The sequence below is a fragment of the Rhineura floridana genome, chromosome 3, assembly GCF_030035675.1.
Source record: "Rhineura floridana isolate rRhiFlo1 chromosome 3, rRhiFlo1.hap2, whole genome shotgun sequence".
Lineage (NCBI taxonomy): Eukaryota > Metazoa > Chordata > Lepidosauria > Squamata > Rhineuridae > Rhineura > Rhineura floridana.
This window is the reverse complement of record NC_084482.1, coordinates 161,819,586-162,973,018: the sequence shown is the minus strand read 5'-3', so window position 1 is coordinate 162,973,018 and position 1,153,433 is coordinate 161,819,586. Positions and strand designations below refer to the sequence as shown.

At 42.2% G+C, this 1,153,433-nt stretch overlaps 2 protein-coding genes and 1 pseudogene across 3 annotated transcripts; 2 read left to right on the top strand and 1 right to left on the bottom strand.

The window, feature by feature from the left end:
• Positions 1 to 263,776: 263,776 nt before the first annotated feature.
• Positions 263,777 to 265,135, top strand: LOC133378810 (uncharacterized). Its single transcript, XM_061613430.1, has one exon. The coding sequence runs from the start codon at positions 263,777 to 263,779 to the stop codon at positions 265,133 to 265,135; it is 1,359 nt and encodes a 452-aa protein (XP_061469414.1).
• Positions 265,136 to 297,644: 32,509 nt separating this feature from the next.
• GRM7 (glutamate metabotropic receptor 7) lies at positions 297,645 to 1,026,030 on the top strand. Of its 2 annotated transcripts, none has more exons than XM_061618542.1 (10): positions 297,645 to 298,414; positions 549,704 to 549,920; positions 649,470 to 649,611; positions 659,590 to 659,744; positions 744,335 to 744,475; positions 780,099 to 780,299; positions 785,058 to 785,197; positions 876,068 to 877,003; positions 967,695 to 967,941; positions 1,025,341 to 1,026,030. In XM_061618542.1, the coding sequence occupies exons 1-10, from the start codon at positions 297,905 to 297,907 to the stop codon at positions 1,025,388 to 1,025,390; spliced, it is 2,739 nt and encodes a 912-aa protein (XP_061474526.1). In that variant the 5' UTR covers positions 297,645 to 297,904; the 3' UTR covers positions 1,025,391 to 1,026,030. The 2 variants fall into 2 exon arrangements, with proteins under 2 accessions (XP_061474526.1, XP_061474527.1); XM_061618543.1 differs by lacking the exon at positions 1,025,341 to 1,026,030 and adding an exon at positions 974,015 to 974,070.
• LOC133382628 (U1 spliceosomal RNA) lies at positions 969,004 to 969,112 on the bottom strand (annotated as a pseudogene).
• Positions 1,026,031 to 1,153,433: the final 127,403 nt, after the last annotated feature.

Genomic DNA, 1,153,433 nt, shown 5'->3' with positions numbered 1-1,153,433 from the left:
CCCAGCTACGCCCCTATCTGGACAGGTATAACCTAGCTTCAGTTGTCCATGCTCTGGTAACCTCCAAGTTAGATTATTGCAATGCCCTCTACATGGGGTTGCTTTTGAAGATGGTTCGGAAACCGCAGCTTGTGCAAAATGCAGTGGCCAGATTGGTAACAGGGACCAGATGGTTTGAACATATAAAACCAATTCTGGCCCACTTGCATTGGCTGCCTGTATGTTTCCAAGCCCAATTCAATGTGCTAGTTTTAATCTATAAAGCTTTACATGGCTTGGGACCACAATACTTATCGGAACGCCTGTCCCAACACGAACCCACCCATACACTACGCTCAACATCCAAGGCCCTCCTCCGGGTGCCTACTCCGAGGGAAGCTGGGAGTCTGGCAACAAGAGAGAAGGCCTTCTCAGTGCTGGTCCCCAAATTATGGAAAGACATGTCTGATGAGGTGCGCCTGGCACCAACACTGTTTCTTTTCAGCACCAGGTCAAGACTTTCTTTTTCTCCCAAGCATTTTAGCATGTGTTTTTAAATTTTTTTTTTAAAATGTGTTTTTAAATTTGTATATTTGTTTTTAATGTTTTTAATTGTTGTGAACCGCCCAGAGATCTTCGGCTCTGGGGTGGTATATAAATGTAATAAATAAATAAATAGTGGACAAAGAATGAACTCGAATTGATACCAACCTGCTCGGTCAATGGAATGCTTTTGAACTGGCATCGACCAATGGATCCCATCCCAAGTCTGGGATGACAAAGACCCATGCCACTGCCTGGATGGAGCTTGATGCGGTCCCAGTATATTGTTTTGCTGCATAAAACAAAGATGCCCATGTTAGCATGTCTTCCCCTTGCACTAAAAAGTGTTTTGAAGACATCCCTGCTACAAATATCTTTCTTTATCAGCAATGTTTCCTAACTGGTAATAGTTCACTATCTTCACTCTGATTATATCTTGTATTCATTTGTGTTCTGCATTGAAATAGGCCATCTGCCCTTTCTTCCATTTACTTAGCCTTTGGGCCCCACTTTTCTTTCCTCTGTAGCTAGAGCATCTATGCCTGCTAGTTTCATTTCCTGACAAAGTGGTCTCTAGGCTCAGAAAAATGAATGTTGCCCTAAATAGGTTAATGCCACAAGTCTCTTTTTGTTCTTGGAATTTCAGTAGTATATGCAGAACCATCTATTTGTGCTATTCCTGGTGCAAAGATGTGAGCGTTTGGTCCTCAGGCTATACGAGCCCCTTTTCAGAATGTGAGAATGTACAAAATGTTTTTTTGTTCCACACACAAATAATTACTAACACCATCATCTTTCAGCAGAGAAATATTGCATCTAGTTTCTTGCCAGTTGAAATAGCTACGAAAACAGCTTCAAACCTGTGACATGTGAGAAGGACATTCACAACAATTACGTGCACTTTGATACTGGGACCCTTGCAGTAGAAAACATATTGTGTATTTTCGTATGGAAGGCAGTAGTTGTATAGAATTTGACAGGTGATATATGATCCGAGCAAGATCACTTTTTTCTTAATTATGCATCTACATTTGAAAACATTCAGGCAGTGATTGCATGTAGCAAGCAGCCTTATACTGGTCCACCTAATTCAGCATTGTCTATTTGACTGGCAGAAGCTCTGTAGGGTTTTAGACAGGGAATATTCCCAGCCTTAGGTGGAGATGCCAGGAACTGAACTTGGGATCTTTTGCCTACAAAGCATGTGGTCTATGACTGAGCTGCAGGAAACCACAATCTATTTGTTCGGGTGCACTTCCCAATTTTTTGTATACTCCCTCACAAAAACATGGATTGTAGATTGTAACCAGTATCTGCTAATGGTTCTTGTGTTTGGCAGTGGGCCTTTTGAGTTGTTCATGCAATATATTCCTTCCACTCAGGTTCCCTGACCCTCATTTATCTGTCCTAAGAATGAGGTGAAACTACTAATAGATTTTTTGCAAGCATTTTCATATTTTTATGCAATTTGTCAGCTAATACATGATACTCATAGATTTGTTATAAACATTTGCAAACAAAGATAGGGAGAAAGGGGGCAGGGCAGAAGGGATGGAATGGAGTATCCTGGGGAAAGGCCTTGGCTACTGGCTGGAATCCTGAACAAAAGCATTGCACACTATAATGCTTTCTTGCCAGCCCCACTCTGAAGTCCTAGAGTGCACTTAGATTTGGAAGGGCTCCTCCACTTACTTCAATGTTTTAGGGCAGCCTTTGCCAACTTGCTGCCCTCCAGATGTTTTGGACTACAAAGCTGGCTAGAGCTCATGGGAGTTGATGCCAAAACATCTTGGGGCACTAGGTTGGCAAAAGCAGCTTTAGGGGATAGACCACAGACAGAGAATAGGTGTCTGGAAGATAAGTCTTCTGTCTTTAGCAGAGAAGATATTAATATATAAGGAGAGAAGGAGAATTCCAGGTAAAGAAGAAAAAACAAACCTCTGTACTCTAATTGTTAACAACACTGTCCAAATCAATTAGGTATTTAGTAAGACTCTATTATAGCTTCCCCCAACTTACTAATGCTTTACTCTCTTTCCTTTGTCAATACACCAATTCAAGATAATGAGAATTCTGGAGGCCAATTGGAGAATTAGCAAGCAAATAAATTAAGACAAAGATGAGTTGGCAAAGCAGTAAATGGTATTAATTGTGGTATCAGTGCAACAATATCCAAATGTTTTGACAACATAAACAATTAAGGGCACAATGGTACATATTTTTCACCATCTCCTCTGCCCTTCCTCAAAATGTTCCTTCTCCAAGCATCAATAACTATTATGCTGAACATTACCATCATTATTTTTCTGCCAAGTCTGATCACATTTTTTCAGTCTTTTAGTGCAGACTGAAGAATTATTGATCCGATGAATCACCCTGACTTGGGTGTTGGTGGCTGTTGAAGCACTCCTGGCTAAAGCTGGATGCTAGCAAAGCATCAGGAAAACAGATGTGTTTTCACTGTGCACTCCACAGATGAGGTGGGGAGAAATCCGAACAGGGACGATATAAATAGTATTACTTTTCTGACAGAAAATCAAATTTGCTTGACATGGCAGTAGGAAGAGGAGCACTCTGTTCTTTCCTGTGGTGGCCCTATCACCTGACATTGTGTGATAGAAAACATAATGCTTAAAATATTCAGGGATCATCATTTTATTTAAACACACAGAAATAAACAGCGAAAGAAAATAGTGACGTGTGTAAAAAAAAAACCCTCCATAATTGTGTCATTTTGCAACAGGATTCTGCATCATTGATTCCAGAGTTTATTGACTCAAGGATATCTTGAATCAACTCATGCTTTTCCTTCCTTCCTTCCTCCCTCCCTTCCTTGTTTGTCTGTTCATTCATTCATTTATTCATTTCAATGGAAAATCCCAACATGTCTTTGTCAACCTACTTTTTCCACTATCTTGAGTCATTTTCACTCTATTGCCATCAAGGAGCATCACCTGACTTGCACTAGCCTATTGTTGGCTTCCTGAAATCACTCAGGTCTCTGATTCAGGTGCTTGGAAAGATTGTGAGCCCTGAAGAAGCTGGACATGTGTCCTTGCACTGTTTGACCTGGGAGTAAGTCCCACTGAACTCAGTCAGGCATACTTCTGAGTAACCATCTACAGGATTGCATATAATAAGCTATAAAGTTATCACTATAGAACAGAAGAAGAAGAAGAAGAAGAAGAAGAAGAAGAAGAAGAAGAAGAAGAAGAAGAAGAAGAAGAAGAAGAAGAAGAAGAAGAAGAAGAAGAAGAAGTTGTCAATCCTGATAGCTAGACACAGATAGTTGACCATCCTGGTGATGTCTGAAAATGTATTGTCAAATCTTCATAGTCAGTGCAGGAGACTTATCATTCTGCAGGTTTTAGGGTTTTTTATGGTGTCTCCATAATGTGCTGTAGTAAAGCACAAAATGTATTTTATTTTATTATCATTTGAGCTTAGATTTTTTTGTTATGCTCCTGTTAATACTTCTCAAGAACGTTAGGTATTCATTTTGGTAACTATGAGCTAACATCTTTTAGAAAACAAAAGAATGAAAAGCAAGAAAGATTAACTCACCCATTAATAATGTGTGCTAGCAGCCCTGCCTTCACCTGCTCCCCTCCAACTGAAAAAACATTCCACTAAGAATTCTTTTTGCTCATATCTTGCTGAGAGAGCGAAAGTCCAGGTTGCAGCATTTATCCAGTGTAATTTTTATTATCACATTTGCCAGAATCAATTTCCATTCCAAAGTGGCATGTTCTCTCCAATTGTGTTATTAAATAGTTTTTGAGAGGGGGCAATAAAGAATTGGGATTACATCTTTCACAGAAGAAATAGCAAAGTTAATGGAGCAAAATAATGGTAGCAGGAACAGAAGCATGTACACTGATTTTTTATGGCTATATCCTATTACACAGAGATGTCAATAATCATCAATGAGCTCCCATGAAGATGTTCCGAATGGACCTTGAACTTCCTCATGAGCAGAGCTCACTAGAAATCCAAGTTCCCCTATTAAGAGAGCAGCAGGATCTTTTGCTGGAGTTGCCCGCACGTCACCCCCAGAGCATGTATAATTTTACCCTTAACCTAATGACACATACACAGAAAGTAAAATAATGGTTTTATTAAGAGAAGAAACAAGGAAAAATATTGCAGTTTACAATTACAGTTAACAATGAGCAGCTTTCTATCTATTATTCATTCATTCAGCAACACTGGATAGACTAAAGCAAAGAGACCAACCCTATGAACACTTTCACATTAAGCTCACCCACACAGAAAGAAAAAGGAAAGAAAAGGCCCAGAAGTTGCATACACTTTCCTGGAGAGTTGCTGCAAGACTAAGGCTGAGGGAGACTTTTGTATCTAACCCAATGAGCCAAAAGCTTGGCCCTCATGTAACCAGTGCTAGATTCGAAAGATCTCACTCAAATCCTTAGCTCTGAAATTGTCCCAAAGATGCTAGGGTGCATTGGTAAGAAAAGCAGCTGTTGAGCCCTCCAGAAGGAGGGACTGCTGACCCCTCCCCACCCCTCATGTTTTTATACCTTTTTCTAACTAAACTGACCCCAATGTAAATGTGACCAGGAAGATGTGAACCAACCCATCTCCTGATAAGTTCCCAGATAAATAGGTGTGATCTCCCTGCTGTAGATTCCTGACGATTCCTAAAGGTTAAGATGATCATAATCCTTATGTAAAAGTGTTTCTTTGTTTGAAAGGAGCGCCTGATTCTTACTGGGCAACATTTCCCAAATTTCCATAGGAGACAGGAAGTCTATACCCTCAGGCTTTCACGATATGTTCTCAGTGGTTACAGAGAGGCTGTTTCCCAGGAATCTTTGCTGTTGCAGGTTTTTCAAACTCTGGTTCACTGAGGTGAATCAAAGATTAAAAATCCGCAATATTTGAATCCTTACAAAGAGGTATAATAATCCTGGAACTTGAAGAGGTATAATTGACCTGGGATTGAGCCCCATTGAAATCAATGGGGCTTAATTCTAAGTAGCCATCTATAGGGTTGCACTATTAGCCTATAAAGTTATCCCCATAGAACTCCAAAAGCCAAAAAGCCAGTTCTGATAACTATGAGTCAGATAGTTCTGCATCTTGGTAATGTCTAAAAATTCAACTTTATCTTCTTTTTAATGTGATGGCTACTTCTTCGCTTTTCATGGTGGTTCCTTTCATCCTCATCCAACTGTACATGTAAATATACAGGCATTATCTGCCTTACCATCATGTTTTTTTCAACAGCTATCCTTCTGGAGAACCAGGAAGCAATGGTTGGAAAGGAAATCCAGCCCCTTGCTTACACATACAGATCACCATCTCTGGGAGTATCAAAGACTGTAGGTAAGTTTATTTATTTGTTTATTTATTTTAAATATTTCTATCCCACCTACCCTATAATAGGGCACTCAGGGAGGCTTACAAATATAAAATCAGACATGTACATAATAAAATTGTAAGCAGTAAAATCACAAAAACATTAAAATAAATTAAAATACATAAAATACTATAGATTAGACAGACAGACAGACAGACAGACAGACAGACAGACAGATAGATAGATAGATAGATAGATAGATAGATAGATAGATAGATAGATAGATAGATAGATAGATAGATAGATAGATAGATAGATAGATAGATAGATAGATAGATAGATAGATAGATAGATAGATAGATAGATAGATAGATAGATAGATACTGAAGGGACTACAAAGGTAAATTTAATGTAGAAGACATAAAATCAGTGTCAGGCTCTACCTTCAGTCTCTCCCAAAGGCTCTCCAGAACAAGATCATTTTCAGAAGTCTCTGGATAACCAACAGAGAGGGAGCAGAGTGAACTTCTTGGGGTAGGGTATTCCAGATCTTGGGGGTCACAGCTGAAAAAGCTCTCTCCCGCATGCCTGTCAATCTAACATCTTTCATTCCAGGCACGCAGAGGAGACCAGAGGCATATGATCTTAAATCCCAGACAGGTACACATGGGCATTAAGAGGTCCCTCAGGTACATTGGTCCAAGGCCATTTAGGGCTTTAAAGGTCAGAACCAGCACTATGAATTGGGCCTGGAAACAAATTGGGAGCCGGTGGAGTCGATAAAGCACAGGGGTGATATGCTCCCTGCACCCTGCTCCAGTTAACATTCTGGCTGCTGCATTTTGAACCAACTGCTTCTGAACCATTTTCAAAGGCAGCCCCACATAGAGTGCATTACAGTAATCAAGCCTCGATGTCACCTCGATGCGTGTGTCACTGTGGCCAAGTCAACTACCTCCAGTAACGGACGCAGCTGGTAGACCAGTTTGAGTTAGCCAAAAGCACTCCTGGCTACTGCAGCCACCTGATATTCAAGCAGCAGGGCAGGATCCAGGAGGACTCCCAAACTGTGGACCTGCTCCTTCAAGGGGAGTGCAACCCCATCCAGAACAGGTTACAACTCGGTCCCTGATGCAGTTTTTCCCTTGGCCAGCAGTACTTCCATCTTGCCTGGATTAAGTTTCAGTTTGTTAGCCCACATCCAGCCCTTCACAGCCTCCAGGCACCGGTTTAGAATGAGCACTCCCTCCTTGCAATCAGGTAGTAGGGAGAAATAGAGCTGAGTGTCATCAACATATTGATGACATTGTACTCCAAATCTCCTGATGACCTCTTGCAGCGGTTTCATATAAATGTTAAAGAGCATGGGAGACAGAATGGAACCTTGCGGTACCCCACAGGCCAATGGCCAGGGGGTCAAGCAGTAGTCTCCCAGCACCACTTTCTGGGTCCTGTCCAACAGGTAGGATCAGAGCCACCATAAAACAGTGCCTCCCAATCCCACCCCAGGTAGACAGTCCAGAAGGATACCATGGTCGATCGTATTGAAGGCCGCCAAGAGGTCCAGCAGCACCAACAAGGATGCACTCCCCCTGTCTGATGCCTGGCATAGGTCATCAAGCAGGGCGACCAAGGCAGTCTCTGTCCCATGACCAGGCCTGAAGCCCGATTGAAAAGGGTCTAGATAGTCCGGTTCATCCAGGAAAACTTGGAGCTGAGCAGCCACTACTCTCTCAATCACCAGAAAAGCATCGCCAGACGACACTGAGCAGACACAACGGTGGCAGAGGAGTGCCTTTTCTTCGCTGCTATCACTGCCACATGATAGGCTTGAAAATGAGCTCTACGCTGTGTTTGATTGGAAGCAGACTGAGTTTTTCTCCATCGTCACTCTAGCTGTCATCCCTGCCATTTCATCAGGCCCAAGGTTTGAGTAAACCAAGGTGTATTATGGGCCTTCCCTGGTGGGAGAGGGTGCTTTGGAGCAATAGTGTCCACTGCCCGGGTCACCTGCATATTCCAGAGATTGACCAGGGCTTTGGCAGTATCGCCAGCCATGCTGCAAATATCCCCCAGAGCATTCAGGAAACCTTCTGGATCCATGAGTCTCCAGGCTGGACCATCTTAATCAGCCCTTCACCCCTGCGAAGGTTACCAGGTGCACAAAATCTAAACCTTGTCAGGTTGTAATCTGTCCACGACAACAGAGTCACTAAGAACCCCTCCACTCTCAGATCACCTTCTTCCTGTCCCGAACAGAACACAAGATCAAGTGTGTGTCCTGCCACATGCATTGGTCCAGATGATATTAGAGACAGCCCCATGGTTGTCACGGCAGCCATGAAGGCCTGAGCTAGACCTGTGAGTCTAACCTCAGCATGTATGTTGAAGTCACCCAGGAACATCAACCTGGCGAATTGCAACACCAACACTGAGACCAACTCCACCAGTTCAGGGAGGGAGACTCTTGGGCAGCGGGGTGGACAGTGCACCAACAGAATCCCCACTTTGTCTCCCTGACCCAATGCCAGGCACACACACTCAAAGCTGGAGGTGTTAGGAACAGGGTACCTAACAGGGGAGATAGATTCCCTGCAGACAATTGCAACCCCACCTCCCCATCCCCTGGACTAGGCTGCTGGAGTGCACAAAATCTGGTGGGCAGAGCTGGGAGAGACCTACTCCGCCTTGGTCATTTAGCCAGGTTTCGGTAATACAAGCAAGGTCAGTGCATTCATCCAGGATTAAGTCCTGAATTAAAGTGGTTTTATTAGTCACTGCCTTTGCATTCATCAGCAGGACAGTAAGATCCAGGGAGTTCCCAGCATAGCTACCAGTGTCCTGAGGGTTGGAAGGGGAACCAGAAGGGATGCAAGCATGAAGATGTCTTATATCCCTTCCCCTGTAACCACCAGACTGCCTCCCACTGCAATTACGTCCCCTGCCCAATATTACCTCAATGGCAGGCCCCCAACTACTCCTACCCCGGCATGTGTTAAAGGAAACCTGACACTGGGGGGAGGGAAGCCTTGGCTAGAGGTGGCTCTTATGAAGGGAAGCTCTCTTCCCCACCCTCTGGCAGTTGTCTTCTCCCTTGTTAGCCCCAACTGGCTTCAGCTGGCACCCAAGCCTTGCAGGGCATAGCAGTTGACACCCGAGGAAGCCTGCAGATGGAGTTTTACAGGAGGCCACAGCAGCAAGTTGTAAGTCCTGCTGGGTTTCTCTCACCTTCCTCAGGGCTTGCCTTGGCCAGAGGTGGCTCTTATGAAGGAGAGCTCTGTTCCCCACCCTCTGGCAGTTGTTCATGATTGGCGCTGTTTGTACATGATGGAAAAGCTCTATTTTATATTTTTATGTAATTGTTTATAGAAATGTGTATACTGCCAATCATCAAGAAATACCAAAATTGCAAACAATATAATATAAAATATCATAAAAATATAATAAAACATCAGAATATTTATTTATTACATTTATATACCGCCCCATAGCTGAAGCTCTCTGGTCGGTTTACAGCAATTAAAAACAATAAAAACAAATATACAAATTTTAAAACACAAAAACAATTTAAAAACACAATTTAAAAGAAAAGTAAAAACAATTTAAAAACACATGCTAAAATGCCTTGGAGAAGAGGAAAGTGTTGACCTGGCGCCGAAAAGATAACAGTGTTGGTGCCAGGCACACCTCATCAAGGAGAGCATTCCATAATTTGGGGGCCACCACTGAGAAGGCCCTCTCCCTTGTTGCCATCCTCCAAGCTTCCCTTGGAGTAGGCACCCAGAGGAGGGCCTTAGATGTTGAGCGTACTGTTCAAAATCAGTTCAAAATCAATGGTACATGATTAGGTCACATTTGAGGGAAATCCTACTTAAACCAAAAAGTTTTAAACAAGCATTGTTGATGCCTGCCTATCCATCTAAATTTAGATAGGTAGAAATTGACTCATTGGATCATCTAGTCTAAGTCCCAAGTGGGTACTCCAGAACTCTTTGTAAGGGCCAATGTTAAATTACCAGTTACATTAAAAATTGATTCAAGTTGTGCTGAGGAAACACAATTCATGAATATTATATAACAGTGGAAGAACAAGCTCACTTTTCAAGACTTGGTTTCTGCACTCTGAACCTCAGTGCTCCCTCTCCCTCACTCCAGGTATTAGTTCTCAGCTTACTCCACTTGGATCTGCATGGGATATCAAGTAAGATGCTGCAGTTTCTAGGTCCCCCAGCTCCACTCCTCTCTTTTTACCAATTAGTCTTGACTACAGCAGTAGGGTGGTTTTGCTGGTATATCCCAGATCCTGGGCAATTTTTATGTGTGTGTGTGTGGGGGGTCAGTCCTATCTGCTCATCCTTCCCTTGTCCCACAGCCCCAAGAGAGACTATTCTGTACACACATGCCAAAATATTGCTGCCAGTGCCACAGCATCCTTTGTATAATACCAAATCAAGGAATCATTTTTTTCTTGTCATAAGAACAGAAGTTAAGGTGAAAATTATTGCATTAGTAGGCGTTTGCAATATTTCAGTGAACTATTTGCAAACTAAGGCCAAATCTGGGAGCATCTTATATAACAGCTGCCACACAGAGTTATTTTAAAAGTGGACTCCACATGGCAGCCACAACACATCAATCAGTGGGAGTACATCAGCCAGCCACCATGTGGCACCCATCACACATTAAAATGCATTGGAATGGAAGGTTCCTTTGAGGGCCCCATTTGGCCCTTCATTCCTCTTGACATTAACTTCTGGCCCATTCCCTGGAATGGGAAAGAAATGTCTCTCCAGTAGGGATGGGGGAGAAATTTGATTCAGTTTGCACTTAAAGGTGAATCTATCAAATCTGCACTTTCCGAAATAATATGAGAACCTTCAACATTCACACTTCTGAACTCTCTGATTTAGTTCTCCAGCCAATGTTTACAAAAACACATATATTAGGGGGAAGTGTGCATAAACATGAACATTTTCATGAAAATAATACAGAACACAGATTCATTATATTCAGGAAAATTGCTTAAATGTGTACATTACTAAAAACTCCATTTAAAAAGTTTGTTAAAGGAAATTCGCATTAAAATGCTGAGTTTTTATGAGAATTTCTTTTTTAAAAAAATGCAAATTGCCACAGAAATGTGGAGAACTGATTTTAACCCTCATGCAGACTTGTGGAGCACTTTTTGGCACCAGGTGCACTTTTCATTTTGTAATTTACACATAAGGAGACCTACAAGGATACCTTCTAGGACATTGCCACAAATTGTAATCTGTGCAACTTCCCCAAATTTCAACCAGTTACCACTTACTGTTTTCCATCTGGAAACAAAAACTGCTGGGGACCAAAAATACCCCAGCAAAAAGCTTTGGAGGCAAATTTCTGTCTTTTATTGTGTAATTTACACATGAATAGACCTACAGAGATGTCATCTAGGATACTATCACAAACTGTCACTCATACAAAGTCCCCAAATTTCAGACAGGTGCCGCTTACCGTTTTCCTTCTGGAAACAAACAGCCACAGAGAGCCAAAAATAGAAGCCCCGGAGGCAAATTGCTGCCTTTTATTGTGTAATTTACATATGAGTAGACCTATAAGGTCTTCTAGTTTATTTTCATAAACTGTCATTTGTGCAATAACCCCAAATTTCAGCCCATTATTTTATTTGTTTATTCATTTATTTGCTTTATATCCCACCCTTTCTCCCAGCTTTAAAAACATTTTTAAAAAGAAGGTTTAAAAATATATTGAAAAGCAATTCCAACACAGATGCAGACTGAGATAAGATTTCTACTTAAAAGGCTTGTTGAAAGAGGAAGCTCTTCAGTACGTGCTGAAAAGATAACAGAGATGGTGCCTGTCTAATATTTAAGAGGAGGGGATTCCAAAGGGTAGGTGCCACAACACTAGAAGTCCATTTCCTATGTTGTGCAGAATGGACCTCTTGATAAGATGGTTCCTGCAGACCGCAGTGATTGACTGGGTATATAAGGGATAAGATGGTCTTTCAGGTATCCTGGTCCCAAGCTATATCGGGCTTTATATACCAAAACTAGAACCTTGAACTTACCATTTTCCTTCTGGAAATACTACAGCAAAAAGCCCTGAGAGCAAATTTCTGCCTTTATTGTGCAATTTACACATGAGTAAACCTAAAGGGTTGTCCTTCTAGGACATTGTCACAAACTGTCACCCATACAACTTCCCCAAATTTCAGCCAATTACCACTTACTGTTTTCCTTCTGGAAAAAGAGAAAACCCACTGGGGTCTAAAAATATTCCAGAAACTGTGTTGTTTCCTCAATATGCATGGATAAGGGGCCAAGGTATACTGCTCAGAAAAAGTCACCCTCCTCTGAATAAGTGTTTTTGGATCAAGATGCTTTGGTAGTATCAAGCATATTTGTGGTGACCCCCCCACCCTCCAAAAAAGGTCTCCGGGGGGGGGGAAGTGTTTCCATTCTTCCACTGGAAATCTCACTGGGGTCCAAATATATTCCAAAATCAGCCAGTGGATTTTTATTTTTTTTGCATGAGGGTCAAGAATGGAAAGATGAGAGAACTGAACTGAGAGATCCTTTCATCCCTACTGTCTAGTATCTACCCTCCCTCCCTTTGTTGTTGTTATGTGCCTCCAAGTCGACTACAACTTATGGCGACCCTATGAATCAGCGACCTCCAACAGCATCTGTCATGAACCACCCTGTTCAGATCTTGTAAGTTCAGGTCTGTGGCTTCCTTGATGGAATCAATCCATCTCTTGTTTGGCCTTCCTCTTTTTCTACTCCTTTCTGTTTTTCCAAGCACTGTTATCTTTTCTAATGAATCATGTCTTCTCATTATGTGTCCAAAGTATGATAACCTTCTGATTTCTTGACTATTGTCTCCATTTCAGTTAATGACTGTGCCGAGGTATTGATATAATCCTTGGCAAGTTCAATGTCCTCATTGTCAACTTTAAAGTTACATAAATCTTCTGTTGTCATTACTTTAGTCTTTCTGACGATCAGCTGTAGTGCTGCTTTTGTGCTTTCCTCTTTAACTTTCATCAGCATTTGTTTCAAATCATTACTGGTTTCTGCTAGTAGTATGATATTGTCTACATATCTTAAATTGATGTTTCTCCCTCCAATTTTCACACCTCCTTCATCTTGGTCCAATCCTGCTTTCTGTATGATATATTCTGCGTATAGATTAAATAAATAGGGTGATAAAATATACCCCTGTCTCACACCCTTTCCGTTTGGGAACCAATCGGTTTCTCCATATTCTGTCCCTACAGTAGACTCTTGTGCAGAGCTTGGAAAAGTTACTTTTTTGAACTACAACTCCCATTGGCCCAATCCAGTGGCCATGCTGGCTGGGGCTGATGGGAGTTGTAGTTTAAAAAAGTAACTTTTCCAAGCTCTGCTCTTGTGCAGAGTATAGGTTGTGCATCAGAACAATCAGATGCTGTGGCACCTCCATTTCTTTTAAAGCATTCCATAGTTTTTCATGATCTACACAAAGGCTTTGCTGTAATCTATAAAGCACAGGGTAATTTTCTTCTGAAATTCCTTGCTCCATTCCCTCCCTCCCTAGCTCACACTTAATGTTACATAACTATCATAAGTAAATAAGATTGTGACTGAGTATTTCTCCAAGACACTTAGAAACAGAAAAATTCTTGTATGCTTGTATTGGCTTTTTGTTTTCTGTTTACAGAACACATGCATAATTCACAAGTTGCAGAGCTTTGCATCTCCCTACATGAAGCTGGGACTAATTGGACTACAGATAGAGCAGATGGCCATCCAGTTTACAAAGCACAACACATTGGTGGGGAACCTAAGAAAGACAACATATTGTGACAGGTTCATGGAATGCTGCTGTCTGAAATGGAAACGAATGCATAGTCTGAATTGTTATGAAAGAAAATAAACCTTTAGGAGCATTCTTGGCAATATAGTTATATTACTTTTTCATGCTGTTTTGAAGAGCAGGGGGGGAAATTAAATTGTGATGCCTTTTGGTAATGAAACAGGATAAACAATTATTTAAGAATCCATAATAAGGGGGCTGGTGAATATCCCAGAAACATCTGAAGCTCAGTTATATTAGCTTGATCAAGTCTCTAAATTAGAGACTGTTGGAAGCCCCATGCAGAGTGATTGGATATGAGTACAATAAATAAATGACTCATTTATCATAACAACATCCATGTTTAGTTCTGACATAATGGGCAACTATTATCTGGGTCAACAGCTGGATTTAATATTTTCATAAATGGGAGATCAACCATTGCATTTTTTTATTTCCCGCAAACCTAGGTATACCCTGAAACCTGCAAAACATCTCAGAGAGCTTCATTTAAATATCTGCTACCTCCTCCTACATTCCATCTTAAGACTGTGACTAAATCCACATTCTATCCATGGCTTCAACACCAACTAACCTTTTTTTCCTAACCTCTCTTCCCCATTTTTGCTTACCATCTCACCTGATGAAGAGTTCTGGAAAACTCAAAAGCTTGCAAGCTGTTTTGTAACATTTCAGTTGGTCTAATAAAGGTTTTGATCTAATGTGGATTTTTTTTTTTTTTCAATAATTTTTATTCAGATTTTCATAAAACATACAAGACAAAATCATAAAACATTCAAAGACAAAAAACAAAATCAAAAATAGTTAAACAAAAAGAAAAAAAGAAAAAAAAAACAAAAATAAAAAATAAAGAGTAAAATATTGACTTCCCATTTGTCAAAGATCAAATCAGTTATAAGTCTATAATATATAACAATCCTGTCTCTTAAGTCATATTATAAAATCACTTTCCTCCAGTAGTTATCTTACTTAATCATCAAATCTCATAAACATTACTTTATTCTTTCCACAAAAAGTCAAAGAGAGGTTTCAATTCTTTAAGAAATATATCTATCAATTTTTTTTTCCAGATAAGCATATCGATTAATCCATCTCATTACTAATTATGATAATCTTATTGTCATAACCATAGTCAAAATAAACATTTCAATTAATCCATCACATCAGAATCTGTTAGGTTCAATAATTTCAGTAGCCATTGTTCTATTATCTCTATTAGTTCCATTTTCCATCTTCCATCTTCAGTAGTCTTGTTAAGTCCAGTAATTTCAATATCCAATCTTCCATTATCAGTATTCCATAATAATCTTGCTGTCAAAGCCATAATCATATAGTAAGAGTCTGATGGGGATTACCTCTATCCCAAATATTTTCTTGCCATCCATTCTGAATAGGTTGCTGAAATACTGCTGTAAAATCATATCTCTGTTCTTTTTTTCAAAATACACTGGGTCATCTCTTAAAAGTTTTTCCATTGTCACATGGCTGCAGTTAATTCCATAGATTTTCTCTATATTGGGCTCCATCACATCATTCCAGTCCAGAAGATTATCCATGCCATTGATAACTTTATCTCTAGAATCTTCATTCATTTCTTCAGAGATAACATTGAGTTCCAAACAATAGATTTTATTTCTAAAGTCCATAGACTCCAAATCTTGTTCCTGTTCCACGTTGGTTCCAATCTCCGGGATCTCCTCTCTCACAGGGACCCCTATTCCAGTCTCCAGGGTCACCTCTCTCACAGGGACCCCTGTTCCAATCTCCGGGGTCTCCTCTCTCACAGGGACCCCTTCCAGGGTCACCTCTCTCACAGGGACCCTTATATCTTTAATCTCCTGCTTCATTTTACTCAATTCAATTTTCATTATCTCAATCTCATCCATTATTTTCTGAAACATAGTTATTTCCAGATTTTCAGCCACTTTCTTAATTGCCATTTTAAAAGAAAAATATAGGAAAACCACTTCTTATTTCAGCAACAATTGGGTTAATACTCCAAACTTGGTGACATCACAGTATAAACAGAGCAGACAGCCTTATCTCTCCAATAGTTAAGTAAACAAAATGCAGTTCCCAGGATCGAAACAATTAATGGCAATCGTCAAGAAACAGATTCGTCAAAATAAAATAGACCAAAAAGAGAGTAGTCTCAAAACAGTATAATATTTTTCAAAATAAAAATCTGGAATAGAAATCCCTCTTCTGTGTATATCTTTAGAATGCAAATCCAGGACAGCTTTTTGCAACAAAAACAGAGATAAGCTATTAATTAGTGCGTAGCAGAGAGAAGTTATGGCTCCCCAGTGAGATGTCAAAAACTGATCAATCTGGCAAATCTCTTTTAAACAGCAACAATTTAAGTCAAGTAAAAGAAAAATATAGAAAGAAGGGTGCTTGCCTGTTAGTGCGTTCTCTCTTAGAAGATAAGATGAACGTTCGCTTTAACAGATAGAGCTTGCTGTTGAAAATCCGTCCCACCTTCGTCGGCTGGACCTCGTCCCATAAATTAATGAGATCTGGTCGTCCCAACAAAAATAGGCTTTGAGGTTAATCTCTTCGTTTCTCCCTACCCGGGAGAAGTTTAATCAGTCAAAAAAAAAAGAAAAAACTGACTGATATATCTGAATAAGCTTCTTTTGAGGCAGGAGCCCGTCTCAAAAGCAGGCACAGGCTAAGTCACCCTTCCCGGAAGTCCGATCTAATGTGGATTTTTGTGACTTTTCATGCTCTCCTCCTATTCCATACCCACAGGGAAGAATTCAGAAGCTTCTGATTTTAGACATGCCATATTTCCTATGATATTAGAATGTCATCATTAGACTGTTAGAATGATGTTAAAGTGTAGTTAGTGAGAACAAACTAAAATCAAACCATGGTTTCAGATCCTGGTTTGTTCAGTTACTACAATTTGGAAGTCACTAGGAACTGTGGTTTGTTTAAAAGCAGAAGCAGAAGCTTTCAGTCTCCTCACATCACAAAACAGGATAAGAGAAGACACAAGCCATAGGCTTGTTGTGGCTCCTTCACACAGTGAAAAATCATGGTTTCCCATACTGTCTACACCTAACAAGTGTCTTTGTTGCATTGCTGGGGTGGAATTTGGACAAATTAAATATTGTCATCTTTTGCTGTCATTAATTATAAAATAAAATAAAATAAAATCTGTGTTGTTATGCAAAGCATTGGCTATTTCTCACCCATCTTTGCTCCATTATGTTCAATTGGCCATAATGTGCAACAGCTGGTGCAAAAAAGTTCTGTCCCCCCCCCCAGCTGTGCTTCCCCACCCTATGATTCTTTGGGGGAAATTGTTTTTTTAATTTGTGACATAGACAATGATAGCTTCCATTTAAAGAATGACAGCGTGTATTAAGAAGAGGAGCAATTGAAGAATAGGGCCCTCTGAAGAATTCAGTTAATAAGGCAGGGCAACTGCACAACAAAAGCTTTAGCTGGAACAGCCTCCAAAGGTCTGCTTACTCTAGACTTTCCCTGACTGAGGGTGGATTTTTCATGGTCATAATCACCCATAATGACTTAAATGACCCTGAAAAAATCAACAGCCTGAATAGTAACATGACCCTTGAAGAGTTTAATATTAGAACTTTGTTTTATGGACTAAAGATAGAGTTCTCTCCTTTGACTTCTTTTTGCTCTGCTTTTCAGTTTCAGTTGTGCTTTCTAACCAGCCAGCAATAAAGAAGCCTGCAGTAAGAAGTAAGAGTTTGTTTATTCTGTAGTTATTATGAATAGAACCGGATTGGTCTAAAGAATGAAATAAAGAGATAATTTAAAATGAACTGAAAAAATATTGACCCTAAATTACCGTTTACTCTTTTGAAGCACTTGATCACTTCCCCTATCTCGGCAGCAATCTCTCTGTAAAAGCTGACATCAATGCTGAAATACATCGTCTGAGCTCTGCGAGTGCCGCATTCTCCCGAATGAAGCGTAGAGTATTCGAGGATCAGGATATTCGCAGGGAGACCAAAATGCTTATTAACAAAGCCATTGTACTACCGACCTTACTGTATGCCTATGAAACATGGACCATTTATAAACGCCACTGCCAACTTCTCGAAAGATTCCACCAATGCTGCCTCCAGAAAATTCTGCAAATTATTTGGGAAGACAGACGGACTAATGTTAGCATTTTGGAAGAAGCAAAGACTACCAGTGTTGAAACAATGATCCTTCAACATCAACTTCACTGGACTGGCCATGTTGTTCAAATGCCTAATCACCATCTTCCAAAGCAGCTACTTTACTCCCGACTTTAAGATGGAAGATGGAACATCGGTGGACAGCAGAAGAGGTTTAAAGATGTTCTTAAAATGAATCTAAAAAAATGTAACATGAACATCAACAACTGGGAAGCTTTGGCCCATGAGTGTCCCAATTGGAGGTTGGCCATTACCAAAGGTGCTATGGACTTTGAAGAAGCACGAGTACAGGGCAAAAAAAATGAGCTAAGTGGAAGGCACGTCAAGCAAATCCTCATCGCAACCACCTTTCATCTGGAAACCTATGTCCTCACTGTAGGAGGTTGTGTGGATCCAGAATTGGCCTCCACAATCACTTACGGACCCACTGTTAAAGACCTTACCTTGGGGAGACTTCCGGGAAGGGTGACTTCGCTTGTGCCTGCTTTTGGGACGGGCTCCCGCCTCAAAAGAAGCTTATTCAGATATAAATCAGTCAGAACATTTTTTTTTTTGACTGATGAAATTTCTCCCGGGCAGGGAGAAACGTAGAGATCAACCTCAAAGCCTGTTTTTGTTGGGAGGACTGGATTTCATTAATTTATGAGATAAGGTCCAGCCAACAATGCCGGACGGATTTTCTAACAAGCTCTATCTGCTTAAGCGATACATTTATCTTTTCTTCAAAGAGAGAACGGACTAACAGGCAAGCACCCTTCTTTCTATTATTTTTTTTACTTGGTTTAAATTGTTGCAGCAAAAGGAGATTTGTCAGATTGATCGGCTTTGGACAACTTCTGGGTGAGATATAGCTCTTCTCTGTTATTCACGAAATTAACAGCTTATCTCTGTTTCTGTCGCAAAAAGCTGTCCTGGAAGTGCATTCTAAAGATAATAAACAGAAGAGGGATTTCTATTCCTGATTTCTATTCCGAGGAATATTATATTGTCTGGGACTATTCTTTTTTTGGTCTATTTTATTTTGACGAATCTGCTTCTTCACGACGCCACTAACTGTTTTGATGCTGGGAACTAAATTTGTTTTGCATTCTTGCACAAGAGAGATAAGGCAGGTTGCTCTGTTTATACTGTGATGTCATCAAGCCTGGAATATTAACCCAATTGTTGCTGAAATAAGAAGTGGTTCTTTATTTTTGTTTTGCTTTGTTTTCGTGGTTTTAAAAATGGCAATCAAGAAAGTGGCTGAGAATCTGGAAGTAATTATGTTTCAGAAAATAATGGATGAGATTGAGATAACGAAACAAACCCTGCGACAGGGTAGTAAGGAGCTGAAAATTGAACTGAGCAAAATGACGCAGGAGCTTAAAGAAATAGGGGACCCTGTGAGAGAGGAGAATGAGATCAGAGATGAGAAAAGAAAAAATAAAGGGAAGATACAAGCCCTGGAGATTGGAACAAATGTGGAATTGGAAAAAGATCTGGAGTTTATGGATTTTAGAAATAAAATCTACTGTTTGGAATTTAACGTTATCTCTGAAGAAATTAATGAAGATATTAGAGATAAAGTTATCAATGGCTTGGATAATCTTCTGGACTGGAATGATGTGATGGAGCTTGATATAGAGAAAATCTATGGAATTAACTGCAGCCATGTGACAATGGAAAAACTCTTAAGAGATGAGCCAGTGCATTTTGTAAAAAAGAAGAACACAGATATGACTTTACAACAGTATTTCAGCAACTTATTCAGAATGGATGGCAAGAAAATATTTGGGATAGAGGAAATTCCCATCAGACTCTTATTATATGACTATGGCTACAACAGCAAGATTATTATGGAATACTGATAATGGAAGATTGGACACTGAAATTACTGGACTTAACAGGACTATTGAAGATGGAAGATGGAACTAATAGGGATAATGGAATAATGGCTATTGAAATTATTGGACCTAACAGATTCTGATGAGATGGATTAATCGAAATGTTTATTTGGACTATGGTTATGACAATAAGATTATTATAATTATTAACGAGATGGATTAATTGACATGTTTATTTGGAGAAAAATTGATAGATATATTTCTTAAAGAATTGAAACCTCTCTTTGACTTTTTGTGGAAAGAATAAAGTAATGTTTATGAGATTTGATGATTAATTAAGATAACTACTGGAGGAAAGTGATTTTATAATATGATTTAAGAGACAGGATTGTTATATATTGTAGACCTATAACTGATTTGATATGTGACAAATGGGAAGTCAACATTTTATTTTATTTTATTTTTTTGTTTAATCATTTTTGTTTTGTTTTGTTTTTTGTCTTTGAATGTTTTATGATTTTGTTTTCTATGTTTTATGAAAATTTGAATAAAAATTATTGTAAAAAAAAAAAAAAAAGACCTTACCTTGGAAGACAATCTTACTCAGCCACAAGTGATCGCCAATGAAAATGAATGAATGAATATACTCACACTCACAGTGGGTATTTTTTCTTCTTTTTCTTGGGTACTTGATGGCAAAGGATGAAAATAGCCAGAGAGGAAATGAAGCACTTCTATGTACACTATATTTAGCTGGATGTCTGGGCACCTAGACTGTAGCTCAGGCCTAATTTCTGATTTTCCCAATATGTACAGCTCAGCATGAGGCCTTTTCAGGATTTCTGGGCAGAAAAATCAATTCAGCAACCAGTAAAAAGAATTCAAATTATTTTCCCAAGTTATTTTCCAATCATTCAGTTAGTCCTTTATATAACTAGTTAAAAATTTCCCTTGATTATCCAACGGGAAGGAAAATCTAAAGATCTCAATCTAAATCTAAAGAACAAGACTAGAAGGAGGGACCCTCAAGGCAGAGTTAGCATCTTTTGGTATCCCCTTGTTCACTGTATCCTTAACATCCTTTTTGTTCCCCCTTATGAAACAAAAATGCTAGTCTTTTAATTCCTGGTGTTCATAATAAATTTTCTGCTAATTTTTTTTATTTATAAAAATATTTATATACTGCTCTTAAAAGAAATCAAAGTGGTTTACAACATATATACACATATAATAAAAGCATGTGAAAATTTAAAGTCAGAAATCATAGATTAAGGGCGCAATCCTGCTTTTATTTATGCTGGGCTGAGAGGTGTTGGGTCCCAGCTCAGCCAGGCTATGCCAGCATATATCCCTTATCTGGGACCAGGCTGGCTCAACTGGAGATCCTCCAGAGAAGCCCAGACTAGAGAAGAGTCATTGGAAACCGGTGGAAGACCTAAAAGAAGGGGTGTCCCAGGGGTGTATCGGGGAGGGGTTGGAGGGACATATGCTACATTTTAACCCTGTTCAGCTCCATCCCATGTCCCTTCATCCTGGCAGCCAATATACTGGAAAAAGGGGTGGTGGAATGAAACATGTATTTTTCCCTCCACCTCCAGAGGCTCCTGAAGGTGTTCTGGATGTGATGGCCCATTCTACCAACTCCACCTCTACTAGCTCCTCTCCCCCAGCCTCCAAAAAGATAGACTGATCTTCTCATATTGCAGAAAGATAACTTCTCAGTTGCCTGCAGAAGCCTGACAATTTGAGATTTACATAACCCATTATGTAAATTTACACACTTTCTGCATGGAAGAGGAATGAGGGGGGAAGTCACTGCTTTTCCCTTCCCCTGACCTGGCCATCATCCTGTCCACCAGTGTGTGTGTGTGGGGGGGGATTGGCTGGTGCTATGTGCCTCCCCCAAGAAATGCCCCACCTAGAAATGTGGCTGCCCCATGGAACAAGGAAGGCTGGCTACTGGACTGCAAGTCCAACAGCATCTGACATGCCATAGATTTGTCTGTCCTGCTCTAGAATCTCTCCTTATGGGGATATGCTCACTGGGCTCTTTCCTTGTATGCTTTCAGGTTTGAAATGAAGACAATCAATCAATCAATCAATTAACTACCTTTTAAAATAAAGTGGTCTGCTACTTTTACCAGTCAATATTTTGCTTTTAATTGATATACCATTATAGTTCTGCCTTTTTAGATTTTTAATTGTGTTTTGTCTTTGGGCCAGAACAGAAGAGAAATTTTATTAGTAAACAAATAAAGACACAATGGAGCTTGTTCCACTCTGGAGTAAGTTTTCAGTTATTGTAGGTATTGTTAATGTTTGGTACAAACTCTTTCCTTGGGGTACATGCGGCAGTTTCCAAACGTTTCCCCCTCAAAATGTCAGAATCCCTGAATTAAAAATAATGCTATGTTGCTTTTCCACCAAGGGCATTGATGCCGCTGGCTAGCTTAAGGTTTACTAACAACTGACATTTAAACTTACCTTCTGGTAAATTGCTCACCGTCTGCATTTGCAATTAAACCAACAGACAATTCTCCTGCATCCCTGAATGATCCTACAAAGAAGAACTTCCACTTTCATTTTTGTAGAAGAAAACAGAACATGCTCTCATGCCAAGTTTGTTTAATGTACAACACTGAAGGAGCAGAAAACCCCACGCTGTTCCTTTCTGCTCTACATTAGCATTTATATGTATTTTTTATTCCGATTCATTAAACTTTGCTTCCCACTCTCTGTGGGTATGTTGATGTCTCTACCATGGATTCAAATGTGACTTCTGGAATTTGCGGTGTTGATTGCTGTTACCCATGAAGCACGTGGATCTAGCTGCACAAACATTTTGTCTGTGGCAGTAGCCATCCAGGGACTACTAGTGAATGATGTGTGTGATTACATTAAAGCTATAATTTTTAAAAATTGTAATCATAAGAAGCTTGCAGTTCCTCAAAAGCAAAGAGTATAGAATCACAGTCTTGAAAGGCATCACCCAAACCTACTCACCACCTAAAAACAATGTTCAACATCTCCTCCTCCCTGCAAGGGAAAGGAAGGGAAAGGGGCTCAGTGGTGGAGCACTTGCTTTGTATTGTATGCAAAAGGTCTCAGGTTCAATCCCCGGAACTGCCAGGTAGGGCCAGGAATGTTCCCTGTCTGAAACCCTGGAGAGCTGCTGTCAGTCTCTGTCAACAATGCTGGCCTAGATAGATCAATGGCTTGACCCAGTGTAAGGCAGTTTCCTGTTTTCCTGTGTAAACATACATGGAAGTATGTTGCAAGCAGAGAGCCATAGAGAATGGCATCAGCACAGCAAAAGGTTGCAGATGAGCCAAGAATGGTGGAGAAATCATACCCTGCAACCAAAGGCAAAATGCCCTCCCCCAAACACATATCAAAGTTCAAAAGTAACCAAGTGATTTTGGTACCCGAGGAAGGAAATTCCACAAGTGCTTCTTCCTTGGAGTAACGATGCAGCAACAACAACAACAACAACACTATTTGCCGACCTTTCATGACACCCCAAAATCAGCTGTCTGAAACAATTGCCTGATTTTTCCCTGTGGAATTCCCGGCATGTGTTTGTGAGGGCAAAAACAATGTGTGGGATATTAGAGAGGAGAAGCAGCGGATAGAGAAAAGTTTCAGCATCCTTCTGCCTCCGCTGCTTCTCTGCTCCTAATCTCCCTTCCTAAGGCTCCTTTTCTTTTTTTAAAAGTTAGGCCCGTGCAGTGCACAACTATGCAAGTTTGCCCAGAAATCATTCCCATCAAGTTAAATGGGGATGATTACTTCCAACTCCAAGCAAGCATCCATAGGATAGCAGCTGGGCAGAGCAATCTGAACCTGTGTATGGGGTTTGCATAGAGCACAGATGTCTCTCTGATCAGTTCTGCCAGGTTCCACAGGAAGTGAGCTCTGCCATCAGTGGGGAAACCCTATCAGGGGAGATTACCCCAATGTGCCTGCCCTACCGATGGGCATAATCAATCTCCAGTGCCCAACCTGGCTGCCTGCTGGCACCAGGCCTGTGGGCTATATTAAATAGAACAATAATGAGACTGGCAATATTCTTTAGAGTTAAGCAACAAAGGATTAGAGAAGAAATAATATATGCTCCATTTAATCTTTAATGCCGATTTAGGCCAGGCTTCCACAAGTGTGACCAGTCAAGTCAAATGTAGCCATTTAAGTTGACCTGGGGCAGGTGCTTGACAGTTGCCCGGTTTTTACAGAGCAGGCAGGCAGCAAAACCCAGACTTTTATCAAAGCACTGATAGGCTGTCGTACATGGCTAGTAGACTGCATTCAGACTGGTGAATCACAAATTGTACAGCCTTGATTTCACCTGTATATTAGGCAGAGCTTGGAAAAGTTACTTTTTTGAACTACAATTTCCATCAGCCCCAGCCAGCACATGCTGGCTGGGGCTGATGGGAGTTGTAGTTCAAAAAAGTAACTTTTCCAAGCTCTGATATTAGGTCTAATCAATTTTCTATGTCAGTAGCATGATAGATGCATGGCAATTGTTTTCAGATATAAAGGTCCTTCGGTTTTTTATTCTGTTCTGCATTCAATCAAGAAATGACATCAGTCTGCAGTGGCAGGTTAAATGAGTGTTATACATCAGCATGCAATATGCAAATACACACACACACACACACACTGACATAAGTTCTTCTTACTACGGCATATGCACTGTCCAAACAGTGCTTAAGGTTGCAGCCTTATTTTAATTTCCATTTTAGGATTCAAGTTGAAGTTATATCTGAAAAGTGTCACTCTTTGAAGAAACCGTAGGGGATGCAAAATGGGTGGACAGATGAAAGGCTGAATGAACTACCTGTATGGAGGTATGCTTTCCCTGTACTCTCCTCTGCCACCATTTGCAAAGGCCACAGCCATGTGCTATATACATTGAAAAAATAGAGCTGGAAAAGGTTCATGTCAGATGCTTTTCTTAGATTGTGGGAAAGGGGCTAAAGTATTTCTGTCTCGGTAATGAAAAACATTGTAAGCTATTGTATTTCTTTATTGCATAACACATTCTGACATTTCAGTCCTTTTTTACTTTGTCCTCAGATACCTGTTCCTGGGAAAGGGAGGGGGATCTATACCTTTTGTTATTCGATTTTGTCCTTCTTGTTGTTTTATGTATCTTTTGTTTTTCTTTCAAAAGTAAATGAGGAAAAGGTTCAGAAAAGGGTGAGCAAAATGATCAAGGGGATGGAGCAACTCCTGTATGGGGAAGGTTACAACATTTGGGGCATTTCAATTTAGAGAAACAATGAATAAGGAAGGACTTGAAAGAGCTGTATTACCTTATACATGTGTGGAGAAAGTGGATAGAGGAAAGTTTTTCTCCCTCTCTCATAACTCTAGAACTCGTGGACGTTCAATGAAGCTGAAAGTTGGAAGTTTCAGGATAGGCAAAAGAAAGTATTTCTTCAAGCAGTACATAGTTAAACTATGGAATTTGCGCCCACAGGAAGCAGTTAGACAAATTCATGGAGGATAAGGCTATCAATGGCTATTACCCACAATGCTTATGTTCTACCTCCACTGTCCAAGGCAGCGTGCCCCTGAATGCAAGTGGCTTGCTAGGCGCGCACATCCCTACCATCAGCCAAATGGCGGCAGAGGCTTCAGCCCCTTAGGGAAGCCTTGGCCAAAGTCTTGGTCAAGGGCAGCGCTGCATGCACAGCCACACAACACAGCCGGGAAAGGTAGGTTAAGTGAGGGAATGGCAGGGGCTCTGAAGCTCCCGCCCTGCGATATGCGGCAGCAATCCTGCTGTGAATTGTGGAAGAGGAGCGCCAGGGCAGGCTTGTGCCCAAGGGCCCCGGCATGCCTAGGGCCAGCCCTGTCTGGAACCCTGAAAAAAGGTGCATGAGATCTTATGCATAGGTTGGGGGCAGTGCCTGTTGCCATGCTGTCCAGCTGCCGACTCCAAGTGCATTGAGTAAACTTCGATTTGTTTCTGGGAAACACAATAGCAACTGAAAAGCACATTCATTGGATAAAGATTAATTTCTCCCCTTTGCAATACTCCTTCAATTGGCAGATACCTGTAGGTGTAAAAGTCTCCTATATTAATTTATATTAATCATTGGCCTTCAGCAATTTGGTGCAGTCATAGACACTATTGGGTTACAAAGGGGACTGGCTTCAAAAACTCTCTTACATTTGATATATTTTGTTCTAAAACAGCCCCAAAGGGTAGAGAGTTTATTTTTCCCTTTTCTCTGCTTCTTTCCTTTCTTCCTTGAAGCCTTCTGATAAATATTGTTCAGATATCCAGAGTTGACAACTCAAGTGGAGTAATTGCAAGGGTATAGAAATGGAAGGCTGGAAAAGATAGAACTTTGGAATATTTATGCACTGATCTTAGCACCTGGAGTGAGTTTACATAGCCATCAGTGCTATAGCTTTGTATCTCTGGATTGTTTTATGAGTAACATTTCAAAGGCATTTATCAAAATGCACCAAGGGCACTTCCAGACCATAACCATTTTTAGGTGGGATTCAATCACATACCGGCAATTCAGGCTGTGCGATTATAGTTTGTTTGTTTAACCAAATTTACATATTACTTGAATGTAAAGACCTCTGAGCAGTTTACATTTTTTTTAAAAAAAATATCAATAATACAGTTAAAACCAAGTAATTAAAAACATATTTAAAACTATTAAAACAGTTACTAACTAAAAAAAAGGTTAAAACAGATCAACATCTATGTCTGGATAGGCTTGCCTAAACAGAACACCCTTAAGCAGGTGCCAAAAGGAATACAGCGAAGGCACCTGCCTGACATTCCAAACCTGAAGTCCCAAAGGGAGTTCCAAAGAGTAGGTGCTGCCACACTACAAGAACAATGTCTTACAAGTGTGGAACAAGTATTATGGTGTAACTGTAACAGTGCCTGTTCTGTAGAGTGAAGTGCTCAAGTGGGCGCATATGGGGTAAGGCGGTCTTGCAAGCAAACTGGTCCACAGTTGTTAAGGGCTTTTGATACCAGTAGTAACACCTTGAACTTGGCCCAGTAACAAATCAGCAACCAGTGCAGATCTCTGAGCAGAGGTGTTATGTGTTGACAGGGTCTCATCCCTGTCAGCAATCTGGCTGCAGCCTTCTGCACTAATTGCAGTATCCAGGTCAAGTGCAAGGGAAGCCCCTCATGGAGTGCATTGCAGTAATCCATTCTTGAAGTCACCAATGCCTGAACTACAAGCTCTCCCAGTCCAGGAATGGCCGTAGTTATCTCACCAGGTGTAGCTGATAAAAGGCACTCGTGCCACCCTGGGATCTTACTGGGAGAAAGGGTGGGATATAAATCTAATAAATAAATAATAAATAAATATCCACTGAGACTACCTGCCCCTCCAGTGATACAGCTGGATCCAGAAGAACCCCCAGACTGTGTACCTGCTCCTTTAGGGGGTGCAATGCTGTCCAAGGCAGGCCATTTACCAATTTCTCAGACACAGGAACCACTCACCCACAGTGCCTCCATTGTGCCAGGATTCAAGCTCAGCTTATTTTCCTTTATCCATCCCACCATTGCATCCAGGCACCAGTCCAGGGCCCGCACAGTCTCTCCTGATTCCGATGTTATGGAGAAATAGAACTAAGTGTCATCAGCATACTGATGCTCTTAATAACCACTCTCAGTGGCTTCATATAGACATTAAATAGCATTGGGGATAAGGTGGTACCTTACGGCACCCTACAGCACAGCTGCCAGCGGGCTGAAAAACACTTACCCAGTCCTAGTCTCTGAACTCGGTGCTGCAGATAGGACTGGAACCACCCCAACATGGTGCCCCCAATTCCCACTCCATGGAGCCAGTTCAGAAGTATACCATGGTCAATGGTATCGAAAGCTGCAGAGAGATTGAGAAGCAGGAGCAAGGTCATGCTCCCCCTGTCCTGCTCTCTATAACAGTCATCCATCAGGGCAACCAAGGCTGAGTCAGTCCCATGGCCAGGCCTGAAACCAGATTAGAATGAATCTAGACAATCTGTGTCATCCAAGAATGCCTGCAACTGCTCCACCACTACTCTGTCCACTATCTTCCCCAAGAAGGGGGCATTTGTGACTGTCTGATAATCATTCCAATCCAAGGGAACCAGGGCTGGATTCTTTAGGGGTAGAGTCACCACTGCCTCTTTCAAGGCCTCAGGGAACACCCCTTTACGCAATGAAGCATTAGCCACACTCTGGACCCAAACAGTCAAACCCCTCTGCTAGATTTAATAAGCCAGGAGGGACAGGTGTCAAGAGAGCACATGGTCGGATGTGTAGCCGCCAGCACCGTGTTCACATCAGATAACTACGTAAGCTGAAACTGGAAGGTATTGTGCAACAAACTCCTTTTCCCCAAAGATCAGGCATTTTATGATAAGGAAAGTGATGGGGAAATGCCCTGGAAAGCGTGGAACAACACTTGCTTGACACAACATCTAACCTCTCTGCAAGCAAATAAAAATGAATGCTCAATAAATAGCTGAAGTCATCTAATCTCCTTGCAAACAATGCTCAATAGACAGGTCATCTCTAACCAACTCCAATTTATACAGATGCAAGAAAACTCCCCACCTGCTTTGCTTGGGATAGTTTTATGGGGGGAAATTAAAAAGAAGCATTTTTCCTGACTTTGCTGGCTGTTAGTGTTGCGTGCAGTCCCTCATTTACAGAATAAGAAATGGCTGGATAGTGCACTGTGGGGCTTGAATTTACTCACAAGCATCATTACACACCCTGCAGATTTGCCTTTAATGTTTATCATAATAAAGCGTAATACTTAAATGATAACATCTCTGAAGTGACACACAGCTTCTCTACTGCTAGCCACCCACCATCATCCTAATGTGCCTAAGAGACCTAAGTGAGCATAGCTTTGGTGGATGTCAGCAAATTACTCCTTTGGACTCTAATGTGTTCATGGGTATCATCAACCCTTTCACCATCAATCAAATGCTTTAAAGATGCTATGAACACAAGGTAGGAAAGGATTAACAATACAAGAATACTAGATATTAAAAGAGGACACCTAGTCAAATATACTCTTTGAAATGTAGGTGCCGGGATATGGCTCTTCTTAATGTAGTAATAGCAATCTTCATGAGGCATGAATATGTGAATGGATGTGCAATTTAGAAACAGCTATCATTCAGATCTAATTCACATATGCATGTGGGAGGGCAGCTCTATCGCTTCACCCAACCACACCTGCTCATCGCTTGATTATCACTACTTTATTCGACACTTGATAACTCGTAACTGAATGTTTGGACTGCATTCCTTAGTCTTTTCAGATGATTATGAAAGTCCCTCCCTCTTGCATGTTAATTGTAAAACTCAGACCCAAGTATTCCCTGTCCCAAAGATAATCTTACCATAGGTAATACAGCTCAAGTATACAACATAAATATGGAGCCTGAAGTGGTGGCATATCTATCATTTCTCCCATTCACTACAGGAGCTCATTCAACCTGAATAAATGGGTGAACATGACTGATAAATTGCTGACCACAACCGCAGATCACCAGCAAGCCCAATAATCCTTCATAAACTATAAGCACAGCTTTGAGACGGCACTTTACCTGTCCCCTGCCCACTACTTCTCGAAATCATCCCTTCCCCTGATGGATTTCCAAGCACGTTTTTGGGTCAAACTTATATTTGAAGTCCTATGCAGGGGAGGTGGGCAGACGCTGATTGGAAAGAGATTTGGCATGGAGAAAAAGGAAAGGGTTAACTGCTCCTCCTTACCTTCTCTAGTCCCAATCACCCCTCTCCCTATAGGAGCTTTTCTGTGTAAAAGGTCTTGGGGCTTCAGATGTCTGTAATTTGTGCTGTTTTGCACTTCAAGACATGCTAAAATGAATGAGTTTATTGGCGCTATAGAAAAGATAATTCAATATAGTTTTCAGCTTGTGGTTACTCCTGATGCGTGAGTGCACTGCGCCAACATATATTATCAAGCCAAAGTGTATTATTGAGCCAATATAGTGGAGTGGTTTGCACAGGCATGGAGAGCCTCCTGTCTGACAAGCCTCCTAATCTAGTCCGTTACACTCTCCCTAAACCACACACAGTTCGGAAGTCATATACTCTATACATTTATTTATTTATTTATTACATTGATACCCTGCCTTTCTTTTCATGAGAGAAACCAAAGGCGGCTTACATATGGTTCCCAGGTGGTCTCCCATCCAGGCACTGACCAGACCTGACCCTGCTTAGCTTCAGCGCTTCAGAAGGGTGCTGGCCTCATGTGCCTTCAGACTATAGCCTGGGAAATAGCCAAATCTGCCCAACCCTTCATGTAGTATTTTGCACTTGGACTGGGGTGAAGTGAGTCTGAAGGCCTTCTTATCCATTCTCATCCATGAAGCTCACAGGGTGATCTTGGGCAGGACACCATCTCTTAGTTCAGCCTATTTTTCAGGGTTATTGTGTGGATGAAATGGGGTAATGCACATTCACCTCTGAGAACTCCTTGGAGAGAAGACAGGATATAAATGTGAGAAATAATATGGCAGCCCAAACCTGTCAAAATTTAACAAAAATATATGTTCCCCTGGTTAATGTGGGGGTCACAGGAGAACATCTTCTTGATTAAAGAGATCACAGCAATAATGACTAAACGCAACATTCCTTCTATTTCTGATGTTCAGGCTGTGAATGTCATTCCTATGTAGCCAAAATGGCGCCACCCATACATAAAAAGGAGCTGTCAGCCAACTAGGGGAAACCTCAAGATTTGTACAAGTACAAAACAATTTTTTAGGGAGAAAATAAACCTTAGGGAAGGAAAAACAAACATGTTCAGTGTCCATGGAATGCTGACTGAAAATGGAAAACAATGGGGTGATAGTGAATAGAATGAAGTGGCTGGAATCCTGAGCAACAGCACTGCATACTGCAACATTTTGTTGCAGGTTTTGATTGTGATAAGCTATGAGCAAATGTTAAACTAAGCAAGAGAGTTTAACAGTAAAATAGTACAAAATTTCACTTTGTCTTGGAGGTATTCCAGCAATGAGAAAAAGATCATATTAATAAAAGATAATCGAGGAGCAATTAAGTGAAAAACTTACTGTTCCTACCTAAACGATGTGTGCATTGCAGCCAAATGGGATTTCAGTGCATAGAACCTTTTCACATAGATAAATTGTTTCTGTTGTAAAGACACAGACAGTCAATTCTTCCTGAATTCCTTAGAGTATACATTTGTGCAAACTGTCAAAATATATTGCCTTCCTCAAGTTTCCTGCTAGCATGCATTGTGGGACACACTTGATAGCCAGCTGCTTTTAGCATTCAGATACAGTCCCTGCCTCACTATGGGTTGTGCACAGAAAATGGTACTCAAAATGATACTTTCTTAAAAGAAAATATTTGCATGCTACAAAAATAAAATAAAAAATTAAAGATTATTTGGTCTCCTGATTTTTTTTTAAAGTAGGTGTGTTAAACAGGAAGTTGATAATTTGTTGTTTTGTTTTATTAGGACACATATTTGTTGAAACCATGTGCTTACTTCTAGGGACAGCAGGATGGAAAGCTTCGTAACGCTATATTTTAATTATGCAATTAATTAAGAATAGCCCACACAGCTAGTGATATTACAACTCTCTTGTCACTACTGCTTGGACCCTGGCTTCCCAGCTCTAGCTGAAATTTGAAAGGGTGTGGAAATAAAGCATACAGGATGACAGTCAATGTTACTCATACTCAGAGTAGGTCCACTGGAACCAGATGACTTGAGTAACTGATTTCAAAGGGTCTGCTCTGAGCATGGCTTAGTTGGTGATCATTCATGGAGTCCAGGGTTGGTTAAAAACTCAAAAGGGGCACAGACGGGGCAAAGTGCACTATGGGAGGGGAATTTTATGTCACATGTTAGATTTCTGTAAGAAAGAAAGCCTATTGGGAACTTGTGAGTGAGAGAGCTGCTTGTCTGGGGGAGGTGACCTCCCCTTACGCTTCCTCTGGATGGTTGATTGGCATCTAAAGACTTGCCTGGAATGGTAAATGCTTGACAAATTTTTTCTAGTTCAGATTTTTTGAACTGCAAAAGAACATAAGAGCATAAGAAGAGCCTGCTGGATCAGGCCAGTGGCCCATCTAGTCCAGCGTCCTGTTCTCACAGTGGCCAACTAGATGCCCATTATGGGAAGTCCACAAGCAGGACCTGAGTGCAAGAGCACTTTTCCCTCCTGTGGCTTCCGGCAACTGGTTTTCAGAAGCGCACTGTGATGCCCCTGTATTTTGATAGCTGTAAATATGGTAAGTGCAGGTTTACTAAAGTATACATCATAAGTGGATTGAGTGAGAGAGGGGAGTACATGGGCTAGAATGCTGGAGAATGCTGGATGATGATTGGCTGAGCGTTTGAGTGGCTGAAGGTATAAATGAGAGGATGACAGTTGGTTGTGGGTCGGTTGTTGTGGGTTGGAGTTGGTTGTGGGTTGGATTATATTTGGCTGGTATTGAGGCAGATTATATATGACTGGAAACATAAAGAGTGACACTATATGAAACCATACGCTTGTTAAATATACCTAAAGTAATCTTGTTATTTCCTGGTGTTTATAAATAAATATTTTATTGGTTTACCAAAAGCCTGATCCTTGGCTGGGGTTTACACAGACCAGAAGGGAGGGCAGGGTAATTACCAAGGTGGAGAAACAGTATCAAATGGTGGCAGTGGTATCCAGGGCAACCCAGGGCTGTATGCTTTATTGGTACAAAGATACAGGGGGGTTGTGGCCTGCAAGTGCACCCAGACACAAAGTAACAATAAGCTAGAAGGAGACTAAGGCAGTCTCAAAGCAATATTGTGAAATAGGGAGTGGCTGGTGGTGCTGCCTAGCAGTGGGATCTTGTGAGATCTGTGCTAGAGCCGGTGAGAGAACAAATAAAAACCAGGATCCTGACTGGAGGGACATGACAGGTGGTGGCCTGAGGTGGGATCCTCACACGCACTTCCTCTGACTATGGAGGCAGAGCACAGCCATCATGGTTAGTAGCTACACATGTGACAGATCACTTAGCAACCTGGCTCCCAAAAAGTTCATGACTTTGAAAATCAGGAAGTTACCCGGATATATGTGTTGTTACACTTGTCCCACTTCTCTGAACAGTGATGAGTTCCAAGGACCCAGGACATAGCTGGGTTTGGTTTACTTTGGACCGAAATCACTGGAGGCTTCTGGTGGTTTGAAATATTTGAGTTTATTTACAAATATACAGATTAAACATAGGTGGAGGCACATCTTAAACACACCAACAAGTAAGGCAGATCCACTGCCCCACATAACATCGCCGAGCAGAGAGAGCCTGCTTCCCCAATAGGCACTTTATAGAGGTTGCAAAGCCCCAAATCAGCACAGCCTTCTCTCTGTGCCTCTCTTAAGGCTACCTGGATGTGGCATCAGATATTTCTTTGCATTTACTGTGCAAGGTGTTTGTTTTTAAAATGAAAATATGATCAGTTTGGGGAGGGGCTGATAATGATCATGAAATGCAGCAGGCATGGGAAATTAATGTTTATTTCCCCTGCTGGCGTCCTCCTGAGCTCCATTTCTGAAGGTGCCATTTGCTGGGAGGGGGAGAATTAGGCTCATACTTTGAAGTAAGACATGAGCCTAGAGCATTAATTAGATTCTTCCCCCCCAACATCACTCCTAACACTAAAGGAGCCCTAACACTAAAGGGAGCTATTACTAGCCTTGGGTTTTCTTGTCTATGACATTTATATGGTCTTTCATGGATTGAAAGGAATCTTTTCATACTTTTCCTTTTATTTAAATTATGACTTAGGCATCTGAAGCAGGGCTGCTCAACATTCACTGAGGCTCTTGCTGCTCTCTGTCTGTCATGTGGAATGGGTGAAAAGGTGGGAAAATCTTGCCATGGGATTTGGATGGCAGGAGTTCTTTAGAGAAAATGAATTAATCGACCCTACTAAAATTCTGGACTTACTGTCCAACCCCCCCACTCCCAAATCTTCCAAGTACTATGTGCTCATCATATTGAGAAAGTTCCAAGATCATTTCACTGTGAGTTGGCCAGATGCTAAAAGTAGATAATGGGAATAATGCTTCTACACAGCCTTTCCCAACCTTGGGTCTCAGATGTTGCTGAACTACAGTTCCCATAATTCCTGACTATTGGCCATGCTGGATGGGGCTGATGGGCATTGTAGTCCAGCAACATATGGGGACCCAAAGATTGAGAAAGGCTGTTCTACAGCACTCCCCTCCCCCTTCCTTTCTGATTCCTGCACGAGCTGCCTTCCATCTTTCTAAGGCTTTGTTCAGATTACAGTGCATCTACATTTCACCACCAGTTTCACTGGGCAAGCATGCATATGTCAGGGTAGCCCTTGTGGCCCTCCAGATGCTGCTGGACTGTAGTTCCCATCAGCCCTAGCCAGTATAGCCCATTGCCAGAGACGATGGGAGTTGTACTCCAGCATGTTCTAGGGGGCTAAGGGTTGCCCATCTCTGGAATATATACATTAATGGGCAGAGCAATCCAAATGCCAGGAAGCTGGCAGAGGGGGGCCAGCAGAGGAGGAGCATCGGGAGCCGTGCACACAAGCCAGCTGGGAAGCACTGGCTCTGACCAACAGGTCTCCCAGGGACTAAGCATAGTCCCCATAGCCTACAACGGGACTCCGCATAGGGATGGGTGAGAATTTCAGTTCAGTTCGCATTTCAAGCAGAATTTATCAAATTCACATTTTCTGAAATAATATGAAAACCGAACCACAGCCATCCTCGAAACTCGTATTTATTAGAATTTTGGGATGCAGTTCGCCAACTAAACAATATTTACAAAAATGCATATATTAGGGGAAAGCGTACATAAAAATGAATATATGAGTGAAAATAACACGAAAAGGCATGATATGATGAGAAACAGCTTGCAAAAATGTGTACCTCTGTCAAAACTGCCTACAAAATTGTGTCTGGAGAAATTCACACTAATATAGTGGAGAATTTTGATGAGGATTTGTTTTTTTAAAAAATTGCGGATTGCTGCAGAAATGTGGAGGACTGAATTTAACATTAGAAAAGTAAGAAACGTAGAGAACCAAAATTGTCAGATCTTTCCATCCCTAGCCTCCGGCGGAGTCTGCAGGGGATTGTGACCCGTGGGTAGGGTCTGAACACAAGAAGGATCTTGCGTAAGTGCCCCCATGGCTCCTCCCCTGCCATGCCCCAGGAATGCCGTCGGCCTTCTGTCTGCCGAGCTGGCTGTCCCCAGCAGACTCCCAGCAGCAGCGGCAGGCTCCTGGTGGTGCCACGGCTCAGCTGTGGTGGAGGGCTGCTGCCAGCAGAGCCTGGCACAGCTGGGAGCCTGCCAGCACCACCGGAGATCCGTGGCATCCAACTCACCCCAGCCTAGATTGTACTCTAAAACACTAGCCAAAACACTTGCCATTATGCCAAGACCCCTTTTTGCATATTAAATCAGTGTGTATATGTGCTTCTGAACATTGGTAAGAAATCTGTAAGGGGAAAGAAAAGCTCATTAAGGGGAAAGCATAAGAACTAAAGATTCTAGCACACTGCACGTGTCAGCTTTGACATTCTTCAAGTTGGTTGAAGGCAAGTAAAGTAAAATGTGGAATAAAGCTGGAACAAGAATGAAAGAACTGTTTTGCGCCCAACATGGAGCACCGCCTTTGTGGAGCAGCATGTGCCCCCCCGAGCAATGGGAGGGGGATTCCTCCTTCTGCCACACTCTTGCTCTCAAGGGTTCGCTGGCAATCTAGGGGGTGATCCCGTGATAACCTCAGTGGGGTGGAATTCAGGGCCAGGTCTTAAAGGGCCTCAGCCCAAGTGATGCCAGCCTCTTTTTTCATGTGCTGGCTTTCCAATCTACCCTCCCTCGGTTTTAGTGGATCACTGATCTGTGTATAACAGAGTCACTGGCTGATGGGGCCAGATAGGATGTTTTCCTCTCAATCAAATTGGCCACTGACTGAGCAGGTTTTTTCATCTATTGGTCAAAGGTTGGCTGTGCAATTGTTAGATATTCATTGTCTCTGTCACAACTTAAGGTGGAAATGGCTTTGGGTAGGATTAAACATAAGGGGGACCCCCATAAGGGGTCTAGAGGGGCACTCACTGGCCACACCCCTAGCTCAGGAGGGGTGGGCCTCATCCAGCTCACAACCACCCCCACTGGTTTGCCAGTAGGATCACAAACGAACAGGCAGATGTCTCGCTTGGTTCCAACATTGATCAACTTCTTGTTGAGCTCCAACTACTTGTTGGTCTGATTCAGCAGCATTCCCTCAGTGCAGGCTGATGGAATGGAAGCAGATCCTTGCCCTTGTCATAAAAGGTTAGTGATCCAGCCAGAAGAAGGTAAACAAATGTTCCCTTCGCTGGGTCCCAGGGCAATCAGAATATCAGAGGTTCTGCTAGAGGTGGTGCTAGAGTATTGTTGTGCGCCACCCCACTCTCCGAGCGGTGGTCAGTGGAGACTGTGGTGTCTTTATGAAATATGATTTATTTATTTACACACATTCCAACCTCAGCTTAAGATGAAGAGGTTCAAAGCATCAGCAGTCCAACAGATCTTGCATTTTCCATCAGGCTTACAGGAGGCACCCTAAAGCCATGGTGAAGGGAGCCAGCCTCTCTGTGTGTCTCCAGTTCCCAACCTTTCCTCATACTCAACTAAAAACACAAGCCTCTCTTAGGTCCCAGGAGGGGGGAGGCTCTCCTGAAGAGTTTCAATAACAATAGGATCTCCCTGGCCCTGTTAATGGGCACTTGATAGACCCATAAGCTCATTTTGTTGTTATGTGCCTTCAAGTCGATTATGACTTATGGCGACCCTATGAATCAGCGACTTCCAATAGCATCTGTTATAAACCACCCTGTTCAGATCTTGTAAGTTCAGATCTGTGGCTTCCTTTATGGAATCAATCCATCTCTTGTTTGGTCTTCCTCTTTTTCTACTCCCTTCTGTTTTTCCCAGCATTATTGTCTTTTCTAGTGAATCATGTCTTCTCATGATGCGTCCAAAGTATGATAACCTCAGTTTCATCATTTTAGCTTCTAGTGACAGTTCTGGTTTAATTTGTTCTAACACCCAATTATTTTTTTCGCAGTCCGTGGCATCTGCAAAGCTCTCCTCCAACAACACATTTCAAATGAGTGCAGGTTCCAGGTGCAGGGTTCCAAATCATAGAAATATTCTCTCAACCCCCAAACCCATAACAGTATCTTGTCCCCAAAGTCTCACATCTAATGAGGAAGAAATGTTTGTACATAGATCTCAACATTGCTATGTTAGGATATAGATGCCCCTCCACATCCCAAAGTACTCAGATACAGTGAAGGGAAGAATAATCTGGGGAGAAAGTGACTATGAAAGATAGATCTGAGAAGGGGTTGGGAAAATCTAGTGGCAATTAGAAAGGGACAAAATCTTGATATTGAAACACTGAGACAACAGGAAATAACTTGAGTAGGAACTAGAAAAAAGTTCTGGTCACAGCATGGAGACAGATCCTGGGTGTGGCTGAAAGAAAGAGTGATAAGACTGAATTTAGCAAATACTTTGCAGGCGAGAGAGGTTCATGAATCATTGGTACAATGCCTCCTTCAAAAAGGATGAAAATACTGTGAAAATTTATATCACTCTCATGGTTTCTAGGGAGGGACATATTTCATTCACACTACCATTGGAGCCAGACTGCCTCACCACAGTTTTGTACTGACTGGCTCCTCAGAGTGTCACATCATAAGCTGCAACCTTTGAGTGATAATTATTTCACTGAACAATAAAAACATCAAATTTGAACTAATCGGTTAAAACAAATTAGTGTTTTTAGCCATGCTTAGAAACATGCTACCCAATGGCCACAGACTTTCTGCTGCTTGTAATTAGCAGTGAACTCTTCAATCATGTAATCTCTCCCTGCTCCCACATGGAAAGGTTAATTGCTATGATTCTGCATCTTTTTAGAATCAACAGAAGGCATCTTTTAATGTATTTCATGGTAATTACTAGAGCTAATGTGCATGATGTAGTGATATGTTAATGAAAAAAGACATGCTATTTTTAACATGTACATAATACACCTTACCATGTATGACACACATATAGAGAACATCATTAAAAGCTGAAACACCAGCACCAACACACACACACACACTTTCTTTCCCCCCCCCAATATATTTTTTCTCTTTTTCCCTCCTCCTCCCCTACTACTCTTGGCTTTGGAATGGAACAAAGCCACATGTCTCCCACCCCCTTTTTTTGTTGCTGGATTGAGGATAGGATCCTTGTTAACAAACAACTGGAGGCTGTGGGGCAGAGAGAGAGAGAGAGAGAGAGAGAGAGAGAGAGAGAGAGAGAGAGAGAGAGAGAACCCCCCATTCAGCCCAAGTTCTTCCCTCCCCTACCTCCTTTTCCACTTTCCCTTGCTTGTTTGCTGTCCATCAGTCTCCACAATCCTCAGTCTTTCTCATGTGCACCTTCTTCCACAACAGCAGACATCCCTACGAGCCAATCAGCATGAGAGAGGAATGTGTTAGCTACTGAGAAGAGTCGTCTCAGTGGCTCTCACCTCCTTTCACTCCAATTGGCTCCAATCAGCAGGAAAGGATACTGAAGACAAAAAGACCCTCCTGGGACTCTGCCCCCCAAAAAGTAAGGGGTCTAAGACCCCCTGGGACCATGGACAGCTACATAAGAACATATTTTATAAATATCAGTAAATATAAAATAATAGTTCCATCTCAGTTAAATTTTCTTGAAATTTAATATGATTAAAGAGGTACTAAACTTATTTCACTGAGAACAAACACACAGGTCCCTATCAATTTACATTTTAGCTATTTTTAAAAAGTTTAAAATAAGTTTTTATTTTTAATTACATTGTTTTATCACTGATGTGTTTGCCACTCTGGACTCCTTTGGGAGGAAGGGCAGGATATAAATTTTACAAATATCTGATAAAATGTTATGCTATGCCTGGACTGGATCATCATTCTCCTTTCGCTGTGTATTGGGCACAAGTTGCTGCATTCATGAAAAGGCCCCCAGCTTAGGATATCTTAGGAGCCCAAAGAACTCAGTAGCATAACCAAGGTCAATAATTCAATAACACTCCATTTACACAAACATTTATATAATCCTCAGTCATATTTATTTATTTGTATTTAGAAGAATCTATAAAATATTTAATCAAAAAAATCCCTATGGAGTGTCTATAAAACAATTATTAATAATATACAAATAAAATTAGCAAAATTTAAAAATAAGTATGCATAACAAAATTATGGGTTGTATCAGAAGAAGCCCCCAGGCACCTGGTTGGCCACTGTGAGAACAGGATGCTGGACTAGATGGGCCACTGGCCTGATCCAGCAGGTTCTTCTTATGTTCTTATGTTCTTAAGCCATCCCATCAACGCAAGGACTTCTGCCTGCGCAATGGGTCTTCCTCTCCCTCTCCTTTCCCCATGCATCCTATGTGCTCCCCAAATCTATTCTGGGGTTCCAGGATCCTTCCAGAGCAGATGGGGGTGCATGAGAGTGGAGGAGGAAAGGAAGTACCATTGCGCAAGTGAAAATCCTTGAACTAATGGGCTGACCTCATTGGAAACAGCTGTATATACTGAAACAGGGAGAAAAAGGGTTTTAGCAGTAATCTAAAGCAGTATAATGAGGGTGACTTCCTAATGATAATAGCTCCAAAGCACAGGTGCTACAGCCTCACTAAAAGGTCAGCTCCCTGAAGATGTGGAATGAACATCATATGAGACTTGTAAAAGCGCATGTTCCACAGATCAAAGCAGTTGAATAGACACATAGGGGGCAAGGCAATCCCTCAAGTGCACTTATAAAAATATAAATACCAATTAGTCCCTTGATAATTTATGAAGTCTACCATACAGAAGGTACAATGCAAAGGGGAGGTCAAGATTCTCTCTAACCACATTCACGCTATATATTTATTCCACTATTATTCCACTTTAAACAGCCATTGCTTCCCCCAAAGAATCCTAGGAAGTGTAGTTTGTGAAGGGTGCTGAGAGTTGTTAAGAGACTCCTATTCCCCTCAAGGAGCTACAATTCCCAGGGTGATTTAATAGTCAATCCCTTTCCCCAGGGAACTCGGAATTGCAGCTCTGTGAGATGAATACGGGTCTCCTATAGTTTCTAGCCATCTCTGTGATTAGCAGTACCGTGTGGACTGGAAGAGATATTACCACATTCAAACCACCTGCCTGTTCCTATGAAATACACACAGATACAAAAATCACCCAATTCTCCATGTCTTCCAGCCAGCACTGTGCTTGAAGTCAGAGCAGTCACTGGAAGATATGGACAAACAGCCAACTTCCCTCTCAGCCAAGCAGGGCTGTGCGATCACTGGCTGCATAGCATGGGAAGACTTTCTGCCTTGTCCTGCAAAATGTGATCAGCCATAACACAAAACCCAATCCAGTCAAACTAGCTGAAAATATTTTCTTGCTTGTTAGATTCTTTGTCAGCTGGGAAAAAAATAACAGTAACAGCTAAAAAGTAAAATTCTTCTTTGAAACAGTTGCCAGGTGTTACATGTTCCTCTGGGAGGCTCCTCTTGCTGTTGCTGGTGTTTAGGTTCAAGGCTCTCTTTTGGAAGCTGAATCCCAAATATTGTAATCATTAACAGAGACAACAATTGCATTTTGGATTGGAAAAGTGTGATGCTCTTAATTAACAGCAGTTAGGGTTGCGGTGGGATCTCAAAGGAGAGAAGGATCAGACACCACGTTAAAGCCACCTGTCAATGCCTAAGAAATGTTTACAGACTCAAAAGCCTTCCCCACCCCCTTGTCAAATCTGGATTCTTCCCTTGTTACTAGAACAGAGCATTTGCTTCTTTCCAGAACAATATATTGTGTAGCCTCTGCTGACTGCATTACAAACAAAATCCAAACTTCATACAACCTTTGAAATTAGAACAGGCACAAAAAAACCCCTTCACTTCAAACTTGCTGTCTCATTTTTGCCTCAATTCTCAGAGCACAACAATGAAACACACTTTCACCTCTAAGTGGAAGTTTCAAATCTTCAGTCTCATATAGCAAAGAGATGGAGGACTGGAGTTACCTAAATCGCCTATTAAAATATATTCAGTTAAAATGCATTCATCTGAATGAACTTAGATTCCCAAGAGAGGTCCGTCCTTTGGCTTCCGGAATCTGCTGGGCGTTCCAGAGGACTGATGCTCTCTCTACATTGGGGAAGGGCTGTAGCTCAGTGGTAAAATGCAGAGCTTGGAAGATTACTTTTAAAAAGTAATAAAGTACAGTTACAGTTACATGGCCCCCAAAAGTAGTAATTACCATTACAATTACAATTGCACTGAAAGTAACTGATTACTTTACTTTTACTCAAAAGTAATTGCTACAGTTACATTTTAGTTACTTTTTTATAAAGAAAAATTGCCCACAAGGTGCTGGCCTTGGCTGCTGCACATCTGAGTAGCCTAAAACAACATTAAAAATAAGCACACACACACAGAGGGTAGTAGAATATTTTTTTTATCCATAAGATTAACAGTATGGCATAACAGAATCTCACATCCCCTCACCCCACCCCCAGCAATGATGATACCCCAACACACATATTTTTGTATATATATATATTGCCTCCAGCTCTTTTCTCCATCCACTCCTGTCAATTTTTAAACAATTGTTTTCTCCACCCCGTCTTGCTCTCCACCTCCTCCCTCGTCGCCTCCTAAGCACCCATAAAGCATGAAGGAAGAACAACGCTGCACAGAAGCCCAATTTGAAGCACATGAATTTTATTCACAAATCAGAGCAGAAGACTTCCCCTGCTTTCCCCCAAGTAATGCGCAAAAGTAATGCTGGAAACATTACTATTACTCCTCAAAAGTAATGAAGTTACTACTCGTTCTATTACCAGCAAAATGTAATCAAGTTACCCACTCGTTACTCAAAAAAGTAATAAATTACAAGTAATTTGTTACTTGTAACTAGTTACTTCCAAGCTCTGGTAAAATGTCCGTGTTGCATGCAGAATGCCTCAGGTTTAAACCCTGGCATCTTCAAGCAGGGCTGGGACAGACTCCTGCCTGACATCCTGGAGAGCTGCTGCTAGTCACTGAAGACAAATACTGAGCTACAGGAACTAATGGTCTGACTCAATATGAGTCAGTGTTCTATGCTTGAGCCCTTGTTTTCAGGGCTGTTTTGGCAGAAGACTTGCTTGTACTAGTGACACGCAATTCTATTGATCGATAGATTGATCTAATCTAATCTAAAATTCTTATATACAGCTTTTTCATCAGGCATGACCTTAAAGTGGTTTACACCAAATAAAAATGTCAATAAGATTTGTAGAAACCACAGTAAAACAATGACAGTCAATATAATACACACACAAAAAAGACTAGAGGCTGGGGGGGGGAATCTAAACATGCCCTCTGAAGACTTAGGATAATGGATGAGTCTTGTGCTACGTAGCTTCCAAGACACGTTCATTTAATTTCTTCATCAAATTTTCCTCTACATTCATAGGAATTCTGCTTTCCTGAACAACTTTTAGTTCCAGTTGTGTTTTAACGTTGTTGTGGGCTGTGTGTGTGTGTGTGTGTGTATAGAGAAAACATAAAATGGCTAACATGAACTTTGCCATTGGCCAAGTATGTGGAACCTCAGGACTAAGAACCAAATGAAACCCTCCAGGCCCCCCTACCTAGTCCTTGAGGCTTTCCCTGCCCGTGCCTTCTTCCCAGGCCACATTTTGCCCAGTCCCCAGCCCTACTCTGCACCCCTTCTCAAGTGCTTTCCCCTGCTGGAATCTGTTCTTGAACTGGGATAGTCTTGCTTTGATAGCAAGAAACGTGTGAGTTTTGTGTGGCTGGAATGTAGCCTTCTCTACAAAGGTAAGAGCCACCTCCATAGTTCTGACCCCTTTTGCTTTTGGCCACACCCAACATTGGCATGTGGCACCTGGAAGGTTCCCCATGAAGAAATTTGGCCCTTAGGCTGAAAAAAAGGTTCCCTGTCCATGCCATAGGCCAATAACCATGCACATCTGCTCTCACTTGTAGTAGAAGTACCTGTCTCCCCCTGCAGTGATCTGTACCAGATACAGGGTCTGTTTGTGTGAGTGGGGTGAGGACGGAAAGCATAATACATCAGAATAGACGAGTCAGTTTGCCTCAAACACATTTGGGGGGGGCATGAGATAAAGGAACAGGAAGTATAATTTTTCTCAAACTGGCTAGATTTAGCTGTTTCCTCCTCCCTCTCTTAATAAATGAATAAATCTGTATGCCAAGGGAAATTTCCCCCAGTCTATGAATGCTGCCTCTAGTATGTGCCAAAAGAGTACTTCTACTTTTTGCTCATCTGATTTAATATACAAAGAAGTAACTTCTTCATTTTCCCTGTTTCGAATTGTGCCTTCCCAGTGCTGGAGCAGCTCAAGCATTTCCCAGCAAAGATGTGTCAGCTACTCCTTTGCATCAACCTGAAAGCAGCGTGGAAGAAGCTCTACAAATGCAACAGGACTTTTGAGTAGAGATGGGCAAATTCATCAGTTCCAGTTTATCTTGATTTTGCATTTTTCCATTCTTAAATACATTAGTTGGTGATTTCTTTTTTTTAAGTCCTCATGAAAATTCACCAGCGTTTTTGTGCAAATTTCTCCCAATATACATATCTTTGCATACCGTTTTGCCTAATATACAGATTTGTAAACCCAAATGTAATGCATTTTGTATGTTCACTAATACATGCATTTTAACGCATACTTTACCCCAATATATGCATTTTTTACACATATTATAAGGTTGGAGAAATACATTGCAAAATTTGGAGAAATACAAATTTCATAGGGGACCTGTGTTTCGGTTACCATATTATTTATTAATTGTATTTATTTTGACCATTTATATATATTCCTGTCTCAAAGGCTCGGGTGAACAGATATGCCTTTAACTGGCATCTAAACACAATCATCATAAGGGATGGATGCACCTCCCCAGGGACGGGATTCCGTAAATGAGGCATCACCATGGAGGAACGTAGCAGCAGAAATGGCTGCCATCTTCCTGGGATCAAAGTCTCTGCTTGCTTCTGCTTGTTCTCTCTCCTGCAGCCAACTGGCCACCCTGATGACTCACCAAATGCACAAAAAATGCCAGCATGAATTAAAGAACTCTGGGACTTAAAGAGACCATATGTCAAGAAGGCACACTACTCTCAGGCCTTCTTCATACATCGTGATAATCCGCAGTTTGTCTAAAACCATGGTTTAATTGTGAATGTGCCTATCCCCTGCTGTCTTTGTGAATTCCCCTCCCTTCTTGTGGTTCCTGCATGGCTCTGGCAAGCCATATTATGGCTTGTCATGCTATCCCAACCCAGACCATGATATGTTTGTTTCATGCAAACTCATGGGTCTTTTCTTAAAGAAAAGAAAAAAATACCATGGCCACATTCAAACATAGAATTAGGCATTTACTCATGCTTAAGCACATCTACTTTCACTGTAGGATTGTGGCCTATATTTTCAGTATGAGCATAACAGGCTGAAGTTCCAGAATACCTGCAAGCACTGAGGAAGGTGGATGTTCAATCAGTATCCTCTAAGTTTGTACATGAATCTTCAAAGGTAATAAACTTTTGAAAAATTGTCTGTCATCTAATATGGTGATATATTGACTACCATATTTCTTATGGAAGTACCTGAGCAGAACAAATCAACTGTATAAGCTAATTCTTCTTCTTCTTCTTCTTCTTCTTCCTCTGTCTCTCTCTCTCTGTTGACCACAATATATAACTTATGCCTACCCAACTGCCAAGGGCTATTTTTTTTGAATAGCATTTGAAAGAAAAACATACACAGCATTGCACATCTCTGTTGTAGAGGAAGCATAAATCGTAGCTTTGAGAGGCTTGAAAAGATTTATTGTCTCTATTCCATTTCCTTTAAATTTCACAATACTTCTCCATTGATCGCTCAGTTGGTTTTTTGAGCCAATGTGATTTAAACATCCCATTTGTTTGAGCATTTTCAATCACTGTTAGATAAATTCTTCCAAACACTATTTGCATACAATCTTTTGGAAAGTTCTCCTGTAGATAGAGAACTGATCTATCTATCTATCTATCTATCTATCTATCTATCTATCTATCTATCTATCTATCTATCTATCTATCTATCTATCTATCTATCTATCTATCTATCTATCATCTAATGCCACCCCTCAATATTTTAAATATTTTTAATGCAGTTCACAATAACAGGAGTCTTGCAAGAACACTATAATTCACTGCAATGGAACTTGTGCCGGAGAACTTCCTGATGAACTGACCTCCTCATTTTTATTCCTTTTATGTACCCACTCACTTTTAACTAAGAATAGTGGATAATATTCATGAAATATTGAAATGCAACATTTGAAGTCCCATCCCTTCAAATGCTTGTCCAACTTCTTGCTGTGACATAGTATATAATGGTATAAAAATAATCAGCAAATTTAAGTGCAGTAATGATGTCCAGGGCCGGTTCTAAAGGGCGGCAAGGTTGGGCACTGGCCCGAGGGCCCTGGAGCTACAGGAGCCCCTGAGGGGCCCTCCACTCCCCTTCCACGATCCGCGCCCCCCCTTACCTGTCAGCCGGCTTTTTAGCATTGCCCTTAATGAAGATGGCGGCCGCAGCTTCCCTAAGGTACTGAAGCCGCTGCCACCATCTTAGTTGATGGCAGAGATGTGCGCGAGTAGCATGCACGTGTGCCATCAACAAAGATGGTGGCGGAGGCTTCATTCCCCATAGGGAAACTGTGGCTGCCATCTTCATTAAGGGCAATGGTAATGACTAGACAGGTAGGGGGCTGTGGGGGGCACGCAGGGGGCTGCACATGCAAACATACGTGTGCACACCCACACACTGGGGGGCCAGGGCAAGCTAATGCCCAAGGGCCCCACATGCCTGGAGCTGGCCCTGATGATGTCTATCCAAATATAGCAGCAATGAGCCCTGGTCTGCTTTTCATTAGTGTGGGCCTGTGTCCTACTTTCAGAGAACAGTCCTCTCTTTGAAGGCATTTTCCATTTGAAGGGCAGTCTGGTCCAAGTCCAGTTTAATGACAAATAAACCATAAGAAGGGACAGCAAGGACTTTTGAAGTTGTCTGTCAACAGTTAGAATCTAGACAACAGACTCAGCAGCTTGGTGCTGATTCTTGGTGAGATGCAGTGTGTTTCTATTTAAATTATAGTAATTCTTTCTAAATTTGCATCTGTACACATACATCAACATCATGCATATCAGTGTCTTCTTTTGTTTGGTGATACAGTTCCTCATTTTTCTGGCAATGTGTATGTGGCCACCTGAGTTGTCTTTAGGGATGGGGGACAAACTGGATTCAGTTCACATTTAAAGCCAAATCAATCAAATCCAAAAACTGACACTTTTCCAAATTTTGTGGAGCAATTCTCCAACCAAACAATGTTTACAAAAGTGCATATATTCAGAGAAAGTGTGCATAAAAATGAATATATGAGTGAAAATAACATACAAAAATATATTATGTTAAAAGAAATTGCTTGCAAAAATGTGTGCATTAGTCAAAACTGCATACAACAATGTGTTTACTAGGAGAAATTCACACTAAAATACTGAAGAGTTTTCATGAGGATTTAAAAAAAAAATCTGCAAATTGCTGCAGAAATGTGGAGAACTGAATTTAAGATTGGAAAAATGAGAAACTGAGAGAACCAAAATTGAGAGATCCTTCCATTCCTACTTGTCATTGTCATTTCCTGCACAATAGGTTTATGCATTTTACTTCAAGTGACAAAATATAAGTATCTGGAAGGAATCGAAGGACTGTGTTAACCTGAGACAATACCAGCTATTTAGGGCACCTTTGGGATATCAATTAGCCACTTTCAAATTTGGATGACTTGCCTAAAATTCAATATGTGCTTTGGCTTTTTAGTCACGTTCCCTTCTACTTTGGCAATGCAATAACCTTTCTTTTCATTCCTTTCTCTTCTATCCCCCCTTTTTTGTTTCTTAGAGAGTAAATGTTTTGACAGGAGATGGGTTCAGGGGAAAAGAGAGAAGAGGAAGGCCTTGACAAGCAATGAATAAAATAATGAGAACAAAGAGCTGTTTTATAAGCAAGGACATATAATGAAAATGGAGTTGAATAACTAGTGAAGAATGAGAGTGAACACGCCAAAAAAGAAAACGGAAACCTATAATGGCAGATAGGCTTTGTCTGCATTTTGACCTAAGCCTCTATAAATACCCACAAAGAGGCTCCCCTTCCTGGGTGACGGGTGGCTTAATATAGCTCTTACTGAATAAACTTTCTTCATTTGGACACTGGACACTTAGGAACATGGGAAGCTGCCATATACTAAGTCGGGCCATTTCTTCATATACCTGAGTATCGTCTACACCAGGACTGGGGACTCAGGTCCCAGAGAAAATGTGGCTCTCCAGGCCCCTCCAGCTGGCCCTTGGGACTCCCCCCAGGCCACACCCCCACACCTGAGGCCACACCCTTCTTCACCCTCTGAGTAATCTCTCTTCCCTGTCTGGACGGTGAATAGAGAGGTGTGTGCGCGCATAGAAACTAGCCTACTGTGCAAAGGCAACATTTACATTCATTGCTCTGCCCACTTTTACCTTCGGGCCCATCCACTAATGGCTTCTGGGTCTGGCCCTAGGAATGATGCCCAGAAGGAAATGCAGCCCTCAGACTGAACAGGGTTGCCCGCCCTCAGTCTACACTGAATGGTAGCTATTTCCCAGGGTCTCTTAGCCCTACCTGAAGGTGTGAGGGATTGAACCTTGGACCTTCTGCATACAAAGCAATTGCTCTACCGCTGAGGTATGTCTCTCGCCCAAATTTCGTATAAATCAATTTACCTACATATGTACAGGTAGAGCAGCAACTATAGGGTGTGGGACAACTCAGTTCCATAAAACTCAAATCAGCTCTCAAAATATGTATTCTCTTTATCACTGCCACACATAAAAATAAAACAACCCAACCCTATCAGGACAAATTGGTTTCAGATCCCCCTCAAGCAGATGAGTTTGACTGAATGTATCTCCAGATGTTTGGCCCAAGAGTAAGTCTTCATGTGTCCCCAAAATCTGCTCCAGATAGTCTCCCAACCCACTAGAGCTTGTGTTGAGGGCATGGGGGGGGCTAGAGGGAACAGGAGAGGAACAGGAGGCTCTGTTGCATGCACAGACGTCTGTGGTGCCAGCAGAGCTGCAGCAATGGATGTAGCCCAAAAGGTTTATTGCTGTGCCCTCTTGCTCATTAATGACCAGTGCACTTCCCCCTGCCCTATCAACTCTGCAATTCCAAAGCCTAAAGGAATGACTATCTTTTGATTTGCATCATAAGTAGATAGTGTGTGAGTACAGATTCAGGTTCAGCCTCTAATGTTTGGTAAATGATAGCCCTGTTCACCAACTGCTGAGTGATAAGAATTGAAACCTCTGGAACACATCCCAGTGCTTCTCTCTCCCCCCATCACCTTGGTCTTCTTACTGTAGTCTTTTTCAGATTACTAACTTTTAAATGCAATCTTCAACCATAACATAGTAAAAGGTGATCACTTCCCAAAATGAGCTCTATTCACACACTTGATCTCCATGTGCAAACATCTGGAGCTAACACATGGAAAGTGGAGAGTGGTTGGAAAGCTCATTTTTAAAAGGAACTAGTTCCAGCTCGTTCATCCTATCTAAAAAGAAACTGCATCCAGTTCAAGTTGGTCCTTTTGCAAAATGAATTAGTTCAGCTCAAGTGAATCCAAATGAACTGTTTAGTTCATGCAAAACATTCATGCTTGGCAAAAAAAATATATTCAGAATGTTACAACTTGCTGCGCTGAAATACAGAGTCCGAAAACAAATCAGATCCCATAATTGTATTTCCATACTAGAAAAGGCTTACCTGATTTAATTTTGGCCTGCCACACAGCTATTAAAGGCACAAGGCATTATTAAATGTGTACCTGTACCTGTACTTCTTGCTGAAAGCTGCCCCTGTTGGAAGAAAGCAAATATCTTTATCAGGGAAGATACAGGAAATGCCTCACATTCCTTCTGTTTGCTTAGCTATAGCAATCATGTGGCCAAGCAACCTTAGCAACAGCAGGGCCTCCAAATCTGCCTAAGAAACATTGCCTCCATGTTGCTTTCTAACTTTCTTTATAGATGTCCAACTGACTTACTTTGTTTTTAATGAAAGCTAAGAGTCCAGACCTTTTGCTGGGATGGCATTGGGGGAGGGAATTATGTGAAGATGAATTAGAAATAATTATACCAAAAAGTGAACAATTCACCTTTAGTTTAACCACCAGTTTTGGGAGCTACTTTCAGATGTAGTTCAGAGACTTTTAAACCAGTGAATTTCATTCAACTGAACTTGTTTATCCCAAACATTGAGAACAGGGCCACACCTCTTGGTCCCATCCCAAGAATATGTCCTTCCAGTCCACTCTCCCTGATATCCACATGTTGAGCATGGATATCTGTGAAGAAGATGCTACACGTGAGCAATTGCTCACATATGGGTGTTTTGTGCAATCAGGACCTCTGAACATGCTGGAGTCCTATTTGCATGAGGTGCTTAATATGGCAGCTCATCACACGTACCCCACTTCTTTGAAGATGTCTGCATTTAATGCATGGATGTGGGAGGGTGGCAACCTTAGAGGTGGAGTCAGGAGATGTAGCTATGCTCCATCTTCCACACAATAACTCTATGTGTGAAAGGGAAAGTGAAGAGCGCTATGGTTGCAGGCCATTCAATGAGCATTGTGGGAGATATACTTGTTGAGCCCCAGCTCTCCCAGGGGGATCAGGGTAGGGAGCCAGCCAAGCCCCAGCCTCCTCAGACAGAGCAGGGGGAGGAATCAGAGGTAGATGAGACTTTCAAGGACAATGAGGGAGGGGGAGTAGTTGACAGCCTGCCAGTTCCCATAGACAGTTCTCCTGCCGAAGCAGACTTTGCTCCACCTACAGATGCCCCAACAGAGCCGTTGGGGGATGACCGGGAGGGCGCACCAGCTCCATCCCCCCAGGATTACCCGCCTGGCACTTCAAACGCTTTCCCGCCTCCTAAGGCATCTATCAAGCCTGTACTGTCAGATGAGCCGGCGGAGGCTTGCCCCCCTTTGTCCCGCAAGAGACGTCGCGAAAAGGTGGGACTTCAAAGGAGTCAGAGATTGTGGGCAAAGATCTTCCCTACTTAAGGTGGAGCCCCCCTGACCCAGTTGCTGAGTCAACTTTCTTCACACGCTGCAGAGTAAGCCTAGGTAGTTTAGTAAGGAACTGTAGTGAGTTAGCATAGCTAAGTCTATGAAACACATTGCCTTTGATGTTACTCTAATAAAACAGGAATTAATTCCAGTCTCACCTCCGTTTTGTGATTCATACTTTGGGCAGGACAATACTAGAGGGTTTGACAAAAGAATTCTAGACAAAGAACAATATGATAAAGAAAAACTGATATCACAACCTCCAGTAATATTTGGGATGGAATCTGCAGCTATATTATCACAAGTAAAATGTGTACATCAAAACATTATGATCCATGTTCAGGGTTTTTGTCTTGCCATGCAATGTATTCTAATTAAGTGATTGCTAACTAACTGGCAATGCTTTTGACAGCTACCTAGTCTGTGTTGCATTTCATTTAACCATTCCTCCATGCTTGTCCCAAAAAGTTTTATATATATGCCACATTTCCACAGAACACTGTGCCAAAAGCAGTGCTTGATATACATTACCTTATTTTCAAAATGCATAATTTTTTTTGATATTTCAGATTTAGTATTCCTTGTGGTTCTTCCATATTCAAGACCCTTTTGCCTTTTTGTAGACAGAGCCCTACATTTCTCTGATTTCTCTTGAAATGATCAAGTTTGTAATATCAGCACTAGAGATATATAACTGGGAAGTTATTAGCTGTTCAATCAAAGAAAGATTGGGGTTTTACTTCACAGTGTATATCCATTCTCTTTATGCTAATACAAATGTAGCTTGTTACTTTGGCAGTGAAACTGTAGTGGCTATACCCTAATTTGCCTAAGCACATCTTCTTGCCATAGTCTGTACTTTAAAAAGAATCCCTTGGATTTTAAGCAAGCAGTAAACCTCCTACTGCTAACGGAGCAGGCATGGGGGTGTGGGGTGGGGAGACAGATGCATTTTTACAATGCAGGTCATAAAGTATTTAGTTTAGCGCAGTTAGGGGGGAAAGCAATAGAGGCATAGGGATGTAGGGATGCAACAGCAATTGTGGTAAGAGAATAGCATACCTAGAAATCTGTGAAAAAATATTTCTGTTTTGCCTTCCTGGGAGTTTAAATGAGGCCAAAGGCATAGTCATGATATTTCCTACTTCAAATGCTTTGGAAACAGCCATCTACTCAGCCTCAGTGTATTCTATGCATTATTTCCCTTAGAGAAGCTGAAAAACATGAACAGAAGACAAAGGTTCATGGAGAATAAGAAGCATAATGAGGAACAGGGAACAATTTTTCCTTGGCTTCCATGCCTCATCAGAGAGTTGGAAGGATGGGAAGGTTAATCTAATCCATACACTACAGCAACACAGGACTGCCCACTCATACTCCCCCCCCCCCAGTCCTATTCAGACCACATTTTGCCGGAAACAGTCAACTGAATTCTGTAAAGATGCCTGTATACCAAACAGGCCCAAGTATCTGAAGCAAGCAAGCCAAAGTTTTTTGAACCATTCACACTTTCTTTGATTGATTGATTTTGTTAGGACCTAGGGAATAACCTGACTAGAATCACATGCACATATTCATTTCATATATGATATCATGCTTTACTATAAATATAATATAATGTTTTAATTAAATCTAGGTAGAAAGGAGGTTAATATAAAGGCTAACATGAAATGATAGCTAAAAGCATTTTTAAAAAACCACAAAATAAGCAGAAGTGATGCTTGGCACATAGTTAGAACTGACTATGCTTGGATAAGACCTCTATATAAAGATTTGATAAACACAGGCTTTATACATCATTAAGTGAGACCATTAAATAAGAAATTGCTGATAAATCAGGGATGGCTGAATCTTTTTCAGTCGAAGGCCTGCAAACCTTTCCAGGGGCCACATGCCAATGGTGTGTGGGGCCAAAGCAAAAATGGGCAGAGCAGCCGATGCTAGTTTTATCTTTGTACAATAAGCTTTCTTCCCTACTGTGCTCTTTGTTAAGAACACAAGACGAATCTGCTGGATCTGCTGACATCTAGTCCAATATCCTGTTCACACAGTGGACAACCAGATACCCAAGGAAAGCTGCAAGCAGAACCTGAGCACAAGAGCACTCTCCCCTCCTGCAGTTTCTCCCAACTGGTATTCAGAAGCATGTTGCCTCCAACTGTGGGGTCAGAGCACAACCATCATGGTTAGTAGCCACGGAGAGCCTTATTCTCCATAATTTCTCTAATTCCCTTTTAAAGCCATCCAGGTTGGTCACCATCACTGCCTCCTGTGGGAGCAAATTCCATAGTTCAACTATGCGCTGTGTGAAGAAGTATTTTCTTTTATCTGTCCTCAGTCTTCCATCATTTAGCTTTAGTGTATATCCATGACTTCTAGTGTTATGAGAAAGGGAGACAACATTTTCTCTATCCAGTTTTTCCATGCCATGCATAATTTCACACATTTCTATCATGTCACCTCTTACTCACCTTTTCTCTAAACTAAAAATTCCCAAATGCTACAACCTTTCCTCATAAGGGAATCGCTCCATTCACTTGATCATTTTGGTTGCTATTTCCTGAACCCTTTCCAACTTTACAATATCTTTTTTGAGGTAAGGTGACCAGAATTTTCCACAATATTCCAAGTGTGGTCACACCATAGATTTGTATAATATTTATTTATTTATGAAATTTATATACCGCCCCATAGCTGAAGCTCCCTGGGCGGTTCACAACAGACAATGTCAAAATACAATAAAACACATATTTAAAACAATTCAAACAACATTAAAATGGGCTTCCTTAAATTTTTTTTAAATTTAAAGCGTTTATAACACATATTAAACATATATTAAAACACATTAAAATGCTTATTAAAATGCCTGGGAGAAGAGGAAAGTTTTGACCTGGCGCCAAAAAGATAGTAATGTTGGCGCCAGGCGTACCTCATCAGGAAGACTATTCCACAATTCGGGGGCCACCACTGAGAAGGCCCTTTTTCTTGTTGCCACCCTCCGAGCTTCCCTTTGAGTAGGCACCCGGAGGAGGGTCTTCGATGTTGAGTGTAGCGTACGGGTAGGTTCGTATCGGGAGATGCGTTCCACCAGATATTGTGGTCCCGTGCCGTGTAAGGCTTTATAGGTTAAAACCAGCACCTTGAACTGGGCCCGGAAACATATAGGCAGCCAATGCAGGCGGGCCAGAATCGGTGTTATATGTTCGGACCACCTGGTCCCCGTTATCAGTCTGGCCACCGCATTTTGCACGAGCTGCAGTTTTCGAACCATCTTCAAAGGCAGCCCCACATAGAGTGCATTGCAGTAATCTAATTTAGAGGTTACCAGAGCATGGACAACTGAAGCGAGGTTCTCCCTATCCAGATAGGGGCGTAGTTGGGCTACCAAACGAAGTTGGTAAAAGGCACTCCGTGCCACTGAGGCTACCTGAGCCTCAAGTGACAGGGATGGTTCTAAAAGAACTCCCAAACTACGAACCTGCTCCTTCAGGGGGAGTGCAACCCCATCCAGAACAGGTTGAACATCCACCATCCGGTCGGGAGAACCACCCACTAACAGCATCTCTGGATTGAGCCTCAGTTTATAAGCTCTCATCCAGTCCATTGTTGCAGCTAGGCAACGGTTCAGCACATTGACAGCCACACCTGAAAAAGATGTAAAGGAGAAGTAGAGCTGCGTGTCATCAGCATACTGATGGCAACGCACTCCAAAACTCCTGATGACCGCACCCAGGGACTTCATATAGATGTTAAAAAGCATGGGGGACAGAACTGACCCCTGCGGAACTCCATACTGGAGGACCCAGGGTGCCGAGCAGTGCTCCCCAAGTGCTACCCTCTGGAGATGACCTGCCAAGTAGGAGCGGAACCACTGCCAAGCAGTACCGCCAACTCCCAAATCAGCGAGTCTCCCCAGAAGGATACCATGGTCAATTGTATCAAAAGCCGCTGAGAGATCAAGGAGAATCAACAGAGTCACACTCCCTCTGTCTTTTTCCCGACAAAGGTCATCATACAGGGCGACCAAGGCTGTCTCCGTGCCAAAACCCGACTGAAATGGATCCAGATAATCGGTTTCATCCAAGAGTGTCTGGAGCTGGCCGGCAACCACTCGTTCTAGGACCTTGCCCAGAAATGGGACATTTGCTACCAGCCTGTAACTATTAAGGTTTTCTGGGTCCAGGGACGATTTCTTCAGAAGTGGTCTTACTACCGCCTCTTTCAGGCAGCTAGGGACCACTCCCTCTCACAATGAAGCATTAATCACTTCCCTGGCCCAGCCGGCAGTTCCAGCCCTGCTAGCTTTTATTAGCCAAGAGGGGCAAGGATCCAATCTAGAAGTGGATGCACGTACCATTCCAAGCACCTTGTCAACGTCCTCAAGCTGTACCAACTAAAACTCATCCAAAAAATCAAGGCAAGACCATGCTCTGGACACCTCATTCGATTCATCTGCTACAACATTGGAGTCCAAGTCCTGACGGATGCAAAGGATTTTATCCTGGAAATGCCTAGCAAATTCATTACAGCGGGCCTCAGATGATTCCACCATGTCCCTAGGGCCAGAAAGCAATAGCCCTCGGACAATTTTAAAAAGCTCCGCTGGACGGCAGATAGATGATTTGAAAGTGGCAGCAAAATATTGCTTTTTTGCTGCCCTCACCGCCCCTAAGTACAACTTAGTGTAGGCACTTACCAGTGCATGATTGCATCCATCAGGAGTTTGCCTCCATTTGCACTCCAGCCGTCTCCTATACTGTTTCATCGCTCTCAGTTCCAGAGTATACCATGGGGCTGTATGAGCTCTACACAGGAGAGGGCGCGCAAGAGCGATCATGTCAACTGCCCGGGTCATTTCTGCATTCCACAGTTCGACCAGGGTTTCGACAGGAGCGCCAGCCCTATCAGCCGGAAAGCTCCCCAGAGCCCTTTGAAAATCATCAGAAGTCATGGCATTATGATATCTGCACTTTTATTTTCAATACCTTTCCTAATGATCCCTAGCATGGAGTTGCCTTTTCCACAGCTGCCACACACTAGGTTGACATCTTCATCAAGCTATCCATTACACTGCAAAGGTCTCGCTTCTGGTCAGTCACTGCCAGTTCAGACCCCATGAGCGGATATGTGAAATTACGAGTTTTTGCTGCAATATGCATAACTTTACACTATTTATATTGAATTGCATTTGCCATTTTTCCCACCCATTCACTCCTTTTCATTTTAACAACCCTGAACAACTGAGTATCATCAACAAACTTTCACCGCTAACTTTAGATTGCTTATGAACAAGTTAAAAAATACAGGTCCCAATACTGATCCTTAGGAGACTCCACTTTCTACAGCCCTCCATTGGGAAAACAGTCCATTTATTCCTACTCTCTGCTTCCTGTTACTTCCTGATCCACAAGAGGACTTCTCTTATTTTATGACTGCTAAGCTTACTCAGGAATCTTTGATGAGGTACCTTGTTGAAAGCTTTTTCAAATACACTGTGTCCACAGGATCACCTCTATCTATATGCTTGTTGACACGCTTAAAGAATTCTAAGAGGTTAGTGAGACAGGACTTTCCCTTGCAGAAGCCATGCTGTTTTTGCTTCACTCTTCTATAGGCTTGGTTATTTGACTCACTCTTCTATAGGCTTGGTTATTTTATCTTTAATAATACTTTCTACCAGTTTTCCTGGGACAGATGTTAGGCTAACAGGCCTGTAATTTCCAGGATCCCTTTTTAAATATTGGTGTTACATTGGCCACTTTCCAGACCTCAAGTATGGAGATGGATGTGAGGCACAAGTTCAGAGGTTGGAAAAGTTACTTTTTTGAACTACAACTCCCATCAGCCCAATCCAGTGACCATGCTGGCTGGGGCTGATTGCAGTTGTGGTTCAAAAAAGTAACTTTTCCAAGCTCTGGACAAGTTACATATTTTTGTTAGAAGATCAGCTATCTCACATGAGTGTTCTTTGAGAACTCTTGGGTGGAGGCCCTCCAGATCTGGTTATTTGTCAGTTTTCATTTTGTCTATCAAGCCTAGAACTTCGTCTCTTGTCACCACTGTTTGCCTCAGTACCTCAGCCACCCTTCCTGGAAAAAATAGTTCAGGCACAGGGGTCTGCCCTATGTCCTCTACTGTTCTCCATCCAGGCAAGCAAGAAGTATTATCAAAGCTCAGGGACACATTCTAGTCAGGCAAAAACACTCAACGAAGGTGCAAAGCAGGGCTGGGTGTGTGTAGCTGGAGGAGAGTCCCAAGGGCCGTTGAGAGAGACCTGGAGGGTCACATTAAACTCATGTCCCTGAGATTTCCAATCCCTGGTCTTGATTTAGAAAAAGGGAGGCATGATGTGCTGTTTTCTTGTCTGGGGAATGAAGCAACAGCAGTGCAAGATAAGTGAAGAGTGTGTGTGGGGGAGAGAGAGAGATGAACCTGGATAGACCTGAATCCAAATCATCTGGACCAGGACATTGGAGACCCAGTTAAAGGTCACCCGTGCTTGCAAGCTATTAAATCATTATGTGTAGGAATCAATATCATTGTAGATGTTGCTTATTTTTTGTATGGTTTTATGTAGTTGCAGCTTAATATTCACTAATAGACAAAAAACTGTTGCAATTTAAGAAGGTACCTATAACAAACAGATATCTGTCAAACTTTAAAAAGCAGGGAAATTGAGCAGCTATAGTGAATGCACCAGGGGAGCAGGAGACCTGACCTCCTCTATGAGATATTGAACTGCCCTACAAATTTGTTAAAATGCAAACACAATTTGGGTTGGTCTTTCACAGTCCAATCCACTTCCTGTGCAGTTTGGAAGAATTTGATAACATGTGCGTCTTTCCTTTCCAAAAGGAAAACATTGTTAACAGTATCGTTTGGGGGGGGGTTCCCCCACCTTTTTATTCTACAGCTGTACAGATTCTACTGCTATGCAATCATTCTTAGGATAGGTGAAACTGACTTGGGACATGGGAAGGGAGGGGGAGGAAGGGGAAGGGGAGAAGCGGGACGGGAGAGGGAGGAGCCGGAAGGGGAGGAGATTGGATGAGTGAGCACTGGGCAGAGGGAAAGCACCTTTCCTTTCCAAAAGGAAAACATTGTGAACATTATCATTCTTTTTCAGCGTTCCCCCCACCTTTTTATTCTACAGCAGGCACATGGAGTCTCCCACCCAAATTTAAACCAAAGCTGTCCTTGGCCACATCCACAGCAGACATTTATTCCAGTTTAAACAGTTATGGCTTCCCCCAAAGAATCCTGGGATGTGTCATTTGTGAAGGATGCTGAGCGTTGCTAGGAGACACCCTGTTCCTCTCGTAGATCTACAATCCCCAGAATTCTCTGGAAAGAGGAGCTGACTGTTAAACCACTCTGGCCACTGGAGCTCTGTAAGAAGAATAGGAGTCTCCTAACAACTCACAGCACCCTTCACAAACTACACTTCCCAGGATTCTTTGGGGGAAGCCATGACTGTTTAAAGTGGAATAAATGTCTGGTGTGGGTGTGTTCCCCCTGATTAGTCAAGCCAAACAACTGTTACTCTGGCTTTTAGAACACTGACAGTTGGTTCTTACTGAGCATGCCTGTGCTAGCCTAGACTCCAATGTTAATTTTCTTAATTAAAAATCAGCCATTCATATATTGTTTTTACTTTTAAACTGCAGAAGATGAAGCTCAGAGTATGGGAGAAGGTCAGTAATAGGATTACAGCTACTCTGTGAACCTGCCTGATTTTTAACTAATTTTTAATTAATTTCAACAAATTATGAGACCACTGACAGCAAAAAGCCCAACATGGATCTGGATTATTTTACTCTTGTTTTAGAACTCTGGATTACCTCTATTTGGTGTATCACCATGAAAACGTAGAGGATAGTTAAGCAAGCGCTTCTGAGTTCAGGGCTCAGTTCTGTAAGATTTTGTTTTGAAATGAGCTTATGGGAATGGCATTGGAGCTATTTTTAATTGAACATGACAGAATGTGAAAAATTCATGCTGGCTATTGTATACAGCCACTCTTGTGGCTGTATAAAAACTTTGTAATTATTTTAACTTGCTTGAACTGTCATGGCCTCACTCATTTGGTGGGTAGACTCCAATGGACTCCAGAAATGCTTGCCTTCAAACAGGGTGGTAGGATCTGGAAAGGTGCTCTAGAGTGGTGGGGCCACATTTTAAGCTGATCCTGCAAACGTGAAGAACTCCCTCTGAAGACCTGCTCTCTTCCTGCTTTGTTTACAAGCCTGAAATGTGGAGTGCTCAAAAAGAAAGTCCAGCAATGGCTGATTGTAGCCAGAGAAGCAACCGCAATGCTGGAAGGAATTTTCCTGCCTGTCAAAATTAGACCAACTTCATTTTTTTTGGTGGGGGGGGTCTATCTCCTTGACTTGATATGCCATTCAAGCAAGAAACCTTCTCTGTGCAGCAGAGAGATGCAGGAGGAAGGGCAAACAAAAACTCCACAGAGTTCTCAGGAGAAGGCAAAAGGAACTAGCGTAGTCAGTTATACTTTGCAAAGAAAGAGGATTTGCATCACTCCCCCCCAAAAAAAACAAAAGCACAAAAGAGAATACCAATTTGCACAACATTTGCATATGATAAATTATATGTATGGATGCAAATTGCAAAGATGGAAATTGTATGTATACAGAAATACAATGCATCTTACCATAGTGAGGAAAACACTAAGTGACTTATGAACCTGCTCTGTCCACTAAATAGGTGCTATGAACTGTTGATGGGCAACTTCAAAGCTCTTCCTATTTATGGTTACTTATCTTCAAATCAGAGTTGAACTGGACTGCCCTCAGAATAGAGGACTATCCTCTGTAAAGTAGGTCACATCATGGGCACCTCAAAGGACCATGACAGGCAGAGTTAAGATGGCACTCATGTGGTCCCAGGGTAGGATATAAACTAAAAACATAATAATAAAAATGAGTAAAATATACAATTAAAATCATAAAACACAAAAACAACACATATAAGAATAACATACATAAACACACACACACACACACTGAGGATTTTTATTTTTATTGTTCAAAACTGGGAATTGTTTCTGAGCATTGATAAGAGCTAATTTTAACATCATTTTTTTTAACTCTTCTTTTTGATTTGGGATTTTACTGCTTTTTAAGAATGTAAAGTAGATTATCACATGACATCTTTAAAGTCATCTTACCAGGAACATTTTAATGGCCAACTGACATTGAGGGAAGCCAGTGTGCTGTGGATTCATGAGCATAATTCTTCTAGTACAAATCAGAATTTGGTTTATGATTACAGTGTTGTCATTTTTGATGTTGAGCACAATGAATCTGCAATGGGCTACATCCCAAGCTCTCCGTTAAAAATTCAATTCATTTTGTTTCTCACACCATCCGATTTGAAGGGACTGTGTGAACCAGCAATTATGCTATGGATTATAATTAAAATGCAGGAGAAAGGGCAGTATTAATGTTTATTGGTGTATGCACTATGCTGCTTAAATTCAGACATCCTAATCCAACACACAGGGTGAATACTTTGGGGGAGAAGGAAAATGGATCCCTGTGTGAAAATAGTTTCAAACCAAAGAAACCTGTTAGGAAACTTTTTTCCTATGTATGTCCAGTGGCCAGAGGTCCACAGGAAAGTACAGCAATAGCATGGAATATCCCCTATATTTGGGTAGACATATGTTATTTAGGCTGCCTACAGACTATACATTTAAAGTACATGACTTCCCTCACAGAACCCTGGAAACTATAGTTTGTTAAGGGTGCTGGGAACTATAGCTCTGTGATGGGGTAAACCAGAGTTCCCAGGATACTTGGGGGGGTGCTTTAATTGTACTTTAAATGTATTGTGTGTATGCAGCCAAGATGGTTTTAAACATTGCAACTTTTATATGGAGTGCTACCATGAAGGAGATATTTTAGGCGGCACTTCCACAGAGATGGACATTGTTGTACCCACCCTTGGAGTAGGGATGGGGAACCCCTGACTCTCCAGATGCTGCTGAACTAAAACTCCATCAGCCCCTACAAGCATAGCCAATGGCCAGGAATGATGGGGACTGTAGTTCATCAAGATCTGGAGGGCCAAAGATTCCCCACACCTGACTTAGAGAAAGGGAGTGAAGAAATAGAACAGTGTAACCTATGCTAAGCAAAACAAGACAAACACAGCCCAGGAGCTATGCACTGTGCTCTGTTAATAATCTGAAACTTTCTTTTTTGCAGTCCCAGCACTGCATGTGAATTGCATCCACATTCTTTTTGTGCTGTATTTTATTCACACATACATGCACAGCTGTGCACTGGTAAAACACTACACAGAAAAGTCACATCTAAATTGCTTTTTTGCAATATTTTAAAACTATTCTGCTGTAAAGATTAGGTTTCCTCAATGGTCTCTGCCTTTGTTGTATTTTACTTTATTTTAATGTTTATTTTTGTCTATACGTACATAAAAACGTAAGCGTCACTCTGCAGTACGCAGCACAAATGCTTCCACCTTCCCCACATTCATGCTGCTTGCACCGCCCATCACGGCAAGCAGGCAAGGCAGCTGTAGCAGCCTTGGCGAGTGAGCGAGTAGATGGCTTAGGTGTGTCAGCAGCTATGTGGCAGCTGTGGCAGCCAGGTGGGGAGGCAGGACACAAGTGTGTAGCCTAGGCATGCTGTGCCGTGGCAGTGTTTGTCCAGGACAGCAGTGGCACAGGGCAATGGTGGCAGAGGAACAGGCGAGGCAAACATGTTAGTGAGGGAACTTGGGGTGTCAGAGAGGGTGGGAGTTAGCACGGGGAGCGGGGTTGCCTGGGCGGTGACAGTAGGTAAAGGGGAAATGAGGGGTTGGCAGGCGTTGGTGAGTAGGGCATGGAGGTTGGCGAGCAGAGTGAGCAGTTAATAGACTGTACTTTTGTTGTATTTGATTGTAGTTTATGAAATTGTGTAGCTACTAGAAGGGTGGGATAGATATGTCTGTATCAAACAATCAGTATTTGATCAATGTGTACAATGTGTCTAGCAAACTTTTCCTGTTGCCAGTTATATGTCACCTCTAAAATACTACTGTTTTGTTTTATAGCAGTATAAGTAGCAATGCATAGGAAACTGCTTTACACCGTCTAGCTCAGTATTGTCTACACTGATGAACAGTGCCTCTACAGGGTTTCAGAGGTGTGTTCTTGCAGTCCTGCCTGGAGATGCCAGAGACTGAACCTGGGACCTTCTGCATGCACAGCAGATCAGTGGTGTCACGAGGGGGGTGCGGGGGGTGCGGACCGCACCAGGTGACACCATCAGAGGGGGATGATTCTCAGCTTTAATTTAAAAAAAAAATAAGTTTCTAGGTGGTCCAGTTTTCGAGATATACATAAAAATGTCAGCCCACCCGTTAAATCATTTTTTAAACTACTGTATAGCACTTCGTAGCTTTAACCCCGCCCGTTCAGGATTGCAGCCAATCAGTGAAGTGTTTGTTTGACCTGTGGCAGTGTCTAGTAAACCTCATTGCAAGGCCAGATAATGGTGGTTTCCCCCCCTGTTTATCTGAACATCTCATAAATTTGGTAAGTATATACATTTCAGTTTTTTCCCCTCTTGTGTGTAGGAGTCAGATCCTGGGCAGTGTTTTCAAAACCTTCCCAATACTTGCTTTTGTGGGGGTAAAAGCATTGCTAATCCCATATCTCCAGAGTAAATCCCATTGAATTCAATAGGGTTTACTTTTGAGTAGACATGGTTATGAATGTGCTGAAAATCAATGGGACTTTGGAGTGAATGTAAAAAAGAATTGTGTTTGTGTTCTCATTCTGTCCCCCCCCAGTCCTATTTTAAAGCAAGTAGGCAGAGCTTACTTAGGTATTACAGTTTTTATTCTGTAGGAAACTAATACTGATTTTTTTAAAACTAATACTGATTTTTCTGCGATGACCAACTGGTTTGACAATAAACTATTATATGGGCTGTATGTATTTATACATCTGCAGTGTGTGTGTAGTCTTTCCAACAACCCTGTGAGGTAGGGTTGGAAACCAAGGCAGCTCACAACAAGAAATAAAGCCATTTAAAATCCAATAACCATAAAGCAAGAATAAACCGTTGGAAAACAGCCTAAAGAGGCATGATTCTGAATTTTGGGTTGGGTGAATGAAGTTTATTTATTTATTATTTGATTTATATCCCGCCCTTCCTCCCAGTAGGAGCCTAGGGCACCAAACAAAAGCACTAAAAGCACTTTAAAACATCACAAAAACAGACTTTAAAATATATTAAAACATCTTTGAAAATATTTTTTAAAAGCTTTAAAAAAACATTTTTTTAAAAAAAAAGAAAAGGCTTAAAAACATATTAAAAAGCAATTCCAACACAGACTCAGACTGGGATAAGGTCTCAACTTAAAAGAACAAGTTGAAAGAACAAGTTCCTTATCACTTGAGGCTGTAGTTCTCTGCACACTTCCCAGTTTGAGTAAGCCCCATTGAATACATTGGGACTTGCTTCTGAGTAAACAAACATCGGATTGCACTATAAATATATTGACAGATTGTGTAATTCATAAACATATTTGAGAGTCATGTTTATATAAATATTTCTTCATACTGTGACCCAATAAGTATTTGATTTCACACTATGGTTGTAGATGATTTTTTCCTCTACATTTTAAGTGTGCCCTTCTTCCTGGGGGTGGTCATGGTTCTCCATTGTTTTCATCCTGAGGGGAGGATAGGCTGAGAGATGGTGAGTAGCACATTTAAGGTCTCTTCACCCCCCCCTTTTTTTTATTTGTATTTATTTTGTATTTCTCCAATATCTTCCCCTGGCTGTTTTTATGTATTTTAAATATTTTTAGATTAAATAAATAGGAAATCATAATTGTGAACCTCCCTAAAAGCAATTTACCTATCCTTATGTTTTGGCAAAGTGATGGTGTGAAGGCATGCTGGTAGAACAAGAGACCATGTCTGAGGCATGTTATAAGGTGTTTGAGGACTTTGTCACACATTACTTTTTGAGACCTGTAGATTCATGTTGGAAAGAACACGTGCACGTATTGAATGGTGACTTGGGTGCTGTTTTTTCAGTCTACGCTGCATGCATAGGGAAGGTGATATATCATCTGGCAGCTAGCTTCATAACGTGAGAATGAAAAACATTTGGATCACCATTCATTTGTTTATTTTTCTCACTATTGAGACCACTTCATATATTACTTTTTCATACACAGAAATTTAATCTTTGTATAGGAAAAAGTATTTTGTAAAATGTGAAGGACAGTGACTGCCCAGTCAGTATAACCACTGTACAAGATCTACTCAGCCAATGTAATTACCTTTTTGTTTTGAGTGCCCTATTGTCTGGGTCTTGGTTCAGGTGTGTATCCAACTTTGATGTGCTTATGGAAGGGGTGTGCAAGTAGTGCCCCCCCAAGTGTGGCGGCTTGGACAAACATTGTGTTATGGAAAACCAAAGTCTGTGTGAAAGTACATATTTGGGAATGCCATCAGTGTAATCCTAAACACACTTAATAAATAATATCGAACTTGCACGTCACAAAATATATTACGGTCATGTCCATAAGCACCAGGAGGGTAGTCGCCCAGGGGATATTAGTCCCTCTGCTGTTTTGGGAGCAGGGTCCCTATGTCTCCAAGCATCCTACAGTCAGCATGAAAAGGGAGTGTGTTAGTCACTGAGAAGAGTCTTCTAATAGGTTTCCTTGCCTTTCCTGCTGATTGGAGCCAATCAGAGTGAAAGGTGGTAAGTCAGCCACTGAGAAGACTCTTCTCAATTGCTAACGCTCTCCACTTACAAGCTGATTGGCTCCTAGAGATGTTTGTTGTTGTGAGAGAATGCATTAACAAAGATCTCATTCTTAATCCAGGAGTAAAAAAGGGTATACATGGCTGCAACTATCATGAAGGGACTCTGCACTTCGGAATTTTCTACTAAACAACTGATAAATAGCTATGTAACTCTGTGTCTAGAGACTTATTATTAAGAATCACTTTCCATAACTGTAAGGAGGTATGTCCACATGCAAGCATCCCAGGCACCTAAATGAGGGGTGAGAGCAGCATAGGGACATAAGCAGATGTCTTATACCAGGGGTTCCCAAACTTTTCTTCTACATAGACCACTTGAAAATTGCTGAGGGTCTGAAAGTATCTGAAAATTTACTATGGGCATATGCAAGATAATTAACTCCCATTAGTGATAAGAGCAAGAATTTGGGCTGTGCGTATGATATTGTAATTTAAAGGTGTAATTTTAATTTTGCTAGTTTATGTCACTGCTATTGCCATTACATTCAGTGATATACGGGAATTACGATTTACGAGTAACATTAGTACAAAAAACATTACTAAGGATTCTGTATGGTCTGGTACGGGAGGAGGTCCATGGGGTGACACCATGAGTTACCGCATCAGGTGACACCAACCCTAGTGACGCCACTGCAGCAGATATTCTGCCACTGAGCAACAGCCCTCGTTTTACCTAGGGTATGGAAGTAGAAAGGTTGGTGAAGCCTATTTCAAAGTGGACCTGAATTTGAAGGCTTCTGGGCCTAACTCAGAAATAGGGTCGGATTTCTTGAACTGTGGGAATTGTAGCTCCATACCCCCACCCAACACGCAACTTCCCCCATCACCATTTGTAGGGTGTGGCTTGGTCCTGACGTTTTTGTTACCTTTGTCCTCCTGGTACACTTTCAGTTTGGATTCTGTTGGTTCTGCCTGTTGACCCACTGAGCTCTGTCCTATCCAGGAGTGACCCTATTTTCCACTGTGAAAGATTGGAGAAAACTGAACCCATAGACGGAGGACTGCGCCTGGCTTATGGGGGGCGAAGGGGTCACAAGTGGTACAAGCAAGAATGCTCTTCCATTGGACCTTTCCTTCAAGAGGAAGAAGGTTCCAGAGCTTGGAAGTAACTAGTTACAAGTAACAAATTCCTTGTAATTCATTACTTTTTTGAGTAACGAGTGGGTAATACCTTTACATTTTGATTGTAATAGAACTAGGAGTAATTTTACTACTTTTGTGGAGTAATTGTAACATTTCCAGAATTACCTTTGGGCATTACTTGGGGGGGAGCAGAGGAAGTCTTCAGCTCCTCTGATTTGTGGATGAAAATCATGTGCCTCAAACTGGGCTTCTGTGCGGTGTCGCTCTTCCCTCATGCTCTGTGGATGGGCAGGAGGCGATGAGGGAGGAGGCAGAGAGTGAGACGGGGTGGAGTGGAGAAAACAGTTATTTTAAAAAATGGATAGTGGTGGTGAAGAATGGAGTGGAGGGAAAAAGGATCCGGAGGTCAAAAACATGGTAAAGGAGGAGAAGGAGGCAGCAGCAGAATGGAGAGAAAGAACTGTGGAGGTGAAAGATGACAACGCGTGTGTTTGTGTTGTGTGTGAGAGAGAATACTGTGTTTGCACTTGGCACACAGAGTGGCCTCCACTACCCTGTCTGGCTACTGTGCTGCATTTGCAGTATTTTAACTTTTTTGCATCTCAGGGGAAAATGTTTGCTTGAGTGAGTGTCCCTTAGTTGGTGGCAGGGCAGGGTCTGGGAGGTGGTTAAGTGAGAGAGATTATGCTGGCTGGCTGAGTAGGGGGGTTGCACTTGGTTGAGGTGCAATGATCTGAGTAGTGGCCTCAGCCTCCATCCCCACCACCCTTACCAGCTACCACCATTGCTATCTCATGGATAAAAAGAATTATTCTACTACCTCTGTATGTGTTTGTTTATTTTAAATGTAGTTTTAGACTACTTAGATGTGCAGCAGCCAAGGCCAGCACCTTGTAGGTGGTTTTTTTTAAAGTAACTGAAATGTAATTATAGTGATTACTTTGGAGGAAAAGTAATCAGTTACTTTCAGAGCAATTGTAATTGTAACAGTAATTACTACTTTTTGGGCCATATAACTGTAACTGTAATTTATTACTTTTTAAAAGTAATCTTCCACGCTCTGGAAGGTTCTAGCTCTCACTTGGTGCAAATACTTTGCTTATCAGTATGACTGAACAGAGCCATTTGGGAAGAACTCAGTTTGCAGGTAAGTAACCTTAATTTTACACATGAGCACTATTAAATCTCCAGCCCCCCCCCTTTTTTTATGAACAGCTGAATTTCCTCAGAAAGGGAAAACAGTCTGAGTACTGGCATGCATCGGTAACTTGGCATTGCCTCTAGAAAGCCCTTATCCTATTCTATGTTCATAATCTTTTTTACTGAGTCAAGCAGCTGCCTCCCCTAAAGATAAAGCCTGGGTAAGTAAAAATGAACAAAGTTCAGTGCTCAGTGGTAGGAGGAGAAGTGCGGAGAGAGAGAATGAAAATGAGCACATAATGTTAAACAACTTAGATAATGAAAAGTAGATGGGAATAAACAGGATTTTGTGTTCCAAGGCAATCGATAGCACTCAGCAAATAACAATTCAGGTGCTCAATTCATCTTTCTTTTCCTCCTAATTTTCAATAGATTCTGTTTTCCTCTACATTGTGAGTGATAAGAATAGGATGCTGAATGATTTCTACTAGAAATTCCTTTGTAGCTTCTCTTTGAAGAGTTCCCGGAGAGCTTTTTGCTGTCAGCATGTTTCAGAATTCATCAATGTTGCATGAATATTTCTGTTTTCTAGCAGCTTTTTTTCCCAAGAGGTCTTTTTAGCATCTGCTTCCCGGCATATATAGTGAAGTTTATGAATTCAGAATATGTTTGAATATGACACTCTTTCTCCCTTCAAACCTTAATTATAATTATTGAGATGCTGAGCTCATTAGATACATTGGTCAGAGAGAGCAAATCTGAGAAGAAGGACTAGTATTTAGGAAAAAACCTTGTGGTTTAAGAACATACCTATAGCCAAGAGTAAGTGGCGGTAACGCAGCCGAAGCTCTGCTCACGGCTGGAGTTCGATTCCAAAGGAAGGAGGAAGCCGAATCTCCGGTAAAAGGGGTCGAGGTCCACTCAGCCTTCCATCCATCCGTGGTCGGTAAAATGAGTACCCAGCATATGCTGGGGGGTAAAGAAAGGCCGGAGAAGGAACTGGCAAAACCAACCCATATATACGGTCTGCCTAGTAAACATCGCAAGACGTCACCCTAAGAGTTGGAAACGACTCGCACTATAAATGTGGGGACACCTTTACCTTTTTTTATAGTGAATTCACCAGGGGAGCAGGAGACCTGACCTCTCTGAGATATTGTACTGCCCTACAAATTTGTAAAAATGCAAACACAATTTGGCTTGGTCTTTCACAGTCCAATCCACTTCCTGTGCAGTTTGGAAGAATTTGGTAACATGCCTCTGAGCATATATGCTTTTTAATCTAGGAGGTAAGAAATGGGATCCTGTGCAAGTTTGCTCAAAATGGATTGATCATTTTCATGCTTATTGATTTCAATGGATTTAGTCTGCTGCAAACATGCTTAGGATAGGTAAAACTGACCTGGGGGGATGGGGAGGGGGAGGAAGCACAGGGGGAGGGGAGCAGATGAGGGGAGGAGGGCAGGTTTGATCATATGCATGCTTATTGAGTTCAGCGGGATTTACACCTGTGCAATCATGCTTATGATAGGTAAAACTGACCATGAGGGAGAAGAAGGGGGAGAGGAGAGAGATGGAAGGGGGAAAGGAGAGGGGAGGGGAGGGGAAGGGGATTGGAAGGGAAGGTGGAGGGGCAGGACTTGCAAAGGAAGGGGGAGTGGAGGGGCAAGAGGGAGGGGATAGGAATGAGGAGGAGGGGAGGGCAAGTTTGATCATTTGCATGCTTTTTGAGGTCAGTGAGATTTACTCCTGTGTACTCATGCTTAGGATAGCTGCAACTGACTTGTAGGACAGGCAGGGAGTGGGGGAGGGAGGGGAGGAGATTGGTTGGTTGGGCACTGGGCAGAGGGAAAGCCCCTTTCCTTTCCAAAAGGAAAACATGGTGAACAGTATCATTGTTTTTCAGCGCTTCCCCCACCTTTTTATAATAATAATAATAATAATAATAAATTATTTCTGAGTCGCCTATCTGTCCGGGTTAACGGCCACTCTAGGCGATGTACATAATAGGATAAAATACAACATATAAAATACCAAACAGATAACCCAAAAACCTCAACTATAATGAGGTAAAACCACCCACAACTGTAACAAGATAAGACTAGCCCACCCCAGGAAGCTTGTATGCCCACCTAAATAGCCAGGTTTTCAAGGCGTGGCAGAAACTTGGCAGGGAGGGGGCATGGTGGAGGTCATAGGGCAGGGAATTCCAGAGGGTGGGGGCCACAATCGAAAATGCCCTCTCTCTGGTCCGCACCAGCCTAGCTGTTCTAACTGGTGGGACCGAGAGAAGGTCTTGTGTGGCTGATCTCGTCAGGCGGCATATTTGGTGATGCTGGAGGCGCTCCTTCAGATAAACTGGGCCGAAACCGTATAGGGCTTTAAAGGTTAATACCACCACCTTGAATTGGGCCCAGTAGACAACTGGTAACCAGTGTAGGTCTTCTAACACCGGAGTGATGTGATCACGGCGACGGCTGTTCTTAATTAAACGTGCCGCCGCATTCTGTACCAGCTGTAGTTTCCGGACCATTTTCAAGGGTAACCCAACATAGAGCGCATTACAGTAGTCTAAGCGAGAGGAGACCAGGGCATGTACCACCCGTGGGAGCAGATGGACAGGAAGGTAGGGTCGCAGCCTCTGTATCAGATGTAATTGATACCAAGCTGCCCGGCTCACTGCCAAGACCTGAGCCTCCATGGACAGCTGGGAGTCAAGGATGACCCCGAGGCTGCGGACCTGGTCCTTCAGGGGCAATCTTACCCCATTAAACACCAGGTCTATATCTCCTAACCTTCTCTTGTCCCCCACGAGCAGCACCTCGGTCTTGTTGGGGTTCAGTTTCAGCCTATTACCTCCCATCCATTCACTTATGGATTCCAGGCACTTGGAAATGGTATCCACAGCCAACTCTGGTGAGGACTTGAACGAGAGATAGAGCTGAGTGTCTTCTGCATATTGATGACACTGCAGCCCAAATCTCCTGATGATGGCTCCCAGCGGCTTTACATAGATGTTAAATAGCATGGGAGAGAGGATACACTGTGGCACACCACAACTGAGAGGCCAAGAGTCTGAAACCTCATCTCCCAATGCTACCCGTTGATGCCTGTCTGAGAGATAGGAACGGAACCACCGTAAAACAGTGCCCCCTATTCCCATTCCCTCCAAGCGATCTAAAAGGATGCCATGGTCGATGGTATCGAAAGCCGCTGAGAGATCCAGGAGGACGAGGAAAGCATATTCTCCCCTATCCAACACCCTCCTTAAATCATCCACCAGAGCGACCAGGGCTGTTTCAGTTCCATGTCCAGTCCTGAAGCCTGATTGGAACGGATCTAAATAATCTGCTTCATCCAAGTGTGTCTGTAACTGTTTGGCCACCACTCGCTCAATCACCTTGCCCAGGAATGGTAAATTAGAGACTGGGCGAAAGTTGTTCAACTCTTGGGGATCCAAGGAGGGCTTTTTCAGAATGGGCTTTATTACCGCCTCCTTAAGGGCTGATGGCATTGCACCTTCTTCCAAGGAAGCATTCACCACTACCTTGATCCCTTCGCTCAGTCTCTCTTTGCAGCCCATAATGAGCCACGTGGGGCAAGGATCAAACAGACAGGTGGTCAGCCTCACAGTAGAGAGCACCTTGTCCACTTCCTCAGAGGGAAGAGGCTGAAACCGATCCCACCGGACCGGAATGCAACTGGCCAACTCTGGCCCACTTCCTGTATTCATGGCGTACGGAATCGTGCTCTTCAGGCTCTCAATTTTATCAGCAAAGTGTTTGGCAAATATGTCACAAGAGGCTTTAGAAAGTTCCATGGGTTCTTGCGCAGCTGGACCGACCAGACTACGGACCACTTGGAACAACCTCCTGGGACAACACTCTGCGGACGCAATAGAGGCAGCAAAGTAATCTCTCTTTGTTGCCTTTGTTGCCACTTGATAGGCAGCTATTGCTGCTCTAACTAGTGTCCGATCATCTTCGGAGCGAGATTTCCACCACCGGCGCTCTAGTCGTCTCCCCTCCTGTCTCAGACCCCGCAACTGTGGTGTATACCAGGGTGCAGCCTGAGTTCTATTCAGGGGGAGAGGACGTTTCGGAGCCACCCGGTCTATTGCCCCGGAGTTCTCCCTATTCCACTCCATCACCAGGGTTTCGACCAGGCGACCTTCAGACAGCTCCAGATCTCCCAGCGCATTCAGGAATCCCTTAGGCTCCATCAGGCATCTGGGGCGGACCATCCTAATCGGTCCCTGTCCCCTGCAGAGGGTGTGTGGCATTGAGAAGTCTACATTTACCAGATAGTGATCTGACCATGACACGGGGTTAGAAAAAACAGCCCCCATTTTCAGAGCCCTTCCTCCCCCTCCCGAGACAAACACAAGGTCAAGAGCATGACCGGCTACATGGGTGGGCCCAATGTTACTAAGGTGCAGTTCCCAGAAAGTCATGGTTTCCATGAAATCCCGAGGGGCTCCTGTGAGGACAGCCTCGGCGTGCAGGTTAAAGTCCCCCAGAACCAATAGGTTGGGGGAAAGGACCCGCACGCCCGAGACAATCTCGAGCACCTCGGTCAGGGAGCCTGCTGTGCAGCGGGGTGGGCGGTACACAAGCAGAATCCCTAAACTGCCCTTATTCTACAGCAGGCACATGGAGTCTCCCTCCCAAATTTAAACCAAAGCTGTCCCTGGCCACATCCACACCAGACCTTTATTTCACTTTAGACAGTCATGGCTTGCCCCAAAGAATCCTGGGAAGTGTAGTTTGTGAAGGGTGCTGAGAGTTGCTAGGAGAAGCCCTATTCCCCTCACAGAGCTATAATCCCCAGAAGAGTGGCTGACTGTTAAACCACTGTGGAGACAAATTCAGAAGTACAGGGTCTCTTCATAATAATCACAGCCACACCCTCCTTCTAAGATTATAGAATAATCTGGCCAATGCTGCTTTGTGCTTCTCTATCCCTATCACTATTTGACTGTCCTTTCTCATTGTCTTTTTTTTTATCATTAATTTTTATTCAAATTTTCAAAGACAAAAAACAAAACAAAACAAAACAAATTAAACAATAAAATAAAATGTTGACTTCCGATTTGTCGCAGATCAGTTATAGGTCTACAATATATAACAATCCTGTCTCTTAAATTATATTTTAAAATCACTTTCCTCCAGTAGTTATCTTAATTAATCATCAAATCTCATAAACATTACTTTATTCTTTCCACAAAAAGTCAAAGAGAGGTTTCAATTCCTTGAGAGATATATCTTTCAATTTTTCTCCAAATAAACATGTCGATTAATCCATCTCGTTCAAATCTGTTAGGTCCAATAATTTCAATAGCCATTCTTCCATTATCAATGTTAATTCCATCTTCCATCTTCAATAATCCTGTTAAGTCCAGTAATTTCAGTAGCTATTCTTCCATTATCAATAATCCTGTTAAGTCCAGTAATTTCAGTAGCCATTCTTCCATTATCAGTATCCCATAATAATCTTGTTGTCATAGCCATAGTCCAAATAAACATATAGATTAATCCATCTCATCAAACCTGTTAGATCCAATAATTTCAATAGCCATTCTTCCATTATCAATATTAATTCCATCTTCCATCTTCAATAGTCCTGTTCAGTCCAGTAATTTCAGTATCCATTCTTCCATTATCAGTATCCCATATTAATCTTGCTGTCATAGCCATAGTCATATAATAAGAGTCTGATGGGAATTTCCTTTATCACAAATATTTCCTTGCCATCAATTCTGAATATGTTGCTGAAATATTGTTGTAAAGTCATATCTCTGTTCTTCTTTTTTACAAAATGCACTGGCTCATCTCTTGAGAATTTTTCCATTGTCACATATCTGTAGTTAATTCCATAGATTTTTTCTATGTCAAGCTCCATCACATCATTCCAGTCCAGAAAATTATCCAAGACATTGATAACGTTATCTCTAATATCTTCATTAGAGTCTTCAGAGACAACGTTGAATTCCAAACAGTAAACTTTGTTTCTAATATCCATAAACTCCAGATCTTTTTCCAATTCCACATTTGTTCCAATCTCCAGGGCTTGTATCTTCCCTTTAATTTTTCTTTTCTCATCTCTAATCTCATCAATCTCCTCTCTCACAAGATCCCCTATTTCTTTAAGCTCCTGTGTCATTTTGCCTAATTCAATTTTCATCTCCTGTCTACCCTGTCTCAGGGTTTGTTTCATTATCTCAATCTCATCCATTATTTTCTGAAACATAATTTCTTCCATGGTCTCAGTCACTTTCCTGATTGCCATTCTTAAAACCACGAAAACAAAAATTATTTCAGCCACAATTGGGTTAATATTCCAGGCTTGATGACATCACAGTGTAGACAGTACAGCCTGCCTTATCTCTTATTTGTTCAGGAATACAAAACAAATTTAGTTCCCAGCTTCAAAACAGTTAGGGCGTCGTGAACAAGCAGATTCATCAAAATGAAATAGACCAAAAAGAAAATAGTCCCGGACATATAATACTCCAAAGTTCATAAATCAAATTTATTTATTTTTTTTCCCTCCTCGAAATAGAAATCCCTCTTCCGTTTGTATCTTTAGAATCCACTTCCAGGCCAGCTTTTTGCAATAAAAACAAAGATACGCTTTTTCAATTTCTTTCCTCCTTAATTTCGTGAATAAAAGAGAAGAGTTATAACTCACCCAGAAATTCTTTATAGCTGATTCATTGACGAATCTCTTTTTGCTGCAACGATTTAAACCAAGTGAAAAAAAAATAGAAAGAAGGATGCTTGCCTGTTAAAGTCCGTTTTTCTTTGAAGAAAAGATAAACGTGTCGCTTAATCAGTTAGAGCTTGTTGGAAGTCCGTCCGGCATTTGCTGACTGAACCTTCTCTCATAAATTAATGAAATCCAGTCCTCCCAACAAAAACAGGCTTCTGTGGTTAATCTCTACGTTTCTCCCTACCCAGGAGAAAATCTTTACCAGTCAAAAAGAACGTTCTGACTGATTTTAAAACTGAAAAATCTTCTTCTGAGACGAGAGCTCGTCTCAAAAAGCAGGCACAAGCGAAGTCACCCTTCCCGGAAGTCTCCTTTCTCATTGTCAAGAGATATTGCTTGAACGACCTTGTTCAGTCTTTACATATTTATCTCTTGCTGCTACCAAACTTCTTGATGATGTAGATGGGATGCTATCAGGATTCACTGTCTCTTCTTCTGCAGTTACAGACTTCTCACTCTTTACAACTTGGCTTTTTGAAGTAGGAACTAATAGGTTCCAATCAGGAGGAAAGGACAAGGAAACAAGTCAGAATACTTTCTCAGTGGCTAAAACACTCCCCTTTCATGCTGATTGGTTCATAGGATGCTGGAGACATACGGACCCTGCTGGGACTTGCTCCCCAAAAAGTAAGGGATCTAAGACTGGCTGAACCCCTGAATGACTACATCCCTGCCAAGATATGGGAGGCCCAGGGCTGAGGCCCCTGGCATATGCCCAATGATGCCATGAGTACTGCATGGCCCAGAAGTGATCTTGCTGTGCACCTGAACCAGGATTTTGGTGTTGCAACTCCAACTCTCTGGTTTCAGTTACCACTTGAAATCAGTCAAGTGCCTAGCATCTTGATTTTTAGGCAGCTATTGAAGATGATTTTGTTCAAGAAGCTTTTCCCTGAAGTGTGAGACAGAGCTATTCTTGGAAGAATAACTGTAGAAGTGTATAACTGGATGTTTTTGTGTTTAGTTCATTGCACTTGTAATTTTTAAAATTTTGTCTTATTTTATTGCACATCTCTTCAGTAACTTTTTGTTGTGAAGCAGTTAATGAATCTGCAAATAATAATTAAATAAACGTGATGATTGCACTTAACTTTGTGTTTTTACCCTAGCATAAGACTGGCTCTACTTGAAATGTCATTTTATGCTGCTTTCCTGTTTTAATGCTCTTTATTGTTGATTTTTTTATTATTATTGTGAGCTGCTCTGAGAGGCCTTGGGCAAAAGAAATAAATGTTTGAGTGAAACAAATGCATCAAAATAAACAATGGAATATGGTGACAGGCACATGGGTTGCTGTTCAGGTTTGCTTACTGGTCCCTTCAAAATAAAGATAAACATGTACTCCTGGCTAAAGCCTATGTTCCTTTCTAGTAAATAGGCCGTTTCTCCACCATACATGTAAGCGCTCTTTTTATGCCACTTTAAAAAGTCATGGCTCTCCCAGAGAATCCTGGGAACTGCAGTTTGTTATGGGTGCTGAGAGTTGCTAGGAGATACTTATTCTCCTATATTTTTAAAGATGTTTTGATTTAGTATGTTTTTAAGTCTTTAATTTTAAGATGTTTTAAAATGCTCTTAGTGGTTTTTTTTGCTGTCCTGGGCTCATTCTGTGAGGAACGGTAGGATATAAATTTAATAAATACTGTAAATAGGAAGGATTGGTTGTTAAACGACTCTGAGAACTGTAGGCCTGTAAGGGGAATAGGGGCCTCTTAACAACTGTCAGCACCCTTAACAAACTACAATTCCCAGGATTCTTTGGGGGAACATAACTGTTTAAAGTGGTATAAGAGTGCTTTAAATGCATTTTGCAGATCGGGCCTAGTACTACATAGGACAGAATTCTCAGTTTCTACCTGGGCCTGGATCCCTCCTGCCTGTTTTCACAAATGCTGGACTAATGTTGTTCTACTTATGGCTGGCAGTTGCATGATTCATTGAGGCTTACATCATTGACTTCAAGGTCCAACATGAGGCTCTCTGAGAACAGCTCTCTTTCCCACCACATTTTTGTCTCCATTAATAAGTCACAGTTAAGGTCACAGGCTTCTGGTACAATACAATTGGACCCATAATGCATACATAATTAGATAGGGCTCTGGACGTGTTTGTGCTCTTGAGCCAACCATAAACGTTAAGTTACTGCTGCACACAGGTACATTTCCTTTTTCCCTTGAACTACTTAAGCTGATAGCACTATCAACAGAAGAAGAAGAAGAAGAAGAAGAAGAAGAAGAAGAAGAAGAAGAAGAAGAAGAAGAAGAAGAAGAAGAAGAAGAAGAAGTGACATGCATTGGTGACTTCAAGGCTTTATTACTGTAACATACTCTATATGGGGCTGCCTTTGAAAACAGTTTTGGAATTGCATGGCAGCTAGAATGTTAACTGGATTACAGCTCAGGGATTATATCACCCCCATGTTTTATTGACTCCACTGGCTTCCAATTTGTTTACGGGCCCAATTCAAAGTGCTGGTTTTGACCTTGAAAGCCCTAAACGGCCTTGAACAAATGTACCTGAGCAACCACTTACACCCATATGTACCTGCCTGTGATTTAAGATCGGCTGCCTCTGGTCCCCTCTGCACACCTGGGATGAAAAATGTCAGATTGGCAGGCACGCAGGAAGGAGCCTTATCAGCTGTGGCCCCCAAGCTCTGGAATACCCTACTACAAGAAGTCTGCTCTACTCCCTCACTGATGGTTTTCTGAAAACCAGGGGTGTAGTCATCTAGGGTCTCAGGGGGTCTTAGACTTCTAACGTTTGGGGGAGCAGGATCCCAATATCTGCAGCATCCTACAAGCCAATAAGAATGAAAGAAGAGTGTTTTAGCCACTGAGAAGAGTCTTTTAACATGCTTCCTTGTCCTTTCCTGCTGATTGGAGCTAATCGGAGGGAAAGGAGGTGAGTCAGCTACTGAGAAGATGCTTTTCAGTAGCTAACACTCTCCTCTTTCATGTTTGTTGGCTCCTAAGGATGTCTGTTGTTGTGGGAGAATGCATGAACATGAATCTTATTCTCAACTCCCCAGCAAAAAGGGGGGGAGCAGCGTGGCTGTGACTAACATGAAGAGACCCTGCACTTCCGAATTTGCCACTACACTACTGCTGGAGACTTATGAAAACCATCTTGATAAGCAGAGGGTTGCCAGGTCAGAAGCATCCCAAACCCTGAGATTTTGGGGGCAGGCTCTATTGATGTCATAGGGATGTGCCTGAGTGATGTCATGGGGTGGGCCTGAGTGATGAGATGGGGGCAGGCCCAAGTGATGTCATGGGGCGGGCCCAAGTGATGTCATTAAGCATGATACATTAAGCATCAACCACAGTTGCTTGGAGCACACAATTCAAACAAAAACATTTCTCTGATTTGAAATTAAGATAGAAATCTTAGCTAAGAGATGGAGCCCGGGTAGGCAACCTTTAATCTAGCCCAGAGCTTGGAAGTAACTCGTTATTTTTAACGAGTTACTTGTAATTCGTTACAATTTTAAATAACGAGTGGGTAATTCTATTACATTTGGCAAGTAACGGAACGACTAGTAATTTCCCTACTTTTCAGCTGCAACTTTAACATTTCCACGTTAGGTTGGACGTTACTTGGGGGAGGGGAACAAGGGGAAGTCAGCTCCTGGCTGTGATTGGTTAACACAAGACATGTGCCTCACACTGATTGGACCTCTGCGCAGACTCTCTCTTCCCTCGTGATCTGTGTTAGGAGGCACGAGGGAAGAGGTGAATAGGCAGGGCCTGCTAGCATCTGAGAGGAAAAAATGGACGCCGAAGGAAAAAGCCAGGGCAAGGACAACGGAGGAGAAGGCAGCAGCAGAATGGCGAAGAGCTGTGGAGGTGAGTGACGATGATTTGTGTGTGTGTGCGTGTGTGTGTGTGTGTGTGTGTGTGTGTGTGTGTGTGTGTGCCCCCCCATGGCCCCTTCCACCCCCTGCAGCATTTTTGCCCCACCCCACCCCCCGTGGCCCCTTCTCCCCCCCACTGCCTCTTCTTGCCTCATTGCCGCCCCCTCCATCAATCACAAGGCACTTCTGAAACTTCAGCCTATCACAGCTTGGAAAAGTTACTTTTTTGAACTACAACTCCCATCAGCCCTAGGCAACATGGCCACTGGATTAGGCTGATGGGAGCTGTAGTTCAAAAAAGTAACTTTTCCAAGCTCTGGCCTACTTCTCTTCCTTCCCCCCCTTTTTGAACTCTCCCCCTTGTTCCTATGCATACCTGTGTGCTGTATTTATCCAGACAGAGCACTCCTGCCTTTTAAAATGCCAGCTAGATTTTTATTGTATATTTATTTGAACTCCATCTTTCTTTCTATTTGTATTTTTGTCCTGTTTAATCACAAGACTGAATTGTATGTGGGACAAAAACTGTCTCAGTAATAAGAATAATAAATAAATAAATAATCATTAGGCGTATAATAAATGGCTTAAGGCTGATTTTTTTGTTCTTGGCAGAGATGAGGTGAGAAGTAGGGTCCTTGCAGCTCCTCCTCTCAGTCCCCCAGCTCTCAAACTCATGTTCTGTGAGAAAGAGAGAGATTCCCAGTCCCAGAGAGAGACAGACTGTTGAAAATCTCTGCTAATATCTATACAAATGTACATAACATGCATCACCTGAACTCACATGATCTAGAGTTACCTTAGATCTTGCAAGATTTGCAAATGAGAAGCAATAGGGTTTTATATTAGTTCTGATTGTCTATTGGGCTATCATAGGTTATATGTTTTTTTCATTTTCTATGGCAAAAACTCCAACTTCAGTGGAATTTATGTGATGTGTTCTAATCATTTGAATTTGGCTAATGAATGCTTTATTCTTTCATCAGAACTTTAGCAGTAGTACTAAAATATTAATAAAAAAGAAAAGGGAAAGAAAAAATACTTTACATACATCATTCAGCTGTATTGCTAATTATAGATATAAAAGATAAACGGCATTTTGTCAAAAGTATTTTTGTCTACATTTTATACCTCATCCTTGGTTTTCCAAGCTTGGCATGGAATGCTTCTCATACAGAATTAATTTGAAATGCTGCATATTTATTATCATAATCATCATATTCAAAATAAAAAATATATGTACCACCTTCAAGTTGATTCCAACTTATGGTGACCCTATGAATAGGGTTTTCATGAGGCTGAGAGGCAGTGACTGGCCCAAGGTCACCCAGTGAGCTTCATGGCTATGTGGGGATTTGAACCCTAGTCTCATTTTGTTCTCACAACAACCCTGTGAGATAGTAGGTTAGACTGGCCCAGGCAGGGTTATTCAGTGAGCAAAAATGATGCAAATAGGATCTCTTTTAATTGTGCTATCGACCTGCTTACTTCCACTCTGACTGGGGGATCTTGAAGCATGGGGAAGAAATGGGGGCACATCACAGCTGAAGTTCACCCATATAGGAGCATTATCTCTTGTTTATTACAGAGACGCCTGTTGCAGGTTTTGCTGCTGAGAGCAGCAGTCAGTTAGTGCAGCCACTTGAGTCACAGCTTGTTGATCCTGAGGAGGCAAAACTAGAAAGTGAGGTTCAGAAAGGAGGCCCTGTGCATGAGGAGGAGGAGGGCATGAAGCAGTGCCAGTTGCCCACAGCCACATCTGCAGAACAGCAAGTACCATGGTGTGGCTTTGAGAAAGCTTGTACATTTGTGAGCCAGAGTGGGAAAAATGTTGTTGTACGATGCAATTACTGCCTTCCAAGGATCAAAAATCTGAGATCAGCTGTTTCCTCCTCATCCAATGTGAAGAAACATTTTGAGGTAAGCCTTTGTCATGCTGGTCCTCCAAGAGTGTCCATTGTCTATTTATGTTTAAATTGTGAAGTTCCTCTTCCATTTTTTCTTGGATTCATGCTTTGTTCTTCTTCCTCAGAGGGCACACCCTGAGAAGCTGAGAGCAATTGAAGAAGCAATAAAGGCAAGGAGACGTGGCCTTCCTGAACCAATGCATGACACCCCTCCTCCCAAAATGCTGAAGCAGCAGCAGACAACCCTTGAGAGGTGGGGATCTGGCAGGGAGCCTGTCACCCAGAGCAATCTCGACAGGAGAATCATTGATTTCATTGTAGAGGAGACATTACCACTTCAGACTGTGGACAAACCATCATTCATTAATCTGGTTCGCATTGGACTCCCCAAAGATCTCACCATCATATGTGCCAAGACTCTGAGAGACAGAATTGAGAAGAGAGCATGCCACATGAGAGAAACTCTGGCAAACCAAATGGGTGCTGTGGCATATATAGCAACCACTGCAGATTGTTGGGCCAATGGCAAGAAGAGTTACTTTGGGGTAACAGCCCACTGGATCAACCCAACTACCCTGAAACGTGAGGTCGGGGCCTTGGCTTGTTTTTTTTTTTTTAATAATTTTTATTCAAATTTTTCCAAAAACAAACAAAACAAAGTCAAAAAGACATAACAATACATCAACAAAAAATGAAAATAAAATAGTTGACTTCCGATTTGTCGCAGATCAGCTATAAGTATATAATATACATCAAACCTGTCCCTTAATGTATACATACAGAGTCCCTTTTCTCCATAGGCTGTCTTAATTAATCGTCAAATCCCAGTATCATCATTTTATTTTGATCTTTCAACAAAAAGTCTAAGAGAGGTTTCCATTCCTTAAGAAATGTATCCGTCGATTTTTCTCTAAGTAAACATGTCAATTTATCCATTTCTACTAAGTCCATTAATTTCAATAACCATTCTTCCATTGTTGGTGTTGATTCCATTTTCCACTTTTGTGCATATAATAATCTTGCTGCCGTAATCATATATAATATTATTCTTCCATATTTCTTTTCTATTTGTTTATCCATAAAACCCAATAAAAAAAATTCTGGTTTTGACTGAATATTTATCTTTAGAATTTTTTGCATCTTCCTACCTATCTGTGCCCAAAATGATTTTGCCTTTTTACATAACCACCACATATGATAAAATGATCCTTCTTGTTGTTTACATTTCCAACAAACATTAGAAACATTACTATACATTTTTGACAACTTTTCTGGAGTCATGTACCAACGGTACATCATTTTATAAAAATTTTCTTTAAGATTATAGCATAGTGTAAATTTCAAACCTTTTTTCCACATATTTTCCCATTGATCCATTTGTATGTTATGACCAAAATTTTTTGCCCACTTTACCGTACACTCTTTTACTTGTTCTTCCTCCATATCCATTTTCAATAAGAGTTTATACATTTTCGCAATTATATTTTCATCATTTGTACACAATCCTATTTCAAAATCAGATTTACTTATTTCAAACTCATACATTTTCTTGTCCATTTTATATCTTTCTAACAATTGTAAATAGGCAAACCATTGAAAACTATATCCTTCCTTTGTCAGTTGTTCTCTCTCTTTCATTGTATATTCTCCATGTACATTTTCTAATAGTTCTTGATAAGTTAACCATTTCTCTTTTCCAGCCATTTCTCTTCTATAAAACGCTTCTTGACTTGAGACACATAATGGTATTTTCGAATAAAACCTTGGTTTATATCTATTCCATATTTTCAACAGAGGACGTCTTATGAAATGATTGTTAAAGTCTACATTTACTTTTACTTTGTCATACCATAGATATCCATGCCATCCCCACTTCAAATTATGGCCCTCCAAATCCAATAGTCTTTTATTCCTCAATAAAATCCATTCCTTTATCCAGACTAGACAGCAGGCAGCAAAATAAAGTCTCAGATTTGGTAATCCCAGTCCTCCTCTTTCTTTGGCATCTTGTAGTAGTTTAAATTTAACTCTTGGTTTTTTTCCTTGCCATACAAATTTAGAGATATCTTTTTGCCATTGTTTAAAAGGTAAATCAGAGGATATTACAGGTATTGTTTGAAACAAAAACATCATTCTCGGTAATACATTCATTTTTATCACAGATATTCTACCCATTAATGACAATTGTAGTTTATCCCATCTTAGCAAATCTTTCTTAATCTCTGTCCATAATTTTTCATAATTATTATGAAACAACTTTGAATTTTTATTTGTCATAATGATACCTAAATATTTCAACTTTTTCTCTATTGTAAAATCTGTCTTGTCCATTAACTCTTTCTGTTCCCTTAAAGTTAAATTTTTCACCAACATCTTTGTTTTTTGATTGTTGATCTTAAATCCTGCTAACGGTCCAAATTCTTTTAATTTGTCCATCAATACATTAATTCCTTCCAAAGGATTTTCTAGTACAATTATCAAATCATCAGCAAATGCTCTCAATTTATATTCTTCTTTTTTTTATCTTTAATCCCGAAATTCTTTTATCTTGCCTTATATCTCTAAGCAGCACTTCTAAGACCAAAATAAATAAAAGGGGAGATAAAGGACATCCTTGTCTTGTACCCTTTTGTATTTCACATGAATCCGTTAAATCTCCGTTAACAATTATCTGAGCCTTCTGAGATGTATAAATCGATCTAATCCATTTTATAAAATTGTCTCCAAAATCCATTTGCTCCAAAACCTGAAACATAAATTTCCAATTCAAATTATCAAATGCTTTTTCAGCATCTAAAAAAATCAAAGCTGCTTGTTTATCATTTCGTTGTTCTAAATATTCCAAGACATTCAAGACATTCCTGACGTTGTCACGTAATTGTCTTTTAGGTAAAAACCCTAATTGATCTTCCTGAATAAATTGTTGCAATATTATTTTCAATCTTTCTGCCAAGATCATTGTAAAAATTTTATAGTCATTATTCAATAGAGATATTGGTCGATAATTTTTTGTTTTAGTTAAATCTTGCTCCTCTTTAGGTATTAATGTTATATTAGCATTTTTCCAACTATCCGGTATCTTTCCCTCTTGCAGAATAAGATTCATTGTAGACTGTAAAGGTAGTAAGAGTTCTTCCTCCAAACATTTATAATACATTGCAGATAACCCATCTGGTCCTGGTGCCTTTCCTAATTTAATTTTGTTTATAGCTTCAGATATCTCTCTTGACGTAATAGGACCATTAATAGCTTGTCTCTGAAAGTCTGTAATTCTAGGCAAATTCTGTTTAGATATATACTCTTCTATTTTTTCAGATGGAATTTCCTGACATTTGTACAATGTTGAATAATATTGATGAAAAATCTTTTTAATTTTTACATTATCTGTCAACGTCTCATCTCCTTCTTGTATCTTTAAAATGATATTTTTTTGGCGTTCTTTTCTTAATTTATATGCTAACCATTTCCCAGGTTTATTTGCAAATTCAAAAGTCCTTTGTTTAGCAAAATTTAGTTTTCTTTCAATTTCTCTAACTGTCAGCATTGATACTTGCTTCTGTAACATTTTGATTTCATTTACAATAGAAACTTTAGTTGGATTCTTTTTCAATTCTTCCTCTTTTTGTTTTATTTCTTCCAAGATTAATTGCATTTTCTGTTGTTTCTTTTTTTTTAATTCAGAGTTACATTTAATAAGATATCCCCTCATAAATGCCTTACTTGTATCCCAAACAATATTTTCACTTGTTCCTTTATGTAAATTATGTTCAAAAAACTCTTTTAATTTCTTCTTACATTCTTGTACTACTTTGTCATTCTGTAATAAAGATTCATTTAGTCTCCATCTAAATCCAAGATTTTTCTTTTTTAAAGTTAATATCACAGGGTTATGATCCGAAAAAGTTTTTGGTAATATATCCATTTTAAAAGTGTCCTTCGCTAAAATTTTAGACATCCAAATCATATCAATCCTCGAGAATGTTTTGTGTCTTTCTGAAAAATAAGTAAATTCCTTTGCGTTATCATTTATATATCTCCAGGTATCCACCAATTCTAAATGTTCCATCAGTTCAAAGCAAATCTTCGGTAATTTACCCTGTGTCTCTTTGATATTTTTTTCAGAAAGCCTATCAATTTTTGGTGAGATTACCCCATTCCAATCACCCATAACGCACCAATGGTCATATGAAAACTCTGACAATTTTTCCATAAGTCCTGTGTAAAACCTTGTTTTATCTTCATTGGGGGCATAGATACCCACTATCAAAATGTTTGTACCCTGTAGAGTAATTTCGACCCCCACAAATCTACCACTATCATCCAGTAATACCAATTTAGGAAGCAATTGTGGGTTAATGTAGAGAACAACTCCATTTTTTTTTTTGGTCCAGCCGAAATAAATTCTTCACCCAAATTTTTACAAATCAAATATTTGGAATCTTTCTTCTTAATATGAGTTTCTTGTAAACAAATTATATCCAATTTTAATTTTTTCAAATAATGAAACACTTTCTTTCTCTTCTGCGCCATATTGGCTCCATTTATATTCCAAGTTAGATATTTGTAATCCATCTTTAAGAGTGTATTTTAAAATGTGCCTGATGCTCCTTTTAGTCCATCATCTTCCTTCCCTTCCTCTGCATATTTTGTTGACTTTGTTCCCCAGGAATTATATCCATATCTTTGAGTTTATCTTCATCCATATCTTTTGAAGCTTTTCTCAAGAAGTCCCTTGCTTTTTGAACAGTATTCAATCTATATTTCTGTTGTCTGAATGTAAAGATCACTCCTTCTGGAACATCCCATCTAAATTGGATTTTGCGTTGCTTAAGTTTCTCTGTAAGGAAAGCATATTCTTTTCTCTTACGTAAAAGTCTAATAGGAATTTCTTTCATCACCAGTATTTCCTTACCATCAATTTTAAAGGTATTTTTAAAGTGTTGCTGTAATACCATATCTCTGGTCGTCTTCCTTATAAAATGAACAAGCACATCTCTTGGAATTTTATTCATTGTTGCATATCTGGAATTAATTCTATACACTTTATCTATTTCAAATTCCATCTGATCTTCATTCAAATCCAGAAATTTTACTAGAGCATTAACAATTTTATCTCTGATGTCTTCACCTGTTTCCTCAGGAATTGCACGGAATCTCAAACAATGTTCTTTATTTTTCATTTCAGTCACAGCCATATAGTCCAAGTTTTTTTCTAATTCCAGATTTAATATATCTGTTCTATTCTCCAAGATTTGTACCTTTTCTTTAGTGTTTTTTGCATCCTCCTTTATTTGCCCAATTGTCCCTTTAATCTCATCCACTTGTGTTTTAATATAGTCTTTTATATCTGTCAATTCAGTTTTCATTTCCTGTTTTATATCATTAATCCCTTCCATTATTTTTTGAAACATATCTGGGGGTATAACCCCTTCCTGTGGATCAGTAGAACTTCTTCTTCGCTCCTGGGTCTTAGTTGCTTTTTTAGTTGTCATTTTCAAGAAAAGCCTTTAATTTCTGATATTAATCACTGTTCCAAAACCTAGAGGCAGTCTATTTCTTTTTTTTTCCTCCACCAACAAAAAAGTTAATATTCCAGGCCTGTTATTGAAGTCCAGCCAGCACAGCACAGTTCTTATCTACATCCAAGAATGCAAAACAATTCTGGTTGCCAACACCAAACAATTAGTAACATATACGAGCAGCAGATTCGTCCAAAAAGAAATAGTCCAAAGAGAAAAATAGTCCAAAATATAATAATTACCTCTCATCCGTTTTTAAACTTTAAAACTCCAAATTCAGGCCAGCTTTTTGTCGTAAAAAAAGTATATAAGTTGTTTACATTTTCTTTCTTCCTTAATTATATTTAAAAGAGAAAAAGTATGACTCACCCAGGTTTCTCAGTTGCTGATTCGTAAACAAATCCCTTTTATTGTAGTAATTTAAGCCAAATGATAAGATTTAGACAGAAGTAGGCTCGCTGGTTAAGAACGTTTTTTTTTAAGAAGAAAAAAAAGAACGCTTCGCTTTTTTCCAGTACAGCTTGCGTGGAAATCCTGACTCCGTCTTCAGCCGATCAGCATGCCTTCTTATCTCAGGAATTTCCTGATCAATTCCAGCCGCCGACAGCTCAACGAAGTCTTGTGGAAAATCTGATCGGTTCTCCTATACCTTGGAGAACATTTAAGCCAGTCCAAGATTCCTCTTGGCTGGCTTTTAACCTGAAAAAAGCTTCCTCTGAGGCAGAGCTCCCTCAGAGACAACCACCAGCCAGCACTCCTTCCGGGAAGTCCGGGGCCTTGGCTTGTAAGCGTCTGAAGGGGCTCCATACATACGATGTCCTTTCAAAAGCACTGCATGATGTACATGTGCAGTACAGGATCCACAACAAAGTTATGTGCACTACTACAGACAATGGCTCCAACTTTGTGAAAGCGTTCAGAGTTTTCATGGCCAAAGAACCAGTGGAAGCTGCAGGCACCAGTGATGATGATGGTGATAACCAGAAGGAGGAGGAGGCTGAGGTGGAGTTTGTGCCTATCTGTGAGATCCTGGACACAGGACCTGAGGCAGAGGAAGAAGCTGCAGACTCAGGAGAGGATTTTGTTTTACCACCACACCAGAGATGTGCTAGCCACACCCTCAACCTTGTGGCAACACAAGACATAGAGGCCATGCTTTCTGACTCCTCCAAAAGTAGTCTTCTTGGTCCTTTCAAGAAACAGTTTTGTTCCTTGATGGGAAAGTGCAGCAAGTTGTGGTCCAAGCAGAACCAGTCAGCCCAGATTGCTGAGTATATCCGTGCGCAATGTGGTGTGTATCTGAAGGTACCGAATAAGACCAGGTGGAATTCCACCTTTGATGTGTTGAAGCAACTACATGAGCTCCTGTCAACTGTGCCACTAAAAATGCATGCCATAATGGACCGCTGCTCCTTGTCCAGGATCACAGCTGCTGAGATTGAAGTGGTACAGGAATACACAGAGATTATGGAGCCACTAGCCCAGTCCCTAGATATCCTGCAACGGGAGAACGGCATATTCATGGGGTATTTGCTACCAACGCTCTGCAATCTGGACCGCAAGTTAGAAGGACTGGAAAACAAACCTGAGAGGTACACATACTGTTTTCATCTGCTGAGAGGTGTGCGCGAAGCCCTAAGAAAGCGGTTTGCAGCTATCTGGGAGGACAAGAGGCTTCTTCTGGCAGCCTGCCTACACCCTCGCTTCAAACTAGATTGGCTGGAATCGTTTCAGGCCGCCACCCATACCAACAATAAGAACATTAGGGAAGCCCTTTGGGTGGATTACCTTCCTACCTTCCATGTCATCATCCACAGGTTCAGGCTGGACCCTGAACCAGGGGACATGACAAGCATCAGGAAATGAAGAGCAGATGATGGTTTCCTAACATATATGTGTTAACATATCCTCTCTCTTTCTTAGATACACAATGGAAGCCTTGTTGAAAGCTGAAATAAAGATGGGTGTACTTAATGAGGACAGTGATCAGTCTTCAGATAAAGACCAGGAAGGAGATGACTTAGAAGATGACTTCTATAACTTTCTGCCCCAGGGCAAGAAGTCAGCAGTGGACACTGCTGAGGAGGAACTGGTGAGGTACCTGAGGTCTCCCAGCAGGGAAGTGTCATCACTCCATGGCTTTCCACGTGTGCTGCGGTGTTTTTTGCAGCACAACACAGGCATGCCTTCAAGCGCCGCAGTAGAACGCCTGTTCAGTACTGGTGGCAACGTAATGACTGTAAAAAGACATTCCTTGTCTGACATGCTCTTTGAGCATCTTGTTCTTTTGAGACATAACAGAAACATATTATAAAAGCATTTCAAGTGTAAAATTTGATTTCAAGAGTTGGGGTATCTTCATTGCTTGGGGGGATGTGAGATTCTGTTATGCCATTATGTTAATCTTATGGATAAATTTTTTTATTCTACTACCCCCTGTGTGTGTGTGTTTATTTTTAATATTGTTTTAGGCTTCTTAGATGTGCAGCAGCCAAGGCCAGCACCTTGTAGGAGTTTTTTTTAAAAAGTAACTGAAATGTAATTGTAGTGATTACTTTTGAGAAAAAGTAAAGCAATCAGTTACTTTCAGAGCAATTGTAATTGTAACGGTAATTACTACTTTTTTGGGCCAAGTAATTGTAACTGTAATTTATTACTTTTTAAAAGTAATCTTCCAAGCTCTGATCTAGCCAACTTGCTTCCGGCAAAAAGGGTAAGTGCCCTCAGGCCTGGCCAGTTACCAGAAGGCCATTTTAAAATACAGGAGCCTGATTAAGGCTGATTTCACCTGTTTAAGGTAAAAACTGGACACCTGGCAACCCTAAATAAGCATCAGAATTTTATTCCTCACACATGCACATTCATAAAATAGATCCCTCTCCCTCCATCTTTCTCTCTCTCTGTCTCTGTCTCACACACATACAAACACAAACACACACAGCATCCAATGAACATAGCTGAACAACATCCTCTTGTTTGAAAATACATTTCTAAAGAGAGACAGATGCACAAGGAAAACAGTAACTCTTCCCCATCATGTCGTCTTTTGCATGACCTTTCTTTCCTAAACCTCCCACCCACTGTATTAATAACTTGTAGTAATGGCAATGAAAATGCTACTGAAGACTAAAATTCTGCAGTTTGATTCCAGGGTGGTTTCATTGTTCTGCATGTGCAAACTGTTTTCTTACCCAAAGCCTCCCCTTTTTTATTATTCTAGCCATTCCACTGGATACTCAAATGGGATGGATATAGCTGGACAAGGTAGGTGAGAGTTGGGGAACTAGGCTGAGACTAAAGGATGGTCAGGTCTGTACTGCTCTCAGTTGGATCCCATGAACTTTTAAATATGCATTTCCATCCACACTAATCAAGCTAGTAACGGGATAGTCCTCCATTACAGTGTGCATCTGTTTGTGCCACTGTTTTTTTCCCAGGGCAATACAAAATCAAAGAACCCTGCATCAACACAATTTGTTGTTGTTTGGAATAGCAAGGATGTCTGAGACCCTCCACAGCCTTTCCGTGGGCATCCATTTGAAGGCCCTGCCCTGCGGAACTCCTTGCCAACAGAGGTTTGGCAGGCATCATCCCTGCTCATTGTTAGACATCTTCTAAAACTGTATTATTTAGACAGGCCTTTCAAACCTGAGATTCTTTGCCAACCAGCTTTTACTAATATGTTTGTCATTTTAAAATTGTTTTTACTGTGTTTTTAAAAGGTTGTATACAGCCTTGTGTTATTTTATATGAAAGTGTGGTTTATAAATATTTAAATAAATAAAAATGAATCCAAGAGTTTTGTCAAGGAAATTAAGGGAGAGGTTTTGCATGTCCGTATAAATAGGTCATCCAAGCAAAACCTAGATGGCTAAGGGGCCAAACCTGTGTAATATTTATTCATAGGATGCCTTTGACAACCAACTCCTCTTTATTTTCTTTTTTCAAAAACTTCCAGGGCAGAAAGAAGAGGAAATCTGACCAGGACCATGATGGTGAGGAAAAGCTAAAGACCCACTATGCCCACATTAGGGTCCTAGTCTGGATTAGGACCCCCATGTTGCCAATAGGGGAAGAGTGTTGCACTTAAGTGAAGACTACCAAGTAAATATCATATGTAGTTTGGCCTTAACACTCTGATACTACAATTTGATTAGCCTTTCCTCAAGATAGTAATCCCTTGCCAGCACCCAGACCACAATATGTTTATCACTGGGATAATGTGACTCCACTTCCCACCCTCATCATGTGGAATGTGGTCTTTCATTACAGTAAGGCCCCACTCATACGGAGGGTTACGTTCTGGACCCCCGCTGTAAAGCGAAAACCACTGTAAAGCAGAACTCATTGAATAGAATGGCACGCGATGCCCGAAAACCGCCGTAAAAGCAGAACAAGCGCCGTATGAGTGGGGCTTTAGTCTAATTGCATCTAATTGAGACCGCTGTATTAGCGAAGAACTGTAAAGCAAAGCGCTGTAAAGCGGGGCTCTACTCTACTCACTTTCTTGGCCAATGTCCTACCCCCTTCCCTTCAGGCAATAAAAATTATATTTTTGCTGCTTTTAGCCCCACAGAGAAAGAATTTTATTTATCAATTTGTTTGTTTATTTACCAGATTTATAGTCCACCCTCCATTCATCCATCTCTGGTTGGTCATGTAGCTGCTGCTTACCAGGAGACAGAAGGGGATAGCAGAGATGGCACCAAGGTCAGCATGGTGCAAAAGCACCAGCAGAAACACTAGATTGGCTCCACCAGTGCATTTGCACCACACTGACCTCACTGCTGCTTTGACCATCCCCCTGTACATCCTGATAAGCAACAGTAATGCAACCAGTCGGAGGCCAGGTGAGCACTGCTGTACCACTATGCTGTCTGCTACTGCCTCCATCCTACATGGTGATCTCAGCGTACTTTTTAACACAATAAATATGAAACAACAATAAAACACAATACTTAAAACCAATAATTAATAAAATATAACAGCACACCAGAAAAAATGAAACCTTAACATAGCATGAACTAATTTCCCCCAAAGTTTTGGGAGAATAAGTACATTTTCACTTGGCAACAGAAGCTCATCAAAGTTGTTGCCATTCATGCCTCCAGGGTACGGTTGCCAGGTCAGAAACATCCCAAACCCTGAGATTTCAGGGGCAGGCATTAATGATACCACAGGGTGATCCTAGTGATGTCACAGGGCGGGCCCCAGTGATGTCATAAAGTATGATACATTAAGCATCAACCACAGTTGCTTGGAGCATACAATTCCAACAAAAACATTTCTCTGATTTGAAATTAAGATAGAAATCTTAGCTAAAAGATGGTATTCCCAGGTCCAACTGAAGTGATGGCATCATTCCTTCTCACCTGCTTAGAGAGCCTGGGTAAGGAACATTTACTTAAACAGGGAAGAATGCACAGGACTGCAACCTCAAGTGATAAGGAACTTCACTCACACAACCCAAAATTCAGAACATGCTACTTTAAGCTATTTTGCAACTGCTTATACTTGTTTTTATGGCTATTGGATTTTAAATGGGTTTATTATTGTGAGCTGCCTTGATTTCCAGTTGATTAAAGCTTCATATTGGGAAGGTTTTCAAAACAGGCTATTAGACAAATAAACTCTCCTCTTCTCAACAGCCCAGGAAAATTTAAACTTGTTTAACTCTTCATAATTAGAAAAATATAAACTTACTTAGTTTATGAGATTTTCAGACAAGCAGGAAACAAGTTTTCTGGACTTGCAGTGGGTTTTTGGTATTGCCTGGAAGTCAAGAAATCCTTTGTCAAACACAACCCTGACCTAACTTATTGGCTACAAAGAGAGAGAGAAATGGAGGAAGAGAGAGGCTACAAACCTGAAAGGGTGGGGTTAGAGCAGCCAGCTACAAGCTCATTTAACAGAAGTTACAGGGGGCGGCGGCTGACATTTTGTGGTATATCTCATGAACCAGACAACCTAGAAACTTATTTTTTTTAATGAAAGCTCAGAGTCCAGAGATTGAGGTAACTCACCCTGAGACCCAGAGAGGACCCCAAAAATCTGGAGTCTCCGGGTGAAAACCAGAGACTTGGACCCCCTACTCCATGGTGAGGAACTCCACAGTCGGGGTGCCACAACAGAGAAAGCCTTCTAAGAAGTAAACACACACACACCACTCAGAAGCACCAGTAATGTGAACAAAAAAGAGAATGATCTCCAGATGCTACAAAGGATGAGTGTCTGTTTATTTAATTTTAAAATATTCATGCTTTCTAGCATTTTGAGGTAATTCTATATTTAGTTCACCTCAAAGTACAGACACCACCTTTTAAGGGGTGATGGGGTAATTTAGACAGGGAAAAATGACACAGAGGAAAGCATTAAGTGTTCCCTTTTCCAGTACCATTGCTATGATCAAATTAACACTTATACACCCCTTACATTTACTTTAAACTACAAATAAAACATAGGGAGATCCAATTGCAGATATCCTGCAGAAGGTCATTTGGCCCTTTGGGTATTAGTCCTAGGCAGAGATTTATCTTGTACTCAGTCTCTTATAATGTTGTAGATTGTGATCATTTTAGTGGGACTATCTGGCCTTCCACTCTCTTTTGTGCGAACTCATTGTCTCCTATCTTACCAAACATTTTGGCAAATAGGAGTTTAAAAACCCACACAGCAGAGTCAAGACTGTTTTAGAGGTGGAGGGGAGACAGAAGAATATTTTACAAGTCTAGAATACTCTGTGTGTGTGTGTGTGTTTAGAGAGAGAGAGACAGAAAGAAAGAGAGTTGCATTTCAAATGTAATCCAAATACTGCAAAAGAGTTACAGAAAAGGAACTAAGTATTACTGATGCATATATTTGTACTGGGAACTTAATTTCCAGAATCTGTATCAGCTGCCTGACTTGCAACCAAACTGACACCCTATCTTCCGCCAGATTGTAATTTATTATATTTTTGTAACTACAATTATTTGGCAAACATTTTAGGAATTAACTAAAATATTCAGGACTCATATCTACCAGTGGATAGTTGGTGAAAAGGGAAAATAGGGAAAACTCATCAAGTAAATTATGTGTTGCAAATTATTCATTCAAGCTCTATTCCCACTTCATTAGTGATGCAGATCGATGAACTCTAGGAATACATTGGCCTCATATGAATATTCAGCCTCTGCTCTTTCTGGTTTTCTAACGGGAAGGCTAATATATGGTCAGATATTGAACTATAGTTGATACGTGTGACAATGCTGTATTGTACGTTAGCGATGCATCCTCAATAGTCAGTTATAACTAACTACTGTGGATTCCTTGCTGTATGTTTAAAATGCAGTTAATAATGTGAAATAACTTGTGAAAATAGTCAAACTCATTCCTCAAAGCCCTTGCAAAAAGAACTTCTAGTGAGTTCAAGGGGGCTTTTGAAAGTGAAAAGATTAGGTCTGGCACCAGGGTCAGCAGCACTGGGCACCTGCCAAGACCCTTATCCCTGCACAAGGCCCATTTGCTGACCTCCAGAGGCTCCTGTGAGCCATGCAGGTCCTCCTGTTAGTTGCCACTTCCTGTTCACCTGTCCTCCCCAGGTATACAAGCAGTTACAAAAGAGAGAATATGGAGCATAATATGGATGTCACCTGTCTAATATTTAAGGGGAAGGAATTCCAAAGGATATGTGCCACAACACTAAAGGTCCACTTCCTATGTTGTGCGGAACAGACCTCCTATAAGATGGTATCTGCAGGAGACCCTCGGCTGCAGAGTGCAGTGATTGACTGGATATATATGGGGTAAGATGATCTTTCAGATATCCTGGTCCCAAGTTGTATAGGTCTTTGTACACCAAAACCATCACCTTGAACTTAGCCCAGTACCTAATGGGTAGCCAGTGCAATTCTTTTGGCAGCAGGGTAACATTTGCATGGATTGAGTCCAGAGAGAGAAGACAAGTGAGTGAGCAGTGGTGACACTGGTGAAACTGGGGTGGGATTCAAAAAAGCTCTGGATGCACCCAGCCTGCCTATCTGTTTTATAGGGTAGGCTCAGCCAACCTAGCTATTATAAGAACATAAGAAAAGGTCTGCTGGACTGTTGAAGTGGTATAGTAGTGATTTAAATGTCTGGTGTGGATGTGGTTTGGGGATGGGGGAGAAATTTGATTCAGTTTGCATTGAATATACCAGATTCTCACTTTCCAAAACAATATGAGAACCAAAACACAGCCATACTCTAAACTCAAACACATCTCACACATATCTGAATTTTGCAATTCAGTTTTCCAACTAATTTTTATATAAATGCATATATTAGGGGAAACTGTGCATAAAAAACCAAATACATTAGTGAAAAAACATTTTAAAATCCATTATATTAGGTAGCGTTGGAATCCATTTGTGGGTGTCGGTCCACTAGCATTCTGTCGAACTGGAATGCAGTTCCTACGCGTCTTCTCTTTTTTTGCTGACTTTGGCTTTATCTGGTTTGCAATGATACAGTAAAGCTGAAGTAGGGTTAATTCTACAGAGATAGGGTCTTTGGACTTCCCTTTTAATTTCTATAATTTTAATGAGCATCAGCGGTTCGGCAGCAGCAGGTCCTCCGGAACCATGGCAGGAGCACCCCCTCTTCCTAGCAGGCCAATAGGCAGAAGTTTGGCTGTGATCTCAGTGTTCTGAAGCAGCAGTAAGCCCAGGCAGGGGAAGGGTTTGGGACACGTGCCTAGCAATGCAGAAAGTGGCAGCTGCAGGCAGGGCTCATACAAATCCCTGGAACAAATCTGGTGTTGAGGGAAAGCTGCTGTGTTTGCAGCAAGCATGCTTGCTCTGCACACAGAGCGAGCATACAAACCATTCTAAAATCCATCTGAAAATCTGAAGTGGGCAGAATTCTCACCCGTCCCTAATATTAGGAGAAATGTCTTGCAAACACGTGTACATTAATCAAAACTGCATACAAAAAATGTCTTTATTGGGATAAATTTGTACTAAAACGCTGAAGAATTTTCATGAGGATTTTTTTAAAAAAATGTGCAAATTGCTGCAAAAATGTCAAGAATTGAATTTAAGATTGGAAAAATGAGAAACAGAGAGAACTGAAACTGACAGATCCTTCCATCCCTAATGTGGCATAGGAAACACTTGTGTAGGGGGAAATGCAAGACTTAATACTGAAAGACTGAGAGACAAATGTAAAATGAAATGCACCTAGATGCTGGCCTAGAGTTTCTAAATTACCTCTTGTGTTGTTTTTCAAACTAAAATGGACTACCAGTAAGGGGATATGATCTATGAGAATGACTGGATACAGATGAGCAAGGGGTCCATCTATTTTCAGTAACTGTGTAGAAGAAAATATTTTGTATGGTGTGGCTTGAGAGGAGGAAAAAACTGTACCAGCTGCAATTCTTTCTTCTGTGCAACTCTTTAAAAAGCATTACTTACCTTTCCAACATGCTGGTAGAATTATTTTGTTAGTTAAAATCACAATCTGGAATGGCAAAAGCAGTAATTAGACCATAAAAAACATATATTGGCTCACAAACGATGACCAGAGGAGAGAATCTTTGTATAGCTGGAATGACAGGAAGTTGTTACCTGTCACTGCACTCCAAAAACAAAGACATTATGGTGGCTTTCTTTTCCAGCATAATGCAATCACATTTTTCAGCTATACAACCCTGGGATCCTCTGTCCTAAGCAGGTGATACAAACAGACAAACAAAGCCCCTGTGGGATGGAAGGAGATGAAACTGGCAGTGCTTGAGTCCTTCAGTTGATTTAAGCAAGCACAAGCTTTTACAAGGATTGTTAAGAAGTTACTTAAGTCTGAGCTGTAGTAACTCTTTGCCTATCCAACTCTGGACTCTATCTTAATTTAACTCTCAGGTTGCTTCCACACTACCCTTTTATCTGGACTGTCCATCCTTCATTCATAAGAACATAAGAAGAGCCCTGCGAGATCAGGCCAAAGGTCCATTGTAGTCCAGCATCCTGTTCTCACAGTGGCCAACCAGATGGCCATAGGAAGCCTGCAATCAGAACTTGAATGCACTCATTCTGGGGTAATGAGGAATCCAGACAACAGAGTTGCTAGCCTGTTGCATTCCACTGTTTGTTTAGTTGTTCTCCAGTTTTGTTTGGTTTTAAAAAGTCCTGATTTGTAGCTCTTTTTCAGACCTGTGACATAACTGATTTCACATGTGAGACCCCGGAAACTTATCAATCCTGATGGTTTCCTGAATGCTCTGGGGTATGTTCCCAACATAGCTGGAGCTACTGCTGAAGCCCTGGTCAATCTCTGGAATACAGAGGTGACCTGGGCAGTGGACACTATCGTTCCAAAGCGCTCTCCAGGGAAGGCCCATAATTCACCTTGGTTTACTTGAACCTTGGGCCTGATGAAATGGCAGGGACGACGACTAGAGTGACGATGGAGAAAAACTCAGCTTCTCTTTGACCAAATACTGGTTAGAGCTCATTTTCGAGCCTACCATGTGGCAGTGATGGTGGCTAAAAAAGCTTACTTCTTTGCCAACATTGTGTCTTCCCAGTGCCATCCGGAGATGCTTTTTCGGGTGGTCCAGGGTCTTTTGGGCTCTGTCCTGACAGCAGACTCTGAACCATCAGTTGCTCGCTGTGACATGTTTGCAAGGCACTTCGCAGATAAAATTGCTTGCATTCGGATTGACTTGGACTCCTCGTTAACTACAGTTGTGCCAGATGTCCCCATTGCTCCCTCTGGTCATTTTTCTATGGATACTTTTCAGCTTGTAAAGCCTGAGGATGTGGACAGGATTCTGGGAGAATCGAGGGCCACTACCTGCTCGCTTGATCATTGCCCATCCTGGCTAATTAAATCCACCAGATTGGGAGTGGCTGGTTGGTTGACATATCTGATTAACACCTCCCTAAGAAAAGGCTCTATGCCAACATTGTTGAAGGAGGCTGTGATTAGACCTTTGTTTAAAGAGCCTTCATTAGATCCTGCGGATCTTAATAACTTCTGCCCAGTCTCTAATCTCCCCTTTCTTGGCAAGGTGATTGAGAGAGTGGTGGCGGCTCAACTCCAAGTTTTCCTGAATGAATCGGATTATCTAGAACCTTTTCAATCAAGCTTCAGGCCTGGTCATGGGACAGAGACTGTCCTGGCCGCCCTGCTTGATGACCTATGCCGGGCATCAGACAGGGGGAGTGCATCTCTGTTGGTGCTGCTGGACCTGTCGGCGGCCTTTGATACCATCGATCATGGTATCCTTCTGAGCTGTCTTGCTGGGATGGGTCAAACAAAATTGAGTTTCATACTTATTATAACTAAAACTGTAAAAGGATATTAATCATAATGGTTGTAATTATTTGAATGCTACAGAAATTCCTAAGGAATCAGGATTGTTTTTTAAAAAGCAAAAAGCAAAACAACACAACATGCCTTTTATTTCCTTTTCTCTCGTATATTTTGTCATTCTGTTTCTTTTAATATTTTTGCTTCTCTTCACATTTGGAGACAGTAGGCCTCAGTGTATGAACACCTTCAGAAAGTCAGCAAAGAACGCTGTGCCTTAGGTTCATGTGGCTCAAATTATCACACTAGATCTGTGATATTTGTTTGCTCATTTCTTTATAGCTCATGTCGGGCACCTCAGTCCCTGGGAACCAAATGTGCCCCTCCAGTTCTCTCTATCTCCCCAAGCCACATCCATCATCTGCCTTAATTCCCACACTCCTTGAGTGTTTTTGCTTGCTTGGAATGTGCTCTTAAACTGATAATGCTTGTCTGGATGGAGGATAGAGAGTGCTGTGTGAGTGTGTGTGTAGAATGTAGCCCAGCCCTGTAGCTAGCCTTCCTTGTAGGGTTGCCAGGTCTCCGGGTTTTGCCCAGAGACTCCAGATTTTGGGAGTCCTCTCTGGGTCTCCAGGTGAGTCACCTTAATCTCCAGACTCTCAGCTTTCATTTTAAACAAAATTAAGTTTCTAGATGGCCTGCTTCAAGAGATATACACCAAAACGTCAGCTGTCCCCCTATAACTTCTTTTAAATGAGCTCGCAGCTGGCCGCTCTAATCCCACCCTTCCAGGTTTGTAGCCAATAAGTTAAGTCAAGGTTGTGATTGACAAGGGATTTCTTGACTTCCAGGAAATACCAAAAACCCACTGCAAGTCCAGAAAACTTGTTTCCTGCTTGTCTGAAAATCTCATAAACTGAGTAAGTTTATATTTTTCTAATTATGAAGAGTTAAACAAGTTTAAATTTTCCTGGGCTGTTGAAGAGGAGAGTTTATTTGTCTAATTCATAGCCTGTTTTGAAAAGCAATATGCAGCTTTAATCCTATATTCGCTATTCTGGGAGTAAAGTTGCAATGCTAATCCCATATACTGTGAGTAAACCCCATGGAATTCAAAAAGACTTACTTTTGAGGAGACATGGTTAGGATTGTGTTGTAAATCAATGGGACATTTGTTTGAACTAAGCAAAGGATTGTGTTTGTGTTCTAAATCTTTTCTCCCTCTCCAATTCTATTTTTAAAGCAATTAGGCAGGCTTACTTAGATGTCACTGCTCTTATTTTTTAGGAAACTAACACTGATTTTTTTTAAGTTATGCACTCACCAACTGGATTTGACAATAAACAATTATATGGGTTGTATGTATTTTTACGTCTTGTGTGTGTGTGTGTGTGTGTGGAGTCTTTCCAACAACCCTGTGAGGCAGGGTTGCCGACTGGAAACCAAGGCAGCTCACAATAAGAAATAAATCTCTTTAAAATCCAATAACCATAAAACAAGTATAAACAGTTGCAAAACAGCTTAAAGTGGCATGATTCTGAATTTTGGGTTAGGCGAGTGAAGTTCCTTATCACTTGAGGTTGCAGTTCTGTGCATGCTTCCCTGTTTGAGTAAGCCCCATTTAATACATTGGGACTTACTTCTGAGTAAACATGCACGAGATTGCACTTTACAGGTTGTGTAAATAATAAATATATTTCACAGTCATGCTTATATAAATATTTCTTCATACTATGTCCTGAGAAGTATCTGATTTCACACTCTGGTTGTACATGATTATTACCTCAACATTTTAAGTGTGCCCTTCTTCCTTGGGGTGGTCATGGTTCCCATCTGTTGTTTTCATCCTGAGGAGCAGATTAATGGAGAGATGGTGATTAGCCCATGATCACCCAGTAAACTTTATAAGCTCACTTCTATTTGAAAATAAAATAAAATGATTTAAATGCAGGCAAAGTTTATGAAGTAGATCCAGACAATACATTTAAAGCACATCCAACTCACATTTAGAGAGCATGACTTCCCCAAAAGAATCCTGGGAAGTGTAGTTTCCCCCTCACAGTTTCTTTCTTGCTCAATAGTGGTAAAGAGAATTCACATTCTGGGAAGTGTGGCTGCAATTGTTGATGTTCCCAAGCTGCTGCCTGTGAAGGTAGACTAAATCATGTATGCTTTCTCTCTGTCAATTACTATGCACTGGAATTGAGTTGGCTGTCAAAATAAGTTTATAGCAGCCCACAGGGTAGACAGAAAAGGGCAGAGAATCTTCTTATTCTTGCTCATTTCTCAGGCCTCTTTCTGAAGTGAAGGGTCAAATCTGTAAAGACGTTTGGAGCAGCCAGGTCAAAAGGTATGGGCAGGGCTGCTTTAATATTGATATTTTTGCAAAGGATCCCTAGTCAAGCTTTACCAACAGCACAATCCAAACTATATCTACTCAGAAGTAAGTCCTACTGAGTTCTATGGGGCTTAGTCTCTTAGTCAGTGTGTTTAGAATTGCAGCCTTTGGGGGCATCCATCTTTATTCCTGACTACCCTCATCTAACATCTGCACAACACTAGGCTCCTTTCTTCCTACAATGGTCTTCTGGTGACTGGCCTAGCCTGAGGTCACTTAAATCCTTCTTGCTAAAAGCAAGTAGGCTAGATTAAATGTTCCCTACCCAGACTCCATCTTTTAGCTAAGATTTCTATCTTAATTTCCAATTAGAGAAATGTTTTTGTTTGAATTGTATGCTCCAAGCGACTGTGGTTGATGCTTAATAACATCACTAGGGCCCACCCCTGTGACATCACTTGGGCCCGCATCTGAAATCACAGGTTTGGGATGCTTCTCACCTGGCAACCCTACTTCTGTGTTGGTGAAGGGGAAGGAGCCACGTTTATAGATAGGGTACTTAGGGGAAGGCTATGACCTTCCCCCCTCACTCCTCCTCCATGCACAGAGAGTGTTAATTTACATAATGGGCCATGTAAAGCTCAGGTTTACAGAAAATTTAGTATGAACACCAGGAATTAAATGACTGGCATAATTTTGTTTCATAAGAAAAAAGTGTGTTAACCATACATTGAACAAGAGGACAGCAAAAGGTGGGACCTTGAGGGTCCCTACTTCTAGTCTTATTCCTGACCTTTAAATTTTCTTTCTTTTTGGACAATCAAAGGAAGGTAAAACATTTTAACTGTTTGCTATATAATAGCAATGGCCGATGCTCTAGACCAGAGCTTGGAAAAGTTACTTTTTTGAACTACAACTCCCATCAGCCCTAGGCAACATGGCCACTGGATTAGGCTGATGGGAGCTGTAGTTCAAAAAAGTAACTTTTCCAAGCTCTGCTCTAGACGTCCCTGTAGGTTCCGACATGTTTGTGCACTGTGCTGAGGCAACCACTCTAGTTCCTCTTGCCAGAGGGCACGTACAGCTCGACAGGGTACAGGGGAGCACCCACAGCCAAAACGCGGTCTGGCAATAGCGGCTGTACGTCACAAGGCCAGTAGCCCGATCAAGCTGGCTCCTTTGGCGAAGCTGTTAGAGCATTATCCCAATCGGCAGGCTGCTAGTTTTATACTCCAGGGTTTTACGGATGGTTTTCGTATCCCTTATGAGGGTCCTAGGATTGCTACATCGCTAGTCAATCAGCCCTCTTATAGTAATTTAGCGCCTGTAGTTTTGGCCAAGCTTCATGAGGAGATACTTGCTGATCGGATATCAGGCCCCTTCCGTTTTTCTCCTTTGGAAAATTTGAGGATTTCCCCTTTAGGTATTATCCCTAGGAAGCAGGCTGGAGAATATCGCCTGATTCATAATTTGTCATTCCCAAAAGGGGCCTCTGTCAATGATGGCATTTCCCCATTATTTGCATCAGTTAGATATACTTCTTTTGACGAGGCGGTTAGAGTAGTTAGAAAAGCTGGAAGGGGTGCTTTAATGGCAAAGTGTGATATAAAATCTGCTTTTCGCCTTTTGCCAGTACACCCTGAGGATGGGGATTTGCTTGGTTTTAAATTTCAAGATCAGTTTTACGTTGACAGAGCTATGCCAATGGGCTGTTCTGTGTCGTGCACTGCTTTTGAAGCATTTAGCACATTTCTATAATGGGCATTGAGGAGGAAAGCATCGTCCTCCTTTTCTGCTCATTATCTTGATAATTTTTTTTTTATTTGTGGGACCGGCCGTGTCTTTTCATAGCCTTCATTTGATGCAATCTTTTGACACTTTAACTGACGAATTGGGAGTTCCGTTAGCTCCCGAAAAGTCAGAGGGCCCTACTACCCTTATTATCTTAGGGATTCAGTTAGATACTGTGACTCAGTCCTCACGTTTGCCGCTTGAGAAGTTGGTAGTGTCATGAACCTGTAATGGTCATGAATTATTAAAAATCTAACAACAATACATTGGCTCCTGTAAGGGACTCTGGGAAATGGTTTCAGCTAGAAAAGACAAGCCTTTGCCAATTTGCAAAGTTGAGTTTCATTTCCCCCGCTGAAGACGGTTAGAAGAAGCCTTAACAAGCTGCACCTGTTTATCTTTGCTGATTAACAAGTGCCTGGTACCCAAGGTCATCCTTGGCATGTACAGTTGGAAAACACAGTTGGGAGGGGGGCCTGAAGGCGCGAAAATGTGAGAAACATCGAGAAGAAAGTTACATCAGCCAATTCCTGATTGGTCAATTAATCTTGGACCGTTAGGATCTTTTTCCTTTAAGTATAGGGCTAGAGACCCATAGCCTTTGTTCTCTGTTTTCTGCCTATGCTGACTGGCACCAGAGTTCCAAACCTTTCTGCCTTATGGTTCCAGGGGTTGCTTAGGGGAAGGCAACCTATGTCTGGTTCCATTGCTTTATGTTGAACATCCATCTCTCTTAGGAGAGGTGCCACGCAACCAACTACCTCGTATGTAAGTAGTTAGGTGAGTTAGTTTATTATTTTCTTGTTGTGTGTATGAATTCCCTTGTAAGAACCTAAACCCCTGTTGGGTGAATGGTCTTAAAGGATTACTTGCTGCTATTTTGTAACGTGCACTTATATATCTTAATAAAGCTACTTCTATTTAACCTGGTGTGTTCATTTGAGAGAAGGAGTGGTTCTGAATTCAGTAACTTGACCAATCTCAGTCACTAACTACCAAAGAGGGTTAAGAAGTTAAAAGCTTGGATTTTAAGTGTTAAACCAGAGGTGCCTGGCAAGGAGTGTAACTGTGAATCTTGCCTTTTAGGACCTTGGTTTTATATACCTTCTGGGCTCAGAGATCCCCTGGCTCTGAGCGGACCAGTATACAGGGTTGGTGGCAGCCTACCTTCTACCTTGCAGGGTTGTTGTGAGCGTACACAGCCTTGGCAAGGGTGAAGTAATAGCTTTTTGGTTCCAGTCTCATTTCCCTAAGGGTGGGGGTTTGAGTCTGATGCATGAACCCAGTACCTTGAGGGTCAGGGGGGCATGACAGGTAGTACTGCGTCAACTGCTCTGTTTAGTAATAGGGTTGAAAAAGATCACACTGGCCCAGTTACAGGAACTTGTGGCCACTTAGTTTTTTCTTCCAAAGTTATTTCCCCTGGTCATGCGTTCCTCAGGCGTTTATGTGATGCCATGAAGGGAGTTCACTCTCGCTTCCATTTCATAAGGATCACATCAGGGATGAGAGAGGATTTGTACATGTGGCTTGCATTCCTGAAGGATTTCAATCGCCTTTCCTTTTGGAGGGAGGAATTAATCTTAGAAGCGAAATTACCAGTGCATTCTGATGCTGCCGGATGCATTGGCTTTGGGGTCATCTTTAGAGCCCAGTGGTGTGCTGAGCGATGGCCTGACAGTTGGCGAGATATCGGAATTACTTCCGATTTGACATTTTTGGAATTTTTTCCAATTGTGGTCGCTGTTCGTATCTGGCCAAAGGCATTTACAAACCGCACAGTGCGCTTCTGGTGAAATAATATTTCCACAGTTAGCGTGATTAATGCCCAAATTTCTAAGTCTCCTCGTGTCATGCGCTTGGTGCGCGCTTTTGTGTTGCAATGCTTGCGCTTTAATATTTTATTCCTGGCCAGACATGTTCCAGGTTTGCAGAATACAGTAGCTGATGCACTTTCACGCTTACAGATGGCGCGCTTTCGGGAGCTTGCACCTGGAGCGGCTCTGGATCCTGTACCAATCCCACCTTTCCTGTGGAACCTTGGCAACTAGAAGTTGGGGTTGCGATTGCTGCCGCTCTGGCTCCCAGTACTCACAATGCGTATGAGCGTTCATTTGCTAAGTTCCAGACTTTCCGTATAGGCACGGAGCTGCCTTTGGAGTGGCCTATTCCTGTGGAGCATTTATTGCAGTTTATGACACATTTAAAAGGGCACAATAATTCTGTTTCTACTATCGCTGGTCACCTCTCGGCACTAGCCTTTATTTCCAAGGAAAGGGGGCTGCCGGATCATTCTGTAGATTTTAGGGTCAGATAGGTCCTTGTGGGTTGGTCGCGTTCCGCTCCCAGGTCCGCTGGCCGGAGGAGGCCAATCACGCCCGATGTCCTCCTCCAGATCCTGGCACTATTTAATTCTTTATGCTCATCTCAGTATGAGTCGCACCTGTTCGCCGCAGTAACTCTGACGATGTTTTATGGTGCTTTTCGCCCTAGCGAAGTATTGCCCCCTTCTAAGTGCGATGTGACTTATCGAGCCTTATGCTTTGGCGATTGCACATTTGGTGCAGATATAGTGAGGTTTTCACTGCGGGTCTCTAAGACCGATCAAAGGGCCATGGCAGTATTCGTGCTTTTACGAAGTCGCCAGGTCCAGGTATTGTGCCCTGTGTCTGCAATGCGACAATTCTTATCCATTCGGCCAGTGGGCCAGCGTTATTTGTTCATACATATGGATGGTACTGCCCTGACTCAATTTCAATTTTGGGCCGTTGTTCGGCGGGCCTTATTGGCCAGTGGTCGCGATGCTGGAGTCTATGGGCTGCATTCTTTCCGGATTGGTGCAGTTACAGCTGCGGCCCTTGTGGGCATGAGTATCAGCAAGATACAGGCGATCGGAAAGTGGCGTTCCGATGCATTTAAGTCTTATGTCAGGTTTTAACAGATGACTTTGTTTTTGTTTCCTGTAGGTTTGACAAACATCCCAATTCCCGTCAGGATCGTCTTGTGTGGCCACTCAATTGTGTTTTGGGCTCATCGGAGGGCATCCTCGTCTGTTTATGGAACACAGCTGCAGCTTTCTGCCACAGCTACGATTCAGTGGGAAGCCCGGAGGGGCATGTTTTGGGATGCGTTGCTGCCTGCTGTGTGCCGGATCATGTCATTGGCTGACAGGCCGCACATATTGTTAATTCATTTGGGTAAAAATGATTTGGTGCAGCGTCCTGGGTTGGATTTGCTGCTAAAAGTTACGCGTGATCTCACGTGGCTTATTAGATCATATCCCCATCTTCTGCTTGTATGGTCTGAAATGCTTGTTAGAAGGGTTTGGAGGGGTGCTGTTCACCCCAATAAGATAGATAGAGCTAGGAAATGGGTCAATAGGAAGGTTAGGGATTTAGTTTTGTCTCTTGGTGGGGCAGTTATTTCTCATGATAGGATTAGGTTCCATGCCCCACATCTATTTCGAGATGATTGTGTTCATCTTTCTAAGCAAGGGTGTGACCTGTTTTTGGAGGATCTTATGGGGGGATTAAGGGGATTGTTATCCTCATTGGGTGGAGGGGACCAAGCTTAAGCTGATCCCCTCTTGTGGCATAGAATTCGGGCAGGTGAGGTATATGGGGGTTAAAATTAGGTGGTTAAGGCATCATGAAAAAGGGGCACTTCCTAGGGAACCATCAGGGCTTTGTGTCCGGTGGGGATCTGTGTTGTGTCCTTGTGGGACCTGCTTGCGCATCATGGTGAATGCCTGTACGGCGGGGCCATGATGTGGGGGTTGGAACCACACAGCTGGCTCCAGGAGCAAGGAGGGAGGAATTCACCCACGTCCTTGACTATGGAGTCACGTGATGATGAGAAGTGATGCCTTAAGAAGGTGAGGGTGTAATCCCTCGTTGTTAGGTTTAGCCTCACCTGCCCGAAAAGATATAGATTTGAATAATTGGCTGTATTGCATTGGATTTAGGATGTTATATTTTAATAAATATAACATTATACCAGTTTGGTGTCACGAGTCTTCTTTGTGTGGGGGCACAGGTGCTTCTTCTGATAATAGATTGTCTAGACCCAACCCCACATCAGGACAACAGTGAAAATAGGAAGTCTTTTTTAACAGTATTATAGAAATTATTCTATTGGTTAAAATGCAACTTCCATGTTTGGAAGATGAGTACCTCAATTTATCACATGGCTATAAAACCCAAAGGGGGTTGTATCTTTGTTCATGTCCTGTTTGTTTAACAGATAGTTGACCTGGAGTGGTAACTGGTGATCTGCCAATCAGTTACTCCAAAAAGCTATAAGCAAGGCTCACTTTCTCACAGTCTGCTTTTCCATGAATCCTGAAAAACAAGTCAATTTTTTATTTGTAAATATACACACCTTTTAATAATAAAAAGTGAGTTTAGACATTCACTTTGAATGTGTCAGATTTTTAAGTGGCAGTATGCTTCCAAATACCAGTTGCTGGAAACCACAGGAGGGGAAACTGCTCTTGCACTCAGGTCCTGTTTGTAGGCTTCCCATAGGCATCTGGTTGGCCACTGTGAGAGCTGGATACTGTACTAGATGGGCCACTGGCCTGAGCCAGCAGGGTCTTACGTTTTTATGTCAAGGACTAGTCCAAAGGAGGTAGGTTTCTTACTCTTCCAGGATCTAACAATACTTATCAATAATAACCCAGTGCTTTCAGGAGGAAGGGGACCACCATTGCCCAGGGAAGGAGAGTCGTTTGCAGCTGCTGCCTGCCTGCTTGCTTGCTGCTGCTGCTGCTGCTGCTCGGCTACCACCACTACCCTCTCCCTGTTGGACTTCTGCTCTGCAGGGGTCAGCCTTGCAGGACCAGGCCCCCAGGTACTCAGCCAGCTGAGTTTTTTTCCCTTTGGCATTTGGCCTTTTACATCCCAATTTGTTTTTCTACAAAATGTTAAACCTTCCCATTGCTCCTTTTGTGAGTAAAGATGAACAAAGCTCTGAATGAAGCCTGCTCAATCCTGGCTGAGCACTGCTATCCTCCCTGTCTGACTGAAAGCCCTCTCTGGGGAGGGAAAGAGAGGAAAGCAGTTTTCTCTTTTGCAAAAAGCACCACCATCAGGCAGCACCTTGCTGCTAAATTCCTGCTAATACCCAAAGGGAGTAATAAGGGAAGGTTTTGCTTTTGTTCGTCTCTCCTTTCTGGTTGAAACCAGAAGTCTTCGCTTTATGCAAGAAATGAAGCTCATGGGAACAAAAATAAAATAAAATAATTACTTTTCCTTTCTCCATGGAGAACCACAAAGAAAGGAAGAGAAGTAGCTTCTGTGATGTTGGACTTTTGCAAAATCCCAGTGCCAGGAATGGATTTTTTATTTTTATTTTCCACAGGAGGAGGGAACAGTTCTGCTAACAATCCACTACAAGAGACTTAAGCCACTTCTCATTTTCATTTGAAACATTTATCCCAAGATAAAGTGTTTTACTATGTATTTTAATTATGGGTATCTGTAGTTTTATAATCAATTTCATACTTGGAATTTTGCTGTAGGCTTTTATTTGTTTGTCAACCGCCAATGTATTTCTTCTTGAAATGAAGAATCTTGAAAGTATTATTATAGAAATAATTGCTATAATTCAAACAGAAACACAATGCATCTTGTGGTGGAAAATCCACCAGAGAAATTTGGAGACCAAACAAACAATAATTTCTTTATTGAAGATCAAGTTAATTAGAAAATATCCATGCATGGAGAAACCTCCAAACAAAAGCAATGTGTAGCTGCTGCGTAAAGAGTTCTGATATCATAGGATCTCTACCAGTGTTTTATAGTTTCTAGCAATGAGCTTTTGCAAGCTTAATTTCATTTCTTCTTTTATCTGAACAGTGGGAAATTACCATTACCAGTGCATAACATGTTTGTCTCTTTCTATAGGAGGTTTGCAATTAGTTACAGTAAAGGGCAAACTGCTATAGCAAGCTTGCAACATCTTGCAGTGTGTATCTGCCCCCGCCCCTCTAAGTTGTCACATACTCAGCACATCTTCCAGCTTCTGAGTGATGACCCAGAAGTCTCAGGACATTGATCCAAAAGGTCTCTGTCCCTCCACTATCTCATCATAGTGGAGAGGTGGACAGGTGATCTGTGGCCACATTTACACCAGACATTTATTCCACTATTATTCCACTTTAAACAGTCATGGCTTCCCCCAAAGAATCATGGGAAGTATAGTTTGTGAAGGGTACTGAGAGTTGTTAGGAGACCCCTATTCTCCTCACAGAGCTACAATTTGCCATAGTGGTTTAACTGCCATTTCTTATTCGCAGAAAACTCTTGAGATTGTAGCTCTGTGAGGGCAACAGAAGTCGTGTCTCCCTGCTTAGTCTGCTGAACAGGCACTAACTGATGACTGGCATCTTCAAGTATCCTGAAACTGGATTGCCTTTTAAATAGAAGATTGTCCTCTGTATAATAAGATGCAAGACCACCTTAATAACTAGAATGGCTCTGGCTACGGCACCCTGGAGTGAAAGGAAGGCAGAAGGAGTTTTGGAGCAACGGAGCAGAAGCAGTCAGAAATCCTGTACTAAACACCAACATGATAGGCACATTGAAGTGGGCCTTGGGACTGCAGGGAAAGGCCTTGTTCTCTATTCATTCATAGCACCTTTGTGTGCAGTGCCTCTGCATGTGCATCTAAAAGTATGTAGGCTCAACCAGAGACACATGCTACACAGGATTTCGCTGAAAGGATTAGGAAGCAGGCAACAGAGAACACCTCCGCCCGAGACCTAAAGAGCCGTTGCCAGACGCAGAAGGCAGCATGTAGCCTGACTCAATAAACAGCACTTTCATATATGTTCATAGAAATATGGCAACTTCCCTTTTCCTGAGTCTGGGATCCAAATGAAACTTATACACATTTAGGTGGACATGCATAGGCTCTGCAGAGAAGATGTGATGAATGCATGGAAGGCAAACCCTAAATTCATGGCCCCACTCTTCTCTCCTCCATATATATATTCATCCTACCTTAAGTTAGAACACGTGCTCTGTATCGCCTCCAGATGATCAGCACTTGGCAACCTTAAATAAACCCACCAACTATAATAAAGTAGGTACTGTAGGTACACAAATAGATACATTATGCAACATTTGGAAGAAAGTGTGCAGTACTTTAGCAGGTAGAAGAATCCACCATCTTCAAGCATTGACTGCAAATGGAAGAACGGAGCAGCACTTTTCTTAATGCTGCCTCACGTTTACTAGCCTCCAGCACTGAAAGTCATGTGACAACTCGGCTGAACACTTAACATTTTCCTTTTAACAGAAGCATTTCCCTATGCTTATTCTGATTTTCATGGAAACAGCAGGGAACTTTTTAACTCCATCCTGCCAAGTAACATAAAAGTGTCATGCCATATGTTTTTTAAAAAAACTATTTTTAAAAAATATACTATACAGTATGTGTGTTATATACATAGCACAAAATGTGCCAGGACCACTTCTTGATCACCCCAGAGTGCAGGACATGGAATAATGGGCTCAACTTACAGGAAGCCAGATTTCAATTGAACATCAGGAAAAACTTCCTAACTGTTGGAGCGGTATGACAGTGGAACCAATTACCTAGAGAGGTTGTGGGCTGTCCAACACTGGAGGCCTTCAAGAGGCAGCTGGACAGCCACCTGTCAGGTATGCTTTAATTTGGATTCCTGCATTGAGCAAAGGGATCGGACTCAATGGCCTTAAAGGCCCCTTCCAACTCTGTGAGTCGATGATTCTAATGAGTGGCACAAAGGTCTAGTGAGGACAAAAAGATTTGGAAGAAAGGGGCAAGACAGGGACTTGATGGCCACATCCATTTGTTGTTATGTGCCTTCAAGTCGACTATGACTTATGCTGATCCTATCAATCAGCGATCTCCAGTAGCATCTGTTATAAACCATCCTGTTCAAATCTTGTAAGTTCAGTTCTGTGGCTTCCTTTATGAAATCAATCCTTCTCTTGTTTGGTCTTCTGCTTTTTCTACTCTCTTCTGTTTTTCCCAGCATTATTGTCTTTTCTAGTGAATCATGTCTTCTCATTATGTGTCCAAAGGATGATAACCTCAGTTTCATCATTTTAGCTTCTAATCGTAGTTCTGGTTTAATTTGTTCTAACATCCAATTAGTTGTCTTTTTCGCAGTCGATGGTATCCTCAAAGCTCTCCTCCAACACCACATTTCAAATGAGTTGATTTTTCTCTTATCAGCTTTTTTCACTGTCCAACTTTCACATCCATACATAGAGATCGGGAATGCCATGGTCTGAATGATCCTGACTTTGGTGTTCATTTTATATTCATTTTTCATTTGTTTCATGTTCTTCCTCCAGGGAAGCAGAATACACACAAACTATCCTCCCTGGCAACCAAGAGGTCTTCTGTAACTTTAAAAGTTGTGCAGGGGGAAGGGAGAATTCCACCTTGTGGTTTTTCCCATTACAGAGTTGCAAGAACACCTGCACTTGGCTGACCTTCTCTTCTCCTAAAGATACAGGATCAGTCTCAGGCCAAGAACCTGGCAACCCTAAACTGTGATGTTCAAGGAGAGAGGACCCTAAGGGCAGCTGGAAACCTGGAGCCAAAACTGCTGTCCCCAATAACAAAACTGTTAGAGTATCTGTTTGAGTGTGGGACTGAAATAGGGATTTTTTGTAACATAAGGAAATGCAGTCTGATATTTGGATTAATTCATCAGCAGAATAAAGTCTATTGCAAGCCATACTGGGATTCTTGTAAATCTTTTGTACTTTTCCTAACCTTTTTCATCATCACTAATATTTACCAAATGCATAAAACCAAACAGCAAAATACCAGTATCGATTGCTAATTTCACAATTATGCTTTGATTGTAGGTGGGACTGTGTGTGTGTGTGTGTTGTTTTTTGTTGGGGGAAGGGTTTTGCCATATTTAACTTCCAAAATGCAAAAATACAAAAATTTAAAAACCAGCATTGTCCTTTTTTACTTGCTTTTTTCAAATGTAGAATTTTTCTATTCCAAGTACTCAGTGTTCCATTTTTGAGGAATTAGATTAAACCCCCTGCTGTTCCATGATTATGACATGGCAGGTTATTCTTGTTGCTTTTTTGAACATAGCTCAGTAAGAAAAATATACCAGCACAGATATCCGGGGTGGGAGTGGGAACTGAAGTTAGAAACAGAACACAGATGTCTATGTATTAATAATGTAAATTGAACTTTAGAACTGGGGAAAGCTTTAAAAGCCTGTATACCAAAAGTTTTTTTTTTAAAGCATTACCTTCTTCCTGAAAAGGGCAGCAATCCTGATAAAATATGCCAGGGCTGGCCAAACACTGACCTATTTGTGGAAGTTTCCCTATTGCACATTTTCAGCTAAATTATGCCCATTTTATGTGAACCCAACAGTTTATTATGGCTATAGCTCCACCAGAAAATTTGTCCCTCCAGGGTTTGGTTGACTTAAAAAAAACAGTAAGAAATATCTACAACAACAGCAACCATCAATAAATTTGCCCATAGTAAATAGTCAGCAAGCCAGGCCAGGACCATGGCATGGGGGTGAAGGAGGAATGTTTTAACCTGCTTCCAGTGTTGTCCTAGGCTGAACCAGGGGACCTCACACCAACTGTCTGTAGTGGGAAGAAAGCTCCCATTGCCCCATGACCCCAATCTGGCTCACCTCCCCCATCAGATAGTTAGTTTGAAACACACCCACATCCACACCCACACACTGGTTGCTGGAGACTAAAGATATGATTAGTTTAAGTCCTAAATTAGGACAGAGCAGGAGGTTTGGTCTGGGTATAAGATCTGAGCAATGGGCACGATGCATTAAACACCCTTAAACACAAACAGAACCCAGGCCTTTGGGGGACTTGTAATGGTGGTTGCAAAGCTAATACATAACGGCTGTTTGAGATATCATGATAAGAGTTGCACACTGCTACGTTTCTGACTTTGGGACAAATTTGAACCTCCTGTTTGCATCATTTTTTTTTAGTTTGCAACAACAACAACAAAAATATTACAGATTGCTTGCAAGATCCTGTCTCTTCCTCTTCCATTTCCCCCCCTCTAATTTTTAAATTTAATCTCTTGTTTGATTGTAAACTGAAATAGTATATTTGTGGAAGTTACAATCTTATACATTACATTTGAGAAAGTCCCATTGAACTCAGTGGGATTTACATCTGGGTAGACATGCATGGAATTGTGCTGTGAAATCTTATAATAAATAGTTTGAGTTTTTTTGAAAACAAAACAGAAATCTTTCCACTTGCCCATTCTAAAGAAAAAAGGAAAAGATATCAGAATTAACATCCATATGGACCTTCAGCTGACTGTGCTGCCATTTGCTAGTTTAGCAAACAGATAATAGGACTAAAAATGTAGATACCTAGTGCCTGAAATACATTTATTTCCCAACATTCTGTTTGTGTCTATGACTACTCCCAAGAATCGATGGGTGGGGAAGTAGCTGAAAGCTCTCAATCACGCCAGAATAAGAATAATCTCACAAAGACATGACTGTGTCAATCCTTTTCAAATGGGATGCTGGAAAAGAACATGGTGAAGGTTGTGATCTGAAAGTGTTGCTCTGAAATAAAAAAAACCTGGTTATATCTTGGTGTGCAAAGCAGGTATTCTACCTCTAAGGTTCAGTTTGTGTGGCACATGAAATGACACAAGCCCCTGAACTGCATGCTTGCTAATCAAAGCAAGGTGAAAGTTAGTAGATTAACACAATGCAAGAACACTGTGCTTTACATGATATATGATCTTCTTCAACCTTCAAGTCATGTTATTTTTGTGACATTTTAAGGTGGCTGGTTATATGTGGAAGTAGGAATGGTTTGCCGCCACTATTAAAATTTTGTCTTGAACTTTACCGAGATACTTTCTAGTATCCTAGTTAGATAGGATTAAACATTTCAGGACTGCATTTACCTGATCATATATTCTCAGGAAGCGTTAGATTACAGATACGGAATTTGTGGCCCTCAAGATATTGTTAGAGTCACCACCCCCTTTGTGCTTATGCATACTTCTGAATGCTGCAATACTGCCCCAGATTTTACTACATGAGTGGTGGTGGCATGATCCCAAGAAAACCGTGAGAAAAACAAAATACCAAACTCCTGCAATTTGCTGGATTAATAGGGTTGCAAATTTATTTATTTTTCTGGAAGCAATTAACACAGAAATAAGTACTTAACTTCTCTTGATTCTGCTAGATTTCTTGAAGTGGCCTTTGTATCATGTGAAAGGTCACATAAAACATGAAAATTAAAAGGTAAGGAAAGACTGAATGCAATCTGTGATAATTTTCTGCTGCACACTTTCAGCTAGATGATGCTCATTTTATGCCAGTTTAGGAACTTTGGATTGTCATAGCCTCAGTAGAGAATTTGTACATCTAGGGATTGAAGAACTCTAATAGATGTCAACAGCAGCATCAACCATAAGATGTTGGTGTCCATATATTATTATTATTATTATTATTATTATCAACAACAACAACAACCCTATACGGTTTTGGACCAATCTATCTGAAGGAGCGCCTCCAGCATCATCAGGGATGCCCCTCAACAAGATCAGCCTCAGAAGACCTTCTCTCGATCCCACCGGTTAAAATGGCCAGACTGGTGAGGACCAGAGAGAGGACTTTTTCAATAGTGGCCCCCACCCTTTGGAATTCTCTCCCAAATGATCTCCGTCATGCCCCTTCTTTGATGAGCTTCCGCCAGACCCTGAAGACATGGCTCTTCAGGAAGGCTTTTGGGATGGCCTAGGCTTTTACTGTTGTTTTTAAATTTTAATGTTTAATGTATTGTTTTTATTCTGTACGTCGCCCAGAGTGGCTGGTGAACCAGCCAGATGGGCGACTAATAAATTCAATAATAATAATAATAATAATAACAACAACAACAAGAACAACCCACCCTCCACTGAAAGGTCTCAGGGTGGGTTACAACAATTTTAAACACATAATTAAAAACAGTTAAAAACAACCTGAAGATCATAATAGGAAAATAGGATGGGTCCTAAAAATATACAACTCAGGTGTCGAAGGCCAGGGGTGTGTCTTCAGCATTTTCCAAAAGTTGTACAATTAAGTTGCCAAACATACCTTGGTGGGGAGGGAGTTCCATAGCTTAGGGGTTGCCACAGAGAATGCCCTCTCTTGGGCTACCATCCCTGAGCTTAGGAGGGTGGGGGAGCTACCAAAAGGGCCTCCTCTGCTGATCTCAACACCCGAGAGGGTCTATAGGGAAGAAGATGGTCTTTCAGATATTTGGGACCTAAGTTGTTTAGGGTTTTAAACACTAATGTGAACTGGGCCCAGAAATGAACTGGCAACCAATGCAGCTGTTTCAAAACAGGAGTTATAAGAGTTCTAAAGGGAACCCCAGCCAGTAATCTGGCTGCTGCATTTTGGACCAGTTGAAGTTTCCAAGTCGTCTTCAAGGGCAGCTCCACATAGAGTACATTGCAATAATCCAGTCTGGAAGTTACCAGAGCATGGAGTATTGTGGCCAAGTCTTCTCTGTCCAAAAGGGGCCAATGCTGGCAAACCAGACGGAGCTGGAAAAAGGCACTTCCAGCCACTGAGGCCACCTGAAGCTCCAGTGACAGTGTTGGATCAAGGAGTACCCCCAGGCTGCAGACCTGCTTCTTCAAGGAAAGAGCAACCCCATCCGGAACAAGCCTTCTTCCCACCTCCTGGACTTGAGAACTCTGGACACATAATCCTGTCTTTTCAGGATTCAGCCTTAGTTTATTGGCCCACATCCAGTCCATCACTGCCTCCAAGCAGCAGGTCAACACTTCAACTGTCTCTCCTGATTCAGATGGAATAGAAAGGTAGGACTGGGTGTCATCTGCATATTGATGGCACATCACTGCAAAAATCTCCCTATATGTTATCTCCCAATATGTTTCCTTAGCCATCTTGTATGTTGGCAACTCTTTCTTTAGTCAATGATTTTCTGCTTATGCCACACTGTTGTTTGGGTGGTCTAGTTTGTTATGTCAAGTCCTGGTGGATCAATAGACCGATTCACAGCAACGATCGAACTAGGTAGCCTTTGGATCCTGTCTAGGTTTTCTAAAAATTAGTTCAACATGTAGAGGTTCAGACAGTGTGTAGACCACATCAAGTAAATTGTGATTTGAGAATAGGGCTGCAAAGAAATATTGGCCACTTGACCTTGGGAGTTACTTGGCTGAATCTGAAGGGTCATGTGCTGAGCTTAACAGAATGTAGAACTGGATGATTTTTCAGCCCCAAGAGTCACCTGATAGAAAATAGATTTACTATGTGGTCTAAGCTATAGGTCGTATGGTCCTTGCAATTGTCCCCTACAAAAGTACAAGCAAGCTTCCTGCCTGAATTAAGGATACGAGGGATGTATCCACCCAACAATTGTGGGCAGAGTAAAATTTCCAAGCATGCCAAGCCAGGCAGGCCCTTTAGTTTCTCACAGTTATCTATCCTTCATTGCAAAGGTTGAACTAATAGATAGCCTTTGGATTCCTTGCAACACAACTCAGCCACTTACACTGAGCAGTATCTGAGAGGGGAAGGGCTGTGACATAAGGCTGCTTCCAGATGGCCTATTTATTGAGGATTCGTCTTGATTTGCTTGCACAAAGTATGTGGGGAGGTTAGATGATGTTGGCTATTTATTGAGCATTCATTCTGATTTGTTTGCCGAAAGGTTATATGACACTGAGGGCCCATCCATACCTAACTGCAAAATCCATTTTTTCCATATTTGGTTGGTGGCCTCGAGATCCATACATGTCCTGTTTGTGGTTGGATTATTGTGAAAACCCTATTATCAAGAGTCCACCCGTATGGGCTTTTTGTTTGTTTGTTTTAGCATTGGCCACTCCCCTAAGCCCACCCCTTTTCACGGTTCATCACGGTCATTTGTATTTCTAATGCTGATTTGTGAACACAAAAATCTGTATTAGCTTGCAATGTCATGTGGATGACAGTGAATTAATGAGGGCACACAGCTGTAACACTGCAGATTATACAGTCATATGGACGGGCCCTGAGTCAAACAATTGCTATCTCACATTTTCCAGTGCATTTTCCTGTCACTGTCCTTATTCCAAAAAAAAGTCCAATTTTGGGCGGAAGCAAGTGTGTTCTTCAAGAGCACCAAATCAGTTTTAATTGCACAACCTGAATTGCCAGGATGGGATTGAATCCCACCCAAAAATAATGACAATCTGGAAGTACCCGTATGTTGATAGCTGCAGCAGCAGAGAAAGGGCCAGGCCAGGTCAAACAATCGCTCTGAATGCACTGCAATGGATGGAAACATGTGGCAACTATAAGTCCACTTTTGTTCAGAAATGTTCATTTTTGAGAACTTTTAGGTTTTTGTTTTTTGTTTTTTAAAAAAAACCTTCCAAAGCTAAACGTGGCCTATAATCAAAACATGTTTCACCCAAATCAATTCCAAGTGGCTTTCAGGCCATAAAGCAACGGAGAAAAATTTACCTCACAATGAGAAGATAAAAAACAACAACAGTGTGAATCATCACATAGACTTCTGCAAGTAAACCAATGAGTTATTGGCCTTGATCTATAAACAAGGCTGGCAACTCCATCTGTATTACAGCTTTTCAAACTTACCACAAGCAAAGTAAGCCTTGGGAAACATGAAGGATGTGGTGAACACCTTTAGAAGATTTTCAGGATACATAAACAATTGTTTCCCCTTTCAGGGTGCCATTCAGCAAGCACCCGTTAGAAAGAATTATTCTTCCACTGGAATCAATGGCAGGGAAGTTTCACTGGAATCAATGGCAGGGAAGTAAAGGTCGTCACATCCATTTACATAACAGTGATCCAGGGCTGACTGGGTTGTGATAATATGCAAAAGGTTTTCTTTCTTCCTTTCAAAGATGAATTGTGGGTTTATTTTTGGCTCTGCACTGTGATAACAGAGACTATGCAATTATTGAGCTCTTAGCTACAGCTTTTTTGAGAGTGAAATTTTCCAACTCTTTCTGTGTGATTGCGCTGTTGGCAGGGATGTTTGTATACAGTAAATAAGATATAGTTGCTTACACTGATTCAGGTGGTTGACCATCGACAGATCACTATGTAAACATGGTGGGATCTAGCCTTGGCAGAAATAGAATGGGCTGTAAAAACAAAGTATTCCAATACGGGGCAGGGGAAACTGACATGTTGGCCTTCGCCTGTGCTCACTCCACAATCATTCAGCAGATTTGTGGCAGTGGTGGGCCAGTGGTGAAAGTTCTATTGTTTTATGAATTAGATGTTATTGTTACACATTTCTGTGCTGCGCCCTAACTGGGTAAGAAGAGGAAGTGGGATAGTTTCAAAGTGTTTTCAGAAAATAAGGGGGTAGTTAGGGCAGACTCTTATATTCTCCGAAGCAGAAATGGGATGGCTAGTCCTCTGCCTGAACACAAATGGGGTTCAGTTTTACCTCATTTCAAGCATTGCTCCTCACTTTCTCAAAGTTGTAGGACAGTATGGCATTTCCTTTGGAAGAGAGAGTGCTGAAGACTTAAAGTATCCTTATATTTGCTGCATTTACAGTTGCAGAGCACAAGTGGAGGGAAAGACAGCAGGTCTCCAAATCCACCTCAGATTTCCAGTGAGAGGCCCCACATTCCCACAGTACATCTAGCCTTCAGCTAATTCAGAGCTAGGTGTGACAGATAATTGAAACAAAATGGGAACAGGAATGGAAATTGTTAGTGTCGACTTATCCATCTCATGTCCAGAACAGATCAGTCCAGTGAATAGTCTTATTATTTACTGTTGTTATTGCTTTCAGTATGCAAAAGATACTCAACATGATTATGATTTTGTCCCCATTTGCATTGTGCTTCCTTTGCATTGAGATTAATGGAGTGGAATAACATAATGACAACGTACTTTATGTAATTAATTACATAAAATACATAAGTTAAGTAATTTCACCACAGTGGACAGAGAGACAAATAATGCAATTTTCAGAGGAAGACAAACTGCGATGGAACAGAAACAGTGTTGCATGAAATGAATGCAGGGCAGAATGGACAGTTATGCCTTTTTACATCCCTGTTCACAGCTCTATCTCTTTGTGCTTGTTCCAGACAGCTGCTTTTCTCACACACTGACACACCTATCTTACGTAAGCCCCGTCCCCTTAGCTGGGGGCAGGGGTCATCTTCTCCAAACTATGACGACTGTTTTATTTAAATATACAAGTCCTATGCAGATATTATTCACTTATAGAAGCTACAGAGGAATCGTGGAGAGTAGGGTTGTGCTGCTGGCCCCACCCCTGAAATGAAGTGAAGTATGCCCCTGGCCCCTGCCCTACTCATCTTCAGGTAAACACACATAGTTGCTCTATGTGTTTGGGACCCCTGGTTGTGCTGGGAGTGTCTACATGCATTCAGCTGAATGAAGGTATGGGCTCCTTTGTAGACATCCACACTCAACTCATAGATGTCAGGAGTAGCGGAGGTGGTGACAACTTGACTTCATACTTTATTTCAATGCTGCCTTTCAGCCAAAAAGGTCCCCAGAGGCAATTCACAAAGGATAACACACAAATACAAAATTCATGTTAACAAAATTACAAAATATTCCTCACAAAACAGCAAAGGGCAGCCCCCACAAAGATGTCACAGAGAGTAAATCCTTAAGGATCAGCTCCTCCTTTTAAGAGTCCCAGACAGAGGGATAGCACAGGGCAAATGGAAAATCTTACCCCTTGATGGTCAATTAGTCTCTCTCCTGCAGTCATGAGCAGCCTAGTATTATTATTATTTATTAAATTTGTTAGTCGCCCATCTGGTAGGGATTATCCTGCCACTCTAGGTGACGTACAATAAAATACAAATACAATCGATAAAAACATAAGCAAAAGATTAAAGCTACCCCTAGAACTGCAGACTAATGACCTAAGACCCCTCCCCAGCCCAGATAAAGAGCCAAGTCTTCAAGGCCCGTCGAAAGCACAGCAAGGAGGGTGCCTGGCAGAGGTCAGTTGGCAAGGCATTCCATAGCGAAGGAGCCACTACAGAAAAGGCTCTTGACCTAGTCCTCTCCAGTCTAGCTGCTTTTGTTGGGGGAACAAGGAGTGAACCGTTCATAGACAATCTTGTTCAACAGCGCCCCTGGTGAGAGTGGAGGCGTTCCTTATGGCTAGGGTCCACCATGGGGTACATCCAAAGCAGTCCCCATGTGAAAAACAGGATCAATGGCAAAACAGATGTGGATCCATCCATAATGAGGTGGTAGTTATTCAAGATGGATCGCAGAGTTAATCTTGGGCTTTGGTCAGGCTTCCTTTCTGTGGAAGTTGATGGAAAGCCTTCATTCGCCATGCACTCATCTACTTACCCAGCCTTCCCTGGAGACGGTGACTCTTTGCAGCAGTCCTATTCCCCATTATCCATGTGTAGCTTCTAAACCTAAAAAAGAATTGCTGGCATAGGACTACAGAGTGGTTATTTGTAATTTGTAACAAATAAATTACCACAGTGAACAGGGAAGTCAGTACCCTATGCCTTTCTAGTGTTTGGGTTGAAAATAAGCAATGTACCCACAAACTAACATGATTTTCTCTAAGGAACCTTGGGCATTTTTGTTCTGTAAGAGAACCACAACATCTACATTCAAGGTTCTCCTGTTAGCCCAACTTGGGACTAGGATACCTTAAGGGCCACCTCATACCTTATATCCCTGCCTGATCATTGAGGTCTTTGTGAGAGTCAGTGGTTTTCCATGGCTCAGATGCAAGGCTTGTATCCACCAGGAGACATGCAACCAGTATTGTGGGTCCAATTCTGTGGAACTCCCTCCCGGCTCCTTCTTTATTGAATTTCTGGTGCTTGGTGACATTTTTATTTATTTATTTCAGCAGACATTTAAGTGAGTTTTTCTGATTTGTGGTTACTTTTATCTGATTTTATGACATATGCTGTGTCCCTGTTTCACACCACTTAGAAACTACAGCAGGCATTTTAAGGTAGTGTTTGCTTTTTATGAATTTTTTGTTGCTTTATTGTTTTATGTATAGCTCATTTTCATGTACATTGCTTAGAAATGTTAATGATTAAGTGGTACATAACTGTTTTAAATAAAGTACATAAATATTAAGTGGTATATCCATTATTTAAATAGATAATCTTCAGAAGCTTATCTGCTATCAGCTGAATGCATGTAAGCACACCATGTGACTGGAGTGTTCTTCAGGACTGTGCAACTGGACCACACGATTGTGCATATGCCTGGAGCCTGTGCATATGTCTGGCTGAGGCATCCCTCTGCAGATATCTGGATATCGGGGGATGGGAACAGTGACACACATGGTGTCAGGGACAGGGATGTCACTTTACTCCATGGTATCCACACATGCATCTTTTTCTACATGTGAGTAATGTCTGCATGACAGTGCTGGTTAGTTATCTCCTAATATAACACTGTCATATTCATCATCAGAATGAATACAGCTTTGATCATTGAAGGTTTCCCACCTTTTCTGTGCTTGGTTATGAGTGGAGTGTGAATCCCAATAAACATTGGTGATTCTGGATACAGAACTGGAGGACTTGATTCTTTAATACTTTATTGTTTTTTAATAATAAATGACAAAGCATCTGCTAGGGCATATAACAAAATATTCTCATCAATCTATAACACCTATTTTAACAATTTCTTTAAAAAACAGGTCCATTGTTTATGTTTTGCAAACTGAAACAAAAGAAAAAGTCTTTATTTCAAGCTGTAGAAAGCCACCCTGGCTCAATTGGTTCTCTCTCCCTTACCCTGATGGCTCTGTGGTATAAGGCGAGGAAATCATCATCGCCATCATCAGTGCTGGTTGTTTGCAGATCTCCTGACAGTCAGCTGTAGCCTGCAGAGGTGCTGATTAGAGAGACAAGCTACAGCCAGCTGGTGCCACTGGGGCATATAAACAGTCCAGTGAGGCAATTCAGGCAGAAGGTCTATCCCTGGGAGGAAAGAGAAGCAGGCTGGCTCAGGGAAAGGAGGAGTTTCCCTGGCCATCTGATTTAAGCCCTGGAGGCTAACAAACAAGAGGCACTGATAAGAAATGTGCTGCTCTGTTCTTCCTTTTGCAGTCAATGTTTTGAAATGCTGAATTTTTCTAACAGGTTTAGGCATACAGAGCAAGAAAGCTGCAGTGTGTATTTGCTGATTTCTGCTGATATTAATTAATCACAGGGACTGGGGAGTGGTGAAAAGGAAAAAGGCCTGTCCTGGCTTTGAGGCTGTCATGTGTAGGCCACAATTGGAGAGAGATATGCTCCCCTCCCCCACCCTGGGCAAGGAATCAAGGACCACTCAGCTCTAAACCAAGAAACAGGGAGAGGTGAATCTGTTATTCCACCCCAGGAGGAGGACTTAAGATCAATTCAGGAGCTATCCCTAACTCTGTAGCCAATCCCTGGAAGGTCGAATAGCTGGAAGATCTGATAGCTCAAGAGAGACAGGGAGTCAACCCGTCACTGAGGCACTCATTCTACTTCCCTAGCAGAGGTGGCATCCCAGGCTAAAGAGTTTCAGGGGCAAACATAGCAACACCCAAAGAAGCATAAACAGAAGCCAAATGGGAAGGAATTCAGGCTCATGCCCAGATAAATTGCCTTTAGAGGGCCACATGGATGATGCATGACAAACAAAACACAAGAAGAGCCTTCTGGGTCAGATCAGTGGCCCATGTAGTCCAGCAGCCTGTTCTCACAGCAGCCAGTCAGACAGCTATGGGAAGCCCACAGCAGTACCTAAGTGCAACAGCACTCCCCCCTCCAGCAGTTTCCAACAACTGGTATTCAGAAGCATACTGCCTCTGACAGTGGAGGAAGAATATATCCATCAAGGTTAGTAGCTATTGATAGCCTTAAACTTCTTTTAAAGGCATCAAAACATTGCTGCCTCTTGTTGGTGTGAATTCCATAGTTTAACTATGCACTGTGTGAAGAAGTCCTTTTTCTTGTCTGTCCTGAATCTTCCAACACTCAGCTTCCTTGGAAGTCCATGAGTTCTAGTGTTATGAGAGAGGGAGAAACATTTTTTTCTATCCACTTTCTCCATCCCATACATAACTTTATGCACTTCTATCATGTCATCTCTGACTCTTTTTTTCTCTAAACTAAAAAGCCTCAAACACCCTGGTGTAGGTTAGGCTGTGAGTTTACAACATCTGGGAACATAAGAACTTTCCTTATATGAAGCCAGATCATTGACCTACCTCAGTCCTGTCTACACTGATGGTGCAGTTAACAATCCCAGCCTTGCCTGGAGAAGTTGGGGGCTGAACCCAAGACCTTTTTTATGCAAAGCAGAGGCTCTGCCACTCAGCTATGGCCCTTCCTGCAGGTGTGCAGTGTCAGAGTTAAGCAGAAAGTGGGGGTGGGAATGTTGAGCAAAAGACGATGATTGCTGCCCAGACAAATTTCTAGCCTGAACAAGAAGCTTTCATAGCTCTTCCTGTTAAGTGAGTCCCAATGCCCTGCCTGGATGAGCAGGCGTCCCAGCTCCCAAGCCTATGAATCTCTACTGCCTCGGGCAAGCTCCATCCTGTTGCTCTGGGGCAGAGCTTGGAAAAGTTACTTTTTTGAACTACAACTCCCATCAGCCCCAGCCAGCATGTAGTTTAAAAAAAGTAACTTTTCCAAGCTCTGCTCTGGGGACTCACCACATGGGGCAGCTGTGCATTGGGCTGTGAGGTCATGCAGCGCCTGACACACAGTAAGCTTCATGGGAAAGTAACCATTCAAATCTGAAAGTCTTGAAACCCTCTTTATCCCACCAGTGCCAGCTGAGTTTCAGTCAGCATGTGGAAGCAACAGAGAACTGTCAGTGACAAAGCTCCATTCCTTCAGCTGACAAGTAGTTTGTTTTAATACGCTGAAAACCTGAAATCTGTTTCCAGGCAATTTATTTCCATACTTTAACCATGATACATAATCCTTCTTCTTCTTCTCTCTCACTGTTTTCTCACTGTTTTATAACAAATGCAATTAAAGTTTTACCTGAGTAAAGACTGGATATAGCCTGAATAAGGAAATAGGAATTTGGAGGCTTTCTTTTTTTGTTTGCAGTACAGATTTATCTATTTATTCAAAGGGAACAGTACAAAATGTTCTCTAACTCTATTCCATCTAAAAATGTAAAGCACTTGTGGAGTTGAAAGAAAGAAGAATCATCGTTTCCTCATTATATTATCCATGAGTTTTCTTGCACAGGATTCTATCCAAGAATGTTGTGAAATTCTACAAAAGGAGACAGAAACAATAAATAATTAACTCATGTTTGCTGTATAGAGGTGCCCATGCAATAACCATCCAAGAAAAGGCATGCATAGCTAATCATATGTTATTAGTCAGTTTCTTCAGAAGGGGGCATACTTGTGCCGTTGCAAGCAAATCCTTCAGACCCTGCTGACATATAGCAGTTTTAGCAGATACCCATCAATGAATGAACAGCTCCTACTATGAAGGATTTGCATGCTTAACATAAAAGCTCTTATTAATTGTGTGACAAGATTTCAGAAAAGAGACATCAGGAAGATAATGCAGATTTGTGTCAATATTTGTTGAAGTGCATGTGTGTATATATATACACACCTTGTACCTTGTGTTAAGAATTTTTTTTTCTTTTGTGGGTGGGTGGGTGGTGTGTATGGAAAACATACTTATGATAGCCCTAGAGAATAGCGTGAGGCAGTTTTTCTAGAAACATTTCAGCTGCCCATCATCCTGAGACATTCAATGCAAGAGCTTTACTTTTCAGAGTGACGCATAACCAGTCAACATTGCCACCACACCAATGAAGACTTGTGACACATGTATGGAGTAATGTTATATTTATTGAAATATAACACATAATCAATTGAATCCAAATCAGCCAATCATTATCTATTTCAATTATTTCAGGCAGGTGAGGCTACCTATCTGGGAGGGTACAGACCCTCCAATACAGAGGCAACTCAGTCACTTTGGACTGTAACTCCCCAATTAAGGATTTGGGAAAAGTTATCCCTCCTTGGTATCGGAGTCAGGTATGTGGTTCCAACCCCGGCATCCTGGCCCCGCCGTACAAGCGTCACACTGATGCGCAAGCTGGTGCCACGTGGACACTCCCTAGATCCACACAGACATTACACCCTGATGTTTCCCCAGGGAGTGCCCTTTACCAAAATGCCTCAACCTCCTTACTTTTAACCCCCATTGCCTCACCTACCCGAATTCCATGCCACAAGAGGGGATCAGCTGAAGCTTGGTCCCCTCAACCCAAAGAAAACAGAGACCCCAAACCCAACCTAAAATCCTCCAACAAAAAGTCACAACCACGCTCCGAGAGATGGACGCCATCATCACGAAACAAATGCAGTGAGTGAAACCTAATCTTATCATGAGGAATGTAAGCCCCGCCCAGGGACAAAACCAAGTCCCTAACCTTTTTGTTCACCCACTTCCTGGCCTTATCGATCCCTCCAAACTCTCCTCACCAGCATGTCAGACCATACAAGAATGAGGTCAGGATATGACTGTATGAGACTAGTGAAATCCCAAGTGACTTTGAGCAGCAAATCCATAGCTGGCCGCTGCACCAAGTTGTTCTCCCCCAAATGCACCACCAAAACATGGGGCCGACCAGCTGAAGCCATAACACGGCACACCATAGGCATTAATGCATCCCACAGCATACCCCTCTGAGCCTATAAAAGCTTCCAGCGTCCGCCTCACAGCTGATCCGTGGGAAAGGGAGGGGGTTTAAAACTGCCTCAGTCCAATTCAAGCCACCCAGCTGGGCCCTAGAGGCGGCGAAGATAACAGACGATGGGGCAGCAATTTAAAGCAGAGCCGGAGGCAGGCCCAGCGCCGTGACTATAGCGGCAGCGGACGAGCCAGGAAAACAGCCCTGCATGCGCTGCCCAGCTGGGAATAGAAATCAACACAGGCGGCCGCAAATAAACATGGAACTGGCCTGCGAGGCAGATGAACAAGCAAGCTGGATAGGCTGGCCTGACACACGCTGCACAGCTGACACGCGGTAAGGGGCTCAAACGTTAAAAGAGCAGCCACTGCTCAGGGCTGCGGAGCAAGCCAGCAATAACAGGCACAGAGCAGTGGTATACTATAGGGCCAGGAGGCAGGGGGAAAGCTACCTGACCCCTGATCCCCAGCTAATGCATAGGGAAGGACAAGGGGGGGAAGAGGGGGACCCCCCTGCTCCGGCCCGCCTAAACGATTATTGGGAACTGTGGATGGAAAAGCAAGAAACCTCTTCTACAATACAATCACCAACGACGACTCAAGATCAAGGTTAGTCACAATGAGCAGGAAGATCTAGGCCAGTCACAGAGCTCCTTCACAGCGTGCCGCAAGGCAAAAAAGGCACAATGCTAGGGAGGAGCACACTATTTATAGCTGCTCCATCCCCTCGCCTGATAGGGCAAGAAGACCACCTGACTATCTAAAAAACCTTCTGGAACCTTCCTGAGTCTTCCTAACAATGGGGTGGCAGCAAACACGCCCCCGCCAAAGGCGTGAACGGCATTCTGCACATCACCTTTTTAGCTTGAGAACTTTTGTTCTGGTACATCACATATACAGGGCATTTTACTCTGAATTAATTTATCGAGAAGGAAAAACGGCAATGCCCTGGTTATGCCCAATGAATGTTCAGTTCATTCATGATCACCGATGGGGATAATGTAGCCACAGTTATCAATACAATCTAGTTACAGTTATCCATACTCTGTTAGCCTTCTGTTTAGACTACAGCAATGTGTTACATGTGGGACTATTCTTGAAAGCAGCTCACAAAGGACAACTGGGACAAAATACAGCTGCTAGTTAACTGAGACCCTCCCCCTTGCTGGAACGTATCTCACCAGATGTAAAAAAGCTTCAGTGGCTACTGGTTTGTTTACAACCCTGGTTCAAGCTGTTTGCCTATAAAGTCCTTCACAGTTTGGGACACTTGAACCTAAAGAAACACCTATTCATATATCAATCTGCCCATATGCTTGCTGATGTTATCTGTTAATGTGTTCTTCCAGGTGCCAACACCTTTTTGGGCTGCGGTGCCCCATCTCCAAATAATTCCATCTCCAAGGAAGTACACCTAGCAACTACTTTGTACCAGGGAAAACCCTTTCCTTAATATTCTTTCAAGCCTTTAAATATTTTATGAATTCTCTGTTTGGTGCTATTTATTTATTTATTTATTATATCTATATTTCAGTTGTTTTTGTTGATATGTTTGTTACCTTGAACTCCTTCGGGAAGAAGGGCAAGATATAAATTCAATAAATCATCATCATCATCATTTTAAAGTACCCTGGGATCAAATGATGAGTATATTTAAAATAAATAACTCCACATACACACGCTGTGAAAAACCACCACCTCATCATTTTTAACTGTTGTGACCATAAATAAAAAAGGATGTTGATCATTTGGTATGGGACTATTAAAATGTGATACATTTCTATCTATTTAAAGATAAGCCTGCCTTGAATTCCCATTCTGAGTAAGAATGTGAAGGATGTGAGTTTTACTAGCAAACAAAGCATGTACATGTATTGAGCCTTCCCACAGTCTTTTTTTTTTTTTTAACAGCCAATACTCTTTTCATACCTTTTAGGCTCCCTTTGTTGTTCTCTGCATATCTCTATCCTGGGACCTACAAATGCAATGCTACAACTTTCCTGCAGTGTTCTTCCCACTTGGTGAGGTTCTTCTCATACCTTTGCCTTCCATCTGCATGTCTTCCTGTTGCAGCAGTAGCAGTGCCTCACTCATGTTTGTTTTTCCAGCTATATTTTTGGTAATGCAGAAAAAAAGGCTTCGAAGCTTTGTTCCAATCCTTCATGTAAGGGGCAGACTGGCCAATGACATCCTATCCATGTTGGAAGCTGGGGATACTTATCTTGGGTATACATGCAAAGAGCTTGTCACGTTGATTAATAATATCTGGATTGTAACCAGACACATACGTGTACACACTCTGAAATTCACTACCACAAGAGGTAATGATAGCCACCAACTTAAATGACTTTAAAAGAGGATTAGACAAATTCACAGAGGAGATGGCTGTCAATGGCTGCTACCACAATGTTCTATGTTCTACCTCCACTCTGTTGAAGGCACTATGCCTCTGAATGCCAGTTGCTGGGAATCACAAGTGGAGAAAGTGCTGTGCCACTCAGGTCCTTCTTTAGGGCTTCTCATAGGCATCTGGTTGGCCACTATGAGAACAAGATGCCAGACTAGATGGGCCTTTGGCCTGATCTGGCAGGCTCTTGTTATGTTCTTATGTTCCTAAGCAGTGGCCTCAATGTGTACTACAGGTATGTCTGCCAGAGAGAGGAAAAGTCATGACAGCCAACATGAAGATTTCCATTGGCATTGCTTATTTATGCATGTGTGTGTATGTGTGTGTAAAAGTGGAGCAACCAGTTGCAAAATATTTCAACATTGAGGGTCACAGCCTGTTGGACTTTTCTATAACAGCAATAGGAGATGTCAACAGATCCAGCAGCATTGACTAAAAGGGAGAACTTTTGGATTTACTCTCTGGACACATTGGCACCACATGGCCTGAACCTGGAGGACAGTACCACCACTACTTAGCTTCTGCAAATGAAGCCCCTCTGAGCATTCCATCCTCAAAGCTCTATAACTGCCACCTTGGTAACAGCATTTGTATGTTAGCAGCTGATGAAGGCGGAAGCTGAAACGTTTTGTTAATACAATAAAAACCTCTGTTTGTTTAATCACAATTACGTTCATATATTTTTATGTGATTAATGGAATCTTTATAGGGATCCAGAGCAAGCTTGAGTGAAGTTCTGTTTGTTGCTTTCAAAACTAAGCTTGAGTGAAGTTCTGTTTGTTGCTTTCAAAACTGAAGAATCTGTAAATGTTTTTGTTCTCCTCTCATGTCAAGATGGTTCTGCTGCAGATGCCCCTGTGGTGACAGTTGGGGGAGGGAGGGGCCACTATGGCAGTTGGATAGTGACAGTTCCTCAGCTCCTTTTCCTCTCCACTTGGGTCAAGATGGTTCTACTGCAGATGCCCTTTATTCTGCCCTCTTAATGAGAATGGTACTGCAGTCTTCACCCTTGTCTCTTGCTCACACTCATTGGTCCTGTGGCCCCTTATTAGGTTCAAGAGCTAATCAAGATAGGTCCTTATTAAACTATAAATTGGGATAGAGGGTTGAGTCATCAGGGTACACACTTTATGTGGGATTTTTTTTAAAAAAATGCAATATTGAAAGGTAGATGTGTTTCTGTTTTCTTAACATGAAACATGATATTCTCACTCCCAACTCCCTCTCATCAGTCAGGTGACATCTACAGTCAGCAACTAGTTTTATGGGATGGCCACTTTAAGGAGGAGATGGGGAGAGTGGAGGATGATGGGCCAGTGCCTCCCATCTCTACAGCCAAAACTCACTGTGTACCAATCTCTAGCCTCTGGATTGGCAGCTGTAATAGGATTTTAGGATATTCCCTAAAAGGGCCAGGTTTGTACAAGGTATCTTGAGTTTCTGATCCATAGGCAGACCAGCAGAGAAATGGCTAGGAAGGGTCTGTCCCTATACAGTTGTCTAGAGGTACAGCATTATTTGCAGGGCCACCGCCAGACATGATTGGGCCCTTGGACACCTGCCTGCCCCGGGCCCACAGCACCATAGCCCAACATCCCCCCAATACAGGCAGCATGGGCTAATAAGCCTGTCCACGTGCCCCAACTACCTCTGTCATGTGAATGATGTGCACACAAAACGTGCATGCATCCCATCAACCAAGATGGCAGTGGGGGTGTCAGCCCCTTAGGGAAGCCACCACCACCACCTTGGGTGATGGCAGGCATGCACTCACAGCATGCACAGCATTCACATTGACAGGAGAGGTAGATGGGGCATGCAGGTATCTGTATTGGGGGGGTGCCTGGGAGCTCCCTCTCTGCAATCCGCGGCAGAGTTGGATTGCAGGACCCAATGCTGCTGCAGATCATGTAACATGAGCACCACCCTCCCACCCTAAGAAGGGACCCTTCACCGGCCCCTCTTGCTGCAGAGGCCCCCATCCAGAGCCCAACCTGGCCACCCTATGGCACCAGCCCTGGTTATTTGCAAGAGCCTGTCTCTCCCTATTACTCCAGGCACATATACTCCCAGTCAATCCACGGCACAAGATCAGCCATCTTCCCCACCATTATCTCAAGTCTTTCCCTGGCACTCTACTTGCTTTTCCCTAGGAACCACTCCTGTCTCCCTGTGCTTCATGTAAGGGACTCTTCTGTGCTGATCCTAAAAGTACGTTCAGTACAAGCCTTTTTCAAATAAAGAACTTTTGCTTTAATTTACCCATTTAATATACCTATGGGGTAATGGCCTATGTGCTATACACAATAAAGGTTTTATGATTATGATCACTTATTAGAGACCTCTGTGATTGTTCTACTAAGCACAATAATGTTTATGTTTTTCTGCTGCTATTATGGGCCATTTAAAATTTTTACTTTAAAAAATGCAAGCACTTTACTCTGCATGTTGGAGCATAGAAATAGCAGATCATCCAAGCGTTCAGTTTTGTTATTTCATGCTCTTTTTTATCCTGTTTATATATCCAAAGCAGATGCCTGTAATGGTAGGCCTGAGATGCAATATTCAGGTGAAAATGTATCCTGCCTCTACTTTCATCAAAGAAAAGTCAGCTGAGCTGAAAGCTTAACATCCAATTGCTGTCTTGCCTCTGTAGCAGTAGTAGACATTAAAACTAATTTCCTTACAGAAGGCATGCAAACCATAAAGATATTTTGTATGAAGCTGTCATTTTTGTACTTTTTTTTTTTACTACAAACATTTTAAAGCCACTACATGCATCAAAGGAGGACGACATGAGCCTATGCACACTTTGTGGAAATGAGACATTTGAAACCGGTGAGTTTTTATTTCACGAAAATGCCGTCTGCATATGGGAGTTAGTATTATCAGGCTCAAGCATCCGTTAGTACATACCTCATAAACCACCAGTACAACCAACCTCCAATAAAGGAAGGGAAGGGAAGAAGAGTGTACATAGACGGCAGGTGGTTATAGACCACATCAGCTGATGCTCATCAATAAGTACATTTCTCTGCCAGACCTCATAGAGAGCCCAGGCATGGCTGATATTTGATTGCCAGCCACACCTTCTAGAGATACTGACTGCACTGCCAATCTGTTCACCATTCTCAACAGATTACAAACATTTTATTATTATTTTTAACGCCAGTGGGGTTATAAATGCTACTCACTGGTGGGGATAGAAGGATATGTCAGTTTTGGTTCTCTCACTTGCTAATTTTTCCAATCAGTTCTGCAGCAATTTGTGAATTTAATTTTAAAATAAATCCTCATGAAAATTGTTCTGCATTTTAGTGTGAATTTCTCTTAATAAATACATTTTTGTCTCCAGTTTAGACTAACGTTCACATTTTCCTCCTTTCTCTTAATACAATGCGTTTTTATGTTCTGTTACTAATATATCATTTTTATGCACATTTTCCCCTAATATATGCATTATTGTAAACATTGGTTGGAGAACTGCATCCCACAATTCACATAAATGCAAATTTTGAAGGATGGGTGTCTTTTGATTCAAGTTTTGGAAAGCGTGGATTTGATAGATTGAGCTTTAAATGCAAACTGAATCAAATTTCTTCCCCATCCCTACTCAGTAGTTATTCTTTGGATAAAGAAACCAGATGTAAAGGAGAAGGAGAAGGAGAAGAAGGATAAAAAGGAATCCATTATTTTAAGCTCTGGGGTGGGGTGGGGTGGGGGAGATAAAAGAGTATACATGATACTGTTATAAAAATTAAATACGGGAAGGCTGAATAAATGTTGTCATTGCCAAGTCAAGATGGTGTCTGCCTGTTTGTGAGAGATCTGAGGTATATATAAGTCCTCTCCAGTCTCTTTAAAGATGCAATTTTTAAAACAATAGGATTGAACAAAATTTGGTTGCCTAACAACTGTAGGATGCATGCTACATGCTTATCCATCCTGAGTCTCCCATCATCCAGCTTCATTCAATAAACCCAGGATTCGAGGATTTAGTGATTCAAGGATTCAAGAGTCAAGGATTCAAGAACAGAAGGAATAGAAAGGGAGGCGGAGTTGTACTATATGTTAAAAATATATATCCCTGCACAGAAACACAGGAGGATGAGCTTGGCAGCTCCACCGAGAGTATCTGGATTAAAATTAATGGGGCAAGTAATAAAAGGAACAAGGTAGTTGGAGTCTACTACTGACCACCAAATCAAGGAGAAGACGAGCATGAAACTTTTGAAAACGCAAATTGCCAATGTTTCGAGGAGGCATGATGTAGTAGTAATGGGGGACTTCAATTACCCCAATATCTGTTGGAAGACAAATTCTGCCAAACATGGCCCTTTCAAGAAATTCCTGACCTGTGTGGGAGATAACTTTCTCCTAAAGAAAGTGGCAATGGTAAACCACCTCTGAATATCTCTTACCACAAAAACCCTATGAACAGAGTATCCAAAATGCAACATGAGATAGTGCTGGAAGATGAGACCCCCAGGTCAGAAGGCACTCACGGAGCTACTGGGGAAGAACAAAGGACAAGGACAAGTAGCGCTGTGACTAATGACGCAGCTGGGTCAAAGCCAAAAGGAAGCCCGGAGGCTGATGTAAACAGATGCAAAAGGAGAGTCCGGAGTTGTACGATGCACACAATAGGAACAAGGAATGTGAGAAGCATGAACCAGGGAAAGTTAGAAATTGTCAAGCAAGAAATGGAATGCATCAACATTATAATACTTGGTGTGAGCGAACTAAAATGGACAGGAATAGGACATTTCCAATCAGGCAACTACAAAATATTTTATGCAGAAAATGAGAAATTAAGAAGAAATGGGGTTGCTTTAATAGTGAGAAGTGATGTAGCAAGAGCAATTAGGAGCTACAATGCAAGGTCTGAGCGAGTTATATCAATGAGATTAAATGGGAAACCTATCAACATAACCATCATCCAAGTCTATGCTCCGACGGCAAATGTAGAAGAGGAGAGATTTTATGCAGAAGTACAGGAAGAAATTGATCACACACCAAAACAAGATGTGCTGATAATGGGGGACTGGAATGCAAAAGTAGGGAACAGAGAAGAATTAGGAATTGTGGGGAAATGGGGCCTAGGAGACAGAAACGAAGCAGGAGAAAGACTTATTGAATTCTGTGAAGCCAATAATTTGTTTCTTGCAAACACATTTTTTGAACAACCGAAAAGACGACTGTACATGTGGACATCACCAAATAGCCAATATAAGAATCAAATTGATTATATAATTGGTAGCAGAAGATGGAAAAGTTCCATACTTTCTGCAAAAACAAGACCAGGAGCAGACTGCGGTACAGATCATGAACAGATTGTATCGAAAATTAGAATAAAGCTAAAGAAGACCAACAAAGCAATCATAATGCCAAAATACAATTTAAATAACATCCCAGAAGCATATAAAGATCAAATAAAGAACAGGTTAGAGGCTTTAAACTTAGTTGACAGAGAACCAGAAGAAGTATGGAATGAAGTCAGAGACGTTATCAGAGAAGAATGCAAAAAGACAATACCTCTAGTTAAAAAGAGAGAAAGACCCCATTGGATGGTTGAAGAAACTCTTCAAACGGTTAAAAAGAGAAGGAAAGCAAAAGCAAAAGGCGATAGAAACACAGTCACAACGCTAAATGCAACAATACAGCGACTAGTACATAGGGACAAAGAGAACTATTACAATAGTTACTGTATAGAAATAGAAGAGGACAACAAAAAGGGTAGAACAAGAGCCCTGTTCCAAAAGATTAGAGAAATGAAAGGGAAATTTAAACCACGAGTAGGGGTGTTGAATAATCAACAGGGGAACACACTGACTGACCGAGATGAAATAAAAGGAAGATGGAAGCAATACACTGAAGAACTCTATAGAAGAGATGCCAGGATGGCAGATTCATTCATGGAGGAACCATATGAAGAACCAGAAATTTTAGAATTTATTTATTTTATTTAATTTATATACTGCCCTAAGCCAAAAAGGCTCTCTGGGCAGTGTACATAGAGGATAAACAAGAAAATATATGAATAGAACAAATATAAGAAAATCAAAAAGCAAAACAAACAAAGAACAGAAACCAAACAACAGAATGCGAGGTGAAAGCTGCTCTTAAAATACTTGGAAGAAACAAATCATCAGGAATAGATGGCATACCAATAGAGTTGCTACAAACTACTGAATCAGTCCAAATTTTGAGTAAAATCTGTCAAGAAATATGGAAAACTAAACCATGGCTCACAGACTGGAAGCGTTCCATATACATCCCAATTCCAAAGAAAGGGGATCCCAAGGAATGCAGTAGTTATCGAACTATTGCCTTAATATCCCATGCAAGTAAAGTAATGCTCAAGATTCTACAACAAAGGCTCTTGCCATATATGGAGCAAGAAATGCCAAACGTCCAAGCTGGATTTAGAAAGGGAAGAGGTAACAGAGATCATATCGCAAACATACGTTGGATAATGGAACGGACCAAGGAATTTCAGAAGAAAATCACCCTGTGTCGGAAGGCAGAGCTGGGGTCCCAATCCCGGGGAGCTGGATCCCGGAGAGTTGGGAGAAGAGTATTCGGATGGATGGCAGAGGGAAGGGGGAGGAACTTCCCCCCTTTGGAGCGAAGACGAAACAGAGGAACTGCCAGTGATAAGGTCGCTTAGCAACGGGGAGCCTGAGCCCTCCCTGGACATTCTCACGCCTCCCCCTCTTTCAGGCTCAGAGCAAGAGGGGAAAGAGGGAGGGCTGCTCACAGCCGAAAAGCGGGGAGGCAGTTTACCATCAGCCCCTCCCCTATCCCCCATCCTGGAATCGGAAACTTCAGAAGAGGAGGGGGTGATGCTTCCCCCCTCACCGTGCACACGCAGACAGCTGAAAAGACAGGAGAGAAGGGGGGAAGGCGGGCAGTACCTGAGGGGCAGTTAAGGAGGAGCGAAAGATTGCGCGCCCGTTTGGCCCCTTCTTAAAGAACAGGCGGGAAGAAGTCCCTTGCTCTGTCAACTTTCTCCCAATGCCGCAGGACCTGTATCCCTGTATTGCTTCATGAGAAAACGCAGTCTTTGTTTGGACATTACCCTAATAAAACACGAATTAACTACAGCCGTTGGTCTGGTTCCTGAGTCACATCCTGGGCCTGACACCCTGTGCTTTATAGATTACAGCAAAGCCTTTGACTGTGTAGATCATGAAAAAATATGGAATGCTTTAAAAGAAATGGGGGTGCCACAGCATCTGATTGTCCTGATGCACAACCTATACTCTGGACAAGAGGCTAATGTAAGGATAGAATATGGAGAAACCGATTGGTTCGCAATCGGAAAGGGTGTGAGACAGGGGTGTATTTTATCACCCTGTTTATTTAATCTGCATGCAGAACATATCATACGGAAAGCAGGATTGGACCAAGATGAAGGAGGTGTGAAAATTGGAGGGAGAAATATCAACAATTTAAGATATGCAGACGATACTATACTACTAGCAGAAACCAGTAATGATTTGAAACGAATGCTGATGAAAGTTAAAGAAGAAAGCACAAAAGCAGAACTAAAGCTGAACGTCAAAAAGACTAAAGTAATGACAACAGAAGATTTATGCAACTTTGCAGTTGACAATGAGGACATTGAACTTGTCAAGGATTATCAATACCTTGGCACAACCATTGACCAAAATGGAGACAATAGTCAAGAAATCAGAAGAAGGCTAGGATTGCGGAGGGTAGCTGTGAGAGAACTGGAAAAGGTCCTCAAATGCAAAGATGTATCACTGAACACTAAAGTCAGGATCATTCAGACCATGGTATTTCCGATCTCTGTGTGTGCATGTGAAAGTAGGACAGTGAAAAAAGCTGATAAGAGAAGAATCAACTTGTTTGAAATGTGGTATTGGAGAAGAGCTTTGCGTATACCATGGACTGCAAAAAAGACCAATAATTGGGTGTTAGAACAAATTAAACCAGAACTGTCACTAGAAGCTAAAATGATGAAACTGAGGTTATCATACTTTGGACACATAATGAGAAGACATGATTCATTAGAAAAGATAATGCTGGGAAAAACAGAAGGGAGTAGAAAAAGAGGAAGGCCAAACAAGAGATGGATTGATTCCATACAGGAAGCCACAGACCTGAACTTACAAGATCTGAACAGGGTGGTTCATGACAGATGCTCTTGGAGGTCACTGATTCATAGGGTCGCCATAAGTCGTAGTCGACTTGGAGGCACATAACAACAACCAAGAAAGTGGAGGAAGCAACTAGAACATAAGAACATAAGAAGAGCCTGCTGGATCAGGCCAGTGGCCCATCTAGTCCAGCATCCTGTTCTCACAGTGGCCAACCAGGTGCCTGGGGGAAGCCCGCAAGCAGGACCTGAGTGCAAGAACACTCTCCCCTCCTGAGGCTTCCGGCAACTGGTTTTCAGAAGCATGCTGCCTCTGACTAGGGTGGCAGAGCACAGCCATCATGGCTAGTAGCCATTGATAGCCCTGTCCTCCATGAATTTGTCTAATCTTCTTTTAAAGCCGTCCAAGCTGGTGGCCATTACTGCATCTTGTGGGAGCAAATTCCATAGTTTAACTATGCGCTGAGTAAAGAAGTACTTCCTTTTGTCTGTCCTGAATCTTCCAACATTCAGCTTCTTTGAATGTCCACGACTTCTAGTATCATGAGAGAGGGAGAAGAACTTTTCTCTATCCACTTTCTCAATGCCATGCATAATTTTATACACTTCTATCATGTCTCCTCTGACCCGCCTTTTCTCTAAACTAAAAAGCCCCAAATGCTGCAACCTTTCCTCGTAAGGGAGTCGCTCCATCCCCTTGATCATTCTGGTTGCCCTCTTCTGAACCTTTTCCAACTCTATAATATCCTTTTTGAGATGAGGTGACCAGAACTGTACACAGTATTCCAAATGCGGCCGCACCATAGATTTATACAACGGCATAATATCGGCTGTTTTATTTTCAATACCTTTCCTAATTATCGCTAGCATGGAATTTGCCTTTTTCACAGCTGCCGCACACTGGGTCGACATTTTCATCGTGCTGTCCACTACAACCCCGAGGTCTCTCTCCTGGTCGGTCACCGCCAGTTCAGACCCCATGAGCGTATATGTGAAATTAAGATTTTTTGCTCCAGTATGCATAATTTTACACTTGTTTATATTGAATTGCATTTGCCATTTTTCCGCCCATTCACTCAGTTTGGAGAGATCTTTTTGGAGCTCTTCACAATCCCTTTTTGTTTTAACAACCCTGAACAATTTAGTGTCGTCAGCAAACTTGGCCACTTCACTGCTCACTCCTAATTCTAGGTCATTAATGAACAAGTTGAAAAGTACAGGTCCCAATACCGATCCTTGAGGGACTCCACTTTCTACAGCCCTCCATTGGGAGAACTGTCCGTTTATTCCTACTCTCTGCTTTCTGCTTCTTAACCAATTCCTTATCCAAAAGAGGACATCTCCTCTTATTCCATGACTGCTAAGCTTCCTTAGAAGTCTTTGGTGAGGTACCTTGTCAAACGCTTTTTGAAAGTCTAAGTACACTATGTCCACTGGATCACCTCTATCTATATGCTTGTTGACACTCTCAAAGAATTCTAATAGGTTACTGAGACAGGACTTTCCCTTGCAGAAGCCATGCTGGCTCTGCTTCAGCAAGGCTTGTTCTTCTATGTGCTTAGTTAATCTAGCTTTAATAATACTTTCTACCAGTTTTCCAGGAACAGAAGTTAAGCTAACTGGCCTGTAATTTCCGGGATCCCCTCTGGATCCCTTTTTGAAGATTGGCGTTACATTTGCCACTTTCCAGTCCTCAGGCACGGAGGAGGACCCGAGGGACAAGTTACACATTTTAGTTAGCAGATCAGCAATTTCACATTTGAGTTCTTTGAGAACTCTCGGGTGGATGCCATCCGGGCCCGGTGATTTGTCAGTTTTTATATTGTTCATTAAGCCTAGAACTTCCTCTCTCGTTACCACTATTTGTCTCAGTTCCTCAGAATCCCTTCCTGCAAATGTTAGTTCAGGTTCAGGGATCTGCCCTATATCTTCCACTGTGAAGACAGATGCAAAGAATTCATTTAGCTTCTCTGTAATCTCCTTATCGTTCTTTAGTACACCTTTGACTCCCTTATCATCCAAGGGTCCAATCGCCTCCCTAGATGGTCTCCTGCTTTGAATGTATTTATAGATTTTTTTGTTGTTGGTTTTTATGTTCTTAGCAATGTGCTCCTCAAATTCTTTTTTAGCATCCCTTATTGTCTTCTTGCATTTCTTTTGCCAGAGTTTGTGTTCTTTTTTATTTTTTTCATTCGGACAAGACTTCCATTTTCTGAAGGAAGACTTTTTGCCTCTAAGAGCTTCCTTGACTTTGCTCGTTAACCATGCTGGCATCTTCCTGGCCCTGGCGGTACCTTTTCTGATCTGCGGTATGCACTCCAGTTGAGCTTCTAATATAGTGTTTTTAAACAACTTCCAAGCATTTTTTAGTGATGTGGCCCTCTGGACTTTGTTTTTCAGCTTTCTTTCTACCAATCCCCTCATTTTTGTGAAGTTTCCTCTTTTGAAGTCAAATGTGACCGTGTTGGATTTTCTTGGCAATTGGCCATTTACATGTATGTTTAATTTAACAGCACTGTGGTCACTGCTCCCAATCGGTTCAACAACACTTACATCTCACACCAGGTCCCGGTCCCCACTGAGGATTAAGTCCAGGGTTGCCGTCCCTCTGGTCGGTTCCATGACCAACTGGTCTAGGGAATAGTCATTTAGAATATCTAGAAACTTTGCTTCTTTGTCAGGACTGGAACACATATGCAGCCAGTCTATGTCCGGGTAGTTGAAGTCACCCATTACTACCACATTTCCTAGTTTGGATGCTTCCTCAGTTTCATATCTCATCTCAAGGTCTCCCTGAGCATTTTGATCAGGGGGACGATAGATCGTTCCCAGTATTAAGTCCCTCCTGGGGCATGGTATCACCACCCACAACGATTCTGTGGAGGAGTCTGCCTCTTTTGGGGTTTCGAGCTTGCTGGATTCAATGCCTTCTTTCACGTATAGAACGACTCCGCCACCAATACGTCCTTCCCTGTCCTTCCGATATAGTTTATATCCAGGGATAACTGTATCACACTGGTTTTCTCTATTCCACCAGGTCTCTGTTATGCTCACTATATCAATGCTCTCCTCTAAGACCAAGCACTCCAGTTCTCCCATCTTGGTTCGGAGGCTCCTAGCATTAGCGTACAGGCACTTGTAAGCAGTGTCTCTCTTCAAGTGTCTTTGGCACTTGTGGTTTGGCCTGTGGTAATTTTGCTCTTCTGAATTTATATCCTGTGCCCCTGCTCTCACAATGCCTACTTCTAGGCCTATCCCTTTTAAAATTTCATCATTTCTTTGGTTTTTATCCCAGGGGGGAGGTTTATTCCGAACCGGACCTTTCTCAGCTCCTGTCGGGTTTCCCCCCTAAGTCAGTTTAAAAGCTGCTCTGCTACCTTTTTAATTTTAAGTGCCAGCAGTCTGGTTCCATTCTGGTTCAAGTGGAGCCCGTCCCTTTTGTACAGGCCCGGCTTGTCCCAAAATGTTCCCCAGTGCCTAACAAATCTAAACCCTTCCACCCGACACCATCGTCTCATCCACGCATTGAGACTGCAAAGCTGGGCCTGTCTGGCTGGTCCTGCGCGTGGAACCGGTAGCATTTCAGAGAAAGCCACCTTGGAGGTCCTGGCTTTCAGCATCCTACCTAGCAACCTAAATTTTGCTTCCAGGAACTCACGGCTGCATTTCCCCATGTCGTTGGTGCCAACGTGCACCACGACCACTGACTCCTCCCACAACCACTGACTCCTCCCACAACCACTGACTCCTCCTATCCTTGACTTGATTCTAACCAACAGAGATGACTTGGTAAATGAAGTGGCAATTATAGGAACTCTGGGGGAAGTGATCACACTATACTAGAGTTCTTGATTTTAAAGGAAGCAAAAGGTGAGAGTAGCCATAAGTGCACCCTGGACTTCAGGAAAGCCAATTTTAATAAACTGAGAAAAATGGTAAGTAAGTTTCTGTGGCAAGCAACGCCAATTAGAACAGGAGTCCAAGATGGGTGGGAGTTTCTGAAAGAGGAAATTGTACAGACACAATGGCAAACAGTTCCATCAAGGAGAATAAGGGGAAGACAGCAGAAGACGCCAATGTGGCTTCACAGAAAGCTTAGAGATGACCTGAAAACAAAAGAAAAAAGACACATACAGGATGTGGAAGGAAAGCCAGGCCACAAAGGAAGAGTACAGACAGGTAGCATGGAATTGCAGGGATGGTGTCAGGAAGGCTAAAGCTGAGAATGAGCTGAGGTTAGCAAGAGATCCAAAGCAAAAAAACAATTTCTTCAGGTACATCCATAGGAAAAGACAGAGAAAAGAAATGGTGGTAGAGTTACTCCATGAGGATATCAAAATGATAGCAGATGACAAAGAAAAGGCAGAAGTGCTCAATTCCTACTTTGGCTCAGTCTCCTCCCGAAAGGGGGTTTCTGACCCTCCTGGGAAATGTGAAGTTGAAAGGCAGGACTGCACCTTGAGATTGATAGACAAATGGTCAAGGAATACCTAATCACTTTGAACAAGTTCAAATCTCCAGGGCCCAATGAACTGCATCCTAGAGTATTGAAGGAACTGGCGAATGAACTCTCAGAACCACTGTTTATTATCTTTGCGCAATTGTGGAGGATGGGTGAAGTGTTGGATGACTGGAGGTGGGCTAATGTTGGCCCAATCTTCAAAAAGAGCAAACAAGAGGAACTTGGAACTACAGACCAGTCAGCCTCACATCAATCCCTGGGAAAATTCTGGAGCAGATTATAAAGTAGTCAGTCTGTAATCACCTTGAAAATAATGCAATGATACTAGATGTCAACATGGATTTATCAAGAACAAATCCTGCCAGACTAATTTTATCTCATTTTTTGATTGGGTAACCTACATGGTACACTGTGGGAATACTGTGGACATTATATATCTCAACTTCAGCAAAGCGTACTCAAAGTGTGCTTATCAAATGCTCCCTTCTCAAGCTGTGGGGAGGTGGGGTACCACAGGTCTTGTTTCTGGGCCCCATGCTCTTCAACATTTTTATTAATGACTTGGATGAGGAGGTTCAGGGAATTCTTATCAGATTTGCAGATGATACAAAATTGGGAGGGATTGCTAATACAATTCAAAGGGATCTTGATAGGCTAGAGCACTGGGCTGAAAACAACAGAATGAAATTTAAAAGGGATAAGTGCAAAGTTCTACACGTAGGAAAAAGAAACCAAATACAGAGTTGTAGGATGAGGGATGCTTGGCTCAGCAATACTACATGCAAGAAGGGTCTTGGGATTGTTGTTGATCACAAGCTGAATATCAGCCAATTGTGATGTGGCTGCAAAAAAGGCAAATGCTATTTTAGGCTGCATTAACAGAAGTGTAGGTTCCAAATCACATGAAGTACTGGTTTCCTTCTATTCAGTACTGGTTAGGCCTCATCTTGAGTACTGCATCCAGTTCTGGACACCACGCTTTAAGAAGGATGCAGACAAACTGGAACAGGTTCAGAGGAGGGCAAAAAGGATTATTGCTTTTTAAAAATGTGTTTTTAAATTTGTATATTTGTTTTTAATGTTTTTAATTGTTGTAAACTGCCCAGAGAGCTTTGGCTATGGGGCGGTATACAAATGAGATTAGATTAGATAGATAGATAGATAGATAGATAGATAGATAGATAGATAGATAGATAGATAGATAGATAGATAGATAGATAGATAGATAGATAGATAGATAGATAGATAGATAGATAGATAGATAGATAGATAGATAGATAGATAGGGACTGGAAACAAAGCCCTATGAGGAGAGACTGAATGAACTGGGCATGTTTAGCCTTGAGAAGAGAGGAGATATGATAGCACTCTTCAAGTACTTGAAAGGTTGTCACACGGAGGAGGGCCAGGATCTCTTTGGATCATCCCAGAGTGCAGCACAGGAAAAATGGGTTCAAGTTACAGGAAGCCAGATTTCAACTGAACATCAGGAAAAACCTCTTAAGTGTTACAGCGGTACAACAAGGGAACCAATTACCTAGGTAGGTGGTGGGCTCTCCAACACTGGAGGCCTTCAAGAGGCAGCTGTACAGCCACCTGTCAGGTATGCTTTAATTTGGATTCCTGCATTGAGCAGGGGGTTGGATTTATAGTCCCCTTCCAACTCCAATGATTCTATGCCTCAAGATTCAGGATTCAAGGATTCAATGACCCCAGGATTCAAGTATTATGACAGGAGGAGAAAATCTTCTCTCCATTTATTTTTGCTCAATCCATGTTCCTCCATTACTAACCAGAGAGGCATGTGGTGTCATGCCCACTAGCCATGCCCATTGCCAGTGATGCACATGCCAACCACACCCCCTGTCTGCCATGCACTGAGCAGCCTTGTGAAGGGTTTGCGTATGTGCTTGCACAGTGTTCCTCCATTCAAGGGGGAATCCAGGACCAATCAGGATTCCCCCTCATGAGAAGGAGCCCCACATGAAAACATCTATAGGCACATAGGGTCATCCTGGGAGGGAGGCATACTTGTGAGGAGGCAGGCCCCTTTCATACATACTTTCGGTGTAAACCTGACAATAGTCATTTTTAAATCTGGAAAAACCAGGGGTATTGTAATGTTTGTCAGAAAGGATTTGCACGTCCTTTCATGATAAGGATATTTGCCTCACAGCTCCAGAGTTCCCTTCCTATGGAACCACACACAGAGTAACGTACAAAACAAAATTCTTGGCGGTTCCGGTAATGGTTAGTCAGCTTTTATGCAGAAGTACACAAGGACCTGGTTTCCATGTGTGGAAGATTTAAAATAATGACCGTGCATTAAGTGGTCAGCTATTTCCTCCTCCTTGTTTGGCTGATCATTTCCCTTTCTTTAACTTTTTTGCATTGTTTACTTAAGATTATGCTAATACGTCCCACCTGAAGACAGTGAATGAGTAATACTGATATGCCATTCTGAATCTGTCTGTCATCTGCTGCTAGTTGACTGTGTGTATTTTAAGGACTTTTTATGATGTTTTAATTATTATGTATATATGGTTAGTGTTTTATTGACCTGTTGTTTTATTGTTGTATTCCTGCCCTGAGAAGTGTTAGTGAAGGCAGGTTACAAATAGCACACCATGAATAAAACACAGCAGACAATCTTTTCTTATATTTAGCAAAATTTTATTATGATGTTCTACAGGCACAAAAAATGTGGCAGGGTGGCGTGCTTCTTTTCAGGGTTCCAGCCTGCCAACCTGCCAACCACGTCCTCTTCCAGGATACTCAGTTCCATTTCCCCTCCCCCTGGTTTTCTATTCCTCTTTTCAATAGTCAGCATTCCATGCCCACTGAGCATGTTTGGTCTTCATTAGGCTCTTTTGGTAAGTATCTTCCCCTCTCTAATGCTTTGTTGTTGTTCTGCAAGCCTGCTGATTCTTTCCTCTTAAATGTGGGTTGTGTCATTTTGGCTACGCTCACCCCTAAACACTACCAAGAGAGGGGATGATTATTATGCTATTAATGAATTATTGTGTTATAAGTTGCAACATTATGATAGGTGGAAAATCACACGACGATGTTGAGCCTCAGCTCTCTCAAGGGGGCCAGGGAGGCAGAGGACAGACATTTTAACAGAGTAAAGTTTACTACTGATTTTAGCCTATGGTTATTTTTAACTAAATTAACATTTTTAAAAAATGGTCTTCCCAGTGTAACATTTCCACATTCCTGTATTTGCAGACTGACTCTCTGTAGGGCTGCAACCAGTTCTTTATGTTATATACTCTCTTTTTCTTCTGGTAAATGAATTATGTATACACCCAAAAGTAATTAGTAGAGAGGTGGTTGTTCAGCTGAATTTTAAACTAATTAAAATGACTTAATTCTTGAAAAAAAGTAGGATAAAAAAACCTGCAGTGCCTAAGCAACTCTTTCAGGTTGGAAAACTGGGCACATGATCATATTTGATCCTTGACTTGATGTGAGCTTGAGAATGATGTAAGCAGTGTGAATGACATGGACTTCCTAGCTCCAGTTGACTTCAAGGAGATCCGAATTTCATTATCATGTTGCATTTTTCAAATTGTGCTCTGAGGAACCCTGGAGTCATTCCAGAGCTTATCAAGAGAGCTTGTTCTACCAGCACCACTCTTTCCTTGAGATACAGAACCTCAAGAGACTGTAAGTCATGTTCAGTGGTGCTTTTTTGAGACCCTACCAGAACTCTGTGTGAACTGAGTGAACACCCTAAAGGACCAATCCAAACATCCCCATATGCACAAGTTCTGAAGCATGTGTGATTCCTTGGTATGTCAAAAAGATTCCCTGAATGTAAACCACTACTGTATACTCTATGCTCATGCAGACAAAATGGCCTCCATGATATCTCAACCCTGTGGTTTCAGTGAAAACTGTCAGAAGAGTGCTGCATCTTCCTGGAAGGCGACTGTTGTTAATTTAAATAGCCAATTATGACAAGAATCATTTGGGGGGGTGTTGGGGGGCAACATCTGCACATCTTTAGAGTCCTCTTTACACATTCCACTCATATGCAAAAGTAGCATGTGAGAGTGGGATGAGGGTTCTAAGCTCTGCCTCCGCCACCATCTTCATCACCCTCCATGCACCCCATCTAGCTCTTGTGTCATCTGAATGACATGCGTGCACAGTGTGCATGCCTGCCATCAATCAAGATGGCGGTGGGAGCATCAGCCCCTTAGGGAAGCCCTCGCTGCTATCTTGGGGTGATGGCAGGCATATATGCATAGTGAGCATGGCATTCACACTGACAGGAGAGGTAGGTGGGGCATGCAGGTGGGCTTATTGAAGCCCATGCTATCTGTATTGGTGAGGAGATGCCTGGGAGCTCCCTCTCCACAATCTGCAGCAGGGTAGGGTTGCAGGACCTGATGCTGCCATGGATGACGGACTGAAGCGCCACCTCACCCTAAGGAGGTGCCCTTCAGGAGCCCCACTGGGTTGCAGGGGCCCTCGGCCATGGCCCATCCTGGCTGCCCTCTGGGGCTGGCCCTGTTTGAACGGCAAGAATTTGAAGCGGGGAGTCGTGTGATGTAGCTTAGCATGCTTGTCCCCACTTTCATGATGTTTACATATAAGTAGAATCGCTGAACAGTACTTAGGTTGCCACTAGCTGTCAATTTAAGTGACAAAGTGACAGGCAAAGCATCAGAGGAATTTTGAAGGAACACACAAGAGTTTCAGTAACAAGAGATATGTATGGATGTGAAAGTTTGACAGTGAAAAAAGTAAGGTAACAGAAGAATCAACTCATTTGAAATGTGGTGTTGGAGGAGAACTTTGCAGATACCATGGACCACGAAAAAGATAAATAATTGAGTGTTAGAACAAATTGAACCAGAACTATCACTAGAAGCTAAAATGATGAAACTGAGGCTATCATACTTTGGACACATAATGAAAAGACATGATTCACTAGAAAAGACAATAATGCTGGGGAAAACAGAAGGAATAGAGTACAAAAAAAGGGGAAGGCTAAACAAGAGATGGATTGATTCCATAAAGGAAGCCACAGACCAGAACTTACAAGATCTGAACAGGGTGGTTTATAACAGATGCTATTGGAGGTCGCTGATTCATAGGGTCACCATAAGTCATAATCAACTTGAAGGCACCTAACAACAACAAGAATAGGTACATTTCTCAGGGAATGTCATACATCCACATTTATGGCCAAATCCTAGAACTTGATGCACTTCCAAAATAAGCATTGGCATAGGGCGCAATGGTTGCTATGCTAGTTTAATGTCATGGATAATGATATTATACTGAAAACACAGAGAAACTACTCTTCCCTACCTAGCCAAGTTAGTTGGGTTCACTGGTGTGGAGCAGCTCTATCCATTTCTCTTTGGATTCATGGAACTTTGACACTGTGGAGGGGGGGGATAATTCAAACTGGTGCACGAATAAGCCAAGCTATTTTCTGATTGGGGGGACAGCTCAGCAGATTTTCAAGCCAATGTGATATAAGTCTGCCATTACTTTTAAAGCCACAAAGGGCTTAGGAGTAGGATACTGAAAAGATAATCTCCTCTCCTCCCACATGTTCCTGCCTGTAAAGTTACATCAGTTGCAGAAACCCTTCTGTGCATCCCATTGCTGTGAAATTGGTCAGGATGTGTGAAAGGACTTTCTCTGTTGTTGGGACTAGGCTAGAGATGGGCAACCTCTGACCCTTCAGATGTTGTTGGACTACAACTCCCATCATGTCTGACCATTGCCCGTACTGGCTGGGGCTGATGAGAGTTAGAGCCCAATAATATCTGGAGGGCTACAGGTTCCCCATCACTCGCCTGGGCCATGGAACTCCCTATTCCAGGAGATCCAGCTGGCTCCCTGATGACATTCCAATCCACAGAAGACCTTGATTTTATTACACCTGGACTTTTTTGATGGGGTTATTGATTTTCTTCTGCACTGTCTCTTTATGTTTTCATTTTCAATTTGATTAAATTTGATAGTTGATATGAGCCACTTTAAACCTCAAGCAGAAAGGCAAGTTATAAATGTTTTTAGAGTGCCTGTCCCCAGGTATAGTTTGTTTACTAGCTTTGGCTGTTACTCGGCCAGGATAACTTGGCTCCAGTAATCCATGCCCTTATGCCCTGGAGATTACTGCAATGAGATTTGTTTGCGGCTACCTTTGAAAATGGACCAGAAGTTGCAGCTAGTGCAAAATGTGGTTGGTTGGCTCTGAAACAGGGTGACAATGTGGGATCACATGTCACTGATCCTTAAATCACTGCACTGGTTACCTGTGAGCTACTGGGCCCAATTCAAGGTGTTGGTATTAGTGTTTAAAGCCTTGAAGGCAGCTTGCCCCCAAGTACTTAAATGAGCACCTCCTCCAACAGCCACCCACCCAGGCCTTAAGATCTGTGGGGAAAGCCATACTCACAGTTCCATCAACAGGCATGACCCTTTTGGCAGGTGACAGAGCCTTCTCTGTGGCAACACTCCATCTGTAGAATTCCCTCTTTCTACAGCTTCATCCATCCCCTATGCTGTCATCATTTCAACATCAGTTATAGACACACTTGTTTGTCCACCTTTGGAGAAGAGTAATTGGGGCTTCATGGCCTGATATTCCTCTGCTGCAAAGAGCAAACTGTTTTTAGTTGATATTCACTAATAGGCAAAAAAACCCTTGCAGTTGAAGAACATACCTATAGCCAACAGATATTTCTATCAAACTTTAAGAAGCAGGGAAATTGGGCTGCTATAGTGAATGCACCAGGGGAGCAGGAGACCTGACCTCCTTTCTGAAATATTGTACTGCACTACAACTTGGTAAAAATGCAAACACAATTTGGGTTGGTCTTTCACAGTATTATCCACTTCCTGAGTAGCTTCGAAGAATTGGGTAACATGTGCCTCTGAGCATATGGTGATTGGTGGCAACGCCTGCAATCAGCCCAAATAATAAAAAGAAGACATGAGCTGTGCTGATCTTGTTTAGCAGGGAGGAAGAAACAATATTAAGACAGTTGATATAATTTAGACAGTCACTTTAAACATGATTTACTTTGCAATTTTAGTGAAGTTTCCTGTAGTAAATCATTTTCTTTTGTTTGTGATTCTGTGAATATGTGAAGTACAGCAACACTGAAAAAAAACTCCAAAAACAATTGTGGAATAATGGCACTGACTATTCTGCAGAATAGTCTCCAATGGACATGAGGAGTTGTCTCAGTTTGCACAAGATAAAACAGTGAGAGGTGAAATATATTCTAGCAAAAAAAATCTAGGTGTGCTATATGTTATTGACCATGCCCACCTGTCCTTAAGTGGAGTGGGTTAAGCATAGCAAGCTGACAACATGTAACTTGGGCAGGCCACGTTTGTTTTTCCCAACTAAAGTCATTGCTTAAGTAGCAACATACTCACCATATGAGGAGGAGGGGTGGAGGAGGAAGGGGAGGGAGGGGCCAGGAGGGGGAGATTGGGTGGGCACTGGGCAGAGGGAAAGCCCCTTTCCTTTCCAAAAGGAAAACATTGTGAATAGTATCATTGTTTTTCAGGTTTTCCACCTTTTATTCTACAGCAGGCACATGTAATCTCCCATCGAAATTTAAACCAAAGCTGTCCCTGGCCACATCCAGACTAGACCTTTATTTCACTTTAGACAGTCATGGTTTCCCTCAAAGAATCCTGGGAAGTGTAGTTTGTGAAGGGTGCTGAGAGTTGCTAGGAGACACCCTATTCCCCTCAAAGAGCTACAATCCCCAGAAGAGGGGCTGACTATTATTCTACTCTGGCCACTGGAGCTCTGTCAGGGCAATAAAAGTTTCCTAACAACTTTTAGCACCCTTCACAAACTGCACTACCCAGGATTCTTTGGGGAAGCCATGACTGTTGTGAAATAAAGGTCTGGTGTGGGTGTGGCCCCCTGATTAGCCAAGCCAAACAGCTGTGAGTCTGGCTTTTAGAACACTAACAATTAGTTCTTACTTAGCATGCCCGTGCTTATCATAGACTCCAATGCTACATTTCATAAATTAATTAAAAATCAGCCAGGCTTTTTTTACCTTTTAAACTGCAGAAGATGAAGGTCAGACTGCAGAGCTTGGAAAAATTACTTTTTTGAACTACAACTCCCATCAGCCCCAGCCAGCATGGCCATCGGATTGGGCTGATGGGAGTTGTAGTTCAAAAAAGTAACTTTTCCAAGCTCTGGGTCAGAGTATGGGGTAAGGTCAGTAATACAGGTACTCTGTGAACATGGCTGAGTTTTAATTAATTTCAACAAATTATGAGAACTCTGACAGAAAAAAAATCTTAATTTCCTTTTATTTTTGTCATATTGCCAAGAGGTGTAATATGGCCTGCTAAAGAATGTAATGTTATATTTAAAGTTTTGAAAAGGGTTTTGTGTTTGCTGTGACATTTATTATTGTTTTATTACTGCTGTTGTATTATTTTATCACAAATTGTTTTTGTAATTGTTGTTTGCTTTTGTTGTAAGTCATTTTGAGCACAATTTGTGTTTTTTTGTAAGTCGCTTTGAGTTCCATTTTGGGGGAAAAGTGACTAATAAATATCATTAACAACAACAACAACAACAACAATAATAATAAAAGTCCAAAAAGGGTCTGGATTTCCCCCCCCCTCTTTTTACACTTTGAACTTTCCTTGCTCTCTGACTGTTTTGTGTATTGACATTAAAATTTAGAGGGTTGTTAAGCCAGCATTTCTGAGTTCAGGACTATAAGTTTTGTAAGGTTTTTTTTAAAATGAGCTGATGGGAAGCAGCTGTATGGCATGGGGGCTATTTTCAATTTAACATTGCAGAATGTGAAAAATCCATGCTGGCTATAGTATACAGCTACTCTTGTGGTTGTATAATTATTTTGTATAATTGTTTTAAAATATTTGAATTAGGTGGCAACTTACTATATTTTGTGTGTGTGTGATATATATGGTCCCAGGATGAGTTACAATAATATAAAAATACATGATTAAGATCTCAGGTGTCAAAGGCCAAAGTAAAGAAGTGTGTCTTCAGCACATGATGAAAGCTATACAGTGAAGATGCCGGATACACCTTTGTGGGGAGGAAATTCCACAGTTTAGTAGTTGCCACAGACAATGCCCTTTTTTACTACGTTGTATTCCACCCTCAGCTTTCACAGGAGAAAGGGCACTGTACAATAAATCAACAAGAAAACAAATGAGCTTGGACTTGGATTGATACTTTTACATATCCTTCATTTGCCTAATACAAGATTTTTGAAAATAAATTTAGTCTAAAAATTAATACAATTGTCTTAATAGCAACAACAACTATACTTTTTAAAAAATGCAATAGTTTCTTATCAATAGCTGACTGGAACTGCATCTGGGTCCATTACCTCGACAAGATAACTTAGGTGATCTATTGCAGCAATGATGGCAAATGTTGAACACTCCTCTGTGAGAGTTTACTGCTAGCATTTCAGTAATATTTCACTTTGGCCAGTAACCTGGCTGTTCATCATGTCAGAGGAAGAATGTCAGGTGCTTTTGTCAGATGGCATAATTTCCTTATTACAACATTCCCAACCAATATGATTCAACTTCTTTTTTCTTCCAGAAACTTAGTTTCTAGGCAACCAGTAGCTGGATAACAGTCTTGAAATAATAATTTGATGTAAGCTAGTCCAAGAGTCTTCAGAATACTTGTTAGTTTTTTCATTCACTGGCTTCTCTCTCTCTCTCTCTCTCTCTCTCTCTCTCTCTCTCTCAATCTTTGTTGGCTTCCAGTTCAGTGAATCGATTTTTCAAGTTTTCAAATTGCAGTGCCTATACTTGGTTTTCTTTTGTAGTTTTCTGGTGCAATCCTCTTTATTTGTTATTCAGTGAAAAGATGAGTGTGTCTGGTTTGATAGAAGTACATTTTTTTAACTGAGTCATTGTTTTTTCTCAAGTTAAGAATGCCTGTCTTAAAAATAGAAATTCAAGTGTGAGCCAGTGTGGTAAAGTGGGACAAGTGTCAGACTTGGCCTAGAGAGAGACAGGTTCAAATCCCTATTTAACCATAAAGATCACTAGATGGCCCTGGACAGTCTGTTATCTCTCAGCCTTACCTACCTCTATGAAGATAAAATAGAATAACCTCAGGTACACACCTTCAGTTCCTTGGAGGGAAGATAGTATACAAATGGGATAGACACAGTCAGATAAAAAGAGAGAAAAAGCTTTGTTGAGATATTAGGGGTTATTTTGGCCAGTTTTTTTATTAAATTGTGTATCATAATCATGCCATATGCAATGCATTTTATTATATATGGTAAAACTGTATTACAAGAGGAGAAATTACTGAATGTAAGTAATTCATCACATGCACCATTTTCACAGTCATAGTGTCCATGGCCTTTTGAACCCAGAGTGTCTGTCCAGAATAATTGAGGTTGTGACAATCTAGGAACACATGGAACACATTGGAGATTACTTCTATAAAGCATGATATCCTGTTAATAGCTTGGCACCATTTCTTGACAACTGTGATATATGAGAATATATATGAGAGATATATTCTTGAGAAGAGAAGAATGATGAGAGATATGATAGCACTCTTCCAGTACTTGAAAGGTTGCCACACAGAGGAGGGCCAGGATATCTTCTCGATCATCCCAGAGTGCAGGACATGGAATAATTGGCTCAAGTTGCAGGAAGCCGGATTTCGACTGAACATCAGGAAAAGCTTCCTAACTGTCAGAGTGGTACAACAATGGAACCAATGAACTAGGGAGGTGATGGGCTCTCCAACACTGGAGGCATTCAAGCTGGACAGCCACCTGTTGGGTATGCTTTAATTTGGATTCCTGCATTGAGCAGGGGGTTGGACTCTATAGTCTTATAGGCCACTTCTAACTCTATGATTCTATGATTCTATACTAGACTGCAACTCTCATAACCTCTGGCCATTGACCATCCTAGCTGGAACTGATAGGAATTGGAATTAAACAACCTCTGGAGGGCACCACATTGGCTACCCCTCTTCTAAGTAAACCAAGACCATTAGATCTTTATGTGGATACACCAGTGGTATTTGTTTAATGCCTGTAAATCTCATCATATGAATCCAATTTCACTATCTCCATTATGTTGGTGGAAGTATAAGACTTGTAGGACTTTTTGGCACATGTGGTGAGAACATAAACATGCAATGATGGTTTGCAAATTAAAAGAATGTAACATTTATGAGAGACAAAAGAACTAATGATAACTTGCCAAAATGAAAGGCATTTCATTGAGGGAGATTTACAGTGCAACCCTATACATGTTTACTCAGAAGCAAGTCCTATTGAGTTTATACACATATCAAAGGCTGTAATCCTGTATTCACTTAAAGTGGGTATAAGCTGCATTGAATTCAACAGGACTTATTTCAAAGTAGACATGTATAGGATTGCACTGTAACTCTGTCCCACTGAAATCAGTAAGATATAAAGGTCCTTAACTTTGGCTGGATAATACCCCAAAATCTCCTCATTAACACTCTTTCCACATATAGTCTTTTATTCTAGATATGTTATAAATATATAACATCTATAAAAAATGCATTGAGTTGTTTCTTCCCTTTTTTTACCCATACTGTGTAGGGCAGTAATTTTGCTGGTTTCCAGGAATTTCTCAACCATTCTCCCACTGTCAAGGGGTCAGCCTGGTTCCTTTTATACATATTTGATATTCCTTTTATATATTAGTGACATTTCTTACTATCTAATTTTAAATATGATTTAAATCCATGTTTCTAAGATGCCCTATGAAATTAATAAAGGCCTAGGAGCAGGAAGTAATGGATCATATTTCATACAGCTTCCCAGAAATAGTGGATATTGGTGACTCCAATGTCAGTGGGGCAGTGAATCCACTCTGGGGTTTAGTCTGAGCTTTCAAGGAGCTGTCCAGGGTGCTGAAAGCTTTGGCACCTTGGACAGCTCCTTCAGAGTTCAGAATAAAACCATCAGAGCCATCAGTCTCCACTGTCTGTAAGTTCACCACAAATGGATATCAACACTAATGGTTCTTCAACTCTAGCAACTGTGTTTAAAATTACATTTTATTTATTTATTTAAAAAATCTCCTTGGTCCCATAAAACATTGGTAAAAGACTTTCTTTCAACAAAGCTGCAATAAAACACTTTGGCTTGAATTCAAAGGTGCTTTGTACAAGCAGAAGGCACCTCTCCCAAATTCTGTTGATTCACACTCCCACTGCATTCCATATGCTATGCAAGTCTTGAGGGTCTTTTGGCCTTCAGGAACAGCCTGGAATGGGAGGTGCTTAAGGCTCGAGAGAGGGCAGGAAATCGTTGTGCAAACAGATCTCTGGATCCAACCCTCTGCACCTTTGTTTATCTTGTGTACAAAGACACATACACAGTTTTGACTTCTGCTATTTCTTACATCCTTATAAGCAATATGAATTTTGTTACCTCTTTAATATAAGACAAAGACTTTGTGCTGGGATGAAGCAGATTGAGACTGGCAACTGGCTTCCTTACATCAAGTGCAAACCAATGATTCAGACAGTGTTGTTCAATGGTAGGGTCAGCCTTGTGAGAGGGCCACCACCTACGACTTATAATCATGAGCCAAGAATTAGATGTTAGGTGCAACTCAAATGGCATTCATTTCCCCTGAAGAGTAGATTCCCTGTCTTTAAATCCACTATATTTCTGTTGATTACAGAACAGCAGATGGTCCAAAAACTGGATTCGTGGAGATTAGTGGTGCTCATTTATTTGCCTAATTTTGCAGATTGAAAGTGAGCTTGGAGCAATGCATTACCAGCTTTATGAAGTTTTTTGCAAATTTGCAGGGATAAAAACCAGTGCTCAGTGCTCTCCAGAATGGATAGTTCTCTGGACTGAACTCCATAGATACTTAATGTTGTGAGTAGGGATGGGGTTTGGTAGTTGGTTCCTATCTGTTTGAATTCCGACAATGCAGCTTTCAGTACCAATCCACCATTTTTTTTGTTCCCAATTGTTTGAGCAATTGCCAATTTGAGGGTTTCTTTCAGGAAAAAATTAACGTAATTGCTAATGAAAATGTTTATACTGTAGGCACTTGTTTCACTGAAGTTAAGAATGCATCAGCTTAGAGGAAAGCTGATTACAAAGACAGTAATGTAAAATTTGAAGTAGATTTTTAAAAAAGCAAAACTGCCGATGACAGCCACGACCCTCCGCAAGAAATCAATGCCAGTCCGAAAACAATGCAGATTGTCAGATAATGTCAAAATCTGGTAATAAATCTGATTTAGCAAATTTTCTCCCCCATCCCTGGTTGTAAGCTGTTATTTTGCAAGAGGTGTAGGAAAGTGAAACACTTCATAAAAACATTTTAGGTTACATATACCTAACCTCATAGTGTTTCTATATAGAATTGCCTGAGATCTGTCTATAATTTTTTTTTATTTTTTTTTATTTTTATTAACATATATATATATATATATATATATATACATCAGTTACAGTCTCCAAACATGAGTACTGCTTGGCATAAAAGAAAAATATATAACTATCAAAACCCAAATCCCCCCTTTTGCCACAAAATATTGGGTTTAATACAAGTATCTATTAAACATCAAGGCATGTTTAAAGTAAGTAAATAAGATATTGGACATGTATATATACAAATACATAATAATGTAATGTACTGCCTTCAAGTCGATTCTGACTTATGGCGACCCTATGTATAGGGTTTTCATGGTAAGCGGTTTTCAGAGGTGGTTTACCATTGCCTTCCTCTGAGGCTGAGAGGCAGTGACTGGCCCAAGGTCACCCAGTGAGCTTCATGGCTGTGTGGGGATTTGAATCCTGGTCTCCCAGGTCTTAGTCCAACACCTTAACTACTACACCACACTGGCTCTCATACAAATATATACATATACATATATACACACACACACACACATACATATACATATATATATACACACACACACACACACACACACACACACACACATATACATATACATACATCACCGAGCAATCAGGGAGAGCTACCCATTGCTGGTAAACTCTGAACATCTTGCTAAAGCCATCAGCAGGCCTCCTGTTGTAGCATTTTGCCAACCTCCTAATTTGCGCAGACTGTTGGTGAGAGCTGTGCTTAAGCCACCTATCACCAATCCAGGGTCTCATCCTTGTCACTCCAAACGCTGTATCACCTGTGTGTACCTCAGGGAGATAGCCACTTTTACAAGCACTAGCACAGGCAGGACATATTACATCAAACAGAACATCACCTGCAGGTCCTGCAATATAGTTTACATCATCAAGTGCAATATATATATATATATATATATATATATATATATATATATATATATATATATATATATATATATATATTATACAGCCAGGAGAGTGGCTGTATACTATAGTCAGTAGGGATTTTTCGGGTTCTACCATGTTAAATGAAAATACCACCCTCACCCCTTTCTGGTGCTTTGTATAGTCCCAATTCAAAACAAAAACTTACAAGTCTTATACTGTTGGATTCAGAATTGCTTGCTCTACAACTCTGGAAGTTTTCTTGGTGATACACAACCCCCCCACAGAGAATTCACAGGTTAAAGTGAAAAACGGGAGGAAAAAAACTAGAAGCCATTTGGACTTTTTTTTTGAGAAATTGACATAATATGTTGAAATTCATTAAAAATCAGAGATGACTGTAAGGTATCCCTAATCAAATCCCTGAGCTTGCCCCATAAACAGTACTTCATCTGTAGTAGGTTTAAATTTTAAAAACGGCATGGTTTATTTTTAATTAATTTATTTAAAAATGCATTACAAGTGGATCATAATGTACCGCATGCGGACTTCCGGGAAGGGTGACTTAGCCTGTGCCTGCTTTTGAGACGGGCTCCTGCCTCAAAAGAAGCTTATTCAGATATATCAGTCAGTTTTTTTTTTTTTTTGACTGATTAAACTTCTCCCGGGTAGGGAGAAACGAAGAGATTAACCTCAAAGCCTATTTTTGTTGGGACGACCAGATCTCATTAATTTATGGGACGAGGTCCAGCCGACGAAGGTGGGACGGATTTTCAACAACAAGCTCTATCTGATAAAGCGAACGTTCAACTTATCTTCTAAGAGAGAACGCACTAACAGGCAAGCACCCTTCTTTCTATATTTTTCTTTTACTTGACTTAAATTGTTGCTGTTTAAAAGAGATTTGCCAGATTGATCGGTTTTTGACATCTCACTGGGGAGCCATAACTTCTCTCTGCTACTCACTAATTAATAGCTTATCTCTGTTTTTGTTGCAAAAAGCTGTCCTGGATTTGCATTCTAAAGATATACACAGAAGAGGGATTTCTATTCCAGATTTTTATTTTGAAGAATATTATATTGTCTGAGACTACTCTCTTTTTGGTCTATTTTATTTTGACGAATCTGTTTCCTGACGACCGCCATTAATTGTTTCGATCCTGGGAACTGCATTTTGTTTACTTAAGCATGGAGAGATAAGGCTGTCTGCTCTGTTTATACTGTGATGTCACCAAGTTTGGAGTATTAACCCAATTGTTGCTGAAATAAGAAGTGGTTTTCCTATATTTTTCTTTTAAAATGGCAATTAAGAAAGTGGCTGAGAATCTGGAAATAACTATGTTTCAGAAAATAATGGATGAGATTGAGATAACGAAACAAAACCTGCGACAGGGTTGTAAGGAGCTGAAAATTGAATTGAGTAAAATGAAGCAGGAGATTAAAGATATAGGGGTCCCTGTGAGAGAGGTGACCCTGGAAGGGGTCCCTGTGAGAGAGGAGACCCCGGAGATTGGAACAAACGTGGAACAGGAAAAAGATTTGGAGTCTATGGACTTTAGAAACAAAATCTATTGTTTGGAGACACAGGAGATTAAAGGGGTCCCTGTGAGAGAGGAGACCCTGGAGACTGGAACAGGGGTCCCTGTGAGAGAGGAGATCCCGGAGATTGGAACAAACGTGGAACAGGAACAAGATTTGGAGTCTATGGACTTTAGAAATAAAATCAATTGTTTGGAACTCAATGTTATCTCTGAAGAAATTAATGAAGATTCTAGAGATAAAGTTATCAATGGCATGGATAATCTTCTGGACTGGAATGATGTGATGGAGCCCAATATAGAGAAAATCTATGGAATTAACTGCAGCCATGTGACAATGGAAAAACTTTCAAGAGATGACCCAGTGTATTTTGAAAAAAAGAACAGAGATATGATTTTACAGCAGTATTTCAGCAACCTATTCAGAATGGATGGCAAGAAAATATTTGGGATAGAGGTAATTCCCATCAGACTCTTACTATATGACTATGGCTTTGACAGCAAGATTATTATGGAATACTGATAATGGAAGATTGGATACTGAAATTACTGGACTTAACAAGACTACTGAAGATGGAAGATGGAAAATGGAACTAATAGGGATAATAGAACAATGGCTACTGAAATTACTGAACCTAACAGATTCTGATGTGATGGATTAATTGAAATGTTTATTTTGACTATGGTTATGACAATAAGATTATCATAATTAGTAATGAGATGGATTAATCGATATGCTTATCTGGAAAAAAAAATTGATAGATATATTTCTTAAAGAATTGAAACCTCTCTTTGACTTTTTGTGGAAAGAATAAAGTAATGTTTATGAGATTTGATGATTAAGTAAGATAACTACTGGAGGAAAGTGATTTTATAATATGACTTAAGAGACAGGATTGTTATATATTATAGACTTATAACTGATTTGATCTTTGACAAATGGGAAGTCAATATTTTACTCTTTATTTTTTATTTTTGTTTTTTTTTTCTTTTTTTCTTTTTGTTTAACTATTTTTGATTTTGTTTTTTGTCTTTGAATGTTTTATGATTTCGTCTTGTATGTTTTATGAAAATCTGAATAAAAATTATTGAAAAAAAAAAAAAATAATGTACCGCATGCGCAGAAGAGTTCTTTGATTTCACTCTCTCTCCCCCTCCCCTTCCAGTTAACTTGGAGGGAGCAGGGGAAGTCTGCTCCTGTGATTGGTGGGCAACAGACATGTGACTCACACTGGCCTTCTGCTGAGCTTGCTCTGTGTGAGGAAGCACGTGAGAAAGAGAGAGAAAATGGTTGATGGAGGGAGAAAGCAGCAGCAGAATGGAGGTGAGTGGGAAAGAGTCAAAAAATGGGGAGGAGCTTTGAAGGACTGCATTTTTTTAAAAGTCTACTCGGAAGTAAGTCCCATTGAGTTCAGTGGGGCTTACTCCCAGGTAAGTGGAGTGGTGCTTCTGTGTGCTAGCAGTGAGCTTGAGGGAAGGCAGGTGGTAAAATGTCTATTCAGAAGTAAATATCACTGAGTTCAGTGGGGCTTACTCCCAGGTAAGTGGAGTGGTGCTTCTGTGTGCCAGCAGTGAGCTTGAGGGAAGGAAGGCGGTAAAATGTCTACTCAGAAGTAAATCCTATTGAGTTCAGTGGGGCTTACTTCCAGGTAAGTGGAGCAGAGCTTCTGAGTAGACTTTTAAAAAATAGCAGAGTCCTTCAAAGCTCCCCCCTCCCATTTTTTGACTCTTTCCTTCCCTCAAGCTAGATTCAGCAAGTGGGGAAGGCAGGCAGTGGGAGAGAGCGCGGGTGGGGGCAGGGCGATTGAGCCAATGGAAAGTGCAGGCTGTGGGAGACAGCGGATGGGAACACACACACACACACACACATCACCAGAAGTAAGTGAGTTTATTGCAGCTTACTCCTGAAGTGAAAGTGAACATAGAATTACAACCTTTAACTTCTAAATTCAGTCCTTTCCTTTAAATACTAGATGATTTATCAATAAATATTATAAAATTTATGTCTGTTAAATGTTCAGTGTGTCATTATGTGACTCTTACTGTTGCTTGTTAAACACCTGCTCTTCAGGGTAGTGCCACAAATAGATTCCAAAAAGTCTGCTTTAAACTTGCTCCAAACCCCCTGTGGCATGTAATGAATGTAATGAATGTTCCAGTTTGTGTGCATCCTTCTTGAAGTGCAGAGACCAGAACGGGATGCAGTATTCAGGATGAGGCCTAGCCAGTGCTGAATAGAGGGAAACTAATACTTTACACGATTTGGAAACTATACTTCTGTTAATGCAGCCTAAAATTGCATTTGTGTTTTTTGCAGCCACATCACACTATTGGCTCATATTCCGCTTGTGATCAATGACAATTCCAAGATCCTTCTTGCAAGTATCCCCCATCTTATAACTGTGCATTTGATTTCTTTTTCCCAAGTGTAGAACTTTGCATTTATCCTGGTTGGATTTCATTCGGTTGTTTTCAGCCCAATGCTCCAGCCTATCAAGGTCCCTTTGTTTGTCTTCCACGGTATTCACAAGGTTTTCCCAAGGTTTTCTGTTTGGAAAGGGGGTTCCCTGTGACGCCCTTCCCTGGCTCTCCCTGTCAGGTTCCTACCTGCTCGTGGTTACTGCCTGTCACTAGGCACCACCAGGGACTCCACCAGTCCGGACTGTCCTTTTTTATGGTTTCTCTCCCCGCTCTAGCACAGATCTCAACAGATCCCCCTGCTAGGCAACACCACCAGTCACGTCCTATAACCAGTATTCCCAGAGACTCTGCCTGAGTCTCTCTATCAGGTTACCTCTGTGACTCAGTGCTTAAGCTGTCCCACTCCCTTTGTATCAATGCAGATAATTCTGGTTTGCTCTGAATACTTGTGGTGTTATTCTTCCCTTCCCCGCTGCCACCATTTGTCACTCTTCAGCCTTGGTATTTACCTTACCCTCCCTTCTGGTCTGTGAAACCCCAGCCAAGGATCAGGCCTTTGGTAAACCAAATATATTTATTAAATAACAAAGATAACAAGATTTCTTTATAAAGGCACTTAAGCATATGGTTTCATCTATCCCTGAGGTACTGGTCTTAGCATTAATCCGAACTCCACACTCTCCTCACATCCACCAACTCTCCACACAATCTTCTCTCAAAAACCCACCAAAACAACCCACTAACTTCCACCCAGATTCAACTGTCATCCTTCCATTTATACTCTCCAGCCATCCAAATACTCAGCCAATCATCCAGCATTCTACTGCCCATTCACTCCCCCCTCCTCTTTCACTCCACTTACCATGTATCTTCTATTCAAACAGCACTTACCATATATACACTAATACAGGAACATCACATTTCCCCCCCCCTTAAAATAACGACAGAGTATTATTCCTGTTCCAGGATTCATACAAATACAATAAGTTTCTCTGGGGAAAATGTCTTTCTTTGTTCCTTCGTCTGGTCACGTCACTGCAGTCCCAGCCACCTGCCTTGACAGTCCATCGGCCAATACATTGTCCTTGCCTCTGATGAACTGGAAGTCCACTTGATAGTCTTGTAGGGCCCAGGACCACCTCTGCAGCATAGTATTATGGTTTTTCATAGTCTGTAACCATAACAAGGCCCGATGATCCGTTGTTACCGTAAATCTTCATCCCCACACGTATGGGCGCAACTTATTCAGTCCCCACACGACCGCTAGGCACTCCTTTTGGACCGACGAATAGTTTTTCTCCCTCGGCGTCAGCTTGCGACTCAGATATGCCACTGGATGTCTGGTGCCTTCTCTCTCCTGCAGCAAGACGACTCCCAGCGCGAGGTCTGACGCATCTGTAGCCACGATGAATGGTTGCTCATAGTCTGGTGCTATTAATATGGGTCCTTGGCACAAGGCTTGCTTCAGCAGATCAAAAGCCTTCTGACATTCATCCGTCCATACCACACGCTCAGAACACTTTTTCTTTGTCAATACATGCAAGGGGTTTGCGATTTCCCCAAAATTTTTCACAAACTTCCTATAAAAACCAGCCACACCTAGAAATGCCCTAACTTGCTTTTTGGTTAAGGGGATAGGTCACGCTTGTATTGCCTCCACCTTGATCCATAAGGGGGTGCTTTTCCCACTCCCCACCTTATGTCCTAAATAGACCACCTCCTTCAACCCAAACTGGCATTTCTTTGCTTTTATTGTGAGGCCTGCCTTTCTTAATGCCTCTAATACTGTTGTCAGGTGTTGGACATGCTCAGGCACCGACTTGCTAAAAATGGCCACGTCATCGATATAGGCCACTGCAAAATCTGACATGCCTCGCAACACAGTATTGATTAGCCTCTGAAATGAACTTGGTGAGTTCCTTAGTCCCATGGGTAAGGTCACAAACTCATATAACCCATCTGGTGTACTGAAGCAGTTTTGGCTCTGGATTGCTTGTCTAGTTCCATTTGCCAAAATCATTTACAGAGGTCTAACATAGAGATAATGGTTGCTGCCCCCAATAACTCTAACATTGCGTCTACCCTGGGCATAGGATACGCATCTGGGACAGTAATTTTATTGATTAGCCGATAATCAATGCAAAATCTTGTCGTTCCATCTTTTTTCGGAACCAGGACAATACTTGAGGCCCAGGGACTGATAGATTCCCTGATCACTCCTAGTTCCAGCATATCTTCGACCTCCTTTTTGATCTCACTCAAAACTTTCCCATTCACACGGTACGGCATAGATCTGATTGGGGCATGATCTCCAGTATCAATGGAATGTTTGGCTATACTGGTTCGGCCAGGTCTATTGCTGAAGAGATTCCCATAGTTTTTCAAAACTCTCAGAATCTCTTCCTTTACTTCCTCCTTCACCTCCTCTGACCATTCCACTTGATCTACCCCTCCTTTGTCTTTGCTTTCCTGTACCAAATCCGGAAGTTCAGGCCCACTTCCCTCAGGGAATAAGGTAACTTGCAACACCTTTGCATCCCTGGTATGGTAAGGCTTTAACATATTTACATGAACCACTTTGTTTTTGTTTAATTGGTCTGTGGTAATTACATACGTCACTGTGTCAAGCTTATCTCTTATGGTATATGGTCCCACCCAGTTAGCCTGTAATTTGTCATGTTTCCTGGGTATGAACGCCATAACCATATCTCCCACATCATACACACGTTCCCTGGCTGTTCTGTCATACCAGTAACATTGCTTCTGCTGAGCTTGACTGAGATTCTCTTTCACAACTTCCATCATTGATGTTAATTTATTGCAGAATTCCAATACAAAATCTACTACAGATGTTTTGTACTCTCCCAGGGTTCCTTCCCATGAATTTTTTAACAGTTCCAAAGGTCCCCTCACTTTTCTAGTGAACATGAGTTCAAAGGGTGAGAAGCCTGTTGACTCTTGAGGGACTTCTCTGTATGCAAATAAGAAGCATCCCAAATGTTCATCCCAGTCTTGTGGGTGATCTTGAACATAGCTTCTTATCATGCCCTTCAAAACTCCATTGAATCTCTCAGTTAGCCCATTAGTGGCGGGATGGTAAGTGGTGGTCTTTAGATGTTTTAGACCACAACACTTCCACATACATTGCATCACTTTTCCCATGAATACACTGCCTTGATCCGTCAGCACTTCATGAGGGAAACCCAGCCTCATAAAGATTTTTAATAAAGCCTCTGCCACTACAGGGGCTTCTACAGATCTTAGTGCTTCTGCGTCTGGGTACCTGGTGGCAAAATCCACCACCACCACTAGATATTTCTTGCCATGCCTTGTGGGTTTGGAAAAAGGGCCCACCAAATCTATTCCCACTCTATAAAAGGGTTGTCCAATTATAGGAAGGGGCTTTAAGGGTGCCTTAGTCTTTACTCCACTTTTTCCCACCTTTTGGCATATACCACAAGATAGACAATGTTGTTTTACATCTTTGGAGATATTTGGCCAATAATAGTGTGCAGCCAATCTCCTCTTGGTCTTTTTTATTCCCAGATGTCCTGCACATGGGACATCGTGGGCTACCTCTAGCAATATGGTTCTGTATTTGCTAGGTACTATCAATTGCTTCACTGGTTCACATTCATCCTTTCTCTCAGCAGGCATCCACAGTCTATATAAAATCCCATTCTCACACACAACTTGATTCCTCAGTTTGTCAGTGAAAGGAATCTGTTGGGTCAGGGCTTGCTCCTTTATTTGCTTCAAACTGGTATCCTTATTCAGTTCTTCTCTGAAATGCTCTGTCTCTTCCCCAGAGACCACTTGATACAGTTTGTCTCCTTCAGCAGGCCTGCTAGTGGTTGCTATGGTGACCTGAGGCTCGATAACAGATTCCACCCTGTTTTTTTCAGCCTGTGTTAACATGGCTTCTGTTTCTTTGCCAAGCTGCTGTCTGGTCACCACATATATTTTCCCTTGTGCCCCCATAACATCTCTTCCCAGTATCACTGGTTCTTGTTGGTGGGCATTAATACCAACTTTATATTTTCCCTCTTTATTTCTCCATTTCATTTGCACCAGGGCTATGGGTAAGCTTTCTGGATCTCCCCTCACTCCTTGGATAGTCACCGTTTCCTGAGGTAATATTTCCTCAGATTTTATTAAATCTGGCCTCAGTAATGTCTGAGCGGCACCAGTATCAAGCAATGCCCAATAATTTGCCCCTTGAACACACACTTCTTCTCTTAGACTCGAATCCAAGTCTTTTACTTCTGTCCAGTTTATCTGACAGAACTGAACCTTTTTTGTTGTTAGATCTTTTGGTTCTATTTTTACTGCCCTTGCCTGAGCAGGATTACTAATGGGGTTGGCAACCTCACATTGAAAACGTAGGTGCCCCAGTCTACCACATTTATAGCATAATTTCTCCTCTGTTTTAGGGTACACAGATCCAATCTGGGGTGTCCTGTGCCCTTCAGATTTTAATGGAGGACTCACTCGCTGTGGCACCACATCCTTTCTGCTGCCACTATATGGTCTGGGTTTAAAATCTCTTGATGTTTTCCCCACGCAGCCAGTTCTATTGGAGGCAAAGTGATCCGCCATCTCTGCGGCCTCCTGCACAGATGCAGGGGAACGGTCTTTGACCAGGAGCCTTATTTCTGGTGGTAACTGATGGTATAATTGATCCAGTATCATGAGGCTTTTCACATCTTCCACTGACTGAGCTTTGGCACTACTCATCCACTTTCCAAATATATCCATCAACTTTGCTCCCAGTTCAACAAAAGACCTCCCTGCTTGGATCTGACAGTTTTGGAATAATTTTCTAAAGTGGTCAGGTCCCAGTCTGAATCTTTTGTATACCGCCTCTTTAAACTCAGCATAGGTGACGGGCCTGTCTGTGGGGAAATATTGGTATACCTCTGCCAATTCCCCTTTGATCAGGTTTGATAAATACTGCATGTATTTATCTTCAGGTAGCCCCCACAATTGAGCTGCCTTTTCAAAGGTTGTGAGATAAATTTGAGGATCTTGACCAGGCTCATACACAGCAAAGTCCTTTGGAGTAATTTTTATTTTTGCTCCATCTCTGTCTTTCCTTGTCTCCTCAGAGTGAAATTTCTCTCTATCCAATTTTAATCTTTTCCCTTGTATCTCAGCATCCACTCTCATTCTCTCAGTTTCCATCCTCAATCTCTCAGTTTCTAACTCTCGCTGTTTATCTTTCCCATCAGCTTCCATCCTCAATCTCTCAGTTTCCAACTCCCTCTGCTTGTCTTTTTCCTCAGCCTCCCATCTTAACTTCTCTCTCAAATACTCTATATAAGCGGGATTGCTTAAGTATCCTTCTGGGGTCTCTTCCCTGAAAGGTTGTTTTTGCTGGGCAGTTGCAAATCCTATAAGTGCTACCCTCAATTCATCTACCCCTTTACCCTCGTGAGGTAAATTGAATGTTATGCACTTCTCCACCAGCTCCTCTCTTTTCATTTTTATATATTCAGCCATGGTGTTTGAGTTCACTCACTCTTTGCCACACACTCTTTGCCAGTCACTCTCACAAATAATCTTGTTTTGTTATTTCTGTTTGCCACACCACTGTTAGGGATTCTCTAGTATTCGTACCACTGCTACAGCCAACACCTGTGACATAGTCTCCTCTGTTCGTATCCCACCGCTACTGCCACCACGTGTGCTTGGGACTCTCTTTGGTTCGTATCCCACCGCTGTGCCACCATGTGTGACGCCCTTCCCTGGCTCTCCCTGTCAGGTTCCTACCTGCTCGTGGTTACTGCCTGTCACTAGGCACCACCAGGGACTCCACCAGTCTGGACTGTCCTTTTTTATGGTTTCTCTCCCCGCTCTAGCACAGATCTCAACAGATCCCCCTGCTAGGCAACACCACCAGTCACGTCCTATAACCAGTATTCCCAGAGACTCTGCCTGAGTCTCTCTATCAGGTTAACTCTGTGACTGAGTGCTTAAGCTGTCCCACTCCCTTTGTATCAATGCAGATAATTCTGGTTTGCTCTGAATACTTGTGGTGTTATTCTTCCCTTCCCCGCTGCCACCATTTGTCACTCTTCAGCCTTGGTATTTACCTTACCCTCCCTTCTGGTCTGTGAAACCCCAGCCAAGGATCAGGCCTTTGGTAAATCAAATATATTTATTAAATAACAAAGATAACAAGATTTCTTTATAAAGGCACTTAAGCATATGGTTTCATCTATCCCTGAGGTACTGGTCTTAGCATTAATCCGAACTCCACACTCTCCTCACATCCACCAACTCTCCACACAATCTCCTCTCAAAAACCCACCAAAACAACCCACTAACTTCCACCCAGATTCAACTGTCATCCTTCCATTTATACTCTCCAGCCATCCAAACACTCAGCCAATCATCCAGCATTCTACTGCCCATTCACTCCCCCCTCCTCTTTCACTCCACTTACCATGTATCTTCTATTCAAACAGCACTTACCATATATACACTAATACAGGAACATCACATTCCCCTATGCCCAGTGCCCACCCACCCAATATCCTTGTGATGTTCCTATATTAATGTATATATGGTAAGTGTTGTTGTTTTAGAAGATACATGGTAAGTGGAGTGAAAGAGGGGGAGTGAATGGGCAGTAGAATGCGAGATGATTGGCTGAGTGTTTAAAATGGCTGAATGTATAAAAGGAAGAGTGAGAGTGGAATCTGGGGGGCAGAAGAGAAAGAGTGGATTGCTTGGTGGGGTTTGAGAGAGTTGTTTGCCAGGAGAGCGTGAAGAAGGAGGGAGGTGGAGTTTGGATTAGTATTGAGTAAAACCATATGCTTATGTGCCTTAAGAAGAAATCTTGTTAATCTTGTTAGCTTTGTTATCTGTAATAAATACTTAATTTGGTTTACCAAAGGCCTGATCCTTGGCTGGGGTTTCACAGACCAGAAGGCTGAAGGGGAACTGTAACAAATGGTGGCAGCGGTGAAGAGAATAACAATACCAGTATTCAGAGTCTCTGGGAATACTAGTATTAGGACGTGACTGGTGGTTGCCTAGCAGGGGGATCTGTTGAGATCTGTGCTAGAGCGGATAGGTAAACCATAAGAGAGTGCGGTCCGGACTGGTGGAGTCCCTGGTGGTGCCTAGTGACAGGCAGTAGCCACGCGCAGGTAGGAACCTGACAGGGAGAGCCAGGGAAGGACGCATCACAATCCTCCCCTCCCCCTGCTCTTCCCCTCCCTGCCCCTCCCCTGGGTCAGTGTTGGACTATGAACTGGGAGACCGGGATTCGAATCCCCACACACCCATGTAGCTGACTGGGTGACCTTGGGCCAGTCACTGCCTCTCAGCATCAGAGGAAGGCAATGGTAAAACCACCTCTGAATACCATTTACCATGAAAACCCTATTCAAAGGGTCACCATAAGTCTGGTCAACTTGAAGGCAGTCTATTTCCATTTTCAAATGTGATTGCATAGAAATAAATCTCACTGATCTCAAGAAGTATGCAAATGATCAAACCCAACCTCCCTTCTCCTCCCTCCTATCCTCTCCCTCTTGCCACTTTGCCCCTCCCTCCCCATTCCCATCCCCTTCCAATCCCCTCTTCCCCCTCCTCTTCCTCCTCCCCATGGTCAGTTTTACCTATCTTAAGCATGATTGCATGGAAGTAAATACCATTGAACTCTATAAGCATGCAAATGACCAAACCTGCCCTCCTCTCCCCCTTCCTTTGCCCCCCTCCAATATACTCCTTCCCCCCCTTTCCCCCCATGGTCACTTTTTCCTATCCTAACCATGATTGCATAGGAGTAAATCCCATTGAACTCAATAAGCATGCAAATGATCAGACCTGCTTTTCCTCTCCTTCCCCTCTCCTCTCCCTTCCTCCTCCCCTCCCCTCCTCCTTCTTCCTCCTCCCCTGCCCACTCCAGCCCTCCCTCCCCCCCCCAGTCAGTTTTACCTATCCTAAGCATGATTCCCCGGGAGTAAATCGCACTGAATTCAATAAACATGCAAATGATCAAATCTGTCCTTCTCCACCCCTCCCCCTCCTTCCTGCTCCCATCCCCTTCCTCTCCTCTGTGTTTCCTCCCCTCCCTCCTCCTTCCCTCCCCTCCCTCCTCCTTCCCTCCCCATCCTCTGTGGTCAGTTTCACCTATCCTAAGCATGATTGCAGGGGAGCAAATCCCATTGAACTCAATAAACATGCAAATGATCGATCCATTCTCAGCAAGCTTGCACAGGACAGGATGCCATTTCTTACCTCCCGGATTAAAAAGCAGGGAAATTCACTAATAGGCAAAAAACCTTGCGGTTTAAGAATGTACCTATAGCCCACAACTATTCTATCAAACTTTAAAAAGCAGGGAAATTGGGCAGCTATAGTGAATGCACCAGGGGAGCAGGAGACCTGAACTCCTCTCTGAGATATTGGATTGCCCTACAAATTGGTCAAAATACAAACACCATTTGGGTTGGTCTTTCACAGTCCAATCCACTTTCTGTGTAGCTTGGAAGAATTTGGTAACCTGCCTCTGAGCATATGGTGAGTGATGGCAACACCTGCAATCAGCCCAAATAATAGAAACAAGACATGTGCTGTGCTGATCTTGTTTTAGCAGGGAGAAAGCAACATTATTAAGACAGTTGATATAGTTCAGATGGTCACTTTGAATATGTCTGATTTCCTTTGCAATTTTAGTGATGTTTCCTATAGGAAATCATTTTCTTTTGTTTCTATTTCTGTGAATAAGTAAAGTACAGCAACATTTTGCAAAAGTTACACTAAAAAACCTCCAAACATAATAATGGCACTGACTTCTGCAGAATGGTCTCCAGTGGACCTCAGGAGTGTCTCAATTTGCACAAGATAAAACAGTGGGAGGTGAAATATATTCTAGCAAAATGGTAGGAGTGCTCTATGTTTTTAATTGACCGTGCCCACCTTGCCTTAAATGAAAACATGCATCCCCTTTTTTTCCAACAGCTAGAGTAATTGCTGAAGTAGCAACATATTGGAATCAGTCTGGTTTTACATCAAACTGCCGTTTCAGATTCAACTGTTAATGCACCCAAATAGAAATAGGACATAACTTTCAATATGAAACACAAAAGGCTGTTTTCACCATCATATGACACTGACCAATAAAAAGGCTTTGAAATTAATAAAAATAAATTTGACACAGATTTCTGGGATGAACAGTGAGGGAAATAAAATTTTCTAGTTCACATTCTCTGTAGAAACATTAGTAACACAGAAAAGAAGCAATGTAAGAAGAACACCAACAAACATAGAAAAATATAATTCTCTATCTTTGGAGATGGCAGGTGTTGCCACCACTCACCATATGCTCAAAGGCACATGTTACAAAATTCTTCCAAGCTACACAGGAAGTGGATTGGACTGTGAAAGACCAACCCAAAGGGTGTTTGCATTTTGACCAATTTCTAGGACAGTCCAATATCTCAGAGAGGAGTTCAGGTCTCCTGCTCCCCTGGTGCACTCACTATAGCTGCCCAATTTCCCTGCTTTTTAAAGTTTGATAGAAATATCTGTTGGCTATAGGTACATTCTTAAACCGCAAGGTTTTTTGCCTATTAGTGAATATATATATAGTATGTATGTATGTATGTTATGTATGTATATATAGTATGTATGTATGTACAGAGCTGCCCCTAGGCACCGGGAAGCTGGGCAGTTGCCCCCAGCCCTGTGCTTTGGGGGGCCCCGCACTTGGCGATCTGCTTATATAGAGAAGCTGGGCTGCGGCGGGAGTTTTCTCTCTCTTCAGCTGTGCAGCGGCCTGTGATGTTCATGTATTAGTGTATATATGGTAAGTGCTGTTTGTATAGGAGATACATGGTAAGTGGAATGAAAGAGGAGGGGAGAGTGAATGGGCAGTAGAATGCTGGATGATTGCTGAGTGTTTAGAATGGCTGAGGGTATAAATGGAAGGATGACAGTTAAATCTGGGTGGACGGTGAACGTGAGTGGGTTGTTTTGGTGGGTTTTTGAGAGGAGATTGGGTGGAGAGTTGGTGGATGTGAGGAGAGTGTGGAGTTCGGATTAATACTAAGACCAGTACCTCAGGAATAGATGAAACCATATGCTTAAGTGCCTTTATAAAGTAATCTTGTTATCTCTGTTATTTAATAAATATATTTGGTTTACCAAAGGCCTGATCCTTGGCTGGGGTTCCACAGACCAGGAGGGAGGGTAAGGTAAATACCAAGGCTGAAGGGTAACAAATGGTGGCAGCGGTGAAGAGAATAACACCACAAGTATTCAGAGCAAACCAGGATTATCTGCATTGATACAAAGGGATTGGGACAGCTTAAGCACGCAGTGACAGAGGTAACCTGATAGAGAGACTCAGGCAGAGTCTCTGGGAATACGGGTTATAGGACGTGACTGGTGGTGCTGCCTAGCAGGGGGATCTGGTGAGGTCTATGCTAGAGCAGGGAGAGAAACCATAAAAAAGGACAGTTCGGACTGGTGGAGTCCCTGGTGGTGCCTAGTGACAGGCAGTAACCACGAGCAGGTAGGAACCTGACAGAGAGAGCCAGGGAAGAGCGTCACACGGCCATCTCACCAGCCGCTTCCCGAGCTGATTTTGGGAGGGAAATTTGAATTTCCTGCTCTTGGGGAATCTCCCACTCTTCGGCTGCGACAGTTTTTTCCCTATCCTGCCTGCCCGCTCATCAGCTGTGCAGCGGGTGTGTGGGGCTTAGCGAGCTAATTTTAGGCGGGAGGTTTGAATCAAGGAGGCAAGAAGTAGTAGTGATGGGGGACTTCAACTACCCGGATATCTGCTGGGAGACAAACTCTGTGAAGCACAAAGCCTCCAACAAATTTCTGATGGGCCTTGCTGATAATTTCCTCTTTCAAAAAGTAGAAGAAGGAACAAGGGGATCGGCAATCCTGGACCTGATCTTAACTAACACGGACGAATTGGTCACAGGAATTAAAGCAGTCGGTACCTTGGGGGAAAGTGACCACGTAATTCTGGAATTCAGGATTCTGGGGAAAGCCAAAGAAGAATATAGTCAAACATGGACCTTGGATTTCAGGAAAGCCGATTTTAGCAAGCTCAGGGAAATGATGGGTAGGATCCTGTGGCTACATAGACTAAAGAAAAAAGGAGCCCAAGAAGCATGGGAGTTCATGAAGAACGTATTACAAAAAGCGCAATCACAAACAATTCCAAAGAGGAAGAAAAATGGAAGACATCGGAAAAAGCCAATGTGGCTACACGGAAGACTGGTGGAGAAGGTAAAAGTAAAAAAGAGCATATATAAAGAATGGAAGGAAGGACGCATCATCAAGGAAGAGTACCGACAAGCGGCTCGGGCTTGCAGGAATAGTGTAAGGAAAGCTAAAACCCAGAATGAGCTGAGGCTGGCGAGGGAAGTGAGGAACAACAAAAAGGGGTTTTTCAGATATGTTCGAAGCAAGAGAAAGGCCAAGCAAACAGTGGGACTGCTGCTCAATGAGGATGGCAAAATGTTGACAGATAACAAGGAAAAAGCAGAACTGCTCAACACCTATTTTGCCTCCGTTTTCTCCCAAAAAGGGAACAGTGTGCAACCTTGCATCAGTAGCAATCTCAGTAAGGGGTCGGGACTGCAGTTCGATATTGATAAGGAGACAGTCAGGAAATACCTAGTTAACCTAAATGAGTTCAAATCTCCAGGGCCTGATGAACTGCATCCCAGAGTATTGAAGGAACTTGCGGATGTACTCTCGGAACCTCTTGCCGTCATCTTTGAGAAATCCTGGAGAACGGAAGAGGTGCCGGAGGATTGGAGATGGGCAAACGTCATCCCGCTCTTTAAAAAGGGTAAAAAAGAAGATCCGGGGAATTACAGGCCGGTCAATCTGACTTCACCACCGGGAAAGATATTAGAACAGATAATAAAAGAGTCCATTGGCAACTATCTAGATGACAATGCTGTGATTAGAAGGAGCCAGCATGGGTTTGTCAAGAAAAAATCCTGTCAAACTAATCTCATCTCTTTTTTTGATCGGGTCACTAGCTTAGTAGATGGTGGAAATGCTGTAGATGTCATCTATCTAGATTTCAGCAAGGCGTTTGACAAAGTCCCCCATGACCTTTTGATTAGCAAACTCGTCAAATGCATACTACATGGAAATACTGTCAGGTGGATTCACAACTGGTTGGAAAACCGTACTCAAAGAGTGGTCGTCGGTGGCTCTGCTTCGGACTGGAAGGAGGTCTCGAGTGGAGTGCCACAGGGTTCTGTCCTGGGGCCGATACTCTTCAACATTTTTATCAATGACTTAGATGATGGAGTGGAGGGAAGCCTTATGAAGTTTGCAGATGATACGAAACTGGGAGGGATAACTAACACAATGGAAGACAGGAATAAAATCCAAAGGGACCTGGATAGACTAGAAAATTGGGCTGAAATTAATAAAATGACATTCAATAAAAACAAATGCAGGATTCTGCATTTAGGCCACAAAACCAAAATGCACGAGTACAGGATGGGAAATATCCAGCTTAGCAGTAGTGCGTGCGAGAAGGACCTTGGAATTGTAGTGGATCGCAAGTTGAACATGACCCAGCAGTGTGATGCTGTGGCAAAAAAGGCAAACGCGGTTTTGGGCTGCATAAACAGAGCTATAGTTTCCAGGTCGAGGGAAGTAATAGTCCCACTATATTCTGCATTGGTCAGGCCTCATCTGGAATACTGCGTTCAGTTCTGGGCGCCTCATTTTAAGAAAGATATAGACAAGTTAGAGCGGGTTCAGAAGAGGGCGACAAGGATGATAGCCGGTATGGAGAACAAGTCTTATGAGGAAAGGTTGAAGGAACTTGGCATGTTCAGTCTGGTGAAGAGAAGGCTGAGGGGTGACATGATTGCACTCTTTAAGTACCTGAAGGGCTGTCACATAGAGGAGGGTACAGATTCGTTCTCTGCTGCCCCAGAGGGTAGGACTAGGTCTAATGGTTTTAAGTTGCAGGAGCATAGATTCAGATTGGACATTAGAAGGAACTTCTTGACAGTAAGGGCAGTTCGGCAATGGAACCAACTGCCTAGGGAGGTGGTGGGATCCCCTTCGCTGGATGTCTTCAAGCAGAGGCTGGACAGCTATCTGCGGGAGATGCTCTAGCTGTGGATTTCCTGCTGTGAGCAGGGGGTTGGACTCGATGGCCTACAAGGCCCCTTCCAACTCTATGATTCTATGATTCTATGAATCCCCTGCTCTTTGGCTGCGTGCCTGAGTGGCTTCCCTGTGCTGCCGCCTGCTCATCAGCTGTGCAGCGGGTTTATAACACTTGCCGGCTTATTCTGGGTGGGAGGTTTGAATCTCCCGCTCTTTGGCTGCGTGCCGGACCGTGTTCCGTATGGTGTCGTTTATGTTAGTAAGAAATGATTCGTGTAGTGTAGCATGAAAATAGTGTATCTAGTACTGTTCACATTGAGAGAGAAAAATAGTGCCAAGACAACAGAGGCGTGAATTTGGTTATAAATAATTGTGCCGCTAGTTCATTTGAGTGTTGACAATTAAAACGTAAGTACCACTGCATCTCCTTTTCTCTTAATTCATTTTTGTTTACATTGTGATAATTTCATTTTAATTTTGTAGATCTATCTATAATTTATTATTATTATAGGTATTTATAATGAATGCAAGTCGAGATCGAGATAAAAACAGAAAATACGAAAGTGGTGCTCATAAGAGAAAAAAGGCTGAAAAGAAAAAAGAAATAGAAAATCTTCAAAGAGATGGGCTGCTTAAATTTTTAAAGACTGCAAAAAATGAGGGTGATCAAAATTCTGTGGAGTTGCTTACATTTTATGAACAGGACATGTTAAATTCCACTGAAAATGAAACGTATTCTAGTAATATATCAGCTTCGACTGAATCACATTAAATCTGTGAAACATCATGTTCTTCACATAATACAAACTTAATCGATGAACACAGAGAAAATAATGAAGAAAAGTGTGGGTATAAAACAATATATATATATATATATATATATATATATTTAGAGATCTATCTATCTATCTATCTATCTATCTATCTATCTATCTATATATATCTAAACATATATAGAGAGAGAGAGAAAGAATGGGGGGGGCAACTATGCTTTTGCCCCGGGCCCTGCACATGCTAAGGGTGGGCTTGTGTATGTATACACACACACACGCATATATATATACATCTACATACATACATACAATATATTTATATATACATAAATATACACACATATAAAAAAGTAACGAATAAATGTTTTAAAAATCAATTTATAATTGCAAAAACAGAACATATATGATTTTAGGCATTCCAAATTTTGGCATACTATAATGGAGGCTCTCTACCATGTTCCTTTTGATTTACATAGATTATAAATGGGTACCAGGTTTCATAGAAATTATCATTTTTGGTGATACCTTGGGATACTCTCAATTTGACCGTAAAAGAAAGATACCATGTTTTTCTATACCAATAATCTACTGTGGCTCCTTGTAATGTTTTCCAATGGGTTGCTATGGTGATTCTGGGAGCCATAAATGTACCTAATAATGTTTTGTAAATTATATTTTTATTCATGCCTTCATATAAATTTAATACTGCCAGTTGTGGTGTTCTGTCTATTTGTGTAGAGATTATTATTTCAATTTCATTGAATATTGAGGTCCAAAACTTTTGTACCTGGGCGCATTCCCACCACATATGGTGATAAGTGCCAGCTGATGCACATCCTCTCCAGCATCTGCGAGAATGCACCTGGTTTATGTACTGGTGTCAGGTGCCAAGTATGAGCTATTTTTAACATAATTTCTCTTATTTGATTAGAGGAGGTTTTCACCAGGTCTTTATTCAAAAAATTTTCCCATTCTGCCTCCTCAACCTCTGTTCCCCAGTCTCCTTCCCAAACTCATTTTAATCCTAGTAATTTCCCCCCTTCTTTATCTAATAAGACCTGATAGACCCATGAGTCAATTCTTCTATCCCTATCTCTTGCTGCCAATATGATATTTTCAAAAGAAGATAGATTTGCCCACCCTGCCTCTTTAATATTAGGGTGGTGGATAAAGTCTGCTAGCTACCTCCAATGTAGCCACTGACCCTACAATGTTGCTGTAAAGGCCTGTTGTGTTATTGGAGATCTGTTAACGTAAAAATCATGAATGCAGTAGAACCCCTTCTCTCTCCAATGTTGCCATGGTAGGTATCTATTACTATTATAAGTGGGTGAAAGAAGAGTGGTATCATAAGCGATGATTTGGATAACAGCTATTTTCCCCATCTGTCTATTCTATAGTGCTTGCTTGTACTGCAACTGTCTCATCTTTTTCTTGCTGCTGAAAGTTCATTGCTTACCTTCAGGCTGGATTACTGTAATGCTCTCTATGTGGGGCTATCCTTGAGGTTGGTCTGGAAGCTGCAGCTGATGCAAAATGCAGCAGTGTGCCGGCTCATTGAGGCAGGGTATCACCAACATGACACCCTGCTGCTGAAAGAATTGCACTGGCTACCTATTAGCTACCGGGCTAAGTTCAAGGTGCTGGTTTTGGTGTACAAAGCCCTATACAGCTTGGGACCAGGATACCTTACCCCTTATAAACCCAGTTGATCACAGTGCTCTGCAGCTGTGGGCTTCCTGCAGATACCATCTTATCAGGAGGTTCATTCCACACAACGTAGGAAATGGACCTTTAGTGTGGTGGCACCTACCCTTTGGAATTCCCTCCCTTAAATTAGACAGGCACCATCTCTGTTATCTTTTTAATGCCTACTGAAGACCTTCCTCTTTCAACAAGCCTTTTAAGTGGAGACCTTATCCCAGTCTGTGTGTGTATTAGAATTGCTTTTTAATATGTTTTCAACACTTTTTTAAAAAAGATGTTTTTAAATATATTTTTAAAAAAGATGTTTTTAAAGATGTTTTGTTTTAATATGTTTTTAAGGACATTTTGTTGTAATATATTTTAAAGTCTGTTTTTATGATGTTTTAGAGTGCTTTAATGCTTTTGTTTGCCACCATGGGCTCCTACTGGGAGGAAAGGAAGGATATAAATCAAATAAATAAATAGCTTATGTTTTGGCCCGAATGACTGCATATGGGAAAGGATAAAACAGGACAGGGAAAGAATTCTTTGATAGTTTGATAGTCCAGAGTTGCAATGTACTAATTGACAAGTAGGGCATTATTGCTATATGCTGGATATTCTATACTTTGGCATACATTCTATATTTTGGCACATCTTCTTCTGTCTGTTACACCTTAAGAGGAATGCAGATCTACAGCTCTTAGCTGAACAATGATAACCTAATGAAAAAAATGTCAGAACCAAAATGAATATAGCTTATGCAGGATGCTTGTACCCTAAGAAGTGGTGACATTGAGAATAAATAGCAAGGTGTTACTTATTACAAGTTCTCATAAAGCACTTCAGGCCCACATTGTTATTGAACTTGTGTAATGGCAGATATTGTGAGTCAGCATCTCCTCAGGCTACAGCTAGAGATCAGCCCCCTCACCAGGCAATGTGGTTGACTCACAGAGAGAAAGGATTGCTCTCCTTTTTTTTTCTAAACCACTTGCACGGTCATGGTTCTGAGAGCTTAGCATACCTTAACATGAGAGGTGAGGAGGCCATGCTAAAGCATTCAGAAAGAAAATGGAGTTCCTTCAGAGGAGATGATATTGTTAGACAGAATGATTCCTCTTAAGGCTCCTACTGAAAGATTTAATGGGATGGAGAAGAGCAAGGGAGGCTAAAATATATGGTTATAATAACAGAAAGCATGTGCCCAGGGCTTACATAAAAACGTCTAGGCCTTGGCCTCCACACATTTGGACCAGAGCAATATGAAACTTAACAGCCTGATTAATGGCAGACCATGGAGACATTTCTGAGTCTTGGCTGACCCCAAGGTTACAGACAATGGTGAGAGGAAAAACACTGTGTGATCATTTACAGAAACAGTTGATCAAAAAAACTAAGGGAACTATGAAAGCCACTCAAGAAGCAACAGTTCAGCAGCATCTGACTGCATTCATTTTGAGAACAAATGAGATGGCGCTCAAAGCTGAAACATCAAGGCTTTCAGACAACAGTGCCTTTATACTATCAACTTCTGATGCACGAGAAAAGGAATAATCCAAAAAGTCTTGGACAACACCGAGATATTTTGTCCACTGATGGCAAGCCAGATGCAATAATAAGAGCGATAACTATAATTTCTTCTTAGTGCCTGTGTGTTCTATTGCCAATTCATAGACTGTCTTATCAAGAATCTGTTGCTATTGTTGTTGTTGCATGTGGCTGTTTCACACACACACACACACACACACACACACACTTACACACACATGCTGTTACTTGGTCACAGTGCTGTTGTGTGTACAAGCACTCGCTACAGCTAGCTGCAAAGTAAAGCATCTCACCATACACATTTGGACATCTTTTATTTTACTATTACACAATACCACTCCTTATTGTTACCAATCCATTGTTGTGCCTGATCATGAGGAATGTACTGGTGGTGCTGGAAGCAAACCACATAATGCCCCCAGGGTAGATCTGGGGACCATGGCAGAGGAGGCAGCAGCACAGGCCATGTGAGTTTTTCTTCCACCAAACTAAAATGTGCCTTTGCAGTCGGTAGGAGCAGTGATAAAAGGCAACAGCAGCAGCTGGTATCTCCCTTCCCCACCCCACTCTGAGACTGGCAGCATTAGCAGGGGGAGCAAGCAGCAGAGTGCAAAACAAGCGTACGTAAGAATTCTCCAGATACATGGACACCACAAGTGACCCAAAACGTAGTTAGAGCTGTGTGTGTGTGATGTGCCTTCAAGTCGATTATGACTTACGGCAGCCCTATGAATCAGCGACCTCCAACAGCATCTGTCATGAACCACCCTGTTCAGATCTTGTAAGTTCAGGTCTGTGGCTTCCTTTATGGAATCTATCCATCTCTTGTTTGGCCTTCCTCTTTTTCTACTGCCTTCTGGTTTTCCCAGCATTATTGTCTTTCTAGTGAATCATGTCTTCTCATGATGTGTCCAAAGTATGATAACCTCAGTTTCATCATTTTAGCTTCTAGTGATAGTTCTGGTTTAATTTGTTCTAACGCCCAATTATTTGTCTTTTTTGCGTTTCATGGTAACCACAAAGTTCTCCTCCCCAACCACATTTCAAATGAGTTGATTTTTCTATTAAGCACTTTTTTCACTGTCCAACTTTCACACCGATACATACAGATCGGGAATACCATGGTCTGAGTGATCCTGACGTTGATGTTCAGTGATACATCATTGCATTTGAGGACCTTTTTTAGTTCTCTCATAGCTACCCTCCTCAGTCCTAACCTTCTTCTGATTTCTTCTCCACAACCCAACAAGAAAGCACACAAAAGGTAAAATAAAGGTTGATTTTATTCAAAGAGGAAATAGGGAAAAAATAGCACTCACAGTGAGATTGCAAGCAATGTCTAGCTAAATAGATTCATTAAATTGATAGATCTCTGCAGGCTACAAGAGACCCTGTGTTACTCACTTCCACAATTGCATAGATCTACACCCAAGAGAAGGAGAACTAGAGAAATAAAAGTATTAGAGTAATACCTTTCCTGTAGAAATCTTGAGACTCAAAGTGAGGTGAGGCTTCATATCAAGCTCAGGAGCGAAGCTCTGCCCACAATGTAACCTAGAGCGAGACATGAGAAAGCTCATCCTTCCTTGGTTTGGTTGTTCTGCACTGTGCTGGGATGTGAAGTAGGGAGGAATCTGTGGGAGCCCAAAAGATGTGCGCTGATCTCGAAGAAACCTGATCCTAAATACCTTTTTGCCTTCATAGAGTTACACATAATTTGGGAGAGGGAGTGCCTACCTGATCAGGGCAGAACAAAGAACATCCTGGAATGTGCTTTGAAATGCAAGGGCTGGTGTCCTGGTTGTGCTAGTTATTAGATGCGTACATTAAGTTAGCCTTCCTATTGACAGGAGGCTCGGTGTAAAATTCTTGTCATTACTGTCTACCATCAGATTTACAGTATAAAACTCTGGTTCTTATGGCAAGGTACTTAATGTAAATACCCTGTTGTTTAGGGAACATATCCTTGTCTGTTGTACTTCAAAAGGGCTGTAGATCTACCTTATAACTGTGAAACCTTTTCTTCTGGAGATGCTAAGGTCTGGAATTTTGGTTTAACATATGCAGAGCCAGGGAGTCTCTGCTAATCCCTGCCTATCACAAACAACTATGAGTATACAGGGTGGCTAGTTTCCCAAAGTACATTGCTACTTTGGTTCTCATGCCAAGGTCCACTGTAATAAATCAAGGAATAAGAAATCCAAAAATTATAACTATTGGCGTAGCAAGAGCATAGTCTGGGATCATTTTGACTTGGCAGTTGATCCCTACTATGCCATCTGTCTGCATTGCAGGAACCAGCTGAGCAGGAGGAAAGTTGCAGGGCACTATACCACCAGCAGTTCCCCTGCTCACGGAAGAGTCAGAGAAATTAGCAGGAAAGGCAGGAGGTGCACACAGTGCATAGTTAAAGAATGGAATTGGCTCCCCTCCCCATTAAGGAAGAAATACTTAGAGAAATTTCTAGTGGCAATGTCCTCCTTCTCTAGTGATATAGAGAAGATCAAATATTTGTTGACCAGCCCAGATAGATCTGCAATAGTCAGCACAGCCACATTTGCAATGAGAGCTGCTCAGATTAGACAACCTTGCCTTGCGATCTGAGTTTTACTTTTAAATGTTGTTATAATGTTATAATTTTTGCTACAGTTTTAGATACCACTGTTAAAAGTTTTTAGATACTGCCTCTGTATATTAGTATTTTATCTGGCTAAAACCTGTATTTGGTTGCCTATAATAAACTGATGATGATGGCTCCCCCAAGAGGTAGCGATGGCAGCAGATCGATTTAAAAGAGGATTAGACAAATGAATGGAGGATGAGGCCATCAATGGCTGATCACCACCATGGCTGTGTTCTACCTCCACTAGAGGCAGCAGTATGCCTCTAACTACCAGTTGCTGGGAACTGCAGGTGGGGAGAGTGCTGTTGAGCTTGGCTGTGCTTCTGGGCTTCCCATAGGCATCTGGCTGCCCACAGTGAGAACAGGATGCTGGACTAGATGAGCTTTTGGTCTTATCAAAGCTTTGGGGAGGTGTCCTTGTGTTTGTAAGTGTGCAGGGAAGAGCAAGAGTAAGAAGTTTCATTCTCACACTCAAGCATTCTCACTCTTCCTTCCTCTCCCCTCCCCCCTGCCTTCTGAAGCAGCAGCTTGGGCAAGCAACTATGAAGGATTTGGGGTGAGGAAAGTATGAGAGGTTTCCAACACCCATGCCAGTCTACTCCTAAAATCAGAATACTTTGTTTGCTGGTCTGTGTGCAGTACCACCAAGATGCATCTACGGAATGCCGCCGGATTGCTGCTCACAAACAAAACCACAGGGAGGAAAGTGAATCACCTTTAGTTCTTTCCCCAGACCTCACACACACACACAAAGGCATCTGGCACAAAAATCCTGGTTCTGTTTGCCTGCAGTTTGGCAGGTTGCTTACTAAGGTCACCTCTCTCATGTTTGCCATTTTCAGACCAATTGTCCACAAACACTAGAGATGATTAAGTGATTCTCTTTTTGGAGGAAGATGAAGGAGTTTCTTTCACACTCACCCCAAACTTGTAAAGGCTGCCCTTGTAGGGAAACCACTGCAACTATCCCTCTGAAATTTGGCAGGATTTATCCCTGTAGAAGGGTCTGCCATGGCTACAAATTTCATCAAATTCTGTTAATTTTTTTTAAAGTTATAGATACTTAAGTTATTTAAGGTGCTCCCTGGACCTTTTTGTCTGTAATGTGTCAGGATTTAGCAACTCTGGCAGGATTACTATGCTGCAAATTTCATCTACTTCTTTCAAAAGAGTGAGAAAAGGTATTACTGTTTTTTATTTCCCAATGTTGAATGGTGGTGGTGGGGAATGAAGCAGCTCTTTTACCAAATCAAACTAGAACAATGAGTGGAATCAGGCAGCTTTCAAAGCAGGCTGTTTTATGAAGCAATGAATCAGGAACTGAACCAAATCTTATTGCCAGTGCTAGGGATGGGGAATAAATTCTATTCAGTTCACATTTTTAGCCAAATCTGTCAAATTTGCACTTTCCAAAACAATATGAGAACCGAAACACAGCCATCCTTCAAAATACACCCTTATCTGAATTTTGTAATGCAGTTCTCCAACCAAACAATATTTCCAAAACTGTGTATATCTGGGGAACATATGCATAAAAAGGAATATATTTGTGCAAGAGAAACATTAAAAAATGTATTATATTAGGAGAAATTGCTTGCAAAAATGTTTGACGTTAGTCAAAACTGCTTACAAAAATGGCTTTATTAGGAGGAATTCACTCTAAATTGCTGATAAATTTTCATGATTTGTTTTTGTTTTTATTTTTTGCAAATGAATGCACAAATGTGGCAAACTAAATTTAAGATCAGAAAACTAAGAAACAGAGAACTGAAATGTACAGTTCCTTCCATCCCTAGCCAGTGCACACCTGTAGCATTTTCCTAATGGATCTGTTGTCCTCACATCCAAAATTCTACCTGTGCTCTTCAATCCCTCCTTACTCACTGCTGATTTTCACAGTCAAGAGGGTATGTTTTTAAAACACTGTTCTGCTATGTTTAATTTTGCAGAGCACCACATAAATTGATGGCACTACATAAATAATAAGAGTCCGGTGCTTCTGGAAGACTTCATGCTGAAAGCAGTTGATAATTAATGTCTTGCTTTAGGCCAGCAAGGTTGTGACTGCTCTCCACATAATCAACCTATCAAGATGCATTAACTCTAGCAGTAGTTAGCAACATTTGCACTGAACTTACAGTAGTACTCAAGAAGCAAATCTGTATTATATACGTTAAAAGCATAAGCATGGTTTTATAAAGCAAACTGGAAACCTCAAGAACATAGAAATGAATGTCACCTTCATGTGAATGTATTGCTTTAGAGAGGGGCTATAAATGTTAAAGATATGTGGAAATACTAGTAGCGAGAATGAGGGCTGGTCTACATGAATCAAGGGACTGCAGGCACAATGAAACCATAGCAACACTTCCCAAATGAACATGTGAGACAATTAATGCAAAGAACAAGAAGAGGCACCAGAAAGATTTGAACTCCCCATTCAGCATTTTGCTTCTGCTCTTCATATGGCTGCATTCAAATGGGAACCAGAAATGAAGGCTGTGACTTCTTTCTTCTATCTCTGTGAAACAAACAGCAGATCATATGATAAAACACCTGCTCCTGGACGGCACCACTGTTGACTGCGGGTGTGTGTGTGTCAGATGAATAGATGTTTCTTCATATAAAACGATGATGCAAATAGAAAGCCAGATGCAAGATAGTCCCCCTGCATTCTTGTTTTTTAAATACTGGTTTGGATACTTTGTGATAGACACTGGAAGTCAAACATTTGTCACCACCACCTGCAATTTTGCATAGTACAGTCCAGGAACTGTTTGTCTATTTGTGTAGAGAGTAGTTGCACTCAGTGCTTTTAATTTTTTTTGTAAAAAATGAGGTGGTGGTACTCATATCTTGATAAAAGTCCCAGAAGTGCCAGCACAAAATGGCTGCAGTGGGCAACAACAACAAAAAAGAAGTGTCGGTATTCAGTACCTGTAGTGTCACAAAAAAAGTCCTGGTTGCTCTTCTTGTGTTCAGAGGGTTCACTGTTGTGCATAATGACTACACTGGTTACCACTTCATCTGTGTAGCCTGACTTTATAGTCACTTGCTGTTCATGTCGCTAATAATTATTTTATTAATTGTATTCTGCCTGGTATGATTCAGACTGCACCAAAATCAGTAATAATGTGAACCTCCAGATAATCAATACAGCTGTTTATCAGCAGTAGTAGTAGCAACAATAATAATAGTTATAACTGCTCTTTACTGGATGACCCTAGGGAGGGTTACAAAACTATCCCAATAAAAACAACATACGCTATAATTAATATCATAAAATTACAGTCACAAAACCAACCAATAACAAAATTAACATAAGGGCAGTACAGAGAAACTATGCAGGAGTAAGAAAAAAATTCCCTTATTGCAAGGCCTAGGTAAAGAGGGGCATCTGAACCAGTCATCAAAAAGCATACAATGATGGCACAAGATGCAATTTGGAAGGAAGGTAATTCCACAACTCGTGGGACTTGACAGGGAAGTCCCTCTCAAGTGCCACTACCCCTTGAACCACAGGGAACAGCAGCACTGCTAACAGGGCCTCCCCTGCTGATCTTAACACCTGGATATAATGTAGTTCTCACCCTGAACAAGATCACTAATGGTGCAATCCTATACATGTCTGACTCAGAAGCATGCCACATTGAATTCAATAGGAGCTATTCCCAGGTAAGTGTTTACAGGCTTGATTGGAAACATAGTACTGACTGCTCCTGCACTTCACTAACTGAAGGCAGTAATACTAGCTTGGTAAAAGACAGCATCAGGCCAGTAGAGGTAGAGTTCTAGGACTATGTTTTCTAAATATGTTGGAGAGGGCTTCTATTTTTATCAGCTTTCTTGGCAGCCAGTTTCATAGAATCATACAATAGTAGAGTTGGAAGGGGCCTATAAGGCCATCAAGTCCAACCCCCTGCTCAATGCAGGAATACAAATCAAAGCATTCCCGACATATGGCTGTCCAGCTGCCTCTTGAAGACCTCCAGTGTTGGAGAGCCCACTACCTCTCTAGGTAATTGATTTCATTGTCATATGGTCTAACAGTTAGGAAGTTTTTCCTGATGTTCACTCAAAATCTGGCTTCCTACATCTTGAGCCCATTATTCCGTGTCCTGCACTCTGGGACAATCGAAAAAAGATCCCGGCCCTCCTCTGTGTGACAACCTTTCAGGTACTTGAAGAGTGCTATCATATCTCCCCTCAGTCTTCTCTTCTCCAGGCTAAACATGCCCAGTTCTTTCTGTCTCTCCTCATGAGGCTTTGTTTCCAGCTGATCATCCTTGCTGCCTGCCTCTGAACCGGTTCCAGTTTGTCTGCATCCTTCTTGAAGTGCAGAGACCAGAACTGAATGCAATACTCAAGATGAGGCCTAACCAGTGCTGAATAGAGGGGAACTAATACTTCATGTGATTTGGAAACTATACTGCTGTTAATGCAGCCTAATATAGCATTTGCCTTTTTTGCAGCCACATTGCACTGTTGGCTCATATTCAGCTTGTGATCAACGACAATCCCAATATCCTTCTCACATATTGTATTGCTGAGCCAAGTATCTCCCATCTTATGTGCATTTGGTTTCTTTTTCTTAAGTGTAGAACTTTGCATTTATCCCTGTTGAATTTCATTCTGTTGTTTTCAGCCCAATGCTCCAGCCTGTCAAGGTCCCTTTGAATTTTGTTTCTCTCTTCCATGGTATTAGCTATGCCCCCCAATTTTGTATCATCTGCAGATTTGATAAGCATGCTCTGTACCTCCTCATCCAAGTCATTAATAAAAATGTTGAAGAGCACTGGGCCCAGGACCGAGCCCTGTGGTACCCCACTCGTTCAATTTGGTATATTGGGTGACTGGGTGCTTTTCCATGAAGGTCTGAAAATACCCTTACACTCAAGGCTGGAAAGCAGATTGTAAAGAGCTCAAACTTCCTGACATAGGGCAATGATCAGACTTTGTGATCAGTATCGCAGGATTTCACCACACAGTCACTAGGATACAGTCTGTTACAAAATCAGGAGAGAAGTATGGATGCATACAAATAGCAGGAGACAGTCCATCATGAATGAAAATACTGCTGTTTCCTATCCCTGCAATGGGAACTGGGGCTGAACCTGAGCTTGGAAAAGTTACTTTTTTGAACTACAACTCCCATCAGCCCAATCCAGTGGCCATGCTGCCTGGGGCTGATGGGAGTTGTAGTTCAAAAAAGGAACTTTTCCAAGCTCTGGAAAGCCCTTCCCATTTTGGCACCCCATTTGCAGGTCGTGAAAACGTAGGAGGAGGGTGAGGGTTTTTTTTGCTATTTTGGTGAGGCATGCGATGGGTGAAAGGGGAACAAAAGGGGAGTGCCATACTTGCTATATTCTTCTTAGCTTTTATTGGCTGCTATTTGCAGAAGTTCCCAGAAGTCCCCTGAACGTGAGATTATATAATGATGTGCCACCACTCCCACAGGTTTTCGGGGAAATCTAAATGGTGGCCACTAGCCAGCCAGAGGAGTAACACCACTTTCATGAAACTTGTGATAGCTAAAGGGGTAAGGTGAAAACTGGTTTTAGGGCAACTTTCACTCCAACCCGAATGTTGAACAAAGCAGGGTGATAATTATTTCAGCTAGACTAGTCTTCCCATCTGACGCCTTCCAAGATTATATCTAACTACATCATTCTCTGAGTAAAATGACTTCCACTGACACAATTGAACTTCACTCCCTCTCCCCCAGTGTGACCCCCACACTGCCCACAAATGTGCTCTGGAGGGTTGGGGAAAACTCCAGAGAACATTTGGGGGGGAGCACAGAAGGCGGAGCGGAAGGGGAAATTCCATTGTGTGACTGGAAGTTAGTTTGCTCACACAGTGACTTAGTTGGAAATAACTCCAGATGTTTTGGACTACAATTCCTATCAGCTCCAGCCAGGATGATAGGAGTTGTTGTAGTCTAAAACATGTGGAGAATACCTGTCTGGGGAAGGTTGAGTTAGACTATAGGTTAGACTGCCACTTTATTGTATACAACATTTTTCATGTGCCCTGCTGTTTTACAATGTATGTAGTGTTTTCAGGCATTATCTTGCATGCTTTCACAACAAATGTGTAAGGAAGGCAATTGTTGCTCACTGAGCTGTGGGTGGCTGAGTACAGGAGGAGCTCTTTTAAGATTGTCTGATGAATTCAGGTCCCACATGTCTAAGACGAATGTGCTTTCCATTGAAACTTGCTGTTTCACATAATATAACTCTGGATCATAGACAGATTTTGATTATTTCTGCTGTCATATTTGGTATGCAGAAGAATGAACAGTTGATTGTGGACATTTAGCTGCCTGATGTAAAGGGGAAGATGGTGTCCCCCACCATTGCATGCACAAAAGACGACCAAGCTAGCAGCTCAATCTTACTGTAACACTGGTAATGGGACATGATCCTCCATCACACCTGAGGGCCACAGGCTAGCTCAAACTTCACAGGTTTCTCCAACATGTTACTATCACCCTGCCCACCGTCTGTCGCCTATGCCAGCTGCCTCACTCTGCCTAATAGTAGGGCTGGCCCTGATCGTGGGTTATGAAATGAGAGCTGCGACTATAGAAAGCTGTAACTTATATATACCACTTTTAATGGTTGATTATGTTTTTATATTGCAATATACCACCCTGATATTTTGTAAGAGGGTGATAAAGAAATATTTTTATAAATATAATATAATGTAATATGATATAAATATAGCTAATATTTCACCAAACCATTGCAATAAATAGAGCATAAGGATTTGTATTTACACACACATACATGCACAAACAAACAAACAAGAAACATCCCAGGCCATAAGAAATCCTACTGGAACAAATCAACAGATGTCTGGGTCCTACACAGGACCAGCAGTTCATATCTGGGGCCATGAAACCAGGCTTCATTATTAGACTTTCAGATAAAAATAATTGCATTTTTGAGCTATGTGTTCATTTCTGAATTTTATAGATTGCTGATATCAGAAGCACGCACAGAAGGTACCTGAGTAAGGCAAATAAAAGTTAATAATGTCTCTTAATAAAAAATGTTTTTTTCCTAAAACGAATTACAGAAATTCACCTATCCAAATCATAGCAATGTATAAAATATACGATGCACTGTTGTCAAAAAGCTATAAAGAATACTGTCCAAGATCAACAAGAATAAATGAAGGAGAACAAGCCCTCCCCTTTTAAGAGGGGATGACTCTGCATTACGTTTTGCCTCTCTGCAAATAGTTTCCCAACCCTCCAGCCTGTGAATCACAAAGTAAAACAAATGTTGGTCAAACGTTACATATGATCATGGTCTGTATTTCTTTATTAAACTTTTCCATCACTTTGAAATGCCATCCAGCAGATTTATTTTTGTAATTAAGTGAATTGTTATTTACCAGCAGAAATAAGGCTAGGATAACGGACATCCTAACAGTACCATAATTCAAAGGACATGAATTATTTCTGAGACCTGATTAATTGAATAGCTATTTCTTTTGCTACAGTATAGAAAATGGCACCTCAGATGGGGGTGGGGAAAAATGTGCCTGGCTAGTTCTAAAGAACTGAAGACCTGGATATATAGCACAAAAACATGCAATGGTAACTCTAGGACCTTCTCTTAACTATGGACAGCTTTAGTGAACAAAGTCCGCAACAGATGGCTTGATTGTGAAAGTGCATTCCACCCAGCCTCACATTTTGTGATTGTAATTTTGAGCTATTAGAACGACATAAACTCTGTTTTGCTGGCACAACATTTCATTTGGACATCTGGCTGTTCTAATTAATGTTACAAACCAGGTGTTTCTGTGGGCAAAATTACACCCATCACACATGCAATATGCAAGTTCGAATTAAAAATCCAGATTAACTGGATTTTAAATCTAACAGACATTTGGGAAATAAGTCAGTGAAGTACAGGTTATTTCTGGTCTGGAATTTGGGGCATTCACCTATATCTAGTTAGTACTTAGCAACTGTTGTTAGATGATAACTGTCTGGCCAGGTTTTCCAGCACTGAATTATTTAGATAAGTGTATGTCAACAAGGTATTACGTTATTAGTAGCACATACAGCTATACATACAAGAGGATGCTATCCACTATGGGAGGGGGCATTCCTTGTGAAACAAATATCACTTCTCCAAATTGAGTGCTTTAAGGAGCTTGAGTTAACAAGCAAAGAATCACTTCCTAAAAGGTTTTCTGAAAGAAAAAAAGAAATTAAAGTCTGTCTGTACATCACATTTCTCAAATCTAGTTAAAATCTTCCAAAAGCATTTAGTTGATCATTGATTGCACGGTGGAATTTCTAGCATAAAACATGGAGACCTTAAATTATTGAGCTAATCTGTGGTAAGGGTTTAGTGTAGGAGGGTTTCCCTTGCCAAGGAGGTTGTAAAAAATATAAATAACTGTCAGTACGCCACTCACATCCATTTGTTCAGTTTGGTAATTAGGTATTCAGTCTTGTTGACTGCAAATTTACTACTGCAACCTCTGGATAGAGCAGTAAATAGGATTGCCAAATTTGTAAACTGTAACGTGTTACGTTTCCTCGAGGTGATATTTGTCTCTGCAGCGGTGAGTTTCTACATCCTCAGAGCTCAGAGTTCATTGCTTCAGGGACACCTGGAAGCAGTGAGAGTGGGATTAATTTACTGTCCTTACAACCTAAAGGGGCAGCTTGATATGGTAAAAGTACTCAGTTCTTGCAAAAAGCATGGTAACAAAATACAAATGATTCACACTGTAGTAACACAAGACCATTATGGTATAGAAATTAAACAAATGAAATGTGTATGAAAAAAACAGAATGGGGAGAGTGATGGGAGAGGGGGGGAAACTATGGTAGTAGGGAGGGACTTCAGAATGGGGGGTCAGCATCAGTCTTGGGAGTAAAGGTAAACAATCTGAGCTCAGTATCAGGAGACCTATGAGAAATCATTAGGCATTCAGCCTTAGACCTAGTAGTAGATCTAAACATGGTTTTATCCAATAAACTACTAATAAGGTTTCTCCCCACAACTGAACAATTCCTTTTAGCTGTAGTTTGGTGAAGTGCTGAGATATCTCTTACAGAGGTCATTAGCCTCCCTGAGCTCAGAAGGACAATTGACAATGTTCACTAAGGAGAGAAAATGACTGTTAATGTAGTGTAGATATGCCACTAGAGAAGGCCTGAAAGAGAAGAGGAAGGCTCCCACGCTGAATTCAGTGGAAGGGAAATGGTACCTGTTCCAGCATGGTATCTTTCCAGCAGCAGTTAACTTTGAAAGGATTAGAATAGGGAATACATTTTGTAATCTGTAGGGTCTCTTCAGTCTTTACTCTTTCTTTTAACTTGACAGTAGTCATTTGACTATTCATTCTCCTTATCTCCATTTGCCCCAAGTATTTTTGCACATCCCCAGTCAAAAGCAAACAATCCCCAAATCTTCTCAGAGGAGAATCTGCCCAAAGAGATATTTGCCCCTGTACTTCTGATCTGCAATTAGGTCTATCCACCAAATATCTTGATTATAACTGCAGTTTTCTTTATCCTTATTTTATGATAGTGATTATGTTCTAGGCATTTCCTGGACTCTCTGGATACATGAAAATACAGGGCAATGTGAAATTTTACTAGTTATAGGATAGAAAAAATCAAAGCAAAACTAGGGCTTCTTCAAGTAAAAATAACTGAGATAATTGGTGAAGATCTTTCTGTTCACCCAGGTCTTTTAAATAACATCGATAGTCTGGGCCTCTGTTTTTTTAAATCTGTTTTCATTTGGGCAGTATGGGAAGTTCTGTTTTATTGGATTCATGTAGCTTTTTTCTTCTTGTTAATGGCTTTACGTTTTGCATTTCACTTGTTTTTAAATTATGTATTGCGGGCTGCAGAGTTATAGGGCAGCATACAAATAATAAACAAATAAAAATGGACACATCATGCATTCATACATCTGCATGTGCCCAAGCGCTGAGTACATTGCTGCGGGGCGGGGGAGAGAAATATTTTTATAGAGAGACAATTTGTACATTTGTAGGCATCATATTGGCAGTCTCGTGAATGTACAGAGGGAACAGTGCTTGCCATAATCCTGACACCCTCTCCTACAAGTGTTTACTGTACAGGCAAAGGAATATGGGAGATGTACTTTTGAGAGAAGAAAAAGAAGTTTGGCAAGTTAGTTAATTTTCTGCTCAGGCAAAATGTCTTAGAAATCTCAAAGGAAGCCGGAAGAGCGAAATGTTTCAAAATAATTTCAAATATCCTGATAATCACACCCCCCCCCTCTGAAATGGAATCCTGCTTTCTCTAAGAGAGTTGAATCCCTAGAAGCCAGTTTGCTGCTGGGATACTAGAGAAGTGTCACTGAAGGCTCTTTACATGCTACCACCTTAACATACATGTACTAAAATTAGATCAGCCTTTGGTGTTTACGTTTTAGATACAAAAATCCTTTCATTGCGTTATCACATACTGATGGCCTGAGGGAACAGCAAATCTATGTTGTAAACTGGAGATAATTTTCTGTTTCTGAAACTCATAGAAAGTAATATAATCCCAATTAAAGCTTTAGGGAACTTTTTTTTTTTAATTGTTTGTTTCTTCTCATAAACTTCAAGCAGTATCACATCCTTCAGAATAAATACCATAAGTACTGCATGCATCATATTTTCATTAAAAATAAACATAACAAAATATCCAAACCAGTCTTAAGTTAGCATTAAGGAGTACTGAAATTTATAGGTACAGTAGAACATTAAGTATACATAATATCCTGAGGAGCAAATTCAGCCCAATTGCAATTACGCTATTTTACCCAACAGCGTAAAGTTTTAATTGCTCCCATTTGCTGAATTCTAATTGTATTTTATGCATTATTGGGCCTAAATTTAATTTCGCACAATCCATTTTGAAAGAGATAGGTGGGTATTTAAGTTTGCCATGTCTATTAATGCTAATGTGAAACACATGGCAAATCTCCATGAGGGCTGAATCCATAGTTCAGAGAAATCTATCTTGCATTAATATGGAACCTATTCCCTTCATAATTTGAGATGCCCACAAACCTTTAATTGCTGCATCTTTGCAACACTCCTTTACAGAAAAAATGATGTATTGGTCTTCAGCACTGTGAAACCAAAGAACTTGGTTCAGGTTATGAGGGTAGATGGTGACTTTTTGTTGGGGGAGGGGGTGACACATAGTGTCACGGAATTAGGTCTTACCAATAAACCCAAAGCCACTCCTGGGTGATCAAGCCAGGAGACTGCGGGAACGAGCAGAAGGAGTGTTGGAAACACACCAAGATAAAAGCTTTTAAAAGGTTTATTGAAAGATGTCCAGTTGACACAGCCAGAGGTGCTCTTGTGAGTCACCCATTGCAGGAATGGTAAAATGCAAAATTAGATATGCCCAATAGTCCTGGTCTCACACACTCACACAAGTAGCTGGTGGCCAACAAGTACTGTAGCGAGAAAAAAGAGGTTTGGAGAAGGAGGCGTGCTCATGGAGTTTCAGGTGGTAGGCTGTGGTAGAAAACTTTTCAACTGTTCTGGTGAACCTGTGGTGTCTTTATAGTCAGATAATAATAATAATAATAATAATAATAATAATAATAATAATAAATATTTTGATGTTCTTTTGATATCTTTACTGAGCCCCGGTGTCTCATCCATCAATCGGTCAGCTGGCACTTGTAGTGATGTCAGTCTCTTGGCACATCCGTGTTCTCAGGACTGCATCTCCTCTTCCTCATTCCGGCTTGGTGCCTATCAAGGCCACTGGTCACGGGATCTCTTCTAGGGTACTCAGACTTACATTAGAATTATGACATTTGTTTATGGTTCATGTACTCCAGACACCCTTCGGTTGTTGTCGCCTTAATAACCTTCAGCGCCTCCAGTTTCAGCCTCCAGTTTCAGCCATAGGCCATAGAAAGAGAAATTCATTCCCACCCACACATTCTCTGCATGTTATCATAACATAGACCACTCTGTCATCGGTGGCCTTAGGTAACTAGCTTTCTCTGTAGTACATACAAGCAATATAACAGAAACTGTGCTTTGTTTTGCAAACAAGATGGAGAACGTTATAAACATTCCTGGCTTTATCTCAAACACTATATTTCTGACATTTTCAATACTAAGAGCATTTCTTATATATATTTTAAAGATACAATTATAAATGTGAATACAATGATAGACTAATATTTATAGTAAACACAGAGCAGAGCAGAAGCATATAGAAATATTCCAATAAGAAAATCAATAATAAATGGCATGAATATATAAGTGCATAGAGGTGTTCAGGCATTGATACATATAAGGAGGAAACATATAGCAAATATCCTTTAATTTGTGTCATTCCCCCTGCTGGCCATTCAGTGAGATCTTTATTGGACAGACACATTTCTTGCCACTCTTCTATAGGCGTCATCCACAAGTGGTTTGGGGCAGATGGGACTTGCCCTGCACATGCAGCAATTTGAAGCAAATCAGATGATGAAAGCAAACATGATAGCAGGCACCAGCCTTGGTGCTGTGTTGGTAGCGAAAGAATGCTAGAAAGAAGCAGCCAGAATCAACACGCTCCCCTTGAGTGATTGTAGGAAGCGATAAAACATTGCAGGCTCCCTTTTAAATAGTATTGCTGCCTTGAGGCATCTCATCAAATCATGGGGTGCAAGAAGTCTTGAAGTCAGTTAGAGATAGTGCAGGTAAACTGGCCTTTGCTGAGATTGGCCTTGTTTCACCACCTGCTTATATTTTCACCTAGCTGGAAGGAATCTTTGTGTTGTAACCATGTTGTATTAGTTAGCACCATCAGAAATCTACATGCCATCTTGGTATCTGGGTCTTGGTATCAAGGATTGTATTTCCCATTTAAGCGGGTCACCCATGGTACCTTTAAATGTTGGAGACTCTGCTTCCCCTGTGTCTAACCTAGGATAAGGTACAAATTGGAATATAGTTATGTTGGAATATATGTGGTTCAACTCCAACTTGTGGGTTGAGGCTGCATGGGGTTAAAAAGGGTAGCTAGAGAGGAGACCTCTTGGTTGCTAGGCTATACCTGTCCTTTGATCTCCTGCTGTCTCTTCCTTTCTGCTAGACTGATATGCAAAAGATGATGATCACAGTTCCTTCCCTCCTTCTTCTTTTTCTTGCGAGGGGAGCAGACTTATTCCTTTTGTCTCTCCCTGTCCTCCAAAGCATGAGGGCAAGCACTGGGCTCAGTGTTTGCAGCTCCAACTTAGCTAGTTAGCTAGATATAGGACTCTTTCCTATCAAGCATGTACTTCCAGAATAAAGTAGTTATTTCTTATTTTAAAGCTTAAAGTCTCTGTCTGACTAATTAGTAGGGAAGGTATGATCTTTAGCAAAGATTCAAACACACACATAAGCTCACTCAGTACTCTCCGTTCCCAGCATCGCGACTCTCCGACAAGTTAATCCGGGAATTCCTTTTTGCAGGTGTCGTGTGATTAACCTTCAGTAATTATAACTGAGATCTCCTTCCTTGTATAAGAAACTAAAGCTTTGGTGCTGGGATTTGGCCAGCAATACCTTTAACTTTAAACAATTTTTCAGTGCTGTACTAATATCTAATTAAAAATCCAAATTCAAGAGTTAAGAAGGTAGAGTACCCAACGAGAAAAGAACTCCAGAGGAAAATGAATCCTCTCTTTGCAAGATGCTAAGAGGGAAAAATCCATCTGTAGAAGAAAAAGGGAGGAGGAAAAGTCTTCCTTAGGCACAGGGGAAAAAAACATTAAGTGAAACATTTTGTAGCTACATAACAAAACAGACATACAAATTAATAAGACATTAACTAACCCCCAACTAATCTTCTTTGTTGGTCATGACTTGGCTGAAAAGTGTTAGCAGGTGGCACAGTTTATGAAGATTGTATTATTTTCTTTTAATGTAAACTTGGCTTTCCCTAAACAGACCCATTCTCATTGTGCTGTTAAATACCTTTGTTTCTTTAATCAGATAAGTTAAAAACCATTTATCAAGTTAGGTCTCATCATAGAGACCCTTCAAAGATAAAAGAATTTCACTCCCATTGTTTCTTTAACATCAGAGAGCTAGAGTTATTACCTTCTGTTTTTTTAACTTAAGAGAACCTGAAACCACATCAGCCTCTTCTAGTTATATCGAGTTGCTATTAGAAACAGGGTTACAGGCCTTCAGTGCAGATTTATACAGATTTTCCCTCAAAAATATCAAATTCTAGTTTTCTGGGTTTTAGGGAGTCCATAACCTCTGATCATGCACAGAGCGCCACACATGAAAAGTTGTTCTGGAATTCCCATATCATGGTGCCAGCGTCAGGTTCACTTGTAATCAAAGACTAGCCCAATGCAAACTTTAAAATTTATCCAATTTGTATACCCAAATGATCTTTACAGCCAATTAAAAATTGAAATACAATCATGCTGTTTTAAAAGTGGGATGGGAAAGGAGGGGTAGCTGGTGGATGATGCTCCCCCTTCTCCCAGCCTTGAAGTGTGCCTTTGTCATTATTTACTGATCTCAAGCCTCCTCCAGAGAGTGGAGGAAGGGGAGGGGGGTTGAGCCATTGGCATTAGTCTGCTCTCTTGCTGTCTGCCTTTAGTTAATTTGTTTGCCAACAAGACATTCCTTAACCCTTCCAAACCTTTGTTACCAGCAAAGTAAGATAAGCAGGAAAATATCTATACCATGCCTTGTGTAACAGACCTTGCAGCCCATTACAGCCCCCCACCTAGTGCAATTGCATGAATACAAACATTTATATTTATCATATACTGTACACACTGTGCTGTAAGCAGCTAGGTTCTACTCAGGGTAGACCAATTGGAATTAGTGAGCCACTGTTAATCTGTCTATTAGCTAGCATGGGATACAACCTGTAGTATACAGTGGATACTACACAGATAACTGTAAAGGATATTGTCTTGTGTAGATAGGTTGCAGATGGCTCTGCTCTCTCAGTTTGGCAGATTGGTTCTCATTCTCTATAAACAACCAAAGTTCATTGTAATCTGAGTCATCTATAGATATCTGGTTTCTTAGAAGCAGTGACAAGAGTTTTTGTGGATATTTGGTGGAATTGTCCCCACATTGAGCTTCTGGATGAACTCTATTAAGTATATTAAATACATAACAGAGTGTATAATCCAGTTAAAGGCAGAGGTGATCTTACTCTGCTATATTAAAGATTCACTTGGTAAGTGCAATTATCAGTTAATAGGGAACATGTTGATAATGCCAGTGATTCTGGGTCCTACTAAATATAAATCTGATATGGTTCTGCACATTAGAGCAGCACAATAAAATGTGGCATATCGCCAAGTTAATAAAACTGACAAATTATTCACAGACCAGACAAATAACTGGTAAAGAAAGATAACTTTTGTCCAACATGGGAGCTTTTTATGAGAAACTGGATTGGCTATCATGATTGTAGTAGTATTGATGTCAATTCACTGTAATTTTGCTGCTTGAAAATTACCACATGTTCCACAGAACCTTTTTTCTCTTGGTGTTTTCCAACACTGTTTATTGCTGTTTTATGCTAATTTTTCATGAAGTACATATAATGCTTAGACAGCAAAGTTTGATGTTTTATGGTAAATTGAAAATGATAAAATACGTGTAAAATATGCAGTCTTCAGTTCAGCTTTTCTGTATCCATGAATTTTCCTTAATTATATATAAGTAGATTCTGCATCCACAAGCCCTTGCATTAAACTGTAACAAGGCTGTACTCACATTAGCCCTCCAAGCTTATACCATACACATGCAGGGGCTGAGCATTACTTTTGGGCTCAGAACAAACTTGTAACACATGCCCTCTTGCTCGCTCATACCACAATCCCATCCCAAATATATAGCCTCATAAGTCATGAAAGAAAAGCTCCTATTTTAATCCTGAAATAGAACACAAGACATGCCTGATGGATCAGGCCATTGACCCATCTAGTCCAACATCCCCTTCTCACATTGGCCAACCACGTGCCCATGGGAAGCCTGAAAAAAGGACCTGAGCACAACAGCACTTTCCCCACTTGTGATTCCCAGTAACTGGCATTCAGAGGCATACTGCCTCCAGCAGTGGAGGTGGAACATAGCCATCATGGCCATTGATAGCCTTATCATGCATGAATTTGTCTAATCCTCTTTTAAAGCCATCCAAGTTGGTGGCTATCACTGCCTCCTGTGGGAGCAAATTCCATAGTTTAACTATGTGCTGCTGCCACTGTGTGAACTACTTTCTTTTGACTGTCCTGAATCTTCCAAAAGTCAGTTTCATTGGATGTCCATTTCTAGTGTTTTGAGAGGAGAAAAACTTTTCTCTATCCACTTTCTCCATGCCATGTATAATTTTATACATTTCATTCTATCATGTCTTCTCTTACTTACCTTTTCTCTAAACAAAAAATCCCCAAATGCTGCAACCTTTCCTCATTGGGGAGTATATCCATCCCCTTGATCATTTTGGTTGCTCTTTGTCCAAATCCCCACTTGTGTCTGCTGGGTGTAAAGGGCCAGCTTAAGGTCCCCCCCACAGTAAGTGGCTCAGGGGTTACGTGCCCTGCCACCTGTGCAGCTGTGAGCAAGCTGCATAGTCCCAAGAAGCCCAGTTGTCCCCCAGCTGGCAGTTGTGACAAGGAAGGGGCTGGCTTGTGCAGGTGTGGCAAGCTGAGCAGGCCTTAGCCAGCTGGGGAGGACTAGCCTCAGAGGGAGGCAATGGTAAACCCCCTCTGAATACCGCTTACCATGAAAACCCTATTCATAGGGTAGCCATAAGTTGGGATCGACTTGAAGGCATTCCATTTCCATTTTCTAAATGACATTTTCTACATTTCTGAAATTACAGCCTGGCTCATATGGATGCTTTTCTACCATGCCCCCAAACAGCTCCCCCTCCCCCCATTTGTTTAAAATAACATCCTAAAGAAGAGTACTACAGTTTGCTGACTATTTTGTAACCTTTTAGTTGGTCTTTTTAAAGTATCCCATCAATTTGTTTTTGTTTCTTTTATCCTAATGGACCTATAAGACTGCAAAGATTTTTATCAGACCGTATCTCCCTGTATGAGCCTGCCCGGGCCCTGAGATCCTCAGGAGAGGCCCTTCTCTCAATACCCACATCTTCTCAAGTACGACTAGTGGGGACGCGTGAGAGGGCCTTCTCGGTGGCTGCCCCTAGGCTTTGGAATTCCCTTCCTAGGGAGGTAAGAATGACCCCCTCTTTGCAGTCCTTCCGCCGACAAGCAAAGACCTTCCTATTCCAACAAGCCTTTGGAATTGAAGGCTAAGGATAGGGCATGAAGGGTGCTGCATTGCTAATGTCTATTATATCATTTTTAAACTAGTTTGAACTCTTTTAGCTATATGTGTGTATGGTTTTAATATTGGAAATAGTTTAATCTTATTTTAATGTAGACTTTGTATGTTTTTAATTATATGTATTTTTTATCTGGAAGCTGCCATGAGTTCCAGTTTTGGAAAAATGGCAGGGTATAAATAAATAAAATAATAATAATAATAATAATAATAATAATAATAATAATAATAATAATAATAATAATAATAATAAAGATTGTATAAACAATTTGCTTTAAAGCTTTATTTTTCAGACCTTGTTCACTGTAAACTCATGAATTAATGGACTAATGTTGATTTTACCTGATTATCTTTTGGAAGCATTAAATTGGAATTAAACTGAGGTATGGCAGCTTTTCTTCATTATCATCTTCACAGGCACAGAGTTATATCCAATTATACTCAGAGTTGACCTATTGAAATAAATAAACCTGAATTAGTTCTGTCCATTAATTTCAATGGGTCTACTCTGAATAGGAGTAGTATTGGCTACAACCACAGTCTCAATGTTGAAGTTGTGTTACTCTGCCTCCTTAGTATATATTGTCTGAGCCAGACTGCAGAAAGGCCTTGTCTGTTTTGAAAAACTGGAGGATTGATTGGTGTCCTTTAGCTTCTTTTAGCTTCCTTTGTCTCCTTATACTTCTGGGTGCCTGATCTGTATTTATAGCCAGACATGGCAGCACGATGCATGTCACGAGCAGGAGAGACAGGGAGGGGGAAAAGTAGACATTTACCACTGTGGTGTAGTGGTTATGGTGTTGAACTATGACCTGGGAGACCCGGGTTTGAATCCCCACATGGCCATGAAGCTCACTGGTTGACCTTGGGCCAGTCACTGCCTCTCAGCCTCATGAAAACCCTGTTAATAGGGTCGCCATACCTCAGAATCGACTTGAAGGCAGTACATTTACATTTACCACATGTATTGGGAGATTGTCAATCCTGTCAACAGCACTGGCTCCCATTCTCACTGGAATGAATGCCCCTGATTATCATGGTGCATTGCCCCACCCAGCTGCTGCTGATCCCTCCTGCCTCTGCACAAGAAAGTCTAGGCCTGGTAGCTCTTGAGAAAGAATGTCTTCTAGGGAAGCACAAAGCTTCCTGCCTCTCAAACGGCAAGCCCAACTTTAACTGTCTGTGCAAGCACACTTTCCCTGTTCTAGAGAAGGGCCTGTGCCAGCAACTCAGGAGGAGTGGCTCACCTAGTTGGATGGAGCTGTGGCCATAATCTCCTGGCAATAGAATTGGGGGAAGGGCTGCAATTTACACTTAATTATTAATTGAGGGAAGGGCTGTAGCTCAGTGGCAGAGCATCTGCCTTGCATACAGAAGGTCCCAGGTTCAATCCCCGGTGTCACTGGGTAGGCCTGGGAGAGACTCCCTGTCTGAAAACCCTGGAGAGCTGCTGCCAGCCAATGTAGACAATATTGAGCTGACTCAGGGGTAAGGCAGCTTCCTATGTTCCTATGACAACACTATAACTGGGATGAGGGGAGAGGGAATGATGAGTCAGCAGCGAAATGAGGGCTGGACAGGCACACCAGCAGAGCCAAACCGGCACCAAGAGGCTATTGTTGCAGCTCTGCCCCACTGGACAAGCCACTCCTGCTTCCTCCCTGTTCAGACTGTTGCTTGTTCTGCTCTAACACTGCTCTGGTTGGCTCCAGCAAATCTTGGAAGATAGGTTCATCAATACAGGGAACGTGTGTGTGCGTGTGTGTGATGTGCGTACAACTCGATTATGACTTTTGGTGACCCTATGAACCCTATAAGTTCAGGTCTGTGGCTTCCATTATGGAATCGATCCATCTCTTGTTTGGTCTTCCTTTTTTTCTACTCCCTTCTGTTCTCCCCAGCATTGTCTTTTCTAGTGAATCATGTCTTCTCATGATGTGTCCAAAGTATGATAACCTCAGTTTCATCATTTTAGCTTCTAGTGATAGTTCTGGTTTAATTTGTTCTAACACCCAATTATTTGTCTTTTTCATGGTCCATATATGAAAATGAAATGGACTGCCTTCAAGTCGATTCTCACTAATGGGCGACCCTATGAATAGGGTTTTCATGGTAAGCAGTATTCAGAGGGGGTTTACCATTGCCTTCCTCTGAGATTGAGAGGTAGTGACTGGCTCAAGGTCACCCAGTGAGCTTCATGGTTGTGTGGGGATTCGAACCCTGGTCTCCCAGGTCGTTTTCCAAGATCTTAACCACTACACCACACTGGCTCTCCACATCCATATATAGAGACTGGGAATACCATGGTCTGAATGACCCTGACTTTAGTGTTCAGTGATACATCTTTGCATTTGAGGACCTTCTCTAGTTCTTTCATAGCTACCCTCCCCAGTCTTAGCCTTCTTCTGATTTGTTGACTATTGTCTCCATTTTGGTTAATGACTGTGCCAAGGTATTGATAATCCTTGACAAGTTCAACATCCTCATTGTTGACTTTAAAGTTACATAAATCTTCTGTTGTCATTGTTATTGTTGTTATGCGGCTCCAAGTCGACTACGACTTATGGCGACCCTATGAATCAGTGACCTCCAAGAGCATCTGTCATGAACCACCCTGTTCAGATCTTATAAGTTCAGGTCTGTGGCTTCTTTTATGGAATCAATCCATCTCTTGTTTGGCCTTCCTCTTTTTCTACTCCCTTCTGTTTTTCCAAGCATTATTATGTTTTCTAATGAATCATGTCTTCTCATTATGTGTCCAAAGTATGATAACCTCAGTTTCATCATTTTAGCTTCTAGTGATAGTTCTGGTTTGATTTGTTCTAACACCCAATTATTGGTCTTTTTTGTAGTCCATGGTATCCGCAAAGCTCTTCTCCAACACCACATTTCAAATGCGTTGATTTTTCTCTTATCAGCTTTTTTCACTGTCCAACTTTCACATTCATACATAGAAATCGGAAATACCATGGTCTGAATGATCCTGACTTTAGTGTTCAGTGATACATCTTTACATTTGAGGACTTTTTCTAGTTCTCTCACAGCTGCCCTCCCCAGTCCTAGCCTTCTTCTAATTTCTGACTATTGTCTCCATTTTGGTTAATGACCGTGCCAAGGTATTGATAATCCTTGACAAGTTCAATGTCCTCATTGTCAACTGTAAAGTTACATAAATCTTCTGTTGTCATTACTTTAGTCTTTTTGACGTTCAGCTGTAGTCCTGCTTTTGTGCTTTCCTCTTTAACTTTCATCAGCATTCGTTTCAAATCATTACTGGTTTCTGCTAGTAGTATAGTATCATCTGCATATCTTAAATTATTGAGATTTCTCCCTCCAGTTTTCACACCTACTTCATCTTGGTCCAATCCCGCTTTCAGTATATGTTCTGCATATAGATGAAACAAATAGGGTGATAAAATATACCCCTGTCTCATACCCTTTCCGATGGGGAAACCAATCAGTTTCTCCATATTCTGTCTTTACAGTAGCCTCTTGTCCAGAGTATAGGTTGTGCATCAGGACAATCAGATGCTGTGGCACCCCCATTTCTTTTAAAGCATTCCATAGTTTTTCATGATCTTCACAATCAAAAGCTTTGCTGTAATCTATAAAGCACAGGGTGATTTTCTTCTGAAATTCCTTGGTCCATTCCATTATTCAACGTATGTTTATGATATGATCTCTGGTACCTCTCTCTTCTCTTCTCTTCTCTTCTCTTCTCTTCTCTTCTCTTCTCTTCTCTTCTCTTCTCTTCTCTTCTCTTCTCTTCTCTTCTCTTCTCTTCTCTTCTCTTCTCTTCTCTTCTCTTCTCTAAATCCATCTGGCAATTCTTGTTCCATATATGGTAAGAGCCTTTGTTGTAGAATATTGAGCATTACTTTACTTGCATGGTGTCAGAAGGCAGAGCTGGGGTCCCAATCCCGGGGAGCTGGATCCCGGAGAGTTGGGAGAAGAGTATTCGGATGGATGGCAGAGGGAAGGGGGAGGAACTTCCCCCCTTTGGAGCGAAGACGAAACAGAGGAACTGCCAGTGATAAGGTCGCTTAGCAACGGGGAGCCTGAGCCCTCCCTGGACATTCTCACGCCTCCCCCTCTTTCAGGCTCAGAGCAAGAGGGGAAAGAGGGAGGGCTGCTCACAGCCAAAAAGCGGGGAGGCAGTTTACCATCAGCCCCTCCCCTATCCCCCATCCTGGAATTGGAAACTTCAGAAGAGGAGGGGGTGATGCTTCCCCCCTCACCGCGCACACGCAGACAGCTGAAAAGACAGGAGAGAAGGGGGGGAAGGCGGGCAGTACCTGAGGGGCAGTTAAGGAGGAGCGAAAGATTGCGCGCCCGTTTGGCCCCTTCTTAAAGAACAGGCGGGAAGAAGTCCCTTGCTCTGTCAACTTTCTCCCAATGCCGCAGGACCTGTATCCCTGTATTGCTTCATGAGAAAACGCAGTCTTTGTTTGGACATTACCCTAATAAAACACGAATTAACTACAGCCGTTGGTCTGGTTCCTGAGTCACATCCTGGGCCTGACAGCTTGACAGAGCCACCTAAATCACCCTCAACGCTCTCTTCACTTGACTGGGACAAGATGTCAAAGGGAGCAGCGGGGGGGACGAACCCCACTTCTGAGACGGAAGAAGTGGAACTCTTGAGGACTAAGGTAGCTGATTTGCAGATGGATGTTCAAGCCCTGCTAGCAGCAGTCAAGGCGCTGAAGACGGATAATCAAACCTTGAAGGCCACGATAGACCAGATGCGAACAGCCCCTCCAGCTGCCGTAGTAAAGGTTCCCATTGGATTGCCCCCAAAATACGCGGGACAAAGTGATCAGTTGGCAACCTTCGTGGCTCAATGTGAGTTATATCTGGATGTCAGGCACACGGAATTTCCAGATGATGGGGCTAAAGTAGCTTTCGTGATTAGCCTCCTGGAGGGAGAAGCTGCAAAATGGGTGACTCCGTATCTCGTGAGAAAGGATACTGTCTTAGGAAGGTACAGAGGATTTATACAGGAGATGACCGAGATGTTTCAAGACCCTCAAAGGGCTGAAACAGTAGCGCGGCAACTAGGCGCTCTGAAGCAAGCTAAAGGGACTGTTTCCGAGTACACTAACACTTTTAAAATTCTGTCCCAGGAAACTGGTTACAGTGACACCGCCCTGATGTTTATGTACCGGAGTGGATTAAATGCTGAAATCCTGGATGAGTTGGCCAGGACCTCCCCCCCCCCCGCTGACCTACCAGGGCTCATCCGGCTATGCCTACAGATAGATCACCGGATGGAAGGAAGGCGCCTGGAAAGGAAGCAGGAGGTCCCAAGATACTCAGCCTCGGCATCCCGCAACAAGACCCTTCCCACTACAGGGATGGCAGGTAATGCAACTGAGGGACAGGGAGGGGCTAGACTAAGACTGTCGGAAGAAGAAAAGGAAAGACAACGCCGGGAACATTTATGCTTTTATTGTTCAAAGCCGGGCCATGTGGCCAGAGACTGTGGACTGAAAGGGGGGAAAGCCGAGCTGTCGGGAAACTAGAACACCCAGTCCACGTGCAGGCCGGTGGACTGGGGGCAGCATTGTATAAAGGCCCCCCAACGATCCAACCTCCCTCAAAGGGGGTGTTGGTCTTGCCTATTCGGATTACAACTTCCAGAGGAGTGGTGTTTAATTCCACTGCCTTAATTGACAGTGGAGCCTCCACAAATTTTATTGATGCAAAGTTAGTCAAGCATCATGGAATTTCCCGGTGGAAACTGGACGCTCCCCTAGCTGTGGAGACTATCGATGGGAGACCCCTGAAGTCAGGAGGGGTGACACAAGCCACGGAGGAAGTGAAACTTCAAATCCCTGGGCACGAAGAGTTCATTTCGCTATACGTGTCAGATCTCTCAAACTTTGAGGTGATTCTGGGAATGCCCTGGCTAGCAAAGCATGAACCCAAAATAAGTTGGAAGGAGGCGGTGGTGTGGTTCACCTCACAGTATTGCCAGGAGAACTGTCAACCTGAAGGAATCAAGAACACCCTAGCGGGGGCAGTGCAAGAGATCAAGCAAGTGACCCTGCCGCCAAAGTATGAAGAATTCAAAGATGTGTTTGATGAAAAAGAGGCAGAGACTTTACCCCCCCACCGCCCTTACGACTGTGCGATTGATCTAGTGCCAGGAGCCAGCATCCCATCAGGGAGAATCTACTCTCTCACAGAGAATGAGAGGGAGGCCCTGAAAGAATTCCTGGATAAAAACCTGAGGTGAGGATTCATACGCCCCTCACAATCCCCTGCTGGAGCGCCACTATTGTTTGTGAAAAAGAAGGGGGGGAACTCAGACCCTGTAACGACTATCACGCATTGAACCAGATCACCATCCCCAACAGCTACCCGCTGCCCCAGATCTCAGAGTTGCTGGACCGACTGCGCTCTGCAAAAATCTTCACGAAGTTGGATTTGAGAGGAGCGTACAATCTGATCAGAATGAAGGAGGGAGATGAATGGAAAACAGGATTCTTGACCGCTTACGGACAGTATGAATAACTGGTCATGCCGTTTGGGCTTTGTGGAAGACCAGGAATTTTTCAAAAATTCATGAACGACGTGTTTAGAGACTTGTTGGACACGTATGTAATCTGTTACTTAGATGATATCCTGGTGTTCTCAAAGAACCAGGAAGACCACGACCAGCATGTGAAGACGGTGTTGAAGAGACTGAGAGAAAATCACCTGTATGCTAAATTAGAGAAATGTGGATTTGACCTCAAGTCTCTAGACTTCCTTGGATATCGAATCTCAGCGGAAGGCGTGGAGATGGACCCAGGGAAAGTAAGCTGCATATTGGACTGGGGCCAACCTGTCACCAAAAAGGATGTACAACGGTTTTTGGGGTTTGCCAATTATTACAGAAAGTTCATTCCAGGGTTTTCCAAATTAACAGCTCCTCTGACTGACTGTTTAAGGGGGAAGAAGAAGTTTCAATGGACAGAGAACGCCACCGAGGCCTTTGAGGAGCTGAAGAGAAGGTTTGCTACTGAGTCCATTGTGCGCTTTACTGATCCGAACCGCCCTTTCGTAGTGGAAGCAGATGCTTCAGATTTTGCCATCGGGGGGGTCCTGCTACAATTAGACCAAGAAGGGAAGGAGCTGCACCCCTGTGCGTACTTCTCTCGGAAGTTAAAGCCTGCAGAGAAGAACTACACAGTTTGGGAGAAGGAGCTGCTGGCCATCAAGGACTCTTTTGAAAACTGGAGACAATACCTAGAGGGGACCTCTCATCGAATTGAAGTGCGCTCCGACCACAAGAATCTTGAAAGCCTCCAAACCGCCAGAAAGCTGAACCAGAGACAGATAAGATGGTCCCAGTTCTTCACTAGGTTTAACTTCCAGATTACTTACCATGCCCAAGCCAAAAACCAGAGAGCGGATGCCTTATCCAGACAGCCACAATACAAAGAAAGTGAAACCGAGGACCAGCCTCAGTACGTAATCCCGCCAGATAAATTAACGTTGGGAGTATGCCAGCCTTCATGGGAGGAGGAACTCAAAAAGGCACAACGAGAAGATGCAGACATGCTAAAATATCAGCAGGAGACGGGACAAGGTCAAGACTCAGAAGTAACCTTTCACTGGAGAAATGGACTGTTATGGTTCAAAACCGCCAGATATGTGCCAGAAGGGGAATTAAGGCTCAGAATCCTACGCTAGTGTCATGATTCCATCACAGCGGGACACTTTGGGATTTACAAGACCATTCAGAACGTGGCCAAGGACTTCTGGTGGCCTAAAATGCGTCGGGATATTGAGAGTTATGTAAAGTCCTGCTCTGTCTGTCTGCGGACAAAAACACAAACAGGGACACCAGCAGGACTGTTACAACCGTTGCCTGTCCCACACGAACCCTGGAAGGACCTCTCCATGGATTTTATAACTGATCTACCCAAGTCCCAAGGAATGACAGCCATCTTCGTAGTGGTGGATCTACTTACCAAAATGGCACACTTTCTTCCTTGTGCAGGGGCCTTAGAGGCTAAAGAAATGGCCAAGTTATTCATAAAAGAAGTCTGCCGGCTGCATGGATTGCCAAACAGCGTAGTCTCAGACCGAGGAACTCAGTTCACAGCCAAATTTTGGAGAGCAATGTGGAAACAGTTGCAGATGGAATTAAAACTCTCCTCCGCCCATCACCCCCAGACAGATGGGCAGACGGAACTCTTGAACGCCGTTTTGGAAAGATATTTACGAAGTTATGTGTCCTATCAACAGACTGACTGGGTATCATATTTGCATTTTGCAGAGTTCACCTACAACAATTCTCTGCACTCCAGCACTCAACAAACCCCGTTCTTCGCTAATTATGGATTCCATCCTAAAGTCTTTCCAAGCAGCTCAGAAGGAATGCTGGTACCGGCAGCTGAGAACTTCCTTAAGGAATTGCAAGCGGCGCAATAGACACTGAAACAGCAGTTAAACGAAGCCAAAACGGAGTACAAGCGAGTTGCTGACCTGCACAGGAAGGAGCCCCCCCCCCTTCAACCGGGAGACCAGGTATGGCTGTCCACCCGCTTCCTCCAGATGCCGGGCAAATGTAGAAAATTACAAGACAAGAGGGTGGGTCCTTTCGAAATAGAAACTCAAATCAATCCTGTGGCGTACTGACTGAAGCTGCCTGACACGTTTAAAATACATCCTGTGTTCCATCGATCCCTCTTAACGAAAGCCGCCCCTCCCAGTGAGTTACGGCCGGAGGAACCTCCCGGAGCTCCACTCCTGGTAAATGAGCAGCTTGAGTTTGAAGTTGAGGAGATCTTAGATTCCAGGATCAGACGCCACAAGCTGCAGTACTTGATTCACTGGAAAGGCTATGGGGTGGCTGACAGATCATGGGAAGATGCAGCTGATGTGCATGCTCCAGAATTGGTAAAACTTTTCCATCAACGTTTTCCCCACCGTCCCAAGCCAGACAAGGGGAGGGGGGCACAGCCTGGGAGGGGGGATGGTGTCGGAAGGCAGAGCTGGGGTCCCAATCCTGGGGAGCTGGATCCCGGAGAGTTGGGAGAAGAGTATTCGGATGGATGGCAGAGGGAAGGGGGAGGAACTTCCCCCCTTTGGAGCGAAGACGAAACAGAGGAACTGCCAGTGATAAGGTCGCTTAGCAACGGGGAGCCTGAGCCCTCCCTGGACATTCTCACGCCTCCCCCTCTTTCAGGCTCAGAGCAAGAGGGGAAAGAGGGAGGGCTGCTCACAGCCGAAAAGCGGGGAGGCAGTTTACCATCAGCCCCTCCCCTATCCCCCATCCTGGAATCGGAAACTTCAGAAGAGGAGGAGGTGATGCTTCCCCCCTCACCGCGCACACGCAGACAGCTGAAAAGACAGGAGAGAAGGGGGGGAAGGCGGGCAGTACCTGAGGGGCAGTTAAGGAGGAGCGAAAGATTGCGCGCCCGTTTGGCCCCTTCTTAAAGAACAGGCGGGAAGAAGTCCCTTGCTCTGTCAACTTTCTCCCAATGCCGCAGGACCTGTATCCCTGTATTGCTTCATGAGAAAACGCAGTCTTTGTTTGGACATTACCCTAATAAAACACGAATTAACTACAGCCGTTGGTCTGGTTCCTAAGTCACATCCTGGGCCTGACACATGGGATATTAAGGCAATAGTTGGATAATTACTGCATTCCCTGGGATCCTCTTCCTTTGGAATTGGGGTGTATATGGAACGCTTCCAGTCTGTGAGCCATGGTTTAGTTTTCTATATTTGTTGACAATTTTTTGTCAAAATTTAGGTAGATTCAGTGTGAGTAACTTGTAGCAACTCTATTGGTATGCCATCTATTCCTGGTGATTTGTCTCTTCCAAGTATTTTAAGAGCAGCTTCCACATCGCATTCTAAAATTTCTGGTTCTTCATCATACGGTTCCTCTGTGAATGAATCTGTCATCCTTGAATTTCTTTTATATAATTCAGACACTTCATTACGGCAATGGCAGGAGCAGGGATGGACAGCACATGGAAGTGGCCACAGTCCTATTCTTCCTTCCACATGTACTTTACAATACATGAACACTCCTAATCTTGAGGGACCGAAGAGAACTATTGAAAGCTTTAATGTTCATAATTTTTATGCCTTCTCATGTTCCTACTGTGTGCCTCTGTTGCAAAACATTAAGTATAGGAGATATTTCAGGGAACAGTAGTAGTGTCCCTCCCCCCTTTTGGTACTTTTAAAATACTCTACATTGCATCTTCAAAACTGGCCAGCAAATGCCTGAAACAACTTCCAATCACAGCAGTTACCTCTGTGTGAAAGTGCTCTAAGTGCAGCTTTAAAAAAAAAATCGCTGCTTTTTGAATGGTAATAGCCAGTGCAAATTGCCTTAATTTAATCTTAATTTGATTAGAGCCTTAATTGCAAAATATAGAGTTTTCTCCCTCTCTCCCTCTGCATCTCTTAACCCTGATAGGATTTAAAATCCCTCTCTACCTTCTGGAAAGCCGGAGTCTGGAGATGAGCCAAGCATATTAACGAGACAATGATATTATTGATGGGTGCAGTCAGACCAATGCTTTGCAAAGAAGTGTCCACATCACAGATAATTATGATTGCACTTGGCTCTAATCAACTGTTTTGACTGGTGTTGAGAAGCAGCTGTAATTCAGTTCACAAGGGGGTAGAAGAAAGTGGAAGTGTAGTACCTATTTGGTGTAGTGGCTATTTGGTGCCCTGTCTGAAAGGCTGGATGCAAATATTTGCTGTGGTTATGGAGACACTGCTTTATAATATGATGAATAAACAAGAACAACAACAAAAGCTCTTAAACCACACACACACACCCCTACCTACCTGCCTGGGAGAGTCACATCAGTTCAAGGTCTCTTGCTTCTTCTTTGGAGTGACCTCCATCTCTTGCTCCTGTTGATTGGGTGTGGAAGGCTTACATGTCATTGTCTAAAAGGACAGCGTTCTCCGTGTTGTATTGGTAGTGTTACTATAGCCAGTTATTTTTCATTCATTGGCGATCACTCGTGGCCAAGTAAGATTGTCTTCCAAGATAAGGTCTTTAACAGTGGGTCCGTAAATGACTGTGGAGGCCAATTCTGGATCCACACAGCCTCCCACAGTGAGGACATAGGTTTGCAGATGGAAGATGGTCACGATGAAGAGTTGCTTGATGTGCCTTCCGCTTAGCTCGTTTGTCCCATTTGCCCTGTATTTGTGCTTCTTCAAAGTCCATAGCACTTTTCATAATAGCCGACCTCCATTTGGGATGTTCATGGGCCAAGACTTCCCAGTTCTCGATCTTCATATTACATTTGTTTAGATTCACTTTAAGAACATCTTTAAACCTCTTTTGCTATCCACCGATATTCCGTTTTCCATCCTAAAGTTGGGAGTAAAGTAGCTGCTTTGGAAGACAGTGATCAGGCATTCGAACAACATGGCCAGTCCAGCAAAGTTGATGTTGAAGGATCATTGTTTCAACAATGGTAGTCTTTGCTTCTTCCAAAATGCTAACATTAGTCCGTCTGTCTTCCCAAGTAATTTGCAGAATTTTCCGGAGGCAGCATGGGTGGAATCTTTCGAGAAGTTGGGAGTGGCGTTTATGAATGGTCCATGTTTCACAGGTGTACAGTAAGGTCGGTAGTACAATGGCTTTGTAAATAAGCGTTTTGGTCTCCCTGCGAATATCCCAATCCTCGAACACTCTACGCTTCATTTGGGAGAATGCGACATTCGCAGAGCTCAGACGATGCTGAATTTCAGCATCAATGTCAGCTTTTACAGAGAGGTGGCTGCCAAGATAGGAGAAGTGATCAACGTTCTCCAACGTCACACGATTAAGCTGGATTGATGGTGCTACAGAGGGATTGGTTCACACTTGTTGATGAAGCACTTTGGTTTTTTTAATATTAAGTGAGAGCCCAAGCTTTCCATAAGTTTCTACAAAGACATTTAGGATAGTTTGAAGATCTTTCTCAGAGTGTGCGGAGACTACATTATCATTGGCAGTGGAGTAAGGAGTTTTCTGAGAGAGACAAAGGGAAAATGTTTTGTCTATGCCCCCTTTCAGTCTCTACAGCCAGCTCATTTGCTGAAGAAATAAACTGGAACTTCATTAGGGCAACTGTAGTGGAGATTCCACAGTCTTTTTTCCCACGCAGGCAGCTGGCTGGTTACTCTCTGGATGGCAACAACAGGGCATTCTCAATTAGAAGGGACACTTCTTGGCCTGCACAGAAAGGGGTTGAAATCATGATGTAGGAGTGTCTTGTCAGAGTGGGTGGTTATCAGTAGAGATCTCAAGGGTTTTTCTTTTGTTTTTTAAAATTGAAAATCCTAAGGAGGCAAATCTTGAACTGGTGAAATGTGACCTCATTGCATATGGGCTTCTGTGGCAATATAGGAATGAATGCAAACAGAATGTCATTTCTAGGTCAATAACTATAACCAGTTAAAAATCAGTTCAGTGGGCCTTTTGGTGATGAGGGACACAATTATGGGTTGATCCAGTGGTTTCTTTAGTAAAGAGTGGCATATTCCTTTGTATATTCATTCACTGGCGATCACTCGTGGCCAAGTAAGATTGTCTTCCCAGATAAGGTCTTTAACGGTGGGTCCATAAGTGACTGTGGAGGCCAATTCTGGATCCACACAGCCTCCCACAGTGAGGACATAGGTTTCCAGATGGAAGATGGTCACGATGAGGATTTGCTTGTCGTGCCTTCCACTTAGCTCGTTTGTCCCTTTCTCCCTGTACTCGTGCTTCTTCAAAGTCCATAGCACCTTTGATAATGGCCGACCTCCAATTGGGACACTCATGGGCCAAGGCTTCCCAGTTCTCTATGCTTATGTTACATTTTTTTAGATTAGCTTTGAGAACATCTTTAAACCTCTTTTGCTGTCTACCGATATTCCGTTTTCCATCCTTAAGTCGGGAGTAAAGTAGCTGCTTTGGAAGACGGTGATTAGGCATTCGAACAACATGGCCAGTCCAGCGAAGTTGATGTTGGAGGATCATTGTTTCAACACTGGTGGTCATTGCTTCTTCCAATATGCTAACATTAGTTCACCTACCTTCCCAAGTAATTTGCAGAATTTTCCAGAGGCAGCGTTGGTGGAATCTTTTGAGAAGTTGGGAGTGGCGTTTATAGATGGTCCATGTTTCACAGGCGTACAGTAAGGTTGGTAGTACAATGGCTTTGTAAATAAGCATTTTGGTCTCCCTGCGAATATCCCAATCCTTGAACACTCTACACTTTATTCGGGAGAATGCGACACTCGCAGAGCTCAGACAATGCTGAATTTCAGCGTTGATGTCAGATTTTACAGAGAGGTGGCTGCCAAGATAAGAAAAGTGATTGACATTCTCCAGCTTCGCACCATTAAGCTGGACTGATGGTGCTACAGAGGGATTGGTTCGCACTTGCTGATGAAGCACTTTGGGTTTTTTTTATGTTAAGCGAGAGGCCAAGCTTTTCATATGCTTCTGCAAAGACATTTAGGATACTTTGAAGATCTTCCTCTGAATGTGCGGAGACTACATTATTGTTGGCATATTGAAGTTTTATGACAGAGGTTGCAATTACCTTACTTTTTGCTTTCAGCCTACTGAGATTAAAAAGCTTTCCATCTGTTCAATATGTGATTTCCACGCCAGTGGGAAGTTTCCCCTCAACAAGGTGTAGAATCATGGCGATGAAAGTAGCAAATAAGGTCAGAGCAATGACACATCCCTGTTTGACGCCTGATCCCACTTTGAATGGATCATTTTGAGAGCCATTGTTATCCAATCATGTTGGATAACATCATGTTGTTATGGAGGAGTCGCAAAATATTCACAAATTTATCAGGGCATCCAATTTTCAGAAGGATGGTCCAGAGAGCAATTCGATTTACAGTATCAAGGGCCTTAGTCAGATCAATAAACACCATATACAGAGGTCGGTTTTGCTTCCTGCATTTTTCTTGAAGCCATCGAGCAGTGAAGATCATGTCCACTGTCCCCCTGAAGGATGGAAACCATTTTTTGATTCAGGGAGGATGTCTTCTGTGATAGGTATGAGGCGATTTGCGAGGATCCTTGCAAGGATTTTACCTGCGGTAGCTAGAAAAAAGATGCCTTGGTAGTTCCCACAATCTGTTCTATCACCCTTCTTGAAAAGAGTGATATTTATGGCATCCCTAAAGTCTTCCGGGATCTCCTCCCTCATCCAGATTTTTTCAATGAGCTTATGAAGTTGTTGTGTAAGTTCAGGCCCACCTTCTTTAAAGACTTCAGCAGGAATCCCATCAGGACCACTAGCTTTGTTATTCTTCATTTGATTAATGGCTCTACTGACTTCGTCCAAATTAGGGGATACTACAAGCTCATCTCTAATTTGTTGTTGTGGGATTTGCAAGAAGACCTCACTAGCCACATAACAGTTACGATTAAGGAGGTCGTGGTAGTGCTCTTTCCAACACAGTGCAATAGACTCTTTGTCCTTTAGAAGTTTGGTACCATCTATTGAACCTAAGGGATTTGTACCATAATTTGTTGGTCCGTAGATGGCCTTTGTGGCATTAAAAAAGCCCCGTGTATCGTGAGCATCTGCAAAATGCTGGATTTCTAGAGCTTTCTTTATCCACCAGGTGTTCTGAAGTTCTCTAGTTCTTCTTTGGACCTGAGCCTTTGCACTGTCATAGGAAGTGTTGAACATCATAGATTTTCCAGGTAAAAACAATATGAGAAATTGTGGGCTTGTCTATATGTGTACACACCTACTTTGAATGGTTGCTGCAAGGCCTGAATCAAATCAGTTACAGATTTAAAAATGAATCTGCCCATCTGCGCTCCATTTAAAAATAGCTCAACTGTTTGGGCTTGTGCTTCAAGGCATGTGGTTTTGGAAAGGTATTACCTCTCACATTAATCAGCTCTTCCTGCTGCTCTTGATGAGGAGTCGTTAATAATAATGATTTTTTTTGTACTGCAGTAGAATTAGCTCAGAGGGGTTTTTTCCCTTCAAGGTTCTCTCCATACCACTTCTGCTTGAACAACCTGCGGAGATACTCCCCCCACCCCCATCTATTTGCCCTTTTGTGGTAAGTCATTGAAAATAATTCTTGATTCATTTCATTCTCTTCATTAGATTAATGAAGTATTCTAAGCACAGTGAGGAGAATTAGAAAGACAAATCATAGGTTCCTTTGAGAGTCATTTTTGACTACTTACTTACTGTACAGAAAAAAAAAGATCTCAAGTGCAGGCAACCCGGGGGTGAAGAGTTTCCAAAGAAATTACCAGGTTACCACTTGTGATGCAGAGACGTCAATATTTGAGAGCCTACTGTGTGTGTAGCCTGCAGTGCACTTTTATTTTGAAAAATGCTCTCAAATATCTATGTCAGAGAGTTGAAAATTAAATAGAAAAGAGAGGATTCTGGAGGTTTTAACTGCAAGGGACTTTTTTAAATGTTGCAGGAAGCAAAATGATCTTGATGGTAGGAAAAAGAGTCAAAAGGACACACAGTGCATGCAAAGCATCTGTTCTGCAACTGAGCTATGGGCTCTCCTGCCCTTGAAGGCTTGGAACCCCAAGAGAAAATGGCTTGCCTCTTCCAAAATTATTAGCAATTTGTGCTTTTCCAACACTAGTATAAGAAGCTCCAGGTCAAGTGGGAGGACCTCTCAGTGTGGCTCTTTCCTATGCCTATTTTGCTGATGTTCCTGGAAGGGAGTCACATCACCACCTCCTTCCACATAACTTGGAACTTCCAGTGTTGTCAGAGTAGAGTAGCAAGGGGGTCCTGGTGCGTTCATGGCTGTCAGGTCAAATTCCCTATCTCACAGCTCACACATGGTGCCCTATAAGATTTGAACTAACTTTTCTCTGTGTGCATTGTGCTTTGTTTTGTGAATGCGTATGACACACACTGAGATCATAGCTCCCCAATTCTTGCAGACCCACTTTTCAAAGATATTTCTTCTTCTCTCCCCCTCTCACCAGGATCTCTTGTGAGACCACTCACAATGTTGACACCATAATTTTATTTTAAAAAGCAATGCATACTGGCTTTCAGCATGTTACAAATAGCTGTATGACTCAAACCCACATGTTTGAGTCCCATCATGTAGACCTCATGGAGACTTTTAAACATGCATGGGAACATCATTTATTGCTAGACTGCAGGGGAGATGTCATTTCATCTATCAGCCAGGGCCATTGAAATGCGAAGCATAGGAAACTACACATCATATGCAAACTAGCAGGAAATGACTTTTCTGAGCATGCTCATGAGTGTCCACTATTTAATTATGAGCCATGTCCTGCTTCTAGTGAGCTTCCTCACAATGGTATGTTTGCTTAGCAAGAGGCATGGGTGGAGGGCAAGCTGGACTATATTTCCCAATTCCCAGCATCTCCAAAGATCCCATTAGGCATTCACTGTTTTCTCCTCAAAAACTAAGCATTAAAGAAATACCCCTTTAGTCTACTTTCCCCTTCCCTCCTCCCCCAAATCTGAATAAGGGGTTGCTGTTCAGATTATAGCTCTGCCTGCACTCCTGCATCTTGAGTCTTCATGGAGTGAGGTTCATGATCCAGAATTGGGTAGAATATCTCTATAACAAATTTGCAGCTTGATCATCATTAATGTATTTGATTTTACAGTAGACTTTCTCTTACATTCATTATAAAGGCTAAGTGGCTATTGCGTGCCTTCCCTGATAGCCCTGGTGTGGCTGCACCTACCCCCTAGCTCAGTTTCTCCGATGTCCTGGAATGTATTACTCATAAACATTCTAACTGCTGGGGGTGGGAATTTGTCCACAATTAGAGGACTAATGATAATCAGTGCAATCTCTGGGGAGGATGTGAAAACTAATTTTGACTGGGATTATATTAGATTCTCAAGTTCCATAGAGAAAGGAAGGCCACTGTTGCTTTTGGCAAGCAAAGAAGCACTAGGGAGACTGAAGTTAGAAGGGGTGAGTGGAAAGAAAGCCAGTGAAGTGTAGAACCCAGATGCAAGATGCCAGAAGGAAAGGGACAAAATAGGCCAGAGGACCAAGAAATAGAAATCTGTCTCTCAGCCTGATCCTGTGTGTATTTTCTCAGATGTCAGTCCTACCAAATTGAATGGTACCTACTCCCAACACCCAAGTAAGGGCCAAACTATACATGAAAATAAATGCATCCTTAGATATCACACCAGGGTATTTTGTTTATTTAATAATAGGGACTGGGGGGCTGCTTTTTTGTGGGACCACAGCATGTAAAGGAAGGCTTCTCTTCCCAGACGGGGTCCTCATGAAATCACCCCTGCACTGCTATTAGCTTTAGAGGAGGAAAATTCTAATGGATATCAACTGGAATTTTTCTCCCTAAGGGCTTATCCAAACGGAGCGGGATAATCCACCGTTTCCATATCCGGTTTGTCACCTGATAGTCCTCACTTTTTGCCTTTTTGTTCGCTGTTTCCCAATGAAAAAAAATGTCCCAATGAAATTCCCGATTTCAAACAGCAAATCGCATTTTTGCCGGTATTGGAAGGAGCAGATTTAACCCGTGAAAATGCGTGACACCGCGCGACGTCATTTGGACGACCGAAAAATAATAAGCACACATAGCACGCGTGTCACACATTTTGCAGTCGTCTGGATGAGCCCTTAGATTAACAGCTGCCTGAGGAAGACGATTTTGCATTGGGATTTAGGCTGAGGGATGGAAAGATCTGTCTGTTTCAGTTCTCTCAGTTTCTCATTTTTCCAATGTTAAATTCAGCTCTCCACATTTCTGCAGCAATCTGCGAATTTATTTTTAAAAAATTCTCATGAAAATTCTCCACCATTTTAGTGCAAATTTCTCCAAATAAACACATTTTTGTAAGCAGTTTTGACAGTTATACATTTTAAGCCATTTCTCATCATTTCATGCCTTTTTGCTTATTATTTTCGCTCATGTATTCATTTTTATGCACACTTTCCTCTAATATATGCATTTTTATAAATGTTGTTTAGTTGGTGAACTGCATCCCAAAATTCTAATAATTGTGAATTTTAAAGGATGTATGTGTTCTCAAATTGTTTCAGAAATTGCGAATTTTATACATTCTGCTTGAAATGCGAACTGAATCAAAATTCTCACCCATCCTTAGAAGTAGAGAATTAAATTATTTTATTTTATTTATTTATTATTTGATTTATATCCCACCCTTCCTCGCAGCAAGAACCCAAATCTCCCCTCCTCATGAGCTCCAGGCCCAATAAACCAATTGCACCCTGCACCTATTATTGAATAAACGAAAATCCCTGATGTGCTTTCTAATGCTGAATTTAGCATTGCATATAGGTTGGCGCTAAGGAGAGATAGCATTGCAGCCTCAATGAATATGTACTATTAACAATGCTAAGAAAGAAAAGAAGGAATTGTTAGACATCTTGGACATCTAAGCAGCACTTCTATAAACTGATTGTGCATTACTGTATCAATGTGGTTTTTTTCCCCCTGAGGCATTGGAGCACTAAAACAAAGCTTTTCACTAAAGGAAGTTTATTTTTTTTTTGAAGAAGAAGAACTGATTAATAATTTATCTACTTACTGAAGACATTAAGAACATGTCTGGCTTTTTTATTATTATTTCAGGGCTGTGAAATAGCCCTGAGAACAACACAATTTGCAATTAGCTTTTTCAGAACTCTAAATGCTATTGGCAAGAAATGTACTGGTGTTGTCCAGCAATTCTGTGCCTATCATCCTAGAAAAGTACATCAGTCACAGGTCTTTGACTTTTGTCTGGAGGAGGGAGGGGCAGAGCGATCCTACTACGGAAATAAAAACTTCGGCTTTTATTGAGAAGCATCAAGTGGGAAATAAACACACACACACACACTTGTTTGTTGGCCCAAAATCGCAATCATGGAGGAAAAGTCCTCATTTATGTTTGCATTGAGAACCAGTGTGGCATATTGTTTAAAGTATCAGAAGACCAGTGCCAGTGGCCCATCTAGTCCAGCATCCTGTTCTCACAGTGGCCAACCAGATGCCTATGGGAAGTCCACAAGAAAGACATGAGCACTCTCCCTTCCTGCGGTTTCCAGCAACTGCCATTCAGAAACATACAGGGCTGGCACCAACAGGTGACCCCAGATGAGGCCCCTCCTTAGAGTGGGAGGGTAAAGCTCCCACTCAACAACCCACAACATTCGGTTGTGGGACTCAGTGACCTGACACTGCCACAGATCGCAAAGTGGGAACCTGAGGGCACCCCAGGCACCACCTCCTATACAGGTGGCATGGGTCTAAAATAAGCCTGCCTGCCCCACCTACCTGTCACTTCAGTGCAGTGCACGCATTCTGCATGCTGTGCACGCTTGCCTGACATCACCCAAGATGACAGTGAGAGTGTTCCTAAGGGGTTGACACCACCACCATCTTGGGTGATGGCAGGCATGCTTGCTCACCCGACAGGTAGGTGGGGCAGGCAGGTTTATTTCAGCCCCATGCTGCCTACATCAGAAGGGGATGTTTGGCTGTACAGTGCTGCAGGTCCGGGCTAGGCTGCTACCCAAGGGCCCAGTCATGCTTGGCCCTGGCCCTGGCAACATACTGCCACTGACCACGGAGGCAGACCATAGTGGTCACACATCCCAGAGTGCAGGACACAGAATAATGGGCTCAAGTTGCAGGAAGCTAGATTTCGACTGAACATCAGGAAAAACATCCTAACTGTTAGAGTGGTATGACAATAGAACCAATTACCTAGGTAGGTGTTGGGGCTCTCCAACACTGGGGATATTCAAAAGTCAGCTGGATAGCCACCTGTCCTGTATGCTTAAAGTTGGATTCATGCATTTAGCAGGGGGTTGGACTTGATGGCCTTATAGGCCCCTTCCAACTCTACTATTATTCTGTGATCACAGCTACTAGCCACTGAGAGCCTTAGCATCCATGAATTTGTCTAATCCTCTTCTTAAGCCATCCGAGTTGGTGGCCATCACTGTCCCCTATGAGAGCAAATTAATTATGCACTGTGTGAAGAAATACTTTTCTTTGTCCTGAATGAATCCTCTAACATTCAGCTTCACTGGATGTCCTTGAGTTCTAGTATTATGACAGAGGGGGAAAAAACTTTTCTCTGTCTACTTTCTCCATGCCATGCATAATTTCATACATTTCTGTCATGTCACATTTTACTCACCTTTTTCTCTAAACTAAAAAGCCCCAAATGCTGCAACCTTTCCTCATAGGGGAGTTGCTACATTCCCTTTATTCTTTTGGTTGCCCTTTTCTGAACCTTTTCCAACTCTACCAATATCCTTTTCAAAGTGAGGCAGCCGACTGGGTAGCCTGAACTTCAAATCCCACTTCGCCATCAAGCTCATTGGGTTACTCTCTGTCTACCTCACAGAGTTGCTGTGTGGAAAGAATTGGGAGGTAGACTCATGCACACCGCCCTGAGTTCCTCAAACAGAAGGAGGAGAGAGAGGTGCCGTGTAAGTTGTTTGTACCGAAGAGAACCAGCCTCTTGGTGTATTCCATTTCACATCAATAGCATTGTAGGTTTTACTGTATAGTAGCTTCTTCGGGTGTGTTCTTCAGGTGTGTTAAGAAGCAGAAAGCAAAGAGCGGTTGTTATCCATGGACAAGACCACAGAAGTGTCATTGATCTGAGACTGCATTACATGCAGCTCCTCATCATACAGCTGCCTCAGGAAGTTGATCTCGTCAGTCAGGCATTCCAGACGGGACTCCAGCTCAATCTTGTTCATGTAGGCCTCATCCACATCCTTCTTCAAAAGGACAAAATCATTCTCCTTCTCAGTACGATGGTAGGAATAAATGGACAGTTCTCCCAATGGAGGGCTGTAGAAAGTGGAGTCCCTCAAGGATCAGTATTGGGACCTGTACTTTTCAACTTGTTCATTAATGATCTAGAATTAGGAGTGAGCAGTGAAGTGGCCAAGTTTGCTGATGACACTAAATTGTTCAGGGTTGTTAAAACAAAAAGGGATTGCGAAGAGCTCCAAAAAGACCTCTCCAAACTGAGTGAATGGGCGGAAAAATGGCAAATGCAATTCAATATAAACAAGTGTAAAATTATGCATATTGGAGCAAAAAATCTGAATTTCACATATACGCTCATGGGGTCTGAACTGGCGGTGACCGACCAGGAGAGAGACCTCAGGGTTGTAGTGGACAGCACAATGAAAATGTCGACCCAGTGTGCGGCAGCTGTGAAAAAGGCAAATTCCATGCTAGGGATAATTAGGAAAGGTACTGAAAATAAAACAGCCGTATCATAATGTCGTTGTATAAATCTATGGTGCGGCCGCATTTGGAATACTGTGTACAGTTCTGGTCGCCTCATCTCAAAAAGGATATTATAGAGTTGGAAAAGGTTCAGAAGAGGGCAACCAGAATGATCAAGGGGATGGAGCGACTCCCTTACGAGGAAAGGTTGCAGCATTTGGGGCTTTATAGTTTAGAGAAAAGGTGGGTCAGAGGAGACATGATAGAAGTGTATAAAATTATGCATGGCATTGAGAAAGTGGATAGAGAAAAGTTCTTCTCCCTCTCTCATAATACTAGAAGTCGTGGACATTCAAAGAAGCTGAATGTTGGAAGATTCAGGACAGACAAAAGGAAGTACTTCTTTACTCAGCGCATAGTTAAACTATGGAATTTGCTCCTACAAGATGCAGTAATGGCCACCAGCTTGGATGGCTTTAAAAGAAGATTAGACAAATTCATGGAGGACAGGGCTATCAATGGCTACTAGCCATGATGGCTGTGCTCTGCCACCCTAGTCAGAGGCAGCATGCTTCTGAAAACCAGTTGCCGGAAGCCTCAGGAGGGGAGAGTGTCCTTGCAATCGGGTCCTGCTTGCAGGCTTCCCCCAGGCACCTGGTTGGCCACTGTGAGAACAGGATGCTGGACTAGATGGGCCACTGGCCTGATCCAGCAGGCTCTTCTTATGTTCTTATGAATGCATCACATATTAATCTTCAACCTTCAACCAACAGTGAGTATATTGGTGCTGCTGACTGGCGGATGCTGACCCATAACAGAGCCTTCTGTGTGTGCAAAAAAACAGTAAAGAAATTGGAGAATGGTGCTGGCAATTGGAGAAATATATTGAATAAAGTGTCAGACTCAAGTTATATGCCTGTTAAACAGTATTAAATATAGCAATCTAGTTCTTTATCTTTCATAACACTTTTAATAAAAAATAATATCAAGGCTGTTTACAGTACAATAAAACAATGCAATAAAAATTCAGTAAAGTATCAGTTCTGCATACTCTTTACCAGTAGTGTAGTGGCAAATTCAAAAGTGCAGGGTCCCTTCTAAGATTATACAACCTTCTAAGATGAATCTGGCCAGGCTTGAAAACTGCTTTCTGCTTCTCTATCTCTGTCACCATTTGGCTGCCCTTTCTCACTGTCAGAGATATGTCTTGAATTACTCAGCTCAGTGTCTACACATTTTATCTCCTGCTGCTACCAAACTGCTTGACAATGTAGATGGAATGCTATCATCAGGATTCACTCTTTCTTCTTCTGCAGTTACAGAATTCTCAGTCTTCACAATTTGGCTTTGTTTAAGCAGGAACTAATAGGAACTCCTTTCACTCTGATTGGCTGCCAACAGCAGGAAATGACAAGGAAGCAAGTTAGAAGACTCAGTGGCTAACACACTTCCTTTTCCTGCTGATTGACTCGTATGAGGCTGGAGACCTAGGGACCCTGCTGGGACCTGGCTCTCAAAAAAGTAAGGGGTCTAAGACCCCCTGAAACCCTGGATGACTACACCCCTGTTCTTTTCTCTTCCATATATGTGAAAAGCTGGAAAAGTCATTAAAGTCCCTCAAAGAAATTGCTATTGCAAAAATCATGGGAACAGATTGAAATTGACAGCTAATTTAAAGGACACTACAAATTACAGAAATGGATCCCTATGATCAAATATATTAGACAGAACCTAGGTTTTAAAGGAAGAGAGGTAGACGTTCTCTTACTGTGAATTATAACACATGTGTCAAGCTTTTGTGCACATATAATATCTTGTATAACTATGAATTACAATTTTGTTTATATATTGAGCTTTTGTATAATATGTTGTATCATTTTACAATTTTAAAAAAGAAAAATGGTCATAGGATGGGAGAAAACATTTCCTTTTAGATGAGAATTCATATGTGTGCTTTCATCCTGACATGAACTTAGTTTCAGGCTTAAAATCCCTTGAAAATAATAGTTTACAGATGAAACCTTTCAGACCTTTAATTAAAAAGGCTCACTCATCCCTGATGTAATCTCTGTACAATTATATACATCCATTATAAAAATAATCAATTTCCATTGTGACAATTGGAAATCTATCTCACATATTTTAATGAAGTGAATGTTATTCTCTGTCTCTCTCACTCACTCCCCCCATCCTCTAGACATTCATGGAATAGATTATTCTTTTCAGTTTTGTATAGACATAAGAAAGTCTGTATATTTAGGGATGTGCTGCTTTTAAAGTCATAATATGGGGAAATGTACCACAAAGCTCTATGAGATTTTTCTAACAATTGATGGTAAGCTAAATGAGTGACAGTTGCCCCCTTGGTTGTGTTATTTACAACCAGATGTTATTGATTCCATACTAATGACATCACAGATTTTGCAGCATCTGATGCTCTAGCATTAGTAAAGTGCCCCAGGCACAGTAACAGACAGCATGATGTGGTGAGGCTCTTACCTGATCTTACTCGCGAGGAGAGAAGTGAAGCAGTGGCAAGGTCAGCCTGCCACCAGTGGAGCCAATGCGATACACCTTTCGGTGTGTATGCACCACACTGCCCTCCCCGCTGCCTCACCCCTCCTTCTCTCAGTAAGCAGCAGCGGCCTACCTTCCAGGAGGTCAGGTGAGCTCTTCCACCCCATCCTCTACCAACCAGATATGAATCAAATCAGTGTCTGGAGGGAAGACCACTATGAGCCCCTTATAAACTGCTCTCAGCTTTCTAAACCATGTGGGATGTATACATTATAAACATTAGGGCTGCACACTGGATCCAGCTGAATCCTGGATCTTGAACTGAATCGGGCCGATTCAGGTTGACCTGGGATTCAACTAGATTGGGTTGACAACCCCGGATGGTGCTGGATCATATCTGGCCCACTGAGCAATCTAGGGCTGTCCAATGGAGAGAGTCTGGCAGCAAGAGGGGAGAAGCTCCAGCAGCCTGTGTTGGTTTCCTTCTTCACCCCTCCCACCCTCATGTTTAATTAGGGTTTAAAACCCTTATTAAACATATGGTCCAGGGCAGGGGAAGGAGAGCCATGTCTCCTTCTTCCCCTTCCTCCTGAACATCTAACTGTACAAAGCACCCAAATTGGTTCAGGGCCTGGATCTAGGTCGGGTTGGTCCCGGATTGCCCTGAGTTGGATTAGGGCCACTGCAGAGTGCCAGATCAGGCCCTGAATAGGATTGAGAGGGCCATGCACAGCCCTAATAAAGATAAGTATTTTTAAAATTAAATTTGTTAGTAACTGTGAGATTCTTAATACTCTTTCATAGAATAATAGAATATACTTCTTTTATTCACTTTGAAGAGTTTTTTTAAGAGCAACTGATGCAATTCAAACAGTATAACCCTCCAGTCTTGATCTTGTATGATGTAGATACATATACAACTGCACAGCCTGGTTCTGCAGACCCAGTGGCTGTGATGTATGGAGTGTTGGCCTCCATACATTGGCAAGCAATATTCAGATGCCTCCTATGTCTGATCCTGGAGGTATCATATAGCCATCATAACTAATAACTGTTGATAGCATCTTCCATGAATTTGTCTAATCCCTTTATAAAGCCACCCAAATCAATGGCCATCATCACATCTTTTGTTGTTGTTATATGCCTTCAAGTCAATTAAGACTTATGGCGACCCTATGAATCAGTGACCTCCAAGAGCATCTGTCAGGAACCACCCTGTTCAGATCTTGTAAGTTCAGGTCTGTGGCTTTCTTTATGGAGTCAATCCATCTCTTGTTTGGTCTTCCTCTTTTTCTACTCCCTTCTGTTTTTCCCAGCATTATTGTCTTTTCTAGTGAATCATGTCTTCTCATGATGTGTCCAAAGTATGATAATCTCAGTTTCATCATTTTAGCTTCTAGTGCTAGTTCTGGTTTAATTTGTTCTAACACCCAATTATTTGTCTTTTTCACGGTCCATGGTATGCGCAAAGCTCTCCTCCAACACCACACTTCAAATGAGTTGATTTTTCTCTTATCCACTAAGCAAATTTCATAGGCTAACAATGCACTGTGTGAAGAAGTGCTTCCTCATGTGTATCCTAGATCCCTCACCCTTCAGCTGGATTGGATGATTCTGGGTTCTAGTTTTATGAGAGAGGGAGAAAAACATTTCTTTATCCACTTTCTCCATGCCATGCATAATTGTACAAATATTTTACTTATCTTTTCTGTAAACTAAACAGCACCAGATGATGTAACCATTCCAAATATGGGTATTGTCCCAATGCCTTGATCATTTTGGTTGCCCTTTTCTGAACCTTTTCCAGCTCTACTTATCCTTTTTGAGAGGCAGCAACCTTTGCTTTACCCTGTTTTTCAAGTGTGATTTTGGCAGGGGGGCGGTGTTGGTTGGTAATGACCTCTAATGTGGATACTGCCATTTTCATAGCTGCCACACACTGGATTGACATTTTCATTGAGCTATCTACCATGATGGCAAGATCCCTTTTTCAGCCACCACCAGTTCAAATTCTGTCAATATGTATGTCATGTTAGGATTTTTTACCCCAATGTGCATCACTTTACACTTATATTGCAACCCCTTTTTGTGTTTACCACCCTGAATAATTTGGATTCCTCTGAAAACATGCCACTTCACTGCTCTCCCCTAACTCCAGATCATTTACGAGCACGTTAAAAAGTTCCAGTCCTCAATATAGATCCTTGAGGAGATTTTAACATCCACAGTGCTCCCAGTCCTAATTCTTATCTAGCACAATTTTCTCTTTTTGCTTAGAATGTGAACCTAGCCAGTCGGGACTCATATTGTGAATGAAGTGACATCACACTATTATATAGCCAGTCAGATTGGCTATATAACACAATTTTGGGAGACAAAGGATGCAACATTGCCCTCACTGTGAGCAGGGGGGTAAGGAATTTGTCTCTACGTTACCCAGAGAATCAGGCATCTTTTCCTGTCTTACTGCACTGCAATGATTTCACTGCCCAACCCTAGCAATGTAGTGTTGGAGAGGAAGCAACACCCAGTTGTCTTGGCAATGTGGAAATGCATTCTTTATCTTCCTGTACTACCCTGCAAAGACAGGCAATGAAAACCCTGCAGCATGGCAAGTTTGGGAGCATGTCCTTCCATTGCTTAGGCATTTCTCCCTATCTTCCCAAGCTGTATCTCAGTGGTTTCATTCCAGTACTCAAATCCCCCAATTGCCAATGCAACCCAGGAATGTAGTTCCTGTCCCTGCCCTGAAAAATGTTGTCCTGTTCACAGCCATACCTGAAGCATCATTTAAAAATGGGGGTGGGGTGGGGGCTCTTTCTCACTTGGTGAATAAGGGAGGGTCTGTGAAGTCAGGGAGGGCACTGTGGTTCATCTCTTATTACAAGACGTTACACTCCCAAAATACTGGAGCATTCAGAATTTCTGTCCTTCGCTTTGATATCCTGCTTTCAAGTAAATTAGAGTGTGCTTGTTTGTCCAAAACAAAATGAGAAGATAGGCCATCTCTGGGTATGGCTGTTGAATGAAATGAGATATTACCAGTAGTGTAGTAGCAAATTCAAAAGTGCAGGGTCCCTTCATCATAGTCACAGCCACATCCCCTCCCTTTTTTTTCTGCTGGGCTCAGAACGAGATCCCTGTTAACACCTTTCCGCACAACAACAGATATCAATAAGCACGAAAGGGGAGAGTGTTAGTTACTGAAAAGAGTCTTCTCAGTGGCTGACTCACCTCTTTTCACTTTGATTGACTCTAATCAGGAGGAAATTACAAGGAAGCGTATTAGAAGACTGTTCTCAGTGGCTAACGCACTCCCCTTTCATGCTAATTGGCTTGTAGAACACTGGAGACAAGAGACCCTGCTGGGATGCTGCTCCCCCCAAAAAGGGGTCTAAGACCCTCCAAGTTCCTGGACGACTACATCCATGGATATTACTGTATTTCAAGCCCTTCTCTCTCCTTTAGGAGCAGCAGTTACTCTCTTAAGATCCATTCACTAGATGTGGCTTCAGCCTAGGTGATCTAGTGCATTAAGAAATACTGTTGGGAAGCTTCTGTTGCTAAGAAAAAACCCTGATGCACATCTTCAGCCACAGTTGCCCTACACGTGACAATAGAGGGAACACATTATAGTAGTTTTCAAATCTTTTGCTGCATCCATAATTGCTAAAAAAAAAAGAAAGAAAGAAGAGATTATTATGATTCATTTCTAACAGTTGTCATGATTGCTAAGATAAACTCCTTGGGTGACAAAGGAACTGTTTAGTGTCATGTTCATCTCTAAAGTCCTGTAATTCTGGGTACTGAAATGAATTGTCCTGGTCAGGTAGCACTGCTTTTAGTGAATAATCTGACTCCTGTTGACACATTTGCCCCTATTGACTCCTTGCATGCATAAGCATTGTTCACATAAATCTGAACCAATCACAATGATATTTTCAAGTAAGTCTTGAAGATGATTCAGGAACCACTTTCAGTGGGACACAGTCATTGAAACCACTGCAGCAGTTCAAGTGCTTGCTGAGTCATCCCCTTGTACTCTGAAGTGACTTTTGAAAATGTAATCCAGAGACGACTTCCGGGAAGGGTGACTTAGCCTGTGCCTGCTTTTGAGACGGGCTCCTGCCTCAAAAGAAGCTTATTCAGATATATCAGTCAGTTTTTTCTTTTTTTTTGACTGATTAAACTTCTCCCGGGTAGGGAGAAACGAAGAGATTAACCTCAAAGCCTATTTTTGTTGGGACGACCAGATCTCATTAATTTATGGGACGAGGTCCAGCCGACGAAGGTGGGACGGATTTTCAACAGCAAGCTCTATCTGATAAAGCGAACGTTCACCTTATCTTCTAAGAGAGAACGCACTAACAGGCAAGCACCCTTCTTTCTATATTTTTCTTTTACTTGACTTAAATTGTTGCTGTTTAAAAGAGATTTGCCAGATTGATCGGTTTTTGACATCTCACTGGGGAGCCATAACTTCTCTCTGCTACGCACTAATTAATAGCTTATCTCTGTTTTTGTTGCAAAAAGCTGTCCTGGATTTGCATTCTAAAGATATACACAGAAGAGGGATTTCTATTCCAGATTTTTATTTTGAAGAATATTATATTGTCTGAGACTACTCTCTTTTTGGTCTATTTTATTTTGACGAATCTGTTTTCTGACGACTGCCATTAATTGTTTCGATCCTGGGAACTGCATTTTGTTTACTTAACTATGGAGAGATAAGGCTGTCTGCTCTGTTTATACTGTGATGTCACCAAGTTTGGAGTATTAACCCAATTGTTGCTGAAATAAGAAGTGGTTTTCCTATATTTTTCTTTTAAAATGGCAATTAAGAAAGTGGCTGAGAATCTGGAAATAACTATGTTTCAGAAAATAATGGATGAGATTGAGATAACGGAACAAAACCTGCGACAGGGTTGTAAGGAGCTGAAAATTGAATTGAGTAAAATGACGCAGGAGATTAAAGATATAGGGGTCCCTGTGAGAGAGGTGACCCTGGAAGGGGTCCCTGTGAGAGAGGAGACCCCGGAGATTGGAACAAACGTGGAACAGGAAAAAGATTTGGAGTCTATGGACTTTAGAAATAAAATCTATTGTTTGGAGACACAGGAGATTAAAGACATAGGGGTCCTTGTGAGAGAGGAGACCCTGGAGACTGGAACAGGGGTCCCTGTGAGAGAGGAGACCCTGGAGACTGGAACAGGGGTCCCTGTGAGAGAGGAGACCCCGGAGATTGGAACAAACGTGGAACAGGAAAAAGATTTGGAGTCTATGGACTTTAGAAATAAAATCTATTGTTTGGAACTCAATGTTATCTCTGAAGAAATTAATGAAGATTCTAGAGATAAAGTTATCAATGGCATGGATAATCTTCTGGACTGGAATGATGTGATGGAGCCCAATATAGAGGAAATCTATGGAATTAACTGCAGCCATGTGACAATGGAAAAACTTTCAAGAGATGACCCAGTGTATTTTGAAAAAAAGAACAGAGATATGATTTTACAGCAGTATTTCAGCAACCTATTCAGAATGGATGGCAAGAAAATATTTGGGATAGAGGTAATTCCCATCAGACTCTTACTATATGACTATGGCTTTGACAGCAAGATTATTATGGAATACTGATAATGGAAGATTGGATACTGAAATTACTGGACTTAACAAGACTACTGAAGATGGAAGATGGAAAATGGAACTAATAGGGATAATAGAACAATGGCTACTGAAATTACTGAACCTAACAGATTCTGATGTGATGGATTAATTGAAATGTTTATTTTGACTATGGTTATGACAATAAGATTATCATAATTAGTAATGAGATGGGTTAATCGATATGCTTATCTGGAAAAAAAAAATTGATAGATATATTTCTTAAAGAATTGAAACCTCTCTTTGACTTTTTGTGGAAAGAATAAAGTAATGTTTATGAGATTTGATGATTAAGTAAGATAACTATTGGAGGAAAGTGATTTTATAATATGACTTAAGAGACAGGATTGTTATATATTATAGACTTATAACTGATCTGATCTTTGACAAATGGGAAGTCAATATTTTACTTTTTATTTTTTATTTTTATTTTTATTTTTTTATTTTTTTGTTTAACTATTTTTGATTTTGTTTTTTGTCTTTGAATGTTTTATGATTTTGTCTTGTATGTTTTATGAAAATTTGAATAAAAATTATTGAAAAAAAAAAAAAAGAAAATGTAATCCAGAGACGAAACATGACCATGTAAAGTGCACCTTCTGCCCTGTCTGGATCTACTTATATTTTTAGAACCCTTGCTAGACAAGTAGATTTTCTGCCATCAGATTTAAGGGGGCATGTGTGCATGTTGCTGTTATTTTCCCATGAGCATCTGTTGTGAACTTATGATTAACAACATCCGTCCCAACAGTTCCTGGGAAATAAAGCCTCAAAATGAGGACTAATTTTCCATGGTACCTCCATGTTTTTTCATACTCCATACAGAATTTTAGTTTGCTGTTAATCTCCCTCCTTCCCAACCTGACATCGTCTATACTGTAATTTATATTTTTGATGAAGCTGTTAGAACTTCTCTATGATTCACTTTGAGGAGAGAAAAGTGAGTAGCTGTTTATTCTTTGGCGATATTTTATGGCAAGCTAGTCCCAGGCCACATCTGCACCATACATTTGTTATACCACTGAACTCAGTTCTGAACTCAGATTTCTCCATACCAATGGGCAGGGCTAGGCCAGGTCATTTTACAGCCTGAGGTGAATAACAAGATGGTACCTTCCCCATTCCATTAAAGACAAAAGCCTACCAGACTGACAAATGAGCCTTACTACAACACTGGCAACAGGGCTGCATGTCTGCACCTGATGTTAGCTTAGGGGATGCAGGCCGGGCCAGATGACACACATGTCCCCTGAGGCAGCTGCTTCATTCTGCCACAGAGTATAGCCAGCTCTGCCCATAGGTCTGAATCCAAAAAGGGGAACATAGAGGAACAAGAAGGAGATACCAGTCAGTACTAGCAGCTATTGATTCTTTGGTGATATTTATGGCAAGCTAGTCCCAGGCCACACCTGCACCATACATTTAAAGTACTATTATACCACTTTAAAGAGTCATGGCTTCTCTGAAAGAATCCTAGAACTGTAGTTTGTTAAGGGTGCTGAGAGTTGTTAGGAGACCCCAGTGCTCCTCACAAGGGTACATTCCCAGAATGATTTTAACAATCTATCCCTCCTCCCAGGGAGCTTTGGGAATTGTAGCTCTGTGAGGGGAAAAAGGTCTCTGAACAACTCTCAACACCCTTAACAAACTACAGCTCCCAGGATTATTTGCAGGAAGCCATGTCTGTTTAAAATGGCATAATACTGCTTTAAATATATGATGGAGATGGACCCCCTGTGCTAACAATGGGCAACCCAAAATCCATTTAAATTGGCTTACATAGTGACTCCTCCCATGGTGCCAGAGTACAGAAGAGGGGCAAGGAATCTTGAAGAACCTAGAGTACATCATACAGATGAACTGTACATGTCAGCTCTCATGCAGTGTATAAGGAAGAGCCTCCCATGTGCAAAACAATTTGGAACTTAACATAGTGGCAGCTGATCCATTTATCTTAACCAGTCCTGCTCCACAACCTCAAAGGACCAAGGACTTCCCAAGGCTGAGCCATGGACCAGGAATGGCTTGCGGGGTCTAGGACATCTGCACCTTCAGCTCTCCCCCAAGCAGGAGACAAAGAAGGCTGCCAGCAGCACAGAAAGACAGAGACCTGGTGGACAGAGCAATGTTTTATAGCACTCATTGTGGCTTCAAAGGAACAGTGACTCTAATTACTCCAACATTTTGTTCTGGATACCCACTTGTATACTGTAGCCAGCGCAGATTTTTCGCATTCCGCAATGTTAAATTGAAAATACCCCCTTGCCATTCTGATGCTTCCTATAAGCTCATTTCAAAACAAGACCTTATAGAAATTATAGTCCTGAACTCAGAAATGCTTGCTTAACAACTTCTAAATGTTCATGGCGATACACAAAACAGTCTGAGAGAATCGAGAGTTCAAAGTCTAAAAAGGGAGAGAGAGAAACAAGACCTTTTGCCCTTTTTTCTGTCAGAGTTCTCATAATCTGTTGAAATTCATTAAAATTCAGCCACGTTCACAGAGTACCTGTAATCCTGTTACTGACCTTGCCCCATACTCTGACCTTCATCTTCTGCAGTTTAAAAGTAAAAAAAAAATGTCTGGCTGATTTTTAAAAATTTAAGAAATTTTACCCTGAACTCAATGATAAGGTCTGGCATGCTCAGTAAGAAACAACTGTCAGTGTTCTAAAATCCAGACTCACAACTGCTTGGCTTGGAAAATCAGGGGGCCACACCCACACCAAACCTTGATTTCACTTGAGACAGTCATGGCTTCCCCAAAGAATCCTGGGAAGTGTAGTTTGTGAAGGGTGGTGAGAGGAAACTCCTATTCCACTGACAGAGCTCCAGTGGCCACAGTCAGCCACTCTAATTGAAGCTTTGTGAGGGGAATAGGGTGGATCCTAGCAACTCTCAGCACCCTTCACTAACTACACTTCCCAGGATTCTTTAGAAACCATGACTGTCCAAAGTGAAATAATGGGCTGTTGTGGATGTGGCCAGTGACAGCTTTGGTTTACATTTGGGTGGGAGGCTACATGTGCCTGCTGTAGAATAAAAAGTTGGGGGAAACCCTGAAAAACAATGATACTGTTCACAATGTCTTCCTTTTGGAAAGAAAAGGGGCTTCCCCTCTGCCTAGTACCCACTCACCCAATCTTCTCCCCTTCCTCTCTCTGCCCCGCCCCCAGGTAAGTTTCACCTATCCTAAGCATGATTGCACAGGATTAAATCCCACTGAACTTTAAAAGCATGCAAATGATCAAACCCACCCTCCCTTCTCCTCCCTCCTATCCCCTCCCTCTTTCCCCTTCTCTCCCCCTTCTTTTGCCCCTCCCTCCCCCTCCCCTTCCAATCCCCTCCTTTTCTCCTCCGCCTCACCACCTCCTCCTCCTCCTCCTCCTCCCCATGGTCATTTACCTATCTTAAGCATGATTGCACGGGAGTAAATCCCATTGAACTCAATAAACATGCAAATGATCAGAATTCCCCTCCCCATTCCTTTTCCCCTCCCCCTCCAATCCCCTCCTTCCCACTCCCCTTCCTTCTGCTCCCCTCTCCCCTACCATTATTTATTTATTTATTGTATTTATATACCGCCCCATAGCCGAAGCTCTCTGGGTGGTTTATGTCAGCTCTACACTGCCTCAGCAGTGTCAGGGGGGGCTGGAAATTCCTGGGTCTTTGGCAGGGAAGGAAAGTCCTTAGCCAGCAGTCGGGTTGTAAATCTGCCAGGCCTATCCGAAGCGTACTTGCCGAGTCAGAAGTCCAGAAGCGAGGTCAGTGGAGGTCCGGGATCAATTGCCAAGGAGGTCAGTCAAAGAGATGCTGCAGAGAAACTAGGTCTACACAAAGCCACGCCTGACGTTGCAGTCAGCAACAAGCTGCAGCCAAGGTGTGCCTTATAAAGAGCAGGATGGACAGCAGGTGTGAGCCCTCAGCGTTTGGGCCTTAAGGAGACAGGCCTGCCTCTCTTCTGCCTGACCTTCTGCTGTCTACGTTCTGCAGGTGAGGGGGGAGTATCCTGTTCACTGTCTGTGTCTGGCTGCAGGGCCTCTGCTGTCCCTGGGGTGCTCTGCAGCTGAGGGGCAGAAGGAGCTGGATTCTCAGGAGGCTCCTCCGTGTCTCCTGCTGCTCCTGGGTCTGCTGCTGTTACTCCTGAGTCGTCCTCATCTGAGGAGTCCTCTGACGGGGCCATGACAGTTTACAGTAACTAAAAACATTAAAAACAAATATACAAATTTAAAACACATCTTCTAAAAACAATTTAAAACACAATTTAAAACAATTAAAAACACATGCTAAAATGCCTGGGAGAAGAGGAAAGTCTTGACCTGGTGCCAAAAAGATAACAGTGATGGTGCCAGGTGCACTTCGTCAGAGAGATCATTCCATAATTTCGGGGGCACCACTGAGAAGGCCCTCTCCCTTGTTGCCACCCTCCAAGCTTCCCTCGGAGTAGGCACCCAGAGGAGGGCCTTAGAAGTTGAGCGTAGTGGACGGGTGGTTCGTATCGGGAGAGGCGTTCCATCAGGTATTGTGGTTCCAAGCCGTGTAAGGCTTTATAGGTTAAAATCAGCACCTTGAATCAAGCTCAGAAACATACAGGCAGCCAATGCAAGCAGGCCAGAATTGGTTTTATATGTTCAAACCATCTGGTCCCTGTTACCAATCTGGCTGCTGCATTTTGCACAATCTGCAGTTTCCGAACCATCTTCAAAGGCAGCCCCACGTAGAGTGCATCGCATTGGTTACCATAGCATGGACAACTGAAGCCAGGTTATCCCTGTCCAGATAGGGGCCCAGCTGGGCCACCAACCGAAGTTGGTAGAAGGCACTCCGTGCCACCGTGGCTACCTGAGCCTCAAGTGACAGAGATGGTTCTAGGACAACCCCCAAGCTACGAACCTGCTCCTTCAGGGGGAGTGCGACCCCATTCAAGACAGGTTGGACATCCACCATCTGGTCAGAAGAACCACCCACTAGCAGCATCTCAGTCTTTTCTGGTTGAGCCTCAGTTTATTAGCCCTCATCCAGTCCATTGTCGCAGCCAGGCACCAGTTCAGTACATTGACAGCCTCACCTGAAGAAGATGAAAAGGAGAAATAGAGCTGCGTGTCATCAGCATACTGATGGCAACGCACTCCAAAGCTCCGGATGACCACACCCAATGGTTTCATGTAGATGTTGAACAGCAAGGGGGACAGAACTGACCCCAGCGGAACCCCATACTGGAGAGTCCAGGGTGCCAAGCAATGTTCCCCAAGCACCACCTTCTGGAGCCAACCTGCCAAGTAGGAGCAGAACCACCGCCATGCAGTCCCTCCCACTCCCAACTCAGCCAGTCTTCCCAGAAGGATACCATGGTTGATGGTATCGGAAGCCGCTGAGAGATCAAGAAGAATCAACAGAGTCACACTCCCTCTGTCTCTCTCCCAACAAAGGTCATCATACAGGGCGACCAAGGCTGTTTCCGTGCCAAAACCAGGCCTGAAACCCGACCGAAATGGATCCTTTCTCCTTCCCACTCCTCTCTCCTCCCCCTCCTCCTTCCCCATGGCCAGTTTTACCTATCCTAACCATGATTGCATAAGAGTAAATCCCATTGAACTCAATAAGCATGCAAATGATCAGACTTGCCTTTCCCCTCCTTCCCTTCTCCTCTCCCTTCCTCCTCCCATCCCCTCTTCCTTCTTCCTCCTCCCCTGCCCCCTCCAGCCCTCCCTCCCCTCCTAGTCAGTTTTACCTATCCTAAGCATGATTGCACGGGAGGACAATGAAACAGGCTGGATGACAGCTAAAGAGCAAGTGGCAAAAGACGTGCTGTGAGGATGATTGGGCATGAGTAAAACATCATAACTGTGCCTACTGTGTGGCGGTGAGGAGGGCAAAGAAGGCCCACTTCTCTGCCTCCATCACATCCTCAAGTAGCCATCCAGTGGAGCTTTTCTGTATTGTCAGGGGTCTGTTGGCATCAGCTCCAGGAAATGGAGTTTTAGACCCTTCAGAGGCCCACTGTGAATTGTTTGCAAGGTACTTTGAGGGTAAAGTTGCTCGCCTCTGTAGCAATCTTGATGCCCTATCCACATCTACTGTAGTCCCCAAAGAGGTGTCCAGTGCAACATCTGCTGCAACTTCTTGGGATCGTTTTCAGTTGATGTGGCCTGATGACGTAGACAAAGTGCTTGCGTTGATGCAACCAGCAACATGTCCTCTTGACCCTTGCTCTTCTTGGCTTATTTAAGCTTGTCGATGGGGTTTGACCAGGTGGATCTAGGGTGTGGTCAACATATCATTGTGGGAGAGAGTGGTTCCAGCCACCTTGAAAGAGGCGGTGATCCAACTGCTCCTGAAAAAGCCCAGTCTGGACCCCAGCCACCTGTCGCAAATAACCCCTTTTTAGGAAAGGTGATTGAGAGGGTTGTGGCGCAGCAATTGCAAGTACTCTTGGATGAAACAGATTATCTTGCCAATCCCAGTCTGGGTTCAGGCCTGGTTATGGGACTGAATTGGCCTTAGTCGCCCTGATGGATGACCTTTATTAGGAGAAGGACAGGGGGAGTGTGACCCTGTTATTCTTACTTGATCTCTCAGCAGCTTTGGATACCATTGACCATGGTATCCTTCTGGGCCGACTTGGTGAGATGGGTTTTGGAGGCATTGTTTTACAGTGGTTCCAATCCTATTTCCAAAATTATTCTCGGAGAATAGCATTAGGTGACTGTCTTTCGGCCCCCTGGCAGTTGTTCTGTGGGGTACCTTAGGGTACCATATTTCCCCCCATGCTGTTTAACATCTATATGAAGCCCTTGGGAGTGATCATCAGGAGCTTTCGGGAGACGTGTCAGCAGTATGCTAACAATACCCAGCTCTATTTCTCTGTAACATCTGAATCGGGAGAGGCTGTGCAAGCCCTAGACTGCTGCCTGGGCTCGGTGGTGGGCTGGAGGAAGGCCAATAAACTGAGTCTGAATCCTAGCAAGATGGAGGCCCTGTGGGTTGGTGGTTCCCGAGTTTGGATAATTGGTCAGTTGTCTGCTTTGGATGGGGCCTTACTCCTCTGAAAGAGCAGGTTCGTAGTTTGGGGGTGCTCTTGTATCCATCTTTGTTGCTAGAGGCCCAGGTGACCTCAGTGGCTAGGAGTGCCTTTTACCAGCTTCAGCTGGTAAGACAGCTGCAGCCGTTTCTGGATCAGGATAGCCTGACCACTGTTGTTCACGAATTGGTAACCTCCAGGCTGGATTACTGTAATGCTCTCTATGTGGGGCTACCCTTGAGGTTGGTCTGGAAGCTGCAGCTGCTGCAAAATGCAGCAGTGTGCCTGCTCATTGTGGCAGGTTAGCACCAACAAGTTACCCTGCTGCTGAAAGAATTGCACTGGCTACCTATTAGCTACCGGGCTAAGTTGAAGCTGCTGCTTTTGGTGTACAAAGCCCTACACAGCTTGGGACCAGGATACCTTACCCCTTATATACCCAGTTAATCACTACATTGTGCAGGTGAGGGCCTCCTGCAGATACCATCTTATCAGGAGGTTCATTCCACACAACATAGGAAATGGACCTTTAGTGTGGCAGCACATACCCTGTGGAATTCCCTCCCCTTAAATATTAGACAGGCACCATCTCTGTTATCTTTTCAGTGCCTATTCAAGACCTTCCTCTTTCAACAAGCCTTTTAAGTTGAGACCTATTCCAGTCTGTGTCTGTGTTGGAATTGCTTTTGAATATGTTCTTAAACCTTTTTTAAACTGTTTTTAATCTTAGAAGATGTTTTGAAAGCTTTTTTTAAAGGAACCTTTCTGAAGATGTTTTGTTTTGATGATGTTTTAAAGTTTTTAGCACTTTTGTTTGCCGCCCTGGGCTTCTGCTGGGAGAAAAGGCAGGATATAAATCAAATAATATATAAATAAATAAATCCCATTAAACTCAATAAATATGCAAATGATGAAACCTGTCTTTCTCCTCCCCTCTGCCTACTACCTCCTCCCCTCCCCCTCCTCCCCTCCCCCTCCCCTGTGGTCAGTTTCATCTATCCTAAGCATGATTGCGGGGGAGTAAATCCCACTGAACTCAATAAGCATGCAAATAGTCAATCCATTCTCAAGAAACTTGCACAGGATCCCATTTCTTACCTCCCGGATTAAAAAGCAGAGAAATTCACTAATAGGCAAAAACCCTTGCGGTTTAAGAATGTACCTATAGCCCACAGCTATTTCTATCAAACTTTAAACAGCAGAGAAATTGGGCAGCTATAGTGAATGCACCAGGGGAGCAGGACACCTGACCTCCTCTCTGAGATATTGTACTGCCCTACAAATTGGTCAAAATGCAAACACCATTTGGGTTGGTCTTTCACAGTCCAATCCACTTCCTGTGTACCTTGGAAGAATTTGGTAACGTGCCTCTGAGCATATGGTGAGTGGTGGCAACACCTGCAATCAGCCCAAATAATAGAAACAAGACATGTGCTGTGCTGATCTTGTTTCAGCAGGGAGGAAGCAACATTATTAAGACAGTTGATATGGTTCAGATACTCACTTTAAAGATATCTGATTTACTTTGCAATTCTAGTGAAGTTTCCTATAGGAAATCATTTTATTTTGCTTCTATATCTTGTGAATATGTGAAGTACATCAACACTTTGCAAATTTTACACTAAAAAACCTCCAAAAATAATGGAATAATTGTGGAATAATGGCACTGACTATTCTGCAGAATAGTCTCCAGTAGACATCAGGAGTGTCTCAGTTTGCACAAGATAAAACAGTGGGAGGTGAAATATATATATATCAAAATTCCAGAGCTTGGAAAAGTTACTTTTTTGAACTACAACTCCCATCAGCCCAATCCAGTGGCCATGCTGGCTGGGGCTGATGGGAGTTGTAGTTTAAAAAAGTAACTTTTCCAAGCTCTGCAAAATTCTAGGTGTGCTCTATGTTTTTAATTGACTGTGCCCACCTTGCCTTAAATGAAGTGGTTTAAGCAGAGCAGGCTGAAAACATGCATCTTGGGCAGGCCAAGTTTGTTTTTTCCCAACAGCTAGAGTCATTGCTTAAGTAGCAACATATTGTAATTAGTCTGATTTTACATCAAACTGCAGTTTCAGATTCAGCTGTTAATGCACCCAAAACAGTAAATAGAACATAACCTCCAATTTGGCACACAAAAGGCTGTCTTCACCATCATATGACATTGACCAATAAAAAGGCTTTGAAATTAATAAAAATAAATTTGACACAGGTTTCTAGGATGAATAATGAGGGAAATAAAATTTTATTGATTAGATTCTCTGTAGAAATAATAGTAACACAGGAAAGAAGCAAAGTAAGAATACCAACAAACATACAAAAATATAATTCTCCATCTTTGGAGATGGCAGGTGTTGCCCTCACTCAGGGTAGGGCAGTACAATATCTCAGAGAGGAGGTGAGGTCTCCTGCTCCACTGATACATTCACTAAAGCTGCCCAATTTCTCTGCTTTTTAAAGTTTGATAGAAATATCTGTGGGCTATAGGTATTTTCTTAAACTGCAAGGTTTTTTGCCTATTAGTGAATAAACACTATGATATGTAACTCTTGGGCTGCAATTTTGCACACAGCAACACTTCTTATATCCTATTGATGTCAATGGGATTTAAAGAGCCTGTTTAAAGGATGGCTACTATGTCATCTAATACTTGCAGACAGAGAAAATATGGGCTGTTTTGACTAGTGACACTAGAAACTGGAGATTGTTTCCTACATGTTAAGTAGCAGAGGAAATGTCCTTTTATTAATAATTGTTCACTCTGTACTTATTATTAGTTGAATCCTTGTACACTTGGGAAATAATAGTTTAATACAGTGAAATATAAACCATTGATTTTCTAGTATTTATTGAAGTTTACTTCCCATCTTCAGACCCTTCAAAGAGAATGAAAAGGATGATAATATTCGGGTTTCGCTAGTAGAAACTTTACTTGGGTATCCACTCTAGCCATTAGAGTTTTGTACTTTATATCCTTGAAACTTGGAGGTGATTTAAAGGTAGATGTGGGATAGCTAAGTCTCTCTCCTTCTGGTCTCCTATAGCCGCTGAACCAAATGGTCCATGCTGACCAGATGATTTCAATGCATTACTGGAGTCTCAGAAGCAAATCCTGTAATACTGAAAGGCAGAGTCATGTCTGAAAACAGGAAGTAAAGTAGCAATTAAGTGAGGTGCATATGTTTACCTCTTTTCAGACATGCATCTCCTCTTCACTTCTTACAGTTTTTAGCCACTGAGGGATGGTTCAGTTCACACACAGCTCCTGCACAAAGGTTATCCGCAAAGCAGAGGTACAGGAGTGAGCCTCAGGTTTGCATACCTTTCCCCACCATGTATAGAACTTTTAGCATCAAAGGTAGCTTTCAAGTGTAAACGTTTCTCTGTGTTGGTTTCTTTGATGTGATCTGACTACATCACAATTTTGCAGCAGAGAGAGCTTGTGAGCTGGGCCTACTCGCACGCGTAGAAGTGTAAGTGCGTACGGTCTTGTGTTTATGAGGGAGGATGTGTAAACCTGCCCAACAGCTCCCAACAGAAAAACAAGAACTCAGTTTCCCATAATGTGTAGAAACACAGGGAGAAGTTATTAGATTTATTACATAATTCACAAACCACTTAAGTAGTTAAGATGTACTGACCAGTTTAATCTAACTAAAGACAGTGCTTTAAATCCAGCTACTCTGGTTTAATCAAACTAGATGGAAATGTTAAGCCTGAGAAAAGATGGCCATATCAGTTAAAAAGAATGGGAAGCTGAACAAGTTTTTCTTCGTCCAACACAGATTCAACTTCATGCAATACTAATGAAACAGTGGAGGAGAAAGCTTGTCCTCCTTGCATTGCAGCATGCTTGATGATTTGACTCAAGTACTCATCTAATATATCTGCGTATTTGAAATATCTGCACTCTCAAAGAAACCATTTTATAGTTTCTCTTGCTCCTGTATAATTGATTGATCCCTTCCTTTTAAAGGCCTGGACAGCATTCAAAGTGATGGGACATGTATTGATGTGACTTTGAAAGGGACATGAATTGCAAGTGTTTGACAGAAGACTAGTAAACTTCTCACAAAAGATGAATGCAGAGAAGGACCTAATCATGTAGTCTGTGCAGATTCCCCATGAAGAAACATGGCATTATTCAAACTGGGTTATGGCAAGCTGATTTTAGGAACAGAAGCTGACTTTGAAATGTTGACAGATTCTCTGACAAATTTAATACTATAGCAGGATGTGTTCATTGATTTCCACAGGCACTACGTATAATGGATCAAGACCAAAATGATCATTGATTGTAAACCTACAGACAACATCTAGGAGGTGTTTCATATTGTATAAAGTTGCCACAAGGCCTGAAGGTGTGGAAGGTCAGATAGAGGTTGCCAAATTCACATTTGGCAGAACCACACTGGAGCTGGAGTTTTTGATAGGGGTGGGCAGGAAGAGGTCAACAAACGAAAAACACTTTTGAGCTTCTAACAGAAAGGATAAGCCATCCTGTTCAGGTCTTTTGAGAGAAGAAAGCATGGAGAAAGAAGTAATGCACTGCACAATTCTGATAATATACCCGAGAAGGAAGAAAAAACCCATTTAAGTTCTTGTCTCTTAATAAGTGTTGAAATATTTGAAGAGCCATTTCTTCTGCAGCCTTACATTACAGGATGGCTGGAATACAACAAGGTTGGGCCTGCATGGGCCTGCATGTGAAAGTGTCTGGCCTCTTTGAACATCCTTGCTCTGGAGCCACTGGCTGTACACACACCATATACTTAAAGCACATTTCCTCCTCCCACAAAAGTCCTGGGAACTGTAGTTTAACTCTCACATAGCTACAATTCTGAGCAACCTTAACAATCTACAGTTCCCAGGATTCTGGGGAGGGGGGGATATGCTTTAAATGTGTATATATATTCCTCTCCACCCGAATTGTGCAGTGTATTACTTCTCTCCCCGTGTTTTCTTCACTCCAAGAAATTAAACATGATGATTTATCCTTTTTCTTTGAGGCTCAAAAGTCTTTTTCCATTCTTGGCTTCCTTTTTCACCATCACTTGAAAACTCCTGGAAAATGTTGGTATGACAACTTTTACCTGCACATAACAATATATTTATGTGTTGCATGCCTACTCAAAAGTAAATCATTCAGATGAGTATGTATCAGATTATAATCTAAATTGGCCCACCAGCTAGAGATCTAGCTAGCCATTGCTACCTCAGAGACAACTTGCTGATTTTTCTGACTATGGGGGTTTAAATATCTACTTTCCTCTTAGAAAGAGAACCTGTTTAAGGATCACAGTATTTTTCCTGCCTTCTGATAACAAAATTCCATTATTACAGTGCCAAATAAGCAGGACTCCTAGTTCAACACCTATCACTGACTCCATCCAACAAATTAATTGTTTGTACCTCATCCATTAGTGTAGAATAAAAAATGACCTTAAAGTGTGCCATGCATTTTTAAATGTGCCCAGCCAAAAAAAAGCTCGATTCTGGCATTCCAGTACTATTTTACTCAGCAATGACTGCATATCCCATTAGAAAGGTGTGACTGAGTGTATATGTCAATGTGCCTGTCTGTGTGTATAAACCCCGTCCTTTGACACAGCCACAAATGATTACAATTTTCTAGAGGCTTGAAATAAGCATCTTTCTTCTCCTGTTAGACACTCCTACTAATTAAGAACATAAGAACATAAGAAGAGCCTACTGGATCAGGCCAGTGGCCCATCTAGTCCAGCATCCTGTTCTCACAGTGGCCAACCAGGTGCCTGGGGAAAGCCCGCAAGCAGGACTGTGACACTGAATTCTGTTTGTTTGACTGTTTGAATTAATAACATATTTTGTTTAATTAAGCTTTCTTTGCATAGTCAAAGTAAAAAGGAGTATTAGGCCTGTTTTGCCTGTTTTGAATTCATAGTAGAAATGAATTGAGAATCACATTGCTTGTGCTAAAATGCTGACAGTTAATTTACTTGTGTGTGTGTAAAGAGAAATGCTAGTTTGCTGAATTGCAGAACCATTGTTTGTTTAAAGCTGTGTAAAGCTGTGTCTGCAAAATAGATAACTGTATTCTCACAGGCTTTTAGTTGCAAATGCACCTGTGTCGAAGAAAGTATCAGACTATGTTGCAAACTATGTTGCACATGTACAAGGTCAATATGAACATAACAAGTGTGAAAAACAATCTCCTAATATGGTTACCAGGAGGAAATGGGCATGGATTAATGATGTAGTTATGATGTAGATGTGATGAAATTGATGCATGAATAATTAGTAAAATAAAGCTTATAAAAAGGCCAGCACAGCAGAGTTTGTCAGAACTGGCTTGGCCCTTCTCCACGTGCACGTGTTAGAAATAAATATACTCTATCCTCCATCTTGTTTCATTCGTTCTTGAACTCTATTGGGTGAGTATTTGGGAGCGAATCCTCAGTCACTAGGACCCTAAAAGGGACTAGGGCATATTGTTTATAACAATTTGGCGTTACTCCGCCGGGAAATCATCTTGTTGGCATTCCTCTTTGCCTTGGACGTGGTCCCTGCAGGGGGTTGGGAAGAGCGCTCCAGGCTATATTCAGCCTGCCCAAGCCTGTGGGAGCGGATTGGGGCGACGAGGTATTGCCATGATGACTCCCTTTTAAATCAAAACAAGGTTGGAGAGGATTGGAGAAGAGCAGGGGGTTTCAACGTTCCAACGTCTCTTCGAAAGGGGTAAGAGCCCACTGGGCCTAAGTGTGGAGAGAGTGGTGTGTGAAAGTGTGTGCATGAGACAGGGCTTATCCGCAGCGGTTTACCCTGAAGCGAGTGTGGACCTCTAATTAGTGCGTTTCTCACGTCCTCGCGAGAGGCTGAGCCACGAACAGAGGGAAGCGCGTGTCATAAGTCATCTGCCTGTTGTTTCGTCTTAGACACTTCCCTTGGTAGACAGAGAGGCTACCCCCGGAGTCGTAAGTCATCTGCAGAGGGCAGAGGGGACTGGGCACGGGAGAGATGGGGCAAAGTGCTTCGAAGCAGGATGGGGCAGAGGGGACTGGGCACGGGAATCCCGGAGTCGTACGTCATCTGCAAAGGGCAGAGGGGACTGGGCACGGGAAAGTTAAGAAAGGGTTTGGAAAGAGTCAGAAGAAAAAGGGCGATTGGAAAATGACCCCCCTTGAATGTATTTTGCAAAATTTCTCTGAGTTTAAGAAAAGTGTTGTCTCTTCTGGAGGGCCGGTCCCGAATGAAGAGCAGTTGTCAATGTTTTGTAATGAAGCATGGGTGGAGCTGGGTATTGATTGGCCACTGGGAGGAACGTTTAACATTACAAGAGCTCGGCAGTTGGAAGCCACCCTTTTTGACATGCTGCCAGACGAGTTAACATTGTGGTGGTATGCTAGGGGGTGGAGAATCATCTGCCTAGACCCACCTTCAGAGTGTGCGCTGGAAATGGCTTTGGCTCAATGCCAAATTAATAAGGGAAAGAAATTGGAAATAAAACCTCCAGTTCTTCAAGCAGAAGAAGAAGAATGGCTGGTTTCGCCTACGGCCCCACCTCCGGCCATTCCTTTGCCAGCACCACCAGTATTACCAGTGCCACCACAGGGAATTCAGCCACCACAGACAATCCAATTGCCACCAGCCCAAATTGTGCCATCTACCCAGGCTCAGACTGGATCATTAGTTCAGGCTATGCCATCAGCTCAAGTACAGCCCCCAACGTATCAACAGTCTATTGTCCCGCAGACCCAGTCCACTAGTTTTGAAACTCCGTTTGGAGACACAGCAATGACACAAGATTTAAGTCAATCACCTATTGCTGGAACTTCATCCGGAACTGCAGTGACGTTCCAGGATTTGAGTCAATCTTTAAGGCGGATAAGACAAGAATATGATATTTTGGATCGTTATGCTTATTCTGTGCGACAAAGCCAGAATTTAGGAGCTTCGCCCCAAATGATTGATCCACGCCTTCAGATGATTGAGGAAGTTAGGAGGGAGAATCAAGGAATGGATGGGCACATCTTGCGGAGTGGGCGTACATATAGTTCCACTCCAATAAGTAGGGATGCAGGCAGAAATAATCCTGCATCAGAAGATATTTTGGCTGGTGCCTCTCATCTTATGGCACCAATGCGAGAGATGTTAGATGGCCAGGGACAAGTTGCTTATGTACATGTGCCCTTTACCACCTCTGATTTATATAATTGGAAAAATCAGACGCCAGGCCTGAGAGAAGACCAAGATAAACATTGCCAATTATGGGAGACTATTTTTGCTAGCCACCACCCTACTTGGGCTGATATTCAGACATTGATGAATACCCTTCTCAGTTCAGAAGAAAAGTCATTAGTACTTTCTCAGGCCGGCTCTTGCATTGGAAGAGCAGAGACAAGGTGGCCATGCACCTGGTTTAGCCCCAGTACATGTTTTACCAACACAAGAACCTCGTAGATGGATTCAAACCCCAGGAATAGGAGCCCCTGAGATTACTAGATATAAAAGATTGATTTTACATGGACTTAAACATGCTATCCCTAAGCCAATGAATGTGGCGAAATTATATGAAATTCATCAGGAGAAAGAGGAAACTCCCTCTTCCTTTCTTAATCGCCTTACCACAGCTATGTGAAGGTTTACCACTCTTAATCCAGAGGCTGATGAAAATCAACGGCTTCTAATTTCTTTGTTTATTGGCCAAAGTTCTTCAGATATTCGGAAGAAATTGCAGAAGGTGGAAGGAGTGATGGGTATGAGACTGGGACAAATAATGGACATTGCGTTCAAGGTTTATGTAAACAGGGATGAACTAAGTAAGAAGGAAGAAGGAAAGTTAATGAAAAAGCAATGTAGTATGCTTGAAAAACAATGTGACTTGATTGCAGCAGTGGTTGGTGTAAATCAAAGAGACAAGGAAAGAGGGTCAAAGCCAAAGATAAGAGTGGAGAAGGACCAGTGTGCTAAGTGTTTGAAAAGAGGTTATTGGGCGAGGGACTGCAGAAATGAGAAGATTCATAGGGTCCGCCAAGATGAGAGAAGAAGCTCGGGTGGATATAGAGAGGCACCTGGTTCTCGGGACAACTATAGGGAATCGACGATAGCCTCAAATTCCGATTTAAATCCACCTCAGGCTCAAATTGCAGTTGCCAGAGGGCAAGAGGAAGAATCAGAATGAAGATGGACGGGATATGAGGGCGGCTCGCGGGAAGAACCATATGTGTGTCTTACCCTGAATAATTCGGTGGTCCAAGGGTTAGTAGATACAGGAGCGGCCTTCTCTATGATTCCACGAACAATGTCCCGTCTACCCTTGACCCTCACTAAAGAAACCAAAGATGTAATGGGAATAGAAGGACAACGTCGTCGGGTCCCTTTATCTCAGCCCATACAGGTACACATTCCAGGGATAGAAGATAAACAACAATATTTTACACATCAGTTTTTGGTTTTGGATGGCTGCCCCATTGCAATATTTGGAAGAGATCTTCTAGCAAAACTTCAAGCCCAAATTGTATTTAGAGGAAAAACCTTGGAAGTAAAGATACCAAAGCAACAAGAATGCGCTTTCCAAATGATCTTAAGGGGGGAGCCAGAAGTTAAAGAAAAACAACAGTGGGAGCCTCCGGAGGGGATCCATCCTGATATTTGGGCCAGGAAGAATAATCCTGCTCGTGCGGTCAATGCTGAACCAGTAAAGGTCAGATTGAAGCCTGGGGTGGGCCCAACCCCAGTACATCAATTTCCTTTGAAGCCAGAAGTACGCTTGAGTTTGAAGGAACTAGTGATGGACTTTATCCAGTATAAATGGTTACATCAAACCACTAGTCCACACAATACTCCCATATTTGGAGTTCTCAAGGAAGGCTGCCCAGGACAGTATAGGATGGTGCAAGACTTGCGAACTATCAATGAAAAAGTTTTAGAAGATGTTCCAGTAGTGCCAAACCCACATACTCTGCTGGCTCATGGACCTGGCGATACTACCCGATTTACTGTGATTGCTTTAAAGGATGCATTCTTTTCAGTACCCCTTCATGAAGATAGTCAAGATCTTTTTGCATTCCAATGGGAAGACCCAGTTGACCATCGACAGTGTCAACTAACTTGGTCCGTATTACCTCAAGGATTTATAAGCTCCCCATCTGAATTTACAAAGGCATTACAGAAAGATTTAGGACCATGGTATCAACGACAACCAAAGTCAGCATTGCTGGTCTATGTGGATGATCTTTTGATCTGTAGCCCAGATAAGAGGAGCAATGAACAGGATGCTGTGAGCCTATTGAATCATTTGCATACTTGTGGATATCGAGTGTCCAAGGATAAGGTACAATGGAACCAGAAGCAAGTAACATACCTAGGATACCAACTATCACAGGAGGGACGAATGTTATCAACTGAAAGGCGGACAGCGATTTGTGGTTTACTACCACCAACAAATGTTAGGGAGCTACGATCATTCTTGGGTTTGGCTGGCTTTTGTCGACAATGGATACCAAACTACAGTAGCTATGCCACTCCTTTGTATGAGTTATTGAAGAAGGAAACAGATTGGAAATGGACTAAAGAATGTCACCAAGCTTTTGAAGATATCAAACAAGCTTTGCAGAAAGCACCAGCTTTAGCCTTACCAGATGGGCTTAAACCATATAGACTTTATGTTTCAGAAAACAAGGGAACTGCGAGTGGAGTTTTGACACAGCAGTGGGGCCCTGACCATCTACCAGTGGGTTACTACTCGTCTCAATTGGATCCTGTAGCAAGAGGATGGCCAGCATGTCTGCGAATTGTGGCAGCTACAGGAATTATTTTAAAGAAAGCTGAAAAGATCATGATGGGAGCCCCGGTAGAAGTACTAGGACCTCATGATTTGAAAAGGATCCTGGGAGAGAAGGCAGCTAAGGTCCTTAGCCCAAGTAGGCTTACCCAGTATGAACAGCAGCTGCTAGGACGACAAGGCTTACATCTGAAAGCTTGTAATACCTTGAATCCAGCAACACTACTGCCCCAACCGGGAGAATTAATACATGATTGTATCCAGACATTAGAATATTCATTGAAACCTCGGATAGATTTGACTGATCAGCCAATAGCAGGACGACATTTATATGTGGATGGAAGTTCGAAGGTAATAGATGGACAGCGGTATGCAGGCTGCGCTGTGTGTGAGGACCTGAAGCCTATAAAGAGTGTTAAATTGCCACCTACCTATTCAGCCCAGATGGCGGAATTGGCCGCAGCCATAGAGGCTCTGAAAGAATTGAATCAACAAGAAGGGAATATATACACTGATTCTAAGTATGTATTCCAAACTGCACATGCCTTCGCTATGTTGTGGAAGGAAAGAGGCTTTATTAAAAGTGATGGACACAGAATTGAGCATCAACAGATGATAAAGGAATTTTTGGAATGTGTTCAATTGCCAAACAAGGTAGCTATTATTCATGTGAAGGCCCATGGAAAAGAATCAGATTCAGCTAGGTGAAAGGGGAATCACCAAGCGGATGAGGCAGCAAAAGAAGCAGCATTGAGTGGACAGCCATTGGAGAAGAATTTAATGAGCATCATGATCCCATGGAAAGAGTTGATCCCTCAATATTCTAAAAAGGAAGAAGATGCTGCAATACAGTATGGGGCTCAGAAGTTATCCAATGGTTGGTGGCAATTACCTACAGGATTAATTTTTGTCCCAAAGGCAGTGCTTCGAGCTCTTGTATTAGAGACTCATAAACAGACTCATCTTGGAGGCAACGCTTTAGGGGATCTTTTAATTAGACAAATAGTTGCACCAGGATTGTATGAAGAAACAAAGCGAGCAGTGTATGGATGTACTATCTGCGCAGCGACAAATCCTGCCCCAAAACCACCATCAGCAATGGGAGGAAGACCATGGGCCTACTATCCTTTCCAGCGATTACAAATAGACTTTGCAGAATTGCCAAGATGTGCAGGGTATAAGTACCTGCTAGTTGTAATAGATCAATTGACAGGATGGATAGAGGCCTTTCCCACGCGAACAGCAACAGCAATTACAGTAGCAAAGATACTGCTGAAGGAAATCTTTCCAAGATATTCTATGCCAGAGACATTTGAGTCAGACCAAGGCCCACACTTTGTTTTTTTTTTTTTCAATAATTTTTATTCAGATTTTCATAAAACATACAAAACAAAATCATAAAACATTCAAAGACAAAAAACAAAATCAAAAATAGTTAAACAAAAAGAAAAAAAGAAAAAAAAAACAAAAATAAAAAATAAAGAGTAAAATATTGACTTCCCATTTGTCAAAGATCAAATCAGTTATAAGTCTATAATATATAACAATCCTGTCTCTTAAGTCATATTATAAAATCACTTTCCTCCAATAGTTATCTTACTTAATCATCAAATCTCATAAACATTACTTTATTCTTTCCACAAAAAGTCAAAGAGAGGTTTCAATTCTTTAAGAAATATATCTATCAATTTTTTTTCCAGATAAGCATATCGATTAATCCATCTCATTACTAATTATGATAATCTTATTGTCATAACCATAGTCAAAATAAACATTTCAATTAATCCAACACATCAGAATCTGTTAGGTTCAGTAATTTCAGTAGCCATTGTTCTATTATCTCTATTAGTTCCATTTTCCATCTTCCATCTTCAGTAGTCTTGTTAAGTCCAGTAATTTCAATATCCAATCTTCCATTATCAGTATTCCATAATAATCTTGCTGTCAAAGCCATAGTCATATAGTAAGAGTCTGATGGGAATTACCTCTATCCCAAATATTTTCTTGCCATCCATTCTGAATAGGTTGCTGAAATACTGCTGTAAAATCATATCTCTGTTCTTTTTTTCAAAATACACTGGGTCATCTCTTAAAAGTTTTTCCATTGTCACATGGCTGCAGTTAATTCCATAGATTTTCTCTATATTGGGCTCCATCACATCATTCCAGTCCAGAAGATAATCCATGCCATTGATAACTTTATCTCTAGAATCTTCATTAATTTCTTCAGAGATAACATTGAGTTCCAAACAATAGATTTTATTTCTAAAGTCCATAGACTCCAAATCTTGTTCCTGTTCCACGTTTGTTCCAATCTCCGGGATCTCCTCTCTCACAGGGACCCCTATTCCAGTCTCCAGGGTCTCCTCTCTCACAGGGACCCCTGTTCCAATCTCCGGGGTCTCCTCTCTCACAGGGACCCCTTCCAGGGTCACCTCTCTCACAGGGACCCTTATATCTTTAATCTCCTGCTTCATTTTACTCAATTCAATTTTCGTTATCTCAATCTCATCCATTATTTTCTGAAACATAGTTATTTCCAGATTCTCAGCCACTTTCTTAATTGCCATTTTAAAAGAAAAATATAGGAAAACCACTTCTTATTTCAGCAACAATTGGGTTAATACTCCAAACTTGGTGACATCACAGTATAAACAGAGCAGACAGCCTTATCTCTCCAATAGTTAAGTAAACAAAATGCAGTTCCCAGGATCGAAACAATTAATGGCAATCGTCAAGAAACAGATTCGTCAAAATAAAATAGACCAAAAAGAGAGTAGTCTCAAAACAGTATAATATTTTTCAAAATAAAAATCTGGAATAGAAATCCCTCTTCTGTGTATATCTTTAGAATGCAAATCCAGGACAGCTTTTTGCAACAAAAACAGAGATAAGCTATTAATTAGTGCGTAGCAGAGAGAAGTTACGGCTCCCCAGTGAGATGTCAAAAACCGATCAATCTGGCAAATCTCTTTTAAACAGCAACAATTTAAGTCAAGTAAAAGAAAAATATAGAAAGAAGGGTGCTTGCCTGTTAGTGCGTTCTCTCTTAGAAGATAAGATGAACGTTCGCTTTAACAGATAGAGCTTGCTGTTGAAAATCCGTCCCACCTTCGTCGGCTGGACCTCGTCCCATAAATTAATGAGATCTGGTCGTCCCAACAAAAATAGCAAGGCCCACACTTTGTGAGTAAGATAATTTCTGCTGTAAGTGTGGCCTTGGGGTTCAAGTGGAACCTTCATACTCCATGGAGACCACAATCATCTGGTCAAGTCGAACGTGCTAGCCGGACGGTTAAGACTTTATTGACCAAGCTTTGTCAAGAGACTAAGTTGAATTGGATAACAGCATTGCCATTGGCTTTAACCATCATAAGAAACACTCCAAGGGGAAAAACAAAATTGACTCCTTTTGAGTCACTGTTTGGCAGACCTCCCATTGAGCCTGGGCCCCAGACAGAAATTAATGGGGAATTGGGGAACAGACAGTTATTGGAATATGTTACTGCCTTGCAGGGTGTTTTGTCTTCTATTCACAGGCACAATCGTGAGTTTCAGAGGTTACCCTTGGATGTGGCTATCCACCAATACCAACCAGGAGATTGGGTACGAGTTCGGAAGTGGAAGCAAGAACCTTTGCAGCCAACGTGGGGACCACCGGCGCAGATCATTTTGATTACCGAATCGGCAGTAAAGCTCGTAGGCCATAAGCGGTGGGTCCATGCCAGTAGGATAAAGAAAGCAGAGCCTGTCATTACTGAGGAACCAGAGAAGGGAGTAGCCAAGGACTCCCCACCTGGAGAGGCGAAGGATCAGACGCCTGAAGAAAAGTGGTTGTCGGAAACTGTACCGGGTTTCAACCTGAAGCTTAAGTTGAAGAAACAGAAAGACTGAGATTGTATGGGCGGTTCACGGAAACCTTTTCCCATCCAGCCTACTAGTATACAAGTACCAGGAGACCCTAGGAGGAGGGTTCCAATAACAGTAGTCCAAATAGTAGATACGTGTACTAAGGAAAGAAAACAACATCTACATACCATTGCTCGAACCTTTTTGAATTCTGTTCTTCCACCCGATATTGATCTCAGGAATGTACGCCTAAGGTGGTAGATGGGAGGGTCTCCACCAACATTGCCACCGGAAGCATACACTGTAGATTGGAGATTTGAATCTGTTGAAACTTGGGGACGTGTAAGAGTAAAAGTTATTTTGCCCCATGTTCCGTTGATTGCCAATATACCAAATAATCCTAGACAGTATTATTATCATCCTATTTTAGAGACAAAACTCACACACCGATGACGTGTATGGCATAGATGGGCGGACCGATACATCCTTGATCAAGGCCCTTAAGTCAATGGGAGGAAGTGTTCCACCTTCCCCATTAATTGCAATAATAGCTGCAAGAAACAAAAGGAACTATCAAAGGTATCTTCGAGTTCCTGTAGTAGTAATTCAGAAACGACCACCTTTACTTGGTTCACGCCTTGATAGGCCATATCAGTGGCATACAGTGGTTCGGACTTGGGTGAATCACAGAATTCCAAACAGTGGTATTAGATTTGTGGCCTAAGTTATATCTCATGTTAAAATGGGAAGAAACTCAGCAGATATTAATTCTCTGGGCTTTAAGCCTATCCTTGGTACTATTTTGTGTCTCACTTCTTTATTTGTGGTATATATCTGCCTCCCAACTCCTTTTTCCACTCAAGAAGTGGGAATATGTAGAAGTCAAAGGAGCTCATTCCAGAAGGAAAAAAGGGAAAATGTGTTTGTTGAACTCGCTCAAGAGGTAGCCAAAGGGTTTAACCTTATAAATTGTTGGATCTGTGGAAGTCCAAAAGGATTTTTAAAATGGCCATGGATAGGATTTCCCCTTGCACCCTACTGGCTTTTAAGTAATAAAAGTGAAGTACATGTTAATCTAAGCACTTGGACAGAGCCACATGAATGGGAGTTGTACAAATCAAGTTTGGGCAAATATTGTCTCCAACAAAATATTTCGAGAGGCAAATATGTTGGAGCCAGTAAATGTAATTGGACGTTGGGATGGCGAGAGTATTGTTCCATTGGTAATTGTCCAGTTACAAACTGTACTAAATTTGCTTCCCGATGGAATAACACACATGTCCAACTTGAAAATGGAACATGGTGTTCATGTATTCCTGATGCACGCAATCGGAGTTCATGTAGGTCTAAATGTTCGGATCCTTACACAGATATTCAATTGAATGAGTGCCAAGAAAGGAATCTAACGATTCCTACCGTCTTAAAAGATCAAGGTTGGCTATGGAAGCACCTTAATGGAACCGTTATTATGGGATTTCAGAATTATTGGACAGTATGGAACCAAACTAATAATGGTACTAGATGTACATACAGAAATGAATCCCAATTATGGAAGTGTAATTTTGTTTTGGGACAAGGATACCGCATTGTCACAGGCCCCCTCGGTGCAAAGGATACATATTACATTCCTTATAATAAAAATTCTCCAATTCTACACAATACTACTATGCCTGCATTAAAAGGACACTATTGGATTTGTGATCAAAAGGCTTATGCAATTCTTCCCTTGAATTGGACTGGCATTTGCTATGTTGGAATCATACAGCCAATGTATACCATAAAAGGTGGAAGTCTAAATCCTTTAGTCCCAGTGTTTGATGGAGAACAGTCTGAAAGAAAGAAAAGGGCACTTGATCTTTCTTTAACAAAAGGCCAAGATAATGGTTGGAGAGATACTTGGCCTCCAGAAAGGATCATTGAACATTATGATCCTGCTTCATGGGCACAAGATGGTTCAGCGGGTTACCACAGCCCAATATACATTTTGAATCGCCTTATTAGACTTCAGGCGGTAATAGAGATAATAACCAATCAAACAGCTAAAGCTTTAACCTTGCTTGCTGATCAATCAACTCAAATGAGAGAAGCAATACTCCAAAACCGATTAGCCTTGGATTATTTGTTAGCTAAAGAAGGAGGTGTCTGCGGACTCCTTAATTTGACAGAATGTTGTGTGAAAATTGATGACAATGGCAATATAGTAAAAGACATTGCTAATAAAATCAAAAAGCTTGCTTATGTCCCAGTACAAACTTGGAAAGAAATAAATCTTGGAGCTTGGGGAAGTTGGTTCAATTGGTTTGGAGGAATGAAGACAATGATTGTATTGGTTCTTCTGATTTTAATGGGATGTATGCTTTTACCTTGCCTAATGCCTGTAATTATGAATGGTATTCGCAGCATAATAGATAATGCAGTAACTAAAATTAATATGCAGATGTATGGTAGAATTATGTATCAACAAGTGATTCAGAATGAAGAAGCTATATGATATGAATATCGAAAAGCTTCTAAGGGGGGAATTGTGACACTGAATTCTGTTTGTTTGACTGTTTGAATTAATAACATATTTTGTTTAATTAAGCTTTCTTTGCATAGTCAAAGTAAAAAGGAGTATTAGGCCTGTTTTGCCTGTTTTGAATTCATAGTAGAAATGAATTGAGAATCACATTGCTTGTGCTAAAATGCTGACAGTTAATTTACTTGTGTGTGTGTAAAGAGAAATGCTAGTTTGCTGAATTGCAGAACCATTGTTTGTTTAAAGCTGTGTAAAGCTGTGTCTGCAAAATAGATAACTGTATTCTCACAGGCTTTTAGTTGCAAATGCACCTGTGTCAAAGAAAGTATCAGACTATGTTGCAAACTATGTTGCAAATGTACAAGGTCAATATGAACATAACAAGTGTGAAAAACAATCTCCTAATATGGTTACCAGGAGGAAATGGGCATGGATTAATGATGTAGTTATGATGTAGATGTGATGAAATTGATGCATGAATAATTAGTAAAATAAAGCTTATAAAAAGGCCAGCACAGCAGAGTTTGTCAGAACTGGCTTGGCCCTTCTCCACGTGCACGTGTTAGAAATAAATATACTCTATCCTCCATCTTGTTTCATTCGTTCTTGAACTCTATTGGGTGAGTATTTGGGAGCGAATCCTCAGTCACTAGGGCCCTAAAAGGGACTAGGGCGTATTGTTTATAACAGGACCTGAGTGCAAGAACACTCTCCCCTCCTGAGGCTTCCGGCAACTGGTTCTCAGAAGCATGCTGCCTCTGACTAGGATGGCAGAGCACAGCCATCATGTAGCCATTGATAGCCCTGTCCTCCAAGAATTTGTCTAATCTTCTTTTAAAGCCATCCAAGCTGGTGGCCATTACTGCGTCTTGTGGGAGCAAATCCCATAGTTTAACTATGCGCTGAGTAAAGAAATACTTCCTTTTCTCTGTCCTGAATCTTCCAACATTCAGCTTCTTTGGATGTCCACGAGTTCTAGTATTATGAGAGAGGGAGAAAAACTTTTCTCTATCCACTTTCTCAGTGCCATGCATAATTTTATACACTTTTATCATGTCTCCTCTGACCCGCCTTTTCTCTAAACTAAAAAGCCCCGAATGCTGCAACCTTTCCTCATAAGGGAGTCGCTCCATCCCCTTGATCATTCTGGTTGCCCTCTTCTGAACCTTTTCCAACTCTATAATATCCTTTTTGAGATGAGGTGACCAGAATTAAAATGGGGATTTTCCACTTCTAGACACAATGTTGCACCATACTGGCTCTAGATTCCTCACAGCTGGAACCTTTATATTTGAATACTTTAAATACCAGTCTTTGGTCTATAGACCAAACTTCAGTCTTTGGTCTATAGACCACTATCCATTGGTTAATTTCTACTGTCAGCACTAACCGATTGTCCACTCTTTGCCATCTTTAACTCACATATTTTTTTCCTTCTGTAACTGACTGTGGAATGTGGCTGGACATATTGTTCTCTGGATTAAAGCCATCTTTTCAGTGGCCAACCTAGGTGAGGGAGGTATTCAATCCCTGCAGCAGTAAATCTATGTCAGACCTATCCCAATGTGAGCTAGCCAATCAACTTTTTGATGTGGCAAGCTTAAAAATACTGATTGGTGCCAAGCTCTATCCCTTGTTTCATTGGCTTCCATTTGGCCCCATCAGAGCCCTTTGTAGGTGTTTGGGTGAATGCATGTGGGCTTTAAATTGAGGAGAGGCAGTGGGAGGACATGCAAGCCCTGCCCCCACACACCCATGTGCACCAGTTCTACCTCCAACCTTTGCATGTAGAACAAAAGCCTGATGAGGGATTCTAACCATGTTCTACTGAACATGATAGAAACCCCTGGCAATTGGAAACACTGAACGATCAGGGTTCCTAGTTGCAGAGTCTTCTAAGAGCATCCAGCCAAACGTCGGCATAGGGTTCTATGCAGGAAATAATTTCCTACTGCCTCATTGAAAAGGTTTGCACACACCTTACACAGCAAAATATAAACAATGATTTTAGGTGTTTGTCTAATATGGGTCATATAAGTTATTGACTTTTTAATGTTCATGTGATGTGACTGTAATTGTGCAAATAACCATTTCCTTTTAAAACAACAAATTTCAAATGAAGAGCAACAATTTACCTTGTCAATGGTTAAAAACCAGAACTCTTAGAAAGGTGAAAGTATTTTATTTTATTTTTGTGAATTTGACAATACTGAAACACCCAAATGTTCTGCTCATCTTCTTGAGCTCCTCACCTTTCCAAATGATCTTCAGACCCACATTAATGCTGTAGAAAACATCAGTCTGCTCTCAAGCGAGCCTGGCTGATTCCATTACATACCTTACTAATGTCCAACTTGGCATTCTCTGAATTCCCTGACAGATGTAGTTTCATGCCAAGCCAACAATTTCCTGCCACTTTCACATGGTAGCACCACTCATAGTGGAGTAGAAGCTGTGATTTACAAATATGGCATTTAACCAGCAAGAGTTTGCCCATTATTAAATTTCCTTTGTCCGCACAGGGACTATGACAGTGATGCTTGCCTCCCTCTACCACCAGTATGCTTTCTCATTACTTTTTTGGCTGGATAGGAATATAGTAAGTTGCCTATATACCAGAAGAGAATCTTGGTCCACCTAGCTCAATCTTGTCTACAATGACTGACAGAAAGCAGCTCTCCAGGGTTTCAGGCAGGAAATATTCCCAACCATACCTGGAGATGCTATGGATTGAATCTGGGATCAGGCAAATGAGCGACAGCTCTTCTCTGTAGATCCTGATGAAGGTGCCATATTTGGCAGCGATAAGTAGTCATTCCACAATTCTAAATTTCAAATGGCTGAGATGTATTTAAAAGAGGTAGAAGATAGGGTGGCTATGTGTCATCCTAAACAGAGAACTCTGACGGTGTCCTCTATTTGAAGGGCCTTCTGTCCAATCCAGTTTGAGAAGGGAGAGCAGAGATCTTGAAGCAGCACAAACCATTAGCATGTGGAAAGCAGACTGAACAAGCACACGAGCACACATTTTTCCTCACTATGGTGGTAAGCATTCCTATTTAAATTATAGTAATTACTTCTAAATTTGCATCTATGCATATAAATATTTTTATTCAAATTTTATGTAAATCTGTGTGTTTTTGTGTCCTCTTTTTTGGTGATGTGTTTCCTTTTTTGGCAAGGTGTAAGTGGCCACCCTAGGTAGAAACATACCTAGTAAGCCCTACCTGCTCCCAGCAACCATTCCTTTACTATGACCTGCCATGACCCCTTTCACATACTCATCAAGCCACATGAGAGCTATTTTTTTAAAGTCCTATGCCAGGTGTGGGGAACCTTTGGTCCTCCAGATGTTGTTGAACTCCCACTAGCCCTACCCAGTGTGGCCAATTACAAAAGAAGATGGGAGTTGTGGTTCAGCAACATCTGGAAGGCCTTTTCTATGCCATGTGGTTGTATTGTGTATGTGAATATCTCAGGCACATGTGTGACTGATGGCATGCATCTCTCACATCCAGTTGGCATCCTTCTGGATAGAATGGTATCCAGTTTGGTTGGACAGATCAACACACTAGGCCTCACCTATCTCACTGAAGTATTCATACACATATCCTTCCTCAGAAGAGGAAGAAGCAGCTATCACTTAGCCTAGCCTGATTTGTAGTGAAGTTAAAATACCAGAAAAATTAGGAGCTTTGGGGACCTAGTGTAATGACACTGCAAAAGATGATAATGTTTTTATTACCAGGTACACAAAACTGCTATATGAATGGACAGTCACATGTATTTTATATATATATTTGGTGGTGAAAGAGAAAGAACATACAAATCAACACAGAAATGTATTGGGAGCAATCACTGCAATTGCAAACATCAACCATTATGTGAAGAAAAATTGAGTTGTAATAGACAATTTGCACTCCAGTCTGATAACAATATGTGAACTTGCAAGAGAAGCCACAAACAATCTTACACATGTCGCCTTCTGTAAATAACCCATTATTATTTAAATTTTGCCTTGAATACACCGGTGCTTAATGACTGTGACCCTAACCCATCAACTCCTTGCAAATATGGGATCCAAAATACACACCAGACTATTCATTCAGGAATTCCCACTGCATTAAAGTGAAGTCAAAATGTGCACAAGCAATAGCCAATGCTTGTGGGGAGAGGGCTTTGCCCCTGCTGTGATCTGATCAGAATCAGATCTCTGTTTCCATCACACATAACCCGCTGGAGTGGGGTGGCCGATTGCAATCAAGATCGTGCGGGGGGGGGGAAGATTAAAAACCCTCTTCCACTCTTTGCCATGGTTCCAATCCAGCTCAGCCCTCTCACCTCCCAAATAGCCCACAATGGGTATTCATTGAAGGGGAAAAAACAACTTTTCTGGGTCAAACTATGTGACAAGCCTAACATTGTGGCTTAGCTGGATTTGAACATGTCTCTTTATAGGAGCGCTATATATTTGAGTGTAGTCCTCAAACTCTTCTTCCAAGCAGATCCTCTGACATACTGAAATCATGGGGATTATGCTACAGTCAGTGGCTTGGGAATTGTTGCTTTTGCCATATATTTATCCCATCCTTCTGACTAGACAAAAATTTACCAGCATTACAATAGGTTTCCAGCTCCTGCATATGGACATTTTTTTCCTTTTCAAAAAAGCAAAATTGGAATCACTTGACACCTCCTGATACGTTATTCTGAAAGGAAGTGATAGATCAAACAGATTAAAAATGAACAAACAAAAATAAGTCACTCATTACCATTCCTTCATCCTCTTCTATCCCCAACAATAAAGCACTGCTGCTCATGGATTTTGAAGTTGCTGGACTCTGCCATTTGAAAATTTCTGACAGATCTTTCCTTACTGAGGTTGGTACATTCCAAACAGCTTTGCTGTTATCAGAAACCAAGGCCTTAATAGGTCTTGAACTGGCCCTCCTGCTATCCCAAGATTACATTCTCCCATGAAAAAAACCTGTGTGAGGCTAGGGCTTTTTTGCATTATACACCTCCATGTCTACCCACCTATATTATGTTTTTGTAAATCTCATGCTACCCATGATGCTTATAGGCGAGGCCTGCACGATGAGGCCCTGACTGGAGACAAGGCCCCAAGCTGTGGCGGGCCTATGCAGTGAGGTCCTAAGCAGAGGCAGGCCCACATGACCTCACCAGGTAGGCAGGAGGCTGGCTAGGAGAAGGGAGATCTGCCATCCCCTGGGGTGGTGGAGGGGAGGAGGAAGAGGAGGAGAGCTCTAGTGACCCCTGGGGTAGTGGTGGGGGGAGGAGAAGGGGAAGGGGAGCTCTGATGACCCCTGGGGTGGGGGGAAAAGAAAGGGAGGGGAACTCTGGCAATCCCTGGGGTGGTGGGGGGCAGGAGAAGGGGTAGAAGAGCTCTGGTGACCCCTGGAGAGGTGGAGGGGAGCTCTGGTGATCCTTGGGGTGAAGTGGGGAAAGGGGAGGGGAGCTCAGGTGACACCTGAGGGGAACAGGGGGAGAACTATGGTGGACCGTGGGGGGGAGGTGGGCTTTGGTGACCTGGGGGGAAGCGGGGTTGGCAATGGTAGGCAGGGTTGTCAAGCGAAGCGAGTAGGGGCAGAGCCCCTAGTATACCATACAAATGAAATGGAAGAGCAAGATTGCACCTCACCCTTCTATTACCCATGTGCCTTCTGGCCAAGCCCCCAAGACTTCAAGTTAAGCAGAACATCTGAAAGGAGAGCCTAGGGTGCATACAGCAGGGTAGCTCATAAGCTCTCCACCTGATCAGAAAGCCTGCACAATCCTGGCTTCCATGCAATGAAGAGTCTATGCAGCAACAGCTGTACACACGTTGGCTGTATTGTTTGTTGTTCCACTGAACATGAGGACATTGGGACTTACCTCTAAGTAGGCATGCATAGGGATTGCTAACAGCCATCATTTCATTGTTCATCTATTCTTTATCATCTCTCTGGTTTCAGTGCCTGGTTTTGACTTTTGTATAAAAATGTAGTTTGGGCTAGTTTTGTTTGCCTTCTGTTATAGATCTGAATAATAGCTGCCTTCCAAATTTTCAAAGGGAGAACATCCATTGTTTCTTAGCTAGTTATTGGAGCAGCATGAGATTTAGTTTTGTATATGTGATGCATCTGTGCTGAATAGTTTTTTAAGATGTTTTAAAAGTTGTTTTTAAAAGTTGTTTTTAAGATGTTTTGTTTTAATATATTTTAAAGTCTTTTGTTTTTAAGATGTTTTAAGGTGCTTTAGTGTTTTTGTTTGTTGCCCTAGGCTCCTTCTGGAAGGAAGGGCGGGATATAAATTAAATAAATATAGCATGGTTTAGGTTACTTTTAAGAATGCGCATCTCTTTACCCCACCTTGAAATTATTACAACCTACATATTCAGCTATATCTTTCTCTCCCCACCCCACTTTTTTTTTTTTATTGAGGCTTATAATACAAACTGAAGAGGAGTTCTGGTGAACCCAAAAGTGTATACCTATTCCCTGATTATGGCCCACTGTGATCTGGATTGTCTGCATTCATCTGTAGAGGTTGGGGGATTGGCGAGCAAGCTGAAAATCAAGAGAGTCTTTTGGCACCTTATTTTATTATTTATTTATTTATATCCCACCCTTCCTCCCAGTAGGAGCCTAATAACTATGTTGTTAGCCTAGTAAGTATGTTATTAGTTTCTAAGAGCTGATGAAGGCGAAAATGTCCTGTCCTGACTTCTAGACAAGTTTGGGGCTGAAGGACCGTAGGGCAAGTATGAGTACAATGAAGCTAAGCTATAAACAAGCAGAGTATGTACTGACACTGTGAAATATGTTTACTGTTTATGTAGCACAGACATTAAGGTGTGTTCCTTAACTTATAATTTCATGCTATTTGGTACATGAGTGAAGTCTTCTATTAAAAAGAAATTGTTGTTGCTGCTTTTAAATCCTGGAATATAAGAATATACACCTTAATGTAGTATTACAAACAGCAACAGAAATCTATCTGTCATCATCTGTCATTATACATTTCTATTTTCACCATGAACCATCCATTCACTCTGATATGACGAAGATGGAGGCATGGGAAACATTATCTCACCATGAAGCCTACAGATGACTGACTTTTTTGGGGCATGGGAAATTTCTATTCCTCATCTGTTGGAAAGAATGAAATAAGTGAAGAGTGCAAGGGCATGGGCATGATCACATACCTTCACTTCCATGGACAGGCATAGGAGAACTTCTTAGCTGTCACTGTGCCCCATGTGATGAGAATTAACAAAGGAAAACTTGAAAAGTGCCAATCAATGTAGTTAGTGGCCAACTGTTTCAGTTTTCTGTGAGCAAACATGAAGAAGCAACAGTCAACACAAACAAATTTTCAGGATGTTTTTCTGACAGGCAGAGAGGAGGATTCACATTCAGCTGAGCAGCAACTGAATGGGTTGAAATGACAAATGAAGGATGATAAATGAGCCTCAGAAGCTTGCTGTTTGACTGGAATAGGATGCAGGTATGTTTCAGCATCAGTAGGCCCCAGGAGGACAGCAGTCAGTGGAGCACACAGGAAATTTCCAGCGACTTTTCTGGCCTCATTCTCCCTCCATTCCCACCCAACCTAGACAGTTCTGTTTATGTTTATGCCACCATCTCAGGCAACCCTACTGCCTCTACTTAACTTGACACCATGTCCCAATTGTGTCAGCATGATGATGAGCAATATTATTGTTAGGTCCAAACCCAACACGCAAGCTGTCACTGTCTACTCAGCTCACATACACCCGGGAAGGTGTGGAGTTGAGAGCAAGAATCTGTTGTCAGAGGCCAGGAAATAACACACAATATTACCTTTACAAAGGGGTCCCAAGACCTGCCAGCGAGTTGCCTTTCAGAAGTGGGAACCCCTTTTATTGATACACACAAGATTTATATAGTTTCCCCAATGGTTACAAAATGGGGAGCAGACGTCATAAAGAATAGAAAACATTGCTAGACATAGTAATATCTAAGATATGGAAAAAGGGGTGCTTAGGATAACAAAAGCCAAGAACATCTTGCCTTCTTTCAGACATAGGCTTGCATAGTTTATACGACCTTGAGATAAGCACTCAGAGTCAGAGGAACAAAGGATAGATAGGAGCAGGGGAGGTTCGGTTACAAGTAGGATCATTAAACTAAGAATACACTCAGGTTACATCTTCTACATCTGTAAGAGTATGAGTGTCAAGGTCTATAACCATGTAAATGAAGCACAGGCATTCTTTTGTGATACAGTTGGTAACATCATATAAGACATTGAGTATAGATATGCACAAGGAAATGGGAGGGGAGCACATTTCCAGTTCAATCAGGCTTTTATTCACTTAGCCACTGGAATGTTTGGGGTCAGCAGGTCATCGGGAAATAAACCAATATCTACTTTATATCAAGTCAGTAATATTTCCATACCCAACAGTCCCCCCTCTCAGCACTGAGTGAACCCGTATTCACTCAGTCAGCTGCACATCCTACTTCTGTTCCCAAAGAGGTCTTAACGCCATTTCCATTAAGGTCGGCTTTGGTCTTTTAGAGAATGAAGCCAAAGACCTATGCAAGCAAGTAGACACTAACTGAATTATGTTAGGAATACATTGAAGACAGCAACAGCCTAATATAAGCAAAACAACTACAATCACTACATAAAACACTATTTTATGCCAACTGGGCCAGCTAGAAAACCAGTCAGACACACTTGAAAAGAGGGAAAACTTCTCAATACCTTCCACATCGTGATAAATTTTCCCAATGTTGTTTAAATGTTTTAAAACATCAGCCTTACTATCTGTAATATGGGTGCAGCATTCATTGCCAATTAACGCGCATACACCGCCGTGGGAGCTTAGTAAAAAATCCAAGGCTAATCGATTTTGTAAAACTACAGTTCTTATTTGGCCTTGTTCATTTGTTAAATCTGAGAAAGAAATAGCAGATTCGTTCATGAACCGCTCAAATGACTGAGAAAGCTATTCTAATTCTTGGTAATTCTGGGCTGCACCATAATTAGGGAAAGCTCCTCTTGCTATAGCTTCCCCTGTTCCCCTACGGTTCCTGTGGCGAGATATCGGGAGTAGGGGGGTCACTCGGAGCCCTGGGACCACCCTACCCAGTGTGCATGCCCATGAGCCATATCCTGGTAGTTTCCGCACTGTGGAATGCCCGCAAAGCCACCAAAGGCCAGCTGGTGTTTGGTGGTCTGCTAAATCCAGCAAAAAGGGAACCGCATGGTGATCGGCAAATGTTAACTGTAATAAATACTGCCAAATCGAAAGCCACGTCATATTACCTACTGAACGTGTTCCATTTATCAGAGTCCAATTGCTGTTACCAAGCGGAAATATTACATTATCACACACCATTCCCCCTTGTACTTGTGTTTTGCTGCTCACACAAACTTCGCTGCTTACAGACCCACTGATAACCAGGCCCCCCTCTAGTACCTGAGAACTAGAGTGGGAGGCAAAAGAAACGTACTCCTTGAGTGGCAGAGGGGCCCCTGTTAAGGGGACTCCCGCCTGTCCATGTGGTGGAGTATGAGCACAAACATAACAAGTTCCTTGTTTTGGTGCTGTTGCTTCTAATAACGCCACAGAAGTATCCCACCCCATCCTGTAACTGCTTTTGTATTTTGTAATATTTTGAAGTTTGTATTCGAGCGGGCTGGGTCTGACAAGGACGTCACCTTGTCTCGTTGTTCGAGCTTATCTTTTAACTCATTATAACATGTTAAATCACCAATGCCTATACAAATTTTCACAGCTTTGTTTCTTCTAGACCTGTAAGAAATCATATTATATTCTCTCATTATGGTATTTTCATCCACATAGGGGAGGCAGCCCTGTTGATTAGGCGGCATATGTAGTTTCTTACAATTCAGTGCTAATCGGATTGGCCATTGTATCTCTACTCGTATGCAATGGGTGGCCATTTTTCCCGTGTGATTATGTTGCAATACTACTGCTGCTTTACATAAACGGCCTGCCATTTCCGCTTTTATCAGACCTTCAGGTATCATGGTTATATCATACCAAAAGGGATCCGGACATTCAAGTGTCTTTGGGACAGTTCGTCCCCAGTCCACAAGTTTGTGATAGTCTGAATCATCACAAATCTTGATGCCTGGCAGACAGCACAGGCACGTTACATGAGAGAAAAAGAAAAATAATACATAAAACTGAAATGGAGAAAAAAACATATTGTAACGTAGTAAAGTCTTATGGCAGTTTAAGATAATTCAGTCAGCTTCTAAGATCTCCCATTGAGTCGTTATAGCAAAGCCCGTATACCTTACCCCATCTTGATAATAAGAGCTGCCATCAGTAAACAGAACAAGGTCTGAGTCTGGCAACGGTTCATCAGAAAGATCCGGTCTGATCTGCAACGTCGACTGCAGAACTTGCACGCAATCATGATCAGGAAGTGGGGCGGGTAAGTCGGGCAGAAGCGTGGCAGGATTCAATGGGCCACAGCGCTCAAAACGCAAGTTCGGATCCTCCAGGAGCTCCGCTTCCAGCTGTTGCTTGCGTGGTGCCTTTGCGCAACAATGCCGAGAGAGCGTGTGAAGTCCAAACAGTCATAAAATGCCCAAGTGTAAGTCCTTTTACTTTAGTCAAAAGCAAGGCTCCTGCCGTTAACGTGCGCGTGCAAATAGGTGTACCCCGTGCTACATTGTCAATCTGCTGTGAATAAAAGGCTACCGGCAAATGGCTAGGGCCATATAACTGAGTCAAAACTCCACTTGCAACCCCCGCCCTCTCATGTACAAACAGATGGAAGGGTTTGTTGTAATTCGGGGCTTCAGAGACATTGATGTAGCTACACTCTGTTTAAGCAATTGAAAAGCCCTTTCAGTGTGCCTAACGAAGAGATCAAGGTAGGATGATCTTGTACTTTTTCTGGATCCAAATTAGTGAAGCTACGCGCTCCCTCCAACAGGCGTGTCCAAAATTGCCTTGGGGATTCGCTAGCTTCTTGCTTAATGGCCATGAATTTTGCTTGGTTGGGGGGCTTCTGTGTCATTTGTCTCAGATATCCCCAAATCCTCTCCCTATCGCCCTGCAACTGAGTGCGGCGGGGCTGCATCCAGTCCCCCACACTCCAAGCTGCTGCCGTTTGTGCTCTGGTCGCCCAAGCCGTTCGTGCCAAAGATTCAGCCGCTCATGCGGCCTCCAGCACCCACAATCTACTACGCTCTTCTCCAGTTAAAACTCTCCTAAGCAGATGCTCCACATCCCCGTATGTGGGATTGTGGCTCTCAAACAGTCTGCTTAACAGTTCCCTTATTCTTCTTGGTTGTTCTCCAAAAGTTCCAGCTAACTTGCTCCACTCCTTAAGATCCCATTCCAGCCAAGTCTTGTGCTCGACCACCTCTGTATGTTGGACCTGTCCGGCAGCATCCAGATACGGTTGGTCGCGCACAATCAAAGGCAACTCTGTGGTCAAAAGCAGATCTAATTCCCATTCCTTCTCCTTCCTTTTCCTCTCTTCCTCTTCTTTTTGCTTGCGCGTGACCATTCCCCCTGAGGCCCCCTCCTCCTTCTCCTTCTCTCCTAGCTCATCATCTGAGTCAGGAGGGAAATCTTTCTGTCTCACCTGAGGAGTTCCACCTCCAGGGTTGTGAGGTGGAAGCGGGGCAGAAAGTATAATGGAACGACTTAAAATCATTCCTCTATCTGATTCATCATCAGCAAAATAACTGGGAGGAGGGTCCTCACTGGTCAGAGATCTCACTGCCATTACTGTAAATCCTTTCCATTTCTGCGCTCCGGTTTGCCAAAGGAGCCAGAAATCTATTTGATCTAGGTGGTTTACCTCAATCCACCTCCTAACTCCCCGTAACGGAGCGGCTTCAAAGGAACCACCTCTCGGCCACCTTTCACCCGGGACCGAAACTGCAGTTGTCCGCGGCCACACCTCCACGCAGAGCTCAATCATCCTTTTCTTTTTCATGCCCTTTAACACTGGCAACTTTTTCTCCTCCCACAATTTACACATTACTCCCAAAGGGCCGTCCTCCACCAGAACGCTCCCTTTTTGCCCCATAGCGTCTGGCAAAGATTTCTCAACTGCTGCTTTACCCACGTGCTGTCAACCGATTCACCTCCCACGACAACCGAGAGAATATCTCTCGTGGCTGTTGTCAGGAGGGGAGAAACACACCGGCAGCACACAGTTCGCACAGGAGATCCCGGACGAGCCCCCAATTGTTAGGTCCAAACCCAACACACAAGCTGTCACTGTCTACTCAGCTCACATACACCCGGGAAGGTGTGGAGTTGAGAGCAAGAATCTATTGTCAGAGGCCAGGAAATAACACACAATATTACCTTTACAAAGGGGTCCCAAGACCTGCCAGCAAGTTGCCTTTCAGAAGTGGGAACCCCGTTTATTGATACACACAAGATTTATATAGTTTCCCCAATGGTTACAAAATGGGGAGCAGACGTCATAAAGAATAGAAAACATTGCTAGACATAGTAATATCTAAGATATGGAAAAAGGGGTGCTTAGGATAACAAAAGCCAGGAACATCTTGCCTTCTTTCAGACATAGGCTTGCATAGTTTATACGACCTTGAGATAAGCACTCAGAGTCAGAGGAACAAAGGATAGATAGGAGCAGGCGAGGTTCAGTTACAAGTAGGATCATTAAACTAAGAATACACTCAGGTTACATCTTCTACATCTGTAAGAGTATGCATGTCAAGGTCTACAACCATGTAAATGAAGCACAGGCATTCTTTTGTGATACAGTTGGTAACATCATATACGACATTGAGTATAGATATGCACAAGGAAATGGGAGGGGAGCACATTTCCAGTTCAATCAGGCTTTTATTCACTTAGCCACTGGAATGTTTGGGGTCAGGTCATCAGGAAGTAAACCGATATCTACTTTATATCAAGTTAGTAATATTTCCATACGCAACATTATAACTATATACAAGCCGAAAAAGTTCAGGGAGCCAAACCAAAACCTTCATCGTCAAAGTTTTTCCCCCCTCTGGGTGGGAGGATGTCTGTCTGTGTGTGTGTATTTAGCAATATGTGTATTTTAAACAATACTTGCATGGCTGTGAAACTGGCTGGTGTTGCTGTTTAATTTTAAGCACATTTGACTGCAATCCTGGGCACGCTCACCTAGTATAAGCCCGACTGGCCTTGGTGGAACTTACTCATGAGTAAAAATGCCCAGGATTGGGTTGTTAAGCACTGTGGGATGCGTGGCACACAGCGCTTTTTGGCCCTTAGCAGCTGAAGTAGAAAATTTGGTCTGAGGAGATTGGAAGACACTTCTAAGAAAATTTGGAGGGGAGTTGAAGACTGAGACTGAGGAGAATGGAGGACTGGCAAAAGGACAGAGAGGGTAAGGAGGCTTTCAGACAGAGGGAGAGTCCAAAGGAACCATCCCGAGAAGATTGTGAAGAGAGAACAGCAAGCTGCAGCCTCTTTTTGCATTCATACTGCAGCATTCTTCAGCAGCAGCTCCAGTGCATGACAGAACTGCATGACAGAGCCTGAGGCCTACCCCTGTACCTGAAGAGACTGCTGCAGTGGTGCAGTTAGGTAATTTCTAGGGATCTTACAGGGAAGGTAGGGAATCGGAGCTCTTTAGATGGTAATGTATATTATTTCACTTACCTTAAAATGTAAGTAAGCCGGCCTTGCTGAGTTTTGGGGCTCTCCTGCTCATTCTGCATAGTGGGGCCTGCCTGGACTTCTGTTCCAAAATTCTGTCTTGATCAGAGAAACTCTGAATGCTCACATATGCCTTACTCCATTATTGGACTTCTCTCTTATTTTGTTGTTTAGAGAGACTTACTCTGCAATTGTACAGCTCAGTTGTTGTCTTGCTTGCTTCCTTTTCCCCCCTTTCCATTAAATAAATCGTATCTCCTTGGTTTTTGTCACCTCCTCCATTCTATTAAGTTGCTTCGTGGCTGTTTTCCTACACTTCCTTTCCAGAAATGTGGGGCGCTGGTAAGCTGGAGGCTTGGAATTCTTTCCCCACATCCATGTCATTACAGTTTGAACCAGGGACTCATAGCTCCCTCTACAATAAGGGAAAGTGGGGCTACAGTTGTATAATTTTGTGGGTCACTGTATAGTTGCTGAACTATGTCAATTGTCTACTGAGAGTAGACTTACTGACATTAATCAACCTAAATTACTCATGTCTATTAACTTCAATGGGTCTATTCTGAGGAGGAGGAGCACAAAATACCATCCATGTGTGCGTATATACATATACATAGTGCTGTTTTTAGTCAAAAATGAGTTGCCAGTACTTATACCTTGATGAAAGTGCTGTGGGTGCTAGCACCCAATGGTTTTCATGGAGAAGAGAGGACAAGGAGTAGGAAGAAGGCACCAGCAGCAGGGAAGCTTCGTTGTTTGGCCAGCCCATTACAAGGCAAATTGAATTTCAACGGTCCAGAAATTCTATGTGGGGGATAGATCTATCAATAGCTATTAGCTATGATAGCTAAATGGAACTTTCATGTTCAAAGGCTGGTACCTCTGAACTTGTCAGAGACATAGAATGGTAGAGGGCTCTGACTTCATGACCTGCCTCTGGGTTTCCCTACTGATTAGCCACTGTTGGAAAGGACATGCTGGTTCAGATTGATCCTCAGTATGATCTAGCAGGGTTCTAGAATTCTTATTTAATGCTGGTACACAACTAAATCAAAATTGCATATCTGGTAAAGCCCTGTGTTTTTTTAAATCCATGCTTGCATCAGCTGAGTAGAAGAAGTTTTCTTTTTGTTAAAGGTACCTGATGCCTACTCTTTGTCTCCCCCACAATTAGATTTTCAGAACTGTCTAAGCATTTTTGAACACATATTTTCCTCTAAATATGTGTTTCAAATTAATGAGAGATGTGTTGAAATCCCTTAGGGTGCTTTGAAAAACTCAATCGAGAGTTAATCAGCTAGAACCACTTCTAATTTGATCAGCCACATCTGCTAGCCTACTTCTGCCGTGAAATCTTAATGTTGAGGGATGAAATTTGGCTGAATCTAGAAAGATCAAGATGTCTGATCTGAGATGCTGCCTTTGCTGCAGTCCAATACACTGAAAACACCTAATCCAATACACCACTTTGTCTTCTATCTTGCAACTAAAACATGGGAACTCTCAATGGGAGTATAACCGTGCAGAGTACACTCTGTCTTAAACTATATTTTTTCATGTACCCCTAGTTTAATCATGAGAGAAAAGCAAATACACGTTGCCATTTTGAACGTAGAAATTTACATTCAAAATACTCTCCACATTTGGCATGGCCCAGGTGTCAAGAGATGTCATTTCTGTTGCTGTGAAACTTGAGTTAATTGCAGCATGGATTGTTCTTGTCAGATGTATGGGATGTTTTCCCATGCTGATTCATTTTGGGGTGGACATATGCAAGGGAATGATTTTTTGCTTTTGACAGACCTGAATGATCCTCACAAGGGAAATGACTCTGACAAATTTTGCTGGTCTTATCAAAAACATTTTGGCTACTCTCAAAATATTTCACCTGAAGAGAAACCTCCATATTTTCTTCAATTTTTCCTTTGCATAAAATGCAGTCATCACCTAGGAAAGTCCCTTCAGTTTTGTTAAAAATGTAAATGTACTGCCTTCAAGTCGATTCCAACTTATGGCAACCCTATGAATAGGGTTTTCATGAGGCTGAGAGGCAGTGAGTTTTGTTAGCGTCATATAAATAATACTTGCCTTCTCTCATACTAATACCTCAGATGTTTCATACTTAAGCCAGAACCTCCAAATGTGCTTTGGATTTCATCATACATGGAATTATGTGCAAAGTGAATGTAGTACTAGACTACACAGATGAATCTTTGGCTCTTAACCTCTATGCCCCTGAACACACCCCAAACCCATAACAGGCAACCATTTTGTTTTGGAACTCTCATTGGCCCTTATAAAATCCTGCTTCCTCTTTGTATGAGCTCAAGCCACTGAGAGCAATCTAATGAAGCTATTTATTCCAATTATTCAGGTCCAAACTAGGTTCAGAATTGGCTAGCAACAAAATTTAACCAGAAGAATATTCTGTGGCGGTCAGTTCAAGGGCCGTCACAGAGACTGTGCATTTATTTTGTTTATTTATAGCCAGAGCAGGACCCAAGTGGTTCTTCATCAAAAATGGTATCTGTACACTATGGGCATTATGCCTAGCCCTCTTCTGACACTGCAACCCACACACTGGGCTAAATGCATGGAGGGAGAATTGGGCCATGCTTCTTGGCCTTGTCTCTGACATTGTGTGCCACAAGTCCCAACTCTTGGATGCGTGGATATTAATATGGATGTTTGCAAATGGGAAGCCATATGCTCAGCTTTTGCACAATCAAAACCATGTGTAACTGGAGTTCTTAATTATGTGAAAGCTTTCACATGTACGGATGCACATGCAAAGTCTTCCCCTTTGCATGAGTGCAGATGTCTGGATCAAGCTTGGATATGCAGTAGAGAGGGCAGAGGAGCACGATGCTAGGGGCAGAACCAGGGGGCACAGTTCCACCCCCCCCATCCATCTCACAAAGGGCTTTAAGCATCTTCCCTAAATTGTGAAAGGTCTCAGAACTCTGATAAGATGTAGGGGAAACAAAAAAAGATCATTATGGGAAAGACAATGTTGAGTTACACAGCACTCACCTTGATTGCTCTTCTCACAATGCCATCCACACAAGGGGATAAATGCATGGACAGACTGATGGTGACTTCAGATGGCTTTCCTACTTACACCATCACACAGTGGCCGGTATTAGATTTCAGTCCTATGTTCTCTTGCTTGACATTTCCTGATCAGTCACTCTGATGACTTCAGGAAGTACTCTGTTCATTGCCCAAACAAGAGATGGATAGATTCCATAAAGGAAGCCACAGACCTGAACTTGCAAGATCTGAACAGGGTGGTTCATGACAGATGCTCTTGGAGGTCGCTGATTCATAGGGTCGCCATAAGTCGTAATCGACTTGATGACACATAACAACAACTGTTCATTGCCAGAGACACTGTTTTCTCCATTTAAACTGTGTAGAGAGTGAAAAGATAATCAAGGGATATAATGCATATAACACTGCATTTTGTTTGATTACTTTGTAAAGCACCCCCATATCTTAAGGGTTGAAGAGGGGTTTTAAACTGCAATGAATTATAAATAAATAAAGGTCCCCAGTCCTGATATTGAAAACCAACTAGTTACTTGGGCATCCCTGGCTTAAATAATGCCTTGGATTGATTCAGGTTACGCTAGAAAAAGATTTGCTTGCCTTATTCTCTGGTTTGTCTCCTGGCAAGAGCTTCTGACTCCCCAGTTTAGCATTATCAACAACAAAATGATTTAGCCACCCACCCCAATTAGACCGATAAAGAAAATTTGGATAAAAAGAGAAATTGTTTTTGTGTGTAAAGGGATGGTAAACTGAGCTCAGTTCTGGTACTAAACAATTCCCTAGGTTCAGAAGCTGCTCAGAGCCGCAGTGTTCTGGAATGTATGACTTTCGCAGCTGCCCTAGTTGATGGATCTAGTGGTTTTAGTCAAACACGAGGTAGATCCAAGGTGCTGTACAGAAGTAATGGGTGAGTGTCCCTGTCCCAGAAACTTTACAATTTATCAAAATAATGTGCAGCTTTCTCGCTTCCTACACAGTGCTGCAGTTCTGGGGGCCCAGAATCTGTCCAGCAGAAGGTAACAGGTGGGAGAACGTGCCCAGGGAAAGCCGCGCGAACAGGCCGTCCGCAGAACCGACAGCAAAGAGGTGGGGAGGCGAGAATCCGGGCCGGCGGGAGTCGACACCCGCCGTCTCCGTCGCCCAGAGGCTGGCTCTCGCCGGCCGGAGGCTCCCAGCCCGTTACCCCGGCCGTCGCCGTCGCCTCCTCGCCTCGCTCGCCTCGCGGCGGTTACCTCAGCCCGCATCTCTGCGTAATGACGCGCGGGGAGAGCAGACAGGCAAGGCTGGGGCGGGAGGGGGGAGAAGGAGGTGGGCAGAGAGCGGGAGGCGGAGAGGAGCCGACCGAGCATTTAAAGCGACAGCCAAGCCTCCCCTTCGCCCATTGCTGAGCCGCGGCAGCCAGGGGATCGTGGCCGGGAGGCGCGCCGACGGCCAGAGGCAGAAGCTGGAGCTTCCCCGCCTCCCCCCTTCCCCCCTGGCCCCTCCCCACCCCCGAGGGAATCCTCGCTTGCTCGCAGCAAGACCCCCGGCTGGCTGCATCCAGCCCCGGCGGCACCCCCTCTTCCTCCTCCTCCTCCTCGTCTTCTTCCTGCCCATCATGCTCCAGCCGGGGAGACTCTTGCAGCTGCTGACTTTGATGAAGTTGCCCTGGTGCCTGCTGGAGTTTCTGCTCTCGGCGGTGGCGCAGGGCCAGGAGATGTACGCCCCTCACTCCATCCGCCTGGAGGGGGACATCACCTTAGGGGGCCTTTTCCCCGTCCACGCTAAGGGACCCACCGGCGTGCCTTGCGGGGACATCAAGAAGGAGAACGGCATCCACCGCCTGGAGGCCATGCTCTATGCCCTCGACCAGATCAACAGCGACCCCGAGCTCTTGCCCAACGTCACCTTAGGCGCCAGGATCTTGGACACCTGCTCCCGGGATACCTACGCGCTGGAACAGTCGCTCACCTTCGTCCAGGCTCTCATCCAGAAAGACACCTCCGACGTGAGGTGCACCAACGGGGAGCCGCCGGTCTTCGTCAAGCCCGAGAAAGTGCTGGGAGTCATTGGGGCGTCAGGAAGTTCCGTCTCCATTATGGTCGCCAACATCCTGAGGCTCTTCCAGGTAGGGCGCTCCGCGGCTTCTGCAGCAGCAGGTTGTTGGCGTGCGCGTGTGCGGCAGGCGTGTTGGCGGTGGCAGGCTGCGGAGAGGCAGACGCGGGCCGTTCTTCCTGTAGGATCGTTTGGCCGCTGTTGCCCAGATCGGATGAATGGGAATCGAGCGGCTTTGCCTGCCAGACCCTCGGGGCACAGGGCCGGTTCGTGACAGGTTGTCTGATCCCGACTCTGTCACTTCCCTACTCGGAGGGTTTCCTCCTGGGAAGAACCTCGTGGAGGGGCCGGCGAGTCGCCGTGCCAGGGCCCGCCCTGCGCCTCAGGTCCCAGGCTCACCCTTTCGGGGAGTTTGCTGCTCGTCTCTTCCCCCTTCCCAGCGCTCCCCGCCTCTCTCGTTTCCAGCTGCCTCTCCCCTCGGGGCTCCCTCCTGACCTGCACGTATCCTCCGGATTTTTCTCCGCATCCTGATGCATGAGGCTTTCTGGAGTGATGGTCCCAGTTCCAAGAATCACTCTGGGAATCAAGGCGACGGAGGGGGGAGACGCCGGGCGAGGATTGCAATGGGTCTGCATTGGAGCGAAGTACGGCTCGGCTACGGGCAACGGGGCACAGCAATGTGCTCCGAGCACAGCAATGTGCAAGGCGAAGGTGCGCCGGTGCCCTGCCGCAGCTTTCAAGAAGCCGGACGGAAGCAAGCGCTCTCGGATCCGCTCCGGATTAGTTGCCGTCTTGGCCCTGGAGTGCATATCCCCGCTGGCTAACAGGGAGAAAGAAGGCTCTTTGATTTACAATCATTTCTGTACCGTTTTAAATTCCCATCGTTGTAAATAGAGGAGGATGTTTTTTGAAATTCATTTATTGTGTTTGGGGGGGTTGAGATACTTTCAGTTTCGGCACAAGATTTTCCTCACGAAGTGGGTAGTACTGTATATAAACGAGAACTGGGGCTGTCTGATATGTTTTTTAAGAGAAATCCAAAGATCTCCAATCTGAGCAATCTGAATGTAATAGTGTAATAATGAAGAATGGTCAGTTTCTTTGTGAGGATAGTCACTTTCAGCAGGGGGATCTCCAGCAAACAAATGCGAGAACACCAGATAGCAAACGATGGGCGGAGGAAATGGGATCAAAGGCCTGGTACAATCCTGCGTCTACAGTGCTTGGCTTCCGTGCGTATTTCCCCCCCTGCCCTCTTCCTTGGCTTTTTCCTTCCCCAAATTGAATTTCCCCTTCGGGTGCTAAAACGTAGTTTCACCGGTTCCACGTTCAGCAGTTGCGTTGAAACATTCCCCAAACGAATCGTCCTCCTTCGACACGAGGTTATGCTTCAGTGTCAGCAGTTAAAGATGCCCTTCTTCAAAAAAGCAAACCCACAAAAGTGTCTACTATACGCCTGGATGGCTACTGAACAAGTCTGACTTTCTAGTAATGGGTGGCCTTTGTATCCGCCGGAGAGGAAAAGAGGAGGCATTTAATTAATCCAAAACCGAGGGTCGTTTTTACAGTTTGGGCAGGGATGCTATTTTTCTGTTTTGTGTTTCCTTTTGAAAAAGACTGATTGATATCCTTGAACATTGAGGGGGTTCCAAACAGTAGGACGTTGGCAGCATTCTGTATAAAGTCTGTGAAAGAAAGGTAATTAATTGTACGTAATCCAACTGAAAAGAAATGGAGGGAGGGAAAAGAGCTCCCCGGGACTGAGCGGAGGGGGTAGTCGCCGTGAGCCCTTGCGGAACCCGGTAATTTTGCCTCTAATTTGCAAATTGCAGCTGTGCCGTGGAAGGCGGGGGAGAGGGCGAGAGCGAAGGAGAGGAGGCAGGTTTGAGGCTTTCCGGGCGGAGGCTGCGAGCGAGGGGGGCTGGGCTGGGCTGGCAAAGGCGGAGCGCGGCCTCCACTTGTGGCGTGTGCCGCAAAGTTGGGCTCTGCCCGTTTGTCCTCCTTCGGCGCCGCTTGTCCAGCGTGGCGTTCTTCGCCCGGATGGTCGCCTCCCTTTCAGCACTGCCTAGGCTGGGGCAGCCGGCGATGGAAGGGGAGAGAAAAGGGCCGCCTCTAGGCGCCGTGGCTTTACCCTCCGCTGGCTCTGCGCGGACGAGGCCGGCTCGTTCCTGCGTCCTCCTTCTCTTGGGCTTTCCTCTTGCTTCTGACATGTTAGCTTTTGCGGGCATCTCTCCGGGAAAAGCTCGCTTTCCGAGCGCGGAGCTTGACATCTCCAGTGCGGGCACCGTCTTGGGAAGCGCAAATGCTTCGCAGCAATGATCACAGATGGAGTGAGCGACAAAGCCACCAGCGGCAGCCACAGCAGGTCCCTCATTACCAGAGGGGGGGGACTTCACTCTCTTCTAGTGGTTCTCCTTTCCTATCTCACTGTTCTCTAGAATTTCATGCCCCCCCATAACAAAGAAATCGTAACAAGATCAGATAGTTGGAAGAAAATGGCTTGCTTATGGACCCTGTATTCTGGATAGACTCCTCTCCAGCTACAAAAGAAGCGTCCATAGATAGCTGCATCCCTATGCAACTGGATTGCTGTGCTGAACAGATCTAGTTAGGAAATTCTCCCTAACGCTTTGGACCACATCAGCCACCCTGAGTTTGAAAGGCAAGGTGAATTAATTACCCTCAATCCTTTCTTTTTTCTTAGCATCAATAGCTCTTCTCTGTCTCTCACACCAAATGCACAATTCACTGTAGTGTGCAATCCATATATCTGCCCCTTATCATCCAACTGCCAGCATAAAGAGAGCCCTCATGTTCTGAAACATCTAGTTGTGGTTGTTTTTCATATTCTGTCCCTGAAAAATGCAGCAGAGTTTGGAATTCCTGCTGAAGGCATCTCTCTCAAGACCCAATGATGAATTTGTGCCTGTAATTGTTTGTTCCCTTTAGTAGAAAAACAACTTGTTGGTATTCTGGATTCTGACAACCTTGAATGGCAATCTTATTGCAATTATAGCTTCGGTCAGTACTGGTGTCAGGCATAACTGGGCCCTTGGGCACAAGCCTGTCCCAGGCCTGCAGCACCGTAGCCCAACAGCCCCCTGATACAGGCAGTGCAGGGCTAATATGTCCACCTGTGTTGCTCATCTACCTCTTGTGGCTTGTGAATGACATGCTCACATAGCACATGTACTTGCCATCAACCAAGATGGTGCCGGTAGCATGAGCCCCTTAGGGAAGCCCCGGCTGCCATCTTGAGTGATGACAAACATGCGTACACAGCGCACATAACATTCACACTGATGGAGGAGATAGATGGGGTGTGCTTGCAGGCTTATTGAAGCCTGCACTATCTGCATTGAGAGTGCCTGGGAGCTCCTTCTCCACGATTCGCAGCAGGGTCGGGTTGCAGGACCTGACACTGCCGCATATCATGAAATGGGAGTACCACCCTCCCACTCTAAGGAAGGGCCCTTTGGGCTCCAGGGGCCCTCAGCCAGGGCCCAACCTGGCCGCCCTCTGGCACCAGCTCTGGCTTCAGTGAAGTAGGCTAGTCCCGAATAGCAGAAATCTTAATTTTTCAAGGCTTTATATATAATCTGTTAAACTTTGAATTTGAATCAGAAATGTACTGGCAACCATTGCACTTGTTTCAGAACTGGTGTAATATGGTTCCCCTGAAGCTTAGAGGTGCAGTTCTAAAGGTGAGTTGCCACATTTTGTACTGGCTGCAATTTTCACATTGTCTTCAAAGGTAGCCTAATGCAGAGAATGCTGCAGTAATTCAAATGGAAAGTTTTTGTAGCATGAATCATGGGTGAATCAGCTATGGGTGAACCAGTTGTAACTGAGAAAAAGCACTCCTTGCCACTGCAGATACCCAAATCTCCAGTGACAGGGTAGAATCAAGGAGTACCCCCAGACAGGAGCAGGTGGCATAGTGTGGTGGTACTGCACTGTCACCCTCCTGCCAATGGTGTTTCTGCTGTTTACCAGGCCAGTACCAGGGTCAGGCAGGATTAAAGTGAGGTCAGGGCTGTGTGGGCACTGAGAGCTCCACAATCATCCCCAACCTTACCACCACCCTGCCCTGCCCCAGTACCATCATGCGACTGTCTTGGTGCAGCTATGCATTGGTGGAAGGTCTGTCAGAGAGTCACGATGCTGGGAACGGAGAGTTTCTGAGCGAGCTTATGTGTGTGTGTTTGAATCTTTGCTAAAGATTATACTTTCCCTGCAAATTAGTCAGACAGAGACTTGAAGCTTTAAAATAAGAAATAACTACTTTATTCTGGAAGTACATGCTTGATAGGAAAGAGTCCTATATCTAGCTAACTAGCTAAGTTGGAGCTGCAAACACTGAGCCCAGTGCTTGCCCTCATGCTTTGGAGGAGAGGGAGAGACAAAAGGAATATGTCTGCTCCCCTCGCAAGAGAAAGAAGAAGGAGGGAAGGAACTGTGATCATCATCCTTTGCATATCAGTCTAGCAGGAAGGAAGAGACAGCAGGAGATCAAAGGACAGGTATAGCCTAGCAACCAAGAGGTCTCCCCTTTTTAACCCCATGCAGCCTCAACCCACAAGTTGGAGTTGAACTACATATATTCCAACAAGGTCAGCAGCACAGTACTGTCCCACTGTGCAAGCTGTGCCTGCATCCATACTGTTCACCTGCTCCAAGAGGAGTGCAACCCTATCAAGAACGGGCAGCTTGCCTAATTCTGTACCTGGGAACCAGCCAACCACATCATCTTCATCTTATCAGGATTCAGTTTCAATTTATCAGACCTCATCCAGCCTATCACAGTGGCTGGACATCAGTCTAGAATTTGTTCAGCCTCATCTGACTCTGATGACATGGAGGTGGGTGTCATGTGCATGGTGGCATCCAAGTCCAAATCATCTGATGATTTCACCCAAAAGTTTTATATAGATGTTGGAAAAGCATTGTGGGTAGAACAAAATTTTGAGGGACTCCATGAATCAACTGCCATGGGACTGAACAGAAATCCCCCAAAGCTTTCTCTTGAACTGGTTCAGTCAGTAGGAGTGGAACCACCATTACACTGTGCCTCCAATTCCCAGCCCAAGGAGCCACACCAATAAAATACATAGTTTGTGGCATCAAAGGCCATTGACAAATCCAAGGGAATCAATGGGGTCCTACTCCTCCTATCTCTCTCCCAGAGGAAATCATCGCTCAGAGTGACCAAGGGTGTTTTGATCCTAAATCAGGGCCTACAGTCAGACTGAAATGGGTCCAGGCAATCAATTTTACTCAAGATTTCTCAAATCACCCTCTTGGTCACCTTACCCAAGAAGGGGAGATTTCTTACTGGCCAGTAGTTATTCAGTACCAACCAGTCCAAAGAGGACTTATTAAGAAATGGCCACGCTACCACCTCTCTCAACGCAGTAGGGTTCATCCCCTGACACAAGGACATGTTCACCACATCTAGATTCTAAGCAGTCAATATCCCCCTGCTAGCTGTTATTAGCCACGATGGGAAAGGGTCAAGATTGCAGATGATCATAGAATCATAGAATAGTAGAGTTGGAAGGGGCCTATAAAGCCATCAAATCCAACCCCCTGGTCAATCCAGGAATCATTGCATGGGATGGACATCTGCAGATAACTTGTCCACACCCTTGCACTGCAGTAATTGAAACTAATTTCACAATCCATAAACACAGGATGCTCTGAACACCTCCACAGGGACTGTATCAATGTGTTTCCATTTAAGATGCCATTCTTTCTTGAATGATGGTGCATGGACTTGAGTTGTGCCAGATCTCCTGCTCCATTTCACTTCAGACTGAGAGACAGTGTTAAGTAGACAAGGAAGTTGTAGTTAAACCATATTTGTTTTAGGCTTTTTCACAAAACCCTCAAAGCTATCCCAATTTACCCCAGTTCCAGTTGTGAATTTCCACTCCAAAACTGATTATCTCTTCCTTGTCCTAGAAGAGTCCTAACGAATCTGGTTGAAATCTGTCAACTTTTTCTTGTGATAACATGGCCACACCACATTTATATACACAAATGCTAAATTAGTTGTTTCATTTTTTTAAAAAAACAAATGTATAACAACCCAGACTCATTTATCCTCTTGAGAATAGCTTTACTATTCAACAAGAAATCAATAGTTTACTTTTAACAGTTAATGCATGCAGAATTACACCACATCCTCCACTAAATGCCATAAACATGGTTTTCTTCAGTATCAAGCTGATTACTACCCCACCCCAATCCTCACACAAATTATCACTCGGAAGTCATTTCAAGTAAAACCCCACTTATCAACAATGTTTATATTTCTGAAAGATTAATACTGCATATTTATTTAGCTAATTATTTGTTTGTTGAATTTATATCTTGCCCTTGCCCCTGAAGGAGCTCAGAGTGGCAAACATAAGCAAAACAATTTAACTTACTAAAAACAGTTTTAAAAATTCCAAAAAACAATTACAGTACACAATGATTTAGGTGATCTGATGCTGAAGGATGCATATTTGTGAAGAAACAATTGTGGAGCTAGTAATACATAATTTCTCTTAAAATATTTAGCCAAAGGGGAAAAAAATAAAAGCTCATGTCCTCTATTCTGCCTAACAATTTCTCACTCTGGATATCGTCAGGGGTAAATAAATAAAGGACAGCAAAGTGATCATGTACTTTATTTTGAAAATAGTGCTGGGCTTTGCCCGTAATAAATGATTGATTGATTGGTTTTGAAAATATGCAAAGTATTATTTCTATTCTTACTCTGTGCCCCTCATCAGCAAGCCCTAGGGTATGTTACAGCAGTTTAAAAGATATTATTAAAACAAACTACCAAGAAAATATGTTAAAGTAGCATGGCTATCTATTTATGTTGGAAGGTTTGTATCTTGAAAGCACTGACTAAACCAGGGGTAGCTGACTTGGTACCCTCCAGTTGTTGTTGGACTACAATTCCCATCATTCTTGACTACTGGCCATGCTTGCTGAGGCTGATGGGAGCTGAAGTCCAAAACATCTAGAGGGCATCACATTTGCTACACCCTACACTAAACTATGCTGTTAGGATAAGTTGTAAAACTTCTCAGTGTAGGTTTGGGGTTTGGTTTAAAAAAAAACAACAACTCTCAAAGCAAATTCAGTAAGGTGTGAAGGCTTTGCCTTACAAGTTTGGATCGAGTAACATGATTTTTCCATGGTGGGAAAAACAGCAGGGAGTAGAAAAAGAGGAAGACCAAACAAGAGATGGATTGATTCCATAAAGGAAGCCACAGACCTGAACTTACAAGATCTAAACAGGGTGGTTCATGACAGATGCTCTTGGAGGTCACTGATTCATAGGGTCGCCATAAGTCGTAATCGACTTGAAGGCACATAACAACAACAAAAATAAATAGAAGAAATAATATTTTGAACTTCTACTTTTGATTTATCTCTAGTGAAAGTCATATCTTTGTAAAGAAATGTCTTGGGTCAGTAAGACATATGTCTCCCTAAAAAATACATTTGCTTCTTAACAAAAGAAAGAAAAAAGAGTCCATTTCATTTACTATCCTGCCTAAAAATTCCTCAGTCTGGATATTTTAAAAGCAGAGAAATAGCAACACCCTACATGAGCAAGACACTTTAAGAATAGAATCATAGAATAGTAGAATTGGAAGGGGCCTATAAGGCCATCAAGTCCAACCCCCTGCTCAGTGTATTGAAGATATGCAAAATATGTATATTTGGGGCAACAGTAGCACTGTATCCCATGAAATTAGTGTCAAAATATAAGAGGTTGTTGAGACAAGTTGGCTAAATTTTTCAGTTTTTAAATCTCATGGCACATTCAGCTGGCTTTCAGATTTGTTTTAGCATGCTGAATCAGGCCACATAAGTGACTTTCACACCAGGATCCTTCAACAACAAAGACAGAGAAATGAAGGAATTAAGATTTTATTCTTTACTTACCATCACCAGTGGTTTAGAAGGGAAACAGAAATCAACCACTTGCCTAAACCAGTAAGGTGGGGTAGGTATTATCTGTGGTTGCAGATAATGTTTATGCCAACAGACATATGTAGTTGTCTCAAATTTTCTTGAGCAATCAGTCATTTTAATGATTGTTCTGTATCGCTTCTGAGATTTTTTTATGTTGCTGTATACCACCCAATGTTTTGTCAGAGGGCAATATATAAATATAATAAATATAAATACATGATAGATGTGGCATCTCTTATCAGATGTATCATGCTGTACTAGGTTCCAGGGCTTAGAAGGAACATGCAAATATAGTCTGGCCTTTAAAAAAAATCCTTTTATTTAATATAATAAAAAGTATATTGTTCCTGATTTGTGTGCCGTCTGCCTTCTAGCAACACATTTGCTGGTAACAATGAAACAAAAATTAGGATAATATGCAGTAAAATACATGTGTAGATGAGTATCAGAATCACCATTTTTGAGAATCCATGGTTGTGCACTATGGTGGAATATGGGGGGGGGGGGTTCTGCCCGCAACAAAAAGCAGCCATCTATTATGATTGCATCCAGATACTAGAATCTGCTAAGAAATGAAATTGGTGTTGTTCTGTCCTGGTTTCCATTTTTTGTTCACACTAGAGTGTGACAAAAAGGATCTTACTCAACTCCCTCTCACATTCTTCCTGTACATAACGTGCTACTCCCTCACCATTGATATTCACTAGGCCATGCCCACCATCATGTACATGTTTGTACAGATTCACAGAGCTGTTCCATATGAGTGGGCATTCTGATAGGCACAGGATTCTCCCCCTTGTGGAAAAGTCCCATGTACACGCGTCTGTATGAATGTGCTGCCCTTCACACTGCTGCCAAATATGTAGATGGTAGAGGATGCGACCAGGACATGCATTGGGGGCTGGAGGGCAGGACTAGCCAGGATGACTCCATGACTCACACACACCTTGCAAGAATGCATGAGTGGGATTCAATTATATCAGTCTAGAAACTGGTTCTTAGATACGTAACAATGAGAATGAGTGGCTATAATGTATCTATGGTTAACTAGTACGCCTCTGGAAGTGCATTCCAGTGGATCTCTTGAAAATGAAGAAAACTGTTAGAATCTCAACAAGTCAGGGCTTGGCCTCTTGCATCATACAAAGCCATCACAGGAACTCTGTACCAGTTCCACAGCATCCCTGGGCCCTATAGTTTATTTCATATGCTTCTGATGAGCTCTAATCTTGCTTATATTTTCAAACTTGGCTTCTCCATTAAATGGTGTTGCTCAGCTAGATATCCTATTAGTGTGTCTGTGTCTGTTGGGCATTGGAGAATCAGGATTTCTAAGAATTAGGAAGACAATGTATATATGACGATATAAAGAACTTTCCATAACATGAGTTTGTGTACAGCCTTGAATGGGCATGCAAAGTTAAAATATGTCTGGGAAGTGCCTCCTCATACATAAGGGAAGAGCAAAGAAACATAAACACACCTGGAAGGTTTTGTTGCATCAGTCAGTGATAGTGGTATGTGTTTAACCAATTTATATCCTGCCTTAGGTTTGTTAGACAGCGAACAAACATGTCTAAACAAAATTGTTTACAGTCTCAGCTGGAGTAGACTTCCACAAAACCTCTCACCCTAAAACAAACCAAGAGACTCTCTCAACCTATGATTGATATCAACTCTAGAGGTCCCACGCAAAACTTTTGGTTTAACTGTCCTTCTAAATTTTGCCTTTCATATACCCTTGAGACTAGTTCACATACTTGTATATATACCACCTGATGTTTGCAGCATCAAGTCATGATGAATTGTATTTGTAAATAAGCCATTGCAGATCAAACGCTGCAGGTAAAACTTTCAGATGTCACACACAATGTTTTCCAGTAAAGTCAGTAACACATTCTGGTGCAAGTCATCAAGTAGCAGGGGTGTAGTCATCCAGGAACTGGAGGGGGAGGGGGACTTAGACCCCAACTTTTGGGGAGCCAGGTCACAGCAGGATCCCTATGTCTCCAGCATCCCAAGAGCCAATCAGCATAAAAGAAGAGTGTATTGGCCACTGAGAAGAGTCTTCCAACATGCTTCCTTGTCCTTTCCTGCTGATTGGAGCCAAGCAGAGTGAAAGGAGGTGAGTCAGTCACTGAGAAGACTCTTCTCAGCGGCTACACACTCCCCTTTCATGCTAATTAGCTCCTAGGGACGTCTGTTGTTATGGGAGAAGCCGTTAACAAGGACAGAGAAGCAGAAAGCAATATTGAAGCCTGGCCAGATTATGCTATAATCTTCTGAAGTTGTATAATTTTAGAAGGGGGCATGGCTGTGACTATCATGAAGGGACCCTGCACTTCTGAATTTGCCACCACACTATTGATGCTGAGTCACCGAGTGATGTACATTTGCATGAACTGGCCCTCAGGCAGGAATGTAGGTGTCAAGATGATTTGGTAGAATTCAAAATGAGGCTTCCATGATCAGTAAAACCCATCAAAAGGCTAGCAGGACTGGACCTGTGAATGGAGAGGTAAGGCAACCTCTTCACTATGTATTGTAAGAGGGTTTTTCCCATATTATAGTTGTGATACACTTCATCCAAAGTTTGCTTGCCTAGAGTTATTTCACCTGTATCTGCCATTGGACATCTGCCAACTTTTGCTGCTCTTCACTTTCTTCCTTGTAGTCCCTCCTTGTGCCTCAACTTAGTTTTGAGAGTTTCAAGCAGAGGATGGGCAGCCACATGTTGGAGATGCTGTAGGTCTGGATTTCCTGCATCAAGCAGGAGGTTGGACTGGATTTCCCTTCAACGCCCTCTCCAACTCTGTGGAAGGGAAGAACAGTGAGACTGCAGCAGCACAAACAAGGCGGTATATATTGTTACGCGCCACCACAATCTCCGAGCAGTGAGAGATTTCCAGGGCTTACCCAGGGGTTTGGTTTCCTTGGAAAGAAGGCCAGCTGAGACTGTGATATCTTTATGAAATATAGCTTATTTATTTACACACATTCCAACCTGAGCTTAAGATGGAGGGCTTCAAAACATCAGCAGTCCAATAGATCTTTCAGGCTTACAGGAGGCACCCCAAAGCCATGGTGTGGAGAGTCACCCTCTCTGCCTGCCTCCAGTTCCCAGCCTTTTCTTGGACTCAAAACTCAAGCGTCTCCTTGGCCTCAGGAAGGGGGGGGGAGGCTCTCCTGAAGAGTTTCAATAACAATAGGAACTCTCTGGCACAGTTAATGGGCACTTGATAGACCCATTACCTCACCTGGCCACTCTATTAGACTGAGAAACGGAACTCATCTGACCAGCAGAGTGGGTTTCTCACCCCCAAGTGCAGGGTCCCAAATCAGAGGCTGGAAAAGGACTCATGGAAATCATTCATCTCAACCCCAAACCCATAACACTATTTTTAATGGGCAGCTGAATGAACAGATGTAACACATCAGAGCTAGTACAGAAGAAAGATGCACGTTTCTATGGAAATATAATATATTGAAGATTATCATCTGTTGCCAAAGTTTGTATTCCCCTTACTTTTGAAACAGATGCTCTCAAAGTGGTTTGCAGTCAACATCCAACTCTAATGCAATTTACAATACCACAACAAACAATAATAACACTGCAGGGAGAACCCAGCAGAACTAGCAGATTAAAATAGCTGCTAAAAAACAAAACAAAACAAAATTATGAAATACTAATAAAAGCTAAAGGATAATGGAAACGTCACCAGGTGAGCATGTCTAGAGAAAGAGTTCCAAGGTTTGAGTTCCACCATAGAAAAGACCCTGCCTGGTTGCAACAGGTGGGAGGACACGGGAAAGGGCCTCTGAAGATGATCTTAACTGGCAGGCAGTACATGTGGAAGAAGGCATCTTAAAAGAAACTGTAGCCTGAGGCCATTAGAAGTGCAGTTTCTAAAGATAACTACATAGAAGTGAGCCCCTGTGGGTTCAATGGAGCTTCCTTCGTAGTAAATGAGCTCATGCATTGGACTGTTAGGGTTTTAAAGATCAAAAACAGCACTTTGAACTGCTCCCCAAAACAAACGTGTGAAGATCACTGGAATCACTGGTGTAGTAGATTTGTGATGGTCACTCAGGACCATTTCATAATCTCTTTATGGAGGAATACAAAGACTGTCAACATGAAAGCATGTCCATGGGAATGAAGGTGTCTTTTGAAAGATACTAATTTTTATGAAAGTAATATTGACTAAACTTGGGATGACACAATGTTAATAAAATAAACCTGCAGAGCCACATTTTGATCCCCCCCCTGTAAAAATTGGTTCTCCTTGAAGCCATTGATCTATCCAACTAAATGCAGTATATCATTAAAGCATCAGTTGTTTCTATTTCTTGGAATATGATGAATTTTGTTATAATATTGAGAGAGATGAAGCATGGTATAGTCAAAGCAATGGAGGCATAGGGAATATCATGAACAACCAGAAATAATGTGGTACAAAAACCCAAATGTAGTTTTTTTTTGTAAGCACAGTCTTTTAATCATGAAAGTGTGAGAGGGCCACACCGCCTCTTAGTGAGCAAATCATTGCCTCCATGCACCACGCAGAAGCAAAGTGAAGACAGCCTTCCTGTCAAACCCCTGTAGCCAGTTCTTCGGTGGGGGAGGGAGTTGTCATCATGTGCAAAGTATACTCATTGCTGCTCTCGGCTCCTGCTGGAGGAAGGCCAGGATATAAATCTAATAATAATAATAATAATAATAATAATAATAATAATAGAGCATGGGATGAAAGGAGAAGCAAGCTGACAAGTCCATATCCCTATGTTCTACTCTACTGTTGAAGACAAGATACCTCTGAATACCAGTTGGTGGGAATCAAGTGGAGAGTGCACTGTTGTACTCAAGTCCTGCCTGCAAGCTTCCCATTGGTATCTGGTTGGCCACTGTGAGAACAGGGTGCTGGTCCAGATGGGCCTTTGACCCAATCCAGCAGGACTCTTATTACGTCTTTAGTTTCAAAGGCTCTAGCACAACACAAAAAGATAGGAAACAGCAATTATGTTATGTTTCGTAACTCCCCACTATGCGCTGGGAAGCCTCAGGAAGCAAAGGGAAGTGTGAGTTTGCAAAGAGCCCCTACAAACAGCCAGAGAAGAAACAAATTTAAAGTTAGATTGGGAAAATATTTCAAGGGGCATTTTATGTTTGTGCTCTGTAAAAGGAAGGGAGGTATTTCTTTACTTGTTCTATTAACCAAATTCAACTTTCCCTCATATAGTTTTCCTAAAACCATACAGCTGCCACCATTAAATTTCGCTTATACCCTTTGAACCCTTAACTTACCAATGATGCTGGTAACTGCGGGATGTAGGTGTGGTACAAAGCCAATCAGACATAGTTGCTATGTTTAACAAATATATTAATGTTTATTTATTACAAGATTAGGTAGTGCACAAGCGTATGTGGTTACTTTAATATAGTACTATCTCTTTAAATGGGTATACCCTTTACTAACTTGTTACTGTCACTTTAACTACCAGCCGCATATTTTACACTACTATTACTAAACTAAGACATCTTTGAGGAAGCAGTTAGTCACCCTATTAAAACTTTTTTGCCAGATTGCCCTTGAATTTACTCTGCCCCAGTTAAGCCTCACCAACACTATAACAGGACTTTTGTTGAAGCCTCCGTTTCATTTCCTACTGACCTACTGAGGTGCAGGTCCAACTCCCACACCACAATTCATGCCAAAGTATTACTTCCATGATATTTTGGGCTCATCTACATTATGGTTGTGTTTGATACTACTCACATCCTCTTTTAATTCGCATGGTTCATATGACATTACTGTTAAACAGAAGCTATCACACAGTTTCCCCCCTGTAAATCTGTACTAACCCAATCCACTGATACAAAAAGGGAATGAAAAAGTCTTCAATCCATATCTCTAGTGCTTGCAGACGCTGTGCTCCAATGCTTTTAGGTAGATGTGTCAATCTTTCATCTCTCCACTCCCACTCCCTCCTCCTACCTTTCATTTCATTTCCTGTGGGCTGACAAACAACTTCCAGCTGCTCTCCCTCATTCTGCTAGCATTTTTGTATTGCTGCAAACAGTGCCTTTATTTTCTGTTCCCCCCTAACATATGCCCAAAAGCATAACACTGCTCTAACAAAGATTTGTATTTTAGCTGTATTCTATCAGGGAAAGCACATTTATTTGCACTTCCAAGTTTTTTTTTTGAAAGAACCCACAGCAGCATGCTTGGTTGCTAAGCAACCGGAGGGAGTGGAAATGTTAAATAGAAGGCATCGTCATTGGGAAACTGCATGATTGATCCTTCCCCTCAGTGTGAATAGATAACACCCTGTTTGCAGCTGGCATTGAGCCCTTACTGTGGACAGTGCAAATAGAAATTGGAGGTAAAAGCAGTGTCTTTAGTACAAAGTAATGCTCCCATGTGGATAAGCACTTTGTCTCTGCTTTAATGGACACTCAGTAATGAACACTGTGAAGAGTGAACACTAAGTGACAGGTAGGAGACAAAACAGTTGTCAGCTGCCCTGACAATGGAATATTCTCTGCTGCTGTATTTGGTCACATGATATCACAGGAAGGTTCCTTATACTGGCCAGGAATATTTGTCCATGAAGCCCAGTATTGTCTGACTGGTAGTGGCTCTCCGGGGCCTCAGAGAGTTCTTTCACATCACTTACTATGTGATACTTTTAGCTGGAGATGCCAGGGAATGGACCCAAGAACTTCTGTATGCAAAGCATATGCTCTGCCATTGATCTAAAATGCAGCCTTACCACTGAACTACATTCCCTGTCTCACTGAGAAGCAGGCCTCTATAGTTGGCTTGACAAAGTGTTTGCCAGAATGCATATGCAGGACTGGAGTTGTCAGTTCTCATTGTGATTTGCCCAGAGGCCACCAGAAGCCAAATGGACTCTTGAAAAGTGAGGGGTTTTTTGTTTTGTTTTTAAGATTATACTGATCAGAAGCAAGGGAGGATAGGACTCAAGAACCATCATTAAATTCAGCAGCCATTTCCCCCCCACAACCCAATGCTTTTATTTGTAACCAGTGCCTGCTTACTATTCTTCCGTTCCACCATTATTAAAGGTACTGTTCCTATGCATGTTTACTCAGAAGTAAGCCCAATTGAGTTTAAGTCGAGTTACAATTCACTATGATTACTGTCCATAAAATTTGAAAATGATGGTATATGTCCAGAAGTTCTGGTAAGTGTTATTACTCCTTTCTTCCTAAGTCACTATCAGATTCATATTTTTCATATCTAGGGAAACAAGAAAGCTGATATTGTGGTCCCATCAGACTCTGGTATCAGTTCTCTCATCTGAGTCTGGTGCTATCCCAGACTCTAGTTTCCTTTTCCTCCCTGGCATCAGACAATAAAAGAATATTTATTATTTATTTTTTATTAAAGTATTTCTAGGCCACACTTTTCACAGAGTACATCAAGGCAGTTTACAACATACAAAGGAATAAAAATTAAACACAATAAAATATCATTATAATAAAAGCATCAGAAATATTGTATTGGCTGGGGGGGATCATATTAGAAGGCCTGTCTAAAAAGTTTGGTTTTTAAAAGATGTCTGAAAGAAAGGAGGGGTGGTTCCTGCAGAACCTGTATTGGTAGGGAGTTCCACAGGGCAGGTCCTGCCATGCTAATGACTTGGTCCCTGGTAGAGGCCAACAGAACCTCAAGGGAATGAAGAACCACCAAAAGTGCCCCATTACAAGTTCTCAGTGATCAAGATGGAACATAAAGAGAACAGAAAAGAGGCAGAGGTAGGTCCCTGTCATTGTGCTTATTTTATTTTGTTCATTTGTGTAATTTTCCTAATTACAAAATATTGTTTAAATCATACATCAGTTAAATCATATAGAGCAAACATTGCCATATTGTAGCACACTACTCAGAAGGCTAGCCCCCTACCGGAAAGCTCCCATGACTGGTCACTAGACTATCATTTGTCAAATAAACCATTCAGAGATGCTTTAGGTGCTAAAAGCCTTGCGGAACTACTTGACGTGGGCTATAATTGCTCTTTCAGCTCATCAACAGTCCAGCATAACCCTACTAAAGAGCGAAAAAAAGCTGCTCCAAAAAAGGGCCTACCCCAGCAGGAGGGAAACATAATTTCTCCACAAGGTCAAGGTAGAGTAGCCCCAATGGGAAGTCTCCCGCTCTTACCGGCTGAGCAGAGGCCAATCCCTTTTACATCTCTAAATACTGCAAGCCCTCAAAGATCAACTTCCTGGAAATTAAAATTGATCCAAGAAAAGCTTGCAGTTACGTGCCTTCCGTGGGCGCCTGGTTCTTGGCCACTAACCTCGAGCATATTGCACTTGGACACCTGCCTTAGCCCATTTTTGCCTGCTTCTCATCGCACGAACTACATCAAGCATATGATCAACTTGTCTTCCAATGTGAATTGCTGGTGACTCATTTCAAACTCCCTTTATTGCTAATCAGATTTTCAACGCCAGAGAGAAGCTAAGGAAGCAAGGCATCGTGGTACAACGCTACTTTATGAACATGCCCCCCCCCAAACTGCTACTCAATCGCCCTGACAAACGGCTCGATGTTGGTGGTGCTATGTCAGAGGCGCCTTCTAACAGCTTATTAAATCACGAGTCTCTTTTTGCTTGTGACCCCAAAGTCTACCAGCAATACTCGGCCTCTAGGCCTGTTCCAGAGATAACATCTATGCTACAGGAGGGGTTTGAGCCAGAAGAATTGCACCTTATGGAAACTTATAGTCGACTGCCTAAATCTGAACAAGTGGCAATTATTAATAGACTAACTCAGCTTATAGAGTGTCTAACTAGCGTACGGCCAGAAGTATGCTCGATGGACTCTTTAAAGTGTCCAGACACCGACCTGGGTGACCCAAGCAACTCCCCAGCCACAGACCCTGTTGAACAATATAGTCAGCAGCCTCGATCTCCGTGCAACGTTAGCAAGTCTCTTGCAACCGGAGGAGCTAGGCTGACAAGTAGTGTTATCTGTAGTAAAGCTGCTCTACCTCTTACGAAGGCCGACAGAGACCCCACCTGGCTAGAGATGTGCTATCTACAATCTGAGGAGCTAGGCTCGCCCAACAAGACGTACAAGGCCAAGCCACACTCTCCAGGACTGAAGCCACAAACTCCGCAGATTATTTCAAATGTGAGTACCCTAACTCCTGAAATAAACATTATTACCCTGTGGCCATGACAGCAATCTCGTTTTACTCGAAGGACAAAGCGTCTGCTTACCAAGCTTGGCCAGGTGCCCAGTACAGGCACTGGCTCTCCTCGCTCCACCATCTCTGGGACTCACCTGAGACTACTCTCCTGGAACATTGCTGGTTGGAAGAGCAAGACACTAGACTTGGAGCTATGTCAAGCACTACAATCATACGACATCATCCTCTTGCAGGAAACGTGGCTTACCTTGGGTGAGACACTTTTGCTTCAAGGCTTTAAAACTTGGTCGAAACCGGCCAGGAAATATGGTAGTAAAGGTCGTGGGCGAGGTGGCCTGACAATATTGCTGGCCACCAACCTTGACTGTCATGTTGTCTTACCCAATATGGATGCCCCAGACACATGCCTGGCATTAGGTATTACTGTCGCAGGCTTCCCTCCTTTTATTTGTTTAAATATATATGCTCCACCGGCTAATTCCGCAATGGAGGGATCCCCCTGGCCCCCCTTGGAGAATTTCCTTGATGCACTCCTGGCTAATTATCCTACATCTGAGCTTCTCTTAGGCAGCGATTTTAACGCCAGGATGGGCCACAGTTATCCCAACATTAATGGTAATCCCTGGGAACCACTTGAGGGCTTTCCTCTCCTCATTAGATCCGTAAGAGATAAGGTTGTTAATAAATATGGTATGGCCCATTTCCATTTGATTCTAAAATTTCATTTCATTTGTTTAAATGGCTCTCCCCTAGATTCCTCTAAAGGGTTTTTCACCTACATAGCACGGGCTGGTGCTAGTGTAGTTGATTACTTTCTAGGTACCCCCTTATTGATAAAATGGGTCAAAGAATTTACTGTTATCTCGAGACCAGAAAGTGATCATCTACCTTTAAAGTTAGTTCTTTTGGCTCCCTCTAAACATCAAGCTGCTCCTTGCTTGGCTCCTCATTTAGACCAGCTCTATGGTTTAAAACGCCTCAGATGGTCCCCAGACATAGGCCTAGACGCTCATCACCTTTTGACATCAGACTTATTAGCCGATCTACGACACACAGCCATAACTATCCCTGAGGAGAGCCTACGGGCATATGAGGCCATAGTAGCCCAGCTTAGTCCCCAGATTGCATCACTAACTACTGCCTCAGTTCCCTTAAAGCCAAAAACTTGGTTTGATAAAGAGTGCAGAAGCGCAAAAAAGCAACTTATTAAACAAATTAGACTAGTTAGGGTTACTAATTGCCCAGATACCTTTTACACATTACTATCTCTCAAAAGAGCTTATAAAAAACTTATAAAAGGCAAGAAGCAAACCTTTTACGAAGCAAATTGGGCGGCATTGGACATGGCCGTGAGCACAGGCAACAAGGCTGAATTCTGGAAGTTACTACAAGGTAGCCTTGGGTCAGATAATTATACCCCCATTCCTCCTATATTACAGGAAGAGTGGATAGCGCATTTTCACTCTATTTTTGGGAATTCATATACTCTTCCACCGGTGGCCATAGCCGACTCCCTGCCTGGCCTCCCTGCCTGGCCTTCGGTAACAATTGCAGAAGTTAGGGAGTTAGCCATGTCTCTTCGAGCAGGAAAAGCCCCTGGGGAAGATATGTTTCCATCAGATTTCCTGATGCAGGATTTATCCTGGTGGGCTCCACTCTTGGCCTCCCTTTTACATATATTAATAACACTGGCGCTATTCCGTTAGGTTGGCTGACCAGTATTGTGGTTCCAATCTTCAAAAAAGGCAACCCAGCGATCCCCTCAAATTACCGTCCCATCAGCCTACTGAATGTGCCTATGAAGTTGTATTGTCGACTATTACTAAATAAGTTGAGGGACTGGGATCTTACCAGCTCAATTATATGTGAAGAACAGGCCGGCTTTCGATCTAATAAAAGCACAATTGATCAGGCATTCATATTGTACCATCTAATTAGGAAAACAAGAACTAAATCCTTTAAGTCGTTATATATTGCCTTTGTAGATTTCTCCGCAGCCTTTGACTCTGTAGACAGAGAGCTACTGTGGCAAAAATTGGTCCAGACTAACATCGATAAAAGGTTCTATTAGCTTATTAGGGCCCTTCACCAGTCCAATGTAATCCAGGTACGAATAGAGAAAAATGGCATCCTTTCACCTAAAATCCCGGTGCACAGAGGAGTAAAGCAAGGGTGCCTTTTGGCCCCTTTCCTATTTAATTTTTTCATTAATGATATTGTGGAGGTGCTTTCTTCGCCTGCCTTTTTCCCGCCTTCAATTGGCCTGAGGAAGATTCCTGCCCTATTATATGCTGACGATTTGGCCTTATGCTCTTTAACCAAAGTCGGTCTCAAACGCATGATCTTGAAACTGGAGGAATACTGTTTAATACAGAAACTTACTGTCAACCAGTCTAAAACTAAAATAATGGTTTGTGGCAAATCTATGAGGGCCCAAACCTCTTGGTCACTAAATGGTGCCCCGATTGAACAGGTTCAAACCTTTAAATATTTAAGTATTCATCTTCCCAACATTCTTTCTTGGACCCCTCAGATAAAAGCCGCATCCCTTGTGGGTTCTCGTGCTTTAGGCCAAGCCAAAAGATTCTTCTACACTCGTGGCGGTCAGCTGGTTGTCCCCATGGTTAAAATTTTAAAAGCTAAAATTCTCCCAAAAATTCTTTATGGCTCTGAACTGTGGGGAGTTTTCGCCAAGTCCAAATTAGAGTCCATCCAAAATACATTTATGAGACAAACCCCTGGCCTGTCACCGGGGACCCCTGCCGCCCACTTAAGAGCTGAGCTTGGTCTTCCTTCACTTTCTGCGCATACCGATCTGGCTTACCTGCGCTATTGGCTTCGTGTTGCCAACCTGGACGATTCTTCCTTGGTTAAACAGTCCTGGTTGGAGCAACTACGATCTGGCGGGTGGGCTCAAGAATACCAGGGGATTCTCGATAAATATAATCTCCCCCATAGTAAATTTCTTGAATTAAGTAAGGTTGCACTACGAAACTGGATCTTTGACCAAGATGCCAATGAAGACCGAGCTATTATAGCTATGGCCCCATTTTCAATCTGGTTTTCACGTATAAAACCTAACCACTCTCTTTCGGATTATCTGGGTGTTCTATCAAACGCTCCCATTAGGAGAGCGTATACCGCCCTCAGATTTCAAACAATGCCCTCGGCCTACCTTGAAGGCCGATATCGCGGCATTCCAACTTCCCAACGTTTTTGCATCTATGGCTGCAAGGTTATTGAGGAGATTTTACACTACCTTCTCCACTGTCCATTATATGAAGATGCCAGGCGTAAATTTCTACTCCCTGTTCTATTCCCCTTTGCATCTCGTCCAACAGATGAACTGGTGCTTGAGCTTTTGGCTGATAATTCCAAAGCAATAACACTAGCAGTTGCCAACTTTGCTCTAGTGGCACAAAAATTGAGAGTGAAATTTACCAATGAAATACCCCAGTAGGGTTGTTCCCCTTAGTCTCCTTTAGATCCTCAGGTTTTAATGAATTTTTAATGGTATATGTTTGCTTATGTTTGTCTGTATTTATTTTGTTTGCACATGGCCTATGGCTAAGACTGCAATAAAATTTTACATTACATATATTGTAGCACACTAAGAATATCCATAGTTATAATTTCACCTATTTGTAAAAATTCCAATAGAAGGCCACCATTTTTGTTGGAGAATCTGGATTGTTTGCATTCTTCCCTCTCAGAGCCATTTATAACAAGTAATTTTGTTCATGACCATAGTATCCCATATTTTCTTTAATGACATTTATTTTTGGAAGGTTATTGTTTCTCTATGTTTGCGACCCAGGGGTGAAATAAGACGCAGTCACAATATGATGGGTTAAATAACGGGCCACTTTATTAAACCAAATTCATATTATGATAATGAACCTGCAAAGGGGAACATAAGTGCGGGATTCAACTGATGAGTCAGGCAAAGCCTGCTTGCAGCTATTGGGCGACCCGAACCCCTGCCGGGCAAAGGGGTGCTAATCTGTCAACCCCTTGCCCCGACCACACTCCAATTGTGCGTAGGGAGGCCAACCTGCGTCACCGCCGCCCGATGCCCTGAAACTCCGAGTGGATGAGACTTGTTGGCCCCAAAGGCGATCCGTATCCTGCCCTCAGGCCGTATAACCCAGAGCTGCAGGCTTCCGGAACCGCCTATCACCTCCAAAGGTGCCTAAAGGTGTCACCTAGCTGCCCTTCACCTTTAACCTTTCCCACACTTCCTCGATAAAGCGACCTTATTTAAAGTATTAAATTCAAACAGCCAAATCAACCTAATAACCACAAGAACACCTGGGCTAACCCTGAATACCCTCCCTACTAACCACAGTATGGAGTAGGCAAAATAAACCCGCCGGCTAAAACGCAGGCAGGCCAAAAATTCCTAGTCAGCCCCAGAGGCGACCAAATGAATCACACTGCAGCAGAGGGCCGCCACTGAATTCTAAGGGTTTGGGATGCTTCTGACCTGGCAACTCTACTCTCAACCCACCATTTAAGCACCCTGTGTATAAATACGACAGGGGTAATTAAAGACCATTATGAGGTAATTAATCTGCATCTTGACTTTATATACCTGACTGACTGACTTTATATACCCTAAGATTCAGACTGGACAAAACAGCAAGGTTAAATTCAAAATATTATAGCCCCATTTCTTATTTTATACATACAGAGAGAGAGAGAGAGAGAGGGAGAGAGAGACTGTAAAAGTCCCCCAAAGAAAACACACCTCAAAATAATATGAAAACTCCTCAAATAATATTGGCAGGCTCCTCCAGTTCCCCTGTGTGCCCTTCTCGTCACAGACATTTGTCCTTCTTTGAGATATTTGTTACTGAAAAGGAAGCAGACAAGTAGAGCTATGTCTTTGCTATCTCTCCTCTGTAACTACTGGGGCTCCATTACAGAGCCTGCAATGCATCCCCTAGATCTAGCAAATAATCTCTCAGTGCCGTAACTAGGCAGGTGCAACAGGTGCACAGGCCCAGGGCCCAGGATGAAGGGGGTCCTGAAATGGAACTAACAAAAAAAATTGTCAAATATAATAATATTTGCAAATTTTAAATTTCGCCGCCGTGCTCTGCTGTGCAGTTCAGATGTCGGTGAACCGAGTGCGTCGAGTGGGTCCAGGCAGCCCATTGTGTTATTTAGCGGTTTAGTGATTGGTCATTGCGTCGCTCAGTCCCTGTTATATCGTATTTGTTTTATTATTATTTCCCCCCCCCAAAAAAAATTAAGGGACCCAAAAATAAAACCTTGCACAGGGCACATGAAAAGCTAGTTACGGCACTGTAATCCCTATTCTTTGTGTGTGGCACTATCCTGGAAGAGCCTACAAAACCATTCACAAAGCCTCTAGGCATCTTTCAGACATTTTAGTCAAGCCTATTGCCTTCCATCGGAGCACTGAGTATCTCTGGGTTCATGGTATGATGTCTGAATATACTTGCTTTGTGATGTACGTAGATCCCGACTCTTTTGGTTCTGGGATATTGCCTTTCTTTCTTTCTGGAGCAAATGCCATAAAGCCATGACAAAATCAAGGCAGCACAGCTCATGTTTAGCCAGGAGATAGAGAATATAGTTGGACTGTTAAATGTGTGTAAGAGGCCTTCGGCTTTGGTCTTACTAAAGGGTTGATGCTTAAGGCATTTGAGCTTTTCATACATTGCTGTTCAAATGCAGCAAGTTATATATTTCTGTTGAGTCTTCATGACAGATTTGTGCTCTATAGTGTGCTACTTTTGAACACCCTAGTCCTAGCTGTAGTTGGTTTAACAGCAATGCCATTATCTCATTCCACAATGTCTGTAGTTGTCTTTCAGCTAGCTAAAAGAAAGCACAGTGTTTTGAAAGGAAGAGGAGGCTTCACAGCAGTATTCAATGACAAAAGATATATTCAAATTGACAGAAAAATCAAATATAATAGGCTTGGATACTCATTTGTCTTGCCCCTTCCCTTCTGCCTTTTTCATGGATGCTGCATGAAAGGCAGTTTAATTTGTTCTACACTTCAGAGTATCAGCGACAGACTGTAGAATCTTTGCACAGATGGCACAGTCAGAGTTCGCTGAGGCTGTCCTGCTCTGACCTATTTCATTTCAGTTATTCATTCATTCATTTAGTTCTGAGGCATCTTGTATCAGGTTTGGAATATCCAAGGTCAGGTGTCTTGTGCTTATGAGCCATGCTACACTTGGGTTTTGACAGATGTAGTAGACTCCAGATTTGTCTCTTTAGCAAGGCAGAGGGCAGTGTTTGGTTTAAAGGAGGAAGAGGAGAGCCTCGGAAAAGAATTAGTTTCCAAGAATGAAGACTTTTGGCCAAAGGCCCACAAGGCGGCTTACAAAAACCACAAGTATAAAAATACAATATAAATACATCAATAAAGCAAGACAATTTACAAAAGTTAAATAATAAAGTATTTTAATTTAGAAAGATGATCTTGGAGAAAGTGTGTGGTTTATTTATATGGCCTGGTGAGATGTGCCATCCTCCATTCTTGTGAACAGTCAGGTGGTGAGGCCAAACTAGACTGGATGCCATTCACCCAGTTGGCAGTTGTGTGAACAGCTTCCTGAGTTAGAGACACGTCTATAAAGATGCAGGACATCTTGCGGCTGATGTCAGCAGGGTCTCAGGTGAGTCTTCTGAGGTTCTGGAAGTGCTGGCTGGGGTTGATGGGAGTTGCAGTCCTCAGCATTTGGAGGAGCCTCATCAATTCTTGCTGCAAGCATAAAACTGGGTTTTAGCTTCAGCTACTGAAGTCCTTTTGCAGCAATTGATGGTCCATAGGATCAAGCACTTAGAAATGCACTGGTGACCATGGATTAGGAAATATCATGTGTGCCTTTTCAAGGCTATGTTAGTTACCTTTCTCTTATCCAAGCTGTTCTGCTCAACTGAAGGGATAGAGTCTATCCTGAGGTGCATGAGCTATAAGTACTGGTTTCTGCAATTGCATCATGCAGTCCTCAGTTACATTGATTACTGTCTGGATGCAGTGGTGGAATGGATGTGGGCCAATGGACAGAGGCACTGTAGGTGAATAGTTCCCAGATCTGAGAATTGGGGAGTTTTCCTGTTCTAGATGGGGTTGCTCTCCATTTGAAAGAACAGGTACAGTGCCTTGCAAAAGTAATCAGACCCCTGACCAGTGCTCTCATATTACTGAATTACAAATGGTACATTGTAGTTTTGTTCTGTATGGTATTTTATTTTGAAACACTGAAACTCAAAATCAATTATTGTAAAGTGACATTGGTTTTATGTTGGGAAATGTTTGTAAGAAACACAAAAAACTGAAACATACAGGCCAGTGTTATGCAGAGCTCTTGATATGGTTGACTGGTGCATCATTACTCCACTCCCAACTACTGAACTCTGTAGCTCCTTCAAAGTGATTGTTAGCCTTTCTGTGGCTTCTCTCACAAGTCTCCTTGTTCGAGCGCTGAGTTTGGAGAGACGGCCTTTTCTTGGCAGTGCCTGGGTGGTGTGATGCAGCTTCCACTTCCTGATTATTGATCCAGCTGTGCTCACTGGGATATCCAAACACTTGGATATTATTTTGTACCCTTTTCCTAATCTATGCATTCATATTACATTATCTCTCACTTCTGTAGAATGCTCTTTGGTCTTTATTTTCCTTCAGATCCACAGCCTGACCAATGATCCTTCAACAGTGGGGGTTTTATCCTGACAATGTGACAGCAACTTTAATGGTTCACAGGTTGAGGACAATAGTAAAATAATTGTGTCCTTAATAGGACAATTTCTTTCATCTGTGTAAACTGTGAGCTTCCACAGCACAGGGGCTGAATACTTACACAAGCAACATGTTTCTGTTTTTTATGTTTCTTAGTGGTTAAGGTGTTGGACTACGACCTGGGAGACCAGGGTTCGAATCCTGCCATAGCCATGAAGCTCACTGGGTGACCTTGGGCCAGTCACTGTCTCTCAGCCTCATGAAAACCCTATTCATAGGGTCACCATAAGTCGGAATCAACTTGAAGGCAGTACATTTACATTATTTTTACAAACATAAAACCAATGTCACCTTACCATAATTGATTTTGAGTTTCCAAATAAAATATCATACAGAACGAAATTACAATGTACCATTTGTAACTCAGCACAGTGGGAAGGAGAGCCTGGCTGGGAGTCCAGAGTCTGTGAGTTTAAATCCCCACCCGTGTCTCCTGGGTGTCAAGGGCCAGCTAAAGATCACCCCCAAAGTGAGTGGCTCAGAGGTTACATGTGCTGCCACCTGTGCAGCCGTGGGCAAGCTGCATAGTCCCAAGGCTCAGATTACAGCAGTGAGCCGGGCAGCTTGGTATCAATTACATCTGATACGGAGACTGCGTCCCTATCTTCCTGTTCACCTACTCCCTCAGGTGATACATGCCCTGGTCTCCTCTCACTTAGACTACTGCAATGTGCTCTACGTGGGGTTACCCTTGAAAACGGTCCGGAAATTACAGCTGGTACAGAATGCGGCGGCATGCTTGATTACGCATAGCCGTCGCTGGGATCATATCACCACAGTGTTATTAGATCTTCACTGGCTACCAGTTGTCTACCGGGCCCAATTCAAGGTGTTGGTGTTGACCTTTAAAACCCTATATGGTTTCAGCCCAGTATATCTGAAGGGACGCCTCCAGAATCACCGATTGTGCCGCCTGACGAGATTAGCCTCGCAAGACCTTCTCTCGGTCCCACCGGTGAGAACAGCTAGGCTGGTGTGGACCAGAGAGAGGGCATTCTCTGTTGTGGCCCCCACCCTCTGGAACTCTCTCCCTTTCGATCTCAGACATCCTCCCTCCCTGTCCAGCTATCGCCGAGCCTTGAAGTCCTGGCTGTTCAGGCAGGCCTACAAGATTGGGACAGATTAACTTATGTTACAATTGAATTAATGAATGGTTTTTTAGCTTAAAATTTGATTATGCTGATCTATATGTATTGTTTTTATTCTTGTTGTTCGTCGCCTAGAGTGTCCCTAACCCGGACAGATAGGCGGCTGAAAAATAAAATTTATTATTTATTTATTAAGGAGCCCAGTTGTCCCCCAGCTAGCAGTTGCAGACAAGGAAGGAGCTGGCTTGTGCAGCTGTGGCAAGCTGAGCAGGCCCTAGCCAGCTGGGGAGGACTAGCTTCAGAGGGAGGCAATGGTAAATCCTCTCTGAATACTGCTTACCATGAAAACCCTATTCATAGGGTAGCAGTAAGTCGGGATCAGCTTGAAGGCAGACCATTTCCATTTTCCAATATGAGAGCATTGGTCAGGGGTCTGATTACTTTTGCAATGCACTATATGTCATTCAGGAGTGTTCTTGGAATCATCCTTGCTCTCAGAGGCCCAGCTGGCCTCCATGGCAAAAAGCATCTATCATCAGCTTTGGTTGGTGTGTCAACTGCACCCTTTTTTGGACAGTGATAATTTGGCTCCTGTGACATGTGTTGGCAACCTCACACTTAGGCTGCAATCCAATACACACTCAACTGGAAATCAGTCCCATTGAACCCAATGGAGCTTACTTCTGAGTAGACATGAATTGGCTTGTAGACTTAGACTATTCAGAACATAAGAAGAGCCTGCTAGCTCAGGCCAATGCCCCATCTAGTCTAGCATCCTGCTCTCACAGTGGCCAACCAGTTGCTCATGGAAAGCTTGCAAGCAGGAACTGAATGCAAAGAGCAGTCTCCCATCCTGCAGTTTCCAGCAGCTGGTATTTGAAAGTATACTATAATGTATGACTTCCCTTAAAGCTGGTCCAGAGGCTACAGCTGGTGCAGAATGCTGTGACCCGAGTGGGGAGAGGTGCTCCTTGTTAGGCACATACCATACTAGTGCTAAGGAATCTGCATTGGTTACCCATTAGCCACTGAACCAGTTTTAAGATCCTGCTACTTACATATAAATCCCTAAACAACCCTGGTCCAAGTTACCTGAGAGACTGTCTTCCTCTCCACTGTCCAGTAAGGGCATTAAGTTCAGCAAATGAGACTTGGTTAGTTTTGCCACAGCCTGATGATTACCAACTTCTGGTAACACAAAGGCACGTAGCACCAATGTTGTGGAATGCTCTGCCTGCTGAAATACGAAAAGCCCCATCAGTATTGGCACTTTGCTGGCTCTTAAAGATGCACCTGTAGCATAACCATTTCCCTGAATCTCCTCATCTAATCATTTTAATTGCTGTTTAACTGTTTTAATGGTTATGCTTTTTAGGCTTGTTTTACTGTGTACTTTAATTATACAGGTTTTTTAGATTTTGATGAAATTATTTTATGGGTTATTTTTATTGTGTGTGAATATATCTTTATCATTGGTTTTACACTTGGAAACTGCTTAGAAGCCATTTTGGCAAGTAACCCATATATGCATTACTTCTTCTTCTCTTCATCATCATCATCTCAAGTGTCAGAATTCTGGTATGAAAAAAAATCTTCTCTGGCTGTTTTCCTGCATGGAGCCAGAGACATTAAACATTTCCAATCTGTGTGTTCTAAGTCTTCAGCCTTGTCCAGTGCCACGGGACACAACCTAATGCAGCGCTTACGTCACACAGGTTAGCTGTTGCCAGATCACTTCTATGAGATCAATTCTGACTCTAGAGACTCTCCCCAGAACTGTATGTAATTGATGACTGCATCACACAATTGCAGAAACCGGTATTTATAGCCCATACACCCCAAGATGCTTCGCTTCCTGCCAGTTTATAACTAATTTACTCTCACCTCCCTCGCTAACTGAAACAGAAAATTTTCTCCACACAATTTTTTCTGTCCTTCCCCCTAGTTAGAGAGGGAAACCTTCTGAAACGCTAATGTTTATTACATTTTAAAAGCTGGAGAGAGCTTTCCAGCTATCAGGAGATTATATCCTGTCATTAGCTCCTGTTGATGAATCATCAGCCAGTAGTCCTGGATTCACAGTCCATAAGACCAACAAATGACATCCATAAAACCAACTTTGCTGCTGTGGCTCATGGGTGGAATGTGCTTAATGTATATAAAGAACAGGGCAGCATCTTGAAGGTGGTGACTGCTAGTCTAGATGTATGGTGGCTCCAGAATATCCTGCACATACTTAGAAGTGTGGTTTTCTTTTGCTGAACTGCCATGTAGGTAGTGATCATGGGAAGAACCTGAGACTGAAAACTGAGCAGCCCTGGCTCAAATTACACCCTAGAAGTTGCAGCTTGCACTAGAAATGGTTTGCCTTTTCCTCTGGTTTTTCTCAGGCACAGATCTAGCAGATTTACCTACTACCTGCTAAGTGAGAACTGAACCTGAAGACTTCTTGCATTTGCCCAGGGCCAGCCTTACTATTAAGCAGAGTGAGGCCGCTGTCTTAGGCAACTGATGTTGAGTATCATGATAATCAAATAGTTGTTTAATTGATTGTTGTTGTATTCTCACTACCAGGGAGGGGGAGAGGCACACAGAGGATTTTCTTCCCTGCATGCCAGAATTACATGATTGGCTTGACAGCACATATTGACTTTGGGAGGGCACCATTTGCTGCTCCACCTCAGGCAGCAAAATATCTTGAGTCTGCCCTGGCTGTCTTCTGAGCTAGGGGTTCTCCAAATACAATCATGTAAAAAATAGAAGTCTGTTCAGGCCCATAGCTACAGAGGGGGTTGGGGTTGGGGTTGGGAGGGACTGCCCCCTCTTTAGAGATATATATCTGGGTCTCTTATCTAAGGGTCTAGCTTTCACTTAACAAAAAAAAGTCTAACCCTTTTACAGATATAAGGGAAAATGTGCAGAAATATTCCACCCACTTACCACATTAGATACAGGTGAGGGAAAGCTGCAAGGGGACTCCGGGGCTGACTTCTGGCCCAAGTCCCAAATCAGTCCACCTCTAGGCTCTTACTGCCCAAACTCTTTCTCTGTTGCCTTCTTTCCCCTCCCTCTTTCCTTCTTGTTTGCTTCCTCTCCTCCTTAATGCCAGCAGGGACAAGTGAAAGCAGTGGGCAGAAAATCTGTGCGAGACCTATACAATTTTTGGGTTGTCCTCCCAGTTTGCAAAGAAGAATTGTTTCAGGAGTAGGCTGAGTTATGGGAGAGCAGGAGGATCATAAGGAGTAAGGGCAGAAACACACTTACTGCTCTGCTGGTTCCAGTGCATCCCCACCTCTCTCTTCTGAAAACGGGGGCACACAATACTAGTCCAACCCCACCCCTATCTACTGTAAAACCTGCTAGGATCAGCTCAAGTGTTTTTTTTTTTAATTCAGCTTCAAAGAGATTTCACAACTGATTGGCAGATCAACCCATTCCCCCTCCAGGTGTGGCTAATGGAAATGCTTTGCTCTGGTGACTAGTGTGTTCACAGCCCAGAATGAGTACCCAGTCTCAACCCTGTTTTGAAGCATTCATTGCAATCTGTGTCTCTGAACATGTGCTGAATGCCTTTTTCTCACCAATGAATAACCACTGTCACCCCCAATGCTCGTATTCCTCATTTTCTTTAAAGAATGGAAAGGGCATAATGCTCAAAAAGGCTTAAACCCCCGATGCTCTTATACAAAAACAAGGTATTGCATTATATAGGAAAATTCAGTGAGCATACTATAATACGTTGACAGTTTTTAGCTTCCATTTCCCCCATATCTCACTGCAGAAAGGAAGGGGAACTATAAACCAGTCTGAGCCAAGGCTAAGCCTGTTCTCAGTTCTGAGACTGTTAAACAGCTGGACAGAGCATCCCTGGAAACATGCACTCACTGGGGAGGGACTCTTAGTACTTTCCATTCAGACCCTCCCAGATTTAATCCCTGACAACTCTAGTGTAAAGGAACAGGTATCAGGTGATGGGAAAGACCTCTGTCTACGATCTTGGACATCTGCTCAGATAGACAATACTGGCCTAGATGGAACAATAATATGAAAGTAGAAAGCACCTTCATAGAATCACAGAATAGTAGAGTTGGAAGTAGGGTTGCCAGGTTCCTGGCCTGAGGCTGATCCTGTATCTTTAGGAGAAGAGAAAGTCAGCCAAGTGCAGGTGTTCTTGCAACACTGTAATGGGAAAAACCACAAGGTGGAATTCTCCCTTCCCCCTGCACAACTTTTAAAGATACAGAAAACCTCTTGGAGGCTGGGCCTGGCAACCAAGAGGTCTTCTGTATCTAAACGTTTTTCAGGGAGAATTCAACCTTGTGGCTTTTCTCATTACAGAGTTGCAAGAACACCTGTACTTGGCTGACTTTCTCTTCTCCTAAAGATACAGGATCAGTCTCAGGCCAGGAACCTGGCAACCCTAGTTGGAAGGGACTTATAAGGCCATCGAGTCCAACCCCCTGCTCAATGAAGCTTTAAGCATACCCGACAGGTGGCTGTGCAGCTGCCTCTTTAATGCCTCCAGTGTTGGAGAGCCCACCACCTCCCTAGGTATTTGGTTCCATTGTTGTACCACTCTAACAGGTAGTTTTTCCTGATGTTCAATTGAAATCTGGCTTCCTACAACTTGAGTCCATTGTTCCGTGTCCTGCATCCTGGAATGATTGAGAAGAGATCCTGGCCCTCCTCTGTGTGACAACCTTTTAAGTACTTTTAGTGTGCTATCATATCTCCCCTCAGTCTTCTCAAGGCTAATCATGCCCACTTCTTTCCTTCCTATGTTCCAGTACACAGCATCAATACACACTTACCAACCTAGCAATAAATGGAGGGAGTGACTTACAAACAGGTGTAGCTCTAGCACACCTCATTTGGGTAATTAAAGCATTAACAGCATAAACTTAAAGTGGTTAACAGCCATCTTCCTCTGCCTCATTCCAAAACTTTCCCAATACAGTTTTGAATCCTACCCACACAATGGCACTGGCTTTTGCCCTCCATCACCTCTTGAGAGAAAATGTAGGCACACACATTAAATTTGCAAAGGGCTCATAGTATGTTCATAAACAAATTGCTGTTCCCTGGAAAAGCTGCTGATGTGCCATGTTACACATCTTTCTTTAAAAACAACTAAAAACAAAATGCATGCATTAGCGTAATAAACTACTTGGCTTACTACGACTTCATTTTAAGCTGTAGGTAACTTGCCTTGAGACTGCGTGGGGAACAGTGGTTGATACATGCATATAAGCAAGCAAGCAAACACCCACCAACCCACCCACCCTCCTACACCAAGTTTTTATATTTTATGCATTGCATGCAGTAGAAGCTGGTCCATTTGGGTTAGGTTGCCACAACCTCAGTCTGTTCCCAGCTCGCCCCAACTTGCCTGCCTTCTTGCTTTCAACCAGTCCAGGGGGTGGCCAGCCAGTCAGCTTTCTCCTCCTGGGTCTCAGTGCTGCCCTTGGAGAACTCAGCAAGGAGGGGGATGGGAACAAAGCTAGACTGAGTTGGCTTTTCCTGCCACTGGCTCCAGTCCTCCCTACCATTGGGATTCCTTGCATTCTGCCCCACCAGTTCCAAAGGGCTCCAGCCGGCACTAATGGTACCTATCTTAAATGTGTGCTTTTTGTAATTTCATAGCATTGTACCATTATATGCAACATTTTTGGAACTTTTTAAACAAATGAAGGAATCACAGCAGAATATGAGATCCAATTCTTAAGAAAGGCATACAGAATTAACAGTGTGAATGAGGCGCCCTTGGGCAATATGCTGAAACACCATGTTCACTGGCCCAGCCATCCTACCTTTTCCTCCCCAATCAGTGGAGTTTTTTTTTTTTGGAGGATGCTATTTTTAAGCAGGAATTCAGAAATGACAAGGTTTCCATTTATACATTATTGTCATTCTTGAAACTGTTTAGAGGCCTTCCAGTTACCTACCAGATGCCCTAGCTGGCTGAAACTTATTACTGTCACAAATGAGGTTCTGGTCTTGTATGGGCAGAGTTTGTTTTAGTCAGATAATCCTAAATGACACAGAAGTAATAGCTCTGTTATCAGGAAGGAATATGTCAGTACTCATGCTAGAATCTCGGGGCTACATGACCACTTTGGCAAGCAACAATGAAATTGATAAAACTATTAAAATATACAAGATGCGTTTACATAGTTTGTTCCCCTCCCTATTGCATTACAAGCTAAAAGCTGGTTACGTTGCCTTCCCCAAGGAGGTTACAATTTAAGACCGCTTGTGTCGGTGTTTTGGAATCAGTCCCGAGTTTCTATGCGCGTTTCTATACGAGGCGCTGTACAGAGGAGATAAGGGTGACTCTCCTTGCCCGAGAAGGTTTGCAACCTTTCTGCCTAGGAGCAACGCTCCATTCAGAAGAGGACAGCAGGTGGTTAGGGGCTCTCCTTTCAGCAGCAGCGAATGAGCCAAGGGAAAGCCGCGCGAACAGGCCGTCCGCAGAACCGACAGCAAAGAGGTGGGGAGGCGAGAATCCGGGCCGGCGGGAGTCGACACCCGCCGTCTCCGTCGCTCAGAGGCTGGCTCTCGCCGGCCGGAGGCTCCCAGCCCGTTCCCCCGGCCGTCGCCGTCTCCTCCTCGCCTCGCCTCGCGGCGGTTACCTCAGCCCGCATCTCTGCGTAATGACGCGCGGGGAGAGCAGACAGGCAAGGCTGGGGCGGGAGGGGGGAGAAGGAGGTGGGCAGAGAGCGGGAGGCGGAGAGGAGCCGACCGAGCATTTAAAGCGACAGCCAAGCCTCCCCTTCGCCCATTGCTGAGCCGCGGCAGCCAGGGGATCGTGGCCGGGAGGCGCGCCGACGGCCAGAGGCAGAAGCTGGAGCTTCCCCGCCTCCCCCCTTCCCCCCTGGCCCCTCCCCACCCCCGAGGGAATCCTCGCTTGCTCGCAGCAAGACCCCCGGCTGGCTGCATCCAGCCCCGGCGGCACCCCCTCTTCCTCCTCCTCCTCCTCGTCTTCTTCCTGCCCATCATGCTCCAGCCGGGGAGACTCTTGCAGCTGCTGACTTTGATGAAGTTGCCCTGGTGCCTGCTGGAGTTTCTGCTCTCGGCGGTGGCGCAGGGCCAGGAGATGTACGCCCCTCACTCCATCCGCCTGGAGGGGGACATCACCTTAGGGGGCCTTTTCCCCGTCCACGCCAAGGGACCCACCGGCGTGCCTTGCGGGGACATCAAGAAGGAGAACGGCATCCACCGCCTGGAGGCCATGCTCTATGCCCTCGACCAGATCAACAGCGACCCCGAGCTCTTGCCCAACGTCACCTTAGGCGCCAGGATCTTGGACACCTGCTCCCGGGATACCTACGCGCTGGAACAGTCGCTCACCTTCGTCCAGGCTCTCATCCAGAAAGACACCTCCGACGTGAGGTGCACCAACGGGGAGCCGCCGGTCTTCGTCAAGCCCGAGAAAGTGCTGGGAGTCATTGGGGCGTCAGGAAGTTCCGTCTCCATTATGGTCGCCAACATCCTGAGGCTCTTCCAGGTAGGGCGCTCCGCGGCTTCTGCAGCAGCAGGTTGTTGGCGTGCGCGTGTGCGGCAGGCGTGTTGGCGGTGGCAGGCTGCGGAGAGGCAGACGCGGGCCGTTCTTCCTGTAGGATCGTTTGGCCGCTGTTGCCCAGATCGGATGAATGGGAATCGAGCGGCTTTGCCTGCCAGACCCTCGGGGCACAGGGCCGGTTCGTGACAGGTTGTCTGATCCCGACTCTGTCACTTCCCTACTCGGAGGGTTTCCTCCTGGGAAGAACCTCGTGGAGGGGCCGGCGAGTCGCCGTGCCAGGGCCCGCCCTGCGCCTCAGGTCCCAGGCTCACCCTTTCGGGGAGTTTGCTGCTCGTCTCTTCCCCCTTCCCAGCGCTCCCCACCTCTCTCATTTCCAGCTGCCTCTCCCCTCGGGGCTCCCTCCTGACCTGCACGTATCCTCCGGATTTTTCTCTGCATCCCGATGCGTGAGGCTTTCTGGATTGATGGTCCCAGTTCCAAGAATCACTCTGGGAATCAAGGCGACGGAGGGGGGAGACGCCGGGCGAGGATTGCAATGGGTCTGCATTGGAGCGAAGTACGGCTCGGCTACGGGCAACGGGGCCCCTGCCAGGCTTTCGCTCCGAGCACGGCAATGTGCAAGGCGAAGGTGCGCCAGTGCCCTGCCGCAGCTTCCAAGAAGCCGGACAGAAGCAAGCGCTCTCGGATCCGCTCCGGATTAGTTGCTGTCTTGGCCCTGGAGTGCATATCCCCGCTGGCTAACAGGGAGAAAGAAGCAGGGAGCATCTGTGGTGGGGACTGAAATCCATCTTCAGCTAGGTCATCCCTTTCACCTGCATTGATTTCTGTTTTGGTTCAAATTCCCATCCTTGTAAATTGAAGTGTGTGTGGGGGGGGGTTGAACTTTTTTGGTTGTTGTGTTTGGACACTTTTCGCCATAGGTATCAGCTTTGTCTATCCAAGTGGGTAGAATACAAAGCAGAGTGGGAGCCAATCAATCGATGCATAGCTCGGTCTCTTTTTTCCCTTTTGGAAAGATGATGCATCTTCTAGGAAATCCAAGCCCCCATCCCAGCAATTCCCTGCTTCCTCAATGTTGCAGTCTAGTGAGTTTCTCTGGAAGGCTGGTCAGTTTCATCATCGAAGCAGCCTGTGAATAAGCACGACGCAGGGTGATATTCTCGTTCTTGCCACAGCCGAGAATGCTGGAGCTTTTAATGCCTCCCTCCAGTTGAGGGAGGCGGCGGAGAAAACCGGATTAAAGGATTGGTAGGGGGGTGGTGTGTGTGCGCGCGTTGCTGCAGTACTTCTGCTTCCATGTGGATTTACATTTTATTTTCCATTCCTCTCTCTCGGCTTTCCCCTTCTTCAAATTGAATCTCCCCTTCGGATATCAAACCGGTTCCATGCCCAGCGATTGTACTGAAGCATTCCCGAGCACGCGAGTCCCTTTCCCAGGCTAAGTTGGGCTTCAGCATCTGGAGTTACAGCCCATCCCTCTCAAAACAAACAATAAAAAAACCAACCTCCTGTTTTCAAAGTGCCTGCTGTCTCCCTGGGGAAAGGTGGTGGGCAGGTTACCATCCCGACTCTCTAGTAATCAGTGTCCTTCGCATTCTTCCAGGGGGAAGAAAGAGCAAGGATGTAATTAACAGAAAGCAAAGGCAATGTCCAGTTGGGATAGGGGGGTGTTTCTATGGTGGAGGCTTGTGTGCGTGTGATGGCTGGTTTGTAGCTTTAAACCCGCAATGATTCTAAGCAGGACATCAGAAAGACTCGTGCGTTATATGGAGGGAGGGAAAAGAGCTCCCCGGGACTGAGCAGAGGGGGTAGTCGCCGTGAGCCCTTGCGGAACCCGGTAATTTTGCCTCTAATTTGCAAATTGCAGCTGTGCTGTGGAAGGCGGGGGAGAGGGCGAGAGCGAAGGAGAGGAGGCAGGTTTGAGGCTTTCGGGGCGGCGAGCGAGTGAGGGGGGCTGGGCTGGCAAAGGCGGAGCGCGGCCTCCACTTGTGGCGTGTGCCGCAAAGTTGGGCTCTGCCCGTTTGTCCTCCTTCGGCGCCGCTTGTCCAGCGTGGCGTTCTTCGCCCGGATGGTCGCCTCCCTTTCAGCACTGCCTTGGCTGGGGCAGCCGGCGATGGAAGGGGAGAGAAAAGGGCCGCCTCTAGGCGCCGTGGCTTTACCCTCCGCTGGCTCTGCGCGGACGAGGCCGGCTCGTTCCTGCGTCCTCCTTCTCTTGGGCTTTCCTCTTGCTTCTGACATGTTAGCTTTTGCGGGCATCTCTCCGGGGAAAGCTCGCTTTCCGAGCGCGGAGCTTGACATCTCCAGTGCGGGCACCGTCTTGGGAAGCGCAAATGCTTCGCAGCAATGATCACAGATGGAGTGAGCGACAAAGCCACCAGCGGCAGCCACAGCAGGTCCCTCATTACCAGAGGGGGGGGACTTCACTCTCTTCTAGTGGTTCTCCTTTCCTATCTCACTGTTCTACAATATGTGGGGTTCTGAATATCATTTCAATTTTTTGTGACAGGAAGGATTTTTTTCTTCCTAAACGTAGGTGATTTAAAGAAAAACAGACCTTTGGGGAGAATAGATCCAGTAGAAGAGGAGATCCAGTATCTAGCCGAACAGGCAACCTCATAGTGTCACCTAAATAGGGACAGATTCCTCTCCTGCCTCCTGAAACAAAGTTCCAAACTCACTTTTCAATAAAGCTGATCTGAAATTTCCTAAATTGCAGTGCTTTTTAGGAAGCGTTGGTTAATTCTTTGCCCACATTTACTATCCTGTTCCAGTTCACAGCTTCAGTAAACTAACAATCCTCCCCCCTTTTCTGGCATCAAAGCTGCATTTCTCTGCCTTGCCAGGCCCACAATCTACAGTAATGCAATCATTATACAGCTGGATGGGGATTTCTATCTGTTTACCAATGTTTAAGACAGTCATTGCTTTTGAAGATATCCATTAGTGGCTTCCCTTGCCTTGCTTTGCCTTGTTCATCTCAGCCTCATTTTGCTGAAGGATGCAGCAGGGTTTAGACATTCTGGTTAAGGGAGCCTAGAAGAATTTCTCTCAAGATCTAGTGATGAATTTTTGCCTCTAGTGTTTCCCACTCTATGGTAAGGGAGTCTGTTAATCCTGGATCCACAGAACAGACATAAATTATGGCCTCACAAGGTAGATATTTATTTTTACTTTCTCATCACCCCACATTTGTGTAAATGGTATAAATAAGATGTTCTATTCAAGATTTCATTGTGGAATGACAGTGTCCTGCTCCATTTCATTTCATGCTGAGTGAGTTAAATAGATGAGGAAGTCCTAGTTAAACAGCATTTGCTCCAAAAAATACAGCAACCACAACTTACTTTCATGGAGAAATTTCCTCCGGCAGCAGTCCCTCCTTCAATCTTCTGCTTCATCTGCTTCATCTATGTAACAATAGATGAAGTGTCTCCAGTATTGTTGCTCTTACATAATGTGTCATGAAGGCAGGGATAAAACATGCCCATTTTATTGTGGATTCTTAGTGCAATACATGCACACAAGTCTCTGGCATCCCACATCCCATCATGTCATGACTGCCACCCCCACTCCCACCCCAAACTGCTGCTTGGTTTGTTCTGACTGACTCTTGAGTATTTTACAGGTGTGCATTACTTTCATCTGAGGTTTATGTCCTGTCATTCCTCTTCACATTCTTATCTAGAGCCCCACTGCTTATCCCCAACACAACTTCAGTTTTAAAAGAATGTCAAGAAATTGACAGAAGACAAGACAAGAAATGGAGCGCCAGTGCTGTATTAGAGTGCTGAGTGTTGCTATGGATGTGCAGCAGGTTGGGGTGATAGAAGAAAATGTCAAGGGTCTTCCAGTGGTTTCTACCTGGGTCTCCAACATGTGTGCCCAAAATCACAATAGATGTCAGTCCACTCCAGAATATATATTTTGGGTAAGGACACTTCCAGAGGGGTGCCTTAAGCATGTGGGAAGAGGAAGCCTGCAGTCCAAGTCTCTCCTGAGTCTTTAGGCAAACTGCTCTACCCCAGTCTTCATTCCCCATCTGCAGTATGGGCTTAATGATACTGACCTGCCTTACAGAGCTTTGCAATAAAGATGATGATGTTTATGATGATAGGTATGGATGGAATGTCAAAACTGTGTCCAAGTTTATTCTCTGTTGCAATAGGCCTAAACATAGTATTCTTCAGAATGAAGCAGATCATATCTTTCTTTCTGTACTCCCTGTATTCCCTGTACCATCCCCTCTCCCACAAAAAAACTGTTCAGGTCCCGCATAACAAGATATTTATAGTTTCCTATTTCCCAGAGACTGATTTAAAAGAGAGAGACCAAAACCACAACATTTTGGATTAGGCTACATATGGAGAAGTATCCCACATGTATACCAGTGTGTATGTATTATGTACTCACAAGAGGAAGGCAATATCATACTTCCCAGGGGAACTGATGCTACAGGATTCATTGCCACTTGGGAAGAAAGTCTATTTATTTTCATGTAGGCTTGGAATACCCCCTTGATGCATTATATAGTCATGTGTGGTGGCATTGACTTGCAGGTTTGGGATCAACTTTTTTCCATTAGAAAAGTTTGTTATGATGTACCTAAACAGAAGGAAGGGTATTTTGATTTCTGCTTTCCATGTAGCTAAAGTTGTATCTTTATGGAGAAATGTCTATGGGGGCCTATAGAGATACACTTCCCATTTTAAAAAAAATATTTTTAAGAGAAGAAAAGTTGCATTATTTTACTCTCCTGCCTAAAAAATCTTCAGTCTGAATGTTGTCAGATGTAGAGAAGTAAAGACCCCTAAGTGACCAGGACACTTTAAGAATATTTTGAAGTCATGCAAAAAACACATATTTGCATGGCAATCCATGTTGTTATATATGTGTTGTTCTGTAGGTTGGATGGGCCGCTGTCAGTGCTTACCTTGCATCTCAGAAAGCAATAGCAGAAAATGTCAACATACAACAGTTTGCTGAGACAAGTTGGCAACATTTCTCAATATTCCTGTCGAGATACAACAAGTACCCCCTACCTGCACTTTCTGGAAACAATCGAAGACATTTTTGTTCTGACAGGTTTTCCCAGCTGGATGAATGGGTCTCTGCTATGGGTGTCTATTTTATATTATTTTTGTTTTGTTTTAAAGATATCGGCTTTGTTGTGTGTTTTTAACTGGGGTGTTGTTGGGTTTTTTGCTGTTTTTATTGTACATTGCCTTGAGATGTTTGTGCAGAAGGAGATTAATCAGTCATCATCATCATCATCATCACCACTGGTTCTTCCTATAAGTAACAGTTAGCTGAATTCACACATAATGGAAAACTTGTAAGAAGCCATAGTTCCTATTATGTCCACATTCAGAAAACCCTGGTTTGTTTAAACCAGAGGTGATTAACTTTTTTCTAGCCTGAGGACCATATTAACTATCAGGCACCCCTCTGAGGGTCAGATATTAGTGGTGGGCATGGTCACTGTATGTGCACACATGTACATTCACACACACATGCATATACACACACACACACAAAATACACATATAGTGACAACACATACATACACTCACCTTACATACAGACCATAACACTTCCGCGGAAGTGTTAACTATGGTTTCCCTTTACATCAGAACAGGATTATTATCAGATCAAATATCTGGAATATTTACATGTACATGTAAATATTATTATGAGAGGGATATAGGGATAATATAGGCTTGTGACTTAGAGCCCACAAACTTTAATGCTTTGCCAAGCCAGTAGGATTACTAAGGCTGGGCTTAGTTTGAGGTATGGGGAGTGTTATAAACCCTGCCTGCCAGCCCAACTGGGGCAGCCTCTGTGTGTGACTGTGTGCATGCACATGTCTTCCATGAACTGAGCATCAGGCTGTGACCTGGTTAGCATGAAATGGTAAGCCAAAGTACAGCTCAGCAAGAGTGCATGTATGTGCAGACTCCAGGAGAGGAGCTCCCAGCTGGTTTGCTTCTCCCTAGTCCTTTGCCCTGCCATTTGTTTTTGCTACAGCTCACGGTTAGTGAGGAGAAAACTTCACAAGGAGTCTTGCTTCAGGTGACCCACTAAGCCAAACGTTGGCTTAGCTTAGCATGTCAGTAAAAAGGATCAGGGAGGAGCAAAGGAGTCTGCACATTTGGACAGTCTGCCTCAGCCCCAGCTGGACTTACCATGTCCTGGCAACCAGGTCTGTGTGTTGCCTGTGTAAATGTGCCAGTGCCGCTCAAACACCACAGGTAAAACTTCCATATCACTTCAAGCACAAGGCTTTTCAATAGAATTAGGGTCAAATTTGTGTTATGCTAAATATGTTGCATGCACCAACATCTTCCATTTTTCTTTAATTAATTACAAGTGCGAGAGCCAGTGTGGCATAGTGGTTAGAGTGCTGGACTATGACCTGGGAGACCAGGGTTCGAATCCCCACACAGCCATGAAGCTCACTGGGTGACCTTGGGGCAGCCAATGCCTCTCAGCCTCAGAGGATGGCAATGGTAAACCCCCTCTGAATACTGCTTACCATGAAAACCCTGTTCATAGGGTCATCGTAAGTCCAAATCGACATGAAGGCAGTCCATATCCATTTTTCAGTTACAAGTGCATGAGGTTCCAGCAAGCATTCACATCCTTAGGCTTAGAAAACAAATGGCTGTTGGTGCAAATGGGAGTTTCCTCCGTAAGCCTTGTAGCTGCAGGTAGGGGGATTCTTGTCTAGATAATAGCTGGGGAGGGAAAGCATAAACCTCTCCTCCCTATACTCTGTGGCCCTGATCAGAATTGCCCCCTCACACACACACACGTAGTGAGAATGAAAACTGATTAAAGCAAACTGCTCCTCAGGCTCCTAAATGGAGACTAGCCTTAAGGATGGTAATGAGGCTTCAGTGAACAGAAGACCTTTTCAGAAAGGCTTTGCACTAGAGCGGGGAAATGGTGGAGGCAGGTTCGTTTGTATAAAAGGTAAAAGGGCTTTGCCCATTCTCTAGCTGTGAAACACCTTGTCCGTAGGGAGTTGTCTAGATCAGCGTTTCCCAACGTTGGGTTCCCAGATGTTGCTGGACTATAATTCCCATCATTCCTGTCTATTGGCCATGCTGGCTGGGGATGATGGGAGTTGTAGTCCAGCAACATCTGGGGACCCAAAGGTTGGGAAAGGCTGTTCTAGATTGCATGTCCACTCACAGCTGTTTCACCTGGGACTGCTTTTAGGGAACTTGCCCGAGTCCTGCTGTTCTGCGTTTCCTCCTTTGTGGTCTCTGCTACTCTCTGTTTTTGTGTGTTCCACATGAAGATTATGAGCTGGAGATTTTTCCTTTCACCCCTAACCAGCATCCCTTTCATTTCCTTCGCTTTGTACTATATTAATTTTAATGAAAGTAATAGTGATTATACTTGAGATGGCGAGGTGCTAATAAGAGAAACCTGCCAACAACACGTTTTGAGTTTTCGTCTATAAAAATTGGTTTCACTTGGAGGCGTAGATGCATCCTACAAGCTGCTATGTATCTTAGATGCCTTTTTTCTATTTATAGCCATATGCTAATTAATCTCAATGAGTTAAAATAGAGTGTCCTGGGAATAGGAATATGATGAATTTTGTCATAATATTGAGAGAGATGAAGCATATAATTAAAGCCATTTGAAAAGCATGATATTTGATAGTTGGAGCACTGGGAGTGTATGAATATCCAGGACAATCAGGAAGAATGTGATAGAAAAAAGTGGTATTTGCAAGCACACTCATTTAGTCATGAATGTATAAGAGGGCCACACCATCTCTTATATCACAATCCTATACACATCTGCTCCCAAGAAAGTGAGTATAGGATTCCAGCCTCAGTAAACAAACCACCACCCTCAGGCACCATGCAAGAAGCAAAACAGTCTTCTTCTCAAAGACTGGATGACGAAAGTAAGTTTGCCTTTTTCCTAGTGATTAAAATCTGGTGAAATGAGCTGAAAGTGACAGGCAGGAGGCAAAACAGTAGCCAGCCACTTTGAGAATGAGATATTCCCAGCCCGTATAATGGTCAAGAGTATAATGGTCATGATCAAGAGGCAAATCCCTGTTTTAGCGCGATAATGTTTGGCAGAATGCATAGAGATTTTTTAAAATATTAAGTAGTCTATAAATGCTTTTAAATAAAAAGAAATACATATTCAGGAATGTAATTGCTGATCCTCAGTGTGATTTACCAAGAAGCTAACAGAAGCTAAAGATTTCCAGATGCAAAACTGCATAAGTGAGAGTCTCTCCTCAAGACTAGGGTGAGCATAGGCAAAGGGAGGATTTTAATAAATGTGTACATAGAGCTTTTCTAACAGCTGCAGCACTGTTACATAGCAACCCACACTTGCTGAACCTGGCTCCACATCTTTATTAAAGGCTTTGGAGCCTCGTCCAATCAAGCCACCCTACATAACACTTGGGAATGACAGTATATTCAAACAGAAGCCAGAAATCCTGCTGATTGCTCTTACTTCAGTCCAGTAATGTAGTGGCAAATTCAGAAGTGCACGATCCCTTCATGATAGTCATGCCACACACTCCTCACAGCCACACCCCCTTTTGCACTTTCCCTCATCTCCCTTGCTCTCCCTGTCATGTCTCGAGCATGAAAGGAGATGCTGTGTGTTAGCTATTGAGAAGAGTCTTCTAAGTGGCTGGCTCACCTCCTTTCATTCGGATTTGCTCCAATCAGCATGAAAGGACAAGGACTCTTCTCAGTGGGTCACATTCTCCCTTTTCATGGTGACTGGCTTTGGCACATACATAGGGACCTGGCTGGGACCCTGCCAGTAATGGGTCTTTGACCCTCCCGTGTTCCTGGACGACTGCAACCCTCATTTAGTCACTACAGCTAAAGAGTGAGCAACTTGTAATTGGCTCTTGACTGTTAAGAGTAGACCAGAATGGTATCACTGTATCATGCAAACTCAGGAATTGGTTTTGGGTGCCTAATTCTTGAGTCAGGTTTATTGCTTAAAAGCATGTGGAATCACAGTGTAAACATAAGAAAACTGAAGCACTACATTACGTAGTGCAAATAAAATGCTCCAATAAAATGCAGAGATGTTCAGACATTAACAGTGGAAGAAGATACCATACCAGCAAGCTGAATCTACAAGAGTTGTCAGATAATTATCATCACAACAGATAATGGCAGACATCTAGATATGTAATACATGACAGCATAATGTGAGTACAGAAACTGGCACTGGGTGCAAAATTCAGTACTCATTCTTTTCAGTAGCCATTTGTTTGTTACTGTTTTTAAAGCAAGAATCTGGTCCAAGAAAAGAATTGGTTCTCTTTGTTCCTCTCCCCCCACCCTGACGAGTGTAAATTAAATTGAGTACACATACACTAACCATGTCAGCCATTGTGTGTGTTATGTGCCTTCAAGTCGATTACAATTTATGGCGACCCTATGAATCAGCGACCTCCAGTAGCATCTGTCATGAACCACCCTATTCAGATCTTGTAAGTTCAGGTCTGTGGCTTGTTTTATGGAATCAATCCATCTCTTCTTTGGCCTTCCTCTTTTTCTACTCCCTTCTGTTATTCCCAGCATTATAGTCTTTCCTAGTGAATCGTGTCTTCTCATGATGTGTCCAAAGTATGATAACTTCAGTTTCATCATTTTAGCTTCTAGTGATATCCCACTACCTCTCTCTTTCCCAGACCTAGAACCTCACACTCAAGCTACTCATGCCCTGGGAAGAAAGAAGCAAAAAGGATGCCATTGATCTTTATACTTATTCCTACTCATTGTGCACAATGCACAGGTTTCAGAATTTTGCTTTTCTTGGTGCTCTCTGTATGAGGGAGATGGAGGGAATGGTTAGGAGGGCTTGGTTTGCTACATGAAGGCTTCAAGCAGGCCTGTGCATGAGTTCTAAACCCAAATAAAATGGGTTTCCATGGTGCCCAGTCTCCTAGTATGCACTGTGTATGGAGCCTTCACAATGTTTATTTATTTTTATTTATTATTTGATTTTTTCCCGCCGTTCCTCCCAGCAGGAGTCAATGTTGTGACCATCGACTTTGCTTTCAGCAGAAAAAGTGGGAAAGACCTGATTTGAGATGCAAAATTTGCAGCAGGTCCGTGTTCTCATTTACACTGCCCATAAACCTGATCTCTGTGTTTTTAGGGTCAGACATAGAGTTCACTAGGCTTGGCATTTGAAAAGGAACATCTTCAAGATCTGGATGACTGAGGCTGCAATCCAATACACACTTACCTGGGAGTAAGTCCCATTGAACCCATGAGTCAACATATATTGGATTGCAGCCTAAGTCCTTTGCGGGCAGATGCACTTTTCACAGCTTCTGTGCCAACTCTAGAAGGAGAAGAAAAAAACAGAAGTCTGCTCTCTTTTGCATCCACTGGCCACACTGTGAAGACATACTGTGTAGAGATACTGAGCTGTAAACCAACAAAGTTCTACTTAGAGTAGACTCTTTGAAATGAATGAACCTAAGCTATTCATGTCTCTTAATGTTAGTGGGTCTAGTCTGAGTAGGACTAGCATTGGATACAACCCAATGTGTGTAGACAGGGTCCTGGACGTTGCATCCAGCACACCAGCTACAGTACTAACCCAGAAGCTGGGACAAAACTACCAAAGAGGTACCAATTAGCATTGGGGTTGCAATATTATATTATTACCGTGTCACTAAACTGTGTTTCATGCTGGTCTCCCACCTTCCATTTGGACTGGCAGGAATCAACATAGGAACAGTCATAGATTCCTTGTGGTTTGCAGTGTGTGCTCATTCGGCAAGCCTGACTATGCCTTGAAAAGAGTTGCAAATATTTTTTAAATTACAAATTGGTTTTTTTTCCTGAGATTCAACAGCAGAGGTAGCTGAGACAAATTTGTTTGTTAGGATTGATTGGCTACAGAAGAGAAACAAAAGGCTCATAATGAAGGAATTCATATGATTAGTTTAAGCCTACCATTATATTGTGCAATATAGGTTTGTTACCAAATTCTCCTGCAAACAGAATTTAGCAGCAAATTCAGAGTTATGTTAGGGTAGTTTTATCTGTGGGTCTCTGGGTTTGAAAGCAGAATCCACAGGGGCTCTGTAAGGTTTCAGCTCTCCCTTCACAGAACCATCCTTTTCTCCATAAACATCTGTTTCAGTTTAGTTTTCCAATGCACCATCCTTTAAACATCCCTCTTTCTTTCCCCTTCTCTGAACTGAGATTTTTAATTGGGACCATTGGAGGTATCGTGGACACCCTGGCAACTTCTGCTTATACACTTGTCACATCCAAATAAAGGTTTCATATGAGTGTAATATTTATGCAAAGTATATTCAGTGTCTCTGTCATTTACTCCAAATAAGGCTGTGAATACACTAGTCACCTACCCCAAAGCATTTCCATTAGCCGCACCTGGAGGGGGAATGGGTTGATTTCCGATCAGTTGTGAAATCTCTTTGAAACTGAATCTTAAAAACACGCACTCAAGCTGATCCCACCAGGTTTTACAGAAAAGAAGGGCAGGGTTTGACTAGCATTATGTGCCCCCATTTTCAGAAGAGAGAGGTGGAGATGCTGTGGAACTGGCAGAACAATGAGTGTGTTTCTACCCCAAGTGTCTTAATGCACAGAAAGTGATCAAGAAGTGATCCTGATCCTGTTCTCCAATAGTCCAGTAACAATTTTAAAAGGCATTAATACACAATTGGCAGCTAAATAGATTTTTGCAAGCTTTGGATAGGGACCACAGTATATACAGCCCACTCTAGACCACTTTAGGTATCTATGGCATCATTACTATGGCAATACCTGCTGCTTAGAAACTGCTGAGTAGTCTGTGGCCTGTTGCTTGCTCTTTATTTGTTTATTTATTGTTAAAAATATAGTACTTGGGTGAGGATCTGAAGTGCTGTTGAGCCCAGTGGTAGAGCTAAGGGATAGAGCCCAGTGGGGTTTGTGTGTGTGTGTTTTCAGAGGAATTGGAGACAGAGTTCCAGATCCTAGCATTTGCTTTTTTGCAGGTCCAGCACTGGAGTCCAGCGCAAAGCTGTCAATTCACCCAAGGCAAATCACTAATAAAAATGCTAAAGGGGTAGGGAAACTAGCTATGCCTGTTTATTCTGACCACTGGCCAAAATGCCAAATGGTTTTAAAAAGTGTGTCCAGGCCAGTCCCACTTCCCCAGTTGGTTGGCAATCCTACCTGCACGGTGGTGATTGAAATCCGGCTACTTGCACATGTTGCACCCACAGCACCATTGGTAGCAAGAAGACTGATGATATGTGGACTAATGGAATTTGTATACCTAAGTATCTAGAGTTGAATGGCTATTGGGAACTATATTTCCCATGAGAGTACCCATCCACATGTGCAGAGGTGTACAGCTCCTCCCTAGTAAAATGTGAACTTTTACCAAGGTATTATTAATCTCTTCTGCATCACTTGACAGAAGTATTTATTTATTTATTGAAGCATTTATAATCCACATCTTCATAAAAGTATATCAAGGTAGCATTCAACATACAAAAGTATAATAAAATCAGTAAGAGCATTCATAAAAACTATAAATAAAACATCAATAAATAGTGTTTGGTTAAAAAGAGAAATTCATATTGCAAAGCTGTATCTATATTTTTGCAATTTGTAATTCTTATCTCATTGACCCTCCTCAGTTCCCCCTGAGGCCATAAGGGACAGTGATTCACCCATGCAGTGAGATTTGAAACTCTATTTCCCACATACCAGCTTAATGTCCCTTGTCAATAGTATTGCTATGGTTATCTCTTGAGCTTTCAGACTTGTGCTGTGTCATTTCCCAGTCACTCTAAGGCCAGAATTTGCATCTTATTAAGGCATGAATTGCAGAGAGCAAAGTATGCTTGGTAACATTCTGCCTGAAATGCTATTGAGAGACAGAAAGAGACTACTCTGACTGATTTAAAATCTAGCTCATTAGCATGCAGAAAGAAAGTAAGAAAGAAAGAAAAGGGGAGCGAAGGTTTGCTGATTTCTTTTCTCTCTGTCCCTTGTTTTTGTCCATTGTGATCATCTTCACATACCACTTTACACCATAGTTAAACTATGTATGTTCACCATAGTTAAACTAAACTATGGTTTAAATGTGAATGTGTCAAATGCTGGTGCACACTGCTGAAATCGTGGGTACCTCACTCCTACTGCTGCCATGCTGCCAAGAACAACCCATGGTCTGGCTTGTAGTTTGTTTCTCTCCCAACAAACCATGAGTGGTAACCAAACCATGAGCCTAGGTTTGGACATAACACTAAGATAGACCATGGCTTGTTTCCACATGCAGGTGGAGCAGCAGAAGCATGGGATGAGTGAAGCATCCGCCAGTTTGGTGGCATGCACCAGAACAGTGCACATTCACATTTAAACTATAGTTTAGTTTAATTGTGTGTGGAAAGGTAGTTGGAAATAACTAGATCTGCCACACAGCTGTTTGTAGACACAACTGTGCCAGAGAGGGTGAGGTATGGCTGCCAGAGGAGCCTGAAGATGCTGACCCAGCTGTCTACTGGATATAAGAAGAGGGCTGGGATGAGGGAAGAGAGGGGAGGAGCAACACTACGAAAAGGAGCTTGGAAGCTAACACTATTACAACCCTCAGAAGAAGCCTAGATGAGGTAGATTTAAGGTAGGACTTGATAAAATAGAGTAACAATATAGCCCTGGACATTAGAAGAGCTGGAGTGGAGGGAAAGGGATATGTAAGTACATGATAGTAATTAGAGCTAACCTATTGAGCCTCACAGGAACTTGCATAATGAGAAGACTTGGACCTCCTCTAACAAAGGACAGAGTCTCACCTAGCCTCGTCTGCAAATTTGAGTAGATCTGAGACTCTGAAGGATCATAACACACTGCTGCATCCTATTGGGACTGTAAACCAGGGCACTGGTTCAAGGTGACATGCAAACCAGGCCATCATCTGCAGGGCTGATAAAAGTCAGTTCCCTGTATTAGAGGGTTTAGAAAACAAACTTCTGTATTTCATGGAAATGTTTTGCAGTTCCCACTAAAAGAGGCTTATGTGGACCCACTGCTTCACATGAAGGGTATAGTGATACCCTTTTAAAAGGGGCTCTTTTGCTGATGAGTCAATGCCTTTATTTTGTTTAGCAAAATCTATATACTGCTTAATAAAATAGTCATTACAATGGCTGTAACAACAGTAAACATAATAAAATCATCAAAATTTAGATAACATCAATAATTTTAAAAACAAATATACATAGTAAAAGTACATGTCTAGGTTGGCTTGCCTTTTTAAAAAAAAGGTTTTAGGAAGCCCCTGATGAAGAGCAGAATCAGTTGGGTTGCTAATGTCAAGGTTCCACTAGGAACCATTTTGGCTACACAGGCCAGATCCTTAGAATCATAGAATAAAATCACAGAACAGTAGAGTTAGAAGGGGCCTATAAAGCCATCAAGTCCAACCCCCTGCTCAATCCCCTTATTGGATCCTAGTCTCATGAGCAAAATTTGACAAGTGGGCAAAGCTGCCCACCTGATACCACAATAACATCAGGTGATTTGGTGCTTTGAAGTTGCAAAGTTGGGTTTGCAAAGCACCATACAGAGCTTGAGCAATGCTTAAAGCACCTGAGGCTTTGGCTTTACTGCTTTCCCTTCCAATGCCACAATCAGGAGTGCAGTTTAAGAAAGAAAGGGATGGTGAAAGCACAGTTCCTGGTTCTGCATTGGCAGCTGCGTCTCTACCTGCCCCACACTTGACATCACAGATGACATCAGGTGTGGAGTAGGTGGGCCAGGTTTGCTCTATGGGCCAGAGTTTCCCACCCTTGCACTGGGATACAGACATCTTGCAAAACAGTAATTTGATGCAGCTATCAATAAGGGCCAAAGAGGACATAAGAATAGCAAACTATTCAAATGACTATGCATGCGGGTTTGCCCCAGTCACACTTAAAGTGTGGAGTGTGGGTGCATTAAAGTGCAAAAGGAGTTTGGGGATGTGACATGTCCATGCTTTTTCTTTCCTACATCCATGCTTCTCAGCTGGAATCAGTTCTAGGATTAGAACTCAGTTGAGGGGAAATGACCTTGGAGCATGGATTGTGTGTCTAGGGTGAGTGGTGGAGGAGTCACCACTCCCATCTTGTTTCATCTCTCTTGAACTTTATATCACACCCTGAAATACCCTTTATATGTCATTGGGGTCAAACACTATTCCTAAGATCCTAGTCTGCAGCCTTTATATCAAAAGGGACTGAACATACAATTTTGGGGCACAACAGTTTTTAAAATACAGATCTGTAAGATTTCTGTCCTGAAACACACATATATTAAAGCTCATGATTAAAACCCAAACTGAGGGTGAATCCTTTATAGATTTCTTTTAATGCAGTAGTAAATTTGGCTATTTGAAAGAATCCACCTTTAGGTAGTATTCTCATTTTTTCCCCTGGGGGTCAGAAGTGTATCCATTCTTGACGGTGTGCATGTGCCAGGTTTTCAGCTGCTGGTGGTCTGGACCACCATCCTGCAGACAGCAGAATGGCACAGTATTGGTTTGGGTCGAGCAGTGTTCATTATCCAATGGGCCTTACTGATGCAGTTTTCCCACACGACACTGGATCTGATTTCAAGAAATATTTGTTTTTTACTGTGCATTCCAGGTTAGCATCTAAATTTGTTACATGCAGACTACTTATAACATTGCACATCAAAACAACCTCTTTCTTTGCAGTCAGCACAGATCCAGTTATACCAATCCAGTTTAGGCATCTCATAATTGGTAGTGAACGTTTAGTACGAGATTGCAAGCAAACTGAAGACTGAACCTGACCCATTTACTTTAGAGAAAAAATTGCCAACATATATCATTCTGTGTGCTACTAAAGGTCTCTCCTCTTTACTTTTCTTTTCTTTTCTTTTCTTTTCTTTTCTTTTCTTTTGGTCATTAACATTTTTGTAAGCTTTAGCAGGAAATTGACAAACTTCACAACAGCAAATTAGAAATGGCAGCAGGTTCCACTTTTCTAATCTCCAACCCCACTTGGTGTCTGGAGTTCAAACACCACTTTGTTTTGCCTTCCACTGTTTGTTACCTTGGATATGCATACTTAGAAGTAAGCCCTATTGCATTTAATGGGGGCTTACTATTAGGTAAGTGATTGAGAGTGTGTTCCATTGAACTCAATGGGATTTACTTCTGAGAAGAGGATTACCACTAGTGCAATGGGACTTTCCCCCCTCTGTTCCCCCCCCATGCATGTCCTGCACAATCTCCAAATCTGCTCCAGAGAGTTGGGGGAAAACATAGAACAGATTTAGGGGGCGCATGGGAGTAGGAGAGGTGGAGAACATTCTATTGTGCAAGGGGAAATCCTTGTGCTGATGGAATTGTTCTGCCTCATTCTAAAATAATTAGCTTAATTTCAGATTAGGAAGACATGCAACCTGATCCCCTGCATATCCCTCATTTTTAGCTGGGTTTACTCTCAGGCTAGAATTCTATGTAAACCTACCTAGAGTAATTTCCATTTCATTCTACAGTGACTGAACAAGCATAGGATCAGGCTGCACAGGATAACATACATGAGCAGCATCTAGTATGTACTTCCTAGAAGAAATCAGCACAGATATTGACTTTTGTTGCAATTGTTCACTAAGGGAAGATATCAATGAGATAAGAAACTGCTGTTCCAGGGCAGGATGTTCTGCACTGACCACATGTCTCCCATGTCCAAGTCCAACCTTTAGGTTTGGGGGGCAGGGGCAGAGGGAGCCTAGTCTTTTTCAGTAGCAGATGGTGTGGGGGAAGAGTGACACTCCAATTGGCCATGCTGCTGCTACTTCCTGGAAGGTGGAAATGGAAGGGCAAGGTGGCAGCGAAGTCAGGGTGATACAAATGCACTGGTGGGAGCACCAGATTGGCTCCATCAGTGCGTCTCTACTGTGCTAATGTTGAAGACTCTCTCCTTTCTCTGTACCTCCCAGTAAGCAGCAACAGGACTAGCTGGAGGACAAGTGAGTGCCACTGCTCCACCATGCTGTCTACTGCTGGTCCTTTTATTTCTGTGATGGCCCACTTAGCTAGGTTTTTTATTTTAATGCAACAGGGAATATGATCTTGGTAAAATTGGAAGACATCAGGGGATGGGGATGAGTGTGGTTTCATGGATAAGTGCTGGATTAGGACCAGAAAGATCTAGGTTCAATTCTTCATTCAGCCTTGAAGCTTCATTGGGTAACCTTGAGCCAGTCACTATCTCTCAGCCCTATCTCCTAAGGTTGTTGTGAGGATAAAACGGAGGTGTGGAAAGATCATGTGCACCATCTTGAGCTCCTGGAAGAAATGCAGGATATAAATGTAATAAATAAAACAATAAGAATAAATAATATCTTTCCCCGATGACTTTTCTTTTTAACCCTCCTAGGAGGATTCCATGGCCTCCTTAGTCAGCTTGGTCCATTGATCAGATGCTTTTATAATTAGAAAGATTCCCCCCCCCTGGCTTCCCCTATATCCCCTCCCCTTTGCTAACACCATTGTTTTCCTTTTCTCCATGGACAGTATGAATGGTATGAATGCTATGCACACATACTGCCTTCATTGTACTTTCTGCAGTCTAATCATATCTAGTTTTATTAGGATTGTCTCGTAGTTCTTTTAGCACAGTAGTTCCCATCAGTCGTAGCCAACATGACCAATAGTCAAGGATGATGGAAGCTGAAGGCCAGCCACATCTGGAGGGCATAGATTCTCCATCCCTGCTTTAACATCTCTGTCTACATATTTTGCCTTTTGAGTTTCTCTTCATCATTGCTGAAGTGTACTATCTGGAACCAAATACATTTAATTCAAGGAAGTATAGGAAACTTGTCTAACTCAGTGGTACCCTCAGGGCAGGGCTTTGAGGCAGAGGTCCAGTGCCCCAATTTGGGGGCTCTTCTGCTCAGCAAAATGAACAGCAGAACCCCTAAATGCACCAGTACTGGCTTATGACATTTTGAAGTAATACACGTTACCATCTAAAGAGGTGCCCTCCCCATAAAATTAGTCTGGAGTCTAAAATTACCTATCTTCTAGAGGTCTAACTTCTAAGCAGTTAGAATTCAGTCATTTGTCATTTATTGTAGACAAGCAGCTAGTACATAAGAGCACAGGAAAAAGAAACCAAGTGCACAGTTATAAGATGGGGGAAACTTGGCTCAGCAAATTACATGTGAGAAGGATCTTGGAATTGTTGTTGATCACAAGCTGAATATGAGTGATGTGGTTGCAAAAAAGACAAATGCTGTTTTAGGTTGCATTAACAGATGTAGAGTTTCCAAATTGCATGAAGTGCTAGTTCCCCTCTATTCGGCACTGGTTAGGCCTCCAATAGATGCTACTATAGTAAAAGTCTTTCCAGGCTCTTCTCCTCAACTTACCTGGCAGGGGAGATACTTTGATGACATCCAGTTCTGGACACCATACTTTAAGAAAGATGCAGACAAACTGTAACAGATTCAGAGGAGGGCAACGAGGATGATCAGGGACTGAAAACAAAGCCCTATGAGGAGAAACTGAAAGAACTGGGCATGTTTAGTCTTAGGAAAAGAAGACTGAGGGGAGATATGATACTCTTCAAGGACTTGAAAGGTTGTTACACAGAGGAGGGCCAGGATCTCTTCTTGATCATCACAGGGTGCAAGAAAAAAACAATGGCCTTAAGTTACAGGAAGCCAGATTTCAACTGAACATCAGGAAAAACATCCTAACTATTAGAGCAGTACGACAATGGGACCAATTACCTAGGGAGGTGATGGGCTCTTCAACACTGGAGGCATTCAAGAGGCAGCTGGACAGCCACCCATGCAGTATGCTTTAAGTTGGATTCCTGCATTGAGTAGGGGGTTGGACTCCATGGCCTTATAATCTCCTTCTAACTCTACTATTCTATGATTCTGTTATTCTGTAAGAAGAGCCTGCTGGCCCATCTAGTCCAGCATCCTGTTCTCATAGTGGCCAATCCATTGTCCATGGGAAGCCAGCAAGCAGGACCTGAGTGCAAAGAGTAGCAATAGGGAGGTAAGACTGCCCTTGTATCTTTTTGTCTACAAGTTAGCACAGATCCATCTGAAAAAAATTACAGTACATAGGCCAATGAAATATGCCAAAAATATGCCAAAAAGAATGAAGATCTTCTTTCTTCTCTCTTTGTTTTTTCTTCCCCAAACATGCATGAATTTCTCAGTAAGCTCAATGAGGTGAGTAAAGTCTGCAGCAGTAATTCAGTTAAAAAATTTTTTAAAAAGGCTATGAAAAGTGTTTTGATATCATTAGCATCTATTTCCCTGTAGTGTGAACAGGGGGACTCTGAATTATTTGTCAGGACTAGAAATTGGCTGTGTACATTTTTAGCACTTCTTAATTCCCATTGCAATATTCTGAAATGTTCTGCTTTCCCCTTATGCTACATCCAGGTCAAACTCCTGTAGTCAAATTTCCTTGTCTTTATTTCTCGGATAATTTCAAAGCAGAATGGAAAACTGACTGGACAGTTGATCCAAGTCTGCAGGGTGAATGTTAAGAATCTGTGCAATAACCTAAAGAAGGGAAAAAAATAATCCACCGTAGTATAGTAGGTTGCCACTTTGGGGGCGGAAGGGCAGATAGGCAGCGTTCTTATACCTTTAATCACTGTATAATTGCCTCAAGTGTTTTCCCACCATTGCATCTTCATTATAATAAAAACTATATCTGTTGAATTTCCACCTGTATTACCATTGATAAATCATGCATATAAAATCTGTGGGCAAATAGGTGGTAAGATGGGAGTTAATGTTCACAGCCAGGGCTAAAATTATCACCAGTGCCAGAAAAAGCACGGAAAATTTTTGGTCCAAGAAATACAAATATTTTGTTCACTCTACTGTAATGCAACAAGCATTGAGCAAGGGGTTGGACTTGATGGCCTTATAGACCCCTTCCAACTCTACTATTCTATGATTCTATGTATGAGCAAAACAAAGAAATGCTAACCTAAGTGATAAGCTAGCATTGCAGAGATCTGTTATTTCAAGCATCTGGAACTGCAGGTATTTAGCTATTAACTGATGTTAATAGACCCCATCATTCCATGCCCATTCAGTGTGATTCCAATGAGTGGTATTTGAGGCACACATATGGGGTTGAATTCTCACTCACTCAGCAGTGCCTGTACGTACAAGACTTTTTGCACTTTGAATACAAAATATTCAGATCAAATGCAGTGAATCAAATGCAAATGTGTCTATGTGTAGTATGGTTTCCTTTTCTCCCTAGCAAAGTATTTGGACAAGGTCTGCGACAATGGACTGGATGAGGGCTAATAAACTGAGGCTCAATCCAGACAAGACTGAGATGCTGCTAGTGGGTGGTTCTTCTGACCGGATGGTGGATGTCCAACCTGTCCTGGATGGGGTTGCACTACCCCTGAAGGAGCAGGTTCGTAGCTTGGGGGTTCTCCTAGAGCCATCTCTGTCACTTGAGGCTCAGGTAGCCTCGGTGGCACAGAGTGCCTTCTACCAACTTCAGTTGATGGCCCAGCTGCGCCCCTATCTGGACAGGGATAACCTGGCTTCAGTTGTCCATGCTCTGGTAACTTCCAAGCTAGATTACTGCAATGCGCTTTATGTGGGGCTGCCTTTGAAGACGGTTCGGAAGCTGCAGCTTGTGCAAAATGCAGGGGCCAGATTGGTAACAGGGACCAGATGGTTCAAACACGTAAAACTGATTCTGGCCCGCTTGCATTGGCTGCCTGTATGTTTCCGAGCTCGATTCAAGGTGCTGGTTTTAACCTATAAAGCCTTACACGGCTCAGGACCACAATACCTTATGGACCGCCTCTCCTGACATGAACCCACCCGTACACTATGCTCAACATCAAAGGCCCTCCTACAAGTGCCTACTGCAAGGGAAGCTGGGAGTCTGGCAACAAGGGAGAGGGCCTTCTCAGTGGTGGCCCCCAAATTATGGAATGATTAGTGTGACGAGGTGCGCCTGGAGCCAACATTGTTATCTTTTCGGGGCCAGGTCAAGACTTTCCTCTTCTCCCAGGCATTTTAGCATGTGTTTTTAAATTGTTTTTAATTTTTTAAAATTGTGTTTTAAATTGGTTTTGTGTTTTTAAATTTGTATATTTGTTTTATTGTTTTTAATTGATGTAAACCACCCAGACAGCTTCGGCTATGGGGCGGTATATAAATATAATAAATAAATAATTCACACCCGAGTCCTCAACTAAGTGGAGCTTTTTGAGCAATTCGCTATCATTTATGCTCGGCGATAATAATGACCCACTTCATTGTGTTCTTGTAACTTAAAATACTTTATAATGAGATACAGACAAAAACATTTCACATATTAAAAGTCCTATAAAATTGAATTAAGCCTTAGAGGAACCCATGAAAAATATGTGTTGTGTCTTATCTACATGCTTTGAGGTTTGCTGGTGCTCTGAATGGAACATAGTTTCATGGAGTTCCAGATGTGGAAAAATGGCGGGGTATAAATAAAGATAATAATAATAATAACATAGGAAGGTTCTGTATACTGAGTCAGACAATTTGTTCATTTAGCATTTTAGCTCAGTATCGTTTGCACTAACTGGCAACAGTTCTCCAGGTTTTCCAATAAGAACTTTCCCAGCATTACTTGAATATCCCTGAGATTTAACTGGGACCTCCTGCATGCAAAGCAATAATCACCATCAGTTTATTTGATGCCCAACACCAAACATCTCTAGGCGACTTATGCAATTTAAAAAATATCCATCAAGTTTAACAATAAAACAATAGCTCCCCCATTGAGCTTTTCCACTCAACTATGACCCTCCCTTTACCAATTTGCTGGTTTGAAAAAAGGAAAAGGGGAATAAAATGACACGTTGCATATGTTTCTCTCTGTGTGATGGAAAACACCCTACAGAGAGACCGTAGTGGGAGCAAGGCAGCAGAGGGACTCAATGTGAACATGTGCACTGAGATTCTCTACCGCAGTGATATGGCTCGGGTGATATATTAGGGAGCAAGAGATCTGGAGCCAGCTGGTGGTCAACCCACAGAGAGCCTCCATCAACTCAAGAGTGGGGCTGCCCCTTGCTACTGACTTTGCTGCTCCTGTCTAAGTAGCAGTAGCCTCCCACACAAAAAGTAAACATTCTCTATCTGACCATTCTCGGGTACATAGGTTCCATGAAGAAGTATATTGTACAAACTAGCACTCAATGGATTTATTCCCACTCTAATTTCTGTGACTGCAGTAGAACATGTTCCAGTTCAGGTGTATACACTAGCTCCTTAGACTGCATTTCTTGACCTCTGTGCCAGTGGCTGGCCATTCACAGAAGAAAATGAGTTTTAGCAATCTCTAGTGATGAGACACCACTTTAGTTTGAATGTTCCCTGTGTGAAACAGCCTGGGCATCACAACTTTGAAGTATAACCTTGCATCCAGTAGGATACAGTCTATGACAACAGTCTGCTAATTAGTGTGAAATGAACTGAATTATGTTCATAAATGGCAAGGTAAAATTCATTTCCACTTCGTTCTGGCAATTTTTTCCACCCAAAGTCTGCAGTTAAATCACTGCTTTTAATATCCAGCGGACAAGATTAATAAGTCGTTTTTTTCTTAATTGATTGTGATATGCAGAAACACTTGGCAATGGAGTAAATGAAGTCTGTAGTGATATGTGCAAAAGAGTCCCTAACTTGGGTCACAATATCTTTTTAGTTACCAGTGCCCCAGGGGCTCTTAGGTTCAATAAATCTCTACTTGTTACGAATTCTAGGCGTGTTCTAACACAATGGAAGATTCAAGCAGAGATGAGCATCTTAGTCCATTTCATATGTTTGCCACTTAAAGGGGCATCATGTGAAGAGAAGCCTCCAAGTGACTGCTAGTCCACAAAGCTGCTGTAGAGAACCTTCTCTCAAGGTCTCCTTTCAGCTATCTCCTTGCTTGATGCTTTGGATATCACTAGACTTCAGCCTCATTATCTAATATGTTAGTAGATTTACAGTGCAATCCAGTACATGTCTACTCAGAAATAAGCTCCATTGGGTTCAATGGGACTTACTCCCAGGTAAGTGTATATTGGATTGGGTAAGACCCCCTCTCCACGAGACCAAGTTTGTTGATTGCATGTACTGGAAGTTGGGCCCAAAGGGCAGTTTAGGGATTCTGCTTGTGTACTGCCCACCCCACTGCGCAGCAGAATCCCTGACTGAGGTGCTTGAGGTAGTCTCGGCTGTGCGATTGCTCTCCCCCAATCTTGTGGTGATGGGGGATTTCAACGTACATGCCGAGGCTGTCCTCACAGGAGCCCCTCGGGATTTCATGGAAACCATGACTTCCTGGGATCTGCACCTTAGTAATATAGGGCCTACCCATGTAGCCGGTCATGCTCTCGACCTTGTGTTTGTCTCGGGAGGGGAGGATAGTGCTCTGAAAATGTGGGTGAATTCTTCTAACCCCATGTCATGGTCAGATCACTATCTGGTGAATATAGATCTCTCGATGCCACACACCCTCCGCAGGGGACAAGGACCTATTAGAATCGTCCGCCCCAGACACCTGATGGAGCCCAAAGGATTCCTGAATGCGCTGGGGGATATGGAGCTGACTGAAGGTCGCCTGGTCGAATCCCTGGTGATGGAGTGGAATAAGGAGATCGCCAGGGCGGTGGACCGGGTGGCTCCGAAACGTCCTCTCCCCCTGAACAGAACTCAGACAGCACCTTGGTATACACCAGGGCTGCGGGGTCTGAGACAGGAGGTGAGACGACTTGAGCGCCGGTGGCGGAAATCTTGCACTGAAGACGACCGGACACGGGTTAGAGCAGCAATAGCTGCCTACCAGGTGGCAACAAAGGCAGCAAAGAAAAATTTATTTGCTGCCTCTATTGCGTCGGCAGAGTGTTGTCCCAGGAGATTGTTCCAAGTGGTCCGAAGCCTGGTCGGTCCAGTTGCTCAGGAACCCATGGAACATTCTAAAATCTCCTGTGATACTTTTGCTAAACACTTTGCTGATAAAATCGAACGTCTGAAGAGCACGCTTCCGCTCGCCGTGGAGACAGGAAGTGGGCCAGAGTCGGCCAGTTGCATTCCGGTCTGTTGGGATCGGTTTCAGCCTCTTCTCTCTGAGGAAGTGGACAAGGTGCTCTGTACTGTGAAGCCGACCACCTGTCTGGTTGATCCTTGCCCATCATGGCTCATCATGAGCTGCAAAGAGAGACTGGGCGAAGGGATCAAGGCGGTGGTGAATGCATCCTTGCAAGAGGGTGCAATGCCATCAGCCCTCAAGGAAGCAGTAATAAAGCCCATCTTAAAAAAACCGTCCTTGGATCCCCAAGAGTTAAACAACTTTCGCCCAGTCTCTAATTTACCATTCTTGGCCAAGGTGATTGAGAGGGTGGTGGCTGCGCAATTACAGACACACTTGGAGGAAACGGATTATTTAGATCCATACCAATTGGGTTTTAGGACTGGTCATGGTACGGAAACAGCCTTGGTCGCTCTGGTAGATGATATGCGGAGGGCATTGGATAGGGGTGAATACACCTTCCTTGTCCTCCTGGACCTCTCAGCGGCTTTCGATACCGTTGACCATGGTATCCTTTTAAACCGCCTAGAGGGATTAGAAATAGGAGGCACTGTCTTGCAGTGGTTCCGTTCCTATCTCTCGGATAGGCAGCAACGGGTGGCATTGGGAGATGAGGTTTCAGACCCTCGGCCTCTTCATTGTGGAGTGCCACAGGGTTCTATCCTCTCTCCCATGCTATTCAACATCTATGTGAAACCGCTGGGAGCAATCATCAGGAGTTTTGGGTTGCAGTGCCATCAGCACGCAGATGACACTCAGCTCTATCTCTCCTTTAAGTCCTCACCGGAGTTGGCTGTGAATACCATGTCCAAGTGCCTGGAATCCGTAAGTGGATGGATGGGAGAGAATAGGCTGAAGCTGAACCCCGACAAGACTGAGGTATTACTTGTGGGAGATAAAAGGAAGTTAGGAATTACTGACCTGATGCTTGATGGGGTAAGTTTACCCCTGAAGGAACAGGTCCGCAGTCTTGGGGTCATACTTGACTCCCAGCTGTCCATGGAGGCTCAGATTACAGCAGTGAGCCAGGCAGCTTGTTATCAATTACATCTGATATGGAGACTGCTTCCCTATCTTCTTGTTCACCTGCTCCCTCAGGTGATACATGCCCTGGTCTCCTCTCGCTTAGACTACTGCAATGTGCTCTACGTGGGGTTACCCTTGAAAACGGTCCGGAAATTACAGCTGGTACAGAATGCGGCGGCATGCTTGATTACGCATAGCCGTTGCTGGGATCATATCACCCCAGTGTTATTAGATCTTCACTGGCTACCAGTTGTCTACCAGGCCCAATTCAAGGTGTTGGTGTTGACCTTTAAAACCCTATACAGTTTCGGCCCAGTATATCTGAAGGAACGCCTCCAGAATCACCGATTGTGCCGCCTGACGAGATCAGCCTCGCAAGACCTTCTCTCGGTCCCACCGGTGAGAACCGCTAGGCTGGTACGGACCAGAGAGAGGGCATTCTCTGTTGTGGCCCCCACCCTCTGGAACTCTCTCCCTTTCGATCTCAGACATCCTCCCTCCCTGTCCAGCTATCGCCGAGCCTTGAAGACCTGGCTGTTCAGGCAGGCCTACAAGATTGGGACAGATTAACTTATGTTACAATTGAATTAATGAATGGTTTTTTAGCTTAAAATTTGATTATGCTGATCTATATGTATTGTTTTTATTCTTGTTGTTCGTCGCCTAGAGTGTCCCTAACCCGGACAGATAGGCGGCTGAAAAATAAAATTTATTTTATTATTTATTATTAAGTGTATATTGGATTGCAGCTGGAGTTTCAACTGTCTTATCTGCAACTTCACCATTACTTTTGTTTCAAAGAAAGTATTTTTTTTTAAAAACTCCACAAGGGAGTTTATCAAAGTGGCTTACAAATATGAAAGCAAACATAAAGAACAGTGATGTAACCATTAAAACAAATTCTCAAAGAAAAAACAACAGTAAAAGGACAAGAACATAAAAAGCCCTCAAAATCAATACATTTAGCAGCAACAATCAAAAGGTTGTTAAAAAGGAATGTTTTCAATTGCCAGTAGAACACAAAAGGGACGATAACCTATCCTCTTTGGGGTGCTACGTTTATTTCTCCCCCCCTTCCAATACCTATCCCTTATCCTCCTGCGTCATGTCTTTTAGATCATAAGCCTGACGGCAAAGACTTATTATTGTTCACTGTAAGCTACTCTGGGAACCTTTTTGGCCAGAGTGGGATAAAAGTAGTTTTTAAAAATCAATCAATCAATACTATACTTTGGTTAAAAAAAAGTTTCCTAATGAACAGGTTCTATGAGTTAACCAGATGATTAACCACACCAATATAAACCTTGTATCTTTCCCCTCTTCTCATAAGATTGTGGTAGTAAATTGCCCTACCCATATATAGAAAATTGATTCATGGTCTTAGAGCTATTCACTTTTTGGTGAAAGCAAGAGAGGATGGAAACACTGAAACAAAAACAAACAACAAAGAAAGAATATTAGAGGTGTATGAATGCTTCCCACAAGGCAGCTATTACATAAATATCTTGATAATCATGCATTTAATGATATGATCTCCCACATTTCACACCTTTTTAGGAACATAGATAACTTACCAGTTTGACAAAATGCAGATCCGCCCCCCAGAAAATCATACATACCACCCCATTGCTACTCATCATAAGTCACATTACTGTGCCGGGTTATTGACAATCCTTGACAAGCTCAATGTCCTCATTGTCAGCTTTAAAGCTACATATATCTTCTGTTGTCACCAACACCTTAAAACGTCATGAAAACAGACTTTAAAATACATTAAAACAAGACATCTTTAAAAACATTTTTTTAAAAAGCTCTCAAAACATCTTAAAACAAGGTTAAAAACATATATTTTTTTAAGGTTTAAAAACATATTAAAAAGCAATTCCAACACAGACGCAGACTGTGGATTTATGGATGTTCCACTTTCTGTTCTGGTTTAGCAATGGTGACGGAAAAAGAGCATTGTAGGTGAACTGAAGACAGATCCCAGCACATTTAGGGTGTGAGTACAGATGTACATAAAAAAAGAGGGAAGTCCAGGACTGAAGCCAACTCATTACATTTTATTTTAGATGTGCACTCTTCTTTCCTGGAGTGTGCTTGTGGGAGGGACAGCCCTGCAGCCAGACTTCTTGTTGTGTGGGGCAGCCACATTTCTAGGTGGAGCATTTTGTAGGAAGAGGTACATAGCACCAGCCAATTCCCTCCCCCGTCGCCAGTGGAGGATGTGAGGGCCAGGCCAAGGGAAAGGAAAGGCAGTAACCTTTCCCCTTACTCCTCCTCCATCCAGAGAGTATGTTAATTTACATAAATGAAGCTTAATCTGTTAAACTGTCTCAGCTTTTTTGAGAGAGATCATCAGGAATACCAGACTTAAAAGTTTGGCTTCACCTATAGCTACATTCCTCTTTCATCTGTGGTCTGCCCTATTTTCTGATTCTTCATGAACGGAACTACTTTGGAAATGACTCTGAGCTCGGCTTTGATGCTGCATTAGATATCTCAGTTTTAGATTCCACACCCCAAACAAACTTGTCTATGCTAGAAGTTTAGGGAAGGGCCAAGAAAAAAATTAATACTTTTGGGTGTGTTTGTTAACTCTTCCTTGAGAGTTCCTTCATGTAGTCTTATTCCTGACATTTAGATTTTCCTTCCTATTGGACAACTTTTTAGTTGGCTAATATAAAAAGGACTAACTAAGCAACTGGAAAGTAATTGTGTAAAGCAATTGAGATTTTTTTTTTATTGGTTGATGGATGGATTCTTCTGCCAGAAACCCTGAAAAGGCCTCATGCTGAGCTGCACATACTGGGGAAATTAGGTCTGAGCTGCAGCTTAGGTAGTTTGCTAGTGTACCCAGCAATATTTCTATTCCTCTAGGGTTATTTTCATCCTTTGCTATTAAATACTCAATAAAAAATAGCCAGTATGATTTTGAGTATAGTGAGAACTTTAAAAGAATAAAGGGTAAATTAGGGTACCCATTTTTTCAGATCACTTTAGGTTATCTCTTTACTTCACCCTTTAGCAATAAGCCCCCAATCCTGTTGTCCTCATTATAATAACTGCAGAACAAACCAACTCTTACTTCTTATTGCAAGTAAACAAATATGCTTTTTTATTGCTGTCTCGGTAGAGAACCCAATTCAAACTAAAACTGAAAAGCAGAGCAAAGGAAAATCTAAGGGATGAAGTCTAACTCTAGCTCATAATACAAAGTTCTAATATTTAATTCTTCAAGGGACACTTGTTTATTGAATTTTTCATAGGATCCTATTTATAAATTGCTCCTGTTCTCAAAACAAGCTATCATTCTTTAAATGGAGGTTGCCATTGTCTGTCATGTCACAAATTAAAAAGAGCAATTTCCCAAAAAATCCAAGGAGGGGGCAAAGTGATGCTTGGGGGGGGGTGACACCCCCATTTCCCCCCCTGTGGCTACAGGGCTGGAGTGGGAGTTTGATGTGTGCATGTACTGACTGGAAAGGATCTCAGCAAGCCATCTCCATTCTGTTTCTTGGAACAGTTTTTCAATGTTGTAAATATAGAGCAGTCAGTTTAGAAAGAGGACAAGACTCCTGCATCTATAACATTTGTGTAGAACAGGGATATTCAGCTGGTATAGGTTGTCATAGAAGCTGCACCTGCTGAAATTCCCTGTTCTACACAAATATTAAAGGTGCAGGAGTCTTGTCCTTTTATAATTCGACCAGTCTATTTTTTTAAAGTTCTTTTTCCCTTTTCAAAGATCCCCCTACCCAACTGTAAAGTTAATTGAACAAATATCTGTGTGGCCAGTCCTACCTGAAGCATGGAGGAGCAAGGCAGACTACTGAATCAGACCTGGATTTACTGGTCAGTGCATTGTAAAAGGCAGGAAAGCCACGCTTGAGCTGCAGGAGACAAATCTACAAAGTCCAAATTTGCCTATTCTGTTGTGTGCATAGTAGAGTAGCACAAGGTGATAAAAAAAAGAGGAACAGGATGTGCAAGAGCTACACAGGCAGTTCACCTAAGATTGTCAGCCTTTGAATTAGTCTCTGTAAATGCCTGGTGATAATTGGCTTGCATTGACACAGAAGCAGGCTTTTTCACTGGTGGCTATGGAATGTAATCCCTGATAAAATACAGCATTGGCTTTTGAAGATGCACCTGTTTACAAAGGTCTTTCCTTCATTTCTCAACCTGAGTCTCCTATTTTAATTGCTATGTTGTGCAATTTGGTTCTTATACTTGTAAACGACTTACAAGCCTATTTTGGCATTGTGGGGTGTGTCTCTATGTGTGAGAGATTTGTGTGTATGTAGATATTTCACAGGAAGGTGTCTTATACAGAATCATCCCACTAGTCTTCTAGCTCAGTATTGTTTCCTCCAACTCCGTTCAGCCCCATCGAGCATGGCCAATGATAAGAGATGATGGGAGTTGTAGTCCAACAATAACTGGAGAGCCATGGTCCCCCATCCTTGCTTTACTCCAACTGGTAGCGGTTCTCAAGAGTTCTAGATGTCATTCCCAGCATTACCTGGAAATACAAGGGTTTGAACATGGGCCATCTCTATGTCTTTAAAGTTTCATTTGCTAGTTTCTACAGATCAAATGGCAATTTAAGACACAGCTGCAGAGGCCAGTTAGAATCCTGGCAACAGGGGGCCAAACTAAGAACCTTAATGAGTAGTACTTGTGTTTTTAACAACACAAAACAAAAATTAAAATGCATTTGATCTTCTGTTCGTCTCCTAAACCACTGGGCTTCCTTTGAACACAGGATTATTGTTGCTTCTGTTTCTGTGCAGATGTAGTCTAGGATTAAACAGCAGGATACCACAGGTGCAGGAAGCTTTCCCCTATGTGGAAATGCTGACATTTCACACTATTGTATCTCCATTATGGGAAGAGCTTCATCTATTGAACTACTGTCTGTTGTGAGCCTGCTAAAACCACAGTCTCTGTACATAACAAGGGGGTGGCCTCAATCAGGACAGGCTACACACTGTCTGACAGTAAAAGTCACAGATATATGCTGTGCATCTGAGAATGCCAGTACTTGTTGTGACTGAGTATGCATTATTCTGTTGGGTCCCTCTCCAGTATATAACTAATATATACCAAATGGCATCTTAAAGGAGTAACTCTCCATCATCCCTTTTTCTATGTGTAGAGAATGTTGGGGTAGCAATTTAGTCCCCTTGGTTATCTCCAGATGTTATTAGGGTAAAGTTGTATGCAGAACATCAGACCACCAAGCTCAGACTTAACATTTTGTGATTGTAAAACCAAGGGCTGTTTCTGAATAGTGTGATGGTACCGTCATAATTTAAATTCATACGTTTTCATAGAACAAAGGTTTGTTGATTGCTAGAGGAACAGATCTTTTGCTAGTTTCAAAGATAACAATGAGGTAATGTAGAAGTTAGAATTAGGAGAAGGAATGTTTTTAAGCATGTGGATAATGGATGGCCTAAGTTAAAAGCATTTGTATAATAATTGCTTCTTTTACAGAGAAACAGGTGGTCTTGTAGATCAGGTATGATTACTAACTCCATAGACTGGGAAGGAGGCAATTTAAAAGTTGTTTTTTTAATATGCCTCTCTGCTGATATTTCTTGTTTTGTGTGTTACAAATTGTGTTTATCCCTTGATGATTTGAAATGTCAGGTTTTGTAATTTAATTTCTAAACATCAGGATGCTACAACTTGTGTAAAAAAACTTTTATTTTTTTCGTTTTTCTTTTTAAAAACCACACCAAGTGTTTTTGTGATTATTTTTTCTGACTTCTGTCTTTACTCCTTTAATTTTGGGATATATTTTTAGTCAGTGTACACGACTCCAGTCCTTAGCCAGCATCAGTCACAGGCTGAGGGTGGATTCACTCCTGAATATGCATCGCTGAATCTTATAACTTGGTGCTGATTGTCTGATGACTTGCAGCTAAATATGTGATTTATCTCCATGAAAGAGTGTTGACTTTAAGATGTCAGGTGAAGGGACGTAGAAGCTTCTGTAGATGGTGTTTGATCTCCCATGCCTGTTTCATGCATGCAGTATTCACTTTAATGTGAATAATTATAATAATAATAAAAATCATAACAGGTGGAGGGCTGGTTCTCAGGGCCCTTGACGTGTGTGTGTGTGTGTGTGTGTGTGTGTGAGCTTCACTTGTTGAAGACGTGTCTGTCATTCAGCCCTGACAAAAGCCCCTTTAATCTGTTAGCGGCCCAAAGGCAGCTCCATACCCAGCACAGTTTGCCACTATTATCTATTTAGTCAGCACAGACAGACCTTTCTTTTTGCGAATGTTTTCTCCCATGCATGCTGCACACTTTGGATATATCATATGCATAATTCAGCAGGATGGCTGAGATACATTTTTTAGTTCCTGGCACTCAAGGAAGCTTAGATAAACTGGGATTTGGTGCATGTGGAAATGTATGTCTACCTAATGCAGGGATGGGGAGCCTTTTTCTGTTGAGTGCTGCATTCCCTCAGAGCCCAGTGGTAATTTGTCAGGGGCTGTGTGCTGGTGGCAAGTGATACCAGAGACAAAAGGAGGTGGGACACCCCTTCTGTCTCTCTCTTTCTTCCACCTTTTCTCTTTCTCCCTTCTTACTAAGGGACAAACAGATCATTCTTGAAAGGGATCTGAACTGATTGTCCCCCCTCTTCTGTCCCTTCACCTGTTTTGGCCTGCAGTTCTCCTCCTCTTTTTCTGGGCTCCCCATCCATAAAACTAGGCTGAGGTCACATGTGGCCCTTGGGCCATACTTTTCCTACCCTGGTCTAATGAGAGAGGTCTCAGCATCTCTTCCTCCATTCAACAATCTGTACAGACAGATGGCAGAGAAGGTACTTATTGATATTGTTCCATCCTCTGCACTGCAAGAGTCAAAGACAACAAGCTGCTGTTCACCTATCTTTCTTAGAATAAACAGGCAAGTGTATCCAAGAACCTACTATGTTTTTCTTCTCTCCCCCCCCCATTTTGCCCATTTCTATTGAATTTTGAAATTGTTCTAGTATGTAGCTCCATTTCAATCTATCTAGTCGTTTCTCTGGAACTTTCTCCAGTGCCCTGTTTTATGGATCTACAGAATTTAAAGACAAAAAGTTTCAGTAGCTTTTTCAAAAATATCCTTTCATTGGGCATATTGAAGGCAGCGTCTTAGAAAAAGCGTCAAGCATATCAAAGACATCTGGCTACAATTGTGCATTTTATTAAATGCACCAAAGGGGGAATGCTATCCCTAAATATTTATGCAGCATTCAGAATCTTCACATGCAACATACACACAAAGCTTCTTTTGTGGCTTCAGAGTGAATGTTGAAGGAATTAGATTAAGTTGTTGTAGTTCATTTTTGCAGCTTTGTCTTTGAGTATGTGGTGGGTGAGGGAGGGTTGCTTACACTGGCACAAAACAGAAAAGTATCCAGTTACACAGCCATATCTGTTTACTATTTATTATTTATGTAAGAGAGGGGCTACAGCCTAGTGGTAGCACCCATGCTTTGCATGCAGAACGTCCCAGGTTACATCTCTGGCATCTCCAAATAGGCTGGGAAAACTCCCTGTCTTAAATCCTGGAGAGCCACTGCTGGCTACTTTAGACCCAGCAGCCAACATGCTGCCCTCCAAACGTTGTTGAACTAAAACTCACTTCACCACAGCCTGCATGGCCAATGGTCAGTGATGATGGGAGTTATTTATTTATTTATTATTTAATTTGTATCCCGCCCTTCCAGCAGGAGCCCAGGGCGGCAAACAGAGCGCTGAAAACACTTAAAAACATCATACAATCAGATCTTAAAATACACTAAAACAAAACAGCGTTAAAAACATATTGTTAAAAAAACAACTTTAAAAAAGGGTTAAAAACATTATTAAAAAACATATTAAGCAATTCTAACACAGACGCAGACTGGGATAGGTCTCAACCTAAAAGGCTTGTTGAAAGAGGAAAGTCTTCAAAAGGCGCCAAAAAGATAGCAGAGATGGCGCCTGTCCAATATTCAAAGGTTTTAGTTCAGCAGCATGTAGAGGTAGATACAGTCATAGTTGGCAGGGCATGTGGGGCTGTGCTGCTCTGTTTACCTGGCTTCCCAATGCCAGAGTTGCTGCTGATTACTGAGAGGGGGAAGAAGAAAGTGGGGAGGTCAGTGCGGAGTGGGCACAGCAATGGAGACAATCTGATTCGCCTGATGCTGTACCTGCACTGGGCCAACCATCCCGCTACCTTGCCCCTCTGCTTCTTGGTAACCACCATCTACCCCAGCATTAGGAAGCCAGGTAAGTAGTGCAACCCTGCCCTGTCCTCCCAACACCTACTGAGTACACTTACAATACTGAGCTAGACAGACCTGAGGCATGACTCAATATGGCTGCCCATTAGCTACAGGGCTAAATTCGAAGTGCTGGTTTTGGTGCATAAAGCCCTATACCCCTTGGAACCAGGATACCTGAAGGATTGTCTTACCCTTTATATACTCAGTCAATCACTGCGATCTGCAGGTGAGGGCCTGCTGCAGATACCATCTCATCAGCAGGTCTGTTCTGTACAATATAGGAAACAGACCTTTAGTGTTGTGGCACCGACTCTTTGGAATTCACTCCCTTAAATATCAGGCAGGCATCATCTCTGTTGTCTTTTTGGTGCCTGTTGAAGACCTTCCTCCCAGTCTTATCCCAGTCTGCATCTGTGTTGGAATTGTTTTTAGTGTTTTTTTTAAGATGTTTTGTTTTGAAGATGTTTTAAAAATGTTTTTAGCTTGCTGCCCTGGGCTTCTTCTGGAAGGAAGGGTGGGATACAGTGGAGGCTGGTCCATTAGGGCAAGTGAGGGACTGCCCCACCAGCCTCAGTCTGCCCCCCATCAGCCTGAGTATCCTTACTTGCAATCAGTCCAGGGGGTGGCACTGCCAATTAGCTTCCTCAGTCTCACTGTTGCCCTTGCACAACTCAGCAGAGGGTAGAATGGGGATGAAACTAGAATGAGTTGCAATTTATGTTGCATTTTTTTCCTTGTTGGTTGGTTGACTATAATAAATGCTTGACCATTAAACTTTAATAAGATGTGTCCTCAGGACATGGACCTGACAGCATGGTTAGCAGAGGATGGTTTTCTGACCTGATAAGATAAAATAGGAAAGGTGTGAGTGACATAGGGGCCACCAACTGTTATCAGAGGTACTCCCATATTCCGTATTTGTCTGAATATAAGCTGCCCCTGAGTATAGGCCAGACCTCTAAAATAAGATATCTTTGAAAGAAAAAAATGTACCAAAAATGTCTGGCACATCCAGTGTTTTTTCACAATCTAAAATAACAACAGGAAACTAGTGCTACCTGTCAAGGTGCGTGGGCGATCCTTTTACAAAAATTACCAAAGGTTACCAAAGTTCCATATTATTCCTCACGTCTTACCTTAAATCTCAACTTATAAGAACAAACCAGATTTGGGAGGGGGAAATGCAGCCTACATTCAAACGAATGCAGCATTTGTGGACTTGATACCTGAAGACTTGGAATAGGGGAAAACTTTGTAGCCTATAAGATTATAAAATGACTTAGAAATGATCTGAATCCAACGGATACTACACACCTATTGTGTACTGTAGGGTTTGTTCCTTACCTATTAAGAATGAGAATGCCTTTTTAAAATTATTGGTTTTACTATTATTTATTAGATTTATATGCCACTCTTCAATAAATATTCACAGAGTGGCTTACAAACAAGACAATATGAGAAATACAGTACAGAGTAGTTAAAAGCAACAATAAGTCCCATCTCCCAAAGGGGGTAAAAAACTTTCCTTGGTACAGATGGTGTAAACTATTCACAGCTCAGATTAAAACCACACTAAACCACAACAACCCAAACTTAGTTTAAAATACAGTCTGTCTCACATCCTGTTCCCACACCATCCAGCTTTTGCATTTAAAAGTCCCCTCTCATCATTTTATTCAATCTTGGGTCCCCAGATGTTCTTGGACTACAACTCCCATAATCTCTGACCATTGGCTAAGCTGGCTGGGGATGTGGGAGTTATAGTCAAACAACATCTGGGAACCCAAGGTTGAAAAACTGTACCCTGTCATCAGTTAATACTGTGCACACATCATATTGAGCTACCACAGATCAACACATTGTGGGCTACAACTTCATCTGGGAATTTTCAGGGAATTGTCTGATGTGCAGAGCAGATAACTCAATAAATTTAGGCGAGCCACACACGATGAGCATTATATCATTAAGAAATTAAGCATGTAGTTGGAGGAATCTCCAAAAAATATCTGCCATTCTAGAGATGGAAAGTAACACTTAAGCTAGAGGGATGAAATATTTTTTCTTTTTAATATAAAAAGCCTAAAGAGGTTATAACGGCAATAGCTTGCTTGGTGTAAACCAATAAAGTTGTGGCCTGCTTCAACCCATAAACATTATTGGCTGTATCTGTTTCCCATGTCTGGTGGGTGGCCTCATTCTGTGACTACCCCACAATATATGGAACCAAGAAAAACTTTGAAAGATTTACCACTTCATAAGTTGGTAGATTATGTTGGCTCTCTGATTCTGACTGTTGTTTAGACTAGTCAGCCACTTGTTACCTGAAGGTCTTGTTGTGGAATAAAAACAAGGAGTCTGACCACATTAATATAGAATGTCATGGCTTTATTTAAAACCCATTCACACACACACCACACACACACATACAATTGCTAGCAATCCCCCAACAGCACAGTTGGAAAAGCTCTCTCTGTCCTCCATGAGCATGATGCCTAGTATTTATTACAAAATTACAAGCTAAGATGCGTCATGAAGACACATTGCAAGGGACTTTCCAGAGTTCAACTGACAAGTTATATTGACTTATCAGGTCCAGGCATGTTTCTTGGTTATTTCAGAATCTTCCTCAACAGGCCAACCACAAATGGTCCTCATTCTACTCCTAGTGCTTAGCTTCTCTCATAAGTAGTCAGTGTCTGTACACCTGACCTCTCAGAAATAACTTTTATGTCTGGCCGTGGTTGATGCACAAAACAAGCTTACCAGATGTCCATGTTACCATGAAGTTCAGACTCCTGTAGAATAGAATAGATTTATTTATTGTTTTAGCCAATGGCCATAACAATGTAAGTATCAATACAAAACATCTGGTAAAACATACATATGAAACATATATGGGACATTAGGAATCTATCCCATGATGCATAGATAAAACCCTGAGTTTTCAAGAACTAATTAAAATAATTATAGAAATGTTGGGATTTATTTCGTTTTTTCATATATTTAGATTAAAATGTGCTCAGGTGAATCTCCCTTTGTTGGCAGAACTCGTGTGTTTTAGGAGTGCCATTCTTATCTTCGCTGCAGCTAATGCAAACAGGGCTACCCTGTAGGTGACGAGTTTATCTTTGTCTGCCAGTAGCCATCTTACCTTAAGTTCATCTGACTGGCCTTCTAATAAAGACTGAAAGGGAGAGATGAACTTCAGCCTTGGTGAGTCGTATAGAGCGCAGGGTAATATATAGTGCTCCATGCCTTCTATTTATCCTGACCCACATATGCACAGTCGATTTTCTAGTGGTTTTTTTGAATATCTGCCAACCAGATATTCATTGGGCATCAGTTGGAATCTGAGCCGGGTAAAGGCACTTCTTATGGGGAAAAAGGTTAACTCCCGCAGGTAGAAGGCCCTTTCGTGATCTAGTTTAATTTTGCCAAACCAGATGGCAGATTTACATTACGGACAGGAGCAGGCACAAAAACTTGTTTTGGGTAATGTCAAGTTGGTCTCCGCACTGTACACCCCAAATTGCTGCTCCATACAAAAGGTGGGACACGATCTTGGCTGCAAAAACTTTTAACGTTGGTTCTATTAGGCGATGGCCCTCAGTATAGTAAAGTTTCTTTATAGGCCCTAATAAACGGGCAGCTGAGGATGTTATTGCCTCTAAGTGGGTGCGCCACAGAGTGTTTTCAGAAAAATGGATACCCAAATATTTAAATGAGCGGCATTGTTCTATCCTATGGCCATCCAGCATCCAGTTGTGCTGCTCATGCCTCTTAGCAAAGACAACTACTTTGGTCTTTTCATAGTTAACAGATAGTCCTTCGTTCTTGCAATACCTTCCAAATTTAGTGAGCAATCTTCTCAGCCCCACGCAGGTTAGTGAAATGAGGGCCATGTCATCCGCATAAAGCAATACTGGAATCTTCTTTCCTCCAACAGCGGGGGGGGGGAAGGAGGGATCGAGAACTTCCTGCGTAACATTGTTTATGTAAAGGTTGAATAAGATCGGGGCCAGGATGCAGCCTTGTTTGACACCCCTTGAGGTGGGGATTGTGTCAGAGAGATACCCTGCACTACCAACTCTGATCCTGATATCTGTGTTGGAGTAAAGCTGCTGTATGAGAAATAGAAGACGTCTGTCAATTGCACTAGCCTCTAATTTTGCCCATAGTCGCTGTCTGTCTATGGAATCAAAAGCTGATGATAAATCAACAAATGCGACGTATAGTTTTCTTGGTGCATTGTGTATGTGTTTTTGGATCAGATAATTCAGGACAAAGTACTGGTCAATTGTACTGAAGCCCTTGCGAAAGCCAGCCTGCATAGGAGATAAGACGTGTTTATCTTCAACCCAGTGCTCTAGTTTATCTAAAAGATGAGGGCCGTATATTTTAGCAGGGACATCGAGTAAGCTTATTGGGCGGTAATTTTGGGCCTCCCCCCGATCGCCTTTCTTATAAAGCGGAATGACAATACTTGATGTCCAGCTGGATGGTATTATTCCTGTTGCATTGATTGTTGTAAATAATTTTGCGAGGATTGGCACCCACCATACTGGATCTATGCGGAAAATTTCGACTGGTAGCAGGTCCCAACCTGGGGCCTTGCCTGGGTTCAGGTTTGCCATCAGATCTTTTATTTCTGCTACGCTCACGGGAGGCCAAGCTGGAAGTGTCTCTAGAGCTGGCTTATTTGTTATCCCGTAGCTCTCTTTTTGATTTTCTTCAGTACTGCTTTATATATTTATTTATTTATTTATTTATTTTTATTTAATTACATTTTTATACCGCCCTATAGCATTGAGCTCTCAGGGCGGTGTACAGCAGAATAAAATACGTTTAAAATACGAGCAAGTGTGAATTTCATTATACAGTTATAAAACATCTTAAGTTTCCAAAATACGATGTCCATTGTTCCATAGAGATTTGACCTTCCACTACTGGTTTGTTTTGTTTAAGACTGCGTGCTATAAGCTCCCAGAAGTATTTTTCATTTTTGTTGTTTATTGCTTGCCCGAGCTCCTTCCAGAATTTCTTAATGTAGTCCTTATTTTTCCCTCTTAGAAGGTTCTTATGGGCACACCTGAGTCTCAAATACCTCCTAATTTGAACGTTGGAGTTGTTTGACCTCAAGGATCTGGCCACATTTACCAGGGTCCGTTTGCTGTTTCTGCGTTGTACGTTGAACCAGGATGTTATATAAGGGTTTGGCTTGTAATCTCCAGATTTTACCAAATGAGGCCTTAAAGTTTCTATCAGGGTCTGATATGAGATGATAATGTTATCTCCCTTGTTTGTAAGCTCTTCTCTCAGCTTCAACATGGTCTGCTTCCACAGAATTTGTTTTATTTCGTCTGCCAGGGTTAGAGACCACCTGATTCGTCTTTCCCCGGTTTGCGTACCCTCTATGGGGTGGTAGCTGGCGGGTTGTTTGCTGCTGTTAACTTTGCCTATCCCTACAACTGTGACCAGTGGATAATGGTCGCTCTGTGCTCGTTCCTCTAAATGGAACAAGTGTACCTTAGAAAGCATGTTGTAAGACATAAAGATGTAATCGACTACGCTGCCCCCCGTCTGGGTTAGATAAGTGTAATGGCTGCCTGACCTGTCAAGCGAACCACCGTTTAGGCATTGAAGCTGGTACCTGTATACAATGTTATAGAGTATTTGCCCATTTCTGTTGATGAAGGTGTCCTGTGAACATCTATCAGCTATGTTTACATTGTCCACAATGTCCTTGTCTAAAGCGAGGATTCTGTGAATTCGTTCGTTATTTTCACCAATTCGGGCATTGAAATCACCGCACAGCATAGTGTCTCAATGTGTTGTAGTACTTGCTCTAGCTCTTGCCAGGCTAGCTTGCTGTGTGGATTCATGGGTTTGGGGGGCATAGTGTCATGGCCCCGTCAGAGGACTCATCAGACGAGGATGACTCGGGAGTAACAGCAGCAGACCCAGAAGCAGCAGACCCAGAAGGAGAAATGGAAGAAACTCCTGAGAACCCAGCTCCTTCTCCCCTTCAGCTGCAGAGCACCCCAGACACAGCTGAAGCCCTTCAGCCAGACGCAGACAGTTAACAGGATACTCCCCCCTCACCTGCAGAACGTAGACAACAGAAGGTCAGGCAGAAGAGGGGCAGGCCTGTCCACTTAAGGCCAAAACGCTGATGGCTCACACCTGCTGACAAACCTGCTCCTTAAAAGTCAAACCTTGGCTTCAGCTTGTTGCTGACTACAACGTCAGGTGTGACCACTGTGTGTCTTCCTATCCCCTGAACCTTGACTTGGACTGATCTCTCGGCAAACTAGACCCGGACCTTCACTGACGTCTCTTCTGGATTTCTGGCTTGGCACGTAAGCTTTGAACGGCCTCTGCCCTTATCTTGCTTCCTCCTTGCTAGCCTGGCAGATTTATAGCCAAGCTGCCAGCTGAGGACTTACGGCCTGGCAATTACCAAGGAATCTCCAGCCCTGCCTGCACCCCCACCGACACTGCTGTCTCAGTGAAGAGCTGACACATATAAACATTCACACATATAATTGGATTGACTCAGGCACCATTCACTAGGGTAGTTTGAATATATCCGTTGTTTGTTAGTTTCAAATCCCGTATGTCCAAACATGTATTTGTGGAAAGGAGTACAGCTAAGCCTCCACTTCCACTCCCAAACTTAGTTGTTTTTAAGGCTGGTAGGGCCATAATTTTAAAGCCTTGAAGGTGCATATCTTTAACATCTAAGAGCCAGGTTTCCTGAAGGCACAACAGATCAAATGAGTGCATGTAGCGGATGAACTCGGGGTCGATGAACTTGTTTCATCAGCCTGCTATATTCCATGAGAGGATGCGTAGATGGTGTTCAGGGTGATTTACTGTTAGTCTATCTTGGTTAAAAGGCTTGTGGGGTCTAAAAAACACTACCATTGTATTTCTGGGCTAAGCTCGGCTTCCTGTGCCCTTCCCCAGCCAGGTTTCGTTGATGGCTTGAGGTGGGGCTACCCAGTTCTTGTGGGTCCAGATGTCTGTAGAAGGTCCATCTCTCGGTGGTGAGAATTGACATGTGGTATACTCTGTTATTCTCGATGGGGTCACTTTTCTCATTCTCCCCATAGGGTTCTGGGGAGGCTATCTTACCTGGAGACCAGGGAAGAACCTCGACGTTAAACGGGTGCCCGTCTGTGGCCTTGCTTATTCCCATTTCATTTTCCCTTTTATCTGTAAGACTAGATAACTAAGGGGAGGTTGGTTTGAAGCTGTGCTTCTTATATTTTGATGGTTGTCCCTCTTAATTTGGGTCAGCTTATTCTGGAGTTTTGCTAGCTTACCCAAGATCTTACATTGATCAAAGAAGATTATGAAAAGTGGTTATCAGATCCTCCTCTACTAGCTCAACCCAATCTTGTTGGTCTAGATCTGAAGCTTTGTAGGCTGGGTTGCCTGAATGCATTAGCATTTGACTGGCATCGTCAGTGGTATCTTCCATTATTATGGTGGCTCCAATTGGGGTGATGTTGGTATTTAAACTGTCCCTCCGTGCTGACTCCTTATGACCACCGAAGTTTATAGTGGGCCCAGTTGTACGGGGTTGAGGAGATTCTCTTACTATTTCCCCCTTTTTAGAATACAGCAAGGGTGTTATCCTTGTATCTTTAAAGTGTCTGTGGGGGCATACTCCTTTCTAGATTAGTAGGTTTTTCCTCCTCATAATCAATGCAGGAATTCTCCATGAGTTAAAAATTAAAAGAATTTTCATGATATATCCGTTGTTAAAAAGGCTCCTCATGGAGGTTAGATTTATCAATCTGGGGAGGGAGCCCCAGTAAAAGTGACAAGTGTCATTTGGCCCAGGCAACTGTGTCCCAGTTGGGTAGAGGTCCCTTACAGGGGGATAAGTGAATAATGACTTCACATGGACTTAATATCAAACTGGTTGAAGGTGGAGGAGTGCTTGTTTCCTTGTCTTTTGGTAAATTCTTGAGGACTGCGCGCGTGGACTCCCCCTGTCGTTCCTGATGATAAGCATTGAGAGATCCAGGTGTGGGGAAAAGCCTGTTAAAGAGACAGTCCAACTTTTCCATGATGTTGTTCAGCTGTTTGTATATGGAATGGACTGTCCGGCTGGTCAGTAATACCTGCTCTACCAAGAGGTCGGCTTTCCCTGATGTCAGCTTCTGTTTCTGCTCATGGGGGGGGGGGGGAAGGATACGCTGCCTGCCTTTCTGTCTCCCATCTCGGATTTATTATCAGGCATTTCCATAAGCAAATGGTCAAAGCGGTTCCGGACTGCAACTGTATAATTTCCCATACCAGTATCGGAGATTTCCCTCGGTCAGAAATATTTGTCTACTCTGCTTTGTTTAGAGTTTGGGGGCAGCAAATTCACCCTTATCAGGACTTCTAGCTCTTTTAAGTTTTCCCATTTTCATCGCTGAGGGAGTAGTTGTTCCTTATCCCTGAGCGTTGTTTTTTTTTCCTTCAGGGAGGGCTGGAAAAACCAAACAGAGCAATTAAAATGTTTACAAAAGGGAATATTTACAGCTTGTAGTCCGGGTGTCTTCGTCTGCACTCCCCAGTTTTTATGATCCAAAATAAGCCGTACATATGTAGCCCGCTACCCCCAGAAGGATTGTGGCTGTGATTGAGCACAGCGTGTGGGAGCCATGGGAGAGAGGTGGTACAGATAAAGTTAGTAAAGTAGATGTTCTCAAAGGCTTTTGCCACCGTCTTTTTGCTGCCAGACAAACTGCAGCTTTCAAAGCAGTTTGGATTAAGCTTGAAAGTTGTAAGATGACCATAAGATTTCAAAACGATCGTACCAGCCACAGCGCTCGGAACCAGGCAGCAACCTTTGTCGCCATCTTGCCTCGAAATCCAGATTCCTGTAGATGTGCAAGGGATATATTTTGTATATGTGGCATTCATGACATGAAAACACTAGTGACTGCAGCTTATCTAAGCAATTTTCTGTGAATGTTTTGCTTGTTATTCCCGCCATCACCAGACCCAAGGGCTCCAGTGATGGTGGGCCTTTGTAGCTATGCTCGGGAAGACCTGGCATGATGTGGCCACGCTTGGCTGTTGCATGGGGGGGGAGCAGGGTGGCTATCTAAGCCCTGCTCTGTCTCCCCTCGGCCTCTTTCCTGCCTTACGCAATGCCCACCCATCCTCCCTTCAGGGCAGTACAAGTTTAACTGGTCGCCTCGGAGCTGGGTAGGAATATTTAGCTCACCAGCCTTCATTTGCTGGCAAGATTTTTGCCTACCCTGTACTGTTCTTTTAATTCAGCTGATTGGCTCATCTTTATTTGGCTTAATTTAATTTGACTGATTTGTTGCCTGGCCGAGTAGTTTAATTTGTAAATAGGTTTATTTGGTCACATGGGCAGATATGTGTGGAATTTCTCAAGGTAGGGTTTGGTGACCACCCTGAGGCACCCTTTAAGGTGATTGGTGGGTTCTGAGGCCTGCCTTCCAGGTTGTGTGGCCTGTTGGCAGGCTAAGGCTCACCTTTGGGGCTAACCTGTAACACCCACTCAGAGTTGTGTAACCCTGAGGGGGGTGGAGCAGGAAGGCCTCCCAAACCACACTGTGGGGATGGGGCCCAGAGAAGGGGATTGGGTTTGGACCAACCCCTTTCCCATGGCAGGGTGTCCTTGCCCGACTGGGTATGAGTTAGGTTCCACACTTGTCTCTGCAGATAATTGATTATGCAATCAAGCATTTAACTGGCTGTTTTTAATAAACGTGGCCCTTGATTTACCCACATTTCACCTTGCCTTGCCTGTTCATTTCCTGGCTATGTGCTGCAATACCTTTTGAATATCATGATTATTTTCTCTGAACACTGGAATTGGTTGACAATTATGATAGAAATATTAAAGTCTTGTGACTGGTTTGGTTTTGTGATTATGGTGAATCTTTCCTTGTAATTGCAAGCAGTAAGGCAAATGGCCTGTTATAAATATGAGCATGTTTTAAATATTGACCTTTTCCCAAAACTTTGATAGGTGCTAGCAAGTAGAATTCATTAAAATATTTTTAATTTCCTGACCTTAAAATAGGAAGGACTTCTTTCAATGCACAGCTACTTAAACAGCCATCATCCAAATGTCCTAGTTTAACAAAGGTCCCTTGACTCAATGCATGCCAATGAACCTGTCTATTGAATCTATAAATCAGTGCTAATATATGTCCTACTAAAGTCAGGGACTTCTGGCTGTGTATACACTGATGTCTTACAATTCATTAGAGAGGGTATAAATGCTTGAATGAGCTTGGTCTGAAGGTGCACAAATATATTCAAATGAATTTCAAATTAGTACTTTGAAAATGGATTAAGGGGGAGGGAAGCATCCCAAAAAGCACTTCAGGACAAATTTTAATTCTGGACACATACACAATAAAAAGGCTAAATAAATATTAATATAGCCCCTTTTAGGGTGATTATATTTTATTTCTCATCTTCAAGCTCTATAAATTTGTGAAGTGGGTGTGAACAGATTGGAAACTTATATGATTTCTGCAAAGGATACAATCCAGATCTCTTGGAAGGATACAATCCAGAAAATGCTTGCTTGAAAGTAAGTTCCATTGAGCCAGGAGGATTTAAGAAAATCTACAGCTGGATCTGTACATGTGCAGAGTATTTGAATATACCTTTTACCAAGGTCCAGTGTAATATAGAGGTTACATCTAGGCTAACTTGTTCTTTCTTAACCTGTATTATGTGTGAACACCAAAGTTAGATTAACTAAAACCAGAGTATCTTGGTAATTGTTGATCGATATGCTGTTCAGCTGGCTTGACAATTTCACCTTTGATACTAAATTTCAGAATAGTATGAGAAGGTCCCGCATAACCAGGCTGTGATTCAAGATCTGTCATGGCTTCCTGCAAAGGATCCTGAGGAGTGTAGTTTGTGAAGGGTGCTGAGAGTTGCTAGGAGAGGCCCTATTCTCCTCACAGAGCTACAATCTCCAGAAGAGGAGCTGACTGTTAAACCACTCTGGCCACTGGAGCTCTGTCATGGGAAGTTTCCTAACAACTCTCAGCACCCTTCACAAACTACACTTCCCAGGATTCTTTGGGGGAAGCCATCTGATTGTCCTGATGCGCAACCCATACTCTGGACAAGAGGCTACTGTCAGGACAGAATATGGTTTCCCATCAGAAAGGGTGTGAGACAGGGGTGTATTTTATCACCCTATTTGTTTAATCTGTACGCAGAACATATCATACGGAAAGCAGGATTGGACCAAGATGAAGGAGGTGTGAAAATTTGAGGGAGAAACACCAATAATTCAGATGATACCATACTCTTGGCAGAAACCAGTAATGATTTGAAACAAATGCTGATGAAAAAGTTAAAGAGGAAAGCACAAGGGCAGGAGTACAGCTGAACGTCAAGAAGACTAAAGTAATGACAACATTTCAGTAATAGGATCCAGTAATAGGATTACAGGTACTCTGTGAACATGGCTGATTTTTTAATTAATTTCAGCACATGAGACCACTGACAGAAAAGTCCAAAATGGGTCTGGATTTTCCCCTCTTTTTTTTACACTTTGAACTCTCTGTTCTCTCTGACTGCTTCGTGTATCGTCATGGAAATGTAGGGGGTTGTTAAGCAAGCGTTTCTGAGTTCAGGACTATAAGTTTTGTATGGTTTTGATTTGAAATGAGCTTATGAGAAGCAGCAGAATTGCATGGGGGTATTTTCAGTTTAATTTTGCGGAATGTGAAAAATCCATGCTGGCTGTATAATGAATAAGGTAGACAGGTAGAGATGAGTGGGGAGATAGTGCCATGAAAAGGAATGTATAAAATACGAAAAGAATTGTCTATAAGAGCAATAGAAAAAGTGCTGGCAAGTAAAAGGAATGGGCAGAGAGATAGGGAATGGCAAAGATCAGCAGAAAATAAATGAAACAGCACAGCTGATGAAACATACATTTGTTATCAGATGATCAATAATGCATTTGGACACACGATAATTGCTACAGCTACAAAGAGAAGATGAATATTCACAACTCAGAAGCTGAATGCCTTTTGTTTGTCAAAGGAAGCTTGAAAGAAGGTGGGGAAAATAATACTTTTCATTTTTCTTGCAGAACAATTTCTTAAATCTCCTTGAAAGGAAAGGTTGAAAGTTTTTTTCTGGTTCTTTTTGATGAAAGCATTTCACCTGGGTGTAAATGATGCTGCCTGTGCAAGATAAAGTTAGAACATGATGCATCTTAAGAAGTTTGGAAATCATCAGTACAGTTGCAGGAAAATCTCCCCTTACTGTAAAGCACTAGGGACACGTGGTGCTGTTGTCTCTATTAAGACTTCAGCTGCTTTATGTCTTGCATATCTCTCTGCAAAACAGAACAAAGATTCAGTTTATACATTTCTGACATCCTATTTTAAAGAGGTGCGTAACACAACTGTGGGAGACTCTTATAGGTATGCTGAAGTTACAGAATGCTATGGGAGCGAGCTATGCTAACCAGTTACCAAATAAAATTTATCACATTTGTATCCCTCCTTTTCTTAATAAGTTTTCTTAATAAAGTTTGAGGCACTGTTGCATATTTATCGTAACAACAATTTCTTGAGGTAGCTTTGAAAGGGCTAGCCATGTTAGGCCACATTCATATCATGCTTCTCCACTTTAAACCACTACTATTCCACTTTAAACAGTCATAGCTTCCCTCAAAGAATACTGGGACTGCAGTTTGTGAAGTTGTTGAGAGTGGTTAGGAGACCATTACTCCTCTCAAAAACTTGTCATTCCCTGGGAAGAGGGACTGACTGTTAAACCACTCTGGCAATTGTACTCTGTGAGGGGATTAGGGGTCTCCTCACAGTTCTTAACAGCCTTAACAAACTACACTTCCCAGGATTCTTTGGGGGAAGCCATGACTGTTTAAAGTGAAATAATAATGGAATAAAAGCATGGTGTGAATGTGGCCTTAGGCTTGCAGCAACACCAGCTAAGAGTCTTGTAGCACCTTAATGACTAACAAATTTCTTATGGCATAATAAACATTTATGGACTACAGTCTACTTCACAGTTCTTAACAGCCTTAACAAACTACACTTCCCAGGATTCTTTGGGGGAAGCCATGACTGTTTAAAGTGGAATAATAATGGAATAAAAGCATGGTGTGAATGTGGCCTTAGGCTTGCAGCAACACCAGCTAAGAGTCTTGTAGCACCTTAATGACTAACAAATTTCTTATGGCATAATAAACATTTATGGACTACAGTCTACTTCAGATTAGGTTGCTAGGTCTCTGGTCTTTGCCTGGAGATTCTGGATTTTTGGGGTCTTCTCAAGGTCTCTGGGTCACCTTACTCTCTGCACACTTAGCTTTCATTTTTTTTAAAAAATAAGTTTCTAGATGCTCTGGTTCTCGAGATATACACCATAACATCAGCTGCCACCCCACAACTTCTGTTAAATAAGCTTGTAGCTGGTTGCTCTAACCCCGCCCTTTCAGGTTTGTAGCCAATAAGCGTTGACCTCCAGGCAGTACCAAGTCCATATTGCAGGGCCTAAAAACTGTTGTTTCATAAATGGAGTAAGTGTATAGCTTTCAGTCTTTTTCTCTCTTGTGTGCAGGAGTCAAACAAGTTTAAATTTTCCTGGGCTGTTGAAGAGGGCAGTGTTTTGACAACCTTCCCAATATGAAGCTTTAATCCAGCATTACCCAACTTTTTTCGACCCAACGCCCCTTTGCAAAATCTTTTTGTTCCCAACGCCCCCCTCAGATTAAGTATATGCCAATGCTTCCTATTATACTTAATATACTTAACAACAAACTCATTCAATTTACCGGCATTGTTTCGTTAAAAAAGTTCATTTAAACATCACAGAAACAACAGGTAGCGAGTGTGTCCCATTCCTGAAGAAAACCAGCTAATAACTGACTGTCTGCGTCACCCGTTTGCACACGGCACTCATCTGTTGGAAGAATGGGCCCTCCACCAATACACCCAGTTTATCAAACACTCTCTCATGATTGGTTCCAACATCCCTCAAGACAGCATCGGAACATTACCTAGTGACGGGGCGTGGCTAATATCACCATTCCTTAATATGACACTGGCCGCTATTCAGAATTTCTTTACTAAAGAGCACACACTATTTATAGTGTTATTTCCATGAATTGAGACTATTAAATACATTCTAACTGGGGACAAAACAGTTTAAAAATTAATGATTTGTGTATTAAATAAAAATAAACTTAAATGCTTCAACTGTCGCATCAGACCGCCAAATGTCAATGCTCCCTAATGAACCCAAGGCCCCCCTGAAATGCTGTAATGCCCCCCAGGGGGGCGCTACCACCCACATTGTATTGTGATAAAAATCCACTGTCCTGATTCAATTAGAAGTGATATCAATGAACCACTTGATGACCAGTAGTTTCACATTGCAGTCACTTTCTGAAATTCATTTGTTCCAGTATGACCACCTTAAAGTCAGTTACACAGTGTTTTAGGAAATTGAAAATTTCCCCTCACTGGTTTTTGGATATTACCATTTCTGATGACATCTCTGTCCATGTATTTTTTTGTGCATCAAGTGGCCTGTTTCTCTTATGTAGAACAACTCAGAAGAATTCATAGAATCATAGAGCTGGAAGGGGCCAATAAGGCCATTGAGTCCAACCCCCTGCTCAATGCAGGAATCCAAATTAAAGCATACCCGACAGGTGGCTGTCCAGCTACCTCTTGAATGCCTCCAGTGTTGGAGAGCCCACCTTCTCCCTAGGTAATTGGTTCCATTGTCATACTGCTCTAACAGTTAGGAAGTTTTTTCTGATGTTCTGGCTTCCTGCAACTTGAGTCCATTATTCTGTGTCCTGCACCCTGGGATGATCGAGAAGAAATCCTGGCCCTCCTCTGTGTGGCAACCTTTCAATTACTTGACATTGCTATCATATCTCCCCTCAGTCTTACTTTCAGTTCTTTCTCTCTTCATAAGGCTTTGTTTCCAGTCCCCTAATCATCCTCTTTGCCCTCCTCTGAACCTGTTTCAGTTTGTCTGCATCCTTCTTAAAGTGTGGTGTCCAGAACTGGACGCAGTACTCAAGATGAGGCCTAACCAGTGCTGAATAGAAGTGAACCAATACTTCATGCGATCTGGAAACTATACTTCTGTTAATGAAGCCTAAAATAGCATTTGCCTTTTTTGCAGCCACATCACACTGTTGGCTCATATTCAGCTTGTGATCAACTGATGGAGAATTTTCTCCTATGGGATCTTTTACTGCGGGTCCTTGAAGAAATTTGAAGACACAGGCTTGAAGCAAAAAGGTAGGCCTTTATTCTTAACAAGCATATGCAGGGTCAGCCTTCCAGAGAGTCTGGAGAGGACTGCACTGAAGTACAGTCTGCATGGATTTTTTATACAGCACTGAATACACATGCGACATTAGTTTACCAATCCCATAAATTCCTTCCCACATAACGTAACAGTTCCTCCTCTCTGCAATCTTTCCAAACCAAACAGAAAGCATTAGGTAATATACTTCTTATTCCAATAATCTGTCTGTCTTATTAATATCACCATTGTTCTGCTGTCCCTCAAGAATAATGCTCTTTCCAGTTGAAACCAGTTACTATTGTTAATGTGCCTTCAAGCAAACCTGGTACGTCCATTGTTCCATTGTTTCTGATTGGCCAGGCTGACCCAGGTACACCTGCTTGGGTTTGCCTCAATTTAGGATGGCTGAAATTTCACAGTTTTAATAGGGGTTCTTATTTCTTATATTTTCTTAGAAATCCCATTCCTAACTGTAAAAATACTTAACTATAGATGAAGGGTTATGATTAAGGTACTGTACTGTGCCTGGAGACCATACATTTAAAACAAGGCACTGGGTAAATCTGAACCAGCCACTGTCTCTCAGCCTCAGAGGAATGGAAAAGGCAAACCACTTCAAAATACCTTTTTACCATGAATACCCACTTACCAAGTTGTATTCTATTTATCAAAAGTGAGAAAACACACCGAGTTATTTTAAAATTCAGTATTAAAGCTCGAAGTTTCATGTCATTCCTGCTCTGCTAAGGTTATAAACTTTCTCCAGTAGTCGGGGCTATTGCTGTACCCAAGAATCAAATATAAGTGATTTCTAACTATTTCCCAGAATCAATCAGTATATCATATCAACCATAGCTTTCACAGGTTATATGCTCATTTGGGTTTAAACAATACACACATTAATAATTGTCATTCACACACCAGCCGAGTTTTTGCAAGAAAACAGGAGTTCACAGTAAGGTGGACTTGATCATTGCCTGCTTTTTCTAGGCCTACTCACAGGTCTTATTTTAATGCTGGGATTTTTAGGGTTGGGGTCTTGAAAAGGCCTGTGGCTTCTGCTTAGCTTCTTGTGATTCTAAAACTTATACCTTATTAATATCTATATTCTATATGTGTGGATATATAAAAATTCTCCATTACAGCAACAATCCCAAGATCTTTCTCACATGTAGTACTGCTGTGCCAAGTATCCCCCATCTTATAACTGAGCATTTGGTTTCTTTTTCCTAGGTGTAGAACTTTGCATTTACCCATGTTGAATTTCATTCTCTTGTTTTCAGCCCAATGCTCCAGCCTATCAAGATCATTTTGAATTTTGTTTCTGCTTTCCAAGGTATTAGCTATCCTTCCCAATTTTGTATCATCTGCAAATTTGATAAGCATTCCCTGCACCTCCTCATCCAAGTCATTAATAAAAAATGTTGAAGAGCACTGGGGCCAAGCCCTGCAGCACCCCTCTCGTTACCTCCCCCCGGTTTGAGAAGGGACCATTGATAAGCACTCTTTGAGTACGATTCTGATAGTTGTTCCCTCCAACCCACATTTAGCTAGCTTGCTAATCGGAATACCATGGGGCCCTTTGTCAAAAGCTTTGCTGAAGTTGAGATATGTTATGTCCACAGCATTCCCACAGTCTACCAGGGAGGTTACCTGATCAAAAAACAAGGTAAGATTAGTCTGGCAGGATTTGTTCTTAATAAATCCATGCTGGCTTCTACTAAACACTGCATTGTTTTCCAGATGCTTACAGACTGATTTGTCATAATTTTCTCAGGGATCCATGTCAGGCTGACTGGTCTGCAGTTCACAGGTTCCTCTTTGCCCTTTTTGAAGATTGGGACAACATTAGCCCTCCTCCAGTCACCCATCCTCCACAATTGCGCAAAGATAATAAACAGTGGTTCTGAGAGTTCATTCGCCAGTTCCTTCAATACTCTAGGATGCAGTTCATTGGGCCCTGGAGATTTGAACTTGTTCAAAGTGATAAGGTATTCCTTGACCATTTGTCTATCAATCTCAAGGTGCAGTCCTGCCTTTCAACTTCACATTTCCCAGGAGGGTCAGAAACCCCCTTTCGGGAGGAGACTGAGCCAAAGTAGGAATTGAGCACTTCTGCCTTTTCTTTGTCATCTGCTATCATTTTGCCATCCTCATTGAGTATCCTCATTCTTTTCTCTGTCTTTTACTATGGATGTACCTGAAGAAAGTTTTTTTTTTTGTTGCTTTTGGCATCTCTTGCTAATGTCAGCTCATTCTCTGCTCTAGCCTTCCTGACGCCATCCCTGCAATTCCCTTCTACCTGCCTTAACTGTTCCTTTGTGGTGTGGCCTTCCTTCTACTTTCTGTATGTGTCCTTTTTTTGTTTTCAGGTCACCTCTAAGCTTTTTGTGAACCAACACTGGCTTCTTCTGCTGTCTTCTCCCTTTTTTCCTTGATTGAATTTTTGCCATTGTGCAATGGCATTGTATTCCTTGCCCCATTAATTTTAATCCAGATAGTCTTGGTGGAGCTACCAAGCTCATCCTCCTGTATTTCTGTGCAGGGGCATATAGTTTTAACATATAACGTGACTCCGCCTCCCTTTCTATTCCTTCTGTTCTTTTTGAACAGGTTATATCCTGCAATCACTGTGTTGCAGTCATGGGAGTCATCCCACCAAGTTTCTGTTATACCTGTGAAATTGTACTTACTCTCCTGTATTAAGAGTTCAACTTTGTCCTGTTTGTTTCCCATACTCTGGGCATTAGTATACAGACATCAAAAATGATGTGATTTACGGCCTGGCTTCCTTCCTACATTTTTATGAAGACTATTACTGGGCGCCATTAGAGCCATTCCCTCAGTTCCTCTTACTGTGCACAAGCCTTTGTTGGACATTACCACCAAGTTTACATCTCCCTCCCCCTTTGGATTCAGTTTAAAGCTCTCCATGCTGTGGCCAAACACATTCTTCCCCATCCTTGTGAAGTGCAACCCATCACTTGCCAGCAGTTCATCTTCTAGGAAGCATAGCCCACGGTCCCAGAATCCAAATATCTTGCATTGGCACCAGTCATTCATCCAGAGAATTTTTCTTTCTCTTTGCATTCCTCTTCTAAGTACAGGAAGAATGGACAAGAAAACTATCTGGGCCCCAAAGTCCTTGAGTTTCCTTCAAAGTCTGATGTGATTTCTTTGTAGCTCCACTTGGCAGTATCATTCGTTTCCACACGGATGAGGATATCTGTCAGTGGGCCTTATGAGCGATGACAACCCTTCCATCACATCTCTAATCTGTCCTCCAGGGAGGCAGCATACCTTGCAAGTCCATAGATCTTCTTGGCATACTTGGATGTCAGTCCCATGCAGCAGGGAGTCTCCCACCACTACTGCTTTTCTCTTCTTTTTGTTGTGGGGCATGGTTTCATTGCCTCTGCTTGACTGAGCTTCAGCCTGTCACTCACTGTCACATGGGGTCTCCTGTAATTCTTCCCCCAAGATTGGTCTCTAGTCTCCTCCTCAAGTGCCTGGAAGTGGTTCTGTAGTTCTACCCGAGATGGATGTCTTCTCGCTCTTCTGCTCCTATCACCTTTTTCCATGGAGCTTCCTTCACTTCGTTGTTGGTCTCTACAACAGTCTCCTTTTCTGTTTCAACCTGCTGCAGGTTTTCTACCTCCTGTACTTCTCTTTGCTGTTGTTCCAGTGTTTTCTCTAAGAACTCTTCATTTTCTCTTATACTCTTCAGTGTGGCCACCCACCTTTCCAGGCCCCTCACTTTTTCTTCCAACAGCACCACCAGCTTGCTTTTGTTGCACGTGTATGCCATGTTGTTCTCAGGCAAGAAAACAAACATCGCACACACCTTGCAGGTCACCACTACTGCATTGTCCTTTCCTTTCATAGTGTCTACTGCCTTTTCTTTCTTTCTTCCTATTTGTTTTGGAATGGCCTGTGCTTTGTCCTGTCCTACTTCAAGGTAAATGGGAGAGTCCCAGTGGTATGTGGTGTGCCGTATGAGGGACAAAATTTTAGGGACCACCCCCACCAAACTCCTCTGCCAAACACCTGTTTGCTCTCCCTGTCCGCTTGCTCTGTTTATTCGCTTTCTGAAAGCTGGCTTGTTTGTATCTCCTCTGGACCAGCCACCACAGCTCCCTCTGCCCTGCTCTGTTAGCTCCCACTGCCCTGCTCTGTTAGGAGTCAGGAAACAGATTCTTTGGTTTATATCAACAGAGCTGCCAAGAGGGGGGGTACTAGTACAGCCCCTCCAAGATTCTTAGCTTTCTTTCTTGGTTTGTTTCTTTTTTCTTTCTTTTTTTTTTAAAAAGTAAGTTTCTATCTGCCTAGAAACAAATAGAAGCAAAATGTGCAGCCTCCTGGTCCGCTTAAGCAATTTCTGTGAGATTAGCCAGCCTTGCTGCTCCCTGTCTTTCAGTGTTTTTAATCAATGAGTGAGGCCTGAGCTGTTTTTTAGCTGTTTTGTTTTATAACAATTTTATAGTTTTCATCCTAGCAATCAGAATGCATCTTTCCTGTGGTGGGTTGTCTGAGATCAGGAACAAATTATTTTCTGCAAATACTTCTGTACAATAAATGTGGGTAGATGCTAAAGAATCCCTCTTCCCCCCACCCAAGTCCAATGGCAAATGCAAAATGTGAAAACTTTGCAAAGAGGCTTAGGCATGTCTCCTGCTGTGCAGGAGTTAAAGTTCAGGCACATTAAGCATTCACTCTATAGGTAATTTTGTTATTATTTATTATTACGTTTATATCTCACCTTTCCTCCAAGGAATTCATAGTGGTGTAGATGCATCTCTTTCTCTCCATTTTATCCTCACAACAACCTGCTAATAATTTTGCCACTTTCTTTAATAATAAAATGAAAACTCTTCATTCTGAACTTGCTGCAACTGACTCTCTTCCGTTACCAGCCATTCAAATGTCCGTTTCTTCTTCTACCTTCTCTGGTTTTTCTACAGTTTGCCAGAGCTTGGAAAAGTTACTTTTTTGAACTACAACTCCCATCAGCCCCAGCCAGCATGGCACTGGCTGGGGCTGATGGGAGTTGTAGTTCAAAAAAGTAACTTCCAAGCTCTGACAGTTTCGTATGATGAACTGTCCAAGTTGCTATTGTCTTCAAATCCCTCTACCTGTTCTCTTGATCCAGTTCCTTCTTGTCTTTTAATTACTGTTGCTCTGGTTGTTCTTCCTTCTCGTCTTTACGTTATTAATGTCTCTTTTTTCTGGCATGTTTCCTTCCGCATTTAAGCATGCTATTGTTTCTCCCATTCTCATAAAGCCTTCACTTGATTCTTTTTCTCTCTCTAATTACCGGCCTATTTCTTTGTTGTCTTTTGTTTTTAAAGTCCTGGAAAGTGCCATTTATTCACGTTGCCAGGACTTTCTTTCTTAGTCCTCTGCTCTATATTCCTTTCAATCCAGATTTTGTTCCTTGCACTCTCCTGAGACAGCTCTCACAAAGATCACAGATGACCTCCTTCCTGCCAAGTCTAAAGGTCTCTATTCAGTTCTTATTTTACTTGATCTTTCTGCAGCCTTTGACATGGTTGATTGTGATCTCTTGTTGGACTCTCTTTGTGATGTGTTTTCTGATTCTCTTCTTAGTTGTTTGTTTATTTGTCGGGCTGTTTATTTAATGTGTTGGCTGGAGGTTGTGCATCATCCTCTTTTCCCCTCACAGTTGGGGTACCACAGGGCTCAGTTTTATTTATTTAGTTTATTTATTTAAAATATTTCTATCCTGCCCTTCTACTCCACTATGGGGTGGCTTACAATAAAAGCACACACATACATAATACAATTATACAGAATAAAAACACGACAAAAATGTAAGTTAAAATACATAAAATACAATTATTTAAAATACATAAAATACAATATGCATTTATATACAAACAAACCAAGAAACCTACATGTATATATATGAGTAGATATATGGGGAAACAATAGTAAAAATCACAAGATAAAAATTAAAAATAGAAAATGTAGAGACAGTGTCAGAGTCACCCATCAGACCCTTTCAAAGGTAGTTTTTAGAAGTTTCCAGAAAACCATCAGGGAGGGAGCAGAACGGGCTTCTTGAGGCAGTGAATTCCAAAGCCTAGGAGCCGCAACTGAAAAGGCTTTCTCTCGGGTGCCTGACAGACTGACATCTTTAGTTCCAGGCACGCAGAGGAGACCAGAGGCAGATGATCTTAAATCCAGAGCAAGAGCATATGGGTGCAAGCGGTCTTTCAGGTACACTGGTCCAAGGCCAGTGTAAGACCCGCAATGTTTTCCCTTTATGTGCTACCCCTGAGCAACCCATTTCAATCTCATGGCCTTCAGTATCATTTGTTTGCTGATGACAGTTATATTTTTCGACTCCAGAACTGTCTTCTGATGTCCAACATCATATTAAGGCATGTCTTTTGGACATGTCAGTCTGGATGCTTCATCAGATGCTTCATCGGTACCCAAAATGTAATATAGCAAAGACAGAATTGCTCATCTTTCCTTCTAAGCCCTCTTTGCAATATACATTTGCCATCCACGTCCTGTTTTTTCCTCTATAATATTGCTAGAATTAGACCTTTTTTATCTGTCTCCTCTGCAAAGACGTTAGTTCATCCTTTAGTTATTTTTCTCCTTGACAATCGCAATCTTCTTTTGACTGGTCTTCCACAACCTTGTATCAGTCCCTTGATGAGCCCAACACCCCCACACACCCTGTTTTTGGCAGCCATTGTGGTCACCACATGTGCTTTCTTTGCTGCCGCCACTGCTTTAATAATGGGAGGAGCAACACTCGCTGTTCCCCGGATTATACCTCTCCTGACAATGGATTTGCAAAAACAATAATTTTTTTAGAACTATGTGCAGGGCAGGGCTGCTGACAGATTGGTAAAATGGGTCAGTTTCTCCCAGGCCCAGGGCCACCAGGAGCCCCAGACTCAGCTTCCTTTTTTCTTTTTTAAATTAAGTTCTTAAGTGCTCTGGATCCAGAGATATACACCAAAATGTCCAATCCGTGCCCTTTCAGGTTTTTAGCCAATAAGTGAAGCCTGAGTTGTGATTGATGAGGGATTTGTTGACCTCCAGGCAATAGCTAGAATCCCTTGCAAATCCTGAAAACAGCTGCATTTTCATGCTTATCTGCACATCACATGAGTTGACTAAGTTTATAACTTTCAGCAGTAGCACATGTATCTGCCTGCCTGCTTACATGCTTAGAGTATATTTGTGTGTGTGTGTGTGTTGTGTTTTGCTGTAAAATATCAGGACTGTGAAGTGTTGCAGTTAAAGGAACTGGGGGGATGCCTTTGTGCATGTTTCCCCCCCTCCCGACTGTTTGTGACTATGACATGATACATTTGCACCTCCCTTTTATCTTTACAACAACCCTGTGAAGTAGGTTAGACTGAGAGTTGGTTCAGTCAAGCTGCACAGTTTTTTTTTGTTGCTCTGTGTGTAGTTATGTTGCTTAATTTCATTTAAAAGCAGCACCACAGCAGCAGAGAGTAACAGCAGATGTTGAAATGCGAGTGTGCCAGCGTGTGCATGCATTTTCCTAAGAAAGCAGGCTTTTACCCTGCATCAGCATCACTGAGACTGGAGACTTAGTAAAATAAGAAAAGCTACTTTATAGAAATACATAGCAGATAGAAAAGGCATACCTAGTTCTAACTAGCTAAGTTGGAGGCATAACACCCAGGTGTGGGAGTCAGCCTCATGCTCAGAGAGAGAGAGACAAAGGGATGTCTCCTCTCTCACGGACAGCCGGAGGACAAAGGGATGGAAAGGATGGAAGGAGGAGGGGCAGGTAAGCTTCCCTAAAGGCGTCACAGTCTAGCGACAGAAGGAAGTCAGTCAGAGCATCACAGGTAAAAGGTAAACAAGCCTATCCATCTGGAGGACCCTAGCTCTATCTCCCTTCTGGAGCACAAACAAAAGAACAAAACAGGAGTTGCTCTTGCCCCACTTCCAACATTTTTTTAGCTGCTCCTTTCTTTTTTATGTTATTTTAATGTTTAAATGTTGTTTAATAATTATATGATTATTGTTTTTGAACTATTTGTGAATGTTGTAAAATGCCTAGAGAGGGTAACAACTCTGAAAGTCAGGTTAAAAATATTTTAAATAAATACATCTTAAATCAAGACTGTGGATTCAAAATATTTGTTCATGTTGGTAATATATGTACATAAGCAGCAGTTCTTGCCAACACATTGCGGGGAGCTGAGGGTGGGTGAGAATGTAGAGGGCCCAATCTACATACAGTGTACCAGGACCAGGAAATCCTGTTGGCACCCCTGGTGCCAGGCATTACATCTGGGTGAACTGTGAGCTGAATGTGGCTTCTGTTCAAAAGCAGCATTACCACCTGCCGCTGTAAAGCATCTGGGGCCCAGTGGGGAAGTCAGTGAATGGTGGTGGTTCTGGATCAGGCCAGTGAGGGGCACTTTGAAGTCCCTGGAGCTGGATGGTATTCATCACTAGTCCTACTCAGAGTAGACCCATGACAGAGGTTCATTAATTTCACTGGTTCTACTCTGATTTCATTGGTTCTACTCTGACGAGTAAGGATTTACTGAATACCTCCCACTGAAATTTCCTTGTTGCTGGTTTTCAAGGTTTGGTATCTTCTCTGTTACATACTTGCACAATATATAATAATTTTACTAACTCGAAGTGCTTTTAGCTGCACTTTTCATTTGTAAGAGGGAACTTTATTTGAGGAGGTGGAGGAAACTGTTTATGATTCAACATTCCAAATGAGCAATTTAAGAAAATGTGAAGTGTTTTATTAGCTCAAGTGCCATGAGGACAATGGCCCATAAACAAGATTAAATAGTTTTAGCCTGCCATCGATCAAAGTGATGCATTGCATTTACTTCTCCAACAAGGCTATTGAAACCAGTGTTCTATCAAATCATGAATTTCTAACTCAACCAGAAGAAAAGTCTCTCTTATACATGACAACATTTCAGCATAATGCCTCTGCTCTCTGCAAATGAGGCAATAATTCAAACAAACCTGAACTTACTGAGTAAAATAAAAATGAATTGGACTGATCTGTAAAAAATATGCAACGTATTCAGTGGATAACGAGCTCTGATTGAGGCCTATGTGTTGAATGACTAGTGTGTTCTTAAGGGATACTGAAAAGATGAAGGGGTTTCTACATGCATGTAAGATGGCATATGATTGTTATACTAATATCACAAGTGTCCTGTCATGAATAAAAGATCTGCTTTCGTTGGCATGAGATGCTACATTATCTAAAACAGCTGTCAAAACAGGAATTTATCAGGGGATGATAATCTAATTTTAGCATTGTTTTCCTTTCTTCCCCTGGAGAACAAGTCCACAGGGTTGATAGAAAGTTGAAAAAACAAAACCCGTGGTTATTCAGGAAATGCAGATCAGCAGAGATTTGCATCTTTATTCTCAAGTATGAATGTAGATATGTTCAGCAGTTGCAAAGCAGCCTGTTTTAAAATCTTACCCACACAGGACATCTGACTTCAATAAAGAAATGCCTAGCAATGTAAAAATGTAAAGGTAAGGACCAGAGCCGGCTCTAGGCATGCCGGGGCCCTTGGGCACCAGCCTGCCCCGGGCCCCTCTGTTCCCCTTCCGTGATCCGCGGCAGGAGCCGCGGATCGCAGGACAGGAGCTTCCGAGCGGCCTGCCACCTCCCTCTTCACCTACCTTTCTCTGCTGTTTTTTGCGGCTGTGCACACTGCATATGCAGGGTTGCCATCAATCAAGATGGCGGCCAAGGTTTCCATAAGGGGCTGAAGCCTTTGCTGCCATCTTGGTTGATGGCACGCAAAGTGCGCATTGCTGCCATCAACCAAGATGGCGGGAGAGGCTTCAGCCCCTTACAGAAACCTTGGCTGCCATCTTGATTGATGGCAACCCTGCGCGCACTGCAAAAAACAGCAGAGGGAAAGGTAGGTGAAGTGGGGGGATGGCGGGCAGCTCAGAAGCTCCTCCTGTCCTGCGATCCATGGCTCCTGCCACGGATTGTGGAAGGGAAGTGGAGGGCCCCTCAAGGACCCCTGTAGCTCCAGGGGGCCTCGAGCCAGTGCCCCACCTGGCTGCCCTTTAGAACCAGCCCCGGTAAGGACAAAAGTCACAATCCCTTTAGCATCATAGACTGGAGGCAGAGTGCAAAGAAGTGCTATTAGAGGCTGCTATAATCATCCCTTTTTCCCACTGTCCTGCTTCTGGTTTCTATCCCTCAATGGCAGAACCATCAAATTACATTGATCAGGAATGAAGACTTTTCTAATGCATATTAAATATATAATTTGAAATGATGCAGCTGAAGGAATGAAAAGATTTTAAACCAGCAACATAAGCTCCATGTGATGACGCTGATGTGTATAAATGACTTTAAAAAAGATTAAATCTGCTAATCAGCTTTTTATCTCAGTGTAGTTCTTGCCTAAATCGGGAATGAAGCTGTCCTAAAAGCAACATGTTTGCAGTAGGTATCTATACATACAGGGCCATCTCCCGCTGCATCATTCAGCTTCATTACAGAGTCTATCACTCATTTGGAAACCTCTGAACCTTAGCCATTATATCCAATAGCATATTGGTTCTGGGCACTGTGAATCATTCAAGAGCACTGTCCTAAGCATGCTTATTAGAAGTTCCACCAATTTCATTGGGACTTATTACTTCCTAGAAAGTGTGGTTAAGAGTGCTGCTGAATTCTGTTTCTTCCTCCTGATTCATACTAATGTCTGACTGAACATTTGACCCCTGCATCAATGGATGGCAGGCAGGGCTGCATGTGTAAGCCCTAGTCCCAATGTTCCTGTGCATGTCATCCGGTGGACTCAATTCTCACTTAGCAGGATAGGTCTGCAGGAGAATTATACTTGCCTTTGCTTGAACATGCGTAGAATGCCTCATGCAATCAGGAGGCTTATTATCCCCAAGGAAGTGTGTTTACAAGTGGAGCTGAATTTCATTCCTTCTTCCTGATTTGTACCAGTGTTCAGGCATTTGCCTGGACATTCAAATGAGATGGGTACGTGTGGAAGCCCTGCCCCCCAATGTTTTTTTTATATGTGTGTGTGACCTAATGCATCCAGTCCCTGTTGACAGGGGAAGGTTTACAGGGTGCTTGTACTTGCATTCACATAAGCATGAGTAGAATACCTTGCGCGATCAGAGCCTCTGCTAGGTGACACACATGGGAACATTGGAGGTGGGACTCGAATGCGCACTGCTGCTTCCCATTCACAGATAAAGCATATGTGTGTTCAGGCAGATGCATGAACACACTTTTAGTCATACTGTATTACAGGACTCATTGTTATTTCTAGTTATTAATTGAAAATGGTAGACAGAAACAGCTTTACTGGAATTTCATATAGAATTTGACCCAACATTTTGGTGCACTAGATGGACACATAACTGTAAGTGTCTGTCCTATCCCCATCAGGGGAATGTTGTGATGATAGGTGGGCGAGGGTCAGGGTGTTTTAGAATCACCTCCTGTATGTAACTACCTGGAAAATTTGAATTTTCTCCTCCATATTCCCTTGTCATCTGAGGTGTGGCGAGCAAGTCTGAGAGAAATGGCCTTCTCAGTTACACTGGTGCATATATTGGGGACCATCATGCTCAGGGAGTTATTCTCTTTGGACCCCTCACTGTTTGCCTTTTGATGGGTGGCAAAGACCAGTGAACATACTAGTGAACATTCTTTTAATTTGGCCTTTGGTGTTTTAACTCCTGCTTTTTACTCTTTCATTGTTAGTTTAAATTATTAAGTAATTGCAATGATTTTTTTTTTTTATTGTGAGCCATCTTGAGTTCCCATTGGTGCATAAAGGTGGAGTAGAAATCTTATTTTTTTTTAAAATGGGTAAAGGATAATCTTTTTGAGATATGCTCATCTTATTTCAATGATAAATGCACATGGGGTAGAATCCCCTCAACCACTGCGTATAGCAGATTATGATGACATTACAGGTATAGATTTATCCCAGTTTTATTGTGGCTGTGGCAGTAGACGGAAGAGAGATTCCTGGCTCCCTGAAGGCCAGCAGCAATGGCAAATATGCAGTTTAATGGAATCTATTATTATACTTAGGCCTAAATCCAATGCATTGCAGATTAATGCTGGATGAAGATTTGTGTACCTGACACATCCTCCTGATGAAGAGACATAAAATTTTTTTCCAGCACAGCCAGCCTTCTTGAAAGCGTACCAATCCAGGCAGATTTGCATATATCAAAAGACACGCATGAAGGCTTGGCCGCGTCTTTTTCTCTGACATGGTGTAACAATACAAAGGAATACAATTTGGCGAATGCAGAACATTATGTCTCCAATTTAATCTCCAGTCTACGACTAGTAAAAAACCTGAAAAAATAGTTTAGTGAAGGTTCTCGATATGGGAAAAGAAAAAGCATATGGCAAAAGATCTGTTGCTAATCTGAGTGATGCAGCATGATAACTATGTATGTTTGGAAATATACACGCAAGAACACTTAATTTAAAGGAGTAACTGAATTATCAACATGCTTTACTCACAACAATTGGTTTTTTTTATTAGATGTAGCAGGAATAAAGATTTCTGCATTGCAGTTACTGGATTTTTGACAAAACATTGATTTTATTCCCCTTGCTTTATTGTAACATTGCACAGAATGTTTGTGGGTTTCAATTTGTGTCGTGAAAACTGCCATTTGATATGGAAGGACTGTCAGTATTTGGCAAACACTTTTGTCAAGGGTGGGAAGAGATGACTGTCCCAATGGAGATTGTCTTATTTGTAGTGGCAATTAATGCTTTAAAAAGAGGCAAACGTTTTGACCCCTGTGTGAGAATGTGCTGAAATATTGCCAGTACTGGGGACCACGTGCTACAGTTCACTTTATGGGGCAGCCACAAACACTTTCAAGCAGCTCCTGACATCACAGACATCTGTGCCCAATTCCAGACATGAAGTAGGCTCTCCACATTCAGTTATTGAAGCTAAAGAATTGAGTTGGAGCCAGGAAGAAGCTTAAGTTGGAAGGAAGTAGCAGAAGCTAATGCTTTGTTGATGAGGCAAGGATGGAAACATACAACAGTTCTCAGATGAAAGTAGAGCCACACGTGGAACACCCCTATATTCAGCTCTGTTTCATCCTGTTATTTGAATCAGATGAGACAGTGTAGCTACTGGGCTGTTGCTTGGACGCAGTAATAGGCTAAATGAAGAAGGTGAATCACAATAAGATGAAGGTGCTGTGGGCTGGTAGTTCTCAGGTGTTCTGGACGGGGTAGGAAGCCTATTCTAGGCAGGGTTGTACTTCTCTTGAAGGACCAGGTTTGGAGTGTGGGGGTACTCCTTGATCCAGCTTTGTCACTGGAGCCCCAAGTAATGTCAGTTGGCACAGAATGCCCATTCAAGCTAAGATTGTTTCATCAGCTATGACCATTCCCCCAGCTATGGTCATTTTTGAACAGAGAGAAAGCCTGACCACAGTAGTCCACGATCTTTCGACTACTATAATGTGTTCTACATGGGGCTGTTGTTGAAGACTGATTGGAGGTTGCAGCTGGTGCAAAATGTGGCTGCCAGAGTGTTAACTGGTTCAGCCACTAAGAACCATATAACATCATTATATATAACTCTGAATGACCCATGTTTTTGAAGAAGCATCTCTCCTGACATTGTCCTATCCATGTCTGCTGGGAAGCCCTTCTTGTTCCATCCCTGAGTGAGGCCTGAGGTACTTTAGCTTGAGATACGGCCTTCTTGATGATGACACCCCAACTGTGAATGCTCTTCCCCCTGAGGGTCAACTATGATGACATTGTTCAGCTTCCAGCATCAGATGAACACCCACTTCTTCCTCCAGACCTTTGGTGGGGTTAGGAAATGAAATACAAAGCCACTAGTTTTTATTATCAGGAGCAGGAGGTACAAGTTTTTATCACTGGGAGCAGGCTAAGGGAATACAAAAAAATTCTTGTTTTAAAGTTTTATTGGTTGATTTTATTGTATGCATTTATATTGTTTTATTCTAATGTGATCTGCCCCACCTACCTCTCTCATTCTTGTGAATGACATGCGCGCTGCACGCACATACATCCCATCAACCAAAATGGCGACAGACTTCCCTATGGGGCTAATGCCCCTGCTGCCATCTTGGTTGATGGCTTACGTGCGTGCACAGTGTACACATAATTCACAGAGATGGGAGAGGTAGGTGGGACATGTGAGTGGGCTTTTTAGCCACATGCTGCATATAGGAGTGGGTGGGCTATGGCGCTGTGGAACTGGGACAGGCTGGTGCCCAAGGGCCCAGTCATACCTGGTGCCAGCCCTGTCTACAGAGAAAGAAGTATACAGACTCAAGTAGCCCAATAGGAAAGTCCACACCTCAGGTTTCTGAGGAGTACTTTACAGTCTCAGTAAAAGACTATAGGTATACTATGGACTGATTAGCTTTAGGATTACAGCTAATAAGGTTACCATTTTAGAATAAGCAAAGTTTGGGCTTCGCTAGGAACAGCCTCAATAGGCATTATGAAGGTGACCATGCAAAACTAATTTCCAGTCATCACAGGTATACACTTTTTCACAATGTTAATAATTTTGGATTGTGAAGAACTTTCTCTATTCTAATTTACCCTAATTTAACTAGATCCTAATTTCATATGTGCTAGATAAATAGGTGATGAAGTACTCTATCCCCCACATATAAAAATGTACTCTCTTTTGCTAAATGTATTTTGTGGTCATTGTTGCTGCTTAATGTTCATAACTGCACCCTTCTAAAGTATTTCTGTTTAATCAATATCCACTACATGACCAACACTGCATTAATAATAGGTGGAAGGATTTTCAGTACCTGGCTCTCAGTCAGAGGCTAAGGATTTCCTTGTTGAATTAGTGTAGGAGTAGCCAACATGGTGCTCTATAGATGTTGTTGGACTACAGCTTCCATTGCCCCTAACCATTGTTCCTATTGTCTGGGGCTGATGTTGTCCAACAACATCTGGAGGACACCACATTAGTTAATGTTCAGAGGCTTTAAAATGTCAACAATGCTGCCAAGGTGACTACAGCGACTTCTGTTTGCTTCACTCTATGTGTCTGGCAATTTGAATTTGCTAAAGGAGTATTGATTGATGGCAATGGGAAAAACTTCTATATAAAGTCAAGATGAGTATGGCTAACAGCAGTCTATAATGTTGATAATCACTGAAATGACAGGCTTAGATATATGTTGCTATTATTTATGAAGTGCTGTGTGTCAGTGGCAGCCAACATGGTGCCCTCCAGATGATGTTGGACCACAACTCCTATCACCCTTGACAACTGAAAAACAACACTGTCGGGAGGACACCACATGTACACAGTGTTCCTGTATGGGAAAGATGGGACATTTCATTAGGAAGTTACAATCAATATTTCCATATTTGAGCGGATTAGAAAATGAGGGGTTTTAGAGACAAGGATAAGTACAAGGGAGCCCTGATCTTCTAGAATTCTTAGTGGCGTGGGGAACCACCATGGATAGAAAAGGTTGCCTGCTGCAGAAGTTCACTTTTAACATGCAAGGGTCTGGAAAGAATTGGGAATGTAAGCTGTGTGGTTTGTGTGCATACTAATTGACCATTGTGCACATTTACCAGTCCTCGTGGAGAATGTGTACATAATCCTTCCATAAAGAGGGAACTGTGCACGTTTCCCAGTCAATATGCATAATATCTAGCAGGCTTTGGGGAATGTGCAGTAGACAGGATCAGAGGTACTTCACAAGCTTTCTCTCCCAATCCTCTTTGCCTGCTGAGAAATCCTCACTTGGTTTAATCTCCCCTCCCTGGAATTCCCGTGAAGATTGATCCCATGCTGCTATTAAGCCTTTTCCTTAGATTTATAGCAGCAGCGGGGGGGGGGGAGGGGATACATTTGCATCAGAATTGTGGGAGGGGGAGGGAAGGTTGAACACTCTGTTCTCTCTGCAACCCTCCCTTCTGCTCCTCAGCTGAATGAAGAACAGGTGAGAATGGTGAAAAAGGGGGCTGGATTGCAGAAAAATGTCAATATTTATCTGGATACCCCCTGCTGATCAGTGGGAGGGTGTTTTGTGGGTCATGTAAGATTGGGCAGTGAGCCAGAAGCAGTTTGGGGAGTGCAGATTGTACATTTCTAAACAAGAAATAGGAAAAATTAATGTTTCTTGGAAACTATGCATACTACCCAGAGAATGTGCATATTGCCTGGAAAATGTACAAAATGGAGTTGAGATATGTACACTCCCAATCCAGTGGCCATGCTGGCTGGGGCTGATGGGAGTTGTAGTTTAAAAAAGTAACTTTTCCAAGCTCTAGTCTCACTCATGTCAGCAACCATGCTGCAGCATTCTGTAGCGACTGCAGCCCCCGGGGTCAGTTGTGCTGCATGGAGATTTCTGTGACCTTGGCTAAATGGCTGCCAGGATTTTTTTTAGTTTTGGTTAGGAACCCTGACTGGTTTGGGGATGCTGAGTTTTCTGTCTTACTCATAGGAATCTTTTTGTGGTTAGTATGGTATTGCATTTAGGAAATCATCACTGTCTTTTGCTTTTCTTTTTCTATTTGCATTTCATTTACCTCTGACTTTGCTCCCTTACATCAACAGAAGCAAAAACAGTGGTTCCATGTGGTCAGCTCAACCCCCTGAAACCCACTGATGATGCTCCTTGTTATTTTCATGATGGGCTGTTTCTTGCCCAATAGTGGTAAAAGAGAATTCACATACTGGGAAGTGTGGCTTCAATTATTATTGTTGTTGTTGTTGTTATCTTTATTTATACCCTGCCCTTTTTCCAAACTGGAACTCAAGGTGGCTTCCAGATAAAAATAAGTACATATCATTAAGAACCTATAAACATATAAAACATATAAACATATAAAATCAGCATTAAAACAGGATTAAACTATTAAGATGTTAAAACCAATTAGATATACACTTAAAATACTGCAACCCAGTTTAGGAGCATACAAGTAAAACAACAACATACAGCATCCTCTTCAGTCACTACCCTTAAAGCCTTCAGTTCCAAAGGCCTGCCGGAAGAAAAAAGTATTTAGCTGTCGGCGGAAGGACTGCACAGAGGAGGCCATTCTTGCCTCCCTAGGGAGGGAGTTCCAGAGCCTAGGGGCAGCCACCGAAAAGGCCCTATCTCGTGTCCCCACCAGTCGTACTTGTGAAGGTGTTGGGATCGTGAGAAGGGTCTCTCCTGAAGATCTCAGGGCCTGGGCAAGTTTATATAAGGAGATACAGTCTGACAAATAGTCTGGACCTAAGCTGTTCCCTATTGCTGTTCCCTATCTATGGCCTGTGAAGGTAGACCAAACCATGTGTGTTTTCTCTCTATCAATTATTACTCACTGGAATTGGGTTGGCTGTCAAAGTGAGTTTATAGCAGCCCACAGGGTAGACAGAAAAGGGCAGAGAATCCTCTTACTCTTACTCATTTCTCAATCCTGTCTTTGCAGTGAAGGATCAAGTCTGTAAAAAGGTTTGGAGCAGCCATGTTAAAAGGCAGGCAGGGCAATCCAGGCAGGGGGTTGGCCAATCCTGCTTTGATATGAATATTGTTGGAGAGGTTCCCTAGTCAAGCCTTACCAACAGCACAATCCTAACAATATCTACTCAGAAGTAAGTCCAGTTGGGTTCTATGGAGCTTAGTCCCTTAGTAAGTGTGTTTAGAATTTCAGCTTTCAGGGGCATTGTCTTAACTTCTGAGTGCTCCTATCTAACATCTCCACAACACTAGGCTCCATTCTTCCTCCAATGGCCTTCTGGTGACTGACCTGGCCTGAGGGCTCTGAAACCTTTCATGCCAGAAGCAAGTAGGCTAGATTAAATGTTACCCAGGGTCCCTAAGCAGGTGAGAAGGAATGATCTTGTCACTTCAACTGGATCTGGAAGCAACCTCATTTAGCTAAGTTTTCTATCTTAATTTTCAATCAGATTTTTTTTTAGTGGTATGCTCCAAGCAACTGTGGTTGATGCTTAATGTATCATGCTTAATGACATCAGAAGGGCCCACCTCTATGGCATCAGTATGGCCTGCCCCATGACATCACTGAGGCATACCCTATGACATCACTAAGCCCCTCCCCAGAAATCCCAGGGTTTGGGATGCTTCCGACCTGGCAACCCTAGAGCAGGGCCCTTTCCTGGCTCATTTGTCATGAAATATGGCTGTTAAGTGCTTTAACAACTTGATTGTATGCTCAAATTTCATTTGATGTAACTCTGGGTCCCTGTAGCAGAAGCAACACTCTGTAATTGGAGACTGGCCCATTGCTGGAGTGACAGCCTACTTTCTTGACAACTCTTAAGGAACATTCTGCAGATGGAAGGATTTCTCATCCATTATGGAGCACACAAAGTGCTTTCAGTGTCTTCCGTAGCCAGAATCTACCCTTGACTTAAGAATATTTCCCAAGCAATGTGCTTTCCTGCAGTTTTCATGGCAGTTGGGCAGGGAGGACCTGTGCCTGTGTTCTGCCTTCATGCTACCAGAATTCCAGGGCAGCATAAGAGCAGCAAACATGAGCTGTTTTTTCAAAATAGAGATTTTGCCTCAGTAAAGGAACCTCCTTTTCTGAGTAGTGAAGATACCCACCTCCTACTATTCAGAACACTCTCTCTTGCTTATAAGTGGCCCCATTTTGATGTGTTCTGATTGGCTTTGGACTATTCCCTATCCCTATTAGACAAACAAGTGGGATCTATAACAGAATAGGGTATTCTTACTGCCTAACCAGGGTGTCAGTCACCCATTTCTCCAGGGAACCTTAAGAGGCTCCTAAATCCTTCCCTCAATTTGTTTCCAACTGACATTCAACATTACATAGCTCCTGCAGGCCATTAAGCATACTCAGTCCTCATTAGACTCTTCTTTTTGGGGGTGGGGGTGGTTGTGTGTATATTTAATTCATTGTAGTTCTGCATAGCTCTGGGTCTACCTGGGCATTGATATCACCATTTGTTTTTTAGTGGTTCCATATGTGTTCCAGTCTTGTCAGAGCTCAAAAAGTTGAGTTTGCTATTAGAGGGAACAAGTAAGGACTGCAACAAAATGTTTCCCTTTGAAAACAAGTCCCCACCCCCAAGGATCCAGCCAGCTGTGCCCTCCTAGCAGGGAATTTCTCTCCTCCCCCACTTCCTTTTTTCTTTTCCAGCTGTCAATCGACTTCCCATAATTAGTGAGCATGCTTACTTCTCAGTAGGGTTGCCAGGTTCAGACCTCCAAGAAGTCTTCTGTATCTTTAAAAGTTGTGCAGGGGGAAGGGAGAATTCCACCTTGTGGTTTTTCCCATTACAGTGTTGCAAGAACACCTGTACTTGGCTGACTTTCTCATCTCCTAAAGACACACGATCAGTCTCAGGCACTGAGCCTGGCATAGAAGGTTCTGTGACATAGAAGGCCTGTGGCTCAAAATCAGAGCTTGGAAAAATTACTTTTTTGAACTACAACTCCCATCAGCCCAATCTAGTGGCCATGCTTGTTGGGGCTGATGGGAGTTGTAGTTTAAAAAAGTAACTTTTCCAAGCTCTGCTCAAAATAGCCATGTGGAGTGTGGTGGGGACAAGAGACCAGAGCTTGGAAAAGTTACTTTTTTGAATTACAACTCCCATCAGCCCCAGCCAGCATGGGCCGATGGGGGTTGTAGTTCAGAAAAGTAACCTTTCCAAGCTCTTGAAGAGACACATTATATCTGTCCCATTCCCTGTCCCCAGTAGGATTAATATGAACTGCAGGGGACAGAGTTTACTTGGATAAAAGGGAGGGACCATAGCTTAGTGGTAGAGACTGAATTCCTTGCAGATAGAAAATCCAGGTTCAGTCCCTGGCATCTCCAGCTAAAAGGTTCTGAGGCAGCAGGTAGCAGGTGAAAATTTAGCACTATGAGACCAAAAGAGCCACTGACACTTAGAATGGACAACTCTTGGAATGGGCCAGAGAAATCAACGAAATACTCTTTCCTCTAACTCCTACGCTACTACAAAGTAAGAAGGACTTGCTTTTTGTGCTGTTTAGTTGTGTCTCTTTGAAAAGGCTATCCACAAATCCTGTTTTTCATTGCCAAAAACAGTTACTCTTCTACATTCTATGCACTTTCTCAGTTTGTCTGCTGCTAGCCTTGCCAAGCCAGGAATTTTGGTGAGTTTTCACGTACCCTCCTTGCTGATTCCTCCATTCTTATCAAGCTAATGTGTCCAATACAGCCCTTCATGATGGGGCTAAAGGAGCAACTTATTTGTTGAATGTGTTTGACATGACAAGTTTTGATCACCAAACATCACTCCTTTCCAGTGTGGATAATGAACTATATCTTGTCTTTGTTGGGAGTAAAGCACCAATGCATGCTACAGGTGACCCCAGTCAGTGGGAGTGATAGACTGAAAGGCAATCTATTCTTTTCTTTACTGATTCCTGTTGTCTTGAGAAATAAGGGGTCATGTGAAAACACTTTGCTTCCCTTGATGATCTCCCCACAAAATAATAATTCAAATATCACATGAAAAGAAATACTCAGGTCACAGCCACACCATACATGTAATAATAATAATAGACATAATAATCCTGGGAACTGTAGTTTGTTAAGGGTTCTGACAGTTAAGAGACCCATTCCAGGGCTACAATTCACAGCACCCTTAAAAAAATTCCCAGGATTCTTTGGGGGAAGCCATGACTGTTTAAATGGTACAAGAGCGTTTTACTGTGAAGTGCAAACATGTCACTGAAAGATGTTCAGCTATGTTGTCGCTATGACACTTTCAGAGATGATCGACTGATGCGTCTAGACTCGAAGCCTGATTATCTTGCTTCCGATTGGGAGAGATCTGTGAGTACTAGGTTTGCATGTTACTCAAGACGTATAGGCCATTAGTGCCTTTGCTGCCTCCGTTTATTTGTAATGTCTGAAACCACCAGCACAGTTAATAGTATCCTCCTACATCTATATTCCTGGAATACCCTGTTATAACTTTCTTGGGGGCTGGTGATCAACATATGTCATGATTAAATGCTTATTTCTTCATATTGGTAATTATTATTATTATTATTATTATGGAAACTACAGCTGTGGGTCAATACTAGTTTTGGAGACATTTCAGTCTTATGTCATTCAGGAATGTGATGCCCCTGCATGCTTAGTTTTGTATGAGGGTGGTGGGAAATGATATATAATTGTCAAAATATTAGTATAATTCACCACCTGCCTTCCCTTACTCCTACAGATAGCGCATTTGATCATGCATCCATATTACATATCTACCTCAGTCATACATACCTCTCTAGAACGGAATTTATGAAGCCACCAAGTTATCTTTTAGTCAGGAATTAATGCACAACAATCACTCTGGTGATCCTCAAACTCATAGCCCTATGCTTGTATATATAATTCATTCACAGACACATGCCTTGTCTCTTCTTAATTTCACTTTTCCTAGGGGAAAGCTTGATTGGCACCACATTCTCCCAGTTTGTTTTATTTCTAATCAACTGGTGGTTTTTCTTCCCTGTCCCCTATCCAAATCCCCCTTTGTCTCTATCACTGCCTGAATTAGGGCAGTGCATATTATAATATTGTCATGCTCACCCTACTTCTCTGAATAGTGGGCAGCTTCCTGGAAGCAGTATTTATTCAAGTTTAATTTCCTTTAGAAGAATGTCACCAGATGCTTACGGCACTTTGTAATATTAGAATTTCTTTACAAATACAGATGCTGAACATAGGTGGAAGCACAGTTTAAGCACTCTTAACAGACAGCCAACTCCACTGTCCCACATCAGAACTCCAGAGAGAGCCAGCCAGGACCCAAAATGCTGTTGTCTCACAGAGTTCAAACTCGGCTCTCTCTTTTAGGGTGCAATCTAACTGATGTTTATGCTGGGCTAAAGGAGTTGGATATGGCAGATATAGGCTGAGCTGGCTGGGTGCCAGCTGAGCTGGGCTATGGCGGCGCAAGTCCCTTATCCTAGCTCAGCTAGAAGTCCTCTGGAGAAGCCCAGCCTGGCATAAAGGGAGCCAGCAGAAGGCCTGCAAAAGGGGCATTCTGGAGGTGTGTCAGGGGATGGGGCTTCAGGGGTCCTATACGATACCCAGGTCCCATTTGGCTCCTTCCCATGACCCTGCATTGCAGCAGCCGGTACACCGGGAAAAGAGATGCTGGAAGGAAACCTGCATTTTCTTTCCTTCTGCTGTGCCCTGCCGCATAGCCCGCGTCCTCCCTCCAAGAGGCCTCTGAGCGGCAGCTGGATATAGCAGCCCCTTCTGCCAGCTCTGCCTGTGCTGGCTTTGCTCCTGCCAGCCTCTGGCAAGTTAATTGCTGTGCCTTTCTGCGTTAGACCCTTGACAACAGCAGGTGGTTGTTCTCCACTGATATCCAGCTGGCCCCCTCTCCCCCCTGCCTAGAAGGGATGGGTGGGATAAGCATCTTCTCTAAAACATCTTCTTCTTGTACCATTACCTATGGTTTTTCCCGATCACAGGATGTGAGGGGCAACTTGGCCACAGACTCTCAAAGGGCAATTTGTACTTATCCTGACCCCATAAACCCATTTCTGTCCAAACTCCCAATCTCACAACACTATTAAAAGGCCATTCTAGTAAGGAGAGATCACATGATCTGTTAACGTCTTTGCAGGTCTCTTGTAGTAGGCAGCATGGCATTAAAAGAGTTTATCAAGATATGCTCGTATTTTCACTTTCTCAGTGTTGTGTTGGGTTTGACCTATGTAAGAACAAGCTGCAGTACCAACCATAATAGGGACAATAAAGCAAATCCTAAGAATTTCTGCTTCTATTCTTGATTGTTGCTGCTGTGATTTTTTTTAATGGTTCATTGGTCATTATTTGAATGCAACATCCTTATAGTAAGGAAAGTTGGGAGTTAGAAGCACTATGCTAGAGTAGATGGTTCTGTGGCCTGAATCATTAAGCCTGCTTGGCAGGCCTTCGAATTTGGGTTGCCAACCAGCTGCAAAGCAGTTTGCAGCCAAGAAACTGTTCGTGGAAGGACTTGCTTTGATTGTCCACTAACACATGCTTTCTTCTTTCACCCCCCCCCCCCCCGGCCAGGGTTGTAGATGCATATTTTTGTCATGTTGTAGTGAAGAATAACTGGTGGGAAGGGAATGAGTTCCCCACTCTTGCCTGCTGCACCTCTATGCTAAAATCACACCCTCCCACTTTGCAGGTTTCAGCAGGAACCCAGTTCTTGGACCAAGGTCTGCTGCCAAATGTATAATTCAGCCTGTGGATTTTATAGTTCAGCCTGTGGCTTTTATAGGAAGTGCATGTATGGTGGATCTTAACAGCCACAATGCAAGCAGAAAAGAGCTACAGCCATATTAGACTGAATTAAGATAACTACTTCCTTTCAACTGCACATTAAAGGTGATAAGTACCCCACATCATGGGGCTCAATAGGGGTCTTCTGACAGACGCTGCTTTATGTGATAGATTTCTATGTCCCTGTTTTCCCAAGTAGGAGTCCTGTAATTTCTCAAAAGACTAATGACATCCAAAAAAGCATGTGAGACCTGGAAAGGTGCCATTTTGTAAACTGGCACCTACACAGAGAGAAAGCAACTTAAGGTGAAAATAGATGACATATGGAAAGAGAGTTCATAGTTTTTCTCAAGCTGTATTATGAATCTGGCTTTCCTTCAGCTTTGTAAGTGATATGAGATGCATGCCAGTAATTAGGGAATTGAATGGTATACGAAACATCAGTCTTATTCTTTCTATATGCTTCAGTTGTTCCATCCACAATTTTTTACATTTAAAAGCATGGAATGAATACTATGTATTTATTCATAGCCTTATTAATTTTAAAATGTGCAAAACTTCTCTTGAGTTTTGTGAAGATATTTTGTTGTGACATCATAGGGACCAGCCAATCAGCACTGTGCACAACCAGCTTGCAGAACTGGAACCTTGCAGAATTTTTTTTCCATAGGTCAACACTGTATGGGAATATCTATACTCAAACTGAAGATGGCAGAAGTGCATGTGTAGCCATTGGCTGCTGCAAAAAAATGCAACAGGTATCTTCACTATTAATGAAACTACCAAGCATTCTTTTGATAATCTCCATCTGTTTTTTTCTCTCTGGTAAACCCAATAAAATTGAAAATATGCTGTGCTGCCCTCTCGGTGTATCTCTGTCTTCAACCTGTAATGAATATTTATTGACTTGCACATGTTTTAATCCTCAGATTTCTCTGATATATAAAAATGCTGCTAATGCCTTGCTCTTTTGTTCATGCAGCTCACAGAGCCAACTCCACCCTCCAAATGGTTCACCTGCATCTCATGGTTGTGTTCACTTGCTTGTTGCTTAAGATATTTATACTTGTTGATTAGAGTTACCAGATCTCCGGTTTTTGGCTGGAGTCTCCGGTTTTTGGGGGCCCTCTCCGGCTAGCACCCCTTAATCTCTGGACTCTCAGCTTCAATTTTTAAAATAATTAAGTTTCTAGGTGGTTTGGTTCCCGAGATATACACCAAAACGTCAGTCGCCCCCCCGCGACTGTTTAATCTGTTTAACTGATATGACGCTGAAGTTGGTTCCTAGTTCCCAGTTCCTTATTTGCTTGAAAGTTCAAAACACTAAAAAAGAAGAGTTGACAACTACAGCAACTTCAAACCAAACTTAACATGTCTCTGAACCCCAAAATATATGTTGGGGTACCCTGTATGATATATCATTGTAATCGGGGCACTCTCCCCATCAAGAATAACAATACATTTATGCAATCAATATCATCAGGCTTCTGATATTATCATAAACACATAATGATGTCATAAAATCATAAAAAATAAGTAACTGGGGGTGCCCACCCCAAACTCTGCTCTGGGACAGGACAAATCATATACCCCAGGAAAGGGGAGGGTATCCTCTACAAGATGCCACTGCATCCCGCCTGGCCCAGAACTTCTGCTGGGCGCAGGTCATGGAGGAGGGCATCTATGCAAAATCAAAGCGGACCAAATCATACAGGAAAAAATAAGTAACTGGGGGTGCCCACCCCAAAATCTGCTCTGGGACAGGACAAATCATATACCCCAGGAAAGGGAAGGGTGTCCTGTACGAGATGCCACTGCGTCCCACCTGGCCCAGAACTTCTGCTGGGCGCAGGTCATGGAGGAGGGCATCTATGCAAACTCAAAGCAGACCAAAACATACAGGAAAAAATAAGTAACTGGGGGTGCCCACCCCAAAATCTGCTCTGGGACAGGACAAATCATATACCCCAGGAAAGGGGAGGGTGTCCTCTATGAGATGCTACTGCGTCCCACCTGGCACAGAGCTTCTGCTGGGCGCAGGGCACAGAGGAGGACATCTGTGCAAAATCAAAATGGACAAAAACACATACAAAAAATAAGTAATTGGGGGTGCCCACCCCAAAATCTGCTCTGGCCCAGGACAAATCATATACCCCAGGAAAGGGAAGGGTGTCCTCTATGAGATGCCAGTGCATCCCGTCCGGCCCATAGCTTCTGCTGGGCACCGGGCACGCATGCGTGCATCAATGCAAAATCAAAATGGACAAAAACACATAGAAAAAAAATAAGGAACTGGGGGTACCCACCCCAAAATCTGCTCTGGGACAGCACAAATCATATACCCCAGGAAAGGGGACAGTGTCCTCTACAAGATGCCACTGCGTCCTGCCTGGCCAAGAGCTTCTGCTGGGCGCAGGGCACAGAAGAGGGCATCTATACAAAAAGCAGAAAAAGACATACAGGAAAAATAAGTAATTGGGGGTGCCCACCCCAAAATCTGCTCTGGGCCAGGATGAATCATACACCCCATGAAAGGGGAGGGTGTCCTCTATGAGATGCCACTGCGTCCCGCCTGGCCCACAGCTTCTGCTGGGTGCAGGGGAAGGATGAGGGCATCTATGCAGACAGAAAGGGTAGAGAATATTCTTACTCATTTCTCAGACCTCTTTCTGAAGTGAAGGGTCAAATCTGTAAAGAAGTTTGGAGCAGCCACATTAAAAGATAACGGTAGGGCATTCCAGGCAGGGGGTTGCCAACCCTGCTTGGATATGGATGTCTTTGCAGAGGATCCCTAGTCAAGCTTTACCAGCAGCACAATCCTAACTATATCTACTCAGAAGTAAGTCCTGTTGAGTTCTATGGGGGCTTAGTCCTTTAGTATGTGTGTTTAGAACTGCAGCCTTCAGGGGCATCCATCTTTACTCCCGAATGCTCCCATCTAACATCTCCAGAACACTAGGCTCCTTTCTTCCTACAGTGACCTTCTGGTGACTGGCCTGGCCTGAAGGCACTTAAACCCTTCTTGCCGAAAGCAAGTAGGCTAAGATTAAATGTTCGCTACCCAGGCTTCATCTTTTAGCTAAGATGTCTAGCTTAATTTCCAGTCAGATTTTTTTTTAATTGTACGCTCCAAGCAACTGTGATTGATGCTTAATGTATCATGCTTAATGACATCACTTGGGCCCGCGCCGTGACATCACTTGAGCCCGCCCCTAAAATCTCAGGTTTTGCGATGCTTCTTACCTGGCAACCCTATTGTGGATGCACATTAAATGCAGTGCTAATAATGAAGAAAAGATATTACATTATTAATCAGCCGAACTGGAAAGGTCTGCTGTACTCTGAGGCCCTTTTAACGTTTGTTTTAGGGGTCTATGCAATGTGATTATACCTTTTGTAATTTCAGCTAAGGACCATAAACTTTTTTATTTTACATCTTGACTGTAAATTACCATTTTGAAATGAAAACTACTTAGGGTCAAAGGTTCAGATAGATTCCAACAAGGCACTACAATGATTGAAAGTATTTTCTGATTTTCAGTTTTTAAACAATCTACCTGTCTTGCTAATAAGTAAACTATCTAAGTCAGTATTCATTATGCTAGCTACTAAATATATTCAGTAACTTGATGTCTTTATTTAGGAGTGAATCCAATAGCTCCTTATTTGGCTTCTGAGGCCATTTTTTCTAACCCTTCAGAGTCTAACCAGATAACAAGGAAGGAAGATCTCCTAATAAAAGTTATATGGTTTTCAGATTTTCTAACTGCACGGAACTCTTTCCATATCAGTTTGTTTACCAAGGACTTTCTGTTCATTACAGGGAATTCTGGGGCATGTTCTATCCCTTGCATTCTGTTCATGCAGGACAGGAAACTAAGACGGTTGTGCCACACTGCCCTCTATTATGGGGGCCCTAGACTAGGCCAAGTTGAAATTCTGCTTTCACTGCCCGTATATGGGAGGCAAAATGGAAAGTCCATTTCAGTAAATTTTAGTGGTGTCTCATATGGATGAAAGGGTCTGCTATTTTTTAATGACCAGCAGCAAAGAAAAATGCCAGCTGGAGGTCGCCAATCCCTCCCATCCATCCTGCTCTCAAAGTCCTCTGGAAATGACACAGCAATTGTGAAAAAGTATAATGCTGGGTGGATCACAGGTCTTCTTGATTGTGTTGGATTCTTGTCTGGGTTCTGATTTAAATGTGATGGAACGGTCCTGCTTGCTCACTGGAGATTAGATTATATGGTCTTCTGATTCCTTTCCCCCGGAACTAAAAATTAGCTATACATATTTGTATCCTGAAAATATAAATTGTTGTAATAAATACTTTTTAAAAACAGGGTTCAGTTACTTTGGTCATTTTCCAAATTATAGATGCCTTGTCTCCTTCTTCAGAGAAATATACCAGTGAAGAGACACAAATATGACCAGAGTGATTTGGCATTCTATATATGCCAGACTTTCAAATGATTAAAATAAAGCTGGTTAGAAATTGTGCTTGTATTCACGTACAGGGATGTTTTTCATTTTGTTCATTCCTGAAGAGTGATGATTTTAAAACTTTGCAATAAGATACAGTGGCGGTTGTTACAAAAATAGCACCTTTTGTTTATATGTAAAAATACTGCAAAAATCTCCCAGAGCCAGAGCTAGTTAAAATCTTAGCTGCAACATAATTTTTGAAGGTGTTGCCAGTCATCCAGCATTTACTGTAAATGTAAGAAATCAGCTGAATTTCCCTGGAGAAATATGGAAATCGTGAATTGGCAGTAGGCACCAGATTTTCCCAGGGACTAAACATAGAAATAAAGAAGGAAATGTGCAAAAGGGGTAGCAAAGGCAAGATGAACCCAAGCCCTCCAAGTTTGGCTACAATGGATTTTGCAGTCTGCATCTTAAAATGCTTTGTTAATGAACTTAGTTCCCTCTATTTCCAAAGTTCAGAGGTGAGTGTGGATCCTTATGTAACCCAAACAGCACAAAAAGGTCATTGTGTGTATGTGTAGGAGGGGATGATTTCTCCCATAGGTATATTGGGACAGCTATCTTTTTCACCATACAATTCTCCAGCAAGGAACTGCACACTATGGCATAAAGTTGCTTTCTGGGAGTATTTTTAAAAGAGCTTTATACTTTAAGAAGATCATGGATGTACAAGAAGGGACTTTATCTCTAGACATGTTTCAGAAAATAATGAATGGGATTAACTCAATAAAACAAGAACTGAGAAATAATAGACAAGCGTGGAGAATTGAATTTCACGAAATGAGACAGGAGCTGAAAGAAACTCAGGATTCTATGAGAAAGGAGAATAAAGATAGATGTGGAAAACAAAAAAAGGATGAAAGAGAAATTAAAGGCAAGGTTCAAACTATGGAGATTGGCTTAATTATGGACATGAAAAAAGATTTGGATTTCCTGGCTCTGATGGATCCTGGAGACAAATATTATAGTTTGGAATTTAGCGCTGTCCCTGAAGGAATTGAAGAGATTGGAGATAAAGATATTATCGGTTCAAAAAAATTCCTGGACTGGAAGGATTTGATGGAATTTGAAATGGAGAAAGTTAACAGAATTAATCCCTGTTTTGTGTCAATGGAAAAATCTTCAAGAGATGTACTAGTGTATCATGTGGAAAAGAGGAACAGAGATGCGGCTTTGCAGCAATACTTCCGTGATATGTTCGGAATTCATGGCAAGAAAATATCTGTGATGGAGGAAATTCCTATCAGACTTTTATTATATGACTATGACAGCAAGATTTTTGGATGCGTGGAGATGGAAGATGGAAGATGGACCTAATACGGATAAAGACAGAAGAGTGATTTGAAATTACTGGACTTAGTAGACTTGATGAGTTGGATTAATTGACATGTTTATTTAGGGGGGAAAATTGATTGATATATATCTCAAGGATTGGAAACTTCTCTTTGACTTTTTGTGGAAGATTAAAATGATATGATGTTAATGAGATTTGAAACCAATTGATAACCGCTGGAGGAAGGTGATTTTATAATCTATTAAGAGATAGGCTTGTTATATATTATAGATTTATAGCTGAACTATGACAAATCGGAAGTCAATATTTTTTATATATTTTTTTCTCTTTTCTTTTTTTTATTGTATTAGTTATTGATTTGTGTTTTTTTTGTATTGTTTTGGTTTTGAAAATTTGAATAAAAATTAATTGAAAAAAAAGAGAGCTTTATACTACATGGCCATGGAGGAGCTCTAAGCAGCCATAAAAAATTTCATTGATTATGGGGATTAATTTGTAGATCCTCGTTATGATCTATGAGTGGGTCTGAGGAAAGCAAAATGGGTAGGTTCACTCCAAAATGCAGAGTGAACTGGAAACTTCTGCATCTCTACCTGGCATTGGAAGTGGTGATCCTATTTAAGAACCTGTGCCAAGTCCATCCCATGCCAGCATTCCAATATTATGAGGTTAGCATGTGTCACAGAGGTTTTCTTGGCAAGCAGAATAGATCCTGATGGTTCTGCTCCACTTCTCAGAAACAAGATTACACTTCAGCTTGCTGCAGTGCAAGCGGAATTGCAGAACTGGGTTGTGTGGCCATTTGAAATATAGCCTCCTCAAGTATATAAGCAGACAAGGCAGCTTCTCTTTGGTGGCACAATATAGGCTTGTATGCTGAATGTAAGTTTGGTTTCTTGTGCTAATCCTCTCTGTCATCACTTGGGCACCTATCCGTTTCTGTAGGGAACCACCCTATATGCCATGATGAAATCAGTAAGCAAGTCTGTCTCTGCTGTGTACTGCACTCGGTCTACTTTACTAGATTAAAGTGCTTTGAATATATGTTGACCTAAATTTCTTCATGGAGGAATCTTGTTCAGTTGTGTTGGGTAGTTTACTGAATCTCACATTCATAATTTTCTTGTGATTGTAATTTGTTTTAAACTGTTCTTAATATTGTATTTTTAATTGCTTCTCCTTATGGTGAAATAATAATAATAATTTCTGTAATATTTCACAATCTCTAGGAAAAGCAGAGTTTACAATTTTTTTAGGAAGCTTAAATATAAACATTTTAAAAGAATTTAAAATAATTACCTTCATATGCAACAGGATGCAGTAGTGTGTTTAAAGCTTCATTTGTCTCTTTATATTTCCAGATATGTAGTGTGTGTGGGCAGCATAGTACAGGTCTCCAAATTAAATAGAAGCCAGTCTCTGGCTGCACACCAGGCTGCCTCTTCCTTAAATTATTTATTTATTTATTACCTTTATACCCCGCCTTTATTTACATGATAGAAGCCCAAGCCGGCTTACATATGGTTCCCAGGCGGTCGCCCATCCAGGCACTGACCAGACCTGACCCTGCTTAGGAGCCGGCCCCATGTGCCTTCAGACCATAGCCTGGAACTATGGTTTATAATACAAACTGTATAAACACAGCTGGAGGCAGTATGCTTTTGAATATCAGTTGCTGGAAACTGCAGGAGGGGAGAGTGCTCTTGTGCTCATGTCCTGCTTGTGGGCTTCCCATGGGTGTCTGGTTGCCCACTGTGAGAAGAGGATGCTGGCCTAGATGAGCCACTGGCGTGAACCAGCAGGCTCTTCCTATGTTCTGAAGTGGGAGACATCACTCCCCACACCCATTTTCACAAGCAATGCTAACACTGCACTTGCATCTGTAAGGTGAAAGCAAATTACATTGATTAAAATGTACATTTTATTCTAAAATGGCTCTTGATGTTATATATATATATAAATTGCAGTCCAGTCTATGCATATTTATTTATTTATTTATTAAATTTCTATACTGCCCCATAGCCGAAGCTCTCTGGGCGGTTCACAACAGTCAAACATCGAATACAATAGGCTACATATAAACAATTTAAAACTTTCTTTAAACTTTCCTTAAAACTTTAAAATTATAAAATTCAGCAAAAGAATCAAGACAGTTGTCAACACATACTAAATGTTAAAAATATTAAATGTTAAATGTTAAAATGCCTGGGAGAAGAGGAAGGTTTTAACCTGGCGCCAAAAAGATAGCAATGTTGGCGCCGGGCGTACCTCATCAGGGAGATTGTTCCATAGTTCGGGGGCCACCACTGAGAAGGCCCTTTTTCTTGTTGCCACCCTCCGAGCTTCCCTATGTGTAGGTACCCGGAAGAGGGTCTTCGATGTAGAGCGTAGTGTACGGGTAGGTTCATATCGGGGGAGGCGTTCCATCAGGTATTGTGGACCCGCGCCGTATAAGGCTTTATAGGTCAAAACCAGCACTTTGAACCTGGCCCGGAAACATATAGGCAGCCAGTGCAGGCGAGCCAGAATCAGTGTTATATGATTGGAACGCCTAGTCCCTGTTATCAATCTGGCTGCCGTATTTTGTACAAGCTGCAGCTTCCGGACCGTCTTCAAAGGCAGCCCCATGTAGAGCGCATTGCAGTAATCTAACTTCGAGGTTACCAGAGCATGGACGACCGAAGCGAGGTTCTCTCTGTCCAGATAGGGGAGTAGCTGGGCCACCAGACGGAGTTGGTAAAAAGCATTCCGTGCCACCGAGGCTACCTCAAGTGACAGGGATGGGTCTAAAAGAACTCCCAAGCTACGAACCTGCTCCTTCAGGGGGAGTGTAACCCCATCCAGAACAGGTCGAACATCCACCATCTGGTCAGAAGAAGCACCCACTAACAGCACCTCAGTCTTGTCTGGATTGAGCCTCAGTTTATTAGCTCTCATCCAGTCCATTGTTGCAGTCAGGCATCGGTTCAGCATATCAACAGCCTCACCTGTCCAAAGGGGCTTACTCCCAGATGTGTGTAGGATTACAGCATTATCTCTTCTCAAACATCCTAAGATTAAAAGTTTAGGTACATGTAATAAAGCTTGCAGTGGCATCTTATATATGTAAGCCATCTTGAGTTATGAACTAGCAGCATTTTTTTCTGTACAGAAGTGCTGACTAAGTATATATGGTGTGGTTTCCTTTCATCTATGGTGTGTGTATTGATACACTGATGCTTATTTTCCTCATATCATTCAATGACGCCCAATCTGAATTCAGTGGGATGGATGGTACATGATTGGGTGCAAGCTTTAGTGAAGGTTCCGAACATGGAGGTTCACTTCTTAATGTTTTACTCCATGAGTGGCTACTTGCGGGCATATTGCCCATGGTTCTGACCAAAGCCTTATTGCTAGTCATGATGGGAGGTCTGGCACATAAATATATCATAAAGACCTACAGCTAGGCATAGGTGTTACCAAAAATTATGATTGTTTTGATCATAGGAAGTGGTTTTTCCCATCATTGTGAATGATGGAACAGGAAGCAGAATAAAAGAAATAGAAGTTGCCCAAGTGCGGACAGCTGTTATATGTGATTACCTTGTCAGTGTTCGAGTTGCCAGGTTGACTCGTTCTTAGTCACAGGAATGATGGTTACTACATAGGGTAGCTATTTAGACAACACCAAAAGGACAAAATGAATCACCACAAAAGAGGTCATATTTTTGCACAGAATTTGCACAAGCTAATATATAGGTGCTAATTTAGAAATAATTACTATATTTTAAATATAATGCATATCTCCATTGTGGAGAAGACTGTGACTGGGTGACCTGTGTGCCTGCTCAGTCTGCTGTCCAGGGGCTGTTGATGGACAACTTCAAGACTCTTGCTCTCCCTTCTTTATGGCTCCTTATCCTGAAACCAAACTTGGATCACGCAGCCTTTCAAACAAAAGTTTTTCCTCCATAAAGTAAGATAAATGGCCACCCTATTGCCACTGCATTTTGGGCCTAGCAGATATTCATATTGATGAGAAAGAGGTGTACAGTTGTTTGCTTGGTAGCACTGTATCCAGCGTTCAGCCCATGTGTCATTCCTTGAAATCTACAAGGCCAGGAATCTCGACAGAAATATATCTAACATGTAGAACAGATTGATTTTCCATCTACATATTTAATGCTAGGGGACAGATTTTCAAACCTAGCAACAAATATAATTATGTATTTGTTTATCTCCTAGCTCATTTTGATGTTCTAATATAGCTTCATTTTACATTGGATATTTGCTATCCTAAAAAGTTTCACTGATCAAAAATGGTAGGAGACTGCCTTTTGACTTGTTTGCTTAAGGCTAAAATTGAGAAACACGTGCATATAAAATAAAAGAATGAGCAATGTTTTATTGATACCAAAATAACTGAACTTGCAAGCCACAGAGTAAAAGGAACTGTGTGATCACAGGTAGTTTGATTCTATATTGCCACAATTCAGTATCAATGAGTGGAGTTAATATAGTAACAAATAGTGCAGAGGGAACCTGTTAGCACTGGCTATGCAGAGATGCCCAAAAGTTCATGAGACTGCACACAGTACCATGAATTTCCTACCTGCATGAATTTAATTCGGCAAGTTGATGCAGGAAATGCTTGATTGTGTCATTGGAAAAGTGAGCCAATTGATTTAAGTAATCAAAGGAACAAAACAAATGTGATGATAATCATGGCGATAGTAGCATCATTTATTGTTTTTAAGTATATACAGTAGTGGGTGAGCTGGGTGGGAATCCAGATTAGGATCACAGCAGGGACAAAGGGGTTCAATCACTTCTCTATTCCTGCCTGGTCCTAATTCAGATTGGGGCCCCATGATTGTGATTTACTTTGTGCTGTTGTTTTTTTAAAAAAATAAATAGCACTCCATGGGTGCCTGATCCAGATCAGGACAGCACAGATTCGAATTTAACAATTTGCCCCTACTGTGGCCCTGATTCAAATTTCCTCTCTCCCATGGCTGCTATTTACTTTTAAAAAAGAAAGACCAGTCAATTAGAAATGGCATGATTATTGTCATTGCTGTTTGGGCCCAAAGTTGCCTAGCTTCCCCTGTACCAGTAGTTAAACGTCTGTGCACAAGTGATCAAGTTGTGATCCCTCTGGGATTCATGCAAAGACTTCCAGAGAAGCAGTTCCCACATTATGTAGGGCATATCTATATTATATATCTGTTAGTCACACCCTACCATTTCCATGGTTCCCTGGGAGAAAGAAGTCTGTGGAAGTGCCCTCAGTCATTCTAGGAGGGGGAAAAACACCAATGGGCCCGGGCTTAAAAAAAAAACCCCAAACATTTTACCAACTTGCACTGCTCACTTCCTGAAAAGATTCAACAGAATGTTCCTTGTGCCCAGGTGGATTTCTTGCACATGTGGATTCTGGGCTACCAGATTGCTGCGCCTCCACCCAACTTGTTTTCCTTTATGTTCATGTGTTCCATCATAAATCTCCAGCTGATGGAGTCTGCAAGCTCTATTGCTTCTTCTTCCCCATGCGCTATGCCATCTGCTGTATCAGCCAACCATGTCCAACTCAGCAAAGCGAGGCCATTGTGATACTGCTTCCTGGAGATGATAAAAATCTTAGAACTGTAAAGTAAGAAAGGACTGCAAATGTTAATGGTGTCATTGGAAAGTAGGAAAAAACAAAATTAACCTTAAAAACACAGGAGGTTTGTCCAAGAGGAGTCTGTTTCTTGTCTGTGTTTATTTATTTATTTATTTATTTATTTTATTTTATCTATATACCGCCCTAAGCCAAAAAGGCTCTCTGGGCGGTGTACATAAAAGATAAAACAAGCAAAATATATAAATACAGTAAATATAACAGAATCAAAAATCAAAACAAAAAACAACAAAAACCAAGCAACATCAAAATATAACAATAATAAGATACTGTTTAAAATACACGATAAAAACAATTATTAAGATACATTTTAAAATGCCTGGGAGTATAAAAAGGTTTTCACCTGGCGCCGGAAAGATAGCAGCGTCGGCGCCAGGCGTACCTCATCGGGGACACTATTCCACAATTCGGGGGCCACCACCGAGAAGGCCCTAGTTCTGGTCACCACCCTCCGAGCTTCTCGATGGGATGGCACTCGGAGGAGGGCCTTAGATGTCGAGCGCAGTGTAAGGGTAGGTTCGTATTGGGAGAGGCGTTCCACCAGGTATTGTGGTCCCATGCCATGTAGGGCTTTATAGGTCAAAACCAGCACTTTGAATTTAGCCCGGAAACAAATAGGAAGCCAGTGCAGACGGGCCAGAATGGGTGTTATATGAGCGGACCTTCTGGTCCGCGTCAGTAGTCTGGCCGCTGCATTCTGGACTAGCTGTAGTTTCCGAACTATCTTCAAGGGCAGCCCAACGTAGAGCGCATTGCAGTAGTCCAACCTAGAAGTTACCAGAGCGTGAACAACTGAGGCGAGGTCATCACTGTCCTGATAGGGTCATAGCTGGGCTACCAGTCGAAGATGGTAAAAAGTGTTCCGTGGCACCGAGGCCACCTGGGCCTTGAGAGACAAGGAAGGATCGAAAAGAACTCCCAAGCTACGAACCTGTTCATTCAAGGGGAGTGTAACCCCATCAAGAACAGGATGAACATCCTCCATCTGGGCAGTGAAGGCACTCACCAACAGCGTCTCGGTCTTGTCTGGATTGAGCTTCAGTCTGTTAACCCCCATCCAGTCCATTATCACGGTCAGGCAACGGTTTAGCACGTTAACAGCCTCACCTGAAGAGGATGAAAAGGAGAAATAGAGTTGCATGTCATCAGCATACTGATGACAACGCACCCCAAAACTCCTGATGACCGCGCCCAGCGGCTGCATGTAGATGTTGAAAAGCATAGGGGACAGTACCGATCCCTGAGGGACTCCACAATGGAGAGTCCAGGGTGTCAAGCAGTGTTCCCCAAGCACTACCTTCTGGTGACGACCCACCAAGTAGGAGCGGAGCCACTGCCAAGCAGTACCCCCGACTCCGAACTCCGTGAGTCTCCCCAGAAGGATACCATGGTCAATGGTATCAAAAGCAGCTGAGAGATCAAGGAGAATCAACAGAGTCACACTCCCCCTGTCCCTCTCCCGACAAAGGTCATCATACAGGGCGACCAAGGCTGTTTCGGTGCCAAAACCGGGCCTAAAACCGGATTGAAATGGATCAAGATAATCAGTGTCATCCAAGAGCCCCTGGAGCTGGCCGGCAACCACCCGTTCCAGAACCTTGCCCAGGAACGGAACATTCGCCACAGGTCTATAGTTGTTCAAGTTATCTGGGTCCAAGGAGGGTTTCTTCAGGAGTGGTCTCACCACCGCCTCTTTTAGGCAGTCAGGGACCACTCCCTCTCTTAAAGAGGCATTTATTACCTCCTTGGCCCAGCCGGCGGTTCCGGTCCTGCCAGCTTTCACCAGCCAAGAGGGGCAAGGATCTAGAACAGACATGGTCGCCCGCACCAGTCCAAGGATCTTGTCAACATCCTCGAGCTGCACCGACTGAAACTCATCCAATAAATGAGGACAAGACCGTGATCTGGATGCTTCATTAGGACCAACTGCTATAATATTGGAGTCTAAGTCCCGACGAATGCATGCAATCTTATCTTGGAAGTGCCTGGCAAACTCTTCACAGTGGGCTACAGATGAGTCTATAATATCCCGAGGGCCAGAATGTAAAAGCCCTCGTACAGTTTTAAAGAGCTCCGCTGGGCGGGAAAGAGATGCCTTAATTGTGGCAGCAAAATATCTCTTTTTTGCTGCCCTCACCGCTACTATATACCGCTTAGAACAGGCACTTACCAAGGCATAATTGCATTCGTCGGGAGTTCGCCTCCATCTGCACTCAAGCCTCCTCCTCTCTTGCTTCATCAGTCTCAGCTCCGAGGTATACCATGGAGCTGTATGAGCTCTACATAGGAGGGGGCACATGGGAGCGATCGTGTCAACCACCCGGGTCATTTCCGTATTCCACAATTCAACCAGGGCTTCGAGAGGAGCGCCAGTCTTCTCAGTCGGAAAATCCCCCAGAGCCCTTTGGAAACCCTCAGGATCCATTAGTCTCTGGGGGCGGACCAATTTAATAGGTCCCCCACCCTTGCAGAGGGAAAGGGTCGCTGTGAGCCTAAACTTCAGCAAGCGGTGATCTGTCCATGACAATGGGGTAGATGAAAAACCCCCAACCACCAGATCATCTCCATGCCCAGTGGCGAAGATCAAATCAAGAGTATGTCCCGACACATGCGTTGGGCCAGTAACAACCTGAGACAGCCCCATGGTTGTCATGGAGGCCATGAAGTCCTGAGCTGCCCCAGATAAAGCAGTCTCGGCATGGACGTTGAAGTCCCCCAGTACCAATAGTCTATGGGACCGCAACAATACCTCCGAGACTACCTCTGTCAGCTCAGTTAGGGAATTCATTGGGTAGCAGGGTGGGCGGTACACCAACAAAATTCCCAGTCTGTCTTTCTGGCCCAGCACAAGGTGAAGACACTCCAGACCAGTCGTCACCTGGACAGGGTGCTTGGTGAATGAGAAAGAACTCCTATAGACCACATCAACCCCACCTCCCCATCCTTCGGTTCTACCATGATGCTGAACCATATACCCAGGTGGGCAGAGCTGGGAAAGAGCAACTCCTCCCTGATCGCCCACCCAGGTCTCAGTTATACACGCCAGGTCGGCAGCCTCCTCCACAATTAAATCATGAACAAGGGAGATCTTATGGTGAACCGACCTGGCGTTTAACAACAGCACATGGAGATCCGAAGGCTGACTGATGGAACAACCAGCAGTCCTGGGGATGTGAGAAGAACCGGAACAAGTCACAGACACTACTTGTCTGGGACGAGTTCCCCTTACCTGGCACGTTCTCCTCACAACACCGTACCTCCCATTACCCGTCACTACGCTAATTGGGCCCCCCGAAAGTCTCCCCGGTCGATGTATAATACTCTCTCCCAGGCACATATTAAAACAAATAAAACTCACATATACACACACATCAAGTCACATTCATCCACACAATGCACATTCACACCAATACACACAAAAATTCACACACAGACACACATGCACTTAATCAATCACACACTACAATAAACATACATATAATACAACCAAACAATATTAAAATAAGTACAAAACTAAACCCATTCTGTTTCATTTCTGCATTAATCTGTAATTTTTATTTACTTACTTACTTATTTATTAAATTTATAACCTGCCTTTCCTCCTAAAATATCTGCATGAAAATTTATATTTAAATACATGTTGGTATCATGTATACATTGATATAAAAGATATAGGTTGTAGCCAAGGGTAGTCCTCTTCAGAGTAGACCCATTGAAATTAATTAACTGAAATTATTCAGGTCTGCTAACTTGAATGGGTCTGCTCTGAGTAGGGCTATCATTGCATACAGTCCTATGTATTTAAATATATTGAAAAACATATTTAATATCAATAGATATGTGATGAAATACATATTTTATATGTACGTGGGCTCCTACTGGGAGAAATGGGATATAAATCTAATAAATAAATGAATGAATAAATATTTCATATGTATTAAGGTGTTGGACTACGACCTGGGAGACCAGGGTTCGAATCCCCACACAGCCATGAAGCTCACTGGATGACCTTGGGCCAGTCACTGCCTCTCAGCCTCAGAGGGAGGCAATGGTAAACCCCCTCTGAATACCACTTACCATGAAAACCCTATTCATAGGATCGCCCATAAGTCGGAATCGACTTGAAGGCAGTCCATTTCATTTCCCCCCACACATTTCTAAAATATTTTATTCTAATTATGTAATTTTTATGCATTTTGGAATATTTCTTGAGCTGAGAGGTGTAAAATCCATAATTACATTATGATCCATATATTAGTCCAGGACGTGTGAATGAGTTTTCTTCACTGAAAAATGCAGACAATGAAATTCTCCTCCATCCTTAATTTTGTTGTGACCCCAGCAGCGACAGCTTCTCTATAAAAGATACTTAGAAAATGGCATCATTTCCTGAATGCGTGCTTAAACATTAAAGGGAGAGAAAAAATAGAACCATATCACCTACAGGTCATGGCCACCTTACTTAGTAGCAGTAAAGTGCTTATGATTGGTTTTTGAAGCAGCTTCAGTATAACATCATTTATATATTTGCTATTTTAGCGAAAGAAACGCATGCCTTGTGTGCAGATTACTTGAAGCAATGATGTCGCCAAGCCAAGTATTTTATTGCAGTCTCAAAGGATTTTATGGTAGTATTAAATTAGATTTGCATTTACTATGAAGGTAGTCTATCATGGCAGCATGTGACCCTGATTATATTCATCCTGATGGGTTAAAAATTCTTCCATTTAATATAATACTGCTTTAGGGATTAATTTATAAGCTTTATGAAATGAAACTGGGTCATTTTGTGTCTGATCACTTTGTAAAATATTGATTGGCACAGGAATCTAATTGATCAGATAACAGGAAACCTACATCTTTGAAAAAGTGTGGCCTAGACTTCTGGCTTCATACCTCTGCATTTTAAAAGGGAGTAATCTTTCCATGTTTATTCAAGGAAAAAGGCAGTGTAGTTTGAACAAACATTGTCAATGAGTGTTTGTTCACATGAGATGGATTTATGCATCTTCCTATATTCCAGGCAGCATCTTCCTAGATGAGAAAGCATGTCCCTCCAAGCAATTTCACTGCCTGGTGATCTAAAGCAGGAGTGGCTAGCATGCAGGCTTGGACAAGGTTCAGCCCATGAAACAGTTTTACCTGGCTGAGAGCATTCCTGCCAACCTTCAGTCAAGGTGTCATAAAACTTTTGCCTATACTTTTACTCCTAAGAAAATTGTTTTTAAAGCCTTTGTGGAAGCACAGTTTTCCACTTCAATATTGCCTCTAACGTGGTGGGAGAGACACATTTTTCAAAAGAACAAGACATAATCTTTTCCATAGAATGACATAAGAAGTGGTACATTTCTTCGCTAAACAGGTTAGAACCACAAGCACTGTAACCCTGATAATCCTTAACATTTACACTGTGGTTGAATGGTTCCCAAGTCTGCATAACTGGTCAAATGCCTGCTGTGGATGGGGTTGTACACCCCCTGAATAAGCAGATTTGTACTCTGGGGCTGCTCTTGGATCTGTCTCTGCCACTAGAAGTCTAGGTAGTCTCAGTGGTTAAGAGTGCCTTTTATCAGCTTCGGCTAGTAAGACAGTTATGACCACTGAATAACCACCTGACCACTGTTCTCCATGTACTGGCAACCTCCAGATTGGATTACTGCCATGCACTCTATGTGGAGCTGCCCCAGATTAGCCTGGAAGCTTTGGCTAGTGCAAAATGCAGCAGCTCAGCAGCTCACTGGGACAGAATATTAACATCAGTTTATTATTTATTTATTTATTTAATTCCATTTCTATACCACCCATAGCAAGCTCTCTGGGCGGTGTACATCAAATAAAAACACAGCAAATACAATTTAAAACGATCTGGTCATCCGATTACAATTTAACTGTCTGTTAGAACATTAAGTACAAAATACTAAAATATTAAAAATGTTAAAAAAATGTTAAAATGCCTGGGCAAAGAGGAAGGTTTTCACCTGGTGCCGAAAGGATAGTAGTGTAGGCGCCAGGCGAACCTCGTCAGGAAGGGTGTTCCAAAGTTCGGGGGCCACCACCGAGAAGGCCCTCTTTCTTGTAATCGCCTTCTGGGCGTCTCTGTGAGTAGGCACCCGGAGGAGGGCCTTTGCTGTTGAGCGCAGTGTATGGGTAGGTTCATATCGGGAGAGACGTTTCATCAGGTACTGCAGGCCCGTGCACTGATTTCCAAATAGTTACCATGCTCAAGTTCAAGGTGCTGGTACTGGTGTACAATGCTGTATTCAGCTTCGGTTCCCTTGTATACTCAGCTGATCGCTGCACTCTGCAGGAGAGGACTTCTGAAGATACCATCTCATGACGAGGTCAGCAGCATAGGGCCTTTAGTGTGGCAGCTCCTATCTTTTGGAACTTCCTCCCATTACATATCACTCAGACACCTCTTGTCTTTTCAGTGCTTACTGAAGACCTTACTTTTTCAACAAGCCTTTTAAGTGGAATTTTTTAGCCCAATCTGTATCTATATGGGATTTTAAATATATGCTTTTCTTTCTGATGTTTTTATTGTCAAATCACTTCAGGGTGTTTTAGAACTCTTTCTTTCTTTAAAATATTTCTACCCCACCCTTCTACCCTACAATAGGGCACTCAGGGCGGCTACAATAAAATAGCACACATATATAATAATATACACAATAAAAACACAAACATTAAAGTAAATTAAAATGCATAAAATACAATTAAAATAAAATACATAAAATTATTATTATTATTATTATTTATTTATTTATTTAATTTGTATCCCACCCTTTCTCCCACCAGGAGCCCAGGGCGGCAAACAAGGCACTAAAAACACTTTAAAACATCATAAAAACAAATCTTAAAATACATTAAGACAAAACAGCATTAAAAACATTTTAAAAACTTTTTAAAAAAGGGTTAAAAACATTATTTAAAAACATATTAAGCAATTCTGACACAGACACAGACTGGGATAGCTCTCAACTTAAAAGGCTTGTTGAAAAAGAAAAGTCTTCAAAAGGCGCCGAAAAGATAGCAGAGATGGCGCCTCCCTAATATTCAAAGGAAGGGAATTCCACAGGGTAGGTGCTGCCACACTAAAGGTCTGTTTCCTATATTGTACAGAACGATCCTCCTGATAAGATGGTATCTGCAGGAGGACCTCACCTGCAGAGCGCAGTGATTGACTAGGTATGTAAGGGATAAGGCGGTCTTTCAGGTATCCTGGTCCTGAGCTGTATAGGGCTATATACACCAAAACTTGAACCTTGAACTTGAACCTTGAACTTGCATACACATAGAATCATAGAATTGGAAGGGGCCTTGTAGGCCATCAAGTCCAACCCCCCCCATACACACACATAAAAACATACATGCATGCATATATGTGCATACACATATAAGAGAGTGAGAATAAAAGAACTTAAAAGATAAAAGTAAGAGAAAAAAAACTTTAAATAGTGTCAGGCTGACCTGTCAGTCCCAACCAAAGGCTCTCCGGAACAAAATAGTTTTTACAAGTTTCCGGAAGACCATCAGGGAGGGAGCAAAGCAGGCCTCTTGGGGCAAGGAATTCCAAAGTCTGGGAGCCACAATTGAAAAGGCTCTCTCCCTCATTCTTCCATATTGATTGAATCGTGCTCTAAGATCAGCAGATCAGGCCCTCCTGGTGGTCCCTTGTTAGTATGAGATATGTGATGTGGAAAGGTCTTTTTCAGTGGCAGCTCCTCATATATCCCTGCCCACATTTATTTCTAGTTTTAGGTGTTTGGTTAAGACAGTTTTGTGGCACTCCAGCAGCCTAGATCCAGGGGACGGGGAGGTGGGGTCGCAATTGTCTGCAGGGAATCTATCTCCCCTGTCAGGTACCCTGTCCCTAACACCTCCGGGTTTAAGTGTGTGTGCCTGGCGTTGGGTCAGGGAGACAGAGTGGGGGTTCTGTTGCGTACTGTCCACCTCGCTGCTCAACAGTCTATCTCCCTGAGCTGGAGGAGCTGGTCTCGGCATTGGTGTTGAAGTTCCCCAGGCTGATTGTCCTGGGTGACTTCAACATACATGCCGAGGGTAGACTCACAGGCCCGGCTCAGGACTTCATGGCTGCCATGACAACCATGGGGCTGTCTCTAATATCATCTGGACCAACACATGTGGCAGGACACACACTTGATCTTGTGTTTTATTCGGGACAGGAAGAAGGTGATCTGAGGGTGGAGGGGTTCTTAGTGACTCCATTGTCATGGACAGATCACCACCTGACAAGGTTTAGATTTTGTGCCCCAGGTAACCTTTGCAGGGGTGCAGGACCGATTAAGATGGTCCACCCCCAGAGACTCATGGATCCTTTTTTTTTAATATTAATTTTTATTCAAAATTTCAAAAAACAAAACAAAACAAAAAGAAAGGGAAAAAACAAATTAATAACTAATACAATACAAATTAATAACTAATATAATAAAAAATATTGACTTCTGATTTGTTGTAGATCAGCTATATGTCTATAATATATAACAAACCTTTCTCTTAACATATTACAAAATCACCTTCCTCCAGTGGTTATCTTACTTAATCATCAAATCTCATTAACATCATACCATTTTAATCTTTCCACAAAAAGTCAAAGAGAGGTTTCCAATCCTTGAGAAATATATCCATCGATTTTTCTCCAATTAGACATGTCAAATAATCCATCTCTTCAAGTCTACTAAATCCAATAATTTCAATAGCCATTCTTCCATTATCAGTGTTAATTCCATCTTCCATCCTTGCACACATAATGATCTTGCTGTCATAGTCATATAGTAAAAGTCTGATAGGAATTTCCTTCATCACAAATATTTCCTTGCCATCAATTCTGAATGTATTACTGAAATGTTGTTGTAAAGTCATATCTCTGATCCTCTTTTTTACGTAATGCACTAGCACATCTCTTGGGAGTTTTTCCATTGTCACATATCTGGAATTAATTCTATAAACTTTCTCTATTTCAAGTTCCATCAAATCATTCCAGTCCAGAAATTTTTTTGAAACGTTGGTAACTTTATCTCTAATATCTTCATCCATTCCTTCAGAGACAGCGCTGAATTCCAAACAGTAGTCTTTGTCTTTAGGATCCGTCATAGCCATAAAATCCAAATCTTTTTCCAGTTCCACATTTAATATATCTATTCCAATCTCCAGGACTTGCACCTTCCCTTTAATTTTTCTTTCATCTTCTGTTGTTTGTCCAGTTATATCTTTAATCTCATCTACCTCCTTTCTCATAAAGTCCTCTATTTCTTTCAGCTCCTGTTTCATTTTGCCAAATTTGGTTTTCATCTCTTGTCTGCCCTGTCTCAGTTCTTGTTTCATTATCTTGATCTCATCCATTATTTTCTGGAACATATCTAGAGAGAGAACCCCTTCCTGTACATCCAGGGTCTCAGCCAATTTCTTGATTGTCATTCTTAAAACCAAGAGAAAGAACCCCTTCAATTTCCAATATAGCCACTATTCCCAAGCAAAAAGCAATTTATTTCTTTTTCCAGCCACAAAGGAGTTAATCTTCTAAGCCTGTTGACATCATCATCTGGACAGCACAAACTGCCTTATCTCTTATGTGACCAAGAGTGCAAAACAAATTTAGTTCCCAGCATCAAAATAGTTAGTGGCATAAAGAATAAGCAGATTCGTCAAAATGAAGTAGACCAGAAAAAATAGTCCCAGACATATAATAATCAAATGTTCATATAAATCGGATTTTCCTCCTTAGATTAAATGCCCCTCATCCGTTTGTATCTTTATAATGCTCAATTCCATGCCAGCTTTTTGCAATAAAAACAAAGATAAGCTATTTCGATTTTCTTCCTCCTTAATTCCGTGTAAAAAAAGAGAAAGTTATAACTCACCCAGGGATTCTTTGTTGCTGATTCTTTAACAAATCTCTTTTACTGTAACAATTTAGGCTAGATGATAAGAGTAGACAGAAGAATGCTTGCCTGTTAAAATCCGTTTTTCTTTAAAGAAAAAAAAACGTCTTGCTTAGTCAGTTTGAGCTTGCTTGAAATCCCTGGCTCCGTCCGACGCTGGCTACACCTTCGTTCATAGGCGATCCTAATGAATTCCAGTCCCCAACAAACACAACGAAGCTTTTGTGGATGATCTCTTCGTTTCTCCCTTGCCTGGGAGAAAGTTTTTACCAGTCAAAAAACTCTTCTGACTGGTTTTAAAACTGAAAAAGCTTCCTCTGAGATGGGAGCTCATCTCAGAGGCAGTCACAGGCAGAGCAATCCTGCTGGGAAGTCGAGACTCATGGATCCTGATGGTTTCCTGAATGCTCTGGGGGATATTTGCAGCATGGCTGGCAATACTGCCAAAGCCCTGATCAATCTTTGGAATACAGAGGTGACCCGGGCGGTGGGCACTATTGCTCCAAAGCGCCCTCTCCCATCAGGGAAGGCCCGTAATACACCTTGGTTTACTCCAACCTTGGGCCTGATGAAGCAGCAGGGACAATGGCTAGAGCAATGATGGAGAAAAACTCAATCTGCTTCCAACCAAACACAGGCTACAGCTCATTTTCGAGCCTATCATGTAGTGGTGATGGCAGTGAAGAAAGTTCATTTCTCTGCCACCATTGTGTCTGCTCAGTGTCGTCTGCCGATCCTTTTCCGGGTGGTCTGGGGTCTTTTGGGCTCTGGTCCTACATTAGACTTTTAGTTGCTTGTTGTGACATGTTTGCGAGGCACTTTGCAGACAAAATTGCTCATATTTGGACTGACTTGGGCTCCTCATTAACTACAGTTGTGCCAGATGTCCCTGAGGCTTCCTCTGATCATTTTTCTATGGATACGTTTCAGCTTGTAAAGCCTGAGGATGTGGACAGGATTCTGGGAGAATCGAGGGCCACTACTTGTTCCCTTGACCCTTGCCCATCCTGGTTAATCAAATTTGCCAGAGTGGGAGTGCCTGACTGGTTGGAATATTTAATTAACACCTCCCTAAGGGAAGGTTCTATGCCAACATCGTTGAAGGAGGCTGTGATAAGACCTTTGTTTAAAAAGCCTTCGTTAGACCCTGCAGATCTTAACAACTTCCGCCCAGTCTTTAATCTCCTCTTTCTGGGCAAGGTGATTGAGAGGGTAGTGGCTGCTCAGCTCCAAGTTTTCCTGGATGAATCAAACTATCTAGACCCTTTTCAATCGGGCTTCAGACCCGGTCATGGGATGCAGACTGCCTTGGTTGCCCTGCTTGATGACCTATGCCAGGCATCAGACAGGGGGAGTGCATCCCTGTTGGTGCTGCTGGACCTCTCGGCGGCCTTCAATATGATAGACCATGGTATCCTTCTGGGCTGTCTAGCTGGGATGGGATTGGGAGGCACTTTTATGGCAGCTCCAGTGCTACCTGACAGACAGGACCCAAAAAGTGGTGCTGGGAGACTACTGCTCGTCCCCTTGGCCATTGGCCTATGGGGTACCACAGGGTTCAATTCTGTCTCCCATGCTCTTTAACATTTATATGAAACCGCTGGGAGAGGTCATCCGGAGATTTGAAGTACAATGTCATCAATATGCTGATGACACTCAGCTCTCTCTCTCCCTACCACCTGATTGCAGGGAGGGAGTGCTAATTCTAAACTGGTGCCTGGAGGCTGTGAAGGACTGGATGTGGGCTAACAAACTGAAACTTAATCCAGACAAGATGGAAGTGTTGCTGGTCAAGGGAAAAACTGCTCCAGGGATAGGGTTACAACCTATTCTGGATGGGGTTGCACTTCCCTTGAAGAAGCAGGTCTGCAGCTTGGGAGTCCTCCTGGATCCTGCCCTGCTGCTTGAATATCAGGTGGCTGCGGTAGCCAGGAGTGCTTTTGGCCAACTCAAACTGGCCTACCAGCTGCGTCCATTCCTGGAAGCAGTTGACTTGGCCACAGTGACACATGCATTGGTGACATTGAGGCTTGATTACTGTAACACACTCTATGTGGGGCTGCCTTTGAACCCAGTTCAGAAATTACAGTTGGTTCAAAATGTAGCAGCCAGAATGTTAACTGGAGCATGGCGCAGGGAGCATATCAACCCTGTGCTTTATTGACTCCACTGTCTCCCAATTTATTTCTGGGCGCAATTCAAAGTGCCTTCATCCTTCTTCCTTATTCTGCTATTCTAGGCATCACCTTCCAAGTTCTGATAGTCTCCCCTACTCAAAACATCCAAGAGATCTCATTAGCCCCCAGTTGATGAAAATTTCACCAATGGTTCAGGACTGTTAACATGCAATCCTGGAGTGGCTTAGAACTGCCCCTTTGCTCCTTACTTCTTCCATATTCAGATGGTCATGTACAAAGGGAGAAAAGACTGAGATGCTATTTGTGTGTGGATCCTCTGACAACATGAGGGGTGTTTATAGATGGAGTCACATTTCCCCTTAAAAAGCAGGTTCACAGCTTCAGGGTGAACTTGAGGCACCTGTGGCCTCTGTAGCATTGAGAACCTTTGCCCAGTGTTGGCTGGTGGCGCAGCTATATCCCTATCTAGACTGAAATAAACTCACTTCTATAATCGGTGTTCTCGTAACCTCCAGGTTAGATAACTACTATGAGGTATGTGTCTATCTTCTTTAGAGATGGTTTGGAAACTGCAGCTTCTACAGAATGCAATAGTCAGACTGCTGATGGGGATTAAGCGGTCTGACTCTTTCTGGCTCAACTCTTGTACATTCCTGAGCCCAATTCAAAATGCTGCTTTTAACCTATAACATTTTACATGATTTGGGACCCTAGAATTCATTTCCCAACTTGAACCTATCTGAAACTTACGATTAACATGGAAGACCCTACTCCAGGTGTCCCTTCTGAGAAATGGACTTTTTTAACTGTGGTGCCCCAGTTATGAAGTGCTCTCTTAGTGAGACCCATCTGGTGCCAACATTTGCCATTCTTTTTTTCAGCACCATGTTAAGACACTTCCCTGCTCCCAGGCATTTTATGGTGTGTGTGACAGGCTGATTATATCATCTTTTGGCTGGTAATTGTAAATTGGTTTTATGCATGCTTCCATGTTTTTATGCATGTTTTATGCCAGTGATGTCTTTTAGTTATGTAATGTGTTGTGCATTAGTTTTGTTGTTTTTGTTATGGTTGTGTTTTAATTTCTTTTGTGGATTTGGTTTTTTGTAAGTTGCCTAGGGACTCTTTCTGTGTGAAGCATTTGCTAAATTTATTAAATAATTAATTTCTCCATTAGAAGGGATTTTGTTTTCTATTTTGATATATTCAGTGTTTTCAATTTGTTCTTCCCACCACCCCATTTCTCCTCACAGTTCTATTTCTTTTATAATATCATTTTTTAAAATTGTACCTGCTTTAATAGAATTGCATTTTATGATGTGAACTGCTCTGAGGCTTTGGATAAAACATGATATAAATCTTTTTTTTTAAAGGAACAATCAGTTATCGCCACAGAACTGCTTAAAGTAACCGATCTTCTTTCTTAAACAAATGTAGCACATGGGGGGTACTGGCAGCCTGACCATATAACCTGGCAGGACAGCAGTGGCTGCCTATATGTTTCCAAACTCTTGTGAAAGCTGCTTTTAACTTATAAAGCCTTACATGACTTTGTGCCCCACTGAGGTGATTTCAGAAGATCATCTTCTGACATAGGGGGAAAAATAAGAGCTCGATCCACCAAAAGCCACATATATACAGAAATATGAACAACTCCTGCCATTGCTTTATGCCTATACAGCGGCCAGGGCTGAAATTCTATGTACACCTACTTGGAATTGAACTCAGTGGGGGTTAATTCTGAGTTATATGCCTTGGACTGTACAGTAGAAAACATAGTGTGCTGTCAAGACACTAAAAAAAGAGGGTGGGAGGGAGAGAGGGTGGGGGGGAGAGAAAAGAGTTGTTTTGGATAAAACAGGTCTTCCTTATATCTGAATATGTTTATTGATCTAGCAACCATTACAAACAATTGAACAAGCATTAAAACCAGTTGCTCGATACACTGCTAATCAGCAAGCATTTAATCCCTAGTGTCAATAACAATTCTTAAAAATTTGGCAACATTTAAAATGACATAGGGACTATTACCATTTAAACATACTTTCAAAAGAACTCCATCAGCCTGACCACAAAACCTTTCAAAAATGGGATGTAGCAACCTGTCCATCGCACACTTAAAAAAATTACAGTACAAAAGAATGTGTACTATAGAATCCACAGCACCAGAACCACATGGACACAGTCTCTGATCATAAGGTATGGGTTGAAAGCGTCCTTCCATCATCATAGAGGGCATGGCATTAATCCTAGCCAAAAAAAATGCTTTCCTATACCTTGGCACAGATAGTTTGCTGAAATATAGGGCAGTCTTCCTTATAGAGATTCACTACTCAGACCTTTCTTTGGATCCTCTCAAGATGCCAATTTACTGATTTTTTTGTAGAATTTAATATAATTTTAAAAAAAATTCTAGCCCCTTGTCCTTTATCCTTCTGTCTTTGCATTCACATTTTTTACCCTGCAGTTAATGTGTTATCATTTAGGGTCTAAACCCTGTAATTAGCCATTTCTGTTCTTGAGTTTTTTTTAAAAATGGGCCATATTTCATCATGGAGTAGTTACTTGTTATTGTTGTTCTTGGCAAGAATAAGTAATGTATAGGAAAATTAATGTGAATGAATTAAGAGCGTGGTTAGTAATCTCGCTTCATATTTTTGTTGGAATGCAATCATGCCTTGTTAAGCTAAAGATAGGTTAATGAAATGAACAGTGTGGGGCAAAGCCATTTATTCTTGAGGGAAGCCAGCAGTAGCTGTTGTGTAACACGTTCTGATCTCATATATGTCAAAATCCCATGTGTCACTTTCATTTATTTTTAGTGACTGTTTTCACACAGCATGAATGTGCCTTTTAGACCCTGCATCTCATACACTCATATTTCTCGTTCAGATTTTATGTTTGGTTTCCCAAGCTAACTGAACCTACCTAGGTCAATCAGGCAGTTGGGATCATATATTTATATAAAATTTGAGAACAAACATAACCAGTTTACATCCAGTTAAGAACATTTAATCAATTATTATGTCCAGCCAGACAACTAGATAGAAATATTCGTGTAAATCTATAGGATTCACAAAGAATATAATTTAAAGTTCCAAAGCTACCAGTCCAGTACTAGAATAATGTGGGAAATTTTCAGGAGAAGCGATTCACTGGCTTTCCTTCTCATTTATTTTATTCAATGAACTAGAAGGGCATGTTTCAGCATATCTTCCTCCCCTGTACCATTGTATAATGTGTACTAGGGTCACCACCATTCACCATTCACCAAAAGATGGCACTATTTGCATATCATGTGGTCAGTTCTCCTAATTTTGAAGAAATAGCATGTTCTTGTCCCCCCTTGTGACAAAATGAAATTTTCTCATTTACCTTAATGAGTTTGAAAGGCCCAGGTCAACAGTGAAACTTTGTTTTAAAAAAACACCACTTAAATGTTGGCTGAATACAGATGACAGGTCACCAAGTGGTCACTTTATGTGGCGTGCTTCCAACCATTTGGCAAGTCATTAGAATTGTCCTGTCAAGTGGTGAGTATAACTTTACCATGGCACCTTCTCAGAAAAATGGGGAAGCATATATCAATGGCAGAGCATGTACTTAGCATGCAAAAGGTCCTAGATTCAATCCACTGAATCTCCATTAAAAAGGAATGGGTAGCAGGTGACAGGAAAGAACTGGTAAGATAGCTGTGGCTGTTTCTAGACTTGGATAGCTTCACCACTGTTGTCCATGCACTGGTAACCTCCAGGCTGGATTACTGTAATGCACCCTATGTGGGGCTGCCCTTGAGATTGGTCTGGAAGCTGCAGCTGGTGCAAAATACGGCGGCGAGACTGCTCACTGGGACAGGAAATTGCCAACATGTCACCCCACTGCTGAAAGAATTGCACTGGCTGCCCATTAGATACTGGGTCAAGTTCAAGGTTCTGGTTTTGGTGTTCAAAGTCCTATACAGCTTGGGACCAGAATACCTGAAAAATCATCTTACTCCTTATATACCCAGTTGATCACTGCGCTGTTCATGTGAGTGCCCCCTGCAGATACCATCTTATCAGGAGGTCCATTCTGCACAAAATAGGAAGCAGACCTTTAGCGTGCCGGCATCTACCCTTTGGGATACCCTCCCCTTAAATATTAGACAGGCATCATGTCTGTTATCTTTTTGGCACCTTCTGAAGACCTTCCTCTTTCAACAAGCCGTTTAAATTGAGACTTTATCCCAGTCTGTGTCTCTGTTGGAATGGCTTTTTGAGATATTTTAAAGCTTTTTTAAAAAGATTTTTTAAAGATGTTTTGTTTTAATGTACTTTAAAGTCTGTTTTTAAGATGTTTTAGAGTCTTTTTAGTGTTTTTGTTTGCTGCCCTGAGCTCCTACTGGGAGGAAGGGCGGGATATAAATTTAATAATAATAATAATAGTAATAGTATCGGGAAGCTGCCATTAGCCAATCCTGGCCTAGAGGGACAGTCTGGCAAGGCAGCTTCTTATGTTCAGAATGGAGAAATTATCTTCATCACTTGGCAAGGTGATACAGATGACTGGCTTACCAAGTGGTTGTTTGTATTTACTAGAAGTTTTATTCATCTAGAGAGGTTTACTACAATGTTCCTCAAGAAGAACACTGGGTTAGTACAAACTTCTGAAGTGGGATCCTCATACTGCATTACAATGTGACTATCTATTGTATTTCAAGCAGAGACTACAGGCCACCAATAAGTATCAAGGCAGAGGACCTGCTAGCACAGGAAACAGGTTTAGTAAAAGAGGGAGCTTGGATAACTAAGTCATGCTGCGCTATGTGGGAAAAGGGAGAGATGAGAAACCTTGACATCACTGCCAGTCTAGTCCATCTGATCTGGAAAAAAAACCTTTCAAAAACCCAAATACGTGACCAGATAGACCCTGACCAAAGAAAAAGAGAACCTTATTTTTATTATGTTTTAGAGTGTTTTTAGTGCTTTTGTTTGCTGCCCTGGGCTCCTACTAGAAGGGTGGGATACAAATCTAATAAAATAAAATAAATAATAAATCCACCAACTACCACCGACCACTGTCACTACTATTTTTGCTAGCTTCCTACCACAACAATTCCCTGTCTAATGCTGTATGTCTCTTTTGTAGCTATCTTTCTGTTATATCTCCTGGGACAAACGAAAGAGAGAGACACTTGGAGTGAATAGCTGTGAATTCTTCCATAGACTTGTCAAATTGTGTGGTTTCACTGAGAAAAGTTAGCCCCTCAGAAACAGTCTTTATGGATACCAAAGTTGCCTCTGAGGACAATAATTTGTGCACAACAGAAGTTCCCTTGTAAATCTCTCTGGGAGTCTCTTTTTGGGATTGAGGAGCAGTATAAAACATTGTCAGATTTTCAGGATGACGTTAATGTGGAAGACTAGACCACAAAATACTTACTTCAAAAAAACATTCTACACAGTAGGGAGAAAAAGGGCCGTTAGCATCAGTTGAATAAAATTCAATTGGAAGAAGGTGTAAGAGATTCAGTCGTGTTTCTTGTGAAAGTGATTTCCAAGAAGCTGCTATTGGCTTTCATACCAGGGGCTCCAATATTCCTGGTGGGTTTATTTCAGATTTTACGCTCTTTCATTCTTATAATACACTGCTTATATTAATCAAAGACATCCACTTCCTTGCTATAAAGAGCTTCTTTTCCAAGATGTGAGTGCTCTCCTATTACAATCCAACAGGGGTCCATGTGGAATAACATGAGCATCGCTTATCCTCCCAACAGGAGTAAAGAATTGTATTTAAGCTGTCTATCTTTTTTCCTGCCAATAAAGAGAAGTGAAGGCCAAAACTGAATTCACACTTAGAATGCTGGGGTAGGATGAATATACAGTATTTCCTGGGCTGAAAGAATGGGAGGTTTTCTCTTTTTCTGCCTTTCAGAATCAGTGGTGTGTAGAGTCTGAAGGCACATGAGGCCAGCACCCTGCTGAAGCTGAGCAGAGTTAGGTCTGATCAGTGCCTGGATGGGAGACTGTGAGACCCCTACTCAGGGTCTGGTCTCGTAACGGATCTCTCACACTGGCCCCAGCACAGGTCTCATGATCCCACTACTAGGCGCCACACCTGACACTCTGTAACACAATACTGCCCTGAGACTGTGCCTTAGTCTCCTCCACAGGTTGTTACGTAGTGTCTGGGTGCACTTACAGGCCGCAACCCCCCTGTATTTTTCTGCCTAAAGATGACAGCCCTGGGTTGCTATCAGATACCTGCTGCTGTTACACTGTCCCTTCACTGCTGCCACCATTGATACTGTTCCCAGCTTTGGTATTTGTTCTGCCCACCCTTCTGGTCTGTAATATCCCAGCCAAGGATCAAGTGTGATGTTAAACCAAAACTATGTATTTAATAATTGGATTTCTATGATGAAAAAAAGGCAGGGTATAAATGTAATAAATAAATAAATAAAAAATCCTGTGTAGCTTTTCTAGCCCCAAACTCTCAGATGTTAATTCAGACTCTTAACGCTATGCACTTAGTAAAACAAAAGCACAGGTGACCAAATAATAATCTGAGCACTGTTACTGCACATAAGCAAGCACTGCATGCAGGGGTGTCCAATTCAAAGAATTTGCAAAGCAAATTTGGTACCCAATAGATGGCTTTGGATGACATCCATACATTTTGAAGAAAAATGTCAATAACGTCTCAATTAGATACTGAATATGAAACAAAAAGATATTATGTATGCATGCATAATGCTTCTGTCAAACAACAGCAGCCATGATGAGTGAGTTGGCCTTTTGCCTATTAAACACATCCAGTTCTTAAGCCTGAAGCTGGTTCAGTTGCTTGTGTGGCATGTGCTGAAGGTGCCAGGAGTCAAATTATGTTATGCTGCAATCTTCCAGATTTAGTGCAAACAACTTTCTTAATTAAAGCTTATTAATTATAATATGTGCAAGTTTTATATGATTTTATGTTGCTGTTTTACTGGTTTTAGTTGTAATGACATACTTTATTGATTTTACATTGCACACTGCTTAGAGATTTTTTAAAATGTTAAGTGTCAATCAGAGCTCAAACAGACTTCTGAGTGGTACCTAATACAGCAGGGGTGGGGATCTGTTTTGGCTCTATGGGCCACATTTTTATTGGGATTGGCCTCGTGGGTCAAATTTGACAGAATTGCTGAACTGAGCAGGATCTGATGAGTGGAGCTTAAATCCTGCTCACATGTATCAGCTGATGTCACAAGTGATATCAGCTGATGGGTGGGTGGGTGTGTTTTGGGGGAAATGGCCTTGCAGATCAACTTGGACTCCCTGATGGGCTAAGAGTGGCCCAGAAGCTAGAGGTTTCCCACCACTGCAATATAGGACAGGACCTTACCTGCAGACTTGCCAAAGTTGGAGGCACCCTTTGTTTCTTATTTGTGGTTGAAGAAACGTGAAGATTTGTTTTAAGCAGATTTCATTTGTATGACTATTCCTTCAAGAATTTCACTTCATCAGAGCTTGGAAAAGTTACTTTTCTGAACTACAACTCCCACCAGCCCAATCCAGTGGCCATGCTTGCTGGGGCTGATGGGAGTTGTAGTTCAAAAAAGTAACTTTGCCAAGCTCTGTTCACTGCATCCTAGGTTTTGGAGTTTAGAGGATAACAACAAATACATGCTAGTACTTGTATGTTTCACTTGAAAATAGACAGAGGGTTGGCATGAAAAAGTTAAAAGTGCTGCAAGAGCAGCCATTGCAGGAATGGATAATTCTTGTTCATGTAAGCATGGCTCATACAAAGTTCATCAACAGTACAGCACATTTTGGAATGGCTGTCACATTTTTCTAAAAATTGGAATTTAGAAGCGAAGAACAATATTAAACCCACTGTGAGCCCTGTAGACCATTTTCCCTACCCCATCAGCTACTTGGTATCTTAAACTATGTATTAATAACATGTCCCCAGGTTAAAATGTGGTTGCCTATGGATGGATCTCTAATTGTACCTATAATAAGAAACTGCTTCTACTACACTTGGCTATTAGAGTACCTGTGTAATAGGGGTATACTGTACTCAGTGAGGAATAGAGGTGGACAGATCAGTTTATTCCTGGTTCATGTCAGTTTTGCATATGTTCTTTCCTAAGTCTTGTTTCATTCCTTTTTTGCATAAATCTGCCCCCGAAAAGCATTATTGTACATTATTTGTGAACATATTTTCCACAAAATATGCATTTTTGCTGTGGCCAGGAGGTCACTTGGTTTTTTTTTCCAGGCAGAAAAAAAATAAGATTTTTTTCCACCCGCAGGCTCCTTAGAACTGGTACTTTTGCAGGTTGCCCACCCTTCCTTTTTCTCCTGGTGGCAGTCCATCCAATTACTACAGGATATACTACCAGAATTAATATATAGCTACAGAAAAACATTAACAGGAATGAAGCCATGGTAGACCTAGCAGCCTGGTAGACCTATCAGAATAATTAATATGTTCTGAGTACATGCAGAGGTGTTTCCTTGAAGGCCATACCTACACAGTAGCAGAGTTTGTTCTGGGAGCCAAGCCCACTGACCTGCCTTTTTGTGTGAGCGAGCACCACTGGACATACTGTGAGTGTCTTCTTTGTAAAATAAATAGTTTTTACTTATAACATTTTTGGCTTTAGTTTTATGGGTGAAATTTGAAAAAGTTTTTTGCCAATCTTTCAGTAGTTTATCCTCATTAAAAGCTGATGGAATGAAGAGGATAATTTTGCTAAGAAGGAAAGGTAGAGTGAAGTGGAGGAGGCTTTCTTCAAAGACATGCTGGGAAATGCATTTCTTTTTGGCCAGCAACGGATGCTGTGAGCCTGGCAATTTGTCTAAATATTGAGCATTATAAACTACCGAGAACTAGAAAAATAAACTATTTTAAATTGTTTAAAATTCTGGAGACGCTATCCAAACCTAAGAGCTCTCCTAAAGAAAGTTCACGGACTTCTCTTAGAGAACATTCGCAGACCCAGGAGCACTATGGCTCACCTTCTATGCCTTGCCCTGAGATAATTCCTTCTCCTGTGGATCCAAATTGGCACCCTCATCCATGATCAAATCTGTGTACCAATCTGGCGTTAAACAACAGCACACAGGCCAGTGGGCACAGCAGATAAGTGATGAGGAACCTATCCATGGGAGGAGTGGGAATAAGGAACAAGGCATAGATAGCCTTGCCTTTGTCTTCTGTGGTAACCTATCTCCTCCCCATGGGTATGCCTCTCTCTCCTCCTGATCACTGAGATTGGGGTGGCATCACCCATGCCCCCCCTTACACCTGATATGGGCACAACAAGAGCCCACCAACAAAACCTACCTGAGCTAGTTATCCTAGTAAGCCTCTGAGAGAATTGGGAGGTCAGACCCACTCAATATCTTTCACACAGGGCACATCTACTTCCCCTGTCTTGCACCCAGGAAGGGCCTGCCTTCTGCCAATGCAGAGTCTCACTCTGAGGCAATCTGGAGACTTTCTCCTATCATTCAGTTCACTGTACAGACTCTCACCCTGTGCAGGTACTACACATGTGCTGTATGCCCTCCTCACTACCAATCTCCACTAGATTGGTTTTTTTAAAAATAGAAGAGGTAGCACTCTTGCCCTCAGGGCTCCCTAAGGGATTCCCCAAGGGATGACTCCCTTTGGTGTAGCCCCTTTGGTGGTGATCCCACCAGCGGCAGACCCGCTGCCCAAGGACAGCCAGGCTTTTATGTCCCCTGGTCCAGCCAGGAGCTGATGCAAGAGGCTGCAAGGTTACCAGGAACTTCAGCTGTCTCGAGAGACAGCAACCTAGAGGAGTGAGCAAACAAGCACCCAGATGCTCACGTACTCACTCCCAGGGCAGGTCTTCTCTAGTCCCCCAGTGCTGTAGCTGTTCCCTTATTAAGTTCCAGACTTAATAGGCATAAAGTGACAAATCACTGGGTCCAGATTGCATCCACCCAAGAGTTCTCAACTCAAATGTGAGATTGCTGATCTTCTAACAAAGTTATGTAATTTGTCCCTCAAATCCACCTCCATACCCGAAGACTGTAAAATGGCCATTGTGACACCAACCTTTAAAAAGGGATCCAGGAGGGATCCCAGAAATTACAGGCCATTTAGCCTAACATCTGTGACAGGCATTCTAACAGCACGTGCTGAGCTCTGACCCCAGGTCTTTTGCCTTGTTTATCTGTGCTTCATGGTTTTACACTTTGTATGGTTTTTAAAATTGTATATTTGTTTTTAATGTTCAGTGTTCTTAATTTTTGTAAACCGCCCAGAGAGCTTTGGCTATGGGGCGGTGTATAAATGTAATAAACAAACAAACAAACAAACAAACAAACAAACAAACAAACAAACAAATAAATAAATATTAGTCTGTGAGAACTTATCGTGTATACAGCACTCAGAGCTGAGAATCTTCTCGGAGCAGAGAAAGCATTGGATTTTACAGTACAGCCAAAATAAAATAGTTCTGCTTAATTATCGTGGGATCAACTTCAGAGACTCTTATGCTATGCGGAAGTTACATATTTTTAAATTTTTGCAATCACTGGATCTGGTCCAGATAAAGACATCAGACATTGTTAAGGTGGAACATCTTTGTAATACCTCTACAAGATCAGCGGTTTTACTTACCTTTAGGAATTCAGAGCCAGTAAGCCTTCTATGTATGAAACAGCATCTCTTATATAGGCAGGGCATAGCTTTACAAAGACACTTCCAGAATATAGTGGACCCACAGCCTTTATTTCCACCTCGGAAGCCATTTTCCTTAACATCAGATGTTCATACTGTTGACTTTGGTGCAAAAGTCCCGGACGAAGGATCATTTACTATGCCTATTAAGCCCCCAGAAAAGACTAATACAGCTGACTCTTCCTCTCTACTTCAGGATTTGACACCCATTGGAGACATGAACTTGGTCCCTACTTCTCTTTCTACTAGGAGGAGATCCAGCTCAACCCAAGGAACTATATCTCATGTTGATATCAGTGAAAAACAGATTAGCCCCTTTTGTGAGGAAGAGGAGTTCCTCCTCACTAATTTTGCTACTTTTCCACTACATGCCCAACGGGATGTCATTTCTAGACTGTATACTCTGTCCAACCGCTTACAAGCATTGATGACTTCAGCTGAACCTGTTCCGCATGTGAGGATGGAATCTCAAATTCCTTTAAATGTGAAGGATACCTCTTCTCTTCCACATGACCATCATATTGAGACTGTTCATTCCATTCCTACCCTGTCTAGTGCTTGTTCTCACAGGGTATCCTTGAACACCAGTTTCGACTCATCTTGGTCTGACTTGGAGAATACAGAACAGGGGTCAGCAGCTAGTTGTCGAGGACCGATCCCGTTAACTTCGCTAGCTCCTCTGAAGTGTTTCCCCCCTAATGTTTGTAGGCTGACACATACCTTTCCTTCTCCCTGACTGCTTCTATCCCACTTCCCTAGCGTAGGATGGTCATTTAAGTTTGTGGATAAGTGGGCAAAGGAGGGGATCCAAGGGGTAAAGGAGGGAATCCAAGGGGCTGCCATTAATGTTGTTGAAGGCAGAGGGAGATACGAAGTAGGGAGACAGCCATGCTATCGAGCGAGGGTAGAGTGTAACCGATTGTTGATAACCCCTAAGCTGTCTTCCCGCTCAAACAACCTGGATGGTCTCGGTGACAGTGCCCCTGGGTTGAAACTGCTGCTGCTGAATGGCAGGTCGGTGAACAGAAAATCGATGCTCATTCAGGATCTGGTCCTTGATGAGCATGCCGACCTGGCCTGTATTACGGAGACCTGGTTGGATGAAGCTGGGGGGGTTAATCTCTCCCAGCTTTGTCCACCTGGTTTTTCAGTACACCAGCAGGCGAGACCTGGGGGACGGGGAGGTGGGGTCGCAGTGGTCTATCGTGACACCATCCCCCTGACCAGGTGCCCTCTCCCACAGTTCTCAAGGTTCGAGTGTGTGTACTTGAAGTTAAGTGGTCAGGACAGAATAGGGATTCTGTTGGTGTACCGCCCACCCCACTGCTCCACAGTCTCCCTACCTGAGCTAGCCGGGGTAGTCTCAGGGTTGGTGTTGGAGTCCCCTCGGCTTGTGGTACTGGGTGACTTCAACATCCACTCTGAGACTGCTCTGTCGGGAGTGGCTCAGGACTTCATGGCGTCCATGACAACCATGGGTCTGTCTCAAGTATTATCTGGCCCCACTCATGTTGCTGGTCACACCCTCGACCTTGTTTTCTGTGTTGGTCAGGATGATGGTGATCTTGGTGTGGAAGAACTTGTGATGGTTCCGTTGTCATGGACAGATCACTACCTGGTTGGGTTTAGACTCACTCGGCCTCCATTGCGTCTGCTGGGAGCCATCCAGTGGAACTGTTTCGAGTGGTTAAGGGGCTTTTAAGTTCTGGCCCCCGTGAGGGTAATTCTGACCACTCAGCAGACCGCTGTCAAGAATTTGCACAGCACTTTGCAGACAAAGTCGCTCAGATTCGCTCTGACCTGGATGCTAAAATTGATACAGTCTCTGAGGATGTAACTTTGGTGCCTGTTTGTCCAATTAAAATGGATTCTTTTTAACTTGTTTTGCCCGAGGATGTGGACAAGGTCTTGGAACGGCGCGTTCCACCACTTGTGTACTGGTCCCTTGCCCTTCCTGGCTCATTAGAAGTACCAGAGGGGGACTGGTCAATTGGGTCAGGGGAGTAGTTAATGCCTCTCTACAAGAAGGCAGAATTCCATCATGCTTAAAGGAGGCAGTTATAAGACCACTGCTGAAAAAGCCCTCCCTGGATCCCTCTTTACTAAGCAACTACCGGCCAGTCTCCAATATTCCATTTTTAAGCAAGATAATAGAGCATGTGGTGGTCACCCAACTCCAGAGATTCCTGGATGATACGGATTATCTGGATGCATTTCAATCTGGTTTCAGGACTGGCTATGGGACAGAGACGGCTTTGGTCGCCTTGGTGGATGACCTACGCAGAGAACTGGACAGGGGGAGTGTGTCTCTGTTGGTTCTACTGGACCTCTCAGCGGCTTTTGATACCATCGATCATGGTATCCTTCTGGGCCACCTTGGTGAGATGGGACTCGGGGGCACTGTGTTACAGTGGCTCCAGTCCTTCCTGGAGGACCGAACCCAGAAGGTGGTACTGGGGGACTCCTGCTCGACCCCCTGGCCATTGACCTATGGGGTCCCTCAGGGTTCAGTTTTGTCCCCCATGTTATTTAACATCTACATGAAACCGCTGGGAGAGGTTGTCCGGGGTTTTGGGGTTTGGTGCCATCAGTATCCTGATGACACTCAACTCTATTTCTCTTTTCCACCTGAAGCCAAGGAAGCCGTACAGGTCCTAAACCAGTGCCTGACATCAGTGATGCACTGGATGAGGGCAAACAAGTTGAGATTAAATCCTGATAAAACAGAGGTACTCCTGGTCAGTCGGAGGGCAGATCAGGGAACAGGGATTCAACCTGTGCTGGATGGGGTCACACTCCCCCTGAAGTCTCAGGTTCACAGTTTAGGTGTGCTCTTGGACTCAGCTTTGAATTTGGAGGCCCAGATTACTGCTGTGTCCAGGAGTGCATTTGCCCAATTAAAACTGGTGCACCAGCTGCGCCCATTCCTGGAGCTGCCTGATCTGACTAGGGTGATGCATGCCTTGGTTACATCCCGCTTAGACTACTGTAACGCACTCTATGTGGGGCTGCCTTTGAAGACTGTTCGGAAACTTAAATTGGTACAAAGGGCTGCAGCCAGAGTGCTAACTGGGGCTGGTTACAGGGACCATACAACTCCCCTGTTGCAACAGCTCCACTGGCTGCCAATTTGTTTCCAGTCACAATTCAAAGTGCTGGTTTTGACCTACAAAGCCCTATACAGCTCAGGTCCAGGTTATTTGACAGATCGTATCTCCCTACATGAATCTGTCTGGGATTTGAGATCTTCAGGTGAGGCCCTTCTTGTGCTCCCCACACCTTCGCAAGTACATATGACGGGGACATGAGATAGGGCCTTTTCGGTGGCCGCCCCTAGGCTATGGAACTCCCTTCCGAGTGAGCTGCGATCAGCCCCTTCCTTGCTGTCTTTCCGGTGACAAGTAAAGACTATTTTATTTCAACAGGCATTTGGGATAGAGAACAACCAGGATTAAGTGTCATAGGATTGGTGACTACATTTTATGATCTTATTATTTTAAATTGTCCATTGTTTTTAACGTATGTTTTATGGTTTTAAGAACATAAGAACATAAGAAGAGCCTGCTGGATCAGGCCAGTGGCCCATCTAGTCCAGCATCCTGTTCTCACAGTGGCCAACCAGGTGCCTGGGGGAAGCCCGCAAGCAGGACCAGAGTGCAAGAACACTCTCCCCTCCTGAGGCTTCCGGCAACTGGTTTTCAGAAGCATGCTGCCTCTGACTAGGGTGGCAGAGCACAGCCATCATGGCTAGTAACCATTGATAGCCCTGTCCTCCATGAATTTGTCTAATCTTCTTTTAAAGCCATCCAAGCTGGTGGCCATTACTGCATCTTGTGGGAGCAAATTCCATAGTTTAACTATGCGCTGAGTAAAGAAGTACTTCCTTTTGTCTGTCCTGAATCTTCCAACATTCAGCTTCTTTGAATGTCCACGAGTTCTAGTATTATGAGAGAGGGAGAAGAACTTTTCTCTATCCACTTTCTCAATGCCATGCATAATTTTATACACTTCTATCATGTCTCCTCTGACCCGCCTTTTCTCTAAACTAAAAAGCCCCAAATGCTGCAACCTTTCCTCGTAAGGGAGTCGCTCCATCCCCTTGATCATTCTGGTTGCCCTCTTCTGAACCTTTTCCAACTCTATAATATCCTTTTTGAGATGAGGCGACCAGAACTGTACACAGTATTCCAAATGCGGCCGCACCATAGATTTATACAACGACATTATGATATCGGCTGTTTTATTTTCAATACCTTTCCTAATTATTGCTAGCATGGAATTTGCCTTTTTCACAGCTGCCGCACACTGGGTTTTAATTTTTCTCATAGTTTAATTCTATTTTAATTGTATACTTTTGTATGTTTTAATGGTGTTTTTTAGTTGTAAGCCACTCTGAGTCCTATTGGAAAAAGGGCGGGGTAGAAATAAAGTTTATTATTATTTATTATTATTAACCCTTATTTAATCCATTTGTCCAAAATCAGGACACTTCATATATACATCATTTCTTATTGCTGCCCTGGGCTCCTGCTGGGAAGAAGGGCAGGATATAAACCAAATAATAAATAAAAAATTGTTTCATGTCTTGTTTTTACTTTAAAATCATCCCATTAAAAAAAATTCACAATCTCCCACAAGCCCAAATCCAACTAAGAAACCAAATTGGAGAGTAGGTATCTCTGTGGTAGTGTAGATCTATGTAAGTCCTAAAGTAGGTATGTGAGACTTCCAAACATTATTGGACTCGAACTCCCATTATATCTGGCCATTTGCCATGCTGGCTGGGATCATTGGGAAGTGGTTTCATTCTACACCATTGTTTGCTGAGGACTGACTGATGGAGAGTGGAAGATTATGGAGGCAGTGATAAACAAACCCACTTCAGCATTTGGGCTGGCATGGGCATACTGCGGCCCACTGGGTATAACACTGGTTGCCGTCGCTCGCTCCCTTCTTCTCTCTCTCTCTCTCTCTCTCTCTCTCTCACACACACACACACACACACACACACACGGATACAGATGCTCATGTCGATAGTTTTACTTCAAAAATGATTTTTCCCAATTAAATATGCTGAGTACTAGCATAACACCATTGTGTTCCTGATTATGCTGGCCAGACACAATGGTGCTATGAATTAAGGGAGTTTGAAATACAAAATACATGCAGATGCACCACTGAAGCAGAAGGGGATAGTAGTTCAGTGGTAGAACACATGCTTTGTATGCAGAAGGCCCTGAGTTTAGTTGCTGGTATCGCCACACTACACAAAAGGAACAGATAATAGATAATATGAATGACCTCTCCCTGAGACCCTGGAGAGCCATTGCCATTGGGAATAGACAATATTTGAGCAACTTTGTGTAAGTTTGTTAGTTTAATGACTAGTTCCTAGCATTGGGAACATACGCTCACACACACAATAATATGCTGGGGAGGGAGGGATGGGCACGAACATGAGGTCAAGAAATAAAGAAAGGACAGCTTAACCCTGGTTTTAATTTTGTGTAGAGCCATTGTTCAAACATCTAATCTCCAAACATTGGCAGCAAGGGGCAAAATCTCTCTATATTAATGACCCAGGTAAAATTAATGGCACAGTAATAAAATGATCATCAATAAAGGGCTTGAATGAAAGGCATCAGACCTGGAATGAGACTGAGGATTTATTTCAGACACATGAATTGATGGCCATTGAGCTGTCTGGAGCCTTGATTGAATGCCTTTTGCTATATTGGATAAAGGCCACCTGGACAAAAAGAGTTCAGCAAAGAGGAAGAAGGTTGATGGCAAGCTTTATAGTTTCAAAATGGTAAGGAAACATCCAATTTATCCTCATCCAACTGCCCATTGCCCATGCAACAACAACCCAAAATATAGTCTTGGCTGGGTGTGGGGAATTAGTTTAGAGTGTATAAACTATTATTGTTGTTGTTATTGTTGTTTTGATTATTAACAACAACTACTACTGCCAGGGGGCCGAAAGACTATCACCCAATGCTATTCTCTGACGACCTGGATGTAGGATCGGAACCAGTGTAACACAGTGCCTCTGATAACCTTCCCACCAAGTTGGTTCAGAAGGATACCATGGTCAATAGTATCAAAAGCTGCCAAGAGATCAAGTAAAAATAATAGGGTTGCACTCCCCCTCTCCTTTTCCTGATAAAGGTTCATTTATCAGGGCGACCAAGGCCGATTCAGTTCCATAACCAGACCTGAACCCAGGCTAGAGTGGGCGGTAGTTATCACAAACCAATGGGACCACAATGGGCTTTTTCAGGAGTGGTTGGATCAGTGCCTCTTTCAGGGTGGCTGGAACCACTTCCTACTGTAACGACATGTTGACCACATCCTGGATCCACTCAGTCAACCCCCTCAGAAAGCTTTAATAAACCAAGAAGGGCAAGGGTCAAGAGGACACGTTGCTGGCCCCATCGTCACAAGCACCTTATCCATGTCATCAGGCGGCATCTACTGAAACTTATCCCAAGAAGTTGCAGCAGATGTTGCACTGGACAATTCACTGGGGACTACAGTAGATGTGGATGGGGCATCCAGACTGCTACGGAGACAAGCAACTTTACCCTCAAAGTGCCTTTCAAACAATTCACAGTGGGCCTCCGAAGGGTCTAAAACTCAATTTCCTGGAGTTGATATCAACAGACCTCTGACAATACAGAAAAGCTCCACTGGATGGCTACTTGAGGAGATGATGGTGGCAGAGAAGTGGGCCTTCTCTGCTGCCCTCACTGCCACACATGGTTATGATGTTTTACTCATGTCCGATCAGCCTCACAGCATGTCTTTCTCCTCTTACTCTCTAGCTATCATGCAGCCTGTTTCATTGCCCTTAGCTCACTGATGTACCAAGCTGCAAACTGGGCTCCACAATGCCAGAGAGGGCGCTCAGGGGCAACCATATCAAGAGCCTGATGCACTTTGTTGTTCCACAGCATGACAAGGTCTTCAACAGGGTCACCTGCTCTATCTACTGGGAACTACCCCAAGGCTTTCAGGAATCCAGCGGATTCCAGTAGTCTCCAGGGCAGATCATCTTAATCTGTCCACCATCCCTGTAAGGGAGGATCAGAGCCATACATCCAAATTTACCAGGAAGTGGTCTGAACATGACAATGGGGTATCATCCACAACCCCCATCTCCAGACTACCTCTCCATCTGGAGCAAAAACCGAATTGAGGGTGTGCCTTGCCCTATGCATCAGGCCACTGACAACTTGAGACAGCTTCATGGTCATCATGGAGGCCATGAAATCCCGAGCCAGAGCACTAGAGGCAGTCTCAGCATGGACATTGAAATCACTCAGCACTATCATTCTGGGCTCCTTCAACACCACAGTCGAGATGGCCTCTGCTAGCTCGGTCAGAGAAGCTGCCGGGCAGCAGGGTGGATGATACACCAGCAGCAACTCTAGTTTATTGTCTCCTTGGCCTGACACCAGTTGCAGGCCCTCACATCCAGCTCCAAGACAGTGGTTTCCTAGTGACAGAGATGGAAGTTCTGTAGACCACAGCAAATCCTCTCCCTTTCCTGCAGCCTGTGCTGGTGTTGCACCCAGTATCCAGGTGGGCAAAGCTGGGCCAGATCAGCTCTTTCCAGCTCACCCACCCAGATCTCGGTCATGCACACCAAATTTGTACCCTCATCCATGATCAAATCATGGATGAATGTGGTTTTACTGTGTATTGATCTGGCATAAAACAACAGCACACACAGGCCAGTGGGTTCAGCAGATGAGCAGCAAGGAACCCATCCATGGGAGGAGTGGGAGTGAGAAACAAGGCATAGATAGCCTTGCCTTCGACTTCTATGGTAGCTCACAACTTCCCCATGGCTATACCTACCCCTACCTGTGATCACTGAAATTGGGGTGGTATCACCCATGTCCTTCCTTAGTAAGGCTCCTCCTAAACCCCTAATATGGACCCAACAAGAGCCCACCAACAAAACCTACCTGAATCACATGTCGCAGTAGGCCTCTGAGGGAATTGGGAACAGTAATGCTTCATATTAACAAAAAATAAAGAAATAAGAGGGAACACACATATAATCCAGCTTTAATCATTTTGTCCCCGTGGAAGAGCTTCTGCTCTTCACAAGGTACAACCCTCTTAATTTTCTTTCCTGCCTCAGAACATGCATCAGTCCCTTTTCCTTTGATCTGGGGTCCTTGTCACTTTCTTCTGCTACTCCTGGTCTCAGATCCTGCTGCCTCTTGCATTGCCTTAAAAGAGAATTCCCCTCCCAAGCAGAATGATTTAATCCCTTCAGGAAGCTTGAAGACTATTCAAAACCATTGTAACAGAGGCTCAGATAACACACATACAGTACCACAGGGTGCAAATGTGTCTAAATGTTTATGCTGTAAACCGCCCAGAGAGCTTCGGCTATTGGGCGGTATAGAAATATAATTAATAAATAAATAATAAATAAATAAGAGAATGTCAACATGGTTAAACATCAAAAGCAATATAGAGTGTCAGTATGGGGACCGTGTATGAGGTTTTCTGTTTCTCCATCCTGCACATAGAGCCCATTGCTCTAATGCTGCAGTGGTATATACCCTTTCTTAGAACTAAGTCCCATTTCATCCATTGGGGTTTACCCTGTCCTCCTGAAAAGGAATTTTTCCAAGACGTATTTCTCCCTATTTTGTGTGTCTTTTTCAATAAGAAAACCAGATTGGGCTGCACTGAGCTGAGGAACCAGCTTGCATGTGACCTACCCTATGACTTTCAAGAAGGCAGTCTTGAGTTTGAGTTGCATTGGAACATGAAAGTACCTTCCTTGGGATAGTGATAGGGATGGAAAAATATGTCTGTTTTGGTTCTCTCAGTTTCTTGTTTTTCAAATCTTAAATTCAGTTCTCATGTCTGTAGAAATTTGCAATTTTTTAAAAAAGAAAAATCCTCATAAAAATTATTCAACATTTTAGTGCAAATTTCTCCTAACAAACACATTTATATAGGGAGTTTTGGCTAATGCACACATTTTTACAAGCAATTTGTCATCATGTTATGCATTTTTGCATGTTATATTTACTCATATATTCATTTTTATGCACACTATCCCCTAACATATGCATTTCTGTAAACATTTGTTGGTCAACTGCATCACAAAATTCAAATAAGTGCAAATTTCTTAGTGTGGCTGTGTTTCAGTTTTCATATTGTTTCAGAAAGTGTGGATTTGACAAATCTCGCTTGAAATGTAAACTGAATCAAAATTCTAGCTCATCCCTAGATAGTGACAACTGTTCTCTAAATGATTAGTAGCAATGTTGATATGTGAGTAAAGGTGAGCTCTCACATGCAAGTGCATCGCCTGTTTACTGTAGCATTGGTGGTTGGACTGTGAAACAGCAGCCCAAATTGTGTTTGCATTTTGACCAATTTGTAGGGCAGTACAGTATGTCAGAAAGGAGGTCAGGTCTCCTGCTCCCCTGGTGCATTCACAATAGCTGCCCAATTTCCCTGCTTTGTAAAGTTTGCTAGAAATAACTGTTGGCTATAGGTATGTTCTTAAACCGCAAGTTTTTTGCCTATTAGTGAATTTTAATCATAGTTCTTGAACAAATATTTGTAAATACTCAAAATTCACTGAATTTTCTAAAAAAATCCATTTAATTTCCAAAATCTTTGAAGTATATGGTCTGAACTCTGAAGGCACATGAGTCCACCACTTTGCTGAAGCTCTGAGTTTGGTCACTGCCTCCATGAGAGACCACCTGTATGCTGCAATGGTTTCCTTGATGAAAGAAAGGTGGGATATAAATGTAAAAAAACAAAATAAATGTAAAAATGCAAAAGATGAATTTGCATTGTGAATGTGCAAATTCTACTCAAAATTAAAATTTTAGACTTGCTTTTATCTCTTGACATTGTTTGATTTTGGAAGGCTTTAAAATTAGATTTCTTAAGTTGCCCATCTTAAATGCTAATTTTCAGTCAAATACTAAATGCCATTACAGGTTGACTCTCAATTGCTATGTAATAAACAAGTTCATATCAATCATCAAACAGTGTCCAATATAATATCAGTGGTTTTAAAATGTTCCTAGATTGTTTGAACCTTTATCAGTCATACCTGGAGAAGAAATGATGAAACACAGCTGCCCACCAATAGGGATTTTCCTCAGCCACATGGAAATGTTGGGTGCACTTTAAGGTACAATGCGACATAATGATGCTGAATGCCATTCTCTGTGACTTAGTCTATACTATAGAACATTAATCAGCATCCTTTACCAAAGGTTTCTGTGACAGACACATTGAGGTACAACCTTAGCAACAGTGATAAGAAAAAGTCAATGGGATACACAGTAGTGTATCAGCCATTATTTATTTCACCTGCTAAATACCATTTCATGTCAAATATAAATTGGGTGCCAAACACTGGGCATCTAGCACACATCTGGAGAATATAGAAAATCGACATTTACAAAAAAGAATTTTGAGAGCACTTTCTGAGAGGAAATTTGTTTCAGGTCAATTCTATATTGAAAGCCTTTCTCCTGATACTGACTGTTGCTTGTTGAATTTTGATTTAAGCTGCAGTTTTTTCCCATCCGTTGTGGCATTCCATTTTAACTGAACAGCTTTTCTTGATTATATCTTGTTTTTGTTCATTAGCTGCTTTTTGGGGGGTAGAATATTGGGTGTTAGAACAAATTAAACCAGAACTGTCACTAGAAGCTAAAATGATGAAACTGAGGTTATCATACGTTGGACACATCATGAAAAGACATGATTCACTAGAAAAGACAATAATGCTAGGAAAAACAGAAGGGAGTAGAAAAAGAGGAAGGCCAAACAAGAGATGGATTGATTCCATAAAGGAAGCCACAGAGCTGAACTTACAAGATCTGAACAGGGCGGTTCATGACAGATGCTATTGGAGGTCACTGATTCATAGGGTCGCCATGAGTCATAATCAACTTGAAGGCACATAACAACAAAAACAAAGTCATCAATGTCATAATAAATAAATACATCTGGAACAGCTTGTAATCCCTTCCTAGTGCACAGAGCTATGAAACATCCAACAGTGCAACCATAAGCATGTATACTCAGAAGTAAGTCATCATTGAGGGCACCTGTGCCAGGCCAGCACTGCCAAAGGGCCAGAGGCATGGTAGAAGAGTTACATTTGGAATTTAAAGCATCTGAATGCTGATGTAAGTCTACAGTGTTATACCATCTAGTTTTTTTACATTCCTACTTTCCTTATGTAGGTTTTTTTAACTAGCAGAATCTGCAGATCTGGGCTTGAAAGAATACGTTGATCCTTGTACACCTGTAGGAATAATATGTAACTAGCTTACTGTTGTAAGTCTGGTACAGGGCATGATCTTTAAATGAGTTTTGAGGCAATTAGAGGATTTGCTGATATCTGGAAGGGCAATAACACAGCTTGTGGCTTTTATGAGTGGTGGCAGAAGCCCCCACATTGTATTAGCCTCTGCTTATATTTAATTTGGGATTTCCTGTGTTAGTTGCTCTCTGCTCAAAATTACTTTGTTGGCTCCCCAAGGTTTCTAAAGAACCAGTGTTAAGAAATAAACTTCTGTAACATTGGAGGAGCTGTGTGTATCTTGAAATATAATATGAATGTTGTGGCAAGTTTCAGCTGAAGAACATCAACCACTCCTTCATTTTATATATAATATTAGTAAGTACAGCTTGTGTCCCACAATAATAATAATAATAATAATAATAATAATAATAATAATAATAATAATAATAATAAAATTTTATTTTTGAGTCGCCTATCTGGCCGAGTTAACGGCCACTCTAGGCGACGTACAACATACAATACAATACAATAAAATCAATGAGGACCACAATTCATCTAAAACCCCATTCTTCAGATTAATAACCACATTAAAAACTAACCCATCCCAGAGATCCCATAGGCCTGCCTGAACAGCCAGGTCTTCAGGGCCCGGCGGAAACCTATCAGGGAGGGGGCATGGCAAAGGTCGAAAGGAAGGGAATTCCAGAGGGTGGGGGCCACAATCGAAAATGCCCTCTCTCTGGTCCGCACCAGTCTCGCTGTTTTAACTGGTAGGACCGAGAGAAGGTCTTGCGTGGCTGATCTCGTCAGGCGGCATAATTGGTGATGCTGGAGGCGCTCCTGGGCCGAAACTGTATAGGGCTTTAAAGGTCAGCACCAACACCTTGAATAAGATATGTTTATGCCTAGGAACATTATTGATTAGATGAACAATTATTTATTTACTGGCTTATAGTCCTCGGCTTTCTGTTTTCCTTGTCCATCCACAACACACAGTTCATTTTTCCTCCTGTGTGAGGCTCTATTCTTTGATCTTTTTTTCTAACTCCGTCTCTGCTAGCTCACTGCCTCCTCTGGCCACGTTCTTCAGCTCATACTTAAGAGCTCATTTTCCCACTAGGGGCACAATCCAACTTGCATTTATGCTGGGCTGAGGGGAGTTGGATGTGGCAGATCTCCAGCTGAGCCGGCTGGGTCCTAGCTCAGCCAGGCTACCCAGCATAAGTCCCTCAGCCTGTGCCAGCCAGGGCTCACCCAGGACCCAGCCAGCTCAGCTGAGACAGGTGCAAGTGGAGCTGGCATAAGGCCCCAAACGGGTGTGTTGGGGAAGAGCCGAGGTGAGGGGTCTTAGTCCACATCCAACTCATGTTTGGGGTGCTCCTGCAGATCCCAATTCAGGCAAAAGTTATGCCAGGAAAAAGGTCAGTCTAAGAAAATAATTGCAATAGAAGTCAATGGAGAGAGCTTACTCCCCGGTGGAGAAATTTGGGAGAGCAGGCTTGTAATTTCTGGTCCCTGGTGCAGCTCCTGGCAGAGCCAGTGTTCAGCCAACCCAGAGGCTTCTGAATAGCAATTGGATGTGGTGGAACTTTACTCTGGCTTTTCTTGTTCCAGCACAACTTACACCGGCTTCCCCTGAATTGGATTGCTCTGGCTGACTCTTAACTCTATGCTTACCTGCCTGCTAGCTGTACTGCTGCATGTTAACCTCTCCTAGTTTGAGAAGGAACCAATGATAAGCACTCTTTGAGTATAATTCTGCAGCCAACTATGCATCCACTTGATAGTGCAGGGCTCAGTCCTAGGCCCAGTGCTCTTCAATGTTTGTATTAATGACTTGGATGAGAAGGTACAGGTATGCTCTAATGAGAAAAGGAGCCCAAGATGGGTGGGGTTTCTAAAAAAGGAAATTCTAAAGGCATGTGAGAGAGGAAAAGGGAAGAACAAGAATCGAGGTAGATAGTGGTGACAAGATACAAAGTTCTAGCCTGTATTGATAAAAATTAACATATCACTGGGTCTATATGACACCCACCCTAGAGTTCTAAAAGAACTCAAATGTGAAATTGCTGTTCTTTTTTTTTTTTTTACAAAAGAGTAACTTGTCCCTAAGATGTCATCCTTGATAAATCCTTGATAAATGAGTATTAAAGCAAAGACCACCCAAGAGGGAGCAATGCTATCTCCTTCCATGAGATGGACTAGCATCATTTGAAGAATGTGTAATGTACAGGGTAGGAATTGGGAGCTTGTGGCCCATTTGGCACCCAGATTCATTTGGCCAACACGGATTCAACAGATATGGGTGTGGTTGCAAATATCAGAATTGCTGACTGCTCACTTGGGGGAAAGCTGGCTCATTGACTTCCACTCACACTAGAACATAACAGCATAGGAGTATTGGGCATCCTGTCTTATGATAGGAACCTGGGGGCTTGGAGGCTGTTTCTGACTCTCACAAAAGTTCATTTTAAGGTCATTTAATGCAGATTATTTATCCCTTCATGTGTTTTAATGACCCTGCTGTACTTTCATTTCTGATAGCTGAAAATGTGTTTATTGGATTTATACCTCATCTTTTTTTAAAAAAAACAAAACACCCAAAGCACATAAGGCAACTTTCAAAGACAGGCTAGCTCCATCCCTTGACGCTGACATGAGTGGCAGCTAGCACCCAGCCCAAGGTGTGATCCTCATCAGTCCTGAAAGGGCTGCTTTCATGAACATGCGTTTTGACCATGGTGAGAGAATCCTCAATGGAACATGGATACCATGAGCATAAATACGCCTGTAGGCTTGCATCCAAGTTGCTCTTCAATTCACATGGGGGCGGGGTGGTTTCCATCCTAGACCTTCACCATTCCCACAGATCCACCGTCTTCCAGGAGCAGATTTTTAGGGGGTACAGGGGACTTCAGGGAAGAGGAGACAGGAAAACTCATTCAATAAGCTTTGCTCCATTCATGTAAGGAAAGTTAGGATCCAAGCCATAGAAACTGTAATATTGCAGCAGAATTAATAATAATAAAACAGTATGGTAGATGTCTTTTAATCACAAGTTTAGGAAATGGACATTCCATTCCACATATTGTGAAAATAGATCTAGGATTCTAATAGAAGGTTGCAATTTTGGGCATGGGATAACTGAAACATGAGAAGAGACCTTCTAGTTCAGAGCAAAGGTCAATATAATCTTGCTGGTAGTGGCCTACCAGATGACTGTCACACATGGCCTGAAGGCAAAAGCCCTCACCTATTCTTTTGGGGTTTCCAGCAAAATTATAATTGATTGGGAGGGCTTGCACGACAAACCTGCTTTTCTAAAATATTGGACTTTCTGTGATAAGGAAAGTGAAATGAAAATGCACTGGAAAATGTGGCATAATGGTTGGTTTGACACAACATCATCTAACCTCCTCACAAACAAATCAGAATGAATGATCATTAAATAGCCATTGTTTTCTAATCTCCCTGCAAACAGCTCAAGTTGAATGCTCAATAATCAGGTCATCTGAAAGCAATCTTTCATCTGTGATCCAGTTATACTGCCTATCAGTATGAAGATTCCATTTGTCTAAATTGTTGCTCCATGAAAATCTTCTAAGTTATAGGCCTCTGCTCAACTACCTCGATGGAAAGGCAAGAGCTAGAAATCTGTGACCTTCAGCCTAATTTCATGTGGGTGGGGGATAGGGTTGCCAGGTCTCCAGGTTTTGCCCAAAGACTCCAGGTTTTGGGGGTGCTCCCCAGGTCTCTGTTTAAGTCACCCCAATCTCCAAACTCTTAGCTTTCATTTAAAAAAAAATTCTAGGTGGTCTGGTTCAAGAGATATACACCAAAACATCAGCTCCCACCACAACTTCTGTTAAATGAGCTTATAGCTGGCTGCTCAAACCCCACCCTTTCAGGTTTGTAGTTAATAAGTGAAGTCAGGGTGGTGATTGACAAGGGATTTGTTGACCTCCAGGCAATAGCTACACACCATTGCAAGGCCAGAAAGCTGTTGTATTTTCCTGCTTGTCTGAAAATCTCAAATTGAGTAAGTGTATAGCTTTCAGCAATAGCAAAAGTCTTGTTTTCTTTTGTGTGCAGGTGAACTAAGTGCCATTACAATGTGTTATGCATTTCTAATTATGAGGAGCCAAACAAGTTTAAATCTTCCTGGGCTGTTGAAGAGGTTAGTTCATTTGTTTAATTCATAGCCTGTTTTGAAAATCTTGCTTTTCTGGGAGTAAAGCTGTAATGCTAATCCCACATACTGATAGAAAACCCTGTTGAATTCAATAGGACTTACTTTTACTTTTAACATGGTTAGGATTCTGCTGTAGATAATGGGACCTTTGAGTGAACATAGCAAAGGATTGTGTTTGGGTTGTAAATCTTTCTTTCCCCCTCCAATCCTATTTTTAAAGCAATTAGGCAAGGCTTATGTAGGTGTCACTGCTTTTATTATGTAGGAAACTAATACTGTTTTTTTAAAAAAAAAAAGTTCTGCAATGACCAACTGGTTTTCACAATAAATTATTATGGGGGGATTATGTATTTTTACCTCTCCAGTGTGTATGTATGAAGTCTTCCCAACATCCCTGTGAGGTAGGGTTGCTGATATATTTTGAGTGTGTTCATCTTCTTTGGGCTGGTCATGGATCCCCACTATTGTTTTCATCCTGAGGGGCAGATTAGGCTGAGAGATGGTGAGTAACCCATGGTCACCCAGTAAACATTGTAGCTATTTCAATTTTTAAAAAATAATTAAAATGATTTATATGCAAGAAGTTTACAAAGTACATCCACACAATACATTTAAACTATATCCAACTCTCATTTAAAGCACATGACATCCACCAAAGAATCCTGGGAAGTGTAGTTTTCCCTTCACAATTATAGTTATTATTTATTTATTTAATTTGTATCCCGCCCTTCCTCAGAGAAGGAGCCCAGGGTGGCAAACAAAGCACTAAAACACTTTAAAACATCATAAAAACAGATCTTAAAATACATTAAAACAAAACAGCATTTTAAACATTTTTTAAAAAACAACTTTAAAATGGTTAAAAACATTAAAAACATATTAAACAATTCTGACACAGATGCAGACTGGAATAGGTCTCAACGTAAAAGGCTTGTGGAAAGAAGAAAGTTCCCATCACCCTTAACAAACTACACTTCCCATGATCCTGTGGTGGGATTCATGTGCTTCAAATGTGTGTTGAATGTACTTTAAATGCATGGTGTGAATCTGCCCTAGGTATGCTGTGCATTCATTAGTGAATTGAAAAGAACAATTTTAAAAGATAAATTTTTAAACAGGGGAAGGGCTGTAGTTCTGTGGTAGGGCACATGCTTTGCATGCAAAGGTCCAAAGTTCAATTTCTAGAAAAGATTGTTGTCTGGTATCTTGGAGAGCCAATGCTAGTCCATGTCATCAATACTGAGCTAGATGGTACCAAATGGCTTGAGTCGGTGTAAGGTAGATTCCTTTGTTCCTAAATGTGGAAAGAGACCCAAGGGCCACAGTGACTCCAAAATGTATTTATGTATTTTATTTACAACATTTATATACCACTTTATTGTAAAAAACCTCAAAGCTGTTAACAGAAGGAATTTAAAAAATTAAATTATTGGCAAAAACAGTTAAAAACAAGTATTTAAAAACATTCAAAATAATAAAATCAACAAGTTAAAAACAGATACAAAACACAATAGCTTCTACCTGCCTGGTAGGCTTGCCTAAACAAATGTATTTTTAGCAGGTGCTGAAAAGAGTAAAATGAAGGTGTCTGCCTGATGTCAATAGTCAGGGAATTCTAAAGCGCAGGTGCTGCTACAGTAAAGGATTAATTTCTTACAAGAGCGGAACAAGCATTATGTGACACCCGTAACATGGAAAGCACACCTTGAACTTGGCCTGGTAGCAAATCGGCAACCAGTATGGATTTCAGAGGAGAGGCATTATGTGCTGATAGGGTCTCAGTCTTGTCAGCAATCGTGCCACAGCCTTCTGCACTAACTGCAGCCCCTGGGTCAGGTTGTGCTGCATGGGGATTCCTGTGACCTTGGCTGACTGGCTGTCAGGATTCTTTCAGTTTTGGTTTTTGGTTAGGAATCCTGACTGGTTGTGGGATGCTGAGTTTTCTACCTTACTCACTGGAACCTTGTGGTTGGTATGATATTGCATTTAGGAAATCATCACTATCTTTCGTATTTGTTTTTTTGTTTGCATGTCATTTACCTTTAACCTCAATCCCTTACATCTATAGAAGCAACAACAGTGGTTCCATGCCCTCAGCCTCCTTAAACCTACTGATGATGTGCCTTGTTGTTCGCATGACCATTTGTTTCTTGCCCAATAGTGGTAAAAGAGAATTCACATACTGGGAAGTGTGGCTGCAATTGCTGTTTTTCCCAAGCTACTGCCAGTGAAGGTAGACCAAACCATGTTTTTTTTCTCTCTATCAGTTATTACTCACTGGAATTGGTATAGCTGTCAAAGTGACTTTATAGCAGCCTACAGGGTAGGCAGGAGAGGGTAGAGAATCTTCTTAACTCTCACTCATTTCTCAAACCTCTTTCTGCAGTGAAGGGTCTAGTCTGTAAAGACATTTAGAGCAGCCACATTAAAAGGTAGGTTCAGGGCATTCCAGGCAGGGGGTTGCCAACCCTGTTTGGATATAGATATCTTTGCAGAGGATCACTAGTTAAGTTTTACCAATAGGACAATCAAACCATATTTGCTCAGAAGTAAGTCCTGTTGAGTTCTATGAGACTTAGTCCCTTAGTGTGTTTAGAATTGTAGCCTTCAGGGGCATCCATCTTTACTCCTGAGTGGTCCCATCTAATATCTCCACAATACTAGGCTCCTTTCTTCCTACAATGGCCCTCTTGTGACTGGCCTGGCTTGAGGACATTTAAACTCTTCTTGCCAGAAGCAAGTAGTCTAGATTAAATGTTCCCTATCCAGGCCCCATAAGGCAGTGAGAAGGCATGATTCCATCACTTCAACTGGACCAGGGAAAATCCTCATTTAGCTAAGATTTCTATCTTAATTTCCAATCAGAGAAATGTTTGTTCAAATGGTATGCTCCAAGCAACTGTGTTTGATGCTTAATGTATCATGTTTAATGACATCACTAGGGCCTGCCCCTGAAATCTCAGGGTTTGGGTTGCTTCTGACCTGGCAGCCCTACTGGGGGAAGCCCAGAGGAAGAAGGAGCACGGGAGGGAAAAAAAGGGGTTGATGGGGGAGCCAAAACTGATGCAGCAATGGAAGGGGGGGAAACATGGCAAGTTGAGGCATCTGGCATGCATGATTTGTCTTCCTCTTGGCAGCCCACTGGATAGAGAGGGAGAGAGAAAGAGACTGAGAGAGAAGGGGGCATTGGAGAAATAAAGAGAAAAATGGGGTGGTAAAGAGATAGAGAAAAAAGGGGAAGGACTTACCCACTTTTGGATCTGGTCCCATCTACAGCTTTCTTCAGCCCTACCCACTGCCAGTGTGTGACCCCTGACAGATTAGGAAATGTAGCCTTCAACAGATACAATATTCCCCTCTCCTGCTGCAAGGGACTAAACCACTAAGTTGTATTTCTAAAGCCTAAGGTGTGTGAATCTTTAGAATTGGAACCAAAGTATTATTACTGACAGCATGTGTGTACAATAATTGACTAACAGGCAATTTGTTTACTTAATGTAGGCCTGATAATTGGAAATGTTACTATTGACTTCAAGGAAAGCAGAGACGAAGGCACAAGTGATTCTCCAGAGGCATATGTATCCATATAGAAAGTTACAGATAAATATATATTTTACCTGCAGTTGTTTTGTTTTTTTGTTTCTTCCGAGACACAGAGTGGAGGTTTCAGATTTGTTTACATATTTGTGCTGATGGATAGCTTTATGTTTTAAAGTTGTTACAGTTAAGTTGGCAAACTGAAGAGAGATTTTTTGTGATAAAAAGGAATTTCCCTGAAGACACCTTACTTTAGATACTTGCTGAGCACATTTGCAAAGAGTGTTTACTTTTAATTAGGGGAACAGCTCTCTTAACTGAAAACTGTCTTTTTTGAAATCTCTATTGTTTGGGGAGGGGGAAAAACCTTGGATCAGCTAATATTTTTTAAAAATGCATTTTCTAGCAAAAGGAATTGCTTAGATAAACTAATATGGATGATGATTATCCTCTGAGAACAGAACTTTCTTTTTAAAAGCAAAAAGAAATATTCAAAAGGCTCAGTGAAAAAGAAACTAGATACTGAGATTAATCAAAATTTAGAATGGCACAAATCTCAGAAGGGCAGTGGGTAGGCTCATTAACGAACTCGCCCAGTTTGGAAAACATTAATCCAATTATAAACTGAGGTCCTCCACAAAATCCAGATCTCTTTTATAATGGGCTCTGTCAGGACCCCTCCCATGGTCACCACCTTGTCATGGTCCCACCTCAGGGTCCTGCTGTCAAAACGGTTCTCTCACTGGCCCTAGCACAGATCTCTCAAGATCCCACTGCTAGGCACCACCACCTGACACTCTCTGTAAACAATATTGCCTTGAGACTGTGCCTTAGTCTTCTCCTGGCCTATTGCTACGTTGTGTCTGGGTGCTCTTACAGGCTTCAACCCCCCTGTATCTTTGTGCCTATAAAGATTACAGCCCTGGGTTGTTTTGGATACCTGCTGATGTTACACTATTTCTTCACCGCTGCCACTATTGATACTGTTTCCCAACCTTGGTATATGTTCTGCCCACCCCTCTGGTCTGTGAAACCCAGCCAAGGATCAGGCATTTTGGTAAACCAAGAACTATTTATTTATTTATTTACACAGGGAACAACAAGATTACTTAAAGGTTCAGTCAATATGCATGTGGTTTCATAAGATGTGTTACTCTTGATATTTCTTAGTCATAAATAACCTGCCTCACTACCCACCTAAATCCAATCCACCCCTCCAAAACCCAGAACCATCCACCACCCTCTCCAAAAACCCCTCTCAGCACTCCAACCACCTCACAACTATCATCCTCCCATTTACAACCTTCAGACACCCAGACGCTCAGCCAATCATCATACAACACTCACCAACATTCCAGCCCATGTACTCCCCCCTCTCACTCAGTCTACTTACCACATATACTCTAATAAACCCGCACTTACCATATTTACAGTATTACATTTACAGGGGCATCACAGGCTCACCTTCCCATTAACCCTCCATGGTTCTTGTCCCCTCCTTTCCAGAAAGGTTTGGGGTTTGGGGGCAGTGACAGCTTAATCTTGAGGTTCTTTATTGAGCTGGGAGCAATTGAGATCTCTTCTTTTCTCAGGATCACTAATGGCAATGGATGATCTGCACAAGCGTTGAGGCCTTAAAGTGGGGGTGAGGAACCTGTGGCTCTCCAGATGTTGCTGGATTACAACTCGCAGCATGGGTGGGTTGTATTAGACCTGCCTTTTCATAAATACTGTAGATGAGCCCGTAGGTTTTAATTTTATTGTGCTCTTTTAATACTTGGTTTCAATGTTTGTATATTTTTGTAAGTTGCTTTGGGTCACCTTTTGTGAAAAAAAAGAGACTAATAAATACAATAAATTATCATCATCTCTGACCACTGACCATGCTGGTTGGGGTCAATGGGGCATTGGAGTCCAACATTTGGAGGGCCACAAGTTCCCCACCACTGCCTAATAGCCTGTGCTGCCAGCCCTCCAACCACCATGTCTGTCCTACCTTTGGAATGGGTCATGTTAGGAAAGAGGAGCATGCACAAAGTGGGCAGGTAAAGAACTGTGCTTCAGCATTATGAAGTGGGAAATCACAGCGTTCCTTTAATAGCAGCTCAAGTGAAGGGAGCTACGTGCATGGAGAAAAGGCTTGTGCATATCTTGGCTAAATACACTGGCCCAGCTGGAATCATCCCATCTCAATTTTGTGTGTATATCTTCAGGCATTGTGTTTTATAGGAATAATAGGCTTTATAGATTCATTGTGAGAATTGATCAACATGCTTTGCACTTGCATAGTTCTAGTGTCTGAACTGGGCTGACATGGGATTAGCATGTCTTAAAAACCTGGACACATAAACTAATTAATCTGTTTCACGAGCCATTCCCACCTCCATATACCTCTTAGATAGGAAATAAGAAACAAAATCCCTGAAGGCCTTGATTTAGGAATTAATAAATCAATTCTTTCCAATTTGACCAAATTTCAGAATTCTTTAATTTTGCATGTATATCTTATACTCCCTTTCCGTCTGTTCTGTGTGCAGGAAAAGAAAAGAAAGACTGCAACCGTGTAATAGTTGCCCTTACTGCACAAGATGGAAGTAGGCACTTCCTACCTCTTTTAGTTAGTGATCTATTTTCAAGAAAAAAATGTAATGAAATATGGAAGGTGGTAACTTCTGATAGATTTCTCTTTTGTAATTTTAGGAATAATGGGTAAGGATATAGCAATACCAGTTATTGGGACTTTTCAATTTACAGAGGTCTTGGGAAAGGTAATACCAATATTCTTCTCATTGCAAATCCTATTATCTCCACAAAGCAGCAGTTAATTAGCCCCTGTATAGTTATTATAAGAACATTTTCAAAATGTAAGGGACATCTACATTGTAAAAGGGATATATTTACTGTTGGCAAGAAAAGTCACGCTTCAAGATATTAATAGAAGCAAACCTAATATGTGCGGACAATAAGAAAAGTCAATGTATTCAGAAACAAATTGGAAAAAGCTATATTTTTGAAAAGTGTTCTGCTCAGGGTTTCAGAAATGAGTATTGGGGTGTCAGTGTGTGCTTGGTTCCAACAGCATACTGTCTTATAAGTAAATGGCAGGGAAAATGTGATGTTTCCTGCCAAATCATTTTTCTGAGTTAATGTAATATTTAATAACTCCACCACCTCACAATATTAACTATTTTACCATGGTATATAATGTCGAATGAAATATGTATCCATTTTGTATATCTTCACTGGACTTAACCAAATGGGGAGGCTGTGGCAAGTAGCACCAGACACACAGTCAATTGCTGTCTGCAGAGCAAAAATCTGTACTTAGTTTGAGAAAAGCTAAGCTATGGAACCCTTTGCCACAAGGAAAACAGTGTACCAAAGAATTTGTCCATTTCCGCAGATGGCTTATATATTAGTGGAAAATGACATCAGTGATTACCAGCTCGTTATGCCAAACTCTGCCTCATATGCCACCATTTTGTGACTGGTGGGTCTCAGTAATTTTTAGCTTTCTCAGGTGGACCCAGGGGGTAGAAAGTTTGAGAACCCCTGGGGTAGACAATCCTGAACTGCTGCTATATTCCTATGCCTTCAGGCCAATATATATATATATTTGTAAACAGACATATTACGACCACAATGGCTATTTCATTGAGGAAGAGGCAGTTTGGAGAAGAACTCATTTGGAGCACAGAAATGGAATGGGGGATGCTTAACCTCTCTGTCATCCACTTTCTGCTGTACCTCTTTCCCTCTTCCCATTAGGTATTTAGTGGGGGCACATCTTTGGAAAGGAAAGGTTAAACAGCACTGAACAAAGGGAGGTATTCAACTAAAGATTTGCACACACATGATTATCACTAGTGCAATGGGACTTTCCCCCCATCCTCCCCCTGTGTATACCATATACCATCGACAAATCTGCTTTGGATGATTGGAGGAACCTCTGGAATAGATTTAGAGGTGTGTGGGGGGAGGAGAGGGGGAGAACGTTCCATTACACAGGCAGAAATTCTTGTGCTGACGGAATGTTCATCTTAACACTACATTGAATTTAACCCAAAGTCTTTAAAAATGTACATTTGCATTTGATCTGGCTCTTATTTTAATAGTGATTCTACATGCGGCAAGCAAGAGGAATATGTTGAGTCATTTGAAAGGTGATAGGAATTCATAAATAATTTGTATTCCAATATAGTAAAGGGCATAATAACAAATGCCATAAAACTGGAAATGGAAACAACATGTTGATTTCCTTAAAATATGAAATAATAATCCAAAAACAATGATTTAAAGTGATGACACCTTTAGGAATAAGGACCAAATGATTTAATATATTATTAATTTTAAAATAGCAATACAATCTTATCACATAAAAAATAACTCATAGCAAATTCATCACCATGACCTGTTTTGGGGTGTCAGAAAAGCAAGATTTAAAATAAACACCCTGGGTGATATCCAACAAGGTCATACTCAGAATAGACTCACTGAAATAATGGATTTAAAGTTACCTAAGTCCATTGATTTCAATAGGTCTGCTCTCACTAACGTTAGCGACCATCCCTTGCGTCTGTCTTGATGGCACTTATTAATGAGGAAACAATATGAAAACCGAGTAATTATTTGCATTTATGTGAGACTTAAATACGTAAAAAATAGACTCCACATGTGGTATTGAACTTGAAACTTTTATGTGGGCCTAGCATTCACTCTAAATAACCCAGAAACAGAGTGATAATTGGTGCAGTTTTTACATTTACTTGCTGCATTTTCTGTAATTGAGCAGACTCAAAACCACCCAGATAGACACATAACATCTTCTATTTCTTTCCCTGTAGCTTCCCCAGTCAGTGTCATGGAAAGAGGCCCTCCCTCAGTGTTAAGCACCCTCTTTGCAGAAGGTCCCAGGCTCAGTCCCTGGCATCTCCTGAGAGGGTTGAGAAACACTCCTGTCTGAAATTGTGCAGGGCTGCCATCCATCAGCGCCATGAGACAATACTGAGCTAGATGGGCCAGCGGTCTGATTTGGTATAAGCAGTGGTGGCTGGTGTCCACTGGACCTGGCAAGGCCACTAGAAAGTCATGGGGGCATATCTGATTAGGACACGGGTGTGACCAGTTATTCTCCCCCACCCTCCTCCCTTGCAAAGACACTATGGACAGCTGAGCATTGCAGTTGTGCAAATAGTTTTGAGCCACTATACGGTGGTGGCTGGTGCTCATTGGGACTGGTAGAGCAGAAGGCAGGGAGACCAACCACATCACATTTCTCTAGACAGTTTTCTAGCGAGTTGGCTACATGTCATGCCCATATTGCTGAAAATGGCATTCTCATGGTGACTTGTCCCCCACTACCTGCCATAATCTCTTAAGATTACGCACTGTGTGATGCAGCATTATCCCATTTGTGAGTTTTCCTACACTCACAAGAGGCAACCACTTAATGTGGAGTGGGAAAATTCTCAATATGATTAATGAGGCGTATGGTGAGTAATCCTAGACATTATGACAGCGAAGGAGAGAAATCATCATGGGTATGCTGACAAGAGTTGAGAAAAGCTTTCAGGCTGTGGAGATTCAGCAGAAACCTTTTGCAGAGCTCGACAGGTGATATCATAATGTGCCTTTTCGTTTACGATACTGTATCTGCCATGGACAAGATGCAGGAAATAACATGCTTTGTTTTTTCCATTTATGAAAATGATCAGACTGGGTACCTTTCTTTTTTATTTAAGGAACACAACCGTTAATTATATAAAATGTGGGATTTTTATTTGAGAAGTATCATGAAAAGATCAGTGTCATATTGCTGACACTGAAACATTTTAGGGGAAATCTGATTGGCGGATGGGAATCCACATGGAGAACTCTATTGCATTACAGAAGAGTAGTGATATCCTCCCATGAGGAATTCTCCATCCTGTCATGCTACCACCAGGGACCCCAGCATCCAAGTGAGTCTTTCATTGATTCTACAATGTGAAAAGTATGTGTCAGATTTCCAAGCTAGAAGATTTGTTCAGCAGATAACAGCAAGCCCAATCCTCTTGCTTCTAAATCCCTCTTCAAAAGTCATTATTTTGGAAAGATTTTCCAAGGCTGGCGTGGACCACACTTTGTTAATTCATTATTTTCCTCATAGATGAGAAGTAGTAGAGAAAAGTAGGAATATGGTCATATGACAGGGGCCATAGGAATAAGTCTTTAGACAAAAAGGGCTCTTGTAGCATCTTAAAGAGGATGGCGTAATTATGGCATAAGTTTTTGGGGACTGGAGTCCACTTTGTCATTCAACTGATTAAAAGTCTGTAGTCTATGAAAGCTTATGCCATCATATACACTTGTTAGTCTTCAAAGTGCCACAAAATCCTTTGCTGGTTTTGCTAACAATACTTCCTCTGGAAGTTGTCAACCCACAAACACATACAACAAACTACTGGATACCAAACTAAGAAACATCAGGATTGGTTTGATGAGAGTGATAGTGAGATTGAACATATCATTGAGAAGAAAAGGAAAGCCTTCCAGATATGGCAGAAGGACATTAACTGTGTTGCTAAGAAAAACATCTATCCTAGTGCAAAGGCTGAGGTCCAAAGAAGAACTAGAGATCTTAAGAACACCTGGTGGATAAAGAAAAGAAATCCAGCACTTTGCAGATGCTCATGATGCACGGGGCTTTTTTAATGCAACAAAGGCCATCTATGGACCAACAAATTACGGTACAAATCCCTTACGTTCAATGGATGGTACCAAAATTCTTAAGGATAAAGAGTCTATTGTGCTGTGCTGGAAAGAGCATTACCACGACCACCTTAATCTTAACTCTGTTGTGGCTGATGAGGTCTTCTTGCAAATTCCACAAGTACAAACTAGAGGCGAGCTTGCAGTATCCCCTAATTTGGATGAAGTCAAATGAAGAACAACAAAGCTAGTGGACCTGATGGGATTCCTGATGAAGTCTTTAAAGAAGGTGGGCCTGAACTTACACAACAACTTCATAAACTCATCGAAAAAATCTGGATGAGGGAGGAGATCCTGGATGATTTTAGGGATGCCATAATTATCACACTTTTTAAGAAGAGTGATAGAAGAGATTGTGGGAACTATCGAGGTATCTCTCTTCTTGCTATCACAGGTAAAAGCCTTGCAAGGACCATCAGAAATTGCCTCCTACCAATCTCAGAGGATGTCCTCCCCGAATCTCAATATGGTTTCTGCCCTTCCAGGGGGACAGTGGACATGATTTTCATTGCACAACAGCTTCAAGGAAACTTCTGGGAGCAGAATAGACCTTTATATATGGCGTTTATTGATCTAAGGCCTTTGATACTGTGAATCAAACCACTCTCTTGTCCATGTGATGCCCCTGTATTTTGATAACTGTAAATATGGTAAGGGCAGGTTTATTAAAGTAGACATGGTAAGTGGATTGAGTGAGGGGGGGAGTACATGGGCTAGAATGCTGGAGAATGCTGTATGATGATTGGTTGAGCCTTTGAGTGGCTGAAGGTATAAATGAGAGGATGACAGTTGAGAGAGGTGGTCGGTTGGTTGTGGAGTTTGGGTTGATTGGAGTTGGTTGTGGGTTGGATTATATTTGGCTGGTATTGAGGCAAATTATATATGACTAGAAACATAAAGAGGAACACAATATATGAAACCATACGCTTGTTAAATATACCTAAAGTAATTTTGTTATTTCCTGGTGTTTATAAATAAATATTCTTGGTTTACCAAAAGCCTGATCCTTGGCTGGGGCTTTCACAGACCAGAAGGGTGGGCAGGGTAATTACCAAGGTGCAGAAACAGTATCAAATAATGGCAGCGGTGAAGAGATAGTGTATCATCAAGTATCCAGGGCAACCCAGGGCTGTATGCTTTATAGGCACAAAGATACAGGGGGGTTGTGGCCTGCAAGTGCCCAGACACAAAGTAACAATAAGCCAGAAGGGGACTAAGGCAAAGTCCTAAGGCAATATTGTAAAATAGGGAGTGGCTGGTGGTGCTGCCTAGCAGTGGGATCTTGTGAGATCTGTGCTAGAGCCAGTGAGAGAACAAATAAAACTCGGGATCCTGACTAGAGGGACCTGACAGGTGGAGGTCTGAGGTGGGATCCTCACAGACCATCCTTCTGAAAACTGGATGCCCTGAATATTTTGCAACTCCTTCATGACAACATGACAGTGACAATTTTGGATAACAATGGCTTTCAGAGTGATTCATTTAGAGTCGGATCAGGCGTAAAACAGGGATATGTCATTCTACCTTATTTGCTATCTTCATTGCTATGATTCTACACCTTATTGAGGGGAAGCTTCCTACTGGTGTGGAAATCATATATAAATCAGATAGAAAGCTTTTTAATTTCAGTAGGCTGAAAGCAAAAAGTAAGATAATGTCAACCTCTGTCATAGAACTTCAATATGCCGATGATAATGTAGTCTCTGTACATTCAGAGAAAGATCTTCAAACTATCCTAAATGTCTTTGCAGAAGCATATGGAAAGCTTGGGCTCTCACTTAATATTAAAAAAACCCAAAGTGCTTCATCAACAGGTGTGAACTGGTCCCTCTGTAGCACCATCAATCCAGCTTAATGGTGTGACACTGGAGAACATTGATCACTTCCCCTATCTCAGCAGCCATCTCTCTGTAAAAGCTGACATCAATGCTGAAATTCAACATCGTCTGAGCTCTGCGAGTGCCGTACTCGCCTGAATGAAGCGTAGAGTGTTCAAGGATTGGGATATTTGCAGGGAGACCAAAATGCTTATTTACAAAGCCATTGTACTACCGACCTTACTGTACGCCTGTGAAACATGGACCATTTATAAACGCCACTCCCAACTTCTTGAAAGATTCCACCAACGCTGCCTCCGGAAATTCTGCAAACTACTTAGGAAGACAGACAGACTAATGTTAATGTTTTGGAAGAAGCAAAGACTACCAATGTTGAAACAATGATCCTTCAATATCAACTTCGCTGGACTGGACATGTTGTTTGAATTCCTGATCACCATCTCCAAAGCAGCTACTTTACTCCCAACTTAAGGATGGAAAACGGAACATCGGTGGACAGCAAAAGAGGTTTAAAGATGTTCTTAAAGCTAATCTAAAAAAAATGTAACATGAGCATCAAGAACTGGGAAGTCTTGGCCTATGACCATCGCAAATGGAGGTCGGCTATTATCAAAGATGCTGTGGACTTTGAAGAAGCATGAATACAGAGCTAACAGGACAAACGAGCTAAGTGGAAGGCACATCAAACAAATCCTCATTGCGACCATCTTCCATCTGGAAACCTATGTCCTCACTGTGGGAGGCTGTGTGGATCCAGAATTAGCCTCCACAGTCTCTTACGGAGACACTGTTAAAAATCTTATCTTGGAAGACAATCTTACTCGGCCACGAGTGATCGCCAATGATGTATTATGGGCTAGAGTTAGACTCCACCCCTTGGACATTCCTTTGCCCTGCTTTTCTGTTTCAGTTGTGTTCTCCATCCAGCCGGCAATAAAGACGCATGTTTGTTGCCATGCAGTAAAAAGTAAGAGTTTGTTTATTCTGCAGCTATTTTAATCAGTAGAACAGTTAGTTAGGCTTTTATATAATTCCACAATTAGTTTCCATTTGCTTAGTTAGTCTTTTATGTAGCAGCCACTTAAAAAGTTTTCCCTTGATTGTCCAACAGAAAGGAACATCTAAAGCTCAGGGACAAGACTAGAAGGAGGGACCTTCAAGGAGTATTTAACAAACACACCCTAAAGTTCAGGAACTCACCAAAATAGTTTTAGTTCATGAAGAAATGGGACGGACCACAGACGAAAGAGGACTGTAGCTATAGGTAAATGCAAGATTTTGAGTCTGGTATTCCTGGGGATCTCTCAAGAAAGGATGAAACAGTTCAACATATTAAACTTCGTTCATGTAAGTTAACACTCTCTCTCGATGGAGGAGGAGTGAGGGGAAGGGCACTGCCTTTCCCTTTCCCTAGCTCGGCCCTCATGTCTTCTCCACCAGGTTTTTTTTGGGGGGGGGATTGGCTGGCACTATGCACCTTTCACTCTCAAATGCCCCACCTAAAAACACAGCTTCCGTACCTAGAACTATGGCTGCCCCACTGAACAAAGAAGGCTGGCAAAAGGACTGGTTACCTCATTCCAATCAGTATAATTGATAATATGGTCTTGTTGAATGGCCTCAGTTTTAGAGCAAATGACACTGGCCAGGAAAAGCATAATTTTTTGGACAAGCTGCTTTCTGTTGCAAACTCTAGCCATCACCATATAAGATTTCATTTTTAATAACAGAATGACTGGGAAAAACGTTCATCTTTATTGTATTTGCCTTCAAACTTTTTTTCAAGCCAGTATTGCTGGTAGCTTCATAAATTTGGGTTTCTTCATGCAGCATACACAGATATAGATATTTTAATTTCAGCCATGCCATATGGAGGCAGTTGATAGGCCACCTGAGCACACTTTTATGGACCCACTGGTTAAAAAGCATCTTTTTAAAACATCTACTATTCAAGATAATCTGTCATGAACTCTGTTTAAAACAACTGTCGATTTTATGGCACACTCCTTAGAAATAAGTTGGTGCTTTAATGTTTACACTTGAAATATATTGCTGCATCCAACATCTTTCTGGAAAGTCTAAAACAGATGGGATGCCTTTGAAGGTGTGAGAATATCTATTAAATAAAATGGTGTTAACAGAGAACTGGAAGCCTTGTAGCAATGAATCATAGAGGTGGAAGAACCCTCATGCATCTCTAGTTCACCCACTACAGGAGCAATATTTCCTTGACCCAGAGGGAACAGGCTTGTTTTTCAAACCATGAAGATTTTTTTTTAAGTTGTTTGTCTAGATTGGATGGATTATATGGGGAACCAACTGAATGTGTGAGGAGAGTTACAATTGGGCTTTGGTTCCCTGTTGACTGCCACAGAAAACATGCTAAGGTTTTTTACTATGTTTTCTGATATATTATCATCTATTCTCCTCCTTAAAACTCTCTTCTGAAAAGAGATGCTTTGGTTTTCCTTGTTTCATTATGTTTTGCCTTATCTTTAATACACTTAGACCCCTGAGTCTCTTCTGCCCCCTGAGTCTCTTCTGCCTGTTTTACTAGAGGGCTCTGACAAGGCAATTACCGTTCAAGTGGCCAAATTTCTGAACTTGGCCATTGTGACCAGACCCTGTAAGACTGTGAATTGTAATTGATTTTATCGTATTGTTTTGATGTCTGCCATAGCGCTGTCACCAAGCAGTCTCGTGTTAATATTTTTATACTGTATTGTGGTCGGTTGACTGAAATAAAATTATTCTTCTATTCTAATACACTTCGAAAGCATTTCCACTTGTGTAAATACAATCATTTTTGCTATTGATGAGTCTAACTGCTATACTGTATGCTTTAGATATTTGAGAGCTACTATTACTTTCTTGGTTTTGCTAAGCCTGATTCCTTCAGTCTGCCTTCATGTGACATGACACCCAAATACTCGAGGTGAGATTTCTACACACTTAAAGTGGATTTGGGCTCTTGCGCAAGAAATTCATCTCCTTCAAAAGTCAGACTTTTTGTAGTAAAGGAAGTGATGGTAAAATTCATTAGAAAGTGAGGGGGAACAATTGTTTGATACAATGTAGTATAACCTCCCCACAAACAAATCAGAATTAATGTTCTATAAATAGCTGACATTGTATAACTTTTTGCAAACAAATCAGGATGAATGCTCAATAAACTGGTCATCTGGAAGCAACATTGCTCTCCTTGTCTTAACTCTGTTTGAATTCTTAAAGTATAGTACCTAACCGTTACATGCAGTACTCTATGAGCCAGGGATCTAAATGTGGGGTGGTTGTTACCATCTGGGGTGATTTTTTTAAATTAGCCCATGACCTTAGGAAAATGATGTTGGCCATCAGTAATTTGGTAGCTTTCACCAAACAAACAAAACACCTTAATTATGTTAAAAAATAGCCAAAAAACATGTAACATCCAGTTTGGGGCTGTAGGTTTCACACTTTTTGTCCTATTTGAGCCCACTAACCAGAAAACACCAATAATGTATTGAAATAATTTTTGAGAGTATAACTGAAAATAATGCAAAAATAAAATCTTATTTGTTTTTTTAGATTTAACATGGATAAAATTGTTCATAAAGCCTGAGGAGCAGTCTATCTTCTGCATATTACAAACAAAAGTTTTCCTCATTCATTTTATTTTTTATTTTAAATTTTGTTTTTGCAGATGTAACAGAGGAAGAGAGAGAAAAGAAATATTCAGTTGACATCAACAATAAAAACATTCCATCGATCCTGACCTAAACATATAAATTAATGTAGGGTGTACATATGTCCAGATGGATATCTGAATGAACGGACAATTCTAAACTATACATTCAGTAAAACTGGATCTGCAATTACCATGGCATCCAAATCAGAATGGGTGTGAGTGACTTTTATCTGCAGTGTCTTCCAGATTGTTTCAAGGTTATCCTTACCAACATCTTATTACTATTACCTAGTCTTTTGGGGGCATTTTACTTGTAGTTTATCTAACAAAATATGTGCCCAGCAACTTTGCCACTGACTATTAAGACAGCATCTAGCAGTCTTTCTGTCTCTGTTAACCCTCTCCTGTCCAAATGTCTACACCAGTAAATATTTTATTTTAATAGTTTTCTTTTATATGTAACTATCTTTCATGTTTCTTCCTCTAATTCCTCATGGAATAGCTTAATAAAGATACCTATCCAGGCATTGCAAGTTTACAGATTTAGCCTTTATGTAACACATGTAGTACAATCCCATGTAGATTTACTCAGAAGTAAGTCCTACTGTGCTTGCTCCAGAGCTTGGAAAAGTTACCTTTTTGAACTACAACTCCCATCAGCCTAATCCAGTGGCCATGCTGGCTGGGGCTGATGGGAGCTGTAGTTTAAAAAAGTAACTTTTCCAAGCTCTGGCTTGCTCCCCCATGTGTGCATTGGATTGATTACCTTTTAAGACATTGGAAGTACAAGTTGAAACTGTGGATCACACTTTTTGAACTTCTGCTCATCCAGCACTGAAATACTAATTAACACTTCAAAAACACTTTTAAAAGTAACCTTTGTTATCACTAGATTTGGTTCCTGTGCATAATATTTGCAACCCTGGACGTTTACATGTGTGTGGCAATTACCTAGAGGAACATAATATTTCAGGAAGACAGACAGTGCTAATCTCAGACAGAGAGATGTTGTGTGTCTCAATTTCTAAGCAGTTATGAAAAATGATGATACATTTCCTAAGACTGTATTACAATTTACCATATAGTGTATACTCATAGAAATGAATACTGCGTATTTATCTAGTTGTATAACTCTTACTTCCAGTGTGAGGTTTTTTGGGGGGGGGGCATGAGCCACTGCTGGAGGCAGTATGCCATACCAGTTATAGGGAATTGCAGGTGAGGAGAGTGCTCACGTTCTGCTTGCAGGTTTCTCATGGTCATCTGGATTATCTGGATCCATTTCAATCGGGCTTCAGGCCTGGACATGGGACTGAAACAGCCTTGGTCACCTTGGTAGATGATATGAGGAGGGTGTGGGATAGAGGCGAATGCACCTTCCTTGTCCTCCTTGATCTCTCAGCGGCTTTCGATACTGTTGACCACGTTATCCTCCTGGACCGCCTGAAGAGGTTAGTCATGGTGGGCACTGTATTGCAGTGGTTCCAATCCTTCCTCTCTGGTAGGTACCAAAGAGTGGCACTGGAGGATGAGGTCTCGGATCCTTGGCCTCTCACTTGTGGGGTGCCACAGGGTTCCATCCTCTCCCCGATGCTGTTCAACATCTATATAAAGCCGCTGGGGGCAATCATCAGGAGATTTGGGCTGCAATGTCATCAGTATGCGGATGACATGCAGCTCTATCTCTCATTTAAATCTTCACCGAGGTTGGCTGTAGAAACCCTGTCCAAGTGCCTGGAGTCGGTGAGTGGCTGGATGGGAAGGAATAAGCTGAAGCTGAACCCTGACAAAACCGAGGTACTGTTTGTGGGAGACAAGGGAAGGCTGGGGGATGTGGACCTGGTACTCAATGGGGTACGATTGCCCCAGAAAGACCAGGTCCGCAGCCTGGGGGTCATTCTTGACTCCCAGCTGTCCATGGAGGCTCAAGTCTCGGCTGTGAGCTGGGTGGCGCTGTATCAACTCCATCTAATACGGAGGCTGCGCCCCTACCTTCCCAACCATCTGCTCCCACTGGTGGTACATGCCCTGGTCACCTCTCGCCTAGACTACTGTAATGCGCTCTATGTGGGGTTACCCTTGAAAACGGTCTGGAAGCTGCAACTGGTACAGAATGCGGCGGCTCGTCTGATTAAAGGCAGCCGCCGGCAAGATCACATCACTCCAGTGCTGAAGGAGTTGCACTGGCTACCGGTTGTTTACCGGGCCCAATTCAAGATGTTGGTTTTGACCTTTAAAACCCTATACGGTTTTAGCCCAGTCTATCTGAAGGAGCGCCTCCAGCATCGTCAGGGATGCCGCTCAACAAGATCAGCCTCAGAAGACCTTCTCTCGATCCCACCGGTTAAAACAGCTAGTGGCCCCCACCCTGTGGAACTCTCTCCCAAATGATCTCCGCCATGCCCCTTCTATGATGAGCTTCCGCCGGACCTTGAAGACCTGGCTCGTCAGGCAGGCTTTTAGGGTGGGTTAGGTTTTTACTGTTATGGTTTTAAATTTTAATGTTTTAATGTATTGTTTTTTATCTTGTACGTCGCCCAGAGTGGCTGGACAACCAGCCAGATGGGTGACTAATAAATGTAATTAATAAATAAATAAATAAATAAATAAAAGAGTGTTGGACTATACAGGCCTTTGGCCATATCCAGCAGGGTTCTTATGTTATTAGATATGTAGGTACTAATAATAGGTCATGTGTAGTATAGATGCATTGTGCTTCAATTTATATTTAAAAAGCCCAGGTTGTGTTAATATTTATTAGTTAACTACACAATATGTATGAGTTACCCTGCATTACACCAACTGGAGTATCAGAGTAGTGAAAGGGTAGAATTTTTCAATGTATGTATGGAATAGCTATTATTCTAACTCTTGTAAATGATGAGCCCTGCAATAGCAGATATTTGAGTTTTTTAATCCAGTAAAAGAGGGTTATTTTCTGTATGCAACCTATAATCTTGTAAATTTGTGTGACTATTTTAGAAAGCACATTTTAAAAGTTGTGTGTAGAGTAAATGATTATTTAGGAAAACAGTTGCAAGTTTATTTTTAGGATTATTTTAGGAAGGCAGCTGAGAGTTATTTTTATTCCTTCGAAGGAAAAAAAAAATCCTCCATTTTAAAGTCCCAGGAGTTTGAAGAGCAGCTTTAATACACAACTGGAAGTCACCCACTTGTCTAAAGACAACTGTCTGAATGAATTGGCTGCTGCCTTCAGCCCATCAAGAAGACCAATTGAGGGTTTAAACTTGCAAATGTGCCAGAACGGGTGTTGGCAGTTAGGTTCTGCCCCTGTCAAATTGGAAAGCTCAGAATACTGATCAGCCAGGTAGTTGTTTTAGGTGAATTGAAATAGAATTGCCTGAAATGAATGGAAATGGATAATGGAATTCACTTCTGCTGACAGAGAGAGGGGAGGGAGACGGAGAAGGAAAGCGATTCAGTATGCATGTGTTTTAGTGGAAATTAATGATGACCATCTCAGATTTAATGGGATTCCTGCAGCCTTATTGGAATGTCATAGAAAAGAATATTCTGTAATTGAAAATCAATTGAAAATCATTCCAATTAATAATTGACATTCCTACTGCATCATCAACTTACAACTATTATTTAGTGCAAGTAGAAAAGGAGGTATGAGGCTGAGAGTTTGATCAGTCTAGAGCTCCCAGGGAAGATAAGCTCTGGAAGAGAAAAATGACAAATTAGTCTAATCTCCCTTTTTAATTTATTCTGTGCATCTCCACTGAGCACTTTCAAGACCCATATTGTGCAAGCAGAGAAGAATAAGCCCCATAGTGATATAAAGTTGTGAACTTATTTCTCTGTGCATTCAAATGTATTAAGATGATATTGCATGGTGTGGCAAGCTGCCCTGTTTGTTCTCATCATATGAAAAGTAATGTGTATCCCATTTTGTAATGTATTAATCCAGTGATAAGAGTGCTCTGAAGGTATAGCTTACATATTGTCATATTAGGTAGGTATATTACTAGCTTACTGCATTTCATGGACCTGGTAAAGTTGCCTGTTGTCTTTGTCAGCTCATTGCACAGTAGCTTGTCTCCATATTAGGTCAAACTCTAGGTTTTGAGGTTTACAGAACAATCCTTGAAGCAGGAACTGAACCTTAGCAGCAGATCTTTTGCTGGCAGCCAATACTAACCCATATTGTACTAGAAATACATTAGTGTCTTTTCTACATGAGAACATTCCTTTGTACTAAAGACACTGTTTTTACCTCCATTTTCTGTTTACACCATCCACAGTGAAGGCTCAATGCCAGCTGCAAACATGGTGTTTTCTATTCACACTGAGGGGAAGGATCAATCACAGTTTCCTAATGACCACACTCTCTGTTTAACATTTCCACTCCCTCTGGTTGCTTGGCAACCAAGCATGTTGCAGTGGGTTCCTTTTTTAAAAAAACAGAAGTGCAAATATCTGTGTTTTCCCTGGTAGGGTGCAGCTGAAATACAAATCTTTCTTTGAGCAATGTTATGCTTTTGTGCACAAGTTTGGGGGGGGATACCGTTTGCAGCAAGATGAAAATGCTAGCAGAACTGGGGAGAGCAACTGGAAGTTGTTTGTCAGCCTATAGGAAATGATATGAAAGAAGAGAGGAGGAGGAAGTGGGCATGGAGAAAGTTTGACACATCCACCTAAAAGCGTAGGAACACAGCATCTGCAAGCACTAGAGATATGGATTTAAGACATTTTTCCTTCCCTTTTTGTATTATCAGAGGATTGGGTTAGTATGGATTTATGGGGGGGAAACTGTACAATAGCTTCTGTTTGCCAGTAACGTCTTGTGAACCATGTGAATTAAAAGGGGATGTGAGTAGCACCAAACACCCACTAAACCACAGTGTAGAGGTGCCCTAGGAGAGCGAGGCTACTCCCTATTTGAAATCCAGAGTACTTGCAGTCTGCTTAGAGAATTTGAGTGCATCCAAGTACAGTCACAAGACAGATTACCAATTAATCACATTCATAGCTTGCTAACAGCATCTCTGACTGAGCTGTTGCTGGTGGCAGATGTGCAGTGGTGGTCCCCCATTCTCCCTCTCTCTCTTTGACTCCTTCATGAAAATAATTCAAAAATGATTTGTTACAAATCTATTTGGCAGGGGCAGAGAGAAGATGCTAGTGGTATTGACTTCTGGGTCCCTCCTGTTATTTAAGTATCATGGATAAAGATTGCAAGTACCAACACCGTAGCTCCAATTAAGAAAATAACCTCAGACTGAACTCTTCTGAGAGTGGTTCATAGAAAGCCTTGATGTTAGGGGCATGTGGGAGAGAAAATGATGTGGAGATTTTGGAGTAGCCTCTGAGAAGGCATATTTGATATTTGATGAAAGAAAAGTTATTGTGGTTGTGGAAAATGTGATTTATATTATTATTATGTTGCTATTAGCAAATGTTCCATTCCTGGGCAAGGTCCTTGAACGAGTGGTTGCGGGCCAGCTCCGGACACTCTTGGATGAGACCAATTATCTGGATCCATTTCAGTCGGGTTTCAGGCCTGGTTTTGGCATGGAAACCGCCTTGGTCACCCTGTATGATGACCTCTGTCGGGAGAGAGACAGGGGGGAGTGTGACTCTGTTGATTCTCCTTGATCTCTCAGCGGCTTTCATTACCATTGACCATGGTATCCTTCTGGGAAGACTGGCTGAGTTGGGAGTGGGAGGGACTGCATGGCGGTGGTTCCGGTCCTACTTGGTGGGTTGGCTCCAGAAGGTGGTGCTTGGGGAACATTGCTCGGCACCCTGGACTCTCCAGTATGGGGTTCCACAGGGGTCAATTCTATCCCCCATGCTGTTCAACATCTACATGAAACCATTGGGTGCGGCCATCCGGAGCTTTGGAGTGCGTTGCCATCAGTATGCTGATGACACACAGCTCTATTTCTCCTAGATTATGGAATGATCTCCCTGATGAGGTGTGTGTGGTGCCAACACTGTTATCTTTTCGGTGCCAGGTCAAGACTTTTCTCTTCTCCCAGGCATTTTAGCATGTGTTTTTAAATTGTTTTTAAAATTGTGTTTTTAAATTGCTTTTTGTGTTTTAAAATTTGTATATTTGTTTTTATTGTGTTTAATTGCTGTAAACCCCCCAGACAGCTTTGGCAATGGGGCAGTATATAAATATAATAAATAAAATTAGCATTATTTTCATGGGGAGAACAGGAGAAGCTGTCTCTAAGGTTTGTAGGATCCCTTCCTTATCAGTTTGTCCTTGGGGCCCTATACATAAAATGGTAATGGTAAGATTTTATTTATTTACAGTATTTGCATGCTGCCCAGTAACGATGCTCTCTGGGCAGCTTACAGTACTAAAATATTGAAATACAATAACAACAAATGCAACAATAAAGCACCAGCAGTGATGGCAAGTAAAGCAGTATAAGCTCCACAGCATCACTAAAAATACATAGCAGTTTTAAAATTCAGTGGATTAAGAGTGCAGTGAACTAAGAAACCTCCAGAAATAAAAGGTGTTCACCTGGCACTGAAAATAATGTAATATAAGGAGGACATTAGAAGAAGGGAAGATTGTACCAAGAAAAAATTAAACCCATTTGTAAAAAAGAAAATGGGAAGAGAAATGAGCCCAGGAAAACTTAATGCACCTAATATCTGTGATTGTTTGCCAAAGGTTCCTATATTTTAAGAATGCAGGTAATTATGACGATGTTGTTACAGCAAAGAGTCAGCCATGTACTGAAATAGATTCCCAAACAGTGGATAGTATCTAACCATCAGGGAAATATATCAGGGACATTGCTCTAGTTCACCTGCTGGTAGTTTAGTATTTTTACCATAGTGCTTTTGGGATCTACAGAGAATGAGAACAGAAGGCAAACAATTATGAAAAGCACAGAGCATGTGAGTGGATATCTTTTACTGGACTAACTACTGTCCAAACTACTAGAATAGTGGTTTCATTTTTCATTAGGCTTTTGTATTCCAGGGAAAAAATATATATTTTTTTACATGTCCTTGTTTATTTATTTATTTATTGTATTTGTATACCGCCCCACAGCTGAAGTTCTCTGGGCGGTTTACAGTGACCGCTGTTGCAGCATGAATCATAGAATCGTAGAGTTGAAAGGGGCCTATGAGGCCATCGAGTCCAATCCCCTGCTCAATTCAGAAATCCAAACCTTCTTACAGAAAACGTCTCATACCCTTGCAGCTAAACAAAGCAAATCCCAAGTCTTTATAAAAAATTATCTTGCTTTAAAATACCAAATAAAATTTACATAACTCAGCTGCCCTCAAGAAGACATATAAGCATTTACATAATAACTAGATATGATATGAGAGCACAGAACATAGATGACAGATAGTGGTACTTGTATTGAGCAAAAGCACATTTCAAAAGCACATGTTACCAAATTCTTCCAAGCTACACAGGAAGTGGATTGGACTGTGAAAGACCAACCCAAATTGTATTTGCATTTTGACAAATTTGTAGGACAGTACAATATCTCTGAGACGAGGTCAGGTCTCCTGATCCCCTGGCGCATTTACCATAGCTGCCCAATTTCCCTGCTTTTCAAAGTTTGATAGAAATATCTGTGGGCTATAGGTACATTCTTTTTTGCCTGTTAGTGAATTCTATTTACTCTGATCATAGATGACGCCTCAAATGTTCATCTATCTCCCAATGCATAAAATGTGCTGCTACACCATCCCCAATAGGTGGCCTCCCACCTCTGCTTAAAAACTTCTAACAAAGAAGAGCCTGCTACCTTCGAAGGCAGTCTGTTCCACTGTCAAGCATCTCATATGTTTAGAAAGTTCTTCTTGATGTTTTGTCAAAATCCCCTTCTTGTAATTTGAACCCATTGGTTTGGGTTCTCATCTCTGGAACAACAGAAAAGAAATTTGCTCCATCCCCTATGAGACAATTCTTCAGTATTTGAAGATGACTCTTGTATCAACCTCTTAATTGTCTGTTCTTCAGATTAAACACACCCTTCAACATTTCTTCATAGGACTTGAATCTCCAGCAGCACAATCTTGAAAAATGGCTTTAGCTGCAATTTTTGCAGACAATGGCTTGAGCTAAGTTGGCAGGCAATTCTCAGCAGGTGGGGTAAAGCCAACCTGTTGGGCCCAATTGCTGGGATGCTGAGACCCCCAACTCACCGAAATTTCTGCTTCAACTCTGTGTCCACAAACTCTGTTTTAACTGTAGTATGCAAGTATAAGGCTGAAACAGTCTGGTGAAGATGAAATAATTTCATTTCAAGCCCTTTGTGATCTCTTCTTTTAAAATGCCTGTAGAAAAATGAAAAAAAATGTAGCACTGGGTTATAGAATACCTTGCAATTCCCATAGAAACTACAGAACAAAAAGGGTGACAATCATAGCATCAGTAATACTGATCTGTAGTATATTCACTATAGTAAAAGGGGGAAAGAGTCAAAATAAAACCTTAAAGGAAATTATGCACTAAGGGAATTTCAAAACCTCCCATTATTAAGTGATAAATGCAGAGCTTGTAAACCTTAGATATCTGTTATCTGAGTATGGTGGCTCCAGCAACTCTGCAATCTCATGAGCTGATTGCATACAATCCTGTATACTGGGACATAGGCTGTGGGCACACTAGTTGCTTCAAAAGCAGCGAGAATGGTTTTTCTGGCTGCATTTTAAAGCGACTCTGCCCTTGGCTGGACATACCTCCCTTCCCCTCTGCTGATTGCAGACTTTTCAGGACCACCAACAGCAAAGTGTTGGGCCAATCACTGTCTCTACCTGAGCCTTCTTGTTGTTATGTGACTTCAAGTCAATTACGACTTATGGCGACCCTATGAATCAGTGACCTCCAAGAGCATCTGTCATGAACCACCCTGTTCAGATCTTGTAAGTTCAGGTCTGTGGCTTCCTTTTTGGAATCATTCCATCTCTTGTTTGGCCTTCCTCTTTTTCTACTGCCTGAGCGTACAGCAAAGCATTTTCATTGGCCACATCTAGAAGGGAAATGGGTTGATCTACCAATCAGTTGTAAAATTTGTCTGAAGCTAATTTTTTTTAAAAAGTGCACTGGAACTGATCCGACTAGGTTTTAGAGCAGTAGTTCCCAACCTGGGGACCGTGATCCCCAGGGGGTGTGTGAAGTAATCCAGAGGGCGTCCTGATCAGTAAAGAAATGAAATTTTTTTTTAAAAAAAATCTTCACTTCCTGAACACTGTCTGCTCCCCACTGCTGCTGCAGACGAATCACCCCCTTGCTCCAAATGAGAGGGGAGGACTTTAGCTGAACTGCCAGAGTGTCTTTCAGGTGCGCTGAGGGCAGGCATCTGCTTATAAAACACATGGCAGACACCAAAGGAGGCTGAAGGAGGTGCTACCAGGAAGAAGAATGGATTAATATCGCCAGCTTCCATCTCCTTGCACTGCTGTTGCTGACGACGTCCTTACTCAGAATGAGAGGAGAGGGCTTTTCATGAAGGAAAAAGAAGCAAGGCTGCAAGGAAAGGCTGCTTTATCCCTTCCTGGCAGCCAGCCTGCCTGCCTTTCTTGGCTCTTGATTCGCTGCCACCTTCTTTTAAAAATTATTCTTATTTGCAAGACCGCCCAGATCTCGCCTTTGGCCCAGACGGAGCCAAGGAGCAGTGAGGAAGCTCAGGACTTGCTCACCCCCCCATCTCCAAGGCAAAGTGTGTGTGTGCCAGCATCCGCCCTTTCTTCCACCTACAATCTGCCCCCCCAATCTCTCTCTCCAAGATGCTGTGGCAGTTGAGGACTTCCAGCCTCCCATGTGCCCAAATGCATGCATGCCTGCAGATGCTTGCAGGAAGGGCAGGTGTGTTTGTGTGTGTGCATGCGCTGATCTGTCTTCTGCTCCACTCTCATTCCCCAAGTGCATGCTAACCAAGTCACCAGTTCTGATGATCATCCCAAGGCCTAAAAGCACTAACCCCTTTCCTCAATCTATCCACCCTTTTGTCTTCACAATCTAGCATCCCCACCACTACCACATTGCTGCTTCTCGATGATGATGATGGTTATTGTTATTATTATTATTGTTATTATTATTATTAGGTCAGCAGGTTGCCTGAGGATGGGGTCCACATACTGCAGCTGAAATGTATTTATTTATTTAATTATTATTGCTTTTATATCCCACCTTTCCTCCAAGTTGCTCAAGGTGGTGCACATAGTCCCCCAACTTTCCATTTTATCCTTACAACAACCCTGTGAGATAGGTCAGGCTGAGAGAATGTGTCTGGCTCAAGGTCACCCAGTGGGCTTCATGGCTGGGTGGGGATTTGAACCTGGATCTTAGTCCAACGCTGTAGCCCACTAGTGTTGGGAGACAGGACTGTACATCTTCAGATTATGTGTGTGGGGGGGGAGGGGGATACCAATTTGATGAACCTTTTCATTTAAGGAAAGGGATATTTGGAGATGTGATTTTTCCACACACCATTTTTTCACTTAACAGAGGTTAAAATTACAATTAGCATAGGGGGGTCATGAATTGTTTCGAACTTATAAAGGGGGTCCCATACTATAAAGGTTGGGAACCACTGTTTTAGAGTAAAAAGGGTCAGAGTTTGATTAGCATTGTTTTCAGAAAACAGAGGTGGAGACGTACTGGAACAAGCACAACAGTGTGTCTCTGCCCATAGTCACAAGAGACAGAGAATTCAAGAGATCAAGAACAAGAGACAGAGAATTTCTACTGAGTTTTTGACTTACCCAGTTTTCAAGCAACATTTACCAATGAGGTGAGGAAGAAGAGATTTTCCATATTTGGAAAATGAAAATGGACTGCCTTCAAGTCGATCCCGGCTTATGGTGACCCCATGAATAGGGTTTTCATGGTAAGCGGTATTCAGAAGGGGTTTACCATTGCCTCCCTCTGAGGCTAGTCCTCCCCAGCTGGCTAGGGCCTGCTCAGCTTGCTGCAGCAGCACAAGCCAGCCCCTTCCTTCCTTCCTTCCTTCCTTCCTTCCTTACCACCCCATATCCGAAGCTCTCTGGGCAGTTTACAGCAATTAAAAACATTAAAAACAAATATACAAATGTCAAAACACAAAAAACAATTTAAAAACACAATTTAATTAAAAAAAAACAGTTGAAAAACACATGCTAAAATGCCTGGGAGAAGAGGAAAGTCTTGACCTGGCACCAAAAAGATAACAGTGTTGGCACCAGGCGCACCTCATGAAGGAGATCATTCCATAATTTGGGGGCCACTACTTGGAAGGCTCTCTCCCTTGTTGCCAGACTCCCTCAGAGTAGACACCTGGAGGAGGGCCTTTCATGTTGAGCGTAGTGTATGGGTGGGTTCATGTTGGGAGAGACGTTCCATCAGGTATTGTGGTACTAAGCCGTGTAAGGCTTTATAGATTAAAACCAGCACCTGGAATCGAGCTCGGAAACATACAGGCAGCCAATGCAAGTGGGCCAGAATCGGTTTTATATGTTCAAGCTGTCTAGTCCCTGTTACCAATCTGGCTGCTGCATTTTGCACAAGCCGCAGCTTCCGAACCGTCTTCAAAGGCATCCCCATGTAGAGCTAATTGCAGTAATCTAACTTGGAGATTACCAGAGCATGGACAACTGAAGCCTCCAGATAGGGGCATAGCTGGGCCACCAACCGAAGCAGGTAGAAAGCACTCTATGACACCGAGGCTACCTGAGCCTCAAGTGACAGAGATGGTTCTAGGAGAGCTCCCAAGCTATGAACCTGCTCCTTCAGGGGGAGTGCAACCCCATCCAGGACAGGTTGGACATCCACCATCTGGTCAGAACCAACCACTAGCAGCATCTCAGTCTTGTCTAGATTGAGCCTCAGTTTATTAGGCCTCATCCAGTCCATTGTCACAAGCAGCCACTGGTTCAGCACATTGACAGCCTCACCTGAAGAAGATGAAAAGGAGAAATAGAGCTGCGTGTCATCAGCATACTAATGGCAATGCACTCCAAAGCTCCGGATGACCACACTCAACGTTTTCATGTAGATGTTGAACAGCATGGGGGCCATAACTGATCCCTGCGGAAGCCCATACTGGAGAGTCCAGGGTGCCGAGCAATTTTCCCCAACAACACCTTCTGGAGCCGACCTGCCAAGTAGGAGTGGAACCACCACCATGCAGTCCCTCCCACTCCCAACTCAGTCAGTCTTCCTGGAAGGATACCATGGTTGATGGTATCAAAAGCTGCTGAGAGATCAAGGAGAATCAACAGAGTCACACTCCCCTGTCTCTTTCTCGACAGAGGTCATCATACAGGGCTACCTAGGCTGTTTCCATGCCAAAACCAGGCCTGAAACCCAACTGAAATGGATCCAGATCATCTGTCTCATCCAAGAGTGACTGGAGCTGGCCTGCCACCAGGACCTTGCCCAGGAATGGAACAGTTGCTACTGGCCTATAGTTAGTCCCTTCCTTGGGGAAGCCCCTTCCTTGTCCATAACTGTCAGCTGGGGGGTAACCGGGCTTCTTGGGACTATGCAGCTTGCCCATGGCTGCACAGGTGAGCCACTCACTGTGGGGGTGATCTTTAGCTGACCCTTGACACTCAGGAGGCATGAGCGGGTATTTGAACTCACAGACTCTGGACTCTCATCCAGGCTCTTCTCCCCACTGTGCTATACCAGCCTTTCCATATTTTGAAGTGTTAATATAGACATGCAACTACTTAAATATTGATTGTCAACAAACTTGCTTAAGAAATTCCAGTAACGTGGTACCTACTAATAGCATTGTATCTTCAGGCCAAAATAACCAGAACAACAAAGAGGTGGTACATTTTAAAGTGCTTGGGTGATTCAGCTTGGGCTGTCTGTGGATTGGATTGGCCTACCATTAGGCATTGTGAGGTGGCCTCCTCAGGCACTAGATGCTGAGAGGTGAGGAACTGCAGCAAGGTGTTAGAGGACAGATCCCTGCATCCCTTAACTAGTCGGCAGGTATGATGAAGGTTGCTGTGATGAAAGCTTTTGTACATGGAAGAGGTGGGGGAGGAAAACCATCTTGTCCTTTGCTTCAGGTAGCACAGTGTCTTGGGCCAGTCGTCTTTCTGTATCTTGTTTATCTATGTATGTCACTCAATAGAACTGAATACTTGCCTCAGGCATCTCTATGTGGGCTGACAAAGAAAGCCATTGTGGAATATATTTTTGAAAGTTCAGCAGAAATGGGGGTGGGGGATAAATACACATCCAAGCTAGTGTGCTCATCCATGTGACCCCTTCTTCATAGATTTACTGAACCTGATACCAGAATGCAGCCAGAGCCAACTAGTTATGGGAGGCTACTGTTCAGCACCATAGGAATTATCCTGTGGTGTTCCGCAGGGTTCCATCTTGTCCCCCATGCTATTAACATATGAAGCCACTGGGAGCTGTCATCAGGAGATCTGGAGTGAGGTGCCATCAATATGCAGATGACACCCAGCTCTATCTCTTTATTCCATCTGAATCAAGAGAGACAGTTGATGTTGAACCGGTGCCTGGAGGCCATGATGGACTGGATGTAGGCCAATAAACTGAGGCTGAATTCTGAAAAGACAGAGGTGTTATGTGTCCAGAGTTCTCATGTCCAGGAGGTGGGAAGACAAGCTGTTCTGAAAGGGGTTGCTCTTCCCTTGCAGGAGCGCGTCCGCAAGTACTCCTTGATACAACACTTTCATTGGAAGTTCAGGTGGTCTCAGTGGCTAGGACTGCTTTTTTCCAGCTCCGGCTGGTTCACCAGCTTTGGCCCTTTTGAACAGAGAAGACTTGGCCACAGTGCTCTATGCTCTGGTAACTTCCAGACTGGATTATTGTAATGTGTTTAAAGCCTTAAATGGCTTAGGTCCTAAATATCTGAAAGACCACCTCCTTCCCTACAGATCCTCTCGAATGTTAAATCAGTAGAAGGGGCCCTTTTGGTAGTTTCACCACCACAGAAGCTTGGGGATGGTGGCCCAGGAGAGGGCATTCTCTGTGACAGCCCCTAAGTTATGGGACTCCGGCCAGAGCTTGGAAAAGTTACTTTTTTGAACTACAACTCCCATCAGCCCCATCCAGTGGCCATGCTGGCTGGGGCTGATGGGAGTTGTAGTTCAAAAAAGTAACTTTTCCAAGCTCTCACATGTTGCTGAAACAGGAGAGTTGTATGGAAAAAGAAAATCCAACAGGCAGAAGAGGACCAGACTTCACAAGGCAAGACTGCCCCTTTGTCTATCAAACTTTAAATGGTTTGTGACAGGGAGAACCAGTGAACAGACGAGAAATCTGCACATTCAAGGCCTGGCTGCTCTTAAAAGGATGCACGAATATTAAGGAAGGGTCTAGTCAGAGTTAAAGAAGCCTTATGTGACTATGGACCCTGCAATAGATGCAAGTAGCGAAGGCCTGTGCTTTCCTGACCTAAAAGTGGCAAATCCTGTTTGAAAACAAGATGAAGCAGCCACATCTTGAGAGAAACATATCCTGTTTGTGCTAGTGCTGTATATAGACACAACTGGAATGAAAGGGGCATTTCACTGAATGCACACAAAGCATCTTGAAACTGTGAAACAATTTGTAAAGGGTGGGGGTGGGGGAGCATGCAGGAATAAAACAATAGGTGCCATTTAGTTTAAAAGAAATTCAAGCACTGTCTTTTCCCCCCAACATGAAACATAATTTTGTTTCAAACGGCAGTTTGACAAGACTGCAGCTGTTGCAAGGAAAATCTAATACATAACACAGCCTAACACCATGACAATACATCTTTTTTTCATGGCTGTAAAAAGTCAGTTGAATTTTGAAAGATAACACACAAAAGCAGCTTTGGCACATAATATGTGCTGATATGTTTGGCCACATACACTCAGATTCAAAATGAACCACATCAAAAACACAACAGTGTCTAAATTATATCACAGGTAGTTAGCTGCTTACAGCTGCAATCCAGTGCACACTTACTAGGGAGCAAGCCCTCTTGAATTCAGTGGAATTTGCTTCAAAGTAAAGATGTGTAGGATTGCACAACATATATACAAAAACAAGATCTATATGCCCTGCCCCAAAAGGTCTTGTTGCCTACCAGATACTGTGCACTTAAAGTGTTTACTGTGGGTAGAAACACACTCACACTCACTGTGCTGCCGGTTCCAGTGCGTCTCCATCTCTCTTTTCTGAAAAAGGGGGTAGATGAAACTAGTCAAACCCCACCCCTTTTGATCTGGTGACTGGTGTGTTTACAGCCTGTGGCCATGTATCCATTAGAATAGGGAAAAGGCTGGAAATGCTGTAATGCTAGATCAAGGATGTAAATGACTCAGACCTAGGCTATGAGTTCACACTAGTTGCCTACAGCAAAGTGTTTCCATTAGACACACCTGGAGTGGGAGCAGTAGGGCCAGCATCAGGCATGCTGAGACCCTTGGGCACCACCTTACCCCAGGCTCTGACGCGTGCCCCACCTATCTGTCTCTCCTTCCTTTTACAGCTGTGTGCACTGGGCTGCCATTAACCAAGATGGCAGCTGAGGTTTCCCTAAGGGGCTGAAGCCTCCGCCGCCATCTTGGTTCATGGCTCACATGTGTGCTACACACGTGCATCCCTGCCATCAACCAAGATGGTGGCAGGGGCATTAGCACCAGCATCTTGGTTAATGGCAGCACTGCTTGTGCAGCCTGTGCAGCTGCATAAGACAGGAGAGACAGGTAGGTGGAGCCAGTGAATGGGCTGGCGGCTGGGAAGCTCCCTGCAATTCATGGCAGTACTTTGCCACGGATTGCAAAAGGGGAGCGCTACTCCTCCCCCACCCCATCTAGGGGCCCTCAGCCAGGACCCGACCTGGCCGCCCTTTAGCACAGGCCCTGGGGAGCAGGTTGATCTGCCAATCAGTTTTGAAATCTGTTTGAAGCTGAATTGAAAAGAAAAATACCCAAGCGGCTCCCGCCAGGTTTTATAGTAAAAAGGGTCGGGGTTTGACTAGCATTATGTGTTTCTGTTTTCAAAAGAGAGAAGTGGAGACGCTTTGGAACTGGCAGAACAGTGTGTTTCAACCCCAACTGAATGTTTTCCAGAGTTGTTCTGGACCTTTTCTGTAGCATGCAGATTTCCAGGAGTCCTAAAGCAGTCTAACAGGCCCAGACCCCAGAATCCACTACTTAATTTGATTTCAGGAGCATCTCTATTATTTACATCAGGGGTGGCTAACTCATGGCCCTCCAGACGTTGTAGGACTGTAGTTCCTATCAACCTCAGCCAGCATGGCCAATGGTCAGGGATGACTGGAATTAGAGTCCAACAACATCTAGAGAGTCACTGGTTAGTCACCCCAGATTTACGGGCTCAGATACAATTCATTAAACAAAACAAAAAAGTCAAGCAAAGAAATGCTTCATGCATTAGAGCACAGGAAAACTAAATTTTTTCACATACCTGTTAGCAATCAGGTAGCTTTCAAAGATGCTTTGAAAAAGTATTTGCATCAAAGTAAAAGTTTCTGTTTCAGCACAGAGAAATCTCTAGGACAAGGTTCAAGAAGTGGTTATATGGTGGCAGACATGAGAAATAGGAGACACCCTTGAATTGGAAGAACAACAGGATAAAAAATGTAATCCATACAATTAAATATATTTTTCAGTGTTAAAAATTGTTTGTATTAGAGACTAGCAATGCTTCCAAAATTTTAAGTACTTGGCTCAGAATATGAGCTGGTCTAGCTCATAATGTTCTGATGCAATATGAATCAAACGTTATTCCCCTCAAAGTTTTTCTGCAGCTCAGAATAGATAACGCAGTACAATAAGGAAAGAGAGTGGTTTTTAACTTGTCTATTTTTAGTCCAAGTCCTGAACACCAACTGCTATTCCCACAGAGGTAAGAAAAAGGAGAAAGGAGGATTGTTAAGGTTCTACATATCTGTGGATGAGCCCGAGGGGGGGGGGGAGGTAGGGAGGTGGAACTGTTATTCTTTTCATTCAGCACTGCATCTGAGAGGAATTGTCTTATGTTTCATTATGAGTTAAAGAGGTTAAGAAAACTTTGTGCACCAAGCCAGCTAGCAGATCCTGTAGTAAAGACATTTGCTCACATTAATGGCATTGGTTGAGTTTGGAAGCTCCCCTGAAATAGGTTAGACAAGACCCAGGGATGCACAGCATTCCACTACCCCCAAAGGTTTAGGAGCTTGAGGACTTGCCTACCAGTCCCTAGAACCTTAGAAATTTCTCTTTAGCGTTGAGGACTTGGATAAAAAACAACAGATAAGATTGTAAGTCAGCTTAATGTAGTGCAACCAGCACAGTGAGGCAATTTAGAAAGTTAGTTGTCCTCCCCTCCAAAATATTTTCTTAAAAATTGCCTGTAACTGGTTGTGATAGGCCACCAGGGCTCACCAGTCTGTGCTGGCACCTGGCTCTTTAAGTAGGCCCCAGTCCTTGCCAGCAGGCAACACCCTGGCAATGACTCCTGAGAAGACCTCATTTGGACATTGCTTGGAGACTCCACCTGTGGGAGAATGGTGGGGCACTCTCCCTCAGCTGCCTGATGGTGCAGAAGGAGCCCAGCTGTTGTGTCTTTGGCAGAAGGAAGTGAAGGGAGTCAGGGAAGATATAAAAGGCCTCAAGAAAGTGGCAGCCTGAACTGTGTAGAGATGCAGGGAGGAGGGTAGGTAAGTGGGACATCTGCTGAGATTGGGGAAAGATGGTGTTTACTTCCTCATCAGGGTGTTCCCCAAAGACCTATTGGGTGTATTCAGAGCAGGGTACCAGAAGCCCAGGTTTGTACTGACAATATGCTCCTTTAAAATGACATCTAAAAGAAGAGAATAAATACAAATTGGTTCCATTTTCTATATCTGTGTCGCTTCACTCTGTGTTTATTTTATTTACTTATTTAATATATTTATACCCCGACTTTGTTTCATCATAGAAGCCCAAGGCAGCATATTGGTTCCCAGGCAGTCTTCCATCCAGGCATTCACTAGACCCAGAGCTGATAGCTTCAGCAAAATGGTGGCCTCATGCGCCTTCAGGCCATAGGCTGTGCTAGAATGAGAAAGCAGAAGAAGCTTTCTGCTGCAGAGAAAGGCAGCTCTCTTACTCCCAGCACTGAGAATTAAAAATTAATTCACATAAATATGTTTCACAGCTAAGAGAGTTAATTAGATTACATCCATTTAGTTTCCAAACCATTAAATAAAGTTTTTCCATTGATTTACAGATTATAGGTTTGTTCATCACAGCATCATTTATTTCCATTTCCCACTCCAAACACATTTGCTTCATGGAAATCAATACTGACCTTTGTAAAGCAAGAAATAAATATGAAGAGCTCCATATTTAAAACTTTTAAATGTTTAAATATTTAAATACTTGTGGTTAATACTAGTAGAAAAACACACAACAAAGTCTGAACAAGCAATATTTTGCTTCTTTGTGCAACTGCAAAATAAGGAATATGTCAGTTAAAAATGAAAGTGTCTATGTTGTCTGAGTGCCTAGGACTCTGATGTACAATGTATTAAATGTGTGTAATGATTACATCAATCTATACTGACCATGGTAAGGTAGTTACTTGTGAAGGCAATTTACAGTGATGGTATCTCACTTTTAAAAAAAGGCATTCACTAAGTGCATCATAGTGAAACTGGCTTAAACTAAGTCAGACCATTCGTCCATTTAGCTCAATACATCTACACCAGGGGCCTCACTAAGGGGGTGCGGGCCGCACCTGGGTGACACCATAAGAGGGGTGACACCCAGAGCCACCCCGCCCCTTGGCATCGGGAAGCGGGTCAGCTTCTTGTAAGTTCAGGTCTATGGCTTCCTTTATGGAATCAATCCATCTCTTCTTTGGCCTTCCTCTTTTTCTACTTCCTTCTGTTTTTCCAAGCATTATTATTTTTTCTAATGAATCATGTCTTCTCATTATGTTTCCAAAGTATGATAACCTCAGTTTCATCATTTTAGCTTCTAGTGATAGTTCTGGTTTATTTGTTCTATCACCCAATTATTTGTCTTTTTCGCAGTCCATGGTATGCGCAAAGCTCTCCTCCAACACCACATTTCAAATGAGTTGATTTTTCTCTTATCTGCTTTTTTCACTGTTCAACTTTCACATCCGTACATAGAGATGGGGAATACCATGGTCTGAATGATCCTGACTTTAGTGTTCAGTGATACATATTTGCATGTGAGTTCTCCAATAGCTGCCCTCCCCAGTCCTAGCCTAATTTCTTGACTGTTGTCTTCATTTAGGTTAATGACTGTGCCAAGGTATTGATAATCCTTGACAAGTTCAGTGTCCTCATTGTCAACTTTAAAGTAGGGAGGGGCTAAGCTGGGGTTGAGGGAGGAGGGATTTGCTGCTCCCCCCACCTTGCAATCCTGTGCATGTTTACTCAGAAGTAAATCCCACCCTGTTGAATGGGGCTTACACACTAGGACTGGCATCAGTTTTGCTGAGACGGCACCTCGGCATTGCACCTGCACTCTTTGCCCACTCACTTCTCCCTGCCTCCCATCACATCTGTGGTTCTCACTGGCCCTCAGAATTATCCCCAGGCCAGCAGAACAGTGAGTGCTTTTCTACCCTATATCTCAGTGGTAGGCTGAGCATGTGCTTTGCATGCAGAAGGTCCTGGGTTCAATCTTTTGCATGTCCTTGTGAAAGGGAAAAAATGTTCTAAGTTGTTTGTGTGACGATCTCACAGCTGGCTCTGTGTGTGTGTGCTATTACATTCAGTGATATACAGGAATTACAATTTACGAGTAACATTAGTACAAAAAACATTACTAAGGATTCTGTATGGTTTGGTACGGGAGGAGGTCCATGGGGGTGACACCATGAGTTACCGCACCGGGTGACACCAACCCTAGTGATGCCACTGATCTACACTGACTGATGAAGACTCTCCAGGAGATGTTGAGGACTGAACCTGCATCCAAAGCCTGGGCTCTACCACTGGCTACAGCCCTTCCTTGTAGAGCAGCAACCATCAGGGCCGCAGTTTGCAGATACTGTGCCTGCACAGGACACTGCTGAAAAACAGACTTGGACATAGGAGTGAAAAAAAAAACAAGTTTGTTTAAAACTGCCTTGTTAAGACAGCCAGGAAGACAACTAAAAAGAAAGCAACACAAGTATAGCAGAGTTGTTTTCTGAAGCTGGCCAAGCCATGCTGAACCATTTATAACATTGGGTTTTGCATAGCTGAGGTATACTGTGGTGGAGAGCTATCAGCTAGGGATGTTCATCAGCCCAGTATGTGCCCTAAGGTGAATCAGGGTGAGCTGGGCCATGAGGGATTTGGGACTGTACCATTAACAGGCCATCTTGAGACAGATCAAAGACCGCCTAAGCTTCCAAGTTGCTCTTTGGTCTCAAGTTTTCCCATAAATTTAAATGCATGGCCACTTATTTATTTATTTATTGCACTTTTAGACCGCCCTTTAGCGACAAGCTCTCAGGGCGGTGTACAACAAGATAAAAACAGATTAAAATACAGGTGTGGGTACAACACACACTTTTCTCAGTACTGAATCAAAGCTGACTGGGGAAATGCTCCGAGCTCAAGAGGTGTGGTGGGGAAGCTTTCATTTTGATTGATTGATGTAGCTTTTAATCACAGTGAAATATTTTCCCAGTGCATTCCAACCACAGTGATTTGGAGGAGAGCTGTGAAAGTAACCACGTGGGTCATCATTCTCCTTTGAGTTTTGGCTGTGAGAGCATGATGTTAAACTATTGGGGTAGCCTGCTTCTTTCCCAATCATTCTTTTTTCTAACAAACAATTAAAAATAACTCTTCTTTACAGTAGGTAAAAGCATGGGGGTAAGAAAAAAATGATTTTCTGTTTTTATATGCTTATATGTCGTCTTGATGGCAGCTGAGTTTTGCCTGTCTCTCTGCAGGTGTACTCGCCTACATCACAATTTCTGCAGATGGCAGGTTGGTTGTGGTTTTTTTGGTGGTTTTTTTTTTTGCTCAATCAATTTTCCCACCTGCTTGTTAGGGCTGGTTCACATGGGAGCTTAACTTCATAGTAAATACGCACCTTTTGCCATCACTATAGCTTTGGAAGGTTTACACTCCCCAGCTTCCAATACATTTTTTTAAACTTTCAATTCAGATGACATTCCTCTGGAAAGGGTTAGTATCGCTGTTTCCTTGTGATCCTGCCCCCAAATCTGCATGTTTACTCCCTCTGGAATATTGCAAATGGAGAATGGGAGGGGTTTTTTATTGTTTCTATTCAATTGGACACTGAAGTGGGAAGAGTGTGTGGGGGGAACCACCTCTTTTCGAAGTATTTATGAAATGCAATTTTTAGTGGCATGTGTGGGTGTGTGCCTTCTGCAGCCTCAAGTGACTACCCGGTCCTTATTTACTCAGGAGTAAGACTCAACAGTGCTTACCCTCTGCTCAGGGCTCATCACTGATAACCGCAGAGAGGTTCCTTCCGATGGTGGCTCTCCCGAAGTCATTACTACCTTTCTCTCTGGATTTTGCTATTGAAGAGGGGAAGGTTTTTTTTGTCAGTTTCATTGTTTCTTGTCAATTACACGTCTCTCCACAGCCTGGGGGGGGGAATTGACATGAAACATGGGGGGAGTGAGTGAAAGCAAAGTAGGGCAGCTTTTGCAGGGGGAAGAGAGACAGGGAGCCTTCTCCTTTCAGCCTGATTCTGGTAGTGAACTGGGGTATTCCTCTCACATCTGTTCTTTTTAAAAAATCTACTATTTTGTGATCAAACATAAAATCAAATGTTAAATGAATAATATTTCCACAATGGCAATTTTGCAATATTACACAAACAGAAATTTAGAGGAGGTTTTTAACTGAGCTTCCTTGGGCTGAAAAGCCTCTCTTTTCCTGCCTAACGGCTGACGAGGATAGGAGAGGGAGCTAAAAATCCGGGAATGTAAGGAAGGGGAAATCAGTCTCTCTCTCTCTCTCTCTCTCTCTCTCTCTCAGCGCACGCACTATAAGTTGTGTTCTTTTCCTCCCAACCTGAAACAATCCAGACGTTTATTTTGCTTGCACTTGGGAGGGGGATTAACGTTGCCCTTTTGCACACCCACAAACCTGCATTAACGTTATGGGGGGGAGTGAAGGGGTGGTAAGGAAGGCTAGAGTGGCGGAAGTGGCTGGCTAAGCAGACAGAAATGAAATGGAGTTGATGGGAAGTTTAATGGGTGGAGAAAGGGGAGTATCTGCAAGTTATGATCTACCCCCCCCCGCAGGAAACATCGGAATAAGGAACTACATGAGCAGGACACAGCGAAGCAGAGGCATTTTTTTCCTTAGTATTCGGATTTTCAGTGGATTGGTTTGATTCGCATTTAAAGCAAAATGCAGCAGCTTGCCTTCCCTTCCCAAAAAAGTAATGCGATTGCTGCAAATTAAAAGGGAATGCAGCCAGCCTCAATCTCATATTAAATTGCCGTGTGAATGAGCCCTTAGTCTCATGCAGAAAGACCTGAGACTTTTGGACCCTTCCATACCACCCTATACACTTCAACAGAGATCAAGCACCCAGATCCATGCTTCTTAATATGACTAATAGATCACCAGTAAATAAGAAGTACCTTGGCTTCAGTCGAAATGCAGCACTTACTTTTTTTTTCAGTTTGATAAAAGCGGAAAGTAGTATCACTAATTCTCATGTTAATAAAAGGTTTGAAATTCTACTGACAAATGAAATCATAAATGGTGGCTTTCATTAAATGATATTCTGTCAGATGCAATATATGAATGAAAATGCTTATGGAAACTGTTCACTTAGAAGTAAATCAATATGTGTTCAACAGTTTCCTAGAGGCAGTTGTTTTAGAGTGGCATCCAGCACAAAATCTGTACTGCAGAACTATACTGGCTTACATTATATCCATGGCACTTCTGAATTGATTTTACACACACATGCCCTATACACAGTAGTTTGCACATGCAAGTTCATCACTTAACAACTGCAGATACAAGTTATGACTTCTATGTGAGTGGGCCACCACAGTCTGACACAAAAGAGATATTTCCTCAAACATACAGTATATTTTTTTAATAGAATCAATTCACATATCAATTACTAAGTCTCAGGATAGTTATCATTATTATTAGAATTCATTACCTGCCCTTTCCCCAGAGGTCCCAGAGTGGGTTATAACAATTTTAAAATGCATAATTAAAACAGTTAAAATCAACCTAAACATCACAGAAAAGAGTGGGTCCTAAAAATATGCATCTCAGGTGTCAAAGGTCAGAGTAAAGAGGTGCATCTTCAGCATTTGCCAAAATATGTACAATGAAGTTGCCAAAAGCACTTCAGGGGGGAGGGAGTCCCATAACTTAGGGGCTGTCACAGAGAATGCCCTCTCCTGGGCCACCATCCCCAAGCTTCTGTGGTGGTGAAACTACCTTGCTATCCTGAGGAAAATCCCACCTTCCAAATTTCCCAATTTCAGATGTTGTGTGTGTGCATGGATGTATATGCATATAGGTCTCCACTCCCCCTTTTTGTTTTTTTCACTATGCATGCTCATGGGTGCTGAAGCCTAGGACAGGCATCACAAACCACCTCTCAAATTAGGGTTGCCAGGTCAGAAGCATCCCAAACCCTGAGATTTCAGGGGTGGTCCTAGTGATGTCATGGGGCAGGCCCTAGTGATATCATTAAGCATGATACATTAAGCATCAGCCACAGTTGCTTGGAGCATACCACTCAAACAACCAAACAAAATTTCTGTTTGGAAATTAAGACAGAAGTCTTAGCTAAATGAGGACGTCCAGCTGAAGTGATGGGATCACTCCTTCTCACCTGTTTAGAGAGCCTGGGCAGGGAACATTTAATCTAGCATATTTGCTTCTCACAAGAAGGGTTTAAGTGCCCTCAGGACAGGACAGTCACCAGAAGGCCATTGTAGGAAGAAGGGAGCCTAGTGTTGTGGAGATGTTAGATGGGATCATTCAAGAGTAAAGATGGATGTCCCTGAAGGCTGCAATTCTAAGCACACTTACTAAGGGGCTCTGCCCCATAGAACTCAACATGACTTACTTCAGAGTAGATATGTTTAGGATTGTGTTGTTGGTAAGGCAACCTCTGAAAAGATATCCCTATCAAAGCAGGATTGGCAACCCCCTGCCTGGAATGCCATGCCAATGCCTTTTAATGTGGCTGCTCCAAACCTCTTGACCCTTCAATGCAGAAAGAGGTTTGAGAAATGAGTGAGAGTTAAGAAGATTCTCTACCCTCTCCTGCCTACCCTGTAGGCTGCTATAAACTCACTTTGACAGCCAATCCAATTCCAGTGAGTAATAATTAACAGAGAGAAAACACACATGGTTTGGTCTACCTTCACAGGCAGTAGGTTGGGAACAACAGCAACTGCAGCCACACTTCCCAGTACTGGGCAAGAAAAAAAATCATGCAAACAACAAGGTGCATCATCAGTGGAATTGAACTGAGCACATGGAACCACTGTTGTTGCTTCTATGGATGAAATGCAAATAGAAAAACAAAAACAGAAGACAGTGATGTTTTCCTAAATTGCAATACTATACTAACCACGACAAGATTCCTATGAGTAAGACAGAAAACTCAGCATCCCAAACCAGTCAGGGTTCCTAACCAAAACTAAAATAATTCTAGCAGCCAGTCAGCCAAGGTCACAGGAATCCCCATGCACCACAACCTGACCCAGGGGCTGCAGTTAGAGCAGAAGGCTGTGGCATGATTGCTGAAAAGAGACACCATATCAGCACATAATGCCTCTGCTCTGAAATCCATACTGGTTGCTGATATGCTACCAGGCCTGCTGTGCTTTCCATGTTACAGTTGTGACATAATACTTGTTCTGCTCTTGTAATAAATTAATCCTTTACTGTAGCAGCACCTGCACTTTAGAACTCCCTGACTATTGACATTAGGCAGACACCTTCATTGTACTCTTTTCAGCACCTGCTAAAAACATTTTTGTTTAGGCAATCCTACCTAGGCATGTAGAACTATTGTGTTTTTTATCTGTTTTTAACTCATTGTTGGTTTTATTACTGTGAATGTTTTTAAATGCCTGTCTTTAACTATTTTTGCAAATAATTTTATTGTTTTAATTCCTTGTGTATACTGCTTTGAGATTTTTTACAATAAAGCTTTATATAAATCTTGTAAATAAAATACATAAATATATTTTGGAGTCACTGTGGCCCTTTTAGGAAAAAAGGAAACTGCCTTATACCAACTCAAGCCATTTGATACCATCTAGTTCAATACTAATGACATGGTCTAGCATTGGCTTTCCAGGATTCCAGGCAATAGTCTTTTCCAGAGACTAAATTTTGGACATTTGCATGAAGACACCTTCATTGTACTCTTTTCAGCACCTGCTGAAATCATTTTTGTTTAGGCAAACCTACCCAGGCATGTAGAAGCCATTGTGTTTTTTATATCTGTGTCTGTGTCAGAATTGCTTAATATGTTTTTTAATAATGTTTTTAACCCTTTAAAAAGTTTTTAAAATGTTTTTAACGCTGTTTTCTCTTAATGTATTTTAAGATTTGTTTTTATGATGTTTTAAAGTGTTTTTAGTGCCTTGTTTGCTGCCCTGGGCTCCTGCTGGGAGGAGGGGTGGGATACAAATTAAATAAATAAATAAATAAATAAATAAATAAATAATATCTGTTTTTAACTCATTGTTGGTTTTATTATTTTGAATGTTTTTAAATATCTTTCTTTAACTGTTTTTGCCAATAATTACTGTTTCAATTCCTTCTATAAACCGTTTTGAGATTTTTTTACAATAAAGCAGTATATAAATGTTATAAATAAAATAAATAAATTTTGGAGTCACTGTGGCCCTTGGGTCGCTTTCCTCTTTTGAGTCAGGCCATTTGGTACCATGTAGCTCAGTACTAATGACATGGAGTAGCGTTGGCTCTCCAGAATTCCAGGGAATAGTCTCTTCCAGAGATTTAATTTTGGACCTACTGAGCTACACCCCTATTTAAAAAAGTATATGTTAAAGTAGTTCTTTTCAGTTCACTAATGAATGCTCAGCATATTAGGGCAGATCCACACCATGCATTTAAAGCACAGTCAACACACATATGAAGCACATGAATCCTAACACAGAATCCTGGGAACTGTAGTTTGTAAAGGGTGGTGGGAACTATAACTGTGAGGGGGAAATTACACTTCCCAGGATTCTTTAGGGGAAGTCGTGCTTTAAATGCAAGTTGGAAGTACTTTAAATGTATTATGTGGATCTGCATTTTGTCTACTTATAAATCATTTTAATTAAATTTTAAAATGGAAATAAGCTACAAATGGGCTATCCATTATCTCTCAGCCTAATCTGCCCCTCAGGGTGAAAACAACAGAGGGGGACCATGACCACCCCATGGAAGAAGGTCACACATAAAATGTAGAGGAAATAATCATTTGTAAATAATAGTTTACAACCACAGTGTGAAATCAGATACATATCAATACATAATATGAAGAAATATTTATATAAACATGAATGTCAAAGATATTTATTATTTAAATAACCTGTAAATATATTTATAGTGCACTTCTATACATGTTTTCTCAGAAACAAGTCCCCATGTATTCAATGGGGCTTACCCAGACAGGGAACCATGCACAGGACTGCAATTCAATGATAAGGAACTTCACTCACCCAATCCAAAATTCAGAATGATGCCACTCTAAGTTGTTTTGCATCTGTTTTATACTTGTTTTATGGTTACTGGATTTTAAGTGGCTTTTTGTTGTTGTTGTGAGCTGCCTTGGTTTCCAACCCTACCTCACAGGTTTGTTGGAAATATTCCATATATACACACACTGGAGATGTAAAAATACATACATCCAATATAATAGTTTATTGTCAACACCAGTTGGCATTGCAGAACTTTTTTTTTTTTTTTAGTATTAGTTTCCTGCCACATAAAAGCAGTGACACCTAAGTAAGCCCTGCCTGCTTTTTTTAAAAAAGAAGAAGAATTGAAGGGGGAAAAAAAGATTTACAACACAATGCTTTTCTATGTTCACTCAAAAGTCCCATTGATTTTCACCACAATCCTAACCATGTCTACTCAAACGTAAGTCCTACTGAGTTCAGTGGGGTTAACTACCAGGTATGTGGAATGAGCATTGCAGCTTTACTTCCAGAAAAATTTCATATTGGAAAGGTTTTCAAAACAGGTTATGAATAAGACAGATAAGCTGCCCGGTTGATTAAAATTTAAACTTGTTTGATTCCTTAATTAGAAAAGTATAACATTGTAAGCTGCCTTGAGGGCCTTTTGGCCAAAATAATAATAATAACAACAATAACAACAACAACAACATTACAGCATGTACACTTTTAAGAACTTCTGTTCAAAAATTATTTGAAAGATAAAAAGTACCAAAAAGTACCAAAAATGTACAATTTTTGCAAGTAATTAAAAAAACCCTGCACGTACACTTTCATGCCTACCAAGATCCTGGTGTGATCTTTTGTTGTAGTGCAATCGTATGCATGTTTACTCTGAAGCAAGTCCCAATCCTGTACAGAGAAAGTGCTCTTCTGCTGGTGGTGGTGGTGTTTAATGGTGAAGCTAGACCAAGATTAGGCGAAAGTACTCTTTATGCTGCAGAAAGCTATATATTGAATTCCTGATGTGAGACAAGCAGCAGAAGGAAACTGTTCTCAGAGTCTGAAATGAGGTTTAGCTATTGCTATTGTCAGTCATAACCCTGACTTCACTTATTGGCTAAAAACCTGAAAGAGCAGCCAGTACTAACAGAAGTTGCGGGGGAGTGGCGGCTTACATTTTGGTTTATATCTTTTTAACCATACCACCCAGAAACTTAATTTTTTAAAAAAAATGAAAGCTAAGAGTCTGGAGAGTAAGGTGAGTCACCTGGAGACCCAGACATGAGCCACAAAAACCGGAGTCTCCAGGTGAAAATCGGACACCTGGCAACCCTAATTTCAGGAATCATCAACGTACTGATGAAACCACTGCTTTCTCCTAATTATCTCTCCCACACGGATGTTGAAAAGCATAGGGAACAAAATTGAAACTTTGGAACACCATGTGCAATGGGATTGAACACAAGAGCACTACCACCTTCACCACCACCATCTAAAACGTATCTGCAAGTAAGGCCCAGAACCAACATAAAACAGTTTAGCCCTGTTTAGCTCCCAGCCAAAAAATAAGCATTATTATGATGAGTCCCCCATGTTGGAGAAATTGCAACCCCATTTAGCAAGACTGGGGTTCATGAAATCTGGATGCTGAAGCTCCTATTGAATTATTTCAAGATTTCTAAATTGCACCGTGTTTTGAGCTAAAGCTGGGTTGTGGGCATGGAATTCAGCTCATAATTTGCCACTTACATGCCTAACTCAGGCAGGAGTTACAACACATTTAACATAGGTTTTCTGCCAATGTGTTCATATAAAAGGTTAAAAAGCACCGCAGGAGGGAAATGATACATCATTTTTATTTACACAGAGTTCTTTCTCTGTACAAATGACTCTGTGCAAGAGTGCAACATTTTACAAACCTACTGAAGATTCATTTTATTTTTTTCAGGCACATTATCCAAAGTAATGTATGTAATAGCTATAGATATGGACCAAACTGATAGTCTGCTAAACAAAATGCAGTATAAAACCCTTCAAAGTAAAAAATAAATAAAAGAGAGTGACTTCAAACAGGATTTACATAGTAATCCAAGAGAACACTCAAATCAACGTTCTAAAAAACTTGTGTTCTCCAAAACAAAATTAAAGATTGCATTTCCCCCCCAGAAAAACAAACCAAAAGAGTAAGAAAGATTGGTGGTGTATTGGCCCTCCAGGCTTGCCATACCAGGAACTGCTGAGTCAGCCCCAGGCTGTGGCAGTTTCAGTTCCGGGCCTGCCTTACAAGCAGTATCATGCTGTGGGCCTTGTTCTCTGTATATAATTAGTTATAGTAAAGTTCTTGTTATTGTTTAGATCCTCTGTGTGGCCTCTTTCTTCATGATACTTTTAAATCATCTACATGCCCTAGTTTTTCATCCACGGGGGTTAAGTGTCATCTGTTGTTCAAACCTGAATACCACCATAATGTCCTGCCATACAAAGATAAAACACATTACACATGTTAGAAGTGTAAGTAAGCTTTACTACAGCTGCCACTTACACTATTCCATCTACCTGTCAATAAGCCCTCAACCATAAATGACTGGAACATGGAATAGTGCAGGATCTTACCAGTGAAATTGCCACCATAAAAGCTTAAGAGCAGCCCAGCAGGATCAAAAGCCAGTAGTGGCCAGTGTACCAGGGCGAAGCCACCTTGCCAACCACAATATCACTGCAGCTCACCTCATCCCGTGGCAATTTAATTGACCCTGCCCTGAAAATCTTCCAAAGCAAAGTACTCCCCCAGATTTTATATGGTACAGCAGTTTGGGGATGGGAAGATACTTACCTAGTAAGCCTAGAGGTGGTTCAAAACAGCTTCCTGAAAAGACTCCTGCACTTACCCCCTGGTACTCCCGCCGCCCTGCTTCGCGCAGAAACCGGCTTGCCCTCAATTAAAGCGCGTGTCCATCTTGCTCTGATACATTTTGGGAGAATTATAAAAGACACCCCTTACAAGACTATACTTAAATCATGTCTTGAACATCCACTAGGAGACAAGTATTGGTTTGCAAGAATAAACCCCCTCTTACATTTGTACCATATATCTCCGCAGGAACTTCCCTCCCTAAACACCAGAGGGAACCTACGGAATGCCATCTTCCGCCATAGTGCCTACTTAGATATGCTGGCTATCATCAACTCGAAATTCTCCAAATGGTATAGGTTATACAAGAATGACCACTGCAGATCATCTTATTTGGCCGGGCCTTTACCTTTAAAACTCCGGCAGGCCTTCACGGCACTCCGATTTCAAACAATGCCAAACGCTGTGTTAGAGGGACGCTTTCATTCTCCCTGGTCTCAGCGCTTTTGTATTTGTGGAGCCCCGGAGGTCGAAGATTTGCCCCACTACCTGTTATTCTGCCCCTTGTATTCACAACTCCATGCCAAATTTTTGGAAAGCCTGTTGGCTTGTTCGTTGTGGGACCATGATGACAGTAGGATTGCTTACCTTATGTCTGATACGGATTTTTCTGTAACATACAAGGTCTCCCTCTTTGTGCTGGCAGCACAAAAGATTCGTGCCAAATTCATTTTAGAGCATGGGGTTGATTGCCAGGGCGACACCTTAAGGTGATAATTCACCAGTGCTGGTTATTGGCTAGATAGTTTTCCTGCTTCTATAAGGTCACTTTATGGTTATTTCTCGTAATAGATTAGTGGATTAGCTAGTGGATTTTAGATTTTTAACTATTATTTTATTGTAACTGTTTTGTTATATATTTGCACTTTTAAATGTATTGGTCTTATTGTTCAAATTTTATATGTGATGTTTGATATGCGATGGCCTACGGCTAAGCAACAAATCGATTCTGACTTCTGACTGCAGCTCACCTGGGCAAGGCTGGAGTGGGGCAAAGCAGTGATGAGGTTGGGGCTGTGCTGGATTGGCTCCATCAATGTGTTTATGTAGCCCCATCCTCATCACTGCTCCATCTACTTTAAGATCTTCTTTTCAACCATGATGAATGGGATACTTCCAAGAAGCCCACAATCATAACTTAAAGGCAACATCCCTCTCATCCTTATTGTCCTTCAGTGATTAGTGTTGAGTGATATACTCTGAATGTGAAAGTTCTATTGATGACTAATAGCCGTTGAGCAATATTGTCCATAAATTTGACTAATCCCTTTTTAAAGCCATCTGCAGAAGTAGCAATCACTGCATCTTGTGCCAGTGAATTCCTAGAAGTGAATTATACTGTGGGAAAGATAGCTCTCTAATACAGCAAAAGATAAAATATTTGTTAACTCGTGCTGCATCAGAGAACTGCATCCCAAAAACATACTTAGAAATGCACTTAGATACAATTTCCCACTAAGTAGAGCAATAACTGGCAGTAGAAGGGCTTACTCATTCTGATTCCAGAGCTGACACCTCTAGGCATACTCAGAACTATAATTTTCTACTGGGATCATAGGATTTGTAGTTTTATCTACAGTACTCAGAGAAAACTACAAATGCCCTTATTCTTGCAGGAAATGACTTCAAATTCTGGTGCCAATCAGGCCTGTATGTGAGTGAGCTAGGGAGTGAACTCCTTCCTGAAATTTATCTCCTTCACAAAGGTATATCTTAGCTGGATTATGAATGTAGTGGTGAATACTCCAAACACCCCCCTCAAAAAAAAAAATTCAAGTTTTTGGAGCCTTTACCAAAAATGTTCACAAAAGTCAGATGTTTAAAACATGACCTCTCTGTTAGCATATTTTATTTATTTAATGTGCTTGTCTGCTTTATAGGCTCTCAAAGTGACTTACAAAGGATTCTCACACTAAAAGACACATTCAAACCTGGTATCAGGAACAGATTTAACATGGTGTCTCCGGTGCCAGGATTACTCAGGTGGCATTTTCTGCTCTCATCCTTGGTCTTCCCTGGTTTTGCCCTTTGGTCTCTCCCTACAAAGCAATAGCTCCCACTGATGTCCTCCAGAAGCAAGGGAGTGGGGCTGAGCAACTGGAATTTGCACAGCCCATGACGGCAAAAAGTCTTATTTTCCCATAACGAAGGCCTCAGAGGCTGGACAACGTACTTCAGATATTCAGAACCCAAGGAGAGATTTGGATGAAGATGTTGTCCTCCAAATGGGTCCGTTGCCCGGTGCGCAGTATGGCCAAATGACCACACCCAGGTTGAAGGGTCCAACAAACTTTATTTTGTTCTGGCCAGAAACAGGTGCAAGGCGATAATTCGCAAAACAAGCACACACCCTTATGGGGTGCCACACTTTTATACATTGCAAGCAAAAATTCATAGCACGTTCTAATTGGCCCCTTAATGCCAACCTATCACCTTTCCATTGGTTGATCTTCTAACTATGCACACCATTTCTTATGCACACGGCACATTAATTTCTCCACCCCATCTACATTCCAAGTTAGCCATTACAACAGCAGCTTCCAAGCACGTATTTTACTGATAAGCTTCAGCAAGCATGTAACTTCTCTAGGCCTTATAAAATTCAGTTTCTTTTTCTTTTTTTCTTAAAAAACGCTGGCCCTGAGTCATCAAAGAGAGTTTTGGAAACATGCACAAATACAAAGTTGGAAACACATTGGATGTTTGGTAAGTCAGGATTATTGCACCTCCAGGCAATGTTATCCAATCCACCTCCAAAAACAAAAACAGGCACTAAGTAGCCAGGGCAGTTTGGAGACCTCAGCCCCTACCTGCATTTGTTCTCCCTTGTCCTCTGAAATGCTGGCATTCATACATCCAGCCCCACTCATCACAAAGAAAAAGCAGAAAAATGGTTTTTAGAGACAGCCTTTTCAGAACTCATGAACCCATTAGCTCCAGAGACTAAATGGGTTTAAGAATTGTACCATGCACACTTAAGATTGTTGATTATGCACATTGCAAAAATATGACTCTCATTGATCACTTAGACTGTAGGCCGCAGCTTTCTAGTCTTGCTCCAAATTACATATTTATTTAAAATCATTTTTCTGTTTATCTGCTTTTCCTCCCCTCCCCCTAACTTTGTGATTATTTCACTTTATGCCTATCACACAGCTTCCATTCAGTAAGCATTCACATCCATAATTCACAACAAAGTTCCTACTTTATTACAAAGTACTAGCAGCCAAGTGGCTGTTAGTGCAGTAATAAATGTATCACCAGCTAAGCCCAGCTTACTTAAAATGGAGGGTTTCCAGTTTTTCTTCTGAATAGAAAAATAAATCTCTCCTTCTTTCCCCTCTTCCAGGAAAACAGAGTTGAAAGCTCAGCTTCAATTGCAACTGCTTTCAGAATGCCAAGTAAATGATAAAAGGAATGGAATTACACAAACTTCCCAAAAAACAGAAGGGCAGGACTAGGGTAGTTCGCTGTTAAAATAATTATAGCAAATTACACAGTAGAGGCTAGGGAAAGATCTGATGTCGAAGAAATTTCAGAGGCAACATGAAGCTTCTGCAGAAAATAAGGCACTTTCTACAGACCTTAAAGCAACTTTCCCCCTACAAAGAACTATTCAAGCTGAAAATGCAACCTGGGGATGTAAGATGTGCACAATTCTAGTCTTTCTAGATGTGAATAGTGTGGTTTTAATTGCCCAACCCATTACATTTACTTTGTCTTTTAAAAGGCAACAAATAGATTTAATGAGAAGATCAAATGTGAGGTAGGCAGAAATCAAATGTTGCAGGAAGATATATTTACAGGTTTCTTCCTATGTTGATTTTTAAATATTTAATGGGAACTGCATGATAGGTTTATGATTCAAAGAACTAGTTTCACATTTTGTGTCCTAGCATTTTAAAGGAATTGAATGTCTTATACTAACAGCATGTACAGCCTAGCCCGTGCATTATAAAAATGCATCAAATGAGGAACAGAGACCACCTTGAGTTCTTATGTTCCAAACTCTGACCTACTCCCCCAAAAGAAACAATCTGTTCCACACATCCTGCCCATTTATTCAATATTTTCTGGGAGACACCTTTAAAATTTGCTTATCTCCTCATTTTATTATTTATTATTATTTATTTTACTTATTTTTTTAGATTTATACACCACCCTTCGTCCCAGTAGGAGCCTAGGGTGGCATTTTACCACTCTCCTCATTTTATGAACATTTACAAGGTAATCTTAAGTCATCTACCATCCCCCAAATTGTATTTGTTGCTGTTATGTGCCTTCAAGTCGATTTCAATTTATGGCAACCCTATGAATCAGCAACCTCCAATAGCATAAACAGAGCTTGGAAGTAATTAATTACAAAAAACAAATTACTTGTAATTCATTACTTTTTTGAGGAACGAGTGGGTAATTCCTTTACATTTTTATTGTAATAGAACGAGGAGTAATTTTATTACTTTTGAAGTGCAACTGTAATGTTTCCAGCATTACTTTTGGACATTATTTGGGGAGGGATCACGGGAAGTGTAATGCTCCTCTGATTTGAGGATGAAAATCATGTGCCTCAAACTGGTTTCTGTGCAGCGTTGCTCTTCCCTCATGCTCTGTGGGTGGGTAGGAGGCGACGAGGGAAGAAGTGGAGAGCGAGACAGGGGTGGAGTGGAGAAAACAATCGTTTTAAAAAAGGGAGAAAGCAGCCAGAGGGCAAGAATACGGATAAAGGAGGAGAAGGAGGCAGCAGCACAATGGAGATAAAGAACTTTGGAGGTGAAAGATGGTGTGTGTGTGTGTGTGTGTGTGTGCACTTGGCACACAAAGTGACCTCTGTCGCCCTCCTTTGCTACTTTGCTGCATTTGCAGTATTTTAACTTTTTTGCATCTTGGGTGGGTGACCCTTAGTTGGTGGCAGGGCAGGGTGCAGGAGGTTGTTGAGTGAGAGAGATTATGCTGGTTGGCTGAGTGTGTGTGTGTGTGGGGGTTGCACTTGGTTTGACTTGCAAAGATCTGAGTAGTGGCCTCTGCCTCCTCCCTTATCAGCGGAGAGACCACCACTGCTATCTTATGGATAAAAAGAATTATTCTACTACCTGTCTCTGTGTGTTTATTTTTAACGTTGTTTTAGGCGACTTAGGTGTACAGCAGCCAAGCCAGCACCTTGTAGGCACTCTAGGGTTTTTTTAAAGTAACTTAAGTATAATTGTTAAGTAGGGCCCCATTCATATGGCATGTTAGGTTCCAGACCCTTGCCGAAAAGCAAAAACCACCAAAAAGCGGATCAGCTGTAGTGTGGGGGTCTGGAACCTAACCTGCTGATTGCACCGGAGGAGGAGAAGATCAGCTGTAGTGCGCTACAGCTGATCATCTCCTCTTCCTGCATGATCAGACCCCCACACTACAACTGATCTTCCCCTCCTCCGGCGAGATCAGCTGGAGTGCAGGGAGCTCCAGCCCCCACTCCAGCTGTTCACCCCACTGGCGCCGTATTAGCAGAATGCCGAAAAGTGGGGCCCCGAGAAGCGGGGCCCTACTGTAGTGATTACATTTGAGTAATGGTGAAGTAACCAATTCCTTTCAGAATAATTGTAATTGTGATGGTAATTTATTCTTTTTTGGTGCCATGTAATAGTAATTGTGATTTATTCCTTTTTAAAAGTAACCTTCCAAGGTCTGGTTATAATCCACTCTGTTCCAATATTGTAAGTTCAGGTCTGTGGCTTCTTTTGTGGAATCAAATTGTATACCCCTTAACAAATTAATAATGAATGAATGAATCTTTATTTTTACTCCGCCCTTTTTCCAAAACTGGAACTCAGGGCGGCTTACAAATAAAAACTACACATAGGTAAAAAAAACATACAAAAATATACAATTAAAATAGAATTAAACTATTCGTGACATTAAAACCAGGAAACATACATTTAAGATACTAAGACAATTTAAAACATTAGGAATAGGACCACAGAACAATACAACAGACCTTATGAGGCCCTATCTTAAACATCTTCTAGTCCAAAAGCCTGCCGGAATAAAAAAGTCTTTGCCTGCCGACGGAAGGATAGCAAGGAAGGGGCCATTCGTGCTTCCCTAGGAAGAGAGTTCCAGAACCTGGGGACAGCCACCGAGAAAGCCCTATCTCGCGTCCCCACCAATCGCGCTTGCGAAGGTGTTGGGACTGAGAGAAGGGCCTCTCCTGAGGATCTCAACGCCCGGGCGGGCTCATATGGGGAGATACAGTCTGACAAATAGCCTGGACCTACCCTGTACAGAGCTTTATAGGTCAAAACCAGCACTTTGCATTGTGACCGGAAACAAACTGGCAGCCAGTGGAGCTGTCGGAACAAGGGGGTTGTATGGTTCCTGTAACCAGCCCCAGTTAGCACTCTGGCTGCAGCTCTTTGTACCAGTTTAAGTTTCCGAACAGTCTTCAAAGGTAGCCCCACGTAGAGCGCGTTACAGTAATCTAAATGTAGAAGTGTTCATGTCTGGCTGTACACAAAATTTGCTTATCAAGATTACGTGCTGCAGAACAGATTAAGGCTTTGCATTTATTGCTGCAGAACATCCAATTCATAGGAGTGGAGTGCCAGTTACAAGGAACTATGTAGTATTAAATCAGTTTAAGTAATAATACCTCAACTTAAATGGATTGTGAATTAGGTTGTCAGACAAAAAGACTGGGAATACTGGGAAAACTTGTCCTTTCTCAGCAGAACTATGCTGCACTGGAACTATGATGAAAGAGTGTATCTTTGACTAGTGTACTGGAGAAAATAAATTTACACTTCTCAAATCACACTCTGGAAGATAGTAATCATTCAATATATTCCAACATTAAAAGAAAATTAATCTAGTCTCTATGAGTTCTGCCCATGGGCACATGCAGAGTCCATTTCAAGGACAGATCTGATTCATAAAAAATTAATTGGTCAAAGATAGCACCTGCCTGCCTGACAGCAATGTTATCTTATTGTGTAGCATTATTAGAGAGTTATCTGGTAGGGTCACAGGTTAAGCACATATAGGATTTGCAATAGTGTCTGAAATGGCATCCAGTTCTGGTGGAAATGGAAATGTGATGACATTTGTCATGAAATGTAATGCTAAGCATATAAAAGTGTGATAGTATGGGTTCAGCTGGAGACACAGATCATGCTATAATCAAATCACAATCTAATGCATGTAGGTAAAATTGCAAAAACTGGTGGATGCAAACCTTCATGTTATACAAGGATACTTACCAGGAACTGGCTCCGTCTGCCATAATTACACACTGTGGCAAGCATGGTTTAGCCATGTAAGCTATGAAAAAAGTTTTATCGCTATTAAACGATTCTGTTTAATTCAAGGTAAATATCCATCTCTATAATAAAAAATATAGCATGAGCAAAGCCCTTTATAACCCTTTTTTCCCATTCCTGCTTACATCTCTAACTGCAAGATAGATCACTGATATTTACAAATAAAGTACATACCTGGTATGCAAGTGTTCCTTCAGTGCATCTCATCTTCCTTAAGAATGCAGCGCTCAGAGCTCAGTCGACTTGAGCAGGAACAGGGCAGGCTGCACTACCAGTCATGTGATATTCATTTGGGCTTCTCTACAGCCACATTATCCTGACCAATTATTTTCACTAAAAACATTCCTTAAGCATTAGCCAGCCACTAATGTCACTTTTTGTTATCTCTTGGTAGATAAACAGATGATGATGATGACTACTATTTTCATTATGATTTACAACTACAATAAAAACATATATGATTGCATAATATGTTGTTAAATATGTTCTGTTTTAGTACGTTTTACAGTCTTTGGTTTTTAAGATGTTTTAAAGTCCTTTTTCTGTTTGTTTGTTTTTGCTGCCCTGGGCTCCTTTTGGGAGGAAGGGCAGGATATAAATTTAATACATAAATAAATATAAAAACAACTTCAAATCCAGCACACATACCATACTTAAAAGGCTTGTTGGTAGCTTAAAAGGGATGTTTTTAACAGGCACTGAAAAAACAATACAGAGGCACCTAAACATTGATAAATAGTTGTGGACCATTCTTACTTAATTAGCTCAAATTTGTAAAATTCTGTTGTTGGAATCATTAAATGACCAGATAATTGCACCTTAATATCGCTCCCACAAGAGGCAGAGATGGCTGTCAACTTGGATGATTTAAAAGAGGTTTAGACAAATTCTTGAAGGATAAGGTTGTGTTCTACTTCCACTATCAGGCAGTATGCTTCTCAGTACCAGTTTCTGCAAACCGCAGGAGGAGTGAGTGCTCTTGCACTCAAGTCCTCCTTGTGGGCTTCCCAAGGACATCTGGTTGGCCACTGAGAACAGGATGCTGGACTAGATGGGCCACTGGCCTGATCCAGCAGGCTCTTCTTACATTCTTACGTTATAATAATAACATTCTTATGGCTACTACATCACATGTCTATGTATAAAGTAAACCCATAACATGCATTAAAGTATTTTTTTTTAACTTTTCACCAGGAATTTCCAGAAAAATTGTGATCACTTGCACTATGGGGGGCAAACTGAACAAGTCACCTATTTCCACTTTAAATTCTATGCATTAAGTTAATTCAATGCACAACTGCGTAGCTTACATGCTCAGGAATCATTTTACAAGTCACTGAACTTCTTTCAGTTTCCAAATATTATACATTCCAAATATATTTTTCAAGTTCTTAACATATGAGCAGAATACTGATGTATTTCTTAAAGAGAATAAGGTTATATTATGCTGTACTTGAAAGAGGCGGTACTGAGACCACTCCTGAAGAGACCCTCCCTGGACCCGTAAAATCTTAATAACTATAGGCCGGTAGCAAACGTTCCATTCCTGGGCAAGGTCCTGGAACGAGTGGTGGCAGGTCAGCTCCAGACACTCTTGGATGAGACTGATTATCTGGATCCATTTCAGTCGGGTTTCAGGCCTGGTTTTGGCATGGAAACAGCCTTGGTCACCCTGTATGATGACCTCTGTCGGGAGAGAGATGGAGAGTGTGACACTGTTGATTCTCCTTGATCTCTCAGTGGCTTTTGATACCATCGACCATGGTATCCTTCTGGGAAGACTGGCTGAGTTGGGAGTGGGAGGGACTGCATGGCGGTGGTTCTGCTCCTACTTGGCGGTCGGCTCCAGAAGTTGGTGCTTGGGGAACATTGCTCGGCACCCTGGACTCTCCAGTATGGGGTTCCACAGGGGTCAGTTCTGTCCCCCATGCTGTTCAACATCTACATGAAACCGTTGGGTGCAGCCATCTAGAGCTTTTGAGCTCTGTCACTTGAGACTCAGGTAGCCTCGGTGGCATTGAGTGCCTTCTACCAACTTTGGTTGGTGGCCCAGCTACGCCCCTATCTGGACAGGGATAACCTGGCTTCAGTGGTCCATGCTCTGGTAACCTCCAAGTTAGATTACTGCAATGCACTCTATGAGGGCTGCCTTTGAAGACGGTTCGAAAGCTGTAGCTTGTGCAAAATGCAGCAGCCACATTGGTAACAGGGACCAGATGGTTCGAACATATAAAACCGATTCTGGCCCGCTTGCATTGGCTGCCTGTATGTTTCCAAGCTCGATTCAAGGTGCTGGTTTTAAGCTATAAAGCCTTACATGGCTTAGGACCACAATACCTGACAGAACGCCTCTCCCGATACAAACCCACCCGTCCACTACGCTCAACATCCAAGGTCCTTCTCCGGGTGCCTACTCTGGGAGAAGCTGAGAATCTGGCAACAAGGGAGAGGACCTTCTCAGTGGTGGCCCCCAAATTATGGGATGATCTCCCTGATGAGGAAAGCTCTAATGGACCCTCCAGCCACATGCTATAAATAAATCATCCACATTTCATATCAGCATATCAGTCAGTCATCTACTATATAACTACAGCAGATACAACTCAATTCAAGGGTTGATGATGGAGAAGGGTGGCACTGCTCACCTGGCCTCCTCTCATCTGTGTCATTGTGCTTACTGGGAGGGAGAGGTGTGAGGCAGCAGGGAGGTCAGCAAGGTGCAAGCACAGTGGTGGAGCCATCCAGTACTCCTGCAGCTACGGCAATAGTGAGCCAATCTCCATACCTCCTCTCCCCTCAACTTTCTAGTAGGCACAATAATGCAGCTAACGGGAGGCCAGGTGTGCAGCGTTGTCCTTCTCTCTCAGTGGCCCCATGAATTATACAATAAAAATGTTTACAGATTTTTTAATACACAGCAGTAATGTGACTCCATGTCTGAGGGGGCCCTGGCAAAATGGCCATCAGTGGACCCTTCCAATACCCAGCTACTCCTGGTGGGTATTGTAAGCTGCCTGATGTGTTAAGCTTCCCTGACCCAGCCACTGGTGCTCAAGGCAGCCCACAGGGAAAAGAATGGATACAAGGACTAAACAGGCATTGGCAAAAGTGCAGGAGATCCTTGATGTGGCTCAAGAGTGCCAGGTGCTAGCATTGGCCCTGCCATCAGACACACCAAATACATAATTTATGGTCAAACTAAATTTAATTGTGCGGATATCCGTTTAAAAATATTTAGGCACACACACACACTCAAAATCTGCACTGGGATCACAGAACACAGAAGGGGAGGTTTAATCTTGCCCTCCCCAGCTGCAATCCCAATGAAAATTACTGCTCTGCACTACAGTTTGTTTGCCAGCCCACCTATCATAGCCACCATGTTTTGATATTCACAGCACATCCAAATACAGGTCTATCTGAAAGCAAAATGGCCATGGCATGTAGCAAATCGGAGTGTTCCCTGTTAAAAGCATAAGAATTTGGAAAGTATAGGTAGTTCTTACAGGAAATGAATTTAAAAGAGCCCTCCTGCCACTGTACTAACAGTCACACTTTGGCAATCAGTGATATAGGATTGCACAGGGGCATTACTGGAATGTGAGATGGATAAGTAGCCTATCACATCTGAAGCCATCATGGTTTGGGGTTCACTGCAGGGGAACCTAGAAGAGCAAAGGTCTAAGCTGAATACAAGAATACTAGCTTAAGACTTGAGTTGAGATGTGAGACCCCATTGGGAACTGACTGATGAGGTGGTCCTCAAGCCCAGTGTGAGAGAGGACAGTTTACTAGGTTAAATAAAGGTTTAGGGGTGATGGAAAAGGTCCTTCATATAAAGACTCCATGCACTCGTGGAAATAGAGAATACAAGTGGGAACTGCAACAAAATGCTGAGTTCTCCTGCTCAGAGATTCAGCCAGCCAGCCAGCTTTTACAGGATACTTGTGATGTTCCTGTATTAATGTATATATGGTAAGTGCTGTTTGTATAGAAGATACATCGCAAGTGGAATGAAAGAGGAGGAGGGAGTAAATGAGCAGTAGAATGCTGGATGATTGGCTGAGTGTTTGGATGGCTGAGAGTATAAATGGAAGGATGACAGTTGAATCTGGGTGGACGTTGGTGGGTTTTAGAGGTGTTTGAGAGGTGTTTGGTGGACGTGAGTGGGTTGTTTTGGTGGAGTTGGGAGGTGGGTGTGAGTTGGTGTATGTCAGGAGAGTGTGGAGAAGGAGGGAGGTGGAGTTCGGATCAGTAATAAGTCAAATATCACAGTAATAGATGAAACCATAAGCTTGTAGATCATTATCAAAGTTATCTTGTTATTAATGTCATTTAATAAAAACTATATTTGGTTTACCGAAGGCCTGATCCTTGGCTGGGGTTTCACAGACCAGAAGGGAGGGTAAGGTAATGACCAAGGCTGAAGGGAAACAGTAACAAATGGTGGCAGCGGCGAAGAGGAGATTATAACATTCATAAGTATCTAGAGCAACCCTGAGTTATGAGTTATCTGCAGTGATACGAGGGGGTTGGGAATAGCATAGGCACGCAGTCACAAATATAACCGGATAGGGAGACTCAGGCAAGGTCTCTGGGAACATTGGTTGTAGAACGTGACTGGTGGTGCTGCCTAGCAGGGGGATCTATTGAGATCTGTGCTAGAGCGGGGAGAGAAACCATAAAAAAGGACAGTCCGGACTGGTGGAGTCCCTGGTGGTGCCTAGTGAAAGGCAGTAGCCACGAGCAGGTAGGAACCTGACAGGGAGAGCCAGGGAAGGGCGTCACAATACTCCATTCCAATACTCATCTGCTCTACTTTTCCATTGTTTCCCTCCTTCTCAGTGACACCCAGCATTCCATAGCTACTGAGCATTCTTAGAACTAATAGGGGTGCTTTGAGTTCTCCACTCCTTTCTATACTTGTGCAGACTTTGCCCTCTCTCCCTGAGGTTGCTTACGATTAAAAATTCATCCAGAAGGCACTCCAGTAATATGGGATATATTCCTAGTGGAATGGGGCTCCAGAGAGAGAAACTGTGCATAAAGCTCTCAAAACAGGTGAGAGAAACTGAACATCAGAGCAAATCCAGAAAGGATATTTGAGAAGAGTGCCTGGTGCCCTAAGAAACATGATTAGAGACCTGCTATAGACTGATATTGGGAAAGCACAGAAGGAAATGCCACCCCAAAGCTTCCATATCCAACTGAAGAACAGCTTATGGGAGATTGTAATCATCACTCAGTAGTGGATTAAACTGCAAATCTAACAGACCAGAACATAAACTACAAAACTCTGACACTGCCAAAGCAGACTAGATTTATTAATCCAAATGCTTTTCTGTATGCTCTTCGATTCTGTCTGACCCATAATTCAAAATGTTACTATATTGACAAAGAAAACAAAATCTTTGCACGGTGTCCTCTTTCTTTGTATTAACCCATGGAGAACTTGTCATAAGAAACCTGAATGTGGTTTTATGTCATCCCTTTGACCATGTCTATTTAACATTACAGAATGCAGGTTTTCTGAAGTACTAGAGATTATTTGAAGCAGTGGGAAAAGCTGCTCAAAATTAGTGGTGGTAGCTTCAGACAATAAAACTATGCAGACACAATGAAAGCACATTGTGCTTCATTTTTATAGTTGGCTATTAGGGAACTACATGTTTAGGCAGTGTTTTCAATACAAAAGAGCCCATCTGCTTTCTCTTTCCACATACATCAAATCTACTCATGGTTTCCATTCTCTTTCCTTCCTTCCAACTAATTCTCTTTTCCCCCTCTTCCCCCTCCCCTAACAACCTACCAGCACATAACAAAAATACTTTTCATGCTATAATCAAACATCTCTTGATGTTTTATCGATACACTGGGGGAGAAGACAGAGCTGGCCTTAGGGGTGGCCAAGCTGAGTGGTCGCTCGGGGTGCCAAGCTGAGCTGAGGGGGCACCAACCTGAGTTCATTGGCACGCTCTCTTACTTTCTCTATTCTCTATATATGAATGTACTGTCTGCAGTGAGCTAGGGTGGCAAAAAGAAGGTGTCTATAACCTTTTGTTCATGTTCCTACAGATTGTTTGGGTATTAACTACAAAAACGCAAACAATAATTCTTGCATGTGACCCCTGGCTTTGTACACATTTGCATGTGTCCTTGTAGGAGGCAGCAGCAGGTCCTGCAACATCATCATACCTGCACCAGGCACTGGGTGGCCTTCCACAGGGGTGGGGGCTCCAAGGAGCTCTTTATCTTAAGGCCGGCCCTGGGAGGAGCTGGAAACCAGAAACCACTTCCCTCATCCAAATGCCTCCTCCCCTTTCCATCCTCAAACGTCCATTGCAGGTTTGGAAGAAGCAGAGAGTAAGATGATCTAATATGCATTTAATACTGAAGGCTTCAAGGAGAAAAGTTCTAAGGGGATCAAATCAGTAAATACATTTTTAAAAAATGCATTTTATGCCCATTTGTTTGCCTCTACAACATAACTTATGGGTATGTGATCCATCTTTACATAACTCCATAATATCATTACATATCACCATAATTAACAGGATGCCAAAAATACAATCTGAGATAGGGTTGTCAGGTCTCTAGTTTTTGCCTGGAGACACCAGAGTTTTGGGGTCCTCTGAGTCTCTGGGTGAGTCACCCCAACCTCCAGACTCTCAGCTTTCATTTAAAAAAACATTACGTTTCTAGATGGTCTGGTTCAAGAAATATACACCAAAACGTCAGCCACCCCGCCTGCAACTTCTGTTAGATGAGCTCTAACCCTGCCCTTTCAGGTTTGTAGCCAATAAGTGAAGTCAGGGTTGTAATTGACAAGAGATTTGTTGACCTCTGGCAATAGCTAGACCCCATTGCAAGTTCAGAAAATGGTTGTCTTTTCCTGCTTGTCTGAAAATTTCATAAATAGTGTAAGTTTATAGCTTTTAGCAGTAGCAAAAGTCCCTTTTTCTCTGTGTGTAGGAGATGTAGAACAAAACATCACAGGAGGATCTTGGTAGGCAATAGTTTATTGTAAATAATTTCAGTTGTGATTATAATGAAAGTGTACATGCAGGGTTTTTAGATTACTTGCAAAAATAGTTGATTATACATTTTATCTTTCAAATAATTTTTGAACATAAATGTAAAATAAATATATATGCAGTTCATGATGCCATTATGATGTGTTATGCTTTTCTAATTACGAGGAGTCAAATAAGTATAATTTTTCCTGGTCTATTGAAGACAGCAGTTTATTTATCTAATACATAGCCTCTTTTGAAAACTTTCTCAATATGAAGCTTTAATCACTCACTTTCCTGGGAATAAAGCTGCAATGTTAATCCCACATACTGAAAGCAAACTCCAATGAATTCAGTGGGACTTAGTTTTCAGTAGAAATGGTTATGATTGTGCTATAAATCAATGGGACTTTTGAGTGAACATAACAAAGGATTGTGTTTGTGTTGTAAATTTTTCTTTCCCTTTCCAATCCTATTTTTAAGCAATTAAACAATCATTGCTTTTATTTTGTAGGAAACTAGTACTGATTTTTTTAATGTTCTGCAATGACTAACTCGTTTTGACAATAAACTATTATATGAGGTGTATGTATTTTTAAATCTCCAGTGTGTGTATATATGGAGTCTTTCCAACAACCCTGTGTGGTAGGGTTGCTGATTAGAAACTAAGGCAGCTTACAAGAAACAAATCCATTTAAAATCAAATAACCATGAAACAGGTATAAAACAGTTGCAAAACAGCTTAAAGTGGCATGATTCTGAATTTTTGGTTGGATGAGTGAAGTTCCTTGTCACTTGCGGTTGCAGTCCTGTGCATGCTTCCCTATTTGAGTAAGCCCCATTGAATACATTGGGACTTGCTTCTGAGTATACATGCATAGGATTGCACTATAAATATATTTACAGGTTGTGTAAATAATAAACATCTTTGACATTCATGTTTATATAAATATTTCTTCATACTATGTCCTGATAAGTATCTGATTTCACACTATGGTTGTACATTATTTTTCCTCTATATTTTAAGTGTTCCCTTCTTCCTTTGGGTGGTCGTGGTTCCCCTCTGTTGTTTTCATCCTGAGGGGCAGATTAGACTGAGAGATTGTGAGTAGCCCATGGTCACCCAGTAAATCTTATAGCTCATTTCCATTAAAAAAAATTAAAATGATTTACATGAATGCAAAGGTTATGAAGTAGATCCACACAACATGTTTAAAGTACATCAAACTCACATTTAGAGTGCATCACTTCCCCTAAAGAATCCTGGGAAGTGTAGTTTTCCCCTCACAGTTATAGTTCTCACCACCCTTAATAAACTACACTTCCCATGATTCTGTGGTGGGATTCATGTTCTTCAAATGTATGTTGAATGTGCTTTAAATGCATGGTGTGGATCTGCCCTAGGATGCTGTGCATTCAATAGTGAATTGAATAGAACAATTTTTAAAGATACTTTTTTAAATGGGGAAGGGCTGTAGCTCAGTGGTAGGGCACATGCCTTGCATGCAAAGGTCCAAAATTCAGTTTCCAGAAAAGACTTGTCTGGAATTCTGGAGATTTTCCAGTATTGTCCATGTCATCAGTGTTAAGCTTGATGGTACCAAATGGCCTGAGTTGGTATAAAGCAAATTCCTTTGTTCCTAAAAGAGGAAAGAGACCCAAGGGCCACAGTGACTCCGAAATTTATTTATGTATTTTATTTACAACATATATATATATACTGCTTTATTATAAAAATATCAAAAAGGTTTACAGAAGGAATAAAAAAAAATTACTGGCAAAAACAGTTAAAGACAGGTATTTAAAAACTTTCAAAATAATAAAGCCAACAATGAGTTAAAAAAAGATTAAAAACTTAATAGCTTCTACATGCCTGGGTAGGTTTGCCAAAACAACAATGTTTTTAGCAGGTGCCAAAAAGAGTACAATGAAGGTGCCTGCCTAATGTCAGTAGTCAGGGAGTTCCAAAGTGTAGGTATTGCCACACTGAAGGATCGATTTCTTACAAGAGCAGAACAAGTACGATGCTGCACCCATATAATGGAAAGCACAGCTTGAACTTGGTCTGGCAGCAAATTGGCAACCAGTGCAGATTTCAGATCAGAGCGTATTATGAGCTAATAGGGTCTCACCCATGTCAGCAATCATGCCACAGCATTCTGTACTAACTGCAACCCTTGGGCAGTTTATGCTGCATAGGGATTTCGGTGACCTTGGCTGACTGGCTGCCAGGAATTTTAGTTTTGGTTAGGAACCGTGACTAGTTGTGAATTTTCTGCTTACTCATAACACTTACACTTAAACCCTTTTAGCGAGAAGCAAGTAGGCGAGATTAAATGTTCCCTGCCCAGGCTCTTTAAGCAGGTGAGAAGGAATGATCCCATCACTTCAGCTAAACCTGGGAACGTCCTCATTTAGCTAAGACTTCTATCTTAATTTCCAAACAGAAATTTTGATTGTTTGAGTGGTATGCTCCAACCAACTGTGGTTGATGCTTAATGTATCATGCTTAATGATATCACTAGGACCACCCCTGAAATCTCAGGGTTTGGGATGCTTCTGACCTGGCAACCCTAATTTGAGAGGCGGTTTGTGATGCCTGTCCTAGGCTTCAGCACCCATGAGCATGCATAGTGAAAAAAACAAAAAGGGGGAGTGGAGACCTATATGCACATACACCCATGCACACACACAACATCTGAAATTGGGAAATTGGGAAGGTGGGATTTTCCTCAGCACAGCAAAGTATGTCACAAACTGCTGAAACAGGAGAGTTATATGGAAAAAAGAAAACCCAACAGGCAGAAGAATACCAGACTTCACAAGGCAAAACTGCCCCTTTTTCTATTGAACTTTATTTTATCTATCTATTTATTTATTTATTTCATTTTTAAACCGCCCATAGCTAGTAGCTCTCTGGGTGGTGTACAAAACAGAGTTAAAATACCATGTCACAATAAAATCCGATTCAAATAACAGGAAAATTTAAAACATTAAGATGAACAATTAACATTAAACATTAAAACATTAAAATGCCTGGGAGTATAGCCAGGTCTTAACCTGGCGCCTAAAAGAAAATACCGTAGGCGCCAGGCGTATTTCCTCTGGTAAGCTGTTCCACAATTCGGGGGCCACCACAGAAAAGGCCCTAGATCTAGTAGTAATCCTCCGGGCATCTTGATGAGTTGGTACCCGGAGGAGGGCCTTAGATACTGAACGAAGTGGACGGGTAGGTTCATAGCAGGAGAGGCGTTCCACAAGGTACTGCGGTCCCACACCGTGTAAGGCTTTATAGGTCAAAACCAGCACCTTGAATCTGGCTCGGAAACAAATAGGGAGCCAGTGCAAATGGGCCAGGACAGGTGTTATATGCACGGACCAATTGGTCCTTGTCAGCAGCCTGGCTGCCGCGTTTTGCACTAGCTGTAGTTTCCGAACTGTCTTCAAGGGCAGCCCTACGTAGAGCGCATTACAGTAATCCAGTCTAGAGGTTACCAGAGCGTGAACAACTGAGGCGAAATCGTCGCTGTCCAGATAGGGGCGTAGTTGGGCGACTAAGCGAAGATGGTAAAACGCATTCCGTGCCACCGAGGCCACTTGAGCCTCCAGTGACAAGGAAGGGTCAAAAAGGACACCCAAACTACGAACCTGTTCCTTCAAGGGGAGTGTAACCCCATCTAGAACAGGTCGAACATCCACCATCTGGGCAGAGAAAGAGTTCACCAACAGTGTCTCGGTATTGTCTGGATTGAGTTTCAGTTTATTAGCTCTCATCCAGTCCATTATCGCGGTCAGGCAACGGTTTACCACATCGACAGCCTCACCTGAAGAAGGTGAAAAGGAGAAGTAGAGCTGCGTGTCATCAGCGTACTGATGGCAGCGCACTCCAAAACTCCTGATGACCGCACCCAGAGGCTGCATGTAGATGTTAAAAAGCATGGGGGACAGAACCGATCCCTGAGGGACTCCACAATGGAGAGTCCAGGGTATCGAGCAATGTTCCCCAAGCACTACCTTCTGGCGACGATCCGCTAAGTAGGAGCAGAGCCACTGCCAAGCAGTGCCCCCAACTCCGCAAGCCTCCCCAGAAGGATACCATGGTCGATGGTATCAAACGCTGCTAAGAGATCAAGGAGAATCAACAGGGTCACACTCCCCCTGTCCCTCTTCCGACAGAGGTCATCATACAGGGCGACCAAGGCTGTTTCAGTGCCAAAACCAGACCTAAAACCGGATTGAAACGGATCCAGATAATCGGTTTCATCCAAAAGCGCCTGGAGCTGGGTGGCAACGACCCGCTCCAAAACCTTGCCCAAAAAAGGGACATTCGCCACCGGTCTATAGTTGTTCAAAACATCTGGGTCCAAAGAAGGTTTCTTTAAAAGAGGTCTCACTACTGCCTCCTTGAGACTGCCAGGGACTACTCCCTCTCTCAAGGAAGCATTTATCACCTCTTTGGCCCAGCCGGTGGTTACAGCCCTGCCAGCCTTCACCAGCCAAGATGGGCAAGGGTCCAGAGCAGACGTAGTCGCCCGCACCATTCCAAGTACCTTGTCCACTTCCTCGAGCTGCACCAACTGAAACTCATCCAGTAATAAAGGACAAGGCCGCGCTCTGGACACTTCAATGGATTCAACTGTCATAACATCAGAGTCCAAGTCCCGACGGATGCATTCAATCTTATCTCCGCAAATTTGTTGCAGCGGGCTTCCGATGTTTCCTTAGTATCAGGAGGGCCAGAATGTAAAAGCCCTCGTACCACCTTAAATAGCTCCGCTGGGCGGCAAAGAGATGATCTAATAGTGGCAGAAAAATAAGGCTTTTTCGCCGCCCTGACCGCTTTTACGTACAACTTAGTGGAAGCACTTACCAAAGAATGATTACATCCGTCAGGAGTTCGCCTCCACCTGCACTCTAGCCTCCTTCTCTCTTGCTTCATCACTCTCAGCTCCGGGGTATACCACGGAGCTGCATGAGTTCTGCACCGAAGGGGGCGCGCGGGAGCGATCATGTCAATGGCCCGAGTCATCTCCGTATTCCACAGATCGACCAGGGCCTCGACAGGCACGCCAGTACTATCAGCCGGAAAAACCCCCAGAGCCCTCTGGAAAACTACAGGATCCATAAGCCTCCGGGAGCGGACCAACTTAATAGGTCCCCCACCTCTGCGGAGGGAAAGGGCTGTTGTGAGTCTAAAACTCAACAAGCGGTGATCTTTAAATGGTTTGTGACAAGGAGCAGACCAGAAAGCTGCACACTTGAGAGAAACATCTCCTGTTTGTGCTAGTGCTGTATATAGACACAACTGGAATGAAAGGGGCATTTCACTGAATGCACACAAAGCATCTTGAAACTGTGAAACAATTTGTAAAGGGTGGGGGTGGGGGAGCATGCAGGAATAAAACAATAGGTGCCATTTAGTTTAAAAGAAATTCAAGCACTGTCTTTTCCCCCCCAACATGAAACATAATTTTGTTTCAAACGGCAGTTTGACAAGACTGCAGCTGTTGCAAGGAAAATCCAATACATAACACAGCCTAACACCATGACAACACATTTTATTTTCACGGCTGTAAAAAGTCAGTTGAATTTTGAAAGATAACACACAAAAGCAGCTTTGGCACATAATATGTGCTGATATGTTTGGCCACACACACTCAGATTCAAAATGAACCACATCAGAAACACAACAGTGTCTAAATTATATCACAGGTAGTTGCTGCTTACCGCTGCAATCCAGTGCACACTTACTAGGGAGCAAACCCTCTTGAATTCAGTGGAATTTGCTTCAAAGTAAAGATGTGTAGGATTGCACAACATATATACAAAAACAAGATCTATATGCCCTGCCCCAAAAGGTCTTGTTGCCTACCAGATACTGTGCACTTAAAGTGTTTACTGTGGGTAGAAACACACTCACACTCACTGTGCTGCCGGTTCCAGTGCGTCTCCATCTCTCTTTTCTGAAAAAGGGGGTAGATGACGCTAGTCAAACCCCATCCCTTTTGATCTGGTGACTGGTGTGTTTACAGCCTGTGAACATGTATCCTTTAGAATAGGGAAAAGGCTGGAATGCTGTAATGCTAGATCAAGGGTGTAAATGACTCAGACCTAGGCTATGAGCACACTAGTCGCCTACAGCAAAGTGTTTCCATTAGACACACTTGGAAGGGGAGCAGGTTGATCTGCTGATCAGTTGTGAAATCTCTTTGAAGCTAAATTGAAAAGAAAAATACCCAAGTGGCTCCCACCAGTAAAAAGAGTCAGGGTTTGACTAGCATCATGTGTTCCCATTTTCAAAAGAGAGAAGTGGACATGCTTTGGAACTGGCAGGAAAGTGAGTGTGTTTCTACCCCAACTGAGTGTTTTCCAGAGTTGTTCTGGACCTTTTCTGTAGCATGCAGATCTCCAGGAGTCCTAAAGCAGTCTAAAAGCCCAGATCCCAGAATCCACCACTTAATTTGATTTCAGGAGCATCTCTATTATTTATATCAGGGGTGGCTAACTCATGGCCCTCGAGTTAGACAAAAGAACTAGAATATAGTGACATCTCTTAGTTTGGATGATCAGCATATCTTTCTTAATTCTCAGGAGATATACATTCTATAGGAAGATGAGCATTTTTCATCCAGTCATGGATTTATTGGGTAAGAGTTGGAGACATTGCAGACAATATTGTAGTCCCAGTATACAAATTTATGGAAGGACTTCTAATCAGGGATGTCAATGAAGTTTATAGAAACCAAGCTTGTGAACTAACTTCTGGAGCTCATTAAAGCCCACCTTAAAGAAGGTCTCTGAACCCTTCTCTGGCTTAGATTTTGAACTGGGCATTATGGTTCCTTCCTACCTGTTTCCATGTTGTTTCTACCATGCCTTTCCAGTTTTTAAAAAATATTTATTATTAATTTATTAATCCCCTTCCACACACATCTCAAGGCGATGGACAAAATGCAATAACAGCTAATAACACTCAAAACAGGCAAACTGCTGAGGACTAGAGAGAGGGCTTTTTCAGCCTGTGGAACTCCCTCCCAAATGATCTCCGCCATGCCCCTTCCATGATGAGTTTCTGCCGGGCCTTGAAGACCTGGCTCTTCAGGCAGGCTTTTTGGGGTGGGCTAGATTTTATCTTCATTGTTTTTAGATTTTTAATGTCTAGGTATTGTATGCCTATTTTGTACGTTGCCCAGAGTGGCTGGACAGCCAGCCAGATGGGCGACTAATAAATTCAATAAATAAATAAAATAAAATAAAATAAACAGTTTAAAACAATACAGAAATTATCCATAGATAAAAAAACAGTACCCATGGCAGAGACATATTCATGGAGCTGGGATGGCTTGTGCAGGTAGTGGGCTCCTGCCGTATCTCAACAGGAATGCTATTCCACAGAACAGAAGCAGCCACACTAAACTCCCTGCTCCAAATTTATGTGGAGTGGGCTTCTGAGATCTTTGGAACTTGAAGAAGTTCCGCCACAGACCATAGTGACCTACTAGGATAAGGCACTTTCTCAAGTAACCTTGAACTTGGCCTGGAAGCAGTGCGAATCCTGCAAGCAAGGTGTTGTATGTTGGCAGCAGTCAATGTTCCCACAAGCAGCCTAGCCACTGTGTTCTACACTGGCTGCAGCCTCCTGAGCAACCTCAAGGGTAGCCCCACATAGAGTGTGTTGCAGTAATCTAACCTTGAGGTTACCAGTACATGGACAGCTGTAGTCAACCTATCCTGAACCAGGAATGTCTGTAGCTGTCTTACCAACTGAAGCTGGTAAAAGGCACTCCTATCCAGTGAGGACCCCTGTGCCTCCAGTGACACAGCTGGATCCAGAAGCACCCCCAAACTTCTTAAGGGAGAGTGCCACCCCAGCCATACTTCTTCTTAAGGGAGAGTGCCACCCCAGCCAGGGTAGGCAACTTACCAACTTCCTATAGATCCTCCGTCTTGCCAGGATGTAGACTCAGTTTATTGGTTCTCAACCAGCCTACTAGTGCATCCAGACACTGGTCCAGGGCCTATTCAGTCATTCCCAATGCAGATGTTACAGAGAAATAGAGTTGGGTATCATCAGTGTACTGATGACACCTTGTTCCATATCTCCCAATGACTGCTCCCAACAGTTTCATGCCAATGTTAAATAGCATTGGGAAGAGTATAGTACCCTGTGGAACCTTGTTACTCAAGAGCCAGGGGGATGAGAAACACTCATCTATCCCTGGAGATAAAACCGGAGCCACTGAAGAACAGAGCCCACAATACCCAACTCCAGTAGACAGTCCAGGAGGATAAGGTTGGTTGATTATGCTGGTCAATGACCATAACAATAAATATTTAGTTGATGGCATCAAAAGCTGAGGAGAGATATACCAGGGTAGCACTCCCCCTGTCCCTCTCCATCCATCAGGGTGACCAAGGCAGATTCAGTCACAAACCCAGGCCTGAACCCAGATTGGAATGGGTTAGAATATAATCAGCCTCCTCCAGGAATGCCTACAGCTGCCTTACCCCAACTCACTCAAGGACTTTGCCCCCTAAGGAAGTATTTGCTAACAGGCCATAGTTGTTCAGTGCCATTGGGTCCAGGGTGATTGTTTTCAGGAGTGATTGCACTATGACCTCCTTCAAAGCAGCAGGCACCACCCTGCTCATGCAAAGATGTGGTCAGCACACCCTGAACTCACCCAGTCATTTCTGTTTTCCCCTACATGGCCTAATGCAGTGAAGCTGCACCATTAAGTCTATGAGTAGAATAAAGAGTCTGCAGGGCAGCTTTCAATGATGGACGTGGAAGTTCTACCTCTGTGGATCCTCTGTGTGGGCTGAGCTACCTACCCTCCAAATTCATCCCTGTAGCCCCTTTCTACTTTCCCTTCCCCCACAGGTAAAATAGGAGGAAAACCAGGAGGAAAAACACAAGAAAATAAGAAGAGCCAATGGCCCATCTAGTCCAGCATGCTTTTTTACAGTGGACAACCAGATGCCCCAATGGGAAGCTTGCAAACAGAACCTAAGCACAAGAGCACTCTCCCCTCCTGCGGTTTCCAGCAACTGGTATTCAAAAGCATGCTCCTTCCGACATCTCATTAGGTAATATGGGATGGGGGAATGGATAAAAAGTCTACAGGGGCAGATTCCAAGGGTGTGGTGAGGAATTGCATTGGCTGGACTCAAAACTGCTCCTGTAATCCATTTCTGCTTTTCCTCCTGGGAAAGCTGCTCTTTGTTTGGAAACTTTCTCAGACCATCAATCAATAATTAAAACAACAACAAGAATACCAAACTAAGCTGCCAAGCATATGCCACACAATCTGAACGTAACTTTAACAGTTAATATAAGGAGTGGACTAATACAAAGGTCTTGATGTGGTATTGGAGAGGCATCATGCTGAGTGGTAGGTGGACCCCTTTGGGGTGCCACTACAAGTGAGAAGGGCTTATGCCCAGCCACTACCCAGTTCGCTTTCAGAGGTGGCAGGGGAAGATCAAAATAAGGACCTGTGAAAATTATCATAGTTAGCATATTTACATCTATATATGGTAGGTCATCATCAGCACCTTCCTGAATAGAAGCTATAACTCACATGTTTTCGTAGCTTTTCTTTGAAAATGTTTGATTTCTCTTTGATTTTGGTAGATTTAAGCTATGTAACAAAGACCATCAGTTAGGTGGGGAAAAAACAGTCTCAGATAAAATGTGGAAGCATATTGCCACATAAATAATAAAAGACCATTTGGGCTTTGCACGTGAAGTAGAATCAATCAGCTGCTCCATATGTGGAAATATGTTGACTAGATCAAGTGCTTTTGGAAAAATTAAAGCTGAAACACATAAAGCTTTTTGAGTTCATGAATAAATAGGCATATTTCTAAACATCTTTGAAAAATGTCTGAGGGTAAAGCTGGCTCCTTTGAAAATGTCAGCTTTATTTGTTTTATATGACTTGCTGCGATACCAGTGTTTGCCTTAACTATGTGCCGATATCAATAATTCAATCATCAATCACCGGAGAGCTGTTTGTCATTTTTGCCTATAGACTTCTATAGATGGCTCATTTAAGTGTTTCCTATCCTGATCTTTTCCTTTTCTTTTGCTTTATGTTATTTATAGTCTTTGTTTACAACCTTCATTAATGGGTTGCAAGCTTTAAAGGACAGTGTTTATGAGCACCAGGCCACACCACAATGGCTTTGGCGAGAGGACAGCATTCTTTGTTGCACAGCAGCCACACCAGCTCGAGCAAGTACATAGTTGTAGGTAATGCTGTGTCAAAACCTGACCTCCAGCTGATTCCTCCACTTCCTCTGAGGTAGGGATGTGGGAGGAAGTTGATTCAGTTAGCATTTAAAGATGAATTTATGAAATCCACACTGTCTGAAACAATAGGAGAACCAAAACACAGTCTTCCTTCAAAATTCACACATATCTGAATTTTGTGATGCAGTTCTCCAGTCAAAGAATGTTTACAAAAATGCATATATTGGGGGCAAGTGTGCATAAAAATGTATATATTAGTGAAAATAACATATAGAAATGCATTATATTAGGATAAATTTCTTTCACAAATGTGCACATTAGTCAAAACTGCATACATACAAAATGTGTTTATTAGGAGAAATTCCAACTAAAATGCTGATGAATTTTCATGAGGTTTTCTTTTGTAAAAAGTATTTCTCAGATTGCTGCAGCAATGTGGAGAACTGAATTTAAGATTAGGAAACTGAGAAACTGAGAGGATTGAAATTGATGGATCCTTCCATTGTTATTCTCAGGGTCCTTAAAATTTCTTAATAATTTCAGTGAGTGTGGGGTAGAGCTTATCTTATTGTTACAAGGTGGCTGATGATGGTATGTATGTTCTTCTTTCGATTAAACATTTCTTCAGCACTCTGCAGCCTCCCTGGTACTTCCTGGTCTGGAAAGAAAAAGACCCATGGGTGGGGTTACATCATGATGCCTTCCTCTGAGCTTTAACTGAAGCACAGGAAGCTGGGGAGACAGGTTACCAAGTGCCTGTGATTGCTGATTTTCTTGTTAAGGGAAGTCTTTTTTATCTTTTTAATTCTACACTGATTTTTTTAAAGTAAAAAGATCTCAGTGATCATCATCATCACCATCCATCTGTCAAGTACACAAAGAAGCTGGCCTTCCCAGCTCCCCACATTTACAGGAAGGCTCAACTGTGAACATCTTGGGGGTTTCAGGAAGTGCAGGCTCCTGAGAAGGCTGCAGAATGCAGATCCTCAGAGAGATGATTTGTAGAATGAAAGGGCACTCTCAAAATACCTTGACAGTAAGGAAAGCATACAAAAAACACTGCACTCCGCTATTGAGAATTTCACCAAAACTTTCTCTTCCCTTTGATAATTTTCAAATGCAATTTCTTTTCTCATTAATTGATGGAGAATGATGGGGAACTGAGATTGTGATCAAAACAGGAAAACCACCTCAGCTGAGCGTAATGCTCAGAGTAGTAAGGAGAATAGTGCTTCTTCAAGGTACCCTGTTTCCAAATTGTTCAGGTCTTTGTAGGTTAAAACCAAAACCTTGAGCCTGACCCAGTAGCTTATTGGCAGCCATCACAACTGCTTTAGGAGCACCTTAATATGTATATAATGGGACTTAGCTGCAGAATCGTGCACTAGCTGCAGCTTCTGGAACAGCCTCAAGGGAAGCCCTACAATAGAGGACATCAGAGTAGACCAATCTTGAGTTTACCAATGCATGAGTGACACACAGTGTTCGTTCCACACTTGCAAGGAATTGATCCTTCAGTGCTGCAGGAGTTCTCTGGAACTCCTTTGCTGTATTGTTTTTGATGCCTGCTAAAAACTCCTTTTGGTCAGGCAAGCATACCTTTTATCTCTTTTTAAATTGTTGATTTTACCTATAGTTTGATAAAATTTGTTTCTACTTGGTTTTTAAAGTTTTGAATATTTTATATTGTTTTACTGCTTCAAGGTTTTGTAGAATAAGCAATATATAAATCTTGTTAAATAAATAAATGGAAAAAAATAGAACATTATTATTGCAGTCTTTGCAAGCACTGTGGAGTACAAGTGGCCCATGATACCAGTTTACTGTGATAATGTTTTTTTGGTAATGGCATTATGTGGAAAAACCTACTGCCATCTCATAAAAATTTGATGGTTGAAGTCCATTTTCAAAGTTATGGAATTTAACAAGCAATCAGGACTTATGTGGGTGCTTGTGTTGCAACATCAAAATCACTGCATGCAACTGTTCACATGCTCCGTCACTAAGGTCATTGTGTTAGTAATACAAACCCATTGGTTGATTTTACATCAAGTATGTACTGATGTGCAGCTGACCCATGAAACCTGCATTGTCTCATAAGTCAGTCGTACAACAAACATGCTGCTTCAACTTCTGTGTGGGGTCAGTGCTAGGTCATTCTCTAGCATAGTTTGAGGTATGGCGTGTACTGCACTAATTCCCGCTCAACTAGATTTGCAGTTTTTCTTCTGCAACGTACTATAAAGTGCTTCCAAAGGAATCGCTGGCAGGTACGCTTAGTTATCCAATTTTGGAAATATAGTGCTATTAACTATCCAGAAAAGCTTATTACAGATCTGGAGCAATGGTTGTCATACATGAGACAGTTTTTGCCAGCTTGCAGGGTCATCGTTAGTGTCCAGCATGGACTACAGAAGCCTATATTCTAATCCTAGCCACAAACTCTCTATGTGAGCTCAGAGAGGTTCTTTTTCTCCTTCATTTCTGTATCGTCTGTTGAACCTTCAAGCTCAGCGCAGGTGTTGGAGGCACTGCAGGCTTATTAAACAGGATTCTACATCAGACCCTAGCAGGATTCTTTTTCATTATTAAGTAATGTATTTATGAGTTGTTTTATAAAACAATTTTCTAAAAATGTACTCATGTAGTTTATTTTACCATCAGTTATGTTCAGGGCATTATCTCCCCTGCAATACTTTGTGCATACTGTTGTAGCTTTACTAACTGTGTGTGCAATTCTATCATGATACATCACTAAAAAATTTTAAAATGCAATTAATACTGCCTTTAGAACTGCACCAGTTTTTTTCTAGAGAAGATAGGGAAGTGGTTGGGGTAGCTAACAGTGGGCTATATTTAAAGACATCTTTGTCTGTACTTTGTTTCAAGTTTGCCCACTCTGGTAGGGCTGCATTTATTTATTTATTTTAAAAACATTATATTTCACTTTTCACCATCTATGTCTCAAAGCAGCTCTCTCTCTCTCTCTCTCTCTCTCATAAATTAAACCTCACCAATTTAAACTCTCAGAAAAATAAATAAAAAACATCAGAAAAAATCTAAAACATCAGAGAATCTGTAGCCTTATCCTACGTAGGATGGAACTTTTGAATTTTCAAAAAGTGTACAAAATTGCTTCTTACATCTGCATTTTATTATTTATTTGTTTATTATTTGATTTATATCTCGCCCTTCCTCCCAGCAGGAGCCCAGGGTGGCAAACAAAAGTGCTAAAAACACATCAAAACATCATAAAAACAGACCTTAAAATACATTAAAACAAAACAAATTTAAAAACTTTTTTTAAAAAAGCTTTAAAAACATTTTTTTAAAAAGGGTTTTGTTTTTTAAAAAAGAAACATATTAAAAGCAATTCCAACACAGACACAGACTGGGATAGGTCTCAACTTAAAAGGGTTGTTGGAAGAGGAAAATCTTCAAAAGGCGCTGAAAAGATAACAGAGATGGCGTTTGCTTAATATTTAAGGGGAGGGAATTCCCCAGGGTAGGTGCCGCCACACTAAAGGTCCATTTTCTATGTTGTGCAGAACGGAACTCCTGATAAGATGGTATCTGCAGGAGGCCCTCACCTGCAGAGCACAGTGATCGACTGGGTATATCAGGGATAAGATGGTCTTTCAGGTATCCTGGTCCTGAGCTGTATAGAGCTTTGTACACCAAAACTAGAACCTTGAACTTGGCATGGTAGCAAATGGGCAGCCAGTGCAATTTTTTCAGCAGCGGGGTGACATGCTGACGATACCCTGCTTCAGTGAGCAGTCTCACTGTCACATTTTGCACCAGCTGCATCTTCTGGACCAACCTCAAGGGCAGCCCCACATAGAGCGCATTACAGTAATCTAGCCTGGCGGTTACCAGTGCGTGGACAACAGTGCTCAGGCTATCCCAGTACAGAAACGGCAAGCTGGTAAAAGGCACTCCTACCACAGATGTCACCTGGGCCTCTAGCGACACAGATGGATCCAGAAGTACCCCCAGACTACAGACCTGCTGTTTCAGAAGGAGTACGACCACATCCAAAGCAGGCAACTGACCAATTATCTGAACTTGGGAACCACCAACCCACAGTGCCTCCATCTTGCTAGGATTCAGACTCAGTTTATTGGCCCTCATCTAGCCCACCACCAAGTCCAGGCAGTGATCAAGGGCTTGAATGGCCTCTCCCGACTCAGATGTTACAGAGAAATAGAGCTGGGTATTGTCAGCATACTGATGACTGCTCCCAAGGGCTTCATATAGTTGTTACAGCATGGGGGACAACATGGTACCCTGTGGCACCCCACAGCACAACTGCCAGGGGGACGAAAGACAGTCACCCAATGCTATCCTCTGAGAACGACCCTGGAGATAGGATCGGAACCACTGTAGAACAGTGCCTCCAATACCCATCTCACCAAGTCGGCCCAGAAGGATATCATGGTCAATGGTTTGAAAAGCCGCTGGGAGAACAAGTAAGGAAAACAGGGTCACACTCCCCTTGTCCTTCTCCCGATAGAGGTCATCCATCAGGATGACCAAGGCCGATTCAGTCCCCTAACTAGGCCTGAACCCAGACTGGGATGGGTCAAGATAATCTGTTTCATTCAAGAGTACTTGCAGTTGCTGTGCCATAACCCTCTCAATCACCTTCCCTAAAAAGGGGGTATTTGCGACTGGTCAGTGGTTGTCACAAACCAATGGGTCCAGGGTGGGCTTTTTCAGGAGTGGTCAGATCACCACCTCTTTCAAGGTAGCTGGGACCCTCCCACAATGATGCATTGACCACATCCTGGATCCACTTGGTCAAACACCCTCGGCAAGCTTTAATAAGCCAAGAAGGGCAAGGGTCGAGAGGACACATTGCTGGCTGCATCATCACAAGCAACTTGTCCACGTCATCAGGCTGCATCAACTGAAACCGTTCCCAAGAAGTTGCAGCAGATGTTGAACTGGACACCTCATTGAGGACTACAGTAGATGTAGATGGGGCATCAAGACTGCTACGGAGACGAGCAACTTTACCCTTAAAGTGCCTTGCAAACAATTCACAGTGGGCCTCCGAAGGGTTTAAAACTCCATTTCTTGGAGTTGATGTGAACAGACCCCTGACAATATGGAAAAGGGCCACTGGATGGCTACTTGAGGATGTGATGAAGGCAGAGAAGTGGGCTTTCTTCGCTGCCCTCACTGCCACACATTAGGCACGGTTATGATGTTTTACTTGTGCCCAATCAGTCGCACAGCACATCTTTCGCCACTTGCAGTCTAGCCGTCGTCCAGCCTGTTTCATTGCCCTTAGCTCACTGGTGTACCAAGGTGCAAACAGGACTCCACAATGCCAGAGAGGGCACTCGAGGGCAACCATGTCTAGAGCCTGACACATCTCACTGTTCCACAGCGTGACAAGGGCTTCAACAGGGTCACCTGCGCTATTTACTGGGAGCTCCCCCAAAGCATTCAGGAATCCAGTGGATTCCATTAGGCTCTGGGGGTGGACCATCTTAATCTGTCCACCACCCCTGCAGGGAAGGATCAGAGCCGTAGGTCTAAACTTCACCAGGAAGTGATCTGACCATGACAATGGGGTGACATCCAACCCCCTATCTCCAGACCACCCCTTCCTCCATCTGGAGCAAAAACCAAGTCGAGGGTGTGTCCTGCCCTATGTGTTGGGCCAGTAGCAACTTGAGACAGCCCCATGGTTGTCATGGAGGCCATGAAGTCCCGAGGCAGCCTCAGCATGGACATTGAAATCACCCAGCACTATTGTTCTGGGCTCCTCCAACGCCACAGCCGAGACGGCCTCCGCCAGCTCGGTCAGAGAAGCTGGTGGGCAGCAGGTGGATGGTGCACCAGCAGCAACCCTAGTTTACTGCTCTTTGGCCCGACACCAGGTGCAGGCCCTCACAGCCAGCTCCAAGACAGAGTGGTTTCCTAGTGACAGAGATGGAAGTTCTGTAGACCACAGCAACTCCTCCCCCCCATCCCTGCAGCCTGTGCTGGTGTTGCACGAAGTACCCAGATGGGCAAAGCTGGGTCAGATCAATTCCTCCCAGCTCACCCACCCAGGTCTCGGTAATGCACACCAAATCGGCACCTTCATCCACAATCAAATCATGGATGAGAGTGGTCTTATTGTGTACCAATCTGGCATTAAACAACAACACACACAGGCCAGTGGGCACAGCAGATGAGCAACGAGGAACCCATTCATGAGAGGAGTGGCAGCAAGGAACAAGGCACAGATAGCCTTGCCTTCATCTTTTACTGTAATTCACCACATCCCCATGGCTATATTTCCCTCTATCCGTAATCACTGAAATTGGGGTGGCATCACCCATGCTCCTCCGTACTAAGACTCCTCCTAAACACCTAATATGGACCCAACACGAGCCCACCAACAAAACCTGCCAGAGCAGTAGGCCTCTGCAAGAATTGGGAACAGTCATACCCATTCAAACTTTTTCGCACAGGGCCCATCTACTCCCCCTCCTGTCTCACACCCAGGGAGGGCCAGCCTTCTGCCAGTTACAGACTCTCACTCTGAAGGTATCTGGTGACTTTCTCCTATCATTCAGTTCACTGCACAGGTTCCCACCCTGTGCAGGAACTACACATGCACCACAAGCCCTCCCCACCACCAATCTCCTCTAGATTGGTTTAACAGAAAACAAAGAAAAAAGAAAAGGTAAATTTCTTGAGTGTGTTGCTATGAGAGAAGCTGCCTCTTCAAAACCTCACCTTTCAGGGCAGTTATTGAAAGCAAAGTATTCCTGCCCTGTATGAAAATTATCATAACCTCTTCCAAATCTAGATGTGAGGGGGAAATGCATCCTTATGTTATTTTCTCTACCATTTCCTGCTTGGTTTGGCAGAGGCCACAGAGAAGGTGAGGGGAAAAGAGTCAGTAAACATGAACAGTGTGCTGTAGTGGTTAGTGTCAGACTAAGACTGGAGAGACTCAGGTTCAAATCACCACTCTGTCATGAAGCTCATTTGGTAACCTTGGCCAGAGTTGTAATGAATATAAAATGGGGTGGGGGTGGAGACTACTGTGAATACCTGATTGAATGCCTCTCCCGATACAAACCGACCCGTACGCTACGCTCAACATCTAAGGCCCTCCTCCGGGTGCCTACTCTGAGGGAAGCTTGGAGGGTGGCAACAAGGGAGAGGGCCTTCTCAGTGGTGGCCCCCAAATTATGGAATGATCTTCCTGACGAGATGCACCTGGCACCATCACTGTTATCTTTCGGCGCCAGGTCAAGACTTTCCTCTTCTCCCAGGCATTTTAGCATATGTTTTAAATTGTTTTGAATTTTTTAAATTGTGTTTTAAATTGTTTTTAAAAGATGTGTTTTAAATTTGTATATTTGTTTTTGATGTTTTTAGTTTCTGTAAACTGCCCAGAGAGCTTCAGCTATGAGGCGGTATACAAACACAATAAACAAACAAACAAACAAACAAACAAACAAACAAATAAATAAATGTTGGCTTGAACTCCATGGAGAACAAATTGGGTATACTTGTAATCAATCAGTCAAGCAACTAAAGGAACAATCCGAAGTTAATTCATTTTGCCTAAATACAATTATTTCCTTTATCTGTAAAATAAAAGTATTGTGTCAATCTCACAGCGTTGTTGAGAGGAACAATGAGTTAGTTATTGCAAAACATTTTGGGATCACATTACGTATTAACTTTATTTTATTTTATTTTATTTTATTACAAAGAGAGATGGAGGAGATAGTAGAAATATTCACAAATCTCAACTTAATGGCAGTACTAGAATAACTGAATGATAGAATGCACATGTAAGACAATTGCTTTTTAAGTGGATGCTTTAGTACTAAAAGATGCACAGTCCAAGGATAAAAAAACAGGAGGGGAGGTGGACTTTCAAGTGTTCCACAGACTCAGACACTTTGTCACGTCTGTTCTGCCCATGTTTTTGCAGTTTACATAACATAAAATCTGTCAATTCACTATAGTCAGACCTTTTGTGCAATCTTTCTTGCAAGAAAGCAGAGTTTATCATAACATGTCTCTGTCATTGCCCCTTCCAGGGTTTTCCAGAAACCCACAATCACGAGTGTGCCTGCCATCAGCTCTTTAGTTTTCATGTTTATGTTTAGTCCATCCTAGATATTTAGCAAAGCCAGAGTGGGAATAGGCAGAAGGGTTTGTTTAGTTATAGTGTTAATTTCCAAGAGTACCTTCCCCCAGAAGTTTGCCACATGAGGGCACTGCTTGGGCAGAGATCAATATTAACAGCTTTCTACCCGAATTTACCTATAAACTACCAATTTTCACCTCTGGCAAACATTGGTCTCACCTGCACAATTATACATATACACAGGCATATGTCATAGAGAACAGCGTGTGATAGAAACGTCAAAATCCAAGCTTTAATTGCAATTGTGGTTGTGTGGTATGGCTGAGTTCTACATTTATGGCTCGTACCATCTGCTTCCTGTCCTTGAAAATGAGTTTTTCCACTAGTACTGAGCTCTAAAAGTGGAAAACAGCATTCTCCTTCTACTTCTGCAACTGCAGCAGTATTTGATACCAGTTATTCCTAAGAATCTCACAATTGCTCAGTTACATATCATGATAGAGGTATGGTAACAGTAATAATTGGTAGAGTTAGTTTCAATTGTTGTATTAATATCCATGTAGTTTGAAAAGACTATCACTCTGATAGAAGCTTTTTCCTCCCTGTCTCTCTCCCTTGTGGGAGCAGAGGACAGAATGTAATTTCTGCAGATTAAAATGATATTTAAAAATCAATTAGCATGGCACGCACAAAATAAAACTTGGAAGATTCAGATTGAATCAGAATGTATTCTTGGATATAATAATAAAAGAAATACTTTTGTAATGTGTTTTGTCAGAAAGTAGCCCACATTTCCACAAGTGAGTCTAAAGTAAAAAAAAAAGTCTGATTTATTATTTCGAAAGTATAAGGACCAAGTTAGAAAATTTTCTATATGGCAAACGGCCTTCACTTTGGCTTTAGCACATTTGCTCGGATGGGAGACTGCTTAGGAGCCACATGTGTGCTGCCTTGAGTTCCATGATGAAAGAAAGGCAGGGTATAAATGAAATAAATAAGTAAATAGACCCTGACTGTTAGGTAAGTAGGCACACTCTGGCCTCTGTCACCAACAGAGTGCTTAGAAAAATTTAAGCACTTTAGAAGTTAGAAATATTTTATTTATTCATTCATCCATTTCCTGTACGGCCCTTCTTCATAAAGGAGCCCAGGGCAGCACACAACAAAATAGCAAAACAATACAATTAAAAATAAAACAAAAGCATATTTAAAACATTGGGAACATTTTTTTAAAAAAAAAACTCATTCAGACTGTCTAAAAACATTTTAAAATAGTTGCACTCTTGGACAGCTGATAATGTCAAGATTTCCAGCAACAGTACCTTTCAGCAATCAAATGTCTGGGTGAACAAGAATGGTTTTAATTCCTCCTGAATGTTAATAACAAGAGAGAGGGACACACCTCAGCAAGGAGAGCCCCACCGAGAAGATCCTGTCATTGTTCAGCACCAACCAGGCAGCACCCAGTGGCAGGACCTCCAACAGGGCCTCCACTGCCAGTCATAGGGCCCAGGGTGGGTCACAACAATATCAAATACATTGTTAAAATAGGTTAAAATAAATCTTATTTGCATCTAGAGTGGGTCCTAAAAATATAGATCTCGAGTGTCAAAAGCCATCCAAGAGGTGCGACTTCAGCAAAAGATGAAAGCTGTACAGTGAAGTTGCCAGATGCACCTCTGTGGGGAGGGAATTCTACAACTTAGCAGCTGCCACAGACAGTGCCCTCTCTTTCCCCCCCCCCCAGTTTCTAAGGGTGGTGGAACTACCAAATGGGCTCTTTCTGCCAATCTCAAAACACAAACAAACTGGCAACCAATGCAGCTGTTTTAAATCAGAGGTTATGTGAGATCTGAATAGAATCCCAGCCAGTAATCTGCCTGTTGCATTTTGAACCAGCTGAAGTTTCTGACTTGACTTCAAATAGAGCACATTGCAATAATCAAGTCTGGAAGCTACCAGAGCATGGAGAATAGTGACCGAGTCACCTCTGTCCACAAGAGTTCGAAGCTAGAAAACCAGCTGGGGCTGGAAAAAGCCATGTGAGCCTTCAATGACAAGGTTGAATCCAGGAGCACCTCAAGTTACAGGCCTGCTCCTAGGGGAGTGTAACCCCATCCAGGATAGGCCATCCTTCCATCTATCGGACTCAAGAACTCAGGAGACATAACACCTCTGTGTTTTCAGGCTTCACCCTCAATTTATGGGCCCACATGTAGCCCATCACTAGCTCCAAGCACTGATCTAACACTTCAACCATCTCTCCCGAGTCAGATGGAACAGATAGAGTTGGGTGTTATCTGCATATTAGTGACACTTCATTCCAAAATTCCTGATGACAGCTCCCAGTGGCTTCATATAGATATTAAAAAGTGTAGGAGTCCAATCTGCACTGTGTCTGGGTTTGAAGGACTGTTTGTGGTGTTGGGCCAGAGAGAAAGAACACGGATGTTGTTAGTGTATCATTCACCCAGCTGCCCTACAACCTCCCTAACTGAGCTGGCAGAGGTAATCTGGGATGTGGTGTTGGAGAACCCTTTCACAATGGTGTTGGAGGACTTCAATATCCACACTGAGACTGCCTCAAATGGGCCAGCTCAGGACTTCATGATCTCCATGACAATACATCAATGGCCCAACACATTTGGTTGGACATACCCTTGACCTGGTCTTTCCCACAGAGCAGATTGGTACTCCTCTGTTGAATGGGGGACTCACTGTGAGTCCACTGTGATGGATGGATCATTCCCTGATAAGGTTTGGATTTAATGTAGCTACTCCACTCTGCAAGAGTGGAGGGACCCATTGAGATGGTCTGCCCTGGGAGACTTATGGAATCTGATGAATTCTTGAATGCTCTGGGGGATTTTCTGGCTGGCATGGCTGGTGCTCCTCTTGAGCCTTTGTCTCACTGTGAAATGGTAAGATTGCTCCTGAGTGCCCCTGCTGTTGCTGTGGAGCACGCAGGTCACCTTGGTATTCCAGTGATCTGTGTTTGATGAACAATGTCACTCCAAACCTGACCAAACATGGGTAAGCTGCACTATTGGGCCTACCACACTGCATGGTGGCAGCGAAGAAAGCTTACTTCTGTCATGGGCCCGGCAGAATGGGGGTGGAGTGGTGATATGGCAGAGGAGGAGGAGGACTTTGAATGGACTGATGTTTCCCATGTTGAGCCACTGGGCGTGCAGGACCCTGAAAACTCTCTCACTTTGGACAATGACAGTTTTGCCCCATTACCCATGAGGAGGCTCAGTCCAGTCAGGCAATTGCCACCCCGCCTGATGCACCTCCTCTACCCATGCCTGCTCTTCCACCTCCCCAGAGCGTCACCCCTCCCTCCAACGAGGGAGGTCCTGCTGAGGCAGAGCAGCCACCCTCAACTTGCTCACGGAGGTGCCAACACTGGCAAGAACATGCACTCCCAACAGTGACACTGAGTTCACACAAGTAGGGTGCCCGCCCAACCTTACTTAAGTTGGGTGAGGGGGCAGGTCTAGTTGCTGTGACAACATCTTAGTGCAGTATAATCATGTCTAATCTAGCCTTGTAATATTGCTGAATCCCGTGTAACCTGTAAGCTGCTTCATGAAGCACTCTGAACCAAAATCTTTTAATAAAGCTATTAAAGAAAAGCATAGCTCCTTATTCATGACTGACTGTAGGGTGTTCAGGCAGGAGAACTTCTCTGCCACTATTGTGTCTGCAAGTAGCTGGCCAGCAGAGCTTTTCTGAGTAGTGAATGGTCTTTTGTCATCTGTCCAAGAGAGTGCTGCTCTAACGTCCTTGGAGGCCTGCTGTAGCAACTTTAGGGACAAAATTCATCAGATTTGGACAGAGTTGGATGCCATATTTAGAGGAAGTCCAATGGAGGTGTCCAGAGCACTGTCTGTTCCACATGTATTGGATCAGTTTCAATTATTGCAGCCTCAAGATGTGAACAACTGCTTGAAGAAATGCTGTCCACCACCTGCCCTCTTGACCCTTGTCCATCCTGGCTGTTGAGAACTGGCCATAGGGGACTGGCTGGGTGGGTCAGTCAGTGATTAATGCTTCACTGGAAGAGGGAGAGTTACCATCTGCCTTGAAGGAGACAGTGGAGCGTCCCCTTCTTAAGAGGACCCAGAAGTGTTAAATAACTATTGCTCAGTGGCAAATATCCCCTTTTTGGACAAGGTGCCTGAGAAGGTGGTGGCGGTCCAGCTTCAAGCATGTTTGGAGGAAACTGCTTACTTGGATTCATTCCAGTCTGGCTTCAGGCCTGGCCATGGCACTGAAACTGCCTAGGTTGCCCTGGTTGATGATATCTGTTGGGAGAGAGATAGGGGAAATGGAACCCTGCTTGTTCTCCTTGATCTCTCAGTGGCTTTTGATACTGTTGACCACAGTATCCTTCTGGAATGTCTCAAGGAGTTGGGGGCACTGTGCTTCAGTGGTTCTGCTCATACCTCCAGACCCGCTTCCAAAAAGTAGTTATGGGAGGCTACCTTTCAGCACCATGGGAATTATCCTGTGGTCTTCCACAGGGTTCCATCTTGTTCCTCATGCTATTAATATCTCTACGAAGCCACTAGGAGCTGTCATCAGGAGATCTGGAGTGAGGTGCCATCAATATGAAGATGACACCTAGCTCTACCTTTTTATCCCATCTGAATCAGGAGGCAGTTAACCAGTGCTTGGAGGCAGTGATGAACTGGATGTGGGCCAATAAATTGTGGCTGAATCCTGAAAAGACAGAGGTGTTGTGTCCAGAGTTCTCATGTCCAGGAGATGGAAAGATGGCCTCTTATGGATAGGGTTGCTCTTTCCTTGAAGGAGCAGGTCTGCAGCCTGGGGGTACTCCTTGATCCAATGCTGTCACTGGAGGTTCAGGTGGCCTCAGTGGCTAGGAGTACCTTTTTCTAGCTCTGTCTGGTTCGGCAGCTTTGGCCCCTTTTGGACAGAGAAGACTTGGCCACAGTGTTCCATGCTCTGGTACCTTCCAGACTGGATTATTCTAATGTGCTCTACATGGGGCTGCCCTTGAAGATGACTCAGAAACCTCAACTGGTCCAAAATGCAGCAGCCATATAATTGGTAAGGGTTCCTTTTAGAACTCACAGAACCCCAGTTTTAAAACAGCTGCATTGGTTGCCATTTCTTGTCTGGCCCAGTTCAAGATGCTTACATTAATGTTTAAAGCCCTAAAGACTTAGGTCCCAAATATCTGAAAGACCGTGACCTTCTCCACTGACCCTCTCAGTTGCTGAGATCAGCAGAGAGGGACTTTTTCGTAGTTCCACACCCTCGCAAGCTCAAAGGGTGGTGGCCCGGGAGAGGGCATTACCTGTGGCAGCCCCTAAGCTGTGGAACTCCCTTCCCACTGAGGTGCATCTCGCAACTTCATTGTACAACTTTTAGTGAATGTTGAAGATGCACCTCTTTACCCTGGCCTTTGACACCTGAGATGTATATTTTTAGGACCCACCCTATTTTCTGTGGCATTGTTTAGGTTATTTTTAACTGTTTTAATTATGTGTTTTAAAATTGTTGTAACCTGGCCTGGAACCTTTGGGTGAAGGGCATATTAATATTAATAATAATATTAATAACAACAACAACAACAACAACAACAACAACGACTTTCTGGAAACAGTCCTGGAGGTTGGAATGAAACCACTGAAGCACAGTGGCCCCTCAGCCCCCAACCTCTCTGAAATGCTCCAGAAGGATACCGTGGTCAACAATACCGAAAGCTGCCGAGAAGGCAAGGAGAGCGAGCAGAGTTGCATTCCTCTCATCCCCTCCCCAAGATTTTGTCTTCATTGTTTTTAGATTTTTAATGCCAACGTATTGTATGCCTATGTTGTACGTTGCCCAGAGTGGCTGGACAGCCAGCCAGATGGGCGACTAATAAATTCAATAAATAAATAATAAATAATAATCTCTTTCCTGAAAAATGGCATCAGCCAGGGCAACCAAGGTGGTTTGAAGCCAGACTGAAATGGATCCAAGTAATCAGTTTCCTCCAAGCATGCCTGAGGCTGGACCGCCATCACCCTCTCAAGCACCTTGCCCCCAAAGGGGATTTTTGCCACTGAGTGATAGTTGTTTAACACTTCTGGGTCCAGAGAGGTCTTCTTAAGGAGAGGACTGACAGCTGCCTACTTCAAGGCAGATGGTACTTCTTCCTCATCCAGTGAAGCATTCGTCACTCCCTGGATCCACCCAATCAACCCCTTACAGCTAGCTCTAAGAAGCCAAGATGGGCAAGGGTCAAGAGGACAGGTGGTCAGCCACACTTCTTCAAGCAGCTTGTCTGCATCCTCAGGGTCCAACAATAAAAACTGATCCATTACAAATGGGACAGTTGTCTGGATACCTCCATTGGACTTGCTCTAACTGTGGCATCCAACTCTGTCTGAATCTAAGTGACTTTGTTCCTAAAGTGCCTCACAAAGCTGTTACAACAGGCCACCAAGGGCATCAGAGCAATGATATTTTGGCCAGATGACAAAAGTCCATTCACCACTCAAAAAAGCTCTGCCAAATGGCTACTTGTGGATGCAATGGTGACAGAGAAGTAAACTTTTCTCACTACTGCCTCATGGTAGACGTCCTAGTGATAAAGGTATAGGATAAACTTGCAGCCTAAATTGTGCTGCTTGTTTTGTCATATTATGAAACCATCATCCCTTTTGGAAGTGGTCTACCCTGCAATTGATTATCTGGGTATCATTCTAATAAGAGCTATCAGAAACCAGGCTTGCCAATGGTGGCATGGAGAGGGACCTTAACTTGTGGCTTCCTCTACATTATTAATTCATGTACACTACAAAAATCTCTATGCAATGGAAGAATCCAATTATGTGAACTGATTTTGGATTAAGGCAGTATATTGAAGTTTATTGCATAATAAAATTTAATGGTATTTAAGGTGTCATAAGACTATTATTATATCTTTTTTAGCCACTGCAGCTATCTAAACATCCAGACATTTCTGTTTCTAATGGCTATAATGAAAAAGAGGGCTTTCCTAGGAGACACCAAGTCACTGGCAGACATTTGAAATAACGTATAGAATAACAAATAAAAAACCTTAGAAGCTGCTTTTTGGATAGTCCTAAAGATGTCCCACCATATACAGAGTAAGAAGTGCATAAAACTGACACTTGACTTGAAAGCAAAATACCTGAAAAAAATTGCTTGAAATAATGTGCTTATTTATAGCTCTGTGCCAATGAATTATAGCTACCACACACTTCCCAGCTTCCTCCCTCATACTGATGACAGCTATGTCGGGTAATTAATAATAATGTCCCTGTCATTTAAGTAGACCTGCCAGTGAACTGTCATTGCTGTGCCTTAAACACCAATGTATAACTATCAAAAGATTATCCCAGAGCAGCATGATCAGGTTTGAGTGGGGAGGGGGAACCCTCAAAATCTGACAACTCCACTCACTTGTGGCTGTGTATACACAGATTGAGACGTCACAAGTGTTTGTATAAAGGAAGTTGCGATTTTGCAATGCTAATTTTCTTGATCGTTGCCTGTGATAGAAGAATATAGTATCTTGGAAAGTCTTGGGCTTCCATGAAGCCTGGGTGAGGGGTTTCAGTGTTTGAGAAAATGCTTGCTGTGCTTCTCGGAAGAGAATCTAGTTTAATCCCCATTTTGAATTGCTTGTGAGGTTTATCATTGTGAATTGAATAATCAGTAGCTAGTTGGTAGATCTTGATAAAGTATGCACAAGGGGGCTGTTCCACGGCATACTTCTTGTAGACTCTGAAGGAATATTTAACTAAAAGAAAGAGAGCTGGAAAGTCAAAGATAGCTCTTTTTCTGGAAGAGGCGAGTGACACTCATCTTTCATGCAGTGTCTGGGTATTCTTAATGTTATTTATGCATTTGCATTATTTATATTCCTCCCAGTAGTGTAGTCGCAAGTTTAAAAGTGCAGGGTCCCTTCATGCCACCCCCCCCTACACATTGTGGATTTGCCAGCGCTTCAGTTTTGCCATGCCTCACCCTCAGGAGAAGGAGGAGGGGCTGCCAATGGCCTTGTCTGCCACTGGCCTTGTCTACTCACCCACCCACCCACCCACCCACCATGTTCCTTGACAGGCATGGCAGGGCCATGGGAGGGACGAGGAGGAGGAAGGAGAGGGGGCACTGCTGCTGCTGCCACCTAAGCTGAGTCCTCCCTGCCTCTCCCCATGAAGGCAGATCGGAGGAGGGAGGGAGGGAGGGAAGGAGGGAGAGATAGCACTGCTGCTGCTACCGCTGCCCAGGCACAACCAGGCAGGCACTGGGAGCAGCTCCTCCTTGGCTGGGTGTGCGAATGGCTGTCAGTCAGTGTGCCACTGCTGCCATGTCTTCTTTGCTGACCTGGCCCGGCCTCAGCCTGTTTGCCCCTTCCCAGCCCCCTCCAATCTGCCACCGCCACACACCATGGAGAATGAGGAGGCAGGAGAGGAGGGTCCACCCTAAGCCGATCAATAGAGCAGAGGCCACAGCAACAGCCTCTTCAGCAGCGCCTGACTTTGGAGGAGGAAGAGGAACAGGAAGAGGAGGTGCCATACCATGTTGGGCAAAAGACAGGCTGTAGGCTGGGGTGGGCAAATACCTGCTTAATTCCAACCTCCTGCGATGGGAATTAAGCAGATTTTTGCACACGTCCCAGCCTGTCTCTCGTCCTGTGTGGTGTGGCGCCTTCTTTTCCTGTTCCTTCTCCGTAGTCTGGGACTGCTCAGAAAGGCTGTTGCAGAGGCCTCTGGCCTATCAATCGGCCTGGGGGGGGCTCCTCTCCTCCTTCTCCATGGTGTGATTGGATGGGGCTGCCTGCAGAAAAAGTAACGGGATGGCATCCTGCCAGCAAAACACACCTGATACTACCTTTCTGAGCAACTCCTCCCAAAATGGCATACAAGATCTATATTTTATAATCAATCCACATAATCAGTTACTAAAAAGAGAAACAAAGTCCATAAAAGTCAGTAACTGATAGAAGTCCTGGCAAAACAGAAACGTCTTTAGGTCCCAATTACAACTGAAGTGGGAGAGCCAAATAAAGTTCTTGGGAGAGGGAGCTGCCAAGGTGCAGAGCCACCGCAGAAAAAGTTCATTTTGTATTAGCTATATCTGACTATAAGACTAGACTACCTCCCTAGCCTTGCATGAGGGCTGCTGCTGCTTCAGGGAGATTTCCAAGGCTTAGTGTACTAAATCCAAGAAAGGGCTGGGATAGGTATGGATTCTCTTCCATCTGTACTGTGACCTCTATGCAAATAGAACCCATACAAGAGCTGGGGAGAGCCATTAGGTCCCTCCTTCCTCAAGAATGTTTCAGTGAAATTAGATGCTGCCCTTGTAGGTGTCCAGACTAATTTCCAAAACCTGGTGGATTCAGAGGATCCATTCTCGAGGAGACAAACTAGATGGCATGCTAAGTCAAACTATAGTTTTACTCACGCTAGTGCAGTTGGACCGGAGGAGGAGCAAAGTGGATGCAAGTTCCGCTCTGGGAACCTGCATGCATTCATGATAAGCCATGATTTGGTTTATTTATTTATTTATTTATTATTTCAATTTATATACCGCCCTTAGCGAAATAGCTCTCAGGGCGGTGAACAAACAAAATAAAATACAATATATCATAATAAAAATACAAAAACATATACAAACAAACAACGAAAAGCACAGCAAAAACAAAATAAATACTACAAAAATTAAAATACAGATTAAAAGATTAAAAAAGTTAAGAAGATTAAAATGCCTGGGAGCATAAAAAGGTCTTTACCTGGCGCCGAAAAGATGGAAGTGTAGGCGCCAGGCGTACCTCTTTAGTGGTATGTGTGAACTGAGCCAGTATTAGACAGGATTGATAAAGTCATGGATATCATGATGTACCAGAAGTCTGTGTCCAATGAGGTCTAGCATCATGGCACAATGGCATGTGGTGTGAGAATTAGCCTAAGATCTGCTGGCAGATTTTGGCAAATCTTGGTTATTTGGGGGTTAAATGTTGATCCCTATTGCCCCTAGCAATTAGAAATATAACATTAATTAATTTGAGGCATAATTTAATGGCATCCTTGCACAGTGCCTGTTCTGAGGAGTTTGCAGTCCAATGTAAATAGTTATATCTAGTATTTACTCATTTTCACAATCAGACCTTCCAGTGCTTTCAAATATAGAGCTACTATTTATTTATTATTTGATTTATATCCCGCCCTTCCTCCCAGCAGGAGTCCAGGGCAGCTACTAGGCAAACAACCTACTCCCTTTCCAAATAATCCTCAGTTTTGGAGATGTGAACAGTGTTGCACCTCTCTCCTAGACCCTTCCTTTAAAAATGTCACCTCAAACTATGGAAGGGATGAAGGGAAGGGACTTATTATGTATTTATTATATTTATACCCCTCCTTTCTTAGGATTAGGATTTCCCTGGGATTGTGCAGTGGCTGGTAGCAAACATTTAAATATTCTAATCTAGAATGGTGCAAGATATTCTCGTTAGCAAGCATGCTGTTTTGCGTAGGTGTATGATGAAATGATGGGAGAAACACATTTGGAAAATGGGGAGCATTCCTGTAGGTGATAAAACTGAGGAGGGAAAGAACAAAAATAGACTGGCTCAACTGAGAAAGCTGGCTCAAGAATTCTCACACTGTGTTGCTTTTAGCCATGTCACTTCTTGAAGACTGATGGATATGACAGAAAGTGAATCACACTTGGAAAACTTGAGGTGAAAGACTTACTCTCCTGCTGAGATGCGTATGAGGAGAAAAAGTTTTAATTGGCATGTTAGAATGTCTTCACAAACAGAATTCACAGCCTTAGTTAACAAATTACTGTTTAGAATTTTATATTGTTATCTAGGTCATCCTGCATTTAGAAGCAACTTAAGACATGTTGAATATTAAAGAAACCACTGATATGGTTACTTAGCATAACCACTTATTTGTTTCTTAATTTTCTAACATTTATATCCTGACTTTCTTCCATTGTGAAATCCAAGGGAGAGGCAGTGTGTGAGTAGTTCCCATTAACATTAATGGTTTGGTGCTAAAGCTGCACTGCACAGAAAATGGAAGTAATATTGTCCCTGCCTGGACAAACTAACTTGCTTCCACGCTAGGGACCTTTAGTAATGCCGATACATTGCTTTTCAATAAGCAAGAGGAAACAGTATTAAAATGATGGTTCCTCATGGCAATTTACATTTATCTGGTAGTACCTTTTCTCATGGCCATGATTTTTCCAAAATGTTTACTCAGAAGTAATTTTGATTCTGCAAGGTCCTCTGCAACTTTAATTAGAAGTTTCTTCTTTGCAGGTTTGTCTCTAATCACTTCTTGTGTTCAGTGTGGCTTGACATTAGTGATGAATTACCCCTTTGGGAGTCAGGTTCCCCATTAGGAGTGGTGTTGGCTTTAATGACTGGTTTCCTATCATCCCCCCTCAACCTTATTTTATTTTCCTCTAAAAGAAAAAAAAATACAGAAAGTCTGTAAATAAAGCTCTCTTTCTGTACAGAGAATAGGAACTGACTAATTACAGGGCAATTTGTCAGTTGCTCACCAGTATTCTAGCCACGCTGAACAAGAGGCAATTAGAGACAGAATAAGCTATTTCTGTACAGGCCTGCAGTTGTGTTGCCACAAAACGGATATGAAAAAAACAGAGAAAGGACAACACCAAACACTGGAATGCAATGGTTTGCAACAATACTGTCTGGATTATCTGTAGAAAGCAAGTGAACAACTGATGGCAATTTCAGACTAAGCTCTTCGTTGTAGAAGCATTCTTGGAATCTATTTGACCACAGCATCAAATAGCAACTTGAATAAGCCATAAGAGATCAAGCACCAGAGAAATTTCATATCACATCCAACCACATATCAGGGAATAATTATCATACATGTATCAAGTGTTAAGTAACCAAATTATGAGATATGAAAAATTGTGACATATGAAGTGATGTCTATGCTGTTTGAATGTGGGGGGAAAGAGACAGTGGAGAATCCTTCTTTCTGAAGGAGCAGGGATTTTTGGAAAATCTTAAAGGACAAGGATAATTATGCAGAAATGGGGAGGCCGTTTAGACACAAGGACCTCTGCAGCCAAATGCATGGAGAAGGCCAATAGCAGATGTGCTTGTGTAGAGTCATGTGAAATGGGTGTAAAAATCTTTAAAGATGAGGACTGCAAGTTTGAAGTTAATGCATAGTGTGCACAGTGAGAAAGGAAAACATTGCAGAAGTGTAAATGAAGGAATGACCCATAGTGACAGCAGAGAGTCTTTAAGGTGAGCCATTCTGCATTTGATTGCAGAGGAGAAATATAGGATAAAATGGGCACCCAAACTTGGAAGGAGTTTAGTACAGTTACTTACTTAAGCCATTGGAAAGCTGAAATTTGTATTGAGATCAACAGTTTATAATGGCCACTAGATGGCATTGATGATAAGGGGCTTTCAGAACTGGAAAAGGGAAGTGAAAATATGCATTTTACTAAATTTCAATGGAATTTAATACTTGGGAATGGGGGATTAGGTAATCCAGATAGGTTAGTTTGGGCTGTGCAGTAAATCTAGCCTTCTTACAGATATGAAGCAATATAATATACAAATAATACATATTGTAACTTCATGGTTTAGGTACTGTGCAAAAGAGAAAGCAGTTTTGCATTGTATAACACCTTAAATGGTATTTATTGCGGTGTATGTTTCAATGGACTAAGATTCCATCCAATGCCTGAAGCATTATCTTCAGTTGCATGCAGAGACTAGCATGTCTGTGCAAACTGGAGTGGAGGCAAAAGCTGAAGGCACTACCATGTTTGCAACCTAGACGATAGCAATCATGATAGGTTTCAGCAACCACCCTGACACATGCCTATCAAACCGGCTGGTTTAGCATGCAGTCTTGTACCCATTTGTCTAGGATTAAGCCCCATTGATCTCAACAGAATTTAGTTTTGAGTAGACATTTTGTAAAACACCTTGCAGCCACCTAAACCAGACTCAAAACCTAACAATTCCTGTAACCAAACTTCTCTAGCAGCAGAACTGCACAGGCTCAGCAGGTTCAGACCCTTCTGTTCCTGGGGTTTTCCAACACAGTCAATTTGTGTAACTATTCTAGAGCTACTTTTTACTTTTAATCTGCTACTTTTTGATTTTCTCCAATCTACCTACAGAACCTTTTCACTGACCTATTCCCAGTTCTTCAGCAAGATGGGCAAAAACCACAGCCTCATTGTTCCTTTGTACTCACTTTTCTTCGTCACTTGAGAAACAACTGAAGAGAGCTACACACACACACACGTGTACATACACATTGTTGTTGTTATGTACCTCCAAGTCGATTACGACTTATAGCAACTCTATGAATCAGTGACCTCCAAAAGCATGTCATGAGCCACCTTGTTCAGATCTTTTAAGTTCAGGTCTGTGGATTCCTTGATGGAATCAATCCATCTCTTGTTTGGCCTTCCTCTTTTTCTACTCCCTTCTGTTTTTCCCAGCATTATTGTCTTTTCTAGTGAGTACACACACATATACACACACAACAAAAATATTTTGGGGGGGTGCTTACATAGAGTGTAGAGAGGGGGTAAAGGTTCTCAATATTAGACTTCTAATGCAGTGGAAAGGAGGAAAAGACAGAAGCTGATATAGCAAAGTGGTTGAATGTGAGCCAAGTCTCCTGTTCAGAGCTCTCTTCCACCACAAATAGGTGGCCCTGAGGACAGCCACTGTTCTTTCAACCTCAGGGACCATAGGCAATATCGGGGGAACAGTATTATATCCCATAAGACTATTGTCAATAATGTATATGAAGTGGTTCAGACACTCATAATTCACTATAAAAATGCAGAATATTATTTAAATGGTAAAAAAAATAATTCCCCTAGTTGAGATGCTGCTCATTTCGAGACTGGAGGAAATCCACTCGGGATGCCCTAGTTATTTACAAGGGTAAAGGTTCATTTTTTTAAAAGCTCCCTTTCTTTAGGATCTCTGTGTTTTTCTCAGTTCCTTTATTAACTTACAAGTGGTGTTCATTTGGCATTTGTTAACTCCCCCCTCTTTTTTTTTTGCAGTTAGCCTCCAAGGCAAATTATACAACCACAAGAGTGGCTGTATATTATGCACTAGGGCCCCACTCATATGGCAGGTTAGGTTTCAGACCCTCGCCAGAAAGCAAAAACTGTCGGAAAGCGGATCAGCTGTAGCGCGGGGGTCTGGAACCTAACCCGCTGATTGCACCGGAGGAGGAGAAGATCAGATCTTCCCCTCCTTGGGCGCGATCAGCTCGAGCAGGAGTCTGATCGTGCCAGAAGAGGAGAAGATCAGATGTAGCGTGCTACAGCTGATCTTTCCCTCCTCTGGCGTGATCAGCTGGAGTGCGGGAGTCTGACCGCCCCGAGAAGGAGAAGATCAGCTGTAGCACGCTACAGCTGATGTTTCCCTCCTCTGGTGTGATCAGCTCGAGCGGGGGAGTCTGATCGTGCCAGAAGAGAAGATTAGCTGTAGCGAGCTACAGCTGATCTTCCCCTCCTCCGGCACGATCAGCTGGAGTGCGGGGAGCTCCAGCCCCCCTCCAGGTGATTGCCCCGCTGGTGCCATATTAACAGAATGCCGAAAAGCGGGGCACCAAAAAGCGGGGTCCTACTGTAGTCAGCATGGATTTTTCGCATTCCGCAATGTTAAATTGAAAATACCCCCATGCCATTCTGATCCTTCCTATAGGCTCATTTCAAAACAAAACCTTACAAAACTTATAGTCCTGAACTCAGAAACGCTTGCTTAACAACCCTCTTAAATTTTCATGGTAATACACAAAACAGAGATAATCAAGAGTTCAAAAATGTAAAAAGAGAGAAAAAAACCAGACCTCTTTTGGACTTTTCTGTCAAGAATTCTCATAATCTGTTGAAATTAATTAAAAATCTGCCATGTTCACAGAGTACCTGTAATCCTATTACTGACCTTGCCCCATACTCTGACCTTCATCTTCTGCAGTTTAAAAGTTTAAAAAAATCCCTAGCTGATTTTTAATTAATTTAAGAAATTTTGCATTGAACTGAATGAGAGTGTCAGGCATGCTCAGTAAGAACCAACTGTCAGTGTTCTCAAAGCCATATTCCCAGCTTCTTCACTTACCTAATCAGGGGGTCACACCCACACCAGACTTTGATTTCATGTGAGGCAGTCATGACTTCTCCCAGAGAATCCTGGGAAGTGTAGTTTGTGAAGGGTGCTGAGAGGAGACTCCTATTCCCCTGACAGAGCTGCAATGGCCAGAGTGGTTTAACAGCACCCTTCACTAACTACACTTTCCAGGATTCTTTGGGAGAAGCCATGACTGCCTAAAGTAAAATAACAGTGTGGCAAGGATGTGACCAGGAACAGCTTTTGTTTAAATTTGGGTGGGAGGCTACATGTGCCTGCTGTAGAATAAAAAGGTGGGGGTAAACCCTGAAAAAAAGAATGATACTGTTCACAATGTTTTCCTTTTGGAAAGGAAAGGGGCTTCCCCTCTGCCCAGTGCCCACCCACCCAATCTCCCTCCTCCCCCTCCACTCCCTCTTCCTCCTCTCCCCCCCCAGGTCAGTTTCACCTATCCTAAGCATGATTGCACAGGAGTAAATCCCACTGAACTCAAAAAGCATGCAAATGATCATAGCTGCCCTCTCCTCTTCCTCCCTCCTATCCCCTCCCTCTTGCCACGTCCTTCTCTCTTCCTTCACCCCTCCCTTCCAATCCCCTCCTCCTCCCCTTCCGCATTTGCTCAGAGGCACATTACGAAATTCTTCCAAGCTACACAGGAAGTGGATTGGACTATGAAAGACCAACCCAAGTTGTATTTGCATTTTGACAAATTTGCAGGGCAGTACAATATTTCAGAGAGGAGGTCAGGTCTTCTGCTGCCCTGGTGCATTCACTATAGCTGCCCAATTTCTCTGCTTTTTAAATTTTGATAGAAATATCTGTTGACTATAGGTACATTCTTAAACCACAAGGTTTTTTGCCTATTAGTGAATAAATATCATGCTTTAGCAAGTTTGCAGTGACTGTTGAACAAAATCACTACAGAGCTATTTTAGGAGATGATGGAAGAAGCAATTTATATTTTCATCAGTGTTAGCATATAAGGCAATTAAAAAAAGTCTTCCAGTTAGTTTACTGAAAGCTCGTATAGAAATGACATGGAGAAAAACTAGGTCAATAAACCGTAAACTTTCCTGAAAACAATTTCACATCCTCCCAGTTCACATTAGCAGCTCAAATAAAATATTGAAAATCTACAGTGCCAGTCAGTTCATGATCCAATTTTAAATGGCAAATATGTTCTCATAATTATTATTTTTCCATTTGCTAGGAGAAAAAATTGAATCTGCAATTTGCTTATGTATTTATAGCACACGTGCGCATGAGAGCTTTATAAACAAACACTATTCTTACAGCAGACAAATACGTCATGCTTTTTGCTCAGTATAAGAAGCAAATTTGATCAGCAGCAGTTGTAAGATTTATCCAGTTGGTTTTAATTCTGCTTTTTAGGACAAGAATGATATTTCAACACGGGGGGGGGAGGGTATTCAACTACTGTGTCCTGTCAGCACAAGGATTTCCTTCCTTTCCTCCTCCCACCGTCCACATGCCTACACCTTTCCCAAATCTGCTCCAGAACAGATTTAGAGCAGTGCAGAGTAAGGAGAGGGGGGAAAAGTTCCCTTGTGCAATCAGAAATCCTTGTGCTGATGGGACAAGTTCCTGGTCTCTTACATCTGAGACACACAAGAGTAGTAATAGAACAAACTGTGTAACTCTGGATTCACCAGCATAGCAGGCGCACATGTGCCTGCAGATATGTGAAAGAAGCATTCCATCATAGCAATTGAATAGATGTGGTGTGTGCTTTGTTGCACTGTGTCCACAGCAGTTTCTCCAGTTTGCAGATAGTCCCATGCAGCTGCCTTGCCATACTCACTAGGAACCTGCTTTTTGCTAGTGTGCTGTTCATGCCAGCACAGGAGTATGATAACCACTTGAGAATAATGTTCCAAAGGTGTTCATGAGAACCAACACAAACAATGACATTTCAAGTGCCTACTCTTAATTTCATGGACTATCTAATATATCTTCTTCTCAGTGAACAGTAACAATTCTCTTATAGTTCATATTTCTATAGTATGCACATATATTCCAAATATTTGTTTACAGTGTGACTACTGATGTCAGCAAGGATGCTAGCAATCAGCAGTCATACTGAGTTGCCTCCTTCCTCTGCCTCCCAGTTATCATAAGTAATCATGCATCACATCTCAATTGCTCTTCAGCAGTGACAGCATATAAAGTACCTGCTAGCAAACCATCTCACCATCTAGTGTGGCCAGTAAGCCATAGGAAACAGTGTGTGGACAGGATCAGATAGAATGCAGACTTATCTTCTGATTGGTCTGTGAGATTAGAAACCAGTTTTGGTTGTATCTTATCATTTATTCCAAGGATTCAGGAGAAGTCTGTATCCTGTGGGTTTCTTCCATTCTAAACCCTTGTATACAGCTTGTAAATCAAAATTATGCACACTTATGATTTTACACAGCTCATTTATCTACTCCAAAAATGTCTTATGACTGAAACTTAACATGTTATGGTTTAATAGCTGGGTCTTTTTTAGGTCATTGTGATAGTATATGCTGAATTTTAATAGACTTCTGCAAATTTATAAAGAGCTTGTGCAGTGATTGTAGTAATTTAGAGACATTTCCTTACAAGAAACATTGGGATGGGAGTTTAGAGATGATCCCTGAAGAATGAGGTGAGAAGGTGGAGTCTGGCTGGCTGAAGGAGCTCCAGGAGAAATGTGTTGATGTTGTAACTGCTACTTAATAAAACTACCTTGTTAACTGCACTCATAGTACATGTTATAGCTGATGCTGCCACAGAGAGAGGAAAGGGAGGCATCTCCTGGTAGAGAACTAAGACAATTAGGCTTGTACTGTGTGTTATGTGCCTTCAAGTTGATTATGACTTATGGTGACCCTGTGAATCGGCGACCTCCAATAGCATCTGTTATAAACCACCACCCTGTTCAGATCTTGTAAATTCAGGTCTGTGGCTTCCTTTATGGAATCAATCCATCTCTTGCCTCTTTTTCTACTCCCTTCTGTTTTTCCCGACATTATTGTCTTTTCTAGTGAAAAGACAAAGTGTGATAATCTCAGTTTCATCATTTTAGCTTCTAGTGAAAGTTCTGGTTTAGTTTGTTCTAACATCCAATTATTTGTCTTTTTTGCAGTCCATGGCAATTATCCTAATCCCAGGCAATTAAGCATGGGATGAATAATAAGGCCTCAGACAGGTTAATACCCAATTGAACTTTTTACTTAAGACTTTTGAGGGTGACATGATAAATTTGTAAAATGATTTTTTATTATTTTTTTAAAAAATAGCTTCTCATAAGAACAAAATGAAAATATCTGAGGAAAACCTATCTAACTACACCTGGACAATATTGTTTCCACAGCCAAGACAATGTTCTTTTCCTCTCAGAATTCAGTAGCCAACCAGGCATAAAACAACAATTTGTACATAAAAAGACAGATTAAAAACAGAAATTAAAGAGGAATAAGATAAATAAGTTATATAAGAGTATTAAAAGAATACAAAGATTAATTCTTTAAATTAGTAATTTAATTAAAACAGCTCTAGGAACTTACATTATCTTCGGAGGGAATATTAACTTTACTCCTTTCTAGGGCTAGTTTCACATATTTTCACATATTTAGCAACCCAGTAAGTCACACAGAAATCTGTTTCTGCCAATAAAAATACAAATTTAAAAAAATCTGAAACCAGCAATGAGGGGATCAAGATGTCAAATTCTAAAGTCTGAATATAAGGGACACTCTAAGAGAAAGTGAGTCATGCCCTCTCCCTTCCAACGTCCAGCAAGGCAATATCTGCTCATCTTGTATTGAATATTATATTGTCCCTTAACCTCCATCAGCTGCAGTCTCTCCGAGTTCAACTTCTGATTCCATTGGCAGTCTTCTTTCCTGATTTATTTTCTTCTCAGTTCAAACTGTTCCTAATTACTAATTAAATTACTAATTTAAATAGTTTGAACTCTCTAACTTCCACAGTGTCCCTTCCCTTCCTTTCTTCTGTTAGTATTTCCACTCTTTCTGTCTCTCCTCTTGTAATACATTGTTTCAACTCTCCATCCTAGGCTCTTGGCCAGTCAAAAAAGAAGACGATCCAGGATAAATTTTTAATTCCCCAAACCTGGATGGTTTCTCTTTCTTTTTCTCCCACCCCCTCACCCTCATATATTTAGGTTTCATTTCTCTTTAAGTATTAAGTTCCTGGACTTCACTTTTTGATGTTCCAGCGAACTTTTGATCCTCCTTGTTTTCACAAGAGTCTCTTTAAAAAATTGTACATGCACAAGGAGTGTTTGAATTTGTCGTTGTTATGGAGGAGCATACAGAAGGTTGATGTACTTGATGTGCCCCGGCATTGGTCTTTAAAAACCAAACACTAGAGCTGCTTCTGTGGCTAGATTTTCTAAAGAGAAAACAGAAATGTGGTGTTCTGTTTTGCCTATCTGTGGTTGTTGGGTTGTTTTTCTTCTCAGTTTCACTGGAAAAAATAATAACTGTAAGTCAAGTTATGCTTGCTTATTCATTGGTGCTGTGGATTGCCTAGTTATGAGTGTAGGAAGCTGCCTTATGCCAGGTCGAGCTGTTTTGGCCTTCTAGCCCAGTATGGACCACTTTGACTGGCAGTAGCTCTCCAGGGTCTCAGGCTGAGGTGGCCTTCTGAATAATAATGGGTGTGTGTGTGTTTGGGGGGAGGACAGAACATTTTTCAGGCAAAAGGGCACGATCTTGAGCAATAACCTCTACCTTTTTGAAGCAGTTTGCAGAGCTATGATGTCTGGGGGCAGGTGTCATGGAGTGAAGGGGAGCAGCTTATGGTAAAGGAGACTGGCTCATATGAGACCTCTCTAGTGCTTTCACGGTATTGCAGTCCAGTGTTGTTTTAGGGTAGTCCTAAGATCACCTATTTCAATGGAAGCTCACACATTTGATTGGATATGAGCCTGCAATATCTGAACTGAGAGCTATAATCCATACTACTCATTCATGTATTGAGCTGTGTCCTCTGCCATGATAATAAATGAAGAGGGGATGAAGAGCTTGATGTCCCTCAATAGTTTTCTCAAACTATTTTTGTTTTATTACACCAGGTTTTATGGCATGATTCAAAGGCCACATCCAGCTAACGGGTCAAAAGGGAATAGATCATAGGGGGTCATTGCCATAAGTGGATGGAAATTGAAAGGATTTGTTACCAGACACCACATGCCATAGCATTAGCCTCTCCCATTTCCCCCACTTAAATGAGTGTCGTTGGTGTCAAGGAATATGGAAGAGTATCTACTCTGTGACTGGATATCATTTGCAGTGGTAGTACATCTGCTTTGCATGTGGAAGGTCCCAGGGTCACTCCCTAGCATCTCCAAGTAAGGTTGGAAATGTCCCCAATCTGAGATCTTGGAGAACCACTGCCAGACAGTGTGGGCAATGCTGACCTAGATGGACAAAGAATCAATTCAGTATAAGGAAGCTTCCTACATTGCTGTAAGACGTGGATAATGGGGGATGTTTAACTTGATGGGATGTGTGAAGTCATCTGTTTTGGCACATGAGACAAAACTTGACACTTAAACAGTCATGCAAGGGAAAGGGGGCATAGACAATGGAGGTACATATGGGTGCTCATATATGGGGAGGGGTGGATTCTGACAGTGGGGAAGAGTGGTGATGCTGGTGAAGGGATTTTGCTCCACAGCATGGTGGGAAATTAAAATTGATCTTGCTGCCATCACCACCACCACCACCATGTAAGTCCAGGGGAGGGATCAACATAGGCAGTGGACCATCAAAGAGCATTTTGCAAAATGCCATCTCAGTCCTCTGATAACACATCTCCGTGATGGACTGTCAAAACCTGAGCGCGAAATCTGTCTCATGAACGGAAAACATTGTTTGACGGAGGTTGTCGACGAGCCGCAAATTACCAACACTGCGAGGCTAAAGGCACCTACATCAAACTTGCCCGTGAGCAAAGGCACCTCTCTCCTACAGACTGTAGCTGAAATCAACTTACCAGCATATAAAACAACACAAAAATGCAATCTGAAGAACTCAGAGTGTACACACTCAACTCCCTCCTGGACTGATAAGAGACTGTTGGATAAAAGCGAAGAGGGTTCTCCGATTAAGGTGCCCACTCCAGTGGCCTTTCCTGTCATCCTATCTAAGGTGACAATCTCAAATGTCAGCCAACTAGACCCCTCCCTAGAGGTAATAACCTCCTCGCCAGCCAAACCGTCCGCCCTATCCAACCCTCTTACTTCTTACAATGCACCAACTGCTCATTCAATCAACAAGACCCAAACTAGGTTAGCTTGACTCATCATGAGTTCTTCCATTCCCCAGCTTTCAATTTTGTCTTGGAACATCGCTGGATGGAGGAACAAGGCCACGGACCTCTCCTTTCTAGACTTTCTGAATGGCCATGATATTATACTCCTTCAGGAGACGTGGGCCAGAGAACAATTCGAACTGAATGGCGTCTCCGCTTACTCGCTGGAGGCAACACCAAGAGACAAAGGGGGTCGGCCTAAAGGAGGCCTCTCTGTGCTGGTTGCCACAAATCTCTGTGCCACCATCAACAGACTAATTTCTCTTCCTGGACTAGCCATGTCACTATGTATTGGATCTAATTGGGCTAGGCTCTTACTTATAAATATTTGCCCCCGCTTCACCAGAAAACTATGGTAAAAGTTATCAGCCAGAAGCTACATTGCTATATTTCCAGTCTGTCCTCGCTATTTCCAGATGCCATGGTGCTGATTGCTGGTGATTTTAACGCCAGAATTGGCCCGAACGACAGAGCATTATACGCCTATTTCCACGAAATTCCACCTCCTGCAGATGAGGCGCTCAATCTTCTGGCCAGACAATCAAAAGATTTAGGATGTAACTTTGCCAGTTACTGTTTGCTTCAAATGTTACATCGTTTGAACTTGACCATGGTGAACGGCTCAGTTGATGGCGATAGAAATGGCGAGTTCACTTACCTCTCTGGACCTGGTGCATCTGCTATAGACTTTTTTATTGTATCTTCTGATCTTCTAAGTGCAGTATCCAATTGCTTGGTAGGCAATCGCACGGAAAGTGACCATCTCCCATTGATCCTATCCCTGTGCTGTGGCAATGCGTTTCCCCGTGCCGACTGGTAACTGATTACTTTACTTTTCCTCCAAAGTAATCACTACAATTACATTTCAGTTACTTAAAAAAAATGCCTACAAGGTGCTGGCCTTGGCTGCTGCACATCTAAGTAGCCTAAAACAACATTAAAAATAAACAAACATACAGAGGTAGTAGAATAATTATTTTTATTCATAAGATAGCAATGGTGGTCTCTCCGCTGGTGAGGGTGGTGGAGAGGGAGGCTGAGGCTACTACTCAGATCTTTGCACATCAAACCAAGTGCAACCCCCCCCACTCAGCCAGCCAGCGTAATCTCTCTCACTTAACCACCTACCAGACCCTGCCCTGCCACCAACTAAGGGACACTCACTCGAGCAAACATTTTCCCCTGAGATGCAAAACAGTTAAAATATTGCAAATGCAGCACAGTAGCCAGACAGGGTGGTGGAGACCAGTTTGTGTGCCAAGTGCAAACACAGTATTCACACACACAAACACAAACACACGTGTTGTCATCTTTCACCTCCACAGTTCTTTATCTCCATTCTGCTGCTGCCTCCTTCTAAGAACATAAGAACATAAGAAGAGCCTGCTGGATCAGGCCAGTGGCCCATCTAGTCCAGCATCCTGTTCTCACAGTGGCCAACCAGGTGCCTGGGAGAAGCCCGCAAGCAGGACCCAAGTGCAAGAACACTCTCCCCTCCTGAGGCTTCCGGCAACTTGTTTTCAGAAGCATGCTGCCTCTGACTAGGGTGGCAGAGCACAGCCATCACAGCTAGTAGCCATTGATAGCCCTGTCCTCCATGAATTTGTCTAATCTTCTTTTAAAGCCATCCAAGCTGGTGGCCATTACTGCATCTTGTGGGAGCAAATTCCATAGTTTAACTATGCGCTGAGTAAAGAAGTACTTCCTTTTGTCTGTCCTGAATCTTCCAACATTCAGCTTCTTTGAATGTCCACGAGTTCTAGTATTATGAGAGAGGGAGAAGAACTTTTCTTTATCCACTTTCTCAATGCCATGCATAATTTTATACACTTCTATCATGTCTCCTCTGACCCGCCTTTTCTCTAAACTAAAAAGCCCCAAATGCTGCAACCTTTCCTCATAAGGGAGTCGCTCCATCCCCTTGATCATTCTGGTTGCCCTCTTCTGAACCTTTTCCAACTCTAGAATATCCTTTTTGAGATGAGGCGACCAGAACTGTACACAGTATTCCAAATGCGGCCGCACCATAGATTTATACAACGGCATTATGATATCGGCTGTTTTATTTTCAATACCTTTCCTAATTATCGCTAGCATGGAATTTGCCTTTTTCACAGCTACCGAACACTGGGTCGACATTTTCATCGTGCTGTCCACTACAACCCCGAGGTCTCTCTCCTGGTTGGTCACCGCCAGTTCAGACCCCATGAGCGTATATGTGAAATTCAGATTTTTTGCTCCAATATGCATAATTTTACACTTGTTTATATTGAATTGCATTTGCCATTTTTCCGCCCATTCACTCAGTTTGGAGAGGTCTTTTTGGAACTCTTCGCAATCCCTTTTTGTTTTAACAACCCTGAACAATTTAGTGTCATCAGCAAACTTGGCCACTTCACTGCTCACTCCTAATTCATATGCGGCCAGTCTATGTCCGGGTAGTTGAAGTCACCCATTACTACCACATTTCCTAGTTTGGATGCTTCCTCAATTTCATATCTCATCTCAAGGTCTCCCTGAGCATTTTGATCAGGGGGACGATAGATCGTTCCCAGTATTAAGTCCCTCCTGGGGCATGGTATCACCACCCACAACGATTCTGTGGAGGAGTTTGCCTCTTTTGGGGTTTCGAGCTTGCTGGATTCAATGCCTTCTTTCACGTATAGAGCGACTCCGCCACCAGTACGTCCTTCCCTGTCCTTCCGATATAGTTTATATCCAGGGATAACCGTATCCCATTGGTTTTCTCCATTCCACCAGGTCTCCGTTATGCTCACTATATCAATGCTGTCCTCTAGGACCAAGCACTCCAGTTCTCCCATCTTGGTTCGGAGGCTCCTAGCATTAGCGTACAGGCACTTGTAAGCAGTGTCTCTCTTCAAGTGTCTTTGGCACTTGTGGTTAGTGTCATGCCAGTTTGATTCCCTTAATTATTTTCCTGGGTCACTGGTAGCAAATAGTTAAATCTTTTGACATTTTCCATCCCGGTGACCTGGTGATTTTACAGCCCAGCTGTATCAGCTTGCAGCAATTTGGCACCTCTTTATCAGCAAGAGGGGCCTGGTTCCGTCAAGGCCGTAAAAACTCCTACGGCTTGTTATGGGAAACCGAGAGGCACGGCGCCTGGTGCTGTGGGAACATCATTTCATCATTCCTGTGATGAACCTGCTAATTAGTTGATTGTCTCCGGCTGAGGCAGGAATTTTCTCCATAAGAGGAGGCCTCGGACTCTGGGCTGTGTTCCACTTGTGGGCACCACCTTGCTTATGGTGATGCTCTGCGGTGGCTCCATTATACTTCCTGACTGGCAGTCCCTGAGGGGAAGGACGCTAACTACTGAGAGAGAGCTGAGGCTTTGTAAGTACAGCTGAGGCAGTTAGCTTTATTATTTTCATTTTGTGCCAAGAACCTTTTGTATACTGTTTGTTATGTACCTTGCCCCTTTGGGTATTGGTTTTAGGATTTGATTTGCTGCTTAAAACTATTTGTATGTACCTTTTTATCTTTTGTACCCTTTATCCCTTTTCTTATTTTTTTTCTTTTAATAAACCTTACTTATTTTAAAGCAACGTGTGTTTATTCCAGAGAAGGGGTTCAGTTCCTAAATTCAGTCCTGGCTGCTTGACCAAACTACCGTGTACTAGAGGAATGTTTTCGCTTAAGACCTCTGAAGGGGCCAGGAGGGTATCAAGCCTCTGGTCCTGAGAGGCTTAGGTGTTCAGTGGGCTCTGGGGGTCCCTTCACCCCAGAGTAGTTAACCAATAGAAGGGTGGTGGCAGTACTACCGTGCAGGGTTGGTGTAAGCATACACAGCCCTAGCAGACCAGGTTTGCTAGGATCAATTGCCCAAGGTTGGGGATTGATTCCTGGGACAGTAAAAGTAGGAGGAGTGGAACTCCCTGCTTTCACTACAGTTAGGCCTGTGGTAATTTTGCTCTTCTGAATTTATATCCTGTGCCCCTGCTCTCACAATGCCTACTTCTAGGCCTACCCCTTTTAAAATTTCATCATTTCTTTGGTCTTTATCCCAGGGGGGAGGTTTATTCCGAACCGGACCTTCCTCAGCTCCTGTCGGGTTTCCCCCCTCAGTCAGTTTAAAAGCTGCTCTGCTACCTTTTAAATTTTAAGTGCCAGCAGTCTGGTTCCATTCTGGTTCAAGTGGAGCCCGTCCCTTTTATACAGGCCCGGCTTGTCCCAAAATATACCCCAGTGCCTAACAAATCCAAACCCTTCCACCCAACACCATCGTCTCATCCACGCATTGAGACTGTAAAGGTGGGCCTGTTTGGCTGGTCCTGCGCGTGGAACCGGTAGCATTTCAGAGAAAGCCACCTTGGAGGTCCTGGCTTTCAGCATCCTACCTAGCAACCTAAATTTTGCTTCCAGGACCTCACGGCTGCATTTCCCCATGTCGTTGGTGCCAACGTGCACCATGACCACTGACTCCTCCCCAGCACTGTCTACCAAACTATCTAAATGATGGGTGATATCCGCAATCTTCGCACCAGGCAGGCAAAACACCTTGCGGTCTACACGCCCATCACACACCCCACTGTCTATGTTCCTAATGATTGAATCACCCACTACAAGGATCCCTCCACCCCCTGGAGATATATCCTCGGCGCGAGAGGATAGCTGCTCATCCCCCAAGGAATGGGTCCCTTCTAAGGGATCGTTTCCCTCTTCCTCAGCTGGATGCTCTCCTTCCCCGAGACCATCGTTCTCCATGATAGCAGAAGAGCTATCATCCTTGGAGTGGGACACAGCTATAATGTCCCTGAAGGCCTCCTCCACACACCTCTCTGCCCCTCTCTGCTTTTCCAGGTCCGCCACCTTGGCCTCAAGGAAATGAAGTCGTTCCCGGAGAGCCAGGAGCTCATTGCACCAAGAGCACACCCACGACTTCTGTCCAACAGGCAGATAGTCATACATGCTGCAGGCGGTGCAAAACACTGGAAAGCCCCCACACCCCTGCTGGCTTCTTACCTGCATAGTTTTGTTTAAGGTTTATTACGTCAATGGGTTGGAGACTGCGGTAGTTGAGGTTAGGGAACAGACGGGCAGAGGGGGGAGGCCTGGCCTCCTCGCCCTGCTGATGAACTCGCTCTGCTGCTTAACTCGCCTTGATGCTTTGTCAGCTGGGGCCTTGACGCTTCGTCAGCTGGTGTTCCCTCTAGCTCATGGAGCAGGCTCCCTCGCTAGGGTGCTCTGACTTTATATGTGTGGCTGGTTCCTCCCAGCTACTGCTGCCAGCCAATTATGTGTTACTTGAGGCTGATGGCTCAACTATCAGCTGGGGCTTAACTCTTTAGGATAATCTCAGGCTTTCTTCCTTTGAAGGCAGGAAGGCAGGCTTCCTTCCTTCCTGAGGGGCAGGGCTGTTTAAGCTTTTGGCTGCTTTTATTCTAAGCAAGGGGCTGCGACTTCCAGGCAAGTCTTTTTTGTTTGTTGTTTTCCCACCTAGAACAGCCTGACCTTTCTTTAACCTCTTTAACCTCTCCTCCTTTATCCATGTTCTTGACCTCCAGATCCTTTTCCCCTCCAATCCATTCTTCACCACCACCTCCCATTTTTTTGAACAATTGTTTTCTCCACCCCATCTCACTCTCTGCCTCCTCCCTCGTCGCCTCCTACCCATCCACAGAGTATGAGGAAAGAGCAACACTGCACAGAGGCCCAGTTTGAGGCACATGATTTTCATCCACAAATCAGAGGGGCAGAAGACTTCCCCTGCTCCCCCCCTAAGTAATACCCAAAAGTAATTCTGGAAACGTCAGAATTACTCCACAAAAGTAGTAAAATTACTCCTAGTTCTATTACAATCAAAATGTAAAGGAATTACACACTCATTACTCAAAAAAGTAATGAATTACAAGTAATTTGTTACTTGTAGCTAGTTACTTCCAAGCTCTGGGAACTCCCTCCCGTTAGAAATCAGGCAGGTACCATCACAGCTAAATTTCAGACATCACATGGTTTTATTTCAGGAGGTCTTTGCATTGATATTGATATTTCTGATGTTTTAATCTATGCTTTAAATGTTGACTGTAAACCTCTTTGAGACATAGCAGAAAGTGGATATACAATGAATGAATTAGTAAGCTTCTTAAATAAACAAATAAATACAATCACCTGGCCATCAACATTTTAAAATATTTTAAAGTCCTGTCAAGTGTCTGGGCACTTCACAGTGGGGACTGCTAGCAAGAGCACTGGTTTATGTTTGTTTGTCTCTAATGGAGGGTAATGAACATATTGAAAACCTGAGACTTTGCCCAAAATGTTGCTCTTTATGAAGTTGTGAACTGACAATGCCTCAAGCCATGAATAAAAATAGCTCAGCCACCTACTGACCTCACTCACAAAAATGATTTGCCTACAGCAGGGCTTGCAAGTAACCAGAATATGGTCTTAGTGTAAGTAATTTGTTAGATTTATAGTCTTAGCATTTTTAGCTGCTAAAAACATTTATGATTCGTCCCTCTGTGCAGCTCAGCTTTTCATTTTGTTTACTCTTGTTTATATTTTTGTGATTGTCCATTGCAAAAGCTGTCTGCATTTCCTACCCTGGTAATCATGCAGGGCTGCTAATTCATCATTACAAATTCACTGCAAAGATAACACAGAAGAAAGGCTGTGATGTGAGCAAACAGGATCATGTTTGAACACAAATAGCTTTAGTAATTGTCAAACATGGACATGAAAAGTAAGGGGAGAATATGTGAACTGTAAATGGCTTAATGTTGTTGTACAAATTCCACTATACAAAAAATGTATTAAAGCAAGCCGGTTTTGTTCAGCCACTCCTATTCCTTTAACCTGAGTATTTCTTCTGAAATAATTTTAAATGGTTTACTAGACAATCCATGCCAACATGGCACTATAGTATATGTAATCAATAGTGGTGATGTGGTATAATTAACATTTTATAGGATCATTTGCTGGACTGAATTCAGTATTGTGTATATAGTAATTATTTTAATTTATTTTCAAACATTAATACAATAACCAAATAAACAAGCACATCATTACTGGGATTAGAGCTTAACAGTAGAATCCTATGCCCATCTACTCTGAAGTAAGCATCATCAGGTTCAGTAAAATGTCCAGTTAAATTTGTATAGGAATGTAGCCTAAACTATGTTAAATAGTTGAAACGGAGATCTGCTTTGGATTTTGTGATCCTGGAAGAGCAGAGCTTCAAAGGTAAACCATTTGGAGAAAAATGGTAGACAAGAAATTGCACAGGTATACTTAGATGAAATCACCATGCTAATAGACATGGAGTTTTGGTGGTCTGAGTCCCATTTTATGACTTCCATACACCCCTTTTTATTTTTTATCCTTTTGCTCTCAGACTTCAGTCCAGGGGGAAAGGCCCTCAATGTTGCTCCTAGAGATAGAAGCATTTTCTAAACTAATAATTTTAAGTCAAACTACATATTGTTATTCATTGCTGGTGGAATGTCAGAGTCCTTTGTTATGTAATTAGTGAAGTATATTGTGAACAAAGAACAGCTGAGAAACTATCTTTAAGCTCTGACAGAGGAAAATGTCTACATCAGTACAACTGAAGCCCAAAACTGATTTAGAGCTGTTAATCACCCATCAGTCACATTGAATTGTTTAGGGTCTGACTGCAAATCTCTTCACAGCCCTTTTACTTTGCATGCAAAGTGCATCCTGGCATGAGGAAGCTGATGCTAAGGTTTCTAAATAACTTTGGTTCAAAAGGTTGCAAAACCTGTTTTCTGCTGCATTTTTCTTCCTGTTGTCTGGAACCCATATCAATAAAACTTGACAGGAGGTTGAAAGTGAAATTATAGGAAACGGTGCACTTAATAATACCCCAGTGGGAGCTCATTAATATCTCAACAGGTACAGTCATGCATTATCTTAATCGTACATGATCCTTAAAGAAATTGCGATTCTGTTTTATTAAAAGTTTTTTTACCACTGTCTTTTGGAAAGAAGTTTCAGTTTGGTCTCATTTTATTAAATTCCTCCTGGGTAACTAAAGAGATGAATAGCAAAATGTACTAAGTAATTTGCAGTAATACAACATCAGATGTTGCATTTATATTACTATTAATGTCTGTGTCTCTTTTACATGGTGGGGAGGCCAAACACGTGAAGGAACAGAAGCAATAGGAAGCTGGTCAGCAAGTAATGACAGGTGTGATAGTCAAGCAGTTAATGTCCTTTGCTGATTGGTCTCTTCTGTATTCTAACTGAGAAACAGAAGTGATAATGCAGCACTGGAATTTAACTCTTATGCTCGATTGTGCCCAGAAACTGAATTGTACAGTTGGAAAATACGTGGTGAAAAATCATTGGGGTTTTACAAACTTCATAGCCAGAATATGATTTTATTTTCCCCCTTTTTTGTTTTACCTCTTTCGTCCCTATTAATCCATGCCCATCGACAGACCAGGAGGGCTCTGTCGATGGCGGCCCTTTGTAGCCATGCAAGGAGAAGTCCTGGCATGGCTTCAAAGCCCCCATGATTGAGGCGTGGCCATGGACGCTGCGTCGCACAGGGGGTGGGACAGGGTAGCTATTTAAACCCTGCTCCATCCTCCCTTGGCCTCTTTCCAGCCTTGTGTGACACCCACCCACTCTCCCTCCCCCAGGGCAGTACAAGTTCATCTGGTTGCTTCGGGACTGGATAGGAATTTTTAGCTTGTTGGCCTTCGTTTGCTGAAATGTTTTTTGCCTACCCTGTACTGTTCTTCTGATTTGGCTGAATGGATCATCTTTATTTGGCTTACTTGGTTTAATTTGATTTGGCTGATTTGTTGCCCAGCCATGTAGTTTACTACTGTAAATAGGTTAATTTGGTCATGTTTGGTGGATATGTGCAGGAATTTCACAGGGTAGGGTTTGGTGAGTACCCTTAGGCACTCTTTAAAGTGAAAGGTGAGATCTGAGGCTTGCCTTCTGGGTTGTGAGGCCTGTTGGCAGGATAAGGTTCACATTTGTGGCTAACCTGTAACACCCACCCAGAGTTGTGTGGTCCTGGGGGGGGGTAGAGCAGGAAGGCCTCCCTAACCACCCTGCAGGGATGGGTAAAATTGCCTGATTGGGTAAGATTTAGGTCCCACACTTTTCTCTGCAGATCATTTTGTATGCAGTCAAGCACTTGATTGCCTTTATTTAAATGAGTGTGGCCTTTGATTTACCCACACTTCATCTTGTCTCACCTCTTCATGTCTTGACTTATGGCTGCAATATCTCTCCCACATATTTCTTCACTGTATTTTATGTATTTTTACCCATGTTAATTTTTTGTGTTTTTTATTGTGTATGATTTTACTGTGAGCCAGACAACAAAAAAGATAGAACAAGAGCCCAATTCCAAAATATTAGAGAAATGAAAGGGAAATTTAAACCAAGACTAGGGATGTTGAATAATCAACTGGGGAACACCTTACTGACCAAGATAAAATAAAAGGAAGATGGAAGCAATACACTGCAGAACTGTATAAAAGAGGTGCAAGGATGACAGATTCATTCATGGAGTGACCGTATGATGAAGAACCAGAAATTTTAGAATGTGAGGTGAAAGCTGCTGTTAAAATACTTGAAAGAAACAAATCACCAGGAACAGATGGCATACCAACAGAGTTGCTACAAGTTACTGAGACGGAATCTGCCCAAATTTTGATAAATATTTGTCAACAAATATGAAAAGCTAAACAATGGCCCACAGACTGGAAGCAATCAATATATATCCCAATTCCAAAGAAAGGGGATCCCAGGGAATGCAGTAATTATAGAACAATTGCCTTAATATCCCATGCAAGTAAAGTAATGCTCAAGATTCTACACCAAAGGCTCTTACCATATATGGAGCGAGAAATGTGAGATGTCTAAGCTGGATTTAGAAAAGGAAGAGGTAGCAGAGATCATACCACAAACATCCAGAGCTTGGAAAAGTTACTTTTTTGAACTACAACTCCCATCAGCCCCATCCAGTGGCCATGCTGGCTGGGGCTGATGGGAGTTGTAGTTTAAAAAAGTAACTTTTCCAAGCTCTGCAAACACCCATTGGATAATGGAAGGAACCAAGGAATTTCAGAAGCAAATCACCCTGTGCTTTATAGATTACAGCAAAGCCTTTGACTGTGTAGATCATGAAAATCTATGGGATGCTTTAAAAGAAATGGGGGTGCCACTGCATCTGATTGTCCTGATGCACAACCTATACTCTGGACAAGAGGCTACTGTAAGGACAGAATATGGAGAAACTGATTGGTTCCCAATAGAAAAGGGTATGAGACAGGAGTGTATTTTATCACCCTATTTGTTTAATCTCAGCACTCAGTCATGTTCAGTAAACCGTGACTTTCAGAAGACATTCTGTAAGAAAAGGGGGGGAAGCCCCCCTTTCCAAAGATTTCAAGAACAGAGTTCTGTACAAAAGAAAAAAAAGATAATGGAGAAATAATGATGATGAAAAGTAATGAAAAGATTGTAATTAATTAGTGATGCACGAGTTCTATTTTATTACAAGATATTTTTCTCTTTCTGCATCATGCTTTGCCACACAGTATGCATTATAAATACATATTGAAATGGCATTGTAAAGTATACACATTAAAAAAGATTTCTTTTCAAACAAATCCTAGTTTTGCATTAAAAGGTTGGGCCTTATGCTCAAGTGCATCACACTTCAAATAACAGCAAATAAAATCAAAATGGAATGAAAGGACTGCTAATAATAATGACTAGAAATAAATGGAAAAGTGTGAGTAATCAAAATGGAATGAAAGGACTAGGCTGCAATCCTATACACATTTACCTGGGAGTAAGCTCTGTTGAACCCAGTGGGACTTGCTTCTGAGCTGACATGCATTGGATTGCACCACAAGTAATTGGCATGATAATTGGAATGGGTTAATTAGTAAGGGAAGCATGGCTCCAAAGTCCACTAGAACTCTCTCTAACATTTGCTAGTCTGTAGGATAGGAGTTGTGAAAGAGCAAGGGCAATGGACAGAAAGTGCATATTACTTCAGCATCCTGTGAACATCCGTGCCCCAAAGCACTGGGATTGGAGAGTACTGGTAAACTCCTTCCCTCTGATTATAACCTTGACCTGTCAGTTGTAAAAGAACCCTCCCCCCAACACAAGAGTTGTCTTTCTTAAGCCTAGACACCTCAATTTCACTCTTGCAAATCTGCTCCCTGTTAATGGCCCCTGCAGGTCACTCTTCCCTCCTGATAGTGGCTTTGAGTTTCTCCCTATCCCACACCTGGATTTTCTTCTCAGTTGATCCTGTTTGGGATCTTGGTGTTTCTGAAATCCTCATTTCAAACTGAACTAACACACTCCTCATATTCACCAACCAATGGAGAAAAAAGGAGGGAAGCCAGGAGTTTTTCTCAGTCTCAGATTTTGATGTGGGTGAAATAATTTGAGGGTTTAAAAGTATTGCTTATTTGAGATGGGCTTTTATACCCTCCCTTTGGAAGAACACTGACATCTCTAATAACAAAGATCACAGTGGCAGAAATTGTTATTGCTCTCCGAGAGAACCCAAAAGATTTCTAAATAACAATTTAAACATGCATGCGCATGCGTGCACACACATATGCAGGCTTCTCTTAAAAAGGGCATTCCAAAAAGAGCCCCAGCACCAAGAAGGCTGGCATTATTACCACTACCATTGCCCTCAACCTAAGATAATGGCTGTTACAAAGCCACTTTACTTTTGTTTTCAGGAAATACTGATGTCACTTAACAATGAAAGATGAAATTAGAGAATGTAGGACACCCGGGATGGGGAACTTTTTCCAGCCCAAGGGCCACTTCCCTAATGCCAAGCAAGCTTCCAGGGGTGGGCAGGGCCAGTGGGAAATGTAGGCAAAGCAATGGACCTTTAGTGTGGTGGTACCTACCCTGTGGAATCCCCTCCCCTTAAGTGTTAGACAGGCACCATCTCTTTTATCTTTTCAGCACCTGTTGAAGACCTTCCTCTTTCAACAAGCCTTTTAAGTTGAGACCTTATCCCAGTCTGCATCTGTGTTCGAATTGCTTTTTAATATTTTTAAACTTTTTTTTTAAAAAATGTGTTTTTAACCATTTTTTTAAAAAAAGATTGTTGAAAGCTTTTTAAACAAATGCTTTTAAAGATGTTTTGTTTTAATATATTTTAAAGTCTGTTTTTATGATGTTTTAAAGTGTTTTTAAAGTGTGAGCTACTGTGGCATACTGGTTAGAGTGTTAGACTATGACGTAGGAGACCAGGGTTCAAATCCCCACACAGCCGTGAAGCTCACTGGGTACCCTTGGGCCAGTCACTGCCTCTCAGCCTCAGAGGAAGGCAGTGGTAAACCACCTCTGAATACCGCTTACCATGGAAACCCATAGAGTTGCCAGAAGTCAGAATTGACTTGAAGTCAGTCCAATTTCCAAAAAGTGTTCTTAATGCTTTTGTTTGCGGCCCGGGGTTCCTGCTGGGAGGAAGGGTGGGATATAAAACAAATAATTAATAAATAAATCTCACCCTTTAGCAATAAGAACCCAGTCCTGCTCCACCCATCATAATAAAAATAAATAAATAATTTTTTATTTTTGAGTCGCCTATCTGGCCGAGTGAACGGCCACTCTAGGTGACAAACAAATTACAATAAAATACAATATAAAAACCAAAAAGGACCATAATCAGTAATTAATAAAACACCAGTTAATAACAACAGTTAAAAAACTAACCCACCCCAGAAATCCCATAGGCCTGCCTGAACAACCAGGTCTTCAAGGTCATACAACTCCAGTATGAACAAACTCTTACTTCTTACTTCAGGCAAACAAACATGCTTCTTTATTACTTGCTGGGTAGAGAACTAAACTATCAGGGTCCAATTTACCACTATTGAAATGAATATAAAAGTAAAACTACCAGACTTCTAGGCTAACTGCATTCTATTCTATCCTTAGAAACATCTCAAAATAGCATTGAAAACTTTAGCATTTTGACTGTGTCATAAATTTTGTTTTTTAATGTGAATATATTTTTAGACTGTTGGGGTAGATCTCCCCCCTTGTTCTTGGGGTAACAAATTTGCACATTCCTTTGTATATATATATAAAAATGATAAAATCTTTATTGGGGTGCTTGGACCCCAAGAGTAAATTTTACCGTGAGGGTTAGTTCCGTTCCAAATTGGCTTTATTTTGACATAGGATTTTTAAAAAGTATGTTTAACCCAGCTCCACCATTTTTTTTTCTTTTTTACAGTGTTAATCTGCTGTTGTGGTTCGGTGTGTCCTTTTAATGTTCCCTCTGTAAACAAAAGATTATAATTTGTTTGAAAATGACTCCAGTTTAATACACAGACAAAAACAGATTTTCTGGGTATGAAATTACAAAATAGATTTTCCTGCTATTGAGTTCCAAAAATGTTGTCTAATACAAAAACCATTGGAATGCATGGCTCCAGAATGATAATAGAAGGGAAAGAAAAATAGAAACAAACAGACAGACATCCTAAGGGAAATGGTGGGCTCATAGTAAATAATAGAAGGGATCCAATTAGCCTAATAGTCTCCCCACCCACCCCCCAAAATTGCAAACAAATCAGGGCTGGAAGCTTGCACTGTGAGAGTTTGAGAAAGCTGCACCTCTCCCTGTAAAGAGAAGAGATATATCTATCCAGGTTGACATGCCTCACCTAATTCCTCCTTAGAAAAGTTCATAGTGACAATCAATGCTGAGGTGAAACCATGCAGTTATAAGACTGCATAGTCATGCTGGGGCTCTATTACATATCAGTCCTACAGTGCTTATAGAATGAATTTATGGTACATAGCTTCTTGAGTCATTTTTTAAAGTGTGAATTAGCCAGGTTTCTCTCTCTCTCTCTTCTCTCTCTCTCTCTCTCTCTCTCTGTGTGTGTGTGTGTGCGTGTGTGTGTGTGTGTGTGTGTACTTAAACAAATTCTATCTTCCAGTCAGCCTCTCTTCTCTTTCTACTTTTAATCCTGCAACAAAGCCACAGGAAAGCTGAATTTGTTGACATCCCTGTCATTCCCATGACAGCAGAGGGTGATGCCTTAAACACGGGAGAGCTGCCGGATCAAACACACAGGGGAAAAGAAAGCATCATAACAGGGCTCAAACCCTACATTTTAATACTGGTATTTTTATGGTAGCAGAACATGTATTGGAGACGCTTTCTTCTCTTTTAGTAATACATCTCCTCTTTTTAGTTATGCATAAGTGGTGACCTTACTAAAAACTCTTTGATGGTTTTAGCCACTCAGAGTGTTAGCCACCCCTCTGTCATCAGACTTTTGGTTGTTGTTGTTAATAATAATTTATTTCATTAATCAGTAGTATCTCAGGAGGCATCCCTTTATATATGGTTACATATATAAAAACAGTTAAAACAACTGCATTTATAAAAACAATTTTAAAGAAAATAAGTATAGGCAAAAAAGCAGTTTAAAACCATGACAGCACATACATAAAATTAATTCAAATCCAATACCAGCTGGGATAAAGATGTCAATTTAGAAGGTTTGTTGAAAGAGGAATAGAGAAGGTGCCTGTCTGATGTGTAATGGGATATATAATAAATGTCTGACATATAATATAACTTACCAAAGAGTAAGTGTTGGTACACTAAAGGCCCAATTCCAACATTGTGCAGAACAGACCTCCTGATAGGATGATATCTGCAGCATGCACTGTCCTGCAGAGTGCAGTGGTCAGTTGGGGGTGAGACAATCTTTTAGGTCCTAAGCTAGGTAAGGCTTTGTGCACCAATACCAGCATCCTTGAACCTAGCCTGGTAGCTAATTGGCAACCAGTGAAATTCTTTCAGCACTAGTGTAATCTCATGGTGATATTCTGAGCCAAGGAGCAGTCGAGCTGCCACATTTTTCACTAGCTGCAGCCTCTGGATCAACCTCAACGGCAGCCCACAGAAAGCACATTGCAGTAATCCATTCTGGAGGTTACCAGCACATGGATGACAGTGATCAGGCTATCCTGATCCAGGAAAATCCATTGCTGTTTTACCAACTGAAACTGGTAAAAGGCACTCCTAGCCACTGAGGCCACTTGGTCCTCTAGCTGCAGAGATGGATCCGAGAGCACCCCAGACTACAAACCTGTTCCTTCAAGGGGATTGTGACCCCATCCAAAGCAGGCAATTGACCAGTTATCCAGAATGGGAAACACCCACCTTCAAGGCCTCTGTCTTGCCAGGATTCACAATATATTGGCTGACAATAGTACTGTCATGGTTTTCTCTGACTGTTCCTATGTTGCTGTTGAATTATGTTGCTATGTTTTGATTGTATGTATATAAACTTGTGTATGTGTGAATTTCATGCCCTCCAGATTCTCCCCCTATGGATCCCACTGTGATGGGCTGGGAATATGTATAAGGATGGGCAGCAGACATGTCTGGCCCATGGATGAAGGCCACCTACCAAGAGTTTATAGATGGGGGAGAGAGAGAGAGAGGCTGTAGTAACTAATTTCAATTAAATTCCAGGAGAGATTACTCCTTTCCTTGTTGCAAGAGCAGCATTAATAAGGTGGCTTGGTCTGTATGGCTGTTAAAGAGAATAATTAGCATGTTTGTGCAAACTGTTACATGTGTATGTCTGAATCCTCATATGTTTCCACCTCACATGAGACCTTCAACATACCCCAAGAGTATAGTGGTACCTTTTGCAGGAGTCAGGAACTGTGCTTTGCTCTAAAAGTGTGCAAACTTTGACCCTAACACTCAATGAAGAATGCATACACAAAGATCTGAACAAAATATTGCTTTGTTATAAAGAAAAGAAAATATATGTGGGCAGTTTACAACTAATACATTCACACACTTAGTCTAAAAGAGAGTAACGATGTCTCTAATCTACAGAAACCTGAAGAGTGAGCATAAACATGCCATAGGCTCACACGAAAAGGAGAGAAAAAGAGAAAAAAGAGAGGCAAAATATACCTGAACTTGGAGAGTCAAGACTCAAAGTTTGGACATGGACGAGCATTGGCATACCTAGGGCAGATCCACATCATTCATATAAACAACATTCAACACACATTTGAAGAACATGAATGCTGCCGCAGAATCTTGAGAACTATAATTTGTTAAAGGATGGTGGGAACTATAACTATGAAGGTGAAACTACACTTCCCAAGATTCTTTAGGGAAAGCCATGTACTTTAAATGCAAGTTGGATGTGCTTTAAATGTATTGTGAGAACCTACTTCATAAACTTTGCCTTCATGTAAATTATTTTAATTAATTTTTTTAAATGGAAATGAGCTATAAAGTTTACGGGGTGACCACGGGCTACTCACAATATCTCAGCCTAATCTGCCCCTCAGGATGAAAACATAGTGGGGAACAACAGAGGGGGACCACGACCACCCAAAGGAAGAAGGGCACACTTAAAATGTAAAGGAAATAATGTATAGCCATAGTGTGAAATCAGGTACTTAGGACATAGTATGAAGAAATGTTTATATAAGCATGACTATCAAAGATGTTTATTATTTACACAACCCCGCTTCGCACCCGGGACTTACCGGGTTGCGGGGCGTGTTTGCGGCCCGGGTGAATCCTGAGCCTCCATGTCTGGAGAGGGCAAGCGCGCCGGACTGGGGTGACGCAGTCACGGCGCGCTTCTAGAGGGGGCGGGGCATATGAGCTTATTTAAGCTCATGCTATCCGCCCCCTCTCCCTCTTCATAATTGTGGCACCCGCCCTACCCTCCCTCTGCTGCAATGTGATTCATTTGGTCGCCTCTGGGGCCGAGTAGGAATTTTTGGCTTGCCTGCGTTTTAGCCGGCGAGTTTCTTTTGCCTACTCCATACTGTGGTTAGCAGGAAGGGCATTCAGGGTTAGTACGGGTCTTTTTTCCTCTGGTTATTAGGTTGATTTGGCTGTTTGAATTTAATATTTAATGGTCGCTTTATTGAGGAAGTGTGGGAAAGGTTGAAGGTGAAGGGCAGCTAGGTGACACCTTTAGGCACCTTTGGAGGTGATAGGCAGTTCCGGAGGCCTGCAGCTCCGGGTTTTACGGCCCGAGGGCAGGATACGGGTCGCCTTTGGGGCCAACAGGTCTCATCCACCCGGAGTTTCAGGGCACCGGGGGGCGGTGACCCAGGTTGGCCTCCCTACGCACAATTGGAGTGTGGTCAGGGCAAGGGGTTGACAGATTGCACCCCTTTGCCCGACAGGGGTTTGGGTCGCCCGAATAGCTGCAAGCAGGCTTTGCCTGACTCACCAGTTGAATCCCGCACTTATGTTCCCCTTTGCAGGTTCATTATCATAATATGAATTTGGTTTAATAAAGTGGCCCGTTGTTTAACCCATCATATTGTGTCTGCGTCTTATTTCACCCCTGGGTCGCAACCTGTAAGGATATTTATAGTGCAATCCTATGCATGTTTACTCAGAAGCAAGTCTCAGTGTATTCCATGGGACTTAAACAAGGAAGTGTGCACAGAACTGCAACCTCACCCAACCCCAAATTCAGAATCATGCCACTTTAAACTGTTTTGCAACAGTTTATACTTGTTTTTATGGTTACTGGATTTTAAAGGGATTTATTTCTTGTTGTGAACTGCATTGGTTTCCAATCGGTAATGCTACCTCACAGGGATGTTGGAAAGACTCCAGCTACACATACACTGGAGATGTAAAATACATACACCCTATGTAATGGTTTATTGTCAAAACCAGTTGGTCATTGCAGAACGTTTTTTAAAATAAAACCAGTTTTAGTTTCCTACATAATAAAAGTAGTGACACCTAAGTAAGCCTTGCCTAATTGCTTAAAAAACAAAACAGGATTGGACGGGGAAAGAAAGATTTATAACACAAACACAGTCCTTTGCTATGTTCACTCAAAAGTCCCATTAATTTACAGCACAATCCTAACCATGTCTACTCAAAAGTAAATCCTATTGAATTCAGTGGGGTTTACTCCAGGTATGTGGGATTAGCATTGTAGCTTTAGTCCCACCCAGAAAAGTGAGTATAGGATTAAAGCTTCATATTGGGAAGGTTTTCAAAACACTGCCCTCTTCAACAGCCTAGGAAAATGTAAACTTGTTTGACCCCTCCTAATTAGAAAAACATAACACATTGCAATGGCATTAAGATCTCCTGCACACAAGAGAGAAAAACGTTTGCTATTGATGAAAGCTATAAACTTACTGAGATTTTCAGACAAGCAGAAAAAAAACATTTTTCTGGCCTTGCCTGGAGGTCAACAAATACCTTATCAATCACAACCCTTACTTCACTTACTGGTTTCAAACCTGAAAGGGTGGGTTAGAGCAGCCAGCTATAAGCTAATTTAACAGAAGTTGGGGGGGGCTGACATTTTGGTGAACCAGACCACCTAGAAATTTATTTATTTATTTATTTATTTTTAATAATTTTTATTCAAATTTTTCAAAAAACAAACAAAACAAAATCAAAAAAACATAACAATACAACAAAAAATAAAAATAAAATAGTTGACTTCCGATTTGTCGCAGATCAGCGATAAGTATATAATATACATCAAACCTGTCTCTTAATATATACATACAGAATCCCTTTTCTCCATAGGCTGTCTTAATTAGTCGTCAAATCCCAGTATCATCATTTTATTTTGATCTTTCAACAAAAAGTCTAAGAGAGGCTTCCATTCCTTAAGAAATGTATCTGTCGATTTTTCTCTAAGTAAACATGTCAATTTATCAATTTCTACTAAGTCCATTAATTTCAATAGCCATTCTTCCATTGTTGGTATTGATTCCATTTTCCACTTTTGTGCATATAATAATCTTGCTGCCGTAATCATATATAATATTCTTCTTCCATATTTCTTTTCTATTTGTTTATCCATAAAACCCAATAAAAAAAATTCTGGTTTTGACTGAATATTTATCTTTAGAATTTTTTGCATCATCCTACCTATCTGTGCCCAAAATGATTTTGCCTTTTTACACAGCCACCACATATGATAAAATGATCCTTCTTGTTGTTTACATTTCCAACAAACATTAGAAACATTACTATACATTTTTGACAACTTTTCTGGAGTAATGTACCAACGGTACATCATTTTATAAAAATTTTCTTTAAGATTATAGCATAGTGTAAATTTCAAGCCTTTTTTCCACATATTTTCCCATTGATCCATTTGTATGTTATAACCAAAAATTTTTGCCCACTTTACCATACACTCTTTTACTTGTTCTTCCTCCATATCCATTTTCAGTAAGAGTTTATACATTTTCGCAATTATATTTTCATCATTTGTACACAATCCTATTTCAAAATCAGATTTACTTATTTCAAACCCATACATTTTCTTGTCCATTTTATATCTTTCTAACAATTGTAAATAGGCAAACCATTGAAAACTATATCCTTCCTTTATCAGTTTTTCTTTCTCTTTCATTATATATTCTCCATGTACATTTTCTAATAGTTCTTGATAAGTTAACCATTTCTCTTTTCCAGCCATTTCTCTTCTGTAAAACGCTTCTTGACTTGAAACACATAATGGTATTTTCGAATAAAACCTTGGTTTATATCTATTCCATATTTTCAACAGAGAACGTCTTATAAAATGATTATTAAAGTCTACATTTACTTTTACTTTGTCATACCATAGATATCCATGCCATCCCCACTTCAAATTATGTCCCTCCAAATCCAATAGTCTTTTATTCCTCAATAAGATCCATTCCTTTATCCAGACTAGACAGCAGGCAGCAAAATAAAGTCTCAAATTTGGTAATCCCAGTCCTCCTCTTTCTTTGGCATCTTGTAGTAGTTTAAATTTAACTCTTGGTTTTTTTCCTTGCCATACAAATTTAGAGATATCTTTTTGCCATTGTTTAAAAGGTAAATCAGAGGATATTACAGGTATTGTTTGAAACAAAAACATCATTCTCGGTAGTACATTCATTTTTATCACAGATATTCTACCCATTAATGACAGTTGTAGTTTATCCCATTTTAGCAAATCTTTCTTAATCTCTGTCCATAATTTTTCATAATTATTATGAAACAACTTTGAGTTTTTATTTGTCATAGTGATACCTAAATATTTCAACTTTTTCTCTATTGTAAAATCTGTCTTGTCCATTAACTCTTTCTGTTCCCTTAAAGTTAAATTTTTCACCAACATCTTTGTTTTTTGATTGTTGATCTTAAATCCTGCTAACGGTCCAAATTCTTTTAATTTGTCCATCAATACATTAATTCCTTCCAAAGGATTTTCTAGTACAATTATCAAATCATCAGCAAATGCTCTCAATTTATATTCTTCTTTTTTTATCTTTAATCCCGAAATTCTTTTATCTTGCCTTATATCTCTAAGCAGCACTTCTAAGACCAGAATAAATAAAAGGGGAGATAAAGGACATCCCTGTCTTGTACCCTTTTGTATTTCACATGAATCCGTTAAATCTCTGTTAGCAATTATCTGAGCCTTCTGAGATGTATAAATCGATCTAATCCATTTTATAAAATTGTCTCCAAAATCCATTTGCTCCAAAACCTGAAACATAAATTTCCAATTCAAATTATCAAATGCTTTTTCAGCATCTAAAAAAATCAAAGCTGCTTGTTTATCATTTCGTTGTTCTAAATATTCCAAGACATTCAAGACATTCCTGACGTTATCACGTAATTGTCTTTTAGGTAAAAACCCTGATTGATCTTCCTGAATAAATTGTTGCAATATTATTTTCAATCTTTCTGCCAAGATCATTGTAAAAATTTTATAGTCATTGTTCAATAGAGATATTGGTCGATAGTTTTTTGTTTTAGTTAAATCTTGCTCCTCTTTAGGTATTAATGTTATGTTAGCATTATTCCAACTATCCGGTATCTTTCCCTCTTGCAAAATAAAATTCATTGTAGACTGTAAAGGTAGTAAGAGTTCTTCCTCTAAACATTTATAATACATTGCAGATAACCCATCTGGTCCTGGTGCCTTTCCTAATTTAATTTTGTTTATAGCTTCAGATATCTCTCTTGACGTAATAGGGCCATTAATAGCTTGTCTCTGAAAGTCTGTAATTTTAGGCAAATTCTGTTTAGATATATACTCTTCTATTTTTTCAGATGGAATTTCCTGACATTTGTACAATGTTGAATAATATTGATGAAAAATCTTTTTGATTTTTACATTATCTGTCAATGTCTCATCTCCTTCTTGTATCTTTAAAATAATTTTTTTTGACGTTCTTTTCTTAATTTATATGCTAACCATTTCCCAGGTTTATTTGCAAATTCAAAAGTCCTTTGTTTAGCAAAATTTAATTTTCTTTCAATTTCTCTAACTGTCAGCATTGATACTTGCTTCTGTAACATTTTAATTTGATTTACAATAGAGACTTTAGTTGGATTCTTTTTCAATTCTTCCTCTTTTTGTTTTATTTCTTCTAAAATTAATTGCATTTTCTGTTGTTTCTTTTTTTTTAATTCAGAGCTACATTTAATAAAATATCCCCTCATAAATGCCTTACTTGTATCCCAAACGATATTTTCACTTGTTCCTTTATGTAGGTTATGTTCAAAAAACTCTTTTAATTTCTTCTTACATTCTTGTACTACTTTGTCATTCTGTAATAAAGATTCATTTAGTCTCCATCTAAATCCAAGATTTTTTTTTTTAAAGTTAATATCACAGGATTATGATCCATTTTAAAAGTATCCTTCGCTAAAATTTTAGATATCCAAATCATATCAATCCTCGAGAATGTTTTGTGTCTTTCTGAAAAATAAGTAAATTCCTTTGCATTGTCATTTATATATCTCCAGGTATCCACCAATTCTAAATGTTCCATCAGTTCAAAGCAAATCTTTGGTAATTTGCCCTGTGTCTCTTTGATATTTTTTTCAGAAAGCCTATCAATTTTTGGTGAGATTACCCCATTCCAATCACCCATGACACACCAATGATCATATGAAAACTCTGACAATTTTTCCATAAGTCCTGTGTAAAACCTTGTTTTATCTTCATTAGGGGCATAGATACCCACTATCAAAATGTTTGTACCCTGTAGAGTAATTTCAACCCCCACAAATCTACCACTATCATCCAATAATACCAATTTAGGAAGCAATTGTGGGTTAATGTAGAGAACAACTCCATTTTTTTTTTTGGTCCAGCCGAAATAAATTCTTCACCCAAATTTTTACAAATCAAATATTTGGAATCTTTCTTCTTAATATGAGTTTCTTGTAAACAAATTATATCCAATTTTAATTTTTTCAAATAATGAAACACTTTCTTTCTCTTCTGCGCCGTATTAGCTCCATTTATATTCCAAGTTAGATATTTGTAATCCATCTTTAAGCGTGTATTTTAAAATGTGCCTGATGCTCCTTTTAATCCATCATCTTCCTTCCCTTCCTCTGCATATCTTTGTTGACTTTGTTCCCCAGGAATTATATCCATATCTTTAAGTTTTAAAACTTTTCTCAAGAAGTCCCTTGCTTTTTGAACAGTATTCAATCTATATTTCTGTTGTCTGAATGTAAAAATCACTCCTTCAGGAACATCCCATCTAAATTGAATTTTGCGTTGCTTAAGTTTCTCTGTAAGGAAAGCATATTCTTTTCTCTTACGTAAAAGTCTAGTAGGAATTTCTTTCATCACCAGTATTTCCTTACCATCAATTTTAAAGGTATTTTTAAAGTGTTGTAATACCATATCTCTGGTCGTCTTCTTTATAAAATGAACAAGTACATCTCTTGGAATTTTATTCATTGTTGCATATCTGGAATTGATTCTATACACTTTGTCTATTTCAAATTCCATCCTATCTTCATTCAAATCCAGAAATTTTACTAGAGCATTAACAATTTTATCTCTGATGTCTTCACCTGTTTCCTCAGGGATTGCACGGAATCTCAAACAATGTTCTTTATTTCTCATTTCAATCACAGCCATATAATCCAAGTTTTTTTCTAATTCCAGATTTAATATATCTGTTCTATTCTCCAAGATTTGTACCTTTTCTTTAGTGTTTTTTGCATCCTCCTTTATTTGCCCAATTGTCCCTTTAATCTCATCCACTTGTGTTTTAATATAGTCTTTTATATCTGTCAGTTCAGTTTTCATTTCCTGTTTTATATCATTAATCCCTTCCATTATTTTTTGAAACATATCTGGGGGTATAGCCCCTTCCTGTGGTTCAGTAGAACCTCTTCGCTCCTGGGCCTTAGTTGCTCTTTTAGTTGTCATTTTCAAGAGAAGCCTTTAATTTCTGTTATTAATCACTGTTCCAAAACCTAGAGGCAGTCTATTTCTTTTTTTTTCCTCCACCAACAAAAAAGTTAATATTCCAGGCCTGTTATTGTAGTCCAGCCAGCACAGCACAGTTCTTATCTACGTCCAAGAATGCAAAACAATTCTGGTTCCCAACACCAAACGTTTAGTAACATATATGAGCAGCAGATTCGTCCAAAAAGAAATAGTCCAAGGAGAAAAATAGTCCAAAATATATTTCCATCAAATAATAATTACCTCTCATCCGTTTTTAAACTTTAAAATTCCAAATTCAGGCCAGCTTTTTGTCGTAGAAAAAGTATATAAGTTGTTTACATTTTCTTTCTTCCTTGATTATATTTAAAAGAGAAAAAGTATGACTCACCCAGGTTTCTCAGTTGCTGATTCGTAAACAAATCCCTTTTATTGTAGTAATTTAAGCCAAATGATAAGATTTAGACAGAAGTAGGCTCGCTGGTTAAGGACGTTTTTTTAAGAAGAAAAAAAAACGCTTCGCTTTTTTCCAGTACAGCTTGCATGGAAATCCTGGCTCCGTCTTCAGCCGCTCGGCATGCCTTCTTATCTCAGGGCTTTCCTGATCAATTCCAGCTGCCGACAGCTCAACGAAGTCTTGTGGAAAATCTGATCGGTTCTCCTATACCTTGGAGAACATTTAAGCCAGTCAAAGTTTCCTCTTGACTGGCTTTTAACCTGAAAAAAGCTTTCTCTGAGACAGAGATCTCTCAGAGACAGTCACCAGCTGAGCACTCACTTCCGGGAAGCAGAAATTTATTTATTTTTAAATGAAAGCTGAAAGCCCGGTGATTGAGGTGACTCACCTGGAGACCGAGAGAGGACCCAAAAAATCCGGGTCTCCAGGCAAAAAGAGTACACCTAATAACCCTATGGTGTTCCCATGCACAGTCTTCACCAACCAGTGTTTTCTTATGGAGTTGCAACCTTTGGGGTGGGAGTTGTTTTACAGATATGTATTTTTGTATACCTCTGTATTGTTCATGGGTGCCCACATTTTATCTCCAAGTTGATTAGCATGGGTCTATCTGAATTCTACATTAGACAGAATAAAAATATTTTAATAATTATGGAAGCTTTTGAGTTCCCTACTGCCTATCAACTGCATGTGCTAGTGTTGCACACAGGGCCGGTTCCAAGGGGTGGCCAGGTGGGGCACTGGCCCGAGGGCCCTTGAGGCTACAGGAGCCCCTGGGGAGCCCTCTGCTCCCCTTCCGTGATTTGCAACAGGATCGCTGCTGTGGATCGCAGGGCAAGAGCTTCGGAGCTCCACCATTCCCTTCCTTAACTTACCTTGTTCTGTGGTTGCGCACGCAGCAGTACCCTTAAGAAACATGGTGGCTGAGGTTTTCCTAAGGGACTGAAGCCTCTGCTGCCATCTTGGCTGATGGTATGCATGCGTGCTGTGCGCTCGCATCCCTGCCATGAACCAAGATGGCGGCAGAGGCTTCAGCTCCTTAGGGAAACCTCAGCCGCCATCTTTCTTAAGGGCACTGCTGCATGCGCAACTGCAGAACAAAGTAAGTTAAGGAAGGGAATGGCGGAGTCCCGAAGCTCTTGCCGTGCGTGAGTCGCAGAAGGGGAGCGCTGGAGCCTGGGGCAGGCTTTTGTCCAAGGTCTCCAGTGTGTCTGGGGCTGGCCCTGGGCGCACACACGTCTGTATGTGTGCATGTGCACATGTGTACCAAGGCCCAGGGCAAGCTGGTGCCCAAGGGCCCCGGCATGTCTGGGGCCGGCCCTGGTTGCACACTCCTCATCTCTGCCTGAAAAGTCCCCTGAATGATGAGCACTCACAGTTCTTAATAGTTCATTAGCCTAGGTCTAGATTCTAGACTTCCTAAATTTCTGAGTCATTTGTGATTGCAAATTCATAGTTGCTTTATTTACTGGCAAGCAGCTCACTCTTGCAGCTTATTAATCATCTGTGGCTCAATTGCTCTAGAACTGAACTTTTTAACTCAGCTGAACAAGAAGTGGTATATTAAACAGATTTTTTTTAAGCTGACTTGAGATGTTATTTGTTTTGTACATATGAGATGGTGACTATGTACCCGGGAATGTCATTGACAATCCTTCAGGGAACAGAGATGATGGAAAGAGGATTTTGACATAGCTCAAAGTTTACAGCAGGATTTGCAGGAAATAGACGAAACTGGTAGTACTACTGAATAAAAGACAGACAAAAACATTTTTTACAAAGGTCCTCATACTACTCTACATTTATATGCACTCTGAAATAAATTATATAAATAGGTAAGAAAATGTGGAATGAAGCTAACTTGTGGTTTATGTGTCCCAATAGTTACCAAAACAAGTCAAGATTTAAAGCCCTGTGTGTGATTTATCAGCTGCTTAATTTAATGTACTTCTTGTTGGTTTGCCTACTCCCATCGAAGGAAGAGGGGCTAATGCATTTATTAGCAATCCAATTAAGTTGAAGTAGCTGGTTTTAAAATGGGTAAAATCCCATTTTTCATTTAATATGCCTGACAGTCTAATTGTTTAATATTTAGCCTCAGTGAGTTCAATGGGATTTATTCCCAAACAAGTGTACATAGGTTACATTCTAAATGGATTCAAGTCCTTCAGTTGAAATAAGTAGGCTTAAGGTTGCATTCTAAATGGATTCAAGTTTAAATGAGTAGATTTTCATGTATGCAATTGTTTTGTTGACATGTGAACTGGTAACATCATTTTTATATAATATGGGTCATTAATATGATCAAAACCAGTCAGACTTTGCTGAAAAGTCCAAATTCTCACTTGATTTCTTTTACTAAGATATGATTAGAAGTAGTGCCTTGTGTGTAACTAAGAATTTCCTTTGTTGATGTTCACATTGATTCTAGAATGTTAGGATTTTTATTCAATTTTATTTATTGGCAGGATTTTATATCCTACCCTTCATCATCACTACAAACAAAATGCTTAACACCAATAGTGAGATTATTCAGGATCACAATATACATTTCCATAAACAAATCCTATCTCTGTTTGTATATACTTCTAAATATATATATATATACTAGAAGATCAAGTTTATACCTTCTTTAAGCTACTTATGGCTTATTTACAAAGCAAAATCATTCTTCCATTTCAGACCTGTAGTCTATATGTAATCTAAAACCGATAAGATTATTTTTAATTTGCTTTATTGCTTCTATTATTTATTTATTCCAGGTATACCCAGCATGGCACCCTCCAGATACTGTTGGACTATGCCTCCCATCATCCCTGACCATTGGCTGCGATAGCTGGGGCAGATGGGAACTGGGGTCCATCAAAAGCTGGAGATCACCACATAGGCTACCACTAATTTATTCTGTTAGGATCTTCCTTGACCTTTGGAGAGGTGGGATGTAAATCTTTTAAAGGGATAAACCCCCTGACTTTTGTATGTGCCCATTGCTATATACCATACAGACCTGACAGACGGAAATTGGTTCAATGTGTTTAGCTGGCTTCACATCTTAACTTTAATTGTGGCTTTGCAAGTACTCACATTAAAAGCATGGCAAATTGTACAGATTGTTTAGAAGTGCTAATATGCTACTTTCCAGGACTAGCATCAAAACAGGGTTTAGGATAACAATAAAATGACAATCTTTACAAAGTTAATATTTGGAAACAGGCCCAGAAATGGACCAGGAGCCAGTGTAGGGTTTTTGTTTTTTCAAAAAAAGAAAATTGGCAAGATATGTTTATATACAAGGCTCATATTGGTAACCTATCTGTTGTATTTGTTTGGACTAACTAGTTTCCACATCATCTGTAAGAGCAGCTCCATATACAGCACACTGCAGTAATTCAGATGAGACACTACCATGTAATTCAGATGAGACACTGTGACTGGCCATTCTAGGAGAAGATATACCTATTGCACCAGCCTAATTTGGTGAAAGGTGTACACTCAAGCTCAAAATTTTTTTGCTAGCCCAGATGTGCCATAGAATCCTGACTTGGGGTGACTATTTATTAGGGGTGTTTTGAATACATTTCACTTCTGGCACTAAAGAAGGCCACTTCAGAAAAAATTAGGCTTGTCTAAACGAAAGCACGGTTATTCCAAAATGCTCCAAACTTAATCAGGGACCTCTGCAGTGATTCAGAATTTTTCAGAGATTTGGATATTGAAAAAACACTGTAGACAGCGTGTCTGCCAAAAGTATCTGCCCCAACCTTGCCATATAAGGAAAATACCAGGGTTCAGAGAGGGAGAAGGAAGAGCTCTTGTGTGACAGATAAATCTAACTTCTAGTAAGAGTAAATTATTTTATCAGGGCTCTCTAATCCATTTATTATATTTATAATTATATATTTATATATAAATATATAAATATATATTATATAAGTATATATTATGTAATATATAATATATATAATGTAATATATATAATATTATATATTATAATACTTATAATATATATAAATGGAAATGGACTGCCTTCAAGTCGATTCTGACGTGTGGCGACCCTATGAATAGGGTTTTCATGGTAAGCGGTATTCAGAGGGGGTTTACCATTGCCTTCCTCTGAGGCTGAGAGGCAGCGACTGGCCCAAGGTCACCTAGTGAGCTTCATGGCTGTATGGGGATTTGAACCCTGGTCTCCCAGGGTGTCGTCCAATACCTTAACTACTACACCACACTGGCTCTCATAATATATATATAATATATATTATAGAAATTATATAATATAATATATATTATAGAAATATATAATTATATATTATAATTTAGTTAAGAAGACTAAAGTAATAACAACTGAAGATTTATGTAACTTTAAAGTTGACAATGAGGACATTGAACTTGTCAAGGATTATCAATACCTTGGCACAGTCATTAACCAAAATGGAGACAATAGTCAAGAAATCAGAAGAAGGCTAGTACTTGGGAGGGCAGCTATGAAAGAACTAGAAAAGGTCCTTAAATGCAAAGATATATCACTGAACACCAAAGTCAGGCTCATTCAAACCATGGTATTCCCGATCTCTATGTACAGATGTGAAAGTTAGATAGTGAAAGAAGTGGATAAGAGAAAGATCAACTTATTTGAAATGTGGTGTTGGAGGAGAGCTTTGCACATACCATGGACTGCGAAAAAGATCAATAATTGGGTGTTAGAACAAATTAAACCAGAACTATCACTAGAAACTAAAATGATGAAACTGGGGTTATCATGCTTTGGACACATAATGAGAAAACATGATTCATTAGAAAAGACAATAATGCTGGGAACAACAGAAGGGAGTAGAAAAAGAGGAAGGCCAAACAAGAGATGGATTGATTCCATAAAGGAAGCCACAGACCTGAATTTAGAAGATCTGGACAAGGTGGTTCACGACAGATGCTATTGGAGGTTGCTGATTCATAGGGTCGCCATAAATTGTAATCGACTTGAAGGCACGTAACAACAAGAACACACATTTGAAGGCTATATAGAAAGCTGTCTACAACACACCAAATATATAGTGGTGAATTTTGCATCATCATGCTCCAGTTGTTATTTGTTTTGTTATTTTACAATATTGGGTAAGAATATCAAATATGTGTTAGTAAGTAGAACTTCTTTATTTTGAAACTATAATAATAAATCTCTGTTGATAGCACTCCTCAGATTCTTGTAAGGCACACTTAGAGTGATGAAGCCCATGGAACATTTCAGTTCCATGGGCTTGTTTAAAATATGCAATTCTAAAAAATGCAATCCCATCAGAAATGCAAGAAAGAATATGAGTGGTAATGAGGGATGAAATTCTATTAACATGTAAGAACTGTGTCTATAACCTTGGCTGAATGTGTGAACACTTACTTTTGGTGAATCATTTACACACTGTGGGGGGGGGAGGAGCTGATACAGCAAGTTCTTTCTACTTGGTGTCCCTACTGACAAAAAAGAAAGAAAGATAGGATAAGGGTTGTTAAACCTAACAGATGACAAGGGCTTTAACAGAGAGAGGTTGTGAAATTGTTAATATCACAGTTCAAGGGATTTGGCAATGCTGTGTGGTCTTGCATATGATTGTTATTGCAAGTACAAGAATGTTTGTTTTTTAAAAAGAGTCATGAGTCTAGTCCCTATGTCTGCATACTTATTCTTGAACATACATAGATATTCTTGGTGAAATTTCAGAAGGCAGAGATCGGCTAACCATGAATTCTGGTGATTGGGTTTCCAGCATTCTGCATTGCTCCTTATGTCTACTGAACAGCTGATGTATACAATCCATGATGTTTTGGGAGGGTTTCATCCTTGAGATTAACTGGGATTTCTCATAAGTAGGCAATGTTATTGTTTATGGCTGAGATTGGTGAGAGCCAAAGCAAGATTTGGTCACAATTTGGTAGGAATTAAGTCTGCAGTAGCCAGTATTCAGACTAGCAGAGCTGACTGTAAGCAGACAAAGGTCAATACCCTACAGATGTTTAGATATTGTTGACCATTTGCTCATCATAAAGTTTGCTCGGGGGCCAAATTTAGATAGTGCTTTTCTCAAGGCATGTTAACATCCTTTATCAAAGAGGTTCATGAAAGTTTTTTGGGGAAAATATGATAATACTTTATTGGCTGATTAGTATTCACATAATGAAAATCATTTGAAAGATGGCTTCATTGACTTTCACTTAGGCACTGATGGAGATAAGAAAGTAACAGATGGGCATTGGGAAGACTAATTGTATTACAGCTCAAGCTAATTTCTCTCTGTGTTTTGAGTTTATCAATTTATAACTCCAAATAATTGTTCTGTTCCCTACAGATACCCCAAATCAGTTATGCTTCAACTGCACCAGAATTAAGTGACGACAGGCGCTATGATTTCTTCTCACGGGTGGTTCCTCCAGATTCTTTCCAAGCACAAGCGATGGTGGACATAGTGAGAGCATTGGGGTGGAATTATGTCTCCACGTTGGCTTCTGAAGGAAGTTATGGAGAAAAGGGGATGGAGTCTTTTATACAAATTTCCAGAGATGCAGGTAGGTGATAAACTATATTACATACAGTGGGAACCTATGTTAAATTATTGAACAGAAGTTTATTTTAACATTATTTCACACCCTTACAATTTCTTTTTCATGGTTTCCTCATGCCCTTCTTCTCAACTTTTCAGGAACAAAGCACTCATCAGTCTGAGAGCTAAAATGACATTAATACTCTGTTGAACAAAGAAATAACAGTGAAATTGTATCAAGCTTCTGATGCCCCACTGTTAAAATCCTATAATATGGTGAGATAGTACAAAGCAGTGCTTTAGCATATTGAGTCCTTATCTCTTCACAGCCAGGAGTACTTCTGAATCAAACAATTTCTTAGATATAAACTTTGTGTCAGACAATTCTTGAATGTCTTTCAAGTAGTTTTACTCTTTTTAAAAAAATCAGATGGGAGGATATGGGGAGGTCTCAGTTTGAGGGATTAAAGTTTATCAGCTCTGAAGAAACATCAAATGAATTTTAATACAATGTGTTTGGAAGCCTAGAGATGTCCAGTCTTATTCAAAGGCTACCCACTTATATTTGAAGTTATTCCCTCGGTATCACCCTCAGTATCATAACATTTGAGGTAAATAGTTTTCAAATGTATCTCCTGGGAACCTTTTATACATTGATGGGTCTGCTGACGAACCACTCTACATGGCTTTCATTTAAATATTAGTATGTTGCAGAAGATTCAGGGTCACATTTTAGGGTGCATCCATGCCCTATTGGCAGTAAGGTGGGTGTCGTTGCTCATCTGACTTCCTGTTGCCCATGTTGCTGCTGCATACAAAGACAAAGAAGGGTGAGGTGGTGGTGAGGTTGGTGTGGTGAAAACGCAGCACTGGGAGCACCAGATTTGCTTCGCTGGTGCATTTGCACCACAGTGACCTTGCTGCTGCCTTGCCCCTCCCCCTCTCCATCCTGGTATGTAGTAGTGACATGTGGCAGCCCCCCCTCATTCTTCACTCACCTTGGGCTCCATCATTGCCTTGCATGTACTGTACATACCTAGAGTACACTGTTTTGCAGCTATGTATTACATGTGTAGGTAATTGTGGCCAAACTGTTTTCCATGTAAGTTCATGTGCTTTTGCTGACCTTCTCATGGAGAACCCTGGTGCACTGCCAAGGAATCCCAGGGTTCTCTGGAACACAGCTTGAAAACCATTAAATGTACAGAACCCACTTTGCCATAGTGAAATATGTCAGTTGTCCAATACATCCAAAAAGGTATTTTCCTGGAATTATAGAACGCTCCAGATGGTGAGAAAAAGAAAGCTAGCCTTCTGCTAGCTAAGATAAGTTAAACATTTGGTAGATTTAAGAAACAGGTTTTCAGGGAGGGAAAATGTAACTAAGTGAGAGGATTTGGTTGTTACTGTTCATTAAAGACTAAAGTACTTGAGGAGATGAAATGAGCCAGTTGGATTTAAGTATCCAGATTTTCCTTTTTCATCATGAGTTATGTATTAATGCTGCCAAACCAAACATATAGCTCATCTGTCTAATTGCAGAAATTTAAAATACGTACAAAAAGGACATGTAAAGCAATGGTCAATCTACACCTTGAAGAAATTGCTTAATTTTTGTTGCTTTACCTCAAAGTGGTTACAACCAATATGGAAAAGATAAAGAAATTGGGAACAAACAGTTGTTTCAGGGTTATAGAATTCCTTTTGCATACCAAGAAATAGGGGTTAATATCTTCTGTTACTCAGAAGTGGCTGGCAGAGCAGTACTTAAGTGGGATGGGTGGGACAGGGTGATGGCAAGGTTAGGGTGGCTGGACTAGCGAAGACAATCTGGCTCTCCTTCCAGTGCATCTGCCCCACCCTGACCTCACCACCACCCTGCTCCATTCTAGAAAACAACAGCTATGCTTCTGCCAGGAGAATGGCTCCACAGCAAGCCCTGCCTCTCTGACCACTCCTGCTGTCACTTAATTGTTCACTTCCCTTAGAGTTTTGGTTTTTTTAAATCAGAAATTATTCTTCTGTTGCTGTTGTGTGGAAGCTGATTTTCATGTGTTGGATGAATGCCATCTTGTTTGGGTAACTTGTTGCAATTTTGTTTGTTGATTTCTCACCTCTTTTTAACACAGGGCTTCTAATGTGAGGTATACTAGGAAGGAAGGGTGCAATAGTTAAGATGAAGTGATGTGAAATAATGTGTTTAGTTTCTCTGATTTCGTTCTTTATTTAAACTTTATATATCACCTTTCACCAAATGTGAAGGACAGTTTACAAAATTAAAATACCAAGAAACAATAAGACAGATGAAAACAGCAGTAAACAAGAAGAAATGCCTAAAATACTTTACAGGTGCAATCCTTTATCTAGTTATTTGGGAGTGAGCTTCACTAAATTCAATGGGATTAGTTCTTGAGTATATATGTATATGATTGCGCTGATATGATACAGGAGATGTTTCCTTCATAACTAGTGTTCCTGCAACCTTCAGATCTTTTTTACTACTAACATATTTAAAGTATTTATATTTTGCTACTTCCTATAGCCTTCTTCCTTTACAGACTTAACCATGCTGATATATCATTCACTATTTCCAAATCCAAAGACCAGTTATGCAGTAGGCTCCTGCACGATTAGCACTTTTCTATTCATTTCAGTGGGAGAGTTGGTCAGTACTCTCATTGCTTTGCATGCACAGGGCTATCCGTCCATTGAAATGTATGAGACAGAAAAATTCTAAAGATAAATATTCAGTCAAAACCAGAATTTTTTTTATTGGGTTTTATGGATAAACAAATAGAAAAGAAATATGGAAGAAGAATATTATATATGATTACGGCAGCAAGATTATTATATGCACAAAAGTGGAAAATGGAATCAATACCAACAATGGAAGAATGGCTATTGAAATTAATGGACTTAGTAGAAATTGATAAATTGACATGTTTACTTAGAGAAAAATCGACAGATACATTTCTTAAGGAATGGAAGCCTCTCTTAGACTTTTTGTTGAAAGATCAAAATAAAATGATGATACTGGGATTTGACGATTAATTAAGACAGCCTACGGAGAAAAGGGATTCTGTATGTATACATTAAGGGACAGGTTTGATGTATATTATATACTTATAGCTGATCTGCGACAAATCGGAAGTCAACTATTTTATTTTTATTTTTTGTTGATGTATTGCTATGTTTTTTTGACTTTGTTTTGTTTGTCTTTTGAAAAATTTGAATAAAAATTATTAAAAAAAAAAAAGAAATGTATGAGACAGCACTTGTCTACTGGGGAGGTTTTGTACCTATACCAAATTCGTATTCTGGGATACGTGTTTATATACTTTAGGGTTTTTTTGTTGTGAGTCTCATTTGTGAAATGTTTAAATATCCCTGTTGCATTCATCTAACAAAAGTGGGCTCGAACCCACCAAAGTTTGTGCCAGAAATTAATTTGTTAGTCTTCATGCATAACTTCAGAAAAGAGGAGAGAATGCCAGAGGCACATGTGATGGCTTCTCAGTGTGTGGAGCTGTCAACAGTTTAGTTTTCATTTCTAAACAGTACAGAGTGTGTTGACGGCATCGGGGGGGGATTGGGGAGATTGGCTAAAAGAGCTTGGTGAAAAGACATCCTTTTTCCTTATACTACTCTGCTGTTGGAAGAGCCATTTGGCCAATACAGGTGCTGACAATTGTTCTGGGAAATTTGATCTGGCTGCTGTTGCCAACAGATTGTATTATAGGCGGCCAACCTGTTGCATGTTTGGCAGACATGACACAGACAGTGGAGGTTCAAGACACTCCTGGATAGGAAAGACCATGAACCTAGTCTTGCCTGCCTCCCTCTCCAACTCTGCAAAGATGCCTGTTCATTGACTTAGTGAAAAAAAGGCAATATAGCCCTAAATCATGGGGGGGGGGAATATATTTACTGTAGAGCACAGTAGAGTGACATTGTCTCATACTATGGTTGCAAGTTGTTCAACTATGCTGTTTAACATACGTTGAAGACCACTGTGCTAGATGAACTATTGATCTAACACAGCAAGTTTTTAGATAAAATTACCTAACTAGACTAAAAACACATGAAATATGGTTCAGGTTTTAAATATTTCTCACAGATTTCAGATAGATATACCCTCCTATAAAACTTCTAAACTTCCTATGAGATTGCATTCTAAAATGGGTTATGGGAACAATTTGCTAACGTCTCAAGTGCCACATGAAGTTTGTGTTTATTGCTGGATTACTTAGCTAGTTCAATGGTGTTGGCAGCAACTACATCTTTGCAGATTGTCTGCATTATCCATACATCAAGGAGCATCTATCTGATTATTGATGCCCAAAATTGTCATTCAGTAATTAAAATCATCTTATTCTTGAGCACAATCTATGTAAAAATGGCAGTGGTATCGATGCTGCACTTTGAAAAAGAGTTCTTTAGCAGGAAGATTCAATATGATGTTCCAGAATATACTGGTGGTATTTACATGTATTTTCTCTGTTTGTCTGGATGCATATTTATGGGACGTTAAGGGGGAAAGGTTTGGGATTTAATATTGCAGGAACTGATAAAATACTATGCAAGGGTGGATTAATAATGAGAAACACAAATTTGCCAATTTGCAAGCATATATTTTGCCATATATGGAATTTTGGACTGTTTCGTTGTGTCACACTTGCCTTATGGTTAATTTATATGGTGAACAATCAAGGGGCTCAATCGATATTTATAGAAACCATGCATAACTACATTTTCAGGGTCAAAATATTTGGTCCAGCTGTGTAACTGTTAGTGTGGGGAAGGGGAGAATGAAAAATCCCCCCCCAAATAGAAGAGACGGTAGGAGAAACTTCCCTGAAATCTTTGAGGTAGGTGGTTTGGCTAGGTTTACATTATAAGGTTGCTGAGGGTCCTTCTCCTCCCACCCCACATACCCCTTGCTTATTTAACTTAAAATTCATCATGACTACAAAGCAAGGCTGTGTTCATTAGGGGTTTTTTTTAGTTAAATATGAGTTGGGGGGGGGGAAATTGGCCACTTTTTAAAGTTCAACAAGGCCAGCCCCTCCCCCCCCCACACTTCCCACTTCAAATATTTCAGGGAAATTTCTCCCACCCACTCAAAAGCTGTAGAAATTTTTCCCCATTTTTGTGCAAAAACAGGGAACAGTTTTTGGCCCACCCTTGTTTTGAAAGCTATGCTTCTGCTCTTTTTTTCATTCTGTATCTGGGGCCGTTTTTCTGAACTGGACTGTGAACAGAAATAAATAAAGCTCTGTTCCCTCTGAAGCAGCAAACTGCAGAAAGTAAATTGGGATCCATGGCTTCATGCCTTCTTTAACAGAATGGTGCTTAGCAGTTCATACAAATACCTTGTTGGGAGGATGCAAAGGGTGCTGTTGCCTCCCATGTCATTCCTCTCCCAGCTTGCACAAACAAAAACGTAGGCAAGCCAGAAGAGATGTGACAGGACTGCAGCGGCTGGGGAGTGTTACACAGACAATCACAGCAGATACATAAAAGGCAGGATGCTAGAGGGTCAGTGAGAAGTCCCAGGGACTTTGTAGGAGAGCCAGAAAGACCAAAGGAAAAAGATTTACAGCTGAAGGAGAAAGAGAAGTAAGGAATGAACTTTGAGTTGGCAAGCCCAGTGGTGAGACAGCCATGAAAGAGAGAAGAAGAGTGTGGGTGGAGGAAGGGAACCACTATGCTGCAGAAAATAGCAAGGGCTGTAGTTAGAGAAACATTACACTACAGAAAAGAAACTAGACAGAAGGGTCCAAGGGATTCCAAACCTTAGTGGTAAGAGTCCCACCAGAGACAATCTAGACCTTTGATGATTCTTTGGACCTTAATAGGGAATTCTGACATACCTGCTCAAATGAGCAGTGTACCATCAGAGAAGGTAGTTGGTGAAGTTAACTGTGTTCTGTTGGCAGGGCGCACAAGAAAGAATATGCAGTTTACAGAGCTGCCAGCAAGTTTAGAAGAGTGGGTAAGGTGTGTGAGTTAAGAAGCATACAAAGAGCCTTGCTGGATCAGGCCCATCTAGTCTAGCATCCTGTTCTCAAAGTGGCCAGTCAGATGTCCATGGGAAGCCTGAAAGCAGGACTAAACTGTTCTTCATTCAAATTTGACTTCTGTCATAAACTCTTCAGGTGGCCTTAGGAAATGAACTGTTTCTCGCCATCCCACAGAGCCCTGTAGCCAGCCTTCCTGGTTAGGTGGGGCAGCCACATTTCTAGGTACACTATTTGGGGGGAAGTGCATAGTGCCAGCCAGTCCCTCGACCCCACTGGGCCAGGCCAGGGAAGGAAAAGGCAGTGACTTTCTCCATCACTCCTCCTCTATCCAGAGAGTGTGTTAATCTACATGAATTAAGTTTAATCTGTTGAATTGTCTCACCCTTTTTTAAGAGAACCCCAGGAATACCCAGCTCAAAAGCTTGACTTTGCCTATAGCTACAATCCTCTTTCACCTGTGGTCTGTCCCTGTGTTCTGATTCTTCATGAACTGAACTACTTTGGTAAAGACAGTGAGCTCCTGAACTTAGCTTTGATGCTACATTAGGGATTTCACCTGAAAAACAAACCTGTCCATGTTACAAGTTTAGGGAAGGACACAGAGAAAATAAATACTATAGCAAGTGTTTGTTAACTCCTCCTTGAGAGTTCCTCCTTCTAGTCTGGTGACAAAAGTCTTGAGTGAGCAGACTTTGGGGAGCTGTTCCAGATGAGGCTTTTGTTGTGCACTTGTCCTGCCTTACTTACTTACTTACTTATTTATTTATTGTATTTGTATACCGCCCCATAGCCGAAGCTCTCTGGGCGGTTTACAGCAACTAAAAACATCAAAAACAATACACAAATTTAAAACACATCTTTTAAAAACAATTTAAGACACCATTTATTCACTTAATTTTTTCAGAGGGTCCTATTCTTACATTGTTCCTGTTCTTAAAACAAGCTGTCATTTTTTAAATGGAGGTTGTCATTGTCTGTCATGTTACAAATTAAAAAGAAGATAATTTCTCCCAAAAAATCCTAGGGGGGTTGAAGCACAGCTCAGGGGGGCATCCCACTCCCCCACCCCATCTACAGTCCTGATCCTACATATCTGCAAAATGGAGATAATACTGAACTACTTTACATAGTTGTTGTAGGAATTACTGATGTAATGTGAAGCACTTTAAACACAATATGTACAATATAAATGTTAAGTAATGTTAATATTATGCCGACATGCCATATGGTGGTTCAACTTTTGGATCAAAGCTGGTACGGTTCAAAAATAATTTGCTGGAATAAGGAGTGGCTGGCTAACAGTCCCTTTCTTCTTTATGATACTCAGCTTTCACTGACATACAAGAAGTCTCCTCATCAGATATTTATTATCATCACCCTGAAATCTGTACCAATTTACTATTCCTGGTTATTTTCCAGAGTGGCTGCTAAAGTGCTAAATTCTCAAGGCTTGCAAGAGTAACTAGAGAACATTATTCGTTCTAATTTTTTAGACACACTTGCAGATTTAAAAAAACACACTACAACTTGTCCTTTTGGAGTCCATAATTCTTTACAAAATGACTTTTATTATGGGTACTTAAAGTTTGTATAGATTTGTCTTTATGACAGTAGATGGAGATTTGAATTGCATTGTGCAGTCTGTGGAATTAATAGAGACATTTCTAATGATGGAAATGCTAACAGATAATTTGGATTTACTGATGATACTAATAGCCACAATTCTTAAACATTATTTCTTTGATTAATTGGTTTTCCAAATTAGCAATTACTAAGGTTAATTGCTTGACTAAACCTTTAGCCTTTTTTTTTAAAGGTTTAAAAAGAAGTGTGGGTATAAGAGAATGTTCAGTTAAAGACAAGACTGCATTAGAGATATGGATAAGACACTTACTTGAAAGTTGATCTCTTTGAACTCAGTGGTAGTTACTTCTGAGTAAATTTGCATAAGATTGCATTGGGGAAGGGCCTTTGAATACCTGGTTTGCATGCAGGAGGCCTCAGGTTCAATACCTGAAATCTCCAGATAAACTTCAATTGTTATAGATCAGGTTGGTGGTGAAGTGGTTCATCTGGACTGGTGCAGTTAGTTAATTTTAGACCCTCAACTTAATAATAATAATAATAATAATAATAATAATAATAATAAAATTTTATTTGTTAGTCGCCCATCTGTCTGACTTAACAGACACTCTGGGCGACTTACACAATATAAAACACAATTTAAAACATATTCATACAACAGTAAACCACCTGTTAGTAATAGCCTAACCCACCCCAGAAATCCCATAGGCCTGCCTGAATAACAAGGTCTTTAAGGCTCGACGAAGAGCCATCAGGGAGGACGCATGTCGAAGGTCAAAAGGAAGCAAGTTCCAGAGGGTGGGGGCCACGACCGAGAAGGCCCTCTCTCTGGTCCGCACCAGCCTAGCTGTTTTCACTGGTGGGACCGAGAGAAGGTCTTGTGAGGCCGATCTTGTTTGGCGGCATATTTGGTGATACTGGAGGCGTTCCTTCAGATAAACTGGGCCGAAACCGTTTAGGGATTTAAAGGTTAATACCAACACCTTGAATTGGGCCCGGTATACAACTGGCAACCAGTGTAGCTCCATCAACACTGGGGTGACATGATCCCGGCGACGGCTTTGCTTTATTAAGCGTGCCGCCGCATTCTGTACCAGCTGCAATTTCCGGACCGTCTTCAAGGGTAACCCCACATAGAGCGCATTACAGTAGTCTAATCGACAGGAGACCAGGGCATGTATCACTCGTGGAAGCAGATGTATAGGAAGGTAGGGTCGCAGCCTCTGTACCAGATGAAGTTGGTACCAGGCTGCCCGACTTACTGCAGCTACCTGGGGCTCCATGGACAGTTGAGAGTCCAAAATGACCCCCAGGCTGCGGACCTGGTCCTTTAGGGGCAATCTCACCCCATTAAGCACCAGGTCAAAGTTTCCCAACCTTCCCTTATCCCCCACCAGTAACACCTCGGTCTTGTCGGGGTTCAGCTTCAGCCTGTTCTCTCCCATCCATCCACTTACGGACTCCAGGCAATTGGACAAGGTTTCCACAGCCAACTCTGGTGAGGATTTAAACGAGAGATAGAGCTGTGTGTCATCTGCATACTGGTGACACTGCAGCCCAAAACTCCTGATGATAGCTCCCAGCGGTTTCATATAAATGTTGAATAGCATGGGGGCGAGGATAGAGCCCTGTGGCACACCACAATTAAGGGGCCAAGGGTCTGAAACCTCATCCCCCAACGCTACTCGTTGATATCTGTTGGAGAGATAGGAACGGAACCACCGTAAAACAGTGCCTCCCATTCCCAATCCCTCCAAGCGATTTAACAAGATACCGTGGTCAACGGTATCGAAAGCCGCTGAGAGATCCAGGAGGACGAGGAAAGTATGTTCTCCCCTATCCAACGCCCTCCTCATATCATCCACCAGAGCGACCAAGGCTGTTTCTGTTCCGTGTCCAGTCCTGAAGCCCGATTGGAAAGGATCTAAATAATCTGCTTCCTCCAAGTGTGTCTGTAACTGTTTAGCCACCACACGCTCAATCACCTTGCCCAAGAATGGTAAATTGGAGACTGGGCAAAAGTTGTTTAAATCTTGGGGGTCCAAGGAGGGCTTTTTCAAAATAGGTCTTATCACTGCCTCCTTGAGGGCTAATGGCATTGCACCCTCCTCCAAGGATGCATTTACCATTGCCCTGATCCCTTTGCCCAGTCTCTCTTTACAGCTTACAATGAGCCATGAAGGGCAAAGATCAAGCAAGCAAGTGGTTGGCTTCACAGTAGAGAGCACCTTGTCCACATCATCAGAGAGAAGAAGCTGAAACCGATCCCAGCAGACCGGATTGCAACTGGCCGCCTCTGGACCACTACTTGTAACTACGACGTACGGAATCTTGCCCTTTAGGCGCTCGATTTTATCGGCAAAGTGTTTTACAAATGTGTCACAGGAGGCTTTTGAATGTTCCATAGGTTCCTGCGCAACTGGACCGACCAGGCTTCGGACCACTTGGAACAACCTCCTGGGACAGCACTCTGCCGACGCAATAGAGGCAGCAAAAAAAAAAAAAGCCTCTTTGCTGCCTTTGTTGCCCGCTGGTAGGCCGCTATTGCCGCTCTAACCAGTGTTCGATCGCCTTCAGCGCGCAACTTCCGCCATCGGCGTTCTAGTCGTCTCACCTCCTGTCTCAGACCGCGTAACCGTGGTGTGTACCAGGGTGCAGTCTGAGTTCTGTTCAGGAGGAAAGGATGTTTCGGTGCCACCCGGTCTATTGCCCTAGTGATCTCCTCATTCCACTCCATCACCAGGGTTTCGACCGGGTGTCCTTCAGTAAGCTCCAATCACCCAGCGCATTCAGGAATCCTTTGGGCTCCATCAGGCGTCTGGGGTGGACCATCCTAGTAGGCCCTTGTCCCCTGCGGAGGGTATGCGGCAGTGAGAGATCCATATTCACCAGGTAGTGATCTGACCATGACAGAGGGCTAGAAAAAACATTCCCCATTTTCAGATCACTTCCCTTCTCTCCCGAGACAAACACAAGGTCAATAGTATGGCCGGCTACGTGGGTGGGACCTATATTACTTAGGTGCAGTTCCCATGAAGTCATGGTTTCAATGAAATCCCGAGGGGCTCCAGTGAGAGCGGCCTTGGCATGCACGTTGAAATCCCCCAAAACTAATAGATTTGGGGTAAACAACCGCACAGCCGAGACCACCTCAAGCACCTCGGTCAGGGAGTCTGCTGTGCAGCGGGGTGGGCGGTATACAAGCAGAATTCCTAAACTGCCCTTTGGTCCCAACCTCCAGTACATACAATCAACAAACTTGGTCTCGTGGAGAGGAGGTCTGGTGAGAACCAAGGACTCCCGATAAATAACTGCCACCCCCCCTCCCTGCCTACCAATCCTTGGCTGCTGTGCATATTGGAAACCCGCTGGACACATGGCCTCAAGTATGGGAGCTGAGGCCTCATCCAGCCAGGTCTCCGTAATGCACACCAGGTCCCTGTCTTCCTGGGGAGAGACGTTAGCTAAGCAGCAGCAGCGCAGGCAGGCAGGCAGATGGCTCTCCCTCCTTGGGCAGTGATGGTCCTCTTCCCCTTGCAGGCAGTGGGTCTCCCAAGCCCCCTCAGCCAGCCGGCTTATATATCCCCTCCAAAGAAGGGACAGGTGGAACAGTATCAGGCACAGCTGGCTGAGTACCTGGGGCCTGGTCCTGCAAGGTGCCCACATGCAGAGCAGGAGCCCAAGAAGGAGAGAGCAGAGATGTTAGCCAAGCAGCAGCAGTGCAGGCAGGCAGATGGCGATGGTCCTCTTCCTCTTGCAGGCACTGGATCTCCCAAGCCCCCTCAGCCAGCCGGCTTATATATCCCCTCCAAAGAAGGGACAGATGGAACAGTATCAGCCACAGTTGGCTGAATACCTGGGGCCTGGTCCTGCAAGGTGCCCACATACAGAGCAGGAGCCCAAGAAGGAGAAAGCAGAGATGTTAGCCAAGCAGGAGCAGCAGCAGCACAAGCAGGCAAATGGCTCTCCCTCCCTGGGCGGCGATGGTCCTCTTCCCCTTGCAGGCAGTGGGTCTCCCAAGCCCCCTCAGCCAGCCAGCTTATATATCCCCTCCAAAGAAGGGACAGGTGGAACAGTATCAGGCACAGCTGGCTGAGTACCTGGGGCCTGGTCCTGCAAGGTGCCCACGTGCAGAGCAGGAGCCCAAGAAGGAGAGAGCAGAGACGCCAGCCAAGCAGCAGCAGCAAAGCAGGCAGATGGCTCTCCCTCCCTGGGCGGTGATGGTCCTCTTCCCCTTGCAGGCAGTGGGTCTCCCAAGCCCCCTCAGCCAGCCAGCTTATATATCCCCTCCAAAGAAGGGACAGGTGGAACAGTATCAGGCACAGCTGGCTGAGTACCTGGAGCCTGGTCCTGCAAGGTGCCCACATACAGAGCAGGAGCCCAAGAAGGAGAAAGCAGAGATGTTAGCCAAGCAGCAGCAGCAGCACAAGCAGGCAGATGGCTCTCCCTCCCTGGGCGGCGATGGTCCTCTTCCCCTTGCAGGCAGTGGGTCTCCCAAGCCCCCTCAGCCAGCCGGCTTATATATCCCCTCCAAAGAAGGGACAGGTGGAACAGTATCAGCCACAGCTGGCTGAGTACCTGGGGCCTGGTCCTGCAACGTGCCCACGTGCAGAGCAGGAGCCCAAGAAGGAGAGATAATAGTCTCATCTTCGCTGGCAATGTGCATTACTTCACTAACTTGAAAATGTAGTGAGCCAGCCCTGTGTGCACAGGCCAGTTGTTTCAGAATAACCTCAGATGCAACATTATTTTCCCAAGGCATTCTGTTAAGAAGCAGGAAATATAATGGCTTCCACTAGAATCTATTCTCAAATCCTGCTATATGTCTTCATGGGGAACAATACTTTCTGTGGCTTGTTCTTTTGATATATTGAGAAGAATTGTAACACCTGTGGTAAAGTTTGCTGCCTCTCATGACTGCATATGAAATTTTAGGAAACTGTTTTTCTGTCTCCATATAATGCTCCCACAGTAACAGAACAGACCTGAGCAAATCCAAGATAATCTCTGGGTGGAGGGTTACCACACTAGGTCCCCCTGAATGACTCAGAGAGAACTTTGGGGGGGGGAGATAATCTGGAGCCTCATATGAAATTCCAGTGCTTTTCAAGATAATGTAGAAGGGTAATTCCCCTTCTGACATTGCTCTCATTTGACATCTTTATCACAGACACCATCAGAACCCTAGAAGAAAGCTGCATATGATATTTCTATGGAGGCCTGTGAGGGGTGGAAGTTGCAAGGGCGAATTATGTGAAGGGACTTGCATGTAAGATATTCCTTACTTTGAATACTATAGCTCTGAAGAACTCCTTCCCAAGAATCTCCAGTATCCCTTATTCTTCACATCACAATTTGAACAATGTAAGGGTGGTATATTTGAGACAATCTAATTTCTAACAGTGCGAAGTGTAGACTTTCAATCTTGTTTGTTCAAAAAGCACTGAGAGTTAGCTTATTGTACATATACCAAGGGACTGACCCTGGCTATGGATTCTTCTCAACCTTGGCTAATTATTTAGAATTGACAGGGAACCTCGTGCCAGGTTAAAGACATTTCTTGTGCTGAGCAGAAACAGTAGAGGGAGGAGGAAAAGAGATGTAATCATGACACACCAAATCCATCCATCAATCATGGCTAAAGGAACGTACACAGCGAAGAGTTTTCTTGGCCAATGCCGTTAAAATAAATATCTCCACACAGGGAGCCACTGTGTTTAAAGCTGAAAATCATCATAAATGAAACAAGATGGTATACATGCTAAACCTTTCTAATGAGAGACGTAATTTATTCTCAGTTTTCACTGTATTGAGTGATTCTTTTCTAGTTGACTATTTTCTAATGGACTGTAGTTCATTTCCCTCATGGGTTAAATATAGTGCATAATATGAGATGTTAATGGCACAGAATCATTTTCTGTACAGTTTCATATGCGGTTTGCAAAGTATATTTTCCCCTCTTAATCGTTGAGAGCTCTAGTCATTCATATTAATGCTTTTAATGTATTGCAATATTAATTGAGGAGTTTTCTCATTACTATAGCATCATCTTAATTACATTTTAAGTTGACACTACTGAAATTGTCACTAAGTATCATTACCAAAGTTTTCTTTCCACTTTCTAGAATATTCACTAATAGGCAAAAAACCTTGCGGTTTAAGAACGTACCTATAGCCAAGAGATATTTCTATCAAAATTTAAAAAGCAGGGAATTTGGGCAGCTATAGTGAATGTACCAGGGGAGCAGGAGACCTGACCTCCTCTCTGAGATATTGTACTGCCCTACAAATTGGTCAAAATGCAAACACCATTTGGGTTGGTGTTTCACAGTCCAATCCACTTCCTGTATAGCTTGGAAGAATTTGGTAACGTGCCTCTGAGCATATGGTGAGTGGTGGCAACACCTGCCATCTCCAAAGATGGAGAATTACATTTTTGTATGTTGGTGGGTGTTCTTACTTTGCTTCTTTTCTGTGTTACTACTGTTTCTACAGAGAATCTAACCTAGAAAATTATATTTCTCTCATTATTCATCGTAGAAATCTGTGTCAAATTTATTTTTATTAATTTCAAAGCCTTTTTATTGGTCAATGTCATATGATGGTAAAGATAGCCTTTTTTGTTTCAAACTGGAGGTTATGCTCTATTTTTATTTTGGGCGCATGAACACTTGAATCTGAAACTGAAGTTTGATGTAAAATCATACTGATTACAATATGTTGCTACTTAAGCAATGACTCTAGCTTTTGGAAAACACAAACTTGGCCTGCCCAACGTGCATGTTTTCAGCCTGCTATGCTTAAACTACTCCACTTAAGGAAAGATGGGCATGGTCAATTTAAAACAAAGAGCACACTTAGAATTTTGCTAGAATATATTTCACCTCCCACTGTTTCATCTTGTGCAAACCGAGACACTCCTTGTGTCCATTGGAAACTATTCTGCAGAACAATTAGTGCCATTATTCCACAATTGTTTTTGGAGCTTTTTTTTAGTGTTGCAAAGTGTTGCTGTAGTTCACATATGCATAGAAACAGAAGCAAAAGAGAATGACTTCCCTAAAATTGCAAAGTAAACAAACATATTTAAAGTGACTATCTGAACAATATCAACTGTTTTAATATAGTTGCTTTCTCCCTGCTAAAACAGGATCAGCACAGCACATGTCTTGTTTCTGTTATTTGGGCTGATTGCTGGTGTTGCCACCACTCACCAGATGCTCAGGGGCACATGTTACCAAATTCTTCTAAGCTAAACAGGAAGTGGATTGGACTGTGAAAAACCAACCTAAATTTAATCCTGTATTGGGTGTGTCATCCTGTTTCCAGCAGAGAACAAGATCATGCAGCCAAGGCAACAGGATTATTACCTGTTCATCAGCTGCGTGGCAATTAAAGCCCTTTGCAAAAGTGAAACAGCTCTTGTGGGCAAACTACTTTGAAGAGGCTTTTACAAAGGCTTTAAGATAGCTCCTGCACTCCCATTTGCCGAGTGGGAGCCTAGAGGCTGTCTTAAAACGTTTTGCAAGTCTCCCCTCTCCCCTCTTAAGTCCCCAATATCAGAGTTTTATAAATTTATTCTTTTTAAAATTTATTTATTTTATTACATTTATATCCCATCTTATAAGAAGCTCAAGGTGGCATACATGGTTCTTTTCCCTCTCCATCTTATCCTCCCAACAACCCTATGAGGTAGATTAGGCTGAGAGATTGTGACTGGCCCAAGGTCACCCAGCAAGGTTCATGGCTGAGTGGGGATTTGAACCCTGATCTCCCAAGTCCTAGTCCAACACTGTAACCATTACACCACACTAAGGAAGCACTATTGGCCTGCGAGGCAGATCCGGATAAAGATCTGGCCTGTGGAGCCAAAAAGGTTCCTCGACACCTACTCTAAAACATGTGGCTCAACCCAGTTATAATAGAGTTTTGTAAAATAGGGCACCTGTCTTCCTAAAGAAGCATTGAAAATTGGCTGGGTGCTGAAGGAAGAGAGTTAATTCACACCAGAAAGCAGCACCACAGAGATAAATATTAATGATTAGTATATGTGGTGGCAACACAGAAATGATAGCAGAGTAGATGGATGATGAGTATAGTTGATCGAGACTCAAAATTCTATAACTAAACTTAGTCCCAACGATGTCATGCAAATCATAGAAGATATTTTCAACTAAACTCCAGTTGGAAATCTACAATGATAATATATACTCAATTAACACAATGTGTTAGCATGCACAATTGATTGCTTGTGAAATTGTGCCCGTCTGAATTTTCCCACCATTGTTTTCAATTTGGACTTTCTTTAGTCCACTTCAGACTGCCACAGTTTCTGGCTCATATATTTCTTTTGTTCCTTTTCTTTACCAGATACTAATGCATGTTTGTTGACTGACTGACTAAAATAAATCACAATGCAAAAAAGCACACATTTTGATGGGATCACATGAGCTCCTCAACATTCCTTTTCATACCGTGATTTAACCAACATGCACGTCTGCATATGCACATTGATTTGATCAAGGTAGAAAACAGAAATGTGATATGATCGTGCAATTACATCTACATTCCATTATCTCTTGGCACACATTGGTAACCTGTAACAGAGAGAGAGAGAGAGAGTTATGACCTGAAAACAGGCAAACGATGCAAGCATCAATTCTAAAATTAATTTAAGAAGTTGTCCACATTTAAAGCAAAAGGCATGCAGAACAAACTCTATGGCAGAGCCAATCAACAAAAATATAATAAAAAGTAACTGGGAGGGGCACCCACTCATCCATATAATCAGGACAGATGAATTCTCAGTCCTTGCAGGTTCCCTTCCCAATCTCTCCCCCCACCTTCCAATTTTCATCTACTCATGAGTGTTCCTGGGAACTTACATTCCAATTTTTCTTGCATTTACTCATGATTTCATGATGTCAGAGCTGTCATCTGTTCCTACATATGTTGCATATATTTATGTACCAGGATCTTATAAATAATTAAACAGCAAGGCTATTTGCATATTGTTGCGTTTGTGGAGATAGTTTGTAGTCCTTTGATTATTTTAAGAACAAAGATAGGTCAAAGTTATTTATGTTTCGCATGAGGTCTGCATGTTTTAAATTTGGTATGTTGGGTTCTTACAGTTAACTAGGAAGCAGAGCCCCCCTGCTCACTTTGCTCACTGACCCCTGGCCCCCAAATACACCCACACAGACACACACACACGGCACCCAAAAACACATGGACACACATATACACACAAAGGGACTCCTCTCCCTTGCGCACACACACAGACATACACATACCCGGCACTTCCAAAACCATACACACCCCAAATACTCACAGGTGCTGCCCTCCCACAGGCACTCACAAACTGCCACCCCTCCCCTTAGCAACTGTAAGCTCCTCCAGGCACTCACACTTCCCACTGTTTGCCTTGGCCGTTGAGGTACCAGCCCTGCTGCCCACCCATCCACCCACCCACCCAGGCTGGTGCCACCACCACATGACCTGCCTGCTTGCTCGCTTGCTACCCCCATTGTCACTCCCCTCACACCTCCAACCCAACCCAACCTGCTTGCCTCAGTTGTTCAGCTGCTGCTGCTGTGCCACCACCATCACCGGCCTCTCACCTAACCATTGAAGCTGTTGAGGCTGCTGTCATCACTGGAAACCTCCCACCAAAGCTGCTGCTGCCTCCGTGTAGCTCACCCGCCTGGTCAGCCATATTTGCCACCATGCCCCGCCCCCAACATCATGCTGTATAACAGTACGGCAACATGGTGGCTTACCTTTATATTATATAGTAAGATAGTGCAATCCTATACATATCTACTCAAAAGTAAGTCAATGGGACTTATTCCCAGGTAAGTGTGTATAAATACATGTAATCTTAGTTGAATCATTCCACTACATTCCAGTACCAGTACAAAAGACTGGACAACATCTTCTAATTAAATAAATACATCATCCTTTTTAAAAAATAGCAATGTGAGTAATCATTGTATTGAATTTTGTGTATGCCTTAGGTGAATGTAAGAGTCGTTTAATAAATAAAATTAAAACCCCTCATCTACAGAGAGGTGTATTCAATTTTTGGAAAGCTTGATCCAGCAGAGGCTTCTGCGAATAGAAAGGGGATGCAATTTTTGCTAATTTCTCCCTTCACTTTTCAAAAATCTGTTCCAGAGAGTTGGGGGATCCTCCTGAACAAAGTGGGAAGTGGTGTGAGAGGCTGCAGAAGAAAGGGGGACTTTGCAAAAAAATTACCTCCAACCCTCTTTCTTTAAGAAGCGGGACTGCATCAGGAGGAAGAGTGACACAAACATTCAATAAATGATAAAAATAAATTAATAGAAGCCTCAACTTAATAAAAAAAAAGCCTTCCATGAATGGAAGAACAGTGATGCATACAATCCAGCAATTGTATTTATTTAAAAACACATCTCTTGAATACTTTACCCAAAGGGCTGTGTGAATCACTTCCCAGCGCTACTGTACACATCGTGCCTAATATATTGGCTAGCAGCTTCTCTTGGCTGGAAGGCAGGGTCAGTCTTGTACTTGACCTGCAATATTAATCTCCCACCTTCTCAACTGACCCTGCTTTTGGGTAAGAAACAGAGTGTTTCTCAAGCTCATTAAAATCCAGCATTTCTCCCTTCACCTGATTTTTTTCCCATCTCTCACCCCTCCCCTTCCACACACATACAGAACTAGAGAGGGGTTGGAATTGAAAATAGGCATAAATAGAGATAGAGAATCCCTCTGGTCCTCCAGTTGCTGGTGGATTCCAACCCCTGTGAGCCCCAGCCAACATGGACAATTGTCAGGGATGATAGAAACATCTGGATGGCCACACTTTCCTTGCACCTGGCCTACATCCTCCCCACAACCTGAGCTTCAGAGCTTTTGGCTTCAAAGGACATTGTGAACTGCCAGGTCTAGATTGCACCTCCCCACGTCTGCTTGGGTCTTCTTTAGGAAAGAAAAGTGGATTATATATATTAAATTAAATGAAAACAATATATGAAAGTGTCCCAAAGGTAGTTTTTCAATTTCCTCCTGCTTTGTATAGTAATCTGAAAAGCAACTCAGTGGTTGAGGTGCATTCCAGGGGATATCATGCTATTATGGTAATCTTACAATTCATGCTGTAAAGTAAGAATGAAAGAGTCAGTGGGGAAGATGGACTTTGACCTAGGAGCGCTCAATAAAAGGGCTTATTTTGATCAGGGCTCAACCACCATTACAGAGTCTGAACAACCTTGTCAATGAAATCAAGAGGGAATCTTTAACTGGATTTAACAGTACTTGCTGATAATGAGAGCACTCAAGAGCCTCCATCCTGTGTTGATAAGAGAGGGGTAAGCTTTGTGGAAAATATTGTACTAAGCCTCTCAGTTCCTGAAGATACACCTCCTTTCCTTTTTAAAGCTTTATTTATGGAGGGCTAAGCAAACACTCACAGTGAAAAATAAAAAAAAGTGTTTGTGCTTTTCTGACAGGAAACTTTGACGGGCTGCTTTCCAGCCTTAAAAGTGCTGAAACTGCCTGTCCCCAACATTTTTTACTACAAAACAGCTTCCTTTCAACATTTATTCTTCTTAGTATCCATTTTATATCTAATTCCTTAAATGAGTTTTGTTCCTCCCCCTAATTTCCATAATCCTTATTTATGTTTAATACCATTTTTCCTTAGCAAGTTTTAAAATACATCTATATTTCCTTCCTTCTCTCAGCTGATCAGTATGACTTGAATTATATTGCTTCCATTCTTTTTGCTCCTTTGTTACCTTTATGGATAAACTGAGCCTTGTTTTGCTTCTGCAATCTTTATTCAGGCAATTAGTTTAATGAATGTTTCCCTGGAACAAAGAAATCTCAAGCAAACAAGTTGTGCCTCACTTGATAGTGAAGAAGACCCACTCTACTCCACACTGCCTACATTGCCTAATGGCAGCTGGGGACAGTCTCTTCCCAAATGTGTAATGCCAGCCATTACCTGATTCTTCTACTTACCATGGATAATTTACATACCAGGTGCCACCAGGAAGTTGATAAATGTTGATGCTGTTTGTCAGCATGCTTTCAGATAAGCTGTTTAGTACAGTCCCTTTTCACTTGCCTTCATGTGTTGCATAAGATATCGGTGCTTTTACTTTCTGCTGGGGCATGAGAGGTGAAAGTTACAGCAAATGTTTGGTATGATAAACCACAACTAGGGGAGGGGATTTAGCCAGGGGATAACTGAATTGTGTTTATCCCATACTTGGTATCTAATGATATAATGAGATTGGGAAAAATGTAAGAAGTGCTTCTATTTAAGTGGTTAGTTTCATTATATTTGCATAGATGGCATCATTCATATCTCCGGACACACTTTGTTCACTCCTGAACTCTGCTGTTGGCACATCAGATGATGTAGGTCAGGTTGAAGAGCCTCAGGCCCAGGGGCCCCAGACCTCCCTATTTGGCCCTCCTCCTAGGTCACACCCCTCACTGGCAGTGTTTTACACCCCAAGTGTTTTTGCCTGGCTGAAAGGTGTCCTTGAACTCTTATAATGCCTCTTGAAAAGTCTCTCTCTGTGTGTATACACCCACTTTTGCCCCTGACTTCACACACCACTGGTATGTGTCCCATGAAACATTGCCCAGAAGGGAATGCGGCCCATAGGCTAAAAAAGGTTCCCCACTCCTGATAAGAGTTGATCATTAGTGGGGATAGTGTTTCAGTGGCATGGATGTGAGTAGAGCACTGCAGCAGCGTTAACATCTCATGCGTCTTTGAGTTTCCTGAACCATAACATAGACATTACATGGAAATTTTATTCTGGAAATTGTGACATGATGGTAAATTTTAAGAGGTGGAGTTAGGTAGTCAAACTTTCTGCAAGAGGTAGAGTTAGGTAATCAGAGTACCTCCAAGAATTAACTTGTTTTTATTTTGAATTACTTCAGAAATGTTCTCCATTTGAGGGAAATCATGTATAATTTATAGAGGTATGTATGCCTTGTTTTTATATCACTGAATCAAACAATACTTGACTATTGGTATTATGGTACATACATGACAGCAAATTCATAATGGTGTTCCAGTCAGGATTTAGCCTGGGACATTAAGAGCGCAATCCAGCTGAGCTGAGCTGAAGTATGTTGTGTATGGCAGATCTCTGGCTGAGCTGACTGTGCCACTCCGGCATAAGTCCCTCATCTCGGCCAGCTCAGATGCAGGTCCGCCAGTGAAGCCCAGCCCAGCATAAGTCTACAAAAGGGGCATTTGGGGGCATGTCAGAGGAGGTGCAGAGGGGGACCTTATGCGATATCTAGGTCTCATTTGGCTCCCTCCTGTGCCCTCCATAGCAGCAGCTGGTACGCTGGAAAAAGGGGTGGTAGTTGGAAATATGTATTTTGTTTCCTTCTGCCACTCCCTGTCTGTGCAACCAGTGTCCTTCCTTCATGAGGCCTCCAAGTGGTGGCTGGATGTGGGGGGCCCTTCTGTGCCTCTGCCAGCTTGGCTCCTGTTGGTCTCCAGCAACTTGGATTGGTCTGTAAATCACTCAGTGTGCAATGCAGATAATATGAACTCCAGTGAGATGCAGAATATTTTAGATTATGGGAATCCAGAGTTTGAATTAGTGTGGGATGAAAAAAGTCCAATACCCATTGTGTTATCATGTCACAAGGAGGTCAGACGTATCTATGGGTATGGTACTGGACCTGAATTTCTTGAATGTTGGACTGCCTTCAAATCGATCCCGACTTATGGCTACCCTATGAATAGGGTTTTCATGGTAAGCGGTATTCAGAGGGGGTTTACCATTGCCTCCCTCTGAGGCTAGTCCTCCCCAGCTGCCTAGGCCCTTGCCACAGCTGCACAAGCCAGCCCCTCCCTTGTCCACAACTGCCAGCTGGAGTTGCACTGGGCTCCTTGGGACTCTGCAGCTTGCCCACGGCTGCACAGGTGGCAGGGCACGTAACCCCTGAGCCACTCACTGTGGGGGTGATCTTTAGCTGGCCCTTGACACCCAGGAGACACAAGTGGGGATTTGAACATACAGACTCTGGACTCCCAGCCAGGCTCTGTGCTATACCAGCTGTTACAAATGTGGAAAATAATATATTTCAACAATGTATTTTTCAAAGTGCTCATTTCAAAATACTGATCCTTACTTTAAAAGCTTAAATTGTTATGGAACCAGGGCATCTAAAGAACTGGCCTGAAGACAAAAAACAAAGAGCAGGAGAATTAAACCAAGGGGCTATCATGTCCAGCATCTTTCTCCCATCACTGGTCAACCAGATGCTTCCAGGATACCCAAAAGCAGGGCATGAAGACAACAGCCCCCATCTCTACTTGCCCCTCTTCGTCAGCATATGGTGTTCAGAAGCATACTGCCTCTGGACATGGAACTTCCATTTAGACAAACAAGATAACAAGTGATGTGTAGTGTATTGGCCCTCCAGGCTTGCCATACCAGGAACTGCTGAGTCAGCCCCAGGCTGTGGCAGTTGTCAGTTCCAGGCCTGCCTTACAAGCAGCATCATGCTGTGGGCCTTGTTCACTGTATATAATTAGTTAGAGTCAAGTACTTGCTATTGTTTAGATCCTCTGTGTGGCCTCTTCCTTCATGATACTTTGGCGACGAGGATGGGATTCTGTGAGGCACACAAAGTGTTTTCTTCATGCATTAGAGGCTGAAAGGGAGAGAACATTTCTCTTTAGACTGGATTAGGACATCAGCTTGGGCCTTGTGGAAACCACTGCAAAGCACTCCAGGTCAGTGTGTATCTTGTGGAATATGGCCACTCAAGGGCATCTTGAAGAATTTAACCCTGCATGTCTTAGCAAGTGGGAAAGTTATGCAGCCAGGCTGGAGTTGGCCGCAAATGGCTTTACAGTGTCAGAGAAGAAGCATGCTGTGTTACTCAGTGTCTGTGGGCTGGACACCTTTGACCTAGCCCAGGCCCTCGTAGCACCAGCAAAACTTGCTAATAGATCTTATGAGGATATCCTGAAAGCTTTACAAGGACATTTCTCTCTAAAACTGTCTGAAATAGCACAACATAATTCTTTCTACAAACGAAATCAGGGCCCAACAGAGAGTGTGTTACTGTATGTTTCTGAACTTAGACACATGGCGAAACGCTGCAGTTTCCCAAACCTTGAGGAGATGCTGCATGATTGCTTGGTCTGTGGGTTGCATGATGAGGGCCTGCAAAAGTGTCTGTTTGCAAAAGGACAGTTCAAGTTCAAGACTACATTAGAGGAAGCTCTGGCTACAGAAGCAGCAGCAGCAAGCGCCTGAGAAGTGGGCTTGGCAAGAAACTCACCCTGTTCAGAAACCCAACTGGCTAAAGATTCAAATCAACAACTTCTAGAGATCCACAGGCTGCAGTGCAAATAGTCGTCAACCAGAGTAGGTGCTGCAGGACATCTGAGATCCAGACAAGTTTCTCCAGTGAAATGTAAGATCTGTGGCGGATCACATGAACGACGTGCCTGCCATTTCAGAGGTGCACATTGTTGGTATTGTCATAAAGTTGGGCATATTGAGCAAGTTTGCCAAGCCAAAGTGGAAGCAGCCACCTCCAGAAGTGCGGTGGAAGAGAAAACACCATCAAGGACACAAAGCAGTATCACACATACTGTACAGTAGTTTTCCACATATGACAACACAGAGAATGTGATTAACTACATCAAGCCAGGGTCGCAGTACTTTGCCAATGTGAGGAAGGTGAAGGTGACAGTCACAATCCAGGGCACTCCATGCATCATGGAAGTTGATTCGGGCTCAGGTTATACTATAATCTCATCGGAAACCTCCCAGCAAATATTTCCTTGTGGGGGCCCACAAATTGCCCCTTTCCACTCCAAACTTACTGATTACCAGGAAAATCATTTCCAATAAAGGGCATCTGTGAAGTTGAGGTGCATTACCAAACTTTTCATGGAATTTTACAGTTATTGGTTGCTCAAGGGCATTGCACTAGTCTCCTTGGCTTAGACTGGTTTGAGCCATTGGACATTGCTCTCACGGGGGTCCACCAGATTGGTGAATTATTATGGGATAGCATCCTAAATGATTTCAAAGCTGTTTCTGATAAAGGTCTTGGGAAATATAAGGGGCCTCCTATTTCGTTGTTCTTGGATCCTACTGTGGTCCCCATCCCTATGAAACCCCATCGTGTTCCATTTGCACTGCGAGCAAAGATTGATGCTGAACTTGATTGCCTCATAGAGTAAGGCATCTTGGAGCCAGTGACACACCCTACATGGGAGACGCCCATTGAAGGTCAATGGTGACATCCTCATTTGTGGTGACTACAAGTGCACTATCAATAAAGCCCGGCATCAACATCCATATCTAATCCCAGTGGTGAGTCATCTTTTGGCATCACTTTCACAAGGAAAAGTTTTTGCGAAGTTTGACCTGACCCAGGCCTATCAGCAACTGTCTGTGGATGATGCTACTGCCGATGCTCAGACTATCACTACTCATTGTGGAGCATTCAGAGTAAAATGCCTCCAGTTTAATATTTCTGTGGCCCCCAGAATTTTTCTGAGCTTAATGGAGGATATTCTCAAAGGAGTACCAGGTCCCATACCATATTTTGATGATTATTTATTATTTATTATTTATTACATTTGTATACCGCCCCATAGCTGAAACTCTCTGGGTGGTTTACAACAAAAACATTAAAAACAAATAACTCCATTGCTGAACATGCCTCACAGGTGCAGAATGTACTGCACTGTTTTGCTGTTGCTGGCCTCTGGGTCAAGCATGAGAAATGTGTATTTGGTGTTTCCCAAATTGAATTCCTTGGCTACAGTATTGATGCTACTGGCATTCGGCCTACCCCAGAAAATTTTAAAGCAATTCATGAAGCTCCAGTGCCCCATAATAAACAGGAACTCCAAGCCTTCTTGGGACTCTTGCACTTCTATCATGCCTTCTTGACAAGCATGCTGCATTGCAGTGGACAGCCCGGCATGATAAGGCTTTCCATGATGAAAACACCTGTTATCGTCTGATAGTGTCTTGGTGCACTATGATGAGTGGAAGCCCTTGATTCTCACATGTGATTTATCTCCATATGGTATTGGATCTGTCATGAGCCACCAACTTGAGCACTTTCGTGAGGTGCCTATCACTTTCTACTCCAGAACAATATCTTCAATAGAATGGAATTATGCCCCAATTGATAAGGAGGCCCTGGCTATTGTGGCTAGCGTAAAAAAATTCCATGACTATGTCTATGGTTGACCATTCATTATTGCTACTGACCACAAGCCATTATTGGGATTGTTTGCTCCTAACCAGCAGACACCACAAATATTATCACTATGCATGTTGCGGTGGGCAATTTTCCTGAACCCGTATGATTACACGTTGCATCATAGGCCTGGCAGGAGCATTGTCCATGCTGATGCTTTGAGCTCCCTTCCTCTCCCTTCTGCTGGGGTTGATGAAACCCCTCCACTGGATGTGCTGTTGTTAGAGTAATTACTGGAACCACCCCTCCATGCAAGGAATATTGTCACTGCTTTGTCCAAGGACCCAGTTCCTGACCATGTTCTCAACTGGGTGTGGACGGGATGGCCATTAGGGAAGCTTGAGGAGAAATTCAGACCACTTGTATCCAAATAACATAAACTATCAGTGCACAAGGGGTGCCTCTTGTGGGGAAATAAAGTTGTCATTCCTACTGTGTTGAGACATCAGGTGTTGGAGGCCCTACATGTTGGACACCCTGGTATAGTGGAAATGTAGGCTCTGGGGCACAGCTATATATGGTGGCCCAAGATGGACAGCGAGATTGAAGAATGTGTCAAGGGATGTGAGAAGTGTCAGGTTTCAAGACCAGTTCCACCACATGCCCCTGTGCACCCATGGAAATAGACAAAAACACCATGGTCACGGCTTCATATCGACTTTGCAGGCCCTTTCCAGGGACAAACTTTCTTGATTGTTGTTGATTCATACTCCAAATGGTTAGAAGTGGTTCCAGTATCGCCAATGACATCTCGTATTGTTATCAAGACTTTACGCAGGCTTTTCACAACACATGGGTTGCCAAACACCATTGTCTTAGACAATGGGGCCTGGTTCACATCTGCAGAATCCCGCACATTCCTGGATAATGGATTGATTCGACATGTCACTTCAGCCCCTTTTCATCCGGCAACCAATGGCCAGGCCGAGAGGATGGTCAGGACAACAAAGGATGCATTGAAACGGATTGTAGAAGGTGACTGGGACCGATGCCTTGCAAGTTTCCTCCTGACACAACACATCACACCTTGTGCCACAACTGGAAGGAGCCCAGCTGAGCTATTAATGAACAGATGACGAACGACTCTGCTTGATCGGTTGCATCCTGACTTGACCGAGGACCGACCAAAGAAGGCAGTTGCAGTTCAAGAACCTGCACGGGTGTTCACCCCAGGTGACCCTGTGTATGTCAGGAACCACAGTGTTGGTGAAATGTGGATTCCTGCCACTGTGACCCAAGCCATGGGCCCATTGTCCTACAGGGCTCAAACACTGGACGGCCATGTGTTATGTTGACATGTGGACCAGATGAGAGGATGAAGCCCACCTCCATCATTTCTCCCTGAGGATCCTGGAAATACTCAAGTGGAAAGAGAAAATGAGCCAGTGGCTATTCCTGATGCTGGACAAGAGCAGTTGCACCTGGACCCTGAAGTGGACCAGCATCAACCAGAGCCAAATGGGGAACTAGGGGATGCACTATCAACTTCAATGCCAAATTGTCATCGATCGACCCGCACCAGGGCTCATCCCAAGTATCTTTAGGACTATGAGATCTGGGGGGAGGGGTGCAGTGTATTGGCCCTCCAGGCTTGCCATACCAGGAACTGCTGAGTCAGCCCCAGGCTGTGGCAGTTTCAGTTCTAGGCCTGCCTTACAAGCAGCACCATACTGTGGGCCTTGTTCTCTGTATATAATTATTTATAGTAAAGTTCTTGTTATTGTTTAGATCCTCTGTGTGGCCTCTTCCTTCATTATACTTTTCATGATGTCTGACCCCAGTTAAGACCATCACCATATCTTGTAGCAGCAGTCACCATAATTTTATTGTGCATTGTGTGAGGAATTACATTCTTTTGTCTCTCCTGAATTTTTTGACCATCTATTTCATAGGGAATTTCATTGTTTGCGGAGATAATTGTCCCCAGACTATTGTAGAATACTCAAGCTGCCCTGGGCTGTTACTGGGAGGAAGGGCAGGATATACACCTCATAAATAAATAAATAAAAATAAAGTAAATCCCATAGAACTCAGTGATGCTTACTTCCAGATATATACGGTTAGGGCCCTAATGGTTTGCTACTGTGGTCGAACCTTTGTCCATTTAAAAATGTTATGGCCTGAAGGTAAAAAAAGAACATAATAGAACAACCTTCCCCAATCTGGCGCCCTCCAGGGGTTGCTGGACTACATATTCCATCAGTCCTAACTAACATGGCCAGTGGCCAGGGATGGTGAGAGTTATAGCCAAAATATCTGGAGGAATACAGGTTGGAGAAAGCTGTTATAGAAGAACAAGGAATGACAATGCAGTGCTTGTATACTTGAGTATTAATTAAGCAGTAAATAATAAATTTTTTATTAAGTTTTTTTTAAAACAACAACAACAACAAAAGTATGTGTGCATGGGGTGGTGATGGAGCAGTGATATTGGCCATAAACTGAATCTTCTTGACAGCCAAGCTGAACAATACTTATTGTTGAGTTTCTTTAAAGCTAGTTTTGTATCAAGAAAACAGTCTCAACAAAATGTCTAAACATATTTATTAGCTAATTAAATTTACATTGTTGGCATATCTGAGCTACTTGGATGGTTGCTAAGCAATTGCCTTTTCATTTTTTAACATTACTGTCATAATTTGGTGATTACTTTTATTGTTGCTTAAGTACTGTTTTCTGTATGTTGTATAATTTCCTCATTTTTGTGTGTGTTGACGAAGGGAACAACCAAAAAACCCCAGTGCACTTTCTAAAACATATTCTTATTTAAAAGACAATCTGTCCAGATGTTTATATGCACCCAAAACTGAATTTCTAGGTCTTTATTCTGAGGTAATGTGTGGTAATTGTGTACTAAGGATAATATGGATTCTCTCTATCTAAACAGACTTATTCTTGGATTTTAATTATGAAAATGTCTAACAATAGGAAGTGGAATGCATGCTTCACTATTTTCAGACAATCTGTGTAGATTCTAGTTGCAGTTCCTGTTTTGTAGTCAAAGATTAAACAGCAGTTTGTTGTTTTGGATGGAACAAGAAATTATTATTCCACAAGTTGCAGAAATCTTCAATTCTGGTGCAAAACTGAAGGAATGGGAAAAGTGGTTTAGACCAGCCTTTCCCAACCAGTGTGCCTCCAGATGTTGTTGGACCACAACTCCCATCAGCCTCAGCCAGCATTGCCAATGTCAGGAAAGATGAGAGTTGTGGTCCAACAACATCTGGAGGCACACTGGTTGGGAAAGGCTGGTTTAGACCCTTGGTGTCCAACACAGATGCCACTCACTGCATGTGGTGAAATGGCTATTGATCTGTGACAAATTAGTGCTTTTCTTCTACCACATTTTTAATTTGTTTTAAAAAATAAAATTATTTGTTAAAAAAGTATCCACTCTCTGCCCTTCACAATCACAGAATTGTCCTTGGGTCCTATACCCTTTTCTGACTTTGACAAGTACAGAATTGTTTTTGAATATATGCAAGATCGATTGCATTTTGACATCTACAATTCTCAACTATCTCAAGAGCTTGTGAGACTTCTTTCTTTGGAGAGGCACCATTTCAAGGTGGATGTGATTTTACTTCAAAGCGCTCAACATTTCAAAGATTATTCAATTGTTACAACGTGGACTCATATTTTAAATGAAAATGAGTTCACAGTTTTAAAAACACTTATTCCAAAACTCTTTTTTATTTGTGGCTCTGTGAATCAACTTTTTCTGTGGTAAAGGTAAAGTTGTCCCCGCACTTATAGTGCGAGTCGTTTCCTACTCTTAGGGTGACGTCTTGCGATGTTTACTAGGCAGACCGTATATATGGGGCGGGTTTTGCCAGTTCCTTCCCCAGTCTTTTTTTACCCCCCAAGCGTATGCTGGGTACTCATTTTACCGACCGCGGATGGATGGAAGGCTGAGTGGACCTCAACCCCTTTTACCAGAGATTTGACTTCCTCCTTCCATTGGAATTGAACTCCGGCCGTGAGCAGAGCTTTGGCTGCGTTACCGCCGCTTACCACTCTGCGCCACGGAAAATAGTGAAATCAAAATATAGGTTGCAGATGTTGGACAAAAAATTGGAGGTGGAATTGTGATATATTCTAACTAATTATATGCCTGATTTCCCTACACAGTGTAAGGAAAAGATATGTCAGATATCTCACTAAGTCAATCAATAAATAATTCAAAACATTATTGTTTATTTTTCTACCCTCAAAACACAATTATATATTTCTTTGTCATGTAGTGAATATGTTCGCCACGATTTTAGCAAGTATGAAAAAACTGTTGAACACCGCAGGTTTAGACTGAGATTGTCCATTGCATCAAAGTTACCAAGGGTGTTTTATCGTGTTTTACGACATGTCTTGCAGCAGTATCATTTTACTGCATTTATGTGATTCCTTTCCAACAATACCCCAAACCTGCACAGATCCATATGTATCTTTAGTTGTACTCAACGACTCATGTGCTTATGACTACATCCTTTAATAAAGTCTTACATGGATTATCATGGATTAAACATGCATGAATCACTATAATAGCAGCCAAGAAAAATCCGCTTTCCCTGGAAATAGTATTATTATTTTTTGGCACAGTTGAAAATAGCAGTAGGCCATTAGTAGGTTGATACTGTGATGCTGTAGGCTCTTGTCTGTATCATGTTAATGCTTGCTTGAGAATGTGGAGAACATGGAGAATGAAAAGGTAGGGACAAAATTTGATAACAGATGTAGAGAGGGTTCATAGACTAGTGAAAAAGAAGTAGGAAATGAGTTTTATCTAATTTCTGAAATGCATAAGCATTCATTTAGAACTAGCAATATCATTTGTAACTCTGTGGCCTCAAGATTCGACTTGTGCTAAGGGCTCTGTGTGACGTGGATCTTGAATGGTTAGAGACCTCAATAAGTGAAAAATGCATGAATACCTGAATTGGGGAGAGGCCATATCTTTGTGGCAGAATGCATGGTCTGCATACATAAAGTTGCATGCCTTGGTTAAACCAGCAGATGTTAGGCTAGAAAATACATACCTTTGTTATCTGTGACCTTGCAGGTCCACTGCCAATCGGATCAGGTGTTGGGCTAGATGTACTCAAAGTTTTGCCTTGAATATTGAACAATTTTTTCCATTTCCTTAATAATTTGTGTAAGTTTGCAATCCTACAAATGCGTATTTTGGAGTAAGTCCTATTCTGGGACATGTACACCTACTAACAGTTGGGCAACCACCCAGAATAAGTGGCATGCTTGACTGAACTGCAGGCTACAATACAATGTGAAATGTGTCATCTATATGCCATTTTGATGTATGACATTCTTTCTCTGGTGACACTGGACACAAAAATGCTTGATCAAAAATAATCATGTTGCCCTAAATCTTTTAGATGTGTAGCAGTAAATATGAGAAAGTTGCCACACTGGCTATCTTGGCTTTCAACTGAATCTTTTCCCTAGGAAAAAAATCCATTAAATAAAAGATGCTACATCAGCAATGTTATATAATTTAATCACATTATTTACCCTGACATTAATTTATTTTTTGTTCTTTGAGTGCACATCCAGAAGGGGATACTAGTAAGCTATCATGCTCATGCCAACTGGCAGTCCACTGGGAGAAGTGTGCTTGCTTTGTTTTTTTTACTGATGTGGCTGTTGTGTTTCTCAAACAAAGAAAGGATTTGGCTTCTAGTGTCTCACAGATAGCTATGATCTTATAATGGCAGTCCAGCAGTTGTTTATCCTTGTGTCACTTCATTTTACGTGTGTTAAAATGCATGCAGACTTTGATTTCAACTGGGAAATTGTTGTCGTGATTATGTATTAGAATGAGCAGAGGGCTTCTTTGGTGCTCCACATCTGTCAGTGGAGTTAGAATATGATACTTTGCTGATTATTTGTATTGTATCCAAAGGAAAACAATGGACTTGTTCGATGTCATTCAGGAGATAGCCCGTATGGTGGTCATGCCTCCTTACCTTTTGTAATAGTTCCCTGAGCTATTGCTTTTGTGAAGGTCGGGGGGGCATAATTAGCTAATATTGGGGGAGGTGGTGGCTCTTGTGATTCTATTAAGGGGCCCATATTCTTCTTCCAACATTTTGAGCACTAGGCAGAACTAGAGCAATTCTATTGATTATTTTTTTGTGTACTCATTATAAGAGAATTGTACTGGGCAAATGGTAAATAGTGTCAATGGTCAAAGGTGTCAGCCAGTTTCTAGCCACGTGTGCTCTTGCCACTGCAGTCCTGCCAATGGAAATCAGCCCAGCATTTTTGCACTTTTAATGTGCCAGAGGTAATCCAGTTCAGCTGTGGGCATTTTCCATATTCCTTGTAGACAGTGATTTAAAAGCATTGGAACAGAAAGCAAATTCCCAGGTGTTCTTAAAGTGCTAGACAGATGAAACTGCCTTTATACCAATTATTAAGCTGCTGGGAAGAATGAAAAGAAGGTAGTGAGACTCTGAAGACCAGAAATGCCTGTTGCTTGATACCCAGGCTGGTTGATATTAGTGAAGGGAGACAGGCAATAAAATAATGGAATCTTTTTAAAAAAGGGGTGACTCAAATGTGTCCCCTAAATGAGGAAAAATGTTTTCAAAACTGAATGTCAAAATCAAGAACTCAGATGACGATGGTGCACAATTATTTGTGGGAGTACGAGATCAAATTTAAGTGCTAACATATACTAAAGTCACTGTGAAATTTCACCCAGATTTTGGAATGGGAATGGACTGCCTTCAAGTCGATCTCGACTTATGGCTACCCTATGAATCGGGTTTTCATGGTAAGCGGTATTCAGAGGGGGTTTACCATTGCCTCCCTCTGAGGCTAGTCCTCCCCAGCTGGCTAGGGCCTGCCACAGCTGCAGAAGCCAGCCCCTTCGTTGTCCGCAACTGCCAGCTGGGGGGCAACTGGGCTCTTTGGGACTATGCAGCTTGCCCACAGCTACACAGGTGGCAGGGCACGTAACCCCTGAGCCACTCACTGCAGGGGTGATCTTTAGTTGGCCCTTTACACCTAGGAGACACAAGTGGGGATTTGAACTCACAGACTCTGGACTCCTCCCTACTGTGCTATACCACCTTTCACCCAGATTTTAGAGATTCCCATTTGATCCCTGCACAACCCAGTGCATGGAGGGGAACAGATGACACATCTCCAGTATGCATCTGACCCTTTTTCTTCTCATCATAATCAAATAGGAAAACTCATATCTATTGGTTTTACAAATACATATGTATTTTTAAAGTAAATGAGAACTCCTTATAATTATGTGAAGAGCAAGCATCAAGAACAAGCCATGCCCATGATGTCCTGTTGGTCTCCTCTGCCCTGTAATTTTCATTTTAAACTATAACAAGCTTGAGGGCCAGACCAGATGATATATTAAATATGTGGTCATGTTCGCTGCATTATTTGTTGTTGTTGTTAAAGTTAAAATGGAACCATGGTTGTTGTGTTCTGGATCAGGACCAGAGCATGGGGAGAGGGAGTTAAATAAGCAATTGTTAGAAAACAGCTAGAAATGGTTTCTTACAGTTTGAATGTGGTGAGAGTCTCAGACAGAGAGCAGAGTTTTGTTAGATTGAAGGTAGCTTTGGATGCATCAGGGTGGCTACATTACTGATCTGGGAATCTCATATGATCATTTGTACTATCTGCTTTAGGAAGCTGCTCCCCTGTGTGTACTGTTATGTTTATTTATTTATTAAAGTATTTTTAAGACACTTTTCATAAAAGTACATCAAGGTGGTTTACAACATACAAAGACATAATATAATAAAAACCAATAAAACATCATTAAAAACAATAATAAAAGCATCGACAAATACTGCATTGGCTGGAAGAAAAAATCACGTTAAAAGGCCTGTCTGAAAAGTTCAGTTTTCAAGAGATGCCTGAAAGAAAGAAGGGATGGTTCTTGCCGAACCTCTATTGGTAACCCTCTATTGGAAAGGAGTTTCACAAGGGAGGGCCTGCCACACTGAAGACCTAGTCCCTGGTGGAGGCAGACTGAACCTCTGGGACATTGGGAACCTCCAAAAGTGCCCCATCAAAAGATCTCAGTGATTGAGAAGGAACACAGGGAGTCCGGAAGTCCTTCAGGTACTTTGGACCCAAGTTGCTTAGGGCTTTGTGAATTAAAAATAGTACCTTGAACCTGGTCACTAACAAACTGGCAACCAGTACAGCTCTTTCCGAAGTGGGGTAACATGTTGCCAGTAATCTGTTCCTGTGGGCAGTCTGCCCACTGCATTTTGCACTAGTTGCAACTTCTGGACCAGAAACAAGGGCAGCCCCACATAAAATGTTTTACAGTAATTCAGTCTTGAGGTCACATCATTGGAGCTCTAGCTGTCAGCCAGTCTTTGTTCAGCCTCAAAGCCAGTTCTACATCATTGGAGCTCTAGCTGTCAGCCAGTCTGTTTCATTGCACACAGCTCCCTAGAGTACCAGGGGTATTGCGAGCTCCACAATGCTGGAGAGGGTGCTTAGGAGCGATCATATTGATAGCCCTTTGCATCTCACCATTCCACAGTGAGACGAGAGCCTGCTCTGTCCACTTGAAAGTCGCTCAAGAATCGTCGGCCGGGTGGAATGCAGGCTCTGTTGAGAGCTGTATGTGGGAGTCAGAAGGGAAGGGAACAGGTCTACTTAGGAGTCAGTGCTCTGTGTAGACCACCATTAGAATGATTTTACGGCACAGGCCTTTTTGCTGGCAGAACTTTGGGACCCATGGGTGCACTCCAAGGGGGACTTTGATGCTGCATAAGACCCCCCATAGCTCCTCCCCCATCCCACCCCCAGAACACCTTGTTTCCGGGAGTATCACCACCTTCCGCTGGCTCTCAGTCCATAAGGGTGGCTGTCCCTGGTGAACCCTTGGCGATGCCGGCAGGCTCCTAATGCTACTGCACCTCAGCTGGGATGGGGTGCATCTGCTAGTGGAGCCCGGTGGCACTGGAAGCCTGCTGGCTCAGCCAGGGGTTCACCACACTCAACTCCGCCCAGCCCAGTGTAAACTCAAGTTGGATTGCTCCCCAAGTTATTTTTTGTAGAGCAGGTGTGAGGAGCCTTTAGCCCTGCAAATGTTGCTGAACTACAACTCACATAATCCCTGGACATTGTAGCTGAGCAACATCTGGAGTACAAAAGGTTTCCTATAGCAGTTGCAGAGTATGTGCTGTAAGATTATGCAGCATTGGTGTTATATGTTTGCAGCAGACCAACACATGCTGGAGGCAAGTCACCCTGTTCTACACTAGATATATTATGAATTCAGCTGTACCCTCTGTAGAGTAGATTATATGGCAAAGTCTCAAGGTTAAGGCAGTTGGGGATAATGGCTGGGTAGGCCTAACTTCCTTGTAATGGGGGTTGGTGAAAAACATTCTGAACCACTGATATTAAATAATGTAAATGTACTGCCTTCAAGTCGATTCCAATTTATGGCAACTCTGTGAATAGGGTTTTCATGAGGCTGAGAGGCAGTGACTGGCCCAAGGTCACCCAGTGAGCTTCATGGCTATGTGGGGATTTGAACCCTGGTGTCCCAGGTCGTAGTCCAACACCTTAACCACTACACCACACTAGCTCTCACCACTGATATTATTGACTGTTTAAAAGCTTCAAAGGCTATGAACATCTGGGGAAGCTGTACTGTGGCACCTTTATCTACATTATAAATTTATTTATTTTATTTATTTAGTTTAATTTATATACCGCCCTAAGCCCGAAGGCTCTCTGGGCGGTGTACAAAAAGAAATCCCATCATTGAGCAGCTCATGACTTTGGGTAAAGTCTTGCAAATCCAACCACAAACTTCCCATTGAAGATTAGCTCTGTGCAATGACTGAATAATACAAATGGGCATTAAAGCCTATTACCATGGAGCCACCCTTGGATTTTTGTTGTGATGTTTATTTGATCTTCTCTTTTTAAAAAAAGTGTTCATGCTAATATTGAGAAGTACTCTAATATAAAGTATTTGCATTTCTCAACAGTCTCAGCAGCATGGATACGGACATAAGGAGTATCCATAAACTGCCTATTTACCTCTCTAGGAACACTTGTTTCAGATATTCTATCTTAACAATTAATACCCCTTCAGACTGATTTGGTCTGAAATAAGAAGGGGGAATGTTCACAAAGTACCTGCTGCTTACCATCCTTTTTTTTAAAAGGCTCCATGTGTGTTAGCCCTTGAATAAAGGACACAAGCTTAATACAACCCATTATATTGAAATAGCTTGCTACTATTTCAGTTCTACAGTTCTACAGTCTAATTCAGTCCCACAGTTTCTCAGTGTTTCATTAATAGCTAATCATTTCATGTTTAATTTTTAAGAGCTGCAGATCTGTGAGAATGCAGTACAAGTGTACTGACTACAGCTAGATTCCTGTGATCTCATAAATTTTCCTGAAATGGTAAATGAAAGGGTTCTGCCAAGCCTGCTGGAGTGTACCAAGAAAGAAACTGTAACTCATCCCAGAAATGGGCTTTGATACAAAAAAAATCCCTTTATTTTTATCTTCAGTTTTATTGCCTTTCTTTTCATTTATCTTATTGGTATCGCTGGGTTTGCCAGATATGCAGAACTTTTCCATTGAGGACTATGGGTGTTCTCAAATGTAGAGAATGAACACATGGAGCTTTTCAAATTTTTTGCTTATTTTACTTTTTGACTGAAGATCTAATAAAGGGCCATGTGAAATGTGACACAATTTCTGTACGAAAAGCATGTATGTGGCAAACATGTTCCACCAGTTTGCTGTCAAGGGCTGCTTTGCTATCATTTTGTTACTGATGTTCAGTGTGTGTGTGTGTGTTTTCCATAGATAGTATATCTCATTGAGTTACAGCAGAAAGAACAAAGATTAATGGCAAGTTGGTTTCTCTTATGAACAATTTGCAGAGATTAGGATGATGTTTTGTTGGGCACATTTTACCACTGCAAGTCAGTGACTGTGTTCTGTAATTCTTTTGAATCAACATGTAACAGCTTTTTTTTCTGATAGCTCGTTTATTGTGCAGGTGCAGGGGGGAATCTGCAAATGGAAACGGCTTATTTATCTTTTTTTTTTAAATGCCTTTAGCTAGGCAAAATTTCTAGACATCTCTTCATTCTGATTTACAGAAGCCAGAAGAGTGTAACAAACTTGGGGACAGCCTGAGTAATCCATAGCAGTCTCCCAACTAGAGCTTCCTCCAGGTTAAAGATACACATCTGCCTGGATTTAAAAAACAGGCTTCCCACTGCATTTGTCAAATAATGCATTGGATGTAGCAGCTGCAGATAGACTGAGCATTTCCCCATGTTTCAGGTCCAGCTTATGGGTTTCCCATAGGTATCTGGATGGTCACTGTCAGAACAGGGTGCTGGACTAGGTGTGCCTTTAATCTGATCCAACAGGGCTCTTTTTATGTTAACCCAAAGTGCTTCTGAAGGGATCAGATAAGAAAAAGTATGTTTGGGGGTGAAGTGAAAGCTGTTAAACTATGTGCGTGTTTAATCCATTTTTACACTTTGCAGGTGGCAATAGAGTTAGCAGTGGCAGAAGGCTCTTCTGCACAACAGGGAGAGTCACAGATTGCTTTTCCATCAACAACACAGTTTTAAACTCCTGATATATCACAGCGTTAAGATATTACGGAAGATGTCTTGTACGTGATGGGGAGGGGAAGTTATCTTGAACACAACTGTATCCAGATGTGGCCTGACTGACCAACTCATTGGGTGGTGGGTCATTTTCTTGTATTAGATGTATTCCAGGAAAGCTATTGTGGTGCTGTGAGCTAGGACATTAGACTCAGATGTAGGTAGCCACATTGTGAAAATTTTAATCCACTGTGAAGCCCATTGCTGTGTAGCCTCAGGCAAACCATTATCTCTCATCCTATCATACCTTACAAGGCTGCTATGAGATTAAGAGTTGGGATCAAGGGTTACAGCCCCCATAGGGATGCCACTGAAAACAACTTCCTTGTGATGAGTTCATCACTTTTCTTTCATAATATTTAGCTATACTCACTATGGCTGTCAGAGATGGAGATATTCACATGATGCTGCTGAGTGAAGCCACAAGTGCATGTAAAGTTATGAGGGGAACAGGAGTGAAATAACTTATCACAGAGATACTGTTTTCTCCAATATTGCTATGTAGGCATATTGTGTGCGCTATTCTCAAAAGAGAGAGAGAGAGAGAGAGAGAGAGAGAGAGACTATTAATCTTAGGGGAAAAGTGGAAAGTACATTCAGAAGTTAGTAAAAGAAAGATAGGAACTTTCTATAAAAAAGAGCGTGCAGTGACTCAAAATGCACTAACATTTTAAAGAGTAACTGTAACAATGTTATTTTTAAGTGACTTTGATTAATCCTTTTTTGCTTGTGCTTGACTTTTTCAGGGTCATTCACAACACTCAATTTGGTGGCATTATTTATTTATTTATTATTTGATTTATATCCCCCCCTTCCTCCCAACAGGAGCCCAGGGCGGCAAACAAAAGCACAAAAAGCACTTTAAAACATCATAAAAACAGACATTAAAATACATGAAAACAAAACAACTGTAAAAACATTTTTTTAAAAAAACTTTGAGGGCTTAAAGGTTAAAAAACATATTGTTAAGAAAAGGTTTAAAAGCATATTAAAAAGCAATTCCAACACAGAAGCAAACTGGGATATTATTATTAATGTTGAAAAGTTGTTTTTTGCTTATTATATTTGTTATGTCACTGTTTTATTATTTTTTGTTATTAGGAAATTGTTTTTGCGATTGTTCTTGAGATGTATTTTTGTTCACCTTGCTATAAACCTCCTTGAGCACAATTTTATGTGGAAAGGCGGCATACAAATAAAATGATGATGATGAAATGATGAATTATTATTATTAAATTAATTAATTAACTAAATGTATATTCCATATCTGCTGGATCTGTGCGAAGTATGGTATGAGCTAAAATGGTTGTGAGATTGCTTCAATATGCAACCATCCTATATTTCAATCTGCCTTTGTTTACAAATCTACCGTTTAGTCTGCTTTCAGCAGCTTTTAACTGTTTCCATATTTAAGGCTTGACCAAGTCTGCTGACCACATGGAACATGTTTCTATGAACTAGCTATCAAGGGGGATTACTGGTGAACCTGCTGGGCATGGAATGGAACCAACAGTCCTCCAATTCTCACTTTTCATTAAAAAAAAGTGTGAGAGCGAAAGAACAAGTCTCTAGTCCTTGTAGAATAAAGGGTATAAGGCAAAATGTGCAGGCACTGTAACCAGTCACTCCCATCTTTCCTTGTGTTTAGCCAATGAGTGAATTCACAGTAGTGAGGGACAAATGCTATAGAGAAACATTGAGCCACACTGGGGAGGCCAAAATGGATTCCAAATGAACCAGGAAGTCCCTACTTGAGACAACAAAGAAATGACTTCCTGGTTCATTTTGCAGCCCCAGCTTTTTTTTTTTGGAGGTGGTTCTTTCCTGATAAAGAAGTTACTGTTGCTCAGCAGAAACAATTGGGAAATCCAGGATTTTAATGCAGCTGCTGTGAGTGGGCAATTGTGTGTCCATCCAATGCAAAAGATAGCAGCAAAGGCAGGAATTCATGCTCTTTCTAACTCAGGTTTAATTTCAAGCAAAAAAAGTTATTTTTTCTGAGTTGGTAAACAAACAAAAACATCATGCAAATGCAAAATTTTCTGAAAATGTGTGTCGTCTTCTGCAGGTGGGGGACCCAATCTGCAATGAGATAGTGGGGCCAGACATCTCTGTTGTTACCCCTGGGTTTGAGCTATGAGCCTAGACAGACTTGTATGGAAGAGAAGAGATGGGAAAACAGGAAAGGAAGAACTCAGAACTGCTGGTGGGCAAGAGCCCATGTAGGTAGAGGATTAGATTAGAAAGCAAGAATAAGAAGGCTGAGATGTCTACATCCCTGGAGGATAGGGTACATTTTTCTGGGAATAGAGCAGCTGAAGAAAATTGCATTCCTGCAAAGTAGCAGGCCTGTAGTGGGCAGACAAAATGTAATTGCACAGTACATATTCAGGCCATATGGTTAATCTGGGATGGGGTTCTGGCCAGTTTATCAAAAGAGCTGTTCCCCCTCCCCCCTATTCAAAGCTTAAGGTGTATTTTCTGTTGTAGTAGTCCCTGTTTGGGGTCAGCTGTTCTAGGCAGCTAAGACTGGGTGGCCAAAGCATTCTTGTTTAATTAGCTTTGGGGGGGGAATAGATTGCAAAGTGGGAAATCATTATTTTTATATCCTTTGGGTATATCATACATGGAAATGTAGAGATCACTCTATAGGGGCGGTGGGTTAGCACTTTACCTTTAGTCTAGCTGCAAAGAAATGGGAAACCCTGGATTCTGCAATGTAGTGACCATGCTGATCTTTGTTTTCTTTATTACTCCCAACCATACAGCTTGTTAATTTTTAAATAGACATTGTGAACATCTAGCTTGTCTGATGAGAGTATTTGCTGCAGTGATAAAAATCACACCCTTATAATTCAAGTAATTAAAAGTATTAAATAACTGCTTGCTGGCATCTTTCAGAATGCAAAACATGCTGTTATGTCCCTAATTCTTCCCTCTCAGATAGAATTTAACCTATTGATCATTTAAAAAGTCTTCCTTACAATGCACTGCTATAATTAACTGTGCCTTTTTGAGGATTTACTACAGTATGCACAGTTTCACTCTCTTTTCCAAGTACTATTGTCAGGAAAATGTTTTTCTTTGTTGTACAGTCGATAGAATTTCTCCGTCTGTCAGCTCTTCCTAAAGCTCATCTGCAGGGGAGGAGCTTTAGAAGCAGTGCTTGCAAAAGCAGAAGGAGCTCAGCTTGAAAAATAGAGCTGAAAATGATTACAGAACATGTGCCAGGACAAAACTGAGATTTGTGCAAAATGATCATAAAGCACAAGACTCAAACTAAACCAAGATTAAAATTCTTCAGAGGTTTTTAACTCTAAACTGAAGAAGATATACTTGTGATTCAGTGTAGTCCTTAATTGCCTGTAGCTTTGGAACTTGTATATTTGGCCATACATTTTGTCTTTCTTCCTGATGCCTTCCATCTCCTACTGAATTTTTATACAAACCTCTAGGTAAACAATAGCTGCAGGAGTGAAGATATTTCATCACTACTTCATTTTCGACAGTGTGATGTACAAGAAATTATTTTGTTGAAGGGCAGATGTTTATGTCAAGTTAGGATCAAGAAGGGATGACAAAACCTTGTTCGGCAAGGCAAGAACAAAGGGAAGGATTGATTCTCCAAGATGTGCTTGATAACTTCTGACAACTCAGAATGGAGTGGAGTGTTTTCATTCATTCTTATTTAGAAGAATATGGATGAATGAGAACATTCCCACAAGCACTTGAGGCAGTTGGTACCTCCTCAGTAGTAACATGAATAGAACAATGGTCATGTTCTGTATGTGTATGTTTTATGGGTATGTGTGTGTGTTGAAATACTGGTAACCTGTCCAGCACCTGCATGGTATCCTGAAGTGATTATGAGAACAGGAAAAATTGCATTTTGCTTGTATGAATGATTTGGGTGCATTCAGAAAACAGAGCTGAAGATGCCATTGGGTGATTCATTTTTATTATTGTTAGTATGGAGGCTGTCATGTATTGTACTGACATGTGAATGTTGTGATAGATTGCAGAGACAGATTGCAGAGAATATAGCAGGATGAGCCAGGAGATGGTGGGCTGTGGACTTGCCACTTGCCTATAATGTGTCAGGTCATTAAAAAAAGTGACCACTTCGGTCTTATGCTGACTCAGACTGTTTGCCTGGATAGCTCAGTCCTGTCTTGCTAGATCTGGCAAGGGCTAGACATTGTCTCAGGAAAGGTCTTTTCCAACCTTGTTGCGTATGGGAAACTTCAAGAAAACTAGTTTGGAGAGTGAAGGGGCATCCAAAACATTAAATCCATGCCATATAAGACCTTAACATGCAGTGTCTAAAAGTTGACACTGAAAGTGGTGAATGTTGTAGAGGGAAGTATTGTGAGGGAGTCCCTGTTACCCCTCAGAGTCATCCTTGCTTTGGACATCCTTTTTTAATGGGGGATACTAGACACTGAACCTGGGATGTGCTGCATTAAAAACATATGTTCTACCACTAGGGTATGGTCTGAATCTATCTTCTGATGGATTTGTAATCATGTTGGGGAGTGAATGTCTTATATGTGTGAGAAATTCATAAGCTTTGTGGATGACGAGGGGGGGTGAACACCACAGATAATAACTTGGTGTTGGGTTGACTGGACACAGTCAAAAGCATTCAGTGGAAAAGCCGGATAGGCCCCATGGTAGGAGAAAAAGGCAAGTGGGATGAGAAGCATTGTTAAATTAAAGCCACATTGGGGGGTGAAGCCTGGGAAGAGTTTACAGAGGAGAAAGCTGGATCCAAAATACAGAGAGAAGATGTATATGTGAGCATTCCAGAAGGAATAGTGGATGAGGAAGGAGAAGGAGGAGGAGGCGGCAATGAAAGATCCAGCTTTCAAGGGTTCATGGAGAAGAAGTCCAGAGGCTGCAGTCAGTTGGGTCCAGGTCAAGAGCCACCATTGGCAAGAGGATAAACTGCAAAAATGAGACCCAAACTGAGAACAACTAGTGGTGAGAAGGAAGACTTGCAGGAGAAGAACAATACAGAAGAACAGGTGTTGCTGAAGCAGAACCAGCATGGCTTCCGCAATGACAAGTTCTGTCCCACTAACCTTTTTGACTTTTTTAGTGTGTCAACACACATATAGATAGAGGTGGTCCAGTTGACATTGTGTACTTATTCTTTAACAAAAGCATTTTGAAGGTTTATCACAAAACATTCTTGAATAAGATTAAGTCATGAAATAAGGAAAGATGTACTCTTGTGGATCGGTAAGTTGTTAAGAAACAGGAAGCAGAGAGTAGGAATAAAAACAGTTCTCCCAATGGAGGGATGTAGAAAGTAGAGTCCCCCAAGGATCAGTATTGGGACCTGTGCTTTTTCACTTGTTCTTGAATGATCTAGATGGAGTTGGGGGTGAATAGTGAGGTAGCCAAGTTTGCTGATGATACCAAATTGTTCAGGGTGGTTAAAACAAAAAGTGATTGCAAAAGGACCTCTCCATGTGAATGGACAGTGAAATGGCAAATGCAATTAAATGTAAACAAATGTAAAATGAGCACATTGGGGCCAAATTTTTTTCCTAATTTTGCATAAATGCTAATAGGATTTGAACTGGTGGTGTTTGACCAGTAATGAGGTCATAGTGGATAATGAGGTCATAGTGGATAGTTCCATTAAGATGTTGACCCAGTGTGCATCAGCTGTGAAAAAGGTGAATTCCATGTTAGGGATAATTAGGAAAGAGACTGAAAACAAAACTGCCAATATCATAATCCCATGATACATATCTATGGTGAGACTGCACTTGGAATACTTTGTACAGTTCTGGATTCCTCACTTCAAAAAAGGATATTGTAGATCTAGAAAAGGGTCAGAAAAGGGCAAAAAAAAATCAAGGGGTTGGAAAACTCGCCTGTGAGGAAAGGGTTACTACAATTGAGGCTTTTTAGTTTAGTAAGGGGAGTATGATAGAGGTGCATAGACTTATGCATGGTGTAGAGAAAGTCAATAGGAAGAAATTCAGGGCATCACATCTGAATGTTGGAAGATCCAGGGCAGACAAAAGATCCTTCACACGGGACATAGTTAAATGATGGAATTTACTCCCACAGGATGTAATGATGGATGACTTTAAAAAAGGATTGGACAAGTTCATAGAGGATAAGACTATCAATAGCTACTAGCCATGATATTTATGTTCTACTTCCACCGTCGAAAGCAGTATGCTTCTGAATATAAGTTACTGGGAATCAGAATTGGAAAGAGTGTTGTTGCACTCAGATCCTCCTTGTGGGCTTCCCATAGGCATATGTTTGGTCACAGCAAGAACAAGATGCTGGAGTAGATGGACCTCATCCATTAGGGCGTTTCTTATAGCCCAAGGAGGTTTAGGAATTCAGGAACAATGCAAAAAGAGAAAGCCAGCCAACAGGGTGAAAATTATAACTGGCTCTGATTTTGTAGTAAAGCTGAGTCAACAAATACATGGTTTCACTTTAGACCTTCATCTCAAAGTGTTTGCTTGAATGGCACACTACATGTGGAGTTGTCCTCAGGTCGCTCTGACATGGCAAGGTTTCAGAAGACAGTCATAAGGCTGTCATACCACCTTTACAGTCTCTCCTACTCCTTTCTATTGGTCAAGACAAAATTTGTTGTCTTGAGGAAGATAGATGCTCCCAGAACGTAAGAAGAATGATGGCAGAGCTCCTATTTACTGCCTTAATTTTATTATCATGAATTCAAACATGGAGGTTTGCTTCTTAGAATTCTCACCCCAGCTGTCTTCACATTTTAAATGTTATTATTTGTTTATTACACTTATCCCCTGCCTTTCTATAAAAAAGCCTATCAGCTAACAATAATAAAAACTAACCAATTCACACAACAAATAGGCAATATCACAGTAAAACCATCTAAAATTAAGTAAGAACATATAAAAATGGCAGCCTCTTAAAAACATAATTAAATGTAAAACACAGATTACAAGACAGCAGCAGAAAGAAACAAATTATCTTTGTAGACCAAAAATGGCAGCCAGTTAGAAATATAATTAAATTAAAAATACAATAACAACACAGGGCACCAGATAAATACAAATTAAGTCAGCAGGCCAAGCATTTTTGGAAGAAGCAAATTATCTTGACCCATTTCAGTCTGACTTCAGACCTGGTTTTGGCACAGTGACAGCTCTGGCTGATGACTTGCTTTTGGAGCGAGAGCAGGGGAGAATGACTCTGTTAGTTTCCCTTGATCTCTTGGCAGTTTTTGATACCATCAGCTATTGCAACCTCCAGCAGCACTGGGGTTTGGGGCCATGGTGATACAGTAGTTCTTCTCCTACCTGCAGTCCCATTTTCAGAGAGTAGCATTGGGTGACTTCTGCTCAGCCCTGTGGTTGATGAGCTGTGCAGTTCACAGGGTTGCATTCCATCCCCAGTGCTATATAACATGTATAGAATGCTGTTGGGAGCTTTCTTCTGGGGTTTGGGGAGTCCAGTGTTATCAGTATGCGGATAATATCCAGCTCTATATCTCCATACTATCAGGACCAGCTGTAGCTGTATGGGTACTGAATCAGTGCCTGGTGCTGTTAATGGGATAGATGAGTGCCATCTAAACTGAAGCTAAAGCTTGACAAGGTTGAAGTTCTATTGATGGTTTGTCCCATGGTCTATGTAGGGCTACCCTTGAAGGTGGTCCAGATACTGCAGAATGTTGCTGGTAGAATGGTAACTGGTACTTCCAAGTGCAGTCTTCCAATACCTGCCCTGCAGGATCTTCACTAGTTCCCTTTACATTACCAGGTCCAGTTTAAGATGCTGATATTAATATTCAAAACCCTGAATGACTAGGGTCCTAGGGATCTGATGAAGTATCACTGCCCATTTCAGCCTGCCTGGGCTACAAGGTTCACTTCCCACCCAGAGAATGGCGTTCCCCCCTTAGTGTGGGGGCTGGGTTGCCCTCACCCCAGCTAGGCAGGAAGGACTCGGGATGGCCACTTCCGATTGCATGAGGGGGTGGGGTGAGGTATTGCCGCACCTCAGTGGAAGGGAGCAGAGTGTCTGTATTTAAGACTGCTCCGCCCCCTAATTCTCGTCCTTGTGCTTGATCGGTTCCTCCCTCCCTCCCTAAAGCAGTATGGGCATTGCCAGTTGCCAATGGGGCCAAGTAGGAATTTTTTGGTTGGGCCCTGCTTTTTGGAGCCCTTCACGTTTTGCCTACTTTATACTGTTGGGTTAATTCGTTTGGCTTACAGGGAGTGGTGTGGGTGCGGCCTGTTTTGGCATTGAGTTTGGGCAGGTGAGGAATTTGGGGGAGAGAGATGTAGGTATACTGAAGCATTATTGGGTAAGGATGCCCCTCAGCACTCTTGCAGGCCTCCAGTCTGCAGGTAACTGGTGGGTGCCCATGTGGATTCTCATGCACATTGGGGTGAACGCGTGTACAGCGGGGCCAGGATGCGCATGGGAATCCGCTCCAAAGGCTCAATTAGCAAGGAGGGAGTCTTAGCCCATATCCTTGCCTGAGAAGCCACAGCTATCAGCTGTGATACATACCTAGGAGTCTGGGTGGATTCCATCCCCACCACAATAGTTCAATTCTGGTTCAATTCAATAGTTTTTAATTGTTTTAAATTGTGTTTTAAATTGTGTTTTAAATTGTTTTTAAAAGATGTGTTTTTAATTTTTTATATTTGTTTTAATGTTTTTAGTTACTGTAAACCGCCCAGAGAGCTTCGGCTATGGTTGTTGTTGTTATGTGCCTTCAAGTCGATTATGACTTATGGCGACCCTATGAATCAGTGACCTCCAAGAGCATCTCTCATGAACCACCCTGTTCAGCTCTTCTAAGTTCAGGTCTGTGGCTTCCTTTATGGAATCAATCCATCTCTTGTTTGGCCTTCCTCTTTTTCTACTTCCTTCTGTTTTACCCAGCATTATTGTCTTTCCTAGTGAATCATGTCTTCTCATGATGTACCCAAAGTATGATAACCTCAGTTTCATCATTTTAGCTTCTAGTGACAGTTCTGTTTGAATTTGTTCTAACACCCAATTATTTGTCTTTTTCTCAGTCCATGGTATACGCAAAGCTCTCCTCCAGCACCACATTTCAAATAAGTTTATTTTTCTCTTATCCACCTTTTTCACTGTCCAACTTTCACATCCATACATAGATTTCAGGAATACCATGGTCTGAATGATCCTGACTTTGGTGTTCAGTGATACATCATTACATTTGAGGACCTTTTCTAGTTCTCTCACAGCTGCCCTCCCCAGTCCTAGCCTTGTCTCCATTTTGGTTAATGACTGTGCCAAGGTATTGATAATCGTTGACAAGTTCAATGTCCTCATTGTCAACTTTAAAGTTACATAAATCTTCTGTTGTCATTACTTTAGTCTTCTTGATGTTCAGCTGTAGTCCTGCTTTTGTGCTTTCCTCTTTAACTTTTATCAGCAGTCGTTTCAAATCATTACTGGTTTCTGCTAAGAGTATGATATCGTCTGCATATCTTAAATTATTGATGTTTCTCCTTCTAATTTTCACACCTCCTTCATCTTGGTCCAATCCCGCTTTCCGTATGATATGTTCTGCGTATAGATGAAACAAATAGGGTGATAAAGTACACCCCTGTCTCGCACCCTTTTCTATTGGGAACCAATCAGTTTCTCCATATTCTTTTTTTTATCATTAATTTTTATTCAAAGTTTCAGAAAACAAAACAGAACAAAACAAAACAAAACAAAAACAAATTAATAACTAATACAATAAAATAAAATGTTGACTTCCGATTTGTCGCAGATCAGTTATAGATCTATAATATATAACAAACCTGTCTCATAATATATTACAAAATCACTTTCCTCCAGTAGTTATCTTAACTAATCATCAAATCTCATTAACATTACTTTATTCCTTCCGCAAAAAGTCAAAGAGAGGCTTCCACTCCTTGAGAAATATATCCATCGATTTTTCTCCAAATAAACATGTCAATTAATCCATCTCATCAAGTCTGCTAGGTCCAGTAGTTTCAATAGCCATTCTCAGTGTTAATTCCATCTTCCATCTCCATCCTTGCACCCATAATAATCTTGCTGTCATAGTCATAGTAGTCATATAATAAAAGTCTGATAGGAATTTCTTTCATCACAAATATTTCCTTGCCATCAATTCCGAATGTACCACTGAAATGTTGTTGTAAAGCTGCATCTCTGCTCCTCCTTTCCACAGAATGCACCATCACATCTCCCGAGAGTTTTTCCATTGTCACACATCTGGAATTAATTCTGTAAACTTTCTCCATTTCAAGTTCCATCAAATCCTTCCAATCCAGGAATTTTTTTGAACCGTTGATATCTTTATCTCTAATCTCTTCACCAATTCCTTCAAGGACAGCGCTGAATTCCAAACAGTGATATTTGTCTCCAGGATCCATCACAACCATAAAATCCAAATCTTTTTCCAAGTCCATATTTGATATATCTATTCCAATCTCCAGGGCTTGAACCTTTCCTTTCATTTTTCTTTCATCTTCTTTTATTTGTCCAGCCGTATCTTTGGTCTCATCCACCTCCCCTCTCACAGAATCCTGAATTTCCATCAGCTCCTGTCTCATTTTGCCAAATTCACTTTTCATCTCTTGTCTGCTCTGTCTCAGCTCCTGTCTCACCAGCTTAATCTCATTCATTATTTTCTGAAACATATCTAAATAGAGAACCCCTTCCTGTACATCCAGAGTCTCAACCACCTTCTTGATTGTCATTCTTAACTATTCCCAAGCAAAGAACAGTTTATTTCTTTTCCAGTCATAAAGGAGTTAATCCTCCAAGCCTGCTGACATCACCCTCTAGGCAGCACAAACCGCCTTATCTCTTATGTGTCCAAAAGTGCAAAACAAATTTAGTTCACAGCATCCAAAAAATTAATGGCATAAAAAGTAAGCAGATTCGTCAAAAAAAAAAAAAAGTAGACCAGAAAGAATAGTCTCAAATGTCATAAAATCAGATTTCCTCTTTAGATTAGTTGCCCCTCATCCGTTTATATCTTTAAAATGCTCAATTCCATGCCAGCTTTTTGCAATAAAAAACAAAGATAGGCTATTTCGATTTTCTTCCTCCTTAATTCCGTGTATATGAGAGAAAGTTATAACTCACCCAGGGATTCTTTGTTGCCGACCCTTTAACAAATCTCTTTTACTGTAACGATAACAAAATGATAAGAAGTAGATAGAAGAATGCTTGCCTGTTAGAATACGTTTTTCTTTAAAGAAAGAAAAACGTCTTGCTTAATCAGTTTGAGCTTGCATGAAATTCCTGGCTCTGTCCGACGTTGCTGGCAGGTCCTTCGTTCCTAATGAATTCAAGACCCCCAACAAACACAACGAAGCTTGTGGATAATCTCTTCGTTTCTCCCTTGCCTCGGAGAAAGTTTTTACCAGTCAAAAAAAACCTTTTGGCTGGTTTTAAAACTGAAAAAGCTTCGTCTGAGACGAGAGCTCACCTCAGAGGCAGGCACAAGCTCAGCAATCCTTCCCGGAAGTCCAGTTTCTCCATATTCTGTCCTTACAGTAGCCTCTTGTCCAGAGTATAGGTTACGCATCAGGACAATCAGACGCTGTGGCACCCCCATTTCTTTTAAAGCATTCCATAGTTTTTCATGATCTACACAGTCAAAGGCTTTGCTGTAATCTATAAAGCACAGGGTGATTTTCTTCTGAAATTCCTTGGTCCGTTCCATTATCCAACGTATGTTTGCAATATGATCTCTGGTGCCTCTTCCCTTTCTAAATCCAGCTTGGACACCTGGCATTTCTCGCTCCATATATGGTAAGAGCCTTTGTTGTAGAATCTTGAGCATTACTTTACTTGCATGGGATATTCAGGCAATAGTTTGATAATTAGTGCATTCTCTGGGATCCCCTTTCTTTGGAATTGGAATATATATTGAATGCTTCCAGTCTGTGGGCCATTGTTTAGTTTTCCATATTTCTTCACAATTTTTTGTCAGATTTTGGACAGATTCAGTCTCAGTAGCTTGTAGCAACTCTATTGGTATGCCATTTGTTCCTGGTGATTGGTTACTTCCAAGTATTTTAACAGCAGCTTTCACCTCACATTCTAAAATTTCTGGCTCTTCATCATACAGTTCTGCCATGAATAAATTTGTCATCCTTGCATCTCTTTTATATAGTTCTTCAGTGTATTGCTTCCAACTTCTTTTTATTTTATCTTGGTCAGTCAGTGTGTTCCCATGTTGATTATTCAACATTCCTACTCGTGGTTTAAATTTCCCTTTCATTTCTCTAATCTTTTGGAATAGGGCTCTTGTTCTTCCCATTTTGTTGTCCTTTTGTATTTCTATACAATAACTATTATAATAGTTTTCTTTGTCCCTACGTACTAGTCGCTGTATTGTTGCATTTAGGGTTCTGACCTTGTTTCTATCTCTGTTTGCTTTTGCTTTCCTTCTCTCTTTAACTATTTTGAGTTTCATCAGTCATCCATTGAGGTCTTTCTCTCTTTTTAACTAGAGGTATTGTCTTTTTGCATTCTTCCCTGATAACGTCCCTGAGTTCACTCCATAGTTCTTCTGGTTCTCTGTCAACTAAGTTTAAAGCCTCCAATCTGTTCCTTATTTGATCTTTATATTCTTCTGGGATGTTATTTAAATCGTATTTTGGCATTATGATTGCTTTGTTCTTCTTCTTTAGCTTTACTCTGATTTTCGATACGATCAGTTCATGATCTGTACCGCAGTCTGCTCCTGGTCTTGTTTTTGCAGAAAGTATGGAACTTCTCCATCTTCTGTTTCCAATTATATAATCAATTTGATTCCTGTATTGACCATCTGGTGATATCCACGTGTAAAGTTGTCTTTTTGGTTGCTCAAAAAATGTGTTTGCAAGAAACAAATTATTGGCTTCACAGAATTCAATAAGTCTTTCTCCTTCTTCATTTCTGTCTCCTAAGCCCCATTTCCCCACAATTCCTAGTTCTTCTCTGTTCCCTGCTTTTGCATTCCAGCCCCCCATGAATATCATCATATCTTGTTTTGGTGTGTGATCAATTTCCTCCTGTACTTCTGCATAAAATCTCTCAAATTCTTCTTCTTCTGCATTTGACGTTGGAGCGTAGACTTGGATGATGGTTATGTTAATAGGTTTCCCATTTAATCTCATTGATATCACTTGCTCAGACCTTGTGTTGTAGCTCCTAATTGCTTTTGCTACATCACTTCTCACTATTAAAGCAAACCCGTTTCTTCTGGATTTCTCATTTCCTGCATAAAATATTTTGTAGTTGCTTGACTGAAAATGTCCCATTCCTGTCCATTTTAATTCACCCACGCCAAATATTGTAATGTTGATACGCTCCATTTCTTGCTTGACAATTTCTTACTTTCCCTGGCTATGGGGTGGTATATACATACAATACATAAATAAATAAATTCCTCACCTGCCCGCATGCTATAAGCTGTTGATTGAATATGATTGGACATGTTTGAATTCTGATTCGAATTATGTTATATTTCCTAAATATAACACTTAAACCAATGCTATGTCTCACGAGTCTTCTTTGTTGGTGTGGGGGCAATAAGGCTTTCTATGTGGGAACACAACATAAGGCTTTCTCAGCAGTTGCATCAGCTGTGGAACTCCTTTCCCTTGCAGGCACTGATGGTTACCTCTCTGATGAGTTCATCACCAGCTGACATTTCTGGTTCAATCAGGCTTATGGTGGATTTGGTTAGCTGGCTCTGGATCAGAGGATTGTATTGTGCCTATTTATTGAACATACGCTTTTATCCATTTTTTGTTTTGTTTTAAACAGTATATCATTTTGAGCAATGGATTGTTTTATTGATTGTTGTGTAAACTACTTTGTGACCATGTATGATGAAAAGTGGTCTATAAATACTGGCAAAAATGAAATGACATGTGTTTTGTCTGCTGGTAGAAGGCTATCAGCAAGGGCCACTGAGAAGGACATTTCCTGAGTTGCTGCCAATCATGCATCAGATGTTGGGAAGGCAGAAAGAAGGGCCTCTCCAGAAGATCTCAATGCCAAAGCAGGCACATGCAGGAGAAGGTGATTCTTTGGGTAGCCTGATCCCAAGCTGTTATGTTTGTCATCACCCTTAAGGGCTGGAAGTATCCTGGAAGCGGAAGATTAAGACATGATCATTCTGCACTTACTTTAGTAGGTGCCCCTCATTTGTATTTGAAAGATCTCACTCTTTTGTGTAAACTCTGTAATTATCCTTACTTGCTTTTGTCCAAGATTTCACAGATTTTGGCTGTCCTTAGTAGCCAGTCAAAATGTATGCTTTAATATTTTCCCAGATAAATGGCATTTTGCCTCCACTGTGATGATTACTTTTGGAAGTGGAAAATTACCAACATTTATCCAGCATATCATGGGTGACCCTCTGTTCTCCTTCCAGCTCCAAGTTTAGGATGATGGTGGGAGATTATTGATGCCATGTGTCATGCTGAATAGTGGAGAGTGCCATCCAAGTGTATCACTGTCACAGCGATGATACCTTACCTTAGCAACAAGATCAGGAAAATACTCAAAAGTGAGAGTAAGGCAAAAATAGCAGGAAAATTTTGTGGAGCTCTGTTTTTGTTTTTTGGGTTCAGGCAAAAGAAATGTCACTGGCACAATTAACAAAAATGTCTCCATGAAACACCCTTCAATCTAGAATGAATTTTAATGTTGACTTTTAAACAACTTGTTTAAAAGAGGGGTATATTTAAATTGTTGGCTTATGCTAACTGAAGCAGGACAAATGGCAACAGCATTATAGATTGTGCATGAACAAAGATATTGTTTATCTTCTTGAAGTATATTTCCAGGCCTGTCACTGTACATGTAAGAGAAGGTTTAAGCAGCTTATGTTTTTGGCTGTGAATGCTATCTTGAAGCACAACCATCATAATTTTCATAAACTTGAACTGAGATATTAGGGACACATTTGAAAAGTTATATTTGATGAGGGTTTAAAACACAGTTTCATCATCAGGCATTACAAATACAAGACTGAAGCCTTGAAAGATTATTTCTTCTAATGCACTGCCTTATTTTGCTGCAATGAACCATATAAACCAGCATCTTTTTTAAAAATCCCATTTGCTAGAGGGAAATAAACATTCTGAAACATATTCCCATTGCACTTTGTTTCCAGGGAGGCTGATGCTTCCAACGTTCAGTGATAAAGAAGCAGGGGATTTGTGAATGAGAAAAGAAAATATGTTATCTTTTCTCTTTTTTTAAAATCATTCCGTGTTTGACAGTGTTCTCCATCAAATTCATGAGAACATTCTGTCCTTAAATGAGGATGGATTACAGGGATAGTATTGTTAAACCCTAGAAACAGTGGCTTGATTTAGGCTGCAATCCAATACTTGTCTACTCAGAAGTTAGCTCCATTAGGTTCAATGGAACTTACTCCCAGGTAACACTGTATTGGACTGAAGCCTTAGTCACTTGCAATATACCTCCCCGCCCCCATTTCCAAAGGCTGAAAAAATATTTGCTCAAACATCTTACAATGTGCCTATATTTTCCTGGCATTATGAATCCTTAAATATAACATCATTCACCTTCTCATTATAAATCTTGTGGGAAGAGCCATTATGCCGTTGAAATGCCTTCAAAGTCTCTCACTGATTTATTGCAGAATCCTCCAATATACAAACAAAGCAACAAAAATAGAAATTGCTTTAATATGCAGCCAAATAATGTGGAAGGCTTTGAACTGCCTGTATTGATGCTTCCCAAAGAACAGAACACCAACTATTTTACTTAAAGCTTATTTCCTTCTAACAATAAGTGAAAGGGGGAAAAATGATGTTGCTAATATTTATTAGATTATTTTTTCTGCATTCTGATTTTCCACTCGCAAAATCATCATGGAAATATTTAATATCTGGGGAGTATTCAAGGATGCATATTTATAGACATATATGCATGTGAGTGTTGTAGTCTGTGTTTATCAATGATCCGAATTCATAGCACAAATTAGGCCTTATTTTGTTAGGATTAGGTTTAAACCCAAATTAGGCTAAATTCTGTTGATTTGGGTCTTGGAACTCCTCCTCCTCCTCCTTCTCCTCCTCTTCTTCTTCTTCACATAGAGATTTGGATTATTCCCCTGTATCTTCCAGTCTTTATCATCACCTAATATTTTTTCTTATTATTTTAGGCATGTATTTATGTAGCATCAACCTACAGAGCATAGGCCTGCTGGGTTCCACTCTGATGAATGTTGGCTTTATTCTCCTCTACCTAAGCCTCCAGAGTGGATGATGGATTTTAAACAGCTTCTGTGGCTCGCTCTGATCGCTAATAGAAAGGAGGTCCAGACAGAGACAGTGAAAGAAAATGAAGGGTAATGAAAAAATATATGCAAGTACAATTGCATACACTTAGGCTTAGTTGCTGTACATGGACAAGGAGGCCATAATGAGTAATTAAGCCTAGTTAGCAATTGAGATGGTTCTGGCAAGCTTTTGATATTCCAGATTATATGGTGAATCCTGTTTCGAATGCTTATATGCTGAGTTTATTTTGCTTTTCTATTGTTTATTTTTTTCTATTATGGTATGATGGATTGCAATATTTGTATTATTGTAAGCGCTACAAGTAATGTGAACACATTGGAAGGATGGTATATAAATTTATGAATGAATATCTATTATTATGTATCATGACGTTTTATGGATTATTATGAGCAAAAAGGGCATGTCACAGTTCCAAGGAGTTTACAGTTTTATTTTATTTATTATCTAGGTTCCTTCTTAGTCAGTCTTCAGCCCAAACTCTCAGCGTGGCTCAAAAGCATAGACAATAAAATAAAATATGACAATAACAAAGGAGGCAGGTGCCCCTTCTCCTGTTCTTCTAACAAATCCCTTTCCTGTTAACAGCCTTCTGTCAGTTTGTGGTTTGAATGTAGAGAGAAGGAAGAGAGGCAGAGTGCAATTGTTAGCGTGGAAATATATTAGTGCCTCATAAATAATTTTACTGGATCTAAATCTTTCCCTTTAAGACTCTATTCTATTGAAATGTGCTTCTCCCAAGACTTTCTCAGTGTTGTGCAAATTCCTCATGTAAATTCTGTGTAAATGCACTGGCAATTAGGAGTCATTGAAGTGGCCTTCCTCTCACTGGAACAAAGGCAGGGGATGGAATGTGTGACGCAGATATGCATTTCAAAGGCTTATCTAACCCTGGGAAATAACTAAACATGCTCTTCCACTGTACTGATCACAGAAGGGGTGATAACATTAGGGTAAGATCTAACAAGAACAGGAAGACAGAAAGGATGAGACTTCACCTTCTGTTTTTTTTGAATACGTATGTTCCCTGTATTACGCCTGTTTATATCCTCGTTTGATGACTCTGTCTTTTGCAATGTTTACTGCTTGCCATGCCATGTTGATCTATAAATTGTTGCTACTTCCTGAATAAAGACGTCTTTCTGACCAAGGTTGCACTCTCAGTTGGACTGAGAGCTTCTTTGGGGCAGTTAGAACCTTTGATCAAAGTTCTATTGTGTTTGGATGTGTTTTCCTTCCTCACTCGATTCAAGGTCCAATTGCAGCTCATGTCCTACCTGGGGAAGGTGGCACAGTGAGATAGCCATTGAGATCTCGCCCAACACAAAGTGTGTGGCTTAAAGTAAAACATATTAGGGTTCAAGGGCTCTCAGCATCTGATGCAAGGCTAGCATAGTTGCTAGAAATGTATGGTACTCTGCCCACTTCTATGCTTTGCCTGAATATATGTAAATATAATAAATATTGGAGAGACACTATACAGTTCTACTGAGTCTCATCCTAAGTACATTAAACCTTGTAGCACTGTCTCTAGACCTCTTACCAGTTACAGGAATGGGAGAACTCACCTACTCAGCTTTAGTTTAAGCATGTGATATCATGTGTATTGTGTCAGGTCTATACATTTGGTGTAGGATATGGGTATTTGTAAAGCTGTCACAGACCCTGCTCATTATGAACTCTCAAGATGTGGATCCCATGGTCATCTAGATCTTTATCTGAAGCCTTCGTTCAATTAAATATCATGGCTGACTTTATATTAACATATGCTTTACAATATGGTTCAATCTGGAATGGCAAATGCATAGCATGTTTAAGTATTGTCAAGAGTATGGGGAGTTGGCATTCAAGTTGCTGATCAAATTGCTGCTTTAAGGATTGATCCTTCTTTGATGTCAAGAATTGTTACAATATAGTATGATAGGATTAATGAGCAATATTCCTCAAGCTGATATGCACATACAAGATGCACTTGCTGTACTCTAATATGTTCTTCTGACATTGGCCAAAAGCAGATGCTTTAATAAGATAATCTGTTCCTCATTTCACCCTAATCCCTAGTAGTAAGAGATCATACTACAGATATGTAGAATTTTAAACACTTTCCTGAAGAAGAGGAAGAAGAAACAAAGAAACAAAAACTTATTGTGTTTTCCCTTAGAGCTTGTCAGCAGTATATCCATTGTCCAGTATTTTTTTGAAATTTGTTCTTGAAAACAAAATGAGCTCCACACTTTGAAATAATTGTTTGGATTTATTGTGACATGATCTGAAAATCTTCCTCAAATTCTTTCCACTAGCATTATCTTTCAGGACTGGGAAATCTTTCTCAGTCTTTTATTGTGACATAGGAGGTTCTGGAATGTTGGATTTAGGTGTGGTTGGGCAGAACTATTTCAGCACCTTAAGAGGTTTGGACAGTTCCATTGGACTATAGCCCGTTTATGCATTGCTAGCATGCAGAGCATAATTGTGTAGAGAAAGAGGGTCATTGCCCAACACATATTTTTCGCAACTGTATATTATGCACCCTTGTGTAAAAAGAAAACTCAGCTTGAAAGTACAGTACAGACTCTACACAGTTGGGGCACTTGATTTTCATATTCACATAACCACACACAATAGGCAGCTGGAAGGGGGAATGAGATGTTGAGGGTGGGGCTAAAAGCATGGTCCTGCTCCTCTCTCTGCATGCTTATGCTCTATGCACATGTATTGTTAGAGGTTTATGTTCTATTAACTGGGTTGGAGAAACCCAGTAAAACACGACAGTGGCTAGATGTCATCTGTTGATATGCAAACAATAAGATTCTGCAGCACCTATTGCACTCACTATTTCTCCTTGTCTCTTTCCTTAATGAGATATCATGTGGTATTCCTCCCTCCAGAAGCTATGTCTGATGTTCTTTGAGGTGAGTTAGTTCCTTAGGTTTCACATCCTCTAATACTCACCAGGAGATACCAAGTAAAGTTGGCGTACTCATTCACAAAAAAAGATAATGGAAACAGCGCATGCTGAGAAATATTTGTGTTTCGTTTTCTGAGCTTTGAAATGAATAGGCACACCAGAAGTGTAGGGAAAAAAACTTCTGCTTTTTCAAACTGCCTCATTTTGCATTTATAGTCAAACTGATAACAGTTATGTTGCAGTCTTAAATCTATGTGTAAATAAATTTCCTTTCCCTTCATTGAATTTATCATATTTAGGCTACGAAGCAAGAGATTATATAGCATGCCAGCTACCACTGGAACAGTTGGGAGATCATTAAGGTGGAGTTCCAGTGAGCCCAACTTCCGAAGCAAGACAGACAGACATTGCAGTAAAGGGATTGTATTTCTGATCAGTTGTAATCATTGCTTTTAAATGGAAGTAGGTTTGAAAGGCTGACCTACAGTGGATAGAGACTATGTTCTATTGCAAAACCTCTGAGACAGCCTACACAGATGAAATTAGTAACAGTAATTATCTTGCATTTTTTGTATCCTCTAAATAGCTGATAAATCTGTGATGTGAAATTTCAACCCAACAGGCAGATAATTTTAAGATTACTCCTCTTGCGACCCAGGGGTGAAATAAGACGCAGACACAATATGATGGATTAAACAACGGGCCACTTTATTAAACCAAATTCATATTATGATAATGAACCTGCAAAGGGGAACATAAGTGCGGGATTCAACTGGTGAGTCAGGCAAAGCCTGCTTGCAGCTATTTGGGCGACCCAAACCCCTATCGGGCAAAGGGGTGCAATCTGTCAACCCCTTGCCCTGACCACACTCCAATTGTGCGTAGGGAGGCCAACCTGGGTCACCGCCCCCCGGTGCCCTGAAACTCCGGGTGGATGAGACCTGTTGGCCCCAAAGGTGACCCATATCCTGCCCTCGGGCCGTAAAACCCGGAGCTGCAGGCCTCCGGAACCGCCTATCACCTCCAAAGGTGCCTAAAGGTGTCACCTAGCTGCCCTTCACCTTCAACCTTTCCCGCACTTCCTCAATAAAGCGACCATTAAATATTAAATTCAAACAGCCAAATCAACCTAATAACCACAGAAAAACACCCGTACTAACCCTGAATGCCCTTCCTGCTAACCACAGTATGGAGTAGGCAAAAGAAACCCGCCGGCTAAAACGCAGGCAAGCCAAAAATTCCTACTCGGCCCCAGAGGCGACCAAATGAATCACACTGCAGCAGAGGGAGGGTAGGGCGGGTGCCACAATTATGAAGAGGGAGAGGGGGTGGACAGCGCGAGCTTAAATAAGCTCGTATGCCCCGCCCCCTCTAGAAGCGCACCGTGACTGCGTCACACCAGTCCGGCGCGCTTGCCCTCTCCAGGCATGGAGGCTCCGGATTCACCTGGGCCGCAAACACGCCCCGCAACCCGGTAAGTCCCGGGTGCGAAGTGGGGTTGTGTTAAATGTGCATACATTTTTCACCCTCATAAATAAATAAATAAATAAATAGGTATATAGAATCCATTGATTTGTCCTTGATTTGGGCAGCCTCCCATATCTGAAACAGTCAGCTTGCTTGTTTCATTGTTGAGTCTTCATTCTCTTTCCCAGGATTTAGTTAAAAATATTCAAGGACACATTCATTCACTTTAGATCACATCTGCATACAACATTCACCCTCCTAGTCTTGATTATTCTGGTTCGCTACATCAGCCTCCCTATTAATATTTCCAGTGTACAATTTTTCACGTGTTCATCTGTAACCTAAGATACAATTAGAAGAATTGTATAGGAGGCTGTTCGAGAAAACCATGGTGTGTTATGATGTTTAAATAAATATAGGTTAACAAATTAAGAAGTAACATAACTACATCTATCAAGGCAACCAAAGTTGTTTTAGTCATAAAACCAGGTCTGACATCGATTGAAATGGTTTGTTGTTGTTGTTATGTGCCTTCAAGTTGATTATGACTTACGGAGACCCTATGAATCAGCAACCTCCAATAGTATCTGTTATAAACCACCCTGTTCAGATCTTGTAAGTTCAGGTCGGTGGCTTCTTTTATGGAATCAATCAATCTTGTTTGGCCTTCCCCTTTTCTACTCCCTTCTGTTTTTCCCAGCGTTATTGTCTTTTCTAGTGAATCATGTCTTCTCATGATGTGTCCCAAGTATGATAACCTCAGTTTCATAATTTTAGCTTCTAGTGATACTTCTGGTTTAATTTGTTCTAACACCCAATTATTTGTCTTTTTTGCAGTCCATGATAAGCACAAAGCTCTCCTCCAACACCACATTTCAAATGAGTTGATTTTTCTCTTATCTGCTTTTTTCCATTGTCCAACTTTCACATCCATGCATACCATGGTCTGAATGATCCTGACTTTAGTGTTCAGCGATACATCTTTGCATTTGAGGACCTTTTCTAGTTCTCCCATAGCTGCCCTCGCCAGTCCTAGCCTTCTTCTGGCAAACCCACAAAGAATTGCAAAAGCACTCATCTCAAGATCAAGGGGTTGTTCCCTTAGGAAGCCATGCTCCTCAGGCAAGGGGTGGTGGACACTAGAGGAGTAATCTGTGCTGAGTAATCAGTCTCCAGTTTATGTCAGAGCAAATTGTACATTCAGAGCTATCTAAGGGTTTCTGCTGAAGACAGAACCAGCTGTCTTAGATGACTTTAAAAGATGATTAGACAAGTGGATGGAAGGTAGGTCTATCAGGTGATGTTAGTGAAATGGAATTCACTGGAGTCCAGTGAATTGTGTGGTGTTAGAGGGGAGGGAACAATGGGAAAGGGCTGTTGCCATCATGCTATGTTTGCTAACATTCATGCTTGCTCCATGCTTCTGGAAACAGGATGCAAACAGTTGTGGTTGGCATGATGGCGCAGGCAGGGTGGCATTGCTCACCTGCTGTCTTAGTGCTAAACATCACTGCCAGTTCCTGAGATGGGGAGGGGAGCTTAGTATAGATGCTGTGGCAGATCCAGTGTGACACTCCTCCTGCTGCACCCTCAGGGCACCCCTCCTCTGTCACTCTCAAGAGCCAGTAGCAACAGTTGGCATTGGGAAGGCAGGTAAGCAACACCACCCTGCCTGCGCTGCCCTGCCCTGCAGACTGCAGCTGAATGCAAGATTACATGGGGTGCTGTTCTGATGCAGCAGGGCTATTCTTATGATCTTCTCTGCTCTGCTCCACTGCCTCACCTGCGATAGCGAATAGAACTCCATGTATGTACCTCTGCAGGCAGAGGAAGGAAGAGGTCAGATGAAAAGTATTCAGGCAGGAATGAGTGGGACCAACAGTGGCTAACTCTTTCCTCTTTTATTGTTGCATTTAAATGTGAATGCATTCCTTCTGAGTTGCAACCTTAAGTCCTTTTCATATGTTAGCTGTTGCTCCTCTGCAGGGGAGGAGGCAGCATTAAGGTGGGGGAAGGATTGGTATCATGTGCATTTAATCTGCAAATGCACAACAGCCTCAGCACAAACTAGGCAATCATTCTGTGATTCAAATCCATTACAAAAAGTTGCCACAATCACATGTATAAAGAAGTAAAGAAGTAAGGCACATTATTTCTTTCCTACTGCTATCCTGAAAGAGGAGCCTTACTACATACATTGCAAGCAAAATCATAGCTGTAATCTTCATTAGCAAAGAAAAGAGCAAGCCAGCTCTTACAATGGTTTTTAATAGCCATTTAATGGTGGTAAAATGATTTAATTTATCTTTTCTGGAGACCAGGATTTTTCAATGTCTTTATTGTAGTGTTGACAATGCTGTGATAAATATACCAGCCTGGCTGCTATTTTGTTCCATCTTCCAGTAACTGGTAAAATTTCATTAACAGCAATAATACAACACAAGATAGAAAGATGCTCATTTGTCTGCTACAGGCTTGTTGTCAACCGATACTTGTATAACATTTGAGAATATTCTTGAAGATGTGGAACACTTGTGAGTTTGAACTTCATGGCCAGGGCAATCTAAAACCCCAATCCGCTGTGCTGGAAAGGGTTTGGATGGGACAGAGGTGTCACTTCACTGAGCCCTGCCTGACTCTGATGGAGGCAGTGAAACCCCCCCTAATGCACCCACCCAAACAGCAGAAGCTACGACTGGTATGCCCACCAGTGGTAGCCAGTAGAAACCCCCTAAATCGGGAGTTTGGGGGCAGGGCTGGGTTAGCACAGGACTTGTTGGATCCTGAGCCAGACCTGCTGCACCTACATGATGGCAATGGGCTAATCCAGGATTCTTCACAGCACCAGCCTGTGAACTGGCACAGCAAAAACACATTTTTTCTTGTCCATCCCACCTTCCACCTTGGCCAGCGCCAGCAGCAAGGCTTAAGGGATGTGGCGGTGGCTACGCTGATCGGTTAAACCCTGTTGCTTCCAGCCAGGGATTTGGACTGCAGCTTTAGAGTGATTCATTTTCTTACATATTTTCTTGCATCTTTGCTTCTAAAGATATTCTCACCTGATCTGGTGCCTTAATTGCAATGATAATAGACATTGGATTTAAACAGATGTAACCTGAACAGATCAATTATGCTTGTAGGTAAGACACAGCGAGGATATAATACACAACACTCTGGAGTAGTTTAAGGTAAAAGAGGAATAGTTTACGGCCAAACAAGACATGTTAATTGCATGTAAGCCATTGTTTATATTTCAAAGCATTTAATTAGCTAGCTGCTGCACAGAAGCCCGAGCAGGATTAGGACTACTGCAAATGGGGTGGTAGCTCTTTTACGTCTCTAAAGGTGTGACTAGCCTCAGGAGGGAAGCTTCCATCTGGCTCAAAGGGAACTTTTCTTCTGGAACTAATAGCAGCCTTTGGGTTGAGGGAGGAAATTTCATCAGGACTGGGAGAAGAAAAGGCCTTTCCTGTCTACTGCAGTCATGATTCTGCTTACTTACCACCTCCCACAGCAACTATTAAAAATTTTAAAAATGCGTGTTTCATTGCTTCTATCCAATTAACATCACATTTAGTTTGGCCCTTATCTAATAGCTGTGTGAGAATTTAAAACTGAATCTCCCCAATCCAAGGCCAAATCTCTAGCCTTTGCCACTCATTGATTCTGAAACATTAGGATAAAAGAAATCCAAATAAATAAAAACTAAAGCATAACTTTTATAAAAAGTCATGCCTCCAGTCTCCAAATTCATATAAGGAGGGTTGATAGGGAAAAGTGGTCTTTCCAAAGAACTGAGTATCCTCTAGAAGACATTTCAAAACCTTAAAAAAAAAATCCAGGCAACCATTTTGTGGATAGGGATAAGCAGAAAATCTTTGTGACTGACTTTAAAAGAATCCTGAATTGTGTTTAGAAATTTCTAATTGTTAGTCTGACTTATAGCGCTGGTTACATTCTATTTAGATGTTTTATAGTGTAATTCTATAGATGCCTACTGTTAACCCTGAAGTTCTCACATGCAGCACTGACACCCCCTTTAGGATCTTTTCCCATTGAATCTGGAGAGCACACCAGAATTTGGCATGGGGCTGGCCTTTCTCTTCTCCTAAGAGGGGAAGATGGTGGAATGGTGAGATGCCTCCTCAGAAGCTTCGCATCGCTCTGACTCTCAGCACTCAACATTTAATAACCACCTTAGTAATATGATTTATTATCATTTGTATTTCAACAACTTAACAACTCAAGCCAACTTCATTGCCAGCTGCAGCCCCGAGAATTATATGAGGGCAGCCCGGGAGTAATCACATTAAATCTTCCTCGGCAGTGACTCACCGATTCAGCGAGTGGAGTCCGATACTTCCTTAAGCGGTAAGCTGCAAGCCGTAGCAGTAAATCATTAGTAACTTTATCTATCGGGCAATTATTAGGGTGAGTGCCAAGGAGATATATGGAAGCGTGCAGCCTGTAGCTTTGTTGTCCATATTGTGCTGTTTATACCGTGCCAGCTTTTGGTTACTCCTTCGTACTGGCTAATCACCACAGCGCACGGTACAAGAAGCACCTCAGGCCCTTTATTATCTTGTTGCTGTTGCTAGTCTGAAGACTTAAGAACTACTTATTGGTCATTTGATCTATCAGCTAAGTCTTGATAATATCTTAAAGCCTTCTAGTAATGGTTCCCACACGAGCAGCGTATAGAGAACTAGGAATCTTCCCCACAGCCTGGAAGGCAGATTTAAAGGGCCAAGACACCCAAAAGAAAATCACCCAGTTCTTTTCAAACATAAAGAGCAAAAAGAATGTGTCTGAGGCATGGGGCTGACAAGGATAACAAAGGTAGATCAAAAGTGAAGTTATTATTCACTAATAGGCAAAAAACCTTGCGGTTTAAGAATGTACCCATAGCCCACAGCTATTTCTATCAAACTTTAAAAAGCAGGGAAATTGGGCAGCTATAGTGGATGCACCAGGGGAGCATTAGACCTGAACTCCTCTCTGAGATATTGGACTGCCCTACAAATTGGTCAAAATGCAAACACCATTTGGGTTGGTCTTTCACAGTCCAATCCACTTGCTGTGTAGCTTGGAAGAATTTGGTAACAGCAGGGGTGGGAACACACACACATCACCGTCACTCACCTCCATTCTGCTGCTGCCTTCTCCATCATCCTTGCCCTCTGGCTTTCTCCCTCCACCGTCCATTTCTCTCTCTCTCCTGACCGTCTGGCTCTCCATTTCCTCCCTCATGCTTCTTCACACAGAGCACGAGCAGAAGGCCAGTGTGAGTCACATGTCTGTTGCTCACCAATCACAGGAGCAGAAAACTTCCCCTGCTTCCTCCAAGTAACTGGAAGGGGAGAGGGGAGGGGAAGTGAAACAAAAGAACTCCTGGTTTCTACTGTGCCTGTGTGATGTTATCACCCACGGTAATGCATTTTTTTTAATCTTTTAATTAAAAACAAACCATGCCGGTTTTTTACTTTAAACCTACTGAAGATGAAGGTCTGTGTTTGGGGCAAGCTCAGGGTTTTGATTAGAGATACCTTACAGTCATCTCTTAGTTTTAATGAACGACAACAGATTATGAGAACTTCTCAAGAAAAAAGTCCAAACGGCTTCTTGTTTTTCTCTCTCCCATTTTTCCCTTTAACCTGTGAATTCTCTGTGGGGGGGTTGTGTATCACCAAGAAAACTTTAAGAGTTGTAGAGCAAGTGATTCTGAATCCAACAGTATAAGACTTGTAAGTTTTTGTTTTGAAGTGGGACTATACAAAGCACCAGAAAGGTGTGTGTGTGGGTATTTTCATTTAATATGGTAGAACGTGAAAAATCCCTACTGACTATAGTATACAGTCACTCTTGTGGCTGTATAATATCAAAAGGAAATTAACATATTTATTAAACATATTAAGCAGAATCAATTGACACAGACTTTCACAAATAGCACACTAACAATTGGCTGATTTTAAGGAGCTAAATCTAACCATACAAGGTACCAGTTCTGAAAAGACAGAAACTCCTTGTCAGAGAAAGAGGGGGGAAGAATGTTGGTTGTTGTCTGAAACAGGATTTGGCTGAAGAGGTGAGGGGGGTATCAAAAGTGCATTGGTGTATTTTAGGGTCTGTTTTTATGTGTTTTTAGCACTTTTGTTTGCCACCCTTGGCTCCTGGTGGGAGGAAGGGCGGGATATAAGTAAGTAAGTAAGTAAGTAAGTAAGTAAGTAAGTAAGTAAGTAAGTAAGTAAATAAATACATACATAAATAAATAAATAAATAAATGGAAATGGATACTGACTAGAGCCACTTGCTTTGCCAGGCTGGGGTTTGATGTGGTGGAGTTTGTTATATCTATATCCCACCCTTCCTCCCAAAGGAGCCCAGGGTATTAATTTTGAGTTGACGTGTATAGAATTGCACTGTTAGATTGATAATCTCTTGGCCCATAAGACAGGATCCGAAGTCTCTAAGACTGGGGTGGTTGGAATCTACTTGGTATGCTGGTTCCTCACAGTAATTATAAGTAGTGTAATGATTATCTGATGAGTCCAATAGACATGGGGGAACACCTGTATCTTCATGCTCAAGATGGATATAGGAATTTATCATTATTTGAATTAAATTCAGAGAGTTGGATATAGTTGGAACAATAGAATGAAATGGATATTTATAGAGCTTTTAAAAGGGTCTACGAAGAAGGATGTAAGTATTAGACCAAAGCTAGATCTGGGCTAAGTATCCCCACACACTATCCGCTGCAAAAGAATTGAGAGTTTTGAGTGGTTTTTAAGGGGCTTGACAAATTCTAAGAAGTCTTAGGGAAATGGCCTTACCTTTAAAGAAGAGGTCACTGAGGAGTCTGTCTTTCTTTACATCATCATAAGCTGTGCTGACCTTCAGGCGGTGTCTTGGCTGTTCTCAGCAGCCTGGTGACATTCCTAGGTCAGAATGCCCCAATGGAAACAATGCTATGTCATGGCAGGCAGAAAGAAACCCCTTTATCCACTTCTGTTTTGGATTGCTGCAATGCGTGATACAAGGGGTGCCCTTGAAAGCTGGCCCCCGAACTCTGGAACAGTCTCCCCGATGAGGTCCGTATGGCGCCGACGCTGCTGTCTTTTCGGCGCCAGCTTAAGACTTGCCTCTTTTCTATGGCGTTTTAATTTAAATTTTAAAATTTGTGTAATTGATTTTAGATTGTTTCTTCTTTTTACATGTTTTTGTTGTATTTAACATGGGATTTTATGAGATGTATTTGTATTTTCTGTTGTACACCGCCCAGAGAGCTATGCTAGTCGGGCGGTATAAAAATCTAATAAATAAATAAATAAATAAATAAATTAAAGGCAGCAAGATCGCTATCAGGGACTGGTTGATATGCTCATACTATGTCAGTGCTCCACTTGGCTTCCAGTCCATTTACAGGCTCAAATCAAAGTGCTGATCTTAACCTTAAAAGCCCTGAATGGTTTAGGGCCAGCTTTCTGAAAGAATTTCCCCCTCCCACTTCTACCTACCTATAATCATATTCTGAGGCATTTCTCAGTGGCTACTAGAAACCCTTTGCAGTACCTGCCCCCTCCCATGATGGAATGGCCTCAAGAAACTTGCCAGCCTGACACCTACTACATTACGGTATTTTTGGTGCCAGGTGAAGACCTTTCCCTCCAGCTTTTCAGCCTTAATAGTTTTGCTCTCTCTCTCTCTCTCTCTCTCTGTTTGTGTTTTGTTTTTGTATTTTACGAGCTCTCTTCAAGCATTCTACTCATTTATAACAGCAACATGCCATCAGGGAAGAGTGGGGTAAGCTTTGCTGACCTCATCACCCTCTAAGATATAAAGGGAAACCTCTGAATTGGGAAGCCTCCTGTTCTCATGGAGGCTTTCTGTGCAATTTAGAATCTTGAAAAGTTAGGGCTCTAAATCACACAAAGAGCCTCCACAAGTACAGGAGGCTCCCTGAGTTGTTCTTCAACTTGGGGAGGGGGAAGAATATAGTGAAATATAGCACGTTAGTCCCTGATCATTATGTTGGTTTTACACTCATGTGAAATGTCTGAAGAGAGCTATATGTTTAATTTATATTTTAAAATTGTCTGGAGAACATGTGCCACTAGGCAGTAATACTAATACTGAAAATAAACACATATTAAAAGTAAGTCCTTAGGAATTCATCCCCCTCCACCAGATTTAATCCAATCTTTTCACAACACTGCTAGTAGTTTGCATCAAATACTTCAGGCTAGCACAAATAAAAGCACATAATGTGGTATTTATTATGAAGAAACAATAGTTGGATATAATGACAATTGCATTATAACAGTGCATTCCAGCAATCCTGAATTGGAAATCTGATATTCTGTATGGATATCAAAATTTTGAAATAGATTGTTAGAATAGCTCAGGGCAATATTATGAGTCAGTTTGGGTTGGAAATAGAAACATTTTGTGCACTGATGTACAGAAAAAAGTTGGGAGTCCTACCTGGTTAATAACAATGATATGTCACACTCAATAGGGAAATTCTCAGATCACTTTTATTGCTAAAATAGAAACCAATAAATTAGGGCTGATTCATATGTCACTATTGACCACTTATTTTCTCTGCTCCTATGAGTGGTCTGCTCCTATAAGTTGTTCCAAAAACTAACATGTGGCTTCCTCTAAGGTTTTCCTGCTAAGAAAACGAAAAGACTTATCTCTTATCATGAGTCTGTTTGAACTAAGATGTAAAATTTCTGATGGATTTCTATTCTTATCATTTAGGAAGGATACTATCTGGAAAGAAAGAGATGAACAAAAGTAACAGAAATCACTGGGAATTCATAACTCTGGGAACCTTATATGGGAGAAAGAGGGGGCTTTGACTACACATTGGGCAGAGCAATCCAAACAAGGATAGTTAAAATCTACCTTAACAAGAAACACACAATGCACATATGAAACACAAAATAAAATAAAAAAGCAGTGATTTTATGTTGGTTGAACAATATATGTGTATTAAATGTTTATATTTTATTTTGTGTTTCATATGAGCACTTTAAATCCTCTTTGAGCATTGGGCAGAGCAATCCAACACAGAGGAGGCCAGCGGGAGTGAGCCCGTGGAAGGGAAGGTGGCATAAGCGAATACCACATTCTACCTCTGTTCAGGAGTTCCGGGGAGGGGAGCATGCTAGTTGTGCTGGCAGAGTTCAGTGGAAGGCAAAGAAATGTATTTTTCCTTCCACCACCCTTTATCCCGGTGTAGCATCTGCCTGGAGTGGGGCCTGAAGATTGACAGGATATGGTGTAAATCCTCCTCACCTCGGTTCCACCCCTGACATCACCCCCAAATGTCCCTTTTTCAGGCCTTGCACCAGCTTTGGCTGCGCCAGACAAGCCTTGGCTGTGCCTTGGTGGCAGTGGAGTTCCTCAGCTGTACCATAGCTGCGCCCAGGTGGGGGATTCCTGCCAGCGCAGTCTGGCTGAGCCGACTCCTTCCCCCCTTCTCCAGAATGAGAATTAAACCAGAACTATCACTAGAAGCTAAAATGATGCAACTGAGGTTATCATACTTTGGACACATAATGAGAAGACATGATTCACTAGAAAAGACAATAATGCTGGGAAAAACAGAAGGGAGTAGAAAAAGAGGAAGGCTAAACAAGAGATGGATTGTTTCCATAAAGGGAGCCACAGACCTGAACTTTACAAGATCTGAACAGGGTGGTTCATCATAACTGATGCTCTTGGAGGTCACTGATTCATAGGGCCGCCATAAGTCACAGTCGACTTGGAGGCACATAACAACAACAACAACAACAAACCTGTTTGAAAGCTATACATTCCAATATAGCACCGCTCCCTTGTGGATGGAGAAGGCTATTTAAGTGGCAGTGTCATTCTCATAGTCTTGTATGACTAATTGGAAGCTTTAAAAAATAAATGAGTTAATTAAAATATGCCAGGGTGAAATGGATAGTGAATGAGCCATACAGTTTATAGCATCCCATTATACCTGTTTTGGTTTGACCAAGAGCTAATGCAGATGACCCCCTAGGTGTGTGACAGTGTAACTTTACTTTGTTCCCCTAAGTAAACAGCTCGGCATACACACAGAATTTGACAGTTTGTGCCATGTGATTCATATAGATATTTGATTCATGAGAGCAAGCATGTTTGAAACACTTCTGTTCCTATATTACCACTCCTATGTAACGGTCCTGAAAGAGACCAGTAAATTAGATTGTGAGTTTTGTTGGAGTAGCAATCTTATAGTTTAGTATATCGTGCATTATTTCATGTTTCATAAATATTGATAACTTCATAATAAGACCAAAGGACCATCTACTCCAGCATCCTGTTTTCACAGTATGCAGCCAGATGCCTCTTAGAAGCCCACAAGCAGATCATGAGCACAACAGCACTCTTGTGCTCCCCAGCAACTTGTGTTCAGAGGCAACCACACCTGATCCTGGAGGTGATAAATAGCTATCATGATAAGGAGCTATCGGTAGCTATTTTCTCCAGGAATTTGTCTAATCCTCCTTTAAAGTTGTTCAGGTTGGTGGCCCTCACTACATCTTGTGGTGGCAAATTCCATAACCATGTGCTGGTTTTACATAATTAGCATTAGAGAACAGCAAGACAAGTCTGCACCATAACCATGTGTTACTGAGCATGACACATAAGGTCATATTGGACTGCTGTAAACAGCAACAACAACCCTGATTTGGGGTCCAAAAGTTGTAAATCCCCCACTGTACAAAGTATACCTTTCTTCAGCAACCACAAACCTCTATCTTATTTGCTCTATGTGTGCATATCAAGCATGGCTGAAATAAACTAACTGCATACCAAGCTTGTTGCCTGAGGTTATAATGAAAGTGATTGATTGCTTTATACCTGGGTTGTCTGACTTTCTACACCATTAATTAAGTTTAGTGATTAGTACTTACTGGTGGAACTGAGTGTGGCATATTATTATTATTTTTTAGAGTTCCAAAGGAAAACGTAGCAGCATGTGAGAGTGAATCCATGGTCTCTTTTATCTGTTAGACTGGAGCTTGTCTAGTCTAAATCCACACTGTAGCAGATGGAAGGCACTGAACTGTTGACCAGGTGGGACAGACAATCATGGTACTATTTTTAGATCAGGAAGCACCCACAGTCCTAGGGAGCTCACTTGGTTTAGCTCCAGCCTTGGCCTAAGAAGTTCCCAGCTGAAGCCCCAGAATCCAGTAGGCTTCAAATCAACTTTGGTTCAGTTTGCTACTTAGTGTGGTACAAGATAAACCAATATAAATTATTGCCAGATAGCACTGAATGCAGGTACTCATGATCAGAGCTTGGAAAAGTTACTTTTTTGAACTACAACTCCCATCAGCCCAATCCAGTGGCCATGCTGGCTGGGACTGATGGGAGTTGTAGTTCAAAAAAGTAACTTTTCCAAGCTCTGCTCATGATATAAGATACTTGTTCAGATACTCATGGTTTCTAGTTTTACTGCACCCCATTAAACCTTCCAGGATTTATATGTTTGTTTTAGAATAGTGCAGCTGGAACTAGGCAAAACTGAATCTAAACTTCAGAGACTCTGGGCCTGTCCATACAACATTGTATAATCTGCAGTGTTATTGCTTTGTGCCCTCATTAATTTACCATCATCCATATGACGTTGCAGGCTAGCATGGATTTTCGCATTCATAAATTCCATTAGAAATACCACTGAAAGACCAATATGCTTTCCTGTATCGATAAGTGCATTAACATTTGTGCGCTCAGAGGAAACGCCCTGGACTTTCCTGCAATAGGCTGTCCATGACATTCCTCCATCATACGCCAAGCCCTCGGTCTCCTTCCCCCCTAATGCCCAGTTGCATTTCCAATACTGAAGTTGGATCCACCCTCCGTCCATGCCTCCTCTCCCCCCCCCTTACATTTCATTCCTGCTTCTGGTACTGAACTGGGGTACTTCCTCCTTCTGGCTTCTGTAACTGTATCGCATTGGTGGTGGTGGTGGTGGTTTTTAAAAAAATACTGTTTCACAATCAAATGTAAAAGCAAATGATTAATGAATAATATTTCCACTTAAAAGCTATTCTGCGATATTTAGCAAACAATTCATTGAAAACACAGAGTTTGAAGGAGGAGGTTTTTAACTGAGCTTCCTTGGGCTAATTGGGGTAAAGGGGGGAGGAGCTAGCTCTAGTATTTTAATGTGGCATTGATCTTGCAGCCAATCCAGCAGCAGGCAAAGCCTCTCCTTTCCTGCCCAATAGTTGATGAGGATGGGAGGGGGAGCCAAACATACCAAAGAGCCAAAACTCAGGGAACCAGAGGAAGGGGAGATCAGCTTCTCTCCCTCCAGGCAGCCATCTCTCTCTCTCTCTCTCTCTCTCTCTCTCTCTCTCTCTCTCTCTCTCTCTGTGTGTGTGTGTGTGTGTCCGTGTGTGTGCGTGCACAGGATTGTAGGCACTGTAAATTGTGTTCTTTTCATCTGAGCCTGAAACTGACTATTCTGGGTCCTCCCTTTGCTAACTTGAAACTGAATGACAGATAATCTCTTGCTTTCTTCCATGGTGGGGAGGATCTAATACAATTTGGGAGGAGCAGGCATGAAGAGGAGATTTGGTGGTTGCACTGAACAGAATGAAAGCCCTTTCAAAACAGTAAGTCAGCAGTAGATAGTGGGAAACAATTGAACATGGAAAAGAATCTGCCTCCCAGTTCGACAAATTCAGTAGAATTGGGAATTCCATCCTTAGTGTGCACTATGTTATATGTAACACCCCAGATGTTTATTTTGCTTGCACTTTGGAGGGGGGTCCATTAACTTTGCCCTTTTGCACATATGCAAACCTGCAAGTGTGGGGGAATTTTAAAAAAAGATATATGTTTCTGTGCTCTTCCAAAATAAGTGTGTGAAAAGCAAACTACCATTTTTCACTGTAAAGGGGTGGACTTCGGGGAGTGACCAGTGCTAAAACGATTTAGACAAAAAAAATAATCCCACACATATGGATGCTTGAAAATTGGGTTTTCACAATATAAATCTGACTACAAACAGGACATGTATGGATCTCAAGGCCACCGAGTGAATATGGAAAATATGGATTTTACGGTTAGGTATGGATGGGCCCTCTGATAGGTAAAACTAGGGTTTTTTCTTCTTTCTGTTCCAGTGAGAAAGAAACAAAACACTTCATTCGAAATCTACAATGTCACACCCTAATACAGAATCTGGGTCAGACGGAAAAGAATCAAACTGTTAACAACATGCTGCATGGACATTTTGTTTATTCTTTTGTGACAAACTGTTTTGCATATTAAAGTTATTAGAATTTGCATGCTATTTGCATATCACCTTTTAAACTTGGGAAAGTGAAGAATGACTCATGATCAGCTGCTACTTGATACCTGACTCTGACTTTATAACAGCTTGTATATTTTTAATGTTGCTTGGGAAACAATGTGGCAGCCCTGATGAGAGAAAATATTTTGAAAGTTCTTGTATTTCTCTGAGAAGTGAATCATGTGGATTCCTTTCATGGGCTTTTACGTTTTTTTCAAAGAAAATGAACAGGCCTTGCCACACTGTTCTTTTACAGCTGTTTTACCAGGTCGGTGACCATATAGTAAAATTTGTTATAGCTGTTTCTGCTCATTTTGACTCAGTGAATTAAACAATCTGGATTCATCAAGAAGGGGGCATTCAAGGCACTTTAGAGAGGTGCAATCCTCCAGATGCTGCTGGACAACTCTTCAGTGTCTGTGACCATTGACCATGCTGGCGCTGACTGATGGGAGCTCAAGTCCAGCAACAGCAGGAGGGCCTCAGGTTCCCCATCTCTGCTTTATATGCTACTAGCAAGCTCAGTTCAATGTGCCCCAGTTCTTATATAGCCAAAGCAGCACCATCCACACACAAGGTAGGGGAATAGAAGGCTTGGAGCCCTGAGGTTTGCAGAAGTATAAAAGTGGTTAGAAATTGTTTTGGGGAAAAATCTAAAGGGTGAGACATAATAGCTCTGTGAAGTCTCAGCATGCTCAGGCAGCATAGAATGCTGACTGACTGTTGATGGAGACATACAAAAGTTGGGGTGGGTGAGTAGTGCAATACACTACTGCTAAAGGCATAGTTGGAATCCTGAACAGGAACACTCTACATTGCAACATTTTCTTGCAGGTCCCCTTGAATCTTTCTTACATATACTCCAAATAGGTCACACTTTTAGTAACATGTCTGATTTCTGCTAAAGCAAACATGTGTTAGCCTTATGTATGTGGCTTCTTATCATACAAAACCAGGGGAAAACCAAAACCTTTCTTTGTACTTTGGTGACAGAACACGTTGATCTCTTTACAACAGGGATACCACAGACAGGCTGCACTATCCCTAACAAGTAGTGGGTCAGGGAAGAAGCATTTTCATTCACCCTTCACTTGGTTCAACTTTTGAATCCTTTGTTTCTTTATCAGTTGGATGCACACCATGCATGTATAATTTATCCCTGTTATATATGGCAATAAATTGGTACATTCGGATATGCTCCTGATCTCTTACATGAACACATTCAGTTTCCTGAATGGACACTGATGTTGTAAGGGCCTGCCAGATCAGGCCAATGGCCCGTCTACTCCAGCATACTGTCCTCTCAGATGCCAGCCATATGCCTTTGGGAAGCCCAAAAGCAGGACCTGAGCACAAGAGCTCTCTCCCCATTTGTGATTCCTAACAACTGGTATGTAGAGGCATGCTGCCTTTGACTATGGAGGGAGAGCTAGCTGTCATGGCTAGTAGCCATGGATAGACTTGTCCTCCATGAATTTGTCTCATAATCTGTTGAAGGCATCCAATATAGTGGCCATTGCTATTTGTGAGAGCAAATTCCATAGTTTGCTAAATGAAGAAGTACTTTATTTTGTCTAACCTAAACTCTGCTGTTCAGCCCAACTGCTCTTTAGGGTGCTAACTATACATTTAAAAGAAATACTCTTAAGCAAACCAGATGTTTTGGACTAGAATTCCCATAGTTCCTGACCGTTGCACATGCTGACTGGGGCTTTGTAGCCAATTGGAACATGAAGACGTTACTAATGGCAAACAAATCCCTTTCACATGCCCTTACTTTGAATGGAGAAAGCAAAAACACATCCCTGATTGCCTAAGCAACCAGACAGGCTTTTTCTATCTTCCTTTGCTGCACTGGAGATTTTACTGCCTGCCAACTGTGCATAGCAAGCCTTTTACCTTGATCCAGCATTAATTGTGGGCATGAATGTGGATTAGGATGCATCTCCAAATTCACATATCAATCCACACTATCACGACTAATCAATTAAGTTTGACTCAGGAGTGTTGGACCCTTTCACAAAAGGATGCAAAAATTGCCAAAAACGAATATATGTTTTTGAGTTCCAAAATGTTCATGAAAAGCAGCCCTAATTGTACCTCAGCACAACTTTAGAGTGTCTTAGTATTTTCTTGATCTGTTTGATTTTCAGGACAGATTCATGGAAGGATTCTCAGAGGACATCTATTCTTAGTCATCCATTTCCATTTGGTTTCAAATCAGACATGGGTAATCCAGCTATCAATAATCGTACTCTCATTCACCTTTCAATTTCAGTGACTACCCAAAGATAACAAAAAACAAACAAATAATCAGGGCTTCCAAAGCATTCTGCTTTTCAGATCCCAAATTGTGAAACCACCACTGCAGAAAAGAAAAAGAACAGACAAGAATTTCAACAAGGGAAATATGGCAATAATGGAAGAATGAAGATGGGCCCCAAATAGCCTAATGATTAGCCACTGGGCAAGTAGGAGAAGCACCCAGGAGAGGCACATGAGAGTACCACATTATTTTAGCCATGGTGTCAAATATGGAACTTTTAAAAGCTATTATAAGCTGTCAATCGCTGTGTTGTACATTCAAGTGTATGCTGTGCTCTACAGTCACTAATCTATTAAAATTTAGAGAACATTCAAGCTGACTTCCTATGGAATGTACATGCTACCTCCCACTTAGTCATTATGCCTTTCTTGCTCATTGAATTTCTTGTTGGTTGACAATGACTATGCTTGCCTCAAAGGATACACAGTCATCTGAAATAAACTGGAACACTATGCATCTGTCTAAGAAAAAACAACAACACAGAAAAGCTCTCAAAGCTCACCATTTTAAAAAAAAAGGCTTTGTGTTTGCAACTTGTAAAATGCTTCACTGTCTAGAGGTGGTCACATTAATACAGAGACTGGGGAGAAATCCTTGTAAGAATGGCACAGCACTGAAAAATCTCTTAAATTACAGTGTGGTGTTCCAAGAGGCAGTTCAGAAAAATAAAACAATGTCACAGAGCATAACATTCTCGTGGGCACGCGGAGGTTGCAGGAAATTGCTTTGGGCAATGGAGCCAAATCAGTGTTGGAAGGTATTGTTTGTGAGCAGTGTTGCAACCAGTAATTCCAAGTAGCAGACAAATGACTGCAAATCAGAAATGGGCAAGCATGGATGCCCACTGCCTACAATGAAATTGTACTCAAAGACAACAAGGAAACAAACAATATTTCTCTCTCTTTTTTGCAGATAAAGGATATATCACAAGCATTCTTTTGCTTCTGTGTGAAGTTCTGCTTTGATTACCATTTCATTTAAAACAAAATTATGTAGCTTATGGTTCCATATGCAAACCTCATTTTGCCCAATTCCTCTTGTAGCCCTGTGCCTTGCAGCTCTCTGCATTCATTCAGGGCTAATGTGTGTCTAGTATCTTGGGAATGAGAATCTACTCACAGTTCATTTATGGCTTTGCAGGAATCATAATTAAAACTCTGTAGGTATGCAGTGGTTTAAAATAAAAGAACAAGATTAAGAAAATTAATTAATTGATTGATTAATTTGATTTATATCTCACTCTTCCTCCCAGCAGGAGCCCAGGCTGGCAAACAAAAGCACTAAAACACTTTAAAACATCATAAAAACAGATTTTAAAATACCTTAAAAAATCTTTAAAAACATTTTTTTAAAAAAGCTTTCAAGACATCTTTAAAAAAAGGTTAAAAACATATTGCTTTAAAAAAAGGTTTAAAAACATATTAAAAAGCAATTCCAACACAGACACATGAAGAATGGAAGGTTCTCCTAGGTGATATATTTTCCTAGCAACGTTGCAACGAAGTAAATTGGGAAACTAAATAAACAGCTTAGTTTTACACAAGCCCCTGATTTTATCATCTTAGAGTCTGCCCCCAAAATAATTGTCAGAAGGTTCAGTTAGCCTAAGCAGATAATTTGTCACACACATTCCCTAACCCCTTTGGAGACTGACATTAGCTGTCTCATTTTGGTCTCAGGTGGCTCCACAAATGTTTTTGTGGGATAATTCCTGCTCTCTGGAATTACAAGGAACATACTGGCCAGGGAAACATGCAAGAAGCTTATATCAAGTAAAAAGCAGGGAACAGAAAGTCAGAAATCATTTTACGTGGACAGAAGTTGCAGGAGCTCAGACATCTCCAAAACTAGCAACTTGTTCTGATGATGGTTAGAACCAGTCCAGACCTTTATGTGTCTGCCAGGAACAGCTGTCTAAAGTGAACCTGGAACCAGAAGCTCAAGAATAAACTAGAAATCAGGACTGAAGAATAGTTCAGGACCCGAAGGACAAACCAGAAGGCAGGACCAGAGAACAGATCCATAATGGAAGTCTGGACCAAATAATAACCAAAGATAAAGGAACATACCAGAAGTCAGGAAGTAAGGCTCAACAGAAACAGGAAACCTTATGCTCTTTCCTATCCTGGAGGATCCAATGTGCAGCCAGGGTGGATTTATTCAGTCAGGGACAAGGTTGGAAGGTTCTTCACTGAAAAGCTGCCACCTGCAGTTCAGTGGTACACCATGCGGGGGAACTGCACACAATACAGCAGTCCCTAAAACCTGAAGCCCCAGTCAACCACTGTCTTCCCAGGATCTCTTTAAAGGGTCTTCATTTGTTCTTGGAGCCTTCGCCTTCAGTGGCACTTTGTTATATCACTAATATTCTTGCATATCCTCCAGCCTCTCGCAGGGGAGGGGAGGAGCTTCGGTGGACAACGTTGAAGGAACACAGCTTGTCTGAGGTTCAAGTCTGGAAACAGTGTTTTGCTAGATAGCGCTGGAGGACATTCCTGATTAGGGATGGCTCCTCCTACTGGTCGTGACAGCCAGGGTCTAGAAACTTCTTAGTCTCCTCTCTGGGGGGAGGAGTTATTCCGCTCTCCAGACCGGCCCTGCCTGCGGCCTGTGAAGGTTGGGTCTTTTCTTCTCTCTGCTCAGAACTTCCTTTTACTTCTGTTTTTTTGCGGCTTTTTCCGTTCTTTCTGCTTTCTGTCGTTCTCCTTTCCTTAATGTTAGCTATTTCCCTCTTCTGTCTCCATCCTTTGCTGTTTTCTCCCCCCCCCGCCTGCCTTCACATCATGGGTCCGAGGTCTTGGGAGGATTGTTCAGTCCAGCTGAGCAGTTTGGCACCATGTTAGGCGTTCTTCAGAGCAACGGAGCGTGGCTAGCCACAGTGCTTCTGCAACAGCAGCAGCCACTTTTGAAGGGAAACTGACTTCTTGCATTTTCGCCGCACTCGTGCTGAGCGGGATCACAGGATCCGGCTCCCCCATCCCCTTTCTGAGGAGAAGAACCAGTGAGGTGTGCTGCCTAGGGGTATCTACCCCAAAATCAGATCATGCACGGCAGCAGGGGGTTGAGTGGCACCCGCTAGGCAGTTCGCCATTGCAGCAGTTTCCTGCACTTTTTTCCTAAGTGCAGAACAGCTGCTGCTGCCACTTTATGGTTTTGCCTGCTTCTTCCTCGTTCTCCCACCAAGACTTCTGTTACACGGGAGATGTGATGGATTCTCGAGAGCTGCCAGCGCAAGGCTCAACAAGCTATCAGCCTGTGCTCTACCCAACCCCAAGCGGGGGCAGCGGGGGGGGGGTGAGTATTCCTGCTGAAGGTATGGAAGTCCTCCTCCATTCTCAGTTTCTTAAGTTCTTGTCTGGGGTCAAGGAGTTTATCTTCCTTGTAATCAGGGGGCCCATTTACCATGCCCTTAAAGTAAGCGAGACAGGCCCTCAAGTAGGAGATCCCATAAACGAAAGCGGAGGCGTAGATATTACTCTAGCAACTCACACAGGGAGAGGAGATATAGCAGTTTGCCATAGTGATACAGCTATACCAGATCCCCCTCTCATTTTACCCTAGCCATCAGCTGGGGTGGCACACCCTCCGACATCAACCTGGGTGTCCTACTCCTATTCCCTCTCATATTGTGCAGGGCGGGGGTTCAGACAGCGCCCATGGTGGGAGACAAGGATCTCACTGGTAAAGGGTGCTATGAGTCAACAGGACTGATCAGACACCCAGACACACACATACCCCACACCCACTATGGTCCAGGGGTTGCAGGTACAAGGACAGTTGCCCAAGCAGGTCTATGGCCAACAGGGGGCATTGTCTGATTTGGATGATTCCCCTGAACCTGATAGGGAAGAGGGGTAGGAAAGGATCTAGAGGTGACCCAGTGCAACTTAGGCTCTTTCCCTAGAGGTTTTTCAACTCCTTCCTCTGAAGGTACACAAAGTGCTGCAGTTCTCAGAAATCGAGGGGGGAGGCGATGCCCATGCCCAGTCGAATTCAGCTGGAGCTAAAAGGGCTGGTGTCAACTGGTGCTAAGCTGGTTATTGTCCTCAGGCCCTTGATGATGATGATGCCAATACCTCGGCACCGTCATTAAGCAAAATGGAGACAATAGTTAAGAAATCAGAAGAAGGCTAGGACTGGGGAGGGCAGCTATGAGAGAACTAGAAAAGGTCCTCAAATGCAAAGATGTATCACTGAACACAAAGTCAGGATCATTCAGACCATGGTATTCCTGATCTCTATGTATGGGTGTGAAAGTTGGACAGTGAAAAAAGCAGATAAGAGAAAAATCAACTCATTTGAAATGTGGTGTTGGAGGAGAGCTTTGCCATACCATGGACTGCAAAAAAGACAAAAAATTGGGTGTTAGAACAAATTAAACCAGAACTATCACTAGAAGCCACAGACCTTAACTTACAGGATCTTAACAGGGTGGTTCATGACAGATGATCTTGGAGGTTACTGATTCATAGGGTCGCCATAAGTCGTGATCGACTTGGACATAACAACAACAAAACATCACTAGAAGCTAAAATGATGCAACTGAGGTTATCATACTTTGGACACATAATGAGAAGACATGATTCACTAGAAAAGACAATAATGCTGGGGAAAACAGAAGGCAGCAGAAACAGAGGAAAGCCAAACAAGAGATGGATTGATTCCATCAAGGAAGCCACAGACCTGAACATACAAGATCTGAACAGGCTGGTTCACAACAGATGTTATTGGAGGTCACTGATTCATAGGGTCGCCATAAGTTGTGATTGACTTGAATGCACATAACAACAACAAAATGCTAATAATGAACAGGACAGGCACACCTCACTAGGGAGGATATTCCATAAGTGCGAAATGCTGAAGACTGTAGAGTAACTATAGAGTAAATAAGGCTGACTGAAAGATTGCATAGCATGAATATCACTAACTGTTCTTGGAGCTGAAAAGGAAGGGAACCAGAGTTTTGGCCATCTAACCTTTATAGTGGATTGCGGAAGCAGGATTGTCTTCAGAGGTTCTCTCTGAACCAGTGAGAGAATAAAAACACGTACATCACACCCATTCTTTGATCCAGTAAGGCAGGGACCTGTGGTGCTCCGGATGTTGTTGGACTCCAGCTCCCATGAATCTCAGCCAGCATGCTGAGGATGATGGGAGTTGTAGTGTAATGTTACCTAGAGGGCCACAGTTTCTCTATCCCTGCAGTAAGCAGAGCTTGGAAAAGTTACTTTTTGGATGACAACTCCCATCAGCCCAATCCAGTGGCAATGCTGGCTGGGGCTGATGGGAGTTGTAGTTTAAAAAAGTAACTTTTCCAAGCTCTGGCAATAAGGATATGTTTTATTGGTTCCCTTTATTGGATCTAATGGCTTCCATCTTGGGAAGTGATTGTGAGATGGGTGTAATGCAGCTCACATTGCTATGCTAGATCACCACACTCTATGCCCCAAAAGATCCCAGAAAGGCAAAAACATCTCCTCTGTAACCTGGAGATCTTCATTTCAAGAGTGTGTGCTCAGCTGATTGCAAAGCAGCATGTTCTAGGTGTGCTCAGGAAATGTTTCCATCTCTGCCAGAAACTATAGTTCCTTTGTGGACTCAAATGAAACTTCACCCTATCCCCACTTTGAGAGTCCTACTACATTTATGACATTTTTTTCTGAACCTTACCCATCATATTGTGCATTGAAAGTTAATAAATTTTAGATGAAAAATCTTGCAAAAATAACAATTGAGCATTCATTATCATTGAACATTGTGGAGTTAACAAGTTATGAGGCTCTGTAATTCCCTATTTTTAGATTAGCATCAATCCATCAAGAAAAACTATTCTATCTTTTCTATCTCTTCCATAATTATCATTTACACCATTCTTAGCATTCAATTTAGTCTTCCAGCGACTGCCTTGATTTTGGTAGATTAAAGAAGGTTGATTTAACTGTCATAATAAAAGTGAGTCTTTGTGGTGATAAAATGCACTAGGGAATGGCATTAAAAATGCACAAAAAATTACAGTGATAACTTTAATAGAATAAAGTTCTTAATTAACTCATCTGTGTGAGACATTTTTAGTTTCTGTGCCAATTTACACACTATGGCTTCTGTTTAATTTGGTTTAGATTAGGTTTGCTGTTGGGAAAATATATAAAACCAACCAATAAACAGAGACACATTCAAAATTATTCAGTATAAAGATTCATATGGACAAATTCCAATGGAATCCTAATTCTCATTCCAAGCACAAATTCTCCGCAAAAATAAATTATGCTTCAAATGCAGATTGTATCCATATTTATTAGTAAGTATTATAAATCCACATTTTTCATATTTATTACAGCATAATTCTTATCTCATTCATCTTCATACCTCCCCCCCCCCCGGAACACCACTGTTGTACATAGCCAAAATGGCACCATCCATACACTTGTGAGATGTATCAGCAGGCTTGGGAGAACCTGAAAGTTTGCAGAAATACAAAAATAAAAATAGATGGGGCAACACCCCCCTCGAGGACTGAACATGCTTAGTGGTCACAGAATACAGACTGACTGTTGGGGATAATAATAGAAAAACACATGAGTATCCTAGAAATATTCTGGAAAAAGGGCATGGCTGGCTGGCTAATCCCTGGACAAGTATACTCTACACTGCAACATTTTATTGCAGGTCCCACATGTGAATATGACCATATTTGTTGATCTTATCTCTTGCACTTTGTATAAGGGATGTTAGCCAGGAACCAAATATGTGTTCAGCTAGTTCTGTGAGCCTAAGTGTGTGTATAAGGGGAAAAGGTTAGATTTCTTTTTAATGGCATGCTCCCTCCCCCATTCAAAATGACAATCTGCTTTTGAAAAAAAGAGGAGGTTGAAATGGCAGCATACGATATGGCATAGGGTGAGGAACAACTGTTTGTTTTAAAAGAAGTTTAAAGTATGCACTATGCTTGAGCTTTAGATTCTGGCTATTCTAATTCATTTCTTGCCCCTTGTGTTGAAACAGACATCTTGAAATAACTTGCTCTAGGGAGTAACTTGTTCACTGACAGCTGTTAAGCTAACATGGCCTAAATCCATGCAGCCTTGGATTTTGACCTTGTCAGATTTCATAAACTAATCAGTGCGGGACCTGAACAGCCAACAGACATGAGGTATTTAAGAGATGCTGATTTGGGTTTCATAAGCATATCTCAAAGGCATCTCTTAGTTAAGATGGAAGATGTATCAGTCTACTAGAAACCTGGATGATATGAAGGAGAGAGATTGAGTATGCACAAAAGTGCTTTATGCATCAGGCATTATTTATCAAAGGAAAATGTTTTTAAAAGTTATTTAATATGTTTCCTACACAGACCTGTGATGTGTTGGATTTCTTGAGTAAATCTACAATGTGTGAGGGTCCAAGTAGAAATACAATAAGAATAATAAAAACCCACAATATACAAAAGGTTCTGTATTGAACTCAGTAATAATAACATAAAGACTCAAAATGTAAGAAGTCTGAAAGAAATAAAGTCTATGAAGTAATCAAGAATAACAGCACATTAGTAGATACAAATATGTTTTGACTAAATGCCTTCCTCAGCTTAAATAATTTTACTGATTGTCAATCCTTTAATGTAGTTTACATTATATTGTGCCCTTGTTACTTATATACATAGGACAAACAAGCAGAGTTTTAAGAATTCGTAAGTAGTATAAGTAGACCACCTCCTGTCAAACTGATAAGCCCTGCCCCTTTTGAGTTTATGACCTCTTTGAGTTTGATTGATGATGTCACTGGATATCCCCCCCAGAAATCCCACTCCGGAAGTTCCGGTTCCCCCAATGACATCACCAGATATCCTGCCCCAACCCTGGATGTCCCACCCTGGAAACAGAAGTCATGTAACCCCCCCATGAGCATGTGGCCTCCCACTGAACCAAAGGGCACTTTTTTACTCAAAATAGGGTCCTGGATTGGTCCTATAGGGGCATGTGACCCCTCTACGAGCTCGTGGTCTCCAGGGAACTAATCTGAAGAGGGTTAAGCTCCTTAAGTGAAAATAGGGTGCCATCTCCCCTCTCCAGATTGGCCCTATAGGGACATGTGACCCTTCTACAGTTACATCACCAATCACAGACGAATAGGGCAAGGGTTTGAAGCCATAAGCAATCAGGAAAGGGGACGGCCAGACCTGGCACAGGAGTCCACCTTCCATGCCCAGATACGTTCTGAGGATTGAACATGGAAGCATCAAGAGCCACATTGGGGCTAGTAGGTTTTTCATATCCTCCAGCAACTTTGAACATGCACTCAAAAAAGCAGGTATAGCCTAGGAATTTATTGTTCCCACTAGGAGGTATGAAAATTAGCCATGGAAAGGAAGATTCTGGGCATTTCAGAAAAAAGGTTCTGTTTCAACAACAGGCTTACCTGTAGCAGTGTTTACTGCTGGACAAGATCCAGACCCTGAAACCTCATTCCAGGCAAATTCTAGTGAACCCTGGTCCGACAGAGTGTGATTGTGGGTGTGATCTGAAGGCACAAGTCCTAAAGGAAGAAGAACTTATGAAAGCTGTAGGGGTTGTGGACCGAGGTGTCCTTTTTAAACCATTGGAGGAAATGGATGATGAAGAAAAGGAGTGGGCAGAAGATTTAAATGAAGGCAAGGAGCAATGGAGCCACATGTAAGTGTTTTGTTTTTGAGTTGTGTTTTAATAGTGTGTTGTTTTCCCAGTTTGGTACAACCTCAATGCTAAGGTGCCTCTTTGTTTTCTTTGTGAAGCATGATGGTGATTTTGAAAATCTACACATCGAAAGTTCACAGGCTGTTAATATTTCCTTCATTTCATGTGTCTGTACCAATCCTGAACCCTGAAAGCTGGAGTTTTTTTGTACAATAAAAATAGTTTGTTTAAATCTCTGTGTCCATACCTGTATCAACCAGCAATATGGCAGAGCACGAAGAAAGTCTAAAAACATATATTACACACCTGAGGAGGTTGAGAGCTTTGGGGAAGTGAACCCTCTATTTCAGGAGGCAAAAAAGCAGAGTGAAACAGTAAGAAGGAAACGTTATGACATGGCTTTCAGACCAGGATGCTTACATATTGCATAACCCAGCCAGAATCCATTTTAAAAGAAACAAGACTATTGTGTCTGATATTGATACCCAATGGCAAGCTGACTTAGTAGATATGCAACAATTTTCTAAGCACAACAAGAACTATATCAGTCATAGATATTCTGTCTAAGTATGCATGGGCATTGCCTTTGAAAGACAAGACAGGCAAAGAGGTCTCCAAGGCTTTTAATGTTATATTCAGTCAGAGTAGAAGAAAGTGCAGAACGCTCCAAACGAACTGTGGCAAAGAATTTTTAATCAAATCCATAAGTTGTTTGTTAAAACAGCATGGAGTTCATCACTTTGTCACCAATAATGTAGTAAAAGCTAGTATTGTGGAAAGATTTAATAGAACTCTGAAAACAAAGATCTGAAGGTAGTTTACAGCTGACAATACCTATTGATGTCCTGCCACAACTGATAAAAAGTTATAATCATAGCTTTCACAGAACTATCAGAGCATGGCCTGTTGTTATTAATAATTCTAATGCCTTGTCAGTGTGGAAAACAATTTATGGAGACTGCATTTACAGAAAAGAGGTACCACCATTGTTCAGTAAAGGAGACTGTGTGAGAATTTCTAAAAGCAATACCAAACAGGACAAGATGTACAGGATTGAAAAAATACTATCAACAAAATGCAGGGGAAGGAAAAAAGTATCATCTAGTGAAATGGTTAGGCTGCCCCTGTAAGTTCAACAGTTGGGTACTTGTTTCTGATCTTTGTGAACCTGCACAAAAGAATGGGAGATAGTGGTTTTTACATTATCCTGCCTAGCAATGCTTGTATAACTGTTTTTTTTCACAGAACACTAGCTCAGCCGTTACTATTTGTCTAGCAAGGCCCCTGGATCTACCAGGGGCATAGGAAGTAGGGTTAGTTGAGATACAGTTCCCGCACAGTTGGAACAATCTAACATCTGATGCCTGATTTGAAATTGCTAATTGAGAAAAAACATGGCCCTACCATCTGTGATGTGGCTATTACTCAAGCATCCCTGGACTGCTGGAAAACATGAACAACATTATACTAGACCAGAGCAGTGAGCACCCTGATGTGGTCCTACACTATGACCAAGTGACTAGAAAGGTTAGACTTAAATCAGATGGTGCTTACACAGTTAAAGCCATTGAAGAAATAGCCCACATATTAGGGTTGTTTCCCAACAGACATGTACAATGGCTGCCCTTTACAGCACCAGAGGCTTTAACACACTGCATATTGACACAGACATTGTACAGCACCAGATAGTTGGAGACTTTTATGTACCCTTATTGTGCAGTATACCTGGGCGTGGTCAGAATAACGAGTGTGTCAGCATTGCTTATGACAAACCACACTATATTCCTGTGAGTAAGCATCATATTGACACCATTAATGTTGAGATCAAGACAGATCAGAACAAAAACATGCCATTTCGTTTTGGAAAGGTGATTGTGAAGCTACATTTTCGCTCTTGGAGAGTTCTGCTGCTTTAAAATAATGGTGATACTGAAAACCTATGGGGACCCAACCCTTTACCAGAATTATTACAAGGCCCAGGCAGGAAATGCTATTCTGGGGTACCAGAGCACCCCTGTTATGTATGAGGCAGGAATTGGGGGGGATATTCAGGAGCCTTTTTCGAAAAGCTGATCCACTTTTGAGAAGAGGCCTAGAGATTATCAAGCCACATGCTAAAATAGCTGCTCGGAATATTGCTTATGATGTGGTTGGGCAGGTTATTCAGGCAGTTTTGAACAGTTAATCCGCAAACCCAACAAGAGGGATCAGGGTTGATGTATATTAAAAGGAGGAAGGCCCCTAAAAGAAAGGCATCATGGGTACAATTAACAGGCCCTCCCCAACCTTTTAAAAGAACACCTCTGAGGAAAAATGCTCAGAAGTAGAAAGCTGCAAGAAAGAAGAGGCATACAGCCCCAGCTTGAAAAAGAGATATATATTTAAACCATCATGGCTTTCATCCATTGCAGTTCTGAGGAATACACTAAATCTGAATTAGATCTATTCCAGATTGGATTTACACAGATAAGTATTGAGAGAAGCCTGTTTATCGAAGTGCCTCCATTGGCAGCACTGACAGAAACTGCACCACTAGAATTCTAAAAGTTAAAGGTGTCCCCGCACTTATAGTGCAAGTCATTTCTGACTCTTAGGGTGTCTTGCGACGTTTACTAGGCAGACCGTATATATGGGGTGGGATTGCCAGTTCCTTCCCCGGTCTTTCTTTACCCCCCAGCATATGCCGGGTACTCATTTTACCGACCACGGATGAATGGAAGGCTCAGTGGACCTTGACCCCTTTTACCGGAAATTTGACTTCCTCCTTCTGTTGGAATCGAACTCCGGCCATGAGCAGAGCTTCGGATGCATTACCGCCGCTTACCACTCTGCACCACGGAGGATCTTATTAGAATTCTACATTGCTGGAAATGGCAAAGATTATATGGACTTAAACAATACATTGCTATATGTGTGTTGCAAAATTGTGAATCATGATGGAACAAACCTGGCCAGAGATGCTAATGTGGTTCTGGTGAATTATACATTGGCCTCCATCTTTAGTCAATTGGATGTGACTTTGGGAGACTGACTCATCAGGCAGAGCAATAACTGCTACCCTTATAGAGCCTTCATAGAATCTGTGCTGAACTACAGCGATGACACTAGCCACACAATTCTCTGCAGGGCTATTTTACAAAGACACACCTGGAGAACACGAAACAGCAACCCTGGATGGGAATAATTTAGGTTTTGTTAGAAGGGCTGCATTGACAGCTGAAAGCCGGAAAATAGACCTCCTAGGACATCTCCATGCTGACCTGTTGTTTCAAGAAAAAATGTTTTTGAATGGTGTGGATATGAAAATTAAACTGACACGCAACAAAGACACTTTCTGCTTGATGACAAATGATGCAAACAGCAGCTACAAGTTGCAAATTTTATCAGCCTCACTTTTTGTAAAGAAGGTGAGAGTGGCACCAGCTGTCTGATTAGGACATGTAGAGGCATTGTTGACATCCAACACCAAATACCCAGTGGATCGTGTCAGTATGAAAGTGTTTAGTATCGCTGGAGGAAGCCATGTCAGCAGTCAGGAGAATCTGTTTTTGGGCCAGCTACCCAAGCAAGTAGTTATAGGGCTGGCTGATAATGATTCCTTCAATGGAATCTACAATACAAAAACCCTTTAACTTTAAGCATTATGACATCAGTTTTGTATCTCTGTATGTCAATCGTTTCCAAACTCCCACAAAACCTCTTCAGCCTGAATTTGAAACAGGAAACTGCGTTCGAGAATACATGAGTCTGGTACAGACAGCTGGCAAACATATGAAAGATAGGGCTCTTTTAATTAACCATGAGGAGTTTGCAAGACGCTACACTCTTTTAGCTTTTGACCTGTCTCCAGGTCAAAACAGGGAATCTGAGAGCAGAAGTTTGATTTGCTAGGTCTCTCCCAACTACAACCAACATGATAGTGTATGGAGTTGTTGACAGTGTAACAGAGATAGATCACAGAAGAAATGTTTTGAATGACTATATGTAAACATGGACAGTGTGCAGTTAATTTGCATCCTCTCTTCAAACCCCTACATGCAAAAGACTTTCTATGGTGTGTTTTCCTGTGACCCCCCAAAGAGAGATTACTACAAAGACCAGTGGGGTTAGTAGTCAATATCCACCCACACAACCTGCCTGGAGAACACTGGCTAGCCATCTACTTGGCAGAAGATAAGAGTGGTTAATTTTTTTTGTTCCTATGGGCATCCTCCAGACCACCCACTGATTCCCAAGGCTATTATAAAATTTCTAAGAAAAAATATCAACAGGTTTGCTTATCAACCCAGACAATTACAAGTCCCAGACTCTGCTGCCTGTGGCTACCATTGCATGTTTTTCCTACAGCAGCGTTGTAAGGGCCTAACATTTAAACAGGTTCAAGAACTGTATTCTTATGATTTAGAGAGAAATGACCAGATGGTGGAAAAAATTGTAAACAACAAGAGAAATATGCCTCAGCTGTGTTTGAACCAATCCAAAGCTATATATCTTGGAATGATTTTCATAGCCGTGTTTCCCAATAAAGCACCCTCTGGGGGGGGTTAAATAATTTATCCTGTTGTTGTTTTTTCTTTTATACCTGAAAAACAATCATACACAGTCAGTATATAAGGTTAAGTACACTTTTGAAAATTTTATTTCTTTATAAAACATACAGCAGAGATACTATAAGTCAAGCCATGCAGCTTCTCTGTTGGCAGTATTGACCACAACAGATGTAGGAATGTTTAGTTCAGCTAGGGCTGTCATAAAAACATCCCAACCTTTAGGGGTATGTTTGACAGATAGGGCATGGGTCTGAGTGATTCCCTTAACCGAGTCCAGTATATTGGAACCATCTATAACACTTCCATTGTACACAAAGACTCCTTTGTCATTCCACAAAGAAACACTCTTGTTCTGCATCATTTTGTTTAACAGCACCCTTGCTTTTATCTAACAGGAAGACTGTCCAGTACTTCTTGAATGATTGCATCAGAATTTACAGAGGCTTCTGCAGAGGTCTGCAGGGGCTGTGGTAGAAACAGGTTTAGTTGTTCTTTCTCTGCCTCCCTCTGGCTTACACAAATTAGGTATCTTTGAAGCAGAGCATCATAACACTTGGCTTTTTCATATTCTGGTAAATTGGTCCTGTGAAGAATTCCCTCCATTTCAGTATCAAGGGAGCAAATTGTGGCATTTCTGATGTTTTCCTACTTAGGTGGGGTTTCCTTCAATTGTTCTAGCTGATGGCTGGGAACCAGATATATCTTTTCAGCATATTCCATTACTGTTTAGTTAAAAGTCCAGTTATTAGGGGGATAACAAAACTTACTAATGGTGCACTAATTGTTTCTTCCTAGTTAGTGATACTGTCTTGTCGCTCAGGCTTTTGATAAGGCTGCATTTTTTCCTTAATATACGCACCTGGTGGGGAGACAGAGGAACATTGCCTTTTGAAGTGTTGAGGGCTATTTCTGAGACTGCAGCAATTAGGTCATCTGATGCTGCACATGAAATAGCTTTTCTCTGATGTGGAGGGACCTTAATAAGATTTAAGAGGGGGAGGTTTCTGTTTACATGGTTGGACATGTTGACTAGTTGGATAGACATGCTCAACAGAACGCTGAGAGATGAAGTCACCGCCTTTTGTAGCCATGTATGGCTTTTTCATAGTGTATACCACTGGCCAGTCTGGCGGGAAGAGCCCCACTCTTAATCTGTAAGATTCAGGTGTGGAAGCATTTAAATCCACAGCAAAGTAAACATAAGGTTTTTGTATAGCATCTGCAAAAGCCTCCATGAAGAACTGAGCATTTCTGGGATACATCTGCCGAGCTAAAGTTGCAATTTGAAATTTATTTCTGGGATTCATAAACAACTCCATATATTTTGTGTTTAGGCTAATGGTGCGGTTGCTTTTTCCTTTTCAGAAAATATCGTGTGTAATAAAAAAATACTCAGATTTCTATGATGTTAATATTGAGTAAAAAGTTTTTTCAACTTCTTGATCTTGTGATGCACAATTCATCAAATCATCAATAATAACATAATTTGTTTTATTAGGAGGTAGTAAATTGTCATCACCAAATTTCTCAGGGAAGCCCTTCACAAAATTAATAAGAGTATTTACATAGTAATTCTTGGTACAATGGTTGCTAAACACTGTAAAACCACACAATATTATTAGGCACAGCTGAAACTACACTATGAGCATTGGCCAACATGTTTTTTTATATAAAACAAATTCCCACAGTTACTAGGTCCTGCTAAAATGGCTGAGAGTGGATGGTGCCATCTTGTATCCATTTTTAAAATCTGTAAGGAATTGTTTTAAACCCTCGGGTAATTACCCTTTTGTCATATACAACTTTCTGGGTTTTCTTGACAGTTTTTGTTTCAAGAGTCCAGCACCTTTTGTTTCGGACAATACCTTGTTGCTGCACTACTATCTCATGCTGTGGGCACTCTTTCCTGTCTGAGACATGGGAAAAAACTAAGTCTATCAGACTATTGAAATTAATTTTTGTACAGTTATCAGCTGTCAAAGTTATTCCTTTGACCTTCATGCATGCTGTCCCTCCTGACAGGTTTTAACCGTATGTTTTAGGGCATGTTGACACATACTCTGTGATATATTGGTGTTTAGGTATTTTGCTTGTGAGTTCACCTAATAAATCAACTAGAGGTAGAACCCATTGTCCCTTCTGACTCACAAATATAACAGAAACTTTGCCATGATATAGGCAGCACTCCTGCAGCTTGTCTAGCAAACTGTAGAGCTCCAGATGAGCATAAGCAGTTGTAAAGCATGCTATGAACACATTCTTTCCACCTCAGACTGTCACACAAGCATCTTCATCATCAGTAAATTTGTGTGTTTCCAAATTACACAAGCAGCTTCATCATCAATAAATTCACACATTGAAACCTAAAAAGCATCAGGAAACAGAATGTTAAACAAATCATGGGGATCTCTCACCACCTGTGTGTTAGGCAGATTGGGTTTCTGGACAAATTTCCCCCACAAAGGATTTAAAAACAGTTTGGCAATATTCCGCTTTGTTTTGTTTTCAGACATCAGTTCATGGCACAAGAACTCCCCCTCTTTTTTGAGAAAATATATATTTCTGTTTATCATCTGCACTGACTTACCATTCAGCATACCCTGATGCCTCCTGTTTCTGATGAAGGTGCATGTCTATATATTCTGAAAACATCTCTGTGGATGTCCTTTCAAAATGCCACACTTCATAGATATCTACCACCCTGTATCTCTCCTCTGTAGCAACATTCAGTTCCACTGTACACCATGTTCCTACTAGTGCCCTCTCCACATCAGAATGGTTGCATGTTTTCAAGTGTACTTTTGCACAAGCTGCACCCAGTGGAAACACGAGTTTTCCATTCATCTTGACAGGCAGTACGGGAAAGAAAAGACCCTTGGGAGGGTACACCTTTACCTTTGCAATCCCAAAATAATTACAGAGATCGGTTCAAAGTTCTCATATATTATCTTGGGGTACCATAGAGGGTATTTCTTTGTTTTGTTTACTTAAGGATACAAACTTGTGAAATCATAATACTGTGTTTGCTCCCCAGCACTTGGCTTATAGTAAAGGCTGATATCATTAGTGTGTCCACCAAAGAGAGCATCTAGGTTCTAGAGGTTCAGGAAACTGCTGCAGTAAGAAAGTTTTTAAGTTCCTTGTCTGACTTCAGCATTTGCTTACATTCATGCCCCAAATGCTCCTGACTTCATACCCCAACTCTTTCAGTTCAGCAGTCTTTTTCTCTGTAGAGTTGTAAAGAGACTCATAAGATTTACCCAACAGAGGGTTCCATTTTTCTGGAGGATAACATAAGGCACAGCCATGCCAAAAACAGCCATTAAATTCAAAGGCAGTTTGCTTATTATCTATGATTGAATATCCATCAAGAAAATAATCACCAACTTTGGATTCACCACCCTTTAGGGCATGCTGAATCTGAATATTTTCTTTATGTTCTATGCATGATAGCCATTGGACTGAAGGAGTAGAGAATCTCTTGCACTGCCTGTGATAGTTGTCTGGCTGGAGTATGAATATGGTATCCTCCTTCATGTATGTAAACCGATACATTGCTAGACTCACACTAGACAAAGTGAGGGAATGGATCTATAGCAAACCATTCAGTGACATACTCCCCCCCCTTTAATTCTTTCCTCACTTTTGTCATTTCTATGATTCCATGTCTGTACTTGGTGCATCCCTGCATTATAATGGCTACATCTTGCTTGCAATAAAATGCTAACTCTCTCTGCATGTCAAAAGTGTTTGATTTGTTCTTCTCATACCATTTTAAAAATTTCTCCCTTTCTTCAGGCATCATCTGATGTATACCATAATCCTTGACTCTGGGCATTGGCCCCACATAATTCCAGTTCTTTGGAGTATTACAATAATGGGGAAAATAGCCCTTACAGCCTTCAAAACCCAAAGATAATGGAAATTTAGAGAGAGCCATGGGTAAATGACTAAGGGAATCAATAACTGTTTACTGCAACTCATATCAGTTTTCCCCCCTGAGCAACAATGTCTACATCCATTTTTTCTTTGATCAACTGGCTAATTATGAATGAATGAATTTGAATGAATTTTATTTACGGTCCATGACCAGTACAAAACATCAAACATTAATTAAAACTAGTTAAAAGTCATACATTATTCAACTGGAATTAGGGCTGTATGAACATTTGAGCTAGTAAGTGTTCTGCGTATGATAATTGCAGTGGCACAGAACCTTGCAACAGACTGAGTAATTTCTGGATACTGGTCCGATAAAAGGTAACTGGTATAGTATGAAAGGTCCCGGCCTGGGATCAATTGAGTAATTGAAGTTATATTTGATGAACAAATGTCATGATAAAATGGGCAAGATAGAAGCACATGGGATGCCGTTTCAACTTCTCCCATCCCGCACAGGCATAGCCGATCTTGTCGAGGAATTCTACGATATCTACCCTCGAGGAGAGCTGACGGAAGCACGTCAAATCTCGCCAATGTGAATGCTTTTCTATGTCTAGCACTGGAAAGATTAGTGAAATATTGCGCAGGTACAAAACCCTTGGAGAAGGAGGTAACATCAAGTCTGGATGCTGCCAATGCTAAAGGACTTTTGCAACGAAGACCTGTATGGCGGCGGGAACATATTGTCCTCCCTTGGAGTAAAAGAATGACAAAAGAGCCTTCGATGTCCTCCAGGCGGTGGTTATGACATTCTTTACATGAAGATGCCATGCTCCCGAGGCGTGGAAGGTCATTCCCAGGTAGTGATATGATGCGACCTGTTCTATTGGGAGATTGTTCAGTTGCCAGCTGTGTCTCACCTTTTTCTTGGTAAACACAAGAACTTTTGTCTTGGCATGATTGATAACAAGCTGTTCCTCGGTACAGTAGTCTGCTAATGCCCGTAATAGTTGGCACAATCTGATGCTTGTAAGCGATAGCAGCACTGCATTGTCTGCATAGAGTAGTATGGACAGTGGTTTGTTAGCAAGAGTCGGCGAGTGTGATGGGATCTGTGCCAAAGAGGAGACCAGGGAATTTACATAAAAATTAAATAAAGTTGGTGCTAAAACACAGCCCTGCTTTATGCCCTTGTAGATGGAGATTGGTTTAGTCAGATGGCCTACATTATTGCATCTGATACGAAATTTGGTATTCTCATAAAGGCAACGTATGAGAGTTAAAAGGCACCTATCAATGCTAGATGACTCAAATTTTTCCCAGAGCCTAGCTCTGGGTATTAGATCGAAGGCCGTTTTAAAATCTATAAAAGCTGCATAAAGTAATCCCCCCTTTTTGGTCGAGTATTTCTCTACTAAATGCTGTAGAACAAGTATGTGGTCCAGTGTGGAACGTTTCCCTCTGAAGCCAGCTTGTTCCTCGGCTAGAATGTTCTCCTGTACCAGCCAGCTTTGTAGTTTATCAAGAAAGTGAATGGCATATAGCTTGCTGACTGTATTCAGTAGGCTAATTGGCCTGTAATTGGCTGGATTAGAACGGGACTGGCTAATTATAAAATAGCCATCATAACCTTTTGAGTTGTGAGCTATGAATGTGCAGTTGCTGAACTGATTATCCTTAGTGAATGTCTTGATAACTCAGGAAGGCACAACTCACTCTTAAATTCCCATGATTTGCCTGCTGGGAGCCATTCATTCTCAGCATTCTCCTTCTCACTCTTCTTCTTCTGTTTCTTACCCCCCCCTCCATTCTTTTTTCCATCCTTGGGCCTATCCTTAAAGCATTCCGCAGTTTCCCCTGCAAATGCTTATGCAAAACAATAATTTGGAATGCGAACGCTGGTTGATTAGTGACATTCAAAATCATAAAACACATACTTTACAGACACCTCCGGTTTCTTAACAGGTGCCATGTAACACTGATGGTTTTTGTCCTTTGTTATAAACCCTCCAACAAAAAGTACATTGTCTTCCTTTACATTTTTCATCATCATGCCCTGATTTCTGGAAAGAGCTGCAGTTTACACAACAGTTTCTACGTTCACATTGGACATCTTTCTTAGAGGTCAACTTACTATGTCTAATTAAGGAGGCTGCAGATTTGCAAACCATCTTACAATTATTGCATCTCTGCAGTGTACCAACATTACTAGCACATTCTGTACTCAAACAGCCTGCAGCCATACAATTATGCATGTGAGTGTATAGTGTGTTGCAATGCTCACAATAGCTTTTAAGATCCAAAAACAGCGTTTACATTGAGTACTCCATAGTAATGTTCATCATGGAGAAGCATAGTATAGGTTTTGGGGTAGCCTGGTCCTATTGTGTTAAGCAGACTCCAACCCTTTTTATTAAAGCAGCCCACTTGGATGTTGACCTTTAAATGGGGCTCAAAAAAGGAAACATCACTAAGGGCAACTTTCTTTTGATCAGTCCACCTAACTCCCTTATGCAATTTTTGGGCTGCAGCCAACAACTCAGCATCTGTAGGGATCTTGTCAGCCATAACAGCTAAGAGCCCCCCAGCAAAGCAGAGATTGTTACCTATGGAATTGAAATCTACCAAGTACTGCCTTTTTTTAGTGATGATTGTGCTGTTGGGTATAGAGCATATTGACTTATGGGCTCCACCATTTGGTGACCTCACAATTGTAACAACCAAACACAAAGAGTCATCTGCAAGTATGTGCATTGCTCTTCAAGAGATTGCTGATATGCACTAGAAAGTTCTCAGCATAGAGTGCATCCCTATTCCTTCTAACAGAAAAAAATGAATTTGATAGACCCCCACCCTCTAACCTTACTTGTACAAAATCTTTAGGGCCAATTCTCCCATTAACATCTTCTAGAATCGGCTGTATGGCATTGTATAATGTTGCTACAGCCTGTGCATATGATGTTATACGTTCTAGATTAATAAACAGGAATACCTCAGCAATGCACAAAGTACGAAAGCCCTCAAACTCCCTGGGATATTGGAAAACACACTCTACATATACCTGGGATTGACCTCCATCATCAGTGGGTGCACATTCACCCTCACTATCTGGGGATGGTGTAGATTATTGTGAGACAACCGCTATAAGCACAGTGTCTGGTTCAACATCCTGAGAAGGTGTAGATGAGTGTGAGCCTGAAGCCACACTATCTGGCTCAACATCTTGTGGTGACTGAAAATGTTTTACAGCTGTTGTACCTAGAGAAGGAGCATTTTTAGGGCCTTTTTTACTAGAAAGCATTTGGTTTTTAGAGACTGAGAGTGGGTTTTTTTTAGCCATGCTTAATATTTTTGAACCTTCCTTCTCCAGTACATCTGGTATTGGGTTGGTTTGCTTTTCCTGAACCTTTGATTGGGTTTACCACCACCCCTTTGTACATGTATAACAATACTATTATCACAAACATGATACTGCTGGTATTTTTTAATCTCGTTAAGAAGAGCCATCAGAGTGGTTGAATCAATACACACACACCCCACTACAAATCTGTTTTATGGATGACTCAAATGGGTTAGCTTTTTCATCATAATCTTAGCATTTTCCACCATATTAGCATCTTCCACCATATTCTCAATAGCTTCATATGTGTGTGATATCAGTCTATGCTGTTCAGCATGGCCGGCCCCAGGCATGCCAGGGCCCTTGGGCACCACCCTGCCCCATGCCCCTCCACTCCCCTTCCACGATTCATGGCAGTGTCGCTGCCATGGATTGCAGAGCGGGAGCTTTGGAGCCCCCACCATTCCCTCATTCAACCTACCTGTCTCGGCTGTGTTTTGCAGCTGTGCACGCAGTGTGTGCAGGGCTGCCATCAACCCAGATGGTGGCAGAGGCTTCAGTCCCTTAGGGAAACCTTGGCTGCCACCTTGGTTAAGGGCCTTTGGGGTCCATTTCCAGCACCCTATTTTGACTTAATGGGCTTAAACCTCTTCAGATTGGTCCCCTGGAGACCACATGCTCATAGAGGGGTCACATGCCCCTATAGGACCAATCCAGGACCCTATTTTGAGTAAAAATGCACCCTTTGGTCCAGTGGGAGACCACATGCTCATGGAGGGGGGTCACATGACTTCCGTTTCCAGGGTGGGACATTGGGGATTGGGGCAGGATATCCAGTGATGTCATCAGGGGGACCGGAACTTCCGGAGTGGAATTTCTGGGATGGGATATCCGGTGACATCATCAATCAAACTCAAAGGGGTTGTAAATCAAACTCAAAAGGGGCGGGGCTTATCAGTTTGACAGGAGGTGGTCTATTTATACTACTTTTAAATGAATGAGCAAGATTTGTACATGTACTGTGGAAGCTCCACTTAGTGGACAGTTTCTTGAATATAAACATTCTCCAGAAGAATTACAATTACAATTCTTTACTATAGAGCAGAGCTTATAAGGGACAGCATAAACATTTGGCATTATGCAAATGAGAAGCTTTTTGGAAGTTAACTTTAATTCAGTTGGTCCTCATAGTTTGAATAAGAAATATGATTTATCTTTGTTTTTGTAACAACTGTTTCCAATTCAGAATCATGTACCTCTACAGTTTCAATTATAACAAGATCTGAGGAAGAAATTGAGTCGGAATTGAGTTGTATCTGCTAATGTGCCTTTATTCAGGATTACTTCATAGACTTTCTTTCAGAATTCATTGCATTTTGTATCTTTATATGATTGTTACTGAGTTCAATACAGAACCTTTTGTTTATTGCGGGTCTTTATTATTCTTGTTGTATTTGGATTTCCTAACAACAAAATCTGTGTGTGGGTGGATAAAATATTATGTGATTGGCAGTCAAGTGACGATTTTATTTGCATACTTGATTAATAATGTTATGCGCCAGGCCCTACATTGGCTATATTCACCAGATGGGGCCAGTCTTGCCGTTTTCAACGTGGGGCTTGATAAGACAGTGGAATCGTGCCCTGAGTTGAAAACAGCTAGTATAGGGCCTGACCCATAACAGTAATTCTAAAGAGTAATATTTCAATGTCTTTCTCATAGCCTCTGTGCCTTATCACTTCTCAAGGAAACCTCCAGCTCACATTGCTACATGAGCTGTCCACTCCCAACCCTTATTCATGAGCTCTTGGGATTTATTGATGCTCCTTCCAATGCGGGGTGGGTGGAGTTGGGCCACTTCTTCTGATAAAAAGTCAGAACTAAGATACAGATTGCTCTGAGATCTAGATTTCAAAGTAAAATAAATAAATAAATCTGTGAAGTTCCAAAGCCACTGGAATAACATATTTAGATCCAGGGTTGCTGCTTTCTAGATCCAATGCAGAGCCCTTATTCTTCAGTGATTAAACTGTTGCATTTATCTATCCAGTGTGGTTCTTTAAAAAGCAGAGTGTTTTTTGGCATGTGCAACAGGATTTCATCTTCTTTTCTTGCCCCCTGCAGTCCCCCGTGCCCCTTCAAAATCTGTTCCAGATGGTTGGGGAATCCTCCAGAGCAGATTTTGGGATGCATAGGGACTCATGGGTATGGAGAAAAGGGTCAAATCCTATTATTTAAGTGGAAGTCTACTCATGCAACACTGGATTCTTCTCCTAGTGTCCTGTAACTAAGCACTTTTCCTAAATTATGTTTCATCATAATTCTTGGGGCCTTGAAATTATTGCATTAATTGATTTGTTACCCCTGAATCAGACTGAAAATATATTTTCTTTATTTATTACAGGTCTATCTATTGATCGATCAATTGATTGATCGATTTATCAATTGATCGATCTAGGATTACTGTTTTACTTTTTGTGTCATTTTCTTGTTCTGAATACCATAAGCTTCTCTAGAGCCTACCACACATTATACAAGCTGTCAAAGACATCTATGAAGTCTGTTGCCTCTGTACCACAAGTCTGGTTCCCACAGACATCGCATTGTACTGTTTTGGGCTGATTGGCTCCAGGAAGCTCATTAAACTGACTGATACCAAACTGTCAATTTCTTGATGTAGCTGATGACCTATGTGAACTCTGGAATCACATGACTATGGCTTGGGTGGCTGTTAGCATGTTTGCATGCAGAGGCCTTCTTCCATCACAGTAGCGATATAAATCCCATGGGGTGAAACTATCAGGAAGAAACGAGGGATTCCACATAGCTAACACATTGGATAACATTGAAGAGGTCAACGTATTAAATGAAACTTTGCAATGTTCTCAGTCTTAAATGAGGAGCTGATCAGAGGAGAAATCCAATAAATTATTTATTATGGAACTGTACACAAAAAGTCTTCTTTCTTTGAGCTACTTTCCCGCTCAGAAAATTTGCCTTTTGTCTATGCCCAGCCTCTTAATCTAGCTAGGGGAGGCGCCTTTAAAGCTACAGTCACACTTTTCCTTCCAAATCTGACATCAAAGCAGATGGAACCTGCATTCACTGAGCTGGATTTAGTCAACATATTCAAAATTAATTTACATTTGTCACTTTGAAATTGACAACTGAAGACAACAACCAAGATATTTCACTGTGCCTTTTTAAATATGTTGTTACAATCTGCTATGATTGGTTTTTTAATTTAAAATGTTTTTCTTTAAGAAGCAATATCATGACAGAGTTAATCTGATGCAAATATCTTAGCCTTCGTGTCTGCCACAGTGACACCTGCTGGAGAACACTTCAAATGTTATGAGATGTCAGAGGATGGATTAGTTTCCTCTAATGAAAGTGAAAAGAATTGGAAACATTAGAGAATGAAACAATTGAGAAGATGGACGACTTTAAAAAACCTGTAAGAATTAGAACTAGGCATATGTAATTCCTTTGGGATATTATCCTTTTCTATACAATGTCTAAGACAGAACCATGAATATCAGTAGCTTAACATTCAAAATGTTATATCACTTAATGCCCTTAATAGTAAATATCTGTTGTACTTTAAAGCACAATGCGCTTTAAGAATGCATGTAAATGAGAATGAGAATAGGGCTTAGATATTCTTGCTAGAATTTGAAGTGGTTTGGTGTACTGACATAGAAGGTTCTATAATAGTTTGCATGTAAGGTGTATGATATATAAGTTAGATAATTTATGTAATCATGCATAGTAGATGTGTTTGCACAATAATTATAACTTTTAAAAAAATAGATTGTAAGTTGGCCTCTTGTACTCTGTAAAGTACTACTGAAGATCTTCCTCTTTCAACAAGCCTTTTAAGTAGAGACTTTATCCCAGTCTGTGTCTGTGCTGGAACTGCTTTTTAAGATATTTTTAAAGTTTTTTAAAAAATATGTTTTTGAGTTGCTTTATTTTTAAGATGTTTTGGTTTTGAGATTTTTAAAGATGTGTTTAGTGTTTTGTCCCTTGTTTGCTGCCCTGGAGGAAGGGTAGGACAGAAATAACAACAACAACAATAATAAATATGCACTGCACATTGATTGTGCTATATTATGGTTATTGTTAAATGATGTTGTCTTCAATCGTACTCAGTAATAGAACCTTTTCCTTTTCCTGAAAGTTTGAGGAAAGTCTCATTTTGGTTTTATGTTTTGTCTAGTAGGCTGTTCGTTGGGGATATTTCAGACTAAATGTTTTAGTGTCTTTGTGCTACCTGTAAGTACAGTCAGGGACAGATAGTGCTGGGAATTTAAATGACTTGGACAATTCAGAAGCAATTCGGTCTGTCTGCCAAATAGACTCATGCCACAGGGGAAGGTAGCAACTATAAAGTCAGGCAATTTTCACAATATTGTTTGTGGAAATGGTTTTTCACTTCCTCCCCCCCCCTTTATGTATCACTCTGATGCTTTAACATCATCTCTGTTGAGCAAAGGCTCATCAGGAAGAAATTGCTGTACCTCACATCTTTGCTATGCTATTAATAAGCCTTAGGTTACTGTCCAAATGTGTTCTGGTTGCAGTGGACAGGCCATAAGAACAGGATTTGACGTAGTGTTGGAAATAAATGAAAAAAAATAGTAGGAAAGTTTATCAGATGCCATCTTCTATTGAAATAAAGAACAGGTTTTCTGGAGGAGGAATGCATAATGGGTGCACAGTGCTGTTGTCTGTACAAATCTGAAAAAATAGAAAACATAAAGCAGATATTAAATTTTACATGGGTGGCTTGATGTTCATGAGCTGAGACTTGTTTTTTTTTTTACTGTAAGGCCAAAGGCAGCTCCTATTTATTTATTTATTGCATTGCATATTGGCTTTTCTTCAAGGAGGTCAACCCCCTTCCACTTTATCCTCACAACCATTATGCCCCAAGGTCACTTAGTGAGTTTCACAGCTGAGTGGAGATCTGAACTTAGCTTTTCTCAGTTGTAGTTGGACACTCTACTGCTATACTACACTGAATATTTAGGGATTCACAACAATGTGCTGTTGATTAGTATGAATCTGAGGGCACATATGCACCTGTCCCCCCACCCCCAGCATTCTCACAGAGCCCCCAAACTATGTATTAACATTCTCTGAGTTTAGAAAGCAGTGTCAGGAAGGATGGTGAGATCTTTTTACCAACAGTGTTCACATGCTTTTTTCCCCTCTGGCATCCCCGATAAAGAAAAGGTTTACAGTAGCAGGAAGAAAGCATACCATTCCAAAGGCTGGTAGTCATCACAGAGCAGAACTGAAAGCAGACTCCATGTGTGAGGTTCTTTGAACCATCCTTAACTTTGCCTTCCTTGACAACATCTTGTCTTCTCCCCCCTCCTCCAAAATGTGTTGGCAAGAATGTTGCTTGTCATGTTGTAATCTTTCAGGAAACTTTCCTAGATAAATTCAGCAAAAAGCGAAGTTATGGTCTGAGTTCCATTTAGGGGAAACATGCCATTGATTTCTGTGGGATGACCATTTGCAGAATCTGCCATGGATTTTGCTTTGTTTCAGAGACTGTCCCTTAATAACCAGAGTCCTCTGCTGTGGCTCTCACCTACAGTATGCAGATCAAACTCTCTTCACTGGCCTTGGATCCACTCCCTTTGATTACTCTGTAAGGATGGCAGGGATGACCCATTCCATGTCATGAAGTCCAAAGGGGGACTCCAAACTATGTTTTAGGTGAAAACCCAAAGGATGAACAATACTTCTACATACTGGGAGGACTGTCCAGATTTTGGGAAGCTCCATTTAGGGCTCAGTCTGGATACAGTTTGGGACATTTAATAGAAATCTAATAGTGGATTCAGAATTTCAAATTTGTCTAAATTTATCTTCCTTTCCCCCACACTTTCAATCATTTGTATTGCCTTTTTTGTTTACAGGATACCCTAACATTCCTGAACTATTAATCTTCAGAGTGGTAGGTTAGATTAGCTGATGAATAATGAGGTAGGCTAAGCTGGCCTGATTATTTGCATATAAACACCCAGATATCTTCATAACCAAGTGGGAATTTGGATCCATTTTCCTATTCCCAGAATCAAAACCACATTCATTGGACCACACTGGACCAACGAAACCTCCATCTTATCCTTTAACCACATTTGTTCTCAGTTTTTCTTCATGTGCTAATTTACAGATTTTAGCATCTTGTCTTCTTTCTTTCTATTAACAGGTGACCTCTGCATTGCCCAGTCATTGAAAATCCCACAGGATCGCAAAGACAAGACCTACGAATTTGATAAAATTATCAAGCTGCTCCTAGATACTCCCAGAGCCAGGGCTATCATTGTATTTGCCTACGATGAGGATATAAAGTAAGGATGACTGGAAAAATTGACTTGTTTACATGTAATGGCTTCATGGACTAGCAAGAAAATTTAGAAAACAATTTCAAGAGCATATATACATAGAATAGGATGCACAATTCAAACTAATAATGGAACTATTTATGGGCTGCATCAATTTTGTGTATTAATACATTCTTAGGCTTAATTCATCACATTAACAATAGATAAGGTAGTAAAATTATTCCTGGATTGTACCACTTCAGACTGGAGGGGAATTAAATGATTGAATTCTTCTCCAATGGAAAATTCCTTCTTCGTACAAAATTAGCAAACCAGCACAAAATACTAGGGAGAATACATCTCCTTAGCATCTAGTGTAGTATATTCAGAGAGTGAGTATTGATATATGAAGAATATACAGTCTTGTGATCCCCCATCTGCATCTGAAGTGGTAAAATCCAATAAAATTTGTTCTATATCATATGTGTGAACTAGACACAACTAAAGATATGGTAAGAGCGAAGGGAAAGAGCTCTCTAATGTCTTGTTCAATCTGCATCTCAGATCAGCTTCTTGCAAATTTAGTAATCTGAACTTTACAGAACAGGTCCTTTGAAGCTAATTATTTTGCACTTTGCAGAGTTCTGTTGCATTGGAAGTCACATACAAAGGAGCTAAACTATGCCAAACTTGCACAGGAGCTTAACCACAAGGCCTTTGGTCTGGCAGCTTTAGGGCTTTGACAATAAGCTTTGTAGGACCAAAGGGGCAAGATTAAGGCAGAATTGTCTGAGAGCTCCAACATCTATCAAAATTCATAAATGTAGACTTTACAAAATCAAAGTTATTTGATAGTATAGAACTGAGGTAGTTTTGGGAAAGATGTTTAGCTAAAACCCTGCAAACAGTAAAAAGATAAATACTTAAAATAAACATAGTGATCTTATCCCCCCCCTTTTACCACACATTAAGACAGTGAAAAGAAGAAATACAAATATTAAAATATATATCTTGGTCTTTTTAGTTTTATCTTGATCATAGGTCAAACAATGCTGCTGATAATGATGATGATGGGAGTGGGGACTTCCATGTCAGGGGAAAGAGCCAAATCACCATCCTTCTTCTTTTAGTTTGAAAAGTTGGCAAGAATACATATATAACAGTCTAGACCAGTAGAAAATCTCAAGCAACATCTGGCTGCCAACACATGTTTAGTTATGGAATTTAGCATACTGAATACTCACAGTGGCATCTATCCTGTTTTGTGTAGGTTCTTTGTAAAAATAAATATTAGTATGATAAATTATAATTTTGTTTGGAAACAGTGTTGCAGTGATTTAATTTTAGCCACGATGACATCTGATTAAGAAACCAATGAAACCACTAAAGCTTAGAAAGATCCAAAAGCATTACTGAAGAACAGAACATGCACGGCAAACCATCAAGTTATTAATGTAGTACTCAGGCAGAGCAGTTTCACAGTATATGGGATGGAGAAATAATGACTATAGTTGTTTTGTATGAGGATGTCAACTAAGGTCGCTTTACAGAATGGTCAAGTGTTTTACAATGAAATATCACTTTATGGCTTGTTTTCAAGTGTTTGAAAATATCTAAACAATATTTAGGAAAAGTAATAAAACAGAGCCAGGCAGAAATGAAAGGAAAACAAAGAATACTCAGGAAAGAGTCTTGAGAGAAGAAAAGGAGGGGGGGAGAAGAAAAGAGGATCAGAATAGAAGTGCTTACGATCTGAACCTACAGTGGTAAAGGTTTGCACATTGTTTTGAAATAAACAGCGAAATAATTACTGGCACTCTCTAGTATATAACAATAGTAATCCAGCAAGGAAACTCTGAATAGGATTCTTGGTTTCGATGTAGATTTGACTTGATTTCTTGCAACCTTTAGTGCACCTGGTGTCTACGCTGAGCAAAGCAGGACAGGACTGGGCAAAAATTCATGGACGGCTTTTGCCTGAAAAGAATGCTTGTGGGTGGGGGATGTGATCCTCTTCCCCTCTCACTTTGAAGGGCTGTTCCTGATGAAACTGTTCCTGGGGGACAAAAGCCCACCTGCTGTATCTTTTTGCCACTTTGGGGCATAAGGGTTCTTTATTAGTCCCCAGCAATATCTATCCCATGAGCAGCACTTCAGACTAAGTTTGGCTATAATTGTTTTAGCTTGCCAAGGATCTGCTTTAAGAAGCTCCAGTTGGGTGTGGTGTGAGCAGAATGGATGTGGGGGCTTGCTCAGGGTGGGCTGTGCCCACCTCAGTTCTGCTTGCAACAATTTAAAGAGTGCTTGCATAGCTAAAAGGTCCTGCTTCAAATTCTAATCCATCTCCCAAACTGTATGTTTACAATCTCGAATGAGAAACACACAGAGAGAAGAGTGTAATTTCCACTACTTGCACAATGGTCTGCATGGTCTTGAAGAGCTTGGATTGCACCACTTGCAGCACAGAGGTGGTTGGCATTGCATAGTGGGTGCCTAAAGTAAAGGTAAAGGTGTCCTCACACTTGTAGTGCAAGTCGTTTCCGACTCTTAGGGTGACATCTTGTGACGTTTACTAGGCAGACCGTATATATGGGGTGGGATTGCCAGTTCCTTCCCCGGCCTTTCTTTACCCCCCAGCATATGCCGGGTACTCATTTTACCAACCGCGGATGGATGGAAGGCTGAGTGGACCTCGGGCCCTTTTACCGGAGATTCAACTTCCTCCTTCCATTGGAATCGAACTCTGGCTGTGAGCAGAGCTTCGGCTGTGTTACCGCCGCTTACCACTCTGCGCCACGGAGGGTTGTGGGTGCCTAATGGGGGGGAAATCACAAATGTATAAGTGTATTTTTTTTACCAGTTTTACCTTAACAACACATAAATTGACATAATTGTTTTAATAGCGTTTCCAAATAAAATTCATTAAGTGGACAATTCTTGAACAGTTTTGAGGCTAAAACTGTTGCATTTGTAATGCACAGTTTAAGGTCTTGGAGATGTAAAATGTGATCAGTATGGTCAGATGGGACTCAGATGATACACTGAATAAGTTGTGTTTTGTAAAGCAGTAATTTATCATTATTATTGCTTTGTGGCTTACTCCTATAGCTCTGGGCTATATAGTAGAGTCAGAATAAGTGCTCTGCAATCTGCAAGAATGTAATTCTCCATCTTTGGAGATGGCAGGTGATGCCACCACTCCCCATATGCTCAGAGGCACATATTACCAAATTCTTCCAAGCTACACAGGAAGTGGATTGGACTGTGAAAGACCAACCCAAATTGTGTTTGCATTTTGACAAATTTGTAGGGCAGTACAATTTCTCAGAGAGGAGGTCAGGTCTCCTGCTTCCCTGGTGCATTCACTATAGCTGCCCAATTCCGCTGCTTTTTAAAGTTTGATAGAAATATCTGTTGGCTATAGGTACATTCTTAAACCACAAAGTTTTTTGCCTATTAGTGAATTTCTCTGCTTTATAATCCGGCAGGCACGAAATGGGGTCCTGTGCAAGCTTGCTGAGAATGGATTGATCATTTGCATGCTTATTGAGTTCAGTGGGATTCACTCCCATGCAATCATGCTTACAATAGGTGAAACTGATCACAGGGCATGGGGAGGGGAGAGGGGAGGAGGGGTTGACAGCAGGAAGGAGAGTGAGGGAAGGAGAAGGGCAGGTTTGATCATTTGCATGATTATTGAGTTCAGTGGGATTTACTGCTGTGTAATCATGCTTAGGATAGGTAAAACTGACCAGCGGGTTGGGAGGGATGGCTGGACTGGGCAGGGAAGAAGGAAGAAGGAAAATAGGAGGGGAGGAGGAAGGGAGAGGAGAGGGAAAGGAGGGAAAACCAGGCCTTATCAATTCCATGCTTATTGATTTCAATGGGATTTACTCCTATGTACTCATGGTTAGGAGAGGTAAAACTGACCATGGGGGAGGAGCAGGAGGAGGGGAGAGGAAGGGGGAGGGGGAAGGAGGGGGTTGGAGAGGGAGCTGAAAGGAAGGGACAAGGGAGGGCAAGTTTGATCATTTGCATGCTTATTGAGTTCAGTGGTATTTACTCCTGTGCAATCATACTTAAGATAGGTGAAACTGACCATGGGGAGGGGGAGGGGATTGGAGGGAGAAGGGAGAGTAGGTTTGATCAGTTGCATACTTTTTGAGTTTGGTGGGATTTATTTCTGTGGAATCATGTTTGAAAATGGAAATGGACTGCCTTCCAGTCAATCCCAAGTTATGGCGACCTTATGAATAGGGTTTTCATGGTAAACGGTATTCAGAGGTCATTTTACTATTGCTTTCCTCTGAGGCTGAGAGGCAGTGACTGGCCCAAGGTCACACAGTGAGCTTCATGGCTGTGTGGGGATTCAAACCCTGGTCTCCCAGGTCGTAGTCCAACACTGACCTGGGGGAGGGGCAGGGAGGGTTGGAGGAGGGGGAGATTGGATGGGTGGGCACTGGGCAGAGGGGAAGCCCGTTTCCTTTCCAAAAGCTAAATGTTGTGAACAGTATCATTGCTTTTCAGGGTTTCCCTCACCTTTTTATTCTACAGCAGGCACATGTAGCCTCCCACCCAAATTTAAACCAAAACTGTCCCTAGCCACATCTACACCAGACCTTTATTTCACTTTATACAGTCATGGCTTCTCCCAAAGAATCCTGGGAAGTGTAGTTAGTGAAGGGTGCTGAGAGTTGCTAGGATATGCCCTGTTCCTCTCACAGACCTTCAATCCAAGTGGGTGATTATTAAACCACTGTGGCCACTGGACCTCAGGAGAATAGGAGTCTCCTCTCAGTACCCTTCACAAACTACACTTCCCAGGATTCTCTGAGGGAAGCCGTGACTGTCTCACATGAAATCAAAGTCTGGTGTGGGTGTGCCCCCCTGATTAGGCAAGCCCAGCAACTGGGAGTCTGGCTTTGAGAACACTGACAGTTGGTTCTTACTGAGTATGCCTGACCTTATCATTGAGTTCAGGGTAAAATTTCTTAAATTAATTAAAAATCAGCAAGACATTTTTTTAACCTTTAAACTGCAGAAGGTGAAGGTCAGAGTATGGGTCAAGGTCAGTAACAGGATTACAGGTCCTCTGTGCACATGGGTGATTTTTAATGAATTTCAACAGATTATGAGAACTCTGACAGAAAAAAGTCCAACGGGAGTCTGGGGTTTTTTTCTCTCTTTTTAGACTTTGAACTTAATTCTCTCTGATTGTTTTGTGTATCGCCATGAAAATTGAGAGGGTTGTTAAGCAAGCATTTATGAGTTCAGGACTATAACTTTTGTAATGTTTTGTTTTGAAATGAGCTTATGGGAAGCATCAGAATGACTTGGCTGTATAATAACTCTGCTGGGGTATAGCAATAGATATGGGAAATTTAGCATTGCTCAGTGGAATATAATTTGTTAGCATCCTTGTTTCACTTACCTGAGGCAATGCGCAATTCTGCAGGGAAAACATTTTTCAGCATGGATCAATATGAAGAACACATTTTGATCTTTCAGTTCACTGCATCCATGTTAAAGCCACGCTGGACTCTACATATTTGCATTGCTAGTTAGATACAGACAATGTGAACGTCTGGAACTTTGGCGGTGACATTAGCCCAAAGTTCCCTTGTGCACCATATTTTTCATACTCTTTCAATAAATGCTTCTTGTCTTCCTACTTTAGAATTACTACTCAAAAGTAGGGAAAAGGATATCCTTTGGCTGAAAAGCCTTTATATTGATATTAGTGCCTATTCAGCATTAGTTAGGGATGCAAATGAAGAGTAGGTTCATAAGAATGATTTGTGGATGGGGAAATAAGGAATCTGGCAGGGCTCGTGCCAATATTTTAACTTATTGAACCACCTTTGGTGCCATTTGTGATCAGACTGTGAGGATGGTGCAAGTAGAATTATGTATATGGTGAACTTCATCAAAGTCCTTTGCTGATGAAAGAGCCTTATTCCTCTTGCACTACTTTGTTCCTGCCAATCACCTGAATCCATGTTATTCTTCCAGCCTCCTCATAGTGAAAAGTCCCTGCATTCATTCTCTCTTATTAGTGTTAAATATATAACAAAAAGGCTCAGAAAACTATTGTTGTGCGCCTCCCCAATCTCAGAGCGGTGAGATTTCTGGGGTCCCTGTGCTCCTCCAGGGTTTGGTTTCCTTTGGGAAGAAGGTCAGTGGAGACTGCGGTGTCTTTATGAAATATGGTTTGTTTATTTAAACACATTTCAACCTGAGCTCAAGATGGAGGGGGTTCAATGCATTAGCAGTCCAATATCCAGTTTTTCCATCAGTGTTACAGGAGGCATCCTATAGCCACAGTGCAGAGAGCCAGCCTCTCTGCCTGCCTCCAGTTCCCAGCCTCTCTCTAGACCCAACTAAAACTACAAGCCTCTGCTGGCCTCCAGGAAGGGGGAGGAATGCCCTCCTGAAGAGTTTCAATGACAAAAGGGTCTTCCTGGCCCATTCACCATTGCTGGGCAACTGATAGACCGATTATCTTACCTGGCCACTCTATTTGTTTAACAAAGGAGAGACTCATCTGACAAGCAGAGTGAGTTTCTCATTCCAAGGCATAGGATCCAAATCAGGGGCTAGAAAGGGGACTCACAAGGATCATCCATTCCAACCCCCATGCTCATAACACTATTATAAGAAAGTATGGTGAAAGTGTAATGAATTGAGAAATGTCCAGTGCTGGAGACTGCATGCAGATTTTTAAATATAGGATGATATCTACTGCAAAACAGGATATTCCATTTTTGTGAGGGCACAAATTCTGGAATTATTATTTCACATATTATTGAAATACTAACATTGTCCAGTGTTCTTCACTAAAAAGGGCCTTTTTATTTTACAAAAGTGTCCATATGCATATATACATCCTTCCTGTTGTGAAAAAGTGGTAGTTTTTTAAAATTACAATCAGTTTGCAGTAGACAAGAGGCCATTTTGCCATTCTTTTAGCCACATGACGAATAGTGCATGAGAGGGAAGTGAGGATGAGTATGCTTGTCCAGCCTCCCCGTTGCCATCTACAAGTTAGTAGGATAGTGTCTGCATTGGAACCTACTCTACTCTGGGTATGATCTTCACATATTTTAGAACCCTGATTTTCTATTCAACACTTGGGGTGAGGGGTGGGCATGCTCATCCCTGCTTCTGTGTTCACACAATGTTAATTGCATGGAGAAAAAATGCCTAAAGAGGTGTTCTTAATTGAGATTGCTTTAGTGCTGGGTCATTATTCAAAAATTGGACTGTTGCACTCCTTCCTTGTTCCATGCAGTTAGTTTGACTTCACAGCATCTTGTATAATGTCACAATTTTCCTTTTTCTTTTTCTGTTTTACTAGTCAGTCAACTATTTGGAAAGTTGTTGCAACATTTGGACATTTATCTGATATGGCAAATGTGTTGTTTTTGCTTTAGCAAATGAAAATCATGGACATTCATTACATCCTCCCATTACCAGGTAGAAGTGGCCTTTCCAAACGCAATAATATCCATACTTGCTTTACCATTAGGGAGCAAAATAGGATAGGTATATTTTCTTCAGCATGAAATTAATTGTAGTTAAATGTTCATAGACCTTTATGTATAGATTATTCTACAGTGAAGTAATTAGCACTGAAATTACCATGGAAATAGGAGTAGAATGTGTTGTAAAATAAAGATAAAAATTAATGTCCAGGAGAAATAATTCTATGTTTTCCATTTAGGAAAGCATAAAATATACTAGATGTCAGATTCATTGAACCTTTAGATTTGTTGCTGCCCTTGGATGTCTAACAAACTAAAGGATTAAAAGATTTACAGTGCAATCCTCTGCTTGTTTTCTCTGAATTATGTCTCACTATGTTTAATGGAGCTTGCTCTGAGGTAGGTATGTACAGGATGGTAGTTTCAAAATACTAAAGCAGAAATTAAATTTGTTCTTCTAGTTGCGTGAATGTGGTGTGACACAGGATCCTTGCTAAAGATCCAAAGCAGCAATATAGTAATTATTTTCTCTTCCTAGCAAGGAATCCCCTGTGCCTTGAGCTTCATCTGGTACTGGTGGCAAAACGAACACCATGTATATAGGGGCTCCAAATTACAGCCTGTCAATTTCAATTAGCTCCCTATTAATTTCATGGATTGTTAGCATAAGTTTAGGACACTGCACCTAAACACGTATACTCTCCAGCAGATTCTTCACTGAGACTGCTCCTCTGTCAAGGCATTTTTTAAGTTATAGTTTTGTGTCCAAATGGACACCCAGTCCGAACGTTTGGACACCCAATGGACATAAATGTACACATAAAATTTAAACAATAACCCAAGAATACAAATTCAGATTAGAAGGCACTGAAACACTGACTAGAGGTATGAAATTTCAGTGAAATTGAATAGAAACAATAGAATGTAGGGTCACATTACACAATACTACTTAAGGTTATTATTACAACCACCAGTCTTTCTGAAAAACATCTTGACAAAATCTCTCTCCCCATACAGTGTGATGTCTGGTTCTTTGTATCTTTCCCCTGTAAAAATTCTGCTACAGCAGGGCATGGATCATAAGCAGCAGCTTTTAATTTGCTTTGTAATTCATGTATATACTGGTGGGTAGGCAGGCTTGTAAGAATTTTGGTAGGCTAGTAACTTGTGTAAGTGCATTTGTAAGGCTGTATTCTCTCTCTCTCTCTCTCTCTCTCTCTCTCTTTCTCTCATCTGAACCACTTTTGTCTCAATCCAAATGTCCGGGTAGAGAGGCTTTCACTTGCAAGCCATTTGAATTTTTAAAAAAGGACACCCAGTAACAATTCCTTTAAAAATACTCTGTCCTCTGTTCAGTTGTCCCCTTGGTTCTTGTTTATATACAGAGAAAAGGCTTTGGATCCCACTTCAGATAGAAGGCCTATTCATCTCAAACTGATTTGGGCAACACCCATTCTTCCTTGGATCTGGAAAACATAGGGCTTCAGATGTCTGTCTGTTGCCTTCTGAGGGAATGAGGCCCGCCAAATTTCAGACAGATGGCTGAACAACTGACTCTGGTTAAGGCAGCTTTCTGAGTCCTAAGTCTTTATGTTAATGGCAGAGGAGGCAAGAATGGTGCTCCCCACCCTCCACAGCTGTACTCACTGGCTGACCTGGAGCTTGTGGCTCCCTCTTATAAGTTGTCACCAAGCACCAGCTTGAGCAGGAAGATGGTGCCCTGTTCTCTCTGCACTGCCAGCTAGGGAGAAAGTACAGGGAAGATTCACGTGTGGGGATTTGATGGAACCCCACATACCTGGTTGGTAACAGCATCAGTGGGTACAGGCATTTCCTAGATAGTGCTTTCTCAAGCCATTCTGGGAAGCCCTCGACTCTGCAGCTGCCTATGCTCCCACAGACACATAGTCACAAAATGGGGTGAAAACACTGGAACAGTTTCTGATATGTTCCTTCTCCATCCCTCCCAAAAGAACTATGATTTGGAGTAAAAGACTGTAAACTCTTTCCTTGGTTAGAAGCTAGAACTGCTGTCAGTCACAAAGCACCCTACCTCCCCCCATCTCTCCTTTTCCCTTTCTTGCATTTATAGAGAGCTTGATAGAAAGATATATCATATTCTCAACTGGATGTCTGACTTGCCTCTCTCTCTCTGAATTTCTGAAGAGGGTTGAAAGCTTCACAACAGCCCAAATTGTTGTGTCATTTCTAAAACATCAGGGTTTTTATTGTGTTTTTTTTAAAAAAGCATTGTCGGTTTTGAAATGACATAACTACTTCCTAATTGTATCAAATTGCACAGCTGATTGTACAAGTCTAACTTCCAAAGCCAAGAAACAATGAAGAGCAAGTCTGAAAACATCATGATGAAGGAGAACTGAACTTCCAGTCATGGGGATGCATTGTTCCAGCTCATTAAGCAACCTTTCTCTGCTTGCCATTGTTCCCAAGTGAATAAGTATCACTTTGCCTTTTCGTTTTCCTTTTATATTTGTGTAAATTATAAATGTTTCTCTCTCAGGCAAATCCTTGCAGCAGCAAAAAGGGCTGATCAAGTTGGTCATTTTCTTTGGGTGGCATCAGACACTTGGGGCTCCAAAATGAACCCTGTAATTCAGCAGGAAGATGTCGCTGAGGGAGCCATCACCATTCTGCCTAAGCGTGCAACAATAGAAGGTAAGGGCTTTGCTCTAGCACTCTCTCTGGGATCACTAATTGTTCTTCCTTTTTTTGTATACCATGTAGACTGTGAACCTCACTTCATGTAAACACGCATCTCATGTACTATAAGTGTCAGAGGCATAAAATCAATGCAGCTAAATTTGAGAGAAACCATCTTCCTAACTGTGCAGGCTGCTAATACAAAAAGCTGTTATTTCCACAGCTTGAAATTTTGAAAGGACGATAGAGGCTTGCAGTCTGCACTCTGCATCACCTCTTTTTGCAAGAAACAGGCATCACAGTAGTTGCATGAAGAACACAAACGCTTCTCTGACAATAATGTTTAATAGCTATATAAACGACAACAGTAAAATGTTCGGAACTAAGGTAAACCTTTGTGAAATGCAGTCAGTCACTGGCAATGAGTAAGAGCTTCTTTTTTATAACCTCTTTATAACCATACTAGGTCTCCACCAACTTTCTGATGTTATAGGGATGCTGTTTCCTGCATCGGCAGGGACTTGAACTAGATGACCTTTGAAGTACCTTCCAATTGTACGATTCTGTGATTCCTTACTGCCTTCCCAATTGATCCCGTGCCAGTCTGGAGGAAAATGTACAGGCTTCCACTTGCGTGGTTGCTCCAAACAGTTTGTTTGCATACTGTGCAAGCAATATCCAGCCCCTTGGGAAGTGTTGCTGGCATGGTGTGTAAACATGTTGTTGGGCCTGGGAGCAAACACATGGTAGAGAGCCTGTACACATTTCCAGACAGGTGTGAGAGCAGCTGGCAAGAAAGGGAATGTATAAAAGAATCTGAACCTTCTGGAAATGCTGGAAAGAAGATACTGATGCCAGCTAGTTAAAGACTACAGTTGAAAGATGAAAGTAAGCAGAAGTAAGCTAACATTCAATCTAGTTCCTATTCCTACTCAATGTCTTCAGTCCAGCAACCTGAGATAAACTAGGCTTCAACTATTACTATTTAAGAAAAATAGGAATACTTGTAAGAATTATGGAATTGACTCTAGCATAGATCTGTATGCTCAGGATTACCCTAAGCAATTTTAGTGGTTAATAGTGCAGTGTGACGCATGCTTATTCAGAAGTATTTCCCATTGTGTCCATTGGGCTTTATTTCCTAATAAGCTATTAAAAACTGCAGCCACAGATAGAAAATACAACATATCTTTTGCTGCAAGTGAGATGGGTACAAAATATAATAATACATTCAACAGATAAAAACTTGCTGATCTTTAATGCTACCCAAAAGTTTCTGCCACCCTGTTTTCTGAGAGCTCTCTTCCAGTTTGTAGTATTGATAAATGGAAGCAACCAAATGATGCACCCTATCCCACCCCCTGCCCCCCAAAGATATGTCATTCTCAAAACAGCCATAGAGCTGCCTGACTCATGCTGACTTCATGTGCATAGAAACTCATTTTGCATCCCAAGCTCAAGAAGAGCTTTTTGGAGAAAAGTGGCTCAATTCACAATACAGTTGAGTGTTAAGAGCCAGACAAATGTCCACACCAGGTTATTCATCTACTCATTATTCATTTTAAAAGCCTAAAGTAAATTTGTTGCCCCAAATAGCTAGACAGACAGACAGACAGACAGACAGACAGACAGATGATTGATTGATTGATTGATTAGATAGATAGATAGATAGATAGATAGATAGATAGATAGATAGATAGATAGATAGATAGATAGATAGATAGATAGATAGATAGATAGATAGATAGATAGATAGATGATAGATGATAGATAGACAGACCTCAACAGTTCCTGAAACCATCCAGTTCTGTCTAACTTGCTAAGCTGATTATCTTTCACTTCATTGTGTAAGTGTAGAGGACAGTTTCTCTTTTGGAAGTTTTATGGTTGTGGTATGGTTCTTATAGTATCTAGAAGCATGGGGGGATGTAATCTGTTTTTTCCTTCTTCTAGTCCCAGGGAAGTTGTGGAAATCCTGAACAGGTATCCAGATGCAGTTCTGAAATGGATGAGGGCAAGCAGGCTGAAACTTAGTCCAGATAAGACAGAGTTACTATGAGTAAGAAACACAGCTAATCTGGATGGATGTGTATAACTGGTTCTAGATGGAGTTGCACTCCTTCTGAGAAAAAAAAACACAAATTTGCAGCTTGGGGTTCTCTAAGACCTGGCACTTTGATGAAGGCATTGGAGGCAGGAAGTGTCTTCAACAGCTTAGTCTGATTCATCAGCTGTGACTTCCAATACCCTCCTTATATCCATACTGTGCTATTACAGTGAACTCTATGTGCCTTTAAAGATCAAAGCTGCAGTTGGTACAGGACATAGCTGCTTGGTTGCCTGTAAAGGTCATGCCGTCAGAACATACAGCACCTATTTTGTATCAGTTGTATGGGATGTTAATCTGCCAACACTTTAAAGGGCTGGTGGTTACCTTTAAAGTCCTAAGAAGTCCTAAACAGTTTGTGACCAAGCTCTTTGAAGAACTGCCTGAACCCGTCTGAGCCATAAGATCAGTCTCCGCTCACATGGAACAGGGCATCTCCGATCAACTCTCAGCACCTTTCACAAACTACACTTCCCAAGATTATTTGGGAGAACCCATGACTATCTAAAGTGAAAAAAAAGTCTGATGTGGATGTGGCCAGGGACAGCTTTGATTTAAATTAGGGTGGGAGGCTACATGTGCCTGCTGCATAACAAAAAGGTGGGGAAAACCTTTAAAAAGAATGGCACTGTTCACAGTGCTTTCCTTTTGGAAAAGAAAGGGGCTTCCCCTCTGCCCAGTGCCCACCCACCCAATCTCCTCCCCCTCCCCTCCCCATTCTGCCCTCCTCCTCTCTCCACCCCTCCCCCAGGTCAGTTTCCCCTATCCTAAGCAGGATTATACAGGAGTAAATCCCACTGAACTAAAAAAACATGCAAATTATTAAACCTGCCATCCCTTCACCTCTCCCATTACCTTTCTTCACCCTTCCTTCTTCCTCCTCTTCCCCCTCTCCCTCCCCCTCCCCTCCACCCTTCCCTTCCTCCTCCCCCATGGTCAGTTTTATCTATCCTAGGACTACGACCTTGGAGACCAGGGTTCAAATCCCCACACAGCCATGAAGCGCACTGGGTGACCTTTGGCCAGTCACTGCCTCTCAGCCTCAGAGGAAGGCAATTATAAACCACATCTGAATACTGCTTACCATGAAAACTCTATTCATAGGGTTGCCATAAGTCGGAACTGACTTGAAGGCAGTACATTTCATTTTCAAGCATGAATGCACGGGAGAAAATCCACTGAACTCAATAAGTATGCAAATGATCAAACCTGCCCTCCCTTCCTCCTCCCTCCCATCACCTCCCTTTTCCCCCTCCCCTCCTTTCCCCTCCCACCCCTTCTGCTCCCCTCTCCCCCTTCTTCCTTCCCTCCACTCTCTCCTCCCCCGCCTCCTCCATGGTTAGTTTTACCTATCCTAGCCATGACTGCACAGGAATAAATCCCATTGAACTCAATAAGCATGCAAATGATCAGACCTGACTTTTCCCCTGCTTCCCCTCTCCTCTTCCTTCTTCCTACCCTCATTCTTCCTCCTCCCCTGCCCACTCCAGACTTCCCTCCCCATGGTCAGTTTTACCTATCCTAAGCATGATTGCAGGGGAGTAAAACCCACTGAACTCAATAAGCATGAAAATGATCAATCCATTCTCAGCAAACTTGCACAGGATCCCATTTCTTACCTCCTGGACTAAAAAGCAGGTAAATTCACTCAAACGCCAAAAAAACCCTTGTCGTTTAAGAATGTACCTATAGCCCACAGATATTTCTATCAAACTTTAAAAAGCAGGGAAATTGGGCAGCTATAGTGAATGCACCAGGGGAGCAGGAGACCTGACCTCTTCTCTGAGATATTGTACTGTCCTACAAATTTGTCAAAATGCAAGCACAATTTGGGTTGGTCTTTCACAGTCCAATCCACTTCCTGTGTAGCTTGGAAAAATTTGGTAATGTGTCTCTGAGCATATGGTGAGTCGTGGCAACACCTGCAGTCAGCCCAAATAACAGAAACATGACATGTGCTGTGCTGACATGTTTTAGCCGGGAGGAAGCAGCTATATTAAAACAGTTGATATCATTCAGTCATATGTTTGTTTACTTTGCAATTTCAGTGAAGTTTCCTATAGTAAATCATTCTCTTTTGCTTCTGTTTCTGTGAATATGTGAACTACAGCAACATTTTGCAATACTAAAAAAAATCTTCAGAAACAATTGTGGAATAATGGCACTGACTGTTCTGCATTATAGTTTCCAGTGGACATGAGGAGTGTCTCAGATTGCACAAAATAAAACAGTGGGAGATGAAATATATTCTAGCAAAATTCTAGGTGTGCTCTATGCTTTTAATTGACCATGTCCACCTTTCTTTAAGTGGAGTAGTTTAAGCATAGCAGGCTGAATACATGCATCTTGGACAAGCCAAGTTTGTTTTTTCCAACATTCATTGGTAAAGACCAACCCAAATTGTGTTTGCATTTTGACAACTTTGTAAGGCAGTACAATATCTCAGAGAGGAGGTCAGGTCTCCTGCTCACCTGGTGCATTCACTATAGCTGCCCAATTTCCCTGCTTTTTAAAGGTTGATAGAAATATCTGTTGACTATAGGTACATTCTTAAAATGCAAGGTTTTTTGCCTCTTAGTGAATTATTTTATGTTTTATAATTGTTTTTATCATGTAGGGAGACACTTTGAAAGAGGAAACCCTGAAAAGTGGCCTAGAAATGCAGGAGAGAAATAAATATCAAATAAATAAATGAATGACAATGACAATCTCCTGAACATCTGGGATGTGAGAGGGACGTGGTTTCAGCCACTGTGACTTGTCGCATGAGACCACCGTTTCTTCATAAACTCTCTCGTGAAGCCATTCTCTCTTCTTTGCACCTAGCTATAGAGATTCCTACTTATACATGAACATAAAAAAGGAAAGTTGCAATATAAAGCATCACACATCTAGCTTACAATTGCCTTCGCTGACTGGCAGTGTCTCTCTAGGCCCTATAGTCTATGGATTTAAACAAGTCTCTTTCTCATCCCTACCTGGAGATTCAGAGGACTGAACATGGGATATTCTCCATCACTGAGCTATAGCCTCTCCCTTTCCTATTAGCATGCTGCTAGAATCATTAAGCTTCCTGACTGGCATTCATATACTTCTTTAAATATGAAAACTTCTTTCTTAAGAAGATCGTATGTAAAGAGAAAATGTTCTCTGTCGGCACATGGTTTTATGTCTCTTTCCTGTTAGACAAGCTCTACAAAGACTGGGAGACATGTTTCATGCTTTAAAATTATTTCCATTGTTTTTCTTCATTCCAAGGAAGATCAGATGTTCACATTCCTTTTTACTGAGTCCATGCTGCTATTGCACTACTTGTTTTTCTCGGAGCTGTAATAGTTGTCTAGTCTGAAGGAGTCATATCCAACATGGCAAAAATGGAAGGCAAGCTCGCATAGTGGATCTTTCTCCCTGCAGCCCCCTGTTCCCTCCAAAAAGCCCAGGATGTGGGGGTCATATATTTCAATTATATGTGGGGAGAAAGGGGGATTATAAAGAGTGTGGCATTCTGAATAGACATCTTCAAAGTCCTTTAAAATTCTTTGCTGCCTTTGCAATTGCTCCCATGCCTGCCTAGAGGCATGTACAGCACGGGTAGGCAATGTGTTGCCTTCCAGAAGACACTGAACTATAAATGCCATAATCCCTGACCATTGGCTGTGTGGACCAGGGTTGATGGGAGTTGGAATCCAACAACACCACTTTGGCTGTGTCTGGTACACAGACTTCTCAAATGGTTGCTATTAACACAGTTTGTTTGCATATGTACAAGAGACATACAGCCCCTTGGGAGATTGATAGATGCTTTATTATCTCACAAGAAAGGCAAGTAGCGGTCATATTGCTAACTAAAGGAACATTTAGCATCTTGATAATGTGAACAGCATGAGGTCTTGAGTCTGCTCTGATGATTAGGCTCAAAGAAAGAGCATGACAAAACAGCGTAGAAATAAACATGCTGGGTTGTAAGGGAAGACCCTGAGACTTAGTACTTAGCTACCAAATGTAGGACTTTATCTGTAATGTGGACTTCTGCACAGACAGGTGTATGTATTATTTCCCCATTCTCAGCTCATAAGACCATAATTGTGCATAGAATCAGGTACTTGGCATGACTGCTTTGGCAATAGTAATGTGCAATGCCAAGACATGTCCTATCATATGTAGGCTGTCACTAGAAGCATGGACAACTATGTATGGATAAAATTCTAGAGATAGGAGAGGATGGGTTGCTTGCTTTGCAGGGAGGTTATATGTTCCCACTTCTGTATACCAATGCTGGCAGAAGCTCTGAAATCTGGTTGTGTGTAAGAGCTTGTTGTTTCCCATGGCATAAATTATCATTGTTCAACTGGTTTATAAAGGGCTACTAACTTTTATAACTGCTTGGATATAAAAGATCAAGTCTCAATGTAGCAGTGATGTCTTAAGCTTGGTAAATTGTGGATACTTATTTGATGATATGCTGTGATAGGGCACAGTGTGTTAATTACAGGGTGTCAATCACATTTATGTAAGACTGTTTATTTGGTTAAGACTGCTACCACTTTTCTTTTTCCTTTTGCAGCCTTATCATGAATGGTTTTCAGATTCATAAATTAGACTGCCATGTTTTCTATCTGATCATTAGATTATACATCAAACTGAAATGAGAAGAGACATTTTAATGTCATCTTTGTTATCTCCTGGCATAGAACAACTGCTCCCCAAAGACTTCTGGTGAATGTGTATATACCAAAGCGGAGAGGATATCTTATCTACCAGGAATCATGGGGGGGGGGACATCCACAATGATAGGCTTTCATCTTTTTTTTAAAGAAAGTTATTTGAGTTTATTGTATTTTATTCTTTTTAATGCAACCTTGAATAAGCAAGGTATTTAAACATATTTAAGCATAATCTTAATTAAATATTTATTTTAAATATGTGAACATGTTTCACTATAATCTCCTTTGGTATTACTGGTCAGAGTGTGCATTTATTTAGTATTTTTAGACCAGGGGTAGTCCACAAGGCCCTCCACCAGCAGTTGACCAGTGTGGCACTGGCCAGAGGCTTAGAAGGGCCCCACAGCAGTGGCAGCTTAGGCGCCACTCACCACCTTCCTTGCTGGACCCTCAGACAGCCATTTTAGTGGTGGGCAGGCAGTGGTGCTTTTGAATGGGAGCCAGGCTTGGATCCCATCTACGGTGGCTTCCCAACATCTACTCAAAATGCAAGCTGGTGTTCATGGATCTGTAGGTTGGGGCATTGCATTTTAGATAAATTAAGATAGCTTGGTTCCCATTTCAAAGGTGGTATCATTGCCCGCCCACTAAGAAAGCAGCTGTCTCGGGGTTCTGTGGTGAGAGTGATGAATGGTGTTGCTGCTACCATGGCACCATGCCAAGGGCTTTCTAAAGTCTGGTGCCAATTCTGCCTCTAGATGTTGTGGACTGCAACTTCCATAATCCTGACTATTGACAATGCTGGCTGAGGCTGATAGGAGTTAGTCCATAGCTCCTGGAGTGTGCCTTCTTCACTACTCCACTTGTAGACTGTCCAAAACATGCCACATACTTTATCTCAGCAGCTCTTGCAACTTCTCTGTAAGGTAAACAACTACTATTATTCCTGTGTAGGGAATGCAGGCTGAGAGTACCTTGGGTAAAAGGCATCCAATAAGATCATGACAGAAGTGAGATTTGAACCAGGGACTTGTGTCAGAGCTCATACTCTTAGCTGCTACATGGGTGTGGTTTATACTGATACCTGGGGACTTATAAAAAATGGATTACAAACTGAGATCAATATAAAGGAGTGTATGAGCTGCTTGAATATCAAGTGAAAGTGAAATCCTTGTTCATGAGGAGAAAAGATTAAAAGGTGGCAAAGCACTGAAGTCATTTGGTAGTCCTTAGAAATAATCAAACGGTGGAAAAGATGGGAGGATAAGCACAGCAAGACCACTTCAGCAGCAGTAGTGGCTGGCAGGGGCCAGTTCACCACTCCTGCTGCTGGTCACGTGCTGAACCAAGCTCCCCACTTTCTCCCACTGTACTTCCCCCCTTAGAAACAGCAGCAACAAATGGTGTAGGGAAGCCACATGAGCAACGCTTGAGCCACCCTACTGGCCACTACTGCTCAGCAGCTGAGCTTGGGTAGATGTTGCAGCTGAAACGTAGGTAGTTGCTTTATACCAGACCATCCCATTTGTCCTTCTAACTCAGTATTTTCCAGGGGCTCTCCAGGGTCAAGGTCTTACCCACCATCTACTACCTCATTCTTTTAACTGGAGTTGCCAGCGACTGAGCCTGGGACCTTCTTCATGCTAAGAATGTCCTCCACCACTGAGCTCTGATCCTGCCTCATTAGGCTGCCTCCTCTTATGCTGCTAGATTTGAGCTGTAGCTGTATTGAATAACTGACCTGTTTTAGAAGCTATGATGGTTTTTGGTGTTTGAAATATTGGCATACTTTACAGGTTTGATTTTATTTTATCACCCAGTTATTCCCTTGTGCATCTCAGAGTTCTTAGCAGAGTAGACAGATTAGTAGATTGTAAAATAAATGAACCAGCTGGTATAGCACAGTGGGGAGGAGAGCCTGGCTGGGAATCCAGAGTCTGTGAGTTCAAATCCCCACTTGTGTCTGCTGGGTGTAAAGGGCCAGCTAAAGATCACCCCCACAGTGAGTGGTACAGGGGTTACGTGCCCTGCCACCTATGGAGCCGTGGGCAAGCTGCAGAGTCCCAAGGAGTCCAGTTGCCCCCCAGCTGGCAATTGCGGACAAGGAATGGGCTGGCTTGTGCAGCTGTGGCAAGCTGAGCAGGTCGTAGCCAGCTGGGGAGGTCTAGCCTCAGAGGGAGGCAATGGTAAACCCCCTCTGAATACTGCTTACCATAAAAACCCCATTCATAGGGTAGCCATAAGTCGGGATCGACTTGAAGGCTGTCCATTTCCATTTTTTCAAAATAAATGAAGAAAAACAAATAGCATGTGCCATACATATTAGCCTTGCTGCCATCAAGGCGCTAGTCAATGTCAATGAATAAAAGCAAACATTCAGGCAGGTGGGTTGAAATTCACAAGAAAAGATTTCCAGCAAAGTTCAGTAGGAACTTGTATCTTTGCAGTGCCTTTTCCTGAAGGTGTTTGTTGCTGATAATGTGAGAATAACATGTCTTATTGTTAAATGTGTGATACTTCTGATCTCCTCTGTTCACACTTAAAAAAAAATAGAATGCTGAGGAGAATTGATATCTCACTTAGGTTGAATGTGTCTGTGCACCAATTTTACATAAGACATCAAGTTCTTACCAATTTTCTAAAAAAGACCATGTTGAGTTGTCCATGGTATAGCTACCCCATACATAGTGCAAGTAAGATGGTGGCAAGCTGCTATCCCTTCCTCAATGTTTATACAGCCACAAGAGTGGCTGTATACTATAGTCAGCATAAATGTTTTTGCATTCTGCAATGTTAAATTGAAAATACCCCCATGCCATTCTGCTGCTTCCCATAAGCTCATTTAAAAACAAAACCTTACAAAACATATAATCCTGAAGCCAGAAAGGCTTGCTTAACAACCCTCTAAATTTTCATGGTGATACACAAAACCCTCAGAGAGAATCAAGAGGTCAAAATACAAAACAAGAGGGGGGGAAACCAGACCCCCTTTTGGACTTTTTTCTGTCAGTGGTCTCATAAATTGTTGAAATTAATTAAAAATCAGCCATGTTCACAAAGTGCCTGCAATTCTATTACTGACCTTGCCCCATACTCTGCCTTCATCTTCTGCAGTTTAAAAGTTAAAAGAAATGCCTGGCAGGTTTTTAATGAATTTAAGAAATTTAACATTGGACTCTATGATAGCGCCGGCAAGCTCAGTAAGTGTTTTAAAAGCCAGACTCACAGCTGCTGAGCTTGCCTAATCAGTGTCGGAAGGCAGAGCTGGGGTCCCAATCCCGGGGAGCTGGATCCCGGAGAGTTGGGAGAAGAGTATTCGGATGGATGGCAGAGGGAAGGGGGAGGAACTTCCCCCCTTTGGAGCGAAGACGAAACAGAGGAACTGCCAGTGATAAGGTCGCTTAGCGACGGGGAGCCTGAGCCCTCCCTGGACATTCTCACGCCTCCCCCTCTTTCAGGCTCAGAGCAAGAGGGGAAAGAGGGAGGGCTGCTCACAGCCGAAAAGCGGGGAGGCAGTTTACCATCAGCCCCTCCCCTATCCCCCATCCTGGAATCGGAAACTTCAGAAGAGGAGGGGGTGATGCTTCCCCCCTCACCGCGCACACGCAGACAGCTGAAAAGACAGGAGAGAAGGGGGGGAAGGCGGGCAGTACCTGAGGGGCAGTTAAGGAGGAGCAAAAGATTGCGCACCCGTTTGGCCTCTTCTTAAAGAACAGGCGGGAAGAAGTCCCTTGCTCTGTCAACTTTCTCCCAATGCCGCAGGACCTGTATCCCTGTATTGCTTCATGAGAAAACGCAGTCTTTGTTTGGACATTACCCTAATAAAACACGAATTAACTACAGCTGTTGGTCTGGTTCCTGAGTCACATCCTGGGCCTGACAGCTTGACAGAGCCACCTAAATCACCCTCAACGCTCTCTTCACTTGACTGGGACAAGATGTCAAAGGGAGCAGCGGGGGGGACGAACCCCACTTCTGAGATGGAAGAAGTGGAACTCTTGAGGACTAAGGTAGCTGATTTGCAGACGGATGTTCAAGCCCTGCTAGCAGCAGTCAAGGCGCTGAAGACGGATAATCAAACCTTGAAGGCCACGATAGACCAGATGCGAACAGCCCCTCCAGCTGCCGTAGTAAAGGTTCCCATTGGATTGCCCCCAAAATACGTGGGACAAAGTGATCAGTTGGCAACCTTCGTGGCTCAATGTGAGTTATATCTGGATGTCAGGCACATGGAATTTCCAGACGATGGGGCTAAAGTAGCTTTCGTGATTAGCCTCCTGGAGGGAGAAGCTGCAAAATGGGTGACTCCGTATCTCGTGAGAAAGGATACTGTCTTAGGAAGGTACAGAGGATTTATACAGGAGATGACCGAGATGTTTCAAGACCTGCAAAGGGCTGAAACAGTAGGCGCAACTAGGCGCTCTGAAGCAAGCTAAAGGGACTGTTTCCAAGTACACTAACGCTTTTAAAATTCTGTCCCAGGAAACTGGTTACAATGATGCCGCCCTGATGTTTATGTACTGGAGTGGATTAAATGCTGAAATCCTGGATGAGTTGGCCAGGACCTCCTCCCCCGCTGACCTACCAGGGCTCATCCGGCTATGCCTACAGATAGATCACCGGATGGAAGGAAGGCGCCTGGAAAGAAAGCAGGAGGTCCCGAGATACTCAGCCTTGGCATCCCACAACAAGACCCTTCCCACTGCAGGGATGGCAGGTAATGCAACTGAGGGACAGGGAGGGGCTAGGCCAAGACTGTCAGAAGAAGAAAAGGAAAGACGACGCCGGGAACGTTTATGCTTTTATTGTTCAAAGCCAGGCCATGTGGCCAGAGACTGTGGACTGAAAGGGGGGAAAGCCGAGCCGTCGGGAAACTAGAACACCCAGTCCACGTGCAGGCCGGTGGACTGGGAGGAGCGTTGTATAAAGGCCCCCCAACGATCCAACCTCCCTCAAAGGGGGTGTTGGTCTTGCCTATTCGGATTACAACTTCCAGAGGAGTGGTGTTTAATTCCACTGCCTTAATTGACAGTGGAGCCTCCACAAATTTTATTGATGCAAAGTTAGTCAAGCGTCATGGAATTTCCCGGTGGAAACTGGACGCTCCCCTAGCTGTGGAGACTATCGATGGGAGACCCCTGAAGTCAGGAGGGGTGACACAAGCCACGGAGGAAGTGAAACTTCAAATCCCTGGGCACGAAGAGTTCATTTCGCTATACGTGTCAGATCTCTCGAACTTTGAGGTGATTCTGGGAATGCCCTGGCTAGCAAAGCATGAACCCAAAATAAGTTGGAAGGAGGCGGTGGTGTGGTTCACCTCACAGTATTGCCAGGAGAACTGTCAGCCTGAAGGAATCAAGAACACCTTAGCGGGGGCAGTGCAAGAGATCGAGCAAGTGACCCTGCCGCCAAAGTATGAAGAATTCAAAGATGTGTTTGATGAAAAAGAGACAGAGACTTTACCCCCCCACCGCCCTTATGACTGTGCGATTGACCTAGTGCCAGGAGCCAGCATCCCATCAGGGAGAATCTACTCTCTCACAGAGAATGAGAGGGAGGCCCTGAAGGAATTCCTGGATAAAAACCTGAGGCGAGGATTCATACGCCCCTCACAATCCCCTGCTGGAGCGCCACTACTGTTTGTGAAAAAGAAGGGGGGGAACTCAGACCCTGTAACGACTATCGCGCATTGAACCAGATCACCATCCCCAACAGCTACCCGCTGCCCCTGATCTCAGAGTTGCTGGACCGACTGCGCTCTGCAAAAATCTTCACGAAGTTGGATTTGAGAGGAGCGTACAATCTGATCAGAATGAAGGAGGGAGATGAATGGAAAACAGGATTCTTGACCACTTACGGACAGTATGAATACATGGTCATGCCGTTTGGGCTTTGTGGAAGACCAGGAATTTTTCAAAAATTCATGAACGACGTGTTTAGAGACTTGTTGGACACGTATGTAATCTGTTACTTAGATGATATCCTGGTGTTCTCAAAGAACCAGGAAGACCACGACCAGCATGTGAAGACGGTGTTGAAGAGACTGAGAGAAAATCACCTGTATGCTAAATTAGAGAAATGTGGATTTGACCTCAAGTCTCTAGACTTCCTTGGATATCGAATCTCAGCGGAAGGCGTGGAGATGGACCCAGGGAAAGTAAGCTGCATATTGGACTGGGGCCAACCTGTCACCAAAAAGGATGTACAACGGTTTTTGGGGTTTGCCAATTATTACAGAAAGTTCATTCCAGGGTTTTCCAAATTAACAGCTCCTCTGACTGACTGTTTAAGGGGGAAGAAGAAGTTTCAATGGACAGAGAACGCCACCGAGGCCTTTGAGGAGCTGAAGAGAAGGTTTGCTACTGAGCCCATTCTGCGCTTTGCTGATCCGAACCGCCCTTTCATAGTGGAAGCAGATGCTTCAGATTTTGCCATCGGGGGGGGTCCTGCTACAATTATACCAAGAAGGGAAGGAGCTGCATCCCTGTGCATACTTCTCTCGGAAGTTAAAGCCTACAGAGAAGAACTACACAGTTTGGGAGAAGGAGCTGCTGGCCATCAAGGACTCTTTTGAAAACTGGAGACAATACCTAGAGGGGACCTCTCATCAAATTGAAGTGCGCTCCGACCACAAGAATCTTGAAAGCCTCCAAACCGCCAGAAAGCTGAACCAGAGACAGATAAGATGGTCCCAGTTCTTCACTAGGTTTAACTTCCAGATTACTTACCATGCCCAAGCCAAAAACCAGAGAGCGGATGCCTTATCCAGACAGCCACAATACAAAGAAAGTGAATCCGAGGACCAGCCTCAGTACATAATCCCGCCAGAGAAATTAACGTTGGGAGTATGCCAGCCTTCATGGGAAGAGGAACTCAAAAAGGCACAACAAGAAGATGCAGACATGCTAAAATATCAGCAGGAGACGGGACAAGGTCTAGACTCAGAAGTAACCTTTCACTGGAGAAATGGACTGTTATGGTTCAAAACCGCCAGATATGTGCCAGAAGGGGAATTAAGGCTCAGAATCCTACGCCAGTGTCATGATTCCATCACAGCGGGACACTTTGGGATTTACAAGACCATTCAGAACATGGCCAAGGACTTCTGGTGGCCTAAAATGCGTCGGGATATTGAGAGTTATGTAAAGTCCTGCTCTGTCTGTCTGCGGACAAAAACACAAACAGGGACACCAGCAGGACTGTTACAACCGTTGCCTGTCCCACACGAACCCTGGAAGGACCTCTCCATGGATTTTATAACTGATCTACCCAAGTCCCAAGGAATGACAGCCATCTTAGTAGTGGTGGATCTACTTACCAAAATGGCACACTTTCTCCTTGTGCAGGGGCCTTAGAGGCTAAAGAAACAGCCAAGTTATTCATAAAAGAAGTCTACCGGCTGCATGGATTGCCAAACAGCGTAGTCTCAGACCGAGGAACTCAGTTCACAGCCAAATTTTGGAGAGCAATGTGGAAACAGTTGCAGACGGAATTAAAACTCTCCTCCGCCCATCACCCCCAGACAGATGGGCAGACGGAACGCTTGAACGCCGTTTTGGAAAGATATTTACGAAGTTATGTGTCCTATCAACAGACTGACTGGGTATCATATTTGCATTTTGCAGAGTTCGCCTACAACAATTCTCTGCACTCCAGCACTCAACAAACCCCATTCTTCGCTAATTATGGATTCCATCCTAAAGTCTTTCCAAGCAGCTCAGAAGGAATGCTGGTACTGGCAGCTGAGAACTTCCTTAAGGAATTGCAAGCGGCGCAACAGACACTGAAACAGCAGTTAAACGAAGCCAAAATGGAGTACAAGCGAGTTGCTGACCTGCACAGGAAGGAGGGCCCCCCCTTCAACCGGGAGACCAGGTCTGGCTGTCCACCCGCTTCCTCCAAATGCCGGGCAAATGTAGAAAATTACAAGACAAGAGGGTGGGTCCTTTCGAAATAGAAACTCAAATCAATCCCGTGGTGTACCGACTGAAGCTGCCTGACACGTTTAAAATACATCCTGTGTTCCATCGATCCCTCTTAACGAAAGCCGCCCCTCCCAGTGAGTTACGGCCGGAGGAACCTCCCGGAGCTCCACTCCTGGTAAATGAGCAGCTTGAGTTTGAAGTTGAGGAGATCTTAGATTCCAGGATCAGACGCCACAAGCTGCAGTACTTGATTCACTGGAAAGGCTATGGGGTGGCTGACAGATCATGGGAAGGTGCAGCTGATGTGCATGCTCCAGAATTGGTAAAACTTTTCCATCAACGTTTTCCCCACCGTCCCAAGCCAGACAAGGGGAGGGGGGGCACAGCCTGGGAGGGGGGATGGTGTCGGAAGGCAGAGCTGGGGTCCCAATCCCGGGGAGCTGGATCCCGGAGAGTTGGGAGAAGAGTATTCGGATGGATGGCAGAGGGAAGGGGGAGGAACTTCCCCCCTTTGGAGCGAAGACGAAACAGAGGAACTGCCAGTGATAAGGTCGCTTAGCGACGGGGAGCCTGAGCCCTCCCTGGACATTCTCACGCCTCCCCCTCTTTCAGGCTCAGAGCAAGAGGGGAAAGAGGGAGGGCTGCTCACAGCCGAAAAGCGGGGAGGCAGTTTACCATCAGCCCCTCCCCTATCCCCCATCCTGGAATCGGAAACTTCAGAAGAGGAGGGGGTGATGCTTCCCCCCTCACCGCGCACACGCAGACAGCTGAAAAGACAGGAGAGAAGGGGGGGAAGGCGGGCAGTACCTGAGGGGCAGTTAAGGAGGAGCGAAAGATTGCGCGCCCGTTTGGCCCCTTCTTAAAGAACAGGCGGGAAGAAGTCCCTTGCTCTGTCAACTTTCTCCCAATGCCGCAGGACCTGTATCCCTGTATTGCTTCATGAGAAAAAGCAGTCTTTGTTTGGACATTACCCTAATAAAACACGAATTAACTACAGCCGTTGGTCTGGTTCCTGAGTCACATCCTGGGCCTGACAATCAGAGGGCCACACCCACGCCAGACATTTATTCCACTTTAGACAGTCATTTATTTATTTATTTATTTATTATTTGATTTATATCCTGCCCTTCCTCCCAGCAGGAGCCCAGGGTGGTAGTCATGGCTTCTCCCAAATAATTCTGGGAAGTGTAGGTTGTAAAGGGTGAAGAGAATTGTTAGGAGACTCCCCTGACAGAGTGCCAGTGGCCACAGTGGTTTAACAGTCAGTCCCTCTTCTGGGGATTGTAGCTTTATGAGGGGAATAGCACATAGTGGTTTGTGTGTTGGACTATGACCTGGGAGACCAGGGTTCAAATGCCCACACAGCCATGAAGCTCACTGGGTGACCTTGGGCCAGTCACTGCCTCTCAACCTCAGAGGGAGGCAATGGTAAACCACCTCTGAATACCGCTTACCATGAAAACCCTATTCATAGGGTTGCCATAAGTCAGAATCGAATTGAAGGTAGTCCATTTCTTTCATTTTTAAGCAACTCTCAGCAACCATCACAAACTACACTTCCCAGGTTTCTTTGGGGGTGCCATGACTATCTAAAGTGAAATAAAGGTCTGGTGTGGATGCGGCCAGTGACAACTTGGCTCAAATGTGGATGGGAGATGACATATGCCTGCTGTAGAATAAAAAGGTGGGGGAAACCTTGAAAACAATGATACTGTTCACAGTGTTTTCCTTTTTGAAAGGAAAGGGGCTTTCCCTCTGCCCAGTACTCACCCACCCAATTTCCTCGCTTCACTCCCTCTCCTCCTCCTCCCCTCCCCCTTCATCTCCCCTCCCCTTCCTCCCTAACCCTAACCCTCCTCCCCTTCTCTCCCTTTTCACCTCTTGCCCCTCCCTGCCCCTTCCTGTCGCTCCACCAGGTTAGTTTCACCTATCCTAAGCATGATTGTACATAAGTAAATCCCCTTGAACTCAAAAAGCATGCAAATGATCATACCTGCCCTCCCTCCTGTCCATTCCTCTTGCATCTCCCTTCCCCCTTCTCCCCTCCCCCTTCTCCCCTCCTGCCTGTAACCTCTGTTCTTCCAATCCCCTCTGCTCCCTCCATCCCTCTTCTCTCCCATGATCAGTCTTACCTATCCTGTGCATGATTGCATGGGAGTAAATTTCATTGAAGTCAATAAGCATATAAATGATCAGGAAAATGATTTTCCCTTCCACTCTCCTCTCCCCTCCTCTCTTCTTACTCCCTTCCCCTTTTCCTTATTCCCCCTCCCTTGCCCACTGCTGTCCTCCCTCCCTCCCTTCCTCTTCTCCTCTCTCTCCCATAGTCAGTTTCATCTATCCTCAGCATGATTGCAAGGGAGTAAATCCCACCGAACTCCATAAGCATACAAATGATCAATCCATCCTCAGCAATTTTTCACAGGATCCCATTTCTTACCTCCTGGGTTAAAAAGCAAATGCACTAATAGGCAAAAAAACCTTTGTGGTTTAAGATCATACCTATAGGCAAAACATATTCTATCAAACTTTAAATAGCATGGAAATTGGGCAGCTATAGTGAATGCATCAGGGGAGCAGGAGACCTGAACTCCTCTCTGAGATATTGTACCTACAAACTGCCCTACAAATGCAAACAGAATTTGGGTTGGTCTTTCACAGTCCAATCCACTTCCTGTGTAGTTTGGAAGAATTTGGCGACATTTGCCTCTGAACATATGGTGAGTGGTGGCAACACCTGCAGTCAGCCCAAATAACAGAAACAATACATGTGCTGATCTTGTTTCAGCAAAGAGGAAGCACCAATATTAAGACAGTTGATATAGTCCAGATGTTTGATTTACTTTGCAATTTTAGTTTCCTATAGTAAATTATTTTCTTTTGCTTCTGTTTCTGTGAATATGTGAAGTACAGCGACACTTTGCAAAATTAACACTAAAAAAAAATCCAAAAACAATTGTGGAATGATGGCACTGACTATTCTGCAGAATAGTCTCCAATGGACATGAGGAGCATCTCAGTTTGCACAAGATAGAACAGTGGGAGGTGAAATATATTCTAGCAAATTTCTAGGTGTGCTCTATGCTTTTAATTGACCATACCCATCCTCCCTTAAGTGGAGTGGTTTAAGCATAGCAGACTGAAAACATGCATCTTGGACAGGCCATTTCCCCCCCAACAGCTAGTGTCATTGCTGAAGTAGCAACATATTGTAATCAGTCTGATTTTACATCAAACTGCAGTTTCAGATTCAACTGTTAATGCACCCAAGATATAAATAGAACATAACCTTCAGTTTGAAACACAAAAGGTTGTCTTCACCATCATATGAATTTGACCAATACAAAGGCATTGAAATTAATGAAAATAAATTTGACACAGATTTCTAGGATGAATAATGAGAGAAATATAATTTTCTAGGTTAGATTCTCTGTATAAACAGTAGTAACGCAGGAAAGAAGCAAAGTAAGAACACCAACAAACATATAAAAATGTAATTCTCCATCTTTGGTGATGGCAGGACTCACTTTATGCTCAGAGGCATGTTACCAAATTCTTCCAAGCTACACAGGAAGTGGATTAAACTGTGAAAGACCAACCCAAACAGTGTTTGCATTTTTACAGATTTGTAGGGCAATCCAATATCTCAGAGAGGAGTCACGTCTCCTGCTCCCCTGGTGCATTCACTATAGCTGCCCCATTTCCCTGCTTTTTAAAGTTTGATAGAAATATCTGTTGGCTATAGGTACATTCTTAAACTGCAAGAGTTCTTTTGCCTATTACTGAATTTTACTTATGGGGATGAAGGGGGAGATGCTCCCTCTCTTTTAATTGTATTTATCTTTTATCTTTGATTTCTAACTATAAGTATAAGCTATCTAGAGGACCCTTTTCTGGTTCGAAAGGTGGGTTATGTATATGTATGTATAACATTCTCTCAGTGCAACTGTTCTCCCAGAATAAGAAGCAATTCCTTTCCAGACAGGCCCATGTGTAATTTTTAACAGACCAGACTGGCCACTGTCTCTAAGATGTATGTGGTTTTGCATCTATTTATGGAAATTAAATGAGGGATGTGATTCTATCATAAGGGTAAAAGATCTACACATGAACCAGTAAGAATTCCCCAAAGGACCTTTTGTATATTCAACCCATCAGGGATGGTGTTAGGGGAAAGGGCCCTGACTTACAAGGTTTTCAACACTCCCCTTTACCCCTTTCAAAAAATGTTCTGCACCCCCAGGTAGTACGTTTACTTTACTTCATTATTCTTAAAAAAAAAAACTTTCTTACAGGGTGGCTTTCCCTCTGAAACTTAGCTTACATTTGTATCTGTACATATAAAATGATGTAAGTAATTTAATGCAAATTTATGCCACCAGCCAATGCTCAGAGTCTTTCAAGGACCTAACAACTCTAGATCATCTCAATTCCACATGGTCAGTTTTACAGAGTTGGGTAGCTGCTGTTTAGTGAGGAAGCTACTTCTGTGAACGGGGGCAAGGAAAAAGAACACATTTGTGGGGGGTGGAGAGGAGGGGAAAATCTTCTAGGCTGCAGCCCATAGAACAATGCTACTTTTTTAAACAGCTCATAAAGAGCAAAGGGGGATGAAGCCATGTCTTCTCCTGCCTTTTTCTCCTGCCCCATTTCTTCCTGTTTTCTGCTCTTTCATTTGGTCTTTTAGAACGAGAAGCTCTTCAGTGCCCCACAGTACAAGGGTGAGTAACTGTCCCAACCTTTAATATTCTTTTTTGGTGGGTACAGATTGTACCCTACAAACATGCTTGCAAGCATTTAGGCTCTGTGAAGAAGAGCTGAACAACAGGCAGATGACCCTACATAGTCATCTGTCATGGTTTCTGTCTGAGCTGTTAGCTGGCAAGGGTGGGGATGCTGGAAGATTGTTTAACAACTACAATTCAAGTCACATCTGCCTGCCATTGTCAATGGTTCTTTTGTGCTACCCTGTGATCCTTTAGTACTGTCTATATAAATTGGGTTCCCAAGAAGTAATGATTTCACTTAACATAACGTGTGGGACAAAATGTATTTGCCATTATCCCAAAGGGTTGACTAAGATTACGTGAATTAAATCCTGTGAGTTTACATCTGTCTTCACATAGTCTGGTCATGCCTGATGTAATTACAGTGAAGGATAAAGTCAGATCTTATTTGCAATGTACAAGTAGTGTGCTTATATAATAATCACTTTATAAAAGGTTGCATTTAAAAGGTGTTTAATCAGAGCTCCTTGGTATTGATAAGCAATAAACAGTGTCCATGTTTAACCAACAAAAATCAATAGAAGAGAATTGCATTTTCTCCAGACGGCTGTTTCAAAGCTGATTTAGAAAAAAAAATGGTGAAAATCATCCCATGATTTGTTGTGGTGGTGGTTTTTCTGTATTTTAATATTGTGTTGAAGCCTCTTTGGGGAGGCCGTTACCCCAAAGGTAGCTTATAAATCTTTAAAAAAACAAAAAATAGGTTGATACAACAAACTTTTTTCTCCCTTGTGATGATATGTGTATTTCTGTGAAGTAAATTGGAAAAGAGTACTAAGATTGCCTGACCACAGTGGGTGGGAATCCAGGGTCACAGGGAAATTTCTTATTGGTGCAGCAAGGACTCTGCTATGAATTCCAGTGTGTGGGTGCGAAGTGTGTAGTCCTGGGCCTGTGTGTGTGTGTGTAGAAGAAGAATGGTACTTAATATGCAAGTGCAGTTTTCCCAGAGAAAATAAAAGGAATGTAATGTTGTGTCCAACTATGGAAAGCAAGAAGGGGAAGGAAATTCTCTTCCAACTTTAGTCTTATTTTGTTGCATTGTGTTCTTGCTAATATTATCAGAGAAGGAAATACATAATATGACTAGCCTGAACAGACTGTAAACCCTGAGATCTAGGTGAGGAGGAGTAAAACTTGCCAGGGTTTACCTAATTTAGAGGATCTGCCACTGCTTCACTTACTCTGTTTCTGATTTCCTTCCACTGCCATTGCCATCTCTGCTGGCCACCACTGTTGATTCCCCGCTGGTGCCAAATCTGCCTTATTCTCAGCTGTTGCTTGCCGTCTACCTTTTTATGCTCTGTCTTCATGTTATATATTCTAGTTCTCTCAGCATTTTTAATATATTCATGCTGCTCAATTTTCGGAATTAATCAGGACCGACCAAGCCAAGACATTTTGCTGACTGAAACAGAATGGTCCTAAATGGCACCTCCCCTCCCAAGCCAGCACTGTAAAAAGTCTTGCTGCATGATGCGAGTTCCTGCCTTTATCTATCTTGTTACGTTCCCGCCCCTGCCCTCAGATGCTGCTTGACCATGAGCTGTACAGCTAGGACAGCACCTAGTATTGTGCAGCTATCCTTGTGGCCCCTGAAATCTGCTTGGAAGTCTACATTGGTTTCTTGAATGTGGTGGGCATTTTGCATTGTGACAGGGCACAGAGCCCCAATTAACACTGTGATATCAAGTTACAATCCATCCATAAAGTAATCTATATCAGCATTCATCCACCTTTTTATCTAAATGTATATCTTGTAATCAGATTTTTTTTTTTTTTGGTAAATGTGAGGAAGGTGGTACACCAGCAAAATGTTTTGGTTAATCTAGGCCAATTCAGTTGTCCTCATTTTTCTATTGATAGACAGAAGAGCTGCTAAGGGGAAAGGAGGATCTCGAACTCTGTAATTCTGTAACAACTGATTGCAAAATAAATGAAGCCAGAATGAACAGATGGAGTATCTGATTGTCAGTAGTTCTGAGACTAGGATATTTCTTAGGTCAGAAGCAACAAAAAAAGAAGTACATGAGGCACTTGCAAACCACTCTCTAGGATGCCAGTCACAAGGATTTCTGGTGTGTGGCAGTGAATCTCCATAGAGGAAATTTGGAAAACAAACATGTATCCATTAGGATTCCAGAAAATACCTTTGACAAAAGTTTAGGCACTAAAGGCCTTTAAAATGATGATCAGTTGGAAAGACTTTAAATCTGTCATGACCACTGCTGTTGTCATCCTTAATTTGCAGCTCATAGTTCCCCCCCCAGATATAAAGTATGGTACAGATAGCAATTAGTTTTTCCCCCAATGATTACAGGACAATGACAGTGCTTTTTTATTGTGAATGAAGATGTGACAAGTTTGTGATATTCATAAAGGTCAGTGTATGATTTCAGATGATAAATAGATGTTGGAATTTTGACTGAGACTGTAAACAACTGTAACATTTTAAGAGAAGTTGGAGTGATCTGAGAGCAAAATGACTGCCCTTTCCTATTTTGCTGCAGGCTCTGTTCAAAGCGGTTCTGCAGGGTTTGGCGTGCTGAAAGCTGACCTAGGGAGAACTTGGTTTTCTCTCTCTGAAGCTATGCAACAGCTGATCAACAGTTATGCACTGTTGGATCAGTTATGGAGTTATACCGTGTATATGATGTGGATGTATACGTTTCTGTTGCATAGGACTGTTGGCCAGCATCCTGACATCACTGTTACATTTATATGCACTCTAAGCAATTTAAAAGCCAAGACTTACCTTCCAGTGGCCTTCCAGTATATCTTTTGCTCTTTCTTGTTCTTTCACTGCTGCCTAGTGATGGAAAGTTTTTTATCATGTAGTTGTATCTTTTTTTCCTCATCAGTAAAGCCCTAAGTATTTTGTCACCTGGAATAGATCTGGATGGCAGGGGCAGTGACTTATGGATATATACTTAGGATTACATACGTCATAGATATATTATTAGACCATCATCCATGGTGTAACATCAAAGCAAATTCGCAGTGGAAAGAGGGTAGCCACATCATCAAAGCTTTCTTTCCCCACCCCACTCCCAAATTCTGCCCCACACACATATTGAATGCTGGGATTTTATTTGTTATTTATCTGAACGTGAGCAGATCTCCACATTTTAACATGTATAAACAAGTATGAGATAACCCCAAGATCAGCCCAAATGAAAAAAAATTGCTTGCAGTGACTGTTTATGCCTCAGCTTTAGCGAGCTCCTAAAAGAAAGCAGTTTCACAACTACATTAAAGGGGTCATTCCTTATCCACTGCCTTTTCTTTCCTGAAATTCTCTGATTTGGTTTTTACAATTTCCTTCATGCCTTTATCAGCAGAAGCTGTTGATACTGAGAATCAAAGTTAATCTTGTTTTTACTATTCTTATCATAGCTCTTGTGTTTGTATGCTGCGGTTTTAAATTATAACTAGTTATCACAAAGTGAGACCAAGAAGTGGGAAGCTAGAGGACAGTGATAGCAGAAATGCACAACAGCAGAGATTAACTATTTGTTTTCAGAGAGATATGGCCTGTAATGGCAGGGATGTGGCTTAAATTCTTGGCCCGCTTCATGATGGCCAAGTTGCTTCCAGCCCAATTGAATCAGGCATGTGATCAATACACACCACTGACAAACTCTTATCTCGCCTTCTGTCATTTCCTTGCCATCCCAATAGTTGGCAAATGGAGGTCTGCTGCTTTTTATTCCATTGCTAATTGATGTTGAATATTGTTGTGTTCATTTTGGGGAATACTCATGTCTATTACTCAAGACCATTCCAAACATTAATTACTCAGACATATTACTGCTATAATCTCACTGTATTTTGTCTCTTCAAGCAGAGCAGCATGCATTTCATTTCTCTCTTTCTTACACCTTCTTGTTCTACTATAAATGGAAAACCACTGCCACAATTTAAGATAATTACTGTAATTAAAAATTATACTTCTGTCAAACAACCGGGGGGGTATATTTAAACCTAAACAGATTCTTCAGATTTAAAGATGAGGATTTCAGAGCCAAGTTCTGGCTCTGTTTTCACTTACTCAAGAGAAGCTATTAAGGAATTTAATGTCTTAGAGGAAAAGAACAGAGCCACTGCTTTGTAACCTATTGCCTTGACTACTGTAATGTACTCTTGTGAAGCTAGCCCTACAGACAATCTGGAGGTTTCAGACTGCACAAAACAGAGCTGTCTTGCTTTTTGTGTGATGTTTGTATGACTATAGAGTTCATTTGTGTAAATTTCACCTTTGTTACCAGTCTGTGTCCGAGTATGTGATCAGTTCAAGATGCTGAAAAAACTGTGCTCAGGCTATGCCCAACATTTCTTAGGAAATACTGTCTCCAGTCCAGTATGAACGTCCCCAGCTGCATGGGAGGCAGTGGGGAACCCTTACTCACAAGGTCCAGTTGGCAAGTAACTTATACCTGAATGCTCAGACAAGTATGCCTCATAATAAATGGATTTGTCCAAAGCATGGTGGTTTCCAGAATAAACATTAGTGGTTTCAAATGAGTTTTCAGAAGTGAAGGGTTCATAGAATCATAGAATAGTAGAGTTGGAAGGGGCCTATAAGGCCATCAAGTCTAACCACCTGCTCAATGCAGGAATCCAAATCAAAGCATTTCTGACAGATGGCTGTCCAGCTGCCTCTTGAATGCCTTCAGTGTCGGAGAGCCCACTACATCTCTAGGTAATTGGTTCCATTACCGTACGGCTCTAACAGTTAGGAAGTTTTTCCTGATGTTCAGTTGAAATCTGGCTTTCTGCAACTTGAGCCCATTATTCCATGTCCTACACTCTGGGATGATTGAGACGAGATCCCAGCCCTCCTCTGTGTGGCAACCTTTCATGTACTTGAAGAGTGCTATCGTATCTCCCCTCAGTCTTCTCTTCTCCAGGGTAAACATGCCCAGTTCTTTCAGTTTCTCCTCATAGGGCTTTGTTTCCAGTCCCCTGATCATCCTTGTTGCGCTCCTCTGAACCTGTTCACAAAATTCACAAAATGCAGCCAGATTTCAGTTGTTGTGAGTTTTCATACTCTGTTGTGCCAGTTTTGTTATAAAACATTTCCAAAGCATAACATTACTTACAAGGCTGAAGGTATCATATGCAGTTTTTGGAGGCAGAATGCTACTGAATACTAGTTTCTGGAAATCACAGGGAGAGTGCCTGTGTGCTCAGGCCCTGCTTGTCGGCTTCCCATAAGCCTCTGGTTGGCCACAGTGAGAACAGGATGCTGGATTAGATGGGCCATTGGCCTGATCCAGCAGGCTTTTCTTAAGTTCCTATGTTTTCAGAACTGCACTAATGTGGCCCTCATGGATAGCGGGATGGAAACCCAAAATAGAATAAGCATTGCATCAGATCAGTGACATATAAATTGCCCAAATCCACCCATTTTTAAGTTGTATCCCAAATTCTCTTGAAGCTTATGGTCAAGATGGTTATGACAAAGGGCAGAAACATTTGTTTAATAATCTGTCAGCCCTGTTCCCATACAAGTTCCAGAACTTTGTACCTCCCTACATCCATATTGTTGTTACTGTTAGAGACCTCTGCCCCTACCTATTGTTTTATATATGAACAGGAAAGATGTGTGGATGGTAAATGTGGCTGCCCTTATTGCTGCATTTTTCAACCCTTAGATTCCACTTTTTTCTCAACAAGTCAAAATTATTTGACTCCTAATAAGGTCTATGTTACTCTTGGGCAAGAGAATATTAATTTTAAGTGTTTTGAAAAGAAAGGGGAAGAAATGGAGCGACTCCCTTACGAGGAAAGGTTGCAGCATTTGGGGCTTTTTAGTTTAGAGAAAAGGCGGGTCAGAGGAGACATGATAGAAGTGTATAAAATTATGCATGGCATTGAGAAAGTGGATAGAGAAAAGTTCTTCTCCCTCTCTCATAATACTGGAACTCGTGGACATTCAAAGAAGCTGAATGTTGGAAGATTCAGGACAGACAAAAGGAAGTACTTCTTTACTCAGCGCATAGTTAAACTATGGAATTTGCTCCCACAAGATGCAGTAATGGCCACCAGCTTGGACGGCTTTAAAAGAAGATGAGACAAATTCATGGAGGACAGGGCTATCAATGGCTACTAGCCGTGATGGCTGTGCTCTGCCACCCTAGTCAGAGGCAGCATGCTTCTGAAAACCAGTTGCCGGAAGCCTCAGGAGGGGAGAGTGTTCTTGCACTCGGGTCCTGCTTGCGGGCTTCCCCCAGGCACCTGGTTGGCCACTGTGAGAACAGGATGCTGGACTAGATGAGCCACTGGCCTGATCCAGCAGGCTCTTCTTATGTTCTTATGTTCTTAAATAAGTAGTAATTAAGTATCAAAACCTTTGTTCTATGTAAAAATGAGATTCGTGCTCAACCCAGCAATCAAAAATGTTCTTTAAAATTTTCTAATTTGCAATGTGCTACTCAATATAATGAAATCAGGAATACCATCATTCATGCATTTATGTGATAATGTGTGGGATTAAAGTGGGGAGGGGTGGAGTGTTCATGCAAGCCCCACCCACCCTTTCCACATGCTACATGTGAAGGTTTGGAAGGAAATTCTCCCCTGGATCAGCAAAACATGTGTAGAAGCCTTCCCCTCATGAGAAACCCTGTGTTATCTAGGCTCCTAATTGCAAGGAGACTTCTAAATGTGAAGGTCAGAAGTGGAGCTGGCAGATGCAGGGACATTGGACATTGGCATGGGGCTTGAATGTGTGCCCTCCTGCTTTAAGCATACATGTGCTCACCTGAATGCATTAATAGGACTTAGCTAAAATCTGTCTGTCAGAGATAGCTTCTGTTATCACCAGGGGGTGCAGAAAGGAACAGAAATGGCAGCCTTCACAGTGGTTATTGAATGTTTTCAATGTATCTCAGTCTAGCTTTACTTGGAATTTATAACTGGTTGACCAGACACATGCTTGCACATACAGTGCAATGATTGGTCTGTATCTATGTCAAAACTGGGATCATATTTTGATGTGCCTACCCGTCTCCCATATGGATGTGACTAGTATTTTATAGGAGTAGTTACATGTAGAATTTTGGCAAGATGCTGTTATATATCAGCAATCATTCTGCTTCATGGGGCTATATTTGCAAAGAGAATCAGAACAGACCTTTCTCCATTATGAGCAACAAGCTAATTGATAGTTTAAATTAATACTGCAGAAGCCTAAGCATCGTACGAAATCACCTAATGGTTTCACCATCTTGAAAACTCCTGTGAGGATGTGAGATCTATTTCAGCGCCTCTAAAGCAGACTTGTGTTTCCTCTCATCAGCGGTTTTACTGATTGATTGATTATTATTATACTTATGGTGCTTGAAAGACTGTAAATGTCCGGTAATTGTTTGTGTCAGTGTTAACAACTAAATGTTAGGAAAGACTGACACCTCTAAGTATAATGAGCTATGATTTCAATTTCAGACAGCATGTGGTATGTTTCTCTCTCCCCCCCCCATGATTAACCAATTGGCAGGTTCATAATGAAAAACAGTATACAATCAAATATTGCATTAGTTCCTGCTCTACAGTCTTTGAGATGGAGACGGAAGGTAATCCTGTGGCAATTCAGGGTGTGTTCCCAAGCTATATACACAGTATGATATTTCTGAATCAACTCAGTGCTTAACATTATATAGTTAAAAAGAAGGCTTTGGGGAGAATTTCAATAATCCCAGGAAGCACTTGCCGAAGGGATGTATTAGTGTTTAATATGCAGGTCTCAGGAGGCCAGGAAATGCAATTTTACTGCAGCAAGATTGTGTTATCAAGTTAATACAGTTTCTTTCTTCCTTTTAACTTGTTGGAAGTGTTTCAGCCTTTTCTTTTCTTACCACAACCTTCTGCAGTTAAAAATCATGGAGATGTATAATGTCTGGCCTTATCCTTGACTTTCTGCATACCGGAGGTGGGGAAAACACACTAAATGTATCAAATGCTCCCAACTCCTGCTGGAAGGGCGGGATATAAATCAAATAATAAATAAATAAACTCCAGTGATTCAGTGGCTGAATTCCTTGAGCACAGTTGGAACTTCCCTCACCCCCTTTATTACCCAGGGAATGACTTACACTGATGAAGTTTACTCTAAATGCTTTAGGACTCTTTGCTCAGGTTCTCTCACCAAGTTGTACGAAGAGATTCATTTCTTGATCCAGCTTGAATGTCTGTAAGGCACCTTAACACTCCTTCCCTCTAGTGTTCTGTTTCCCCAGTAACCCTGGAAGATAAGCTCTCTGTTTTGAGGGTTCCATCTAGCTTGCATGCCAGCCTAACTGAGTACTCATTCAGCTGAATCCAAGGACTAATTCTTGTCTGCTGTATACTTAAGACTGTGTTTAGTATAGCAAGAAGTCCTGTTCAGCCCATACTGGAACTTTCAGAAGCTACAAAAATACAAGGGCATGTAAGTTCATAACATGTGAGATTGCCCACTAGTAGCACAGCACAGGCTTGATGTTGATATTCATTTTGTAAGCACCATTGCATTTAATGCACAGAGTCTCCTAATGGGGTGGATTCCTAAAACTATGGACCATTAGTCCAAGTCATTTCAAATGGATATAGCATGCAGCCATAATCACCCCACAGTCTTTTACAACTAGAAAACCATAGCTACTCATTTAAAATAATATGTGCTAGCAGACTTGCTAATCGATAAATTCTATTGCTGGGGTAGGGAACCTTTTTCAGGCTGAGGGCCACATTCCCTCATGAGCAATTTGGGAGGGGCTAGAGGCAAAAAGTGGGTGGATTAACAGATGTGCCTCTTATCTCTGTTCAGTGGGTTAGATTCCAGCCATGCAAAACTCAGAGATGATGATGATGATGATGATGATGATGATTTTATATCCCACCCTTCCTCCCAGAAGGCGCCCAGGGCAGCAAACAAAAACACTAGAAACATCTTTAAAACATTTTTAAATAAATCTTTAAAAACATATTTAAAAATATTAAATCATTCCAACACAGATGGAGACTAGGATAGGTTCTTTTAATTAAAAAGACTTGTTAAAAGAGGAAGGTCTTCAAAAGGTGCCAAAAAGACAACAGAGATGGTAACTGTCTAATATTTAAGTGGAGTGAATTTCAAAGGGTAGGTGCTACAAGGTAAAGGTCCCTTTCTACACATACACACCTCTCCCTCCCTCCCACCCTTCCTCCCTCCCAGCAAGAGACATTCTCACAGTTCAAGAACATATTCCAGCCAGGCAAAAGCACTTGAGCAGATGTGGAACAGAGTCAGTGAGGGCATGGGCAGAGAGAGGGGATGTGGCCTAAGCAGAATCCTGAAGGCCAGATAGAGAGCCCTGTAGGGCTGAATTACACCATTGGGGCTGAGGCTCTCCACCCTTGTCCTAATGTATGCAGAAGTTGACAGGAAGAAGATCTTGTAAACTGCCCAGAGACCTTTGCTTATGAGGTGGTATATAAATGCATTAAAGAAATAAATAAATCTTGCCGAGACAACTTTAATTTACTCTGATTGAAGAAAACCAGGGAAAGAGATGTAGCTCAGTAGAAGAACCCATGCTTTGCTTGCAGAAGGTCCCAGGTTCAATCCCTGGCATGTCCAAATAGGGCTGGGAAAGATTCCTCTGTAAACAAAAAGGGGCTAGATTGACCAGTTATCTGATTCAATATAAGGCAGCTGACACAATTTTGCTGTGTAATTGTTCCCATGCAATTAACAATCACATGTGTGGGACAGCTGAGCTGTGCTCACTGGCCCTGCTCCTGCAACCTCATTGGATCCACCTTCTGCTGGCCGTGCATTGGGTCTAAAGTGGGTATCCTGGTCTATGGGTATAGGCTGTCTACATGATTTACAACCCTAATAGTGTAGGGCTATAAATTGTGTAGTGTGCCTACATCAATAATAATAATAATAATAATAATACCACTTTATATTTCAACAGAAATATCAAATTAGTTTACAAATCTCAACATAAATCAACATTACATTGATTTAATGCCACCCTGGGCTCCTACTGAGAGGAAGAGCGGGATAACAGTAATAATAATAATAGTAATAATCCACAGTTTAAGTAACATGATAAAGTAACAATAAATTTCAAAACAAAAGTACACAAACCACAAAAGTAAACCACATACAATGCAAGGCATATACAATATATCAAAATACAGTATCATGTGTAATTATATCAAATGTGACATAATTATAGCATATATATCTAGACAATCTCATTACCCATCCCAAGTCCTAACGTTTAATAATGCAATCATGCATCAAGTAGGCTCCCTGTTTCAGTTCGTCACCCACAATGCTTGGATGATGGGGGTAGGGTCAGCAATGAGGAGGGCAGTGAACATGACCTTGCTCCCTCACTTTTATGTTTGTCAGTAACAAGAGGTGAATGAGTAAGTCCATTTGCCCATTTCTTTGTGAGGCCAGTGTTCCTCACTTCTTTTTGTTGTTGTTATGTGCCTTCAAGTTAATTACGACTTATGGCGATCCTATGAATCAGCAACCTCCAATAGCATCTGTCATGAACCACCCTGTTCAGATCTTGTAAGTTCAGGTCTGTGGCTTCCTTTATGGAATCCATCCGTCTCTTGTTTGGCCTTCCTCTTTTTCTACTCCCTTCTGTTTTTCCCAGCATTATTGTCTCTTCTAGTGAATCATGTCTTCTCATGATATGTCCAAAGTATGATAACCTCAGTTTCATCATTTTAGCTTCTAGTGATAGTTATTTATTTATTTATTTTATTTCATTTATAAACCGCCCATAGCCAATGGCTCCCTGGGCGGTGTACAACATACAATAATACAATAAATGAACAAAATCACAGATAAAAATACAAATTCATAATAACACTAAATGATATTAGCATAGCTAAAACATTAAAACAGTAAAATACATAGAAATATATTAAAATGCCTGGGAGAATAGGAAGGTTTTAGCCTGGCGCCGAAAGGATAGCAGCGTAGGCACCAGGCGTACCTCCTCGGGGAGACTGTTCCACAATTCGGGGGCCACCACTGAAAAGGCCCTAGATCTTGTCATTACCCTCCGAGCCTCTCGGTGAGACGGTACTCGGAGGAGGGCCTTAGATGTCGAATGAAGTGTACGGGTAGGTTCATAGTGGGAGAGGCGTTCCATCAGATATTGCAGGCCCACACCGTGTAAGGCTTTATAGATCAATACCAGCACCTTGAATCTGGCCCGGAAACAAATCGGCAACCAGTGCAAACGGGCCAGAACAGGTGTAATATGTGAGGACCGCTTGGTCCTCGTCAGTAGTCTGGCTGCTGCGTTTTGCACTAGCTGCAGCTTCCGAACCGTCTTCAAGGGCAGCCCCACGTAGAGTGCATTACAGTAATCCAATCTAGAGGTCACTAGAGCATGAACAACTGAGGCGAGTTCATCACCGCCAAGATAGGGGCGTAGTTGGGCTACCAAACGAAGATGGTAAAACGCATTCCGAGCCACCGAGGCTACCTGAGCCTCGAGTGACAAGGAAGTGTCGAAAAGAACCCCCAAACTACGAACCTGTTCTTTCAGGGGGAGTGTAACCCCATCCAGAACAGGATGAACATCCTCCATCTGAGCGGAAAAAGCACTCACCAACAGCGTCTCAGTCTTGTCTGGATTGAGTTTCAGTTTATTAGCTCCCATCCAGTCCATTATCGCAGCCAGACAACGGTTCAGCACATCAACAGCCTCACCTGAAGCAGATGAAAAGGAGTAATAGAGTTGCGTGTCATCAGCATACTGATGGCAACGCACTCCAAAACTCCGGATGACCACACCCAGAGGCTTCATATAGATGTTGAAAAGCATGGGGGACAGAACCGATCCCTGAGGGACTCCACAATGGAGAGTCCAGGGTATCAAGCAATGTTCCCCAAGCACTACCTTCTAGAGATGATCCGCCAAGTAGGAGCGGAGCCACTGCCAAGCAGTACCCCCAACTCCCAACTCCGCGAGTCTCTCCAGAAGGATACCATGGTCGATGGTATCAAAAGCAGCTGAGAGATCAAGGAGAATCAACAGAGTTACACTCCCCCTGTCCCTCTCCCGACAAAGGTCATCATACAGGGTGACCAAGGCTGTTTCTGTGCCAAAACCGGGCCTAAAACCGGATTGAAACGGATCTAGATAATCGGTTTCATCCAAGAGCGCCTGGAGCTGGCTGGCAACCACCCGTTCCAAGACCTTGCCCAGAAATGGAACATTCGCTACCGGTCGATAGTTGTTCAAATTATCTGGGTCCAAGGACGACCTCTTCAAGAGAGGTCTCACTACAGCCTCCTTGAGACAACGAGGGACAACTCCCTCACTCAAGGAGGCATTGATCACTTCCTTGGCCCAGCTGGCAGTTCCAGCCCAGCTAGCTTTAACTAGCCAAGAAGGGCAAGGGTCGAGTACCGACGTGGTTGCACGCACCAGTCCAAGCATCTTGTCAACTTCCTCAATAGTTCTGGTTTAATTTGTTCTAACACCCAATCATTGGTCTTTTTTGCAGTCCATGGTATCCGCAAAGCTCTCCTCCAATACCTCCTCATTTCAAATGAGTTGATTTTTCTCTTATCTACTTTTTTCACTGTCCAACTTTCACATCCATACATAGAGATTAGGAATACCATGGCCTGAATGATCCTGACTTTAGTGTTCAGCAATACATATTTGCATTTGAGGACCTTTTCTAGTTCTCTCATAGCTGCCATCCCCAGTCCTAGCCTTCTTCTGATTTGTTGACTATTGTCTCCATTTTGGTTGATGACTGTGCCAAGGTATTGATAATCCTTGACAAGTTCAATGTCCTCACTGTGAACTTTAAAGTTACATAAGTCTTCTGTTGTCATTACTTTAATATGTGAAAGAAAATGCAGGGGAAAACAATTGTAAAACTGAGGCTGTGAACACGCTAGTCACCAACGGAAAGCTTTTCCATTAACCACTTCTGGAGGGGGAATGAGTTGATCTGCTGATCAGTTGCAAAATATCTTTGAAGCTGATTTTTTTTTTAAAAAATACACAAGCTGCTCCCACCAGGTTTTACAGCAAAAGGGGCGGGGTTTGTCTAGTGTGGTGTGCCCCCATTTTCAGAAGAGAGAGGTGCAGATGCACTGGAATTGGCAGAACAGTGAGTGTGGCTATATACTAGCCAGCGTGGATTTTTCACATTCTACAATGTTAAATAGAAAATACACCCCATGCCATTCTGATGCTTCCCATAAGCTAATTTCAAAACAAAACCTTACAAAACCTATAGTCTTGAACTCAGAAACAGTTGCTTAACAAACCTCTAAATTTTCATGGCAATACACAAAACAGTCAGAGACAACAGAGAGATCAAATTCTAATAAGAGAGGGAAAAAAACCCAGAGCCCTTTTGGACTTTTTTCTGAGAGTTCTCATAATCTGTTGAAATTCATTAAAAATCAGCCATGTTCACAGAGTACCTGGAATCCTATTACTTTTAATTAATTTAAGAAATTTTGCATTGAACTGAATGATAGTGTCAAGCATGCTCAGTAAGAACCAACTGTCAGTGTTGTCAAAGCCAGACTCACAGCTGCTGGACTTGTCTAATCAGGGGGGCACACCCAGACCTTTATTTTACATGAGATAGTCATGGCTTTCCCCCAGAGAAACCTGGGAAGTGTAGTTTGTGAAGGGGGCTGAGAGACTGCTATTCCCCTGACAGAGCTCCAGTGGCCAAAGAGGTTTAATAGTCACCCACTCTGATTGAAGGTCTGTGAGGCAAAAAGGGAATCTCCTAGCGACTCTCAGCACCCTTCACAAACTACACTTCCCAGAATTCTTTGGGAGAAGCCATCACTGTCTAAAGTGAAATAAAGGCCTGGTGTGGATGTGGCCAGGGACAGTTTTGGTTTAAATTTGGGTGGGAGGCTATGTGTGCCTGCTGTAGAATAAAAAGGTGGGGAAAACCCTGAAAAGCAATGCAATTGTTCACAATGTTTTCCTTTTGGGAAGGAAAGGGGCATCCCCTCTGCCCAGTGCCCACCCATCCAATCTCCTCCCCCTCCTCCTACCCTCCCTGCCCCTCTCCCGGGTCAGTGTTGGACTACAACCTGGGAGACCAAGCTTTGAATCTTCACACAGCCATGAAGCTCATTGGGTGACCTTGGGCAAGTCACTGCCTTCACCTTCAGAGGAAGGCAATGGTAAAACCACCTGTGAATACTGTTTACCATGAAAACCCTATTCATAGGTTCGCCATAAGTCAGGATCGACTTAAAGGCAGTCCATTTCCATGTTCAAACATGATTGCCCAGAAATAAATCCCATTAAACTCAAAAAGTATGCAAATGATCAAACCCACCCTCCCTTCTCTTCCCTCCTATCCCCTCCCTCTTGCCCCTTCCCTCACCCTTTCTTTGCCCCTCCCTCCCCATTTCCATCCCCTTCCAATCCTCTCCTTCCCCCTCCTCCCCTACCCTTCCTCCTCCCCCATGGTCAATATTACCTATCCTAACCATGATTGCATAGGAGTAAATCCCATTGAACTCAATAAACATGCAAATGATGACCTGCCTTTCTCCTCCTTCCTCTCTCATCTCCTCTCCTCCTCCCCTCCCCTCTTCCTTCCTCCTCCTTCTCTGCCCATTCCAGCCCTCTGACCCTCCCCCCCCCCGGTCAGTTTTACCTATCCTAAACATTATTGTATGGGAGTAAATCCCACTGAACTCAATAAACATGCAAATGATCAAACTTGACCTTCTCCTCCCCTCTCCCTCCTGCCTGCTCCCCTCCCCCTCCTCTCCTGTGCCCTTCCTCCCCTCCATCCTCCTTCCCCCCTCCCCTATGGTCAGTTTCACCTATCCTAAGCATGATTGCAGGGGAGTACATCCCCCTGAACTCAATAACCATTCAAACGATCAATCCATTCTCAGCAAACTTGCACAGGATCCCATTTCTTACCTCCCAGATTAAAAAGCAGAGAAATTCACTAATAGGCAAAAAACCTTGCAGTTTAAGAATGTACCTATACCCAACAGACATTTTGATCAAACTTTAAAAAGCAGGGAAATTAGGCAGCTATAGTGGATGCATCAGGGGAGCAGCAGACCTGACCTCCTCTCTGAGATATTGTACCGCCCTAGAAATTTGTAAAAATGCAAACACAATTTGGGTTGGTCTTTCACAGTCCTATCCACTTCCTGTGTAGCATGGAAGAATTTGGTAATGTGCCTCTGAGCATATGGTGAGTGGTGGCAACACCTGTAATCAGCCCAAATAATAGAAAGAAGACATGTGCTGAGCTCATCTTGTTTTAGCAGGGAAGAGGCAACATTATTAAGACAGTTGATATAGTTCAGATGGTCACTTTAAATATGTCTGATTTACTTTGCAATTTTATCCTATAGGAAATCATTTTCTTTTGTTTCTATTTCTGTGAATAGGTGAAGTACAGCAACACTTTGCAAAATTTACACTAAAAAGAAGTCCAAACATAATTGTGGAATAATGGCACTGACTATTTGGCAGAATAGTCTCCTGTGGACATCAGGAATGTCTCAATCTGCGCAAGAAAAAACCGTGGGAGGTGAAATATATTCTAGCAAAATTCTAGGTGTGCTCTGTTTTTAATTGACCATGCCCACCTTGCCTTAAATGAAGTGGTTTAAACATAGCAGCCTCAAAACATCCATCCTATTTTTTCCAACAGCTAGAGTCATTGCTGAATTAGCAACATATGTAATCAGTCTGATTTTACATCAAACTGCATTTTCAGATTCAACTGTTAATGCACCCAAAATAGAAATAGAACATAACCTCCAATTTGAAACACAAAAGGCTGTCTTCACCATCATATGACATTGACCAATGAAAAGGTTTTGAAATCAATAAATATTAATTTGACACAGATATCTAGTATGAATAATGAAAATAAAATTTTCTAGTTTAGATTCTCTGCAGAAACATTAGTAAGACAGGAAAGAAGCAAAGTAAGAAGAACACCAACAAACTCACAAAAATACAAAAGTATGCTCATCGGCACATGTTGTTCCAAGCTACACAGCAAGTGGATTGGACGGTGAAACACCAACCCAAATGGTGTTTGCATTTTGACCAATTTGTAGGGCAGTACAATATCTCAGAGAGGAGGTCAGGTCTCCTGCTCCCCTGGTGCATTCACTATAGCTGCCTAATTTCCCTGCTTTTTAAAGTTTGATAGAGATATCTGTTAGCTATAGCTAAGTTCTTAAACTGCAAGGTTTTTTGCCTATTAGTGAGTGTATGTTCTGATCAGTGTGCCTTTTCATTTGATTTTCAAACTTGGGAAATTCAAAAGCTGCTGTTCCTAGTATTCTCTTTATTTTATGTGCTTTCACTGTACCTTTTGTTGCACAGTAGTTTTTTTTCTCATTGCAAATGAAAAAAAAGCATTTCTCTTTAGCAATTTCTGAAGAGTAATGGGTAGTATTGGGTAGTGAGTCCTAGCCTGTATTTAAATCAAACTTGGTAATTTTATTTATAATAAATAAAGAAGTACCCTGTTGCTGCTTTGGGGGCAGCTTCAATGCCACTTGCCAACCTCTCCCAGGCTCCCAGACATGCTTCTGTGGTGGATGGAGAGTGGCACTTTTAAATGGGAGCTAAGTTCCCATCCATCTCAGATTATAGATCTATGAAATGAATACATTTCATACATCAATGGACAAGAGCAGTATACTTTGAGTAACTTAAAATGGTGGCCAGCCACCACGGATAATAGTTTGGCTTCCGTTCAAAAGCAGCAACACTGCCTGCTTCTGAAAAGCATCCAGGGCCTGGCAGGGAGGGCAGTGAATACAGCATGACTGGGTCACGCCAGTGAGGAGCTACTTAAAGGCCATGGGTTCCTTGGCCGCTATTGGTGGGCTTTTCAGCATCTCAATTTCACTGCATGACTACAAATAGGTTTGTTGGTTTGTTGCAGTCTGTTCTGTGGAAGGAGGTGAGAATCTGAATCACTCCAGAGCAGTTCCCTCAAATGTAACATTGTTTCCCACACAGTTGAATTACATCCTTAAACTGAGTACACACCTGTTCTGAAAGCTGAGGAGTGGCAGATGTTTCCTTATTAAAGAAGTATGGTTTAAATCTGTGCATTTTCTTTAAGCCATACTTTTTTTTGCCTTTCCTGTTCACCTTTTTAAAAATAAATAAGAATGTTATAAATTATTTTTAGATACCTAGCAAACTATTTGGTGTAGCAACCTACAGTGATCTTCACTTCAAAAGAATTTTCAATGCTTACTGATTTAAAAAGAAACTAAGCTATCCTGCTAAATAGATAATGGGTCTCCTAAAAAATTAGACCTGAAGAATTAAGCAACAATGACTTCTCAGGTGCCAAAATGGCAATTTTTCTTTTTCTTTCTTTTTGTAAATGCATATATATATATATATATATATAAAATAGCACACTATGCTTGAACAGCTAACTGACTTATTTTATTCATGCATCCCATTCCCCAGGTGTAATATATCATTTTCAGACAAAAGGCTGAAAGTTTTGTTGAGATATAGAAAAAAATTGGGAGTTTAATCTTCTCCCAGCCGCATTGAAATGTGATCTGCTGTGCTCAGCACCACCTGCAGTTGAAACCCTTTGGATCTCACAAAGATACAGCATTGTAATCTGAAATCTGTTATCTGCTGTGGGCAGATGTGTTCTGGATTGCATGGGCTAATGGCAAGGGTTGGAGGATGGGATGGAGTAGATGGGATGACCTGAGACTTTCTTTTAACTCCATGTCAAGAGGATTGAAACTCAGATCTTTTTAAGTGGTGGGGTTACATGTTCGAAGTTTGTATTGGGGAAAAAATAAGAAGAATGAATGTTAAAAGTGCAGACCTTGACCCTGCTAGATTACAAAAGTACTTGAAAAGAATGTTAGGGTGTGTGTTAATTTTTTACCCCCTTCAGGTTTTGACAGTGTTTGTTAAATATTCATCAGCAAAGGGAATGTGATATTACCTGAGATATTTGCCTCAGCATTTTTTTTTAGCAAATAAAATATGTATGTTTGGTAAGAAACAGGTGTCATGCTTGATGTGCTGATAAAGGCAGGCAAGTAACACCTATTTGCTTTATTTGAATTAGGACCAGGCCCATTTGGGTCATTCCAAGTGCTTTCTGCTGTTCAATAGCCCCAGTTTTAATCTGTGTCAACTTCATCTCTGGATATGCCTCTCTCTATGCTTGGGCAGAAAGAGGGCAGCTCTGTATAGCTTCTTTCAACAGCAAAAGTAGCTGTTCCTGTTCTTGCCCCCCCCCAAGTCTTTCTTCCCTCTCTTTGGCTCCTCCTTAGCTGCTACCTCTGCCTGCTCAGCTGCCACCTGTCCTCCTCAGCCTCCCCTCCTTCTTCAGTCCCGATTCTGTCTCCTTGTCCTAATTGCCATCTTACCACTGCTGCCCTTCCTTCCTTCTCTGCCTCAGCCTTGGCTTCCTTTCCTCCTCCAGTCTCCTCCTCCTAATTGTCATCACACCACAGCTTGCAGGGCAAGTGCCATCTGTCAGCAGCCATGCAAATTACATCATTATGACACATGTGTGACACCATGACAAAGAATGACGGCACGGCACTCTTAAACAAACTTTTAGAAACGGGACAATATCCTAGCCTTTAGTGATAGTTGCTAGCATATTATAGTCTTACCATTATATTATACCACTATATTATAATACGCTTGTAACCACCAATAAAGGACAGGACATCCTGTTTCTGAAAGTTTCTGCATTGTCATTACCTGTTTGGCTGCTGCAAGAGTCGGTATGCTGTGCATCAATTTGAACTTTTAAACATTTTTTCTATATCTGTCTGCAATAACCAAATTAAAGAGCTTTTCAAAATTGTATGTCTACTTTAAATTCTCTTTGTATTGCCATTTGTAGAAAGGGAGTTTAGTACAAATAAACAGCTGGTGTTTGATATTTACCATGTTCTGGGGAATGCTTTCCTTTCTCTGATCTAGCTCTTTGGATGGTTTAATTGAAAATTGGCATTGTTTTTTAAAGATCTTTACAATATCTGCTGCATTTTGGTTGTCACATTGGCTTGACAGTCTTCTGAGGCAACTCCACCACTTCTTGTTTACCGAAGACATACTTGCTAAGGGTCAGGTGTATTTGTTTACTTGCCTAAGATTCCACGGAACCACATTTTCAAGCCTATTCTAATGTATACATGGAGCATTAGGCACAATCCTCCATGTGATTGTACTGTCCCAGAATGTACAAATTATTGCAAGCATCCATGTTAGGAAAGGGATTGAAAATAAAAGTGCCAGTTGGTACAATTGGTCATTGCCACCACACCAAAGAAGACTCGGACACAGATATGGAATAATGTTATATTTATTTAAAATATAACAACATAAAGCTTCTTCCAATTATAAGCCAATAGCCGAATCAAACTTGCTTCGGGCAGGTGAGGATACCTAACTGGGAGGTAATCTAGCCTTCAACTTGTCTGGGCATGTAATTCAGAACCTACCTTGACTCCTGAGCAACGGAAATGGTTGAAATTAACCCTCCTTGCTAATAGAGCCAATCAGGTGGTTCCAACCTCCGCACCCCGGCCCCACTGTACAGGCGTTCACCCTGATGTGCAAGTTGGTTCCACAAGGGCACCCCAGATCCCCACAAGCCACACATGACTGTTGGTTCTCTAGTGAGTGCCCTCTAATACAATGCCTCAGTTACCTTCATTCTATCCCCACCTTCCTCACCTGCCCGAATTCCATGCCAGCCACTGCAAGACTGCCCAACCCCCGCATAATAGCCAGTTAAATCAACCAAGCAGTATGGAGTAGGCAAAACGAAAGGGATTCTGAAATCAGAATCCCCCCCAAAAAATTCCTACTCAGCCCCAGCTTTGGCGACTAGCAAAGCCCATACTGACAAGGGAGGGGGGGCGGGTGCCGCAAGGCAAAGAAAGGCACGAGGAATGAGGAGGAGCTGGCTTATAAGCCCTAGAATTGCTCCCCCTCATTGGTTGAACCATCCCACCTGACCTCATTTAAATTTTACCCAGTGTTCCTGAGCCTTCTATTCTACCAAGATGGTGGCAAATACGCCCCCACTTAAGGCGGGAACGACGTTGCCACCACACCAAAGAAGACTCGGACACAGATATGGAATAATGTTATATTTATTTAAAATATAACAGCATAAAGCTTCTTCCAATTATAAGCCAATAGCCAAATCAAACTTGCTTCGGGCAGGTGAGGATACCTAACTGGGAGGTAATCTAGCCTCCAACTTGTCTGGGCATGTAATTCAGAACCTACCTTGACTCCTGAGCAACGGAAATGGTTGAAATTAACCCTCCTTGATAATAGAGCCAATCAGGTGGTTCCAACCTCTGCACCCCGGCCCCGCCATACAGGCGTTCACCCTGATGTGCAAGTTGGTTCCACAAGGGCACCCCAGATCCCCACAAGCCACACGTGACGGTTGGTTCTCTAGTGAGTGCCCTCTAATACAATGCCTCAGTTACCTTCATTCTATCCCCACCTTCCTCACCTGCCCGAATTCCATGCCACAAGAGGGGATCAGCTAAAGCTTGAGCCCCTCAATCCAAAGAAAACAAAGCCCTGAGGCCCAACCTAAGATCCTCTAGAAACATATCACAGCCCTGCTCAGAAAGATGCACCCCATCATCCCGATAGAGGGCCGGATAAGAAAACCTGATTCTGTCATGGGGTATAAACGCCCTCCCAAGTGCCAGAACCAGGCACCTAACCTTCCTATTAACAAACCTCTGCACTCTATCTATTCTATTGGGATGGATGGCCCACTTCCAAACTCTGTGCTCGAGCATATCCAACCACACCAGAATAAGGTTGGGATACATGCGCTTGAGCAGACCAAGATCCTCTCTGACCTTACATAGCAAGGCCACACCAGGACATTGCACTAGGTCATTCTCACCCAAATGCACTAGTAAAATATGGGGTTGAGGTGAAGAAGACATGATCCTAAACATTGTGGGCAACAATTCCCCCCACCTCATACCCCACCTAGTTATCCAAGAAACTGTTGCACGGCCAGAGAGCTGCAGCTGGGTCCCAGCAGAAGAAGAAGCCGCCCTTTTGTGAGCCCAGAACAGAATGGAATGGCCGCATACGACGATCCTTGCAGGAACTGGAAGGTTCCACACACCTAGAAAGAATAAGACACAGATTACATGATTCAGGGCCTAATGTAAGATTTAAAAGCAGCTGAACGCCATCGACCGATCGCCTGGATGCTTTCCGTACGCATGCCCACGAGGGCCGCAGCCGTAGCTGCACCAATCCAGAATGAATGCATTCCATACTCCCCTGGATCTCGCCCACTGGCCAACAAGGCCTGCTGAACAACGGCCCAAAACTGAAACTGTGTAAGGGTGGACCCGTCGAGATGTATGAAGAGGTATCGCTGGCCTGCTGGCCTTACGGAAAGAAAAGCCCTCAAAGCAGATACAGGACATAAAACAGGCACTGCAGAACTATGCAATGTCACCACTCTGCCTTGACGCTTCTGATCGGTCTTAGACACACGCAGCATGAGCGTGACCTGCATATCACCCAGTGCACAATCGCTCAGGCATAACGCCCTGAAAGACTTATCGTTCTTAGAAGATGCCAGAACTTCGCTAGGGCGGAAGGCCTCATAGAAAGCGACCAAGGCGACTGCACCAAATAGTTGTGTCTCATACACAGAAGAACACAGAGAAGTAAATAAGTGCAACAGTTGCATTAACACATCCGGAGTAATGGGCTTCCTCCGATCAGGTATTTTAGGCGCTGCACGCGACCAACCTTCAAGAACTTTACGGACTCTAAAATCTGATGTACAATCTGGGACACCCTTAGCCTTAGAAATAAATGCAAGGGCGGACAATGTACCTGCTATTGTGCTAACAGAAGTACCCTGACCCTTTAAAAACACTATGAATTTCAGCAACCAGGAAACTGGGATAGGCCAATCTAGTGACAGAGCATGAGAAGTGCAGAATGCTTGAAACTTATCAAAACCATGCTGATATGCTCTCTGAGTACTGGGGGCTAACACCGAAGCTATGGCCGCCGCCACCTCTATCTCCCAAGGTTCCATAAAAGAGACGGCATTGGACTTGGGTCTGGTGTGGCTCCTGGGGCCAGCTCCCGAAAATGCTGCATCTGAAATCGGGAAAGGGCATCAGCCACTTCATTCTGCAGGCCGGGACATGCCGAGCAATGAAAAGAATATTAAACCTTAAACATTGCAGGATGAACGCACGCACAAGGCGCATAACCCTTGAAGATTTAGAGGTTTGAGTATTGATTACACAGACTGTGGCCTGATTTTCGCACCAGAACTGAACTGTGCGATTCTGAAAATCCTCCACCCATAAGTGGACTGCCACCACGATGGGGAAGAATTCTAAAAAGGTTAAATCAGTGGTAATACCCGCCACCCTCCAAGACTCTGGCCAATTTTCAGCACACCACTGGGATCTAAATAGAACTCCAAAACCTGAACCCCCAGCAGCATCAGAATGAACTTGTAGTTCAGCTTCTATAAGAAGGTCCTCCCTCCAGAAGGAGCATCCATTATAGCTTTCCAGAAATGTGAGCCACATGGATAAATCCTCCCTCATCCCTACTGAGACTCTAATAAAATGAAAACGGGAGCACACTCCCTTCATAGCTTCGCATAGGCACCTTAAAAAGGCTCTGCCAGGAGAGATCACCTTGGAGGCAAAAACTAGGTGACTGACCACTTCCTGAAGTTGCAACAAAGTAATTTTCTTAAAAGACACTGCTTTACACAAGCGAGCCCCAAATCAATCAGTTTATCTATAAGCAATCGGGAGGACTGTGCAACAGTATCAAGCTGAATCCCCAAAAAGGTAAGGCAAGAGGAGGGGCCCTCAGACTTCTCTGGCGCTAGAGGGACCCCAAGTTCATCTGAAAGGGCCATGAAGGCTTCAACTAAATGCATGCAATGTGGATCATTGGCAGGGCCAACGAACAAGAAATCATCCAAATAGTGTGTAACGAAGGAGGAATGTGTTCGCTCTCTCAATGCCCACTCTAGGAAAGAACTGAATGCCTCGAAGGCCACACACGAAATGGAACAGCCCATAGGCATTGCCCTATCAACATAATACTGGCCTTGAAATTTAAAACCCAATAAATCCACATCTGCCGGATGTACAGGGAGCAAGCGAAAGGCAGACTTTATGTTGCATTTTGCCATTAAAGCACCCCTACCAGCAGAACGCACGACCTTCACAGACGCATCGAAAGAAGTATACTTTACAGAGGCCATATCAGACGGAATGCCGTCATTGACCGAATTTCCTTTGGGAAAAGATAAATTATGTATCAGGATATACTCGCCCGGCTGCTTCTTTGGGACTATACCAAGAGGGGAGATCCTCAAATTTGGAAAAGGAGGGGATTGGAAAGGGCCAGAAATCCGATCTGCATCAATTTCTTTGTGGTGTTTGGCCAAGACAACTGTGGCCATCTCTCTGACTGAATTTTGATTGGGGGAACAAGTGGAAATCCTTGGACCGATGTAAGGGATCTGAAAGCCCTCCGAAAATCCCTGAAGTAAATAATCAGCTGCCTGTTTATCGGGATAGAGCTGCAACCAACTGGCCAGGGAAACAAGATTAATAGGACTACTGGCCTTGCGGCGGGCCCCACCACCGCCGCGTTTGTGCTGAGAGTGATCTCCGGCTCCCTGTTTTTGAAGACGAGACTTGGGACACGAGAAACTGGGGTGATTACCACTGCAGGCTCCACAGGCATGCCTAAACCTACACGGACGCCTGGCACAACGCCCAGAGCTGTTGAAGCTCCAACAGACTTGGTGGGATTGAACCCACTGGGACCCCCGGTCGAAACCAGAGGCCGGAGCCTGAACCTGCACTAATAGGTGACCACTATCTGCGCGATCGCCCAACATAGGTCTTGCTGATGTCATGGACTGGAGCCAAAGGCCCGGGTGCTCAATATCCCAGCGCAATGTAGGGTCCAACGCCGCCCTTTGCCAAAAATTCTCATTGTACCTCAACCAGGCGGTACCCAAGAATTCCCTGAAGGCCCGATGAATGATATCCTGATATTTAATCATGGATAATGCACGAGATGGATAGGCCTGTGTCATCACACCCATATACACCGTATAAGCATTGAGCCAGTTAGGCCAAATGCGATCTACCTTTTTCTTTTTGGCAGCTTCTTTATCTTTAAATTCAGCATCCTCCCTACTCAGCGCCTCAGACTCCCGGAAAAGAAGAGTGAAAATATCTATGTATTTCCCTCTCCAGATCTTTTCCTTAGTTGACAACTGGAGGTGGTCACCCAAAAGCAAGGAAGTATCGCCCTGGGGATAAACACCCTGAGGCAACGGTAAAGTAGTAGAAGTCTGTACCTCCCAAGCAGAACTAGGCTGCCAAGGTGTCACAGCTGCCGCCGGCCAAGGAAGCTGCGGATGTAATGGAACCAAAACACCCCTCATATAGCCCATCTGCTGCTGTGACCCAGAATATGACTGTGTGTGACTAGAAGTGGTAGTGTGGATTGCAGGATGCTCACCTGCCAAGGTACATGGAGGCGCTCCAACCGAGGGGGTGACAATCTGCGGGACCTCTGAAGCATCAACAGTCGAAGGCCCTGTAAACGCTGGCAAGGAAGCTGATGGTAACAAAGAAGCAGCCACCAGCGAAGGGTGCAAAGCAGGAGGCAACATCGTTGGCGGAAATGCAGCAGCAGCGGAGGAAATCTCAGGGTGTGGAACAGTCACCGTGGCAGTACAGGCCTTCTCCAAGGCATCCAATCGTGCAACTAAACCAGACAGGAGAGATGCCTTAGTGACCCTGGAAGCCAACCTCTGGGATTTCTTACGTCTCACTGAAGAACTGGTGTCCGCCTCCGGGTCAACTGGTGCCCTACGCTCCCTTTCCAATGCTTCAACCCTGGCCACCAAGGCATGGACCGTTGCCATATCTTCATCTTCATCCGAAGAGGACTGGTGTGCCATGGGACGTTTTTTGGGTTTTTTAACCACGGTGACACCTCGCTTTTGCTTGGCCTTCTTCAGTGGCATTTTAGCAAATTACTACACCACAAAACAAAAATTATCAGCAATTAGCTAAAATTAAACAACTAACCTATGGCAAATACGAAAACAAGGGAAAAAAGAGCAGCTAAGTAAACTGGATCATGAAATAAATTCAAATGTCCAGAAATATTACTACCAAGAATTGGATTAAGGAATACTTAGTAGAACAGATAACTATTAATATATTAGAAAACCAAGATAAACAAATTATAGAAACTTGGTTTCACTAACCAATCAGTAATAAAAATTTATTTATTTATTTAAGATAATTGAAATGATTATTATTACTAATTTATAAAATTCTAAAATGAAATAACTACAATAAATGAACTAGACAAAATAGAATTATTTATATGTTCAATTTGGTTTTAGATTTGTGGATTCTTATATATATGTTTTTGTACCGATTTATGTGATTTTATTGTATATACTTTCTGTTGTACACCGCCCAGAGAGCTATGCTAGTGGGGCGGTATAAAAATTTAACAAATAATAATAATAATAATAATAAAATTAATTTAAATTAATTAATGAATTAATACACCCAATTATGAATTATGTAAAGCCCAACAATTAAAACAACACAATCTAAATTATGGCCCACCACCCACAATTAGACAACTGATGCACTCCCCAACAAAATTTGAAGGAAACAAACTACAAACTTAATTATGGGAAAAAGAGGTAAGGTAGTGTTGTTGGGTTTTTTTTTTTTTTGAAAATTTACAGAAGCTGCCCAGGAATTTCAACAAGAACAACGATAACCACAAAAACAAGCAATATCCCCAACAACAGTTGCAAAGTAATTGCCCACTAAAATTATGAAGTAGCCTAGGCAAACAATGAGGCACCCAGCGATCAAAGCAAACAAGGGGGGGGCGGCGTGGCGCAGCTCAACCGCACCCGCAACGAAAAGGAGGCCGCGTGAAAGGAACACAGGAGAGGCCGAACCGCCGAGCTCCCCCCAAGGGACAAAAACTTTTAACTCTTGAAGAAAGAAAAGGAGCGGCGGGGGGCAACGTAACACGCCACAACCCGGAAACGAACGGGCAACACAACAAATGGAGAAGGGGTTGTGGGTGGGTGGGGGTGGCAGCTGCCGCCCCGAGGGGGGGTGAACCGTTAGCCCCCCACAGAGGCGCAAACCACAGAGGCGGCTCTCTGGAGAACGACAATCCACCGAAGATCCACTGATGATTATTGTTCACGACTTGCAAGTAACGCCGAAATTGCAGGAAGCCTCTACCAAGCCGCCCCACAATGTGCCGCAAGGCAAAGAAAGGCGTGAGGAATGAGGAGGAGCTGGCTTATAAGCCCTAGAATCGCTCCCCCTCATTGGTTGAACAATCCCACCTGACCTCATTTAAATTTTACCCAACGTTCCCGAGCCTTCTATTCTACCAAGGTGGTGGCAAATACGCCCCCACTTAAGGCGGGAACGACGTTCTACCAATCTGTGTACGGTTCTGATTGCCTCACCTCAAAAAGGATATTATAGAGCTGGAAAACTTTCAGAAAAGAGCAACAAAATGATCAAGGAAATGGAACAACTCCCCTATCAGGAAAGGTTACAACTAGGGATGGGGAAGAAATTAGATTCAGTTTGCAGTTTCCAAAACAATACATGAATCAAAAACATAGCCATCTTTTAAAGTCTGCACTTCTCAAAATTTCTCTAAATTTTGCAATGCAGTTCTCCAGCCAACTAAACTATACAAAAATGCATATACTAGGGTAAAGTGTCTAGTAATATGCATATATTAGCAAAAAAATAATTACAAAATGCATTATATTAGGGGAAATTGCTTTGCAAATATGTGTATATTAGGCAAATGTGCATACAAACATAGAGACCCAGTGTGGTATGATTATTAGAGTGTTGCACTCACTCTGACCTGGGAGACCAGGGTTTGAATCCCTGCTCAGCCATGACACTCACTGGGTGACCTTGGGCCAGTCACTGCCTCTCAGACTAACCTACCGCACAGGGTTGTTGTGAGGATAAACTGGAGAGGGGAAAACCATGTACACCCGTTTGAACTCTTTAGTATCTAAATGTAACAAGCAAACAAATATTATATTAGGAAAACAAATTGCAGTAAAATGCTGGTGAATTTTCATAAGGACCTTTCTTTTGAAAAAAAATACAAACTGATGTGGAAATATGGAGAACTAAATTTAAGATGGGGAAAAAATGAGAAACCGAAAAACTGAAATTGACAGATTGACCCATCCCTATTTGCAGCTTTTTAGTTTAGAAAAAGGTAACACCATAGAGGTCTATGAAATGATGCATGGTATGGAACAAGTGGATAGGCAGAAGTTTTCTCTCTGTGTACGTGTTTCACAATACTAAAACTCAGGGAAATCCAATGAGACTGAATGTTGGAAGATTCATGACAGACAAAGGGAAGCATTTCTTCACACAGCACATAGCTAAATTCGTGAATTTGCTACCACAAGATGTAAGTGATGGCTCCCAACCTGGATAGCTTTAAACAGGAATTAGACAAACTCACAGAAGATAAAGCTATCCACAATGATTAGGTTCTACCTCCACTGTTGGAAGCAGTATATCTCTCAGTATCAGTTTCTGAGAATTACAAGTAGGGAGAGTGTTGCTGTGCTCAAGATGCAGTTGTGGGCCTCCCATAGTCTACTGTGCGAACAGGATGCTGGACTAGATGGTCTTTGATCTGATCCAGCAGGTATCTTCTTATGCTTTTACATGAAAATCTCCCAGCGTGTGGATAACTTACAAGTCATTACTTATTGTATGATAATTATATATTGTACTTACTTTAATCAAAAGGGTTGGACTTGGATCCTTTTATCAAACTGATTTCATTTAATACAAGAAAGTTATCAAGTATAAAGGAAGTTGTCAATTATAAAGGTAGAAAAGGGCTTGCTTTTTTTAAAAAATACACAAAACAAGTTTTCAGAAAATGTTCATTAGGTCATTATCTGCAGAGAAATTGAAAATAAGATTGAAAATAGATGTGGCTGCCCCCAAAAAGAGAGAAAAAATACTTTTCTGTATAGTTACAGTGAATTATATCAAATTCAATAAAGTCACTGCATGAATTGCCATCATTGTTCCTTCCTATATATTAGCTTTACATGAATGCAATTCACAATACCCGCTGGCACATATCTTCAGTGTGTACTATTTAATTGGCATTCCAATGGAAAAGGGGGAGAAAACACTGCATTAAGGTAACAATTTTCTTTCAAATTGCTTTTTAATTCAGCTCAAATGTTGCCATATCAGCAATGGAGTGTATTTTTCACAGAGACACAAAAAACAATGTGACTAATTGGAGTGTGCTTCTTACTTAACGAGAACAGCCTTATTAGTAAATTCAGTAATACGCAAAAAAGGTTGCGGTTTAAGAATGTACCTATAGCCAACAGATATTTCTATCAATCTTTAAAAAGCAGGGAAATTGGGCAGCTATAGTGACTGCACCAGGGGAGCAGGAGACATGACCTCCTCTCTGAGATATTGGACTGCCCTACAAATTTGTTAAAATGCAAACACAATTTAGGGTGGTCTTTCACAGTCCAATCTACTTCCTGTGTAGCATGGAAGAATTTGGTAACATGTGCCTCTGAGCATATGGTGAGTGGTAGCAATACCTGCCATCTCCAAAGATGGAGAATGACATTTTTGTATGTTTGTTGGCGTTGTTCTTACTTTGCTTCATTTCTGTGTTACTATTGTTTCTATAGAGAATCTAATCTAGAAAATTTTATTTCTCTCATTATTCATCCTAGAAACCTATGTCAAATTTATGTTTATAAATTTCAAAGCCTTTTTATGGTTCAGTGTCATATGATGGTGAAGACAGCCTTTTGTGTTTCAAATTGGAGGTTATGTTCTATTTCTATTTTGGATGCATTAACAGTTGAATCTGAAACTGCACTTTGATGTAAAATCAGACTGATTACATATGTTGCTACTTCAGGGATGACTCTAGCTGTTGGAAGAAACAAACTTGGCCTGCCCAAGAAGCATGTTTTGAGGCTGCTATGTTTAAACCACTTCATTTAAGGCAAGGTGGGCATGGTCAATTAAAAACATAGAGCACACCTACACAGCAAGTGGATTAGACTGTGAAAGACCAACCCAAATTGTGTAGGACAGTACAATCTCTCAGAGAGGAGGTCAGGTCTCCTGTTTCCCTGGTGCATTCACTATAGCTGCCCAATTTCCTTGCTTTTTAAAGTTTGATAGAAATATCTGTGGGCTATAGGTACATTCTTAAACTGCAAGGTTTTTGCCTATTAGTGAATTTCTCTACTTTTTAATCCAAGAGGTAAGAAATGGATCCTGTGCAAGCTTGCTGAGAATGGGTTGATCATATGCATGCTTATTGAGTTCAGAGGGATTTACTCCCCTGCAATCATGCTTAGGATAGGTGAAACTGACCACAGGGGATGGGGAGGGAGGAGGAGGAGAGAGGGTAGGGCAGAGGGAAGGAGGAGGAGGGGAGCAGGAAGGAGGGGGAGGGGAGGAGAAGCACAGGTTTGATCATTTGCATGTTTATTGAGGCCAGGGGGATTTGCTCCCATGCAATCATGCTTAGGATAGGTAAAACTGACCGGGGGGGGAGGGATGGCTGGAGTGGGCAGAGAAGGAGGAAGAAGGAAGAGGGGAGGGTAGAAGGAAGGGAGAGAAGAGGGGAAGGAGGGGAAAGACAGGTCTGATAATTTGCATGCTTATTGATTTCAGTGGGATTTACTCCTATGTAATCATGGTTAGGATAGGTAAAACTGACCATGGGGGAGGGGCAGGGGGAGGGGAAAGGAGAGGAGAGGGAAGGTGAAAGGAAAGGAGAGGGAGGGGAAGGAGGGGATTAGAGGGGGAGGGGCAAAGGAAGGGACAGGGAAGGACAGACTTGATCATTTTCATGCTTATTGAGTTCAATGGTATTTACTCCTGCGCAATCATGCTTAAGATAGGTGAAACTGACCATGGGGAGGGGGAGGGGATTGGAGGGGGAGGGAAGGTGCAAGAGGAAGGGGATAGGAGGGAGGAGAAGGGAGGGTGGGTTTGATCAGTTGCATACTTTTTGAGTTTGGTGGGATTTATTTCTGTGCGATCATGATTGAAAATGGAAATAGACTGCCTTCAAGTTGATCCCAACCTATGGTGATGCTATGAATAGGGTTTTCATGGTAAACTGTATTCAGAGGTGGTTTTACCATTGCCTTCCTCTGAGGCTGAGAGGCAGTGACTGGCCCAAGGTCACCCAGTCAGCTACATGGGTGTGTGGGGATTCGAATCCCGGTCTCCCAGTTCATAGTCCAACACTGACCCAGGGGAGGGGCAGGGAGGGTAGGAGGAGGGGGAGGAGATTGGATGGGTGGGCACTGGGCAGAGGGGAAGCCCCTTTCCTTTCCAAAAGGAAAACATTGTGAACAATTGCATTGCTTTTCAGGGTTTTCCCCACCTTTTTATTCTACAGCAGGCACACATAGCCTCCCACCCAAATTTAAACCAAAACTGTCCCTAGCCACATCTACACCAGACCTTTATTTCACTTTAGACAGTCATGGCTTCTCCCAAAGAATCCTGGGAAGTGTATTTAGTGTAGGGTGCTGAGAGTTGCTAGGAGATGCCCTGTTCCTCTCACAGACCTTCAGTCCAAGTGGTTGACCATTAAACCACTCTGGCCCCTGGACCTCAGGAGAATAGGAGTCTCCTCTCAGTACCCTTCACAAACTACACTTCCCAGGATTCTCTGAGGGAAGGCATGACTGTCTCACGTGAAATCAAAGTCTGGTGTGGGTGTGCCTCTCTGATTACCCAAGCCAAACAGCTGTGAGTCTGGCTTTTAGAACTCTGACAGTTGGTTCTTACAGAGCATGCCCAACATTATCATTCAGTTCAATGAAAAATTTCTTAAATTAATTAAAAATCTGCCAGGCATTTTTCTTTTACTTTTAAACTGCAGAAGATGAAGGTCAGAGTATGGGGCAAGGTCAGTAACAGGATTATAGGTCCTCTGTGAATATACCTGATATTTAATGAATTTCAACAGATTATGAGAACTCTCAGAAAAAAGTCCAAAAGGGGTCTGGGTTTTTTCCTCTCTCTTTAGACTTTGTACTCTCTATTCTCTCTGTTTTGTGCATCGCCATAAAAATTGAGAGGGTTGTTAAGCAAGTGTTTCTGAGTTCAGGAAGATACATTTTGTAAGGTTTTCTTTTGAAATGAGGTTATGGGAAGCATCAGAATTGCATGGGGGTATTTTCAATTCAACATTGCAGAATGTGGAAAATCCACACTGGCTATAGTATACAGTCACTCTTGTGGCTATATAATACAGCTAATCAAGGGGAGGGATGTGCAGGATAGGCCTTTGGCTTCTGTGTCCTCCCTCCCACCCAGAAGCAATGGAATTGGTATGATGGGCCATAGGAGTAATCCCATTTCTCTTGTCCATTTGACAGAGTCAAAATAAATAAATAAACCGTACTTTACTTCCTGGGAAAATATAACAGAGAAGTGATAGTGCCCTAGGCTCCTTTGGAAGGTATGGTGGGATATAAATTGAATGGATGATAACCTATGATTGTATTAAACCCTATCAATAGCATAAGACAACAGTCATGGCCCTCTCTTAAGGGCGAGTCAGCTGAATTGTGTTCTGCTATTATAATGAGAAATTGGGGTGTGGGGAGAAGGGAATAGGCTCTACAGCATAAGGGAGGGGCCTATACGGCCATCAAATCCAACCCCCCCTGTTCAATGAAGGAATCCAAATTAAAGCATACCCGACAGATGGTACCTCCAGCTACCTCTTAAAGGCCTCCAGTGTTGGAGAGCCCACCACCTCCTTAGGTAACAAGGGATGTTTGTTATCTAGAATGCTTGTTTCTCACATAGAAGTCATATTCCCTGTAACAATCAAGTTATAAACATGCTGTTGCAAATGCATTGGAAGACAGAGAACAGGGCATGTTCTTTGGCAATCCCAGATCAGTCGCTGAATGAAGAAATTCAGCCATGTCAAGCACATACTTTTGCATGTCAGCAAAGAGGTTGTGAAGGGTGGCAAAGAGGCTTTTGATTTAGAAAAAGGATGGAAGCAGAAATTGCTTTGAGTCAGAAGAAAGGGTAAGATTTTTTTTTAAAAAAGTTGATCCTTTTTAACCTACTCAGTAGTTAAAAAACAGGAGAATAATATCTCCATTGTTAAAAAAACAGGAGAATAATTTCTCCATTGTTAGGCGAAAATATACTTATAATTTGTACCTTTCTATAGAAAAGCGTAGTAGATAAGCATTTTTTAAATTAATAAAATCAAGGGAAAAACACCAGGGAGCCTTAGGAGCCTAAATGATTATGGAGCCTAACAATGATTCCAGCAACCAGTTCCATCTGTTATAGCAACTTTTGCTGTTAGCATATATAACCTATGCTAGCTTCTTCTAAGCTTTGCTGTGTAATTGTAGGAAGTTCTGTCATGCCGTCAGTGTCATGGAGATTGTAGGGGGGAACTAAAGACTGCTCCTATGAGGCGGTGGGAACAACTGTAACTCCCCCTCCCATAAAACCCCCTGAGAGTGGTGGCATATCATCTGACTTCATCACTCCCAGTCAATATTGCAGATGCAGGTGTTTTCAATGTATATAGCAGCAAGAGCCCAGTGCACACTGCTTCTTTAGCAGAAAAGAAAAACCTTGACATCTGGGGGGAGCAAAGTTTCTGGAGTGGACCCATATCTGATCTAAACATTGGTCCAGATGAGTCCACTTTGGAAGCTGATTTTGCCAAATTCCTCCCAAATCTCTGTATGCTCTGCTTTACATATAATCAATCATTCATACTGCATTAATTCACTGAGACTAAGGAAGAGGCTGTCAGACCAGTGTTCTGAGCAGACAATGTTAGTGCCATATGATGGTTAGCAAATATAGCTATTTGCATAAAGGCTGTTCTCCAAGTCCAGTGCCAGTGCCAGGTATGACTGGGCCCTCGGGCAGCAGCCTGCCCTGGGCCTGCAGCGCCATAGCCCAACACCCCCCCATGCAGGCAGTGCAGAGCTAATGAGCCTGCCTGCATGCCCCACCTACCTCTTGTGTTGTGTGAATGATGTGAGCACGTAGCATGCCTGCCTGCCATCAACTAAGATGGCAGTGGAGGCAATAGGGAAGCCCCTGCCGCCATCTTGGGTGATGGCAAGAATGCATGCACCCCATGCTCAGCATTCATACAGATGGGAGAGGTAGGTGGGGCATGCATGCAGGCTTACTGAAGCCCATGCAATCTATATTGGGGGGGTGCCTGGGAGCTCCCTCTTTGTGATCTGTGGCAGGATCAGCTTGCAGCACCCAACACTGCCATGGTTAGCAGAATGGGAGTGTCAGCCTCCCACTCTCTGGGCCCAACCTGGCCTCACCCTTGCACTGACCCTCTCCAAGTCAATTCATCATGAGCAGAATAACCTATTTTCCTTTACTACTAAGCATCACCCAGTGTAAATCAGAAACAAGTGCCCATTGCATCATGTCAATAGGAATATTTTTTCTGTCATTCTATCTGAAAGTACCTTTTATCCTCTTTTTTAAACCATTTTTATGGCACCGTGCCAGTACGTTATTAAAATCACTCAGTAGCAGCATTTCCTTTTTTATTGGCCATGGAGGTCTAGAGAGCTTCTGTAAAGCATCTTAATAGTTCCATAAAAATATGTACTGTTCAGACATGATAATAAAAAAATGAGGGGGGAACTGCTGAGCAGAATTCTTTAAAACAGATTTCCTTAGTTACCTTCCTATTAATGTTTTCTTTTCAGACATAAGATCAAGAAATAAATGTAGTTTGGCTCGAGTGCTGAACAAATAGGGGAAAAGTATCTAAGGTCCCTTCAATTAAATTAAGCAGAGGTCAGTCCTGACTGTTTGTTAAATCAATAAGAAAGATTTGCATTTGATTACTGCCCATAGTAGTAATGCATTCTTTAGTTACTTTAAGAAGAGAAGAGGTGAAATAAAATAATTGGTAAGAAAAGCCCTAATGAAATTGGGTCAATATGTTACATATGGACACAAACCACCTTGCTTGAAACATAATTCACTGTACCCTATGCATGTGCAATAAAATAGGTCAATAATCTCATAATTTCCACCACTTTATGGAATATGCCTTATGTTGAAGGCTGCTTCAAACGCCTCTCTCCCCTCAGAATTTCAGTATACCTTCTGAGGTCAGTCCAGCAGCCATACTTCTTCAGTTCAAAGATACCTTTTTCCCCTTCCTTAGGAATGTTTGCTTTAAAATTGTGGTTGATTAAGAACTACAAGAATTAGTACAAGGAGAACAGCTGCAGCACTGGGGACTGAAGAAGACCTGCCCTGGGAGTGAGTATCTGAGCATCTGGGTGCTTGCTGCTCGCTCCTTTGTTCTCCCAATGGAGGGCTGTAGAAAGTGGAGTCCCTCAAGGATCGGTATTGGGACCTGTACTTTTCAACTTGTTCATTAATGACCTAGAATTAGGAGTGAGCAGTGAAGTGGCCAAGTTTGCTGACGACACTAAATTGTTCAGGGTTGTTAAAACAAAAAGGGATTGCGAAGAGCTCCAAAAAGACCTCTCCAAACTGAGAGAATGGGAGGGAAAATGGCAAATGCAATTCAATATAAACAAGTGTAAAATTATGCATATTGGAGCAAAAAATCTGAATTTCACATATACGCTCATGGGGTCTGAACTGGCGGTGACCGACCAGGAGAGAGACCTCGGGGTTGTAGTGGACAGCATGATGAAAATGTCGACCCAGTGTGCGGCAGCTGTGAAAAAGGCAAATGCCATGCTAGCGATAATTAGGAAAGGTATTGAAACTAAAACAGCCGATATCATAATGCCGTTGTATAAATCTATGGTGCGGCCGCATTTGGAATACTGTGTACAGTTCTGGTTGCCTCATCTCAAAAAGGATATTACAGAGTTGGAAAAGGTTCAGAAGAGGGCAACCAGAATGATCAAGGGGATGGAGCGACTCCCTTACGAGGAAAGGTTGCAGCATTTGGGGCTTTTTAGTTTAGAGAAAAGGCGGGTCAGAGGAGACATGATAGAAGTGTATAAAATTATGCATGGCATTGAGAAAGTGGATAAAGAAAAGTTCTTGTCCCTCTCTCATAATACTAGAACTCGTAGACATTCAAAGAAGCTGAATGTTGGAAGATTTAGGACAGACAAAAGGAAGTACTTCTTTACTCAGCGCATAGTTAAACTATGGGATTTGCTCCCACAAGATGCAGTAATGGCCACCAGCTTGGATGGCTTTAAAAGAAGATGAGACAAATTCATGGAGGACAGGGCTATCAATGGCTACTAGCCATGATGGCTGTGCTGTGCCACCCTAGTCAGAGGCAGCATGCTTCTGGAAACCAGTTGCAGGAAGCCTCAGGAGGGGAGAGTGTTCTTGCACTCAGGTCCTGCTTGCGGGCTTCTCCCAGGCACCTGGTTGGCCACTGTGAGAACAGGATGCTGGACTAGATGGGCCACTGGCCTGATCCAGCAGGCTCTTCTTATGTTCTTAAGGCAGCTGAAGTCCCTAGTAAGTGCTGCAAGGACTGGGACCCCTGCCTGACCCTGGCTCCAGAGAGAGGCTGCAGTTAATCTTGCAGCCTCTTGCATCAGCTGGGTGGGGCAGGGGCAGGATGCAAAAAAGCCCAACTGCACTTAGGCGGCAGGTCTGCTGCCGGTGGGGCCACCACCGAGGGGGTTCCTCAGGAGCCCCTTAGGGAGTCCTGAGGGCGAGGGCGCTACTCCCCTTCTATTATCTTTTCTTTTTCTTTTTAATTTGTTTTCTTTTAAACCAATCTAGAGGAGACTGGTGATGGGGAGGGTGTATGGTGCATGTGTGGTTCCTCCACAGGGTGGGAGCCTGTGCAATGAACTTAATGATAGGAGAAAGTTGCCATATGCCTTCAGAGAGAGTCTGTAACTGGCAGAAGGCTGGTCCTCCCTGGGTGTGAGACAGAAGAGAGAGTAGATTGGCCCTGTGTGAAAAAGTTTGAATGGGTATGACTGTTCCCAATTCTCACAGAGTCCTACTGGGATAATTGGCTCCGGCAGGCTTTGTTGGTGGGCTTGTGTTGGGTCCATTTCAGGTGTTTAGGAGGAGTCTTAGTACGGAGGAACATGGGTGATGCCACCCCAATTTTAGTGATTACTGGTAGAGGGAAATATAGCCATGGGGAGGTGGTGAATTACCAAACAATATGAGGGCAAGGCTATCTGCTCCTTGTTCCTTGCTGCCACTCCTCTCATGGATGGGTTTCTTGTTGCTCATCTGCTGTGCCCACTGTCCTATGTGTGTTGTTGTTTAATACCAGATCGGAACACAATAAGACCACTCTCATCCATGATTTCATTGTGAATGAAGGTGCTGATTTGGTGTGCATTACCGAGACCTGGGTGGGTGAGCTGAGAGGAGTTTATCTGACCCAACTTTGCCCACCTGGATACTTGGTGCAACATCAGCAGAGGCTACAGGGATGGGGGAAGGAGTTGCTGTGGTCTGCAGAACTTCCATCTCTGTCACTAGGAAACCACTCTGTCTTGGAGCTGGCTGTGAGGGCCAGCACCTGGTGTTGGGCCGAGGAGACAGTAAACTAGGGTTGCTGCTGGTGTACCATCCACCCTACTCCCCGGCAGCTTCTCTGACTGAGCTGGCAGAGGCCATCTCGGCTGTGGTGTTGGAGGAGCCCAGAATGATAGTGCTGAGTGATATCAATGTCCATGCTGAGGCTGCCTCTAGTGTTCCAGCTCAGGACTTCATGGCCTCCATGACGACCATGGCGCTGTCTCAAGTTGTTACTGGCCCAACACATAGGGCAGGGCACACCCTTGACTTGGTTTTTGCTCCAGATGGAGGAAGGGGTGGTCTGGAGCTGGGGGGTGGATGTCAACCCATTGTCATGGTCATACCACTTCCTCTGAAGTTTAGACTTATGGTTCCGATATTTCCTTGCAGGGGTGGTGGACAGATTAAGATGGTCCACCCCTGAAGCCCAATAGAATCCACAGGATTCTTGAATTCCCTGGGGGAGTTCCCAGTAGATAGAGCAGGTGACACTATTTTGAAGCCGTTGTCATGCTGTGGAACAGCGAGGCGAGTCAGACACTTGACACGGTTACCTCCGAGTGCCCTCTCCAGCATTGTGGAGCCTGGCTTGAACGTTGGTACACTAGTGAGCTAAGGGCAATGAAAGAGCTGGACGACAGCTAGATTGCAAGTGGCGAAAGACGTGCTGTGAGGCTGATCGGGCAGGAGCAAAACATGATAACCGTGCTCAATGTGTGGCGGTGAGGTCGGCGAAGAAGGCCCACTTCTCTGCCTCCATCACATCCTCAAGTAGCCGTCCAGTGGAGCTTTTCTGTATTGTCAGGGGTCTGTTGACAACAGCCCCAAGAAATGGAGTTTTAGACCCTTCGGAGGCCCACTGTGAATTGTTTGCAAGGCACTTTGAGGGTAAAGTTGCTCACCTCCGTAGCAGTCTTGATGCCCCATCCACATCTACTGTAGTCCCCAGTGAGGTGTCCAGTGCAACGTCTGCTGCAACTTCTTGGGAATGGCTCCAGTTGATGCAGCCTGATGACATAGACAAGGTGCTTGCAATGATGCGGCCTGCAACGTGTCCTCTCGACCCTTGCCCTTCTTGGTTTATTAAATCTTGCCGAAGGGGTCTGACGGAATGGATTTAGGCTGTGGTCAATGCATCATTGTGGGAGGGAGTGGTTCCAGCTGCCTTGAAAGACACGATGATCCGACCACTCCTGAAAAAGCCCACCCTGGACCCATTGGTTGGTTACAGCTACCGACCGGTTGCAAATACCCCCTTTTTAGGGAAGGTGATTGAGAGGGTTGTGGCATAGCAATTGCAAGTACTCTTGGATGAAACAGATTATCTTGTTCAAATCTGGATTCAGGCCTGGTTATGGACTGAATTGGCCTTGGTCTCCTTGATGGATGACATTTTTTGAGAGAAGGATAAGGGCAGTGTGACCCTGTTATTCTCACTTGATCTCTTGGCGGCTTTTGATACCATTGACCACGGTATCCTTCTGGGCCGACTTGGTGAGATGGGTATTGGAGGCACTGTTTTACAGTGGTCCTGATCCTATCTCCAAGGTCGCTCTCAGAGAATAGCATTGGGTGACTGTCTTTCGGCCCCCTGGCAGTTGTGCTGTGGGGTGCCGCAGGGTACCATCTTGTCCCCCATGCTGTTTAACATCTATATGAAACCCTTGGGAGCAGTCATCAGGAGCTTTGGGGTGAGGTGTCAGCATATGCTGATGATACTCAGCTCTATTTCTCTGTAACATCAGAATCAGGAGAGGCTGTGCAAGCCCTGGACCGCTGCCTGGACTCGGTGGTGGGCTGGATGAGGCCAATAAACTGAGTCTGAATCCTAGCAAGACGGAGGCACTGTGGGTTGGTGGTTCCCGAGTTCGGTAATTGGTCAGTTGCCTGCTTTGGATGGGGTCGTACTCCCTCTGAAAGAGCAGATCCATCTTTGTCGCTAAAGGCGCAGGTGACCTCTGTGGCTAGGAGTGCCTTTTACCAGCTTTGGCTGGTGAGACAGCTGTGGCCATTTCTGGACAGGGATAGCCTGACCACTGTTGTCCACGCACTGGTAACCTCCAGGCTGGATTACTGTAATGCGCTGTATGTGGGGCTGCCCTTGAGGTTGGTCCGGAAGCTGCAGCTGGTGCAAAATGCAGTGGCGAAACTGCTCACTGGGTCAGGGTATCACCAAAATATCACCCCACTGCTGAAAGAATTGCACTGGCTGCTCATTTGCTACCTGGCGAAGTTCAAGGTTCTAGTTTTGGTATACAAAGCCCTATACAGCTCAGGACCAGGATATCTGGAAGACCATCTTATCCCTTATATACCCAGTCGATCACTGTGTTCTGCAGGTGAGGGCCTCCTGCAGATACCCTCTTATCAGGAGGTTCATTCTGCACAATATAGGAAATGGACCTTTAGTGTGGCAGCATCTACTCTGTGGAATTCCCTACCCTTAAATATTAGGCAGGCACCATCTCTGTTATCTTTTCAGCACCTTTTGAACACTTTCCTCTTTCAACAAGCCTTTTAAGTTGAGACCTATCCCAGTCTACATCTGTGTTAAAATTGCTTGTTAATATGTGCTTTCTAATGATATGTTTTAACCCTTTTTTAAATATGTTTCTAAACCTTTTTTTAAAAAATATTTTAATGTTTTGTTTTAATATATTTTGTCTGTTTTTATGATGTTTTAAAGTGTTTTTAGCATTTCTGTTTGCCACCCTGGGCTCCTGCTGGGAGGAAGGGCGGGATATAAATCAAATAATAAATAAATAAATAATTAAATGGAAGTACCACCAGCTAATTCTAAACTGATCGAACTGGACGTACTATGTTCTGCAGATGTTCAAACCAATTCACCTTTTCCGGTTGTTTCTTGGGCCAGTCACTTCCTCTCAGCCTCAGGGGAAGGCAATGGTAAAACCACCTCTGAATACTGTTTACCATGAAAACCCTATTCAAAGGGTCGCCATAAGTCCAGTCGACTTGAAGGTAGTCCATTTCCATGTTCAAACTTGATTGCACAGAAATAAATCCCATTGAACTCAAAAAGTATGCAAATGATCAAACCCACCCTCCCTTCTCCTCCGTCCTATCCCCTCCCTCTTGTCCCTTCCCTCCCCCTTCCTTTGCTCCTCCCTCTCCATCACCATCCTCTTCCAATCCCCTCCTTCCCCTTCCCCCTCCCCTTCCTCCTCCCCATGATCAGTTTTACCTATCTTAAGCATGATTGCACAGAAGTAAATACCATTGAACTCTATAAGCATGCAAATGATCAAACCTGCCCTTCCCTCCCCCTTCCTTTGCTCCCTCCAATACTTCCTTCCCCCTCCCCCTCAGAGGCATATGTTACCAAATTCTTCCGAGCTACACAGCAAGTGGATTGGACTCTGAAAGACTAACCCAAATTGTGTTTGCATTTTGACCAATTTGTAGGGCAGTACAATATCTCAGAGAGGAGGTCAGGTCTCCTGCTCCCCTGGTACATTCGCTGTAGCTGCCCAATTTCCCTGCTTTTTACAGTTTAATAGAAATATCTGTGGGTATAGGTATGTTCTTAAACCGCAATGTTTTTTTTACCTACTAATGAATTTTATTGTATATTTTGTACATTACTTTAATATTTTGTATGAATTGCTCTCTACCTTAGTGTCTACTTTTTGATGGTGATGTAAGCAGTTTCCAGGTCTCTTCTTTGTTGCGAGATTCTGGTGGTGAGCTGTGTTTGGTTCCTGGGTGAGAGCCAGGAGCCTGAGAGGATGTGTATCTTAGAAGTAGAAGAAACTGATATGGGTTTATTTATTAGTAATTTGTATTGGTGCAACAGTTGTATATGTAACATTATGTATTTTTGTAACATTTGTTGTTTAAGGATTTTTTGGTATTATTTTGTATTTTGTAGCATTATAGGGTGATAGTATGATTATTTCTGTATATTTTTGGCATGTTTATGGTTCTAAACTGCCTTGAGTGCAGTGATGTAGAAAGGTGGTATACGAATTAAAAATGAAATGAAGGGAGACAATATGTAATATGTAATGTATAATATATAGATAGTCTGCATAGGAACCATTTCCTACTCTTTGGGGATATCTGAAGGCCAAGCTAGATGTGACATTAAACATACTGTTAATAATTTTGTCTGTGCTTTAAAAATAAATGATTGCAGAAATGGACTTTTTTCACAATTGCAGCGGGGGGCAGTTAACTGTTTCTTCTTCTGCCATGGTAGGTTAGGTTGCCTGAAGTAGATTAGATGAGAGATAATGACCAGTCAGTTTCAAGGCTGATCAGTGAATTAAACTTGAGAGTTCCTGCTCTAAGTCCAATATTAGCCACTTCTATGACATCAAGTTTCATAAACTGTGTGTGTGTGTGTGTGTGTGTGTGTGTGTGTGTGTGTGTGTGTGTGTGTGTGTGTGTCTGTAGCACTCAGTTTGTTTAGGATGTATGGGAAAATAGACAAAAGCTGTTGTCTAGTGTTCTTAATTTCAGCCATGGATCTCTGATCTGAAACTCTGATATTGACAGTGGTTGTTCTGAAAGCAGAGTGTAAAAATGGGGAAAGGTTAATGCTTATAACAAAGCTTTCCTTGAGAAATGGTTATAGGTAAAGAATTGAAGCCAGAGGGGGGAGATCTATATCAGAGAAAAATAATGCAAACGGTTCTCCCTTAGGGTCCCAAATGTATATGGGTTTTCATTGGAATTTAAAGTGTGACACTATTTCTGCATGACAATTCTCCCACTCTTGCTTCATGTGCCTCAGCTGGAGTGTGGGATGACTTTCTTTGATGCCAAAATATAAAAATAGTGTAAAAGCACAAGTGAATTCACAAGATCAGGGAAAAGCTTAAGCTGCTTTATGGTGCTTTCTAGAGTCTTGGAAAGGTTTCTTACTGTAGACCTCTCTCATTGATTATATTGATAAAAATGTTGACATTATTAAGATGCACATATTTGTAAATGCTTTGAACCTTTAAAAAAATATGAGTATTGGTTTTATACATGTCTGTAAAGGTGAATGATTTATCAATTTTATTCATTAAAATTTCTGAAAGGCAACAGTGAATAGTTAATGGAGCACTGATAGCTTTCCAAAATCCTATTGTTTTCTGATCCATGTAAAATTTAAGATAAACTGAAAATCTTCTCTCAGTCCTCTGTGTGTCAAAGCAGCATGGAGAGCACTTACAAGACAGCACATTGCTCATTAAATCCTGTCCTATATCTATGGGTAGCACATGAGATGAATGAAGTACCATGAATTGGCTCAACAAGAAAGCACCTTTGGTTGGAGCTGCCATTTTTTTTATTTATAAAAAAATGAAAACAAAAACAAAACACAGTTTTGGTGAAGAGGCAATCCAAATCTGCAGTGCAGCACAAAGGGATTTAATCCTTCATCCCTCACTACTTTCCTGCTGAAAATCTTCTGAAACAGTTCAAGCGGTCTCTTTATCTTTCCCACTCCTCTTCCTATCTTTCTTCTTTCACTCCTTGGGATCTGGAATGCTGCCACAGTGATATAGTGACCTAATACCATTCCTAGGAGGTTGGACAATTTAACTTTCCCAGGCCAACAGAAATTAATATTTATGTCCCTAGTATACAAGACCCAAGATTTTTGCACTGGAAAGGAGAGGAAGAGGTGGGAAAGGTAGAAGAGGCTCTTAAGTGCGTGTGTGAGAGAGTTCTTTACTTCGGACTGAAATCCAACTTAAGGACAACTTGAGGTCTATAATGTTTCCCTGCATCCTGAAGGCATTCATTATGAGTCACGAAGATTTGCATTGAAAGTTAAGCAATTACATGTTCTGTTGACAAAACTTGAGGATGACAAAAAATCCTGGAAGGAAATTAAGCTATGCACTTAGAGACTTCTGGTTCATATACCAGACTAAACTCTCCATATCCTAGTTCCAATAATTTTTGGATGGGATGAATCATGCTCTAATGATGCTGGAGGACTGAAATATCAGTAAGCCAAAGTTCATTGAAAAAGTCAGCTTGGTTTTGCCTGCACTACACACACACAAACGAGGAAAGGATGGCTGTACAAATTTACTTCATACATAGAATGCTCTGCATTCTTCGACTGGATGAATGAATAATTGTGAACAGATATTTCAATGTTTCAGTGAGATTTAGAATGGTATTTAAGATCATCTGCCTCTGGTCTCCTCTGTGTGCCTAGAATGAAAGATGTTAGACTGACAGACACACAAGAGAGAGCCTTTTCAGCTGTGGGCCCCAAGCTTTGGAATACCCTACCCCAAGAAGCCTACTCTGCTCCCTTCCTGATGGTTTTCTGGATACTACCATGTCTCCAGATGTCATGTCTCTAGGTCAAAAGTCAAGAAAGTTTTGGCTGTTTTGGATTTTCAATGTAAATCAGTGGGGATTTCTGGAGATTTGTAATATCTGGATTGCAATCCGAATTGGGATCCGAATCAGGTCAGACTGGGTCCAGATCCATCCAGACCATATTTGGCCTGATCTGTATTTACAAATTGGAGCCACAAATTGTACGGGAGGTACATGCACAGACCTTGAGAATATATATTTTTGCCTGATCTATCAGTTGCTGTGCTATTTACTTTACAAAAACCCCTAAAACAATTATTAACCAGTAATTAAGGATATGAATAACATAGCCAGGGAATAAATTAGATCATATGATGTTACCTCAGTGTAAAAATATTCATGTAATGAAATCCCAAGGGTATGAAGTAAATAAATTTATTTTCATTAGAGAAATGTCAGAATAATTATTTATATCTTTTTGGGAAAGGAACATACTATACCTCTCCATTAGACACCCCCATGCATTGTTAATATTTCATGCAATTCATATTCAGGCGTCCTAGTCTGCACTATGACAGATGCTCTTGGAGGTCACTGATTCATAGGGTCGGCATAAGTCGTAATCGACTTGAAGGCACATAACGAAGTCTGCGCTGCTGTAGGGTTTTGAACACTTATTCAGGAACCACAATGCACCTCCAAGATAGCCTCTAGATTTACTACAGGGGGCATTTGCTTCCAAACCATCTTTAATGCACTATCTTTTAGAATTGCATTTGGAACTTGAAGCGTATTACTTATTTGGAACTTAAACCATGTATTTATTTTAAATATTTTATATCCCTGTTTCTTCCCTTTCTCTCTAAAATCAAAGTGAAGTACATTAAAAACAGTAAACCATACATTCGCTTTACAATAGTATATTTTTGAAATTGTTTGCTGGCAGGTTCAAATTAGGAAATCTTGCTCCCATCCCCCACTTCTAGAAACAATTTGCTACTAATAAATGCTATAGCATGCCACTTTCAGGGTACACTCTACAAATCCTTCCTCCATTATCACATTGACAGTCTGACCATATATGTTTGCTACATAGTAACTACAAAGCAGAAGTGACTGACTGCCAGTCCAAGGAGACATGATAACACATTTCAGATATCATATAACGTCAAACAAAATATGTGTCTGAATAGTAGTGGCTGGGAATCGCATATGGGAGACTGCTATTGTACTCATATCCTATAGACATCTGGTTAGCCACTGTGTGAGAATGGAATACTGAGCTAGATAGACTTTTGATCTGAACCAGTAGGACTCTTGCTATGTTGTTGTGTTCTTAACATGGCTGGGGCTACCCAGAGTTAAGAATCCGTGCCATGGTTTGAGTTTCCAAACATACAACAGGCAAAGTAGGGTTTACATCTACTTGTTTGCTTTTGTTTTTCATGTGTATAGCACCTAGGGTCATAAGTTCATTCCTGTTTATATGGGTCAGTATCTTTTTGAGGTAGAGCAACCGCCCTGTTTACCAATGATATGTGAATTTATATGTAATGGCAAACCATGGCACAAACTGTGGTTTACAACACCATTCTCAAACCAAGGTTTGGTGACCTGATTTGTGAAATCAATGCAAATCATGGTTTGCTACCTAAAGGCACACCTCTCCTTTGTCTTCCTGCCTATGCTTAAAGATCTTCAGAGGAGGATCCTTTTCATGTACCACTGCTGGGTGAGCTGCACTATGTGATGACATGTTTTCTCTGTAGTGATGCACTTCCTGTGGAATGTCCTCCTTTTAGAAGTGTGCTTGACACCACTACTTATCATTTTGGCGCCAAAAAAACAATAAAGATGTTGCTGTTTGACAAGGCATTCTTAGGGCCTGAGTGTTGTAGTGTTGGAGAGATTTTATGCAGAAGTACAGGAGAAAATTGATCACACACCAAAACAAGATATGATGATAATCATAGGGGAATGGAATGCAAAAGTAGGGAACAGAGAAGAACTAGGAATTGTGGGGAAATGGGGCTTAGGAGACAGAAATGAAGCAAGAGAAAGACTTATTGAATTCTGTGAAGCCAATAATTTGTTTCTTGCAAACACATTTTTTGAGCAACTGAAAAGACAACTGTACACGTGGACATCACCAGACGGTCAATACAGGAATCAAATTGATTATATAATTGGAAACAGAAGATGGAGAAGTTCCATACTTTCTGCAAAAACAAGACCAGGAGCAGACTGCGGTACAGATCATGAACTGATCGTATCGAAAATCAAAGTAAAGCTAAAGAAGACCAACAAAGCAATCATAAGGCCAAAATACAACTTAAATAGCATCCCAGAAGAATATAAAGATCAAATAAGGAACAGATTGGAGGCTTTAAACTTAGTTGACAGAGAACCAGAAGAACTATGGACTGAAGTGAGAGACATGATCAGGGAAGAATGCAAACAGACAATCCCTCTCATTAAAAAGAGAGAAAGACCTCAATGGATGACTGAAGAAACTCTTAAAATGGTTAGAGAGAAGGAAAGCGAAAGCAAAAGGAGATAGAAACACGGTTAGAACCCTAAATGCAACAATACGGTGACTAGCACATAGAGACAAAGAAAACTATTGCAATAGTTACTGTATAGAAATAGAAGAGGACAACAAAAAGGGAAGAACAAGAGCCCTATTCCAAAAGATTAGAGAAATTAAAGGGAAATTTAAACCACAAGTAGGGATGTTGAATAATCAACAGGGGAACACACTGACTGACCGAGATGAAATAAAAGGAAGATGGAAGCAATACACTGAAGAACTCTATAAAAAAGATGCAAGGATGACAGATTCATTCATGGAGGAACCATATGATGAAGAACCAGAAATTTTAGAATGTGAGGTAAAAGCTGCTCTTAAAATACTTGGAAGAAACAAATCACGAGGAACAGATGGCATACCAATAGAGTTGCTACAAGCCACTGAGACTGAATCTGTCCAAATTTTGATAACAATTTGTCAACAAATATAGAAAACTAAACAATGGCCCACAGACTGGAAGTGTTCAATATATATCCCAATTCCAAAGAAAGGGGATCCCAGGGAATGCAGTAATTATCAAACTATTGCCTTAATATCGCATGCAAGTAAAGTAATGCTCAAGATTCTACAACAAAGACTCTTACCATATATGGAGCGAGAAATGCCAGATGTCCAAGCTGGATTTACAAAGGGAAGAGGCACCAGAGATCATATCGCAAACATATTTTGAATAATGGAACGGACCAAGGAATTTCAGAAGAAAATCACCCTGTGCTTTATAGATTACAGCAAAGCCTTTGACTGTGTAGATCATGAAAAACTATGGAATGCTTTAAAAGAAATGGGGGTGCCATGGCATCTGATTGTCCTGATGCGCAACCTATACTCTGGACAAGAGGCTACTGTAAGGACAGAATATGGAGAAACCGATTGGTTCCCCATCGGAAAGGGTGTGAGACAGGGGTGTATTTTATCACCCTATTTGTTTAATCTGTACGCAGAACCTATCATATGGAAAGCGGGATTGGACCAAGATGAAGGTGTGAAAAGTGGAGGGAGAAATATCAATAATTTAAGATATGCAGATGATACCATACTATTAGCAGAAACCAGTAATGATTTGAAACGAATTCTGATGAAAGTTAAAGAGGAAAGCACAAAAGCAGGACTATAGCTGAATGTTAAAAAGACTAAAGTCATGACAACAGAAGATTTATGTAACTTTAAAGTTGACAATGAGAACATTGAACTTGTCAAGGATTATCAATACCTCGGCACAGTCATCAACCAAAAGGGAGACAGTCAAGAAATCAGAAGAAGGGGACTGAGGAGGGCAGCTGTGAGAGAACTAGAAAAGGTTCTCAAATGCAAAGATGTAACACTGAACACCAAAGTCAGGATCATTCAGTCCATGGTATTCCCTATTTCTATGTATGGATGTGAAAGTTGGACAGTGAAAAAAGTGGATAAGAGAAAGACCAACTCGTTTGAAATGTGGTGTTGGAGGAGAGCTTTGTGCATGCGCATACCATGGACTGCAAAAAAGACAAATATTTGGGTGTTAGAACAAATTAAACCAGAACTGTCACTAGAAGCTAAAATGATGAAACTGATATTATCATACTTTGGACACATCATGAGAAGACATGATTCACTAGAAAAGAAAATAATGCTGGGAAAAACAGAAGGGAGTAGTAAAAGAGGAAGGCTAAACAAGAGATGGATCGATTCCATAAAGGAAGCCACAGACCTGAACTTACAAGATCTGAACAGGGTGGTTCATGACAGATGCTCTTGGAGATCACTGATTCATAGGGTTGCCATAAGTCGTGATCGACTTGAAGGCACATAACAACAAAGTGTTGTAGTCAGTTGATGACAGGTCAACCTGCTCTGTGGTTTCAGCTGATCTTATTGTTTAAATTGGTTTTATTGATTATTAATGAGTTTTATGTTATTGTAATTATTCTGTAGCCTACCCTGGGAACACTAAAATGAAAAGTGAAGTATAAATAATCTTAATATAATAAACAGCCAAGTTCAGATATAAAAGCAATGCATGGGCTGGCTTGACATCCAAATGTAGCCATTGTCTCCTTCCAAATCATAAGCCATTTTCAGCAGTAGCCTACCCAGCTCTCTGGGAAAGTGCTTTTGTGTACAGCTGTGTTGTGAAAGGCTTTTTGAAGCAAAGGGGAAAGGTTTGCAGAGGGAGATGGTATTGTCAGTGACCCTCCTACTGATGCTAATGCAACTTTGCATCAGAAAATCAGTAAGAGATTGCTAATGCTCACTGTTGACAACTCTATAGGAGCTCTTGCAGAACAGCATTGCCTTATAATAGGCTTTGCCTTGCAATAGGGAGCTGGTTTAGCTGTTTCCATTAAAGCTTCTTGTGTGGCAGCAACTAATGCAAAGAGGGTGGGGAGATCAGGCTTTTATTTACTGGAGTAAAGAATTGGGCCATTAGGCCGATTGACTTGAATATAATGTAAATGTGCACTTTGATTTGATCTTGCATTTAAGATGTCTTTCAGATTCAGGATCATTTTGTTGGCAACTGTCACTTGCACAACCTCCCCCCCCCCGCCACACCAAATGTAGGGACAGTCAATCTTTAGTTTACTAATGTCTACATATGTTAGGAATGGGGGAGAACATCCACTACATCTGACTTAGTACTGGATTCCGACTGAATTCAACAGTCCCCTATCTTTTCGGATCAGCACTGATTTCTTGTGGTGGGCTGCAGCTGTAATCAGCACAGATTTTTTAAAAAAATATTCCCAATTTTATGTAATTATTTTCGTAATTTCATCTAAGTTGATGCATTTGTAACAGTGTGCAGGCGTGATAAAAGGGAAAAAAATAAACCACGTAGAACACCCTGATCATTTACATAGGCATTTACGTTAAAAATTACACAGGGTTTTTTTGCAACCAAAAAATCCAACAACAGTGGATCGAATCGGCAAGTGTCAAAGCAAGCGGGAACAAAAAAATGGTGGATTGGGAACAACAGACTATCAGAATACAAACAGATTGAAACTAGGCAGTGAACCTCATCCCTAATATATGTGTTATTTCGTTCATATGTATATGTTTGAATCTGATATTTAAGAACATAAGAACATAAGAAGAGCCTGCTGGATCAGGCCAGTGGCCCATCTAGTCCAGCATCCTGTTCTCACAGTGGCCAACCAGGTGCCTGGGGGAAGCTTGCAAGCAGGACCCAAGTGCAAGAACACTCTCCCCTCCTGAGGCTTCCGGCAACTGGTTTTCAGAAGCATGCTGCCTCTGACTAGGGTGGCACAGCACAGCCATCATGGCTAGTAGCCATTGATAGCCCTGTCCTCCATGAATTTGTCTAATCTTCTTTTAAAGCCGTCCAAGCTGGTGGCCATTACTGCATCTTGTGGGAGCAAATTCCATAGTTTAACTATGAGCTGAGTAAAGAAGTACTTCCTTTTGTCTGTCCTGAATCTTCCAACATTCAGCTTCTTTGAATGTCCACGAGTTCTAGTATTATGAGAGAGGGAGAAGAACTTTTCTCTATCCACTTTCTCAATGCCATGCATAATTTTATACACTTCTATCATGTCTCCTCTGACCCGCCTTTTCTCTAAACTAAAAAGCCCCAAATGCTGCAACCTTTCCTCGTAAGGGAGTCGTTCCATCCCCTTGATCATTCTGTTTGCCCTCTTCTGAACCTTTTCCAACTCTATAATATCCTTTTTGAGATGAGGCGACCAGAACTGTACACAGTATTCCAAATGCGGCCGCACCATAGATTTATACAACGGCATTATGATATCGGCTGTTTTATTTTCAATACCTTTCCTAATTATCACTAGCATGGCATTTGCCTTTTTCACAGCTGCCGCACACTGGGTCGACATTTTCATCGTGCTGTCCACTACAACCCCGAGGTCTCTCTCCTTAAAAAGCTGGGGACACTATTTCGCCTTATCCCTGAAATGCTCACAGGAATGATAATGTTAATTCACTAACCTTGCAGTTTAATAATGTACCTATAGCCCACAGATATTTCTATCAAACTTTAAAAAGCAGGGAAATGGGGCAGCTATAGTAAATGCACCAGAGGAGCAGGAGACCTGACCTCCTCTCTAAGATATTGTACTGCCCTACAAATTGGTCAAAATGCAAAAACCATTTGGATTGGTCTTTTAGAGTTCAACCCACTTGCTGTGTAGCTTGGAAGAATTTGGTAACAAGTGCCTCTGAGAATATGGGGAGTGGTAGCAACACCTGCAATCAGCCCAAATAATAGAACATGTGCCTCTGAGCTGACCACAGGGGATGGGGAGGGGAGGAGGAGGAGGAGGGAAAGGAGGAAAGGCAGAGGGGAAGACTGGGATGGGAGCAGGCAGGAGGGGGAGGGGTTTGATTATTTGCATGTTTATTGAATTCACTGTGATTTACTCCCATGCAATCATGCTTAGGATAGGTAAAATTGACCGGGGGAGAGGGCGGGAGGGCTGGAATGGGCAGGGGAGGAGGAAGAAGGAAAAGGGGAGGGGAGGAGGAAGGGAGAGGAGAGGGGAAGGAGGGGAAAAACAGGTCTGATCATTTGCATGCTTATTCAGTTCAATGGGATTTACTCCTATGCAATCACGCTTAGGATAGGAAAAACGGATCATGGGGGGAGGGGGGGAGGGGGAAGGAGTGTATTGGAGGGGGCAAAGGAAGTGGGAGGGGAGGGCAGGTTTGATCATTTGCATGCTTATAGTGTTCAATGGTATTTACTTCCGTGCAATCATGCTTAAGATAGGTAAAACTGACCATGGGGAGGAGGAAGGGGAGGAGGAGGAGGGGGAAGGGGAAGGAGGTGATTGGAGGGAGATGGGGAGGGGCAAAGGAAGGGGGAGGGAAGGGGCAAGAAGGAGGGGATAGGAGGGTGGGTTTGATCCTTTGCATAGTTTTTGAATTCAATGGGAGTTATTTTTGTACAGTCATGTTTGGAAATGGAAATGGACTGCCTTCACATCGACCGGACTTATGGCGACCCTTTGAATAGGGTTTTCATGATAAATGGTATTCAGAGGTGGTTTTACCATTGCCTTCCTCTGAGGCTGAGAGGCAGTGACTGGCCCAAGGTCACCCAGTGAGCTTCATGGCTGCGTGTGAATTTGAACCCTGGTCTCCCAAGTCATAGTCTAACACTGACCTGGGGGAGGAGCAGGGAGGGGAGGAGGAGGGGGAGGAGATTGGATGGGTGGGCACTGGGCAGAGGGGAAGCCCCTTTCCTTTCCAAAAGGAAAACATTGTGAACAGTAGCATTGCTTTTCAGTGTTTCCCCCACCTTTTATTATACAACAGGGACATGTAGCCTCTCACACAAATTTAAACCAAAGCTATCCCTGCCCACATCCACACCAGGTCTTTATTTCACTTTGGACAGTCATGACTTCTCTCAAATAATCCTGGGAAGTATAGTTAGTGAAGGGTGCTCAGTGTTCCTAGGGGACACCCTGTTCCCCTCACTGATCTTTAATCAGAGTAACTAACTGTTAAACCAGTCTGGCCATTGAAGCTCTGCCAGTGGAATAGGAGTCTCCTCTCAGCACCCTTCATGAACTACACTTCCCAGGATTCTTTGAGGGAAGCCATGACTGTCTCAAGTGAAATCAAAGTTTGGTGTGGGTGTGACCCCCTGAATAGCCAAGCCAAGCAGCTGAGTCTGGCTTTTAGAACATTGACAGATAGTTCTTACTGAGCATGCCCGATGTTATAATTAGGGTCAAGCCAAAATTTCTTAAATTAATTAAAACTCAGCAAGGCATTTTTTAAACTTTTAAACTGCAGAAGATGAAGGTCAGAATATGGGGCAATGTCAGTATTAGGATTACAGGTACTCTGTGAACATGGCTGATTTTTAATGAATTTCAACAGATTATGAGAACTCTGACAGAAAAAAGTCCAAAAGGAGTCTGGGTTTTTTCTCTTTCTTTTTAGACTTTGAACTCTCTATTCTCTCTGACTGGTTTGTGTATCACCATGAAAATTGAGAGGATTGTTTAGCAAGTGCTTCTGAATTCAGGACTATAGGATTTGTAAGGTTTTGTTTTGAAATTTGCTTATGGGAAGCATCAGAATGGCATGGGGGGTATTTTCAATTTAACATTGCAGAATGTGAAAAATCCACACTGGCTATTGTATACAGCCACTCCTGTGGCTGTATAATATATCCTCCTGTGGAATTTCAATTTCCCTTCACATTCCAACATACTTTATTTAGATTCCATGCAGCTTGAAGCATGTTGCCTATTGTGAGAAACAGTGAGTCAGTATTGGTTGCACTAACTCCTGTGATGAGAATCCTGTGTAACAAATAACATTGTGTAGCAACAAGTAAAGAGAGAACCATCTTTATCATTTTGTTGAACTAATAGCAACAGATGCTTCTGTGATTGGCACTGCAAGCTTGAAGACGTGTGCTTTGATCAACATTAATGATCTTGATGGCTTGTAGATACTAAATACAGGAATTTGTGGCACACTCCACCTTCTTGGGTTGGGACTCAAGACAAATAGTTTGGGCAGTAGAATGTAGCCAGTGAGAGATGAAATGTGAGCCTTTTGCATTTGGAAAGCAGGAACAAGACTTTGTGGTATGAGGGATGGACCAAAGGTGGTGGTGGTGGTGATGTGGAATGCACTCCCTTGTCATGGTTGGACCAATATCTGGTGACGTTTGGACTGGCAGCAACAATTCCCCCTCATAAGAGTGATGGGCCCATTTGGATGACTGATGGAACTTGATGTGTTCCTGAATGCTTTGGGGGATTTTCCAACAGAAAACACCAAATAGATTCACAATGACAAAAGCTAAATGCAGCAACAATGCAAAGAAAAGAAGATAATTCATGTTCAATAGACAAGCAAGGGAAGACTGCAGTGCCACCACAGAGTTGTTATTTAGGCCCATAGGAAATAAAGTCTCCTTCATATAAGATCTATATGAAGCCCCTGGGTGCGGTCATCCGGAGTTTTGGAGTGCATTACCATCAGTATGCTGATGACACGCAGCTCTACTTCTCCTTTTCATCTTTTTCAGGTGAGGCTGTCAATGTACTGAACCGTTGCCTGGCTGCAACAATGGACTGGATGAGAGCTAATAAACTGAGGCTTAATCCAGACAAGACCGAGACGCTGTTAGTGGGAGGTTCTCCCGACCGGATGGTGGATGTTCAACCTGTTCTGGACGGGGTTACACTCCCCCTGAAGGAGCAGGTTTGTAGTTTGGGAGTTCTTTTAGAACCTTCACTGTCACTTGAGGATCAAGTAGCCTCGGTGGCATGGAGTGCCTTTTACCAACTTCGTTTGGTGGCCCAACTTCGCCCCTATCTGGATAGGGATGACCTCGCTTCAGTTGTCCATGCTGTGGTAACCTCTAAACTAGATTACTGCAATGCACTCTACGTGGGGCTGCCTTTGAAGACGGTTCGGAAACTGCAGCTCATGCAAAATGCAGCGGCCAGATTGATAATGGGGACCAGGCGGTCCGAACACACAACACCGATTCTGGCCCGCTTGCATTGGCTGCCTATATGTTTCCGGGCCCGGTTCAAGGTGCTGGTTTTAACCTACAAAGCCTTATACAGCGCGGGACCACGATACCTGATGGAACGCCTCTCCCGATATGAACCTACCCGTACGCTACGCTCAGCATCGAAGGCCCTCCTCCGGGTGCCTACTCAGAGGGAGGCTCGGAGGGTGGCAACAAGAAAGAGGGCCTTCTCAGTGGCGGCCCCTGAATTATGGAATAGTCTTCCTGTTGAGGAACGCCTGGCGCCGACATTACTATCTTTTCGGCGCCAGGTTAAAACTTTCCTCTTTTCCCAGGCATTTTAGTGTGTGTAAAAATGTTTATGTTTTAAATTTAAATTTTAAGCTTTTAAAAAAACTGTTTTAAATATGTATTTTATTGTATTTTATGCTGATTGTTGTGAACCGCCCAGGGAGCTTCAGCTATGGGCGGTATATAAATTTAATAAAATGAAATGAAAATGAAATAAGATGTAGTTGTACTCCATGACCATGTATCATCTTGTGTCCAAGGTTGCAAAAAACCTTCTCAGGGTCTTACATCCCCCTCTCCCCACAAAATCACCAGGACAACTAGTGTTGGACAATTCTGCCAATAGATATGCAGTTTCTATGTTTCCAAAACTTAGTTCCACCACCCTTATGGTTATCCCAAATCAGTTTATGGGCACTGTACAACATAGATAATCTGTTGTCAGGTCTGGGCCATGGGAAGCAGCCTAGAGAGAGTCAGGAATGGAGAACTGGGAGCAAAGAGCAAGCAGGATCTGAGAGCAAACCAGAAGGCAAGACTGGAGAACAAAGACCATCAGCAAAATCAAAAATGTAGAATATGCAAGAGCTCAAATATAACTTGTTGCTCAAGCAATGTTTTGCAAGAATCAAAAGTCCTTTATATTCCTTCCTTTCCAAAATGAACCAACCTCCAGCTTGGGTTGGTGGAGCCTGGCAAGATCTGGAAGATTCTTCCCTGAGAGGCTTTTGCTGTCAAAATTAGTGGGGTCTTGCAGGACCAGATCAGTCTGCCAGGATAGGAGTTAGCCACCTGTGACTTACATGGAAACATTGAATTCTTCCTACATCTTGGGATATCAGTCCAACTGTACCAATGATCTGCACACTGAAGCCATCATGTGTATTAGTAATATTTGTTTCCAACCAAGTATTACTCTTAAATTCCAAACTTCACATAACTTAGGAGTTGCAGATCAGTTTATTGAATTCCTCAAGCATCCCTAGCATTCACCATGGTTAATGCTTATTGAAATTGATCTTTACATATTGAAATAGAAGGACAATCTCAGATGGGAAAGTGGCACTTTTTTCAATAGATAATTTTTTTAAAAGAGTTATTTCATGTGAAATGTCTGTATTTTTCAAATCAGAGATATGCCACCCATGTTATGATAGTGAATTTAAGGTGGCATTGTAAGGCCATCACACAAAAACCGTTGCTTTTATATATAAATAAATGAAGACATATTAATTGTAGCTCTGCAGAGTGACATTAAGAATTTAATGAATGATAATAAGGTTTTCTTTTAAAAAAATAGATCTGCACTGGTGTTACAAGCTTTTATACATTAGCATTATTAATAGTTTGGATAATTAAGCAAACACTAGGAGGCTAATTAGAATGGACTGTATCCAATGTTAGTCGTACTCAGAATAGACCCATTGCAATTAATGGACTTGATTAACAGGTGCATTATTTATTTATTTATTTATTGCACTTGTATACCGCCCCATAGCCAGAGCTCTCTGGGAGGTTTACAGCAACCAAAAACATTAAAACAAATATACAATTTAAAACACATATTTTAAAAATAATTTAAAACACAATTTAAAAATTTTAAACAATTTAAAACACATGCTAAAATGCCTGGGAGAAAAGGTAAGTCTTGACCTGGTGCCGAAAAGATAACAGTGTTGGTGCTGAGCGCACCTTGTCAAAAATATCATTCCATAATTTGGGGGCCACCACTGAGAAGGTCCTCTCCCTTGTTGCCACCCTCCGAGCTTCCCTCGGAGTAGGCACCCGGAGGAGGGCCTTTGATCTTGAACGTAGTGTACAGGTGGGTTCGTATCAGGAGAGGCGTTCCATCAGGTATTGTGGTCCCAAGCTGTGTAAGGCTTTATAGGTCAAAACCAGCACCTTGAATCGAGCTCGGAAACATACAGGCAACCAATGCAAGTGGGCCAGAATCGGTTTTATATGTTCCGACCGTCTGGTCCCTGTTACCAATCTGGCCGCTGCATTTTGCACAAGCTGCAGTTTCCAAACTGTCTTCAAAGGCAGCCCCATATAGAGTGCATTGCAGTAATCTAATTTGGAGGTTACCAGAGCATGGACAACTGAACCCAGGTTATCCCCATCTAGATAGGGACGTAGTTGGGCCACCAACCGAAGTTGGTAGAAGGCACTCTGTGCCACCGAGGCTACCTGAGCCTCAAGTGACAGAGATGGTTCTAGGAGAACCCCCAAGCTATGAACCTCCTCTTTCAGGGAGAGTGCAACCCCATCCAGGAAAGGTTGAACATCCACCATTTGGTCAGAAGAACCACCCACTAGCAGCATCTCAGTCTTGTCTGGATTGAGCCTCAGTTTATTAGCCCTCATCCAGTCCATTGTCGCAGCCAGGCACCGGTTCAGCACATTGACAGCCTCACCTGAAGAAGATGAAAAGGAGAAATAGAGCTGTGTGTCATCAGCATACTGATGGCAACACACTCCAAAGCTCTGGATGACCGCACCCAATGGTTTCATGTAGATGTTGAACAGCATGGGCGACAGAACTGACCCCTGCAGAACCCCATACTGGAGAGTCCAGGGTGCCGAGCAATATTCCCCAAGCACCACCTTCTGGAGGCGACCTGCCAAGTAGGAGCGGAACCACCACAATGCAGTACCTCTCACTCCCAACTCAGCTAGTCTTCCCAGAAGGATACCATGGTCGATGGTATCGAAAGCCACTGAGAGATCAAGGAGAATCAACAGAGTCACACTCCCCCTGTATCTCTCCTGACAAAGGTCATCATACAGGGTGACCAAGGCTGTTTCTGTGCCAAAAACCAGGCCTGAAACCTGACTGAAATGGATCCAGATAATCGGTCTCATCCAAGGGTGTCTTGAGCTGGCCTGCAACCACTCGTTCCAGGACCTTGCCCAGGAATGGAACATTTGCTACCGGCCTATAGTTATTAAGATTTTCTGGGTCCAGGGAGGGTCTCTTCAGGAGTGGTCTCACTACTGCCTCTTTCAGGCAGCCAGGGACCACCCCCTCTTGCAGAGAGCCATTAATCACCTCCCTGGCCCAGCTGGCTGTTCCATCCCTGCTAGCTTTTATTAGCCAAGAAGGGCAAGGATCCAGCACAGAAGTGGTTGCACAAACCTGTCCAAGCACCTTGTCAACATCCTCAAGCTGCACCAACTGAAACTCATCCAAGAAATCGGGACAAGGCTGTGCTCTGGATACCTCGCTTGATTCACCTGCTATAACACTGGAGTCTAAGTCCTGGTGGATGCTAAAGATTTTATCCTGGAAGTGCCTAGCAAATTCTTTACAGCGGGCCTCAGATGGTTCTACCATGTCCCTGGGGCCAGAGTGTAATAGCCCCTGGACAATTCTGAAGAGCTGGGCGGCAGATTGATGATTTCATAGTGGCAGCAAAATATTGTTTTTTTGCTGCCCTTACTGCCCCTAAATAAAGCTTACCATAGGCACTTCCCAGTGTGTAATTGCATCCACCAGGAGTTCATCTCCATTTGCACTTAAACCATCTCCTATATTGTTTCATCACTCTCAGCTCTGGGGTATACCATGGAGCCATATAAGCTCTACACAGGGGAGGGTGTTCAGGAGCAATCATGTCAACCACCCGGGTCATTTCTGTATTCCACATTTCAACCAGGGTTTCAACAGGAGTGCCAGCCCTATCAGCCAGAAAACTCCCCAGAGCCCTTTGGAAACCACCCAGAAACATCAGTCTCTGGGGGCAGACCAGCTTAGTAGGTCCCCCACCCTTGCAGAGGTGAAAAGCCACTGTAAGTCTAAACTTCATCAAGCAGTGATCTGTCCATGACAGAGGGACTGATGTAAGGCCCCCCACATTCAGATCACCAACTCTATGTCCAGATGCAAAAACCAAATCTAGAGTATGCCCTGCTACATGTGTTGGGCGAATGGTATATTGGGACAGTCCCATGGTTGTCATTGAGACCATGAAATCCTGAGCTGCCCCAGATAAGGTGGCCTCAGCATGGATGTTGACATCCCCCAGAACCAACAGTCTGGAGGATCTCAACAGTACACCTGAGACCACCTCCGTCAGCTCAGCTAGGGAGTCTGTTGGGCAGCAGGGTGGGCGGTACACCAACAGAATATCCAGTATGTCCCACTGACCCAACATAAGGTGCAAACACTCCAGACCAGTAGTCACATGGACACGGTGCTTGCAGAGGAAGATGGAGCTCCTATAGACCACAGCAACCCCCCTCCCTGACACTCAGGTCTACCCTGATGCTGGACCAGGTACCCTGGTGGACATAGCTGGGAGAGACTGACTCCCCCCTGCTCACCCACCCAGGTCTCGGTTATACATGCCAGATCGGCTGACTCATCCACAATTAAATCGTGAATGAGGGAGATCTTATTATGCACCGATCTGGCATTTAGCAGCAGCATCCGGAGGCCTGAGAGCTGGCTGATAGGGCAACCAACAAACCTGCAGGTGTGGGGAGGACCGGAGCAAGGCACAGCCATTAACTGCCTGGGCCGCGCTCCCCTTACCTGGCAAGGCCTCCTCACAACGCCATATCTCCCTCTACCCGTCACTACACTAATTGGAGTCCCCTCAAATCTCCCCACTTGGCTCTGAGTCCTCTCTCCCAGGCACATGACAGAAGACCCAGAAAAAAGCAGACAAAGCAGGAGCCGCCTCAGCCAGCCGGCTTATGTATCCCCTCCAGGGGAAGGGACAGGTGGAAGAAATCAGCCATAGCCGGCTGAGCACCCGGGGCCCGGTCCTGCAAGGAGTGACACCTGCCGAACAGAAGTCCAACCGAGAAAGGGTGGTGGTGGTGGTAGCCGAGCAGCAGCAGCAGGTAAGCAGGCAGGCAGCAGCGAACGGCTCTCTTTCCCTGGATGGTGGTGTTCCCCTTCCTCCTGCAGGCACTGGGTCTCAAGTACAACTTAGTTAGATACAACCTAATGCTTCATATGTTTCAGTGCTGAAATATTGTCATAGAATCATAGAATCATAGAGTTGGAAGGGTCCTTGTAGGCCATCGAGTCCAACCCCCTGCTCACAGCAGGAAATCCACAGCTAGAGCATCTCCCGCAGATAGCTGTCCAGCCTCTGCTTGAAGACATCCAGTGAAGGGGATCCCATCACCTCCCTAGGCAGTCGGTTCTATTGCCGAACTGCCCTTACTGTCAAGAAGCTCCTTCTAATGTCCAATCTGAATCTACGCTCCTGCAACTTAAAACCATTAGACCTAGTCCTACCTAGTCCCTATTGTGAGGGATGTCTTGCACTACACATCTAACACAATTCTACTAGCATTTCTGATTCAAGTATAAATGCACTGAGAAAAAAGCCTTTTGTGAGGTTTTTTTTGTGGTAGTTGCAATAGTTTTGCTTTTGAGAAGCATGGAAGCATCTGACAAATGAAATAGACCTCAGTGTGAATCATAACGTGAAAGTTACTTAACTTTGATTTTTGCATAAACACTTGCCAAATTGCAGAACAACAAAGAGCAAATGGGAAAAAAGAAATTAAATCTCCCATCTATTTAGCTCTATGTAAAAAAAAAGCAATGTGCTGTAATTATTAAAACAATATATTTCTCATTTCTTAATAAAATCAAAACCCTTAAGGACTGTTATCCGGCAACAAATACTCCACATAGGAAATAAAGGTGTGGTAATGTTTGGCGCAGAGTGGTAAGCTGCGGTAACACAGCTGAAGCTCTGCTCATGGCCGGAGTTTGATTCCAACGGAAGGAGGAAGTCGAATCTCTGGTAAAAGGGGTCGAGGTCCACTCAGCCTTCCATTTATTTATTTATTTATATTTATTTATTAAACTTGTATACCGCCCCATAGCCGAAGCTCTCTGGGCGGTTTACAATAACTAAAAACAAATACAATTTAAAATAATCTTTTAACAACAATTTAAAACACAATTTAAAATTTAAAACAATATAGAACACATGCTAAAATGCCTGGGAGAAGAGGAAACTCTTGACCTGGCGCCAAAAAGATAACAGTGTTGGTGCCAGGTGCACCTAGTCAGAAATATCATTCCATAATTTGGGGGCCACCACTGAAAAGGCCCTCTCCCTTGTTGCCATTCTCTGAGTTTCCCTCGGAGTAGGCACCCAGAGGAGGGCCTTTGATCTTGAACATAGTGTACAGGTAGGTTCGTATCGGGAGAGGCGTTCCATCAGGTATTGTGGTCCCAAGCCGTGTAAGGCTTTATAAGACAAAACCAGCACCTTGAATCAAGCTCGGAAACATAAAGGCAGCCAGTGCAAGCGGGCCAGAATTGGTTTTATATGTTCGGACCGTCCGGTCCCTGTTACCAATCTGGCCGCTGCATTTTGCACAAGCTGCAGTTTCCGAACCGTCTTCAACGGCAGCCGCACGTAGAGTGCATTGCAGTAATCTAATTTAGAGGTTACCAGAGCATGGACAACTGAAGCCATCCATCAGTGGTCGGTAAACCTACCTAGTAAATGTCACAAGACGTCACCCTAAGAGTCGGAAATGACTCGCACTATAAGTGCGGGGACACCTTTACCTTTAATGTTTGCCACATTGTCCCCTCACATTTCTTTTAATTTTCCACATAGTTCAGAAGATGATGTATGCTTATTAGATTCCAAAGTACAATTATCATATTTTATAAACTGCTTAAATGTTCTATTTTCAGTGAAGTGATATATAAATTTTGCTAAATAAATAAAAATAAATATATCCAGCCATCATACTACTTGAACAGAATTGTGTATGGCTAATATAGATTGCTGCAGTGTCAACTGATTTTTCCTTTTATTAAATCAATTTGCACGTTGCCAAAATTTCCATACTGAACATTGGAGATACTGAAGGAACTGTAAGATACCTTGCAATCTAATTAAATGCTGCCACTTGTTGGTAGAAGGAAAGATGGTCTTTGAGTGTGCTCATAATAACTAATAGCCCAACTATATTTCCCCCTATTTACAGTTTCTAAATAGTCATTGGCACTGTGACTGAATACACACTGAACTGTTCACACATTCCAGTTCCACTACTAGTCATCTCATGGTAGTAAAATGGGTTGTATTAGTCCACCATGACCACATCTAATGACAGATCGAAATACAGCTGTGAAAGTTGAAATACTTTTCCCTGTGCAAATGTCATTTTTAAAAAATACTGTGAAAAGGGGGTTAAAAATGGATGGACTGAAACAAGTTTTCATTTAGAAGCCAGCCAAATTGATACCTGATACTACACTACTGAGATTGGCACATTTCTAATCCTGAAATTCATGACTTGTGAGCATCATAATCACGGCTAGTCATGGCTCTTTCATGCTGCATGAAGTCCCATTAGTATCTGTCAGCACAGCATTGCCCAAACTGAGACTGCTGTCTGGGTGTTTGAGCCACACTGACATCCTGATCCTTTCTTGTTTCTGTAGCCTGCTTTCATGTGAGCTTTATTTCTTGCAGGCATAAAGGTCACGTTTCTGACACTGGGCTAGTATTTAGCTTATGTGTCATTGATTTACGATACCTCTTATTTACAAAGGGTCTCTCTGTATTCACTGACTCTGGACCTGAGACTCATGAACAAACATAGTAAAGCGGTAGCGCTAAGGGCACCAAGCTGTGTTGTTTGTGATGTCATCGCTTGTATTGCATTCTCATATTATTGTCTGCAGTTATCAAGGGAATAAAAGGCTGACTTACTAACAGGTGCTCAAATTTCAGCAGGTGAAAGACATTGTGTTCCAGGTTGCATTGGAATTGGGGAGGTTTGAGTCCATTCACCTGCTCAGCCAGAATTCTCACTAGATTGCTGCACCGGGCTCCTACTGGAAAGAATGGCAGGATATAAATAAATAAATAAATAGCAATGCAAAGTTGCTGTGTCTCTTCACTTATAGTCTGGAAAATGGCATTAATGTTGGGCTTCTCCATAAGGACCTGAGATATGCATTATATTATCAGTAGAGAAGGGCAACACAGTTAATTAACAACACAATTTTTGTTGTACTTAAGTCTTCTTTATTTATTTATTAAATTTATATCCCACCCTTCCTCTCAGAAGGAGCCAAGGGTGGCAAACAAAACACTCTAAAACATCTTAAAAGCAGACTTTAAAATATATTAAAACAACACATCTTTAAAAAACACATTAAAATAAAACATCTTTAAAAAAAGCTTTTAAAAGCTTTAAAAACATCTTAAAAAGTAAATCTAGCACAGATGCAGACTGGGATAAGGTCTCTACTTAAAAGGCTTGTTAAAAGAGGAAGGTCTTCACTTGTGCCAAAAAGATAACAGAGATGGTGCCTGTCTAATATTTGTTTGTGTTATGTACCTTTAAGTCTATTGCAACTTATAGCAACCCTATGAATCAATGACCTCCAGTAGCATCTGTTATAAACCACCCTGTTTAGATTTTGTAAGTTCACGTCTGTGGCTTCCTTTGTGAAATCAATCCATCGCTTGTTTAGCCTTCCTCCGAGAGTGGCTGTATACTATAGCCAGCGTGGATTTTTCACATTCCGCAATGTTAAATTGAAAATAACCCCCATGCCATTCTGATGCTTCCCATAAGCTCATTTCAAAATAAAACCTTATCAGACTTACAGTCCTGAACTCAGAAACGCTTGCTAAACAACCCAATCAATTTTCATGGTGATACACAAAACAGTCAGAGAGAACAGAGAGTTCAAAGTCTAAAAAGAGAGGAAAAAAACCCAGAGACCGTTTGGACTTTTTTCTCAGACTTCTCATAATCTGTTGAAATTCATTAAAAATCAGCCATGTTCACAGAGTACCTGTAATCCTAATACTGACCTTGCCCCATACTCTAACCTTCATCTTCTGCAGTTTAAAAGTTACAAAAATGCCTTGCTGATTTTTCATTAAGAAATTTTGGCTGGAAGCCTATTATAACTCGGGGCATGCTCAGTAAGGACCAACTGTCAGTGTTCTAAAAGCGTCACAGCTGCTGGGCTTGGCTAATAAGAGGGCCACACCCATACCAGACTTGATTTCACTTGAGACAGTCATGGCTTCCCTCAAAGAATCCTGGGAAGTGTAGTTTGTGAAGGGTGCTGAGAGGAGACTCCTATTCCCCTGAGACAATGGTTAGCAGTCAGCCACTCTGATTGAAGGTCTGTGAGAGGAACAGGGCATCTCCTAGCAACTCTCAGCACCCTTCACTAGCTACACTTCCCAGGATTCTTTGAGAGAAGCCATGATCGGCTTTGAGCTATAGCTTTGAGAGAAGCCATGATAAATTGTTTTAAATTGTTTTTAAAAGATGTGTTTTCAAGTTTGTATATTTGTTTTTAATGTTTTTAGTTATTGTAAACCGCCCAGAGAGCTTCGGCTGTGGGGCGGTATATAAATACTCTAAATAAATAGATAGATAAATAATGATTGTCCAAAGTGTAATAGAGGCCTGGTGTGGATGTGGCCAGTGACAGCTTTGTTTTAAATTAGGGTGGAAGGTAGGGTTGCCAGGTTCAGGGCCTGAGACTGATCCTGTATCTTTAGGAGAAGAGAAAGTCAGCCAAGTGCAGGTGTTCTTGCAACATTGTAATGGGAAAAACCACGAGGTGGAATTCTCCCTTCCCCCTGCACAACTTTTAAAGATACAGAAGACCTCTTGTGGTTTTTCCCATTATAGTGTTGCAAGAAAACCTGTACTTGGCTGAATTTTCTCTTCTCTTAAAGATACAGAATCATTCTCAGGCCTGGCAACCCTAGATCAAACCCACCTTTCTCCCTCATATCCCCTCCCTCTTGCCCCTTCCCTCCCCCTTCCTTTGCCCCTCCCTCCCCCCCCTCTCCTTCCAAGATACAAGATCAGTGTCAGGCCCTGAACCTGGCAACCCTAGTGGGAGGCTATGTGTGCCTTCTGTAGAATAAAACAGTGGGGGAAATGCTGAAAAGCAATGATACTGTTCACAGTGTTTTCCTTTTGGAAAGGAAAGGGTCCTCCCTTGTGCCCAGTGCCCGCCCACCCAATTTCATCCCCTTCCCCCTCCCTGCCCCTCCTACAGGTCAGTGTTGTACTACGACCTGGGAGACCAGGGTTCGAATCTTCACACAGCCATGAAGCTCACTGGGTGAAATTGGGCCAGTCACTGCCTCTCAGCCTCAGAGGAAGGCAATGGTAAAACCACCTCTGAATACCATCTACCATGAAAACTCTATTCAAAGGGTTGCCATAAGTCCGGTCGACGTGAAGGCAGTCCATTTCCATTTTCAAACATGATTGCACAGAAATAAATCCCATTGAACTCAAAAAGTATGCAAATGACCAAACCCACCCTCCCTTCTCCTCCCCTCCCTTCTCCTCCCTCCCCTCCCCCTTTCTTTGCCCCTCCCCTCCCCCTTTCTTTGCCCCTCCCCTCCCCTCCCCTCCCCCTCCCCCTCCCCCTCCCCTTCCAATCCCCTCCTTCCCCTTCTCCCCCTTCTCCCTCCTCCCCCTCCCCTTCTCCCCCTTCTCCCTCCTCCCCTCCCCTTCTCGCCCTTCTCCCTTCTCCCCCTTCTCCCTCCTCCCCTCCCCTTCCTCCTCCCCTCCCCTTCCTCCTTCCCATGGTCAGTTTTACCCATCTTAAGCATGATTGCATGGAAGTAAATACCATTGACCTCTATAAGCATGCAAATGATCAAACCTGCCCTCCCCACCCCCTTCCTTTGCCCCCTCCAATATGCTCCTTCCCCTTCCCCCTCCCCCTCTCCCTCCCCCATGGTAAGTTTTATCTATCCTAATCATGATTGCATAGGAGTAAATCCAATTGAACTCAATCATACAAATGATCAGACCTGCCTTTCCCCTCCTTCCCCTTTCCTCTCCCTTCCTCCTCCCCTCCCCTCTTCCTTCTTCCTCCTCCCTTGCCCACTCCAGCCCTTCGTCCCCCCCGGTCAGTTTTACCTATCCTAAGCATGATTGCACAGGAGTAAATCCCACTGAACTCAATAAACATGCAAATGATCACATCTGTCCTTCTTCTCCCCTCCTGCCTGCTGCCATCCCAGTCCTCCCCTCCACCTTTCCACCCTTTTACCAAATTCTTCCAAGCTACACAGCAAGGAGATTGGACTGTGAAAGATCAACCGAAATTGTGTTTGCATTTTGACAACTTTGTAAGGCAGTAGAATATCTCAGAGAGGAGGTCAGGTCTCCTGCTCCCCTGGTGCATTCACTATAGCTGCCCAATTTCCCTACTTTTTAAAGTTTGATAGAAATATCTGTGGGCTATAGGTGAGTTCTTAAACCGCAAGGGTTTTTTTGCCTATTAGTGAATATAATTTGTGGTTAATTTCACTTAATCAAGGCACCCTTCTTCAGCCATGTCCCCTCACCAGCTTCACTTAAGCATCTAATTCAAACAGATTTCACTTCTTCAAGCATTCCTGCCTCATCCATAGCCTCAGTACCTTTCTCAAGTTTCTTACAGCTGGACACTGAAGAACCCAATGATTACCCCATGCATTTTTGCCTCAGCTACTAACACCCCACTACCCCCCATACAGTAAGTTTGCTTGGATTGGAGGCTTGAAGCGGCTCTATCAGCTGATGCTGCCTGATCCTCCTCCCTTTCAGTTGCTAGTGTATGAGCACCAGGCAGCTGAGTTTATATACTGGAATCATATGTAATTCCCTCTTGGATCAGACATTGCAAATCCTAAAACATCCATCTTGTATATGAATTTTTAATGTAACAGTAGTAGTAGTAGTAGTAGTAGTAGTAATAAACTCTCTCTTTTAGGATTTGATACCTACTTTACTTCCCGCACACTGGAGAACAACAGAAGAAATGTGTGGTTTGCAGAGTATTGGGAAGAAAACTTCAATTGCAAGTTAACAATTAGTGGGTCAAAAAAAGAAGACACAGATCGTAAATGCACAGGTAATTTCATTATCTTTGTCCTTCTCATGATGCTATACGTGGCCTGTATTGGAATGTCTGTGTAGCTGTTGCAAGAGATTCTGGATGGAGATAAGTTGAGAGATAATTTTTATCAGCTTTGGAAAAGTTGAGCTCAGAAGCATAAGTCTTCTAAGAATCAGATTAAGCAAAAATGCATTATTTCTATTTCTGCCTGCCTGTCCTCTAGTAACTGTCATCTTTCATTGATTTTGTGCTCATGAGAGAGAGAGAGGTGGTTGTATCATTTTGAATGTTTTCTTTATACATTTATTTTATAGAAGAGGAATATCTTTATAAGTAGTAATCTGGGAAACAGCAGTACTTTCTTCTGGTCTGAAACTGAATCAGGCTGTGTTTCTGTTTGAGAGGTATTTTGAGTAGTGATCTTATAGAAGGCATCTCTCTTTGAGGGGATATGCCTACACAAGATGTGAATATGAGGACATAAGAGGAACCCTCCTGACAGAGCTAAAGTCTTAGTCAGCTCTTCCTTTCCACAGTGGGAATGAAACATAGAAATGCCACATAGAAAGCATGACCAATGCCATTGGTAGAGCTTTCTTCAATTAATTTCTCTAATTCCCTTTTGCGGCCATCTAAGTTAACTGGTATCACGACGTCATACTGCAGGCAATTCCATTCATTAGTTATATGTTGCCATCTGGAATCTCCTGGCAATCACTTCCACTGGGGTATCCCTGAGATCTAGAACTATTAGGGACTTTAACAGCATCTACATGTGGACTTGATGTCTTCATTGAGCTATGCACTATGATCTCAAAATCCCTCTCCTGGTTAGCTCAGTGGTGCTAATTCAATCCTCTCAGTGTATATGGGACATTTTTTGCACCTATGTGCATACCCTTGCTTACATTAAGAACATCAAAAGAGTTCTGCTGTATCAAATGAAAGGCCCATCTAGTCAAGCGGCCTGTTTTCCACAATGGCCACCACAATGCATGTGGGGAGCCAACAAGCAGGAAATGAGCATGCTAGCAGTCTCTTGCTTACTTCTTCAGCAACCACTGTTTCAATGCATATTGTCTCTGATGTTGGAGGTAATATTTAATTTAAAAATATTTGAAGCCTGTTTTTTTCTGGGCAAACGCTCATCCAGACCAGCTAGCAATCAAATAAAGCAATGAAAAACAAAATAAGTTATTTACGTGTTTGTTTGTTAAATTTATATCCCACCTTTCCTCCCAGAAGGAGCCCAGGGCGGCAAAACACTAAAAACACTCCAAAACAGATCTTAAAAACAGACTTTAAAATACATAATTTTAATTAGGCACACCAGGAAAACCCGGGAAGCAGATCTGAAAGTGCAGGCAGGATGATAATATGTAGCCATCATGACAATGAATTGTTGGTAGCCTTACCCTCCATGGAGTTTCAGAGCCATCCCAGTTGGCAGACATCACTACGTCTTGTGACCACAAACTTATAGTTTAACTATGTGCTGTGTGAAGAAAGACTTCCTTTTATCTGCTCTGAATCTCCTTGGACCCCCTCAGTATTATGAGAAAGAGAAAAGCCTCCCTATCACTTTCTCCACATCATGTCCCCCCCTCACATTCCCCCCTAAGCTAAAAAGGCCCAAACATTGTAATCTTTCCTCATAATAATAATAATAATAAACTTTATTTCTACCCCACCCTTTTTCCAATAGGACTCAGAGCGGCTTACAGCTAAAAAACAACACCATTAAAACATACAGAAATATACAATTAAAAATAGAATTAAACTATGAGAAAAATTAAAACCATAAAACATACATTAAAAACAGCGGACAATTTAAAATAATAAAATCATATACTATAGTCACCAATCCTATGACACTTAATCCTGGTCGTTCTCCATCCCAAATGCCCGTTGAAATAAAACAGTTATCCCAGAGAGTTATCCCAGTCCCTTGTCTACTTTGGTTGTGCTTTGCTCCACCGTTTCCACCTTAAAATATCCTTTTTGAGGCCTAGTGACCAGACCTGTACACATTATTCCAAATGTGGCCAGACCCTAGATTTGCGTAAAGGCAATGTGATATTGGCAGTTTATTTTCTGTTTTTTATTGGCAGTTGTATACTGGGTCAAAGTTTCCATTGAGCTATCCACCACAACTCCCAAGATCCCTTCCCTAGTGAGTCTTTAGCTCTACAGGGCTGATAGACACATTAAATGGATTGTTTGTGAAAGTGACACTCTGGATCTAACCCACAGTTGTTTTAACTGAGTTCCAGTTTTGGAAAAATGGCGGGGTATTAATAATAATAATAATAATAATAACTGTTAACAAAAATGCTCACTGGTTGGATCCTGTTTTTGGGAAATTGCCTAAGGTGATACAAGCAGTAAATGAGTGTAAATCTTACATAAACACATACACATGCCACCACTACCATAAACATATTTTAAAACCCAATAAATGTTTGCATTCAATGTTGAATGTAATGCTTGTAAAGTGGAGCTTTGGGGTACACCTCAAGAGAGGGAGGAATTCCAAAGAGAAGAAGGTGCTACTGTTTTCAGACATTACAGCCCCAAGGAGTTATTCAGATTAATATTGGTAGAGTAACATCCTACATAAGTGGGGAAGGAACACATGTCCTAACTTCCCACCACAAGGTGCCAGAACAACAAAGCATACCAGTCAGCTGGACATAGCAGATAAAATCCTGTGGGTGCCATTCCCCCCAAATATATGATGGAGCACAGTTGTTTAGACCTTCATAGGTAATCACTGGTGCCTTGAATTATATCCAGAAAACAATAGGAATCAAGTGCCCATCTTTCATGACTAGTGGTATATGCTTATTCCTGCGAGAAGACAAGCAACTCTCTTGACAAACAGTGAAGTTTCTTTGAAGTATGTTAACCTAGGCAGATGCTATTTAGGCAAAGAGGTTTTAACCATTGCCTGAATTTTGCATTGGAGATTATTTAGAGTAGATGTGGGTGCAGAAGCATATTACACTAGTTCATGAAAAATGTTCTTATCAAAGGGCAGGCCACTGTGTTGCATACCAGCTGAAGCTTCTGTATAGTCTCTGTCAGGAGCCAAAATACCTTTAAATAGGCTAATAAACAAGTTACAAATGAAAGTTGTAAACTATGAATAATAATTCACTAACAGACAAAAAAACCTGGTTTTTTTAGAATGTACCATAGCCAACAAATACTTCTATCAAACTTTAAAAAGCAGGGAAATTGGGCAGGTATAGTGAATGCACCAGAGGAGCAGGAGACCTGGTCTCCTCTCTGAGATATTGGACTGCCCTACAAATTGGTCAAAATGCAAACAAAATTTGGGTTGGTCTTTCACAGTCCAATCCACTTCCTATGTAGCTTGAAAGAATTTGGTAACATTCTTATTCTGGTGACAGGAGAATTATTCAGGGGATAGGAGGAGGAGGGGAGGGCAGGTTTGATTTTTTGTATACTTTTTGAGTTCAGTGGGATTTACTCCTGTGCAATCATGCTTAGGATAGGTGAAACTGACCTGAGGGAAGGGGAGGGGAAAAGGAGAGGAGGAGATTGGGTGGGTGGGCACTGGCCAGAGGGGAAGCCCCTTTCCTTTCCAAAAGGAAAACATTGTAAATAGTATCATTGATTTTCAGCGTTTCCCCCACCTTTTATTATACAACAGGGACATGTAGTCTCCCACCCAGATTTAAAACAAAGCTGTCACTGGCCACACCCAGGCCAGGTGTTTATCTCACTTTTGACAATCATGGCTCCCCCCAAAGAATCCTGGGAAGTGTAGTTAGTGAAGGGTGCTGGGAGTTGCTAGGAGATGCCTTGTTCCCCTCACAGAGCTTCAATCAAAGCATCTGAGGACTTTTGAACCACTCTGGCCGCTTGAGCTCTGACAAGGGAATAGGAGTCTCCTCTCAGCAGCCTTCACAAACTACACTTCCTAGGATTCTTTGGGGAAAGCCCTCACTGTCAAAAGTGAGATAAACACCTGGTCTGGGTGTGGCCCAGATTAGCCAAGCCAATGGCATGGGGGATATTTTCAATTTAACATTGTGGAATGTGAAAAATCCACACTGGCTATAGTATACTGTCACTCTTGTGGCTGTATTATACATGCCATTCTGATGCTTCCCATCAGCTCATTTCAAAACAAAACCTTACAAAACTTATAGTCTTGAACTCAGAAACGCTTGCTTAACAACCCTCTCAATTTTTATGGTGATAAACAAAACAGTCAGAGAGAATAGAGAGTTCAAAGTCTAAAAAGAGAGAGAAAAACCCCAGAGCCCTTTGGGACTTTTTTCTCTCAGAGTTTTCATAATCTGTTGAAATTCATTAAAAATCAGCCATGTTCACACACTCTTTGAACTTGGCTATAGCTGAAAGGTACATGCATAGGCAGAAATGGAAAAACACTAAAAGACTGGAAACAAGAGTTCCTTATATCCCTCTCCCTGGCTATAAGACATGCTCACCACTATTTCAACACTCTTTTAGTTTTTCTATTCAGTCATATACAACAGGGATGCACTGAAGATAGATTGTGACCTACTGATAGATTTATGTGATTTGAAGTAGATCAGCAAAGATTTCTGACTCCCAGTTGTTTCAAACGCAATATCAAAATGAATTCCTCCCAAATTGTACTTCTGTAAGTGGGAAGGGGGTGTTTTCAAATAGACTTTTTGTGTGGAACGACTGTGAGATCAGTTTACTTATTGATTTGATTTCTATCCCACCCTTTCTCCCAGTAGGAGCCCAGGGCGGCGAACAAAAGCATTACAAACACTTTAAAACATCATAAAACAGACTTCAAAATATATTAAAACACAACAGTCATTAAAAACATATTAAAACAAAACATCTTTAAAAACTTTTTTTTTTAAAAAAAGCTTTAAAAACACTTTAAAAGGAAGGTTTAAAAATATATTAAAAAGCAGTTCCAACACAGATGCAGACTGGGATAACCTCTCTAATTAAAAAACTTGTTGAAAGAGGAAGGTCTTGAGCAGAGCTTGGAAAAGTTACTTTTTTGAACTACAACTCCCATCAGCCCAGTCCAGTGGCCATGCTGGCTGGGGCTGATGTAAGTTGTAGTTCAAAAAAGTAACTTTTCCAAGCTCTGGAGTAGGTGCCAAATAGATAACAGAGACGGTGCCTCTCTAATATTTAAGGGGAGGGAATTCCAAAGGAAAGTGCCACTACATTAAAGGCCTGTTTCCTATGTTGTGAGGAATGGTCCTCCTGATAAGATGGTATCTGCCGGGGGCCCATGCCTGTAGAGCGGAGTGATCGACTGGGAATATAATGGATAAAGTATCCTGGTCCCAAGCTGTATAGGGCTTTGTACACCAAAACTAGTAGAACCTTGAACTTAGCCTGGTAGCTAATAGGTAGCAGTGCAATTATTTCAGTAGCGGAGTGACATGTTGGCGATAAGCTGCTGCAGTCAGCAGACTTGATGCCTCATTTTGCACCAACTGCAGTTTCCAGGGCAGCCCCATATAGAGAGCATTACAGTAATCCAACCTGGAGGTTACCAGTGCATGGACAACAGTGGTCAGGCTATCCCTGTCCAGAAATGACCCCAACTGTCTTACTAACCAAAGCTGGTGAAAGGCACTCCTAGCCACTGTCACCTGGGCTTCTAGCAACAGATGGATCCATGAGCATCTCCAGACTACAGACCTGCTCTTTCAGAGGGAGTACAACCCCATCCAAAGCAGGCAACTGACCAATCTGAACTCGGGAACCACCAACCCACAGTGTCTCCATCTTGCTAGGATTGAGAGTCAGTTTATTGGCCCTCAACCAGCCCACAACAGAGTCCAAGCACCGGTCCATGGCTTGCACGGCCTCTCCTGATTCAGATGTTATGGAGAAATAGAGCTTGGAATTATCAGTATGCTGACATCTTGCCCCAAATCTTCTGATGACTGCTCCCAAGGGCTTCATATAAAGTTAAACAGCATGGGGGACAAGATGGTACCCTGCGGCAGCCCACAGCACAACTTCCAGGGAGCTGAAATACAATCATCCAATGCTATTCTCTGAAAATGATCCTGGAGATAGGACTGGAACCACTGTAAAGCAGTGCCTCCAATACCCATCTCACCAAGTCAGCCCTGAAGGATACCATGGTCAATGGTATCAAAAGCCGCCGAGAGATCAAGTAAGAATAACAGGGTTGCACTCCCCCTGTCCTTCTCCCGAAAAAGGTCATCCATCAGGGCAGCCAAGGCTGATTCAGTCCCATAACCAGGCCTGAACCCAGACTGGAATGGGTCAAGATAATCTGATTCATCCAAGAGTACTTGCAATTGCTGCGCCACAACCCTCATAATCACCTTCCCTAAGAAGGGGCTATGTGCGACCAGGCGGTAGTAGTCACAAACCAATGGGTCCTGGGGCTTCTTCAGGAGCGGTCAAATCACCACCTCTTTCAGGGTGGCTGGAACCACTCTCTCTTGCAACAATGTATTGACCACATCCTGGATCCACTCGGTCAAACCCTTTGGCAAGCTTTAATAAGCCAAGAAGGGCAAGGGTCAACAGAACACGCTGCTGGCCGCACCGTCGCAAGCACTTTGTCCACATCATCAGGCCACATCAGCTGAAACCATTCCCAAGAAGTTGCAGCGGACATTGCACTGGACACCTCACTGGGGACTACAATAGATGTGGATAAGGCAACAAGATTGCTACTGAGGCGAGCAACTTTACCCTCAAAGTGCCTTGCAAACAATTCACAGTGGGCCTCCGAAGGGTCTGGAGTTGATGTCAAAAGACCCCTGACAATATGGAAAAGCTCCACTGGACGACTACTTAAGGATGCGATGGTGGCAGAGAAGTGGGCCTTCTTCGCTACCCTCACCGCAGCACAGTAGGCACGGTTTTGATGTTTTACTCATGCCCTATCAGCCTCACAGCACCTTTAGCCACTTGCGCTCTAGCTGTCATCCAGTCTCTTTCATTGCCCTTAACTCACTGGTGTACCAGCGTCCACAATGCCAGAGAGTGTCAATAGTCCGATGTACCTCACTGTTCCACAGCGTGACAAGGGCTTCAACAGGGTCACCTGTTCTACCTACTGGGAATTCCACCAGGGAATTCAGGAATCCAGTGGATTCCATTAGTCTCCGGGGGTGGACCATCTTAATCTCTCCATCACTCCTGCTGGGGAGAACCGGAACCATAAGTCTAAACTTCACAGGAAGTGGTATGACCATGACAATGGGTTGACATCCACCCCGCTATCTCCAGACCAGCCCATCCTCCATCTGGAGCAAAAACCAAGTTGAGGGTATGCCCTGCCCTATGTGTTGGGCCAGAAACAACTTGAGACAGCCCCATGGTCGTCATGGAAGCCATGAAGTGCTGAGCCGGAACACTAGAGGCAGTCTCAGCATGGACATTGAAATCACCCAGGACTATTATTCTGGGCTCCTCTAATACCACAGCTGAGATGGCCTCTGCCAGCTCGGTCAGAGAAGCTGCTGGGCAGTAGGGTGGACAGTACACCAGCAGGAACCCTAGGTTACTGTCTCCTTGGCTCAACACCAGGTGAGTTACCAGTTCAGCTATGGTATTCAAAACAAGTTCCTGGGCCAAGAATTATTTAATTCTAAGTGCATATATTTTGCATATGGCTCTGATTGGTGGATCTCAGGGTTCAGTAAAAAGCAAAGTACCTCCCACAAGCCTCAAGCCTGCTCACCTCTGATATATAGTTCATGACTTTAGAACTCAAATCCTCTCTGGACCATAGCCTTTGGGGTGCTTCCTGCAACCCAGATGGATATTGGACTGCTGATGCCTTGAACCCCTCCATCCTTGAGCTCGGGTTGGAATGTGTGTAAATAAATAAACCATATTTCATAAAGACACCGCAGACTCTGCTGACCTTCTTCCCAAGGAAACCAAACCCTGGATGAGCACAGGGACCCCTAAAATCTCACCGCTCAGAGATTGGGGGAGGCACGCAACACTATTCTCCAGCCCTGGTACCTGCCTCTCCTACCCACCACTTCTGTACTCTTGCTTAAGCCCCAAATTCAGTCAAGTGTATCTTTTTTACCCAAAAGAAGCCTTAGGAAACTGTGACTTTTCGTGATGGAAAGAGGGACATGGCTGCTTAAGCCTTTTCCAAATCCATCCCACACCATCTGTGGTGAAAATGATATCATCTGTGTGTTCTGGATAAAAGCAGCCTGTTTTTTCTTTATTTTTATATATGACTGCACATCACATCCAGTTTGGTCCTCAGTGCTACCTCTGAAACAGAGAGTGGAGTGTGCACTGCAGACCATTCTCTCTGCCATACCATTTGGAGTTTTGCACAGAAGGGAAAGGAGAGCATAAGTAACAGGAAGGCCCAGTTAGTGCCACTGAGACACCACACTGAAGAGACTTCTCCACTTTGTGTGCACAAGTGAACAACTAAAAGAAAATAAAACAGTGTTTGCTGCGTCTACTTTGCAAAAATATTCAAACACAACAGTATTTTCAAGTGCTCTGAATGCATCTGCCTGTTTTAATGTACCAAAAAACTCTCTTTAATGAACCATGCATCTTTGGTATGGCATGGCTATAAAAGAAAGCCCAACATTTGACTGTAAACATAGCTATTTCCCCTCATTAGGTGCAGTCTTAAATGTTGCCTTCCTTTTGCTTAACAAGACATAATGAAGTGATATTGGGGTGACATCACCCTAAATGTGACCTTGTTAGATGGTAGGTGACTCTAAGAGCCTTTTTAATTATCTGAGTCTATAACTGGCCTGAAGGTGGAGTTCAGCTAATGGTATAGAGAATGAGCTGCTTGCGGGGAGAGGCGCTGTAAATGGCAGTTATTTTGTAAAAGACTGAGCACTGTAAGTTTTTTCCATAGATATTCAGCAGGAACAGAAATGTGTCAAGCATACAAATGTAAGGCAGCGAACATCCAGTTCTGATCTCCTATTTACTGTGGCGTCTTTCAGTCGGCTTCTGTGGGAATTCTCTTGACTGAAGCTGCAGCAAGAGGAGGAGACAGAACAAAATCAGAAGACAAGCTCTGTCTTGGTGTTTGTTTATGAAAAAGTATGACTTTACTTAGCACAAGATTAAGTCTACTGTAGAAATAAATTGAAACAATAGTTTTACACTAGGCTCCTAAATTATGCTCTTTTTAAAAAACCTACACTCATACCAATTTTGGGTCAATGCACTTGAAATGGTTCACAGTTTTAAACACTTAAATAAATAGACACAGGTTTCAGAAGACAAAGCAATAAAACACCCGAATTTGCTCAAGCTGTTGATAATCTCTAGTGAAATGGATGTCACAAACTCCCTGCTCTGATGTCATGGCTTCAGGGAGACTTACTCCCAGGAAAGCATATATATTATTGAAGCCTTAGTATTTCTGTGTTTGTATATGTGGTGTTCCTGTCAACAAAAAATGGTGCGTTTTTAAAGCTGCTGCTTCCAACTGCCACTAAGAACTATAGTGCCAAAATTAGGGATAGATAGGTCAGTATATTTATTCACTAACAGACAAAGAAAAACCCTTGCAGTTTGAGAATGTACCTGTAGCCAACAAATATTTCTCTTAAACTTTAAAAAGCAGGGAAATAGGTCAGCTATAGTGAATGCACCAGGGGAGCAGGAGACCTGACCTCCTCTCTGAGAGATTGTACTGCCCTACAAATTGGTCAAAATGCAAACACAATTTGGGTTGGTCTTTCACAGTCCAATCCATTTCCTGTGTAGCTTGGAAGAATTTGGTAACATGTGCTTCTGAACTGACAGAAATAAGTTAAACTGCAAGGGGTTTTTTTGCCTATTCGTGAACTTCTCTGCTTTTTAATTCGGGGGGGGGGTAAGAAATGAGATCCTGTGCAAGTTTGCTGAGAATGGATTGATAGTTTGCATGCTTATTGAGTTCAATGGGATTTACTCCCTTGCAATCATGCTTAGGATAGGTGAAACTGATCACGGGGGGATGTGGAGGGGAGGAGGAAGGACAGAGGGGAGGAGGGGGATGGGTGCAAGCGGGAGGGGGAGGGGAGGAGGAGGGCAGGTTTGATCATTTGCATGGTTCTTGAGTTCTGTGGGATTTACTCCTGTGCAATCATGCTTGGGATAGGTGAAACTGACCATGGGGGAGGAGGAGAAGAGGGAGGCAGAGTGGGCTGAAGTGAGCAGGGGAGGAGGAAAATGGAAGAGGGGAAGGGAGGAGGAAGGGAGGAGGAAGAGAGAGGAGAGGGGAAGGAGAGTGGGGGAAGGGGAAGGGAAAAGGCAGGTCTGATAATTTGCATGCTTTTGAGTTCAATTGGATTTACTCCTGTGCAATAATGCTTAGAATAGGTAAAACTGACCATGGAGTAGGAGGGGGAGAGGAGGGGGAAGGAAGGGGGAGGGGATTGGAACGGGGGAGGAGGAGGAGGGAGGAAAGAAGGAAGGCGGAGGGAAGGGTTACGAGTGAGGAGGAGGAGAGGGCAGGTTTGATCATTTGTATGCTTTTTGAGTTCAGTGGGATATTCTCCTGTACAATCATGCTTAGGATAGATAAAACTGACCTGGAGGAGGGGCAGGGAGGGGGGATGAGCAGGAAGGGCGAAGGGGAGGATGGGTAGGGGTAGGGAGGAAGAGGGAGGAGAGAGGGAGGAAAGGGATTGGGTGGGTGGGCACCGGGCAGAAGCAAAGCCCCTTTCCAAAAGCAAAACATTGTGAGCAGTATCAGTTTTTCAAGGTTTTCCCCGCCTTTTTATTCTACAGCAGGCACATGTAGTCTTCCACCCAAATTTAAACCAAAGCTGTCCCTGGCTACATCCACACCAAACCTTTATTTCACTTTAGATAGTCATGGCTTCGTCCAAAGAATCCTGGGAAGTGTAGTTTGTGAAGGGTGCTGTGAGTTGCTATGAAAGGTCCTATTCCCCTCACAGAGCTACAATCCTCAGAAGAGGGCCTGACTGTTAAATTGCTGTGGCCACTGGAGCTCTGTCAGAGGAATGGGTGTCTCCTAACAACTCTCATCACCCTCCAAAAACTACACAAAGGTGGGTAACTGGAAGCTAAGGCTAGTGCTGTAATAGATATGCCCCATGATTTGTAATTATGTTGTGCAACTCGTGCTTGTGTCTGTTGGGTGTGTGTGTGTGTGTGTGTGTGCCTCGAGATGCGTGAGGTGTCTGTGTGCAGTTGTGGTGTGTCTGTGAGGGTTGTATTGTTTGGGGGGTTGGAGTGTGTGCCCGTGTTTGTGTTTGTATGGGTTTGTGGGTTTGTGGAATTGTGAGAGTGTTGTTTCAGGGTATGTAGAATTGCAGGAAGGGTTTGTTGGGTTGTGTGGGGTTGCAGGGTATGTATGTTGGGTTGTGGGGATTGCAGTACAGAGCAGGATATAGTGGGTTGCAGTGTAGGGCAAGGTGTGGGATCTCCAGTGGGTTGAAGCAGGTGGGGTAACAGTGTGGGATGGGATTGCAGTGGTAGACAGAGTCTGTGGGTGTGGTTGTGGGATGTGGCCCTTATGACGGTTTCTCAGGTTTCCTGGGAAATGTGCTCATGTGTCCAAAAAAGATTGGTATCTGACCACCGCACCACACTGTCATATTCCATAAGGAAAGGAATAGATGAATAGGCATTGCACATATTATCCACTAGATGGCTGCCTCTGCAACACTGAAATTCTGGTAAATTTCCTCTACAAAATATAAGATGTCCATCCGCTGTATTCTCTATGTATGGATGTGAAAGTTGGACAGTGAAAAAAGTGGACAAGAGAAAAATCATTCTCCTGTGCATGGAAAGATGATATCAGGTGGGTAATTAGCTCCACCTAGTGGTTGAAGGCAAAAGAGTACTGCTGACGTTTTATTGTAGATCCGTTCCTGGTCTGCGCCTGCTCCCTCCTCAGTTTTTTCTCTTTTGCCTTCACCGAAAGTGGTTGGATTCTCTCTGCCTCTGTTGGTTCAGGCCTGTATCGTTTGTTTGTTTAGGTCTTGCATGTCATTTTACTGTTGTTCTTTCCCTCCATGTGTTTTATTCCTCTCCCTTCTATAAAAAGTTTAAAAAAAAACAGTTCTTTGTGTCCTTCCCTGGAAACCTTTCTCCGTGGCAAGGAGCAACCAGCCGCTCCCCACGGTTCCTGGAGCTGTCGGCCTCTTCAGGCTCCCTCTCCGGCCAACTTCGCTGCCATTTCTCCTTCGAGAGCAAGCCACAGCGTCGGCAATTTTAACATCAGTGGCAGCCTTGCCCTAGAGGCAGCGCCCCGGCCTACGCTGGGGTTTTCTCACCCTTCTCCCAGCGATCTTCATTTTCCCCGCTCTATAGCGGTGGAGGGGCAGACGCACGGGCGCTTTGGTCTACCCTCGTCAGGAACATAATAGGGAGAACAGCAGCGGCCGCTGCTGGATTTGGCATTTCGCCCAGCCTTTTGCCAGATCAGCAGTTTGTCACCACCAGTGAGAGCCCTTCCTTCACGTCTTCCAGCTACTGTACTCAGGCTCCCTTCGTTAACCCTGTAAGCCCTGCAGCGTGTTACAACCTATGAGGAAAGCAACACACAAAACAGGAAATCCCTCAAAGAGGTTGAAACCGCTCCCCCGCGCACCTGCAACACGCGCAGCATCAGAGCCCCTTCCCACCCTGGGATCAGGGCAGTCGCATTCTTCGGGGGATCATTCAGAAATGGTGGTAGCCCACCCCTCTACCATCAGGCACAAGGTGGCTGAGGCTCAAGTTATGGTGGACAGGGTGGCTATGGAAGGCAGGATGCCTGTCCCATATAAGGGGACCTGTAGAGACAGCCAAGGTCCTGTCCACCATACAAGGGACCAGAGGGACCTAGAACCCTTGTCTGATGAGGAAGGCGGCCAATCTCACCCTCAGTTGGGTGCTATTTTTTCTACCAGCTCCTCTCCCGAAGCCTTTACAGGTTTTTTGGAGGAACCAATTCCTGTCCAACAGATCCAAGAAACAGGAGGGCACGGGCTCCAGTCATCTCACACTCAGGCTCACCCTATCCAGCTGCACCTGTCAGCACATTCAATTCAACAACTGAAGGAGCAGCTTAGGGATTCCCTCTTAATGGATCCGGCTAGAGATTTGTCTTATCAAGCTCCATCTGGTTCACAGCTCTCACGGGACCCACCTACAGACCACTTGAGGGCAAATCTGCACCCTTTCCCTAGCCGCACATCCCCAGACCCCTATGCAGCGTCTCAAGGCAGACACCTTCAGCCCCCAGAGCCTATGGACACAGAAAGTGACTTGATTGTCTTGGATGAAGAAGAATGGAGTGGGGAGTCGGAATCTGAGGAGGTTTCATCTACTAGGATATTTCAGGAGCCTCATTTCCTTCCTCTGCTATGCAAGGCGATGGAAGCCCTTACCCTCACTTCTGCAGAGGATCCTCCTACTCCAACCACTTCGAGAGTCTCAGCAGTATGTCCAGATCCAAAGCCTCGGTCTAGAGTGTTGAAGCTTCCTTCTCTTTTCCTGAAGGTTCTCAAATCAGAATTTGACATCCCTTTACAATTCAAAAAATCGGTCTCCTTAGCCAACAAATATTATATGCTGGAACAACCGATCATGGATCAGCTGAAGGTCCCGCTCATAGACGCACCTATAGTCAATCTGTTGAACCCATCATTGAATCCGAAAGACTCAGATGCGCACCTTAAGGATACCACTGAGCGCAAGATGGACCAGGGGCTTAGAAGGGTACATGAGGCTAGTGCGCTATCAATCAGGGCGGCAGCAGCCTCCTCAGTGTTTGCTCAAGCCTCCTTCTTTGGTTGGAAGACCTGCTGGATGGCCCACAGCAAGATGCAGCCCGGGTGCGCAAATCTCTGCTGAAGGTCTCTTGGGCAGTTACCTTCATGGCAGATGCATCTATGGATGCCATGCAGTTTGTAGCAAGGTCACTGAGAGCAGGGATCTTCATGCGAAGAACCCTTTGGCTCCAGCATTGGGAGGCAGACCCTACAGCTCGTTCGAATCTTGCCTCAGAACCCTATGTGGGGGGCAAGTTATTTGGTGACACTGCCCTCGCTAATGTCTTGGAAACTAAGGAAAAGAAAAAGTCCATGCCATCCACCAGAAAAAGGGATGATGGAAGAACCTTTCATCACTCATTCCATCCATATCACTTGTCTCAGTCCTTTCGGGGCTCACGTCCATTTGGAAGACAGAAGGATGCCCGCTCCAGCTGTCCCTTCTGGAACAGACAGCGCAGCCAGCTTAAGTCCCAGCAACACCTTCCGGGTCGATCAGGCTTTGCATCCCAGTCACATGGAAACAGGAGTCAGTTCTGACGCCTCCGCCTCGCCAGTGGGAGGCCGTCTCCAACATTTTGCTCACCGATGGAAGGACATCTTCCGATCAGTGGGTCCTCCGCACCCTTTGATACGGCCTTCGCCTGGAATTTACTTCCACTACCCCCGGCGAGATTCATTCCATCCCCTCTCTCAGTGACTCCACACAAGAGGGACAGAGTTTTACGGTCAGTATCCCATCTCCTACAAATGGCAGCCATCGAGAAGGTCCCACCAGGAGAAAGATTCTTGGGAAATTACTCTCTGTTCTTCACCGTTGAGAAAAAAGACAGTTCGTCCAGGCCGGTACTAGACCTCAAAGGTCTAAACCGCATCATAAAATACCACAAATTTCGTATGGACACCTTACTTTCAATCAAGGAAGCACTGAGGCTAGGGGACTTCCTCTCTTCTATCAACCTAAAGGAGGCCTACCTTCACATACTAATCTTACCCCCTCACAGAAGGTACCTTTGCTTCACGGTGGGACGAGACCATTATCAGTTCAGGGCTATGCCCTTTGGCCTATCATCTGCTCCCAGAGCATTCACGAAGATCGTGGTTGCCCTGGTGGCACACTTCAGGACACTGGGGATTCATATCTTTCCTTATCTGGACGATTTTCTGATCCGCTCCCCATCGTTACACAAGGCATGGAAGGACCTCCATGTCACCCTGGCCTGTCTAAAGGACTTCTAATGGCTTCCTGATCAACGAGGCCAAGAGCCATCTCTTTCCATCCAGACACATAACACATTTGGAGGCGACTATAGATTCACAACACGGCCTCATTACGTTGTCCCAAGAAAGGGTCAGCAAGATTTGCAAAGTAGCGTTGGGTGTCCTATCCTCCCCTTCAACAGACCTGATGGAGTTGGCAGCACTTTTCGGTTTGATGGTTTCCACGTTCCAAATGATGCCATGGGGACGTCATCATTCCCGCATGCTTCAGTGGGCGCTCCTACCCTTCCAAAGCAACATAGCGTCCAGGCACCACCGCAAGGTAGCTCTGTTGCCACAGGTTCGGCAGTCACTGTTCTGGTGGACCCACGAACCCAACCTGCCGTGAGGCGTTCCTTTCCAGGATCCACTGCACACCCTGATAACATCGGATGCCAGCCTATCAGGATGGAGAGATATTGCGACGGGCAGATGATTCAAGGCACGAGGCCGTCTCAGGAATCCACACTGCCGATCAACCTGCTCAAACTACGGGCAGTCCGTCTGGCCCTCAGACACTTCGCAAAGACCAGATGGTTAGGTGCAGTACTTATCAGAACAGACGTGTCGGCCAAATCTTATTTAAACCGTCAGGGGGGCACACGCTCCCTCCTTCAGAAGGAAGCCTTTCTCCTCTTCCAGTGGGCGGAGAACAATGTCGACTCGATAGCGGCAGAATGTCTCAAGGGGGAGGACAACAGCCAAGTGGGCTGGCTCAGTCAGGAGAAGCTGATTCAGGGAGAGTGGAGAGTTCACCCAGAGGCCTTTCATCAGATAGTGGAACATTTTGGCCACATTCAGGTAGACCTGTTTGCCACCAGCCACAATCGGCAGGTAAAGCGGTTCTTCTCCCGGTATGCGACACCAGGCGCAGAGGGGATAGATGCCTTAACTTCCCGGTGACCTCCGGGCAGACTATACGCCTTTCCTCCAAATCCAGTTATTCCCAGGGTGATCAAAAAACTTCATACTGAGAGGTCAGCGGTTCTGTTGGTAGCTCCATGGTGGCCAAGGAGACCTTGGTTTCCAGATCTCCTCAACCTGTTGGTGGAACCACCATGGAAAATTCCAGTGAGAAGGGACCTGCTATCTCAGGGACAGCTCCAGCACCCGGACCCAGAGTGGTTGGCGCTTCATGTATGGAACTTGAACAGAAGAGACTCTTGAAAAAAGGCATCTCTCCACAAGTATTGGAAACCATGATGGCTTCTAGAAAGCACATGGAAGACCTTCTCATCCTGGTCACGGAAGAAAGGAATTCTTCCTCGGAAAGCAGGGGTCAACGAGATCTTGTCTTTTCTGCAAGACGGCTTATCTTTGGGTCTCAGACCTAACATCCTGAGGCGCCAAGTTTCAGCCTTATCGGCAATTCTCTCCAGATCCCCGGATAATCCAATTGGGTCTCACCCTTTCGTCAAACATTTCCTCAGGGGAGCAACGATAACAGCGCCACCTATGGTGCATCGCTACCCAACTTGGGACCTACATAAAGTTTTATCAGCCCTTCAAAGACCTCCGTTTGAACCTCTGAGTCAAGTTTCTCTCTGTCTTCTGTCCTTTAAGGTCTTGTTTCTGGTGACCATTACTTTGGCCTGTAGAGTGTCTGAATTTAATGCCCTGTCTGTCCATACATTTTTTTGTGTATTTCATAAGGATAGAGTAGTCCTATGTACTGTCCCTTCCTTTCGTCCCAAAATATTGTCTACGTTCCATTGCCAGCAAGAGCTAGTATTGCCCTCCTTCTGTCCGAATCCTGTCCACCCTTTAGAGAAAGCCTGGCACTCTCTTGACGTGAGAAGAGCCCTTAAAGTTTAAATTTCCAAGACAAAGCCAATTCAGAAAACAGATAATTTGTTTGTCTCCTTTCACCCAAAATCCCTGGGGAATAAGGTGACCACGTCTACACTAGCCAGGTGGATCAAGGAGTGCATATCCTTGGCATATGCCTCTCTAAGATTAGCCCATCCTGCTGGAATAGTGGCTCACTTGACTAGAGCAGCAGCCACATCAGCGGCCTTTTCCCATAATGCCCCTCTAGTGGAGATTTGTAGGGCAGCCACATGGGCCACTCCCAATACTTTCATTAAACATTATAAAATAGACTCCTATGCTTCAGCTGAGGCAGCCTTCGGGAGGAGAGTGCTACAGCACGTCCTCACAGATCAATAGTAGCCACAACCCAGCGGTATTCCCACCCTACATGGGTCAGCTTTGGTATGTCCCACCTGATATCATCTTTCCATGCACAGGAGAAGAGACATTTGGTCTTACCGTGAAATCGGTCTTCTCTGTGCATGTCAAAGATGATATCAGGGCCGCTCCCTATGAGGGCTGGGCTGCCTTTACAAGCGCTATTAGATCTTGAGCAGAGAGTGTATGAGTACTGTTGTCTTGTCTTTATTTGTGGTGTTTACTGGACTTACTCGTATGGGCTTGTCATCGAAAACTGAGGAGGGAGCAGGCGCAGACCAGGAACAGATCTACAATAAAACATCAGCAGTACTCTTTTGCCTTCAACCACTAGGTGGAGCTAATTACCCACCTGTTATCATCTTTGACATGCACAGAGAGGACCAATTTCACGGTAAGACCAAATGTCTCATTCATTTGAAATGTGGTGTTGGAGGAGAGCTTTGCGGATACCATAGACTGCAAAAAAAGACCAATGATTGGGTGTTAGAACAAATTAAACCAGAACTATCACTAGAAGCTAAAATGATGAAACTGAGGTTATCATACTTTGGACACATCATGAGAAGACATGATTCACTAGAAAAGACAATAATGCTAGGAAAAACAGAAGGGAGTAGAAAAAGAGGAAGGCCAAACAAGAGATGGATTGATTCCATAAAGGAAGCCACAGACCTGAACTTACAAGATCTGTACAGGGTGGTTTGTGACAGATGCTCTTGGAGGTTGCTGATTCATAGGGTCGCCATAAGTCACAGTCGACTTGGAGGCACATAACAACAACAAAATCCACTGTATGATTTTGCCGGTAGTTGTTGCTATAGGCTGTAATATGGTAGAAATGCCTTCATAGCTTTTTAACCATAGTCCAGAACTTCACCAAACCAATGAAAGTGTGTCTTCCTCAACAAGCCTGATTAAAGTACATTAGTATTTTTATTTATTTATTTTATTAATTATTTGATTTATATCCCACCCTTCCTCCCAGCAGGAGCCCAGGGCGGCAAACAGAAGCACTAAAAACACTTTAATTTTCACCATAATATGAAATAAATATATGATACACCTGTCTAAAAATTGCAGTAAAAAGGGCTAATATTTTGATCTTAAGTACTTTTAACTTGTTGTACTTGTACTAATTTTATTGGATCGGTTTGAAATTTGGCACATTTGTAAACCTCAGCAGGCAGATCACGCCTGCCTTGTTTCAAGCTCATCAGCTCATCATTATATGCATAGGAATTTGAGGTTTATAATGGCAGAACCCCTCTCACTTTAACTAAAGAGGTACTCCTATAGCCCTTTAATAAGTCCATAACAATTCAAATTTAAAAAATTGTATTTACAACAATTGACCAACATTCTTGAGGCCGCCTGCATTTCCACAAGTCATGTATATACCGTATATTCCGGCGTATAAGACGACTGGGCGTATAAGACAACCCCCAACTTTTCCAGTTAAAATATAGAGTTTGGGATATACTCGCCGTATAAGACTACCCCTGCTTATGACATGCAGGTACTTAGCAGGAAAACTGTCACTTATAAACTTATAAATATTAATATTTGGATTGTCCAGTTGTTTTGTTTTTGTGCCTAGGAATTACCACCAAAAACTGGGGAAAGATGTGAGAAATCTTTTTTTTAAAAGCAACATTAAATGCCTAGACTCTAGTTTCCAACACTATGGAGTATTTATTGATTGATTAAGAGAATTTATATCCTGCCCTTTTGCTGTTAAAAACAGAGCTCAGCACAGCTTACAAATATAGTAAAAACAATAAAAATACACAATCAGAGAAAAACAAGCCAAAATGTTAGGAAAAGGAGTCTTTCACACCACATGCTCAGTTCTAAATACTGTTGCAGCAAGTTTTACAAGTTCCTCCAGTATTCCACTGGTGCAGGCACTCAGACATTCAAAGTACTGTATGTTTCTTAGGTTTTATAAAAGCAGAGCTTTGCTTAACTCAAAATTTCTTCTCCCTTTGATAACCACATCTACACAGGTTCCACCTCCATACTCAAAATGAAACTGAGCCTGGAAGTGTACAACAACCCCACACATACCTTGCTAATTCGATTATCAATGCCAGGATGTCTGTCTTATCGACTACTCTCCTGCTCCCCCCACACACACACACACCGGGCATCATGAAAGACCCAGTCCTGGGCTCAGAAAGAAAATAAATATCTGGTCCTCTTCAAAGTATTGATAAGCCTCTTGTTTTAATTGAAATAATAATTATAAATTCTTGTTCTTATCACTAATGGGAGTTAATTATCTTGCATATGCTGCTGTTGCTTCTATGGCTGTAACGGAGTGAGGTTAAAGATAAGTGAAATGCAAATAGGAAAAAAAAATACAGAAGGCAGTAACACTTTTCTAAATGTAATACCATACCAACCACAACAAGATTCCTATAAGGCAAAAAACTAACCATCTCACAACCAGTCAGGATTCCTAACCAAAAACCAAAAATAGGATAAATGAAGAAATATTTATATAAGCATAACTATCAAATATATTTATTATTTACACAAACTGTAAAGATATTTATAGTGCAATCCTAAATTTATTTATTCAGAAGCAAGTCCCAGCGTATTCAATGGGGCTTACTCAAACAGGGACAGAAATGCAACCTCAAGTGATAAGCAACTTCATTCATACAACCCAAAATTCCGAATCATGCCACTTTACACTGTTTTGCAACTGTTTATACTTGTTTTTATGGTTATTGGATTTTAAATGGCTTTATTTCTTGTTGTGAGCTGCCTTGGTTTCCAACCCTACCTCACAGGGGTGTTGGAAAGACTCCATACACACACTCACACACTGCAGATGTATAAATACATACAGCCCATATAATAGTTTATTGTCAAACCAATTGGTCATTGCAGAAAAATCAGTATTAGTTTTTTAAAAATCAGTATTAGTTTCCTACAGAATAAAAACTGCAATACCTAAGTAAGCCCTGCCTACTTGCTTTAAAATAGGACTGGGGGGGGCAGAAAGAGAACACAAACACAATTCTTTTTTACATTCACTCCAAAGTCCCATTGATTTTCAGCACATTCATAATCATGTCTACTCAAAAGTAATTCCTACTGAATTCAATAGGATTTACTCTGGACATATGGGATTAGCACTGTTTTTACCCCCAAAAGCAACTATTGGGAAGGTTTTCAAAACACTGCCCAGGATCTGACTCCTACACACAACAGGGGGAAAAACTGAAATGTATATACCTACCCAATTTATGAGATTTTCAGATAAACAGGAGGGGAAACCACCATTTTCTGGCCTCGCAATGAGGTTTTGCAGACACTGCCACCAAACAAACACTTCACTGATTGGCTGAAATCCTGAACAGGCAGGGTTAAAGCTACGAAGCGCTATACAGTAGTTTAAAAAAAGATTTAACCGGGGGGGGGGTGCCTGACGTTTTTATATATATCTCGAGAACCGCACCACCTAGAAACTTAATTTTTTAAAAAAATGAAAGCTGAGAATCCGGGCCACCTAAGGGGCTAGCCGGGCGCCGGGTGGCATGCTTAGAATCCGGGTAAAACCCGGCTATCCGGGCAATATGGCAACCCTAATAAGACGACACCCGGCGTATAAGACGACCCCCGACTTTGGAGAAGATTTTCCAGGGTTAAAAAGTCGTCTTATACGCCAGAATATACGGTAGTTACTTCTGTCACTTTGACAAAACCAGCCATTCCTTTGCTTGAGTTATTGTGTAGATTTGCCAGGGGAATAAATGCCATTGAATAAACATCTTGAAACAATTTCCCCTTATGTTCAAGGATAATGTAAGCTGTGATCTTTTCATTAACATATAATTTTAATGTAAACTAGGAAAGCATATGTGCCACTTTTAAGCTGTCCTACTTTCCTTGACACCATATAAACCAGCTCTGAAATTTGAAATCTAAGGAATGAGACAAACCAGGATGTTTTTTTATTTACCCAAGTCAGATCACAATATTAACAAGGCACCCTGTTGATGCAGAGCCCCTTCTCCACCCCAAAAGCCTCATGCCACTCTGTCAACTCAGACATCAAAGAAACCATTACAGACATTTTGCTGTTGTTTAAAGCAAAACCAAGCTGTCTATATGGGGGAAACACTCTTGTGTGGCTCATGCGGGGAAAAGGAGGAATCACTCATTTTGACAGAGAGGTCTAGATTTTAATTGGGGGTAATTATTTTACCAGTGATTTGGAGGAGAGATGTTAATGGAAGTTTGTTCATTTGTTTCACCTGCTCACTCACTGCTCTTTTATAAGTTATGTCTCTCCAGAGCAGGTCACTTAGCAAAGTGGTGAACTTACAGTCCCTCTCCTTCCAATTGCTTTCCTTTTTCCAAGAAACATAATACTTACATTAATTATTTTACTCTCATTCTGGCCTATTCTTCTTGTGTGTGTTTTTTCCCATTTCTGTTTGTGTCATGTGTTCAGTATTAGAGAGTTGACTATAGTATTTAAGGAATATAGTGTTATCCACCTCCCCTCTCACTTTCCTAGGTTGCAGGGCTTGCCCTCCTTTTCATTCCATTTTTTAAATCTTCTCCTCCTGCCCCAATCAACTTTAAACACTCCTAGCACAAAAACCTATGGAACTTTAAACACTCCTAGCACAAAAAAAATCTATTTGTCTGCAATTTGACAGGCTTATTCCCCAGAGGCACTTCTCTTGGGTCAGCAATTTTCAGACTTTGTCCTCAAAACACAGGGGGAGGTTAAGTAATTCCTATTTTACCCACCCCAAAATTGTAAAAGCTGCCCTTGCAGAAGAATCACTACAGCTATCCTTCTGAAATTTGGTGGTTTTCTTGCTCTCATAAGGGGTGACCATTGCTGTAAATTTTATCCAATTATGCCTAAAATAAAATTAAAAAGAGGTATTTATTTTTTCTTTAAAAATCAAGATGCCAAGCCCCCAAACCTTTGGATGTATTTGGCTGTAATTTGGCAGTCTTAATCCACTCTGAAGGGACTGCTGTTCCTGAAAATTTCAAATACTTTTGTCAAGAGGAAAAAAGTTATAGCCATTCTTTGATTGCCTGTAATAGTATGAACATGAGTTAAACTGGATATACCACAGAGAGACTCGGAACATGTTGGGCTGCTTTCCAAAGTGATAAATACAGATATGAACTGAATCTTGTGTCTGGTGCACACCCCTAAAATCTTACTGATTTTAATGAGAATATCAACAGTCCAGTCTGGAGAAATTTGTGTAGGCTTTTCTGTATTTCTGAGTCCAGAAATAGTTGCTCTGATGTGTTCCTCTGTGTTTGATAGCTGCTGGACGTTTTGTTGAAAGTGACAAAAAGCTTTGTAATGGGTCAAATTCCTCTCTTTGATAAATATGCACAACTCACATTAAACACAGCAGGAGTTCCATGTACATGCCTGAGGGCAGCTTTTGGCCCAGTGTGTGCTCCCTGAATGACAACTTTAAAGGCAGCAATTATTTATTTTTTGATAGAACTTTACAAGTGCTGAAGTGTGCTATTTTTCTTACCAAAATACATTTGTTTAAAATACATAGACGTTCATCAAGGGGGAATGTTTGGCCTCTTATTTGCCAACCAAATGCTATATATTAAAACCCAAATCCTTACAAATGAATACTCTTTGTTCTCCAGCACATCACACATCCCCTTTAAAATAGAATAATAGCATGAGTAGTGTGTTTTTCTCCCAGGTTGAAACCCTTCGTCTTGACAGATCCTTCTCAATTTAGGAATAATCCAGCTACCAAAGGGAAAGACTTTTAATTTCCATTGCTTTCTGTTGTAGAGATTTACAATGCAATCTTATAGAAGTCTACTCAGAAGCAAACTTCATTGAGTTTAATGGTATGCTTTCCCAGGTGTGTGTAGGATTAGAGACTCAAACACATGCACTGAAACAGGTAGCTGTTAACCAACTTGTAGGACTGGCCCATGATATTTTGCTGCTTGAAGCAAAGAACAAAGTGGTACCTCACATACTGATCAGAGTTGTAGCTGAATCTTCAGCACTTCAGCACTGGTGATGGGACATCATCCTCCAGGCACACACAAGGACAACAACCTAACTTAGAGGGTTAAGGTCAGGCTGTGTAGCACACACAGCTCTGGCCTTGAGCACCTCCCTGCCGCCACCACTGTCATGAGCCGGGCAGATAGGAGGAGGCTGGTCAAAGGCGTGTCAGAAGATGAGGACTTGGACTGGGAGCCTTGGGTTGGGGATGACAGCGGGGTGAACTCACAGGATGCCCCAACCCCTGTCTCAGATGGCACAGTTCTCTCCACTCCCAACTTCCCTGCAGAATCACCACCTAGCTCATCGGACACTCTCCAGCAGGACTCACCCCCACTGCCTGCCTCCGGGACACAGCCAGGCACATCAGACATTTCCCCACCTAGCGCTGCCCATTTTCCTATGCCTGAACTGACTGTTGGAAGCCCCCTCCATCAGAGGGAGAGCTGGAGATCAAACCACCTTCACCTTGCGCTCATAGGTGCCAGAGACGGGAAGTTCAATAGTCGGAGCTGAGGAGGAGCCTTCATGTGCATGCAAGATCCAAGCCTACTTAAATTGACTCAGGGGGAAACCCAGTTGCTGAGTCACGTCTTTGCTGAATTAGTATGCTTAGTCAGTGTTAGTTTAGGGCCAAAGTTCCTAACAAGCTTAGTTAGGTTAATGACGTGCACTGCTTTTGATGTATCTATAACTTTAATAAAAAGAGAAAAACCCACAGACACAACGGAGTCCTTCGACAGCAGGCAGGACAACCACTAAGTACCTGCTCCTTGAGGCAGCTGCTTCACTCTGCCTATCAGTAGGGCCAGCCCTGACAACCCAGTCAAAATCAGCCTCTTACATTGTGGCCTACATTGAGTTTGTAGCATCAGTATGTTAGGGGGCAGAGTAGTAGCGAGACCCTGCTGGCTTCAGTACTGGGCTCACTGGGATTGGGTGGGGCAATGCAGTGGCAAGAACCCTGGGTTCTTCTCAGTGACTCCACAGATACATATGCACTTGTGGGCCACCATCATCACCACCACCAAATTGGAGCTCCCTAACCTGCTGCTGCAAATGCTATTGTCCAGATGTTACTAGATAGGATTTGTCTTTATGGTATGAAAATAATGACTGTGGCTCAAATGCACACATGGACACCAAACTTTTTCTCATTACTAGCTATGGCAAATGGCACTCAGAGGTACTTTGCTTTGCCATAGTTAAAAGCAGGAGAGCCATTTACATATACTGATTATATAACCAGGTCAGAGGCATTACCTTTTTGATTACAGGCAGGCCTTTATATTATATGCATGTACATGAACAATCAACCTTTGTGGTCTCTAAGACCTCTTACAGACCTCTTACGGACTGAAATGATACTTGCTGGAACATTATGAAAGCAACTTTTTCATGTAATATATATTGGTCAGAAAATAGAATTATCACTGGGTGGGGGAAGATTATATTCATGAGTTGTAGAAGAGATTATATAGGGAATCACTGAAAGTCAGGTAAAGCCTATTTGTCTTGAACTTGGCATGAAAAGCATCACTGGAAGCAAAAAAGTTGATATTTTGAACCAGAGGTAGCAACACAGGTATTGCAAGACAAGACATCTTGTCAATCTATTATCAATAGCCAGTTTGTTGGAATAATTAAGGTGCAATTCATCTTGCACTGAAGGTTGATATGTCTGCATGGAAAAGAATAGACAGAGAGAGAAACCTCCATCCTTCCTAGATTGTCCTTTCCTTCTAACTTGTGTTGATCTCAGGCCTGGTGCCAGCAGGCAGTCAGGTCAGGCACTGCTGAGGGCCCCTGAAAGAATGGAGCTCCTGCTCTGTGATCTGCAGCAGTATAGAATCATGGTGCCCGGTGGTCTGATGCTGCTGCAGAGCAAGAGCTCCACCCTCCCAGAAAACCACCATGCAGGTAGCGTGGGCATAAATAGGTCTTCCCGCCTCACCTACCATCCCCATTGCTGCATCAGCGCACTAGGGCACTGCCTATGTATGCCTGCCACTACCCAAGATGGTGGTGTGGGTGTCCTTAAGGGGTTGATACCTTTGCTACCATCTTGAGTGATAGCAGGCATGCATGTTCTGACACAACAATGCAGGAGAGAGGGAGGGAGGGCCTATTTAAGCTTGTGCCACCTGCATAGGGAGGGGATATTGGGGAGCATGATGACATGGCCCGGGACAGTCTGGTGTCCAAGGGCCCGGTCATGCCTGTACTGGTCCTGAATCTTCCTTCCAGTGCTAAACTGATACTCATAGAGTTGTTGACCTCATTTCCTATTCCCTCCCTCTTCCCCATCTTCCACTCCTCCCTTGAAGAGACCTTTTGGATCTCTCTTCTCTTGAGATGCAAGAGTAAGCATGCCTTGTTGCATCTCCACCTTAGTCAAAACTAGAGATATTTCCTATCACCATGCATTTTCTTTAATAAATGCTAGTTTATTGTTTTCTTAAAGCCAGATTGTATCTAGGATAAAGTGTGCTCCTTCAACAGGGATTCTGTTATAGTTCAGCTTCTGCCAGCATCCAGCTCCAGTGCTAACAATGTTCACATTAGATCAGAGCAATTAAGATGGCTTGGCTGGCTCACTGGCAATGATACAATGGGAATGGGAACGTTAGTGGTAATTGCTGATTCAAAATATGGCCCTTGTGAACAACATTTAAAGAAATGTTGCTGAATCTACAAACTTCCTATAAAGGGCATCCAACCTTACAGTTATAAGCCTTTATATACAATAGTGTCTTTTTTCAACAGAACCACATTAAAACTTAATCACCTGCCCCCCTTCCTTTGCCTGTCAATACTCATCACCAGATATATGAAATCCTTTACCAGAATTTGTCTTCTGCTATTCATAAGGTTTTCTCATCAAAAGGCATAGCCTGAAAATACCCAGTAATCCAGGGGTGGGAATCTGTGGCTCTCCAAATGTCTTGGCATGCAACTTACATTTATCCTGATCTTGGTCATAATGGCTGGAGCTCATGGGAGTTGCACTCCAACAACTTCTGCAGGGCCACACTTTCTCCACCCCTGCAGTAATTTATTCAAAACAAAAGCAAATATACCAGCTGGCGCTGTGCCCAAGAATTATTTGCTAACCCAAACCACAGAAGGAGAACTTATTTAAAGAAAATCATGTCCTACTTTCTGATAGTCATTCCATACTCTCTTCTTGATTGTGCCCTATTGCACCCTGGCAAACCCCAACAAATCAGATTTTCTTCTGTCCATGAATAAAGATAGCCCTATTGATCATTTTGGAAGAAATGATGCAATAATCTTTGATGGCATGGCTTTTATCAAATACAGACAAGTGTGATGAGATTGACTTTGAGTAAGGTGGTTAGAGTTTGGGGCATGGAAATTAGTCTAGGGAGTTAGTATGGGAGCAACTCATGCTATAGCATTGTTGAAACTGAGTGTGGAGCTCATCAGTCTCTTGGACAGGAGATCACTGAGAGCAGAACAGAACTACAGTACATATTTTAAAATTGATGTGTTCCTTTGGACCTTATTACTAACAACAAGATGCTACGGTAATCACCTTAGATAATTAACTTTGTTTATGTTAAAGCCTCTTCCTGTTCTATTGCAAATTAAGATTTTCCCTTGAGAAAATAAAACATGACCCATAAGCCTCTTGTGTATGCTGGTCTTGTACATACTATCTCTCCATAGGCCATATTTTAGGTAGCCACTGCCTACTTTGCCTTTCACTCACTCCCCCCCTCTAATCAGTTTCATGTCAATTGCACCCGCAAGCTCTCCCTGCTGAAAGGAGAGGCATGCACTTGACAAGAAACACTGAAACTGACAGAAAAAACCCTCCCCTTCTCCATTAGCAAAATCGATACTCTGAAGGGAGTAAACATGTAAAATTGGGGGCAGGGCCACAAGGAAACAGCAATACTAAACCTTTCCAGAGGAATGCTGACTAGTGTGAATGGAAAACAGTGGATTTGAAGGTAGGAAGTATGAACCTTGCAAAGCTATCGCAATGGCAAAAGCTGCGACTTCACTATGAAATTTAGCTCCCGTGTGAATGAGCCCCATGTGTCAACAGCATGAAATCAGTGATTAAAAAGCTACAATGTGGTGCCTAGTTCATTTGGGACCAAACTTGCTCCTCAGCCTTGCCTCCCATCCCTGTTGCAGCCAATGATCTGTTTTGTTGGACTGATCCATCAAGACAGCATTGGTCTACATAAGAGGATTTCTGCATTTGTCAAAGCCTTAAGATTTTCTCACGTTCCTTTTTCACACAGGCAGATGAACTTGATGATATTGTTTCCCTTCATATCTGCCTGATATTGCTCTGAATTTCATTACTGACAAACTAGATCCAGTAAATGCCATCCTCAATTCACAGGGCAGAAGAATAAAAATAGATTAGTTTAGCAAGAGATTATAAAGCTGAAAGTTTGAATGTGTAGACTGATTGTATTTCAGCAATTCTGTCATAGTTAGCATACTGCAGGAGAAAAAATATTGTTTTTTTACCTCAGTAAATAAGGGCTATTTTACACATTATTCCATCAAGCCTTGTACACGACAAAACAATGTAACCAATCATGGTTCCCTGGCAAGGGTGTCTGTATGATACATACCTGTTTGCCATTTTTTTTTGAATTCACATTTATTTTAGGTGTGAACCAAATATATATCTAGGAACTGTACCCCTGCTGGGTCTGCTTGCCTACCCTCACCACATCTCCCATGATAACTCCCTAGAGCTTCTCCTTCCCACCCATGCAATTACTAAGCTCTCTTTTCACCTTCCCAACTCCATTTCTGAAGCCACTTTTCTCTTCTATTCTGCAGCCTCACTTTACACACATTTTCACTTTCAGCCCCATGCCCATCCTTTCTCCTCCCTCTCCTTTTCTGCAACCCCTTGTTAGACATAGACCACCCACATGGTAACTTCCTGAATCTTCCTTCTCTCACACATTGCAACTACTAAACACCCTTTTCACCTTCTGTCCAATTAAGAAGCCACTGTTGGAATAGGCAAATGTTGCATGTTCCCTTTAAGGGATATTTGGGGAATATCCCATGTACCTGTTTTACCATGATGTAACTTCCTAATGGGTGGGGTTACTTACCTGACTTCCTCCTCCTTTGTCCTGGGGGATTTTTGAATATTCTACATTGCTGATCTATCCACCATTGAGAGAGGCCTCATGGCACAGATGCTCTCTCTGAGAGCATCAATATTAAACCACTAAAATGAACTGAGACTCCTATTGTCTTTCTTCTAAGCTAGAGCCTATGTTCCTAACATATGAGGCCGTAAGTAAACATTCTTTTTTTTTACCTAAAATATTGTGTCTGTTGTTGTTTATATAAAGAAAGGTGGGGTGGTTTATTCTCATTCTGCTGCTTGTATTTTTATATCACTGCTAAGAAATAGGACCAACCAAATTAGTTCCTATTTTTCTCCGGTATTTTTATAATACCGAACAGCCACCACTATTCTTTAGCCCTTTTGTACCTGTTTTTATCTTCACTCCCGTTCCCATGCCTTCTCCTCCTTTCTTGCAACTCCCTTTGCTCTCCTGTTTTCACTTTTACCCCTTTTTCTTCCTTCCTCCCTCCTCCTTTTCTCCACTTCCCCTTGCACACAGACCACCCCCATTTCCATGCCTCTTTGCCTCCTATTCTGCAGCCTCCTTTCACTTACACCCCATTTTAAACAACAGGATGGGTATGAGTAAGGCAGGGATGGAGGAACATGAGAGGGGAAAGTGTTGGTTTTAAACAATGGGAGAGGCTTGAGTGAAGCAGGGATGGAGAAATACTGAGCGGAAAAGTGTTGATTTTAAACAACAGAGGAGGTTTGAGTAAAGTGAGAATGGAGGAACATGTGAGGGAAAAAGTGTTGGTTTTAAACAATGGGAGGTTTAAGTAAGCAAGAAGTGAGTTGGGAAAGGCTGTGTTGTACTTGTGTTAGCTTTTTGGTATTAGCTTCTGGCTTCTGTGTTATATCCATCTTTTTTCTTGTTAAAACTTTAAAAAATGCAAACCCTATCTTCAGTGTTCCTTCCTTCCCAATCTTTTCAGATCTCTCCTCTTGTTTTAAACCATCATTTTCTCTCTCTCAGTGTCCCTCTCTGTCCTCACTGCTTTTTCAGGGTAGGAGAGGATCTCAGAGAAATACCCTCACTTTGCTCCCCACACTCCATCTTTCCATGGAGATGACGCCTGCCCCTCCAGCACAATGACATTCTTTGGCAAATTTAGAAATATAGCCCTGAGCTGACAGAAAAGATGTTTTGATTGAAGTATAAATACTCTGAATTGTGTTTTCTAAACATATTGTATCTGTCCTGACCCAGCAAAGGTACAGCACTGCCTTTGGAGGGATCTGCCCTGTTCAGATTTGTGTGAGGTGTTTATAACAATCCCTTGTTCAGCACCTCTGGATGCATTTGGTATTAAATCAAGACCCACCCAAGCACATGTAATTTACCATATTTCATGCCATTGATTAAAAGTTGACAATTATCCAACAAAGGGGATAAAGCACAAGAGAGGTGGACTGGAAGCAGAGGCTCAAAATGCCTCAGATCACTGTCAGCTTTGATGGAACATGTTGCATGGAGTGTGGAGGACCATGAGAGGGAAAAGGGGTCTCTCCCTGGTGCAGTGATAACTGGCTTGCCTTCCAGAGTGGGCTCTTACTCAGTATACAACACAACATATATTTCTATTACGGCATTATGATACTTGTCTTGTAAAATTCAATCCCTGTCTCTACCATAATTTCTATCTTGCTCCTTTTTACCACTGTTGCACATAGCTTATTTGTTTAGTAAATCTGTTTAATAAACTATACATTAGTGAGCTATTCATCATGACCCAAACAGCTCTTGGATAGATGATGATGATGAATTGAATTTATATCCTGTTGCTCCTCCCAGAAGGAGCCCAGGGTGGCAAACAAAAAACTAACAACATTCTAAAACATCTTTAAAACAGACTTTAAAATATATTAAAACAAAACATATTAAAACAAACATTCTTTTAAAAAAGCTTTAAAAAGATCTTAAACACCAGTTCAAACATAGACGCAGACTGGGTTAAGGTCTCTAGTTAAAAGGCTTGTTGAAAAAGGAAGGTGTTCAGTAGGCTCCAAAAAGATAACAGATGGTGCCTGTCTAAAATATAAGGGGAGGGAATTCCAAAGGGTTGGTGCCACAACACTAAAGGTCTGCTTCCTATGTTGTGCAGAACAGACCTTCTGATAAGATTTATTATTTGATTTATTATTTGATTTATATCCACCCTTCCTCCTAGTAGGAGCCCAGGTAGGCAGGTTGGTATCTGCAGGAGGCCCTCACCTGCAGAGCACAATGATTGACTGGGTATATAAGGGGTAAGATGATCTTTCAGATGTATATTTGAAGGACTCACTTTGCATTTATAGTGAAACTCACCTATTTATATTGATATCCAGGAAACCTTTCTGGAAGTCCTTTTGCACTTAGTGTGCTGGGAGTTTCACCATGCTACATAATCTGGAATTCATAAACATGAATACATCACTATTCCCTCCAACTCCAATTATGAATGTTAAATATGGCTGTTTCATTATAGATCTTTTGAGAACCCTGGTGCTTATTTCCTCTGTTGTAAAAGTTGCCCAATTCAAATTGCTCTTCTTGGTTTTCAGATTATCCATCCATGAGAGGTTCTTCCTTGCTGTCCCACAATTATGAAGTGTGTTGTAGTTTTTTGTGTTTTAGTCTTTTTGAATGCCCAAGGGGTCACCTCGATATTTGTATTCCCCCCCCTGGATTCTTATATCCCACCAATGTGGAGCTCAGGATAGCTAATAGATAATATTACAAAATAGCACATAATTTAACCACAAAGTCATAATGGCACTTATTTTGACACTCTCCCAAAACATTTTTGAAGAAAGCCTAGGGTTTTTCCTTTGCACAAAGTATGCTATTTTTTCCTCACTCAAAGCCTGATATTCTCTCTTTTAATAATTCCAGATTTAATAATGCTTTCCATCAGTTTTCCTTTCCTAGCAAATGTCCACATCTATTTAAAAAGGCTTAGTCTACATTTTCACAGCTGCAACACTAAATCCCACCCTCTCTTAGTTTGCCATGAATGATCTCAAAATTTAGTGTGATTAATTAATCCTGTTTGTCTTTGTTTTTAAATTCTAAAATTGCATTATAGATTTAGTTCTGGATCTCAGTGAAAGACCATTTTAAAGCTCCTGTAATGTCAGTGCCTTGCAGTGTCAAACATTCTGTAATCAATTAGTATGGAGTGGCATAATAATAGTAATAATAATAATAATAATAATAATAATAATAATAATAATAATAATAAAAGGACAGTTGGTAAATTATCAAAGCTTAGGCCATTTTTCACCCTCTCGGATTAGCTAAGAGGAATTAATCACGGCTAGTCCTGTTGTGAATTATCACTGAGCTTTAAACCAGGGAATATCTTAATCATAACACCTATTTAAACAGAGCCATGCAGTTTGGAGGATTTAGAGACTGCCTCACAGAACATTATGTGAAGATAAAATGTGTGGGACAATGGAATGCTTGCTGCTATTGAGTATGTCAGAACCCATAACTATAACAAATATTCAATGAATTATATTCAGTTACAAACTGTTTGAATGGGTAATGCTTGATATCTGTACTTGATTCTTGACTATACCTGAGCAGCAAAACTCATCATAACTTCAGGATCAGAGTTAACCTGCTTCTAAATGCCAGTTGCTTGGGTACAACAGTGGGAAAGGGCAAATGCTTTCCTATCCTGATTGTGAGTTACCCAGATGCATCTGATTGGCCACTGTAGAAAACAGGATGCTGGCCTAGATAGGTCTTTGGTCTGATCCAGCAGGACTCTTTTTATATTCTTTTGTTGAAGATTCTTAGGCCCAATACAGATACTTCTGTCTAGGTGGTTGCAATTTATCATGGTGGAGGTGTGTGTATACCTCCTCTACCATGCACTAAACTAATGCCTGGTGTGGATATTCCTCATTGATGCCTATCCATACAATGGCCTGATTCCGTGATCTCTGCCCCCTGCCTCCAATTCTGAGTGGCAATAATAAGGATTGTAATAATGGAAATCAGGTGGTTGTATGTATATACCTCCAAGTGGAACGCAAACAGCACTAATTACTTAAGGTGCATGGGAAAGTGGAGGGACATGTGCCCCATTGTCCACAACATGCTGTAACTACTCAGTAAAGGTCTGAATTAGGTCTTAATCCAGCAAAGCCCTACAGTTCTATTACAGCACCATGTTTATGGATTTTGCTGGATAACATTATACATCAATGTATCCTTTCTGATGATGTGCTCAGCAACAAGCTCACAACAGCACTAAAAGGAAGCTTGCTTCCCCAGTTTCATTATTATTCTGTGCCAGAGCATTTGTCAATTTCTGATTTATTATTAAGCATTTCTCTCTTGCTTTTTCAGTGCATTGGCTGCTTTACAATCTTTAGCTATGTCTTCACAGTCACTGATAGGATTGCCTACATAACAAATGAAGGACTGTGACTGAGAAAGACTGACTCTTTCTTAAAGAGACTAAGTGAATTCTTGATGGCTGAGTGGGGATCTGAATTCAGGTTTTCTAAGGGCCAGTTTACACTAAGATGTGGTGCTTACTTTCTCACTTTCTCCACAAAATCATATAGCTGGGCTGCACAGTCTTGATGGGAAAGTTTAACGTAACCATGTGCTTACATGGGAGCAATTGCATGAATTTCCATGGCCCCACTCAAAAAACACTAGCCATCAGCATGGAAACAACTGGGGTTGTTCTTATGTAAAGAGCCTACAAACCTTCTTCATGTTCATTTACCCATGCACATGACCACAAGGTGAAAATAATCTCTGCACTTTTGTGAACCATCCTCAAGTCTTAACTCTGAAGCAAGTTGATTATGATTGTTGTTGTTGTTGTTGTTGTTGTTATTTCAATCCTTCCCTTTCTCCCAGAAGGAGTCCAGGGTGGCAAACAAGAGACAAACCATTTACAACATCTTAAAACATTTCAAAAACAAAACATCTTCAAAATATATTTTTAAAAAACATCTTTACAAAAAAATATTTAAAAACATCTTAAAAGGCTATTTCAAAACAGATACAGACTGAGATAAGGTCACTACTTAAAAAGTGGAGGGCCAAGATCTCTTATCGATCATCCCAGAGTACAGGACACGGAATAATGGGCTCAAGTTGCAGGAAGCCAGATTTTGACTGGACATCAGAAAAAACTTCCTAACTGTTAGAGCCATATGACAATGGAATCAATTACCTAGAGAGGTAGTGGGCTCTCTGACACTGGAGGCATTCAACAGGCAGCTGGACAGCCATCTGTCGGGAATGCTTTGATTTGGATTCCTGCATTGAGCAGGGGGTTGAGCAGGTCCCTTCCAACATTGAGCAGGCCCCTTCCAACTCTACTATTCTATGATTCTATGATTCTAAGGCTTATTGAAAGAGGAAGGTATTCAGTAGGCACTGAAAAGATAATAGAGATGGCTCCTGTCTAATATTTAAGGGGAGAGAATTCCAAAGAGTAGGTGCCACAACACTTTAGGTTCTCTTCCTACGTTGTGTGGAACGGATCTCCTGGTAAGATGGTATCTGCAGGAAGCCCTCACCTGCAGAGTGCAGTGATTGACTGGGTATATAAGGAGTAAGACAATCTTTCAGGTATCCTGGTCCCAAGCTTTATAGGGCTTTGTACACCAAAACCATAACCTTGACCTTGGCTCAGTAATGCGTACTGGTTTTGTAAACCAGCACCACAGTGTCAAAAAACTGGCATCTGCCTTCTTCTTCTGAGTTGAAAACAGTAGGAATTCATGGAACAGTAGTAATTGGGGGAAATGGAATGGTTTTCTGCATTGCTAATGCAATATTTGAATACTGTTCTATGAGTTCAGATGAACTCTTTTGTCTGGAGGAGACGGAAGGAATGCCTCCTGAACTGCACACACCTCATGCTTCCTCAAGGTGCTGGTTCACCAAATTCTCTTGCGTATCCTCCACTTTGCCTTAGAAATGACTCTTTCCTTCTTAAATCTGGCTGCATGTTTAAATTAGTCTGGGATTTGAAAAGCAAGCATGCCATCTTTAAAATAGTAAGTATGTCTTGGTTTTTTTTTTTTAAAGGTGAGATATTAATATAATAATAAAAAAAGGTGACTATGGTTGTGCTGGGTTGCTACTATTAGCCCTGCCTGTGGCTGCAACCGTCATGCTCATACTGTCATGACAAAAAGACACGACCACCAGTAGAGATTGTTTTGAGATTTTCCCACTAAGTTTATTGTGTTCAGGTTTGTGGGATTCTGAAAGAAAAGAGTTGTCAACAATGTAGCAATGGCAACATTCATGTGGCTCTCGTCATGTGTGAGCCCTCCCACCATATGTGAGGCCCAGGGCAATTGCCCTCTGTGCTGCCCCCTTTAAAAGGTCCTGGGAAATGCTTTTTTTTAAATGGACTATCTTATTTATTATAACTATAATTCATATTCCCTTTGTACGAAAATGGGAATTTAAAGTAACCGTCCAGCTAGCAGAAACCACTGCAAAAATTCCCACCAGTGGAACGTGGCTTCCCCCCTCCTCCTGTGCCTCCCCCAAACTGGCCTCACAGCACATGGGGAGATTGCTCCATAAGGCAAGCAGAAATGTTTGCGCTGACAGAGTGATCTCATTGGCTTATTAAAGCTTGCTGAGGGGGGTTGACCAAGTAGATACAGGGAGTGGTCAACACATTGTTGCGGGAGGGAGTGGTTCCAGCCACCCTGAAAGAGGTAGTAATTCAACTGCTCCTGAAGAAGGCCACCCTGGACCCATTGGTTTGCAACGACTACCACCCAGTCTGAAAGGTCTGAAGTCAGCAGTGGGGAAGTGAGGTGTGGCCAGCAAAACACAGCCAAAAAAACCATTCCCACTGCTTTTGAAGCAACTAGAGTCAGCCCACTTAAAGCAATAAACAGGACAAAGTGGGTGAGTATGACTAAGTCAGATGCAACCCAGAGCACTCGACCAGAAGGGCTAGTGGTTGGCTCTGGTTAACTTTCAGGCTTTATATGTTAAAACTAAAAGCAATTCTCTTCAAAAAGCTGCTTGTTCCTCAATTATATTTCAATTGATTCAATCAGTGTTCCTGAAATGGTCTGATTCACTGCAATGAGCTTAGTATGTTAAAATGAAAAAAAAATCATCTTCAAAATTTCTCTCTTTTTCATCACTGCTTCTTGAAATAGACATGACACTTTTATTATTGGAATAATTCTGTTTATAAGCAAACCTCTTGTGTGTATATTTCATTAAATGTGCAGGACAGGAGAGAATTGGAAAAGACTCCCACTATGAACAGGAGGGTAGAGTTCAGTTTGTGATCGATGCTGTTTATGCGATGGCTCATGCCCTCCATCAGATGAACAAGGATCTGTGCAATGATTACTCCGGTGTCTGCCCAGAAATGGAACATGCGGGGGGCAAGAAGTTGCTGAAGTACATCCGCAGTGTGAACTTTAATGGTGAGTCCATGAACATTCATCCATCTCTAAGATTTGGTTTGAATTAAGGAACACAGCCTTTTCCACCCTAATAAACATTTTAATGCAAAGTGATTGGTGTTGCTTTCAGTGGAACTCATTTCCAAGTAACTGTGCTTAGGTTTGCCTCAGGAATTGGCTGCATTGCTTGCTGCAAAAATATAGAGTAGGTGAATGGAAGCAACCATTCAAATAACATTTTGTCTAACAGTATTCTACTTGTTATTTTTTATTTATTTAAAATATTTAAAGGATGCCTTTTGTTATTACCTGCCATGAAACATTGTCAAAATTGTAGGATATAAGTCTAGCTTCTGTTTTAATTAACTGTTAGGGAAATGATGAGTGGTGCAGATCCTATGAGTAGTATGGGCGAATGGATTCACAGAATCTATTTCCAACAGTAAACCAAATATTGACCCAGTTTGCACATCATGGTAAGCCAACCCATGGCTTAGCATGAATGAGCAAACATGTGGATTCCTGGAACAAAGATCACAGATGATGCTGCGCCATCCAGGGCTAAACCATGGTTTGCTTTAGCATTACCCCTGAACTTGGGCTCATGGTTTGTCTCACTTCAGACAACCACAAGCTGTAATTCAAATGTAAGCAATCTCAGTCTCCTGAGAATCTCTCATGTAGTAGTCTGTTCATAAAAGGTCTATCCTGTTTTCAAAACTTCAAGGTATCTGTAGATTTTAAATGGGATTTTGAAACAGGTATTACAATATTGATGCTGCTATCGTTCATTGTGAGGGACCATTGTTCAGTGGCAAGAGAATGTCCCAGCTGCAGTGCTTGAAACATCAGTTAGAAAAATGTTGGGCTGCAAGTAGGAATGGAAGAGAAGTTTAACGTTAACTAACCTAATCCACAGTTAGGCTTATGTACAGATATTTGCAATGGACTTATACACAGATCTGAACACAGTTAAAAATTGGATGGTGCAATTCTCTGAATTTTGCATTGCAGTTTTACTTTTAAAAATGCATACAAAGATGTATATACTGAAAAAATGCATTCAAATTGATAAAAATGTATACTTTAGGGGCAAAATCCAAACAAAATATATAAAATTGTATATTTTAGTGCTGCATGCATACAAAAATGCATAAAATTCAAATGGGTGCAGTTTTTTTTAAAAAAAACCCAGCAGAAAACAAAACGAGAGATACTTAAAATTGAATGCATGCAAACCTAACGTGGCACTGAAAGAGCTGATCCATCTGCCCTAGTTCAACATCATGGGAATAGGAAGGTAGACGATACAGCTACTTTGCTGAAGCTAAGCAGGTCTGGGTCTGGTCAGTGCCTAGATGGGAATGCTGCCTTGGGTTCCATGACATTTGTAAGGCAGGATATAAATGTAAGAAAATAAAAATACCTTAAAGAATTGTTGCCAGCCATTTTATTTATTTATTTATTTGATTTATATCCTGCCCTATATTCCTCTCCCAGTAGGAGCCCAGGGCAGCAAACAAAAGCACTAAAAACACTTTAAAACATAATAAAAACAGACTTTAAAATACATCCATTAAAAACATTTTTTAAAAAAATTGTTAAAAACTGTTATAAAAGCTTTAAAAACATCTTAAAAATATTTTTAAAATATATTAAAAAGCAATTCCAACACAGATGCAGACTAGGATAAAGTCTGTATTTAAAAGGCTTGTTGAAAGAGGAAGGTCTTCAGTAGGACCCAAAAAGATAACAGAAATGGCACCTGTCAAATAATTAAGGGGACGGAATTCCAAAGGTTAAGTGCCACTACACTAGAGTGTTGTGCAGAACTGGCCTCCTGGTAAGATTATTTATTTATTTATTATTTAATTTATGTCCCACCCTTCCTCCCAGCAGGAGCCCAGGGTGGCAAATCAATCAATCAATCAATCAATCAACAAGATGGTATAAAATAAGATGGTACCTGCAGGAGGCCCTCACCTGCACAACACAATGATTGACTGAGTATATAAGGGATATGACGGTCTTTCAGGTATCCTGGTTCCAAGCAGTATAGGGCTTTATACACCAAAACTAGAACCTTGAACTTAGCTCGGTAGCTAATAGGTAGCCAGTGCAATTCGTTTAGCAGCAGGGTGACATGTTGGTGATACCCTGCCCCAGTGAGCAGTCTTGCCACTGCATTTTGCACCAGCTGCTGCTTCCAGACCAACCGCAAGGGTAGCCCCACATAGAGTGCAGTACAGTAATCCAGTCTGGAGGTTACCAGTGCAGGAACAACAGTGGTAAGGCTATCCTGGTCCAGAAAAAGCTGCAGCTGTCTTACCAGCCAAAGCTGGTGAAAGGCACTCCTAGCCACTGAGGTCACCTGGGCCTCTAGTGACAAAGATGGATCCAGGAGCACCCCCAGACTATGAACCTGCTCTTTCAGAGGGAGTACGATCCCATGTAAAACAGGCAATGGACCAATTATCCTAACTCGGGAACCACCAACCCACAGCGTCTCTGTCTTGCTAGGATTCAGACTCAGTTTATTGGTCCTCATCCAGCCCACCACCAAGTCCAGGCAATGGTCCAGGGTTTGCATGACCTCTCCTGATTTGGATGTTAGAGAGAAATAGAGCTGGGTATCATCAGCGTACTGCTGACACCTCACCCCAGACCTCCTGATGACTGTTCCCAAGGGCTTAATATATTAGATAAGTGGTATATATTAGATAAATGGTAGCCAACACGATGCCCTCCTCATGTTTTTGGAGACCAGGACTGATGGCAGTTGCAGTCCAACAATATAAGGGTGGCACTATGTTTGTTATCCTTGAGTTGACACACCAATTTATAGTGACTTTCAAATGTGAAAACATTCAATCGCTACTTTATATTTTCCTTATACTGATTGCAGACATATACACCTTTTTTCTAAGATACAAAATCTTGTGTTCATATTTTGTAGATATGAATATACATATATTTTGTATGTCAGTTTATAAACAGACCTCCTTGTTACCACTATGCAGATAAAAACAATCTTTTCATCACATGGTTTGGGGAAAGGGCTCAATTCATATCTTAATATTGGAGACAATGTTTTTGATGCTCTGGGGCCTTATTGGCAAAGGGCAATATATAAAAGAAACCAACTATGGCTTAATGTAAAGAAGCTAGTATGAAGTTATTCCCAGCAAAAATAATGACTTCTTCACTCCTCCCCGAGTCCTGCTATTGCTATGCATCCAGACCTAAGTCATGAATTGGCACAGTGTTACCTCTGAACCTGGACTCATGGTTTGTCTCACTCTGAACAGACCATGAGCTGTAGCCAAGGTTCTTCACTTGATGTTCATGGTTTGTTTGGGGGAAGCAAACCATGAGCTCAGGTTCACACGTAACACTAAGCCAAACCATGTCTTCACCCTGGTTAGCATGGCTTCAGCAGGACCAGGAGAGGACACAGCAGGCATGATGTTTGCACCAGGAACTTATACATTTGCTCATCTGCACTAAGCCATGGTTTGACTTTGTTTTATGTGGCCAAGGCTGCAGAGTGGCTTCATAGACAGTGATAATTTTTTATCAAATGAACTATCCCTAATTTGGACCTTTTTTGTTAAGTTTGTTTGCATATCCTGCAAAAGTCTAAGGGAAGATCAACTCAAGGATAAATGAGGAACAGCGTTCTCCCAGTTTCCTGTGTTTTTTCCATCCCAGAAGCATGTTTATTACTAGAATAAGAACATATTCTGGAGGAAGAAGCTATTTCTGGATCCTAGTCAAGATTCACTACACCAGAGCTGTCTTCTGATGGAAGCAACTCTTTGAAGCAGATGGAATGTTTTCTGAGAAGAAAAACTATAATTGAAAAGTTCTGTTCCCACCACTCATTTTCACTGAAGAATCATGTTTTTGTAGCAGAATGGACCAACCTCATATTTTCAGCCATATGTATGCATTAGAAAGGAAAGAAACGGCTATATCTTTCTTTTAAATATATATTTTTAGCCATTCAGTGGAGGGGGGGAGTAATGATAATTAATCAAAAAATGAAAGAGAAAGATGTTCTAAAATCCTATAACTCCTGTTCTAAAACAGTAGCATTGGTTGCCATTTGTTTCCAGGCCCAATTCAAGGTGTTCATATTAGCGTTTAAAGCCCTAAATGACTTAGGTGCCAAATGTCTCAGATACCATCTCCTTCCCTAGAGACCCTCTCAGATGTTAAGATCATCAGAGGGGGGCTTTTTGGTAGTTCCTCCACCCTCAGAGGTTTGGGAGATGGTGGCCAGGGAGGAAGTTGTAGAATTCCCTCCCTGTAGAAGGGCTTCTGGCACCTTTGCTATACAGTTTTTGGCAAAAGCTAAAGACACATCTCTTACCTTGGCCTTTGGCTCCTGAGATGTATGTTTTCAGAACCTACCCTATTTTTGTGATTGAAATGTGTTTTAATTCTTTTTAATATTGTATTTTAGATTTAGTAGTAGTAGTAGTAGTAGTAAAAAGATACCCATTTAAAATGTTTTGGTAAAAAATGAGATGCTGGTACTTAAGTATTGCTAAAAGATCTGTGGGAGCAGAACAAAATGGCTGCCATGGGAGCAAAAAAAAAGGTGCTGGTACTCTGTTCCGGTGAGTACTGTCACACACACACACACACACAAAAAGAGCCCTGGGAGTTGCAATTCCAGCCTAGAAACTCTTCAACCACTAAAGCACAAATGAAGCAAATATTGTAAAGTTGGAGCCTTTTCTCTCTTTTCTTTTGCTTGACTTCCTTTTTCAGGCAGTGCTGGCACTCCAGTGATGTTTAATAAGAATGGTGATGCACCAGGACGTTATGACATCTTTCAATACCAAGCAACAAACACCAGCACCCCAGGCTACCATCTGATTGGCCAGTGGACAGATGACTTGCAGTTGAATGTAAGCTTATTTTGTTCCGTAATGTGGGGTATGCTAATCAGTTGTATGTTGTTACTTCCAAACATATTTACTGCTGCTGTATACTGCTATTGTATACTGCTGTATAGGGAGAGGAGAACCTCAATTTTATGAAAACCTATTACGTTACCTGTGCCCATTGTAGTCTTGGAATCTGTGCACACATTAAATGGTCTTGTGAAATACCACCAGCAGCAATTGACACTTAGGCCGGGAAGGCTGTTTAATAGTTCCAAGAACTGTAGCTACTTGTTATAGTTGCCAGTTAAAACATCATTAAATGTCAATAAAATTAAGACAGAGTCTCAGAGAAAACAAATCAGCTGTATAGGCCAAATACCTGATTCATTAAAAAAAAGGTTTGTGTCTTTTGGAATGATACACTCTTTCAAGCATCCTCAGGAATTCTAAGGGGGAAAAAAGATTCTTAGGGACTCTGCTCAATTTGCACTAGGTCTCAGCTTGTATACCTGAAGGTGACAGCTTAGTAATGGGTGGCATTACAGATAGGCAATGAATGGCTTAAGGAGAACTTCAGGCTACGCTGTGCCTGCCTCTTTCATTTCTGGAATGCACCAAAGCAGACCCCCAACCCATCTGCCCTGGTGTTGTTTCTGCACCAATCTCTCGTTTGGGCAGGGGAGTGTGTTGGGGCAGGGTGGAGTGAGGCTACCTACTACATTGCAGTTTGAGGAGCAATCATGCCAGGATGGAGAAAGAGTTATTGTGTTAAATTAAAGCTGCAACCCTGTGCTCACTTGGTAGGGAGCAAGCCCCATGAATTCAATAGGAGTTACTTCTCAATACGCCATCATGGGTTGTTGATCTCTTAATGGATGATCTAGCACTAAAGCATAGGATCTCTTAAACTGGGATTCTGGATGTATGAAAACTGTATGAACAAACTGTGTTTAGATATCATGGATGAGAGATACCTTATCTGAAGTATATTGACCAGTATTTAACAAGTTGGAACACATATTATTCCTCTAGATATATACAGATTTCAAGAAAACACATTTCTACAGAATATGCTGAAAGAATGTGTGGCTTCCCCCTGATATTATAGAGCCACAAGAGTGGCTGTATACTATAGCCAGCGTGGATTTTCAACATTCTGAAATGTTAAATTGAAAATACCCCCATGCCATTCTGATGCTTCCCATAACCTCATTTCAAAACAAAACCTTACAAAACATATACTCCTGAACTCAGAAATGCGTGCTTAACAAATGACTCAATTTTCACGGCAATAAACAAAACAGTCAGAAAGAATCAAGAGTTTAAAGTTTAAAGAGAGAGGGGAAAAAAACCAGAGCCCTTCTGGACATTTTTTCTCTGAGAGTTCTCATAATCTTTTGAAATTCATTAAAAATCAGCCATGTTCACAGAGGACCTATAATCCTATTACTGACCTTGCCCCATACGCTGACCTTCACCTTCTGCAATTTAAAAGTTAAAAAAATGCCTGGCTGATTTTTAATTAATTAAAAAAAAATTCATTGAACTGAATGATAATGTTGGGCATGCTCAGTAAGAAGGAACTGTCAGTGTTCTAAAAACCAGACTCACAGCTGCTTGACTTGCCTAATCAGGGGGCCACACCCACACCAGACTTTGATTTCACATGAGACAGTCATGGCTTCCCTCAGAGAATCCTGGGTAGGTACAAAGTGTAATTTGTGAAGGGTGCTGAGAGGAGACTGCTATTCTTCTGCCAGAGGTTCAGTGGCCAGAGTGGTTCAATCTGCTCTGATTGAAGCTCTGTGAGGGGAACAGGGCATCTCCTAGCAACTCTTAGCACCTTTCACTAACTACAGAAGCCATGACTGTCTAAAGTGAAATAAAGGTCTGGTGTGGATGTGGCCAGGGACAGCTTTGGTTCAAATATGGGTGGGAGGCTACATGTGCCTGCTGTAGAATAAAAGGGTGGGGGAAACCCTGAAAAGCAATGATATTGTTCACAATGTTGTCCTTTTGGAAAGGGAAGAGGGTTCTCCTCTGCCCAGTGCCCACCCATCCAATCTCCTCCCCTCCCCCTCCTCCTACTTCCCTGCCCCTCCTCCAGGTCAGTGTTGGATATGACCTAGTTTTGAATCCCCACACAGCCATTAAGCTCACTGGGTGACCTTGGGCCAGTCACTGCCTCTCAGCCTCATAGGAAGACAATGGTAACACCTCCTCTGAATACCATTTACCATGAAACCCTGTTCATAGGGTTGCCATAAGTCGGGATCTACTTGAAGGCAGTCCATTTCCATTTTCAAACATGATTGCACAGAAATAAATCCCATTGAACTCAAAAAGTATGCAACTGATCAAACCCACCCTTCCTTCTCCTACCTCCTATCCCCTTCCTCTTGCCCCTCCCCAAGGTTAGTTTTACCTATCTTAAGCATGATTGCACAGGAGTAAATACCATTGAACTCAATAATCATGCAAATGATCAAACCTCCCCCCCTGCCCCTTCCTTTGCCCCTCCCCCTCCAATCCCCTCCTCCCCCTCTCCTTCCTTCTGCTCCCCTCTCCCCTCCCTTTCTCCTTCCCTCTCCCCTCCACTTCCCCTACTCCTCCCCCATGGTCGGTTTTACCTATCCTAACTATGATTACATAGGAGTAAATCTCATTGTAATCAATAAGCATGGAAATGATCAGACCTGGCTTTCCCCTCCTCCAGCTCTCCTCTCCCTTTCTCCTTCCCTCCCCTCTTCCTTCTTTCTCCTTCCCTGCCCACTCCAGCCATCCTTCCCTCCCCGCTGGTCAGTTTTACCTATCCTAAACATGATTGCACAGGAGTAAATCCCACTGAACTCAATAAACATGCAAATGATCAAACCTGTGCTTCTCCTCCCCTCCCCCTCCTTCCTGCTCCCATCCCTCTCCTTCCCTCTGCCCTTCATCCCCTCCCTCCCCCTCTTCTCCTCCCCATCCCCTGTGGTTACTTTCACATATCATAAGCATGATTGAAGGGGAGTAAATCCCACTGAACTCAATAAGCATGCAAATGATCAATCCATTCTCGGGAAGCTTGCACAGGATCCCAGAAGATTAAAAAGCAGAGAAATTCACTAATAGGCAAAAAACCTTGCGGTTTAAGAATGTACCTATAGCTCACAGATATTTCTATGAAACTTTAAAAAGCAGGGAATTGCGCAGCTATAGTGAATGCTCCACGGGAGCAGGAGATCTGACCTCCTCTCTGAGATATTGGACTCCCCTACAATTTTGTCAAAATGCAAACACAATTTGGCTTAGTCTTTCACAGTCCAATTCACTTCTTGTATAGCTTGGAAGAATTTGGTAACATGTGCCTCTGAGTCATGGCAATACCTGTCATCACCAAAGATGGAGAATTACATTTTTGTATGTTTGTTGGTGTTCTTACTTTGCTTCTTTCCTGTGTTACTATTGTTTCTACAGAGAATCTAATCTAGAAAAAAATTCTTTCATTACTCATCCTAGAAACCTGAGTCATTTTTTTTTTATTAATTTCAAAGCCTTTTTAATGGTCAGTGTCATATGATGGTGAAGACAGCCTTTTGTGTTTCAAACTGGAGGTTATGTTCTATTTCTATTTTGGGTGCATTAACAGTTGAATCTGAAACTGCAGTTTGATGTATAATCAGACTGATTACAATATGTTGCTACTTCAACAATGACTCTAGCTGTTGGAAAAAAGAGGATGCATGTTGTCAGCCTGCTATGTTTAAACCACTTCATTTAAGGCAAGGTGGGCACGGTCAATTAAAAACATAGAGCACAAGTAGCATTTTGCTAGAATATATTTCACCTTCCACTGTTTTATCTTGTACAAACTGAGACACTCCACATGAAGTAAAACAGCTCAGAGCAATAAGTAATAAGGGCAGCCCAAGGTCACCCTGAGCTAGGAGCCAAATCCTGAAAGAACCTATATCTTAGGAGACAGATCCTAGGAGAAGGAAGCCTATAGAAAGCTAGTTTTCAACACCACCCTAGCAGGAAAGCTTCAGGGGACACTGTAAACAAGGCTAAATTCCAGTCGGAGAGAAGGGGGAAAAGGAAACTCCACCGATACATACAGGGAGAGAGTCAGCTCAGTCCTTGCTAAAAAGGGCAGCTTCAGCCTTCCTGAAACACAACCACAAGCTCTGTTTCCCTAGGTTAAAGAAAGGTCAGGCTGTTCTAGGTGGGAAAACAACAAACAAAAAAGACTTGCCTGGAAGGCGCAGCCCCTTGCTGAGATGAAAAGCAGCCAAAAGCTTAAACAGCCCCGCCCCTCGCTCAGGAAGGAAGGAAGCCTGAGAGAATACTAAAGAGTTAAGCCCCAGCTGATAGCCATCAGCCTCAAGTAACACATCATTGGCTGGCAGCAGTAGCTGGCAGGAACCAGCCACACATATAAAGTCAGAGCACCCTAGCGAGGGAGCCTGCTCCACGAGCTAGAGGGAGCCCCAGCTGACAAAGCGTCAAGGCGAGTTAAGCAGCAGAGTGAGTTCGGCAGCAGGGCAAGGAGGCCAGGGCCCCCTACTCTGCCCATCTGTTCCCTGACCTCAACTAAACTGCAGTCTCCAACCCATTGACGTAATAAACCTTAAACAAAACTATGCAGGTAAGAAGCCAGCAGGGGTGTGGGGGCTTTCCAGTGTTTTGCACAGCCTGCAGCATGTATGACTACTATCTGCCTGTTGGACAGAAGTCGTGGGTGTGCTCTCGGTGCAATGAGCTCCTGGCTCTCCGGGAACGACTTCATTTCCTTGAGGCCAAGGTGGCAGACCTGGAAAAGCTGAGAGAGGCAGAGAGGTGTGTGGAGGAGGCCTTCAGGGATGTTATAGCTGTGTCCCACTCCAAGGATGATAGCTCTCCTGCTATCATGGAGAACGATGGTCTCGGGGAAGGAGAGCATCCAGCCGAGGAAGAGGGAAACGATCCCTTAGAAGGAACCTATTCCTTGGGGGATGAGCAGCTGTCCTCTCATGCCGAGGATATATCTCCAGGGGGTGGAAGGATCCTTGTAGTGGTTGATTCGATCATTAGGAACATAGACAGTGAGGTGTGTGATGGGCGTGTAGACTGCAAGGTGTTTTGCCTGCCTGGTGCGAAGGTTGCGGATATCGCCCGTCGTTTAGATAGTTTGGTAGACAGTGCTGGGGAGGAGTCAGTGGTCGTGGTGCACGTTGGCACCAACGACATGGGGAAATGCAGCCGTGAGGTCCTGGAAGCAAAATTTAGGTTGCTAGGTAGGATGCTGAAAGCCAGGACCTCCAAGGTGGCTTTCTCTGAAATGCTACCGGTTCCACGCGCAGGACCAGCCAGACAGGCCCAGCTTCGCAGTCTCAATGCGTGGATGAGACGATGGTGTCGGGTGGAAGGGTTTGGATTTGTTAGGCACTGGGGAACATTTTGGGACAAGCCAGGCCTGTACAAAAGGGATGGGCTCCACTTGAACCAGAATGGAACCAGACTACTGGCACTCAAAATTAAAAAGGTAGCAGAGCAGCTTTTAAACTGACTGAGGGGGGAAACCCGACAGGAGCTGAGAAAGGTCCGGTTCGGAATAAACCTCCCCCCTGGGATAAAAACCAAAGAAATGATGAAATGTTAAAAGGGGTAGGCCTAGAAGTAGGCATTGTGAGAGCAGGGGCACAGGATATAAATTCAGAAGAGCAAAATTACCACAGGCCTAACCACAAGTGCCAAAGACACTTGAAGAGAGACACTGCTTACAAGTGCCTGTACGCTAATGCTAGGAGCCTCCGAACCAAGATGGGAGAACTGGAGTGCTTGGTCTTAGAGGAGAACATTGATATAGTGAGCATAACCGAGACCTGGTGGAATGGAGAAAACCAGTGGGATACGGTTATCCCTGGATATAAACTATATTGGAAGGACAGGGAAGGACATATTGGTGGCGGAGTCACTCTATACGTGAAAGAAGGCATTGAATCCAGCAAGCTCGAAACCCCAAAAGAGGCAGACTCCTCCACAGAATCGTTGTGGGTGGTGATACCATGCCCCAGGAGGGACTTAATACTGGGAACGATCTATCGTCCCCCTGATCAAAATGCTCAGGGAGATGTTGAGATGAGATATGAAATTGAGGAAGCATCCAAACTAGGAAATGTGGTAGTAATGGGTGACTTCAACTACCCGGACATAGACTGGCTGCATATGTGTTCCAGTCATGACAAAGAAGCAAAGTTTCTAGATATTCTAAATGACTATTCCCTAGACCAGTTGGTCATGGAACCGACCAGAGGGACGGCAACCCTGGACTTAATCCTCAGTAGGGACCGGGACCTGGTGTGAGATGTAAGTGTTGTTGAACCGATTGGGAGCAGTGACCACAGTGCTGTTAAATTAAACATACATGTAAATGGCCAATTGCCAAGAAAATCCAACACAGTCACATTTGACTTCAAAAGAGGAAACTTCACAAAAATGAGGGGATTGGTAGAAAGAAAGCTGAAAAACAAAGTCCAGAGGGCCACATCACTCAAAAATGCTTGGAAGTTGTTTAAAAACACTATATTAGAAGCTCAACTGGAGTGCATACCGCAGATCAGAAAAGGTACCGCCAGGGCCAGGAAGATGCCAGCATGGTTAACGAGCAAAATCAAGGAAGCTCTTAGAGGCAAAAAGTCTTCCTTCAGAAAATGGAAGTCTTGTCCGAATGAAAAAAATAAAAAAGAACACAAACTCTGGCAAAAGAAATGCAAGAAGACAATAAGGGATGCTAAAAAAGAATTTGAGGAGCACATTGCTAAGAACATAAAAACCAACAACAAAAAATTCTATCAATACATTCAAAGCAGGAGACCATGTAGGGAGACGATTGGACCCTTGGATAATAAGGGAGTCAAAGGTGTACTAAAGAACAATAAGGAGATTGCAGAGAAGCTAAATGAATTCTTTGCATCTGTCTTCACAGTGGAAGATATAGGGCAGATCCCTGAACCTGAACTAACATTTGCAGGAAGGGATTCTGAGGAACTGAGACAAATAGTGGTAACAAGTGAGGAAGTTCTAGGCTTAATGGACAATATAAAAACTGACAAATCACCGGGCCCGGATGGCATCCACCCGAGAGTTCTCAAAGAACTCAAATGTGAAATTGCTGATCTGCTAACTAAAATATGTAACTTGTCCCTCGGGTCCTCCTCCGTGACTGAGGACTGGAAAGTGGCAAATGTAACACCAATCTTCAAAAAGCGATCCAGAGGGATTCCCGGAAATTACAGGCCAGTTAGCTTAACTTCTGTCCCTGGAAAACTGGTAGAAAGTATTATTAAAGCTAGATTAACTAAGCACATAGAAGAACAAGCCTTGCTGAAGCAGAGCCAGCATGGCTTCTGCAAGGGAAAGTCCTGTCTCAGTAACCTATTAGAATTCTTTGAGAGTGTCAACAAGCATATAGATCGAGGTGATCCAGTGGACATAGTGTACTTAGACTTTCAAAAAGCGTTTGACAAGGTACCTCACCAAAGGCTTCTGTGGAAGCTTAGCAGTCATGGAATAAGAGGAGAGGTCCTCTTGTGGATAAGGAATTGGTTAAGAAGCAGAAAGCAGAGAGTAGGAATAAACGGACAGTTCTCCCAATGGAAGGCTGTAGAAAGTGGAGTCCCTCAAGGATCGGTATTGGGACCTGTACTTTTCAACTTGTTCATTAATGACCTAGAATTAGGAGTGAGCAGTGAAATGGCCAAGTTTGCTGATGACACTAAATTGTTCAGGGTTGTTAAAACAAAAAGGGATTGCGAAGAGCTCCAAAAAGACCTCTCCAAACTGAGTGAATGGGCGGAAAAATGGCAAATGCAATTCAATATAAACAAGTGTAAAATTATGCATATTGGAGCAAAAAATCTGAATTTCACATATACGCTCATGGGGTCTGAACTGGCGGTGACCGACCAGGAGAGAGACCTCGGGGTTGTAGTGGACAGCACGATGAAGATGTCGACCCAGTGTGCGGCAGCTGTGAAAAAGGCAAATTCCATGCTAGCGATAATTAGGAAAGGTATTGAAACTAAAACAGCCGATATCATAATGCCGTTGTATAAATCTATGGTGCGGCCGCATTTGGAATACTGTGTACAGTTCTGGTCGCCTCATCTCAAAAAGGATATTCTAGAGTTGGAAAAGGTTCAGAAGAGGGCAACCAGAATGGAGCGACTCCCTTACGAGGAAAGGTTGCAGCATTTGGGGCTTTTTAGTTTAGAGAAAAGGCGGGTCAGAGGAGACATGATAGAAGTGTATAAAATTATGCATGGCATTGAGAAAGTGGATAGAGAAAAGTTCTTCTCCCTCTCTCATAATACTAGAACTCGTGGACATTCAAAGAAGCTGAATGTTGGAAGATTCAGGACAGAGAAAAGGAAGTACTTCTTTACTCAGCGCATAGTTAAACTATGGAATTTGCTCCCACAAGATGCAGTAATGGCCACCAGCTTGGATGGCTTTAAAAGAAGATTAGACAAATTCATGGAGGACAGGGCTATCAATGGCTACTAGCCATGATGGCTGTGCTGTGCCACCCTAGTCAGAGGCAGCATGCTTCTGAAAACCAGTTGCCGGAAGCCTCAGGAGGGGAGAGTGTTCTTGCACTCTGGTCCTGCTTGCGGGCTTCCCCCAGGCACCTGGTTGGCCACTGTGAGAACAGGATGCTGGACTAGATGGGCCACTGGCCTGATCCAGCAGGCTCTTCTTATGTTCTTATGTCCACTGGAGACTATTCTGTAGAATAGCCAGTGCCATTATTCCACAATTATTTTTGGTGATTTTTTAGCGTAAATTTATTGCTGTACTTCATATATTCACAGAAACAGAAGCAACAGAGAATGATTTTATGTAGGAAACTTCACTAAAATTGCAAAGGAAATCAGACATATTTAAAGTTATTATCTGAACTATGTCAACCGTCTTAATAATGTTGCTCCCTCTCTGCTAAAACAAGATCAGCACAGCACATCTCTTCTTTCTATTATTTGGGCTGATTGCAGGTGTTGCCACCACTCACCATATGCTCAGAGGCACATGTTACCAAATTCTTCCAAGCTACACAGGAAGTGGATTGGACTGTGAAGACCAACCCAAACTATGTTTGCATTTTGATATAATTGTAGGGCAGTACAATATCTCAGAGAGGAGGTGAGGTCTCCTGCTCCCCTGGTGGATTCACTATAGCTGCCCAATTTCCTTGCTTTTTAAAGTTTGATAGAAATATCTGTTGGCTATAGGTACATTCTTAAACCACAAGGTTTTTTGCCTATTAGTGAATATGATGTGCATTTACCAACCCATTTCAGCTTTCCTGATTACCAGGTACTAAATATAAGAGCATCGATGTCCTATTTTCCTGTTACCTACACTTCAACTTCCAAATCAAAAGCCTGTCTCTTAAAGTGTGCATCCATTTACAGACCACATCATACACCAAACTGCTCAAATCACATATAGTGTATAATTTTTAAAAAGTGTTTTTTAAGTAATAATATTATTGGCAGAAATCCATGCTGAATTTCACTGAGCTGATTCTGAGAAGACACTGAGATGTTACATAAGGGAATTTAGTGAAAGACAGAGAGAATACATGGTGGCATGAAGTATGAAATAATTTTTTTCCCTTATTCAGTTAACTGTGACTGCAGTGGAATATAGTCTTAGAGTAGGCAGAGTTCTACAGAATTATTCTGCCAATATGTTTCTTTAGTTGTCAGATTGAAATTCAAGGCAGAGCGTTGTGTTGAGACACACAGTTCTTAATATAGAACTGCACAGATTGAGAAATGACTCTTCTGGGCTCCTTGCTATCCCAGCAGGAATTTGGTTGAGCCAAAGTGGATGTGTGGGAGAGAATGTTTATACATGTGCATACGAATGGAAAATTGACAGCATTCCTAATATTTCTGAATTAATAATAATAATTCCTTCCCATAGGATAAAATACTAGGGAATTGTTTTCATTAAAATGGTGCAACTGAACCACTGCACAAGCAAAAGCAATTTTTGTCTGTCTTGAGTTTTAGCTCGTTATCCTGCTTTTTAATATTACACATTATACACTGGATGCTAAAAAGGGGGTTGGTCTTTAAGCTATTGATTATGCCACATGCCTTTTGAATTTTTTACTCTACTATTTGGTTTAAATTTAAAATACCATTTTATCATGCATTTATTTGAATAACTATCAATCATGGAACATGATGTGAGATGGTAGCTAAACCAATGATAGCCAGATATTGGTAAATGGAAGCACTTATGTATAAGAACCAGTGGTCTGACATAGTGTGGCATATTTTGTTGATAGAATAGTTTACCCACCAGCCAATCCTGGGCACACTGAAAGGAAGGCTGCCCTCCATGTTAAGAGACTAAACATGTTGTAATGAAGATGTATCTGAGTTCATTTAACTACTGAATTTAATTTTAATTCTCAACAGGTAACAGTATACTGATGATATATTTTATTAAATAGACCTTGTGAGTTGAGTATGTTGGCTTTACAGAACATACTCCCTTTTTTTGAAGGGCTGTCTAGACCAAGTTTGGTTTAAAAACTGCTTAAACTATAAGAAAGAAAAGCAGGGGCCTTGGAGTGACACATTAATATTTATGTATTTTTGTGTTTCGTTTTCAAAATTAATTAAATTAATTGATTAATTTCATTAGTAAAAGTAATCTCATATTGTATTAAAATTTTAAAAAACTTAATATGTAATGAAATAAAATAATAACACAACAGCCAATAAGATCTACATAAGCAGCAGAACTCAAGAGGCCAGCAGAATCACTAAAAGGCCTGGGCAAATAGAAGTCTTCATCTGGCACTCAAAACTCACAAGAGTCAGGAGCCAGCCATATTTGAGAAAGGAGAGAATTCCATAATCGGGGAGCCAATTAGCACCTGCATAGAAGACTAAGTAGGTGCACAGGTAATCTGGTCATCTTCTCCCCCACTATAGTGAGATGTATTGCATTTCTATTTAAATTGTATCAGTTATTCTAAGTTTGCAACGTTACATAAAATATGCAAATTTTATGCAAATATGTTTCCTCTTTTTTATAATGGATTTCCTTTCTTTGACATTGTTTTTCTTTGAGAAAATTACTTTGTTAAAGATTTAGTAAAGGTGATCTACTATTTTATGTTTATATATATATAATGCATCCAAAACAAAACAACTTCAAAGAATTTTAAAAAATGTGAAATGAGCTACTCTGTATGTGTGTGCTTTTTTGTTTAAAGTATGAAGTGGATGCTTCCTATATCCTTTTCTGGCATATACTGAAGAGGTGGGGCAAGGGTGTTCAAGCCTAAAGCGCAGACAGGCTCATGTGTGACTCATGCATTTTTAACCTCACGGATCGACTACTGTAATATGCTCTGTGTGGGGCTCCCTTTGACACTGGCCTGGAAGCTGCTGCTGGTGCAGAAGACTGTGGCCACATTGTTGAGTGGACCACTTAGACATACCGTTGAGTGGTACACATATTACTCCTGTGCTGAGGGGAACCTGAACAACTTATAAAACCCTGACCAACTGGGGACCAGGTTAGCTGAAGGACCTCCTACTCCTATGTAGACCTGAAAAATCACTTAGATCATCAGATGGAATTTTATTCATGGTGCTGCATCCTATAGAATGTCATAGGGTGATGACTCAGTAACAGGCAGTTTCCACTGTTGCTCCTGCACTCTGGAATACCCCTCCCACTGCCATATGTTAAACATCTTCAGTGTCTTGGTTCAGACATTTTGTAAAGATGTATCTTTTTCCACAGGCTTTTCCCCATCTATAAGATTGGACCTTGTACCATAGATACTTTTGTATGGAATGTTTTGTTTTGTTTTATTGTATTGTGTTAGTGTTTCTGTGTTTTGTATTGTTGTTCACCACTTAGGAATTTTAAAAAATATTAAGCCGTTTAGAAATGCTTTAAAATAAATAAATTCCCGTATCATTAAACTGTGGGTTGGTGTTTCATCCAAACCAGGCCAAACAGGCAGAAAGTTAACACCAATTGTCTATAGACTTCACAGAGCTTGGAAAAAATACTTGTTTGAACTACAACTCCCATCAGCCCAATTCAGTGGCCATGCTGGCTGGGGCTGATTGGAGTTGTAGTTTAAAAAAAGTAACTTTTCCAAGCTCTGAGACTGCAGATACCCAGGCAGGGACTCTGATGCAAACAAGACCTTTATGGAAGCGGATCAGCAGGAGTGTGTCTCAGAGTGGCTGGTAGTCCAATCTGAGAAAGAGCACTTTTCTGAGTACAATGTTTTAGAGTAGAGGTAAATTGGAATGCACAGTTTCATCATCTTTCCATCACATAGCTGTCCCTCATTTCACTGTATATTCCCTACAAAAAAGACAGAGGGAGCAAGCTTGAGGCCATCCCGTGACTCTGAAATGCCAGGGTCTAAGACAGACATTGTTGTTAAACTTGCAGGGCTTGTACAGTCAGTAGAGTTTCTTCACTTTGAGTTCGGGCTCAAGGGAATTTTCCTGGGGCCTCTCTAGCTCAAAAAGTGATTGATGGCATGAGAGTATTGATCCATCTTTCCAGTGTATTCTCATGATAACTAAGAATGGTACACAGAAGTTTGGGGAAAAGGAAAGGGAACCCATTCCACCTATTTCTTTCCTTACGGAGTTTCTAAGCATGCCGGATGTTAAATTTCCAAAAGAGCAGCCACATTGTACACATGCAAAATTAGCCTTCTTTCTATTATACTCTTCCACTATGCATCAGCCTGTGTATGTATATATTTATGACAGAGATAGGGGACCTGAGACCTTCCAGACGTTGTTTGACTACAACACCTACCATCCCTCACTCTTGGCTGTGTTTGTTGGGGCTGAATGGATCCAACATCTCTGGAGAGCCGCAGGTTTCCCCATCCCTGAATTATTGGGGTTTGACCAAGTGGATCCAGGCTAGAGTTACCAGGTCTCCGTTTTTCAGCCGGAGTCTCTGGGTTTTGGGGGCCCTCTCTGGCTTGCACCCCTTAATCTCCGGACTCTCAGCTTCAATTTTTTTTTAAATTAACTTTCTAGGTGGTCTGGTTCCCAAGATATACACCAAAATGTCAGCCCCCCCCGCGACTGTTTAATCTATTTAACTGATACGACGCTGAAGTTGTTTCCTAGTTCCCAGTTCCTTATTTGCTTGAAAGTTCAAAACACTAAAAAAGAAGAGTTGACAACTACAGCACCTTGAAACCAAACTTAACATGTCTCTGAACCCCAAACTATATGTTGGGGTACCCTGTATGATATATCACTGTGATCGGGGGACTCTCCCTGTCATGAATAACAATACGTTTATGCAATCAAAATCATCAGGCTTCTGATATCATAAATACATAATGATGTCATAAAATCATAAAAAATAAGTAACTGGGGGTGCCCACCCCAAACTCTGCTCTGGGACAGGACAAATCATATACCCCAGGAAAGGGGAGGGTGTCCTCTACGAGATGCCACTGTGTCCCGCCTGGCCCAGAGCTTCTGCTGGGCGCAGGGGAAATGTGGGCATCTATGCAAAATCAAAGCAGACCAAAACATACAGGAAAAATAAGTAACTGGGGGTGCCCACCCCAAAATCTGCTGTGGGCCAGGACAAATCATATACCCCAGGAAAGAGGAGGGCATCCTCTATGAGATGCCAGTGCATCCCGTCTGGCCCAGAGCTTCTGCTGGGCACCGGGCATGCATGGGTGCATCAATGCAAAATCAAAATGGACAAAAACACATAGAAAAAAATAAGTAACTGGGGGTACCCACCCCACGATCTGCTCTGGGACAGCACAAATCATATACCCCAGGAAAGGGGACGGTGTCCTCTACGAGATGCCACTGCGTCCCACTTGGCACAGAGCTTCTGCTGGGTGCAGGGCACAGAAGAGCAAATCTATACAAAATCAAAGCAGAAAAAGACATACAGGAAAAATAAGTAATTGGGGGTGCCCACCCCAAAATCTGCTCTGGGCCAGGACGAATCATACACCCCATGAAAGGGGAGGATGTCCTCTATGAGATGCCACTGTGTTCCGCCTGGCCCAGAGCTTCTGCTGGGCACAGGGGAAGGATGAGGGCATCTATGCAGACAGAAAGGGTAGAGAATCTTCTTACTCTTATTCATTTCTCAGACCTCTTTCTGAAGTGAAGGGTCAAATCTGTAAAGAAGTTTGGAGCAGCCACGTTAAAAGATAACGGTAGGGCATTCCAGGCAGGGGGTTGCCAACCCTGCTTGGATATGGATGTCTTTGCAGAGGATCCCTAGTCAAGCTTTACCAACAGCACAATCCAAACTATATCTACTCAGAAGTAAGTCCTGTTGAGTTTTATAGGGGCTTAGTTCCTTAGTACGTGTGTTTAGAATTGCAGCCTTCAGGGGCATCCATCTTTACTCCCGAATGCTCCCATCTAACATCTCCAGAACACTTGGCTCCTTTCTTCCTACAGTGGCCTTCTGGTGACTGGCCTGGCCTGAAGGCACTTAAACCCTTCTTGCCAAAAGGAAGTAGGCTAGATTAAATGTTCGCTACCCAGGCTCCATCTTTTAGCTAAAATGTCTAGCTTAATTTCCAGTCAGATTTTTTTTTAATTGTACGCTCCAAGCAGCTGTGGTTGATGCTTAATGTATCATGCTTAATGACATCACTTGGGCCCACCCCGTGACATCACTCGGGCCCACCCCATGACATCACTTGGGCCCACCCCTAAAATCTCAGGTTTTGGGATGCTTCTGACCTGGCAACCCTAATCCAGGCTGTGGTCAATGCATCAATGTGGGAGGGAGTGGTTCCAGCCGCCTTGAAAGAGGCGGTGATCTGATCACTCCTGAAAAAGCCGTTTCTTTTGTGTGGCGGAACCCATTGGTTTCTGACAACTACCGACCGGTTGCAAATACCCCCTTTTTAGGGAAGGTGATTGAGAGGGTTGTGGTGCAGCAATTGCAAGTACTCTTGGATGAAACAGATTATCTTGACCCATCTCAGTCTGGGTTCAGGCCTGGTTATGGGACTGAATCGGCCTTGGTCTCCCTGATGGATGACCTTTATTGGGAGAAGGACAGGGGGAGTGCGACCCTGTTATTCTTACTTGATCTCTCAGCAGCTTTTGATACCATTGACCATGGTATCCTTCTGGGCCAACTTGGTGAGATAGGTATTGGAGACACTGTTTTACAGTGATTCCAATCCTATCTCCAAAGTCGTTCTCAGAGAACAGCATTGGGTGACTGTCTTTCGACCCCCTGGCAATTGTGCTGTGGGGTGCCACAGGATACCATCTTGTCCCCCATGCTGTTTAACATCTATACGAAGCCCTTGGGAGCAGTCATCAGGAGATTTGGGGTGAGGTGTCAGCAGTATGCTGATGATACCCATCTCTATTTTTCCATAACATCTGAATCAGGAGAGACCGTGCAAGCCCTTGGCCGCTGCCTGGACTCGGTCGTGGACTGGAAGAGGCCCAATAAACTGAGTCTGAATCCTAGCAAGATGGAGGCACTGTGGGTTGGTGGTTCCCAAGTTAGGATAATTGGTCAGTTGCCTGCTTTGGATGGTGTCATACTCCCTCTGAAAGAGCAGGTTCATAGTCTGGGGGTGCTCCTGGATCCATCTTTGTTGATAGAGGCCCAGGTGACCTCTGTGGCGAGGAGTGCCTTTTACCAGCTTTAGCTGGTAAGATAGCTGTAGCCATTTCTGGACCGGGATAGCCTGACCACTGTTGTCCACGTACTGGTAACCTCCAGGCTGGGTTACTGTAGTGCTGGCTATGTGGGGCTGCCCTTGAGGTTGGTCTGGACATTGCAACTAGTGCAAAATGTGGTGGCGAGACTGCTCACTGGGGCAGGGTATTGCCATCATGTCACCCCACTGCTGAATTGCACTGGCTGCCCATTTGCTACTGGACCAAGTTCAAGGTTCTAGTTTTGGTGTACAAAGCCCTATACAACTTGGGACCAGGATACCTGGAAGACCGTCTTACCCCTTATATACCCAGTCGATCACTGTGCTCTGCAGGTGAGGGCCTCCTTCAGATACCATCTTATCAGGAGGTCTGTTCTGTACAATATAGGAAATGGACCTTTAGTGTGGTGGAACCTACCCTGTGGAATTCCCTCCCCTTAAATATTAGACAGGCGCCATCTCTGTTATGTTTTTGGTGCCTTTTGAAGACTTTCCTCTTTCAACAAGCCTTTTTAGTTGAGACCTACCTCAGTCTGCGTCAGTGTTAGAATTGCTTTTTAATATGCTTTTCTAAAAACCTTTAAAAAAAAACCAAAAAAACCCCCAATATGTTTTTAACCCTTTTTGAAAGATGTCTTTAAAGCTTTTTTAAAAAAGTTTTTAAAGTTGTTTTGTTGTAATATATTTTAAGGTCTGTTTTCATGATATTTTAAAGTGTTTTTAATGCTTTTGTTTGCCACCCTGGGCTCCTGCTGGGAGGAAGGGCAGGATATAAATCAAATAAGAAATAAATACCCACCACGTTTTCTGGCCATTTCAAGCATCTACTCAGTCGTAGTAAGTGAAGCAGCAAAGACAGGACAATGTTGCACAGGTGGCTTTGGGACTTCAAGGGTTGCTGCTGCTTAGCGAGAGTGGTAGGGGCAAGGAACACAGTGTGGTGTGGGTGTGGCATTAGGAGTGTGCATCTCACTGTGCCCTCTCCCTCTCAATAAGCGGCAGTGACCTTTGCCATATGGAAGCCAGCCGCACAACACCACCCCACCTTCCCTCCCCCCCGCCACGACTGCATCTACCGAAGTAGGCCATTCCCTACAGAAGCCAGTAGTGAACTGCTTGGAAAACAGTTAAATATCATCGGGTGAAGTTATGGGATGTTTTAGGACTGCAGGGATGGGATCAGTTGATTAAAAGAATAAAAAAAAAGTTAATCAGATAATTGAATAAATACAGTATTAGAAGGTATCAGTCCAAATGGCACTTGTACTGAGGCCAATGACATTAACAATTTAGCATAACTAAGTAACACAGGAAAACAATTTATAAATGGATAAATGTTCTACTAATATTGATTCATGTACTGTTAGAATCAATAAATTGTTTCTGCTCACAGATGAAAAATTGGGGCTTTGGTATGGATGCTGCTGAAATAAAATGCCACTGGGATACGCGTGCTATTTCACTCCCCCATCTGAATTTCCCTTTCAGTGCCACGCCTGTACAGTTCTCAAGCTGCCTTTTAAGCTTACTGGTTCAGGGATGGCAGCTGACAAGAGACAAAAAAATCTGAGTGTTGGAGTTAATAACACTTCTGGATCATATTTTATGTGCAACATATGATTACATGTTTATGAATAGAAGCTGCATTCTTTTGGCAGAATAGTTTTATTACAATGTCAGTGAACTGCCTGACGGTAATCTGGGTTTTTATTGTTGTTTTGTAAGCAAGATTCCATACTGTGAGGCCCTTTAGATCTTAAAATAAATTATCATGACTAATGGTTTAACAATCCATGTGTTTCCACAGAAAGAAGGGCAAGCAGGATGACATAGAATTGGAATGGATGATATCAATTTATCCAGGCATGAGAACTGTGCTTTTAATTTCTGTTATTGACCATGAACAGTATCGAAACTGGAGTTCAAAACTCCATAACAAAAATGTAAGTTGCTGTTGCTGTTATCATAGTTATTTATATTTATTAGTTGCTTTCCTCACAAATGTGACCCAAAGCAACTTACACCCACAATTAAACACTAAAACCAATTGTAACGAACCTATTAAAAAAACAAGCAAACCTAAAAACACATCCATAAAGATAAAAGATAGGTCTTACAAAACCTGCCACACTAAAAGAGACCACAGATACCTGAAGCCGTTCAAATTAAGGACCAAAAGCCTGCTGAAAACTAGATAACAATGGCTCCAGGCATGCCTTCCTGGGGAGAACATTCCACAAGTAGGAAGCCACCAATGAGAAGTCCTCTTCTTGTATTGCCACCCTCTGCACCTCCTTCAGAGAGGGCATGTGGAGAAGGGTCTCAGATGAAGAACACACGGTTTGGGTCGGTTCAAGTGGGGAGAGGCAGTCCTTGAGTTATCGGGGTCCTGAGCCACATAAGGCTTTATAAGTCAAAACCAGCACTTTGAATTGAGCCTGGAAACTAATTGCTTTGTGCTAATCTGTCATATTTATGATAATGGCTTGTATTTTAACATCTATTGTATCACTGTATGTGCAAACTAATTTCAATTCCTGTGCAAGGAGCCAAACAGTGAATTTAGGTATACATAAAGAGTTTGGTCATATCCAGGGGGATTCCCCATCCCACTTTGAACAGTGAACCACTATCACAATATCCTTGTGAAAACACCTTTAGTTTCAAAAATGATGTGTCATGTAAAATGTTCGAAGCCTCTGAGGCCATGCAGAGATAGCTGGGCTGTAATTTGGACCACACCACTGATTGGGAATAATGTTATGAATGATAGAGCAATGAATAGAGTAATTAAACCTCTAATCTAGATGCAAAACAGCTTCTGTGTACCTGACACATTTCAGGAGATAGTGGAATAATAAATAATGGAAAGCAAGTAATGTACTCAGTGACATTTTCTTCTCACAATCATTCGGAAAACAGATGGCAAATTTACTGAATGTTTTATGGGTGTTTTGTTGGTTTTGTATCCTCTGGTCCTAATTATTTGGTACTTTATGGATTTATGTTATTCCTCTCTCTGTTTCTCTGTCTCTGTCTGTCTGTCTGTCTGTCTCTCTCTCTGTGTGTGACCTATCACATCCTAGCTAGGGGCACAGTATCCATATTTCCCCCTGCAGCATGGTCAGTGGACCAATGATGGAGACATTAGGGCTACATCAGCTTCAAATATCACTGATGAATATTAAGAACAGGGATGAGAAACTGTTGGCCTTCCAGATGTTATTGGACTATAACTCCCATTATCCCTGATGGTTGGCTATGCTGTTGGGGGCGGATGGGAACTGGAATCAAACAATATTGAAGGGACACAAGTCTCCCACCCCATATACACACGATCCTTCCCCATGTGGTCACAGGGCGACATCCAACATAACACATCAATGAAAATTTGTAAAACAAATTAAAACAAAATGCACATTTCTAAAACCAATTTAAATTCAGCATAAAGTGAAATAACAGAGGATAACATAACAATTAAGACATAACTGGATCCACTTCTTCAGTTTTAACTTTGCAAAGCCAACTGGAAGAGAATTTTTTAGCCTACTGAATAGTCATGTCCTGATCGTCAGTCATATGTCAATAGTTTACTTTCATGGGCAGGTGGAGGGCTGTATAGCTTTTATTTATTTCTGTAAGGCCTGAACATGGTGAGTTTTAAATTGTACATCCTAGATATATGTAACCAAAAAGGTTTCTTTAAAGGTTCTATCACATTTTGAAAGCTCAAGGCTGACAGCCGTGGTATGAAACAAATACATGAAGAAATAGGCTTAAGCTTCTACAAACTGGAAACAGCTAAAATAATTTATTAGGTCCCTGTTAACAAGTTTTCTGAAAGACCCCTCAGATTGGATTTTGGCAAATTGCTGAGGGATTGGAATTAAATACCAACCTGGTAAAAGAAAAGTAGGAAAAATAAAGGAGACTCCACAGACATGCACCTGAATATTAGAAACAGAGAGATTAAGCTGACAGATAGTAGTTTGCCCAAGGCAACCCAATAAGCTTCATGGCTAGGTAGGGATCTGAACATTGATCTTTCTGGTCCAAATAGAATGTTAAATTGGATTAAACCAGAATCTCAGAAGGGGAACATATGATCAGTCGTATGATCAGTGATTTTCGTCTCTCACATTCAATATATCATTTATTCCAGCCTCTCCATTTCACTCCCACCCTGTTTTTCAGTTGCCCCTCCCCCCAAAAAAGAATCAGCCAACATTACATGCCGCTGATCTTGTTTAATCCATATTGGGCTGTTTGGAGATTGTCCCCCCACCTCTTTAATATGTTTCCCCCCTAAATATTTGTTGTTCCGCAAACCTTGAGGTTTCTCCAAGTTTGCTAATACCTCTCTCTTGTGTGCTGATGACACCATTTTGGCTTCATAAACTACAGCACACACGTCCTGACCTTTGGACATAGTAGAGCTTGCATCCTGCACTGCAGTCAATAATTAAATGAAAAAGAGCTCTTGTGGGTACATATATTTAGCATATAAGTACTACTAGGTGCCTTCTAGAATATTTCACAATTGTACCATGTTGCTAAAGTATATAAAAGTATTTCACCTTTCCCACTGCAAAAAAAAAAAATCAAGTTGAAATACAGACTCCACTGAGAGCTTCAGGTTTGGTTGGTTTTATCCCAATCAAATGAACACTGATCAAACAGCAACTGTTTCTGAAAAGTTCCTCAGCTCCTAATCCCCATCTTTATTGTTACCTTTCACTTCCTAAAAGGTGAAGGCAGCAGTGCTGGGTGACTGCAGAATAAAATTCCAAACCTATAATGTGAGATGATTATATAAATAATTGGTGTATTATATTTTGCATTCTCCTTGGCTGAGCAATGCAAACGCAGTAAACATCACTTACACCTAGGTGGGTTGTGGAGGAGTGGAGGTGCTAAAGTTGCAAAAAGCAGCATCCTGCCAAGAGCACAACAAAAGCTTATTGAACAACTGTTTTGAAAATTCTTCCTTAAGAATTCTTTGAGTTTGAGGTAAATATTTGAAGGTGTCTTAAACAAATATTATATGGTGAAACATATTATAAACATAGACCAGACTATACAAGAGGGAAGCCTATTGTAAATATCTAGTAGGAATTGTAGTTGTGGTTAAAATTTTATAGTAAAACATTTTAGCCATGTGTCAGTTGGGGAGGAAGGCACAAGAGAGCTGAGTCTCTAAAGATCCAGATCAGGGAAGATGTTTGGCAGGGCCTGGTGTAAGCTGGATTCAGGTCTAAGAAGGAGGCAAAGCAGGATCAGGTGTTTAACAATCAGGTCCAGAGGCTACATTGTGCTACTGCGATATCATCATCATCATACAGAGGGGATTTAACCCATTTATCCCCCTAAGGCCTGGGAAAATAATCCAGCAAGAGCAAATCTATGGAGCATTGTGCAAACAAGTTCAGAAGCAGCAGCTGCTTGGTAAGTAGGTGGATTCCTACGCAGTGTTGCAGGGCTTGGCCCTGCCATGTAGTATGGTGAAGTGACCTGTTTCAGAAACCTTTCTGAGAGCAGAAGAGGCTCACCTGATAAGGTGGAGCTGCGGTGTCAGTTTCCTAGGAATGGCATTGCTGCTGCTTACCAGCAGAGAGAGATACAAGGCTGTAGAAATGTGCAAAGTCAATCCGGTGCTCCTGCTGTTGTGTCTACACATTCCTGATGTCTCCATCACCTCTCCCCTCCCCCTCTCCCTCTTGATAAGCAGCAGCAATGCTGCAACCATTGTGGCTCCATCCCACTGGGGAAGCTGCTCCTGTATGAAAGCAAACACTGTGGTATGAATAGTGCCACAAGTCTTTTTTTAATGTATTTACTCTAGCGTGTTTTACTCCACTTCAGGGAGCAAAAAGCAGAAACACATACAAAGCTCCAAAAGCGGAAGCTGTATATACTGATTTCCTTCTTTTCATTAGCTGTTGTTCAGAATGGTTATTTGTTCAAAATAGTTAATTTTCAAAATGGTTGATTTTATGGTCAGTATTTTTTTTTCTCGTGCCGCTGTCTCTAAGTTTTCTATTGCTTTTGACTGTGATAGATGGACTTAAGAGCTATCAGTAACCCATGACATTTTCCTTTGGCAGACATCTGTTTGTGAGTTAACAACCCTTACTATCATTGTGGCAAGGATGCAGTAGGGCAGTGGAGCTAGTTGTGCCATTCTCTGGATTGTGGCCTATTATTGATTCTGGCTGGTAACTTCTGCCATAACCTCTAACTGCTAAATATTATTGTTTTGTCTGCTGAAGCCATGGGGACCAAAAGTCTGCTCAGCCTTGGTTGGTCTGCTCAGCAAAGCAGACTTCTAGCATCAGTAGCTGACAGGGAGCACATTAATGTAGTCCTGAAGTTCATTTTCCACCTGGAAGAACTGGCTGCTTAAGGGTCTTTTCAGTGCTTTTCTCAGACTGTGCTCAGACTCTATAGCTCTTGATGACACATTGATCCATGAGATAGTTTCAGAACTGAGGATGTGAAGTATCATTCTTCATAGCAATGGTGGGCCCAGATAGTAAAGTGTAACATCATTATAAAATGTGCTACCTGTGGCATGAGAGAACAAATTAAAATTTATTATCTCTTGGCAACTGCTGTTGCTTTCCTTTTAAATGTGTTTTTAAAAATGTCACAAGGAGTAAAGGAAATGTTAAATAAAGGCACGCTAAGAAAATAACTGAGAAGTATATTTCATCATGTACTTCAGAGATACTAGAAACAGAATATGTTGCAGGGGCATTTAAGAGAAAGTTAAGAAATGCTGGATCGGACTACAGCTCAATCTAGTACAGCATCCTGTTTTCCAATGCGACCAACCAGGTGCCTCTGAGAAGCCCACAAGCAAGGTGTAAATGCAATAGCTCTTTTCCCCATAGTTGCTCCCTACTGGTATGCTGCCTTTGACCATAGAGGTTCCATATATTGCTGGTGCTTACTTTTGAAGGAACATCTGCTCCCATACCTTTTTAACTATATGCGATTTGAAGAAGTACTTTTTTTGGTCTGTCCTGAATCTTTCAACATTCAGCTTCATTGTATGTTCACAAGTTCTAATGTTATGAGAGAAGGACAAAAAGTTTTCTTTATCCACTTTCTCCGTGCCATGCACAATTTTATACACTTCCATCATGTCACTTCTTACTCACCTTTTCTCTACACTAAAAAGCCCCAAATGTTGCAACCTTTCCTCATAGGGGAGTCGCTCCATCCCCTTGGTCATTTTGCTTGCCCTTTTTTGAAACTTTTTAAACTCTACATTATCCTTTTTGAGGTGAGGGGATCAGAACTATACACAGTTTCCAAATGTGGCTGCACCATAGATTTATATAACAGCATTATGATAATGACAACTTTATTTTCAATTCATTTCCTAAAGATCTCTAGCATGGAATTCACCTTTTTCACAGCTGCTGCACACTAGGTCAACATCTTCATTGAGCTATCCACTATGACCCCAAGGTCTCTCTCCTGGTCAGTCACCACCAGTTCAGACCCCATGAGCGTATATGTGAAATTAAGGGGGTTTTTTTGCTCTGATATGCATAACTTTACACTTGTTTACACTGAATTGCATTTGCCAGTTTACCGCCCATTACTTAGTTTGGAAAGGTGCTTTTGGAGCTCTTCTCAATCCCTTTTTGTTTTAACAGCTCTGAACAATTTAGTATCATCAACAAACATGGCCACCTCACTGCTCACCCCTAACTCTAGATCATTTATGAACAAGTTAAAGAATAGATTCCCATACCAATTCATGGGGGACGCCACTTTCTATATCTCTCCATGAGGAGAACTGTCCATTTATTCCTACTGTCTGCCTTCTGTTTCCTAGCCTTTTCCTGATCCACAAGAGGACCTCTCCTCTTATCCCATAACTGGTAAGCTTACTTGGGAGTATTTGGTGATGTATCTTGTGAAAAGCTTTTTGAAAGTACAAGTATACTATGTCAATTAGATCACCTCCGTCTTGCCTGGCGATCACTCGTGACCGGGTAAGATTGTCTTCCAAAATAAAGTCTTTAACAAAGAATCCGTCTGAATCTGTATCCACCGCCAATGTACCAGTTCATGACTAGGGGCTTCTGGATTTCACAGTCCTGCCCCTGTCACCATTTGCCGATCACCATGGGACTTTTGTTATGGCAGACGCCTGTGCGTGAATTTGTTTTATGTGGGGAGATCAGTGCACCACAATCAACACACAGTCTTGACAGAAAAAGCCTTTGTTCCAATGGCATGCGTATCACAATGATTGCAAGTCCTTTATCTGCTGCAGCCTTCATCTGCCTTCACAGCCGTTGTAACATACACATTGCTATCCTCCGCCTGTTCTGCCATTGAGGACATTCTTGGATCGTTCTTTGTCTGGTTCCTCTCCCTTGATCTTACCGCCATGGATGACCCTGCTGGAAGTGCATGACTCCCGATAGCATTGCTCATAGGGTTCATTGGAACATGCAAGCCCACTCACCACTACAAGGTGACGATCTGTATGCTTGTTGACACTAAACTCTAATAGGTTAGTGAGATAGGACTTACCCTTGCAGAAGCCATGCTGGTTCTGCTTTAGCAAGGATTGCTTTTCTACATGCTTTGTTATTTTATCTTTAACAATACTTTCTACCCATTTTCCTGGGACATACATCAGGTTAACCAGCCTGTAATTTCTGGGATCCCACCTGGATCCCTTTTCTTTTTTCACCTGGATCTCTTTTTAAAGTTTGATGTTACTTTGGCCACTTTCTAGTTCTCAGGTATGGAGGTGGATCTGATGGACAAGTTACATATTTCTATTAGAAGATCAGTAATCTGGCATTTGAGTTTGTTGAGAACTCTTGAGTGGATGCCATTTAGACCCGGTGATTAATCAATTTTTATTTTGTCTGTTAAGCCTACAGCTTCATCTCCCATCACAACTATTTGCCTCAGTTCCTCAGACTCTCTTCCTACAAAAGTTAGTTCAGGTACAGGGATCCTCCACTGTGAAGAGAGATGAAAAGAATTCATTTAGCTTCTCTGCAATCTCCTTATCCTGCTTTAACTTCTTTAACTCCCTTGTCATCCACGGGTCCAAAAACATCCCGAGACGGTCTCCTGATTTGAAGATTTTAGTTGTTGTTGGTTTTTATGTTTTAACAATGTGCTCCTCAAATTCTTTTTTAGCATCCCTTATCTACTAGCAGAAACTAGTAATGATTTGAAATGAATGCTGATGAAAGTTCAAGAGGAAAGCACAAAAGCAGGAATACAGCTGAATGTCAAGACAACTAAAGTAATGACAACAGAAGATTTATGTAACTTTAAAGCTGACAATGAGGACATTGAACTTGTCAAGGATTATCAGTACATTGGGACAGTCATTAACCAAAATGGGGACAATAGTCAAGAAATTAGAAGAAGGCTAGGACTGGGGAGGACAGCTATGAGTGAACTAGAAAAGTTCCTCAAATGCAAAGATGTATCATTGAACACTAAAGTCAGGATAATTCATACCATGGTATTCCTGATCTTAATGTATGGATGTGAAAGTTGGATAGTGAAAAAAGTAGATAAGAGAAAAATCAACTCATTTGAAATGTGGTGTTGGAGGAGAGTCTTGCGGATACCATGGACTGTGAAAAAGAGAAATAATTGGGTGTTAGAACAAATTAAACTAGAAGCTAAAATGATGAAACTGAGGTTATCATACTTTGGACACATAATGAGAAGACATGATTCACTAGAAAAGACAATAATGCTGGGAAAAACAAAAAATGGAAATGGACTGCCTTCAAGTCGATTCCAACTTATAGCGATCCTATCAATAGGGTTTTCATGGTAAGCGGTATTCAGAGTGGATTTACCATTGCCTTCCTCTGAGGCTGAGAGGCAATGACTAGCCCAAGGTCACCCAGTGAGCTTCATGGCTGTGTGGGGATTCAAACCCTGGTCTCCCAGGTCATAGTCCAACACCAGAAGGGAGTAGAAAAAGAGGAAGACCAAACAAGAGATGGATTGATTCCATAAAGGAAACCACAGACCTGAACTTACAAGATCTGAACTAGGAGGTTTATGATATTGGAGGTCGCTTATTCATAGGGTCGCCATAAGTCAAAATTGCTTGAAGGCACACAACAACAACAACACTGTTTAATTGCATTTCTTTTGGCAGAGTTTGTGTTTCTTTTTATTCTCCTAATTTGGACAAGACTTCCAGTTTTTGAAAGAAGCCTTCTTGCCTCTAATAGCTTGTTTGACAGACAGACAAACAGACAGACAGACAGAGTTCCGTCTAGTACTGGTGTTCTTTAGGTGTCAGACAAAGACTTTTTTAATCTTCTCAGGCTTTTTTTAGTGTATTTTAATTTAGTTTTCTTTTTAACATGCCGATGTGTTTTATGTCTGTATTTTGTTTTTGTTTTTAGAAATTGCCCAGGAAACACCACTGGAGATTACTATATACTTGTTATATAAATAAATAAAGTCATCATGACTAAGTAGGCACTGATGAACCTTCTTCCATACACTTTTCTAATCCTTAAAATCAATCTAAGCTAGTGGCTATCACCGTGTCTTGCCACAGGAAACACCAGGAATCAATTGTGTCTTGTATAAGGAAGATGTTGCTAAAGCTTGTTATTAGATGTTTATTTTGTTTTTTTAAAAAGGTAATGCTGAAAAATCTTGTGTGACCTCCTCCATTTCATTGCATATGAAATACAGTATAGAAATAGATTTTTTTAAATTTTAATTAAAATAATAAACATTGTCTCAGCATATGGCTGTGCCTGCAAACAGTAAAAATAAGCTTGTTGAGTCACTATTAGGGATGGGTGAGGATTTTGATTCAGTTCGCATTTCAAGCAGAATTTATCACATTCGCACTTTCCGAATCAGTATGAGAACCGAAACACAGCCATCCTTTGAAATTCACATTTATTAGGATTTTGGGATGCACTTTGCCAACTAAATATTTACAAAAATGCATATATTGTTGATGTGTGCGGTTGTTGCGTGTCAGCACACGTTACATTTGGATGTAAAGTGGTCAAGAAACATCACAGAGGCAATAGATCAAGTTGAGTCTTTACTTAGACATTAAGGCTTACAGCGTGCAAGCAGAACCATTCCCCCCCCTTAGGTAGAACATCTCTCTTCGAAAGCAAAAGTTAGACAGGACAGTAACAGCAGGCTGTTGGAACCTTTCCCAGCTGATATCTCCCTGGTTACCATGACAACATGTCTGGCCTTGGCTGTCCGTTCTCAGGCCAGTTACAGACTGATAACACTGCTCCTTGCACCAAACTCCCAGACATTCAGACTTGATGAAAAACAACTTACGACGGTAATGCCTAATGGGTCAACATGTCCCCCTTTTTTCATCACGTCTGCATTTTCCATTTACAACAATAACAATGGTATTTCAGGAATACATTTTCTACTATATACAGGCAATACAGTTTAGTACATTGCTTCATACATTTCCAGTAAAACTCAAATTGTATTTTTCCAGTACAGCTTACAACTTAATCAAACAAACTTTGGTTGCACACAAGTCAGATACAATGTCTCTGGATCCATCTGCACCTCTTTGTGCATCCCTGGGCTGGTAATTACCCCCACAGTAAATCTGTCAGGTGGTTTCCCAATGTTAGCTCTCTCAGAGCGTCTTAAGAGAACAGGAGCTTCTGCTTCCACTGCCCCCCCACCTGAGCTTGTACCTGGCATGTCTTGCTCAGAATACATCAGATCATCAGCCTTGCGTTTCTTTGTTTTACGTTTGCCCCAAATCATTTCATTTAATGCATCCTTGAGTGGAATTTGTGTGCCTTCCACTTTCACATCTTGGTTTGGTTTAAATACTTGTGCTTGTGTTTCATCAGATCCTGCAAGTATGACTGTTTGCTTTTGATCCCAAGGCTTTTCTGAGACTTTAATGCTTCTGCTCAGAACTAATTGCTGTGTTTGTGGTATCCATATTCTGTAATATGCATTCTGAAATCCCAACACAAACCCCTCTTGTGCTCTAGGTGCAAGTTTGCCACGTCTTTTCCCCTGTGGAATGTGGACCCAGCAATGGGCTCCAAATCTCTCAATGTGTTGCACCCTAGGCTTTCTCCCAGTGAGTTTCTTATAGGGTGACATTCCAATGGCACTATGTAACACCCTATTGTGAATGTAATTCGCATACAGAATTGCCTCTCCCCAGAAAGAATGTGAAAGATTAGAATCCTCTAACATGGCTCTCAACGCTTCCTGAAGCACCCTATTTTTTCTCTCCGCGGTTCCGTTAGAAAACGGACTAAATGGAGCTGTGAAATTCTGGTTTATTCCCTTACTCTCAAGGAAGTCACTCAATGCTTTGCTTGTGAATTCCCCTCCCTGGTCTGAGTGTATCGCTTTCACAATGGTGCCATGCTGCGTTTCAACTTTCTTAATGAACAAATGGAGCTTTTGCTCAGCCTCACCTTTATGCTTGAGCAAATAAACATGACAAAACCTTGAAAAATCATCGACCAGCACCATAAAGTATCTCGCACCTCCTCGTGAACTGTTTATTGGCCCTGATAAATCAACATGAACTAGCTGGTAGGGAGCTGTTGTCGAGCTTTCAGCCTCCCGGTTTATTGGTGCAATTGTCATTTTAGCTTTATGGCAAGCATCACAATCCATTAACTGCCCACAATCTTTCAACCGCATGTTTTCACTATGCATCGGGGTTTTCTTAATCGTGTCATAATTTGCATGCCCCAGCCTTTTATGCCAATCATGTACACAGCCTTGATGTGTCTGCGCTACTGCATTTAACACAGCACACCCTGCTTGATTGCTCTTTATTACAAACTGATCATCTTTCAGGCTCCCTTGCATACAAATCTCACCCCCTCTTTTCACAAAACATTTGTCTCTGTCAAACCCCACAGAAAACCCAATATTTGTCAGTTTTCGAACCGACAAAATATTCCTTGACAAGTCAGGGACATACAAAACATCAGAAATTATGCCAATCTTATCCAATCTCACCGTCCCTCGCGCCTTGCAAGTTCATCTCGATCCATCAGCCAAAAAAACATAGTCTTGCACCTCTCTTGCCGTGTGCAATAAACGTAAGTCTTTTACGAGAGTATGGGACGCTCCACTGTCCAGAGTCCAGTCTATATCCATAAACTAAGGCTTTTCTTTACTGACAAAGTTCACAATTCCCTGTTTCCAGTCTTTGTCTCTGTTTCTTTGCTTGACTGCACAGTCTCTTTGAAGGTGCCCACGTGCTCCGCAGAAATAACAAGATTTAAGCCGTTGCTGCTCCTGCTTGCCATCCTGCTTGCTTCTGATTGCCTCCTTCGGCTCGGCACTTTTCGCTTCTTGTCTCCACTGCCACTCCTGGGTCAGTTTTTCCTCAATATAAGCCACATTCAGCCCCCCATCTGGCATCGCTTCCATGGCCATCACGAAATTATTCCAACTCCCATCGAGTGAAGCCAGGATCATATAGGTCTTCTGCAGGATGCTGTGTTCGACCCCTCGGTCTTCCAACTCAGCAAACAGGCGCCTGAATTCAGTGAGATGCTCACTCATGGTGCACTCACCCGTGAAGCGCAGCTGGTACAGCTTCCGTGCCAAACACAGCTTAGACCCAGCTGTCTGTTGCACATGTAAAGCCTGCAACACTTCCCAAATCCGTTTAGCTGTGGGAACATCTCTCACGTACAGCAATTGAGAGTCGGATAGAGCCAGAGTAATAAAAGCCTGAGCCTTCTCGTCTCTACGTCGCCAGGCTGCTGTGGAGGGAACTGGGGGGGTTCCTTCAATCACATCAAATAAATCCTCTTTTATCAGGAAAGCACGCATCCTCAGCTTCCAGCTGGCGTAATTCTTTTCCGTAAGTCTCTCCATTGGCAAGCCTCCACCAGACATGTTTACAGCCATGTTCAGCTCACCTCTGTCTGGCACAATCAATCAAGCTGCCCTCTGGATCTCCGTCTGCCTTTCAGACCGGCCACTTACTCCTGTGTAACGCGCTGGATCTGGGCCCATAACCCTGTTGATGTGTGCGGTTGTTGCATGTCAGCACACATTACATTTGGATGTAAAGTGGTCAAGAAACATCACAGAGGCAATAGATCAAGTTAAGAGTCTTTACTTAGACATTAAGGCTTACAGCGTGCAAGCAGAACCATCCCCCCCCCTTAGGTAGAACATCTCTCTTCGAAAGCAAAAGTTAGACAGGACAGTAACAGCAGGCTGTTGGAACCTTTCCCAGCTGATATCTCCCTGGTTACCATGACAACATGTCTGGCCTTGGCTGTCCATTCTCAGGCCAGTTACAGACTGATAACACTGCTCCTTGCACCAAACTCCCAGACATTCAGACTTGATGAAAAACAACTTATGACGGTAATGCCTAATGGGTCAACATATATTAGGGGAAAGGGTGCAGAAAAATGAATTTATGAATGAAAATAACATGAAACAAGGCATGATATGATGAGAAATGGCTTGCAAAAATGTGTACCTTTGTCAAAACTCCCTACAAAAATGTGTTTATTTGGAGAAATTCACACTAGGTGGAGAATTTTCATGAGGATTTGTTTTTCAAAAAAATTGGAGATTGCTGCAGAAATGTAGAGGACTGAATTTAACATTTGAAAAGTGAGAAACTGAGAGAACAGAAATTGACAGATATTTCCATCCCTACCCACTATGCATCTAAAGCAAGACAAACGTGCTGATTGGAACATCCTGAGCACCACGCTCATGGGACTGTGAACAAATGCCTGACAAGGATTTCTGGTGTCAGCAGGAAGCCCACATTGCTTCAATATTTTTCCTTCTGTGTACTGTATACCAAACTTTGTGGAGGCTTCTTGACAGAATGAATTCAGTTTTCGTTCAGAAAAATGTACCGATGCATGGCCCTTGCTTCTATTTTTAACTCTTCCAAGAAAGAGAAAAAGAACCCTTTTTCTCTTTGTGATTTCTGAAAGTAGAATAGACATAGTTACAGTTAAAAATGAGCATTACCCCTTTGGAAACTCAAATAAAGAGGCACTTCAGAAAACGTGTATGAAAAAAGTGAATGGATTGTACATAATTTGCACTCCTCAAACCTCCCTTAAGTAGAAGCCCCACCAGTGGGAATGACAAAGGGCTGTGTCAGCATAACAGTTTGAGGGAGAAAGCTACAGACCTGGGAAATGCAAATATTTATACTTAGCCAAGCATATCAAATGGTTGCAGAGACAGGCTCTTCACATCTGCTTACCATCAGTAGGCTGAGTTATTAAAAGACTGCTGGCAGAAGCACAGCACAGGATGAACAGGAGGAAGCCATGATAATCTTATAAACAGGAGATTGCGATCCACAAGTGATGCCAACTGAGCCACTTAAAACACAACTAAAACATTCAAGGCATTGAGGATAAAGTTAGGAGGTGATCAGGTTAACCATACTTTTTAAATCTCACCTCCTCCTTCACAGAGGAGGGTAGATGTGATTAACAGTTGAGATATTTTTGCCCCTGAAGTAAAAGATCAAAATGTTAAACCTCCTCTCCCCACAGCTTTAGAACTAGAGCATATTTTCTAAATAAATAGAGGTGGATAATTGAGAGACAAAATTGTGGGGCCCCCATCTCTATAATCTGCTGCCTGAAGCTTCATCTTGCACGTGGTAAAGCTGGAATATTGAGGTTTGCTTACCAGGAGCGGTTCACTTGGAATGGAGGAGCCACAGCAATAGACTCCTGGCGGCAGACTTGCTGCTGCTTACCAGGAGAATGGGCAAGGTGATGATGAGGTTAGGAATGAACAGGTACACCGGCAGGAATGCCAGACCGGCACTCCCCCACCACCCAGATGATTACCAAAAATTTTAAGACTTTCTGTTTCATAGCCACACAATTCAAGTGTGCTAACCTTTAAACTGAGAGCCCGTATGATGTAGTGGTTAAGGTGTTGGACTAGGACCTGGGAGACCAGGGTTCAAATCCCCACACAGCCATGAAGCTCACTGGGTGACCTATGGCCAGTCACTGCCTCTCAGCCTCAGAGGAAGGCAATGGTAAACCACCTCTGAAAACCGCTTACCATGAAAACACTATTTGTAGGGTCACCATAAGTCGGGATCGACTTGAAGGCAGTCCAACAACAACCTTTAAACTCACCAGAGTGAACAGAAGTATTGAGGCAGTATGCTTCTGAACACCAGTTGAATGATACTGCATTCATGTCTTGCTAGTGTGATTCCCATAGGCATCTAGTTGACCATTCTGGGAACAGAATGCTGGATTAGATGAATCTTTGGTCTGATGCAGCAGGATTCTGCTTAGGGTTTTAAAATAGCTTAGCAATTTTGTTATGAGATGGAGGCTGGAGGTATGCATTAATGTTTTGTTTTCACACATCCCCTCATCTTTCCTTTGTAAGAACTCTTGTGCCAAATCTCCAAACTGCTTTTTGAACTTGGTGGTGAGTACAATAATCTTTTGAAATGAAAGGATGATTTTGGCAAAAAACAGAAACTAAATTGGATATGTAACTATGTTCAAAAACTTGGGCTCAGGCAAAGCCTAATAATTTGAGGAAATGTGCAGCTGTTTGACTCGACTTGGGTAATAGCTGAAAATCCCACATGACTATAATCCACTAAAGATTTAACTTTCAGAAGGACACTATTATATTGTTCTTTGAGGGTTTCTTATCTGTTTTAATGGAAATGCCTTAAGGGAAAAATCAAAAGAGAGGCAGATTTAATGTAGCCTGCTTATGTGACAATAATGGGGGGTAGAACCTTGATCCTTATAAAAGTGGCACTATAAGACTGAATTATACTTTCCACATGGATAATAGTGTTATGAGCATGGGGGTTGGGATGGATGATTCCTGTGGGTCACCTTTCCAACCTCTGATTTGGAATCCTGTGCCTTGGAATGAGGAACTCTCTGCTGTTCAAATGAGTCTTTTGTTAACCAAATAGAGTGGCCAGGTAAGATAATGGGCTGATCAGTTGCCTAGCGACGGTGAATGGGCCAGGAAGACCCCTTTTGTCATTTAAACTCTGCAGGAGAGCCTCCTGCCCACTCCTGGCAGCTATCTGTTGAGCCTCAGCTAACCCAGAATGGACAGGGATGGGGGAAGCATGAGGCCTTTGGGGTGCCTCCTGCAACCCAGATGGAAAAGCTGTATATTGGACTGCTGATGCCTTGAACCCCTCCATCCTTGAGCTCAGGTTGGAATGTGTGTAAATAAACAAACCATATTTCATAAAGACACCGCAGTCTCTGCTGAGCTTCCCAAAGGAAACCAAACCCTGGAGAAGCGCAGGGACGCCAAAAATCTCACTGCTTGGAGATTGGGGGAGGCGTGCAACAATGTGAATTTCTCAGAAGGATTTGCAGGTATTGTAATATCTTAGGCCAATAAAGTAGAAATGGTTAGATAAGATTTAGGATTTAATTAAACAAGTCAAATTAACTGCATACCTTCCCCCCACTTCAAAAATAAACCACCATGACTTAATAATATGTGCAGCTTAGGGACTAGTAAGTCAGAACATAACAGAATCTTCTTTTAGTCTGGAGTCCTGACTTGGCTGATAAGATTATTAAGTTAATATGACTTTTCCCCTGGAATATTTATAAAAAGCACAGTATTCTTACTTTTTTGGAGTATGCATGTGTTGTCTATACTTGCTTACAGTTTTGTTTTAAATTTTTGAACTGGATGTTCATTTTATTATTTCTGTTTTTATTAGTGTTTGGAAATTCTGATGGTATTGATTTGTGTTTGGAATTCCCTCCTCTTAAATATTAGAAAGGCACCATCTCTGTTATTTTTTGGCACCCAATGAAGACCTTCCTCTTTCAACAAGCCTTTTAAGTAGAGACCTTATTCCAGTCTGTGTATGTGCTGGAATTGCTTTTTAAGATGTTTTTAAACTTTTTAAAAAATATATTTTTAAGATGTTCATTTTTAAGATGTTTATTTTTGAGATGTTTTCAGTAGTTTGCCCATTGCTTGCCACCCTGGGCTCCTTTTTGGAAGAAGGGTGGGACAGAAATCTAATTAACAATGATAATAATTTTTTTGTGGAAGCCAACTTGAAATAGTTTATTTATTTATTTATGTATTTATTTACTTTATTATACTTGAATACCGCCCCATAGCCGAAGCTCTCTAAAAACAGTAACTAAAAACATTAAAACAAATACAATTTAAAACAGATCTTATAAAAACAATTTAAAACACAATTTAAAAATTTAAACAGTATAAAACACATGGTAAAATGCCTGGGAGAAGAGGAAAGTCTTGACCTGGCGCTGATAAGATAACAGTGTTGGCACCAGGCGCACCTCGTCAGGAACATCATTCCATAATTTGGGGGCCACCACTGAGAAGACCCTCTCCCTTGTTGCCATCCTCCGAGCTTCCCTTGGAGTAGGCACTCGGAGGAGGGCCTTTGATCTTGAACTTGGTGTGCGGGTGGGTTTGTATCGGGAGAGGAGTTCCATCAGGTATTGTGGTCCCAAGGCATGTAAGGCTTTATAGGTCAAAACCAGCACCTTGAATCGAGCTTGGAAACATACAGGCAGCCAGTGCAAGCGCGCCAGAATCGGTTTTATATGTTCAGACAGTCTGGTCCCTGTTACCAATCTGGCCGCTGCATTTTGCACAAGCTGCAGTTTCCAAACCGTCTTCTAAGGCAGCCCCACGTAGAGTGCATTGCAGTAATCTAATTTGGAGGTTACCAAAGCATGGACAACTGAAGCCAGGTTATCCCCGTCCAGATAGGGACGTAGTTGGGCCACCAATCGAAGTTGGTAGAAGGCACTCCGTGCCACCGGGGCTACCTGAGCCTCAAGTGACAGAGATGGTTCTAGCAGAACCCCAAGCTACGAACCTGCTCTTTCAGGGGGAGTCCAACCCCATCAAGAACAGGTTGGACATTCACCATCTGGTCAGAAGAACCACCCACTAGCAGCATCTCAGTCTTGTCTGGATTGAGCCTCAGTTTATTAGCCTTCATCCAGTCCATTGTCGCAGCCAGGCACCGGTTCAGCACAATGACAGCCTCACCTGAAGAAGATGAAAAGGAGAAATAGAGATGTGTGTCATCAGCATACTGATGGCAACGCACTCCAAAGCTCCGGATGACCTGACCCAACGGTTTTATGTAGATGTTGAACAGCATGGGGGACAGAACTGACCCCTGCGGAACCCCATACTGGAGAGTCCAGGGTGCCGAGCAATGTTCCCCAAGCACCACCTTCTGGAGGCGACCTGCCAAGTAGGAACGGAACCACCACAATGCAGTACCTCCCACTCCCAACTCAGCTAGTCTCCCCAGAAGGATACCATGGTCAATGGTATCAAAAGCCGCTGAGAGATCAAGGAGAATCAGCAGAGTCACACTCCCCCGTCTCTCTCCCGACAAAGGTCATCATACAGGGTGACCAAGGCTGTTTCCATGCCAAAAACCAGGCCTGAAACCCGACTGAAATCGATCCAGATAATCGGCCTCATCCAAGAGTATCTGGAGCTGGCCTGCAACCACTCGTTCCAGGACCTTGCCCAGGAATGGAATATTTGCTACCAGCCTATAGTTATTAAGATTTTCTGGGTCCAGGGAGGGTCTCTTCAGTAGTGGTCTCACTACTGCCTCTTTCAGGCAGCCAGGGACTACCCCCTCTCACAGAGAGCCATTAATCACCTTCTTGGCCCAGCTGGCTGTTCCATCCCTGCTAGCTTTTATTAGCCAAAAAGGGCAAGGATCCAGCACAGAAGCGGTTGCACGAACCTGTCCAAGCACCTTGTCAACGTCCTCAAGCTGCACCAACTGAAACTCATCCAAGAAATCGGGACAAGGCTGTGCTCTGGATACCTCGCTTGATTCACCTGCTATAACACTGGAATCTAAGTCCTGGCGGATGCTAAAGATTTTATCCTGGAAGTGCCTAGCAAATTCATTACAGCGGGCCTCAGATGGCCCCACCTTGTCCCTGGGGCCAGAGTGTAATAGCCCCCGGACAATTCTGAAGAGCTCCGCTGGGTGGCAGATTGATGATTTGATAGTGGCAGCAAAATATTGGTTTTTTGCTGCCCTTACTGCCCCTAAATACAGCTTACCATAGGCACTTCCCAGTGTATAATTGCATCCACCAGGAGTTCGTCTCCATCTACACTCAAGCCATCTCCTATATCGTTTCAACGCTCTCAGCTCTGGGGTATACCATGGAGCCGTACAAGCTCTACACAGCAGAGGGCACTCAGGAGCAATCATGTCAACTGCCCCGGTCATTTCTGTATTCCACAGTTCAACCAGGGTTTCGACAGGAGCGCCAGCCCTATCAGCTGGAAAACTCCCCAGAGCCCTGTGGAAACCATCCGGATCCATTAGTCTCTGGGGGCGGACCAACTTAATAGGTCCCCCACCCTTGCAGAGGGGAAAAGCTGCTGTGACTCTAAACTTCAGCAAGCAGTGATCTGTTCATGATACTGCAGTTTGCTCTTAAAAATGACCTATAAATATTTTAGATAAAAAAATAATACTTTGTTAAATACAACATTTTGGGGGGAAACAATTGGAATGGACAGTACAGTATTCATTTATTAAAACGAAATATCATTTTTGTTATTTTCTTGCAAAATTGAGGCTGTACCCAAGCAATTTCATCGAATATTCTGACATTTGAACTAATCTCCAGAATAAGTCCAGATTATTTTTTTCATATATTACTATTTTTGTACATTCTATGATTAGTAATTCATCGTTAACAGTGAAATCCTATGCATGATTATACACAAGTAAGTCCAGTTTATAATAATGGGACTTTTTTTCTAGTTCCTAGTGTTCAGGTTTGCAGTCTAAATTATGCTTGTACCACCCTGTATGATCATACATTTAAAATTATGTCTGCCTGCTGGGAGGTGGAGGTGGTGGTGAGGAACACATGGTGCAAACTCACCATGTTGACTGTGCCATCACCTCCCCCTCAGCAGATAAGCAGCAGTGAATCACCTATCAGAGGCCAGGTAAGCTCCTCTGCCCCACCGTGCTGTCCGCCTCTAAGGGAGGAGGGAGGAAGGATACATGTCATGAAGTTAAGAAAACATGCACTGTCCTCCCTGTCCTGTAAAGGAATGGAAGAGGATATTGCAGTAGGAAGGGAAGGAAAAAGGAGACCAGAATGCTAGACTGATATCCAGCCCCAAACTGCAGAGCAGGAACAGGGGACAAAAATAACTTTTTTAAAAAAACAAAACAAAACTTTTCTCCCTCCTGAAATCCTGTGAGCCCTAAACTATCATGTTCTGCTGGGGCTTGGGGTCTGTAGTGGAAGTGGTAATAAATACCAGCGCCTTTTCCAGGCCATGTCAATGAGGACCCTGGGCAGTACCCACTCTGCCCTGATAGTTGAGTATTGGAAGATGTTGTCATCTCAGGAAAGGCTTAGAGTCCTTTTGGGAAACTTGTGACCTCCAGATGTTGGTGGACTACAGCTTCTGCCATACCTGATTATTGAGCATGCTGCTTGGGGCTGCAATGGTAGATGGAATCCAACAACATCTGGAGGACCACAGATTCTCAATCCCTGGCTTAGAGTGATCTGAAACCTTAAAAATACTGGTAGGACTTAACCTTCTAGTCATTGCACCCCCCTGGGAGACCTCTTTGCAAAATTTAAAGGGTGTGTAGCCTATTCTGCAGTCAAATCAGACTCTGTAGATGATGGAAGAGCCATATCCTTAGGGCAGGGCAGTCTAGGAGAGGTGGCTAAGGACTACCCCTCAAGTGTTGTGACAGGTGTATCATCTGCATTAGACTTCTCCTTAGGCTAACACTCTGAGGCAGGAGACATAACATGAATAAATTTCCCTGATCCTGGTTCACTGGAGCCTTGAATAGGTCTTCTTAGGTACTGGTGACATACTGCAATATTTTGTTGCAGGTCCTACTCGTTTGTCTGTAATGATCAGCTTTCTGCTTCCTCCTCTGTGATTGCTTGATCGGCCAGAAACAACTGTGGTGTTAATGTGAGAATGTCTCCAAATGAAGTATAATTAAAGTTCAATAAGCAAAACCTAATTTTCTGTGTACAAGCTCCTGTTGTCAGAGGAGGATTGATTGATGACTAACACAAACAAGAAAATGTATTAGTTAAGAGCTCTAGCTAGAGGCTCCAGAACATCAAGTGCTGAGGGCCTGCTCCGAATTGCTTGTTACTGTCAGCCATGGATATTTTATGGGCTAACTATGATGTATTATTCTACTATTAGTTTGCAGTTACTGGAATTTGGCAACCAAACGTAAATGTAGTATTCCTCCATGACTTACAGAGTGGATTAGAAGAGTGGGTCATGGCTGTTAAAAAATCACAAATCAGATGAAGGCTAAGCTGACATTCTACTGATTTGGTGAAAAGGGGTGTTTTGTAAATCCCAATGAATTTGGAAGGAGCTATGTCTTGGTCTAATTGTTGAAGTCATTTGTTCTCTTAGGCTACAAAATGCATCTCTAAATAGTGTAATCTTTAAACAGCTTATCTACAAATATTTCCAGATATCTAAAACTGTGTTCTAAACTTGCTCTTGTAACATGGTTATTGAATAATCTTGGGTCAGGCACCATCTTTCAGCCTAACCTATCTCACTGTGTGAGTGACATGATAAACTTGGAGGGAGAAATTATGTACATCATTTTGATTTCTTGGAGGCAAGATGGGCCACAAATGTAATAAATAAAATTACAGAACCAGATATACTGCCCTCCAACTATCCAGTTCCATTGGCCACTAGTCACCTATTAGGGATTGGTTCTTCAGAAGCTTTCAGACCATAGTGTGTGGGGAAGGGATTAGGCAAAGAAGAAAAATGGAAATGGACTGCCTTCAAGTCGATTCCGACTTATGGCGATCCTATGAATAGGGTTTTCATGGTAAGCGGTATTCAGAGGTAGTTTACCATTGCCTTCCTCTGAGGCTGAGAGGCAGTGACTGACCCAAGGTCACCCTGTGAGCTTCATGGCTGTGTGGGGATTTGAACCTTGGTCTCCCAGGTCACAGTCCAGCACTCTAAGCATGATTGCAGTTGATTTTCAGTCATCACTGGCAACCTGGTGACACAGTCCTGTTCATTTGCTCTTGTTTCAGCAAAGGTGCAAAAAGACAGGATTTGCCTTCTTTTCAGACAGAGCCTGTCCTGCCCTGCTCGGTGGCAAGGTGGAGTAAACCTCTGCAAATGACACATGGGTGGGTGGGGAGATGGAAGGATAAATTGGTGCCTGAATGGTACAAGACTTTAAAGAATGTTTGCCACATTGAGGGCCTGCTTCAAACACAAAAATTGTTGGGCTGGCAGTATTCCATGATGTGCTCATCAAAAAAGTGCCTTGCTTGTGTACAGTAACTGAGATTATGGCAGTTGTAGTCATCATATTTTGCACCTGAGAGAAGGGGACAATTATTAGAAAAGTTGTTCTGATAGCTCACTTGCCTGGAAGCCTTTGTGCTTTTAATTTGAATTTCCAGCATGCCTGAATCTGAGATTTGGGGGCAGTACAAATATTGAAAATCAAATACCGGCATTTTAAAAACCATAGTAAAACTCACATTTCATATGATTGCTGGACATTCTAAGGCAGCCCAAATAAATAGGTCTTTTAAATAGAATGGTTTTTTCTTTCTGCCTCCAAGAGTACATGAACTCCATTGGGATCAGCCCCAGTGCTACCTATTTTTGTATCTGACATGTGTGGCAGGTTTGTTCATGAAAACTCAGTCTCTCCCTGTAGCTCTCTAATAACAAATGATATGTGCTGTGTAGATAAAAGCTCCACCAGATTCTTAAGTTGCAGGGCAGTGGTCAGTAAAAGCCAAGTACTGTGACCCATTGTCATTACGATTGAGTGAATTTCTCATTAGGGAGTGTGTTCTCATCCATCAAAGGTGCCAGCTTTCATTTCCCCAACTGTATTTCACCTAGGATCACAGCACCCTGTGACAAGTTATATCATGCCAGCAAACTAGAAAACAACTGGGGGTGGCTGTAGCCATGTTTTCTCTCCATAGTTCATTATGATTATCCGGGCTACTTACCAGAGAAGGCGTAATTCATTCATTAAATGAAGCTAACTAAAGAGCTGCTTCAAGCAAGATTTTCTTTTTTAAAAAACAAAAACTATGATACAATGTCCAAATATGTGTCATACATTAACAATGGAACTTGTAGTCTGTGTTTGATGGGAAATTCTGGATTTTTTGCTGGATCTAGAGGGGGTTCTGGATTTTTTGGATCCATTTCAAGCACTAGTTACTTGGATAAAATGACTGGCCACTCAAAATGGGGCCAGAAAGGGCTAAAAGAGTAGGAGATCTCCCAAAGGCTTATTTTGTATGGCCTTAAAACAGGGGTGGCCACCCTTATTTGGACCAAGGGTTGCATTCCAGTGGTAAGAGTGGCCAAACTAGTCAATGCACTCTATCTCCCCCTTCTCTCTCTCCCTTCCCCACTCTTACCATCTCTCACTCACAGCGCATACAGACCCCCCCACACACACACACATTCTGCCACTATGGGATTCCTCCCCATATATCTGTGCTGGTCTGGGAGGAAATGTTCCTCTCCTCCTAGCCCAGTGCTGTGATGGGGAAGAAAATGGGAGGGGGAGAGAAGCACCCTTCTTTCCTCTTTCCTTCTCCCTGTGGGTTTGTCACCCTGCCTTAAAAATGGTCAGCAAGACTTATACCTCTTAAAAAGAAATTTAAAATGTACATTTAAAAATTCAAAATTTGAAATTTAGAAAATGTGTGAAAAACATCATTTAAATATTAAGCTGACCCTGAAGGTCAGAATTGTTCTTGGTGTGAACCAAGAAAAAAATAAGTTTAACATTGTTAAACCTAGCGGAACGCCTCTCCCGATATGAACCTACCCGCTCGCTACGTTCAACATCAAAGGCCCTCCTCCGAGTCCCGACCCACAGAGAGGCTTGGAGGGTTGTAACAAGATCCAGGACCTTTTCAGTAGTGGCCCCCGAATTATGGAACAGTCTCCCCGATGAGGTACGCCTGGCGCCTACACTTTTATCTTTTCGGCGCCAGGTTAAAACCTTTTTATTCTCCCAGGCATTTTAACTTAATTTATTTTTTAGCTTTCAATTTATACCAGGCTGTTTTACTGTTTAATATGTATGCTTTTTACTGACCTTTGTAATTTTATTGTATTTTACTCTATGTTGTGCACCGCCCTGAGAGCCTTTTGGCTGTGGGCGGTATAGAAATTGAAATAAATAATTAAATAAATTGTTGATTTTAACACTCAACTTGAACATAAGAACGTAACATATCACTGCTGGATCAGGCCAAAAGTCCATTTAGTCCAGCATCCTGTTCTCACAGTGGCCAACCAAATGCCATGAGAAACCTGCAAGAAAGACCTGAGCAGGACAACAGCACTCACACCACTTGTGATTCCCAGCAAATGGCATTCAGAGGCATTCTGGTAGCCATTGATAGCCTCACCCCCCATGAATTTGCCTATTCCTCTTTTAAAGCCACCCAAGTTGGTGGCCACCATGACAGCTTGTGGGAGCGGAACTTGCCCTGAACCATTGGAACATTTCTTACCCACAATTCTGGGATCAGTATTCAGGCTCTTTAACCACTTGCAACCTGCCTTAGTTTCTTCTGAATCCTTTTACAGTTGTCTTGCCTCAGACCATGACTTTTTCTTAGTGGAAAGCAGGGCCAGTTCTAAAGGGCGGCCAGGTTGGGCACTGGCCCAAGGGCCCCAGAGCTACAGGAGCCCCTGAGGGGCCCTCCACTCCCCTTCCGCAATCCACGCCCCCCACGCCCCCACTTACTAGTGAGACGGCTTTTTAGCATTGCCCTTAATGAAGATGGCGGCTGCAGCTTCCCTAAGGTACTGAAGCCGCTGCCACTATCTTAGTTGATGGCAGAGATGTGCGCACGTAGCACGCACGTGTGCAATCAACAAAGATGGTGGCAGAGGCTTCATTCCCCTTAGAGAAACCGCAGCCGCCATCTTCATTAAGGGCAGTGGTAAAGACTAGACAGGTGGGGGGTGCGTGGGGGGCGCAGGGGGGTGGACACATGCACACATGCATGTGCACACACCCCCACACACCCACTGGGGGGCCAGGGCAAGCTGATGCCCAAGGGCCCCTGCATGCCTGGAGCTGGTCCCGGTGGAAAGGATCAGAATCTTCCAGCAGTCAGGAGTATAATGCACAATCTATTTGAACAGTTAAGACTTCATGTCTTAGGCTGTCATTCTATGCACATTTTCCAATCAAAAAGTCCCGCTGAACAGGGGGCTGTTACACCTAAGGATGTGTGAAGAATTTAGTCTGCAAATTCCTATATGAAGTTATCTGAACTAATGTATGAATCAGAACTCTACATCAGATGTTGCAGTTCTCTTAATGTTACATCATGTTTTTGGCAGTTTAGACTAATCAAAGTACCCAATTCATTTTGAGAGAAATAAGCATATGTGTTTGATAGAAAATACACATTTTAATGCGTATTTTGAGCTGTTGGTTTTAAAAAAAAGAATACTGCAGAAATAAAACAGAATTATGGGTAAAAGCATGCAGAAAATGACATGGACTAGAAACAGAAATAGATCTGACACTTTTTATATGTATGTTTGGATGGGATGGTTGCCTCATCCTCCAGGATTGCTCAATGCTGGTCTTGGAATGCGTACATCAGGTATGGGGAACCTATGGCCCTCCAGATGTTGCTGAACTACAACTGCTATAATCCCTTGCCTTAGTCATGTTTGCTGGAGCTGATGAGAATCGTAGTTCTGCAGCATCTGGAAGGCTAAATGTCCCCCATGCTTGGCATAAGTCTTCCACATAGATGGATGTTGCAGATGTCTTTAAGCAACCACACAATCATCTCCCAGCACTGTGGGAGGCAGAATGAATCTTTTGGTTGTATGTTAATTTTCAGGCTGCTAATGACCACAGCAGATATGGGAGACTGTGTATGTAGTGGTATCAGTATAGATATATAATGGAAGCAATCACAGAAACATACAGGTCCCTCAGACCACTTGAGTTTTGAACAGACAATCCTTTACAAAGCTTAAATAATAAAATACAATCATCCGAGGGAGTTTATGTACCTATATTATACAGGTTATTCTTTAAAACCTTAATTCTCCGGTCTGTGCCTCACATGTTTAAGAGCTGATAGCAAATTCTTTTTAATAGACTCCCCCATTATTGATATTAAGCAGGCACCTTTGCTGTTTTTTTGTTTTTTTTGCACTTACTAAAAAAGTTATGGTTGGGCAAACCTACCCAGACATACAAAGTTGATGTATTTTAATATGTAATTTATACTATTGGTTTTATTCATATTTTTATCTTTAAAGCTTGTTTTAAAGTGTGAAATTTTTAATGTATATTCTTTGTAAACCACAGGGTTTTTATTTGCATATGATGATGATGATTAAAATTAAGTGGTATATAAATTCTGTTAATACATATTTAAATACTAACAGAGGAATGCAAAACCCCATGCAGTTGGGTGGGAGGCGGTATTCCCACCATTAGAGAGCCATGAGATAGGGTGGGGCTGAGCTGGCCCGGGATCAGCTGGATCTTGAGGTGGTCTCACTGTGCAACATCATTGTGCCCAGTCTGGATCTGATCTCTGCACAATGCTGGAGCTTCTGCACAGATTGGGCTCAATGGTCCTGCCACCCCTTCCACTGTGGTCGCAGTGAGTGGTCACACTTCAGATGGGTGGTAGCTCTGCAGAGGTGCTAGGGATATGAATTGCACCAGCCCATTTCTGGGTGGGAGCTTCTTTTGGCAAAGTTCTTGAGGAGTTGTTTTGGGCAAGATCTCTAGTCCCACCAGTCTCTCTGAGCACAGAGGTCATCTCAACCTCTCCTATAGCAGCTCCTCTCACATCAGTAAAGTTAAAGAATGGCTAGGGGGGGTATTGAACATGCAGTATTACATCTGTTTAGAACTTTTGAAAACAGGAAACCAGAAAAACAACATTATCAAAGAAAAGAGAAAACTCACAAAGGAAATATAAAGGAAACTAAATGCTTCTAACATTTTTTTAACCAATTATACATTGGGTGTTACTATGCAGAGTTCATTGTTGTTGTTATGTGCCTTCAAGTTGATTACGACTTATGGCGACCCTATGAATCAGTGACCTCCAAGAGCATCTGTCACAAGCCACCCTGTTCAGATCTTGTAAGTTCAGGTCTGTGGCTTCCATAATGGAATCAATCCATCTCTTGTTTGGCCTTCCTCTTTTTCTACTCCCTTCTGTTTTTCCCAGCATTATTGTCTTTTCTAGTGAATCATGTCTTCTCGTGATGTGTCCAAAGTATGATAACCTCAGTTTCATCATTTTAGCTTCTAGTGACAGTTCTGGAGTTGGTACTATCAAATTAAAATGCTCATAGCCTTTTTTCAAATGTATTGTTACACGAATTTCCTATTCAATTTCTGTGACTAGGGCTATTACCGAGGGTTGCCCTGGGGCAATACCTTGCCAGGTCTGTGGACAACAAATAGTGTTAATAGCCTGGCAATGTGTTTCAATGGGAACACATTTACTGGTCATATTCCTTAAGTTTTATGAATGGCTAGAGGAGAAAAGGAAAAGCCATCCTCCCTCCCAGTGAGGAAGCAAAGGACAGTGTACTTTTTGAGGGAAACTGACAGCGACACTGGGCAAATCACACGTGACCTTGACTGTGTAGTTCTGCCCTTGAGTGCAGGGACTTTCTTTCACAAAATGGCAGTGTGGGGGACTCAATCTTGATCAGAAACTTAGTGTGGAAAGAGATGGAGCTTTAAACCTTTGACCCCTCCTGTGTTCCCATGTGCATCAGGTATTTCATGTCTGCAAATTGGATTGCAAAGCAATTCATGTCAATAAGTTATGTTGGCTGTGCAAAGGGCAGGTGTGGATGGCCTGATTTGGATTAGGACCACAGCAGGGGGCAATGGCTTAAATTCCTCCTACCCATTATACTAGGGTCCCAGTCTGGGTACTTCAAAATAGTCAATCGTATCTGTGGGTTGGGTTGGGTTGGATTGGATTGGGGTGGGGTGGGGTGGGGTGGGTGGGGGAGGGAGGAACCATCACTTAAAGGCAGAACTAGGCAGTTACAGCCATGTACATCCTGGTCCACAGTGAGTCTAGGCTCTCTAAGCATATTTCTAAATAAATAAAAAATTACAAAATGGGAATAATAAATAAATAAATAAAATATTACAAAATGGCAATAAAAATGGGTAGGCACCATTTTTGCCCAAAAGAGTTAGGTTGCCTTCTTCCCAAATTATTATTGTGCATAAAAGTCTTGACTGCCTGCTTTGCCAGAGAGAAAAGCAGACATGCGCTACTGTGATACTTCCATTTGTCACTGGAAGAAGGAAAGTGAAGAGGAACAAAATTTTGCTGACTGTGGATATGGTAAAATTCAGTGTTGGGAGAGAGTGCTTGTCTTTGAGTCACTGGAGGGAAGCAGCAAAGAAGGTCATAGCAGAACCATGCGAATGAGATGTGAGTAAAAAGTCTGTACATATTTCCAGTCTGGTATCAAAGAACTTGAGGAGACAATAACCCATGTCAGTAAAGGAACATAAAAAGAGATTTGTTATCTGAAGGTTTGTGGTGGGTTTTTTTTCTGCATCTGACATTGTTCGTTTGTTTTGTTTCGATGCACCCTAATTTCCCATAAACGGTAATAGCACTAAAGGCAGCCTCGCTGCAACGAGCACTTCTTATAATGCCCCTAATGAGCTCAGAGAACTATTCATTCTGCATTCAAGTCCAGCACATTTTTAGCCCCACTGTGCTGTCAAAAAGTGCTTCATCTACAGTTTCACAGAAAATGCTTATTTGAAATTTGCACAGATGCACACAGTAAAACTGTAGATTAATTATTCAAATGCTATTAAATGCCCAAGTACAACTTCATGCCTTACTTTCAAGAGGCACAGTGGGTGGAAAACATAGACAGGCTTTTTAGCATACCTTCCCTGCCACTGGCTTAATTTGATGGGGTGCTTTTGGATTACATTTACCCAAAATGCACATTAATGTATTCATTTTTATTGAAATGGGTAGAAACAAAAATGTGAAGTGAACATAGATAAGGCTAGGAAATGCTGCACTATCCCAATAAAACTTTTGGTCCTTGATGACAGGAGAAATAATAATTAATGGAAGAGCATAGATGATAATCACATGTGTAAGGTAATTCTATAACACATGAATGGATGCGTCCACTGGATCACCCTTCTGTGAATGGAAATATACATTTCATTCAAAGGGGGGGGCTGTCCTAGATCCAGTCCATTGTCTTGGGCCTTGGAATAACTATTTTGTGCATGCATGTTTCTCTTGAAACATTTTTCCACTTCCTAGTTTAAATGATTCATGCAAAGACTGACTTTTGTCAATGTCCTAACATCAATTATAACTCATAACTATTCTTCCATGGCTCAGAGACATAGCTAAGGGTGCTACCTTGTGTGAATGAGGTGAATGAAACATCATTTGAGCTATTCTGAAGATGTACTTCAGAATACATTGCATGCATTGTCACTGATATTGGTTCTTTAAAGATAGAAACAAGGGTGCAAAACAACTTTAAGCTGACATAAGGGCTGAGCAGAATACGCAGTGATATTTTACTCATCTTTCTCTAGTATAAACAGAATCTGTGCTGTGCATGTGTACAGTATGAGCCACTATGCTATAAATCTGATAATTAATGATGTTCAGAAAAGTGTGATTATTTCCCCCACTGATATTTGCATAACATCCTTACTAGTTGACTAAAAATATACCACAGGCATCTTATTCTGAGCCAGACTAAGTCATTAAGGAACTTGAATATGTAAAATATAGATATTTTTGAATATGTAAAATATAGATATGTCTTGAACACAACCAGAGAAAAGGAAATAGGTGCCTTATGCTTGAACGCACACATTGTCAACATGGGTTTATGTGTAAATAATTGTACAATGTTATGCATGCCTACTCAGAAGTGAGTCCCATTCAGTTTGATGGGACTTAGCCTCAGGTAAGTGTGTACAGACTTGCAGCCTAAGTTCCATTACTTCCTTGGCCAGGCAAAGTACATTCGGAAAAGGACTGATTCTAAGTAGCAAGTCTAGCGATGCTTGCTATAGGTAGCCCTTTCTTCCAGCATCAAGAAAAGCAGCTGCGGCATCTGGGCATCCTGGTCCTGGCCTCTAGCTGTAGTTCAGTGCAAAGCATGTGCAATGGCTGAAGAAGGTGAAAGGTTTAATGCCTGCCATCTTAAGGCAGGGCTCAAAAACCTCTGTCTGAAAGGCTGTAGAGCTCATGCCAATTAGTTTATAGATAATACTGAACTACATGATTTGTCTCAGTTTAAGGCAGCTTTCTATGCTTATAGTTTCCTGTCTTATTCTGGAAGTCCTATTTCTTGTCCTCCATTTCCAGACCCCAGTGTCTCTCACTTCACTCCATTATTTTAGATCTGGAAAAAAAATGCTTGCAGATTATGCACTATTTGAATTAGGGAAATCTTACTGATCTTCTGTTAATAAAATCATCTGTTTCACCAGCAGTGTTTTTAGAGCAGGATTCTAGACTCGCTATAAACATTGGAGATTTCCCTCTCCTATAAGTATAGGAATGAAAGAAAGGGCTCATCTACACAGTGGTTTACTGTGTGTTTGGTGCTACTCACATCTCCTTTTAATCTGCATGATTCACATGATGTTACCGGCCAACAGAAGCTATCACACAGTTTCCCCCCTGTAAATCCGTACTAACCCAATCCACTGATAATGCAAAAAGTGGAGAGAGAAAAAATCTTCACTGTGTCTCTAGTGCTTGCAGACGCCTTGCTCCGATGCTTTTAGGTGGGTGTGTTAATCATTCTCCTCTCTACGCCCACTTTCTCCTCCTTTCATTTCATTTCCTGTAGGCTGACAAGCAAGTTCCGGCTGCTCTCCTCAGTTCTGCTAGCCTTTTTTATGTTGCTGCAAACAGTGCCGTTATTTTTCTTTCCCCCTTAACTTGTGCACAAAAGCATAACACTGCTGAAACAAAGATTTGTATTTCATCTGTATCGTGCTAGTGAAAATACAAATAATCACACTTGCCAGGAGTTTTTTTTTTAATTGAACACTGCAGCAAGTAGAACAAACTGAGCATGCTTGGTTGCCAAAGAATAAGAGGGAGTGGAAATGTTAAATTAGAGGGTGTGGTCATTGGGAAACTGAGTGATTGATCCTTTCCCTCAGTGTGAATAGAAAACACCATGTCTGCAGCTGGCATTGAACCCTTACTGTGGATGGTGCAAACAGAAAATGGAGGTAAAAACGGCATGTTTAGTATGAAGTAATGCTCCCATGTGGATAAGCAGGCAGCTTTGGTTACTGTGCCAAGAAGACATTCATCACCATATAAATTCTATGGGGTCACAAATGGGTAGCTTACTGTGGAGTGACAAAGGGTGGAAAACAAGTGCTAAGGGACTACATGTTGGCTACTTAAAAGCATATTGCAGCAGCAAAAAATCTTTTGGAAATTGTCTGCTGCCACACACAACATTGGCACCACTTTCACCCCATCAAAATCCAGGAAAGTTGAAGGTGCACCTCTTCTGTTGTTTAAATCCTTGATGTGTATTCCTCAGAATGATTTACATGTTACCTTTTTGTCGATGCTGGCAAAATGCCCTTCTCCTTGCCAGCCATCCTTGCATGGGGGCAAAAACAACTGAATGCCTTTACTCCATGTATCACTCCCTCTAATAGTGAACTCAGCTGATGAGTGCTCACAGGACTGTAGCTAAAACGGGCAGGCTATACTTCAGGTAGTTATAGGCTGCACTCCTTTAAAATGGGCAGAACAGAGAGCTACTCTCATAGTCTGACATTTCATACAGCAGAAGTGGAAAGCCGCCAGATCTCCTAGCAGGGATCAATGGAGGAAAGTCCTCTTACATCTTACAGCTCATGACTGAATAGTTCATATAAAAAGAGGGATGGAAAACAAATTGCAAAGTATCTGGAAGAATTTCTTTAAAACTTACGCAGATTGAGAAGGAGACAGGCTCCTCCCCCTTGCCCTACTCTTCCCTCTATACCATGAGGGTAAGGACTCTGACACAGAAGGATATGCACGACCAGCCCTGGAAGCACTTCTACCAGATGAGCCTGTGGTTTCTTTGCCCCTCAGGCCTGAGGCTGCAGCACTGCCATCCTCAGACTCGAAGGACTTCATCGCAGAGCTCAACTGAGACTAGAATCTTCCCTGCTCCATTATAGTAGAAGACTGATGGAGCACGCTAGGACTCTTTAAATGAAAATCATTGGGGATGGGACTACCAATAGAAATGCAGCTGCTGCTGCTATATAAGGCTCAATCTGATGCTTACTGAAGCATCAACAGAGCTCTGCTTGAGCCTGAGATCAGGCCTCACCTCACAGCAGTATTGTAGTTTATTGTCTGATATATGTTAATTTTATAAACTGGTATTAAATAGTATATAAATATAAGGAATATAATATATATATATATATATATATTTATATTAATACATACAATAAATAACATTTTGTGTGCTGAAACTAAAATTCATTACTTGGAAAACAGTTCAAAATTTGATCTATAGTTTGAAGAACAGAAACAGTGAATTCCTGGAATTACATCCAGCTACTTCATTACAATTCCCCCACCATTGCATGTGTTCCATGGTAATATTAAAGGCTATTCTCACATTCATAATCAATATTCTCACAGTCACTGACAAGAAGCAAGATGGAAACTTATCTTCCAATCTGTTCTACAGTGCAGCAGAAGTGTGCAAGACTCAGTGTAAAATTCCACCTCCATTTTGGAGGAAGAGATGTGCACACTTAAAAAGTAGCAGCAACATTGTTTGTTGTTATGTGCCTCCAAGTCAACTACGACTTATGGCGACCCTATGAATCAGTGACCTCCAAGAGCATCTGTCATGAACCACCCTGCTCAGATCTTGTAAGTTCAGGTCTGTGGCTTCCTTTATAGAATCAATCCATCTCTTGTTTGGCCTTCCTCTTTTTCTGCTCCCTTCTGTTTTTCCCAGCATTATGGTCTTCTCTAGTAAATCATGTCTTCTCATGATGTGTCCAAAGTATGATAACCTCAGTTTCATCATTTTAGCTTCTAGTGATAGTTCTGGTTTAATTTGTTCTAACACCCAATTATTCATCTTCTTTGCAGTCCATGGTATCTGCAAAGCTCTTCTCCAACACCACTTTTCAAAGGAGTTGATTTTTCTCTTATCCGCTTTTTTCACTGTCCAACTTTCACATCCATACATACAGATCGGAAATACCATGGTCTGAAGGATCCTGACTTTAGTGTTCAATGATACATCTTTGCATTTGAGGACCTTTTCTAGTTCTCTCACAGCTGCCTTCCCCAGTCCTAGCCTTCTTCTGATTTCTTGACTATTGTCTCCATTTGGGTTAATGATTGTGCCAAGCTATTGATAATCCTTGACAAGTTCAATGTCCTCATTGTCAACTGTAAAGTTGCATAAATCTTCTGTTGTCATTACTTTAGTCTTTTTGATGTTCAGCTGTAGTCCTGCTTTTGTGCTTTCCTCTTGAACTTTCATCAGCATTCGTTTCAAATCATTACTGGTTACTTAAGAAATCAAAGGAGATAAAATGTTCTTTTGGAATCGCATTCAAAATAGGAAAACTGCTAAGAGAGAAAATCCAGCAGTCAGCTGCAGAATTCATGATCTGGTTTCTAATGGTATAATCAATACTCCTTTTGGAATATAGCAGCTGTGCCTTAAGAAGTTCTAGAAACCATTTTGTCTCAACTCAGAAATGTTCCAACAGCAACCAACAGAGATTAGTTCAGATATTATGTCTATTTTCTGTGATTTGAGGAGCATTTGTTTAAAGTGTTTTCCTAACATTGTGAGTATTACAGTTCTAAACAGAGCCAGATTTAGATTTCCGACTTAAAATAAGAGAAAGCAAAACATTAGTGCTAAAAGTGTTTGCGGCCTATTGCCGAAATAAACACAGACACCATTCATTGGGTTAAATCATGGGCCACTTTATTAAAACAGAGTCAATTATAACCAATGAACCTGCAGAGGGACAATCAAGTGAGGGGGAATTCTGCTGATCCAGGCGAAGCCTGCTTGCAGCTATAGGGCAACCAAACCTTGCCTGAGCCTGGGGCTGCCCTGTGCCAGGCCCCAGCTCTGGCCACACCCTGAAGATGTGTAGGGGGTCCAACCCACATCACCGCCCCCCGGAGCCCTGAAACTCCAAGCGGATGAGGCACGTTGGCCCCAAAATCGGCCCGTGTTCTGCTCCCGGGCCGTATAGCCCTGAGGTGCAGGCTCCCAGACCGCCAATCACCCCCAAAGGTGCCTAAAGGTGTCACCTAGCTGCCCTTTCCCTTTTAACCTTTCCCCCACGCTTCCTTGCCACAAAAGGGGGACAAGCCTCTGCTTAGTCTCCCTTTACCCCACACCCGATAAGAATCTGGTGCACACCACTCTGCAGGTCCATCAGGAAGATATCATTGCCCACGTCAGTCAAGTGCACGCCATCTGGCCTGAAGAACTCCAGCCTATCGTGCTTGATCTCTGGGTGGTGTATGACAGAACCCCCCAGGCCCTTGATGGCCCTCTGAATCTGTCTATTAACCTTCTTCTGAGCCCTGCCCATTCCCCGTGGGTCACCAGCACAATTCCACGTCCTGCGCGGCAGGATGTCAGACCATACCAAGTGCACCCCCGGCCAGCGCAGCCCAATGGCCTGGAGGTCACTACATGCCTGTTCGATCAGGGCCTTGCCCTTCAACAGGCCCAAGTCATTACCTCCCAGGTGGATGACCAGCACCTGGGGCACCGCCCGGTCCAAAGCCAACTGGAACAAGGTAGGCAGGAGACCGTCCCAACGCATCCCCCAGCGCCCAAGCCACCGCACTGAGGCCCACTGACTGAGCCCCAGCTGCGTTCCAATGTGGGACTTCGCCGCCCTGCAGTCTGCCCAGAAAATCATGCTGTGACCGCAGAGGAGGATGCTCACTTGCTCCGATCTTTCCCAGCAGCCTGCCAAAAATGACAACAATTGCCATTAGCTGCTGGCCTCCTGCATCTCTGTTAGTGGTCTAACATAAGTCTTATATGCATCCGAGGACCACCTGCCCACTGCCTGTAGCTGCCCCTTGGAAAAACCCAGGTGGGCGGCCGTGGAGGCTGCTCCTATCCGGAAGGAGTGTGTCCCAAACTTGTGGGCATCCACACCTAGCCTATGGAGTGCTGCCTTTGTCACCGACCAAAACTGATACTTGGTAAGGGGCTGGAGGTCCCTATGCCTGAATAGGTACCCTGGCTGCAGCCCCCGGGCTGCCAGAAAGATGCGCAGGGCCCTCACCGGGCAGAGTTCCTCCTGTTGGCATGGGGATAACACAATCAGACGACCCTTGTGGTGTTGGTCTGTCTTTGACTGCCTGAGTCGCAGGCGGACCCCCTCTGGCTCCCAGCTGAGATCAGAAACCAGAAGGGCACAGAGGGAGCCATCTGTCTTAGAACCTGCCACTACCTCCCCTATTCGGAAGGCCCCAAAGAACAAGGTGAGGGCCGCAGCATGGTATAGCAGTGCCTCAAAATGGGAAGAACATAGAACCCTCCATTGTCACTGCAGACCCAACAGTAGCTCTGGGGAAAAGGGGGCGTGGGCATCAGGTGTGTGTGGGTGCTCACGGGACCACCCCTCCAGCATCTGGCGGACCCTAAAGTCACCGGAGTAGTCCTGGAAGCCCCGTGCTTTCCCTAGGAAGGATAGACCGGAGAGCTTACCTCTGATGGTCCTGACTGAAAGTCCCCTCCGCTTCCCCTCCACGCAGAACTCCATAAGATGCTCCACGGGGATGGTCCACTCCTGGGTGTAGCCTCTGGACTCCCTGAAGCTTGCCAGGTCCCTACCTGCCCCCTGGTAGCTGGCCAAAGTGCTGGGTGCCACAGACAGGCTTATGGCCCGTTCTGATTCGGTCCTCCAATCTCCCATAGCGCTGGGGGTACCACGTCCGGCTGAGCCCTTGCCCACGGCGCCAGCTGGTGAAATCTCTCCATCTGGTTCCGTGATAGAGCATCAGCAATACTGTTATCAATACCCGGGACATGGCGTGCAAGGAACTATATATTATAGCGAAGACATTGGAGCACGAACACACGAACCAGCCGCATAACGTTGGGGTTTCTAGAGGACAGGGTGTTGATGACATGCACCGTAGGGAGGTTGTCGCACCAAAAGTGGACTGAGGAATTGCCCAGCTTGTCGGGCCAAAGGTGTACGGCCACGACAATGGGGAAGAACTCCAAAAAGGTCAGGTTTCTGGTCAGGCCAGCCTGTGCCCAGTTCTGTGGCCAGCTGCCATGACACCATGAGTCATGGAAAATGACCCCAAAACTGCAGGAACCTGAGGCGTCGGAGCTCACCTGTAGCTCCGCTTCCAACAGGCGATCCCTTCTCCATAAGGAGACCCCATTGAATTCCTGCAGGAAGGTGGACCAAACTGCCAGGTCCTCCTGGAGAGCGGCAGTAACACGCGTGTGGTGGTGGGGGCGTGATAGGCCCTCCATGGCATTGTACACGCGCCGCAGGAATGCGCGCCTGGGTGCTACCACCCTGCATGCAAAGTTCATATGGCCTGCCAGCTGTTGTAGTGTGGCCAATGTCACCTTCTTTGCCCCAACCACCTCCGAGATTTTCCCCTTAAGGGCCCCCAGCTTATCCTGTGGGAGCCTACAGCATTGGGCCACTGTATCGATCTCTATGCCCAGAAAAGTGAGGGTGGTGGACGGGCCCTCAGTTTTCTCAGCCGCAAGGGGAACGCCCAGTTCCCCGGCCATCCCTGCGAACTGCTCCATAAGAGCCTGACAGGCGCCCGAGTCTGCAGGGCCCGCAAACAGGAAGTCGTCCAAATAGTGCACCACTGATGGCTGGCCTGCCCGTCTCCTGACTGCCCACTCCAAGAAAGAACTGAAGCGCTCAAAAACCGAGCATGAGATGGAGCAGCCCATAGGCAATGCCCTATCTACATAATATTTGCCCATGAAGGCAAAGCCTAACAGCTCAAAGTCCCGTGGGTGCACAGGGAGGAGACGGAAGGCAGATTTGATGTCACACTTTCCCATGAGGGTGCCAATCCCGCAGTCCCTAACCATACGAACTGTGCAGTCAAATGACGTGTAGCGGACAGAGCAGAGGTCTGATGGGATGAAGTCATTTACTGACCCACCGTGGGGAAAAGACAGGTGGTGTATAAGGCGAAATTCGCCTGGTGCCTTCTTGGGCACGAGGCCCAGCGGGGAAACTCTGAGTGAAGGGATGGGTGGTGCCGTAAAGGGGCCCAGAACGCGGCCTGCCATGACCTCCTTTCCAATTTTCTCTCCCACGACTGATTCCATGCCTGCCACTGATTTGAGGTTGCGGGACATGAAGTGGTGCCTGGGGCCTGAATAGGGGATCCGAAAACCCTCTGTAAAGCCCTGGAGCAAAAACTGGGCATCTTGGACTCAGGGGTAAAGGCAGAGCAAGTACTGGAGTTCAGGGAGTTTAACTGGACTGGGGCCCCTTCCCTTGAGCTGCGCTAGCAGCTCCCGGTCTCCTTGCGCTGGCTGAGTCCCTGTTCCCACCTCTGAAAGGGCGGCCCCTGGGGCAGGCAGCGCAGGAGTGCGGACCCCCGCAGATTGCGCACTCATGTCAGAACCTGCAGGGGGTATGACCACAGTGGCCTCGGGAGCTGAACTCCCAGCAGAGCAGGCGGGGTTGAACCCCCTGCCCCGCGGGCCTGTGGGAAGGAGCTGCTGCCGCCTGGCGGGCCAAGAGGTGGCCGCTGTCTGTTCTATCCCTGGCTATGGGCTTGGAGTGAGACATAAACTGTAGCCACAGATCTGCTTCCTTTTTGTCCCAGAGGAGGGAGGTATCAAAGGCCGCCCTCATACGAAACGATTCATCATAGGCAAGCCATGCTGCCCCCTGGAACTCAGAGTAGCCCCGATATACGATATCAAGGTATTTAATCAGGATAGGGCCCTTCTGTGGCTGTTTCTGCATCACCACCCCCATGTATGTCAGAAATGCAGGCAACCAATTAGCCCAAGTGCGCTCTATGCGCCGCCTCTTGGGCTTGTCTGGTTCTGCCTCTTCGCCCTTATCCTTCTCCCTCCTAACTGGCTCCCTGTATAGAAGTGAGAATAAGTCGACATACTCCCCCTTCCATATTTTTTCCTTTGTAGCGGGCAGCAGGTGAAAGCCCAGTGGGGCTGATGTCTCCCCAAAAGGTATAGCCCCGTCCCTCACTGAACCCAGAGGGTCAGTGTCCTCTGCAGGAGGGGGTACCGACCAAGAGGGCTACACCCCCACTCCCATCCCTGTCCCGGCAGTGGACTGCCAGACCTGCTCACAGGCCAACCCTAGGGGAGGCTGTTGTTGTGGCGTGCTGTGCCCCACACCCATGGGGATCACAACTTGCCCATACCGCTCAGTTTCAGCTGGTGGGGAAAAAGGCCAGTATGGGAACCCCCACGGGGGTCAGCCCCACTGGGGCTGCCCCTGTTGTTGTGCTGCCCAGGGAGACTCACCCACTATGTTGTCTGCTGAGGGGCCATGCATGGGCTGTGGTCCCGGGGCTGCATGTGAAGACAACGCTGGTCCTGCTTCTGCTCTGGGCACTCTTGCTGCGGCCCCATTAGGCCCTGCCTCCAGCGCGTCCAGTCGTGCTAAGATAGAAGTAATAGCTGCAGCGTTAGCCCCGCTGACTGGACGCAGCGCTTTATCCCGGGGCCGCTTGGGGGGTGGTTCCTTTGTTATCCCAGGTGCCGGCTGGGCTGAGCCCCTCTCCAGGGCTTCTAACCTGGCCAGTATAGCAGTCCATGGCATGCCTTCCCCTTGCCCCCCATCCTCCGCCGCTGGGGGTGGGCGCCTACCCTCTGCCCTGGGGGCCCTTCCCTTCCCTTTTGGCCCACCTTGACCTTTTTTAGGTGGCATCCTGAGCCAGAGTGTAGCCAGGTCTATCCAGCAGAAATGACCCCCAAGGCCTATGCCTGTTGTGGAAGTGCCTCCTGGCAAAGTGAGAGGTGGTCAGCGTGGGGATACCTATAAGGGGGGCAGCACCCTCACAGCCCAGCTGGACTGTGTCCCCTGCTCACTCCCCTCCCCTGCTGATGGGCCCCTTTATCTCACCCCACAATCCTGGCAACCTGGGCCGCCAAGTGAGAAATGGAGGGCATGCAAGATGGGGTGGGACCCACTTCCCTTGCTATGGGGTGGGTGAGGGGCAGAGAACCTTCCCACAGGGGGCCCCTGGGTAGCAATCAAAGACAAAGAATGTGACCACAAGGCCGCCTCGCCTGAGATCCGCCGCTGCCGTTAGGCCGTGCTGCCGCTGCGCTTCGCTCCTCTAGAGGGCCTCCCGAGGCCTAGGGCTCTCTCTGCTGCACCGCTGGGTCTGCAGCTGCCTCTTGCAGGCTTCCCTGGAGAGGAGCCACACGGCTGCTGCCACCGCACCTCTGCCGCCGCAGGGCCTCCTGAGGCCTAGGACTCCCTCCACTGCTCCGCCGGGTCTGCAGATGCCTCCTGCAGGCTTCCCTGGCGAGGAGCTCAACAGCTGCTGCCGCCGCACCTCCCGCTGGAGCACCTCCAGAGGCCTAGTCCCAACTGCCCCTCCAGGGCGCCAGGGCCTCTCCGCCGTCCTCGCCGCGCCGCGATCAAGGTGCGCCGACCGCTCCTCGCCGCCGGCCACCCAGCAGCAAGGCCTGGCCCATAGGAGCCTTGAGGAGCCGCGTGCGTCGGCGAGCAAATCAATCTGAGTCGCGCCGCCAATGCCAGAGCCTGCTGCTGTTTGAATTTGCCGCTAAGCTTGCAGTGAGGGAGGGCGGCTGGCGGCACGGCCTTAAATGGCCGTCTGCCGCCCCGCCCCCTCGCTGCGTGCTACATCAGCGCGCCTGCACGCTGCGTGCACGCACACACCCCAAGATGTCGGCCCGGCTTTGGCGGCGGCCGCAAACACGCCCCTTCACCCGGTAAGTGGGCGCGGAACAGGGTTTTAAATAAAGAAGGCATACAACTTCTTAGAAGCTTTTGCTATGTACTTATAATTCCATTACGTAATTTTATGCGGTGTCTCTCTTCCCCCCACATCAGTTAACATAAAATAGATGTGCACAGAACCATGGTGCAATATCTTGGATGAGGCAATTGGAGCAGGTCTGTATTCTTTAAAATGTCAGTATTAGTAATATTTACTATTTACTACTACATATCAGACATGTTGTGTGACAACATCAATGGCTCCATGATTGCAAAAATGATTTTATGATAAATGGTATGTGATTGGTCCCTGTCAAAATGTCGTGCCTTCTGCCTGCTTTAAAAAAAGTTGAAGGCAAAACAACGGCCAATGGTAGCTGTGTCATGGTGTTATTTTTGGCTAGCACTATGTTGCCTCTGCAAACACCACTATCCCCCCCCCCCAAAAAAACCCCAACATGATATTGTGGTGGAAATTCCTACAACAGTTTCCAATCAAATATACAATAAAACTGTTAAAAATCATTAAATCGAATACAGGTACAAAACCAATGATAGCTGAAAACCACCAGAACGCAGTATTCTTATTTCACATTTCCAACATATGGTCCATAAAGAGTCCATGGTCAATGGTACTGAAAGTTTCTAGAGCAAGTAGAATTAGCAGGGCCAGAATCTCCATGTCCTGCTCCTGGCATTGGCCATCCATTAGGGCACCAAGGCAATTTCATTTGCAAACCCAAAACAGAAGCCAGGTTGAAATGGATCTAGAACCTAGACTCTAGCTAAACAGTGCCCTGAAATATTGTGTGTTTACCACTAGATTAACTACTACTAGATTATCTTGACCCATTACAGTCTGGGTTCAGGCCTGGTTATGGGACTGAATCAGCCTTGGTCACGCTGCTGGATGACCTTTATCGGGAGAAGGACAGGGAGAGTGTGACCCTATTATTCTTACTTGATGTCTCGGCAGCTTTTTATAACATTGACCATGGTATACTTCTGGGCTGGCTTAGTGAGATGGGTATTGGAAGCACTGCTTTACAGTGGTTCTGATCCTTTCTCCAGGGACGTTTTCAAAGAATAACACTGAGGAATTGTCTTCGATCCCCTGGCAGTTGTGCTGTAGGGTGCCACAGGGTACCATCTTGCTCCCAATGCTGTTTAACATCTATATGAAGCCCTTGGGAGAGGTCATCAGGAGATTTGGGGCAAGGTGTCAGCAGTATGCTGATGATACTCAGCTATATTTCTCTGAAATACGTTATTTGTGACAGGCCATGCAAGCCCTGGACCGCTGCCTGGACTTGGTGGTGGGCTGGATCAGGGCCGATAAACTAAGTCTGAATCCTAGCATGACAGAAGCTCTGTGCATTGGTGGTTCCAGAGTTCAGATAATTGGTCAGTTGCCTGCTTTGGATGGGGTTGTACTCCCTCTGAAAGAGCAGGTCCATAATCTGGGGGTGCTCCTGGATCCATCTTTGTGTCTAATGGCCCGGGTGACCACAGTGGCTAGGAGTGCCTTTTTCAGCTCTGAGCTTGGAAAAGTTACTTTTTTGAACTACAACTCCAATCAGCCCCAGCCAGCATGGCCACTGGATTGGGCTGATGGGAGTTGTAGTTTAAAAAAGTAACTTTTCCAAGCTCTGTTCCAGCTTTGGCTGGTAAGACATCTGCGGCCATTTCTGGACTAGGATAGCCTGGCCACTGTGGTCCATGTACTGGTAACCCCCAGGCTGGATTACTTTAATGTGCTCTATGTGGGGCTACCTTTGAGGTTGGTCCGGAAGCTGCAGCTGGTGCGAAATGCAGTGGAAAGACTGCTCACTGGGGCAGGGTATTGCCAACATGTCACCCCGCTGCTGAAAGAATTGCACTGGCTACCTATTAGCTACCAGGCTAAGTTCAAGGTTCTAGTTTTGGTGTACAAAGCCTTGGAACTAGGATACCTGAAAGATCATCTTATCCCTTATTTACCCAGTCAATCACTGCACTCTGCAGGTGAGGGCCTCCTGCAGATACCATCTTATCAGGAGGTCCGTTCCGCACAATATAGAAAATGGACCTTTAGTGTGGCGGCATCTACCCTTTGGAATTCCCTCCCCTTAAATATAAGACAAGAAGACAATAAGGGATGCTAAAAAAGAATTTGAGGAGCACATTGCTAAGAACATAAAAACCAACAACAAAAAATTCTATAAATACATTCAAAGCAGGAGACCATCTAGGGAGACAATTGGACCCTTGGATGATAAGGGAGTCAAAGGTGTACTAAAGAACAATAAGGAGATTGCAGAGAAGCTAAATGAATTCTTTGCATCTGTCTTCACAGTGGAAGATATAGGGCAGATCCCTGAACCTGAACTAACATTTGCAGGAAGGGATTCTGAGGAACTAAGACAAATAGTGGTAACGAGAGAGGAAGTTCTAAGCTTAATGGATAATATAAAAACTGACAAATCACCGGGCCCGGATGGCATCCACCCAAGAGTTCTCAAAGAACTCAAATGTGAAATTGCTGATCTGCTAACTAAAATATGTAACTTGTCCCTCGGGTCCTCCTCCGTGCCTGAGGACTGGAAAGTGGCAAATGTAACGCCAATCTTCAAAAAGGGATCCAGGGGGGATCCCGGAAATTACAGGCCAGTTAGCTTAACTTCTGTCCCTGGAAAACTGGTAGAAAGTATTATTAAAGCTAGATTAACTAAGCACATAGAAGAACAAGCCTTGCTGAAGCAGAGCCAGCATGGCTTCTGCAAGGGAAAGTCCTGTCTCAGTAACCTATTAGAATTCTTTGAGAGTGTCAGCAAGCATATAGATAGAGGTGATCCAGTGGACATAGTGTACTTAGACTTTCAAAAAGCATTTGACAAGGTACCTCACCAAAGACTTCTGAGGAAGCTTAGCAGTCATGGAATAAGAGGAGAGGTCCTCTTGTGGATAAGGAATTGGTTAAGAAGCAGAAAGCAGAGAGTAGGAATAAACGGACAGTTCTCCCAATGGAGGGCTGTAGAAAGTGGAGTCCCTCAAGGATCGGTATTGGGACCTGTACTTTTCAACTTGTTCATTAATGACCTAGAATTAGGAGTGAGCAGTGAAGTGGCCAAGTTTGCTGACGACACTAAATTGTTCAGGGTTGTTAAAACAAAAAGGGATTGCGAAGAGCTCCAAAAAGACCTCTCCAAACTGAGAGAATGGGCGGAAAAATGGCAAATGCAATTCAATATAAACAAGTGTAAAATTATGCATATTGGAGCAAAAAATCTTAATTTCACATATACGCTCATGGGGTCTGAACTGGCGGTGACCGACCAGGAGAGAGACCTCGGGGTTGTGGTGGACAGCACGATGAAAATGTCGACCCAGTGTGCGGCAGCTGTGAAAAAGGCAAATTCCATGCTAGCAATAATTAGGAAAGGTATTGAAAATAAAACAGCCGATATCATAATGCCGTTGTATAAATCTATGGTGCGACCGCATTTGGAATACTGTGTACAGTTCTGGTCGCCTCATCTCAAAAAGGATATTATAGAGTTGGAAAAGGTTCAGAAGAGGGCAACCAGAATGATCAAGGGGATGGAGCGACTCCCTTACGAGGAAAGGTTGCAGCATTTGGGGCTTTTTAGTTTAGAGAAAAGGCGGGTCAGAGGAGACATGATAGAAGTGTATAAAATTATGCATGGCATTGAGAAAGTGGGCAGAGAAAAGTTCTTCTCCCTCTCTCATAATACTAGAACTCGTGGACATTCAAAGAAGCTGAATGTTGGAAGATTCAGGACAGACAAAAGGAAGTACTTCTTTACTCAGCGCATAGTTAAACTATGGAATTTGCTCCCACAAGATGCAGTAATGGCCACCAGCTTGGATGACTTTAAAAGAAGATTAGACAAATTCATGGAGGACAGAGCTATCAATGGCTACTAGCCATGATGGCTGTGCTCTGCCACCCTAGTCAGAGGCAGCATGCTTCTGAAAACCAGTTGCCGGAAGCCTCAGGAGGGGAGAGTGTTCTTGCACTCGGGTCCTGCTTGCGGGCTTCCCCCAGGCACCTGGTTGGCCACTGTGAGAACAGGATGCTGGACTAGATGGGCCACTGGCCTGATCCAGCAGGCTCTTCTTATGTTCTTATGTTCTTAAGACAGGTGCCATCTCTGTTATCTTTTTGGTGCCTGCTGATGACTTTCCTTTTTCAACAAGCCTTTTAAGTAGAGACTTTATCAAATCTGCGACTGTGTTGGAATTGCTTTTTATGTTTTTAAACCATTTTTTTTTAAAAAGATGTTTTTAAAGCTTTTAAAAATGTTTTTAAAGATATTTTGTTTTAATATATTTTAAAGTCTGTTTTCATGATGTTTTAAAGTGTTTTTAGTGTTTTTGTTTGCTACCCTGGGCTCCTACTGGGAGGAAGGGCAGGATATAAATCTATTAAATAAACAAATAAATAAATACCACCACTTGCCCAAAAAGGATTGCAACAATTAATTTCTTCAAAGCAGCTGAAACTACTCCCTCTTTTAAAAAGGTGTTTCCTCTGAAACCAACCTGTCATAACCTACCTGTCTACGAGGTGTTATAAGTTGATGAAGGGTGATTAAAATATACAAAAAATATTTTAAATACAAGAACTATTTTAAATAAATAAAAATCAAAGCTATGATGGGGGATGGTTGAAAAAAACAAATGGTAGGCCAAACCTCTCCACACACCATATCCCCATCCTCAGACTTCCAACAAATAAGATTCCTCCAATCTAGCAACTAGACAGAATTCTGGACATGTTCATGTATAGAATGTGTCTAGAGTTCTGTCTAGTCACTAACAAAAGTGATCCACCAGGTGGGGTGGATTCACTATGCTAACTTCCTGGCATGTGGGTTGCCGTTGCTTACCAGGAGGAAGAGTGGGAGGGATAAGGTGGTGGGGAAGTTGCCAAGGTGTAAACACACTGGCAGAGTCAATCCAGCACACCCACCAGTATATTTACACTGTGCTGAAGCTGTCTGCCAGGAAGCTAGGATAGCAGCACCACCCCAGTCGGCCAGCCTTTTCTGGTCACTAGATTGAAACTATCTCAGTCAAGACTAGCAATGAGCTCCATTTCTGCAATAATTGAATTTGCCATTGGATTAATTATTATTTCTGATATTCTCTATCTTTGCAGAGAGAATGTTGAAGTAGCAACCCTCCATGTCTGGTTTCCAATTTATTCTTCTTTGCTGATTCTTTTTTTAAATTGCTTTGAAATTATTGATAGTGTGAGTGATACTTTTATCCATCTACTTTCAATGTGAGCTCTTCAAATGTGTATTCCCTTTCACATGCTAATGAAGTGTTAATTGTAGTTTACAGACAGAAAGCAGCAGGGGAGAATGAGGTGATTGTAAGCAGCAGGGGGGAAGATGTTGACTTGATTATTTATTTCTTTATTTCTTTGTTTCATTTATAGACCACCCACAGCAAGTGGCTCTCTGGGCGGTGTACAAAAAGGTTAAAATACAAAATATCAACAATAAAATCAGACAACAAACAATAAACACAAGCAGCAACTAAAGAAAAAAATAAAAAATTTAAATTATAACATAAACGCTTAAAATGCCTGGGAGCATAGCCAGGTCTTAACCTGGCGCCGAAAAGATAGAAGCGTAGGCGCCAGGCGTACTTCTTCGGGGAGGCTGTTCCACAGTTCGGGGGCCACTACAGAAAAGGCCCTAGATCGAGTAACTGTCCTCCGGGCTTCTCGATGGGTTGGTACCCGGAGGAGGGCCTTAGATGCTGAGCGAAGTGACCGGGTAGGTTCATAGCGGGAGAGGCGTTCCACAAGATATTGCGGTCCCACGCCGTGTAAGGCTTTATAGGTCAAAACCAGCACCTTGAATCTGGCTCGGAAACAAATAGGTAGCCAGTGCAAACGGGCCAGAACAGGTGTTATATGTGCTGACCGGCTGGTCCTCGTCAATAGTCTGGCTGCTGCGTTTTGCACTAGCTGAAGCTTCCGAACTGTCTTCAAGGGCAGCCCTACGTAGAGTGCATTACAGTAATCCAGCCTAGAAGTTACCAGAGCATGAACAACTGAGGCGAGGTCATCCCTGTCCAGATAGGGGCGTAGGTGGGCTACCAACCGAAGGTGGTAGAACGCATGCCTTGCCACCGAGGCCACTTGCGCCTCAAGAGACAAGGAAGGATCGAAAAGAACTGCCTCAATCTGCTCTGCAATGCACTTGAGAAGGAATTTAAACAGGCAATAATAACAGAGTTCATATTAAAGACTGATACTAGTGGAGATTCATGAATAAATACCTATTATATTGATAATTCTCTGCACAGCAAAAAAAATTGGAGGAGATTGGAAAAATGAAAAGATATTGGAGGGCAAAGGAAGCAGATTGTTAATGACCACCAGGGTCCACACTTAAAAACGGAATGTAAAAAAGGAGAGGATTCTATCCCTAGTCAAGACAGATGCAAGCAACATTATCATTGAAGTGATTAGCAAACAAGTCACTGTGGGATACTGAGTAGTTCCCTAAAATCACTCATGAGGCCCATTTGAGGTAGGCCCTATAACCATTCAAAGTAACTCTGTTGGATGGGACTATGAATATGAAATGGCAATGGATAAATATTTATTTGCCATCATCAGAGCCACAGAGTAAACTCTTACGTTTGGTGAGATATAGCTTGAGTTTTCTTCCACTTGCACCCTAGTCATCTCATAGTATACCAAGGAGCTGATCAGGCTCTATTCTGCATGTGGTGATCCATAGAAGAAATCATGACTACAACCCAGGCCACAGTGTCATCAGGGCATCAGCAGAAGCCCCAACCATGCTAACTGGAAACTCTCTAATGGCTCTCTAGAATGAAGAAGGATTCACCAGGCTCTGAGGGCAGACAACTTTAAGTGATCCACTACCTGCTGTAAATGTGTATGGTCATCATGAGCCTGAACACCATCAGGAAGTGATGTGACCATAATATAGAAGTTAATGTGTAGAGTTTAATAAATGCACGTATATTAACTATAAAATTATTAACAGATAGAGTTTATTTTAGTATAGTCTAAGAGTTTGGAGATAAAGCATATATAATAGGTTTTAAGGTTCTTACCATAGCATAGCATGAAAATAAAAGAGGTTTAAGTTAGCAGAAGTAGAACGGCTGAAAGATTACAAAAGAGAGCTTAAGAGAGAGTACACAAAAGGGAGCCTAGGAGAGTACAACATCAGGAAAAAGGAGACAAGTGGTGTGGTAATGGAGATTACTTCTGTGAGGTTATCTTTAATAAATCCTGTATACTTTTGCTCTTAAACCAACTGCTATTCCAGCTGAAGGATTGGTGATGCACCATAGGATAGGTTCTTTCCTGTGGATGATGTTTGTAGGAGGCATCAGTAACAAAGTCTGTGCATGGCTAAAAGGTTCCAGCCATAATATATTAATACATTGAAAATTTACTTCTACAATTGAAAAGCCATCCACCCTCAGATCTGACAAGAAAAATTGGTTCAGAGTGTGATCCACTACATGTGTTTGAATCATCCTGAGCTTCCCCAACAAAGTGACCTAGGGATTTTCCCTATAGCTGACGTACTGAGGATTTACACCAAATCCAAACCCTTCTGTCAGTTCAGGCAAGGAAGCTGTTATGGAGGGGTGGTGGTTAGTATATTGAGACGTTCCCTAAACTGCCTGTCACAAGGGCCCAGCTCATTCGCACAGGCCTCAGCAATGCAAGCCAGATGGGCATTCTCCAGGATTGAGTCCTAGATCAGGGGTAGCTGACATGGTGCCCTCCAGATATTATTGAACTCCAGCTTTCATCAGTCCCAGCCAGTATAGCCAATAGCTAGGGTTGCTGGAGTTGTAATCTGGCAACATCTGGAGGACATCATGCTGATTACCTCTGTTTAGACAGTAGATGTTTTACTGTATATCAAGTTAATATTAAATAGTAGCATCAAACCAGATAGTGAGTTTGCTGAGCAACTGGGTGGGGGGGTCAGCTGAGAGAAGACCCTGCTGCCCCGAGTTATTTGCTGCAGTATTATGCACTAGGTTCTTGGTCACTGCAGATCAGGAACTTGCACATTCAGACTTAAATACAAGAACATAAGAAGAACCTGACTAGTTCAACAAGTTAGCCAACCAGATGCCTATGGGAAGCCCACAAGCAGGACCTGAGTGCAAAGAGTGCACTCTCCCCTCCTGTGATTTCCAGCAACTGGTATTCAGAAGCATGCTACCTCCAATCATGAAGGCAGAACATAGCTGGCATGGCTAGTAGCCATGCATTTGCCTAAACCTCTTTCAAAGCTGTCCAAGTTGGTGGCCATCATTGTCTCCTGCAGGAGCAAATTCCACAATTTATGCACTGTGTGAACAAGTACTTTCTTTTGTCTGTCCTGAATCTTCCAACATTCAGCTTCATTGAATGTCCAGGTGTTCTGGTGTTATGAGAGAAGAAGATTTCTCTATCCACTTTTTCCATGCCATGCATAATTTTAAACACTTCTATCATGTCATCTTTCACTCACCTTTTCTCTAAACTAAAAAGCCCCAAATACTGTAACCTTTCCTCATAGAGGAGTCGCTCCATCCCTTGATCATTTTGGTTGCCCTTTTCTGAACCTTTTCCAAACCTACCATGCCTTTTTTGAGGTGAGATGACCAGAACTATACAGAGTATTCCAAATGCAGTTGCACCATAGATTACTGGGAAACTAATTCAACCAAGGAACTAATTCATTTCTTTCTTGACAAATTCTAATATGTATATTGTTGTAGTTTGCATTTACTGAGTGTTATTGACATATTCAGCTTCAAACTATTATCATTTTGAAGCCTAGGATTTAGAAACTAATTAGAAGACTTAAATGGATAAGCCTGAGGAGCTAAGTCATGCAAATATTGCTGTCTGTGAGGCTAAATATTCCACAAATTATTTGAATTGCTGACTTAGAACAGGAGTTGGAAAGTGATCTGTAAGATAACAATAAACCTGAGAACAATCCTCAACTCTTGTTTCTAATATATCCATGGAAATCATAGCATAGATGTCATTAAACAGCTACAGGGAACAACTGCAGCTGCATAAGGGGAAATGGATATTTTAAGGCATGGTGTGTTCATTAACCCTCATGCAATTATTTCTGTACTGATTTTTATTTTAATGAAACATCACATGTAATTGTTTAGTATAAAATAAGAGGGATATAATAGAAATGTTTCTTTCGGCAAGGAAAGTGAGTTTTTTATGTAAGAAAAGCACAATAAGCTGTTAAAAGAGATTAAGTATTAGGAGAGGTAGATTTTTGTCATTTTATTCAAGAAACCTATTCCTTGACTGCAGACTAGGGTTGCCAGGTCTTCGGTTTTCACTCAGAGACTCCGGATATCTGGAGTCCTCTCCGGGTTTCCAGGTGAGTCACCTCTGTCTCTGGACTTAAAAAATTAAATTTCTAGGTGGTCTGGTTCAAGAGATATATCAAAATGTCAGCCCCCTGCAACTTCTGTTAAATGAGCTTGTAGTTTGTTGCTCTAACCCCACCCTTTCAGGTTTATAGCCAATAAGTGAAGTCAGGGTTGTGATTGACAAGGTATTTGTTGATCTCCAGGCAATAGCTAGAACCGATTGCAAGACCAGAAAACTATTGTTTTTTCCTGCTTATCTGAAAATCTCATAAACTGAGTACGTATATAGCTTTCAGCAGTAGCAAAAGTCTTTGTCTTTCTTGTGTGCAGGAGTCAAACAAGTTTAAATTTTCCTGGGCTGTTTAAGAGCAAAGTGTTTTGAAATCCTTCCCAATATGAAGCTTAATCCAATACTCAGTTTCTGGGAGTAAAGCTGCAATAATTCCACATACCTGGAGTAAACCCCATTGAATTCAATAGGACTTACTTTGACATGGTTAGGATTGTGCTGTAAATTGATGGGACTTTTGAGTGAACATAGCAAAGGGTTGTGGTTGTGTTGTAAATCTTTCTCCCCCCTCCAATCCTATTTTCTAAAGCAATTAGCCAAGGCTTACTTAGGTACCACTGCTTTTATTTGGTAGGGAACAGCTGCAGCACTAAGGGACTGAAGAAGACCTGCCCTGGTATCTGAGCATCTGGGTGCTTGCTCCTTGCTCCTTTGGGTTGCTGTCCCTTGAGACAGCTGAAGTTCCTGGTAAGTGCTGCAAGGACTGGGACCCCCTGCCTGACCCTGGCTCCAGAGAGAGGCTGCAGTTAATCTTGCAGCCTCTTTCATCAGCTGCAGGCTGGGTCAGGAGGAATAAAAGCCCAGCTGCCCTTGGGGTCCTTGAGAACAGCTGCGGCACTAGGGGACTGAAGAAGACCTGCCCTGGGAGTGAGTATCTGAGCATCTGGGTGCTTGCTGCTCGCTGCTCACTCATTTGGCTTGCTGTCCCTCGAGACAGCTGAAGTTGGGCACAAGTAAGACATCATAACTGTGACTACTGTGTGGCAGAGAGGGTGGCAAAGAAGCCCCACTTCTCTGCCTCCATCGCATCCTCAAGTAGCCATCCAGTGGAGCTTTTCCATATTGTCAGGGGTCTGTTGACATCAACTCCAGGTAAATGGAGTGTTAGATGCTTCGGAGTCCCACTGTGAATTATTTGCAAGGCACTTTGAGGGTAAAGTTGCTCACCTCCATAGCAGTTTTGATGCCCCATCCACATCTACTGTAGTCCCCAATGAGGTGTCCAGTGCAGTGTCTGCTGCAACTTCTTGGGAGCGGTTTCAGGTGATGTGGCCTGATGATGTAGACAAAGTGCTTATGTTGATGCGGCCAGCAATGTGTCCTCTCAACCCTTGCCCTTCTTGGCTTATTAAAGCTTGCCGAGGGGGTTTGACCGAGTGGATCCAGGCTGTGGTCAATGCATCATTGTGGGAGGGAGTGGTTCTAGCCGCTGTGAAAGAGGCGGTGATCTGACCACTCCTGAAAAAGCCCACCATGGACCCATTGGTGTGTGACAACTACTGACCAGTCGCAAATACCCCCTTTTTAGGGAAGGTGATTGAGAGGGTTGTGGTGCAGCAATTGCAGGTACTTTTGAATGAAACAGATTATCTTGACCCATCCCAGTCTGGGTTCAGGCCTGGTTACGGCACTGAATTGGCTTTGGTTGCCCTGATGGATGACCTTTTTTGGGAGAAGGACAGGGGGAATGCGACCCTGTTATCCTTACTTGATCTCTCAGCGGCTTTTGATACCAGTGACCATGGTATCCTTCTGGGCCGACTTGGTGAGATGGGTATTGGAGTCACTGTTTTACAGTGGTTCCGATCCTTTCTCCAAGGTCGTTCTCAGAGAATAGCATTGGGTGACTGTCTTTCAGCCCCCTGGCAGTTGTTCTGTGGGGTGCCGCAGGGTACCATCTTGTCCCCCATGCTGTTTAACATCTATATGAAGCCCTTGGGAGCGGTCATCAGGAGATTGGGTGTGTGGTGTCAGCAGTATGCTGATGATATCCAGCTCTGTTTCTCTGTAACATCTGAATCGGTAGAGGCCGTGCAAACCCTTGACCATTGCCTGGACTCTGTGCCTTTTTCCAGCTTTGGCTGGTAAGACATCTGTGGCCGTTTCTGGACTAGAATAGCCTAGTCACTGTGGTCCATGTACTGGTAACCTCCAGGCTGGATTACTGTAATGCACTCTATGTGGGGCTGCGCTTGAGGTTGGTCCGGAAGCTGCAGCTGGTGCAAAATGCGACAGTGACACTGCTCACTGGGGCAACATGTCACCCCGCTGCTAAAATAATTGCACTGGCAGCCCATTTGATACTGGGCCAAGTTCAAGGTTCTAGTTTTGGTGTACAAAGCCCTATACAGCTTGGGACGGGGATACCTGGAAGACCGTCTTATCCCTTATATACCCTGTCGATCACTGCACTCTGCAGGTGAGGGCCTCCTGCAGATACCATCTTATCAGGAGGTCCGTTCTGCACAATATAGAAAACAGACCTTTAGTGTGGTGGCACATACCCTGTACCTTAAGTATTAGACAGGCGCCATCTCTGTTATCTTTTTGGTGCCTATTTGTCGTGTCCGGGACTGGACTCAGAAACCAGACCAGGTTGCGAAAGCAGTTCAGTCTTTATTAGAGTAATATCCAAACAGAGGCTGCGCCTTCTCATGAAGGAACAAAATACATGTGTCCAGCGACATGCAAGAGAGTTGACAGAACAAGGAATCCCAGTCCCCCCTTTCCTTATAAAGGGGGCTTTGTGGCACGAATTCTCTCACTCCGCCTCAGGGTGCTCTCTTCCCCACCCCACCTCTCTCTCCCCTTTGCTCGTTTTTGTTTTCTCCGGGTTCGTGGTGAAGGGGGAAGTTCTGCCCCCTCCCCTTCTGAAGATTCTACCTCTGGTATTGGGGAAAGAGGGGGGTGAACGTCATGCCCATCAGGTGGGCTTTTCTCTGGCTGATGAGGGAGTTGAAGTCCCCCTCCTTCTTGTTCTAACAGCTCTGGCTCGGGAAGGGGGGTGAGCATGGGAAATTCCTCAGCAGAGTCTGTATCTGTGTCTGCTGGAGTTTCAAGGCCTCCCTCCCCCTCTTCACACAACTCTGGGAAAATGATCTCCTCCTCCTCGTCTGAAGTGCCAGGGTCCCAATCCTGCATCCTGACACCATCCCCTCTCACATGCTGTGTCCCCCCCACTTGTCGGCTTAGGGCAATGGGGAAATTGTTGATGGAATTCTTCCACTAATTCTGGGGCATGCACATCCCTCTCATTTTCCCAAGATCTGTCAGCTGGCCCATAACCCTTCCAGTGAATTAAGTACTGTAATTGATTACGCCTCCTTCTGGAATCAAGAATCTGTTCCACTTCGAACTCTGGTTGTCCATCTACTAAAATGGTGTCCCCGGGGCCTCCACGGGTCGTAAATCGCTGGGAGGGGCTGCTTTCGTTAGCAAGGAGCGATGAAACACAGGATGTATTTTGAAAGTAGCTGGCAACTTCAGTCTATAAGCCACGGGATTGATTTGTGCCTCCACTTCGAAAGGCCCCAGTCTCTTATCCTGCAGCTTCCTACACTTGCCCGGCATCTGGAGGAAGCGAGTGGACAACCACACCTGGTCTCCTGGTTGGAGGGAGGCCCCCTCTCTTCGATGTTGATCAGCAATTCGTTTATACTCCAGTTTGGCATCGTTTAATTGCTGTTTAAGTACCTGCTGCACGGCCTGTAATTCCTGCAGAAATTCCCCTGCTGCAGGCACCAGCACACTTGCTGCACTACTAGGGAAGGCCTTGGGATGGAACCCATAATTAGCAAAGAAGGGTGTCTGTCCAGTGCTAGTATGCAAGGAATTATTATAGGCAAACTCTGCAAAATGCAAATAGGAAACCCAGTCATTTTGTTGATAAGAAACATAACAACGTAAATACCTCTCTAACACGGCGTTCAGTCTCTCTGTCTGCCCGTCCGTCTGGGGATGATGAGCAGATGAAAGTTTTAGCTCCATCTGCAACTGCTTCCAAACTGCTCTCCAAAACTTAGCTGTGAACTGGGTTCCCCGATCTGAGACTAAACTGTTTGGCAACCCATGTAATCGGTAAATTTCCTTTATGAACAGCTTGGCTGTTTCTTTAGCCTCTAAGGCCCCTGGGCAAGGGAGGAAATGTGCCATTTTTGTCAGGGAATCCACGATGACTAATATGGCCGTCATGCCTTGGGACTTCGGCAAATCAGTTATAAAATCCATGGATAGATCCTTCCAGGGTTCGTTCGGAGTAGGGAGGGGCTCCAGCAATCCTGAAGGTCTTCCCGTGTCTGTTTTTGCTCGCATACAGACAGCACAGGATTTTACATAGTTCTCAATGTCTCTGCGCATTTGAGGCCACCAAAAGTCCTTGGCTACATTCTGTATGGTCTTAAAGATGCCAAAGTGCCCAGCTGTGATGGAGTCATGACATTGATGCAGGATCCTGAGTCTTAGATCCCCCTTCAGCACATATCTGGTGGCTTTATGCCACAACAGCCCATCTTTCCAATGGAAGTTTACTTCTGGGCCCTGGCTCTGTTCCATCTCCTGGAAATACTGTTGCATGCATGGATCCTCCTTTTGTGCCTTTCTGAGCTCTTCTTCCCAAGAAGGTTGACATGATCCCAACACCAGCTTCTCTGGCAGAACTACGTACTGGGGTTGGTTGTCAATCTCACCTCCTTTGTATTGTGGCTGCCTGGACAGAGCATCTGCTCTCTGATTTTTTGCATGGGCATGGTAAGTAATCTTGAAGTTAAACCTGGTGAAAAACTGTGACCAACGTATCTGCCTCTGGTTCAACTTCTGGGCTGTCTGTAGGCTCTCCAGGTTCTTGTGGTCTGAACATACTTCTATCTGATGTTGAGCCCCCTCTAAGTATTGTCTCCAGTTTTGAAAAGAATCCTTAATGGCTAGTAACTCTTTTTCCCACACTGTATAATTTCTCTCAGTGTCCTGTAGTTTTCTGGAGAAGTATGCACAAGGGTGTAGCTCCGTTCCTTCCCCATTCATCTGTAAGAGAACCACCCCGATGGCAAAATCTGAAGCATCTGCTTCCACAACAAAAGGGCGGGTAGGGTCAGCAAAACACAAGATGGGCTCAGAGGAAAACTTTCCCTTCAGCTCTTCGAAGGCTCTTGCAGCGTCCTCTGTCCATTGGAATTTGCTTTTCCCCCTTAAGTAGTCAGTGAGAGGGGCTGTTAACCTGGAAAAGCCTGGAATAAACTTTCTGTAGTAGTTGGCAAATCCCAAAAAATGTTGTACATCCTTTTTAGTGGTCGGTTGCCCCCAATCCAGTATACAACTCACTTTTTCTGGATCCATTTCCACTCCTTTTGCTGAGATGCGATATCCAAGAAAGTCCAAAGACGATAGGTCAAACCCACATTTCTCTAACTTAGCATACAGATGGTTCTCTCTCAGTCTTCCCAACACAGTTTTCACATGCTGATCATGGTCTTCTTGGTTCTTTGAAAACACCAGGATATCATCTAAATAACAGATTATGTACTTATCCAAAAGGTCTCTAAACACGTTGTTCATGAACTTTTGAAACACTCCTGGGCTTCCACAAAGTCCGAATGGCATTACCAGATATTCAAACTGTCCATAAGAGGTCAAAAACCCTGTTTTCCATTCATCTCCCTCCTTCATTCTGATCAGATTGTATGCTCCTCTTAAGTCCAGTTTCGTGAAGATTTTTGCAGAGCGCAGTCGGTCTAACAGCTCTGAGATCAGGGGCAGCGGATAGCTGTTAGGGATAGTGATTTGATTCAATGCACGATAATCATTGCAAGGCCTGAGCTCCCCCCCTTCTTCTTCACGAACAACAGGGGCGCTCCAGCGGGGGACTGCGAGGGACGTATGAATCCTCGCTTCAGGTTTTTCTCCAGAAATTCCCTCAGGGCCTCTATCTCTTTCTCTGTGAGAGAGTAAATTCTTCCCGATGGGATGCTGGCTCCTGGCAGTAATTCAATCGCACAGTCATAAGGGCGGTGGGGGGGTAACGTTTCTGCCTCTTTTTCATCAAACACATCTCTAAATTCCCCATACTTCGAGGGAAGGGTCACTTGCTTGGTTTCCTGCACTGCTCCAGCCAACGTGTCGGGTTTTTCTTCTGCCTGACAGTTTTCCTGGCAATACTGAGAAGTGAACCACACCACAGCATCCTTCCACTTTATCTTTGGGTCGTGCTTGACTAACCAGGGCATTCCTAGGATCACATCAAAGGTCGAAAGGTCTGTTACATACAGCGAAATGAACTCTTCGTGCCCCAGGATTTGCAGTTTCAATTCCTCTGTTGCTCACATTACCCCCCCTCCTTTCAGGGGCCTCCCGTATATGGTCTCCACCGGCAAGCGGGTGTCCAATTTCCATTGGGAAATTCCGTAACGCTTTGCTAGCTCTGCATCAATGAAATTTGTGGTTGCTCCACTATCAATTAACGCTGTGGAGTTAAACATGACCCCTTTGGAAGTTATAATCCTAATTGGTAGTACCAAGACTCCTCTTGAAGGAGGTTTTGCCACCGGAGGCCTTTTGTCCAATGTAGCCCCCAGTCCACAGGCCTGTACATGGACTGGGTTCGCTAGTTTCCCGCCGGCTCTGTCTTTCCCCCCTTCAGTCCACAATCTCTAGCCACGTGGCCCGGTTTTGAACAATAGAAGCATAAACGTTCTTTACGACACCTCTCCTTTTCTTCTTCCGACAGCTTTGGCCTAGCCCCCCCCTGACCTTCGGTCACGTTGCCTGATGTTCCTGGGGTTGAAAGGGTCTTGCTGCGAGATGCTGAAACTGAGTATCTCTGGATCTCCTGTTTCTTTTCCAGGCGCCTTCCTTCCAACCGATGATCGATCTGTAGGCATAGCCGAATCAGTCCAGGCAAGTTATTTGGAGCGGAGGTTCTAGCCAAGTCATCCAGGACTTCAGAACTCAGTCCACTCCTATACATGAACATCAAGGCTGCATCATTATAACCAGTTTCCTGGGACAGAATTTTAAAAGCGTTAGTGTACTCTGACACTGTTCCTTTCCCTTGTTTCAAGGCCCCCAACTGCCTGGCCACCGTCTCCGCCCTTTGAGGGTCCTGGAACATCTCAGTCATGGCTCGCATAAAGTCTCTATATCTTCCCAGAAGGCCATCCTTTCTGACCAGGTACGGAATCACCCACTTGGCAGCTTCTCCTTCCAAGAGGCTGATCACGAAGGCCACCTTGGCCACATCACTAGGAAACTCTGCATTTCTGATGTCCAAATACAATTCACACTGAGCCACGAAAGTAGAGAGCTGCTCACTCTGTCCCGCATATTTTGGTGGTAATCCTATAGGAATCTTCACCACAGCGGCCGGAGGGGCTGCTTGCATCTGATCTACTGTGGTTCTCAAGGTCTGATTGTCAGTCTTCAGAGTCCTGACAGCCGCTAACAAGGTTTGAACATCTGCCTGTAGGTCCACCACATTAGTCCTCAGCCGTCTCACTTCTTCCATCTCAGAAGTGGGATTTGTTCCCCCTGCTCCCTTCTCCATCTTGTCACGTTCAAGTGGCAGGAGCGTTGAGGGTGAAGTAGGTGGTTCTGTCAATCTGTCGTGTCCGGGACTGGACTCAGAAACCAGACCAGGTTGCGAAAGCAGTTCAGTCTTTATTAGAGTAATATCCAAACAGAGGCTGCACCTTCTCATGAAGGAACAAAATACACGTGTCCAGCGACATGCAAGAGAGTTGACAGAACAAGGAATCCCAGCCCCCCCTTTCCTTATAAAGGGGGCTTTGTGGCACGAATTCTCTCACTCCGCCTCAGGGTGCTCTCTTCCCCGCCCCACCTCTCTCTCCCCTTTGCTCGTTTTTGTTTTCTCCGGGTTCGTGGTGAAGGGGGAAGTTCTGCCCCCTCCCCTTCTGAAGATTCTACCTCTGGTATTGGGGAAAGAGGGGGGTGAACGTCATGCCCATCAGGTGGGCTTTTCTCTGGCTGATGAGGGAGTTGAAGTCCCCCTCCTTCTTGTTCTAACAGCTCTGGCTCGGGAAGGGGGGTGAGCGTGGGAAATTCCTCAGCAGAGTCTGTATCTGTGTCTGCTGGAGTTTCAAGGCCTCCCTCCCCCTCTTCACACAACTCTGGGAAAATGATCTCCTCCTCCTCGTCTGAAGTGCCAGGGTCCCAATCCTGCATCCTGACACTATTCAAGACCTTCCTCTTTCAGGAGGCTTTTAAGTTGAGACCTACCCCAGTCTGCATCTGTGTTGGAATTGCTTTTTGATATGTTTTTAACAGAGCTTGGAAGATTACTTTTAAAAAGTAATAAATTACAGTTACAATTACTTGGTCCAAAAAGTAGTAATTACTGTTACTATTACAATTGCTCTGAAAGTAACTGATTACTTTTTCTCAAAAGTAATAACTACAATTACATTTCAGTTACTTTAAAAAAATGCCTACAAGGTGCTGGCCTTGGCTGCTGCACATGTAAGTAGCATAAAACAATATTAAAAATAAACACACACACACAGGGGGTAGTAGAATATTTTTTTTATTCATAAGATTAACAGAATGGCATGACAGAATCTCACATCCCCTCACTCCCCAAGCAATTTTACACTTGAAATGCTGCTTTCATAATACATTTCTGTTATGTCTCAAAAGAACAAGATGCTCAAATAACACATCAGACAAGGAATGTCTTTTTACAGTCATTATGCTGCCACCAGTACTGAACAGGCATTCTACTGCGGTGCTTGAAGGCATGTCTGTGTTGTGCTGCGCAAAACAACATAGCACATGTGGAAAACCATGGAGTGATGACAGTTCATGGCTGGGAGACCTCAGGTACTTCATCAGGGTCCAACTGTCAGCCTGAGCCTGTGGGTGATGACATGGAAGGTAGCAAGGTGACCAAGTCACCACACTCATGGGGCAGCACAGCAAGCCCTTAAGGATTACCTGCAGTACCCAAGGTTGTGATGAGGAACCCCAGGAAGAAAAGGCCCAGCCCCTGCCTACCACCTTAAGCCCTCTGATGCCTCCCCTGAGACATTTCACTTGGAGAAATCCACCCAAAGGGCTTCCGTAATGTTCATACTTGTTGGTATGGGTGGTTGCCAGCCACTCTAGTTTGAAGTGAGGGTGTAGGCAGGCCACCAGAAGATGCTGCAAACCGCTTTCTTAGGGCTTCGCGCACACCTCTCAGCAGCTGAAAACAGTATGTGTTCCTCTCATATTTGTTTTCCAGCCCTTCTAACTTGCGGTCCAGATTGTTGAGCATTGGTAGCAAATACCCCATGAACATGCCATTCTCCCATTGCAGGATGTCTAGGGAGTGAGCTAGTGGCCCCATAATCTCTGTGTATTCCTGCACCACTACAATCTCAGCAGCTGTGATCCTGGACAAGGAACAGCGGTCCATTATGGTGTGCATTTTTAGTGGCACAGTTGACAGGAGCTCATGTAGTTGCTTCAACGCATCAAAGGTGGAATTCCACCTGGTCTTATTTGGTACCTTCAGATACACACCACATCGCACATGGATATACTCAGCAATCTGTGCTGACTGGTTCTGCTTGGACCACAACTTGCTGCACTTTCCCATCAAGGAACAAAACTGTTTCTTGAAAGAACCAAGAAGACTACCTTTTGAGGCGTCAGAAAGCATGGCCTCTATGTCTTGTGTTGCCACCAGGTTGAGGGTGTGACTAGCACATCTCTGGTGTGGTGGTAAAACAAAATCCTCTCCTGAGTCTGCAGCTTCTTCCTCTGCCTCAGGTCCTGTGTCCAGGATCTCACAGATGGGCACAAACTCCACCTCAGCCTCCTCCTCCTCCTGGTTATCACCATCATCGTCACTGGTGCCTGCAGCTTCCACTGGTTCTTTGGCCATGAAAACTCTGAACGCTTTCACAAAGTTGGAGCCATTGTCTGTAGTAGTGCACTTTGTTGTGCTTTTGCAAGGACATCGCTTACAAGCCAAGGCCCTGACCTCATGTTTCAAGGTAGTTGGGTTGATCCAGTGGGCTGTTACCCCAAAGTAACTCTTCTTGCCATTGGTCCAACAATCTGCAGTGGTTGCTATATATCCCACAGCACCCATTCAGTTTACAAGAGTTTCTCTCATGCAGCATGCTCTCTTCTCAATTCTGTTTCTCAGAGTCTTGGCACATATGATGGTGAGATCTTTTGGGAGTCCAATGCGAACCAGACTAACGAATGATGGTTTGTCCACAGTCTGAAGTGGTAATGTCTCCTATACAATGAAATCAGTTATTTTTCTGTCAAGATTGCTCTGGGTGACAGCCTCCCTGCCGGATCCTCACCTCTGAAGGGTTGTCAGCTGCTGCTTCAGCATTTTGGAAGGAGGGGCGTCATGCATTGGTTCAGGCCACGTCTCCTTGTCTTTATTGCTTCTTCAATTACTCTCAGCTTCTCAGGGTATGCCCTCTGAAGAAGAACAAAGCATGAATCCATGAAAAAATGGAAGAGGCACTTTACAATTTAAACATAGACAATGGACACTCCTTGAGGACTAGCATGACAAAGGCTCACCTCAAAATGTTTCTTCACATTGGATGAGGAGGAAACAGCTGACCTCAGAGTTTGATCCTTGGAAGGCAGTAATTGCATCGTACAATGACATTTCTCCCACTCTGGCTCACAAGCTTCCTCAAAACCAAACCATGGTACTTGCTGTTCTGCAGATGTGGCTGTTGGCAACTGGCACTGCTTCATGCTGCCCTCCTCCTCATGCACAGGGCCTCCTTTCTGAACTTCACTTTCCAGTTTTGCCTCCTCAGGATCAACAAGCTGTGACTCAAGTGGCTGCACCAACTGACTGTTGCTCTCAGCAGCAAAAACTGCAACAGTCTTGTCTGTAATAAATAAGAGATAATGCTCCCAGCTGTGATGCCATATGAAGTGTAACCCATCTCTTCCCTATCCTGCAAGATCCCCCCAGTCAGAGTGGAAGTAAGCAGGTCGATAGCACAATGAAAAGAGATCCTATTTGCATAATGTTTGCTCACTGGATAACCCTAAATGGTCCAGTCTAACCTACTAGCTCACAGAGTTGTTGTGAGAATAAAATGAAGGAGGGGGGAGAGCCATGTACAATGAATTGAGGTAGGATTTGAAGATGATGATTATGATGATAATAAATATGCAGCATTTCAAATTAATTCTGTATGAGAAGCATTCCATGCCAAGCTTGGAAAACCAAGGAGGAGGTATAAAATCTAGGCAAAAATACTTTTGACAAAATGCCATTTATCTTTTATATCCATATCTATAATTAGTAATAAAGCTGAATGATGTATGTAAAGCATTTTTCTCTTTCCCTTTTCTTTTTCATTATTATTTTAGTACTACTTTGTAATTTTCTTTTCCTTAATAAACATTATTTTAAAAATATTATTAATAATGATGATAATTAATTCTGCATAAGCCTCTATGCACTATCACAAAATTGCTTATGGGGGGCATGGATGGTTTGAAATGGGTTTGCTTTGGAACTTTGGAAGGAGGGAACTATATGGAACAACCTTCCCCTGCCAGCAACTAAGGCACTTGCGGAGCTTGCCTGCCCAGGGGAGGAGTGGAGGGGAGGAAGACAGAGGCCACCACTCAGCTGCTTTGTGCACCATTGAGGCTCACCAAGCCCAGATGGAGCAAGTAGCCATGAAGGGCAGGAGAAGCAGCTTCTCCCACTCAATGCAAGCACATGCACACACACCCTCTCAGCTAGCAATCATTGAGGCTCACCAAGCACAGATGGAACAAGAAGCCATGAGGGGCAGCGGTCGAGAAAGTATATATATATATACACACACACACACACACACATCATCATCATCATCATCCTCATCATCATCACTCACCTCCACAGTTCTCCATTCTGCTGCTGCGTCCTTCATCCATGTCCTTGCCTTCCGGCTTTCTCCCTCCACTCCTTTGTTCTCTACCACCGTCCGTTTTTGAAGCATTTTCTCTCTCTCTCTCCGCTCCACAACCGTCTCACTCTCCACCTCCTCCCTCGTCGCCTCTTAACACCCACAGAGCATGAGGGAAGAGTGACATTTCACAGAAGCCCATTATGAGGCACATGTCTTTCATCCCCCAATCAGAGAAGCAGAGGACTTTCCCTGCCCCCCCAAGTACAGCCCAAAAGTAACGCTGGAAACATTAAAATTCCGGCTCAAAAGTAGTGAAATGACTACTCGTTCTATTACCAGCAAAATGTAACAAAGTTACCCACTCGTTACTCAAAAAAGTAGTAAATTACAAGTAACTCGTTATTCCAAGCTCTGGTTATTAAACTTTCTTTTTAAAAATGTTTTTAATCTTAGAAGGTGTTTTCATAGCTTTTTTTAAGTAACATTTTTGAAGGTGTTTTGTTTTAATGTGTTTTTATGGTGTTTTAATTAGTGCTTTTGTTTGCCGCCCTGGGCTCCTGGTGGGAGAAAGGGCGGGATATAAATCCACTACTACTACTACTACTACTACTTCTACTACTAATAATAATAATAATAAATTGTATTATTGAAAAATGTTCTGCAATGACCAACTGGTTTTGACAATATTGGGTGTATGTATTTTTATATCTCCGGTGTGTGTTTGTGTATAGTGTTTTCCCAACAACCTTGTGAAGTAGGGTTGGTGATCAGAAACCAAGGCAATTCACAAGAAATAAATTCCTTTAAAATACAATAACCATAAAAGCAAGTATAAAACAGTTGCAAAACAGCTTAAAGTGTCATGATTCTGAATTTTGGGTTAGGTGAGTGAAATTCCTTATTGAGGTTGCAGTTCTGTGTACACTTCCCTGTTTGAGTAAGCATCTTAGAATACATTGCTTCTGAGTAAACAAAAATAGGATTGTACTATAAAGATCTTTACAGGTTGTTTAAATAATAAAACAGCAAGAGGGAGGAGGAGGGGGAACCCCAAGATGCCAAAAAAAAGGAATTATTGAGTAGGAAATCCAAATAATTTATTAAAAAGGAAGAAGCCCAATGTGACACCACCCCTGTGGCCATTGTGCCTACTGCAAGTTTATGAACAAGAAGACAGAATTCATTAACCCTATTAATCAGAAGAAATATACTCTGAAACAATTTTCCACATGCAATATATCCAATGTTGTTTATATCATCCAGTGTAGCTGTCCTAAAATCTATGTAGGTCAAACAACATGAGTCCTCAAAAAGCGTATAGGGGAGCACATAAGCAACATCAGAAACAACAGATCAGGAGCTCCCCTGGTTGATCATTTTGCTAGATGTGGACATTCCTTAACAGATTTAAACTTTTGGATGTTAGAGAAAGTAAATGTGCATGACACTCAGATTCTACTTAAGAGAGAATTAGTGTGGATTCTAGAACTAAAAATGCTTGTTCCTAGTGGACTAAATGTGGAGTTGGAGTTCCTTCCCCTTTTATGAATCTCACACTATAGAGATAATCCCTTAGACACAGCTGTGGCAAATTCCTCTGGCTCACAGCTAACAGGCATCCGAGTGAGTGTATAAAATCCCATACTCTCAGCTTTTGCTGCTACACTGTTAATTTCCTATTGCACAGAACCTGTGTAGAGATTACATGCACATTCTGCATATAAAACAGTTCAAGATAGACATTTTAGATTTGTTATGTAAGTATTTATCTATTTTCCCCCATTACATTGTATGGTCATATTCTGTACAATATGACATGATTATGCCACTAAATGGATAATTGTATGATTTTATCTATACTCCTGACGAAGGCCAATCTCAAGTAGCCGAAACATGTTGGGCTTCTTCCTTTTTAATAAATCTATTTGGATTTCCTACTCAAGAATTCCTTTTTTGGGCATCTTGGGGTTCCCCCTCCTCCTCCCTCTTGCTGTTTAAATAATAAACATCTTTAACAGTCATGCTTCTATAAATATTTCTTCATACTATGTCCCAATAAATATCTGATTTCACACTATGGTTGTACATCATTATTTCCTCTATGTTTTAAGTGCGCCCTTCTTCCTTGGTGTGGTCATGGTTCCCCTCTGTTATTTTCACCTTGAGGGGCAGATTAGGTGAGAGATGGTGAGTAGCCCATGATCACCCAGTAAACTTTATAGCTCATTTCCATTTTTTAAAAAATATTTAAAATGATTTACATGCAGGCAAAGTTTATGAAGTAGATCCACACAATACATTTAAAGCACATCCAACTCTCATTTAAAGTGCATGACTTCCCTAAAGAATCCTGGGAAGTATAGTTTCCCTCTCATAGTTACCACCACCCTTAACAAACTACAGTTCCCATGATTCTGTGGTGGGATTCATGTGCTTCAAATGTGTGTTGAATGCGCTTTAAATGAATGGTGTGGGTATGCAGAGCATCCATTAGTGAACTGAAAAGAGTAATTTAAAAAGATACTTTTTTAAACCGGGGAAGGGCTGTAGCACAGTGGGAGGGCATATGTTTGTACAGAAAGTTCCAAAATTCAATTTCTGGAAAAGACTATTGCTTGGACTCCTGGAGAGCCAATGCTAGTCCATGTAATCAGTAATGAGCTAGATGGTACCAAATGGCCTGAATCAGTATAAGGCAGATTCTTCCTGAAAGTGGAAGGAGACCCAAGGGCCACAGTGACTCCAAAATTTATTTATGTATTTTATTTACATTTATATACTGCTTTATTGTAGAAATCTCAAAGCAATTTACAGAAGGAATTAAAACAACAACATTATTGGCAAAAACAAAGACAGATATTTAAAAACATTCAAAACAATAAAACCAACCATGAGTTAAAAACAGATAAAAACATAATAGCTTCTATGTGCCTGTATAGGCTTGCCTAAACAAAAATGTTTTCAGCAGGTGCTGAAAATAGTACAATGAAGGTGCATGCCTAATCTCAATAGGGAAGGAGTTCCAAAGTATAGGTGCTGCTACACTAAAGGACTGATTTCTTACAAGAGCAGACAATTACTATGTGGCACCAGTAACATGGAAAACACACCTTGAACTTGGCCTGGTAGCAAATCAGCAACCAGTGCAGATTTCAGAGCAGATGTATTATGTGCTGATAGGATCTCACTCATGCCAGCAATTGTGCCACAACATTCTGCACTAACTGCAGCCCACGGGTAAGGTTGTGCTGCATGGGGATTTCTGCGACCTTGGCTGACTGGCTGCCAGGGTTTTTTTTTAGTTTTGGATTTTGGTTAGGAATCCTGACTGGTTGTGGGATTTTTTTGGTTTGCATTTCATTTACCTTTAACCTCACTCCCTTACATCCATAGAAGCAACAACAGTGGTTCTATGCACTCAGTTCAGCCCCCTTAAATCCACTGATGATGCACCTTGTTGGTTAAATAATGGTTTGATTCTTGCCCAGTAGTGATGTGAATTCTCTTTTATACCGGCAAGTGCAGCTGCAATAGTTGTTCTTCCCAAGTTGCTGTCTGTGAAGGTAGACCAAACCATGTGTGTTTTCTCTCTGTCAGTTATTACTCACTGGAATTGGATTGACTGTCAGAGTGAGTTTATAGCAGCCCACAGGGCAGACAGAAAAGGGTAAGAGAATCTTCTTACTCTTTCTCAAACTTCTTTCTGAACGGAAGGGTCAAATCTGTAAAGACATTTGGAGCAGCTATGTTAAAAGATAGGGGCAGGGCATTCCAGGCAGGGGTTTGCCAACCCAGCTTGGGTATGGATATCTTTGCTGAGGATCCCGAGTGAAGCTTTGCCAATAGCACAATCCAAACCATATCTGCTCAGAAGTAAGTCCTGTTAAGTTCTATGAGGCTTAGTCTCTTAGTAAGTGTGTTTAGAATTGTAGCCTTCAGGGGCATCCATTTTTACTCCTGTGTGCTCTCATCTAGCATCTCCACAGTACTAGGTTCCTTTTTTTCCTACTTTGGCCTTTTGGTGACTCGTCTGGCCTGAGGGCACTTAAACTCTTCTTGCCAGAAGCAGGTAGGCTAGTTTAAATGTTCCCTACCCAGGCTCCATCTTTTAGCTAAGATGTCTTAATTTCCAATCAGATAAATGTTTTTGTTTGAATAGTATGTTTCAAGCAACTATGCTTGATACTTAATGCATCATGCTTAATGACATTACTAGGGCCTGCTTCTGTGACATCACTAACACCTGCCCCTGAAATCTCAGCGTTTGGGATGCTTGACCTGGCAACTCTATAGGAGAACACGTATAGGATTAAAGGTTCACATTGGGAAGGTTTTCAAAACAGGCTGTGAATTATACAATAAAAGTGCCCTCTTCAACAGCCCAGGAAAACTTAAACTTGTTTGACTCCTTATAATTAGAAAAGTATAATAGATTGTAATGGCATCATAAGCTTCATGGGCACTTCTTTTAAATTTTTGTTCAGACATTATTTGAAAGATAAAATGTATAATATGCTATTATTGCAAGTAATTTAAAAAACCCTGCATATACTTTTATTATAATCGTAACTGAAATTGTTTACAGTAAACAAATCCCTACCTAGATCCCGCTGTGAACTTTTGTTCTAGATCTCCTGCACACAGAGAGAAGCGGACTTTTGCACAAACAGAGAAAGGGACTTTTGCTACTGCTGAATGCTATAAACATACTCAGTTTATGAGGTTTTCAGACAAGCAGGAAAAGGCAACAATTTTCTGGCTTTGCCATGGGTTCTAGCTATTGCCTGGAGGTCAACAAATCCCTTGTCAATCACAACCCTTACTTCACTTATTAGCTACAAACCTGAAAGGGTAGGATTAGAGCAGCCAGCTACGAGCTCATTTAACAGAAGTTGTGCAGGGGGGAGTGGCTGATATTTTCGCGTATACCTCTTGAACCAGACCACCTAGAAACTTACATTTTAAAAAATGAAATTTGAGAGTCTGGAGATTGGGGTGACTCATCTGGAGACCTGGAGTCTCTGGGTGAAAACTGGAGACATGGCAACCCTAATCCCTTACATCTGCAGGAGTCATTGGATCTCTTATCACCACAATTCCACTTCCTTTCAACACAACTTTTGCTGCAAGGTAACTTTTCCCTGTGGTGTGGTCTTATCACTGTGCATTTTTGTTGTGAATATTGCAACTGTGTAGGAGCCCTAAAGGCTTGAATCTTCTTTCCTATTGGATCACCAACTGGGGAGGAAAACAACTGAGTGGGAAAGATACCTTACAATCAGTCCTGCCCATGTGGTTTCAGTATTTATGCACATTCTGAAACTGCATAGGGGGTGCTTCCACATGGCTGCTGTTATATGTTAAAGAAGCCATAACTCAGGAATATGAAAATACACATAGTACCATTTCAAAATGAAGATGGATATTGTGAGTTTGATAATTCCATTCTTAGAAAGCTACCATGTGCTGGACAAAGGCTCAGACTTAGCCATTGCCTGACAAGCTGGTTTTCTACACATAAGGAGGCTCTTGTTTTTAAGTATGGAAGTATTCCAACATGCAATCTCTCTCTCTCTCTCTCTCTCTCTCTTTCACACACACACACACACATACACACACACACACACACACACACACACACACAGAGAGAGAGAGAGAGAGAGAGAGAGAGAGGAATAGAATCTATTGGCTAGTATCAGTGGAACTGCATTCAGTCGACCTAACAGGCCGGTATTGATTTTATTTATTTATTTATTGTACTTTTAGACCACCCTTTAGCGACAAGCTCTCAGGGCGGTGTACAACAAGATAAAACCACATTAAAATACAGGTGAGTGTGGGTACAATACAACTATAAAAACATTTTAAAAGCAAGGTTAAGACAAAGATTAAAATAAAATTACAATTAAAATTAAAATGCCTGGGCAAAGAGGTAGGTCTTTACCTGGCACCGAAAAGATACCAAAGAAGGCGCCAGGCGTATCTCATCAGGGAGGGTGTTCCATAATTCGGGGGCCACCACTGAGAAGGCCCTAGATCTAGTTATTGCTCTCCGGGCCTCCCTATGAGTTGGGACCCGGAGAAGGGCCTTCGACATCGAGCGTAGCGAACAGGTAGGTACATAGCGGGAGAGGCGTTCCACTAGGTATTGCGGTCCGATGCCATTAAGGGCTTTATAGGTAAGAACCAACACTTTGAATCTGGCCCGGAAACATATTGGTAGCCAGTGCAGTTGGGCCAGGACAGGTGTTATATGGTCAGATTTTTTAGTCCAAGTAAGAACTCTGGCCGCAGCATTCTGCACCAGCTGAAGTTTCCGAACCGTCTTCAAAGGTAACCCTACGTAGAGTGCATTACAGTAGTCCAATCTAGAGGTTACCAGAGCATGGATAACTGTGGCGAGGTTCTCCCTGTCCAGATAGGGTCGTAGTTGGGCTACCAGCCGAAGCTGGTAGAACGCATTCCGTGCCACCGAGGCTACCTGAGCCTCCAGTGACAGGAGCGGATCTAATAAGACCCCCAAACTACGGACCTGCTCCTTTAGGGGGAGTGTAACCCCATCTAGGGTAGGTCGGACATCAACCATCTGGGCAGAGAGCCCCCCCACCAACAGCATCTCAGTCTTGTCAGGATTGAGTCTCAGTTTATTAGCTCTCATCCAGTCCATTATCGCGGCCAGGCAGTGGTTTAGTACATTGACAGCCTCACCTGAAGAAGATGAAAAGGAGAAGTAGAGCTGCGTATCATCAGCATATTGCTGGAAACGCACTCCAAATCTGAGTTTGAGTTTGTTCTTTGTCAGATAACTGCTGCTTTTATTGATCTGTGTTTTTGTCACAAAAATTTTGATATTCATATCTATATTTTAAAGGAGATATTGATAAATGCAAGCTTAATACTAATAACATCATTCTGAATATCAGTATTTAGAGGCAAATTATTTTTAAAAAGAAATCCATTTTCGAAAATAGCCACAGAAAATCACTATATTAAAAAAAGTTCCTTAACGATAGTGAATAAGCAAATTAATTGAAAATTTGGTACCAAATCCGAATTGGGTAGAATTCTACCACATCCCTACACACACACACTTCATTCTTTTGAAATAGTACTACAGTCCCATCTGCTTTTTCCAGTTTGTATACATGAGACAGAGTTGGAAAACAAAGCATGTGAAACCATGATCAAAGCCAGGATGCAATCACCCCTATACCCATGATTGAGCACAAAGCAGTGGCTGTGTTTGTGTGTGAATTTTCATTTACAGATGCATCCCCTCAAGCCACCATGGATTTCAGGCCCAGAAGGCCCTGGACTTACTGAATGGTTCTTAATGTGGCACAAGGTGCTATAATGGGGAGACAGGCTGGAAACCCCCACTCTCTGTGGCTTGTGTTCTGCATACAGATCCTTTGGATCTGAGGAAAAGCAAGCAAGAATTGTTATGGCCACCACAATTCTTGTATTCTCAAATTTTCTTCCTTCTACTCTTCCTTTTTGTCTGATTTTTTCCCTTAGCTTTTATTTTATATCCGTATGTGAAAATATATCTGAGGTGGATGAGGCCTGACATCCTGAAACACTATATTGCTTTATGTAAGAGCAATAGCCTCGGAAGAAAAAGTGAGCCATTGTTTTAAAACTGTTTTCACAACTTCATCCAATGTAAGAGTTTTAAAGTTTGCAAATGCAAATGAGGCAGTCACAGCCCCACTCTACAAACAGTAGAAGAATACTAACAAACTTTGTGTGAGCTAGATGAAATTCTTGTTGCTTTTTCAAAGGAGTTTTCTGAGCTATGCATGATCCCGTAGGGGTTGATAAGGGCGAATATAAACCTATTTCATTTAAGAGTGAAATGAACAGCTTTTTATCTGTTAAAGGCAGAGATACTCTCTCCCTTTCTTGCAAGGACTGTGACCCCTCAATAATGGCTAAAACCTTGCTTGCAGTCATCAACAACAATGTAAAGGGAACAGAACAATGAGTGCAGGTAAGTGGAAGAGAAATATGCTTTGCAAATATTTTATTTTTGTGTACATCATCCACTTATGCATTGAAAGGGTCAGGAAATGCTCTTAATTGTTTCATTTACTGTGTGGCTTCTTAACCAATTAATATGCTAATTTATTCTGATCCCCCCCCTTCAGTTTTCTCCTATGCCTAAAAGAAATTGTCTAATGATAGGGCATTTCTGTTTCACGCTTTCTCAGCTTATATAAATCCTCCATTACAGTAAGAGATCACACACCAGATTAGAATGTTCCACTTCTCCCCATCCCATCCTCACCCTCACTTTGCTCTTTGGAGATCCTGCAGTAATGATGGTGGGGGGACACCTGACAACAGTCACCTGTTCTATGGAGCCATATGTCAGATATTGTTGTAAAACAGCAAAGTGCTGGAGGTCAAACATGTCTGGAAGCCACATCTGCTGAACTTCAGTCCTTTGTCAGAACCCAAGAGAGAACTGTGGTTGTTCAATGCTAGAGAAAAGTAACTCTACAAATATTTTATTATCGGTGCGGATGCTGTAGGACAGGGGTGGGGAACCTTTTTCAAACCAAGGGCTCCATTCCCTTCTAGGCAGCCTTCCGGAGACAATGTGCCAGCACTGGGTAGGGTGAGATACACGAATGGATGGAGGAATGAAAATAAATTTTACCTTCAGCAGGCTAGTTTCTGCATACCCCGCAATTGTCACGTGAGCAAGAGTCATGATCAGAGTTCAAAGACACATTTTGGCCAGGCATAAAGAATCAAGGAGGGTTGTGAAGCAAGGGTAGGGATGGGGTGTGGCCTGGGGAGAGGGAGTGTGGCTGGGGAGGATGTGTGGCCTGAGGAAAGTCCCAAGGACCAGACTGAAGGCCTGGAGGGCTGCATTTGGCTCCCGGGCCTGAGGTTTCCCACCTCTGCTCTCCAGTTCAATAGACAGGGCTGTAGACCCTACTGTGGCATATTTTTCACAAAACAAGAGATGTTCCACTCTCCTGTCACTGGTCATTTGTGCAAAATAGAGGGTGATGGTGGGTCAGGCCTGTCTATGGTTGGTACCAACTTATCCAGGCCTTGAAACAGAATAATTTGATTCTTATCTGCCAGAGTCTAAAGGCCCCAATCCAGATGTATTTCAGACTGGGCCTTGATGGTTTGAGGTCCAGTAAAAAAATGGATCTATGGGGAAATTACATCTAAAATCCAGTCCTCCTCCCCAAATAGAAATGCACAATTTCTATAGAGAGCCTTCTTGGAGATGGGATGAGTATTTGAAACAAGTGGAGGTCAGAAATGCAAACACTTTGCACAAATTGATCTCACCCAATTTATGTTCACCATCACCAGCCCTTAAGCCAGGAGCAAAGTGGGTTTGAAGCCCACCTGAAATTCCCCCATTCTCCCAATAAGAAAGGAGCATAGGGGAGTAGTGAGGTGGGTTTTTTCCTCACCAGGAAAAAAAACTTTCCTTAGAGAAGGGGAAAGAATTCCAGACAACAGGAGAACAAACCAGGAGAAAAGAAGGCTCTGTAGGGGGAGGCTCTTTGGCCTGCCTTACTATGCTGCCCTCCGTCACCTTTCACCATTCCTTCCCAAAGGGGAAACTTTTTTCTTTAGAAAGGAAAAGGAAAGTGGCAAAAAGGTGATCGATAGTGAGCAGTTTAACAAAGAGAAGAAATTAAGGTGTTCAAATTGAGCATTTCAGTAGATTCTTAGGACAAGTGTGAGTGCTTGCCTATCCCAAGCATTCCTAGAATAACACTCATTTTGCCTTATTTAGAAACTTTACATGTCAATGTTATAGCAAACTAATGTTTGCTCATTATTATAATTAGTTAAGTGCTTTGGGAGCATTTCACTTAATCAACACTTTTATCAATTGATTGCTGGATTAACACTGAATTAGTGTAGATTAACCCAAAGATGACACCCCTTGAAATATATATTCTACTCTATAAATTTTCTACTCTAAATAATGTTCACTTTATAAATATTTATATTTTATATCTACTTCATAAATATTTCAAGTAACTTTTAAAAATTATGTTAGAGGCAAATATCTGACCATTTTGCCACTGGTACTTTGGGGTGCATGTGGTAGAAGCCAACAAACATTTTTCTCCTATGACTCCAACTCACATTCAGCTGGGTTTCCAAAGGATTCTTCCCAGAGTAAATAATGTTGTGAGTTTGGGGGGAGGGTTGGAATGGATGATCCCTGTGGGTCCCCTTCCAGCCTGATTTGGAGACTTGCACCTGGGGGGAAAGAAACTCGCTCTGCTGGTCGGATGAGTCTCTTTTGTTAAACTAATAGAGTGGCCAGGTAGGATAATGGATCTATCAACTGCCCAGCAACTGGTGAATGGGCCAGAAAGACCCTTTTGTCATTGAAACTCTTCGGGAGAGCCTCCCCTCCTCCTGGCTGCTAAGAGAGGCTTGTGTTTTTAGTTGTGTCCAGAGAATGCCTGGGAACTGGAGGCAGCCAGAGAGGCTGGCTGTCTGCATCATGGCTATAGGATGCTTCCTGTAATACTGATGTGAAAGCTGGATATCGGACTGCTGATGCCTTGAACCCCTCCATCCTAAGCTCAGTTTGGAATGTGTGTAAATAAACAAACCATATTTCATAAAGACACCACAGTCTTCGCTGACCTTCTTCCCAAAGGAAACCAAACCCTGGATGAGCACAGGGATCCCTGAGATCTCACCACTCGGAGATTGGGGAGGCACGCAACAATAACTTGTTATCTTATAGGATATCTATAGATTGTAGTTTTACATTGAAAAGAGCAACCAGGTTTTGTTTGTGTCCATTATTTGGAACACTATATGGTAATATAAAGTGACAAATAGAAAATCCCCATGCTAACAGACATCTCTTTCTGAGGCAGTATTTTCAAACCAATGTTAGTTCTGAGAGTTTTTATTTTTGCATCTTTTTTTTGTCTGTCATCCATCTTCATCATTCAATATAGATGTGTAGCATCAATAAATGGCACTTGAGGGACCACAGTGATAGGCACTCTAAAAACAGAAAAGTATGTTTTGGCTGCAATAACAGCAGGTCTATCTAGCCAGTATTGCTAACTCTGACTGACAGGAACTGTAATGGATCTACAAAAGTCTTCTTTTTCCAACCTTGCTACCTGAACCTGAGTTACTTTTTGTAACTTGACTGACCCTGCCATCTCGTACGCACAGAATGTATGCTCTAAGAAATTGCTGGGCTTTCAAAAATATATACCAAGTACATGGTATTTATTTTCATTTGTTGAAAGTCTGTGACATCCATGTGATTTCCCAATTTCACTTTACAGGCTTCATCGATGGTTTCTCTAACAGGTAGTTTTTCATAATTAATTTTCTTGCCAGAAGCAACAGAACAGTTATCTTTAGGAGGCTCCTAATATAGAGTTATAATGAAAAGTGTTCTCGCTAGACAAAAAAGAAAAGAAAAAGAACATCCTACAATTTCCCATAAAATTCATAAAAGTGAATTTCTATTTCATTTTTTGCTTACAGTATCAGGATTCCCTGTTATTGATTTGTTTCAGGTCATAACTACTATTAGTGAATAGTTTTCTGAACATGAAAATGCTTTTTTTTTTCAGTTGCATATATCCAAAGGCCACAGGCTATATTAAGTTTTTATTAGATAGGCCAGATGACAAATCTATATTGTATTTGTGTACGCACTAAAGTGGGGTTCGTCTGAACATTTGTGGGATGAAAGAACTTGTGAAGGGTTCACTTGCACTGACTAGCCCTGTTGCCTGCCAGTGATGTGTGTGCTGGCCAGCGATGTCTGCAGCAGCTGCACATCCTTGACTACTTCCATTTAGTTTCAATTAAGAGATGAAGGCCCCTTTAGTTTACATTTTAGGTAGTGTTTGCCAGCATTCAACTTTTATTTGTGATCGGGAACCCTGATTGACCCAGGATTTCCATTCACGAGCAAAAGTGCCATGAGCATGTACACACATAAGGCCCCTTCTCACTAACACCAAATGTGCTACCTCTGGGGTCCGATGGAAGTGGGCACATTAGCATTGGGGAGCATGTTCATTCCATCCGTTGGTGTATGAAATCTCCTTCAGTTTAAACTTTAGATGCATCTTTTGCAGGTTGTAGGCTATTTCCAATTTTAAGTGGTATCTATGAATTTTTCCTTAAAAGAAATTATTCATGATTTTATGAGAATTTACTGTGTTACAAAGAAAGAATACCAAAATATTTTAGGTGATACTGTGCTGATAAAACTACATCATTTACATAATGTTGGATACTACATAATCCTATGCTTTTGTTTGTTGCCCTGGGCTCCCACTGGGAGGAAAGATTGGATATAATAATAATAATAACAATGCAACCATATTTTCTGTTGTATTTCCCTGAAGTAATAAACTTTATTTCCTTTGCTTATTATTTACTTTGCTATGAAATTGTGATTTCTATTTTTCTCTCTCAGCAACAAGTCCTCATTTACTTTCTGATTAACATGGCTATATCTGTTTTACCCAAATATATACATAGGAAGAATTGTATCTGTACATATAGAATTTTAGGAGAAAGTTGATAGTTTCCATAATGCCATTAGTGCACATATTCATATTTTTGTCATTATCAAGGCCTGCTTGGTAATTGCATCCAGATAACCAGTCCAATTTACATTACATTCTTTTACCCATAGATGGATGAAATGCAATGGGCCAAAGGAATGAAGAAAATACCTACTTCTGTCTGCAGTCTTCCATGTAAACCAGGAGAACGAAAGAGGATTATTAAAGGAATGGGCTGCTGTTGGCAATGTGAGTTGTGCGATGGATACCAATACCAGTCTGATGAAGTGACCTGTAAGGTCTGCTCCTACAATCAACGACCGAATGAGAACCGCACAGGATGCAGCCCTATCCCTATTGTGAAGCTGGAATGGCATTCCCCTTGGGCTGTCATCCCAGTCTTCTTGGCCATGCTTGGAATTATTGCCACCATTTTTGTTATGGCAACCTTCATTAGATACAATGATACCCCCATTGTGCGGGCTTCTGGAAGGGAACTCAGCTATGTTTTATTGACAGGAATATTTCTATGTTATATCATCACATTTTTAATGATTGCCAAGCCAGATGTTGCAGTGTGTTCTTTCCGGCGTATCTTCTTAGGATTGGGAATGTGCATAAGTTATGCTGCTTTGTTGACTAAAACAAACCGAATCTACCGCATATTTGAACAGGGCAAAAAATCAGTGACAGCACCCAGGCTTATTAGCCCAACGTCACAACTAGCAATTACTTCAAGTTTGATATCAGTACAGCTTCTTGGGGTTTTCATTTGGTTTGCAGTTGACCCACCAAACAGTATCGTAGATTATGATGAACATAAGTCCTCAGAACCAGATCAAGCCAGAGGAGTTCTCAAATGTGACATTACGGATCTACAAATCATATGTTCTTTGGGGTATAGCATTCTCCTCATGGTTACATGTACTGTGTATGCTATCAAGACTCGGGGTGTCCCAGAGAATTTTAATGAAGCCAAACCCATTGGATTCACTATGTACACTACCTGTATAGTATGGCTTGCCTTCATTCCAATATTTTTTTGCACTTCCCAAGCAGCTGAAAAGGTAGGTGAAAATCAAGTAACTTATGAAAACATAGCGATAAACTATGCATGGAAGTTTAGCTTTAAACATGTTTCTAGAACTGGACTAAATGGCTAGGCCAAAAAATGTTTCTTACAGCTACAACAAACAATGTACTTTTTAAATCTTGCAGTTAGTTTGTAAGTCATTTATTTGTTAAAGTGGTGGATGATCAGTAAGAATCAGCTGATCTGTCACAGTTCCGTTGTGCCATCTGTTCCAGCAGTACCTTTTTCAGCTCAGTGAATAGAAAGTTATCATTTTCACAGGAGGGACAACTCATAACTAAATTAGTTTGATTACAGGATATAAACATAGCATCTATCAAAAATAGTTTTGTACAAATCCACGTTTTGGAAATTCAGAACAACTGAGAGCAAAAGATTGCTGATAACTGAGGCATCTGTTGCACAAATAATAACCAAATCAGAAATGCATTTCTCAAACTACATAAAGTGGCACAACTCTATTAAAATGACTAGACTATATCCAGTGCTAAGTATCTAAAATGCTGCAGCTTTTGTTGTGGAAAATAACATGCCACACTTCTGGATACAATAATATAAGATGGTTCAGCATAGCAATAACTAATGATTTATTATTATTAATTATTATTATTATTACTCATATAAAAGTCAAATCTAAAACTTCTGCATTGGGGAGCTTACTTGTATAGATTTCCTGTGCATTTTAAAATCTTGGAAGAGTTCTAAATTCTGCAGGGAGCCTATACAAGTAGAAAAGTTCAGTGCCTAACCTGTAGAGGGCTGCAGCAACTGTGCTTCAAAGCAGTAAATCAAGTGAGAGGGTGATGCCTGAAGAGAAGTCTAAAACATATGTATATAATGATAATTGTGTTTATTATGCTTAGTAGAAGGAAATTTTACAACTTCCTTGGACAACATTTTGCATTGTTCATAGAGCTTGAAAGTATCTGCTTTGCTGCAACTTGAACACATTGCTTATTCCTACATCCCCAGTTATTATCCCAAGTTATCACTTGAAGTCTAACCAATGCCTAGTAGAGAGATGGTGATAGGAGATGTAGAGGTTGATCTAAAGCACTAATCTCTTGACCTTCTAGTCCTCGCAATCAAAGTAATGTGTGAAACAGGGACACAGAATAACCTTTTCTTGAATGCACTTGGCCATTATTTCTCCTTTTGATTTTGCTTCCAACCAACACTGTATCTACCTTATAAAATGATTTTTTTTTCAATTTATTTAAGAGAATGTCTTGTGAACCGGTGTCAAAAAAATTTCCATTGTCAGGATACATTATCTCCACAGGAGTCCCTCTTGTCTACTATAACTACAGTATTTCAATGTCAAAGAAGAAAATTGGGTTGGTTGGTTGATATTATTTGTTGTTAACAAATGCATTTCGGCAGCTAGGAATATATCCACATGGATAACAGGCTTGTCATCCAAACTAATTTTCTTTTGTACTTGTACTAGCCAGCTCCTATAGCCATTTTTCCACTTCTACTATAACATGCAAAGTGATTTCATTGATCTCACCCATAGTTAAAAGGAGTCTATCTGCAGTAACATTTGCAAGTCCTATTCTATTTACGAGGGACTTTTTACAGATTTAATCAAATATTTATTCCAAGAATCAGAGCTGATTCTATGACCAGACCACAATTTGCCAAACTAGATGTGATATCAAGAGATTTGTGAATGGATTTCCATTTTTTAAAATGGGGAAAAATGGTATTAGGTTAAGGCTGTGGTGCTGGGACAGGGCCTTTTAACCCTACTCATTGTACCATTTCCTTGATCCAAATCCCCCTTTGAGCTGCTATTTGAAACATGCAAGTATATATAGTTGTATGGTTGGGTTGTTTGTTTTAGATTGATAACATGCTGGTATTGGATTGTGTTCCCAATACTTTGATTTAGGTTTTCCTAATATACTACTAGAGCCAGTGTGGCATAGTGGTTAGAGTGTTGGACTAGGACCTGGAAGACCAGGGTTCAAATCCCCACACAGCCATGAAGCTCACTGGGTGACCTTGGGCCAGTCATTGCCTCTCAGCCACAGAGGAAGGCAATGGTAAAGCACCTCTGAACACCGCTTACCATGAAAGCCCTACTCATAGAGTTGTCATAAGTCAGAATCGACTTGAAGGCAGTCCATTTACATTTTTTTATACTACTGGCATAGTTAGCATCGAGTTTCATTGCTTCTTATAACATTTACATTTTGAAAAATAGCAGTTTTTGTTATATAGTAATTATGTATTGAAATAAGATCAATTCATGAAAATGTGAAGAGAACAAGAACTGTTGATGGTTAAATAGTAAGATCTCAGGTGGGTTCTTTGATATAAAATTTTATACAGGAACTTAAATCAGAAGCAATAAAACATTGTCTTAGTATTTGTGTATTTAGACAGTATGGATTTTTGAAATGGCTATTATGTGTAGGTTACAAATACGAATAATGCATTTTAACATGGCCAGGAAATACAGATTTATGAATTAAGATGTCCAAATTCTGTTTTTTAGAACAAGCACGTTCTGTGGCCAGAATTGACCACAATTGTGCATGCATTTAATTAGTTTATTCACTGTGGTCCAGTTAAAATTGTTTTCAGCAGAATGTTTTTAATATGTTACCATGTTGGGAAGGAATACATGCCGTGATGAGGAAACTGGGTTTATAACGGAAGAAAAAAATAGTTATGGAAGAATGTGTTGCCCTGTCTGATCCTTATTGTTCAACCTTGTGAAATACTCTTCAAAACTATGAAGACTGAAATATTTCTTAAAGAATGAGTACTGATGTTCTTGTGATATTACGAAGGCACAGGTGGGCAACTGCCTCGCTACCCTCCCATGACTGATTGATTTAAAGTTAGTTCTATCCCACTTTTTTGTTAATACAAAACAATAAAAGAAAAAAATACAAATAAGCATAAAAGGGTGTAGCAGATTAAAAGCTGGAGGTAACACATATGTACACACATATATTCTTGCCTAAATAAAACAGATTAATCTGTTGTAGAAGAGATTTCCACACATGGGCTGTGGCCATGAAACAGCCTTTGCCCCCACACCCAAGAAGAAGACACAGAGACAAGGTATTGGATTAAATGTTATATTTATTAAAATATAACAATATTTAATTAAGAATCTAACATCTCCAATTAACCAAATTAGAACATTTGAAGAATTCAACTACTTCTGGTAGGAAAGTTTTACCCCAGACCCCTGGGCATGTTGTCCAGCTTGTAGCTGTGACCCACCAGCCAAGGATGTGGAATAACTTTTCCTCCTTGCTGGGTGAGCCTTGGGTATGGATCCCCCATGTGCACCCTGACCCTGTCGCATTCACCTTGATGTGCATGACAGTCCACAAAGTGGGCACCACCCAGTTCACTCCAGACCGAAGGCCTGTTGGATCCCTGAAGGGCGCCCCTTACCCAAAAATGGCTTAGTATACCTAATTGCAACGCCTAATTTCCTCACCTGCCCAAGCTCAATGCCACTAGAGGTGGACAGCTCAAGCTTGCCCAACTTGCCCCATAAGACCAAAGATGGCAGATAACCCCCACTGAAGGTCCTCCAAAAATATATCACATCCCTGCTCGGATAAATGGACCCCATCATCTCTGTAGAGATGCAGAAGATTAAAATGGTTCAAATGATGTGCGATATAAGTCCCACCCATTTCCAACACAAGCTTCTTTACCCTCCTGTTCACCCCGTGCCGAGTGACATCTATTTTGTTGGGATGAATAGCCCCCCTCCACACTCACCTCTCCAACAAGGCAGACCAAACGAGCAACACTGTAGGAAAATTATGCCTGATCCATGATAGGTCATGACAGATCCTACGAAAAAGGTCCAGACCAGAATGCTGAACCAAATCATTTTCCCCTAAATGTATCGCAAGAATACTAGCTGGGGGGCCAATCCTTAAAACCCTAACGATCGTAGGTAAATGCTCCTCTGAAAGCATTCCATGCCTGGCCAGCCAATGCAAGATAGCCTTGGCCAAGAGGTGAAGCTGGGTACCAAAGTCTGTGGAAGATGCACATCGGAGGGCCCAGAATAGAATGGAGTGGCCACACAAGAGCACATGCACCGGATCAGGTATCAGGCCAACACCTAAGGAAACATAACAAACAAACTAGAACCTTGAGAACAGGATAAGTGCAACATGAACCATTGCAGATCACTATCTGCCCACGGCTGTACCATGTGGTAACATGCCAATGACTCCCAGTTGAATACTTTTGCAGATCGCTATCTGCCCATGCTCATACCATTCTCAGTGCTCAAGGCCAGACATAAGCCTTAAATGTCGCAGATCGCTGTCTGCCAATCTCCTGTATGTTGGTCGCAGGAAGACCCACCAGAGCTGCTGCTGTGGCCACTCCAATATGAAACGAATGAAGGCCATACACCCTTGGATTCCAGCCACAAGCCATCAAGGCCTTTTTGAGCCACGCCCCAAACTGGAACTGTGTTGAACATATACCCTGGACCTGGCAGCCGCACTTCCAGGTAAGCCCTCAAAGCTGCCACGGGACACAGTTGTGACACTGGACATTTACCAAATCAAACCACTTTCCCCTTGGCCTTCTGGTGTGTCTTGCATAAACAAAGCTGTATATCTTCTTGAGAAATTGAACAACCACTTAATAACAAAGCCCTGGCAGTCATGTCACTCTTGGAGTTCACTAGCAACTCAGTGGGATGAAAGGCCCCATAGAAGGCAGTAAGTACAACCCCAGTGAACAATGTCACATAGTTAGAGAAACACAAATTGTGTAGTTGAGGTAAGAGCTGTAATATGACATCTGGAGTAAAGGGGCACCACCGGTCAGGTGGTGTTGCGCTCACCCTGGACTTGCGAACCCTAAAATCAGAAGTATATTCTGGGAGACCCCCAGACCTGGAATAAAATCCCAGAGCAGACAAGCATCCAGCGAGGGTACTAACTGTCCTATCCTTAGCTTGCAAGGAAACAAGGAAGTGCATAAGTTGACCCACTGGAACAGGCCATAGTTGCTGGATGCCATGTTCCTCACAAAATTCCCACAGCTCCCAACAACTACAGAGATATGCCTTTCTGGTACTGGGGCCAACGCTGCTGCAATGGAAGCTCCCACCTCTAGCTGCCAATGTTTCATAGGCTTTCGGGCATCCTGACCAGTTTGGAGGAGGTGTCAGGGGTCAACTCCTGAAAACTCTCCATCTGGAACTGAAAAATGGAATCAGCACTGCTATTTCGAAGGCCCGGGACATGCCTGGCCATGAATAAAATATTAAATCGCAGGCACTGCAAAACAAAAGCCCTGACCAACACATCATCCGAGCTGACCAGGAGGTCTGTGTGTAGGCTGATTGTCGCACCAGAACCGAACTATGCGGTTCTGGAAGTTGACTGGCCAAAGGTAAACAGCCACTACAATGGGGAACAATTCAAGGAAGGTCATGTCAGAAGTCACCCCTGCTACCCTCCAACCCTCGGGCCACCTCTTAGCACACCATCGGTTCCAAAACAGAAGCCCGAAGCCAAGACCCCCAGCTGCATCAGACATTACTTGTAGCTCAGCTTCCAGCAAAAGTTCTTGTTGCCAGAATGAAATGCCATTAAACTCACCAATAAAGGTGAGCCACATACAGAGGTCTTCACACATGCCGGCTGACACCCAGATGTAATGATGCCTGTGATGCACCCTTTTCATGGCATCACAAAGACACTGAAGAAAAGCTTTGCCCAGTGATACAACCTTCGAAGCAAAGTCAAGATGGCCCACAATCTCCTGAAGTTGAAGCAGCATACACTTCTTAGCAACTACATCAGCTTGTCGCCTACCATGCGAAGTACAAACCTTTCCCACAGGCAATCTTGGGCACTGAGCAACAGAATCTAGCTCAATGCCAAGAAAGGTCAGACAAGAAGCCGGCCTCTCGGATTTTTCTGGGGCCAACGACACACCCACGTATTCAGTGTGTTTGGCAAAAGTTGTCATGAGGTGAGTGCACTGATCAGTTCCAGCAGCTCCCACAAACGAAAAGTTATCTAGATAACGGGCCATGAGGAGCGAACCGGACCATTCCTGAACCACTCATTTAAGGAAAGTACTAAAAGTCTCAAAGGCAGAGCAAGAGATAGAGCAGCCCATTGGCATTGCACGATCCACATAGAAGTGCCCCAAAATGTAAAACCCAGCAAGTCAACATCTGGCAACAAACGAATTAGAAGCTCAACTGGAGTGCATACCGCAGATCAGAAAAGGTACCGCCAGGGCCAAGAAGATGCCAGCATGGTTAACGAGCAAAGTCAAGGAAGCTCTTAGAGGCAAAAAGTTTTCCTTCAGAAAATGGAAGTCTTGTCCGAATGAAGAAAATAAAAAAGAACACAAACTCTGGCAAAAGAAATGCAAGAAGACAATAAGGGATGCTAAAAAAGAATTTGAGGAGCACATTGCTAAGAACATAAAAACTAACAACAAAAAATTCTATAAATACATTCAAAGCAGGAGACCATCTAGGGAGGCGATTGGACCCTTGGATGATAAGGGAGTCAAAGGTGTACTAAAGAACAATAAGGAGATTGCAGAGAAGCTAAATGAATTCTTTGCATCTGTCTTCACAGTGGAAGATATAGGGCAGATCCCTGAACCTGAACTAACATTTGCAGGAAGGGATTCTGAGGAACTGAGACAAATAGTGGTAACGAGAGAGGAAGTTCTAGGCTTAATGGACAATATAAAAACTGACAAATCACCGGGCCCAGATGGCATCCACCTGAGAGTTCTCAAAGAACTCAAATGTGAAATTGCTGATCTGCTAACTAAAGTATGTAACTTGTCCCTCGGGTCCTCCTCCGTGCCTGAGGACTGGAAAGTGGCAAATGTAACGCCAATCTTCAAAAAGGGATCCAGAGGGGATCCCGGAAATTACAGGCCAGTTAGCTTAACTTCTGTCCCTGGAAAACTGGTAGAAAGTATGATTAAAGCTAGATTAACTAAGCACATAGAAGAACAAGCCTTGCTGAAGCAGAGCCAGCATGGCTTCTGCAAGGGAAAGTCCTGTCTCAGTAACCTATTAGAATTCTTTGAGAGTGTCAACAAGCATATAGATAGAGGTGATCCAGTGGACATAGTGTACTTAGACTTTCAAAAAGCGTTTGACAAGGTACCTCACCAAAGGCTTCTGAGGAAGCTTAGCAGTCATGGAATAAGAGGAGAGGTCCTCTTGTGGATAAGGAATTGGTTAAGAAGCAGAAAGCAGAGAGTAGGAATAAACGGACAGTTCTCCCAATGGAGGGCTGTAGAAAGTGGAGTCCCTCAGGGATCGGTATTGGGACCTGTACTTTTCAACTTGTTCATTAATGACCTAGAATTAGGAGTGAGCAGTGAAGTGGCCAAGTTTGCTGACGACACTAAATTGTTCAGGGTTGTTAAAACAAAAAGGGATTGTGAAGAGCTCCAAAGAGACCTCTCCAAACTGAGTGAATGGGCGGAAAAATGGCAAATGCAATTCAATATAAACAAGTGTAAAATTATGCATATTGGAGCAAAAAATCTTAATTTCACATATACGCTCATGGGGTAACTGGCGGTGACCGACCAGGAGAGAGACCTCGGGGTTGTAGTGGACAGCACGATGAAGATGTCGACCCAGTGTGCGGCAGCTGTGAAAAAGGCAAATTCCATGCTAGCAATAATTAGGAAAGGTATTGAAAATAAAACAGCCGATATCATAATGCCGTTGTATAAATCTATGGTGCGGCCGCATTTGGAATACTGTGTACAGTTCTGGTCGCCTCATCTCAAAAAGGATATTATAGAGTTGGAAAAGGTTCAGAAGAGGGCAACCAGAATGATCAAGGGGATGGAGCGACTCCCTTATGAGGAAAGGTTGCAGCATTTGGGGCTTTTTAGGCGGGTCAGAGGAGACATGATAGAAGTGTATAAAATTATGCATGGCATGGATAGAGAAAAGTTCTTCTCCCTCTCTCATAATACTAGAACTCGTGGACATTCAAAGAAGCTGAATGTTGGAAGATTCAGGACAGACAAAAGGAAGTACTTCTTTACTCAGTGCATAGTTAAACTATGGAATTTGCTCCCACAAGATGCAGTAATGGCCACCAGCTTGGATGGCTTTAAAAGAAGATTAGACAAATTCATGGAGGACAGGGCTATCAATGGCTACTAGCCATGATGGCTGTGCTCTGCCACCCTAGTCAGAGGCAGCATGCTTCTGAAAACCAGTTGCCGGAAGCCTCAGGAGGGGAGAGTGTTCTTGCACTCGGGTCCTGCTTGCGGGCTTCCCCCAGGCACCTGGTTGGCCACTGTGAGAACAGGATGCTGGACTAGATGGGCCACTGGCCTGATCCAGCAGGCTCTTCTTATGTTCTTATGTTCTTATGAAAGGCTGACTTTATGTCACATTTCGCGAGTAGCACCCCTCTTCCCACTTGTCTGACAACTCTAACTGCCTCATCAAAAGATGTATACCTGACTGAAGCTGCCTCTGATGTGATACCATCTTTAACAGAACCACCCTTAGGAAAGGACAAGTTATGGATAAGACGGTATTTACCTTGTTGTTTCTTAGGTACAATACCCAGAGGCAAGATCCATAAATCAGACAAAGGGGGGGGGAGGAAAAAGGCCCAGATATCATATCAGCTTCAGTTTCCTTGGCTAGTTTGGCCTAAACTACCTCTTCAAGGCCACGAATTGATGCCTGGTTAGGGGACTGTAAAGGAACCTTGAGACTGCTGTAGGGTATTCGAAAGCCTTCAGAAAATCCTGCCCACAAATATTATGCTGCTGGTCTGACCGGGTACATCGCAAGAAGGTGAAAAAGAGGGCCGAGCCATATAGGGCCACTGGCTTTGTGGTGCAGTTACGCCTCCAACTGCCCCTTTCTTGGCCGTGTGTGCTGATCTCCTCTCAAGGGTCTTGCCTGACAGGCACAGCCACAGGATAAACTGGGGTGTCCCTCTCCACAGATACCGCAGGTGTGCGTGAAGCAACAAGGGTGATGGGTACACCGACCCAAACTGTTTAGCTCCAGCAAACCTGGTGGGAGCTGTCGTCTGCACCCTAACCAGGAGATGTCCGCTGTCAGCCCGCTCCCCTTGCAAGGGCCATGCAAGCATCATGTAGCACAGCCACAGGGCCTGATGTTCAACATCCCAATGTAGTGTGGGATCAAGGGCTTACCGCTGATGAAAATTATTATCATAATGGAGCCAAGCTGTACCGGCAAAGTCACGGAAAGCCCTGTGAATGATATTCTGATATTTAATCATTGACAGGGCCCTCAATGGGTAGGCCTGAGTCATTACACCCAGATAAACAGTATAGGCATTGAGCCAATTGGGCTATACTTGATCTACCCACTTTTTCTTAGCCACCTCCTTGTCCTTAGCATCCTCACCTTCTTTTGGTTTGACTTCAGCCTCACGAAACAACAAAGTAAAAATATTGATATATTCCCCCCTCCAAATCTTCTCCTTAGTTGCCTGCAGAGGTGATCCCCTAAGGGAAGGGATGCATCACCCTGTGGGTATACTCCCTTGGGACAGTGTCTGAGTCAATGGCTGAGCACCTGTTCCAGGAGGCTGCCATGGAGCCATGGCCACCAAAGACCAAGGCAATTGTGGCTGCACAGGAACCAGGATACCCCCTCATGTACACTGACTGAGGCGAGGGCACTGTGACACCCTCCCTGAGTGATAGCTGTGCCGAATCGACTGGTGCAGGTGTTGTAGAAGACTCACCAGACAGGAAGGTCAGCACAGTGAGAAGTGGAGTGTCATCAATCACTGGAGGAATGGCCGTCCCCGGAAGCTGAGAAGAAACCACAGGCATTGACTATAATGACAAGATTGGTGGTGCTGAGGAAATGGGCAAGGTGGGAGAAGTCGGATCCACTGATGGCACAGAAACGGCCTGGGTGAGAGCTGGAGACCGACCTGCTGCCTTACTCTCTAGGACGGTGACCCTGTTAATGAGATCATGCAAAAGATTAGCCCTAGATGCCAACCTGGTAGACTTTTAGCTGGGGCTGGTCCACTCAGGCCTGCACCCAGGTCAGATGGAGCTAAACATTCACACTCAAGGGCTTCAATCCAGGCCACCAGCGTGTGCATAGGACCCATGTCCAAAGACACCTCTTGCAGGGTTTGGCACTTTGCTGCCTGCTTGACCACCTGAACCCCTTTCTTCTGCTTTGCCTTCCAGGGCTGCATCTTGAGCAATCTAAAAGTAACCCAAAAGAGAACACACCCCAAGCCTGTGAATCAATAGTTGATGAAAATAATAATTAGTAAGAAACGAACAATTGAATAACTCTCTCTCTCTCTCTCTCTCTCATATCTATCTCTATCTAACCTATGACCATTACCTAACTAAGCATCCAATATGGGGAAGGTTGGGGAAGTAACACAGGGCAACCAAAGGTTGGGGGGACATAAGATCCCAAAGGCTGGGCAAGCAAATGCAGAAGGAAAAGCCTGCTTAAGGCCTAGGCCCTAAAGGCCTAGACACAAGAGGCCCACCTCAAGGCCACACTAACCTCATGGCCCAATTAGGCTGTAAACCTTCAGCAACGGAGGCCCTAGATACCCTTCCCACTCCCAAATCAAACCATTCCCAACAGATGGACAGCCATCTGTCGGGAATGCTTTGATTTGGATTCCTGCACTGAGCAGGACTTGATGGCCTTATAGGCCCCTTCCAACTCTATTATTCTATTATATGATTCCCCACTTGCGGGTGGGGAAAGGCTGGACAGGCCGAGATGCATCTACTGGCAAAAATGTCCTGCCCAGTGCTGCGCTCCCGTTGGGTGAAAGACCTTGAGACCTGGCCTGGGGGGGGGGGGAGATGCCATGTGCTTGCAAGGCCCTGCTGGGTGAACAATACTCAGCCACTGCTGAAACCAGGAGGACAAGTTGCCTCCCACTCGTGGTCAGAATCCCCTTCCCCAAATCTGGTGTCCCAGCCACCATAAGGGCAGCCTTTGGTGAGACACAAAGAAGTAGAATGCCACTCTAATATGTCCCCCCTAAAAAGTGCCTGCCCATACTGCCTGAATTAGAATTCTTGAATGTGAGATACAGACTTGTTTTTATGCAACTGTGTTGATTTTTATTTATTGTTAAATTTATATCCTGCCTTCCAAAGGAGGCCCACTGTACTATGCAAGACTAAAGCTGACACCTACCTTGTCCCTTCTTTGCCCACTCGTCTATATATTTAGATTTCCTTTGATGGAAGCTACCTCTGGGTCTCCATAATTGACTGTGGTCTTGCAGTTTTGAAAATGTTCTGATTTCAATCCACTATTCTTTCATGGTTATTTCTGAGCATGGCTGCTTCTTACAGGGTTTGTTAGTGACAACCATTTAGTATAGGCTGCAATGTTAAATTATACTACTTTGTACCTTTTTACCTCTTATAGTCAGTGTAATTTTTGTTTCCATGTTTTTAAAAATATATTTTTCATAGATTTTAAAAAATATTGATATTTTCCTCAAAATATCAATATTGATATTTTGACAGAAATATTGATAATATCAACATTTTTAAGGTGAATGTTTTTTTTAAAAAAATTCACTTCAGCCACAGAATACCACTAGAAAAAACCCCGATGGGCAAGGACAAAAAAAAAAAGTGAATAAATAGGAAATCCATTGTTAAATTCTAATTTTGTGAAATTCAAGCACATCCCTAGTACCAACAGTCTGTGGCACTGTTTTATCAACAATTAGCACATCATCTAATCTGAAGGTATTCCTCTTATGGAGATTGATCCATTACAATATCTTATTGAATGTTACACCAGTATTTCTCCTGAAAGGAATAAGTCACATGTAGTTGAACTGTGAGTAGATGAACTAGTGATCTAAGCCTTCATCTACAGCAATGTGGAGTTCCAGATAGCTGACATCCCTGATGCACCATTTGCTGTCCAACTAAACACCATGGCGTAACACAGCTTGTTAACCTCTCCCTTTGCAAAGCGAGTGTTGTACAAATAAAATGCTAGTGATAATGCCGCCAGTATAATTGGCTTTGACAACAGAACTGTTTTAAATTCTCCACAGATTGTGGGTACCTTGATCAGAAGCAAAGTAGCCTCCAAGAAGTGTTAGACCAATTATAGAAGCAATAAGTTTATACTAGAATCAATACAAAGTGGCACTTGAAAAGAGCACAGACAGCTCCTGTAAGGTCAAGCAAAGCACAGCTAAATCAATGTCAAACTGAATCAAAATATTAGAATAGTAAAGTGAGAAGATAAATAGGTGAGTGAGTCAACCAAGTTCTCTAGCAAATTATTCATGTGACTGACACAGTGAATATAATGATTATTTTGAAGTTTCTCCCTTTACCAATAGATGCCATTTTACTTTGAACTACATTTCTGTTCTTAAACTTTTAAACAGTATCATTGTCAAGAAATGGGGAAAGTAGTCAAATGGCTGACGGCTGTTTCAACACATAACATTTACATACAGGGTAAGGAATAGCCTGTCCCTATGCCATTATGTGTATATCATTATGTGATAGCCATGCATATGTATATTTTGTTACGTGTGCATATACTATAAAGCTATGTTTACTCCTGTTTTACACAAGGCCCCATCACATTTACAAGCTATGAAATAGATTCATATGCAATTGTCATGCAGTGATCCACATGTATTGGTTATGCTTTCCCCTGTACAGAGGTTATTTCTGTGCAAAGCTCTTTAGCAAGTGCTCAAGGAGCCCACTACCTCTCTAGGTAATTGGTTCCATTGTCATATGGCTCTAACAGTTAGGAAGTTTTTCCTGATGTCCAGTCAAAATCTGGCTTCCTGCAACTTGAGCCCATTATTCTGTGTCCTGCACTCTGGAATGATTGAGAAGAGATCCCAGCCCTCCTCTGTGTGACAACCTTTCATGTTCTTGAAGAGTGCTATCATATCTCCCCTCAGTCTTCTCTTCTCCAGGTTAAACATGCCCAGTTCTTTCAGTCTCTCCTTATAGGGCTTGGTTTCCAGTCCCCTGATCATCCTTGTTGCCCTCCTCTGAACCTGTTCCAGTTTCTCTGCATCCTTCTTGAAGTGCAGAGACCAGAACTGGATGCAGTATTCAAGATGAGGTCTAACCAGTGCTGAATAGAGGGGAACTAATACTTCACGCGATTTGGAAACTATACTTCTGTTAATGCAGCCTAATATAGCATTTGCCTGTTTTGCAGCCACAACACACTGTTGACTCATATTCAGCTTGTGATCAACTACAATTCCAAGATCCTTCTCTCATGTCATATGGCTGAGCCAAGTCTCCCCCATCTTATAACTGTGCATTTGGTTTCTTTTTCCTCAGTGTAGAACTTTGCATTTATCCCTGTTGAATTTCATTCTGTTGTTTTCAGCCCAATGCTCCAGCCTATTAAGGTCCCTTTGAATTTTCTTTCTGTCTTCCACGGTATTAGCTATGCCCCCCAATTTTGTATCATCAGAATAGAACAAACTCTCCTTCAGGCTAATTTGTATTCTATCACATATTTTTTTCTTAGCATCTATTACAGAAATTCATGTTCGGTTGGGTTTTGGCAATGTGTGGGAGAACATGTGCTGCTATTATCACAACTACATTCTGGAAGGCTTTTACTATGGCATAATCATTCAAGCCATTCCTTAGGGCTGTTTATTGAAAAAAGTGCATTGTATTTAACAGCATTGCATTCTTAAGAAATGCTGGAGTAGTAATGAGACAGCTGTTGATAGCTTGTGCTGGTAGAATGCAGCTATATGCTCTTTGTATTTATATAATTATATAATTGGTAGCAGAAGATGGAGACGTTCCATACTTTCTGCAAAAACAAGACCAAGAGCAGACTGCGGTACACATCATGAACTGGTAATATCGGAAATCAGAGTAAAGCTAAAGAACAACAACAAAGCAATCATAATGCCAAGATACAACTTAAATAACATCCCAGAAGAATATAAAGATCAAATAAGGAACAGATTTGAGGCTTTAAATTTAGTTCAGAGAAAACCAGAAGAACTATGGAGTGAAGTCAGAGACATTATTAGGGAAGAATGCAAAAAGAGAATACCTCTAGTTAAAAAGAGTTAAAAAGAGAGAAAGGTCTCAATGGATGACTGAAGAAACTCTTAAAATGATTCAGAACAGAAGAAAATCAAAAGAGTTGGAACCCTAAATGCAACTATATAGAGTCTAATACCTAGGGACAAGGAGAACTATTACCATAGTTATTATATAGAAATAGAAGAGGACAACAAAAAGGGAAGAACAAGAGCCCTATTCCAAAAGATTAGAGAAACTAAAAGGAAATTTAAACCAAGAGTAGGGACGTTGAATAATCAACAGGGGAACACACTGACTGACCGAGATGAAATGAAAGGAAGATGGAAGCAATACACTGAAGAACTCTATAAAAGAGATGACAGGATGACAGATTCATTCATGGAGGAACTATATGATGAAGAACCAGAAATTTTAGAATGCGAGGTGAAAGCTGCTCTTAAAATACGTGGAAGAAACAAATCACCAGGAACAGATGGCATACCAATAGAGTTGCTACAAGCTACTGAGACTGAATCTGTCCAAATTTTGACGAAAAATTGTCAAGAAATATGTAAAACTAAACAATGGCCCACAGACTGAAAGCATTCAATATATATCCCAATTCCAAAGAAAGGGGATCCCAGAGAATGCAGTAATTATCAAACTATTGCTTTAATATCCCATGCAAGTTAAGTAATGCTCACGATTCTACAACAAAGGCTCTTACCATATATGGAGCAAGAAATGCCAGGTGTCCAAGCTGGATTTAGAAAGGGAAGAGGCACCAGAGATCATATCCCAAACATACATTGGATAATGGAATGGACCAAGGAATTTCAGAAGGAAACCACCCTGTGTGTTATAGATTACAGCAAAGCCTTTGATTGTGTAGATCATGCAAAACTATGGAATGCTTTAAAAGAAATGGGGGTGCCACAGCATCTGATTGTCCTCATGCGCAACCTATACTCTGGACAAGGGGCTACTGTAAGAACAGAATAAGTAGAAACCAATTGGTTCCCCATCGGAAATGGTGTGAGACAGGACTGTATTTTATCACCCTATTTGTTTCATCTGTATGCAGAACATATCATCGGAAACCGGGATTGGACCAAGATGAATGGAGGTGTGAAAATTGGAGGGAGAAATATCTATAATTTAATACACAGATGATACCATACTACTATCAGAAACCAGTAATGATTTGAAAAGAATGCTGATGAAAATTAAAGAGGAAAGCACAAAAGCAGGACTACAGCTGAACGTCAAGAAGACTAAAATAATGACAACAGAAGATCTATGTAACTTTACAGTTGACAATGAGGACATTGAACTTGTCAAGGATTATCAATACCTTGGCACAGTCATTAACCAAAATGGAGACAATAGTCAAGAAATCAGAAGAAGGCTAGGACTGGGGAGGGCAGCTATGAGTGAACTAGAAAAGGTCCTCAAATCCAAAGATGTATCACTGAACACTAAAGTCAGGATCATTCAGACCATGGTATTCCCGATCTCTATGTATGGATGTGAAAGTTGGACAGTGAAAAAAGCAGATAAGAAAAAAATCAACTCCTTTGAAAAGTGGTGTTGGAGGAGAGCTTTGCACATACCATGGACTTTGAAAAAGACAAATAATTGGGTGTCAGAACAAATTAAACCAGAACGATCACTAGAAGCTAAAATGATGAAACTGAGGTTATCATACTTTGGACACATAAATGAAAAGACATGATTCACTGGGAAAAACAGAAGGGAGTCAAAAAAGAGGAAGGCCAAACAAGAGATGGATTGATTCCATAAAGGAAGCCACAGACCTGAACGTACAAGATCTGAACAGGGTGGTTCATGACAGATGCTATTGGAGGTCGCTGATCCATAGGGTTGCCCTAAGTTGTAATCGACTTGAAGGCACATAACAACAAGAATAAGATTTATATCATTACATTTATGAAAATGATATCAAGGCGCTTACTGAGGTGTCGATGTTAGAGGTAAGCAAATTTGCAGGCAAGGTGTTCTAGCAAAAGAAAGGTTATCAGAATCGGTAAAAGCATATGAATAAAACAAGAGAAACAGTATGTGTACAACCATAGTTCTTGTCTAACTACCATTAAAAGTAATGTGGTTGGGAGCTGGCATTGATCATTCTGTGTCCACAGAATCTGTGTCCATCAGCACTGAGCCTTACTTGCTCTCCTGTCTTTTCCTGCCTGGGTTCTGGGACAGAAGGTGAACCAGAAGTGGACCACTGATTCTCTCTGGGGATTCTACAATAAACATTTAAATTTTAATAGCCAATAGAAGAATCGCTAATTGCATCTAGCTGTGAAGTCTAACTGGGGGTATATTTAGGCTTCTTTGAGCATCTATAAACTATCTTTACTATCTGAAATGTGTTAGTTATCTCTTAGCATTGATTCCATGCTTGAGCACGCTTTAGCGTTGAAGTGAGAAAAGTGTGAGGAACATAAACATTGCATTTGCTGCCTCTAGACAAACCTTTGCTTTCATGTCCCAATTAAGCAGCCCTCTGTCACATCCTACCATTCCATGTATCCTAACTAGCAGAAAATGTGAAACCCTTAATCCCATTGGTTGTTGAATCTGCCTACCTTCTCCTCTGGTGACATTTTTAAAAAATGGCCTTTCCATTCAAATCAATAGGGTAATCAGAAAATGCCAGGTCCATTTGGCAGGATGTGGTTTCATTTACAAGCACACATATTCACTTAAGGTGTGGAAAAGGCAATATAAACAATGCAATTTTCAGGCGCATAAAATGCCATATTAAGTAATGTCATATTAGCAAGTTATTACTGTACTTATTGCACATTTCAGGGAAGAAGGTGTTATCCCTTTTTGTTGCCATGTGAAATATTGCTTGACTATTAAGACTAATGTGTGTTTCACCAGGAAAGTGAATGTGTGCCATATCAAGAAATGCTTGATGTGGTAGTTGCTATAGCAACTATATTTTCATGGATGTCACTGTCTAAAGGCTTCCACTGAACCATTTGTCATACTGCTAAACCATAATACAGAGTTTTCAGCAGAGTCTTGCACACCTTCTGTTCTCCCACCTTTGCACCCCAAAATGTTAGGTTATGTACTGCTTTCTGTTCCTTTACCTCTGATATGGGGTTTGGGGGGCACTACTTAGTACTGTTTGGAATTCCAAAAATATAACTCTGGATAATAGACCCTACTGTGTTGTTAGTCCTATTCTTTCCTTTTCCATGCATTGACTGAATTTGTCGAGGATGATTGCACTTGCTGGACACTACCTCTGACCTAAGTGCACTGGCTGAGGTGACAATGGGATCCCAGTTGAATATATTGCCCATTCTCACCTTTAGCCCAATGTGCAAAGACTGGCGACTGGTCCAGCCTGCTTGATCCTGCTCCCCTTCCATTTGTTTAATCAATGAGTAGAAAAGGAGAAGATTAGTGATGTCACTGAAACTCATAATTAGTCGGCCCATAACTCAAATCTAGTTGTTTCATAATTCTTGGAAGTATAGCAAGCCTCGACTTTGATCCAATGAACTTCAATAAATTATGAATTAATTTATATATATTTCTGTACCTGCACTGTGTGTGTGTGTGTGTGTGTGTGTGTAGTTGTGGTGGCTAAATAGCCAAATACTTAGATGTTGGTTACTGTAACTTTTTGGTTACTGAAGAAAATTAAAAAGCCCTGATGGCAGTACTCATGCTGTGAAATAGTCTGGTTTTTATACTTTAGTAATTCTTTGCCACAGGAACCAATCAATGTAAAAGTCTGAATCATATAAAAACCAATCACATTGGAAGTCAAGCTTATTTGCATCCGCCACTTGTTCAACTTTTCTTCCCACTTGTATTGCCACCCCACAAGGAAGACTCGTGACACAAGATTGGAATAATGTTATATTTATTAAATATAACATGCTAAATCCAAAACCAGACAGTCAAATTCAAATATAAGTACTTCAGGCAGGTGAGGCTAAACCTAACTACGTGGGACTACACGCCCACCTTCTTAAGGCATCTATTTACCTCATTGCATAACTCCACAGTCAAGGATGCGAGTGAAATCCCCCCTCCTTGCTTTTGGAGCCAGGTGCATGGTTCCAACCTCCACACCATGGCCCCACCGTACAGGCGTTCACCATGATGCGCAAGCCAGTCCCACAAGGACACCATCCAGATCGCCACCATGCATGAAGCCCTGATGGTTCCCTGGGGAGTGCCCCTTTCTCAGGATGCCTTAACCGCCTAAATATAATCCCCATATACCTCACCTGCCCGAATTCTATGCCACAAGAGGGGATCAGCTTAAGCTTGTTCCCCTCAACCCAATGAAGATAACAAATCCCGTAAACCCTTCATAAGATCCTCCAAAAACAAATCACACCCCTGCTCCGAAAGATGAACCCCATCACCCCGGAACAAATATGGGGCATGGAACTTAATCCTATTATGGGGAATGAATGCCCCACCAAGCGACAGAACTAATGCCCTGATTTTCCTGTTAACCCATTTCCTAGACCTATCGATCCGATTGGGATGAACAGCACCCCTCCACACCCTTCTGACTAGCATGTCTGACCAAACAATTATAAGTTGGGGGTACGAGCTAATAAGCCACTTGAGATCGCGCGTAAGCTTGAGCAGCAAGTCCAATCCTGGATGCTGCACCAAATCATTTTCCCCCAAATGAACCAACAAGATATGTGGCCTATCGGCCACCGACATAATCTGACACACAGAAGGTAAAAACGCATCCCATAGCATGCCCCTACGGGCTACCCAATGGACCGTAGCTGTGGCAGAAAGCTGCAGCTGAGTTCCGGGAGCAGACGAAGATGCCCGCCGATGAGCCCAGAACAAAATTGAGTGGCCACACAAGACGATCCTCACAGGAATAGGAAGGCTTAGCAAACCTAAGGAAACAAAAACAAAATTCCTATTACTAAAATCTGACATAGGATTTAAATGCATCGGAACGCCATCATCCAATCGCCTGTATATCACTGACGCATATGCCCACGAGGGCTGCGGCCGTCGCCGCGCCAATCCGGAAGGAATGCAGCCCATAGACTCCAGCTTTGCGACCACTGGCCAACAAGGCCCGCCGAACAACGGCCCAAAATTGAAATTGAGTCAGGGCAGAACCATCAGCATGTATGAAAAGATAACGCTGGCCTGCTAGCCGAAGAGACAGAAATTGACGTATTGCAGACACAGGGCATAATTCTGAGACCTGGCAGCTGCGTAAAAACACAAGACAGCCACGGCCTTTTTGATCGGTCTTAGAGACACGCAGGGAAAACCTCACCATATCTGCACCTAATGTGCAATCGCCAAAGCATAAGGCTCTATAGGTCACATCGCGCTTGGAGGGGGCCAATACTTCGCTAGGGCGAAAAGCACCGTAAAACATCGTCAGAGTTACTGCGGCGAACAGGTGCGACTCATACACAGATGAGCATAATGAATGAAACAATGCCAGGATCTGGAGGAGTACATCGGGCGTGATTGGCCTCCTCCGGTCAGCGGGCCTGGGAGCGGAACGCGACCAACCCTCAAGGACCTTTCTGACCCTAAAATCTACAGAATGATCCGGCAGCCCCTGAGCCTTAGATATAAAGGCAAGCGCCGAGAGGTGGCCGGCAATAGTGGAAACAGCATTATTTTGCCCTTTTAGAAATATCATAAACTGCAATAGATGATCCACAGGTATAGGCCACGCCAAAGGCAACTCCTTGCTGATGCGAAAAGTCTGGAACTTAGCGAATGAACGCTCATACGCATGTCGAGTACTGGGAGCAAGCGCAGTGGCAATTGCAACCCCAACTTCTAGTTGCCAAGGTTCCACAGGAAAGGTGGGATTGGTATAGGATCCAGTACCGCTCCAGGTGCAAGTTGCCGAAAATGCGCCATCTGAAAGCGGGAAAGGGCATCAGCAACGGAGTTATGTAAACCTGGAACATGCTTGGCTAGAAATAAAATATTAAATCGCAGACATTGCAAGACAAAAGCCCGCACCAAGCGCATAACACGAGGAGACCTAGAAGTTTGGGCATTAATCACGCAAACTGTGGACCAATTATCGCACCAGAAGCGCACAGTTCGATTCTGAAATGCCAATGGCCAGAGATGCACCGCAACAACTACTGGAAAAAATTCCAAGAATGTCAAATTGAAAATAATTCCGTTAGCACGCCAACTGGAAGGCCATTTCTCAGCACACCACTGGGATCTAAATATTACTCCGAAACCGATGCTGCTGGCAGCATCAGAATGCACCTGCAATTCCGCTTCCAGCAGTAATTCGTCCCGCCAGAAGGACAGGCCATTGAACTCCTGCAGGAATTCATGCCACATGTGCAAATCCGCTCTCATACCTGCTGTAATCCTAACGAAATGAAAGCGAGAGCGAACTCCCTTCATGGCGTCACATAAACGCCTAAGGAATGCACGACCGGGGGAAATGACTTTAGAAGCAAAAACTAAATGACCCACGAGCTCCTGCAGCCGAGCCAGTGATAGTTTTTTAAGTCCAATAATGTTGTTAAGCAGTTGTCGCAGTACAACCAACTTATCCAGTGGCAAACGGGAAGACTGTGCTACCGTATCCAACTGGATCCCTAAGAAAACTAGAGAAGTAGCAGGGCCCTCAGACTTTTCAGGAGCTAGCGGGACACCCAATTCGTCAGTTAAAGCGGTAAAGGATTGCATCAAATGAAGGCAGTGAGAAGACTCAGCTGGCCCAACAAATAAAAAATCATCTAGATAATGAGCAGAGAAGGAGGAGGAGGCTCTCCTGCGCAGTGCCCATTCAAGAAACGTGCTGAATGCTTCAAAAGCAGCACAAGAAACAGAACAACCCATAGGCATGGCCCTATCTACGTAAAATTGACCCTGAAATTTAAAACCCAGTAAATCTACATCATCCGGATGCACAGGCAGGAGGCGAAAAGCGGATTTTATATCACACTTTGCCATTAAGGCGCCCCTGCCAGCTCTCCTAACTACTCTCACTGCCTCATCAAAAGAAGTATACTTAACTGATGCATGTAAGGGCGAAATGCCATCATTAACAGATGCACCTTTCGGATACGATAAATTATGAATAAGTCGGTATTCACCAACTTGTTTCTTAGGCACAATACCTAATGGAGAAATCCGCAAATTTTCCACAGGAGGACATGGAAAGGGACCTGATATACGGTCGGCAATGATCTCCTTATGAAGCTTAGCTAACACTACATGCGCCAAGTTACGAATAGGGGGCTGATTAACTGAAGTAGTGATCCTAGGACCGTGAAAAGGGATACGAAAACCAAACGTAAAACCCTGAAGTATGAAACTAGCAGCCTGCCTATTGGGGTAACATGCTAACAGCTCAGCCAAAGGAGCCAGCTTGATCGGGCTACTGGCTTTGCGACGTACTGCCGCTGTTGCCAGAACCCCGTTTTTGCTGTTGGCGCTCCCCTGTGCCCTGGCGAGCCGTGCGTGCACGCTGACAGGAGGAACTGGGGTGGGTGCCACCACACAGTGCACAGGCGTGTCTAAACCTACAGGGGCATCTAAGGCATCTGCCAGTACTATTGAATGTCCAGCAGACTTGCTGGGATTGAACCCAGTGCCCGCCTTGGCTAGAACCAGAGGCGGAAATCTGCTCTCGTGCTAGCAAATGCCCGCTATCAGCCCTATCGCCCAGAGTGGGCCTGGCTGGGGTCATGGATCGCAGCCAAAGACCAGGGTGCTTGATATCCCAACGAAGGGTGGGATCCAATGCCGCCCTCTGTCTGAAATTCTCATCGTACTGGAGCCAAGCTGTACCTGAGAATTCGCGGAAGGCACGGTGAACAATGTCCTGATATTTTATCATGGACAAAGCCCGAGATGGGTAAGCCTGAGTCATTACGCCCATATAAATGGTATAGGCGTTCAACCAATTAGGCCACACCCGACCCACTTTCCGTTTAATAGCAACCTCACGCTCCTTGCCCTTGTGCCCTTCCTTAGGTTTTGTTTTGTTTTCTCGAAACAAGAGAGAAAACAGGTCTATGTACTCTCCTCGCCAAATTTTCTCATTGGTACCTAACAATAAATGGTCCCCAAGAGGAAGCGAGGTATCTCCCTGTGGGTAAATACCTTGAGGTAGGGGCAAATGACCAGGCGCTAGAGAAGAGGAATCAGAAGTCGGCTGCCAAGGGGACACTGCAGCAGCAGGCCAAGGGAGCTGTGGGTGCTGAGGCACCAACACCCCCCCATGAACACCACTGGGCACCCAGGATCACTATGAAAGGCACTAGAAGCAGGTCCATGTATAGTATGTGGGTGTAGTTGTTGCTCACCTGTATGAGCTGCAGGAGAAGCTACGACCTGCGGCGTGGTGAACCCAGGAGCCCCAGGAGTGAACGTGGTAAAGGCTGAATGAAACGGAGGCTGAACTTGCTGGCGCTCAGTTGCAGGTGAATCAAGAGCCGTGGGAAGCACTGCAGGCAGACCAACCTGAGGCGTATGCCCTGTAGGCTCTTCAATGGGCGTAACAGCTTCCAGCACACCAACCCTAGAAACTAAATCAGCAAGAATACGAGATTTAGTCATCTTGGAAGCCAACCTAGCAGATTTTTTACCTACAGGTCTGGAACTGGGACCCGCTTCGCCATCCATAGGCTGCCTGCGTTCTTTTTCCAGTGCCTCGATTCTAGCCACCAAGGCACGGATGGTCCCCAAATCCTCCTCGTCATCAGAAGATTGAATCTGCAGTGGTGGATGGCGTTTTTCAGCCTGCTTCACAACCTTAACCCCTTTCTTCTGTTGCACCTTCCTGGGCGGCATGGTGAAAACCAGAAAAATAATTACACAATCAATAAATATGAAAACACCACCAATTTTCTGAAGCAATAAATTTGCAGTAACTGACACACTCAAAATGCCAGATAGAATTAAACCAAATTAAAAATATTCAATTTATTGTATTTGATTTATGTATATTTTAATTTATGAATTATTATTTTTAAATTAATTATTAAATTAATACTATTAATTTATAAACAGTTGTGGGGGGGGATAAGGAAAAAGGTAAGGTGGAAGTGGGTCAGGATTCAAACAATTAAAATTGAGTGCAACAAGCTGATAAATATATTCAAAACCAATCCAATACAGAACAATCAATATAGTAAGAAAAACTACTACATATGAACATATAAACTGTTTAGGGGTGGGGTGGGGGATGGGGGTGGGGGATTGAACAAACGAACGCTGGGGCAGGTAGAATAAACAAATTCACCACTAACACGGGAACATATACACCACTGATTAAAAATCCAAACACCAAACTCAAAAGGCAAGTGAATAAAACAAGGCTTATATTCAAGATAAAAACAAACGGGAATAAAGCGCCGGCTAAAAAGCCGCCCGGGGTGGGGGAGAACGCCTGCCGCCCAGCTGATTGGCGGGGAACACAACAAGGGAATGATAAGACTAAAACAATACAGGGAAGGTAACCAATCAATAAAAAACTTAGAATAGAGCAAACTGTAACAGCGATACGCCAACGGAGCCGCAGGAAGGTAGATCCAACCGCATGTGCCGCGAGGCGAAAAAGGCAAGCGCGGGAAGGAAAGGAGCCGCCTTATATAAGGTGCTCAAATGCCCTTCCCTATTGGGTAAGCGATCTCACGTGGCTTCAAACGTACATAATTCAAACCCTCACGAGTCCTCCCTATAATAATGGCGGCGGCAAATTCGTCCCCTTTTAATAGGAACGACATTCTTCCCACATTCATTTCTTCTCCACTTAGTTGACTTGTAGCCAACATTTCTCTCAAGTATCAGACTTTAAAAGTTCTCTTATTGGTAATTAAGTGTTTTGGCTTGGTGGCTGCATGGCAGTGGGAGAGATATGGGAAACGAAATGTCTTTTTCCAGGTATTCAACTTGCTGAATTTCATGCGTTCAACCAGTTGCTGATTTTGCGAGTGAGCCACGGGACTGAGTGGCATTGCATGTGTGGTAGCATCCAACCTTTGTTTTGTTTTCCCTCCGCATGTGGTGATGTACTCTTAAGCTTATGGAAATGATTTCTGAAATGTACTGTAAACTGTTTTTTATTTGCATGTACTTTCTCTTGAGTCCAACAAGCGAGTGTGGGCCATGGATGGGATAGATAGCTATGGTTCAGATGGGTTGGGGGAAAGGGAGTGCCCATGAGTCCTGCAATTAACAGGCACTGTATTTGTTGCTTCTGTTCATTATGTTTGCTCTGTGTCCACAGCTGCTGGACATGTGATAGAGACAATTAGATAAGTTGTGATGCCCAGGGTAAAAAAAAAAGGCATATTATGTGTACCACATTCTCATGATAGACTTGGGGGATGTGAATTTCATAGATATTTTGAAATTTCATAATGCAGGAAACCTTTTGTCTAAACTTATGTTGGATTCGTTATTTATGAAGTGTAAGGGGGTCAGTTCATCCATCAATAGTAATAATAAGGCTGTTGTTTTACTTGCATTTACCACCATTGTGGCCTGACTTTTTTTAATATGCTTCTTCTGACTGTACAATTGTACAACTCCATGTAACTTTAGCACCTTAAGATTTTTTTAAAAAAAATTACTTTAACTTTTAAAATGTTTATCTGACATCCCTAGGCTCAGTTGCTCTGTGCATGGTAGGAAATGGAAGATTCTCTATTTACACAGAGTTCCTCTCATCCATGCTCTCTTGAACTTCACAAGTGTGTTGAGACTTCATACAACTGAAGCAATGAGAAAAGGATCTTAAAATTCCTTATTTATGTTTCTGAAACCTGATCAATGATTCTTTAACAATGTAAGTTTAATTAATTTGATCATAATTTGAGCTATTAATCTGGAGTAATGTTCTAAGTCACTTACAGTATATACCTCTCTTGATTCAAGCATTCACATAAAGACAAATTTATTTAACAATGAATTATTTCTATATATTGTTTAATAAAGTTGTCTTCATCAAAATGTATCCAAGATACACTCAGTTTGTACTATAATAATATTTTATTTCTTTCGCTCTTCAGTCCAAAGCGCATTTAGGGCCAAAGTAGAGACGACATTAAATGTATCTTTGCATTTACGGTGTGCCTTTTAAAAGTGAAAATAGGAACTGTTGGGGTGAGAGCTGTTGGGGTGGAGGCTTGAAGACAGCAGGGAGGGAAGATTTAACATTTTCCTTCACTGCTGAGGTCCTGTTGGCCAGAGCTAACGAGTTACTTTTAATTAGTTACTTTTTTGCGTAACGAGTGGGTAACTTAGTTACATTTTACTTGTAACAGAACGAGTGGTAATTTTATTACTTTTCAACTGTAACTATAACTTTCCCGCGTTACATTTGGATGTTACTGGGGGGGGACAGGAAGTCTGCTCCTGTGATTGGTGAGCAAAAGACATGTGCCTCACACTAGGCTTCTGCGCACTGTTGCTCTTCCCTCATGCTCTGTGTTAGGAGGCACAAGGGAGGAAGTGGAGAGCCAGACCGCTCTTAGGGCAAGGCAGAAACAGAAAGCAGAAGCAGAATGGAGGTGAAGAGCTGAGGTTAGTGATGATGGTGTGTGTGCTTGTGTGCCCCCACTGCTCGTTCTGCCACCTTCCTTCCCGCCTGCCGCCTCCTCTCCCCTCCTGCTTGTCGGTGCCCCCCCCCGCTGCTGCTTCATACACTCAACCTTTTTAAGGGAACATTTTCAGGCAAGCACCACCTCGATAGATCTCAGTAGTTGAATCTTGAACAAAACGCACGTTCTTGTCAATTGCAAAGTGAAACTGACGAAAATGTAAGATCGCCTCTCCTGGAGGTCTCCCCAGGCTCATTCCTGGGCGGCGCGGCTAACAGGAAAGGGGGAGGCGAGACTCTGCGTTTTGGTCTCTCCTGCAAGAAACACGCAGCTGATGGGATTATTTCTGGGGCGAGAGAGGTGCAAAAGGCCAGCTTTGAGTTGGGGGCTGATCAAGATAAGTGGCTTAGGAAACGGGCACAGGCTCCCCTTCTAGGAGTAAGCTGATGAGGCCGGGAGGCAGCTTCTGGGTGCAGGAATTGGTGGGAGTCCCCCTCGTGCACACAGTCCATGAGTTGCCTGCCTATAGGGTGGTATTCAACAAAATCCTTGGGCCAGCAGAACAACTCCAACTAGTGCAAGGGGATTTCCCCCTCCTCTCCCCCACATGTGCTTCATAACAACCCCAGATCTGCTCTGGAGGGTGGGGGAAATCTCAGAACAAATTTAGGGAGTGCATGGGAGAGAAGGAGTAAACGTTCTGTTGTGCAAGTAAAAGTCCTTGTGCTGACAAAATGCTTGTGATAGTGCTACATTGAGTACAGCCCATAGTATAGTTTTCAAAGAATATTAGCAGCTTTAGCTTTTTAAGTAGAGATAAATGCCCTGCCACTAGCAGAAATAACCATTAAAAGGTTTTGATCAGTGGATAAAAGTAATCACTCATCAGTTTTTGTGATGGAATTTTAGAGTTCAAAGACCAAAACTCAATTATAGTCCATTTGCTTATATTCACTCTTATACATTCCACCAAAACTAATAAACTATGAGGTTTCTTGGCTGGAAGAAGGGAAATATTGGTGCAAGAAATTAATGCTGAGTAAAATTTACTGAGATATTTGTGTATTATCAACACACACACATGCATGCACGCACACACATACAATCTGCATTTGAAGAGAAAAGGCTGAGTAGCTGCTGCATGAGCCAAGAAAAATGCTGCCTTTTTAGAGGACTGATGGCTTTGCTGAATTTCAGAAATGTGTTTGAAATCAGAGAGGTCTGTTTATTGGGAGGTTATAAAAAATAGATGGGAGAAGACATGACTTAGACAATTTCAAGTCTCTCCCTCTAACAGCTGCCCTTTGCTATGACCCTGACCTTTAGTTTCATCACGCCAAAAGTCCCTTAAATATTTGTTCAGATATTTTGGGAATAGGCAGGTAACAGCTATGATGTCTGCTCTGATTAGTTTCCAAGCTGAAGAATATGATATTAAGGAAAATATATTATAAGAATTCCTAGGGACTTATTATTCTGGAAATAGTAAAGCATTCATATGTAAAGTGCATGTTGAGATGTAGCATTATAAAAAAAATACTTTTTACTAACCAAACAATTTGGTGCCAGAATAACAGGAAACAAATATTACATTTTTAAGCCATCCCTACATCTTTATTTTCTAGTGGCCTGTATAATTGGCTTTGAGTGCTATAGTCAGGTCTGTGGCTTCCTTTGGAATCAATCCATCTCTTGTTTGGCCTTCCTCTTTTTCTACTCTCTTCTGTTTTTCCCAGCATTATTGTCTTTTCTAGTGAATCATGTCATCTCATGATGTGTCCAAAGTATGATACATAGAGATCGGGAATACCATGGTCTGAATGATCCTGACTTTAGTGTTCAGTGATACATCTTTGCATTTGAGGACCTTTTCTAGTTCTCTCATAGCTGCCCTCTCCAGTCCTAGCCTTCTTCTAATTTCTTGACTATTGTCTCCATTTTGGTTAATGACTGTGCCAAGGTATTGATAATCCTTGACAAGTTCAATGTCCTCATTGTCAACTTTAAAGTTACATAAATCTTTTTTTTTTTTTCAATAATTTTTATTCAGATTTTCATAAAACATACAAGACAAAATCATAAAACATTCAAAGACAAAAAACAAAATCAAAAATAGTTAAACAAAAAGAAAAAAAGAAAAAAAAAACAAAAATAAAAAATAAAGAGTAAAATATTGACTTCCCATTTGTCAAAGATCAAATCAGTTATAAGTCTATAATATATAACAATCCTGTCTCTTAAGTCATATTATAAAATCACTTTCCTCCAGTAGTTATCTTACTTAATCATCAAATCTCATAAACATTACTTTATTCTTTCCACAAAAAGTCAAAGAGAGGTTTCAATTCTTTAAGAAATATATCTATCAATTTTTTTTTCCAGATAAGCATATCGATTAATCCATCTCATTACTAATTATGATAATCTTATTGTCATAACCATAGTCAAAATAAACATTTCAATTAATCCATCACATCAGAATCTGTTAGGTTCAATAATTTCAGTAGCCATTGTTCTATTATCTCTATTAGTTCCATTTTCCATCTTCCATCTTCAGTAATCTTGTTAAGTCCAGTAATTTCAATATCCAATCTTCCATTATCAGTATTCCATAATAATCTTGCTGTCAAAGCCATAGTCATATAGTAAGAGTCTGATGGGGATTACCTCTATCCCAAATATTTTCTTGCCATCCATTCTGAATAGGTTGCTGAAATACTGCTGTAAAATCATATCTCTGTTCTTTTTTTCAAAATACACTGGGTCATCTCTTAAAAGTTTTTCCATTGTCACATGGCTGCAGATAATTCCATAAATTTTCTCTATATTGGGCTCCATCACATCATTCCAGTCCAGAAGATTATCCATGCCATTGATAACTTTATCTCTAGAATCTTCATTCATTTCTTCAGAGATAACATTGAGTTCCAAACAATAGATTTTATTTCTAAAGTCCATAGACTCCAAATCTTGTTCCTGTTCCACGTTGGTTCCAATCTCCGGGATCTCCTCTCTCACAGGGACCCCTATTCCAGTCTCCAGGGTCGCCTCTCTCACAGGGACCCCTGTTCCAATCTCCGGGGTCTCCTCTCTCACAGGGACCCCTTCCAGGGTCACCTCTCTCACAGGGACCCTTATATCTTTAATCTCCTGCTTCATTTTACTCAATTCAATTTTCATTATCTCAATCTCATCCATTATTTTCTGAAACATAGTTATTTCCAGATTTTCAGCCACTTTCTTAATTGCCATTTTAAAAGAAAAATATAGGAAAACCACTTCTTATTTCAGCAACAATTGGGTTAATACTCCAAACTTGGTGACATCACAGTATAAACAGAGCAGACAGCCTTATCTCTCCAATAGTTAAGTAAACAAAATGCAGTTCCCAGGATCGAAACAATTAATGGCAATCGTCAAGAAACAGATTCGTCAAAATAAAATAGACCAAAAAGAGAGTAGTCTCAAAACAGTATAATATTTTTCAAAATAAAAATCTGGAATAGAAATCCCTCTTCTGTGTATATCTTTAGAATGCAAATCCAGGACAGCTTTTTGCAACAAAAACAGAGATAAGCTATTAATTAGTGCGTAGCAGAGAGAAGTTATGGCTCCCCAGTGAGATGTCAAAAACTGATCAATCTGGCAAATCTCTTTTAAACAGCAACAATTTAAGTCAAGTAAAAGAAAAATATAGAAAGAAGGGTGCTTGCCTGTTAGTGCGTTCTCTCTTAGAAGATAAGGTGAACGTTCGCTTTATCAGATAGAGCTTGCTGTTAAAAATCCGTCCCACCTTCGTCGGCTTGACCTCGTCCCATAAATTAATGAGATCTGGTCGTCCCAACAAAAATAGGCTTTGAGGTTAATCTCTTCGTTTCTCCCTACCCGGGAGAAGTTTAATCAGTCAAAAAAAAAAGAAAAAACTGACTGATATATCTGAATAAGCTTCTTTTGAGGCAGGAGCCCGTCTCAAAAGCAGGCACAGGCTAAGTCACCCTTCCCGGAAGTGAAAGTTACATAAATCTTTTGTTGTCATTATTTTAGTCTTTTTTATGTTCAGCTGTAGTCCTGCTTTTGTGCTTTCCTCTTCAACTTTCATTATCGTCATGATCTGTGGGTGGGTAGGAGGCAAGAAGGGAGGAAGTGGAGAGTGAGACAGGGTGGAGTGGAGAAAACAATTGTTTTAAAAAATGGAGTGGAGGGGAAAAGGAGCCAGAGGTCAAGAACACGGATAAAGGAGGAGAAGGAGGCAGAAGCAGAATGGAGATAAAGAATTGTGGAGGTGAAAGATGACAACATGTCTGTGTGTGTGTTTGCACTTGGCACATAAAGTGGCCTCCACCACCCTCTCTGGTTACTGTGCTGCATTTGCAGTATTTTAACTTTTTTGCATCTCAGGGGAAAATGTTTGCTTGGGTGAGTGTCCCTTAGTTGGTGGCAGGGCAGGGTCCAGGAGGTGGTTAAGTGAGAGATATTATGCTTGCTGGCTGAGTGGGGGGGGTGCACTTGATTTTACATGCAAAGATCTGAGTAGTGGCCTCTGCCTCCCTCCCTTACCAGTGGAGAGACCACCATTCCTATAAAAAGAATTATTCTACTCCGTCTGTATGTGTGTGTGTTTATTTTTAATGTTGTTTTAGGCTATTTAGATGTGCAGCAGCCAAGGCCAGCACCTTGTAGACTTTTTTAAAAAAAGTAACTGAAATGTAACTGTAGTGATTACTTCTGAGAAAAAGTAAAGTAATCAGTTACTTTCAGAGCAATTGTAATTGTAACGGTAATTACTACTTTTTTGGGCCATGTAACTGTAACTGTAACTGATTACTTTTTAAAAGTAATCTTCCAAGCTCTGCTGTTGGCCCACATTATAGCTAAGCCTGGGCCAAGGTTCACATCTGATGCTTGTAAGGCAATTTAAAACATCAGCTTGATAAAGCTTAATGAAATATTTATTAAAAATCAAGGTTAGGAAACAGCAAATATTTATAGCCCTTGATCGCCATCTGGACATCTAGTAGCAGCAGTGTCAATCTCCTCTGGGTCACCTCGATTGTGCCCTCTAGGCCTTCTGAGCCATGCTCTGATGTCTTTGTGGCCCTAGGTGCTGCACAGAGTTTTATACTCAAAGAATGACCAATGATTGAGTCATCTCTTTGTCGGTGCTTTTCAGTGGCCAGAGATTGAACTGCCACATACAGCAAGCCTTTAGGTTGTTTACGTGCAGCTTTTCTAAGGCCCAGGTCTAGACTAAACAGCCCATGACTACCTGTTGTTTATATATTCTTTCCTGTTGTTCTCACACCATGAGCTGCCTGCTGCTTCATAATTTAGCCACCATTAAAGGATTGTAATTAGTACTGGTCTTTAAAGACATATTTGCAGTACTAATTCTAGGGCAAGCCTCACATATAATGGCTTGCCCAAGAGCATGGAGCAGGTCTCTGTATGCGCACCCATAATCAACCTTGCACTTACCATCAACTTAACCTGTTAACCTTCCATATGGCAGTACAGGTCCTCATCAAAATCACTTCTTTAAAGCTGCTGTTGGCTTTGGCAGGGAATCCCCCATTAACACCATTTGCTATTTGCAGGGTTTTTTTTGTGATTTTGTTTGGCAAAGCATATGTTTAATTCCACATCTACATCTAGTTTGGATCTTAGCTTTTATGTGCTACCAGGTGTTCTTTATCAGTTAAACAAGACAGAAAATAAATTTCCAAAGTCTTTAATCAGTGGGCATCCCATTTTGTGGGTTTAAGTTCAAATTTACCTCACTGCAATTGGACCACTAAAAATCATTTCAGAAATAGAACTGGCAACAGAACCACCATTGGCTCCTACTGGGAGTAAGGGTGGGATAACAATCTAATAGATAAATAAATAAATAACAGATGTCCGTGATACTAAAAATATTGTAGCACTTGAGGAAAAATTGAGTCTAACATTCAAAAATTGTTCCATAATTTTATTAAGCTGCAAGATGTTAACTCAGGATTTAATAATCTGACACTTAAGTTAGTCTCAGACAACCTTTGTTAAAGAAAATAAACGGCAAGGGAAAGCAGAGTTCTCCCCATTTTTTCTTAAAAAGAAAAACTATTGAAAATTGCAATTAGAGCTCCTCACAAACTTACTGGATGTCATGTTGGAAAAAGATTGTATAAGGTTCCCATTTAGAGTGGGCAGAACTGGCTCTATCATTAGATAAAGTGAGGCCTCAGGTGGCAGATGCTGGGGGCAGCAAAGGCAACTGTCCAGCCATTCCTTATGAGTCCCCAAGCCATTCCCCTCTGTTGGAGATCAAAGCGGTGTGTTCACATGGTTAGTCATGTACTCCGTAAACTAGCCTGCTGCCTCATTTATTGTTTATTGTCCCCGATAAACAGCATATGCATTGAAATTGGTATTTATGCATTAATCATTCTAATAATTTTATTTCCTGCACCTGTTCAGTTTCTGTTCCTTTAACTGCAGCAGAATAGATTTCTACTGCAACACAAGAATCATTGTTCCTATGTTCACAATGCACGTGCAGGTTTTTCAAGAGTCTTCAAATATGTTTAACATCATCTAGCTTATGGAAGATCATGTAGGATGTTTACCAACAGCAACAGGAATGCAGAGGTGTGTTAGTTAATAACATATTCAGATTCCAATTGCAGAGAATTTGGGGTTAAAGTTAGGACAAATGAAAATAATTATCTCCCGCTTCGAAGGGCATAAATTAATAAACTATGATTCTTGAAACAACAAAGATGTTTGATGTAGACCTCCCCTATCATATTTGTTGTATTGAAATCCTCCCTAAAGTTTGTCGTTGTTGGCTATGTTGTGCTTGCAGGGTATGCATCTAATTTAAAATATTGAACAGAAATTGCCCAAGGCCACAGTCATGCTCTATATAAATTACTTGGGGAGATGAATGTTCATTTGCAATGAGGAACATGCCACCAGCCATTTGGATGGCATGAAAAGTATATTCATGATGTTATAACCCCTGTATCTCTAATAGGAATATACAGATGAATACTAAGGCATAATTAACAATCAGTATCCTTTGTGGAATTTTCAGTTATTAAAATCAGTGTCTTTACAATGGAGGGATAATACTCAAATTAAATTCAGATGAAACTGCATCATAACGGTGATGTGTTCATTTAGACAGAAATTACTTTTTTAAGGATGGCACCTCCGGAGATAGGTCTACAGTCAGTGAGGAATTCTTTGAAGCCTGCAAGCTTTGATGTTTCATGCAGAAAGTAAGGATTCCCCCCCCCATGTGATTATTCTGGCCTCTTTTGCTGGCTCAGTCATGTCTATATAAAGGAATGAAAACTAAAAGACATTAAATCCACAAAGCAGGACAGAAAGAGGAAATATAATGAACCTGAACTGGGTGCAGGGAAGACATCTGGCTTCACACCATTTGTGGATGTGTTCTGTTTGTGCTATAAGAACAGAACAGAGTCATACATAAACATCATTTACTATTTCCACTTGAAAAACAATTTGGATGGCAATACAATTAGATAAGAGAACTCACTCCATTTCTCTATAGAGCAAGCCCTATTTGCCTGGTATTGGCTCATCTCAAACGGCTACATTCCTATGGAAACAGGAAGTGTCAATCAGATTGCATTGGATCATAGAGCTCTTGATTAATAAACGAAGAAACCTTGAATCTTTAATGAGATAGGTGCAGTGTTGTATATCCCCCTCTGTGCTTCTGCTAGTCTTGCTTTGGTAATATATCTAAAGGACTTGCATGTTGTGTACCTAATTTATAGTCTGGTTTATAAGAACTAAGTCAAATATGGCTTTCACCAGTCATTATGGCCAGAGCTTGGAAAAGTTACTTTTTTTGAACTACAACTCCCATCAGCCCCAGCCAGCATGGCCACTGTATTGGTCTGATGAGAGTTGTAGTTCAAAACAGTAACTTTTCCAAGCTCTGATTATGGCAATGCTACAACTCACAACTGCTCACTAGCCTGTCCCAAAACACTCTTGTATCAGTGGGCATTCCCAACCAAAACTATGGGAAATAAGGTTATATATTGAATTACAGCAATAGTTTATGCCACTAACATTTAATCCTTGAACTGACTTCTATCTATGCAAGAATTTGTAAAACTGGGTTAAAATCCCCCCCCCATTCCTGAAAATATTTTCCCCCTGTAGAAATGGGGGGAATGGTTTTCTCTTCCTTTTTTGGAATAGGGAGATAAATTTTGGGGTGGGATTGCCACTTGCCTTACTGGATTTTACCAGGAAGTGTAGTGGGCAGAAGCTATGGAGAAAGCCTTAGGTTGCTTTCACATTGCACTTTATTCTGTTTTTCTGATGATTTCTTACCTGGTAATTTGCACATTATATTTGACCTTTCACACGACATACAAGCTCGACCCTGAATTCTAGTGGAATGTAGTGCAACTTTAGCGCTAATTTCAGTGATAAATAATACCAGAAATAATCCATTTGCAAGGCTGGGAACCCGGAAGATTGCAGGAGATTCGCACTAGCAGCCTATCATGTGACAGTCATCCAAGCTTACTCTCAGTAGCCTTGCTATATTTCTGTATTTTTTAACTCATTCCAGCATGTGCCTGCTTGCTATTCGCCTTTGGTGAGTTCTCCTTACATTGTTTTTCTGAGTGTTACCTCTGATCTGTGCCTTGGAAGTCCTACTCTTTCCCACCTGTTCCCCCTCTTCATGGAGCGTGGCAGCTGCTAAAAGCTGTAAAAAATCTTACCTGTCTTTTTTCTCTTCTCTATGTGCCCTGTACTCCAGCTAGTTTCCCCTGGCTTCTTTCAGACACAAGGCTTCTTGTGTGTGATAATTGCTGAAGTTGCTTTTCAAGTCTTTTGAAGTCCTTTTCTATTGCCTTTTAAGCCCTCCTTCTCTCAGTCTTTCTTTTACTTGAGCTGGAGCAGCTTGTTTTTTTTAAAGTGACCACTTTTTCCCCTTTTCTTCAGTGCTTTGTGTCTGGCTTGTTGTTTTTAGAGTTTTTGCTTTCTTGCTGTTTTTCTTTCCTTTTCACCTGATCCTGGTGTCTCCAGTTGCAGTAGTGTGAAAGTAATTTGTGCAACATGCCAGTATATCAGGTACTGCAGTGTGAAAGGAATTTTAGAAATCGGGACAGAAGTACTACCGTTTCAATCCATTAAACTAACACAGTAAGCCCCATGTGTGAAAGCAGCTTTACTCTGTTTCCTACTGACTGCATTTCCCAGAATGCCTTGAGAGTGAGACAGTGAGATGTATGGGATCACTCCCCAAGCATTCCATGAAGTACAATCAGTGTGAAGATGAAAGAGCCATCAGCCACTGTAAGCAGTGCAGAACATTTTTTTTTATTTAGTTAAACTACCTTGACTACCTCATAATCTTAAATAAAGTCAGCCACAACTCCTTCCTGAAACTTCTGGACAGGTTTCTTCCCCCACAATTTTTCAAGATGGTTTAAACCTCCTCTCCCCCCCCCCGTGAATGATTGAAAAAGGCAGCACAGAGATGTTGGGGTTCTTTTAGTTCCCGGGTATGTTGTACCATTCCGGTATTATTTACTAATTCTGAATTGTATGGTTTATACTAGATTACTATAGGACTTGTTCTCTTGGTGCAGGAACACTGGGTGTTGTGGTGCTTCTTGTTCCAGTGATAATTGTATAAATCCCTGTGGGATCTCTGCCAGTGAAGGCTGAGTAGTAATGGACAGCTTTTTGCCTTCCCTACAAAAATATCTCCCCCATAGAAATGAATAGCCACCATTCACTTATATGGGAGAAAGCAAAGGGGGGAAAGTAGGGACAATATTAAGAACCAAACCTGTCCCCTAGGACTTGAGTGATCCTAATAACTGAGAATTTCCCTCCTATGTACTGAGACAGAGGGCTAAACAAAAATGTTCCCCCATTTTTGCATTCTGTTTACAGGCCATGCAAGTGGGAGGACCCATTTCACTGCAGACGCAAAAGGTGTATGATTTGGGGGTGGCAGATTTACCAGAGATCACTTGCTGCTCTATTGGTCTGGCGTCTGGCATCTGCCATATCCCCTCCCCCCTCCCCCCAAATGCCCATTCTTATGAAAATCCAGGGGAGGGGGAAGTTGTGTTTATAGTTTTCTCAGAATGCCCCTTGGAATGGCAAATTCTGGGGATAAAGGTGGCAGCTGCTACTCTAATTGAGTTACAAGGGAGTTCAGGTAAGTTGTAGCCTCCTTTCCCCCTACTCCCCCCCCGGTCAAAAGAGAGGAGCCTTTTTTGCCCCATCCCCTCCAGCCCTTCTGTCTACATACCCCCTGTGACAGCCCTTTTCCAAGCCCCAAGTGAACACAACCAGGTCCACTCCTGTAGTTACATTCTGCCCCTCACTGAAGCTAGCTGTCCCACCTCACCTGCCTTTTGTAACCTCTCCTAGGTTATTGACAGTCCATGAGATGACTACCCAAAATAGGAGCAGTGAGCTAAATGTTGAGAATGTAAGTCCCAATATGTCTTTAGGTGCATAACCAAGTCTATATGGGTCTCAGTATTATTTTTTAAAAATTGTTAAACCCCAGCACAGAAAACTTTTTTTAAAAAACTAAGGACTTATTTTGGATAAGCATGTGTAGCTGGTACATAAGCATAATGGTTATACTGTTACAGATTCAATCTTTCCCTGAACCCTATCTCTCCATGTTTCCTTTTTTAACTGTTCCCCTTTCCTGGCACCTCATAATACTTCTCATTCCTGCCTACTCCCTTCTCTACCTTTAATCCCAACCCTAACTGATCTTGACTCTCATCTAACTAACTTCTTTACAACCCCAATCTCAATTTTGCTGCTTAACTGACAAAACAGCCTTTTATACTCTCCCCCCTTCTGAACATTCCATTTTGCAGGATTGGCTAATGACGGAACAGGACTGATCCTAGGCCTGTCTCGTTGATTCCGGATTCTGTTTCTTGGTAAAATTAAAGTGAGATAGAATGTTGGAAGTGTTGGCACAGTGCTTTGTGATACATGCTTGACAGCCTCTAGCTAAATTTTAAAAGCTCATTTTTTGCTGGGTGTTGAATGCATCGTGTTGACACTCACCTATTTTTTTCTTTCTTTAGAAATTGTAAAACTGCCAGTAGAATTTGAATACCAAAACCTTTGTCCCTCCTGTGACATTACATAATAGTCAACCTACTATCTAAAATGACAACCTACTAGCTAAAATGAAATAATTGCCATTCTGTCTGCAATGTCTTGAACAGCAAACTATATTTTTTTAAATTCTCCCCTATGCTTACATCTTGATTTTTTTCACATTAAACAAACTGCAACTACAAATAATTCAAAATGTGTATTGCCATTATTGTTTTGGTGAAATACTATGTATTTTATTTCATCATATGCACTAAATCCTGCCAACAGTGAATGCCTCTGTTTCATTTATATATAGTTTATTTATTCATTTCATTTCTAAAATGAATTAACTTCAGAGAAATATTGTGTAAATGTGTCTTCAATAATTGATGTGAATATGTCCATAACAAAAGCCACAAATTGTAAAGCAAAAATTGTTCAGTTATTTTAAACTGTACATTTTACCTTTTTGTTGTTGAAGAAAGAAGTATCTCCTCCTGTTGCTGCTGCTACTGCTACATACCAAGACCAATGAGTGCAATCACTTTTATGTCATGCAGGATTCCCAGGAAGAGTGCAGTCAGCAAGACATGCCCATCCTCCTTCCAATGTTCCCAGCTTCCTCTCATGAAACTGACATAAATGTCTGATTTAAGGACACTCCATTTCAGAAGACTTAGGGCTAAGCCAATCTAGTCTAGAGGAAGGGATAGACTGTGTATGGGGATGCAGCATTGCCTGCAGGCAGCTATTCTCTCCTACAGTGAGAAAGCGTGGCAGCCCACTCTCCCCACTGGTTTCCAGAGCAGCAGAGGATATGAAAAAAGTAGGGAGACCTTGAAGAGTGGATCAAGAGCTCATCTTGATTGTCCCACCCCAAATGATTTGAGATTCAAGACCGTGGCTCAGTTTGCACAAATATACATGTCAGCTTGCTTGCAACAACTTTCCCATTCATACCTGTGGAGCAAACAGATTGAGCTGTGCAAGGATGATCAGGGAACTGGAAACAAAACCCTGTGATGGGAGAGACTGAAAGAACTGGGCATGGTTAGCCTTGAGAAGACCAAGGGGAGATATTGTAGTAGTTTTCAAGTACTTCAAGGTTGTCACACAGAGGAGGGCCAGGATCTCTTTTTGATCATCCCAGAGTGCAGGACATGGAATAATGGGTTCACCTTACAGGAAGTCAGATTTTGGTTGAACATCAGGAAAAACTTCCTGACTGTTACAGCAGTATGGCGATGAAACCAATTACCTAGGGAGGTGGTGGACTCTCCAACCCTGGAGGCATTCAAGAAGCAGCTGGACAGCCACCTGTCAGGTATGTTTTAAGCTGGATTCCTGCATTGAACAGGGGGTTGGACTCTATAACATTATCGTCCCCTTCCAATTCTACTGTTCTATGATTCTATTATTCTTTCGGGCCTGCAGATCTACTCTCTTTGTTAGAATTCATACAACAGAATGTATATAGGAAGTTGCCTTATACTGAATCAGACCATTTTGCTCTGTGTTGTCCACACTGATTGGCAGTGGCTCTCCAGGGTTTCTGAGAGGAATCTCTTGCTGTCCTTCCTGGAGATGCCAGGGATTGAACCTGGAATCTTCTGCATGCAAATCAGACACCCTACCACTGAGCTATGGGCCTTTCCCCCATGTGAGTTTATGTTCCTAGTAACCCTGTGCCATTAGCTCTGGACAATTATCAAAGATTGTGCTTTCTTCTGACCATTGGCACAATGTAGGCCTTGTACAGATGCTGCATACAGAGCCTTCCTACATGCAATTGCTAAGTGAATGGACTTTGCACAGAGAATTGACTAAACATTCAGAGGCTAGTGGGGGGAATGAATGTGTAGGGGAAGGAGCAAGGGCACAATCTCATCTCCCTCTACTTTGTATCTAAGTGTTATTGTTGGATGTTATGATCTACATTGGACTGACAATTTTGTAAGTGCATGTGTACAGAACTGAGTGCCTGAACATTAGAGAGACTTTAGCAATTTATACATGAATTAATATAAAATACTTTGCATACTGTACATCTAAATAAAGAATGCATCTTTGAATAAAGATACTTATAATGTTGCTGCTCAGAATCCATAAGTTCCCCTTTTGCGACTTGCTTTAAATAAGAGGGAAAAATATTTCCCCCCCCCAATAAATGTTGTAGAATCAAAACCTAGCATTGGAAGGAATCACAAACTACTGTCTCGTGTGAAAAGATAATTCACTAATACGCAAAAAACCTTGCGGTTTAAGAACGTACCTATAGCCCACAGATATTTCTACCAAACTTTAAAAAGCAGGGAAATTGGGCAACTATAGTGAATGCACCAGGGGAGCAGGAGACCTGAACTCCTCTCTGAGATATTGGACTGCCCTACAAAGTTGTCAAAATGCAAACACCATTTGGGTTGGTCTTTCTCAGTCCACTTCCTGTGTAGCTTGGAAGAATTTGGTAACATGTGCCTCAGCATATGGTGAGTGGTGGCAACACCTGCCATCTCCAAAGATGGAGAATTATATTTTTGTGAGTTTGTTGGTGTTCTTCTTACTTTGCTTCTTTCCTGTGTTACTAATGTTTCTACAGAGAATCTAAACCAGAAAATTCCCCCCCTCCTTATTCATCCTAGAAATCTGTGTCAAATGTTTTTTATTAATTTCAAAGCCTTTTTATTGGTCATTGTTATGTGATGGTGAAGACAGCCTTTTGTGTTTTATATTGGAGGTTATGTTCTATTTCCATTTTGGGTGCATTAACAGTTGAATCTGAAACTGCAGTTTGATGTAAAATCAGACTGATCACAATATATTGCTACTTCAGCAATGACTCTAGCTGTTGGAAAAAAGAGGATGCATGTTTTCAGCCTGCTATGTTTAAACCACTTTATTTAAGGCAAGGTGTTCATGATCAATTAAAAACATAGAGCACATCTAGAATTTTGCTAGAATATATTTCACCTTCCACTGTCTTATCTTGTGCAAATTGAGATACTTCTGAGGTCCACTGGAGACTATTTTGCAGAAGTCAGTGCCATTATTCCACAATTATGTTTGGAGTTTTTTTAGTATAAATTTTGCAAAGTGTTGCTGTACTTCACATATTCATAGAAACAAAAGCAAAAGAAAATGATTTCCTATAGGAAACTTCACTAAAATTGCAAAGTAAATCAGACATATTTAAAGTGATCATCTCAACTATATCAACTGTCTTAATAATGTTGCTTCCTCCCGGCTAAAACAAGATCAGCACAGGACATATCTTCTTTCTATTATTTGGGCTGATTACAGGTGTTGCCACCACTCACCATATGCTCAGAGGCACGTTACCAAATTCTTCCAAGCTACACAGCAAGTGGATTGGACTGTGAAAGACCAACCCAAATTGTGTTTGCATTTTGACAACTTTGTAGGGCAGTACAATATCTCAGAGAGTTCAGGTCTCCTGCTCCCCTGGTGTATTCACTATACCTGCCCAATTTCCCTGCTTTTTAAAGTTTGGTAGAAATATCTGTGGGCTATAGGTACATTCTTAAACTGCAAGGTTTTTTGCGTATTAGTGAATTTCCTTGCTTTTTAATCCAGGAGGTAAGAAATGGGATCCTGCGCAAGTTTGCTGAGAATGGATTGATCATTTGCATGCTTATTGAGTTAAGTGGGATTTACACACACACACCAGGCAATCATGCTTAGGATAGGTGAAACTGACCACAGGTGATGGGGAAGGGAGGAGGGAGAAGAGGGAGAGGTGGAAAGGCAGAGGGGAGGACTGGGATGGGAGCAGCCAGGAGGGGGAGGGGAGAAGAAGGACAGATGTGGTCGATTGCATGTTTATTGAGTTCAGCGGGATTTACTCCCGTGCAGTCATGCTTAGGATAGGTAAAACTGACCGGGGGGGAGGGATGGAGGGATGGAGTGGGCAGGGGAGGCGGAAGAAGGAAGAGGGGAGGGGAGGAGGAAGGGAGAGGAAAGGGGAAGGAGGGAAAAGGTATGTTTGATAATTTGTATGATTATTGAGTTGAATCGGATATACTCCTATGCAATCATGATTAGGATAGGTAAAACTGACCAGGCTGGGCCTGGCAACCAAGATGTCTTCTGTATCTTTCAAAGTTGGGCAGGGGGAAGGGAGAATTCTACCTTGTGGTTTTTCCCATTACATTGTTGTAAGAACACCTGCACTTGGCTGACTTTCTCTTCTACTAAAGATACAGGATCAGTCTCAGGCCCTGAACCTGGCAACCCTACCTTCCACCGTAATTTAAAACAAAGCTGTCCCTGGCCACATCCACACCAGGCCTCTATTACACTTTGGACAATCATTATTTATTTATCTATTTATTTAGTGTATTTATATACCGCCCCATAGCCGAAGCTCTCTGGGCGGTTTACAATAACTAAAAACATTAAAAACAAATATACAAATTTAAAAACACATCTTTTAAAAACAATTTAAAAGAATTTATCATGGCTTCTCTCAAAGCCATGGCTCAAAGCCAATCATGGCTTCTCTCAAAGAATCCTGGGAAGTGTAGTTAGTGAAGGGTGCTGAGAGTTGCTAGGAGATGCCCTGTTCCCAGAATGGCTGACTGTCAGAGTGGCTGACTGTTAAACCATTCTCTCAGGGGAATAGGAGTCTCCTCTCAGCACCCTTCACAAACTACACTTCCCAGGATTCTTTGAGGGAAGCCATGACTGTCTCAAGTGAAACAAAGGTCTGGTGTGGGTGTGGCCCTCTTATTAGCCAAGCCCAGCAGCTGTGAGGCTTTTAGAACACTGACAGTTGGTCCTTACTGAGCATGCCCCGAGTTATAATAGGCTTCCAGCCAAAATTTCTTAAATTAATTAAAAATCAACCAGGCATTTTTGTAACTTTTAAACTGCAGTAGATGAAGGTCAGAGTATGGGGCAAGGTCAGTATTAGGATTACAGGTCCTCTGTGCACATGGCTGATTTTTAATGAATTTCAACAGATTATGAGAACTCTGGCAGAAAGAAGTCCAGAAAAAAGGGCTCTGCGGTTTCTCTCTCTCTTTTTAGACTTTGAACTCTCGATTCTCTCTGACTGTTTTGTGTATCGCCATGAAAATTGAGAGTGTTGTTAAGCAAGCGTTTCTGAGTTCAGAACTATAAGTTTTGTAAGGTTTTGTTTTGAAATGAGCTTATGGGAAGCATCAGAATGGCATGGGGGGTATTTTCCATTTAACATTGCGGAATGTGAAAAATCCATGCTGGCTATAGTATACAGCCACTCTTGTGGCTGTATAATAACAAGTCCCTTAATCCCTTGTCACATAATAACATTATTTTCTGTAAAGCACCATGAGCATCATTTGACCAACAGCACAAAGAAAAGTACAGATGCCTTTATTCAGTTTTAAATAAGTTATGCAGATGTTCCTTTCTTAATTTTCATGCTTAATACTTGAGCAGGGAATAATTTGAGGAAACTGCTCCAGAAAAAGGGGGGGAAAGTCATTTTCATTATCTTTGCTACTGAATACAAATATGTTATCAAAGCAGAATATAGTTAAATCAGTGACAGCAGCATTCTCTCCTTTGCTTATCTTTGCACAGGCTAGTCATTGTCACAGATAGCTTTTACTAGAGGTCAGAGAAGTAAATGAAATGAAACTGCTTCCCTGGGTACTGGGCGCTCCATATTCCTGCTTTAGAAATCAAAAGGAGGGCTTTGGCATTTTATTTAGTCAATCAGTAGGCTCTGTCCACTTGTTCCAAACATTTTCGTTCTATTTTTAGAGTTGGACTTATCATTCAACGTTGCTTCAGCAGCAGCATTAGTAACTACTTCTGTGAAGATCTAGGCCGAGATCCAATTTGAACAATTAGCTCATGTTCAAATAATCTTTGGGTGTGTGTGTGTGTGTGTGTGAGAGAGAGAGAGAGAGAGAGAGGGGTCACCAGGAATCAAAACTGAGAAAAATTTTGTGGCTGCTGGAGAAGAGTGGGCATGGGAGAGGGAAGATTTGAACCACCTAGTCCACCCACCCCATTTATCGATCAGCAAACCTGCTGCTGTATTTTACCATCTAACTGTGCTCCAGTGAGACTTCGAGAGTCTGAGGAAACAGCAGCAGGTTTGAAGTGGATTGATTTGTAACTGTGTGGATTCAGCAACTAGTTGCAGCCATCAAATCAGAACTGCCGTGGCCTGGCTACTATGGGTCATCCCTTTGGAGTCATCTCTTTGGAATTGAAGCAGAGGTACTTTTTTTTTGCTAGAATATTCCTAATATTTTGTTGTTGTATTGGACTGAGATGTATGTCGGTTGTTGGTATATGCATACGATTAATTGCACTATTTAGGCTACCCAGTGTGAGAGACTGTGGGACCCCTAGTAGTTATTATCCCCTGTGTATTACTGAGATGGATGGGCTAGACTTAACTCAGCTTTGCCCACCCAGGTACTTAGTGAAGCACCCAGGCAGACTGAGTGTGTGTGTATCCACCATGAAACCCTTCCTTAGAGTGCAACTGTGGGTGGGGCTGCATGTGGGGCTGGGCCAAACAGACATGTTAGGGATGCTGTTTGTCCTGCCCGAACTTGAAGAACTCAGACAGGGCTGTGGTTTTTTCTTTTATTATAGTAAGAGACTTGGTTAGCTCCAAGACCACTTTTTCCTGTATAGTCCACCCAGGTCACTATGATTTACTGTTTGGATGAGGGCCTTCTCCATTGTGGAATGAGGTCCCTATGAAGTTCACCGATTATGGGATGCTTTCTTTTTACCCTTACATTTTGTGACTCTTGATACTGAGTGGAGGAGTGGTTGTTGTTCTGGCTGCTGCAGTTCCTGAAATTATGGCTATCTGGATGTTGTAATGATGGTTATTTATTGATTTTAATGTTTTTAATGTATATTGTGAACCACTTTGAGATTTAGAAATGAAAAATAGTATATGAGATTTAAAATAAATAAATTTCCCCAGACCAGGGGTAAAGAACATGTTTCATCCTAATGGCCCACATTCAATTAAATGTGGCAGGCCAAAAGCAAAAATAAATAGGTGGAGCAACAGGTGTGACTCTTACCTTTGTACAGTAGGCTCTATTCCAGCCATGCTAAAGTCAGATATTTTTGTACACACATTTCTCCACCCTGCATCTAAGCATTGTTCAGTCCCATTATTTAATGCTTTGATGGGTGCAGTTTCTGCAATATTTATTTATTATTTTTATTTTATTTATTACATTTATACTCTGCCTTTCTTTTTTCCAAGGCGGCTTACATATGGTTCCCAGGCAGTCTCCCATCCAGGCACTGACCAGACCTGACCCTGCTTAGCTTCAGCAGGAAGCTGGCCTTATGTGCCTTCAGACCATAGCCTGGGACCAATGATCGGATTTGCCATTGGATTAATTGTTATTTCTGATATTCTCAGACAAATCCCCACTCAGCCACCTGTCGGGAATGCTTTGATTTGGATTCTTGCATTGAGCAGCGGTTGGACTTGATGGCCTTATAGGCCCCTTCCAACTCTTCTATTCTATGATTATCTTTGTGGAGAGAATTTTGAAGTAGCAACTCTCCATGCCTGGTTTTCCAATTCATTTTATTCCGATTCCTCTTTTAAAAATTTCGCTTTGAAATCATCTGTATTGTGAATGATACTTTTATCAATCTACTTTATATGTGAGCTCTTCAAATGTGTCCCTGTCACTGATGCCAGTGAAGTGTTGATTATAACTGGCAGACAGAAAGCAGCAGGGGTAAATGAGGTATTGATTGTAAGTAGCAGGGGGGAAGACACTGACTTGATTATCTACCTTAATCTGCTCTGCAATGTACTTGAAAAGGAATGTAAACAGGCAATAATTACAGAGATCAGATCAATACAAGTGATGACTTGTGAATAAATAGTGATTATAATATCAAGAATTCCCTGCAAAGCAAAAAAATGGAGATCAGAAAAATGAAAAGATATCAGAGGAAAAACGAATTCGAATTTTAACGACCACCACATTTGGTGGTCACACTTAATAGGGCTATGCTTAAAAACAGAACGTAAAAAAGGAGATTTCATCCCTTGTCCTGTGACAGATCATATGATGCAGACAAGTTATTCTAGTGGGATCTTAGCTGCAACTATACCTTTACATCCTTCCTTGACCCTCCAAGGCTCTTTCCCATCCTAAAAAGTAGAGGCACTTAAACAGGTAAACTTCTGGTCTGGAGCTTAGCAATTCATTGCCACTCTGCCAGTTTCCACCTGGTATGTTGTCTGTGCTAGGCACAGCACACCCACCAGTTTGCTGGGAAGCATGAGGTCCAAGCTTGTTGAGGGTTCCAGTCCCTCAAAAGAATGTTGCTTAAAGGGTACTGTTGGGGTCTCTTAATCAAGGAGCTCCAGCTGTCAGGTTCAGTGTCAGAGCACAGCATGTCTGCAGCTTGCACTGCTGACAGTCCTGACCCACATGGGCCCTCCCCATCGCAGTCAGAGATGTGGCCCTGCTTGTGGTTAGGTTCATGGATATTACCCAGTGGCTGCATGTGCCTCAGTTCTGGCTTCAGTGAGCTATCTTGATTATAAAGCAATGCATACTATAGAGATTGGGTCTATTTCAGAGTAAACAGGAGTGATAACTGGATTTATATCAACAGCTTGTGATGTCCTAGAAATGATGATGGAGACATTTATATCCCACCTTTGCTTCAAAGTGACACACACTTTGTGATTTTATCCTCACTTTGTGATTTTATGCTCACAACAATCCTGTGAATTAGGTTAGGGGGCTAAGAGACAGTGACTAGCCCAAGGTCACCCAGTGAGTTTCACGGCTGAGTGGGGATTTTAACCCTGGTCTCCCAGGTTCCAGTCCAACACTTAAACTACAACACCACACTAGATCTATCTTGAAATGTAGTCAAGAGGACCCTTGCCTAAACATATAGTACTCATGGACAGATCTTTATATAGAGTGTGGAGAATAGAGTACAAAATCTAAAGTGCCAGAGAGGGTGGAAACAGTGGGTAAGGACTGAATTTTCAAAAGTTAAAGCATACATTTATCTGCTTTTAGTGAAGAAATAAAATGGGCAGAAATAAAAATGGACAGTTAGGAAGAATTGTACACAGTAGGGATGGGATTTGCTGCCTAGTTCCCGATCCGCCCTTTTTTGTTCGTGTTTGCTTTTGCACTTGCTGATTTGATCTGGTAACTTTTTTTTATTTGCAAAAAAAATACAGAATTTTTAGCAAAAATATGAAAATGATTACTGAATTCAATGGGATGGGCAATGTCAGTGGCAGATGCACACACACCATACACTTCAGTATAAGTTACCATCCCCCTCTGGCAGCAGCACCCAGGGGCTTATAACTTAGAAGAGAAACCCAAACCCAAACAACTTTGCTTGCTTGCATTCAAAAGGTTGTGTCCGCTGCATTGCAGTGAAACATAATTATTTTTGAAATTGGTATAACGGGCGGACCTGACCAATCCATATATAGCAAGGAGAAGCACTCAGTTTTTCATGTATGTGTGTAAAATAGCATCTCAGTAAGTTAGTGCAATCCATACACTTTGCAACAAAATGTCATTTAAGGTTCCAACCTACACAGAACACCCACACAGAGTGTCTGCTGTGCTGTCTGCAGTATCTGTGAAGTTGTTGTCATGTAGAAGAAAAAAAATTACGTAGTCTTTCATAGATGAAATTAAAAATATTGCATTGCACTGAAACATCATTGGGTAGATTGAGAAACTACATTTTGTTCTGCAATTTAATTTGATACTGAATAATGACCAAAATGATTAATTAACCTAAACACTATTTAAGGAACACAAGAATTAGAGAACCGATAGAGTCAGGCTACACAAAAAGTAACATGAATGTTAATGGCCATTTCTGAGAATTAACAAAACAAATAGAAAATTGGAGGGATGGTGATCATTATCACCTGGACAGCTGTTAAGAATGCATCAACTTAGAGAAAATAATTACAAAGATAATAAAGGTGGGAAATCGGGGGGAAAACCTGCACTGATAACAGCTGTAGCCTACCACAAGAAAATAGTAACTGTCTGAAAAGACAGCGGACTGTCGGATTGAGTCAAAATCTGGTATTAATTACAATTTTGCGGATATTTTTCCCCATTCCTAGTACACAGTGGTGTAGTATAGTAGCTAAAGAATGGAGGCTTTTAAATAATATATTACTAGCATTACCCAACTTGATTGGAATGTGGCAGATTTAAGTGAAAAGATCAAATGTTTTGCTACATGAGTACTTGTTTAATCAATATAATTCATTAGCTTCCTTCAGTAGTGGAAAGTGAAAACTGATAATGACTCAGGATAAGAATTAGAGGCTCTGGTCCTTTAAAAATGCATTCTTTCAAATCAATGGTGTGTGCTTCAGCCCCATGTTCTTTGGAAGATGAGCCGCATTGTCACTGGAGACAGGCTAGAACAGAGAATGCAGAGTAGTGTGTGAAGTTATAAGAAACATTCAATCTGACTTAAAAGTGAGAAAAAAGAACTCGTTTGGAAGAAAATAAATTCCTCTCTTGGCCATGGGCTTAAATGTTTTCCTGTGAGCACTAGGGTGATATTGGAATATGCATTTGCTATGAAATGTGGGGTGGGGAAGGGTGCCCTTAATATACAGCACATTTCCACTAAAAACCTGTTTTTAACATAAAGCTTAAAAACTTTCAGGAAGCTCTGGTTTTGTCTGGCTGAGTTTTGAGTAGTTGGGATCATTTTCCTCTGTATCATTCAGGTTGTTGCTGTAATCTAAGTGTTTTGATCAGGGCCGGCTCCAGGAATGCCGGGGCCCTTGGGCATCAGCTTGCCCTGGCCCCTGGCATATGTGTGCGTTTGCATTTGTGTTCATGCGCACGCGCGTGCACCTCACCCCACCCCCACCTACCTGTCTCCTGTCTTTTACTATTACCATTAACCAAGATGGTGGCTGCAGTTTCCCTAAGGGGATGAAGCCTCCCCAGCCATCTTTGTTGATGGCACACATGCATGCTAAGCGTGTGCATCTCTGCCATCAACTAAGATGGCGGCAGGGGCTTCAGTACCTTAGGGAAACCGCGGCCACCATCTTTGTTAAGGGCAATGGTAAAAGACAGCAGACAGGTAAGTGGGGAGACGTGGGGGATGTGGGGGCCTGCGGATCACAGAAGGGGAGCAGAGGGGCGGCTGAGGGGCCCCCTGTAGCTCCAGGGGCCGTTGGGCCAGTGCCCAACCTGGCCGCCCTTTAGAATCGGCCCTGGTTTTGATCATATATTAGGAGTTGTAATCATAGAGGATTAAAAATTAAAGTGTAGCACAATTTGGAAGAAATGGCAATTCCTTGACTGTGAAACCCTTGGCTGCTCTTCTTTGTGTCGAAGTTAGCAGTCAAAAGACAAACTGATGTTAGTAGTCAAAACATAAACTGGTGGTCAAAACACAAAAATGATGGCCACCAATGGAGGAGGGGCTGCTACTTTTTTTTGTTGACCTCCATTTCCCCCTCAATCTGGTCCTCAGAACTGGTAATTCTGGGAGAATCAAATTTATGGCCAAGCCAACCAGGGGTGCAGGAGATGCATCTGATGTTTTACCCTCTCTCATAATTTTGCAACTCCACCATGAAAGCTACTTAGTTACCACCCCTCCCCTCCAAAAAAAAAATCATGGCATGTGAATAGGGTCATGACATTGGAGAGATCATTTTGGCAGAGACGATTCAACCAGTCCTCTTTGCACTAAAGCCTAAGTGAAGTGAAAAACCTTAATTTTTAATGTTTATTTTTTTTTTAAAAAAAGTGGAAGATGACTTAAAAAGATTATTCTCCGTATATAAATGTTTCATCAAATGGGTAGAAAAATAGATTTCAAAAAACATTTTTTTTTTAAAAAAGTCTCCCACTATAAAAAATTAAAAATATCCTTCAATGTATATAAATGTATATAAATACATTGGGATGTGTTTATTATCTTTTTACCTTTTTGGTTGGTAGATTAATGAAAAGGTATATAGTATTCATCTTCTGACTTAATAATATTTGATAGTATATGGTTGTAAACATCCTAAATTATCTTCTGAAACACATATGCAGCTTATACTTACCTATTATATCCCATTACTAAAGATCAAAGTATACAAGAAAGAATTGCTCAGTGTTCTATTATTGGGCATTAAGACTGGCATGATGTACTATAAGGTACAGTACGGTACAGTACCAGAGAGGGATGTGTTGGCAGTTTGCCCATTATCTTAGAAAATTATTATTTCATTGTCACAATTTCAAAAGGAAATTACTTATTGTGCTTTATAATGATAGAGTGAATGAAATTTGAGAGGGGAATCCCATTTGTGAAAGCAGCTTACAGCTGGAATAGGCTATTGCCCCCACTGCAGACTTCTATGGAAAATGTTTTTTCATTCTCATCTCTCAGAAACCTGAGACATCTTAGAATGACTGGATTTTGGCACCAGGATTTGAAGTGATCAATGTCTCTAATGAAATCTCCACTGTGTGCTCATCTAAACATCTTTCAAGATTATCAGTTCGCAATTTAGCTTCCTAATAAATGCCCATCTGCTTGTCTCGGAGAGACAAGAATTCCCTATTAAAATGCAGGTTTACTTCAGTTTATGAATTATGGTGGATTGAGCAGTGTCCGCAGTCACAGTTTTATCTGACAAATTAGTAGTAACATAGGTTGGGTTGTTGAAGTGATTTAATTAATTAGATTCAGTGCTGCCAGAAGAATAATGATGGAACTGGCACCAAGAGAGATCTACCTCTACAATAGGAAATGTGTTATTACAAGGGTGAAAAAATATTTACACTCCCCCCCCTCCCAGGATATATTCCTGTATTCCCAGAATGTCTTCCAAAGGCCTTCTTGTCCAATTTTGGGAACAACTTAGGATTTGTTTTGAAGAGATATGAAATATTACAGTACTGGTGAAAAAACATCACCACATGTTGATTGATTGATTGAGTTTATTTATATGCCACCTTTCTATAGCATGCTGTGCCCAAAGTGGCTCACAACGAACATTCAAAATATCAAAATACAAAGCGCTGGGGGTGCAGAGAGAAGCAAGTTTACAAAAGCCAACAATAAATTCAAATAAGACAAAAAACAATCAATGTTCTTTGGTTCAAGCCAATAAAATGTGTTAGATTTATTTAGAAGGATGCATAGCCTACATAATTATTGCAGATTATATAATCCATCGCTTTTTTTACAAGCATATATGCAGGGAAATCCTTTGTACATCCACTCCTTTTGGGTTTAATGGGACTTCCTCCGAGGTGTTTGTAGGATTGCACAGAGCTTGGAAGATTACTTTTAAAAAGTAATAAATTACAATTACAGTTACTTGGCCCAACTCAGGGAACACCTCATTCTCTTCACACAGTCCAGAGCTGAATTGTTCCGTAGTTGAAAAAGATTCAGGACGGTGGTCTTTGTTCTTTTCCTTATTCCCTTTGTTCCCTTTAGATGGTAGGAAGAAATTTGTAATTTTTGATTGTGAGATTTCTTTTCCACGTTCTATTTGGTTCATGTCCATTTGGGAGTTTTGTTTGTAACATCTTTTTCTAGTTTGAACCATTTATAAATCAGTAAAGTCAGTAGAGATCGTTCAAAGTTTTTGTAAGTCCCGATAATTATGTAGTTTAAAGTCACGTGAGAGTAATAGAGATTATTTGTTCTTATCAGCTCCCGAAGAAATTTCTAAAATTATTGTTGAGGTAGTTACGTTCTCTGTTCTTAAGCTTAGAAACTTTGAAACAAGCTTGAATAGTTAGAGTCCTCAAGATCCTTGTTTGTTAAATTATTTAGGTTATTTTGTATTTCTCACGGTGTCGTTATGAGGCAGAGATATGACTTACCAGCTGCAATCAAGGGTGATTGAGGGTAGAAGTTGTTGTTGCAAGTTTCAGGCTTATATTGATCAAAACTGATATGTTCTTTGAAAATAATCAAAGAATGCTGGGTTTTATCAGAGTAACAGATAGGGGATGGCAAATAGGAAATAGCAAATAACAAGTAGACAGCTGAGGGACACCGAAGCTCTCCTAATGGGGTGGGATTGCCAGTTTCTTCCCTGGCCTTTCTTTACCCCCCAGCATATGCCAGGTACTCATTTTACCGACCACGGATGGATGGAAGGCTGAGTGGACCTCGACCCCTTTTACCGGAGATTCGACTTCCTCCTTCCGTTGGAATCGAACTCCGGCCGTGAGCAGAGCTTTTGGCTGCATTACCACTCTGCGCCACGGAGGATCTTCAAAGTCTTTAAATCTAAAATTATTTCACAACTCCTTTATGGCATCCCAATATGGGTTACACACTTCAACAAAAGAATTGAAGCAGTCCTCTCAGATTTTCTTTTAAACATCTTTGGCTCCCCAAACTGTGCCTCCTCAGCTGGCCTCTGACTAGAGGCAGGATTCAATTCAATAGAGTGCACAGCCTGGTTGCAAGCCTTTAAATTTTGGCTCAAGGTAGCCTATTCCGGGCCCTCTTTTGGGCTCCCACATCTATTATGGGATGATCCATTTGAAAGCCCCTGGTTTAAAACATTTAACGCAAAGTTAAATCTTCTAGGCCTATCCAAAGAACTATTGTCATCTTGGAGCTTTAAACTGGCCACATCTGTTATTAGCCAACGTATAAAGGACCTTGATAGACAATATCTATTTTCTAAGGCAAAAACATCTTGCTCTCCGATTTATTTCGACCTGAATTTTTGTTTTCCAATGTATGCATCATATTTAGAAACACTAACCTTCCCTCAATATAGATTCCTTTTCTCCAGAGCGAGATTCAATTGCCTATCCTCCGCTCTTTTAATGGGACGGTTTCAAGGTACCCCACAAGACAATCGTTTCTGCATTTGTAATTCGAACTCAGCTGAAACGCTGGAACACGTATTTCTTAATTGCGAGCTATACCAAGACTTAAGAACTAAAATTATCTTACCCCTTATTTCAGGGTATCAGGAACAACCCCCAAATTGGTTTGTTCACTACCTTTTATCTGATAATGATAACTCTATAACTAAACAAGTAGCTAAATTTCTTTATATTGCGCAATTTATACAGAAAAGACAAGTTAGACTCCTTCAGTGCTGATGATATTAATTTTATTCTTACTTCAATTTTTACTTCCATGACAAACCATTTTTAGTTTTTAATTATATATGCTGTATATTGCTATTTTATAATTTTATATATGCCAGACAGGCTTTGTATCTTGTATTTTCTGTTCTATTCGGGTCTATGACCGTAATAAATAAATTGATTGATTGATTGATTGATTGAATTACTTGGCCCCAAAAAGTAGTAATTACCGTTACAATTACAATTGCTCTGAAAGTAACTGATTACTTTACTTTTTCTCAAAAGTAATCACTACAATTACATTTCAGTTACTTTTTAAAAAAAACTCCTACAAGGTGCTGCCTTGGCTGCTGCACATTTAAGAAGCCTAAAACAATATTAAAAATAAACACACACAGACAGGGGGTAGTAGAATAAAAAAAATTATCCATAAGATTAACATAATGGCATAACAGAATCTCACATCCCCCCAAGCAATGAAGATACCCCAACTCTTGAAATCAAATTTTACACTTGAAATGCTTTTATAATATGTTTCTGTTATGTCTCAAAAGAACAAGATGCTCAAAGAGCATGTCAGACAAGGAATGTCTTTTTACAGTCATTACGTTGCCACCAGTACTGAACAGGCGTTCTGCGGCGCTGGAAGGCATGCCTGTGTTGTGCTGCAAAAAACACTGCAGCACACGTGGAAAGCCATGGAGTGATGACACTTCCCTGCTGGGAGACCTCAGGTACCTCACCAGTTCCTCCTCAGCAGTGTCCACTGCTGACTTCTTGCCCTGGGGCAGAAAGTTAAAGAAGTCATCTTCTAAGTCATCTCCTTCCTGGTCTTTATCTGAAGACTGATCACTGTCCTCATTAAGTACACCCATCTTTATTTCAGCTTTCAACAAGGCTTCCATTGTGTATCTAAGAAAGAGAGAGGATATGTTAACACATATATGTTAGGAAACCATCATCTGCACTTCATTTCCTGATGCTTGTCATGTCCCCTGGTTCATGGTCCAGCCTGAGCCTGTGGATGATGACATGGAAGGTAGGAAGGTGACCAAGTCACCACACTCATGGGGCAGCACAGCAGACCCTTAAGGATTACCTGCAGCAACCCAAGGTTGTGATGAGGAGCCCCAGGAAGAAAAGGCCCAGCCCCTGCCTACCACCTTAAGCCCTCTGATGCCTCCCTTGACACAACATTTCCCTTGGAGTAATCCACCCAAAGGGCTTCCCTAATGTTCTTACTTGTTGGTATGGGTGGCGGCCTGACACGATTCCAGCCAATCTAGTTTGAAGCGAGGGTGTAGGCAGGCTGCCAGAAGAAGCCTCTTGTCCTCCCAGACAGCTGCAAACCGCTTTCTTAGGGCTTCGCGCACACCTCTCAGCAGCTGAAAACAGTATGTGTACCTCTCAGGTTTGTTTTCCAGTCCTTCTAACTTGCGGTCCAGATTGCAGAGCGTTGGTAGCAAATACTCCATGAACATGCCGTTCTCCCGTTGCAGGATATCTAGGGACTGGGCTAGTGGCTCCATAATCTCTGTGTATTCCTGTACCACTTCAATCTCAGCAGCTGTGATCCTGGACAAGGAGCAGCGGTCCATTATGGCATGCATTTTTAGTGGCACAGTTGACAGGAGCTCATGCAGTTGCTTCAATGCATCAAAGGTGGAATTCCACCTGGTCTTACTTGGTACCTTCAGATACACACCATATTGCGCATGGATATACTCAGCAATCTGTGCTGACTGGTTCTGCTTGGACCACAACTTGCTGCACTTTCCCATCAAGGAACGAAACTGTTTCTTGAAAGGACCAAGAAGACTACTTTTGGAGGAGTCAGAAAGCATGGCCTCTATGTCTTGTGTTGCCACCAGGTTGAGGGTGTGGCTAGCACATCTCTGGTGTGGTGGTAAAACAAAATCCTCTCCTGAGCCTACAGCTTCTTCCTCTGCCTCAGGTCCTGTGTTCAGGATCTCACAGATAGGCACAAACTCCACCTTAGCCTCCTCCTCCTCCTGGTTATCACCATCATCGTCACTGGTGCCTGCAGCTTCCACTGGTTCTTTGGCCATGAAAACTCTGAACGCTTTCAAAGTTGGAGCCATTGTCTGTAGTAGTGCACATAACTTTGTTGTGGATCCTGTACTGCACATGTACATCATGTAGTGCTTTTGAAAGGACATCGTATGTATGGCGCCCCTTCAGACGCTTACAAGCCAAGGCCCCGACCTCACGTTTCAGGGTAGTTGGGTTGATCCAGTGGGCTGTTACCCCAAAGTAACTCTTCTTGCCATTGGTCCAACAATTTGCAGTGGTTGCTATATATGCCACAGCACCCATTCGGTTTGCAAGAGTTTCTCTCATGTGGCATGCTCTCTTCTCAATTCTGTCTCTCAGAGTCTTGGCACATATGATGGTGAGATCTTTGGGGAGTCCAATGCGAACCAGATTAATGAATGATGGTTTGTCCACAGTTTGAAGTCGTAATGTCTCCTCTACAATGAAATCAATGATTCTCCTGTCGAGATTGCTCTGGGTGAAAGGCTCCCTGCCAGATCCCCACCTCTCAAGGGTTGTCTGCTGCTGCTTCAGCATTTTGGGAGGAAGGGTGTCATGCATTGGTTCAGGAAGGCCATGTCTCCTTGCCTTTATTGCTTCTTCAATTGCTCTCAGCTTCTCAGGGTGTGCCCTCTGAGGAAGAAGAACAAAGCATGAATCCAAGAAAAAATGGAAGAGGAACTTCACAATTTAAACATAAATAGACAATGGACACTCTTTGAGGACCAGCATGACAAAGGCTTACCTCAAAATGTTTCTTCACATTGGATGAGGAGGAAACAGCTGATCTCAGATTTTTGATCCTTGGAAGGCAGTAATTGCATCGTACAACAACATTTTTCCCACTCTGGCTCACAAATGTACAAGCTTTCTCAAAGCCAAACCATGGTACTTGCTGTTCTGCAGATGTGGCTGTGGGCAACTGGCACTGCTTCATGCCCTCCTCCTCCTCATGCACAGGGCCTCCTTTCTGAACCTCACTTTCCAGTTTTGCCTCCTCAGGATCAACAAGCTGTGACTCAAGTGGCCGCACTAACTGACTGCTGCTCTCAGCAGCAAAACCTGCAACAGGCGTCTCTGTAATAAACAAGAGATAATGCTCCTATATGGGTGAACTTCAGCTGTGATGTGCCCCCATCTCTTCCCCATGCTGCAAGATGCCCCAGTCAGAGTGGAAGTAAGCAGGTCGATAGCACAATTAAAAGAGATCCTATTTGCATCATTTTTGCTCACTGAATAACCCTGCCTGGGCCAGTCTAACCTACTATCTCACAGGGTTGTTGTGAGAACAAAATGAGACTAGGGTTCAAATCCCCACATAGCCATGAAGCTCACTGGGTGACCTTGGGCCAGTCACTGCCTCTCAGCCTCATGAAAACCCTATTCATAGGGTCACCATAAGTTGGAATCAACTTGAAGGCGGTACATATATTTTTTATTTTGAATATGATGATTATGATAATAAATATGCAGCATTTCAAATTAATTCTGTATGAGAAGCTTTCCATGCCAAGCTTGGAAAACCAGGGATGAGGTATAAAATGTAGACAAAAATACTTTTGACAAAATGCCATTTATCTTTTATATCTATATCTATAATTAGCAATACAGCTGAATGATGTATGTAAAGTATTTTTTCTTTCCCTTTTCTTTTTTATTAATATTTTAGTACTACTGCTAAAGTTCTGATGAAAGAATAAAGCATTCATTAGCCAAATTCAAATGATTAGAACACATCACATAAATTCCACTGAAGTTGGAGTTTTTGCCATAGAAAATGAAAAAAACATATAACCTATGATAGCCCAATAGACAATCAGAACTAATATAAAATTTTATTTATTTATTTAGTTGCATTTCTAAACTGCCCTACAGCTAGCAGCTCCCAGGGCGGTGTACAACACGATAAAACCACAATATTTAAAATACAGCAAGTGTGTATTGCACAGACAATATAAACATTATATAAACAAAGTGAAAGAAAACTAAAAAAAAATAAGATTAAAAGCTTAAATACTTTAAAATGCCTGGGTGAAGAGGTGGGTTTTTACCTGGCGCCGGAAAGATGACAGAGAAGGTGCCAGGCGTATCTCATCTGGGAGGGCATTCCATAATTCGGGGGCCACCACCGAAAAGGCCCTAGATCTTGTTACTGTTCTCCGGGCCTCTGTATGGGTTGGGACCCGGAGAAGGGCCTTAGACGTCGAGTGGAGTGAACGGGTAGGAACATAGCAGGAGAGGCGTTCCATCAGATATTGCGGTCCAGTGCCATTAAGGGCTTTATAGGTAAGGAGCAACACTTTGAATCTGGCCCGGAAACATATTGGAAGCCAGTGCAGTTGGGCCAGAATAGGTGTTATGTGGTCGAATTTCTTCGTCCCAGTAAGAACTCTGGCCGCAGCATTCTGCACTAGCTGAAGTTTCCGAATCGTTTTCAAAGGTAACCCTACGTAGAGAGCATTACAGTATTCCAATCTAGAGGTTACCAGAGCGTGAATAACTGAGGCTAGGTTCCCCCTGTCCAGATAGGGTCGTAGTTGGGCTACCAGCCAAAGCTGGTAGAACACATTTCGTGCCACCGAGGCTACCTGGGCCTCAAGTGACAGAAGCGGATCTAATAAGATCCCCAAACTATGGACCTGTTCCTTTAGGGGGAGTGTAACCCCATCTAGGACAGGTCTGACATCAACCATCTGAGCAGAGGGCCCCCCAACTAGCAGCATCTCAGTCTTGTCAGGATTGAGTTTCAGTTTGTTTGCTCTCATCCAGTCCATTATCGTGGCCAGGCAGCGGTTCAGTACAGCAACAGCCTCACCTGAAGAAGATGAAAAGGAGAAATAGAGCTGCGTATCATCAGCATATTGCTGGAAACGCACTCCATAACTCCTGATGACCTCACCCAGCGGCTTCATATAGATATTAAAAAGCATGGGGGACAGAACTGAGCCCTGCGGGACCCCATACTGGAGCACCCAGGGACTCGAGTAGTGTTCCCCAAGCATCACCTTCTGGAGACGATTCTCAAGATAGGAGCACAGCCACCGCCAAGCAGTGCCTCCAACTCCTAACTCCGCGAGTCGCCCCAGAAGGATACCATGGTCGATGGTATCAAAAGCCGCCGAGAGATCAAGGAGAACCAACAGAGTTACACTCCCTCTGTCTTTCTCCCGACAGAGGTCATCATACAGGGCAACCAAGGCTGTTTCTGTACCAAACCCCGGCCGAAAGCGGATTGAAATAGATCCAGATAATCAGTTTCATCCAAGAGGGCCTATTGCTTCTCATTTGCAAATCTTGTAAGATCTAAGGTAACTCTAGATCATGTGAGTTCAGGTGATGCATGTTATGTACATTTGTATAGATATTAGCAGAGATTGTCAACAGTCTATCTCTCTCTGGGACTGGGAATCTCTCTCTTTCTCACAGAACATGAGTTTGAGAGCTGGGGGACTGAGAGGAGGAGCTGCAAGGACCCTACTTCTCACCTCATCTCTGCCAAGAACAAAAAAATCAGCCTTAAGCCATTTATTATACGCCTAATGATTATTTATTTATTTATTATTATTATTACTGAGAGAGTTTTTGTCCCACATACAATTCAGTCTTGTGATTAAACAGGACAAAAATACAAATAAAAAGAAAGATGGAGTTCAAGTAAATATACAATAAAAAGCTAGCCGGCATTTTAAAAGGCAGGAGTGCTCTGTCTGGATAAATACAACACACAGGTAGGCATGGGAACAAGGGGGAGATTTCAAAAAGGGGGGGAAGGAAGAGAAGTAGGCCAGAGCTTGGAAAAGTTACTTTTTTGAACTTCAGCTCCCATCAGCCTAATCCAGTGGCCATGTTGCCTAGGGCTGATGGGAGTTGTAGTTCAAAAAAGTAACTTTTCCAAGCTCTGAGTAGGCCGAAGTTTCGGAAGTGCCTTGTGATTGATGGAGGGGGTGGCAGAGGCAAGGAGAGGCAGTGGGGGAGCAGAATGGTGCCACAGGGGGCAGAACGGTGCCGTGGGGGGGCAGGGGGGGCAGAACGGTGCCATGGGGGGGCACACACACACACACTCAAATCATCATCACTCACCTCCACAGCTCTTCGCCATTCTGCTGCTGCCTTCTCCTCCATTGTCCTTGCCCTGGCTTTTTCCTCCGGCGTCCATTTTTTCCTCTCAGATGCTAGCAGGCCCTGCCTATTCACCTCTTCCCTCGTGCCTCCTAACACAGATCTCGAGGGGAGAGTCTGCGCAGAGGTCCAATCAGTGTGAGGCACATGTCTTGTGTTAACCAATCACAGCCAGGAGTTGTCTTCCCCTTGTTCCCGCCCCCAAGTAACGTGCAACCTAACATGAAAACGTTAAAGTTGCAGCTGAAAAGTAGGGAAATTACTAGTCGTTCCGTTACTTGCCAAATGTAATGGAATTACCCACTCGTTATTTAAAATTGTAACGAATTACAAGTAACTCGTTAAAAATAACGAGTTACTTCCAAGCTCTGGGATTGCAGCCTTAGCAGCTTAAAATCAGCATCTGTGATAAAACGGCCACATTCACACCATACATTTATTCCACTATTATTTCATTTTAAACAGTCATGGCTTCCTCCAAAGAATCCTGGGAAGTGTAGTTTCTGAAGGTTGCTAAGAGTTGTTAGGAGTTGTTCCCCTCAGATTGTTTCAATTCCTTGAGTGGTTTAACAAACAATCTCTCTTTCCAGTAAACTCTGGGAACTTCAGGTCTGCGAGGGGAATTGGGGTCTCTTCACAACTCTCAGCACCCTTCACAAACTACACTTTCCAGGATTCTTTGGGGAAAGCCATGACTGTTTAAAGTGGAATAATAGTGTAATAAATGTATAGTGTGAATGCAGGCCTAGTATAGTGCTGCCTAGCCTTGTTGTGTCATGCCTGCATCTTTACTGTTTGTTAATGCCAAATCTCATCTTGAATAGGCAGTTCTCAAGAAATGTTTAGCATTTTTCTATTATCTAAATAAAAATGCTTAGCATCTTTCTGTTACCTATGCTGCTGCCTTTCCATTTGGTCTTCTAAAACTGGGAATGTCCTGTTGGCATGGTTTCTTTAATTTTCTGTGTGTTTGCCAAGCTTTTCACTCTGTTGCTCATATGTAACAAATGCAAGACATTAAAGACATCCTAATCCTATTGGTATATACTTGATATGCCTACTTTGATGTTTGAGTTATACCCAATGCAATATAATGCACATAAAATATCCACTACATTCCTTTCTTCACATTTCTTTAAGTAATAGTGTAATTTAAACAAATAAGTATCAGGCTGAAAAGGCAAAATTAAATTACTCTTCTACACAACTACTATTCCATAAATAAATGATTTTACACAGGTTTGGCCTTTTTATTAGTTAAAAATTGATAGAATGACTTGTCAATTAAAAATCAAGTGCTTTTAAAGCATTGACCTTTGTACAACAAAAAATATCAAGGCCTTCTTTAAATAATGTAAAAATGTAAAAGTACTGCCTTCAAGTCGATTCTGACATATGACGACCCTATGAATAGGGTTTTCATGAGGCTGAAAGGCAGTGACTGGCCCAAGGTCACCCAGTGAGCTTCATGGCTATGTGGAGATTCAAACCCTGGTCTCCCAGGTCGTAGTCTAATCTCCATAATTTAATACCTCACTTGCAGCAATCATACAATTATAGGATTGGAGGGGACATAGGAGGCCTTGAGACCAACCTTGTGCTCAGTGCATCCCTACAATGCAAGATGCAACCACAGCAGATTGCTGACCAGGCTCTGATTAAATACTCCAAGTGAGTCCATCATCTCCCAAGCAGACTCTTCCATTGCTGAGAGCTGTTATCACTAGGAAATCTCTTCTCACATTTGGCTTCAACCAGTAGCAATACAGTTCTTTCAGTAGCCACTGTATTTCTACACCAATCTCTCACAGGAACATTAAGAGTTTGAAAGTAATTTGTTACAAGTAATAAATTACTTGCAATTCATTACTTTTTTGAGGAACGAGTGGTTAATTCTTTTACATTTTGATTGTAATAGAACTAGGAATAATTTTATTACTTTTGTGGAGTAATGGTAATGTTTCCAGCATTACTTTTGGGCATTACTTGGGCTGAGAAAGCAGGGGAAGTCTTCTGCTCCTCTGATTTGTGGATGAAACTCACATGCCTCAAACTGGGCTTCTGTGCAGCATTGCTCTTCCCTCATTCTCTGTGGGTGGGTAGGAGGCGACGAGGGAGGAGGTGAAGAGTGAGACGGAGTGGAGTGGAGAAAACAATTGGAGTGGAGGGAAAAAGGAGCCAGAGGGCAAGAACATGGAAAAAGGAGGAGGCAGCAACAGAATAGAGATAAAGAACTGCGGAGGTGAAAGATGGTGTGTGTGTGTGTGTGTGTGTGTGTGTGTGTGTGAGAGAGAGAGAGAGAGAGAGAGAGAGAGAGAGAGAGAGAGAGAGAGAGTGTGTGTGAGTGTGTGTGAGTGTGTGTGTGAGAGAGAGAGAGAGAGAGAGACAGAGAGACAGAGAGAGAGAGAGACAGAGAGAGAGAGAGAGAGAATACTGTGTTTGCACTTGGCACACAAAGTGGCCTCCACCACCCTCTCTGGCTACTGTGCTGCATTTGCAGTATTTTAATTTTTTTGCATCTCAGGGGAAAATGTTTGCTTGGGTGAGTGTCCCTTAGTTGGTGGCAGGGCAGGGTCCAGGAGGTGATGAAGTGAGAGAGATTGTGCTTGCTGGCTGAGTGGGGGGGGTTGCACTTGGTTTGACATGCAAAGATCTGAGTAGTGTCCTCTGTCTCCCTCCCCAACTTCCTTACCAGCGGAGAGACTGCCATTGCTATCTTATGGATAAAAAATAATTATTCTACTACCTCTGTATGTGTGTGTTTATTTTTAATGTTGTTTTAGGCTACTTAGATGTGCAGCAGCCAAGGCCAGCACCTTGTAGGCGTTTTTTAAAAACAGTAACTGAAATGTGATTGTACTGATTAATTAATTGTAACAGTAGTTACTACTTTTTTGGGCCATGTAACTGTAATTTACTACTTTTTAAAAGTAATCTTCCAAGCTTTGGGAACATTACAGAGTAGACAGCCAGATCCCATAGAAATATTTCTTGATTCCTACAGAAAACAAGGTGGAGCCATGATGGGCAAACGTAGGCAGTTTTCTTTGCCACCGGCAATTGCTTGAGTTCCTGTTTCACTTTGGAGATGCCACCAGTTATAGTGAAAAAGCTTTGCTATGGTGATAACTGCTGCAGAGCGAAGGGGCAAGGTACCCTCACTCATCTAGCTAATAGAAGACTGGGAAAAATGGCAAGATATCTATGCAGTGGCATTTTTGACTTCATGGCGTATTTGACAATAATTGACCTTCAATTGACCTGTGTGCAACCAGTTCAATGCTGTTACAATGTATAAGGAAAAACCACACTTTCCCCCCACTGTCTGTTCCCCCTCGCCCTAAGACTGCAATTAATTTGGGCAATGTGAAGCAGCAGTGGGTATCTGCTTTATTCCCAGCCCTTTCATTGTCATGCCAACAGCTTGTGAATTTATGAGCTGCTGTTGATTGTCAAGCTGAGCTGTCAGTTTTGACCTGCCACTTGGCAAAAAAACACCTGCATTACACATGCCCTGTTGTGAGCTGTTATCTCATTTGTCCATACTGATGAAATGTAATGAGGGGGAAAAGAGCACAAGCGAGACAGTGAATCCCAAAAGCTCGACCATCGCACAATCTGTATGCAGGTTCTTTTGTGGAGGTTGCCTGTCTCTTTGATATAGAGGTTTTAGGTTATTTTATCAAGCCACTCATTTGTCTGTGTCCAGCTCTTTCAGGCAGGCATTGTTTCCATGCAATGCTGTTAAACATATAGACGCCTGTAACTGGGAAAGAAAATATAGTCCCAAAGGAAAGCATATAATAATACATCAGCAGGTTTTTAAAGGACGTTGTCCTCACCCTTAACCAGGTACGAATTAAACCTGATGGGAACTGGTAATAATTTTGAAAAAGTATTAAGCATTTAAAGCACCTATCAGCGAGAAATGCTTATTGCCATTGCATTAAAGATCAGTGGAGAAATCAAGGTTCAGGCTGTTTGCATGTACTGATCTACTATGACAAGGTGATCTACTGATGTATACACAGAATTCTATCAGATGTCATTGGAATATGGTTCCACTGTATGGTATAAAAGGAGGATCTGTTAAATAGCAGGTACTGTCAAGAACTGCCGGGTCAATCCCCAACCCCAGGACAATTGATCCTGGCCAGGCAAAACCAGTGTCTCCCTTACCAAGGCTGAGTTAAGCCAAATGCTAACCCTGTGAGGTTAGTAGACTGCCATCACCCCTTAGCTTGGTCTCCCGCTCTGGGTCAAGGGGAAACCCAGAGTGCTGATAGACTGGCAGAGATTCCCAAGAGAGAGAGCCAAACCATGCACTCACTGCAAGCCAAACCCAATTCAGTAATTAGTAGCTTTGTGGTCAAGATGTTGGATTCAGAGCCACCTGTTCCCAATAACACACATCAGTTAATATAAGGTAGTTTGTTGATTAAAATATAACTGCATATAGAAAGAGCAGCATACAATTCCTTTAAGCCAAACACTCTTAACCAGAGTTAGGCATGAGCAATGCCCATACAAAAATATAGTGAGAGGGTTCAAAACATACAGAAAATGACAAGCTAAATACTAATAAACAGGAAAGTATAAGACCCTGTCACCTTGGCTCCTTATATCAGCAGACATCATACATAAAGTCAGGATGGAATGAGGCAACTAACTGAAGGATATCCCCTCTTTTATGGGAATTTGCCCAGCAACAATGAGAGGGCCAGTTAGCCAATCATGATACCTCTTGGTGATAAAATAGTCCAAAGGTCCACTACAAGGGCAGGCCTACTGCTTTATAGCTACTCAGGCCTCCGGACCTTGAGTACCAGGCAGTAGAGATAAGATACAGTTGCCTCCCTTCCAGCATTAATGAGCTGCAGCTGGACTTAATTTTTCCCAGCTTTGTGCATCCCAGAAACCCATGCAAAATATTCCCCACAATCCCTCAGGGCTAAGCCATTTCACCTTGGCCAACTTAGCTGTTCTTGACAGGTACATTTTATGACTGCTAGCACTGCTGTTCTCCACGCTTTTAAAAATCATAGGACAAATTTTGCAGTTGACTTTCTTGTGGCCTCACTAGTTGGATGGATGTTATAATTTTTTCCTGTATTAGTACTGTGCCAGTACTATCACATTTTCATTTACATCTGTTCAGGGACACATCTAGAAAAACTTATTGGGCATTACCCAGCTAAATAATATTAATATTTTTAATATTACTTAATATTAACATTTTTATCATACCATTTATTTAGTTTTTTTCTTGGATTGTTCAGGATTCAGACTTGCCAAAATTAAAGACTTCTGCACTTGAGATGGTGATGGTGGTGGTGGGGTGTTGGAGGAAAAAATCTAATCTCTGGCCACAAGTAGAATGAATGAAATGCAATATGTGTGAAGAAATATGATTTATGACAGTAGCTCAAGGCTGGCACTGACTACCATAAAATGTCAAGATTGTCTGTCAGTCATTTTAATGGCACATTTGTGGATGTGAAAAATGAAACAAAGCTCCCTGCAGTCATCTGCTTGAAGAAGCAGGATAAACACACCAATTATAAGCAGTTTAATATGCATGCATGCATATGCATGTGCCCACACACAATTTGGATAAAAGAACTCCAGTTACACAGAGGTCACTTTCAGTGCAATCCTATACATGACTATTCAGAAGTAAGCCCTGTTGAGTTCAGTAATCCAGGTTAGATGATTTCAACATGCTCTATGTGGGATTGCCTTTCAAGATGGCTGGGAAGCTCCAGCTAGTGCTGAACACAAAATAATCAGATACTACCTACCATCCGAAGGTCCCTTACACTCTTAAAAAAGCTTTGCCATTTCTCCGTTGCTGCACCACAAACTTGGACACTCCCACCCCTAAATGTGTGTAATGCCACTGCTCTTATTTACTTTAAATTCTTCCTTCAGGCCCATTTTTTCTGTGAAGGCTTACCATAACATAAGTAATGGCCCATCTAGTCCAGCATCCTGTTCTCACATTGGCCAATCAAATGCCCATGAGAAGCCCACAAGCAGGACCTGAGTGCAACAGCACTCCCTGCCTGTGGTTTCTAGCAACTGGGATTCAGAAGCATGCTGCCTCTGACCATGGCAGCAGAGCATCGCCATCATATCTAATAGCCATTTACAGCCTTATCCTCTTTGTATTTGACTAATCCTCTTTTAAAGCCATCCAAGTAGGTGGCCATCACTGCCTCTGGGAGCAAGTTTTGTAGATTAACTATGCATTGTGTGAAGGTTTTGGTACAGCCCCCCTTTATCTCATTCCTTACTGTATTTCAACCTTTATTAAACCTAAGCATGTACAACTGAAATAACCACATATTGCTTCCCAGTTTACTCCTGCCTCCCCTACCCTCCCTGTCCTATGTTGATTCCCTTGAGGCCAATTTTATGTTTTAAGATCCTGAGAGCAGGGACCTTCCTCTTTTACTCCGTAGATAGCATGCTAATGGCACTGTATAAATAATGATGATAATAATAAATATTAACACCACACAAACAGCACAATTCTCTACACATTTACTCAGACATCCCACTAAGTTCAGTGGGGCTTACTCTTGGGAAGGTAAGCATAGGACTGCAGCTTCAACCAATGCCATGCCAAAAAATATCAACTATCATTCACACATATAGTCAGCCCTTCCAAAAAAGTCAAGGTGACATGGTATAAAATACAAGTGAGATTAAGGGATTTTTTTTTTAAAAAAAGAGGCCAACTTGTAATCATTTTTTTTACAGTGAACAACTAGATAGTTGGTAACAGTGTGAAGTCAAAGATAAAGGCTTTTAGTCTATGCTAGGACCGTTAACCTTTAAGCATAGATTGATTTCATATCTTCCCTTTAAACAGATGTGTGATAAAAGTAGATAATGATGAGTTTTTCCCTCTGCTCACTGACCACCAAATTCTGACTTGAAGGAGTTAGTATTTCTAAACTTCACCAGTTCAGAAATTAATAGCCTATCATGTATTGTGTTCAAGTATCTCCAGATCTGGGCCTATTTCATACCACGTCAGCAATTCCTGCCTGTTCCCCAACCTTTTTGAAAGAATGGTCACCACCACCATACTCACCACCACTATCTATCTGTCTATCTGTCTATCTATCTATCCATCCATCCATCCCTGACATACACCCCTCATATCCAAGTATTCAATGAATGTTGGAAGGAATCTCTCTGTGTATAGATGAATGTGATTCGAATGTTCCTATATGAGAATGGACCATGCCTAATCAGGGTTCCTTCTCGCATGGAGCAATTCAAGCAGTGTACATCTGTATGAGCTTAGAATGTCTTCCAATGCCTGATTAATGTGTGAACATTGGGGAGCACAGCAGCAATGGATAGAACGAGACCATTCAACCCTGCAGCCCCTGCTGCATGTTCTTCTAATGTGTGGAGGGGTTCATGTGACCACAATCACCACCACCATTCGTCTGAAAATGTGGAAAAAGTGGCAGCAAAGAGAATTTGCTGGTGTAGAGAATAAAAGGCCTTGCAGGCTTCTGCTTAACTGTGGATGATGTCTTTGAATATGCTCAGGATTCCTATTGCCAGTCATGAGCCATAGGATTAGAAAAGTAAAACATCACAAATCTCATTAATCCCACCAGGAAATGTCTCAGGGCAGGGCTGCTATTTCTTGTTACCCAGAGAACTGCAAGGCCTGCACTGATTCCACCACCTCTTCCCACTGCTGGTTTCTTCTTCCCTTTGTAAGGGTAGGTTTGCTTGGAGGGAGGCAGGCAATGAGGGCTGTGGATGATCTTCCTTACATTTGTTTTTTTCTGTCTATCAAGATTTCTCAGAAAAGACAGGGAGGTCTACAGCACAACAGATTGGCTGCTTAAAGCAACAGAATTTGGATCCCTTAGCAGAGCAGCATAGTCCTGTAGAAATCAGAGCCATGCAAATTAGATCAGGGGTAGCCAACATGGTGGCCTCCAGATGTTGTTGAACTGCAACTCCCATCTGCCCCAAACAACATGGCCAATGGTCAGGGACGATGAGAGTTCACAGACCGACATCTGGAGGACACAATTTTGGCTACTCCCCTGCGGCAGATGAAGGCAGGAATTGACATCATTATGATGCAGATAGATGTTAATATTAGGCTTATCGCTGAAGAGTCAGGGGTGGAGACTATTTGGTGCGACTCTTGAAGCAGCAAAATGTCATGGGACAACACTATAGAAAGATACATGGCTTTTTTCAAGGGTTATCTGAGGAACCTCAGAAATGCTTTCCCAATCAAACCAGAGGGACTAAACCCATCAGTAAAGGCTGGTATAGCATAGTGGGGAGGAGAGCCTGGCTGGGAATCCAGAGTCTGTGAGTTCAAATCCCCGCTCGTGTCTCCTGGGTGTCAAGGGACAGCTAAAGATCACCCCCATAGGGAGTGGCTCAGGGGTTATGTGCCCCACCACCTGTGCAGCCGTGGGCAAGCTGCATAGTCCCAAGGAGCCCAGTTGCCCCCCAGCTGGCAGTTGCGGACAAGGAAGGGGCTGGCTTGTGCAGCTGTGGCAAGCTGAGCAGGCCCTAGCCAGCTGGGGAGGACTAGCCTCAGAGGGAGGCAATGGTAAACCCCCTCTGAATACCACTTACCATGAAAACCCTATTCAGAGGGCAGCCGTAAGTCGGGATTGACTTGAAGGCAGTCCATTTCCATTTTCCAATTATCATGGAACAGGTTGCATACTGAACTCCAGATGCATTTTGACAAACTTGTATACTTTTTGTTTGCAGTCAGTTTTTTTTCCCTCAGCATTTCTTAGGCTTGTGAAATAAAGGATTCACAACCAATATACCCAAGCCATCTGCCAGGTGTTATGCTTTAAGACAAGGAGATTTAGGTTGGCTGCAGCACTGCGACACCTGGGTAAATAGTTCTTACATTGCTGGAAGGGGAAATTGAAAATTAGTCCTAGAGGACCCGTTTACTGTGGTACTATCTTCCTTTGCATTTGCCCTCTGCAGGTGGCAATCTTTCACAATATGACCCCAATTTTCTCTTTCGTATCCAAAGTCTCCTGCTGCTGAGAACATATTGAAATATCATAACCTGCATAGCTATAGCACATAATTTTGCTGTTTCTAAGCTCTTATGAGCTAGAGTCTTAAACTGGGAAACATTTGTGCTGAGCACTTATGAACAGGTTTAGGAGTTTATCAGTGTTATTGTACTCATTCTTTTCTCCCCAAGTTTATTACCATTGCATTGTTGCATGTCAATTTTTATGGTATTCTAAGGCAGGAATAAGATCTCCACTGAAAGTGAGAGCAACATTTGTGCCAAATGACATTTCACAGCTGTAAAATCATATTGAGTATTCCCTCCCCCTCAAAAAACAAACAACTTCCTGCTTTTGTGTGGATTATACTGTCGCTGTTGGAAATATTATAGCAAACCAGTATCAAAGAGCCCACTAATGTTTGATAGATATTGCTGGGTTTCTTTAAGAAGAGAGGGACCATATGCTGTTAAAAGCAAACATTGATTTTTTTCAGGTGGCACTTAGATTTGCCTGGAACAATAAAGATGAAGCAGTTATTTTCCTATATGTTTACCAAGAGTGTAGTCCCAGATGTCTTGTAAAATTGCCTTTATTTCTGTATAGAAGCATGTTGGGATTTTAGGAAAATAGAATTTTGTGAAAAAGAACTCACAGAAGTCATGCCTATTCCACATTTTTGCAACTGTAATCAGGGGCAGTCAAGGCATTTTGCTGTCTGAGGTGGGGGACAAGATGGCTTCCCCATCCATGTATGGAATCTCAACACTGGCAGCATCCTCCACCCCACCTGCAGTCAGCAGGCTATCTTAGAGGCTGTCTTATAGGTACATACTCAGGGACTGTCAAAACTGTTCAGGTGAACAACAGTGTAGTACGTAAGCCAGACCTCCAATTCACTTTCAAAGCCCTTTAAATTAAATGCAAAATCTTGTAGGGTTTCATGGTACGCCAGAGCTATTCCACCACAGGGAACAATTTGATACAAAGAGATCAGTTCATGAAATTAATAGGACACTAATTCACTTATAAACTTCATCAAACCCCTTTCAGACTAGGGTTGCCAGGTCTCCGGTTTTCTGCCGGAGTCTCCAGCAAAAGGGGGCCGTCTCCGGCCTCCGGCCATAGTTCCTTTAAAAAGGCTAATCTCCGGCTTTTGAGCGTGCCGCTCAGCCACGCATGCGTGATTGACACACGCATGCGTGAAGGCTGTGGCTGGCCACCTTCCCGCCCCGCCCTTTGTAATTGAGGGAGGGACTGCAGAGAGAGAGGAGGAGGAGTTGAGTTACCGCCATGCCCCCCCCCGTGCAGCAGAGCCTGGATGCTCCTGCCGGCCACAGAAGTGAGGGTGGTGAGTGGAGGCCGTAGCCGCGTGGCGCCGATGGGTGGGAGCGGCCGCGATGGGGCTGAGGAGTCTGTGCGTGCGGTCGTTCCGAATCCAGTTGGGGGAAGGCCGCTGGTGGAAGGAGCCGGTTTGAGGCCGGGTCGTTTGTAGGCCGTCGCGCAGAGGGAGAGAGGGGGGGAGAGAGAGAGAGATTTGTCTTGAGTCTGCTGTATTTAGTGAAGCTTGAGTCTGCTGTATTTAGTGAAGCGGCCGGCCGTCCTTTTCGGAGCAGGGGAACTGGCTGAGGCTGGCAGGCCGCTCACTAAATACAGCAGACTCAAGCTTCACTAAATATAGCAGACTCAAGACAAATCTCTCTCTCCCTCTCTCTCTCTCTCCCTCTGCGCGACAGCCTACAAACGACCCGGCCTCAAACCACCGGCTCCTTCCACCAGTGGCCTTCTTCCCGCAACCGGATTCGGAACGACCGCACACACAGACTCCTCAACCCCATTGCGGCCGCTCCCGCCCATCGGCGCCACGCTGCTCCTTTCCGGAGCAGGGGAACCGGCTGAGGCTGGCAGGCCGCTCACTAAATACAGGAGACTCAAGCTTCACTAAGTATAGCAGACTCAAGACAAATCTCTCTCCCCCCCTCTCTCTCCCTCTGCGCGACGGCCTACAAATGACCCGGCCTCAAACCGGCTCCTTCCACCAGCGGCCTTCTTCCCGCAACCGGATTCAGAACGACCGCACGCACAGACTCCTCAGCCCCATCGCGGCCGCTCCTGCCCATCAGCACCACGCTGCTCCTTTCCGGAGCAGGGGAACTGGCTGAGGCTAGCAACCACTGCCGAGAGTGCGCCCATGCGGCATGGCAGCCTCAGAGCCAGTTCCCCTGCTGTGATAAATGAAGGTAAAAACGAATTGGACATTGTACTGATTTTAACTTAATAAAGATTAACATTTTTTTAAAAATGGATGCTCATTCCCAGGTTCATAAAACATGGGTTTATGAAGTCTCAAATGACTGTTCAAACTGACCTACTGCAACATCTATTCCTGGGTTCAGAGTTTTAAAAAGCTACACTGTAAATTCACAATATTACTACGAAATGACAAGGTGAAGCAAGTGGTGACCAGAGAGGGTGCCTTCTTAGTTGTGACACCCTCTTTATAGATCTTCCTCTCCAGATAAGTTTGCTTGGTAGCCAATATTATATTTTCTTATTTTCCCAGGCCTTTTAATGTATAATGTTGTATTTTTTTAATATGATGATGACTGGTTCTTGTACTTTACTTTGTTTTTGTAATGCACTCATCTCCATTCTTAAAATTTGTTCAACCTTGGCAGACAGAAATTCCATTTGGTAACAGCAAGCTTTTAAACCTTGCTGGGTTTCACAAAGCAAAAATCAAAATGGAAAGGTAGAGTCAAGTAGCTTAACCAAATTTAAGAAATGTAGATATTAGATAATGGCTCCCTGTAAGCCTTTCCCACATTAAAATTCTTCGTAATATTTTAACCAGCAGGTTCCTTGCTGTTTGCTAAAACTGCTCATTAGGCCACAGCTGCTTTGAGAAGCTTTTACATTTAAGGCCCTGTCAACTAGAAGAGTGTTCATCAGTGCACAGATAAGCCTGGCCACAGTAGGAGATGACAGTTTTTTTCATGCCCCTCGAAATCTCTTAATTCCTGTCATTTTTTCTCCCCTCCTACAAAATCTCATTCTTGCAGGGGAAAAGACTTCATGCTGTAACTTGCTTAGCAAGTTCAGTTAATATCCATGACACTAAGAGAGTATTTGGATTAAAGGACTACAGCATACAGACGTTAGCAGAATTTTCCCACAGACTTAGGCTTTTAAATACCCCTTCCATCTCAGTATCTGTCCAAATTGATTAGGCTGTGGATTGAATCATGGTATAGAATGAATGAATTTTTTTTGTAGTCTGTGGATCTTAATGCAAGATTCGGAGCTTACACTTCTGGATCTAATGATCTTCTGAAATGCAGATTACAAGTGAGAACACCCACCTGCCTGCTAAACAGCTAAAGGGATTATTGGAGACACCAATATGGGGAGCAGTAACATGGGTGCAGCAGTGTGCAGTCCTGGTGTAACTCTGCTGCATTATTTGTTTGTAGTAACTTAATGCTACTGTAAAATTGGCACATTGATGCCTTTTGTGTAGGCATCTGCCACTCAACAATAGCAATGAGCAACCTATTAATATAGTTGTCCCCTCCCAAGGCTGGAACTGATCTGGAATGTAGTGGGGGCACTTTCTAAGGTGGAGGCCTCCTGGACTATAGTGCTTTCATGGGAGTCTCTTATGGGCTAGCAGATTAAAGCATGTATGTAGCAGCAGACATGGTTTGAATTGTGCCTTTTATTTGGGATAGTTGGTGCCATAAAACAGCTCTCTCATCCCTACAAACGTTACTTTTAGATAGTGCAGGCAAGAAGGCGTTGTTATGTGCCTTCAAGTCGATTACGACTTTTGGCGACCCTATGAATCAGCAACCTCCAAGAGCATCTGTCATGAACCACCCTGTTCAGATCTTGTAAGTTCAGGTCTGTGGCTTCCTTTACGGAATCAATCCGTCTCTTGTTTGGTCTTCCTCTTTTTCTACTCCCTTCTGTTTTTCCCAGCATTGTTGTCTTTTCTAGTGAATCATGTCTTCTCATTATGTGCCCAAAGTATGATAACCTCAGTTTCATCATTTTAGCTTCTAGTGATAGTTCTGGTTTAATTTGTTTAACATGGCTGCAACCATATCTACTCAGAAGTAAGTCCTATTGAGTTCTATGGGGCTTAGTTCCTTAATAAGCATGTTTACAGTTGCTGCCTTCAGGGGCATCCATCTGTGCTCCCATCTAACATCTCTGCAACACTAAGCTCCTTTCTTCCAATAATGGCCTGGCCTGAGGGCACGTAAACCCTTCTTGCCAGAAGCAAGTAAGCTAGATTAAATGTTCCCTAAAGGTGTTGAACTGTGACCTGGGAGACCAGGGTTTGAATCCCCACACAGCCATGAAGCTCACTGGGTGACCTTGGGCCAGTCACTGCCTCTCAGACTCAGAGGAAGGCAATAGTAAACCACCTCTGTCTGAATACTGCTTACCATGAAGACCCTATCTGGGATCAACTTGAAGGCAGTCCATTTCCATTTTGCATCACCCTAAGCTTGTGAGAAAGAATGACCTTGTCACTTCAGATGGACCTAGGAACACCCTATTTTAGGTAAGATTTCTATTTTAATCTCCAATCAGATAATTTTTTTTGAATGGTATGCTCCAAGCAACTGCAGTTGATATAATGTATCATGTTTAATGATGTCACCAGGGCCTGCCCCGTGACGTCACCAGGGCCCGCCCCATGACGTCACCAGGGCCCGCCCCATGACATCACTAGGGCCCGCCCCATGATGTCACTAGGGCCTGCCCCATGATGTCACCAGGGCCCGCCCCATGACGTCACTAGGGCCCGCCCCCATTTTCTCAGGTTTTTGGATGGCTCCGCCCTGGCAACCCTATTTCAGACTGTCAAAAGTAGACAAACAGGTGTCTGCTCTGCATAATTTGTGAAATAGCCCTAGGCAGATGACTTCTTGTTAGATGTTTTAAAATCCTCCATAAGGAGTCTTATGACAGACACATTTTACCAGACTGAGAAACCATACATATTCATGAGAAAGGAAATTTCAATTTTAGAGGTTTTTTTTTTTAAAAACTGGCTGTCTGCCTTCATCACCTTTTAGTCCTGCTTAGGCCCAACTGACAGCTAATTAATTACCTTAGCTATAAATGCATCTCCAATTTCAGCATATCCAATGAAATTTATCAACTCTGATGATTAATATATTGCACATTGAAATCCCTAATGAATGAAGGAGTCATCTATAGAAGGAGGGCCCACTGATTGCAAATTGTCTTTTGGTAGGCTTACTCCAGGACCAGGGACATCTTCTGACTGTTTTCTTTTTCTAGAAGCATTTCAGAACCTCGAAGGAACCAAATTGAATGTACAAGTTTAATATGAGAATCAGATTTTTTTTTGCTCTGTATTCCATAAGCATAGACAATCTACAGTATTCTTTTAAATTATGGATTTGGAAAAAAACTTTGTTACTGTGTTCACACATAATATATCTAAAAGGAATATTGTGTTTGTGTGTGTGTGTGTGTGCATGCACACTTGTACATGTGTGTGTGAGAGAGGCATAAGCAATGATAAACATAACAATTTGTCGCTCCAGATACCTCTCCAGACTTGCGAACATATACTACATAGTGCTTTTCTTGGAAATCAAAGCTCAGCGTACCAAATTTCAGCAAGATGTGACCTGAGGTGAGCTGCCCTTGTTCTCCACACCTCTGCTAAGGTTGCCAGCAAGCCATTATATATGAATACTATTTTGGCTCATTTCCCCTATTATCTAACACAGTGGTTCTCAAACTTTTTTGGTTCGCGGCACACTGTAAAACATATAAAAAATTTCTGGCGCACTTCGTGTACTAAATTAAAAATATATTAATATATTTTAAACTATGAATAAAAATAAACTATAGAAAACTATTACTTACCCTATACAAATGGGTTTCTTCTCATTTTTAAAATATACTTTCATAATATTTGAGGCACACCTAGCCACCTCTTAGGGCGCACCAGTGTGCCTGGGTGCACCGTTTGAGAATCACTGATCTAACAGGTGACTTGTACTGGGAACTAAAAAGCCAGGACATCTGAGAGCTTTCCCAAAAGAGCTTTTGCCCCTAATACATTTTTTTTTAATGCTCTGCCCATCTACCCACCAGATTCTGCTCCGGCCATCCATGAACCCTACTCTACCATAGAGCAACCAAACTCCATTTTCACTCCACTATGGTCTGCAATATTCTCTCAGATTCTGCCCATTGACTCATCCTAGCTTCACAACCTGCTTTTGCTCCAGGGAAACCAATATTTTTGAAACCAACATTAAATAAGCTTGACCATAGTAGAAACAATTCAGGCTGCAATGTCTTCATCGCACCTATGATAGACTAGGTATGTTCTTGGGAAACTGCCATAACTTTTTGTAAATGAGGTTGAGAGTGTAGACAACCGCAGTCGCAGTAGCAGGATTCTAGTCTGCACAGAAACAGCAATCTCTTGGATGTCCACCTAACACAAAAGGGGTGTAAATGTAACTCCTACCTATGGTTAGTTTAATACACAGTTCAGAACTTTCAGGAGTAGTTACACTTTCAGTGAGAGTTTGAAGATGAGGCTGGCAAATCTAACATCAAATGAGCTCAGTGGTGCAGCCATCCTCTCTGAACATCACTATGTACAGCTGTTACCTGTAGGAGAGTGATGACGGCAAATAACAATAATAAATAATCTTGGGGGGCTATTGTCCATTGATGTACTTATTTAACACCATTAGTGCCATATTATCTCAGGCTGCTGTTGTTTCCTTCTCTGTATAATATGTTTTATCATTTTATCGTTTTAATTTTTTATAGTGCTGGCCTTCAACCGTAATAATAAATGAAATGAAATGAAACTATGTACAGGATCAGATCCGAAATATATCAGTAGTTTCTAAGGCTACATCTATTTAGTTCCCACTTAGCCAACTCTGTTATACTTTTTAATCATGCAACTTATCAGGCTAATACAATCCCTGTGTAAGGCTTCTTTAGTTTAATATCAAATCAGTATTTCTAAGGTCCTACATGCAGTATTACCAAGTGTTAAACAGCAAATGTGATGAAAATAGCTTCTCATCATTTTCTTGGCCCTACAGAGAATATCACCTTTTGTTTAATTACAAAGTACTGAACTGACAATCAGGTGGTGCAAATGATACTCTGACATTCCCATGGAAACTTCAGAGAGGCTATTTGCATGCCTTATTATTTTGTGCAGTAATAGCTGCAATCATCATAACTACTATCATTTGTTTATCAAACGTCCCCTGGGTGCCATCATTAGTCACTGGTAAAACTTAGTCAGCTACACTGAAGACATAGCAATCAGCATAGCATTACTTTGCAGTTCAAGTGCCATCTTTAAAAAAACACCTCAATAAAATTCTGTGTATGTGTTAAATGCTTGCAGCATAAAAAAACCTATAAATGGAAATGCTAAATTCTGTGTTTGAACAAAATTATGCAGATATAATAATTGTTACCTATTATCATCCTTGGAAGCAGGTGGAAGCATTGAGGTCTGGAGTGCAATAATATTTTGTTTCTGGTTAAAAATTTGTAGTGTATTGAACAGTGTTATTATGACTGTGATTGTTTAAGTATGTCTTAATCTTTTGTTCTGCCAGTGATTAGTTAGGGCTGCCTGGAAAACATATTCAGGGATGCCCCCTGTGGGTTTTTCTCCCTGTTCTTTCTTCTTGTTCTGGAATGTTCAGTAAAAAGAAAATGCTGGCAGCAGAAAACTCTGACTCCTGTGTCTTTTTGGCTAAAGGGCAGCAGGAGGACTTAACACAGACAACGAGGATAAAAACATTAAAGCTCTAGACCTAAGTTCATCTCTGAGAAGAAAGAGACTTGGTCACAGTGAGTAAAGAAAAAAAAAGGCCACAACAGGATGGCTAGCTGTATTGGAAAGATTGATATCTTTGATTGTGCAACAGATGATTGGACACTATACACAGAGAGGATTGAACAGTATTTTGAAGCAAATGAGATTGGTGCTGAAAAATGAGTGCCTGCTTTACTGAGCTTTTGGGAGGCAAAGCATATAGTTTACTGAGAAGTTTGACTGCTCCACAAAAACCTTCACTACTCAGCTTTGCAGAATTAGTGACAATAATGTAGGAGCATTTGGCACCAAAACCATTACTGACTGCAGAGTGTTTCAGATTCCATAAATAAAACAAGAAAGAGGGAGAGTCCATTGCAACATATGTAGCTGAACTTAAAAGATTATCTGAGTGTTGCCAGTTTGGTGAGGGGCTAAATGATGCATTGAGAGACCAGCTGGTCTGTGGAATTCTGAAAGTATTTAGAAAAGACTCCTAACAGAGGCAGACTTAACGTTTAACAGAGCAATTGAAACTGCTATATCTATTGAAACTGCTGCCAAAGATGCAATAGAGTTGCAGTCAGGAGTGAAAGCAAACATGAACAAGCTTGCAATAATGTAAACACAGGACAGCAGGTTCAAATGAACTGTGCTATCATTGTGGCAAGAGCTCACACACACCAGCACAATGCAAATTTAGAAGTGAAATGTGCAGAAAATGTAATAAAATGGGACATATTCAGAGAGTCTGTCACTCAGTAAAAGGCAATCATTTGCTAATGACAAAGATAAATGATCGAGCCAACACTTTAAAAAACGTGCAGAAGTGCATGCGGTAGAGGAAAAACCTGATAATGGATGTGAAACAGGGCTACCTAGCCTGGAAATCTATAAAATAAAGGGTGCAATAAGACAAGCAATATGGCTTACAACAGTAGCAAATAGGAAAACAATATCAATGCAACTGGGCACTGGTTTCGCTGTATCAGTTATATCACAGCATGAATTTGAGCAGCATTTCAGACATGCTAAAGGCTTCAGAACTACAGTTGCAAACATACACTGGAGAAAATATGATTCCCATTGGAATGACACCTGTAACCATGAGATATAATAACCAACAAAGGATATTGGACTTATATGTTCTACAAACAGGTGGACCAGCACTCTGGGGTTATGATTGGCTGAGGAAGCTGGACTGGAGTGCCATCAACAGTCTGCACACCATGCTCCCCATGTTGGAGTCAACTGAAAGTAAGCTGAAAAAAGTGTTGGATGCTGCTGCACCTGTGTTCCAAGCTGGCATCGGCACACTAAGGCACATCAAAGGTAAAATACTGTTACAGGAGGATGCCACACCCAAGCTTCACAAGGCTCGTCCAATTCCATATGCTATATGCCAAAAGGTGGAAACTGAGCTGGCTTGCATGGAAGCAGAGGGAATTCTTTCAAAAGTTTATTGGAGCCCATAGCGAAGAAGACTGGCACTGTCAGAATCTGTGGTGATTTTAAAGTTACCATTAATCCAGTGTTATCCTCTGAGTAGTATCCATTGCCCAGAATTGAGGGCATTTTTGCTAACGTAGCTGGGGACAACGTTTCAGCAAAATAGACCTAGCCGAGGCATATTTACAATGGAAATGGAAGATGATTCTAAGATGTTTCTCACCATAAATACACACAAAGGGCTATATCGTTATAACAGACTTGTTTTTGGAATAGTATTAGCAACAGCACTTTGGCAGAGAGCCATGGATCAGGTGCTACAAGGCTGCCCAGGCCCTGTCTATTTAGACGACTTCATTGTCACCAGAGAGAATGATAAGAAGCATCTACAAAACCTCAAGACAGCTCTGCAGAGATTGGCAGACTACGGACTCAGAGTACAACGTGACAAATGTGAGTTTTTTAAACCTAGCATTACATACTGTGGTCACACTATTGATGTGCAAGGCCTACACAAGTATGCAGACAAAATCAGCAGTCATAAATGCTCCAAGGACAAAAGATGTGTCCCAACTACAATCCTTCTTAGGATTCATTAATTATTATTATAGATTCCTGCCAAACTTAGCTTCTGTGCTATACCCCTTGAATACTTTGTTATAAGTGGGGAGAACATGACAGTGGACGAAACAAGATAAGCAATCTTCTCATGAAGAAGCATGACACTTCTCAATAGGACAACCTGTTTTAGCGAGGGACTACAGAGGAGAACAGAAGTGGGCATCTGGGACAATCAAAGAAAGGACTGGACCACTCTCTTATACCGTAGAGATTGCTCCCAACATATTTGGAGATGACACATTGACCAGTTGAGGAAATCAGGGGTACATAAAGAAGATGGAGCACCAGACATGACTGGAGTTCCAACTGCAATTTCTGAGTCATCGCTATCAACACCTACCCTTGAAGAAGACATTCCATCAGCGGTTGCTCCACAGTCACCAGTACCACCAGACACATCAAGCGTTTCGGCATGTGCTGACAGGTGCTATCCCACTCAAATAAGAAGACCACCACAGAGCCTAGATTTGTAGAGATAATATGGGTTTATATCCAGTGGGGAGGAGTGTAGTGTATTGGGGCAGTGTTATTACAACTGATTATTTAAGTATCTCTTAATCTATTGTTCTGCAAGTGATTATTTAGGGCTGCCTGGAAAACATAATTCAGGTGTTCCCCCTGTGGGTTTTTCTCCCTGTTCTTCTTGTTTTGGAACGTTCAGTAAAAAGGAAATGCTGGCACGAGAAAACTCTGACTCCTGTGTCTTTTTGGCTAAAGGGCAGCAGGACTTAACAAAATTGCCTATTTATAGTTCCAGATAACTGTCCAAAATATAGCAAAAGGTTTCTGAATAGTTGCCATGGATTTGCATGAAAAATAGAAAAGTGATAATTTGTTTGACAAGATAAAGAGTGGGGTACTCCAGGGCCATGCAGAGGGTTTTTTTTCTCAAAACCTCCTACTCTTGTAGTGCTTAAAGTTTCACTGTTCTAACTTAAAAATCACCCATAAAAATGTAGCAGTTGTCATCACATTAAATAGGTGTTTAATCTTTCTGGTTTGGGCAACTAGTTTGTTCTAGGATTTTATTTTTAGCATTTTCCTATAAAACCAAAATACCCATTGACTAATAATAGTTGTTGTTGTTGTTGTTATGCGCCTTCAAGTCGATTATGACTTATGACGACCCTATGAATCAGCGACCTCCAATAGTATCTGCCATGAACCACCCTGTTCAGATTTTGTAAGTTCAGGTCTGTGGCTTCCTTCATGGAATCAATCCATCTCTTGTTTGGCCTTCCTCTTTTTCTACTCCCTTCTGTTTTTCCCAGAATTATTGTCTTTTCTAGTGAATCATGTCTTCTCATGATGTGTCCAAAGTATGATAACCTCAGTTTCATCATTTTAGCTTCTAGTGACAGTTCTGGTTTAATTTGTTCTAACACACAATTATATGTCTTTTTCGCAGTCCATAGTATGTGCAAAGCTCTCCTCCAACACCACATTTCAAATGAGTTGATTTTTCTCTTATCTGCTTTTTTCACTGTCCAACTTTCACATACATACATAGAGATCGAGAATACCATGGTCTGAATGATCCTGACTTTAGTGTTCAGTGATACATATTTGCATTTGAGGACCTTTCCTAGTTCTCTCATAGCTGCTCTCCCCAGTCCTAGCCTCCATCTGATTTTTTTACTATTGTCTCCATTTTGGTTGATGACTGTGCCAAGGTATTGATAATCCTTGACAAGTTCAATGCCCTCACTGTCAACTTTAAAGTTACATAAATCTTCTGTTGTCATTACTTTAGTCTTCTTGACGTTCAGCTGTAGTCCTGCTTTTGTGCTTTCCTCTTCAACTTTTATCAGCATTCGTTTCAAATCATTACTGGTTTCTGCTAAGAGTATGGTATTGCCTGCATATCTTAAATTATTGATATTTCTCCCTCCAGTTTTCACACCTCCTTCATCTTGGTCCAGTTCCATTTTCCATATGATGTGTTCTGCATATGGATTAAACAAGTAGGGTAATAAAATACACCCCTGTCTCACACCCTTTCCGATGGGGAACCAATCAGTTTCTCCTTATTCTGTCCTTACAGTAGCCTCTTGTCCAGACTATGGGTTGCGCATCAGGACAATCAGATGCTGTGGCACCCCCATTTCTTTTAAGGCATTCCATAGTTTTGCATGATCTACACAATCAAAGGCTTTGCTGTAATCTATAAATTACAGGGTGATTTCCTTCTGAAATTCCTTGGTCTGTTCCATTATCCAACGTATATTTGCGATATGATCTTTACCCTTTCTACGTCTGACATTTCTTGCTCCATATATGGTAAGAGCCTTTGTTGTAGAATCTTGAGCATTACTTTACTTGCATGGGATATTAAGGCAATATCCGTGCATTCCCTGGCATCCCCTTTCTTTGGAATTGGTATGTGTATTGAACGCTTCCAATCTGTGGGCCATTGTTTAGATTTCCATATTCGTTGACAAATTATTGTCAACAATTGGGCATATTCAGTCTCAGTAGCTTGTAGCAACTCTATTGGTATGCCATCTGTTCCTGGTGTTTTGTTTCTTCCAAGTATTTTAAGAGTAGCTTTCACCTAATATTCTAAAATTTCTGGTTCTTCATCATACACTTCCTCCATGAATGAATCTGTCATCCTGTCATCTCTTTTATAGAGTTCTTCAGTGTATTGCTTCCATCTTCCTTTTATTTCATCTCAGTCAGTCAGTGTGTTCCCCTGTTGATTTTTCAACATCCCTACCCTTGGTTTAAATTTCCCTTTAATTTCTCTAATCTTTTGGAATAGGGCTCTTGTTCTTCCCTTTTTGTTGTCCTCTTCTATTTCTATACAATAACTATTGTAATAGTTCTCTTAGTCCCTACGTACTAGTCGCTGTATTGTTGCATTTAGGGTTCTAACTGTGTTTGTGTCTCCTTTTGCTTTTGCTTTCCTTCTCTCTGCAACCATTTTAAGAGTTTCTTCAGTCATCCATTGAGGTTTTTCTCTCTTTTTAACTAGAGGTATTATCTTTTTGCATACTTCCCTGATAATGTCTCTGACTACATTCCATAGTTCTTCTGGTTCTCTGTCAACTAAGTTTAAAGCCTCAAATCAGTTCCTTATTTGATCTTTATATTCTTCTGGGATGCTATTTAAATTGTATTTTGGCATTATGATTGATTTGTTGTTTTTCTTTAGCTTTACTCTGATTTTTTATATGAGCAGTTCATGATCTGTACCACAGTCTGCTCCTGATCTTGTTTTCACAGAAAGTATAGAACTTCTCCATCTTCTGCTCCCAATTATATAAACAATTTGATTCCTATATTGACCATTTGGTGATGTCCACGTGTACAGTCGACTTTTCGGTTGCTCAAAAAATGTGTTTGCGAGAAACAAATTATTGGCTTCACAGAATTCAATAAGCTTTTCTCCTGCTTCATTTCTATCTCCTAAGCCCCATTTCCCCACAATTCCTAGTTCTTCCCTACTTTTGCATTCCAGTTCCCCATGATTATCAGCACATCTTGTTTTGGTGTGTGATCAATTTCTTCTTGTACTTCTGCGTAAGAGCTCTCCAATTCCTCTTCTGCATTTGCCATTGGAGCATACACTTGGATGAAGGTTATGTTAATAGGTTTCCCATTTAATCTCAGTGATATCACTCGTTCATACCTTGCGTTATAGCTCCTAATTGTTTTTGCTACATCACTTCTCACCATAAAGGAAACCCCGTTTCTTCTTAATTTCTTGTTTCCTGTATAAAATATTTTGTATTTGCCTGATTGAAAATGTCCCATTCCCGTCCATTTTAATTCACTCGCACCAAGTATTGTAATGTTGATATGTTCCATTTCTTGCTTGACAATTTCTAACTTTCCCTGGTTCATACTTCTCACATTCTATGTTTCTATTGTGTGCGTTGTACAACTCCGGACTCTCCTTTTGCATCTGTGCGCATCAGCCTCTGGACTTCCTTTCGGCTTTGAGCCAGCTGCATCATTAGTCACAGCGGTACTCGTACTTGTCCTTTGTTCTTCCCCAGTAGCTCGGTGAGTGCCTTCTGACCTGAGGGTCTCATCTTCCAGCACTATCTCATGTTGCATTTTGGATACTCTGTTCATAGGGTTTTCGTGGTAAGAGATATTCAGAGTTGTTTTACTATTGCTTTCCTCTGAGTTTGGATGCATCTTAGTCTGGTGTCTCAGCTTTGACCATTCCGCCTTGGGTGCCCCTGCTAGGAGTCTAGCCTCTTGGTCTAGACTCCTGATGGCATTGCTCTCAGCTTCTTCAGCACTCTCAAAGACCCTCACCGCGTTAAGGTGTGCATCTTAGAGGGGAATTTTCAAAAACAGCTGCGGGAAATCACTACATAAAAATCTAATCTACAACGATAAAGAATAAGTGAATTAATGGAAAATTTGGTACCAAATTCAAATTGAGCAGAGTTCTAGCACATTCTTATATTTAACTAACTTTTAGAGCAGACCCATTGAAATTAATGACCATGGCTAACTCAGGTCCATCAATTTCATTGAGTCTACTCTGACTAAAATTTAGTTGAATACAACCCCCTGCTTCTAGGAATACTAGTCCTCCTTTTTGCTATTTCATTCCAGCTACAGAATTTGGAATTTGAAAGAATTTGTAATTTTAGGAGAACAACTTGGACTGTAGAAAAGTAATGATTCTTGGTAAATCATTGCCCGTTGGAAATCCATCTTCCAGATCTAGTACTATGAGCATACCAAAACAATTTAAACCAAAACAATAGAGAAGCATTAATTGTTCCAGAAGCTAACCTCAAAACATGTGCTATGGAAATTAAATCAGTTTAAGGATTATAGTGTGACATCCAACTGTCATACTCAGAATAACCCATTTAAATCAAATGTATGTATTGATTTCAGTGGGTCTGCTCTGAGTATAACTTAGTTGGCTTTCACCCATATTTTTAACCTCCTACTGTATACATGACACATTCTGCCATTCATTTGTATGAGAAAACGAAGGATAAAGTTTTCTATGCTAGACAGTTGGAGAACATAATGTAAGTTCTGAATAATGACAGACTGACATTAGAAAAATCTGGATGAAAGGAATTTTACTTTACATTGTCATATGAGTGAATATTTTTGTTCCAGTCCTTTCCATTTTTTCAACTTTTCTACTGCCCTAAGTATCTGGATGAAAAGAATCTCAAAACAGTTCTAAAACATATGGAACAAACATGACAGGGTTGTCTAGGCATGGAGGTGAGACAGTAGCCTCCATCTGGTGCTGCCCAACCATGTGTAATAGAAACTGTGCAGGGTTTTTGTTTTTTTTAACTACCTTATGCTATTTCATGTAGACAGTGATAGGTCACTCCCTTGGGACTTGCCTTGTGGTAAGTTGATGTACAAGTCGTAAAACTTGAACAATGCCAAGAAGTCACTGAAAGTGGTGACTAATTTTTTAAACGTTCTTCACCTCACATTTCCTTCCACTTGTTTCTTGAAAATAAACTTGTATTATCAATTAATTTAAGCAGTATTTCTTACTGTTTCCAAAAGTTCCCAGACACAACACCAGTGATGACAACAACAAAAGCAATCAGGATTTTTGTCCTTCTCCCTGTTAGTTCCCTCTTCCTAAGTTATGTAAGCATTGAAGCCAAAGGGACTGCCTTGTGTGGATCTAGAAGGGACATATGTGCTCATAAGCTATTGTATAGAATAGGATGGCATACGGTCATAATGATGAAAAAATAAGTCTGTAGGAAAACGTGTTGAAAATAAATGTAAGTGCATGTAAGTTGGTGACTGTAGGTACAGCATAGGAAGCATCCAAGAAAATGCATGTTTAAAATAAGAAAGAGAGATCAGAGAGATCCAGCTAAAGAACATTTTTGGTTATGTATAACCAACAAACCAGGAGCTAGAAATATGAACAGAATGAAAATATGAAAGGGCATTATTGTGGAGTTTTCAGGCAAGTTGTTTTGTGATGTAATATTACCCATATCTTAGATAACAGTGCAGTTATATACATGTCTACGCAGAAATAGGTCCCATTGAGTTTAATGGCTCTCTAAAGTGCCTGATTAAGTAAGTAGATTGTGGAAACTTCAAGAGTATATGACAAACCCTTAGCAGTCTAAAGACTATATAGTATGAGACACAATCAGATGCCTGCTTTTCCTCCAGGACCACTCCATATATTTATTCCACTATTATTCCAGGTTAAACAGTCATGACTTCACCCAAAGAATCTTGGGAACTGTAGTTGGTGAAGGATGCTGACAGTTGTTAGGGGACACCTATTCCCCTCACAGAGTTAAAATTTCTAGAGTGATTTAACAGTCACTCTTCCCAGAGAATCCTGGGAATTGTAGCTCTGTGATGGGACTTGGGGTCTCCTAACAACTCTCAGCACCCTTCACAAACTACACTTCCCAAGATTCTTTGGGGAAGCCATGATTATTTAAAGTGGAATAATACTGGAATAAATATATATTGTGAATGTGGCCAAGATGAACTGTCCCTTTCTCCACCACAGAATCATCTACTAACAGTTGCCTTCTGAGAAGGATCCAGATGAAATGATATGTTATAGTAGTGTGTTGTATTTATTTTTATGATTGCATTTTGATTTTACTTGTAAAAAGCCTTGTGGGAATTTATCTCCTTAAAAGCGGAATAATGATGATGGTGATGATGATTCAACTTAGTGGTATAGCCCCATAATAAAGAGACAAGTAGTCTCTGATATCCACTTCTAGCTAATAAGAATGAGAACATCTTAGATGATAAAGAACAATCTGTTGAATCATTGCTTCTTTTTAAAGTGTTAGCACAAAAAGTAATCTTAGATGGAGGCAATTGTCAAGTTTGACCCTGCAGTAAAGCATTTACAGCTCAATTGCCTTTCTCACCATAAGCTTTTATGGCGAAATAGTGGCAGCTGCTTAATAGAATATGATGTCTGAATTATTTGGCACTTCATGACATTTCATAGTACAACTCCACAAGGGCTTGATCCGTAAGTGAATTGATGATGCAACAGACCCTTTTCAAATTGTCTATTTGGTGCCATATGTGCTGTATAAAGTTTCTAGTTAATTCCACTGCACTTTAAAGGCTATTTGCAGCATTTTAGAGTAATTTTGTGTCATTTTCATGGAGAACATGAGATTGTGGCACACATGGAAATTCAAATTGAAATATTTATGTAAAGTAAATGATCAAATCTAGGTACCTTTGCATTCAAATGATATTCTGAGGGTGTTATTGTCACTAATGTACTTCAGCAAAGTTTGATGTGTTCTTGATTTTAGTTTGACACAACTTTTTTTTAAAAGAAAGCTAGATTAGAATTCCAAAATGTTCCTGTTCCTGAACTAAAGTGAGGATCAGAACATAACTGTCCACTGGATTTTTCACATTTCTGAATATTGCAATACAGTTCTTGGGTCAAAAATGTATCAAAATATGTATTTAAAATGTGCTATTTTGAGAGAAAATAAGTTTTAAAGTGCATATTTAAGTAAGTATTTAATGTGAATTTTTCTGTGGATATTTTTTAAAATTGCATGTTAATGTGGAGCAGGATGGAATGGATTGCTGGGGTAAACACACGTGAAAGAGACAGAACGAGAAACAGACTGATTCATCCATTGCTATACATCCTTTTCTAGCCAGGTGTGAATTTGAAAGACAAAAGGGAGTACTTCTTTGCACAGCACGTAGTTAACTAATGGAATTTGCTGTGAGAAATTTGTTGTGATGTGGTTCCCATCTAGTTTGTGGTTCAATCCAGTTTAGGTGGGAATTCAACATATACATGGAGGATAAGGCTAGCAATAGCAACAAGTCATGATGTCTGCATGTTTGGGGACAAAACTGTCAGAAGGCTATCGCCCTCTTGTCTCAGTTGTGGGCTTTCCATAGGCATCTCATTGGCCACTGTGAAACAAGTTGTCTTTATTCTGATCCATCAGTGTCCTTCAAAATTCAGTCAATATATGCACATTCCCCAAAGCCTGTTGGGGATTACGCATAATGGCTGGAGAATGTACAGAATTCAGGTGATACATGCATATTCTCCAAATCCTGTTGGAGAATATGTACATTGACTGGGAAATGTGCACACTTCTCTCCTCATGGACTGTTCCAGGTAACTGTTCACTGTTTCTCAGGTTCCATTTGTGGGAATAGGTGACAATGCATACATCCAATCCAGTCCAGCAACATCTGCAGGGGTATAAGTTGTAATTGCTTTTTTTTAAAATAATGATATTTGTTATTTAATTGTTGTAAATTGTATTGCCTTCATTGATGTATTTTTATGCTTGTGCCTATTTTTTTGTAAGCTGCCTTGAGGGACTTTGGCCAAAAGGCAGGATAGAAATAATAATAATAATAATAATAATAATAATAATAATAATAATAATAAAGGTTTATGTGCACATTCTCCATGAGGCCTTGTGAATGTGCACAATAGCTGGTTGGTATGCACATTAACTACTCAATTTACATTCACCTTTTAATATAAGTAAACACACACCAATACAGATACAGACTGGGATTAAAATCTCCACTTTAAAAGCTTGTTGAAAAAGGAAGGCCTTCATTAGATGCCTAAAGCCAATACAGACGGCAACTATCTATTATCTAATGGGAGGGAGTTCCATAGGGTACGTACTGTATCAGAACGACCTGATTCCTGGATTGTACAAAACAGATCTACAGATGAGATGGTTTCTGCAGGAGGCCCTCTTCTGCAGAGTGCAGTGACTGGCTGATTGTATAATCGGTGAGATGATCTTTTAGGATCTTTTAGATTAAGTAGTTTCAAAGCATTTCCCCACCCACCCCTTTTTGTAGGCAAGTGACACTTTACTGGAATATTGAACCCATTTAAAAACAACAGCAACACTGTTGAGTAAGTAATATTTTAACCTTCACCAAATTTTATTTTCATTGTCTCTGGAAAGTTAGTATTAATCATCTTGGACACATAAATAAAAAATGATTTTGACATTGGATTATCTCATGAAAATGAGTACAAGATACATGTATAGCAGGCTTTAGACAGCCTTTGTAGAAGCTGCAATGCTGTTTTGTGCTGAAGGATTTAATTTATTTCCATGCCTGGGTTGTGATGAGCTGTAGCTCAGTAGTAGTGTGAATACACTGCATGCAGAAGCTCCCATGGTCAGCCTCATAAGTTTCCAGTGCAAAGAATCGGAGGTAGCAGATCCGGGAAACAGCAAAGTGAGTGTTTTGAAGAACCACTGCCTGGCATAGTAAACAGTACTGGGCTATATAGACCAATGGTCTGACTCAATAGAGAAAAGACAATTTTATATGTCTATATGATCCTCAATTAAGTCTGCAAAACTAAGTTCTATGAAAAGGACTGCAACCAAATAAAAACAAGTTTGAGAAACTAGGCATCTCCATAAAGGAATTTTTTAGTTCCTATGTCAGTGGGGAGTTCCAGATCAGGTACCTCCTGAGAGCTACAATGGACTCACCCTGAAATGCAAAGTGTCTGCTAGCTTTTCAAGGGAAGTCCTCTGTAAATTTCCTTTTTTATGAAATTTGGCACAGGGAAGAGTAAGCACACACACTTCTGCAAGCTGAATGGCAGAGTGTCCTTTAATCTCAACCCCTCCCCCGGATAATTAAGGGCTAAATTTAATCTGTAATTAAAGTGTTAGTTGATTAAGCTAATAAATAAATTGACTGAAGCTTGCAAGCCTTCTGAAAGCCTCTGTGCTCTGTTCATGAATTAGCAATTATTCATCCTTGCTGCCGTACACATGTACAGGTAGGTGACCCATTCAGGCACTTAACTCTCAGCGTATAAGTAGATTTATTCTATTTGATGGAAGCAATTGTGCAGGAAGCTAAAACCATGTTTTCGTGCTTCACTGGTTTACTAGACTTAAAATGATCAGTCTCTTTTAGAAATGAGAGGAACCTTTGAGACTGAATAGCATGGAAATAAGTGGATTTTACACTTACACTGGAGCACCTGAGAATAATTGTACTTTTCTTCTTTTTCCAGTCATTTTGCCATTGTCACAAATTTTCTTCCATATAATGATATGGGGCTCAAATGTGGACACAATCATCATGTGATATGCTGCTCTAAAAGAAGGACTTAGGGATACTAAGTTACTCTTGCATACTATCGTAACAATCCATGTCGGTGCCATGCACACCATGCACTGTGCTAGAAATCCATGTAGATAAAATGTCAGAGAAAATGTTTATGATCAGAAGGCTAGTAGTGACTGTTATATATGCTTTATAATATGTCAGATCATTTGTCCATCTAGCTCAGTATAATCAACACTGACTGGCAGCGGCTTTCCAGGGTTTCTCATGGTCTTTTCCAGTACTGCCTGGAGTGCTGTGGATTGAACTAGGACTTTTGGCATGCATTCTACTACTGAACAATGACTTGATAAACCTACAGAGGAAGACAGCTCTACACCTGGTGTGATGTTAAACAATTGGTGCAATTCAATTAAATAACAGTGCAACTGCAAGGATTACCACTAACACAAGGGGACTTTTGTCCCTCTCCTCTCCTTGCTTGTTGTTATGTGCCTTCAAGTTGATTATGACTTATGGTGACCCTATGAATCAGCAACCTCCAATAGCAATAGACCTCTCCTTGCATGCATCCCTAAATCTGCTCCGGAGCGTTGGGGGAAAACCCCAGAACAGTTTTAGGGGTATGTAGAGGAAGGAGAGGGGGATGGAATATTCACATTAGCACGGTGTTGAATACAACCCAATGCTATTCTGTTGTCAGTCAGTCAGTCAGTCAGTCTTAAAAAAGAGCATAAGAACATAATAACTACTTTGCTGGATCAATTTTAGCATTTGTTCCAGAACTTTGTTTCCAACAGTGGGCAATCTGTTGCCTCTGGCAAGTTTACAAGCAGATCATGGCAGACATTGTCATCCTCTGCTGTGTCTGTGGTCACAGTCTGTGGTCACCTCCAGACTGTCCCTATTTTTCTACAGGGATTCAATACCATACTGGAAAAAGTGTGGGATACTGATTGATTGACAGGAAATTGTATAATATAACCACAAACGAATCAGTACAAATGCTCAATAAAGAGTGGACTCTGTATAACTTCCATTCAAGATTTGTGCAAGCATATCAGGATGAATGTTCGGTAAATAGGTCGTCCAGAAGAGCCCTGTTCTTTCAAGCCTTTATCTATGTGTGCTTCTCTTAATGTTTGCCACCCTGGGCTCCCACTGGGAGGAAGGGTGGGATATAAATCAAATAATAAATAAAATATATATAAATAAATAAATGTTCTGCTTCTCAGGAAAGAAAGAACTCCTGTTATGTTGGGGAGGAAGAAAGAGGAAACTGCTGCCAAAATAAATCCTTATTTGCTAAGGCAGGGATGGGGAACCTGTGGCCCTCCAGATGTTGTTGGTCACCGACTCCCATCAGCCCCACCCAGCATGTCCAATGATCAGGGATGAAGAGAGCTCAAATCCAACATCTGGAGGGCCACAGGTTCCCCATTTCTGTTGTAAGGGATAGAAGGGGTACTTTGTGATAAGAGAGACAAACTATTTGGTATTTGTAGAGGGCAAAAACTCAGACTTTTTTCACTTCCCCAAAGCAACTTGCCAGTGTGCTACATCAGATAAAGTATCCGGCCTTCCCTAGGAGGACCCACGTTTAAATCCTGACTCAGCCATGAAGCTGACTGAGTAACCTTTGGCCAGCTATAATTTCTTAGGCAGCAACAGCTGGGGTGGGGAGCCAGAGCCACTTTTATGATGGTGGCATTGCTGCCACTTACTGGGACAGTGCAGGGGTAGAGAGACTGAGAATTCATGGGTGCACTTGTGGAAGCATTGAATTGGCTCCACTGGTGCACCCACACAGTCTTGACCTCACTACCACCCTTCCCCAAGCCCACACCACTCCAGTAAGTGGCAACAATACTAATGTCTGGATGATGGCTCCACCCATGCCCCATCACACCAGCTGCTTCTGCTCCCAGTCTGACATACTACTTGGGTGGGGAGATGTATCCTGAACTCCCTGGAGGAAGAATAAAAATGTAAGAAAAAGAAGTACAGCAACAACAGCTAATATTACATCTGGGGGTCAGGGTATTTTTCCTAGTAAAAATGTGCAGGATCAAACTGTTAGTAGTTTTGTGTTGGGAGAAAGAGGAGCTACCTGGACAGAAAAAAAATAAAAAGAAGGGATGCTGCTTCAAACACACATTCACATAGCCCATGTAATTAGAACCAGGATGAGTTATGATGGTTAAGTTGGTGGACTGTGCTTTCAGACAATTGTGTAAGCTTATGCTCATTAGAGTTTGGTCAGACAATATCTGAGACTTCCTTTTTTCCAAGGCCAGCAGCTTCAAGGTTTTCAAGGCCAGAGCTGTGCTCTGTGAACTAGCTAGCATACTTTCCTTGGGTTTTAAAATCAAATTTAAGAACTTTGAACAGCTCTGTCTAAGCTATGTTTAGTGTCCAGGACACTAACAGATGAAAAGTTTAAGGGCAGTTGAAAACTCACTGGGAAAATGTATTTTGACAATAACAAAACTGAAAGCAAAATTAAAAAGACTGAGCCAATGTTGCAAACTGGGTGACAAGTCTCCAAAACCAGTTGGGTTTTTCCCAACAGCTTGCCAAGAAAGTTCATAAATAGTAGTACTGAACTAATTTTGATAAGAGCTGAGGGAAATTTGTGTGTTACGTTCCAGCACCCAGGACTAAGCATGCAGTTGTTAAACTGAGACCACTTACACAGCTCCACTTCATAATCGTCATTCCAAAAGACCATAAACGCTGACAAAAGTCATGGTAGTTCAGTAGAGGGATCTGTGTGCATGATAACATTTCTATGGTTTGAAACACCTATTTTTCAGATTTACCTGATAGCTAAGCCCTGTTTGACATAGTGAAATTTACATCTGAGTAAACATACATAAGATCCCATCAGGCTTCTTTTCATCTAGCCTAGAAGTATTGGTTTTACCGAGAACGTATTTGCAAAATTGACAAACCCTGTTTAAATTATGCATGGTGCGGAAAATGTGGACAGTTTCTCATAATACTAGAACCTGGAATCATTCGTTGAAAATGGAATAGTGGAAAATTCAAAACAGACAGTAGGGAGTACTTCACACAGTGCATAGTTAAACTATGGAATTCACTATCACAAGATGTAGTAACAGCTGCCAACTTGGATGGCTTCAGCAGAGATTTAGATAAATTCATGGGGGATCAGGCTATCAATGACTACTAGTTATGATGGTTATATATTACTTCCATTATCAAAGGTAGTATGCCTCTGAATACCAGCTGCTGCGAAACACAACTGGTAGAGTGCTGTTGTGTTCATATCCTGCTTATTGGGTTCCTATAGTCACAGAATGCTTGAATAGATGAGCTGTTGGTCTGATCCAGCACTCCTTTCCTTATGTTTAAATGTTGCTGCAAAATTCAAAATCAAGATCATCTGAGTTTCATATTTGAACTCATGAACTCAGAAACCATGTTCGAACATGAGAACCTATCATGTAGTCTCAAGTAGCATAAGAGGCACCTCCTTTTTTAAGGTACTATTGACCACTTCTCAATCATTGTTTTTATATGTTCTCCCTCCTAGGTCTACATACAAACCACCACACTTACAATATCCATGAACCTAAGTGCTTCAGTGGCCCTGGGAATGCTTTATATGCCGAAAGTGTACATCATCATCTTCCACCCTGAACTAAATGTGCAGAAGCGGAAACGCAGCTTCAAGGCAGTTGTGACAGCAGCAACCATGTCATCACGACTTTCACACAAAACTAGCGACAGACCCAATGGGGAAGCAAAAACAGAACTATGTGAAAATGTAGACCCAAACAGTAAGTAATCCTGAACTTGTTGCGTTCTCTGCCAGTGCTTTGCAGGGGTTATGTTGAGAAGTATCTTTACTTTTAAAGCCCTTGTAAGTTCTTATCTCCTAATTTTAAGATTATACACAGATATCTAAAGGTGTTTTATATCCATAGGGTGCAGGGAACAGAATCATATTCAAATAGTATCAGAAAGTAGGAATACAGACTTAATGTAATCATCTATTGGGGAAAAATCAGGTGATTTGTTAGTGGGACAGAACTTGGCGATAGACCACTCAGAGGCCACACAATCTCTGTGCCAGATGTAAGGAAAAAGAAATTTTAAAAGATGCTTTCTTTTGATTTGTACTCTAAAGTAGATGGTAATTTGTGTTTCAAGGTACAACAACTATGGCTTTCCTTCTAAGAATCACACACAACAGATGTTGGCAGTGCTTAGTTAAAATCAGTGTTATTTCAATAGTGACAGGATTTGCATTTGTTTGTTTAGAAACCATTTTGGTTCTATGGAATATTGTCTATTCATAATTTTCAAACAAAACAGTGACATTTTATTCTTTCAGTGAGTAGAGTACTGTAGGAATGGTAATAGTATCTGTTTTTTGAAGTAAGAGAAATAATACTCTTCCTTTAATATCCTTGGAAAGAAACTATATTGAGGTTTTGGAAATATACAAATTACTTAAACTAGATTGATTAACAGGCAGGTGATTGATTAACAAATGTTGATTGGCAGCCCTAATTTATTATTTATTTATTTATTAAATGTATATCTCATCCTTCCTCCCAGAAGGAGCCAAGGTTCCTGTTAACTATAACACTATACACAAATGCAAATTACATTAGAAAATGTTGTAGTAGTTGTGGTTGTCTTCCTTAGAAAAGATTCTATAAACTCTACCTGCTAGTTCTTCAAATTTGTCAACAATGGTTGACAAGCCATATAATAAGAGTCAGTTTCAGGGAACAACTTTTAATATCGTGTGGAATATGGCATGACTTTTTAGTTCTGTCCAATGGAGTGTCCCAAATGCCTTACCAGTTAAGGAGATCAAAAGCCATTGTATGCAGTCAAGTTTCCCGCATTTGGGGAAATTGCAGGGGTCAGCACACCTAGAGTGCAATGGATAAGCTTCACTCTGGGAAAACCTCCTTCATGATCAAGATATCTCCCCTGGTGATGAACCAAATTATAAGACAGCCTTATGGGCTTGGCCTAAATGTGATTGACAACCACACATAAAAGTTCTTACATTTACATCTTGACTTTCAGAGGTATTGTTATTATGTCATGGTTTCTTTGCCATCAAGGGAGCCTTTAAATGTACGGTTTGTTTTTAAAAATTGAATAAAAACCCATAGTAGTCTCAGAATGGCCTCATGGAGTGGGCAGTTATTATCTATTGTCCAATTTAAACAAATTCTAAATAAAACAAAAAGCAAAAACTGCTGTCACTGTTGTTGGAGCTAGTACTATTGCTCAGGTATAGAGAGCTTATCTCTCATGATGCTTGAAGGCTACATTGTTACTTACGATCCCATAGGTAAAATAGGATTGATATCATTCTTGATTTATCAGCTCACCCTTTCCATTTCTTAGAGGAGTGCAGTCCTCTAGGAAATTGCCAAGAGCCAATTTATATGTGAGTCAATTAGTTACTGTTTGAGAGTGCCTTTTAAAATTGATGAAACTCTATATAAAACAGGTTAGAAGTATCCTGTTTTGTACACCTATGCAAACTTTCTTTCGTCTAGATGTACAAGATGTGCTGCCCTGGGCTCCTGCTGGGAGGAAGGGCAGGATATAAATCAAATAAATAAATAAATAAGAATCACCTGTCTGTCCCCCACAGGCAGGTCCATCTGCATTATTATTGTTTCTTTATTTGCTTTCATATGAAACAAAATAGTAATTTTTATTGCACATCTTAATTCCAGATTATACAAAAGTAGCAAAAGGGGGTGAAATCACATTTATCCTGCTTTACTTTATTTACAGTGGCAAATTCAATGATCTTTAGAACCCAAAAAGTGCATGTAATTTTAGTGCTGCTCCTTTCAGACCTGCTGTATGGGTACCATGAATCTCTGGAGGAGGCAGGAGAAGAACCTTGCTCTCAGGTCCCATTCTCAACTTTTGTAAAGCCAAATATCTGAAAAAGTGTCAGCTGTGTATGTGCACAGGCTCCAATCACAACCCCCAAATGCACAGGGTTCTTGCTCACATATACCACATATACCTGTGCAACTGTGGGCACATGGTGAAATTCTGATAGGAGACACCTAAGTATGTAAGCTGGGGATGGGACTACTCCATCTTGTGATATCAGAGGCTCCCCCTCCTCCATGCATTCACCATATATGTCGAGAAGATCTTGAAAGGGCTAATATCTTGAATCTAATGTTTTTAAAAAAACATGCTTGAGGCCTGAAATTAAGTCAATAGCTCCAGCTAGTTGCAGCCTGTAGGAAAGGCCTATGATGCAGCACACCAAATATTATTCTGGCATAACCCCAAATCATTTCCATATCTCTTATACTGAGACAGAGCCTGACTGCTTGTGTCCTTAATTTAGATACTAACTGTTCTTTATGAGCCATATTTGGTTTACAAAGGTTACTATCAGATGTTTTGTGGGATGATGGTGCTTTACAGTGTGTTCCTTTATTTAATGAAGAGATTAGATTTTATGTCTAAGGACAAAACAATTTTCCATAAATGAAAAACAGACATTTTGAACTGTCCACAGGAGATTCACGTACCTCAAAACACTGGGTTGTTTGGTGACCAAAAATAAAGTAAGCTAGCTATTGATAATGCTGTTTTGTTACTAAAAGTTTAATATTTAATAACAGCAGCAGCAAGAAGGTATTAATACTATATTTAAATCTCACAGTGCTTGCACTTTATTTAGGACAGAGAGGCAACAACATGTTTTAATGAAATATAGACCTCAGATAAAGCATGATAATGGAGCATATGAGGTTGCAACAAACATATGCAAGATCACCTCATTATGTATTGCTCCATGTTCAATCATTATTTTGTACCTACAATTGCAAACATCAGTAGCTTTCTACCGCAGTAATTTATTAGTAAAATACTGTCTCTAGTTAAATGATAATAAAGGGTATCTAATAATATGTCACCTAAATGAAATTATGCCAAACATTAATTCTGCCTGAAGTTTAACACCATCGGGGAAGAATTGGTGTAGATTGAATTTATTATTTATTTATTATTAAATTTATATCCCGCCCTTCCTCCCAGAAGGTGACCAGGGCAGCAAGCAAAAACACTAAAAGTGCTTTAAACATATTAACAAAAGACTTTAAAACATATGAAAACAAAACATCTTAAAAAATAATTTAAAAATATCTTAGAAAGCAGTTCCAACACAAACACAGACAGGGATAAGATAACAGAGATGGTGCCTATCTAATATTTAAGGGGAGGGTTCAAGTGCAGTGATTTACTAAAGGCAAAAAAGAGTGTAAGTAAAAGGCTGTTCACTGCAACATGTGGGGGTGATCATTACTTGCACATTATGCTCAACATGTCTTGGCGAATGACATGAAGTGAGCACTCCACCAACAAGTAGCATGTGGTCTCAGAGCAGGCTGGCTGAAATGCATTCAAATATGTATCTAGTTGTGTCTCTCCATTCATGGAAGGCTCTTTGCTCTATAAAAAGGGGGTTGGAGGAGATTTTCACAATTTCCCCCTCACTTGTAGCTGCCCCCGCTGCACCACCTCCCACGCTGTTCCAAAGAATCCACCAACCTTCTAGAGCCAATTTTCTACAGGGGTGCAGGTAGAAGGGGGCAGCAGTGAAAATCACCTTCGGCTTCTGTGGAAGCCTCATTGGGTCATGAGCCTTCCTTGAATGAAGGGAGAACTGGATACAATCCAGAGCTTTTCCAGTCTTTTAATGTTAACAGTTCCACTGATCGCTATTAAAATTATCATCTGATATGTGCATGTTTTCCTCATTGAGTAGCTTTGCTTTGCTAGTACATGTTTGCATTATAAGTATTTTCCATATGTGTTTGCGTTTTTTAAAAAATCATAAAAATTCAGCAGCTTATAATGAACAGAAATGATGGTGGCACAGTTACTTTTTCTTGTTCATTCTCTCATGTGTTTCACTGGCTGAATTTCACAGTATTTGACAAAATAACTCCATCGTTGTTCTCACTTGAAAAGTACCTGTTCTCCTTGATATTCTTGATACCAAGTGGCAACATTGAACAGAACAGGGGTGTAGTTGTCCGGGGGCTCAGAGGGGGTTTAGACCCTTTACTTTTTTAGGAGCAGAATCCCAGCAGGTTCCCTATATCTACAGCATGCTACGAGCCAATCAGCATGAAAGGGGAGTGTGTTAACCACTGAGAATAGTCTTCGAACATGCTTCCTTATTTTTTCCTGCAGATTGGAGCTAATCAGGGGGAAAGGGGGTGAGTCAGCCACTGAGAAGACTCTTCTCAGTAGCTAACACTCTCCTCTTTCCTGCTTATTGGCTCCTGGGAGTGTCTATTGTTGTGGGGAAGGACATTAATAAGGATCTAATTCTCAACCTGCAACAAAAAAGGGGGTGGGGGCATGGCTGTGACTCACATGAAGGACCCTGTACTTCTGAATTTCCCACTACACTAATGGAACAGAAACAAAAAACACCATGTTTAGCTTAATTTAGAGGTTTGTGTTTATTGTCTTTAGTTTCTTTAAAAGATTAATATATTTTCAAAGAAGCAATGAGAAATAAGATCTTAGTTCTTCCATAACGAGAGGGTTCCTTTTTTAAAAAGTAGAATACCTCTTCTCAGAGGAACGACATCTCAAATCTTTCTTTCTTCACAATGTTTAAGAAGCAAAGGAATTTTCCCCAGTAGTGTGACATTCCCCATTAAGAAACTCTCTTCAAGCAGATATGCATACACCCCTTGGGGTAGAGGTGGGATTAATGAAGTAGACAAAACTGTTATTGGGACATAGTGGTTAAAGCATCAGACAATCATAATACAAATAGCACTTACATTATGGTGCCAGAGCAGAACATGAAATGAAGTGCAATAAGCCCGCTAAGCATCAAGAGGCTCTCCCTAAGGAATTACTATCCCCCCCCCCCCGATTTCTCCCATTTTGGGTTTCAGTGTCATTACAGTGCTTGGAAGTGACATGTCATTCCTCCTAATCAGTGAAATTTGGGTTGATGTGTAAGTCAGGCATCAGTTGTTTAGAAGTAAAGGGCGAAGGCCGATGAAACAACTGCTATTTCTGTTTTCTTTTATTCTTCTTTGGGACAGAAGAATAAAGCATTCTGACCTATCTTGTTCTGTTCATTTCCTTTAACATTTCTGCCCAAATACCTGGAATACATGTGACTTCCAGCTAGGCTATACGTTTTGACTTTGTTGTACTTCAGAAGGCTCCAGCTGAAGTTGACTTTTGCAAAACACTCCTGGATACTTTACTCAAGTTGTGATCAATATCAGGCAAAGGTTTGAGATTTAATAGCTTTTTGTGTAGATTTTTGGTGAATTATGGTATGTGTGCATAGCTGATAATTTCTTACATATGTGATTCAGAAGAACTGCTATGCTAAGAGACCTGAGCAATCTGTTTTGCTCAGCATTCCGTGTTCCAGCAATGGTCAATCAGATACCATAAGTACATAACTTAGTGCTATCTACTACTAAGCTACGTTCCAGGTCCTTGTATTAATTTACAAAACCCTAAACAACTTTGGTCCATTAGGGATTTAGGGTTGCCAGGTGTCCGGTTCTTGCCCAGAGACTCTGGTTTTGGGGGTCCTCTCTGGAACTATGAGTGAACCACCTTAGTCTCTGGACTCTTAGCTTTCCTTTTTTTAAAAAATTAAGTTTCTAGGTGGTCTGGTTCAAAAGATATAAATGTCAACTCCCCCCCCCCGCAACTTCTGTTACTATCTGCTGCTCTAATCCCTGCCCTTTAATGTTTTTAGCCAATAAGTGAAGTCAGGGTTGTAGTTCACAAGATTTGTTGACCCCAGGCAATAGCTAAACTCACAGTTTCCTTTTCCTGCTTGTCTCACATCAGGAATTCAGTAAATATATAGCTTTCAGCAGCACAAAGAGTACTTTCTCTGAACAGGATTGGGACTTCCTTCTGAGTAAACATGCATAGGATTGCACTACAACAGAAGATCACAGCAGGATCTTGGTAGGCATAACAGTGTACATGCAGGGTTTTTTTAATTACTTGCAATATGGCATATTATACATTTTATCTTTCAAATAATTTTTGAACAGAAGTTTTAAAAATTGTACATCTGCAGTGTTATATTTTTCTAATTAAGGAGTCAAACAAGTTTAAATTTTACTGGAAGAGGGCAGTTTATTTGTCTTATTCATAACCTGTTTTGAAAACCTTCTCACTATAAAGCTTTTCTGAGAGTAAAGCTGCAATGCTAATTCCACATAATTCTTATAATTTGTTGAAATTAATTAAAAATCAGCCATGTTCACAGAGTACCTGTAATCCCATTACTGACCTTGCCCTATACTGACCTTCATCTTTTGCACTTTAAAAGTTAAAAAAAAATGCTTGGCTGATTTTTAATTAATTTAATACATTTTGGCTGGAACTCAATGATAATGTCTGGCATGCTCAGTAAGAACTGTCAGTGTTCTAAAAGCCAGCCTCACAGCTGCTGGGCTTGCCTAATCAGGGGACCACACCCACACCAGACTTTGATTTCATGTGAGACAGTCATGGCTTCCCCCAAATAATCCTCGGAAGTATAGTTTGTGAAGGGTGCTGAGAGGAGACTCCTATTCCCCTGACAGAGCTCCAATGACCAGAGTGGTTTAACAGTCAGCCACACTAATTGAAGCTTTGTAAAGGGAACAGGGCAGCTCCTAGCAACTCTCAGCACTCTTCACTAACTACACTTCCCAGGATTATGTGGGAGAAGCCATGACTGGCTAAAGTGAAATAAGGGTCTGGTGTGGATGTGGCCAGGGACAGCTTTGGTTTAAATTTGGGTGGGAGACTACATGTGGTTGCTGTAAAATAAAAAGGTGGGGGAAATGCTGAAAAACAATTATATTGTTAAGAATGTTTTCCTTTTGGGAACAAAAGGGGCTTCCCCTCAGCCCAGTGCCTACCCTCCCAATCTCCTCCCCCTGCCCTCTCCATCCTGCCCTCCTCCTCCCCTCCCTGCTCCTCCCCCAGGTCAGTTTCACCTACCTAAAGCATGATTGCATAGGAGTAAATCCCATTGAACTCAATAAGCATGTAAATGATCAGACCTGCCTTTCCCCTCCTTCTCCTCTCCTCTCCCTTCTTCCTCCCCTGCCCACTCCAGCCCTCCATGCTCAGAGGCACATGTTACCAAATTCTTCCAAGCTACACAGGAAGTGTATTGGACTGTGAAAGACCAAGCCAAATTGTGTTTGCATTTTGACAAATTTGTGGGGCTGTAGAGGAAGTCAGGTCTCCTGCTCCCCTGGTGCATTCACTATAGCTGCCCAATTTCCTTTTTTAAAAAAAAAAGTTTGATAGAAATATCTGTTGGGTATAGGTACGTTCTTAAACCACATGGGGTTTTTGCCTTTTAGTGAGTTTAGATTAAAAGTTTACTAAAAGGATAAAGAAAGGTTAATATGAAAGTTTTAATATATGAATGGTTACGTGGACACAAAGCAACTCCCCAAAGAAATAGAGTACAGGAAAATACCATAAAAAGATTGCAGCCCTCCTTTCTTAATTCTCCAGTATTCCACATTACTATTGTGAGATCCTACCCAATCTGAATGTGAAAGCAAGATTCTGGTCAGTTATAGTCTCATGCTGCCTCACTTCTCCTGGTCTAATACACAAATATTTCAAAGCATCAAAGAAAGACAATTGGACTAATCGTATGACAGACATAGCTTATGTGCAACAACCTTTACTAATTAAATTGTGACAACTAACAAGTTGTTATTCTGGACAGGTCAATCTATGATTCAGCCAGCGATTCAACCCCATAATCCCCAAATGAACTATGAAATGATTTTTATTTTAAACACAATCCATTTCCTTTATAATCACCATAACTTGAACTTCAACATTAAAATAAAATTGATGCCTAATGTGCTTCAAGAGTAGGCTTGATATATTTGGAACTTTTCCTACATACTTCTCTCCTGAGACTTACTACCAATTATTATTTTACCAACAATGCAGCTGAAACAGACAAAATTGGCAATTTTTGTTGTCTTCCTCTTGCTCAGGGCAGCAAAATGCTAGGACCTCATTTAGGATGAGTAAAACCTCATGTAGGATGTGTGTAAACAATATACACTGTCTGTGGAACCCCATCAGTGTATTGTGAATGACATATGCATGGAATGAAAACATCCCATATTCTACTTCAGAGAATGAAGTAGACCCCACTGTACAACCACTGCTATGCTGTGTTCTTTGTTTGTTCATTTCTATTGGTTTCTAACATCCTTGGCATGTTGTTGCCTATTTCATCTCTTTAGGGTGGGAAAGTAGGGGGACTTGTAAGACAGTCAAACTAACAAAGTCTGGAAGGCCATGAAAACCAATAGCATAGCTGAAGGGAACTTGATTCTGGATGTAATGTTTTAGCTAGTACAAACAGTCCCAGGTGTTTCTGGAATGCATCCAATGTATTCCTCTGATATCTGGACACCTTCTCTTACGTTCAGAGGTACCTGAAGCTTTTTGTGAACTGGTTTATTCATTGTTCCTTTACAGGATTGTAATCTGTACATTAACATACCCCACAGTCTTTTTGATATGACTAAAACTAGATCATAAATAAAGGGTGATATCCAATGTCATGCAAGTGGACTTCCCTTTACACAACAGGAATTCCACTCTCCCACCTTGCAACCCCACCTCATGTCCCCCTATCTGTTCTGGAGGACACCTACACCTTGCAACCTTTCAGAACAGATTTTGAAGGCCTGCAGAGAGCTACAGAAAAGATGAAACAGAGGGGAAATCCTGCTGCGCAAGCAGAAGTCCTTTCTGCTGGAGGCTGAAACCATTTGATGTCATCCAAAATAAATAACATATCTATTTAAATGTATGGATTATATATACCAATATATTTACTTTTCCTATAGACTGCATACCACCTGTAAGAAAGAGTGTACAAAAATCTGTTACTTGGTACACTATTCCACCTACAGTATAGCTCTTGCCTGCTTTCTTAGAAGGTAAGATAAAGATCTAACTTTTACTGCTTATTTTTTTTAAAAAAAATATGAAGTTTAAATGTTAAGAATGTGCATTGGCTTTAATGCAATAAGATGATAATGGAACTAAAGATGTTCACACTGCGCTAATAAAAACTAACCCATGAAAAATACTATGCAAATTAAAATCTTAGAGGAGGCAAAGCCAGCTAATATAAGTCACATAAGAGTATAGAGCAGGGGTGGGGAACCTTATGCCCATGAGCCCAATGTCTGTCTGGCCCTTGGGCCTCTCCCCAGGCTACAGTTCAATACAGAATACTGTCACTGTAAGCAGGTATGCCAGAGGGTTATGGATTATGAGAAGCTGTAGGTGTTTTCATATGACACACTCCATGCATATTCAGTAAAGGGGAGGAAGAGGATTACAACTGCTGGCCAGGTCCCTCCTGCTGAACATGTCTTTTGCAGTGGCAATATGTTTAGTGTGAGTTAGGATCCTAAATGTATATACTTCCTTGTGATCAGGAACCCTGGACTAACCAGGGTTCCTAGTTGTGTATATAGCTGTATGTGCATTGGATCCTTTCTCACTAATAACAAAAGTTTGGCTGCCAGGGGACATGGCCTTCAGGAATGATGCTGCTCCATTTTATGCATTCACTAAAAATGGGAGAGAGGGAATCATGTGAAGACCTCTTAAGTGGTGTGGGATTAAGCTGCCTCACTAAAGTTTTTATTATTGCAACTAAGTTCCTGAACCAATATGCAATTATGCATTAGTGGTATAATTCTCAAAGTTTGGTCCAAGTTTTGAAATAAAAATATCACAGCAGTATTAGCATAGCTCTCTATCTGTTAATTAATGCTGCAAGCCTATACCTTGGAGTAAGACCCAATGAACTTAGTTCTGAGTAGACATGTATACTGGGGAGGGCAGCTATGAGAGAACTAGAAAAGGTCCCCAATTGCAAAGATGTGTCACTGAACACTAAAGTCAGGATCATTCAGACCATGGTATTCCCGATCTCTATGTATGGATATGAAAGTTGGACAGTGAAAAAAGCGGATAGGAGAAAAATCAACTCATTTGAAATGTGGTGTTGGAGGAAAGCTTTGCACATACCTTGGACTGTGAAAAAGACAAATAATTTGGTGTTAGAACAAATTAAACCAGACGTATTACTAGAAGTTAAAATGAGGAAACTGAGGTTATCATACTTGGGACACATCATGAGAAGACATGATTCACTAGAAAAGACAATAATTCTGGGAAAAACAGAAGGGAGTAGAAAAAGAGGAAGGCCAAAAAAGATGGTTTGATTCCATAAAGGAAATCACAGACCTGTACTTACAAGATCTGAACAGGGTGGTTCACAACAGATGCTATTGGAGGTTGCTGATTCATAGGGTCGCCGTAAGTCGTAATCGACTTGAAGGCATATAACAACAACACAGACATGTATAGGATTGTAGTGCACATAAATGTTTTGCATATACAATTAATAAATATTTCTTTATAGAGGATAATGCATGGGGTTAATTTTAAAAGTTTGGTGAAAATTACTTTTTAGTGGCTTCAGCTATAGGAAGTTACTACAGAGTTGTTTGGAAAATGTTTGAATTGTTTTTATAGCAGGCTAATCAGTCCAGCCTAACAAGTTTTCATTTCAATTTTTGAAAAAGAGGTTGGGAGAACAATGGTAAATTTAATATATTTAAATGAAAAACGTTGGTAAGCGTATCTTTAAATTCTTGTGTTACTGCACAATAAACTTATCATGACCTACTCAGATACAACAAATGACTGAGTTAAAGGTATTAATAAAGGAGTGTTCTCAACAGGAGCAAGCACAAATGGTTAAGACTGCAACCCTATGCCCACTTACCTATTCAGTTAGCACAATGAAGTCAATGTGCTTCACTGAACCTTTTAGTAGAGGGGTATAGGATTGGACTGTAAAACACTGATTTTGTTCTTAATAAAGAGTTAATTCTTCAGAACTTTGAGAGGATTTCTACGAACATAGGAAGAGCCCTACTGGATCATACCAAAGCCCATCTAATCCACAGATGCCAATGGAAAGCCACAAGCAGGACATAAGCGCAGCAACACTCTCCTCACTTACATTCCCCCATTCAGAGGCTTACTGCCAGTACAGAGTCATCATGACGAGCAGCTATTGATAGCTTTATCCTCCTTAAATTTGTCTAATCCTATTTAAAACCATTCATCTCTTCATTTTGTGGTAGCAAATTCCATAGTTTATCTATGCACTGTATGAAGAAGTACTTCATTTTGTCTATTCTAATTTTTTCTAACATTCAGCTTCATTGGAAAGCCCAGATTCTAGAATTATGCAAGGGAGAAAAACGTCATTCTCTCTACTTTCTCCTTACCATCCCTAATGTTATTCATCAGTCTATATCTGTCTCCCCTTTACTTGCCTTTTTTTCTAAAAAGCCCCAAATGTTGTAACCTTTCATGATAGGGGAATTGCTCCAGTCCCTTGTTCTACAATATCCAGTTCTATAATCTCTCTTTTGTGATGTGGTGATCAGAAGTGTACACGGTATTCCAAGTGAGATCACATCATAGATTTTTATAACTGCATTATATCTGCAGTTTTATTTCCGTTTCATTTCCTATTGATCCCTAACATAGATTTCACCTTTTTCACAGCTGCCACACACTGAGTCACCATTTTCACTGAGCTATCCACCATGATAATCTGTTTTCTGGTCATTCGCTGCCAGTTCAGACCCTATAATATGCATGTGAAATTAGGATTTTTAAAGTTATAATGATGATGATGACTAAAGTGCATCACTTCCAGTCTTCTTTACATTGAACCACATTTGCAATTTAAATGCCCATTCACTCAGTCTACACAGTTCCTTTTGGAGCTTCTAATAAATGTGGTGTTGTTATTTTGTTGCCCTGTACAAGAGAGAGTCAGTGTGTTGTACTGGTTACAGTGTTGGACTAGGACCTGGGAGATCACTGGATGGCCTGGGCCAGTGAATGTCTCTCAGCTTAACCTACCTCACAGGGTTGCATGGGAATTAAATGAGGAGAGGGTGAACTGTGTACACCACCTTGAGTTCCTTGGAGGAAAAAGTGGGATATAAATATAAAAATAAATAAAATAATATAAAATTGGTGTCATTAGGTAACTTGGCCACCTCACCCCCAACTCTAAATGATTTATGAACAAGTTTAAAAGCTCTGGTCCCTATACAATTCCTCGGGGGAACCTACTTCTTACTCCTCTCATGGATGGGTTCCTCGTTGCGCATGTGCTGTGCCCACTTTCCTGTGTGTGTTGTTGTTTAATGCCAGATCAGTACACAATAATGAGTTTATTGTGGATGAAGGTGCCGATTTGGTGTGCATTACTGAGACCTGGGTGGATGAGCTGGAAGTAGTTGATCTGACCCAGCTTTGCCCACCTGAATATTTGGTGTAACACTAGCACAGGCTACAGGGACAGGGGAGACAGGAAACTAGGGTTGCTGCTGGTGTACGTCCACCCTGCTGCCCGGCACCTTCTTTGACTGACCCGGTGGAGGCCATCTCAGCTGTGGTACTGGAGGAGCCCAGAATGATAGTCCTGGGTGATTTCAATGTCCATGCTGAGGCTGCCTCTAATGTTCCAACTTGGGACTTCATGGCCTCCATGGGGCTGTCTCAAGTTGCCACTGCCCTGATGCATAGGGCAGGGTACACTCTCAACTTAGTTTTTGCTCCAGATGGAGGAAGGGGTGGTCTGGAGATAGGGGGGTGGATGTCACCCCATTGTCAGGGTCAGACCGCTTCCTGGTGAAGTTTAGACTTGTGGCTCCAATCCTTCTCTGCAGGGGTGGTGTACAGATTAAGATGGTCCTTCCCTGGAGAACAATGGGATCCACTGGATTCTTGAATGCCCTGGGGGAGTTCCCAGTAGATAGAGCAGGTGACCCTGTTGAAGCCCTTGTCAACCTGTGGAACAGTGAGGCGTGTCAGGATCTTGACACAGTTGCCCCCTAATGCCCTCTCCGGCATTGTGGAGCCCAGTTTGCACCTTGGTACACCAGTGAGCTAAGGGCAATGAAACAGGCTAGAGCCCAAGTGGCGAAAGACATGCTGTGAGACTGATCAGGCACAAGTAAAACATCATAACTGTGCCTACTGTGTGGTGGTGAGGGCGGGAAAGAAGGCCCACTTCTCTGCCTCCATCGCATCCTTAAGTAGCCATCCAATGGAACTTTTCCGTATTGATGGGGTCTGTTGACATCAACTCCAGAAAATGGAGTCTTAGACCCTTCAGAGGCCCACTGTGAATTGTTTGCAAGGCACTTTGAGGATAAAGTTGCTCACCTCCATAGCAGTCTTCATGCCCCATCCACATCTACTGTAGTCCACAATGAGATGTTCAGTGCAACATCTGCTGCAACTTCTGGTGAACAGTTTCAGTTGATGCGGCCTGATTACATAGACAAGGTGCTTGCAATGATGTGGCCAGCATCATGTTCTCTTGACCCTTGCCCTTCTTGGTTATTAACGCTTGCCGAGGGGGGTTGACTGAGTGGATCCAGGGTGTGATCAATGCATCATTGCGGGAGGGACTGGTTCCAGCTGCCCTGAAAAAGGTGATCTGACCACTCCTGAAAAAACCCACCCTGGACCCATTGGTCTGCGACAATTATCAACCAGTTGCAAATACCCCCCTTTTAGGGAAGGTGATTGAGAGGGTTGTGGTGCAGCAATTGCAAGTACTCTTGAATGACACAAATTATCTTGACCCATCCTAGTCTGGGTTCAGGCCTGGTTATGGGACTGAATCGGCCTTGGTCTCCCTGATGGATGACCTTTATCGGAAGAAGGACAGGGGGAGTGCGACCCTGTTACTCTTACTTGATCTCTCAGCAGCTTTTGATACCATTGATCGTGGTATCCTTCTGGGCCGACTTGGTGAGATGGGTATTGGAGGCACTGTTTTACAGTGGTTCTGATCCTATCTCCAAGGTCGTTTTCAGAGAATAGCATTGGGTGATTGTCTTTTGGCCCCCTGGCAGTTGTGCTGTGGGGTGCTGCAGCGTACCATCTTGTCCCTCATGCTGTTTAACATCTATATGAAGCCCTTGGGAGCAGTCATCAGGAGCTTTGAGGCGAGGTGTCAGCAGTACACTGATGATACCCAGCTCTATTTCTCTGTAACATCTGAATCAGGAGAGGCCATGCAAGCCCTGGACTCGGTGGTGGGCTGGATGAGGGCCAATAAACTGAGTCTGAATCCTAGCAAGACAAAGGCGCTGTGGGTTGGTGGTTCCCGAGTTCAGATAATTGGTCAGTTGCCTGCTTTGGATGGGGTCATACTCCCTCTGAAAGAGCAGATCCGTAGTCTGGGGTTGCTCCTGGATCCACCTTTGTCACTAGAGGCGCAGGTGACCTCTGTGGCTAGGAGTGCCTTTTACCAGCTTCGGATGGTAAGACAGTTGCGGCCATTTCTGGACAGGGATAGCCTGACCACTGTTGTCTATGCACTGGTAACCTCCAGGCTGGATTACTGTAATCCGCTGTATGTGGGGCTGCCCTTGAGGTTGGTCCGGAAACTGAAGCTGGTGCAAAATGCGGCAGCAAGACTGCTCACTGAAGCAGGGTATCGCCAACATGTCACCCCACTGCTGAAAGAATTTCACTGGCTGCGCATTTGCTACTGGGCCAAGTTCAAGGTTCTAGTTTTGGTGTACAAAGCCCTGTACAGCTTGGGACCAAGATATCTGAAAGACAGTCTTATCCCGTATACGCCCAGTCAATCACTGCGCTCTGCAGGTGAGGGCCTCCTGCAGATACCATCTGTACAACATAGGAAATAGACCTTTAGTGTGGCAGCACCTACCCTGTGGAATTCCCTACCCTTAAATATTAGACAGGTGCCATCTATGTTATCTTTTCGGCAGCTATTGAAGACCTTCCTCTTTCAACAAGCCTTTTAAGTTGAGACCTTATCCCAGTCTGCTTCTGTGTTGGAATTGCCTTTTTAAAAAATGTCTTTTTAAAACATGTTTTTAAAATTGTTTTGTTTTAATGTATTTTAAAGTCTCTTTCTATGATGTTTTAAAGTGTTTTTAGTGCTTTTGTTTGCCGCCCTGGGCTCTTGCTGGCAGGAAGGGCAGGATAGAAATCAGATAATAAATAAATAAACTCTCCTTTGTGAGAACTGTCCATTTATTCTTAACTGTGCTTCCAACTCTTTAATCAGTTACCTATCCATAACAGAACCTGTCCTCTTAACCCATGACTGCTAAGCTTGCTCAGGAGTTTTTGGTAATACACATTTTGAAAGTCCAAGTCCACAATGTCTACAGATCATCTCTATCCACAAGCTTATTGATACTGTCAAAATAATTCTGAACAGCATACCTTTGCAGAAGCCATACTAGTTCCTCTTCAGCAAGACTTGCTCTTGTGTATTAAGGGTTACCAACTCTGTGCCCACAGATTCCATGGTGCCCACAAGGCATTCCTTGATGCCCCTGGGTACCGTGGCGCATGTGGGTACTGGACTGATAATATATTATGGGGAAATTTGGGGGGAGGGTTTTTAATGGCAGAGCAGTTGCTGGAACTGGAAGGACCCCCTCCCTTGCATTCTGGTTGGTTTTGAAGGATTTTTTTGGGGGGAAGGATTGAAATGGCATGGATGTCTTCCTGCTTGCCTAGCGGTACATTCTGTTTGCTTGCTTCTTGCCCACTTGCCTTGTGGAGCTGGTGATGGGCTCTTGCTTCACCCCATGAAGGGGCTCTGCACATATGTGACTGAGAGATGCCACTGGGCAGAGAAAGAAGGAGAGGTGTATGTGTAATATGTGTGCATGTGTGAAAGAGAGGGCAGAGGTATGTGTGAATGTGTGTTTTGTATGTGTGCTCTGTGTGTGTGTGTGTGTGTGTGTGTGTGTGTGTGAGAGAGAGAGAGAGAGAGAGAGAGAGAGAGAGTATAAATGTATGGTATGTGTGAGAGAGGAGGAGATGCACTTGCGCATAGAGAGGAGAGATGTGTATGTGCCTCTATGTGTGTGAGGGAGGGAGGGAGATGCATATGTGTCTGGTTTGTATATGTGGACACTGTGTATGCATGTGGAGTCTTCTTTTCCTCTTTTAGTATGCCTTTGATTTTCTTTACATCTCAAAGTCTCAGCTCCTAGCTAGTTTCCCATCACTCTGAGTATTTTGCTCAGGCAGGGTGATGTCCCCAGTACTAAATTACATTGATTTTATGCCATTTTATAAAAGCACCTTTCTAATTTGGACAGAATTGGGCAGGTTCATTTCAGTTTGGTAGACTGGCCATCTTAGAAACTGAAAATTGACTATTTCTGCCTGATAAATTATTTCCCTATAAATAAATGCATATTACTGATTTCTTAGCATTTCTTTCATTTCTTAGATCCTTAGGTCAAACTAATTCATAAGTCCTCATCCCAGCCCTATCTGGGGGTTGTGGGTCATTTTTTGTACTTAGTGAGAGGAGATGGGGTCCAGCATTGACACAGCGGATCAGTGACAGATGCTGGGGCTCTGTTGTCCAGCTCTATTGCAGTATACACTATTATCCTTGAGATTACCGGATTCCCGCCAGGCAGACTGAGCAATGTCTAGGATGAATTGAAGTGGGAAACTTGCCTTTCTTTCTCTATAGTTGAAAGGCTGTGTCCTTAACTTTCCTTGTTAGGCATTCTGGGATAGTGTAACTTCTCTGCCATGATCCTAAAATTTCTATTGCTAAGGAAAACTTTGAGAACAAAACCACCTTTTTTAAAAAAAGGAAGTTTCTTGCTAATTGTGACTGCTGGGAAACACATCAAGCAGAAGCTCAAATGAGGAGGGGCTTCCCTTTTTGGTGGTGGCACCATATCCTTCCCAGAGTGGTTTGAATGACAACTTCACTATGGTCTTTTTAAGTGAAAACCTTGTTCTCTGAGGCCTTTGAATTACAATCCACTGAGAGCTTCAGTTTTTGTAGAAGTCTTCCGATGTTGGGCTTCATGCCAGTTTAATTGTTTAATTTTAGTGGTTGTGTTTTATGCTGATTTTAATTGGAGGGGGTTTTGCTGGGTGTTTTGCTTTAGTGACTAATTTTATTTTGGATGTAGCGTTTTTAATGACTTTGGATTTTATTGTGTAAATAGCCCAGAACTAGGTAGACAGGGCAGTATACAAATGTAATAAATAAATAATTCATTTTTCCTAAACAGTTTATTTAAGTGCCTTGAACAAAAGCTGGACCATGAGAACTCATCCCTCTCATTGGTAGAGGCAAAACTGGAATGAAAATCCTTTCAGTTCTGCATCTGCCTCTCTGAAGTGTTGCACCTCAAAGGCTTCAGTTTCCTGAGTTTCAGGCCAGCAGCAATCTCACTTTCCTCATACACAATTCGCCCTACTTTCAAAATAGGACAGATATTCACAGCACTCATGGCTTTACTTGTGGTCCCTTGGCATTTAAATTTCTTCAGCAGCAATATTCCCCCCCAAAAAACCCCAATAATATTGTAGCTCTTCAGTAGTCCATAGTTATTTGAATTTGTGCATAATTGCCAGCAAGAGGTCAGCCAATTCTTCAGCTGATATAAAGCACAATACACTTATCCAAGCCCACCAAGTTATCATTAATGTTTTTCTTTGTCTTTTGTCTTTTAAATAACACATAATATGGACAGATAAATTTAAATATGTTCTTATACAAAGAAAACCTTCACATGTTCAATTTGAGACACAGCAATAAATACCACTGGTATGTACTGAGACTAAATATCAGTCTACTTATATTCTAAGCCTTATGCTTCAGAACATTATAAACCAATAGTTTCTGGTATAAACTTTAAGTTTCTACAATATTCAGTAAAATTATACCACAACGCAAAACTGTTGTATTTCTGTTTCTGTTCCTTAACACTAATGTAATGAGTTAGTTTAGCCATTACAGCAGATTCCCAGTTTTTCTACCCATTCTTGTATGGCTGGAGTACCAGACAAATCTCTACCTTTTTGCAACAAGTATTCTCGGTGAAGTCAGCATATGTGAAACCATCAACCCTTCAACATAATTTAAATGCTGGATGAAGGGGGGCCTTCAGAGCCTAAGATTTTATTAATTTGACCTTTAATTTTTTCCCCAGTACTTAGTTGTATCAGAGTCCACCACATGTGAAAAAGATCTCCGTGTTGTTTCTGACACTCCAACAGGTAGTTGGATTTTTTAAATTTTATTTTCTAAATATGAACTGGAGTAATATATCACCTACTCGTTATCTTAAAACAGTTCTCCCTTATGCTCATATTTAAACAAAACCTATGGGCCTTTTTCCATAGATTTTCCCTGGCAACCAGAGGTGTATTTTGACCGAATTCTGAGCCCATTTTATCATGTTATCTTTTATTTGTTCCAGTTCTGTGTCAAATATGTTGAGTAGTTGATATATTTTTACTAACTTGTGTTTTTTTAGTCTTTACTATAAGTTGTTCAAATTCTGTCTTTTCTCTTACCTGATGCTTAAGCCTAATACAATTATGAATACTATGTGGGATTTGGAAAAACCAAACCAAGGAGGACCTCTTTCTTGCAGTTTTTCCTGGATAGAGACAAAAGGAAGTACTTCTTTACTCAGCGCATAGTTAAACTATGGAATTTGCTCCCACAAGATGCAGTAATGGCCACCAGCTTGGACGGCTTTAAAAGAAGATTAGACAAATTCATGGAGGACAGGGCTATCAATGGCTACTAGCCATGATGGCTGTGCTCTGCCACCCTAGTCAGAGGCAGCATGCTTCCGAAAACCAGTTGCCGGAAGCCTCAGGAGGGGAGAGTGTTCTTGCACTCGGGTCCTGCTTGCGGGCTTCCCCCAGGCACCTGGTTGGCCACTGTGAGAACAGGATGCTGGACTAGATGGGCCACTGGCCTGATCCAGCAGGCTCTTCTTATGTTCTTATGTTCTTATATTGGAAAAAAATTGTTGTTGCCTTTTATTTTATCTAAGATTGATTCCAGAGGTGTTGGATCTGGACTCAATATCTGCTTGTATGAGTCTCAATTTTTTTAGAATTGGATTATATAAAATTACTATAGCCAGCGTGGATTTTTCACATTCCGCAATGTTAAATGAAAATGCCGCCATGCCATTCTGGTGCTTCCCATAAGCTCATTTCAAAACAAAATCTTAAAAAACTGATACTCCTGAACTGAGAAATGCTTGCTTAACAACCCTCTAAATGTTCATGGTGATACACAAAACAAAGAATCAAGAGTTCAAAGTGTAAAAAGAGAGAGAGAGAAAACCAGACCCCTTTGGGACTTTTTCTGTTAGAGTTCTCATAATTTGTTGCAATTCATTAAAAATCAGCCATGTTCACAGAGTACCTGTAATCCTCGTATTGATCTTGCCCCAAACTCTGACCTTCCTCTTCTGCAGTTTAAAAGTTTAAAAAACGCCTGGCTGATTTTTAATTAATTTAAGAAATTTAGCATTGAACTCAATGATAATGTCAGGCATGCTCAGTAAGAACCAACTGTCAGTGTTCTAAAAGCCAGACTCACAGCTGTTTGGCTTCCCTAATCAGGGGGCCACACCCACACCAGACCTTTCCCACTGAACTCCCCTATTCCTTTTCCCTCCTTCTCTGCCCACTCCAGGCCTCCCTCCCCATGGTCAGTTTTACCTATTCTAAGCATGATTGCACGGGAGTAAATCCCACTGAACTCAATAAACATGCAAATGATCAAACCTGCCTTCCTCCTCCCGGTCCCCTCCCCCTCCTGCCTGTTCCCCTCCTCCCCTCCCCATCCCCTGTGATCAGTTTTACATATCCTAAGCATAATTGCAGGGGAGTAAATCCCACTGAACTCAGTAAGCATGCAAATGATCAATCCACTCTCAGCAAATTTGCACAGGATGCCATTTCCTGCCTCCCAGATTAAAAAGCAGAGAAATTCACTAAATTGGCAAAAAACCTTGCAGTTTATGATTGTCCCTACCGCAAAGAGATATTTCTATCAAACTTTTAAAAGCAGGGAAATTGGGCAGCTATAGTGAATGCATCAGGGGAGCAGGAGACCTGACCTCTTCTCTGAGATATTGTACTGCCCTACAAATTTGTCAAAATGCAAACACAATTTGGGTTGGTCTTTCATAGTCCAATCCACTTGCTGTGTAGCTTGGAAGAATTTGGTAACATAAAAATAAAATAAAAATAAAACAATTAATTCACATAAGGTCCTGCAATAACAATCAAAGAAGCTTTGTTTCCAAATATGTTTCTGGATCAAGTAGGCCATTTGTCAGGATATTCAAGTGTCTAGTGAAGTGCTTGGTGTCACTGACCTTGCTGTCTCCACAGCCGGGGTTGAGTGCTTACAGAGTGATTTTTCTGTGTGTTGCCTTTCCCATCCATTCTTCTAGACCAGTCACTCTTCCTCTTCCTCACCGCCATCCATTTTCAGATCTAGCCCTTCCAGACAGTCAGTGTTGCATGCCTGAAGAACGGCTAGTTATCTTTTAATGTGACCACTAAATTGTGGATTGGTTTGGTTTCTGCAGGAGCGGTGTTTGCTGTTAAAGGGTAGATATCAATGAATTTCATGTCAGAGACATAAAAATGTCCCATTTTTCCTTTTTTCCTAGTGGTTAGAATCTTGAACTACATATGTACCAAATTTCAGCAACCATGACAATATTGCCCCGGAAATCATTTGTTCAGTGAAGTCTTAGAGTCTGCATACTAATATGATATCAGCCCTGCATGGAGACTTGAGTTTAGGTCCACTAAATACGTCCATTGATTTGAACAAGACAGACAGCCATGCACAAAGTTAAAATGGTGCATATGTCTTTGTAGGGCTGGAACTGGGTGACATAACCCTGCAAATGTTCTGCTGCATTGGAATGAATAGAGCTTGTTCCAGCAGGATTTTTAAGGATCGGTAACTTCTTTTCCTAATACATTGCTGCAGAATGCCTCTCCATCTGGGCAGTTAAAAAGCTGTTCATTGTGTACATTAGCAATTCACATAATTATTGATTACAGCATCAGCCCTTACCATCTGTAAGGTGTTTCCTTACAGGCCAAGCCCTGCTATGCCACTCACATTAGCTAGTGTATTAATTTAGTTGTCAATGGATGTTTCAGCCTTCTGGGTGTCTCTATTTTATTTCCATTCATGATATCATTTGCTTTACCCAATGCCACTCAAAACAGGTGTTCTTGCTAGAGAGCTTGATGGAAATTTTGTGGTTCTTAGGCTTTCCATCCTTTACTATACAGCTTTTCTTTGAATTGTTTTATCTTTTATAATCATTTAGAAAATTACTTTGGATTTGAATAATTAATACAGCATTTTTAGTTAATTTGGAGCCAGTAATGGCACCATAACAACTGCATACATTTTGAAAAGAATTGCTACATGGAGGGGTTTATTGTTGAACAGGAAAATGGCTGTCTGCATCAAGCCTTGCTTGTGAGCTTCAGTGGTGCCAACAAGGCAGGGCTTTGGGGGCAGACCTCCAGGGGCCCATTCAGCTGAATCAGCAGGAGCTCCCTTGATGACTGACTTACATTTTGAGATAAGTGGAGAAATACTCATGACTATCTATAATAATAATAATAATAATTTTATTTGTTAGACGCCTATCTGTCTGACTATACAGACACTCTAGGCGACTTACAACACAATTAAAATACTACAAACAATATACAATATATAACATCTCTGATAACACCACATTTCATATATACAACTGAAAGCTAATCTACCCCAAGATTATAGGCCTGCCCGAAGAGCCAGGTCTTTAAAGCTCTCTGGAAACCTGTCAGAGAGGAAGCATGTCGGAGATCATACGGGAGAGAATTCCAGAGGGTGGGGGCCACCACCGAGAACGCCCTCTCCCTGGTCCGCACCAGCCTAGCTGTTTTGGCTGGAGGGACCGAGAGAAGGTCCTGTGAGGCTGATCTTGTGAGGCGGCCTGATTGATGATACTGGAGGCGGTCCTTCAGATAAACTGGGCCGAAACCGTTTAGGGTTTTAAAGGTCAACACCAATACCTTGAATTGAGCCCGGTAAACCACTGGTAACCAGTGTAGGTCTACTAACACTGGGGTGATATGATCCCTGCGACGGGTATGCTTAATTAAGCGTGCCGCTGCATTTTGTACCAGCTGCAGTTTCCGGACTGTTTTCAAGGGTAACCCCACGTAGAGCGCATTACAGTAATCCAAGTGAGAGGAGACCAGAGCATGTACCACCTGTGGGAGTAGATGTACAGGAAGGTAGGGTCGTAGCCTCTGTATCAGATGTAATTGATACCAAGCTGCCCGGCTCACTGCTGAAACCTAAAGAGGCAATGGATCATAAGACCCTGGAACCTAAAATTATCTAATTGCACCATTGTTGAGCTTTCTCATCTGCCCTTCCAGTACTTAGAAGAGGAGTAGAAAGGGAAAGTAAAATACTCCCAGGTAATGACTGGCTATGAAAATGTGAAAGATTTAGATTCTGGGACCACTGGCTACACTACCTGGAAGGTGGACTGCTGGCAAGCGGTGGGTTGCACCTCACAAGGACCGGGAAGAATGTGTTTGGCCACAGCATGGAGAACTTCATCAGGAGGGCTTTAAACTGAATCCTAAGGGGGAGAAAGATATAGACGTGGAGGTAAAAACTGATACAGGCTTGTGCACAGTAACAGGAACTGAGAGAACAGCTGTAATGGGGCCCAATAATAGTCTTCATAAAAATGTAAGAAGGAAGCCAGAACATAAATCCATGGTCTTTAATGTCTATATACTAATGGTCAGTGGAATGGGAAACAAGCGAACCTGAACGCTTAATTCAGGAGGGTAAATACAACTTGATACATATAATTAAAAGTTGGTGGGATAACTTCCATGACTAGAATAAAGCAATTGAAGGATATAACTTGTTCAAAAAGAACAGAAGAAATAGAAAGGGAGGTGGAATCTCACCATGTGTTAAAAATATATATCCCTCCACAGAAATACAGGAGGAGGAGCTTGGTAGTTGCACCGAGAGTATCTGGATTAAAATAAATGGGATAAGGAATAAAAGGAACATGGTAGTTGGAGTCTTCTACCGAACACCAAATCAAGGAGAAGACAAGGATGAAACTTTTGAAAAGCAAATTGCCAATTTTTGGAGGAGGTATGATGTTGTAGTAATGGGGAACTTCAGTTATCCCGATACCTGTTGGGAGACAAATTCAGCCAAACATGGCCCCTCCAAGAAATTATTGACTTGTGTTTCTGATAACTTTCTCCTACAGACAGTGGGGGAAGGAACTGGAGGATCACCAATCCTTAACTTGATTCTAACCAATAGAGATGACTTAGTGGATGAAATGGCAGTTACAGGAACTCTGGGGGAAAGTGACCATGTTATACTTGATTTTAAAGGCAGCAAAAGCTGAGAGTAGCCATATGCATACTCTGGACTTCAGAAAAGCTGATTTTAATAAACTCAGAACAATGATAAGTAAGGTTCCATGGCATGAGATCCTAATGGGACAAGGAGTCCAAAATAGGTGGGAGTTTCTAAAAAACAAACTTCTAAAGAGACAATGGTACACAATTCCAACAAGGAAAAAAGGTGGAAGATAGCAGAAGAAGCCAGTATGGCTTCACAAAAAGTGTAGAGATGACCTGAAAACAAAAAAGGACACATATAGGAAGTGGAAGGAAGACTGGGCCACAAAAGAAGAGTACAGACAGGTAGCACAGAGTTGCAAGGATGGCATCAAGAAGGCTAAAGCTGAGAATGAGCTGAGGCTAGCAAGAGATTCTAAAGCAACAAAAAAGCTTTCTTCAGGTACATTAATAGTAAAAAACAGAGAAAGAAAATAATGGTAAACTTACTCAGTGAGGATGGCAAAATTATAAAATAAAGGCAGAAGTGCTCAATTCTTATTTTGGCTCAAACATGAAGCACAAGTTGAAGGGGCAGGATTGCAGCTTAAGATTGATTGACAAATTGTCAAGGAATACCTAATTACTTTGAACAAGTTCAACTCTCCAGGGCCTGATGAACTGCATACTAGAGAAAGGAAGGAACTGACTGAAGAGCTCTTGGAACCACTGTCTATTATCTTTGCAAAATCATAGAGGATGAGTGAAGTGCCGGATGACTGGAGGAGGGCTAATTTTGCCCCATCTTCAAAAAGTGCAAAAAAGAGGAACTTAGGAACTACAGACCAGTCAGTCTGACATCAATCCCTGAGAAAATTCTAAAGTGGTCTATCTGCAAGCACCTTATTTAATTATTATTTATTTATTAAATTTATATCACACCCTTCATCCCAGAAGAAGCCCAGAAAATAAAGCAGTGATTGCTATAAGCCAACATGGATTTGTCAAGAACAAATCCTGCCAAACTAATCTTATCTCATTTTTTTGAACAGGTGGCCTTTACCTACCTGGTAAAGACTGTGGGAACACTGTGAACATAATATGTCACCCAAGCTTTTGACAAAGTATCCCATGATATTCTGATTAGCAAACTAGCTAAATGTGGGCTGGAAAGAACAACTATCAGGTGGACCCACAGTTGGCTACAGAATTGTACTCAAAGAGTGCTTATCTATGGTTCCTTTTCAAATTGGGGGGAGGTAACAAGTGGGGTACCGCAGGGCTCTTTCCTGAGCCCATTGCTCTTCAACATTTTTATTAATGACTTGAATGAGGAGGGTGCAGGGAATGCTTATCAGATTTGCAGATGATAAAAAATTGAGATAGCTCAAAATACCCTGGAAGACAGAAAAAACAATATACCCAAAGTGATTTTGATAGGCTGGAGCACTGGGCTGAAAACAGAATGAAAATGCAAAGTTCTACACCTGGGAAAAAGAAATCAAATGCACAGTTATAAGATGGGAGGATACTTGGCTCAGCAATACTACATGCAAGAACGATCTTGGAATTGTTGTTGAGCCTATATAACACTGTAATGTGGCTGCAAAAAAGGCAAGTGCTATTTTAGGCTGCATTAACGGAAGCATAGTTTCCAAATCACATGAAGTACCAGTTCCCCTCTATTCGGCACTGGTTAGGTCTCATCTTGAGTATTGTATCCAGTTCTCAACACTGCACTTTAAGAAACTAGAACAGGTTCAGAGGAGGACAACAAGGATGATCAGGGGACTGGAAACAAAGCCCCATGAGGAGAGACTGAAAGAACTTGAGCCTTGAGAAAAGTGAGGGGAGATATGATAGCACTCTTCAAATACTTGAAAATTTGTCACACAAAGGAGGGCCAGGATCTCTTCTCAATCATCCCAGAGTGCAGTACACAGAATAATTAGTTCAAGTTACAGGAAGCCAGATTTTGGCTGAACATCAGGAAAAACTTTCTGTTAGAGCAGTATGACAATGGAACCAATTACCTAGGGAGATGGTGGGCTGTCCAACATTGGAGGCATTCAAGAGGCAGCTGAACAGCCACCTGTCGGTATGCTTTAAGTTGGATTCCTGCATTGAGCAGGGGGTTGGACTCCATGGCCTTATAGGCCCCTGCCAACTCTAGTATTCTATGATTACCAAAAACATCAGGATCAACATCCATTGCTGGCTTAAATGGATCTTCAACTGAGCCAACAATGCATTTCTTATGTTCTTCTGATGTGATTTTACTTTTTGAAACAATTTCCACTAGGTTAACACTGAATGTGCTTTATGATTCCTATGCCATTTTTTCTAGCATTCTTTGTCCAGGAAACTTGATAGACCCAAATTATCTATCTCACTTATATTAACAGTATTGCCTATTCTCAGATAAAGGTTAGTGAAATGTAATATTCTGTTTTCAAGTAGCCAGCACATACATATAGCTAAATTTATGTTCTGTTTTCAGGTGCTATATCTGGAAGCTGTTTCTGTGCTCTTTCACATGATCAACCAGTGGTGCTATGCTGCTCAGATCTGGAAATGTTTATAGGAGCAGCCATTAGAATAGGAGGCTTTTTCAGATATTAGAAAATTTATGCTGAGGAACAACATCCTTTAAGTGCACACCATGGACAAAACTGGTCCCTATGACCACTCGAAGCCTCTCATAGAGGTATGACCTCTGATTTCATAATGGTCTTTTATATCAGCTGCCATAATTGCAACATCATCCAGGCTCATCAGCCTTCAGGACTGAACTTCACATGCAGTGACTCCAGCTATAAGGAACATGAAGGCCAGCTTGTGTCACCCTAGGCCAAAAAGCAACAGTGCTCTCCTAGGCCACAGATATGTGTTACTTGGCCACAAACTATAGAGCTAAACCTCCAAATCACCCACATCTCCTGTATTTTGTCTCCCATTACTTCATTCATGCAGATAGTCTGGATAGTAACAAAAAGGTCATAGGAGTATTAGTAGACAGAAGTATGATATTGCATTTGATTACACTGATACTCAAGTACATATTTTTAGCAATAACTAGGAGATCACAAGCAGACCCTGCAACAAAATGTTACTCCAGGATTATTCATACATTTATTTAATGAATTCATACTCACCTTTTAGGATTTTTTTTCCTCATAAAGGCAGCTCACAAAAAACAAATTAATAACAAAAACAAAAACACACAGTGCCAATACAGTTGATAAATAAGTCAGCAATATATACTAGAACATTAAAACAATCTGGTAAAAATAGAATAACACCACAGTAAGAGCAGTGCAATTAAAATATTTAAGATTCCAGAAATAGGTTTTTAATGCCTGCTTAAAATCCTGCAGGGATGAAGCTTGTCTGGTTGCAGTTGGAACGGTATTGTACAGATGAAGAAGCCATCTCTCTTGTGCCCACCAACTTAATTGCTTTCACTGACAGGCACACCAGGAGAGCCTCGGAAGCTAAACTTAAAATGAATGCTACATCTGATATCAACAAAGGCAGTCCTTTAGAAAACACAGTTCATTATCATTCCCTTAAATCGAGCCCAGAAACATACTGGCAACATGCACAATATAGGTGTTACATGCTCTAACCGCTGGGTGCACACCAATACCTGGGTGGTGGCATTTTGCACAGTTGAAATGCCCAAACCATTTTAAAGGCAGCTCCATGAGAGTGCAGTCTGCCCTGAATATCACAAGTGCATTGGTAACTGAAGCCAAATCCATCCTCTCCAGATAGGTTGCAGTTGGCATACCAGTCTACACTGGTTAAAAACAAACTCCTAGTTACCACTGCCATCTGAGTTTTTCGAGTCCAGGAAAACTTCAAACTGCAAACATTGTCCTTCAGGGGGAGTGCACTCTCATCTAAGGCAGGTTACAAGTCTCTACCAGTTTCCCCTCCCACAGTATGTCCATCTTGTCCAAGTCCACTTCCAGACACTGGTTCAGGAGTTTAACAGCCTCCCTTGTATGAATAGATGGAAAAGAGAAGCGGAACTGAGTGTCATCTTCATCCTGATGGCACTTCAGCCCAAATTTGTGAATGACTTCCACCAGTGGTTTCATGCAGGGGTTGAAAAATATGGGTGACAGAATATAATCTTCAGGTATCCATAAACTGACAGCTGTGAAATTAAACAGAAGTCACCCATCGCTCCTGTGCAACAAATTAGTTCCTTTTTTTTTAGAAAAGGGGGGGGTTGAAGTAAGAGAAGAAATGAAAAACTACAGCGGAAAGTGCACTTAGTGGCAACATCATATAAACTGAGCAAATTTGGTGAAAACAAATCAGGATGATTGCCTAGTATATGTTTTGTGTGGAAGCAATCTAACACAACTAAGAAAATACTAGTTGGCACTACAGAACAGCAGATTCAACATAACCAGCTACTTAGAAGAATTTACTATTGCAGCCAAAGTCGGAAAATGAAGTGGCGAGACAAGAAGTGTGGGTAAATCAAGAGCCCCATTTATTTAAATAAAGCCAATCAAGTGCTTGATTGCATACAAAATGATCTGCAGAGGAAAGTGCAGGACCTAACTCATACCCAATCGGGTGAGGACACCCTGCCATGGGAAAGGGGGTGGTCCAAACCCAATCCCCTTCTCGGGACCCCATCCCCGCAGGGGGGTTAGGTAGGCTTTCCTGCTCCACCCCTCCTCAGGGCCGCACAACTCTGAGTGGGTATTACAGGTTACCCCCAAAGCTCAGCCTTATCCTGCCAATAGGCCTCACAACCTGGCAGGCAAGCCTCAGATCGCACCTTTCACTTTAAAGAGTGCCTAAGGGTACTCACCAAACCTTACCCTGTGAAATTCCCGCACATATCCACAAAATGTGACCAAATTAACCTATTTCCAGTATTAAACTACCTGGGCGAGTAACGAATCAGCCAAATCCAGATTAAACCAAGTAAGCCAAATAACGATGAGCCAATCAGCTGAACTGGAAGAACAGTACAGGGTAGGCGAAAAACTTGTCAGCGAACGAAGGCCAACGAGCTACAAATTCCTACCTGACCCTGAAGCGACCAATTAAACTTGTACTGCCCAGAGGGAGGGTGGGAGGGCATCACACAAGGCTGGAAAGAGGCCATGGGAGGGTGGAGCAGGGTTTAAATAGCCACCCTGCCCCGCCCCTGCATGATGAGGCATGCATGGCCATGCCTTAAACATGGGGCTTTGAAGCCACACCAGGACTTCTCCTGGCATGGCTGCAAAGGCCTGCCATCGACAGAGCCTTCCTGGCCTGTCAATGGGTGGGAATTGCAGCCATAGTTGGGAAATGAAGAGCCAAGACAAGATGAAGTGTGGGTAAATCAAGGCCCATGTTTATTTAAATAAAGCCAATCAAGTGCTTGATTGCATATAAAAATGATCTGCAGAGGAAAGTGTGGGACCTAAATCTTACCCAATCGGGCGAGGACACCCTGCCATGGAAATGGGGGTGGTCCAAGCCCAATCCCCTTCTCTGGGCCCCATTCCCTCAGGGGGGTTAGGGAGGCCTTCCTGCTCCACTCACTCTCAGGGCCGCACAACTCTGAGTGGGTGTTACAGGTTAGCCCAAAGGTGAACCTTATCCTGCCAACAGGCCTCACAAACGCGGAAGGCAAGCCTCAGATCCCACATATCACCTTAAAGGGTGCCTAAGGGTGCTCACCAAATGCTACCCTGTGAAATTCCCACACATATCCACCACAAAAGAGGATAAGGTTCAGCTTAGTCCCTCTTTCCCCATCTGCGGCCAATAATTACACACGGTGCACTCTGCAGATCATTCAGAAACAGATCATTACCCAAGGCAGACATATGAACACCATCTGACCAGTAAAGATCAGCCCTGCCACACTACACCTCCAGATGATGTATTACTTCGCCCTGCCTATCAGCAAGGGCGAGCCAGATTTCCCTATTTACTTTCTTACAAGCCTTGTTCAGGCTCCTGGAGTCAATCCCCCCCTCCAAATCCTCCTGGGGAGGATATCGGACCAAACAATCATGGTCCCAGGCCACCTTCTACGTATGGCCTCAAAGTCCAGGCAAGCCTGAATGATAAGGGCTTTCCCCTTCAACATTCCCAGGTCGTTGCCTCCCAAATGGATAACCAAAACCTGTGGAAGGTGCTGCACCAATGAACCATCAAAAGGCATGGGTAGGAGGTATTCCCACAACATGCCATGCCTACCCAGCCACTGGACTGAAGCACAGTGGCTGAGCCCCAACTGGGTTCTGTGCCTGGTCTGCGATGCCCTCCTTTTGGCCCAAAACACCATGCTGTGGCCACAAATGAGTACCTTGACTCTCTCCAGCACCCTTCAACCTGTTAAAACAGAAACAACAATTAACATACACTTCTTAGTGCAACGGTCTGCGTGGGCCCTTGATTGGCCTGACTTTTTTACTGAAAGCACCTGATTGCCAGCACCCCACTATCACTGTGCTCCCAAATCCCAAGGTAGCTGCAGTGGAAGCTACACCACTCCCGAAAGAGTGCGAACCAAACAGCCTGGGGTCCAGACCCAAAATGACAAGGTCCGTCTGGTGAAGAACTGGAACTTATTCAAAGGATGACCATCCTGGTGATAAAATAGGAGGCCCACATACATACTCCTAAGTCCCAGAAACAAATCTGAGGCCTGGATTGGACACAGCCCATCAACAAGGTAAGGGGCCAACGTGATAACGGCTCCTTGCCCTCTCTGGTCAGTCTTTGACTTGCACAGCCAAATCCACACTGTCAAACTCTCTACCTGCTCTTAAATGGAAGTTTATCATGCCGGTGGCAAGGGACATTAAGGCCTTCTCAGCTTCAGAGTAGAGTGCACTAAAATGGGTTTCCCATGTCTTGACAGACACCAGACAGGTCATCCTAGGCTGTTCTAATTGAAGCCCACTCCCTACGATGCGCCAAAAGAGAGAAGAATCGTTGCTTCTAGCTGCCTGGATCAACTGTGTCCAGGCTTTGCTTAATGCCTCCGTCTTTTTGATTAGCTCCTTGTACCGGTTTTTTTTTTTTTGGAAGGTGTAATGCTGCGGGAATTGAGGTCACTTTACTTAGTCTGTAGTGTTGATAATGAGCTAACACCTGTTTCTTTGCTGCCACACACTCTGAGTCAAACTAGGACTTCAAATTGTGTATTATAATGTGGGAACTAATGGGACAAGAGTTTTTTGTTAGGACCTGCTGGAACTCAAGGGCTAAATTTTGATACGCGCAAAAGCTATTTCAGGTGAGTTTGTTGTAATAATCTCATAGCAGCGTTTGAAGGCCCTATCAGATCTAAGAAATTTATTACTTATCTCATCTAGCTTGTTAAATCATCTGACTCTTTTATGGTCCTCAGCAAACATAAAATTTAGCCAAACTTATCTGTTAGATGAGTAGCCATAGTTTTAATTTTAAATTTCAGAAAGATAGGTAAATGATCACTATCCTGACGTGGCTCAACATTAAGAAGGATCAAACTGTCCAGCAAATTACATGAGGCCAAAACATAATTGATTGTGCTGGCACCATGTTCTGACCAATAAGTAAATTCACCAAGGGAATCACCATAAGATGCTCCATTGAGAATAAATAAATCAAGTTTGGATGCAAGTTGGGCCAGATGGAACCCCCTCCAATTTAATATCTTTAGAGTGGCGAGGAAGGATAAAAATCTTGTCTCATATATGGGGAGTACGGCATCAAAGTGAGAGTATAAGACATCATCAGAACGGCCTATTCTACCATTGAAATCACCTGCCGCAACGGCTAGAGCATTAGGAAACACAAGGAAAAGGTTAGATAGATATTCTTCAAAGGTAGACCAATTTTCGCTTCTCCTGGATTGAGCTCCCTGAAGGGGAAGGTAGACATTAATGATCAAAAGACTACAATAACTGAAATTTACAATACAAGCCAAGGCCCATTGATCACATGGGTCTAGTTTAGTTACTGTAGCCTGATGCTTTGTAGAGAGCAGAAGAGCCGGGCCTCCTTTGGCCCTTCCCTGCCTTCCCCCTACTGTGGCCTGGAGGTTGACAAACCTATCCATCTGCTGAGGTTTGTGCCCAGGCCTCTTGGAGCAAAATTATATCAAATTTTTCTATGTACTCTTTAAATAATTGAATTGAATGAATTTATTTCTGTCATGGACCAGCCAAACTCTTTAAAGAGAGGATCTGACTTCTTAGAGGCCCAGCCAGCAATGTTCCATGAAAGGAGCTTAATAGCACCGTGATGCAATAACTGCCAATATGGGTAGGTCTTAGATATTCTTCACATGGCAGTGGGTTAAAAAGTTCTTCCAATAAGTTGTTCCATTGCTACTCTGAGGTTTTGAGCAATTGCTGACACTCTGTTGGGCTGCATACATCCTCAAAATTGCCCATCCTGTCAACATTATTTAAAATGTCTCCATTTTCATGTGATGTTTTCATCCTTGGGGCCGCAAATTTTGATGAAATATTAACTTTGTCTGGTCTTAGTCTAATTCCTCTATTGTGAGCAGGCTGTCCTCCTTAGTACTCAGCACACAACAATTGGGTATTGGAACTTGGGGACTAGGAATTTCAGAAGATGGCCTACACACACCAGCTATCCCCAAAAATAACTCCAAAACCTAAAGCCCCAGAGGCGTCAATAGTGAATTTGCAACTCAGCCTCAATATTAATTCCTATGCTAAAAAGAAACCCCATTAAACTGATCCAAAAATTGGGACCAAACTAGCAAATTGTCCCTCATATCCCTGGCAACTCTAACCCTATGATGAGGCCCTTCATCGGGTCAGAAATCCTGCACAGGAACGCCCTACCAATTCCTGAAGCTTCCTGAGGGTCACCACCTTGGCACCCCTCATGCTATCCACCCTGCATTTCAAGTCTCTTAACCACCAGTAAACAACAAGCTTGTGCTACTGAGTCAAGCTCAATACCCAAAAAGGTAAGCACAGGCAAAGGGCCCTCAGTTTTCTCCCTGTCCAAAGGCACCCCTAACTCATCCGCCATCTGTCCAAATGCTGACACCAGCTAGCTACGCTGCCGCAAGCCAGCAGGATCAGCAAAAAGGAAATCATCGAGATAATGCACTACAGCATTAGAGCCAGCTTGCCTCCTGAGCCCACTCAAAGAATGTTCTAAAGCTCTCAAAAGCTGAGCACGAAATAGAACATCCCATGGGCAGAGCTCGATCCACATAAAAAAATGTAAATGTACTGTCTTCAAGTCGATTCTGACTTATGGCGACCCTATGAATAGGGTTTTCATGAGGCTGAGAGGCAGTGACTGGCCCAAGGTCACCCAGTGAGCTTCATGGCTGTGTGGGGATTCGAACCCTGGTCTCCTTGGTCATAGTCCAACTCCTTAACCACTACACCACACTGGCTCTCTGATCCACATAAAACAAACCCTGAAATGAAATCCCAAAAAAATCAAAGTCCAAAGGGTGGACTGGCAGGAGGCGGAAAGCCGACTTGATATCACACTTACCCATGAGAGCACCTGGACCAAAATGCTCAAGAATAGCATCATTCACCGACTGCCCCCTAGGTAAGACAGGTGATGAATGAGGTGATATTGTCCAGAAAGTTTTTTATGAACACTGCCCAGAAGGGATACCCTTAAAGTGGGCAAAGGAGGGTAATGAAATGGACCCAGAACCCTTCCTTCACCTACCTCCTTAATCTATTTTCTCCTGCACCACTAGCTGCATTCCAACTACTGACTTCAGATTCCCTGACATGTAGGGCCTATGCTCCAAGTGAATCCTATAACCCAGCGATTCCCAACGTGGGCGGTAGCGCCCCCCTGGGGGGCATTACAGCCTTTCAGGGGGGTGTTGGTGTGACTACAAACTTTAGGGGGGCATTGACATTTGGCAGTCTGATGTGACAGTTGAAGCATTTAAGTTTAATTTTATTTAATACACAAATCATTAATTTTTAAACTGTTTTGTCCCCAGTTAGAATGTATTTAATAGTCTCAATTCATGGAAATAACACTATAAATAGTGTGTGCTCTTTAGTAAAGAAATTCTGAATAGCGTCCAGTGTCATATCAAGGAATGGGGGTATTAGCCACACCCCAGCACTAGGTAATGTTCCGATGCTGTGTGCAAACGGGTGACACAGACAGTCAGTTATTTGCTGGTTTTCTTCAGGAATGGGACACACTCGCTACCCGTTTCTGTGATGTTTAAATGAACTTGTTTAACGAAACAATGCCGGTAAACTGAATGAGTTTGTTGTTAAGTAACACAGTGTATTCTATTGGTTCATACTGTGTGGACTTAATTAGTTTTTGCTTATGTATGTATATTAATAAATCATACTAAGAATTCAATGTGTAATCTAAGTGCATTAAAAAGGCATGATAAAAACAATCAGTAATAATAATTGAAAATACCTTTTATGCATTACTCATATTTTAAGGGAAGAATAGAAAACATTGGCATATACTTAATCTGAGGGGGGCGTTGGGCACAAAAAGATTTTGCAAAGGGGCGTTGGGTCAAAAAAGGTTGGGTAACGCTGCTATAACCAAACCAAAAAACTTCCTCCAAGCAAACTGCATCAGGATACTGATGGAGCAAAGGCAAAAGTCACCGAATATGAATCAGGGTGTGACCCCTTACCTGAAGGCTGCCCTCCAAATCCAAGTTTTTTCCCCTTCTGTAAACCCCTAAAGCCCTGAGCTCTAGAGTAGCTGGTGAAGGGGTAGGAGCCAGCACAGATGGAACACTCGTGTCTAATCTTACAAGGGTTTCTCTTGCAGAAGCCCTTAGCACTGAACTCCCAACAGAGCAGGCAGGGTTGAACCCCCTACCCGTGGACCCTTGTGAAGGTGCCACAGTGGCAGACTTACCCAGTAAATGCCCACTATCTGCCCTATCACCCTGCACAGGTTGAGCTGCAGTCATGAACTGCAACCACAACTTTGGGTCCTTTCTGTCCCATTGTAAATTCACAACAACTGCCGCTCTCTTCCTAACAGATTAATCATAAGCCAGCTTCTCAGACCCCATGAATTCAGTGTGCACCCTAAATATTATGTCCAAGTATTTCACCAAAGCTGCCACCTTCATAAGCTAGCGCTGAATCACCACCCCCATATAAATTAAGAATCCATCCAATTACCCCAGGTCCTATCCACCTTTATCTTTTAAAGTTTTTCATTGTCTCTCATATCCTGTTTGACCTTCTCCTTCTGTTTGGCCTCCCCGTACAGCAGAGAAAACACATCTCTGTATTCTCCCTTCCAAATCTGCCCCCTTGTGGCCAACAACAAATGGGCCCCCAGAGGAGCGCACCAGCCTGAACAGAAGACAACGGATTAGCATTAAGCTGGGCTATCCCTGCACCAGGAGTGCTCCCGGGGGTCCCAACCTGTTCACAAGCATCACTCATAGGTTGCTGTTGGGTAGAAGGGTAAACACTCCGTCCATATACAGGAGGTACTGTCCCTGAGTAAGCCATGTAAGGCTGCCCTTGAGCAACTCCAGTTCCCCATGGTACAGCCCAAAGACCCATCCCAGGCCACCCAGGCATTCTCCACATATTACCTGCAGCAACCTCCACTTCAGGACTCCCTACCGCCGCCAACTCTGCTTCATAAGCCAAATACACTGGGGCAACTGGCCTGATGACCCTCCCAATTCAGCTTAGTGGTCCAAAACAGAATTCCAATTATTATCATACTGTCCCTTCATATCCTGTTTACTCTTAGCCACCTTAGCCCTCTTTGCAGTTTTCTCCTGAGGGTGCCTGTTCAGCCTCTCCAAGGACTCAATATGGGCTAACACTGATGCCATATCAGGCCCTTCATCCTTGGAAGATGAAGACTCCTGGGGTGGAGGAGGTGGACACTGAATTGGCTGCTCTGTGGCCTTCCCCTTCCCGTTAGAGCTACCCATGCCCTTCTTAGGAGGCATGGTACCACAAACCTGGCTCACCTTCTTTCAAAAGACCTGCTTCAAATAGCTGCCTTTCAAAAGACCTTATCAAAATGGTTACTCTCTGAATGAGCTTCCTAAAACTGCAGCCTAAATTGACCTTCCCAAAATGGCCACCTTTCTACTACCTTCCCAAAATGGCTGCCCTGGCAGACCTTCCCAAAATGGCCACTGCTGAATGACCTCACCAAAATGGCCACCATTGAATGACCCTACCAAAATGGCCACAGCTGAATGACCTTGCCAAAATGGCTGCCAACAACCTTCAGAAAATGGTTGCCTTTAACAATGGCTGCCTACTAGGCCCTGAAATGGCTGCCGGTCCCCACTCCACCTAAAATGGCCTGCATAAAATGGCTGCTGCACTCTAGGCTGCAAATAGCCGCTTCGCTAAAGAAAGACCGCAAAATTTAAAAAAAGGCCGGTCATGTGGCCACACAATTGTTGGCCAAACCCCAAAGATGTCGATCCTGTTTTCTGGCCCCTGGCAGGCCAGCCGGACCAGCTAGGCCACACAAGAGGCCACAATATGGAGCAGGCCTAGATGAGACTTCCCAGCCCTCACTCGCTGGAAGGCCAGCCATACCAGCTAGGCCACACGAGAGGCCACAAAATGGAGCAGGCTGCCAGGTGGGTAAATCAAGGCCCATATTTATTTAAATAAAGCCAATCAAGTGCTTGATTGCATATAAAAATGATCTGCAGAGGAAAGTGGGGGACCTAAATCTTACCCAATCAGGCAAAGACACCCTGCCATTCCCGCAGAGGGATTAGGGAGGCCTTCCTGCTCCACTCCCTCTCAGGGCCATACAACTCTGAGTGGGTGTTACAGGTTAGCCCCAAAGGTGAACCTTGTCCTGCCAACAGGCCTCACAAATGCGGAAGGCAAGCCTCAGATCCCACCTATCACCTTAAAGCAGCCTTTCCCAACCAGTGTGCCTCCAGATGTTGCTGGACTACAATTCCTATCTTTCCTGACCATAGGCAATGCTGGCTGAGGCTGATGGAAGTTGTGGTCCAACAACATCTGGAGGCACACTGGTTGAGAAAGGCTGCCTTAAAGGGTGCCTAAGGGTGCTCACCAAATGCTACCCTGTGAAATTCCCACACATATCCACCACAAAAGAGGACATGCTTCAGCTTAGTCCCTCTTTCCCCCTGCACAACAAGGCAACAAGGCCACACCTCAAACATGGGAGTTTGAAGACATGCCAGGACTTCTCCCGGCATGGCTGCAAAGGCCCACCATCGACAGCCTTCCTGGTCTGTAAATGGGCAGGAATTATATATGCATTTGAACACACATGCACACACACAGTTGTGTTAGAATGGTAAGGCACTTCAGATTGAGCTAAGATGATAGGGAGGGCATGTCTGAACATACAATAAAAAAGTGTAGGTAGTTGAGATAAAGTGAATGAATTGTGTGCAGCCCACACCTTTTATTTTTAAAAACTGCCTCTGTGGAAAAAACTACAATAGCCAAAAGGCCACAAGTCAATTATTTGTATCAAATTCTCCTTTCAATTGTTCCCTGAAAACTCATTTAGATCCTGGATGTGCTGTTGTCATACATGAGAGCAACTCATGTCTAAATGTACTATTTTCACTTGCTTTTGCTTTTCAAATAAATAGTTGCCATAGTTACTGATATTTGATACTATGCCTGTCATATTTTTGGAATGAGCCTCCTTCTGTTAAGTCACCATGCTATGAAGATTATATGCAGGTCTTCAAGAGAAAGCTGAAAACAAGCATTTTAGCAATACTGTAACAGCGTTTGGGACATGTGATCAAGCGGATAAAGCTTGCTTTCAGATCCACTGATTTTTCTGCACTACATCTGCTGGGCTGATTGGCTAAAAAGATCCACATTCTCATTTATAATTACTGCATTCTTTCTTTTTTTAAGTCAGTGGATGTGCTTTCTGTGAGCAGGAAAGGGCAAAACCTGTTGATAAAGTTTAGATTCAGATCTGGGTTCCCTGAAGCATATGAGTGATCCATAGGAAATGCCAACACTCACAAATAAAATTCAAAATTTTGGAATGGAAAGGAGAGTCAAATTCACAATCTTCATTTGAAATGTGCACTGTGTGCCCAACAAATTTATGTTGATACTAATACCTCCTTTGTCAACACTGTGTAGCATAGGGCTGCAGAGCACCGTTGAGGGTTAGAGGAGAAATTCATTTCAGTCTTCGTTTAAAGGCAAACCCACCTACTAATCACTTTCTGAAACAATGTGTGAACCAAACTACAGCCATCCTTTGAAATTCACACTTCTCTGAATTTTGCAATGCAGGTCTCACAGCCAAGTATTGTTGAATGTGCCTAAAATTACATGTATTAGTGAAAATATAAAATTGTGTTGGGGAAACTGCTTTGCAAAAACATATATTAGGCAAAATTGCATCCAAAAATCTGTATATTAGGAGAAAATCACACTAAAATGCTGATGAATTTTCATGAGGACTTTTTTAAAAAAAATTGTAAACTGATGTGGAGAACTGAACTTAAGATTGGAAAAATGGGAAACCAAAATAGACAGATTCAGCCATTCCTAGCACTGCTGTCTTTTCCCCCCCTTTTCAACAGATGGAGGATCTGTACTTTTGGCAGCTGCTTGAAAGGCAGAATTTCAGTAGATGAAGTTGCTCACATCACAGAGATGAGACAAGGAGGAAGTTGCATTAGCTGTATTTCTGCCTTGGGTGCAGTTGTTGAATGTATAGAGGCTCTTCCAGGAGAAGAAAGTGGCAATCCTCACTGAGTTGCATTCTAAAATCTATTTGGCTTTGTGATTAAACTGTTGTCAGAATCCTATATACATTCTAGTTCTGCGCTAGCCATTTGCCCTCCCAATGTTGTTGTACTACAACTCTTATCATCCCTGACCATTAGTTATGCTGATGGGCTGATGGGAGTTTGAGTCCAATAACATCTGCAGAGCACCACACTGGCTACCCTTGTGCTAGTGTACTGGTGACCTTCTCATGAAAGCCCCAAAGGCCTTTAAAAAAAAAGCTTCGTAAGATTTTTTAAAAATAAATAAATTTAGTTAAATAAGTAAAATAAATATTCTCCATTACTAAAAGTAGAACCATAAAAATATTTGTACAGTTTGATATACGTACATAAGCATGTGTGCTCTGAGACAATTCAAATCACTCATCATTGCAAGTAAACGGCTGGGCTGCTACTGTGACCAGTGTTGCATGAACTAAGGCATTAAAAAGAAATCTCAGCCAAAGATTTCAGAATGAAAACATCTGCCAATTTACATTTCTTCTTGTTTTTAACTAGCTGAAATATGTTAAAGTGACAAATGAGCTAGAGAGAGAAAATGAGCTAGGGCTACAAAATCCGTAGTTATAGAATTTGGGTACCAGAAATAATATTACAGTATTACATAAAGGTATTACATAATTCAAAAGCTTTACTAAAATTTGTGGAGATCATGTTTTACAATTAGGAATAGACATATCACTCTGTTTCTGCTCTATGACACTTTCACACCTGTTCATTCATAAGTCTGTTCCATCCCATTTCCACATTAATCTCTAATTATAAAACAACATGCATTTTTCATTATGTATTTGAATGCATATTTTCATAAAATATGCATTTCCAAATATATTTATCTCAAAATATGAATTTCTAAATCTATTTAATTTCTGCATTTTAAAATGCATCATGATATGTTGAGAACTGCATCGCAAAATTCAGAGAAACACATAAAAAAAAGAGTAACTATGGGGTCATTTGTATGTTGGTCCGTGAGATACAAATGAGATCAGTTTGAACTGGAATTCACAAGACTCATATTTCACAAATACCCCTCATTACAATATAGTTTATATGTCCATGCACACATAAAGCTCAGTCTTAACCACTTCAGCCAATAATTGTAGTAAATAAATTACAGCACAATCCTAACCATGTCTACTCAGAAGCAAGTCCCATTGAGTTCAATAGGATTTATTCCCAATAGGGCTTATTCCCAAACAAGTGGGGTTATTACATACTTACCCTGGGGATAAGTCCCACTAAACTAAATGGGCCTTTTTTTCTTTCTTTTTTTTCAGCAGACATATATAGGATTCTCTGTTATACATGTTGGGTTTCTCTGTTATACATGTTAGAACCTAGTGCAAGGCAATAGAAATGGATTGATATAGGAGATGCTCTTTAGGTAAAATATATAGCAATAGCAATTAGCATTATCTTATTATGATAATATATGGATATGGGAAAGCTGCACATTTAGGGGAAGACGAATGCTCAAATTATATCAATTATTAACATAGTTTCATTGCAACTTTACATGCAAGGAACTAAGGGCATCACTGTGGCATAATCATCTTCATGTCAGTCTTGTGGGTGGCCTCCCCGTACAGCAGAGAAAACACATCTCTGTATTCTCCCTTCCAAATCTGCCCCCTTGTGGCCAACAACAAATGGGCCCCCAGAGGAGCGCACCAGCCTTAATATCCCATGCAAGTAAAGTAATGCTCAAGTAGACCAGTATCCTCTGGACTGCCTCATTAATACAGAAAATATCTAAAAATAATTTACAATCTACTCAGAGCACAGAAGACCCATCAATATATACCTGAAGGAATTTACTTCAGTCCAAGGACCCATTATTATTTATTTATTTATTTATTAGTCGCCCATCTGGCTGGCTGTCCAGCCACTCTGAGCGACGTACAAAATAAAAACATACAAATACATTAAAACATTAAAAATCTCAACAATAATAATAAAACCTAACCCACCCCAAAAGCCTGCCTGAAGTTCCAGGTCTTCAAGGCCCGGCAGAAACTCATCATAGAGGGGGCATGGCCATTACCACATTAAGGTCAAACGAGGAAATTTGAGATTAGTATTTATAATTATGAATACCTATTAATATATAGTAAGTGCTTCTACAGTCATGTCAAATGGTTTAATAACCCATTTATTGTAAACTAAATGCAGCTATTAAACTTTTCAAAGGAAACACACAATTCAGATGTGTAATCTCTCACTAGGCAAGGACCAGACTAATGGCAACTTCATATTACAGAAAAGGAACCTGAAGCTTAAATAAATGATTACAGATAAATTATAGACAAATACAAATGGCATACAGCCATGTATGTTAGGAGCTCTACAGAGAAATTGTCTTTGTACAGGGAAGAGATCAAGGGCCAAATTAGCTGTAACGTGAATTTCATGAATGCAATTTATGGGACTTCCGGTTGAGCTTAATTTCCGGTAAGACGTATTTACTTCATCTCCAAAGAGAAACTTAATATTATTATTAAAGGACTGCTATCAGTAGCTAATGTTTAAGGAGTAAGAAGTAAGGAAGGGAGAGAGTGTGTCTTGGCATATATCCACATTCCAGCCTCTTTGACTGTGTGCGGAAATGCCGGTCCACAGACGCTGAAGCATAGGAGGATGTGCCATAAATTTTAAGAGAATTTACTTGTCAACTTTGCTGTTTGTTGGAGGAATTAGGAACCTGAGCCCAAATTTATGAGGGCTGCTGAAACAAATGTTTATCTTGCTACAGCAGCTAAGTATACCCTATTTTGAACTGGCTCGGGGGAGTCAAACACCGGTGTTGGCCCTTACTGATTCATTTGTTACACGGTATACGGAGTTAAGATGGTAATGACTAGAAGCAACTATCAGGAATTAGGTCTAACAGTGGAAGATATTGAAATGCCAAGCAAAGCCCAGAATAAAATCATGAAATACTTTCTTCCCATTAATGACCCACCTCCTTCGAGGGCCCAAGAACCTTTAATTAATTCTGTGAACACACAGCTGGGAAATGAATGGAACGTAGCACACCCTCTCTCTGCCAAACTGCATATGATCTTCCCAGCTGCCAAAAGCCTTGCTGAGGAGCTGCAGGACGCAGGTTTAAACTTCTCCTCGAGAGTAACAAATGACGAGCTGTCTTCAGAAATTAATTTAAACTTTTCCTTGAGCGTAACAAATGACGAGTTGCCTTCAGAAATCCTTACCGTTGACTCTTACTGCCCTCTTAAAAGACAATGACTTTACTTGAGAGCGAAAAGGAGAAGGAAGAACCCTCTTTATCAGATTCTGATCAAGACTGGCACCTCCTTCTGTTCGAGGAAATGAAACTGATCAAGGCATACATCTCAGAAACAAACAAATTACTTACCACGCTGGTGGAAGCGTTAGCGACTCCAAGAGCTGAAAAAATAGGAGTAGAAAATTATACACACAGCTCTGAACCGCCTCGCATCGAGACTACAGCCATGGGTAAGAACAGAGACAGAAGGAGGAAGAAAAAATCTTCAATAGCCCCAAACTTTAACCAACTCAAGAAATTGAAAAATATCAAGAACAGTAAGCTCAACAAACCAAAAAAGATGAACTTTGAGCCTTTGTTTAGACAGTTGGAGGTTCCAATGAAGAAGAACCCTCCAGGAGTCTACTGTCAGGTTGAGCAGGGAGGATCCTCCTCGCCGCTTACGGAGTCTTTTTCAGACTCTCAGAGTTCTGTTCCTGATGAGGACATGGCAGAGAGTGTGCGCACTCCGAGGAACTACTTAGAACAAAGGACTGTGACAATTGAAAGGCATCCAATGAGGTGGAACTTAACATTGCAATTGAATAAGTTGGTCACTTCCTATAAATACAATGCGGGGAGCGGCGCCCCTCATTTCCGAGCATTTTGTTCTTGGACAACTGCTTTTGTCAGTCCATGCACGCCCCGTGGCGAACAAATTATATCAGATCAATGATTAATATTTCTAACAATCCGCGTGACTGGCGTTTGATTATTACCTGTCACTCCAGTAAGGTAGCTAATCAAATTCTAAGAGCAAGGGATGGTCTAAATAGAAGGGGGATATCTGTACAAAGATATTATACCAACGCTGTAGCTCCAATGCCATTAGCCAATCTTCACACACAAAATCTGTCTATTAGCACGGTTGTATCTGAAGCATCTTCAAGGACTAATAATTACAAGAACCCCGACCAGCTGGACCCTGATCCATCGAATTTGCAATACTTCTCTACAGTCATGACATCACTGATGCCTGCTCTTTTACAGGAATTAGAACCAGAGGAGCTACAACTTACGGAGCTTTATGTCCAACTTCCAGAGTCGGAGAGATTGGCACTTGTCACTAAGTTGCATCTTCTGATTCAACGACTCAGAGCTGCAGACTGTAACGAGACATCGATAGCTTCACCTGCTCCTTTAAATGATGCTGGAGGAAACCTTTGTACCACTAATACAGGAACCCCTATTAGGCAAAGTCCGACTCCAACAGAAGAAATGATTCCTAGTATTGTTAAATCCAATTGTTGCAAAAGCGGCGCAGTTTTTAGGGATGACATGGGAGTTTTAAATAGAATCTCGGAATCCAACTGACATGTACCTCCCGCTGCCCTGCATTTTCTTTCTTGGAACATAGCTGGCTGGAAAAGCAAACAAAGCGATCCAAAGCTGATCTCCTATTTTAACAACTTTGATGTAATATTTCTCCAAGAGACCTGGGCAACTTGTAAACCTATTTTGAATGGCTTCTCCTCTAGACACTTGCCAGCCACATTTGCGGCCCCCAGGAGAGGTAGAGCAGAAGGGGGTCTGGCAATATTATTCTCCACTGATTTGGTCATCCAAGTCAGAGATCTTCAACCTTTGAAATCTATGGCTATGGCAGTGCTCCTGGAATTTGATGTTTTATCTGTCCTATGCATCAATGTTTATATGCCTTCCAATCATACACGTACCAACATGGATTTGATCTGGGATGAGTTTGATAATTATTTGTTAGATTTGGAGATGAAATATCCTAGAGCATATTTGATTATCATGGGGGACGTTAATGCGACGATTGGACCTAATAATAATGCCCTTTTCTCTTCAAGGTTATGGAGGGGAGAAAATTGTGACCACCTTATCCCGAATCTCAACAGACTTTCGAAGGACAGCAAAATCAATTACGGGGGAATATGTCTCTCATGTCTTGTGGGCAATCATAACCTGATTATTTTAAATGGACTTGAACACCTAGATGACAGTGCGGAATACACTTACATCTCCGCCCGTGGAAGCAGTGTAATTGATTACGTAATAATTTCTTCTCAACTACTTAATTTGATTTCTGCCTTTAAGGTAGGAAACAGACAAAATAGCGACCACCTACCGCTTAATATTGAATGCCTCTGCCCAAAAAACTCCAGGTTAATTAATTACCACAATGCTACCCGTAGTTGCAAGTTCTCTGCGGGCAGAAGAGTCAGATGGACGACACAGTTGGCCCTCAAGTTTGAAAACTTCCTTTTCTCTCCATCAGTCAGGGCCATCTGGGAAAATTTAAGAAAAGCTAATAAGTCCCAGTTAGCCCTAGTTGAGTATACATCCTTAGTTTTAAATTTAAACACCATTTTTTCCCCAGACAGCACGTGGTTAAAAAATTTTCTGGCTGTAATGTGAAATGGTTTGATTCGGAATGTTTGGCCTTGAGATTACAGCTGAGGAATGCATATATGCAATATCGCCAGCAAAATCTTACTCAGCTTCCACCTGAATATTGTGATATTAAAAGGAAATATAAATCCCTGCTGGCTACTAAGAACAGGTTATTTGTAACAGCAAGGATGGGAGTCCTTAATTCAGGCATCGAGATCTAAAGACTCTAAAAACTTCTGGGCTATCATCTCCAATGCCTCCAGTACTGAATCTATAGCTCTTTGTAATATCCTCCCCCAGATTTGGGAACGGTACTTCACTGATATGTTTGTGGAAGTTCGTCACAAAGATCAAAGCCTTTTTATTCCCCCTGATCTTATGTCTCTTCTGTCTTGGCCCCCTGTCACACAAGGAGAAGTAAAAGATCTAATAGCTGGATTGAAGGCGGCCAAGGCACCCGGTCCTGATAATATCTCGCCAGAAATGTTAAAAAAATTTCCAGACTGGTGGGCACCCATCCTAGCCAATCTATTTACCAAAATTAATAACACGGGTCAATTCCCGGAGGCTTGGAGTGAAGCAATAGTGGTGCCAATATTCAAAAAGGGAGATAGAGAGGACCCGTCTAATTACAGGCCAATTAGCCTATTATCAGTAATCGGCAAACTATATGCTGCACATTTGAAAGTAAAGCTAGAAGCCTGGATGGAGGAACATGATATATTAGGAAAAGAGTAGGCCGGGTTTAGGAAAGGCAGTTCGGTACTGGATCACTGCCTAGTATTGAGCCATTTAGCGGAAAAATATACCAAGCTAAGAGGTAATGGTCTTTATGTGGCCTTTGTTGATCTCAAAGCCGCTTTTGACTCAATTCCACGGGACAAACTATGGATTAAACTAGCAAATACTAACATCGATAAAAGGCTGCTTTCCCTGATTTACAATCTATATCAGCACACCTCCCTTCGTTTCCGTTGTGGCCGTGAGGGAGGTTTGACCGACTCCATCTTTTCTAACAAGGGGGTGAGACGGGTGCATACTAGCGCCCCTGTTATTTAATTTATACCTAAACGACCTGAGAGCATCTTGCCTCTCTCAGGAATTTCACTCCCCAAAAATTGCAGAAATAAGATGCCCTCTGCTTTTGTACACAGACGACGCGGCCCTTCTCTCCCTTTCAAAAGTAGGGCTTAAACGAATGCTACGAGCTTTCCTGTTCTATTGCAGTGAAAATCGATTGATTATTAACTTCTCCAAAAACAAAATTTTGGTATTTTCCAATCGTAAAACAACCTCTGTCTGGTCAATTAACGGTTATCAAATAGAACAGGTCCCATATTATAGATACTTAGGGATTATCTTTCACTACTTGATGAACTGGACTACCCATATAAGAGCGGCAATTATGAATGCCCGTAACACGATCAAGGGCGTGTTTCGCTTCTTCTTTTCCAAGGGTGGGCAGTACGTGCCAGCTGTCATCCAGGTTTTCAAAGTCAAAATCATCCCCCAGCTCTTATATGGGATCCCCATTTGGATACATTCATTTAATTCCTCGGTGGAATCAGTTCTTTCACTTCTCTTACGCAGGGTGCTAGGCGTCCCAAGATGTGTTACCTCTGCAGCTCTCAGACTAGAATGTGGTCTCACATCTTTGGAATGCCAGGCATGGTTGATGGCGGTGAACTTTTGGGTCTCACGAGCGTTTAACCCACGGCAAGGATATTTAACTGCCCTCTGGAATGATGATTTTACATCTAATTGGTGCAAAAAATTTACCGCGAAATTATTACGGTTAGGTTTTTCCATGGAATATTTAGTATCCCAACCATTTTCCATGGCAAAAGCCCAAATTCGATCTCGGCTTAGAGATTCTGACTTACAATCTACGATCAGCGGAGCCACTAAAGTACCGTATATTCCGGCGTATAAGACAACTGGGCGTATAAGACGACCCCCAACTTTTGAGAAGATTTTCCTGGGTTAAAAAGTCATCTAAGTGAATTGCTTGGGGTCACAGCCATGATGAGTTACGTGAAGCCTCTTGACTGGATGCATATGTGTAAATAAAAGGGTCTTAATTAACGCATGTAACAACCGTGTATTTAAATCTAGACAACCAGCGAGGCAAGTATCATTCCAGAGCCGCTCACTTTGCTCTCCCCCTCCTCCCCGTTCTGCGCGCCGACACACTTGCACTAGCTTCCCGGCAACCTACACACCCGCTGCTTTTACTCCTTAACATCAAAGCCTTGGGATTCGCCTTCTTTATGCCCCATTCATATTTTGGTCACGTGTCCCTTTTCCCCAATGGGCTCTTCTCCCCAGAAGGACTCGCAGCGCGGCGCTGGAATTTGGCCAGCCTTCAAGAGGAGAAGAGGCAGCTTTGTGGCAACTTGCTAAGAAAGTCGCTCGGGAAGACGAGCTGTGCCCGGCTCTAGCAGCCGCCCGCCGCTGCCACACAGAAGCTCCTCTGACGACTCAGCTTCCCCCTCTTCCAACCCTCCGATGTCCAGCCAAGTTAACTGCTAGTAAGGAGCAGTGGCTGCTTTTGCGCCGTCCGCGGCCCTTCGCGCTCTACTCACCGCCTTCCAGCTTGACGACCTGAGGCAGACGGTAAGTGCTAACCAGCAGGTCCAACAGGACGGACACGGAGCTCCACTTCACATCCTTGAGACTAGAGCCCAGCGAGGGGCCCGCATCCATCTTCACACCCTTCTTTGGGTCTGGGGAGGAGGAGACAAGTGGTGGCGGGGTTTGGCCAGTGCCTTGCGGAGAGCTACAGCCGCCCGAATGGAACGAGCCGCCTTCCTCAGCCTCTCCTGTTGCTGTTACTGCTGCTGCCGTCTCCCCAGGCCATGATGGTTTGGCTTAAAAGCAAGGTGGCTTCCCACAAATAGCTGCTCCGCCGACCTCTCAGCAGCAGCAGTAGCAACGGCGGCGGCGTGCACTGTAAAGACGGCGGCTGCTCCCCTCGGCTTGTCTACTTGCAGCTCCAGCTGACCCAGTGAACGCCATCCCAACGCGGACTGACTAATCAACAAGGTGCGAGAGACGCCTGCGCAGTTAGCGCCCCTCCTCTTCTCCACTCCCTTGGAAAAGTGCAGCCAAGGCGCTCCCTCCTTTAATTCCGGCGTATAAGACGACTGGGCGTATAAGACGACCCCCAACTTTTGAGAAGATTTTCCTGGGTTAAAAAGTCATCTTATATGCCGGAATATAGGGTATGTTCTCCTCTTTTTTTGAAACTAAAAATGGTCCCTGAAAATTATGCTCCCTATTTGGACTACCTTACAGTACCTAAATTTAGACTAGCTTTTACGAAGGCCAGATTCAATTCTCTGCACTCAGCACTGTTGAAAGGAAGGTATGCTGGTCTCCCTGTTGTACAACGTCTTTGCCCATGTGGAATGGCTCCATCGAAACCCTTGACCACATGGTTTTAAACTGTCCCCTATACTCTTCGCTAAGGGACAAATATCTTTCCCTCTTGTTGCTAAGGTATTCTTCCAAGCCCCCGGAAACTATAGTATCTTACCTATTGGCTGGTTCAGATAGGGAAACTGCCCTCCAAGTAGCTAAGTTTATTCAGGCCTCCCAACAAATATGGCTAACCTTGCCCTCTTAACTGAATGCTCTTGCTTCGAAGCAATTTTATTTTGTATTCTGTTTTATTGTCATTCTGTTCCTTTTGTATATGTACTGTATTTTGTATCTCTTGTTTTATAGTGGGTCCTTAACCGTAATAAACTTATGATGATGATGAATGCAATGTATGCACTTTTTGTTATCTGAATAGGAACCATGTGGGGGACCTGAATGGCCGCAGGACCATGGGAGTTGGGGAGAGGGAACTTAACTCTCTCTCTATACTATGATCTCAACAAAAACGGTCTCTCTGAAACTGCTGTTTGCATTTTAGTGGAAACTTCCACTGGCACCAATGGAGGCATCGCTTGAAATGAGAATAGCAGCTTCCGACAGGTGAATTTTGGGTACAAGCATGGCATTGAGAGAAAAAATTAAACTACCCCATCCCACTTTCCACAGTGCTGAGGCTGTTCAGACTTCCTTGCAGATGCTATTTAATATTTACATATGAAGATATGCACAGAATTTACATCAACTCTAGTTGGCCCTAATTATGCTGCAGGAAAGATGCATCCTGGTTGCCAGGAAAAATGGAAGGGCAAATTACAGAGAGCCCAAGGACTACTAGAAAATAAGAGAAGTAGGAAAAGTGCACTAAAAGGAAGTGAGAAAGTAAACTAAAGGGGAGAGGAAAATTACACTAAAGGGGAGGGCTCTTTAGGACCACAGGGATTCCTATTGCCTGATGTCCAAACAACACTCATCAATCACAGCTCTGGCTTCATTCATTGACTAAAGACACTGGCAGGCAGGAGAAGCCAGGATGGCTCATTTCACAGAAATGGCTTAGAATGGTACCTGCACATTTTGCTCAATAACATTCTTACTAGGAGGTCTAGAGACTTACTTTTCCCCCCACAATGAAAGCTCAGAGCCTGGGGCACCTGCCTGTGGATGCCAATGGAGGCCTTTGCAGGCATGATGGAACCCACAGGTGCCAAGCTGGCAACCCCCAATCTAATGTATAAATTGAGAGGCAATGATGGCATAAAATGATGTGTTTCCTTCAGTGCAGCATGCTTGATCTTCCAGTGAAAGGTGGTATGAAAATGACAGTAGATGTGTAGTAATATTGTAATACTCAAAATGACACTGGATTTTACATAGTATTGGCAAGCTATCTCAGTCTTAATTTCAGCCAGCTAATACAACAGTTGATGCCCATACTCTGAATTGTTTCCAAAGACCTCAAATGAATGTGTCAGTTTGTGTCAGGATTATTAAGTGACATGGCTTAAGGTATTGCTTGGAGGAGGTACAGGAGTAAACTGAGGCTAGAGTCCCAGACCTTTTCAATATATGAGAGCTCTGAGCAAAATTTTAGAATGTTAAGGCTAAAGTAAAGGTAAAGGTGTCCCCGCACTTGTAGTGCGAGTCGTTTCCGACTCTTAGGGTGACGTCTTGCGACGTTTACAAGGCAGACCGTATATATGGGGTGGGATTGCCAGTTCCTTCCCCAGCCTTTCTTTACCCCCCAGCATATGCTGGGTACTCATTTTACCGACCACGGATGGATGGAAGGCTGAGTGGACCTCGACCCCTTTTACCGGAGATTCGACTTCCTCCTTCCGTTGGAATCGAACTCTGGCCGTGAGCAGAGCTTTTGGCTGCGTTACGACAAGAATTTTGGGCTCTAGGCTCAGCTGTGTGTGGCTGATAGACATGCTACAGTCACTTTAGTCATTGGCATATATCTAATATACTAGCCCATTCTGCTGTGATCACTGAATAACCACCAGTCACAATAATCTTAAAGGGATGCTCAGATCTGATAACCTTGGGAAAGTAAACATAGCATTTCTGTTGAGAGACAGGCTCTGAAATTCTTAACTGTCTCTTCTGGCCTGCTTGCCATGGAAAAATGGATCACTCTCCCAGTTTCAGATGCCTAGTCCTTTCCCTCACAATGCCAGCTAGCTTATTTTGTGACATGGTGAAATTGAAAAGCTCCCTATACATTCAAAGAAACCAATATCAACAGTTCCAACAATTACTTCCTCTAATGCAGAGAAATGGTAATAGTTGCTAAGCAACCTGCAACACTTCCTTCCTTCATGCCATTTTAGTTCCTTTTAGCTTTTCAGGCTGTCTAGAGCTGCTTAATTTGAACCTATTGTAGTGACAATTTAGGCCTATATAACATAGACACCAATTCTCAAGGTGCGTATAAAGAGTTCTGCCACATTTTGGGAATGTACCTTGTGAAATTGGAATAAAATAAAAATAATGTCATTTTGTCCCCTTGAAGTCTGTCAAGGAATGTTAATATACTTGTTTTAAATCATTTAGTTCCTATCGTGCAATACTTTTGAAAGGCAGTTATACAGCTATTAATAATCCATGCTCATAGCTATTATGATGCATAATACTACAGACATAATTCTCAGACTTGCCACATAAACCCAAATATTGACCATTTCCTTTGATCCATAGATTTTTTTAAAAAAAATCCATTAAAAAAAACCCTTAAAAATCCAGTATGGATGGTTCAAATGCATGGCTCAGGTTGCTACTTTCAGTGGAAGGGTTGGTGTATCAATATTTTATTATTTCTTTCTTTAGGAGTTTTAAAATCCACTCATCGAAAAACCAATCCCAGAGTGGGGTACAACATGAAACTGTACAATACAAAATAAAATAAAACAACCTGTTTTAAAAAATCAAACCACAGCAGCAATACTTCAGTTATAGCCCAGTACCATGAGGGCAACAAAACATTTCTTAACCAAGTGTCTTGAGTAAAAATGCCTAAAACATTCAGGATTGGCATCAACCAGAGATGTAAGGGTAGGACATTTCACAATCAGGCTGCCACTACACAGAACATCCTTTCACCTGTCTCTGCATATCACACCATCACAAATAGGACAGGGCACACGCTTGATTTGTTTTTTGCATCAGATGGAGGAAGGGATGATCTGAAGAAAGGGGAGGTGGATGTCATTCTGTTGGCATGGTCACATCGTGACGTTTGGATTTACAACTCCACTCCTCCCCTGTAGGGGTGGTGGACAGTTCAAGATGGCCCGCCCCAGACATGGAATCCAATGGATTCCTGAATGCCGGGGGGGGGATTGAGCAGGTGACCCTGTTGAAACCCTGTTACACTGTGGAATGAGACACATTTTGCTCTTGACACAGTTGCCTCTGAGTGCCCTCTCCAGCATTGTAGAGACCATTTTGTACCTTGATACACTAGTGAACTAAGAGTGATGAAAAAGGCCGGATGATGGCTAGAGCATAAATGGTGAAAGATGCTGTGAGGCCAGCCATGCCTAATATGTGGCACTGAGAGCAGCAAAGAAGGCCCACTTCTTCCATCGCATCCTCAAGTAGCTGTTCCATGGAGCTTTTTGATATTATCTGGGGTCTGTTAACATGTACTCCAGGAAATGGAGTTTTAGACCCTTCAGAGGCCCACTGTGAATTGTTTACAAGGCAAGTTTAAAGTTGTTCACCTCCATAGCAATCTTGCCACCACAGCCACATTCACTACAGTCCCTAATAGGAATGGGATCCATTGGCCAGTGCTGGTTCAAAAACATCCCATCAACCTAACAGGCTGGCATCTATTTGAGTTAATTCTTTATCTGCAAGCCTGTTTTTACTATTCCATAATATATATTCTTTCTCTGAAAAATATTGATATTAGTACCTGCCTCAGTACCTGGGAGTTCCTTTAGAACTGGTGTTATATGTTCACAGCTAGCTACCTCATTCACCAACCTTGCCACTGCATTCTGCCCCCTGTAAAACACATTGCATTAATCCATTTGTGAAGTTAGTTTGGACCACCATAGCTAGGCTATCCCTATCCAGCCACAGCCGATGAAGCAGCTAGAGCTAGTAAAAGGCACTCAGCATGGAGGCAACTTGCACCTTCTCCAGCAATGCTGTATCCCCAGATTACATACCTCATCCTTATGGGGAAATGCACCCCCATTCAGAGCAGGCAACCTGTTCAGTTTCTAGACATGAGAACCACCCACCCAGAGCACCTCCATCTTGTTGGGATTCAGTCTCACCTTATTGGCTGCTTATTCAGTCCAGCACTTGACCACACAGCAGGATCCCTGTAAAATTATCCATCATCCCATCCCTTATCTGCATTGTTTTGACTGATGATCAGTATCCTCTCGGGCACTTGATTAAGCTGTAGCTTGGATCTGTTAATCTTCAGTGTTTCATATATGTTCTTTATAAAACATTATTATTAACATAGTTCTATTCTGGTGGTCGTTCAACTGGAAAAACAGCTTGCAGCTGTGTATGCTTGGTATGCCTGAAGTTCCTTAGAGAAGCTTGAAAGCATCTGGACTTAACATACACTTTAAAACAATCTGAGTAGAGGAGGCCTATAACTGCCTCAGCAAAATGAATAAATACTGCAACATTAAGAAGCCTTGATGTTGTAAATTACCTAGTTCTCACTTTATAGGAGCTGTAGAACAGGCAAATAAACAAATGCACCAGAAATCAAATTACCCCCAAGTTAACTACAAATCTCACAGATCATTTTCTTGTTGTTCCCTAACAGGACTTCCTGTTTCTCTATTTACCACAGTTCAAGACAAGCTGTAAATGAATTTTTTTAAAACTATGTCAACAACCATGTGAAGTATTACATCTTGCAGTGCAAATTAGGTTTTTCTTGAAGCATGGGATGCGTTCAGCGTACAGAAATAAAAGCAGTGTTGGTGCTGTTTTGGTTCACTCTCTGCCTTTGTGTCAGAAGAAGCCATGAGACATTAAAGGCTACAGCTGGATTCTGATAAGCTGATAATGTAATGTTGCCATCAGAAAATAGCATCAAATATACCCTTTACAGCTATCAAAAATAAATAAGTTAAGAAGAAATCTAACATTGATATAATTTTCAAAGATGATTGAGCTGTATCACAGCATTTGTTATTTGTTATCTTCTAATGGTCTCTCTAAAAGCACAGTCCAACACACCACACACACAGATCCTCCCACAAGTCTTTAAAAACATGGGAAAGCAAAGTCGGTAGAAAGGCAGCAGGAAGCCATGGGAAGGCAAAGCTTTTCTGTTTGCTTTTTTCAAGCTGAAGATATGCCAGTAGAAGTTTAAAGATTATAATCTTTTTTATGTTGCTACTTATTGAGATGGATTCCTTGCTGGCAGTCTCCCTTTTTCTATGAGAGTTACCACCCCCAAAAAAGGATTATGATAGGCTGCTCGCAGATAGAATGAGTTTCCAGCCACACCATAATCTCTCCACCTGCTTAGAGAATCTCAACCCGATTGCCTAGGACTTGTCCCACTTTAGCAGTGCTCTCGGGAAAAAATAAAGACATAGTGAAACTGTGGATTTATATTCCCAAAGCCCAGTGGACACGGAACTTAACAAAACGTTGTGAACATATCGTACCAGAAGGTAGCTTGACATCCATACAACTTCATGGGGAAGATTTTAGTAAGAAATGCCAGTGAATTGCATTATTGTTGTTGTTGTTTAATTAATTAATTTATATCCCACCTCTGCTCCCAGAAGAAGCTGAGGACGGCAAAGAAAAAACACTAGAAACATCTTTAAAAACATATTTAAAATATTTTTAAAAACAAATATTTAAAACATCTTTTAAAAAAACCTAAAAACTATTCTAACACAGATGCAGACTGGGTTAAGGTTTAAAATGAATGAAGCTGAATGTCAAAATACAAATAACTTTATTAGGGAAGAAGAGATTTTGAAAATAGGAAAGAAAAGGGAAGCCAGTAGTCACACACAAAGACTTGCAAATAAAATCATTAAATTCCAGAAGTGGCTCACTGGGCGGGACAGAGCAACTGTGCTAACTTCCTGGCAGGTGGGTTGCTATTGCTTACTCGGAGGAGTAGGGGTGAGACAGTGGGGAGGTCATTGTGGTGCAAACACATAGGCAGAGCCAATCCAGCACCTGCTATTGCATTTGCACCACCCCAAACTCCCTGCCACCATGCCCCTCACCCTCCCGGTAAGCAAGAGCAGCCCACCAGCTGGGAAGCTAATGGAGTGGCTTCACTCCACCCAGATAAAGTCAATATACCTTAACTAGATTCTCTTACTAAATTTCAATTCTATTTTTCTCTGTCCTTGGAGACTAGTGAGGCTGTGAAGATGCTGAATTGGTGTCTGGACTCAGTAATGGGTTGGATGAGAGCCAGTACATGGAAACTGCATCCCAACAACATAGTGGCACTGTAGTTGGGTGATTGTTGGGTCTAGGAAATTGGTGTCCATCCTGCTCTGGATGGAGTTGCACTCACCATAAAAGAGCAGATAAATAGTTTGGGGATACTCTTTGATCCATTATTGTCATTGAAACCCAAGTGGCCTCAGTAGACTGGAATGCCTTTTATCATTTTTTACTGATTCACCAGCTATAACCATTCCTGGACAGGAATATATCCAAAGTGACCCGTGCTCTGGTAACTTCCTAGCTGGATTTCTGTAAATTTCTGTTATATGTAGGACTGCCTTTAAAGATGACCTGGAAGCTTCAGTTAGTGCAGAACTGAGCTGCTAGAATTTTGATGGGTACAGCCGGAGTTGTTCATATTACACATATTTTGAAAAATAGGTTTCTACATTGATTAACTTCCAAACCCAATTTAAGGTGCTGGTGCATATCTTTAAAGCTGTAAATTGTTTGGGACCCAAATACTTGAAGGAAAAGCTCTTCCTGTACCAGCCTGTCTGTGTCTTAAGGTCTTTTGGAAAGGCCCTGCTTTAATAGATGTGTGCTATGCTTCTATAAAGGAAAGGACCTTTTCTGTGGTGGGACCCTCACTTTGCAATGCCCTTCCTCAGAAGGCATGCCAAACATAACAAGTTCAATACCAGGTGAAGATCTTCCATTTTGGTTTATAGATAATTTGGGGGTTTTGTTTTAACTTTGTTTTATTTTGCCTAATTTCATTACACTTCTCCATCAGTTTTCAATTGTATTTATATCTTGTGTGAATTAATTTTATTCACACTTTTGTACACCACCCTGGAATCTTTTGATGAATGGTGATCATGGAATATTTTAAACAGAAGAAATAAAAAAGCAAATAGAGCCATACTGGTACAAAACAAAAATGCCAAAATCCACAACTGATGGAAACATTTATGCGATGGCATGGGCTAAAGGGAAGGCATGGAAGGAAAGTCAGGCAAGCATAACAACCCATCCCTCTTTCTTTAGTCCCCATGTCTACTCCTAAGTAGGGCTTTCTATTTCTTCATTGCTTCCACAAAACAGCCCTTTAACTTCTAAACCTTAATTGTAGGTAATGTTCTAGGTGAAAAAAGGCAAACAGCTTGCCTGGTAGGATGGAGCTGCAACAATAGCTTCCCAGCAGTGGCATTGCTGTTACTTACCGGGAGAGATGAGGCAGCAGGGAGGTTGGTGCAATGCAGGCACACTGGCAGGAGCAGCAGATTAGCTCCATTGATGCACCTGTCTGCACTGCCCTCCATGCTGCCTGCCCCCTCTCCTTCCTAGTAAGCAGCAGTGACACCCCGCCAGGTGTTGTAGCTCTGCCCCAAGTTCTGAAGGAGAGGGATACTTACTCTATTGTTGTGACAAGAAGATTAATCTGTGGAACATTCACAGAGCTGTGGCCTGAATATTGTATAAAGTGGCATCTACTGCTATTTATTATTTATTTATTTATTGCATTTGTATACTGCCCCATGGCCGAAGCTCTCTGGGTGGTTTACAACAATTAAAAAAATTAAAAACAAATATACAATTTTAAAACACATTTTTAAAAGCAATTTAAAAACATGCTAAAATGCCTGGGAGAAGAGGAAAGTCTTGACCTCGTGCCGAAAAGATAACAGTGTTGGCGCCAGGCACACCTCGTCAGTAAGATCATTCCATAATTTAGGGGCCACCACTGAGAAGACCCTCTCCCTTGTTGCCAGCCTCCCAGCTTCCCTCGGAGTAGGCATCTGAAGGAGGGCCTTTCATGTTGAGCGTGGTGTACGGGTGGGTTCATGTTGGGAGAGGCGTTCCATCAGGTATTGTGGTCCTAAACTGTGTAAGGTTTTTATAGGTTAAAACCAGCACCTTGAATCGATTATATATTTCTGTGCTGTATTGTACTCATCATTTTTAAACATAATTCTTGTTGGTCCTTTTCCATTGAAATAGTTAAGGTTGTTGCTTTTCAGCAATATCACAGAAGACCTTGTGTGCAATAGAGCTGAGAATTCTTATACAAAACCTTTCATTTCATATCAATCACTGGAAAGATTCAAACCCAAAGTCAGCATACAATGCATTCTGTCCATTTGTGTGTACATCAGATGGCATCTAATGTGATCGACATTATTACTTTCTGGATCTTGTTTATCAGGTGTTCCTGTCTGATTAGATTTATGATTATTTTGCAGTAGCAGATGCCTAAAAAGTTACAGCTGATTCTGTTGTTGTTGTTGTTTAAAAAAACAGGCATAACCCATTGGCAGCTGTTCCTACACAAACACAGTGGATGAATTAAACTTTTGCCAGTGCACATACCTTTGCTTTGGGATAGCCACTATTTATTTCAGGGGCTGGGAACTGCTAAGGAAATCTTCCTAGTGGGTTGCAGTATTCCTTGTTCTTAGAAATGACGTAGCCATAGACATATTCACAGATTAACACAAGCAATGTACATAAATAATATTAATAATAAATACAAACATACTATTAATCCTCATATTTACACACAATCAATGGCCATTTAGTAATTCGCCATTGATGACAATAATTTAGGTTACTACTTAGAGGTACAAATTGATTTTCTCTGATGTGAAAGATAGCTATGCAAACAGACATAGATCCATTTAGGTTTCAAATAAAATTACTAGCAAGCATCCAAAGAACTCCATCTTCTATGTTAACTCTCTGTGCCAGTGGAGGCTCTGGTGGTTCCTTCAGTACTCGAGCAGATTTGGGGAGGATGCAGGGGTCAGAGGATATTTTGTTGTACAAGCAGAAGTCATAGAATCATAGAATAGTAGAGTTGGAAGCGGCCTATAAGGCCATCAAGTCCAACCCCCTGCTCAATGCAGGAATCCAAATCAAAGCATTCCCTACAGATGGCTGTCCAGCTGCCTCTTGAAGGCCTCCAGTGTCGGAGAGCCCACTACCTCTCTAGGTAATTGGTTCCATTGTCATATGGCTCTAACAGTTAGGATGTTTTTCCTGATGTCCAGTCGAAATCTGGCTTCCTGCAACTTGAGCCCATTATTCTGTGTCCTGCACTCTGGGACGATCGAGAAGAGATCCCGGCCCTCCTCTATGTGACAACCTTTCATGTACATGAAGAGTGCTGCTTGTTGTTCTGCTTGTGCAATGATTTCATTCAATTCAACCCTATGTGTTTGCATGCACACGTTGCACCTATGCATCAACATGTTACATGCATGTGTACACATGTGTTCTCAAATACGGGGGCAAGATTTGGTATGTAACCAAAATAACTAGCATTTTTTGACAAATCATATGAGAATGTGTTATTAAATTATGTGCAAGCTGTTGTGCTAGAAATGCCTTAAATTGGTTCACAGGGGAAGATGGACTAGTAATAATGTTTCTGGGTTAGTACTTTTTATGGACATGCATACATGGCTGTGCCTCGGAAAAAACATACCATCATCTCTCTATGCAAAACTAGTCCTCAAGAAGCCATGGTAAATATTTCAATAGGTTCTTCTATTGGTGACTGGTCTTTTCTTGCCCTTTTTCTTTCAGGCCCTGCTGCAAAAAAGAAGTATGTCAGTTATAACAATCTAGTTATCTAATCCGCTGCATCAGACGGAGTCATGGGAGGATGGAGATGTTCATCCATTCAGTCACCTAACCTCGTGTAGGCCTATTCCTGAAACTGCAGCGTATGCACTGCTAGAGATGTTGAAAGGCCAGGCAGTTATTACGGAGGATGCAAGTATTCTGAACAGCTGCTCTGTGAAAATATCCTTAAAGTATTCTTGGCTTAATAAATCACTGGCACTGCCATTAGGCTGTGATGTTGGACCTTTTTCTTTGTATGGGAGGTATGATCTATGAGCTCTGACCAGTTTCTCCCGGGTGAACTGCAGTTGGCAATGGTGACTTTCAAGGGGCTATTTTGTCTTTATATGTACTTCCAAACTGCAAGTTTTTGAACTTTCTGTACAGTTTGTGAGGGATTTTTGCATATTGCCATCCATGTTGTTTCAGAGGTTCACCATTGGTTTTGAATGCACAGTATCATGCAAGCCCTGTTCTAACTTTAGCACATGGAAAATATCCCTGAGATTTAAAAGAATTTATGTTCATGACTTGTATGATTATTACTGTACCACTGCAATTCATATATGTTATTTTTTAATTAAAACAAAAGGGAGAAAAAGATACTTAAGACCAAAAACTGTGCTGACCAAGCAAGCCCCTTACTCCATTCCCACCCACCCCTCCTCCACCACCACCTCCATTCTCTGCCTTTCATAATTCTGATGGCAACAGAGAAAGCAGAAAGGATTGCTGAATTTTGATAGAGGTTGTCTTGATATTTGGAATGCATGCCAGTAATGTATTTTACAGTACATGTTAATAATTTATGTTGGATATTTGTATTTGTGTTTCTATTTTGTTCTTTTCATTAAGGTATATAACTATTTTGCAATAATTTCAATAATTCTTATGGTATTTGAAAGAAGGAAAATGGCTTTTACGTCTTGAAAAGTTTTTTTCTTTGTTGATGCCCCACTATTGACTGACTGGTATGATTAAAAAAAGACTTTTAAGGGAAAAAGCATGTATGTTTTATACTGTTTGTAATAAGTAATTTCGTTAATCTTGCTGCTTATGTGCCAATTTAGTGAGAACAATCTTTGCCGCAGAACTCCCCTCTTTCCATACTCTCAATCCTGTGATATTGTCCAAGAATGTATCAATAAAACAATTTGGTTAACTTTTTTTTATTTATTGTAACAATGCTTTTTTAAAAAGGTTTGTACCCCACTTCTCCTTCAAGATACATCAAGATGACAAACCTTTATTGAAGTACAGAAGAGACAGGCAAGAACTAGTAAGAATATGACCCTTTGTGGCACTTTCCCTTTGTGTGACAGAAGAATGGATTCTAGAATTGGCTTCTTGCTGAGCTGGAGTCCTTGGCCAAGGTAAGGCCAACAAATGGGTTACATTCGTGACTGGTAACTTTCAGAATTGTATATACTCATGAGAGATAAAAGCAAGATGGAAAACTGGCAACCACTTAGAGTATGGTCAGTGCTCATAAATATTCCAAGCATAGAGAGCTAGTTGTCTGTAGATTCAAGTTCTGCCTCATACCAAGATTTTTCATATTACCCTAACTACATAAAAACATTGGCGTTAATATAGAAAACACAGTTGTACAAATCCACCTTTGGATAATTGCTGTTTAGATGATGGGACTGTACACTAAGAAGAGTCAGTGGGAATTTTGCCTGACTAGTAATTACAGTGTCAAATCAGGTAAAAAAATAACAACATGCTTCATGGGGTATGAATTGAGTCTTCTATATTTGATGTCCTACACATCTTTCATCTGCAAGAGCTATCCTACTTTCCCGCTGCTGCAAATGTTACAGAGTAGCTCTTGCAAAAAGACATGAAGTAGTATTTATTGCCCATAATTAATTATACTGCCAAGAGGCTTTCCCTTTCCTGGAATTCCTAGCACTCTTGAGTACTAGTAAAAAGCAACTGAGAAAATAACAGGCTATGTCCACACTGGTGACTATTTAGCATTCCACATCCAGTCTGTGTGTCATAAGGTTGCCATGTGCTGGTTATATGTTACGTTCTTACCTGCACAGTGTGACTGCACTGAAAGCAAGGCCTAATTCAGTATGACATGATTCAGAAAGACTTCCAGGGGTCAAACAAAGGAAAGAAAATGGGAGGAAAGAAAATGAGTAGGGTGACCAGTGTAGGAAAAGGCAGGTGATTCATTTAGACTCTCTCTCCCAAGAGATGAGAAATCGCATCTGCATGCTACCTTCATGCAATGCAGCAACATTTTCTGTCTAATTTGAAGATCAGACTCCAAAGTATTTATCGTTCCATTTTATCTAGACAACTTGATAAATTATACTGATGAAGGTAATCAGCATCAAAACAAAACGTGACAACTGGGAGGCATTAGCCCACAACAGAATGTTACGGATGAAAGCCTCCACACATCAAATTTGACTGAATCTTGATGCTGTTATTTTAAGGGACCAAGAGAAGAGAAGGCATTCAAGCACTTTTCAAAAACCATACCTGAGTGGGAGCACGTTTCAGTGAAATGCCACTCTGTAATATGATATAGTTGAAAGAAAAAAATATGGAAAATGACTATAGTCTATGATTATGCAGTTCAGATCGGTGGAGGGTTCAGGATGCACTACATTATAGAGAAAGGATGTTTGCCTGTATAGGTGTCACAGTTCACTTCGTTAGGACAGTTCTTCATTCAAACAGAGAGCTACCATTTCATTTACCTGATTGAGTTTGTGGTCGGCATGGGATTTCTGAAGACTCTATACATGTAAGCACAGGTGGGGAAACTGGTAGATTCCAACTCCCATCAGATTAAGCTAGTATGGACAGTAGATGGGGATAATGGGAGCTATAGTCCAGCAACATGTGGAGAGCACCAGGAATAGCTGGATAGGAGTGAAAATCTTGGAAAACAAGACTTTTAAGAAAATCATTCTCACTGGAACATTCATAAGGAATGTGAACAATGTAAAAGCCCAGAACAGAAAGGCTAACATATGTAAATTTCCATTGGCTTTCTGTCATTTAGAAAAAGAATGGAAAAATATTCAATCGATTTTGTTTTGTTTTATTGTTAAAATATTGTAATCCTTCCCTTAAATTGGTATGTTCAGGAGAATATGTGTCCTTTTTTTGCTTTCTTCACAGTATTATAACCAACGAGGGAGTTAACCATGATTAGGAAGGTGAAAAATACAATCACATTTATATGGGTATAGAGCAATGTTTTTAACTTTACACTTAATCCAGTCCAGCAATGCCGGATTATAGCTTCTGTTTAGAATTTTAACATAGGAAGCTGCCTTATACTCAGGCCATTGGTCTATCAGTATCATTCATGATACTGGATCAGTATCATCCACGATGATTGGCAGCAACTCTCCAGAGTTCCAGACTGGAGTTTCTTCCAGTCCTACATGGAGACACCAGGGATTGAACCTGGGACCTTCTGCATGCAAAGAAGATGTTCCACCACTGAGCTACACCCATTCCCCAAATGTTTGGGTTACACAGAACATAATACTGGACATTAGAGAAATGGGGGGGAGTTTAAGAACGTACCTATAGCCAAAGGATATTTCTATCAAACTTTAAAAAGCAGGGAAATTGGGCCGCTATAGTGAAAGCACCAGGGGAACAGGAGACCTGACCTCCTCTCTGAGATACTATACTGCCCTACAAATTTGTCAAAATGCAAACACAATTTGGGTTAGTCTTTCACAGTCCAATCCACAGCTAGTCATTGCTTAAGTAAACATTGTAATCTGTCTGGTTTTACATCAAACTGCAGTTTCAGATTCAACTGTTAATGTGCCCAAAATAGAAATAGAGCATAACCTCCAGTTTGAAACACAAAAGGCTGTCTTCTCCATCATATGACATTGACCAATAAAAAGGATTTGAAATTAATAAAAATAAATTTGACACAGATTTCTAGGATGAATAATGAGAGAAATATAATTTTCTAGGTTAGATTCTCTGTAGAAACAGTAGTAACACAGAAAAGAAGCAAAGTAGGAAGAACACCAACAAACATACAAAAATGTAATTCTCCATCTTTGGAGATGGCAGGTGTTGCCACCACTCACCATATGCTCAGAGGCACATGTTACCAAATTCTTCCAAGCTACAGAGGAAGTGGATTGGACTGTGAAAGACCAACCCAAATTGTGTTTGCATTTTCACAAATTTGTAGGGCAGTCCAGTATCTCATATAGGAGGTCAGGTCTCCTGCTCCCCTGGTGCATTCACTATAGCTGCCCAATTTCCCTGCTTTTTAAAGTTTGATAGAAATATCTGTTGGCTATTGGTACGTTCTTAAACCACAAGGGTTTTTTTTGCCTATTAGTGAATTATTAAAAGATGTTTTCTTGAAACTGAGATATCTCTGGAATGTTCTGAATGGTAAAAAGGAAGGTGGCAAAGAGGGGCTGGTGAAGAGGTATGTGTGTGCATGTGTGAGCAAAAGAGGAACAAGAGAAAATATGCAGTTAGAGACAGACTGAGAAGGAGAGAGCTCTGAGCTTTGGAAGGCTAAAAACATCTAAGGGTGACTTTATGCCTTTCTGGAGATTTGATTAAAGTCCAGCCTTTCCCATCCAGTGTGCCTCCAGATGTTGTTGGACCACAATTCCCATCTTTCCTGACCATTGGCAATGCTGGCTGAGGCTGATGGGAGCTGTGGTCCAACAACATCTGGAGGCACACTGGCTGGGAAAAGCTGGATTAAACAGTGGATCTACTGCTTGGTAGCAGTGCGATACTGTCTCCCTCAACCTATACTCAACATGGTTTTTTTGTAAATAACTCAAATGTTACGAATACATCGTAAGTCTCCAGTGACCTATCCTGCTAAGAAAATCAAATCAGGGTCACTGTTGCCCCTGAAACGTCTTAACATTTGAGGAAGTGGGGAACATGTACCAATACAATAATTACATATCATGTGATTAGATTTCATATTACACAAAGCAGTAAATGAAGATGCCCTCATTATGAAAACATAAAGAGCAGACATAAGATATTCAGCTGCAGGTAGAAAATAATTCAAAAGCAGAAATGACTATAGAGATTATTGGCCTGTTTCAGACAATATCAGAACCTCATATGGCCACGTTAGCGACGGTGTAGGCCAGGAATGGGCAGATGGTAGTTTGGTATCTACCAGTAGAGAGCTGGATGTTTTGCATCAGATCAGCAAGGGTTTCTGACTCCCAGCTGTTGAGCAATGACAACAACCCTGTCCTCCCCACACACATATAAAATAAAATAAAATAAGCTGTTAAAATCCCTGAACAGTAGTAAGTCAGATGTAGATGTGTCATCCTATCTCATGGAGTAGAGTTCATAATTGGCTCCACCATCATCGCCCAGAGCCATTATTTTGCACAGACTCTGGTGGATGGACATTAGGTTTCTAGTAAATAACAAACTAGATCCTACAAACCTGAAGCCTGCTCATACCTGTGGAAGTAAAACAATTATTTCTTTATACTGCCCCCACAAAGAATGAGCAAGAAATTGGAGCATAAAGTTATATATTTTGCTTGAATGTTTATAAAAATGAAAATATCCTTGCATAGTATATGTTTAACCACAACCATACTGGCCTCCAATTTCAGCGGGCAGATGTTCTTAATTGAGGCTGATGGCATTGTCAAATAGTCTTGCTCAGACTAAATATGCCTTTTAAGCCTAAAGTAGTGGTGAGGAAAAAGATTTAAGTGGCGAAAGTATTGTGCCCTTTCTCTACAGTATGTCTTATAGCCAATTTTCTTCATTTTAGTGCATGTTTACTAAATATTAGTCTATAAGGTTTCCCAGGATGCTCTACTCTGTACACTTTTTTTATGTCAAAGAAGTTACTGCTGCTACTGAGTCATTTATCCATGGGCAAATTTATGCATTTCCATAGGTGCTCTGTACCCATAAAGGCATGCCTCAGTAAACACTACCCGCATATTCCCCAAACAATTCATTATTTTCTTCTTGAATCACACTCAGCAACCTGCCTCAGCCATTCAAATATTTACATGAAGAAAAACAACAGGGAGAAGCAGGTTTTCAGTAAATAAGGAGCCTGAACAGATCCATCATTTCTGGAAGTGTAAACTGTATTCCATTATCCAATTTCCTACCGCTGTGGTGGTGGGTACAAACAGCCATAAGAGATAACATTATTCTTTGCTTTGCAATCCTTATACACAACACTAATCCCATCATTAAAACACAAACTAACAAAACTTTTTTTACAGTTTGGTTAATTTGTCTTTTTAATAACTTGATTGTTGTAGCTTTTGTGTTGCCGTTTATTTGTAAGCCGCTTTGAGTGACTCTGCTGTGGAGGGGGAAAGTGGGGTACAATTTTAAAAAAATAATTCTTATATACTTTGTTCCGTATAAAAGAAGGTTGGCTAGCCACTAGCCCACCAAGCAATTCTATGACCCTTCCCCAGGACCCCACATTTTGGCAACAGCAACAAAAAGAAACAAACTGACCCAGCACTAGGGTGGGTGGAGAAGTTTAAACCTGTTCTCCCAGTCCAGTGCCGGGGGGGGAGGGATAAATTGCCTTCTTCCTAGTCATCAGAGCCATCATTTGAGCAGGCAATAACCTCATTCCTCAGTTATCTGCACAGGTTAGCTAAGGGCATTGTGTATCGGGTATGTATGCCATGATGGCTGTGCTCTACCTTCACAATCAGTAGCAATATGTTTCTGAATACCTGTTGCTGGCAATTGCAAGAAAGAGAGAGGGTTCTTGTGCTTAGGTCCTGCTTGTGGGCTTGTCATAGACATCTGGTTGGCCTCTGTGAGAACAGGATGCTGAATTAGGTGGGTTATTGAACTGATCCAGCAGGCTCTTATGTTCTTATCTGATACATTTGAAATACTGTATATTTGTGGCCACTTTGGACCACACCCACTGCTGCTATGTGGTCCTGGAGGGTTGGACAAGGATGGATGTAGTTCTTGGGCCAAAAAAATGTTAGCAACCCCTATTATAAAAGACAGTTGTAACTTGGCATTCTTCTGTTGTGCAGCTCTGCTGTTGCTTGTGATTCTTCTGTTCCCATCTTTTTGGATTACTGCAACAAGCACTACATGGAACTGCCTTTGACGTCTGTTCAGCTTGTGCAGAATGCTGCAGCCAGGCTCTTGAGCAGGGCCAGTTATAGGGAACATGTGACTTCTGAGCCATTTCAATTTCAGTTTATGTTTATGACCTATAAAGTTCTAAACAGCATAGGACCAGGCTACCCAAAGGACCATCTTTTCCCATACAAGCCTGCCTGGGTCTTAGAACGTCCAGGGAGGCCATTGCCTCTGCCTGTTGGGAATTCAAGAAAGAGCCTTCTCAATGGGACAGCCAGACTTCGGAACTCCCTACCAGGAAAGTTTGTCATTGATAGTTGCCACCAACAAGCAGAACCTTTTTTGTTTGTTTGGTCTACTGGATTAACTTGTTTTGTTTAGCTAATTCCTTGGTGTCCAAAATGGTAGCCATTTGCCACATTTGGGGAAGTGGCTACTTACCTGTGGTGATTTGGATCTGTACTTCTACCACCTATTCTTTTTAATAATGTTTAAAATTTCTTTTATACAACTACCAGTTCAAAAAAAAAATGTTCCCCCTCTGCCTTTAACAATTACAGATTCGTCCTTGGGTCCTGTACATTTTTCCAATTTTGAAAAGTACAGAATTGTTTTTGAATTCATGCAAGATCTAGTTCATAATTCTCAACTATCTCAAGTGCTTTTGAGGCTTCTTTCTTTGGAGAGGTACCTTTTCAAGACGGATGTAATTTTACTTCAAAGCACTCAGCATTTGAAAGATTATTCAATTGTTATGATGTGGACTTATTTTTTAAATCAAAATGAATTTACAGTTCTAAATACAGTTATTCCAAAACTGTTTCAAATTTTGGTTCAGTGTTGGTCTGCAAATCAATTGTATCTGTTTAAAAATGGTAAAATCAATATATAGATAGACAAAAATTTGGAGGTGGAGTTGAGATGTAGTCTAACTGATTTTATGCCTGATTTCCCAGCACTTCTGAATGAAAAGATATGTCAGATATCACATTAATTCTACCAATAAATTATTCAAAACATTATTGTGTATTTTTCTGCCCTCAAAAACAGTAAAATTTGTGGGGGGGGGTTCATGTGGCAGAGATGCTAACACAATTGTGGCAAGTGTGAAACAACTGTTGGACACTATTGTTCTAATCTGTATTTCTAATTTAAGAGTGTTTTTGTCTTTTTTATCTGCTCTTATCTGATTCTATCATCGTATTGCTTATTTGTTTCTGAGTTCGTTATTTTTTTCTTCCAAAATCCATGTTAGACAATACTTTTATTAGGCTAACAAAATTGTCAGAAAATAGTGTGCAAGCTTTTGAGTTTTCCAGAATTCTTCAACAGGCTAGATGGCAAACAATGCAAAATGGGGCAAGAGGAAGCTGGTTGGTGCATTTTATTGTAGCTAGCTGCCTTGGGATTTTTAATTAAAATGTAGGATATTAATGCAATAAGCATTTTGCTAAGAGAGCAAAATGAGAAAGCAGTGCATAAACACCAGTTCTACAGTATGTCTGACCTACATCTCTAAGAGGTATGCCTAGATTATAATAGCCCCCTCCTTCCATTTTAGGAGGCTGTGATTTTCTTCATGATTCATTTAGGACTGGTAAGGGCAGCAATCGCCAATGTGGTGCCCTTGGGCAGCAGGGAGTCTGTCAGTACCTCCTATGGCACTTGTGAAATATCTTAATAAATAACCCCTCAAAAACCCACAACGAACAAGAGATTATTGTGCATCCGGTGCAGTTCCTATTTGTACTTCTACATCGAATATTTCATTGGATGCCAGGATACCCACCTTTCCTACCATTCTGAACAAAAGAGAGGTGCAAAGAGATTCTCCCTGAGTATATGTGGCAACGGGTAATGTTGGTGCTTTCCCTCATTGAAGGGGAAAGGTATTCCTGTACAATTTTTATGGTCCTATCCTTTTTTCCCTGTTTTTGTACCTGTGGCAGCTATTTTGTGTTATGTCATGTCCCCATGGCAGCCATTTTTTGACTGGTGCCCATGGCACTTTATTAAAATCACCTTTATATCTTTTATGAGTTGGTGGTTTATAAATATTCATAAATAAATAGCTTTCCAAATGTGCTCCTTAGCCTAAAAAGGATGGCAACTCCTGGGTTAGGGTGTGTTGGTCAGGCTAGATAGCATATACAAGTTGGGGTGTGGGTCTTTGTTTCTGAATAAAAAAGGTTCTCCTTAAAATCATTCTGACTCCTGCTGCTTCTTGATTTTCTGACAAGCAAGTTGGAAAGTCATCTCACACAGTGAGTACTCTGCACACTTTCCCCGGAGAAATAAAGAAGGAAATTCTGCAAACTCTAGTGATGTTATGTAGCCAACTATCTACCAGTTCAGTATAATTTGTAAGCAATGTCTCATCCTCTGTTGTGCATGCCAGACAAAAATATGTTACCAACATAGTATTTCTAGGGGTTTGTCTGCATTACAAATTGACATTGATTTTATATGGATTTAACTGTCATAGTTTCTGCCAAAGAGTTCCAGAAATTGTAATTTAGTAAGGGAGCTGAGAATTTTGCTGGTCATTTATACAGTACTATAGCCTCCAAGGTTCTCCAGCCACCCTTTTTCAGATGTTCAAATCATGGTTAACAACACCTGAGCAGGAAACAAGATGGCACCAAGTAGGCCTTTTCTCTGGTATCTGGATATACAATGCAAAATGTCTGAAGGGGAGGAGCAGGGCTGGCTCCAGGAATACCGGGGCCCTTGGGCATCAGCTTGCCCTGCGCCCTGGCATGTGTGTGCGCGCGTGCATGCATGCGCATACACACACACGACCCCCTGCCCCCACCTACCTGTCTGCTGTCTTTTACCATTGCCCTTAACGAAGATGGCAGCTGCAGTTTCCCTAAGGGGATGATGCCTCCGTCGCCATATTTGTTGATGGCACGCATGTGTGCTACGCGTGTGCATCTCTGCCATCAACTAAAATGGTGGCAGGGGCTTCAGTGCCTTAGGGAAACCGCGGCCGCCATCTTAGTTAAGGGCAATGGTAAAAGATAGCAGACAGGTAAGTGGGAGGTGTGGGGAGGCGTGGGGGCCCCGCGGATCACGGAAGGGGAGCGGAGGGGTGGCTGAAGGGCCCCCTGTAGCTCCAAGGGCCATCAGGCCAGTGCCCCACCTGGCCGCCCTTTAGAACTGGCCCTGGGGAGGAGTAGCCTTCACTGGTACAGGCTTCCACATGATCTGGAACTAAGGATAGAAGCATTTGTCAATTTCAGTTTCTCATTTTTCCAGTCTTAAATTCAGTTCTCCACATTTCTGTAGCAATCTCCTTTTTTAAAAAAAATCCTCATGAAAATTCTTCAGCATTTTAGTGCAATTTTCTTGTAATAAGCATTTTTTGTATGCAGTTTTGTCTAATGTACACATTTTTGCAGGCTATTTCTCCTAATAGAATAAATTTTGTATGTTATTTTCATTCATATATTCATTTTAATGCACACTTTCCTCTAATATACGCATTTTTGTAAATATTGTTTGGTTGGACAACTGCATCACAAAATTCTGATAAGTGTGAATTTCTAAGGATAACTATATTTCGGTACTCATATTATTTTGGAAAAGTGTGAATTTGATAGATTCCACTTTAAATGTGAACTGAATTAATCCCCCCCCCCAGTGCATATCTGGAACCATTTCTGATTTTGGCTTTGTAGGGCTGACTTTGAAATCACAGAAGGTGTGCTTGTTTTAGAGAATCTAAGCCTCAAGTAGAAAGTAGTAGCAGGAGACTATTGCTTGGCCCTGTGGCTTTTGAGTGATGGGGTCCCGCAAGGGTCCATTCTGTTTCCTCAGCTATTCATCATCTATATGAAGCCACTGGTAGCTGTCATCTGGGAATCTGGAGCTTGGTGTCATCAGTACGATACACAGCTCTTACCTCTCCACCCCACACTTCTTAGGGAGGAAGAGCCATAGCTCGGTGGTAGAATATCTACTTTACATGCAGAAGGTTTCAGGTTCCATCCCCGGCATCTCCAGATAGGGCTCAGAGAGATTCCTGCCTGAAACCCTGGAGAGCTACTGCCAGTCAGTGTAGACAGCACTGAGCTTGATGGACCAATGGTCTGACTCAGTATAAGGCAGCTTCCTATGATAGAAATTTAATAAATAAATAAATAATAAGAAACCTTCAGCACAAAACATTCCCAGCGTATCCAGGGAAAGGAAGCTTGGAAGTCACAAATAACATCTTCCTGGTTCCTGATTGTTGTTTTTCATTTCCAGTCAAACACACTGCTGGGGGGGGGGAGAGAGATTCCCTCTGACCCTCAGCTGATATGTTATCAGTATGCACAATACAAAAAGCAAAGAATCATTTGCATTTAGAAAGGATTTCATTCTACACTAAGCAAACAACACAGATAGAAATACAGTATACTTTATATGTAAATGTTTAGGAGGGGGTAAACCACCAAATCTGTGACAGCTTTTGTAAAAGTTAAACTATATGTACTGACATACAGAAATACTGTTCATTACTGCAAAATAAATGTTAAGCATTCACCAAAATGTATCCATTCAAAAGCTGAAGTCCTGAAGGCTCATTGATTTTTCCCCCATATATTTTTTTCATTCTGTCCTGTGTGTAATTACCATGGGAAGATACACACTGTGACAAAGTTCAACCAATATGGCTTTCTGTGCTGTCCCAGGTCAGATGGTCATGGAACTGCTTTGGGACCCAGAAAGAAAATATTTGTACTGGTCTTGGAATGCTGACAAGCAGAGGCAAGAGTAACTCTTTACCAGCATGCCATATGGATGGATCTCTTTGAAGCTGCCCCAATCTTGCACAAACAATCTCCGTTTAGTGGGATGCAGACAGAGGCACTCACATGGTACTCTCTTTCCACTGGTCCATAACAGCCACTGTGTGTCTGGTTCTGTAGTTGAGGGTGTTCTTCTTACACCTCTGTCGTGGATGAAACATGTCCTGGTCAGATTTGATCAGATGGTAGCGCTCTTCTTCTGTAGGGGTGGGGGACCAATTGATGTGATGCTCCCCCTGGAAACTTATGGAAACTCAAATTCCTGAATGTTCTGGGGGACTTTCTGAGTAGCATGTCTGTCTGTTGCGGGTCTGGTCTCAGTATGGAATGGCATGATGAAAAAGGCCATCAACAGGACTGAGTGCCCTCCAGTGCTGTGCACTCAGGTTTTACCAGTGAGCTTTGATCCATGAAGCAGGTCAGATGATGGTTAGAGCACAAGTGGAACAAATCTTGTACAAAGCCAGTTGAACACATGTTATCCATAGTCATGCCCCACCTGTGGCAATGGTGGTGATGGTGATGGTGAAGGAGAATTACTTCTCTGTCACCACTGCATCCGCAATTAGCCATCCAGCAGAGCTTTTTAGAGTAGTTAAGGACCGCAAAACTCTCAGTCATAGTCTGTAACATCTGAACCATCTAAAGTCTGCTGTGACATAGTGGATTGGCACTTTGAGGATGCAATCACTTGCTTCCATTCTGACCGTGACACTGCTATTAGTACAGTTTTGGAAGAGGTGTCCAGAGAATCATCTGGCCCTGTTACCTGGGATCAGTTACAGTTAATACAGTCTGAGGATGTAGACAAGACACATGAATGCATGTGACAAACTATTTGCTCTCATGATATGTGGCTTCTTAGAGCTTGCTGAAGAGTGTTGTCAGAGTGGGTCCCGGGAATGGTTAATGCCTCGTTAAAACAGAGAGTGATTCCCACCATCCTGAAATTGGCAATGGTGCTTTCTCTCTGTAGCCAATATACCTTTGGAGAGGAGGCAAGGTCCTTGAGAGAGTTGTGGCTGTGAAATTTCAGGCATACTTGGATGAAGCAGGTTGTCTGGACCAGAGCTTGGAAAAGTTACTTTTTTGAACTACAACTCCCATCAGCCCTAGGCAACATGGCCACTGGATTAGGCTGATGGGAGCTGTAGTTCAAAAAAGTAACTTTTCCAAGCTCTGGTCTGGACCCATTTCAAACTGGATTCAGGCCTGGGTTTGGCTCTGGCTCTCACTGATTATTTGCTTTGGAGGAGAGGTGGTGGGGAGTGCAACCCTGTTGATTCTCCTTGATCTCTAAAAGGCTTTTGATATCATCAACTCACTCTTACTCAACTAAGCATATGATCTCAATTTTCCCAGGCCCATATTACATGAATGGTATATTTCTAGGGTGACCTGATGCAAGAAAGAAAGCTCTCCAATACCTTTAATAATTATATAGAAAACGTAACCTTTTGTCAGCTGCACAATTACATCTGGTCATCCTACACATTGGCCAATCATCACATGTAAGATGCCAAGGTTCTACTTTGGTGTATGTTTGTGTGTTTCAAATATATCATAAGCTTTGGAAGTTGTTGGAGAAAATGTTGCTGAAATGGAATGCAAAAGGCATAACCTGAAAGTTTACAGGAAAAAGTGCGCAAATGTACCTTCCAATGGATATAGCCTTTTTAAAAATCTACACTGGCACTATAGGCCTGGGGCATTGCCCTTGGCTCTAGCACAAGGGAATCCCACAGTCCTAGCTAACACTGTCAAACGTCTGTTTGAAAAAGGTACAAACAATGAGGTGACAAGTGTGACCAATGTTTTGTTAAAAAGATACCAGACTCCTAGTTTGTGTGCTATGCGGATTGACACTCTCCTCTGATCTGATATGATGTGAGTGAAAAAGGGAGCCATGTCTTCTGTAGTCTTTATGAACTCTCACCTTGTAGTGGTTTTCAAAGATAGCTGAAATGCGGCAACAGCAGAAGCACTGGCTTATTCCAAATGGCCTAGATTTCTTTTTCTTAAAAAAAACCCACCAATTTTGACATGAAGAAACTATTTCCTCTTAAAATTCTTCATTGTATCCCTGCATTCTACAATAGAGTAAAGCATGCACATTGGTTGCTGACAATGAGGTCCAATTCCTTGCAACAAAAATATTGCTGAAGAGCATTGTTTGATTACAGGGCTCTCCTGTACACATAGGAAGAGAGGAAACTGCCTAATCCCAAGTCAGCCTACTTGTCTCTGAATGGCAGCAGCACTCCCTACTCTCAGAGTTCATAGAATCATAGCATCATAGACATTCTTTCACATCACCTGATTCTTTTCAGCTAGAACTGCCTTGGCTGATTTGCATGCAAAGGGTATGCTTTATCCCTGCGCTATGGCCTCTCCCCTAAATATATCTATGTCCATGTCTCCTGCTCTATACACAAATAACAAAACACTAATGACTTTCCACAAAACTAAAAAAAAAGTTGTGTTTTACTAGGCATCTTAGGAACATAGAAAGCTGCCAGATACTGAGTCAGACCAACGGTCCATCTAGCTCAGTATTGCAATGGCTCTCCAGGGTTTCAGACAATGCTCAGTCCCAGCCCTGCCTGGTGGTGCTGTGGACTAAACCTCACCTTCTGCATGCAAAACATATGTTTCATCACTGAGCTATGGCCATTCCCCAAACATGTTGGCATGTTAGTGTTGACCATTGAACCACACTGTCACTGAGTGTTTTTCCATCAAGTCTGAAAGCATGGAAATCTGTAGCTAAGAGAAGTTATGTCTTTGCCCAGTCTGGGAACGGATAGCCAAGGCTGTTGTCATGGCAGCATCAAGATAGACTGGGAGAGTTCTAGCAGCTATCTGTGTTGAGCTGAGTCTTCTGTGTAATGTCTTTGAACTGAGAACTTCTCTCCTAGAGGGGGGGATCTTAAAGCCTTAAGCCATAATGTCTTAATAAAAGACTCTTAACCTGATCTAATGCATCTGAGATGTTTCTTGAGCAACTCAACTCCAACGTAACGTATGCTGTTTCACGCAACAACGCACACACGTCAACAGGGGTTATGGGCCCAGATCCACAGCGTGTTACACAAGAGTAAGTTGCTGGTCTGAAAGGCAGATGGAGTTCCAGAGGGCAGCTTGATTGATTGTACCAGACAGAGGTGAGCAACATGGCTGTAAACCTGTCTGGGGGAGGCATGCCAATGGAAAGATTGACGGAAAAGAATTTTGCCAGCTGGAAGCCGAGGATGAGGGCTTTGCTGATAAAAGAGGATTTATGGGACATTATAGATGGACCCCCTCCGACGGTACTGACCGCGGCCTGGACGCGTAGAGATCAGAAGGCGCAAGCTTTTATACTTCTGGCTCTATCAGACTCTCAACTTCTACACGTGAGAGATGTTACAAACGCCAAACAGATGTGGGACGTGTTGGAAGGCATTCATGTGCAACAGACTGCGTGATCTAGATTGTGTTTGGCACGGAAGCTTTACCAGATGCGCTTCACGGGTGAGTGCGAAATGAGTGAGCATCTCACGGAATTCAGACGTTTGTTTGCTGAGCTGACGGACCGAGGCGTCGAGCACTCTGAACTTCAGAAGACCTATCTGATCCTGGCTTCGCTCGATGGGACTTGGAATAATATGGTCATGGCTTTCGAAGCCATGCCTGACGGAGGTCTGAACGTTGCGTTTATTGAGGAAAAGCTGACCCAGGAATGGCAGCAGAGACAAGAGGCGAAAAGTGCTGAGGAAAAGCAAAGAGCCAAGCTGAAAGAGGAAAGCAGCAGCAGACAGGAAAACAAGCAAGAACAGCAACGGCTGAAATCTTGTTATGCCTGTGGGGCTCGTGGGCATCTTCAAAGAGACTGTGCGGTCAAGCGAAACTCCAGGGACAGCGGCTTGAAGCAGGGAAGTGTGAACTTTGTTTGTAAACAGAAGTCTCAAGATTTAGCACCTGTTAACTGGATTGTTGACAGCGGGGCAAGCCATATATTAATTAAAGACAGGAGTTTGTTTTACACGTCTACAAATGAGCAGGACTTTGTTTTACTTGCGGATGGATCGCAGAAGAGCGTGGAAGCCCGAGGACTGGTGAGATTTGATAAACTGGGAATAATGTCAGATTGTTTGTTTGTACCAGAATTGGATCATAACATTTTGTCAGTCAGAAAACTGGTGAGTTGTGATTTTTCTGTATTGTTCCACAAAGACAAATGTTTATGTAATGAGGGGAGATCAAGTGTGTTTGCAGGGAAGCCTTAATGATTCACAGTTTGTAATAAAGAGCAGTCAAGCAGGGTGTGCTGTGTTAAATGCTGAGGCACAGATACATCAGGGCTGCGTCCATGAATGGCATCAAAGGCTGGGGCATGCAAACCTTGACACGATTAAGAAAACCCCAATGCATAGTAAAGACATGTGTTTAAGAGATTGTGGACAGTTAATGGATTGTGATTCTTGTCATAAAGCTAAAATGACTATTGCACCAATTAACCAGGAGGCTGAAAGAACCACAACAGCTCCCTACCAGCTAGTTCATGTTGATTTATCAGGGCCAATAAATGCTTCACGTGGAGGTGTGAAATTCTTCATGGTACTGGTGGTGATTTTTCAAGATTTTGTCATGTTTTTCTGTTAAAGCATAAAAGTGAAGCTGAGCAAAAGCTGAAACTGTTCATTAAGAGAATCAAAACTCAACATGGCACCACAGTGGGGGCTATACGCTCGGACATGGGGGGGGAATTCACGAGTAAAGCATTGAGTGACTTCCTTGAGAGTAAGGGAATAAAACAGAATTTTACTGCTCCATACAGCCCATTTTCCAATGGAACTGCAGAGAGAAAAAACAGGGTGCTGCAGGAAGCAATGAGAGCCATGTTAATGGATTGCAGTTTAGGGAATTCTTTCTGGGCAGAAGCAATTCTTTATGCAAATTATATTCACAACAGGGTATTACACAGTGCACTTGGAATGTCTCCTTATGAGAAAATCACTGGCAGAAAACCAAAAATACAACACATTCAAAAATTTGGGGCAAGATGCTGGATCCACATTCCACAGGGAAAAAGGAGGGGCAAGCTTGCGCCCAGAGCACTGCAAGGTTTTGTTTTGGGATTTCAGAATGCATATTTCAGAGTTTGGTGTCCAGAAACACAGCAATTAATTCTGAGCAGAAGCATTAAAGTCTCAGAAAAACCTTGGGATCAAAGGGAAACAGTTGTTCTTACAGGGTCAGATGACACACAAGCACAATCATTTAAGCCAAATCTAGACATTAAACTGGAGGGCACACATATTCCACTCAGAGATGCGTTAAATGAGCTCATTTGTGGGAAACGAAGATCAAAGAAATGTAAGGCTGAGGAAATGGAATCTCCTGCGCAGGCTGTGCCAAGCACAAGCACAGATGGGGGGGGCAGAGAGAGCAGAAGCCCTAGTGCCATTGAGACGTTCTACAAGATTAAACATAGGGAAACCGCCAGAAAGATATACTGTGGGGGTAATTACCAGCCCAGGTATGCATAAACTGGTGGAAATGGATCCTGACACTTTGTATTTGACATGTGTACAGCCAAAGTTTGATTGAATAAAGTTTTAGCTAAATGTGCAGAGATGTTCTGAACTGTACTGAAATGTAAGCTGTATTGCAAGATGTATTGTAGAAATGTATTATTGTAATTGTTGTAATGAATTACAGACATGATGGGGAAAAGGGGGATTGTTGACCATTGAACCACACTGTCACTGAGTGTTTTTCCATCAAGTCTGAAAGCGTGGAAATCTGTAGCTAAGAGAAGTCATGTCTTTGCCCAGTCTGGGAACGGATAGCCAAGGCCGTTGTCATGGCAGCATCAAGATAGTCTGGGAGAGTTCTAGTAGCTATCTGTGTTGAGCTGAGTCTTCTGTGTAATGTCTTTGAACTGAGAACTTCTCTCCTAGAGGGGGGGATCTTAAAGCCTTAAGCCATAATGTCTTAATAAAAGACTCTTAACCTGATCTAATGCATCTGAGACGTTTCTTGAGCAACTTAACTCCAACGTAACGTATGCTGTTTCACGCAACAATGCACACACGTCAACAGTTAGCTTTGGATTGTTGAATGTGGCTGCTGAAGCTTGGAGCTATTTCACATGAAATGGTTTTAGGTCTTTATTACAAATATTTAACAATTATACTGCATTAGATGCTTTACAAAATATAACTGGACACAGCATACAGTATAACACTCAAAGTGATTTCTCCAAACCACTCAACAGAAGAACCCCACATCAGCCATCCTTCTCTAACCCTATCCAGGCATGTGCTAATTGTATTGGGAGAGAAGGGCTATAGCTCAGTGATAGAGCATCTTCTTTGCATGCAGAAGGTCACAGGTCCAGTCCCCAACTCTTCCAGGTAGGCCTGGGAATGCCCCCTGTCTGCAACCCTGGGAAGCCACTGCCAGTCACCATATATGATAGCAAGATAGGCCAATGCTCTGACTTGATATAAGGCAGCTTCTTATGTCCTATCTGGATGAGGGGCTGTGTGTGCTGGCATCACACATTCCACTGCTGACATTTCTGCATTGAGCAGCAAGGTCTGAAGGGAGTTTGTAGGTGTGTTCATCAGATAATTGTTCCAGTATTCTCCGGATTGGAACCCTGTGCAATTAGAGTTCTGATCATGGTGATAATTGTAACTGTGTTCAGCCAGATGTACCTTCAATCTGCTTTCAGACCTTTCCACTCAATGGGAGAAGGTCTGAGATGCCGCTCCACAGATCGAATTCACAAATAGCTGGATTGTCGGAATTTCTCTATTGAGAAGCGTAGCAGAGTTGCATAGCGCTGTGGAACGGAGAGTATTGAGCGAGTTTGGTGTGTGTGTGTGTTTGAATCTTTGCTAAGATTCTACCTTCCCTGCAAATTAGTCAGACAGAGACTTTAAGCTTTAAAATAAGAAACAACTACTTTATTCTGGAAGGACATGCTTGATAGGAAAGAGTTCTATATCTAGCTTAACTAGCTATGCTGGAGGAATGAGCACTGGTCCCAGTACTCGCCCTCATCCTGGTTGAGAGGAGAGACAAAGAGAAGATGTCTGCTCCCCTCTCGAGAGAAAGAGAACACAGAGAGAGGCGGGAAGGAACTGGGATCAAACATCCTGTTGCTTATCAGTCTAGCAGGAAGGGAAGAGATGGCAGGATCAAAGGGATAGGTATAGCCTCAACCAGCAAGAGGTCTAGCTCTCTAGCTACCCTTATTAACCCCATGCAGCATCAACCCACCAAGTTGGAGTTGAACCTCATACATTCCAACATGGATAAGGGTAATAAAAATGATTCCAAAGTTCCCTGCCCTCCTTCTTCCAATACTGTTGTTGCAACATTCTATGTACCAGGGAGGGAAGCTTTGTACAGAAGTTTCCAGAGAGAATTTCCCACTGCCTTGCCTCTCCCACAAGTAGGAAAGTTTAAGAAAAGGGAAGAGACAGCCAGGCCTGGCACCAGGCATGCCAAGGCCCTTGGGCCCCAGCCTGCCCCAGTCCCCAACACACACACACCTGCACGCACGCCGGTCCCACCTACCTCTCCCCAAAGGGCCTCTCCTAAAGATGTGGTGTGGATCATGGGAGGAGTTCTTTTGACTCAGCCTAGACACTTACCAAACAGAACCTTCAGAAAATTTGACTTGAAGGTAGTTCAGAAGACGAAGTCCTCAGCAAATTCAACTTGAATGCAAGGTATGTGAAAATTGGCCCCTGAAATTGGGAATATTTCAGTGCAGAGGAGATTTCTTAAAGGTTTCATGGGACAGCAGGTTTACCCAGAGGGGGATGGTTCATTAGGGCTCTGGACATTGACTCACCAACCTCACACAGCCCCACCTACCTGCCTGATTTCCTACTTACAACCAGTCTAGGGGGTGGTCCTGCATGTCACCTTCTTCCTCTTTAGTCTTCTCTTGTAGAACACAGGAGGGAGGGAGGGAGGGAGGAGGAGGAGGAGGAGGATGGGAACAAAATTAGGATTAGTTGACTCAGTCTGTCATTGGCTCTGGATCCACCTACTGTTGACCTCCTGGCTTTCTGCCATACCTGCAGGGCCGGTTCCAAGGGGCGGCCAGGTGGGGCACTGGCCTGAGGGCCCCTGAGGCTAAAGAAACCCCTGAGGGACCCCTCTGCTCCCCTTCCATGATTTGCGGCAAGATCACTGCCACGGATCGCACGGTGAGAGCTTTGGGGCTCCACCATTGCCTTGCTTAACTTACCTGTTTTGCGCACGCAGCGGTGCCCTTAAGAAAGATGGTGGCTGAGGTTTTCCTAAGGGGCTGAAGTCTCTACCACCATCGTGGCTGATGGCACACATGCGTGCTGTGCGCTTGCATCCCTGTCATGAACCAAGATGGTGGCGGAGGCTTCAGCTCCTTAGGGAAACCTCAGCCGCCATCTTTCTTAAAGGCACCGCTGCACGCACAACTGCAGAACAAGGTAAATTAAGCAAGGGAATGGCAGAGTCCCAAAGCTCTCACCGTGAGCGAATCGCAGAAGGGGAGCGCTGGGGCCTGGGCCACGCTTTTGCTCAAGGGCTCCAGCGTGTCTGGGGCTGGCCCTGGGTGCACGCACGCATGTATGTGTGCGTGTGCACTTGCGTGCCAGGGCCCATGGCAAGCTGGTGCCCAAGGGCCCTGGCATGTCTGGCGCCGACCCTGCATACCTGCCCCAAGGGACAACAGCCATCACTGGGCTAACCCATGACAAATGCAGGACAGTGGCCTACTTTTCTCTTTTTAAAATTCAACAAGGAGCTGCTCTCCCCCTGCTTCCAGATGGTCCAGGGCATGTTGGAAGGAAATGATCCATCTAACTTTTTCACCAGTTGCCTTTCCCCCCTCCTTGGCATTCTATGGGGGGAGATATATCTGCTGCTGACAGGAGCTTCTCCATGTTGTTGATAAAATAATTTTTAAAAGAGAGGAAAGCGCATGTCCTGCCCACCAGCAATGATACAGCCTGACCCTGCCATGAACTCTTCAAGAGGTTCAAAGTGTCTTCTGTAGTGATGTCACCAGCAGTGATCAATCACATACCCATGGCAGTAGGGGAACTAGGGTTACCAGGTTCAAGGCCTGAGACTGATCCTGTATCTTTAGGAGAAGAGAAAGTCAGCCAAGTGCAGGTGTTCTTGCAACCCTGTAATGGGAAAAACCACAAGGTGGAATTCTCCCTCCCTCCTGCACAACTTTTAAAGATACAAAAGACCGCTTGGTTGCCTGGCTCTGCCTCCAAGAGGTCTCCTGTATCTTCAAAAGTTGTGCAGGGGGGAGGGAGAATCCCACCTTGTTGTTTTTCCCATTATAGGATTGCAAGAACGCCTGCACTTGGCTGACTTTCTCTTCTCCTAAAGATACAGGATCAGTCTCAGGCCTTGAACCTGGTAACCCTAAGGGGAACAGAAGGATCAAGTTTAATCAGCAACCCTATTACACATGTATATCTGAACCCCTATCTGTGTCCACTCCCAATAAGACTCAGACCATACCCCAGAGGGTAGCTGAACCTTTTTCAGGAGTTTAAAAGAGCACACATTGCTCTAAACATATAAAACCTTACCCTTAATACCCTAATAGGAACACACACACGAAAGATTGGTTTCTTATAAGGAAAAGAATACAGCATAAAGTTTACAGTTACTACATGGGCAACTTCTTGATAATTCACTAATAGGCAAAAAACCTTGCGGTTTAAGAACGTACCTATAGCTCACAGATATTTCTATCAAACATTAAAAAGCAGGGAAATTGGGCAGCTATAGTGAATGCACCAGGGGAGCAGGACACCTGACCTCTTCTCTGAGATATTGGACTGCCCTACAAATTTGACAAAATGCAAACACAGTTTGGGTTGGTCTTCACAGTCCAATCCACTTCCTGTGTAGCTTGGAAGAATTTGATAACATGTGCCTCTGAGCATATGGTGAGTGGCGGCAATACCTGCCATCTCCAAAGATGGAGAATTACATTTTTGTATGTTTGTTGGTGTTCTTACTTTGCTTCATTCCTGTGTTACTATTGTTTCTACAGAGAATCTAATCTAGCAAATTATATTTCTCTCATTATTCGTCCTGGAAACCTGTGTCAAATTTATTTTTTATTAATTTCAAAGCCTTTTTATTGGTCAGTGTCATATGATGATGAAGACAGCCTTTTGTTTCAAATTGGAGGTTATGCTCTATTTCTATTTTGGGTACATTAACAGTTGAATCTGAAACTGACGTCTGATGTAAAATCAGACTGATTACAATATGTTGCTCCTTCAAGGAATGACTCTAGCTGTTGGAAAAACAAACTTAGCCTGCCCAAGATAAATGTTTTGAGGCTGCTATGTTTAAACCACTTCATTTAAGGCAAGGTGGGCACAGTCAATTAAAAACATAGAGCACACACCTAGAATATACTTCACCTCCCACTATTTTATCTTGTGCAAACTGAGACACTCCTGATGTCCACTGGAGACTATTCTGCAGTATAGTCAGTGCCATTATTCCATAACTATTTTTGGACTTTTTTTAGTGTAAATTTTGCAGTGTTGCTATACTTAACATTTATTCACAGATATAGAAGCAAAATAAAATGATTTCCTATAGGAAACTTAAAGTAAATCAGACATATTTAAAGTGACTATCTGAACTATGTCAACTGTCTTAATAATGTTGCTTCTTCCCTGCTAAAAGATCAGCACAGCACATGACTTGTTTCTATCATTTGGGCAGATCGCATTTATTAGAATTTTGTGATGCAGTTTGCCAACTAAACAATATTTACAGAAATGCATATATGAAAGGAAAGTGTGCATAAAAATGAATATATGAGTGAAAATAAATGCTTTAGGTAATGAGAAATGGCTAGCAAAAATGTGTACCTTTGTTAAAACTACTTACAAAAATGCGTTTATTAGGAGAAATTCACACTAAAATGTTGGAGAATTTTCATGAGGATTTTTTTTAAAGCAAATTGCTGCAGAAATGGGGAGGTCTGAATTTAAGATTAGAAAAATGAGAAAACTGAGAGAACTGAAATAGACAGATCTTTCCATCCCTAGTCTGGTGAGGTATATAGTGTAATTTTGTTTTCTTCATGAAAACTTGTCCTTATCTTATTGACTCCAGAGATGTTATAAAGTCAGTTAGGTTGGCACAATTGTCGGTATGAATTGATTATTCCCTGGCAATGGTTGTATTATTGTTGTTGTTGTTGTTGTTGTTGTTGTTATTATATCCCACCCTTCCTGCCAGTAGAGTTCTTAGCTTATCAGTTATGAAGTCAGGAAGCCTACTGCAACCCCACCAAGTCAAACAAGTTCAGAGTTAAACGAAAGGGCTATTTCTGAAAGTATACCGCAAATCAGCTCTTTTACCGTGATCCATTATGAATGGAAGAATAAGAAAACCCCCAAAATATGCATATCTCCTTACAACCTGCATATTTAAACAGCCATTGAAAAACAGCAGATACTCCTTTCCATGTGGGAACGGAGTATGGTACAGTCTGTTGTATTTTTTAAAGATAGAATCAAAGTAGAGCCATTTTCATAAGTGGTTCCTCCAAGAATGTAAAGATAGTTCTGCTCTCCCTTCCTCTCCTTTATTTTTGCAACAACCCTGTAAAATAGGTTAAAGAGTGAGCAGGTGACTGGCCCAGTGTCACCCTATTGGCCAAATGACAGACCTGGGTTAAAATGCGGTAATAGGCAGGGTTGGGACATCTTGACAAAGAGCAGTGCATAGTAGCTCTTGTGGAAATTTCCAGAAAAGCTGAGCCACTTATGCATGCGAAGAGCTCCTAGTTATATGACTGGACTTAGCAGACATTCAGCTGAATTTGAAAGGAGGCTTTCACTGGGACAGATATAAGAGTCATTACATAACAAAAGGGGATAGGTGATGAGTTATCTTAAGTTGTCATGAGTCATATCAGTTAAATGTCCCAACACAAGGGTAAGATGGAGTTAGTCAGTGTCTTAGCTAATCAGATCTTGCTTTTAGTAAGGTGATCCTGTGCTTGCTGAAATGGGATATTCATAGATTTGTCCAGAAATCAAAAAGAAGGTGCTTGTTTCAGTGAAGGCAGGACATGCTTGCGGAAGGGAATCCATTTACTCGCTAGAGATGATGATGATGATTGATTTATATCCCACCCTTCCTCCCAGCTGAAGCCCAGGGCGGCAAACAGAAACGCTAAAAACACTTTAAAACATCATAAAAAGACCTTCAAATACATTAAAACAAAACAAAGTTAAAAACTTTTTTAAAAAGCTTTAAAAACATCTTTAAAAACAAAAAAGGGTTAAAAACATATTATTAAAGAAAACATATTAAAAGCAATTCTAACACAGACACAGACTGGGATTATTAATGGCTGAATTATAGGTATTATCTGCATTAGATGTGATATTAGGTTCTGGGCAATTAATTAAGAACATAATAAGAGCCTGCTGGATCAGGCCAGTGGCCCATCTAGTCCAGCATCCTGTTCTCACAGTGGCCAACCAGGTGCCTGGGGGAAGCCCGCAAGCAGGACCCGAGTGCAAGAACACTCTCCCCTCCTGAGGCTTCCGGCAAATGACGCCCCGCTCGCCGTGCAACTGACGAGCGGGGCAAGGTTGCAGATGGGGGGGTGAAGACGCTGCCTCCATCTTTAATGGAGGCAACGTCGCGCGTCGCGCTTATGACAAAAGCGCGATGCGTAGCAGGAAGGGCGGAGCTTGCAGGACTATTTAAGTCCCGCCGCCCCTCCTACCTCCTTCCTTTGCTGCGCGGCGACGTTGGAACAGCCGGCAGACAGACGGAGCTGGAGAAGATCAGCGGCGGCCATTTTGACCGCATGAACGACGTGATCGGCGCCATTTCGAGGCGCCGATTTTGTGGCAATACAGGCAGTATTGCTGGCCTCCCGCCATTCAGGCGCTGGATCGGGCCCGTTAGGACCCGCGAATTCATGAAGGAGAGCTGGTGAAGCGGCAGCAGCCTTTAAAAAAAAAAAAAAAAAAGGGCTTGCCGAGCCTCGCGCCGCCCCCCCCCACGAGGGGAGGGGGAGGGAGGCGAGCCGCTTCCAAGGCTATTCTACATAGCCAGTTAAAACAAGATTAGGAGAGCTGGTGAAGCGGCGGCAGCTGTAACAAGACATTACAAAGGCTCACAGAGCCTCGCGCTGCCCCCCCCCCCGCTTCCAAGGCTATTCTGCATAGCCAGTTAAAACAAGATTACATTAAGGCTATTTCTATAGCCAGTTAATAAGGGCGGCTGAGCTTTGAATATTCAAAGTTCTTGGCAGCTAGTTAAGCAAGATCACACCCACTTTGAATATATACCTTGTCTATAACATAAATTGTTTATAATATTACATTGTTATCCAGTAAGATCTGATAATAATAATAATAATTTTGAAATTGTTTATAAATTGATACAATTGTCATGCCATCCAAAAAAGGAAAAGGGGGGCAAATGGTAAGGGGAGAGCTCACAGGCCTTCGCAAAAATGCCCTACCCCGGCGCCTGGCTCCTCGGATGAGGAGGAGGCACCTCCATGGGCTGCCATATTATCGCGCCTTGAGGCTTTAGAACAGCGGGGGAGGGTGATGCCAACCCCTGCGCCCAGGTCTACTCCAGCTGCTTCAAAGGAAGCTGCTACTCCTGGAACTTCCACTGGGGGGGTTACCAGGCCAAAGCGAGCTAACGCTAATGCTCAGGGTGGCACACGTAAGGGGCAACAGCAAGGGTCTAACCGTGATGTCCTTGCATTGATTTTGGCCAGGCTTGAGGCGCTCGAAACCCCTCCTGATTCCACACAGATGGTGAGCGAGGGAATGACGGCTCCTCCTGCTCCAACAGCGGCAATGGGGACTGGCGGTGAGATGGCTACACCCCAGGCTGGCATGACATCATCTCTGATGGGGCAGCTGGTAGGAGCGGGTGAGTCTGCCTGGTCTGCTCAGGCTTCTGGGTTTTCAAGCTTGGGTTGGCCTCCTCAAAGTGTACCTCAACCGCCGCTCCAGGCTGCATGCAGCCAAATTTGGCAGCATGCAGGCAATGGACAGGTGATGACAACAGCTGTGCCACATGAGGGGTCGGCTCCAACAGCGGCTCTAGCTGCTGCACAGATGCAGACACTCACGACTACAAGTCCCTGTACTAATTCAGACCCTCTAGGGTCGGTGGCAAGTAATGCTATTCCTTTTGGGAATACATCTGTCACCTTGGGTTTCCACCTGCTCCCTTCGACAAAAGAAAAAATTTGGAGAGGAGAGTATGTGGATGTCTTTTCGCTACTTTATAGGGAGCTACCCAAAAGGGACAAAGATAAGGAGAATGAGACTGACATAGACAGGCCCAGGCGCAGAAGGATAGACCGCACCTGGGCTAATTGCCTACCAGCGTATTTGATATACGCAGGAGTGCTGATTGAGAGACAGCCTCAAAGGGCATTGTCTCTCTTTAAATATCTAGACATAATATACAGAGCGTATGTAGAATTCTCTGGTCTGGCATGGCTTTCTTATGAAGAGGCATTTCGTATGCGGGCGGCGTGCGATGTGACCCTTTCATGGGACAAGAAGGAACCCGAGCTATGGCTGCAGTTTATGACTGCGGCCCGTGCCATGACAGGAGATAGGTGTGATAGTGGGCATCTTATAAGCAGGCAGTCGACCACCACCCTTCCCCACTTTAATGCGGGGCAAGGGGTTCAACAACGGCTGCTATGCTGGGATTTCAATGCCCGTGGAACCTGCAATCGCAACCCGTGTCGTTTCCGACACGAGTGTGCGATTTGTGGAGCCTCACACCCTTCCACCACCTGCAACAGAGGCAGGTCGTACAGAGGAGGTGGCAGGGACCAGCAGTGGGGCAGAAAACAGCCCCCACCTGGGGCTAATCAAGGAAAAGGGCCCCTCCCCAATTAGGTTACATGTTTTACAGGGCTTGTTAGCCGTTTATCCAGTAGCTGGAGATGCCAGTTTTCTTTTTAATGGTTTTTTGTCAGGCTTCCGAATTCCCTACAACGGTCCTAGGGTTTCTTACATGTCCCAAAATTTAAAATCTGTCATAGGTAAGGAGGTAATAGTGCGCATGAAAATCTACAAAGAGGTGCAGGCAGGGCGGGTGCTTGGGCCGTTCCAATCACCCCCTCTCCCTAACCTTCGAGTATCCCCATTAGGGATAGTACCCAAAAAGGTGGCAGGGGAGTATAGGCTTATTCACCACTTGTCCCACCCGCGTGGACACTCAGTTAATGACTTCATTCCTGACAGTCTATGTACGGTCCACTACACATCATTCGACTCTGCCGTGCGCATGGTTCGTGCGTGCGGTATAGGAGCATCAATGGGCAAGTGTGACATTAAATCAGCTTTCCGACTACTGCCCGTCCACCCAGCAGATTTTGACCTGCTGGGCTTTAGTTTCGCCAACAAATTCTATGTGGACCGCGCCTTGCCTATGGGATGTTCAATCTCTTGCGCAGTTTTTGAGCGCTTCAGCACTTTTTTAGAATGGGCAATCAAACATAGGACGGGCAGGACTGCTGTCGTTCATTATCTGGATGATTTTCTATTTGCGGGTGGAGCTGGTACAGGCGAATGCCTACACTTAATGGCCCAGTTTCAGGATTTGGCCGAAGAACTGGGGGTTCCTCCAGCCATAGAAAAGACGGAGGGACCTGCTCCAGTTTTGACCTTTTTAGGCATCGAAATTGATTCTGAGCAGCAATGCTGTAGGCTACCCCAGAACAAGCTGCTAATCCTCCATAACAAGATAAATGAAGTTATAAGGGCGAGGAAAGTTTTCCTCTCCACCCTCCAGGAGCTAGCAGGGCACCTTAATTTTGCGTGCAGGGTCATAGCACCGGGCAGAGCATTTCTGAGGCGTGTATATGAGGCCATGGTGGGGCTCTTACGACCCCAACATCGATTTAGGGTTACAGCGGCTTTACACGCTGACCTGGCTGTGTGGTCCTCCTTTCTACAGGATTTCAATGGAACATCCTTCTGGAGGCAGGATCGGCTCCTGGAGGCCGAGTTACAGGTCCACTCCAAAGCGTCTGGGGGTTATGGCTTTGGGGTAGTCTTTGGATCTTCCTGGTGTAAGGGACAATGGCCACAGACTTGGGTTCAAGACGGTCTAGACAAGGATCTGACCTTTTTGAAATTTTTCCCTATAGTGGTAGCAGTCTATTTGTGGGCAGTGGAGTTGCAGAACTCCACGATCCACTTCTGGTGTGATAACATGGCTACAGTACATGTTATCAATTCCCTCACATCCAGGAATGCCAGGGTTATGGGTCTGGTCCGTTCTTTTGTTCTCCAGTGCCTGCGTTTTAATATTCTTTTTCGGGCGCGGCACGTTCCTGGCATTGACAATAGTGTTGCTGATGCTCTGTCACGGAACCAGATGGACCGTTTCCGGCAGTTGGCGCCGCTGGCCAGGGCTCAGCCGGAAGCCGTGCCCCCTGCGCTATGGGAGATTGGAGAGCAGAGTCGGAGAGGGCCATAAGCCTTTCCATTGCCCCCAGTACGCTCACCAGTTACCAGAGAGCAGGTAGGGATATGCAGGACTTCTGGGCCTCCAAAGGCCATGCGCCAGAGTGGCCTATTCCGGTGAGCCACCTGCTTGAATTCCTGGTGGACTGCAGGAAACGGGGCCTGTCAGTCCGAACACTGCAAGGTAAGCTGGCAGGGCTTGCCTTTTTAGCAAAGACAGGTGGTTTTCAGGATCATACGGCGGACTTTAGGGTCCGCCGCATGTTGGCTGGGTGGGCTAAAGAACACCCTGCCACACCTGATTCCCGTCGACCTTTCTCACTGGATATTATAATAGGGATGGTTAACCAGTGGAAAATGGTCTGTTCTACTAGTTATGAGGCCAAGCTATTCTAGGCAGTAGCCTTCACGCTGTCTTTTGGAGCGTTTCGGATAGGTGAGGTGGTGGCAGGCTCTAAACATGACACGTGTCGACGTGCCCTCCAGTTTGCGGATGTCTCCATAGAAGGAGGCTGCGCTTGTATCAATTTGAGGTGGTCTAAGACAGACCAAACAGGTAAGGGGAGACAGGTGCGCTTGGCCCCATCATCGGAGCCTCACCTCTGCCCGGTACGGGCCTTAACTGATTTCTTAAGAACCAGGGGAACAGCTGAAGGCTATTTATTTACCCATGTGAGTATGGATCCTCTTTCTATTTACCAGTTTGGGGCATTAACGAAACCAGCACTACAAAGGATGGGCTACGATGCCTCACAATTCGGAGCACACTCATTCCGAATAGGAGCTGCTTCTACGGCAGCTGGTTTTGGTTTTCCCCAGGTGACAGTACAGGCCGTGGGACGTTGGTCCTCTGACGCATATAAGGGCTACATTCACCCCTTCTAGAGGGCGGGAATGCAGAAGCCTAACACCTTTTATTTGTTTCGGCAGGTTGCTGGACGGGGACGGAGCAGACGCAGATCCTTATATGCGGCCACAGCATGGTCTTCTGGGCAGCCAGGAGGGCAGCGAAGTCGAGCATGGGCTCGCAGTTGGGCCTCAGTAGATGGGCTACGGTACAATGGCTTGGCCGGCGAGGAATGCGTTGGGAGGGGCTCCTACCCGCTCTGTTCCGGCAAGGTTTGGTGCGGACAATTCCGCAAGTGCTGGTCATCCACCTTGGTGGTAATGACCTTGGTTTGATGAAGGGCAAGGCCCTCAGCATGCAGGCATGTAAGGACATGCAAGCGATAAGGCAGCGTTGGCCTTGCGTGCGTCTGATGTGGTCAGACATGCTTCCACGCCAGGTGTGGCGTGATGTTTGGAACCCAGCTGGGATTGAGCGAGCAAGGAAGAAGGTCAACTGGCAGATTCGGTTGGCTCTTCTTGGGCAAGGGGGGGGTGGTCATTCCACATCCCCAAATTCAGCAACAGAAGGGTGAACTATACAGGGCCAATGGCGTTCACCTGTCAGACACAGGTAACGAGTTATTTTTGGGAAACCTGCAGAGATGTCTGCGAGAGGTGCTTCTCGGCAGTGGGGTAAAGGGGGACTAAATAGAGATTTGTCCCCCTTTTGTGGCGGGAAGGTGCGGGAAGGGAAATAGGTAAGGACAGCTAGGTGGCCCCCTTAGGCACCTTTGGAGGTGATTGGCGGTTCCGGAGGGCCTGTCTCTCAGGGCTTTACGGCTCTAGAGCAGGATATGGGCTGCTTCTGGGGCCAACTTATCCTCATCTACCCAGGGATTATACGGTCCCGGGTGGGGATGAGGTGGGAAGGCCCCCCTACTCACCTACAAGGTGTGGCCGGGGTAAAGGGTAAGCAGATGGGCTTGCCCTTGCCCCAGCAGGGGCTGGTCGCCCGAGAGCTGCGTGTTAAGCTACTTGCTTATAGACAGTTCCCGCACCTAGGTTTCCCTCTGCAGGTCACTTTAAATTGGGGATTTTGTTTATTGTAATTTAAATAAAGTGGCCCTTGTTCAACCCAAGCTGATGTGTCTGCGTTTTATTTCACCCATCAACTGCAACTGGTTTTCAGAAGCATGCTGCCTCTGACTAGGGTGGCAGAGCACAGCCATCATGGCTAGTAGCCATTGATAGCCCTGTCCTCCATGAATTTGTCTAATCTTCTTTTAAAGCCATCCAAGCTGGTGGCCATTACTGCATCTTGTGGGAGCAAATTCCATAGTTTAACTATGCGCTGAGTAAAGAAGTACTTCCTTTTGTCTGTCCTGAATCTTCCAACATTCAGCTTCTTTGAATGTCCACGAGTTCTAGTATTATGAGAGAGGGAGAAGAACTTTTCTCTATCCACTTTCTCAATGCCATGCATAATTTTATACACTTCTATCATGTCTCCTCTGACCCGCCTTTTCTCTAAACTAAAAAGCCCCAAATGCTGCAACCTTTCCTCGTAAGGGAGTCGCTCCATCCCCTTGATCATTCTGGTTGCCCTCTTCTGAACCTTTTCCAACTCTAGAATATCCTTTTTGAGATGAGGCAACCAGAACTGTACACAGTATTCCAAATGCGGCCGCACCATAGATTTATACAATGGCATTATGATATCGGCTGTTTTATTTTCAATACCTTTCCTAATTATCGCTAGCATGGAATTTGCCTTTTTCACAGCTGCCGCACACTGGGTCGACATTTTCATCGTGCTGTCCACTACAACCCCGAGGTCTCTCTCCTGGTCGGTCACCGCCAGTTCAGACCCCATGAGCGTATATGTGAAATTCAGATTTTTTGCTCCAATATGCATAATTTTACACTTGTTTATATTGAATTGCATTTGCCATTTTTCTGCCCATTCACTCAGTTTGGAGAGGTCTTTTTGGAGCTCTTCGCAATCCCTTTTTGTTTTAACAACCCTGAACAATTTAGTGTCGTCAGCAAACTTGGCCACTTCACTGCTCACTCCTAATTCTAGGTCATTAATGAACAAGTTGAAAAGTACAGGTCCCAATACCGATCCTTGAGGGACTCCACTTTCTACAGCCCTCCATTGGGAGAACTGTCCGTTTATTCCTACTCTCTGCTTTCTGCTTCTTAACCAATTTCTTATCCACAAGAGGACCTCTCCTCTTATTCCATGACTGCTAAGCTTCCTCAGACGTCTTTGGTGAGGTACCTTGTCAAACGCTTTTTGAAAGTCTAAGTACATTATGTCCACTGGATCACCTCGATCTATATGCTTGTTGACACTCTCAAAGAATTCTAATAGGTTACTGAGACAGGACTTTCCCTTGCAGAAGCCATGCTGGCTCTGCTTCAGCAAGGCTTGTTCTTCTATGTGCTTAGTTAATCTAGCTTTAATCATACTTTCTACCAGTTTTCCAGGGACAGAAGTTAAGCTAACTGGCCTGTAATTTCCGGGATCCCCTCTGGATCCCTTTTTGAAGATTGGCGTTACATTTGCCACTTTCCAGTCCTCAGGCACGGAGGAGGACCCAAGGGACAAGTTACATATTTTAGTTAGCAGATCAGCAATTTCACCTTTGAGTTCTTTGAGAACTCTCGGGTGGATGCCATCCGGGCCCGGTGATTTGTCAGTTTTTATATTGTCCATTAAGCTTAGAACTTCCTCTCTCGTTACCACTATTTGTCTCAGTTCCTCAGAATCCCTTCCTGCAAATGTTAGTTCAGGTTCAGGGATCTGCCCTATATCTTCCACTGTGAAGACAGATGCAAAGAATTCATTTAGCTTCTCTGCAATCTCCTTATCATTCTTTAGTACACCTTTGACTCCCTTATCATCCAAGGGTCCAATTGTCTCCCTAGATGGTCTCCTGCTTTGAATGTATTTATAGAATTTTTTGTTGTTGGTTTTTATGTTCTTAGCAATGTGCTCCTCAAATTCTTTTTTAGCATCCCTTATTGTCTTCTTGCATTTCTTTTGCCAGAGTTTGTGTTCTTTTTTATTTTCTTCATTTGGACAAGACTTCCATTTTTTGAAGGAAGACTTTTTGCCTCTAAGAGCTTCCTTGACTTGGCTCGTTAACCATGCTGGCATCTTCTTGGCCCTGGCGGTACCTTTTCTGATCTGCGGTATGCACTCCAGTTGAGCTTCTAATATAGTGTTTTTAAACAACTTCCAAGCATTTTCGAGTGATGTGACCCTCTGGACTTTGTTTTTCAGCTTTCTTTTTACCAATCCTCTCATTTTTGTGAAGTTTCCCACTTATCAGGAGGTCCATTCTGTACATTGTAGAGTACCTTTAGCATGGCAGCAGTTACCCTTTGGAACTCCTGGTACATATCAGACAGATATGCAACTTATTCTTGTTTGTGGCTGGCAATGCACTGGTATCAGCATGGACATTGGCATTGGGTCTCTCTCTGATTACACTGAGAATTGTACTCATTATGTGGAGCAGAGCCAGGTTGCACACATAATTTTGAAGCATTACAACTGAAATGAGCTTCTCAGTAACAAGGGATTCCAACTTTATTTGAAACAAGTACTTTCTAGTGCTTCTTCCATATATGCATAATTCTTTAAGAGGAATACAATTAACTCAGCAAGGTTTGTGCCAGCCATTGTTCATCATTTTGTCCTTTCGGTGTTGTGTTCTTAAAAGAAAGTCAATTTGTCTCCTGCTTTGGACATCAAAGGACTGAACTGACTACTGCTGATCTCAAGCCCATGCTCTAGCTTCACAACCTCATTCATTTCCCTTTTCATCAATGAGGGGGAGGGGAAGAGAGATGGATGAAATTTGCCCACTGAAGTGAGGGGGAATTAGCACATCCCCATTTTGTCTACGTTGATGTTCCCATCTCTTCTGCACAGCACTGGCAGAGAAGGATGCTAGCTATCAGGCCAAGTTCAAGGTGTTGGTACTAGTGTACATTATATACCTAACCAATCACTGCACGCTGCAGGAGAGGGCATCCTACAGACACCAACTTATCAGGAGGTCCATTCTGTACATTGTAGAGTACCTTTAGCATGGCAGCAGTTACCCTTTGGAACTCCTGGTACATATCAGACAGATGCTATCTCTGTTGTCTTCTGGGTGCCCATTAAAGGTCTTCCTTTCTCAACAAGCCTTTTCAGTAGAGATTTTTACCCATCTGTATCTGTATTGAATGTGTGCATGTGCACTCGGATGCACACACACACACACATAATTGTGATTAACAAAATAGAAGTTTTTATTTTACTAGTAAAATGTTTTGGCTTCTGCCTTCATCAGCTCCTAACATACAAATGCTGCTTACAGGAATCAAAAACAAGCTTGGGTGAAGTTCTGGAAGCAATTTCTAAAGGAATGAAATAAAATGATAAATATTTGCTCCATTGGCCAGGCAATGCAGAATCATGTTCCTCTCTTCCTGCCTATGGGGAAGGAAATCCTTCACGTCTATTCTGTAAATATACACAGCATGCCCTTTCCATTGACAAATGTACATAGACTGTCCTTTCTATGGACAGCGAACATTGCAAATGATGTCAAGACTATTTCTATAATGGAAAACAAAAACAATGGAAGCTGAACTAACTATGATTTTAAAAATCACTTGCAGTCTTTTGAGGCGCTCGTAAACAAAGTTAAATAGGCTGTAATCATTTGCTCTTGAAATACTTCTTGCTGAAAGCAGGAAGAGCAAGACGCAGGAAAGAATTACTGCCTGTACCTAGACAGGTTGGATTGCTATGCAGCCTTTGTGTTGTAAATTTTTAGTCTGGTACGTAATACACCTTGTCAGCCCCAACTTCTGTGCCTTAATTACCAACATAGCAGCTATCCCATAAGTTGCTAAGTGTGTCTGTCTGTCTGTCTGTCTGTTGGGGGGAGGGAACCCAGCAAGTATATATGTAAGAATTGAGTAATACAAATAAAGAGAACATATCAAAATTACCTGACAGTCTTTATCAAAGTAGTTCCAGCATCATTCAAAATATCTGGATAATCAGATGAGCAGGAAGTATCTTTATGAGAAGTCACAGTGTCCTGGGCAATGTGGGAGCCCTGCAGTAAAATGCAGACTTTAGATAATGGAGGTCTTCTGCCACAGTGCATTTCCTCATTTCATTACGACAGGAAATCCATGAGGAGCCATGAAGAAGAGGTGGTGACAGCACCAGAGTGCTAGCCAGGCATGGCAGGCTGCCGAACTACCTGAGCTGCTAAGCAGACAGATGCTGATGGTACTGGGAAATATATTAGTTTATAATTTGGCATTGAGTTTGTGCTAAAGCACCTGTGACATAATTGGCACAAGTTGTTACATTAAAAACTTTTTATAGCTGGAAAATAAATACATAAAAACAAATCTAGAACAGACATTTGGGTAGAAAGTGCTGTTACTAAACACCCTGACTTTATACAGTTGATGTACAATTGGGGACCAGTGTATGTACTACTAAGGTTGGGTAGTAGCTGTCCAAAAATGGCTTCCCATGTGATTAAATTCCATGTTGGTTCAATAGCACCTGAAACTCTCTGATTTGGAGTTGTGCCAATGGCAACATTCTTCTTATGCTGACACTGGAATAAATTAGTCATACCCAGAAATTACTCGGACCCACTGAAATTAATAGACATGGCTAACTTAGGTCCATTTATTTTCATCAGTCTAGTCTAAGTAGAAATTAGTTGAATACAACACCTTGTCTTCATTCTGGGCTTTGAGTTGTAGCTATAAATATGGAACTAAATCCCACTGATTTCACTGAGCCTTAGGCTCAGTTCATACAGCATCAGTGCAGTGTTCTGGCCCCTGAAACAATTCCTTTCCTCTTCTGTGGTCCAATGTAGCATCTGTAACACATCAAAGTAAAATTATGTGGGTTTGCCTGCCTACAAATACCTTCCAATGTCAATGGAACTGGTTGGATGAGCAGGCAGAAGTCAGAATAATGTCAATAGCACAACTACACATGATGAATGTTTTATATGTTATTGATACAGACAACATGGGATCAAACAACACAGAAAGATTTTGAGCACCTATCACACCACATTGGTAGTGTCTGAATTGAACCTAAGGCTCAATGGAATCAGTAGGAATTAGTTCCACAGTATAGTTGCAACTCAGAGCTGAGCATACAGGCTTCCTATTGTTGGCTCTGGAAAACATTAGCAAATTTGAAGCTGGAAGAATACTTCACTAGATCATGGCTAGTGATCACGATCTAGAAATCCATTGGAACATATATAGGTACATGAGGGGGAGCATATTTTCCCAGCCATATTGCATGTATTTAAAAAGTTATGTAGAGGCAAGGGGAACAACAAAGCATACAGTCGTTTCAGTCAGTATGTATTTAAAAGATTGTAGGTAGTCCAGGAAGCTTTAAAGCAAATGTAAGCCTATGCTCAGCTCTTATAAAAGCATGTCAGACAGGAATGCCAACAAATTTATACGTGTCAGACTGTCTTTCTACATCTGTAGAGATACAGTTAGGAGATATGAGGCAGTGATAGACATTGCCTAAAAGGTACCTGGATGGTCTTTATTTCCTTTTAATAATAGGAAGAGCTTATGCTGTTTCCCCGCTAGTATGGGAGAGAGACTTTTGAAGCTTTTCTCATCCCAGAGTATATAGAGACAAAATATATGTTGTCACATTCTTTTATTGAAACAACTCTTCTTGGACAAAGATTGTGCAGAGCACTTAATCAGTTTAGATTTCAGTTGCATTTATTAAGCCACTTTATATACCATGGTCATGATAGTCACTATAAATTTTGTTAACTAAATAAAAAAGAAGTTAGGTATATGTGTTTTAAAATTACTGATTTCACGTTATATTATAACATTCTGTAACTTGTTTCTTAATGTTTGCTTTTTATTGGCATTTAAAATGAATATTTTAGATTGTTTTGTAAACTTAGAAGTCTTTTGTTCTAGTAGGTAGAATATAAATTCTGTTAAATTAACAAAATGATCTCAAATATTTGTGTTTGGTAGCAAAATTGTTCTCACTACAGCTAAGAACAAAGTTTCCATTATGCTGTTGAATCATTGTGCTTCAACAGCATACATATACTAGGGATGTATGAACTTGCCTCAGTCCATTCTGAGAGTCATTTGCACTTTCATCTTGCATTCCATTGCAGTTAGATTATTTGTGTTCCATTTTGTTGTCTGCTGATGTGGAAATATACATTTTTTTATGTAACACACATATCTCAACCATCAACAAATATTTAGAAATCATTTTCCTTTCCTGCATGCTCCTTTTCAAAGTTAATGAATTTCCAAAGGGGCCCTGTTAGTCTTTTGCAGCAAAAACACCAGAGTCCTGTGACACTTTAAAGACAAAGTTAATGAGCCATAACAAAGCCATCTATGACTGCAGACCTAACCATGTCTGCTCTTTGAACTGACCTATGTCATTGAATTCAATGGGCCAGTCTCACTAACTTGTCATCCTAGCTCATTTCCATCACTCAGGCATCAAGTAGAAAACCTTGAGGGAAGGGAGGAAAGGAATTTCAAATTTAATTCTAAGATACAGGGTAGTCAAAATTGGCAGTCAAATCCAGAATGTTCTCCACACTTTGACAAAGAGACTAACACTTTAACTGAGGAGCACAGATGAAATCCATAGGTAATAAAAGAGATCACTTATTTCCATGTAAAAAGAACAATAATGAACAATGCATTCCATTGGCTTTTAAAATTCACAGTAGAAAGTAAATTAAGGCTGAAATCCTAACCTCATTTAGCTGATAGCAAGTCTCACTGAATTCAATAGGATTTACTTCTGAGTAGACATGGTTAGGATTGTAGTCTTAGTGTACATAGGCTGTCTTTAACAACAAGCACCCCAGAAGCAAGAAAAGCAAAGAAGCATCTGTATACATCAGTGAATATCTACATAACATATTTTGCAAAGCAATGTACATATCTATTTACATATATAATGCGTGCATGGATTTTTTTAAGTTCATTGTAGTGAGCTAAGGCTTCTGGTTGGGCTCTCTTCCGGTAAGGTTTTTTTTTCTTCTCTGCTCCCATCGCTTCAATTTTTAAATTCCTTTTAAGCTATCCGCTTTTATGTTATTTTATTTAACCTCATCTCATTATTGCTCCCAAAAGAAGTAGAGAGTGTTGATGTGGGTGAAAACAAGGTTCTCTGTCCAAATACCTACAAACCTCCGAGTATTTGTTTTCCTTTTTCCCCATCGAGCACTGGACCCAGATGAAAGGGTGTCTCTGATACAATCTACTGAGACGGTTTTACTGTTTTATGACTGTTTAATGGAGCGCTGGCAGTAGTACATGATTTTTAAATCTTATATTCCTTGGCTTGAGTGCAGCTATAAATCAAAATTGCTCTCGCCCTCGCATTCCAAGAATAGAGCTGTTTACAGACTGGCTTCTTTCCATAGTATGCACTCAGATTGAGACAAGTAAATACTTAAAACTTTTACATCCAACCCTGTGGACTAATCTGTATACAATGGTAATTACCAGGAATTTCCCTCAGCAGATGGAATCCCCCCATGAGGATGATGGGGCTGTAAAATCTCAGCAATCTAAAATCACCAATTTTTTCTTCCCGGTGGAGGAGCCAAGTCACCAAACCCAACCACCTCAGCAGTCTCCGTTAAAACTAAGGTTTAATCCACATGACTGGACTCTAGAACACCCACTTTCTGCGAAATCCTCTGGGAATACACTAGCCGGAAAAAACCTTGCAGAGGAGTTGCAAGATGCTGGTCTTAATTATTCAGAATACCATCCTAATGAATCTCCTCCAACTTCCTTTTTAACTATTGACTCCTTACATTTCTCAAAAGGGCTCATAACTCCCCCTTCTGACAAAAAGAAGTTACAGGCCCCATCGATATTGGCTACTGACCAGTTAGAACAGGCATCACTAGTAGAGGACCTAAAACTCATAAAAATTTACATCTCAGAAATGAACCACCTACTTACTACACTGGTGAACGCGTTTCAGTCCTTCATCCCTCCTTCACAGTGCCAACATACTACCTCTCCAAAACTCATGAGAAAGAAGAAAAAGAAGAAAAACAGGAGTCTGAGAAACCATTCCAACAACGTGAACGCTAAGAAACCCAAAAACATTAAAAATCCAAAAAACAACTTTTCTAACAGGATGAACTTTAAGCCCCTGTTTAAATTACTCGAACCCCAAAAGCTGACGTCTTCCTCAAAGCAACAGGATCTGTCTCATAGAGAGAACCGCTATGAGTCAAGGGAGTTAAGCGTCGCCTCTGCTAACTTAGAAAACTCAACTCGGGATTCAATTTCTTCATCTGACGAGGGAGTGAACATAGCCAGACGCACAAATGACTTTTCCTCTCTCCCGAGAGAATCCAGCTGCGACTTGTCATCTTCTTGGAAACTAGTATTACAGCCTGATAAACTAGCTATTTCTCATAGATGCAAAGACAATGAACATTCTCATATGCGGCCAAGCATCCCATATCTGGACATTTGTATTGGGAAATCTATGCATGCCTCTCGGTGCATGAGTTTTATAAGAACCATGAAACTACTCTCCCATACCTCTTATGAATGGCGATTGATAATTACCTGCCACTCACGTGTCGTGGCTAATCAAATTTTCCGAGCAAGGAACTCCTTGGATAGAATGGGTTTCTCGGTGCAGCGATTTTATAGAAATATGTCTTCGCCTACCCCGCTGCTAATACTCCCTGCGCAATGTTTTCAACATAGTAACTCGACATCATCTATTAAAACGAGTACCACATGATGCTTGTCTTCCATCCATTACAGCCCTTTAAGGGCAAACAGCCACTTTAAGGAAGGGGAACCTCCACAATCTACAACGGCGTTGTTTCAAGAACTAGAACCTGAGGAAACCCAGCTGGCAGAACTATACTCCATGCTACCTGATGCAGAAAGATTGACTCTAATTAATAGGTTTACCCAACTAATCCAATGACTTAGGTCATCACCTTCGCGCAATATTTCTTCAATAAACCCGAATAATTTTAATAGGATGGAGATGGATCCTTTATATCCAAGTATTCCCGATCGAAATATAATGTGTAACAAAACAAATACTTCTCTACAGGCTGGTGATGATTGGGCCAGAGCAAGATATTTATACCCAGAAGAACTTGGGTCACCTAACGCGGAAGGGAAAACACCATCTTCCCCTTCATCTTCCTTTTCTCACCTTAAGTTGAGCCAACCTCAATGTATCAATAGTGCAGTATTCAATGATCCTGCAGGCTCTTTATTCCAAATTATGGAATTAAATTGACCACCTTACTTTACACCAGACCCAGCAGACTCATCCTCTTCAAAAACCACCATCCCGTCTTTAAATAAGCCCTTTTCTTCTAATACCCACCGCCTTCATTTCCTCTCGTGGAATATTGCTGGATGGAATTCCAAAATAACTGATCAGGAGTGGACAGCCTATCTTTTTAGTTTTGACATTATTTTTCTCCAAGAGACTTGGATTACACATAAACCCTTTCTAAATGGATTTACAACTTTCCATCTTCCTGCTTCGCCCCCACTGAAAGGTAGACCAAAAGGGGGTATGGCGATTTTGATTTCCACTTCCCTGGATATGCATGTAACCTTCCTTCATCACTTGAATACATGCGCGATGGCAGTTCTAATTGAATTTGGTGACCTCTCTCTACTCCTCATCAATGTATACCTGTCCCCTTTGGTGACACGTAACTCTGTAGAAAACCGCTGGGCTGAGTTAGACCTCTACATTCTAGATTTGGAATATGCCTATCCTCACTCACAACTGGTAATCATGGGCGACTTCAATGCAAGGATTGGCCCCAATAACGCCTCCTTGTTTGCGTCAAAATTATGGCGCGGAGAAGATCACGATTATTTCCCCTATCCTCTCTCTAGAAAATCGAAAGATCTCAAGATTAATAGTGGAGGAATCTGTCTAACTCGCCTTGTAGCTAGTCACCACCTGATTATTTTGAATGGGCTCGAGCATCTCGATGACTGTGCAGAATATACATTTATATCTAAGTTAGGAAGTAGTGTAATCGATTATGTGCTATTATCTGTTAAGTTATTTAATCTGATAGAAGAATTTGCCATCGGCACCAAGCTCAATAGTGATCACCTCCCTCTTACCTTCTCATGCCACCTGCCCTTGAGTCCGCATTTACCTTCTAATTATAATTACACAGTTAATCTTTCTCATTCCCATTACAAAAGACCCACTTGGACCCTCTCCTTAGCTTCCAAGATAGAAGTTTTCCTGTCATCACCAGATGCTCTGGCCTCTCGAACATACTTAACTGAATCTGAATCTCCAGATGCTCTCCTCAGAGCATACGATTCCCTTATGGCCAATATTAAGAACATATTATTTCCTGCGCCATTTAATTCCAACGTATGTAAAACAATTGGTCCCAAATGGTTTGATAAAGAGTGTCAACTCCTTAAACGTCAGCTAAGGTCCATTTATCTAAATTATCGTCGGAGCCAACTGAATCATCTCCCCCATATATACTACCTAACGAAAAATAAATACAAGGCAACTCTAGCTTCTAAAAAGAATCTAGCAAAACAGGAGGAATGGAAGAGTGTTATTCATGCATCAAGGACCAAGGACTCTAAAAGTTTTTGGTCTATTATCTCAAAAGCCTTTAGACCCTCATGTCCGATTACCTGCAACATTCCCCCCCAAACTTGGGAACGGTATTTCAGCTCTATGTACAAATCTGAAATCCTGGAGGATCCCAATGCATATGTTCCCCCGGATCTTAGCTCCCTATCCATATGGCCTCCCATCAACCAAATGGAGATAAGAAATCTGATTGATGGTCTAAAATCAGGCAAAGCGCCGGGCTCTGACAACATCCCCCCTGAACTCCTAAAAAATTTTCAGGATTGGTGGGCCCCTTTTCTAGCAAGGTTTTTTACCGAACTTAACAAATCTGGCCGCTTCCTGACAACGTGGCGAGAAGCAATAATCATTCCCATATACAAAAAAGGAGATAGAGATGACCCCTCTAACTTCCGTCCCATCAGCCTCCTATCTGTTATTGGGAAACTTTATGCTTCGTATTTGAAAACAAAACTCCAGGCGTGGATGGAGGAACAAGATATTCTGGGTAAGGAACAAGCAGGTTTTCGAAAAGGGACCTCTATCCTGGAACATTGCCTTCTCTTATACCACCTTGCAGAAAAGTATGGCAAGCATAAGGGTAATGGCCTATATGTAGCCTTTATTGACCTAAAGGCTGCATTTGATTCTATTCCTCGCGACATCCTGTGGTCCAAGTTATCCAAACCTCCATAGATAAACGGCTCTTAGCCCTGATATACCACTTGCATCAACATACATCTCTTCGGGTACGCTGTGGAAAGGATGGTGGGTTAACTAAATCTATTCCCACGTTCACAGGAGTGAGACAGGGCTGTATATTAGCCCCCCTCCTTTTTAACTTATTCATCAATGACCTGAATGAACGTTGCCTTTCCCACGACCACCACTCTCCCAAGCTTGCGGATCTAAGTTGCCCCTTATTGCTCTACGCGGACAATGCGGTGCTACTTTCATTATCGAAGGTGGGTCTTAAACGTATCCTACGGGTGTTCATGGCTTACTGCCTGGAGAACCATTTGTCAATAAATTTCGATAAAACTAAAATCTTAGTTTTTTCCAAACGAATTACCACCCCAGTTTGGACAATCAACGGTCATTCAATCGAACACGTTTCTCAATATAAGTATCTCGGTATTACATTCCATTCTTCGCTGAATTGGACCTCCCATAAAAGATCGGCGATAGCGAGTGCTAGATTCTCTATTAAGAACTTGCTTCATTATTTCTATTATAAAGGACAATATATTCCGGCTATTATCCAGATATTTAAGAACAAAATTATCCCTCAAATTCTATTCGGAGTTCCACTTTGGATACACTCAATAGATGCACCAGTCGAAGCTGTTCTCTCCCTTTTTTTACGCCGCTTGCTAGGAGTGCCTAGGTGTGTCCCTTCAGCGGCGCTTAGACTGGAATGTGGACTTACCTTGATGGAATGCCAGGCTTGGTTAACAACTGTTAATTTCTGGGTTAAAGTATCGACCAATACCGCTTCCGGATTAATAACTCTACTCTGGAAAGACAATTGGATTTCCAGTTGGAACAACAAACTGGAATTGAAATTGTCACAAATGGGTCTCTCTAGGGCATATCTGGCATCGCAATCCCCTAGCGATGCCTTAGCTACTATTCGCTCTAGAATCAAGGACATTGATTATCAGACCTCAATTAGTAGGGCTTCTAGTATATGCTCCCCTTTGCACTTGAAGCTACACTTTACATTCGAAAAACCCAACTCATACCTAGATTTCCTCACAATCCCTAATTTACGCCTGGCTTTCTCCAAAGCCAGGTTTAATTCTTTAAAGTCTGCGGTAATGGAAGGGAGGTTTAGGGGGGTACCATACGAAATGTGTGTTTGCCCCTGTGGTGCTAGCATTGAAACCCTTCAGCATATTTTTCTTTATTGCCCATTGTACCTTTGGATTCGTATGAAATTCTTGAACCCAATATTGGTGAAATTACGTTATAAATCACCTGAAGCTATTATTATCCACCTGCTCTCTGGATCTGACAAAGAAATATCTATCCAAGTAGCTAAATTTGTATATGTGACTCAGCGGATGCGTACTTTTATCACTACCCCTTCATAATGGTACAGTCAGATCTGAGCTTTCCTGTGTTTAAGCACTACAAATTGTATATAATACATTCTATACTGTTCTTTTGTCTTATATTCTACACTGTATTCTTTCTGTATTCCTTGCGGGTCTATGACCATAAATCAATAAACGAAATGAAACGAAAGCTAAGGTTTCACAGCAAGAGTGTGCTGCAAGGGAGAATCGGCATCCCTACCATATACCCAAGCACTAGTTTGATATTGGTCAGCATTTACCTTGATGTCTCGCATATCTTTAGATAATTGCATCACCTCCCTTTTACAAATAGCAGCTTCAGGGAGCTGATTGGTGGGGGAGGATAAATAGTTACACTCTCTGTCTCCATTCCCTGTTCTGCCACTGTTCCGCCCTCCCTGCTGTTGCCAGTTACATTTAAAAAATAAAAAAACTAACATGCTCAATGCACCCACACACTTGGGCTGCAATCTAACCCCTTCTACCACATCCACAAACTGGGTGCTCATGGTGGCCTCAGTGGAAGTTGGGAGGCAGAACGATCACTAGATGCAATCACTTGATGAAAGCAAGACTGCCTTGGGAGCCACTGGATCCCAGGCCAGCTCAGCCCTGCCCTTGGAATGCCCAACGTTAGGACTTTCACTGGCGAAGATACTGCCATTTGGTAGGTAGAAGGCAAAATTGAGTGGTGGTCAACAGTAGGCTGGCTTAGCTAGCAGATATGAGCAGAGGGACACCTATGAATAATATAACCTCCCCACAGCCAGGCATAAAGAGGGTTTGGCTTGCTCTGTGAGTGTCTAAGTCAAGGGTGTAGTTGTCCAGGATCTTGGGGGGGATCTTACTTTTTTGGGAGCAGTGTCCCAGCAGGGTCCCTATGTCTCCTTCAGGCCATCACAGCACTAAGGAATTCCTCGAGGAAAAGTTAGCATCCATATTTATATACGTTTTAAAAGCAAAGCATTGTTCTCATGGAAAGTTACAGAGAGTGACAAAGCATCACTTCTTATCTCCCTTCACTGCCCCTGAAGCTCCGGCAGTTCCCCTCTTCCCTTCCTCCTGCCTTGAAACAGACTGCTTTTTCAGATAACAGTTTCTGAGAAGGGAGTCTTGGAAGGGGGGGAGGGAAGGGAGCTGGGGCCTAATTTTTCCTTTCTTTTCCCTAAGTTGGTTAACACAAGTTTTTATGTTGAATTTATAATTCTAAATCCACATCATTCCCCCCTTTGGAAATTTAATTTCCACATTCTAAGAATATTGCATCATTTCATATATCATAGTGGCATTTTGACCTTCCCATTCTCTTTCTTCCCTCAATTCTCTTAAAACCATCTGCTTCACTTGTTTGTATTAATAGTCTTTTAGTGGTTTTAGCACACAGTATCAAACAGCATATAATCATTTGCACAAGCAAAAAAACAATACAATGAGCAATAGTCCAATTAACCAGTTTAGCAAAGTTCTTAGCCAACCTCCCATATTAGGTAACTATCCCCAAAGGTCCCAGGAATCAGCAGGAATAGTAGCAGCTGCTTGCCTTATTTTAGCTGCATGATCTATTATTTGGTCATAGTTGTCAGGAATATAACTACAACAAGAGGAATAATTAATGCATACACTCCGCCTCTGCTTACTAGTACAAAATCAAGAGCCATTCTATTCTGAAGAACCATTTGTCTGATTTTCCGTTGTTCTTGAGCTAGCTGTGTTACTGCATCAGATGTCTCATTTGCTAATTTTTCTAATATCGCTTGCAGTCCCAAGATTGCCCCACCTAATCGAGCTATTCCAATTGGTGGGACAAAGGACAGACCAACTACTTCTGCAAATATCAAGGGTTGTCTGCTTAGATCATATGATGTACCCTGTATATTCCTGATTTTCTGTTTTGGGAGGTTTTTATAAACAGAAATGACCAGGACTAATGCAGCTACATAGCAAGTGCCTCCCCATCCCCCAGGCAGGTGTTTATATGCCTTATTACTGCACACAAAATAGTGGCCTGCCAGAGCTGTAAACCCAGCTGCACATCTGGGAGAAGACACCCATATGCTGCAATACACTCTGATATGTTTCCAGGCATGGTCCATGTGTAGAAGTTTACATATACCCAAGTTCCATTCAAGGAACTTGCCCCATTGATAGTGTAGGTCATATTACTGATGGACTTGCCAACAAGATGAGTAGTCCCATTACACATCCAACAGAAATTTTACAACATACAGGAATTCTGTTTTATTGAAGCCTACATCATGCCAAGTAATTTTTTTGCTTCCTGAGAAGTCCATAAGGGGGTACGCATCTCTGTCTGGTTTAATGGCCTGGGAACTAACAGGACTCCCTTGTTGTACTAATGGGCATATATTGGCACACCCAGCAGTCTGAAATATTTTAAGCTTTTGCAAAACTTAAAGATAATTTCATAAAAATGTTTTCTCTATGTTTGCTGAATGTGCAGGAACAGAATTGCTAAAACCTCTAGACACCAAAGTAATTCCTTGTTGTTTGAATATTATTTGGCTTGCCTTTTCAGGCAACTCTTTGGATTCATTGTCAGAACTTCTCCCAAGGTTTTCAGTTAAGCACCTCTAGCAGTCAAAGTAAAGTATAACAAACAGCACAGTCAAAGCGCAAAGTCCTAAGCTTAAAACAACAGCCTTAAAACAGTGTTTTTGTTCAGAGTTCAGTTCAGACAAACACATCTGCCTTTTCTGAATATATAATAGCCCTGGCAGCACTTGGCTTACACCAGGTCTTTAATCAGGCTTTATTATGGCCTGCCTCCTTCCCACAGCCTGCCAACCCGTACCTCTGTACTGGTGCTGGACTATTAAAGACCCAAAAGGAGGGTTTATGAGGTTCACCTTTCCTGGTCGCAGGTTGTACCTGTTCTTTGCTTCTTCTAGTTCAGGTACTGGTTGGTTGTTGGTGTCAACATTCTCAGCAGCAGGGTGGATAACCAGCCAGATGGGCGACTAAGAAATTCAATAAATAAATAAATAAAATATAGGTCAGGGTGGGGGGGTGAGAACACTTTCAGTAATGACAACACAAAGTGTCTTCTGACTACCTACAAGCTATTTTGTCTCTCCCAAGACCAGTAACAAAAGACAACTAAGAAGCTTTCTGGGGGCTGCCAATTATTGTCACCATTGGATTCTGGGGTATGGTGCTATGGTCAATCCCCTCACTGCTCTAACCAATTATTCTGTTCCTGACCCTATCCCCTGGCCTTCTGAAGCAGATCTTGCCTTCTCTAGCCACAAACAAGCCCTGGTGTCTTCTCCTGCCTTGCATCTCCCTGATTACACTGAATCATTTTTGCTTTTTTACCATGAACAAAATGCTGCACCTTCATCCATGATCAAATCGTTGATGAGTGTGGTCTTATTGTGTGCTGATCTGGCGTTAAACAACAGCACACACAGGCCAGTGGGCCCAGCAGATGAGCAACAAGGAACCCATCCATGAGAGGAGTGGGAGCAAGGAACAAGTCGTAGATAGCCTTGCCCTCGTTTTCTATGGTAGCTCACCTCCCCATGGCTATACCTCCCTCTAGTCATGATCACTGAAATTGGGTGGTTCCTAGGGGTGTTTGTTGTTGTGCGAGAATGCATTAAAAAAGATCTCATTCTAAACCCAGCAGGAAAAAAAAGGAGTGGGTATGGCTGTAAATATCATGAAGGAACCCTGCACTTCTGAATTTGCCACTGCATTACTGTCTACATTGTGCCCTAAGTCTAGCATTTTATCCACTACATTACTTCCAGGCTTGTAATCTGGGGGTGGGGAGGAGGTTTGAGATCTTCTGGATTTGAGACTCTCATATTTCCCAGTATTACTTCCCATAGTTATAAACCTTGTTCTCTGATTCAAAATCGATTGCCTCCTTTCTCTTGCTATGTATGGCTGTTTCAAGATACAAATAGTTCACCTGAACAGGTCAAACAGGAAAATTAGGCATAAACCCCTGAATTTAAAAGAAAATGACTCACAGGAGTATGTTAGCTGGATTCTAACCCATAAAAATGTTCTTACAGAAAAATCAAAATGTACCCAAGACTAAGAAAACAGGCTTTCCCCCTGAGACGTTTAGAAAAGGTTTCTTTGAATTAAACATGAAAAGCGTTCAAACCAACATTTGCTTGGGTGCTACATTGCAGATAAACATGTTTGTGCATTATATAAACAGAAAATATATATTAAAGGGAACCATGTAACTGCTCTTCCTGTGAAAAAGAGACCTAGGTAAGAAATGGCTTGCTAATGGTTCTTCATTTAGTAGCATTGTGTCAAGCTCTCTCATGGAGAGGTTTGGATTAAGTAAACTGGAAGACACTGGGGTCCTGATGTTATGGCATACAACAAGTTATTCCAAAGACATTGCCTTTAAACCTCGATTGATAGGAAATTGACTGTACCAATCCACTATTAAGGCCAGATGTACACTAAGGAAGTCATACAAATAGAACATCTGGCGGAAGTGATTAAGCATAACACCATATGCAGTAATAAATGATGCCTTTATCGAGACCTTCCCTTTTTCCAGTAAAACAATGTTGTTGCAAATAAATTATCAGAGTCAACAATACTCCATAATGTAGAGTACACAAACGTATGTGGCATTTATCCGACCCCAATTTTTTAAACATAACATAAAAAAATATTGTGCCATTAATCTAGTTATAATGGTGCCTAGTATAATGATGCAATAACCATGATGAGTGAATCATTTGTAATAACAGTTCTCAAAGACCTTGTAACCATAGCACATGCTTGCTTGAGCAGCCTAAGCACAATTACTGTACATTTCACAACAGCATGTCAGACAAAATTGTTACATGAAGCATATTGTTTTTGCAGTTTTCTGGCTCTGCATCAACTGCCGACACATCAGCTTCCCTTTTCTTGACATCTCAGGCAAGCTGACAATGTGTCTAGAATCAATCCAAGTTTAAACAACTCTAGAGCTAGGTTTTTAAGGAGGAGACTTTTTTTAGAAATTTACACTGTCATGGGTTATTCAGCTTCCAAACAATACAGGCATTTCAGCAGGAAATGTCCACCATATTTGAAGGGGAGGGAAAAACACTATTGGCCACCAATGAATCATGGTTTTGGAAGTATATGCGGAGATCATCTGGTCCCAGGTGTCAATACCACCTTTAATTTTATAAGAAATGAATCAATATCAGGCTTGAAATTCTGGTCTGAGAATAATGCATCCTTGTACGTTGAAGAAAGGAGAATCAGTGTTCTGCCTTTCTTTTGCACATAATGTACATGTGTCAAATCTTCTTGAAAACCAAAAATGCTGCTGTTGGCACTTCTGGTTTTATGGGAAACGAACCCTCAAGGGATTTCTGGCTTGTTTGTTTTTCAATATGCCAACTGGAGTCAAAACATTTTCTTGGCTAATCCCCAGACCAGAGGCACACTACTGAAGAAGTTATTAGTTGGTATTTTTCATCCAGAACCTAGTAAATGTGGTGTTAGCTTTTCAACCACTGCCTGGCCTAGGTTTCAAGCTACTGGGATATCTACTTCCTTCCTGTATATATGTCTGCAGCATAAATATATGATGTTTTTGAAGTGAAACAGAGTTTTTTGCCATACTTTACAGGTTTGGATTGCTTATACTGCCGCACTGGACATCTTCCTTTGAATGGTGGGAGGAAGGGTGGGAGATAAATCAAATAATAAAATAAAAATAAATAAGAAATAAATGGCACTAATTGTGCATCAATTGTAACCAAGCCAGCGGTGCCAGCTTTCAACCAGGCCGGGCATAGGTCAAGGGCCCCTCACCAGTTCAACCCAGCTGTGCTGCTACTCACTGCCCTCCCCACTGGGCCCACAGATAACCATTTTACATCTTTGAAAACTATTAAATCATAGATCTATTGGTGGTGACATTGCATTTTGGGTAAATTAAAATAGTGGGCTGCCACTGAACTGAGGATGGGAGCTGAGGGGAGCTCCCTTTAAAAATGAGCAATGTCACCCGTCCACTACTAAAATAGCTGTTGGGGGGCCTGTTGGTGATTGGTACTGATGGCACTGCCATGGCAACAGCAACAGGAAAAAAAGGATATTGTGTGGCTGACTTGAGGGGGGCAGTATCCCCTGAAGCCTGACTCTGGTCCTGATTGTAACACCTTCATATGACACATTGTATTGTAGGAGAATGTTGGTAACAGGCTCAGGGGCAACCTTGTTTTCACATTGGTAGTTTGGTATTGAATTCAGTCCTCCAATATGAGGACTCCGTAGATTCTTTTGAAGAAGGACAGTGACATTTGGTCCTGGAAATTTTAAGGGAAACCTTGCACAACGTATTTTGCAAAGATCTTGCCATGAACAAAGAAAAGTGGCCATCTAAAGGTCCAGAGAGTTGCTGTTAAGTATGGCCACCAGCTGGAGTAGGTGTGCTGGTTGTTTGCAAATATCTGTAGAAATAATTGTAATAGTATCTTAAAAACTAAATTAGTATGTGCTGTGTAAAGTCATAACTTTGATGAAAAAGCAAGTTTTTCTGGGTCACCATGAAGGTTCTGGGGAAAAAATATTTAAATATTTCAGGTTTGTAAGTAGGTTCTGTAAAGCCATAGGGTATTATTGACCCTAGTTTGTGGTGATATGAAGGGAAGTGAGTGAATTATCTATTGTGAAAATAGACAAAATATTTTTTCACCTCTTTTCTCAGATGAAATGGACAGAATAAATTGTGGGTGAAGCATCTGTAGACATGACAAGAAACTGATAATTTTTAAATAGCATTTTGTGGGTCACTTTGACCCCTAGTACCTTATGTGAATTGGAACATTGGTCACTTACCGTGAAGGGTCTTTTCTGGCAGATGAAGCCCACATAGCCTCACATTGGGTTATCATCAGTCTTCTCTAGCCCAGGCAGGAAATCTCTCTTGTTAATTTGCATGCTCCTCCTCCTATCCCTCTCAGAGGCCCAGCCCTCAGAGCCTATGGACCTATGTAGTAAAACTTTAGAAAACCATTAACACAGAACCAGGCAGTGCCCTCCCCCCCAAAAAAACGGAACAGTGGAACAGGTAATGTAATAGGAAGAACCTATGAGTTGACAGAGTGAGCGGATGAGTGCAGGGTCAGGCGTGGCTATGTGGGCTTCATCTGCCAGAAAAAGACTCTTCACGGTAAGTGACCAACGTTCCATTTTCCTGGCAGACTCACCCACATAGCCTCACTTTGGGACCTACCAGAGCTGAAGTCTGTACTGGGTGGGGACTTGCAAGTCCGCTCACTATGAAGGTAGTATTGATTGAAGGACACTACTGCCAAAGGCAGCTTTAAAAGAAGCTTAAGTGCTTAAGTGCCCACTTTATAGTGTGTCTAGCGAATGTCGATGGGCATGTCCAGCGTACTGCAGATGTCTGCAATGCTCGTGGTGATGGCTAAAGCTGCAGAAGGTGCTGCTGCCTGGTGGAATGAACTGTAATGTGACCAGAAGCCCGAAGCAGTTGGGATTCATAAGCTAATGCAACAGAGGCACTGATCAAGTGGTCAACTTAAATGTCTTTGTACATTTAATGTAAAAGTTAAGTGCACACCTCAAATCCAATTTTGTGCCATAACGTTTCTGATGAAAGTGATGGCTCGGGGAAAAGAAAGGGAGTATCAGTTCCTCAGACCTCTGAAAGGTAGAATTGGCTTTAGGAATATAAGGTGCATCTGTCCTGAATACTGCTTTGTCTGTACGAAAAAACGCAGAGGTCAACCAGGATGGACAGACACTGAGTTCTGCCCCTCAGCTGGCTGCAATGAGCCAACAAAACTGCTACTTTAAAAGATAGGAGTTATAGTGAAAGAGACCAATGATGCAAAATGAGATTTAGTAAGGGCATTGAGGCCCTTGTGTAGGTTCCATGAAGGAAACCCATGAAACATGGGTGGAGAAAGCAGAGTTACCCCTCTTAAAAAATGTTTAACATGTGGGTGGCGTGAGAGTGCCACTCATCCAGGCCTGGAGCAACTGATGACAAGAGCCATTACTTGACATTTCAAGGAACTGAGCTGAAGCTCTTGGTCGAAGCCATCCTTGAAAAGACAAAGTGACTGGAAGCACTAGCGTCTTAAAGGACGTCATCTCCTTTCTTTTGCACTAACTGAAAAACGGCTTTCCACGGTGCCTCATAAATCCTGTCAGCGGAAGCCCGTCTGGATGCCTGCTTAGTATGGCTGGTCATGTAGCAGAGAATCTGCTGGTCAGTCTCCACGCAGCTGGGTTGAGCCCTCTGAAATCTGGATGAGTGTTGGGATGCTGCGTGAGAAGATCTGTAGAGAGATGGTATGGTAGTGGAGGAGATAATGCTAGATGTAGGACATCAGACAACAACGGCCTCCTGGGCCATTGAGAACCCAGAATGTTCTCCAACTGTTCGAGGCTGAGCTCTTGGAGTACCTGCACAAGGACCGGAGCCGAAGGAAAGGCAAAGGGGAATTCATGAGACCACCGAGTGGTGAGAGCATTTGTCTCTTCTACCTGTGAAATCTGGTGCCTTAGCCTTAAGAACGAGGGTCTTGAGATAAGCTGCCAAGTAATGGAGGACCAGATACCCCTGATAGACTTGAGACAGTTTGAATGCTCTGTTGCTGAGACTGCATGCCCCCCGGGTGAATCTGATGCCTGCTGAGGAAGGCTGTTGTCACTTTCAGCTCCCCTTTGATGTGTTTGAGCTGTCAGAGAGGCCCAATAGGGTTCTACTCATATTATGATGCCCTGCTAACTGGGTGAGGTCTGAATCCTTGTTTGTTGAAATGACATTTGGTTGAAATGTTGTCGGTGAAGACTAATATGTGTTTGTGAAGGAGTTTGTGCATAAGTGTTGGAGGGCAAGGGCAACAGCCCTGAGCTCCAACCAATTTATGTTATGACCAGAATTCGCTGGGGGGGAAAAGGCATGGAGCTCTGTTCAGAGGCGTCAGAGAGGCAATGACCACTGGGGAGATTGTCTGAGAGCTGCAGGCAGCAAGATCAACATGTGTAGTGTGGCTGCAATTGCATCCAAGTGGGGAAGCAGAACCCACTGTATCTGTCTTGTATGAGCTGTGGCCCACGGAATTACGACCCTACAAGGTATCAGGAGACCAGGCACATGTTGTAGGTTCATCAGGTCTGCGAATCTGTGTTGTATGCGAGACTGGACTGAGGCGTGGATCTTGGCTATGTGTCTGGTGCAGGTTTAATAATCCCTGTGGGCTCCTAGGTGAACCTAATGACTCTTACTGGCATTGATGAGGAATCCATGACTCCTCAGACCAGAGCAGCGTAAATGGAATATTGCTTTATGCCTGAAGTAGTGATGGGGACCTGATGAAAAGGTCAACGTATGTATTTGATAGTTATGTCACCAATGCTATCATGGGTTTGGCAAAAACTTGAGGTGGTGAAGCAAGCCCAAGGGCCAAGGTTGTTAGAATGGATGCATCACTTCAGACTACAGGTTGGAGATGTGGATCAGATTTTTAAAATGTTTTTCCCTATGAAAAACACCTTCAAAAAAACCCTAGCAAAACAGGCATGTTTTTTAAAATATATATATATTGCATGACTGATCATTCAAAAAGTGTCACCCCCACTTACAATCTGAAGTAGTACATTCCATTCTGAACCCCCCCTTTAAATGTGTAGACAAGTCAAGTAGGTGAGGTCAAAAGGCATTCCCACTATATGGAAGGACAGAGCTGTGGGGACATCACTTTTGAGAGGAAAGAATGGAGGAAAAGATCAGGGCTAAGGAAAGAGGTTATGATCTAAAAGAAGCAGAGGCCATTTTCTTATGGCTATTACTATTGCCGATATGAAGATCTTGGCATTTGATATGGTGGTGAAACTCCACAGCAAACTAGAAAACAAATGATTTTAATAATTGCCAGCATTTCATTTTTAAAGTTCTGTAATTTTTGAATTATATACTTTCAAGTTACAGATCAATCTCCTTAAAACAAAACAAACCAAAAACTGCAGCTTTATGTCTTCACACCCTGTTTAATGGTCACAGAAAAAAATTAAAGGAAAAGAAAAGATTGCATTTATGCTACCGTGGTATAGCAAGAGACAAAATTCATGGTTTTATTAAATAGCAGCCAGATACCGGCAAGCGTTGATGCCCTACAAGTTAGAGGTATCAAGATATACTGAGCATTGTAACTGACAGATCTGCAGGTGACACATTTTCACAGATGGTATTTCCACATACCTGCACCAGAAAAGGAAATCAAAGAGATCAAAGAGACTGCTGTGCATACAAGATGGACAGAAGAGAGATAAAAATAAATAAATCCACCGATAACAGAGATCTTGCTAGAGAAAGATGAAGTAAGCGAAACTGAAGAATGCTATCTAGCAAATGCTGATATGAGTGAGGATTCCTGAAAAGAGCTTTGGAGAAGTCATGCTGGAACTACAATAAATAAAAATAAATGAGAGAGAGAGAGAAGAAAAGTAATATATTTGTAATCCTTCTAACATAATAGACATAATAGACAAAACAGTTACTGGAGGAAAAGCTAAAAGCGTTTCTACAAGTGAAAGACTATTATTTATATATATATAATTTGACAATCTCTATCAATACTTAAGAACCCTTTTTTCACCATTAACTCATCTGGGAAAAGGTCAAATCATTATCATCACACAATTAACTATCCGAGTTCATTTCTTCAAGAGACTACCGACCATAGTGTAGTAAAGTGTGACCCCTTTCTAATGTCAGTACCCACTTTGCCCTATGAAAACTGGCAAAGGAGACCTGACATTAGGCCTATACCAACACTGCTAGGTAAAGGGAAATATAAAAGATTAAACACCGTCAAATCGCCTAAGGATACCATCTTTTCACGTTGCTTAGTAACCCCCACCAGAATTAATCAGCAAAAGGGCCAATCTATCCCTGGAGGAAAAACACGTACTGACTATTTAGTTTTACTATTTAATGCCAGATCAGTCAATAATAAGACTACAATAATATATGATTTTATCTTAGATGAACAGGCTGACATCGTCTGCATTACTGAAACCTGGCTTGACAACTTAGGTGGAGCTAACTTAGCTGGTATCTGTCCCCCTAATTACGCTGTTTACCATCAACCTAGATTAGATCATCGTGGTGGTGGAGTAGCTCTAGTACACCGGAAATCTATTCCCTCATCTAGAATTTTCCTTCAGTCTTCTCCCGGCTTTGATTCTCTTTGTCTGAAGCTTGGCCATCATAATTGCATTGTGATTCTTGTGATCTATCGTCCCCCCAACTCACCAAGCCATTTCTTGTTCGACCTGTCTAATCTAATTGCAGGTTTATTATTGGACTCTCCTAGACTTTTAATTTTGGGAGACTTCAATATACATATGGAATCCCCCGCCTCTGGCGATGCTTTTGATTTTCTAACCTCGATGTCCACTTTGGGGCTGCAACAGTTAATCTCAGCCCCAACGCACACTGCGGGTCATACCCTAGATCTTATTTTCCAACCAGAAGCTGGTACTTCTGATCTTCGAATAGAGAATCTAATCCTTACCCCACTTTCATGGTCGACCATCATCTAATTAGCTGTAACCTTCTTGTGTCACCTGTACCCCTTAAAATCAGATCCCCCACTAAGTTATACCACCCTAAGAGACTATTAGATCCCAACATATTTTTAACAAAGCTTAAGGAATATCCATGCCCTCCTATTGGAGCTCCAATCGACACTCTGATCTCTTCTTGGAATAACATCATGGTCGAAATTATGGATTCAATGGCTCCACTACGCCCGTTAAAGATTACAAGATCTAAATCAGTCCCCTGGTTCTCTAAAGAACTGTTAGAAATGAAGCGTACTTATCGAAAATTAGAATGTCGTTGGCAGAAAACTAGGAGCCCATCCGACCGAGCCCACACTAAGGAATTTGTGAAAGCCTAATCTTTGGCTAGATATGCTGCCCAAAAAACATATTATTCCGCCGCAATTACATCAGCCGGAAATCAATCAAAACAACTCTTTCAGACAGTTAACAGTCTACTTCGTCCTAAACAACCGGATTCCGATATAGTCCATTCTCAAGCCTGTTGCCAAGAGTTTGCTACATTTTTTGAAGGTAAGGTGGATCAGATTCGCTCCTCCTTGGACTCTATCACAACGATAGAATATAATGATACTCCATCAGAAATAAATATAGGCAAATTGTCAGAACTTAATGACACTCTATTAGAAGCTGCCCACCCACCCTCACTTTCGAACTTTCAACCTTTTTACCCAGCAGACGTCCTTCAACTTCTCACTAGTATGAGACCGACAAATTGCACATTAGATCCATGCCCTTCATGGCTTATAAAAACTTCAAAAGCCGAACTTGCAAATTGGCTCAGTGTGATAATCAATGCCTCACTCCAACAAGGCCATGTCCCCAAAACTCTGAAAGAAGCAATAGTAATCCCACTATTAAAGAAACCCTCTCTCGACCCCACACTTCTTAGTAATTTTCGTCCAGTATCTAATCTATCCTTTATCAGTAAAGTCATCAAACGTGCTGTTGCCACACAACTTCAAACATTTATGGATTCTAATGACTGTTATGATTCCTTCCAATCAGGTTTCAGGCCCAAACACGGGACTGAAACAGTGCTAACAGCATTGGTGGATGATCAGCGACATGAATTAGATAGAGGAAATCTAATTTATCTAGTTCTGTTAGACCTTTCAGCCGCATTTGACACCATCGATCATACTATTCTCCTGGACCGCCTTTCTAGTATGGGATTCCGAGGCATGGTACTACAATGGCTTTGCTCCTTTTTGGAGGGCAGACACCAAAGAGTTGTCCTTGAGAACTCTTCATCTAAGGTTTGGCCATTACGCTACGGTGTCCCCCAAGGCTCCGTATTATCGCCAATGTTATTTAATATTTATATGGAGCCCTTAGGAAGGATTATCCGTGACTTCGGAATACATTACCATCAATATGCAGATGATACCCAACTTTACTATTTTTTCCCTCCTGACGCCCTGGAGGCGATTCAACCCTTAAACCAATGCCTGGCTGCCATTCAAAGCTGGACTAATAAGAACAAATTAAAACTCAACCCAGAAAAGATGGAGGTTCTATTAATTGGACAGAAACCCTCTTATGAAGTTAAAAACCTACTTACCTTAGATGGGATCCCACTCCCTTTAAAATCTCAAGTTCGGAGTTTAGGTATCCTTCTTGATTCTACTCTGACCCTTGAACCCCATATTGCAACTGTATCCAGAATTGCTTTCACTCAACTAAAACTAGTCCGTCAACTTCGTCCGTTTCTAGGAACATCGGACCTGAGGCAAGTGACACAGGCTCTTGTGACCTCTAGATTGGACTATTGCAACTCCCTTTATATTGGACTATCTGCAAAATCATTCCGTCCGCTTAAGCTGGTACAGACAGCGGCGGTCAGAATGCTGACTGGAGCTGGCCCACAAATGCACACCACACCTCTTCTTTACCAACTTCATTGACTACCGATTTCATTTTGACACCAGTTTAAAATCCTGGTATTAACTTTTAAGGCCCTACATGGATTAGCACCAATATATTTATCAAATCGTATTCTGGAATATAAATCTCAGCGACCGACAAGAGTATTTTTTGAACACTCTCTCATCATTCCTTCTACCTTTTTAATTCATCGTTCCAACACTAGGAACAAAGCTTTTCGACTATAGCTCCCATGTTATGGAATAATCTGCCGCCAGAGATACGACGCTCCCCCTCACTTACGGATTTTCACCGCCAGTTAAAATTACTTTTGTTTCGTCAAGCTTTTAAAGTTTAAAAAAATTTAATTGTTTTATTTCTCGTGGTTTTATGCTGGATTGTATTGGATATTGTTTGCGTGTTCGCCGCCCTGAATTCTATGAACTAGGGCGGAGTATAAATTGTTTAAATAAATAAATAAATAATAAATATATCATTTATATATAAAAAATCGCTCCCTCGCCTCCAAAAAGGAGTGCCCCATTCAGCTAATAAAAGGAAGCATCAAGCAGTGGTTGCTGACTTTTTTATTTATTTAATTTAATTTATATCCAGCCCTTCCTCCCAGAAGGAGCCCAGCCCAAGGGCTGTATTGAACCCTCTGGAGGCCACATGTCAAAGTGGCTGTGACAAGAAATGCTGTTCTCAAGGCTGCAGTACAAAAGTTACACATACGGCAAATTGAGGGGCACAAAAACCTTTGCCAACAGTACCACAGTGGGGGCCTTACTCATGAGAGCTAGTCAGTGCCACCAACTGGCTTTTGGGGGGAGGCCAGCCTGGGCCACATGAGTGCCAACCAAGTTCAACACAGTACTTTGCCCGGGCCGGGAATGGATCCCTTTCCCCAACCATGCAGGAGCACAAAGTGGGCCTCCCATGGATGGCAGGGAACCATGATTTAGTGCATGCACACACACCCCTATACATTTTGAATTATGTGTATTCAGCTTTCCCAGCCATTTTATATGGTTGTTTCATGACACAGGTGGACTTGGATATCTGTTTTTTCACTTGAGCTGAGCTGAGTTTTCAGTCCTTTATATTTTCTGACCTTTCAACAAATCAGATATTTTCAAAGAAAATGTATGTATTTTTGAGAATTTGTATGAGAACAGATTATTCAAGGATCTCAAAGAGTGTCTATGTAAACAAGTGAGTAGGTTTGCCATTCCTAACTTTGCCACATCGGTGATTGATGTTCCTTCATGGCTTCATCCTCTACCATCACTGGTAACGTAAGAATATAGAAATCATATGACAGGGATGAATATCAAAGGCTGGATGGGGGTGGTGAGGAGACAATAATTCCTATATAGACCATGGGAAGCTGCCATATACCGAGTTAGACCATTGGTTCATCTAGCTGAGTGTTGTATACAATGACTGACAGTAGCTGCCGAAGTTTTCAGAGGCATATAATTAACCACTGAAAAGAGTAACATGGACTTATGCTTCTAAAGAGAGAAAAGTTCTGTTAGTAGGAGTTTATATAGCCATGGGAGTGGCTATATACTATAGTCAGCATGGATTTTTCACATTCCGCAATGTTAAATTGAAAATACCCCCATGCCATTCTGATGCTTCCCATAAGCTCACTTCAAAACAAAACCTTACAAAATATATAGTCCTGAACTCAGAAATGCTTGCTTAAATTTTCATGGTGGTACACAAAACAGAGAGAGAATTGAGACGTCAGAGAGAGAGAGAGAGAAACCACACCCCTTTTGGACTTCTTTCTATCAGAGTTCTCATAATTTGTTGAAATTATTTAAAAATCAGCCATGTTCACAGAGTACCTGCAATCCTATTACTGACCTTGCCCCATACTCTGACCTTCATCTTCTGCAGTTTAAAAGTTTAAAAAATGTCTGGCTGATTTTAATTAATTTAAGAAATTTAGCATTGAACTCAATGATAAGGCCGCGCATGCTCAGTACGAACCAATGGTCACTGTCTAAAAGCCAGATTCACAGCTGCTTGGCTTGCCTAATCAGGTACCCACACCAGACTTTTATTTCACTTTAGACTCTAGCTGTTGGAAAAAACTAACTTGGCCTGCCCAAGATGCATGTTTTCAGCTTGCTATGCTTAAACTATTCCACTTAAGGAAAGGTGAGCATGGTCAATTAAAAACATAGAGTACACCTAGAATTTTGCTAGAATCTTATCTTTATCTTATGCAAACTGAGACATGCCTCATGTCCACTGGAAACAATTCTGAAGAACAGTCAGTGCTTCCACAATTATTCCACAATTGTTTTTGCAGCTTTTTTTTTTGTGTTGCAAACTGTTGTACTTCACATATTCACAGAAACAGAGGCAAAAGAAAAGGATTTCCTATAGGAAACTTCACTAAAATTGCAAACTAAATCAAGCATACTTAAAGTGACTATCTGAACGATATCAACTGTTTTAATATTGTTCCTTCCTCTCTGCTAAAACAAGATCAGCACAGCACATGTCTTGTTTCTGTTACTTGGGCTGATTGCAGGTGTTGCCACCACTCACCATATGCTCAGAGGCACATGTTACCAAATTCTTCCAAGCTACACAGGAAGTGGATTGGACTGTGAAAGACCAACCCAAATTGTGTTTGCATTTTGACAAATTTGTAGGGCAGTACAATTATCTCAGAGAGGAAATCAGGTCTCCTGCTCCCCTAGTGCATTCACTATAGCTGCCCAATTTCCCTGCTTTTTAAAGTTTGTTAGAAATATCTATTGGCTATAGGTACATTCTTAAACCACAAGTTTTTTTTGCCTATTAGTGAATATTCTCAGTGTTCTTGCTATAACTCTAATATAAGAAATTGACATGCCCCGAAATTTATAAAGGCTTATCATTTTACGGTGCTTGGCAAAACAGGGAAATTTAACTGAAAACTAATTTTAAGTGATTGAGACTATGGTTCTGGCATAATGTGCCTGCATTTTCATACATATGTTATCTCCCATAGATTTAAGTGAGTGAGACAGAACACTTTGGTTCCTGACACCTGTCACATTCTAGGAGTACTATAATTATCTCCCCATTACATCAGGCATTGCAAACATCATATGCAGTTTTGTGGGCATAGTTATTGCTGCAGTTTGTGCAGTATAAGTGCACGTGCACTGTCAAAAGCATAATAAAAATACCTCCCATTGTATGGTTCTCTGGAGTTCAAGATGAATTAGTATGGAAATTATATACACCTGAAATACCACGCATAGTTTTTTTTTATGTATATGGTTAAAGTAACTGATGTATCCATGAGTAACAAAGCAGTTTTCTTTACTTGTACAAGAAATAATGTTCTCTGATACAACCCTTCATTTCCATCTTTAGGGTGGGAGTAATGCTTGCTGCATAAAATTATTCCGCCTCATTCTGCTGATATACCTCCTACAACAAAGTATCTCTCCATGATTGCATATCTGGCAAGTTACATTCTATTCTACGTCAAAACTAATGATTGAGATAGCAAAAGATCCATGTGAACAGACCATTCATTCTGGCACTACAGATGGTAGATTAACGTGACCACATTTTTCATGTACTGCCTGCAGTTATCTCATGATAACCCACATCTAAAACATGAAACATGTTTGAGCTTTCTCCATGGTGGGTTTTTCAAAAACCCACATAAAAGCAGTTATGTGGGAGTAAACATCACCAGGATGATCTTGTCCATCCAAATTTCCTCCTAGATTTGGGGTTTTGGAATTGCATGGTCTTACCTTGTGCAACAGCACCAATGTATTAACAAGTCATCATTCATATTATTATTATTATTATTATTATTATTATTATTATTATTTAGTTTTTGGCATTTATTCACACTAGTTTTCCAGAGTTTTCATTTTATTGAGGTTTTTTCCTTACAGGGTACCTTTGTATCCATAGTTCATCTGAGTATTGATTAAAATCACAGTATGTAACAGAATATTGATGTGATTGCATAATTATATCAAGATACATTTTGTGTTGTGATTTAATCAGTGTGCATGTGCATTGGTGTGCATTGGCAATGTGTAAGAAATGGCTCTCATAAGAAAAAAAGAAATGAACTAAAAACTATGGCAAATGATGCATGCCCACCAATTTGAAATAAATTTTAGAAATTCTCCAAGTTAAACTGGAGGGCAATAGTACAAACACAGAGCAAAATGAAACAATAAATCAATACTAGAAATGAACAGGAGCAATCCACATGCCTGGCTTATACTTATGCATGGAAATATATGTAATATGAGAAAAGCAATTCGAGTTAGTGCTGTCCCTAATATCAACTGACACTTCTGCAGGACCACATAGTGAAATTTCTGTCAAAGTTTTCAGGATGGTGGCATCTTACCTTAGGTAATTTTTTTTAGATGAGGAGGCTGAGGGGATGGTTGGGTTTTTTAAATGAATGAATGAATAAATAAATAAAATGTGGTGGCTCCTGATCCACGATCACAATTCTCTGCTCACTTCCTCCCTGCCAAGCAGGAGTAGGTATTGCTTATCTTTAAATAGAAGTAGCCCGAAGGGTGGATTATTATTTTTTATGATTTAAAACAGTGTTTCGGTGATCTAGTGCTCACTGCTCCCTCCCTGCCACTTCTGGATCTAGAATGCCCTATGGGCCTTTGGGATGTGGATCGAAATAGCAGGGACAAAGCACTGCTGTAGTTTGGGGGGAGCCTCCATGGTGCTTTCCCTCATCTCATTTTAAGGGAAGCCAACCTCCAACCCTATGTGTCAGGGAGGAAGTATAAAAAGCATCATGGCAATGGCTTAAGAGCCACCACAGTCCTGAAAAGGCACTCACTCATAGCCAACTAACAAACTAAGGTAGACCACCCTTTCCCTTCTGTTTCTTTTTAATCACTTCCCCTTTGAATGGCTGCAACAGGTTGTCCAAAATATTGGCTCTGCAAAAATGCTGGTGCCTTTCTTTCCATGATACTTCAAGGAAGCAGTTGTGGAGCTGTCTTATTAACACATGCTCCAAGAAGAAGAGATCTGATAGCAACGATTTATAAACCCCCATTTTATATAGGCATCTATATTTTTCCTAAACTGGCGATGTACATACAGACAAGCTTCTCCTATTTATAATTTCAGCTACCACTTTTGAGATGATGAGTTTGATTCTATTTCTCCCTCCTTATCTTTAATCTTTCCCCCAAACTCTGTATCTGTAACTAACAGCTCAATACTATACATGTCTCAAACAGTTTGGGTAGTGAGTTCAATAGGACTTCCTCTCAGGTAAGTGGATATGGGAAGGCATACATATAAATAACTGGTGGGTCAGAGGAAAGGGAGTTGAAGGAACATTATAATCTGAACCAGAGAAGAATTTTGTTGTAATACTCATATTGTAGTTGAGGCAAGTATTACGAGCCCCGTAAACTCATACTTCTGAGCTCAAAAGCATGACCTGACTAGAAAACATCATTCAAAGCCAAATAAGAACATAAGAACATAAGAAGAGCCTGCTGGATCAGTCCAGTGGCCCATCTAGTCCAGCATCCTGTTCTCACAGTGGCCAACCAGGTGCCTGGGGGAAGCCCACAAGCAGGACCCGAGTGCAAGAACACTCTTCCCTCCTGAGGCTTCCGGCAACTGGTTTTCAGAAGCATGCTGCCTCTGACTAGGGTGGCAGAGCACAGCCATCATGGCTAGTAGACATTGGTAGCCCTGTCCTCCATAAATTTGTCTAATCTTCTTTTAAAGCCGTCCAAGCTGGTGGCCATTACTGCATCTTGTGGGAGCAAATTCCATAGTTTAACTATGCGCTGAGTAAAGAAGTATTTCCTTTTGTCTGTCCTGAATCTTCCAACATTCAGCTTCTTTGAATGTCCACGAGTTCTAGTATTATGAGAGAGGGAAAAGAACTTTTCTCTATCCACTTTCTCAATGCCATGCATAATTTTATACACTTCTATCATGTCTCCTCTGACCCGCCTTTTCTCTAAACTAAAAAGCCCCAAATGCTGCAACCTTTCCTCGTAAGGGAGTCGCTCCATCATTCTGGTTGCCCTCTTCTGAACCTTTTCCAACTCTATAATATCCTTTTTGAGATGAGGCGATCAGAACTGTACAAATCTTGAATGATAAACCATAGACAAGCATTACTGTTCAGTGGCTACATAGACAGGATGTATTTCTGAGTGAATATGTGAAAATGGCATTAATTAAATTTCAATTATGAGTCAGTTCCAATGAGGCATCCCAAAGTTATTTACAATATAATAACATATATAACACAGTTACACATATAAAAACTGTTAAAACAATTGTATATATACTCAATCAGAAAATAATAAATATAAAAACAGTTTAAAACCACACAGACATAAAATCAATTCAAATCCAATACAGATACCAACTGGAATAAAGATTTTAGAAGGCTTATTGAAAGGGGAATATCTTTAGCAGGTGCAGAAAAGATAATAAAGTGCCTGTCTGCTCTGCCATGGGAAGTAGTTGCAAAGGAGAGGTATCTACAGGATGTCCTTTCCTGCAGCTGGGTCAGTTGGGTATGTAGTAGATGAGACAATATTTTAAGTGCTCCCAAGCTGTTGTATATGCTGCTATGATACTCACTACTGAAACCCCTTGAAAACCACTGGGCTGAATGAACGATTAACCAAAGAGAAAAACATGGCTAATGAAAAACAAACAAAAAAAGTGGCAAGATCTGGGTTGAGCATGGAAATAGATGGAAAGGGATAGTTCAAACATGGTCTCTGCCTTCAAGGCAGAATCGGGGAAAAGGAATGATATCTCTGACAGTAGAGATGAAGTATGGGAAGGAAGGTTGGGGACAAATATGATTACCATTTTCTTATCATGTTCATCCAGGAAGAAGTTGCTATATCCTACGCTCTCGCACAGAAAAATGTGATGGAGGAGGCTAACTGCAACAGTCATAAAAATGGAAAATGTGGTCAGCCATTTCAAGAGCAGATGTGGAAATTATTACAGTGATATGGTTTTGATGTGAGAATTTCCACACAGATTCTAAATGTAAGGACCTGAGAAGGTTTCCTTGTCCAAAGGCTAATCTTTCATTCCCTCCAGAGAATACTGTCAATTAAAAAATATGGGGTTGGATCCAGACTCAGTTAGTTCTTCTTAGTTCCCATTGAAATCAATTGGATGTTTAAAAGTCCCTCTTCTAGAAAAGTACAAAAACTTGGTTTTCATTTCTGGTTGGAAATGGTGGCTGCCAGCTGAGAAGCAGCCCCTTCTAAGACTCAGAGGTGATGCAGAAGGCTGGAAAAGTTGCTGGCAGGGGCCAGTTCTGGCATGGAGGGGGCCAGTTGGCCACTCCTGCTTTTGTTATTTATTTTTCATTTATTTTAAATATTTGTAGGCTGCCTTTTTGGACAAAGTCCTCTTAATTGTTTTAGTCAAACCAGCAAGCATGTTATAGTTGGCAGACATTTTTTATATATATAAAAAGATGTGTTTCATAATGGTGAATCTGGTACAATGAAAACGTAGTGAGTCTCATGTTTATATCAATTTTGTATTAATCTACTCATCTTAATACTTCATCTGGGCCATAAAATGCTCTAAAATGTACTGACAGCTTAAACTTAGTACAAACTCCCAAAAGTTTAGATCTGGGTTCTTATTAACACTTTAGGAGGGAGCCTCAAGCTTCAATTGTAAACCAATTGTGGCCTTATGAGAAGCACATAATTTTGCCTATGATCAGGATGGAAGATTCTGCACCCTGGAGATAAACAAAAGCAAGATGGAGACAAATATTGACAAAGGAAATAAATCAAGCTGTTGTGATAATAAAAAACAATTGTATGTTATTTTAAAAAGCCACAGTCAAAATAGACATATTTCTCCTGCTGGGAAATATTGAGCCTTCAGGAAAAAGACAATTACCTTGTTTTTTCTTTTTTGGTCAATTCTGTGTATTTGCACCTGGAAGTGAAGCATCCACATGAACACACAAGAACTGTTCTTCATACTAATTGTTTTGTTGTATATCCTTTACATTAGATTGGTTAATTACAAATTTGAGCAGCTGTTCATAAAGGTTTGTTTCAAATTTGGGGAGTCATTATATAGCACACATGTTCTGTGCTCACCTGTATCACTGTGTACCCAGGCGGATTTGCAACCAGGTTAACTGTCAGCTTTACTTTGGGTAGAAACACTCTACCAGTTCTAGTAGGTCTCTACCTCTCTGTTCTGACAATGAGGGCACTTGACTTTGCTCAACCCCCACCCCTTTTTACCGTAGAACCTGGTGACAGCAGCTTGAGTTTTGTTTTTGTTTTTTAAAATCATCTTCAAAGAGATTTTGCAACTGAAAGAAGATCAACCCATTCCTCCTCTGGGTGTGGCTAATGGAAACACTTTGATCTGGCGACTACTGTGTTTGCAGCCTTAGTGTCAGTTCACCTACTTCTAACAAGCCATTGGCAGTTTCCACAGCCTTAGCTTCCTTAGGCTTGTAATAATCAACCTTCTAGAGTTGTTCTTTGTTTTCTAAAACAATAACCACAAAATGCCAACCATTATGACAGGTGGTGTGGATGTGGCCTGTATATTCAATTGCAAGGACTCTGTGAACAGAAAGGCATCACATGCTTCTGCAAGGTCTTTGTCAATAGGAGCTGGACCATTCAGTGTCAGGAGTGGAAGGTAGGGTTTGCCTCCATTGTAATGGTGATTGGCAATAACAACACTTTTTCCTATAGCAGGGATAAGGCTCCAGTATCCATCAGCCCCAGCCATGATGGCAAATGTAAGGTGATGATGGGAATTGTAGTTTACCAACATCTGGAGGGCCACAAGTTGCCCATTCCTGCCTAATGGGAAATAATTCACTTTTATGGGAGATGGTAAAAATACGCTCTTGAGGATATTGAATAGAGGATAAACTCTTCATGACCTTAAATAATTGAAAATAAAGTTTGGTCCAAGTGTGAATCATTTCCTGCATCCTGGATTTTCTTGATCACTGACTAGTGCAAGAAACTGGGGGACTAGAATATAAATGGATTAATCAGTTACAGGACTCTGTGTGGTGCTGCAGCTGTTGGCCATTTGCCCACCACTTTGCCACAATTTTTTTCTGCTCCAGGTATATAAAGGGGAGAGGCTGCCCGTGGCAGTGCCTCAGTGTGTGCCTTGGTATTGTGCAAAGGTTGCACTTGGAGTTGTCTTGGAGTCAGTTTGGAATCCATTCCTCTCCAAGAGAAATCATCACCACACTCTGAAAGTGCTGAAGAGAGAAGAGCAAACAAACAGTTGTGACTGAAAGCCTGCCCCTTTTTAAGGTGAAATCTTGATCCTTGAATAGTGTTTGGTTCCTCGGGTCAGAGACAAGGGAAGTGTCATTGCCTACTATGTTGGAAAAAGTGGTTTCTATACCCCCAGCATGAGAAGCTGGTGGGATAGTTTCTGCCCCTTGAGTGAGAGACAAGGGGGAGTGCTTGGTATGAATATTTTATTTAGAAAGAGTGTGTACTGTTATTTATTTGTATATATTTAGATTTGAGTGATTCTCATGATGCAGACATGTGAATGTGGTGTTGTTTTTAGGATGTGAGATTGAATTATGTGAGTGCTTGCAGAGTGTGATTTGCAGTGTGCTAAAATAGTAAGCTTGAGTGCATTAGTTTAGGATGTTGATATGTTTGATGAATGTGAGTGTGTTGATCTTCTAAATGTGTGCTTGAGTAAACTTAATATCTATTTCCAACTGTAGTTAGATGAAATTCTGTTTACTATAATAAAGAGGGCTGGCTGTTTTAATTGTTTTGTTTTGTTATTATATAGTGATTACGGAGTTGATTTTCTTTCTCTAATGTACTATGTTTAAAATAAGGTTGATTTTTATTTTTTCTTGACGCCTAGAGGATATTTTGTTCAGTCTACTAGGTTTGTTGTGGTTTTTCTTGTACTTTCTGTAGTTCATTTTTATATGCAATGTTTGTACTAAATGTTGATACTGAAGAGGATGTTCTGTTCGGTTATTAATTATATTTTACAGATTGCATAGTGAGTTTTTTGTATTTGCTTTTTAAGATGTTTTCATTTATGTTGTACACTGCTTAGAGTTTCATTTAAACATAAATGGTATATAAATTCTCTAAATAAATAAATAAAAACGTGTGTGTGTGTTTATTTATAATAGTCCTTTTGAGTATGCATAGCAAAGGCAGGGGGAGTGTCATTGCCATAGCAGACTGACCTATAAACATTCATTAGAACATGTGTTGAAATCTCTCCATGTGCATTTGCAGGCACTTCCTAACATATGCCCTATTGAGTGTGCTTATGTTGAGGTAGCATGACTCTAAGTCCATCAATGATCAGAACATGAAGGATGCACTAAATCTGAAGCCGGCAGGCAGAAATCTCAAATAATGCCTGATAAGGGCTGCTGCGTGGAACATTTTTTAAAATGGTCAAAAATAAAAACATCCATCAACTAGCCCTGTACGAATGATGCTACGTTGTCTTGTTGATGTGTACCATATACTGCACAGTTTTGACTCCTTTTAAACATATCAGAAATGATCACCCCACTAAACATTAGCTTTGATTACCTCTGAGTGTAACAACAACAAATGTGTTAGTCAGTTTTCTTGCATAAGGTTAAATTTTAGTGACAACACAGCATTTTAATTAGAGCCATCTGTTATTCAGGAGACTGTCTATCCCATTTATCTGTGATAAATAACCCACTTTTCTTTAGTCTTGAACTCTGTTCCTTTCAGCTAAATATAACATCTGACTAGGTATTTTAAAATTTAAAAACTTTAATTGGTTGTTTACAGTATGTCAGCTTAACAACTTTTTTTAAAAAAAATGGACAGAGATATTTCCTTGCCTTCATATTTGTGAGAGTCAATATATTTCATCAAAGGCTATCGATCATGAATTGAATATATTGTCCTCTTGTCATGCTAAATAGTATTAGCAAAGGAACTTGTATAAGACAGATGGAGTCCAGAGAGAAAAATCCTGATAATACTTTACTGAGCAAAGTGAACAAAAGCAGCGTGTAATTTGAGGAGAAAGGGAGACATACAACCAAATAAACAACCAAAATCCTCAGAATTATACAGCCAATCTGAGCATGGGCTACCTCACTGTAGATCACGCTACTCTGCTTGGTTGCTAAGCAACACCTCTACCTATCCCCCTCTAGACTTTAAGTTGACTTTAGCTGACTTTAACACTAACAGAATTAACCCTTACGTTACAAACCAAATAATCCCTACTGTTGCACTTCCAACAAATAGCCACCAAATAAAATGTGCTTCTCCTGTGGTTCTTTAGCACAGCTCACTCTGGGCAATTTGGTGGCCAAGGCTTGGATAATAATAATAATAATAATAATAATAATAATAATAATAATAATAATAATAATAATTCAAGGGAGTACTCAAAGACACATCAAAAATGGAAGTGGTGTGTGTGCATTTACAAAAATAAAAATGAAGAATAAAAGAAATATTTTTGAGTTCAGTCCTACTTGTTATTATCTATTGTATCCTGCACCACTAGCAATTATAGGCCCACAGTCATGGCCCTATGTTAAGAGTGAGTCAATTTACTCACTTCCCACTATAATAATGAGAAATTTGTGAGAAAATAGGTTCTGTGGATTATAGTTAGAAGATGGTTCAACAGACTGATTTGAAACTTAGTAGGGTTGAAAGCATAAGCTTGAAAATGCCAAATTTGGGGTAGAAAAGCTAGTAAATGGCTTATCTTGAATGACAAGTAACTTCATGTAGTTGACAGCTGATGGGCATTTTTCTTTCAGACCTTGTCCCTCCCGTGTCTCTGGGCATAAAAGCCATGTGAAATTTGAATGTTAGGAGGACCGCCTGCTTTTCAACCCCAGTTGTACAGGTTCCCACTCCCTCCTATTGTTATGTGGACAATCCAGGGAGAGTACAAAAGCTTTTCCAGCCCTACCAGAAGCATGCATTTGTTCTGAGCATGTTCAGAGCTGTTTTCTTGAAGGCCACACGCAAACAGCACATTTCATAGAATCAGAGAGTTGGAAGGGGCCTATAAGGCCATCGAGTCCAATTGCTGCTCAATGCAGAAATCCAACTTAAAGCAATACCCAACAGGTGGCAGTCCAACTGCCTCTTGAACACCTACAGTATTGGACAACTCACTACCTCCCTAAGTAATTGGTTCCATTGTTGTACCCGGTAGTGCAGTGGCAAATTTAGAAGTCCAGGGTCCCTTCATGAGTCATCAGGATTGGCCTCACAGGCCAAATTTGACAGGTGACTGGGGCATCCACCTGTCAATCACATGACATAATTATCCAACCCACTTATCAAAATCCCTTGGTCGGGGTCCCCAAGCCACAGCATCCTGCTGGTAATCAGGTGCTTGGAAATCGCTGCACATGGGGCATTGCTAGCCCTGTGCTTGGTACTTCCCAAAGCACCAAAAACACAGAGCTAGCAAAGTGGTCGCTTCTCCCTTCCCCATGGGGGGTGGGGACAAAGAAGGTGGTATTTTACAGGCATTGCTGCCTGCAAGGAAGATACCTCTCACAGCTGATCTGCAAAAAGCAGTTCCCCCCCCCCTGCATTTTTCATATCAGCTGAGAGAAGGACTTCTCTCTCACACATGATGCCTGTAAAATACAAGGGCCATTGCTTGACAAGTGTTTCTTTCTTCTTGCACAGACTCACTGTAGCCAAAACGGATGGTGCATGGGGGGAGAGAAATAGAGGGCTAAGAAGAGGGGGTGGAGAGTGAGGTGAGGTGGCATTTCCTCACAAGGAAGGGGGCAAAGGAAGGCTGAAGAAAGGGAGAAGGAAGGCTGCCTGTAAAATACAAGGGGAATTGCTTGTTAAGCAGTTCTTTTCCCCTCAGTCGTGTTTTTTGCAGATTGTCTGTAAGAAAGTACAGGCATACCCCGCTTAACGTTGCCTCGCTATAACGTACATGCTCCATACGTCCCATACCCCGCTTAACATTCACTCGCTTCGCGATAACGTACATTTTCTTGGCATGACGCTGCTGCCATCTAGTGGCAATTACGTGCAGTACAAGTGAAGACAATTGCTTCACTTAAAGTAGTGAACCTACTATGAACCTACCCGGTCACTTCGCTCAGCATCTAAGGCCCTCCTCCGGGTACCAACCCATCGAGAAGCCCGGAGGACAGTTACTCGATCTAGGGCCTTTTCTGTAGTGGCCCCCGAACTGTGGAACAGCCTCCCCGAAGAAGTACGCCTGGCGCCTACGCTTCTATCTTTTCGGCGCCAGGTTAAGACCTGGCTATGCTCCCAGGCATTTTAAGCGTTTATGTTATAATTTAAATTTTTTATTTTTTATTTTTTCTTTAGTTGCTGCTTGTGTTTATTGTTTGTTGTCGGATTTTATTGTTGATATTTTGTATTTTAACCTTTTTGTACACCGCCCAGAGAGCCACTCGCTATGGGCGGTCTATAAATGAAACAAATAAAAAAAATTTTTTTTTCACTTAAAGTATACTCTCCGGTCCCATTGCGAATGTTAAAGCGGGGTATGCTTGTAGAAGGGGGGAGAGAGAGAGAGCCTCACAGAGGGTGGGGGGTGACAGGTCAAAGGGCTAAGAAGAATGAAGCTGCTGTCTGTATTTCACAATGGGAACAAACCTGCTTTTTGCAGATCATCTGTGAGAAGTTCTGTCTTATGCAGTGATGTCTGTAAAATACTCCCACTCGTCCAAAGTTCTTTCTCTCCTCTGAACATGTTCCAGTGGACACAGTACTCAAGATGAGGTCTAACCATTGCCGAATAGAGGGGAACTAATACTTCATGCAATTTGAAAACTATACTTCTATTAATGCAGCCTAAAATAGCATTTGCCTTTTTTGCAGCCACATCGTTGGCTCATATTCAGCTTGTGATCAACAATCCCAAGATCCTTCTTGCATGTAGTATTGTGGAGCCAAGCATCCCCTATCTTATAACTGTGCATTTGGTTTCCTAGGTGTAGAACTTTGCACTTATCTGGTAAATTTCATTCTGTTTACAGCTGAATGCTCCAGCCTATCAAGATCCCTTTGAATTGTGTTTCTGCCTCCCAATTTTGTATCATCAGCAAATTTGATAAGATTTCACTGCACCTCCTCATCCAAGTCATTAATAAAAATATTGAAGAGCACTGGATCCAGGACGGAGCCCTGCAGTACCCCACTCGTTACCTCCCCCCAGTTTGAGAAGGAACCCTTGATAAGTTCTCTTTGAGTATGAATCTGTAGCCAACTGTGGATCCACCTGATAGTTGTTCCAACCAGCCCACATTTTGAAGTGATGTGAAGCCCAGTACTGTTTGGTTACCTGATCAGCCTCTACTGTTACCTTATTTTTATTTCACTGACTTACCTACTGTATCTGTGTGAGTGAGCTATATGAATTATCTACAATATTTGTTTCAGCTGTTGACAGGATAATCAAGGAGAGAGCAACTGAATTTCTCTTACATGCCCACCCTGCACAGATATTGATCACAGATCTCTTCACAAACCCAGCAATGGTTTGGGGGGGAGGGACAAAGATGCCCTTGTTGTGGCAATAATGTGCTCATCAGGAGAGGAGAGGGATGGGAGGAGGTGGGGCAAGATAATGGTAGTGCGTGCGGAAGTTCCAGGTTGGGGGCAGTGTCCCTGGAGCATAGGAACATGAGAACATAGGAAGCTGCCTCATACCGAATCAGATCATTGACCCATCTAGCTCAGTATTGTTCTCACCGACTGGCACCAGCTCTCCAGGGTTTACCCTCCCAGCCCTCTGTGGAGATGCTGGGGACCAGTGGCATACCAAAGGCGGAGCAGTGGGGGCGGTCCTCCCTGGGTGCAAGCAATAGGGGGGTGCATTGTCTGAGATTCCCTCTGCCAAAGCCCTGAGAACTCTTGTGGCTGTATAATTTGAGTGTAAGGCCCCATTGAGCTCAATGCGAGCTCCTTCCTAGAAGCTGTGCATAGGATTGCACTGTAAGCCCATTACAAATTCTAAAATACTACCCTGAGCCTAGTGGGTTTCCCACAACATAGGATCTAGATGGAAGATAAATATCCTGAAATTTCCAAGTCAGAAGGTTTCTTTAACTAACCTGAAGCAGCTGTCACAGGATAATTTGAGTGAATGTGCTTAGTAACCAGCAATATGGCCTACCCAGCTTCATGTCAGATAAAATCCAACCCATTTTTCTTCTGCAATACATCGGGGAAATGAAATTGTATCTGTTTCCATAGGAACATCTTGGCCAATAGCTTGAAAATACATCTAAAAGAAAAGAAGATTCCATTTTATTCCTGTAAAAAGCCATGTGTTGTTTTTTAAAAAAGATAGAAAAAAGGGGCATATTCACTGATGTGAATATTTCAGCAACTGGAAACCTTCTAAATGTTTGTCATGTGTAGCTGATGATGTTTTTTCTCATGATAGTATTTTATACATCACTGAGATAACAGAGACAAGTACAGAGAAAAGACTATAGCTTGTTCCAGAGATATCTCTGCACAAAAGGTTCGTGTAAGTTACTGGTAGCTCGCTGTGTGGCCCTTGGTATCTGCCTTAAGATGTAGATAGCCAGTATGGAAGCACAGCGTGGCTGAGCACCTTGTGTTACTGCTGGGTTGCTTTCCACATGGGAAGCATACAGTTCATGCAGAAATTAGTATGCACACACATTCTGCCAATCCACATAGGATCCCTTCATTAACCACATGCAACAGGATCCACACACAGATAGCACAACAATTGATCTGCTCTTTTGTGTGTGTGTTTCTAGCGAGTGATGGGATTGCCCTTTTCTGCCCATCAAGTCCTATCCAGTCTGTTAGTTTTGTTGTTGTTATGTGACTTCAAATCAATTACGACTTATGGTGACCCTATGAATCAGCGACCTCCAATAGCATCTGTCATGAACCACTCTGTTCAGATCTTGTAAGTTCAGGTCTGTGGCTTCCTTTATGGAATCAATTAGAGTGGAAGATATTTTATTTTTTAAGAACTATTACTACGATTGCATTCACAAGAATTCTGTGAGGTAGTGTATTACTAGGGGCATTCTGAAAAGTGTCAGTTTCAGTATGCTGTCAGAACATACATGGTTCAAGGAATTTTAGAATCTTTGTATAAATTAACCAAAATATAATTTTCTACATCATTCTGGTTTTTTTGGTTCGACACTAGTGTGATACCACATAATTTTCATGCAGTCCTTTCCTCAAGACCTTTTTTAAAACTGTCTCCTGATTTGTTTTCTGGCACTATTTTATTGAGCCTTCATCTAACTTTCGCCTTACCACATCTCTATGAGACAGATCCGATCTCATTATCTGCTGCGCTTGATCTGCCTCAAGTAATTATGTTGTGGAAATTTTTGTTGTTCTGGCTCTAGTACTTTCCATTAGTGGAAAGAATCCTGATAAGTACAGTAAACTCAAAACAATCACAGTATGTGGTGGCATTCAATGTGGTAATATGTGATTGTTCTGCTGCAATCCTATGCATACTTAGTGATGTTTTTTATCTCCTATCACTGCTCCTGCCTGAAGTCATGGCTTCCCCCAAAGAATCCTGGGAAGCATAGTTTGTGAAGGATGCTGAGAGGAGACTGTTATTCCCCTCACAGAGCTCCAGTTCCCAGAATTCTCTGGGAAGAGGGGCTGACTGTTAAACCACTCTGGCCATGGGGGAAGCTATGACTGTTTAAAGTGCAAGAAATATCTGGCATGGCCTCAGAGGTATCAATAGAGTGGCTTTCAGGGTGACTTTACAGTTGAATGAAGTGGTGCTGGCTATCCCACATTCTCTCTTGGTTATACCTCTGGTTTTTCAGTTGAAGGGCAAAGTGCACGAGAAATGGTATTTCAGTTTGTAAGATCCATAACATTGAACAAATGAGATTGTAGCTTCTAGACTCCAGTGTTTTTAACCCTTTATAAACAATAATCATTAACACAATGAATTAAAAATACAGTTAATTGAGTCTATTTGGCCTCAGTATCAGATTGGTAAAGTGCTTCTTCAAGTTAAATAAATGGTAAATGATTAGTGAAGGCTGAAAATAGTTCAAGTGCTAGCTTTTCAATGGTGTTGCGATAATTTTGATGTGTAGAGAAAGCAGAGAGGAACAACAGCACAGTAGCAGAGTACATGCTTTATGTGTATGAGGTTGATTCTAAGGAGGAATGCTTTAAGTCTGCCCCAAGTACTTTGTCTGGTAAAAAAAAACAATTTCTTAGGTAAATTAAGCTGAAGATTTGTCAGCCAAGAGCAAGAAAGTGGAAAGCATATCACAGCTCTTCCTCTATGGAAGTGACTCTTGTTCCCTATGCAAAAGTCATGAGACCTCCAGAACTGGCTGACACATTCCGCCCTGTATGGTTCCTACTCCAATCAATTCATCTGGGCACACCCATTGATTGAGCCCCAGAGAGGGGTAACATCATGCAAGAAGCATTGGTAAACACGTTAAGGTTAGCAACCTCCAATCAAAAAGTACACATGAACCCGCTCTTGTATCCCTCATACCTTTGCACTCGTCATTCACATAAGAACGTAAGAAGAGCCTGCTGGATCAAGCCAATGGTCCATCTAATCCAGCATCCTGTTCTCACAGTGGCCAACCAGATGCCTATGGAAAATCCACAAGGAAGACCTAATCACAGAAGCACGCTCCCCTCCTGTGGTTTTCCAGCAACTGGTATTTGGAAGCAGACTGCCTCTGACCGTAGATCATTTTTCTAATTCATTTTAAAGCCATCCAAGTTGGTGGCCATCACTGCTCTTGCGAGAGTGAATTCCATAGTTTGACTATGCGCTGTGTGAAGAAGTGCTTTCTTTTGTATGTCATGAATCTTAGGAAGCCCAACAAGCTCCTATCCCTGGGAATAATAATACAATAATAATAATGCAGTGATTAATAATCTGCTTCCCTTTCACAGCACCCCAAACCAGCTGCCTGACGTGGCTGCCTCACTCTACCTAATAGAAGCCCCATCAGATCGATTCCACTCAGGAGCGCAACCAATCCCTACCTCAAGTGGCACTTTCGGTGCTGAGTTAAACTCAGTGTCAATCGCAAGCCTTGCTGTGTTTGTTTGCACTCGGGAACTCCCAGAGTTTCCAAATGCAGTCGATCTCCACTTTTAACACAGAATATCATTCCCACCTTCAGCATGGATGCATTTGCCTCCACCTCTCCTTCTCATGAAAGAGGATGTAGGAGGTTTCCGTCCTGAAGGGAGTGACTGAGGGGTTTTCATGCAGGCTGGATACCCAATCAGGAAGGGGGAGGGGTGGCTTAAAAGCCAGCTCCCCCCTCTTCCTCTTCACTTTTTTTCTGTGCCACCCTCCCTCTCTTCTTATGTAGTATGCACTTCACCAGTTGCTGCTTAGGGGCTGAATAGGTCTTGTTTTGGTTGGATTCTCCTTTTGCAGGTCCTTCCTGTTTTGTCTTCTTCATACTGCCAGGAATTTGATTCAGTAGGCTTTTGGAGGGCTGTGGTAAGTTTGCTTGTTAGCATAGAGCTCATGCAGGTGAGTGTGGTGTGGTATACAAGAGGTATACTGAAGCATTCTTGGGTAAAGTGCACCCTTGGGGGATCTTCATGCCTGAGGTGACCTGGGTGATTCCCTTGTGGCCTTGTGCATTTGGATGAACACCAGTACAGTGGGATCCTGATGCACAGGTTGGGTACACACCCAAGGCTCACCTAGCAAGGAGGGAGGATTTGCTTCCCCATCCTTGGCTGGGGAGCCACAGTCAGAGGCTGAATTACATGCCCCGATGACTGGAGGGATCTTTTCTACCAGAGGTAGTTAAACGTTCATTTGCCCGCATGGTTTGAATTTGATTAATTTGGTCTTCAGGTTCTCCAAGAATCTGTTACATTTTAATAAATTATACAGCCAGGAGAGTGGCTGTATATAACATTATTCCAATGTTAGGTCTTATGTGCCTTCTTTCTGGGTGTGGTGGCAAAGTAGAACAAGATTCTTTTTTTTGCAGCTGTGGCTGTACTAAACCACATAAATACGTTTATCATGACTTAAATATGTACTTAAATATGCTATGTTAGTTACTGATAGTGTGTGTGTGTGTGTGTGCACATGCGTGCATGCATGAAGACACACACATGCACCAGAGGAGTCTCCCAGAACTATGCTTTGCCCTAGGCCACCGGTTACCTGTCTGCAGCCCTGATTACATTGACATTTCTCCAATAAGTACATAAATAAATAACTTCATTTAGAATTTGATTCTGTCATACTAACAACTTTTTGAATGAGCAAGGACTGTGTCCTAAAAAAGTAAAGTCATGCAGGACTTGGATAAACCTTTCAATAAAGGAAAGGATACATCAGATATAACTTAGTAAAAAGTAAACACCAATAAATATATACTTGTCAGACACATATTAAAACTTCCTCTTATCTAAAATACTTTGATGTACAGCAACTGACTGAATCATTGTAATTATTCATAGAGTTTTGTATGATCCATGATAGCAGTATCATTATTTCCTGTGCAGCTATGACTTAATTCCCTTAACTGTTTGGCATAATTCAGCATCTGTAGTTCAGCAATTGAAATACTGGGAAATCATCTCAAGAAGATATTCATCAAATGTTGGTTACATTGGTGCTGAAATGCAAAATTTTCTCACAAAGATAAAATCTACAGGGTATTCTTTTGCATAGTTGACACTTTCCCAGACAAACAAATATCTTAAAGTTCCCTGGAATTTAAAAAGAAAAAGAAAGAAAAAACATAGTCAATATATAGATAAAGTGAACAAGCAAAGTGTAAAATGAGATCAGTCAAGAGATTTGAAAAATAGTAAAAGTTTTCATAGAAATCCACGGTGCTCAATATGAACTCAAGGTGACAAATGTCAACTGTCCATTTGTTTACTTAGCTGTTTTGAAAGATACATCAGTCTCAGTGGCTTACTTTGACCAGTCCTGAAATCTTCCAAATACGCACACATACGTTTATCTTACAGTGCAATTACCTGCATTTATTCTCAATAGGTTTTAAAGCAAAAACAGGATCTGGATAATTGGGTTATTTGCTTTATTAGTAGTTTGTAGATTCTCCAGTCCAGTTAACTATAGTAAGTGGAAGTCCTTCACTTCCTGTTTTCTCTTTTGGATGTCCCCATAGGTGTTGCTTGTGTATATGATTTGTATAGAAAATATCATAAAGGGTTTACACAGTCCACACTTCATTATATAACATATTCTGACCAGCAATCAGCTGGAGTCCATTCCAAATTTTGTAGCACCTAGAAAAACCCTTTAAAAAGATCTCCAGGTTTTTCATTTCTGATAAAATACTTTTAACCTGTAATTCTATAACCACTCACCTGGGAGCAAGGCCTCTTGAGCACATTGGAACTTACTTCTGCGTAAGCATGGAGAGGATTTCACAGTTAATAGTACGCTTTTTATCTGGCTACTTTTATTTTATTTTGAAATATTAGGAACAAAGGAAACTGCTTTATATTTATTTATTTTATGTATTTATTTTCAGTATTCATAAACTGGCAAACAGCAAAAGTTCTTTAGGCAGTTTTCAACATATAAATATAAAATATAAAAATGCAAAATTAAAATGCAATCTATTAACATGAAAATAAAACTAAGAGCAAAAAATATAACAGCCATACAACAGATCTAAAAATTACTGAAAATGTTTAAGATTAAAAAGCCTGGGGAATTAAAACTTGGGACTAAAAAGTCTATAATGTAGATGCTGGCCAAGTATCTCTGGGGAGGGTGTTCCATAAGAGGGGTTCCAACGCTGGAAATGCCTTCTTAGCTGCCAAGCAGACCTCATTTGATGCAACTACTTGGGGAAAGGGCCTCAAAAGAATAGGGCCTGGATGGGAGGAGGCAATTGTTTCTTGTAAAGTGGCACCAAGCCATTTAGGGTTTTAAAGGTTAATAGCAGCACTTTAATTTTGGCTTGTGAAATAGAAGCCAGTGCAGATGCCAACGGGAGAGTATTCTTTCAGGTTTGGTTTATGAAGGCCATTGCCTCAGGTGTAAATGTCATCATGTTAATCACATGGAAGTCATTCAAGAAACCCACAATCAGTAAACAAAGCCTGAATGTAACTTTTAAGAACTGCTTCATCTCTATTGTCTCCGGGAATGAATTCGCAGGGCGTTTTTTCCTCCTTTTTTCATTTCACGCTCCTTTCTTAACTTGCTGCCTTGGTTACAATACATCTGCTAATACTAAGATATGAAGGCAACGAACAGGCTTCTGTTATTTTATTTTTTTAAGGTTATGGAGAACTGAGCATACATTTTACCGTGACAGAAGAAGAATAAAGAGAGTTCAAAATGAAAAAGCAGCCGTCAGGGCCAGATGAATTGCATTTTAAGGGTTGTACAGAAGTATCAGAGGTGGCTGCCACTGGCCTTTGCAGTGGCCCACTTTCAGCCCAACCAGATGTAAGGAGGTAGGCTGGAAGCGAAGCACTGGCAGCAGGGCCGGGGATGTGTTGACCCGTGCACACCACAGGTGGATAAGAGACAGCTCTTGGAAGTGAGGAGACAGATTGGCTTGGAGTAGTACAGTGGACTGAGGGAGGAAAACATTCTATTGTTTTTATTTATTTATTAGATTTATATATCCCACCCTTTCTCTCAGTAGGCGCCCAGGGTGGCAATTCCCTTAGAGGAAGAGAAAATTCCCTCAGAGGAAGAGGGGCTGAAAAGGGGAGAAAAGGACCAATGCAGCTCCTAAGTAAAATGGAGACAAGAAAGGTCAATGGGAAGGCAGAATGGGGTAAAAGAAGGCTGGGCTAAAAACCAAATGGTGACCCCAAACTTGAAGGGGGGGGAAGGGCTGAGAGCCATACCATGAGAGACTGTGATAAGAAGGGTCCCTGACTTCCTGGGGAATAGGGATCTACCAGGTGTATCCCAAGGTAAGGGTCAAATTCCACCACTCTTAAGTACTCTTAGAGGGGTAGGATTGTGACAAGAGTACTAAAGGAACTTGCTGATGGACTCTCGGAATCTCTGTCTATTATCCTGGAGCATTCCCAGAGAATGGGTGAGGTGCTACAAGGCTGAAGATCACACCCATTCTCACTGAACTCTGGCAAATGCCCTATTCTTCAAAAAGAAGAGGAAAAGAAGGTCCAAGAGAAAGTGTCGTGGCAATTTAAAGACAAATGTAAGACAACATTAGTTTTGTAAACGTTTGATCAGTGATTTGATAAACTAGCCTTCAACAGCCTAACTTCATTCCACAATAACATCCTGGTGCCACAGGATTTTAACATTTTGCCAGTTGTGCTGCATGTGAGACTCAGTTGATGTTAGCCCAGTGGTTCTAAACCCTTTTTTGGGACACAGACCTCTTTGAGAATCTGATGGAAGCAATGGACCCCCATAAACAAATAAATAAATACATGTTATTTTATTGCATTGAAATTTTTTTCTTTGCACCCAGTTCACAGAACCCCCTGAAGCGCACCCATGGAGCCCCTAGAGGTCCATGGACTACATGTGGTCCATGGACCACCTCTGTGTTAGGTGATGCCTGGTTTGGGTGCCCTTTTTCATGTATTAGCTCTGGGATTGATGCAAGATTTTTGCACCTGCTACGGATTCTGCAAAACCAAAGCTATATAATCAAATCTATAATCAAAGTGTGTTAATAAAAAATATGAAGAGACAGCCTGACTATTTGCAATAGTGCACTGTACCTGTGAATGGGCACAACAGTCACCTGAGGCTGAAGGGTGCACACATTCTGGTTCAGATATAAGAAAGCCTTTGGTGGAACTGGATTTTGATCTGTTTTCCGCTTGCTTCAGCAAGTGTTTTAGCACTGAGGCAAACTGCTGTCACACAACGATGGGGATTTCTTGTCTAGATGTTTTACTCTCATATTGATTGGTCTCCTCCCAATAAAGAAAAAATACAATTACCGCCCCGGTATATAGTCAAAACATAAAATGACTACAAAATCATATTCTCAGTGTAGCGCAGCGTGAACAATAAGCACACACTTCCATGCAGAAATATACACAAAACAGGCCTTTCAGCTTCCACCACCTAATTTCCAGTTGTACTCAGCACTAGTAATAAAAGAAGTAATAGATTTGCTAAAGTGGGCTTTACTTTAAATGTATGCTATTCATCAATATCTGAGCCTAATAACACTCACTACAGTACAATGCTTTTACCATTGCTGGCAGCTCACATGCACTAACTAATATTGTAGGACTGGGCACGGAACTGAAACAGCCTTGGTCGCTCTGGTAGATGATATGAGGAGGGCATTAGATAGGGGAGAATTCACCTTTCTTGTCCTCCTCGATCTCTCAGCGGCTTTTGATACTGTCGACCACAGTATCCTTTTACATCGCCTGGAGGGATTGGGAATTGAAGGCACTGTATTACAGTGGTTCCGTTCCTTTCTCTCTGATAGGTATCAACAGGTAGCATTGGGGGAGGAGGTTTCAGACCCTTGGCCTCTCAATTGTGGTGTGCCACAGGGCTCTATCCCCTCTCCCATGCTATTTAACATTTATATGAAGCCGCTGGGGACAATCATTAGGAGATTTGGGCTGCAGTGCCACCAATATGCGGATGACACTCAGCTCTATCTCTCATTCAAATCTTCACCAGAGTTGGCTGTGGAGACCTTGTCCAAGTGCCTGGAATCCGTGAGTGGATGGATGGGAAGGAACAAGCTGAAGCTGAACCCTGATAAGACCAAGGTGCTGCTTGTGGGGGATAAAGGAAGGTTGGGAGATGTTGACCTGAAGTTCAATGGGGTGAGTTTACCCCTGAAGGACCAGGTCCACAGCCTTGGGGTTGTGCTTGACTCCAGGCTGTCCATGGAGGCTCAGATTTCGGCTGTGAGCCGGGCAGCCTGGTATCAACTACACCTCATACGAAGGCTGCAACCCTACCTTCCTGTTCATCAGCTCCCCCTGGTAGTACACGCCCTGGTCACCTCTCATCTGGACTACTGTAACGTGCTCTACGTGGGGTTACCCTTGAAAACGGTCCAGAAGTTACAACTTATACAAAATGCGGTGGCTCGACTGCTTACGAATAGTCGCCGCCGGGATCACATCACCCCAGTGTTGTTCGATCTACACTGGCTTCCAGTTGTTTTCCGGGCCCAATTCAAGGTGTTGGTATTAACCTTTAAATCCCTATACGGTTTCGGCCCAGTTTATCTGACGGAGCGCCTTCAACGCCACCAATTATGCCGCCCGACAAGATCAGCCACACAGGGCCTTCTCTCAATCCCGCCAACAAAAACAGCTAGATTGGCGGGTACAAGAGAGAGGGCATTCTCAGTGGCGGCCCCCACTCTTTGGAACTCCCTCCCACAAGATCTCCGGCATGCCTCTTCCCTAAATGTATTCCGTAAAGCCTTAAAGACCTGCCTCTTTCAACAGGCCTTTGGGATCTCCGGGGAGGGTTAATTACTGTGACTGAAATGCCTCCTACCCTGTTTTAATATTGTTCTTATAGTGTTTTTATATTGTATGTTGTATTTTATCTATTGTGTTTTAACTGTTTTGTACGTCGCCTAGAGTGGCCATTGGCCAGATAGGCAACACAGAAATTAAATTTATTATTATTATTTATTATTAGTGGTTTATTATACAATAGCTGTTATTCTATAGAGCATAAAAACCGAATTTTCATGCACAGGCACATTAACAGAATATCCACTGCTCCTGCCTTTTTCTATGAAGAATAACTGATGCATGTGGACATTTCCCCCCCACTGTAATCCCAGTCAAGCCCAGTTAGGATACTGCAGGGTTTCCAATTGGGGTATATCCGTATACAGTCTAGCTCTTCCCCTTGCACATTGCATTCTGTGTGTAGCATATTGGACCTCCAGGCTTGCCATACCAGGAACTGCTGAATCAGCCCCATGCTGTAGCAGTTTTTAGTTCCAGCCCTGCCTTGCAAGGAGCACCATGCTGTGGGCCTTGTTCTCTGTATAAGACTAGTTATAGTAAAGTATTTGTTGTTGTTTAGATCATCTGTGTGGCCTGTTCCTTCATGATACTTTTCACTGTGGGTGGGCAATATTTATTATTTATGTATTCATTTATTTATTTATTAAACTTCTATCCCACCCCTTCTCCCAGAAGGAGCCCAGGGTAGTAAACAAAAGACAAAACACTAAAAACATCTTAAAACACCTCAAAAACAAAACATCTTTAAAAATGTTTTTAAATAAAACAAAGTCTTTAAAAACATCTTAAAAAGCCATTCCAGATATATAAGCATATCTGGCTGTGTCAGCCTGAATTTATAATCAAGGTATTCTAATAAGGGTTTGGATACTTAATGTCAGAGGCCAAGAGTCAGATTCCTCGTCAGCAGGTGATGGAGGCAAGGACTCTGAACCAGAAGGACAAGCAGGCCAGTTTCAGAGGTGCTGCTACCCAATGAACCTAGAGGGCAATGTCTTCCTCTCCCTGACCTGTGGATGTGGTACTGCTGTAGAAGACCCTGCAATATATGTGCCTCCCTTGCTCTGTTGCAGTAGGAGATTACTGGAGAGACTTGGCCCCTGGACATCAATAACCTTCTTGCTGCAGTGGTGACACTAACAATTAGACCTCACCTGGTGCTATTGCTATGAAAGTGCTCGCTTTCATCTCATTCCTTGTTGGAGCAGCTTCAGAGTTCTGTGTTCCACAGAACATTGCTGTGCGTCCTGCCTGAACCTTGCCTTGTGTCCAGGCTAAACTTCCCCTTGTCCTACGCCCTGGTTGAGCTTTGTGATACTGCAGGACAGGACACTTCCTAATTCAAGCGCCCATGTTGAAATACGTGTGTCGTAAGGTACAAAAAGGTTGGATCTGGACATTCTGCAGAAGTTGTGGATTTCTAAAATCACCACTCTTATGAGCAACTGCTGGGATGTGGTAACCCTTGAAAAATGGACTGCCTTCAAGTTGTTTCCAACTTATGGCGACCCTATGAAAAGGGTTTTCATGGTAAGTGGTATTCAGAGGGGGTTTACCATTGCCTTCCTCTGAGGCTAAGAGGCAGTGACTAGCTGAAGGTCACCCAGTGAGCTTCATGGCTGTGTGGGGAGTTGAACCCTGGTCTCCCAGGTCGTAGTCCAACACCTTAATCACTACACCACACTGGCTCTCCTTACCCCCTAAAAAACTTTTCTTAGGCCAGTAATTATGATATAAAGTACATGGATGAAACAAGCTGCATCTGTTGGCGCATAGTGTGCATCTTTATGAACTACCTTACCAATAAAGTCCAAGCAAAGAATTATATTTTGGCTTCAGGAATAAATATTTATATTTCTTTATTTTATTTTTAGCAGCTATGAAAACATTGGAAAAATTAACATACAACACCCAGAAAACCCCAACATAGATTTCCTGTTCCCCACTCATACTTCAACCCTACGCCACCCATTGTTCCCCAAGCATTAGCTAACTTTGTAAGGTAATGGTATATGGAGCCAAATGCATGATACAGTTCCTGGGAGGTGCTGGGGAAATGAAAAAGCTTGGGATGCAAAATCTCTATTCCTGCCTTTGGCATGTGCCCCTTTGCCCTGGCTCTACCACTGGAGCATTGCCAGAAGAACATGTACAGCCATAGAACTTTCTACAGGGAATCTGAAAGACTTCCAGTAGCAATAGTGAAATTCTGCTGTGCCTGCCTTCCTTGGGCAAGTGGTGCTTCCTCCACTTCCTCTGGCTTGGGATGCTCTCATCACCCTGTAGTTATCATACACTTCTTCCATGAAGCTCTGAATGGTGTACATCATTAATTTGCACCCCATTTTAACCTAACAACAACCATATGAAGGAGGTTACTCTGACAGATTGTGACTGGCACAAGGTTACCCAGTAAGCTAGGTAAGGATTTAAGTAGGGCTAAATAGGGATTTGTACCAAAGTCTTCCTGAACCTGGTCTGACACTCTACAGCACCCTTTGCTTAATGAAGTCGATATTGATGTAACCAAACTAAAAGTCAAGCTTAGAGTAATTGAAGAACTGAATGTAACTTTCTTCTGTGGCACTACTACCTTTGTCCTCTTTTTTCCATTCTATTACCTTGACACCCCCCTTCCCCACAGATCCCCTGATGGAATGATCTCCTCTTTTTGCCCCACCCCCACATTCTTCTGGGGATTCTCCTGATGCCCCAGAGCAGATTTGTGGGGGTGCGCAGGGGGGAAGAGTGGGAGAAATCACGCTGTGGCAACAGGGATCCTTGTACTGGTTTCTGCTAGTGCAAAGATTTGGTTGAATATGGCCTTTACCTTTCTAAATACATGTATAACTTCCAACCATCCAGTTTTGCTGTGTACTTCTGAGGTTCCTGAGACAAAGGCTTTGTGGACTGCTTAATAATGTGGTTTTCTGTTATTCATTTTGTTTTCATTTGGGAAGGAAAGAGGGAGTCAGTTTTGCCAGAAAAGGTGGACTAGTCAAACCAGTTTCAAAGTTGTTTCATGGCAAACAGCTGACTTTTTAAGAACAACAACCCAGAAGCAAACATATTTTTAAATGCCTTTATGTCTCCTAGGAATAGAAAGCAGATTGTGCCTGTTCCTGCCATGTGGCAGTAAAGAACTCCTTTTAGTGGAGTAGGCAGCTGCTTCAAATATATAGAGCCAGACATATTAGAATGGCACAATTAATCCCCTTTGAATTCAAACTGGTCTGTCTTACAAAACACTGTAGTTGTTGTTATGTACCTTCAAGTTGATTACGACTTATGGTGACCCTATGAATCTGACCTCCAAAATCATCTGTCATGAACCACCCTGTTCAGATCTTGTAAGTTCAGGTCTGTGGCTTCCTTTATGGAATCAATCCATCTCTTGTTTGGCCTTCCTCTTTTTCTACTCCCTTCTGTTTTTCCCAGCATTATTGTCTTTTCTAGTGAATCATGACTTCTCATGATGCGTCCAAAGTATGTTAATCTCAGTTTCATCATTTTAGCTTTTAGGGACAGACCTGGTTTAATTGGTTCTAACACCCAATTATTTGTCTCTTTTGCATTCCATGGTAAGTGCAAAGCTCTCCTGCAACACCACATTTCAAATGAGTTTATTTTTCTCTATCCGCTTTTTTCACTGTCCAACTTTCACATCCTTACATAGAGATCAGGAATACCATGGTCTGAATGATCCTGACTTTGGTGTTCAGTGATACATCTTTGCATTGGAGGACTTTTTCTAGTTATCTCATAGCTGCCCTCCCCAGTCCTTAGCCACCTTCTGATTTCTTAACTATTGTCTCCATTTTGGTTAATGACTGTGCCGAGGTATTGATAATCCTTGACAAGTTCAATGTTCTCATTGTCTACTTTAAAGTTACATAAATATTTTGTTGTCATTATTTAGTCTTTTTTGTTTGAGTAAACAAATATTGCATGGTCACTTTAAAGGGATATTTGGGAAATATCCCATGTACCTGTTTACCATGATGTAACTTCCTAATGGGAGGGGTTTATTTACCTGACTTCCTCCTCCTTTGTCCTGGGGGATTTTTGAATATTCTCCATTGCTGATCCACCATTGAGAGAGGCCGCATGGCACAGATGCTCTCTCTGAGAGCATCCATACCAAAGACTAAGATGGACTGAGACTATTTTTCTTTCATCTAAACTAGAACCTATGTTTCTGAACATATGAAGAATTTGTGAGTAAATGTTATTTATCTTTTACCTAAGAAGATTGTGTCTGTTGTTGTTTATATAGAGAAAGGTGGGGCTGGTTATATTCTCATTCTGCTGCTTGTATTTTTACAACTCTGCTAAGAAATAGGACCAACCAAATTAGTTCCTATTTCTGTGTGTATTTTTATAATACCGAACATTTTTAACATTCAGCTATAGTCCTGCTTTTGTGCTTTCCTCTTTAACTTTCATCAGCATTCGTTTCAAATCATTACTAGTTTCTGCTAGTAGTATGGTATTGTCTGCATATCTAAAATTATTGATATTTTCCCCTCCAATTTCCACACCTCCTTCGTCTTGGTCCAGTCCCGCTTTCCGTACGATATGTTCTGCGTACAGATTAAACAGATAGGGTGATAAGACACACCCCTGTCTCACACCCTTTCCTATTGGGAACCAATCGGTTTCTCCATATTCTGTCCTTACAGTAGTCTCTTGTCCAGAGTATAGGTTGTGCATCAGGACAATCAGATGCTGTGACACTCCCATGTCTTTTAAAGCATTCCATAGTTTTCCATGATCTACACAGTCAAAGGCTTTGCTGTAATCTATAAAGCACAGAGTGATTTTCTCCTGAAGTTCCTTGGTCCGTTCCATTATCCAACGTATGTTTGCGATATGATGTCGGGTGCCTCTTCCCTTTCTAAATCCAGCTTGGACGTCTGGCATTTCTCACTCCATATATGGTAAGAGCCTTTGTTGTAGAATCTTGAGCATTACTGTCTTGCCCAGAGCAAGACTCATGAGACGGAGACGAGGATCGAATCAATTCCTGTTTTATTAAAGTAACATAGAAGGTAATACGTTTCATAGGCACACTATGCTAGCTCACTGCAATCCCTAACTAAGCTACCTAAGTAAACTCTGCAGTGTGTGAAGGAAGTTGAGTCAGCACCCTGGTCAGGGGGGAGCAGGCTTAAGTAGGAAAAGTCTTTGCCTGTAATCTCTGACTCCTTTGAAGAATCTCCCTCTGACCGAAGTGCTTCTCCCGGCATCTGGCACAGGGCAAAAGGGGGCGTGCCTCCGCTGGCTCATCCGGCAATACAGCCTTTATAGGTGCTGCCTTGGCTTCAGGAGGTAGAGAAGTGCTCGACATGTAGGCTGCTGGATAGTCTGGTTTTCCAGAAAGACTGTACAGAAAGACAGTAAGGGGTTAAGAGTGTACAGAAGCTCAAGGACGGAGCCTTGCAGCTGGCACAATGCTTACTCTATAAAATCCTTGAAACAGAAACTAACAAGGTGTGGGGGTGTAATGGTGTTAGGACAGTAGAGGAAAGTGTATCTGTATCTGTATTCTGTCAGTAAAAGACTCTTACGAGAACTGTGTGTGGATCTATTGGGCTAACGGGCTAACATACTGGGTAGCAGGGCTAACGAATTTTTCAGTACACGCTGCCAACATGACATGCCAAGGGGGGAGCTCGGGGGGGTGGAGTTGGTATGCGCGCCAAGACATCCCCCAACAGCTCTATGGGGGCATCTGAAAGCTTAGCGCGGTCTTCTTCTGCGGGAGAACTGTCCTTGGGACTGGCACAGTGTCAAACACACCCCTTCCGCCTCATCCTCGAAAGTCTCAACACCCTCTGATCCCTCCCCTTGTTCTAGTAGCCGGCACTGACGCTCATTCAGCCCCCCTCCTAGATACTCCTGAGAGAGCTGGGGCTCGACAATTACTTTACTTGCATGGGATATTAAGGCAATAGTTCAATAATTACTGCATTCCCTGGGATCCCCTTTCTTTGGAATTGGGATATATATTGAACTCTTCCAGTCTTTGGGCCATTGTTTAGTTTTCCAAATTTTTGACAAATTTTTGTCAAAATTTGGACAGATTCAGTCTCAGTAGCTTGTAGCAACTCTATTGGTATACCATTTGTTCCTGGTGATTTGTTTCTTCCAAGTATTTTAAGAGCAGCTTTTACCTCACATTCTAAACTTTCTGGCTCTTTCTCATATGGTTCCCCCATGAATGAATCTGTCGTCCTTGCATCTCTTTTATAGAGTTCTTCAGTGTATTGCTTCCATCTTCCTTTTATTTCATTTCAATCAGTCAGTGTGTTCCCCTGTTGATTATTCAACATCTGTACTTGTGGTTTGAATTTCCCTTTCATTTCTCTAATCTTTTGGAATAGGGCTCTTGTTCTTCCCTTTTTGTTGTCCCCTTCTATTTCTCTACAATAACTATTGTAATAGTTCTCTTTGTCCCTACGTACTAGTTGCTGTATTATTGCATTTAGGGTTCTGACCGTGTTTCTATCTCCTTTTGCTTTTGCTTTCCTTCTCTCTTTAACTATTTTAAGAGTTTTGTCAGTCATCCATTGAGGTCTTTCTCTCTTTTTAACTAGAGGTATTGTCTTTTTGCATTCTTCCCTGATAATGTCCCTGACTTCAGTCCATAGATCTTCTGGTTCTCTGTAAACTAAGTTTAAAGCCTCAAATCTGTTCCTTATTTGATCTTTATATTCTTCTGGGATGCTATTTAAATTGTATTTTGGCATTATGATTGCTTTGTTCTTCTTCTTTAGTTTTCCTCTGATTTTTGATACGACCAGTTCATGATCTGTACCACAGTCTGCTCCTGGTCCTGTTTTTGCAGAAAGTATGGAACTTCTCCATCTTCTGTTACCAATTATATAATCAATTTGATTCCTATATTGACCATCTGTTGATGTCCACATGTACAGTCGTCTTTTTGGTTGCTCAAAAAATGTGTTTGCAAGAAACAAATTATTGGCTTCACAGAATTCCATTAAAAGACTCCCCAGTAGTCGAATGTGCTCCTGAGGATAAAATTTTATCCTTGAAGCACTGGAGAACTAAATGGACAACCAGGATGCGAAACAAGATCACCTCTTTTATAGACTCTTACCAGGGACGGAGCTTTAAAAACCGAATAATCGATGCTCCTGATCCTTGTTCCGTCTTAACTGCCTATTCCTCAATGACTTCGGCTTTGAGCACGATACTGAAATCTAACCCACTGATCCCCAGATCCCACCCAGTGAGAGACCGCCCTAGGTGGTTCGATAAAGCCTGTCTTGACACCAAGTTGAATCTTAGAAAGATATACCTTCATTACAGAAGGGATAACCTAAACTCACTCCCCCCAGAATATTTTTCTACCAAAAAACAAAATAAACATTTGATAACCATTAAAAAAAAAGACAGGCTACTCTAGAGGTATGGAAAGCTCTGATTAATGTCTCCCAGATTAAAAACTCCAAAAAATGTTGGTCACTTGTCACCGATGCCCTAACCTCTTCCAACCCTATTTCCTGTAATATTCCTGCTAGCACTTGGGAGCAATACTTCGCTGACCTATTCGCAACTCAGAATGGCCAGTCCTCGATATTTCTCCCCCTTGCAGACTCTCCTACCCAATCCTTTTGGCCGCCAGTTATACAGAGTGAGATTTCCTTTCTGATTGGCACTCTGAAACCCGGATAGGCACCTGGTCCAGACACTATTCCTCCTGAATTACTAAAGTCCAACCAACCTTGGTGGACGCCTCTCCTAGCAAATTTATTTACCTCAATTAATAACACTGGCCATTTTCCCATCACCTGGCTTGAAGCCATTGTTATTCCTATTTACAAGAAAGGAGCCAGAGACGAGCCGTCGAACTATACGCCAATCAGCCTCCTCTCGGTAGTCGGCAAGCTTTATGCCAGCTACTTAAATCTAAAGCTGACCTCTTGGCTCGAGGATGAAAACATTATAGGCTGGGAACAGGCTGGCTTTAGGAAAGGGAGATCCACACTTGACCACTGCATCCTATTGAATCATTTGTCAGAAAATATATGGGCCCTTGGGTAATGGCTCATGCAAGGCCTTTGTTGACCTTAAATCTATGTTTGACGCCATCCCAAGAGACAAACTCTGGGCCAAGCTCTATCGTTCTAACATCACTAAGAGACTTCTGTACCTTATCTATCATCTCCACCAAATGACTACCATCCATGTTCGCTGTGGTTCTGATGGGACATTAACAAATTCTATCCCTGTATATGATGGCGTCAAGCAGGGATGTGTTTTGGCCCCTGCACTTTTTAATTTTTATTTAAGTGACCTTAGTGTATGCTGTCATTCTCCCACTTTTCATCCCCCAAAGGTGGCTGACCAAAAGTGTCCTCTGCTCCTTTATGCAGATGACGCAGCCCTTCTTGCCTTAATAAGCCTTAAAAGATTATTCCGTGCCTTCATGACCTACTGCTCTCTAAATTCATTACTCATAAACTTTGACAAAACTAAAATTTTGGCTTTTTCCCGCCGTCGTGCAACTTCTGAATGGACAATTAATGGGGGAAAAATTGCCCAGGTTAGACAATTCAGGTACTTGGGGGTCTTGTTCCACTCCTCCCTATCCTGGTCCCCCCATATATATTCGGCGATGCAAACTGCCAGGAATACAATGAAAGCTATCTCACGTTTCTTTTATACTAGAGGTGGACAGTACATTCCCACCGCTTCTCAGGTTTTTAAATCAAAGATTTTTCCTCAACTTTTGTATGGTGCCCTCCTATGGACCCTAAGTTTTAATCCTAAAATCGAATCCATCTTGTCAACTTTTTAAAGACTAATTTTTGGAGTCCCTCATTGTGTTCCGGCCACAGCCCTCAGGCTGGAGGCTGGTTTACCTTCCCTTGAATTCCATGCTTGGGTATTACCTTTTAGATATTGGGTCAAACTAGCCTATATGAACCTTCCCCCCGGCTACTTACATTTTCTTTGGCGTGATCCCTTCTCAAGTTCGTGGTCCAAAGCCCTCCATGCTGAACTGGCTTTATTAGGCTTCTCAGTGGATTATTTATCCTCATTGGATCCTGAGACAGCCAGATGGACCATAGAGACTCGATTAAAGGACACTTACCTTCAAAGCTCCTTGACAAATGCGACTAAAACTTGTTCTCCCTTATACTCCAATCTACGTTTCCCCTTCCCCAATTCAGCCCCCTATCTGGAATACCTGACTACACCTAAATTCCGCCACGCCTTCTCTAGGGCGCGGTTTAACTGTATTTTTTCCTCGCTCATTGTGGGTTGATATCAGGGTACCCCCTTTGATCTCCGTTTTTGTCCCTGTAATAGCATAGACATTTCCTTGTCTCATGTCCTTTTTCTTTGCCCTTATTATCGCATGGCACGTTCCAGATACTTAAATCCTATTTTAATAAAGCTTCCTGGCAGGTCCAGGATAGTTTTATTGCAATATCTTCTGGACAGCAAGTACAAATGAATAACCTTATCTGTCGCAAAGTTTATTTTTACTGCCCAACGGATTTGAAGGAAGATCCCCCGTCCCTCCTAGTCAACCAGGCTATTGTAAATATATATTTTTTATTCTTGGTTTTCTATTATGAGTAAAGTCAACTGTATATTGTATTTCGGGTCTTTGACCACAAATAAACTTGATTGATTGATTGAGAATTCAATAAGTCTTTCTCCTGCTTCATTTCTGTCTCCTAGGCCCCATTTCCCCATAATTCCTAGTTCTTCTCTGTTCCCTATTTTTGCATTTCAGTCCTCCATGATTATCAGCACAGTTTGTTTTGGTGTGTGATTAATTTCCTTCTGTACTTCTGCATAAAATCTCTCCAATTCTTCTTCTTCTTTGTTTGCCGTTGGAGCATAGACTTGGATTATGGTTATGTTAATAGGGTTCCCGTTTAATCTCATTGATATAACTCGCTCAGACCTTGCATTGTAGCTCCTAATTGCTCTTGCTACATCACTTCTCTCTATTAAAGCAACCCCGTTTCTTCTTGATTTCTCATTTCCTGCATAAAATATTTTGTAGTTGCCTGATTGAATATGTCCCATTCCCGTCCATTTTAATTCACTCATGCCGAGTATTGTAATGTTGATACATTTCATTTCTTACTTGACAATTTCTGACTTTCACTGGTTCATGCTTCTCACATTCCATGTTCCTACTGTTTGCATCGTACAGCTCCAGACTCTCCTTTCGCATCTGTGCGCATCAGCCTCTGGGCTTCCTTTCGGCTTTGACCCAGCTGCGTCATTAGTCACAGCACTACTCGTACTTGTCCTTTTTCTTCCCCAGTAGCTCGGTGAGTGCCTCCTGACCTGGGGGTCTCATCTTCCAGCACTCTCTCGTGTTGCATTTTGGATACACTGTTCATAGGGTTTTTGTGGTAAGAGATATTCAGAGGTGGTTTACCATTGACTTCCTCTGAGTTTGGATGCCTCTTAGTCTGGTGTTTCAGCTTTGACCATTCTGCCTTGAGTGCCCCTGCTAGGAGTCTAGCCTCTTGGTCTAGACTCCTGATGGCATTGCTCTCAGCTTCTTCAACACTCTCAAACCCCCTCATCATGTTAAGGTGTGCATCCTACCAGCATTTAAAGTTAAGCTGGCATGACTGGACTATACTAACACAATGAATTGCTTTAACTTCTGCAGGCTTTTTACTTGCTCATTAGGAGATGTATTGTGCTGTGCATTTGGGATTAGTTAGCTGCACCAGAATTTCTCTTCTTCTACCTGCCTCCCTCTCTCTTTCTCTCTCTTTCTCTCAGATGCCAAATGCTACCAATGCTGGATTGGTACTCCGGAGTATCTTTTGTGGTATTTGTATATGGGGTTAACTCAGTTTTGTAGTCACAGATTTCCTCCCTCTCTAATGACAAAGGCAAACAGTACTGTAGTGCAGACAGAGCCCACTTACAGAAGATCATAGCTATTGACTTAATTTAAATGGGCAACCTAACTCACTTTGAGTCAGGAACATTTAATTTTCCCTACAATTCTTTTTGTCTTTAATAATGTCTATGTTTCTCTGTGTATAGATGGTGGTGGAATAGGCTACCCCTAAATATTCATTTCCCTGACATCAGATGAAGGATAGCCCCAACAGAAGGTTAACATTTATTATTTATTTTATTTAAAATATTTCTATCCCACCCGTCTACCCTACAATAGGGCACTCAGGGCTGCTACAATAAAATCGCATACATATATAATAAAATACACAATAAAAACACAAAACATTACAGTAAATTAAAATGCATTAAATACTATTAAAATCCAGAAAATGCATTATGCACATACATACATAAAATGCATTATGCATACACATACAAACATACATGCATGTATATATGTGCATACGCATATGAGAAAGTGAGAATAAAAGAACTTAAAAGATAAAAATAAAAGATAAAAAACTGAAAACAGCGTCATCTTGTCCATACGAAGAGCCCTGCCAGATCAGGTACAGGTCTATCTTCTCCAGCATCCTGTTGCCCAGAGTGGACAAGATGGATATAGGAAGTCCACAAGCAGCACATAAAGCCAATGGCCATTCCTCACTGGTGTTCCCCAGAAACTGGCATTCAAAGTTAAGGTGACTCTGATCCTAGAGGTAGTATATTGCTGTCATGACTAGTAGCCGTTGACAGACTTATTCTCTATGACACATTGAGTCTAATCCATTTTAAAGCTGTATAAATTGGTGGACTTCACCACACTTTGGGGAAGCAAATCCCATGGTTTAACTATGTGCTGAGTGAAGTACTTCTTTTGTCTGTCCTTAATTCCCCACCACATTGCTAAGAACATAAAAACCAACAACAAACAATTCTATAAATACATTCAAAGCAGGAGACTATCTAGGGAGACAATTGGACCCTTGGATGATAAGGGAGTCAAAGGTGTACTAAAGAACGATAAGGAGATTGCAGAGAAGCTAAATGAATTCTTTGCATCTGTCTTCACAGTGGAAGATATAGGGCAGATCCCTGAACCTGAACTAACATTTGCAGGAAGGGATTCTGAGGAACTGAGACAAATAGTGGTAACGAGAGAGGAAGTTCTAAGCTTAATGGACAATATAAAAACTGACAAATCACCGGGCCCGGATGGCATCCACCTGAGAGTTCTCAAAGAACTCAAATGTGAAATTGCTGATCTGCTAACTAAAATATGTAACTTGTCCCTCGGGTCCTCCTCCGTGCCTGAGGACTGGAAAGTGGCAAATGTAACGCCAATCTTCAAAAAGGGATCCAGAGGGGATCCCGGAAATTACAGGCCAGTTAGCTTAACTTCTGTCCCTGGAAAACTGGTAGAAAGTATTATTAAAGCTAGATTAACTAAGCACATAGAAGAACAAGCCTTGCTGAAGCAGAGCCAGCATGGCTTCTGCAAGGGAAAGTCCTGTGTCAGTAACCTATTAGAATTCTTTGAGAGTGTCAACAAGCATATAGATAGAGGTGATCCAGTGGACATAGTGTACTTAGACTTTCAAAAAGCGTTTGACAAGGTACCTCACCAAAGGCTTCTGAGGAAGCTTAGCAGTCATGGAATAAGAGGAGAGGTCCTCTTGTGGATAAGAAATTGGTTAAGAAGCAGAAAGCAGAGAGTAGGAATAAACGGACAGTTCTCCCAATGGAGGGCTGTAGAAAGTGGAGTCCCTCAAGGATCGGTATTGGGACCTGACTTTTCAACTTGTTCATTAATGACCTAGAATTAGGAGTGAGCAGTGAAGTGGCCAAGTTTGCTGATGACACTAAATTGTTCAGGGTTGTTAAAACCAAAAGGGATTGCGAAGCGCTCCAAAAAGACCTCTCCAAACTGAGTGAATGGGCGGAAAAATGGCAAATGCAATTCAATATAAACAAGTGTAAAATTATGCATATTGGAGCAAAAAATCTGAATTTCACATATATGCTCATGGAGTCTGAACTGGCGGTGACCGACCAGGAGAGAGACCTCGGGGTTGTAGTGGACAGCACGATAAAAATGTCGACCCAGTGTGCGGCAGCTGTGAAAAAGGCAAATTCCATGCTAGCGATAATTAGGAAAGGTATTGAAAATAAAACAGCCGATATCATCATGCCGTTGTATACATCTATGGTGTGGCCGCATTTGGAATACTGTGTACAGTTCTGGTCGCCTCATCTCAAAAAGGATATTATAGAGTTGGAAAAGGTTGGCCACTGTGAGAACAGGATGCTGGACTAGATGGGCCACTGGCCTGATCCAGCAGGCTCTTCTTATGTTCTTATGTTCTTATGTTCTTATGTTCTTATTCAGCTTCATTGGATGACCCCAATGAGGGACATTTTCTCCATCCACTTTCTCCACACTAATTTGATACGACTCTATCATGTCTCCCCTTCCTTGCCTTTTTGCCTAAACAAAGTGGCCTCATCTTTTTTAGTTGCCCTCATCTGCACCTATTCCAGGTCTTCTGTATCCTTCCTGTCATGTGGCAACCAGAGCTGTATATAGTATTCCAAGCATGGTCACATCATAGATTTGTATCAAGGCATTGCACTATTGGCAGTTTTGTGTATAATCCCTTTCCTAATGATAGAGCTCACAGCTGCTGCACGTTGGGTTGACATTTCCATTGATCTAGCCAACGTGGTCAGTGTTCAACTAAATAACTGCATGAGTGGAATGACTTCCATTTGTGCTAGGGATGGGATCCATTGCCGGTGGTGGTTCAAAAGCATTCCATCGACCTGACAGGTTGGTATCGATTTGAGTTTGTTATTTGTCCACAAGCTGCTTCTTTTACCAATCTGTTTTTTATCCCCTCTGAAAAAATATTAATATTGATGTTGATATTTTGAAAGGAAATATTGATATTTTGAAAGGAAAGTCCATAAATGTAAGGAAATAGTGATAAAATATTGATATTAAAATCAATATTTTAGATGCAGCTTTAAAAAAATCATTTCTGAAAATAGCTGCAGAAAATTATTATATGAAAATCCAATGAGCAACAATAGTGAATAAGCACATTAATGAAAAACTCAGTATCAGATCTGAATTTGCACATCCCTAATTTGTGCAATGGGACTTTCCCCCCTCTTCTCCCTTGCACCCCCACGCACCATCCCCGAATCTGCTCCAGAGGGTTGGGGCAACTCCCAGAACAAATTAGAATGCATGCAGAGGGAGGAGAGGGAGAGATCATTCTGTTGTGTAAGGAGAAATCCTTGTGCTGATTTAAAGTGCACCTTGGCACTATGCCGAATACAACCCCATGATCCCAAGACAAAACTCTCTGTCATCTATGTGGTTGTAGAATCTTGATTGTTGTTGTTAATAAGGATAGCCTACTGGTACAGTAGGTTCTCGGCGTTCTGCTAATACGGCAGTTTTCAATTACAGTAGGTCTCCATTCATATGGCACTTGTTCCGCTTTTTTGGCAATTTTGGGGTGTCGGGCACCATTTGATTGTCGGTGTTCCACTTTTCAGCAATTTTCGCTCTTCGGCAGGGGTCTGGAACCTAACCCGCCATATGAGTGGGGCTCTACTGTATAAGGAAGTACTATGAAATTATGGCCCACTATGTTTCAAAAGCTGATGTCTCAGGATATGAAGAACTGGACCTAAAGACATTAGAAAATTGTCTCATCACTTAGTTGTTCTTTTCTTGTACTTTTGGTGGGTAGAACTACATTTTTTAGAGGCAAATATCAGATTCCTGATGCCTGCTTCACGTTGTTTGACTACATTGGAGACACATCTTGGTACACAAAAGATCTTTCCCAAAACAGTGGTGTGTGTTGTCTCTAAGAATTCATTAATCCCCAATATCCAAAGTTGGGCTTCATAGATAATTCGGCACTTGTTTTGACTTTTACACTTTCAGTGTGGAACGTATTTGTTGTCCTCCTTTAGTATGGTAGAACCTCAATATTGCAGCTAGAATGTTCAGTGCACCCCATATTTGACTTTGAATGTGAAGTGACCAGGACAGAAGAGAATGAAAAGTAACTCCCAGGTATTTAACGTTTTTGGCTTGTTCTATTGATGCTCATCCAGGGCTCATTTATATTTCTTATGTTCCTTTGTAACAAACACCACCTTACTTTTATCACAGTTGATTGTCAGCCATTCTGTCTTGCAGCAGCTTGAGAATTTAGTCAAGTGCCTTTTAAGTGCAACCAGGGATTGTGAAAGCAGTACAGCATCCTCAGTGTAGAGTAACAAAGGGATTCCCAAAGGTCTGCTTGCCGCAGCTCTGGTCTGAAGGTTTTGCTGGAAAGATTTCTGGCAAATTGGGAGGGAAGGAGAAATGTGGAGGCCTTGGGGAGGGGCAGGAGAAAGTTCTGAAGTTTTGTGGTACAGCGGATTACAAAGCAAAAAATAAACCAGCAGAGGTGGCAGCATCTTCGCCTCCTACTTTGTGCTAAAGTTTTTTTCCAGGTGCTTCAAGAGGTGTAGAGCTTCTGTAATTGGTATTCAGGTGGCACTTTGGGGAAATATGTGCCTGTTGGAACTCCTGGCTGGAAGAAACAGAGTAAGTGATTGCAGAGGAAAAGCAGTGGGGGTGGGGAAGAATTAAGCACCTCCTTTCATACCTGCTACATCTCCTTTGCAAATCCACTCCCTTGCTGCTTTGCGCATTGGCAAGAAAGATGGGATAAGGAATCTTGTGTTTATTGTTGGCAGTATTCAGTCTTAAGGCATCAGTCACATTGTAAAAATATTAGCTACATTTCCCCAGTCACATTGATTGCGGTTCCTATTGCCTGTTCCTGATCAGCGAAATAGTTTCTCTCTCTGCTGTCCTTCTAAAGCAGCATTTACCATCTTCTGAGATAAAAATTCCATTGGTTCACTGTCATTATGAAAGCCGTTAGCCTTGGATAGTTTTTTTTTCTTTTTTAAGTGTTGCCCAGTCTTCCAAAATGCTGACTGAGAAGATCACAGAGTACAATAAAAGAAGAATTTAATGTTCAGGCTTTTTTGTTTCTGAATGTTGTTCATTGACTGTTTTAGTGTTTTTCAGCTCTTTATGACAATTCTGAGACAATCACACTGGCTGTTTGTGTCTGCACAGGATTAAAACATAATGCCCTCCTCTCAGTATGTTTCTTATAGTTCCTTTTCTTTGTTATACATGGTATTATTGGAAACAGCTTAGGATATGACAATAAGCAACCTGAATTAAAAATCAATAATGTTAATCACTTCATTTTATTGCCTCCAAAAAGGGGCCATTATCTAGTTTCCTGCTGAATGTCAGTTAACACCTATGTACTTGGCATGGATTGTGCATTAATGGCCATCATTACTTTTACTATCTGGCTAAGCAAAAGGACACAGGTGAGATGTTACTATCCATAAATCTGCTAAACTATAGTGCTTTTCTTCAAGCCAAACTAAAAATCCAGATAATCTGGTAGACCTGGTGGTACATAAACACATTCTAGGGAACATTATTGTGGGTTTTCAGCCTCAAGATAGAGAGCAAAATGTGATCTAATGCAATGGTGGCTATATCATTTCACCCTGTAAAGTAGATCTTAGGTTGGGTGATTTTACCTTTAGTCTTAAGCCCTTATCAGAAGGTTCCTTCCATATGTATGCTGAGGGAACCTTAATGTCTGTAGCTGCATGTAGGAGTGTGCAGAATTCCTGACATACATCCATATAGCTGCACATGCATAGGCTGTCCTCAATGCATAGTCATCAGAGACAAGGCTGCATGTGTGGAGGAGACATTCCGAAAAAGGCTTTAGGCTACTGTCTAACAAGTTAAGTTGTGAAAGGATGTTTCTGGAAGAGTGCCTAATATTGTTATTAATATTTATTTTTATTAAATAATAAATAAAATTAAATTTTATTAAATATATATTGCAAACAGGTAATAAACATCTCATTTTTCTATGTGCACATTTGGCTCATCAGCTTCCAATCATGTTCTTCTGTTGCTTGCCATCCATACCAGTAAGGATGGAATGTAGAATCATAGAATAGCAGAGTTGGAAGAGGCTTATAAGGCCATTGAGTCCAACCCCCTGCTCAATTCAGGAATCTAACTTAAAGCATACCTGACAAGTGGCTGTGCAGCTGCGTCTTGAATGCCTCCAGTGTTGGAGGGCCCACCACCTCCCTAGGCAATTGGTTCCATTATCATACCACTCTAACAGTTAGGAGGTTTTTCCTGATGTTCAGTCAAAATCTGACTTCCTGTAACTTGAGCCAATTATTCCGTGTCCTGCACTCTGGGACGATCGAGAAGAGATTCCGGCCCTCCTCTATGTGACAACCTTTCATGTACTTGAAGAGTGCTCTCAAAGCTCCCCTTAGTCTTCTATTCTTCAGGCTAAACATGCCCAGTTCTTTCAGTTTCTCCTCATAAGGCTTTGTTTCTAGTCCCCTGATCAACCTTCTTGCCGTCCTCTGAACTGGTTCTAGTTTGTCTGCATCCTTCTTAAAGTCCGGTGTCCAGAACTGGACGCAGTACTCAAGATGAGGCCTAACCAGTACCGAATACAGGGGAGCTAGCCCTTCACACAATTTGGAAACTATACTTCTGTTAATTCAGCCTATAATAGCATTTGCCTTTTTTGCAGCCACATCACACTGTTGGCTCATATTCAGCTTGTGATCAACAATTCCAAGATGTTTCTCACATTTAAAATTTTTGAGCCGAGTATCCTCCGTGGCGCAGAGTGGTAAGCGGCAGTAATGCAGCCGAAGCTCTGCTCATGGCTGGAGTTTGATTCCAACGGAAGGAGGAAGTCGAATCTCCGGTAAAAGGGGTCGAGGTCCACTCAGCCTTCCATCCATCCATGATCGGTAAAATGAGTACCCGGCATATGCTGGGGGGTAAAGAAAGGCCAGGGAAGGAACTGGCAATCCCACCCCATATATACGGTCTGCCTAGTAAACGTCGCAAGACGTCACCCTAAGAGTTGGAAACGACTCGCACTATAAGTGCGGGGACACCTTTACCTTTTATCCTCCATTTTATAACTGTCCACATGGTTTCTTTTTCCTAGGTGTAGAACATTGCACTTATCCCTGTTTAATTTCATTCTGTTGTTTTCAGTCCAGTGCTCCAGCCTATCAAGATCACTTTGAATTTTGTTTCTATCTTCCAGGGTATTAGCTATCCCTCCCAATTTTGTGTCATCTGCAAATTTGATAAGCATTCCCTGCACCTCGTCCTCCAAGTCATTAATAAAAATGTTGAAGAGCACTGGGTCCAGGACCAAGCCCTGTGGCACCAAACTTATTACCTCCCCCTAGTTTGAGAAGGAACCATTGATAAGCATTCTTTGATATGATTCTGTGGCCAACTGTAGATCCACCTATTAGTTGTTCTGTGCAGCCCACATTTAACTAGCTTGCTAATTAGAATATCATGGGGCACTTTGTCAAAAACTTTGCTAAAGCTGAGATATATTGTTCACAGCATTCCCACAGCCTACCAAGGAGGTTACCCAATCAAAAATGAAATAAGGTTAGTCTTGCAGGATTTGTTCTTGATAAATCCATATTGGCTTCTAGTAATCACTGCATTGTTTTCAAGGTGCTTGCAGATTGACAGTTTTATAATCTGCTCCAGAATATTCTCAGGGATCTATGTCAAGCTGACTGGTCTGTAGTTCCCAGGTTTTTCCTTTTTGCCCTTTCCGAAGGTAGGGACATTAGCCCTCCTCCAGTCATCCAGTACTTCATCCATCTTCCATGATTTTGCAAAGACAATAAACAGTAGTTCTGAGAGTTCTTCAGCCAGTTCCTTCAATAATCTTGGATGCAGTTCATCAGGCCCTGCCGATTTGAACTCATTCATAGCGATTAGGTATTCCTTGACCATTTGTCTATCAATCTCAAGCTGCAACCCTGCCTTTGCAACTTCACGTTTGCCAGGAGGGTCAAAGACTCTCTTTTGGGAGAAGTCTGAGTCAAAGTAGGAATTGAGCACTTCTGCCTTTTCTTTGTCATCTGTTATCATTTTGCCATTTTCATTGAGTAGCTGTACCACCATTTCTTTTGTCTGTCTTTTACTATGGATGTACCTGAAGAAAGCTTTTTTGTTGCTTTTAGCATCCCTCGCTAACCTCTGCTAATTCTCAGCTTTAGCCTTCTTGACGCCATCCCTGCAATTCCATGCTACCTGTCTGTACTCTTCCTTTGTGGCCTGGCCTTCCTTCTACTTCCTATATGTGTCCTCTGTTGTTTTCAGGTCATCTCAAATCTATTTGTGAAGCCACATTGGCTTCTTCTGCTGCCTCCTGTATCTGTATTGTTTTGGTCACTCCCTTCAGTTACTACACACACACACACACACACACACACATTCTACTACCTTTTTCCATTTTGGACATGCACACAGGTGTTTCTGTATCTGTGCACACATGCTTTTTAAAAAACAAACCCCCAGGAAGTGCACAAGTAAACTTAGGAAAATGTTACTAGCCTTTTTTAGCTTCTTTCACAATGGGTAAAATGGAGGGTTGGGAATTTTCAGGGGGAGGGGCAATATCCATGTGAAATTTTCTTTAATCTTATTTTTAATACTGAGATCTTGAACAAGAGTGATATTTACCTGACTTGCTTAAGGCTTGTGAAAGAGTGATAAACAGCTCTTGTGCAAGACTTCCATATTGCATTTAATTGCTTGTTTTAATCCCAGCACACGTACTGCAGTTGCAATCTCTGAGGTCATGCCCTGCCACTGCTGAGGGTAGAGACCTTGAGAGAAAAGCTCCTCTGAACTGGATGTTCCTTCAGCATGTGACAATTAGAAGACATAGCTGTCTTTTGTTTGGTAGTGTGGGCCACCAGAAACAAAATGGCTAAGTTGTGCTCAAGTGAAACAGGCCACCCATCAAAATGTCCCCCCACACACGACAAACTACCTACCCTCAAACTTGTGCCTACTTATAAGTGACTACTTATGTTCATCAGATTATTTTTATTTATCATATTTCCCACAGTCAGGGTAAATCCAGATTAAGGGTAGCATCCAACAATATCTTTCCATTAGTGCAAAGACTTCTACTTGTGCAATGGGACTTCCTGTGCCTCTTGTCTCTCTGCATGCCCTCCCATAAGCTCTGGGAGGTTCGGTAAAATTGCCAGAACAGATTTTGGGTGAGGGTGTCTGCAAGGAGCAGAGAGGATGCCCTGCTACACAGGTGGAAGTCCTTGGGCTAATGGAATGTTCTTCATTGAATACAACCCTAAATATTTAAAAACTATGGGTTGGCATTTTGATGATAACAAGAACATCCTATGGACCTCATAAAAAACAGGTGTGCAGGAACATCATTGATTCTACAAATAACTCCCACCAGGAAACATCCCAGGGCTTATCAACTGTAGTGAAATCTGTTTTTCAGTTAGATTCACAATGAAGAAAGAGGTAACTTTCTCTAGAGAGTGTTATATACCCTAGGAGGAGCTAGACTGGTTCAATTAGTTAGCTAGCTAGCTAGTTAGTGTTGTAAGTGCTTGGTGAGGGTTAGCACAGAACAATCTCAGATGTTTTACTGTCTTCAGAATGGTTAAATAAAGAACCTTTATTTTATCCTCAATCTCATCCTGATCAATATAGCATCATCTCTCATCAGAGTACAGACTCGACTTTATCAGTATAACTATGCTAGAACCTCCAGGGTCCCTTCATGAGTCATCAGGATCGGCCTCACAGCTTATTTGACAGGTCACTGGAGGCACTCACCTGTCAATCATGTGGCATTATTATTCAACCCACTTATCAAAACCCCTTGCAGGGGGTCCCCAAGCCACAGCATCCTGCTGGCAATCAGGTACTTGGAAATCTCTGTAAATGGGGCATGACTAGCCCTGTGCTCGGCACTACCAAAAACACAGAGCTAGTAAAGTGGTTGTTTCTCCCTTCCCCATGGGGGGTGGGGACAAAGAAGGTGGTATTTTACAAGAATTGCTGCCTGCAAGGAAGGTACCTCTCACAGCTGATCTGCAAAAAGCAGGTTTCTTCCCCCTGCATTTTGCATATCAGCTGAGAGAATGACTTCTCTCTTATACGTGATGCCTATAAAATACAAGGGGCATTGTGTGACAAGGATTTATTTCTCCATGTACAGACTCACTGCAGCCAAATGGAGAAAGAGGGCTAAGAAGAGGGGGTGGAGAGGGGGGTGAGGTGGCATTTCCTCACAAATAAGGGGGCAAAGGAAGACTGAAGAAAGGGAGAAGGAAGGCTGCCTGTAAAATACAAGGGGACTTGCTTGTTAAGCAGTTCTTTTTGTTTGATTGTGCTTTTTGCAGATTGGCTGTGAGAAAGTGAAGGGGGGAGAGAGAGCCTCATGGAATGGGGAGAAGACAGAAAGAGCAAAGGACTGAGAAGAATGAGGCTGCCTGTATTCCACAAAGGGAAGAAACCTTATTTTTGTAAATCAGCTGTGAGAAGGAGTTGATGTCTGTAAAATATCCACACTTTTAAGAACATAAGAAGAGCCTGCTGGATCAGGCCAGTGGCCCATCTAGTCCAGCATCCTGTTCTCACAGTGGCCAACCAGGTGCCTGGGGGAAGCCTGCAAGCAGGACCCGAGTGCAAGAACACTCTCCCCTCCTGAGGTTTCCGGCAACTGGTTTCCAGAAGCATGCTGCCTCTGACTAGGGTGGCACAGCACAGCCATCACGGCTAGTAGCCATTGGTAGCCCTGTCCTCCATGAATTTGTCTAAAAGCCATCCAAGCTGGTGACCATTACTGCATCTTGTGGGAGCAAATTCCATAGTTTAACTATGCGCTGAGTAAAGAAGTACTTCCTTTTGTCTGTCCTGAATCTTCCAACATTCAGCTTCTTTGAATGTCCACGAGTTCTAGTATTATGAGAGAGGGAGAAGAACTTTTCTCTATCCACTTTCTCAATGCCATGCATAATTTTATACACTTCTATCATGTCTCCTCTGACCCGCCTTTTCTCTAAACTAAAAAGCCCCAAATGCTGCAACCTTTCCTCGTAAGGGAGTCGCTCCATCCCCTTGATCATTCTGGTTGCCCTCTTCTGAACCTTTTCCAACTCTATAATATCCTTTTTGAGATGAGGTGACCAGAACTGTACACAGTATTCCAAATGCGGCCGCACCATAGATTTATACAATGGCATTATGATATCGGCTGTTTTATTTTCAATACCTTTCCTAATTATCCCTAGCATGGAATTTGCCTTTTTCACAGCTGCCGCACACTGGGTCGACATTGCCACCACACAAAGAAGACTCGTGACACAAGATTGGAATAATGTTATATTTATTAAATATAACATACTAAATCGAAAGCAAGACAGCCAATCATTCAAATATAATAACTTCGGGCAGGTGAGGCTAAACCTAACTACGTGGGACTCCACTCCCACCTTCTAAAGGCATCGATTCTCAAAATTACTTAACTCCAGAGTCAAAGATGTGGGTGGACTGCTCCCTCCTTGCTCTTGGAGCCAGGTGCATGGTTCCAACCTCCACACCATGGCCCCGCCGTACAGGCGTTCACCATGATGCGCAAGCCAGTCCCACAAGGACACCATCCAGATCCCCACCAGGCATGAAGCCCTGATGGTTCCCTGGGGAGTGCCCCCTTTTCAGGATGCCTTAACCGCCTAAATATAATCCCCATATACCTCACCTGCCCGAATTCTATGCCACAAGAGGGGATCAGCTGAAGCTTGTTCCCCTCAACCCAATGAAGATAACAAATCCCGTAAACCCTTCATAAGATCCTCCAAAAACAAATCACACCCCTGCTCAGAAAGATGAACCCCATCACCCCGGAACAAATATGGGGCATGGAACTTAATCCCATTATGAGGAATGAATGCCCCACCAAGCGACAGGACCAATGCCTTGATCTTCCTATTAACCCATTTCCTAGATCTATCGATCCTATTGGGATGAAAAGCACCCCACCACACCCTTCTAAGTAACACATCTGACCAAACAATTATTAGGTGGGGATATGAACTAATAAGCCACGTAAGATCACGCGTGACCTTGAGCAGCAAATCCATTCCTGGACGCTGCACCAGATCATTTTCCCCCAAATGAATCAACAATATATGTGGCCGATCAGCCGAAGACATAATCTGACACATAGAAGGTAAAAACTCGTCCCATAACATGCCCCTCCGGGCTACCCAATGAACTGTAGCTGTGGCAGAAAGCTGCAGTTGAGTCCCAGAAGCTGACGAAGATGCCCGCCGATGTGCCCAAAACAAAATTGAGTGGCCACACAAGACGATCCTCACAGGAATTGGGAGGCTTAGCAAACCTAAGAAAACAAAAACAAAAACAAAATCCAATTATTAAAACCTTACATAAGATTTAAATGCATCGGAACGCCATCTTCCAATCGCCTGTATATCGCTAACGCTCATGCCCACGAGGGCCGCGGCCGTAGCTGCACCAATACGGAAGGAATGCAGCCCATAGACTCCAGCATCGCGACCACTGGCCAACAAGGCCTGCCGAACAACGGCCCAAAATTGAAATTGAGTCAGGGCAGAACCATCAGCATGTATGAACAGATAACGCTGGCCCGCTGGCCGTAGAGACAGGAATTGCTGCATTGCAGCCACAGGGCACAATTCTGAGACCGGGCAACTGTGTAAAAACACAATACTGCCATGGCCTTTTTGATCGGTCTTAGAGACACGCAGGGAAAACCTAACTATATCAGCACCTAATATGCAATCGCCAAAGCATAAGGCTCGATAGGTCACATCGCGCTTAGAGGGGGCCAATACTTCGCTAGGGCGAAAAGCACCATAAAACATCGTCAGAGTTACTGCGGCGAACAGGTGCGACTCATACTGAGATGAGCATAATGAATTAAACAATGCCAGGATCTGGAGAAGGACATCGGACGTGATTGGCCTCCTCCGGTCAGCGGCCCTGGGAGCGGAACGCGACCAACCCTCAAGGACCTTTCTGACCCTAAAATCTACAGAATGATCCGGCAGCCTCCGTGGCTTAGAGATAAAGGCCAGCGCCGAGAGGTGACCGGCAATAGTGGAAACAGAATTATTTTGCCCTTTTAGAAATATCATAAATTGCAATAGATGATCCACTGGAATAGGCCACGCCAAAGGCAACTCCTTGCTGATGCGAAAAGTCTGGAACTTAGTGAATGAACGCTCATACGCATTTTGAGTACTGGGAGCAAGAGCAGCGGCAATCGCAACCCCAACTTCTAGTTGCCAAGTTTCCACAGGAAAGGTGGGATTGGTACAGGATCCAGTACCGCTCCAGGTGCAAGCTCCCGAAAACGCGCCATCTGTAATCGGGAAAGGGCATCAGCAACGGAATTTAGTAAACCTGGAACATGCCTGGCCAGGAATAAAATATTAAAGCGCAAACATTGCAATACAAAGGCCCGCACTAAGCGCATAACAAGAGGAGACCTAGAAGTTTGGGCATTACTAACACAAACAGTGGACCAATTATCACACCAGAAGCACACTGTGCGATTCTGAAATTCCAATGGCCAGATATGAACTGCAACTACTATTGGAAAAAATTCCAAAAATGTCAAATCGGAAGTAGTTCCGTTAGCCCGCCAACTGGCAGACCACTGCTCAGCGCACCACTGGGATCTAAATATTACTCCGAAACCTTTGCCGCCAGCAGCATCAGAATGCACCTGCAATTCTGCTTCCAATAATAAGTCCTCCCGCCAAAAAGAAAGGCCGTTGAAATCCATCAGGAAGTCAAGCCACATGTGCATATCCGCTCTCATTCCTGCTGTGATCCTAATGAAATGAAAACGAGAGTGAACACCCTTCATGGCGTCACATAAACGCCTGAGGAATGCACGACCGGGGGAAATAACTTTGGAAGCAAAAACTAAATGACCCACAAGCTCCTGTAAACGAGCCAATGTGAGTTTTTTCAACCCAAGAATGGATCGAAGCAGCTGGCGCAGGACAACCAACTTATCCAGCGGCAAACATGAAGACTGAGTTACCGTGTCTAACTGGATCCCTAAGAAAATAAGGGAAGTAGAAGGGCCCTCTGACTTTTCAGGAGCTAATGGGACCCCAAGTTCCTCAGTTAAAGAGGTAAAAGAATTAATCAAATGGAGGCATTGAGAAGAGCCAGCCGGCCCAACAAATAAAAAATCATCGAGATAATGAGCAGAGAAGGAAGACGAGGCTTTGCTACGCAATGCCCATTCAAGAAACGTGCTGAATGCTTCAAAAGCAGCACAAGACACGGAACAACCCATTGGCATAGCCCTATCTACGTAGAACTGTCCTTGAAATTTAAAACCAAGTAAATCGACATCATCAGGATGTACTGGTAGGAGGCGAAAAGCAGATTTTATATCACACTTCGCCATTAAAGCACCCCTACCGGCCCTCCTAACTACTCTCACTGCCTCATCAAAAGAAGTATATTTAACTGATGCATGTAACGATGAAATGCCATCATTAACAGAGGCACCTTTTGGATATGATAAATTATGAATAAGCCGGTATTCACCAACCAGCTTCTTAGGCACTATAAATAACGGGGAAATCCGCAAATTTTCCAAAGGCGGATAGGGAAAGGGGCCTGAGATACGGTCGGCAATTATCTCCTTATTGAGCTTAGCCAACACAACAGGCACCAAATTACTAAGAGATGGCTGATTGACTACTGATGTAGCAATCCTAGGACCCACGAAGGGGATGCGAAAACCAACCGTGAAACCCTGAAGTATGAAACTAGCAGCTTGCTTATTAGGATAACTCTCCAACAACTTATCCAAAGGAGCCAGCTTGACCGGGCTACTGGCCTTGCGACGTACCGCCGCTGTTGCCAGAACCGCATTTGGGCTGTTGATGCTCCCCTGTGCCCTGTCGAGCCATACGTGCCTTCTGGCATGAGGAACTAGTGTGGCTGCCACCGCACAGTGCACAAGCGTGCCTGAACCTGCAGGGGCATCTAAGGCATCTACCACAGCTATTAAATGTCCAACAGACCTGCTGGGATTGAACCCAACGCCCGCCTTGGCTGGAGCCAGAGGCGGAAGTCTGCGCCCGTGCTAGTAAATGCCCACTATCAGCTCTATCTCCCAAAGTCGGCCTGGCGGGGGTCATAGATCGCAGCCAAAGACCAGCATGCTCAACATCCCAACGAAGGGTGGGATCCAATGCCGCTCTTTGCCTGAAATTCACATCATACCGCAACCAAGCGGTGCCAGAGAATTCTCTGAAGGCACGATACACAATGTCCTGATATTTTATCATGGACAAGGCCCTAGTCGGGTAAGCCTGAGTCATAATGCCCATATAAATAGTATAGGCGTTCAACCAATTAGGCCAGACTCGATCAACCCTACGTTTGATAGCAGCCTCATGCTCCTTACCCTCTTAACCTTCCTTAGGCTTTGTTTCGTTTTCACAAAACAGGAGAGAAAACAAATCTATGTATTCTCCGTGCCAAATGTTTCCTTTAGTTCCTAACAATAAATGGTCCCCCAGAGGAAGCGATGTATCGCCCTGTGGGTAAACTCCCTGAGGCAGGGGCAAATGAGCAGGCACCAGAGAAGAAGCTGAAGACGGCTGCCAAGGAGACACTGCAGCAGCCGGCCAAGGGAGCTGTGGATGCTGAGGCACCAACACACCACCCATGAACACAGCAGAGTGCATAGCATCGCTAAGCACATGAGAACCTGCAACTGAGGAATCCCTATCTAGGGCACGAGAGGCATATGCCTGTGTATCGTGAAGATGTGATTGTTGCTCACCTGTATAAGCTGCAGGAGAAGCAACCACCTGCGGCATGGTGAACCCTGGAGCACCAGGAGTGGACGTGGCCGCCGCTGGAGGAATGGGCAGCTGTACTTGCCGATGCTCTGCTGCAGGCGAGGCGAGAGTCGTAGGCGGAACTGCAGGCAAACCGGCTTGAGGCGTGTGCACTGAGGGCTCCTCAATGGGCGTAGCAGCTTCCAGCACACCGATCCTAGAAACTAAATCAGCAAGAATACGAGATTTAGGCATCCTGGAAGCCAACCTAGCAGATTTCTTACCTGCAGGTCCGGAACTGGGACCCGCTTCAACATCTATAGGATGCTTGCGTTCCTTTTCCAACGCCTCAACTCTAGCCACCAAGGCACGGATGGTCCCCAAATCCTCATCTTCATCAGAAGATTGAGTCTGCAATGATGGAGGGCGCTTCGTGGTCTGCTTCACCACCCGAACCCCTTTTTTTTGTTGCACCTTCTTAGGCGGCATTGTCGAGAAAACAAGGAAAAAACAAGTACACAATTAACAAATTTTATAGTTACTACGAGTATTCTAATACACTAAAATTCTCCAAATTAATCAGCACACACAAAAATACAATAAGAAAAGTGAGACTAACAATTGAAAATATATGTGCACTATTATTATTATTTTATTTAGTAATAAAATTTTTATTTAAATATATTTATATTTTTAATATATATATATATTATTACAACTTAAACGTAACAATTAATGCTATTATGTTATACTATATGGGAGGTGAAGAAAGGGAAAAAAAAGGGGGAGAAATTGTAGTCAAAGAAAGTAGTTAAAACCAACAATTAAAAGGATTCTACAGCAAATGCAACACAGAAAATTGAATTATGATGAATAAAACTATGAATGTATATAGGGAATGCACAACAATGAAATAAAAATCAACCAACAAACTAACACATAAGCTGCAATTAAGCAGAGGAAAACGAAAGGGAGGGAGGAAGAAGGGGGGGATGAACAACAATAATGAAAGCTAAAGCACGAGGAAAGAAATAAATTCCAAATTAACACAGAAACAAATAATCCGCCAGCTGCAACTCCTAAAAGCTAACCTAAAAAACAAGCAATGAAACTAAAGCTTAAAACGCAACGGAGGCAACAAACAGGAATTAAACAGCCGGCAAGAAGCCGACGGGCGAACGGGCGCGCGGGCTGATCGGCGGGGATCGGGAAAAAGCAATAAAAGGATTACGGTAATGAAACAAGGAGACCGAGCTATTAGAATTAGAGTAAAGAGAAACGATCTCTTCAACACCCCAAAGGAGCCACGGGAAACGCGATCCAACCGCATATGCCGCGAGGTGAAAAAGGCAAGAGCGGGAAAGAAGGAGCAGCCTTTTATACGCTGCTCCAACACCCTTCCCAATTGGATGAACGATCTCACATGGCTCCTAAACTAATTATCGCGGGCATTCATGAGTCTTCTCTATAATGATGGCGGCGGCAAATACACCGCTAATAGGAACGACATTTTCATCATGCTGTCCACTACAACCCCGAGGTCTCTCTCCTGGTCGGTCACCGCCAGTTCAGACCCCATGAGCGTATATGTGAAATTAAGATTTTTTGCTCCAATATACATAATTTTACACTTGTTTATGTTGAATTGCATTTGCCATTTTCCCTCCCATTCTCTCAGTTTGGAGAGGTCTTTTTGGAGCTCTTTGCAATCCCTTTTGGTTTTAATAACCCTGAACAATTTAGTATCGTCAGCATACTTGGCCACTTCACTGCTCACTCCTAATTCTAGGTCATTAATGAACAAGTTGAAAAGTACAGGTCCCAATACCGATCCTTGAGGGACTCCACTTTCTACAGCCCTCCATTGGGAGAACTGTCCGTTTATTCCTACTCTCTGCTTTCTGCTTCTTAACCAATTCCTTATCCACAAGAGGATCTCTCCTCTTATTCCATGACTGCTAAGCTTCCTCAGAAGCCTTTGGTGAGGTACCTTGTCAAACGCTTTTTGAAAGTCTAAGTACACTATGTCCACTGGATCACCTCTATGTATATGCTTGCTGACACTCTCAAAGAATTCTAAGACAGGACTGAGACAGGACTTTCCCTTGCAGAAGCCATGCTGGCTCTGCTTCAGCAAGGCTTGTTCTTCTATGTGCTTAGTTAATCTAGCTTTAATACTACTTTCTACCAGTTTTCCAGGGACAGAAGTTAAGGCAACTGGCCTGTAATTTCCGGGATCCCCCCTGGATCCCTTTTTGAAGATTGGCGTTACATTTGCCACTTTCCAGTCCTCAGGCATGGAGGAGGACCTGAGGGACAAGTTACATATTTTAGTTAGCAGATCAGCAATTTCACATTTGAGTTCTTTGAGAACTCTTGGGTGGATGCCACCTGGGCCTGGTGATTTGTCAGTTTTTATATTGTCCATTAAGCCTAGAACTTCCTCTCTCGTTACCACTATTTGTCTCAGTTCCTCAGAATCCCTTCCTGCAAATGTTAGTTCAGGTTCAGGGATCTGCCCTATATCTTCCACTGTGAAGACAGATGCAAAGAATTCATTTAGCTTCTCTGCAATCTCCTTATCGTTCTTTAGTACACCTTTGACTCCCTTATCATCCAAGGGTCCAATCGCCTCCCTAGATGGTCTCCTGCTTTGAATGTATTTATAGAATTTTTTGTTGTTGGTTTTTATGTTCTTAGCAATGTGCTCCTCAAATTCTTTTTTAGCATCCCTTATTGTCTTCTTGCATTTCTTTTGCCAGAGTTTGTGTTCCTTTTTATTTTCTTCATTCGGACAAGGCTTCCATTTTCTGAAGGAAGACTTTTTGTCTCTAAGAGCTTCCTTGACTTTGCTCGTTAACCATGCTGGCATCTTCTTGGCCCTGGTGGTACCTTTTCTGATCTGCGGTATGCACTCCAGTTGAACTTCTAATATAGTGTTTTTAAACAACTTTCAAGCATTGAGTCATGTGACCCTCTGGACTTTGTTTTTCAGCTTTCTTTTTACCAATCCCCTCATTTTTGTGAAGTTTCCTCTTTTGAAGTCGAAAGTGACAGTGTTGGATTTTCTTGGCAATTGGCCATTTACATGTATGTCTGATTTAATAGCACTATGGTCACTGCTTCCAATCGGTTCGACAACACTTACATCTCGCACCAGGTCCAGGTCCCCACTGAGAATTAAGTCCAGGGTTGCTGTCCCTCTGGTTGGTTCCATGACCAACTGGTCTAGGGCATAGTCATTTAGAACGTCTAGAAATTTTCCTTCTTTGTCATGACTGGAACACATATGTGGCCAGTCTATGTCCAGGTAGTTGAAGTCACCCATTACTACCACATTTCCTAGTTTGGATGCTTCCTCAATTTCATATCTCATCTCAAGGTCTCCCTGAGCATTTTGATCAGGGGGATGATAGATCGTTCCCAGTATTAAATCCCTCCTGGGGCATGGTATCACCACCCACAACGATTCTGTTGAGGAGTTCGCCTCTTTTGGGGTTTCGAGCTTGCTGGATTCAATGCCTTCTTTCACGTATAGAGTGACACTGCCACCAATACGTCCTTCCCTGTTCTTCCAATATAGTTTATATCCAGGGATAACCGTATCCCACTGGTTTTCTCCATTCCACCAGGTCTGCGTTATGCTCACTATATCAATGCTCTTCTCTAAGACCAAGCACTCCAGTTCTCCCATCTTGGTTCGGAGGCTCCTAGCATTAGCGTACAGGCACTTGTAAGCAGTGTCTCTCTTCAAGTGTCTTTGGCACTTGTGGTTAGGCCTGTGGTAATTTTGCTCTTCTGAATTTATATCCTGTGCCCCTGCTCTCACAATGCCTACTTCTAGACCTACTCCTTTTAAAATGTCATTATTTCTTTGGTCTTTATCCCAGGGGGGAGGTTTATTCCGAACCGGACCTTCCTCAGCTCCTGTCGGGTTTCCCCCTTCAGTCAGTTTAAAAACTTTTAATTTTAAGTGCCAGGAGTCTGGTTCCATTCTGGTTCAAGTGGAGCCCATCCCTTTTGTACAGGCCTGGCTTGTCCCAAAATGTTCCCCAGTGCCTAACAAACCCAAACCCCTCCTCCCAACACCATTGTCTCATCCATGCATTGAGACTACAAAGCTGTGCCTGTCTGGCTGGTCCTGCACGTGGAACCGGTAGCATTTCAGAGAAAGCCACCTTGGAGGTCCTGGCTTTCAGCATCCTATCTAGCAACCTAAATTTTGCTTCCAGGATCTCACGGCTGCATTTCCCCATGTTATTGGTGCTAACGTGCACCACGACCACTGACTCCTCCCCAGCACTGTCTACCAAACTATCTAAACGACGGGCGATATCCGCAACCTTCGCACTAGGCAGGCAAATCACCTTGCGGTCTACACGCCCATCACACATCCCACTGTCTATGTTCCTAATGATCGAATCACCCACTACAAGGATCCCTCCACCCCCTGGAGATATATCCTCGGCACGAGAGGATAGCTGATCATCCCCCAAGGAATGGGTCCCTTCTAAGGGATCATTTCCCTCTTCCTCGGCTGGATGCTCTCCTTCCCCGAGACCATCATTCTCCATGATAGCAGGAGAGCTATCATCCTTGGAGTGGGACACAGCTATAGTGTCCCTGAAGGCCTCCTCCACACACCTCTCTGCCTCTCAGCTTTTCCAGGTCAGCCACCTTGGCCTCAAGGAAATGAAGTCGTTCCCGGAGAGCCAGGAGCTCATTGCACCGAGAGCACACCCACGACTTCTGTCCAACAGGCAGATAGTCGTACATGCTGCAGGCGGTGCAAAACACAGGAAAGCCCCCACACCCCTGCTGGCTTCTTACCTGCATAGTTTTGTTTAAGGTTTATTACATTAATGGGTTGGGGACTGCAGTTTAGTTGAGGTCAGGGAACAGATGGGCAGAGTGGGGGGCCCTGGCCTCCTCGCCCTGTTGCCAAACTTGCTTTGCTGCTTAACTCTCCTTGATGCTTTGTCAGCTGGGGCCTTGACGTGTTGTCAGCTGGGGGCTCCCTCTAGCTCATGGAGCAGGCTCCCTCGCTAGGGTGCTCTTAATTTATATGTGTGGTTGGTCCCTCCCAGCTACTGCTGCCAGCCAATGATGTGTTAATTGAGGCTGATGGCTCAACTATCAGCTGGGGCTTAACTCCTTAGGATTATCTCAGGCTTCCTTGCTTTGAAGGCAGGAAGGCAGTCTTCCTTCCTAAGCAAGGGGGGGCTGTTTAAGGACTTTGACTAGTGGTACTAAGAAAGGTTAACTAGCTTTTACTCTAATTTTATTTTATTTTCTGACAACCACTTTTATCAGTGCGAGTTCCCCTGTAGTTTTAAGTGGTGCCTTGCACTCTGGCCTGGACAAACTAGACTAGCTTTTGGCTGCTTTTAATCTAAGCAAGGGGCTGCGACTTCCAGGCGAGTCTTTTTTGTTTTTTGTTTTCCCACCTAGAACAGCCTGACCTTTCTTTAACCTAGGGAAACAGAGCTTGTGGTTGTGTTTAAGGAAGGCTAAAGCTGCCCTTTTTAGCAAAGACTGAGCTGACTCTCTCCCTGTATGTATTGGTGGAGTTTCCTTTTTCCTCTTCTCTCCAACTGGAATTTAGCCTTGTTTACAGTGTCCCCTGAAGCTTTCCTGCTAGGGTGGTGTTGAAAACTAGCTTTCTATAGGCTTCCTACCCCTAGGATCTGTCTCCTAAGATATAGGTTCTTTCAGGATTTGGCTCCTAGCTCAGGGTGACCCTAGGCTGCCCTTATTACTTATTACTCTGAGCTGTTTTAATTCAATTAAATAATGAAATAAATTGGTGCTACTTACCCTCTTTTCGCTCTGCTGCTTATCTCGCCTTGATGCTTTGTCAGCTGGGGGCTCCCTCTAGCCCTTGTCTCTTAGCCCTTTGTCGCCCCCACTCCACGTCCTCCATTTTCTTCCAGACACTCTCCAAAAAGCACCACTGAGGGAGAAATTCTTAACTCCTGTTGACCCTCTTCCTCCTTGTGTTTCTTCCTCCCCACAGCTATATAGTGGGAGCCAATTAGATTGCAAGGAGATTCATACTGACTGCTGATTAGCTGTAGTGACTCCTGACCTTGCTGGATTCTCCAGCTCTCCTAAGGCAAGAGGAAAGAGTGTAGCTTTTAAACTTGTGAATTGTGGTTGCTTGATTGGCTGTAGAAACAGATAGAGGGACTCCAGCAGGGGCAGGGCCGACTCCAGACATGCCGGGGCTCTTGGGCACCAGCTTGCCTCAGGCCCCAGTGTGTGTGCATGCTCACACATATGTGCATGTGTGCGCACACACCTACCTGTTTCTCACAGGTAGAGAGCTTCTTCCGCCTGCCTGTTCACTGGCTCTGTCTGTCCTGTCTTTTGCAGCTGCGCACACATCGCTGCCTTCAATCAAGATGGCGCCAGAGGCTTCAGCCCCTTAAGGAAACCTTGGTCGCAATCTTGGTTAATGGTAGTTCTGTGCACACAGCCCACGCAGCCTCAAAAGATAGGAGAGATGGGTGGGTGGAAGAAGCTCCCTCTCCATGTGGAAAAGGAGAGCTACTCCTCCCCACCCTATTAAGAGACCCCTCAGGGGCATCTGTGGCTCCAGGGGCCCTCAGACAGGGCCCGATCTGGCCACCCTTTGGGACAGGCCCTGAGCAGGGGACCGGCTGCAAAAAAAGTAATGGGTCTGCATCCCGAAGCGTACCCCCAGGAAAACATACCTGGATGATATACATAAGTAATTTTATAATTTTAGCTTTATGATTGTTGTGAATAACTCCAAGTCTGTTAGATGTGATTGAATATGATGATCACATATGTATTAATTCCAATAATTATATAATCATTATATGTAATATAAATGGATGGCACAAATGGATGGCACTAGGGATATTTTAGTGCTATCAAAAGATTAAGCTTCCTTTGAAATTCCTCTAAAGTTTTGCTTGAGTAGGAACCCCCAAATTTGCCACAGAATTTTCTTTAAGTGACGTTGACTGACAACAGTAGTTGCCACATGCTAAATTTAATGGGAACTACTCTGAATGGAGTTTGAGGGCTACAATTTAAGTTTCACTTAGCTAAGTCGACTTCAGCAGAAGGGTGACTTGTGTTACTAGTCATCCTGTTCCTAGGAAGTTTCTCTCCATTTTCTACTTATAATTACGTGTGGATCAATGGCCATTGCACAGTGCTGTTCTTGTCTGGAAGAGGGAAAGTCCAGCAACACAGGTGTGTCCTAATGTCCGCTGTTGTATCCACATTTCATTTGGACAAGGTTTTATCTGGCTGTCATTCACTGTGACTGTATCATCCAAAGTGTTGTAGGGACTGTGCAGCACATTGAATACACCATATTCCTATGTGCTCTAGAAAGCTTAAATGTAGCACCAGGCTGTTAGGGCCATGGGGAAGAAATGGATCACCACTCCACTCTAGTTAGCCATAGGATAACTCACTGCCTACCCAACTAATAATATGGAACTTGCTCTTGCTTTGCTACTTGAAATTACAGTAAATAGAGCCATTTCAAATGAAAGAATATTTTCCCCATTGGATCTCACTTTTGTGTGCTTAGCTGTATATTTTCTTTCAGCAGTATGCATATTGTCTTTTACCAGCAATCTTTTGTTTGGAGCAGTTATTGATTGCAGCTGTATGCCTTGGCCAATGGGCATTCAGGTTTCCGAGGTACCAGAGAGATGAAGAAGGCAGACTGAGTCACAGGTTTACTTAAAAGGAGACAAAGTGTTTATTGGGTAACTTTCAGCACTCAGGCGCACCCAACATGGAACAGACTGCACGTCTTGCACAGAGTGTGACCAGTTCTGAACTCTGCACTGGACACCAGAGAACTCTTTTATAGGATACATGTTCAAATAAACATTAATTAGTAGAAAAGGCTACATCATGCTACTAATTACTACAAAGGATTAAATCACCACTTAGCCATCCAGTGATGGGGCTCCTTCCCAGGATCATACAGCATAACAACAGCTGATAAGCAAAGCCTCTAATTGCCTGGCGGGGCATTAACTGCTCCAAGGTGTACACTATCTGGTTAACAAGGCACCTTCCCAGCATCCCACAGCACTCTTTGGCAGAGCATCAGACTGAATGTCTGTTAGGAACCCCAGATTAGGTCCCCAGGTGGCTCTGAGCTCACATTGGCTGTCCTTGACCCATCTCCTGCATTCTTAGATGCTGAATGCTAAACGAGACAGAACTAAGGCGGGGGGGAATACAAGCCCCCTTGCCTACAGGCAGCTATTCTGCTGATATAGCTGCTGAGTTTGCCCACGGGCCAATACAGTAGCTGATGCAGAGAGTTCTATTTCTACTTCACTGGTTGAATGTTTGCTATTGTGGACTGGATCACTCCTTCTAGAACGAATCATCTTTGAATGTAAATGTAAACAGATAAGTTACTCCAAGTACACGTTTGCCTCAATCCAGAAGAATGAGGTGCACCCACACAAGGCAATTTCTAACCACTTTGTAAAGCCAAAAAATATTGGCAAGAGTAAAAGGTATATTTTTAGTAGGGCAAAGTATGCTGTGTGCATATGTTTGAGTGCAGTTTTAAATTTATAAAACCTTTCTCCTTGTGTGTGTGAGAGAGCACAGAATATGAAACAAAGATCAAGTATGGAGAGCTGTAGAGACACATACCCCAAAAAGCTATTATTGGAAGAAGATGGCTGGCATTAAGGCACAGCTGTATATATCCATGCATAAATACCACACCAATACAAATATGTGCTCTCTTTGCTTTCCTGATAAGTTGTGCACAATCAGTCCATTATGCCATTTCAGACCATCTCTTTAGTGGTCTGCTGTAGCACGTTCTTGAGATATATAACCATTAACCTAGAGCTATGTGCAAATAGCACCAGAAATTCTCCACCCTATTTGTAAGCAGAGTTGTATTGTATTGTATTGGACACCATACTACCAGCAGAAACCAGTAATGATTTGAAACAAATGCTGATGAAAGTTCAAGAGGAAAGCACAAAAGCAGGACTACAGCTACAGGACTAGTCAAGAAGACTAAAGTAATGACAACAGAAGATTTATGTAACTTTAAAGTTGATGATGAGGACATTGAACTTGTCAAGGATTATCAATACCTCGGCACAGTCATTAACCAAAATGGAGACAATAGTCAAGAAATCAGAAGAAGGCCAGGACTGGGGAGGGCAGCTATGAGAGAACTAGAAAAGGTCCTCAAATGCAAAGATGTATCACTGAACACTAAAGTCAGGATCATTCAGACCATGGTATTCCCGATCTCTATGTATGGATGTGAAAGTTGGACAGTGAAAAAAGCAGACATGAGAAAAATCAGCTCATTTGAAATGTGGTATTGGAGGAGAGCTTTGCGCATACCATGAACCACGAAAAAGACAAATACTTGGGTGTCAGAACAAATTAAACCAGAACTGTCACTAGAAGCTAAAATGATGAAACTGAGGTTATTATACTTTGGGCACATCATGAGAAGACATGATTCACTAGAAAAGACAATAATGGTGGGAAAAACAGAAGGGAGTAGAAAAAGAGGAAGGCCAAACAAGAGATGGATTGATTCCATCAAGGAAGCCACACACCTGAACTTACAAGATCTGAACAGGGTGGTAAGTGACGGATGCTCTTGGAGGTCACTGATACATAGGGTCGCCATACGTCGTAATCGACTTGGGCACATAACAACAACAATGATATTATATTATATTGTATTATCTTTTCGGTGCCAGGTCAAGACTTTCGTCTTCTCCCAAGCATTTTAGGATGTTTTTTTAAATTGCTTTTTAAAAATGTTTTTTTTTAAGTTTGTAAATTTGTTTTTAATTGTTGTAAACTGCCCAGAGAGCTTCAGCTATGGGGTGGTATATCAATGCAATAAATAAATAATTATTATATTACATTATATTATATTATATTATATTATATTATATTATATTATATTATATTATATTATATTATATTATATTATATTATATTATATATTATATATTATATTATATTGTGGGTAGATGCAATGACTTTACCAAATTTCTCCAAGGAGGGGGGAGAATCTCCAGTGCTGAGTTCCTCAGGGGTGGTGCTCGCCATTAGCATTTGCAATAGAACAGCCCTGTTGGCAGCTTGGTCACTATTTTGTGTCTTCCACAAGTCCTAGGTTCTTGCACTCTAGAGGGAGATGATGTTACCTCAAAGAAAAGGCGAAGAATATTTGGAAAATAATCTGCAAATTGCCCTTGTTCTAGTGGGTGAGAAAAAGAAAAGTCTCACAGAGTTTCTCAAAAAACATTTTGAAATATTTCAGCTCAGCTCTTCTTTAAACTGGCATGTTTCATTCAACATTTTGCCTGGTTGTGTAGGAAAAAGAAGTTTTTCCATAGCTGACTGAGAACAAATTGGTATACTACTGTCATGTGTGTTTAGTAGACTAAAGTCAGAAAGAAATTGCTTTCACTTGCTTTCCAGAACAATAGCTGTATTAGCCTGTTGTACTAAAAAATAAATAAATGTCTGCATACTTGAGAAAAGCCATGTCAAACCCAATGGTGCTTATTTCTGAATAGACCTGGATAGGGTTAGGCATTCTACATTGAGGTACCCATCCTGAACATTGAATTAGGGCAGTCTTTATTCCAGATTAGTTAATCCAGAACACTCTTGTCTCTGGCTCCACCCATTATCAGCTCTAGCTCTACCCACTGTTAGCATGCGGCTCCAATAGATTATCCGCAAGCCCTCAATAGAAAAAAAATTGCCCACTTCTATGCTACATTATTACTGGGATTAGGAGGTAGTTCTGTTGGAGGTTTATGGGTTATTTATTTATTTATTAGATTTATATCCTGCCCTTTCTCCCAGCAGAAGCCCAGGGTGACAGGTTGACCAGTCTTTGCCAGCACAAGGTTAGACTTGATGACTTCTTAGCTGTCCAGCTCATAGAATTCCATAATTTATCTAACGTTACTTGCTACACAGTTTGAATGGCTCTGGTGGACAGTTAATAACATAAAAGCCTGCTGGGTCAGGTCAGTGACTCATCTGATCCAGCATCTTGTTTTCACATTGGCTAACTAGATATCTATGGTAAGCCCACACACAGGACCTGAACACAACAGCACTCTCCCCACTTGTGATCCCAAGCAACTGGTGTTCAGAAGCATACTGCCTTTGGTACTGGAGGTAGAACATAGCCATGAATTTGTCAGATCCTCTTTTAAAGTCACCCAAGTTGGTGGCCATCATTACATCTTATTGGATCAAATTCCATAATTTAATTATGCACTGTGTCAATCATAGAATAGTAGAGTTGGAAGGGGCCTATAAGGCATCAAGTCCAACCCCCTGAAGAAGTACTTTCTTTTGTCTGTCCTGAATCGTCCAACATTGAGCTTCATTGGATGTCTACAAGATCTATCAGCATGAGGCAGAAAAAGCTTTATCCAATTTCTCCACAGCGTGCATAATTTTAGGCACCTTTATAATGCTTCCACTTACTTGCCTTTTCTCCAACCTAAGAAACCTTTCCTCACAGGGGAGTCGCTCTGTCCCCTTGATCATTTTGGTTGCCCTTTACTGAACTGTTAACAATTCTACAATATCCTTTTTGAGGTGAGGTGACTAGAATTGTACACAGCATTCCAAATGCAGCCACACCACAGATATGTATAACAACATTAAGATATTGGCAGTTTTATTTTCATTTCTTTTCCTAATGATCCTTAGCATGGAATTTGCCTTTTTCATAGATGCTGCATGCTGAAATGACAAGCTGTGGCTTTATGAAAAATGGAAATGGACTGCCTTCAAGTCGATCCAGACTTATGGCGACCCTATGGATAGGGATTTCATGGTAAGCAGTATTCAGAGGGGGTTTACCATTGCCTCCCTCTGAGGCCAATCCTCCCCAGCTGGCTAGGGCCTGCTCAGCTTGCCACAGCTACACAAACCAGCCCCTTCCTTGTCGCAACTGCCAGCTGGGGGGCAACTGGGCTGCTTGGGACTATGCAGCTTGCCCACAGCTGCACAGGTGGCAGGGCACGTAACCCCTGAGCCACTCACTGTGGGGTGATCTTTAGCTGGCCCTTGACACCCAGGAGACACGAGCAGGGATTTGAACTCATAGACTCTGAACTCCCAGCCAGGCTCTCCTCCCCACTATGCTATACAAGCTGTTGACCATAGCTATTATCAGTCCTGACTTTTGGTGGCAATGTTGTTATGTACAGAAGGATGAGGACCAGATGCTAAAGATGGATTCAGAATAGGGGGATGGGTAAATCAGTCTATTTCCCATCCATGTCACTTTTACATGTATTCAGCCATAAGGCACTTCCACCCCATTTCTACCTTAATCTGTAGTTTAAAAAAAATTGCAAAGGAAAATTTACATCTAAATCTTAAAATATGAGTATCTTAAATTATATTTTTCTCAAAATATACATTTCTAAATGTATTTCTCCCTCAAATTATGCATTTGTAAACCTATTCTGATACTTTTTTGAGCTGAGAGCTATGTTGGGGCATTCAGGAACTGTGAAACCTGGTGGGTGAATGAAGTTCTGATCCGCCCATTACTCTGAGAAATGTGGTTCAAGTAATTTCATATCAGAATTTGCAAATATAACATTTCTCAAGCATCCCAATCAGAATACTAGGCACAGAATGAGCATCATCAAGATGAAATTCTCCTCTCACGCTTTATTTTAAGTCATCTCTGAGCTTTAACCTTTGGTAAAAATAGATCCTCTGGCTATTTTGAAAGTCACTGACTAAACTTCATTTGACTTGCTGAGACAGCAGTAGAAATGTTCTCAGCGTAATGAGCAACAGTATTGCTCAAACTAAATATTCCACTGACTTGTAAGAGGAGTGGTCCATTTTAGCTTTGAGTCACCGTAACTGAGGGAGCAGCAGGTGGCAAAGCCTTCTTCTGTGGAAGGATGAGATGCTTTGCATTCCAGAGCTGAAACTTTAAAGACCAATAATTTTTCTGAGGGCAGCACATGACCTTAAAAAAATGAATAAAAGAAATCATGGCTCTGCAAATTGATGGAAGGTATTGGACCACAAGCCAAAGGTACAGTGATCCTCAATATGCCTAGGAAAATCTCCTAATGTTAAATGCTGTTGCATAATAACTGCAGCAAAGATGAAGCTGAATCTGTCAGTGTTTTGTGGAAGAGGGGAAAAACTCGAGGCGACTGCAAATTATTTCATTCATTTCTATACATTTTTGTTCATTGTGGCTCCCATTGTAAGCTCCCTACTGGTTAATACACTGAAAAATACAAAAAACTTGTTTTCATTTAAATAATTTACTTTTCTTATGCGGAAATTCAGTCCATTTACTAACTGTAAATCTTTCAACAGTGTGGGCAATGCTAAAATGTCATTTATGCAAGTGTGAAAAACTCACCAAGCAGAGTTCTTTATAACTCCAAGATAGGACCTCCTTCCTGTTCTCTACTTCCTCACAGCCTGTGCCCTGAGATGAAGGAAGTATGTGTGTGTTAAGCTATGAATTTCCACATACCTGCTAAGAAGGGCTAAAGGCCCGGAAGGGACCTCAGTTTAACACAGGGGTAAGGAACCTGTGAATCTCCTGATATTGTTGGACTCAGGGGTGTAGTCGTCCAGGGTCTCAGGGGGTCTTAGACCCCTTACTGTTTGAGGAGCAGGATCCCTATGTCTCCAGCATGCTTCCGGCCAATCAGCATGAAAGGGGAGGGTGTTAGCCATTGGGAAGAGTCTTCTAACATGCTTCCTTGTCCTTTCCTGCGGATTGGAGCCAATCAAGAGTGAAAGGAGATGAGTCAGCCACTGAGAATACTCTTTTCCATAGCTAACACTCTCCCCTTTCATACTGATTGTCTCCTGTTGTTGTGGGGAAGGCATTAACAAGGTTCTCATTCTCAACCCAGAGCAAAAAAGGGGGAGAGGGTGTGTGGCTGTGACTATCATGCAGGGACCCAGCACTTCTGAATTTGCTACTACACTACTGGTTGGAATACAATTCCCATCAACCGTGAACATTGCCACGCTGGCTGAGGATGACAGGAGTAGGAGTTCAAAACCTCTGGAGAGCCAGAGGATCCCTATCAATTCAGGTTCAATTCAGGAGGAGAAAAGACCCACAGAAGGCTGCCATGATGGCTGAGGAGGGAGTCCATTACAAGCCCAACATGCTGTCTGACAGCTAGACTGGCTATTCTTCTATCAAAAGAAGCTAGCTCTGGAAGATAGGATGAAACCTCAACATCTACAGAAGAATTTTGAGCAAATGTTGAACACAGGACCTTCTGCCCAATGGTCAAAGCCACTGTTAGGGAAGAAACCCATATACAGAATGTGAGAATGCTCTCAAGGGAAGTTCACTGCTCTGCATTGTTACCTCAGAAACTGCAACCAAGAGCCTCTCTGTGAAAGAAGGGCTTGAAGAGAAAGACAGCTCTTGCAGGGTTATTATAATAGCATTTTGATGGAATCTTCTCATGCCAAAGAAAAATGAACAAAAGGAAGGACCTGGGGAACAGCGATAGCAAGCCAAAGGGAGGACTGTGTGACGAAGAAATATCAAGGCTTCTTCGATGTGCAGATACAAAGAGAAGTGCCTCAAAAATGACTCAAGAAGGCCTATGGAAAGAGTGGTATATTTGTAAATGAGAAGTAGGAAATCTGCTGGAGGATATGAAAGTATAGGATGAAACCAGCAAAGGTGTAGTAACAGGCAGAAACAAAGGGATTGTACATGTATATAAGAAAAGTATACCTGCACATTTGTTTGAGGAAGAATGAAAAGGCAGAGCACTTGTATGCATCCAGTTTTCTGTCTTAGGACCATTCAAGGACAATTCTTTAAAAAAGCAAGGAACTATTATTTGTGGAGAAAAACAATTACATATGAAAACAGAAAAGATGTAAAACCAGCTTGGAGGTTGACCCACCTGCAAAAATGCTCTGAGTCTCTCCCTCCTTAGGTCATGGAGGGCAGGGCCAGAGGGAGTCTATGATGACATTTTGAACCACCCATTCCTATGGATAAGATCACATGCAAGGGGGGGATATAGAAATGCTGGAGATCATTTTCCTTTTCTTCTAATGTATTGTAAGTTTTGATTACCCTGATTATTGTCTGATTACTCTGACTGGGACTATAATTGATAAGTGATGGCTGATCAGGGGCTTAACAGAAGAACATAATGTTTCTTTTTTATCATTAATTTTATTCAAATTTTCAAACACAAAACAAAAAAAACAAAAAAGAAACAAATCAAACAATAAAATAAAATGTTGACTTCCGATTTGTCGCAGATCAGCCATAGGTCTATGATATATAACAAACCTGTCTCTTAACATATTACAAAATCACTTTCCTCCAGTAGTTATCTTAATTAATCATCAAATCTCATTAACATCACTTTATTCTTTCCGCAAAAAGTCAAAGAGAGGTTTCCACTCCTTGAGAAATATATCCATAGATTTTTCTCCAAATAAACATGTCAATTAATCCATCTCATCAAGTCTGCTAGGTCCAATAATTTCAATAGCCATTTTTCCATTATCAGTGTTAATTCCATCTTCCAACTTCCATCTTTGCACCCATAATAATCTTGCTGTCATAGTCATAGTCATATAGTAAGAGTCTGATGGGAATTTCCCTCATCACAAATATTTCCTTGCCATCAATTCTGAATGTGTTGCTGAAATATTGTTGCAATATCTCTGTTCCTCTTTTTCATGAAATACACTAGCACATCTCTTGAGAGTTTCTCCATTGTCACATATCTGGAATTAATTCTATAAATTTTCTCTATTTCAAGTTCCATCAAATCATTCCAGTCCAGAAATTCCATCGAAACATTGATAGCTTTATCTCTGATATCTTCATCAATTTCTCCAGAGACAACGCCGAATTCCAAACAGTAATCTTTATCTCCAGGATCCACAAACTCCAAATATTTTTCCAGTTCCACACTTGATACATCTGTTCCAATCTCCAGGACTTGCATCCTCCCTTCAGTTTTTGCCATAAAGTCCAAATCTTTTTCCAATTCCACATTTGATATATCTGATCCAATCTCCAGAATTTGCTCCTTCCCTTTAATTTCTTTTTCATCTTCTATTGCCTGTCCATCCGCCCTTTCCCTCACATAATCCTTTATTTCCTTCAGCTCCTGTTTCACTTTACCAAATTCAGTTGCCATCTCTTGTCTACTCTGTCCCAGTTCTTGTTTCGTTATCTTAATCTCATCCATTATCTTCTGAAACATATCCAGAGGGGAAAACCCTTCCACGGGTATATCCAGGATCTCTGCCACTTCCTTGATTGTCATTCTTAAAGCCGAAAAAAAACCCTTCAAATTTCCAATATAGCCACAATTCCCAAGCAAAAGAGTAATTTGCTTCTTTTTCCAGCAATAAGGGAGTTAATATTCCAGGCCTGTTGACATCATCTGGCCAGCACAGTTCTTATCTCCCGCACGTCCAAGAATGCAAAACAAATTTGGTTCACAGCGCCGAACAATTAGTAACATACACGAACAGCAGATTCGTCTAAAGAAAATAGTCCAAGAAAAAGTAGTCCCAGACATATATATATCAAATAATCATCTAAATCAGATTTTCTCTTCGGGTAAGTTGCCCCTCATCCGTTTTAATCTTTATAGTTTCCAAATTCAGGCCAGCTTTTTGCCATAAAAAATAAGATAAGCTTTTTAATTTTTCTTTCCTCCTCCTTAATTCCTTGTATAAAAGAGAGAAGTGTAACTCACCCAGGTATCTTAATTGCTGATTCTTAAACAAATCTCTTTTACTGTAGTAATTTAAGCCAAATGATAAGATTAGACAGAAGAAAGCTCGCTCGTTGTGGATCGTTTAAAAGAAAAAATGTCTCGCTTTTTTTCAGCCCAGCTTGTTGGAAGTCCTAACTCCGTCCTCGGCTGCTAGGTATGCCTTCTTATCCCAGGGAATTCCTGATCAATTCCAGCCACCGACAGCCCAACGAAGTTTCTGTGGATAATCTTCGGTTCACCCTTGCCTGGGAGAACATTTATACCAGTCAAAGTTCCCTTTTGACTGATTTTAAACTGAAAAAAGCTTCCTCTGAGACAGAGCTCATCTCAGAGGCAGCCACAGGCGGAGCAATCCTTCCGGGAAGTCAGAAACAAAGGGATTGTACATGTATATAAGAAACGTATACCTGCACAATTGTTTGAGGAAGAATGAAAAGACAGAGCACTTGTATGCATCCAGTTTTCTGTCTTAGGGCCATTCAAGGACAATTCTTTAAAAAAGCAAGGAACTATTATTTGTGGAGAAAAACAATTACATATGAAAACAGAAAAGATGTAAAACCAGGTTGGAGGTTGACCCACCTGCAAAATGCTCTGAGTCTCTCCCTCCTTAGGTCATGGAGGGCAGGGCCAGAGGGAGTCTATGATGACATTTTGAACCACCCATTCCTATGGATAAGATCACATGCAAGGGGGGGGATATAGAAATGCTGGAGATCATTTTCCTTTTCTTCTAATGTATTGTAAGTTTTGATTACCCTGATTATTGTCTGATTATTCTGATTGGGACTATAATTGATAAGTGATGGCTGATCAGGGGCTTAACAGAAGAACATAATGTTTCTTAATGGCTGCAAATCAATCTCAATTCTTTTGAAATTTCTCAGCTTTCAGCTAGTGGAAGGAGCAGAGAAATATTCACTACAATTTTGTTTTGTACAGATACAGAAAGAGTATTATGTGAGATTAGCAGAACAATAGAAGAGCTTTTGAGGTAAGGAGGCAGGTCCATACTGTTCCTTTGGGAATCTAATGTAGGATTTTTGGATGTGCTGCCTGCTTTTATAGGGTTGCCAGGTTCCTGGCCTGAGGCTGATCCTGTATCTTTAGGAGAAGAGAAAGTCAGCCAAGTGCAGGTGTTCTTGCAACCCTGTAATGAGAAAAACCAGAAGATGGAATTCTTCCTTCCCCCTGCACAACTTTTAAAGATACAGAAGACCTCTTGGAGGCCAGGCGTGGCAACCAAGAGGTCGTCTGTATCTTTAAAATGTGTGCAGGGGGAAGGGAGAATTCCACCTTCTGGTTTTTCTCATTACAGGGTTGCAAGAACACCTGCACTTGGCTGACTTTCTCTTCTCCTAAAGATAGAGGATCAGTCTCAGGCCAGGAACTTGGCAACTCTATGTGCTTTATTTGATCATTTATTTATTTTATATCCTAGCCTTCCTCCCAGAAAGAGCCCAGGCAGCAAACAAGTTACAAAAACTCCAAAAATACTTTTAAAATCTTTTTTAAAAGCATGTTTACAAACATCCTTAAAAACATATTAAAAACAGTTCCAACACAGATGAAGGGATGAGTTTTCCACTTAAACAGCTTGTTGAAATAAGAAAGTCTTCAATAGGTGTTGAAAAGACAACAGAGATGGTGCCTGTCTAATATTTAAGGGGAATGAATTCCAACGGGTAGGTACCACTACACTAAAGGTCCATTTCTATGCAGTGTGATACAGACCTCCTGATAAGATGGTACATTACAGTAATCCAGCCTGGAGGTTACTAATGCATGGACAACAGTGGTCAGGCTCTCCTGGTCCAGAAATGGCTGCAGCTGTCTTACCAGCTGAAGCTGGTAAAGGCCCTTGTAGCCACTGAGCTCACCTGGGCCTCTATCAACAAAGATTGATCTAGGAGCCACCCCCAGGCTATGAACCTGCTCTTTCAGAGGCAGTATCCTATCCACAGTAGGCAAGTGACCAATTATCTGGATTTGGGAACCACCTACCCACAGTACCTCTGTCTTGATAGGATTCAGAGTCAGTTTATCAGCCCTCGTCCAGCCCACCACTGAATTAAGACACTTGTCCAGGGCTTGCATGGCCTCTCCCAATTCAGATGTTACTAAGAAATAGAGTTGGGTATCATCAGAGTACTGCTGACACCTTGTCCAAATTTCCTGATAAAATGGCTGCACTCCCCCTTGTCCCCCTTTGGGAGCCTTTTTGCTTTCAATATACTTTACTTCTATATTTGTAAATAAAGAGCTATCGTAAGTACACCAGAAGTCTCTAGTGCTCTCTGATACAGTGGAAACTATGTGCCCGGTGATCCTTGACTTTTCAATACTTGTTGAAGTATGAAATCTGAGTAATGAAAAATATTTTTGATGTTTCATATATTTTGCATTACCTCTGGCTTGAGTTCAATGTGTTTGTTTTTTAAAAATGTTTAACTGCTTTGCTGGGTTTTATTTTTAACTGCTGTTGCTTAGTTTTTGCAATTACAGTAAGATTGCTTCAATGAAATTGCTGTTCAGTGATTATTGTTTTAAATGATATCTATATAAAGAAACTGTATGACTCTTTGTGAAGGTTCACCTTAAAAACAGGTTAAGTATATGTGAATAAAATAAACAAGATTCATTAATTATAAGATGAGCTTTGAAAGGGACACATTAATTTGAAAGTTAAGATACAGTAAATGATTCAGTTGCCAGAAGTAAAAATGGATAAAGGCAGAGTGAAATGTACCTATATTTGGATTAAAGCTGTCAGAATATGTTTATACTAGTGTAGCAATGATATTCTAACTATCCATTTTTAACCATACATTTAAGACATTTTAATGTAGTTTGTCTCAAAGTACTGAAACTTTCTGTAATCAGAATCCGAATTCTATAGCAAGGAATAATAGAGCACAGATAATCTTATAGAAGCTGAGTTGTTGTTTTTAGTTCTCCAAACACATTACTATATTCAAGTCAAATGACTTCATAGTCCAAGCATCTATGGATGCAATCCTGTACCCATTTACATGGGAGTAAGTGCCACTGAACTCAGTGCATCATACTTCCAAATAGGGATGATTAGGATTGCACTGCAAGGAGTCTGAGAATGAAGGTGATTTTTATGCATTTACTGAAGTATATTTAGTCCCTCCTCCCACCACAGACAGAGAGACACACACACTTAAAATGATTGGAAATAACAAGGTAAACATATAACCCAAAGTAAGCTTTAAGACAATTGCAGTCCAATTTGTTACACAGAATGGTGTAGTTGCAAATTCAGAGCAGGCATTTAACATCCAGCCTGTACCCACCGTATTTATTCAGTTCTGCTCTCCCAAGGGCTCTGTGTCAGCTGCCTGCATATACTATGAGTCAAATCATTCTCAACTGCTCAAAAGCCTTTCTCTTCAAAACAATTCTTTTCCTCCTTGAGGGGACCCAACAAACTGGCCTCATAAACTT

Bases quoted from the DNA above. Each gene is read 5' to 3' on its own strand.
- LOC133378810 (XM_061613430.1), top strand. From the start codon at position 263,777: ATGTGCAGCTTTCTCGCTTCCTACACAGTGCTGCAGTTCTGGGGGCCC.
- GRM7 (XM_061618542.1), top strand. From the start codon at position 297,905: ATGCTCCAGCCGGGGAGACTCTTGCAGCTGCTGACTTTGATGAAGTTG. The intron at 298,415-549,703 runs GTAGGGCGCTCC...TGTTCCCTACAG, and splicing joins ACATCCTGAGGCTCTTCCAG to ATACCCCAAATCAGTTATGC. The intron at 785,198-876,067 runs GTAAGCTTATTT...TTTTACCCATAG, and splicing joins CAGATGACTTGCAGTTGAAT to ATGGATGAAATGCAATGGGC.